Source organism: Delphinapterus leucas, chromosome 13 (genome assembly GCF_059928025.1).
Source record: "Delphinapterus leucas isolate spDelLeu-1000000601 "Yukka" chromosome 13, BTC_Dleu_Yukka2, whole genome shotgun sequence".
Lineage (NCBI taxonomy): Eukaryota > Metazoa > Chordata > Mammalia > Artiodactyla > Monodontidae > Delphinapterus > Delphinapterus leucas.
In genome coordinates, this window is record NC_143141.1 from 40,608,160 (window position 1) to 41,660,512 (window position 1,052,353).

Here is a 1,052,353-nt window from a genome sequence, read left to right on the forward strand (position 1 = left end):
ATTCTACATGGAAGTTGATTCAGAGAATTAACTCTGTGCATTTATTTTGAGAGTAAGTACATAAGAAAGCTTGCTTTGGGCACAAGTGTCCAGCCTGTCTGTCCTTCAAATTCCTGCGTTCAAACAATTGATTCACAATAAATAACGATAGCACAGTGATTGTAAAGACAAACAGAACTTGAGTTACTTCAATTCTGTCATTCTCTTTGACCACTTGGAGTTTTTATTGTGTTTAAAGTTTCTGGGATTTACTGTGAAATGGGATTTTTATGCATTTCTCCCAAATGTAGCCTTATGTTGAAGACTTCCTATTTATTTAAACTGTTGTTTCATGTGAAAGAAACCGTCCAAAATAAAAATTTCTAATGAAAAGTATTCTTTGATCAAAGGTGGATCGACACATCATGAATATGTGAAGAAAAACAAGTTTGGCAAAGTCACCGACAAATTTGCAGAAGTTAATTGCAAAAACAGACACTGTAACATTATTATTCATTACTGTAAAAGACCAATAGGTAGGTCTAAGTTTTCATCTCTTTCTTCAAAAATACATTAATGAAATTGAAAATATTACTTCATAACTCTTCCTTTTTTAGATTGTGATGTTTATTTTATTTTTTTAATTGATATGGCACAAAGTTTCATAAAGTAAAATTTCTTTAATGACTATTATTATTGGTTTCATTGTGTGATTATTACTAAAAATAATTTTGTCATGTAGGAAGGAGGTGTTAGAAATTATCAGCTCTGGGTGTCACATATTAGCCCTAGCACCCTAATCTGTTATGTATTCTGTTTGAGGGCTCCCTGACTCTCTCCCTCCCACACAGCCTCATTCCCATCTCCACCCCCACTCCCCCACCCATCACTCCAAACAGGACCTGTTAGTCAAGTGTTGGAAAAAGGTAGATCAGATGTACTTAAAATAATTCATCCTTCCTCCCAGGTTCTTCCAGCTTTCTCCCACTTTTTCTTGTAGAGAGGAAGTTAGGTTACAAAATCAGAAAGGTTAAAACTCATTCCTCTACCCTCTTTTCCCATTTGTTGAGGGCAAAGACAAGCAGAAGACTGAACCTTCAGGACCTGCCTACCCACCTGAGTGAAGCTGGGGAGGGAATGGGAGTGAGGAGGATTCAGCTATAGCACAAGCCCTGCTTGGATTCTCAGACCCCTGTGTCAAGCCATGTCCAGCCAGGAGCACTCAGTGGCTTTCCTCTCTGGAGGTGAGTCTGATGACCCAAGCCTTAGCACCCTCCTGAGACCACGAGGATACTTGGTCCTGAGATGCAGCATTAATCAGCACTGCCTGAAGCCCACATCCCTCCTGCCCTCCACACTCAGGCCCCCAGCATCACCTTTATTCCCACAGAAAGAAGGGAGTTTACATTTCAGTCCACGCACATCTCCCCAACCCCACCCCAACTCTGGTCAGCCTGATGTCCCTAACTCTGAATAATCAACTCAAAGCAGGAAGGAAAATATTTCCCACCAAAATTTAGCATGGGATTATCATCACTCTTCGGTTCTCAAAAGATTCCTAAGTCATCCAACAGCGATTCGTTATGTCATTAAGTGTCACATTTCCTTCATGTTGGAGACGGGGAAAAGTTATGATACTTATTTTTCATTTTTACTTACAAAATGTAATGAATTCCACTGACGACCTATTTCTAAAATCCACCAATCAAAGGAAATTGTAAAGTTCACCATAGTAACAGCTCAGTGTCAGTCACCCAAGCGAGAACCACACCGCTTAGGAGGCCCCCGCCAATCGCGGGGCAGAGTATTGTTACCATCTCATAGCAACCAAGGGATCTGCATGGCAACATCGGTTGCTATATAAAAGAAAAATTAGAAACAATATTCTGCTAGGGAGAAATAAAGGTATCTACTGCTAAGTCATACTTGAGTCACGTTTGTGAAGACCCATCCTAAAATATCCACCTAAATATAGCTCAGATAATACTTGTCAGGTCCAAGAGTCCATGTGCTAGGAGCCCAACCACCACCTGCAACCACCTGAGAGTGGAAGAGAGGCAACTCTCCATAGAACAGACGGCCTCTGAATAGGAAGGGAGAGAGTCTTTGAATACTAGGAACTGTAAGGCATATTGGGAGGGTAGATTACCCATGAATCATCACATTTAATCCCATGAGGGAGGCTGGGCAGATATTATCATTATCACTCAATTCTCCATCTCCCCCCGACCCCAAATCTGTTCCTCCCCCAGCTTTCCCATCTCCAATAATGGCAACACAATTCTTCCAATTGTTCATACCAAAACCCTCAGAGGTCTCCTTAACTATTTTCTTTCTCTCATGCTCAATCCAATCCATCAGCAAACTCTGTTTGTTCTGCTTTCAAGATATGTCCAGAATCCAGCCACCTCCACAGCTATGCCTTGGTCCAAACCACCATCCTCTCTCGCCTGAGGCAATAGCCTCCTAACGTGTGTCCCTGCTTCACACCGCTGCCCACCTACAGTCTATCCTCAACACAGCAGCCAGAGTGACCCTTCCAAAACATAAGTCCTTGGCTCATGACCCTCCAAGGACTTCCCATCCTCTCTCACAGTGAAAATCCAAGTCCTCACCGTGACCCACAGAACTGCACACAGTTTAACTCCCTCTTGTTTCCCTCTGCACTATTGTCTGCTTTCCTCACCAGCTTCAGTCACACTGGTCTCCCCACTGTTCTTCCAGCACAACAGGCTCCCTCCTACCTCAGGGCCTTTGCACTAGCTACTTCTCTGCATGCAACATTCTCCCCCCAGATGCCCTCAAGGCTCACTCCCTCACTTCCTTCAAATGTTCACTCATAAGTCACCTTCTCAGTGAGCCTCTGTCTGACCTATTTTTAAAACTGGACTCTGTACCCACACCCTTTACCCACATCCTCTAACCCCCTTCTGTGGCACACTGGGTACCTAGAACAATGCCTGGCACTTACAAAGTACTCAATAAATATCTGATTATGAAAAATGGAAGCAGTGTTTTACAGATAAAGTAACTGGGCTCAAGAAGCTAAATGATTTACTCAAAGGCTCACAGCCAAAGCATATTAGAACTCAGACTTGAAGCTAGATTTGCCAATGACTCCCCAAACTGTGTTCTGCCCACTCTACCACATTTTGGTTTCCTTTTCCAGATCTACCATCTCTTCTAATAGGTGTCATGAATGCGTTAATTCCCCGGGAAGGGAGGAAGGATTGCTGGGCTGAAGGCATGGCCAAGGCAGGAGTGTAGGGTGGAGGCGAGCTTCCCCAGAGCCTGAGTGATGCCCAAGGGACACTTGCAGGTGAGTCAGGAAGTGTGGCTGAGGCCATGTCAACTGCCAGTGACACGCCACTGGTGGTGACCTCCCCCGCTTCAGGCCCCCTTCTTGGGGGTAGACCATTCAGCATTCTTATCCCTTTATTCACTCAGGTCAAAACCAAGGACTTAAATGGAATTTTTAGTCTGTAAAATGTTTCATCAATTCCTGCTAGTTTGTTCTCAAAGAGTCTCAGAGTTCTATTAAGTGTACATTGCATGACTGGTTGAAAAAACTTTTTAAATCCAGTTACCAAATATGGTTTTTGGTCTATACAAATAATTTTGGGTCTTGTTTTGTTTTTTAAACAGAAACCACCTAGTGTTAAGGGAATATATGGAATGTCTTTTGATTAAAACTATGCTAAAATGCACCCAATATAGGAGCACCTCAATACAAAAGGCAAAATGTTTTTTGATTAAAACTATGCTAAAAAGCACGCAACATAGGAGCACCTCAATACAAAAGGCAAATACTAACAGCCATAAAAGGGGAAATAGAGAGTAACACAATCATAGTAGGGGACTTTAACACCCCATTTTCACCAATGGACAGATCATCCAAAAGCAAAATAAATGAGGAAAAACACAAGCTTTAAATGACACATTAAACAAGATGGACTTAATTGATATTTATAGGGCATTCCATCCAAAAACAACAGAATACACTTTCTTCTCAAGTGCTCATGGAACATTCTCCAGGATAGATCATATCTTGGGTCACAAATCAAGCCTTGATTTTAAGAAAATTTAAATCATATCAAGTATCTTTTCCGACCACAACCCTATGAGACTAGATATCAAGGAAAAAAACTAAAAAATACAAACACATAGAGGCTAAACAATACACTACAAAATAAATAACCAAGGGATCACTGAGGAAATCAAAAAATACCTAGAAACAAATGACAATGAAAACATGATGAAGCAAAACCTATGGGATGCAGCAAAAGCAGTTCTAAGAGGGAATTTTATAGCACTACAATCCTACCTCAAGAAACAAGAAACATCTCAAATAAACAACCTAACCTTACACCTAAAGCAATTAGAGAAAGAAGAACAACAACAAAAAAAACCCCCAAAGTTAGCAGAAGGAAAGAAGATCAGATCAGAAATAAATGAAAAAGAAATGAAGGAAACAGTAGCAAAGATCAATAAAGCTAAAAGCTGGTTCTTTGAGAAGATAAACAAAATTGATAAACCATTAGCCAGACTCATCAAGAACAAAAGGTAAAGACTCAAATCAACAGAATTAGAAGTGAAAAAGGAGATATAACAACTGACACTGCAGAAATACAAAGGATCATGAGAGATTACTACAAGTAACTATATGCCAATAAAATGGACAACCTGGAAGAAATGGACAAATTCTTAGAAAAGCACAATCTTCTGAGACTGAACCAGGAAGAAATAGAAAATATGAACAGACCGATCACAAGCACTGAAATTGAAACTGTGATTAAAAATCTTCCAACAAACAAAAGCCCAGGACCAGATGGCTTCACAGGCAAATTCTATAAAACACTTAGAGAAGAGGTAACACCTATCCTTCTCAAACTCTTCGAAAATATAGCAGAGGGAGGAACACTCCCAAACTCATTCTATGAGGCCACCATCACCCTGATACCAAAACCAAACATGTCAAAAAAAAAGAAAACTACAGGCCCATATCACTGATGAACATAGATGCAAAAATCCTCAACAAAATACTAGCAAACAGAATCCAACAGCACATTAAAAGGATTGTACACCATGATGAACAGGGGTTTATCCCAGGAATACAAGGATCCTTCAATATACACAAATCAATCAATGTGATACACCATATTAACAAATTGAAGGATAAAAACCATATGATCATCTCAATAGATGCAGAAAAAGCTTTTGACAAAATTCAATACCGATTTATGATAAAAACCCTCCAGAAAGTAGGCATGCAGGGAACTTACCTCAACCTAATAAAGGCCATATATGACAAACCCACAGCAAACATCATTCTCAAGCGTGAAAAACTGAAAATATTTCAACTAAGATCAGGAACAAGACAAGGTTGTCCACTCTCACCACTATTTTTCAACATAGTTTTGGAAGTTTTACCCATGGCAATCAGAGAAGAAAAAGAAATAAAAGGGATCCACATGGGAAAAGAAGAAGTAAAGCTGTCACTGTTTACAGATGACATGATACTATACATAGAGAATCCTAAAGATGCTACCAGAAAACTACTAGAGCTAATCAATAAATTTGGTAAAGTAAATGCACAGAAATCTCTTGCATTCCTATACACTAATGATGAAAAATCTGAAAGAGAAATTAAGGAAACACTCCCATTTACCATTGCAACAAAAGGAATAAAATACCTAGGAATAAACCTACCTAAGGAGACAAAAGATGCATATGCAGAAAATTATAAGACACTGATGAAAGAAATTAAAGATGATACAAATAGATGGAGAGATATACCATGTTCTTGGATGGGAAGAATCAACATTGTGAAAATGACTCTACTACCCAAAGCAATCTACAGATTCAATGTAATCCCCATCAAACTATCAGTGGCATTTTTCACAGAACTAGAACAAAAAACTTCACACAATTTGTATGGAAGCACAAAAGACCCTGAACAGCCAAAGCAATCTTGAGAAAGAAAAACAGAGCTGGAGGAATCAGGCTTCCTGACTTCAGACTATACTACAAAACTACAGTAATCAAGACAGTATGGTACTGGCACAAAAACAGAAATATAGATCAATGGAACAGGAACAGGATAGAAAGCCCAGAGGTAAACCCACGCACATATGGTCACCTTATCTTTGATAAAGGAGGCAAGAATATACAATGGAGAAAAGACAGCTTCTTCAATACGTGGTGCTGGGAAAAACTGGACAGCTACATGTAAAAGAATGAAATTAGAACACTCCCTAACACCATACACAAAAATAAACTCAAAGTGGATTAAAGACCTAAATGTAAGGCCAGACACCATAAAACTCTTAGAGGAAAACCTAGGCAGAACACTCTTTGACATAAATCACAAAGCAAGATCCTTTTTGACCCACCTCCTAGAGAAGTAGAAATAAAAACAAAAATAAACAAATGGGACCTAATGAAACTTCAAAGTCTTGCACAGCAAAGGAAAGCATAAACAAGATGAAAAGACAACCCTCAGAATGGGAGAAAATATTTGCAAACAAAGCAACTGACAGAGAATTAATCTCTGAAATATACAAGCAGCTCATGCAGCTCAATATCCAAAAAATACAGTCCAATCCAAAAATGGGCAGAAGACCTAAATAGACATTTCTCCAAAGAAGATATACAGATCTCCAACAAACACATGAAAGGATGCTCAACATCATTAACCATTAGAGAAATGCGAATCAAAACTACAATGAGGTATCAGCTCACACCAGTCAGAATGGCCACCATCAAAAAATCTACAAACAATAAATGCTGGAGAGAGTGTGGAGAAAAGGCAACCCTCTTGCACTGTTGGTGGGAATGTAAACTGATACAGCCACTATGGAGAACAGTATGGAGGTTCCTTAAAAAACTAAAAATGGAATTACCATATGACCCAGCAATCCCACTACTGGACATATACCCTGAGAAAACCATAATTCAAAAAGAGTCACGTACCACAATGTCCATTGAAGCACTGTTTACAATAGCCATGAGATGGAAGCAACCTAAGTGTCCATCGACAGATGAGTGGATAAAGAAGATGTGGCACATATATACAATGGAATAATACTCAGCCATGAAAAGGAACAGAATTGAGTTATTTGTAGTGAGGTGGATGAACCTAGAGTCTGTCATCCAGAGTGAAGTAAGTCAGAAAGAGAAAAACAAATACCATATGCTAACACATATATATGGAATGTAAAAAAAATTTTTTTAATGGTTCTGAAGAACATAGGGGCAGGACAGGAATAAAGACACAGACGTAGAGAATGGACTTGAGTACACAGGGAGGGGGAAGGATAAGCTGGGACAAAGTGTGAGAGTGCCATTGACATATATACACTACCAAATGTAAAATAGCTAGTGGGAAGCAGCCACAAAGCACAGGGAGATCAGCTCTGTGCCTTGTGACCACCTAGAGGGGTGGGATAGGGAGGGTGGGAGGGAGACACAAGAGGGAGGGGGTATGGGGATATATAGCTGATTCACTTTGTTATACAGCAGAAACTAACACAACATTGTAAAGCAATTATACTCCAATAAAGATGTTTTTTAAAAAAACTGTGCTAAAAACCAGTAGTGGTATGCCCACATTTTCTACCCTGATTCTGAAAGTGGATGATAAAGGGGTGGAGGATGAGATAAGTGGGGAGAGGGGAGAGATCACCCCACCCACAAACAGGGCATGGAGAGGAATAAACCTGAAGCAAGAACATCTGCTTCCATGACTTACGTTGGTGATTAGATAATGCTGGTATAGACACAAACACCGTCAACAATCTTGTTGGGTACGAATGGAAGAAAAAAAATAGTCATGATTCTTCCACCAAGAAATTTGAAACATGAGACAAAATCAAGAATAATAGTAGCTACCCCTTTTTGAGCATTGACATTGTGGCAGGCATTTTGTGAAGTACCTTCATACAGTTTTACCTTTAAATCTCTCAGCAGCCCTGGATGGAAGGAGTTATCTCCCTGTTTTGCAAAGTCAGCTCAGAGAAAGGAAATGACTTGTCCCAGGTCATGCAACTAGAACACGACAGAGTTGACCCACTTGCCTCCAGAGTCCTTGTTCTTAACTGTTACATCGCATCTCCTCTCTTCAATAAGATGAATTCACGTGGTATTTATAAACATGGAAGAAATATAAAATTTGGAGGTGGCATAAGGTAACATTTTTTTTTTTTTTTTGCGGTACGCGGGCCTCTCACTGTTGTGGCCTCTCCCGTTGCGGAGCACAGGCTCCAGACGCACAGGCGCAGTGGCCATGGCTCACGGCCCCAGCCGCTCCGCGGCACGTGGGATCCTCCCGAACCGGGGCACGAACCCGTGTCCCCTGCCTCGGCAGGCAGACTCTCAACCACTGCACCACCAGGGAAGCCCAAGGTAACATTTTTTAAAAGCCTCAGCAAAATTACTGATTCATTTAAACCATCCAAGTAGGCAGAGTTCGGTAGGTCTGTGGAGGCCCTGAAAGAGCCATGCCCACAGTCCTGCTTGTCATCTCAGTGACAACGCCATCATCGCCTCCATTTAATGCCACAAAGTTAGCTCAATACCGATAGACAAGGAAATGCCAGTGCCTTGCTCACAAAGGTTCAGGTTGCCAAAAGTTGTAGAACACAGGTTGTTCTGTAATCGATTCCCTGTTGATATAAAACTCACAAGTAAGATGTTTCATTACACTGAGAACTCAGGATGGTTAGGTTTCTCCACATAGTGGGGGAACCAAGGGTGGGTACCAAAAGCAAATGGAATTTTGGGGGATGGAATGTTCCACTGAAACTGGTGGGGAGGAAGAAGTGGACTTGTGTTAAAGTGACCACTACTTCTGCATCACATTCTTTCCAGTATTTTGCCTCAAAAGCAAATCTAAACCTCAACAGACAAAAATAAAAGACCTGTTATGGATTCCTGATTTTTAAAAAAATCTAGCCTAACTTTACACTTGAATGTGAAGTCAACATGCTGTAGAATCTGGCTTTTTGACATAATCCGGGACAGTTTCTACCCGGACTAAACTTTCTGGCTATTTAGCCTGAGAAGCAGACGTTCCTCTGTTCAAACGTAGTTGTAGCTGCATTACCTAATATCAGGATCACCTTTTAGCTCATTTCTATATTTTTCAAGTAGCAACAGCTCTTACCTTTATGGTAAAGGTACCCTTGACCACCTGGACCTGAATGTCCTTAGCATTTGTTGTTTGGACCAAGCATTAGGCACTCACGTATTTGCAAATGTTGTAGAAGGCAGTGTGACCTAGTGGAAGGGGACTCCCAGCAGCGGGAAGGAACTGGCCCTTGCCATGTGGAGACAGTGCCTCCAGTCTCATGAGGCCAGATTTGGGATTCATGGGCTCTAAGCACAACCTAACATAGCAGCAATCATTGGGATGTTCACCAGGTTAAAAAGAGACAACAGGTCCAAAATGGAGTCACTTGTGCTAAGACCCACATCAGCAAACCAAGACTTAATACCCAACCTAATTGCAGCCTCACCTCCTCCCAGGAACGTAATCTTAAACCGGTCCATCTGGAATTTCCAGGTCAGTACTAGTGAGGTAATCCACATGATAGACTCCTTCTGTTCCCCAAAGAAAGATGAGGTAATCTGCTCTTTCCTTGTCCCTGCCCACTTCTATAAAACTCTCTTATTTTGTACGGCTCCTCAGAATACCTTTCTATTTGCTTGATGGGATGCTGCCCGATTCATGAATTGTTGAATAAAGCCAGTTAGATCTTCAAATTTACTCCACTGAATTTTGTTTTTAACACTCTGTACTAAACTTTCAATCAAGTCCTACCCCAAATTGCAGCCTGGTTTCAGCTGTGCCATGGGGAATTAAGGAAAGGGTCTGTGTCAGGCTTGGGATGGAGTAGCAAAGAGGAAAACAGTAACCTCTCTCCCAGTGCTACAGATGGAGTCTGGTTGGGGCAGGATGGCTCAGCCATGTGGCTAGAGAAGAAACTATCGGTTCTGTTTCTAAACACACAGGATCCCTCACATTCAGGACCTCTAAGAAATACCTGGGGCTATTTGTTGAGGGTTAGCTTCCCATAGAGCCAGGCAGAGGCTCAAAGCCATCATAAAGTGGGCATCAAATGTGACTCAATTTTGTGGTCCCAGACTGCTAAGGTCTATACGTATAGGTCACATGAGTGTTTCTGTTCTGGTTTACTTTAATTGCTTCAATACATTAATTCATTCATTCATGTTTGTGGAGCACCTACTCTGGGCCAGGCACTGTTCTAGGCACTGGGGATAAAAGAGTAAGAACAACAAAAAAAGACAAATCTGACTTCATGAAAAAGTCCCTGCCCACACGGGGGAAAAATGCATTGCAAGGTACATTGTGTGCCTTCTAAATCCTAATCAGGAATAGAGAGGATTATCGATATTTTAATTTTTAAAGCTATGATTTAATTTAAATATGGTTTTGCTATACTGTAAGGAAACCTGATTCAGTCCTTTAAAATTAGGAGGATTTAGTAGATGTGGCACATCAGGAAGCTTTGGGAGCACATCTTCACCCTAGAATAACTTTCTGAAAAGAGAAAGGGCCCTCTTAAGATTCTTAGCTCTTCTGTATCCCTACCTCAGTGGTAACCATTGAGATTTCCTCTTGGCTCATAGCCAAAATCTAAATACTATCTTGGCCACTCACATCTGAAAAAAACAGAACAATAAAGTCCTCAGAAACAGACAGTCTTTAGATATTTCTTTTGAAAAGAGCACTAGAATAGAGCTTCTAAATCTTCTAATTGCCATTGCTGACGCAGTCTGTTGTAAAAATACAATAGTGAATAGGCAAGGACTGGAAAGTTCCAAATTGTCAAACATCGTTGAGATACTACAAATCATCTGTTTTAAAAAAATATGGCTGTCAGAGCCCGTGATCCTGATTACCGAGACATCTGTGACTAAATAATGCTGGTTATGGAAATTGTTGAAAAGTTATAAATAAATGTTAAGTAATACAGTACAGCTAATTCCCCAGGTGTTGTTTCTCTTCTCAAGTAAGGATCTACATGAACCAAGTGACAGCATACAGCTTTTCTGTGGGTGTAAATCTCTAGAGATATTGTTCACTCACATTTGCTTATGTACTTTTACTTTATCAGTCTCAATAACATTATTATTTCTTGCTTTGTTATTTCTTCTCTCTAATCCACATCAGTAGCCTGTTCTTATAAATAATTCAGCATCCGTCTGGGCATTTGTTTGCAATATTATCTTATACTATGTTATGTAGGAGGAGGGAGGCTGGTAATGCTTAAATATGGGGAAGTAACGTTTCTTTCAATCTTTCGTATTTGCAAAGTGGTTCTGTCACATCCTTTGCCTGTGAACTTGCACTGAACTTTCTCTTCCACAAAGTCTGGTTTCATGGACTCAAGCCTGCTGCAAAATTTGATATAATTGACACTTGATAAGAGGGTCCAGTCTAGTCAAATATGCCTGCAAAATGATCTACCATATTTTTAATTCCTGGTGAACTTGCATCTATTTATATATTCAAAGAGGCTTCGAAGGAAGAAAGTCGGATCATCTGTACCCACTATGGGGCAAGCAGAACCTTTTTTTCCCCAGAAAAATAATGGTGATCAAATGCTGTCTTTGCTCGATCTTTGTCTTTGAACAATCTTGCTGGCTTACTTCCCACAATACATCCTGCATATACTTGGAGGTATTGGGAAGTTCACCATAATTGCAATGGACATCCAATCTAAATAGAGTTAAGGAAGACAAACTTTGAAAACAGAAAGAAGTCCATTTTGAAGAAGCGATGCTTATACTTCTCTTGACTGCCAATGACTAAGAGTATACCTTTTCTAAATTATGAAAATCTACTGGAATCCAGGTCAAGTGTTGACTCAGAGCCCTTTGCACATGCTATTCCCTCTGCTTGGAATGCTGCTTCCTTCCCATCCACTCTACCCCAACTTCCAATCTAATGTCAGTTCACCCTTAGGATCTTAGCTTCCCTGACATCTCAGCAGAGGCTGGGTGCCCCCACCTATGCTAGCATGATACTCTCTATCTCCACTTTGTAGCACTGTCTCCCTTTTTCTTTAGTGGTCGGTTGATGTCTGCTTCCCCCAATAGGCATAAAAAAGCTGTAGGAGAGCAGAACTGTATCAGTCTTATTTATCACCGGCTAGCCATTTCAAGGTAGTTGTTCAATAAGGATTTGAATGGATAAATCAATGCATGTGAGTGAAAATAACAGTATCATTTGTATGTTTGTTTACTACTTGTCAGGCTTTCTGCTGAGTATTTCACATGTGAGAATGAATGAGTGAAAGACCTTCAAAAACGAGCACTAAGAACATTAACATCATCTGAATGAATAGTAGATCTCCTCTTAAACAAGTTATGCGTGAAGTTTTTTTGTTTATATAAAATTTAGGGGAAAGTTTCAAAGTCAGTATTACATGATTTACCTAACTTACAAACCAAGGAGAAACTCAAGTTTTATGGGTAAACTGCTAAGAGCAAAGCTTGGGAAATACCATCCAGGATAATGTACTTTTTTTTTTTTTGAGGTACGTGGGCCTCTCATTGTTGTGGCCTCTCCCATTGCGGGGCACAGGCTCCGGACGCGCAGGCTCAGCGGCCATGGCTCACAGGCCCAGCCGCTCCTCGGCATGTGGGATCCTCCCGAACCGGGGCACGAACCCGTGTCCCCTGCATCGGCAGGCGGACTCCCAACCACTGCACCACCAGGGAAGCCCAGGATAATGTACATTTTACTCAGATATTCAAAGAGGTATGTGGACCCCAAAAGGGTTAAAAATGAATGCTGTGTATACTATTTTGTGAACTGCATTTTTCACTCAGTACATCTTGATCATCTTATTACATCATCAAACTTTCCTCTGCAACATCTTTTCAAGTGGCTATAAGAATTCCATTGCATGCATGTGCCATTGTTTATTTAACTCTTCCTCTAAGATAGGGCAACCTAAATGTTAGGTTACCTCCAATTTTTTGCTATCATCAACTCGTAGCTAAATTTTTGCATATGTCCTTAATTATTTGCTTGGAGTAAATTTAATATTTTGAAGGGATCAAATTATAGGGGCCAATATTTCCAATAGTATTTGAGAAGAACATGGATTCACACATATTTTACCCAGGCCTGAGATCATACCCTTCCTTTAATTCACAGAGCACAGACCTAACAACTTCCAAACATTTAACAGCATTAACAACACTTAGCATTTTAATTTACATTCATTGAGTTGCTTTATTATTTCTTCATCTAGCCTCAATCAAAGCAGCAAAATGTTAGCAATGTTTAATTAAAAGAAATTCTAAAGGACCCATCCGGGAATGGCAGGACCTTGGCCTATGGTACATTCCTGACAGTGAATATTTAAAATACTTGTCATGATATTTCTTCTAATTCTGGAGAGTTTTTAAATGTATGCAACTGATAATCTTACAAAGCAATCATGAACCCCTCCACTATGTTTCCAAGAAAAATCTCTAGTTTTCTAGACTACTAAGAATTTTAAAAGGTCAAAACTGAATACTTTTGATTTCTTACCTCCTAAAAGGCAAACCAGGCTATTTGATGGCATGTGTGGTCCAAAGAGAAAAGAGCTTCTAAAATTAGTATGAAGCCCATCCTACTGTGACATAATAATGAATAGAATCACTGATTTCATAACTAATAGGACTCGGGGTCTATGGGAAAGTCAGCTTGGCTGACATTCCTAGAGGAGTGAAAGTTCCTCCAAAGTTAATGGTAGAAACAAAAGATTAGGAGCCACGATGTTCCCACCTAGAGGAAACCTTATTGTACAGGATGCATTTCAGCAGTGGCCGTTCTTGAAGGGCAATGCATCTCAGATATTGAAATGCTATGGGATGCAGTAAAAAACAGAACAGCTAATGAACTTCACTGAACAACTTCATCTGTGATAGCTATTTGTGACGTCGCACATTCTGGCACGTCAGTCATTACCTTGAAAAGCTTTTTAAAAAAAGTGATCCCAATCTCAGAAAACACAAATAGATCCCCAATCTGTAAAACCCTCCCTGCTATCTTTAATCTTTCAAACCTACATGTTGTCAGATAAATTTAATGGGTAAGACAAAGCTCTTAAGATGTATTTGGATCCCTTACAATTGAGATCTGATAATCAAGGGACCGGGAAGAAAAGGCCCAACAGACAAGAAATTGTTTCAAAAGTTTTATCCCGTTTTCGTATTTCTAATAAAATTTGGTTTCCAGAGATGATACCAGAAGAAGTAGAGGAGTGGCTTTAACAGTATTCCTGTGGGTTTGGGGTTTTTTGTTTGCTCATTTTTGTTGTTGTTGCTTTGAGTTTGGGGTGTTTTGTTTTGTTTTGCTTTGCTTTGCAAGTTCAGGTATTTAACTGTTGTTATTCTTCCAAAGTGGTAGTTCTTCTCCCTTTAATCCACTGCTTCAAGTCACTGTACATCATGTTTTGAACAACACCTACCACAAGCCAAAAGCTTTATGAAATGGACACTGCTCAAACTTGAGGAAATGGAGCATTAAGACCCACTAGGGAGCTAATGATCCTCCACCAATGCTTTTCAGCAGTTTTGCTCTTGGTCCACAGGGCCGCTCATTCTTCTTAGGATATACTCTTTACATATCTTTGATTATGGTACAGATTCTTTGAAGACCTTCCCCTGGTATCCCTAAGACAACTAAGTTTCTGAGACATTTGCTACATTAATTAATGCCACTCAAACAGTAGAGATTAAATCCTCCCAGGCTCCCAGCCAAATGGAGACTCTTCCCTCTGCTAGGTCACCAAAAAAAGGAACAGAAGCAAATGTACACACATGTAAAAATACCCATCAATTCCAGAACTGCTCACAACACAGTTCCAGAAGGCTATCTTGTTACTAAAAGATCCCAAATGAAAATATAAGAAAGCAGGTTCCCCCCAAAATAGGGTAAAGTTTCAACCTTTGGAGAGCCGGCTCCAGACAGGGTAAACACGATATTGTATGTGTTCACAGCATGCTGTTATCTCATGGGCTGGCACAGAGACCAAGGAAGATCTGGCTTGGGAATCTCAGGAATGCTGTGTCTCAGGCTCATGGATGCACTTGACAGAGAGCCCAAACACATGAAAGTTCTATTGTCACGATCGTGATCTCACTGTGGGAAGACTCAGTGTTAGGTCAGGTGCCACATTTGAAATAAAAAAAAGTATGCGTCTCTGAGCTAACAGTGTAGACCTGTATGGACCATGCCACGCTCCAACCCAGGGTATCAAGACCAGTTTAGGAGAGCAGGAAGAGGTCATTTTCCAAACTGGTTGAATTCTAACGGAATTTCCTAAAGGACAGGAAGGAACTATGCTCTGTTTCCCTGCAAACAAAGTAGAGTGAGCAAGGATGAAGAAGCACTCAAGAGTGAGTCTTAGCACACAGACAAGTTAAAGAAACTTGTAGGTGGAGATAAAGGCATTCTTAGAGGTGGCATGGAGTCTCAAAGAGGTGCAGATGAAGGAAATGTTTAGAATACTGCATCCACAGGCCAGGCACATCGTGCCTCCACCTACTCTGCAACTCAGTAAATGTTTATTGAATTGAATTAATATGATGCTTAGCGCTACAATGTAATCCAGGGCCTAATTAGCTAGTCCATGCAAGCCTTCAGGGAAGATCATTCTTAATATGCCTCCATTTTATATTTGGAGAACCAGAGACATGGAATGGTCAAGTGACATCCTCAGGTCACCCTGTGAGTTAGAGGCAGAGCCAAGACGGGAACCAGATGCACAAACACCCACTGGCCACCACTGAGCTGGTCAGCCACCGATGAGGCCACTTGCTGAGGAGGGAGGAATCCAAGATAAATGGAATCTGAGGTCTACACTCAGAGATTTTTCAGTTCCCTCAACAGATGAAGAAACTTGAATTAACTCATCAAACTCTCCCAGGGGCTGGCTCAGGAAATTGGAACTTCCAAGGTCAAGTGATAAGCTATGGAGGAAAAGCTCTAAGATGGCACAAGGAAGACTAACTGAGGAGTGGCAAGGTCCCACAGAAAGGGCATGCGCTCTGGAGGCTCTGAATCCAACTCTACCACTCACCAGCTGTGACCCGAAGCAATTTACTAACCTCTCCAAGACTCAGTTTCCTCATCTATACAAGGAAAATTGTAATGGTCATCTTGTAGAGCTGATGTGGATACTGAAGATGTTATATAAACCCCTAACATAAGGACTAGTCCATAATAGGCACTCAGAGACAAACAAAATGCTAGTTACAGGCATGATTCCACAAAGAACAACAGAGCTACATACATTTAGAGGACATGTGAATGTTTCCACCGACTTGATGAAAGGAAATGTAAAACCATTAATAAACACATGGACAAGACATTCAATCTGCAGATCACAAGGATAATTTTTTCAATGTGGGAGAAATGCTGTCCAGCAGCTTATGAGCAGATGTCACCCTGGAGTGGTGCCCTTGACACAGGGCAGGATGCCTTTCACTGTCTGTTCTCCTCCCCCTCACTCTCTGTTATGGCTTTTAATGTATGATGTTCATCAAATACACCACATACTGCATGGTGGTGTATCCATATACCATACAGACTGCATTTTTACTACAGACTCCCAAGATGGAAGGCAGATGTAATAGGCACTTAAATTTGCCCAAAGACTTAAGAAAGGGTTAAATTACTTAATGCTACATCTAATGGTAGGATTTGTGACAAAATTGGCTACTGAAAATGCATTTGGGGGTTCTCACCTTCCAAACCCAAACTGCATTAAACCAGCATGTTGAGCTGCATTTGGAACTTTATTTGACAATATAATGGTTGATATTATCTATACCTCTGTATCAAACAGAAACCACCCCCTTTTCACATGGAACTGATTTCAAAGGGAGTTACACTTCTGAGGGAGAGATACTCCAGAAATCTGGGCCCGGAAGCCTCTGAAACAGCAGATGTTAAATAGTATCTGTGTTGAAAGAACCTCAGTGGTCTGCTGATAGCCTTGATATATGCACCGGTTACACCTCTCTTGACCCATGAAGTCCAGGTGCCATTTAAAGATTGTCTACACTTGGATTTGGATTTAAAGAAGTCCAGATTGGATTTAAAGAAGTCCAGGTGCCAGTCCAGGTGCCATTTAAAGATCTGCAGTAGGGGCTTCCCTGGTGGCGCAGTGGTTGAGAGTCCGCCTGCCGATGCGGGGGACATGGGTTTGTGCCCCGGTCCGGGAAGATCCCACATGCCGCGGAGCGGCTAGGCCCATGAGCCATGGCCGCTGAGCCTGCGTGTCCGGAGCCTGTGCTCCGCAACGGGAGAGGCCACAACAGTGAGAGGCCCGCGTACCGCAAAAAAAAAAAAAAGATCTGCAGTAATAGGGTGACCACTTAGAATAATTTAAGAATTATCTACAATGAGCAATCACATGAAGAAAAACAAAACAAAACAGAGGATCGTGAAAACAATCGACTCCTATAAGCAAGTTTAAAATCTTCACAACCTTCTCACTCCTTTAGGTTGATCTAAGCCAGAAGACTTCAGGTTGAGGAAAGCCAGGAATATAAAAGCCAGGGTAGGCTTTTAAATTAAATTTACCAATTTATGGTTTCCTTTAACATGATCAAAGCTAAACTTTCCAAGGGAAGTTTTCTCAGTAATAAAGGCAAAGCCATTCCACCTTCAAAGACTTTTTCATGTCTATCCAACAGCTTTGATTGCACAGTACCCTGTTTTCTTCAGAAATTAAATTTCACATTTGTAAATTTTGATCGACAAACTCGTGCTAGTTGCCCAGATTCATGCTCAACCCTGAATGGCCTAGGGGGACACTGTGAAGTTAGGGAAGTTTGTAAGGGCTCTGCCTTCTCTGCCTTCCCCTAAATGTTGGGGTTTCACTCAGCTCCATCTTCCCATCTTCCACCCTCTTCTTATCTTACTTTTCATATATCCAAATACCTACTGGACATCTCTGCCTGGATATCCTATTCTCAAATTCATCATGCACATTAGGGAGCTCTTCGTCTCTACCAAATGTATTCCTCTTCCTCCTTTTCATTTTCTTTTACTGGTGCCAAGATTCATCCAATCACTCAGGCCAGAAACCTAAGCACAACATAAGAGCACAGAGGAGACTCCAAAGATAATAGCACTTTACTGCAGGGTAGGAAATCAGGGAGGTATTTCAAGGGGCATAATGTTATTAGAGACACACCAAAATGAGAAAGAGCATAGCATGGGTATGATTTGTCAGGATAGGATGGGATCTGCTGAGGTCATAGACTCCATAATCTCAATGGCTTTTCTTCTCATTAAAAAAAATAATCCAATTCCAGTTGGTCCGCGTTCCTGCAACAGAAACTCGGGATCCAGTCTGCTTCCATCTTGCAAATCACTGTCTTAGATTCCTGCACTTCCTGAATTATAGACAAGAGAGGGTGACCACAAAGAACTCAGATCCCCTTTTACCTTCCTTGAACCAGAAGTGTCATATCCCTCTGCCCACTTTTCTGTTGTTAAGAATTTGCTCATTGTCCTAACCTAACTGGGAAATATCTTCTTAGCTGCCCAGGAAAATGAAATGAAGTAGTGAACACAGCACTGTTTCCAAAACCACATGTTTAGGAAACCATAGGAAGGCTGGAATACCTGGAAATCAATGGGGGGTGGTGGGGGTAATACGTCTTGTGGGGAAATAAAAGGGTGGGTGGACAATGTCAGAAGAGATAGGAAGGTAGGTAAAGTCAAAGCCAGCATAACTAGAAGGACTGGGTGGAGTTCAGAGCCTGAGTGCTGTGCTGTGGATAATGGGATTTTAAAGATGGGAATAGTGCAAAGACAGGAAGATGGGGTGGATGGAGAATCCTAGAGCTAAAGCTTCTCAAACTGAGACACCCCAAGGAAAGCATCAGCTCCTGCTCCTAGGGCTGCCTGAGGTTCCTGTTGCTTTAAGAGTCAGTGGAGTGCAGACTAGGGTCTGGGACTCAGCCTAAAATCAAACAAACGAAAGAGCGAGTTGCGGTGGTACTGTGACCATTATTGCTGCGCATGTGCTTCCTCAAGGGGATTGGTTCCCACACTTCCCCACTGGCACCCCCCCTTCTCAGCTGCATCCCAGCTCCCACTGCAGGCTGACCTCTCTGTTCCTCCCTGTTCCCTCTGGGTTCAGCCTGACTTTCTTCTTGCCTTGGGTGGATGTGGTTTCTTGCCTCCTTTGCTTCTCATGGAACTCCGCCTCCAGCAACATGTACTCTAGCTGACTTCCACTGTTTTACACTCAGCTGTCTTCTGCCAGTCCTGTCCAGTCAAAAGACAAAAGAACAACAACAATAATTAACACTTACTGAGTGTTTAATACATGCCTGGAATTGTACAAGCATTTTATATTTATGATCATATATAGTAGATAATGTATGCAACCACTGTACATTAATATATAAGTATATATTATACCCGATTAATATTAGATTATTTTATATTACAGTATCATATTTTATGTGTATACATAAATAAATCCAAAAATGAAATTTCATCCTCAGACCACCATGATGTAGGTGGTATTATTACCTCCTGTTATGATACAGTTGAAGAAACTGAAGCAAAAGCAGTTAACTTGCCACATTCATACAGATTGTAAGTGGTCAAACTGGAATTTTAATTCAGGATGTCTGTTTTTTAACCACTACTGCTATACTACTACTAAATAAAGATGATGGAGAGGAGGGGAGACAGACAAGATGGCTTGATAATCTTAAAAACAAACACAAAACCAAAACAAAACTGCTGTGAGGAAGAGTTGTGATTAGTCCTGAGAAGGCAGAAGAGTCTCCATCAGAGAGAATTGCAAAGGAGGAGGTGCCACCAAAGGATAAAAGCCTCCAGTTATTCACACAAGGGATATTTGTTTTCTTAAAAAGTGACAAACTCCTGGAGAGGATAATGCCTGAATTTTTGTCAATGGAATTTCACAGGCCCTGGCAGGTGGGTGGCAGGGAGATTTGAGCCCTTCCAATGACAGCTCCTAGGCCCTGCCTCAGAGAAGTCCATTCGTCTTGGCAAAGCCCCTCCCACGCACGCACAATGTGCGGTCTCGAGCCGGCGTGAGGCTGGACATCTTGTCAGCCCCCCAAACAAAATGAGAACTGTTGCCCCGTCACGCAGCTGGCGCGCCCATTCGGCAGATCCCAGCTGCCTGGAGTTGAGCACGCTGCGGGGCCACGCCCCTAGATGAATATTCATGACCGCCTGTGCTCAGAGACCCGGATTTCAAAGCCTCTAAAGGGATTAGAAGGACGGTGGGGGCTTCCAGATAAGGAGTCAGAAGGAAGGAGGGAGCTGGGCTTAGTCTAGGGCTTGCCTTTGAGGACTACAAAGAGGAGAGAGCACATGGAAACTGAAGTCCACGGTTGCTAATCTAGGCGAGGTAAGATTTATAAAGGGAGCTCGCTGCTCCTTGTAGTTTATCGTTTTTCAATGTCCCTCCACACCAACAATGTGCAATTACTAGTGTTTCACAGACAAGCTCTCTTTGTAGCACTGGGAAGCATGAAAACAACCGAGAGTAAGCTTTGTATTAAGTGCTTGCTTCCTAACTCTTATCCAGGAAACAGCTCTGTGTTAACACCGGACCCCTCTCACACAGGGTCCTGGCAGGTGTGTTAATTTGCACGGTCTACTGATCTTTTGACGGTTATCTGGGTGTCAGGCTATGTCATAGGCTAGAAACTTTAAACTTTCAACATACATATACTCTTAGATCTAGTTGGGACGTAATCAGGGAATTAACCACACCTGTTAATGGAACCAGGTTCGGCTGCCCACTGCTCTTAATATAAGCCGCTAATTCAAGAGGCAAGTGTCAATAGAAAGGAAACGTGCTTTAATCAGATAAGTTGGCAATCTGGGGAGATGGTGGCATGGTGTCCAGAGACCAACTCCGAAGATTCTGCTCAACCATGACAGTTTTTTGTGGTTGTTGTTGTTTTGCGGTACGTGGGCCTCTCACTGTTGTGGCCTCTCCCGTTGCGGAGCACAGGCTCTGGACTCGCAGGCTCAGCGGCCATGGCTCACGGGCCCAGCCGCTCCACGGCATGTGGGATCTTCCCGGACCGGGGCACAAACCGGCGTCCCCTGCGTTGGCAGGCGGACTCTCAACCACTGCGCCACCAGGGAAGCCCCATGACAGTTTTTAAAGGGAAAAATGGGGGTGGTGGTGAAGAATCTCAGTGAATCGTCGAGGCAGGAGGTTCCGTTCATTAAACGCAGCATCTTGCTCCCTTTAATGCAGACTGGCTGACTCTCTCTCCAGATGTTATCTTGCCTGAGTGATCTGCCCGCAGGATTGTTTTAGGGGCACTGTTGGGGTAGAAAGCTAGTCATTTTTTTTTTTAAACTGCTTAATTCTTCATTCGTACTTCTTTTTAATCTGGGAAAAGAATCAACAGGTTAGGCAAGGCATGGTGTGCATTCAGGAGAGCATGGTCAGGAGTTAGGTTAAATTGCCTAGTGATCTCATTCCTATAATTAGGTTCTTTTAAGGTTAGAGGGGTACAGAAATGGGCAAGCAGGAAAGGGGCAAAAGAGCTGCTTTCCATTCCCTACTGTCAAACATCATTTCATTTCTGTGGGATTAGGGCCAAAGATCCATCTTCTGCAACTTCTTCGTGCCGACATAGGGCGCCATATTCTCAGAGTGGAAGATGTCAACATGGGTCTGTAGCGTCTCTTTGCTGACTATTTCAGTTGCCTGCTTACATAGATGGGCAGAGCAAGCTGCAATTATTTTGATGCCCATAAAGATATAGATTACTATGAGCAATACTGTTAATCCTATTCTCTGAAGGCCAGCTCTTGGAATTGTGCTAGCCATAGGTTCAGTACTGCTTAAGTTGGAGCAGCTTATGTCATGGCTTCAGTCTGGTCATCATGCAGTTATCAGTAGTTTTTTTTTTCTTTTTTTGTCCTCTCATGGCAGTTACAGTATCTGTAAAACGACTCAGGAATGTGCGTCAGACACCAAGTCTGTGACTCTGTTGTCTTTATCATCAACTGCTTGGTTTTGTACTTGGGGAGGGCCCTGCAGGGTTCTGCTGGGTTCCTTATCTATTAATACTCATATTTGGCTCTATTATTTTTACTGACGGAGAAGTTTCCCAGCACAGATCATCTGAAAGAGTAGATAGTACCCAAATGCGTTTCACTGACTTGTAATACAAGTTGGGCTTTCAGGAAAGTGCACTCACTGTCTTTTGTTATTGTTGGGGCCATAAGAGTTCACTTTAGAATTCACTTAACAGAAATTGCTGGAAACTTTGTTGAGTGCATCTATTCCATTAATCCCTCCATTAAGAGAGAGGCTCTGCTTTTTACCTACAAAGTGGAAATGGAAAAAATAACAGTATGGAGAAGAAATTTTAAAAAGACAAGGGACTATGGTGTGAAAGTACTTAGCTACTTTAAAGGAGGGCAACCCCCCAACCCCCAACCCCACTTCCATCCCAGAGAACTGGACACATATGCAGATGGAAGGGTAGAATCACTGTGAGCAGCTGTGAGATCTTATGGGAAGTAGGACAGGGACCAGACCAAGGACACAGACAAATGTCCCAGTAATCATGGATTCTGGAAATTATAGACTGATAAACTTGCCATTAATCCCCAGCAAAGTTCCAGACTGGATAGTTAAGCAGGCATCTCATGAACACTTTAAAACAGATGACCACTAGGAACCAACAAGAGTTCACCAGGAACTGGTCAGGAAAAGTTTATTTCCTTTTTATTTATGTATTTAAATGAAGTGCTTGACTGGTACATCAGAATGCCAAAAATAAAGAACATCTTGACAAAAGGACAGCCTATTTATCTCCTCCCACCTTTTTTTTTTTTTTTTCTGTGATGGATTCAGGTTTCAAAATTATCAAATTGAGCATTTGGCAGCCAAAAGAGAATAGACTCTAGAGCTAGAAAGAACTGAATTTGAGTGCAGGCTCTGCAACTCACTAGATCTGTAACACTGGGCGTCTCTGAGTCTCAGTTTTCACAACTGCTAAATTGGAATGAATATCTACTTCTAGATATGAAAGAAAACACAAATAGAGCATGCAGCACAGGTACTCAAGAAAGGGCAGTTATTATTAAGATACAATTTAAAAGGTAAAAATTCAAATATGAACTCAGGAAAGAGAAGAACTGAGTGAAGTAATTTATATAAAAATATTTTTTTTTATATTTACTGTAAGCTCAGTGTGAAATAGCCAAGTAACATGTTTCAGGTGCAAACTAAAGCTTATTAATATAAGTAAGTGTAAGTCAATAAGAGAGTCCCAATTAATTCCAGTTGGTCAGATCCTACCTGGAAGGTAGGACAAAATTCTTTGTCCCTTTCTGATTAGCAAACTTGAAAGGTAGCAAGGAAAAATTAAACACCATCCAGGATGGTGAAGACCCAGAAACCACAATATCTGAAAAATAACTGAAAGAAATGGTGTTTATCTAGGAGAAGAGATCATATAATAGCTATCTTCTCATATTTGAAGAGCTATGATGGGGAATAGGGTATTAATTTGGTCTGTACAGGTCCAAATAGTAGAATTGGGACAAATGATTGGAAGTTGCAATGATAGAGTTTGGACTCAACATGTAAACTGTTCAACAATGCAGTAAGCGTTCTTGAAAAATAGCAAGCTCACAGTTACTGAAAATATTCCTGTAATAGACAGAAGCCAGCACTCAAAGATAGTGTAGAAGAGATTATTACACTGGAAAACAGAGTGGCCTAGTCTTAGATCAGAGTTAGTAATATACCACATATATGCCACCACCCCGAACCGTGGCAGGCATGACTAATCAGTGAAAGTTGTTTTTTCCCACTGAGCTAAACTCAGCCTGGCAATCCTTTTCAATGCAGTGCTCCAAAACCATCACCACCATTTCATCAGAGTTGACAGCCCACCTAACCCAGATGAATCCTTATAGTCTCTAAAACCCGATAACTTAGAAATTTCCCCTATAGTATAACTACAAAATATGTCTGTAAATTAACTGGAAGGGGAGCCACAGTTAAGTGCAAAAATATTTCCGGATATCTGTGTATGTGTGTGCGTTGATGTCTGTATGTGTACCTTTGTGTGTGGGATATATGTGGGATAGAACATAGATGCTTTGGTCCTACCCTAAAACAGAAATCACATGAGGGAAATAACTCATTATGCACAAGAGCCCTTTAATAGTGAATCCCAGTTGGGACATGCCAATAGTTAATGACACTGCTTTATGAATACCCACCCGTTTCTTCTGTACAAAATTCAAAACTTTTCTTACCCTTTCCTACCCCTTAAAAAATTTCAAATTCACTTTGTATGATGTAACTTTTGGGACATCAAGGGCAAGTTGATATTAAAAAAAAAAAAAGAGAGAATTTGGAGGGTTGGCAGAGTTAGGGCTGGAGTACCTAGTAAACCCTTAAGAAAAGGGAGAGTTATATTATTAAGCAGAAGTAACCAAAGAGAGGTCAATAAGAGACTAAATTACAATGTCCAAAGATATAGCAAACATGGAGTCCAGGCTAATGAATGGGCAGCAGGAACCTCCTAGAAGGGGCAACAGTTGAAGCCAGGTGGGTGGTAGCTCAAATTTTGGCTCCCAAGCTGGAAATCAAGAGGAACAAAGAACCCAGCCTAACTCCCAAGGAGAGGAACAAAGATGCAAAGACAATCATTTGGTGAAAAGATAATCTTTTCAATAAATCGTGCTGCAATAATTGGTTGTCTGTATGCAAAAACTAAAATCCCTCAATCCATACTTCTGACCATATTTCAAAAATTAACTCAAAATAAATCATAGACCTAAATATAAAACTTAAAACTATAAACCTCCTTGACAAAGTTTTCTCTCTCAAAAAGGTTAAGCTATTTAAATTTTAAAAGTGAGTCTGTTTAAAAAATATATATAAGTAAATAAGAGTATATATAAGTAAATAAGAATATATACAAGAGGGATGCAAATATGCAAAAATGATGAAGGTGGCATCCACCTCTGCCCTTTGTCACACCTCCTCCAAGGGGTGGGGAGGGTAGCCTAGCCCCATCCAGGCAGGGTGGTGTTTAGTGCAGAATTCTAGTCTCAGGAGGAAAGTCGATGTGCAAACTAGGAAACTCTACTGGAACCCTGTCATGTGGGTGTGGGAAATTTTGTTGGAAGAGAGTGAGAGGAAGCTGCTGTCTGCAGCCTAGAACTTCCCAGCTCCCAGGATCTCGAGTCTAGGAGATAGGAACACGGATCCTAAGATGCCACTAGTCAGTGCTCCCGTGGCTACTTTTCAGCAGCCTGGCCTGACAAAGTGGGCTCAGCTGGGCAGGCCAGAACCTGAGAAGTAAAGCTATCAATACCTGCAGCTAAGTGAGCTGAGGAAGGCAGGAACTGAGGAAGGTGTGCGCTGCTCATCTCACATCTTAAATTCCTGGACATTAGATTATGACACCAGTTACAACCTCTTCCTTTATCAGGATCAAACTCCAATATGTCAAGAATTATAAAACAGGTATGTAACAAATATTGTAAGGGACCTCCCTACCTCACCAACTGATTTTCTAAGAAAGTGACAAAATATTCCTTCTTTACCCATAAAATTCTTATAAAGGCAACATGTTGTAAAGCTTAAAAGCATTAGCTGTGGTGTCAAGTTGCCTGGGTTTGAATCCCAGCTCTGTCTCCAATTAGATGTGTAAGCTTGGCCTGGTTCCTTAAACTCTCCAAACCTTAGTTTCTTTTGCAAAATGTGGATTAAAAAAAAAAAAAAAAAAAAACAACCCTCCCAGAGATAGATGATGGTGCTTCTGAAGGTGTTTGTTTTATGGTGCATTTAACACAGAGTAAGCACTCAGAGTTACAGAGCTGGGAGGGGACTTAAAGATCATCGAAAACCTCTTATCTGCTGCACTCATAGAGCGAGGCCCAGAGACACTGGTGACCTACCCAAAATCCCATAGCTAAATTAGGGTGCAGACCTGCTTTTCAAAAATTGAAGTACTGTCATTTTTCATTTCAGTTTCCTTTCCTCCCTTGGTGGTTAGGATCATTTTCCTGGTATCTCCTCTTCTTATGCCAGGCTGAGAACAACTTGCACCATATTTTACTCTGATTTTCCATGCCTTCACTGTGACCCTACATTCTTTTAGCACTCCTACATTGTGAAAACTGAACACCATCTGTCATTTGATCAGTGCACAACAGTCCCTTAAGAACTTAGTAAATGCTTTTTCTATGAAGCATCCTTTCCTTTTAAGCATAATGCAATGTTATAATTTAACTTTCAAGACCCACTCAGGAGAGAAGGGATGATAAAACAGGTCCATACATAAACATTCTCCCCTTGGGCAGCATGACTATAAATATACCAGGATGTGCCCTTCTTGAGCTAACAACAAATTACCTAATGATCTTCCACTTCCAGGCTTTTAAGAGCCCTTCTCTCAGAAAGAAAAGGTGGTGTGTTGGTTTCTACATCATCTCTTCGTATAATGGGCATAAGCTGTTATTCCATAAAGATCATCTAGTCACACAAACGAATCCAGTTGGAAACCTCCTTTTCCTTCGATTTTCTCAGTGTCTATAGGGTAGAGTCATAAACTACAGCAGGTTTTACTAATAACAGCTCACCAGAAGGACACGCTATTTGGAAATTAGGTCACATCTTAGGGCTTTCTGCCAGACTCACACACAGGAATAGTAACATCATTGCCAGAAGTATCTTTGAACACAAAGCACAACGACAGATAATGTTGTTCTCCTGGGCGATGCTGAACAGCTAGATTCCTTACAGGGTCTTGGAGCAGAAGTTTCCTGACAAAAATAAAGGGGTTGAGGGGAATGCTTTCAATGTCTGCCTTTCCAAAATAGTCTACTGCTCTGTCCATTTTCTTATTATATTTATATTCCCTGTGCCGAAAATGCCTGGCACGGAGTAGGGGATTAAAACATGTGGAATAGAGGAATGAACCATCTATTTTCTTTCTCTTCCTCTGTTATCCCATCGCCGTATTGCTTCAGAGAAACAAATAAGGTCAGGCTTTCCCAGTGAAGAGCTCAGACTCTCCCTCTGGGTTCTGTTCCTGATGTTTGTGGGACATTTGGTCAGGGTGACATGTTATCACGTGGCCTTTGAGTGCTCAGCACACTGTCCTTGTCACACACCACATGTCCTTCCTACCTTGGAGAGGGATGAGTTTAAAATCCCACTCCAGGTAACCCTGGGAGCATGCTAGAACTGTAGAATCTCAGGTCTCACCCCAGAATCAGAATCTGAGCTTTAATGGGGTCCCCAGGAGACTCATGCACACATTCAACTTTGAAAAGCATGAGTATAAAGCCTGCTTGAATGATGGATCCTCCAAATACTAACTGCCTGCTGGTCTCTTGAGATGTATAGCCTCAGAGTACATTTTGAGTAGACAGTTGTTTTCAGAAAGGAAAGAAAGACAAGGAGCCCACCAGACTGCTGGTGCTTGCAAATTGACAGCAGTCGTTAGATACATGGCAATGGCAAGGGACGGAGCATCTGCTTCAGGGGACCAAGGCTCACAGTGGGCCCAGGCAAGCAAGCGCTATTCACTTCTGTACATCTCAGCCAGACTTTGAAACTATCCAGGGCCCCTTGCCATTTTTCGTCTGTGTGTTTCATAAAAACTGTTGCCAAAGCATTTCAAAACTTAAAATTACAACTGAGTGCCTAGTTGTCTATTAAAAGAATAAAGCTCCTTGGGGGACACAAATTTCCATTCCAGAAGAAATCAATGGAAAATTTTAATCTGTCAGTGATAAATCATTGTATGTATTGATTTCCATGGCTTTTAGGGCTCTTAGCAGCAACAGGGGAAAGGCTAATCTTTCTGGAATGTGTGTGCACTTGGAGCATAGCCCCAGGGAGCAGGGAGCTTGCCCGTTAGTCAGGAGTGTGTTATAAACAAATTATAGGCAAAAATTCCTTTAACATGATAGAATTCTCCATTTCACCTACTCTTTAGCATTTATAAGGCAGACAATACCAGGGATGGAACAAATGTTTAACAACCATCTGCTTTGCATGCACAGTTGGACGGAGCAATTCACATGCAGCGTGGTGCTTTAGTCTTTCTTTTAAAATACTGCCAGCAGCATTCTTCATGAAACCCTCTCCTTCAGTGCAAACTTGAAAAAAAACAACCAAAAAACGTGCCGTACCACTGTTCTACTGGTTCTGTTTTAAGAGACTGATACACAACTGCTAAAGAATGGGAGAGAATACTGGAAACATCTACGATATACATTCCTTTGTAGATTGAATTTCACCTCCATATATTCATGGAGTTCCCGCTACCCATATGCTTCCCCCCACCCACCTCCACTGGTTAAAAGCCTACTTATTCCTCATAGAGTTCCTCTGTGTACCCTTCTCAGAGCTTACAAATTAGAGATCTCTTTGCTTCCTTTGTATTCCCATAGCAAGTTATGTGATCTTCTAGTACACCATGGAACTCTTTCTACCTTACATTAGAGTTATTTGACCTGCTTTATCTCTACTGCTACATTGTATGCTTCTTTAGAGCATCTTATTAGATATCTTTGGGGCTTTTCATCTAGCACAAGCCTTGACCCATTGTATGTAGTCCTTAAGTAGATTTTGATTTGAACAAATGAGCGTTCATTGAGTTCTCATTATCCAGTGTCTCATAGACCGGTGTGACCACAGAGCAATCAATATGGAAAAGCAAATATTAGGGGAAAAGCAATGAGACTCCACTAAGGTCTTAATTCTCTTTGTCAACCAGTCAACAAATATTTAACTAGCACCTATTGCATACTTGGAAAGAGGAAATTATAAAACAAGGAGGAGGACGTTAACAATCAGGTTATGAAGACAAAATTTTCAGGGCAAGTAAAAGGCAAAACTATGAAGCAGGCAGTTTTATCCATCATCTTTTCTACACCATCTGTCCCCCTCCCTATGATTTCCTACTGTCTTCAATTTCTCATCTCGTTTACTATGTCCCTGTATGTGCATCTAGTGTAATACTTATCACTCCATATTATCTTTAAGTTAGGAAAGTAAGTTTGAGCCTGGGCCATAGTTGGGGTTCAAGTATGTCTTTCCCACCAATGACCCAAGGACCAGGCCAGAGTTCTTAGAGAAAGGAGCTGAGCGAGAATTTGAAAAAGGCTGTGATCACCAAGGACTTAGAAAGAGAAAGGGCATTAAGACCCAGAATACAAAACGTAGCACCCAGTGAAGGGCAGGGCATTCTTCCCATTTCTGTGTGGAAGACAGCTGGGTAGCAGTGAAATGTGGAATGAAGGACTAACTCTATTTCGGCTTCATTCATTCATCTTATGTTCATGTATGTCTTGAGCTGCTAGTAAGTGTCTGGCACTGTTGTGGGCCCAAAGAATACAATACTGAAGAAAATGGACAAAGCCCCTGCCTTCCTGGAGCTCAGTGCTGCTGTGATGACCAGGAAGCACCATCTGCAGAAATTTATGTTCTTTTAAAATCTGCCCCCAGAAAGGAGGGCAACTGTCTGCGATTGAGAAGAAAATATGTCTCAGCCATTCTCCTGGCCCATTTTCCTCCCGTCTTTTAGCTCTGCATTTGCTTACTGGCTTAAACTTGCCTCCCTTTTTGAAGCAGGTCAGTCTGGAAAACAATAAGAATTCTCTACTCTGAACTGTTTTACAGATGCTGGCTGCCAGTTAGGCTACCTACTACAGAGATTTACCCCCTGTTAAATAGTTTTCTAGAATTTTTTTGAAAACAATGTTAAAAGCTTTAAACTAGTGTAACATAGTATCATTTTCCTTCACCGTTAAAGAAAAGTTTTGAAAGTCAAAAAGAAAAACAAGAAAACCCAGGCACCTGGCATCTTTGAGGCTTGAAAGCAGCAGAGATCAGCAGGGGAGACCTGAAATGGAAACACATAAGTGGTTAGTGTGGGAACCCATGTCAAAAGCCTGGCAGGAGGCTATGTTCCCACATATGTAAGTGGGGCAAAGCTTGTGAAATTCGGGTTATTTGACTTAGGAGGACCATATTTGTACTCATGGACTGGTGAAGCCTGGACAAATTTGGGTGACATAGTAACTTATTTATTTATTTTCTCTCCTTTTAAACTATGAACACACTGATAATAGGGACTTTATCTCACGAGCACCTAGAAGAGTTAAAGGTGCATATTCGGCATAGCTTGGTGCCTAATAATTATGTGAGAGAGGAAAGGGAAAAAGAAAATACTCTATGATTGCAAATATTTAAGATGGATCTACTTTTTTGCACATGGCAGGAATTCATTCAAAGCCAGACCTGATGACAGTGTGATAGATCTCCATCAACATCAGATATTAAAATAAAGTGGGGAGATTGGAGGAATTCCAAAGATGCTTTGAGAAACGGCGGCATTGCTAGAATATAACTTATAGTTGCAACTGTATTTAACAAACTACATTGGGTGTCTGAGCAGTGGTTATGTGTGCTAAAATCTTTTTGATACTTTATAGTCACACCCCCTGTGTCAAGTGCTAGACTGTGTGTTATTGATCATAAGGCCTGCAGAAATTCAAAAAAGAGCTCATTATCAGGGAACGTTTTCATCTGCCAGTTTTTAAAAGAATCAGTATTACAATCTTGTCACTGGAATACTGAACTTAAGAAAGGAAGATTCAAAAAGAAGAAATAATATAAAACTGATCAGCATCTTAACCAAAAAAAAAAAAAAAAAGTAAAATCATTAAAGGAGTACCCAAAATGAAAATCTAAAAAGAACGGTGAAGATGCTTTTGTTTATAAATAACAGAAATAAACCCTGGCTGGTTTCAGTAACAAAGAGGACTTCATAGAGAGATAATAGCAAAGTAATATTTAGCCAGTTCACCCCAAGATGACCGTTGTACATGTTCGTGGTTGGTTGGTGTTTATGCTGTACCCTTTGTTAAATATTTTGGCCATCTGCTCTGGACACTGGAGATTCTCATAGACTCCAAGGGCAAGATGCAGCTGGCCCTCAGAAATGAACTAGGACCTCTGTATCATATATGGTAGTTTGGGCAACAAGTAACAGAAAACTGACTCAAACTGGCTTATAACAGGGGTTGGCAAATGATGGCCTGCAGGTTGGTCACCAGGTGTTTTACTGGAACACATTCAGAGCCATTCATATACGTATTTCCTAAGGCTCATTTAGAGCTACAATGGCAGAGTAGATTCGTCAGGACAAAGACTTTATAGCCTGCAAATCTTAAACTTTTTACTGTCTGGCCCTTTAAGAAAAACTTTGATGACCCCTGACTTCTATAATAGGTCATTTATTATCTAAATATATTTGATTCAGTCCAGGGTGGGCTCAAAAATGCCATCAGGGACTTCCCTGGTGGTCCAGTGGTAAAGAATCCGCCTTCCAATGCAGGGGAGGTGGGTTTGATCCCTGGTTGGGGAACTAAGATCCCACATGCCACAGGGCAACTAAGCCCATGTGCCACAACTACGGAGCTCCGGCGCCTCAACTAGAATCCGAGTGCCGCAAACTGCAGAGCCCATGCACCCTGGAGCCCGCGTGCCACAGCTAGAGAGAGAAAACCTGCACACCACAACTAGAGAGAAGCCCACGTGCCGCAACAAAGAGCCCACGCCGCAACGAAAGATCCCGCGTGCCAGCAACTAAGACCAGACGCAGCCCCAAATAATAAATAAATAATTTTAAAAATGCTATCAAAGGCTCACACTTCTTAGAATTCTTCTTGCTGCCATCTTCGTGTTGCCCTCATCCCAGGATGGTCGCCTTCATAGAGGCAAGAGAGCTGACAGTGGCAATCAGGACTATGTGCTTCCTTGTTCATCTCCAGCAGGAAAAAGAGTAAATTGCCCCCCCTAGAAATGGAATATAAATTTTCAATCAGATTGGGCCAATATAAGAGTCATGCCCATCACTGGATCAATAGAGTTGCCAGGGGATTGTCAGGCACATATTTTTTTCAGCCAATCTATAACCCCCTCTAAGGATGGGGGGAGAGGGGGTTTCAGAACATCAGCATTGCTTAGAAAGGAGAAAGTGGACAGTGGATGTTAAGTAAGCAAGTAGCAGTGCTGAGACAACCAGGCCTGAGAGGACTTTGGGGAACCTAGGAATCTTCTCTGCCTCCATCCCTAAATCTCTGCTTCTCTCTCTTTTAATTAATTTTTTGGCTGCATTGGGTGTGCGTTGCTGCACATGGGGCTTTCTCTACTTGTGGCGAACAGGGGCTACTCTTTGTTGTGGTGCACAGGCTTCTCATTGCAGTGGCTTCTCTTGTTGCAGAGCACAGGCTCTAGGCGCGCAGGCTCAGTAGTTGAGGCACGTGGACTCAGTAGTTGTGGCTCGGAGGCTCTAAAGCACAGGCTCAGTAGTTGTGGTTCTCGGGCTTGGTTGCTCCGAGGCATGTGGGATCTTCCTGGACCAGGGCTCGAACCCATGTCCCCTGCACTGGAAGGTGGATTCTTAACCATTGAGCCACCAGGGAAGTCCCTCTGCTTCTCTCTTTGACTGTGATTCATTGTTCTTTCCCACTGTAGCCTGCTTTCTTCTACTTCTCCCAACACCTGCTGGAAAACAAAGCTGCCAGTAGCTCATGTGTTTACTATTGTAGTCTTATACTCTAAAGAGACTAATCTCTTTTTCTCCTTTTTATTTTCAAGTTCCTGGGGAAAGCTTTTGATTGGCCCAGGCTGGGTCAGGGGCTCATCCTTCAGTCAAAGGTGAGGTCGTGGGGCTTCCCTGGTGGCGCAGTGGTTGAGAGTCCGCCTGCCAATGCAGGGGACGTGGGTTTGTGCCCCGGTCCGGGAAGATCCCACATGCCGCGGAGCGGCTGGGCCCATGAGCCACGGCCGCTGAGCCTGCGCGTCCGGAGCCTGTGCTCTGCAACGGGAGAGACCACAACAGTGAGAGGCCCGAGTACCGCAAAAAAAAAAAAAAAAAAGAAAGAAAAAGGTGAGGTCATGTTCTAGAGCTCGGAAACTCTCACTATAACTAAGTAGATGGTGGCAGAGAGAGGGTCAGTTCTGGAAAATGGTGTCAGGCAGATGAGCCAATAGGTGTCTGCTACAGTATGTTTATTTCTTCACGTGAGATTAAACAGTCCATTATTTTCCATTATAGGTGATTGTGTACATGAGGATTAGTTTTCATTTTGAAAAACATAGACCCAAAAGAGCAGTCATCTAAACAGGATAGTTTATCTTTCTTTCATGTAAAGCTGCAAAGGTAGGCAAGCTGGTATGACATTTCTGCCCACTCATCTGCTGTGTTGCCCTTGTCTTCATGAGCCAAGATGTCAGTGAGAGTTCCTGCAAGTGTGTCCACAATTGTAGCAGCAGGATGGAGGACGGGACAAAGAAGGGGCAAGAGGTACATACCAACTATCACTTAAGGAAAGTTCCAGAAGTTGCCATATAAAACTTCCACCCAGTCCTTTGCAAAGGAAACTGGGAAATAGCCTATTTTCCCCTCTGAACAGCTACATGCCCAGCTAAAGAATCAGGGGTTCTATTACTGTGGAAGAAAGGAGAGCACATATTAAGGGACAAATAGCATAGTGATCATGGTCTCTGTATAGTGATTATTCATTTTTAGAATACACAGGCTTTTAAGCTAAAAAGGTTTGCTTTTAATTCAAAGAAAAAAAATAGTCCTCATTAAGAAGCGTAAAGGAGAGCTTAATAATACAACTCATGTCTTGTACACCCATAATTGAAATTTAAATGCATTAAAGTAACAGAAAAATATACAAAACACAGCCATTGTTTGCTTGTGCATGTAAGAGCTTTGACTAAAGGCAAAGCTGTGTCCTAGTGAAGAACTATCTCTCAGACTATGACAACCAGTTCGTGTCATTTTAGACAAAATTCTGTGGAATTCTGTAACTGTTGTTACAGATTAGCATTCCTTAGATTCAGACTCAAACTTAGAAACATGAAATGCTGAAAGGCTATTATTTAAGCCCAGGAAGCTTCTCCCACTGGCTAAGCTATCAAGACGGAAATATCCAAAATGACCAGGTGTATTTCCTCAACTGAAAAACGGGTTCCCAGTTCTACTTGCTGTGATGATAGCTTGAGACGGCTTCATCAGAAGATTTGTAACTTGCCTTTCAAATTATGATTGATGGACCTACCCTTTTCATAGCCAGTTTCCATGGAAAGGAGATTCAAATCATATCTTCCATGCTGCCATGGTCTGTCCTTAGTGGTGACTATACAAGCCTGACTCAGTCCATTTAGACTTAGGAAAAAAGTGAACAAAGCCTATGTCTCTTGCCTGTGAATGAATGGGGAATAGAAAAAGGGATTCTTTTAGTACCTGAAAAGTTCCATCAAAACCAAGCTTCACTGCAGAGGGTGTACCAGCATTCAGGGCAACACCCTTCCTGCAGTCAGGGAGTACAAGAGCATGTACTCAAGTATTATTTGGTGACAAGAATAGAACATTATTCTGAGCAATAAAGTGTTATTCAAATTGTACCAAAGTACACAGATGCTGTAACATGGTAATTATTCTAAGAAAGAGTGTTTAATTTAGAAATTACCTAACCTTTTTGGTTTCTATTTTTGATGACATTTGTAATCTAAATTAGCAACAAACCTGTGTCTCTCAGGCTTTTACATCAAACACCAAACCTGATTCGCAATTTTATTTTAGGATCAGCAACCCATTTATTAGGGTTCAGTCTGTCTCAGAGATTTAAGGGCAGTCTAGACCCAGGTAATTTGCAGATGAAGGGTGGAGAAGCAAAGGAATTAGTGCCCTTATCTTCAAGCAAAGCAGAAGAGTGACCATGTCACCATTGGATTGGCATCCCCCCTGTGCTGCTTCTAGACCTCTGGGCAAAAGAGGAAGTCACAGAATGGCTGATGTTTGCCAAGTGTTGAGACTTTGGCCTCTCCCTGTGAACCAACAAAATACCCATAGTGTAGCACACGGCCTGGTACAGACAGATGCTTGAAAAGTTATTGCCAAAAGAATGAATTAATAAGTGGGTTTGCAGAGGATTTAAAACTTAAGTACAATCAACATCAGACTGATTAGTTTATTGGCTCACAAATGATCATAATGGTTAGATGGAATTACAGGTAGTTTTTTTAATTGTCCAAACTTCCTATAATGTTATCATATTCCTATAACTATCGTATATTCTTCTAATGCTTTTGATTTTAAAAAACCCAGTAATTTCAAGCCCTAGTGTTAAAAATTGAGTGACGAATTTTGATCTATCCAAACAAAGTTACTTTAAGTAATAGGACTGCCATTATAAATAACAGACAATTGCTTTTTTAAAATATAAATCAATTATTTAATCATAGTAACAAATTCTGTCTATCATATGCATAACACAGTTATAGCAAATCCACTTAAAGCTTCCCTGGAGTGGGGAAAAGAGCATGGGTGAAAACTAGAGAATAAAATAGCACATAATATTTTGGGCCTTCCATTGAGAAAGACTGTGAGATGAATGACCCTATTTTAACCTCTGTACCCACCATGTTGTCATTTACGAAGTACCCACCATGTCGTGGTTAGGTTTACCAGGAAACACTCAAGAGCAACCTCAGAAATTTTGTCATTAGTACATGTAGTCTGCCTCATACTACTGAGAACAGTACTTCTTGAAATGTCTCAAAAAGGGAAGTATTAATATAAACATGTAACAGCTATGGTGGCCATCAGACCTCGGCCAACGGTGTCATTGCTTTTACCCACAAACCAACTTGCTGTCAGAATCCTTCCCACTTTCATCTGAGAAAACAGATCACATGAATTTTAAGGCCCTTCACAGTACCATGAACACTATGAGGCCTGTCCAGATTGGAACTATGAATATTATCATTCAAAGACAATATAGAATAAATATTGAGGAGCTGTTTTGACCATGAGCCCTGATAAATTCTATCCTTCAGCTAAATGCCTTTCTGATGTCTTCCCAGCAGTAACACCCAGGTTATTTGAGTATTTAAAAGGAGGCTTACCAAAAAAGAAGGGATAGAAGGACAAGATATTTTATCAAGTTCTTCAAAAGCAACAGTTGAAGTGAACAGACTGTTGTGGGTGCTTTTAATTTGTGAGTTTGTGAAGTTATATGCTCATTTCTGTCATTAAGAAGTAAGAGATAAAAATCCCTTTTAAAATCACTGAACCAACATGGATAGGGTCTTTATAGACTTTTCTCATACCTGTCATTTCTGTCTCTGAAGATTTGAATTTTCATTCATTTAAAAATATTTACTGATTTCCTACCAGGTGGCTAACACTGATCTGGTGCTTAGAATACATCAGTGAACAAAATAAACAGATCCCTGTCCTAATGGAGACTACATTATAGGTGGGAAGCAGAAAATAAACCATCAATACAGTAAGTGATTTCAATAGACATTAGAAGGCATAAATGTTATGGAAAATGGAAATAGTAAACCAGGGTAAGAGATCAAGAGTGCTAGATGTGAAGAGGGAAGGAAAGTTCAGTTGAAATAGGTGGCAGGGTGGCCCCATTGAGAAGGTGAAAACCTAGGGAACATGTGAAGAAGGTGAGGGGGCGGGCCATGTGGCCATCTGGGTAAAGCTTTCCAGGCCAAAGGTCTGAGGTGTTTGAGGAACAACAAGAAGACCAGCATGGCTGGAGGGGAATGAGTGAAGGTGAAGTTAGCAGCAGTTGAGGCCAGAAAGGTGATGAGGAAGCAGGTCATCTGGGTTGCATAAGCCTTTGAGGGGACTTGTTTTACTCTGAGTGAAATAGGACACCATTGCGAGGTTTCTGAGCAGAAGAGTAGCATGATCTGACTTTATTTTTGAAGTATCTCTCTGACTGAATTCTTGAGACTAGCCTGTAGTAGAAGCAAGGGGCAAGGGTTAGAAGCAGGGCGACTTGTTAAGAAGTGATGGCAATTATCCAAGAGAGAGATGACAGTGGCTCAGACCAGGCTAGGAGAGGTGGAGGTGGTGAAAAGTGGTTGGATTCCATATATATTTTGAAGGAGGAGCCAGCAAGACTTGGATGTGAGAAAAAAGACAAAAGAAGAGTCAGGGATGACTGTAAGTTTTTTGTTCGGAACTAATTAAGGATAGAGTCGCCATCCACTGGGGAGGTGTAGACTGTGGATGGGGCAGGCTTTAAAAGGAAGAATGGGAGTTTGAGTCTGGACTTGTTAAGTCTGAGATGTTAGGTCGGCAGTTGCATAAAGGTCTGGAGTTCAGAAGAGGAGTCTGGGCTGGAGATACACTTTTGGCAGCATGTAGATGATATTTCAGGCCATGAAACTGGGTGAGATCACCAAGGGAGGGAATAAGGAACAGAAGAGGCCTAAGAAGAAGACCCTGCAGCTCTCCAGGGTTATAAGGTCAGGGAGGAGAGGAGGGACCAGCAAAGGAGACTGAGAAGGAATGCCCAGTGAGGAGGAGGAAACCCAAGAGAGGGTATGTCCTGGAAGCAAAGTGAAGAAACTGTTCCAGAGTAGAGGGAGAAACCAGCTATGTCAAATGCTACTGACACACACCTACGCTGAGGCCTGAGAACTGACAGATGGACCTATAAAAGTACAGTCATTGGCATCTCTGAAAAGAGCAGTTTTAATGAAGCATTCATGGGAAACACGTTTGGAGCAAGTTTTAAGAGGTGATAAGAAGAGAGACATTAGAGGCAGCAAATATAGTTAACTGGTTAAAAAACTTTTGCTTAAAAGAGTACAAAGAAATGGAACTATGGCCCTCATTTTTCTTAAATGTTTATTCATGTATTAATATGAAAAATTAATAATTTCCAAATTAATGCCCTGTTTTCTTTCAAGCAGGCAAACATGTCCTAAACATGGTTATTTACTATGGAGTTATTTAACAAACTATTAATATTACTCTTGGTATAAAGTCATTTCAGAGATTATAAAATAATTTCTGCTATAAAAGACCCTTGATGCGTAAGATCCAGCAATCCCACTCCTAGGCATATGTCTGGAAAAGATGAAAACTCTAATTCGAAAAGATACATGCACTCCAATGTTCAGAGTGACACTATTTACAATAGCCAAGATATGGAAGCAACTTAAATGTCCATCGACAGATGAATGGATAAAGAAAATGTGGTGTATATATACACACACACACACACACACACACACACACACACACACTAGAATACTACTCAGCCATGAAAAAGAAAGGAATGAAATAATTCTATTTGCAGCAACATGGATGGACCTAGAGATTATCAAATTAGGTGAAGTCAGACAGAGAAAGACAAATATATGATATCACTTATATGTGGAATCTAAAAATAATGATACAAATGAACTAATTTACAAAACAGACTAACAGACATAGAAATAAACTTACATTTACCAAAGGGAAAAGTGGGGGAGGGATAAATTAGGAGTTTGGGATTAACAGATACACACTACTATATGTAAAATAAACAACAAGGACCTACTGTATGGTATGGAGAACTATATTCAATATCTTGTAATAATCTATAATGGAAAAGAATCTGGAAAAGAATGTAAGTAGGTAGGTAGATGGATAGATATAGATATATACATAAAACAAAATGAGGAGACAGAGGAATATGTTCCAAACGAAAGAACAAAATAAAACCCTAGAAGAAAAACCCTAATGAAATGAAGATAAGTAATTTACCTGATAAAGCCTTCAAAGAAACAATCATAAAGATGCTCACTGAGTTCAGGAGAAGAATGGAGGAACTTAGGGAGAACTTCAACAAAGAATTAGAAAATATAAGAAACAACAAATCAGAGCTGAAGAGTACAATAACTGAAATAAAAAATATGCTAGAGGGAATCTACAGCAGATTAGATAATACAGAAGAACGAATAAGTGATCTGGAAGATAGAATAATGGAAATCACCCAACCAGAACAGCAAAAAGAAAAAAGAATTTTTTAAATTGAGGAGCATTTAAGGAACCTCTGGGACAACATTAAGCATAATAACATTTTCATTATAGGGATCCCAGAAGGAGAAGAAAGAGAGAATGGGATAGAAGACTTACTTGAAGAAATCATGGCTGAAAACTTCCCTAAACTGGGGAAGGAAACAGACATCCAAGTACAGGAAGTACAGAGAGCTCCAAACAAGATGAACTGAAAGAGATGCACACCAAGACATTAAAATGAAAATGGAAAAGTAAAGATAAAAAGAGAGTCTTAAAGGCAGCAAGAAAAAAAGCAACTAATCACATACAAGGGAAACCCCATAAGACTGTCAGCTGACTTTTCAGCAGAAACTTTACAGGCCAGAAGGGAGAGGCCGGATATATCTAAAGTGCTAAAAGGAAAAAACTTACAACCTAGAATACTCTATTTGGCAAGGTTATGATTCAGAATTGAAGGAGAGATAGAGTTTCCCAGATAAGTAAAAACTAAAGGGGTTCATCACACCTAGACAGCCTTACAAGAAATGTTAAAGGGTCTTCTTTAAGCAGAAAAGACCACAACTAGAAATAAGAAAATATATGAAGGAAAATCTCACTCATAAAGGCAAATAAATAGTAAAGGCAGTGGATCAGCCACTAAAAAGCTAGTGTGACAGTTAAAGGACAAAAGTAGTACAATCAACTATAGCTACATAGGTAGTTAAGGGACACACAAAATAAAAAGATGTAAAATATGACATCAAAAACATAAAACATGGAAATGGGAATAAAAACGTAGTGCTTTTAGAATGCCTTCAAATTTGAGTGACTATCAGCTTAAAATAGACAGCTATAGATACGGGTTGATATGTATGAACCTCATGGTAATCACAAACAAAAAACCTACAGTGGATACACACACACAAAAAGAAGGGAATCCAAACATAACAATAAAGGAATCCATCAAACCATGAGTGAAGAAATTAATATCAAAAAACCAACAACATGACTAAAAATTAGGCAGAAGATCTGAATAGACATTTTTCCAAATAAGACAGATGGCCAACAAGAACATGAAAAAGTGCTCAACATCACTGATCATCAGGGAAATGCAAATCAAAACCACAGTGAGATACCACCTCACACCTGTCAGGATGGCTGTTATCAAAAAGACAGGAAGCAGTAAGTGTTGGTGAGGTTGTGGTAAATCGGGAGCCCTCGTGCGTTTTTGGTGAAAATGTAAACTGGTGCAGCCACTATGCAAAACAGTATGGAGGTTCCTTAAAAACCTAAAAATAGAAATACATAACATCTAGCAATTTCACTTCTGGGTATTAATCTGAAGAAAATTAATTCAAAAAGAACTCATGCCCTTATGTTCACTTAAGCACTGTTTACAGTAGCCAAGATATGGAAGCAATGTACGTGTCCATCAATAGATGGATAGATAAAAAAAGATGTGAGATATGTATACACATATGAAATCTAAAAAACAAAACAAACAAGCAAATTAAAACAGAAACAGACTTATAGATACAGAGAACAAACTGGTGGTTGCCAGAGGGGAGGAGAGTGGGGGAATGGACAAAATAGGTGAAGGGGATTAAGAGGTACAAACTTATCTATATAATAAATAAGTCACAAGGATGTAATGTACACATAGGGAGTATAGTCAATAATATTGTAACAACTTTGCATGGTGACAGATGGTAACTGGACTTATTTTGGTGATCATTTCATAATATATAAAAATATTGAATTATGTTGTACACCTGAACCAAATATAATATCTCAATATAAATAAATAAACACATAAATAAGGTTTACTCCCCTCTCCCACAACAAAGCCATAACTAGGAATCAGACAGACCAGTATCTGAGTCCCAGTCTTTCAGATTACTTACTAGGCGGCTTTGGGTCAATCATTAGCCTGCCGGGGACTTGGTTTCCTCACCAGTAAAATAAATGAGAATCATTTTGTCTACCTTCATGGGTGAAGATCAAGTCAGTTAAGGCAGGTAAATCACTTGGCAACTAGTAAACTCTCAACAGTTGGCAGCTAGCAGAGTTCACTATTTGGATGAAGAGGATATGGTCAGGAGCCCTCCTAGGCAGACCCTGGAGAGGAGATGCTGCAGCAACGTGTGCATTGGGAAAGGGGTGTCCACGCCGACCCTTGGGAACTCCCAGGATCTGCCATATCAGTCCTGGTACTGCCCCCAGAACCCTCACCCTCACTCATAACTCCTCTGGTGGAACTGAAAGTATATGGAGAACTTCGCAAATGTCAACTGTGGCTAATAATCTATCCCACTGAGAAACTCATAAAAGAAAACACACACATACCCGTGCACACAGAGACAGTAATCTAGCTTCAGAGCAATCAAGAATGTTATTTTCCCTGGGCCAGAGCAGGGTCAGAGATATTCTGGGACCTGTCCTCAGGGGAATTATTTCTAAGGACCTTGATAAAATGTACAAAGCTAGGGCAGAAAATAGCAAGGTGAAAAGCAGTGGTTAGGTAGAGGGTTCTCTAAGAGAAACAACTAATGAATTGGTTCAATTGGAGCTTCTTTTATATATTGATTCCTACTCCCAGGTCAGCAGCATCACTTTCCAGGTGATGTGAATATGGTGAATATACAGCAAAAGGGCCTGGCAGGCATACAGAGCTAAGCTAACAACTGTCGATACTGCCCGTAAAATATTTTCACTCCTGGTTTTGGGGGGCTGCTTCTATACAGGATCCTTTCTACTACTCTGCTGGTAATAGCACCTCAAAGATCTATGAAACGAATCTCAAGTTGACAAATTTATAGCTGAATGAATATAGGCTTTGGGGTTCCACAAAATTGGAGCTCTCCTAATACCAGCCAGGAAAATGTGGCTAAATTACCTAACGTCTCAGAGCCTTGGTTTGCTCATCTGTTAAATGGGCCTTAATAAAGCCTACTTCTCTGGGTTGTTGCCAGGATCAAATGAGAAATGTATGCAAAACTCCCAGCACCATGCATGATACACAGAAAGCACTCAAGAAGTGGTAGAGTATTACCATTAAGTAAAAGGACTGATGATTCTTTAATGCTTTCTTTTAACAAGAATTTCCATCCATGCCCAACAAAGGAAAGCTACTCTAATAAACCAGTCATTCATGTGATTTGTGATTTCACTGTCCAACCCAAGTTCCTGTGGAATGTTTAGTGTAATCCAGTTGAACCCTCAGCAAGGTCCCTGGGCCTGATCTTCAAATCCAGTATCACTATGGCAAAGAACCGGAAGAGGGGAGAAGAGTAACATTGTATCAAACATGCCCTCTTTCCTTTTTCCTAAAGCCTGTTTGTCCCCTTCTCCCGATGGCTCTTCAGTTCCCAGAGAGCAGAAACTCCTGGGAAACAGGAAGTAGCAAAGGCCTGTGAGAAAATCCCCAGACGGAGATCAGCAATAAATCTCTCCCAGCAACAGTTTGGTCAGAAGAGGGAAATTCCCAACCAGCCCTCAAAAACAGCCCCTCAAGAAAGCTTAGAGGAGGTTAATTTGGGAAATCCCCTCAGAGGCAACAGAACAGAAACGGAAATCTGCTTCTTAAGAGACGTCTGAAAGGAGTAAGCCAATTAGTGGCTGTCTGGGGAGTGCTCTGTGTTAAGCCAAACTGCTGCTGCTACCCCGCTTCCACCTTTTCATCCTGATCCTGAGGGCAACCCTAAAGGGACCCAGTTGTCAGAGCCACTTGACACCCACTCTTCCCAGATTCCCATCCCGTTAGCCCCCCCACCACCACCATAAACTCTCTCCATACCTACGGTAGAATATCCAGCCACCGTTGTCATTCTGAGTTTCCTTTAGAGCCAGAAAGCAACAAACCCTGGGGTTTTACTGAGTTCTAATTTGAATGTGACCTTGGGGTCACGTTTCTTAGCTGCTGCTAAGCTCCTGTCGGGGAGGAATCCTTCCCACAAAGAAGAAAAACAGAATCATAGAAACCTTGTCCCTTTGAAGGGCTTAGAATGGAATGTCCGCTGATGAGTGGGAGCAGAGAAAGTATATAAACACTGTTGGAAAGGGGCCTGGGAGGGAGGGGGATGGGGACTGTCGGCTTATGGCTCACTGATCTCTACGTGCACTTGAGGCCCACGTCCCAGCTCACCACAAAGCATGCCCCTTCCCGCACGACTTCCACTGGCTGTTTGTTTTTTGTTTTAATTTTTATTTTATACTGGAGTATAGCTGTTAATCAACTATACTCCATTGGGTGTTTTTTTTTTAATTACTTAATTTATTATTTATTTTTGGCTGCATTGGGTCTTTGTTGCTGCGCGCGGGCTTTCCCTAGTTGCAGCAAGCGGGGGCTACTCATCGTTGTGGTGCGTAGGCTTCTCATTGCAGTGGCTTCTCTTGTTGCAGAGCACGGGCTCTAGGTGCGCGGACTTCAGTAGTTGTGGCTTGCGGTCTCTAGAGCACAGGCTTAGTAGTTGTGGCACACGGGCTTAGTTGCTCCGCGGCACGTGGGATCTTCCCGGACCAGGGTTCAAACCCGTGTCCCCTGCATTGGCAGGCGGATTCTTAACCGCTGCACCACCAGGGTAGCCCCTTGATCTGTGATTTTAAATGACGGTTTCAGGAAGATGACAAAAATGAGATTTTAGTAGAAGAGAGAGGAAAGTAGACTTCATGACAGCTAAAACTTTCTTTACTGTATACTTACCCCAAATAGATATAAAATTTTGGAAAAGAGAAGTTTTTAAAGGAGTAAGTACTCTGTGTTTAAAATTCTATAAAATATGCTCTGCTAGAGTATGTGCCCTTTTATGTAGTCAGGACACACTATTGTATGATTCATAATTACAGGTTCCACTTTAAAATACTTTTTGACTCCTGGAAAACTACCCTGCCAAACATCACTTTCCTGGTACTTTCAAACAAACATGGTTCTTATTCACTTCAGTTCATGTGGCTTTGTTAAGATTCTTTTTCCAGAGATTGTAAAGATTCTTAGCCACCTACTTTACTCCATGCTTGGAATAAGCCAGAAAACTCCTTTTTGGGTTTACATGTTTTGAAGCAATTAGCCTAGTCTTTAAATTCATTCTGTACACACAAATAATAATTACAGTAGTTACATTGAAATGATTATCCTACACTTGCAAATTCTAGATAGTCAACATACCCTCAAGAGGTATTATTCCATTTTTGTCATTTGGGAGCCTAGGAGGTATTTAATTCTCACTTTCTAGCAAGGCCAAAGAATATTTCTGATTTCAGGGTAAACTTTTCATCTGTTCTCAGTGCTACTGTAGTTACGAATGTGAAATCAATTAAATGATGCACGTCAGCAAAAACCAGCTCTTTAATGCAGTCACAGATGAAACAGATTCCAACATGGGTCTAAGAGTAATAAATAAACTAATAAAAAAGGAAACCAGGGAGCAACTTTGATGGAAGTAAGCTGTTTGCCTTTGCCCTAGAAAGTTTATAGTGTTTTAAACGATTGTAAACATGTCAGTATACATGGATACTGTTTCCATAGCAGCATAGCCACAGTTAAGAGTTTCTCCAAACATACCCAAAAGGAAACTAAAAATAGCTTGTCTTCAATATCAAAATACGTACATATACATATTCAGACAACAGTACACAAAGTAATGTGTAATTAGAAGTTCTGCAGACACCAACCTTTCACAAAAGTACATCACAGGTGACTTTAAAAACTAATGAGTTCAGTACGTATAGGAATGGGAGAGAGACCAAAGAGTCCAAGAGAGGGAAAGACGCCACCTTGAACTCTGAGATCAGAGGCTCGTGACCCCAAATGCCTCCAACCGTTGCTTTTTCTGCTCCACCTGACACTTCCCTGGCCCCCGAGGGCCCCTGTGTCCTTGGCTCCTATAAAACTGGCTCCTATAAAACTGGGGTTGAGTGCATGATACGTATTATTATCTCCATTTATGGCAGTATTCTCTCATCTTCTTAAGTTTTCTAGCCAATATATTTCATACTCTCAATAGAGATTGAACAGTAGTTGCATTTTAAAAAATAATGTAAGACCAAATGCCACACTTTCCCAATGAACTTACTTCAACTGACATATAGAGACAGGAATAGTGATTCCAAAATGAAGACAGTGTGTCAGTATACTTTTTGCAGCTTTGCGGTTTGTACTTTTTATTTATAGTATATCCAAGAATTACAAGTATTTTAAAAACATCATCTAGTGGGAAATATTCTTGCTAGGGTATATGCAATTTGTCATCTAAGCTGGGACACTTTTGAGAGTGAAAGAGAGTATTGTTTATAATTACATTGGGGAAACAGGTGTAAACCAAGACTGCCTCAGGCAGGCCCAGACAAATGGTCACACAATATTACACCCAAGAGTATAAGCATCTTGAGGGCAGGGATGAGGTTTATTTATTTTTGTACTTCAGCACCTATTGCAGTGCTTTATATCTAGAAAGAACTCAATAAATTCTTGTTAAGTGAATGACTTTTGTCATTGGATTATATTCTGTAAAACTTTAAAAAGTATTTTTATACATAACACTAAGCTGGGCATATTTCTTTTTTTTAGTCCACAGTCTATGTGTTTGGGTTAAATAAAATCCAACATAGCTCTGCGGGTGAATCTTTCTTCTCCATCATCCAATCTTCTCCTTGAAAGTAAAGAGGATAAAACTGGAAAAGTAAAATATACCTATGAGTCATAAAAAATAATTCTATCAGTGTGGGATGATTTATGAAAGCACTGAAGGAGGTTTAGAGTATGGATTCAGATAAGAAGCAATTTCATACTCTACAATGGTTATTATCCTGGTTTCCTTTTCTCTTGCCAGGAATGTTGGCCACTAGGGAGAAATACAGAACAAGTATCAAATGAGTACACTCCAACTAGGACGGATGCTGTTTGTCTTTCACAATGAGGAGTTGGGAGGAGTACTAGCCATTGGTGAATTCCCAGGAGTAATGGTAAGAGCCTCTTCGCCTTCTGCCAGGATCTCCCAGGAACACAGGGAATGTCTTACACAAGTCACTTTCCATTTGATGGACCCCCAGTTCTTGGCTTATAAGCTGCATGAAAGGATTGCTGTGGAAAATAATCATAATATTCAAGAGAAGCACTTAGCAGTCTTCCTGTGAAAAGCACTGTAAGTCTCCCTACCCCTCCATGGAGAGGCAGCAGAGTTTGGGAGGCGATAGGGCCTATCTTCGGGACCTCAGGATCTCAGACTCTGCAGTCTTACTCTTTGTTTGTGTTTGCAAGCCAGATTATCCTATGGGATGTTGCCTAAACTTTTTGGGCTCCGGTTTCTTCATCTTTCAAAGAAGGAAAATAATAATTGTACCTTCTTAAAGGGTTGTTTGTGAGGGTTAAACAATATTCATGTAAAACACCTAGAACATAAATGTCAGCTATTGTTTCTATCCAGCTCTATGTTTCTTTGGTCATTTGGCAAGAGTTCTACTGGAAAAAAAATTTAATTAAAGGCACAAATTATGCTTTTATGTTTCTAATCCAAAGAAACGCAAATGTGTGTACCTAGTGCCAGAAGGAATCTTCAAGGCCTAGGCTACTTATAGACTAGATCCACATCCTATTCTCATCTGTCTCCCCAGAATTTGCTTGTTAACTTAACACCAAGGGGACTTTGTATTTTATTATTATTATTATTAACTAAATTCCATCAAACCCAAGCCAGTTTGTGTGCTGGACCATAACCAGCCACTCCATTTCAGGGAAAGATGAAAGCCTGCACCTAAAGAATGATATTTCTTCTTTAATATCTAATTTAAAGCTAGAGAAACTGCAGAGAAGTGAGCTTCTTTACAGAATTATGTAAGGCTTTATATTTAATGAATTTCTGATGCCTGAGTGGAGGGGTGTGGGAAATGGGCTCTTTATATTAATCAAGCCATGTTGTTGTCTATGGAGAGTATGCCAGTTGGTTAAATAGAGCCAAATTCTGTTCTGTCAGATAATTATGGAATTTGACATTCATAGAGGTTCTTTTTTAATTCTGGGAATAAGAAATCTACAAACTCATTAAATTATGAAATGTTTCAACCCTATTATCCTAATACAATTACCCCATGGACTATACTACCACAGGAAGTCTTTGGGACAGCTTCTGATGTTTAGAAAGACTCAACAATAGGAATTCGATTCATATAAAAACCACCACAGTGTGGTTTAAGAAATGAAATGAACATAAATCCATCTGATTTATAGTTACAGTTAATGATTCTAAAGAAAGATACTGGTACTCACACTCAGCACAGTCTTTTATCCAACAAATCTATACTGGTATTCAGAGTGCAGAAGGGCAGGGAATTCCCTGGCAGTGCAGTGGTTAGGTCTCTGTGCTTTCACTGCCGGGGCCGGGTTTGATCCCTGATCAGGGATCTAAGATCCCTCAAGCTGAGCAGCACAGCCAAAAAACAAAAATTCTAAGTGAAGAAGGGCAGAGGAAACAGGATCCAAACCTGCTTAAGAATATTTGGGGGCAGGAGAATTGGCCACAATATCTGTCTGTCCCTTTTGAATAGTAATAGCAACAATTCATCTATCTAGCAGTGTTACCATTTATTGCTTCCTTAGCCACATTAAGGGAAATCTAATTATTTCCCACAAAATAGGAGTTTCTAATGAAACTTTTATTTTTCAATGCATTTAATAAACTATGAAGGTCTAAATAGCACCTAGATTATCTTAGAGTCTTTAGAAACCCTGACTTCTTCATATCCTACCTGAAATGTTCACATGCTAATGTATGGAACCAGCACAGTGGAGTGGAAGTTGTCAGGGCTGGGAGTTGGAGACATAGAACTCCTGTCACAGTTCTGTGACTCATTAGCTATGAACTTGGGCAAGTCATTTGGCAGTGAAATATTGTTGGAGAACAGAAAATTAACATAATCTCAAAATGTTACCCCACAGAGTATTTCTTAATACTCTTTAGGAAGAAGGGTGCCTGTACAATGGAGAAATCTGTCAGACACCAGCTTAACCTAGTGATCAAACTTAACATCTCCAATAATGGGCAAACTGACATTATGTGACCCCATTCCAAGCCCTTAGCAGACATCATTAATGGTTCTCAGCATGGTTTCCCATGAAGCCAGGGCACAGACTCAGAATCTCTCTCAAGACCATTGGCATCATCCTGGAGAAGGTGTTTGAGAACCTAAACAGGGTGCTGATGCTGTCCTGCAAGTACTGGACATAGCATGAAGTGCTACTACCTCTGTAGTATTGGGGACCTCCAGGACATCTCCCAGGTGGCTCTGAGAGCCTCAGTAGATGAAGGATTAAAGGTCCTGGGGCCTTGCAAATGGGACAGTCGAGATGTCAGACAGCTCTACCGTCTGGGGAGAAAATTGTGTGTATGTTTGTTTAATCCAAAAGAAAAAAAAGAAAGGGCTGCTATCAGTTGGTCAGGGCTGCCAAGTGAGATACAACTTATTTGCTATCAGATTATTTATGGTAACTGAGGTATCACATTTGAAGCCACTTTGTTGATTAGGGTCACACTTTCATATCCTACAGAAAGAAAATTTGCTGTGGGGAAAGTAGGCTGTGCCCCCACTCGGGCTTCAAAATTGTTCTCCAAAATTAAAATGTATTCATCTGAATACTCCCAATGGTGGCAAGTAGACATCTTTAGAGGCTGAATTTGTGCTTAAATGTCACCTTCCCCATCTAACAAACTGTTTTCTTCTTGTTATTTCTCTGGCTCAGCCCCTTATCTGTTTCCTTTATACCACTTATCCCAACTGGCAAGTATTTTTAAAATTTGTTTGTTAGCATGTTGCTGTGGGGATGGATGTGGTCTGTCTTCCCTATTATAACGTCAGCTTCAACAGAGCAGGGACTATTTCTGTCTTGTGCATCGCTGAATCCTCAACTTTTAACATGTAGCCTGGCACACAGGACACTGAATGGATATTTACTGATTAAATGAATCAATGGGTAAATGAATAGATTTGTTTTTTAAAAAAATATCCCAAGTTATTTAGAGTTAAGTCTATGGAGAAGCAAAACAAATAATCAACCTTCCATGTCATGGCTAAAAATTGAGGTGACATGCTAAGTATTTAGTCCTAAGTGGTTCACAAACCCTAACCCTGGCTCTAAAGGCAACACTAAAACAAAAAATTCCAAAATGCTTTGAGCAGTGCTTTGCTAGGATAAGTATGTGTCTTCCAATATGACTCTTTGAAGGATAAAAAGTAATTTGAATGTATAAGTTGTGTCATTTTTTTTAACATCTTAATTGGAGTATAATTGCTTTACAATGGTGTGTTTCTGCTGTATAACAAAGTGAATCAGCTATACATATACATATATCCCCATATCCCCTCCCTCTTCAGCCTCCCTCCCACCCGCCCTTTCCCACCCCTCTAGGTGGTCACAAAGCACCGAGCTGATCTCCCTCTGCTATGCGGCTGCTTCCCACTAGCTAGTTGTGTCATTTTTTAAAACAAGTTTTATTCATTGCCTCGGAGTCCTACATACCTTGAATATCTTACATAACACATGGAAAGGAATGTTCTCTCTATAACCCTTGCTTTAGAGAACTCTCTGGTTGTCAGCTGAAGCTCATGAACAAAGTGTTCTTTCAGTGCTGAGCAAGACCACAGCTGAATAGCAGATCAGATTAACCAACGCCACCATAGCTGTAATGACATCCTTAGAAACTTGAGAGTCCTCACTGAAAGAACAAAGATCAATATTTAGTTTCTTATATGCCTTCTGGGCATTCCATCACTTTTATGGCCTCCTGTTCTGCCAGTTCTCTCATCTCGAACTTGACTTTGCTCTTCTGGGAAAATAGACTAGAAATAATAGTAATACCAATGTGAAAGCACTTTCAACAAATTATAAAGTTTGAATCACAATGCTTGTGCTTTGTTAACACCAAGATTTGGCTTCTTTAAAAAAATAAATCTTTTCCTGCTGTATTTTCAAACCGATGTATTTTTTGGTATGAACCACATAGACTTTACTCTTTACTAACTACGTTTCAGGTGAAAGGAAGAAGCAAAAGTTACCTACTTATTTTATATTCCTTTAATACACTGAAGCCTGTAATACTAAGCAATGCACAGTCTAACTCTTGGTTTCAACTATTCCCAGATATAGATTTTACACACTGTTGCCAAGGCTTCAACTCACACAATACACTAATCTCCCAATTTTCACACATTTATTTTAATTTTTTAATAAAACAAAGAAGAAATTAAGACTAGTTTTGGAATAATAAGACTAGTTTTGCCCACCAAAATATTTTGGAATTGGAGCTGATGGTGTCATTTGGGAGTGTTGCTGGTGGGGGTAATGTGATATAATACCCTGTGCAGTGAGGATCTAAGCCCAGGCCTAGTCACCATCCACCTTTTCTTTTTTTTTTTGGCGGTATGCGGGCCCCTCACTGCTGTGGCCTCTCCCGCTGCGGAGCACAGGCTCCGGACGCTCAGGCTCAGCGGCCATGGCTCACGGGCCCAGCCGCTCCGCGACATGTGGGATCCTCCCGGACCGGGGCACAAACCCGTGTCCCCTGCATCGGCAGGCGGACTCTCAACCACTGCGCCACCAGGGAAGCCCGACAGATTTTTTTTCAACCTACTGGAGCATGATTTCATTTTTTTCTTATGACAAAATTCACTTTTATTTTTTTTAATTACTTCTTCTCAGGAGCCTAACCATCATGCTGAGCAAGAGAGGTAAGAGTGCCCTGCTGGAGGTGCCTGGGGATTAGCTAGTTGGAGCCTCTGGGCATTTGTATCACTTTGGCTCCATCACAAGCTTTCCTTTCTACCCGTAGTTCCCACATCCCATCCCACATACCCACCGAACATGCCTATCTCCAAGGGCCCTGGAGCTCCTAAATGACCCTACCCCTTTCTTCCAGTACTCCCAAAAGAGTCCAGCCATGTAAAGGGTACAGCCTCATACAAAAACGAGAAGTGGAAATGTTTCTTTGTTTCTACTCTGTCTGCATCCTCCTGGTATCCCTCTCCCGTGGCATTCCATCAGGGAAGAGGGGGCAGGCAGAGGCAAGTGGTTCTAGGGTTGCAGGAACATAGGAATCTTTGTGGGATCACAAAGATTCATCTTTCTTTGGGCCTCAATCCACCTCCCAGCAACAGTTCCATTATGGAAGGAGGATGATGAATTTTGGGTGATCTCGTAACAATTTCAGCCACACAAAATTTCAAACTCCCTAGACCCACTGAAACCCACTGAAATTGGAATGGCCTCAAAATACTCAGGATCTCATGGTTTGGTTTTATTTTTGTTGTTGTTGTTGATACCGATTCTACTGATTCAAATAACAAGGCATCAGCTACTCAGAAGATTGCTATGTTCCTTGTCTGATGGTCTACCCCATCTATCATGTTCCAAAGACCAAGTATGTAATTTTATTTCTTGATAGTTCAGAAGAAAAACATTAGTAATGATTTTCACAGGTTGCCTATTAATTTTCCCTTTCCACCTTGGGGTTATGCAACCACTAACACAGTTGTGTTTGTCTCCAAACCCCTGAATTTGCACATGCAGTCATTTAGTTGCTTAACTACTCAAGTGGATAGAACAATGATTAGTCATTTACAAGCACAGATTTGTGAGTGGGAAGAGTGGCCTCACCAAAATTAGGGATGCAAATATATAGATTAAAATTGAAAATTGGCCTCAATTATCACAAATAGCTAGGTAGAAGTATGTAGTTGCTTCTGCAGTCAACTAATAACCTCTTTAGCACCGAATCCCCTAACTGACTGCCACCAACTCCCTAGCACAAGCCTCTACTTCAGCCATCTCTAACCTTCTGATAGTGGCCCAGATGCACAGGATATGGCCAGGAGCCCATTTGCAGCCGTAGCCCAGGGCTCCCAGAGAGTCACAGTCTGTCTTGCACCTTAGTGGTTTGTATACTGTTCTTCTCTCCCCTTCTAGATAATAGATTCCTTGAAAGCAGGATCCATGTCATGCTTTTCTTTCTATTTCCCATAACACTTCTATGACACATAATCATTGCTTAATATTTACTTGTTGATTTGAATTGGGTCAAGTCACAGATGAATCTGGGCCCAAACCTGCAACTGAGGCCACATTCAGATGGTGCTTTCACTAATTAAGGTGCTGGACACCCACGCTGGATTTGCTAGGTCGGGTGCCTCCAGACTACTAATCCCCTCCCTGTACACCCTCCACTTCTGTCTTCCTTTTCACCAAAGATGCTGATGTCATTGGATCTTGCTTCTACTAGAAGAGGAACTCGAGAAGGAAAGGGAAATCTTTGTCCAGACCTCACCCTTAGCTTCCTTGTTTCCTTTCTTGGTTTCCATGTTGGTCGTGTGGCAACCATAGGAAAATGTTTTGGAGCTCACTGTGAGGTTCCTGAAAATGTGGGGAAGTTCTCATAAACCTATAGGCCTCCTCTGTAGTCTCTCCTTAACCTCATATTTGGAAGCCAAAAAGGTCACTTTGTTTCCTTCAGTTCTTCAGAAAACTGGAGCCTAAACCCAGACAGACCTATAAGATTTCTCTACTGTGAGACTTTACAGATCCCAGTAGTATCTGGGAGAAAAACAGAATCTTGAACTTACAGCAAAGGAAGAGGAAGGAACAGTCAGGGCACCCATCTGGATCTCACTCCTCAGTACAGAATAAGCAGGCTCAAGTCGGGTACCTCTAATGTCTTTTCCAGGACAGGAAGTAGGAGTCACTAATATGGCACACAGTGGCCATCATAATGGAGCCACCATCACCAGTTGGCAGAGGTGGGGTTTTCAACCCAAGCTTCTGTGAACTAGAACAATCACATTTAGCTTTAGTTTCACATTATCCACTAATGTCTGTAATTCCCTCTAGTTATTTCTGTCTTTTCATTAAAAAAATCAAGAGTCATGCATTAGAGGGGTTGTGAGGAAGTAAGACCCCTTCACGTCAGCTCCCAGCAGGGGCCACCCAGAGGGAGCAGCTAGAGGCCAGGGATCCCACTGGTTACTTACAGCGGTGAAAGCAAGGGCCCAAGGAGGAGATAAAGGCTTAGGGGTAAGGTGGGAGGAGGGGAGGGTGTTATGGGGACAATTAAGTAGCTGGCAGGAGGCCAGTTCCCTTTGTGGTTGTCAAAGTGTGGTCCCAAGAACAGCAGCACCAGCGTCACTGGGAACTTGTTAGAAAGGCAAATTCTCAGGTCCTACTCCAGACCCAGTGAATCAGAAACTCTGGGGGTGGGGCCCAGCCATCTGTTTTAACAAGCCCTTGAGGTGAGTCTGAAGCTAGTCAAGTTTGAGAGCCCCTAGATGTAGAAAAACTTATGGTTACCAAGGGGGAAAGACAGGGGGAGGGATAGATTGGGAGATTGGGACTGACTCATACACACTACTATATAGAAAATAGATAACTAACAAGAACCTACTGTATAACACAGGAAACTCGACTCAATACTCTGTAATGACCTATATGGGAAAAGAATCTAAAGAAGAGTGGATATATGTATAACTGATTTACTTTTGCTGTACAGCAGAAACTAACACAACATTGTAAATCAGCTATACTTCAATAAAAATTATTTTTTAAAAAAGTTTGAGGGGCTTCCCTGGTGGCACAGTGGCTGAGAGTCCGCCTGCCGATGCAGGGGACGCGGGTTCGTGCCCCGGTCCGGGAAGATCCCACATGCCGCGGAGCGGCTGGGCCCGTGAGCCATGGCCGCTGAGCCTGCGCGTCCGGAGCCTGTGCTCCTCAACGGGGGAGGCCGCGGCAGTGAGAGGCCCGCGTACCGCAAAAAAAAAAAAAAAGTTTGAGAGGGCTTCCCTGGTGGCGCAGTGGTTAAGAACCTGCCTGCTAATGCAGGGGACACGGGTTCGAGCCCTGGTCTGGGAAGATCCCGCATGCCGCGGAGCAACTAGGCCCGTGAGCCACAACTACTGAGCCTGCGCGTCTGGAGCCTGTGCTCCGCAACAAGAGAGGCCACGATAGTGAGAGGCCCGCGCACCGCGATGAAGAGTGGCCCCCGCTTGCCACAACTAGAGAAAGCCCTTGCACAGAAACGAAGACCCAACACAGCAATAATTAATTAATTAATTAATAAACTCCTACCGCCAACATCTTAAAAAAAAAAAAAAAGTTTGAGAGCCACTGAACTAGAGGCAGGTGACCCAACAGAGTGAGGAGCCATCCTTTGGGTGATACAAGAAAGTACAAAGTGTAGGCTCAATAAATGAAAATTTTCCACGCTCTAGTTTTTAGTCATCTTTAAAATTTTTCTTTTAGATCTTAGTAATATAAACATTGCTCATTTTCGCAGGGGAGGAAAACAACTCTGCAGTCAAATTTGCTGAGTACAAAGTGAAAGGAAGTCTGCACCAAGCTGGCTAATTAAGGCCATGTAAGTAATCAAGGCAGGCAAGTCAAGGGCAGTAAGTCTCAGACTTGTCTTGGCTGGTCCTGCTGTCTTCACTGAGCACCTAAACCGAGCAATCAGCAATAACTTTTTTATTTTTCGCTGTGTAGACATTGATGAAATGTTCATAAAGTAGTCCTAATTTATACCAGAAAGATTAAGTTATTTACTCAAGGCCATATGTAGGGAAACTAAGTTACCTACCTATTCAGGATTACACTGTCACAAATGGGCAAGATCCAGACTTCAAGGTTCTAACATTAAACTTGAAAGTATCAAGTTCAACTTTTCTTTCTCTTTTAATTCTTTCCCTCCTAATGAATTATGGCAATTTAACTTATAACTTTAATTTTTTCTGCTTATGGAGCATTCACAATATTTGTCCTGAAAACACATTACCTTTTTATTAATAAGAAGAAAACTAAGGTTGAATGCAAACAATTTGGTAACAGCCCACTTCAGTTAACCAGTTAACCCATTTTGCTCCTTAGGCCACTGCCAATTGTATGAACTTGCAAAACCCTAGATTAAACCTGAGTTTCCCTATGATGCTTTCCTCAGAGTTAATTTCCGTCAGGGACCTATTAATCATAGACTAATTATAGAAGCCACTATACAATAATGACTTTCCAATAACTCCACTACTAGGTTACACTAGTGTAACTCCCCTAGGTTACACTATGAGGGTAACTCCAGTGAAAATACACCAAAAATTTTCTCCTGACCAGAACTAGCCAAGTCTCTATGAAAATTTGTTTGCTGTAATTTTTTTAAAAATTTAATTGAATTATAGTTGATTTACAATATTATATTAGTTTCAGGTGTACAACATAGTGGTTTGACATTTTTATAAATTATACTCCATATAAAGTTATTGTAAAATATTTGCTGTATTCCCTGTGCTGTACATTATATCCTTAATCTTATTTATTTTATACCTAGTAGCTTATACCTCTTAATCCCCATCACCTATCTTGCCCATCCCTCTCCCCACTGTTTGCTGTGATTTATGTTTTGTATATAATAATTATGCCTCCATGTTATTCTTGTTTTACATCTAAAATTACCTTGTATCAAGTGTTTTGACTCCCTTGGTAAGGTAGGTAGTAAAGATTAACCTAAAAGTTTGTTGATTCCCCGTCACCTCAGGATTTAAATAATAAAATTAAAAAAAATTTTTTTTACAATTTTTGTCCCACTTCTCCTACTGGGCCACCTAGCATAGCACATTTACAATAATTTCTCCCCTGTGTTTGTCAAAAGCACATTCTGGTCTAGATCAGAATTTCAAGTCCTATGAATTCTTGACCATGTAGTTATCTGGAAGCTCATAGCTTCTTTCTTCTTCTCGTGGGCTTTTTTTTATCAGATCCCACTGTAAATTGGTACAGAGGTCTGCCTTAAGCCAGCACACTCTCCCAAAGCCTAGATACAGGCTGACCCAAGACCTAATGAAAATGTATTCCTGCAGAAGAAAGGAACTGCTCTCGAGATGTGCACCCTTTTCAGGCTTTGCAACCAAATGTTTTGTGAAGTTCTTTAATTGCCTTTTTTTTTTGAACAAGTGAGAGAGTGAGCCACTAAGTCTCCTATTATATTACCAAGTGAGGACAGATGTAAGGAAAGCCTTTTTTTTTTTCATTCTTTTTGTTAGTTGTAACACTAAATTAGCCAAATAATTCACACCTAGTGGCAGGTGTAATCCTTCTTAAGAACATTTCTTAAAGATCTCCAACCTTTCCCAGCACAGGCGTGCGTGAGTTTACTCAAACTATGAAGTGATACCGAGTGGAAACTCTGTGTTTCAAAATAACCCTGTCTTGGTACAAACTGTAGATAAACTAATCAAACCAAATCATAAAAGCAAGCCTGAGCTACAGATAATAAGAGCTAATGTTCATTGAGCATTCTGAGGCGGGGGCGGGGTGCAGGTGCATTCATCTGCTCTTCTTAACAACCTGATGACATTTTACAAATGAGGACAGTGAGACCCAGGAAAGTTAACTTGCCCAAGGTCACACTGCAGGTGAGTGGCCAGGCCAGTTAACAAGACCTCTAATATATGGCTTGCAAAGATCTCCCCTCCCTCTTTTATTCCACTGCCTCCCACTCGCCCTCCATCCCACTCCTGACTCCTTGCATTTTATTCTGTGGGATTAGCCTGACACTCTGGTTGCCTTCAAGTTCCTTTGTTTCCCCAAACCCTATTTTCTTCGTAACCACATCCCTGCCCCTGGCTGGAGTCACGCAGAAAGCCTGAACATCTGACACGCATTGGTCACGCCTCCTCCCTTTGGGGACTAATTTCACGCTGAGCTTAGTAATGTGTGCAAGAGCATTATCTCCTTCTACAAGCAGCAGCCCCTAGGGTAGAAGTGTATTCTCTGCCCATGGCTAAACTGGGGGAGAGCAAAACTTAGGGAAACTGAGGCACCCTAACATACAGGAGCAACTTAATTCCTCAAGTGGTTACATTAAAGATGAGACAAGGACAAGATGAATATATTTGGACTTGTGTTTCAATCTGGTGATTCTTCTATCTTGCTGCCCACCCCCTTAAGCCTTTCTCCCCGTGAGGACCTCTTAGCGGCGAGTTGCCCAACCCACGTGCAAGCCAAAGCAGACTGGCAGAGCCCTACCAGGGCACCAAGCACCATTTCTAATAAAGACAGGTGGCTACTGCTCCTTTGTCTTTCCCCTTATCTGAGTGGATCGGAAGTCCAGGTGCCCCGTAGGATACAGGGTGTCTGACCTTGACGACCCTGCAGTATTAATTTATTATCATTAACTTCCAAAGGCTGCAGGATAAAATAGAAAGAGCCTGTCCACGAATATCAAGCATACTATCCTCCTCTGCTCCCCACCCCACCAAATACTTTTGTCAAAAGCAACTGGAGGCAGCAATTGTTCTGTTCAACATTTGTCCAGCTGAGACCATCTTGGGATCTGCTTTATCTCTGCCAGCTTCCAAATCCATGGGGAGTTTTAGGGTGCAACAATACTAGGGCACGTTTAACTTTGCCACATATGACTTGAACCATATCAAGATTGTTATCCCAAACTTATTTGAGGAGTGTTTACTATAACATCTGGGAATTTTAGAGCTCACTTAGGGAAAGCTTTAACTGTAAGAATAAGCACAAAGCCAGGCTCCTGGTATAGCTGAACTGTGGCATAAATAATTTCCCTTTATTCCCAAGTCCACACAGATCTATGGCACCTGCCAAGTGCCAGGCCCTGAGCATGCAGAGGTGAGTGCCACAGACAAAAGCTCCCGTCCTCATGAGACTTTACAATGGCTTTTCCTGGGAGATTCTCGGACATCAACTATTTAGTTTCAAAAGATTCAGTGAGAATTATTTTAATTTAAGAAGTACTCATGACAGCCGGTTTGGGGGCAACTTTTCCAAACATGCTGTAACAAAATTGGCAGTTTTAGCTCAATCACACCCTGTTCCTCAGACATTTGACTCAGATTTTTCTTTACTACAGTAAATCTGTGTTCAGAACGTGGAGAGTTGTAGGGAACAGCCACTCCAGCTCAATCTTAAAGATGAATTTTCAAGCTGGACTACATTTCCTAGAAGAACAAACCCTTTAAATATTTTTATTCAAAGAGGACAGTGTTGACAACCTCTAATAGTCAACCTGAATATTTCAATGGAAGCCTTTCTAGGCTTTTGTACTGGGATAACCAATGGAACTAATAGACTTAGGAAATGCCAGAACTTCTAATAACGAGAAAGAGAAAAAGAAAATATATACTCTTAGAGGTTTTCATAAGACTTAATTAGGCACTGGACACTGTCTCAGATTCTGAGTGACTTAATATATTAGGTGTTTTATGACTCATGCTTCATGTTATCCAACAAATATCTATTCCGTGTTCATTATATATCATGCACTAAATACTTAATTAGCTTTTTCACTTAAAATCTTCCAAATTTTGTGAATTTTATACATTTTTGATGCTGCTGTTTCTGTTGGTGTCTTATGGAAGTTGTGCCTTCAGGTATATTTTTCTGCAACATCGCTAGAATTAGTGTTACAAAAAGTCTTTGCATATTATACATCCCTTAAGTAAATATATTAATTTTCTATACAATCACTATTCTTATAAGTGTTTAAAATAAAAGTGAATGTGGTCTTCAAATGTTCATCCTTCCATTATTAACCCTCCCACTTTCAAAAATTCCTAATTATTCAAAGCTGCTTATTTCTCAGGTTCTATTACAGCAGCAATAAGTGGTTGAAAGAAAAGGTATTTTCCTTAAAGTTTTAAGAAAGGCCCTTTTCTATACAAAGTTTCAAAGAAATTTTAATGAAAGAAAGTCAGGCAGCACAATAATTACAAAGAATTCCTCTTTAGCGTCGGATAGACCCAGGTTTAAATCTCCAAACCCCAGCTCTACCTCTGATTAGTTATGTGACCTTGAGCAAGTTACTTAAGTTTCCAGACTTTGGTTTTCTCATCAACAAAATGGAAATATTAACTGTCCTCAAAGTTACTGTGAAGATTAGTTAGAATAATACATGTATCCTGCTTAATCCAGGACCAGCGTATAGTAAACTCTTAAGTGGTTGCTAATATTATTACCAGTGCATAAGGGCACCAACTATATGACAGGCAGTGCTGGAGATTTCATATATGCTATCCCAGTTAATCCTTCACGATCACGTGAAGCAAGAAAAAAATCCTTCCACTTTTATAGATTAGGAAGGTAAGGGTCGGAGAGGTTAAGTCACTTGCAGAAGGCAGGGCTCTGCGGCCAAGTCTGCCCAACTCCAAAGTCCATTTTCTTTCCCTGTGGAAGAAAATTGCCCTTCCCAAATTTCTTTTGTTATTTCATGCAAGATATGGATCGCTGTTTTCAAGTTTGTATTATATTAATGCATAGCTACAAGAAACCACTTCTATCTACATTATCGTAAATAACAAATACATCTTTCACCATATTTAAGTGCTTTATCATCCAATTCAAGGTAAACATATTTTCCCTAAAGATTGTATTGGCGTTTGGAAGAAACTCAGGGTCTCTACTTATGAGTTATAAACAGAAGGAGCAAATCTAAGGTGAAGAAATGTCTGTTTCTTTGATTCCCAGTGCTGGATGTATATCTATTTTGATCCGAATTTGGATTTTAGTCATTGTAGCCCATCTTTGTACATTTCTTCTTTCATTCAATAAGCATTTATTGAATGCTGGATGAATTAGTCCTAAGTCCTGCCTTCAAGGAACTGACGGTTCAATAGGAAAGATAGGATGTACAAAAAGACCTATAATACCAGACAAGACGTGATTGGTGCTAGAAGAAATGTAGAAATAAAATGCTAGGGAGTCTCAAGGATCACGGTTTCTTCCTGCTGGGAAGAGAAGAATCAAAGCCGGCTTTAGGGAAAAAGTGGCCTCCTCTATTAACTGCTCCATCGAAGTGCAAACTATTCATGAATTTGCTTCAAAATAATACCAGTGGTAGGGGTGTAGGGGTGTAGATGGAATAAGATTGGCCATGAGTTGGTCACGTGGAAGCTGAGTGATGGGAATACATGGGGTTTCATCACACTAGTGTGCCTTACATTTGGATGTTTGAAATTTTACGTTATAAAAAGTTAAAGTATTCCACAAGATTATTTGCTTAGGTTATAACCTACATGCAAAAGGCTACAACATGTATTATATAATGGTTTGGGCCTGGAGGAGTGATTGGACAGAAAGGCATTAGTGACCACTAGTGAAATGAGCTGAATTCTCCTCCCCAAACCACTACTCCTCCCATCCTCCCCTCTGCACACAGAAGCCCTCTTAACAAGAATTCTTTCCTGTGAAAAACTGCAGGTTAGAAAGACTGGGTGTAGGGTAATAACAACCTAGGGATCCCCTAGTAGCAATGCCTACCTCTGGGGAGGGAGTGAGCATGTATCCTGATGAAAAGACAGTCGTCGTGGGTTTTATAGAAACTTGAACTCAGCACAATCTAGTTCAGAGGCTTCAGGGTATCTGCGGACTTGAATTACTGAGCAGTGTCCCGTTACTTGTGGAGATCTTACCTGTTGGTTCAGGGAAGAATACATGTTAATATTTGTAGGTGAGAGAAAAGCATTCAACACTGCATTGACCCAAGAGTTCCTAGTGGCTCTATCCAACACACCCCCAGGAATGGTCCATAGGTGTGTTATGTAGTGATTTCTGTTAATTAAGCACGGGGTAATTTTGCTGTAGGCATGGCTGTAGCCTAAGTCATATGGTCTCAGGCATACCAAGAAAAGGGGTGGGGATGTGTGGAAATAGAGCTCAGCCATCTGGCAGCATTCCACAAAACTAGACAGATTCATGAAATACTGCACCGTGGGAAGTGCGAGATGCACTTTTTACACTCTTTTGAGGATGACAGAGTGTATTTCTCTTAGATATTCTATCTGGATATTTTTTTATCAAGATCAGAATGTCTTGAAGAGGCATTGCCACCCTGACTCCGAACCCCAAATTAAAATTACAGCAGGTAAAATTAGAGACTGTCACATGCTACTTTAATTCTGTGCTGCTGTGCTTTAGTGACTTCTCATTTAAGAGTACATAATTATTTTCAAATTATCATATATCATTTCATGCTTAAATTAGATTACCGGCTAGAAGTTCCAGGGAGATTGGAATTCCACATGCAAACTACATTCTGATGACTATTTTACTCCTTTGGATAGTTTTGTTTCCTGAACCTTCAGATCATCTATTTCACAGATGACCGTCCTAGGGTACTGGGAAATATTTAGATGGAAGAGATCAGTGCTGTTTCATATGGCATGTTTACAGGAGACGCAGTTTGTCAATATCAGAAACTTAGCTAGTATTCAGTAAGAGTATAGGTTTCCAAGAACATCAAAATATTTCTTTAAGGAAACGTAATTTACCTAACGTCTTACTTCTTAATTATACCCAGGTGTGCGTGTGTGTGTGTGTGTGTGTGTGTGTGTGTTTTCTACACCTTATTTCAATAAAAGAGAAAGAAGCACTTAATAGGGTCTGTACCTTTACATACTGTGAGACAGAATGACTTGGAAACTCCCTGGATATCCTATGATCAACTGCTCTACTTTCAGTTTCGACAGCTTTAATGCTTCTAAGCCACCAAGCTCCTGATATCCTTCTTCTTCTTTCTAAAGAGAAACAGTGATTTTGTTTACATGTGTAGTCAGTCTGATAATTATCTAAATTTGTTTCTACCAACCCTGCTTGATCTCTGTAGTGTCAACTGATAAAATCTATCCCTTTCAAAGGGCCAAACATCTTTCAGATCCCAGGTCAGAGGTCACTCCCTTGTGGGAAATCAGAAGACTTTAAAGAGGTTGAAAAGCCTGGATTTCCTCACAGAAATCAGCCACATGGAATAATCTTACAACCATCACATTCTCCTAATTCCCACCAGCTGTGTGATTATTTGATTGGTTTTCATCTATTCCATGAGACAATATAAGCTCTGTGAGGGTAGGGCCCCGGTCAGTTTTGCTCATCACATTCTCAGTGCCTGAAACAAAGAAGGTGCTCAAAAAATACTTGTTGAATTAATGAATGTAAAAATATATAAAATGCATGAATAGATGAGTGAACTAAAGAAATTACTCAAAGAGGCTTTATTAGTGACACTTTGGGGGCTTCCCTGGTGGTGCAGTGGTTAAGAATCCACCTGCCAATGCAGGGGACACGGGTTTGAGCCCTGGTCCGGGAAGATCCCACATGCCACAGAGCAGCTAAGCCCGTGTGCCACAACTAGTGAGCCTGTGCTCTAGAGCCCGCGAGCCACAACTACTGAAGCCCAGACACCACAACTACTGAAGCCCGTGCGCCTAGAGCCCGTGCTCCGCAACAAGAGAAGCCACTGCAATGAGAAGCCCGCGCACCCCAAAGAAGAGTAGCCCCTGCTCGCCGCAACTAGAGAAAAGCCTGAGCACGACAACAAAGACCCAAAGCAGCCAAAAATAAATAAATAATAAAAATAAATAAATAATAAAAATAAATAAATTAAAAAGAAAACACTTTGGAACTGCACTATCCAACACAATAGCCACTAGACACATGTGGCTAGTTAATGTTAATTAATTAATTAAAATTAATTAAATTTAAAATCCAGTTCCTTAGTTGCCTTAGCCACATTTCCAGTGCTTAATAGTTACATATGGCTAATGGCTACCATATTTGACAGTGCCGATTGTAGAGCATTTCCATCCTTGTAGAAAGTTGTATTGGACAGCACAGTTCAAGTAATCCTAAAATTCTAGCCAAGGAGAATATTATTTTTCCAGGCTCAATCAACTCATTATTATTGCTGCTATTGTTGATATTAACTGTGTGACTTAAACCCCTTTCCTATAAAACTATTCTCCACTCAAGCATTAAACGTAAACTGAATATTTCACCTCTTTTTCTTCCAAAACATCAACAAATCATTTGGCTGCTTTGATCAGTAAGGGTCCAAGGACCTATTGTTCTGTATACTTTGCTAAGCACCAAAAAGAGTCCTTGAAATTGAGAAAATCCACTGTTCTAAAAGTACATTTATTACACAGGCCAGGCTTCTATGCACTATGCTGAGAATAAAAATGGGAAAGATATAATGTGTTCTAGGAGTCATCATTAGTGTATGAGGAATTTGGATTTGTATTAATTAATTATGTTAATTATGTTAAATGCATAATGGCACACATTCTGAAATTATGTGTTAAACTGGTATAGTGTTCCAAATAAATAATACTTGATATGTTTACTGAGATCCTTTCATTTCGACAATCAAGCATTTTTTAAAAACCTAAGACTCTAGTTACCACCATCTTATTCTATATGGTATAAGCAAATATTTTGCTTTTGAGAGCAGAGATTAGAAAGTTGCCAGCGGTTAGGAGAGCAAAACTATAACATTTATACTTAATTAAAAGTAATCATTTGACTCAAATACCCATTTAAGCAAAAGCATCTTTAGTTATGTAAGTGTTAGAGAGAGGATAAGAGAATGGTAAAGATGATATGGTGCTCAGATTCAGGCACACAAACCTGAAGGACGCCAGGAGAAATTTGCAAATGCAAACCCCTAGAGGCTTTGTCTCTTGTAATAAAAAGCAAGGTTCTGTGTCTCTTTTTAGCAAGCTAGACTCTATCTAATCCGATTTTTTCCGTATCTCTAAAAAGAACAAAAGATTCTATCCAATAAATACTATGGTTACTTTAACTGCACCCACATGTTTTAAGTTACATATCACACACTTTTGTCAATCTGTATCATAAAATACCAAAACCAGCTTTTGAACTAAATACATGTTACAGAACCATCACTTTCATGTCCCACGTTTCAGTGACCATTAATAAAAGTAATGAATACCAGCACTGTTTCTGACAGGTAACCACCTCAATGCCAAACATGCTTGTCAGCATAGCTGAAACATTATCATTTATCATATTTTAGTATCTTCAAGTTTTCATACCACAGGTGTTCCAAACCATAAGAAATCATATATTTCCCTAATAGCACACTTTAAAACTTCAAGCCCTACAAACTAAAAAGTACACTATTAACCCTTTTTCAAGTGCATTTGCAGGGATTGCACCTGTGTCTACTTATGAACATTCTTAGATTTTCTGCTTTACTCTTTCAGTACTTAGCCCTTATATCTCAGGGTTTTTCTTTTACAAAATGCATGTCACATTTGGCAAAGGTGAAATTGTATGATTTCTCCACTTGGCTTTTGAGCAATTCAGATCTTACTTCTTAAAAGGTAAACCTAGGGGTTGTCAGAATGTCACACAGCAAGTTTATCCATAAAGAACTTTAAGGAGTTTGTTGGGTGGTGAGGGACCAAATGAGTAGAAAATAGAATTAGGAAGGTCCATGCGCCTTATCTCTGCTGACTTCTGTGTGGAAATCCAAGACCAGACAATCCCTTTGAAATTTGTGCTCATAGAGACCATTATCTTGGACGTTTTGGAAGTTCAAATGCCTTGTAGGTCAAGGCATGTAACATCGATGAGTGAAGTAAGGCTGGATGACAGAAAATACAGAGAGATGAGTGGGAACTGTGATAAGCCCCAACCGAAAACTTTTAAATTTTTGAAAAAAATGAGTACAGTCAATGGAGTTGCAAATTGAGTTTCTGCTTTAGGGGACAGCTTGAGCTTGGGGCAGGTCGGGGAGAGAGTTACTGGCTGGAGTAACAACAAACTTTGCATTCCAGTAAAAGTCACAAGGCCATGCTTTAAAAAGGGCCAGGGAGTCCATTTGGAGCAAGTTTTTCAAGTTTTAGGTTGCAAAATTATATCTAATTATGAACTAACTTTAACCTTTCTTCAACTTTTCTCCAACTCCCTCCCCAAATACCTCAACACATTTTGGCTTGATCAAGGCTGTTTTGCACAACACTGCCACGTACCGAGTTCTTTCTGACCACTGGCTTTGTAGTCCAAACCATGGAGAGCAGATTTATAATTCGTCCAAATTTTGTGTGAAACAATAACAACAGAAAAGAAGTTCTAAGATCCTTTGTTAGTTTTGAAGGTGCTGTATTTCTAAAGATGATCTTCCGGGAGGTGGTACTCCCACCCTTAATGAAAACAGTGTTTAAAATGGGCTTACTCCACTCTCAACCGGTACTGTGTCTAAATTGTGTGTAATTTGGGGCAAGTAAATAATCTCTCTACTTAAGTGGCCTGATCGTTTACTGTGAATGATGATGGTAGCTAGCTCATAGGGTTGTTATTTGCATCATATGTATTGATGCATACAAAGGTCACCTAGTAAGTACTCAATAAATATCTGTTTTGTTGTTACATTTCCCACATCATTTACTAATTATCCTGAACATTGATGATGCAATGTCAATGACATTGAGAAATTTGGTCATAATGCTTAGGTATAAGTGTGCAACATAAGAGGAAGTGGATTGAAAACAAAGAAGAAATGACAGTTAACATTTAGTGGGAGCTTACAATGTGTCAGACACTGTGATAAGTGCTTTCTTTACATGTTTTAAGTCTCATTTACTTTTCACACCTCCATGAGTTATGAACTCCTAGTAACTGCATTTTGAAAATTACTCACATGGTGGTTTGTACTAAAAACCCTGGTTAAACTAGACCTAAGTTCCCCAGAATCCTCTTCCCTGTATGGTTCTGAGTTTGATTTGGCCAAAAGTGGAATTTGCATGAGATTTGGAAGGCAGAATAAAGCAGCAGCCATTACTCTCTGAAGGTCATCATGGTTAGATGCAGCAATGGACAGACATGAAGGTACCAGTAGGTTCCAGCTGTCTGCTCTCCTCCAGTCCACATCCTGCTGATTGAGGGGACCACTGGTCCTCCTGATCAGACTCAACACCACCAGATGCTTGAATGCAAACCTTTCGAGGCAACAGCTCCCATAGATTTCTCCACCAGCTCCCTACTCAGAGACCCATTCAGACAGTTGGACACACCTGCCTTCTCAGATGAACTGATGGGTGACCCCTCTGATCTTTCAACTCCCCCTTCAGACCTCTGCTTCCCCAGTGCCTCCCACACTAGTGGTTCTGCTTCCCTAATTGAACCTTGACTGATACAAGGTAGTGGCGACATGGCAAGATGAAGCAGCTTACCCAGGGTCACTCAGTGCACGGCGGAGCCAGAATTGGAAGCCTTGATCTGCTTCCAGAGCCCATGGTCTTAAGAACCACTGGGCAGCATTGCCTTGAAGAGGGAGACAAGGAAGGAGATTGGGAAAAAAGAAAAGAGGCAAGGCTTGAAGGTTATAAATAAGGAGAGAGGAAACGGTGAGAACTAGATGGGGAGAAGGGGAGAAAAGTGAGTAATCAAAGAAAAAGGGGGCGGGATAGCGGGTTTTTTGGTTTGTGTTTGTTTGTTTTGGCCACGCTGCACCAGGCTGTTTGTGAATCTTAGCTCCCCAACCAGGGATCAAACCCAGGCCCCCCGCAGTGAAAGTGCGGAGTCCTAACCACTGGACCGCCAGGGAATTCCCAATACTTCCTTTTTAGCTTAAAGGGGGAATTTTAAGCATTGCTAGTATATGCCAGAGGACTGCTGAGTTCCAGTGTTCAATTGTTGAGGAAGCGAATGCCCTTTCGGTTTTACCCTTCTATTAGAGACTGAATCTAAAGTTTCATAAGAGGTTTGTGGTTTTTTTTCAACAGAGGACCTAATAATTTCTTAAATTCTTCACTCTCTTGTTTTAGCCTTTGTTAATCAATTTTTTAGAACCTTGCATAAATCAGTGGTAAATATCGACTTGTAAGCCAGCAACATTTATAACAGATTTTGTCCATGAGTTGAGAAATCAAATATTTTTATGCAACAGAATGATGACTAATCATTTAATTTCAGATCATCATTTTCAACTGGGGTAATTAACAATTTAACTGTGATATTCACCATGAGGGATGAGGCAAACTTTGCACATAATTCCAAAATAGAGGTATGAAATATCATTTTCCCATGTGACTACTTGGTTTACCCTAGATATTTACTATGAATAATATTACAGTTGCCAGGGAGGCGTAAAAATTAGTTAAAAATCTTATTGGATTTTCTTTTCCACTTTGAAGCAGCTGAGACTCTGAGTACAGAAAGTGCTCTTCAAATGTTCTGATGTTCATGCAGGCGAGAGGACATTGTGCCTGACTCTAAGGACAAATCATCTCATCTCCACCATCATCCCACGTGACTGCCCATGCACTGCTCTTGACTTGCATTTTAAGCATTGGTCAGAATGTTTTTGGCAAGACTGTGCCAGGATTACGGGTTTTATGAGAGGACAGGGACAAAAGAAGTCCTCTGGCCCTAAACCATCCCTTCTCTCCTTTAGGCCTGGTCCTCCCTCTAAGCTCCATGATGCCTCAGTCCCTAGTCAAGAGGCCAGGCTGCAAAGGGATAAGGGGACACCAAACTTGCTGTGACAACCCATTGCTCTCTTCCTGTCCCAAGATGAGGTTGAGATGGGCAGGCTCAACTCAATGTACGGTTTAAAATGCAGTTATTTTAAAAGACTACCTCTCTTCTGGATTTCTTTCACTAGATTTTGGTGAGTTTTGCCTCGTAAGAGGTTGCCATAGGCCTCAGAATGGCATCAGAAGGCAAATTTTTGAGTTATTGTTATTTATGTATATATATGATTATAAATAATATGGTTGCTAATTATCTTATAATTAATTATCATTATAATAAATAATTGTTCATTATTTACTATCACTGTGGGAAGAAGGGGAAATATCAGTCCCTGGGAGTTTCTGGAGTGAGGCCTGGAAAAGCTCCTTTAGCCCATCAAGCCCAACCCCTTAAGCCCAACCCCTCAGCAGCCAGCAGCACAGGTAACTGGCCACATGGAGCCCTAACCTTCAGCCTTTGTCCTATACCTCTCTGTATGCCCCCTCTCGTACTTCTTTTCCCTACCAGTTCTCAGCCCTCGCAGAGTCTGGCCTCCTGGGTTTTTTTCTTATCTGTAGCCCCAGGCAGGACTCTGCTTACCACCTCCCTGGTGCTGACCTCTGCCTCTCCCTCTGTTCACAATTCCTGGTGAGACCCTGGGCTGCCACTCCTCAGCACAGACCCTCCCAGGTAGCAACTTCCCAGTTCATCCAACACAAAAGAGGACCTAAGCATAAAGGCAGAGAGCCGAGAGACATGGTGTTCCCTAAGTAAGCCTCAATTCTGGGCGCAGCTGTTAACAGCTTACTCTCCAGTCCCTGCGTTATGATTCTGGGTGACAATATGGCCATCGTGGTGTCAACATTATGCTTGCACTAAGAGTTCCTCCAGATGACTCTGGGCTTTTATCTGGACTCTGAAATGCATGGCAGGACAGCTGGAAACAATGGACAGGAAATGTGACAGAAGATGCAAAACAGAGAGACAGACATTCAAAGATCAAGTGTATTCGCCTTGCCTGGGTTTATCAGCAGGTAAGGCGCTCCTATACCATGGAGGCAGCACCCAATAAAGACCCAGATCCACTACTTCATTCATGGTCTTCACTTGGAGCCTTTTCTACTTGATTCAACTTGTACTCTGCTTCCACACTTGGTCTCGATCAACTGAAATTCTGAGCTTTTGACTCATCTCCTCAATGGTCTGAGTTGTATCCCTTGGGTTAGGGTTAGATACTGATACTCTATTACAGGGTTTGATTTGCCTTCTCAGGAACACTTCAAACATGCTTTGTGGAGCACAGGTGCCATGCAGCCCAGCACCAGCAATAATCCCTACACCCACTCCTATATGGGACTCCAGCCCTCAGCATAGCCCAGTTTGCTCCAGTCCCCAAGAAAGGGATTAGAACAATTGTCGAGTGAGTATAGTGAGGGAGAGGAGGAAGGATTTACTAACATTTTTGAGCACTTTTTATAAGCCAAGTGTTTTTCTGGATGTTTTGTTCATAGTATCACCTTTAATTTTCATGATCCATTAGAATGTAAATTCCTTGAGGTCAGAGACCTTGCCTATTGTTATCTCCAGTGCCCAGAACAGTACCAGATGCATAGAAAATGCTAGAAAATATTGGTTGAGCACATCTATCACCGAGATCTTGATTTCTAAATGCCATTCCCCAATCAAAGGAGCCAGGGCTCTTTGGAGAGACGGCTGATTCTAGGGCTGGGGCAGAGAAAATAGAAGACGAGCCCAAAGCATGTTGTAGTTCCAGAAAGAAAGTAGTGCTCAGAAAAACAAAAGGATGTAGGTGTGTCAGAGGGGCATAGGAACCACCCTGAAAAGGCTCCCCATGGCCAAAGCTAAAACAATTTGAATCGCAAGATAAATAACATAGCATTAGATATTACCTAAAATATAAAATATACACAAGTCCATATGAATGAATAAATGAATAAGAAACAACTCTTTCTTACCCAAGAACTCCAAATATTACATGTACCGCCCTCCAAGAGGTAGAGCTTAATTCCCTGCTCCACATTCACACCTTGTGGACTGGCTCCAACCTGTACCCAGCCCTGTTTTCAGGGTTGATCACTCTAGCTAGACATTTACAGCTTGTAATGATCTTTTCCCAGTAGGTGACCCAAGTTAAGACAATTTTAATAACTATTTGCTTGTTTAATATAACCAGGTCAAATCCTGCCCTTAATATACACAATTTATATTAAATTGTTTGAGTATTTTATACAGTTATCCAAGGGCTGAGAAAATATTTTCTTTTGTGTCATATGATTTCAATAGTAACTTATATTTATTAAAGGCCTATGAGTAAGCATATGTGTTCGTTACTGTAATCTCGTAAGTATTATTATCACTCATTTTTACAAATGAGGAAACTGCGTCAGTGAGGTTAAATGACTTGCCCACACAACTAGCAAGTGATAAAGCTAAAATTTAAACTTACTCTGATTTCTACACCTATATTTTTCTCACTGTGCCGTACTGCCTCACCAAAAATCTAAAAGTCCTATAGATACAGTATTTCATATGCAAAGCACTATGAAATCAGGTAGAGCTAAAATTATGCCTACCAATTTGTTTCAGTTTCTAGATGTGTGCTGTGCTTATTGTTTCTTGCCTGATGACTTACTTTCTCTACTTGCCTGACAGAGAAGGTAACAGACGCAGAGTGTGAGAGCAGAAGGAAAACAAAACGTGTCCTGATGCCAAAGTCAAAATTAACTGTAATAAGAGAGAAAAGTTGAAGAAGGCAATATTCTTTGTGATAGAGTTTAGTTTAGATCCCCCATGCTTCTACAACATTTTGCAAATCATAGAAGATATTGGGATTCTACCTTGGTTTTGGGTTTTTTTTTTTAATTGTTTCTTAAACGGAAATGGTTGCAGATTTTTAAAGAATAGTTGGTTTAATGTTTCTCGCTTATTTGCTCACATGCCTTTATTTCCCTGTTGGGTTCAGTGATCCATGGAGATCACCATGTCTTATTTATCACTTTATCCCAGTGCTTGCCAAAACGTAGGTACCCCAAAAGTAATGATTGAGTGAAGGAACACATGAAGGAAGGAACAACAAGTAAATTATTATCTAATCAACAATGGTACAAAGGAGATGGGGTGAAGTCTCTTCTCTCCCAACCAAAGAGTTCATTCCAGTCCTCTATCAATCCTCTTGACTTCAATCCTCTTGACTTCAGTTTACAGGGTGCTTAAAAGGCAGATTCAAATTCAGCTCACACCCACTGAGAACCTGCTATGTGTCAGGATCTTTCATGTACAATAATATTCCGTAAAGCATCTAATATCTGTAGCTATTTTTATCCCCATTGTTCAGATGAGCATTCTTAGGCTCAAAGAAGTGAAACGCTTTGCCCAGGGTCACACAGCTAATAAGGGGAAGGGTTGGAAGCTGAACCTAGTCTCAATGAAAGATCAGCACACACTCCACTCCCTCACTGCAGCTTCCCCGCAGTGTACCAACATGATGTCTACCATTTACCATATTTCTGTAGAATTTATGGCACACCTTTTTTACAACTTAACATTCCTGAAATAGGGATGCATTTTATAAATGAGATAGCCTCTTCAATTACTTGAGATGTGGTCATGGTTTCTCAAAAAATAAATCCACCATCCCTCTCCTGTGTCATTACCTCTGACCAAGAGCTGGTGTTGGAGCCTCTATTCTGTTTGTAGTGTCAAAAGGAAGCTAAAAGAACCTAACTGCAGTAATTTAAAGAACAGTAGGAAGCCATCTCTGATCAAAAACCTTTTCTGCATTGTTTTTATTTTGTCACTTAACTACCAGACATTCTTAATTTATAGTAGTTTAATTGGCTTATTTCCTTTTAATTCCAACTGAGATCACCTCAGAGGCAATGAGGATTTTGATTGGGAATGGACTGAGGGCAGTTAGGGAGTTGAAGCCATTTGAGGGGATAGTAGAGTATTTTGGGAAAGATAAGAAGGTGCCTCAGGGGAAAGTTAAACAATAGGGGCTGGCTTAAGGAGTGGAGTTTAAAATGGAATAAACATTTTAAGAAGATAAAATACAGTCCAAACAAAGACGACCATACATTAAAAAGAATATTTGTAAGAGACTGTGGCAGGAGGGTGATGTTAAGAGCAGAGGGAAGCTCTTATTTCACGTTTACGAATAAGTTAACCAAATGCTCATGGTGAAGTGAAATGGTCCTTAACTTATATTTTGACACTAAAACCATTTTAAAATCACTGATTATTACACTACCCTAAAACAACTATCACCTTTTGTGTCTATTATCCACCAAAAAAAATTCTCAAAATTAAATATCTAGTTCTTGATCAATGAGTATCTAGGAGGCCAGAAATCTTGTGCATTTGACCCAGGGTCATTGGATCCACTTTTCCTCTCTCATCTAGGAAGTCTCATCAGCTTAACAAAAATTCTGTCCTGACCCAGAAGTCACAGGTCAATTTCCAGGTCAAGGCCAAGGCACTTGTGCAACTAGTTCTATGCCCAGTGGGCACAGCAGTGGAGTAACAGTCTCTCTCTCACTGACCTGAAAGGTCTGTATCCCAGTTTACTGGGCAAGCCAACATGATGCCTACCATATCTGCAGCACCATCTAACAGCCCTCTAACCTACAGTTCCTGATGAGGGGATGGTAGGGAGTGTGAAGGTCAGGGGAGATCCCAAGCCTTTCCTTAAACATGGGTGGCCATGTTTTGTATCTCATGACCTAATCCCATGGCTTTTGCTCACTGGACCAGGGAAGGGCATCTGACTCAAGGAAAGCCAATTTGTAGACTACCCAGCAGCCTACAAAGTAATCTGGTACAAGAGTTCTTTCTGATGGTTGTCCAAATTGGACCGAGTTCTATCTCTTTGAAAGACGAATGATACAGAGACGCAGAGACACAATGATGCAAAGAAAGGCAACTGGCAATTGGAAGTGGGAGAAGGAGACAGACACAGAAAGGAGCAGATTCAAAGAGAGAAGCTAAGTTACTTTAGTGGTGGAACAGTAAAGATTGACAAAGACCCTGAATACCCTTCCAGTTCTATTTTCTGAGACAGCTGGCCACGGTTCCTATTTTTCCTGAGATGTTTTGTTTATTCAGATTTATCCTGAGTTTTCTTGAGCTCCAGTGCATTGGTCAGAACTGGCTAAGTTTTGTGGTGGTAACAGGAACACGAACATCTCAGTAGTTTAACACAACAGATTAATTCACTCTTCACAGAATCTGCTCCAGATCTAGGAGAATGTCTAGGGCCTATATCCTTCAACATTCCAGACTTCTAGCTGAAAACTCATCACTGGCTTTTAAATTCTTCTCCTACATGTGATCTATTACTTCTACTAACAGCCATTGGCCAGAGCTTATCACATTGTCCACTCAACTGCAAGGAAGCTGAGAAATGGGATTTTCCAAGTACTGAGAAGAAAACTGGAAATACGGGTGAATCAGGTACTTAACATACGGGATACCTTGCTACCGTATGTTTAACCTTTTCTTCGTGCCTTATTTTAATCATTTTAGCCCTTCACACACTTCACGGAAACCCATCAGGTAGTGTTACATTCATGTCATTTATTCACTTTGATTCACTCTCAGACACACCCAGCCACACCTCATGCCACTAGCAAATTTGATGCCTCATGATAAATAGCAAAACTTACAGCAAGCAGGGACTTGCACTGTTGAGTAGATGCTTTCAGCAGCCCTTCTTTTTTCCTTCTAAAATAAAAATAGTAGCAGAGGATGATGGATTTTTGCCGTGTGGTAAGGGGGAGGGAGAAGGTAATGAGAGCTAATGAGATCATCTCAGTAGGACCAAACTACTGTAATTCATTTCTTTGCAGATTATTAGAAAAAGAGTAAGTTAAATCTAAAAAGAAAAAAAGAGAGTTAAAATTTACTGAGTATCTACTATGTACCATTGCTTCACACAGACATTATCTCATTTATCACCAAGCAATATCTATGGGCTAGATTTACTATTTTCCAACTGATAAAACCAAGACATGAAGAGGTTATATGATTTTCCCAAAGTCACACAGTTATGATGACTGAGTATTCATTCCAGGTTAATAAATCCAGATCTCCAAATTCATGCTTTAACAATTTCACGAAGCAGAAGCAGCAGCAAGCCTAAAATACATTCTGGGAGAGACATTCCAGATTTTCTGGGGCTATTCCTAGAAGAAATAAGATTCAGGCAGGATTGAACTGATTTTAGGAAAGCCCCCAAGGGTTTTAAAGACGGTGATCTCATGCATTCATTTATGCATTCACTTATTCAAAAAGATTTAATGAGTGAGGATAAAAAGGAAGTGGAGATGAAAAGACAAGATTGAAAATCCCTGTTCTCAAGCTGCTCACTATATTTAGGCATAGCCCCACGAGTAAACAGACAATGATGATATCGTGGCATAAGAGCTATGATAGGAATAAGCAAGTGGTGTTGAGAGTCCTAACCTAATGTTACCATTCAGTTCCCTGTGAAACAGACTCTGAGATGGAGATTTATGTGCAGAAGGCTTGTTCTCATGATCAACACCTGTAGGAAGAAGTGAAAGAAGGTGAACCGGCCAGAAGAATAAGTTGGGCTGTGATGCAGTTGCAACAAAGTCCTCTGCCTTTGCAAGAGAGAACTATGGGGCTAGGATGGCCTGCAGCATTGTCCCAGTTGGGGCCACGGGACCAGCCTTTATACTTCTGTATACCTCTGTGACTAATCATTGAGTATGCGCTGCCCTTAGGAAGGAAGGCATGACCTTAAGTAAGTGGCTCTTCAACCCAGGGTAATCTCCAAAATGAAATTTAGCAGAGATCTAAACTGCTACCAACACTCTGAGCAGTTAGAAGGATAAGTGTTTTAGTCCTGAGGAGGTAGAGGAATCCAAGCATCATGCCATTGCATCCACTTCACCCACCTTCAGGGAGGGTTTCCTGGACAAGGTGACCCTGGAGCTGAGTCCTAAAGGACAAGCAGGAGTTATCCAGGGGAAGGGCACGTACAAAGACATGACAGCCTGAGGAGAGTGCATTCAGGGTGGTTTGTCACGCCTGTAGGAAGGAGTAACGCCTAAGGGAAAGCAGTAAGCGCTGAGGTTTAGATGCAGAGCATGACGCTCTATGCTAAGGAGTTTGGACTTCTTCCTAATGGCAATGGGAAGACATTCAAAATTTTTATTCAGAGAGTGATATAATCAGATTTGCTTTGTAGAAAGATCGTTCTGGCAACAGGTGGAGAATATATTAGAAGAGGATGAAACTGAGGAAGGGAAGCAGACTCGTTAGGACGCTGTGGCAGTGATCCATAGAGAAGAATAATACTTGAATTGACAAGTAGCAGGAGCAGCGAGAATGGATATTCCAGGGATTTTCAGTGGACAAAACTGAGAAACTTTGACATCAATTAAATGTTATGGGTAGGGAAAATTAAAAAGTCAAGAATGACTCAGAGGGGACTTCCCTGGTGGCACAGTGGTTAAGAATCCACCTGCCAATGCAGGGGACACGGGTTCGAGCCCTGGTCCGGGAAGATCCCACATGCCGCAGAGCAACTAAGCCCCTGCGCCACAACTACTGAGCCTGTGCTCTAGAGCCCACAAGCCACAACTACTGAAGCCCACGCGCCTATAGCCCATGCTCCTCAACAAGAGGAGCCACCGCAATGAGAAGCCTATGCACCGCAACAAAGAGTAGCCCCAGCTTGCCGCAACTAGAGAAAGCCTGCACGCAGCAACGAAGACCCAACGCAGCCTAATTAATTTTTAAAAAATGACTCAGAGGATGGTTCCATCCATTTGTTTATATAAATCTGGAGGGAAATATGCTAAGTTCAGTTTTGAACATGTTGTCCATAGTGCGTTCACGTGGAGGTCTCCAGCTACAGGTGTTTGCCCTCCTTGGGAGCTCAGGAGAGAAATCTAGGTTGGAGATAGGGTCGGAATCCACAGGTGGATGGTAGTAGAAGCCATGGGAATGGGCAAGATCACCCAAGGAGAATGCTCTAGAATGTACATAGACACAAAAGAAAAACAGTATTTAAAGTGGAGGGGAACCCACAAAGAAATGCTAGAAATGTATCAGGAGAGAGGGATGTCTTGGAAGTGAAAAGAGAGGAGAGTATTAAGAAGTGCCAAGTACAGCTGATGCCACTGAAAGATAAAGATGATTTTCCAGAGGAGTAGATAGGGGATCACTGGTGACCTTGGCAAGGAATATTTCAGCGACGTGGGGAAGACAGGGTGGGAGAATAGAGAATAAAGGAAACAGGGCTGAACCTTGAAGACATTATGCCAAGTGACTATCAGCCACCAAAGGACAAATACTGTATAATTCCCCTTAAATGAGGTACCCAGAGCTCTCAACCTCAGAGACAGCAAGTGCAATGGTGGTTGCCAGGGGCTCTTGGGGTGCGGGGGAGGAGGAATAGAAAGTTATTGTTTAGTGGGTCTAGAGTTTTCGTTTGAGAAGATGGAAAAGTTCTGGAAACAGGTGGCAGTGGTGGTGGCATAATAATGTGAATGTACTTAATGCCACGGAGCTGTACACTTGGAAATGGTTAAAATGGCAAGTTTTATGTTATGCATATTTTACTAAAAGGGAAAAAGAGAGATAATAAAGGAGTGAATGAGAGATGAGAAAATGGAGGGACTGAATATAGCCCTCTCTCAGGAAGCTTGAATGGGAAGAGAAAGAGAGAGAGACGGTGAGAGCTAAAAGGACCAGTGCTGTGAGCTGAGCGAGACAGAATGATGGTGAAATAGGGGCCTTGCGAGCTGCTGCTGACTCTCATTCTGGTGAACACTAAGGAAGGTTGAACGACATAACTAGAGAATGAATTTTGACCATACAGGATGGCGGAAGGTCTTGCTCTGCCCAGAAAATTTAGTAAACCACTGATGCTCTCTTTAAGTTTAAAAAATCAACATCTAGTCTATTGTGACTGTCTATTTTTTGTAATTTATTTTTTATTGAAGTATAGTTGAATTACAGTGCTGAATTAATTACTGGTGTACAGCAAGGTTACTCAGTTATATATATGTATATATATATATATATATATTCTTTTTCACATTCTTTTCCATTATGGTTTATCACAGGATATTGAATATAGTTCCCTGTGCTATACAGTAGGACCTTGTTGTGTATCCATTCTATGTACACCAGTTTGCATCTGCTAATCCCAAACTCTCAACCCAACCCTCTCCCACTCCCCTCCCCCTTGGCAACCACCAGTCTATTTTCTATGTCCCTGATTCTGTTTCTGGTTCATAGATAGGTTCATTTGTGTCATATTTTAGATTCTGCATATAAGTGATATCATATGGTATTTGTCTTTCTCTTTCTGACTTACTTCACTTAGAATGACAATCTCTAGTTGCATCCATGTTGCTGCTCATTGTGACTCTCTTAAGCAGCTAATAGAGGCCACATGTCACTTCCAGATTAAATTGGTCAATCACATAAAGTAGTAAGTCATATATGATGAATAGACACGATGGTAATATTGTGATATGTTAAGTTTTAATTTTTCAATTACATGTTGGATGTAATGTTTTATTCAAGAAAGAGCAAAACATTTATAAATTTTGAAGCTCACTAAAATTTCAGGAAAGAGTGTTGTCTAAATTTCACGAGTGTAGTCTAAAAGTTGCACTCTTAAACATTTCCCTATTTAATTAAATTTGAATTTACTATATGTTATTTTTATAGTATATTATTTAAAATACCTACAAGAAAAATATATTGAAGTCATGGGTTCCCTTGAGTCATAGGGGGAAAAATAGTTAAGTAAAAGAGCAAATTATTTTCTCCAGAGTGAAAAAGAGAGGGCTTCTGTTTAGAAGCACCACATTTAATTCACATACTTTTAGTTGGTCTAAGTGGTCTCTGCAAATTATTATCACACACATCAGAAATAATGCTCAGACACTGCACTGTATTTGTTTCTGTCTAGACATAAGAAGTTTATGATTACGAAGATAGGAATCTTTAATATATCTATTCATGATTATATACATATGCTCACAAGTGCTTGTGGAAGATTTGGCTGTTGGCCATAATTATGTGAATTCACATCATTTCTTGGTTATGTAAAGACACAGCACCAGGAAATCAAATATAAAAAGAAATGCTCTCATTTCCAGTCCCTTGACTTGAATTGAGTCTTGAGCTTTCTGTGGCAGTTTTTAGATTCAATCTATATGAATATGTAGATGGTTTAAGAGCTTCCTTCATTTGTACGTGTGTATGGTCTTGTCATTAAAAAATACCTTCAGGGTCATACTATGAGTCAGTAATAATGACACTAATATATAAATTTCTGTGTCTATTACATATATATGTATAATTTTTAGGGGACATCTATATGCATTATCTCAAAAAAGAATTAAATTTAAATCTTTATTTGAGATGTAAGAAGTATGTCATAACTGTCACACAAGATATATAATACAAGTATGACACAAAGACAAGTATGTCTTATGAGCCATCAAAATCACACCACCTGTGTGTGCATGGGCATTAGGAAATTGAGGACATGCCACATTAAAAATGAAAGATGACATTGACCCCTGAGGTCTAGAACATGTGAACCAATTAAAAGTTGTAAGGAGAAAAAGGAAAGGAAATTAAAAGATTAGTCTTTTCTGAGAAGATGTCAAGCAGCTGGAGATAAGTTTCCCTTTCAACATTTTCCTTAATAAGCAAGAAATAGGTATGTCCTATCTTTATACTTCTGCTAAAATGCTTCCTTTCCTTTAAACGGGAAGAAAACAGGACATAACGTTCTTTTAATGAGTCTACTATCTGAGCCTCTTCTAGGTGTGCAAAGTACCATTCTAGGCCAATTACTCAATTGTTGCTTTGATAAGGTCTGTCATACTAATTCAATATTTAAATGATTCCTTAGAAAATATAATGATAGTAAATGTTTTTAAAAGGAGGAATATATTCTCTTACATGTTTGAAATGCTGTCCTAATAATAGATGATGGACTCTTTTTAACTTACAGATTAATCAGTGTATATGCACCATATGAAGACCAAGGCTGGAAGAAAGAACTATCAGAGTATCTTTGGCATAAGAAATTTCATAAGTAAGTCTCTCTGTGTTGTTATAAACTTGGATCATATTTCATAAAATTTCTGAAGTCCATCAGAAGAAAGACCTACTCAGAATCAGTTACTTTTTATTAATTAAATGTTCTAAGTTTCTAAATGAGTGTGGGACCTACCTTTACAAACTCTCTGATGTTCCTAAATATCATTAGGAATCAAAGTAAAAGTAAGATTTTCCTAAAAATATCAATATTAGACTATTACCCTCTCTGGTGTCCAAACATTTTGAAACAAAAATCAATGCGAATGGCTTAACATGGTTTCAAAACGTAATATTAACATTGGAACTGTCTTGGAAATTTTAGAAAAAGTAATTGTAGCTACACATCTTCCACTGTGTGAAAGCTCAGGAAGAAAATGTTTTGCTTTCTCTTGTACTTTAAACTACATCCATTTCTTTGATTTCTTTTGAAAACCCCCCACAATTAGCAAAAGGGCTTGAACAGAACTTAACCTTTATTTATGATTATGTTTTTGTCATTGACATAAAGCGCCACTTTTGAGTGCACAAATGTATAGGTCTAAATTAAGTAATTATCTCCCACACATAGTTTTCTTGCAACACAGTAAAATGTTAAAGCTATTCAGTAACAAATAGTATTTTTGTCTGTTTGAATTGTCTATGATCATTAACCAACTGAAAAATTCTTAGGAGCTGTTTTTAAATTATTAAACTTTTTCATTAAAAATACACCAAACACCTAAGCAGGACATGCGACTTTAAAAGAGCATTCAGGTCGATACAACTAATGTGCAATAGATGAAAACATGATTTTCTTGAATTTCTAGGACTACTTTCCATAATTTTTTTTTTTTTCAAATGCTCCCTTGAATAGGCTGGAGAATAACATCTTCTAACTAATGATTTGAGTTATCTGAAAGCTGTTAGTTAAGCCAGGGGTCCCCAATCCTGGGGCCGCGGACTGGTACCACTCCACGGCCTGTTACAAACCGGGCAGCACAGCAGGAGGAGAGTGATGGGCGAGCGAGCAAAGCTTCATCTGCTGCTCCCCATCGCTCCCCATCGCTCGCATTACCACCTGAAACCCCCCATATCCATGAACAAATTGTCTTCCATGAAACCGGTCCCCGGTTCCAAAAAGGTTGGGGACCGCTGAGTTAAGCAATAGTTGGCTAATTTTTTTAAAAGACAGAGACAAATATATTACTCCCAAATTACGCTGACTGTAGTTTTTAGCTTTTTTGCCTTTTTATAGCTCAGAGGGTACATTGTGGATCATGATTATCATTATGAGATACAGCACTCTACATGGGAAAGTGTAGGAAACATAGATAAACATTGAATTTAAGATATGCCATGTATATTGCTCTTTAATGTAAACCCTTTGTTTACTTTGCCCTGAATACCTGAATTTTAAGTTCAGAAGTCTTTGAAAAATACCTGGTGTCCTTTTTTGCTCACGAAAGTATGGTATGGGGGGAAATTCAATTATTTTACCTTCCTAATACCTTGAATTCCTGATAAATTATAATCTCTCTTAACTTGTAGAAACACTTTTTAGATGCTGCCTGATTCAGTATTAACACATAATCGAACCTGGTATTAAAGTATTGGGACTATTTTTGTTGGGTCCTGTGACACAAAATTGTGTTAGCCTTTATTTAATATGCCTATTTGTACTATTTCCCAATATAGAAAACTTTATCTGGTTTCATTAGAAAAGAAATATTCCAAAAAATTTCCAGATACTCGAAGCTCATTTGTTTAAATCCACAAATGTTTTATTTTCACCATGTCTATTTTTAGACTTTTAAAAATATGCCATACGTTTTCTTAGACAGAGAGTAATCAACATAATGTAACTGGTTGTCGATTATTCAGGTCTCGATTTTACACATTCATTATTGTACCATTTTTACATTTAACCATTTTATGCATTACCCAAGGCCCTCACAGGCTGATGTAGTGTGTTCAGGGCTGTTTCCTTTCATATAGAGTGGTCTAGGCTGAAACGCTGTCTATGAGCCTGTGTTTGAGTAGTGACGTGTAGGAGAAAGAAATTAAGCTTCCAACCACAGGTCCACTGTTGACTAGTTATGCAATTTGGGGAAATTTATTTAACTTTACAGCTTCAGTTTCTTTATCAGCAAAGTGCTTATGCTAACTTGCAGAATGGTTGCAAAGAGAGAGTTAAATAATAACTGTAAAGGGTCTGGTACTCGCCAACCCTCAACCTCCTTCCTTGTTCTGCTGTGTGTCAGTTCTTGCTCCTGCCATCTCTCTTCTCTTACATTTCCTTGTCGCTTGTAGACTGTGACAGCAGGAAGCTCCTCAGATCTGTTCATCACTGTATCTCTGCCACGAATACCTGACGGTGTGGTCTCTGGTAAAATACCTGTGTTTGAATCCTGACCCTATCCATGTCTACTGTGTGCTCTTGGGCGAATTTATCAACCTCTCTCCACCTCAGTTTCCTTGTCTGTGAAATGAGGGGACTCATAGTACATACCTCATAGGATCGAATTAGCTATTTCTGTAAATATCCCTCCCACATAGTAAACATACAATAAATATAAGGGTCTGTAATGACTGGAGAAAAAAAACAATTTATTGTTTCTAATCTTCTGTGGCCCCAGAAATGAAATAATCAAGTTTATTTAAGTGAGTTTAAGTATTAGACCAATTTCTACTAATAAAGTTTGTGAGCTTTAGTATAGCTTTTTTTAAAAAAAATAAATTTATTTATTTTTTGGTTGCATTGGGTCTTCGTTGCTGCACGCAGGCTATCTCTAGTTGCGGGGAGCGGAGGCTACTCTTCATTGAGGTGGGTGGGCTTCTCATTGCGGTGGCTTCTCTTGTTGCAGAGCACAGGCTCTAGGCACGCGGGCTTCGGTAGTTGTGACGCACAGGCTTAGTTTCTCCATGGCATGTGGGATCTTCCCAGACCAGGTCTTAAACCCATGTCCCCTGCATTGGCAGGTGGATTCTTAACCACTGTGCTACCAGGGAAGCCCTAGTATAGCTTTTTAAACCTTTTTTTTTTCTTTTCTTTTCCTTTCTTTCTTTTTCTAGCAGCTCAGAAGTTTTATTCTTACCTCTGGGTTAGTGGGCCCTATTTTGATTGCTGAATAAATGATCTCAAGATAATTAGCATTTTTACCATATAGGACTGTGAGATAACCGATGTTTTTTTCTTACTATGTTATTTTAATCCATTTTCTCTGTTTTATTTATAGAGATAGATTTTAAGTTTCTTATAAGCTAACCAGTTTGCCTGTGTTGTCACATATAAATGTTTGCCTTTTATTCACATGGCCAACCGTGTCAATAGCCAAGGCCACAATTCAGCATGTCATCAGTAAAAATTCACAGCAGTTGTAAATCTAAATCTTAACACCAAACACATCTCATAATTGAATAGAACTGTCAGATATTTACATTATGTATTCCATTTCTTTGTGTTTAAGTATCACCTATGTGTCTTCAGTTCTTAGCTCCATCGAATCCTCTAGTTGAATAATCCGTTGGAATTTGGAAATGGAGAGTAAAAAATGAGGGTAGATGGCTATTGTTGAGGAGTGAATAGTAACATTGTTTAGGAGAGCAAAATAATCGCTTAAGTGGTATACACTCATGGTTCAATTAAATCTAGAAATTGAATAAACAAAAGTTTCAAGTGAACCTCAAGTTATGAAAGGGATTATTTCTTATTTTGTATCAATCTCACTATACCTATAAAACAAGGTTTTTACTGTGTTCCTTCCTATGCTTATCAATCAAGACATAATTCGACTCTTGATCATAATATCAGTATCAATATCAGCAGAATTCTAATGGCAATTTCTTCCCTCTGTGTTAAGAGTTACACATAAGCTCTAAACAGGCACAAGTTATCATCGATGTGATAATTCTCTTCTGTTCCCTGGACATGTTTGGTTACCCATGAGATCGAAGGGACCACTTGAACCACACACTTGTTAGGTTTGGTTGCCCAGGATCTAGGTGCAGCAGGCTAGAGACTGGAAATTCCAAAACTTTCCCACGGAACAGACGAAAGCTTGAGGGACAGGGTATTCCTGGCAGGATCAGAACATTCCAGAAGGCATTTGGCATTTGCTCAGTGATTGCAACATAGCAGATATTTTTCCAAGGGGGAAGGTGAGAGGCAACAGTGACTGCCAGTGAAGACCATTCCCAAATCTCAGATCTGACTCCAAATTAGTGACAGGGTCACTAATCAGGCCCTTTGTGACTCTCGCAGCTTTACATGAGGATCTGTCTCCAGAGTGATTTGACCTATTCTGATTTTCTTATTACATATCACCTAGTTGTCAGCAACCCCTAGCCCAGTCTAACCCTCCAGTGTATTATCTGTTGGAATTTGGAATTGATGAGGGTCATAGCTATGGTTGAGGAATGGATAGCAAATTGCTTTGGATAGCAAAATAATCTCATAAGTGTTATCACAGGGTTCTAACTGAACAATGAAATTTAGAAATGGAGTAAACAAAAGTTCAAACTGAACCTGCAATTACAAAAGGGCTTATTTTCTTATTTTATATCAGTCCTACTACTTCATGTGTACAGACAAGGTTTTCACTGCTTTTTTTTTTACTGAATTTATTCTTCTCAATCAGTAAAACTACTTCTGAGTGACAGAGCTTTCTTGAATTCTAGTCTTCTGGGAGGTAAGAATTACTTTTCACAATTCTCCTAAATATTGTGAAATCTGGCCAGTCAGAAACTAAAATGTAGATGTCTATCATAGTAATGATAATCTTATTAGCCAAGTTGCTTTCTTTAAAAGTATATACTACTGGTGGACTTTTTCAGCACCATTTTCCCCTCTATATCTTATTTTTTTCACTTCCCAGATATAGTCTCTGAAATTCTTAAATCCAGGGAGAAACCAGTGAGTGCAAGCAAGATGTCCAATAAACAAAGGGAGACCCAGGCTAACACACCATGGCTTAGGACAGGCTATCGTGAGAGTGTGTAAGAGAGGGAATTATAGGAGAGTTTTACGGGAATCCCGGTTGAGGTTGGGAAGGAAACTGGAGTCTCTGATGTAGGGATACAAGTGTTGTGGTCAAGGGTAGTAAGATAGCACTAGAAGTGTCTCTGGGACTTGACTCAAAGAAATGCCTTAGTCTGGATATCTGACCTGGAGGGAAATTTTAAGGATGAGACCAAAGGAAAAGTCTAGTGGTGTATTTTCTTGGGAGTGTTGTCACCTCCCCCCAAAATGGTACTAGTGCGTAGAGGTGGGAAAGGGTAATTGTTATGGTAATGTTTGGAGAATATGCTGTATCCCCTGTAGTATCCCGGGTAATGTTTTCACTCCAGCATTGGCTTAGTATGTGAAGTAGAAAACAAAACATATGACTACAATTTATAGAGGTCTTGGGAGTAATAAAATCCATCTCAACATGTAAATCACAGGCATACAGTTTTATTTATTGTACTAATCTAATGCCACTAAGTTAATCAATCAGATTTATAACAAATTGTTCTCTAAGGTTCATGCCCACGTTGAGACAATTTCCTTTACCCATACGCATTCTGCAATCACTTGATCTATTCTTACTAAAGTTTCCCATACATATACCCTCAAGTCCAAGTCAGAATTGTTTTCCTTTTCATCGGCAAGGCAAAGTCTTTTCTGTTTGTGCCCCACCTCTACTTCTAGTAGTAGATCTAGTAGTGATTCTTCTAGTCAGCAGACATCCTCATTAGGTAGTACGTCTCTCATTTCCGCTTCGTTGAACTATCTTAGAACTGGATTTTTTGCCTTAATTAAGTACTCAATTCTCAGTCTTTCTTTCAAGTCATATATTTGGCTAGTTTTTTAGACACTTTTATATTTATCTTTCTAGACCTCATGCCATTTCTACCTCTACATATGATATTTTTTTGTCGCCTAGATAGGATTCTTTTTTAGTAAAAATGTCAGCATATCTAAAACCCAATATATTTACATCTTCTATCACAGTGAGTCATGACAACCCTTAAATCTACACATATTTGAGGGTGGGACACCAAATCAAGCCCAAGACTCATGGGAATATAGTCCCATCAAGTTTGCTGAAAATAGGAAATTTATTATTCTTTTTATCTGCCCAAATTCTGGGGATTCGGAAGAGATGACAATCCTGTTTTATATATACAGTTGATCCTTATTATTCGTGGAGTACATATTTGTGAATTTGCTTACTCACTAAAATTTACTTGTAACCCCCAATTCAATACTCATGGTGATTTGCAGATCATTCATGAACGTATGAAGAACAGACAAAATTTGAGTCACCTGGTGCTCACATTAGTACCTAAGACTGAGAAAGGCAATGCTCTGCCTTCTTGTTTCAACTCTCACACTGTCAACAGGTGTCCTTTTTGTGGTCCATTTAGTGACAAATTTTTCACATTTTTGTGCTTTTCGTTGGTGATTTCAATGTCTAAAACAACCCACAAATGTAGTGCTGAGGTGCTGTCTAGTGTTCCTAAGTGCAAGAAACTGTGATGTTGCCTTTGGAGAAGATATGTGTTAGTACAAGCTTCATTCGGCATGAGTTGTAGTGCTGTTGACTGTGAGTTCAATGTTAATGAATCAACAATACATATTAAATAATGTGTTTTTAAACAGAAGTACACATAAAACATGGTTATGTACTGATCAGTTGACTAAAATGTTGGGACCGGACACTCGCAGGAACTTAACCTTGTATTTCCTCTAAGAGCAATCATTCAGTATTTGCTAGTTCAGTGTTCACAGTGACTTTATCAAACATAACTATTACCAGTAATGAGATTCAATGGTGCATGTGTGTGTGTGTGTGTGTGTATTTTTCCATGTAGTAAAATTACTGCAACTGGCTAATACCTCACTAAACAACATATTATAGTGTATAAGCCCCTGAAAAGTCCTGTAAGTTAAATCTAGCGACGTTATATATATATTTATCTTTTGATCCAACAATTGTATTTCTAGAAATCTATCCCAGAGTTACAGTGGCAAATAAAAGAACATCAATCACTACGAATCTTCTAATGGAAGTGCACAGCACCCCCTTTGATAGTCCTGACAAAATTGAACCTGAATCTGATTATGCCTCTAGATCTAACTACTAATTTGCAGAAAATGCAAAGGACAGAGGAATATGTGAAATATATGTGGATGCAATCAGCAGAATCCAGACGAGAGATTCTACTGGACAAATTACCTGGATTCTTTAACAACTAACAACTGCCATACACACACGCGCGCATGCATGCACACACACACACACAACTTGGAGCTTAAAAGAGACTTAATAATCACTGGTAGTTTTATACAATAATGTTCTTAGCAGCTTTATTCTCATTAGCCAAAACTTTGCATTAAGCAAATGTCATCAACAGGAGAAAAGATAAACATATGTAATAGTGATAGCAATTAAAAGAAACAGATTGATCCAACAACAAGGATGAATTTCACAGGCATTATACTGAGAAGAAGCTGAACATAAAATAGTATAAAGTTCTAGAACAGGCACTAATCTAAGGCTTAAAACAATCAAAGTTGTGATTGCCAGGGAGGAGGTAAGAGGTGCAGGGGAACCATCTAGGGAGAGGGAAATGTCCTGTGTGATGACAGAGGTTTACATACATATATCCGTTTGTCAAAACTGTACAACTAGGATTTGTATATTTAAATACATGCACATTTTACCTCAAAAGACTGTAAAAAATAATTGAATGGAAATTGGAGAGTAGGTGGAGGTATAGATGATACAAGAATGACAGACTGTTGATCATTGTTGAAGCTGGGTGTTGAGTACATATATTATACTGCTTACTTTGTATATGTTTGGAAATTTCCATAACACAAAGGTTTTATGTTTTTTTTTTTTTAATAGAGAGAAACTTAAGAAATATAACAACCAATGGCATTTATATTCTTTTTTGGATCTCAGTTCATAAAAACTGTCTGGATATTTGAGAATATTAAGGAAATATTCAAGAGAGGGTATTTTTAGGTGTGATAATTGCATTATAGTTATGTTCTTAAAATAAAGAATCCCACTTTTTAAGAGACACATATGGAAATACAGATGAAATTATATGGCATCTGGGATTTGTTTTGAAATAAACCAGTGGGTGTGGTAGAGGTAGAGATAAAATGAGATTGACCAGGAGTTGAAAATTGTTGAAGCTGGATGATGGGTACATGGGGTTCGTTAGACTACTCTCTGTCATTCTGTATATTTGAAATTTTCTGTAATAAAAAGATTTCCAAGTACTACATTTTAAAAAAAGTACTCCCATAAATTGAAAAACTCCAGGCTGGCTAAGCCTAGTCAAATGGATGGAACTGTATCTCTACTAATGTGCAATGCTGATTCTATCTGAGAAGAGACGGGGTAGATTGGGGACAGGAGCCTGGGCTGGTAACACTAGAAGGGGGCGTATGGTGACTCAGGTTGGGAGGCTGGGAGCTTTGCATGGTGACACAGTGGGGTGGGGTTGTGAAGAAACTGAGCTCTGAGAGGTAACTGTGGAGGCAGGACAAGCAGGAGACACAGATGATTAAGGCAGGATGTGAAACTGCATGGGGGAATTATGTGAGAAAATATTAAAGCAGTACCAGTTCAAGAGAGGTAGTTGCGAAGAATCAATCCTCAGAGAGGCAGAACTCAAATAGGAAATTTCTATTGGCAAAGTCCAGGATTCCTGTACTTAAGTTTACAAAGAGATTAAAACAAACAAACACACAAACAGAAACCAAAAAAACTGAGGAGTTTAAGGAGTAACTTTCTACTTTACTTATTAAAGTAACTCAGAGGACTAGAGGAAACAAACATGGAAGATTGGGTTATGGGGCACCTACCTAGCTGGGAGGATGAAATAGGGAGAATTAAAGTGAGTATCATGAGATTATAGTCCTATAACTTACCAAATTTAAATATGATTCTTTACCCAAAACCCTCTCCCAACCCTACCCTGGCTTCCCAGTATTCCCTAACCATGTAACAAGAGTTTCTATAGTACCACCTGAGACTGTAATGTTTAACAGTCAACGTGTTTTTTATTTTTACTTAAATAGTAATGAAGTAGTATTTTAGAAAGTTGGATGTGTTCTTAAAAGTAATGGTATAGGGCTTCCCTAGTGGCGCAGTGGTTGAGAGTCCGCCTGCCGATGCAGGGGACACGGGTTCGTGCCCCGGTCCAGGAGGATCCCACATGCCGCGGAGCGGCTGGGCCCGTGAGCCATGGCCACTGAGCCTGCGTGTCCGGAGCCTGTGCTCCGCAACGGGAGAGGCCACAACAGTGAGAGGCCTGCGTACCGCAGGGGGAAAAAAAAAAAAAAAAAAGTAATGGTATATGGCTAAGTATTTGAAATCGTTTTCAAAAATAATGAAAAATAGGTTCCTCTATCATGGCAGACTGAGCTAATTGGAGCCACCTTTTCTGATACAAATATATAGACATGCTGGATAAATGTAACAACAGAAACAAAAATGAAGCTTGAGAGAAAGAGAAATTCCTGCTGCCAGAAAAAAAAATGTTGTGTCGGGGGAAGGGACTCAAAGTCAGAGACCTGAATCTAGGCCTGAGGGGCTGGGGGCCAGGGTTTCAATGCCCACATGGGGACAGGAGATGTGCCCTCCCACCTGCAGTGCAAGGGTTAGAACTGGGACTCCTGCTAATGCCAGGACTTCTAAATAGCTGCACAATCAGTGAAAAGGAGCTAGAAAAGTTTTGTCTACCAGACTAGACAAGTAGCAAGCAGTTTGTTTTCTATTCTGAGCTCTGAGTAGAGAAAAAAATTCTCCTTGGAGAAATCTAAACCCAAAGCTCCATAATTGGTGACTATAGGGTCTGGATTTATACTACCTTTGTGATAAGAGACTCTCAAGTTGAGAAACTTTCATAAAAACTAGTCCAGGTAGTAAAAATATTATATACATATATATGTATACAATATACACATATATACATATATATATGATAAAGGACTTATAACTAGAATATATAAAGAATTTCTATTAATAATAAAAAGAAATTGTAATCGGAAAATGGGCAAGATTTTAACTTAAACTCTTCAAAGAAAGGATTCCCAAATGGCCAATATTCTTACAAAAAGTTGCTCTAACCATCAGGGAAATGGAAATAAAAAACACAGTGGGATTCTACATACTCACTAGAATAGCTAAAATGAAAATGACAGAAAATAGAGGTTAGTGAGAATGTAGATACATAAATATAAATAAGCATTTATTGTAAAAAAAATAATAATGACAGCTGACTTTTAGGGAGTTAAGAACAAGGTAGTACTAAAAACAATAATATGGAAGGTGGGGCAGGCAGGGTATGATCAGAATCTTTCTGAATTCCTTGTATTGTTTGGGAACTGCTTTAAAATGTTGATTAAATAAGTATACCTTATTAAAAATCTAAGAGTAACCATTGGAATGATGGATATGGAATGTATAACCACCTAACCAGTCAATGCGGTTGGCATTTTGAGTAAGACATTTCTCCTTTGTGCAGTAATCCTGGCCTGCCTGTGAAATGCCAATAGCAGTGCTCAGTCATTGTGAAAAACAAAAAATGACCACACACATTTCTAAATGCCCCCTAAGAGATCGGTGACACCACTAACTGGGAACCATGTTATGAGAAGGATAAAATGGGGGGAAATAAGGAAAACGTGAGTAGATCAATGGAAGCTAGGAAAGGGGTGGTGGAGGAAAAACAGGGAAGAATCAATTAAGGACATTGTCACATCCATTGGTTTTGTTTTGTAAACTCTTAGATTTAGAAAATATCTTAATTTGTTTTAAAGAACACTCATTTACCATCTGTATTTTTGCAAGAGTATTTTGTTTTGCAAAAAGATTCCCATTTCCTCTATCACAGTCAGAGGTACTGTCCTTTTCTATGAAACCTTATCTGAAAAAGATATCTACAATCTTATAGACAAATTTTCCACAGTAATGTATCTATTAAAGTCAATAAATTAATAATGGAATATCTCAAAGATTTAGAATCATATATTAATGATAATCCTTAACTGGTCTGAATATATAAAGCATTGGTTTTTCAACTGTAAGTAATTTGTTGGTTAGACCCAGATCTAATCTTTTATTATTTTTTTCTTTTATCAGGTTTTAATCTTGCATAAGAAAATTAAAATTTTTGATAAAATATTTTTAAATTTCTTATATCCTTTCACTGTAAATATTGAAATACTCCAAAAGATACTGCTTTGGAAAAAGACACTAGAGACGTCTTAGCTGCCAAATGTAATGGGTTTTTTCAAACTTCATTTTACCCAACCTCCCCCATTCTAAAACACTTTCCTCCTTTGGAGTCCATGATAATGCATAATGGGTTTCTTCCTACTTCTCTGCTATTCCTTCTGTTTCCTTCATGAATCTCTTTCTTCCTCTTGCCAGCCCTTAATGTTGGTATTCCTCAAGATTTTTTCCCTGGTTCTCAAGGATCAGGCTCTGAGCTCAGACAATCTGGATATGAATTCTAGATTCACAATTTTGTATAGTTCAGTAACCTCAGGCCTATAAGCCCCGGTTTATTCAAAGTTAAAGTATTGTATTAGTTAGGGTTCTCCAGAGAAACAGAACCAATAATATACACACACACACACACACACACAAAGATATTTGGCTTACACAGTTATGGAAGTTGACAAGTCCTAAGATGTGCTGTCAGCAAGCTGGAGACCCAGGAGAGCTTATGGTGTAGTTCCAGTCTGAAAGCTGACAGTTTCAAGACCCAGGAAGAGCCAATGTTTCAGTTTGAGTTCAAAGTCAGGGAAAGTTCAATGTCCATGCTCAAGGCAGACAGGCAGGAGGAAAAGCCTCCTTATTTGCAGAAGGGTCAGCCTGTTTGTTCTATACAAATTGGCCTTCAACTTATTGGATGGGGCCCACACGTTAGGGAGGACCCTAATGTAAAGAAGATTAGGGCCTTTACTCAGTCTACCAATTAAAATGTTAATCTGATGCAAAAACACCCTCAAAGACACACCCAGAATAATGTGTGGTTTTTTTGGTGTTTTAAAAAATTAATTTTAATTATAATGGGAAAATAGGAAATAACGATAGAACAACCTAAATGCATATGTAGCTAAACAGTATTAAAAAAACACTACAAATATATATATATATATATATATTTTTTAACATCTTTATTGGAGCATAATTGCTTTACAATGGTGTGTTAGTTTCTGCTTTATAACAAAGTGAATCAGTTATACATATACATACGTTCCCATATCTCTTCCCTCTTGCATCTCCCTCCCTCCCACCCTCCCTATCCCACCGCTCTAGGTGGTCACAAACCACCGAGCTGATCTCCCTGTGCTATGCGGCTGCTTCCCACTAGCTATCTACTTTATGTTTGGTAGTGTATATATGTCCATGACACTCTCTCACTTTGTCACAGCTTACCCTTCCCCCTCCCCATATCCTCAAGTCCATGCTCTAGTAGGTCTGTGTCTTTATTCCCGTCTTACCCCTAGATTCTTCAGGACACTTTTTTTTCCTTAGATTCCATATATATGTGTTAGCATACGGTATTTGTTTTTCTCCTTCTGACTTACTTCACTCTGTATGACAGACTCTAGGTCTATCCATCTCACTACAAAAAACTCAATTTCGTTTCGTTTTATGGCTGAGTAATATTCCATTGTATATATGTGCCACATCTTCTTTATCCATTCATCTGTTGATGGACACTTAGGTTGCTTCCGTGTCCTGGCTATTGTAAATAGAGCTTCAATGAACATTTTGGTACATGACTCTTTTTGAATTATGGTTTTCTCAGAGTATATGCCCAGTAGTGGGATTGCTGGGTCGTATGGTAGTTCTATGTGTAGTTTTTTAAGGAACCTCCATACTGTCCTCCATAGTGGCTGTATTAATTTACATTCCCACCAACAGTGCAAGAGTGTTCCATTTTCTGCACACCCTCTCCAGCATTTATTGTTTCTAGATTTTTTGATGATGGCCATTCTGACTGGTGTGAGATGATATCTCATTGTAGTTTTGATTTGCATTTCTCTAATGATTAATGATGTTGAGCATTCTTTCATGTGTTTGTTGGCAATCTGTATATCTTCTTTGGAGAAATGTCTATTTAGGTCTTCTGCCCATTTTTGGATTGGGTTGTTTGTTTTCTTGATATTGAGTTGCATGAGCTGCTTGTTAGTTTTGGAGATTAATCCTTTGTCAGTTGCTTCATTTGCAAATATTTTCTCCCATTCTGAGGGTTGTTTTTTGGTATTGTTTATGGTTTCCTTTGCTGTGCAAAAGCTTTGAAGTTTCATTAGGTCCCATTTGTTTATTTTTGTTTTTATTTCCATTTCTCTAGGAGGTGGGTCAAAAAGGATCTTGCTGTGATTTATGTCATAGAGTGTTCTGCCTATGTTTTCCTCTAAGAGCTTGATAGTGTCTGGCCTTACGTTTAGGTCTTTAATCCATTTTGAGTTTATTTTTGTGTATGGTGTTACGGAGTGTCCTAATTTCATTCTTTTACATGTATCTGTCCCATTTTCCCAGCACCACTTATTGAAGAGGCTATCTTTTCTCCACTGTATATTCTTGCCACCTTTATCAAAGATAAGGTGACCATATGTGCGTGGGTTTATCTCTGGGCTTTCTATCCTGTTCCATTGATCTATATTTCTGTTTTTGTGCCAGTACCATACTGTCTTGATTACTGTAGCTTTGTAGTATAGTCTGAAGTCAGGGAGCCTGATTCCTCCAGCTCCATTTTTCGTTCTCAAGATTGCTTTGGCTATTCGGGGTCTTTTGTGTTTCCATACAAATTGTGAAATTTTTTGTTCTAGTTCTGTGAAAAATCCCAGTGGTAGTTTGATAGGGATTGCGTTGAATCTGTAGATTGCTTTGGGTAGTAGAGTCATTTTCACAATGTTGATTCTTCCAATCCAAGGACATGGTATATCTCTCCAGCTATTTGTATCATCTTTAATTTGTTTCATCAGTGTCTTATAATTTTCTGCATACAGGTCTTTTGTCTCCTTAGGTAGGTTTATTCCTAGATATTTTATTCTTTTTGTTGCAATGGTAGATAGGAGTGTTTTCTTAATTTCACTTTCAGATTTTTCATCATTAGTGTATAAGAATACCAGAGATTTCTGTGCATTAATTTTGTATCGTGCTACTTTACCAAATTCATTGATCAGCTCTAGTAGTTTCCTGGTAGCATCTTTAGGATTCTCTATGTATAGTATCATGTCATCTGCAAACAGTGACAGCTTTACTTCTTTTCCAATTTGGATTCCTTTTATTTCTTTTTCTTCTCTGATTGCTATGGCTAGAACTTCCAAAACTATGTTGAATAAGAGTGGTGAGAGTGGGCAACCTTGGCTTGTTCCTGATCTTAGAGGAAATGGTTTCAGTTTTTCACCATTGAGGATGATGTTGGCTGTGGGTTTGTCATAAATGGCCTTTATTATGTTGAGGAAAGTTCCCTCTATGCCTACTTTCTGGAGGGTTTTTATCATAAATGGGTGTTGAATTTTGTCAAAAGCTTTTTCTGCATCTATTGAGATGATCATATGGTTTTTCTCCTTCAATTTGTTAATATGGTGTATCACGTTGATTGATTTGTGTATATTGAAGAATCCTTGCATTCCTGGAATAAATCCCACTTGATCATGGTGTATGATCCTTGTAATGTGCTGTTGGATTCTGTTTGCTAGTATTTTGTTGAGGATTTTTGCATCTATGTTCCTCAGTGATATTGGCCTATAGTTTTCTTTCTTTGTGACATCTTTGTCTGGTTTTGGTATCAGGGTGATGTTGGCCTCATAGAATGAGTTTGGGAGTGTTCCTCCCTCTGCTATATTTTGGAAGAGTTTGAGAAGGATAGGTGTTAGCTCTTCTCTAAATGTTTGATAGAATTCGCCTGTGAAGCCATCTGGTCCTGGGCTTTTGTTTGTTGGAAGATTTTTAATCACAGTTTCAATTTCAGTGCTTGTGATTGGTCTGTTTATATTTTCTATTTCTTCCTGGTTCAGTCTTGGCAGGTTGTGCATTTCTAAGAATTTGTCCATTTCTTCCAGGTTGTCCATTTTATTGGCGTAGAGTTGCTTGTAATAATCTCTCATGATCTTTGTATTTCTGCAGTGTCAGTTGTTACTTCTCCTTTTTCATTTCTAATTCTATTGATTTGAGTCTTCTCCCTTTTTTTCTTGTTGAGTCTGGCTAATGGTTTATCAATTTTGTTTATCTTCTCAAAGAACCAGATTTTAGTTTTATTGATCTTTGCTATCGTTTCCTTCATTTCTTTTTCATTTATTTCTGATCTGATCTTTATGATTTCTTTCCTTCTGCTAAATTTGGGGGTTTTTTGTTCTTCATTGTCTAATTGCTTTAAGTGCAAGGTTAGGTTGTTTTTTTGAGATGTTTCCTGTTCCTTAAGGTAGGATTGTATTGCTATAAACTTCCGTCTTAGAACTGCTTTTGCTGCATCCCATAGGTTTTGGGTCGTCGTGTCTCCATTGTCATTTGTTTCTAGGTATGTTTTTATTTCCTCTTTGATTTCTTCAGTGATCTCTTGGTTATTAAGTAGTGTATTGTTTAGCCTCCGTGTGTTTGTATTTTTTACAGATCTTTTCCTGTAATTGATATCTAGTCTCATAGTGTTGTGGTTGGACAAGATCCTTGATACGATTTCAATTTTCTTAAATTTACCAAGGCTTGATTTGTGACCCAAGATATGATCTATCCTGGAGAATGTTCCATGAGCACTTGAGAAAAATGTGTATTCTGTTGTTTTTGGATGGAATGTCCTATAAATATCAATTAAGTCCATCTTGTTTAATGTATCATTTAAAGCTTGTGTTTCCTTATTTATTTTCATTTTGGATGATCTGTCCATTGGTGAAAGTGGGGTGTTAAAGTCCCGTACTATGATTGTGTTACTGTCGATTTCCCCTTTTATGGCTGTTAGCATTTGCCTTATGTATTGAGGTGCTCCTATGTTGGGTGCATAAATATTTACAACTGTTATATCTTCTTCTTGGATCGATCCCTTGATCATTATGTAGTGTCCTTCTTTGTCTCTTGTAATATTGTTTATTTTAAAGTCTATTTTGTCTGATATGAGAATTGCCACTCCAGCTTTCTTTTGATTTCCATTTGCACGGAGTATCTTTTTCCTTCCCCTCACTTTCAGTCTGTATGTGTCGCTAAGTCTGAAGTGGGTCTCTTGTAGACAGCATATATACGGGTCTTGTTTTTGTATCCATTCAGCCAGTCTGTGTCTTTTGGTGGGAGCATTTAATCCATTTACATTTAAGGTAATTATCGATATGTGTGTTCCTATTCCCATTTACTTAATTGTTTTGGGTTTGTTATTGTAGGTCTTTTCCTTCTCTTGTGTTTCTTGCCTAGAGAAGTTCCTTTGGCATTTGTTGTAAAGCTGGTTTGGTGGTGCTGAACTCTCTCAGGTTTTGCTTGTCTGTAAAGGTTTTAATTTCTCCATCAAATCTGAATGAGATCCTTGCTGGGTAGAGTCATCTTGGTTGTAGATTTTTCTCCGTCATCACTTTAAATATGTCCTGCCACTCCCTTCTGGCTTGCAGAGCTTCTGCTGAAAGCGAGAATAATGTTTAACCAAATATCTGGACATTCCATTAGCCCAGTGAAGTTGACACATAAAATTAACCATTGCAAGTACTTATCTTATAGGGTGGTAGCAAAGATTAAATGAAATATTATACAGCAGTTGCTTGGCACAAATAAGATCTTAATAATGCAGTAAATATTAAATACTGTCATCATCATTACTCTACACACTCTTCCTGGGTCATCTTACCCACATTCTTGGATTCAGTGATGGGATGAGTCCTAAATATTTATCTTATGTTTACTGGTTATCATAGAATTCATTTCAAGCTTACCTGTCCAAAATGAAATTCATCATTATCCTTCTCTACAAAGTTGCTTCTCCTCTAGTGTTCACTATACTAATGAATAACTCCAATATGTAATGCCCAGTTACACAGTCAGAAACCTCCACATTATTCTTCCCTCCTTTTCCTTTTACCTCCCACATCCAATCAGCCATCAAGTCCTGTTCAGTCTGCCTCTTAAATGTCTTTGGTATCTGTTCTCTTCTTTTCATGCTCCACAGCTATTTAGTTTGTCCATCATTTCTAACCTGAATTATTGCATATTCTCTTAACTGATCACCATGCTCAAAGATAAATATGATTTATGTCACTCCTCTGTTTAAAATCTTTCAACAGTTCCTCATTGCCGAACTTCTTGGCATGGCACGGCATGGCATACAATGACTTTTGTGATCTGATGCCAGAAAATTCCCCCAACCTCAACATTCAGGGTGCCCATGTTACACCCTATGATCTGGCCATACTGAACGGCTTGTAGTTCTCTAAATAGGCCCTGCTATTTCATTTTTCCATGTCTATTCTTAAAGTGCTACTTATACTGAAATGTCCTTACTTACCTGATGAACACCTTCTCATTTTTCAGGACTCAGCTCAACCACCAACTCCTCTTAGAAGTGTTTTCTGACTGCATTCTCATGAAAAATTGATTATTCCCCCGTCTACACTCTCACTATTCCCTGAACATCATTCTAGAAAAGTGCCTATAAAATTTTATTGCACTTATCTATTCACTTGATTATAAACTTTTTCTGGGTTGGGAACATGGCTAATTAATCTTTGTGTCCGTAGCCTAGCACCATAGTAGATGCCCAATAAGTATTTGGTGAAAGAATGAATGCATGAAATTTGAGGTACAAAAATACAAGTAATTATTCCATGAGTAAATAAATCGATAGGGATGGAAACACAATCTAAATTTTCTCTTCATGAGTTTTCCACTTCTCTCATTATTCAGTATTTTTTAAAGTTCCAAAATAACTGCTGGCACTCATGTTGGTTGGACTAATACTGAGAATATATAGGCTGCATTCTGTGGTGTACAAGCATACTCCTTTAAAACATTAAAATCTTAACTAGCTTGTCTTTGACATTTTCCAAATATATCTAAAATGTCAGAGCCAGCATTTGGGGCCTACAAATCTTTTGAGTGAAAGCCCAGGCCTTCAAATTGTGTGCCATTCACAGGTTTAAAATAGGAACATGTTCCATGTTGGCTGTGAGCTATTTGGAGACTTTGAGGACATTAGGAGAGAATAATTTTATTTGGGGGAGGAATGTTGGAAGGTAGGAGTTTTGAGAGAGAACCTATTTATTATCTGAATATTGAAATGAACACACACACATGCACGAGCACACACACACACATACTTTATTACTCTCAAATCCAAGAATCTCAGCAAGAGTCCGATATGCAGTCCAAAATGCAGTCTGGGGTTTTTCTGATCCCAAAGGGAAGCCTGCCTGAATTTTTAGCGACAAAAAATAACTTTTAGCATACATGAATTAACAGTATATAATCATTTGTCCATATAAAGTAAGAGAAATTTGGACTAAACATAAAAAGATATGTTCACTTGCAGGAAATTAAAATTTTCCAATAAAAGGAGAAAAACAAGTTTGCAACAGTTTTTTCAAGTCATAAGAAAAGTTTGGTGTGTCCAATTTCCTCTGCATCATTTAGATAATGCATTTAGATAAATCTAGTAAATTAGATTTATCACATGATGTTTTAGAGAAAGGTACCAATATTGTGATTTTTCCTTATGTTCATATCCTAAATACCATTTTTATTTGCTTGGGGGAGAGTAGAAACATAGTTTTAGTTGATTTTTACATAGTCATACAGTAGAGGAAATGCTGAAATTTACTGAGCAGCTTCCCAAGATGAAAAACTTTTTAGAATTTAAGGGATAGAAATAATCCAACTTGTTAGTCCCTTAGGATTCACTTTCTTACTGAAATGGCTAGATATCTGAATATACCAAATTTGAAATTGCAGATAACAGAAGATTAGCTACTTCAGTCAAGGAAATGAAGGTATTAAACTAGATATGTGGACTGAGTAGATGGTAATGAGAGGTGCACTCACTTTCCATGACTGAACTGTCCTCTGTTCAAAGGACTGCAGATTTTGAAGAACTATACAGAACTGTGTGGTGGATACAATTTCAAAAAGAGATTCGCAGATTTTAATATATAAGTGAATGCCACCTTGATTTTCTACACCTAACTTTGGAGCACAAACCCCACCATATGTCTAAAAGGTGGTACATCTATCTTATTTTTGTGGATCTGTTTTAAAGTAGCATATATTGACTGAGCATTTACTATATTCCAAGGACTATGCTAAGCAATTTACATGTATCTTCTCCTTCAAGAAAAACTGAAGAATTAATAGTAAGTGATGTTCATACAAAAGATGAACTATCCTTGGAATTATAGTGACAATTATGAACTCCAGAACATGTGTTGGAGTTATTGGCCATGTGGCCAAATTCTGGGCAATGTGCGGGTCTGCCTGATTCTGGGAAATACACTTGATGAAACTACTTTTAGGCCTGTGGCTATTCTGATTAGGTTCAGCTGTACATAGCACAGACTACAAAATAAATATGCCTTTAAACAAGACAGAAGTTTATTTCTCTTTCACTTAAAAGAAGTCAGGATGTGAAAAGTCCAGAGCTGTATGTCAGTTCCATGGTCATTAGGGACACAGATTTAATCTATATTTCTGTTTTTATTAGCTATACCTATTATTATCTATACCTGTTTATTATTAGCTATACCTGATTGTTTTATTTTTGAGGGCTGTTCTAAGGTTTAGAATATGCATTTTTAATTTATCAAAATTTACCTTCAAATAATAGTATAATGTAAATTCTAACGATATAATTCCATTTCCTGCTTCCATCCTTTGAGTTCAAATAGTTATTGTGGTCAAGCATTTTACTTCTACTTATATGTTATAATTTTTGCTTTAAATAGTCAATTATCTTTTAAAATTTTTTTAAATGAGGGGAAAGTCTTTTATATATTAACTCATGTAGTTATCATTTCTGGCACTTTTCATTCTTTAGCATAAATCCAAGTTTCCATGTGGTTTTGGTTTTTTATGCCAAAGAAGTTGCTTTAACATTTCTTGTAATGCAGTTCTGCTGGCAACATTCTCTCAGCTTTTGTTTTCTTTAGCCTTCAGTTTTGAAAGATATCTTCTCTAAATATAGGATTCTATGTGACAGACTGTTTTTTCTTTCAGCACTTTAAAAATGCTCTTTCATTGTCTTCTGACTTGCATAGTTTCTAATTAGAAGTTTACTGAATTTTTGTCTTTGTTTCCTTATACATAACCTACCTTTTTTTCCACCAGCTGCTTTTAATCTTTTCTTCTTATCACTAGTTTTCAACAATTTAATGATGTCTTTTGCAGTGGTTTTTGTGAGCATGTGGGAATGTGTGTGTTTATCCTGCTGAGGGCTTACTGAGCTTCTTGAGTCTCTGGGTTTATAATTTTCATCAAATTTGAAAATACTTTCAGCCATATTACTAATAATTTTTCTATCACCCCTCTCACCCTCCTCTCATCTGGAACTCCAGTTACACATATATTAGAATATTTGGTATTATCCGACAGATCACCAAGGCTCTCTGGTTTTTTCTTTTTTTCTTTTTGGTTTTTGTTCTTCGTGTGCTTTATTTTGGCTAGATTCCACTGTTATGTCTTCAAGTTTACTCATCTTTTCTTATGAGTGCCTAATCTACTTATGAGAGTTAATCTGATCCAGTGAAAATTTTATTTCGGAAGTTGCAATTTTAATCTCTAGAAATTCCATTTTTATGTCTTTAGTTTCTCTTTCAGCATATAGAACATATTTATAATAATTGTTTTAATATTTTGACTGCTAATGCTACCATCTCTGGCATTTTGTTTATTGACTTTTTTTCCTGAAAATGTAATAGATTACATTTTCCTACTCTGTAATATGTCCTAGTTCTCTTGCTAGTTCCAACGCATCTTCATGCTCTTCCTGCCTACTCTTTAAGTGCTGATGTTCCCAGCACTTAAGACGTAGGCAGGAAGAGCATGAAGATACCTTGATGCTATTATTGGCTCCTCCTTTTCTGCTGTGCATTCTCTCCCTGGCTGATCTCATCTGCTCCCAGAATTTCAGTTACCATCTATATGATGGTATACTCCGATTATATCTTCTGCTGTCCAGATTTCTCTTCAGAGCACTAGATTCATATGTATAACTGCCCACTCCACTTCTCCACCTAGATTCAGAGCCATCTCAAACTCAGCATATCCAAAATGAACTCGTCAAATTCCCCCTCAAAATCTGCTCAATGTCTTGTATTCCCTAACTCAGTGAATGGCATCACTGGCTCATAATCATACAAGCCAAACATCTGTGAGTCATCATCTTTCTCCTTCCTTGTAGTAGGTATTGTGGTTCTCCCCTTCTCAGCCTCCATTCTTCTTTTTCTAGGTAATTACCTCAATTTTCATTGGGATATCCACACCTTGTCATCACAGCTTTGGACCTAGAGGCAGGGCATATGTCTTTATCCTAAGATAACTAACCTCATGCCATCCCCTGGCCACCATGAATCAATTCTTGAGGCTTCTGGGAAAGTTTTCTCTCCTTTCTAAAAGAGTTTTCATAAATACTCGCTCTTCTTCTCTTCTTGGACCTAGATGGTGAAACTCACAGCCATAAGAATTGTTGGCAACTGTAAAGCCAATACTAAGGAAAGAAAAGCAGTGAAACAAGAAAGAAAAGTGTCCTTAATGACATCACTGAGCTGTTGAATCATTCAGCCCTGTAGCGCATCTTTTCACTGGACTTTCTATCTAGACAGGTCAATATTGGTTTATTGGTTAAGCCAGTTAGAGTTGAGTTTTTTGCTGCTTGCAACCCAAAGCATCATAATTGATAACTTTCCTTCACCCTTCACCCCCAAACACAGGAAATTTACTCACTAGGTTCTAGTAATTCTATTCCTTAAATAGTGTCTGATTTCCCTCAGTTCTGTCTCTTGCTAGTGCCAGTGCCAGTTCAGGCTCTCTTTTTTTAAATGCATAAAATGCATTTCTAAAGTGTATACCTTACCAAAATTTCATCTGCTTCCAATCCTGGCATGGCTTTCCCTTGCTTCTAGAAAAGACTCTACATTCTTTGCGTATTGTACAAGATTCTTCATGATCTGTCTCCTTTACCTTCTTGTGTCTCCTTTTGCCACTCCCTTCAATCCCGTCCTACCACAGGCAATGCTGAACTCTTTGCTGACCAAAATACTCTTTGATCTCACACCTCTAGCACTTTACTCTCGCTGCCCTAACCGTGACCCTAACCTATGCTTCCAATGCTCTCACTCACTTCTCCCTTCTCCTTCCTCCATCAGAGCACACAAACACACTAACTCCTAGTCATCCTCAAGTTTAAATGTTCTTTGAAGCATTTCCTGACCCTGCCTGAGTCTGGGGTAACTGTGTGTCAAGGCACCTAGTGTACTTTCCTACTAAAGTATTTATCACACTGAGTCTGTTTATTTACCTGGCTCCTCCTCTGCACAGTAAGCACTTTGAAAATAATAAATCCTTCTTTTACATTCCTGTATCTCTATTTCTGGGAACTAATAAAGTGCCTGAGACATAGTATACTCAATAAATGTTTTTTGAATGAATAATTATGTGGTCTGCAAACATAAGGATACTTGATCTCGAAACTCTCTATCCGAAAACCTTAACTTTTCCTGTATTCCTGATTTCTAAGCATTAATCTTTTTCTTCCAGAATATGGGGTTCTAGGTAGGCAGAGAAGGAAAACAAAAGAGCTTGGGACAGGCTGCCTGTAGTCCTCTGGAGATCCAGTAACATGTCCTGCCTTTCACCACTCTCCTCCACCACCTATTCACACCTGGGTGCCCTTTGTGGGTGTCGACTTAGCTGATGAGCCCAACAGCATACTCAGACCTTGCTTCAGATTTCTCTTATTGCCAAATGAAAGCTGGCCAATGTATATACCGTAAACAATGTTCAAATTTCCACTTATCTTTTAAACTTCTACTTTATGAAATTTGTATTTCTTAAAAATTGTAGGCCTTAAAATTTTAGAAATCTGGATTATTTTGCACTGATCAAGTAAGATACAGCGATCTTAATCCCAAGCTTTACCTTTACTGGCCTTAAAGTTAGATGTGACTAATTGAGCGAAGAAATGAACTACCGGAATCTGAGAGTGGCAATGTTCCAAGCCGTTTTGTAACCTAATTAACTGTTATGTTATTGGAAGCAACTACCTTTCTACAAGTCTTAGGTTGAAAAAAACGAAAACAAGCAAAGAAAACCTTGAATTTAAGGCAGAGAGGATTCGCCTGAGGGAAGGGTGGGGAATGGGTATTCGTGATTCCGAATTTATGGGATAAAATTAAGCAGCAGGGAAGACCGAGATGTGGTGAGGAAGTCAGATTTCACTGGGCACTTATGAGTGGTGAGGGTAGGAGTTGGAGGTGGAGCGAAGTAAGAAGGACTAGCGAAGAGCGGGATCCCTAACAGCACCATAATACAAGGAGGGCCTTGTTCAGCCAGGAGCAGCACTGAACGCGTACCCTTCCTTAGTGTTGTCGGTGAGCATAGTAACAGTGGGGCCGAGCCCCCCTCGAGCATGCGTGGTGCAGAGCGAGCCCGGAAACGATCTCAACAAGGTACACCTTTTTTCTTCAGTCAGCGAACTACAACTCCCAAGAGACCACTCGGCGCTGCAGCGCCTCCTCCCGCTGTGGCCCTGCCCCGTCCCCTCCCTCCGGCCCCGCCCTCCAGCTAGTCCCCTCCCCTCCCTCCGAGAGTGTGTCAGTGACCCAGAGGCGGTGTGAGGCGGAGGAACCGTCGGGGGGCGCCGCCGCCGCCTCCAGCAGCTGCACAAGCCGCGCCGCGCGTTCGGATTTGCCTCGAGCCCTCCGGGAGCGCATCACAAAGCGGACCCCACGGCTTTCCCTCCGCTCGCGGCTTCTCCAGCGCTTGGCTCTGCGGCCAACTTCCTCTCGCCGGGCTCGGCCGGCAGGCGAGGAAGGCTGCGGTGGAACGCTGGGCTGTCTGCTCGTGCTCCTCGCGCACGCACCCTTCACCCCCCTCGGTCCGGGTCTCGGGGCCGTGCTGGGATTCCGGCCACCAGCAATTGTCCGGTGAGTGTGGCCGCGGCGTGCCGTGGGAGGGGTCGCGGCGGGGCCACCGAGGGATGCGGGCCAGTCGGGCGCGCAACTTCCTCGGCGGCTTCCCTCGGCGGCCGGCCGTCTCTCCCCGCCCGCCTGCGCGCCCCCGCGCCGGAGGCGGCCGAGAGAGGAGTTTGCGGCGCCTGCATCCCGCGCTCTCGCAGTAGGAAGCGCCTTTGTCAGGAGCCGGCGGGCGCCCCCTCCCCCTCCGCCTGAGTGCGGGCGCGCGGCAGCCAAGTCCGAGCCCCGAGCCCTACGCCCCGCGCCGGGCCGCCAGCTGCTGGAGGGGAGCTCCGCGGGGGCGGGGAGCAAGACAGAAAAAAGAGAAACAAAGGGGGTGGTGGGCTTTTGTTTGTGCGAATCTGATAACTTCTTCCTTCCTTACATAACACAGACTCCCGAGTTAGTCATTCTTTTTTTTGTTACGATTATTGCCATCATCTTTGCGTGTCCTTCGCGTTTTCTTTCATCTCTGGATCTCAGAGCACTTAAAAACACTAATTAATTAAACCTCCGGGGCCCCTACGGAACACGTTAATAAGCCCGTTTCTGTAAGTGGGTAAACTGAGGTCCAGAAGAGCTCTCTAATTGATGGATACGGTTGCTCTTCCACCGCACCTGGTGTCTGAGGACCTGAAAGCATCTATGAGTAAGAACTCGTTCTTCAGTGCCCCGTGGAAAAGTTAAAGGTGCTCATTTTACTTACAGGCTAACTAAAGTCTAAAAGAAGTAGGGGTGATTGTTAGGTAGTTCAAACAATAACTCTTCTTACATAGTGTTTGAATCTTAAAACCTCAAGAGTCTTGAAAAATACTCCGAGTGGGGAAAATACTGTACATCACAAACTCACGTCACCCATCTACTTTTATTTTTGTACATGCAGGTCTCTTACAAGGCGGGAGAGCAGGGATGGGGGATGGGGGTTGGGGGAGGGAGGGCAGAGATTTTTTTAATGGAGGCTTAACAGACTTTAATCACTACACACAAGGAAATGTGTCTTGGTTTTAATAGCACCAACAGCCTTCCCATCGTTTAGTCATCAGATAATTGAGTGAGCACTTTATCCATAAGACGCCGGTTGTGCTAAGAACTGACGCTTTAAGTGTACGAAACGGTCATCTATTTGTTTTGGTTCAAAGACTGTGTACTTCTCTTACTCTGCAAAATGTTATTTTGTTTTCTTAGCAGCTGATCTTTTGTTTTAGAACTGGCTTTGTCTTTTTCTACATTGAATATGTGTTACTTTTATAGCTGAGCAGAATCGTAACAGTGTTGTTGTTGTTGTTTAGTTTGCATAGTAGCGTGAATTTAAATTTTTGAATTGTGGAGAAGGTTTGGTTTCTCCAGTTCTTCGGTTTCAGTTTATGACGTTTTCTTTATAGCTAACAGAGAAAATGTTTTCTCGGTGTGATCAGATTTTTATCTTTCAAAACATTGTCCTTCTTGTACAAATACAGCATATGAATTCCTTATGTTTTTTATTCACATCAAAAACCTCTTCTGGAGGAAAATACATAATTCTGAGGACAAGTTTGTTTATTTTGGTAGTTGAACCAAACTGGAAGGTACTAAAAATTTAAATCAAGCATCATTTCTACTAGTTATTTCCTGAGATGAATAATGATCAGAACTGTAGTAACAGTACTTTCTTTTATCTTAAATTCTCTTGAATTTAATTTTGTATTTTATAGTTGCCCCCCAGACTTTAGATTCTGGTGGTCCCATCAGAAAAGGAAAAGACATTTGTTATTTTAATATTTTTCCCCCAATCCTCTAACCTGTCCCCTTTCTGTAGTATGTTGAAAGAGATCTTGAGTTTAAAAAATTGAAAAATAAGTTGTTTGGAACATACAGTTAAGTGTATGGAAAATTGTATGTAGTGAAGTGGTTATAGCACTTCATCTAATAAATTTAAGACTTTTAAAGAGAAAACTGTCACCTAGGTTTTTATTAATATTATAGAAGTGCTGTAATGTAATAATAGTAATATTTATTGACTTGAAAAAAAAGTGATCTGGGAATTGTGCCTTAGTGGCCGATTGGGGGGAGGGGGCGGAAATCTGTGCTCTCCTTAAAATTTTCATTTAGGTGACCTTACAGTTGGTTATGTTGAACTTTTTCTGTAGTGTTTACAAACCAAATTTGCCAGAGGCATTTGTACTTTAAGGTAGCTACTAACACAATGTCTGCCCAGTCACTGGAGTCCAAAGGCAGAAGTTAGTGTTGACTGTCAAAGGCTGGCATTGCAGGTTTCCTAGTTTCTTTGGGACCCCTTAAAGGAAATGAGTGAAAAGTACAGGGCAGGGAACTGAGTCTAGTACTGCTGAGCTACAGAGCCAAGTTTCAAGGGAAAGCCTGAGTGTGTTTGCCTTTGTCTTTGTTTCAGCTTCCTTTCTGGTTGTCAAAATGTCACTTGTATATGAAGAGTTCTGTCAATTCAGAATATGCCTTATTGTGGTTGTCCAGTAGGTCAGATGATGAGGACTATAGTAGTCCTGCTCTGCGAACAATTGTTTTCAGACAGAAGCTTCTGTAACTAATAGAGATTTTAAGCTGGAGGAGGTAGAATTGAAAACTATCTAACATTCTCGCATATATACATCTTACCATGGCATGTCAATATAGACCTATTCTCATATTTATTAAATCAGAAAGGCTTATATTGATTATTTTATTTCATCTGTTTTAACTGTATATGAAAACATAATGACAAACACATGATGGCACTGAGAGATGGTTCTAGGAGTTTCTTTGGAAAAATCATCTTATTTCATAAAGTTACATTTGTGTCTTTTAATTGAGGAGAATAAAACAAATTTAAAAGCCAGTAGAAAGAAGGAAGAAAATCAGTAGAATGAAGGAAACCTGGTGAAGATGTTTTTATCGAGAACAATATTACAGATTCCTGACAACATTGTATAAGGGACAAAATTCTAGCTAAAGTCTGTAAACAGTGAATTCCACTTAGCATTTTCTGTTTGTAGATCTCTAGCCATCTTTTCATGATTCTCTCTAAATATATCACACAGGAAAAGTAAATAGAAAGCATTCTTTCAAGGCATTTGGGTTGTTGGAGTATTTTTTTACACATGTGGTAGTGGAGGTTTATTGTTTTTCTTTAAGTTTGACCTCTGCCAGAGAACATTTTCCCCAGACTAATGTGTGGGAACCTCAAAACAAGAAATATTGGACACTGAAAGAACTAGATATAATTTCAGGTTGTACCACTAGCTTGTCTTATGTTATCTTGAAAGATCCCTTCTAATAGTTGTGCCTTCCAAAGGCTGAAAATAATTGCACTTAGTAGGTCCTACATAGTTTTTGTTTTTGCTGAATGAATTTACAAGTAATAAAGAGAAAGCACAAGATTTCCTGAGTCAGAGAATTTCTGATTTTTTTCTTTTTAAATAGAAGTAACTGATGAACATGTGATTGGAGCCCTTCAATTAGCATAGCTTCCTTCAGAAATAAACTTAAGAGGAAAAGAGCTTCATCAGGTGATTTAAGAGAACTGAATTGCAAATGAGTCTAAGAACACCTGATTATTTTTTCAGAATGTTGTATATGATGTTTTAGATTTTTTGCCACAATAAACTCCGTTTCAGAGAAGCAGAGTTCTACATGTTACTCCTTGTATCACGCCTGTAATGCTTTTTTACACCTCAAAATACCATTTACAGAAAAATAGAATATGTTGCTGGTGCCTATGGGAAAATCCTGATGTTTGTCATCCCTCAGTTAATCGTGACCATTCATGTAGTTAAAAGTTTTTAATTGAGCACACATGTAATTTACTTTTCAAAGAATTTATTGCTGATTTTTATTTTATAATGAACCTCTTGGGATGTTGCTAGTTCTAAAAATATGTAGTACCTCCCAGTTTCCCACCATGTTCTGCAGTTTCTTTTTCTATTAATTTTTTGGCTGCAATTTGCTTTTTCCCCTAAATTGTCTAAAATGAGCTAAGAAATCTTTAAACATACTTGACAAGAAATACAGTCAGTAATTTATTATGCTAAGCTTCAGCTAAATTTCCAAATACTAGGTATGTGAATCTGTTTTAGAGATAGAAGTATACTTACTTTGAAGGGGGCTACAGCAGGGATATAGCCAATAGATTGCATCTTGGGTATCAAATCTGATTGCCTGGTAGTGACTGCCTGGAGTGTTATGTTTAGAAAATTGGGAGTCCTGGTTCAGACTCAGCAGGAGCGAGTGCTGTGATTAGCAATTTCTGCAGTTGGGTGGGTGGTGGGCTTTTGGCATGAATGCCAAATATTCATTTTGTACTTTTTGGATGCCTTTTATGTGTCAGACACTGGTCTAGATACTGATATCACACAGACTAAAATCTCTGCCTTATGGTGTTTACATTCTAATAACAAGACACAGACAATAAAAAGGTAAAATATTTTGTGTTTTAATGACAAATGACCTGGTTTCTTTAAAAAATAAATAACAAGAAATGGGGGGGATATAAGATTAAAAGCAACTAAAGGGGCATATCCACCAAATGTATTGTGTGGACCTTAGATCCTGCTTTGAGCAAACTAACTGTAAAAGGACATTGGTGAAAAATTTGGACATTGATGGGTATTTAATAAAAAGGAATTGTCAATTTTTTTTAGGGTATAGTAATGTTTTATGGTTTTAAAACAAGAGTCCTTACCTTTTGGGGGTATATTTATGAATTAAAATATGATATCTGGGGCTTCCCTGGTGGCGCAGTGGTTGAGAGTCCGCCTGCCGATGCAGGGGACACGGATTCGTGCCCCGGTCCGGGAAGATCCCACATGCCGCGGAGCGGCTGGGCCTGTGAGCCATGGCCGCTGGGCCTGTGCATCCGGAGCCTGTGCTCCGCAGCAGGAGAGGCCACAGCGGTGAGGGGCCCGCGTACTGCAAAAAAAATAAATAAATAAAATCTGATATCTGGATTTTTTTACTTTAAAATAATTTGCAGGGGAGAGGAGCATAGATGAAACAATATTGGCCCTATATCGAAAAAATTTTGAAACTAGATAATGGATACATGAGATTTCTTATATGCTCTCTGCTTTTGTGTATGTTTGAAAAATTCCATAATTAACAGTTTTACACACACAAATAAAGCAGAAAGGGGGGAGAGGGAATATGTGGGATGTGAGTATGGGATGGGAGTGAGAAGGTGATAGTTATTTGAGTAAAGACCTGAAGGAGGTGAGGGAGTAAGCCTTGCAGGTAATCTTAGGGCAGGACGTTCCAGGTGGAGGGAACAGTGAGTACAGTGACCCTGAGAATGGAGCTTGATTGGAATGCAAAAAATTACAAGAAAACCAGTGTGTCTGGGTTAGAGTGAGAGAGAATAGCAGGGGATAGTCAGAAATATAAAGGAAGGGTTGAGACCAGATGGTATAGGACTTGGTTGTCCATCCTTCCTTTAAAGTAAAGATATTTATTTTATACACTTAACTAAAATAAGTCTAGTTTAGTCCCCCTGGAAGCTCTACACTTATTTCAACAATACTAGCATTACTCAAATTTTTTTGGTTCTTTTTTTTTTTTTTAATTGCCTTCTAAGCCAGTTTAAGAGCCACTCATGAACAGAGCTCATTACTTTCTATTTCCGCCTTGTTTTTAAGGAAGAGGGGGGTATTAGCCACATGATACCTTATTTATCAGATATGACTCAGAAAGGATTTTGACAGAAAGAAAATAGGAAATAACTTCAGGCTGTTTGTAAATGTCAGATCTACTCTGAGAAGGCCATTACTGTTTCTGAAAATCAGATCCACCCATAGACTAAAGAGGAATTTTAATAATGTTCTGGACAATTGTAGCATCATTTAAAGTAAGGATATAACGAGAGTGACTAATATGGAAAGACTATATTCATTTGGATATTTAAGTTCTGTCTCATACATTAAAACACATAACATATACATACAAGACCATGCATATTTCTTAAGTATTCAAAACAGTCATTGCTGATAAGTTTCATTTGTGTCATGCATCCAAGACTGAAGAGGTGGCATTTATCGTTGTAATGAAATTGTATAACTTTCTTGTTGCAATAGCATACACTTGGGAATTGAAAGACTAGCACACGTTTAGTGTTAGGAATCTGGCTTTCAAGTCTTCTTGTATTCATGCTTCAAATCTCAGATTAGTGATTTTTTCAAGAACATGCTGATTTCTCATAAAGAACTCTTTTTAAATCTTTTTGTTTTTAATAAACTTATTTTATTTTTGGCTGCGTTAGGTCTCCGTTGCTGCGTGCGGGCTTCCTCTGGTTGTGGTGAGTGGGGGGCTATGCTTCGTTGCGGTGCGTGGGCTTCTCACTGCAGTGGCTTCTCGTTGCAGAGCACGGGCTCTAGGCTCGTGGGCTTCAGTAGTTGCAGCATGCAGTCTCAGTAGTTGTGGCCCGCAGGCTCACTAGTTGTGGCGCACAGGCTTAGTTGCTCCGCGGCATGTGGGATCTTCCCGGACCAGGGCTCGAACCTGTGTCCCCTGCATTGGCAGGTGGGTTCTTAACCACTGCGCCACCAGGGAAGTCCCTCTTTTTAAATCTTTATTAAAATTATAGAAAAATCAGTCCTCATCCTCCAAATGTTTGAAAGCCCCACCCCCAGAAAAAACCTTCCATAAATATGGGTTTTTTAAATCTACTTAAAGGGCAGTATACATGTAGAGATTACTAGTTTTGAATAGTTTGATACTAGTTCATTTTTTTTTTTATAAGAATAAGTTTTCGGGCTTCCCTGGTGGCACAGTGGTTGAGAGTCCGCCTGCCGATTCAGGGGACACGGGTTCGTGCCCCGGTCCAGGAAGATCCCACATGCCGCGGAGCGGCTAGGCCCGTGAGCCATGGCCGTTGAGCCTGCGCGTCCGGAGCCTGTGCTCCGCAACGGGAGAGGCCACAACAGTGAGAGGCCCGCGTACTGCAAAAAAAAAAAAGAATAAGTTTTCCAACCTAAGAAACTAAACGTACTTCAGTGGTTTTTACTCTACTGATAACACTGAATAAAGAAAACATCCTTTTTCTAGTTAATTATGCATAACGGGAAGGCACAATATTTTCTTTAACCAATAATGTGTAGAATATAATGGGATTAAGTAGAATTTGTGAAATGTTATTATATAATAGATTGCAAAAAGTGACCACTAAGCATATAAGTATATAACTGTATAAGGAATACTTTAACAAAGCTTCCTATTTTTCAGAAAATTGTTAGGAATCTAGTTGTTTAATTCACTCAAGAGTTTTTGTCCCTTTGGTGGATAGATAGATAGGTATATAGCCAGACCCTTTCTTCATATACTGCACATACCATTAAGATTGAGCTGCTAGGCTGGATTATTTAATGTGTTTTAAACACTAACCTATGAGCATGGAACACAGAGTCCATGTTTAATTTCTGGGCTTTCCACTAACTCTGAAAGTCTTTAAAAAGCTATCTTTGGTTCATCTGTAAAATAAAAGTGGTGGTAATTTTTCAGAAAGGACTTTGAAATTCTAAGGTGGTGACTGTACTTATGTGTGGCTCGTTTTAGAAATAGCTTTCAGTCTTTTGATTTGGTGGTAGGATTATGAATCTGTTTTTCATTTCCATTTTTGTGGAATAAATAACTTCTGAGGGGGGAGGAAGAGAAAGAGAGAGGGGAGGAAGCAAGAGAAGGAAGGAAAGAAAAAAATTGGTTCTCACAAAATAGTAAACATGACCATGGATAGATAATTCTTGTAACTTGAATCTGTTTAAGTGTCCATGATAAATGAGCTAAGACTCAAACTTATAAATGAAGTAGAGAATAGTAATGATAATACACCTTGCATTTTAAGAAAAAAAGTTGCTTTGCAAAAGGGACATGTTATATTTCATGTTGACTTAAACATTATGACCATGATAAAGCCTATACTTCATCTTGGAATTGACGATGATGATGATTAACAGTAGTTAAGAATTATATGGAAATTCAGTCTATTACTTAAGCTCTGTAGATGGTTGCAGCATCAGGTTCTAGGTTATTTCTTTCACGTTGTGCATTGCAAATACTCATATTCCACATCCCTGCCTCTCTCACTTCATCTCTCTCTCATGCTCATCTCTCCATCACTCTCACTGGCTCTATTTATCTTCCTTCGCCAGCTTTAGTAGTGCCCATTGCTCTTATACAGTGTTTTCCACATTTGTCTGCCATTTTTTATATTTATAAAGAGGGCTTGGAATGAATTAAGGGCCTAAAAGAAGTGACATGTAGATGGCAAGTATAACACTTTTCCTATTTGTGTCTTATGTACTTAGCTTCTTTTTATCTTGTGCTATTTTTGGTGTGTATTCTGGTGGAGGGATGGTATATTGTATTAGCTGGCACTAACTGACCTATAGGATGGCATACTTTTTGAACTCAGTAATGTAGAAAATAGTAATAAACTCATTGATTTGAAAGCCTCATAAGTTAATCCTGCATCTATCCAGAATCTATACTTAAACTAGCCTAGTGGAATTTCAGAAGCTGTTTTCAGCTCTTGGTGTATGTTGTTGTCTTTTCTGAAAATGTCAAACAATCAGGGACTTCATCATCACTGTAATAATAGTTAATCATAAATGGCCTTGGGGAAAAACTGTGTCTAGACTCATGTTGAGCTGCCTTTTTTTTTCTTTTTGCGGTACGTGGGCCTCTCACTGTTGTGGCCTCTCCCATTGCGGAGCACAGGCTCCGGACGCGCAGGCTCAGCGGCCATGGCTCACAGGCCCAGCCGCTCCGCGGCATATGGGATCTTCCCAGACCGGGGCATGAACCCGTGTCCCCTGCATCGGTAGGCGGACTCTCAACTGCTGCCCCACCAGGGAAGCCCCCAAAATGATTTATTATTACTATTTTTTAATAAGTATATCAGAAAGGAGAAGCAGTATGATTCAGGATAAGAAAGTCTCTTGATTCAGAAGATCACTATCTCCATATTGCTAAATCCAATGACACTTTTCCAGTATTTATCTTACCTGACCTCTCAGCAACATTTGACATTGTTGCTACTTCCTACTTTTTGAAACATTTTTCTTTGCTTCCAGGACACCATATACCTTACACCAACCCCTTAATGCTGTTGCTTTTTTAATCTCTTTCAGAAGCTGCTGCTGTTCTTGCAGCACCCTAAATTTTTGAATTCCACAAGGCTTGGTCTTTTTTTTTTTTTAATTTATTTTTTGGCTGCGTTGGGTCTTCGTTGCTGCGTGCGGGCTTTCTCTAGTTGTGGTGAGCGGGGACTACTCTTCATTGTGGTGTGCGGGCTTCTCATTGTGGTGGCTTCTTTTGTTGCGGAGCACGGGCTCTAGGCGCGCGGGCTTCAGTAGTTGCAGCATGTGGGCTCAGTAGTTGTGGCTCGTGGGCTCTAGAGTGCAAGCTCAGAAGTTGTGACGCACGGGTTTAGTTGCTTCACGGCATGTGGGATCTTTCCAGACCAGGGCTCGAACCCGTGTCCCCTGCATTGGCAGGTGGATTCTTAACCACTGCGCCACCAGGGAAGTCCAAGGGTTAGTCTTAGGTTCTTTTCTCTTAGTCTGTACTCTTCCTAGGTAATTTCTTTTGTAGAAGATTTCCAGGTTTATATTTCCATCCCAAGCTCCAGACTTGTATGTATAATTGTTTCCCATGGATGTCTCACAGGTAACTCAGATTCTCAAGTTCAAAATCAAACTAATGGGAATCCCAAGAGTTATTATTATTTATCTCCTAAGAACATTAATATCTCCTAAGAAGGAGTTAAAGAATTAATATGTAAAAGTCTTTGAAAAATGCCTGGCACTTATGATAAGCACTGCGTACATGTTAAGATTATTACTTACTATTACCTCAGGTTTACAGGAGAGGAAACTGACCAACTGTACAGTTGGTCCAAGTCTCACACCTATTAAATGACAGTGCCAAGAGTCAACATAGACAGTCTGACTCCAGAACTCCCTTAACCACTCTATTTTACTTCATCTCAACTAATAAGAATTTATCTCATCCTTTTGCACACGGACTCCAAATTAATGGTCTCGTCATGATCCTAAGAGTATTGTAATTCATTCCAGCAAACACACCTGGTGTTTAAAATGTAGAAGATCTAAAATATGCAGGTAAAATTTCACTTCAGTAAGATATGAGAAGCACAAGGATATACATCTTAATTCCACTTTATTCCATGTGTATTTTTTGTTTTTTTCCCTTTCTTGTTAGCAGTTAAGTCACGAAAATCCCTAGAAAATGGAAGTACTAATTCTGTATTACTCTTAAGTGACTTCAGTTGTTGTCATTTACTTACTCTGTTAAATCCTCTTTAGCTAAAATTTTCAGAATGACTTGGGGGCTCAATAGCATGTTGTATCCACATGATATGCTTAAAATCAATAATTTTTATGATTTTGATTAACTGTTACCTCTTTTGAAATTATGTAGTGATTTGTCTGTTTTCAGAAGTCTAAGACATTTCAATTTCCCAAGAAATTTGTCTTTGAATTTTAATTTTATTGGCTGATTTTCAGATAAGAACTTTGATTTTAGCATTATATCTTTGTATTAGATTCTAGATGTAGTTGAATCTGCTTAATTTTATAAGCTTTAGTCTCTGACTCTCATTTAACTGTTTAGTAAAAAGCACATCTGGATATTATTTACAGTTTCTATAGAGGATTTACTTCCCCCCTCCCCCGAATTACTTATTTCTTCTTTCCATTGTTGATTTTTTATTCTTATTCCTTTGCGGCAAAAAAAAATTTTTTTTTTTTGTATTAAGACAGTATAAAGGCAGAAGATATAAAGTCTTTCATAGTTTTTGAACTTAGCAGAGGGTGGGGGGTTCTTAAGAAGGAGAGTGGATTTTGAAAAGCCAGTATCATCTATGGGGAAGTCTGTTCTTACCTTGTTTTTGGAACTGAATTTTATGACCTAGGGTATTTATTATTGGAAAACAGTTAAAATAGTTGTTATATCAGCTAAGACTCTATTTTTACAGAAAACTCCATTCAAACTGGCTTAAGTAGGGGTGAGCCCAGGGGGCGGGGGAAGGAGATTTATAACGGTTTGTGTAAACTGGTCCAGGATAGGTGTGGCGTCAAGAATGGCTCCACCCAAGGCTCAAATGATGTCATCAAGACGCAATTTCTGTATGTTTCTTGGCACTGCTTCCTCAGTGTTAGCTTTGTTCTCCAGCCCTACATAAGCAAAAGATAACTTCAGTCCCTTCAGCCCCTAAATCCTTAGTCATGTATATCTGGAAAGATTAACCATCTTTTTCCTAGAAGTCCCAGCAAAAGTCTCACTGCATCTCATGGACTCATAGTAGCCCACTTCCCTTGTAGCCAAGGGAATGTGAAGTTTGGATTGTCTGGGACAGAGCCATGTACCCAGCTATCGAGTTTGAGGGTGTAGTCAACTACAGACACACATAAACTATATGTATTTACAATAAGGGAATGAAGATATCATTATACCACCAGAAGAGTGAATGTTTTTTGGGCAGTGGAAAATAGATGTATTTTATAGTATTTTTTCCATTTTAAGAGTTAGCACTCAAAGACCAGTTTGATTTTTTTTAATTTAGTATTTAGCGCTAATTTGGAATTTGTATAATTTCACTTCCAAATTACTGTTTAAAGCAGTACGTAAATGGGAATTGCTAGACTTTTCACCTCTGAAGAGCTTTGAGAATGTATCAAAATTTGAAATTTGGTGCTATGTTAACAAATACCAAATAACAAATACTAATTTTCCTATTATCTATGGTAATCCAGTTTGTTGATAGCTAGTTCTTGTGATATAGGGCAGTGTCTTTATGGATTAACATCTTTTTCTAGGTTAACACTTCTTTAATGCCTTAAGCAGACTGGGCTCTTGGACCAAGAACTTCATAAAGAACCATAAAATCGAATATTCTCTCCTGGACACTCAGGGCCTTGGTGAGAGGAGGTGGAGTAAGGGGCGATAAGGGACACTAGTAAAGACATTACATATTGATTTCTATGATTGATTTTAGTCTGAAAATGAAAACTTGGTTCTTACTGAAAAACTAAGATACCCATTGTAGGGTTTTTCTTGCTTTTTAACATCAAAAATATGAAATGAAGTGGCAAGTGATATTTACATTTCAGTCTCTAATATAAGCATTTAGCTATCTCCTTCTAGTTCTTATGTTACATTAATATGTATATGAATGAGTACATCCATCCCCATAAGGCTTTAATATTCTATAGTCTCTAGGAAATTTTAGATTTTTTCTTTTAAATTTCTTGACACCCCAGAAATATTTATGCTTTATCCACCAAAATTAAAATGAAGACTCCAAAGGAATCTAATGTAAATGTATATTTAACATCATCTTTTCCTTTATTATTAAGTGCTGCAAAATGAGCAAAACACTCTTTCTCTTGGGGGAGTTTTCAGCTTTAATAGGAGAGATAGCACAAGGTCATACATAACTGTAATGCAAAGCTGGATATAAGGATAAGAGTTTAGGGGATGAGGAAAAATTTCCTGATTGGAGAAGGAATATCAAATGGGTCTTGAAACATTAACAGAATTTTTTTTACAGGTAAATAGGGATAACATTAAAAATTACTGTTTACTGAGCATTTATTATATATTCAGTTTCATTTTTGTCAAAAACGTGTGTTATATATGACATAGAGAGGGACAGCCGTGGCACTTTATACTTGGGAAGAAGTTGGAAAGAATTTGAATTACAATGGATTTAAAAGACACATGGTTTAAAAATTAAAAAAGTAATGGAGCTTATTGGGGCACATCAACTGGGGAGCTTTCTATTTCAGCCACCACAGTAACTCTTCCTAGTATAAATACTAGTTGAGAATCATTGCTAACAAAAATTACATTGTTTCTCTGTAGGTGATCAATGATTTGAATAAAAACTTAATAGTACATACATTGCCTTAGGGGGTGCTAAATTAATGTTCTAACATTAGAGTCATTATTAAAGAAATCCCTGTAATGGTATATGGATAGCAATATTACCAATTGTAGACTGTATTCTACATCTTCTAGAATCAGCAATGTATTTATTTACGTGGTTTTTATATAGATGTTAGTGCATTTTACAAATATAGGATGGTTCATTTAAAGTGGATTTTCCACAATACAGTGTAACATTAATGGAGTGGTCTTAGAGAATTTATAAATAGTCTGAATATTTACTGAAGAACATTTTTATAATAAAAAAGGGAATAATATATTTCATGAGTTATTAAGAACTTAAGTCTTTTTAAGTCTTAAAAAGAGCAATTAGACAAAGCCTATTCGAATGATTATAATTGCAGTTTATTGAATTATATGAAAAAGAGCCCAAATTAGTTTAAACAAATAAGATCTGAATCTGTGGTATTGTGTGCCTAGTATTTTTTTCATTGAATGTCAGGGGTATATTAAAGTGCCTACATTTATGTTTCTCTACAAAGGATTGTTCTGACAATAAGTTGAAGTCATTTTCACCATTTATTGCTGTCTAAAAATTTCCCTTGACTTCACATTTTGTTCTGAATGTCTTGGTTTCTTTCCTCCACCTACACAATATTGAAGGCAAGTGAAGCAAGAGTTGCAATATGAATTTGAGAACCCTGGCTTTTTTTTTTCCAAAACAAAATACACCTTTATTATAAGGTTGCTTTTTATTGCTACCAAAAAAAGGGGCTTTTTGGCAAGTGTTCAGTAAATGTGTGAATAACCTAATTGATTTAGTGGAATGAATAGAAAGCTTTGCTATTTGTCTTTGTAGATACTTGGCTCAGTAAACACAGTGATAGACCAAATGCTATATAGTCAAAGGTAAAAACAAAACCAAAAGCTCCAAAGGCCCTCCAAACTTACATATCCAAATAGCAATTTCTTGTCTATGTCAGAGCCTTCAAAGAGAAAGAGCAATATGTTAATTAAATCTTATTTCTATTATGAAAAATAATCATGTTAATGCACATAAAACTCAGTGCTTTGACAGATGTTAATATGTGAAAATATTGATAGAGGAGATCCTCTTTAAGAATTGTAAGCTGTATGAAATTCAAAGATATGTGTGGAAATTTAAACATACTATCATATACTCTGCAATAAAACTCCAGTAAAGGCAGGAAGCATAATTAGGACAAACAATTAAAGATAACAATAGAAGCAAATTAAGAATTTTTTAAAAACTCATTATAGATGTCATATTAGTTCAACTCAGTCTATAACTCTGGTTAAAAATGAAAAATTTTAGGAAAATTTTGAGGTCCTTTAAAAAAAAATTCTGTAGTGGGAGAGGAAAAAAGAAAGAAATGGTGGTGGCAATTAAAATGTATACGGTACTTTTAAAAAGTACATTTACAAATCTGATCGCTTAGTTTTAAAAGCATAGACGTGTATAGTGTATAACTTTATTTCCTTATAAGACCATTATATGGTTAAAATAGGAAACCTCAGAAGAATTCTAGTGGGAAAAGGTGTTTTCCCTAATTTTAATGACTCCTTTAAGATAAAAATGTTTTTCATTTAATCTTTGTATGTATAACTTCTGGCACAGTACCTGACCCATAGTAGGCACTTCATAAATGTTTACAGAACTAACCTTAACTTTAGAAATTTCAGGATAGACAGTGTTATTTTTCTGGCCTTTAAAACTGTTCTCTCCCCCAGCCCCCCACCACACACACACACCTTTGTATGTCAGTTTTGATACAAATAGGTTTTCAGTTTTGAATGTGAAGAAAACTGATGTTTTTCATCTACCCAATCTTAGCTTGAACTGAAATTACTTAAAAGGGAACTCGAGGGCTTCCCTGGTGGCACGGTGGTTGGGAGTCCGCCTGCCGATGCGGGGGACGCGGGTTTGTGCCCCGGTCCCAGAGGGATCCCACGTGCCGTGGAGCGGCTGGGCCCGTGAGCCACGGCCGCTGAGCCTGCGCGTCCGGACCCTGTGCTCCGCAGCAGGAGAGGCCACAGCAGTGGGAGGCCCATGTACCACAAAAAAAAAAAAAAAAAAAAAGGAACTCGATTTAACAGCATTCCTTCTTTTCAGGTATCTGGTGTATGAAATATAGATTCTAAACCATAGGGATGGGAAGAATCTGGTTTTAACTGAGATGACTGATGGGAAAAAAGTCAATAAACTAAGGTGGAGAACCAGTTGGAAAAAAGGATCTCTTCCTGTTTAGTGGTCATTCCTAACAAATGTAATTAGAGGGAAGCTAAATTCTGACTTTCAAATGTTAACTGAGGCAACAACTTAGATTTTCCAGGTTAGTTACAATTTCAGGTACAAAATTACTTTGACAACAAGGAAAAGAACTGTGGTTAGCAAAATTGCAGTTGTTGCAGTCAAGGTCTGGTTGGAAATAGAGTTCGAGAAAAACAGTTAAAGCAGCATTGAATGAATATACTTTTAACACGATGAAGTTCCAAAAGGCATCCACTTCCAATTCATCAGTGTTAAAAACCTGAAAGAAACATTGCTGTGATGCTCATAATCTACTAAAGCATAGTCTCCAAACAAACTTATACAGAATCATACTCTGAAAAGTTTTCAAACCAACTTTTAATGGCTTGAAATTGGATGAGTTTTGTGCTTTTGTTCTCCCATGTTTTATTGTTATTGTTTAATAAATATCAGCAAAAGGGTTATGTAACAACCTGGGCTTTTGCAAGTTAATATGCTTTAAGAGAATGTTTTTTCTGGTCTTGGTAGTCTGTCCACTATTGAAAAAATACAGTGTAAAGAGATTTTATCTATTGTCAAGATATAAAGAGGAATCAATAATTGTTGTCATACTTTTTCTTTATGCTGAACTGAATTTTTTAAACTGAGGTTTTATTGTACAAATATTAAAAATCATAACGGATGAGTGATTTCTTTAGTTTCCTTCCAATCTACCCCACCCAGCTTCTCATTCTTACAGGTAAACTGATCCTTGGTCAGGTTTGTCCTGGTTCTCAGTACCTAAAAATATGAAAACCATATCCAACATCAAACAGATTCCTTTTGATCAGTTTGGCCTGGCTAGTTTTAAAAAGTTTAATAAGCATCTTTCAGCTTTATATACAGCTTCGTACTTTATTTACATACTTGCCTTCCAGAAACATGTATGCAACTGATCTCACTTAGGGAGAGAGCCACATTACTAATCTGTTCTTGATCCATCAACCTGAGAAAAAGGAAAGGTACAAATCCATCCCTGTGTGGTGACCCCAAGGGTCTCCTGCCTTCCTTGGGGAAAGAGCTTTACCTCTGGGAGAAATTGAATATTAACATACACAAATGCTGAGGGAGTGCACACCAGCCTTCTGTATTCATCAATATAGATTTTCATAAATAAACAGTAAAAAATTGGGAGGAGAAGCAGTAATTAGAAAAGGAGCCATGCTGCTTGTGTCCTTGTGGGCTTTCTATGGCTTACATCATCCATTTCATCTTAATGAATTGGCATATATTTCCCTCTTCAGATTAACTTCTCTTATATCAGTTTAATCTGTTTGGAAAGATAACTGTTTCTTCGAGATGACTTCCCAAGAATGCCCAAAATGAATTTTATGTGTCTACTACAGCCTATATTTTGGGTCAGACTATCCCAACATTCTACCCAAATTTGGCAAAAACCCATTTTACCATAATGTAGTAATAAGCAGACTAAAAAATTTAATTTGAAATATATATTATTTTTATCCTAGACATTGTGGCCAGACATCTTTTGGCCCTGGCTTGATTGATTGGTTGACTTTTGCTGTGTAGAATGGTAGACAGGATGTGTGTTTAAACTCAAATGTCAGCTTTTGCCACTTAGTTTCTAAATGACCTTGAGCAAATTATTTTGCCTGATTTCCTCATCTGTCATAAGACAGTTGTAAAGATTGAGTTTAACAAATGTAAAGTTCTTACTAGCTACATAGTAGGTAATACAAGTTTGTTTTCTTCCTTTTCTGAAAGCTTTATTTAAAGACTTTGGACTAACTCCAGAGTAAGTTCAATCTCTACCCAGACTCTTAAGGCCCACTATATCAGGCACTTCTTTACCTTTCAGCTCCATCTCATTCAGTACATTTATCAATGCTTGCTGATACAGTCACTGAGCTTACAGAAGGTTACATGGTCCCTGATTTCCAGGCTTAGTGTTTATTGGTCTCCTAACCAAACCCTTCACTCCTGGGAACCTACCCTTTCCTGAGTACACAATACATTTTTTCCGCTTGCCTTTTTTAATCTTGATGCAAGTTGTTTCTCCCACCTGAAATGCCTTTTCTCCACTTACCAGAATCTAGACTGTCTCCCAAGGCCCAGCTCAAATACCCCTCTTTCTATGAAGCTTTCCCTGGGTCCTCTTACACCAAAGTGGTAGCACTTTTCTTTGAAGTCTTACCTTATCTATTGTCTTTTGTTTCAATTGGGTACCTGTCCTTTACTGATTTGGGTTAGTCTGACTGATTTACACCTTTGTTTTCATAACTATAAGTAAATGAGAGGTAGTATAGGGAATCATACCTTTTGCATTAGTTTGAATACTATTGCTTCTGGCATTGTAGTGAATGCTCAATAATATGTTGGATTAGTAATTGCATTATTAGACTCCAGATGTGACTCTAGATGTGAAAGTAAGGAGACCACAGGCCTCAGTTTGAAAATTACTAAAACATCTAAGTTAATTAAAGTGCAAGGAAGCCCATAATTGCTGTTGTTAGTAGAAGAAATCATCAATAAGCATTTAATGGAATCTAGAATATTGAGAGAAGGGTGACTCTTCATAATCCTGTTGTGGAGAGATACCATCATCTGGTAACCTAGATATTAATTTTCTAACTGTTTTCAGCTATTTAGCCAAATAAGACTATAAGCTGTTTAATACTTTAAATATTTAAATAATACTTCCCTGTATAGTAAACTGGTAAACGTTAAGTGTTTGCCTGAGTTGTGTGAGCCATTCTAGTAAATTATGGAGCATGAAGAGGTAGTCATGGGAACCCACAATTTATAGCAGAATTAAGGGTTGCCTGGGATTTGCAGCTGGCATCTGAAATGGGGCCCTTCTGTAGGACTGAGTCCTTTAAACTTGTGGGATCTAAGCTTACTCCAGGTAGTGTCAGAATTAAATTGAATTCTTGGACACCCAGTTGGTGTCAGAGAATTGATGAGTTGGTTGGTGTTAGAGGAAACACCCGTCACTCGAACTCGCTGAAGGTGATGTAAGATGTCAGCAAAACCAAACCAAAAAAAAAAAGCCAAAAAACCTGTGTCTACAATTAAAGGTAGATTGAAACAGAATGTGAAATTAGAAATTCCAAGCCTAATTGTGAATTTTGAGATTCCTGGTACAAAAAGCAGGTGGTTTGGGAAAGTCTTCAGCTCTGTTTGTGAAAACTTGTATATCTTGTAGAACGTTCAAATGATTGTTTCCCTCAGTTTCTGTGGTTCAGGAAATAGCAAGTTCAAGAGCAGTATTTGAATTCCAGGTGCATGCCAGCATCCAGTGATCTTGAGTTTATGGCAGGTTTTTTTGTTTTTTTTTAATGTGGTAATGCTTTCTTTCTCTCTTTGTTATTATAATAGCTTCATTAAGATGTAATTTATATACCATACAGTTTAACCAAAGTAAAATATATACTTCAGTGGTTTTTAGTGTAGTCATGGAGTTGTGCAACCATCATCACAGTCAATTTTGGAACATTTTCATCACCTGAAAAAGAAACCCCATAGCATTTAGCCATCACCCCTTCCCAGCCACACCCCCATCCCAGCCCTAGGCAACCACTACTCATACTTTTTGTCTCTGGATTTGACTACTCTGGACATTTCAAATAAATGGAATTGTAATATGTAATCCTTTGTGGTTGCCTTCTTTCTCTTAGCATAATGTTTTCAAAGTTCATCCATGTTGTAGCATGTATTAGTATATTATTCCTTTTTATTGCCAAATAACATTCAGTTGTATGGATGTGCCACGTTTTATTTATCCATTCATCAGTTGATGGACATTTGGGTTGTTTCCACTTTTTGGCTATTAAGAATAATCCTACTATGAACATTCATGCACAAGTCTTTGGACATATTTTTCATTTCTCTTGAATATATACCTAGGAGTGGAATTCCTGGGTCATATGATAACCTTGTGTTTAATCTCTTGAGGAATTGCCAGACTGTTTTCCAAAATGACTGCACTTTTTACTTTCCTACCAGCAGTGATTTTGATTTTGAATTTTCCACATCCTTGACAATATTTCTTTTATGGATGATAGCCATCCTAGTGGGTGCGAAATGGTATCTCATTATGGTTTTGATTTACCTTTCCCTAATGGCTATTGATGTTGAGCATTTTTTTTTCCCTATAGTCATTGGTCATTTGTATGTCTTTGGAGAAGTCTTTTTTCAGATTCCCTTACCAAATTTTAGTTGGATTATTTACATTTTTATTATTTAATTACAAGAGTTCTTTATATATCTGTACCTGGATATAGATATATACCATTTTGTGGGTTATCTAATGCAGTGCTTTTGATATCTAGATTTCTTTGGTTTGTTTAGGGAGACTTCCAGGTTAGCAAAGCCAACAAAGCGGGAGTGTGACCAGTTCGGGGAGGCATGACCCATCTGGTGAGCAAAAAGAAAGAAATCTCCATGGTATGCACATCATCAAACTTTTATTTGTCTAATTTTCAGCTTTTTCTTTATGGTATAAAGTAACAACACACAGCAAATAATAGAGCTAAAGGTAAATACTTGGCCATCTCATGTGATAATACTATGGTACAAGGTATGAGTTACTTGTTAGCTGCCTGCTCTGTTCTTTAGTGTTTGTAGTATTGCCTCCAAAACTAATGAAACAACCTAACAGAAGTCAAAAGATCTATTAGCTGGCTCCACTACTTAGTCCTATGACTTAATCAAATACCTTACCCTCTCTGGTTGTAGATTTTCCTCATCTATAAAATGAGGGAATTGAAAACTGAGTAAGCTGAGAGGATATTCGTTAGGGTTCTTTCCAGCTTTAATAAGTGGTTATATGATACAGTAATACCAGTGATGTTTTTCTTCTTCTTCTTCCTGCCCCTAAACAAGGAAGACATGCCTTGTTGAAAAATCTTAGGCCCCAAATACCTTTTCCTCAAAAGGATGAGAGTTAGATGCGTTTGGCAAGTAAAAAACTGGGCACATGTAGATATTCAGTAAACGCTTATTGGGGAATAGCCAAGGCCATCTATGTGAATTTGCCTTATGGGTTAGAGGAACATGACATAGCTGTCACCGGTGAGGTGGAACTAAAGGATGAAATAATTTATAAGCCTGCTGTGGGTGTGGCTAGAGGTAAAGGGACTATAGGAGGAATGAGTCCTTGATTGCATCCTCAGAAGTATTCAGAGATCATTAGGGGAGAAGCAAGCTCTCAGAGGTCAGTTGTGTCCAAAGGTAAAATCAAAACCTAAACTACAACACATAAGAAAAATAGGACATGAGAAAAGAAACATCTGAAAAAGGCATAGAAATTGTGAGGTAAGTATACTTTGTTTTGTTTAGTTTTCTTCTGGATTGATTTTTTAAAGTTTTCAGGGTACTGAAAGTTTTTTGTTGGTCTCTGAGCCCAACTGAGATAAGTGCCAGAAGTTCAGATATTGTAGGTGAGGACAAGGAAGTTTGACACCTGTAAGCCAAGGCAGATATGGAAGAAGAGTGGGGGAAAGGTCATTGAGATTAAGGTCCATCTGCCAGAGTTTGGTAACTTTGATTCATACCAGCCAACAAAGCTACTTAATGTTTTATTTTTGTATTTGACTGGCTTCCATGATGTTATTTAATCAGACATCATTGTAAATAAATCGCATGTGAAAAGAAAAAAAATAAAAACAGGTAACTAGTCAATTCAAATTGGGAAAGAAAAACTTAAAAATTTAATTCTAGCCCTTTTCCCTTATGAATATGGGTCTTTGTCCCATTTAAAAATTGCTCATCATACTCACTTAGTAAATAGGGAGGTTTTGTCCTTAATGTCTTCTTAGAGCTCTTTAAGAAAAATATATTCCTTCAGGAGATTATTTGGTATAAATACAGAGCTTGAAATATGTAAGGAATTTTTATACTCTTAATGCTCTATTTTTAATCATTAAGTCATGATAGTATATGAACTATTGATATATTGACTGCCTTAGGAGTTGAGCAAGAAATACACTCCCAAATTGAGGTCAATATGTTGGTCTAAAGAATGGCAGGTCCTCAGGTTTTGTTGTGGAATCAAGTTTAAGGCATAGTCAATAACAACTACATTCTGTTTAGTATAAGTATTGGACCTGTCATGTCCGGCTTCTTGAGCAGTTTCATCAGCCTAGAAGCACATGACATGGCAGGATCACCAAATAGCAAAATGTTAGAATATGCCCAGATCATTTTTACAAATAGGTTTCCTGAACCGAACATGTATCTACATTGGACAAAAGCAGACTACCTGAGCAGATTTACTTTACAGTAACTTAAGTGGGCCTGCTGCCAGCAGAATGAGCAAAAGAAACAGTATGCAGATTTACACAAGAATAGCTTCAGGGGATGTGACACAGTTATGGAATGCTGGGTAGCAACAGAAGTAGACTTGTAGCTATAAGCTAGAAGAGGGTTCATTTTGTGACAAGATATTATTAGACCTAGGGCTACCAAAAGTATTTTTGTGTAAGAGCATACGCCCCCTAGACTCAAGCTGAACAACAGTTTAGTGGGTGAGGAGTATAGATGGTTTGCATATGCAGCTTATTGAACAGGTATGGAGCAGAATTTGCTTTTGGGACTTAATTTAGCATGCTTAAAAAAACTTAAATGTAATTAAGCACAAAACAGGTTCACCTTTGTGTAGAGGAATATACAAGTTACATGTATAACCCTTCGCCATAAGGAAACATTTCTTAAGAAAAGGTACAGGGGAATTGGGAGAAGCAGGCAGTAACTCCTCAAATGAAGCTTATGAGTAGGATGATCTAAAAGCAGCTTAAGTCAGTAAGTCAGGTGCCTTCAGTAGCTATTTGGTGAAACTTGTACAATCCCAACTCCCTCTGGATACTGCTATCATTTCTCCATGTTTATGAACACCCAGTGAATCTATTTTAAAGTATAAAGCTGGAAATAGACAAGCATGATCAATTAAAAATATGATTGAATGTTCACCTGTTCTTATGCCTGGGATAATGTAGTTTTTTATAACGAGACCAAAAAAATCTGCTTCATTTGATAGTTCTAAAAGGGTACTCTTTCTTTACATATGAGTGGTATTGATTCTTCAGTTTTTTTAAATGGAGTGTTTCTTTCTTAACAGATGGAGTATTATACTAAACCTGTTAAAATAGACTATTACTCTTATCATGAAAACATAGTTCAGTATCTTAGTTATATTTCCGACATTTTTAGAGAGCATTTATGTAGTTAATTCAGTCAGCCTTTTAAGAAATAGAATACTCCCTTTTGAGGTACCTTATTCCATAACTTGAAATTCAGCCAGTGTTAAAAATTGTTCCGTGCTTTCCTCTTACTTCCGTTTCTTCCCTTTTGGGACACAGACTTCCTTAGGGAGGAGGGAGGAGAAGTGAATTCTCAATTCAGCCAATAGAATCTAAAATTATATAGTGTTTACCTATTTTGCATAACACAGGCCCACCCACATATATTATGAAGGTGCTTAAGTGAAAACATTGAGCAGACTGCTATTCTGTGTGTGATTCCACGTGTAATTGGAAGATGCTTTAGTACTATCTGGATTTTATCCTCTGGTGAGAAGGTTGTTTATCTAACTTGTGATAATAGCGATGGAATAAAGAGGTAGGTGTTCTGTGGCTTAATTTTTTTTTTTTTTTTTTCCTGTGGCTTAATTTTAAGTGTCACATTGTCAGTGCTTGGGTTAAAGGTAGGGTTGTAAAAGGAATGATTTGAATTATCAGATGGTTTATATTTAATTTTTTCACATTTTTTTCACATTCAGTTTTAGAAGTATGTTATGTATAAATTATATTTCCTTCCCTCTTAGAAAAAGGGTTGAATAAATCTCAGGCTCCAAGGATTTTGTGTTTTTAGGGAGGTTTAGACTATTAATCTTAACCTCTTATTAGTCTTTAAGAAAGCGTAAGGCAGATAACTACAGGGGTTTATTGCCTTTTGACTGTTGGTCAGCAGAAAACTGAAAACTCTTCATTTGCAGTATTTTTCCAATCCAAGCTACAGTATTTAGTTTTTAACATGCTTTGGAACTCAGTGTTGTCCATTGTTTTCTTTTCAATTATTAAATTTGAGAATTACATCGCTCTCTGAAGGAAATCGTTTGGTAGCCAGAATGATGGTGCTGTCATTGTACTTTGGTTAGCTGTTGACCGTTTATTCAGAATCTAGTTTTTTGACCATAAATCTCCTGAGGTCCTCTCAAAGAGATCTAGGCCTTGAAATAACTACAGTTTACTATTTAAACATTTTTATAAGGTAGGGAAAATTTATAAAGAATTTATGGAAATATTGAGAGTCTTGCTTTATAAGAATTTTAGGTAATGTCTCTACCTGAATGTTTTGTTGTTCCTCTCTGATGTGGTAGGAAGAGATTTAATAATTTTAGATCTGATGATTGATTGGGGGGGGCACGGCGAGTAAGGCTCTTTCTGCTAGAAGATGAACAGTTATAAGTTCCCAGCAGTGTTCTTTTCTGAAGCATTTTATTTCCATTAAAAGAAAAGGTATAACTAAGATTTTTTAAATTGAAAATTCATGAAAAAACTGAATGTTTGCTAGAATACTGACATGCTGCCCAGTAATATGTGTTCATTTTTTATCAAATATTCTAATCTATTTGTGAGGGGGAAGTATTCATTCTCTTGTGTATGTATACAACAAGTCAGCAACAATAGAAAAGTTGCAAATTAGGAGGAAAGTTTGATCGTAAGTTACCTAATCGGGGTATTTGTAATGTGATACTGTAACAATAATCAGAGTGGAAAGAGGAAATTTATAGAAATATCCAAGCTATATGTATGTATTATTTTCCTGATGAAGAGTTAAATAGGAATACCATACTGAGTGATTTAAAATATTCACTCCGCTAAAAAATAGATGTTCTTAGTCTCCCACACACAATGTCTCTGAATTACTGCTATAAAAATTTATGGGGAAAACATTATGATTTGGTCAAAGAAAGATCAGCTGCTGTTACTTTTGAGAACTTTTCATGAACCAAAGAAAAATTAAAACTCATAACATGAAACTTTTGTTCATTAGTGAGATTATAATAGTTGTCATCTTTTAACAATGACTTCTCTCTATGGGTAGCTGATTTTACTGTTAGAAAAAATACTGGAGATTCATTTGTAATTTGAATTTTCAACTACATTTTTCTTTTCCTACTCCTTTTTAATAGAGCTTATAATGGAATTGTGAAACTATAAAAGAGTTGAAGTTAACTTCCCTGTAAGAGCAAGAAATACATATACTAAATCTTATTTGATTTAGATGTAGTTTTTTCCACTATTGAGAATCAGTCACTTGTATAGCATTCAACCTTGAAACTAATTGCAATGATCTTTGAGGCTTCTGATTATATTTCAGGGTCTGTTATATATTATGAGCAGTAGAAAATTGGAACTTTCTACATGGTATCAAAGTTACCTACAAAGATCAGATTATAAACATTTTTTTAGATATTCAGAAATGAAGATGCACCTCTGAGGAAATAGTTAAATATTAAGTGATGAGGCAGCATCACCATAAGTTAAGTTATTATCAACACCAACTTTGTATGCCTAACTAAATACATTTAACAAATACTTGATTTTTTTTTTTTTTTTTTTTTGCGATACGCGGGTCTCTCACTGTTGTGGCCCCTCCGCGGCATGCGGGATCCTCCCAGACCGGGCACGAACCCGTGTCCCCTGCATCGGCAAGCGGACTCTCAACCACTGCGCCACCAGGGAAGCCCCTGATTTTTTTAATTTTAACATGGCATTAGAACCTTGAAAATCACTGGTTTAACTCTCACAGTTTTAATAATTTTAAGAGACTCAAAATTCTGTGACTTGGATATTTTGTGAATGAATCAAGCAGATGACCCAACATACAAATCTCCGTGCAGCTTTGTTGTTCGCATTCAGTTCTTGTGACAAATCGTATGAGGTGTGGAAAATATTGCCCCCAGTTTTTAGATGGAAGATTATGTGTTACAGGACTGGTTTGTAGGTTTGAGAATTCGTGAAGGACCATTGATAGAGCCCTCATGACTGTCAAGGGCCAGAGTTCTCAGGGTTGGCCCTAGGCAATCATAGCTTAGTCCTTCACAAGTCTCTCTTTAGTTTGAAGAATGCAGTATCATAATGAAATAATTAGTGAATAATTCAGGAAAGTATTTGACTTTTCATTTCTTGAAAATAAAATTTTCAATATTTTATTTTAAATGAAATCTGTCAAAATTACCCAGGGCTGATGCTTCCTAACTCTTCTTTCTTCCAGCTCCCCCTTCTGTTCCCTTTTATATACTCTTTAAGACCAAAATTAATGTGTGTAGGTGGCTAGAACTCAAATTCAAATACTGTTAGAGGTTTCAGTGTAGAGCATTAATTCAGAAGCTATGATATAATTCATATACAAAGTGTTTTCTAATGATGCCACCTAGAGCATTCAATAGTAAATTGCCCTTATGTCGTACCTTTTTAAAAAAGAAAAACCTGTGAAGCATGATTCTGCCAAATTCAGATCAGTATGCATCACTTTTGTTCAGGTATCACTCAGTCCAATGAGTGGCCACACTTGTGTAGTAACAACTTTCTTCACCAAAGAGGCTGTGGATGGGGCAGTTTCATATCAGAAAAAGAACATGAGACCAGACACTGACTTGACAGGGCCAGCATAAATGGAAATCTTGAACCTTTAGGTTGTGAGAGGGCTGAAAGGAAGCAAACTTTGAATCATGAATGCATTTTTTAAATTAAATTTTTTGTTTTTAAATTTTTATTAAATTTGGAGGGCTATTTTGTTTTCTATTTTTATTATCTTTTTGTTTTTAATTTTTATTTTGAAATAATTTTAGCCTTACAGAAAAATTGGAAAAATAATGCAGTGAGTTTACATATACCCTTTACTCAGCTTCCTCTAATGTTGACAATCTATATAACCAGAGTATATTTATCAAAACCAGGAAATTAATATTGGTACAATATTGTTCACTAAACTATAGGACATATTCAAATGCCAGTTTTCCACTAATGTCCTTTTTCTGTTCCAGGATCCAATTCCTGATCCCATATCCCATGTTGTTGCATTTCCTTAATCTCCAATCTGGGAGTTTCTTAGTCTTCCCTTGTTTTTCATGACCTTGGCACTTTGAGTACTGATAGTTATTTTGTAGAATGTCTGTTAATTTGGGTTCGTCTCATGTGTTCTCCTGATTAGATCCAGGTTATACAATTTTTGGCAGCATAACCACCGAAGTGATGTGGCTTTAGTGCATCATAATCAGGGAATACATGCTATCAAAATATTTTATTACAGATAATGTCAACCTTGATCAGTTAGTTAAGATGGTGTCTCCCAGGTTGCTCCCACTGTGAAGTTACTATTTTCTCCTTTATAATTAATAAGTACCTTGGGGTAGGTACTTTGAGGCTATTGTTGTTGCCTTTTTAAAATGCATGTAATTTGGTCAGTGTTTTAATAAAAATAAGGACTAGAGAAAACCCAGATTATTCTAGAGTAACCTAACTGTCCAAAAATAATCATTGCACAGTACTTTTTGTGGAACATGGACTCCATATTCCATTTTTAATTTCATAGGTTGGTATAGATTTAAAGTGGTTGAGAAAAATCCATTTTATTCATTTTTTTCAAATTTAAATTTTATCCAAGGGACTTTTAAACTCAGCTTTAAAATTGAATTACTAAGAAAATTTAAATAGTCAATATTATAGAAGTTTATCCCATATTAGGACTGTAGCATTTATGTAAACTCTCACTCTTTAATACATTATAGTAGGAAAAGAGTTGGGGGATTTTCTTGTTTGTTGTTTAGTTTCCCAATGTAGTTCTTTCCTCCCCACCCCCCATGAACTTTTCATTTAATTTTATTTATTTGGTTGCACTGGGTCTTAGCTGCAACAAGCAGGGTCCTTAGTTGTGGCATGCGAACTCTTAGTTGTGGCATGCCTGTAGGATCTAGTTCCCTGACCAGGGATCGAACCCAGGCCCCCTGCATTTGGAGCGTGGAGTCTTAACCACTGCCCTTTTTTTTTTTTTTTTAACTTTTCATTTGAAACTCAGTTGTTTCAGCAGTTCCAGAGTACTAGCTAGAGTTTGAGTTGTAACCTTGGTTTTCTTATCTATTAAACAAGGAATATAATAGTTCCTACCTCATAAGGTTGTTCTGGGATTAAATCAGTTGATACATGTAAAGTATTTAGAACAGTGCTTGGCACAGAGACAAAACCCAGGAAGTGTTGGACACTATGAGAAAAGGGTAGCACAAGCATGAGTTGCCTGCCAGTGTTGGATGCTGACTTTAGAAAACTATAGAATTTCCAATGAGTATACTTTTATCAGATGTTTTATGTTCCAAGTAGCTAGCTAATCCCACTGAATTGGCTGCATTCTGCAGAATTTTCTTTGAGACTTTAGTGGTTAAATCTAGGGGAATTTCTAGTCTTGCTTTCTGAGAAGTATATTATCATTTTAGGAACTTTGGTAGTCTAAAAGAGTTAAATACAGACCAAGCATGGGCAGAGACAGTAAAAATGTTTGAGTCCTTAGTTGTGTCTTTTAAAACACATTTTCTAGACGTGGGGAATTAAGTGATCATTTTGGAGTGGGGTGGCAAGGTTGTATTTAAACCCCCTTCCCCAGTCAGGAATACTGCTCTGCAGTTTTCTCTTGGCTGTCACTTTTCTGGGAGTGCATGAAGGCTTCTGTCCATAGGCTATCTGGACTCTCTTCTAATACATGTTTTTTTCTTCCTGGTGGTGCCAGGAATTTGTCTTAGTGTAATACCCTGCTTTTCCCCTTGGGTTCCTTTCTCCCCTCCTCATTTTTAAAATAAGCGTGCAAAGTCCACTATTTACTGATGTTTTTATTGTTGGTCACTACCAGGAAACAGGGTTGACAAATACAATGAGCATTGAGGAAGTGACAAAGTTTCAAATCTCAAAAAGCCCTAGTCATAATTGCATAGTTGTGACTAGTGTATGCTGGAGTGTAACTTGTCTAGAGTTTATTATACTTTTTAGTCTCTCTCCTAAATGGCCCCATAGTAGGGTCTCTTGCTCTTATTTAGGAGTCAGCCCCACCCAACCTTGTTTGGGGTGTGATTAGTGGTATCAAAAAACCTGGACTACTTAACTTCTAGGAGTGTCAGTCTTCCCATTTATCAAATGGGGATAAATGATTATACTTGATATAGTTGTGATAGAAATTAAATGAGTTAAATAATGTATGTTTAATTAATATATGGGTTTCAGCTAGCTCTGCCAAATATTACCTGTGTGGCCTTGAACCCTTGGCCCTTCTGACTGACACCTTCTGTTCCCTGTCTGGAAAATGGAGTTAGTAAGACTTTCCTACCTAATTCACATGGCTATTGTGAAGGTCAAATAAAATAATCTTATAAGGAAGCACTTTGCTAATTAACATTCTGTGCAAGTACAAAATAGACCTTAATCTAAGTTTGATTCAAATTGATACGCCTTTTGATTTAAAAGCATTCCCCTATGCTTTCCAAAGCCTACTTCTAGTTTCTCTAGGTATGGGTCCCCTAGGTCAAGAAGATATTTCCTTATCTGGCCTCCACAGATTAGCCTTTCTCTAAATGTCAGGCTACCCAGCACTGGCATTATAGCTACTTCTTTGGCCACCCCAACTCCAGTCCCTTCAACCACTTGAGAGAGGTTGCTACAATACTAAAATATTTTAAATGCACAGAAATATTAATAATTAATCACCATCAAGGTAAGATGATAGTTCTCCCATTCTCACTCCCAGCCACTCTTTTCAAGTCTAATAAAATACTGAAACTGCAGCTTCAAAGCCATTGCCTTCACTATCACAAGGCTTAGTAATAACCTTTTAAGACATCAGTATGATTACGGTAGTAAGCAGATGTTTATTAAATACCTTGATATGTACCAAGCATTATACCAAAAGTATGGGAAATTCCCCTCTGAAAAAAAAATTGTTATCCCGTTTGTTCTCAGTGGCTCTGAGGGTGAAGAAGAATGGAGAGGAAGTTAGGGGATGGAGTGTGGGAAGGTGAGACATTTTTGATCATTACAACCAGGGGTGCTGCTGAACTTCTTAAAATGCACAGGCCAGCCCCCTGCCCCCATGTCAAAATGTCAGTAGTGCCAAGGCTGAGAAACCCTAGCTTAGAGGAACAAATACTATCTGTGGGAAGGATGTTCATTGCTTTCCCATCAGGATGAAAATACGTTATCCCTGTAGCTGATAGAATATCAGCATGTCATTTGGCCACCTTAAAAGGGGAGGCTGGGAGTTTGTCCAGGGGATGCCCTGTATCCTGAGAAGGGGAACATGGCCTTCACTTCCTTCAGTGCTATACTCAGAAGCCAGAAGACACCGACAGAAAGTAAAGTAGTAACCTCATACTCCTACAGCTGACACTATTATTTCTCCTATCCCTCCTCTCCTTTTATGGAAAAATGCTGCTTATTAATCCTCCTGGTTGTGAAAGAAGGAAGAAGGTGATTAATTTTTCACTCTTATCAAGCAGCTGCTATAAGTTTACCTCCCTCCAATCATTAGCTAAATTGGTTTCATAAAATGGCTCTACCACAAATATAAGAAAACAGTTCCTTCTGTTTGAGTCATCCTTTTGAAATCAACCACAGGAGAACTCTAGTGTAGATGGAAATCTGTTTCATCAGAGATAATATATGCAATCCACGTTGTATTTTTCACCATAAAGAAGCTTTATAACATTTTCATGTTTTAAAACATTTTCTTTTTTTCCCCAGCACCCCTTATGCCTACTCACTTGCCCGCCAAAATAGGAGTGTTCAAAAGATTATGTAAACATCTTCCTAAGATCTGTTTTGTCCCTTGCTTAGTGTTTGTTTTGCTTCTTTTTATTTTTCAGGACAGGAATCTTGTACTTGTGTTTAGTATTTAGTAAGCAAGCAAAAAGGCTGTGTGCAATGTAAAAAAAAAAAAAAAAAAAGGAAAGAAAAGTGTTATGTTGAGGGAGCAATTTGGACAAAGATTGGTTTCCCAGATTTCCTTCTTAAGGTAAAACTGACAATTACGTATTATGGAGAGTCTTTCCTTTGCAAAGACTTGATAAGAAAACAATTGTATTTCACTGGCCTTTAAAGAACAAATGATTAGAATGTTGTATCAGTCAAATTAATGAGACTATTTCTAAGAAATATTTTTTTATGGCTAATTATTCGTATTTTCCTTGCCCACACAAAAAACACTATTCCAGAATATATTTCTTTTAAAAATTTGTTTAACTTGGGAAGGTCCCTGCTGATGAGAACAGCATGCTTAGTTTTCAAGCATCAAGCAGAGCTTCAAAGTAATAGATATTATAGAAAACAGCCTTATTAATATCTTAGCAAGGTTTTCTTTATCATTTTTTTCAAGTCTCATGTAGAATTAATGGTGCTATTTCATATTCTTTGTGCTAGATCACCTTGGGGTAGGACTGAATATATGGGGTCAGACCAACTAACTTAATACCAACAGGTGGGGCCTGTGATTGAGGCATTAGAATATAAATACTTTATGTACATACCCATTTCATGTTCTCAGGAGCATGACTTAAGGAATTGATTTTGAAGAATTCTGTATATTATTCAGATTTCAAAACACAGAGATTATATAAAGAGAGTGAATGCAAGAGCACTATCTAGCTGCTGGGCTTTAGGATTATACATAACCAGTACTACTAAAGTGTTTTATTACAGATTTTAGATTATTAGATACAGAAATAGAAGCCAAGTTTGTGTTCCTGTGATTGAAATTTTGATATCACTGATAAAATATACCAAATCAGACCTTCTAAGGGACCTAACCAGAGTAAGAATAATTGGGAATATGTTATTTTTCTTGGCTCATTTGGCCAGCGGTTCTACAAAGTATAGAATGGTGAGTATACGCCAGCCCTACTCTACTAATTCCTTGTCAAAGCTAAAATTTGTTCCTTTTTCTATAGAGGCAATAGGACTAAATCTATAGTGCCATGTGCACATTACTTGTAAATTCTTATGTTAGGACCAGATGGTCTCTTATATATTTCCACCTCCAAAATTATCTTCATTTTACTTTAGTCCCTTCATCTTTAGAGTTGAGGAAACAGATTACTTTGTTCAAAGAGAGAGCTAGAACTGGAACATAGGCTAATACTTGCTAGCCATGCTTTAAACTAATATCAGCCAAATATGGACATTCATGTATCATTTTCAGATTTTTGCCATATATGTGTACTTACTAATCCTATTAATACTATTGAAATTGACTTCTTTAAATAAGTTCTTTTTAAGGAAATGTTTTGCTACTATAAATGAAAACCCCCCACTTCCTAAAAATAGAAAGTAACTCTAAAAAAGAATCTGAATCAAGACAAAGCAGTGTTATTAAAACTTAATTTAAATTTTCAATTTAATTCTTGTTATTAAAATTTTAATTCTTGCTGTTCTTGGTCAGAAGTGTGTCAAAGCAATGTTTTCATGTTTGACGGCAGTACTTTAATTGTCTAAGAAGACCACATTTAAAACCTCTAGTTAAGCTTCTGCTTAGCTTTTTAAAATGGAATGCTTCTTTAGGGGAGAAAAGATATGGATACATGTTCATATATTAAAATATGATGCAGTGTAGATTAGATGGTCTTGTTATATGGAACTAAATTGTTCTTTAGTTAATTTTTCTTAAAACTTTTACACTTTTACATTGAAGGATTTAGTTAGCTTCACATCAGTTTCTTTTTCTAAATGGGGTATTTGATCAGTATAGTTTATTTTACTTAAGTGAACATTTCTGCACAAACCTAATGTCTCATAATTATGGTGCTATACCTATATATTGATTTCTGTAAACTTTGAACAATTTAATATATTAAAATCTGGTCATCAAAAGCAAATTCATCTGGGGAGATGAGAAGATTTTATAGCATATTTGAAGGAAATGTTTTTCTTAAAGTAATTCTTTACAAATGTGTCATTTCTTTAATTTAGTAAGCAATTTTAAAATTTACCAACAAAAAAGTGTGTTTGTCTGGATTGCTGGTCTAAATGTGTATGTTAGTTACAAGGGAATAAAAGGGCATCAAAAAAGCTAAGCCTTGTTTTTTTACTTGTTCTTACTCATTGGGCTACAAATATTCTTCCTTTTTTTTTTTTTCGCGGTACGTGGGCCTCTCACTGTTGTGGCCTTTCCCATTGTGGAGCACAGGCTCCGGACGCGCAGGCTCAGCGGCCATGGCTCACAGGCCCAGCCACTCCGCGGCATGTGGGATCTTCCCGGACCGGGGCACGAACCTGTATCCCCTGCATTGGCAGGCGGACTCTCAACCACTGCGCCACTGGGGAAGCCCAAGGGCTACAAATATTCTGTGTTGCCTTCTTTCCAGAAGTGTTGCTGTACAAGCATATTTTACTGTAATGTAGAAAAAGGCAAGTAGGCATTTTTCATTCATGAGTTGCTTATGAAACCAATTAGTGGAAGGATAAAACCAAGAGACTTTCATGGGTTAGCTAGAAAAGTTTTCTTGTGAAACCTTCATAACAGGGCTATCAGGATGACCAGGGAGAGAATAGACATAGGAAGTACCTGGTCCCATTAAACTTCTGATAAAATAGACATCATAGTATTGTGGGGATTATTTATTGTAGTGAGTTTTCTAGCTTATCAGAAGTGCTAGTCTTTTGTTTTTCATACATGTGTCAAATTTATATTTTTAATTAAACTTTTTATTTTGAGGTAATTGTAGATTCACATGCAGTTGTAAGAAATAATACAGAGAGAGAGAGAGAGAGATCCTTTGTACCCTTTACACAGTTCCCCCCCAATGGTAATAGTTGCAAAACTATATAGTACAATATCACAGCCAGAATATTGACATTGATAAGGATACAGATACATTTCCATCACCACTGTGGTTCTTTCCTGTTGCCTTTTTGTAGCCACGCCCACTTCCCTCCTACTTCCCCCCTCCTTAACCTGTGGCAACCACTTACCTGTTTTCTGTTTCCATAATTTTGTCATTTCAAGAATGTTATATAAATGGAATCATATGTAACCTTTTGAGCTTAGATTTTTATACTCAGCATAATTCTCTAGAGAGTTGTCCATGTTGTTTCATGTACCAATAGTTTGTTCCTTTTTCTTGTTGAGTACTATTCCATAGTATGGGTGTACCACAGTTTAATCATCCACTCAGTAAAGAACATCTGGGTTGATTCCAGTTTTTGGCTATTACAAACAAAGCTGCTATAAACATTTATGTACAAGTTTTGTGTGAACATAAGTCTTGATTTCTTTGCGAGAAACGCCCAGGAGTACAATATATGTATTACCTTAAATAATTGCCTTAAATATTTCCTTTACATACATTTGGAACTACATAGGACAGTTAAAATTTTTGCTTTGACCGTCAGACCTAATACAGAAAATTCAAGAAAAGGAAAGCTTATTTAACCATATTTTTACTACCATGTTCTTTCTCTTTTCTGATGTTCCAAGTTTTTTTTCTTATTTATCTTCTGTCTAGAGAATTCCCTCTAGCCATTCTATTAGAGTAGATCTGCTGGTGACAGATTCTCTTAATTTTCCCTCATCTGAGAATGTCTTGATTTCCCCTCCATTTTTGTTGGGTGTAGGAATCTGGTTGATAGTTATTTCCCTTCAGCACTTGAAAAGGGCCACTTCTGGCTTCTATAGTTTCTGGTGAAAAATTAATTGTCATTCTAATTGTTTTTCCCCCATAGGTAGGGTGTAGTTTTTCTCTGACTGCTTTTAAGAAAATTTCTTTGCCTTTAGTTTTCAAAACTTTGATTATGATGTGTCTTGGCATAGATTTCTTTAGTTCTATCCTGTGTGGGGTTTGTTCAGCTTCCTGAATCTGTGGTTTTGTTTCTCTTTTCAGATTTGATGAGTTTCAGTCATTATTTTTTTGTACTTTTTCAGCTCCACTCTTTCTCCTTTCATTCTGGACTCTGGTGATAAAAATATTAGATCTTTTGCTGTAGCCCCACAGGTCCATGAGGCTCTGTTTTTTGTTTTTTGTTTTCCAGTCTATTTTTCTCTCTGTTGTTCACACTGGGTACTTTCTGTCTTCCAGTTCACTGATCCTTTACTACATTCCTTCCATTCTGGGTTGAGCCCATCCAGTGAGCTTTATATATCTTCTGTTTCTTTGCAGAGACTTTCTGTTTTTTTTGTTTGTTTGTTTGTCTATCCCAAGCTTGTTTGTAATTGATTACTGAAGCATTTTTATCATGACTGATTTGAAATCTTTGTTAGATAATTCTCACATCTGTGTCATCTAAGTTTTAGCATCTGTTGATTATCTTTTTGCATTGTTTTAATTCTATCTAGTCCTTGATAAAATAAGTGGGTTTTCTCTGAAACCTGGACATTTTTGTATTAAGTTCTGACACTGGATATTATCCAGACCTTCTCTTTTCACTGGCTTTTCCTCACATTGCTCTGTCAGGGGAAGAGGGGGAGCCTCTTTGTTTTACTGCCAGGTGGACATGGAAGTCCAGGTTCCCTCATCAGCCTCCATTGACACCTGAGGGAAGGAGATCCTGCCAAGTCCAGGATGGAAGTCCAGGCTCCCTGTGGTCTCCACTGACACCACTAGGGCATAGGAGGGGGCATGTTACTAGCCAACAGGCTGGAAGTACTGGCTTTCTACTTGGCCTGCTCTGACACTACCTGTGGCGGGGCCAGGGCCAGGGCCAGGGGAGGTCAGGCTGCCTCATTATGGCCTCATGAGGTAGAAGTCTGGGCTCCCCACTCAGGCCTTGCCGGTGAAGGTGGTGGTAGAGTCACAGTGTTTTCTGTGGTGTTGGCTGCAGTAGAGCAGTCATTGTCAAAAGTTTTCTGTCTTACTAAGGCTGCCGTTTTCTTGTTCCTTCGATTAGGGAGGCCAGGCATTTGTCAGGTGTTTGTTTGTTTGTTTTTTCTGTCTGCCAGTTGGTATTTCCAGGTTGCTAGATTCTTCAGCTCCAAGTCTGGGATTATATTAGGCAAAAAGAAAACCCAGAGAACTCACCACTGAGTCGTTCCTTGGACCCGGAGGCCCCTAACTATTCTGCCTTCTCTCTACTTCTCAGAGTCTTCTTATGTATTATATATAATGTCCAGGGTTTTTAGTTATAATTAACAGAAATAGTAGGGAAAATAATGTCTACTTCATCTTCCTGGAACCAGAAGTTGCTAAATTTACATTTTTAATGTATTTAAAGGGTTATATCAAATATATAACCATTATTGGGGAAATATCACATACTTTATATATTATGTACATAATATTGTGCTCACAAAGACTGCTAGAAAAGAACATCTTTATTTAAACTGAAATTCATTGTTCAAATTATTAATGAAAACTTTTCCCCTCTAGGAAATAATGCAAAAGGTGTCCCAAGGCTCCTGACCAGTGAACAGAGATTTGAGAAAAACAGCCAAGCTCATGTTTTCTCCTGATCAAGAAAATCATCCATCCAAAGCACCAGTAAAATACGGTGAACTCATTGTCTTAGGGTAAGGTTTCTCCATCTGATGAGCATATAATTGAATGATATATGGTAACTTGAACATCTAGGTTAAAAGTACCTTTTTTAGAATTTATATCCTACCTATTTCCAAAGAGTATTTAAAGCTACAGAATAATATTACCAAATCAAGAAACTCTTTTAATTCTCATTTTAATATCATCTTTTATAAGTACTCAAATGCTACATAAACTCTGCCTCACCCTCACCCCTAGAAAAGACAAAGATGAAGTAAAAGAGGTATTTGTCTAAAGTCACATAGCCAGTCCATTTGTCTTTCCTGTCCCTTTTAGAAAACTTGCCTCAGCTGACTTTACCAGAAATCCCCTCTCTACTTAGGTGATTTCATGTAGGTTAGTATTTATTTATTCCTTTCCCCTCTGAGGTAGTTGCTGCTTTGTGCTTATAGTCCTGTACTTGAAGAAAAGAGTTGTATAGACAGGACGATATGATGATTCTGCAGCCAGGACCTTGCTACTTGTTTACTTCAAAAGTAATCTCATCCATTCAACTCACACAGATAAAATCTGTGATTGAGGAATAGATGATTCCGTTATTTCAGTTTATTCAATCTAAACTTGCCACAGCTGTCAAAATGGAGACACAGTGTTACTCTGTTTACTAGAGATCTCAGAAACTAGAAATTGTGAAATTTATTTTCCCCCTACTGTTTCTCTCCTGCCTAAAAAGCGGCTCTAGACATTACAACATGTTTTAGAATCAGGTTGGTGCAAATTCTTCTTTAAATGAGAATGTGTCCATTGTTTCAGATAAGAAAGTAAGAAAAACTGGGGAGATAATATGGCATTACTGAGCTTGACTAGAAGCCAGGAATCCTGGATTCCAGTGCTTATTCCAACACTGCTAGCTGTAGGGCCTTAGGCAAGTCAGTTAACCATTCTGGGCCTTAGTTTACTCTTCTGTAAAATGACAGTTAGACAAGATCATCTACGGCCCTTTGAGATAAAAAAAAAAAAAAAAAAGGTTTTTTCCCAAAATCAATTTAAAAGATTATAAACAATATAGTAACTACAATATTACAATTTCAAATCACATAGGTTTTGATGTATTAATGACAAACAGCTTTTAACCACCAAAATCTTTTCAAAGTTAAATTCTTCAGGAAATTTGAGTCATTTGAAGACTTAGAATTTAAAATTTAGTATACGGTTTAAACTGGCTTTTAGCCCAGCAGTTTCTCAGTTAATCTTATCAGTAGTAGTTGTCTCTGTACCTGGCACTTGGTATCTTAAAATGCAAATAATGCTTCTTCTCGACCCTCTAGAAGGAGAAGTCAAGCTGCATAAGGTTGTCAGTTTCATGCTGTTGCTCTTTAAAAAATGAGCTCTGAGCTGCAGGAACACAGTGTGGGAATAGAGAGCATATGTCCAGGAGAGGAACAAGGCAGGCTCTGGGTGGACAGTAGTGAGGGGCAGTGAAGAGCCCACAGTGGGTGGGCTGGGGCCAGCACAGCCTAGAATAGCAGACTTCATGCATTAGCTGCCGGCGCCACTCTGAACTTCCAGCAGGGGTTTTCTCCAGTAGAGTCAGAGTGTGTGACATTTTTATAAAGCTTCAGTGTAATTGCTGTATCTGACAGTCTTTGAGTAAACTCCCTTCCCTTCCTTGTCAGACACTAATATAGGCCATTTTACAAGTACATTCTCCTCCACCCTCAAAAGTGTCCCCATTTTTTGCCTCATTTTCCCCCAGATTAACCAACTGTAAATAAGAAACCGTCAAACCAAAGATTTTTGTCGGGCGGTGAGGGGATAGTACATGAGGAGAGATGATTATTAAGCTACCGTTCATGCTGCAACGGTGCAGTAAAGAATGAAAAAAGAGTGACAAACACCTGGATTCCAATTCTAGCTTTGCCAGTGTCACTTGTGTGACCTTCAGGAAATAACTTAATTCCTCTGAGGGATAACTTAATTCCTAACCTGTAACAGTGGCTAGTGGTGCCAGTCTCGCAGTTTTTATGAGAATGGATTAAGGGAGGTGATGTGTGGAATAGAACCCACTAGTGCCTAGTACATAGTACCACCAAAATGTTTTGAACTTTTTTCCTATTAGTTCAGTCCTTGCTTACTTGCTTAGCTTTAGGGCATATATATGCTATCATGGAGAAATGGTCATAAGGTCTGAACAACAAAAGTATGTTTAACTGCCACCTAGTTACACTCAGGCAGGTTTTGCTGACATAATGTGAATGTGAGTGTGTACATGGCAAGTAGCTGAGACTTAAACAAACCTAAAAATTCCTTAGTTCAGCTATTTATAAAGTGTTTGGTTCATAGTTAAAGGAGATTATAGTGTACTTTTAAAGGTTGTATTAGCACATGCAAACATTCACCTTTTTAAAAAAATAGAATGAGTCGTAAGAAATCAGATATGCCATTAATCAGCTCTTGATTATCTTGAATAAAAGAGGGAAGGAAAATATAGATAATTCAAAGCTGTGTGTAATCCAAAAGGTACTTCTCTGTGACTTAGAATGTCACCAGAAAGAATCTCATTTTGTTTCACACTCAGGCAGCTGGTCTGAGGATCAGCAATTGCTAGAAGTTAATTCCAGACACTTACAATCTGCTAATACATAATTAATTGGGGACTGATATCCTCTAAGACAGTGTAAAACATTTGTTTTAGAATTGGTATGGTTCTTACATGAGATCCCCTAAACTTTTTTCTCCTCCATCAGGTATAATGGGTCTCTCCCAAACGGCGATAGAGGAAGGAGGAAAAGTAGGTTTGCTTTGTTTAAAAGACCTAAGGCAAATGGGGTGAAGCCCAGCACTGTGCATATTGCTTGTACTCCTCAGGCTGCAAAGGTAAAAAAAAAAAAAAAAACCCAAAAAATAAAAACTAAATGAAGTAACTTGGAGAAATTGAAAGACTTGTACTTGCTGTTCATATTCTTTAGCATTCCCTTCACATTCTGTACCAGAAGCTTCCTTTTGTTTGGGTGGGAGAAGACACTTTGGAGATACAATATCTGAAGAACTGCCATATGGAAGAGCATAGGACTTTTTTTTTTTTTTTTTTATAACTGGGATCAGTGGGTGGAAATTAGAAGGAAATAATTCCTTTTTCTTATTAAAAAGGTGTGGGTGGGGTGGGGCCAGGGCTTTATGTAGTATTTGGAATTGTGAAACTCCCCTGAGAAGTAGGGCGTCCTGCTGTTACCAGAGAGACCCTGCCTGGGCTGGGCAGGGAATGTGGTTCATAATATTTGTATTCAGGTATTAGAAGCATGTTTGGATGGGGTGATTTTTTTAAACTAAAGATCCTATGGATGCTCTTGTTTTTATTTATTTTTTGTTTTATGATCCTCATGGCTTTTAGCATACTGTCTTGAACACAGTAGACCTGAATAATTATTAAATTGAATCAAAGCTATGAAAGCAAATACCCAATTGTGTCTATAATATAACTTCTCAATCTCCTGGCCTATTTAATGCTTTTCACCCCCTTTTTATTTCCCAACCAAGATCTCAAGAAGCTGGGCCACCATTTCAGGACCCTTGGGCTTTTCCTAGACAATAAGGGGGAATTTTCAGATCTTTACATTTCCTGTGAATTCCTCTACTTCCAATTTTATAACAGACTGAATTTGATACTGTGGTGAGTGAATAAAAATTACAAAGAGCTCTTAGACTTCTGGAAGTATCTATATCTTTAGCTAAGCAGCCCCAGAATGTACATTAATATTACAACATCTGAGGTATATTTTTGTAGGTTTAATAAATGAGAGAGAAATTGGCATACGGTGCCTTGCTCTAGGTCACAGCTCTGGTCCCTGAAGTCAGTTGGATTTTTGGCTTTGTTTTATATCCAGTGTGGTGTCTAAACAAGAGATCTTATGCCTTGAGTAGTCTCCTCTTTTACTGTTCAAGAACCAGTGAATGTAGAAAAGGGAGAGTTTCTTCTAGGTGTTTCTTTCTGCTCCTTTGCAGAGAAGGGATGTGCTGATAAATAATAAGCAGGTGGTGGAGTGAAAGGCTTATTGATCCAATCTGAGGAGTTTCTTTCCAGTGTTTCCCCACAGAAGTGCTCTTGACATTTTGGGTGTGCCAATTCTTCTTTATGCAGGACTGTCCTACATGTTGTAGGATATTTAATATTCTTGGTCCCCAGCCACTAAATGCCATTTAAGCCTTCAAATCATTGTGACAGCCAAAAAATGCACCTACGTATTTCCAAATTCCCCTTACACAGCTAATATTACCTCTGGTTGAGACCCACTATCAGAAATCTTTCTGATCCTTACTTCTGTAATTTCCTATTCTGTACTTTTCTACATATTTTTACTGTCATGCTCCTAATGTTTCATTGTTGGCTCCTTTTCATCTTTACTAGGCAACAAGAATCTTAGGGGTCAAAAATTGACATTTTCCTCTTTCAATTTTGGAGGGATGTGGTAATGAGGTCATGAAGAAAGCTAATTGTTTAGTCTGGCAGTCATCTGGGATGAGTGGTTAAACCCTGCCTTCCAGTCCAGTGAGAACTTGATGTAGTTCTTATTCTCAATCTAAGAGTAGGTCTGATAGTTTAAAAAACAAGCAAACAGCAACAGAAAAAAACCAGGACTTACAATCTCAAAGTACACAAAACCTTTGTTTTTAAATCCCTTTAGCCATTAAGAATTAACTTCCAGGGCTTCCCTGGTGGCACAGTGGTTGAGAGTCGGCCTGCCGATGCAGGGGACGCGGGTTCGTGCCCCAGTCCCGGAAGATCCCACATGCTGCGGAGCGGCTGGGCCCGTGAGCCATGGCCACTGAGCCTGCGCGTCCTGAGCCTGTGCTCGGCAACGGGAGAGGCCACAACAGTGAGAGGCCCGCGTACCGCAAAAAAAAAAAAAAAAGGAAAGAATTAACTTCCAAAATACTGAGCAATTCTTTCATTGAAAAATCAGCTGCTTAATGCTGAGTTAAAATAATTATAGGTTTTTAAACCTTTAAAACCATTTTGTAATGTTTATGAACACATAAATGTGTAGTAAAACATGTTAAGCACATGCATGGGAGTGACCTACACTGCACTCATGAGGTTCAGTACCTCCACAGAGAGAGGGGAGTAAGGAAGGACATGTAAGCAGCCTTCATTATATCTGCAGCTTAATTTCTTTTAAAAAATCAGAAGCAAAAATGGCATTAGTAAGAATGATAAAGCTGGGTAGTTAGTACCCAGGTGTTTGTTTATTCTCTTTGTATATTTGAAAATTTCACGATCTTAATTATCTTAAAACTATGGGTTTAAGGCTTTATCTATGACAGATTAGCTACAAATTAAAACCAAGTAAAATTTTATAATGTCAAAGTTCTAATTAAGAAAGGTTTTTCATTTAGCCTCTTTACTGCCTATAGTCATTCTTCTGTGTCTTTCTGTTTTTTCTTTTATGCAACCTGTTTCCACTTCCTTTGTGCAGGTTTTTCCCCCTCTGCTATTATCGTCAACTCATATACATAGAAAACGCCTGAAAACAAAACTGAAAAGTTCTTTTTAGCAATGTTTTTAGTTTGGCATAAGTCAGAAGTACAGTCATAAGCATTGTATCCATTTCCTTTGGTATGTTTAATCATTCTGTGAATTTTTCTGTATCTAGCCCAGCATATGGCAAATATTTGTCATCTATAAAGTCATAGAATGGCTAGGAAAACCAGTTATCTCTGCTTATTTGTTAACTTTAAACCTCTTTGAGTTACTTTAAAAATAAGATTCCTCTTATCTTGCAAGATTTTGTATTTTCTCCTTATCAGAGCACTACTGAGTACTGCTTTCAGTTTCTACCTGGGATTTGGTTTCGATTACCTTATAATTTAAAATACTTATAATGGAGACTCAGATTGTATAATGTTTTTATACAGTGAACTTATGTTCTTACTCTATAATTGCTTCAGTGTACAGGCATACCTCAGATATATTTGGGGTTCAGTTCTAGACCACCACAATAAAGCAAATCACAACAAATTTTTTTGGTTTCCCAGTGCATATAAAAGTTATGTTTATACTATGCTGTATTCTACTAAGTGTGCAATAATAGCATTGTGTCTAAAAAAATAGTGTATATACCTTAATTTAAAACTACTTTATTGCTAAAAAATGCTAACCATCATCTGACAATGCAGAGTTGCCACAAACCTTCAGTTTGTTAAAAAAAAAAAACACGCAAAATCTGTGAAGCATAATGAAATGAGGTCTGCCTGAATTCTTCCGCATCCCACTTAACCTAAACCACTGTCACAGCCGAGGTTACGCAAGAGTTATTAATCTCTACCCTAAATTTCAGGGGGAAAATATGTTACACACATAATAAATAGATGACCTTTCTTTTTTTATGAAAAGATTATCTATTTTGATTGACCTACCTGCTAATTTTTGCTATTGATCTTTCCTTCCTTAGGCAATAAGCAACAAGGACCAGCATAGCATATCATACACCTTGTCTCGGGCCCAGACGGTGGTGGTAGAATATACTCATGACAGCAACACTGATATGTTTCAGGTATTGTAACATCTACATTTTTTTTTTTAAGTTAAAAACCTGTTGTAAGTGACTTGTGCTGTGGTCTGATTAAGGATTGTCATATTTGAATGCATTTCATTAAAACACATATTGATTTCTAAACCCCATATGTACAAGTCCATGTAGCATGGTTAAAAGATGGGCTCTGAAATCAGAATTCCTGGTAAACATTACTTAGTTACTCTCTGCCACAGTTTCCTCCTATAAAGTGCAGATAATAGAACTTCCCTCAGGTGACTATTAGGAGGCTTAAATGTGTTAATACCTATGAAGTCCTCAGAACTGTGCCGGGTACCTGGTAAACACTTAACTGGTACTATTAGTAGCTATAACAATTATTAGCTATTATTATCTAAAAAAAGGAGCCAAGAGATATTTTGTACACATTTATGATTTCTTTTTTGCTATTACTTGTCTCCTTCCTCTCTAGGCAACTGAAACTACAGGCAATTTCTAACTGTTCACATCATATATGTGGAGTCAAACTTGCTTCTCAACACATATTTGGTCAAAGCTATTGGCAATAACAGTTTTTATTTCTGTCATTCTTTGTACCAATCCAGTGCTGATGGTTTTATAAATTGATAGATGATAGAAAAGCTAAACCCAAAGACATAAGCAAAATTCATGATATCTTCTCCCTTAATATTGGGTTTTGTAAGGCCTTGGGCTTTTTTGAAACAAATGGGACATAAAGTACCTAATAATGTTGTTCTTATAATTGTAGTTCCAATGACATTTCAGTTTTTCTTTATTTTAAAGAATTAAATGAATATGAAAAGGCCTGGAGATGTCTTTGCTGTAGCCAGTAACAAAGTATTTCTTTAAAGTCACTATCCCCCACATCCTTTTAATGGAATGCTGAATTTTTTAGAACAGTAGAAATATTTTTAGTTCCAAAGGTCTGAGACCATTTTCTTTGGATATCATATTCTTAAAAATAAAGGGACATCCAATGTTACATTTTTTAACCAAAAAATTTCCCCCTAACACTATCCAAACTAAATAAAGACTTTGTACTTCGTGGCAGGATAAAAACACTGAAGAATTTTATCTAAAAGTGTGCTGATATAAGGAATTCTTAAAGCTCAACTATGCAAAGAATGACTTAAGAGTCGTCATCTTTGTAAAGGGTCAATATTTTTTCTTAGTAACGGTATTCTTTAATTTTTATGATACTACTTTATAACAAATACATTAATGAACTGATTTCTAAATGTTTACTTTAAAACTCTGTGACATTTGTCACTTCTGTCATTTCTTCCACTGATTTCCTTTTTTCTTTTCAACATTCATCTTCCAAAATGAAATTAATTTATACTTGCTAGACCTTTGAAGATGTTTAGTTCACTGACACCTCACCCAGCAGAACTTTGTTCTAAGAACCTTGTCTCTCTGAAACATGACCAAGAATGAGGAAGAAAACAAAAAGGACATCTAGGCATATAAGATAAATGCCACAAAGTCCATGCACTTTTCCCTGCTCCCTGGAGAATCCCTTAGGCCATCACTAAGAACCTTTTGAAATACTATTCTTTGAAGTTTGGTTATTTGATTTCTCAACGCATGGCAGAATTAGAGTAACTAGTTAGAGGAGGGGTATGCTGCTAGAGACAAATATGCCCAACAGCAAGAAATGATAGCTGACAACCTGACAGAAAAGACACAAGAATCCTGTAAAGTATACATAAGACCTCAAAGCACGGCTTTGTAAGCCTTTAACATAAGGATCAGCGTTCCTCTACACCTTTATAGCACCTGAAGACATCAGGGCAGCTCAGCTTAATATAAAGGTATTCATAGTATAATGTCCTGGAGTCATCATAAAAGATTTACTTTTATGTTCATTATATTCTGTTAAGGAAACTAGAGTAATACATGGTAGACATATTTCTGTCCAAAGAGGTTAAAATTAAAATCTGCAGCCACCCAGAAATCTCAGCCATCCTAAACTTTTCATTCCCTGAGGTTTCATATATTCTGGATTGTAAGTTCCTACTTAATTTTATGCTCTAAGTGATTACTACATCAGAGGGAATGTGACAGATTGGTTTTCAAGGGTATAGATGCCCCAGAGTTAAGTATGATAAGTTTGAGCATTAGAAATTTCAGAGGCTTAACGATTTCACCTTACTGTTTGTGCCTTTCTTGAGTGGATTTTCCATTGTGTTCCTTTGAATAGGTTTATAGATATTTGTTTTTCCCTTAGATTGGTCGGTCGACTGAAAGTCCCATTGACTTTGTAGTAACTGACACAGTTCCTGGAAGTCAAAGTAATTCTGATACACAGTCAGTGCAAAGCACCATATCAAGATTTGCCTGTAGAATTATATGTGAACGGAATCCCCCATTTACAGCACGGATTTATGCTGCAGGATTTGACTCATCAAAAAACATCTTTCTTGGGGTAAAAAGCTTTTTTTCTAAATGTTGCATTTTATAACCACTTCTATTTCCCAGTTATAAATAAACAGAAGATCACTATTTTTCCTACTAGGAGAAGGCTGCCAAATGGAAGACATCAGATGGACAGATGGATGGCTTGACCACCAATGGTGTTCTTGTTATGCATCCACGCAATGGGTTCACAGAAGACTCCAAGCCTGGAATATGGAGAGAAATATCAGTGTGTGGAAATGTATTCAGCCTGCGTGAAACCAGATCAGCTCAGCAGAGAGGGAAAATGGTAAGTACTGAGATGTAGCTTCTTTTTTAACAACAATAAACTCATAGGGTGAGTTGGACTGAGTGCATTACATATTCCCAAAAACTATTTAATCTTTTACTGACACAGAGTACCAAGTATGGCTATCAAGTGCTGACAACCAAATACTATACCAGGAGGATAATATCTTAATGTTTCAATTAGAACACTCTAAAAATTTATTCTTCTTTTATATTAACATATTTTAAAACCTAAGCTTTCCCAATTTAAACAGCACTCTGTGTATTTTCTACTTGTATCTATATATCTTTGACCAACATATTTACCAAATTGGAAATATTAAACTTACTGATTAGCCAGATGTTTTAATCATAAATTGTCTTTACTATAAAGCTGAAAAGAGATAAGTTACTGCTCAATATTTTATCCTTGATTTTCAAACCCATATTTTTCATGACTACCATTTGAGTTTCTTAAATAAACAACCAGAGGAAATCTTGATTCTTGAGTAAGGAGCACGTAAGACCAAAACTCTTAGGTAAAAATCCAAAACTCAGTGGTCAATGTGTTTTTTTTGATTCTTTTTTCCTCTAGGTGGAAATTGAAACCAATCAGTTACAAGATGGCTCATTAATTGACCTCTGTGGTGCAACATTGCTGTGGCGTACTGCAGAAGGCCTTTCCCACACTCCTACCGTGAAGCATTTAGAAGCTTTAAGACAGGAAATCAATGCAGCACGACCTCAGTGCCCTGTAGGGTTCAACACACTAGCATTTCCTAGTATGAAGAGGAAAGATGTTGTTGATGAAAAGCAACCATGGGTGTATCTGAACTGCGGCCATGTGCATGGCTATCATAACTGGGGAAACAAAGAAGAACGTGATGGAAAAGATCGTGAATGTCCTATGTGTAGGTCTGTTGGTCCCTATGTCCCTCTGTGGCTTGGATGTGAAGCTGGATTTTATGTGGACGCCGGCCCTCCAACCCATGCGTTTAGCCCGTGTGGGCATGTGTGTTCAGAAAAGACAACTGCCTACTGGTCCCAGATCCCGCTTCCTCATGGTACTCATACTTTTCATGCAGCCTGTCCCTTTTGTGCACATCAGTTGGCTGGTGAACAAGGCTACATCAGACTTATTTTCCAAGGACCTCTAGACTAACAGACCATTGTCCTCCAGGACTACATTATACATTTATAAGCTAAGTGATTTGGGTTTTCCAACCTGTTGTCCACATCACAGTTTTTCTGCTCTGGTCATTTGCATTAAGATGAAGAATTTTTTTAAACATTTATAATAAATAGTAGCAATTTCTGAGCAAAAATCTGGGAAACTCAAGCAAAGGAATTTCCAAAAGTACCAGACTTCTGAATTCTGAGTTTTGAAAATATATTTTGAGGAGAAAAAGACATAGTCTAATTTGATGCCTTCATTTTAGTGTTTTGAATCACCCATCCTCAGTGTTGAAAAATTGTTTTGTATAACTGAGGGTACTGTTGGTTCAAACTATGTTAGTTTACAGTTTGTTGCAAACATTGTAAAATACAGCAACATGTATATTAACTTTTTTTCTATTTATCTTTATTATAGAAAATATCTTAGAATGTTCTTGGTAGAGTAGCATGGTAACGATGGTCTCACACTCTTGGTGTGAATGGTAGTTTAGCAAGCATAGCTCAAGGATTTGCAAAGTTAGGAAGAAGGACAAGAGAGCCTCTCTCCCCACCCCCATCTAAATATGAAATTTGGTAAATTAGAATACTTTGTAAAACAAAATTCATATTAATTACCATTAGGTAAGAGGTGTTTGTTTTTAACCACATTGAAGATAATCGGGAAACATTTTTTTTCCTTAATGTTTCTCCCAAGTGTAGTACTATAACAAAAACTTAATGCTAAGAAACATTTCACATGCTCCTTTGAATATGCAATTTAATCTAGATTATCTGTTTTTCTCCCATGATAACTAATCTGTTTTTAGTATCAGCAACATTTGGCAAGTTTATTTTTTAGACATAAACTGTGGTTCATCTGTTCACTGTTTCTAGAAAAAAAATCATTCCCATGAGAAAAAGCATAAATAACAAGAAAGGAGAGTGACTTGATTTGCTTTTAGAAAAAGAAATGCTTAATTAACTATCTTGTATTTGGACTTATTCAGGTAAGAAATTTAGAGAGATATAAAGGGTTGAATGACAACAGTGCTCTTTTTTTTTAATCTAACAGACCAGCCTTAACTGTGGGCTTGAATCCTAAAAGGACAGTTGCCACAGTGTGACTCAAGGAGATGCTTGGTTGGCAAATGAGCACCAGTGACAGCCAAATGGAGGGACATACTTGCATGGTCAGTTTATTCTCTAATTCCAGTAAGTTCTTTGCTTTCAGAAGCAAGAAAACATTTCTTCTCCCCTCCCCTACCCCCCCTTTTTTTTAACACACCACAAGGAAAGTATAGACAGTTGCACTACATCAAACTCTTTGTGACACTTGTAGAAATCAGTACACTTTTAGATTAGACAGAATCATTTTTTTAATCTTTTGTTTTCCTTTAGTTCGAAAAGTTGTATTATACTTAATTGACTAGCAAAATTTTGTATGTGGTAGCACAGCTTTAATTTATCCTATTACAGTGCTGTTCTGAATTTTCTTTTGGTTTTTAAAAAACAAAACCTGTTGCTTAGAAGCCATGAACTATTTTACTTTACTTCAACTTGTCAAAATTTCCTTGTTTTAAAAAATCATTTGGGTTCACTCAGGAAGTGCATGTCAGGAAACTTTGTATTATAAGTTGACTAGTTGTGATGTATCAGTAACTGCTGTTACTCCTTTTTCAAAGAAATATAATTGATTTTGAAGTTTTCTAGATTGTCACATGCTTTGTGACTAATGCAAGGAAATCAAGTCCTGTGTTGTATTTGTTCTAGTTATTTCTATTCAGGCTATATATTGTAGCTGATTTTTATTTGCAATTAATTTATTCAAACTGAGTAAATACTTTTCAAAATAGATATTTGAATTTGCCTTTGTGAGTTCATTTTTGCATAACTGAGAATGGGAAACCAGAAGTGAAAACTTGTGGACAAATCTAGTCCACACTCCAAAAATATTCACTTGAAATAGATGAGGAGTTTGCATTTAATGTAACACTTTAAATCTCTGGTTCTCTTGGGAAAGCATCTCTTACTTATCAATAGAGGAACTTCTTTAGTGGTTGAATAATTGAGGCCTTTCTCTAAGTCAAGCCCTGCTGGAGAGATGGCTTGTAGCAAGTTGCGTACTAGACCGTTTAATAGTGCCTCAGTGATCATAAAAGGTTCATGTTCTTCCCAAGGTGCCTGAATTTCCTCCTACCAAGTAAGAAAAATCTGGTTCACTTTCTATCAAATTTAAGTTTTGAAAACTAAGGTAATTTAAATCTTTAGTCATACTTTTTCTGTTCAAGCATTTTAATTATTAGTTCTGTCATTTTGCCAATGCCTAACAGAATAATTTTACTTATTCAGTTGTATTAAGGGAATGTCAGTATTCTGACCAAAGAGAAAAAGTTGTATTTAGGTCTCCTAAATGCACTCTCAAGAAAGACAATCTTTATGGCTCAATTCTTTTATCAAAGTGATCTTAATATCTAAATGTTCCTTACTTTGTACAGTGAATTAAATTTCCCTTCAACTAAAATGTTAGGGTCATGAAGCAAGACAGGGTAGATATATAGAAAGAGGAGTCTTTCATCACGTTATCTTCTCGAAGCTGTGTTTGCTTACTTTCATGATATAAAAATCTTCTAGTACGTGTGAAACAGGATAGGAATAAATAATCATGTAAATATATAATTACATCTAACATGAGTACTCCCACTCCAGTCTTCCTTCAGAAGAGTGCCCCAAGAACCATGTGTGATGTGTGACCTTCTGACACATAGACTGAGTGAGGGCACCAGTGAAAGTCCATCCATTATTTCTTTAACTTTATAAAAAAAAATATAATTCCAACATGTTGACCCCTCATCCTAAGCGATCATCTTATGCTACCCCACTTTATAGACCACTGGCTGAAAGATCTGTGATCCATTCTTTGGTTTTTGTGTTCTAAGCATTAACCATGTAGCAAATCAGATCACCAAAATACTACATAACTGAACTGTATTACTCTATCTCCCACTCCCACTTTCAGAATTACTCCTATATAAGTATACTCTAAGGCCATGCCCTCAGAATTTTACCCACACATTCTTACAACGGATATTTGAATATCCACTGTGCAGACAAGCCCTGTTCTAACACTGGGTGATGTAGCAGGAAACAAAACAAAACAAAACAAAACCCTGCCTTCATGGGGTTACATTCTAGTGGGGAAGATGGAAATGAACATGAAAATGAAAAGACATATAGTATGATAGATAGTGAGCAGTTCTGAGGGACCGATAAAGCAGAAAAAGGAGATACAGAACATCACGTGTGATGTGTGTGGGTGTGTGGAGTGTTTGCAGTATTAAATAGAGCAACAGAAAGCCCCGCTGGAAAGGTGGTATTTGAGTAAAGATCTGAAGGGAGTGGCTACATAGGAGAAGAGCATTTAGGCAGAGGGAACACCAATTGCAAGGGTCCTGACGCTTGGAACATTTCTGTAACAGCCAAGAGGCCAGTGTGGCCATGTGGTGTGAAGCCAGAGGAGGAGCAGGTTAGGTCAAAGAGGTAAAGAGACAGAAGAAGTGGGGCATGGGGGTGGAACTAGATCTCAGAGAGCCTCCTGAGACTTTTGGCTTTTATTCTGAATGAGTGGGGGGCCATAGGAGGATTTTGAACAGGGGAATGATGTGCTCAGACTTCGATTTTAATAGGATCCAAATAGGCTGAAGTGGAGCAGGGAGACCAGTTAGGAGACTTGCAGTAATCCTGGAGGAAAATGATGGCGACTTAGGTCAAAGCGTGGGGGCAGTGGAGCTGGTTTGAAAAGTAACCAGAATCTGGGTATGCTTTAAAGGCAGAGTTGATATTTGCGGCAGATCAGATATGGGGTGTGAAAGAACGAAGAGGAGTCAAGGATGACTTGGTTATTAGCCTGAATAACTAACTAGAAGGATCGAATTGTCATTTAGTGAAGTAGAGAACAGTTTGTGGAGGAGGGTGTACTGACTCTGGAACTTAGATTGAGACTCCTCTTAGATGAGGTATTTACTGAAAACTGTCTCTGCTTTTTTCTTTTCTTTGACTACTGTCAAAGTTCTTAATTATTATCATCAGTGTTCCCCATGTATCCTATGCTAGCTTAGAAACAAAGTATTCCTCCTGATTAAGGGCCAGCTTCCTTTCATTGAAATAGAGAGTCAGGATACTTCTCATGTTTCTCCCTTTGCTTTGGCTGCCCTCTGAGGAAATGAAGTTCTGTTTTCAACTACAGTAACTTCCTTCAGCCAACTTGTTCTGATACAGTTTTTCTCCCATCTCGCTCATATACACCTTTTTCCTTAGCTCTTGCTTTTAAAAAAATTCTCAGTTTTATTGAAGCTTAATATTTTGTTGCTTCAAATCCTTTCTGGCAGTGGCAGAGCACAGTTGTGTTTGTTTTAATTTTAATATTTAAATGTTAACGGAAAACAAAGAACTCTTGAACCTATTTATAAGTCCAGATTTTAATATCCAGCTTCCCTTAAGGAAATATGCCTGTCTTTGATAATATTGTCAGCAGAAAATGCAGTAAAGAAGATCAAAAGAGTTCTTCTAGTATTCATTGTAAAATATCATGTCCAAACATTCTGTTGCATGATATGATGGGAATACTGGTTTGTTTAGACTGACATTAGATTGTAAACCCAGCTATGTATGCTAAACTACAGCATAAAAATTCCTCACAGCTAACATTTGAGCGTTTGCTATGTGCCAAGCACTGTTTTAAATGCATCATTCTAAGTGTATTACTGATTTCATTTAAAACTCAAAACAACCCTTTGAGAGAGGAACTATTATCTCCATTTTATTTATTTTTTAATTTTTATTGGACTATAGTTGATTTACGATGCTGTGTTAGTTTCTGCTGTACAGCAAAGTGAATCAGTTAAATATATATATGTATATATATATGTGTGTGTGTATATATATATATATATATGTATGTATCTCCACTCTTTTTAGCTTCTTTCCCCATATAGGTCATTACAAAGTATTGAGTAGAGTTCCCTGTGCTCTACAGTAGGTACTTATTATCTGTTTTGTATGTAGTAGTGTGTATATGTCAATCCCAATATCCCAGTTTGTCCCTCCCCCACCTTACCCCCTGGTAACCATAAGTTTGTTTTCTATATCTGTATGTCTCCATTTACAATAGAAACCAGACACAGCAGTGTCTAGTAACTTGCCCAAGGTCCACATGGCTCGTCACTAGAGGAGTCAAAATTTGAACCTCGGAAGTCTTGCTCCATACCTGTGTACACAGGTGCTACATTTTACTGTCTGCCCCCCACCCTTAATGGAATTTGAAGTCTTTTTTTAAATCAATTTTAAACAATTTTTCGAAAATGATTTAAGGTGGCTTATAAAAATTATAATTAAGAACGTTAAACATCAATAGTAAAAATTTTGGGAAGAACAAAAGTAAAAGAATTTGGTATTATAACAAAGTAAGATAGAATCAGCATTGGCATGAGTACACAAGTAGATTTAATGAAGGCCTGTAAACTTGCTAAAGGTGAGTCACAAATCGATTTAGTGCCAAGGTGTTTAGTAGGTTATTCAATAGGGGAACATGATCAGTTACAAGATCCAGGCAGCTGCCTGGAAGGTAGCAACACATCCACTGCTACAGAAACTTGTAATCATTTCTGGTCCTGCAAGCAGAGAAATTCACATTCAGGAAGCAGTGCCATTCCTTCATATAAGTAGATTCATGCAGTATTTGTCTTCCTGTGACTCGCTTATTTCATTTAGCATAATGTCCTGAAGGTTCATCCATGTTGTTGTGTATTGCAGAATTTCCTTCTTTTTTAAGGCTGAATAGTATTCCAGACTATATGTGTATGTGTGTGTGTGTTTATTTACTTTATCCATTTATCTGTCAGACATACAGTTTGTTCCACTTCCTGACTCTTGTGAATAGTGCTGCAGTGAACAGGGAGTGCTAATATCTCTTCAAGATTCTGATTTCAATTCTTTTGGTTAAATACCCAGAAATGGGATTGCTGGATCATATGGTAGTTTTGCTGCACCATTTTACGTTCCCACCAACAGTGGGCAGAGGTTCCAGTTTCTCCAACTCCTCGCCAATACTTTGTCATCTTTTGTTTTTTGATAATAGCAACCTGACAGGTGTGAAGTGATATCTGTTTGTGGTTTTGATTTGCATTTCCCTGATGATTAGTGGCATTGAGCATTTTTTCTATACTTGTTGGCCATCTGTATGTCGTCTTTAGAGAAATGGCTATTCAAGTGCTTAGTCCATTTTTTAATCAGGTTATTAGTTTACTTTACTATTGAGTTATAAGAGTTTCTTATATACATGGTTTGCAAATATTTTCTCCTATTCCATAGGTTGCTTTTTCATTCTGTTGTTTCCTTTGCTGTGTAGAAGCTTCTTAGTGTGTCCTACTTGTGTATTTTTGTTTTTGTTGCCTGTGCTTTTGGTGTCATATCTGCTGCTTCCCCACTTTAATGATGGAACACATTGAAAGAATTCTTTCCCAGGTTGATAAAGGGCTGTCATGGTACCTGGCACATGTAGATGCTCAAAAACTATTTCTTATATAATTATAGAAAACTGTTAGAACTCTGAACTGTTAAGCTATCCAAACAGTCTTGAGTAGAAGCATTAACAAAAACAGTCAAAAGAATGAAGGTTACAGAAGCTGTTTATTTAATCAGAAAATGTGTTTTCATTGGTCAAAAAGACAAAAATGGAAAAGGTGGAGGTATGGCAAAAAGTAACAATTACTAGAAGGTTGACAGGGCAACAAGGAGAAAACCCATGGGTGGTGTCAGAAGACAACAAAAAGGATTATCCTGGAGAAGAGAGAAGAAATATCAATTATAGCCCAAAAGTATGTCATCCAGAAATTCAAGGTTTTGAGCCTTTTATTGGTTGGGGAGGACACAGAAAACAGCCAAGATTGAAAGGGAAAGTTAAGATCTACCCACCTTAGAATTTCCTAAAGTTTTACTATATCATATTCCTGTATAACTATTAATAAAAATATAGAATATAAACTAGAAGGGATCTTGGCAAGTAAGTTACAGGTGAGAAACTAAGGCCTTGTTAGGTAGTAGCTACCAATTGATAAATCCGGCACTAGAACCTCGGTCCCCTGTGTCCCCTAACAGTCTAAATTATCATGAACTTGAGTCACCAAGATTCAGTTAAATTCCCATGTTTTGTTTGTTGAAGCAGAGATTAAGTACATGCACTTTAATCGTTTTTCTTTTTAAATTCAAAGTGTCAGCAGAGTTAAAACATCAACTCTCATTGTCATATAAACAATGGCTCCCAAACATAGGGGATGGTCTGTTTCAGAATTCTTTTCATTAAATGGTTATCTAGTTTGGAAATGAAAGATAAGAGTAGGGAAAGAAAATCAAGAGTTGTTCAGTAGTGTCGCTTATAGCCATTTGGCCTGTACGTGAAACATTCAGCCAACAAGAGCGCTCACTCAGTGACAGGGCACTTATTTTACTTTTCTATTTATTGTGAAGTTAGCACAGTTGTTTTGCATACCGCACCTGTGCAGGAATGCAACACATTCAGATACCCTTCACTTTCAGTAGGCTTCTTTTTCAGTTGACCTTTGGAAAAATAAGTTATTTGAAGTGGTGATTGTAATGTCTCATTAAAATGTTAAAATTACTGTATTGTCAAGCAACTCAGAATTTTTCTTGGTCCACAATGTAATTGAATAATAGTAGCAACCGAAACCCTAAGTGCTCATAAAGTTGTCTTAATCTTGAATCATGAGGGGCAGATCTTTAGGTGGAGAGAGAGGAGTTAAATTGGGCTAGGTGTACAGACACAAGAAAAGGAACTTCCACAAGAAAGGCTGTCAGAGACCTGTAGGTGGTAGGAGCTCCCAAAGAAGGGATGGGCTCTGGTGACAGCTGAGAGGGGTAATGGGAGGAATTCCCCACTGTGGGTCTTGGTAACATGTTAGGATCCCTAAGGCAGTTACTTCCAAAGTTGAGTTTGCACAGGGATTGGGGGTGGGAAGTTAGAGAACTTGTGGCCCCCAACAGAGAAAGCATAGTAATTATCCTAATGTCCAGGTGTGGAAATTATGGGCAGGAATCATTACATCCAGAGACAGGCAATTTCTTGGATTCCCCCTTCACCACCACTGCCTCTCTCTCAATCAGTTTCTCTCTCTCCCTCTCTCCTTACCCCCCTCCCCACACCCCGAACACCTGCTCCCAATTTTGGAATAAGTATAGCTCCTCATGATGACTTTTTGAAAGAAACAGTGTTCACTTGAGTGTGTAAATTCTGACAAGTTTGTTAGTGTAATTTCTATATTAGTCACATTGAATGAATGCAAATGTTAGTTGTATTTTTGATTGATTTTATTCAGAGCGCTCAACCGTGGCAAGAAGCCCTGAGTCAGGTGTACTATGCACAGTTGGTATTTAGTTGTAGAGGTAACGTAATATAACTATGACGTGATACTTGTGAGGTGATGAAAGTCAAAGATACTACTCTTGGGATGTGGCCTTTCGCAGAGAAGCCCTAAAAGAACGTTTACTGCTTTGATACGTGTTATAGGATTTTTAAAGTTTGAAAGTTAACAATCAAGAGTTTGTTTGAAGATGCTTTTATGGTTTCATTATTGCTACTGACTTCAAATATGGCCATATTTATTTACCAAAGTGTTTTAATTCCTTTTTAAATACAAAAGAGCCATTGAAAATGTCTGGGTGGAATTTCACAAAAACAAGGAATTCTTCAGACAAGGCACGAGTCCAAGCCTTAATCCAGTCTGGCCTCGGATACCAGTCCTCAGATGTTCCTTTATCAGAGTCAGTAACAATGGGCAGTTATTCACTGTAAATAAACTAGAGCCTAAGTGAGTGAGGGGAGTGAGAAAAATATCAAGCTATACAGTCGCTTTGGAGAGGCTCTAATTATACTAAAGCCAGTATTTCCTGTAATTTTGTAACATACTTTTATGTTTAACTCCTTGGCTCTATCTGTAGTCATGAATCTTATTACCTGATATCTATCTGTGGTCATGAATCTTGTTACCTGATATCCTATGGGAAAAGAAAATCCAACCCTTTGACATCAGTTAATTCTCGTTCTACCTCATCTTAGTTCCTAAGAACTTTGGTTCTGGTCCTATGTGTGGAACTAGACTTGTAAGAGCAGATGGTCCCAGGCTAAGAAATTTATGGTCTCTTCAGTTGGGGAGCTCAGTAGCTTCTTTGATATACAACAAAGTCAAAGAATTTTAAATGAATTATAAAGCTATCTTCAGTGACCTTTTTAATCATTCAGTGGCTAGAGGAAAGGATATTCCAAATTATTCATAGCCAAAACATCCCTGAAAGGGTATAGTTTGGGGGACAGTTCAGAGCAGTGACCCAACATGTCAAATTCCCTAACAACAAATTCCAAGGAACTTGTCTCTATGAGCCTTTGTTGGAATTTAATTATATGTTGACCTGTGACACCAGTTTGAACATCTTTTTGATCTGCAAATGTGCTTGGTTGTAATGGGAATTCAAATAGAAAGTCGATCTTAACCTTTTGATGCATTCCTTCATTATGAATTACATCTGCTTACCAGTGAAATATTCTACAGAATGGGAGAGACGTGAGTGAAAGAATTGATATAACATGTAGTAGTTTAAATTTTTAGCCTGAGAATATTACATTAACTTTTGTCATGTTCATTGCTCATTATGGCTGACACTTGGAGCTACCAACTAACCTTCTGGGTTCCCAAATACCCCTGGTCTGATTTGTAAGTACACTTGTAACCATAAGATTGTAAGCACTCACTAGAGAAGATTTACACACAACGGGAAGCTCACATCTCATTGAGTGAGAACATTTCCAGAAAATCTGTTTTGTGGCTTTTTTTTTTTTAAGTTTCTCTTTTATGTGGAAAGGTGATAGAAGTCTTTATTTATTTGGAGAACTTGGTATAAGTAAACAAAATGGAATCTTATGCAGTGACAACTTCATCTTCCTGATTGGCAAGAACACACTGACTTTAAGACACTCTTTCATTTGCTTCCGTTTGCTTCCGTTTTCATGGTTCATTTCCAGCCAACACAGCATTTCTGAAATGCCAGCATTTGTTTTGTGTTTTCTGGCCTTGTATCTAAGCAAACTAAACTTAGATGGGTGCCAACAAGGTAATGCCATGCTTTTCTGAAATTCCAGAGATCAGTTCTTTAAATGAAATTGGAGATAGTGGAGTTGGTTTGCTGTTTGATCCAAAATTTGGTCTCCTTTCTGGACCAATTGCTTTCTCATGGAAAAAAACTATTCTATGACCAGCAAACAGGTACCAGGGTCTAATATATTACTGGAATTAATGGATAAGAAAGAGTAAGTAGTGCAGTGCATCATGATCAATGTGATTAGAAAAGTAGCTCAGAGCAAAATTCTTTTTGGTGTCTTAAATGAGTGATGTGATTTGGACCTGTATGGCTGGGACAGAAACTATTTATCTGATTTCATTCTGCTTCTTAAAAGCTAGAGGGCCTTTGGCAATAGAGTACAGGCTGCCCTCTTGAAGGGAAGTGTGTGCAAGAGAATAAAATACTTGCAGGAGACAAAGTTTAATCCTTCATAAAACTTGAAGAGAGTGTGACAAATAAGAGGATGTCTTGTATAGAGTCAGCCTTCAGTTAAATATTCATTGAATATTTGAGCAGAACTGGACCCTTCATCCTTCATGAAGGATGAAGAGTTATTTTTAATTTTCTAGCAACCTTGAGATCACAAGATAGGAGAGAGGAACTTCATTCTTGAGTGGAGAGGGAAGTAATGAGAATCTTTGCTGACAGTTGTGATATGCCTTTCTCTCCTTGTTCTGTGGGAGTCATGGGGAAACCTCAAAGAAGAAAGCCTGTTGACAACTTAAACTGGAAAGCAAGAGCTGATTTTTTTTTTTTTTTTTTAGCGGTTCGCGGGCCTCTCACTGTTGTGGCCTCTCCCGTTGCGGAGCACAGGCTCTGGACGCACAGGCTCAGTGGCCATGCCTCACGGGCCCAGCCGCTCCGCGGCATGTGGGATCTTCCCGGACTGGGGCACGAACCCATGTCCCCTGCGTCGGCAGGCGGACTCTCAACCGCTGCGCCACCAGGGAAGCTCCAAGGGCTGATTTTAATTTGGTCTTTTTCTCCACATAAACATCACAATTTACAGTGCTCTATTAAACTCAGTGGGTTTTTTTTTTTTTTCAACATTAAATAAGATATCTGGAGAGGGATTCTTCTGTTTCCCTCACCCTGAGAGCAGTTGTTTCATTGAATACCTTCTAATTACCTGACTAGTCAGACGTGTTTGTCCACTGGGAAGGGAAGCATGTATTGAATACCTACTTTGGGTTCATTTAGTCAACAAAAATATATTGAGCATCTAGTAAGTGAGAGGCACTGAAACTACAAAGAATAAAACAGACATAGTCCCTACCCTCACAATGCTGAAAATCTAGTCAAAGGGAACGAGTAAGTAAGCAATTACAATATGTGTAAGTGCCATGACAGAAATAAAGATCGTTTAAGAGCACATAGGAGGGGCACTGAACCAGACTTGGGAGGTCAGAGAAGCCTGACTTGAAGGAAGAGGACAGGGGAAGGTGGCAGTGGCGGCAGTGGGAAGAGGATTCCTAGCGAGGGATGAGCTTGTGCAGAGGCTCAGCACCAGTAGAGAGCAGTGCATATTTGAAGAACTGAAACTGAATGTAGCTAAGTGGAAAGTATAAAAAAGGGGAGGAAAAGATACAGGCGGGAGACACATCAGACAGGGCTTTCGTAAGAAAAGCCAAGGTGTCCTTGAGCTCAATCCTGATAGCCATAGGGAGACGGGGAATGACGAGATCAGATCTGCACTTTTGAAAGATCACTCTCTCTGACTGCTGTGGAGAACAGGTATGCAAGACTGGATGCAGAGAGACAAAAAGTTGCAGAATAGCCCAAGTGAGAGATGATGGGGAACTGCATACGGGAAGTAGCGGTGGGAATGGAGAGAGGCAGATGCATCTTAAACATTTAATGTATTTAAAAGTAGACTTGGCAGGACTTTATGACTGACCAGATGAAAGAGGAGCCATGACTCTGGCTTGGGCAACTAGATAGATGGTAGTTCATTCCCTGTATAGTATAACAGAAGAGCAGGTTTATAGGGAAGGGGAGGAGGATGAATGTAGTTTGAGATCACTATAAACTATCCATGATGCTGTTCTGTTGGCAGTTGAATGTATGATTCTGAAACCCAAAATAAGATCCACCTTGGAGATATGGATTTGGAGAGTATCAGCCTGAGGTCCTATGAGTAAGACCTCCCAGGAAGCTGTGACCCAACCAGATGGAACATTAACATGAAGGGGTAGGGTGGAAGAAGAGAAACCCATAGGAAAGACTGAGAGATGTCAGAGGAAAAAAAGAAAACCAGAAGAGATCGCTGACGTGGAAGTCAAGAGAAGAGAACCCATTAAGGAGGGCTGGTCTCAGTGTCAAATTACTGAGGAGCAAAGTAAGTCAAGGGTTGAGCAATATTCATTGGATTTAGCTACAAGGAAGGTGTCTGTGACCTTGACAACTGCATTTTCAAGGAGTGAGAGAAGTAGAAGCCAAGCTTCAGAGGTTTGAGGATGAAGAAGTGGAGACCTGGAAAAGTCATATAGTTTGGTTATGGAGGGGAGGAGATGGAGAGGGAGAAGCCAAGGAGAGAAGGGAGGGAAGGGAGTAAATAGGGAATAGAGGAGAGCCAAGAAGGGGAGAGGAGGAGAAGGGAGAAAACTGGACAGAGATGCAAGGTTGAAGGAAAGATTTTTGTGTGTTTGCTTTGCAGATTAGAGCTACTTAAGGATGTTTGAAGGCTGAAAGGAAGGAGCCTTTGGAGGAGGGGAGGAGGATAACGGATAGAGCATAGGATGGAGGAGATTGGATCCGTAGCACATGGGAAGAATTAGCCTGAGACAAGCTAATTTCATTGTAACTGGAGAAAAGGGAAAAAAACCAACGGTGTGGATATAAGCAATGTTGGAGGTGGGCAACTGAGGGGGGAAGTTCTTATCTAATGGTTTCTTGTATCTTCCCTCTGAAATAAGCAGAGAGGGAAATAGGTGAAGAAAGAATGAAAATTTGAGGAGCATGAAGGAGGTTTGAAGTGGCTACTGGAGAGAATTGGAGACACTGCTGGGCAGCACTGAGGACCCAGGTGAGGGTGGAGAATATACCAGATATTGGCAACGATCTGCCTAGTCATGTGATTTGACTGACCATCAGCATTTGAACCCCCAGTATTGATGTGGGGAGGCAGTTATTGGTCCAATATTGTTACATAGTTATGTTTGGTTGCAAGTGACAGAAAAAAAAAACATGAAAGAAGTCAATTGCCCTCTTACATAAAAATCCAGGTAGACTAATAAGGCTAGAATAGAGCACCAGTGTGTCAGGAATCAAAATTCCTTCGAGTGCCTTACTTTGTCATCAGGGTTTGGCTTCCATGTCATGTTCTAACATGGTTACTCCAGCTCCATCCATTTTGTTTGCATTTTGGTCAGCAGGAAGAAGGCAGGACCAGCAGAAGGGCATATGCCACTTCTACCTAAATCCATTGACCATAGCTTGGTCCTTTGACACATCTAGCTGGAAGGAGGCCGAACATTTTAGTCTTTATTATGGATGGTCATGTGACCAGTTACATTTTAAATTTAAAAATTTGAGCCCAGACCTTGGGAGATACTAAGAATCACTGCCACAATAGGGTTTACCTGGGTAGGTACAACAGAATGGGGCTAGGAAGTAAATGATATTGTCAAGAGGGATTTAAGTAGACAGAAGGGAGCCAATAAAGATGAGGAAGGAGCTGAGTGATCTGGTCATTTTTGTTCAGGCATCTCTTCACCCTAGTGTGGTTTATGTATTTTCACACTTCAGAGGAAAGTAAACCCCCAACTTCAGGGTGATGTGCCCTGATTGTCTCAGCCAGTATGTCTTGGCGGGGCACTATTGGCATTTGAGGCAGGCCAATTCTTCATTGTACAGGACTGTCCTGTACATTGCAAGACATTCGAAGCTCCTAGCTCCCACCCACTAAATGCCAGTGATACCCCAGTCATAACAACATGTTTCAATAATCTTAAGGAGGTGTTACTGCTCACAGTTGAGGACCATTGGTCTAAATTAATCATGGTAATCCCCTCTCCCTTGATTGGCTCAAGGGTGGACAATTTAAACCTTAGTGAAGTAGCACATGGCTATCTCCTAGTCACCATGATTGGTTCATGCTATTCCAATTAATGGAAGGTTAAGATTTTTGTTTGATGCTTATAGACTCACTCCCTCTCAGTCCCTCTGGACATAATGAGGAAGTATGTGGGCCCAATTGCTGCTGACATCCAGCCTATAAACACTAGGAGAGTCAGTCCCAGAATAAAGCAACGCTGAGGGTTGGTTGAGTGGAGAGATGGAAAGAAACAGAGACCATAGTAATTCTGAACTGCAGCCAACCGAAGGCCCTTGCCACTGCTGAATTTTCAGCCCCTTGAGTCAATAAATGCCCTTAATGTTCAAACCAGTTAGACTTGAGCTGCCTGTTACTTGCAAATGAAAACACATTTAATAAAAGAAGGAAGTAGAGGAAGATTGGGTCACAGGAGTAAAAGTATAGGGAAGGATGTAAATGAGAGTAAAGGATGTGATAGATGAATGGAGGGGCTTAAGCCTTGGGTAGAAACCAAGGAAAACAGGGAGAAGAGGCATGCTGAGTTTGGCTGGATGTAAGATTTTATCAAAATTAATCTCTCTTCTCTTGGACTGGGGATTGAGGGTAATCAGAACAGTTCTAGCATTGTGCTAGGTTGACCCAATGAGGCTTATATTAACTCTAATGTGTAGAAGAAGAAACTCAAGACTCACCCAAGGACCTAAAGCTAGTAGCTGGCAGAGGGAAGTCCTAGTGAGATTGACTCCAGTACTCAAGTTCTTTCCGCTAATTCCCCACTGCTACTTGATGCCGAAGAGGTGGAAACAACCAGATCTACCCCTCGTTAATCCTTTCCACACCTCAATCCAGGACGGCAGGTAAGACTGACTGGGTCAGTAGGACTGTTTTCCCCTGGATAATGAACGGTCTACCCACAGGATGTACTGTGTTTGGGGTACAAAGCACAGATGGGTCATGGGCAAGCTGGAGTGGCAAGAGAGCTTACAAAACCAACACCAGCACAAATGAAAGGAATAAACCCAGGGTGCACCAAGAAGGAGAAATGGCTCAGAGGTTCCTGGTGAGATGAAAAGTATTGAATGTTAATTGTCGAGCATCGAATATTAGATTCTGTGCATCTGCATTTTTTTCATTTCAGAAACTTATTTTTTTCCCATTTCACTTTATTTTTTGAATAGTTAATGCTTACACATGGTACAAACACAAAAGTTACAAAAGGTATACAGTGAAAAATAAGTCTTTCTCCTCTGTCCTGGAGCTACTGTCCCTGGAGGCAACCAGTGTTGACAGAATCAAGCCCTGCCCTCTCCCTCACCCCTCCTCTCCTCCGTCATAGGCTGAGGTACATAAGCTGAGTTCTCTTCATTCAGTAAAGATACAGACCTTCCTAATGTAGGAGCCTTGAAATGGACACACTAAATAAATCAGATTTACAAAAATATATATGGTAACTTTATTGTCTATAACGACTTCTTGCTAAAAAGCCCCCATTGCTGATATAGGTGGAAAACACTTGATCTTGCAAATAAAAGATATCTCCTTTAGGTTTAAACCAGTCTCCCTTGGGAAATCACTCAGTCTTTCGGGGTTTCTCCCTCATCGCAGGGTTCTCCTCTCCCTGTTCCCTCTCCAAAAATATTGCCCAGGTGAAAGGCACGCTACAGGGGAGGTGCAGGGGAAGTCTGCCAACCGCCAGGCCTTCCTGACCACGAGGCCATGGTGAGGAAATTGTTTTTTTCTGGCCTTTGGGCTACACTGATTCCAGCTACTGACAGCCACGGTCCCCACCACGGCCCTCAGTGGTGATGGCCGCACACCTTGTACCTTCTTGGCCCAAGGCCAGGCCTCCTCCAGCCCATTCATCCTGTCAGCCTTCGTCATTCTCCCACGGGCTCTGCTGCAGACCATGCACAGGCCCGGGAACTGGGAGCACTTCTCAAGGCCCCTCGTTGCCCAACCCTAGCATTTCCGCTTCTCTGTAGTTGGCCTAGTTCCAAAGGGAAAAGCAGGGTACACATCCCTCCTGCCGTAGGGCCCCTCCACCCCTCATCTGGGGCAGCCCTGTGCGCACACCCTCTGACTCTCACAACTTCCTGCCTGCTGCTTTAACGTTTATCTTCCTTTCCAGTCATGGGAAAACGGCTCTGACATCACATCCTGTGTTCTTCCTGGCACTGTCTGTGACCTCCTCAGGGGCAGCCCTCCAAGCTCTGCCTCATCTGTGTATGCAAATACATTCTTTTTTTTTTCAACAAAGTCTGGCTTTTACGAATCAAAGGCAGTTAATTTCAAACTATTGTCTTGCTATGAATTTTTTTTTCAATCCTATTTTGAAACTCAAAGTAAATGATGACTTACCCATTCTTGGCTGGGTTTTTTCCTCCCCGGGACTCAAAGCATGTCATTGACTCATTGGGTGGAGGATCCATGGGGACTGGGTTTACCGGGAAACACGCTGGTTGAATATCTCACAATGTTATCTCCATGACATCAGCATAAGGCTTCCAGTGCTGCGGGGAAGCCAGTGTCAGTGTGGTAAATGTTACTAAGTTTTCAGCTGTGACTTGGGTAAACCCACTTGATGCAAAAACTTCATGGTCCTCAAAGTGAACAGAAACCTGATTCTACCGTTACCCACCCAATTAGGCAGTGCAATCCTGAGTCATTCTGGATTCCTCTCTTTTCTTCACACTCCATATATCACCCATCTGCTATTCAGAACCACCAAAGGGAATGGGAGACTTTTTCTAATTGTCACAAAAGCACTGTGTGGGCCAGCTGTGGCCTTGCTGCTGAAACCCTCAGCCTGGCTGCCAGCATCTGTCATTGGACTTCTGCCATTGTCTCCTCCGTGGTCTCCCGCTTCTATGTCCGACCTCCTACAATCTATTCTCCACAAAGCAGCCAGACTTTTCTTTTTAAAATATTAATTAGATCCTATCACTTCCCAGCTTCCCTGCTTTAAATCCTCCAATAGCTTCCTATCACTCTGACCTGACTCTGCCTCCCTCTTCAGCCTCATCTTCCAAGCCTTCCCTCTTACTCCACTAGAGCCACACTGCCCACCTTTCTGCTCTCAAATACACCAGGCTCATTTTGACCCCAGGTCCTTTGCACTTACTGTTTCTTTGCTAGCAGGGCTCTTCCCTAGATTGTCGCACTACTGCCTCCTTCTCAGCCTTCAGATCTCAACTCAGATGTCACCACGCGGCCACATCCCACCCCAGGTACCATCGACCATATTACCCTATTTTATCTTCTTCATAGCCCTTAGTTCCTGAAATTGTATTATTTGTTTAAATGTTTGTTACCTCTCTCCCCCTTACTTGGAGGGTAACCACCTTGGACAGGGACTTGGTTTGCCTTCTTCAGCACTGTATTTTTGCATTAAACAGTGCCTGGCACATAATAAGCAGTAAATATGTGTGGACCAAAGCCAACTAAGTTCATGCAGAGGGGAAAAGGAGAAAGACAATATTTTTAAACTTGACAAGCACTCATGGATACCTTTTTATTAGTTTACAATTTAGAAGAAATCATTTCTACTAGTTTCTTTGTAAGGGAATCATAAGATTAATGTGCCTTTCTAGTGAAAAACTTGGCTGCAAGACAGAACTAGCATCTATATTTATGCCACAGAAAAGCAGCTTTTTCAAATAATCAAGTCAGATCAAGGTATAAATTGTTAGCCTCATTTGCCAGGTACAAAATTTGAATGATTGCATGTGTGTTGCTGTGTGCTTAACCTGCTACAGATCACCTGCAATTTTAAGGTTCCCTGATTGCTAAAAGTTGTTTACTTGATTTCTTTCATTTAAGTGTAGCTGAAGCTGCAGGGCTGATCAGAGGCAAGATGTAAAAAGAGAGGTAACATTAGTGATTTTTCAGGCACACTATAAGACAATTACCCACAATCTTTAGGTATTTCTTGTACTTTCAAAACTAAACGCTAAGCTCTCCTTGACTTGGGCTAAATTTTTTTTGAATAACTGATACCCTGGAAAGTCCTGAACAGTTGCACAAACACTGAAGCAGGGACTTTAAAACTCAGCCCTGTGTGACATGTTTTAGAACAAAGATGTAGGAAAATTAGGCCTCATCTTGCTCAGAATAGATGAGGTCAAACATACTTCCCCATTCCTGGTGTCGCAGAGTCTGAAATTTCTGTCATGAGAGCTTCATTTTTTTATCCTGGAGTTCTCTTTTAAAATGCATATTTTCCTGGAAATATATTAGACTAATTCATGAAGATATTGAAACTAATTAGGTCCATTTTTCCTTTCGGTGGGAGAGATTACCAGCAAGAGTGCCCTGAACAAGAAGGAAAGAGATGAATTGGGAGAGACTAGAAGCCCCAGCTCTGGCTTTTCTGAACCTAGACTTGGCCCAGTACAGTACACTAGTTGTTGAAGTTCTTTGGATAATAATATTGTGGGGCAAATGATTTTAAGAGTGAGTATTGTGATGTGTTACTTAATCTAAGAAAATGGATTTTTTAAACTTCAAGTGTTGCTATGCAATACGAATTTTGATGAATTTTTTCCAGTTAGGGTCCCAACAGGAAACAGATGGTACACTTAAATTAGGATAAGTTGAGAAGAGCTTCTTTTCAAAGAGACTATTTGTAAGGTTGTTGGGGGTGTAATGTAAACCCAAGGGACAGTCTGGGAACTAGGGGTTAAAAGAAACAGAGTGGTTGACACCCTGGGACCCTAAGGGAGTGATTATCAGCATCTGGAAAGGGAGTGTTATTAGGAGCAGACCACAGTAAGAGGAGCAGTGACCTTGACCCAAGCCAACCAAAGGCAGTCTCACTAGGAAAAAGCTAAGGGATGAATACCTTGACCTTCTCTGGTCTTCTGCAAGGGCTCCCCATTGGCCAAAGCCAACTGGAAGCCAAAGAGAAAGAGAACACATTCATGCAGGGCCAGCCTCCTGGGCAGAGAGGAAGGTAGAAAACGGTGGAGAGTGGATCTCAGGAACAGTATAATGATATTTCCATTTGCTTGACAAGAAGGCTTGAGCAAGAGCCATCCAATATCCCTCCCCCTTCCCACTGCAAGCTTTAAGAGTGAAGATGTCTTGGGCTTGCGGAGAGGAAAAGGTGTGTTCTTAACATCAGCTTTGGAGTTTTGATTAATATCTTACACTTATCTAATTTCTGTATCAAGACTGTTTATAACTGAAGTTGAAAGTCTATGATGCCAGAGTGGCCAGAAAATTTAAGGGCCTGCCGCAATTTTCAGCCTAGGGCAGAGAAAGATGACCTCTCTTCCCCCTCACAATCTGACCTTATATATGTGTAAAGGAACAGTGGGGGCAAAAATAAATATATAAGGTTGCTTTTCGATTAGGTCAGAGAATTGTGCTTATTCAACATACCACTTATGTAATCTTTACCAACTTTCTCACATTACAAGTAATGAAACTAAATTCCAGAGAGCTTGATTCACATGCCCTGTTTTAGGAAGCCATTCCACGCCCAAATCTAAACTAGTAGTATGAATCGAGACATCTATATGATATGCAGCTATAGGCTTACATAAGCAATTAGCACTGGGGCAAATTTCAAACAAGGCCAAAGACATTGACTAGCTATCTTTGCTCTGTCCCTTGGCTGCACAGATTACCTTTAGGTAGCTCAGTATATGGTGAGTGGGGAAGTCTCACTGGACAACCTAGGCTTCCGTGGTACAATGATTTGTACATCTGCTCTGCTCTACATCACAGGTTTAGACCTTTGATTTGTGATTCAGAAACTCAGTTTCATCTGTTCACCCAAGAATAATCAGGTCCTGATGAACTGATATATTTATCAGCCTCACAACAGATTTACTGGTAAATCAAAATGTTCATTGAATTACCCTGAGAAATGTTACTATCAAAAAGACAAGATTGGTGTCAGCTGGTCAACAGTCTATGGCTGAATTGTTTAGAGAAAGAATACAGACAAATCAGACACTCACATTCATTCTCAAGAAAATAACTCACAGTAAAAATCTCACTGACAGCGGGCCAAAGACATAAACATCACATGTAAATGGCAACACATAACATTAATAAATTGCTTTACTGATGATATGCCCTGCATTTTTGCAAATTCCTAGATGTTTTTGATGTGTATATACCACAGTGTGGTGAGTTGGCATTGTAAAGCTTTGATTAGCCAGAACTTAATTAGAACCTTAAATTTAAAAGAATTTCTTTTGATGCATGTTCCAGTTACCAGTTTATTTCTTCTCAGCTCAAATCCACCCTTTACTACCCTGCTTTGTGATGCTGGAGTTGGACCCTGTGAATATTTCTCCTTTGCAGCTGGCATGATGCCTTGTCAGTAAAGAGCACGGGAGGGCCACTGCAGGAGGAAAGTACTTCTCTTCTTTGTTCTGATGTGGTTTTCCTTCTCCTGTAGTGCATGGCAGCCACTGGGTACCAGAATCCTGACCACACTCAACCACCCAGCACGTCTCACAGGCACTCCGCGAGGTGATTTCTTCCCCATCCTGACTTGCAGCACCTCAGTGAATTTCTCTACCACCCAATGGATGACAGCTACACCCTCTTCAGTGAGATCAGAATCTCAGCCTTGAGGGGAGAAAGGGCTCTTCCAAATATGTCCCTTCCTTGGGTGTTTGGCCTTAGTCCTAGGGCAAGCGTTCTCAGTGGGGGTAAAAACTGGTTCTTGGCGGGGGGAGGTGTGAAATAATCTTAGGTATTACAATGGTTTATGGCCCTGAAAAAGGCCACAGCACATAAACAGATACACAGTATATCTGCAGTGTTAAAATTTCATGGAGGGGAGCCTTAAGGGGGGAAAATGTCTAAAAAAATCTCCTTAGGGGAGCAATAATGAAAAAAGAAGTTCAGTAACACTGCCTTAGAAAGTACTGCTCCCCATATAGACTATTCCTGTATTCTTTAGAGTTCTGTTTACTCCTTAGTAATTAATCCCACTTTCAGTTAATATACTTTATATTAAACTTCCCCTGTTCAGATTACTTTGTGGTATAGGGACCACTGCAATGGAATTATACAGTAAGGGAGATAGACTGGGCTCAACTCCAAATAGAGCATGGGTAAGTGAGCAGGGGTGGAGAGGTCAGTGAATGGAAAATTATTAAGAGGAAAATCAGCAGTAAGCGGCATTCTGGCTAAATCAAACTAACAAGATTTTTGCTGAAGATAGACCTGGGTGATCAGACATCACCTGAGGGATGGTAGAGGATGAGGAACCTGATCAGATATCAAGGGTGATCAGATATCGAGGGTGGAGGGTTCTGGTTAAACTGACTTAGCGGGGTTCTTGCTAAAGCTGGATTTCACAAGGAAGTGCAGAGAAGAGATGGGCCTAGGAGAAGGTTCAGGAGCCTGACTAAAGTTTGGTGAAGTAAAGAATCTTTGTCAAAACATTGACAAATGAACTATCTATGAAACAGAAACAGACTCACAGACAGAACAGACTTGTGGTTGCCAAGGGGGAAGGGAGATGGGGGAAGGAAGGGTTGGGAGTTTGGGATTAGTAGATGCGAACTATTATATATAGACTAGATAAACAACAAGGTCCTAATGTATAGCACAGGGAACTATGTTCAATATCCTGTGATAAACCATAATGGAAAAGAATATGAAAAAGAATATGTATATGAATAACTGAGTCACTTTGCTATACAGCAGAAATTAATACAACATTGTAAATCAACTATACTTCAATAAAATAAAATAAAAAAGATCTGGACTGAGAAAAAAAAAAAAACATTGACAAAGAGTAAAAATAGCCATTTCTCACAAGTAGAAACCCAAATGGCTAAGAAGGGTTGAAGAGAAGTTCAGTGTCACCAGTAAACACAGAAATGCATATTAAGACTTTTTAAGATACCACCTACACACAGATTTGTAAAAATTAGAAAGCTGGAAAATGATTTGGCATTCTCGGCAAAGAGAAAACAAGGACCCTCGTGTGCTGCTGGTGGGATGGTAAATAGATACAGGTATTCTAGAGAGCACTCTGGCAGTATTTAATTGTGTGTGTGTGTGCTTGCACACATTCACATGCACACATGCAACCTATGACTCGGGAATTACTCTCTGCACAGGTTCATAAGGAGATGTGTATAAAGATGTTTAACACAGGGTTGTTTGCGATACAGGGGAGTTAGAGGCAGTCCAGGTGTCCTGTCACTAGGGGGATGGACATGTTAAAGGTATCTGACACATGCTATGGAACCTTATGTAGCAGTTCAAAGAAATTAGCTACATGTGCATAAAGGAACATGGAAAGAACTTAAAAACAGCACTGCATTAAAAAAAATCAGTAAACAGAAATGATCCATTGAACAATACAGAATTAAAACACATTCATAAAACAATATTATATTAAAAACTTGGGGCTCTGTGCATATCCAAGCACATATTAAATATATCAGAGTGGCTGCTGATGCTGGAGATGAAAGGGCAAAATAATAAAGTAGAAGAAGAAAATGATAAAATGAAACAAGAAAAGACCTTGCATGGATGAATGATCATGTACCATCTTGAACTGAGGAGGGTGATTAACTCAAGTCTTTGCACTTAAAGTCCAAAAGAAGAAAAAAAAGGAAAGATGTAAACCCTATCTTTCCTGAAGTTTTTTCATTCCACAAATGAGATGTGATGCCTGCCTTTTGAGATAATCCATGTGAAGCGCTGTGTGAGTAGCTCATCCATTTAACCACACTTGAGCAAAGCACACAACAGTGGAAAGCCAGAGGATGGGAATAAAATAGAGTGGAGGATACACCTGTAAACTGAACTCTGTAAACCAAAGCCTAAATGCAGCCTTCTTTATGAAACCAGAAGTGCAGTGTGGAACCAAGAATGAACATATCGTTCTGTGGTATCAGATCAGTGACCCTAGCCTTGTTACTTCATAAGCAAAAAGAAAAATTATTTGAAATAATATCTTACTATGAAAATCAGAGGAGACAAACAGGTAGCTCCAAGACATCTGCAAAGACAATTTAGTTGGCAGAGGTGGATTGTTTGGCATCCATCAGGGAGTATAAAATGCATGGTATTCATATGTTTATGTACATAATTTTTTTAAGTGAATTGATCTCAGGATTCTGTTTTTTTTCAGAATACCTTCAATCAAACAGGAAACACAAAAGAGCCTGGTCCGATTCCAGGACTCTTCCTTTTTAAGGCTGCCAGGTCTATCCTCTTGCAGGGAATGAGAGCGGACAAGGCTGAATATTTCTCTGTGTTTCTGAAAATCGCTTGGCTCACCGAGTCCTTGCAGCTGCGTACACCACCTGTGGAATGAATCTGTTGCCCTTTTTCAGTTCATTCTTTCTTATCTCCAACTGCCTGCTTAGACGGATGATTGCTGGGAATTCACATGTCTTTTGTTTTTCCTTAGCTTTAAACCTATAGCCACCTAACTTAAATTACACTCTAAAGTTAGCAGTAATGCTTTTAAATGGAAGCCTCAGAGGTGGGGGAGTGAGGGAATAAGGAGTAAATTCTTGATTCTCTGCTGCTACATTATCACTTGATCCTCTAAATTATCTTTTATATTTAAAAGTTTTTTATTAGGCCATTAAAGTGAATGATCTATAAACTGTATTCAATCAGAATTCTTAGATATTTGAAAACGTTTTTGGCTACCATTTCATTTGGCTATTATTTCACAGTAGACTCACACTACAGGTTTAACTAAAAGTGTAAAGATATCCTTTAGCAGCATACCAAATTTCGTTAAAGAAAATTAAAATGCATACACACTTAAAAGAACACCACTTTTTTTTTAAACATGTTTATTGGAGTATAATTGCTTTACAATGGTGTGTTAAAAGTGGGTAAAGACATGCTTTCAAAGTAAAACTATCACAAAGTCTGAATTTTATTGGAGAAAAGAACTATAGCAAGTACGGGCCAGTTCTCAACCTCTTTTTTCCCCTTTGCCTTCCCTGCAGTTTCAGCACTCCTACATAATGAGCCTCACCTGGGAAGGACAGACATCTATGCCACAGTTTGAAAAGATCCCTTTTCTCTTTCCTCACACCACGTTTATTAGTTTTCAAAGACCATATGGTGCTAATTGATGATAAAAGTAACAGCGTGAATCACAGGCTGTTTTATGGACCAGTCCCTACTTCATCTTCAACGGGATGACATAAAGCAGGCATCCATGGGGCCACTGACATAAAACAACCCCGAGTCCCCACCTGCAGAGAGGCAGTGAGTACCCAAACACTGTTTATTGATGTTTTTAACCTTATAATTAAATTCCATGCTTCCTCGGCTATTGGTTAAAGTATTATTTATCATTCAATTTAAAGTTTTTTATTGGCTAGTATTAAAGTATTTGCTATATTATCAAAAGCTTAAAATATTGTTAACCAATTAACCAGTTTCATGATGTAGTATCTGGATTTGATTTTGTTAAATGTTATTACACATATTCATGTAGAAAAGTTACAAAATAGAGCAAACATTTTGAAGAAAAAGGAGGAAAGGGCAAAAAGAGGAAATATTTTTCATAATTGTACCAACCTAGAGAAAACAGCATTTTCCCATATATACTTCCAGTCTTAAATAAGAATATTTTTGTCTTAAACAAGAATATCTTACTTCAAAATTTTCACCCAAATAGGCTTGATTTCTACAAAGGTGAGCTTCTGAGAAACCAACTTACTTTGTGCAGACAGCCGATTCTGCTTTGCGGCGGCGGGGGGAGAAGGAAATGGCTCACATCCTGACAAACAGGGCATCATTGTTACTCTATCAGAATTGGCATAAAAGCCTTCTTCAGCCAGAAAGACAAGTATGTGACAGAGAATCCAAAGAGTTGGCCCGGTTTAAGGGGAAAGTGGCTTAAAAGCAGATTTTATTCACATACAGAGTGTGCTAGGCATTCCCCACGTCTTCTCTCTAATTATTACAACCCAGAAAAACATGGGTTTGAGTTCCAGCTGTTCCTTACAAGCCAGGTAACTACAGATAAGTTAGAAGTCAAGGTTTTTTTTGCAAAGACCAATGAGTTACTACAACAGAGCTCTTAGTGCCTGGCCAGCATTAAGGTTTCCACAAATGTAGGCTGCAGTGTTGTTATGGTCGTGGATTGCCTTCAGAATTATATGAAATACTCCATTTGAAACTCCTGCTGCACTGAGGTATTATGATTACAATACTTAGTATTACAAGGAGGGCTTGTTCTTAACCGCATGCCTTTTCACTTGGCGGCACTCCCCAGTTTTTTTCTCTAGTCCAGCGCTGACTAGTAGGACTTTCTGTGACCATGGAAATGGTCAATAATCTGTGCTATCCAATATGGTAGCCATTAGCCAGAGATGGGTATTGAGCTCTTGAAATGTGGCTAGTGCAGCTGAGGAATTGAATTTTTGCTTTAATTTTAATTAATTTAAATAATCACAGCTAGTTTCTTGATATCTGAATGTTCCTACCCCATCTCATCACAGTAATTACCTTTAGTCACAAAGCAAATCCATTTGTAAGTACTTTAGTAAATGTCTCCTTATTCACACTGTTTTGAATTACATCATTTTTTACATAAAACCTTTTTAAATTGAAATATAGTTGACATAGTTCCTTCTTGATAAATGATAAAATACAATCATACCATTAAGAAAGTAGAAACGAACTGGATATATATCCAGCGTCAAGCTTCTCAGCCAAGTCTGGCTCTCCATTAAGCACTTTGCAAACTTGAAGGAGAATAACTTAATAACCGTTTCAAAAAAACATTTGGCAGTTTAGATGTTTCTTTACAGATCTGGAATGAAAAAGGGATACTTCTGCTATCAAACGCCCTTCCTCACTGTATAGAGCAGAGTCTTCTTGATCTGCTCTGATTCTATACCTTTAGGTCAGTTCTTTACCTCCCTGTGGCCTCTTGCTCAGAGCCCCTTTCTGAGCCTCAGGCTGATGCCTTCACCCACACCTGTTGGTGTGGAGTCTGAACTTGACCAGGCTCCCCAAGGGCAGCCACTGAGTAACTCAGAGTCAGTGACTAAGCGGCTGGGTCCTGGAAGTGAGCCCACATCCCCTTTTCTGGGTTCCAGGGTTCCTGCACCTCTTCCCTCTGTTATAAAGCCAGTCTTAACTTCAGGCCCTAGATGAATCACCTTACACTTATATCAAAGAAAAGCTATAAAACCAAAAACAATTTTGCCTTAGGTAAGACTAGCTCTTCCTTCTCTCCCAGGGAAAGGCTGCCACCTGCTGTAATACATTAGCATTGGGCTTTTCCAAGGTCACTGAACAACCACTTGCACGTACAAAATAATGCAAAACCCCACCTGCCTTCACCTCTGTGTGTCAGGAGTGTAAATAGGAGGGCAAACCAGGAAGCATTCCTCTTAATTCCTTGACATAGGGCAAAGAAGCAAACCTATCCGTATGAATGGTGCCCAGAAGGAATTGGCATCACTCTAACTCTGAATATGAGAGCATTCTTTCTTCACCATTCAGCAACACTGTTTTTCAAATTAGCTCATAGTAAGCTTCATAAAATCTCTGCTGTTAAAAGGCTTATCACTTACTCAGTTCTTCTAGTTCTGTGTATATTTATCTATTCTTCACAGCCCTGGCAAGTCTTTGGTAGGTGAAAGGATGAGAGAAGAATAAAAATTGTTAGTTTGCAGGACAGCATCCCTGAGCCTTGCACTCTCTCTGCAAAAAAAATCCCCAAGCTCCCTTTCCCCCACTCCCACCCCAACGCCATTCATCACCCACTAGCTGTGGTAGTCTACCTAAACACACACACACACACACACACACTCCCACTCCCCTCCCTAAATTATGCCTTTGTACCTGAGAAGTTACCAAACTTAAAGAATTACATAGGGATTCCAACACTGAGTAAACTCAAATATAAATAAGATGATATTTACAACTAAAAACCCAATATCCATAAAGTTTGCAATATGAGAAAAATAGAACCCCAAACGAATAACTTTTAAGCAAAAATAGCTGAAAGAAAAATACCTTGGTGCCTGGGTTTAGCTTTGTAGAATCCATGTCATTGACAACACTGATACGGATGTAAAATGTCTGCATAACATTTGCCAGCCTCTTCAGGAAACTGTTATTTTCCTCACTGTAAATCAGGAGAGCTCTAGATTACCTCCTCGACATCTCCTGCCTGCATTTACAGACAGGAAGAAGCAGGCTATGGAGGCAGGAAAGGACAGAAATGTTTTTGTTGGTGTAAGAGAAGGCTTTTTAAAAGTTGCATCAGTAGTCAAAGAAATGAACCTTTATAGTATTTGATGCTGCTACAAGTGTGTGTGAGTGTGTGTGTAGTTTTTTAATAAGCTTTTTACGGCAACATTTTATTTACGGTAATATTATAACAATACACCTCCCTAGCTTTTATTTCAGTTTTTTGCTTCTACAGTTTTTTAATCCTCTTTTAAATTCCTTTTGCACACAATTTTGTAATCTACACAGCATTTTTAATGTCTTGAACTATTACTTTGAGTTGTTATATCAAAATGTACACAATTATTCCCCAGTTGTTGAAGATTTAGTTTCCAAGTTTTTCGTTTTAGTTAATACTGAAATAAATATCTTTGCAGAAAGTGCTTTTTTCCTTCTTTTAAGTTAATTCACCTCTGTTACAGAGAGGGGCATGTAGTAAATGCTCGGCAAATATTTGTTGTATAAGTAAATTATTTGTAATATGTTATCAGGAATGAGAATATGAGATCAAATATCAAAACAGTGCTGGTGTAAACAAACTTAATTTCTCTTGGTATACATTAAGTAAGTTTCCAAAAGAATTTTTACTTAGTTTCAATGTCATCAGATAAGTTGACCAGCACATCATTTTCATCAATCCATCTTTTAAAATCTTGTTAATTAACAAGAGGTCAAGGCATGACAATAATACTGTTGAAATCAAAGGATATGGAGAGTCTGAATCAATATGGAGCGTGAGTCACGTTTTTAATTGTTTTTAAAGTCTATGCTTAATATAGTTTAATTCTTTAAGTCCTCATTCTAACTTGCAAAGCAGAACATGTAATGGGATCAGTTAACCTCCCAGATTTTAACATCTTAGGCAGTTTGGGTTTATTGACTTTAACCCAAAGGACCAAAGTGAAACAGAATTTGTTATAAGGTGAAGTATGAGCTACAGGGGAAGGACAAGAGGCCATGGATCTTGGCTACTCAGACTGTGGTTCCCAGACCAGCTGCATCAGCATCACCTGGGATGTTAGAAATACAGAAGATGTTAGTAATGCATCACTTGTTAGAAATGCAGAAGCCCAGACCTACTGAATCCAAATCAGCATTTTAACAAGAGCTCCAGGTGATTCTTATGCACATGAAGTGGAGAAGCAGTACTCTTTTTTTTTTTTAACATTTTTATTGGGGTATAATTGCTTTACAATGGTGTGTTAGTTTCTGCTTTATAACAAACTGAATCAGCTATACATATACATATATCCTCATATCTCCTCCCTCTTGCATCTCCCTCCCATCCTGCCTATCCCACCCCTCTAGGTGGTCACAAAGCACCGAGCTGATCTCCCTGTGCTATGTGGCTGCTTCCCACTAGCTATCTATTTTACATTTGGTAGTATATATATGTCCATGCCACTCTCTCACTTTGTCCCAGCTTACCCTTCCCATTCCCCGCATCCTCAAGTCCATTCTCTATGTCTGTGTCTTTATTCCTGTCCTGCCCCTAGGTTCTTCAGAACCTTTTTTTTTTTTTAGATTCCATATATATGTGTTAGCATATGGTATTTGTTTTTCTGTTTCTGACTTACTTCACTCTGTATGACAGACTCTAGGTCCACCTACCTCACTACAAATAACTAAATTTTGTTTCTTTTATGGCTGAGTAATATTCCATTGTATATATGTGCCACATCTTCTTTATCCATTCATCTGTCGATGGACACCTAGGTTGCTTCCATGTCCCGGCTATTGTAAATAGAGCTGCAATGAACATTGTGGTACATGTCTCTTTTTGAATTATGGTTTTCTCAGGGCATATGGCCAGTAGTGGGATTGCTGGGTCGTATGGTAGTTCTATTTTTAGTTTTTTAAGGAACCTCCATACTGTTCTTCATAGTGGCTGTATCAATTTACATTCCTACCAACAGTGGAAGAGGGTTCCCTTTTCTCCACACCCTCTCCAGCATTTGTTGTTTGTAGGATTTTTGATGATGGCCTTTCTGACCGGTGTGAGGTGATACCTCATTGTAGTTTTGATTTGCATTTCTCTAATGATTAGTGATGTTGAGCATCTTTTCATGTGTTTGTTGGCAATCTGTATATCTTCTTTGGAGAAATGTCTATTTAGGTCTTCTGCCCATTTTTGGATTGGGTTGTTTGTTTTCTTGATATTGAGCTGCTTGTAAATTTTGGAAATTAATCCTTTGTCAGTTGCAAATATTTTCTACCATTCGAGGGTTGTCTTTTGGTCTTGTTTATGGTTTCCTTTGCTGTGCAAAAGCTTTGAAGTTTCATTAGGTGCCATTTGTTTATTTTTGTTTTTATTTCCATTTCTCTAGGAGGTGGGTCAAAAAGGATCTTGCTGTGATTTATGTCATAGAGTGTTCTGCCTATGTTTTCCTCTAAGAATTTTATAGTGTCTGGTCTTACATTTAGGTCTTTAATCCATTTTGAATTTATTTTTATGTATGGTATTACGGAGTGTTCTAATTTCATTCTTCTACATGTAGCTGTCCAGTTTTCCCAGCACCACTTATTGAAGATGCTGTCTTGGAGAAGCAGTACTCTTGACAGTGAAAATTGCTGCTGCTAGTTGTCTCTGGGCTTTAGCAGAAAGGAGAACCCATCATGAATATTAAGAACATGAACCTAAAGACGGCAAAGAGCTGCTGTAATTTTAGGTTGGGTGCTTCTTTTGAAAACATTCTCAATAGTATAGCCTGGCTTTTAAAAAAGTCAAATGTATTATGGAGAGCTTGAAATATAAGCTTATTTAGTGTCTCACAGTAATTCAGACCCATTTATTTTTCAAGTACAGATTTATTTGTCATACTAGCAGATAATGAATTATTTGATTTCTAAAATCCTGTAGAGATGATTTTCAACACTGTTTGCTAAAATTCCTCCTGCCACCAATTAAAATAAATTGCTCTCTATGAGATTTGAGTTCCTTGTAAGCAAGAAACTTGGTTTACTTATATCAGAGATTGTCAGAGTTACCTCTTTGGTTGACTTGTATCTACCTATCTCTTGGGTGACTTAAGAAATCCAAAGATTTGGGCCTTAACTCAGTTCTCTGAATCAGACTCTGTGGGTTTGGAGCTTAAGAATCTGCATCTACAAGTTGATTCTAATGCACAACAAAGTTGGAGCAACACTGTCTTTCAAGTTTTAGCAGAAAGCTGAACACCTGAGCAGTGGTTCTTAACTTTAGATGAACAATGGCACCACCTGGAAAACCTTAAAGAAACACTGATGTCTGAGTCCCACTCCCAGAGATTTTTATTTAATTGGCCTGAGGTATATAGCCTGGGCATGGAGAACCACTGACAAGGTGCTTTTATAAACAGTTATCTCACTGTACTCATCATGGAAAGAGAAGCAGCCGGAGGTTAGAATATGCATAGAGTCATGATCAGTGACAAAGCATTGGCCAACTGGTCAGGGCCTGGAAGAAGAAAGATTGGGAGATCAGGGAGGAAGAAGTCTGGGGTGGGATGGCCATATAGGAGCGGGGATAAAGTGGATATGAAGATTGCATGTGAACACCCACCGAGAGCATCTACCACAGAAGAGGCACTAAACACCAGGAGACAAAATGACTCAGCTGGCTGATTCACTCAGCCTCCATCATCAGCTCCTATGCTGATCTAATAGACATATAAACAGAGCAGCCATGGTGGCAGGGCGGGGACTATTGTAATGGCCCCAAAACTTGGCTCTCTGTGGGGTCAGTTGAGTCCCTGGTTGAAACTACATCACAGTCCAACTCCTCCCTCTGTCCAGTCCTGACTCCCTTTCCCTTCTGCAGGTGTTGATCCCAGTAAACTCCTTGCTTGATGATCTCCTTCTCAGAGTCTACTTCCCAGGGAACTCAGCTTGTAACGACTGACAATGCCAAGTGTTGATGACCATGTGCAACAGTTGAAATTCTCATACACTGCTTGTGGGACTGTAACTTGGTACAAACATTTTAGAAAACTGAAAGTATCTACTGAAACTGAACATAAGCATACCCTATCATCCAATGATGGTACTCCGAGGTATATACACAAGAGAAATGCAGACATATGTGCAGCAAGACTTGTACAAGAATGATCATAGCAGCACTTTTTGCAATAGCCCAAAATTGGAAATACCCCAAATATCCATTAATATAATGAATGGTTAAAAACCTATGAAATTTTCATACAATAAAATACTATTTTAAACTGAAGGAGTTGAAAAAACAGCAGAGCAAGAAGGTCTCTCCCACCTTCCCCTACTCACCCCCCTTCCTACCCTTCTCCTCTGAAACAGGTCATAAAACTCTCATGTGAGAGGTGCCCTCACTATAGCTGGAGTAAAGGTGCATCCTAATTTTGGAAGACAAAGGGACACCAAGAAGCATCCTAACAAACAGGCCTTGTGAATTTCCCCTAGTTTACTACATTATCTCATACTCCTTAACCTAGCCTCTTCCTCCATCACTGTCCACTCTTCATCAAACCTAGTGTAAAATACACAGCTCTGTTTCTTTGTGTCTTCGCTTTCATATGAAGGCTCCCGTGTCAAGTAAAATTTATATTAAATTTGTATGCTCTTCTCCTGTTAACCTGTCTCTGTCAGTTTAATTGTCAGACCCATCCAGGGACCCTAAGAGGGTCAAAGAAAACTTTTTTCTTCCCTACAGTAATAACCTGGAGAAGACAGAAAGGGGGCTTCTGGAGTATTGGTAATGTTCTCTTTCTTGATATGAGATGTAGTTACATGAGTGTTTTCATTTTATGAAAGTTAATTGAGCCATACATTTTAATGTCTATAAGTTATACATCAGTTAAAACTCCTTACCTGTTAGGGAAACCTACTAAATTATTCATGAGTGAAATAATACAGTATCCGAGATTTTATTTTAGAAGACTTCAGAAAAATAATTAGGCATAGGATAAGTGAAACAAAATATAGAATGTTAATAATTTTTAAGCTGTGTGATAGATACCAGAAAGTTTGTTATTCTGTTCTCTCTACTTTTGTGTATTTCAATGGTTTTATAGCAAAAAGTTATAAAAAAATGAGCAAAATTTTAATCTTAGGGTAGAGAAGGACATAAAACCCAACAGTCATATATGAGAAAAATGACGATGGCTTCAACATCCATTCCAGCCCCCTTCCTCCCTGCCTTGCACTGTAAAGGCTGTATAGTGAAATGCTGGCATTGTGAGCCCCCTGCCTCTGAGCCTGTCTATGTGACCTAATGTTGGTTACTGAGATGTAGGCAGAAATTATACATTTTAGCTACATACATAAGAAGTACAAATCAAAATAACAATGAGGTGTCATCTATTTTTCACCTATTAGATTGATAAAGATCAAAAAGTTTAGTACCAAGTGTTGACAGTTCAAGGACAAAGTTGTTCTCCTACACTATTGGTGGAAATATAAGTTCATATAAAATCTTTTGGAAGGGAGATTTGGAAATATCTATCAAAATTCTTCTGAAAGCAAAAGCAACATTTGAGTGGTAAGAGGGGATAAAAAGGAAACAAGTATAAGAGTCTACGTAGAGTCAAAGTTGATTCATTAGATGACTGACTAAATATGAAGGAAAGGGTCCAAAATTACTAGTGTCTTAAATAGAAGTAGGAAAGTCAGGAAGAGGTATTTGCTTGGGAAAGAAGATCAGTAATTCTGTTTGAGATATGTTTTCTGTTACTTCACAGTTAAGGCAATTTTTGCAGTCTGTCTAGCTCTAGGTCTAGATGTTAAGACATATACTCGTATAGAAGATTAGCAATTTCATCAAGTAGCAATCCAGGAATTTAACAGGAAGCAAACTGACAGAATGCCACTTAGCCTCAACTGTAAGTAGGACCCATTAAAGAAAATGTATTTCAAATAATGGTTAGAAACTTTTTACCCCCTATCCAACTAGCAAAGATTTGAAAAAAAATAATATAGATTGGCAAAGAGGTAGGGAAATGGATACTAGTTATACATGCTGGTGGCAATAAAACTGATAACTTCTAGAAGACAATTTTACAGTATGTAGCAAATACCTAAAAAGTGTAAGGCCTTTTGAAACATTAACTCCAATTCTATCTGAAGTGTTTGCAAATATTTTTACTTAATTTTTGTGTTTTTTTCATCAAAGTAATATGTGCACATGGTTCTAAAAAAATAAATTATTCTAGAAGACTTATGTGGGGATACAGTTGGACCTCTGCTCCATCTCTTATCCACACTGCTCTTGAGAGGCTGCCACTTTCAATTTCTGTTTTATCTATTATTTACCTCTTTGTGTTTAAGTACTTTGCTCATTCAGCTATTTCTCGATTTCTCAATTTAAGACATTGTCTATTGACATCCTGTTACGGTGGTTGAGGATTTAGCCCTTTTACTCCACCTCCACCTCCACTTCCCTTCCCCACCTCCTCCCACTATAGATTTATCATAATCTTTAAATGTCACATGGCAAGACTTTTTGGCAAAAATGTCACAAGGCAAAAATGTTTTAAGCCAGTAGTCAGAACTTACATAATTACGACTATATATAAAGATTTTCAAGTCTCAAAAGGCTAGACATATTTTTTTTCCAAGTCTCCAAACACAGAACCATCAATCTATCAGTCCACTTTTATTCTCAAAAAAAAAAAAAAATCTCTTTCTTCTTGATCTAATCAGGACTGAATGAACCCTAGGCTTTGAGGCATGGTTGTCATTCTAGCATTCTAGGACTTCTCTCACCATCCTCTGGGTTAGCTCTCCCATTTCCTGGGCTCCTTGTCATCTTTCTTGGTTGACTGTCTTATATTTCTGAAATAGTAATTTCCCTAGAAAGGGTACATAAGACATACATTTTTGAGATCTTGAATCTCTGAAAATGCCTTTATTCTACCCTCACACTGTATTGGTTGGATATAAAATTCTTAGCTAAACATAATTTCACTTCAGAATGTTGAAGATAATATTCCATTGTCTTCTAGAATTGAGTGATATTATTGAGAAGGCTGAAGTTACTGTTTCTTCTTCCTTTTTTTTTTTTGCGGTACGTGGGCCTCTCACTGTTGTGGCTTCTCCCATTGCGGAGCACAGGCTCCGGACGCACAGGCTCAGCGGCCATGGCTCACGGGCCCAGCCGCTCCGCGGCATGTGGGATCTTCCCGGACTGGGGCACAAACCCGCATCCCCTGCATCGGCAGGCGGACTTTCAACCACTGCACCACCAGGGAAACCCTTTTCTTCCTTTTGATACAATCGTCTTTCCCCTCTTTAGAAGGTCTTATGATCTATATGCTCAGTGTACTAATATTTTATCATCATGTCCTTGTTACAGGACTTTTTTCAATCATTGGGCTGGGTATTTCACCTGGTGATTATGTTCTTTACATCAGATAAAGTTTCTAGGATTTCGTTTATAATTTTTTCTCCTTCATTTTTGTCCTGTGCTCTCTGGAACTCTAACTAGCTAAACAATGGAATTTCTGTTTGATTTTTAAAGTCTCTTACATTTTTCCCCGACTTTCTATCTCCTTGTCTTCTTCGTCTTCAATATTCTCCTCTTGATCTTCTTTGGGACTTTTTATTTCAGTGATTGTATTTTTACTTTTCAAATACTTTTTTTTTTTTTTTTGGCTGTGCTGCATGGCTCGTGGGATCTTAGTTCCCTGATTGAACCCAGGTCCTTGGCAGTGAAAGCACAGAGTCCTAACCAGTGGACCACCAGGGAATTCCCTCAAGTACTTTTTTTTAAAAAAGGTGTTTTTTGTTTTTGCGTTTTTTTTCTGCATCCTGCATCATCTTTGTTTCCTCCAAGTTCCTTTTTTCTTTGTTACCTCTGATGTTGTAGACTTGTTTTTAAATTTTTATTTTATATTGGAGTATAGTTGATTTACAATGTGTTAGCTTCAGGTGTACAGCAAAGTGATTTAGTTATACATATACATATTTTTATTCTTTTTCAGATTCTTTTCCTGTATAGGTTATTACAGAATATTGAGTAGAGTTCCCTGTGCTATACAATAGGTCCTTGTTGATTATCTGTTTTATGTATAGTAGTGTGTATATGTTAATCCCAACCTCCCCCCACCTTTCCCCTTTGGTAACCATAAGTTTGTTTTCTAAGTCTGGGTCAGTTTCTGTTTTGTAAATAAGTTCATTTGTATCATTTTTTAGATTCCACATATAAGTGATATCATATAATATTTGTCTTTCTCTGTCTGACTTACTTAGTATGATAATCTGTAGGTCCATCCATGTTGCTGCAAATGGCATTATTTCATTCTTTTTTATGGCTGAGTAATATTCCGAGGCTTTTCTTAATTGTCGGGTGACTCTTGGGTCTCTGTTCTTTTTCTAAGTGACAGAAATCAACTAAAAAAGTAAATTGAAAGCACTTGCTGGGGTGAAGGGAACAGATCAAATGATGGGCTTCTCTTAGGGTGATCAATTGGTATAACAGCCTTCTTATTGGCCAATTACCTAAAGCCAGTATGTGAAAATATCTTTTTCTAAGGCTATTTAGTTTCTCCATTGAAGAATCCTCCATTCTTCTATCTTAAGCATTTTGTGAGCAAGGCATAGAAAGGACCTGAGTTACATTTGACTTATTACTACTTGCTGACCTCATTTATATATTTAGGCTGGTGCAACCAAGGAAACTTAGGGTAAACCCACATTAAGAAAATAGATGGGAAGTACATATACAATATTTAAAAATAGTTATCACCTATTGTGGATTCATGGGTGATTTTAATTCTCTTCTTTTTCTACAAAGTTATGTGATTTTAAAAAATTATTTAAGTAAAGGCAAGCCATATGAAATAAACAACCCAATTTTTTAATGGAAAAAAAGATTTCAACAGATATTTTAACCAAAGAGGATGGATAGCAAGTAAGTACATGTAAAGATGCACAACATCTTTGGTTATTAGGGAAATACAAATTAAAACTACAATGAGATACCACTACACACTCATTAGAATGGTTTCTAAAAACAAAACTTATAATACCAAGTGCTGGTTAGGGTGCAGAGCAATTCTCATATATTGTTGATGGGGATGCAAATTTCTGCAGAAACTTTGGAAAACAATTTGGCAGTTTTCATGAAGTTACACACTTACCATGTGACCAAATAATCCCACTCCTAGGTATTTACCCAAGAGAAAAGAGTATAGTTCACACAAAGACTTGTATATGAGTATTTATAATAGATATATTCATAATAGCCAAAACCTGGAAATAACTCAAATATCCTTCAACTGTAATACCTCTGTACCATGGAATACAACTTAGCAATTAAAAGAATTAAATTATTGATATGCCAACAATATGGATGAATCTCAAATGCATTATGCTAAGTGAGAGAAGCCAGACTCAAGAGGCTATATATTATCTGATTCAATTTATATGACATTCTGGAAAAGGCAAAACTATAGGGACAGAGAACAGGTCAGTGGTTGTCAAGGGTTTGTGGTGAGGGGATGGACTAACAGAGGGACAGCATCAGGAAGCTTTTTGAGTGATGGCACTGTCCTGTGTCTTAATTATGTGACTCTATGCGTTTGTCAAAACTTATAATGCTAGGCATCAAAAAAGTGACTTTTATTGTACATAAATATTTTTTTAAATAAAAAACTATCTCCATGCATTAAAATTACAGCAAAATACTTAGGAGGAGCTAAGTATTTCAAAAGGATCCTATACATGGTTCCTCTAAATAGCAAAACCCCTCTGGCATTAAAATATAATTAAATTTATAAAGTTAATTCACATAAAGATTCTAAAACATGTGTATCATATGTTGTCTTAATACTGATAATCCTTAGCCCATGAAGTCATAAGAACTGCACCTTTAGCCTTTGAAAAGATGAGACATTGGTCAAAGAGAATCTGGATAAGACAAAGTTACATCAGTGCAACTCCATCTCTACTATTCCATTCACTAAACACAAATTTATAATTATTTACAAATATTTGCTGGTTGCTTTCTATACATAAGAAAGAAGTGATGAGGTAGAGAATACAGAGATAAATCATGAATCTTATGCTTAAGGTCTAGTATGGGAAACAAGCCCCATTATACGTATCCATATTATAAGGCAGAAAATGACTAGTGCCTCACAAGAGGTGTGGAGGAGGGATAAAGAGAAGAGGCTTGCTTTTTCCTAGTAGTGAGCTCAGAAATCACTTTCTGGAATAAACTGCATTTTTAAAAGTTTATTCGAAGAAGAGGTAGAATTTGGATATGCAGGGTTGGGGGTGGGGCAGGTAGGAAGAGGTGCAGGGAAGGTAATCCAAGAAATGGAGAAAAACAAAACAAAAAGAAACTCAGGGAAATTTTTTTTCAAATAATGGGGAAGTAGCTGTGAACACGCCAGTTCTCTTCATCATCACCATCATCTGAAGATCTGATGTACTGGCCACTTTGCTCACCATGCTAATTTGCCTCCAACCTTACAATGGCTATTGTTGTGTTCTTCCAGCAGCGTCTTCAGGGTTAGCCCACCAAGTTCTTGGGTTCTAATCACCTGAAATTTGACATTGTTGACTTTGTCATCAAATGCTAATATGTGTGATTACTCAGTTAAAAATATATCTTATTTTAGCCTTTTTCTCCATGTCCCCCTTTGCCATTATAAATACTATGCCTTTAAAAATGTCTCCAGAAATCTTAGTTGCTTCTCTAGTATTTCCATTAATATTAAACTTTATTTTAAATGTTCTTGTCCATGTATTGTTCAACCAGATTTAAAGGAGGAACAGATCAAGTTTCATGTGCCCTCTTTAATTGCAATTTTCAGTACCTCAGTCATGTTCCTTTACACTCTTCTCTTTTGCAAGCTAAGTAATTACTTTGAGTCAGTTGCTGCAGTAAAACTTGAAACCTGATCATTGAAGGAGCCTGCAATTTAGCAGAAAACAAGGCACTCCAGAATCTTCTGCTCCAGCTGTACCTTGAGGATTCTGGTTTCATTTTGAAAATGGCTTACATTTCTAGTTAGTTGAGTTGCTATAATTCTTGAACAAGTTTGCAAAGTTGTTTTTTTTTTTAAGGAATTACACTTGCCCACAACTCCTAGGCAGCTCACTATAGTCTTAAGATATAACACTGCTTAACCACAATTTGTGGGAAATAACATGTGCTGGTTAAATGAATTTTCTGGTAAACCCTTCTATCTTTCTATCACGTTGCATGATTCAGAAGTTTGAGTTGCTTCACTTCTGGAAACGATGTTTTGAGAGAGGAGGGCACATGCTGCTAGTGGTTGTTTTGAGTGCACCTGATAATATTGTGTTGTTCTTGTCATTTGTTTCTTCTAAGGGCAAATCCTCTCTCTTTCTCTCTCCCTCTTCTGCGCACGTGTGTGTGTGTGTGTGTGTGTGTGTGTGTCATTGGAGGTGCCAATTACTGCTAATTAATTGGGTTCTGGTTAACTTCAGGTTTTCCTGTTAACAGACCAAATTACCTCAGCTCTAGAAACACCTAGAATAAACTCCCTTATTTTTTTCCTCTCACAGTCACTAGGCCTTCTAAACTAAAAAAAAAAAAAAAAAAAAAAAAGATATTATTCACAAAGCCATGTCACCAAACTATTTGTGAAACCACGTTGTTGACAGCTAAAAAAACCCCTTCTATACTTCAATTTTCCAACTTAAGAGCTGGTGGTTCTGAATGCAGAAGATCCCTTTGAGTCCCAAGAGAGCACAGACTATGGAATATGAGGAGGATATAAGATATGAGGCAGATTTAACAATGATTTGCACAGTCATAATCCCTAGACAGGGAGGGAGATGGGTGGCATACCAAAAAGTCACCATTGCCACCATTAATTCATCCAGCATTTTTAAAGTCTACCATGTGCAAGTCACTGTATGAGGGGCCATAGACGGACCGGCCATGGAGCAATAGTCTAATATGGAAACTAAGAGGTCTGCTAATAGCTTGAACAGGACACTAGTGTGTCATAAATGCCATGTCCATGGCTCAGGAAATAAAGGATATGAAAATTGAGAAGAGGAGGATGTCACTTCTGGCTAAATGATAAGGGAACATTTCATCAAAGAGATGACATCTGAGCTGATCCTTGAAGAAGGAATAAGATTAGTAGGCAGAGTTGGCAGAGCCTAGCAAAAACAGAGGCAGGAAAACCCAAGTCTGTTCAGGGGCTGTGAGGAAAGATACGTGAAGGTGAATGACAGAAAGGCTTAGAAAGGCAGATAGGATCCAATTATGGACAACTTTTGCAAGCTAGAGTTTGAACCTTATTCCAAATAAATGAACATTTTTGACCAAGACAGTAGCCAAGAGCCCAGACTTTGGCATCAGATAGATCCAAGCTCAAATCCTGACTCCACTTACCTGTGTGTGATTTTGGGCAAGTCACCTACCTTACCCCTCCAAGCCTCAGGCTAATAATCTCTATCTCACAGGCTGTTACCAGAATTAAATGCAAGTGGGATATGAAGCACTCATTCATTCAGAAAATATTTATTGACCCTCCGTCGTGTATGTCCCAGACAGTGAGCTTTGTACTGGTGATACAGCCATATAGGCCAAAGCCTGTCCTCAAGGAACACATGAGGCAATGGGTAAGACAGATAAGAAAACAGGAAATTACAGTACAGTGTAAGCAAGCAGTCAGAGGAGCTGAATAACTCAGATCAGGGAAGGAGATGGTAAAGAAAGCTTACCAGAGAAGGTATCCCCTGAGGCACCTGAAAGGAGCCTCTGAAGGTGAGCGGAAATAGAACTTATTTTCCAAGGTCTGATTATTTTTATTAACCATTGTAGTCTCTAGCAGACACAGATATTTAAAACTCTAAACGGATTTTTGTTGTTAATTTTTGTTTGGTTGATTGTTTTCAGCTTGTCTCAAAGCCATAGAAACAGGGAGTACCCTACTTCTCAGCTAATGAAAGGGAAGAAAAGAGTCTGTTTGCAATCATGTTAGTAGTGGAAGAAGTAAGCAAAACAAATCCCTGAAACATGTGTGGTAAATGAAAGATATTAAAGGGAAGTTGACCTAATATGAATTGGCAAATCTGGTTTTTCACTTGCAGGAGACCCGTGGTACACGCTTCCTGGGCTTTCAGCCCACATTTATTTCCTTTTCTGAAATGGGGCCCCAGTTTTGTTTTTTGTTTTGTTTCATTTTTCTTTTTTTGGAGAACCACATCTTTCCTCATTCTTATTTTATGTGTTCTGGTGAAGTTGACCCTATTTCATTCTGGTTTCAGGGTTGGCTGTGATTCAGTCTTCCCAGTTAAGAACCTCACACTGGCCTCAGTGACTGGGATCAGAGCATCCCTCAATCAGGGCCAGAGAGGGGCAACCTGGAACTTTTGCTGAGCCTGTAAGACTCAGCAGAGAAGCCTACCTTGGCTTCTGGTTTGAACGTGGGAAGTTGTAGATGAGGAGCTGCTGGGAGCTATCTTCCTACCTCTTCCCACCACTTGAAGCCTGACATCGAAGCCACCAACACAGAGGAGCGTAGAGATCCTCACAGAAGAATATAAAGTCCATGAGGGGAGGAAGCTTGGCACTCTTTTAAAATCTTTTTATTGATACATCATTCACATACAGAAGAAAACACAAAACTAATTTGAGTAAAAAATTATTACAAAGTGAATACACATATTTAACTACCACCCAGATCAAGAAATAGAACATTACCCACCTCATACTCCTCCCAGTCACTACCCGCTCACTCCTCTTGACTATTAACACCATAGTTTTGAGTTTCCCAACTTTGTGTAAATAGAAGTATAGTATTCATTCTTGTGTGTCTGGCTTCTGTTACTCAACATTATTATAAATGCCTTTGATGAACATATACACGCATTTTTAGATATATTCCTAAGAATAGAATTGCTGGGTCATAGAGTGTAGATGAGTGTACATATGTTCAACTTTAGAAGATGTTGCCAAATTACATTCCAAAATGATCGTACCATAAAAAAATTTTTTTAATTAAAAGAACAAAGTGATCACACGAATTCACCCTGTTATGTACCTGTTCCTCCACATCCTCGGCAACATTTGGTATTTTCAGTCTTTTAAGTGTGGATGTGTAGTATAGTATATCATATTACATTTTCCTCATGACTGATGAGTTTAAATACCTTTTCATGTGGCCATTTGGATATCCTTTTCCATGAAGTGCCTGTTCAACTGCCTGGCCCATTTTTCTATTGAGTTACTTGTCTTTTATTTTTTGATTTGTAAGAGGTTTAAGAATTTTTAATCTTTAGTTGCTACCTTAATACTATGCCATATTACATTGTGGTTTTATAGTAAACCTTGGTAACTGGTAGAGTATGTCCTCCTATCTTACTCTTCTTCTTAAGAGTGTTTTGGCTATTCTTGGCTCTTTGCATTTCCATATACATTTTAGTGTCAGGTTGCTATTTTCCACAAATAAATCTGTTAGGATTTTCATTGGGATTGCATTGAATCTATAAATTAATTTAGAGAGATTGACATATTTACAACATTGAAATTCGAATCCATGAACAATGCACATATTTCCATTTATTTAGGTTATCTTCAGTTTCCCTCCATAAGTTCTACAGTTTTCTGTGTAGATAAGTCTTGCATTCTTTAATTAGATTTATTCCTAGGTATTTGATACTTCTGTGCAATTATAAATGGTAACAATTTAATTTTTTTTTCTGCTTGTTGCTGTTATATAGAAAAATAATTGAATTTTGCATGTTGACCTTCTATATTGGTTTTCCATAGTTGCATAACAAATTATCACAAACCTAGCATCTTAAAAAATAAAGTTATTCTGTCACTGTTTTCATGAGTCAGTAGTCTGGATATGAGTTAGCTAGGTCATCTGCTCAAAGTCTCACTAGGCTGAAATCAAGGTGTCAGCCATGCCTATGATCTCACCTCAGGCTGAGAGTCCTCTTCCAAGCTCACTGATTATTGCTGCAATTCAGTTCCTTGCAGTTGTAGGACTGAGGTTCCTCTTTTATGCTGGCTGTCATTTAGCAGCCACTCTTAGTTCCTAGAGGACACTGCAGTTTCCTGTCATGTAGTCCTCTCTGGAGTATGGCATTCTGTTTCTTCAAGGCCTGCAGGATACCATTTCTCTTGTTTCAAATATATCTGATTTCTGACATCTTTGACCTCTAAACTCTTTTAAAAGGGCTCACCTGATTAGGTAGGGCCACTATGATGATCTCCCTTTTGATTACCTCAAGTTCAACTGGTCTTAATTACATCGTCAAAATTTCTTCACCTTTGCCATACACGATAAACTAATCATGTGAGTGAAATCTCATTCACGGGTCCACCCACACTTTAGGGGAGGGAATGTCATAGGGTATGTACACCAGGGGACCAGAATCTTGAGGGACAACTTAGAATTCTACCTCCCACACCTTGTATCCAGCAACCTTACTGGCTAATTAATTCAAGTAATATATCTGTAGATTCACTGAGATTTCCTAAATACAGTTATATTACATAAATATAATAACAATTTTATTTATTCCCAATTGTTATACTGTTAAAACTTCTTTCTCTTAACTTATTGCACTGGCTAGAACCTCCAGTTAAATGCTGAAAAGAAGTAGTGAAAGTGGGTTTGTTTTTTGTATCATTGTATCTCAAGTGTTTAAAATAGACATAGTAGCTTTTCAATGAATATTTTCAAATGAATAAATGAATGACAGTAAAGCTGAGAGATGGGGAAAATTGGTTCCTGCTTGATCATTTGAGCATCTAAATATCACCATGTCCTAAGTCATCCCCAACCATGGACTTTTTAATTACATAAGGTGATAAATTTTCCCCTCCCCACCCGCCCACCCCAATTTTTAGCTTAAGCCAGATTTTTTTTGTCAAGTTCAATCAAAAGTTTTAAGTGATATTAGATCTCCTGACCCACAGAATAACATGAGTGAAAAATATTTGGGAGAAAATTAATTATTATGCCCAATGGAGTTACTTTTTGTTTTTTTTTTTGAAGAGAACTTCTGGGAATTCAAACATGTTCAAATATGTACCATATTAAGAAAATCCTCCCTTACATTCACCTACCACTCCATTGGTCCCTCCCCCTACTCCCCTTTTTTTTTTTTTTTATAACTAAGCTTTTAGAAACAGTTTACTCATTCTTTGTTCTTTTCATATAACGGTCCTCAGCTCATGATAATCTGCTTCTAATTCTACCAACTACCAAACTTTTCTTGGTAGGATCAGTTGTGACCTTCAGGCTGCTAAATCTAATGGACAACACATCTTATTTGCCGTAGTGGACCACTCCCATCTTCTTCCAAAAAAATTGCTTCCTTGTCTTCTGTAAGCCCATGGTCTCCTGGCTTTTCTATTATTTCTCTGGTTCCTCTTTCTAGTCTCCCCTGGTTGCTTTTCCTCCTCCTAGGACCTAGTCCATTAACCAGAGGGATATGCTAAACCACCTGGAATCAAAGCAGTACTCACTAACACACATAAGCGAGCCAGTTTAATCATAAAGACAAGGCCATTTATATAAATGTTTTGTTTGTTCATTGATTTGATATATGTTGATGTATGCTTGTTGTATGGATCTGTGGTCAGTCGTAGGCCCTCTTCTCTTCTTTTCTCTTCCCTTCCTTTCCCTCCTCTTCTCTTCTTATCTCTTTATACTCTCTCAGGAATCTCATACACATCCATCCTTTCAATTATTAAATGCATGTTGACAACTTCTGAATTTATATCTTCATTCAGGTCTCTCTTAGTTCCAGACCCATATATCTGACTGCCTCCTTAGTATTTCCAGATAGCTAGTACATAGACATCCAAAATTGGACATGTCTATTACTGAACTTATGGTGCCAAATCTTTTCCTCCTCCAATGTTTCCTACCTCATTAAATAGTCCCACCATCCTCCTAGTTGCTCTTGTCAGGAACCTAGGAATCATCAACCTAGGAATCATCCTTTACATCTACCTATTTCTTAGCCCCTTTGTCCAACCAGTCACCAAGTACTGTCAATTCTGTCTCCAAGGATACTTCTCAATCTGTCTACTGCTCTTTGTCTTTACCACTACCACCTTAGCCCAGCACCTGGACCACTCAGACACTGTGTTAGTTAGCTCCGGCTGCTATAACAAAATACCGTAGACTGTGTCACTTAAACAACAGACAAATATTTCTAGCAGTTATGAGATCTGGGAAGTCCAAGATCAAGGTGCTGGCAGATTCAGTTCCTGGTGAGAGCCCTCTTCCTGGCTTGCAGAGAGCCACCTTCTCACCGTGTCTCACTGTGACAGCGATATCTCTCACTCTTCCTCTTCTAATAAGGACACTAATCCCATCATAGGGGCTTCACCCTCATGACCTCATTCAAACCTAATTACCACCCAAAGTTCCCACCTCCAAATGCCATCACCTTGGGGATGAAGGCTTCAACGTATGAATTTGGGTATGGGGGGCACAAACATTCAGTCCATAACAGATACCTTTCTAGCTGCTAGTGCCATACATTTTCTTGGTTATCTCCACTAACTCATTCTCCACAGAGTGGTCAAACTGATCCTTTAAAAACATGCTTGTGTCATCTCTTTCCCCAGAGCCCTGTAAAAACTTATAATAAAGTCCAAACTCTACCATGACCTGTAACTCCCTGAATGGTCTGGCTTAGGCCTTCTTCAGCCTTTTCTCTCTTCCCTCTGCTTACCTAGCTCCTTCATGTCTCAGAGTTTCTTTCTGCTGGCTCTTTCCACTGCCTGGGACTCTTCACCACCACTATTCCCCTTCCCTGGCCAATTCCTATTCATTTCTCAGTTTAAATGCTGCTTCCATGGGCAAGGATTCCCTGTTCACCTACATTAAGTTACACTCACCTTTACAAGCTCTCATAGCTTCTTTTACTTTTCCATGACATGTATCCCAACTGTTGAACATTTTCTATAATATTTGTTGAATGTCTCTTTTCTGTACTCCCTCTCCAAACCACCCCCAGATTGTGAGTGCTATGAGAGCATGAACTGAATCAATCTTGCTTACTGCTAGCATCTAGGACCCAGAAACATCTTTGATAAATATCCACTGAGTGTGAATGGATGTTTGGATGTTTACTGGAGAATGAGGATGACGGTAGGGGGTTAAGGAGTGTTGGTGTAGGAACATTTTCCCTACCTCTTTATTCTAATAAGAGATTTAGAATCAGAATATTTCTTCCACCATTAAGAGGAGTCATGATTTTGACAAAAAATTAACCTAATTCTGGGGACAAGTAGTGAGTAACTGAGGTAGCCTCTAACATACTGGGGCAAAAGGCAGGCAGCTCAGGCAGGCAGTAAAGAATCAGACAGCCAGAGAGGAGAGCCATTTCCCTCTGGATGCCATTAACTAGAGGGATATGCTGACCACCTGGAATCAAAGCAGCACTTCCTGGCACGCATCAGTGAGCCAGTTTAATCATAAAGACAAAGCCATTTATACAGGCTTTTTGTTTGCTCACTGGTTTGATATACGCTTGTTGTAGGGATCTGTGGAAAAAAAACTGTCACTAGTCTAACCTTCAATTTTTGTGTATTAGACACAAAAATACTTACATTTTGTAAATGTGTCCTGTATGCTTTCTTTACCATTTCTTTTGCTGGGCATATTGAGCTGTAAAATAAAGTTAGGGTAAACTTAGAAGAATGGAAATAGGCTTTTGCATATTTATAAAGGAGGAACACACAAAAATAAGCTATACATTTTCTAAAATACTGCATTCTTGCAACCAAATATAGGAACTGTCTCTTGGATTTGTGAACTGGTAAAGAATACCTGAAATAATAAATTAATCTAATTGATTATTTACTAAGTTATTAAAGACTTATTTCCAAGCAAAATCTTGGAAATGTCTTTTTCTTATAAGTATTGAGAACCTTCAAATTCCATACTTTTCGAGAAAGCCTTAACTTTTCTTTGGAGAAGAAGGGGAATCTGATATTTTTTGGATTCAAATAATAAGTAATTCCACTTAACATAATTCTTCTCTTTTTCAGTAATTTCTTGGTGTGGCATTTCCACAATTAGTGTGGGACAAACAGCATGGGACCGGAAGCCCTTAAACCTGGCTTCTGATTAGAAATCGGCTGCCACTGCTAAAATGTTATCTGCCTCAGCCCTTTGGACCTCCATTTCCTCATGTGCAAGTGAAAAACCTCTTCCGTTCCAAAAGTCTTTGATTTCAAAGATGTTTTCTTTCGAGTTTTTCATTATTTTATATAGGTCCTTAAAAGTTAATAAATAATAGTATGGAAGGAGAAAATACTGTTTTAAATCTAAGGCTAGATTTTCAGAAATAAGACTTCTAGATTGAAATCAAATTCTGACTGAGAACTTGTTTTTATTAATGCTCAGGAATTCACAGAAGTAAAGAGAATAGGGCAAGAAAACACAGATATTTTACTTCCTGGTAGAATCGGAATCAAAATGACCAGACAGTGGCATGAGAATTAAATGGCCTTTCTGATGCATTTTGGTATCCAACGAAAGTCCATTATATAATTGCAATCCATTGTTATACTAATCTTTTACTCTGGATTATGTTGTGAAATTGTCCTGTTTCCATGATACCACTGTTTGTTGTTGTTGTTGTTTTTGTCTCTGTTTATTTTGCTTCTAAAATATTTCCTGTTTTATTTTTTTCTCTATTTAAAAATATTACATAGCGGTATAAGAATTTGTATTCCTGCTGCTTAGGGGGTTCTTTCTGTGTGATGTTGGTGTTGAGTCACGTACCCAGTTGATGTAGAGGGTGGTTCTTGAGGAAAATCCCTGAGAGGCCAACCATGGCTTCTGTTTCTCTGAAAATATATGGTTTCTAAATTGCCCATAATTTTCCTAGAAAAGTTTAAATGAAATTTCTCCTTAACCTAGAGAAGTTTTAAATGAAAAAAGTTTTTTTTCTAATAGATGTTTAACCATTGTCTTTTCATTATAGAATAGCATACTTAAAAAATAATTCCATATAGTTATTACTTAAAATACTCCAATTGTAAAATAAGCCAAGACTATCATTATCTAATAAATTAATAGTGACTTAACAAAAATCTTGAGCCCTATAACATATCAGTGGCAAGTCTTGAAAAAACATTAGACTAATTGGTTACTCATTCTGCTTAATGTGTGGAAGAAAGTGGTTTATGTTTATACGCACTAGTTTGTCTTTATCTTTCATTCATTATTCAGCAAGTATTTACTGAGCTCTCAGCTCACACCAGGCATTGTTCCAGGTACTGGCTGGGTAAAGTGGTAAACAAAACAGACAAAACTCTCTGTCCTCATGAAGCTTACATTCCTGTGGGGGAAAGACAGATAACAAGTAAAACATATGGGGGCTTAGGTGATAATAAAGTCTAAGGAGAAAAATAAAGTGGAAAAACACATAGGACATGGTGTTACAATGAGAAATATGGGTGTCATGGAATGTCTCACTGAGAAGGTAATATCTGAATAAAGACCTGAAGAAGGTGAAGGAGTTAGCCATTAGGATATGTGGGGGAAAAGCATTCCAGGCAGAGGGAAGAGCAAGTGCAAATACTCTGAGGCAGGAGCATGCCTGGATTTAGGAACAGTGAGGAGCCCAATATGACTACAGCAGTGAGAAATGGGGGGACTAGGAGGAGATAAAGATAGAGAGGTAAGAGTGGGATGAGATCAACTAGGGCCTTGCCAGGACTTTATCTTCTACTGTGAATGAGATAGAGCCACTGGAGTGTTCTAAGCAGAGGAATGATATGACATGACCTGACTTAAGTTTCATCAAGATCAAGCTGATTATTGGGTTGAGAATAAGCTGGTGGGGGACAAAGGCTAGGAGACTTTTGCAGTAATCCAGGCAAGTAGGATCATTGCACTATACAACTCCAAGAAGCATCATTCACCCTGCAGTGTCTGAGAATGGTGCTTCCCATAATGAGCAGTGTATAGCCCAGCAGCTGTAGTTAGCAGCTCTGTAGGCAAGATGGCTTGGACCAGGGTGGATGCAATGTGAGTGGTGAGAAGTGTTTAGTCAAGATATACTTTGAAGGTATATCTAGAACTAATAGGTAGAACTAATAGGATTTTCTGACATGGTAGATGTGGAATATGAAAGAGTCAAGTATGATTTCAAGGTCATCCATTAATTTCATGAATTATTACTATTCATTATACCAAATACCATTTACTAAGTGGGAGTAATTCATATTTATTTTTTAATTCAACAAGCATTTATTGAAAGTCTACTATGTAGTACATTGTTCCAGATTCTGTAGGATATTTTAAAAAGTACAATAGCAGCAACAACAGAAAATCCTGTCCTGGAAATACTTATAACTTAGTTTGTTAGACAAAGCCTCCATAGATAAAAGAACCAATACTGTAAAAAGTGACATAAGAAAAAATATGATAATGGGACCGATTAAATGGTATAACTACTTCTCTAGGGAAATGGTCCAATTTGAAAATAATTTTACATTTGTCAGGATATGCCCATATTTCTGATTGCTGTACTCTCCTAATCTATTCAACAATTTATTCACTATTTTCCAATAGTGACAGGACTCAGTGTTTCCTGTTCCAAATGCAACTAGATATGCTATATGGTTGACTCCTGCTCCAGGAGGAACTATATAAAAGACTTCATGTCTGAGGTAGGAATCACCTGTTTTATGTGACCTTCTCTTGCTGATGTCTTAGGTTGCATTACTCACAGTTTGGTTGAGAATTCACAATTTTACCTTGGCCCCTAATTCCTACTTGTCCAACTTCTGACTTGCAAATTTTCATACTTCTGACCATTTATCTTACTTGCAGCCCTTTGGTTTACGAGAACTTTTGAGATTTTGTGACTTCTCATGCCTCACTTCACCCACCTCATTCATAGCCATGTCTTGCTGCTTCCTGTTCTGTACTTTTCATTAACACAGCTTTCCTAATAATAACGAGATAGTAAAGATTATAATAATGAGTATGATATCTAACATTTTAAAGTACTGACTATGAGCTAGGCAGTAAGTGATGCTATTTAAGTATACTTTAAATGTAATCCTTATAGAAGGTCTGTGAAGTGGGTGCTATCATTATTCCTACAAGGAACTGAGCTTTAGAGAGCTGAACATGCCTGAGGTTACTCAGCTAGAAAGTGGCAGGTCTAGGATGCAAACCCAGAGTCCATGAAGACTACTATGCAATAACATGTCTTTTGTACCATATGCATATTAAACATGATTCTGAGGGAGTAAAAAATGTCAATCCCAACAAACTTCTCTAAACTTTCAAAGCCTCTATGTTTAATAATTATCCTTCTAATGTTATGGGTTTATCAGTTTTTAATTTTCCTAGTTGAAGTTAGAGATAACATTTGCAATACAGTCCTATTTTTAAAGGTATTGATAGTAGAGTTGGGTTTGCATGGCCCTAGACACAGGTACACACATATGTGTACTCTGCACGCAGGCTACCAAAGTAGCCATTGAAAGTAGAAATGTCAGTGGGGACTTCTAGGAGACCAAGATCAAAATAAAAAAGAGAGGAGGGGGCTTCCCTGGTGGCGCAGTGGTTGAGAGTCCGCCTGCCGAGGCAGGGGACACGGGTTCGTGCCCCGGTCCCGGAAGATCCCACATGCCTTGGAGCAGCTGGGCCCGTGAGCCACGGCCGCTGAGCCTGTGCGTCCAGAGCCTGTGCTCCGCAACGGGAGAGGCCACAACAGTGAGAGGCCTGCGTACTGCAAACAAAACAAAACAAAACAAAACAAAAAAAAAGAGGAGGGAAAAGGAAGAAAACTAACAAGTGTTTATTGAGCCTCTTATATTATCAGTTACTGTGCTAAAATGCTCATTTAATCCTTACAACAACTTTATCATTACCCTCACTTTACATTGGAGAAAAATAAACTGTGAAGGGGATATTACTCCTATTTGACAGATGAAGAAACAAAGGATTAGAAATTGGGATCAAAATCACAGAGTTAAAGTGTCAAAGCAGGTTGAAAAACCCAAAATTAGCTGAATTCCAAAGCCTGTGGAATTAATCATTGCAGGTGGTAGACAGACTCTAGGGTAGCCCCCATGATTCCCACTTCCTGGTGTTCAAAACTTTGTGTAATTCCTTCTTCTTAAGTGTGAGCAAAATTTGTGACTTGCTTCTAAACCATAGAACATGAAGATGGAATATCATTCTGTATTGCTAGATGACTCACTTTAGAGAGTTTAGAGACACGCCTTGCTGGTTTGATGAAATATGCAGCCATAGTGAGAAAACCTATATGGCAAGGAACTGCAGGAGGCCTCTAGGAGCTGAGGGCAGCCCCCAGACAGCAAGAAGCTAGGGTTCTCAGTCCTACAATCACAAGAAAGGGAATTCTGCTAACAACATGAATGACTTTGGAAGCAAATTCTTCCCCAGTCAAGCCTCCAAATGAGAAGACAGCATAACTGATGTTTTGATTGCAGCCTTATGAGATCCTGAGCAGAAGACCAAGCTAAACTGTGCCAAGACTCCTGACTCACAAAATTATAACATCATAAATATGTGTTATTTTAAACTACTAAGTTTTGATAATTTGTACATAGCAATAGAAAACTAATACACCATGCTACCTTGGTTTTCCCTATCTTGGAGCACAGTAAATTATTAGTAAATGGTAGTTGCTATTATGGTAATCAAATGAAAATGTGGAATATCAGTGTCAAAGAGAAATGTAACAGGGCAATCTAACAGAGTTAAATAATTGTTTCCAAAGTAATCAAGCAGCTGATTTAGAAGATGCAAACATCTTCTAACACTAGAAATGTTATAATATTTCACGTGATAATAATACACTCAGTGATTGTTGGGAGTAATATACAAGTTTTCAGTATTCCATCATTTTTTTTAACTTTATTTTTTATACAGCAGGTTCTTATTAGTCATCAGTTTTATACACATCAGTGTATACATGTCAATCCCAATCGCCCAATTCATCACACCACCATTGGCTTTTCTTTTTAATACTGAAATGATTCAAGGGATAACAAGTGAACATATTAATTAATTTGAAATTTATCTACTTCTAAATTAAATTACTTGTCCAGTTAACAGTTTTTTGTTTTGTTTTATTTTTGGCAAACCTGATCATTACCATTTACTTTTACATTTAGATTCATGATTATGAACTGTTCTGTGGAAAAGTAAAAATAAAATCATGCTGGATCCCTGAAAGAACCAAGTGCAATACTCAGTGTGTATTTTCTTCCTATGGTATGTTATCTACAGATGGATGAGGAAAGCAAACCAGTCTGTCTTCTTCTAGTGTCTGGGAGATACTTCGTGGCTATTGTCTAACCCAAGTGCCAACTACAGCAACTTGGAATCTTTTTGAAACAAGGTGGGGTATAATATAAATGCAAATATTTTTTAAAAGGCCAAACTGCCAGTTTTAAGGCAGCTTTTGAACTATTGTTGATTTCCTGATGTTCCAAAATATAGGAACCTGCTATATTTCTTAGTATAATCTGTGAACTGATTCCAGATTTAAAGTGAATTATTCTCCTTTCTGGCCTTTGATGAAATTTGGTGAGTCTTTCCTTGATATGTTCATAATGTAAACTCATCTGGTTTTATATGAGATTGGGGATTTAGGAGGATTTCTTATTTTAAAGTTAAATTTAGTTCATATTGGAGATTGATATTCTCATTCTCCTTATTACAAAACTGTAGAGAATTGAATTTGAAAAACATACTGTAAGAATTTCCTCTCAGCTATTTTTGTTGCTTCCTTCTCTTTTGTCCTTCCCTTCCCCCAACTTTAGCTCCTTAGTGTGTAAATTATTATTTCACAAAGAGTTATGTTTGCAGTTTTCAAAGTGACTTCTTAGAAGTGAAATTTGAATCATTTTTTTCAATCCCCAAAGGTAAGACTTATGTTTTCACTTTTGATTTGTTAAGTGTCTTATAAATGCCTGAAACTTTGATATTTTTAGGCAAAGAAATAATTTCAAAATTGAAAGAAATCTTCCTAAAATTAAGACGTAAGCACTCAAATGGCCCTTTCCTCTCTTTTAAAAAATATCCTAAGACATTCCCTTTCTTGTGGATTGTATTTTATTGGATTAAGATCACCAGCCCTCTGAAACCCGGCTAAATTGGATTACCGTTGAGAATCACAGGGAGGAGGTATTAATAATATACACACACTTCAAGCATCTCAGTCAAATAGCAGGAATAACTGATTTCAGTGCCAGAGAAGTTTGATAGGTGCCTGGAAGGAAGGCCTGGAACTAGGGGAAAACTTAGAAGAACTTGGTGAGGGAAGGCCTCGAGAGAGAGACAATGCAGTTTCCAGAGTCCAGTGGATTGTTGGGGAGAGGTCACCTTAAACCTTTAAAAGGACGCTTAACTGGGAAATTCTGAGCAGCCTTCACTTTGAAGGGGGTGAAAGGAGAGGTGGAATGTTGTGGAAGTATCTTCTTTAATAGGCGCTGGGTGGTTGAGAGATGCTTGGAGTCAGTTGGTCTGGGGGGTGGGCGAAGGCCACCCTGAGGGTTCGCGGACCGTCCCTCGGAAGGCGGCAGACGGCACCTGGCTGCCGCCGAGAGCACCTCGGGGTGGGGGAAGGGTCGTGGGGAAAAGTCGAGTTCAGCGTGGGTTTCTCTCTTTGCCTGGAGGACTATTAGAATAGATTAGAGGAGGCGCCGAGCAGCCGCGCGGGGTATTCCCCGCTCCGGGGGAACGCCGGCGGCGCCAGCGCCGGCCCCGGCCTTCTCCTGAGGCGGCGAGAGCTACCCCCGGTCCGGGCCGCGGCCTCCCGCCCCGGCGGAGCCGCGCGGTGGATTGTGGGCTGGGGGCTGCGGCGGCCTCACTGCGGCCTCGGACACTGTCTCCCCGGACCTAGCCGGGCCGAGGCAGGCGGGCGGAGTGAGGGGAACCAGTGGAGCAAGGAGCAGAAGCGCTAGGGTAGTGGTCGCGGCGCGGCGGCGGCGGCGGCGGCGGCGGCGGCGGCTCCTCTGGAGGCCGGGGATGTGGGAGAGGCGGTGGCAGGAGCGGTGGAGGCGGCGCTGCGGACCCGGGGGAAACTGCTGGCTGACAGGACACCCGGGAGAGACGTGAGGGAGCTGCCGCTGCCGCCTCTCACCCCCGAGCGGAGCTGGGCTCGAGAGGGCGGCCCTGTGCTCCCCCAGCCGACTAGCCAGCCGGCGCGGGGCGGGGGCGGGAAGCCGGGCTCGGGCCCAGCCGGGCTCCGGGCGGCGGCGGCCGCGGAGCAGCAGCCTCGGCGCGACGTGGAGGGTTGGAGGCGGCGGCGATGCACTAGGCCTCGCTCTGGGGCTGCTGCCCGGGACCCGCAGGTAGGTGTCGGGCCGGCCGCACGCGGCCCCCAGCGCTTCGCGGCCCACCCTCACCCCGACCTCCTGTAGAGGGAGGACCGAGACCCCACCCCCTATGTCTCCTCCCCTGCCGGAGCCGGCAGAGTTTCGGTCACAACTGACCAGCGCCGAAGCTTCCATTCCTCCCGGCCACCACCACCTCCTCTTCCTTCTTACTCTCCCTCCGGGATCGGGGCCGGCAACTGTGCTTCTCGCTTCCAGCCCGCGGCCGCTACGCCGTTCTCGCCCCTCTCTCCCCTCTCGGGGATCCGGGCTGTGGAACCGCCACCACCCGCCTTAGACGCTGCCCCCAAACTTTACCTTTCTTTTTCTAGCCGGGCCCTTACCCCTTTTTGATACTACTGGAATAATTTAAATTTAAAAAGTCATTTTTTCCCCCTGGCGAAAGCCAGCCCAGAAAATAACTCGGTGTTTTGCAGTTTGGCAATTTAGCTCGCAAGCATTTGTTCAATAATTAATTTTTCTTCAATTATGTGTCTTTCCATCTCTGCATTGGTACAAAGGCAGGCCTTCCCTGCCCTCCTGTCGTTGACAAGGGAACTTTTGCCTGCCCATTATAATTAACACTTGGTCTGTCCGTGTACTGAGTTCGGGATGGTATTTTTAGAATTTTGGTTGACCCGGGTTGCAATTTTTTTTTAAAGTTCCCCTTTCACCAGCTTTATTTTGGTCTTTATTGGGGCTCTCCTTACTTTCGAAGAATTGAATTGGAATGTTTTTGTGTTTTGCTTTTAATTGGTTCTATATCTGATTTGTCAAACCCCAGGGCAATCTTAAGAGTAAATGCTTACAAGGCAAGTGATGTCATGATAGTATACTGAGATATGTGTTACTGTGGTAACTTAAACTGCAGATTTTGATGGACAGTCAGGTTGACTTTTATATCTGATGAAGTGTTCTAGTTGGAAAAGTACCTTCAGAGCCTTAATGACTTCTAAGCAGTTGTGATAGAACAGATGGAATGATGGGATTTGTTTGTTTGACTGTATTTGTATTGCAGTCAGAGTCTGATTTCCTAGAAATAGGTATTACTTGATTGTTCATAGTGGTCATCATTGCTAATGATAGGTTTTGGTAAAAATGATCAATGCGTACAAATTTTGGGCGACTGATAGTTGTGGTTTGAGGGATTAGATGTTTGAGATTTTATTGTGATTTGGCTGTTTTAAAATTATGCTTGTTAATTTCAGAATTATTGCACTATCAGGACAGACATTACAATCTGAGGGTCACTTTTAAAAGAAATAAATGTTTTATGGTTTTCTTTATAAAGAATGCATTCCAAACTATAAAGACTGTTCACATTTTCTTGTTGTTGATGATATTAATATATTTTGGTCTTGGAGAGGTATTGTTACTCTAACACTGGGCTTTCTGAAGTGTTTTCCGTTGCTTTTAAATGATCCAAAGTTACTAAGAAAAGATGATTAAATTTGCATATGTTTGTTTTCTGGAAAAGTTAAGGTTTATTTCTGAATAGGTATTAAGTTTTTATGTCAGAATTAAAATCAAATCTTACATAACACTTGAAATGGCAAACTGCAGAATTTGCTCTTAATCACATTCCTTTCCTATCAGTAAAAGTTGATTAAAATTCTTTTCCTGCTTTTAGCTTTTTACATACTTTATTGAGTAAAAGTACACTTATTTAAAGTGTTAAATTCATCCATTTTTAGTATATTTACATAATTGTGTAACCATCACCATAATCTAATTTTAGAATATTTTCATCACCCCAAAAAGAAACTCCCCATACTCCCCACCCCAGCCCCAGACCTAGGCAACCACTAATATACTTTCCATCTCAATGAGTGAATTGTGGTTCACTCATAAATAGTATCAGCTCCCTGAAAAGTTTTTCTTTTAAGATTAATTTCCATGTTTAAAATAGTTCTGGACAGGAAATAATCAGCTGATCACTGGTATTAATAAGTGATGTTTTAAACAGTTGATATACTGTTTGGTTGTATTCCTCATGGATTGCTATAAAGAGTGGAGAAAGAAAAAAGTTAGGATTAATGACTTAAGTGATCTCAGGAGGTGGTTTAGTCAGCTGGGAGTCAGTAAGTAAAAGTTGAAGGAGTATTTTTGCCATTGGATATTAGGGCTGGAAAAGATCTTAAAGGTCATCAGCTTACTTCCTGCTTGCTTCGCAAATAGATGGCAGGAACCAGATGAGGAAATCTGAAGAGTGGAAGGTTGAATCTCTAGAATGCATGGCTCAAGAACCACAATGAGACAATGTAAGGCAAGAAATGGGGATTTGCAAGTTAGAACTGTTTAGATCCTATGTATATATAAGTATGTATGTATATATGTATGTAAGTATTTGACATTTTACTAGCAGAGTAGGGAGAGAACTGGACATTCCCCAACTTTGGGATGGAGGGGAAGAGGTGACAGTAGATGCGATTCATGTTACAAAATCCTCTAAAATGCTTTAACCTAAAGGAGGATGGCATATATATTATTTAGCTATCTTCTTGTACTATTACCACCTTATTTTTAAAAATCCAAATTTTAAAAACAAAATTAATTTTTAAAAATTATACAGGGCTGGTTGGAGACCTCCTTTTTCAAAGACCCAGGGCCCTAACATCTAAACCAATGGTACTAAAATAGGGGCAGTTTTGCCCTCTAAGGAACATTTGGCAGTGTCCGAAGACATTTTTCATTGTCACAACTGAGGGTGCGGTGCTATTGCTAAATATCCTAGGATGCACAGGACATGTCCTACTCCATCCTACCCCCCACACACAACAAAGAATTATCTGACCCTACATATCAGTAATGTTCTAATCCTGTAGTTTGTGTTATTCTGGTAAGGGCCTGAGCAAATGTTCTTGACTCCCACCAGATTGGAAAATATTTTCAGTGGGCATTGTTTGGTGGGTTACATTAAACTTTAAGTCCTCTAGCAATTCTCTCTCTTTGCAGGGGGAGGCGGTTGAGGGAAAATTAAAAGGAAATCTGTGACATAATGCAGATATTCTTTAGTCTGTTTAGTTGTCTTCAAATCTGAAGTCAAAAAATTTTTTCCTGAAAATGGCAGCCTTACTTTACTGCAGATTTGAACTATTATGTTTTGAATTGTTTGTAACTGGTGCATAGGTTTTTGAAATTGGAAATAGATAAATAGTATTTTCTCTATCTAGATTTCTTTTCCTGGTAGCTTCAACTGCGAAGAAAGGAGAGAAAGTAAGCTAAAGTGTTTTAATTAATTGTGTATGTTGTGATGAAGAAAAATTCAAAGCTTGTACATGAATCTCATCTTTTTTTTTCTTATGGGCCCCTTTTGACTCTAATTTCTTTATAACAAGCTTAATTTGGTGAAAGAAGAAGAAAAGATTGAAAAGTTGGAATCACTTTTGCTATTTACCAGCCTTATGACTTTAGATAAATTACTCAATCTTTCTGAGCCTCAGTTTTCTCATCTTTGAAGCAGGAATAGTGATAATTCCTGCATTATAAACTTATTGTGAGAATTAAATGAGGTAATGTGTGTTAAGATGCTATGTCAACTGTAAAATACTATATGAGTTAGTTAATGTACCGGAAACTAATATAATGTTATATGTCAATTATACCTCAGTTAATAAAAAAAGAGTTACTTGTTTCAGAAGAATCAAATTAGATGGTGCCAAAGCAGGAATATAGAAAGCTAGGCAGAGAATAGTAACTGCTGTCAACCTCTCTAGGGAGAAGAGAGAAGTTCTAAGAATATATTGCTAACAAACTAGTAAAAGAACTAGTATTATCACCATAATCTGGAGCTCTTCCAACTAGGGGCAGACTGACTAACTTCAGTAGCACCTGAGGGTATCACTATTACAACACAGTATAAAACTGATTATTGGGCTTCCCTGGTGGCACGGTGGTTGAGAGTCCGCCTGCCGATGCAGGGGACACGGGTTCGTGCCCCGGTCTGGGAAGATCCCGCATGCCTTGGAGCGGCTGGGCCCGTGAGCCATGGCCGCTGAGCCTGCGCGTCCGGAGCCTGTGCTCCGCAACGGGAGAAGCCACAACAGTGAGAGGCCCGCGTACCGCAAAAAAACAAAACAAAACAAAAAACTGATTATTAAAATGGTGAAATTAAGTTATAAAGAATAGGTTACCTTGTTTTCAAAATATGCTGTTTGAAAAGTCATAAAAATGTATAATTTAAGAATTAAAAATTTCAAAAGTGCCTTATACAAAAAGTTTTAGCCTTATCAAGAGTAAGCTATAGTTATCTGCATCAGTTACCTTGCTGGGAATAATTCCTTCTGTCTTCATTTACTATTCATGCCTTTCTTCATATTTTAAGGGTTGTATATGAATATTGTGGTAATTCATCATATTTTATGATGTTTTTCTCATGAGGAGTGAATAAAGTAAAATTTTGAAATCATAATTCTTATGTCAAGAAAGTTTGTGCCCTTGTTTTGTTTTTATTTTGTTTTGTTTTTCAATTTGGCTAAGTAAAATCCTAAACTATAGCAGTGTCAGTTGGAATGGAGAGCAAGGGATGGATTTGTGATGAATTTTAAAGGTAGAATCCATAGGACAGTTCAAGTTGGTATAGACTTTGAAGAATGTGGAGAGGTCAGGGAGTTAAGTTGGCTCTAGTGTTTCTAGCTTGGTAAACTACATAGATGGTGTTGTTAACTGAGCTAGAGAAGGAATAACGTTTTTGGCAGGTAGGGGAGGGTGGATAAAGATGGTAGATAATGAATTTAAGTTTTGGATATATTGAATTTTAGGTATCTCTGAGACTTGTAGGTGAAGATGCCCAGTAGGCAGTTACAAACTTGGGTATGGAATACTGAAAAGAGTATATCTTGAATCTATCCAGTTTTCTCCGTCTCCTCTACCATTATCTGAGTTCAGGCTACTGTCATCTCTCACCTACAAGTTTCCTGTTTGGTCTCTTCTAGTATTAGTCTTCTCCAATCCATTTTCAGTACTATAATCAGTGATTTTTCTTAAGGACAAGTTTGATTATATCATTCTCAGCTTAAATTATTTCTGTGACTTTCCTCATGATGAAACCCACATTCCTTATTCCTTTAACAGATTTATAAATTCATTTAAGTTCTTTTCCCAACTTATCTCTCTAGCCTAGTGACTCTCCACAACTCCCTGTTCCCCTAAAACAGACAGATTGAATTACTTGTGGTTTCTGGCAATAAGCTCTCTCTTCCCTCCAAGCCTTTGCACTACTGTTCACTATTCCTGAAGGGTTCTCCTTATCACACCCTTTCTCCCCTTCATCTATCTGACTCATTTCTACTTATGTTCAGTTCTTAGTAAGCCTTCATTTGTGCATTATTATTATTATTGAAAAATTTTAAACCCACAGAAAAGTCAAAAGAATAGTAGAACGAACACACACACACACACACACCATACACACACACACACCCCCCACACACACCCCTTTGCCAAACCTGAAAACAGGATGTAGGTATTATGATGCTTCATTCCTAATACTTAAGCATGCATCTCCCAGTTACAGGGACATTCTCTCACGTAACCACAATACCATTATGATACCTAAGAATGTCAACAATTACTCAATAACATTATTCAACATATAGTCCATACTTAAATTTTCCCATTTGTCCCAAAATTAGAGCTTTTTTTCTCCCTTTAATGCAAGATTCAGTCAAGATTCATACATTGCATTTGGCTTGTATGTCTCTTTAGTCTCTCCCAATCTGGACTAGTCCCACTGTCTCCCTTTCTTCTTGGGTTTATCTTTTGAAAAGTAGAGGCATTTGTCCTCAGGTATCTTCCATATTCTGAATTAGTCTGTTTCTTTATGATTCGATTCTGGTAGAATATTTCTGGCAAGAATACCACACAGATGATATATATACCCACCACTTTATCACATCAGGAGACACATAATGTCAGGCTGTCCCCTGTTGGTGATTCCAGCTTGATCACTTGGTAAAGGTGAGAACTGACAGATCTCTACTATTTAATACATAATTGATAGTGTGATACTTCATTGCCATGTAAATATCCTGTTCCTAACAATCTTTTAACCTAACGGTTTTAGCATCCATTAATGATCCTTGTTTGAATCAGTCATTGCATTGGAGGGTTACAAAGGGTGATTTTTCTAATTCTTTCATTCCATCTACATTTATTACCTTCATTGATTTTTGAGAGCAGTGAGGTCAGGTTAGATGAAGACTGAATATAAGCAATTGAATTTAGAAATCAGGTCATTCCTCACCTTTTTCAGAGCCAAGTGAGTGGTGAAGATGGAAGATGGATAACTAAGGAGGTAGACCAGAGAGAAAAAAGAGGTTTGCCAGTGAAGGGGAGGCAAGAAGAAGTAGCTTGAATAGATAGAGTTGAAGGAAAGAACTTTAATTTAGTACTTGAACATTTTTTTTGATGGATTGATGAGATTGACAATAGGAGAGTCAGGAGAGTCAGGGAATAATTAATAGGACAAGGTCTCAGATGAAGTGCAGAAAGATGAGGTCAAGAACAGCAGGTTGGGGGATTTACTCTGGAAAAGAGTAGACACCTATACTGTACCTCAGAAAGTTAGGAGTTGTGTATAGGTGAGAATTAGGTACATTTGGATATGGATGGAAGAAGTCATATCTGAGGACTTTTTTTTATTGCTATGTGGTAGACATTTACTTTTTGAGTGTGAGATTGATGGAGGTAAGCTAGGGGACATGAGAGTAATGAAAATTTGTTATGAATACTGTGGGGATTGGGAAAGAGAAGTGCTTGAGGATAAATAAGTGAAAGGACTGCTAAGCAGAGCCTCATCTGAGATTGGAACTCATAAATGTATAATCTGCATGTTTTACATAAATTTTCTCTGGCAGTGTTCTGCAGCCAGGAACAAAGCAGACAGATTGTATTGAAGATGGATGAGGGAAGGGAGAATTGAACATCCAAGGGAGACTGTTGAAGTAATTGACCATGAGATCCAAGCTAAGTGGAGAAGCTTGTGAGGCAGAACTGGGCTAAGAGACCCAAACAGTGGGGAGAGGAGGTATAGAGGTAATATCAAGCAGTAATTAATTAAAATGCTAATTTATTGTTGGTTTGGGGTTATAGTACTAATAAACTTTATAGTTATTTACTTTATACCTCAAACTAACATTTAATATTTTCATTCTTGAACCACTTACTGACTCACTGCAGGTGAGTTTCTAGCTATTTTGCTTTATTTTCTCTAAAAAAAATTTCTTGAATGCATCATCTTTATTATTACTTAACATTTATAGAGTACATACTTGTTTAGATTATTTGAAGACCATTCTCTTCAAGGATCTAGATACAAAATGTATTTTATTTACAAAGATAGACTTAACACTAGATTGTTTTTACTCTAGAAAGAAGCAAGGCAGGGATAACCCAAAACAGTGGATAAATCCTAGTGTCATTTTTGTCTTTCTTAGGAAAACATTAATATATAATTTTCTCTTAGCAACTATTTTCAAGGTAGGGTCGATTATACAGATTTTCTTTTAAATTTACTCTTTTTGTAGAAATGTTAATAAGTATCTACTGGTTTGCATATTTAAGACATTTGTACTCTCCAATAACTTTGAATGAGCGATTTTAGGTTTTATTTGTTAATCTTTGATCAAGACACCAAGAACAGAATACCAGTGTTCTTATCTGATTTACCTTGACAAAAATTTCACTAGTAATACAGTAATATCAATGCCCTAAAGGAGTATAATAAAGCATCCAAGTTATATTTTGATTTCATTCAAGTTTTTACATGCTAGAGACAGATTTTTTTCACGGTACAGTTTTATCATTCAGTTCCAGGCCTGTGAACCCTTCATTAATTTCAACGGCTGCTATAGTATGTTATTTTAGTGTATTAAGTCTCTGATGAGTGCTGGGGAAAAAAGATATTGTTTTTATTTTTAATAACATCTAGATTTTAAAAATATATTTATGTTGTTTTTTGAGGATATTTGTGATTTTATTCCTGATAAGAATGTCACACGTGAAATAGTACTTATAGCCATTTAAAAATACATAAATTTAATATTACAAATATTTATACTTTTATCCTTCTGGCCAAATTTCTCTCTTACTGTTCCTTCTTGTCACTAAATCAAAGTAAATAAGGAACTTCAGGAAACACCTGTATTCAGAGTTTCCTACAAGGCCCAGAGTCTCATACATGTCAAATGGGAATGTAAGGAAAAAGCAAATTAGATTAGCACAACTTTGTTCTTATTTTCTGTTCCTTTAGCTTCAACTTGATTTCCCCCAATTTAGAAATACTGATATGTGCAAGAAAAAAAAAAAACCACACTGTAATGTCCAACCGAAGATTGATGTGATGGAAGTTAGTAGAGATTATTTTTTAATCATAGTAATTTAAAATATCTCAAATATGTCATATTTTAAGAAGCACTTGCTTGACATAAATCACAGCAAGATCTTTTTTGATCCACCTCCTAGAGTAATGGAAATAAAAACAAAAATAAACAAATGGGACCTAATGAAACTTCAAAGCTTTTGCACAGCAAAGGAAACCATAAACAAGATGAAAAGACAACCCTCAGAATGGAAGAAAATATTTGCAAATGAAGCAACTGACAAAGGATTAATCTCCAAAATATATAAACAGCTCATGCAGCTCAATATTAAAAAAACAAACAACCCAATCCAAAAATGGGCATAAGACCTAAATAGACATTTCTCCAAAGAAGACATACAGATGGCCAAGAAGCACATGAAAAGCTGCTCAACATCACTAATTATTAGAGAAATGCAAATCAAAACTACAATGAGGTATCACCTCACACCAGTTAGAATGGGCATCATCAGAAAATCTACAAACAACAAATGCTGGAGAGGGTGTGGAGAAAAGGGAACCCTCTTGCACTGTTGGTGGGAATGTAAATTGATACAGCCACTATGGAGAACAGTGTGGCGGTTCCTTAAAAAACTAAAAATAGAATTACCGTATGACTCAGCAATCCCACTACTGGCCATATACCCAGAGAAAACCATAATTCAAAAAGACACATGAACCCCAATGTTCATTGCAGCACTGTTTATAATAGCCAGGTCATGGAAGCAACCTAAATGCCCATTGACAGATGAATGGATAAAGAAGATGTGGTCCATATATACAATGGAATATTACTCAGCCATAAAAAGGAACGAAATTGGGTCATCTGTTGAGACTGGATGGATCTAGAGACTGTCATACAAAGTGAAGTAAGTCAGAAAGCGAAAAACAAATATCTTATATTAACGCATATATGTGGAACCTAGAAAAATGGTACAGATGAACTGGTTTGCAGGACAGAAATTGAGACACAGATGTAGAGAACAAACGTATGGACACCAAGCGGGGAAAGTGGCAGGGGGTGGTGGTGGTGGTGTGATAAATTGGGAGGTTGGGATTGACATGTATACACTGATGTGTATAAAATTGATGACTAATAAGAACCTGCTGTATATATATAAAAAAAAAATCAAGTCATCCAATGATGGAATGACCCAGTTGATTGTATGACTGACTTGACCAATAACAGAGTGATGTGAGTAACAAAGAGATCTGTAAGTCATTTTATTTATAGGAAATTTTTAAATTCTAAGAACTATTCTGAAGACTCATCATGAAGTTATCTTGCTTACTTGGTGAATTTAGATCTATTTTTCACAAATCACAAACCTGTATAGTGTTAGTACACACCCTGAGGGCTTTAAAAAGATCTTTCTTATGTGATTATTTAGGTGATTTTTCCCTTTACTTATTGAATGTTTGTATGTGCATCTGTATGTGAGCATGCACATGTGTTGGGAAATATAAGTAAAAAAGAAAAAAAGCACTTGCCACAACATTTTTGGAATTTTAAGAGCCAATTTCTGGTAAATGGTATAGTTAAGCTTCTTTCATACAGCTAAGACACAAATAATAAACTTCTCTACTATATAAGATTTATCATCTGACAGAATCTAGTTTAATCGTAATTTTTAAAGTACTTAAAATGTTAAAAAATTGTATATCATATACATTATTGCTCACAGTTATCTTAATACTGAAGCTAAAATTTAAACCTAAAGATTTGGGCTTTCAAGAAATACTAACAAATTAATGCTATCATATAAATAAGTACTTGTCTTCTCATCTTGATAGCCCATAGTAGCGTATTTGTCCCTCATTGCAGCTCAGGAATTATCCTTTTGTTAACAAAAATAGTAAATTATACTGATGAAAAGTGTCTTTTTCCTTGAGTAATAATTTTCTAGCAGTCCCAGTCTTATAAAATTATTTGAACCTAAAACTGCCCTAAAAAATAGTCTTTAAAAAATGATCACAATCAGATGTTAATTATTGCTATCATTTATTTTTAATACAAGATGGACATAGAGGACTTCCCTGGCAGTTCAGTGGTTAAGACTTCATCTTTCAACACAGGGGGTGCAGGTTCGATCCCTGGTTGGGGAGCTAAGATCCCACATGCCTCACGGCCAAAAAACCAAAACATAAAACAGAAGCAATATTGTAACAAATTCAATAAAGACTTTAAAAGAAATGGTCCACATCAAAAAAAATCTTAAAAAAACCCCCAACAAGATGGACTTGTTCTTCTAAATAATTGTTATTGGATCAGTAATTGATCTGATAAGGAGAAAAAGAAGACAGAAAAGTAGAGCACTGGGTGCTGAAATGGATGGGAGGCAGTAGTGAAAAACATAGGTTTTGGGGGTTTTTTTCTCTCTCCGGAGAGGCAGTGTGGTTTGGTGACAGAGACATGGAATTTTGAATCAGAAGATCTGAATGCAAGTCGCAACTTCACAACTAAGTAGCTAAATGGTTTGAAGCCAAGTTACCCTTGAACCTGTTTCTCTATCCACATAATAGGGATCAATGATTCATTCATTCACAGATTCACTCAGAAATGTTTTTCTTGCTAGGTTGTTAGGAAGACCAACAAAATAATCTGAATGAAAGCAAGCAATTATGAACCATGTAGTGTTTAGTCAAATATTAGTAATGATGTAATTCATCTTATTATTGTCTTTCTGTTGCTTCCCTCTCCTCTGTCATCCTTCCTTATTTCATAGATAACGTATTTTCATTGCACTCTTGATCTTAGGACTTAAGAGAATTTTCAGAACTAGTGGTAGGAGTGAGGCAATCCAGGTTCACCCAAGTCCCAGCTGATCTGCCTGCCCATCATGGATAAGGGCATTAGGCAGAAGAGTAGGATGGAAGGCAACTTTTCTGGATCAGCTTGTTCATTTTCTTACTGCTGCCTGACAAAGTCCTGTTTTTCTCAAGGTGGGGCATAGCCCAATGTGCCTCATAGTCTCTGGGTATGATTATTCTTTATCTTTTTTTCTGCTTCCTCCTCTCCACCCCATCTCATTCCCATGAGTATCTAACTCTTCTTTCTCTCTCATCTCCTTTCTCCACCACTTTTTCCTGTTTCTTTTAATCTCACCCTTCGGTTGATTTCTTGCTGTTTGCCTATAAATGTGCTCCAGTCTCCCATGGCCTAAATAATTCTTGCTCAACTCTAATCGCTTTTCTTTCATCACCAAAAATATGTTGATATTGTTGCTTTTGTTACTTCATCACTTACTTAACCTCCTGTGGTATGGCGTCTGCCCCAAACACTGTCCTAAGACTGTTCTAATCCAGTATCCTTTCTGAAGTTAATAACCTTCTTGACCTCTCTGTCTGCAGCATGTTGACACTACTTTTCACACTTTCTTCCTGGACACTTCTCCCTTGGCTTCTGTAGGATGGTTTTTCTGATTGCTTTGTTCCTTACCTCTTACATGTATTGGCCCCACCCCTTGCTCTGAGCTCTCATTGGCCCTCTTTTTCTGCACTTTCTTCCTTTGTAATATTACTTTCCTGCGACTAGAATTATTTACACTATTATTTCTGTAATGTAATTGAACTAGAAACGGTGATGCAAAGTTCAGGGAGGCAGAATTCTGTTTACTACAAGAGATAATTTTTTTCCTAAAACAATTATAGTTGTTTTGTAGTAATAATCTGCTTTTGAAGTAGTCATTTCTCTATTACTGAATGTTTTCAAGTGGAGGCAGAAAGACCCCTTGTAGAAAGGATTCATATATTTGGTAGAAAGTTGAGCCAGATGATCTCTGAAAGTCCCATCCAACTCAGAGATTGTAATATTTACATCATCCACTCTACTCCCATGGATTGAATTTTGACCTTTATTCAAATGTCTTCCAAAGCATTATTTCTAGCTTCTCTGCCTCATCATCCCTCTTCTCTCTCACAAACAGTTTTTATCAAAAATTGCTTCTGTTTTAGGCTACTATTTATTCTAGCTTCATCATCATTTTCCACTACTCTTTTTTCTTTCCTTTTACTGGCATGGCTTTGAGGACCACTGTTCTATGCTTTGACTACTTTTCTGACAGTAAATTATATCTGCCCATATTGGTTTGCTTCCCCCCGCCCAACCCAAACTGGGGGCACTCAAGCAAGGGACCCCAATAGAGGAGGCTTAGAAGCCTAAAGTTTAAATTTATTTTAAAACTTTGTATGGCACAGTCCAAATGTTAAGGCTTAAGATGTTTATAATGGTAAATAGTAGTAGTTGCAATTATTTATTGAATGTCTACTATGTGCCAAGTACATAGATTATGTAAATTATATTTCATTTAAATGTTACAACATTCCTATGAGGAAGACACTGTTGCCATCCCATTTTATAAACGAGGAAACTGAGAGGAATGTAAGAAAGTTGTCAGAGGTCACACAACTAATAAATGACAGAGATCTAACTCACTTTATGGCTAGTTTTCTTAACCAATATATTATACTGTGTTACGGGAAAGGTAGAAATCTAGAATCAAATATTAGAAAGTTAGGTAATGTTATACAAACAAGGTAGCGTATTCTCGACTTAGGTTTTTAGATTGTTTTGAATACACGTGAACTTATATGAGATATTGTTAGTGGCTTGTGTGTGCTTACCTCCTTTTCCATGAGAGTCATTCATTTATTCATTCATTCATCCAACATTCATCTGTGCTGGGTGTGGTATAGGAAGATGAATGAAACAAATATAATTTTATGATGTAGAGAGAGAGACAGGAAATAAGCAGGTAAATAAATAGTTATAATTTGAGAAAGTACTATAAAGTACACAAACCATAATGCTACTAGTAGAGAATAACAGGGATATGTGTGTTGGATGGGGAATAGAGTAAGGGGAGGATGTGCTTAGATACTGTGGTCAGGAAAAGCCTATTATATAACCACCGTTAACATTTTGTCATATACTTTTTCATACATTATATATAGCTATATAAAGTTTTTATACCCAAATGAGATTGTACTATATATTTTGTTTTGTAATCTCATAATTGAGTCTCTTGAAACAATAGCCATTGTGTGTTAATTTCCTTACCTATTTCACTCTAACCTCTGCATTCTGCTTCCACCCCCTGTATTGGACTTGATATTGCTTCCCAATGTGATGTGGTCACTTCCTAATTTCCAAATCTAAAGGAGGTTTTTGCCTTAGTGTTTTATTTGCCAATTCTGAGCTGATTTTTCTTCCCTGGTTTTTCTCCCACCTTCTTGGATGTTCCTTCTCGTCTTTATCACAAGCTTTTCTTTATATCTTTCTTTCACTTCTTTCTTCAGAAATGTTGGAGTCCTCCTAGGTTCTATACTTGGCCCTCCTCACTAATACTCTCCTAGAGTGATCTATTCAACACTCGTGTCTTAAGTCTATAATGACTCACTACAGTCTTGTGGATTAAGTCTAAACTCCTTTGTAAGATTCCACCCAGCTTAAGGAATATTCATTTTTTATCTAAAGAAAAAAGAAATGAACCTTTACTAATATTTATTATGAGGATTGATACCAGCATCTTCAATCAGTCTGTATGTTTATCAGATAGTCAAATTACAGATAAGTGAGTAAGCTCAAGGGATTAAGAGTGGTATCCTTCACTTAGTTCATCCTTGTCATGTAATAGCCTTACATGAATAGTTAATTGGGTTTACAAATTATGCTATCTAGTTTTAACTAAACCAACTCTTATAAAATGTTTAATTAACCTAAAATGATTCCTGAAGAGAAATCACATCTTGGATGAAAACTAACAATGGAACCACAAATAAATAAAGCACAGAGTTGGATTCTCCTATTCTTAGTACAAGCTCTTCCATACATAAAGTACTCAAAATAGCCGTCAAACTTAAGACTATGTTATGTATGTTTTGTGTTTTTTTTAATAAGAAAAAGCATTCCAAATTTGCTGATCTTTTCAGAAATGGCATGTGACTGTCAGTAATATTTAACCAAACAGATAGTGAAACACACAGACACAAAACACAGACAGACAGACGCACACATTAAATCTGTTTCCACAGGGTGTTTTTGTTTGTTTTTATTTTTAAATAATGAATAAGAAAATATATAATAGTAGTTGATCTTCTAGAAACACTCAAGCTATGGTAAATCTGTTTTGAAAACAGATGTTTGGAAATATTCCATCATTATGTTATTTTGTTAAATGATGAACTCGTTAAAAACCCGGACTGGAGTTTTCTACCCTGTTTTAAAAATCTCAAAATAGAGAGTTTAGGAAGTGTGATCAGTGATTTCTTTCATTTAGTTCTACATATATTTGTGAGTATCTTTTTAAATTTTCTATAATAGGCATTAAAAGCCAGGTATAAAAATAAATTGAACTTAGAGCCAGACTTTTGAATCACCATTTCATAAAGTTTAAATCAAGATTTTTAATAATAATGAGGTATAGTGCAATCACATTGCTATTGATTAAAAATAGAGTAAAAAGTACTTTTTGCCATTAATTAATAAACTAGATTATTTTTAAAAGTCTTTTCTCTCTATCTTTAAAATGTTCCATTTAGCACAATTTTATATTACCTGCATTAATACAGTTGTACCCTATATAATTTGTAAACGGTGATTGCTTAAAATTTTTTTAACTGTTGGGATACAGGATCAAAAAAGTTTGTAAAGTGCTGATATAGATCGTTAAGTATTCCAACTTCAAAGGAAAGCTAGTTTTCTGAGGGTTATAGTCATTAGAAAGATTCATAGTGGAGGTAGGTATAAGGCTGAAACTGAACTTTTGTAATAGCATCGTTCCTGATTAATAGAGTGTCATAGTTAATCTTATGTATCAACTTGGCTAGACTAAGGGATCCCCACTATTGATGGTAAAACATTATTTCTAAGTGTGTCTTTGAGGGTGTTTCTGGATGAAATTAGCATTTAATTCAGTAGACTGAGTAAAGAGATCTGCCCTTGCCAGTGTGAGCAGGCATCATCATCATCTAATCCTTTGAAGACCTGAATAAAACAGAAAAGGCAAAGGAAGGGTGAATTTGTTCTCTCCTCTTGAGCTGGGACATTCGAATTATCTGGCCCTCATACATCAGAGCTCTTGGTTCTAGGCCTTTGGACTCCGGGTCTTAATACCAGCAGCCGCCTGTATTTCAGGCCTTTGGCCTCAGACTGAATTATACCATTGGCTTTCCTGGTTCTCCAGCTTGCAGAAGGCAGATTGTAGAACTTCTTGGCCTCCACAACTGGGTGGTGAGCCAATTCCTTGAATAACTCTCTTAAAAATATCCTATTGGGTCTGTTTCTCTGGAGAACCCTGACTAATAAATATAAAGTAATAAGTTTTCATAGGAAAACATTTGGAAAATTCAAAAAAAGCACAAACAAATAAAAATTCCTTATAATTTTGTCATTTGGCGGTAACCATTGTTAATATTGTGGTATATGTCCGTGCAATTTTTTTTTGGAAATATGTATGCTTATTTTAAATTAGAAAATTGGGATCATACTGGCATACTACTTTGAAAACTGTTTCCACTTAACAATATATGTTAAACATTTTTGTGTTATTAAATATTTTGCAGTCGTATTTCAAAAAATTTTTAATTGTGGTAAAAAATATGTATAACATAATATTTATCATCTTAACCATTTTTAAGTATGCAGTTCAGTAGTGTTAAGTGTATTCACATTGTTGTGCAGCCAATCTCCAGAACTTTTTCATCTTGCAAAACTGAAACACTATAATCCATTAAACAACTCCCTGTTTTCCCTTCCCTGGCCCCTGACAACCACATTCTACTTTCTGTCTCAGTGAATTTCACTGCTTATGTACCTCATGTAAGTGGAATCATACAGTACTTGTCTTTTTGTGATTGGCTTATTCCACTTAGCATAACATCGTCAAGGTTCATCCATGCTATAGCAAATGTCAGAATTTCCTTCGTTTTTTAAGGCTGAATATAATACTCCATTGTGCATATATACCACATTTGTTTATCCATTACTTGGGTTGCTTCTACGTCTTGGCTATTATGAATAATGTTGCTATTACTTGGATGTACAAATGACTCCTCAAGACCCTGCTTTCGGTTCTTTTGGGTATATACACAGAAGTGGAATTGCTGCATCATATGGTAGTTCTAGTTTTACTTTTTTGAGGAATTGCCATGCTGTTTTCTGAAATGGCTGCACCATTTTACTTCCCACCAACAGTGCATAAGGCTTCTAGTACCTCCACATCCTTGTCAGCACTTTTTGTTGTTGATGATGTTTGGTTGGTTGGTTTTGTTTTTTTGGATAGTAACCATCCTAGTGGATGTGAAGTCTGCAATCCTATTTTTAATGACAGTGTAATCCATTGGCTATACTATAGTTTATTAAATAACCAATTCCTTCTTATTTAGAAGTTTGTTTCAGCTTTTTCACTCTTAAAAATAATGCTGAAGTTATTTTTGTTCATATTTTAGAGTGTTTGTATATTTGTTTTCTTAATATATGTTATCTAGAAATGAAATTTGAAATGACCTTTGAAGGAAGAAGAGGCATTGGATAGGTAGAAGGATGAGATGAATATTCTAGGAAGGACACAGCCTTAACAAAGACAAGGAAGCCTTGATAGTGTGATGAATTAGAGGGACAATTAGACCACCGTATCCAGAATAGAGATTATCAATGGGTAATAGGAAATCAGGCTAGAAAGGAAGGTAAACATCAGATTGTAGAAGTCCTTGAGTACCAGCTTGTAAAGCTTGGCACTTGTTTGGAAAGTAATGAATAACTTTCCAAATGAAAGCAAAGGTTTTTGAGCTGAAGTATGACAGAATGAAAACATTCTAGAAGATTAATCCTAAAGCAATGTGCAGAATGGTCTAGACTGAAAGCAGAGACCAGTTAGAGGACCACAGTATGATAGAAGGCCGATAGAGGGCAGGCAAGTTTAGGTTTTATAAAGTAGGGTATCACTTCTGAAGAATAGAAAGGAAATAAAATGATTAGTTAGTATATCTGTGTTAACCACTTTGGTAGAGGGGGGAAAAAAAGACTTTTGCTATTACTTTACCTGTAATAGGCAATTTCATAGTTCAGAGTTGGCTGTAAATGATTTTGTAATATCATTGTTCTCTGTAAGCAGCTAATATTATAGTGTAGAAGCAAGGGAAGAGATTTTTACACAGTATCTGGGTAATGCCTGTGGTAAATGGTTGTCCATCTCAGCTGCCTTCTCATTCAGCTTCTAAGGAATTCGTTTCTATATATGGTATTATTCTTCTGCAGCATTAAAACTTGATTGAAATTTATCGATTTTCTTTCCTTCATATTTGAAGTTGTACAAGAATGCCATCTTCAGGCAGATTAACAGTTACAAATTTAATGTTTTTCCTTCTCTCTGATATTTTGCATTATTTATCTATTTAATGTTTGAAAAATATAGTTTCTTTCCCCCAACTTTTTATTGTGAAGACTACAAAACATACAGAAAAGTGAAAGAATAGAACATGTTAGTCATATGTACTTGACTTAGATAAACCATTTTTAACATTTTGCCATATTTGTTTATCTGTGTGTATTTTTTGCTGAATCATTTGAAAGTAAGTTGTAGGTGGCATCATGTTTCATTCCTGAATACTTTATTGTTCATGTCCTGAGTATAAGGACATTTTCCCATAATCTCAATACCATCAAGCCACTTAAGAAAATTAATAATAATTCCAAAATCTCATATAACATCCAATCCATATTCAGAATTTCCCAATTGTTCCAAGAGTGTATTAGAGGCATTTTTTTTCTTTTTTAACCAGCATCCCGTCAAGGCTTGCATATTGCCTTTAGTTGTTGTCTCTTTATTTATTTTAATATAGAATAGTTCCCTAGCTTTTAAAAATGACATTCATCTAAGTGTCCAGGCCAGTTTTCTTGTAGAGTGTCTCATATTCTCAGTTTATTTGTTTCCCCATGTTGTGGTTTAAATCTCACTATCCTACTCCCCTCTGTCTTCTTAGACTGGAAGGTAGGTCTAGAGCAAAGGTACTTAACTCAGTTCACATACTCTGTAGGGTCTGTGAATAGAATACAGGGAGTCGGAACTTTGGATGGGGAAAAAATTACATCTTTATTTTAACTCAGTGGTTCTCAACTGAGGTGATTTTTGTCCTCTCTCCTCTCTTCCCCCACATAGGGACGTTTGGCTTTGCCTGAAGACATTTTTGGTTATCACAACTGGGTGCAAGGCTGCTATTGGCATCAAGTGGATAGAGGCTAAGGATGCATCTAAGGATCCTACAATGTACAAGGAGAGAATTATCTAGATCAGAATGTCAATGTCAGTGGTGCCATGGTTGAGCAGCCATACCCTAACTGAATTTTAGCATTTCCTTTAATTGTGAATGCAAGAAACCTTTCACAGGGGTATTAGCACTACCTGTAACTTTGTCACCAAGAGAAATTTCAGATGTTTTCATATCATATTAAATTTATCTCAAAATATTTATGCTCATTTATTGCTTAGAAATTAGGATAAATTTGAATAATCAAGCAAAAATATTACTGTATTAAAATTTAAGCAGATAGCTTGACAGCTATATTTCAGTATAATTGTCCATTGTAATCTTATGTATTTTATGCATTATAAACATTATTCTGGCAAAGGTTCTGTAGACTTTACCAGACTGCCAAAGGAATCCACAGGACAAAAGGCTTAACCCTTGGTCTAGATGCTTGATTAGATTGGGTTAAACATTTTTGGTGAGAATGCTTCATAGGCGATGATGTTTATTTCATATTGTTATTTCATGAATCACATAATATCAAGTTGTCTTATTATTCTGAATGATGCCAAATTTGATGACTTAGTTAATTAAGGTGGTGACAGCCAGATCTTTCCATTTTAGAGATACATTTTCCCCTTTGCCTTGCAAAGTAGTCTGTGAGGTAATACTTTGGCACTAGGTGAATTTTCTGTTTCTGAACAGCCTTTCACCTAATAGCTTTAGCATATATTGATGATTTTTGCCTAAATTGATTTTTACATTGGGGGTTACAAAATGGTGATTTTCTATTTCAGTCATTCACATTTACTGGCATTCTTCTATAAATAAGAGATTTCCTTTCCCTTCTCCCACTCCACACCCTTTTCCTCATCCCCCTGCACTCAACTTGTCCTAAATGTGGTCAGTGGGAGCCCTTTAACTTGGTCCTTGGTCCTTTTGATAGATCCTACTGGTCTTAGAGCATTTCCTTGCTTTCTGACACAAGTGTTCTCATGATCAAATTGTTCTTTCTGTGCTTCAGGTTTGGAGTCAACTATTTCTTTAAAGAGCCATTGTTTCTTTGTGGGGAATGGTATTTAGAAACCAGGGTCTGAGCACTTGGTGTGCTCATTGCTTCTGGAGTGACAGTGCTTCTAGGCCTTTTAAATAGAAGCTCTTAACTAAACTTTTAGCATAAAAAGATATTTTGAGCTACAAGAAAGAAGAATCAAATGTTTCTGATTTACACATCCTTGCAGTTTTTATCTTTTGGAACGAATGAGTCTGTTTATTCCTTTCTTCATCAGCCCAGACCCATGCTTCTATCTACTCACTCAAGGATTATTGGCAGTTGTCTAACTAATGTTTCTCTCTTCTGATCTGTTCTACGTACTACCCATTTCATTCATCTGTAGAATATTTATAATATATTTTCTGTGTGCCAGGAACTGTTAGGCATATAGAATACACAGGAAAATGGAAACATCAAGAAGTTCACAGTCTAATAGGAAAGACCTGTATGAAAACCAAAATTTCAGTATGATTGGTACAAAAATAGAAATAAACAGCGACTAAGTGTAAGAGACCAAAGACGACTTCAAGAGAAAATATTTGAGTATGGTAATGATATAATTATGAGAAGGTTACCATGTGAAGAAGGGTGGATCTATTTATAGATTCTCATTATTGGTGACCACTGGTCAAATGCCCAATTTGTATCTAGATGGTAGTTACAAGTGGAAGTGTTAAAAATCGGGGTTTGCCTACATTTAGTGCTGAGAGCTTTCCTTTTTCCTGTATTCTGTTTTTTTGTTTGTTTTCTTTTTTTTCTGGATAGACAAACTATTCTTCACTTACACTAAAACTTTCTTATGAAAGATTATTTCTTTGTTGAAATTGTTTGGTTTAGAGGCCATGTAGATTTGCTTATTTGTTTGTACATCCATGCTTTGTGAATAAATCTGCCATGTTTTATTACCAATGATTGCACTTACCAAGTATCTGCATCATATGTGTTATGTGGTTATTAATACAAAGTTTGGTTCTTACTGTGGGGAGATCATCTTAAACACAGGATGGTGAGAGGATCTGAGAGTCAGATGGATAGAAATTGGGGCTCACCCATGTAGGCAGTACCCTAATTGTACATAATCCCTTTATAACTAGAGATTGTCCCTCTTTTCATAAGAATTAGGGGTGTGGGAAAAAAACAGAAAACTTGTGCATGTTTCCCAATTCAGAATCTTTAAGGAGTAAATAAGCCATTTTTATTTCCCCACCCAGATATAGAAGTAACTTATAGGAGTCTAGAAATGTTTTTCCGCAAGTCCTCATCTCCTCAAGTATTTCTATATTCCTAAGATGTCAATTAGGCTTTCTTTTTGCTGTTAAAACAACATGATGGTAAATAGAATACATTGAAATTGTAGTGTGCTATTGTCGGAATCAATGTTTAATTTATCTGACATCAAGCAATGGGTGTTCGACATAAACACATTTTCTATATATTTGTAGCCTACTTCTTTAAGTGTCAAAATGTGTTTATTTTAGCCATTTTATTTGATGAAATTAACAAAAAAGTTGAACAGACTTAATGTCACATGTAGAATTGTCTTTACCAAGCACTGAATATACAGGCTTCTGTGTTATCAATGTTTCCTATCCTTAGGAAACATTCTTAAATGTTTCTTCTTCTTAAATATGCAAATGCTTTTATACAGAAACAACTGTACACTTAATATATATGGATATAAATGCAATGGGCCGGTGATGGCTTTCAAACCAATACCCTGATTAATTTTCCCGGATATTTTCATCATAGTACTCTTTTCCCCCAAACCTCTACTGGCTCCTGTAGTTTGACCATACTGTCTTTGTGTGTGTGTGTGTGTGTGTGTGTGTGTGTGTGTGTGTGTGTGTGTAAATATGATTTATTTGTCAGTACTTTTGTCAGCATTTTTGTCAGCAAACATTTCACTCCAGCCAAGTCAGTTTCCGCATAGTCTTAAGATTATTCCATGTCCCTTAACCTCTGTTCATGCTGTTTTTTGCTTTTTCCGGAACTTTGAGGAAGTTATTTATCTTTGTTCTTTTCTTAGCAGCTTGTTTCTTATGGTCTCAGTGAATGGTGTAATTGGATGTGTTTCCTTTGTGTTAGAAGGACTGAGACAGGTATACAAGAAGTCTGGGAAATGTAATTTTTAGCTTTCCATCAAACTATAGAGGAGCTAGAGGGGATGACTTTTTTGTCACGAGTCCTAGCCTTATATCTCTCCTTTTATTTCTTACTCTTACTTTTCTATTCACCAGGTTTCCTAAATTGGCTTTTTAAAATACTTGTTAAAGCACATGTATCTTTGTAAACCACCTAATCCTTTTGGGCCTTGTCATACTTATCTCTAGTATCAGGGAACTTAGACTAGGTGATCTCTAAGTTCCTTTTCAACTATAAGCTTCTGTTTATGTTCATTTATTTATTCCTTCATTAAAAAGTATTTGTTGAATGTCTGCTGTTTGGTTGATGTGATCAGCAATATGAGTTTCTACCCTCCGATAGTAAAATAATACATGTTCTTCATTATCCAGGTTATGTACTGCTTCATTTGTAAAGTGTTAGCTGACATTGTAGCCTTTATTATGTTGTCTTGGCCCCACAAATTCTTTTCTTACTTGTTAAAAAGTGTAGACATAGATTAACTTGTGTTTTGTTTAGGGTTTTGATTTTTTTGATTACCTAATGTAATTGCAAGTGCCTTGAAGAATGATACTTCTTTTATAAACATTTAATATAGTGACAGTCACATAGTAATTGTAAACATAATGATAACTAGTGTTCATTTATGAACACTAACTTTGAGGCAGGCATTGTTTTAAATGCTTTACGTATATCCATTCCTTTAATTCTTACAAAATGTTTATGAGATGGGATCTTTTTTCATCTCCATTTTTACACATGAAGTAAAACACACAAAGATTAAGTAAATTTCCTCAAGGTTATATTGCTAGTAAGTGAAGCTGGGGTATGAGCCCAGACAGTCAGATTTCAAAAACCCATGCACTTAACCCACTTTGCTATAATGTGTAATTATTATATACTTGCTGAATGAATGGAATGTTTTCATTTTTAATATATATTGGTTACAGTTTTGGTATCTATTTTCACTTTGGATAAAAGACTAAGGATATTTCACTTTGAGGAGAATACTTTTTAAACAAGGACAAATAACTTTCTTAGCAAACTAAATATAGTGAATGACTCCCACAATTAATAGTGAGTATTCAAATTATGTACTTACACCTTGAGGGATTTTAAATAATGTGTCTGTTTTTGAAAGAAAATTTTTGTGACATGTATAGTACTTACAGATGAGTTTTGATTTGTATTAAGTATCTTGATGATTATTTGTTGCTCATTTTCAGTTGAGTGGTGATTTTATGCAATGGCTTCAAGCCACAGTTCTTCACCAGTGCCTCAAGGAAGCAGCAGTGATGTTTTCTTTAAAAAAGAGGTAGACCCGACAAAACACATTCGACCTGTGCAGTCACTGCCAGATGTGTGTCCCAAGGAACCCACAGGTAATACCTTTTTTTCCGTTTTTTGAGGAATTTTATTGAGGATTTGTTTTATCTTTAAATGAAGTCAGATATCATATACTTAACTCAAAAGAGTAAATTTTACGATATGAAAACTAAAGACATAATTTGGAAATAAGTTGATTAAGAAATTGGAATATAGTTCTTTTCATACATTTCCATAAACGAAGTCACTTATATAAACTGAAAGAAAAGTTTTGAAAATGAGGGTACAGATTGAAAGCTCTTCAGTTAAACATAGTACAGTCAGTCCTCATTATTTGCCGATTCTATATTTGCAAATTTGCTTAATTCCTAAAATTTAGTTGTAACCCCTAAATCAATACTTGTGGCACATTTGTGGTCATTTGTAGACAAGCACAGAGGAGTGAAAAATTTGAATCGCCTGATATGCACGTTCCCACCTGCGGTTGAACTAAGCAACACTTTGCCTTCTTTCAGCTTTCATGCTGTAAACACATGTCCCTTTTGTGGTCTATTTAGTGCCACATTTTTTTGTATTTTTGTTGATGATTTTGCTGTTCAAAATGGTTTCCAAATGTTGTACTGAAGTGCTTTCTAGTGTTTCTAAGCACAGGAAGGCTATATTGTGTCTTATGAGGAAAATACATATGTTGCATAAGCTTCATTCAGGTTTGAGTTATAGTGGTGTTAGCCGTGAGTTCAATGTTAATGAATGAACAATATATATTAAATAAGATATCTTTAAACAGAAACACACACAAAACAAGATTATATATTGATTGGATGATGAAAGTTGCAAAGATTTGCAGGAACGTAACCCTGTATTTCCCATAGGAGCAAAGGTTCAGTATTTGCTTATTAAATGTTCCAGTGACTTTATAGAACAAAACTGTGAATAACGAGAACCGACTGTATATTTTTCTCTCCTCTATGGTTAATGTCACAGCAGCATTTTGGTTATCTAATTATAAGCTGAAAAAAAGGATATTGGAACCAGGTGTGTCTGCCATAAAACAATAGAAAAAAGGCCTACCTGTGGAAAAAACCTGGAGTATTAAAGGATAGAAGACATACAGTAGAAGGTAGAAGAGTTTTGATGTTGAAAAAAAGATAAATTGTACATTAAGGAAAGAAATTAATGAAAGACTTTCTTCCCCCCACACTTCAACTACGACCCTCAAATTCTGCATATCCTTTATCTTGTACATGTTTTTCCTCCTCTTGGCAGTTGATGCTGACAGCTGAAGCTTAAAGCATTTGCTATAGAAGGGAGAGTTTAGTTGCTTTGTATAATCTAAGCATTTTTATTTTTCTAGAATGTGCTTTCAAACATAAAACTTACTTTACAGAGTTCTCTTGTTTACTTTTTGCAGGTGATTCAAATAGTTTATGTGTTGCCCCATCTCTAGTTACAGATCAACATAGATGGACTATATATCATTCCAAAGTAAATCTCCCAGCAGCATTAAATGATCCTAGATTAGCAAAAAGAGAATCTGACTTCTTCACAAAAACATGGGGATTGGACTTTGTGGACACTGAAGTCATACCTTCATTCTACCTCCCACAGATCAGCAAGGAACATTTTACAGTATATCAACAGGAAATCTCTCAGGTAATATCTGATCTTGAAATTAGTTATAGTCAGGTTAAAAGTAAAAGAAATATTTCTAGTTTGATTTATTATAGATTTCTGACCAATAATCTTTGATGAGCCTATGGTATTCTTTTCTTTTCATATACATTCTATTGTCCTGGGTTGTATTTAATTCTTTGCTTAGATATATGTAAATATATTTCTCTTACAGTAGTGATTTTTCAGAATTATACATTCCTAATAGTTCTAAGAATCAATGTGAAACACACCAATAAGAAACAAACAACCCAATTAAAAATTGGGCACAGGACTTGCATAGACATTTCTCTGAAGGAGATATACAAATGACCAATAAGCACATGAAAAGATGGTCAACGTTACTAATGTTTCATTTTTTATTTTGTAATTACAAAAAAAGTTAATGTACAACAGTATGTTAGTTTCAGGTGTACTATATAATGATTTGACATTTGCATATGTTATGAAATGATCACCACAGTAAGTCAAGTAACTGTCTGTCCCCGTACAAAATTATTACAATATTATTGACAATATTCCTTATGCTGTGTATTACATCCCCATGACTTATTTATATTATAACTGGAGGCTTGTGCCTCTTAATCCCTTTCACCTATTTTGTCAACCCCCCAACTCCCCTCCTCTCTGACAACCATTTGTTTATTCTCTGTATCTGTGAGTCTGTTTTCCTTTTGCTTCGTTTGTTTGTTTGTTTTGTTTTATAGATTCCACATGTTAAGTTGGAGCATACAGTATCTTTGTCTGACTTATTTCACTTAGCATAATACCTTCGAGATCCATCGATGTTGCAGATAGCAAGATTTCATTTTTTTTTAATGGCTGAGTCATATTCCATTGTGTATATATACCACATCTTATTTAGCCATTCATCTATTGATAGACACTTAGGTTGTTTCCTTATCTTGGCTGTTGTAAATAATGCTGCAGTGAATATTGGTGTGCATATATCTTTTAGAATTAGTGTTTTTGTTTTCTTCAGGTAAATACCTAGAAGTGGAATTGCTGGATTCTATGGCAGTTCTATTTTTACTTTTTTGAGGAACCTCCATACTGTTTCCATAGTGGCTGTACCAATTTATCTCAGCAACAGTTCACCAGGGTTCCCTTTTCTCCACCTTCTGACCAAGACTTTTAATTTGCTATTTGTTGTCTTTTTAGTAGCAGCCATTCTGACAGGTGTGAGGTGGTATCTCAACTGTGATTTTAATTTGCATTTCCCTGATAATTAGTGATCATCTTTTCATGTGTCTGTTGACCATCTGTATGTCTTCTTTGGAAAAATGTCTATTCAGGTCCTCTGCCCATTTTTGAATTGAGTTGTTTGTTTTTTTGATGTTGAGTTGTATGAGTTCTTTGTGTATTTTGGATATTAACCATTTATTGGTTATATTATTTGCAAATATCTTCTCCTATTTAGAAGGCTGCCTTTTGGTTTTATTGATAGTTTCTTTGCTGTGCAAAAGCTTTCTAGTTTGATGTAATCCCATTTGTTTATTTTTGCTTTTGTTCCCTTGCCTGAGGAGACAGATCCAAAAAAAAAAAAAATTTGCTAAGATCGATGTCAAAGAGGTTACTGCCTATATTTCTTCTAGGAGTTTTGTGGCCTCAGGTCTTACATTTAAGTCTCTAATCCATTTTGAGTTTATTTTTGTATATGGTATGAGAAAATAGTCCAGTTAGATTCTTTTGCATGTAGTTGTCCATTTTTCCCAGCACCACTTATTGAAGGGGCTCTTTTCCCTATTGTATATTTTTGCCTCCTTTGTCATAGATTATTTACCCATGTAAGCATGGGTTTATTTCTGGGCTCTCTATTCTGTTTCATTGATCTATGTGTCTGTTTTTGTGCCAGTACCATTTCTGTTTTGATTACTATAGCTTTATAGTATAGTTTGAAATCAGGGAGCATGACACTTCCAGCTTTGGTTTTCTTTCTCAAGATTGTTTTGGCTATTTGGGGTCTTTTGTGTTTCCATACAAATTTTAGAATTATTTGCTCTAGTTCTGTGAAAAATGCCATTGGTATTTTGCTAGGGATGGCACTGAATCTGTAGATCACCTTGGGTAGTATGGTCACTTTAACTATTAATTCTCCCAACCCATGAGTACAGTATACCTTTCCATTTGTTTGTGTCATCTTCAGTTTCTTTCATCAGTGCCTTATAGTTTCCCAAGTACAAGGCTTTTACCTCCTTGGTTAGATTTATTTCTAGGTATTTTATTCTTTTTGATGCAGTTGTAAATGGGATTGTTTTCTTCATTTCTCTTTCTGATGGTTCATTGTTAGTGTACAGAAACACAATAGACTCTGTTTATTAATTTTGTATCCTGTAATTTTACTGAATCATTTACTAGTTCTGATAGTTTCTTGGTAGCTTCTTTAGGGTTTTCTATATATAGTATCATGTATTCTGCCAATAGTGACAGTTTTACTTTTTCTTTTCCAGTTTGGATTTCTTTTATTTCTATTTCTTGTCTGATTGCTGTGGCTAGGACTTCCAGTATTATGTGGAATAGAAGTGGCGAGAATGGACATCCTTGTCTTGTTCCTGATCTTAAGGAAATGCTTTCAGCTTTTCACTGTTGAGTATGATGTTGGCTGTAGATTTGTCATATATGGCTTTATTATGTTGAGGTATTTTCCCATTATATCAACTTTGTTGATAGTTTTTCTCATAAATGTATGTTGAATTTTGTCAAAGCTTTTTCTGCATCTATTGAGATGATCATATGATTTTTATTCTTCAATTTGTTATTGTGGTCTATCATATTGATTGATTTGCGGATATTGATCCATCCTTGCACCCTTGGGTTAAATCCCACTTGATCATATTTTATGATCCTTTTAATGTATTATTGAATTCGGTTTGTTAATATTTTGTTGAGGATTCATGCATCTATGTTCATCAGGAGTACTGGCCTGTAATTTTCTTTTTTGTCGTGTCTTTGATTTTGATATCAAGGTAATGCTGGCTTTGTAGAATGAGTTTGGAAGCATCCCTTTTGGAGTAGTTTGAGAAGGATAGGTGTTAACTCTTCTTTAGATGTTTGACACAATTCACCTGTGAATCCATCTGGTCCTGGACTTTTGTATGTTGGGAGTTTTTTTTTTTTTAATTACTGATTTGATTTCATTACTGGTAATCAGTCTTTTCATATTTTCTGTTTCCTCCTGTTTCCGTTTTGAGAGATTGTATGTTTCTAGGAATTTATCCATTTCTTCTGGGTTGTCCACTTTGTTGGTGTATAATCGTTTGTAGTAATCTTTTATCCTTTGTATCTGTGGTGTCAGTTGTAACTTCTCTTTCATTTCTGATTTTATTTATTTGGGTCCTCTTTTTCTTGATGAGTCTGGCTACAGCTTTATCAATTTTATTTATCTTTTGAAATAACCAGCTCTTAGTTTCATTGATCTTTTCAGTTGTTTTTTAAGTCTCTGTTTTATTTATTTCCGCTCTGATCTTTATTATTTCTTGCCTTCTACTAAGTTTGGGTTTTGCTTTTTCTTCTTTTTCTAGTTACTTTTAGGTGGAAGTTTAGCTTATTTATTTGAGATTTTTCTGTTTACTGAGGTAGGCTTGTATTGCTATAAACTTCCCTCTTAGAATTGTTTTTACTGCATCTCATAGATCTTGGATTGTTATGTTTATGTTTTTATTTGTTTCTAGGTATTTCTTAAATTTCCTCTTTCATTTCTTCAGTGACCCATTGGTTGTCTAGTAGCATGTTGTTTGGACTCCACCTGTTTGCGTTTTTGAATTTTTTCTTCTTGGAGTTGATTTCTAGTCACATAGCCTTGTGGTTGGAAAAGATACTTGATATGATTTCAATCTTCTTAAATTTATTGAGACTTTTTAATAAATTTATTTAATTATTTTTGGCTGCATTGGGTCTTTGTTGCTGCATGTGGGCTTTGTCTAGTTGTGACGAGTGGAGGCTCCTCTTTGTTGCGGTGCAGTGGCTTCTCCTGCTGCCGAGCATGGGTTCTAGGCACACGGGCTTCAGTAGTTGTGGCACGTGAGCTCAGTACTTGTGGCTTGTGGGCTCTAGAGCGCAGGCTCAGTAGTTGTGGAACATGGGCTTAGTTGCTCCATGGCATGTGGGAATCTTCCTGAGCCAGGGCTTAAACCCATGTCCCCTGCATTGGCAGGCAGATGCTTAACCACTGCGCCACCAGGGTAGTCCCTTTTGAGACTTATTTTGTGGCCTAGCGTATGATCTGTCCTGGAGAATATTCCATGTGCATTTAAAATAATGCATATTTTGCTGCTTTTGGATGAAATGTTCTTTACATACCTGTTAGTTCCATCTGGTCTAATGTGACATTTAAGACCATTGATTTTCTATCTGAATGACCTATCCAACCATGTAAGTGGGGTGTTAAAGTCCCCTACTTTTATTGTATAACCTTCAGTTTTTCTCATTAATATTTACTTTATGTATTTAGGTGCTCCTATGTTGGGTGCATATGTATTTACAACTGTTATATCTTCTTCTTGGACTGATCCCTTGATCATTATGTAATGTCCTTCGTTGTCTCTTGTTACAGTCTTTGTGTTAAAGTCACTTTGTCTGATATAAGCATTGCTACCCAGCTTTTTTTTTCTTTTCTTTTCTTTTCTCTTCTTTTCTTTTTGGTTTCCATTTGCATGGAAAACCTTTTTCCATCCCTCACTTTCAGTCTGTGTGTGGCTAGGTCTGAAGTGAGTCTCTTGTAGGCAACATATATATGGGTTTTGTTTTTATATTCATTCAGCCACTCTATGTCTTTGGATTGGAGGATTTAGTCCATTTACTTTTAAAGTAATTATTGATAGGTATGTCCTTATTACCATATTGTTAATCGTTTTCTGGTGTTTTTTTTTGTTTTGTTTTGTTTTTTTGCGGTACGTGGGCCTCTCACCACTGTGGCCTCTCCTGTTGCGGAGCACAGGCTCCGGACGCGCAGGCTCAGGGGCCATGGCTCACAGGCCCAGCCACTCCGCGGTGTGTGGGATCCTCCCATACCGGGGCATGAACCCGTGTCCCCAGCATCGGCAGGTGGACTCTCAACCACTGTGCCACCAGGGAAGCCCCTTGTTTTTTTTGTAGGTTTTTTTTTCCCCCTCTTCTTTTGCTCTCTTCCCTTTTGATTTGATGACTATCTTTAGTGTTATGTTTGTTTGAGTTTTAGTTTTTTTTTCTGACATGGACCATTTTTTTTTAAAGTCTCTATTGAATTTGCCACAACACCGCCTCCGTTCTGTGCCTTGGCCCCTTGGCCACAGGCATGTGGGATCCCAGCCCCCCGACCAGGGATTGAACCTGAAGTCCCAACCACTGGACCACCAGGGAAGTCCCTAGTGTTATGTTTGGATTCCTTTCTCTTTTTTGTATGTGTATGTATTGCAGGTTTTTGGTTATCTTTGATTAGTTAGTGTGTATATATTTGTAGTTTTTGGTTACCATGAGTTTTAAATATCACACACACACATACACACACACACACACACACACACTGATTATTTTAAGTTGATGCTCTTAAGTTTGAACGTATTATAACCACCCTACATTTTTACACCCCACCCCCACGTTTAATGCTTTTGACGTCATATTTTACATATTATTGTTTTGTGTAACTCTTAACTACTTATTGTGGATATAGATGATTTTACTACTATTGTCTTTCAACCTTCCTACTAGCTTTATAAGAGGTTGATCTGCTACCTTTACTGTATATTTGCCTTTACCAGTGAGTTTTTTTAATACTTTTCTTTTTTTAATTTAAATTTTTAATTGAAGTATAGTTGATTTACAATATTATGTCAATTTCTGCTGTTCAGCAAAGCAATTCAGTTATACATATGTGTGTGTGTATATATGTGTGTGTATATATACATCCTTTTAAAAATGTTCTTTTCCATTATGGTTTATCATAGGATATGCTTTTCATATTTCTAGTTGTGGCCTTTTCTTTTCAACTTAGAGAAGTCCCTTTAATATTTCTTGTAAAGCTGGTTTAGTGGTGCAGGACTCTTAGCTTTTAGCTTTTGCTTGTCTGTTAAACTCTTTATCTCTCCTTCAGGTTTGTGATAACCTTGCTGGGTTGAGTGTTCTTGGCTGTAGGTTATTTCCTTTCATTATTTTGAGTGTATCCTGCCAATCCCTTCTGGCATGTAAAATTTCTGCTGAAAAGTCAGCTGATAGTCTTATGGGAGTTCCCTCATACATACTTAGTTGCTTTTCTCTTGCTGCTTTTATGATTCTGTATTTATAATCTTTTTTTTTTTTTTTTTTTTTTTTTACCATTTTCATTTTAATGTGTCTTGGTGTGGACCTCTTTGGGTCATCTTGCTTGGGACTCTCTGTGCTTCCTGGACCTGGATATACGTTTCTTTCCCCAGGTTAGGGAAGTTTCCAGCTATTATTTTTCCAAACAAGTTGTCTGCCATTTTTTTCTCTCTCTTCCCCTTCTGGGACCCCTATAATGTGAATGTTAGTATGCTTAATGTTGTCCCAGAGGTCTCAAACTACTTTTTTTTATTCTTTTTTCTGTTCAGCTTCTGTGATTCCCACTACTTCCTCTTCGAGACTGCTGAAGAGATCTGTATCATCTAATCTACTGTTGATTCCTTCTAGTTTCAGTTATTGTATTCTTCAGCTCTGTTTGGTTCTTTATATTTTCTAACTCTTTGTTGAAATTTTCACAGTTTTCATTCATTCTCCTCCTGAGTTTGGTGAGTATCTTTATTATTACCTTGACTTTTTAGTGGAGGTGATTGCTTATCTCCACTTGGTTTAGTTCTTTTTTTGAGGTTATGTCTTGTTCCTTTGTTTGGAACATATACCTCCATCTCCTTATTTTGCCCAATTCTCTGTGTTTATTTCTGTGTGTTAGGTCAGTTATATTTCCTGATCATGGAGAAGTGGTCTTAAGTAGGATATGTCCTGTGGGGCACAGCAACATGCTCCCCTCTGGTTACCAGAGCTATATCCTATAGGGGTAGCCCCTATGTGGGGCTGCATGTGCCCTACTTTGTGGGGGGGCCAACTACTGTGGGTACACTGGTAGGCATGGCTGGCCTCCAGCCTGATTGGCTTTGAGGCTGTGTCTCATGCAGCGGCCATGGGCCTTCTGGAGGGTGGGGCTGGGGCTCCATGTGGCTATCTGTTCAGCCTCGGGTGGGTTCAGGGCTGGTGCTGGCCTGCTGGTGGGCAGGGCTGGGTTCCTAGTGCTAATAGACTAGAGGGAGGATTCCAAAATGGTGCTCACCAGCACTGGTGTTATTGCAGTGCAACAAGCTCCCAAAATGGCTGCTCCCATCATCTCTATTCCCTGGAGAGGTCCCAGTTGCCTCCTGCCTCTTTCAGAGGCTCTCCAACATTGTCCAGTGGGTCTGCCCCAAGCTCCTTTCAAACAACTGCCTCTTGCTCGGACTCAGAGCATGTGAGATTTTGCATGCACCCTTTAAGAGCAGAGACTCTGTTTCCTATAGCTCTCCAGCTCTCCTGAACATAAGATCCACTAGTTTGCAAAGTCACACATGCTGGAGTCTCATCTTCCCAGCACAGGACCCTAGACTGGGGAGCCTGATGTGGGGCTCAGACCCCTTGCTCCTTGGGGAGGACCTCTATAATTGTGATATTTCTCCCATTTGTGGGCCCCTGACCCAGGCAAGTGGGTCATACCTCTACCCCTCCTACCTGTCTTGCTGTAGTTTCTTCTCTATGTCTTTAGCTGTGAAAAATCTTTTCTGCTATTCTTCAGGTTCTCATTGATAGTTGCTCTGTAAATAGTTATAATTTTGGTGTGTCTGTGGGAGGAGGTGAGTTCAAGGTCTTCCTACTCCACTATCTTGGCCACCTCCACTAATGGTTTTAACTGGTAAATTTTATGTTGTGTATATTTCACCACAAAAAATGGACAAGGGATCTGAACAGGCATTTCACCAAAGAAAAGATACAGATGGCTAGTAAGCATATGAAAAATTGCCTGACATCATATGTCTATAGGGAATTGCAAATTAAAACAAGGTGCCACTACACGTCCTTTAGAATGACGAAAATCCAAAATGCTGTCAAGACCAAATGCTGGCAAGGATGTGGCTAATAGGAACTCTTATTCATTGTGCACAGGAATGCAGAATAGTACAGCCACTTTGGAGACAGTCCTGTAGTTTCTGATAGAACTGCTCTCAGAATGCTGCAGGGCTAATACTATTAGCCCAGGGTTTTTTCCTTACCGCACTCCACTTTCCCGTATGTCCTGTGTATGGTATCTCAAAAGATAACAGTGTTGTTAGTGGTCATCTAATCTGAACTCAGAGTGGGGTTTCTTTCTGTCTTTCCTTTTTTCTTTTTGGACTCAGGAAGTATTAACTACTAATCTGTCTTTCGATCTTGGGTATATAGGTTTAAAATTTTCTTGCTTATTTTAAAAAATTATTTTCTTAATTGATTTCTGTTATAAAAATAAGGATTTTTTATTTGCTTTCCCACTTCATTCTAAGTTTATGGAGATTTTACTATAATTGTATAAGATGGGATGAGTATAAGTATATAGACATTCACACATCTCAGTGGTATTTGGTTTATTAAGCATACTTGTTACTTGTATTTAAGTTCAAGAGGCTAGTGATTTCATATTAGAAAAATTTAGAACTTATTTGGTATATTCTGATATTCTGTTTTGTTAAATATTTTAATGCTTTGAATACTCATATTGCCACACAGCATTGATCACATTATTTATTTGTCTTTTTATTAGAGAGAGAAGATTCATGAGAGATGCAAGAAAATTTGTCCTCCTAAAGATACCTTTGACAGGACTCTCTTACATACTCGTGGTATGAATATGTGCTCTTTGTAGCATAGCATAAATATTAATGAACAAAATCTTAATTTGGGGACCTTGTTGACTATCATATCTAATTTTTATTTCTAGTGAAATTTCTATAGCCTGCAATCATAATCTTTTCTAAAAGCTTTAAAGAGAAAAATCATGGATCTGATGGTAGTGTTATCCTTTAGTTCAACAAATAGTTATTTAATATTCAGGTGCTTTGTATTTTGCTTGTTGCCTAAAAATAAATGAATAAGAAATAGTCCCTGTCCTCAAGAAGCTGATGGTCTCCTGAGCAAGGTTAAACAAACCAACACTGTATATCAGGCAGTAAGTTCAGCATGGTAATATTGTAAAGAGTTCCTAACTTAGCTTTATAAAAACTAGAGTTGATGAGGATTGTCTGTGTTTTAAACTAACTATCAAGAAATATTTATGTGCAAAAAGGCATTTCAGGAAAGGGGACAGTCTATGCAAAGCTGTAGAGTCAAGAGGGAAATTAGCATGTTCTAGGACCTGCAAGAGTTCAGTATGCTGGCTCCACTGGGAGCAAGAAATGAGGCTGAAGAAGTAGGTAGGAGTCAGATCATGAAGAGCCTTGTATATCATGCTAAGACATTTTTCTTTTCTAAAAGCAGTATAGAGTTACAAAATATTTTAAACCAGACATCAGAGTTATGATTATATATTTCACTGTGAAAGAAGTTGTGGGTAGTAAATTTATAGATGATGATAAAACTGGAGGCAAGAATACAGTAGAAGCCTATTGCAGTAATACAAGTGAGAAATCATGTGTTCCTTATAGCAGTTATAATGAGGATAGAGAGGAAATTAGGTCTTTAAGAGATGCCTCAGAAATGGAGGCACAGGTTTTGATGGTCAGTCGTTTGTTAGTAATGGAGCAAGATGATTCAAGGATGATTCCCACATTTCTTGCTTGGGCAGCTGGCTAGGTGAGAGAGGTAGTATTGGAGAAGGAAGTTTGGAGGAGATAGAGGCTGGTTTAATTGAAGTTTTGCATAGAAGGAGGAGTCTGATATGCAACCCAGAGCTCAGGAAAGAGATCTAGGCTGGAGATACAAGTATGATAGACATTATCATAGACAGTATGCTAGACGATAGCATGGTAGTTGAATCCAAGGGCACAGGTGGGATCACCCGGGAGGTTGTGAGTAGTAAGGAGAAGAGAACTGATGATAGAACACTAGGAGGCTGTCACATTTAAGAAGGAGTAGAAAATGTACCTGTGAAGGAGACTAAAAAGAAGTAGTCAGAGAGATAGGAGAGTCAACCAAGAGAGAGTTCCACCTTAGAGATGGAAGGTAGTTAGAATTTCAAAGAAGTGCGAATAATTAGCCTACAGTGTCAGAATACTTCAGGGATAGATCAGGTTTGCACTCTGAGAAATCTCTGTGGATTTGGCAATTTGGGAGATCTTAGGGAGAACATTTAGACTGGAGTAGTAGTTACAGAAATTTCAATACTATGTATGAAGGAGTGAGTACAAGAGTAGGAAGTGGAGACTGCCAATATGGATGTGACTTGAAGATTTGAAATGTTAAGGTATTGACTAGAGGGAACAGAATCCCTCTAGTTTGTTTCTACTAGCAGTTGTGCTAGAAGAATGTTTTTGCATGGCCAGGATTAGATGAGGCAAGAGAGGTATCTGCATAATACTGAGAGTGAGTGCTTCCTTAAATTTTGCACCTGAGGTTCTCCCTTGCCTCAACCTACTCTAGGCCCTGAGTTTTATCTTTCTTCTTCTTTTTCTTCTTTTTTAATCGAAGAGAACTGAGCATGTTTATATGCAGAGAGAAAAGAGCTATTAAAATGTTAAAGATATGGAGAGGCAGGGTAATTGATGCGAGCTCAGAGAAGAGGCAGGAGAGGATGGAGTCTGAGTACAGAAAGCTTAGTTTTGGAAAGGAGGGTACCTTGTCTGAAATCTGATTGGTGAGACGAAGATAAAGGAGGTTCATTTGCAAGAAGTTTGTAGAGGATACAAACTAAGATGTCTAAGAAGAAAACTACTACGGCATTAAAAATTTTTTTGATCATAGGAAGTACTGGATGGGATGGTGGATCTTTTGAACAATAAAAATAGCATTTCTATAAGATAGCACCAAGCTTTCTGTGTCCATTTAAAAAAGACTTGAATACATTTAGTTGTTTTATTGCTACTAAACAATTGATTAAAATTATTTGAAACATACTCACTGCTTTGCCTACTCCTAGGTATACAGAAGGTGTTTGATATTTGTTGAAGAAAGAAACTTAAATCGTTATTTAATTGTGACCTAGTATAGTATTGAATCTGTCAAAATATATTTTATGGAAATAAAATGAAAACAAGTTTTAAAAAATCATATTTTCCCTTTTCCTTTTTTAAAATAGATAAATCCAGGACAGATCTGGAGCAAGTACCTAAGGTAACAAAACCTAAAAAATGAGAATACAGCTTTTTAATATTTGATCTTTAATTTTGCCTTGTAAGAAGCTTTCACTGGGCTGTTTTCTGATGCTTTGACCACTTTGCCTCTTCTGGGACTTTCTTACTTTTCTTCTCTCTCTTTTGCATGATCAATCTCTTCTTTATCACCAAAACCTACAAATATGTTTACATCTTTTCATTTTAAAATATAATTTTATTGGTCTTATTACCCCTCCAAATTATTAGGGATATTTTCTTTGTATGAAGAATTTTGTAGAGATGTGTGATAGATGAGTGTTTTTTGTTTTTCTTTTTTTTTCTGGGGAAGGAGTCCATTGCATTCATCATATTCTCAAAGAGGTCTGTGATAATTGCTCTTTAGGGTGCGAAGAGACAGAAGGATGAAAGACAGAAACAAAAAGGAAAAGGCAGTCATTTTTAAAGTTCTTTGATTCCTACAAAATAAAATTCAAACTCTGTAATTTAAGGCCCTTAATTATTCACTTCCATCATAGGCACACTCTTAACTTTTGCCTACTAATCTTTACACATTCTTTACTTCAGCCAGACTTTTTTGCTGGCTCCATGCTTTACTTGCAGTGTTCCTTTAGCCTGGAAGACTTTTCTCTTATCTCCCCATATCTAATCCTTTACAGTTTTTGCTTAAATGACAACTTTACATGAATACATTTCCTCCAAATGAAGATCATTGGCCCCTTTGCCAAACTGCCATAGCATTTTATCTAGACCCCTGCCTTCCCTTTTAAGGCATTTGTCACTCTTTCCCTTATAAAATATTTATGTATATATTTTATCACATCCCTTGGGCTAAAGATCCTTGAGATTAGGACCTCTGGAATAATTTAGCTTTGTTTCCACCTTGGTGCCTAGCATAAGAGAAAATCATAGATAGTCAACATTTATTGAATTAATCAATACTTTCAGTTATACTAGAGGGGCTAGAAAATATACTCATGTCCTTAGTTAGATTTCCCTATCACATTCATACTAATTTTTGGATATGGGTCATATGAATCAGTGAATATAATAAAATATAACATAGAAATTAATTGATTAAACCATGTTTCAGGCCTTATGCTATGTGCTGGAATAGAAAGATTAATAATCTATAAATCCAGTCTTATAGGAACATATGGTCTGGGGGAGATATACATATTAAGTAAAAATATTTATGAAATATGAGATAAATAAGTATACATGGTATACTTGTGTTTAGAGATGGGGTTAAATAAATTTTGTGAAGTATGAGATAAATAAAACTCTTAATGCCATTCTAAGAGAGTTTCGTCTGTCAGTCATGAGAATCCATTGAGAGATTTAAAAAGAGAAGTTAATTCAGTTATAATTGCATTTTAAAGATATATAGAGGATAGATTAGGGAAGGACATCAGTAAATAGACATTTACTATAATCCAGAGATAATGAGGAGCTGCAGAAATACTGTGGAGATAGAGTAGAGAGAAGATTCAAGTGATAATGAGGAAATACTAAGGGTAGTACTTGGTGCGCAGATGGATGTGGTATACAAGGGAAAGGAGCAGTCTCTTCATAAAATTGAATTTGTTTTGGTTTTAAAATTTAGTGTATGTCTAATATAAAAAAGAAAGTTTGAAAGAATTTTGAGCAAGAGAAAATAGAATTATAAGTATAGAGATATTGATATTTGACATTTTTAAAAAACCACTATCAGTGGGAAATAATACAGAAATTTTAGGATAAGTATGATATCTCCCTTTTGTATGTGCCCAGTGGGACTGCATTCGTGAGTTTGACCAGGTAGTAATGGAATGACCATATCTGTTGGTAAAGGCAAAAAAACATTTTTCTATCTTTCATGAGCATTTTTAGCTTGATGAAACATTATTTATATATTTTTCTTCTACAGATTTTTGTATAAATAACTCAACTTATCACTTGCTTTTTCTGTATATGCCTGAGATTCAAGTTAATTATTGTTTAATGGTCTTATGATGTTAGAAGGGATAATGGATGCAAAGAAAATGTTTATCTAATTGAGGGAAATGCATTTTTTTAATAGATTTTTATGAAACCAGATTTTGCCTTGGACGATTCCTTAACTTTTAATTCAGTTTTACCATGGTCTCATTTTAATACTGCTGGTGGAAAAGGAAATCGTGATGCAGCTTCCTCAAAGTTGCTACAAGAAAAGGTAGTTTCTTTTTTACTTTTCCCATGTAGAAAACTATTTTAATTAAGTGGTACTGTTTGTGTGAGTTCAGAGTTAGTTATTTAGTAGGCACTAATTCCTTTAATTTCATCTTTATTGTTACTGATAATTAGAACCCTTCACATCTTAACTGATAAAGTAATAGCACTTTGTTTCAATGCAATATAAGTTGTGCTGTTGAAAAAGGAAAAGGTTATTGTTTGAGTGCTTCTTATCTGAAACAGCAGTTGATAGCAGTCTCAATTGAAAGGATGTATTAGATAACACAATTAATTGTTTTACATTTATTCCAAACTGTATATTGGCTAATTTTATATTCTTTATGACTTAAAGCACAGAAAATTAACTTTTCCTGAGGTACTATTTTTCCTCGTTTACACATAGTAATGATGATTATTTTGAAGCAAAAATAGCATAGTTAAAAAATGCAGTGTTCCTTTAGCTTTGCAAAGCTTTGCAAAGTGTAGCCTTTTGCGTGTTACTAGTCAGCAGTTTTTCAAAATTTTACAGTATTCTGTATTTCAGAAGTCAACATCTTGAAAGTCATTTAAAATGTAAAACTTTAAACATAACTCATAGATCAAGAATCTTTTAAAACTGGAATAGGAAGTAAAGACCTTTGATCTCTGTTCTTTCTTAGCATTCAGTTTAGAGCTTTCCTAAAACTGACTGTGGTTCCTAAACTGAGATGAAAGCATTTCGTTTTAGTCAGGCGACAGCTCTTGGCAGTCTGAAAGCTTGCCTCAGGTAGACTATTCAATAAGTTGGGTCCAGTCCTCAGCAACTGAAGAAAGGACTACTTAGGGAGGAGAGGAGAAGAAATGTGGGGAAAGAATCGTGAGTATTCCGTTTCTCACAGTTGAAAATGAAAATGAATTCACTTTTTTTTTTTTGGCAACATTTTCATCTATAAAGGTTTTCCTTGAGTAAGAATAAATTCACAAATCTTATGAAGACAATGGATATATAGACACAGACTCACTCCCAGACTACGTTTTCATATTCCCTGGTAGAATAATACCTTAAAAGAGAAAAACAACAAGAGCCAATAAAAATTTCACCAATCTATACAGATACTTTTAGGAATACTTTAAAAACTGTTCCCTTTATAGAATTTTACTAGGAAATGAATTATGAAAATATTATGCCTTTGAAAAGAATAGATCAATGGAGTATTGATAAACTGCGGAAATCTTTGAAATTCAAATGAAACAATTTTCTCATGCTAAATGTTTAAAGTGACTAAAGTAATGGAAATTTTTTTTTTGGTAAGTTGCAGAATCAGCTTTATTACATTTACATTTTGTCTCCTCATTCTGCTCTGTTCTTAGAAAAGGAATGGAAGACAGGATTCCAAGACAGGATTCAAACTCACTGTATGATGGACAGCACCCATTTTATCTTGCTAGTTTTAAAGAGGGGATGCTACAACCAGGATTAGGGAAATTTTTGTCCTATTGTAGTACTGCTACCCAAAGTGCTGGTCTGCGATGAGACAATGAGTTTGCTCTAGAACGTAAATCATTTCACTGCTTCCTTCATTAAGAAAGTCTTTCTATGAAAAAGCAATACCGTGGGCTTAGTGATGTAGTTGATTTAATATCCAGCAGAGTTCCTCATTTCATCATGGACCTGTTAAACAGTTCACAAACTGGCAGCAGCATATAAACTGCATTCTGAGTACCCCTGTCCTACAGGAGTTACTTTTTCTCCATTTTCTGAAGATTGAGTCTACTTTAGCTTGTGATGTACCTAAGTACCTTCATCCCCATATTGATTTTTAGGTAAATAAATGAACAGCTGTTGAAGGTAAAAAGAAAAACAGCAAAAGAGTATAAATGCAACAGATTTAAACTATAGAAGAATGTCTTGTTTGTAACCTATTATATATTATAATAGATTATTGAAGGAGCTGTATTGAAGATATGCATGATCCTGCATGGTTTTAATGAGACAGGCTTGGTGACCAAATAATCCTCTAATTTTATGAGTCCTGAATGTTGAAAGCCCATTAACCCTTTAACACTACAAATTCTTCTGAGATGTTCAGAGATAATTCTTAAAGTTTGAGCTATAGGTTGAAGAATCTAGAAGTAAAAAAGTGGGAGAGAAATGGAAAAATAATATAGCCAAAGAAGGCATATGCAGTTTTAAAGGAAGAAAAGACAACTCAAGTTTTAGAAGTCCATATTTGAAATTAGAAAGCATTCTTAATACATGTTACTCCAGGAATTAATTTTGGTAGTATTACAAATAAGATATATATGAACTAATTGTTTCAGTCAACTGTTTAAGAGGAAAACGCATTGGAAATAAACTGAGTTTTATAAATTGATAAAAGAATAATTGTTGAAATGTGAAATTAACAGCTTAAAAAAGAAAGATCCAGGCGAATTCTAGTACTCTCTGTAATTTGTGGCTGGATCACCAATCTGTCTTTCATGAATTCTCTAACGTTTTGAGGCAGCATGGTACAGTAGAAAGAACTTCAGTTTTTGAGTTAGACAAACCTGGGTTCAAATTTCAGTTTTTTTACTTATTAATCATATGACTTTATTCAAGTTATTTAATGTTTCTGAGCCTCATTGTCCTCAACTGTAAAATAAAATAATAATAATACCTGTATTCCAAGATTGTTAAAATTAGAAGATGATATATATAAAATACCACTGCCTGGTACATAGAAAGCCAGTAAATGGTAACTATAATCATCTTTCAGTCAGATAAATGATACATTATATTGGTGATGGCAGTGATGTGTGGAGGTTAAGGAACTCAATCATTCTCTCTCAGATCTTGGAACTTGTAAAACTAGATTATAATCTGAGATGACTGTGGGCTACTTTTACTCTCTAGAAAGTAGTTGGTGTTTGGAGGACAGTAATGGCAGTAGCAGAGGAAGAAGGTAAATCACCTTCTATGCTTTTGTCTTACATTTATTAATTTTGGGCTCTACCTTTCATCTCCCTTCTATTTTGTATGCCTAGTATCAAGCATCACATAATCAAACAGTTCACACAATGGGATTTAAAATGCATGTAGAAATATTGTATCGTTTTCAGAAAGTATTTGGGCAGTTAAGGTATACTTATAATATGCTGTGATTTTTTTTTCTTTTCCTTTCCTCTTAAGCTGAGCCATTATCTGGATATTGTGGAAGTAAACATTGCTCACCAGATCTCTCTACGTTCAGAAGCATTTTTTCATGCAATGACCTCTCAACACGAATTGCAGGACTACCTCAAGAAAACTTCCCAGGCTGTAAAAATGCTTCGAGATAAAATTGCACAGATTGATAAAGTAATGTGTGAAGGATCACTACACATTTTAAGACTGGCACTTACCAGAAATAATTGTGTTAAAGTATACAATAAACTGAAATTAATGGCCACTGTACACCAGACTCAGCCTACAGTACAGGTGTTGTTATCTACTTCTGAATTTGTCGGAGCATTGGACTTAATAGCAACAACGCAAGAGGTTCTACAGCAGGAACTTCAGGGCATTCACAGCTTCCGGTATGTCCATTAAGTAAGCCATTAGAAATAATGTTAGAACTTTCTAAAGGATAAATTTTAGTGTGTAATGTTAGCTGAAAATCTATGAATGTGTTAGAGTTACAAGGGTATTTTTTTCTTCCAGATTGATCTGTTTAATAATGTTATCATTCTGATATTTTAGTCTTACTAAAACAAACAAAAATCATAAGGACCAATATTTACAGAGACATTTGGATAAAGAAGTAAAATTAAATTTTCTAGTAGATGAAATCAACGAAGGGCCAGTCACAGCTTTGAAAATTATATTTTGAAAATGTTGAAGTAGTTTTGTGTCAAGATAATAGATAAAGGTGGAAAAAGGAATACTAGTATGGCTGAAATTAAGTTTATTTTAAAAGCCATTGAATAAGTTTTAAATTAGATAATTATTAAAATTCATTTCTCATTTACAGTCTATCACATTGCAAAAAATCCCACACGATGATGGAAAAGACCCAATTTCTTCTAAGTTTTTATTTTGAAAATACCTTTAAGATTAGGGTTTTAGTTATTTTATGTGAGATCATGTCATATGTTTAATTTACAGATTACACCAATTGTAAGCCATCAAAATTTCATTCAGTTAAGCAGGCTTGCAGTTTCCTTGTTGAAGTTCCTATCTGCTGGGAAACCTTATACTACTGAGTGACTACAAAGAAGTTTTATGGAAGACGTGCTCTGTAACTTAATATATTCTGGAAAGGTTATCTTTAATATAAGTTTATTTTAATTGAATTATAAGTTCTTATTGACTAAGGATATGTAATTGGAATATTTATTTTGAAAGCACTTTTAAAAAGTTGGCCCAATTTTAATTATGCAAGTGAATGATTGATTCATTTATTCAAGAAATGGTTATTGATTACATGACAGACACCAGGCAGAATACTGGGTATATAGCCATGAACAAAGCAGAGATGCTTTCTGCTCTGTTTCTACAATTTATTTGATAGGAGGGAGACAGAAATTACTGGGTAGTTATTATACAGTACAGTACAGTATGATGATGAAGTACAGATTGCTATGGAGCCTAACCTTAGGGGAAGAACCTTATCCAGACTTGGATGTTTACAGAAAAAGTTTGGATCACAAACCTCTTTGAGAATCTGTTGAAAGCTGTGGATGGACCTTCTTTCCATAAAAATATACCTGTACATAAAATTTTGCAGTTAATTTTGGGTGGTTCGTAGTCCTTTGAAGCCTACTTTGGATTTCTCAGCATGGAACCCAGGGTGACTAAATGATTTTTAGTTTCCCCTTTACCTCTGAAAATTTAAATATTTCTCTTTTTTGAATGTGTATATGGCATATATTTTTAAAATAAATAATATTAATTTTGTCAGTATTTTAGCACAATGGACTTCTGTAATGACAGAAGCTGTGTTTTTTCTTGTCACCACTATATTATACGAATTTGATGAATATTGGGAGCTGCTTCTAGAAAGTAGAGTGCTTTATCCTCTGAATAGAGCAATAGAAGCAAAGATTAAATGCTTGCCTGCTAAACACAAATTCTGAAACTGTTCTCATTTTTACTCCAAAGGTCATGCAGTTTATTTTATTTCATTTTCCTGACTCATAAGTTTATGCCTAATAATACTGATGAAAAGTTTAGTTCTCCAAAGCTATCTGGAAAATATTTAAGAACAGGGTTGGATATTTATTCCCAGTAGATTATGATTTATCAGAAGGCAGAATGAAAATTTTATAATCTTTTAATTATCTTGAGCTCAAGAAAGAGTTTACCTTTATTTTCATCCTTACTTTTTTGGTTTGTACCTTAACTCAAAGGACAAAATATTCTTCATAAAAAAGTGTATATGATTTTTTAAAAGACTTTCAAATATTCTGATTATCTATGTTTTGTTTTTTTGTTTTTCTTTGTTGTTTTTTTTTGGCGGTATGTGGGCCTCTCACTGTTGTGGCCTCTCCCGTCGCGGAGCACAGGCTCCAGACGCGCAGGCTCAGCGGCCATGGCTCACGGGCCCAGCCGCTCCGCGGCATGTGGGATCTTCCCGGACCGGGGCACGAACCTGCGTCCCCTGCATCGGCAGGCGGACTCTCAACCTCTGCGCCACCAGGGAAGCCCCTGATTATCTATGTTTTACTCAAATATCTACTATTATTTTTTTTAGAACCTGCACATTTGTAAAGAGTGTTTATTCTTCATGTAAAATATATATGAAAATATATTTGATATCTTGCAGGTTTCGTATAGAAAAGATTCAGTTACCTTGAAATTCAGGGATATAATGTTGTTATTTTCTGTTTCTTACTGTAAAGGTTTATGTAGAAACTTCAGTTTTCACCACTGTTAATTTTTTTTTCTTTATTACTTACTACCACCATTACTCTACTACTGCCACCACTACAAAACCTAAGAACGTTTTTTGAATACTTTGGTATTCTGTACCAGTGCTAAGAATATTGCATATATTATTTGATCCCCCTCCCCACTCCAAAAAAACCCTTCTATGAGATAGTTTTATCCCCATTTTAATAGATAAGGAAACTGGAGCGTTGAAAATCTTAGATAACTTGCTCCAAGTCATACAGCAAGTTATAAAACAGTAGAGTCAAGATTCAACCCAGATCTCATCGGACCCAAGAGTTATGTGTACTTTTTAATATATTTGATTGAGGTTTTGTAGGACCTCAAATAGATCACTCTGAACATCAGTGCTAATTTTCTAGTGCAATAGATGTTAAACTGTGGGCAACTGAGTTAGAGGTTTGCTGAGCTAGGAATCTACCATAGTAATAGATTTTAGGATAAAAATTAATGAAACTAGTTTTTCTACTCGTACGTCGTCATCTCCTCCTCCCCTCCTCCCCTCCCCCTCCTCCCCTCCCCCCTCCTCCCCTCCCCCTCCTCCCCTCCCCCCTCCTCCCCTCCTCCCCTCCCCCTCCTCCCCTCCTCCCCTCCTCCCCTCCCCCCCCCCTCCTCCCCTCCCCCTCCTCCCCTCCCCCTCCTCCCCTCCCCCCTCCTCCCCTCCCCTCCTCCCCTCCTCCTCTCCTCCTTCCTCCTCCTCCTCCTCCTCCTCCTCCTCCTCCTCCTCCTCCTCCTCTCCCCCCCCTCCTCTCCCCCCCTCCTCTCCTCCCTCTTCTTCTTCTTCTTCTTGAAAGAGAAGGTGGAAAACATTCAGAGTTAATTATAGGTTCCAGCTTATTATGATTTCATTGATCAGAGGACTCCTTGGGATTCCACTTAAGGGATTTTTATTATTGGAAGTAGTAAAAGGTATTTAACATCTTCTTTACTCCTATATAATCTCCCATAATTTAGATCTTGAAAACATTATGATATGAAAACATCCACATTGTGTGCTCTGAGGTGAAGCCAAAACAACAGATTTTCTGCTATTTGATGAAACTAGTATTACTGTAGGGTTTATTGATATGTAAGTTTCTGTGATAAAAGCAATACAAAGGTCATTGTAGTGAGCCCACAGCTTAGTAGAAGTTCTGAATTCATGTACAAATTGAGGCATATTAAAGTAGAAAGTATTAGAATTGCTCCAATTTGTTTAGCTGGATATATGAGCCTATGTACTTTTTCAGAAAGTGATTTTTAGTTACTTGTCTGTCATTTCAGCAGATTTCTTTCACCACTGTAAAGTATTATATGTGATTATTAGGATACATACTTTTAAAATGAACTGTTAGCAGATTTATCTATTAAATATTTTTGGTGAGGTTAATAATAATATACAGGCCAGTATAATTGCATCTATTGTTAAAGTAGTCTAAAATATTTTAAAAACAGAGCAAGGATGAATAGGTGAATCCTATAAAACACTATAATTCTAGAAATTTTATTTAGGGATTTGCTTAGACAAATCTTTTTATATATGTTATCATATACCTGTGAGTACATAATAAATACTATTTGATGTTAGTATTGAGATTCATATCTGCTCTTCTTTATTATATTTGTCAGACTTTAAAATTACTTAAGACGCGTAAAAATGAAGCTACTCAGTTATTTTTGACAATATCTGAAGTTAAATAGAACCTCACATTTAAGCTATTAGGCTGAAATGATAGAGTTTTATTACTTTGATGCCCAAACATCAGTAGATGCAGTCCTATGGACTTCCTACCATAATTCTTTGTTGGGATTTGCTGAAGACTATTTGTACCTGAAGGCAACACATACTTGGGTGTTAACCTCTAGTCTGCATTTAAAAGGAATTTTTGATCTTTATAAAAATCAATTAACTGAGAACAAAGCAATGTTAAATTTATGTGTGGATTCATATCCTACCCTATTACTGCTTTTTAAAACTTACTGAAAACTGAAACATACACAAAAATAGAGGAAATTATATGAAGAGAGTTATATGAAGCTGGATAAATTGCATATCACCTGTGAGTTATCAACTCATAGCCAACTTGGTTTTCTCTATATGCCTCCCCCTACTCCTGGATTATTTTGAAACAAATCCAAAACATGATTTCATTTCATCCATAAGTATTTCATTATGTATCTCTGAAAGATAAGGATCTTTAAAAACATAACTCAAATATCATTCATAGCTTCAAATAGCTAGTCAGTGTTCAGATTTTCCTATTTCTCTCAAAATTCTTTTCACAGTGTATTTGTTGAAACAGGATCCAAATAATAACAACTGTATATTACAATTGGTTGATATATTTCAAATGTCTTTTGATATATAGTTCTCCATTCTTCTCATTTTCTCCCTTTCAAAATATTTATTGAAGAAATTGAGTTGTCTTTGTAGTGCTTCTCACAGTCTGGATTTTGCCAACTGCATCCCCATGTTTAGTGTGTTTTCCTTTTACTTGTATTTTCTATAAACTGGTAGTTAGATTTAAAGCCTTGATCAGATTTAAGTTTTTCTTTTTGGTAAGAGTACCTAATAGGTGTATTTCAGCTAAGAGGCATATACCTGGTTGTCTCTTTTTTCATGAAATTAGCAGCCATTTGGTGATCATTGCCTAGATTTATCATCTCATTATGGGTTGCAAATCATGATATTCTAATTCTAAACTTCCTTATTCATTTGTTAATGGAATATTTCTATAAAGCCATATTTCTCCATAACAATTACTTGGTAATTCTGAAGGACAGTTCTTACAAGGATAGGCAAGATAAAGTCTAGGTTCTTTTCCTTTATTTAGCAGTTTTTAAAATAATGAATTGAAAAATGTAGCATCTTCCAAATGTTTTATAAGCACATGGATTTATATATATTTGAAGTATTAAGTTTTTTTTTAATCGATGTTCATATTGTCCTATCTTTTGTAGGAACTTCCTCAAGTTCTTTTGATTCTGTGAGTAGTCATTAATGGTTTTTTTCATGTTATGACAGGATATTCATATTATACATTTTCTGCTCCATATTTGTAAACTGCAATTTCTCTAAGGAGCCCTAGTTTCTTTTAGTAGGAAATGGTATTTAGAAATTACAATCTAGGTATCAGAGGTGTTCCTTGCTACTGGATTGGTCATGATCTCTAGGCCTTTTTAGTGGGCAGAGCTAGAAAATAATTTTCCCTCTTTTTCTTAAGGTATATCCCTTGTGGTATGAATGGATAAATTACTGTGTTTTAAAGTCACTTGAAATAATTCCTCTTTGTGTAGATTTGCCTGTACTTTGATACATAGTTAAGTTCATTTGCTTTTGATATTCAAGGATTGCTGTTTTTAAATGTAATATTGTTTTACAACTATGTTAAGTAGTTACATAGTTCCAAAGTCAAATCTATAAAACAAAAAATATTCAGAGAAATTTAACTTCTATCTTGGTTCTCTTCCTCTGTACCTACTCCTACAAGTCATTTTAAAAAGTTTTAGTTTATGTTTATTTATCCGTCTCTCTGTCCCTCATCTTAGATAAGCATTAGCATACTGTACATACTTTTCTCCACCGTGGGGTTTTTATCTTACAGTATATACCCTGTAGATCATGCTACAGTATGCATTCTCAATGGGGGATATCACCCAAAGGGGGGAAATGTTTGTTCTTGAAGGGTGAAAAAAACTCTTGGATTTTACAATGGTTTGTGGCCCTCCAAAGACCACAGTACATAAACGGATTTACAGTATATCTGTGATATTAAAACTTCATGGAGAGTGATTAGGAATAAAAATGTCTGAAAAGACTTTTTAGGGGGGCAGTAGTTGAGAAACTGCTCTGTAGCAGTATACAGTATATTAATTGGTATTCCTCGATTCTTTTAAAAGTGTATAGGGTCTATTATGATATATTTAACTAGCCTTCTGTTGGTTAGCATTTGGGTTGTTTCCATTCCTTTGCAATTACCAACAGTGCTGCAGTGAATGTATGTTCTTTTGTCATTTACCAGTGTATCTTTGAGATGGATTCTGAGAAGTCAGATTCCTAGGTCAAAGGCTAATTGCCTATGTAATTTTGCAAGACACTGCCAAATTCCTTTTATGGCAGTGTTTTAGTTTGTAAGAGTGGATATGTTATAAATTAGTTTATTGTGAGATGTTGTCACCATTTATGAGAACCTTATCAGACTTCTAATTAGCTGTGAGAAATATAATTTTCATATTGCAAAAAGCAAATTTATGTTATTTCACTTATCAGATTTTTTCTAAAAGTATCACTGCACTACTTACCATATTGTTGTTGTTCATAAAAGAAGAACAACGGATCTGCCTAAAAGGTCACATGCTTTAATTTTTTTTAATGTGCTATATCTGGTCATAGTAAAGACAGTTGCTAACATTAAGGGCTTGTTTTTCAAGTAAATGTAGCATAAACTTTTAAAATGTTTTTATAATTAATTATAAATGTTTACATTTAAGATAAATTTCACTTAATTTTTGAAATGCCTTGGACCAACTAGATTACCTAGGTTTCTTCAACCCATTGTTTTTATGAAACTATTAGATTGTTTGGCAAAAATCCCTTTGGATATGACGGTATTCATCCTTAGTGCCCTTCAGAGCAGGGATTAACTACCTGGAACCACTCTTGTCACTTGGACAGTACTTACTTTTTCTAGGGAAAAGGTTCCAAATCTCTTTAGTAATACATGCCCTCACCACCCCCACAACTCTGCCAAAATTAGAGTCCTGCTCACTTTAACCCTAGCCAGGATCTGCAGGTACTGAAGAGGTGGACTAAAAAGGAACATCATACTTCATGAGAAGAAGCTCCATGGATAGATTATAGCTCAGTGACTTTAGATCTTCACTCATGTGTTCTAATGACTTTAATGGCCTGAGGGATATTGCACAGTAACTCAAACTGATTCTGACAGAGGTTGAGCTGAGTCAGTCTCGCCTATAGTCCTTCAAATATTTATAGGTACCCAGAACAGGGCCTGGTGCATAGTAAGCGCTTGTATTTATTGCATACGTGAATGGCTGGGGAGCTACTGACAGTTATATTCAGTAAGTGGTTAATGAGGAAAGGACTTAGAATATCTGAATATTTTGTCTGTGAAAAGCAGACTAAAAAGCAGTCATGAAGTTTTCTAGAACCAAGTTTCCTATAGTATATTTAACTGTTTGGAGGTTAAGATATACAGAGAAAAATAGAATTTGGGAGATGATGTGAAACTGTCGCAGTTATTTTTGTTAAGTTAAAAGACTGTATTTTACTAAAACATCACCTTGTTGCACAAGTACTGTCAGCTAGAAAAGTTTTGCTGGCGGGTTCCCTTGATCGTGGAGTAAATCTGGGTTTTTTATAAATGAGGTAACATTTCCCTCTTCCTTTGTAGGCATTTGGGATCACAGCTTTGTGAATTAGAAAAACTGATAGATAAAATGATGATTGCAGAATTTTCTACTTATTCTCACAGTGACTTAAATAGACCATTGGAAGATGACTGTCAAATTTTAGAAGAGGTATGTCTTTTGAACTGTAGAATGAAATTGATGTCATTGCTTAGTGTTATTTCCTAACAGCCTTAGTTTAGAACACATTCTCCTCAGGTTATAGTGAGCAAAATTATCTTCAATATCAAGCCTGTGAGACCTATGAAATCTTTCACTAAGTATGTGACTTTAGGAAGCACACAATTGTTTATTATCCTGTGAAATTAGAGAATAAATAATTTTATAGCTTAATTAGAAATGGGAGTTAAAATGAAGTCTTTATATGGCTTACTACCCAAGTTCCAAATATAGATATAGGATGTAGATATAGGATGAATTAACTTATATCCATGTATATGCATGTATTGGAGTGTGTCTTTTATAAAAAGTGATCATTATTATATGGTAACTTATCAGTCATTCACATTCACTGAGCACCTATTATGAACATGTTTTATGCATATGCATGTACAAATATATCATATTTGGTAACTTATCTAGTAACTTCTCAATGCTGATTATTGCCAAGAACTTGTAAAGAATCCAAAAAGCCCTGATAGCAGCCTAAGTAGTTAAAGAGATTTTTGTAAATGTTAGCAGTTAATGCTCCACAAATAATCCAGGTCATCATTCCAGTCTTCTAGACCACTAATTAGAAAGCACCGGGCTCATAGAGTATTTATTGGTCATCAGGGTTTCAGAAGAATACTTTCTAGCTACTTACTGAAACTAGACCAAAATATACTCATATTGTTTTGTCCCCAAACCAGCTTCATTTGATCCACTATAGTAGGATAGGATTTACCTGTTTTAGAATAATGACTCCAAAAATCTGATGACAAGATGCTATGGAAAGGGGTTTTTAAGGCTTTTAGAAAATACCAAAAGGAGGATAGAGATTTGAGGGTCAAACAATAAAACCCTTGACGTTGATTATTCCTACCTCTAAGTGAGATTATTTTGTATTTGAATTTTGACATTGTATACCCTTCTTTTATTTTAACAGGAAAGACTAGTATCTCTTGTATTTGGACTTTTAAAACAAAGAAAACTTAATTTTTTAGAAATATATAGTGAAGAAATGATTATTACAGCAAAGAATATCATTAAACAGGTAATTATACTTTTTTCTTTGATATATTTTCATCTAGAATCTTTTGTGAAGTTTATTTTTACATGATCCTGTAATAATACATGCAGTATCATAGTAATATTTTCTTTTATTAAAACATTTTTAATATAGAAAAAGAAGAAAGAAAAACATAGCCCTACCAGTCAAAAAGATTATCACTTTAAGAATATTTCTAGGGCTTCCCTGGTGGTGCAGTGGTTGGGAGTCCACCTGCCGATGCAGGGGACGCAGGTTCGTGCCCCTGTCCGGGAGGATCCCACATGCCATGGAGCAGCTGGGCCCGTGAGCCATGGCTGCTGGACCTGTGCGTCCGGAGCCTGTGCTCTGCAGCGGGACAGGCCACAGCAGTGAGAGGGCCCTGTACCGAAAAAAAAAAAAAAGAATATTTCTAAGCATAAGTTGTTACTGGTGTTTATCATTGGTGCTCTCATACTGTATATATAATTTTGAATTGTATTATATATTTCCGTTTGAACCATAACATAAGCATTTGCTCATAAGCCTTCAGAAATATCACTTTTAGTGGTTGTATAAAATTCCATCAACATTATGTTAGTTAAACCTGTTTAAGCTTTCCTCTGTGTTAAATATTTAGGTCATTTTCATTTCGGTACTATAAAGAGCACTGTGACAAACATCTTTGGTATGCTTTGGTATAAAGTCTTGTTTGTTCGGTTTCTCATATTTAAGACTATTTTTCTTATAACTGATTCCTGAAGTGGAATTATTGGTCAGAGAGTGAAATGTATTTTTAAATTGTTTGATACATAGAGCTGAATTGCTTTTATTCTAAAAACATTTTACCAATAGTATATACTTTCACCAGCGTTTCTTCTTACTCTGATCTCTAAGAAATTATAATTGTAAACTAAAATCTATTTGTTTTTTTTTAGTCTTCCCTGATTTTTTTCCCAAGCTAATTGGTATTTATTACAACACAATTGGCATAAAGTGATAAAGTGGAATTGTCAGACATTTTACATCTGCATTACTTTTAGAAATTAAAAGAAAAAGCTTACTATCTACAATGCTATCAAAGTTTCAGTGTTTGTCATCTACTCATTAGAAAGTAGATATATATTTTAAGGTTATTTCAGTTTTAAAGATGTGAAATTCAAGTTGCCGCTATATTTCATGAGATACAATTTTTTTCCATAAGCATTTTTTTTTTTTTACATCTTTATTGGAGTACAATTGCTTTACAATCTTGTGTTAGTTTCCTCTGTACAACAAAGTGAATCAGCTATGTGTATACACTTCCCTGATTTTTGTTTTGACTTTTTCTATTCAGATAAATCTCATTCTCTGAACTTTAGTTTTTCTGTATGTGAAAAAGAACAATTTTGAATGAATTTCTTAGGCTTAATTGATCATCGTCATTAGGTTGAATGTACATTTCTTAGTTTTTAATGTTTAAATAAAACAAGCAAGAAAAATGTTACAATCGCCCCATCTTTTACCTCTTTCAAACATTGACTAAAACACCATATTTTAAAATTATCACTGCTACTTCCAAAACTTGTTGATAACTAGCACTAAATATACATGTATATTATAGCTTAGCAATTCTACTTCTAGGTAATTTACCCAACAGAAATTCATACCTAGGCTCACCAAAGACAGCACATGCATTCCATGGCAGCATATTTGTAATAAAAAACCAGAAAAACTCAGTTATCATCAGTAAAAAAGATAAATAGAATTGTAACATATTTACATCATTGAATACTATACAGCAATGAGAATGAATAAGCTACATGGAACAACATGGATATTCACATACATAAGGTGGAGCCAAAGAAGCCAGACACGGAAGAGTACACACTGTATGATTCCACTTACGTAAAATTCAAACACGGACAAAATTAATCGGTGGTGTTAGAAATCAGGATAGTAATGTCTTTTGGGAGGAAGTAGTGACCAGGAGGGGAGCAGGAGGGGCTTACTGGTAATATTCAATTTCATAATCTGAGTTCTGGTTAAATAGGTGCACTCCATTTGTAAAAAAAATATTGAGCTATAAACATAATTTGTACAGTTTTCTGTATGTATATTATACTTTTAAACAGTTTTTAAAAACTGCTCTGTTTTAATTCCTAGACTTCTAAAGTCTGAGCATTTATTTTTTAAAACCTTAAACTGTTGCACGTGTTGCAAGGAAGTGTGACCTCCAAAATGAATTTCTTTTGGAATTTTAGTATGGGGCTTATACCATGTCCTAAGTATTATAGTTCTATGGGGGTTTTGTGTGTGTGCGTGTGTGTTTGTGTGTGTTGTGTGTGTATTTGTGTGTGAACAGTTTTAAATAGTAGGAAATTGTGATTAATACAGTTCAAGCATACCCTGGAATAATTATTTAATAGGGTAAAGGTAATGCTGCAGTTTTTTAAACACCTTGAGGTGTAAGAGACAGGAGAAGTTTGGTCAAATAATTATAGTCATTGAGGCCCTTATTAATATACAAATGAACATGTAGTACTTAAAGTTCTAAAGACATTAATCAAATTTTTTTTCTTAAATTTTGCAGTGTGTGATTAATAAAGTTTCACAAATAGAAGACATAGACACAGATGTTGTTTTGAAGTAAGTATAAATATTAAGTTGGGGTTACCAGTCAGGGAAAAGATAACGCATTAGAATAATCTAAGGAGGATTTAGTTCAGGAATTATTTGCTAAGGTGTGGGTAGAGTGTAGGAAAATCACAAGTGATAGTGCAGTACCTTTAAGGGACAAAGAAAGAGAGCAGTTAATGGAATTCAGGAGAAGAAGATGGAAGTAGCTGAAAAAAAAAAAGTCTTTTAGTAGTTGAAGTGATCTTCAGTGGAGGGAGGCAGTCATCCTGAGGTAACCCCGCAGGGATGGAGACGGACTATTAGCACCTTTCCTCCTTTCAGTCTTTTGTAAGGGCTCCTCACTGGCCAAGCCCAGCAGGTCAGCCTCCCAGGGCAGAGAGAGGGTGGAGAGGATACAACGTCATATGGAGGGTGGAAATTGAAGAGGAATAGCGGTGTTAAATTTAAATTATTTAGCTATATAATTAAAACCCAGTTAGCATTGAGAAGTTTGAGTACATGATTTTGAATTGCCCATGTCTATAATTTTTTGTTTTCCCCTTGAAATAACTATTCTTATTTTAAGGAGAACAGTGATAAATATTTTATGACTATGAATTTCTTATTCATATAGGTATCTAAACTTTATTAACTGGTCTAAGATATGAATAGTAATATGGACAACCGTAAAACTTCTCTGGGTCAGACTCATAGAATGAGGATTGTGGAGTTTTAATTTCCACACTATTACCTAGTGAAAGCTCAGTTTCAGAATTAGTTGAAGCAATCCTAATAATGCAGGGGTCACTAGTAGTTGGAAAAATTAAGTTACTGGACCTTTGCTAAAAGCCCTATATACATGGAGAGTCAGTTATTTTTAATATTTTTCTTCCCTAGGGAATTTTCTCAACTTAGAGAACATCCTATATCTCAAGTGTATAGGAGTATCTTTTGAGAATAAAGTCCTAGATGTAGCAGTGTTAATTAAAAATTTGGAGTAATAAGTCTAAAATATCTTTATGGAATTCTATTTTTTTATTAATTTTTAATCTTAAAGTTGATTGATGTCAGTTATAAAAATATTGGCTGTACTATTATGTATTGTAATATTTAGTATATATATAATATATATGTAACTAATACAATATTGGCTAATACTTACTTACATAGCACTGTGCATTGTTCTGAGTACTTCATATTAACTCAGTTTATATTCACAGCTACCATATAAGGTAGGTTCTACCCATTTAAAATGAGAAAATTAGATCGTGGAGGAGTTAAGTCATTTGTCCAGAGTCACACAACTAGTAAGTGGCAGGGCTGGAACTTGAACCAAGGCATTGTGGCTTAAGAGCCCATGCTCTTAGCCACCATGCCACATGATCCTTCATATATGGAAGAGTACTTTTTAGTTTGTAGTTAGAAAAGTAGGTTATTAAGTTTATTAGGGGAGATGTTATGTTTCTATTTTTATTTTTTTTTAACATTTTTATTGGAGTATAATTGCCTTATAATGGTGTGTTAGTTTCTGCTTTATAACAAAGTAAATCAGTTATACATATACATATATCCCCATATCTCCTCCCTCTTGCATCTCCCTCCCTCCCACCCTCCCTCTCCCACCCTTCTAGCTGGTCACAAAGCACCGAGCTGATCTCCCTGTGCTATGCGACTGCTTCCCACTATCTGTTTTACATTTGGTAGTGTATATATGTCCATATATACACTACCACTCTCTCACTTTGTCTCAGCTTACCCTTCCCCCTCCCTGTGTCCTCAAGTCCATTCTCTAGTAGGTCTGTGTCTTTATTCCCGTCTTGCCCCTCGGTTCTTCATGACTATTTTTTTTATTTTTAGATTCCATATATATGTGTTAGCATACGGTATTTGTTTTTCTCTTTCTGACTTACTTCACTCTGCATGACAGACTCTAGGTCCATCCACCTCACTACAAATAACTCAATTTCGTTTCTTTTTATGGCTGAGTAATATTCCATTGTATACATGTGCTACATCTTCTTTATCCGTTCATCTGTCGATCGACACTTAGGTTGCTTCCGTGTCCTGGCTATTGTAAATAGAGCTGCAATGAACATTGTGGTACGTGACTGTTTTTGAATTATGGTTTTCTCAGGGTATATGCCCAATAGTGGGATTGCTGGGTCGTATGGTAGTTCTATGTGTAGTTTTTTAAGGAACCTCCATACTGGCTGCTTTTAAGGAATCTCCATAGTGGCTGTATCAATTTACATTCCCACCAACAGTGTATGAGGGGTTCCCTTTTCTCCACACCCTCTCCAGCATTTATTGTTTGTAGATTTTTTGATGATGGCCATTCTGACCGGTGTGAAATGATATCGCATTGTAGTTTTGGTTTGCATTTCTCTAATGATTAATGATGTTGAGCATTCTTTCATGTGTTTGTTGGCAATCTGTATATCTTCTTTGGAGAAATGTCTGTTTAGGTCTTCTGCCCATTTTTGGATTGGGTTGTTTGGTTTTTTTGATATTGAGCTGCATGAGCTGCTTGTAAATTTTGGAGATTAACACTTCGTCAGTTGCTTCATTTGCAACTATTTTCTCCCATTCTGAGGGCTGTCTTTTCATCTTGTTTATGGTTTCCTTTGCTGTGCAAAAGCTTTTAAGCTTCATTAGGTCCCATTTATTTATTTTTATTTCCGTTTCTCTAGGAGGTGGGTCATAAAGGATCTTGCTGTTATTTATGTCATAGAGTGTTCTTCCTAAGTTTTCCTCTAAGAGTTTGATAGTGTCTGGCCTTACATTTAGGTCTTTAATCCATTTTGAGTTTATTTTTGTGTATGGTATTAGGGAGTGTTCTAATTTCATTCTTTTACATGTAGCTGTCCAATTTTCCCAGCACCACTTATTGAAGAGGCTCGTTTATTAAGGCAGATGTTATGTTTCTATTTTTATTCCAGAATATATCTTTTCCATATTTAACCAAAATTTGTCTATTTCTCTATGCTTTTTCATCGAATGGTCACGAAGCATGTTCACATGGAATTACTACATGATAAGATTCATAAGTCAGTGTACTTGACTAGTCTTAGAGATGTTTAAACAAGGAGAAGTTGCTTAGTAATTGACATGTTCATCTCAATTTTACAATTTTAGCTAGGTATCTAGATTAAATTGCGTTTTATTATTCTTTTGTTGCTAGTATTTAGTGTAGTTTCCTCCAATTTGTAGATAACACCATGTGTTGGCCTGAAGACAGTCATTATTTTTGTTTGAATTTTTTTTTCTAGGCTTGCAGATCAGATGAGAATGTTGAATTTTCTTCAGTGGTTTGATCTGCTAAAGGATATTTTCTCTAAGTTTACAATTTTCCTACAGAGAGTTAAGGTAAGCTTATGTGTTTATCAGTTTGTCCAGAATATCCCTAAAGTTAAGTCATCTTTCTAGATATGAAAATTAGAATAAAACAAAATTTCTTTGTTTCTGTAATTTTTCTAAAGGGTTTTAAATTAGATTTGAAGTGCTTCAGAGTATTTTGGTACCTTTTTATAATTTTGGATGATATGTTTTATTTTAAAAGAAATATGCTAACTTGGCATTAAATATTATACAGTAATATTTCCTTTTGTGATTTTGTGATGCTTGAATCTCTGTAGATTACCTAGAATTACAATATTGTGAAACACTCAAAAATCTATCCCAAACCACTTAATTTTTCTAGGAATTTAATGTTGATGTAATGGTATTTTTAAACATATGGTTCATATTTAAATTGCTCTACTAATGTTCTTTATTGCAGGGTTTTTTTTTCATTTTTCAATCTGGAATCCATTCATGTATCATGCATTGCATTTAATTACTTTGTCCCTTTGGTCAAACAACTTAATTTTAATCCAGTCATTATAAGGAAAAGAACACATGCCACACAGCATTTTTCAGAAGAAAAAATGTCACAGACTCTAATACATGTTGGTTGGGATTACCAACATGTCATAACTGTGTTTTAATAAGACAGTCATTAGGAATTACTGAGTATAACAGACTGTTTGTGAAATGTGATATTCTTTGAATTATCAGGTGTCAATATTGTATTTATGTCCTAGTTAACATCCCTGGCATCTCCTGAGTTTCATGTTAAAAATGATCTGAGGGACTTTGGTACTTATCTGTGATATGACTTCCTTATTGACATTGACATGCTCTAAGTCACATACATAAGCTTTCCAGTCAGAGTGGAAAAAGTTTTATAAAATGTGATTCACTATACTTAATTCAGACTCCTACCAAAATGTTGATCCTATCCATTGATAGTGATAGATAGCAAACCTTTATCTGTGGATTGCACAGTAACGAGGCCTTGTTTTCACTTTTTCTTATATTCCTACCATGATCTTATCACACACAGGTCTGGATATATAGAACTCCTACATTGCATAGTTAGAACTGGCCAACTTTTTGCCAGTTATTTTTAAGTTTAACCTATCTTTTAGGTTCTATATCAGTTAAACTAAGCCACATTATTATTTGATGTATGTACAATATGGGAACAGTGATTTGTCCTAATTGTAGCTTCTTATTTTCACATTTAGGCCACTTAAACTAATACTGTTGTAAAACGTCTTTGAAAATGATGTTTAATCTTTAAATATAGTACTTTTCTCTTTGAAAAAGTTTGTGGTACCTTGAGGGCGTGATTTTGCTGAAAAATAATGTTAATTACAGCTGTTCATTTTTAATGAAGAATTTTTAAATAACTACAAATTGGAAAGAACCATGATGTCTAACAATAGAGGAATGGTAAAATAAGTTATGCCTGGTATATACACTATCATGGAATATCATGCAGGCAAGGATTTTGTATGATTGAAGAAAATGCATGCATTATAACGTTAAGCTAAAAAGCAAGACAGAGACCTACTTAAATATATAGTCTGCTCTTAGCTGTGTTAGAAAGATTTTTTTACCTCTTCATCTCCATAGACCAAAGAGACAGCTTGTCTTTTTAGTGGTTATCTTTAGGTGGTAGTGTTATGTATAATTTAAATTTGTGATTCATTCTTTTCTGGTTTTCCTAAGTTTTCTAGAAAAAGAGGTATTACTTTTTTTTAATTGAACTATAGTTGATTTACAATGTTGTGTTAGTTTCTGGTATACAGCAAAGTGATTCAGTTATACATATATATATTCTTTTTCCTATTCTTTTCCATTATAGTTTATTACAGGATATTGAATATAGTTCCCTGTACTATACAGTAGGACCGCTGTTTATCTATTTTATATATAGTAGTTTGTATTTGCTAACCCCCAAATCCTAATTTATCCCCCCGCCTGCCGCACCACCACCACCCCCTCAGCTCTTTCCCCTTTGGTAACCATAAGTTTGTTTTCTATGTCTGTGAGTCTATTTCTGTTTTGTAAATAAGTTCATTTGTATCAGTTTTTTTAGATTCTACATATAAGTGATATCATGTGGTATGTGGTATTTGTCTTTCTCTTTCTGGCTTACTTCACTTAGTATGATAATCTCTAGGTCCATCCATGTTGCTACAAATGACATTATTTCATTCTTTCTTACGGCTGAGTAATATTCCATTGTATATATGTACCACATTTTCTTTATCCATTCATCTGTCGATGCACGTTTAGGTTGCTTCCATGTCTTGGCTATTGTAAATAGTACTGCTATGAACATTGGGTTGCATGTATCTCTTTGAATTAGAGTTTTCTCTGGATATATGCCCAGGAGTGAGACTGCTGGATTATATGGTAACTCTATTTTTAGTTTTTTAAGGAACTTCCATACTGTTCTCCATAGTGGCTGTACCAATTTACATTCCCACCAACAGTGTAGGAGGGTACCTTTTTCTCCACACTCTCTCCAGCATTTACTATTTGTAGACTTTTTGATGATGGCCACCCTGACTGGTGTAAAGTGATACCTCATTGTGGTTTTGGTTTGCATTTCTCTAATAATTAGTGATATTGAACATCTTTTCTGGTGCCTGTTGGCCATCTGTATGTCTTCTTTGGAGAAAATGTCTATTTAGATCTTCTGCCCATTTTTTAATTGGGTTGTTTGGTTTTTTTTTTTTTTTTTTGATATTGACCTGTGTGAGCTGTCTGTATATTATGGAAATTAATCCCTTGTCAGTTGCATCATTTGCAAATATTTTCTCCCAGTCCATAGGTTGTCATTTCATTTTGTTTATGGTTTCCTTTGCTGTGCAAAAACTTTTAAGTTTGATTAGGTCCCATTTGTTTATTTTTATTTTTATTTCCATTACTCTAGGAGACAGGTCCCCCAAAATATTGCTGTGATTTACAACATGTCAAAGACTGTTCTGCCTATGTTTTCTTCTAGGAGTTTTACAGTATCTGGTCCTACATTTAGTTCTTTAATCCATTTTGAAGTTTTTTTTTTTATATGGTGTTAGAGAGTGTTCTCGTTTCATTCTTTTACATGTAGCTATCCAGTTTTCCCACCACCACTTGTTGAAGAGACTGTCTTTACTCCATTGTATATTCTTGCTGTATTTTGCCCTTTGTTGTAGATTAATTGACCATGAGTGCATGGGTTTATTTCTGGGCATTAATTGTATTTTGTATTTTTATTAGAATTCTTGTTTATTGTTTATATCCCATAGTGTAAGATGATTTGTATAGCTAAAAAAGAAAATAATCCTTAAATGCAAGCTTACATTCTCTTTTAAGAAATTTTTAACTCTTAAGTTTTCAATTTATTACGTGGACAAATAATTCTGGACTATCATTTTAAAGACTTATGAATATGGTTACCAGATTATTTCATTCATTATTCTCAAGACTGGAAAAATTTATTTTAGCGGTTCTGGTCTTTGAACATGAACTTGACTGTAAACTGCTGCAATATGAAAGTTCAGAGAATAAATCGCGTACCTACTGTTGAATCTACTATATATTGTAAAATCTTCTGGCATCCTTAAGCAAGAATGGCTCTGGTGTTGGAAAAAAATAATCAGCAAATCTTTAAAACTGTAGGTATGGTGAAAACAGTGAAGAAGAACCCTTAAGAGAACACCTGATACACTGTATATGGAAAGTTTATTGTATTAGCTAAGATGTTGTCAGTTAAAAGGGACAAAGTATTCAAATGAAACTAATTTAAACAATAAAAGAAATGCATTGGCTTGGGGAACTTAAAATAGTCCAAAACGAGGATAGGTGGTCCAAACGTGGTCATGGTTTTCTCGCTTAGTTTCTCTGTTTTAATTCACTTCTACCTCCTCTTTGTTGGCTTCACCTTCAAAGTAACCAACCTAATTATAGCAAAATGGCTATGTATAACAGTTTTAGGTCTTCCACATTTGTATACTCTACTTCCTAAAACAAGATTTTTTCTTGTTCAATCATCAAAGTCCTTGGTTTTAATCCACTGGGCTGATTTAGGTTACTGTGGTCAGGACAATGCTGTGCACTGCTTGCTTTGGGTCTGGATTTTCTTCTCACTTATGAACTAATCCTGTGGCAAGGAGGTTGGGAGTATACTGTGTGGGATACGTAGGAATAACACCTGAAGCCGGAAGGTGGACTCAGTTTTGCATAGCTGTATTCCTATGGGGGAGGTATAGAATAGTTGTTGGGGAGAAAAAGACTATGTCCAAAGACCGTGACCATTTTTTATTAAAAATTTTTTTAAGAAAGAAAATCGTCAAGAGAGAAGAGATAAGGAAGAACAAAGGCAAAATGAAGATGGGGGAGAAAGCACATCAAGATTAAGACGAGACAGTAGTGAGGATTAAAAGCAGCAATGGAGGAGTGTAGCAAGGAGCAAGTTTGTGACAATAGAGAAGTTACTGATTAATGGAGAAAGAAAATATGCAGTGTCCACAGACACTCGAAGGCTCAGAATCTCTCATATACTGTATGGAATATTGTATCACTTAGAGTGCATTTAGTTCCAAATAACAGGAAACACAGAGTGTTTTAAACAATTAAGGGGGTTTATTAGTTCATATAACTGAAAAATAACCATAGGTAGGTCAGCCTTTAGGTGCTTGATAGAGAGGTTGATGATGTTATCAAGCCTTGGTTTTGTTTCTCTGTGTTTCTCTCAGTCTGTCTTCTGTGTATCTTCTTTAGCTTTAAGCTCAGGTGGTGGTTCCATTAGTTGATTGGACTAGCTTAGACCCTTATCCTATCTTTGGAGACTTAAAGTTGGAGTCTGCTTGCCTAGAACCATGTAGATCCTAAAAAAGAAATCAAGAGTTTTAAGAAAGGAGCAACAAATTACAAGAACACAACCATGAATGTTAAAGTAGGAATGCAGCCCCTGTTTCTTAGTAGTCCATGAAGACATTGACTTACATAAATTTACTCTTAATTCATCTAGCTTTCAGTATTTATTAAGTACCTCCTATGTGCCCTGTACTTACTATTCTAGGCAGTAGGATATAATATCTCATGGAGCTAACATTGTAGTGGAAAGAGACCTAGAATTAAAAAAATAAAAAAATAGTGGTAACTGTTATTTTAAAAAAACTGGTTAATGAGATAGGGTTGCTGGAAGGAGTCATAGGAGGCTTCTTTTTTTGTTGTTTTTGATTCAGTTTTATTTATTTATTTATTTTATTTTTTTGCCGTGCGGCATGAGGGACCTTAGTTCCCCTACCAGGGATCGAACCCGTGCCCCCTGCATCGGGAGCACGGAGTCTTAACCACTGGACCACCAGGGACGTCCCGGAGGCTTCTTGAGGAAGTGACAGTTGTGCAGGAACCTGAGTGATGAGAAGGAAACATGTATGCAAACATCAAGGTGAAGAACATTCCAGGCAGAGGAAACAACAAAGGCACTGAGATGGGAACAGTGGAATTTAGAAGAATAGGAAGAGAACCAGAATGTCTGGAGAGCAGTGAATGAGTGAGAAAATGGTGTAAGATGAGGAGAGAGAGATGGATTTAATGGTAGGTACGGTAAGGAATACGGATTGTTTTTTCCTTTTAAGAAAGCACAGCAGGACTTCCCTGGTGGTGCAGTGGTTAAGAATCCGCCTGCCAACGTAGGGGACATGGGTTTGATCCCTGGTCTGGGAAGATCCCACACATCGCGGAGCAACTAACCCCGTGCTCCACAACTACTGAGCCTGTGCTCTAGAGCCCGCGAGCCACAGCTACTGAAGCCCATGCGCCTAGAGCCCGTGCTCCTCAACAAGAGAAGCCACTGCAACGAGAAGCCCGTGCACCACAACAAAGAGTAGCCCCCGCTCGCCGCAACTAGAGAAAGCCCGTGCACAGCAGTGAAGACCCAATGCAGCCAAATCAATTAATTAATTAAAAAAAAAACCCAGTGAATATTTGTTGCATAGATGATTGGATACTGGTTGCTCTGTTCCAAACACCCCCCTTTAAAAAAAATAGAAAAGAAAGCACATCAGTCAACGAATATGATCCTCTGACAGGCAAGTTATGTTTAGTGTAACCTATTTAAGAAGTTAGAGAAATATGCAGTATATTTTAGGGAGATTTCCATTTACAAAATTAATTTGTAAATGGAGCCCTATGTCTAAGCTTTAGGGAACCCATCTCTCTTGAGCAATTCTTTTTCACAATTCACCTTTACTGTGTATTAAAAGAAATTCTGATATGCATGACCTTGACTCATTTGTAAGATGTTGAAAAGTACATACACAGAGTTCACTTTTGGAACCTTTAGGTACAAAATATTTTAAATTCTTTAAAAATGTACCCTGTTTTCTTGTAGGCAACGTTAAATATCATTCACAGTGTTGTTCTCTCAGTTCTTGACAAAAACCAAAGGACTAGAGAATTGGAGGAGATTTCGCAGCAGAAGAATGCTGCAAAAGACAATTCATTGGACACAGAGGTGGCTTATTTAATCCATGAAGGCATGTTTATAAGCGATGCATTCAGTGAGAGTGAATTAACACCTATAGCAATTGACACTACCTCTCAAAGAAATGCATCTCCAAATAGTGAGCCCTGCAGCAGTGATTCGGTATCCGAACCAGAATGTACTACTGATTCTTCATCCAGCAAAGAGCAGACATCATCATCTGTTACTCCAGGAGCTGTGGATATTATGTGAGTATGGTGACTGCTGCCAAGTTAACAAGATTTTGAGTCATCTTATTAATGGTTCCAATAAGATTGGTTATTCAGTTTATTGAGAAACTGTGTACGCTTTGGTCTTTTGGAATTTAATTTAACAAAAATAAATTAATTTTCTGAAACATGTATCTTTTTGAAAATGTATGCAAGGTAAGGAGGTGAGCATTGGAAGTAATTGAGAATTGTAGAATTTTAAGGCTGGGAAGGAACCATTTAATTAAATGCCCTCAATTTGGAGAGTTTAGATGACTTATTTAAAGTCATTAGTGGCAGAACCTGTCCTGGAACTCAGGTCAGTATTTCCTTGGTTATGTTTCTTTCTTTTACTATGTCACCTTTGTATTTTGTATATAGTGAAAATCTGTTTGATTTACAATTTTCAGTTTTTCAGACGTGAATTTCCAAGTGGGTCGCACTATCTTTTTTAATATTACTTTTTTAAACTTATTTTGAAATAATTTCAAATTTACAGAAAAGTTGTCAGCATTGTACAAAAAACTCTCATATATCTTTCACCTTGCTTCCCCAGTTAATGGTTTACCACATTGCCCTCTTTCTCCCTTCCTCTCTTTTTCTCACTCTCTTTTTGTGTCTCCTTTCTTTGTCTCTCATGTTAAAATTTTTTCTCAATCATTTGACAGTAGGTTGCAGACTTGATGTTCCAAATACTTCAGTGTATATTTCCTAAATACAATAACACTCTCTTAAATAACTACAGTATACCAATTAAAATCAAGAAAACATTGCTGCATTATTACCATCTAATGCACAGACCCCATTCAAAGTTCACCAGTTGTCCCAATAATGTTCTGAATAGGAAGAACAAAAATAAAACAGCCAATAAAATCTTTCTGGTCCAAGAACATTGTTTGTATTTTGTTATTATTAAGAATAATAAGAATTCAGTACTTTTGTTCATTTTGATGTAAGTCGGCTTATAGCCCAGGAGCTTATAAAGGTTGCAGTTATAGTGTAAAGTCAGCTATAATACCTCCCCCTCCCCACCATAAATCAATCAATCAAACCCTGAACTATATATTAATAAAATTTTTTCTTCTCTGTTCTGGCTTATATTTTCACATTTATTAGTTAGGGTTCAGTCTAAAACTGCTGTTAAAAGAGATGTAAAAACATCTGTAGCTTAAACAATATAGAATTTTGTTTCTCTCCTGTAACAATTCAGAGGTAGGAGGTCCAGAGCTGAGAAGGTAGCTCTACCATCTCATTGTGTAGCTTCCCTCTGTGTCTTAGGAGGTTTTATCATCTCATTTCAATCTGTAGCAGCAGGAAGGAGAGGACAAAGGCTGGTACTCTCCTTACTTTTTTGTTTTGTTTTAACCTTTCAATTGGAATGTGATGCACATATAGGGAAATGGACCAGTTATAAGTGTTCAGCTCAATTTATTATAACAAAATGAACGCCCTGGTGTAATCACCAAGGTTAAGAGATAGAACATTACCAGCTCTCTAGAAGCCCCCCCTGCCACTATGCTTTCACTTTTCCCCCCCAAAAAACATTAAAACTATTGGTGTTTCCAGGTTTTAAACTTTATATAAATGGAACCATAAATGGAATCATGTTCTTTAGTCTTTAATTTCTTTCATTCCACATTATATTTGTGATATTTTTCTAAGTAGTTCCATGCAGCAGTAGTTTATTTGTGCATAAATATTCCACTTCTGACTACACCACAATGTATTTATCATGCTGTTGTTGATGAAATTTGGATTATTTTCAGTTTGATTGTTGTGAACATTCTTGTAGATGTCTTCAGTGTACATGACATAAGTATTTCTGTTGAATATATACCTAGGAATGAATAAGTATTGTGAATAGCCAATTTAACTAATGCCAAACAATTTCCCAAAGGATTGTACTCCTTTACAATCCTGTCAGCTGTGTGGAAGCATTCCTATCACTCCATATCTTCATTCACTCTTGGTATTGTCAGTCTTTTACATTTTAGACGTTTTGGTGGATATGTCACAGGTATAGTAGTTTAAATTTTTACTTCCCTGATGATTGGTAAGAGGGCACTTTTCATATATTTATTGGCTGTTTGGATGTCCTCTTCTGTGAAGGCCCTATTCAAATCCTTTGCCCACTTCTCTATTGGTTTGCCTTTTATTTCTTATTGATTTATGGGAGTTCTTTATGTAGTCCCAACACAGCCCTTTGTCAGTTGTCCATACTGCAGATATCTTCTCCCACTCTGTGGGTTGACTTTTCACTCTCTTATTGGGGTCTTTGGTGAACAAAATTTCTTAATTTTAATATCTTATGATTCAATCTTTCCTTTTATGGTTTGTGCTTTTTTGTGTGTCCTATTTAAGAAATCTTTCCCTAACCTAAGACTTTGATGATATTCTCTTATGTTTTTTTCTGGAAGCTTTGTTGCTGTCCCTTTCACATTTAGATCCACAATCCATCTGGAATTGATTTTTGTGTATAGTGTGGGGTTGTTGTCTTTTTCCTCATGTGGATATCTTTTTAACTTCACACCATTTATTGAAAAGACTGTCTTACCCATGGCTCTATAGTGCCACTCTTGTCTTAAATTAAATATTCATATATGAATGAGTCTGTTTCTAGATTCTGTTTTCTTGTCTGCTTTGCACCGGTACCATTAAGTAAAATTGTATTAGTTATGATCGCTTTTTTTTTTTTTTTTTTTTTTTGCGGTACGTGGGCCTCTCACTGTTGCGGCCTCTCCCGTTGCAGAGCACAGGCTCCGGATGCGCAGGCTCAGTGGCCATGGCTTACAGGCCCAGCTGCTCCGTGGCATGTGGGATCCTCCCTGACCGGGGCACGAACCCATGTCCCCTGCATCGGCAGGTGGACTCTCAACCACTGCGCCACCACGGAAACCCTATGATCGCTTTTTAATTAGTCTTAATATCTGGTCATTTCTCCTACCTTTTATTCTTCTTCCAGTATGCCCTATTTATGTTGCAAATCCATATACATTTTAGATTTGTTAGTTCCCTGTTGCTTTCACATAAATTTGTTCATGTTTTATCCTTTCTTTCTTTTTAAGAGCATAGTTCAGAATTTGCAGTCCCACATCCTAGTGGCTAGAATATTATCACATGTCTATATCTAGCTGTAAGAGAGGCTTGAGAAATAGTCTATAGCTTGTTGGCTATTTGATAGCTAAAACTATTATGGCAGAAGTGAGAAACGATATTAAAAGATAGCTAGAAATCAGCTGTACTATTTGAGATTCCTTTAAATCAAATGCAGCCTCATAGTTTTTATCCCTCCCCTCCCACCTCCATTGTGGCTTACTATACACTCTGGAGCTTCTCTGGCTTTCCACAATGGCATGCTCCCATAGCATGATACCAGAGGTTCTGTAGGTGGTTTCTTCTGTTTCATAGGCACATAAATGTCCGGGAACTACCCACCCCCAAGGGGCAATGGATTGATTGAGTATATTTATACATGTGACCCTAACTAGTTCTTTCTTGTATCAAGTGTTTTTGCAGTATGTAATTGTGTCATAGATGTAGTACATGCAGAAATGATGTCTGATTTTTTATCTATGTTAGTGGTAGATTTTCCATATTTTCTTACATTATCAAAATAGTCTACAACTTTGTAAGTTTATTCCAATGCAGACATGGGCACAAAAGAGTAAATAATTTCCCATGCAGGAAATGGGAAAGGAAAAATAATGGAAAGGATTAGAAAGTTTTGTAGGTTTTTAAAATTTTTTATTTTAAATTAAATTGTGGTTAAAATAAAAACATATAAAGTTTACCATCTTAGCCATTTCTAAGTGCACAGTCCAGTAGTGGTAAATATATTCACACTGTTGTACAACCAATCTCCAGATCTTTTTCTTCTTGCAAATGTGAAATCCTATGCACATTAAGCAACAACTCCCCATTTCCTTCCCTACCAATCCCCTGGCAACCACTCTTCTACTTTCTGTCTCCATGAGTTCAACTACTCTAGGTACTTCATATAAGTGGAATCATACAGTATTTGTCCTTTTGTTTAGCATATTGTGTTTAAGGTTCATCTATGTTGTAGTATGTGTCAGAATTTCCTTCTTTTTATAGGCTTAGTAATATTCCATTGTATGTATATACCACATTTTATCTATCTGTCAGTGGACTCTTGGATTGCTTCCATCTCTTGGCTGTTATGAATAGTGCTACTGTGAACATGGGTGTGCAAATATATCTCTTTGAGATCCTGCTTTCAGTTCTTTTGTGTACATAGCCAGAAGTAGAATTACTGGATCATGTCTGTGAGGTTTTGTTTTTTGCTTTTCCCTATTAACGTGAAAGAGATCCATTAGACTTAAATTTTTAAAAATCTTTTTAAAAAGCAAAATTACAAACAAATAAATGATTTTTTTAGAAAACCAAACATCCCAGGTTTTTGGATTGTCACCCTACTTTCTTAAAGACTTAAGTTGTTTTTTTTTTTTTGCTATTTCCCGTTTATATCTTTGTGAATTGGTGGCGTATTGGTAAGAGTTCCAAATTCTTAATCATTCCCTTACTTAGGGGCAAATTTTAGAAATCCTTCAGAAAATCGAATTTACAATTGAAATAAAATTTTAACTTTGAAATTTAAGCAAACAGTTTTATGGGAGCTGGAATTGAAATAGCACTTGGACTGTTTATATAGAAGGAAATGTTGCAGTAGAAGAAGCTTATCAGATTAGAAATAGAATTAGACTAATTCTGGGTTCTAGTCCCACCCTCTTAACCTTGTGACCTTGAGTAGATCACTTAAACTTTCAAGATTCAGTATCCTCATCTGTAAAGTAGAAATTTATCTATCTTCTTCAGAGTGTGAGAACCAAGCAAGATACTGTATCTGAGAGTATATTAAAAAATATTTATCCATCCATTATTTTAAAGCACTGGTAAGTAAATTTAATGATATAACTTTAAAGGATAGCAGGTAATAACTTTCTTTAATACCTTAACCCAGTGAGAGTGGTGGTTTGCCTCAAATTAATATACATCAGGTCCTCTTTGAAATATCTTTGAAAGTTATTTTAGTTCAACTGAAACGGAGAAAAATTATGCTAAGGTACTTCACTTGGTTCATGATAACACTAAACTGACTTGTTGGCACAGAATCAGTGGTCTTTATACATGCCCTGGGGAAAAATGTATAAAAAACAGGAAGTCTTACATTTCTTCCTCAAAACTGGAATAGATGCATTACATATTATAAATACTCCTATTTAATTGTAAGTTTCTTGAGAACAGTATTCCCTCCAGTGCATAGTAGTTAAGCACAGTAAATACTCAGGAAATATTAGCTTAGTTGATCTGACTATTAATAGTCATTCATAATTATAAGTAAAAAGAGGGCCTGTTTGTTCCTTCTTTCCATTCCTTTCCTCTTGCTTCCACCATGTCATCCTAAGCACCTGTGCACAACCTGCCACAGCTACGCCCTTGTACCTAATGAGAATTTCTTTTGCTGTAGTTTTTGCAGAATTTCCAGTCAGAGTCTGAACTAAGTATTAAAAATACTACAGCAGAGAGAGAAAATTATTCTTATATAATATTAGGGTAAAATATATTTGTGTTATCTGAGCTTGTTTATGTGATGCTCTACCACAAAAATAAAAGTATATGATACATCACAGAATTTTCCCTCAAATGTAAATTTTACAGCTTTTTGTTTTTTATTGGTACGTCATCTATGGTGAACAGTGTGTTCACAACTTTCCTTGACTTAATCTCTTTCTGTCATTTTCAGGGTCAATGAAGACATGAAATTAACTGACTTAGAGCTGGGAAAGCTGGCAAATAATGTCCAGGAGTTATTATATAGTGCCTCAGATATATGCCATGATCGAGCTGTCAAATTTCTCATGTCAAGAGCAAAGGTTAGTTGTTTTAATAAACTTTAGATATTTTATACATAGTAACATTATTTTAAAGATCTGGAATATATCCTTGCTTGTGTCCCTATTCCACATAATGCATATTTTGAACACTTAATAAGGTACTGGTGTGGTCTATTAAGGAGATGTTGAAATGCAAAATAATCCAAATAAAAGAAATAGAAAAAATTAAGCATGCTTTTCAAATAAATGATTAAAAGACTTATTTTGAAATATAATACCTTAATAATTAATTTGAAATTAATATGCTGTTTTTATACATATATATGTGTATACCTAGCCAAATAATTTATTAAGAAAATTAGTTGTACTCCAATAGTATGACAATTGTATAGTATGATCTGAATTTATTTGAGCTACTGTATTACAAAGGGATCAGAATAAAATTTAGACATCTTAAACTTTTTATGCTTGATTTCTGGGACTAAAGTATTGGGAAATTTTATTTAAAATTGTTTTAAAATAATTTTTAAGAATTAATACAATTATTATAAAAACAATATTTGTTTAAGTTGGTTTTATAGCTCATCCATATTTGGTGTTATACTAACTCTCATGATTTTTGTGTTATCTTTAAAATTTAGGATGGTTTTCTTGAGAAGCTGAATTCCACAGAATTCATAACACTTTCCAGATTAATGGAAACATTCATTTTAGAAACTGAACAGATCTGTGGAAGAAAAAGCATGTCATTACTTGGAGCACTTCAGAGCCAAGCTAATAAATTTGTAAACAGGTTTCATGAAGAGAGAAAAACCAAGCTCAGGTATTATCACCATGTCCATTCTGTTCTTCATTTTTTTCCCCTTTTCTTTACAAAACACAATTATATTTAAAAGAGGAAACTTCATTAATTGGCCAGTTAAAACCCCTGACAGATTTTTTTCTTTTTAATTAAAGACAGATTGTGGAATTAAAATCACATTTCTTAGCTTTTGAAAGTGTAGTTAGAATGTTTAGTTCCATTAAAGTACTTACCAGGAAGATCCTAATAGATTGACTTTTCCTTTCCCACTCAAAGTGAAGTTAATTATGTTTTACCACTCTTCCTGACTAGGCTAAGAGACATAAAAAGAGAAACATTTTCTGAAACTATTCATACTGTTTATGAATGATTTCAGTTTATTAAGGTGTTCAGCACTTTTTAAAGTCTTACGTACTAACAGGTAATGGCCATTATTATTTAAAAACTCAATGCCTTGTATTGCATGGGCTCTACTTGAATTTAACTAAGATACATGTAGTCTTAAATATATAACAAAAGTCTTATGTACTCGCTCAGCTCTTCCTTTTCTTTTCACCCAAGGAGATGGTGTTGAAATATTATTAAAGTTTATCTTCCTTTCTTTTTACTTTTGAATAGCCTCCTCTTAGACAATGAACGCTGGAAGCAAGCTGATGTTCCTGCAGAATTTCAGGATCTTGTTGATTCTATAGCAGATGGAAAGATTGCTTTACCTGAAAAAAAATCAGGGGGTATGTGTACTCTTTCACACACTCTCTTTCAATTTTATATTGTTTGTTCATTTTGTAGGAGTGCTTAGTATTTCTTTAATTGATAGTGCCTCTTGGGAAGCTTAGAACTAACACTCCCAGCTTAGTAAGTAGTTGATTGGAAAAGTATGTGGTAATTTTTAATAATAATTTCAGATATTTATTGAGTATTAACCATAGCCAGACACTGGACCAAGTGCTTTACATGCGTTACTCCAGTTTACCCTCACAACAACCTATAATAAAGATACTATTGTTACCTTGTTTAATAGTGAGGAGGCATGAGGCTTCCAGGGGTTAAGGAATTTGGTACAAATAAAGATCTGGGATTTGAAACCAACTTTATATAATTTCATAGCTATGTTCTTAACCACTGTACTGTATTGTTTAGAGACATGTATTCTTTTATTGGACACTAGTATGCTTCTACTATGTGTCAAATGTTGAGACATAGGTAAGAGGTATAATTTTACTTTAAAAGGTCTAAGTCTGATGAAAGATATATTTCTTATCAATCACAAGTAATGTAGTAGTGATATGATAGAGAAAACCAAAATATAAAGAACTGTAGAATAAGAAAACTATGAAGGAGACTACAAAGGAAGGGCAGACAGATAGGACAATCCAGAAAAACACAGAAGTTAAAAAATTAGAGTTTCAAGAAGAAAATTTTCATTTGTATCAAATGTCAATTGGGTCTCTTATGAAAGACATGCAGTGGCTAGAGATATTTTTGTATATCGGTTAAAGTGGAGTTGTCATGGGTTAATAATATAAACTTGGGCTTCCCTGGTGGCGCAGTGGTTGAGAGTCCGCCTGCTGATGCAGAGGACATGTGTTCGTGCCCCGGTCCGGGAAGATCCCACATGCCGCGGAGCGGCTGGGCCCATGAGCCATGGCCGCTGAGCCTGTGTGTCTAGAGCCTGTGCTCTGCAACAGGAGAGGCCACAACAGTGAGAGGCCCGCGTACTGCCAAAAATAAATAAATAAAATAATAATATAAACTTATGTACAACTCATCCTGTAATACCAGATTTGAAATTTTGAAGTTTTGAATAATTTTTAAAGTGTTTTTTGTTGTTCTTTTAAATAAATTTTTATTTATTTATTTATTTATTTTTGGCTGTGTTGGGTCTTCGTTGCTGAGCACGGGCTTTCTCTAGTTGCAGCAAGCGGGGGCTACTCTTCATTGTGGTGTGCAGGCATCTCATTGTGGTGGCTTCTCTTGTTGAAGAGCACTAGCTCTAGGCACGTGGGCTTCAGTAGTTGTGGCTCGCGGGCTCTAGAGAGCAGGCTTAGTAGCTGTGGCGCACGGGCTTAGTTGCTCCGCAGCATGTGGGATCTTCCTGGACTAGTGCTCCAACCCGTGTCCCCTGCAATGGCAAGTGGATTCTTAACCAATGTACCATCAGGGTAGTCCATATACCCTGCTTTTTTCTTTTTTTTTTTAACATCTTTATTGGGGTATAATTGCTTTACAATGGTGTGTTAGTTTCTGCTTTATAACAAAGTGAATCAGTTATACATATACATATGTTCCCATATGTCTTCCCTCTTGCGTCTCCCTCCCTCCCACTCTCCCTATCCCACCCCTCCAGGCTGTCACAAAGCACCGAGCTAATATCCCTGTGCCATGCGGCTGCTTCCCACTAGCTACCTACCTTACTATGTTAGTGTGTGCATGTCCATGACTCTCTCTCGCCCTGTCAAAGCTCACCCTTCCCCCTCCCCATATCCTCAAGTCCGTTCTCCAGTAGGTCTGCGTCTTTATTCCTGTCTTACTCCTAGGTTCTTCATGACATTTTTTTTTTTTCTTAAATTCCATATATATGTGTTAGCATACGGTATTTGTCTTTTTCCTTCAGACTTACTTCACTCTGTATGACAGACTCTAGGTCTATCCATCTCATTACAAATAGCTCAGTTTCGTTTCGTTTTAAGGCTGAGTAATATTCCATTGTATATATGTGCCACATCTTCTTTATCCATTCATCTGATGATGGACACTTAGGTTGTTTCCATCTCCGGGCTATTGTAAATAGAGCTGCAATGAACATTTTGGTACATGACTCTTTTTGAATTTTGGCTTTCTCAGGGTATATGCCCAGTAGTGGGATTGCTGGGTCATATGGTAATTCTATTTGTAGTTTTTTAAGGAACCTCCATACTGTTCTCCATAGTGGCTGAACCAATTCACATTCCCACCAGCAGTGCAAGAGTGTTCCCTTTTCTCCACACCCTCTCCAACATTTATTGTTTCTAGATTTTTTGATGATGGCCATTCTGACCGGTGTGAGATGATATCTCATTGTAGTTTTGATTTGCATTTCTGTAATGATGAATGATGTTGAGCATTCTTTCATGTGTTTGTTGGCATTCTGTATATCTTCTTTGGAGAAATGTCTATTTAGGTCTTCTGCCCATTTTTGGATTGGGTTGTTTGTTTTTTTGTTATTGAGCTGCATGAGCTGCTTGTAAATTTTGGAGATTAATCCTTTGTCAGTTGCTTCATTTGCAGATATTTTCTCCCATTCTGAGAGTTGTCTTTTGGTCTTCTTTATGCTTTCCTTTGCTGTGCAAAAGCTTTGAAGTTTCATTAGGTCCCATTTGTTTATTTTTGTTTTTATTTCCATTACTCTAGGAGGTGGGTCAGAAAGGATCTTGCTGTGATTTCTGTCATAGAGTGTTCTGCCTATGTTTTCCTCTAAGAGTTTGATAGTTTCTGGCCTTACATTTAGGTCTTTAATCCATTTTCAGCTTATTTTTGTGTATGGTGTTAAGCAGTGATCTAATCTCATACTTTTACATGTACCTGTCCAGTTTTCCCAGCACCATTTATTGAAGAGGCTGTCCTTTCTCCACTGTATATTCCTGCCACCTTTATCAAAGATAAGGTGTCCATATGTGCCTGGGTTTATCTCTGGGCTTTCTATCCTGTTCCATTGATCTATCTTTCTGTTTTTGTGCCAGTACCATACTGTCTTGATTACTGTAGCTTTGTAGTATAGTCTGAAGTCAGGGAGCCTGATTCCTCCAGCTCCTTTTTTCGTTCTCAAGATTGCTTTGGCTATTCGGGGTCTTTTGTGTTTCCATACAAATTGTGAAATTTTTTGACCTAGTTCTGTGAAAAATGCCAGTGGTAGTTTGATAGGGATTGCATTGAATCTGTAGATTGCTTTGGGTAGTAGAGTCATTTTCACAATGTTGATTCTTCCCATCCAAGAACATGGTATATCTCTCCATCTATTTGTATCATCTTTAATTTCTTTCATCAGTGTCTTATAATTTTCTGCATACAGGTCTTTTGTCTCCTTAGGTAGGTTTATTCCTAGATATTTTATTCTTTTTGTTGCAGTGGTAAATGGGAGTGTTTTCTTGATTTCACTTTCAGATTTTTCATCATTAGTATATAGGAATGCCAGAGATTTCTGTGCATTAATTTTGTATCCTGCAACTTTACCAAATTCATTGATTAGCTCTAGTAGTTTTCTGGTAGCATCTTTAGGATTCTCTATGTATAGTATCATGTCATCTGCAAACAGTGACAGCTTTACTTCTTCTTTTCCGATTTGGATTCCTTTCATTTCCTTTTCTTCTCTGATTGCTGTGGCTAAAACTTCCAAAACTATGTTGAATAAGAGTGGTGAGAGTGGGCAACCTTGTCTTGTTCCTGATCTTAGTGGAAATGCTTTCAGTTTTTCACCATTGAAGATGATGTTTGCTGTGGGCTTGTCATATATGGCCTTTATTATGTTGAGGAAAGTTCCCTCTATGCCTACTTTCTGGAGGGTTTTTATCATAAATGGGTGTTGAATTTTGTCGAAAGCTTTCTCTGCATCTATTGAGATAATCATATGGTTTTTCTCCTTCAGTTTGTTAATATGGTTTATCACATTGATAGATTTGCGTATATTGAAGAATCCTTGCATTCCTGGAATAAACCCCACTTGATCATGGTGTATGATCCTTTTAATGTGCTGTTGGATTCTGTTTGCTAGTATTTTGTTGAGGATTTTTGCATCTATGTTCATCAGTGATATTGGCCTGTAGTTTTCTTTCTTTGTGACATCCTTGTCTGGTTTTGGTATCAAGGTGATGGTGGCCTCGTAGAAGGAATTTGGGAGTGTTCCTCCCTCTGCTATATTTTGGAAGAGTTTGAGAAGGACAGGTTTTAGCTCTTCTCTAAACGTTTGATAGAATTCACCTGTGAAGCCACCTGGTCCTGGGCTTTTGTTTGTTGGAAGATTTTTAATCACAGTTTCAATTTCATTGCTTGTGATTGGTCTGTTCATATTTTCTATTTCTTCCTGATTCAGTCTTGGCAGGTTGTGCATTTCTAAGAATTTGTCCATTTCTTCGAGATTGTCCATTTTATTGGCATAGAGTTGCTTGTAGTAATTTCTCATGATCTTTTGTATTTCTGCAGTGTCAGTTGTTACTTCTCCTTTTTCATTTCTAATTCTATTGATTTGAGTCTTCTCCCTTTTTTTCTTGATGAGTCTGGCTAGTGGTTTATCTATTTTGTTTATCTTCTCAAAGAACCAGCTTTTAGTTTTATTGATCTTTGCTATCGTTTCCTTCATTTCTTTTTCATTTATTTTTGATCTGATTTTTATGATTTCTTTCCTTCTGCTAGCTTTGGGGTTTTTTTGTTCTTCTTTCTCTAATTGCTTGAGGTGCAAGGTTAGGTTGTTTATTCGAGATGTTTCCTGCTTCTTAAGGTGGGCTTGTATTGCTATAAACTTCCGCCTTAGAACTGCTTTTGCTGCATCCCATAGCAAATGGGATCGTTTGTGTCTCCACTGTCATTTGTTTCTAGGTATTTTTTTATTTCCTCTTTGATTTCTTCATTGATCACTTCATTATTAAGTAGTGTATTGTTTAGCCTCCATGTGTTTGTATTTTTTACAGATGTTTTCCTGTAATTGATACCTAGTCTCATGGCGTTGTGGTCAGAAAAGATACTTGATACAATTTCAGTTTTCTTAAATTTACCAAGGCTTGATTTGTGACCCAAGATATGATCTATCCTGGAGAATGTTCCATGAGCACTTGAGAAAAATGTGTATTCTGTTGTTTTTGGATGGAGTGTCCTATAAATATCAATTAAGTCCATCTTGTTTAATGTATCATTTAAAGCTTTGTTTCCTTATTTATTTTCATTTGGATGATCTGTCCATGGGTGAAAGTGGGGTGTTAAAGTCCCCTACTATGAATGTGTTACTGTCGATCTCCCCTTTTATGGCTGTTAGTATTTGCCTTATGCATTGAAGTGCTCCTATGTTGGGTGCATAAATATTTACAATTGTTATATCTTCTTCTTGGATCGATCCCTTGATCATTATGTAGTGTCCTTCTTTGTCTCTTTTAATAGTCCTTATTTTAAAGTCTATTTTGTCTGATATGAGAATTGCTACTCCAGCTTTCTTTTGGTTTCCATTTGCATGGAATATCTTTTTCCATCCCCTTACTTTCAGTCTGTATGTGTCTCTAGGTCTGAAGTGGGTCTCTTGTAGACAGCATATATAAGGGTCTTGTTTTTGTATCCATTCAGCCAATCTGTGTCTTTTGGTGGGAGCATTTAGTCCATTTACATTTAAGGTAATTATCGATATGTATGTTCCCGTTCCCATTTTCTAAATTGTTTTGGGTTCGTTATTATAGGTCTTTTCCTTCTCTTGTGTTTCTTGTCTAGAGAAGTTCCTTTAGCATTTGTTGTAAAGCTGGTTTGGTGGTGCTGAACTCTCTCAGCTTTTGCTTGTCTGTAAAGGTTTTAATTTCTCCATCAAATCTGAATGAGATCCTTGCTGGGTAGAGGAGTCTTGGTTGCAGGTTTTTCTCCTTCATCACTTTCAGTATGTCCTGCCACTCCCTTCTGGCTTGTAGGGTTTCTGCTGAGAGATCAGCTGTTAACCTTATGGGGATTCCCTTGTGTGTTATTTGTTGTTTTTCCCTTGCTGCTTGTAATATGCTTTCTTTGTATTTAATTTTTGACAGTTTGATTAATATGTGTCTTGGCGTATTTCTCCTTGTATTTATCCTGTATGGGACTCTCTATGCTTCCTGGACTTGATTAACTATTTCCTTTCCCATATTAGGGAAGTTTTCAACTATAATCTCTTCAAATATTTTCTCAGTCCCTTTCTTTTTCTCTTCTTCTTCTGGAACCCCTATAATTCGAATGTTGGTGCGTTTAATGTTGTCCCAGAGGTCTCTGAGACTGTCCTCAGTTCTTTTCATTCTTTTTTCTTTATTCTGCTCTGCAGTAGTTATTTCCACTACTTTATCTTCCAGGCCACTTATCCGTTCTTCTGCCTCAGTTATTCTGCTATTGATCCCTTCTAGAGTATTTTTAATTTCATTTATTGCGTTGTTCATCGTTGCTTGTTTCATCTTTATTTCTTCTAGGTCCTTGTTAACTGTTTCTTGCATTTTGTCCATTCTATTTCCAAGATTTCGGATCATCCTTACTATCATTACTCTGAATTCTTTTTCAGGTACACTGCCTATTTCCTCTTCATTTGTTAGGTCTGGTGCATTTTTATCTTGCTCCTTCATCTGCTGTGTGTTTTTCTGTCTTCTCATTTTGCTTATCTTACTGTGTTTGGGGTCTCCTTTTTGCAGGCTGCAGGTTCGTAGTGCCCGTTGTTTTTGATGTCTGTCTCCAGTGGCTAAGGTTGTTTCAGTGGGTTGTGTAGGCTTCCTGGTGGAGGGGACTAGTGCCTGTGTTCTGGTGGATGAGGCTGGATCTTGTCTCTCTAGTGGGCAGGTTCACGTCTGGTGGTGTGTTTTGGGGTGTCTGTGGCCTTATTATGATTTTAGGCCGCCTCTCTGCTAATGGGTGGGGTTGTGTTCCTGTTTTGCTAGTTGTTTGGCATAGGTTGTCCAGCACTGTGGCTTGCTGGTCTTTGAGTGAAGCTGGGTGCTGGTGTTAAGATGGAGGTCTCTGGGAGATTTCCGCCGTTTAATATTATGTGGAGCTGGGAGGTCTCTTGTTGACCAGTGACCTGAAGTTGGCTCTCCTACCTCAGAGGCAGAGCCCTGACTCCTGGCTGGAGCACCAAGAGCCTTTCATCCACACGGCTCAGAATAAAAGGGAGAAAAAGTAGAATTAGTAGAAGTATGAGGAAAGAAAGAAGGAAAGGAGGAAAGGAAGGAAAGAAGAAAGAAGCAAAGAAGGAAAGAAAGGAGGGAGGGAGGGAGGAAGGAAGGAAGGAAGGAGGGAAAGAAGGAAAAAAGAGAGAAAGAAAGAAGATACAGTAAAAATAAAATAAAGTATAATATAGTTATTGAATTAAAAAATATTTTTAAAAAAAAAGGGACGGATAGAACCTTAGGACAAATGTTGGAAGCAAAGCTATACAGAGAAAATCTTACACAGAAGCATACACATACACCCTCACAAAAAGAGGTAAAGGGGGAAAAATCATAAATCTTGTTCTCAGAGACCACCTCCTCAATTTGGGGTGATTCGTTGTCTAAAGGAGGGAAGGAAGGAAGGAAAGAAAGAAAGAACGAAGGTAAAGTATAATAAAGTTATTACAATTAATTATTAAGAAAAATAGTTTTTTAAAAAAACCATGGACGGATAGAGCCCTAGGACAAATGGTGGAAGCAAGACTATACAGACAAGATCTCACACAGAAGCATACACGTACACATTCACAAAAAGAGGAAAGGGGAAAAAAATCATAGATCTCGCTCCTAAAGTCCACCTCTTCAATTTGGGATCATTCCTTGTCTATTCAGGTATTCCACAGATGCAGGGTATATCAAGTTGATTGTGGAGCTTTAATCCGCTGCTTCTGAGGCTGCTGGGAGAGATTTCCCTTTCTCTTCTTTGTTCTCAGAGCTCCCGGGGCCTCAGCTTTGGATTTGGCCCTGCCTCTGCGTGTAGGTCGCTGGAGGGCGTCTGTTTTTTGCTCAGACAGGACGGGGTTAAAGGAGCCGCTGATTCGGGGGCTCCGGCTCACTCAGGCCGGGGGTGGGGTGGGGGAGGGAGGGGCACGGAGTGCGGGGCGGGCCTGCGGCGGCAGAGGCCAGCGTGACGTTGCTCCAGCCTGAGGCCCGCCGTGCGTTCTCCCGGGGAAGTTGTCCCTGGATCCCGGGAACCTGGCAGTGGCGGGCTGCACAGGCTCCGCGGAAGAGGGGTGTGGAGAGTGACCTGTGCTCGCACACAGGCCCCTTGGTGGCGGTAGCAGCAGCCTTAGCGTCTCCCGCCCGTCTCTGGGGTCCACGCTTTTAGCCGCGGCTCGCGCCCGTCTCTGGGGTTCGCGCTTTTAGCCGCGGCTCGCGCCCGTCTCTGGAGTTCTTTTAAGCAGCGCTCTTAAACCCCTCTCCTCGCGCACCAGGAAACAAAGAGGGAAGAAAAAGTCTCTTGCCTCTTCGGCAGGTGCAGACTTTTCTCCGGACTCCCTGCCGGCTAGCCGTGGTGCACTAATCCCTTCAGGCTATGTTCAAGCCGCCAACCCCAGTCCTCTCCCTGCGCTCCGTCGGAAACCGAAACCCGAGCCTCAGCTCGCAGCCCCGCCCGCCCCGGCGGGTGAGCAGACAAGCCTCTCGGGCTGGTGAGTGCCGGTCGGCACCGATCCTCTGTGCGGGAATCTCCCCGCTTTGCCCTCCGCACCCGTCGCTGTGCACTCCTCCGCGGTCCCGAAGCTCCCCCCTCCGCCTCCCGCAGTCTCCGCCCGCGAAGGGGCTTCCTAGTGTGTGGAAACTTTTCCTCCTTCACAGCTCCCTCCCACTGGTGCAGGTGCCGTCCTTATTCTTTTGTCTCTGTTTTTTCGTTTTTTCTTTTGCCCTACCCAGGTACATGGGGAGTTTCTTGCCTTTTGGGAGGTCTGAGATCTTCTGCCAGCCTTCAGTAGGTGTTCTGTAGGAGTTGTTCCACGTGTAGATGTATTTCTGGTGTATCCGTGGGGAGGGAGGCGATCTCCGCGTCTTACTCTTCCGCCATCTTCAAGCCGCCCCCCATATACCCTGCTTTTGTCTTTTGTTTTCCTCTGAGAAAGAAGAAAGGATATGCTATTAGAAATCCATTAACATTTTACTAGTTCATACAGAGTTAAGGATCCTTGGTTATTATTCATGCATCCATCATCTATTTATTGAGTTACTAGCTACTTAGCTTCGCATTGGGGAGATGGAGTTTAATGGATAGCAGTTAATATTAATTTGCTGCTTACCTGATGCTAGACAGTTTTTTCTAAGCACTTTACATTGTTATCTCATTTACAGATCCATGAGCTAGACACTGTTAGTATTCCCATTTTAAAAAATATGGAAACTGAGGCACAAAGAGGTTAAGCAACATGCCTAAGGTTACCTGGCTAGGAAGTGGTAGAGCTGGGATCCAACTGCAGGCAGACTGACTTTAGGGCCCTTCCTCTTAACTACTGTGCTAAGCCATTTCTCTGCAGTATTGAGAATTGGTTTAGACACAACCCCTGTCCTCAAAAAACTTAATCTGACATACAGAGTGAATTGTGATTAGAAATTATATCACACTGAATTTCTTTCCTTGAAAGAGATGAGGAAGTAGATATTTAATGTCTTAGAACAAAAGGATTTGAAGCTTAGGGAAGCATGATGACTTACTTGCGCATGGTAATCTGTTTAATTTGGCTGATTCAGGGCAGTAATCCAGTCCACTGTTCTTTTCACCTCAATATGCTGAATTTTGTTTTTTAATAATAAGAAATACCACATGCTGAAAATAAAGTAACCTTTGGATTAAAATCTTGAAAAGTAATACATAATCTCTCCATTGAATTTAGGAATTAAGTTGTACTCTAAGGGTTATAATAAAGAAAAGATAACCAGTTGAAATGCTAGTTCTGCCTTTCCCAACTAATAACATTCTTTTTCCTTTACTTCTTATCGATCATCTGCCATGTGCCAGACCTAGAGGATAGCCAGTTCATAAGCATTATCTCTTTCAGTAACAACACTGAAAGGTAGATATTGTTGTCCATGTCTAATGGATACAGATATTGAGATTCAAAAGAAGTAATTGGCCTAGTCTTGCATCCAGTAATTGGCAGTACTGGAATTCAAATCCAGATTTCTCTGATTCCAAATGCAGTATACTTTATTTACTTTGTGCTGAATTGTTTCCCAACAAGTAGATTTATTTGCAGAAATGAGATAGTTTCAGGCCCTGAATAGGAACTTTTTCAGTTTTTTCCAGTTTAAATTTTTTATCCAATATTTTGTTTCATCTTTTACCCATGTCTCTTTATTCGCTTTACTCTCTAGCTACAGAAGAAAGGAAACCAGCTGAAGTTCTCATTGTCGAGGGACAACAGTATGCTGTTGTTGGGTGAGTGACACGTTTTTCTTCATTAGTTGAATCAAGTATTTAAAACATATGTCTTTTAGTTACCCCTTGATGTGAATTGGAAATTTTGGATTAACAATTGTAAATCTTACAAAGAATTTTAAAGAAATTTTATGGATTCCTTTTTATTTTTCTATATTTTGTAGTATTCTGTACCCATTAGGACTACACTGGCTTAACAAAAAAAGGGGTTGGTTGATTTTTCTCATGTAACAAGAACCTAGAGGTACATAATCCAAGGGTGCTATAGTGGCTCCATGATGTTATAAGTGTCTCAAGCTCTTTCTTTTTTTCCTGCAACTTTTTTAGTGTGTAGTATACAGCATAGTAGTTAAAGTTGTGAATCAGACTGCTTAGGTTTGAGTCCCAGCAGCTCTGTTACTTTGTGGCCTTGGGCAAGTTACTCTGTGCGCCTCAGTTTCCTTATTTATAAAACAAAATGTGGACAATAGTACTATACTTAGAATTATTGTGAAATTAAACAGGTAATTCATGTAAAGAATCTAGCACAGTTCTAGTACCTAACAAGAAGTTGATAGTTGTTGGTAGTTATTTCCATTATCATCATTTGTCATTAGGTCTTTTACCAAAAACAGTATTTCAAATTCAAGTTAACTAAGAAAAATATAAATTCCAGTGTTGTTTGTCTAGTACTATATGCCTTTTATTAAATAGGTAGTTAAGATAATATCTTCACATACTTTAATTTTAATAACACTTCATAGTTTAAATATTTTCATATATATGATCTCATTTGATCTCTACAACCATGTTGTACAATAGACATTTCAGGGATTATTGTTCCCTTTCTACAGTTAAGAGAATTGGAGCTTAGAAGTTTAAGTAGTTAATATAAAATTACCAAAATGGAGCCAGAATAATTAGAATAAAAATCTAGCTCCCAATATCTATACCAGAATTCTTTTTCACTTCTTTGTTTCTTGTCACTAAGTAAGTCTTTTCTGAAACAGCCATCCCTTCCAGGAAGAATGAATGATCCTCTCTTTGTAACTCTCTGTGCCTCTCTCATGGCACTTTCTGGTTAGTCTCTGAATTCCTCAAAGATGGGGATCATATCTTACCACTTTAATTTTTCTTAGCAGCTAATAAGCACTCAAATAGTGTGTATAGAATTTATGCTTTTTCTCAACCTGTATATTATCCAGAACTCTGAAGTGCACCCATTGTAAGGTAAAGCTTCCATTCCTTTCTTCTCTGGAGTTCTTTTCCATTTCTGGTGGGACAGAGCTTTTTTCAACCTCCCTATAATCTTAGTCCTTCAATATAATCATGATTTCTTTCCTTAATTACCCATTGCAGTTGACCCTCTATATCCATGGGTTCCACATCCAACCAACCAGGGTGCAGAACCCGTGGATATAGAGGGAAGACTTTACTACGCCATTTTATATAAAGGACTTGAGCATGCATGGTTTTTGGTATCCACGTGATGTCCTGGAACCAATCCCCTGTGGATACTGAGGAAGGACTGTGTCTTATTACTCTTCCCTTGCTTGATGGAAATGGTACCCTCTAGCTATCTGGCTTTCTTGCTCTTTAGGCAAAGAGGCTTCTGCCAAAAAACGGAACTCCCTGGCCAAAGGTGGAGTATTATATCTTCAGAGAGAAAATTACAAAAGATAAGCAATGGACTCCTGCCCAGTAAAGCAGACTCTAGAACGATGCATGGAGAGTAATATATGGTCTGACAATTAAGCTGTTATAAAGGCTAGATACTCGTCTTCTTGAATCACTGCTCTCTTCAGACTTTCATAGAACATTAGTTTACATGGATCACTCATTTCTGAGGATCTCGTTGAATTTAGATGTGCTGTAATGAATGGCTCTTTCTCCCTTAGTTTCAACCTTATTTAACCTCCCAGTAGTGCCTCTTTTCAGCTTATGACATGTCCTGATAATGAGCTGATAACTTTCTCATCTTTGGAGAAGCTTTTGTGATTTACCAATAAACTTCTTAGAAGGTATATTGTTCTTAGAAGCCACAGTTTATCTTTCAGCTCACTAAGAAAATCTAGACTAGGTTCCCTTCATTAATTCAACATTTATGAGGACCTACTACGTAATCAGAAACACTGGTTAAGCTTTTTTCAGTGTTTCTAAATTGGCCAAGGAATGGGATACCTGCCTTATGGAAGAGACTTATCTTAGTGTGACTGTCACACAGAGAGTAATGTGCTCACAACACAAAATTTAAGGAGGTACCCTTTCTCAGTGTCATGCAAGTGATTACCTTGCAATTGCACAACCCTGAAATTGAGTGCCTCCTTAATTTTACACTCTAGGGATTTTCTGTTGCCTTACCCTAAGTCCCTACTCTGTTGCACTTATAGGTAAAACACATAATTTAACAGTTACCAAGATCAATATTGATTTTTATATGCCAAATCAGTTTGATTTTTCTTGTTTTGAGTGTCTACTGGGTCATCTTTCTTTTTTTGTAGAACCGTATTGCTGTTGATAAGAATTATCCTTGAATATTGCCAGTGTGTGGATAATATCCCATCTGTTACTACTGACATGCTTACTCGTCTATCAGATTTATTGAAGGTGTGTATGATTTCACTCCTATGGAAAAAATAGTTGGAAGAAGTAATTCATTAGGGCATGAGTAATCTTCCAACTCTAAGACATTTCGAGGTTAAGCTATCTTTAAGACATTAATTTTGTGACATTTGATTGTGGTTGAACACAACATGTTATTTGAAGGAGGCCACCTGCTTCCTTCTCACTCCACATTTAGTGATTCCTCATTACACCCATAGAGTTGTTAATGATATCGGAGACAGGAGATGATTTGTTCGTTAGGTGCTGAACATGACTGAGGCCACTTAGGTCAAAAAACCTGGACTGGTTTCAAATGTGCATGGAAGGAATTCACTGAACTTTACAAAATTCATCTCACTAAGGTTAGAGATTTTTCTTAAATCATTATTTCAGAACCATTGATGTAAAATGAAACTGTGGTGATAGTATTATTCAGCCATTTCATATTAACAGATATTTTAAACTGCTAGCCTAGAGAAAAGGCTTTATTTTTTTCAAATACCTAATCTATCAATTAATTCTGTCCCAAAATTAAGTTGTCATATTTTAGTCCAGAAAGATTTTGTTACCCTTTCGAAAGTAGGACTATCCAATTAGAATGACTGAAACAACTAGTTTTGTGAATGCCAATTAAAGATTAATTTCTGAACAACTGATTTTTAGAATTTTTCAACTTTTTCCCCTACCAGACTGTAAATATTATCATTTGGGAACACCCCTTGCCTTTTTTTTTTTTTTTTTTTTTGTCATTACATAAACAGATCCTAATTGCTCCTAGTAGAAAAACTCATTTGGTCCTTCAATGAGAGGAAAGAGGAATGTATTTTTAGAATTAACACATTGCCAGCATATAAAGAATAATTTTTAATAAATTGTTGGGTTTTTTTTTTTCTTCCTTTGTTAGTACTTCAATTCAAGAAGTTGCCAGTTAGTTCTTGGAGCTGGTGCACTGCAAGTTGTTGGACTAAAAACAATAACTACAAAAAATTTGGGTATGGATTTTTGCATTTAATTCACATGCTGAGGCATTACAGTGATGTCACTATACTTATGTTTCATTATACCTGATGTTTTTATGCCTCTAACTAAAGCCTCTAAAAGTAGCAATGTCACTTTCTTACGTATTGCCATAACTGAAAAATAACTTCTGGAGAAATGTTATGAGGAATTTTCACTCCAATAAATATAAGTTACTAGAAAGTTGCACTATTGTAAAAAAATGTTAAAATGTAATATGTATGAAGTACGTATGTATATATGGGGTGAAAGGTATCTGAATGTCAGAAGAGACTCAGTTGTCCCGTTAGCTTCCTCATGCCAGTACTGCTCACAACTTGAGTCCATTGGAAAAGCAGCATCATTCATTACATCATTCAGTACCAACTGATTTTCTTAAACAAAAAATATGAAATATGTTGCTTTCTGTTACTGTGTTCTTCATTTATGTAATAAACTGGGGTCTGTATAAAATTAATTGATATCTTTTACATAATTTGATAGGTAATTAAATACCTTAAATACCAGCTAATACCTTTTTTTTTCTCCATGGTATGTCTACCTCCCGGATCTTCAGCTCTTTCTTCACGCTGTTTGCAGTTAATCGTGCACTACATTCCTGTGATCAGGGCTCATTTTGAAGCTCGACTGCAGCCTAAGCAGTATAGTATGCTTAGGCATTTTGATCATATCACTAAGGTACCTTTCCATGTATTTTCTACTGGAGTTTCATAAATTTAACTCTGTAATTGATAAGTATTTTAGATGTGTCCCAGGGACTTTAAAATATAACGTTTCTCATTACAGGACTACCATGACCACATAGCTGAAATATCATCTAAGCTTGTGGCGATAATGGATAGCTTATTTGACAAGCTGTTATCTAAGGTAATAATTTACGGAAATTATTAGGCTTTGCTTGAAAGCGTTGTGACTTTTCACAGTTGTCTAACAAATCAAAATTGTTCTGGGTTTAGGGAAAAACTCAAATGTTCAGATCACCCAAATAGGTGATATTCATTTCCTAAGGGACTTGGGGGTAGGGGTGGGGGAAGATGATTTCAAGGATGATAGAAACCCTATATAGAAGTAATTTTATATTAGCTGCATTGAAAATTATGTATCTTCAAAGCATATTTTAGTCTGAAAGCCTTCCAGAGACAGAATTGAGAAAATAAACATTAAATTATTTGTAGTAAAGTGTGTTATTTTATTTTCCAGGCCAAGAAGGCAGAGCCTGAGGTGCTCTCTTATTTCCATCATAGATATTCAATTTTAGTACTTGTTTCTTACTTGCTTCCCACTCCACATAGGTCATTAAAAGGAGAACTGTTTTCCAAAAAATTCTTAATTGCACTGGGAGGGTATCTTCAGAAGAATGTCACTTAATCAGCCCTAGTCACTTTTGCCCTATCCCTCACTCTTTCCTTTCCCTAAATTATTCAGTACATGTCTTAGAGAGAAAGCAGAAATCTCATACCTTGAAAGTTTGAAGGTTTATTTAGTTTATACTTTTGCCCCAGAGTATTTTTAGAGTAATCTTATAAAGCAAGACCCTTTGATATGCCTTTCCTTCTACTTGGATCCTTCAGATTCTGAGATGGCAAGAGCAGCAGGCACATAAAAATTATAAAAAGGCAAGATAAAGTGGTGCCCATTCACACCCAAATCTTTGAAGTTGACAGTGAGAAGGAGTGATTGGGAAACAAGATGGCATTTGTTTAATGTTAAGTTCTCAAACGTTTTGATCATAGGACCCCCTTTACATTCTTAAGAATAATTGAGGACCCCAAAGAGCTTTTTTAATGCAAATATACTTATCAGTAAGTACCATATTAGAAATTAAAACTAAAAAAAAATTTTAAACACAAGAATACATAAACACACATTTGATTAGCCTTCAGAATGACATCACAGGTCATCTAAAAATCCCCACCATTCAATCATGAGAGACTGCAAGTGAATAATACTAATATTATTATTATTATGAAAATGGTTTTTACCTCACATATTCCCTGAAAGAGCCTCTGACTCCCAGGTGTTCCCACACCACACTTTGAGAACCTCTGACGTAGTTAGTATATAGTATAGATGTTTTATGCTTTTAAGAAGCTTAAGGAATTTATAGTTATGTGCAAACATACCTATGTTATGTTATGCCTTCTAAGTTTCTAGTTTTGTATGGAGAAAAATTATTGGTTAGAAATTCTCTATTTTCTTCATGGTTGCCAAGTACAAACTAAATGCAAAAGCAGTTCTATTCCACCAGTTTCCTTTTTGATACATGACATTCTTCTGTGTACCAAAAGTCAATGAATAATGCACTGTGACCCTCAAGAAGTTTATCATCTAACAAGGCAGAGGACTTAACACCTAATAATGTAGAGTAAGGTAAATGTTAAATAGTGAAACTAGTAATAAGCTGGGGAATAGAATGAAGCAAAACCAAAAAAGTGTTGGTACTCTTAAAACCTTGACTTTTTTCTATCATGTTGGTCATCCAAAGTCTATGAACAAGAATTGGGACTGTGGCTAGACTTTTTCCTGTGACAATTCATTGCATTCTTTTTTCTCTCTTTCTTTCTTTTTGGTAAAGAAAAATAAAATTATTTAATGAGCTTCCCATATATTTATCACCTATATTTATCAGTCATTAACATTTTTCTTTTTTTGCTAAAATATTTTATAGTTAATTTGAGGCACTGTAATATTTCATCCCTAAATACTTGGGTGTATATTTCTAAAAACTAGGGAGGGATACTTTTTTTTTTTTTTTTTTTTTTTGGGAGGGATACTTTTTTATATAATCACACTACTATATCACACCTAACAAAATTACATATTGCATTTGGTTGTTATGTCTCTTAACTTTTTTATAAATTTCAAACACCTCCCTCCCCATTTTTTATGTCATTTTTTTTAATGTCAAGAGTATGCCTAGACGTTTGCAACTTAGCGTTTTCTCTGCTACCTTCCTCACTGATGACTTTTCCTGTTACCCTGACATGTTACATTTTCCCTGAATTATCAAGTCTCTCTTTTCACTCCCTGCCCTACTTGCTTCCATGGGTTGCCCAGGAGTTTGGCCCTGTTTTTAATTCACACCAAAATAGCAGACAGTGTTTGATTTGGGTTAGTCTCTCAATTTTTAGCTTTTCATTTTCTTATCAGGAATTTAATTTGGGGAAAGAAGAATAACACAGTAATAAAATATACGCTGATTATAAGAAGCTAATAAACAAGGGTACCTTTCCTTGGGTAGAGTGAAACATTAACATCTAATTGTACTACTGGCTAGACTAATGTCTAGCCACCATTCATTCATTCATTGAGTTAAATCGTGTTAGGTTAACAGTGATACACAAGGGTGAAGAAGTCTTTGATCTTGTCCTCATATAGTAAAATATCTAGTAGGATAATTATATCAATAACTATAACAGGAGGTAGATTAAAGTATCGTAAGTAAGGAATCGGTTCAGTGCTATTGGAGCTTTTAATGTTTTGAAAGAGATGGTTGTTAGCTGGGGAGGGAGATCTGGGAAAGCTTTATGGATGAGGCATGCATATAAGTTTTGCTTTTAAAGATAGATACAATTAGAGCAAATGAAGTTGAGGCAAAGAGATACTCTGAGGTAACAGCATGAACAGACATGTTGGTAGGAATCCTAAGAAGGAAGTTTAGTGTTGGGTTTTGGAGTCAGGTAGACCTAAATTCAAATTCCATTGTTTGTCACACATTAGTCACTGAAGAACCTTGGGCAAATTATTAATCTCCTTAAGCCTCGGTTCCTATCTCTAAATGAGGATAATAATAAAGCCTCATAAACTTGTAGTGAAGATTTATGAGATAATATATGTGGAGCACTTTTCTTCTATCATGTATCTGACTATAGCCAGTTCCAATAAATGTTGACTGCTAATGCTTTTGCTGTTGTTATTAATAACAAAGGTAAGTAATTCCATTTAGCTAATGTATTAGGGTGGGTAAACCCAGGAGTGGGAGATATGTTGGAAAGATAGTGGAAAGCTTTGCTATCAGTGGAAAGCTAAGCAATTTAAGGCAAGTTTATGGAGGTATAATTTACATTCAGTAAAATTCATCCTTTCTAAGTATATAATTTGATGGATGTTAACATGTATATGTAGTAGAACTACCACAATCAAGATATAGAACAATTCCATCACTGTTGGCATTTTTGCAGTTAATCCTTTTCCCGACATCCCCAAACCATGACAACCACTGATCTGATTTTCTTCCATATAGTTTTGCCTTTTCCAGAATATCCTATAAGTGGAATTATACAGAATGTAACCTTTTGTCCCAGGTTCCTTTCATTTAGCCCAGCGCGTTTGAAATTCATGGATGTTATAGCAGGTGTTAATGGCTTGTTCATTGTTATTATAGAGTGATATCGATTGTATGGATGTACTACTATTTGTTTATCCATTCATCAATTGATAGATATTTGGGTTTTCTCCAGTTTCTGGCTGTTATAAATAATGCCACTATATACATTCATGGGCACATCTTTGTGTGGACATGTGTTTACATTTCTTTTGTGTAAATACCTTGGAATATATTGATGGTGGCATGGAAATGTAAAACTGCCAAATTATTTTCCAAAGTGACTATACAATTTTATATTCTACTTGTGATGTACAAGAGCTCTAGGTACTCTTTATCTTCACCAGCACCTTCTGTTGTCTCTCTGTTTTTTAATGTTAGTTTTCTAGTAGGTCTGTATTGAGTGATATCTCATTGTGGTTTTAATTTATATAATGACGAATATGTTGAGTATCTTTTCATGTGTTAGTTTGCCATCCATACTTTTTCTCTGGAAAAATGTTCAAATTTTTTTTGCTCATTTTAAAAATTGGGTTATCTTCTTATTGAGTTTTAAGAGTTCTTTAAGAAAAGAGTTCTTTATATATCCTAGATACAAGTTCTTTATCAAGTAATTATTTTCTCCCAGTCTATGGCTTACCTTTTCATTTTCTTAAGTGTCTTAAAAAGAGCAGTTTTTAACTTTGGTGAACTCCGGTTTATCAGTTTTTTCTTTTATTATTCATGCTTCTTGTGTCTTATCCCAATAACTTTTTGTCACCCAAGTTACAAAGATAATTTCCAGTGTTTTCTTCTAGAAGCACTATTGTTTTAGGTTTTATATATAAGTCCATGGTCCATTTTTAGTTGATTTTTTTATATAGTGTGGAATAAAGAAGTACAGTATCAAGTTTAAGTGATTGAAGAAACGTGTGGTGAAGGTCAGATGGAAAGGATAGTATCTTGAGGGAAAGCAGTGATGAAGGAAGGTTTTGGGGGTGTGCTAGTTTCCTGGGGCTGCCATAACAGATTCCCACAGACTGAGTGGCTTATAACACAAAAATTTATTCTCTTGTAGTTCTGGAGGATAGAGTGTCCCTAGACCATGCTCCCTCTGAAGGCTCTAAGAATCCTTCCCTGCCCCTTTCTAGCTTCAGGTGCTTGCTATCAGTTGTTGGCATTACTTGGCTTGTAGATGCATCACTTCAATCTCTGCCTCTGTCTTCACGTGGTCATCTTCCCTCTGTGTGTCTCTGTGTCTAAATTTCCCTCTCCTTTCTTTTATAAAAACACCAGTCAGTAGATTTAGGACCCACTCTAATCCACTATGACCTTATGAAGCTCTAAGTGAACATGAATTTGGAGAAGATATTATTCAACCCAGGACAGGGGGATAGTTAAGGGGATATTACCACAGTAGGATACTAAAATAAAAAAGACAATAACAAGTGTTGGTGAGGATATGGAGAAATTGGAACCCTTATATGCTGCTGGGTGGGATTGTAAAGTGGTACAGCCACTGTGGAAAACATTTTGACATTTCCTCAAAAGGTTGAACATGGAGTTACCATATGATCCAGTAATTCCACTTCTGGGTATATACCCAAGAGAATTGATTACATTTGTCTACACAGAAATCTGTACATGAATGTTCATGGCATTATTATTCATAATAGCCAAAAAGTAGAAATAACCCAAATGTCCATTAATTGCTGATTGGATAAACTATGGTATATTCATGCAATGGAATATCATGCAGCCATAAAAAAGATGAGGTACTGACACATGCTGCAACATGGATGAACCTTGAAAGCATGCTAAGTGAAAGAAGCCAGTCACAAAAAGCCACAGATTGTATGATTCCATTTCTAGAGAGTAGTAGTTGCCAGGGGCTGAGGGGAGGGGGGAACGGGGTGTGCCTGCTAATGGGTATGGGGTTTCTTCTTGGGGTGATGAAAATGTTTGGGAATTAGTTGTGATGGTTGTATAAGAGTTTACTAAAAAAAGTTAATTGTACACTTTAAAGGGGTGAATTTTATGGTATGTGAATTATATCTTAAAGCTGTTATTAATAAAAAAGATAAGGGGATGTTTGATATAACTCTAAGCTGAAGAGAGACAAACCCTTGAGTGGTCACGACTTTGCTTGGTCCAGTCACACGGTGACTTCCACATGGTTCTGCTGCAGCAGTATATTGGAACTCATCATTTTAATAAACTATATAAGATTAGTGCGTCTAAAATATAATTATTTAGCCCAAATTTGTCTTATAAATGAAAATGATATATAATTTAAGCTGTGAATTCTAAAATGTGGGCTAAAAGACGATTATCTAAATCATATCAGTGTACTGTTCCAGATGTAAGAATAGTAAGTGAATTTACCTAATTTAAAATTTTCCGTATAGATCATTGAAAAAGTCTTCTCTTTATTATTATTATTACTATTTTAAATTTATTTATTTTATTTATTATTTTTGGCTACATTGGGTCTTCATTGCTATGCTCAGGCTTTCTCTAGTTGTGGCGAGCAGGGGCTACTCTTCGTTGCGGTGCACGGGCTTCTCATTGTGGTGGCTCCTCTTATTGCCGGGCATGGGCTCTAGGCGTGCGGGCTTCAGTAGTTGTGGCACATGGACTCTAGAGCGCAGGCTCAGTAGTTGTGGTGCACGGGCTGCTCCATGGCATGTGGGATCTTCCCGGACCAGGGCTCGAACCTGTGTCCCCTGCATTGGCAGGCAGAGTCTTAACCACTGTGCCCCCAGGGAAGCCTGAAAAAGTCTTCTCTTAACCTTAGGGTAAATATGATTACTATATTGGCCCACCTACCAAGAAAAAGAACATTTTAATTCTACCAGTTATATTGATTTCAGATATGATCATGTTGAACACATTCTTAAAATCATGTTTAAAAAATAATCTGTTAATTTGGAGGGCCTACTTTAATGATTCATTATTGTATATTAAGCCACAATAGTAGCTAACATTTTTTGAGTACCTACTTGGTATCAAGCACTGGTTTGGGTTCTTATGAGCCACCTTTTAAAATCCTCACAGCATGCCCTTTGAGATATAGAGAAATATCTCACCCAATATAGAGAAGTAACTCACCCCATCTCACATAGCTAAGAATTTTAAGAGTTGGGATTTGAACCCAAGCAGTCCATCTTAAGAAGGGAAGCCACCTATGTTCTTAGCCACTATATTATGCTGGTTCTCTCAAAATAGATTAAGGTTTTTAATGAAAAGTTTTTGAGATTTGCATGAGTAGCACAGATCACAGTTGAAGAGTTAGATGTGTAGGGGCAGAAAATATATGTTTTAGGGAACAGTGGGGACAATATGCAATCCAGAGGACATGAATATAATTTTCATTATTTTTCCCTGCCAGTATGAAGTGAAAGCTCCCGTTCCTTCTGCCTGTTTCAGGAATATTTGTAAGCAAATGGCAAAAATGCATGAAGCGATATTTGATCTCCTTCCAGAAGAACAAACACAAGTGAGTAGTAATTCCTAAAACTATTATATATAACATAATATGCATGCAGAATTGGAGTGTTTTTATTATGTACTTTTGGCACAGTTAAGCTTAGTTCATATTCCAGTATGATTATTGTTATTTTTTCCAGTTGTTATATTGACTTGATTTCAAAGTGCTCCTTGCCCTGACAGGCCAGAGCAATAGTAGCTTTGCTGTGTAGTCAGCCATTCTAAAAAGCAGATTTTCATTTGTTCATTGGGTCATCAGAGGTCCCAGATTCTACTGACATCATTTATTACATTATTAGTTTGAAAATCAGGATTAGCATTTATCAGTGAATAGTAGAATATGTTACTCACTGTGATTATAATCCAAATTGGATAGGGGAGGAATTAGTGATGGACTTAATAATGAGATGACATATAAAGTAACTCAATCAATATGCCTTAACATTAATATTTGTTAGATCAGCATAAGTGATGTGTAGTAGGCACGGATCAGGAAAAATAGCAAAATGGGTAGTCTTTGGCACCTCTTACTTTTGAAGTATCCACCCCCTGTCTCTACTGTCTTCCCTACACTATTATCAGAGTTCTCTTCACTTTTCGGTGACATTCCTACCCGTGACTTCCCTCGATTCCCTCGTCTAGTACTTTAAAGTTTCCAGTACTTCTTTTCTTCTGGTCTTCTTTTACCCACCTTAGTTTGTTCCCTTTATACCAGGTGATCTCATTCAAGCCTAATTGTAGAATGATATAAGTAGTACAAAACTAGTTGTTACATGACTAATGATCTTAGTTTTCACTGGGATTTTTGCTATTTAGACAAGTTTCTTATAAATATTTCAGCTTGACTCGAATTGGTTGAGTGCTTGGAAATGGTATTTGGGAGCAGAGAGTAGCTTTTTCAGTGTCTCTTCCCTGCTCTTGCGCCTGCTGGTCTCCTTTCCCATGCCACCTCAGACTTCCATCCTATACTAGCTATTACCACTTTTTCATGCTTCCCTAAGTTTTCATTAATCATACCATCTTTATGATTAAATATCATCCAGCGCCTTTGGGGCTCTCTGAGGACTGAGGAGGAGCCTTGAGATGTGGAGCACCCACTAGGGTCTCTTCTTCCTTTCTCAGTCTTCCTAGCCAAGCCATCCTTTTCATTCCACATGTAAGATCCCCCACCTCTGACATTCTGACCTTCTGGATTTGCCATTTGAGTTCTAATTCTAGAACAAGGCTTAGCCAGGTCCAGGAGCTGGGTATATAGGTATTTCATGTATTTTTATCTGACAAGGGAACTCTTGTCAAGCTGGGCACAAATTATAGATTTAGGTCATTATTGTCACTTGAGTACGAGTAATTCCAGAAAACTTTTCCATAGATGACTTTATTTTTTTTTTTCCCATGGGAAATATATTTCACAAAATTGTTTCCATAGATTAATTGTATGTAATTTCAGGTCAGGCATTTCCCAAAGAAGTATTGCATTAAAAATCTGCATGTGAAGCAATAAAATACTTCCAAGTAATTGGGAAGGATAACGGTAGCCTTGCCTTTACCATTGTGACTTTTTTCTCTATCAAGTTCCTAGTTAATATCGATACATTGCAGAATTCTCCGTCTCTTTTTATTCTTTTCACCTGTATGGTTGATCCCATTTACACATGCCAGAGGATTTCTACTAAGGGGCAAAAGGCAGTGATAAGTCATATCACTAAAATAACTACTACTGAAAAGAGCAAAAAGAGCTTTTATCCAACTAAGGAGACAAACTATACTGAAATAGCAATTAAATACTTTCAGAGGAGCATTTTAAAAGTATATGCCAAAGCAAAAGGTTTTAAAAATTTTTCTGCAAATAATAGTGATTACTTACTTATGTCTTCTATGTCAATAGAGCTTTAAGAAACTGAGTTTTATTTCTTTTCCAGATGTTATTTTTAAGAATTAATGCAAGTTACAAACTCCACTTGAAAAAGCAATTGTCTCACTTAAATGTGATAAATGATGGAGGACCTCAAAATGGGTATGTTTTCAATATGTTTTTACCCCATACTCCCATATTGAACTGTTTGATTGGTTTTTATTCATTATGCTGTCCTTTTCCACTATAATCTTGCCAGGGCCCCAGACTGTAAAATCAGCAGACTTTTGCCTTTTTTTTCCCTCTGTGGAGGTGATGTATATCTATATCTATATCTATCTATCTGTGTTAAAGCGTTTTATAGATGGTGAATTAGTTAACTGACCTTATATGTCCATTTTGAGGCAGCGTACATTAGTAGCACCTCCTTAAGTCACCCAGTAGTCTTCACCTATCCAGACAGAACTCAAAGTCCTACTTTGTATGACCGTGAGAAAGTCACTTAATTAACTCTGTGCCTTATTTATCAAATGACAAACATAAAATCTGCCTTAATTCCTTCACAGGGTTACAAAAAATAAGTGTATACATATTTTATTGTAAGCCGTTGAACAAATTATATGTATTATTGGCGAAATAGATTTAGAATCAGAAAATGGGTTAAGTTCTGCCACTTACTAGCTCTATAACTGGGCAAATCACTTACCCTGAGTCTTAATATTCTTAGATTTTAAAATAGGGACGATAAAAAGTCCTGTCACAGAATTTTTGTTAAGAGCAATGTAGATAAAGATATGGGTTTAAAGATTATACAAAGTGCAAAGCGCTGATCATGTAGGTACACCTTTATATGATTTCTGTAGTGTGTTACCTGTTCCATGGATTTTTAAGAATAGAATATTTTGTTCCCTTTTAAAGGAATTTTAGGCTTAAGTTTCAAACTTATAGGAACAAACGTAAAAAACATCTTTTGGAGTCAGAAGTTGGCCCTACCCTTAAAAGAAGTACAGCTGACCCTTGAGCAAGAGGGGGATGGGGTGGGGGTTGGAGGTGCCAACCCTCCAGCAGTTGACAATCTGAGTATAACTTAGGGAGCTGGCCCTCCATATACAGGGCTCCTCTGTATCAACAATTCCACATCCACAGATTCAACCAGCTGCAGATCATGTAATGCTCTAGTATTTACTGTTTTTAAAAATCTGCGTATAAGTGGACCCACGCAGTTCAAACCTGTGTTGTTGGAGAGTACAATGAATTGATTTTGCACAAAACAATTTGGAAGCTTCAAACTGCTGAATTTGTCAGCCAGGCTGAATTTAAGAGTTTTATGCAAAAATCTGATTCTCTTTTATTACCTGGTTCTTCTTTTTTTTTTTAAAAAGATTTATTTTCAGAAATTTCAAAGCCACAGAAAAGTTCAAAGACAGTATAACAACTTTCAAATACCTCTCAGAAACTATTCATAAAAAGCTAATTAAAGGCCTATTACACTCATACTTTTCTACTTTTATTCATGTAACTAAATCTCGCAGGTTGGTTTTTCTCAGACCAGTAGTTCTGAAGCATCCAAGTTAATTCATCACCTATTATTTTCTTTGTTAATAAAGCTATTTGGGGGTTGGTACCACCTTAGAGATCTTTGTTGTCACATACTTTTAAAGACACTAATACTGTGTAAGTCAAACTATGTCTTTGAGTGATCACTTGAAAGATAGAATTCCCTGAAAATTTCTCTCTAGACTCTAGCCAAAGAGATAATAAACTACCTGCTTAAAAGGAACTTTTGTTCCTGAAATGGCTCTAAAATTTTACCTTTTTTTTTTTCGAGGTGAAATTCACATAACATAAAATTAACCATTTTATAGTTAACCATTCAGTGGTCCTTAGTGCCTTCGCAGCCACCACCTGGGTGCAACTGCCAGCTCTGTCTAGTTCCAAACATTTTACTACCCCAAGAGGAAATCCCAGACCCATTAAGCAGTTGCTCCCTATTCCTTCTTCTCCCCAGCCCTGCACTTTTTCTTTTTAATGTGATTTTTTTCTCTATTTTAAGATATTTTAAAAATAGACATATGGAGAATATTTATGTTCCTGTTACTTAGAATTGATCATTATTAACATTTGTCATTTTCACTTGGAAAAAAAATGTTCATCATTTTTTTAAAAAATGGCATTCCAAATGGAGCTTAAGTACCCCTTGACCCCATCTCCAGTCCTTTTCTCTTTCCTCCAACCCTTAGGCAATGTTTCTAGTAAATCTGGTCTATATCCTTTAAGTCCTTCTCATTTATTGTCTCTTTATCTAAAAAAAAAAAAATGTGGAGCTGTTTTATGAATTTAATTTACTTACATGGTATATTGTACATATGCTGCTTGCTTTTTTCCACTCAACATTGTTTATGTTGATATATAGAAATTGTCCATTTTTGATTGCTTTATTGCATTCTCCCACATGAATCAACCATATTTAATGTTTCCATTTCACCTGGTGATCGATTTTAGGTCATTACTTTCTTCCATTACAATCACGCCACAGTGAAGATCTTTCCTTATACATGTGTAATGGTGTGATCATCTCTTTAGGGTAGGTACATAGAAGTGGATCACATGTACATTTTCACTCTACTAGGTTTTGCCAGAATTTTCTCCAAAGTGGCTATACCAAGTTTATATTCCCACCTTTATTCCACATCTTGCCAACATTTGCTGTTAGATTTTTTAAATTGTTGCCAGTCTAATGGGATACAGTGGTATTTTGTTTTGATTTGCATTTCCTAATGTTTGTCATCTTTTCACGTATTTGTCATTCAGGTGTTCTCATCTGTGACTTTTCCTCTTCATATTCTTCACCCATTTTTTATCTTGGGTATTATCTTTTTCTTGCTGATTTTAGATTTTTGCATATGCCCTCAAACTGATCCTTCATTGGTTATATATATTGCAAATATCTGCTTTTCTTTTACGTTCTTTTATCAAATATTTTCAACTTTGATGTAAAACATATATTTTCTATGTACTGTCTTGTATAGACTGCAAATAGTTGTTTATTAAACATAACTTGATATTTTAAAATGGAGATTTCTGTTAATTTTGTGTAATTTTTCATGTGGGAGTCTTGCCTTAAGACTTTGTTCTTTTTTGAGCCATTGCTGTCAGTTTCAGCATACTTACTAATTTAGACTTTTTATGGATTTTAAAGCACCTTGACCCAGATGAGTTTCAAACAAAAATATGGTCCTTACTGAATTCTGCCATGTGACAAAAGCTGAAACATTAAGTACATAAGTATGAATGTATTTATAAATTAGACTCATACATATATTAAGGGTGCTTAAAATACCTTTGCCCCCTTGTGGTCCAGCAATCCAGAACTTACATGCTCTTTAAAGTATCAAAGCTGCATTTCCTCTTCTTTTACAAACTACTAAATCAAGCTCTCCTATTTGTTTCTCCATGGGCCAAATCTGTCAACGTACACGTCTAATCAGACCAGTCCCTATTTTTTGTGTGTGGAGCTTTGGTATTTGTTTATCATCTGAGCATTCTTTCCAGGAGTGTTTTTTCAAGGATAGGGATTAATGTGACAGCTAAATACTTAAAAGTATAATTCTGTTTGTCAAGTATTGTTACATCGTCAATAGCAAGTTTTGTATCCAGTAGTACTTAACACGAGTCCCAGCCTTCATTTAACTTCTTAGGATGGCATTCAGGAAACCTTGTCTGTCTTTTCCTTGAGTTCAATAGTCATATACATGTATACTCTATTCTAGTGACAACTGATCAAAAAAAAAAAAGTTTAACTTGTTATTTTTCTCTATTTCATACTGTTCTAAGATAAATTTATTTTACTGGGCAGAATTAATTATGAAACAGTCCAACCTGCATTTGTTTATTCCTTTTCAAAACAACACTGTTGAAAGAGAGAGAACGTTAAATGATCTAACTATATGATAGTAGGAATCATGCTGAGAGAAATATATTGACATTTGGTCCAAATTTTAAATCATAGTCTAGCAGCTAGGATAGGACTCAGATTACTCTGTGAGCATTGCTACTTTATTTGAAAAGAAAACATGAGATTAAAAATAATTTTCTTTCCAATGTTTAGGTTGGTCACAGCAGATGTAGCTTTTTACACTGGAAATCTTCAAGCCTTAAAAGGCCTTAAAGATTTGGACCTAAATATGGCCGAGATCTGGGAACAGAAAAGGTGATGACATACTGGAAAACTGGGTAGTTCATTTTACCATGGGATGTGTATGTTTGTGATGAAAATATGGATGCCTGTGATTCAAGAACTGAACCTGGAACCCAAAGTGAACTGGGGTTGGGGAAGGGGAAAGGGAAAGTGTCAGTGTTGGGAAACTGGGATTCACTGGGATCTACAAGGAATGCCATTTGTGTGCTTCCTTCAGTGAGGAGTAACTGATCAGGTGTCTATAATATTTTTCATTCTCTCTGGCAACAGACTCAGGTTTCTTTGGACCAAATCCAAAAGAACACATAGCTGTAACACAGCTGTAGTTGACTAGAATGCTCTGTATACTTTATATTAAAAAATGCTTTGCATTTCTTCCAGTGCAATGAAATTCATATGGTGTCCCACCTTATTTAATGATGGTACAATTTAAAATATTAAAATCTTACTCAACCTCTGTAGAAAGTTTTCTCTATGAAAGTAAAGCTGTTTGAAAAATTATTTTTTTACAGATCTTTCTATAAAAATAAACATCTTTTGATTGCTTGGATTTAGGAATTCAGTTTTTGTTTTAGTGACCAATGTCAAGTTTCAGGCTTTGTGTGTCTGTCACATATTTAATCTATCATCATCACCACCGTATGTCAACTGCGTAAAGCCTTCCAGAATAGTCTAAATACTTGAAAGACTGATCATAAGTAATAATTAAAGAGTAAGATTTTGGTGTTCATTTATGCAACTACTAATTTAAATACTTTTCAGATGTGGTGTATGAAAGCCTGCAGTTTAACAGCTGTATTTTTATAAAAGTAAAGTATCTATGCAGGGTTGGGGTGTTTTTCCTTTTTATTTCTAGCAGAGGTAAGAATACATTTTCTTATATTCTGCTTACTTATCTAAATGTTAAAATGAGATCTCCTCATAACATTGAAGTATATCCCCTGCCTTGGGTTCTTATTTGTAAGTAACTTTCAATGTGTATATGAACAAAGACCAGGGAGAAATAGAACTGTTAAAATATAGGCTGCTGTGTTGGGGCCAGAAATATAAGGTGATGAGTAAGTTATTTAAAAAGACTTTTATAACACCTACCTTCAAAATTAGAATCAGCAGCACTCTATAAATGAAAGTGCCTGTGCCTCACTTCACACCAGGAATCTTGCCTAACCCTGTCAGAGTGCCTAACCTTGTGGTGATTATGTACAATGAAATATTCTTATTTTGTGCTCTTTGTTTTCCTAAGAGGAATTCTTTCCTTTATTATTATTACAGAGGTATGTCATTGGTTCTTAAACTGTCTAAAATAAAGCTGTAAAGAATTACCAGACTTTAAAAGACAACTTTTTTTTTTTTTATAGTAACAGTAAACTTATTAAACAGGCAGCTTACTCAAAAACAAGTATGGAAGAATTGGAAAATGTAATTGATTCTTAGAGAAAAGCTGAAATTCAGACTACCAGCAGACCTGATTTGGGTTATTCAAGAACATTTTTCAGTAACAACAAGCAAGCTTCAACAAGTGAAGCTTCAAGGAAAGGTAACTTTTTATAACGTTGTACCCCACCCCGCTATACTAGAGAACAAGGATGTGAAAGAAATGCCCTACCTCTACCCACCCCACCCCCTTCAGCTGGGAAAAGAAACACCACTTTGTTTCAGTAAATGGAGACTCTATGGAGAGCATGGCAGGCATCCCAGTTTTAGAACTGGATGAAAGATATTAAATACCTTCAAGTTTAATTCCTGTGGAAATAATGATGTGGTTAAGATTCTTAGAAATGCAAAAACTGGATTTGTTAGGTAACTGGCTAGTGAGTACCTCAGTGTTCCAAGAGCGAGTCTTCCAACTGACAGAGTAGCTGTTTAGCAAGAGTAAACCATTTTTCTTCACCATTTCATAAAGTTAGCATTGAAAAGTATAAGTGTATACATGGATTGCTTCACAGCTTTATTTTTAAAACCACAAACAGTTCAAAGTGACCATCACTGAGGCCTCTGTTAAAAGATTTTCCAGCAGAGCTACCCCAGTTTTAAGATTAAACAATATTGCACTTTAAGATGAATTTAACTTTCAGGATCTTCTTCAAAAAGAAAAGTATTGCTTCCACCTGTGCTTTTCACAGACTAAAAGCATACCGCAGAAAACTCAACTTAAAAATTAACACTGCAGGATACAGTAACATAGTAAAGTACCTGCCTATTTTATAATCCTAGAGAACATTTCATTGTAAGAAACTGTTTAACCCATAATTAGTATAAAGTGCACAATATTCTTCATTCAGTGGTCCAAGATACGAAGGTTCCCAGATACAATCTTGTTCTCTAATACTGCTCCAGGTGGGATGTCAATTCGGTCACCATGATTTGCGATGATGATAACCGTTCCCTAAGTGACAGGAAAAACAAGAATATACTTGCAAGTGCAGCTGAAAATGCAATTGATTTTCTTACAATTATTTATGTAGAACTTCACTTACAATAGAGTAAGTGTATTTATAAACAGTATTACACATGAAAAACAAATAACACATTAAGGAAAACTGTAATGTGTCCTGTCACAATACTGGCGGTAGCTGTGGTACCATCTCTGATAAGGAGGCAAGGAATCTAGCAGTGGGAAGCAGGCCAGCGCCACAGAATAGCGGGCCCTTTCCAAGAACTACTTGCAAGGCCACCAGCATTATCTACCTTCGTAAACTGAAAGGTGCTTGGTTTATATTTACATACAGGTGTGGGTTTTTTTGTTTTTTGGTTTTTTTTTGAGAACAGTTCAATGATTTATATTTCATGTCTTAGGTAAAACTGTTTAGATGAAGCAGTATCAGCAATAATTATACATATGTTGTTTTGTTTTTTTCCAAGATCTGTAAGTAGCTTTAATAGGAAGAACACCTGAAATCTAGGTATGGAATTTTTTAAAAATATTTGATTAGGAAAAAACTGTTGAATCTTTGGTTCTGAGCTTTAATACTCATACCCATAGTCCTTCCTATTTCTTAGGCTGGAATGATACTCATCAAAGTACCCAAGCACTACAGTAATGTGAATGAACATCATACTGATAACAACAGATTAACAAGACTAGATTATAATCAGTATAAATGAAGCTGTCATTATTTTCTACTTTCATTCAGATTCAAATAGTCATCTTTTAGTTAACTAATGCTAATTTATCAGTGATTCTATTTTAAATATTGTCATATTTCAATAAAATAGTACCAATTTAATTATTTAATAGTGTTTGCTTTCCATTTGAATGCTATACTCCACAAAATGCCTATACACAACAATTATATTTTAACTATGTTGTATATTTATGGAAAACAGTATTAATACTAAATATTGTAGTAAGCTATTTCATTTTTAAAATGCATATCTTATAAACAATCTGGTACAACCTAGGAAGTATTCCTTAAAGGTAAATTTAGGACTAGAAAATGAAACCTGTCTTGTAAAGCTATAAGAACTGTAATTTTCATCATAACCACACACCTTTAATGAAACATTCTTGCCAAATGTTACATCTCCTGAAACTGTGAGGTGATCCAATTCAAGCATATCTGGTATACTTTCAAATCTCCTTAGATAATCCTGAACCTGAAGGAAAAATGTAAACGTAAAAATTGTTTCAAAAATGGGTTAACAGAAAAACAGGGATTAAATTAACAAGATAGTTTGCTTGAACTGTAAAACATTCTATTTATGTCCAAGCTCAGGCCTTCTACGGGAGGAACCCTGTTTATTAAGCACTCACTGTGCGTGCAGTGAGAATTTATATATCCTGTGCAGGAGAGACCAGGAGATATGAACATTGTCCCTACAATCAAGCAATTTACACTACAGCTGAGTAGATCAGACATTTAAAAAAACAGTAATTAAATAAAAAGATAAACAACCAACACGCTAAGAGCCAGATGAGTGGTTCACATAATCTGGAGTTAGTTGGAAAAAAGAGAGAGATCATCATGGTTCGAAGCAAGCTAGACTGGAGCTGGGTTTTATGGGATGGGTAGGATTGAGAAGAAGGAATATAGTTCAGGAAGAGCAACAGCACAAATTATCATTATAAATGATCACTATCTTTGCCTCTTATTATTTCCTTAGATTTACCGGCACTAGAAATAGTCCTATATGGCCTTGTTTCCTATTTTGCTGAGAAAAACAGAAGCAACAGGAAAACTTCCACTGGCTTCTACCACTACCACCCACTTGCCCTCTAGCCCACTACTGTGTCCCTCCTAGTACTGGGGTTGGACCATTTCTATTCCAACTTAAGGCTAACTCTTCTTATGGCTACTGCCCGAGGATACTGTCCAGCAATTCCTTCTCCCTCTTCAGTGTTCCTTCCCTCTTGATTGTATCAACTCCCATCAATGTATAAGACATGCTATAAATTCTCTCAACTTAAAAAAAGACCCTGTAAAATCTTACATCCCTTTCTACCTATAGCTCCATTTTTGTTTTTCTTTAAAGCAAAACTCTTGAATAAGTTTTCTACACTCATACCTCCAATTTCTCTTCTATTCTCTTTTAAATCCATTCCAGTCAGGCTCCAAAACCTCTCAACTATTATATCTAATGGTAAGTTCTCATTCATCTTACTTGAATCGGCAGCAGCACTTGACTGCAAATGATTAGCCCCTCTTTTCTTGAAACATTTTCTTCATTTGGCTTTCAGGCCACACACATTCATGATTTTCTGCCCAGTTCTTCATCTGCAACTCCTCAGTCATCTTTGCTGTTTCCTCCACCTCATCCCCACCCTCTAAGCCTTCCAGTCCCGCAAGGCTCAGTTCTTAGACTCCCCACCCCCCTTTCACTCCCTAGGTGATCCTTATCTCATGGCTTTAATTACCAGCTATAAAGTGACAACCCTCAAATTTACCTCTTTTCTAGATCTCTCCTCCACACTCATACATTCAGCTTCTCCATTTGAAGGTCCAAGTACAGTATCTCCAAAATTTAACTCCCCATTCTGCTCCCCCTAAACCTACTCTACCCAAGCCTTCCTGTGTCTCAGTAAATGGCAATTCCATGTTGCCAGTTGCACAGGCCAAAAACCTCAGAGCCATCCTTACCGTTCTCTCTCTCTCACCCTCCTACCTAGTCCAACAGCAAGTTGTAGGTACAACTTTCAAAATATAATGTCAACATTTTTTCACTATTTCCCCTGCAAAAACCCCTGGTCCAAGCCACGATTCCAGCAACAGCCTATCCCTGGTTTCCCTGATTCTACCCTTGCCCACCAGATTGGTCAACTTGACCCCTCAGCTCACAATCTCCAATGGCTTCTCATCCCCCAGAAAAAAAAAAAAAAAAAAAGCCACAATCCCAATATTCAATTACAAGGTTCTACACAATCTGGCCTGTCATCTCTCTGACCAACTATCTCCCACCCCCATCCCTCACTTGCTCACTGTGCTCTAGTGTCCGTAAGACATGTTCTTCCTCAGAGCAAGTAGCCATTGCCCACTCAGTCCCTGTTCTCAAATTGAGGCAGCTAAAGTTCTTATCTCCTGCAGGGTATGGAAGAGGCTAGAAAGAGTAGGAAGGGAAGATGAGATTAGGTGGAAAATGATTAGGAATCTTACCTCAGGATGTGGGCAGATGGTGGGTCCTTGTAGCACCAGGATTTTCCCAGCCCAACCCGGCAGATGAGGGAGGCACGAAAGACCAGGGAGACTTCTAAAATGCCTGATGCTATCTTGGAAATTATAGCCCAGCCACAAGACCCAGAATGATAGCCCCAAACATATAAGGGCAAGTACACACATCCACACCAGGTGACACTAAACCACAACCAGGACTAGAATAGACTTGCATACCAGGACTCTATAGGGCAGCCACAAAAGCTCACCCTGTCACTTCATTAACCTCACAGCATTTTATGTGATTAAATTTTTTGGATTCCACTTATCATGTTAGGGTCGGTTTTACTATACTTGCTATTCCTCCTGCCTAGAATGCTTTTTGCCCCAGATACCTGCATGGTGTACTCCATTTCTCAGTGAGGCCCTCTGGCCACCCAATGTAAAATGACACCACCACTGCCACACCCACACATTCCCTACTCCTGCTTTACTTAGCATTTTCCATCATTCAACGTACTATACATTTGTCTTACGTGCTTATTATTATCATCCTTCCCCACTAGAATATCCAGGAAGGCAAAGATTTTAGCCTGTTTCATTTACTGCTAAATACCTGGCACCTAGAACACTGCCTTACACATGGTAGAGGCTCAATACATTTTGTGAAACTAGAATTAACATTCTCTCACTGATGAAAACAGTAATGGTCTTAAACGAGACATAAGATAAAATGTCTTAAAATGTAAACATTCTTTTCTACTCTATAGCAGTTGGTTAAAAAATGAGTTACATTTTCACCTTCTATGATTGATTCCCTTTAAAAGACAATAGAGATGGAGGAATATAATAGATCAGCAGCAAAGACTGTAATTAGATTCCAATTCACACGTGTATCATATCTTTATAATTACACATTTAAGAAATACAAATCTACATGTATATCATCTTTATAATTACGTACCTTTGTAAAAGAACTGCCTAATTTAACCAAGGGCACTGTAGGAAATTCCCGCTTTTCACTCATTGTCAGAGATCCTGCATTAAGGCTATAGAGGTTTGACATCACAAGCAAGAGATCTGATGTGGTTTTGACAGGCAGAAAACGGCTCCTAGGAACATTAATACCTAGAGAGTTCTCAAAACTTTTAATGGCAGCCCCTACTGCAGTTTCCAACTGAATGACATTCAGGCCTCCATCCAAAGTCTGTAAGAAAGGGAGCAGGAGAGAGAAACAGAGATTTCAGCAACTTAGTTCCACATGGGCTAGTTAATACTTGGGGAGTGGTTTCAGAGATCCATTGAAGAAAACAGAATTTTGAGAACTGACATTTCTCAAGCCCCTACCGTACGCCAGGTGCTTATATATATGTGATCTTTTTCAGCTTCATAACTCTTCTCAGTAACATTTCTATTTTATGAGAAAGAACCAAAGGTTCAGAAAACCCACACAGATGCCTGTGACCGAAAGGCCTATCAGTACCAGAGCAACAGGACTGAGGTGGGCCCTTTACTTTTGGGCCCAGTGCTCTTGCCACTGCCACAGCCCAGGGTCAAGTAAGGGCACCATGGCTCGTCTGGCACACTAAAGGGATGGGTGTCGACTCTGAAAGACAGGGCCAGGAACTGAAGAAACTAACTAGGTGAAAAGCAGTGACCCATGGAATAGATGGGCCAGAGGGAGTGGGCAGTGGGTCTGTGTGTAGCATGCTGTGATCGGAACCAGGGAGTCTGATGGCCTGCAACTTTGGCTTACCTTTGGATTTACAATGATTTCCATGTCAATAGCATTCTGCTCCTGCAGTCTTTTAACTGCTGCAAGAGAGATCCATAGGTTGTTTGTATTAAATATTTTGAATTTTGATACAGATTTGAACTCATCAACATGTGCTTTTGGCACTTGAGCAATTTCCACCAGTCTTAATTTGCCTTCATACTGAGTGAGTGTCCCACCCTAGAAAGGCAGAGAAGAGTGAGTGCCTCCACATCTCTCCCAATTACAGCCATACTACATTGTTTACAGTCTACGAACAATACAGAAAAGACACTCGTGACAAAATCCCCCAGAAATAAAAAGCATTGGCAGTGATTTGATCTGTGGTACAAAGCAACACATGTATTAAAGTAGAACCAAAGAAAATAATTCAGGTTGTCTGTCATCTTATACTGTATACACGCCCTCTTGTCCACAATAAAAGCCCTGGGAGTACATCAGAGTCTTCCTCACTTTCCAAGATCTCCTACAAGAACAGACATTCCTCATATTCTCAAACCACCAACCATTACCAAACAACCGATCCTACCACCTCACAACCCTGCTCTGACTACCTCTAAGGTAAGGGGAGTAAAGTCAAGACAGGCACAAGTGGAGGGGAAGGTACCTCTGAGTGGCCTTAGCCTAGAGGCCATGGCAGTGTGGGAAGAGGGAAGGGACGTCTACTCGTGTGAAGGGGTCATTTGCAAGAGGCATAGAACCCAGCCCTGGGACCAACCATATTAGTATTCACACATTGCCCACTTTTCTTACTCCCTGAGGGTGAGGAGAAAACCTTGTGTACCATTCCATCAAAGGCCAAGTGTCATCACCACTAAACATGCAAAGTGAAAAAAACAGATTTTTGCTTTGTATCAAACTGCTTTTTTTTTTTTTTACAACAACAGATATTACAGTGATAAAAAAATATACAGAGAGAAATACATATTATAGAAATAGTAAATTTTCATTAAAGGAATAATTAAATAAAAAACACTTAAGCACCAAACTAGAAGAATATTAATGGTTTGAACAAAGTTACTGAAAGTGTTTTCACATGTTTCAGATTATCCTATAAATATATGTGGAATTGTTTTCAGTTAAAATTGCCCATACAGATTATTCAAAAAGTAAAGATGATTTTACTACTATTAAACCTGGATTTATATACACACTTATATCAGATGGAACTTAGGGTACTCTAGAGTACTATCCCACTTTGGCTTACAATGATGTTATCAAGTTTCTAAACAGAAACTTTCCAATAAAAAGTTTGAACTATGAAATGTGAAGATGTGAATCCCCAAACTGCTTCCTCTCAGTATTTACCTTTACATCTGCACGTGTTTTATTTGTGACTTCCATGACAAATTCACAAGGTTTTCCATTGGGTGGGTTCATTAGATGATTAAGAATATAAAGATCCACGGTGGCACCCAAATTATCTATGTTGGACACAAAAATATACTCTTTGCCTTCTCCTATAAAGGTATCGAGCAAACCAGAGTTGTAGAAACTGGCGTAAATATCTCCATGACCCGGAGGGTACCAGGCTTCTGTATTTTCCCCTGAGAACGATACATTCTTTGCTACAGGTAGTAAAGATTCTTTATTAATCCTCGGGTACCTTAAAAAGGAAAAGTTCTTTTTCAGTATCAACTCTTTAGAGCATTCCAGACCTTCAAGTAAAATAATGCATTTAAAGTTAAATAAAACTTCCCTCCCTTTCAGTCTATCAGTAGTAATTTAATCATAAGTGAATCCATTTAAGAAAATCTCCCATTATCTGTGTTGACCCAAAAAATCAGCTTCCTAGATAGTAATATTTGGTGCAAAAAAAAAAAGTATTCCATGGTCATGCAGATGGGAGGACACCCCATATTTTTAAGACATTAATATGTTTTATGACTTCTTAAGAGAGGAGAGACATATTAAGTAAATTTTCTCAAACTTATTTGGTGGTGGGATTGTTCTTTTCCCTGAAAACCTATTTGGGAAATGGTGTCCATTCTTACCAACAGATATATTCAGAAAATCAATAGCAGGATAGTATTTTCCCAGAAAATCAACAGCAGGTTAGTACTCAGGGATGTCTGCTTCCTACCACTGGCGAGAACCAGAATCTCAGGCAGATTCTCTTTTAAGAAGTCCAAGTTACATAACCAGAGTGATTGCAACTATCACATATCTATTAACAAATGTTCAGCCTTTAAAGGCATTAAACACTTGCAGACAGTCTTTGGCACTTGTACATCTTGAGGCTGCTCTGTTTAAACAAAACAAAGAAGTCCTTCTTTCCCAGGAATAACATCCCCCAGAGTTAATTTTTTTACTCCTTGTACCTGCTTTGATTAAAAGTGTAGATTTTCACACGACAGTGATTATACTTCTGTAGTATTTTTTTTGTATCTTCATCCGTGTTAAAAGAGTTCATTAGAACAAGAGGAACATCTGTATTGTAGGTTTTGTTCAAATGCTAGGGAAGAAAACAACAATCAGACTACCCAGACTTACTTTTCTTTTGCTTCAAAGTGTAAAATTAACTCTCCGTGGTTAATCACAAGATGTCCAAAACATCATCTATAAGTAGTAAAATATATAGATTTGCAATAAAATATAACTATTTAGCATAAGACATTTTGCTATCAATTCACCATGTACTTGCTCATTAAGTCACAACCCTATGAGATGGAAACTACTGTCTGCATTTTATGGATGGCTAAACTGAGGCCCAGAGAGGTGGCAGGTCAGTGGCAGAACAAGGACACCACCCCCCTCACCCCCGCAGTCTGCCTCTGCAGCTGTGTGCCCAGCCACAATGCCCTATGGCCTTGCTGGATGGGCAAACACAGGCTAAGCATTTACTCTGTGTCCAAAGCACAGTGGAGATGAAAGTACAAATGTTACAAAGACATGTCTCCCTATTCTCAGGATTCATGTTAAGAATTGTAATTTTACCCCAACTGAAATCTTTTCCATCTCTAGAAAGAGCTAAGAGGCAACAGAGTGAGAAGAAAATAGGATATTAGAAGTCAGACTGTCCTATGTTCAGAGTTTGATTCTGCACTTACTAACTAGCTAGGGAACCTTGGGCAAGTAAATCAACCTCTCTGTGTCTTGGTTTCCTCATCTGTAAAATGGGAATGATAATAGTGCTTATCTCACAGAGTTGTGGAGAGGAACAAATGAGTCAATTCACGTAAAGAGCTCAGAATAACACTTGGTGTACAGTAAGTGCTGGATAAATGTTAGCCACTGCTACTGCTATTATTATTGTGGTTGATGGCACCGTATGAGACACTAGGGATAAAGAGATGAAAAAGATAGGGCCACTGCCCCTGAAGAGCTTATGGTCTATGATTAATGACTTTATGGACTATGATCAAGAGAGACGCCAACAACAGTTCTTAGCATCCACGGTGCCCAACCAGATACATGAAATTTTCCCCAGCCTCCCAAAAGGGGTTAATAAAGCCAGATCATCCCAGCTGTGATGAAGGCTACCACTAGACAGACAGCGGGGAGAGAGGTGGGGAGATGAAAGGAGAATCCAAAGAGATCCAGAGATTTCAGCGCCACAAATGCTATTTAAAGATCAAAAGCTTTTACATCACCCTAAGGCTTTGCTCTTAGAACACCAAACCTTTTCTATACACTAATAAAGAGACTAAAGGTAGCAAGCTCCTTGACTAGTTCAAATGCACATCTGTTATTTTATAAGGTAACACTTACAATACCCTAAAAACTAAAAATGATTTTGTTAGCTCGTGAGAAAGGCTAACAGCTACTACTCACTTCGATTTGCTGAACGGTCAGATCCAGAAAGGTATTCTCATTCCTCACACCAATCAGACTCTTCGGGCCTTTGCAGCCCATGCTGGTTCCCAAACCACCATTGAGTTTCACCACCACCAGCTTGTTCAGCACAGAAGATATGTTATCAGGTAAGCCCCTGGCCTTTATCTTCTCATAGGGTTGAATCTGAAATTTTAAAAAAAAAATTATAGAATAATTCAAACAGCTTTATAAAAGGTTAAACCAAATCAATACCAAGGTTATTTCCATGCTTCCTTAAAGAGGTCTGCTTTCTCTGTAGAAAGTTTCAACTACATTTCCTTTAATGTCCAGGGCCCATCTGGTTCAAAATCAAGTTCTCATCGGCAACTTCCCTTGCACAGAGAAGTAGTTCAGCAGTTCATTTACAGTACAATGGAGTACAAGAGGGGGAAAAGTTACAGTCTACAAATATTTGTCTGGCTGGTGAGAAGACCCAAGTCTCGTGGACTACCTTCAAAAACTCAGAATTCTCAATTTGCATCAACATAGCAAATAGGGTGCACAAAACTCATCAAATCTGTGACTATTTCTGGTACACTGTGAATCTACTTCAGTTCTGGAGAAGTATATATACGATCACACAGTTCTTGGTAATATATTCATGCTATTCCTGGAGACAGTGCCAAATACTCAAAACAAGCTAACAGTACCTGCTCTATTATGGTTCACAAGGGTGTGATTATTGCAATCTGAAAGTCTTTTTTTTTTTTTTTAACGAAAGCAAGTTTGCCTGAAAGAAAATGAGTTGTGTAAAACAAGCTCGAAATGAGCATAGAACCTTCACCTTCGATTCATCCCTCACAGGGAAGGAACAATGACACAGTGGAAGCTCAAATTCTTCTGTTTAAAGAAGAGGCACAAGCAAGTCTAAACATCTTATAACAAGAATGAAAGTTTTAAAAAAGATCACAGTATATTTTCTATCCATTTACAGAAGAACATTTGTTGTTATTTTTCTTTAATGAAATAAGTCATCAAATGTACTCTTTGGTTACATGATGGTGGAGGACAGATAACACTTGAGGGGACTGAAAAAATAAAACCCTATCATACACTTTGCTGTTTTCATGTTCTACTACATGTAGGTGTGTGTGATGGTGTGTGTGTGTATGTGTGTGTGTATGATGAATAAAGTCTATGATTGGAAAAGGAGTTGATGGGCTCACATTTCAGTGATTAGGCTGTGAAGGCAAAAATCCCTTTATACTTGGTCAAAAATACATACACGTCAAATGTGGATTCCTGGCCATACACTTCAAGTATCTATTATTGAGAATTTCTTAGGCACATTATATCTACTCAAAAGAGTCATTAGCGGGCTTCCCTGGTGGCGCAGTGGTTGGGAGTCCGCCTGCCGATGCAAGGGACACGGGTTCGTGCCCCAGTCCGGGACGATACCACATACCGCGGAGCGGCTGGGCCCGTGAGCCATGGCCGCTGAGCTTGCGCGTCCGGAGCCTGTGCTCCGCAACGGGAGAGGCCACAACAGTGAGAGGCCCGCGTACCGCAAAAAAAAAAAAAAAGAGTTATTAGCAAATGGGACCAAGCCAATTAGTTTCCAATTATCTTTTAAAAGCCAAGAATTTACATTTCCATTTAGCAGTTTTTTTGTTTTTTTAATTGGCTGTGTTGGGTCTTCATTGCTGCGCGTGGGCTTTCTCTAGTTGCGGCAAGTGGGGGCTACTTTTCGTTGCAGTGCACGGGCTTCTCATCGCAGTGGCTTCTCTTGTTGTGAAGCATGGGCTCTAGGCACACAGGCTTCAGCAGTTGCAGCACGTGGGCTCAGTAGTTGCAGTGCACGGGGCTCAGTAGCTGTGGCTCAAGGACTCTAGAGCATAGGCTCAGTAGTTGTGGCGCACAGGCTTAGTTGCTCCGCGGCATGTGCGATCCTCCCGGACCAGGGCTCGAACCCATGTCCCCTGCATTGGCAGGCGGATTCTTAACCACTGCGCCACCAGGCAAGTCCCTAGCGGTTACTTCTGACTTCCCAGAAAAGAGTCTGATATTTACAGAAGCCTCACAAGGGTGTGAAAATCAATTTAACTGAAAACCCCTAGTTCATGTATTCATTTTAGGTAAAACTGTTTTAGTATGGAAATATTTTTACCTATTTAATGTTTCTTTGAATACACTTTAAAAAGAAAATAGAATACATAGAAGCAAATTTTTTTTCTACATATGGTGAGACAGGCCTATGTTTTCCAATTTCACCTAAAAAGACTTTGATTGTGAAATATCACACATACAAAAGTTTATAAAATACACATACAGGGTAGAAAGAATAACCTAAATTTAAAAAGAATACTGCCATAGCGTAGAAGCCTGCATGCATCTGTCCCTGATCATATTCCTCTTCCACCCCTAGTGGTAACAACCACCTTGACTTTGACTCCCTGTAGTTTTACCACCTATGTATGCATTCATAATGATAACAATATTTTACTTAATTTTATTTGTCTCTAAACTTTTAAATAAGTTGAATCATACTATAAAGTATCCTCTTGTGACTTGCTTCTTTAATTCAATGTTTTGTTTTAAGAATTATTCACATTAATGCATGCAGCTATAATACATTCATTTTTCACTGCCATGTAGTATTCAGTTTATGTATCCACTGAGAGACAAAATTGTCATTATTCACAGATGATATGATTTTACATGTGGAAAAATCCAAAACCTCACAAATAAACTGTTAGGATAATGTAAGCATAGCAACATTGAAGATACATGGTCAGTATTAAAAAAAACAACAAAAAACACTGCTTTTAGGGACTTCCCTGATCAAGCATTTGTTAAGAATCTGCCTGCCAATGCAGGGGATATGGGTTCGAGCCCTGGTCCAGGAAGATCCCACATGCCGCCAAGCAACTAAGCCCGTGCCCCACAACTACTGAGCCTGAGCTCTAGAGCTGGTGAGCCACAACTGGTGAGCCCACGTGCCACAACTACTGAAGCCTGTGCGCCTAGAGCCTGTGCTCCGCAACAAGAGAAGCCACCGCAATGAGAAGCCCGCGCACTGCAACAAAGAGTAGCCCCGACTCGCCGCAACTAGAGAAAGCCCGCGCACAGCAACAAAGATCCAACGCAGCCAAAAATTAAAAAAAAAAAAAGCCACTGCTTTTGGAGCCCTTGTGCACTGTTGGTGGGAATGTAAAATGGTGCACCTGTTAAGGAAAAAAATATGGTGGTTCCTAAGAAATTAAAAATAGAATTATCATATGATCCAGCAATTCCACTTCTGGGTATATCCCCAAAGAATTGAAGGCAGACTCTCAAGAAATGTTTGTATACTCACCTTCTTAGCAGCAGTATTCACAATAGCCAAAAATGGAAGCAACTCAAATGTCCATCAACAGATGAATGGATTAAAAAAAATGTGGTATATACACACATGGAATATTTTTCAGCCTTAAAAAGTTAGGAAGTTCTGATACATACTACAACATGGATGAACCTTGAAGACATTATATTAAGTGAAATAAGCCAGTCACAAAAAGACAAATACTTATATGATTCTACTTACATGAGGCACCTAAAACAGTCAGATTCAGAGACAGAAAGTAGCAGGATGGTTAACAGGAACAGGGAGTTGCTGTTTAATGGGTTGAGAGTTTTAGTTTTGCAAGACCAAAGAGTTACGGAGGTTGGTTGCACAACAATATGAATGTACTTAACAATACTGAATTGTATGCTTTAAAATGTTTAAAGGTGGTAAAAAATTAACTGCTTCTATATGTAAAAAAAGTACAAAATAAAATTGATTTAAAAAGTGTCTTTTATAATAAAACCATCAAAAATAGCAAATAGCAAATATCTAGCAGTAAATCTAACAAAAGATACGTAAGATTATACACAGAACACATTTTTGAGAAAAATTAAGACTTAACTAAATTCAGGGATTTATTTATCATGTTTGTAAATTAGAAGACTTGCTAATGTAAAGATGTTAATTCTCCCCAAACTGATCAATGCAATCCTAATAAAAGTCTCAAGAGTTTTTTGTGTGGTAACTGACAAGCCAATTTAATGTATGTATGAAAACACAAAGGGCCAGGAAGAGCCAAGACACTCTCAAAGAAAACCTTAAGTCGGAGAACCAGCTTTATAACTTATAACATTCTTTTTTTTAAAACTGTAGTAAATATGTATAGCATAAAATTTGCCATCTTAACCATTTTTAAGTGTACAGCTGAGTACTATGGAGTACATTCACATTATGGTGCAGCCAATCTCCAGAACTCTTTCATCTTGCAAATGGAGCTATACTCATTAGAAAACAACTCCCCACTCCCTCCTTTCCCCAGCCCCTGGCGATCACCCTTCTACTTTCTGTCTCCATGAGTTTGACTACTCTGGGTGCCTTAGACAAGTAGAATCATACCATATTTGTATTTTTGTGACTAACTTATTTCACTTAGCACAATGTCCTCAAGGTTTATTTAGCATTCTTTTTTTAAAGTGGCTTATATGTTTGAGGAGATTCCAAATTAATGCAGGAAAACCAGAAACATGTTTTTATTTAATAAAGTTGATGTGTGTGTATGCAACAGATCTGAGAGAAGACAGGATTGATATAAAGAACTGGAATACAGGTACAGCTTGGCAAATTCTATGGCAAATTGAGCCTTATATAAGTTATTTATTCCATTTGCAGGTATTAAAACTGGAATAGAATACATGTTCTGAAGTCTTAGTTTAGTAAATCAGAAAATGGATTCTCTTTATTTGAATTTAATGAACATAACAATACTCTCTTAACTTTGAATTAAAAGAATGAAAAGAAAACTACAGGTGTACCACAGTTCTAAAAGTATAAATCTTAAGAAAATGCTGATCTTTCGGATACATATGAAAACAGGACAGAATGGCAGGGCTTGGGGTTTCAGACACTGCTCAACACCTGAGTTGTGAATTTACTAGTATCTCTGAGGGATAGGCAGCTTGTCATTTCAAGGCAAAAACTTTACAAAAATGTAAACAATGTAAAAAGAAATTTAAGTATGTAGTCAAAAGATCAATAGTATGGCATTTTTTTCACTGTCACTCTCCAGACAGTGCTAAATGCAGCTGAGGAACTGAAGTTTTAATTTTATTTAGTATTAAATGTAAATCAATACACATGGCTAGTGGCATGTGCAGTTCTAGATGGTCTGTTAAAAAAAAAAAAATCAACTGAGGGATGAGAATTATGTTTCAATTCGTTTTAATAAAACTCTGCCAAAATCCTTCTTTGTTCAATACAATCTTTTTTCTTTCAATTTAATGACACTGACATCACATCACAAGACATTCAACCAAACACATAAACACAACATTTGAGTATATTAGACATCTTTAGGAAGAATATAATTTCCTTTTTGAGCCAACAAATGTTTACACAAATTTAAATAATAATATCAGGCAGAATAATGTAAACTGGATTATATCTTAATTCTACTCTTTGAAGAACTGTTTGGTATACTAACACAGGATTAAACAAAGTGAGGTTTAGGAACCATTTTTAGAAAAAGCACTAATAGGGATTTTTCACCTCCTGTGCAGATGAATTAAAAACCAAATGTCAACCTTGTTGCCTTAAAGTTTCACCAAGAGAAAAAAACCCTCCAAAGTCATGTATGTTCATGATAAAACATCTTTGATCCACATACCATAAAGAATATAAAGTATTTAGAGAAAAAATACGTTTTGTTCCCACTAAACAATCTTCAAAACATGCATTTTACTAGAATGCTTTAAGAAGACAATTCCTTATGACTGAGTCTATGGAGGCTAAACAAATTTTTTCTCGTATCCCCCAAATTTATTCTATAATGGTGATAAATAAAAGGTCTCAGCCTCATAATGATTTTAACACTAGGCCACTTGGCCTTCAGCCAAAAGGTATATTAAGTATACTTTTAGTTTTAATTCAAATCTTCCCAAGGCTGGTATCTTAACTTGAGTTTAAATTTAAAATGTACTTCTGAATTACTTTTCAAATATTTGGAGTGAAATAAAACAAGCTGATCCAAGCATAACACTAAATTCCAAAACCGAGCTAATGAAGACTTTTGGGTACAGGCCCAGGCAACTCACAAGTAGAAAGACTTGTTTACCATTCAGGTTAGGGCCCAGAATTCTCTGTGAAGTGCCATATTTAGAACCTTGTACCCCAAGTTAAGTGGGCAGGGAGTCACCCTACAAATGTCAAGGAACCATGGTTCTTTAGATGGTGCTTTCAGCAACACCTACTTGTCTTGCTATATCTAATTCTTAAAAGCAGCTAGCTAATTAAATACCAGTACCACTGAGGAACTGACTGTTAACAAGAAAAGGACTATGGAGAGAAAAGGAAGAAGTCACAAGGTGTGAAGTAACAAGGTACAGCCAGGGGAAAGATGTCCAGAGTCATCAAGTTAGTGTTGCTGTTCGAAGGCTCCACTTTTACTTAGGTTTCGACTTATACCCACAACACTCCCACACGCAGACACAGACACACAGAAAGGCACCAATTGTGTGAGTCCAGGAAGCCAGGACACTTTTGGTCTACAGCTTATTACAGGTTAAATTAGGTGGTAAGCTCAGCTTCCCATCACACAAATCACCCTACATGCCAACACAAGTTCTCTCTGTTGGTGATGCTATCCACACCCTCCACCAGGGACCTCACCAAGCAATCCCACAGAGCTCCGTTTATTTCCACAAGCCAAGGGGACCTGTGTTAGAAGGTTGCTTGGTAACAGCTGAAGTTTTGCTGGACACACCTAGTCACAGAAACATTATTAGACCTGTGCTCCACTTTCTCCTCCTCAGCTCCCCCAGGAGAATGCACAATGACATCCACTCAGGCAAAGATGGAAGGTGTTGGGAGACAACAGGGAGTACCATGCACTGCCGGATGTGGCCTTGATGTTACTCTGATTGAATCACTTTAGTCAGTGACTAGTGCTATCTTTGTGCTTTCAATCCTGATCACCCTGTTTCTCTTTCATGTCTCTATTCAGACATGAATAGAATTCAGTATTCTAAGAAGACCTCTGCTGAACGTAAATATACAGCAGGGCAACCCCTACAGGTGAGGTGGGGCAAACCGCATAAGACTCCCTCAAAATACGCAGCGGAGACGAGGCCACTCATGTTCTCTTCTCACTGGGAGAAAAGAATGGGTCAAACACCCAACTTCCTCTGGGGAATGAACAAAAGAAAGTAGTTGGCAATCTATGAAAGAACATACTTTAAACAACATTCTTCCCTCTAGGATGTCAATCTAGTTTTTCTGCAGAAACAAAGATTTTTAAAAAGATCATTTAAAAACTGTCTAACATGATCTGTATCTTGCCAAGTCTGCTCACAACTTACTTTCCAGTTATCAGAAAAGCTGAATTCCTCACACCGTCATGGAGACATGTTCCCATTAGCAACAGTATAACCTGGTTCTTGGTAGCATATTCGTGCTATTCCTGGAGACGGTGCCAGACAAGCTAACAGTGCTGCCCTGTTACGGTTCACAAGGGTGTGATTATTGCAATTCGAAATTTTTTTTTTCAACAGAAGCAAGTTTGCCTGAAAGAAAAGAGCTGTGTAACAGTAAAAAAGAGTTTGAAATGACGCTCCATATGTACAGGAAGTGTTCCAAGAACATCAGCTTATTCACCAAACCCTCACTGCACAGCCTTTGTGTACCAAGGCTCACATTGTCTCTTTACTTCACATTTCTAAAGGTAATGACCAAAATCTGGGTCATTTGAAAGCTCCTACCAATTAATTTAATGACAGAAAAATCATACCTAATCCAGAGATTTGTTTTCTCATTCAGGAAAAGCCGGCAAATCATGTACATTATCACATACTCCACCAACACACTTGCCAACACCCCCTCGGCCACCAAGATACGCTCAACTGCTATTCATAGAGCAAATAAAGCCATCCTCTATGGGGAATGCCCTCGACCTTCTGCCACCAGATCAGATCCTCAGGACCTCCCTGCATCTCCACCTCTGCTGCTTCCCCTTCCTTCTTGTCACAGGAAGAGCTGTCCCCCACCCTAAGGCAATCTCTCTGCCAGTGCCCATCTCAAGATCCCCGTTTCATCAATCTCCCAGTCTCAGCATCAACCTCTCCTTCTCTATTCCTTTCCATCAGCATGAACAAATTCAAATATTTGACATCTAAAAAGCAAAGAAAACAGCAATGCATACACTCACTCATCCCTTTCCATACTCACATCCCTCTTTTCTCCATCTTCTTAAAGGCAAAGTTTCTTGAAAAAGTTGCTGCACTCACCTCTACTTCCTCACCTCCCTTTCACTCGCTCACCTGCTGCAATCTGGTTTTCTCCATAGTTCAATGAACTGCTCTTACCAAGGTCATCAACATCCTTCTAATTGCTAAATCCTATCCATAACATCAGTACTTCTCTAACTGTGCTCTCAGCTGCATTTGACACAATTGACCACTCCCTAGATCTTGAAATCCTCTATCCTCCTTGACTTCTGAAACACCGCATTCTATTTTCCTCCTCTTTCTTCCTGTTCCTTTTCAAGCCCCGTCTCAGTAGACCTCCTCTTTCCAGCAATCTGCTCCTGTCTCTACGGCACCAAGACACACCCAACTGCCAAGCCAAGAGCTTGCTTACATCTGATCAATGACCAAGTCCTGTCAGCCTCAGGAAACTGTCTCTGTTGTCACAGCCGGCATCCCACCCACCTCTCATCTATGTTACTGCAGTGGTCTCTACGGTCTCCTTACCTCCCTCCAACCCACCCTCTACCTTGCAGGTGGTGATCTTCTGGAAAATAAAATTTGAAGATGTTTCTCTCCTGATTACGTCATTCACAAAGCAAAGCAATGACATGGCATGGCAGAGATCATTAGCTGCCTACCCCAACATCATTTTTCCCCTTCTGTTTCAGAACCCTGATTGTCAGCTGGGCACATCATCACCCCCCAAAAAAGACCACATTTCCAGCTTCCCTTGCAGCAGGTATTTGTGCCAAAGTGCTGGTCACTGTGATTAACTGGAAGTGAGTTGAAAGATTTCCAGAAAGTCTCTGTGAAAGGGCAGGGGTTGTGCCCTTCTTCCCCCTTCCTGCTGTTTGGGATGAAGACACGATGACTAGAGTTCTTTCAGGTGGCCACCGGAGACCATAAGGAGATATGGTGAAAATAGCAGAGTGGCAAGACAGAGAAGCGCAGGTTCCTGATAACCACCAGGTTGCCATACCAGCTCTGGATTGTGTCTCTCTACATTTACTCTATTATTTTGAGTTTCACTACTAAATGTAGCTGAATTGAATCCCAAACGGAAGACGTGGTATACAAGGTCCATAATCATTTGGCCCTTTTTCCTCTGCTCTCCTCCTCTCCCTACACACTGTTCTCCACGGACATGCAGCGTTGGGCTCTCTAATGTGCCACATCTCTTGCTTGCAAGTCTCTGCACTTTCCCCCTCATGCAAACTCACTTCACCAAATGCCTTTTCTTCATCTTCCACATCTCAGTTCAGAGCAGTGATTCTCAGGCTTTATGAGCTATCAGTCACTTGTGAAAATCAAACGTTAATGGACTCTCGGGAAAGTGCAATGCCATCCCCCCAAAAAACAAAACTTCACTACTGTGGAAATTTCACAGCATATAAAAATAATCTTTATAAGAGATGCTGTTTATTTCCCAGTGAAAGTTAACATGCAAATAAAGCAAAAAATAAACTAACTCTCCAAACTGAATTTCAATGAAAAGGCTTCTGTTTGGCTTGAATTAGAAGTTGACACTGTAGATGGACTTTGAGATGCCTGCCATCTTTAACGGCCATTCAATTTTGACTTTCTTTTTTGATGATCTTGAGTACTAAAAACCTCAACTCTCTCCAAGGCAAGCTCTCACAGCTTGCTCTGTCAGTTGAATGCAGGCTTATGCTACGAACACCAGAATTCCCCAAGACTTCGAGAACTCAATGGCTCGTACATTTTCTGTATCTTCAAAAGTCAGTAAGGTCATCTGCGGTGAAGTCTGCCTTACTCATGCAGGATTGCACCATCTTTGATGCAACGCTCACAGATGCAGAAGAGGATGAATGCCAGTGTATGTGGTGCTTACTCTCCTCTGCAGTAGCAGGACCAGAAGTGCTGGCTGGCATCACAGATACTACTGTGTACACAGCACCAAGACTTTTCTTCCAGCACAAGTTTTGTTTGGCTTGGAAACTTTATCATTTTAAAAACATTTCCAGGAGAGGTTCATAAATAACAATTCCTCTTTGAGGGCACCAGCAGGCACATAATGGATGAAAAACATTACTCTGGCTGCCCTGAGAAATGTCTGAAATTGCAAGGACATGCTAAAGGGAAATGATGTAGCTGCTGTTTCCTCCATGACCTGATTCAAATCATTTTAATAAACTATGTCAATTCCAGCATGAATTTTATCATTTGACAAAAAGATTGCTCCAGAACTGAATGAGGCAGGATAGTAAAGTAGCTGAGAGCACAGGCTTTTAGCCAGGCTGCCTGGGTTTGGATCCTAGGTTCCACTGCTTATTATGGCAAATTATTTTTCTGTTCAAAGTCTTTTTCATCTACTTCATTGATCTGTTATGAGGATAAATGAGACAATATGTGCGAAGTGCTAAGCAAAATGTGTGGCCCACAGTAAGAACACAGGTGCTGGCTGTGCTATCACTACATCACTGATCCAGACACACTCTCCACCCCACCCCACACTTGAACATTTCTGAAACCAGGATGCATCATACAACCAACGGGATCTGAAAATTAATGGGTTGCACTTTTTTTCTTTCTTAGTTGTACATAAAAGGTACAACTTATAATCGATGGCACAAATTTGATAAAATACGGCAAAAAAATTTGATAAAACTGAATTTCTCTCTTTGCTCTGGGTCACAAACCAGCTCAGTGATCTCCCAGGTATGGGTTCCACCCCGTCTCTCTCCAGTTATGTGTAGCTTGAGGATAGTTTAAGACAGAGGCCAACAAACTATAGGCTGTGGGATAGTCAGACCTGCCACCTGTTTTCACAGGGTGTTGCTGGAACACAGCCGCTCTCGTTAATTTACATGTCGTCTATGGCTGCTTTTATGCTACCATGGCTGAGGTGAGCGATCATGACAGAGACTACACAGCCTACAAAGCCTAAAATATTCATCATCTGACCCTTTACAGAAAAGGTCTGCCAAACCCTGGTTTAAGACGGTCTTCTGTGGTTTTGATAATATCTCTCTGCCTTTCCAAACTTTGCTCCTCCTAACCTGGCTCCATGCTGCCTGATGACTTCTCAGGATGGCCAGAGAGTAGGCGCTCCCTCAGGCCGTGTGAGCTTGCAGTTCTGCTGGCAACAATGCTGCCACAGAACAATCCCCCAGGCTTTTGTATCCCCGCATATTCATCCAAGAAAGCAAAACCAAGGATGTGTAGCTGGTGGCAGAACTCAGCAATTTTCAAAACAACAGAAGGAAAACCTGTTTATAAAAGATAAAAGTCTTTTATCTACTCATATGAGGTACCTAGAGTAGTCAAATTCATAGCGACAGAAAGCAGAATGGTGGTTGCCACGAGCTCGGGGGAGAGGGAAATGGGAGTTGTTGTTTAATGGGTATAGAGTTTTGGTTTTGCAAGATGAAAAAGTTCTGGAGATTGGTTGCACAACAATGGGAATATATTTAACCCTACTGAAGTGTACGCTTAAAAATGGTCAAGATGGTAGATTTTATGTTATGTGTATTTTACCACAATTAAAAGAATTTTTTAAAAAGTTAGTCTTTTGCGTGGGTGTATATGTGCAGGTACACATATACACCCTGTCAAGGTGTCAGAGAACCACATAGCAAAATCGCTTTCTGTGACACTCATATGACCAGGAGGGAGTCTGACAAAGCCCCCACTTCCTGCTTCAGGTACTACCAGCTTCTATCAGTAATTATTACACTGTCTCCAAATTGTCTGTTCAGTGCTCCCTATCTCCAGGAAGGCAGTAACTGCCATATGGTACTCCCCCTACCATATCTATCACCTTTAATTATGTGTCATGCTCATTAGCGGCACTCACATATTTGTTGAGTAAATAAGTGAATAAATGAATGGAACAAACAGCTATTAATAAATGAAATCCATTCTCTGGAACTTATTTCTTGTCTTATTAAATACTAAGTTTCAAACAAAAGTGGTGTCATCACTAATTAGAAACCTGATTACAAACATCATTATTTTAATTTAAAAAAAAAGTACTGAATTAGCCAACACTATATACAATTCTGATAAAGAAAACCTAAATCTAAGACTTTGCGCTGCATAAAAAATCATTTTTACAGGCCATAATATTAGTGTAGTAATTATAAAATGATCCCTCTGTGATAGGAAACAAACAGAACGATCACATACTAAACATTATAAGCTAAGCCTGGAAAAGTACATTTCCTAAGAAAGTTCTTTCGTCTTCTTTCACTTAAGAAATTATAAGAACACAAGACAAACTATCAAATCAAGTACATATTTTAATTGTGCCAGCTATTGATATTAACTCCCACATCTTTGTTTCTTTTTAAATTAATTTTAGTTATTCTAAATTACATGTCAACTAGACCTTACAGACAGGAAAACTGGGTCATTTTTCCAGCAGTGGAGGAAATCAACTGTCCTTTTCATACACTGAGTCCACACATGTCCAAAAGCAAAACTTTGTAAGACGGAGTAAGTAAACAGGTCCTTTCAAAGAAAAAGCCAGAAATCTTGGCAACAACACTGCTTTCTGAACAATTACGCTCATCAGCACCAACCCAATAACTCACGCACAATATCCTTCACCACAATCTGCTACCTCAGTTACTAAAGTCAACCTTAATAAAAATCTCAGAAAGAACTACTCCCAGGAGCTAGAATCATAAAAATCACTTATGTTCATCTTAAGTCTCATATTGCCCTCTCAGGGGAGCCAAACCTGAATACTGTGCCTTTTTGTTACATAAAGGTAAGGATCATAGCCATTCAAAGTCCAACAACCAATTATTACAAATAAAAGGATGGCTCCATATTAAATTAATACAAACAACTAACATAACGCAAATAAGCCAAAGGAAAAATTCAACCTAATAATCAAATAAAAATTTTAAAATGTTTCATCTCAACTGGCAAATATTTTTTAAAACAATAATACTCAATGCTTTAATAAATGTAGCAAGACTGACAATAGACTGTAGGTCTCTACTCAATGCTAATTCAGAGAGGCCTTTCCTTTCTCTGCCTACCCCCTCTAAAATATTACCTCTACTCCCTCATTCCCTATATCCTTACCTTTGTTTTTTTCATGTCACTTATCACTACTTGAAATTACATTACATATCTTTTACTGTCCACACCTCCACTAGATTATAAACTAAAAACTAGATGAGGGTAGGGCTTTATCAGTATGGTTCTCTACTAATATACAGTTGGCACTCAAAATGTAGCTGTTGATCCAATAAATTAATGTGACTAGGAGTGCAAACTGGTATACTTTCTGGAAAGGAATTTGAAATGTCTAATAAGAAACTTTAAAAACTTTATATCCTCCGAACACAACACCATTTCTGAATATTTATTCTTAGAAATAATTCTGAGATGCAAGGATTTATATATAAGTATATTCATTACAGGGTTTTTATAATAGGAAAAAAATAAGAGTCAACCTACATGCCCAACTACAGGAGACTTTCCAGAAGTAACACACACTGATACACTTGTACAAACTCCCAACTCTCACACTTCTGTCAACTGTTTTTACTACTATATTTCCTTCAAGTGATGAGTTAGATTCATTATCTTATTTCCTACCACCAAAAAATTAAGAAAAAACATTTGAATTCCCAACTTTTGCCACGCCCAATGATAGATGATCAAAGAATCTTATAATGGTCATCCATCAACCTTCCTACAATTTCACCTAAGCTTTAACGATCCAATGCCAAGAACGCTCTGCAAAACTTCCCCTGCTCACTAAACCTGACACCCCACAACGAACACACAAATCCTTTAAATATCTAAATGTCCACACAAAATGAGAGTGGGTGCCCAATTCTTTTAATAGCTATGATAGTCCTCTGAAACAAGGCTTCACATCTATCTTGAGTTTAGTAGATAAAAAAATCTATAAACATGGATGGAGTTGCTGGTTAAAGACAATCTATATACACCACCCTGGAGCTTTCACTACGTGGATCTTCAATAAAACTCATAAAACAGAATAGTACAGCTAATCATTTTCATAACAGAGAACATTATGTTGCTTATCCTCACTGGCCTTACAGCTACTAAGGAGCACAGGCTTCCTGTAATCCAGAAAGTTAAAGAATTTCCTAGAATTTATCTCTGCAATCAGGAAAAGTCACTAGAGATAGATGAGCTTTATCTATTACAACAAAAATTGCAAACTACCAACACATTTGATACAAGAGAATTACAGGGATGTAAAGTATGGCTCACCTACTTGGTGGAATATTTTACAAAAAATAAGATACATAGAAAGAATTAAAGTATTCATGACCATAAATGAAATAGATATCAAATTAAATAACTGATAACAAATAAACATATATTCATAACCAAAGACAAAGAATATTTAAATAAGAAAAGTTACAGAACTTAAAAAAGAAATACCATCTTAATACAATTCTGTTGTTTTCACTGTGTCCAGGATAGCACCTGACATCTAAGAGGTACTTAGTAAATATTTGTTGAATGTATAACAACAATAGTAAACATTTACTGAGTCTTTATCAGAGTGCCTGGCACATAGTAAATGCTTTACATGCATTCTCAATAATACTCATTAAAATCTTACTTTTATTATGTCTACTTTTTATGAGTGAGGAGACTGGGATTAAAGCAGTTAAATAACCTGCTGAATGTTATGTGGCTAAGAAGTAATGAAGCTAGTTTTTAAAACTCTGGAGTCTGTATTCTTGACCTCACTTCCATTACAGGTAAACTGGAAAAAAAAAACCTGCTAAGTACACTGAAGGCAGAATGAATTCAGTATACATAGGGAGGTGGTTTTGTAATGGTGGAATATATTGATTGACACTGAGCATGAGGTAATTTCTCACATACCTGTTGAATAAGTATATGATTAAGAGTATTATAGCTCAATATCATGAGATCAGAGATTTTAAACTATAAAAAATTGCTCAATACACATCATTAACGTATAGAAACTAAACTGCAAGGAAGTCAGCTAGCCCTGATAAAGGGAGTTGAAAAAAGAAAAACAAAACAGGAAAAATTAAAAGTAGCCATTTCTTCAGTGGGAACCAAGAACTATAAGAAATCGGAATTTCCGGGCTACCCTGGTGGCGCAGTGGTTGAGAGTCCGCCTGCAGATGCAGGTGACACGGGTTCATGCCCCGGTCCGGGAAGATCCCACACGCCGCGGAGCGGCTGGGCCCGTGAGCCATGGCCGCTGGGCCTGCGCGTCCAGAGCCTGTGCTCCGCAGCGGGAGAGGCCACAGCAGTGGGAGGCCGGCGTACCGCAAAAAAAAAAAAAAACAAAAAAAAAACCAAACAAAACAAATCGTAATTTCCTACGTAACTCAGAGTGAGAGAGCCACTCCTCCACTTACCTCCTAAAAACACATTGCAACTAGCCTGCTATATAAAGCCTGCTATATAACCTCTCATCTCCTATATTTTCCAGCACCTTCTTAGTTCAGCCAAATGGATCCCTCCAAATCGACAATGAACTGCAGACATGGTCCCTACTTACCTTGTGTAGACTCAGTTCTAATGTCACCTCTTCATCCCTAACTTGCTTAGGACTTTCCAACTCCCCAACTGCTCTTTCCTGCTACACTTGCTACATGTACCAGAAACCCACTTATCTAAAACGTTCTAGATAGGTAGACAGTAGATTTAAAAAACAAGTTCAAACACAGAGCAATGAAAAAGTTTTAGATACATAAAATATTTCAACTTTTGTACAGTCGTTCACAGAGATCTTTTCCTTTGGTATGGTATGGATCTGCTGACCAGAGCTCTGTCAACTTATGTAAACCAATGAGATACCATCTGTGATTTACCAGTTTCGTTTCTTCAAAGTGGACCAAGATCTTAGTCAACTGTGAAACAATCTGTGTGCTGAAGATTCATACTTATCTCGCCCTCACCTAATTTAACAATACTTTTTTTCTCTTTGGCTACTCATCTTTATCCAACTTTCTCAAAGGATTCAACTCAATTTTCATGGAAATAAATTTTTTAAGCCCATTTCATTCATAAAATTTAATTTCATTATGTCATTCCAAAACTATAACTAGTATGAACAGGTTTGGGAACAAACACTATTAAGTTTTGGTGAACAAACCACTCCACTTAGTAAGAGAAGAACTTAGGATGATTAAGAGTAGACCCAAGCATTCAAAGAAAATGGAGAACACCAGTTAATCGCTCTAGGATGGAAGTGCGTTAGTGAACTGTCTCTGAAACTACCTTCACAGCTATTATCCCATTGTACTATAAATGTAACTTTGTGTAAACATCTCCCCACTAAACCAAAAATTCAAAATTGGTTTGCTATTGCATGCTTGTGTTGTTTTATTTCTTTAGCCCTCTAGGCAGCTACACAGACCCTGAGGCGGCCAAAGCCCTCCTCCCAGCTTTAAACAGCCTCTTGTATTTACCCCATTCATTTTCTGTGTATGTTATTACATGGGAAAGCTTGGGAAGCATTGCACAAAGTTGTAAGGTGTTTAAGAGCAGTGATTGTCTTTATTTTTGCATTCCCAATAATTAAAATAGTGGATATTTGATAAATTTGTAGAGTAAAAGTAATGAGGAAAGGAGACCCTTGTCTTCAGCCAGGGATGAGATGTGACTGCTGAGGTAAACCTGGGCCAGCACAGCAGCGATGGGAAATGAGTCTTTTAAAATAATCTTATTTCTTTACACATTTATGTTTTCTCTCTTCTACCAGAATGAAGCTCCACTGAGTGTCAGGCCCTTGTCTATCTTGTTCACTTGTATTCTGATGCCTAGATAAATGCTTACCCCACAGTACCCATTTAATAAATATTTGTTAAATGTGTTGCTGTTATATACACACTAACAAACGTAGTAAGGTAGATAGCTAGGGGGAAGCAGCCACAAGGCACAGGGATATTAGCTCGGTGCTTTGTGACAGCCTGGAGGGGTGGGATAGGGAGACTGGGAGGGAGGGAGACGCAAGAGGGAAGACATATGGGAACATATGTATATGTATAACTGATCCATTTTGTTATAAAGCAGAAACTAACACACCATTGTAAAGCAATTATACCCCAATAAAGATGTTTAAAAAAAAAAATGTGTTGCTGTTAGAACTTCAAAGTCAAGTAAGAATTTCTGAAGCTCTATGGGAAGGAGTGGAGCCTACTCAACAGTTCTCAAGGAAAGGTGGAGAAATGACGGAAAAGCCAAGCTTTAAAGACTTTCAAGTTCCTTTCAAACATGGATGGCAACTGGTGATTGCTCTATAACATACCAGAGTGGTTAAGAGCCTGGTCTCAGGCAGATCTGGGCCTAAATTCTGGTTCTGCCACTTACTTAATAGTTAAGTAAACCACTCAGTCTCAGAGCTTTCAATTGTGAAACAGAGAAAACAGCGAGCTCCTAGACTCATCTAAGGATCATGTAAGGAAATGCATGGGAAAGCTGAGAACATGCTTGGCACATCAGCACAGAATAAATGTCTGCTCTTATTGCTCTTACTACTGTTGCTGATAAGCACATAAAGTAGGCCCCATTCTGTGCACTAGAGATGAAAATAGGGCTGTACTCCTTGAAGAGCTCCATTATTGTTACTAAAGGATATGAAAGAAACAGGTCTTTGGAGCCTTACACCTGGTTCATACCAGGGCTCTTCCTTTTAGATGACTTACTAACTGAACTTCAGCTTCCTCTTTTTAAAATGAGCATAATAATAGCACCTATCTTCCAGGTCTGTTGTGAATATTAAATGAGATAACAAACACAAAGGATTCAGTACATCTGACATAAGCACCCCAACATTGAAAATAAGCATTCATTACAGAATACAGAGCTGCACATACACAGGTTTTTTTGTGTTTTGTTTTTTTTTTTTTTGCGGTACGCAGGCCTCTCACCACTGCGGCCTCTCCCGTTGCGGAGCACAGGCTCCGGACGCGCAGGCTCAGGGGCCATGGCTCACGGGCCCAGCCGCTCCGCGGCATGTGGGATCCTCCCAGACCGGGGCACGAACCCGCGTCCCCTGCATCAGCAGGCGGACTCTCAACCACTGCGCCACCAGGGAAGCCCCATACACAGGTTTTTATGAAATTTTTAAATGAAAAATCCTTAATGCTTTGCTTCATTAAAAAACAAAAAATTTTGGAATAGTGTTTGTTTCATGCTCTTTTGAAATAATAGAAAACTTTCCAATCTCCCAAGGGCTTTAGGACTATATACAATGAAAACACTTGTCTTTCACAAGCCTTTCTATAAAAAGAAATCTTTGTTTAATGGCTTACTTCTGCCTTTTTCCATATTAATCTAGTTATAGGTACCCCTCTGGCATTTCTATGTTTCTTCTCAGCTATCTTTTTTTTTTCTGAGCATGGAAGAAACATTCCATAAGCATTTTTAGCAATTATTTTGTGCTTCCTTTGACTCAGCAGGAAGTTTAAAAATGAATACATGTAACAAAAATCAGTTTAGATAGCTTGATAATGTTTCTAGTTAAAAACACAGTGAATCTCTGCAACTTTTCTAAAAATCGAACTATTCTAAAATTAAAAGCTTATTTAAACACATATTGTAAATTGTTAACTTATTCAATTCTCATGTGTTTACCTACCTATAGCATTTTGTTTCTTACCCTTAATATTTTTGCCTCTCAAGGTCCCATACTTAATGCCCTCCCATTAAAACTTGTAGCAACTTCCAGGACTTCCTTGGTGGTCCAGTGGTAAAGAATCTGCCTTCCAATGCAGGGTACGTGGGTTCGATCCCTGGTCAGGGAACTAAGATCCCACATGCCATGGGGCAACTAAGCCCTTGAGCCACAACTACTGAGCTTGTGCACCTCAAGGAGAGAGCCCGTGTGCCACAAACTACAGAGCCCACAAGCCCTGGAGCCCACGCGCTCTGGAGCCTGCGCATCACAACTAGAGACAGAAAACCGGCACGCCACAACTAGAGAGAAGCTCACGCACCGCAACGAAGAGCCGGCATGCCTCAACAAAGATCCTGCAACTAAGACCAAATGCAGCCAAAAAATAATAATAAAATAAATAAATTAAGAAAAAAATTGTAGCAACTTCCAAAATGCTGAAGAGATTTAAAATCATAATAGTCTTATTACAACTGTATACTTTAAACCTGATAAACTAGAGAAGAGATGACAGTAAAAGAACTGACAGAAAACCTAAATGACAAAAACAAGAAACAGAGTGATTACAGATGGCAAATGATCCTACAAAGTAGGTGGCAACTGAAGAGACGTGCCAACTGCTCCCTAACCCTTACAATAATTGAGAATTTTTTTATAGACACTCCAGGAAGTTCAAAGACTTTTCGATATTTTTTTTAACTGTTAAAGTCAAAAGTAATATATACAAATGGTAAAAAAAAAAAAAAAAATTCAAATACTACAAACAGGTACATGCTCATCACCCCTTTATAGAAGTGAGCTAAAATCATAAAATTAGTCAACCTTGTGAGACATTTGGCCCATATCCTTATCAGCTAGGGTGGTAGTTTTCAAAGAACATTCCACTTCAGTATGGATTAGAAAGGACAAAGGGTGATGACCAGAGTTGGAAAGGAATTCTAACAGAAGAGATAGGAAGTCCAAAAGCCAATCTGCTTATGTGACTAGGACTAGCTCTTCACTAAAATCACCGTAAATTTCCCCTATAAATCAACCCTCCTGTTAGTCTAACTGTGGACAAAAGATGCTTCAAAATAACTGTGACAATCCTAAATTTCCTAAAAAATAACACTGAAGCCTCTAACATCAAATCCTATTTATGCTGCATACTAGCTTTAAACTCTAAGGTACTAAATAGCAGTGTGATTAAAGTGATTAAAGCAGTGTACATTGTTAGTTTAATTATATAATTCACACTGTTGGAGCAGCCCTGGAGAAATGAAGGTGCGGCAGGGGGGAAAGGTCAGAGGCTATTAAAAAAAAGTTTTATGGAAGATTAAAGAGCAGGTGGAGGGAGCTTCCCTGGTGGCGCAGTGGTTGAGAGTCCACCTGCCGATGCAGGAGACATGGGTTCATGCCCCGGTCCGGGAAGATCCCACATGCCGCGGAGCGGCTGGGCCCGTGAGCCATGGCCGCTGAGCCTGCGCGTCCGGAGCCTGTGCTCCGCAACGGGAGAGGCCACAACAGTGAGAGACCCGCGTACCATAAAAAAAAAAAAAAAAGGAGCACGTGGAGGAAAACAAAGGCTAAAAGAAAGGCCAGATATAAAACTGAGGAGGAGATATGGGGATATATGTATACATATAGCTGATTCACTTTAATATACAGCAGAAACTAACACAACATTGTAAAGCAATTATACTCCAATAAAGATGTTTAAAAAAAAACTGAGGGTAGAGGCTAGACTGACCTCTTCTTTGAAGAACTCTGAATGCAGGAAAAGGCAATACTTTAGAAAGATACGTATTCGCTTAGCTTGTGTGTTTAAGGAAAGAAGTAAAGTGGGAATCAAGCCCTACAGCTGCACAAGGAAACTGTTGGGGATAATGGAAAAGTTCTATATCTTGATTATGATGGTAGTTACACGGCTGTATGTGTTTCTGAACTCAGAAAACTTACACTAAAAAGAATAAATTTTACTGTATGTAAATTATAACTTAATCAACCTAACATTAAAAAAAAGCTATTAACAGCTAAAATGCTGATTAACCTTATAAAGTTTATCACAAGAAACAAAAACAAGAATAAGCATCTTTTTTTTACCTTGAACTTATTTTTTTAATTGTAGTTGATTTACAATGTTGTGTTGGTTTCAGGTGTACAGCAAAGTGATTCAATCACATGTACACACACACACACACATACACGCATGCCCTTTTTCAGTTTCTTTTCCATTAAAGGTTATTATAAGGTACTGAATATAGTTCCCTGCGATATTACAGCAGGACTTTGTTTTTACCTATTTTACATATAGTAGTGTGTATCTGTTAATCCCAAACTCCTAATTCATCCCTCTCTCCCATCTTTCCCCTTTGGTAACCATGTTTGTTTTCTATGTCTGTGAATCTATTTGTTTTGTAAATAAGTGCCTTTGTATTTTTTTAGATCCCATATATAAGTGATATCATATGATATGTGCCTTTCTCTGTCTGACTTACTTCACTTAGTATGATAATCTCTAGGTCCATTCATGTTGCTGCAAATGGCATTATTTCATTCGTTTTTATGGCTAATATTCCTGTGTGTGTGTGTGTGTGTTTGTGTGTGTGCGTGTGTGTGTGTGTACACCACATCTTCTTTATCCATTCCTCTGTCGATGGACACTTAGGTTGTTCCCATGTCTTGGCTATTATGAATAGTGCTGCTATGAACGTTGGGGTGCATGTTGTCTTTTCAAATTATAGTTTTCTCTGGATATATGTCCAGGAGTTGGACTGCTGGATCATATGGTAACTCTATTTTTAGTTTTTTAAGGAAACTCCATGCTGTTTTCCATAGCAGCTGCACCAAATTACATTCCCACCAACAGTGTAGAAGGGTTCCCTTTCTTTACACCCTCTCCAGCATTTATTATTTGTAGATTTTTTGATGATGGTCATTCTGACCAGAGTGAGGTTATATCTCAATGTAGTTTTGATTTACATTTCTCTAATAATTAGCAATGTTGAGCATCTTTTCATGTGCCTGTTGGTTATCTGTATGTCTTCTTTGGAGAAACGTCTCTTTAGGTCTTCTGCTCATTTTTTGACTGGGTCGTTTTTGTTTTTTTTTTTATAGAGAGCCATATGAGCTGTTTGTATATTTTGGAGATTAATCCCTTGTCGGTCACACTGTTTGCAACTATTTTCTCCCATTCTGTAGGTTGTCTTTTTGTTTTGTTGATGGTTTCCTTTGCTGTGCAAAAGCTCTTAAGTTTAACTAGGTCCCATTTGTTCGTTTTTGCTTTTAAGAATAGCATCTTTTAACTATTTGGGTTGATGTTTTACAATGTTGAAAAATCTAAGCAAACTGTTTGAGGTATATAATGAAGCATGGTTTTTAAATTCTGTTCCCATCTTCCACCGTTAGTGTCTCTTTTAAATAGAAACTGTAGTTTCTGACATTTTTCCCGTGTAACCCAGCGGCTGAGGTTTTCAGCCAGCAACAGGAGCTGAAATGTCAGGCAAAGAGACTCAGCACCCGGCTCTCTCAGGGCCTTTCTTCTGGCTCTAGACATGGAGAAGCAGACACATCTACCATACGCTCCACAACCAGAGAACAAGCTAAATGCTATAAACCTGTTTATTTCTAGACTCCTATTATGTTCAAAGCTTTTTTCTCTTTGATTTTCCTCCCATCCTCAGAGAAGTCTTGCCTCAAGGTTACCCCAAGAGACTACCTTAATGCCAAGAAGTCTTTCTGGAGCCCCCATGCCAGTTAGATGCTTCCATAGCACCCTATGGATTGCTTCTCACACTATTCCATAGGTAGCTGTTTCTGGATCCATTTCCTCTAAAACTCAAGGCCAAAATGCTGAAGAAGGGCCAAGACTTATTTTTTTGCAGTCCCAGCATGCAGCTAGTTCCTGACAGAGAGGAAGCACCCAATAAAAGTTTCTCGAATGATATTCTAAAAAAGTACTTCTGTCCACTCTGAGAAAATGTACATTTATACAGTTTTACCTATAAGTTCAAAAAATCTATCTAGGGCCTACAATCCCTGCAGAGACTTCCTGGGTTCAGATGCCTAGTGTAAACTTATTCCAGTTTCATCTTGGCTATACAATGGGATGAGCAGAGGGTCAGTTGTCCACATCTGATCTAGAATAAGGAAAAGGAATTAGTAAAATGTCCCCAAGGAATTACAGGGCAGAAAGGATTACAGGTAGGTATGGGCCACCCACTCTTTTTTTTTTTTTTAATTCTTCCAGTGCCAATCTTGCAGGTTCAGGGTTGTCCTGTATTAAATAAAAATAATGGGAATTCCCTCACAGTTGTACCACAGATGAAGATGTGGGATAGGAGAACTTCACAGATGTATTGTTCTTATCTGATTATAAGACACAAAATGCCTACATAAAATATACACTTGGAGAGTATAATAATAAATTGATCTATATTAGGCCTTGCAACACATGGGCCAAGGTCCAAAAAGGTTCTTTATATGGTGGGGGTTGCGGAGGGGGGAATGGTAATGTTCAGAGGAGTGGTACTACTACCTATATCCATGCTATAATTTTCCCAAGGAACTCGATTCTGTGGGATTGGACCATCCCCAACTCTAGACACAGGGGGTGTGGTTAGAGACCCTGGTCTAACACTATTACCTAGAGTCTCTCAGAGTCAACCATGGGATTGATGTTAAAGTGGCCATATATTTACTATTACTATTTCTAAAGTGAAATAATAAATAAGTAACCAGAACAGAAGTAAGACTCATAGGCCTGTGGTCAGCCCCCTTAGTCACATCCCCTTCCTGAAATAAGTTTCCTGTATATAAAGGCATGTGAAGGAAGGTAGTCCTGGAGAAAATTAAAGACTGTTCAATTCATCATGGAATCAAAAGGCAGGGAATGAGTTTCAGCAATATTTGCCAAATTAGTATTAGTATTTTTGATTAGATTAGTAATTCTACCTATTACCATTTTAAAATTTTACTTCAAGGAAAAGATGAGGCTCTCTGGTATCCACCCATGTCCCCAGGACCATTTCCTTAAATGCTACGACCTATTTCCTTTTTGTGGAATACTTTTACATTCAGGATCTAATGTTATCTTTTTTTTTTTTAATTTAAAAAAAAAATTTTTTTTTATACAGCAGGTTCTTATTAGTTATCCATTTTATACATATTAGTGTATATATGTCAATCCCAATCTCCCAATTCATCCCACCACCACCATCACCCCCCACCCTGCTTTCCCCCCTTGGTGTCCACATGTTTGTTCTCTACATCTGTGTCTCTATTTCTGCCTTGCAAACCAGTTCATCTGTACCATTTTTCTAGATTCCACATATATGTTAATATACGATATTTGTTTTTCTCTTTCTTACTTCACTCTGTATGACAGTCTCTAGGTCCATCCATACCTCTACAAATGACCCAATTTCATTCCTTTTATGGCTGAGTAATATTCCATTGTATATATGTACCACATCTTCTTTACAGGATCTAATGTTATCTCTACACACACGCGAAACAAGTCTCTAATGGCTTTGCCATTAGCTGCTGACTACAGTTGGGAAATCTTCATCATGCTCAAAGCAAACCATCCTGTGTCACATCACGGCAGATCCTTGGCCAAATTGCCTCCAGTAAGTCTTTCAAAAAAGATGTGCAAACATTAGCTGCACAATATATTATAATTCACCTTCCAAAAGACAAAGTAAAAAAATCTGTATTTTTACTCTGTACACGTACACTGTAACTTTCTCAGAATGCTTTATTATTATATTTAAACACGTTTTAATGTTTTTGTACTGATAAGACTAAGAGTAAGAAAAGCTCTCAGTTATTTTGTGGAACAAAACAAAAAAAATCTGTTGAAGCTAAATACATTGATACGATATTTTTCATGCCAATTCTCTATCTCAATCAAACAAAAAGAGTTGACCCTATATAACTCCTCCCCATTCACAAATACACCCTCACCCTTTTGAGGACTATAAAACAAGAATGACAATCATAAATCAACCAGGGACTTTGTGTTCCTATCTAAATGAAAAATTTAGAGAATATTTTTCATATAATTTTCATATAAATGATAATGTACTTTATTGTCACCAGAGGTCATGGCCAGCCAGGTGATAACAGGTTTTAAGTTAGGTCTCAAAAGAACCCATCAGTCCCAATACCTTCTTGAGTAGGCTCTGTATCTTCCCATATCTTTTATCTATTTCCCATCCCTCTCCATCCTCAACACTTAAGCTCAAACATTAAGCTTGGCGAGGAACAAGACACTCTCACGGCCTCTCTAGAAAGCAATTAAATGGTCCAATGAAGCTGTACATGCTGACTGGTCCCTCCTTGCTAGTCAAAAACATTAACCTTAATACATTTTTTTAAAAACTTTCCTTAAGTAGCTAAATATCAAGATAACTAAATGAATGTAATAATCAAGATTAACACTCACAAAATGGGGGCAAAGCATTATCCATGGCATAACTCCATAAATTGCATTCTTCTTCTAAGCATAATTCAATAAAATATGGGCTCAATAGGCTTTTCAAAAAAAAAAAAAAACACATATGTCAGAGAACAGACTGGTGGTTGCCAAAGGGGAGGAGGAAGTGAAATGTGTGATGGGGATCCAGAAGCACAAACTTTCAGTTATAAAATAAATAAGTCATGGGGATGTAAAGTAAAACATGGAGAGTACAGTCAATAACGTTGTATTAACTCTGTATGGTGACAGATGGTAACTAGACTTACAGTGGTGATCATTTAGCAATGCATACAAATGTTAAATTAAATCACTATGTTGTACATCTGAAAGTAATAAAATGTTGTATGTTAGTTATACCTCAATAAAAAATATATATATATGTGCTCACTGACAGAGCTAAAATGAAGTATGCAACACAGTAGGCAAGAATAAGTAAAACTTGACAACATAAAATTTCAATGTCTCTCTATAAGTATATCCTCCAATCTAGTATTTACAAAAAAATAGTTTTACCTAAAATGTAATCATCTGAATTGAAAAAGGCATTTGAGGTCAGTTTTCTGGGAACCAAAGAAGTAAACTACTGAAGATCTTCTAAAAATAAATACACTAAAATGGGGTCAACAAACTTTTTCCATAAAGGTCCAGAAAGGAAGTATTTCGGGTTTTGTAAGCCGTATGGTCTTCATCACAACTATTCAACTCTGCCATTGTAGTATCACAGCATTGTAACAGCTATAGACAATATGTAAATGAGTAAGTGTGGTTGTGTTCTGAAAACTTTATTTACAAAACAAGGTGGCCAACTCCTACACAAAAATATAGATCCTCTGTCATAACAATGTTTATATGCAAGGATGACATGAGAAATGTCACTCTAAATGGCTATTCTCTGACAATAATTTCTTTTTAGTTAAGAGGGTACAGTATCACCTGCATTTAAAAAATAAAAACCTATGTTCAGGCTTCCCTGGTGGCACAGTGGTTAAGAATCTGCCTGCCAACACAGGGGACACGGGTTCGAGCCCTCGTCTGGGAAGATTGCACATGCTGCAGAGCAACTAAGCCCATGTGCCACAACTACTGAGCCTGTGCTCTAGAGCCCTCGAGCCACAACTACTGAGCCGCGTGCCACAACTACTGAAGCCCGCGCGCCTAGAGCCCGTGCTCCGCAACAAGAAAAGCCACCGCAATGACAAGCCCGCGCACTGCAACGAACAGTAGCCCCCGGTTGCTACAACTAGAGAAAGCCCGCACGCAGCAACGAAGACCCAACGCAACCAAAAACAAATAAATTTTTTTAAATGCTTAAAAAAAAAAAAGAACCTATGTTCACTAAATAATGTGTTTTGAAAGGAAAACTGACCTCTATATAACCTCTATGACCAGAGAGTAAAAAGCCTGGGGGCGGGGAGGAGAGGGAGGGAGCCGGAGGAGTGTAGGGGAAGCAAGGTGAATGAATATTAACCTATAATTTGTATTCTCAGAACTACTTGCCAAAGCTAATAGTTAACAGAGTATGTAAGACACATTTGTGCCCTCAAGAAGCTCATAACATAGTTAAAAGAGCAAACTTATTTTTTCCCTCTGCATTTCAAAACCCTCAACATTAAGGGCACATGGGATTATAAGAACATTTTTTAAAAGATGCTCACAACCTAGACTTTAAAATAAAGACATATATATATATATATATATATATATATTTTTTTTTTTTTTTGCGGTACGCGGGCCTCTCACTGTTGTGGCCTCTCGTGTTGCCGTTGCGGAGCACAGGCTCCGGACGCGCAGGCTCAGCGGCCATGGCTCACGGGCCCAGCCGCTCCGTGGCATGTAGGATCTTCCCGGACTGGGGCACGAACCCGTGTCCCCTGCATCGGCAGGTGGACTCTCAACCACTGCGCCACCAGGGAAGCCCCCAAAGACATATTTTTAATGGAGATTTACATTTTTATAAACAGAAAGAGAAAAGACTTCATAAAATCATATTACATCCAGAATTCTATATTTCTTTCTTTTTATTTTTCTATATCAATTCAGCATTCCTATCAGTAACTACAGCTCACTGCAGGGTCATAGCCTCCTGAAAGGATTTGTCAAGACCTTGTTTGGAATGGTGGCGCTGAACTGGAAAAATCCCTAGGTGGTTCTGATCCCTCTACTTGCTTCCTCCCCCCGACTCCAATCCCCATGCCAAGAAACCCTCCTATGTATCATAATCTTCTCTCAAAATACACAAAGGCAGATTTCTCCATTGTGAAAGCAGAATCCTGAATCATAAAATATACTGAAAGTAATCAATTTTTGTGCCTTCCTTCAAGGTAGGCTCTATCATCAAAAGGTTAAGTTTGTGTAACGAGAAAAAAAATTCCCAAGTCTGCAAGAATTAAGAAGAAAACCTTTATCCCCAGGTCTGTCATTAATCAGGAAAGTAAAGCCATTTCAACTAGGAATAAATTCCTAGCAAAAATATTAATTATTTAAAATGGGAAAATACATAATGCATAAATTTTTTATTATAATTTTAGGCCTAATCCCAAACATTCTTTTTTTAATCTGACTGAATTTACAACTAGTTCCTTTTTAAAATTATATACCTATCCAGAAGATTGCTCTAAATAATTTTTCAGGAGAAAATATGATTAATTCTACCACTTAAAAGCAGAAAAATAAATCACAGTACATCACTAGAGCGAAGGAAATCAAAGACTAAAATAGAAGACCCTAAAGAAAAAATATATATATATGTATGCACACTGTAATTAGCAAGCACTACAGACAAGAGGAATTTTAACTTCAACATCAAAAATGAGAGACGCCTCAAGGTGAACGCTTAGGTGGGATTTTTTTTTTTTTGCTTTGTTTTCTTTTTTTACCATGAGCATGTAATTTATAATTTTTAAAAGTTGTATAACTGAAAGACAATTTTGACATATAGGAAAAAAAGTACTCTTCACCAGTAACTACATTTAAGATTTTCTCATTAGAAGAAATATGAAGGACTCCATTAGCTTAAGCCACCAGATATGGTATACAAATGAATGCATGCAGTTATGTCCCAATAAAACTTTACAAAACACAAGCAGTGGTGCAGCCCTCAGACAGTAGTTTGCCAAACTCCTGCTTAAAACAGCCCTGTTTTTAAACCAATATTAGATTATTTAAGATTACAGATACATAAGAGATAAACTATCTACATACAATTATTCCACTCCATCAAGCCTTTTCTACCTTCAGTGAAAAATGCCACAAGCAGCAGTGGTCAAAACTGCTGACAGGAAAGGAAAGAAAGGTCACTGTGTTAACCAAACCTGTCCCTGAAACAATCACTTAATTTAGATCAATCATTCAACTCAGGATACATGGTCTCCTAGCCTCAAAGACTAGTAAGAAGACAACACATGTATACAAACAACTGCTACTAATTAGTGTGGCTTACTACCTCAGCATGATAGAAATAACCACGAACATCTGCAAAATGTTTCATGGTTTAACATGTTTCCATATGTTTCTTAAGAGAGTCTCATAACAACCCTGTGAAGTACAGAAAGCACTTGGTATCATTCTCATTTTACACAAAGCTCAAAAGCAGTAGAGCGAGGATTTGAACCTCCGATACTACAGCATTACACCTCTTCAGTGCAGCTTTCTGCTAGGAGCTGACAACAGAGGTGGAGGCATTTAGACTGAGCCTTAAAGAATGAGCAGGATTTTGATAGGTGAAGAGCCCGTAGCATTCCAAGGAAACAACATACACAGAAGTCTAGAAGCAGGGAAATACTATGCGTGTGAAGGGAATGCTGGGTTGGTTCAAGAAAGGCAGGCAAGGGAAATACAGCTAGAAAGATGGGTTGAAAGCATAGGGAGAGCTTTAAGTACCTGACAGTGACTGTACATGACCCTATAGGCAATGAGAAATCAGATGGTTTGGAGATGGAAGAAAACATAATGAAGCTCTTACCATGTGTTTAAACAAAAGAACTGCCTCATATTCAAGGATGTTAAGTTATGAGGTAGTGTTATAGGGAGATTAGACTTTCATAAGTGCTCTGCAGGACTGGATAGATGGGTCTAAAAGAAAGGAAAGTAGTAGCAGGCTATCTCTGTAGTTTCAATGTCTGAATTGATGGTTCCTACAGGTACCCTATAGTATCCCACCCCCAAAAGTTAAACCAGTGTCTGAAATTACCTTAAATTTTCCTACATTTTATCCAAAACTTACCGAATCTTCTGGAGGTTTCTGGATTTTTCCCCAATCCACAGAAGGTCCCTTTTCTTGCAAAAATCTATGAAATAGCTTCCGAAATCCATCAAGGTCTTTTTTAGTGTGCTATGAGAATAGAAGTCGTTGTTATAACTAGCAGAATGCTTAATATTTAATAAAAACAGACATATATTGTACATTTAAAATACCTTTCAGTGAAATTCTTATACGTTTAAAACATGGAGTACAGCAGAGACTTTTTTACACCCCAATTTAAAACTAAAGAGGAACAAAAGCTAATAGGAACCACACTTAAAGGAATACAAGTAAACTCGCCATCTCCCACCTGTATCAATGTAATCTGAACACCATTTGGCCTGTGGGAATTCCAACTGGTTCTCTACATTTACTCACCAATGTATTTCTCTACTTCAAGTGACAATTAATCTTCACCAAAAGAACAAGAAGGAACAAAAATCAGCTAACCTCAAAACATTAAGTATAAATTGAAATTTGAAAATGAAAAGGATAATCTATTGATTTATAAGTAGAAAAGTAAACACCTGCCTATTCTGGGAAACCTCTATCATAGCTGTCAGAGTAGCACAGTTCTGTTAGAACTGGCTCTTTGGAAAAGGCATGCAGGATATAAGGTTGATCAATTAACTTCTCACAATTTTAACTCAACACTGGTATCCATTTTTCCATCCAATGATACCAAAACACAGATCACATAAATTGTAATTTTGTTCTGATTCTTTCAAACTTTAGAAACTTACCAGAATTTAAAAAATAAAAAAGACAATGGTTTTATAATGGGCAAATATTGAAAATCCTTAATTATTGAGCAATCCTAATTTTTTAAATATATCACTACATCTTGTGCTTATTTCAGGCTAGATGATCAGTAGCAGCAATAGCAACTCAGTATGTAGATGGATGAAAGCAAAAACAGTGTAGGGTCCTTACTTCAAACTCATGTGATGGTGCTGTGGTGAGTATCTTTTCTAGTTCCTTCTTCACAGATAATTCTAGTTCTTGTCGAATGACTTCTTGGAACTGAGAAGCGCCATCTTGAGACATTGCTTTGCTGAGATCTTAAAACAAAAATATAAAAACCACAGACTGAGAACTCAGACAGCCATTCAAACAGCTGGTAAACCACAACCAATTTATTTCTGGTGTGCCAGCAAATGAAAAGGGCTCAATCTTCTGGTCCCATCAATCTCCAGGAGGATTTTAGCATTGTCAACTAGTTATGACTCAATAATCATATGCACTCAAATTTGACCGTTTGGTACATCTATATGCTTTACAGGTGTATCTAAAATGCTAAACACTTTGGGGGAGATGAAGCAGGTGGAAGTAAAATGATTAATCTTCATTTGAGCATACAGTTCCATCTCCGCTGATGTTTCTGTCCTAGCTGTCAAAGCTGGAAAAAAATGAGAACGCCTGGAATAACATTAATAAGGGCATATCTTATAGAACCTGTCCTTATGGAACTGCTGCCTCATAAGAGAACTGAAGGGTTTGGCAACTGAAGCCAAATTGACTCCTTCCTCCTCCAGGACAGATGAAAAATTTAAGGAATCCTTTCCATTTTAGAAGGGGAGCCACTCTAGCTCATATTCCTCCCTAAAGAAGAACCTCTTGAGAGATACTGGCTATTCCAAAGTGCCTCTACTTTCCTGGCATCAAAATTTTCATTTTAAAAGGAGAAGGGCACAGGGCTGCCTCCCTGTTTCTGGTTCCTAATTTCAGCCAAACTTTTCAATGCTCATGTGTGTTGGACAAGACTATCAGGACTTCTGGCATAGCGGGGCACCTCTATGACAGATGGATCTCACTAAAGGTGACAGAAATGCCCCTTAGATGAAAACAAACAAAGAAAAACGCAGAAAAAGGCCCAAGTACCTTAGGAGAAAAATGCCAACAAGGTTGTTTTACATACTTCATTATCTAGACAGAAATTATCCTGTCTACTTCTTGTAAAATAAGGAACAATCGGATTATTGTTCACCCCCTCTTTAGCCTCAACACCTAACTCAATCTTATTTTATAAATGTATTTTTGAAGCTTATGTTCAAACATTTCTTTTGATAGCTAGTTAGTTCTACAAATGTTGGTTAATTTAGCAAAACCATATTTCAATATACCTAAAAACACTCCCACATACCATAAATTCCTTCATTTGTTATCTGGGCAGAAGGAAGCATATAGACAGAATTAAAGGCAACATAATCAATATTTTAAAGATAGTTTTGAGAGCAGAAATTAGTAAATTACTATTAAAAGTTAGTAAATATGTAATTCCTGACGTAATTTAATGTAGACAGCCTTTCCCAAACACCGAAAAATGTTAACAAATGAGTTATTTATCATAGCTCTTCAAAATAAAAAGTATATACACAATTTCCAACACATTAAAATTTAAAAAAATACAAGGAAATTTGGTGAAAGCACACAACCTAATCCTAAAATAGTGTTTTCTAACTGTGCTTTTCTTAAAGGCTTAAGTTTATGGACTCCAGTAAAACTACCAAAATGACCCACACTGTAGTTCATAAATAACTTCTCTGTGAGCCAAGAAACACCATAAGAAACACACGCCTTTATGTATGCTCCATAAACAACATAAAGATATGTTTCAACTAGTAAGTAGCAATTTGATTATAATATGTAAAAAATGATAATGGATGAACACGTTAGCATAACTTTTTTTTTTGCACATAAAGGGTTTACTTTAAATGTTTTAAGGATAGGATAGAGTTACATAATTATAAAATTACAGAATTAACAGATTTATATTGTTTATACTTATAAATGCAGAGAACAGGTAACTGTCTACACATTGTATGAAATAAAATTAAAATTAAAAATGAATTCAAGCTTGAAAGTTGAGGTCATTTACCTAATTTTAAAATGCAAATACGAAGACCTCTGAACTATATACATTCATTCAAACTGCACTAATGATGGAAAACACAAAAAGCACAGCATTCCCAAGGAACCACAGACATTTCGACCATAATTATTTTCTGTTATAATAATTGTTCCTATTTTGTCTTTGGAGAACTTTTTTTTTTTTTTAAGACAATCACCTTAAGCATGTTTTTAGACAGTACAATTTGTGACAATCAAAACACAGTCTTCTAGGGCTTCCCTGCTGGCGCAGTGGTTGAGAGTCCGCCTGCCGATGCAGGGGACACGGGTCCATGCCCTGGTCCGGGAGGATCCCAGATGCCGCGGAGCGGCTAGGCCCGTGAGCCACAACTACTGAGCCCTCGCAGCTAGAGCCCGTGCTATGCAACAAGAGAAGCCACCGCAATGAGAAGCCTGCGCACCTCAACAGAGTAGCCCCCTCTCGCAGCAACTAGAGAAAGCCCGCGCGCAGCAACGAAGACCCAACGCAGCCAAAAATAATTAAAAAAAAAAAAAAAAACTCGAGTTGTGACAAATATCCCTAACTTTGATTGGTTTCATATAGCACCAAATGCAAATGAAGAACAATTTGTATTCCTTCTACCCCTCTACAAATCTTAACAGCTTTTACAACAAAGAACGTTATAAGCCTATTACCTCTTCCACCTCATTCCACTGCTGTTTCCTTCCCCTTCCCCTGGGCAAAGTGCTACTATGAAGTTCTGATTTTAAGTGATTAAAGAATAAGGGCTTCTAAGGAATAAAGAATTTTCAATCTTAAGCACCTGGCACAGACTAGGAAGCATGGAGCTAGAAACCATTTCCCTTTGCAGTGCCCTCTTTTATCCATCCTGAATTTTTTAAGAAAGGTCTGGAATTTCTGGTAGGAAAAGAAGTATAGAACTCAGAAGCTTTCTTGGACTTAACATTCTCAGGTTACACTTCTGGCAATGGCAGCTGTGTTTCTAACGGAAGGTCAATTAAAGAATCCACTGAATAATGCAAGCTTTCTAACCTCCTAAGATGTTTTGTACCACCTCACTTCCTAGCAATAGAGAATTGATCCCCCTCCACCTTAGACAGAGAGAGCGTTTTAGGAATCAAACATTTCATTACCTCAATCATAAATCAAAACATTTTTAGACACGAGACAGAGCATTTAATCTACCCTCAACGTCTTACAGATGAGGAAACTGAGGGTGAAAAGTTAAATGACCTACCCAAAGTCACAGAGCAGGCTAATGCTGGAAGCAAAGCCAATTTATTCTGAGCCCAATTCCACCACAGTGAGGTAGAAATATCCTGCTCATTTTTTCCCTCCTAGTCTGGCTCTCTTTAATCTTTGGCACAAAATCCCCAAATAACACTCTCCTCTGAAAGCATGTCTATCAGAATGTCTTCTTATGCCCAGTTGGAACAGACAGGAAACTCCCTACCACATGAAACTGGGTTTACTAGAATTGTCTTAGTTGACTTAATGACAATTTAGTAAATTGGGGATAGAACAAGCAGTAGGCCTTTCGAAACTTTTCCCGTACCTCAATTTCCTAATTCTTTCCTGTTTACGAGAACTAAGATTTCAACACCATCGACTTTCCCCTATCCAACTGGGGCCAAAAAAGGAGGGAGGGGAAGAGAAGAGGAGGAGGAAATGAATAGAATTGAGAAGTAGGAGACTAGCAAGTGATTGTTTTCATTTCTTAATTCAGGTATTTCATTTTATCCATTTCAGCAACTAAGAAGTGTACATAATATCCTTCCCTGACATCCTAATACTGGCAAACGAAACAACTTCACATTCCAAAGCAGAAAGCTAGCTTCACAAGGAGCAGGCCAGAGATAACACCTAGAGCAACGAAGAAGGTGAGGAGCCCTCCCTCCCAGGCCACCTCCCACCACTCGTTAGATCTGATTAGTCCCAGCCTTCCTTGAAAACCCACAATGAAAGGTACCCAAAGTCACAGAATTGGCAAGCTCACTTAATCTTAAACCAGGAAATGACCTGTGAGCCAAATAAGTACGAAACTCTAAGAACGTAGTGGCAACTGGAAATAACCATGAATAAAGCCGAGGACATATGCTGAGTAGACTTATGACTTATTAAACCTAACCAGCCTCTCCCGGGCTCTTACTGCAGTCCTTTAAACCAGTTGTTTGCGAATATTCCTCTAGAAAAGCTCTTATTCTTTGGATTCAGCTACCCAGTATTATCTTACATCTTTTCTCCTACCTCTCTAACCATGCCTCAGTTTCCATAACTGGCTCCTTCTTTCTTCTCCTACTTCCTGGGTTTCTTAAGATTCTGTCCTCAGACCATTTTCCCCCTCAATTATTTCCTTATCGATCTCCTTACTGATAACTCCCATATACATCCTGATCTTTTTTTCCTGAGCTCCAGGCCCACATTCCCTACTGCCTTCTAGACCTTTTGCACCTGGATACCCAGCTGGGTACCTCAAGCTCAACATGTCCAAAACAAAACTCATCATCTAAACTAAATTCATCTCCCTGCCTCCACCCCTCCCGCCTCGGCACCCCATGGCATTAACATTCTCCTAGTCACTCCGAGGTGACCTAGAAATCTCAGTCACAGTTGGCTCTTCCCTCCTTTCCCCTCACATTACATCCAATCCAATACCAAACTTCCTAATTGAACTGCTACCATTCCATTCATTGCTTTCCATTCCCACTACTGCTACTTTAATTTCACTCTCCTGGTCATGATGACAACAGCTTTCTAACTAGTCCACCCATCTGTCACTCTAATCTGGTGGTACCAGGCAGAATGGATTCGTTCCCTTAAACTGCAACTCTAATCATGTCACTTCTCCATTTGATGGGATTTTCATTTGATGGGAAAGAAATACAAATTCCTTAGCCAGGCATACCTTAAAAGCCAAGCTGAAGTACTTTTCTGAGTAGCCAAAGCTAAAGAAAGTGCTCAAGCAGAATGCCTAAAGGCTCCAAGTTCCTGTCTCAATAGTAGTTCTAAAACTTTAATATGCATGCAGATCACCTGGAGGGCTTGTTAAAACACATGATTCCTGGGCAAGCTCCCAGAGATCCTGCCTCTGGGTCTGGAGTGAGGAGAATATGCATTTCAAATAACTGAATGCAGCCAGTATTGCCTTGAGTAGCTCTGATATAGACTCTACTCCATTTATTTGAACACGTTTGTATCAGCCATGCATATCAATCATCTTCCTACCCCATTGCTATTCTGGTCACCTATTCTCTGCCCCAAGGCCTTCAGAAATGGCACTAGGCCCAGACTGGTCTAAAGCCTTCCCAGGGACTGGTTTAAATGTGAAACATAAAATGATTCTGGCCAGTGAGCAACAAAGATATAGTTTGCAAAGGACTTTGGATAAAGGCGTTCCTCATTGAAAAAAGAGACACCTGAGAAAAAATAGTACCTTTTCCATCCCTGGCCACAATGAGTATGTGTCCACCCCTCACCTTCAGTTTCTTCTGCCATTTAATGACTTTGAAGAAAGCTGACCCAATAACGAGACAAATATACTTAAGAGAAGGAAGAAAAGACTGATGCAGTCTTTGCACGGAATCAACCAACCCTGGAACATCCTACTTTAAGATTCATGTGATGTAAGTAAGTCCCTCATTTTTTAAGCCAACTGAGTTGGCATTTTTCTGCTCTATGAAATTAAAACCATCCTAACTATTATAAGACTGTTCCAAAACACAGGAGAGAAAAATAGAAATTAAAGGCCCAGTTGTGAATTCCAAAGTCATGAGAATCATCCCAACACCCGGGGAAACTCCCTGATCCCTCAGCCCCCAAAAGCTCAAACTCTGTGAGTTGAATAGCATCTGCTATTGTGGAGGTGGCATTCCTTGTGTTCTAGGTGGTGGCTTCTGAACGTTCAAAGAGGCCTTCCTTTCTACCACAACTCGGCTATGTGGAGGTTTTAATCTGCGCTGTATCAGACACATATCAAATACCCCCAAAACTTTAATTCTTTGCTGAGATGTCTGTCTGTATCACCTCACGGGCACAAGCCATATAGTGTTATTCAACTTTTTTTCCTATACCTACCTCAACACCTGGCACAGTACAGGCACCTGATTTGGAGATCAAGACTTAACTTCTCATGTTAGTGGTTTGAACAGCCAGTAATATATTATTTGTGTGTCCAATTTAAATGTAATCTCTTCCTAGAAATCTTTCTAAACTAAGCACAGTTGCCCATTACATGCTCATATGGTAGATCCTTGAACCTCCCCTTTATGACATCATACTTTCTGAAATTTATTCAATGTATATCTTACCCAACAATATCCAAGAATATATTGTATCTATTTTGTTCACCACTGTATACCCAATGTATTCATAAAACAGAGCTTGAAACATAGTAGATACTCAAGTAATGTTTATTAATTAATGAGTTAAGCCTATTAATTAATGAGTAAGAGCCTATTATGATACTGCAATGTGCTGGGTATAAAGAAGGTAGAGTCCTGTCCAGTGGAGGTTGTACCCGGTAAGGCCAAAGAGAAAGTGTTCAAGAGCTATGATTTCCAGTCATGGAGAAATGGGGCTAAGAAAAGTATGGTCTGTGTCTTGAGTACCTGAAGTACCTAAGGCTTCTCAAGCAGAGGCTGATTTAACAGTCAAGTATCATGGATGTGGTCAAAGAAATTCCAAACTTGTAGGCAGTTTAGACAAAATGACCTCTAAATTTCCTTTCAATTTTTATTACTATGCATAAATGTCACCATAATGTTTTCACTAACTTTAGAGATTAAACAAAATTGGGCAATTTATATATTCAAATTTAGCTTCATTTAGGAAAAACACAGAAAAATAAAGTTCGTGTCATTCAATCATAAAGAAAAATCAATTAGTTGGTCTTATACAATTTTATATGATCTTTCAGTATTAAAGTCAATATTATTTTAGCTTATAAACTATAGTATGACTGTTTACATTTACGTAGATTTTTAAATGACTCAGCCATGTACATCCTAACACTTGCATGGGTCACAGCCATATGAATGCTTAATAAATGATTTTTGATTAACAAAAATTAAAAGGTACCAGGCTTTTGAGAACTGTTCCAGCACTGAACATGCAGAGCTACTTAATAATCAAGATTTTTGCTAATCATGCATTGCTTGCTTAAAAAATATTTTTAACTGTTAGAATTTATACATAAACCAGACTTCTCATTAATAATTAAGATTAACCTTGCTCTCATACAACAGACTAGCTCTTAAAACAAAAACAACAACAACAAAAACCAAAAAAACAGAAAATATCACTTCTGGAAAACAGAACATTCAGGAGAGATGTGCCAACTAGTTAAATAATATCACTCTGCAACAAGTTTAATGGATGGTAAGGGGCCTATCACACCCATTTCCCATTTGTTGAGAGGAGAGAAAAGGGATACAACATAAAATCACCATCAAGGACCAAAAAATGATTTGACAGGCCTGCCATGTAATTTGATACATGTGCATTTAGATAAAATTTTTAAACTTGGAAAGGCTTTAAGGTTAGTGAGTCTAATTCCCTTATCTTGGAGATGAAACAGAGCCTAGAGATGCTGACTTGCCTAAGGTCACAGTGGCAGCCAAGCAAGAATCCCAACCCTGCTGCGTGGCGCCCTGCCTCTCCTTCCTGGAGGAAGTTCTCCCTTTCTCTGTTACAGTGGTGCATTATGTAGTTTACCACCTCCAGGCTGTATGCCACCAAGTCTGAATGAAAACTGCAAAAACCCAAATATGTCTATCAAGTGAAGTTACTGCGTGAAGTGAAAACTACATATCAGAATAAGCATTCTCTTGTGCGCTTCAACTTTTCCTTCTATATTGTTTATTTTCTGGGCAATGAAAAATTGAAGAAAGCTTTTATGTACTCTATAAATATTTTATTACCAGGCCTAAGCATTTTACCATCGGCGTAAATGAACCCACAACAGTGCAAAACTGTGTTATTTGGTTTTCCTACACTCTTTGGAAGCTTTAAAATTCTAGGCAGGGTTATAACATAAAGGAAAAATCACATCAGTCTTTGCCAGGGCAGAAACCAGAGAAAAACACAAACTTCAATTACCTTTGCAGACAAAGAGCAAGTGGAACTATTGTTAAAAGGAGTGTCCCCTAGAATAGTCTAACAATTAAAAAGTAGACTAAGCATAACATGACTATTTCATGTACATGAATATAAGGAATAGTGGGGTTGTTTTTTTAAAGATACAAGTAAAAATCAGAGAAACAGGGAACTTTCTTGATTTACATAATAAAACTAACAAATATCTAGCAATGGTTTGGAAAACAAAACATTTTGTTGTTTATATAAGTTAACTAAGACAACACAGCCAATTTCTCCATGGCTCTCAAAAACAATTCTTAATTGTCAAAATGGTTTGGGGGCACAACGGATTTCATTTGGCAATGATGGAGAAAAGTAAACAATGGGACTGTTGGCAGAGGCAGAATTTGAATCCTAGACAATTACTTTGCAAGGAACTGAAGGAGATGCTTGCTTACCAGTTAAGAGAACTGGAAAACAGCTTTCAAATGGAGTACTATCCCCTTTCTCACACATAAACCCAACCAAAAAACACATAAAGTTTAATTTTCTTTCAATAACTTAGCAAGCCAACTTGCAAAGAATTTAGTAAGTTATTAATAGAAAGATGCATGCCTCGTAGTACAATTTTAGAGACCTAAGACATATGGTTTCAATTAATAGTCACTGTGCCTGGGACAATCCATCAAATTACCCAAGACCAAAATGTCCACAATTCAAACACTATTACACCAAATTCAAAACATGACAGTTTAGAAAAGAAACTGTAGGCTGTGTAAAAAGGACACCAGTCTAGAAAACCAAGCTTCTGAAGAGATCCCAAGCAATCAAAAGGGTGGTAAGTGAATCATATTTCCACATTCACTAAATCCCAAACCTTCAGAGGATCTCCCCCACAATTTTATTCTAATATTGCTGGGATTTTCTCCAACGGCATAAATTCTGGATATCAGGATGAATCATATTACATAAAGTTAATACAGTCAACTCTTAATTATTCATTTTTACAGATAATCCAGAGTTAGTTTAACTTTTAAATATTTGTTTATATTAACTTTTCAGTAATGGATATATCTGACTTTTTGGGAACTCCTAATACCTGCACTTCCACAAAAAGTACCAAATTCAACATGGTGGAAACTGGAAAATTACAATATATTATTCTTTGACCCAGAATATTTTCATTATTAGGCCAACTAATTTTCCTCACACAAATTAAGCATCCCATTCTTTTGATTAAAGTCACTACAATTCATAAAGTTACTACAATTTTCTATGAAGAAAAATAAATACACAGAGAATGTGAAGTGAATGTTAACTGATATTACAACACCTACTGTCCAAAATTAACATCAATTTCCTTTTTTCAATTTATCTTCAGAATATTAAAATGGCACTTCCAAGAAGTGTACCAATTAATATTTATTTCTCTATTGTCTAATTTCTTTTTTCCCTGAGTGGGCTTTCACAAATGAAAATCATCCACTTTACTAGAAGACCCAGTTATGAAGAACAAAGACAAACAATTTCTTTTAATTTTCCATTTATAACTGTGACTCTGAATTTAACTAAATCCCTGTCTCTCTAGCAACATAGTGAATCCTACGCTACATATTTAAAAGATGAGAAGTGTGCCTTAGTCATTGCTTTGCCACCTCTAGTCCTGCCTCAAATCCATGCCACAACCTTCCTGGGCTGAAAACATCCTAGTCATCTAAATAATCAGCAACAGGCTAAATTTAGTCTTAGGATTTGAGAACAACCAGGCCTAGGCCTGACCTCTACAACCAGGCCCCAGAATGCTTCTCACCCCTGTATTCATATGAGACCCCTCCCGTTACAATTAGTTCAGCTAATCTTCCCTGGCTACGTTCCACTGACCAAACAAGAATCACCAAAAAAAAGTCACTAAAAGAGAATTCCAACAAATGGAAAATCTGAAATACTTTTTAAGTGACACAGAGGTACTCAAACGGCTTCCCTTGTAATATAAGAAAGTACCTCAATTTAAGAATATTAAGGGACATTTTTATATAATTTAAGTAGACAAAGTTTTTTAAAAAGTTCCTCCAGAGACATTCCTGGCGGTCCAGTGGTTAAGGCTCCATGCTTCCACTGCATGGGGGCGTGGGTTCGATCACTGGTGGGGAACTAAGATCCTGCATACCATGTAGCCAAAAATAATTTTTTTAATAAATAAATAAATAAATTCTAAAAGTTCTTCTAAATTACAGTATAAGTACATAACACGGCCTTAGCTGGCTAGATGACAGCAGGCCCAGTGCCATTTATAAATTTCAAATCATGTAGGGAGATTGTCCCATAGCTCTCACAACTTTTGAAAAGCCAAATTCCAAATGGCACTGACTAACATACCTGGCAAAAGTCACAGCTGTTGATGACCCAGCAGGGTCACAGGAGGAGGTGTCACCTCCAACTGTGACAAGGGGCCCTTTCTCATTTAAGTAGTAGTCACATTTATTTAGAAAAATTGTGGGCCCTGCAACAACTCCTGGGACGTAGAAAACTAGCAAATGTAGATGTAATTTCACAGGCAGACAGAAGGTGACCTGAGGGCAGAATACACCAGCTAGGGGATTAAGCCAGAGATCCAGTAAAGAGTCCTCCTATGAGAAGGAATTCTAAGTGCCTGAGAAACACAGACTTGGGAGATGCCCAAAGCAAGTTGAACCTTCTTTTGGCCAAGGAATACATACTGGGAATTCTCCTGCCTATTGACATTAACTATTTTTATTAATTGAACATTTCTACCTAATAACTTACAAAGTGCTTGAGAATGGACATGCCTAGCTTTCCTGTAAAGCAGGGGTCCCCAACCCTCTTAGGAACCGGGCGCACAGCAGGAGGTGAGCGGCAGGCTAGGGAGCAAATGCTGCTCCCCATTGCTCACATTACCCCCTGAACCATCCCCCCGCCCCCATCCGTGGAAAAACTGTTTTCCACAAAACCTGTCCCTGGTGCCAAAAAGGTTGGGGACCGCTGCTATAAAGCACATTGCCTAGATTTGAGGGAAGAGATTCAAGCCGAGAATAGCAACCCCAGGTTCCAGGACATTCAAACACGTGTACACAACACACAGGTATAATACACAGATCTGAATTTCAAATGCCAACCATAAGGGATACAGGAGAAATCCCAATACAGTACATTGCGTATTGTAAGAGCTCATAATTTTAGTTGTTGATTGGACTGAAACAAAAACTGTCACCAATTATGTATTCACATCACTGTTCAAGCTTTCCCCTCCAACCCCATACTTTAAAAATATATATATATCAACTCCCAAGTTGCTGGAGGCCTGAACACCAAACCTAGAATAGGAAAATAAAGAACTGTCATAGGTGCATTGTTTCTGTTTGTGACATGGGGTTATACTCATAGTGGCAATGCTATCCAAAAAGCTACCATCATTTTAAGAAAGGAAAGTAAAATTTACTGGCCATCTAAATGCATTCACGTAATTAATCTCATTTCAGCTTCTCAAAAACCCTTTGGCATAAGTACTAATACCCAATGTTTATATAAATAGAAACGGAGGTTCAGAAAAGTTGTTTATGATCACCTGTTAGTAACAGGATTCAAGCCTAGGTCCATCCCTTTTATCTTTCTCAACATTTATGTTAGAGGTGTTAATAAACTACAACCAAAAATGTAGGCTAGGAGCTTCCCTGGTGGCGCAGTGGTTGAGAGTCCACCTGCCTATGCAGGGGACACGGGTTCGTGCCCTGGGTCCGGGAAGATCCCACATGCCGCGGAGTGGCTGGGCCCATGAGCCTGCGCATCCGGAGCCTGTGCTCCACAGCGGGAGAGGCCACAACAGTGAGAGGCCCGCGTACCGCAAAAAAAAAAAAAAGTAGGCTAAACTACTAAAAAGTACATGGAAAGTCTGCATTTCTCATTTGTCATCCATGACAGATTCTTTCAGAGCATCCACCACTTCAAGACACTCTATTTCCCCCAGGAATATATTATCTTTGCCCACAGGGAACTGATAGTCTAGTTGGAGAAAGAAGACATTGTTCCTGATAAGTTTTTTTAACATAAGAGGCAATAAAAGGTACTGGAAAGGACAAGGGTTTAAGACACATTTATATATGAATTTCAGTGCTTACTAGCTGTGAACTTTGGATAAGATACTTAAATTTTCTCACCTGTAAGGTCATGATTGAAATCTACTACCTCTCAGGGTTCTTGTGAAGCTTAAATGAGACAACATATGAAAACAGTTTAGAGGCCTAATATTTGTTCAATCTTTTCCTTATGAAGCAGCACAAGCTAAGTGTCAATGAGTGGAAATATCAATAAATGCTACAGCAAAGATCAAACAATTTGATCTTTGCTACCAAAAAAAATTCAAAAACAAAAATCCCAACACTTACACTTAAAAACTGATCTGTGGAGACAGCAGAATCATTACCCAATAGTTTATCACTGATCAATGCAGCGGAGTTAAACATACAGAGAGTTTACACTTGAAGTACAAATTTAAACAATGATAAACAGGAGCAAAATCGTGTTAAAAAAAATTTTGGAGGGGAGAGGTGTCATCTTTTTGTGCAAAATTGCCAATTTAAAAAGAAAACTACCACTCAGAGCAAATTGGATGGCAATTAAATGCAATGTTGGATTGAATCATGGAAAAGTAGTCTAGGTCTGTAGTTTAGTTAATAGTAAGGTACTTGTAATAATTTCTTAGTTTTGACATATGTGCAACTTTTCTAAAAATCTCAAGATAAAAAGCTGATTTTTTTAAAAAAGTGGATGACAAGGGAAAGGAATAACAACATACACAGGTATTGCCACTTTATTTAGAATCTCCTGAAAACAATTAGCCATTAACAAACAGCAAAGGATGTGACATTAGTCAACATGCACCATCTCTGTAGGCTGCGCTAAAGCATAACAACGAGGAACACCTGGAGTTTAATGTTATTTTTAACTTTTAAAGAGAAGTGACTTGTCCACTTTTCTCTAGCATATTATTGCAATACTGGTTTGCTGGTAATTAAATATTGTTGTTACAAAGTCCAGCAAACTTCTTACAGTTACCTCTACTTTCTGTTCTTGACTAAGACATTTATTCAACCTGAACAGAAGCATCTCTTACCACATACAAGGCATAACATGAATTTAAAAGTCTAATGACAAGTGACATTTCTGAGCTTAGTCCTAAAGGCAGACATAAGTGTCCCATCTGTTTTCATAATAAGGCAGGCAAATTCTCTTACTTTATTATACAAAACTCAAAGAAGAGTTAATAAAGTGATATAAAACCTACTAGGGCATTTTTATGCACAGGGCCAAATGATGGCCATCACTGACACAATTTTTTTGAGTACATTACATTTATTGAGAGCCACATTAAGTGGTTGTGAACTTTATACTAGCTGTGTGTTCAGCAAGATGGCCGAAGCTTTCACACTCCGGGGTCTGCAAGAAAAGGGTTTACTTTTACCAGAAGGCAAATCCTATGCTACAAATTGATGACAGAGGTTTAAAGTAGCACCAATTTCAATGTGTACACGTTACACACACACATACACGCAATGTTACTGCTTAACTCAGTTGAGAGGCATTCCCTAAACCTTTTTTAACACATATAGAACTTAGAGAACAATTTTCTAATTTGAAAGAAACCTTAATAATATTTACAGATATCAAAGAAGGGGAAAAAATAAACACAGCAATGCAGCAAAGTCATTTCTCCTGCTGAAATGACCTCCGGCTTCTACGAGCTATTGCCGGTTTCGCAATAAATGAATCTGAGACTCAGACCACGTACACACAAACGGAGAAGCTGAGAACGCTAAAGCTTCCCCAATAGTCCTGGCTAAACCCACCCGTCTTTCCTCAGCCCTCTCAGTTCCCCTTCCCGTCCGCACCCAGAGTTACCTTGACTTCGACCTGGAAAAGAGAACAGGGATTAATCAGCAGCCAAAGTCCTGTTTTATCATCATTTACAGCCCCTATCCCAGGAAGCCAGAGTGCTACTAACCTGATTTCAGGGAGGCAGAACTAAATGCAGCAGAGTACAGGGGTATAAATTACGTGTATCTGAAACGCCAACCCAGCAGCTCAAGACAGCTCAAATGTCAATTTAACGAAAAGGGTTTCGCGAATTGTATCTCAAATGAACATTTCCACTTCCAAACCACCCACCAACCTCTAGACTGCCAGTACCCAAATTCGGTACTGCTAAAGCAACCCGGGAGAAAAAAGAAGCGTGTCTTACCTTGTACAAATCTCGACATTTTAGGGATTTATTAAAATACTCTGGCCTATATATATATGTGTGTATATATATATATTCAAATGCCTAGAGGAGTCACGCTATGGGCAGGTCTCTCTTCCACCCCTGCTTTAACAACCGACGAGTTCCTTCTCCTCTTCCTATGTTTTGCCACTTAAGGGAGTATTCAAAGCGGCTAAAACTGCCTCAAAAAAAAAAAAGAAAAAAAAAACACCCAGGAAAACCTTCCGTACTTCCAAAAGACAGAAACTTGGTGCGACCGAGTCGGCTCGGAACTCCAGGCTACACTAAACCCTTGACGCAAATGAGGGCCAGCTGGAGGCTCCCGGAAAAGATAATATCACACGAACTTAAATTTCATCAATGAAAGAGGCGTATCTAGAGCGGCTACTTCACTGCCCTCCGGAGCTGCACGGCCGCAGGCACAGGCGGGCCGCACCCCCTATTCCCCCTCCCCTCTCTGCCGTCCGGCCTCTGGACAGTTCCCCGGGAAACTCTGGCCAACGGCGGTCCCCGCCCTGCAGGGATCGCGAGGCGGGGAAGGCAGGCAGAGGGGAGCGATTCAACCCTTTCTACCGGCCCATCAACGTCCCGGGACTAAGAGGCGCTCGGCGCGCGGGCGGGCGGGGCCCTCCAGACCAACGCCTCGCTGCTGGGAGCGGCGGCAACCTTGCCGCGGCTTTTTCCCGGGAGGGGCCGAAGGCTACACGCCCTCCCCCGCAGCGGACGCTGGGGGGCCACCCATGAGGGGAGAGGCGACTCCGAGGGACAGGAGCCCGGGAGGGCCCGCCCCGACCCTCACACATTCTAGTTCCTCCTGGTCGAACCCCAAATTGGGCCTCCGGGGCCAAACCGGGTCAGGCAGAGGATGCTCTACACGCCTCAGAGGGGGAAACACACTCGCCCAAGGGGTGGTGGGAAGCCCGCCCCGGCCCCTCCCCAAACCGCCACAGAGACCCACCTTCCTCCTCTTCCTTTAGTAGCTGGGAAATTGGGGGCGTTTATGGCGCGCCTGGAAGACGGCTCGCAGGCTGAGAGAATGTCACCTCTGAGGCAACCTTCTCTCTCCCCCTCTCCCCTCACACATGCACACCTTGAACCCCTCACCAGTGGTCGCAGCCCAGCTTCTGACCTCCTTCGTCCAGCGGGCTGCAGGATCCCGCAACCCAAAGCCCCCACTTTCTCCTAAACACCTCCCCTCCCCCTCCATTTGGAGCAGCCCCCCTCACGGCGGAAATGTCCCCACTGCGCAGACAGACAGGAGCAGCCGCCAGTCAGGAGCCGAGGCGGATTCAGGGCCTGGCCAATGAGGCGCGCAGGAGTGGCAGGGGGCGGGGCGTATGCGGCCAGAGGGAGCCTGGCGGAGGTGGGCTCTGAGCCGGAGCCGCGGCCCGAGCCCGAGCCCGAGCCCGAGCCCGAACCCGGATGCCGCGCGTTGGGGCTGCGCCTCCAGCGGCTGGGCCAGGGATGTTTCACCAGTAGAACTCCCAGCCTTCCACAGATACTTCAGCAAGGGAGACAGCCTGAAGCACGAGTGGTTATTTTTGTCGTGCTTAAAAATGTTTCCGCTTACCAGAGACTGAAGCTAGATATCTATCGGGCGAATGGAGCCAGAGCACCCCGCGCAACTACCCCGAGAGAGCCCAGGCCCTATCTCGGTAGACACAAACTCTATCCACACATCTGGTCTCGGAAGGGTGAAAATGCGTTAAAGAGTAAGAGTAAGCAGTTGGATGTGTGGGACTTAACTAACAGGAGGAGGAATTTAGGGCATTGAAGAAAACGCCAAGCGAAGGCTCTCACACCAGAACCACCACCCCGGTTCCTATTCCTGTAGAGATTTCCGCAGTGTTAGGCGTTTACTTTTCTGATAAAAGCGGAAATGACTTAAGTTATCCCTCAAGAGGTGCTTTGCTTTTAATAGATTTTTGAAGCCCTCAAGGAAAGAGGATGCTAAAAGAACGTTTGCAGTGAGTCGGAGACTACAAGAGGGCCAGCGCAGCGCCCGCTAAATCACACCTGATGTTGCCAACCCCACCTACCTGTATGACCCATTGCACCTGTCACTGGGTGTATCTCAGACTTTACAATTCATGACTAAGGCGCCTGCGTCAGGACAAATGAATTGTCAGCGCTCTGTTTGGGTGCTGGAGGTAAACCATGTCATTCTAGAAGAGTTTGAGGCCTTGGACAACACTAATCAACCAAGGTAAAGTGAGAATTTTTAAATGGCTCATTCTGTAAACAAATTATTTTTTTAGTGCTGTGTATTCGTATGGAAATGTTATTGAAGTAACACAGAAAAGGCCAGTGATTCGTTTGTCATGCTGGAGAATGATAACCCTTGGTACTATATTTCTTATATGAAATCCAAAAGGATCACACCCAAAAACCGCTCAGCGATAAAACTGATTTCCCCAAAGAAGTGTGTAAAATCCAAATGTCTACATTTTAATAGCAGCATTTGGAGACTGAAGATCTTGATCAGAATCTCTACATTCTTTGTGTACAGTAGAGAAACTGTTCCAGCACTGAATAAGCAGTATTTATCCATCCATCAGCGTTAACACCAAAATAAAATACTACCAAAAGATTTGAGCCCCATAGGGTTGCTTAGCCTACAAATGATAAAGCTGAAGAGCAGTGAAGAGTCTTTAATTATACAAGGTTTAAGAAGGATGATCAGTTATTTCCTACCTACACAAAAGATTAAGAGAGAGGAAGTAAGTTTTAATTGCAGCAAGAGTATTTGGTAAAACCTAAGAATGACATCTTGATTTATGAGCGATTATATATTGAGATAGAGTACCAAAGGATGTTGTACATTTGCTGCCTCAAGAAATCTCCAAAAAGTAACTACCTGTCTTCAGTGGTTAGGTCTATATCAGTTCAGAGGCTGGCTCTTAGAGAAGTAGCACTCTAGAAGCTATATTCTCAAATATTATTTCAAATGGTGCCCTGTAAAATGGAATTTCTTTACATAGTGATTTACATTTAAATTCTGAACCCCCAAACATTTTGTAAAAGAACCTCCCACTACCTCAGAGCCACTAGAAACAATCTCACTTGGCAGATCACGTGGGATTAAGGAGGAAAGATCATGGCCGTGGAGAAGTTTCAAGTGTGCTTAAAAGGCTGTTGTCTATTTCTGAAATATATTTACACATTTTAATATCTGAAAAATCACTTTGTGTGTGTGTGTGTGTGTGTGTGTGACCCCTTTTTTTCATAATACACTACAGTGGAATTTTCCTTCAAGGTGCATGAAGTTGATATCTGTATCATTAGAAATTTGTAATGTGGATAGATAGATTTACAGATGAAACTTTTGCAGAAACTTGTGGGGGGACAGAATCTAAAGGAAGATGAAATGGGGGCCTGTGAAGGAATGTGTGTACAGTCATGAGTTGGAATGAGATGGACTGTAAACTAAAAAGAAGCCTGAAAGCCAGTTTTTCGCTGGTACTATATATTACCATCCAAGGATGATATACATTCTGCCTCTAATTTTCTCATTCCTTCTTTATACTTCCCAATAGAAACATGAGAAAATTCAGTTTAAGTTAACCAGTTCCATGTCCTGGGATGTATAACAACCTTGCCATATCTTTTTCTTTAGATAGGAACATTCTATCAACACAAGGAAACGATGGCTACTGCCCTATTTCTAAGCATCCTTTTTGGTGCCTTTTTAGATTTAATGCTTGGCACAGTGTCTGGTACATAGCAAGCACTCAATAAGTGTATTCTGAATGACCAGTTTAGTGCCACTAAATCTTTTTAACTTGCAGTGTTGTATCCTGTTCGCTACTCTTTGAGAGCTGTAAATAGGATTAAATTTATAATTTATATTTAGAGGTAAATAATTTTTAAGTTTCAGTTATTTCCACCTAGAATGTGAACTTGGGCCAAGTATAAGAGTAATAGCAGTAAATGCAACGCCGTGATGACTTTACAGTAAGCTTTGCTGACTACCCACCATGAGCATTATCCAATACAGGGTGGTTTAGAAATTACTAAAGTGTGAAATAAGTGTACAGATCAGCAATGTGTGTGGTCTTTTAATTTTTTCCTTGTCTATCGTACCCCCTTTTCCCCACACACAAGAAAATAAAGCAGTGCAGTTTTGGAGAGCATGTCAGAGACATAAAAATTTCTATGTCATGCACAAAGTGTTTAGCCGAGAGACCAGGCAACAACTATACACTAAACTGTTGCCCACGCTCAATATTGGCTTCCATCTGTATCCATCTAAATCCTAGACCACCCACTGAAAGAAGAAAAAGGGGACTACTATTAGTCGGAAGTTGCCAGTTACTGACTAGACCTAACAATAGGGCATTTTATTTGAGTCAGAAGGTAACCAAACAGGGTTAACTGGAAAAAGATATCTAGTAATATCTGTGAGACAGACTGCTAATGAATGAGTAGTCTAAAAAATGAATGATGTTTCCAAATACTTGAGAACGAGAAAGACTTCATTCTTTCGTGTTGCCAACACTCTGTTGTTAATGAATCAGGAAGTTTTCCGAAACAAGTTGTGAATTTCAATTATTTCAATTATATCCTTCCATTTATTCACAGTATGATTTTTAAAACTACATTTGAAGGTTATTTAAGTTTATATCAAAACAGTAGCAATTATTTCAAATAAGGTGTTTTAAAAAACAGGATTGTCTCACATTACAGATAATTGTCTAATGAGTTGATAAACCAATCTTCTGAGTAGTCTTAAAAGTCATTAGGCTCACAAAAATGCAGTTTAACCACATGTGTTATCTTGTTCATGCATATCAATAATTTCCCTGTGGGTTCTCCTCTGAAAGTTGCATAGAAGGTAGGTCTTTACTATGTTGTCTCCTGTTACTCTTGTTCTGCACTTGCCCAGAGGAGAATGTTGGTCACAAATGGTGATGCCCATAAATTGTATGTCAGTCACATGCCAAACTACATCTACAGACCGCCCCCCCGATTATAGAGGCAGAGTGAGTAGGCCTAGGAATAAGCATAAAGAAACAGTCTGTATTCCCTCAGAGTTTCTAATAAACATAGATCATTAAGTAATCATAATTTGGAAAAACAAAAAAAACTCACTATGAAATAATACATCTCTTGCTAAACTCATAAGATAGAATAAATATTATACTGCTTTTCTAAGGTGACATATGCATAGATGATGAAGTTACTTATTCTTAGTGACTTTGAAATCCTCATAGAGAAGAGCTGTTAAATAGAAAAGTATTCAGTTTAATCCTTTTTTTTCTTCCTCTTTCAACCATATTAAAGATTCCCTGTTGTGCATTCCATCAAACATCTTTTGATGGTTTTCCAAACAGCTCTGCTTGGGTCTAGCTTATTAAATTTCCTGCCAGTGCCACCACTGGGAAGGAAGGAATAAAGAACTTCTGTTCCCTAACTTAGTCTCAGGAAATTTATTTTAAGCACTTCATACCCACCACCCTAACTAAATATTAAAGAGAAGATCCTCAAGATTATTCTTTGGATGAAGCCTAAATAACTGGGTAATTATAGGTCATTAAAATGGGTAATATGATTAGCAAATAAAAAATAACAGTGTGTTTTTCCTCCTTAGAATGAAAAGGAGGAGGAATGTCATATTAGAGAAAAGACCAAAGGAAAAAATGTGGTATATTGCTGTTAAGTTCTGATACCCTTTTTAATTGAACTTTAAAACAAAAATTTCAATAATTATGCACATCTTTAAAAAAAATCTAGCAAATACCAAAATGCCCATAATGAATAATAGTTCTCTCCTGTTCTGCCCCTCTTTATTCCAGCCCTGTACCCCAGAGGCAACCATTTTTCTTCTGACAGTTACCTCAGTTATACCTGATTGTTATTTCTAAATGCTTATTTTGCTATTTCTTTGGTTTCTGGATCTTAGGCATTGTATGTTTTGACTTCCTGTTACAATAGATATGGACTTAGCTCACTTACACCACCGGCATTCTTTCCTCCATTGTATTAGTTTCCTAAACTTTGTAGAGCTATATTTCCCAACCTTTTCCTCATCATGACACAGAGAAAAGAAGGTAATATTTGTATGGCATCCTGGGGTAACCTGGAGGGAATTTGTAGACCTCTATATTGGACTTGTGAAAAATTAGCTGCTTTTTAAATATATATAAAGTAATGAAAATAAAAACAAAGTAATAGGGGAAATATTAAACACTGAATTTGTATAAAACTCTGAGATGATGGGGCTTCCCTGGTGGCGCAGTGGTTGAGAGTCCGCCTGCCGATGCAGGGGACACGGGTTCGTGCCCCGGTCTGGGAAAATCCCACATGCCTCAGAGCGGCTGGGCCCATGAGCCATGGCCGCTGAGGCTGCGCGTCCAGAGCCTGTGCTCCACAACGGGAGAGACCACAACAGTGAGAGACCTGCGTACCGCAAAAAAAAAAAAAACTCTGAGATGAAATCTTTTCAAATTTTTGAGTCAGAAATTTGAACTTGCCTGCATGAACATATTTTTTTTAATCAGGTTTTATGCTTGAAATAGCTATACATAGTTTCTGATCAAGACTGTCAACTGATAATCTCTTCAGATTCTTGATAGTCACTGTGGTAGGCTGGGTAATGCCCCCCAACAATATCCAGTTCTTAATCCCCAGGACCAGTGAGTGTTATCCTGTATGGTATAACAGGATAACTTCAAAAATATGACTAAATAAGGATTTTCAAGTAGAGAGATTATCCTAGTTTATATGGGTAGTCCTAAATGTAATCACAGGTGTCCTTAATTAAATGTAGACAGAGAGATTTGAAAACAGAGAAGAAAAAAGCATGTGATGATGGAAGCAGAGGGAGAAAAGGTGATGATTCAAATCCATGAGCCAAGGAATGAAGAGCCACCAGAAGCTGGAAAAGGTAAGGAAATGGTTGTCCCTTAGAGCCTCCAAAGGCTGCGTGGCCCCACTAACATCTTGATTTCAGCCCAGAGAAATCCATTTGGACTTCCAGAACTGTAAGAGAATAAATATATGTTGTTATAGACCACCCAGTTTGTGGTAATTTGTTTCAGCAGCCATAGGAAACTAATAGAGTCACCATTCATCAGGAACATTGCACAAATAGGTGATAAAAATTATTTTAAACTATTTCTTTTGCAACCATTCAAAAATGTATAATGGTTGATATTCTATTCAAAGAATCTAACAGCTCTTTTTATTGACAAACACAATGATGAAACATGACATGATAAGGCAAATGGATTTTGAATCCAGCTGAACTTTTTTCTACCAAGTATTTTAAAATAATGATGAAGCTTTAATTTGTAAAACACATGTGCATTGTTGGATCAATCAGACCAAAACTACTTTGGATGCCATTAAAAGAGCACATCAGCTGCAAACAATCAGAAGTATCTGATGTCTGTGAAGTCAGAGTTTCAGAGCCATCAAAGCTGCACCATCCAGGAGCTCCATGCTGGCTGCAGTGTGCTGAGCACAGCCAAGGACGTATTCTACCATCTGGACATCTACTTCAGCATCCAACTGCCGAGCATACTACTATGCTTGGATAAGAGGCCTGTGGAACTACTGGACATTATTCATCATCCATTCCACCTGTAGAGACTGTTCATCTTGGGCCATCCTCTGATAAAGCCTGCAAGAAGCTGGAGGCAGCCAGCGGAGGGAGTCCCAACTGCCTGCCCCAGGCCTGAAAGGCTTAATATCATGCTTCACAGCTGTAAGCCATTCGAAGCATAGAATTAGAAAATTCTGGTCTACATTACCACCCCACCACTGCTGGGCAGCACACCAAGAAAATGAGACTTTGGAGCAGAGAGCAGTGCTGGGAGGAAGAGAGAGGCTATTCTCAATTATCAATGACTTTTGAAAAGAATTTTACAGAGAAAACGTTAGAGGTTGACAAACCTACTGAAGTTCTGGCTTTGCATGGATCTGTTCAGTAACAAATTAAAAACTAAGATTATTCAAATAATAGAAATAAATTTATTGAAGACTACTGTCTGAATTTTGAGCATCACAGACAGATTCAGAGACTTTAAGTTGTTTGATATGTAAGCCTTTCTAACACAGACCAGCATGGGATGGAGACTGGATAAAGGCACAAATGGAGTAACAGGATAAGCAAAGAAAGAAGGATCCAGATAGACCAAAACTTTCCTTAAACCATGTTAACTTGAGGGTTTTACCATTTTCCTAGTGAGAAGGAATAAAACAATACTAATTATTTGAAATTTTTGTGTGTATGTGTGTGTGCATATATATGTATATGTACACGTATATACATATATATGTGGGTATACATTACATATGTCCATGTTTATTTATAATTTATATCCTTTCTTATTCCAAAAAGAATTTGAGGCCAAGACATGTATATTCTTGATTAAGTTAATTGCTTAGTAAATTGCATAATGTATAATTCATTCTTTAGTGGAAATTCAGTTTTGTCATTTTCATCTAATCCTTTTTGTTGTCTGTAGATAGTCATGTTAAAGAACTGCTTTAGGCATTATTTATTTATTTAATTTTAATTTTTTAATTTTTAGTCTTTTATTTTTTTTAACGTCTTTATTGGAGTATAATTGCCTTACAATGTTGTGTTAGTTTCTGCTTTATAACAAAGTGAATCAGCTATACATATACATATGTCCACATATCTCCTCCCTCTTGTGTCTCCCTCCCACCCTCCCTATCCCACCCCTCTAGGTGGTCACAGAGCACCGAGCTGATCTCCCTGCGCTATGTGGCTGCTTCCCACTAGCTATCTATTTTACATTTGGTAGTGTATATATGTCCATAGGCATTATTTTTTAAATGGCTTTTTCTCAATATAGTGAACCCAAATGATAACAGTCTAGATTCTAGGGTCCAGAGAGATTTAGGAAGTAAGCAGAATTCCTTCTTGTATAGGTAGGTATACTAGATTAGGTATGTTATACATTACAGTTGAGCCTTGAACAACATGGTGGTGGCGGGGGAAGGGGCGCTCACCCCACCTGCGCAGTGGAAAATCTGACTACTGCTATTTCTACCCCAAAAACAAAGGAGTAGGAAGCTGAAACAATTTAGATAGAATCAGGACTGAAACCCTAGTTCTTAAGATTCTACCTATTATGATCTCTAATTGAACACAAACTCTTCCCCCACACTTAAAGATCTGTAGAATGAAAATAAAGGTACTATATTTATTGAAAAAAATCTATACAAATGGGCCCCTCCAATTCAAACCCCTGTTCAAGAATCAACTGTACAACATCAGTCTCTGAAGCTGTAAATACTGAAGTCCCTTCAGAAGAATCCCTACAAAATATGTACCATCATCCAAGGGTTCTTCTGTTTGTTTTAATTTATTGGTGTTTTTTTTTCTGTTTCAGGTTCTCATAACAGTATTGGTTTCTAGGGAGGCAGAAGAGTATATTGGAAAAAGCAGACTTTAGAAAACAGCCTGTTTTTTTATTTTGAGTTCTGCCACTTAGAACCTGAAAACCCTGGATAAGTTACTTGGTTAGCTTTATGAGCCTTAGTTTCCTCACTTAAAGATGAGAATAACAACTAATGTCCTGTCTTGCCTCCTACAGAGTTATCATAAAGATCATCTCACTCAGCGTTGGCAGGGTATGAGTGATGATGATGATTTCAACTGGTGGTTTCCTGTATTGCCTTGCCATAACATTAATCTCGTTAGTGTTATTACTTATTTTGTAATTACTTATTAAACATCTATTGTTGCCCCACAGACTGTAAGCTCTTTGAGGGCGAGGACTGTGTCTATCTTGCATCCCCAGAGCATATCACAGTGTTTGGCACATAATAGGCAATCAAAAGAAACTAGTTGAATGAATTATCAGGTGAGATATTTATGAATGAACTTTAAAAGCTGTAGAGTGCTATATTGGTCTATATTAGAGTTTTCCCATTATTTCTTCAGGAAACATGTTTGGGATGGCAAATAGTTGACTTATAAATTTACTTTTAGAACACTAAAGGAGGCATTTCAAAACAAGTTTGTTGTGATAGAGTGTTTGCAAAGATGGCCACAATTCTTCCCACCCCTGTGCCCTGATCCTTTGCAACGTCACTTTGTCACTCCTCCCATTAAGAGGTGAGTCTTTTCCCCCCACACCTTAAATCTGGGTTGGTCTGGTGACTTTCTTTGATTGATAGAATGTGGCAGAAATGATGTTGTGTGATGTCTAAGCCTTAGCCTTAGGAAGCTTTTCAGCCTTTAGTCTCCCCTGTTGGAATGCTGCCCTGAGACCACCATATGAAGAAGCCCTTCTAACTTACTAGAAAATGACAGCCTGAAGTAGAAACAAATTTTTCCAGTTGAGATCCCCTAGACCACCAGCATTAACTGCCAGACATGCATTGGAGCCCAATGAGTCAAACTGGCCATATGAGTGACCCAGATAAGACCAGTAGAATAATTGCCCAGCTAAGCTATATCCAATACATGTATTGTTACACAGTACAATATAACTGATAGACCCATAAATGTAGTGTCAAGGAAAAATTAAACCATGATCATTTACTCTTTGTTTAGCCCCAGAACTGCCCTTAATCTTTTCACACTGGGACTGTGTTTTTCAGTCCACTCATTTGTCAACTCTAAACTCTATTCTACAAATCCTGAGAAGAGATTTCCTTTGATCACTTTTCTTTTTTTTTTTTAAACACCTTTATTGGAGTATAATTGCTTTACAATGGTGTGTTAGTTTCTGCTTTAAAACAAAGTGAATCAGTTATACATATACATATGTTCCCATCTCTTCCCTCTTGCGTCTCCCTCCCTCCCACCCTCCCTATCCCACCCCTCTAGGTGGTCACAAAGCACTGAGCTGATCTCCCTGTGCCATGCAGCTGCTTCCCACTAGCTATCTATTTTACGTTCGGTATTGTATATATGTCCATGCCACTCTCTCACTTTGTCACAGCTTACCCTTCCCCCTCCCCATATCCTCAAGTCCATTTTCTAGTAGGTCTGTGTCTTTATTCCTGTCTTACCCCTAGGTTCTTCATGACCTTTTTTATTTTTCCTTAGGTTCCATATATATGTGTTAGCATACGGTATTTGATTTTCTCTTTCTGACTTACTTCACTCTGTATGACAGACTCTAGGTCCATCCACCTCACTACAAATAACTCAATTTCATTTCTTTTTATGGCTGAGTAATATTCCATTGTATATATGTGCCACATCTTCTTTATCCATTCATCCAATGATGGACACTTAGGTGGCTTCCATCTCCTGGCTATTGTAAATAGAGCTGCAATGAACATTTTGGTACATGACTCTTTTTGAATTATGGTTTTCTCAGGGTATATACCCAGTAGTGGGATTGCTGGGTCGTATGGTAGTGCTATGTGTAGTTTTTTAAGGAACCTCCATACTGTTTTCCATAGTGGTTGTATCAATTTACATTCCCACCAGCAGTGCAAGTGTGTTCCCTTTTCTCCACACCCTCTCCAGCATTTATTGTTTCTAGATTTTTTGATGATGGCCATTCTGACCAGTATGAGATGATATCTCATTGTAGTTTTGATTTGCATTTCTCTAATGATTAATGATGTTGAGCATTCCTTCATGTGTTTGTTGCCAATCTGTATACCTTCTTTGGAGAAATGTCTGTTTAGGTCTTCTGCCCATTTTTGGATTGGGTTGTTTGTTTTTTTGATACTGAGCTTCATGAGCTGCTTGTAAATTTTGGAGATTACTCCTTTGTCAGTTGCTTCATTTGCAAATATTTTCTCCCATTCTGAGGGTTGTCTTTTGGTCTTGTTTATGGTTTCCTTTGCTGTGCAAAAGCTTTTAAGTTTCATTAGGTCCCATTTGTTTATTTTCATTTTTATTTCCATTTCTCTAGGAGGTGGGTCAAAAAGGATCTTGCTGTGATTTATGTCATAGAGTGTTCTGCCTATGTTTTCCTCTAAGAGTTTGATAGTTTCTGGCCTTACATTTAGGTCTTTAATCCATTTTGAGTTTATTTTTGTGTATGGTGTTAGGGAGTGTTCTAATTTTATTCTTTTACATGTAGTTGTCCAGTTTTCCCAGCACCACTTATTGAAGAGGCTGTCTTTTCTCCATTGTATATTCTTGCCTCCTTTATCAAAAATAAGGTGACCATAGGTGCATGGGGTTATCTCTGGGCTTTCTATCCTGTTCCATTGATCTATATTTCTCTTTTTGTGCCAGTACCATACTGTCTTGATTACTGTAGCTTTGTAGTATAGTCTGAAGTCAGGGAGCCTGATTCCTCCAGCTCCATTTTTTGTTCTCAAGACTGCTTTGGCTATTTGGATTCTTTTGTGTTTCCATACAAATTGTGAAATTTTTTGTTCTAGTCACTTTTCTTGTTAAACCAGTGTCCCTATGCTTAGAGATCTGCCTTACAGCTAGAGCTTTTGAGATTCTTTAAGTGGAAAAAGATAGGTTTGGGTCTTAAAATATATTTTTAAACATAATTTTAAATATATTGCTTTGAAAATTCATGGTGTGTACAAGGGTATTTCTTGCAGTGTCTTAATAGTAAAAATGAAGATACAACTCAAATGGACTAATAGAAGAGTAGTTAAATTATAATAGATATGTTTAAAATCAATATAAAAGGATACTGTCAGTCATTAAAAGATGTGGTCGTTGTACTGATATATATGTTGACGTGAAAAAAAATTCCTTTTATCTTAAGTGAGGGAAAAAAATCCAATTTCATATCCCAATTAAATTTCTTTTTCCCTGCACCCATTATTTTTTCTCAGTCTTTACTTGAGATTCCAGGAACCTGCAGTGGAGGGGGAGGTATGGTCTGCATTTTCATTCATCTTTCCTCTCCTTCTGGTGGTAGTTCCCCAGGAATTGGGAGACTGGAGGAAAAATGGGGAAGAGTGATAAATATCTCTTTAGTTCACTGGGTTTGCAGTTATAGTTCTTTGTTGGTTTTTACTGCTTTACTTCCATATGGCAGAGATGCAAATGCCAGCTTTCTATTGTGGCATTTATATGATTTGTGGGGACAGGAGGGTGCTTGCAAAGCCTTCCAGCCATGCAGTTCCCCGACCCGGGAGATCTGGTGCAAACTTGACTTCTTTCACCCTACCTCAGCTCTTACAACTGGTAATACAACCCACAGACTCTTGCTACAAGCATCCCCTTATCCAAAGATTGCTCACTTAGATGCAACTTTAGCAAAATGACTTAAACCCTGCTACCTTCCAAGGAGTCTATTGGCTAATGAGAATATCCTACTTCCTTGCCACACCGCATAGTCTGATAACATACTTCTCCTCTGCTTCCTACTTTCCACCTTGCCATCTCTTTCGTTTCTCCTTTCTCCACTTAAAGTAGTACTGGGCAGATCAACAAGAAGGCTACCTAAAAAATATCCAACAGTTGAGGTTGATGTTGGTCTTCCCTTCTTATGAGAAGTGATTTTCGGTCTTCATACCTCACCTAGTTTGGGAGGTAGGAAACCCACTTCCCTGCTCCCCATGGAAAAGGTGCTGTACTCTGGCCTACAGTGATGCTGACAATTTCTGTTTTCAGCGTCCTTCCTCAATCTTCTAGTCATAGACACTGGGGATAGGTGGGGAAGGGCTGGGGTTGGAAGTGGCAAAGCTCCAATTATTAAAGCTTTCTCTTTGAAATGAAAGATACTTAACACCTCTTTGTGCTCAGCTTGACATATCACCAACTCCCGAGCAATGCCATAAATCCCACTCAAATCCTATGATGTTTGAAAAAAAGGTTTCAGGAAACAGAAAAATTCAAGGGGTGGAAATAATTAAATAGTAAAATAAAATGTAAAGGAAAATGAGTTTTCAGATGAAATGTGTTTATGAAAAACAGAACTGGATGACTTAAGCCATTTTATTTTTCACATTCATATGAAATTTCAGAGCCCAGTTTCATTCATTTATTCATTCAACAAATATTCATTGAACACCTACATGAACCAGGCACTAGTAGGCCGTGGGTTTATGATAGTGAAGTTGATGGAGAAGTTCCTGACCTAAGTGGGGGTGACAGTAAGTAAGTAAATAAAATAATAATTAGTTAAATATTGCGGGTTGAATGAAAAGCTATGAAGAAAATAAACAGAGTGCTGTGATCCAGAATACGAGGGAGCATTAATATAGTAAGGTGGTCAAGAAAAGCCCTCTGAGAGGTAGCATTTACACTGCTGCCTGTGGGGGCTAATCCAACCCACATGGTGCTCTCCAGAAGGGTACCTTTTCCTAATTCACTTAGAAGCCATGTGTGGGTTAACATGGAGGCTCTGAACATTTAAGCCAAAACCTGAAGGATAAAAAGGAGTCAGCCATATAAAGACCTGAGGAGAAATACGCCAGATAGAATAGCAATTATAGAGGCTCTGAGATAGAAAGAGCACTGTGTGTTCTAGGAGATGACAGGAAGCTGGAGGGAGGAAATAAGTGAGTGAAGAGTGGCAAGAGGCAAGAGATGAGTCCGTAGAATTAGGAAGGAATCAGACCTGCAGGGCTGGCTGTATAGGTTTTGGATTTTATCCTATCCTTCATTTAAAGCAGGGAACTGACAGGATATGATTTACATTTTTTATAGAGTATAGCTCTATATTTTGAAGGCAGAAATAACAGGAATTGGTGATGAACTGGATGAAGGGAGAATCAGATGAGGAGGGAGGAGTCATGAGGAGTGAATTAAAAGGGAAGAGTCAAGGGCAGCAGTTCATCATATCACCAGTCACTGAGATGGTCAAGGCTGAGGGAATCCAGATTTACAGAGAAAAAATTCATTTTGGTCATGTTCAGCTTGAAATGCCTAGGAAACATACAAGAGGATGTCAAGCAGATGTTTAAAGATGTGAATCTGGAGCTCAAAAAGAAGTCTAGCCTACCAATATAAATTTAGGAATTGTCAGCAGATAGTTTTTAAAGCACGAGGACTGATATAGGGAGAAGGCATAGAGAATAGAAAAGAGGGTATAGGAACTCCAACATTTAGAGGTCACGTAGAAAAAGGAAAAACATGTGAAGGAGAATGAGCAAGAGTAGCCAATTATTTAAGAAAACCAGCATAGTTTGCGGTATAGAGCCCAGGGAAGAGAGTATCAGAAATGGCCAGTTATGAGAGTTTAATTAAACAGCACAGAAGAAACAGAGTCAGCCAAATAGAAGTTGTCAATTACCTTTACAGGAGTGATAGGGAGGTTGAAATAGATTGAAGTTTGCTATTTATCTTAGCAACACTGATTATAAGAAGGCAGTAGAACTTCAGAGTTCTGGGAGAAAATTAATTCTGAACCTAGAATTCTATAGACAGACAAAGCATTCAAGGATGAGAGCAAATTAGGGAATTTTTCACTTTTTTTGACTTCTTATGTACCTTTTCAGGAAAAAAAAAGCTTAAGTAAATGTTCTAGCAAAATGAAAAGAGAACTCAAGAAGGAAACATGGGAAGCCAGTAATAGAATCTGCTCTAGGAATGCAATAAAAAGATATTTCAGCACAAATATTTAGACATTCAAGGTGATCAGTAGTAATAATGACGGAAAGTTAGAAGGGTATCAGAAGAACATCTTTAAGAAAAAAGTAGATTCATTTTTATGAAATAGCATGATTAAAAACCTTAATAATCTTAATTGTAGGGTGACATATGCTTCTCCTGTCATCAACCAAAAAAAGACAATTAGAATCTTTAGTAAAGGCAAAAAAATTGTATAACCCATGGTCCAAAGGTGAAACAAATATGTGTCATTATTATGAGTAATCAATGGACATATGAAAAAAGAGAATCCATTTGACATTGACACCTAGAACATGTTCCTTCAAAAAGCATAGATTTAGTAACATGGTTTATATTTCTCTTTTACAAGTTCACTTATACTATTCAGCAGTGAATAAGATTTATTAAATTGTAATACTGAAAATATCACTTTTCAAAATAAATTTAAAGACAAAATGCAAAAGTCAGTTATTCTAACAGTGTAAATATTATAAGTATTGACTGTGTAAAAGTACTGGTACAGCTAATAAAGTTGGGAAATGGAGGGAAGTGAAAGGATGCAAATGTATTAAACTTACATAATGGAGGAGTCAAGAGACATTTTCTAAAGTGTGGATGGACACTTTCTAATGGTAGATCAAGAAATAGAGGTTTAAGTATATTTAAAGCAATTAAGTAACAAATAGAACTTAATGTATTATAATAAAAATTGCATAGAAGAGACTAGGGGAAGAAAAATGGAGGCTAATATAATTAAGCCAAATTCTTGTTGTTCTTTTTCAAAGTGTGGAGGCAATTTTAAAACTGTCAGGAGTTGAACCAAAATGTGGCAGTATGTGTGTATTATTTTCAAGTATGGAGGTAACTATCAGAAGTACTAAAAACAATTTGATGTAGCTACCTTTAGGGCAGTGTTTTTCAAACTGTGAGACTGAAATCAAGTTAGTGGGTTACAATCTACATTAGAAGGGAGAAGATGAGGAAAAAGTATGATTAAGTAAAACTGGTGAAACTTTTATTGTGTGTGTGTGTGTGTGTGTGTGTGTGTGTGTGTGTGTAAAATGTATTTCCTACTTGGGTCCTGGTCAAAAAAGTGCTCTAGGAAGTAGAACTAGGTTGTGGACAATAGTTGGGCTGTATTTTTCTCTTTTATTTTTCTGCTCATCTGTTTGAATTTTTAACTTATGCATGTATTATTTTTATCATAATAATTTAAAATATGTATCTGTTTTTAATACCTTAAAAATACAAATTTATAAGCTTCCATACCATAATGTGGCATATTTCCTAACAAAAGCAAATATTAGGCAATTTTTCTAAAGAAACAAAATGACAAGCAATCTTACCATCACTTAGCAAGAAAGGAAAAATTAACAGTAAGTTTTAAAGATTACTCAAGACTCAAGAGAGGGAAGGCTGGGGCAGGGCCGAGAATTGAAGACTTTAGGAGTCCAGGCAATGGATTAAGTAAGAAGAAGATAAAGCAAGAGAAATCAAACAGTTTAAATATCACTGTCACAATGTAACCCAATGCTAAGAATGATCTTGAATCAACAAATCATTTTACCTTATTGTCTCTGTGTGATGTTTCACCTATCAGTGAACACTATAATTGCTTGCATTTCTATGGTGACTTTCAACTTAACTCAGTTTGCCCTTACAGCAAACATGAGACAATTCTTGAGTACCTTCTTGCCCAGATCCTCCCTTTTCTAAAAGCTTCTACTCCAGTGGGGTGAGACCTCTGTGACCACATGCACTTTGTGACCCACCACCTCGCCATACCTACTTTGACCAAGGAGAGACTACTGACCCAATTTGTACTGGTCAGACTTTCTCTCCTAGGAATTTAGAATTAGAACTCAGAAATTCTGGTCATTTTGTATTGGTCACTTGGGGAAAAAGGGTATCATTCTGGGGCAGCCATATTTGGCCCATAGATACACAGAAAAGAATTCATCTTCCTAAAAAGGAAAGAATAAAGCACAGAGGAAAGGCTATTAATTCATTAAGTCAACAAATACTTATGAAGAACCTAGTGTTCTAGGTACTATTCTAGGTACTAGGGACACAGTAGTGAATAAAACCGAGTCTGTGCCCTTGTAGGTATATATTCTTGGGAGAGGGAGGCAGATGATGAACAAATAAATATTTAAGAAAATGTCAAGTAGTATATAAAAGGTTCTATGAAGAAAAATAAAGGGTAAGGGAAGAAAGTTTGACATTGGGGTCAGGGAAGACCTCTCTCAGGAAGTAATTGAGCAGAGACTTGAACCAGTTGGGGAAGCAAGCCAAAAATATATCTGGAGGAATTGCTTTCCAAGCTGCAGTTCTAGGACATGCAAAAACTTTGAGTTGGGAACATTCTTGGGACGTTCAGGAGACATAGTGGCAAGAAGACAGAAAAAAAAATCTACACCTAGATAAAGATAAAGAGGAGATCTTAAAAACATCCAGAGAGAAAAGATAGATTGCCCAATTATTAAATAAATAGGTTAAAGATGACCTCTGTATATTGGTTCCTATGTTGTTTACTTATTCACAGCAGGCTAGGACCATTAGATCAAAACCCACCAGCACCAAAGTCAAATTTTTATACATCCAATTGTTTTAAGTGTAGACCAAATAAGCAGATTTCTAGCCACTTAGATACTACCTATTTGACATATCCCACAAAACTGTACCCAAACTCTTCTAGCTATAGATAAGACTAACCTTGTAGCTATAAAAGACCCCAAACTGGGCTGCCCTTCAGAGATCTCTGACCCAGAGATTCACCACCTTACCACTGAGTGACATATCCTAGACATGTAGCCCCCTCTCTGATTCCTGTCTCCTTGGGAGTTCCATTGCCCTTTTCCTCTTCTGAGTGGTGGCCCCATGCTGCTGTCTCTGGAAAAATCTCTTGCTGTGAGTGACTTTTCCTTTCATGCAGTTCTGTCCAAGTGCCACCTAATAAGCATTATTATGCAATACTGCCATCTCATTGTTCTGTCTTTTCCTTGATCTCTAGAAATCCTTGAACTCACCATGCCAATAGAATAAAATTAGATTGAAATTGACTTTTCAGTTGTAACAATATAAGTCAGAAGACAATGGCATAATATATTCCAAGTAACAAGAGCAAATAAATGTCAGCCTAAAATTTTATACCCAGCTAAACTATAACTTGAGAGACCAAAAATTGAGACTCCCTACTAAAGGATATACTTCATAATTAAATAAATCATACCACAAGAAAGGAATGAGAGACCCTTCTCAAAAGAAAAGAATAGCAGAGGGCAATGGGAGCAGGTAAATATATGGGGAAGATCTAAATGGGTATTATTCATATAAAACAATGATTATAATAATGACTCATCAGGGAGTACAAAAATAAGATGAAGCCAAAATACTAATGGTAATAACATGAACAATGGGGTAGAGTGAACACAGGAAAACTATTCCAGGCCCTTGTTTTATTCATGATCAAGGTAGATATATTTAGCAATTCCAGACTCTAAATGTTTATATTAAGGATATAGCTAAAGAATATATGTAGAATGTACTATTCCAAAATACAATAGAGAGTGAGGTAACTAAATTTTATTTAATGCAGTAGATAGCAGCAAGAAAAAATAACATTTTTTAAAGTAAAAAGATGTTTTTTAATTTTTAAAGAGAAAAGTATGAGATAAAATGGTAAGAAATAAATCCAAATATATCAGTAAATGGACCCAACTCACCAATTGAAAAATAGACATTATCAGGTAAGAAAAAAAAACATACAAAAATATACCTGAATTGAATTTACAGGAACTATAATATGAGGACATAGAAATACTTAAGTAAAAGAAGAAGTTCTGCAATAAGAGAAAAAAAAGTTAAAGGATTGGAAGGAAATGAATAAAACCATCATTATTTTCAGGTGATATGATTTTCTACATAGAAAAATCCAAGGGTCTGCTGACAAATCATTAGACTTAAAGAATTTGTCAAAATGTCTGATACAAGATTTATATACAAAATTTAAATGCATTTTATATGCAATTAGGAAAATAATATTTTAAGAAATAATTTTTATGATAGCAAGAAAAAATTATAACATCCTTTGGATATTAGGCAAGGCCTTATAGAGAAAATTATAAAACTTTAATGAAAACAGACATACAGGGACTTCCCTGGCTGTCCAGTGGTTAAAACTTTGCCCTCCAATGTAGGGGGTGCAGGTTTGATCCCTGGTCGGGGAGCTGGGATCCCACATGCCTCGTGGCCAAAAAACCAAAATATAAAAATAGAAGTAACAGGGCTTCCCTGGTGGTGCAGTGATTGAGAGTCTGCCTGCTGATGCAGGGGACATGGGTTCGTGCCCTGGTCTGGGAAGATCCCACATGCTGCGGAGCGGCTAGGCCTGTGAGCCATGGCCGCTGAGCCTGGGCGTCCGGAGCCTGTGCTCCACAACGGGAGAGGCCACAACAGTGAGAGGCCCGCGTACCCCCCCACAAAGAAAAAAGAAATAGAAGTAACAAATTCAATAAAGACTTTAAAAATGGTCCACATCAAAAGAAAAAATATCTTAAAAAAATATATATTGAGAAATATAATCACACTGTTGGCTAGAAAGACAATATTATAAAGAAGACACGTCTTTCAAAATTGATCTATCCAAATTAATTTCGATTGAAATCTTAGATGGATTTCTTTAACTTGCCAAGCTTGACAGAATTTATATGGAAAATCCAAGACTCAAAAATAGCCAAGATACTACTCAAGAAGAACTGGGGAAGATTTGCTGTATCACATATCAAGACTTCTTATAAATATATATTAAGTAAAACATATTGACAATGGCCCAGCAATAAAAAATTGACCAGTGGAAGCAGAATAGAGTCAAAAAACTGATCCATACATATACAGTAACTTGATTTATGCCAGATGGGTATTATAGATGACCGAAAAAGGATGAACTTCAATAAATGGCACTAGCCTTTGAACTGCTTACCTTCAATTTTCTTGTTAAATGAGATCATAAATGTCTACATTGTTTAAACTACTGTTAGATTTTTCTGTTACTTGCAGCCCAAAGAATTCCTGATACAGACCCTAGTATCCCTTGGCCAAGGACATGTGAATAAAATGGTCCAATCAAAGTGGATCCTGGGACTTGTTAAGGAACAACAGGGAAGAGACAATGCCTCTTCTATAAATTTGAATCTGAGTGAATATGTGCCTGAAGTTTCTGGGGACTACCACATGGAACCTGAGAGTGAAGACAACGCAGGGGAAGACAGAGTGAAGGATGCAGAGTAACTAAATCTTGGTGACAGAGTTTAAACCTTTAAAATGAGACCCTCCTTCTCCTGTCTACACATGGACTTTTCAATTATGTAAGCCAATAAATTCCTTTTTATTTATTTAAGTCATTTTAAGTTGAATTGCCTGTTTTATGCAACTGAAATGATCTGACTAGAAATGGTAAACTCAGCTCACTTTCTCAAAGAGTTTATCATAGAAACCACGAACATTCTACTGAATTTTTTAAATGTTGCTGGCTGAAGATGGATGTGACTAATAAAGCCAGTGTACAACCAATATATAGATGAGACCACAAGAGCAGTAACTGGTTTGATTGAAACATTTGGGTCATGCTAATATTTATATCTTTTGAAAATTCTGAGAAGAACACTCTTTCACCATGTTTTATTCAATAAAACCGAAGCTGAGGGGTTGAGAAGGAGCAATGATATAAGGTCAGGAGGGCTTAATTTTGTTAGCCAAGTAATAAGCATGCATGGGATTGTAGAAAATAAATTCTTGCCTCATTCTCTAGGTTTATGGAAAAAATTTTTTACAAATATGCAGTGTAAACTGCTTTTAAAATTCTGGTATTTTGTTAACTAGGGAGTCTTGCTAGGATGGCTAACAAAGCAGAGACTGAAGAAAGTCTGAAAGTCATGAGACACAAGAGACCACATTTGCATTTTTAGAAGATTTTTCAAAATAAAAGAGATCTAAAAGTCAGATAAATACGAAATGGATTCATGACAAAGAAAGTGATCTACAGAAGTAGTTCTCAAAATTAATTTTAGCATTGGAACTTTTTTCCAAATGAAATTTTAGGGAGAATTTCAATATGTAAATTAGACAAATGTATTTGTTAGGATAGATTTGTTTTTTAATTTAACTATATAACATTTGCTTATTAAGGAGTAGAGGAAGGATGCTACTTTGTTGAACACACTAAAATTTTAAAATCAAGTGTTATGGCATGCGGGATCTTCTTTTAGTTGCAGCATGTGGGATCTTTCTGCAACTAAAAGGTCCCAACTAAGACCCAGTGCAGCTAAATAAATAAATTTAAAGAAGAGTTATGGATGACAGTTCCTGTCTTTTATTATCATTAGCATTTAATTAATTTATTTATTTTATATATGCAGGAGTAAGATAAATATTTGCAAATAGTAATTTCAGGGTACTTTTAAATTAAGCTGACTCAGAAGCCTGAGAAAGGAGTAGTAGATTTTCAAAAATTTTATTTCAAGGTTAAACCATTAGCATATCTATTAGTAGAACTAATTATCTTAAATATAAAGGTTAGAGAAGAAGGAACTAAAAGTTACAAGGATTGCTTAAAATACTTATAAGAGGATACAGTATTATGACACCACACTTACTTGTTAGTCTGTTGTTTTTGTTGCATAATCGGCTACAATATAATTTTGCCTCAACAGAGAATTTGCCAAATTGATGCATCTGAACATTTAACTGGTTTTTAACTGAGCATGATGCATGTGTGTTGTGGATTTGTGCTCATTTGTACAATTTTATGTCGGTAAATGTGCTGACATGTCTTAATTTTTAAAAATTAAAAAAAGAAAAAATGCAGGACCATAATTTTCAATTTAATCTTCATTTATGAGAAGTTTAAGTGAGCATGCAAACATTATGATGAAGAAATCACAAGGACTGTTCACAGATATTTTGGTTCTCTTCCTGGATATTGGTAGGATTGCTCTTCCTGGCCCACTTTGGAGTTGGTTGTGGCCATGTGCCTTGCTTTGGCAGGTGAAATGTGAGCACCAGTAATACATATCAGTTCTGGGCAGATGTTTTAAGTGCCCCTACACAGTTCTCCATGTTTCCTTACCTCTGCCACAGTTATCAAAGAAGCACACTAATGAGGAGTCTCCATCAGCCTGGATTCCTGAGTGATGATGAACAGAATCCCCTGCTAACCTGCACTGAACATGTGTAAAGTCACAAACTATGGATAAACCGAAGCAGCCAGTTAGCAGAAAGGGGAGAGGGGACAGACTTGCAGAGAGTATCTGAGATACCATGAGAGAATGATGAGAGAGAGCGGCCAATACCTAGAATTTCTTTGGTTCCAGGTGCTTTCCAGGTCCCATGGGTTCTAACACTAAAAACCCCACATTGCCCTATGGAGCTTGAACAGGACTCCTGATACTTGAACAACAACAAGCTAAATAAAACATGTATTTCCACTTAACAAGGTGTCCCCAAAATGCATATGCTAAATCAAAAGTTACAGGCATTTTAATATATAATGCCAAATGTCACGCACTAGCAAGGAAGAGCGTGCCCCTTTCACAATACAGTAGTCTTCACAATACTGGGTGTGCACTTTATAAAACAAAACAAAGTGGGGGAAAAAGCTTTGCTAATAGGCAAAAAAAAAGTTAAATCTATTAATCAGCATTTCTTAATTAGTGAGGCTGACTGTTTTTCAAATGTTTTTAAGTCATTCCTTTTGTAATTAAAAAAATTAATTTATCTTGCCAATTCATTTATTAGAATCTTAAAGGTTTCTTATGGGTATATACGTGCTTTCCATACTGCAGTACTTATCACAAATATTTGCCCAGTTTGGTTTAGCTTTCAGATTTTTATTATGTTGGTGGTTTATGTCAATTTTTAACCTTTGTGTAGTCAAACATATATTTTCCTTTATCGAGTGACATATTGCCCAGTACTTTGTTAGCATCTCCTATGACTGTTTATTGTATAAAATTATTATTCTAACCATTTTTTTGTGCTTTGTAGATTGACATCTTTTATACATAACTATTAATATCATTTCCCATATTTTTCCTTTTAAAGATCAAACTGATTGATTCGCAAACCCCAACTCTTTTTTCGACTTTCTTTAATAAAATATGTAACTGTTCCACTGCATATACTAGCAATCATACCTCCTCTGCCCTCACACAAAGATGGTTCAAATTTTAATCTTATGTCATTTATTAAGCTGTTGAAAATGATTTTACTGACCACGAAAGAAATACACCTATCTTTACCCCTGAACTTCATATCTAACGTGTGTGTGTGTGTGTGTGTGTGTGTTTCTGAAATCCTTTGATATCTTCGATTTTACACTTTTATTTTGAACTTTAGGCTAATGGGCCTTCAGTTTTAATTCATTCTCAGCAATTGTTCCATTTTGTATAATATAACAGTTAAAAATAGTTTAAGGTTACTGTCAAATCAAACATTTGGAAACAACAGTAGACAGCATTCTGCTTCCTGAGGGCTGTTGTGACCTAATCCTAACATGACTTTTTGTCCAGATAGTTCACTATGGTTCACTCTCTTTCCTGTTGACCCTACAGTTGTTGCCAGGACACAAACCTGATCTAACTCTGCTGCTTAAGAAGCTTCCATGGCTCCCAGTCACCTACAGGTAAAATCAAAACTCCTTAAAACAGAAATCTTTTTTTTCACCATCTGGCCCCCCTAAATTTTTACCTTCATTTGCACACCTCTTAAAATTAGCACAGGAGCTGCAGCCACACAGAGGTGCTTGTCAGTATCAACAAATTATTTCCCACATCAGTGCTTTTGCACTTGTTGTCCAATTTAGAATATCCTGCACTTCTCTCCCCGCTTCCCAACCCCAATTCTTAGTATCCTTCAAATGCCAACTCAAACTTCACTTCTGCAGTGACAGCTCCAAGTTCAGACTGTCTGGCAGTCAGTCACCTCCTCCTCTAGGGACTAGACAGTCATATTCAAGTGGGGGAAAGAGACATAGAAAGAAATAATCAAACACATGGTCAAAAAGACCATGAACTCTTTAAGAACAAAGACCTCATCATTTACTCACCTCTGTGTCCCCTGCACCTACCAGTCAAATAAGTGTTGAATTGAATTTAACTGAATCATGCGGAATGAGTTTAATAATTGTATTTCACTTTTAAGAATATCAACTATGTGGATTTTCTAGTTATAGTTTCATAATTTGACCTTAAAAAATAAACTACAAAATGGTTGCTAAAATTTTACAAATGTTTGTATTATCAGTTAAATTTATTTATTGCATTTAAAAAAATTATGTAGTGTTGTTTTTTACTTTAATGGGGTCTGTATAATTCATAGAATCTATGTTAATGTCTCAGGGTAATTTGAAAGCATGTAAAGCATAGAAATAATATTGGAATGGATAGCTGAGATACAAATATTAAAGTATAGGAATGTGCCAAAAAGAAACTCCTGCCTGAAAAGAACACTTGTTTCTTGCAGAGGGCAAAACCCTGACACCTTTAATAAGGTATTGCAAAATCTGCTCACTCACCCACCCTACCCATGGAAGGCAAAGTCAATGTTCAGACTGATCTTAGTTTAGAAACTTTGGAACCATGTGTTTAAAGAATGAGAGAGGTTTGTCAAGACTTTCTGCCAAAGCACATCACAAGTTTAACATGTGCTTACTGCCTGCTCTTAAAACCTAGTTTCCATGAGCCAACCAGCTGCTGGCATTTGGGATACCTTCTAACTAGTTAAGTCTCAAACCCAGCCACATCTTCATTTCCCAAAGGAAGCTCCAGAAACTTTCTGCTGTCTCCTCTGTCTCTCATATGACTTGTTAACTCTGTTTTATAAAATTCCTCAATTTTAACCTTAGAGCCATGATATTAAATTTATAAACATGAAAATACAGATATTAAAATGTTGGTAATGAAGTTAATCACCTTCCTGATAAACCTGCTCATCCTGTATACTCTTATGATGCAACCATCTTTGCAAACATCCACCTGAAAAAAGTTAAAGTCATAACAATAACAGCTAACACTTATTGAGTGCTCTTAATGTCCTAGGTGCTATGCTTTTTTATCTCCTTTAATTCTCACAGGAGTGAGATGACTTGAACATATGTTCCTGACCCCCTGCCCCTTTCTTCCTTTCCTCCCCCTAATTCCTTACTGGAGCAGCAAACCCTTGTTGATAATGTGTGTTTCTGAGGATGTCCATAGGAGAGGGTATATACTGGACATATGAGGTCTGTAACTGTGGAAAGCCAACTCCCTTTGGGAAAAATAGTGCTGCACAAGTGGACGGAATCATTCTCCTTCCTAGTGTCTGAGTAAAGTGTTTCTCTCCCTTGTATTTGGACAGCCTGCGAATAAAGTATAGAATACTAGAGTAGTGGTTCTCAAAAGGTTGTCCCTGGACTTGTAGTAATGACATCATCTGGGAACTTATTAGCACTTGTTAGAAATGCAAATTCTCGGGCCTCACTACAGGCCTATGAGACCCAAGAACCTGTGTTTTGTTTGTTTGTTTGTTTGTTTTGCGGTACACGGGCCTCCCACTGCTGTGGCCTCTCCCGTTGCGGAGCACAGGCTCCGGATGCGCAGGCTCAGTGGCCATGGCTCACGGGCCCAGCCGCTCCGCGGCATGTGGGATCTTCCCGGACCGGGGCACGAACCCGTGTCCCCTGCATCGACAGGCAGACTCTCAACCACTGCGCCACCAGGGAAGCCCAGAGCTGTGTTTTAATAAGACCTCCAGGAGATTGTGATACATGTCTAAGTTTGAGAACAGGGCTATAAGAGCAAACGGCTTAATATCCCAGCTGACCTGTAAAGGTGCTGAGGAACTCCTATCCATTATAGGGCATAGGAAATCACAATGCATTTAATAAACTCAGTAATTTGAGGGAGATTTACCCAGACCAACCAGAGGGGGTGACTCCTCGAAGACAGAAGATAACTTTAATGTTAGTAGCAGTCCTGTTAGCTCCCTTAGTAGGAATCAAGGCTTAGAGAGGTTAAATAACTGTTCAAGGTCACACCACTAGTGAGAAACAGAACCAAGATTTGAACCCAGGTCCCCTCCTTACCTTCCATATATAAATTCCAATTCTGTCTATCTCAACTGTTTCTGTAGGATTCATACTTTTTTAAACTTTGTTTTAAATCGTGATATAACATGCATACAATATGGCTCTCTTCCCTCTGGTGGTAACTACTATCTTGGCTTGTTATAATTTTTTCTTTATTAAACGTCTTTCTTTATTAAACGTCCATAAGCATTCTTAAACAACATAGTTTGGTTTTTTCCTGTCTTGAACTTCTTATAAAAAGAATCATACTGTTTATATCCTTATGTGTCCTGCTTATTTTGCTCAACAGCATGTTTGGGACATTCAGCCATGTTGTCTTATGTAGCCATAGTTTATTTTCATTGCTATATAGTGTTTCATTGGGTGAATAATATTTTATTCATCCTGGAATCCATCATTTCTTCATTCCCACTGTCACTCTACTTCAGACATTCATTAAATGATTCCTTATTATTTAAGTTATCCCAGTGGACCTTAACTATTCTTATTTCCAGGCTTTCCCCAACTGCTGCCAGAGGATTCTTCTAAAAGTCAGCATTGATCATGTACCTCCTGTTACAAGAAGCTGTAGGAGGGGAGGAAGAAGAAAGGCTGGGAGGCAGGCAGCAACACATTTTTGGTTTTTATTCTAAGGTCAATGCAAAGCCCTATCTGGCTAATAGTTTTGACTTTTTTTTTTTTTTTTTTTGGCCACACGGTGTGGCATGTGGGATCTTAGTTCCCTGACAGGGTATTGAACCTGTGCCCCCTGCAGTGGAAGCACAGAGTCCTAATCACTGGACTGCCAGGGAATTCCCTAAATTTCTGTTGTTATATATATATAAAAGCAATGGAAATTTATTCCTCACATCTCTGAAGGCCACAAGCCCCAAATCAAGGTGTTTTCAGGGCCATGCTCCTTCTCTCTAAAGACTCTAGGGGATAATCCTTCCTTGTTTCTTCCAGCTTCTGGTGGCCCAGGTGTTCTTTGGCTTGTGGCAGCCTAACTCCAACCTCTGCCCCTGTCTTCACATGGCCTTTTCCTCTGTGTCTTTCTTCTCTTCTGTCTCTTATACGGACAGTGTCATTGGATTTAGTGCCTACCCTAATTGAGGATGATCTCATCTCAAGATCCTTAATTATATCTGCAAATATCCTTTTTTCCAAATAAGGTCACATTCACAGGTTCCAGGTGGACATATCTTTTTGGGAGACACTATTCAACCCACACAATGTCACATTTTTCTTTATCTAGTTACCTAATAATAGACACTTGAATTCTTTATTTGTTTCTTTCTTTCTTTTGGCTATTATGAATAAAACTGCTATGAATATTCCTATACAAGGCTTTTTGTGGATATGTTTTCAGCTTCACAGTTTTGAATTCCAATTCTAATTATCTTAATATAAGATGTGATTAATTTTAAGTGGTAATTACCCATAGTGACATTTTTAATTCTGGCAGGAACTTTTGTAAGAATTGATCAGCATCTATATACCTGATCTAAATATGTTGTATAAGTGAAAACATAATACTGCCAAGAGACAAGATATGGAATTCTAATAAGTATATTTATTTTTGTTTCTCAAGATACTATCAAGAAACAAACAAGTTTCAAATCAGGAAACATTGACTTTAACTCCTTAAAATAACAGAAATACCTGATTAAAGTTAACCCCTTAAAATAACAGCAATACTTGGTTAAAGTAAAAAACAAAAACACAGCTTGACTCCATTCTGTCAGTTCTTTGTTTTGTTATGATACTTTGCATTCCCTTGCTTAAAGCCATCACCATGGCTAAATTTGATACATTTATCTCATTATGGGCCTGACTAACATGGACCATTCCACTGGAATGGATTTAAATGCAGTTCCTTAACAAACAAAGCCATCCATCTGGGATATTCTACCCTTAGATTCTGGTAGGTCCATCGTTAATAGAACTACTGGGATGTGGTTTGGAGGCTTTCTCCCGTGTGTCTGGCTTCTACTCTACAATGAAAGCGTCTTAGAGGAGAGGAACTCTGTCTTCTTCACTTGTGTATCCTCCAACTCCAGGCCCATCTCAGTGCTTTCTTAGCCTTATAAGTGTTTCCTGACTAAATAGTGCTTGTGAATAAAAAATAAGAAGGAAGATGCTGATAACTCTACTCTTCATAGTAGAGTAATTCCAATAATACAGAGCAGTTCTTGTTGATGAAATTTCTTAGAAATTGTTTTAATAAATGATTCCTTTTTAATCTATTGGAAAGCCTCCCAGATTATTACTTACACTGGTAGTTTCTTATTGACTATTTGCTTCATTTATTCAACAATACTAGGAACTGGTGACTGGCTACAGTATTCATTTATAAGAGCAATTTAAAACACTGCTCAGAAACAAACAAACAAACAAAAAACACTACTCAGGCCCTGATGAAACTTGACAAGTGTAACAGAGAAAAGTATAGAGTTCTCGTTATACTTTTTAGACAATTTAAAAACGGTCCTGTAAAATGGTTTGCAGTTTTAAAGATAGGAACGAACTTATGTAATGTGCTCTGTCATTACCACCCCAGTCTTTTGCAATGTTTGTAAATCAAAAAGCTTACTTAAGTTTTTTGAAAAGTGTAGATACAGTGCCACTATTTTGGAGTATAATTACTTTGAAACTTTTGGGTGGATAAACTTGGAATTTTCACTAATCATAATTTTTCATTTTTACTTTATTCTGTCCCTTTAATTTTAATTTTAATAGGCCTTTCTCTGAAATCAGAGAAACAAATATACTCTGTTGAAATCATGATTTCTTCATTTTGACACAGTTATCCACAGGATGAGGTTTAACAGAAGAGACAGTGAAGACTATGACAACATAGTCAAACGTGAGATGGTGTAACTTATGATACATATTTTTAAAAGATATGTAGATACTACTTTCAAAACCACAATTTCAAAATCAAATTAGGCATTTTGAGGGCATTTCATATGTAGCGTTATTTACCAGATTGTATTATTATCCAGACTTTTAAACCTTCTCTACTTGTTTGGGAATATTTTCAACTACAAATAACAGACTAATAGATCTTAAGCAAGAGGGGCTTATTTGTCTAACATAATAAGAAATCCAGAATAGGTGCTTGCTGACATTTTTAGCAGCTTAATGTAGGGGGTTCAGGTTGGTAGCTCTGTGATTCCTTTTGCCTTCTCTTCATAGTCACAAGATGGATGCAAAAGCTCCAAGCGTCAGAACCATTTTCAAAGGCAGGAAGCAGGGGACACTACTAGAACTTTCTATGTGCCTCTTTTTTTTACTAGAAAAGACATATCTTTCTCAAATCATCTATCCAATAGTTTTCTCCTTGCATTTCATTGACCATAATGGTGCCACAAGACTATCTCTAGCTGTAAAGGGGGCTCAGGAAATGACTGTCTGCCTCACCTCTGTAATGAGAGGGAGGCAAGGGAGAAGGGGTTAGGAATGACTTTTCGGTAGCAGTCACATCTTGCATATAGTATGTTCGGTAATGAATTAACAAGTGATCCACAATGTTCAACAGAACTAAAGTTCAGCTACACACCCATTATCTCTCCTACTAAATTTACATTTTCTTTTCCTCATTTGTTCAGAAACATTAGGAGAGGTTATACTGTTCATCAGCAAACATTTGTTAAGCATGAGGAATACACTAGTACTTGCTCTGTGACTGGGTAGAGAATTAGGAATGGCTAATTCCAAGACTTTCATCCATTTACTCAGGAAGTATTTATTGAGTGCCTACTACCTGCTAGACATTATTTTGGAGTTTTGAGATATATCTGTGAACAAAACAAAAAGTTCTGTCCTTGAGGAAGCTTACATACTAACAAAGCATATTGATATTTTAATTGGATTTTAAGAAGTGAATTGGATTTTCATAAATATGCACAACTGGGAAATGCATTTCATTCAGAGGGAAAAACATGAGCAAAGACATGGAAATGTGAATATGTGTGTTCTATTTGGGGAGCATCAGATAGCTCCATGAAGCATAGAATACATGGTGAGGGCTGAAAAGGCAGGTTACTGTCAGGTTGTGATGGTATGTCCAGGACAAGGTGACCTTTGCCAGATCAAAACTAGCATTTCTCACAGTTAGTACCAAAGCTTACTGTCTTCACTTAGAGGTTCTACAGACACCTTGAACTATTGTGTCCCAAATGGTCTCATTATATTCCTCCTGAAACCTGCTCTTATTCCTATATTTTCTGACTTGATTCAGACTCTCACCATTTCTCACCTGGGCTATTGCCATTATCTCCTACCTTAATCTTCCTTTCCACCCTTCTAATTCATCTTTTCAACTACTTTAGAAATGATTTTTCCAAACTTTATATAACCCAGAGTTCATATTAAAGCCACAGATTAGGAAATAGCTGTCATTTTGGTGAAGGGGGAGACTGAGGAGGGGGTTTGTTACATTTGTATTAGTTTTCTATTGTATAACAAATTACCACAAATTTTAGAGGCTTAAGACAATACACATTTGTTGTTTCACTGTATCAGAAGTTTGGCACAGTTTAGCTGGGTCTTCTACTTAGGGTCTTACAAGACTACAGAGTGTTGGCAGGGCTGTGTTCTCAACTGAAGGCTTGACTGGGGAAGTATCTACTTTCAAACGTGCTCAAGTTGTGGGCAGAATGCATTTGTTTGTAGTTAAACAACTCAAAGTCCCACTTTGTTCTGGCTGTTGGCTGAAGCCTGTCCTCAGCTCCTAGAGACCACCCACAGTTCCTTGCCATGTGGACTTTCCCCATCATGGCTACTTACTTCATCAAACCAGCAAGGAGAGTCTCTAGAGTGAGGCATTGCTACCAAGACAGAACAGTGTGATCATGGGAGTGACAGTCTTTGCTATATTATATTTATTATAAGCAAGTTACAGGTCCTGCTCACACTCACAGGGCCATGAACACCAGAGATGTGAACACCAAGAGGTAAAGATCATGGGGAGCCACCTTAAGTCTGTCTGTCACAACATTTTCAGTCTTCTCTATCCTTGCTATCTGCTTACTGGGCACTGTCTCTGGGAATGACCTTGAAGCTTATTTTCTACCAAAACAAACAAAAAACCAACCACTGAAAGTGTTTGTGAGTTAGTATTTTATGGAAATTATAGGGACACTGCCTTTGGCTATTTTGCTAGCTTATCTCACCTCTGCCCATTTCCCTATGGTCGGGAATTCCTTCTCCCTCAGGAAGGCACAGCAGTTCAGCTTTTCTAGCTTTCTACTCACAGATGTGTACAGCCAAATCTCTTCAGGGACTCAGCAGAACAAATTCAACTCAGGCTATTTAGAAGGCAGTAGGAATTAAAATAGAAAATTTTTTTTTTTCCTGTTATATCTAATTATGATTCTATTTCTCCTTTGCTTAAAAAGCCCTTTAATGGTTCTCTATTTCTGCACAATAGGCGTAAGAAATATGGGATACATTTAAATTTCCAAGTATGACAAGTCAGGCCTTCCCTTATTTGGCTCTTGTATGGTTTCTGGCCATTTCCCACTTGTACTCCAGTGCCCATGTTTTAGGGAACTAGCTTATAGGCTGATTCATTACTCAGGAGCTTGACTCACATTGTTGTTTCTCCCTATGATGACACTTCCTCCTCTTCTCTTGCCCCTTCCCCTAAATATCTACTCCAATGTTATTTCCTCTATGAAGCTTTTCCTGTCTTTCTTTTGTACTCACAGTACCTTGTACAAACTGATATTATTATTTCTTTTTTTTTTTTTTTTGCGGTACGCGGGCCTCTCACTGTTGTGACCTCTCCCGCTGCGGAGCGCAGGCTCCGGACACGCAGGCTCAGCAGCCATGGCCCACGGGCCCAGCCACTCTGCGGCATGTGGGATCCTCCCGGAGCGGGGCACAAACCCGTGTCCCCCGCATCGACAGGCGGACTCTCAACCACTGCGCCACCAGGGAAGCCCCAAAGTGATATTATTAATGTTTATGACACTTCCATAATTTTTTTTTACATGCCCTTTTTTTTTTTTTATGAAACTGTAAACGTCTTGAGGAGGTTGTCCTATGGCAAGAGAAATACAGGTCAACACAGCAGGAGAGAAGTGATAGCTGGAGTACATGCGTGAAGGTAATTAACATATAAGATGGTATTTGAAATCATGAGAGTAGATGAGGTCATCCAGAAGAGAATAGAAAAGGACAGATCAAAGAAGTATAGAACCTCTAATTAAAATGCTCAATGAAGTGTAAACCAACCTTGTATCTGCAGTTTTCCATGGTATTTTGGTTCTATTTTATATATTGCTTTTTTTAAAAATTACTTTTTCTTTTTATTAGATTGATTAGCCCATTGTTGTAGAGTGGTTTGGAGTCTGGCTACAGTGTAAATAAGGTATACTATACATGAAATTTTTTCATTTAAAGAAAAAAATATTTCTTATGAAGGAATTAAAATTTTAAAACCTTAAGTAAAATATTCTATTTTTCATGATTTGGGCAACTTGGATGATTTTTCAGTATCGTGCCAGTTTCATTTCTGTAAATTCCTGTTCTAAATAACATTTCTATTAAAGATTATAACATGTAAGCTTGCAGCCTTGTGACCTGAGGTATTTTATTGAAATGATGAACCCTGAATGAATAAAGGTCTTAACGTTCAGAACTAAAAGCCTAATTTCCTCAGATTTTATATAGACACACTTTGTAATAATTCAACAAGGACACTGAACACCTGTCATATAGATCTGTTACTGCCTTAGTTGATTTGGTTGCTTTCTAACTGATGGCTTCCACAATGCTAATTGTGAACTTCATCAGTCCAGAGTAATATCATTTCCTGAGATTTTATTTTGAAAGTCCTATCATTTAGAATTGAATTGCAAGCAAAACTCATCTTCTTAGTTGTAAAGTTCTTTAATATAGAGCAGTTCTGGGACTTCCCTGCTGGCACAGTGGTTAAGAATCCACCTGCCAATGCAGGGGACACGGGTTCAAGCCCTGGTCCGGGAAGATCCCACATGCTGCGGATCATCTAAGCCCGTGTGCCACAATTACTGAACCTGTGCTCTGGAGCCCATGAGCCACAACTACTGAGCCCACGCCTGGAGCCCATGCTCCACAACAAGAGAAGCCACCGCAATGAGAAGCCCGCTCACCGCAACGAAGAGTAGCCCCCGCTTGCGGCAACTAGAGAAAGCCCACATGCAGCAATGAAGACCCAACGCAGCCAAAAAATTTAAAAATATATATATAGAGAGAGCAGTTCTATTTCCAGTATTACTTTCTTCAAAATAAGTTTGTTGTTGAATTATTCACAATTTGACATGTAAGGCAAATTGTTATGATAAAACTTTGAGAAGAGGAAAAATATGGTGGTTTAAACTTTATTAATTTTTTTTGCTAATATGTTTAACAGAGGTTAGTAAAAGTCTTTTATAGATTATTAAGAGTAAACTAGAGTTTGTATTAATAATTTACAGTATATTCTTATTAGACTGTTCTCAAATTATTTTGAAATGAAATGGAAGATTTTTATTTAACAGTCTTCCTGTCTGCCCCTCACAAATGCTGGAAAGTGGTAGGTTTTCCCCCACTCCTTCTGTTTCCATGTGGAGGGACTTCCCCAGAGTAACACTCTGGCCTCTTACCCCACCTTGTTAGTGGCTGACATCCATGAATCCACAGATTATAATTGAGTGGAGTTAATCTATTAAAAAGAACATAAGCACATAAACTTTCAGCCCTGGACCAGAATGAGGCAGTCTCAGGTTCTGTTCAAGGTTTGGTTTGGGGGCAGGAATGAGGGTGGGGTAAGGCAGGATATGTCTGGGGATATTAGCGAGGTCATTTGGCCCCTCAGTCCTAACCCTCATTCTCCAAACAACCTTATCAATAATAAAGGTGACATTTTGACCTCTAACTGCCTAACTCCAACTGTAGTCACTAATACCCTTCCAGTTCTGAAATTCAGTGATCCTAAATGGGATTAGGGGGGTGTACTCATTGAACGTATGGGTTCCCAACAGAAAACGAAATTGTCAAAGGTATATCTACTTCTTGATCTAAGTTGTTGGCCTTGACACTTTCCTTTCTATAAAGGAGAATGAAGCCACATAAATTTGATATGACTTGGCTAGCTTTCCTTTTGCTCCTATTTCCAGCCAGAGATAGCCTGGCATGGACTCTACATGTGCTCTTGTCACATATGACAAGGAGATAGGCCTGAAGAAGAAGGGGTTAGAAGAGAACTATTCCACCATGACCCTCAAGAATTCTGCCAACATTATTTTGCAAAGGTGGGGTCTGGCTACCTTGCAGTTAGAAGGATAAGGGCACATCCATGAAGTCGTGATATGAGTACCTGGCTTGTTCTCCAGGACATTTCTATGCCTTCAAAACCCTGGAATAAGAATTGAGAAAGATGCTTCTCCTTAGTGTGCTTGGAAAGACATGGTATCAACCCTCTGGGTATGAAAGGGAGGATTGAGCCATATAAAATTTTATAGTCAGTCACAATTGCATTTCTAAGTGCAGTATCATCTGGGATAAATCTGTTTCTGAAGGCAGTTATTTCATTTCAGTGGCAATTTTTCTCATTCTGTCACATGTAGTTTTCTGGTGATAGAAGAGATATGAAAATAAGAGATTAAAAGAACAATGTGAAATTAAATATAAAAGCATGGCGCTTAATTGTCCATAATGATAAGTACATATCTAAAGCTAAATACTGAAATTGTGTGGTTTTGTGTTCAATAATTTAAATTCCCAAAGCCTGTCTGAAAATTCCTTACCTGTACATACTGAATTTAGTATGTGGTGAGTGAAACTGAGGGAGAACTCAAGCCTGAGCTGTAAACCTCCTCAGTCATATTAAATAGGTGAGCTACTAGGAAATAACTCACTTTTTCCCTCATTGTCTTCTGTAGACTGACTGTTTGTGTCCCATCAAAATTCATATGTTGAAACCTAATCCACAATATGATGGTATTTGGAGATTGGGACCTTTGACACAGGTGATTATGTCATGAAGGTGGAGACTTTGTGAATGGGATTAGTGCCCTTGTAAAAAAAAACCCAGAGAGCTTCCTCCCCACTTCTGCCTTGTAAGGAAGGACACAGGGAAAACATGGCCATCTATGAACCAGGAAGCAGAATCTCATTAGACACTGAATCTGCCAGTGCCTTGATCTTGGACTTCTCAGCCTCCAGAACAATGAGAAATAAATTTCTGTTGTTTATAACCTCAGCCTGTGGTATTTTGTTGTAGCAGCCTGAATGAACTAAGGTATTATCTGTTTTGTAAAAATAATGAAACATAATAAAACAAGTGTAATGTTTGAAAAACAATTTCTATATTAAGAGCTATTAAAAAGTACCCAGGGGACTTCCCTGGTGGCACAGTGGTTGGGAGTCTGCCTGCCAATGCAGGGGACACAGGTTCAATCCCTGGTCCAGGAAGATCCCACATGCCATAGAGCAACTGAGCCCATGCGCCACAACTACTGAGCCCACATGCCACAACTACTGAAGCCCGCACGTTTAGAGCCTGTGCTCCACAACAAGAGAAGCCGCCGCAATGAGAAGCCCACGCACTGCAACGAGGAGTGACCCCACTTGCCACAACTAGAGAAAGCCCTCGCACAGCAACAAAGACCCAACACAGCCAAAAATAAATGAATAAATAAATTTATTTAAAATAAAAAGTACCCAGAAAAATAATTTTAAACATACAGGAAAATAAAGAGATGGGGTTACAGCAGATGATAAATGCTGGCAAATTATTTAACTCACTACCCAAAGTTACTTAAGCAAAGAACCAAATTTTTCAACCTTTAGTTTATTCTAGTTTTATATTACTCAACAACATATTATGAAAAGATGATACTTTTCTGGTTTACACTATACCAATTCTGCCAGAAAGATATACCATGCTATTTTTAAAAGCAAAAATTTGTAAATTTATTGCAGGCAATAAATCTGATGACCAACTTGATTATTTTTTTCAGAATTAAATCAGAAACTCTTTTTCCTTATATGCTTGAAATTCATAGGTCACACACAGCTTTGTCTGCTCTCAGGGCTGGTGTCTCTGCTAAGGAATGAATGTCAGAGTGAAAATGTTAGAATCTCATGAGACATAATTCCATAGAGAAGCTTAGTGATAAGTTTCTAATGACAATAATAAACATCAATAAGTTTTAAAATTTATTTTATTGAAGTATAGTTGATTTACAATGTTGTGTTAATTTCTGCTGTACAGCAGTTATTCAGTTATATATATGTGTGTGTGTATATATATATATATATATACACACACACACACACACACACATATATATACATATATATCTTCTTTTTCATATTCTTTTCCATTATGGCTTATCACAGGATATTGAATATAGTTTCCCCATGCTATACAGTGGGGCCTTGTTTATCCATTCTCTATATAATAGTTTGCATCTCTAATCCCAAACTCCCAGTCCATCCCTCCCCCATCCCCCATCCCCCATCCCCCTTGGCAACCACAAGTCTGTTCTCTATGTCTGTGTGTCTGTTTCTGTTTTTTAGATAGTTTCATTTGTGTCATATTTTAGATTCCACATATAAGTGATATCATATGGTATTTGTCTTTCTCTTTCTGACTTACTTCCCTTAGTATGATAATCTCTAGGTCCATCCATGTTGTTGCAAATGGCATTATTCCATTCTTTTTTATGGCTGAGTAGTATTCCATTGTAAATATGTACCATATCTCCTTTATCCATTCATCTGTTAATGGACATTTAGGTTGCTTCCACGTTTTGGCTATTGTAAATAGTGCTGCAGTGAACATTGGGGTGCATGTGTCTTTTCAAATTATATTTTTCTCTGGATATATGTGCAGGAGTGGCATTGCTGGATTATATGCCAACTCTATTTTTATTTTTTTGAGGAAACTCCATACTGTTTTCCATAGTGGCTGCACCAATTTACGTTCCTACCAACAGCAAACATCAATAATTTTAAAAGTAAATGCTGGTGGGCAGGCACCATCTCTTCTGACCATTCTTCTCAAGTGTCTGTGTTACTCCCTGTATAGATAGCTTTCAAGGTATGGGCCTTTGAAATGTCAGAGTCTCTAGAAATGCTATAAAGAATCTAACTACAAAGAGAAAACCTTGAGCTTTTTGTGTTATGACTATGTGAAAGGTTTCACCTTCCTGAACAGATATAAGTATGAAATCTGGTGTTTCATTTGGTTAGAATTTGGGTAAAATGCTCTATGCTCAGAACAATGTCCTAAGCTACTTCCAATAATTGGTTAAGAATGTCCTAAAGAAATCTAAGAATTAGAATTTTTCAGAACTCTTGTTCCTTCTCTTTTAGGTGCAAGAAACAATACATTTCCTTGTTTTTTTAAGCTGTATAGGCTAACGATAATATAGAGAATTTTCTGATATACATTGCAGGACTAGGTATAATGCAGCAAAATTCTTAAGTGAGAAGTTGTGAATACTGTACATTTCAAAAAAAATCATCCTTTGTAGGAAATGTTCCTCTAAGAAACTCAGTCCAATATTTTCCACAGTTCTTTACCTTCAGGCAGAGCTAAAGTTCAGCAAGGAAGTTCTTTGGGACATTAACTTAGGACATCTGTAAACCTCATTGTGAGACTAAAATATCACTGAAAATATTATTATATGGAGAAAAATGTGTAAATGGTGTTTGATATTCATGGGTTAAAAGAAATATTTGGGTAAACTACTTGGGGCTAATGGGTGGATCCTCCTTCCCATAGGGCATGCTGAGAACACTAAACCATCTTTAACGGTGATGATAGGGTATGCAAGTTTGAGATTAAAATTGAATTGTTCAGAACAATAGAGGAGAGGCAGTGTACTTGTCCATTGTTATTTTTGGTGATTTGAAGATATATATACAAATTCTTTGATGCTCCTCCTTTGAAGAGGTGGTACTTACCATCTTCCCTCTTCTGTCTCCTTGAGTGTTGGCTGGACTTTGTGACTTGCTTCTTATGAATAGGCTATGGCATAAGTGACAATGTGTGACTTCTGAGACTAGGTAACAAAAGACATTGTGACTTCCTTCTTGCACTTTCTCTTGGATCACTTGCTCTGGAGGAAGCTAGCTGCCATGTCAAGAGGACATTCAAATAACGTTATGGAGCGGCCCACATGGCGAGGAACCGAGTCCTCTTTTGAGTGAGCCATCTTGGAAATAGATCCTCCAACCCAGTCAAACCTTTATCTGATGACTGCCCCAACTGACAGCTTAACTACAAAGTCATGAGAGACCCTGAGCCAGAACCACCTAGTTAAGCCTCTCCTCAATTCCTGACCCAAAGAAAATTTCAGACAATAAACATTGTTGTTTTAATCTGCTGAGTAATGTGTTATGTAGCAATCAATAACTAATACACTCTTCTGCCATTAAACACTTAGCCTTACCTCTAGATAAGTGTTGAACATATACTTTTTTGGATATTGCTTTGGAAAGATGCCAAATTGTTAGTCCACCTGGAATACACACGTATTTCAGCCCGAACTATTCCCCAAATTTCTCTAAATTCGTATCTGCTAAGGGCCATAATCCTGCCAGCATCCTTCTGAACTTCTGATCATTTTATTTTGCTTATTTATTCAATCAGAAAAAATATAGTTCTCATGACTGTGCTTGATGCTGTGGGAAGATAAAAATATGGGCAAAATATGGTCTCTCTTCATATGTGACACTATACCAGTAGAGATAGGTCTTGAGAAAGGCTATTTCCATTATGTAAGAACCAGAAATGCAACTGTACTGAACTCATAACTCACTGGGCAAAGTAACATTCTGTCATCCAAATAAAGGGAACATAAAATCTTTTCAGATATCTTTGAAGTAATTGCCAGACTTCAATTGGGGTTTCTTATGATTAAGTTATGTGTATTCAGTTGTATATGCCACTTAGATATACTCTAAGAGCCTAAAATGCTTTATTTAGGAGCAGGGAATATCCACAAGTACTCTTTTAGACTTTGGGGTTTCAGGTATCAATAATATATATAATTATTAATTATGGGGACTTAGGTAACTAATTTTTTTCTTTTTAACTGAGATCATAAAAAACAAACAAAAACTATATCATCATTATTCCATTATTCCATAAACATTTTAATGCTTTTCTCTCTCCCAAAATTGAGGAAGGACATGAATTCAGAACAGAGGGCATTTCTTTAAACTGAATGAATTTAGCTCACTATATTACCTTATTTTTTTATTTTGCTCTGGGTCAATGAAAGGTGTGCTGACCAACACTCTCTGACCTGTAACAAAGATTGGCAAACTACTGGCCCAGGGGCCAAATTTAGCCTTAAGCCTTTAACTGGGGCTTGAGCTAATAATGATTTTTACTTCTGTAAATGGTTACAATAAAAAAATAAAAATGAGACAAAGACTGGTTGTTGTCCATAAGGCCTAAAATATTTACTATCTGGCCCTTACAGAAAAAGATGGCAAACCTCTTATCTATATCAGCACGTAATTAGATCGCTTTAGAAAAGACTCTGATGCTGCTACAAACCATTGAGATTACTATGGAGTGGTTATCAGCACTGGGCTAGTGTCAAGGAAAGATTAGACTTGAGGCTACTTTGGTGTATTCCTTAAACTTCCACTGTCTCTGAAACCTTGGGCAAGTCACTGAATCTCAGTGAGCCCATTACCTCATTTATAACTTGATAATGGTTGAGGTCACTTCCAAATCTAAAATTCTACTTCTAAGATACCACCAACCTTCTATGGTTTACCTTCCTTTAAATTCTGTTTCTCCTCTTCTTTTTTTTTAACCTATTTTATTGCAGGGTTTTTTTCCCCAATTTTATTGAGATGTAGTTGACATATAGCACTCTTTAAGTTTAAGGTGTAGAGCATAATGATTTGACTTATATGCATCATGAAATGATTACACTAGTAAGTTTAGTGAACATCCAACATCTCATATTGATACAAAATTAAAGAAATAGAAAAAAATATTTTCTTCTTGTGATGAGAACTCGTAGGATATATTCTCTTAACTTTCATATATAACATATAGCAGAGTTAATTATATTTATTATGTTGTACATTATATCCCTAATACTTGTTTATCTTATAACTGGAAGTTTGTACCTTTCGACTGCCTTCACCCAATCCCTGCTGTCTCTACCCCCCACCTCTGGTAACCACAAATCTGATCTCTTTTTCTATGAGTTGGTTGGTTGGTTGGTTGGTTGGTTTTTGAAGTATAATTGACCTACAACATTATGTTATTTCCTGTCTTACAACATACTGATCCACTATTTCTACATGTTACAAAATGATCACTATGGTAAGTCTAGATGCCATCTGTCACTACACAAAGATATTACATAATTATTGACTATATTCCCCTCTCTGTACATTTCATATGCATGATATTTATTTTGCAACTGGAAGTTTGTACCTCTTAATCTCTCTTACCTCTTTCTGTCCTCCCCCCAACTCCCTCCCGTCTGATAACCACCTGTTTGTTCGCTGAATCTGTGACTCTGTTTCTGTTTTATGTTTATTCACTTGTTTTGTTTTTAGAGTCCACGTCTAAGTAAAATCATACAGTATTTGTCTTTCTCTGCCTGACATATTTCACTTAGCATAATACCCTCTAGGTTCATCCATGTTGTTGTAGATGGCAAGATTCCATTCTTTTTTAATGCCTGAGTAATATTCCATTGTATATATATACCACATCTTCTTTATCCATTCATCTATTGTTGGGTATTTAGGTTGCTTCCATATCTTGGCTATTGTAAATAGTGCTTCAATGAACATAGGGGTGCATATATCTTTACAAATTGATGTTTTTGTCTTCTTGGGATAAATTACCCAGGAGTAGAGTTGCTGGATCATATGGTGGTTCTATTTTTAATTTTTTGAGAAACCACCATACTGTTTTCCATAGTGGCTGCACTAATTTCCATTCCCACCAACAGTGCATGAGAGTTCTCTTTTCTCCAGATCTTTACCAATGCTTGTTATTTGTTGTATTTTGATAATAGCCATTTTGACAAGTGTGAGGAATATCTCATTGTGGTTTTGATTTGCATTTCCCTGATGATTAGTGATGTTGAGCATCTTTTCATATGCCTGTTGGCCATCTGTGTGTCTTCTTTAGAAAAATGTCTATATAGGTCCTCTGCCCATTTTTTAATTGGGTTGTTTGTTTTTTTGATGTTGAATTGTATGAGTTCTTTGTGTATTTTTGGATATTAACCACTTATAGGATATAACACTTGCAAATATTGTCTCTTATTCAGTAAGTGGCCTTCACTCTACTGAAGCTTTTTAGTTGGATGTAGTTTTATTTGTTTATTTTTGCTTTCAATTCACTTCTGAGGAGACACATCCAAAAAACAATTACTAATACAGATGGCAAAGAGATTATTGCCTGTGTTTTCTACCAGAACTTTCATCACTTCAGGTCTTACATTTAAGTTTTCAATCCATTTTTAATTTATTTTTGTGCATGCTGTGAGAGAGTAGGCCAGCTGATTCTTCTGCCTGTAGCTATCCAGTTTTCCCGACACCATTTATTGAATAGACTGTCTTTTTCTCCATTGTATACTCTTTTTTTTTTTACTTTTTGGCCACACCACGCAGCATGTGGGATCTTAGTTCCCTGACCAGGGATCGAACCCACACCTCCTGCAGTGGAAGCATGGAGTCTTAATTGCCAGACTACCAGGGAAGTCCCTCCATTGTATATTTTTGCCTCTTTCATTGTATTAATTGACCATAAAAGGATAGGTTCAGTTCTGGGCTCTCTGTTCTGTTCCATTGATCTAAGTGTCTGTTTTTGCGCCATTACCGTACTGCTTTGATTACTGTAGCTTTGTAGTGTAATTTGAAATCAGGGCACATGATACCTCCAGCTTAATTAAGATTATTTTGACTATTTGAGGTCTTTAGTGTTTCCATACAAATTTTAGAATTATTTGTTTTAGTTCTATGAAAACTGCCACTGTTATTTTCATAAGGATTGCACTGAATCTGTAGGTTGCTTTGGGTAGTATGGTCATTTTAACAATATTAATTCTTTCAATCCATGAGCATGATATATTTTCCATCTATGTTGTCTTCAGTTTCTTTCATCAGTATCTTACAGTTTTCTGAGTGCAGGTCTTTTACCTCCTTAGATAGATTTATTCTTATGTATTTTATTCTTTTTAATGCAGTTGTAAATGGGATTGCTTTCTTCATTTCTCTTTGTGATAGTTCATTGTTACTGTATAGAAATGCAACAGTTTTGTATCCTGCAACTTTACCAAATTCATTAGTGTGTTCTAGTAGTTTTTTTGGTGGTCTCTTTAGGATTTTTCTGTATATACTATCATGTCATCTGCAAATAGTGTCAGTTTTATTTTTCCTTTTCAGTTTGTATTCCTTTTATTTCATTTTCTTGTCTGATTGCTGTGGCTAGACCTCCAATATCAAGTCTAATAATAGTGGAGAGGGCTTCCCTGGTGGTGCAGTGGTTGAGGGTCTGCCTGATGATGCAGGGGTTGTGGGTTTGTGCCCCGGTCTGGGAGGATCCCACATGCCGTGGAGTGGCTGGGCCCATGAGCCATGGCTGCTGAGCCTGTGCGTCCGGAGCCTGTGCTCCACAATGGGAGAGGCCACAACAGTGAGAGGCCTGTGTACCGCAAAAAAAAAAAAAAAAGTGGAGAGAGTGAGCATCTTTGTCTTGTTCCTGATCATAGAGGAAATACTTTTCATGTTAGCTGTAGGCTTGTCATATACGGATTTTATTACATTGAGTTATGTTCCCTCTATACCCACTTTGTTGAGAAATTTTATCATAAATGAATGTTGAATTTTGTCAGAAGCCTTTTCTGCATCTATTGAGATGGTTATATGATTTTTATGCTTCAATTTGTTAAGGTGGTATATTACATTAGTTGATTTGTAGATATGAAACATCCTTGCATACCTAGGGTAAACCCAGCTTGATTATGGTGTATGATAATCAATCCAACTTGATTATGGTGTATGATCCTTTTACTGTATGGTTGAGGATTTTTGCATCTATGTTCATCAGTGATATTGGCCTGTAATTGGCCTGTAATTTTCATTTTTTGTGTTATCTTTGTCTGATTTTGGTATCAGGGTGATGCTGGCTTTGTAGAATGAGTTTGGAAGCATTCCTTCCTCTGCAGTTTTTGGGAATATTTTGAAAGGGATGGGTGTTAACTCTTTTCTAAATATTTGGAAGAATTCACCTGTGAGGCCATCTGGTCCTGGACTTTTGTTTGTTGGGAGTTTTTTAAATTACTGACTAAATTGCATTACTGATAATTAGTCTGGTCATATTTCCTATTTCTTCCTGAGTCTGTTTTGGGAGATTGTATATTTCTATGAATTTGTCCATTTCTTCTAGGGTTGTCCTTTTTATAGGCATATAATTGTTCATAGTAATCCCTTATGATTGTTTATAATTCTGTGGTGTTGGTTGTAACTTCTTCATTTCTGATTTTTTTGATTTCAGTGTTCTCTCTTTTTTTCTTAATGAATCTGGCTAAAGGTTTATTGACTTTATCATTTCAAAAAAACAGCTTAGTTTCATTGATCTTTTCCATTTTTTTTAGCCTCTATTTCATTTATTTTTGCTCTGATCTTTATGATTTCTTTTTCCTTCTACTAAGTTTGGGTTTTGTTTGTTCTTCTCTTTCTAATTCCTTTAGGTGAAAGGTTAGGTTGTTTGAGTTTTTTTCCCTGTTTCCTGAGGTAGGCTTGTATCACTGTAAACTTCCCTTTGAGAACTGATTTTGCTGTGTCCCGTAGATTTTGGATCATTGTGTTTTTGTTTTCATTTGTTTTCATGTTTTGTTTTGTTTTGTTTTGTTTTTTTTGCAGTATGCGGGCCTCTCACTGTCGTGGCCTCTCCCATTGCGGAGCACAGGCTCCGGATGCGCAGGCTCAGTGGCCATGGCTCACGGGCCCAGACTCTCTGAGGCATGTGGGATCTTCCCGGACCGGGGCACGAACCCACGTCCCCTGCATCGGCAGGCGGACTCCCAACCACTGCGCCACCAGGGAAGCCCCTTCAGGTTAGTTTTAAAATTTTCTTTTTTGGTTTCTTCAGTGATTCATTGGTTGTTTAGTAGTGTATTGTTTAGCTTCCATGTGTTTATGGTTTTTGTGTTTTTTTTTCTTGTAGTTGATTTCTAGTCTCAGAGCCTTGTGGTTGGAAAAGATGCTTGATATAATTTCAGTTTTCTTAAATTTATTGGTATTTGTTTTGTGGCCTAGCATGTGATCTATCCTGGAGAATGTTCCATGTGCACTTGAAAGGATGTGTATTCTGCTGCTTTTGGATGGAATGCTCTCTACATATACATAAGTACATCTGATCTAATGTGTCACTTAAGGCTAGTGTTTACTTATTATTTTCTCCCTGGATGATCTATCTATTGATGTAAGTGGGGTGTTAAAGTCCCTTACTATTATTGTGTTACTGTCAATTTCTCCCTTTGTGTCTGTTAATATCTGCTTTATATATTTAGGTGCTCCTATGTTGGGTGCATATATATTTACCATCGTTATATCTTCTTCTTGGATTGATCCCTTGATCATTATGCAATGTCTTTCTTTGTCTCTTGCTAGAGTCTTTGTTTTAAAGTCTATTTTGTCTGATATACTTATTACTACTCTGGCTTTCCTTTTTTGCCCATTTGCACGGAATACCTTTTTTCATCTCCCTACTTTTAGTCTGTGTGCATCTGTAGATCTGAAGTGAGTCTCTTGTAGGCAATGTATATATGGTTCTTGTTTTTGTATCCATTCAGCCACTCTCTGTCTTTTGATTGGAGCATTTAGTTCATTTACATTTAAAGTAATTATTGATATGTAGGTACTTATTGCTATTTTGTTAATTGAGAATTATTTTCGTAGTTCTTTTCTGTTCCTTTCTTCTCTTCCCTTGTGATTTAATGACTAACTTTAGTGTTATGTTTGGATTTCTTTCTCTTTTGTATGTGTGTATCTCTTATAGATTTTTGGTTTGTAATTACCGTGAGGTTTATAGATAGTAATATATATGATAATTTTATATGCATATATAAAAAATATATATATGATTATTTTAGGTTGCTGATCTCTTAAGTTCAAACATATTTTAACAACCCTGCATTTTTACTCACCACCCCCCACCCACATTTACTGTTTTTGACACCATATTTTACATCTTTTTGTTTTACATACCCTTAACTGCTTATTGTAGATATAGATGATTTTAGTACTTTTATCTTTTAAACTTTCTACTGGCTTTATAAGTGGTCATGTTACTACCTTTACCAATGAGATTTTTCCTTTCATAATTTTCATAATTCTAGTTGTGACCTTTTTTTTGTCTTAAAGAAGTCCCTTTAACATTCTTGTACAGCTGGTTTGGTGTTGCTGAACTCTTTTAGCTTTTGCTTGTCTATAAAACTTTTGACCTTTCCTTCAAATCTGAATGAAAGCCTTGCTGGGTAGAGTAGTTTGGTTGTAGATTTTTCCCTTTCATCACTTTAAACATATTATGCCATTCCCTTCCGGCCTGCTGCAGGGTTTCTGCTAAAAAGTCAGCTGATGGCCTTATGGGAGTTTCTTATACGTAACTTGTTGCTTTTCCCTTACTGCTTTTAAGATTCTCTCTTTATCTTTAATTTTTGCCATTTTAATTACAGTGTGCCCTGGCATCTTCCTCTTTGGTTGATCCTGCTTGGGCCACTGTGATTCCTGGACCTGGATGTCTGTTTCCTTTCCCAGGTTAGGGAAGTTTTCAGCTATTATGTTTTCAAATATGTTCTCTGCCACTTTCTCTCTCTCTTCTTCTTCTGGGTCCTTTATAATGCAAATGTTAGTACACTTGATGTTGTCCTACAGGTATCTTAAACTATGCTCATTTTAAAAAACTGTTTTCTTTTTTCTGTTCAGCTTGAGTGATTTCCATCATTCTGTCTTCCAGCTTGCTGATTTGTTCTTCTGTATTATCTAATGTTGATTCCTTCTATTGTATTTTTTATTTCAGTTATTTTATTCTTCAGCTCTGTTTCATTCTTTTTTATATTTTCTAACTCTTGTTAAAGTTCTTACTGTGTTCATGCATTCTTCTACCAAGATCTTAGAGCATCTTTATGATCATTACCTTGAACTCTTTATCAGGTAGATTGCCTATCTCCACTTCACTTAGTTCTTCTGGGGTTTTATCTTATTCCTTTGTTTGGAACATATTTCTCTGTAGCCTCATTTTGCCTAACTCACTGTTTTTATTTCTGTGTTTATGGTAGGTTGGTTATGTTTCCCAATCTTGGAGAAGTGGTCTTTTGTAGGAGAATGCCCTCTGGTCACTAGAGCTATATGCCCTAGGGGTGCCCCCAGTGTGGGTTGAGTGAGCCCTTCTGTTGTAGCAGGCTGACTATTGTGGGCAGTCTGGTAGGCCTGGATGGCCCCCAGTTCAGTTGATTTCCAGGCCCTGCCTTATGTGGAGGCTGCCAGCTGCTGGTGGACAGGGCAGGGTCCTAAGGCTGCTGAGTGTAGAGCTCCTGGGGATCCCAGGGCTAGTGCTGGCCCTCTAGTGGGCAGAGCCAGGTCCCAGGGTGGCTGACTGTGGGGCTTGCAGTGCCTGATCTAGTGTCAGCTTGCTGGGGGCAGGGCCAGTTCCTGACTTTACTGGCTGCAGGTTCTGGGGTGTCCCAAAGGTGGTGCTGGCCTGCTGGTGAGTGGGGCTAGATCCTAGAGCAGCTGGCTGAGGGGCCTAAGCTGTCTAGTTGTCAGCCTGCTGGTGGGCAGGGCTGGGGCCCAGGGAATCCCAGGGCTAGTACTGGCTCACTGGTGGGTGCAGCTAGTCCTGGGGTCTCTGGATGCAGGACTCTAGGGGTCCAGGTGTTGGTGTTGGCCCTCTAATGGGTGGTCCTGGGGCCCATGGGTCTCAAGGCTGGCGCCAGCCTGCAGGTGGATGGGCTGGGTCCTGACACTATAGGTTGCAGGGCTGCATTGGTCCTGGAGCTGGTGTTGACCTCTGGTGGGCAGGGCTGGGTTCTGACATCTCTAGCTGCAGGGCTGCAAGGGTCCTGGAGCTGCTGTTGGCCCACTGGTAGGTGGAACCAGGACCTGAGGTCACTGGCTGCAGTTCCCAGGGGTCCCTGAGATGGTGGGTGAGGTTGATCCTGGATCTAGTACTGGCAATACAGGGCATCCGGGGGTTTAAGGGGTCCTAAGGAAGCCAGCCTGCTGGTGGGTGGGGGCAGGGCAGAGTCCTGAGGCTAATAGGCTAGAGGGAGGATTCCAAAATGGCACTTGCCAGCACCAGTTTCCACGTGGTAGAACCAGCTCCCCAAAATGGCTTCCACCAGTGTCTGTATCCCCAGGGTGAGCTCCAGTTGCCTTCTGCCTCTCTGGGAGCCTCTCCAAGATCAGCAAGTGGGTCTGACCCAGGATCCTTTCCAATGACTGCTTCTGCCCTGGGTCTTGGAGCATGTGAGATTTTGTGTGCACCCTTTAAGAATGGAATTTCTTTTCTGTAGCCCTCTGGCTCTCCTGAAATAAGCCCTGATGGCCTTTCAAAGCCAAATGTTCTAGGGGTTCATCTTCCCAGTGCAGGACCCCTGGGCTGGGGAGCCCAATGTGAGGCTCAGTCCCCTCGTTCTTTGGGGACAACCTCTGCAGTTGTAATTATCCTCCCATTTGTGGGTTGCCTACCCCAGGGCTGTGGGTCTTTATACCACATCTCTACCCTTCCTACTTATCTCAATGTGGTTTCTTCTTTATATCTTTAATTATAGAAGGTCTTTTCTGCTCATCTTCAGGTCTTTCTCATCAATAGTTGCTCTGCAATTTTTATAATTTTGGTGTGCCTTTGGAAGGAGGTGAGATCAGGTGCCATCTTAGACACCAGAATCTTAGTCACAAGAAGGCTATCAGAAGCAATGTGATTACAGGCTTCCTTCGCATATCCAAAAGGAGAGAGATTTTCAGTTCCTCCTCTTAAAATCAACAACTAATAAGATATTGACAAGCTTTCTTAATTAATTTCCTCACAGGCTAAATTTCTTGGACATCTCTGTTCACTTGGACCAACATTGCTCTTCAGAATGCAATTGATTTACATAATAGGAAAATTCCAGAAACAGAAAACTATTATTTGCATTGGTAGACTCTAAGTGTAAAATATTCTTGGTAGGTGTGGTAATTAAGCAAAAGTAAGAAGTACCCATTTGTTCACTTCTAAGACATTTCAGATCATGGATAGATCTTAGATCTAGAACACTGATGACCTTCCAAAATTCAAAATAAGTAATTCTAAGGTTGGTATCATTTCAACTGAAAAATATAACCTTTTAGAGATATTAAGTATAGAATTATTACCCTGTTTGGTCAGAAGAAAGATACCTTAGACTTCAGTTCAACATCTAATTATGATAGATGCAGTCTAATTTCAAGCTAAAATAAAGATATTTATTCTTGCTTAATTCTCCTTACCATAAATTTCTTCTGGAATAAAAGAAACATTTGAACATTAAAATGGTACTTTTAATATTTATCTTTTTTTTTTTTTTACAAAGAACCTTAACTTTACATGAAAGCATCAAAAACAGCATACTCATCTAAGGTCAAATATGTTATTTACTTATCAGTTTGGTTTCTTTAAAAAATTCAGTTGTTAAAGAATTATGGCTTCCTGCAAGTAGTTAATAGGTTATAATATGTAGACAAACTTAGAACAGTTAAGGATAGAATGATTTTAAATAAAATTTAATACCTTATTGTCCTACGACCACTTATTTCTTTGGTAACACTTGCACTTTTTTTTCTGAAAAGGTGTCTGGAATTGACTGGACTAAAAGAATTTTATAGCTCGCCACATTTTGCCCCAAGGCGAGTTGGCAGGGAGCAGAGACTGGCTGTTAAGTCTCAGTAACCAGAGGAGCCTGGTGTTTCCTTGACAAAGTAAATGTGGACCTAATTTCTGGTTCTAAGCAGGGAAGAGAAATAGAACAATGACCAATGATGGCTGTATAAATTTTCCTCTCCTTTAAAACTCCTTTTATAAAAAGTTACGAAAGTTTTCTACATAGAAAGACTAGTGCTAGCTAGTCCCTTCCTTGTGCTAGCTTTCTTCACTTAGATTTTCTTTTCCCTATATCTTACTTTGTAAGTATAATTATATCTTTTTTCATTGCCTTGGTATTCTATTAGATTATATAAGTGAGGACAGGACCATATTTTTAATATTTTTTTACTACCCCTCTTCCTTTATAATCTCCACATCCTAGGAATTTTTTTTTTTTTTTTTTTTTTTTGTGGTACGCGGGCCTCTCACTGTTGTGGCCTCTCCCGTTGTGGAGCACAGGCTCTGGACGCGCAGGCTCAGCGGCCATGGCTCACAGGCCCAGCCGCTCAGCGGCATGTGGGATCTTCCCGGACCGGAGCACAAACCCGTGTCCCCTGCATTGGCAGGCGGACTCTCAACCACTGCGCCACCAGGGAAGCCCCCTAGGAACTTTATTGATAGTCTTGAGCAACTTTTAAAAAATTATTCATTGCAAATCATTTGGGTAAATCTTCACCAATTAAGACTGATTATATAATTCAATCCGAATTAATTATGAAATAATTAATACAATTTTATTCCTCTCATGAATATAACATTTATTTATCATGAACATTAATGAGATAACTCTGCTTTAATGTACACATAAGAGTGATCTGCATTGGCTTATGACTTGTTGAATTATAAATACTTTCTTCTAAAGTGTTTGAGCATAACTCTTCTCTTAATTTGTTTAAATGTGAACACACAGCTACTTTACTGAGCTCTTTGAGAACAGGAAGTGAGTACTTATCTCTGTGAACCTATCACTTAACAAGTCCTGGGACATAGTAGTTACTCAATAAATGCTTGTCAAATTAAATTTTATATGTAACTGAGTGACTAGCATTTGTTAAGAAAGAAAAACTTCTTCCTCGTTCCTAGGAGAAATGGCACAGAGACTGTATTTGTTTGCTAGGGCTGCTGTAACAAAGTACCACAAACTGAGTGGCTTAAACAACAGAAATGTATTGTCTCACAGTTCCATAGGCTAGAAGTCTGAGATCGAGGTATTGGCAGAGTTGGTTCCTTCTGCAGTCTGTGAGGGAAGGACATATTCCTCTCCTTGGCTTGTAGATTGACTCTGTTCTCTATGTCTCTTCACCTTATTTTCTATGTGTCTGTGTCCAAATATCCTCTTCTTCTAAGTGCTCCGGTCACAATGGATTAGGACCCACCCTAATTCATTTCATTTTAACTTGATTAGCTCTGTAACGACCCTATCTCCAAATAAGGCATTCTGAGGGACTAGGAGTTAGAACTTCAACATATAAATTTTAGGAGGTCACAATTCAATTCATAAGAAACACTGAAAGACTAGGGTCTGAATTAGTATTTGTATGGCATAACTGAATAAATGTGTTCATGCTCCAAAAAATACACTGGAGTATAGTATCTAGGTCAGTGTCCAGTCTCTACCTTCAATAAGGTGCCTCTAGGGAAGTTTGCGTTACAAAATATTAATCAGGTGAAAACAGCACTCAAAGGGTGAAACAGAGATGTATCAGTGAGGATGCTTTGAACTGTGAGTAAAAGACATCCTCAATTTAAATAGACTTAAGCCATAAGGATATTTACTATTATACATGACAAGAAATCCTGAGGTAGACAGTCTATAAGACTATTTAACTCAGTGTCTGAAGGACCCTGTTTCTTTCCATTGTTTTCCTTGCCTAAGCATGTCAGCTTTGTACATAGCAAAAAGCTCTGCTAATGGTTACCAGATGGCTGCAGCAGGCCCGTACATTGTAACCTGACATGATAAAATAAAGGGCACAGAGGGAAGCTGTGATTTCCTTTTGTATTTTTTTAAAAAGTAGGAAAATATTTACCAGAAGTCTTCTAGCAAACTTTTCCTCATATGTCATTGCTCAGTACACCCATGTCTAAAACAGTTACCAGCAAGGAGAACAGAAAAATCATGACTGGCCTAGACTAGTCAGGATTTACCTCATGGGAATGGGTATGGGCATGAGATCAATGTCTCCTGATGCACATGGACATGTAGAAAGGGGTGGGTACCTGAACAAAAGTAGGGCTCTTTCAATAAGAAGGGAAAACGGATATGGAGTAGACAACCAACACTATCACATAAGTCAAACTTTGTACCTCCTTTTTCCCACATACAATCTAAAATAATGTCCATACCTACGTGAGACACATTCATTATCTCTCCAGTGGGAGACATCCCAAAGTCTCAGCCAGCAACCACATCCAGCACCGAGGCCAAGAGCTCTCTGTCGGGTCTGGACATGGTTCCTTGTGAACCCATGGCTTAAAGTTTTCCACCTCAAACATTTTCAATATGGAATAATAGAGAAGGAACAAGATAAATATAATTGAAACTCTTATTTGGAAAGGGGAGAATGGAAATGACATTCAGTAGATATTGGCCCATAGCCCATATCATATCCTATTAGAGAGAAGAGAGGACTGCCCACCCTAGCAGTGATGAGTCCCTTGGTCAGCCAATATGGTAGTCTGTGATTCTGTTTTTTGGGATAACCCATTGCCTTCCATTGCCCTTAGTTCTGTTCTTTTGGGAACATCTTCCTTGTTCATTGTCTTCTATGGCTACATTTGAAACAGGTATTAGATAGTTTAGCACTTTTTGTTAGTGTGAGTTTGGGGTGCTGGGAAGGTGCCTAAGGAATTGAACTATCACAGAATTGCTCATTGCTGTGGATTGGCCAGGCTTAGAATTTCTTTGATAGTCAATTCCCTAAGAGACTTAGTGGATCCTGATTTCTTTTGGCTAGTTCTACAAATCAGTAAATACGGTCAGAGAGCCCAACTAGACATAGTCTTTGGGTCTGAGCACTTCAGTCTTCTAGCCATAGACATCTCTCTGAGATCTTCCCATTCCCCTAGTTCACATTTTGATGACCTATGTTGCCAGTGTAATTGAAAACAATGAATGTAGATAGAGAAGCCCCTTCTGTAAACCTATATTTGACATAAAACTAGGTGCCTTTGTCCAATGTAAGTTACTTAGCAGGACATCTATAGGAGAAACTTTGGCAACTAAGTTTATCTCCTACTACTGCTTCCCACGTCCTTCTCTGTTTTCAACTTAAGCTTCCATCTTTTTTATAGGTTTTTAGTGAAAACCATAAGAAGTAGTCAACATTTACTGACATTCTCATTCTTACTACCATTTTCCCTAATATTAGACACTACTACAATACTTCAGTTGTTTTCAAATTCAAACAACAGAATACCCCAACTCAGATTATCTTAAACAGTGAGAATATTTGTTATTCAGATAATAAGAAGGCTGAAAATAGTGTTCCATCAGTTAAATGACATTATCAAGGCCTCGGGTTTTTTTCCATTTTTCTGTTTTTTCATTTTAAGCATATCAACTTTGTTCTCAGGCTAGCTTCTCCCGTGGCTGCACCAGGTTCATGCAACCTATCCTACATAATGTCCAGTGGAAGAAGCTAGGCCCAGGTATTGGGTAGACAACTAAAATGTTCACTATAAATGTCTAGATAGAAGAGTGATGATGGTTAACGCTAAGAAAGATAGCCAATGGGTACATCAGGTTAGAAGCAAAGGTGGTAGGCAAAAGTGGTAGAGAATTGCATCTTGTAGAATACATTCAGCTGCAAATAACAGAAACCCAACTGAAAGTGGTGGCTTAAACAGTAGGAAAATTTACTGGTTCGGACAACTGGAAGTCCAGAGGTAGACTGGGCTTCAGGTATGGTTAAAACTCAGTTCAACAACATCATCAAGGACCCAGGATAACATCAGTTCTATCCTAAAGTGGTTTTCTCATATTCATAGGGTGGTAGTAACAATTGAAGCTACATGCTAATTTGTTTAAAAAAAAAAAAAAGCCATCTCTTCTACTGACTCACTTATAAGCGAGGAAACTTTTCCTAGAAGCCTCCAAACAATCTTCTTATCATGTCTTATTGGCCTAGGAACAGTCATGTGCCTATTCCTAAACCAGTCTGTTTCTAAAGGAATGCCATGTGCTGATTGGTTTAAGCATTAGGTCCTAGACCAATTACAGGCAAAAAAGGATCAGATTGTATTGATTGAGGCAGACTTATCAGGGCCTGCCTCACATGTCTAGGTCAGTTCCTTAAACCAAATGGCTGATGCACGGTGTCAGGAGGTGGGATAGATGTTGAAGAGATTACCTCAGTGTCTACTGCACAAGTGGAAGCCAACATTAAGGGATACCCCGGGTCGCGTGGGGAAGGGACGCCGGCCACAGGGGCGAGCACACTCCGGGAACATGGCAGCGGCGAACCTCGCCCAGATCCTTGACGTGGACATCGACTGCGACAGCGTCTTCAAGTATGTGCTGATTCGAGTCCATGTGGTGCTGCCCTCCGGGGCCCTGGCCAGGGAGAGCAAAGAGATCGTGAGCGGCTACAAGTGGGCGGAGTACCACTCCGACATCTACAGACGAGGTATCAGTCGAGATGCAGAAGGGCTATGACTGAGAGTGCCTGGGGCGTGGGTGCATCTCCCACCAGAGCCAGGGCAAGAAGATCCACGTGTATGGCTACTCCATGGGTTACACGGTCGCGCCCAGCACTCCGTCTCCACTGAGAAGATCAAAGCCAGGTACCCTGGCTACGAGGTTACCTGGGCCGACGACGGCTACTGAGGCCCACCCAAGGCTGGCCGCCTCCAGCAGCCCACTGGAACTCTGCCCTCAAGGCCACCTCCCAAGGGGTTGGGCTGCACCCCCTGGCACTTTGCCGCCCTGGCCAAGCCTCAGTGCCCGGGGTTACCTCTCTAGGGAGAATTAAAAGCATCATCACCTCCACTGGTCCCTGAAAAAAAAAGAAAAAAAAAATTAAGGGACAAAAGATAAATGGCAAAGTACAAGAATGAAACAGGGCAATTCAGAGCAGGGCGCTGGCTGGAGCATGTCTTTTCTATATGATCTGTCTGGACAGTTTGAGCACATAAGAAATAGAGGCTTCAATAACCAATATCTGACATTTTTATCTAATATTTCATTGTATGTATGATACAGCAGATACCTTTAATTATAATTCAGTTCATTAAATTCTTTTATAATTTCTCAAAAATTAAATTTCCTGTCAGCATCCTAAAAATGGCAATGTGACATATATGTGAGGAAGTACTAAAGTATTTTACAAAATTGAGAATTTTAAGATTTTAAAATTTAAATTGTCAGTAACATTTATAGAGTTCAGTGCAAACATAGCTCTACACTAATCCCTGGAAGACTAAGCATTTTACATTAAATAAAATTTTTATTTATTGAGTCATTTTCAGTCAGACCTGTGATTACTAGGGGTGCATGTAGTGTTAAGACCATAGATGCAGAGCATGTGTAGGGATTCTAGAATTTCATTTTAATCATCTTTGAAGATGTATAATTTTGTTTTTTAAGAAGTCAAGAAGCCCACAATAAAAGACATTTTATGTTTAAAATGTTTTTTTCATTATCTCAGCACCGTTGGGATTATTTTAGCATGACATTTACATTACAGAATTAAGAAGAGGGGAGCATACTTCTTGAGTAAAACATGGGCTTCTACTATGGTGGTTCTGCCTTTGTTTTCAGTGTTATTTAAATCCAGGACGATGGAAGTGCTTTGGAGTGATTTTTCTAAAACTTAAATCTGATCGTGTTGCTCCTCTGCTTCAAACTCATCAGCAGCCACTCACAGCCCTCACGTTGGATCCCAGACTCCTTAGTTCAGCCACAAAGGCCATCAGGAGAGACCCCTACTTACCTTTCTATTTCCTTCTCTGACTCATCTCCCTAGTCCCAGTCCATATTCCAACTATACTGATGAACTATTTGCAGTTTCCCAAATCACCAAACTCTTCCATGCTTCTGCCAGGAGCACCTTTCATCCTCCTTTCCTCCTAATCAGCTCTCTTCTTTAGGATGGTCATCCAGGATCATCACTTCCAGTTTAGATGACCCTCCTAGGAATACACATGTCTCCCTGGGCTGATGTCTGCCGTTGCTACCTACAACATATTCTGTTGAGGATGTTTATTCTTTTTCCCCATTAGAAGACCATGTCACCTTCGCCTTTTTACCTCCCTCCAGAGCTTAATAAAATATTTGGCAGTTAATAGGCACTTAATAAGCATTTTTGGGCTGAATGAATTTACTTTTTCTTGCATTTGCTCGTAATTAAAATAGCTATCATTTGTTAAAAAGCTTTTACATGCAAGCACTGTAGTAGATGCTTTACATTTTTTATCTCGTTTAATTTTCACAGTTGTCATGTGAGTGGGAATCACTATCCTCGTTTTAATGGATGAGGAAATAGGCTTAGAGAAGTTCAGTAATTTATCTAAAATTAAGTAAGAGAGCTGGGATCAACCTCAAGTCTGTCAGGTTCCAGAACTCTGCTTTTTTTCTCCATGCAACACATTATGGAGATCCTCCCTAATACCTAAGGATGAGAGGGTGCCAATCTCACAGTTATTCCAAGCAGATATACAGACCGTAAGCAGTGTTCCAAGATAAGCAGGCATCATTCCCATGGCTTAGAGTTATCATCACCTTAAGAAAAGAATACTAATCAGAAGCTGGAAGTATAGGAAATAGGATTCCGATTTTCGGGAATCCAGATCCAGAGATAAATCACTCTCCAGACAAGTGAACTGGGTCTCAGTGTAAGGCTCCATCCCAGCAAGGAATTGGAATACTAAGGGGGGGTGGGGGGGATTGAAGCCCAGAGATTGAAATGTAACCAAGTTGACAGGGTTAGGGACTAACATATGGCCACCCAGGGATCACCAGATACCAAGTCTATGACAACAAGGCTAATTCTTAAGTCCCACTTAAAATATGGTGAATCTTTTAATATATTTTCCACCCTAGACCCATGAATTGAGCAATGATATGAGAGATATCGGCACAACCTATCTCCCTGGAGAGTCAGGCAATGAGTCAAAGGAAAAAAATGTGCTGAGCAGCTTCCTAGATGAGAATTTCTGTCAAACAGTTGCTAAATCAGTGTTTAGGAAGAGAAAAATAATGTCTAACTTGATCCTTCCTGAACTTAAAAAAATAGTCCTTAATTATAGTCTGTATTGACTTTTCTTTAAAGTTTGTTTGTTTGTTTGTTTGTTTTTTTAGCTGCGTTGGGTCTTTGTTGCCGTGCGCGGTCTTCTCATTGCAGTGGCTTCTCTTGTTGTGGAGCACAGGCTCTAGGTGCATGGGCTTCAGTAGTTGTGGCATGCAGGCTCAGTAGTTGTGGCTTGTGGGCTCTAGAGTGCAGGCTCAGTAGTTGTGGCACATGGGCTTAGTTGCTCCGCGGCATGTGGGATCTTCCCGGACCAGGGCTCGAACCTGTGACCCCTGCATTGGCAAGCAGATTCTTAACCACTGCGCCACCAGGGAAATCCCGCTTTTCTTTTTTTTTTCTTTGCGATACGCGGGCCTCTCACTGTTGTGGCCTCTCCCGTTGCGGAGCACAGGCTCCGGACGCGCAGGCTCAGCAGCCATGACTCATGGACCTAGCCGCTCATGGGCCTAGCCGCTCCGCGGCATGTGGGATCTTCCCGGACCGGGGCACGAACCCATGTCCCCTGCATTGGCAGGCGGACTCTCAACCACTGCGCCACCAGGGAAGCCCCCGCTTTTCTTGATGGACTACTTTTCCTTTGTTTCTGCATCCCCTCACTTCTCTAATTGTTAACTTCTTGGGCCTGCTCTTTGGAACTTGGGGAAGGCTTAGGAGACTAAGGCTTTTTTTCTACAAATAATAAATGGGGGACACAGAGGGACATTTGTACCCAGGAAGGCCCCACAGAGTTTTTCTTGGTTTCAATACCCACCTTTCTTTGATACTCCTCAATCCTGAGGGGAATGGGGTGGGACATGAAAGGGAATAAAGTTTTGGACAGAGAGGTTAATTATAAACTCAGTAGAGGAACTCAGTTTTAGGTGGATTCAGTTTCAACCTTTGTTGCTAGTCTAGCTCTGACTATTTGCTCAAGTTCTGATTACAAGTCTCTGATTTTCTAAGACCTGTTTGTGCTTCAGCTTGGTTAACTGAGTTTCTGCCTTGCTTCCTTGTGGCTGGTATCTGACTTAGTATCCTCAACAACCAGAGTCCTGTTTTATTATCCATCTCTACTATCAACCCTTTTCAGGGACTGGAGTCTGTCCCTGAACACCAGCCAGGTGGCTAAAGTTACTTGCTGATGAGCATCGGTGATGCAAACTCTCTGCCTACTAGAACTTCCAAACTGCTTTCCTCTGGGTGCCCTATTTTCTCCCTTTTAGGGTACCCTACTCTGAGTATCAGAACCCAAATGATACCAACTATTTGAATTTATCTATTGCTATAGCCTGTAGATATCATGCTGCTCTATACTTTACCCCAGCACCTTGAGAGAGGACTATCTACTCCCAACCTCTCCTGTCAGGCTGTACCTCATCTGGTGGATAGTTCTAATTCTAGGAGCTGGTGACTCAGAGGCGGCTCCATTAAGAAGCAGTTAAACTCTGTATCTAGAATTTACTTTGTCTTTAGTTAATGGAGCTTCCTAGACTTCTAGCACTTGATGGAAATGAAGCAGTCTAGAAATTTTGAGGTTAAACATTATTTTAGATTGGAAATATTATCGAGTGGGAACATGAATAGAACAGCAATATCAGGTCACGTTATGCATTTTTTGAAGTAATTTTTAAAAAATTTTAAAATTGGGACTCTATGTGGAAGACTTCAGTTGCTTCCAAACGTTAATATCTTGGGACTTGATGTAATCCTATTCACATATGATTCACATTATTCAGTTTAAAGGGAAGGAATAGTAACCATTTTCTTCAAATGAGAAACATAACTCAAAGGAAAAAATTTCCAAACACATGAAAATTAATTTGCATATTCTTTGGAGATAGGAAGAATTTATTTTAATTAATTTCAGCATCCTTCAACAATGAACACACAAGGAAAAATATTCTTTCTTGACTGTGAAACAATATGACAGGCTCCAGCCTCATTTTCTCTGCCTCTGCCACCTTGGCTTCCCACCTGCTGGGTTCAGGTTTTCTACTGGCAGGTGTGGTCCCATCATATCCTAGAGTGCTCAAGCCTGCAGGCTGGATATTCTAAAGAACCTCAGCATACAATGGCCTCTCCTTCACTAAGCTCAGTGTCATATCACCACCCTTGGGCCAATAGCCCTTCCTGCATATTCTTCCAACAAACATCTAATATGCCAGGTTCTGAGCCAGGCACTGGGCAGAGGCAGATCCATGTTTTGTGTGATCTGAAGCTTATATAATTTGGAGACCCTCTTTAAGAAAAAGAGAATTAAATTACAAACCAAAAGCAGGTATGAAAATGAATAGAGACAGGAAATCATGACAAATTAAAGTTTTTAAAAGCTGATAAATTCCACAAAAATCACAAAATCTATAAAAACAGTATTTTTTAACTTATTGTCTGACAAAACTCTCTAATACTTTCCCCCTATTTTTGTCTGTACAATCCTTGAAAATTTCTTCATATAACAATAATTTTTGTGAAAATTATTTCTATAGAAATACACTTTTCTATAGAAATAATGGAGAGACCTCTTGCATGGTTGATCAAAAATAATTTTTTAAATTAAAAGTTTAGAAAAATTTCTTTCAGTCTCACTACTTATTATTAGTAATGTCATGTAAGTTTTTAAGATTTAGGAAAACTTCTATCAAGTTTTCTTCATATCTAAGCAGTAAGACTTGAGGAATTTCAACTCTTCTAGTACAGGGGCTAATCTTAATACTCTGAAGTGTCATTGATGTCCTCATTGTAGTGGTGTCTTATGAGTTTTTTTTTATTAAAGTATATTTGATGTACAATATTATGTAAGTTACAGGTGTACAATATAGTGATTCACAGTTTTTAAAGGTTATATACTACATTTATAGTTATAAAATATTGTCTATATTCCCCATGTTGTATAATATATCCTTATAGCTTATTTTTTTGACATCTTTATTGGGGTATAATTGCTTTACAATGGTGTGTTAGCTTGATAGCTTATTTTATACCTAATATTTTGTACCTGTTAAACCCCTAACCTTATGGTACCCCTCCCCCCTCCCTCTCCCCACTGGTAACCACTAGTTTGTTCTCTATATCTGTGACGCTGCTTCTTTTTTGTTATATTCACTAGCTTGTTGTATTTTTAAATTCCACATATAAGTGATATCATACAGTATTTGTCTTTCTCTGCCTGACTTATTTCACTTAGCATAATGCCCTCCAAGTTCATCCATGCTGCTGCAAATGGAAAAACTTCATATATATCATATATATATGTATATATATATTCATCTGTTGATGGACACTTAGGTTGCTTCCATATCTCGGCAGTTGTAAATAATGCTGCTATGAACACTGGAATGCATATATCTTTTCTTTTCTTTTTTTTTTTTTTTTTTTTTTTGCGGTACGTGGGCCTCTCACTGTTGTGGCCTCTCCCGTTGCAGAGCACAGGCTCCCGACGCGCAGGCTCAGCGGCCATGGCTCACGGGCCTAGCCGCTCCGAGGCATGTGGGATCTTCCCGGACTGGGGCACGAACCCGTGTCCCCTGCATCGGCAGGCGGACTCTCAACCACTGCGCCACCAGGGAAACCCTACATATATCTTTTCGAATTCGTGTTTTGGGAGTTTTTTTTGGATATATACCCAGGGATGGAATTTCTGGGTCATATGGTAGTTCTATTTTTAGTTTTTAAGAAACCGCCATACTGCTTTCCACAGTGTCTGCACCAAATTACATTCCTACCAACAGTGTACAAGGGTCCCCTTTTCTCCACATCCTCACCAACATTTGTTATTTGTGTTCTTTTTGATGATAGTCACTCTGACAGGTGTGAGGTGATATCTCATTGTGGTTTTGATTTACATTTCCCTGATGATAGCGTTGTTGAGCATCTTTTCATGTGCCTGTTGGCGATATGCATTTCCTCTTTGGAAAAATGTCTATCCAGTTATTCTGTCCATTTTTTAATTGGGTTGTTTGTTTTTTTGATGTTGAGTTATATGAGCTGTTTGTATGTGTTGGATATTAACCCCTTATCAGCCATATCACTTGCAAATATTTCCTCCCATCTTATGAGTTTTATAGTATCTTTATTGATTCAGTATTTTATATCAAATCAGCAAACAATTTAAATCTTTTGTCAGTGTATTTATGTGCTAATACTTTGAGATACATAAAATACTGCATAGCAATTTGTGGGACTTCCCTGGCAGTCCAGTGGTTAAGACTTCACCTTCCAATGCAGGGGGTACGGGTTCGATCCCTGGTCAGGGAGCTAAGATCCCACATGCCTTGCAGCCAAAAAACCAAAACAACAAACAGAAGCAATGCTGTAACAAATTCAGTAAAAACTTTAAAAAGAGTCCACATCAAAAAAAAAAATACTGCATAGCAATTTGTAATACTGCTACAGGTTTCTTCCCCATGAACACAGGGATAATGATAAATTCTATTTCGCCTGATTCTCATTAAAATGGGAGAAAGTGTATAGTGTAGACACAGACCTACTGGAGAATGGACTTGAGGACACGGGGAGGGGAAAGGGTAAGCTGGGACAAAGTGAGAGAGTGGCATGGACATATATACACTACCAAATGTAAAACCAATAGCTAGTGGGAAGCAACCGCATAGCACAGGGAGATCAGCTAGGTGCTTTGTCACCACCTAGAGGGGTGGGATAGGGAGGTTGAGAGGGAGGGAGATGCAAGAGGGAAGAGATATGGGGATATATGTATATGTATAGCTGATTCACTTTATAAAGCAGAAACTAACACACCATTGTAAAGCAATTATACTCCATTAAAGATGTTAAAAAATAATAATAAGTGTACAAGTGACATTGTCAAGTTCATTTGTACAGAAGAGAACTTCTATTTTGTTTAACATTGATTAGAATTAAAACCTCCACTTGTAATTATACACATTTAATGACTATAAGAATTCCCCCAGACTAGCTTCTGTTTTCATATATTTCAAATCACCTCCACTATCTGTATACCTCTGTGCTGACCACTTTGGGACCTGTTCACATCATGATACAACCTCTGGCCCCTTCACCTTAGGGCCATGACACACCTTAGGGCCATGATGTCATGGATGAGTTAGGGATATTCCTGGGAGCCACTCCTACATTGAGATGGCTAGCAAAATCTTAACTGTACTCAGAAGTGACTATAAATAAACCACGTGAACATTCCCATTAAACCCAGCCAGATGTATTTCCAATTCACCTTTCCCTTAGTTGAATCTACTTGCAGCTACTCCAGCACTATACCATAAGAGAAAGTATGAGAAGCTCTGGTGGGGGTACTTTTACTTTGGTTGTAATTGCAGGTAGGATACCTTACTTTTGCAAAGTTTGCAAAAGTATTTGACCATGTGAACATGTTGCTAGCGCCCTCCTAGGCCTGTATAAGTAAAGGGTCCCAAAGCTTAAACTTCATTAGCTTCACAGAGAATTTACTGCTGTCAGTAGAGAAAAAACTGTTAAACAGTCCTGTCCCATTTTTTTTCTGGGGGTAGAGGGATGCATGAGATAATACAGACAAGGATATAAGCTTCCATATTCTGTGATTTGTCCTTGCATCAACCCTAATGGGACACAGTGTCCCAATGCCAACTGCTGGGCTCCTGTATCATACCCAGATTGGCACTTCTTTCCCACCACATCCTCTCTCCCCCACCTCCACCCTGTGCTCTTTGTTTTTATTTTGTTTTTTTTTTTTGTCTTTGCTTTGTCTATTTTTTGTGGTAGTTCTTGTCTGAAGATCTGTGTTTAGGATCTGAGTGGCCAGAATTACAGGCACACTCTACAGACAGATGTGTGTGATACTGAAATCTGGCAATGTCAGGAGCAGAAGGCATACGGCTGGATAGGCGAAGAAAGAAACGAGATTTGAAAATGTGAGGGTAGCCAAGGCAGGTAAAATTTGTATATACCGTAATTATCATTTTTGAAAACCATTTGCAGAATTAGTATAACAAAAAGTAATAACAAAAAGAAAGCAGGGCATTTCTTTTCTTTTTTAAAAAAATTAGTTGCACAACTGAACTGTGCGGTTTGTTTCTCTTGGTAAAAATAGAAATGTCCTTCTGATAATATTCATGCTGATCATAATGAATAATGACACAAGTGAATAAAATAGGACTATATCTGTATTTAGCATTAGAAAAAAGGGAGTCCTTAAGAAAGCTCCGGGAGAAACCCTGAAGATGTAGTCCAAGTTGTGGCTGCAAGCAGTTTTCACAGGCCTCCCACTACTGCTAAGTCTGTTAAGTACAGAACCATATGTTTCTCTAAAGTGTAAAAGTATAAGTTGGAAATTTTACTGAGAAAATTCTCCTGTTTCCCATGACATGTGTTGATCAGACTTCTTATTGGAAAGTGAATTGGCTAATGTCCTGCGAGTCATACCCATTAATGACGTATTGCTCATTTCTGCTTTTTGTAATACTTGCCTGTACTGGAACATCATGGTCCAACTTGTTTGTACATGTGTCTGGAAGGGCTGTGTAATTATTCTGGTTATAAAGTGTTGCAACAAACATCTGCAGATATGCTAGATATTATGAGTTCTATCTAAGGTTAAAAGAGAAAGAGCTAATGATATTGGCCCCCAAGTGTACTAATCATATTGACTTAGTATTTTGGTTCCATAGTCTGGAGTTACTTATATTTACCATCATTTTAATTGACAGAAGTTGGATCATGGTTGGTCCTCAAGTTTACCTCCAATTTTAGGTAATGCTGCTCTGATGTATTCTTGTTATAAATATATCTTTTAAAGAAGTCTGTTGTGTAACAGCCAATGAAAATAAGTCACACATTTGATTTTCACAATTTCAGTGCCCTTTATTAAGGTGATCTTTTAAAATAAGTCAAAATTACTTTGGTCTAAGATAAAAACAAATCCTCTCCAATCAACACGTTTTTCATCTTTATTTTTGTCCAGTTGTTTTACCAATAGGAATAGGTAGAAGAACTTCTCATTCTGTTTTTCTACTCTACTTGCTTAAACACACTTTGCTAGTGGTGTGAGAATCCAGGTGGCCCTGAGCAATATTACAAAGTAGGTAATGTTTGTCTTGGATGCCTGCCTCTGTTCCTGAAGTCACCCTTGCCCTTAGGGCCCCATCTCAGGCACTCTATTCTAAAATTTCCCTTTCAGTTCCTAGCATCTCTTTCTGTAAGATCATGGGTATCATATTTTCTTTCCCTCATTTAAATTTACCTGTTCTGTGTTGATTTTCCTTAAGATCCCAGGGTACACTAGTTCGTGTAATATCTTAAAAAGTCACTGCAGATGTACTCATAGGAGAGAGCTAGAGTAATCGTGAATCAAGAAACATAAGAATCTACTAGAAATGATCCCCTTTCTTCATTTATATTGTATTGATCGTTCACTCATTTGACACACATATTGAGCACTTATTATGTGCCAGAAATTGTTCTAGGCACTTGAAATACATCAAGTACCAAAAGATAAAATTCCCTGTGCTTATGTGCTCACATTTGTACAGTTTTATATCTCTTGAGAGTATGAATCATGCTTTTTCATATTGTAAGTCATAACATCAGTGCATGCAATTTGGATTTTTTTTCGTACTGTTTCCTCTGATCATGCTTTATGTCATGTCTGTATTACTTGATGAAACACAATTCAGTGTCTTAGATGTGGTCATTGAAGTGGCTGATCAGCGACAGACTTGTTTCTCACCTTATTGAAAACAAAGTGAGGGGCTGACAGGTTAAAGTTCACCATTTTCATAGAAGAAAGGATGCAGATCAGGGTCTAATGAGGCTGTACTCAACACATATATTTGGCACCAGCCATATCATGAGCAAATCCTAGCCATTAAAATTCCTGGCTTAAATTTTCCTGAAGGTTTGGATTAAAATGCTTACATAGGTGCCTTCTTCAAAACTGTATAGAGCCATCAACCTAAATACAGTCCATAATGGGACTGAATTTTTTAATTCAAATATTCATTTTCTGCTTAACTGATTATCACATAGAGAAAAACATGAAATGGGAACATAAAAATTTAGAATAAGGGATTTGTCTGTGGAAAACATATACCTTTTAAAAAAGCATTTAGCTAAAGCCAGGTCAGTGTGATTAATCTTGCTTTCAGAACATGAAGCTGTGCTACCAAATGTGTGCTCTGTTTTTCCTAATCAAAATGTATATATTGTTACCATGATAATTCTGTCTTGATGTATTTTTTAAATGACTTTGGCTTGCTACACAATCATATAAAACTCAACTCCCTCCGCCTAAAAAAAATCCCAGTGTTAAACAGTTCAAGTTTCTCCCTATGACCTAAATTAAAACCTGTAAGGTTCAAATTAGGAGACAGGAAATGAATCAAAGAAGATACCATGGTTTTTTTGTGTCAGTTAAGTCGAAGTGTGCTTGCATCTGGAAGATGCCTAACTTTAAGCTTAAAGAAAAAGGAGAACAGAGGAATATGATAAACCTTTCCTAAAATATAGCACTCTAAGAAAAAAATTCTCTGCAGGAGTGTTGCATTAAGAACGTTATAAATATTAAAATAGAAGAGTAAATGTATATAATGTAATATTTATGGATTCTTAATTTAAATGCCAGTTTAGTATCCTTTCAAAATACTGACTAAAAAATGGCCCTCTACCCTTCTTCAATAATGAATGAGTTTAGCTCTCCACATAAGTGAGATGGAGGCAATGAACATGGACTCAAGCCAAGTAGTCAGCCTAGGTGTGTACAAAAAGCAGAGGGGGAGAAAAGGAGGAAGGAGAAAATAATTCCTCTGGTACAAGAAAGAACCTGTGAGGGAAAAGAGAGAAATTCTCTCCTCTGTGGCTAAGAAACACATTTTTGCTAACTTTGAATAGGAAAAATAAGAATATATTTAAATATTCTTCTTATGAATGAGAAAAAACCCAACTCAGTAAAATTGAAGAGCAAATCTGATGGAGAAATAGATTTTTAAGAACAATTTTTAAATGTTTAAAGGGGATAGTTTCATTTACTTCACAATAATTAGCACTTATTGAACCTCATATGCTAAGCACAGCCAAAATCTTTTTATACACTGTCTCCTTTCAACTTTACAACTTTGTGAGGTAGCATAATTATGTTCGTGGTCTATATTAAGAAACTGAGGCTTTCAGGGGTGAAGAAACCCATCCAAAGCATCAGGATTCACACATAGGTTTGCTTATTTTAAAGCCTATATCCTAAACACATCAGTTCCTTGTACAATTTCAGTACTGAGATTTAATTCAGGTACTGAAATACCGTTGTATTCATGACTCGTGATTTTCAGTTTATAAGAATACAAGAATCTTAAAATATCTGTTTGCTAATAACATTTATGTTGAGTGAAATGGGTCTAACTTTTGAGTTACTTGTTATTTCACTGTCTTTCCTTATTGCAGCAAGATCTTTCTCTGGGCTTCCCTCTAGAAGCTGCATATTTTTTAAAAAGATAGTTTTTTTCATAAGTTCAGAGTTTTAAAAAATCATCTTTCAAGAGTCATCTTTCACATGTTCATCACTTACATTTTCAATCTATACAATTAGTACTATAGAAAGAATCAGAACTTTTTTGAACCCACATTTTCTTATGCCCAAATTCTGCTATCAAATGCAGGTACATTTCATAATTGTCAAAAGGGATTTCATATACCAGCTGACCTAAGACATTATTTAATCTTGAACCAAAGTTTGTCTTTGGAAAACCTCCATCTTTCTTTGAGTGCCTTTCTACTTGCTTCGGAGATCCTTTCCTGGGACCTTGCTGCTGACCCCTGGCTGCTCAGAGCACCTTGGTGACAACCCACTCTGCCTTGACGCTTCCTCACTTCAGCCTTGAAGGATGAATTAATATCCAGAAGAGGGCAAGAAAGCTTTGTGGGCTAACTACCCAATTCTCTCTGCATTCCCCCGTCATCTTTTTCTCAGGCGCGTGTGCGCGTGCACACACACACATACACACACATCATGCCGTAGGTTGCGTGTGGATTATTGACTGCTTTGGGTTCATTGCTAAAGTGGATCAGGGTATGCCATCTTAAAAATATGCTACTTTGGTATAAAGATTATTTTGAGCTGAAGATATTTGAGATTCGACAAATGCGGGGGTGGGGGGAATCTTCTTGGAGCTTCCCTTATCTTAATACAAGCAGCAATTTCTGGGAAATAGGCTGCCATAAATTCCTCTTCAGGGTGGATCTACTCCCATGAGGGAGAATATGAATTAAACCATCTCCAAGGGAGTTTTGTGGCTCTCTAGGAGCAGGAAAGACCATTCATACTCCTATAGATAAACATCACAAACTCTCTTATCTCCTGTTTTTTATCCTAAAAACCCATTTACCTTTCAAAAAAATAATTTGTTTTTTCCCCTCTCCCCTTCGCCTATTAAGGAAGTATATAAGCCCCAAATTCTAACTACCCTACTGAGTTCCTCATCACGGAGAATTCCCATGTGTGTGAGTGTTACACACATAAATAAACTCTGGGTTTTTCCTCCTGTTAATTTGTCTATTGTCAGTTTAATTTGCAGGGCCCAGAGACTAAACAAGAGGGTAGAGGAAGAGTTTTTTCCTCCCCTACAGTGCCCACCTTTAGTCCCAAGAGCTGTGCCTGGAGGAGGGAGGGCAGGATCCCGAGGCCGACTTGCAGTGTCTCCTCAACAGGATATGGATAATGGCAGTTTCACTTACCAGAACCATAATTCATGTCAGGGGCCTGCCACTGGTCCCAAGAAGGTTCCCTAGTTCCCCCAAGTGGAGCAGTTGCTCCCTCCTCCATTCCCCTGTTTTATCTTATACCTACGTCCACTGTTATACTTTCCCCACAGATTGTTTTGTTCCTGTTGTTTACATGTCTGTCTGCCTCCCAAGAAGGCTGTGTTTGTTTCTTGAGGACAGAGACTGTCTTACTTACTGCTGTTTTCCTAGAACCTACCATAGTAATTGTGCAGTGCCTAGAGTGAGCACTCAGTAATAATGCTGAATGAATGAGCGAATGAAATGACAGACTACCATCAGAGTACCTTTCAAACATGAATGAAGTAGGGACTTCCCTGGCAGTCCAGCAAATAAGACCCCGTGCTTCCATTGCAGGGGGTGTGGGTTCAATCCCTGGTCGCGGAACTAAGATCCCGCATGCCCCAGGGTGCGGTCAAAAATTTTTTTAAAAAAATGAATGAAATAAGCTCAAAATAGATTAAAGACCTAAATGTAAGACCAGAAACTATCAAGCTCTTAGAGGAAAACATAGGCAGAACACTCTATGACATAAATCACAGCAAGATCCTTTTTGACCCACCTCCTAGAGAAATGGAAATAAAAACAAAAATAAACAAATGGGACCTAATGAAACTTCAAAGCTTTTGCACAGCAAGGGAAACCATAAACAAGACCCTAAAACATAAGACCCTAAACCATAAACAAAACCATAAAAGACAACCCTCAGAATGGGAGAAAATATTTGCAAATGAAGCAACTGACAAAGGATTAATCTCCAAAATTTACAAGCAGCTCATGCAGCTCAATAACAAAAAAAACAAACAACCCAATCCAAAAATGGGCAGAAGACCTAAATAGACATTTCTCCAAAGAAGACATACAGACTGCCAACAAACACATGAAAGAATGCTCAACATCATTAATCATTAGAGAAATGCAAATCAAAACTACAATGAGATATCATCTCACACCAGTCAGAATGGCCATGATCAAAAAATCTACAAACAATAAATGCTGGAGAGGGTGTGGAGAAAAGGGAACACTCTTGCACTGCTGGTGGGAATGTGAATTGGTACAGCCACTATAGAGAACAGTATGGAGGTTCCTTAAAAAACTACAAATAGAACTACCATATGACCCAGCAATCCCACTACTGGGCATATACCCTGAGAAAACCATAATTCAAAAAGAGTCATGTACCAAAATGTTCATTGCAGCTCTATTTACAGTAGCCAGGAGATGGAAACAACCTAAGTGTCCATCATTGGATGAATGGATAAAGAAGATATGGCACATATATACAATGGAATATTACTCAGCCATAAAAAGAAACGAAATTGAGCTATTTGTAATGAGGTGGATGGACCTAGAGTCTGTCATACAGAGTGAAGTAAGTCAGAAAGAGAAAGACAAATACCGTATGCTAACACATATATATGGAATTTAAGAAAAAAAAATGTCATGAAGAACCTAGGGGTAAGACAGGAATAAAGACACAGACCTACTAGAGAATGGACTTGAGGATATGGGGAGGGGGAAGGGTAAGCTGTGACAAAGTGAGAGAGTGGCATGGACATATATACACTACCAAATGTAAAATAGATAGCTAGTGGGAAGCAGCTGCATGGCACAGGGAGATCAGCTTGGTGCTTTGTGACCACCTAGAGGGGTGGGATAGGGAGGGTGGGAGGGAGGGAGACACAAGAGGGAAGAGATATGGGAACATATGTACACGTATAACTGATTCACTTTGTTATAAAGCAGAAACTAACACACCATTGTAAAGCAATTATACTAATAAAGATGTAAAAAAAAATGAATGAAATCAACAAGAGGGTTTCTACTATTACAGGGGAAAGTTAAAGGTACCATCCCCTTGGACATTGCGTTATCTTCTCTCCACCACTTGGGCATGCCTGGGATTAATTGGCATGGTGATACTTGCAGTATGATGCCATTAGTAGTAACACTACCCCTATTAAATGAAAAACCTTGGGTGGGAAGGAAGAGGAGATTGGCCAGCTTTTGGCTAATGAGTAAAGTATCTTGCAGAGTACTTGGCATATAGTAGGCCGTTAAATGTACCTTTCTATCCCTTCCTTCTCTTTGTCTTCCCAAGTCACCCCACATCTGTCCCATTCCAACATTTCTGGGTTCACATCTTTGGCCTATGTGACATATGCAGCATGGACAGGCATGTGTGATGGTAAATATGCCCAGCAAATACCAACTTGGCACTTTAAGCATGGAAATGATGTAGGAAAGAAACAGTGGGCTCTTACCGTGCTCCTCAGGGGTGTAGCTTTGAAGTAATAATACAGGGGGCAAATAGCACTAAGTAAGCTGAACAGCTTAAAGAGCAATAAACTTTTTTCAAACTAATTCTACAACAGACCTGATTCTTCAGTTTTTCATTGTTGGCTCAATTCCAGCTGTGAGTAGAGAGCCCATCTTTTTCTGAAGTGGTTTTCTTTGTGGAGGAAAAAATGTAAGATGACTACTTGGCCTAGTTTTCAGGTACCACATGTTGTTTGGTTTTTGTTTTGTTTTATTTTGTTCTTTTTTTAGAGCCTAAAAAGCTCCATTATACTGGAGTCTAACTATATATTTATTTTCTTTATCACTTCTATTCTGCCTGAAGTTAGTTACCATAAAAAATGTTGTTCTCCCTGTGCATATATTAGCCATAAGTGCTAGGAAACAAAGAAAGATGTGTTGTCCTGAGAAGATTGCTATTGTTACACAAAGCAGCAGGTGTCATGAATTAGACCTTGTGGGCTGATTAAAACACTGTGATTCTCCTTCTGAAGTTGCCTTTCATTTGTTACACTTCAGTCCCTACTTCTGATTAGGCCAAGTATGTCCTTGGGTGTTCTATGCTTAGAAGGAAAAACGTGTAACAGGAAAAATATCTACTTCTCTATAATTGAGGATAATAATGTTCAGCAGGGTATCCTGGCGAAGAGCCGAATATCCTTCTGTCTGTTCTTTCCAGATTGTATTCTGGCCAATATAGTCTCCCATGACCCACAAAAGAACACTTTCCACTAGCTTTTTTTTTTAATGGTGATTGGAAGTTTCTCACAGGGTAGAGAGACACAATATTCATATATTAAACATAAATGTGTTGAGCCAGGCCTCCTATGAGCCAGGTACTGTACCCAGGATTGGAAAGATCATTGACTGCCAGTCACTCTGACAGAACACATTTTCAATTTATGGAAGACAGAAGCAAACAGCTGTGCATAACTGAAAACCTGAACACAGGGCATGGGGCTGGAAATAAGAATAAAAGACAAAGTTCCCTTTATTATTTGGCACCTAGAAAACAGCTATGGCAGTATTATAGGTAGTTGTGGGAAAGATTGTGAACAACATGAAGGCAGGAACTGTGTTTTTCATCTTTGTATACCTAGAACCCTAACTAAGGAAACAAGTCATTAAGAAAATATGTCAAAGATTAGGACAGGGCTTCCCTGGTGGCGCGGTGGTTGAGAGTCTGCCTGCCAATTCAGGGGACACGGGTTCAATCCCTGGTCTGGGAGGATCCCACATGCCGTGGAGCAACTAGGCCCGTGAGCCACAACTACTGAGCCTGCGCATCTGGAGCTTGTGCTCCGCAACAGGAGAGGCCGCGACAGTGAGAGGCCCACGCACCGCAATGAAGAGTGGCCCCCGCTCTCGCCGCAACTAGAGAAAGCCCACGCACAGAAACGAACACCCAACACAGTCAAAAATAAATAAATAAATTAATTAATTAATTAATTTAAAAAAAGATTAGGACAGTGTCTTGTTTCTAAGAACTTGTTCTTGGAATCATTTTGGAAAAAGAAATGAAAGGATAATTCATACATACTGATCTTATTTATCATGAAACCATACTAAGCTTTAAAGTCCCATGCTCACACAGTGGATTAGAAGTTGAAGCTGAATAAAGTTTTTTCAACAGTGTTTTTTGTCCATCTGAGAAAGTGATTTGAAAGACTCTCTTGTACAACTGCCTCCCGTTTTTGCACTGAAGAATGGAAAGCATTTACTATTTATTCCTCACAAGGCACTCCATCAACATCAAGGCCCATTCTCTGCCCCAAGGAAATACACACTTGCAGAGAGATCGTGGTTTATCCTCAGGCAGGAGGTATGGATGCCCCTCCCTGACAGACAGGGGCTGAACAGGCCCGCTTAAGCACAGCTGCAGTGTGTTGCCTCTGAGGCTCCTGCAAAATCAGAAGATGCCAGGACAAGCATATGCCTTATTTCTCAGAAACTTTATTTTGGCTCCTTCTCAACTTAAAAAAATATTATTACCTAAGCACTCTAAGAGCCTACCTTTTACTACAGGAATGGAAGTGAGATTCTAACATCTATTATTCCCTGAGTCTCCTCCAAAACATGTTTTTTGTTTGTTTGTTTGTTTTCAAAAATATGTTTTATGATTGGAGGCCAGAACAATTCATCCTACCATAATGTAGTGTTCATTTATACAACAGGTTACACATTTTGGAAAACAGTTCTAGTATTTTCATAGTTTCTAATGGTCTTCCAAATTCTTGGGAGGATGCCTGCTTGATCCTAGTGATTTACCTATATGTATTTTGAACCTTCTTATGAATTTTACTATTATGTATCCTAATAGTCTCTCTCTACCCCTTATAAGATAGGTTCAATTCAATTAGATTTTACAGACCTTCACTGAGATATACTGTGTGTCCAACACTGGGATTCAAAGAAGGAAAAGATATATTCCTCTTCCTTAGTGTGATGTTTGTTGAGTGGAAGAGAGAGGAATGTATGTCAGAACCTCCAGGGTAGCGGGAGGGAAGGGAAAACATGTATAACTTGAAAAAAGTATATTCACTATGACAATATCATTTTTTATTTGGAAAACAAAAATATATTATTTCATAAGATGAACAACAGAAAGTAAAGCTTGAACAATAATTTGGGACTGGTAGTAATATGCAGGAGGTGCTAAGAGTCTCAGAATTAAGGATGGCTTTGAGGGTTAAAGTCCTGATGTTTATCAGAAGAGAACACAGATTTTTAAAAAGCTGAGAAATGCTGCTCAGGCTGGTTACAGATCCTAAAGTGTACAGAAAATGTAGAATTATTGCACTGTAAGTTTGAAAATAGTGGTACTTAAATACAAAGAGTAACTGGAGCATCATAGGACACAGGGACTAAGGACAGGTAGGGGGAGTTTGGAGGATATCCCAGAAGTAGGGACATTTTAGCTGACTTTTGAAGAATAGGCAGAAATTCAACGAGTGGAGAAGGGAAGATGACCTACAGGCAGAGGAAACAGCATGTCCAAAGGCTCAGAGACATGAAGGAGAAGGCATACTCAAAAGGTGTAAGTAGCACAGGATGGACTGGGTAGAGTTGAAGGAAGTAGGGTAGAAAGATTGTGAAGGCATTAAACGGCATACTAGGAGTTCACTTTTTATCCTGAAGACCAATGGCTCTCAATCTTAGCTCCTCATCAGAACTATTTGTACAGTTTAAAAAAAGAATCTTGAGGTATAATTGCATACAATAAATTGCACTTAGAGTATATAATTTGATAGGTTTTGACATATGTATACATCCATGAAATCATCACCATAGTCAAGATAATGAATGTCTCTATCACCCCCCAAGTTTCCTTATGCCCCTTTGTAATTCCTCCCCTTCAAGCCTACTTACTCCCTCCATCTCTAGGCAACCACTCATCTGCCTCTGTCACTATAGACTAGTTTGTGTTGATTAGAATTTTATATAAATGGAATCATAAAAGAGTACAAAGCAGGTACCCATTTTTTGTCTGGCTTCTTTTACTCAACATTAATTATTTTGAGATTCATTTATAATGTAGTGTGTATCAGTAGATTAGTTCTTTTATTATGAAGTGATACTCTATTTTATGGAAGTATCATAATTTGTCTATTCATTTACCTGTTGATGGACATTTGGGTTATTTCTGGTTTTGGCTTTTACTAATAAAACTGCTGTGAACATTCAACTACAAGTCTTTGTATGGCTATACGCCTTTGATATGGTAAATGTACGTTTAACACTTTAACAAATTTCCAAACTGTCTTCCAAAATGGCTGTAATATTTTACATTCCAAAAGCAGTGTATAACAGTTCCAGTTACTCCACATCCTCACCAATACCTGGTATTGTCAGTTTTTAAATTTTAGACATTCTAATATGGTTTTAATTTGCACTGTTTTTTTTTTAACATCTTAATTGGAGTATAATTGCTTTACAGTCGTGTGTTAGTTTCTGCTTTATAACAAAGTGAATCAGCTATACATATACATATATCCCCATATCTCTTCCCTCTTGAGTCTCCCTCCCTCCCACCCCCTATCCCACCCCTCTAGGTGGTCACAGAGTACTGAGCTGATCTCCCTGTGCTATGTGGCTGCTTCCCACTAGCTATCAGTTTTACAGTTGGTAGTGTATATATGTCCATGCCACTCTCTCACTTTGTCCCAGCTTACCCTTCCCCCTCCCCGTGTCTTCAAGTCCATTCTCTAGTAGGACTGCGACTTTATTCCCGTCCTGCCCCGAGGTTCTTCAGAACCAGTTTTTTTTTTTTTTTTAGATCCCATATATGGGTGTTAGCATATGGTATTTGTTTTTTTCTTTCTGAATTTCTTCACTCTGTATGACAGACTCTAGGTCCATCCACCTCACTACAAATAACTCAATTTCCTTTCTTTTTATGGCTGAGTAATATTCCATTGTATCTATGTGCCACATCTTCTTTACCCATTCATCTGTCGATGGACACTTAGGTTGCTTCCATATCCTGGCTATTGTAAATAGAGCTGCAAGGAACACTGTGGTACATGACTCTTTTTGAATTATGTTTTTCTCAGGGTATATGCCCAGTATTGGGATCGCTGGGTCATATGGTAGTTCTATTTGTAGTTTTTTAAAGAACCTCCATACTATTCTCCATAGTGGCTCTATCAATTTACATTCCCACCAACAGTGCAAGAGGGTTCCTTTTTCTCCACACCCACTCCAGCATTTATTGTTTGTAGATTTTTTGATCATGGCCATTCTGACTGGTGTGGGCTCATTGTAGTTTTTTCTTTTTATTTTTTTGCGGTACGCGGGCCTCTCACTGCTGTGGCCTCTCCCGTTGCGGAGCACAGGCTCCGGATGCGCAGGCTCAGCGGCCATGGCTCACGGGCCCATGTGGTATCCGCGCCATGTGGTATCCCCCCGGACCGGGGCACGAACCCGCGTCCCCTGCATCGGCAGGCGGACTCTCAACCACTGTGCCACCAGGGAATGCCCTCATTATAGTTTTGATTTGCATTTCTCTAATGATTAATGATGTTGAGCATTCTTTCACGTGTTTGTTGGCAATCTGTATGTCTTCTCTGGAGAAATGTCTATTTAGGTCTTCTGCCCATTTTTGGATTGAGTTGTTTGGTTTTTTTGATATCGAGCTGCATGAGCTGCTTGTATATTTTGGAGATTAATCCTTTGTCAGTCGATTCATTTGCAAATATTTTCTCCCATTCCGAGGGTTGTTTTTTCATCTTGTTTATGGTTTCCTTTGCTGTGCAAAAGCTTTGAAGTTTCATTAGGTCCCATTTGTTTATTTTTGTTTTTATTTCCATTTCTCTAGGAGGTGGGTCAAAAAGGATCTTGCTGTGATTTATGTCATAGAGTGTTCTGCCTATGTTTTCCTCTAAGAGTTTGATAGTGTCTGGCCTTACATTTAGGTCTTTAATCCATTTTGAGTTTATTTTTGTGTATGATGTTAGGGAGTGTTCTAATTTCATTCTTTTACGTGTAGTTGTCCAGTTTTCCCAGCACCACTTATTGAGGAGGCTGTCTTTTCCCCAGTGTATATTCTTGCCTCCTTTATCAAAAATAAGGTGACCATAGGTGCATGGGGTTATCTCTGGGCTTTCTATCCTGTTCCATTGATCTATATTTCTCTTTTTGTGCCAGTACCATACTGTCTTGATTACTGTAGCTTTGTAATATAGTCTTAAGCCCAGGAGCCTGATTCCTCCAGCTCTGTTTTTCTTTCTCAAGATTGCTTTGGCTTTTCGGGGTCTTTTGTGCTTCCATACAAATTGTGAAATTTTTTGTTCTAGTTCTGTGAAGAATGCCAGTGGTAGTTTGATAGGGATTGCACTGAAGCTGTAGATTGCTTTGGGTAGTATAGTCATTTTTACAATGTTGATTCTTCCAATCCAAGAACATGGTATATCTTTCCATCTGTTGGTATCATCTTTAATTTCTTTCAACAGTGTCTTACAGTTTTCTGCATACAGGTCTTTTGTCTCCTTAGGTAGGTTTATTCCTAGGTGTTTTATTCTTTTTGTTGCAGTGGTAACTGGGAGTTTTTCCTTAATTTCTCTTTCATATTTTTCATCATTAGTGTATAGGAATGCAAGAGATTTCTGTGCATTAATTTTGTATCCTGCTACTTTACCAAATTCATTGATTAGCTCTAGTAGTTTTCTGGTAGACTCTTTAGAATTCTGTATGTATAGTATCATGTTATCTGCAAACAGTGACAGCTTTACTTGTTTTTTTCTGATTTGGATTCCTTTTATTTCTTTTTCTTCTCTGATTGCTGTGGCTAAAACTTCCAAAACTATGTTGAATAATAGTGGTGAGAGTGGGCAACCTTGTCTTCTTCCTGATATTGTGGAAAGGGTTTCAGTTTTTCACCATTGAGAATGATGTTGGCTGTGGGTTTGTCATATATGGCCTTTATTATGTTGAGGTAAGTTCCCTCTGTGCCTACTTTCTGGAGGGTTTTTATCATAAATGGGTGTTGAATTTTGTCAAAAGCTTTTTCTATATCTATTGAGATGATCATATGGTTTTTCTCCTTCAATTTGTTAATATGGTGTATCACATTGATTGATTTGTGTATATTGAAGAATCCTTGCATTCCTGGGATAAACCCCACTTGATCATGGTGTATGATCCTTGTAATGTGCTGTTGGATTCTGTTTACTAGTATTTTGTTGAGGATTTTTGCATCTACGTTAATAAGTGATATTGGCCTGTAGTTTTCTTTCTTTGTGACATCTTTGTCTGGTTTTGGTATCAGGGTGATGGTGGCCTCGTAGAATGAGTTTGGGAGTGTTCCTCCCTCTGCTATATTTTGGAAGAGTTTGAGGACGATAGGTGTTAGCTCCTCTCTAAGTGTTTGATAGAATTCGCCTGTGAAGCCATCTGGTCTTTGGCTTTTGTTTGTTGGAAGATTTTAGTCACAGTCTCAATTTAAGCGCTTGTGCTTGGTCTGTTTATATTTTCTATTTCTTCCTGGTTCAGTCTTAGCAGATTGTGCTTTTCTAAGAATTTGTCCATTTCTTCCACGTTTCCATTTTATTGGCATATAGTTGCTTGTATGATCCTTTGTATTTCTGCAGTGTCAGTTGTTACTTCTCCTTTTTCATTTCTAATTCTATTGATTTGGGTCTTCTCCCTTTTTTTCTTGATGAGTCTGGCTAATGGCTTATCAATTTTGTTTATCTTCTCAAAGAACCAGCTTTTAGTTTTATTGAGTTTGCTATTGTTTCCTACATTTCTTTTTCATTTATTTCTGATCTGATCTTTATGATTTCTTTCCTTCTGCTAACCTTGGCGGTTTTTTGTTCTTCTTTCTCTAATTGCTTTAGGTGAAAGATTAGGTTGTTTATTTGAGATGTTTCTTGTTTCTTGAGGTAGGACTGTATTGCTATAAACTTCCCTCTTAGAACTGCTTTTGCTGCATCCCATAGGTTTTGGGTCATCGTGTTTTCATTGTCATTTGTTTCTAGGTATGTTTTTATTTCCTCTTTCAGTGATTTCTTCAGTGATCTCTTGGTTATTAAGTAGTGTATTGTTTAGCCTCCATGTGTTTGTATTTTTTACAGATTTTTTCCTGTAATTGATATCTAGTCTCATAGTGTTGTGGTTGAAAAAGATACTTGATACGATTTCAATTTTCTTAAATTTACCAAGGCTTGATTTGTGACCCAAGATATGGTCTATCCTGGAGAATGTTCCATGAGCACTTGAGAAGAAAGTGTATTCTTTTGTTTTGGGATGGAATGTCCTCTAAATATCAATTAAGTCCATCTTGTTTAATGTATCATTTAAAGCTTGTGTTTCCTTATTTATTTTCATTTTGGGTGATCTGTCCATTTGTGAAAGTGGGATGTTAAAGTCCCCTGCTATGATTGTGTTACTGTCGATATCCCCTTTTATGGCCGTTAGCATTTGCCTTATGTATTGAGGTGCTCCTATGTTGGGTGCATAAATATTTATGATCGTTATATCTTCTTCTTGGATTGATCCCTTGATCATTATGTAGTGTCCTTCTTTGTCTCTTGTAATAGTCTTTATTTTAAAATCTATTTTGTCTGATATGAGAATTGCTACTCCAGCTTTCTTTTGATTTCCATTTGCATGGAGTATCTTTTTCCTTCCCCTCACTTTCAGTCTGTATGTGTCCCTAAGTCTGAAGTGGGTCTCTTGTAGGCAGCGTATATACAGGTCTTGTTTTTGTATCCATTCAGCCAGTCTATGTCTTTTGGTTGGAGCATTTAATCCATTTACATTTAAGGTAATTAACAATATGTATGTTCCTACTACCATTTTCTTAATTGCTTTGGGTTTGTTGTTGTAGGTCTTTTCCTTCTCTTGTGTTTCCTGCCTAGAGAAGTTCCTTTGGCATTTGTTGTAAAGCTCGTTTTGGTGGTGCTGAATTCTCTTAGGTTTTTCTTGTCTGTAAAGTTTTTAATTTCTCCATCGAATCTGAATGAGATCCTTGCTGGGTAATCTTTGTTGTAGCTTTTTCCCTTTCATCACTTTAAATATTTCCTGCCCTTGCTTCTGGCTTGCAGAGTTTCTGCTGAAAGAATCGCTGTTAACCTTATGGGGATTGCCTTGTATGTTATTTTTCCCTTGCTGCTTTTAATATTTTTTCTTTGTATTTAATTTTTGATAGTTTGATTAATATGTGTCTTGCATGTTTCTCCTTGGATTTATCCTGTATGGGACTCTGCACTTCCTGGACTTGATTAACTATTTCCTTTCCCATATTAGGGAAGTTTTCAACTATAATTTCTTCAAATATTTTCTCAGTCCCTTTCTTTTTCTCTTCTCCTTCTGGGACCCCTATAATTCGAATGTTGGTGTGTTTAATGTTGTCCCAGAGGTCTCTGAGACTGTCCTCAATTCTTTTCATTCTTTTTTCTTTATTCTGCTCTTCAGTAGTTATTTCCACTATTTTATCTTCCAGGTCACTTATCCATTCTTCTGCCTCAGTTATTCTGCTGTTGATTCCTTCTAGAGAATTTTTAATTTCATTTATTGTGCTGTTCATCATTGTTTGCTCTTTAGTTCTTCTAGGTCCTTGTTAAACGTTTCTTGTATTTTCTCCATTCTATTTCCAAGATTTTGGATCATCTTTACTATCATTACTCTGAATTCTTTTTCAGGTAGACTGCCTATTTCCTCTTCCTTTGTTTGGTCTGGTGGGTTTTTACCTTGCTCCTTCATCTGCTGTGTGTTTCTCTGTCTTCTCATTTTGCTTAACTTACTGTGTTTGGGGTCTCCTTTTCACAGGCTGCAGGTTCGTAGTTCCCGTTGTTTTTGGTGTCTGTCCCCAGTGGCTAAGGTTGTGTCAGTGGGTTGTGTAGGTTTCCTGGTGGAGGGGACTAGTGCCTGTGTTCTGGTGGATGAGGCTGGATCTTGTCTTTCTTGTGGGCAGGACCGCATCCGGTGGTGTGTTTTCGGGTGTCTGTGGCCTTATTATGATTTTAGGCAGCCTCTCTGCTAATGGGTGGGGTTGTGTTCCTGTCTTGCTAGTTGTTTGGCATAGGGTGTCCAGCAGTGTAGCTTGCTGGTCATTGAGTGGAGCTGGGTCTTAGTGTTGAGATGGAGATCTCAGGGAGAGCTTTCACCATTTGATATTACGTGGAGCCGGGAGATCTCTGGTGGACCAATGTCCTGAATTTGGCTCTCTCACCTCAGAGGCGCAGGCCTGACACCTGGCCAGAGCACCAAGACCCTGTCAGCCACACGGCTCAGAAGAAAAGGGAGAAAAGAAGAAAGAAAGAATAAATGAATGAATGAATAAATAAATAAATAAAATAAAGTTATTAAAATAAAAAATAATTATTAAAAATTTAAAAAATTAAACAGTCATTAAAAAAAGAAAGAAGAGAGCAACGAAACCGAAAAACAAATCCACCAATAATAACAAGCACTAAAAACTTTACAGAAAAAAAAAAAAGGACAGACCCCTAGGACAAATGGTAAAAGCAAAGCTATACAGACAAAATCACATAAAGAAGCATACACATACACACTCACAAAAAGTGAAAAAGGAAAAAAATGTATATATCATTGTTCCCAAAGTCCACCACCTCAATTTTGGGATATTTCGTTGTCTATTCAGGTATTCCACAGATGCAGGGTACATCAAGATGATTGTGGGGATTTAATCCGCTGCTCCTGAGGCTACTGGGAGAAATTTCCCTTTCTCTTCTTTGTTCTCACAGCTCCAGGGGTTCGGCTTTGGATTTGGCCCCTCCTCTGCGTGTAGGTCGCCTGAGGGCGTCTGTTCTCCACCCAGACAAGATGGGGTTAAAAGTAGCAGCTGATTAGGGGGCTCTGGCTCATTCAGGCTGGGGGAAGGGAGGGGTACGGATGCCGGGCGAGCCTGCGGAGGCAGAGGCCAGCGTGATGTTGCAACAGCCTGAGGCACGCCGTGCGTTCTCCTGGGGAAGTTGTCCCTGGATCACGGGACCCTGGCAGTGGCGGGCTGCACAGTCTCCCGGGAGGAGAGGTGTGGATAGTGACCTGTGCTTGCACACAGGCTTCTTGGTGGCAGCAGCAGCAGCCTTAGCATTTCATTCCCATCTCTGGTGTCCGAGCTCATAGCCGCTGCTCGCACCCGTCTCTGGAGCTCCTTTATGCAGCGCTCTTAATCCCCTCTCCTCCTGCACCAGGAAACAATGCTCTCTTGCCTCTTAGGCAGGTCCAGACTTTTTCCGGACTCCCTCCTGGCTAGCTGTGGTGCACCAGCCCCCTTCAGGCTGCATTCACGCAGCCATCCCCATTCCTCCCCCTGGGATCCGACCTCCTTAGCCCTAGCCTCAGCTCCCAGCCCCCACCCGTCCTGGCAGGTGAGCAGACAAGCCTCTTGGGCTGGTGAGTGCTGGTCAGCACCGTTCCTCTGTGCGGGAATCTCTCCACTTTGCCCTCCGCACCCCTGTTGCTGCACTCTCCTACGTGGCTCTGAAGCTTCTCCCTCCGCCACCGGCCGTCTCTGCCTGCGAAGGGGCTTCCTAGTGTCTGAAAGCCTTTCCTCCTTCACAGCTCCCTCCCACTGGTGCAGGTCCCGTCCCTATTCTTTTGTCTCTGTTTTTTCTTTTTTCTTTTGCCCTATCCAGGTACGTGGGGAGTTTCTTGCCTTTTGGGAGGTCTGAGGTCTTCTGCCAGTGTTCAGTAGGTGTTCTGTAGGAGTTGTTCCACGTGTAGATGTATTTCTGATGTATTTCTGGGGAGGAAGGTGATTTCCACGTTTTACTCTTCCGCCATCTTGAAGGTCTCCTAAACTATGTTCACATTTTTAAAAGTTTTTATTGGAGTATAGTTGATTTACAATGTTGTGTTAGTTTCTGCTGTACAGCAAAGTGAATCAGTTATACACATACATATATCCACTCTTTTTTAGATTCTTTTCCCATATAAGTCATTAAGGGGTTTTGAGTAGAATTCCCTGTGCTATACAATAGGTCCTTATTATTTATTTGTTTTATATATAGTAGTGTGTATATGTCAACCCCAATCTCCCAACTTATCCTTCAACAATGCTCACATTTTAATCAAAGTTTCTAACACTAAAAATGATATGATTTTTAAAGTTTTTTCTCTTTCATAATAATGTTGATTTGAATTGTATAATTGTATTATGATCACTCTTTTGGCACAGTTTGATTTATCTCAAAAATATTTTTGCATCAGTCCTGGAATTTCTCTAAGCCTTCTTAGTCATCATTCATTTGCCTGTACATGTGAAAAGATCTCTCTTCTTCAGTATCTTGTACAAATACCTTTATGAATTATTTTATTGAAGTATAATATATATACAGAAAAGTACAAAATTCTTTTTTTTTAAATAAATTTATTTATTTATTTTTGGCTGCCTTGGGTCTTCACTGCTGAGCGTGGGCTTTCTCTAATTGCAGTGAGCGGGGGCTACTCTTTGTTGCTGCACACAAGTTTGTCATTGCAGTGGCTTGTCTTGTTGCAGAGCACCAGCTCTAGGTGCGTGGACTTCAGTAGGTGTTGCACACGGGCTCAGTGGTTGTGGCTCACGGGCTGTAGAGCGCAGGCTCAGTAGTTGTGGCACACAGGCTTAGTTGCTCCACAGCATGTGGGATCATCCTGGACCAGGGCTCAAACCCGTGTCCCCTGCATTGGCAGGTGGATTCTTAACCACTATGCCACCAGGAAAGTCCAAAAAGTACAGAATTCTTAAGTGCTCAAAACTCTTGATGAATATTTTACTCAATGAATGTATCCATGTCATCTCCACTTAGATCAAGAAATAAAGCACTACTAGCACCTAAGAAATCCCCACCTTGTACCCTTCCTAGTTTCTCTTCCTGCTTTTTAAATGGAGTTACTCCTCTGGCTTTTAACCCAATAAATTAGTTTTGCCTTTTCTGAGTGTCATATAAATGTTACCCTACAACATATACTTCTTGCTTCTGGCTTCTTTCATTTAACATAATGCATGTTGTTGCATCTGTCATTGGTTTGTGTCTTTTTGTTGCCACATAGTATTCCATTGTATGAATATATCTCAATTTATTTTTCCATTTTACTGTTGATGGACATTTGGATTGTTTCTAGTTTCTGAATATTGCAAATAATGCTGCTGTAAACATTGTAAGTGTCTTTTGGTGCACACATGTACACATTTTATTGGCTACATGTGCAGGGGTGAAATTATATAAAGAAATGCGATGCTAATGGTTTCTCTGAAGATTCTTTTGGATTTTATAAATATGCATCATATTATCTTTGAATAATATGATAGTCTTATCATTTTTTCTTCATTCTAATATTTATGCCTATTTTATGTTTTTTCTTGGCTTGCTGCTCTGGCTTCAGAAAAATAATGAATAACAGAGGTGACAGTGGGCATACTTGCCACATTCTCAATCTCAGGGAAAAGCTTTCCGTATCTCAAATTAAGTATGATGTTTGCAGTAGGTATTTTGTAACTATCATTTATCAAGTTAATGAAGTTCCCTTCTATACCTAATTTGTTAAGAGGTGGTTGTTTTATCTTTATATCATGAGTAATTGTTGAATTTTTTAAATTGTTGATGCTTTTTCTGTATAAATTGAATTGACCATATAATGGATATCCTTTATTCCATTAATGTCATGAATTACATTGATTGATTTTTAAATATCAATATTAAACCAACATTGCATTCTTTTTTTTCGCTGCATTGGGTCTTCTTTGCTGTGCATGGGCTTTCTCTAGTTGCATCGAGTGGGGGCTACTCTTCATCACGGTGTGTGGCCTTCTCATTGTGGTGGCTTCTCTTGTTGCTGAGCACGGGCTCTAGTTGCACGGGCTTCAGTAGTTGTGACATGCAGGCTTCAGTAGTTGTGGCATGCAGGCTCAGTAGTTGTGACACGTGGGCTTAGTTGCTCTGTGATATGTGGGATCCTCCCAGACCAGGGATCAAACTCGTGTCCTCTGCATTGGCAGGCGGATTCTTAACGACTGTGCCACCAGGGAAGTCCAACATTGCATTCTTGGAATAAACTCAACTTGGTTGTGTTGTATTATCCTATTGGTTGTGATGTATTATCCTATTATGAATCACTGGATTAAATTTGCTAATACTTTGTTTAGGAATTTTGCATCTGTCATGAAAGAGAGCCTGTGATGCTCCTTTCTTGTATCGTCCCCATGAAGTTTTAGCACCAAATTATGTTTGTCTCATTAAATAAGTTGGCCATGCGCTCCACAGCCCGCGAGCCACAGCTACTGAGCCCACATGCCACAACTATTAAAGTCCGCACACCCTAGGGCCCACATGCCACAACTACTGAGCCTGTGTGTTGCAACTGCTGAAGCCCACGCGCGTAGAGCCTGTGCTTCACAACAAGGGAAGCCACCGCAATAAGAAGCCTGTACGCAACAAAGAGTAGCCCCCACTCGCCACAACTAGAGAAAGCCCACATGCAGCAATGAAGACCCAACTCAGCCAAAAAAATAAAATAAAAATAAAAAAAAATAAGTTGGCAAGTGTCCCTTTTTAGTCCATTCTCTTGAAGATTTAATTAAGATTGGTGTTCTTTCTTCTTTAATTGTTTGGTAGAATTCACCAGCAAAGTCATCAGGTCTAGATGGGGTTTTGTATATGGCAGAGGGAGGTTTTAAATTAGAGCTTAAATATTTAAATAAATATGGAACTATTCATACTTTCTACTTCTTTTTGCATCGATTTTAGTAAGCTATGTTTTCTAGGAATTTGCCAATTCATTAAAATTTCAAACGAGTTAATGTAACAGTGTTTGTAATATCTTATTATCTTTTTCATGTCTGTAGGGCATATAGTCATATCTGTTTTTTATTTCTTATCATAGAGATTCATGCCTTCTTTTTACTTTTTTCTTGACCAGCCTCATCAGTGGCAAATCAATTTTATTAGTCCAGTGATACTCAGGATCCTTTACACTCTTAAAAATTATTGAGGACCTTAAGGAACTTTTGCATTATCTATATGTATCAATATTTATCATATTAGAAATTTAAATTGTGACAATTTAAAGATATTTATTTATTAATTCATTAAAAACCCATTACATTTTAACAAGTAACATCATTTTATAAAAAGATCTGTTTAAATGAAAATAGCAATATTTTTTAAAACAAAAATTTATTGACAAGAATGACATTGTTTCAGATTTCAAATTTCTTTTAATATCAGATTTAATAGAAGACAGCTGGATTCTTTTATCTACTTTTAGTTTCAATCTGTTGCAATACTATGTGTCATGTAACCACTGGAAAACTTTACTATATACTTGTGAGATAATGAGGATGAAAAAGGAAAATAATATATGATGATGATGAGGAAGAGGAGTGGGAGAGCAAGGAGGTAAATAATTTTGACCTTTTTGACCTGTGGACCCCTTGGACTCAGGGACATCCAATAGTCCTGAGACTACATTTCTAGAACCTCTGTATTAGTCTTCATAAAGAACCAACTTTAGTTTTGATTCTCACTGTTATAACTTTGTTTCCTGTTCCATTATAACTTAAGTTCTGCTTTCTATTGTTTCCTTCTTTCTATGAGGTTGAACAAAGTGAAATTGCTGTTTGTAAAGGTAAAAAATTGTTGAATACAGATAATTTCATATGACTCACTCTAACACTTCCTTTAGGTTTAAGTTGGTATTATTTTCCTAACTTCTTAAAATGATTTTCAGACTTTCTTCTTTTCTAATATATACACTTATGGCTACAAATATGACTCTGAGCACAACTTAAGTTGCACCTTAGTTTTAATATGTTGTGTTTTCATAATATGAAACAAAATATTCCTTTTAGTTCAAAATAGTTTCCAATATTAAATGTGGTTTCTTCTTAGAACCATAGGTTATTTCGAAGTGTATTACTTAATTTCCAAATACTTAGCAATTTTCTAATTATTTTTTTTATTGATTTCCTAGCTTAATTCCACTGTAATCAGAGAACATGCTCTATATAGTGTCAATCATTTGCATGTTTTTAGACTCTATGGCCCAAAATATCAGTTATTGTCACCGTTCCATGTGCACTAAAAAAAACTAATTATATTTTTGAATCTGTCAAATATTTTAGCAGCTACTTTATCTCCATATAAATTTTACAGCACAATATCATTGCCCCACTCTTGCAGTCAACAGGGTAGATTCATTCCTCAGAAGTTTCATCATTCTGAGCTTTCTTTTCTCAGTAAGATTGCTTTATTATTACCATTTCTGTCTCTCCCATATAATGCTATATGCCCCTGTGTATTCTAATCCCTTACACAGAACTAGTTACCCGTAAGTAACATATTTTACTTTTTCCCCAACAACTTTGAGATATAACTTATAACAAAGACTACACTAATAGCCATTTCATGAAAAATTCATGAAAATTATAAAAGAAATATTTCATAGAATCAGAAACTCACAGTGGTTAGCGAAACCATTCTTGCAAGAACTCTTCTGATGCTGAAAAACCTCTGCAGCTTTTCTGTTAGTAAGTAGTAGGGGCATGGCAAATGTTGTCCCACCAAACAGTTATCCAGCCTATAGGACTGCAGCAGTCTCCTTTCCCAGAAAGACCATTGTTTCTGAGGACATCACTGACTGTTAGAAAGCACCTTCTTGGGCTGCAATGATATCTGACTCTCTAAACTTTCTGTCTCTTGGATTAGAAACAATCTAATTCCTCACCTACATGGTAGCCCTTCAAGTCCATGTATCCTTGAAAGTTTTTCTGTAAAGCTCAGCATCACTAGTTCCTTCAATCATTCCTTGTGTTATTCAACGTGGCTTATTCCCCTTTGGGAGCATTAAACGGGGAGAACCCCACTAAGAGAGATGTCAGGGCTCACTGTTTACCAACCTGGCTGCACATTAAAATCACCTGAGAAATTTCTCAGAAAATAATGATACCCATATCGCATGCCCAGAGATTTTGATTCAGTTGGTCTGGAGTAGCCAGGCATCAGTATTTTTTAAACACCCAAGCGATTGAAGACTTGATATTTTAAAGATGTCATTTCTCTCTAAATTGATCTATACATTCAAATGCAACTTCAATCAAAATCTTAGCAGACATTTTTTTTTAGAAATTGACAAGTTGATTCCAAAATTCGTATGGAAGCGCAGAGAATCTAGAATAGCCAAAACAATTTTGAAAAAAAAAAGAACAAAGTTGGAGGACTTACACTACATGACTTAAAGACTTAAAGATATTGGTGTCAAAATAGCCAAGTAGTTCAATGGAATAGAATAGAGAATTCAGAAATAGATCTACACATATATGGTTCATAGATTTTCAACAAAGCAATTCAGTGAAGAAAGTATAGTGTTTTGTTTTTTTAAACAAATTGTGTTGGAACAGTGGGATATTTATATGCAAAAACAAATGAACTTCACATCTCTTATCATATAAAAACATTAACTCAAAATGGATCATGGACCAAAATACAAAACCTAAAACTGTGAAACTTTTATAAGTAAATACAGAAAAAAATCTTGGTGACTTTGGGTTAGGCAAAGATTCCTTAGATGTCACAACCAAAAGTGTTATCCATTTTAAAGTTTTGATAAATTATACTTCATCAAATTAAGAACTACTCTTCGAAAGACACTGTGAAGAGAATGAAAAGACAAGCCACAGACCGGGAGAAAATACTTGCAAATCACATATCAGATAAAGGCCTTGTATACAGAATACATAAAGAACTCTTAATGCTCTATAAGAACACACTTACAAAAATATGGACAAAAGATATGAACAGACATTTCACCAAAGAAGATATTCAGATGGAAAATAAGCACATGAAAAGATTCTCAAAATCATTAATCATTAGGGAAATGCAAATTAAAACCACAGCGATATGCCTATATGTCCACTGGAATGTTTAAAATACAAAAGACTAACCATACCAAAAGCCAGAGAGGAAACTGGGACTCTCATACAGTGCTGGTGGGAATGCAAAATGGTACAGCCATTTTGGAAAACAGTTTGGCAGCTTCTTAAAAAGTTAAGCCATATGCCTACCTAGGAATTTACACTCAAATCCTGGGAATTAACCCAAGATAAATGAAAACATACATCCACACAAAGGCTTGAACATAAATGTTTATAGCAGCTTCATTTGTAGTAACTAAAAATTAGAAACAACCCAAATGTCCATCAACAGGCAAATGGATAAATATATTACATGTATGTACAATGCAATAATACTCAGCAATAAAAAGAATGAACTACTGATACAAACAGCATGAATGAATTTCAAAATAATTATGTTGAGTGAAAAAATCCAGGCAGAAAGAATATATACTTTATCATCCCATTTATATAAAATTCTGGAGAACCCAAACTAATCTATGGTGATAGGAAACAGATTACTTGTTGCCTGGGGATGGGGTAAAGATGGGACAGAGGATAGTATTACAAAGACATGCAAGGAAACTTTGGGGGGTGATCCATATGCTCATTATCTTGATTGTGGTGATGGTTTCACAGGTGTATTCATATGTTAAAACTTATATAGACACTTTAAACATATGCAGTTTATTGTATGCCAATTATACCTCACTAACGCTCTTGTTTTTCTTTAACATTCCTACCTTGGAATGCAGAAGTACCACAGAGTAAGAAACAACTCTATATGATCTCACTATCAAAAAGTTAATATTTGGGCATATGTACTTCCAGCCTAATTTCTTTATAAGTATACTTTAAAAAACATACCCAAAATAAAATTGTATATGCATTTAAAAAAAAATTTCCAAGATGTGCAGGCAGGGATGAGAATCACTGCTTTAGCTGCTGGTTTCTCACATCTCTAAGAGCAGAGAATGCTAATCTTTTGGGTTAGCTGGGAACTGCTTTGGCAGAACTGTCTGCCCTGTGCTGAACTTCCACTCATTCATTACAAAGGTATTTACTGACTCCCTGCCACACAGTATGCACTGTGCCAGGTGCTGGGATACTGCTTCAAACAAGAAGGACAACTTTCCTGGCCTCTTAGAGCAAAGGGTGGCTGCAGGTTCTGTCCCCATTCATAGTAGTTCTACCCAAATATCTGATGGGAAGCCTGGCCCTGATATAACTGAAAGATTTATGACTCTTCAGGCTGCTCATTCCTGGTGAAGGAGTGATGCTAGGAGAAACACAAACATAGCCATACCCTTCCTATCAGAGAGGAGTTAATGTTGTGAGGGGTTTCTCATGCAGATTTATGCATGAGAAATGTGCCCCCAGTTTGAGCCAGAAATGTTAACCAGGAAGGACACTGCCAGCACCACATGCCTTAGTTTTGGCTCCTGGTATGAGACTTGATCCAGATTCTGGAATAATCCTGGACTTTCTTGGAAGAGATTGAATCCACATCTTTGAAACAATGTCACATAGACACCTGAGGCATGTGACAGGCCAAATTAATGACCTAATGCATTTTGCTGGAGGAGAAACGGGACACCTGACAAACCTTTTACCAAGCCCTTCAAGGCCCTAGTTCAGCTCACACCCCGCAGCCTTACAACAGGGAAGGACTCTCTGCCCTGCCTGGGTCCGGGTGTGTTTGCTAGCAGAACATTCTCCTTCATAAGCTGCGTCCTGCGGCTTCTCCCTCCAGCCCCTGTACTTGGCCCCGCTGGCCTCAAACTCAAGCTCCTCCCACCTCAAAAAACATTTACACACCCTTCCCAACTCCTTATCCTTCAGGTTTCAGCTGAAGCCGCTGTTTCCTCAGAAAAGCCTTCCCTATCCTTCCCAACCATGGTAGTTTCCCTGTTCAATAATTGGGATTTATGTAGTCCTATTTTAAATATCTACCTCCTATAAAATTCTTGTGGAAAGGGACTATATCTGTCTTATTTACCATTATATCATCCTTGTCTAACAAACGCCCAACACTTAGTTCTTCCCAAACGTATTTGTTGAATGGATGAGATGCCTTAGTCTAGTTCAGTACTCCTCCTTTTTAGCTATGCAGCTCTTTCGATTTTCCATTTTTTACTTACCATGTCCCACACCCTACCCCACCCCAACTTGAGCCCCAAGAGAAATCTGGGCTAGGAGAGGAATCTTGACAAATGTAGCGCTGGAATCAGAGAAACCATGCCCTTCTGGTGACTCAACCTTTGTTTCTGGCCCAAACTTTTCCTCCAGGCTCTTCTATTAGGACAGAGTTTCTCTCTGAGAGGCCTCTTGGTCCTTCCCCTAAATACATGAGTCCCTTCCCCAGCACACATTCTCCATCAATGGAGTCAAAGTTGTAAAGAGGCCATTTCTGGAGGCTGTTAGTGTAGTGTTTGTGGCTTTCTTCACTTTCCAGCCCATTTATAAACTTTGAATCCACACTCTTCTTTTTAACCACTTACTAAATCTCCTGATTGCCTGGTTGTTGATAATTCAAAATCACTTAAGTCTGAAAACCTTAAATATTCTTCAAAACTCAGTTGACACTTTGGTCTTCTAGGATCACCCAGGTAGCTTTGTCAGAGGCTGTAAAGTCTGTGCAGAGATATTACTGCTGCCCCTCTGGAAGGCAGACCATACCCACGTGTTCAGAGTCAGAGGTCAGGAAGGCATCACCCTTGGAATCACAGACTGGCCCCTGGCTGGGCCTGCAAATCCTATTATTAAATAACTATTTTTATACTTTTGGCAGGAAAATAATTTTCGTGTTATTCCTCTATAACAGAGCTGATAGGATTAATGCTTATTACCTGGAGCCAAATATTAAATAATTCCCAGGGTTACTGCTTAATATGTATGGGGTTTCCTTTTAGGATGATGAAAATGGTTTGGAACTCAGTACAGGTTTATGTTATATGAATTTTACCTCAATAAAAAAATAACAAGAATTCTCAGGAACATAGAATTTCTTGCACAAGAAAAGTCTAGGAATTTCAGTCGGTCATCACTGAGGTCACAGAATTCCCTGGAGATGTGGCCATCTGGGTCCCCTTCCCCCCACCACATCTTCCCCTGTAGTATTTGAAGCCAGCTGGATTTAATCTACTACAAAGATTCCATTAAAAAAAACAACTTCGAGCAGCAAATTGTTGGCACAGAGGAATAGCCATAATGGAAGCAAACAAAAATAACTCCTGACTGATCTCTGAATATATCCTTTATAAGAATATTTTCTATATAACTTCATTAATCCAAATACTTTTTTGGTGTGACACTTCAGAATATATGAGATGGATTTTGGTTTCATGAAGTTTTAGTCACACTAAATTAACAATATGTGCATTTTGGATGGATTTCAAGAGCTATACTATTCTCACTACAAATGAATCCACTTAGTCAACAAATAATTTTTGAGAACCTTCTAGGTGTTAGTCAGGGTATTAGGTACTAGGAATACAGAGATGAATAAGGCATACACCTACTCAAAAATTTATGGTCAAATAATCACATTATTTATATAGATGATCATGTTTCAAATATAGAAAGCTATTACAGAGGACAAAGATGAGCTTCAGGGCATCAAGAGTCATTGTCATGGTCACTGCTGTATCCCCAGAACACATAATGGGTCTGGCACATCAAAGAAACTCATCAAATATTTTTTGATAAGTGGACAAAGCTTTCCACAATTATACACTATTTTCACTGTTTTATGTGGTTCTTACATAGTCCAGGATGACTCAAACCAGAAATGACTAATTTATTGGCTATAATCTGAAAAGTGTAATTAATGCATTCTTTCTCACCATTCTCAGTGTGCAAATATCATTTTCATGTCAAATCTTCAGATTGTCTGCTTTTAATTCATTTATCCTGCTCACATAAGTGGGCTGAGGGCCACAAGAAAACGCCTACAGTAAAAAAGCATCCATCCTCCTCTGCAACCTCTTTACTCCCCTCAGTCTGTCTCTGAAGATTCTGAGGTCCACACCAGTCTCTATTCTCTACCCGCGCACTTGGACTTAGTGGTTTAGTTTTGGGCTGATTGCCCCGATTTGGTTCATAATGCTCCCATTTCAGGCAACTTGCATCTCAAGCCTGCCCTGAACCTTGGCCAGAAAGAGGTGGCGACCTTGCAATGGTCCTGAAGAACCAAGTTAAGACTTTTACTAATATCCCTATTTATTGATGCATGTGTTTTTTAAAAAAGGTTATTATTGCCCAGGACTTAGCAACTAGGGCCCAGTCCAAAACAAAATGAGTCTATACCATACATTGTAAGACAGCTATCAACAATGGGGACAACACCCGTTTTCCAAGATTCCTAAAACAGACCAAAACCAACTGATTTATCCTGGATCGTTGCCTTACCCACCCATCCCACACTTGGACTATGTATTAAAAAGAGACTAGAAGGAGGAAGAATATCAGGCTTGTGGGTCATCTTCCCTTGGGGGAGAGCTGGGGTGGCACCTCCCACTTCAAGGATTCCTACATTGGGAAGGCCTTGCCTCTGAAGAACTCACACATGCACCCTACAAGGTGGGCAGAATTGGACTGTCACACAGAAGGCATCTTCAGAACCACAGTGTTAACCAGAGAGAAGCAACAACCCACTGAGAGAGGAAGAGATCCTTGTCCCAGTTACTTGCCTGTCCTGCCCAACACTGCGAAGTTCAACTTTGGAAGAGGGAAGGAGGAGACATCTCAGAACTAGGCTCTTTAATAATCAGGGCCCCAGCTCAGTTCTGCCCTGGGAGAAGGGGAAATGAGATTTCAATTGACAATGAGACTAAAGTCTTTAAATAGACAGAGTTTTAATGATCAAAATGGGTAGCTGTGGAATCTGACAGCTAGGAATCTTAACTTCCTTAGAACTTCTATAAGCTGTTAGGAGTAGGAAGGGGAGATTCCATAGAGCTCTGTTGAAAGTAAGGACTGGAAAAAAATAAATCCTTTTCCTGTCTAAATCTTCTAAGTTGAGACATAATCAAGCCCTCCTGGAACAGAGTTGTAGTAGTTGATATGTAATAATGGATATTAGCTTCAACTCTGGCTGGCACATCAAACTCTCAAGCAGGACCACCTTCATGGGTACAGCCTCCCAGGGGCTCCATGCTCAGTGTTTAATGTTCTGTGGTCACCATCTTGAAGTTCTTCGCACTTTTATCTTCAAATTTGTGTTTTGTAAATGCAGTCTGATGGGGCAGTGAAACATGTGTCTGGGGATTGGAGCCTCAGCTCGTGCACAGTCCCACCTCCCACCACCTCTCTGGATGGGTTCTCCACTGCTCACTACCCTGTTCTCTGATTCCCAGAGACCCAGCCAGCCTCCCCCCTCACTGCTTCAACCCAGTAGTGGCTGTTGCCCTTTCCCCCCTGTGGGAACCTGGGGGTGGGCATAGGGAGGTTGGGGTCAGGCAGGCATGGGAAGTGCCATCCCTACCCTGGGCTGATAGCACCACAGCATGTTGATCAGGGACTTGGCAGAATGAGCCTCTAGCCCACCCATGATCCAAGAATGTAGTGAATCCAGGGGTCTCTTGTCCACTGTGGGTTGGGGCAGTAGCCTGGGGGGAAGGGGAGACTTCCTCAACCCTGACCAGGAAGCAGTACATTGGTCTAGTGGCTAGTGGCGGGGATTGGACCCAGCAGTTGGTGGGTCACATGGGGCCACCTCTCCACTGCTTGAGAGGTTCTACATTCACGACAAGAGGATCCCCATGCCTGAGGGAGCACTACATTCAATAGCAAATTTAGGGACTTCCCTGGTGGTCCAGTGGTTAAGACTCTGCGCCTCCAATGCAGAGAGCCCAGGTTTGATCCCTGATTGGGGAACTAAGATCCCACATGCCGCGGAGTGCGGCCAAAAAGTAAAAACAAAAAAGAAAGAAAGAACCTCATTAAATAGCAAATTTAAAACTCTGTGACATGTTGAGAGAGAGAAAGTAGAAGAAAGGAAAAAGATTTATATTTTGGTCCCTTTAACAAAACACGTTTCCTGCTTTTTGAACAAAGAGCCCTATATTTTCATTTTGTCCCAGGCCCTGCAATTTTGTAGCTGGTCCTGCTCTCATGTCTCCTTTCCCCAGGGAAGGATTAATTTCCTATTTCTGTGTATCCTGCACCTGACCCGCAACACCTGAAGATGTGACAATGCTTTCTAGCCAGCTTGCTACCTCCATACAGAAGCAGATATAAGTTCAGAGGCCTGAAGCTTGTATGATATAGGGGGCAATCCTTTAAAAAATTATAAATACAGAATTACTACATCCCTTCCTAGGACCTTGGAGGAGGCCTGTGCAAGGGAGGAGTCCTGAAACACACGCTTCATTAGCTTTACGATCGCTCCACCCTGCATTCATAGCATGCCCTCTACCCACTCATGGCTCTGCTTTAAGAATCTAGAGGTTTCTTGAAAATTACAGAAACTCTTTTGCTTACCCTGAAACCCACAAATCACAAGCTAAGCAGTCATATTTTTTTTGACAGGGGAAAGAGTGAACTTCTGTTGAGGCCCCATGACTGCAGTATTTTTCTTCCACTCTGCTTTTCTGACACACAGGGGTCACTGTGGCCTCCTTGGGAGGCCTTTTGTGCTGAACTATTCCTAGACTCCTTTCTTTATGGAAACTCTTGTCAATTAAATGATGCTGGGATGCTGAGTTCTGCTTATATTTGTATTCTACAAGGAAGAAAAAAACTCCTCTTCCTTCAAGTATTGCAGTCTCTCCTTAATCGATTTTATCCCTATTTGAGAAGCTACATGGTTGTACAAAAACTGAAAGCACAAATAAATGTAATAATCCCTTTAAAAAATAATAGAGAATAAAAAGATTATATGGAAATATAATACAATATACTTTACACACACACATATATCTAAAATAACTGAAATAAGAACATCCTAGGTCTTCCCTGGCGGCTCAGTGGTTAAAAATCCGCCTGCCAATGCAGGGGACACAGACAGATTCAAGCCCTGGTCCGGGAAGATCCCACATACCACGGAACAACTAAGCCCGTGCGCCACAACTACTGAGCCTGTGCTCTAGAGCCCGCGAGCCACAACTACTGAGCCCGTGTGCCACAACTACTGAAGCCTGCACACATAGAGCCCGTGCTCTGCAAGAAGAGAAGCCACTGCAACGAGAAGTCAGAGCACCGCAACAGAGAGTAGCCCCTGCTCACCGCAACTAGAGAAAGCCCGCGTGCAGTAATGAAGACTCAACACAGCCAAAAATGAATGAATTAATTAATTAAAAAAAGAAAATAAAAAGAACATCCTTTATCTTTATAAAATTCCGTTGGAGACTCACTCCCTCCCCGACAACCAGTTGTTTGTTCCTGTTGACTTTTCCTAGAAAGGTAAAACACAATAAAAACTGCAGCTGCTATCTTGGGATAAGTCAAGGGAGAACAAAATTTTGCTGCATCGTGGGAAAATGTTATCCATGCTAGTCATCTAACCTGACAAAATTCACCAGATAATTGCCTTTCATTTCACATTATATAGCACAAATTGTTGCCTAACTCTATAACGAAATGGCCGAGCATAGATGGTTGGAGATTAGTTTGTTGGTTCTATCAATGACAGAATTTTCTGGCAAACAGTTTCACCTACTATTGGGAAATGCAATTTATTAGGTTAGTTTAAAAAAGAAAACTTTATCTCAGGTTGGTTGAAATTGCTCTTACTTGCGAAGTTCCTTTGTGAAGGAAGTGGTCTCAATGAATTAAGGAATTTTGTGCTACCTTTTATTATAGTAACAAACAACCCCCTTATCACAGAGCCTTGATCACAACAAATATTTATTTCTTGCTCACTCTACCTGCAGAATCCAGGTCAACAAGAGGGTCTGTTCATCATGGTGACTTAGGGACCAAATCTCAACATGTGCTTCTGTGATCACTACAGTAAGAGAGAAGAGAAACATGTGAATAATGCACTGGCTCTCAAAGGGTTTTCCTGTGACACATATCCTTTATACTCACATTGCACTAGCCAGTGTAAATTACCTGTCTATATCTAGTGTCAAAAGGCAGGGAAATACAATCCTATCATGTCTCTGGAAGAACAACTGGAATATATAGAACAGCCCTAATGGCTAATCCCCTTTTGGTCACCAAATATTTAACTCACTCCATTTCTGACATGCAAAATATACTCATCCACTCCCTAAGGAAGAAAGCCTCAAAATCCCATGCAATCTGAGACCTCTGGGTAAGATATGTCAGTTTCAAATCATGATGCTGCTTCTACCTGTACCTGTGAAATTAAAAACAAAAACAAAAAAACCCCCAAATACCTATGTCCTCCCATCCAGTATATAATGGTAGTACAGGAACAAGATAATTGTAATAAATACTCTCCTTGGGGAAAATGGCAAATACACAGCAAATAGGGGTCTGTAGGAATTCTGAAATCCTGCTGCGGAGAACTTTCGAGGGCCCCCTACCTGTGGTTACTTGATTAAGGAATGTTATCTGATTAAGCCTTGATTTTGAGAAGCTCCTTTTGCTCACTGTTCTTTGTGGTACCTGGCTATGCCTTCTGGAAGATTCTTCGTTTTTCATTTTCCTCTTTGGCTGAATCTGAGACAGACATTGAGGAATATGCCTCTTTCAGGACTGAGCAGCGTTCTCAGCCCGGTTTCTGATGGTGGACAATGAGAAGCCCAACGTTTGTTTTAAATCTCAAAAAGTTACAGTCTCTTTTGGTCTAGGTGGGTGGCTCAAATACAGCTCTCTTAAAAATTTAGTAGAGTTTTTAATCTGTTTGATTCTTGTCTGCTCCACTTGCCAGTGACCATGCTATAGTTCTTTTTTTTTTTTATAGTTCTTTTTGAGATATGGTTCTACGATGCTTTTTATGCTTCCTTGCTGCCATCTCTCTCTCTCTCTTAATTGTAAATGTGTGTACTTTGAGCTTACTAGACTTTGCTGAGAGAATCACACTTCATCTCTTTTCCCTGAGCCATTTTGACCAATTGAAAAGATTTGCTGGGTGCCTGTCATTTAATCGGGCCTTTTACTCTGAGACACCTTATCAAATTCAGAGGTTTGGTTATCTTCTGAGAGTATGAAAACACAGGCCAGAAATTCCTGAACAGGAGCAAGGAGTTAATTCTTTAGGCCAATGATTCTCAAAATGTGGTTTCTAACCAGCAAAATCAACTCCCTGGGAACCTGTTAGAAATGCAAATTATCAGACCCCACCCTTGACCTGCTGACAAAAACAGAACCTCTGGGTGTTAAACCCAGCAAATGGTGGAGACTTCATCAGCCTGGATACCCTGAGTTAGGACATGGAGCTGATTCCCCCAGGCAACCTACAATGTAGCAAGAGTGAAAAATAAACTCTGTTGTTTTAAGGCACTGAAATGTGTATGTTTGTTGCCATAGCATAATCTACACTGATACAGTATAGGTATTGATGCAGAAATTGGTACCTGGAGTGAGGTGCTGTCATAATAAAAAAAAAAAAACTAAAGTTAGTATATATAACAAAAATAAATCTAAAATTGGTAATATACAATTTTTATATAATATATATAATTTCTTTCTATATATATAAAATTTGGAACTTATCTTTTCCTCTATGTGCTGAACTAGGCACAAAACAGTCCACACGATACTACCCCCAACACTTAGCACACGTATGTATCCAGTTAGGTCTCATACCCATCCTGCTGTAACTAACTGATGTATAGACCCCCTGCAAGAGACTTTGGGGTGAGCATAGTAGTGGTAAGTACACTAGAGAATGTTCTTGACTGTATGGTCTTAGGCACATCACTTGACTTCTCTGTCTGAATTTTCTTTTCTGAAATTCTATTACAGACCAAACCTTTATGTACTGCATAAGTGTTTGCTAAGTGTCCTCACATTGTTTTCCTTCCTTTAATCCACAGAAACCTTAGAGAGGACACTGTTAGTATTCCTGTTTTAGATGAGGAAACCAGAACTCAAAGAGATTAAATGACTTGCCTAATATTTCCCAGCTAATGACCGAAGTCAGGGTTCCCAATTTTATTTCCCTGTGTGTTCTATTCCCACCGTGGCTGCTTCTTGTTTCAGGGTAAACATTTTTAAGTTCTACAGAAAATGTATAATGTATATTTGTATCGTTTTTTATCGTAAACCAAATTGTCACAGAGTGATGGTAATCCATGACAAGAATTTTGTCATCTGATTTACATAATTCTCCATTATTAAAGGACTAACAGACCCTGAAATGAGGCTGTGTTCTCCTTAAATTGTTGCAGTAACAAGGCAGCATGCAACAATTCAGAGAATATATAATTTGTACAAGTGCTTCTTCTATCATTCCAACCAAATAGAGTCAAATAAACTTACTTTAAAAAGAATTTCTCCTATCCTCAGGAGAAATATGAGCAAAACTAGTTTTGAGCTGTTAAATGTTTAGGACAAATCAATAACATTCTGAATTCCAATTCTTTGATGCAGAATATGACTCACAGCCAAATTAGGAAGAAAAATTTCCCCCACTTGAGGTTCCTGTTACAACTAAGAGACTATCTCTTCCTCATTAAGTTAACATAATTGAAAATATCTTTCAGTTAAATACTTATGTCTTTTATCTGAGGTTTTACTGTTTTCAGAGGAAATGGAATGAGAATTACCTGGTCTATGACCTAAGTCAGTGCATAGGAAACATTTTTCCAAGGGAGATTCTCAAAGGAGGGGTGGGCTGTTTTGCTCTTAAATTCCTAGTTTTCTAGATAGTGAGTGTGTAGACAAATTACATTTTCTCTGTTGTGTATGTCTTGGGTTTCACTAATAGACATTAGTATTTTTTGCACTGTTTTTTAAATGTCAGTTACTTAAAATAAATTGAAAACATTTGTTAAAGCCAAGACTAGGATGTTGGCTTTTCAAACAACCTATTGGAATTTCAAAGCTTTTGCCTGTGAGATGCTGTTGGCAAGAACAATTTCATGAAGTCAGAAAGAAAATTTTAAACATTATGTTGGCATGGATACACATATTTGGAAATTTGCTCACTAAGATCAACTTTTGTTGTTTTTATTTTAGTTACTCATCTCTTGAATATTTTCTCTTCCTGATTCATTTTCCCAATTGTAGCAGAGTCTTCCAGATGTGCATCTAAATACTGCCCCACCCCCTTCTCCCACTATAATAAAATACACATGGCTGGACAGCTATTTTGCATGTCCTTGCTTTTCTTGCCATTAGATGTGGTCATGTGATAAATTTACTTAAATGTAATTTGAGTAGTCTTGGCTTGTAAATACCTTCCACAGTGCTTCTCCAGGATGGTAGCCCACCTCTGAGATGGCTCTCAATGATTCTTGACTCCTGGTATTTATGTCCCTATGTAATCCTCTCCTCCACTGAATATGGCTTACCTATATATTGCAGAAATGACAGAATGTGATTTCCAAGTCTAGGTCATAAAAGATATTGTGACTTTCATCTGGACCTTTTAGATCACTTTCTCTGAGGGAAGCCAGCTGCCACAGGCTGGCAGGACAGCTGAGGACATTTCAAATAGCCCTATAGAGAGAGGCCTGTGTGACAAGGAACTGAGGCCACCTGCCCACAACCAGCATTAACTGAGCCACATTGAAAGCCCTAGTTGACTGTAGCTGATATCTGACTGTTAACTTATGAAAGACCTTGAGTCAGAACCATTACAACAGATATCTGACTGTAAACTTACGAAAAACCTTAAGTGAGAACCATTCACCTAAGCCACTTCCAAATTTCTGACCTGCAGAAACTATGAGATAGGAAATATTAAAGTGTTGATTTAAGCTTCTGAGTTTGTTATGCAGCAGTAGATGACTGATACATCAAGTCAGCTGGATGGCAATGCTCGTGACAATCTTAGAAGCCACAAGAAGGGTTCAGAGCTGTAATCAGCTCAGGTTCCTGGATGACCTTGTAGGGGAGAGCCTTCTCCTCTAGTTTCTCAACTCCCTACATCAACCTGGACTGAGAGAGAAAGAAACTTCTTTAGAGCCATTACATTTTGTGGTCTAAATTTTACAATAGTTCAGCCTGTCCTAACTAATAGACCAACTTTGTATTCTATTTCTTTCTTACTTTAACCCTTATGTATATATGAGGATATTATTCCTCCTCTGAGCAAGGATTACTATTGGAATAGCTCTTTAAACACTATCAAAAACATTGTTTAAAAGGCATGTGATTAAATATTCAAAGCACATTTTCCACCTGCAAATTCTATTTTATTTGACTAGCACAGTTGCAGGTGATACTGTAGTACCCGCCGGCTCCTGTGAGAGGTGGCTTGTAATAGTTTACAGCTAGCCCTCTTCTCCAGACAATTTCCATCAACCATTGGGAACCAACTCATTCAGGAAATTATGCCCTCTCCATAGATGATCCATACCAATGATCAAATAAGATGATGGTGTAAAAGTCCAGCCCTGTTGCCACAAAGGATGACAGGTCTGTGGTGCTGTTTATATCCAGAGCCCTCTCCTATGTAAATTTGGCCAAGGCTATACTTTACCTAATACCAGATCCTTGCCTGGCAGCTCTTTTGCTTCCCTATCATGATCCTTTCCCCACTTTACACGTTTTTCCCAAAGAGTGTTCCCTCAATAAACCATATGCACCCAAATCCCTGTCTTAGATTCTGCTTCTGGGGAATTTGATCTAAGACTACCTACTTCCATGAAACTGAACAGGAGAGGTGAGATCGTCTCAGTTATTTACATTACTGATATATTGGATTTAGTGAAGAAAATGTATTCTCAGTGTGTAAAAAGTTAGTAAACAGAAACCTCAATTAAATAGAGTCAGAAGACCAGAAGAGGGAGCTCTCATGCCCTGCGACAGTAGCAGAACCCAACAGGAAGAAGAAAGACTCCTCTTCTTTCCTGGCAAAGACTCAGCCAATGAAAAGCCCTCTGTTTACTATAGCCCTTCCAACTTCTTTTCCCAGCTATAAAAGAGTTCTCCTCTTGCCATGCAGAACTTGCACATAGCTCGCCATGGTTGCAGACCCTGAATTACAATTCTCTGCTCATCCCAAATAAACCTATCTTTGCTGGAGAAATGTCTTGGCAGTCTGTTTGTCTTAGGTCACAAGACAACAAGTTCAAAACCTTGGGAAAGACTTAAAAACAGAAAAACAAGAGAGAAAAATTAAGAAAGCCAAAAGCTGATAATGGTGATAATCTGGAGGTATCAACAAAATTCATAAATTCTAAAATTGATCAAGAAAAAGATGCAACATAAGTCTCCGATATAAGAAATAAAAGAGAAGTTATCACTGTAAATCCTACAGACATTAAAAGGATAATAAGATAATATTACAAAAATCTGTACCAAAAAATCTGACAACTTAAAGTGGGTAAATTTCTTGGAAAATGCAATTTACCAAAGTCAACACAGATTAAGTGGAAAATACTAATAGACCTATATCTATTAAAGAAATTAAATATATTGTCAAAAACTTGTCATAACAGAGAACTCTAGATCCAGATGGTTTCACTGGTGGATTCTATCAAACAATCATTGAATAAGTAACACTAACAAAATTCTTATAGGAAATAGAGAAGAAGGGAATAACTTCCTACTTGCTTGTGAGACCATCATAACCCTGATCTTAAAACCTGACAAGACATTACAAGAAAAGGAAGTTATCTACCAACACCTTTCATGAACACAGAGTCAGAATACTTGAAAAATTGGTTATTGACTCCGACAATATATAACAGGAGTAAAACACCATGACCATCCAAGAAGGGTCTAGCCCAAGAATGCAAGGTTGGTTTAAGACTCAAAAGTCAATCACTATAACCACATTAACAGAATAAAGGAGACAAAAAAAAGTCATTTCCATATATGAATAAAAAACATTTGTCAAAGTGCATCACCCATTTCTTAAAACACCCTTAGCAAACTAGGAATAGGAAGGAATTTCCTCAATTTCATAAAAGGCAGCTACGAAAACATACAACTGATACCACACTTAATGATCATGTTACCAAGTCCAAGCTCATACTGCTCACTGCATGACAGGCCAATAAATTGAGAGAAGAAGTATTGGGGCAAGGAATAGTGACTTTATTTGGAAAGCCAGCAGACCAAGAAGATGGCAGACTAGTGTCCCAGAGAACCATCTTATCCGAGTTAGAATTCAGGCTTTTTTCGTACTAAAAGGGTAGAGGGTATGGCTGGTTGTTTAAAACTTCTTGGTGCTGGTCAGACCCCAGAGGGGTTGTGATAAACCTTTGTTCTTGCAGCTGTCCATGTAAGTCTGGTCACAATAGTCCTGTAAACCTCCAGCAAGACATGTTATTCTCTGTTATGCAACTTCTTAATCTCTATATGAATGGCTTTGAGAATGGGATATCATATATATTTCAGGCCATAGGCAACATTCTTTTACAAAGGTGCAGAGCCAGCATGACTAAGCACAGGCAACAGAGCACAAAGATTAGTCAGGTTTGTTCTTCTCCGTTACAGTCACACATTGAATGCTTTCCTCCTAAAATTGGGAATAAGAAGTTCCCACCTTTCCAACTTCTATTCAAATTGTAATGGAGGTCCTAGCTATTGCAGTAAGGCAAGGAAAAAAAAAAAAGATTGGGAAGAAAGAAGTAAAACTGTCTCTGCATATATTTTTTAAAATTATGCTTTCCAATTTATTTTACCAGGGTTGTGAGTAAAATAAATGGAATTGTTTAAAAGTTCTTGAGTTCGAATGAACTTTCCCTTTGAGTTAGAGTTTTTAGTTTCTTAGGAGTTATGTGATAGGTTATTCTAATTACAGTTGTATAACTAAACCTAGGCAAAATTGTGAGATAATAGACATTTATTTTAGTGCCTTTCTATCTTTTAGAGCTTTAAGCATATCTTTCATCCATTCTAATACCTCCTTGTGTGTCCTAACCACCTAGCGTCCAGAGGGAGTACACCCTCCTAGTCTCTCTTCAATAATATCGAACTCTTCAAAATCAATTTCTGGGAGAAATAAAGAACAAAGAGAGACAAAATTAAAGCCTTTGAAAGATAATACAGGAAAACATCTTCAAGGCAACAGAGTATAGAAGGACTTCTTAAAGCATAAAATGTCAAACACAGAGAAAAAAGTTGAAATGTAAACTACATTAAAATTAAGGATTTTTGGTCATCAAAAGATATCATAGAGTACAAAGACAAGCGACAAACTAGAAGGTATTTGTAGCATGTTACTAAGATCTAATGTGTAGAATATATAAGAGCAGCTACAAATCAGTAAGAAAATGGCAAAATATTCAATAGATAAAAGGGCAAGAGACTTGACCAAATCTTTCACAAAAGAAGAAACTTAAATGGCCCATAAACACATGAAAACATGTTCAACCTAATCAGTTATCAAGAAAACGCAACAGTAATGAGATACCATTTCATACCCATCAGACTGACAAAAATTTAAAAATTGACAATACAATATGTTGAGCATTTGTATTACTAGGAACTCAGCTGTGCTGGTGAGAGTATAAATGAGCACAAAAACTTTGAAAAACAGTTTGCCATTACCTGATAAAGATGGAACACTTTACAGCCCAGGAATTACACTCCTAGTTATTTACCCCAGTAACTCTTCCTCATGTTCATCAGGAGATATACAGAGAGCATTCATGGAAGTATTGTTAGTAATAGCCCTTGTATTAGTCAAGAGCAACAGAACTAATAGGAGATACATATATACATATATATGTGTGTGTGTGTGTGTGTGTATCTATATGTATATATATACACACACACACACACAGATGTACTTTAAGTAATTGGCTTATGCCATTGTGGAGGCTTGGCAAGTCCAAAATCTGATGGGGGAGCCAGCATGCTGGAGACTCAGGAAATAGCTGCAATTTGAGTCCAAAGACAGTCTGCGGGCGAACCAGGAAGAGCCAATGTTGCAGATCAAGTGCAATCTGCTGGCAGATTTCCCTCTTGCTCAGAGGAGGTCAGTCTTTTGTTCTATTCAGGCTTTCAACTGATTGAATGAGATCTACTCATATTATGAAGGGCACTCTGCTTTACTCAAAGTCCAGCAATTTAAATTTAAATCTCATCCAAAAACACCCACACAGAAACATCTAAATATCTGGGCACAGTGGCCCAGCCAAGTTAACACAGAAAATTAACCATCACAGCCCCAAACTAGAAACAATCTAGATGTCCATCAGTGGTAGATTAGATGAATAAATTATGGCTTACACATACAATAAATACTAAATTACTATTATGGTAAGCAGAATTCTAAGTTGGCCCCCCCATAATCTCTACCCCTGATGTTACACTCTATAATCTCTACTTGAATGCAGACAGAATATATGACTTGCTTCTAAGAAATAGAACATGACAAAGGTCATGGGATGTTCCTCTCTTGATTAGATTATGTTGTATGGCAAGGTAATGGAATATCACCCCCATGATTGCTGGCCTTGGAGAAGCAAGCTGCCATGAGTTCTAAGGCAAGAAAATGAATTCTGTCAACAACCTGAATGAGGTTGAAAGTAGATCCTTCCCCAGTTAAGCCTCCAGATGAGAATGAAGCCTGGCTGACACTTTGACTGCAACCTGTAAGACCCTGAGGAAAGGACCGAGTTAAGTCACACCTAGACTCTTGACCCTGTGGAAACTGAGATAATAAATGATGTTTTAAGCCACTAAATTTATGGCAATTTGTTACACAGCATATAAAACTATTGCAACTGTACAGAAATAAAAGTCAACAAATTACAGCTATATGTATCAAGATAGATTAATCTTATAAACATAATGTTGAGTCATGAAGAATACAGACAGTATAATTCCATTTGCATGATGTTTGAAAACAGATAAAACCCAACCGATGTGTAATTTAGGAAGGCATATATAAAGGGTAAAATTATAAAGAAAAGCATAGGAAAAAACTCACAGAAGTGGGAGAGTAGGTTATGTAGGTTACTTCTGGAAGAGAGTACAGGACCCACACAGAGCTTCTAAAATATTATCAATGTTCTATTTCATAACAGGAGCTCACTTTATAATTACATATACACTTTTCTGTATGTATACTATATGTTTAAAAATGAAGCTAGTATAATATTAAAAACAATTTAGTCTATAAAATATACAAAGAACATTCCTATATTTATGGCCAGCTCCCCTCCAGCCCTCCAGGCCAGTCCCCTCTCCTTATGGTGGAGTGATTTGAGGTCAGAAAAACCTAAATTCAAATCTTAATTTTGTCACTTCCTTGCTGTATGATCTTAATGCAGAGCCGTAAGATCAATATCCAGACTCCAGACTTTCCAGATGAAAGGGCTATAAGAGAACAATACTTGAAAAATCATTACCTTGTTTAAGGAAAAAATAAATATAAAATCAGCAATTATGAGTTCTAGCTATATACATAAACACTATGTGTATATTTTTAATTAAAAAAAATTAGTGATCAACCAACAGTGTAGAGAGACTGGTACTCATATGTTGCCAACAGCATTATAAATTGATACAGTCTTTCAGTGGATTAGGTTTAACCATGTTAGAAAAATGAAATGAGATACTAAAATATTGCCATTCTTTGACTCTGGATTTCTACTTTGGGAAATTTAAGGTTATTTAAGAAAATAATCTCAAAAAGTCAGAATCAAGCCAATGTGTACAGTAATGTTTAAGGTAGAAATATTTATGAAAACAAAACTTAAAGCAATTCAAATTCCTTATTCATTGTACATTATCAAAGTAGAACGCACTGACAATAAGAATAATGTGATAAATATATGCCTTGTATTGGTATATGGATATTTTATTTTATTTTTCTAATACATCTTTATTGGAGTATAATTGCTTCACAATGCTGTGTTAGCTTCTGTTGTACAACAAAGCGAATCAACCATATGCATACACATGTCCCCATATCCCCTCCCTCTTTTTTTTTTTTTAACATCTTTATTGGGGTATAATTGCTTTACAATGGTGTGTTAGTTTCTGCTTTATAACAAAGTGAATCAGTTATACATATACATATGTTCCCATCTCTTCCCTCTTGCGTCTCCCTCCCTCCCACCCTCCCTATCCCACCCCTCCAGGCGGTCACAAAGCACCGAGCTGATCTCCCTGTGCTATGCGGCTGCTTCCCACTAGCTATCTACCTTACGTTTAGTAGTGTATATATGTCCATGCCTCTCTCTTGCTTTGTCACAGCTCACCCTTCCCCCTCCCCATATCCTCAAGTCCGTTCTCCAGTAGGTCTGTGTCCTCCCACCCTCCCTATCCCAGCCCCTCTAGGTGGTCACAAAGCACCGAGCTGATCTCCCTGTGCTGTGCTGCTGCTTCCCACTAGCTATCTATTTTACATTTGGTAGTGTATATATGTCAGTGCTACTCTCTCACTTCGTACCAGCTTCCCCCTCCGCCACTGTGTCCTCAAGTCCATTCTCTATGTCTACATCTTTATTCCTGCCCTGCCACTAGGTTCATCAGCACCATTTTATTTATTTTTTTTAGATTCCAAGTATATGGATATTTTAAGCAACATCAAATGAACAACCAGAACTAAACATACATTTACATACTGTCTATATATTTAAAATATCCGCAGAAGCACTGAAAGTATCAGAGATAGTTAAAACAATATAAATAGTTGTGTTAGGTTGATGGGAATGTTGAAGTGATTATGATTTTTACAATAAGTGGGTAATGTAATCCGAGGAATACATTTAATGATGGAATTTCAGGCAGTGTTATAGACAGATGGTGAAGCTATTTGTGCAGGAGGTGGGGGTGGTAGGGGAAAGGGGGACCTAAAATTTCACCACATGGAAAGTTTCTATAATCAGAGGGTTTTCTCTGGGTTGTGCAGGCGGTGGCCCCAAAAGGGGAGAATCATACAGAAGATTTCTCAAAGGGAAAAAACTGGAAGAACCATACTTAGAAAAATGTTATTATAATTTATATATATAAATTATATATATATAATTTCTATATATAATATATAATTTATATTATTATATATAATTATATATATTTATAATTATATATAATTATATATATAATTATATATATAATTATATATATATATATTATATATATAATTATATATAATTTCTCTTTAGGGTGTAAACTGTTTTCTTTTCCTTTGGTTCTTTTACTTATTTTTTTCTAAAGCAATTGCAACTTAATAATTTACTTCAGTGTATGAGAGACTCACAGCTTTCCAAGGTGAGTCTGAATCCTGTGTGCCGTGGTCTGGCTAATTTGTTTCATTTCAACATTGAGAGATGTCTGAAAAGTGTATCAGTGGAAGAACATAATCAATCATTCATAGACTGGTACTTTATGACAGCCACATAAAGGTGATTCTGTTGTGAGTCTTATCTCAATAAGTAATTTTAGTAAATTAAGTAGTTTAGTAGATTAAAGCCAAAAAACAGATGAAGTGCCATTCCCAACCACAGGCATAAAAGAAGGCCAGGGAGCCAGAGGAGAGGGTTTCATGGCTATTGCAGCTTTCAAATTAGAGCAGATTAGAAATAAGGAAGAAGGCACCGCCTCCTTGATCTGAATCAATAAAGTATAGGTGTTCTGCTTAGAGAAAAAGTGACTGCAGATAAAAGTGTTACAAATCCAAGAGCTTTATGACTTCAACACTTCTCTCAGTTTCTCCAGTTTTAAAATAAAATGAGAAATAACTCCCTCTCTCTGCCATCCCTCTGTACCTGCACCATTCATACATCTGGAACATATTGTGACTGTAGGTTAGAGAAATCAATGATTTTTCTTTTTTCTTCAGAGCACTATGTACAGAAGTTGTCCCTGCCGTCAAGTGGCTTAGTACACTTTAATCAAGAATACCCTCTGTTCCTTAGGAGTCATGTGATTTCTACCCAAGTATTTTTAGAGAGATTTTTAAATCACAAAGAGTGATAAAACAGTGAATGCATTTTTAAACTTAATTTTCCATGGTATTAAAATTGTAAGACGTATAAATATATCCCAGAGACAATCAGTTTTTACCTTTAAGCAGCTCATGACTTTAAAAAAAAATGCTTTTAATATCACAAGGTCTATGATGTAATCTCCCTAATAAGATCACTTAATATCAAGTTGCTCAAATGTGCACATGACCTTTTAAATAGAATTCCATCTCTTAATACCATGAACTGTTAGGATTAAATTTCATATACATTATCTGAGAAGTCTACATACTACTAACAGAATAATTTTCAAAAAAAACTTATCCTTTTGTTTCCAGATATATCTTGATATATATTTTTTCTTAAATTGCAGCATCTACAAAGCCCTTTAGAATCTAAAGTTTAGATAATGTCACAAACTATACAAAGGAATTAGTAAGTCTTTCCAGCAGCTGTTCTTCCATTTCCCTTGGCAGCATCAGGTGGCAGGCACAGTCAGTAGCCAAATCCATTTAATGTTAGGTGTGACTCTGAGAGAACACTGACGACCTTACTGGAGCAGTGGGTCTGATGTTCTGAGGAATGATCAGGTAGCAGAGCCATATAGAGGCTGCATATACCATCCTTGCACCAAGCTTTATTTGATGTATGGTTTGAAATTTCTTTGGATAACAACTTGCAGGAAGGGAGAGCAGCTCAGGAAAAAAGTCCTAACATTGGACAGATCTAGATTCAAATTCTCGCTCATCACAACATCAACCCCTCCAAGCCCTGTTTACTCATCTGTAACATGAAAATACAAACAATACCAATTCCACAGCGTTGTTTGAGGATGAAAAGGATATAAATAACCTATCTGGCTTAAAATAGAAGCTCAAGAAATGTTAGTTCCTTTCTTCCCATTTGTCTGGGTCATGCTGGTCTTAATAAATTTTCAGTTCATTTTCTTTTTTATAAATTTATTTATTTGTTTTTGGCTGTGTTGGGTCTTCGTTGCTGTGTGCGGGCTTTCTCTAGTTGCGGCGAGTGGGGGCTACTCTTCACTGTGGTGCGTGGGCTTCTCGTGCAGTGGCTTCTTTTGTTGCAGAGCATGGTCTATAGGCACGCAAGCTTCAGTAGTTGTGGCACACGGGCTCAGTAGCTGTGGCTCGTGAGCTCTAGAGCAGAGGCTCAGTAGTTGTGGCGCACGGGCTTAGTTGCTCCGCAGCATGTGGGATCTTCCCGGACCAGCTGGAACCTGTGTCCCCTGCATTGGCAGGCAGATTCTTAACCATTGTGCCACCAGGGAAGTCCCTCAGTTCATTTTCAATTATAGCCTTCTTAGATTCTTTACAGTCTAGTTTATGTGATGCAATTGATAGCATTGTGCTCTGTGCCCTTAATGCAAGGACTGAGTATAGAGTTTCCCTGGTGCTGCTTGGTACATTACCCAGACATTCTACAAGTTCATGGTTGTGTCATTGTGGAGAGCATATGATACACAATCCATCAACATTTTTATGTCTTCTTGTACTTTTTTTTTTTTTTTGTTAGTTACCACTGCTCTGGGGTTTTGTGCTGATGAACTAAAGCTAATCTCATTAGAATTTTGTAGGTTAAAATAGAAGCCTCATAGCAATAACAGGCTGCATAAAATAGATTGAACAAGACTAGACTTTTAGTGCAGCCTCCTTCCACAGTGAGAGGATATAGATCAGGCAGGGTATCATAAACTCTGATGTGACCATACCATAATGGTCCTTTGGACCTGTTCCATAATGAAGCCCAGACCTATTTAACAAAAAACTGGTTCTCCCTATAATGCTCAGCAAGCATCATCTACAATTTACATGGCACTTTAATTAAGAAGACCACTACAACGATAAACTGGAATATAGACATTGAAATATAAACTTTCATTCCTCTCCTCCTTCCTTCCTTCCTTCCTTTTCTTCTTCCCCTTCTTCATTTCTTTCTTTACATTTTATCTTTTAACAGAAAGAATAACAGGCTACTGACAAAAACACACATTACAATAAGACGAACTATTAGAGATTGAGGAAGCTAATATCACTGGATATGCAGTCAAGAAATTCCTCTAGGTTTAGCCAAGTGTTAGAGACCAGGACCGAGGCAAGCCCAATCTATAAAATATGCCTGAAATATGATGAAAAATTTATGTGAAGTTCAGCTATTTCATATCATTCAGTTTGCTTTTCTTTTGTTAAATTTAACTCTAATATTTTTTATTAACCAATAACTGTTGTGTGATCCAATTTTAATAACATCTTTATCTTCTTTTATATGTATATAGGCATAGAGAGATGTCTAGAATAACATTCACTGAAGGTTAGCAATGGTTAATTTCTGAGTGATAAGAGGGAGTAATTTTTTTGCTTTACTTGTTATACTTTTCTTAATTGCTTGAATTTTTTAAATGAGCATGTATCTTTTTTAAAAAGATCAAAATCATTACACTTTAAAAAAAGAAAATCATCGAAAACAAAGATTTTCCGCTTATCCAGCTTTCGGTTAAAAGTGACAAATATGGAATGAGGATTTACATTGTTAAGCTGTTAAATATTAAGAGAAGAAAAGTGTAAATATTGTACTTAACCAGGTGAAACAACAAAATTTAAGATGCCATGTATCAAAGTCAGAAATCACTCAAATTAGACAAGAAAAGGAAAGAAATAAATATTAAGCGTGTGAAATACAAAATACCTTGGTTTTGCTAAGGCCATTTCCTGCTCAATTAAATAAAACATTTACTGTATTATAACACTTGATTACCAGAGATTCTTGGGAGAAAACCAGCCTAGAAAAAAAAAGAAGGTCCCAGGGGCCTAAGACTGGTTCCCCAGCTAGTCCTTGATAGCAACACAAATGATGTCTTTATTTGTGCTTTATCTCAGTGTTTTTGAAGGAGCCACTTACAGCAGAGTGAGAGAAGTTGTATGACATTAGAAATTTTGTTACTGATCATTAGAGTCAACCTTTGGCCAGAAACTGTCAATGTTATTCCCTGTGGGCAGACATCTAGAAATCTCTGACTTCCTAGAGTGAGGTCTTAAACCTGAACTTCTTACTGCATTATTGAAATTGTGGTTCTAAAAGAGCATCACTTGCAGGAAGAGTTTCTACAAACAACAGCAGCCAGTCACCAAATGCAAAGTACTCTTGGTTACACCTTTAGATTAGAGCTGTAAACACAGAGAACGATCATATCTTCCCATATAGAATATTCTTTGTGGCTTAAAAACAAACAGTAGATAATACATGGCAGGAGGAAAATTCACTTAGGTAGCAAATTCACTAATTTAAGGTATCTATTTACAAATTTGTTGTGAAACCCAATCATTTATTAATGACAGATTCAGGCCTCTATTTCTTGAAAGTGATAGAAGTTTTACAGTGAACTTAAAATGTATGAAAATCAAATGAAGACACTGATGACTTAAATCTAGGCAAGCCTATCTGTCTTTAAAGTGTAAGTGAAATCCAAAGTGTTGGTGAGAATGTAGAGAAACTGGAACTTTCATACTCTTCTAGTGGGTGTATGAATTGGTAAGACCACTTTGGAAAAACTGACAGTATCTCCTAAAGCTGACTGTACACATGCCCTATGACCCAGCCATTCTACTCCTAGGTATGCACTCAACAGAAATGCAGCAAATGACATATGAGCATATTTGTAGAAACACTTTTTCTAATGACCTCAAAGTGTAAATGACCCAAATGCTCATCAACAGTAGAATGAATAAACAGTAGCATGGTCACACAGTGGAATACTGTACAGCAGAGAATGAACAAACTCTATACACAATTGTGAGTGAATCTCATAATGTTGATCAAAAGAAGCCAGACACAACGTAGTACATACTGTGATTCCATTTGTATAAATTGCGAAAACAGGCAAGACAAATCTATGACGTTAGAAGTCAGGATGGTGGTTATCCTTGGGTTTAAAATTGTGAAAGGGGTGAGGGAGATTTCTGGGAGCTGGTGATGTTCTATTTCTTGCTCTGGGTGCTGGTTAGATACGTATATTCAATTTGTGAAAATTCAATGACCTGTACACTTAAGATATATGTACTATTCTGTTTATCTGTTGTATTTTAATAGAAAGTTAAAAAACAAAAATGTAAAAATATTTATTCTTTATGACAGATTTAAATTGCCCTCACTTATTACTATGTCTATAGCTATGAATATAATCAGTATTTGTTGTTCAGGCAATATTTGGTCTTTGACCAAGGTACAGATTAAAAAATTCAAATATACATATGCTTGAAAAATCACCATTTATTTTTAAAAGTGATAGGATTGAACATAAGTAGACAAAAATTGAATTGCTTTCTTATTTTGTCACAAACAGCCCAGCCTTTTTCATTTCCCACTTCTAGATTTAGCTGATATCAGGCAAATCTATGTGCATGGCGGAAAAGATGGTGGTAATCTCATGAATAATCAATTGTCAATAGTAACCATAATGAAAAATAAGGACCTGAGTATTAGAAACACCATTTACTGAACACTTTGTTGTAATATTATAGATAAACCAAGTATTATAAGTGAAACAAAGTGAGTAATACAGTCATCTCCCTGAATCAGGCTGAAGAAGGATTTTCACCTGCAATACTGAGACTCAGCTTTCAAATTCAAAAGCCAGACAGGTAACTAGAATAAGTAAAATAGGCCAGATGAAATACAATCTGAGTTTTAATAAGCTTGATTCTGACACATGTTCATGTATGAGAACTATTGATTTAGATGTATTCTGATTCAAATATTTAAAAAAAATCATGTGGGTTTAAAAAAAAATCATCTGGCCAGATTTGGCCACAGGCTACCAATTCATAACTTCTGATGAGAATCATATAAAAAACATAAACTTGAATTTTGTATGTCAATTCTGTGATTCCCTTTTATAAGATAAAGAAAGATACTATGTGGTAATGCTTGAACCTAAGTTTTCTCCTCCCTAGTGTTCAGGCATATCTGGGCATTCCTGGGGTCTGGTGGAGGTGGGCCCTCTGGAATTCTATTTATAAGACAACTCAAGTTGCTTCCAAAGAAGAACTAACCCAGTAGAAGAAAGAACCAAATTACAGAGGTTGCATTAAGGGCAGCAGATGGAGTTGAATATATCTGAGTACATCATGGTGTCTGCCACTCAGATTGTTTGCAGCCCAGCCTGGTGGACTCATTCATTCTTTCAACAAATAGCTATTGAACAGTCTGTCCCTGAGTCCTGTGACCCCAGCACAGCTGTAATATAAGATCTAGTAAGAGCTAATGGAGCTGTTTGTTTTGTTTTGTTTTGCTAATCTTAGGACACAGGGAGTGCAGCTTATCAGTGGTATGACTGTTGGTGCCAGGACTGTCAACACTTCCAATGCCTTGAAGTTGGACTTCAGCCTTGCAGACCTCCTAGCATACAGTGGCAGTGCCTTTGGTGAGCAGCGATGACATAGCTTGGAAGTTGGCAGCAGCTGTTTTTAACAGGCAAGGAGAACTCTGAATACCATTTGGCAGCCTATTCTTGGAGTGCACATGCGACATCCCTGGGTACCCTGGTTTACGGGCAGTAGAGGATGAACCCTCTAGCAGAGGTAAAGAAATGCTATTTTGTAGCTATGGTTCTTACTATGTGTAACATAAGTTACACATGGAAAAACACTGAGTCCTCAATGGAATCTATGACTTTTTTTTTTCTTTTTTGACTTGGCAGCGTTTAAAGAAACTACATGTTGCTTTTTGTGATAAGGTTAAAGTATGTGCTTGCAGTGAACAAGGTAGACTTAAAGATCAAATCTCAAACATTTGGTTTCCTTTTTTAAAATAAAACGTGGTGAGATTATTGTAGGCTTTGGGACATGAGGTTTGAAAAATCACAGCACACATTACTAATTTTTTTTCTCTCTCTCAAAACATCCCTAAAAAAATGAAACAATATTGCTGATGAGCTGTTTTTTGGCACCAACAAGCAGCTTACTGCAAAGGAAAAAGAACTTTGGAAACAGCCACTCCTTTCCTGCCAGAATTTTGAGAGATTGATGACCTTTTCCTTCATTTCTGCAATGCCTATAGGCTGCAGATTTTCAGTAACTTCCTGAAATCCCAAATTGAATTCTATTAAAAACACATTTGTTATTCTACACAAAAAAAACGTTTGGAGTTTGGAGACCACAAATCTCTGTAAGACCTACGGAATTCCTCAAAGTAACCAGAATTTTCCAGAAAGAGTCAAGTAGTTGCTACATTACATTTAACTCAGTGTTTTATGACACCTAATGAGCAAGGTGTGTGGTATGTCAATATTCCAACTAGATAGCAATACCTTGCTATTGATTTATGTAAAATATATATATATATATACATATATATATATATCTTGCAGATTTCCAATTTTCTGGTAGAGCCATATTTTTTTTCATGATTGCTATTTGTTTGAAACCCATTTTTTTAAGCCCAAGCAAATTGAGTTATTTTATTTTGATACTTCACTTCTAGCCAACCCAGAGTATCCACAGTGGAATGTGAGTTAGGGGGTGGGGGCAGGGATCAGGAGATTTGAGTTCTAACCAGCCAAGTTTCCCTGGACAGGTCAGTTCCCGCTTTGGTGCTCAGTTTCACTCTTGGTAAAGTTTGAGGTGGGACAAATTGACCCAGAGTTCTGTGATTAGTCCAAAGTTCTGTGACTAGGGTTCCACATTCCTTAACCTCTGGATTATGAGAGCTCTCCCTGAAGAATCCTAATGACGGATTCAGTATTTGAAGGAGAAAAATTCACCTTGAGAGGACTTTAAGAAGCTATTGATATTACATACTTTTTTTTTTTTAGAGAGAGAGCTGGGGTAATTTTCTGTGTACATTTGGGCACAAGTGACGTGTTGTTAGCAATCAATCAAAGGCTTATTTCTATATTAACTTAATAGAATTTAGTTTCCTGGAATGCAAATTAGTAACAGGAATATGAAACATTTATTTGATTCTGTTTTTATAATGTTTATTTCCTCCATGCCCTCTCCTTCCAACTCTCACCTGGCCTCTTCTCCCTAACCCTTTTTACACATGATTTTATACTTGGGTTATCAGCTTAATCTCAAATTCAGCTCTTCTCGCGTTACTTTCCTGCTCAAAACCTTAATACCTTTCTGTTTACTGCATTGTAAAATACAAACTCCTCATGGCACACAGAGTCCTGTACCATCTGACACAGTGCAGCATCCCACCATTGTGGCCCATTACTCCTTTTACCTTAGCCTTTCAAGTTCCCTGCTCTTTCTTTCCATGCCCAGAATTTTTCTGGCTCTCTGCCTTTGTCCCATTGATTCTTGCTTCCTGTTTTCACTTGTTCAGATTCTACCTATTCTTAAAATTTAAGGCCAAGGTTCTGCTACCAGCTTTTCTTGATCTCTCCTAAATGTAGGCAACCTCTTTTTTCCGAGCTCCCATGGCAACTTACCTGCATTTCTCTCATAGCAGTTATCACTTTCTACTCTATATTTCTACTCTACTCTATAAATATATGACAGATATTTATGTTCATATCAATCTTCCTCACTAGATAATCAGCTTTATGAAGTCAGAAGCAATGTCTGTTCCATATTTGTAGCCCTCGAAGTACCTGGCATGTAGCAGTTCCTCCACAAATGTTTGTTCGATGAATAAAAAATATCAGAGCAGGGCTTCCCTGGTGGCGCAGTGGTTAAGAATCTGCCTGCCAATGTAGGGGACACAGGTTTAAGCCCTGGTCTGGGAAGATCCCACATGCCACAGAGCAACTAAGCCCGTGTGCCACAACTACTGAGCCTGTGCTCTAGAGCCCGCGAGCCACAACTACTGAAACCCGAGGGCCTAGAGCCCGTGCTCCGCAACAAGAGAAGCCACTGCAATGAGAAGCCCGCGCACTGCAACGAAGAGTAGCCCCCACTCGCCGCAACTAGAGAAAGCTGCTCGCAGCAACAAAGACCCAAAGCAGCCAAAAATTAATTAATTAATTTAAAAAAAATCAGAGTTACCATGGGAAATTTCTCTATCTATTATCTATATGGCTATCTATCTATCCTATAATTTTTCAGCCTATTTCTGGTTTCAGTGAGGAAAGTCAGGAAAAAAAGAAAAATGAGAAAGGTACAATAACTTAAACCGCTGGTTTAGCATGTAATTAATATCTAGTTCCCTTCCTTCAAGCATTGTGCTGTAGTCAGCTTTCAAAAGTGATTTAGGATCACATGAGTTTGTGTACTGTGATGTTCAAATGTTTGTGAAAACTGATGCAGCTCTATGAAAAAGATCAACACTAACTCTGCAGATGCGTCACACAAATTTTAATCTGGTGAGGTGAAGAATTCACTTGAGACGTTGCTACATGTGGGGCACTGAAAAAAGTTGTGGCCTCTTTTTCTTTCTTTGCGGGGGTGGGGCAAAGAACAGCCATTCAATGGAAAACAGAGAGATGACTCACCATAGGGCTCATGATAGATATAGATATATATACACACATATATATTAAAGTGGTTATATATTTATATATATATAATGCTATATATTAATTACATAATATTTATATAGTATATACAATATATAAATGTATATTTGTATATATAAAAAAGACTTTATTCCTTTCTATACCTTCTGTGATATTTGCCAAGTTTTGGACAAATTCTTTATCTTAAAATTAATCTTGGGACTTCCCTGGCGGTCAAGTAGTAAAAAATCCACCTTAAAATGCAGGGGATATGGGTTCGATCCCTGGTCAGGGAACTAAGATCCCACATGCCATGGGGCAACTAAGCCTGTGCGCCACAACTACTGAGCTATCGCTCCTCAGTTAGAGAGCCCACATGCCACAAACTACAGAGCCCATGCGCCCTGGAGCCTGTGCTCCACAACTAGAGACAGAGAAGAAAAAAAAACCCGCACGCCACAACTAGAGAGATACCCGTAAATATCCCACTGCCTCAGTGAAGATCCCGCATGCCACAACTAAGACCCGATGCAGCCAAAAAAAAAATTAAGTAAATAATAAATCTTAAAATAATAAAATTAATCTTAAGAGCCTCACATCATATACTTGAAATAAAAGCTTTTATTTGTATATTGGCTTATAATTTTTCAAGCACTTCCATCCTTATTAACTCATTTGATTCTCATGTTTTATTTCCAAACATATATTTTACACCTATTTATAATTGTTCATCCATCATGAAAATGGAAAAATTCCATTTCTTATAAATGCAGTGGATTTGTCTGCTGGCCCTTTATTTGCTTCACTCTTCTCTTTCTAATATATTTTATCCATATAGCAACAGTTTTCCTCACTTTCTACATCTGTAGTTCTTCCTGTTTCTGATTTCCCACTCTTTATTTTTAAGATGCTGATTTGTTCTTCATCTTTCTCCTTCCTCTGAGAAAGACCCATAAGTTTTTTCTTTGGAACTGTAATTCATCTCTTCCTTCCCCTTAATCTTTTTTTTTAAGGCAATGCCAATTTTTTTTTTTTTAATTTATTTTTGGCTGTGTTGGGTCTTCGTTTCTGTGGGAGGGCTTTCTCCAGTTGTGGCAAGTGGGGCCACTCTTCATCGCGGTGAGCGGGCCTCTCACTATCGCGGCCGCTCTTGTTGTGGAGCACAAGCTCCAGACGCGCAGGCTCAGTAATTGTGGCTCACAGGCCCAGTTGCTCCGCGGCATGTGGGGTCCTCCCAGACCAGGGCTCGAACCCACGTACGCTGCATTGACAGGCAGATTCTCAACCACTGCGCCACCAGGGAAGCCCCCTTCCCCTTAATCTTGACTGACTCCAAAGGTATTTAGTTGTAACCCATGCAATGGTAGTTGCTGCCCCTTAACTTGAACATTTTTATTGGAGAATCATTGTTTGCTAAGACATTTAGTAAGATATTTTTGTTTTATATTATATTTAATATAAACCATATTTATTAATTTGTTCTCTTATTTTCTATAGCTTCAAAGATTGTTTTAATACTCAGATTTATTGTTTATTCTTTTATAAATATACATCTCCTTTAAGAGTTCTTTGATAATTTCCTATCACACTTTTTAGGTCCTCAGTCTTTACATTCCATTGATAATCCTTCATCATACTTCTGGAAAGACATCTGTCTTCTATATTTACAAACCTTTCTTTAGCAGGATTTGCTGTTTCATCTTGGGCAGGGTGGAATTTGAAGCTTGATCTCTAATTGTTGCATTTTCTTCCCTTTCAGAGTGAATGCCCATTCTTTTTTTTTTCAGCCACACCATGCAGTGTGTGGGATTTTAGTTCCCCAAGCAGGGATTGACCCTGCACTCCCTTCATTGGAAGCACAGAGTCTTAACCACTGGGCCGCCAGGGAAGTCCCGATGCCCATTCTATACTTTACAGATTTAGTGCTATCATATTCCTCTTTATGTCCCATTGTTTTATTATTATTGGCATCCATACCTGTTTTTTTTTTTTGCGGTACGCAGGCCTCTCACTGTTGTGGCCTCTCCCGTTGCGGAGCACAAGCTCCGGACACGCAGGCTCAGCGGCCATGGCTCACGGGCCCAGCTGCTCCGCAGCATGTGGGATCTTCCCGGACCGGGTCATGAGCTCGTGTCCCCTGCATCGGCAGGCGGACTCTCAACCACTGCGCCACCAGGGAAGGCTGTTTATATTGCTTATTCTTTATATGTTTTAAATGCTCACATTCCTTTTTTTTTTTTGGCCAAATGATGCCATTTAGCTATAACTGCATAACAACACCTCCTTTTCATATCTTCCCCTGAAGTTTCTTGGACTCGGCTGGCACTTTCTTGTGAGAGGGTCTACACACCATAACACCAGAAAGACCTATGGTCACATGAAGCTTTAACTAGCTCCCTTCTTTCCTCATTTTTTCCTGGAGAGTGGGGATTGGGTTCATGTGCCAGTGTAACATCCTTACCTATTTTAGCAGTTTAACTGGCACTTTCCGGCTCTTCGTAGTCTCAAAGAGAAAATCATCATTGGTCCATGCCCAAAACTTTTCTTTATCTAAACAAAACAAGTAGTCTTCCTCTGACCTTCCTTTGGTGTCTTAACCCTTCTCTCTCTAGTCCCTTTTCTTTTGCTTACCTTGTACCATTTGATTATACATCTGAATCCTTCAATGGACTGCAAACTCTTTTGAAGACAAAAGCTAGATTGTATTTTTGCTACCTTCCACATCCTAATGCTGCAGCACAGCTGAAAAGGCAATAACAGTCATGCTCTGGAGCTGTGAGCTAAACCAGTAGAAGCAGACTTGTACCTTTGTACCCCAGAAGCAGGGGAAGCAGGACTGTAAGCTGTTGTCTAGTATGATTTGCCTGGGGAAAAAAAGCCAAAGAGAAGATGAACCTTGTGAAGATTCTGTCCCCAGCAAGCCAGGAGGACAAGAAGACAAAACCCATCACATCACCACCATCCTACCCATGTCACCATGATGGGATTGGAGCTTTCTCCTCCAGTCACTTTTCAGCTCCAGGCTGGCTCTGAACCTGTGTTTCTCAAGCCAGGAATGTTATGATGCTTCAGACTGTCCTTCAGACAGGAGCCCTGAGAGGAGGAGTAAGTGGAGGAGTAGGAAAAGGAGGAAGAGGAGGAACATAATGATGATGTAGATGTATCCCTAGAGGAGGAGACCCCTGTCAAACAAGTCAAGAGGCTAGTACCCCAGAAACAGATGAACATTACTGAGGAAGAAAAGGTGGAAAAAGAAGAGAAGCAGTGAGAACCAGTCTTAAAGACAAGAGCCCTGTGAGAAGGGCCAAACCTGAAAAGCTGGGATCCAAGAAATGAGGAACCAGGAATGGCTTAGCTGCAGTGACTGAGAGAGGGTCTGCAAGTGGGCCTTCCTTGGAGTGTGCTGCAAACTTAGGGTGCCCCCCAGTCCCCCTCCATTTGAGTCTGAAGGTGATGGAAGTGTTGTGAAAGGTGCAGTACAAGAGCCGTCACCCCCAGCTATCTAGTTTCAGCAGCACCTGGAGAGAAGAGCCCTGACCTCAGCGCTACAGTAAAGTTTGCTTTGCTAGGAATTTTTTTTTAAGTATCCAACACTTAGCACAGTACATTATACATTATAATGGTTTTTTTTAACATCTTTATTGGAGTATAATTGCTTTACAATGGTGTGTTAGTTTCTGCTTTACAACAAAATGAATCAGTTATATATATACATATGTTCCCATATCTCTTCCCTCTTGCATCTCCCTCCCTCCCACCCTCCCTATCCCAGCCCTCTAGGTGGTCACAAAGCACCGAGCTGATCTCCCTGTGCTATGCAGCTGCTTCCCACTAGCTATCTACCTTACGTTTGGCAGTGTATATACGTCCATGCTTCTCTCTTGCTTTGTCACAGCTTACCCTTCCCACAGTACATTATACATTATAATGTTTCAGCGAAATATTTGTTAAATAAGTTTTTTTTTGGTTTATCTTAAGTTCATCAGGTAGCTACTTCTCACTTTTTGCCATACCACTGGAACTTTTGTCTTACTTTCTTCTCTTTTGCCAGTTTTCTAACAGTATTTCTGCAAAACTGCATTACTGTGGGTACAGGGTTGCCTTTTGGATGATGAAAATGTCTTGGATCTAGTTAGAAGTGATGATTGCTCAATACAGTGAAATGTGCTAAATGCAGCTGAATAGTACACCTTTTAAAATGTTAATGGTTAATTTATGTTATATGAATTTCACCTCAATTAAAAAAAAACTGCATTACTTGAGTTAGTAACACAAAGAACCACCACTTTGTAAACAGTCTCATTCTTGTCTTTTTTTTTTAATTTTTTTTTATTATTCTTATCTTTTAAAATGCTACTAATATTTCTCTTGCAGGGACCTGGCTCTTTCACCTTTCTCCCACATGCCACTGAAAACAACAGCGAAAGGTGGGTCTGGGCGACCGTCTAAAGGCTTTGTGGGACTCAGCAGTGAGGTCATCAGCATTTGGTCACAATTTATTCGTTAGCTATCATTAATACAGTAAGTCATTTTTGCTCATTTAATGACACTCCCTATTCGTGCCCATTCTTTCTCTTCCTTTTTCTCAGCATCTTTTCTGGCTCTTGAATCAGTTCCCTAAAGAATGCTGTCACCTATCTCTTGGAGACTTTTTAAGAAGATACTACTCCTAGAGGACTTCAGTCCTTATGGGATTACTTGTTCCTGATACAGATCTGACCATTTCTACTCCTTTTTATTTTTGTTGGGGAGGGGTAGAAAATCAATCTCTGGAAATAGAAGGGAGAAAAATTTTCCTTCCTGTGGGTTTTTGGAGTCAGACAGCCTCAGGTCAGATCCTTGTGCTGTCACATACTAGCTGTGTGATCTTGAGTCTGTCATTTGGGCAAGTCAATTTCCTCATGTGAAAACTGGGTAAAAGCTTCCTACTAAGGTCCTTGTGGAGATTGAATCTGATAATGCATATAAGTGTCCCTTGAGGGCGCACACGTGCATGTGTATGGGTGTCTGTGTGCAAACTTAATTTACTTTCTAATTCTCTCCTAGTATCAGAAGCTACTCCACCTTCCTTATTACAAACACTGAGTGACAATTGCTTTTATCTGCTCCCTGCCTGGGGCATTGTCTCTTTCTTCCGTCCCCACTATGCATAAACAAATGCCAGTCAAGGAAGCACCCAGGTGGAAAACTGAGCATGGACTGTATTTGATTAGCATTGTAAGAAAAACCCACAGGAGTAGGTATCAGACACAGGAAGAAAAGGAAAAGCAACCTCTGTGTGATAAAACTTATAATTCCTCTTTGTAATCTTTATTTTTTGGTAGGAAGTGTTTTTCATTGCACAAAAATAGCATATAGAACTTAAATATTGTGCAGAAATTTGGTTATAATGGCTGTATCCCTTTAATCTAGGGAGGAGGAGGAGGGAAAGCCTTGAACTGTAGATGAAAGTTATTCCACGTGTTAAATAAGGAAATAGAAATTTGAGTTGTGCAATATTTCCGATTTGTTTTTAGCATGAAGGGGAAATTGCCTGATGTGTTATCAGGAGGCAGAAAGGTTCAGGGAAAGAGCTCTGGATTGAGGATCAGGAGATGCAGGTCCTGGCCCTGCCACTAACTGAGTGACCTTGACAGACCACTTCTAGCTGGACCTATTTATTCATCTGGAAAATGCAAGCACTGAGTCAAACCTCTCCCCCTGCCTCCACCTGTTTTAACTCAAGAACTGCTTTTTACAGAACAACTCCACTCTCCAGGAATTTTTTAAATCTTTTATTGTTTTGTGTGGTATATTATGAAATGCTTACAGGTTAAAAAAGCATTGTAGAATAGTGTTTTAATAGAAATATATTAATATAATTTTAATAAAACCACTAATATATAACCAGAATATATTTCCTTTTTTTTTTTAACTTGTTTATTTATTTATTTGGCTGCGTTGGGTCTTCGTTGCTGCACGCAGGCCTTCTCTAGTTGCAGCGAGCAGGGGCTACTCTTCATTGTGGTGGCTTCTCTTGTTGAGGAGCACGGGCTCTAGGCGCGCAGGCTTCAGTAGTTGTGGCTCGTGGGCTCTAGAGCACAGGCTCAGTAGTTGTGGCGCATGGGCTTAGTTGTTCTGTGGCATGTGGGATCTTCCCGGACCAGGGATCGAACCCGTGTCCCCTGCATTGGTAGGTGGATTTTTAACCACTGTGCCACCAGGGAAGTCCCTATTTCCTTTTATGACAACATTGAATTAGAAAACACTGAGTCATATTATCTCCGTGTCAGTGTTTTATTTAGAATACATTTTTTCAAAGAAAAATTTTATTTAGTAAAATATGGCACTATAATTGATTTTTACTTTGACCCTGATATTGTAGGGAATATCATGATTTTGGATAATATGGAGTGGACTCTTTGGGAGTATAACTGTCTTTTGTTCAAAAGCTGTACAGAATATGTCAATGTATATTCTTACAAAATATAGATTAAGGATTTTTTTGGGTGAAATATGTAATTCTTGGTGCTGGTTATAAATAGAGATTGGATGAATAGTTAGGTGGAGTGTAAGTTTATTGTAACTTCCAAATTATTTTCAGTCTGTGTTCCTGAGACCATATATTGAAAATTGCCTTGATACCTGCTGGAAGGCATCCCCTTGGAATTCAGAGATAAGCTGTTCTGAGTGGCATATGAGAGGGGTGTTGAGTGGAAGAATGCCAGTGCCACATTCAAGTCTAGATACCCTGCTTGCTGGTGGAGTAACTGGGTAAATCACTTAACCTTGAGCCTCAGTTTCCTCATCTGTAAAATGAGGGTAATTGTATATCTGTTGATACTTCCTGGGGTTGTCATAAGTCTTAAATAAAATAAAGTATACAGCATTACTTTGAAAAAGCATCACATGAATGTTGTTATCATATAGCATTTGGCAGGGCCCAGACCAGGGGGAGGTGAGTAAGGTGCCGGGGCTCAACTTTTAAGGAGGCCCTCGCTCTCAGATCTGACCCTGCGCTTGACCCATCCTGAGAGTGCGTACCTCCTTAAATGTAGGGCCAGCAGGCTTCTCACTCATCTTGCCCTAGTCCAGGCCCTGGTGTTTGGCCAAGCACAGCTCCTGTGAATAGGAGCTATACAGCTTTAGATGTGGGTCTGGTTTCTGAAAGACTTTTTTTTTTTTTTTGCGGTACGCGGGCCTCTCACTGTTGTGGCCTCTCCTGTTGCGGAGCACAGGCTCCGGATGCGCAGGCTCAGTGGCCATGGCTCACGGGCCCAGCCGCTCTGCGGCATGTGGGATCTTACCGGACCGGGGCACGAACCCGTGTTCCCTGCATCGGCAGGCGGACTCTCAACCACTGCGCCACCAGGGAAGCCCTGAAAGACTACTTTTGTTGTTGTTTCTTACGTTGAGGTAGGTTAGGAGCAGCTGTTCCTTCTCCCTCAAAGCTATAAAGCTGCTGCTTGGATAAAACAATCCTCTAACTTCCTTTTTTTTTCTTTTTCTTTCTTTCTGTTCCCTTATTATGTTACTCATATACCTGTGCATGGTTAGATGTTACAAGATATATTCATTTTATCTTCAGATATTCTTCTGGAGATAGTGTTACATTATGATGGACTGCTAAAAAATACCATGTCTGCATTATTGTCTTCTGGAATTTGCAGTACTGGGGGATCTTTTAACCTCATCTTCTTTAAATCGCTTGCTTTCAAGGTAGAAGCAATTTACTTGTCAAGTAAAAAGATGTTGCAAGGTTATCATAAAAAATTCCAGAGGTGAATGGGTATGAAAGCAGTTCTTCTAGGCTCAGAGCCAGTCCTAGAAACAAAAATGAATTGCCCCTCTGCACAAACAGATTTTTCAAGATCTGTTCACATGCCCACATGTGTCTGACTGAGGTGGGCTTTTCTGGGTAACCATTCAGTGACAAACCTCTCATTGAGTTCTTTAAACAAGGGAGGCTAGTGTTAATGGTTAGTTTTAGAACTTTTAAAAGTTGCTCACTAGGAGAGTTTTACAGTTTGTTGCCATATTTCCTTTGAGTTTCCTCATGCTGCTGTTAAAAGGTTTGACCCACTCTTAAATTTTGCCCCACTATGCCCTATACTTACCTTCTAAATCTTTGCAGATACCCAGATATGATTAATGATATTTTGAAGCTAAATCTGTCACAGAGGAATTATGATTTTTTTTAATATGAAAATATAGTCAGGCTCAATGATTAGTAAAATCTGAAGAGGCAAGAGAAAAGAGAGAGATTCCCCAGGAATATGACCTACAGTAAAAGTATTGATGAGGTTCTTTCAAAGAGTGCATTTTTTGCCCTTTAGTAGTTAAGAAGGAGAAGAAAAAAAGGCATAAGATCATTTTTTAAATCTATTGATTTAATGGAAAATTAGAACATAGATTAAATGTGGCCCTTTTAGACCATTTTTTTTCCCTATTGTGAAAGGTAAATACATGTATGGGCAAGAATTTCAGAATAGCAATAAACAACTACATCAAACTATTGGATTGGCCAAAAAGTTTGTTCGGGTTTTTCCATAACATCTTATGGATGGAAGATGCATCATTCAGGGTTTTTTCCTTTATTACTCAGCAGTCTGTATTTGGGGGGGTTATAATTTATCTCTCATAGGACTTTCTCAAACTGGGCAGGACATAATAAGCCATGTGCTAGTTGTGTGAGTTGTTAATTAAGGATAAAGGAATTTCAAATTAAAGCACAGGTAGCAAATCTGGTAAAATGCCACACAAATTTACTAGAGGTTTAAAATGGACACTATGCTAGACATTGAAGTTATGGGGGATTTTTTTCTCCTTTTTTTATGTTTTTGAACTTTGCCAAGTTTTCTTAGTGAGCATATTACTTTTATAATAAAAAAAAGTAGAGGAAAAATAAAAATATTTTCATATAACAGTACAGCTCACCAGTAGTTCAGGTAAGGGGGCGGTGGAAGGTATACTTGGGTAGAGTCCAAACTGGTATTAATATGCCTTCACTCATCCATAATTCAGCAACTATTTATAGAATGTCAACTACCGTGCAAAGCACTGTGTGAGGGCTGGGCAGCTAATGATGAACTCCAGTGTGGAGCTTCTGCTCTAGGAGAGTTCTTCAGTTAGCATTATGATAAGGACTACAAAGAAATAAGTTTCTTTTTTTTTAAAAATAAATTTATTTATTTATTTAATTTTGGCTGTGTTGGGCCTTCGTTGCCCTCACGGGCTTTCTCTAGTTGCGGCGAGTGGGGGCTACTCTTCGTTGCGGTGCACGGGTTCCTCATTGCAGTGGCTTCTCTTGTTGCAGAGCACGGGCTCTGGGCATGCGGGCTTCAATAGATGTGGCATGTGGGCTCAGTAGTTGTGGCTCGCGGGCTCTAGAGCACAGGCTCAGTAGTTGTGATGCACAGGATTAGCTGCTCCGTGGCATGTGGGATCTTCCTGGACCAGGGCTCGAACCCGTGTCCCCTGCATTGGCAGGCGGATTCTTAACCACTGTGCCACCAGGGAAACCCACGAAATAAGATTCTAAGAGAGTTTATAATAGCAGAACCTGACCAGGCCAGAGGGTAGGGAGGTCGAGGAAGGTGGCTGTGAGGAAGTTTCCATTCTGAAGGGTGAGCAGGAATTAGCCAAGTAGGAGGGGTGGGGAAAAGGAAGCATTCTAAGTGGAGGGAATGGTTTCTGGGAAGGCCCAGAAATTGGAAAAGCATGTCAAGAAACTGCAAATCCGTCATGGCTGGAGCCAGGAGAGTGAGGAAGTTACTAATTGTGAAATTTATTTTTTTAGGACTTACATTTTTAAAAGAACATTCTGGCTGTTCTGTAGATTGCGGACTAGAAGGTGCAAAAGGGGAGACAGGGAACCCTGGAGAAGGCTATTACAGTGATCCAGCTGAGAGATCATGGTGGCCTGGCATCCGGCTTGGGGCATAATAGACAAATTCCAGAGACAATACAGGAGGCAGAATTGTAAAGAGTTGCTGCTTGGTTGGTTATGGGAGACAGGAAGTTGTCAAGAATGACTCTCAGAATTTCTGACTTTAATAACTAGGTAGATGGTGGTGTTACTGAACTAGAGGACATGGGAAGTTTAGAAGGGAAGGACATGAGTTCTGTTTGGACCATAGTGGATTTTAAGGTAGCTCTGAGACATTCCAGTGGAGGTGTCAAGTAGTGAGATATAAAGATCTGGAAATCACAAGAATATAGTAGCAGCAGCCTCAGACAATACTCATTGTCAGGAAGGTGAAATCATCTTAATTCCCAGGAGGTCAAGCCAGTTAGTTGCTATGTGAGGCTACTGGTAAGTAGCCCCTTAGAAATGTGGGTAGAAGCACATTTACAAAGTGTCCCATACATCCCTGTGTACTCTCTAAGGAAGGGATATCTTCATAGTTTGTGAATGAGGAAACTGAGGCTAAGAGGAGTTACTTGATCTGTCTGAGGCCATTCATCTCATCAGTAGTGAAGAGGGGCATATCAGTCTGGGTCTCAACCACAAACGGGTGGCAAACTTGAAGGAAGATAATTCAAGGAGGGGATGTTTGTTTTACAAAGGATTACCAAATAAGGATGCAAAGTGGGGGACCATGAGAAATAGTTCAGTAAACTGGGGCTAGTAGCAGCTGAGCTGTTGTGAACACCCCTAGAATCAAAGTATCAAGAGGAGAGAGTTGCTCCCAGACCCTGCGAGGAGAAAGTTATGTGAAGCTACTTTGAAAGGAACAGTGATCCTCAGTTCAAGGACAGTCAGTTGACGCCACCTCATTCAACTCTCTATTTCTCCCACGTGTCTCCTATCAGGGCCCCCATTGGCCAAACCCAACTGGAAGCCAGAGGGCAGAGAGCTAGGAGGAAAGGGGCAGAGGGTGTGATCAAAAGGGAGCAAATAGAGAATAGCAGGACATTGAGGCTTCCATCCGGGTCCGTCCGCACTCCAAAACCCAGAGCGTGATCAAGAAGGGGTTGCTCAGCGTAAGGCCCTGACCTGATGGAGTACACACGGAGACCTGAGCAGAAGCTCAGTGAGCTCTCAAATCCTGGACCCCAGGTGAGAGTTAGAGCAAAGCTGAAGTTAGCTCACTGAGGAGCTCTGCCCAGGCCCATCAGATACCTGCGAGCACACCACCTCTGGTCCCATCTGGTAGTGTGGAGCCGACTTTAACGGCCAGGATGCCTCCTCTCATGAAACCCCTTTGAAGGGAGCAGATAGGGAACATTCATTGTCATTTTATAAATTTGAAAATGAATAAATCATGGAATTGAGTGGCAGCTCCATTTACGCAGTCATGCCAGTTCTCCTCAACTCATGTACCTGAACCCCGTGTTTGAATTATAAAAGCAGGGATCGTCAGTGTAGACTCTCAGATAAAGAAGCCTGTTAAAGAGCTGTTTGCTTCGGGGCTTTCTGTTCAGATGTCCCTATTATCACTTGAAATGTCAGATGAGAAATTATTTTGCTTTTGACATTTCAGGTTCTGGGTTAGTGACTGTCAGGTATGGCAGCATGCTCAGAGAAGTGTTAACTGTTTCTGACTAGGGGGAATGCAGCTTAAAAATGTATAAGGTAATTTAGATGTCCCATTCTTGACATCCATTTCAATGGGCTGTGTTAATATTTACTTTCTTGTCGTGATTATTTTATATGTCCTCCATATTGTTTCTGTTTGACTGCTCTATAAATTACTACCTTCTCAAGCAGGAATTCTCAAAGAACAATACAGCATATACATTCAGAGGTCTCAGGAATGTTGTTTATGTTCAGGAGCTCAGCTTTTATTTTTTCAGAAATCACCTCAACTTAAGGTCAATGGAAAGAGACACACTGAATTATAATATTGTTTGCTATGTAGGAAAAAACAAATGAGGGAGGGTAAGTGGAAATTTGGCATAACCTAGGATAAGCCATGGTAGCTATTCATCTTGCTTAAAATCCTACATGCTACAAAACTACCTTGGGAAACTGCCTTGAAAATGGAGTTAAAAAAAAAAAAACCGAGGTTAACATATCTCAATTCCATTCAGCATTTTTTAACTAGTATTTTTTTAAGTAATGATAAAAATAGAATAATATTCAGAATCAAAAAAAAAAAAGGTAAATTACTCTCCCACCGCACAGGCAACCACTATTAATGGTTTCTTGGGTGTCCAGATGTATTCTGTGCATATGTAAGTAGAGGTAGATTATTTTATGCAGATATTAGTATAAAATAGATAATGCTTCACATCTTATTCTTTTCAGTTAGAAATATATCTTGAAATTCATATTAGCACATACAAGTCTATCTTTTAAGGCTGATTTCCAACTGAATTACATTATGTTCTATGTAATATCAATTCTTTAGCATTTGATCCTCTGTGACCTAGTATGGTAAACTTTTATAAATATTCCATATGCTCAGAAAGAATGTATACTCTCTGTTGGCAGCAGGCTCTCTCTCTCTCTACACACACATGCACATCTGTCAAATCAAGCTTGCTAATTGTATTGTGAGGTCTCCTACATCTAACTCTTGGTCACCCGGTCTATCAGTTTCTGATAAAGTGATGTTAAAATTTCTCACTATGATTATTGTGCTGATTATTCTCCATTTGCCCTATGATTTATAGATGCTCATAAAGAAAGACCTGCTAGTATCAAATGATAAATTCCTTTTAAAAATCTATTCTTAGCCCTCTGCCCTACTCTCTTGCCCTTTGGTTTCCAGTTAGGTTTGGTCAGTGGGTTTGGCCCACCTCCTTGCCCCACAGAGGTCTGCCTTCCTCCAGGGCAGGAACTCATTCTGGACAGCCCCTGCTTCACAGCTCTATCTCTCCGTGGGCTCTAGTAAGTCTGTTCCCTCCCTTTGTTCCTTCAGGCCTAGAGGAGTAATGGCTTCCCACTGTTGTTAGTTCTTTGGTGCCTCACCATCCCCTCTTGTCCTTTCAACCCTGTATGCACCTGTGTAAACAATCCATGCATTCAGTTCTCTTCAGGTAAACTCTCCTGAACACAATATCTGCTTCTGTCGAGACTCTGAATTTTCCATTCTTCTTATAATTCAGTTTTTGCTTTATTAATTTCAAGGCTATCTTGTCAAGTGTACATAAACTTGTGGGTGATGTATCTCTTTGGTAGATTGTTCCTTTTATATATTAATGGGTTTTGTTTAAGTATTATTTTGTCTGATAGTAACTGATAAACCAGTCTGCTTTTAGTTTGTATTGATACGGTACAATTTTTTTTCTTGCCATCTCCTGTTTTTCAGCCTTTCTGTGTTGTTTTGTTTTGAAGTGTATATCTTTAAGAAAGTTTATACTTTGATTTTTAACTCAGTCTGATAAATTAACAGGTAAATTTTATCCATTCACATTTATTGTGATTACTGATATATTTGAACTTATTTTTGCCATATTACTTTCAGTTTTCTGTTTACTCCCTCTTCTAGTTTTGACACAGATTGTATTCTTACTCTTTAAGTTATAATATCCTTAACTATTATTTTCCCTAAAGTATGAAATTGTTGATATCTCTGTCCTCTTCCCTGAGAAAAAATGGACCTTAGCACATTTTAACTCCCCAATGAACACCTATCCCTGTCTTCCTTATCATTATAGAGAATTTTAATTCCACCTTTTTTAGCATAAAAATAGATTTCTTCTTATAGTCAGTGGTTAAAATGCATTTGCCAACATGTTTTATCAGTTCTGTGGTGGCAGCTCAGTGTCCTGTGCTGTGGTGATGTGAAGGTACCACAAATCTAGTCCCTGAATAAGCTGGTGATTGGGCAGGTCCTTGCTGCAAAACTCTGTCTGTTTCCTATTGCCTTCTTAGATAAGCAGCTTCTTATAAGCTGTGACCCCAGACAGCAACCATGGCGGCAACTTCATGGCTGGGAGAGCCTCATTCCTGCCCTGTCCCTGCCCTCAATCCTGAGCGGCTCTGCCCACTTTGGACATGGAGTGACCACTTTGTATTTCTAGTCTATTTCTGAAATGTGGAAACATTTACCATATTTTGATGATAACTGTATATTCAAATTGTTCTCTTTTTATATTGTAACTGTTATTGCCATGTATTGTTTTGGTGTGCCTCAAAGTGTAAATTTACGATGCTATCTGGTTTGGAAGTTGAATCCCAAAGTTTGTATTGAGCGCCTACAGTATGCCTTGCCCTATGCGGCAGAAAACACCCACAAAAGTGTCTCTCTCTTTAAGAAGCTTATAATTTCCTAAGTGAAAGAAGATATATACATACATGAAACAATTTTAAAAATATAAGGCGGAATGATATTCAGGTGTCAAAATCTGTGATATTTTCCCCAGGTATAGAAAGCAAGGTGAATGCCACAATAGTTGCAGTGGCTGGGGATGACTGTTTTGTTGCTCCTAGTTTATTTGGAGGGAAAGGGGCACAAGAAGATGACTATACATGTGTTAAATATCACCTAGGCTGGTGCATACATCCACACATATGAAAGGACATTTTATTAAGTATTATATGTTATAACCAGTCCTCTTCATGGAGCTCTTCATGCTCTAAATATGCACCTTGAAAAAACACGTTTAACTTTCTCTAATAGATACAATTAACTTTGAATTAGGTAGACCCTTCTTACCTGCTGGGACTATTATGAGTAGGAATTGCCGCCCTGTTCACATAATTTAATTATTTATTTAGAAAACTGAAAAACAAGATGATGACTTCAGTTATGAACAATTGATTCAGACTGATCGTTTTCTCTTTTTTCATGTGTTTAGCATATGGTCCTAATGAGATTAGAGCAAAATCAATTGTATTTGTTTCCATCAAACTATATAACAGGCTCTTTGGAAAGGTTTTCAGATGTCCTTCTAATCCTTGAGATGGCAGTGAAATCCCTACCCCCGGCCCCTTCCCTGGCCTAATCTGCATTCTCTCAATTGTTGACTCTGTAGAGTGAGTGACCTTCCCTTCAGTTTGGGGGCAGTGGACAATGATCTGAGTGAATTGTCGTGATTCACGCGATTATAGATTCAGATATGTGGAAGGGGGTCCCATTGAATCTGGACCTCAACCAGCTGTAAGTAATCCCACTTTTCCCTGAACTCATAATTTATCTCAATCTCTCTGGTGTCATTTTCTTTCATTTCTTAAAATTTATTTTATTCAAATATAGTTGATTTACAATGTTGTGTTAATTTATGCAGAACAGCAAAGTGTTTCAGTTATACATATATATATATTCTTTTTCCTATTCTTTTCCATTATGGTTTATCCTGAATGTAATTCCCTGTGATATACAATAGGACCTTGTTGTTTACCCATTCTATATGTAATAATTTGAATCTGCTAATCCCAAACTCCCAATCTATTCCTCCCCCACCTCCCCCTTGGCAACCACAAGTCTGTTCTCTGTGTCTGTGAGTCTGTTTCGTAGGTACATTCATTTGTGTCATATTTTAGATTCCACATATAAGTGATATCATATGGTATTTGTCTTTCTCTTTCTGACTTACTTCACTTAGTATGGTAATCTCTAGGTCCATCCATGTTGCTCAAATGACATTATTTCATTCTTTTTTATGGCCGCGTAGTATTCCTTTGTATATTTATGCCACATCTTCTTTATCCATTCATCTGTTGATGGACATTTAGGTTGTTTCCATGGCTTGGCTATTGTGAATAGTGCTGCTATGAACATAGGGGTATATGTATCTTTTTGAGTTATAGTTTTGTCTGGATATATGCCCAGGAGCCGGGATTGCTGGATCATATGGCAACTCTGTTTTTGTTTTTTTGAGGAACCTCCGTACTATTTTCCGTAGTAGCTGCACCAATTTACATTCCCATCTGGTGGCATTTTCTGAAGATGAGTAATACCCTGAATTATAACTCTTGCCCTCTCTAGCCTGTAAATTCCTTGAGAGAAGAAGCCATGCCTGATTAATTTTTGAATCCCTAAAAAACTACAGTAGAATATTAAAGTTGTATAGTGAGGACATTTAATAAATATGTGACTATATAAAGACCAGGTAAGTAGGTGTATTTCTGGAGCTTGGTATATCTCGCAGTTTTGTAGAGTCTTACAGCATCTTTGATAAACTTCTCAGTGAAAATGTTGACTAGGCAAGTTCAGTTAAAATATAGTAGAAATGTTCTGATATCTCTAAGTATACATTTAATTCTACAGAAAACTTACAGTGTGACATTGTGTCAACATTTGCAAATTGACTGTAAATGACCTTAATCTTAGCGCAGCCTGAAGGATCAGTATAGTAATGCCAGGTAAGTGCTTTTTTACCTGAGACTTCTTTCTCATCTTCTCCCGTAAAGAGACCCTAATATGTATTTTGATTTGAAATTGGAAATGTAACTTTCACTGAAAATGTCATGTGATGTTTGCATTACTTTTAACTGCTATGTATAAAGGAAACTCTGTCCTTTGACTCTGTCAGTTATTTCTCTTGTGCACAGGGAAAATGCAGTAAAATGACTAAAAAAATTTAAAAATTATAAATGAAAGCAACCCTGTCAAACCCTTACAAACACTATGCCTTTCTCTCCAGCCTAGTCTCTTTCTATCCATGTCACATATTTCTTTTCTGCTTCTCATTGTAATAATAATAGTATTATTATAAGTGGCACAGAGAGGTTAACTAACCCACCTGAGGATACACAGCTACTAAGACATTGAACCAGGGTTTGAACCTAGGCAATCTGACCCTAGAGTTCATGCTCTTAACCACCATATCATTTTTGGTATAGTATCAGACACATGGAGAACTCAATAAACACCTATCTTCTTGCTGTTAGTCTTCAGCCCCATTCTTTTGTGAGAGGAACTCCAACACCAGATCCACTGCTAAATTACTCTAGAATAAGGCTTATCCCTATTCTGCTTTCTGGTGGCCAAACTCCTTTAGAGAGTGTGGGCATAGAGCATCACCATGATAGAGAAATAGTCATAGGTGCAGTCACAAAACCAGTTAGCTAAAACTGGAATGAGCATCTAAAGGAATCCCCATAAGAAAGTGTGAAGAACAATTGCTTTACTTCTATTACTGTCAGTTGCTTTTTTTTTTTAATATTTATTTATTTGGTTGCCCTGGGTCTTAGTTGTGACAGGCGGGCTTTTTAGTTGTGGCTCGCAGCCTCCTTAATTGTGGCTCACTGGCTTCTTAGTTGCAGCACTTGGCCTCCTTAGTTGAGGCATGTGAACTCTTAGTTGCAGCATGCATGTGAGATCTAGTTCCCTGACCAGGGATTGAACTCCGGCCCCCTGCATTAGGATAGTGAAGTCCCGTCCAGTGCGCCACCAGGGAAGTCCCTGCTGTCAGTTGCTTTTGAGGAAAAAGGGGAAGTGACTTCTTATTTTCCTGGATAAGGCTTTACTTGGATATATCTTTTTTAATCTTATGAAAATACCAGACCATGTTCCTAACTTCATCTCTAACCCCAATACTTTCTGCCGAGAGTTATCAGTGCTAACACAAAGGAGAAAAGGAGGCAATAATCTAAAATGACAAATGACCCAGATAACATTTTTTTTTTCACTTTGGAATGCAATCAGAGACTCCACCCACTTGTTACCAGCAGTCTCAGCCTGACTGATGATAGTTTGTGGCTTCACTGAGTAGCAGAATGGAACAGGCCAAAGATAATCCACTTGATAACTGAGAATTAAAATTGTATTTATATTGTAGAAACATATATGCTTAATTCTAATAACACTAATACTTTTAACCCATGATTCTTACATAAAGTATGTTTGGTTATATACTAGATATTTTTATTTTCTATTTATTTATTTGGCTGTGTCAGGTCTTAGTTGCGGCACGCAGGATCTTCGTTGCGGCATATGGGATCTTTCGTTGCAGCGAGCAGTCTCTTCTTTGCAGCACACGGGCTTCTGTCTAGTTGTGGTGCACGGGCTCAGTAGTTGTGGCATGTGGGCCTAGTTGCCCCACAGCACGTGGGAACTTTGTTCCCTGACTAGGGATCGAACCTGAGTCCCCTGCATTGGAAGGCAGATTCTTAACCACTGGACCACCAGGGAAGTCCTGTTTTTATTTTCTTTAAATGGGGCTTCGAGTTTGAGTGCCTCCTATGTGCCAGGCACTGTTCTTGGTGCTTAAGATACAAAGCAAAGCAAAAGAACAAAGCAAAGATCCCAACCTGCAGGGACTTTATATTCTAGCTTTAGAGTAACTAAGCAGTTATTTTTTTATTGGAACTCACATTGTAAATTTATCAGTTGAAGGCTGGGTGATTGATACACAAGAGTAAGTCATAAATTTTTAGTACGGTTCCAAATTACCAAGCACTTTTGATCCTCAAGGGTTCACTTAAGTAATATATGCAACAATAAAAAAAAATAGAATGGTATAGAAAAAAATAGTATAGAGTGGCCCTGTCTTGGGACAATTTAAACCCAGTCTTAGGAGATCCTGTCATCATCCCAGAGATAGTTAAAAAAAAAAAAAAAAAAAAAAGTTAGAACTATGGCTGTAAATCTTTTTACTACTAAGAACACTTTTTACTTTTGTGCCCCATGTTTTGAAAAATTTAATGCTTTAAACAAATCCCATTTATTAAGTAATAATTTATTTCTCCCTGTATATACCATTTCTGCTACTCCTGTAGGTACCAGAAAAACCCAGAAACAGGTTGAGCTCAGGCGTATTCCTACTCAGTACCCAGATAGTTATGCCCCATCTGCCACCCTAGGAGCCCTTGTTTTGGGCTGTTGAGTGTGAGTGTGTGTGTATACCTGCAGAGATAGATGGTGGTATTAGAAGTCATGTGGGCTTTTAAGATACCCCTTCATGAGAGCACAGTATAATTGGTATATTAGTTTCTTAGGGCTGTTGTAATAAGTGACCACAAACTTGGTTGCTCAAAACAAGAAAAATTTATTCTTTCACAGTTCTAGAGGCTGGAAATCTGAAATCAAGGTGTAGGCAGGACTGTGCTCCCTCTAATGGCTCTGGGGGAGAATTCTCCTTGCCTCTTGCAGTTTCTGGTGGCTCCAGGCATTCCATGGCTTGTGGCTCCATAACTCTAGTCTCTGCCTCTGTCTTCACACGGCCTTCTCCTCCTTTCTGTCTGTGTATTCTCCTCTGCCATCTCTAATAAAGACAGTTGTCATTGAATTTAGGGCCCACCCAGCTAATCCAGGATGATCTCATCTCAATATTCTTAATTATATCTGTGAAGACCCTTTTTCCAAATAAGGTCACATTCACTGCTCCAGAGGTTATTACATGAGCATGAATTAGGGGGCTATACCATTCAACCCACTACAATTAGGTAGGCCTAAAAAAAATCTATCAATGCTAGAAATCAAAGAATTAAGTGAAGGGTTTTGAATTCTCGCTCCTTATCCAACACCCCATACTTTGCTCTTGTCTGAAATACCTGGTCATTGCCTCAGCTCCCAGTTGAATGTTACCACTGGACTCAAGCTCTGCTCTTGGCTCTGACATCTGGCTCCTCATCTTGGGTCTCATCTTGGCTTAACCCCAGGAGTAGCTCTTGGTATCCCCTTGCATGTATGACTTCTACTGGCTCTGCAGCCCATCCAGGTTGCCACCCTCTGTGCTCAGCATGGCTTGTTCCCCCATTGCCCAGTGTTGTTACCAACAGGACACACCCATAGTGTTTCAGTAAGTCAAGTCCTTGTTGCCTAAGGACATGACCCAGTGACCTCCCAAGTGTCCTCCAAATGGCCTGTATGGAGCTAGAAACCACTGCCTACCCAGAGTTATGCTTATAAAAATTTATAACCCCAGGATTAACATGGAGCTGTACTCCTCCATGGTGACAGAAAGCAGGTGTGTGCCAGAGCCTCTGTATTCCATGGCTACCTTTTGTCCTGAAGTTCTTATTCACCCAAGAGGACTGGTCCTGAGTGCTTGGAATTTATATTATTCTATTTTTAAAATTGGATTTCAGATATGCTTTGAGATAAACCCATCTTGTTTCTTTCTTTTCCAAATGCTGCATTTCATTTTTCATATTTATCTTTTGCTCCTTTAATGATTATGTTCTTTTTCTTCTTCCTTCAGAATGAACCAGTTACAATTTTCCATTTGAAAATAAATTTCATCATATTTTATTTCCTGTTTTCCAGGCCATTTGTTTTTCTCAATGACTCAGATCTAGCTGAGAATTTTGTTAGCAGCTCCAAAGTACAATGCACTATAATTCTCCTGGAAGGTGAAAAGTGAAAATAGGAGCAAGTCTAGCCTTTGATCTGAGACTCTTACACTAGAATCCTAAAATTGAGTGTATCATGTGACTTTGATCTACAGGTTGACATTTTCCCCCACCAAAGAGGTATCCAGAGACTTCACACCTAGTAAATCACCACCATAACCTCTGTGCCATAAAGACCATTAAAAGCAATAAATGCAAGTATCATGAGAATTACTTGTTATTCAAATATTTAAGTTTACAGTCTTGCTTTGCATTATTGCTTTATAAAGAAATAAGTCCTTACAACACATCTCATGCCTAAGAAAGTGTGGCGATGTCAATTTGATCAAAACATCAAATTACTACCAGAATGAGATTACAAAATATTTTTTGCAGAGTGCTTATGTGAACAATATCACAATATATTTATTATGTTAACTGGCTTCAAATTTGGGCAGTCTACCTAGTTCAGTAGACTGAGCACTAGATTGGCAATAAAGTTCTCCTAAATTCTAACTTCAGTTCTACTGCTGATTGGCTCTGTGTAGTAAGTAACTGTTCGTTGTTTCTTTGCCTTTGGCCTTGTGAAACATAAAAGTAGAAAAAGAGTAAGGCACGGCCAGTTGAGTCCTTAATATTTAGTTTGAGGAATTCTTGGCTGCAGGGCCAGTTTTTATTTTCTAAAAATGGAAATTTTATTTTCATGGGACAGTGCATCAATAGCTACTCCTCCTTGCTCCTTGGTCTCCGCTTGGCCCTGCACCACATGCACCAACCTTTCCCAAACAAGGGCATTTTTGTGGCCAATAGAACAATAGCCACTATCCTTGGAACCAAGTGAGTGAACAACTCAGATATATTCTGGGTTTGTTAGCATATTTATTTAGATAGCACTTATGCTTCTTTTCTAAAGTTAGGCTGCCCAATCATAGGTGATAGGTGATTTCAGACTACAATAAAGAGCTTTCAAATAATGATAAGAATGCCACAGATGATCAAGTTAAGAACTAATATTCTTTTACCCAGAGAATAAAAAAACTTATCAGTATCTGGCGTGGGGCTGAGCTTATTGCAATCAGCTTCAACTGTTTGAAAGATTATATTTTGGATAATATCTTTGCTCCTTATCCCCACTAAGGTTAGGACAAGAAAATAATCATGAAGGAATTATGTTAGATACAGGTAGAGAGGTCTATTAATACATCAGACAGGTAGTTGCCTTCTCTAAAGAAAAAAAAAGATTCTGATGTGTTACAGCTTCCCCAGAGTTGGAGAAGGGAACTGTAACTTCACAGCTCATCCCATTCCTCAGCTTCCCCGAATTTAAATACCTCCTGAAGAAACATGGTAGCCCTCCTTAGTGTCTTATTTCAGTCTCTTTTAATCCTTACAGCAAGAACATATTAAAGCTGAATAGAAACCCATCTGTACATTTAGGCTTATTTCCTCTTTCCTCTGGGAAAAGAGGACAGATAATCACCACTTCATGTGACATCCCTCAACTGCTAAACCCCTATAACACTGTCTTCTTTTTTCCCCCTAGCCCTCAGCGGGTCTGTTTCCCAAAGACTTACTTATTGTTGTTGCCCCTCTGATTTTATGATGAATGGCAATTCTGACACCTCTGACCCTGAGAAGCAGAGAATTCTTGGCTTTATCTTTGCACTAAGAATTTAAATGCAGCCGAATGTATGAACAGAAATAGGTCATTTTTCTTCTGCAGGTCACCAATTGCAAGATTTCTTTTCATACAAAAACAGTATATCAATTTTCTATTGAAAATACATTTTTGTAAAGCATGAAAAAATGGAATCTCAAGCTCTGTCGCCATCAGAGAGGTGAATGGCTCTTCTTTTTTGAAGCAGCTGCCAACAAGTATGAGGACTGGGTATCATTTCTGTCCTTGGTGAACTGTAAGCCTTCTCTTTATGAGTCTAGCACATTTTAGGTGGCTGAAGTAGCTTCTCATTGTCAGGAACTGGTGCAAACAGTTGTTTCTCTACCTATGGCTTACAGTCCTGTTGCCTAGGGCTGAAGGATATTCTGAGTTGAATAGTACTTAATGCAGATAATTGAATAAAGTGCTGTTTTACATTTATTGAAGGTGAAATTCACATAACATAAAATTAGCCATTTTAAAGTGAACAATCCAGTGGCATTTGGTACATTCACAATACTGTATAACTACCATCTATATCAAGTTCCAAAATATTTTCATTGCCCCATTAAGAAATCCCATACCTAACTACCTCCAAATGCTGGTAACCATCAGTCTGCTTTTTGTCCTATGAATTTACCTATTTTGTATATTTCATATAAATGAATTCATATAGTATGTTACTTTTTGTATCCATCTTCTTTCACTTGACACAGTGTGTTCAAGGTTCATCCACATTGTACCATTATCAGTACTTCATTCCTTTTTTATGACTGAATGATATTCTATTGCATGTGAATTCCATAATTTGTTTATCCATTCATCTATTGGTGGGTTGTTTCCACCTGTTGGTTATTGTGAATTATGCTGCTATGAACATTCACGTACAAGTATTTGTTTGAGTATCTGTTTTCAGTTCTTTTGGTTATATACCTGGGAATGGAACTGCTGAGTCATATAATAATTCTATGTTTAACCTTTTAAGAAATTGCCAAACAGTTTTCCTACCCTTACTTCTGAAAGGGAAAACCCATGACATTAATGCAATAAACGTTATCTTAGCAGGAGGAGCACAGCCCTCTGAACCTCCAAAGAGAATTTTCCAAAGAGAATTTTCTGATGAATCAAAGGGCACAGAGTCATTGGTAGCAAAGGTGTTTTAGCTGACTGACCTCTGCTCCTGTACAGACAGAACCAAAACAATCAGCACAGTCTCCATAAAATACCAGGGAAAGAAAACGCAAACCAGCCGAACTCCAGCTAAGTTTTTGCCACATGAATTCCTTGAGATGCTTCAATCAGTGCATATCTATTGCGCTTTGGCCACATTTGTACTATAATTAAACTCAAACTCAATTAAGAGAACTGCTTTAAAGGAAGAAGGCAATTCTGATGAGGTCTGTTTTGAGAAAAATCTGAAAAACAATCTAAAGTTGCCAGAAGTCAGGTTTGCGCCCTTTCTTCCTGTCAGCATAAGGATCCATACTTCGAATGTTTGACTAATTTTAGCAAATTAATTACCATTTAATTATCACATAAGAAGACATCTACTTATTTTCCCAAAAACTGTTACTCTTCTGTAGGCAAATTGGTATAAAGACTAATCTAATTTGCCTATTGTAGAAACACACTGGGCTTTTGAAAGTCCACACCTATGTTCAGTTTTCTGAATGTCCCCATAGACATTTCCTTTTGTGACATTGATATTGAAGATATAGTGGGTACTGAATGGTAGACAGCCCACACCTATACTGCAGTGCCAGTAAAAGGCAATGTTAGGATGTCTGACCTCTTGATGTAGGAAACACTTCACCATCCCTGGAACCACATGCTTGATCAAGCTGTGCTAGTCATGATGTGCAATGGAATTACGATCATAACAGAGTTAAGATGGAAGAAATTAGAAACAAAAACCCTCCTCTTTCTTGGAGGTCTTAATTCAAGTTAGTATAGTTGAGATAATGTGCCCAAATAGCGCACCCAGAAAATGAGCTCATCCACTGGGGATTTTGCCATGTTGTAATTCAGAATTACTCCTCAGAATTACAAAACTATTAGTCGGAGTGGCATGGTTGCCAGAAAATGAAACCTCAGAACACTGGGTAGCCTGAGTTAGAGGAACTGCTCCTTGGCTGCTAAACCACCGTGTCTATAATAGTTCAGCCCTGATCCCTGATACTATGCTGCTTGAGTCACACGCTCTTGGAGATTACTTCAAGTTTAAGCAGAAAGGTCAGAAAAGGTCAGGGAGGCAAGGCAGCTCTGCAGATGCACTCTTTGGTTAGATTTCACAGGAACAGATTAGGGAGATCAGACTACGTGGAGTCTCCCTCGCTCACATGGAAAAAGACTTCTGCTTGAGGAGGAGTCACAAGTTCCTGGGCAGAGAGTAATGTTTGTGCCTGTGGAGAAATAAAATGTCCCTGAGGTGGAATTTTGGAACCCAGTCATACATAATTGGTGGTACCAGACAGGAGAGAGCCTGACATTTCAGACTGTAACCATATTCAGGAGGATTTGGTTCATAGAAAAGTTTATGTTAAAACCGTAAGTCTCAATCTCTCTGTATCCCAGGTTATCATCTTGAGATGCTAAGCTAGCTGGACCCCTAAAGGTCGATTAACGTTTTCCAAGGACAGGAGAAATTATTCTTCATATGAGAGTTGATATTCATTTCTCAGTAATTATCTTCTTGAGCTGTTACAAAACTCTTAATATATGGAGGTACTCTTGATTTGTTTTAAAAATCTTGAGAAATGTTGGGGCTTCCCTGGTGCTGCAGTGGTTAAGAGTCTGCTTGCCAGTGCAGGGGACACGGGTTCGAACCCTGGCCTGGGAAGATCCCACATGCTGCAGAGCAGCTGGGCCCATGTGCCACAACTACTGAGCCTGTGCTCCAGAGTCTGCAAGCTACAACTACTGAGCCCAAGTGCCACAGCTACTGAAGCCCATGCACCTAGAGCCCGTGCTCCACAGCAAGAGAAACCACCGCAATGAGAAGCCTGCACACAGCAACGAAGAGTAGCCCCCACTCACCGCAACTAGAGAAAGTCTGCGTATAGCAACAAAGACCCAACACAACCAAAAATAAATGAATAAATAAATAGATAAATATTTTAAAAATAAAAAGCTTGAGAAATGCATCTGATCCAAGTTAATAACTCACAGCAATATTTTTAGATGATGCCTGGGTACAATGCTTACATAAACTGAGTCCAGGCTTCACATTATATTAGAGATTGTCAGGTGATGTCCTTTCAGCTGACACACAGGGCCCTTGCTTCTTGCCAGAGCGAAGGGCAAGTTCTTAGTAAACGTGCAAGGCTCATATGACTAATGAGAGTTGGTTCAGCCCCTAAGGAGATTCTAAGTTCCATTAAACCAAAATAGGAATCAGGCATCACAACAACCTTGTGAAAACTCCAAGAACTATTTCTGTCTCCAGTACAGGGAAAATGAATTGCAGAACCTCAATGAAAACAAAATCCATGAATGTTGCCATACCCACCTAATCCTGCATTCTGACTCCAGCAGAAGTTTAACGGGAGTTTTGTGGAAGGGAAGCTTGGTTTCTTCAGTATCAATCCTCAGGGACGTATTTCACTGTCCATCAATAAACTACTATGAGTCCACTAGAGATAGGGTTTACCTGACCCTTCGGAAGCTATTTCTATAATCCATGTATTCCCAGCTTCGCAGTCTATGACTTACAATGGAAAGTATCCTTTCATTTTATACCAAAATTATGACAGCATTCTCTCCTACCAGGCTGTTTGCTGAAAATTCACCTCTCTCAAAGGGCTCTCAACATTATCTGAAACTTTATTTGTACTACTTTATATATAAAGCTCTGAGAGAGAGCTTTCCATGTGTCCCCTCTGGCCTTCTCCTTGCTGCTTTGACCTTCAGGAATGTTCTTCTGTCATGGGCTTAGTTCTCCCCACCAGTGCCCACTGTTGCCTTCACTTCAGCTTCAGAAAAAAAAAACCATTTTCCTTTTGTCCAAAGAGAACATCCCGATAATGCTTCCTGCTTTTTCGTGTGGCAAAGAAACAGATACAAGGCCTTTCCAGGCTAGGGGTTCCTTACCCCAGGGCCCCAAGTGCTTGTTATTTTCTTCTCTGAGCCGCTGTTGTTTCTACTGCCGTTCCTGACAAAAACAAAAGCTTGATGATGGTGCTGCCCTGAAGATAGCTCACCGCCAGCACAAGCCTGCTCAAAGCTTCTTCATACTTCGAAGTCCAGGGCCAAATGGATCCCTAATCCAGAGAGATGTGCCCCTCCTTCCACAGTCCATAGTTTCACTTTATTTCCTACATGGAGATTATCCATTTCTCAAGATTATTGATGGTGGAAATATCCATTCTCTAAAAGAAAAAGCCTACATCCATTCAAACTCTAAGCCCAACTGTTGTCCCCTGGCTCCAATAATACAGTCTCAAAATGGTATAATAGTGGCCTGTTTCCCAAAGTCAGGGTCATCTCTTTTATCCATGGTCACTTTTTCACATTTGTGTTTTCTACTCTTATTATTTCTTAGGTGCAGGGATCTCTAGGTGCAATAATGTGTCCGTCAGGGTCCAGCATGGGTCTGGACATGGATGGTATACTCCATGTAGGTAATTGAAGGAAGTTAGTAAAGGCACTATTTACAAGGTATGGGCAAGGTTTACAGGAATCAGCAAGGGACAATGCAGTATCTGGGGTTAGCACAATGGGGAGCTGTTACTGCCCATAAGTCTACAATGGGCAAGGGAGGATGCATTTGCCAGAACTCAGAAAGAGTATGGAGAGAGCTGACAAGAGTGATAGCCTTCAGTGGATAGACTCAGCCAACCCTGCACACCTTGGTAGAGAGGGAACTGGGGAACAAATACCCCAACGTCACTCCCCTCCATCTTCCAGTCTCCTGCCCCAGTGCCTCTCATCACCACCCCACTCGCCAAACCCAACCCTGGCCAGAAGGCAAGGGAGTTTGTTGATGCTGTCCATGTTAGTCAGTCTCCCAGGGCCAGAGCAGGGCAGAGAAGGATAAAAATTAGATCTGAAGAGGCGAAAGAAGGTGCTTAGCAAAACTACCTCTTGTGAAACTCAACAGCTTTAAGTTTTTCCTCTAAATCTATTTTTTAAAAGTTTCATAAAATGTTCTAATATTAGTGTAAGGATTCTATCAGTAGATTCACCTAATCTTTGCCTCTTGATTTCAAAAGCCTTAACCATATGCTCTCGAAGTCATTTCTTTCCCAAACTTAATATCCCTAATGATTGTTGTTGGTCCCTACTCAGCAGCAGCCCTTTCTCTTCACACATTTTATTGTATTTCTCTGTTCCTTCTGAATTCTCCCATGATTTCCTTAAGGTGCAGCAATTAAAACTGCACACTTTATTCTAGAAGCATGCATCCTAAAGTAAGAATAGGAAACATGCTAATTCAATCATGAGAGCTTTAAGAGCAATAAAGCTAAAATAAAATTTAGGGAAATAGAAATTACAGCAGTATTGAAAATTAAAACAATTTAGAGGTAGTTAGGAATTATTAGGAATCAGCACAACGTGGACCATAAACTGAAATTCACTGCAGGGCATGGGTAGAATTTTCCATAAGGTTTAATATATTTTTGATGGCTTGAAATTGATCCTGTCTTGGGGGAGTATTTTGCATAGCATAATTAAATAACCCTCATAACTAGGTACGAAATGTGCCTGAATCTAGCACCCAAATAAAATTCCAAATGTGATAATATGAACAAAGCCTGAAAGGGGTGGGGATGAGGATGGAAGAGAGAAAAACCAGTTAAATCTTCCATTCTGGGCTTCCCTGGTGGCACAGTGGTTGAGAGTCCGCCTGCCGATGCAGGGGACGTGGGTTTGTGCCCTGGTCCGGGAGGATCCCACATGCCCTGGAGCGGCTGGGCCTGTGAGCCATGGCCACTGAGCCTGCGCGTCCGGAGCCTATGCTCCGCAACGGGAGAGGCCACAATAGTGAGAGGCCCGCGTACTGCAAAAGAAAAAAAAAAAAAAAAATCTTCCATTGTATTTCAGAATGAGTAGCTCTTAATTTTTTATGTTAACATAAAAATGTAGGCTTAAATATGCAAGGGCAAATATTATTAATATAAAGATGGGAATAAAAACTTTTAAAACACTAGATAGGGGAGAAAAAGAATTACAAAAGCTACCATCTAGCCAAAATCAGGAAAGGAAAAAATATGCAAGAAGAAAACATAATGAGTTGGAAACATAAAATATGATAGGCATAGCACATTCTTCCTCATTACCCACCTGGAATTCGTCTTTGACTCCTCTCTCACTCACAGTGTCTGTGTGGTTGACTCACTTGGGTTTTCCTTGGAAATATCTCATGTCTGACCCTTTGTGTTCCCACTACCGCCCCTCTAGCTTCCTTGGTCCTGAACTAATGCAGTAGCTCTAGCACAACATAGCCTACCTTGGCCTCCCTGCAGAAACTAGAGTAATCTTCATAAAGCATAATATCACACCCCCACTCAGAAGCTTTCCAGGGCTCCCCCTTCCTTACCATTTACCCTTCTTATCTGATTTGCAAGACCTTTTATAATATGACCCCAGCTAACTGTGTTTCATCTATTCTAAGACACATTTTTTTTAAAACAATGAAAACATCTCTGAAATCAGAGTGCATCTTACAATTCATGGCAATCATGTCATCTTAGATTTGATGAAATATGGTTCTCTTCTAAGTTCTTGGCTTGGCTATGGGACACCTCTATCCTAGAAAACATGACTTCTCATTTTGCTGTGCTATGACTCATTCTTTCACAGCTCCAAAATTTTGTTCAGACATTTCCCACTGTCTGGGTATCCCTGTCCTGCTGCCCCTCTTCTTGTATGGGTCCACTTATAAGGCCCAGCTCAAAGGCCATCCCTCAAAGAATGCCTTGTTCACTACCTCAGCTGGAAACAACCTTCCCTTTGAAACCTCTCAGTTCTTTCTTTGTAAGTCTAGCAACTCTTATCACATAGTTCTGTTTAGTTTAAATACTGGTGCACATATTTGGTCTGTACACAAGACTCCTAGAGTTGTGCAAATGGCTTGGGAAGGCAGTGAAAATTGTGACATTCTGTGAAAGAGCGTAGGCTTGTTTCACTAATGTACTCCAGGACATTTGGAACAGTTTCTTTAAAATCTGCGAAGTGCTATCATTCCAGAACTCAGTGAGAGCCCTGCTTTGAGCTGCCTTCTAGAGGTAATACATCATCAGAGCCAGAGCCAGAGAGAGACCCAAAATCTGGAATCAGCAAGAGATACTGGAAGACACCCAGCTGGGAGGGGAGCTGCTAGGAGGGGCTGCTCTACCAGCAGGACCCACTGATTGGCCCTGTTCCTGGGAGTAGCCATTGGAAAGGTCAAGCTTTGAAAAACCATGTTGCTTAGAGATTGTCAGCCCTCTCCACTATCCTCACATGAGTCACCATGATGTCTTGGGAGGGTGGGGCTGGGTGGGAGACTCTTGGTTTTCCAATTTACCCTTCCCTCAGGAAATCCAGACTAGACAGGAAGTCTAAGAACTCTGGGTTACCGCCATTGGCACCTACAGGGAGACAATGAAAGTCTGTAACCCAGCCCTGGGAGAAGAAGGCTACGTGTCCTTGTCATCATCTGTAACAGATTCTTCTCAGTTACAGCTAATTTTGAACTCTCCCAAGTTATATGCACGGATCTTTGCTGCAATACATTCACAGGGCTCTCTCCCGGCAAATTTCTCTGGCCACATGAAGATAAAAATCTCAAATGCCCTCTTGCTATTATCATGAAATTTTTGTGGCTAAATTTGTGAAATTTCCTGCTGAGTTCTGCTTCTTAAGGCTAATGCCATTTTCTATAAGGGCCTCCCCGTTAACCATCTTTCTACGGGTAGCCTCTCAAGCCTCAGTCTTTACCAAATGAGGGGGTAGATTCAAGAAGCTTGAGGTCACTGCCAGCTTCAACATTCTAACATCTGCTCGGTGCTCTACAGAGATCACCTCCCATGCACTGGATTTATACATTTATAAGTTTGAAGCTCACTTTTCTCTGAGGCAGAATGGTTGGCATGATGTGATCTGGGCATGTCGGTTAAACATTTTCCATATGATATGACTGCTCTCCACGGCTTCACACCAGGAGGCCTTGCATAAAGGTCACAATTGTTGAGCTGATTTCACCAAGAGACGGTTTTGTTTTAAGAATCTTTTCCTCATTAAAGAAGTCAATAACTGTTTATTACAGGAAATGTAGACAATACAGAAAATTGTAAAGAAGGAATTAAGAATCACTTAAACTCTGACATCTCATTGTTAAAACTATGGCACATATCATTACAATAATTTTTCTTTGCGTGTATAGTCATGTGATTTTTTAAATGTTTGGTATAGAATTGGAATCACAGTTTTCAAACCATTTTTGTTTTTGTTTTTGTTTTTAACCTGGCTTTTCTCCCTTACTGATAAATGATTAACATTTTCCTTTGTCATTATGTAGTTAAGAGTGTGGGCTCTGGACCTACCTGAATTTGAATCCTGGCTCTGTCACTTACTAACTGTGTGACCCTTGGGCATGCATGTCCTTTAATTGATAAAGGTACTTAAGTTTCCTCATCTGAAAAATGGTTCCTACTTCACATAGTTGCTGTGAATATTTAAGTGAGTCAACATTTGCCAAGTAGTTAGAACAGTACCCGGCAGGTAGTTTAGGCTTTATAGGACTAGCTTTGGGTACTATGACTGCTACTACATTTTCTTCTACAATGTCATTTTAAAGACTGGGTAAGATTATATTGTTTGGGATGTAGCATAATGTATTTAATCAAGGTCCCATTGTTAGATAGTTAGTGTTCTACTTTCTTGCTATTATGAACAATACTGCAAACAGACATCCTTCTTTTTTTTTATTTTATTGAAGTATAGTGTCATGTTTAATTTCTGCTGTATAGCAAAGTGACTCAGTTATACATATGTATATATTCTTTTTCATATTCTTTATCATTATGGTTTATCACAGGATACTGAATACAGTTCTCTGTGTTATACAGTAGGTCCTTGTTGGTTATCCATCCTATATATAATGGCCTGCATCTGCTAATCCCAAACTCCCAATCCTTCCCTCCTCCACCCCCACCTTGGCAACCACAAGTCTTTTCTCTATATCTGTGAGATTGTTTTTGTTTCATAGATATGTTCATTTGTGTCGTATGTTTTTATTTCATAGATATGTTCATTTGTGTCGTATTTTAGATCCCACATATAAATGATATCATATCAGACATCCTTCTTTCATTGTATTTGTAACAGGACAGACTGTGCACTAGGTAGGGAAAGAATACAGTGATAGGAAATGGAAGTACCATGTTTTACCTTCTTGGTTTTGAACTTCATTGGAGAGGCAGAGAGAATGTCAGTGCCTCCCTTTTGCCTGGAATGTTGCTGCTCAGAAACTATTCAGACTTTATGGCACCACCCAGTCAAATATCTGAAGGTCTTTCCTAGATTGAATCACTAGTAATCCTATCCTCAGATTCCAACTGGAGAAGAATCCTTGGCCAGCCGTGTCATATACTTCCAGTTCTTCATGCCATGGCTCTCATGACATAAAATGACTCAGCCCTATGGGCTCAGCTCCAAAGAAGACTTGGGGGATATTTAGTGAACTCAGTGAGTCCCTGGACCCTCCATCTTTTCCAGGCTGGTGCATATAAAGGTCCTGTTGGAGGTGATCCTGCTCTCTCTTAAGGCTCAGTTCCTGTGGCCATCTTTCCCACCACTACTGGAGAGAAGGGGAAGGGATCTTCTTCTAGGTTCTGATCCCCTGTCTTTAGTTATGGGAATGATTATGATGCATTCTGGTAGAATGGGACCAGTATCCTCTCTACAGGTTGAGGGAGTTACAGACTCAGAGGTATTTGGAGGCTTCATGGAAAAACTTTATGAAAAAAAGCTATGCCAGTGCAGATGAACACTGCTAATGGGCAGTCCTTGTTGGGGGGGACAGTGACTTATAAGATCACCTTCAAGAAGCTCTGCATGGGGGAGTGTACTGAATGCTTAGTTCTTACTATCTCTCTGTTAAATATACCACCAACCAAATCACCTGTTTGGTCCTCAGTCTCTCCTAGCCAAAAGTGCGTCACCTACCATATCCTGGAAGACTCATGACTTCTGGATTTCTGCCTTTGTTATCTCCTGGCTCCTCTGGAAGTATTATCTCCTAGGTTCCCTGGAAGGTTCTGCCCACCTTCTATCCTGTAGGGTTTTGGGTAAATACACTTCCTAGATAATTCACTTTAAATACATGGCGGCAAGTGTGTTCTTCCTTAACCTCAACTATATTCAGTCAGCTGGACATTTAACCTAGTACCATGGGTCTGTGTTTCCGCCAAGTAGATGGAAACCTTCTTAGAATATAAGGATGAGGCCAACAACCCTAAGTAGAAAGAGTGGTGAAATGGGCAAATCTAGTCTTTACTGTTAGAAGTCAGGATAGTAATTATTCTTAGTGGAGGGAAAGGAGCACAAGGGAGGCCTCTAGGGGGCTGGTAACAGTCTGGGTTTTGCCCTGGGTGCTGGCTACATGGGTATGTTCATTTTGTGAATGTTCAGTGACCTGCACACTGAAGATAAGTGTTCTTTTTGTACATGTGCTGTACTTCAATTTAAAAAAAATATTTTAAGTAGAGGATATTGATAAATTGGATTAAACAAAGGACGATCTACCTCTATTAAGACTAGTGGCTCTGGGCTTCCCTGGTGACACAGTGGTTGAGGGTCCGCCTGCCAATGCAGGGGACGCGGGTTTGTGCCCCGGTCCGGGAAGATCCCACATGCCGCGGAGCGGCTAGGCCTGTGAGCCATGGCCACTGAGCCTGCGCGTCTGGAGCCTGTGCTCCGCCACGGGAGAGGCCGTGGCAGTGAGAGGCCCGCGTACCGCAGGAAAAAAAAAGGCTAGTGGCTCTTTCCTAAGGCTACCAGATTTAGCAAATAAAAATACAGGATGCCCAGTTCAGGTAAACAACAAATAATTTTTTAGTATAAGTATGTCCCATGCAATATTTGGGACATGTTTATACTAATAAAGTATTCATTGCTTATCTGAAATTCAAATATAACTGGTCATCCTGTATTTTATCTAGCAACCCTTACCTTAAATCTTCTAAATATGTCTCATCTTTAATTTAATGAAAAATTTAAAAAAGGATGTATATTGAATGATATGTATTTAAGATACATATAGTCTTAGAAGGAAATATTCAAATAAATTGTAGGAGATAGAAATGAGAAAGTAAGTGCTCTAGTATTTCACTGTCTCCATTCCTCCTTCATTCATACCTCTCTTCTGTTGTTTTGGGTTTCTCACTCCCACATTCATATCAATAAAAAGAGGAGAAATAAGATAAGCAAAATAAATAAAGTAGAACCCCAATCATTTACACTTTTATTTATTTTTTGAATCTGCAACTCTGTAGGTTGATGTTTCTGAAAATTTCACTCCTGGTTTGTCTGTGTCCTTGTTTCTTATTTTTTTTCCTCTCTATTTCACCCTTTCTCAGAACTTTGTAACCTTTGCTCAGACGGAAGTTGAACCTTTCTCAGTATAACCAGTGTTTTTCCTGCCTTTTCTTATCTAGGTTTCATAGGCTAAACTTGAAAAATCTATTTGTTATTGGTCTCAGAAAGGTCACTTTTCCTTTTTCTCTCCAACAATGATAACTAATATGTACCTGGTACATTTCAACTATGCTTCTTACACAGTTGGTAGATTTGAACCAAGTTTTCAGAATTCCATCTTACTTCCTTTTCTATACTTTCCACTCCTAAAGGTGAAGAAATTCGAGTACGAATTATTTAGGACAACTAGGCTCTGTCAGCAAATGGAATCAGATCCCAAAGGTTTTGTGCTTTGACACATTTTCAGTTTATAGAGATGGGTGATAATAAAATGAAATTATTTCCTGTTTCCCTGAAGGCTTCCAAGTTGTGATTTTGTAATGCCAAGGGTATTACCCACTTTATTTAGAGTAAAATTCTCAAGTCAAAAATGATTTTGATATCCTTTCATTTAAACAATAAGTACATCTCCTAAAATGCTTGAGGGGAATATGAAACAGGAGGGATAAAGGAAGTTGCATCCACATCAGAGAAAGATCATAAGGTATCTCAATAACCCATATTTGGAACCTTTGCTCTAAAGGCTGGCCACCTAATCCTTTCAAAAGTTTGTGGGTTTTCTGCAATGTTGTCAACTTATATATATTTCTGATTGAATCACTTAACTAATCATTGATCCAGTCATTTCTAAACAATTCTGGGCAACACGTTTCGCTAATTATTTTTCACACAGTTGATTGAACTGACTGGTTATCTTGTCATGGAAACTCAAAACTTTTAAAATCATATATATATATACATTACTCCTGTGTTAATAAGTTTTACTGTGACCAATTTCTTTTGCTGAGAGAGAGAGAGAGAGAGAGAGAGAGGAAGGGGATGGGGGCAGAATGATAAAGGCTCAGGCTGTGCAGAGGAGAATTTAAAAATACACAAATTAGTATAAAAGCATCATAAATAAGGCAAATAAGTATTAATTTTTATGAAACAGTATTACCATAGATACATAAATCAAGTAGCTCTGGTTTTTTCAGGATACTTCATAAACATTACTGAAATGTTTATTAATCAGTAAATGACATAGACAATTGCAGAACCTTTAACAACTGGAATAGTATTTTCAACTCTGAGAGTTCCACTGCAAATGCAGTAGTGACCTTCAGCAGCTAAATCAGCTCCCAGGAACATGCTGGGTTGTTACTAGTTACTTACCAACTACTTGCCCTTGTAGTCCCTGACATTCCTATAACAAAGGTCTCCAAAGTCTGTCCCCAACCTACTTTTCCACCTTTATTTCCCTCAACCCCCAACTGCCTTGGGTTATTTCTAATCAGGTCTCATTATTGGCTCTGCACCCCTAGGGCTGCCAGAATACCACCTCCTCACCTCCACCCTACCTACCAAATCCTCCCCCACTGTCCAGGCCCAGCTCAAAACCCACCACTTTCATTAAATTATATCTGCCTACTCTAGTCCACAGACATCCTCTCTCTTACCTGCCTATATTATTAAATCACTGTACCATTAATGTGGTGTTTTATTACATACTAGCTTGCACCATCTTCTGCAGTGCTTTCTTAAAGAGTTAGTTACTATTCATGGATGTTTGAACATACTTTTGTAAACTATAAAGCTTCATACTAATGCAAATATGATTGTTTTCATTAACTAGTTTATGGCCCCCACCCCACCCCTGAGATGGGGATTGTGCATACATTTTTGTATGACATCTAGAGAGTAGTGCATACTCCATGGCGCCTCCAAAAATATTTTCTGATGTATGAATGCATGGAGGACCAGCAGCATTGGAACTAAACCACCAGAGTTTGCATTTGCCACTTGTTACCTGTCTGAATTGGAAAGAGTTATTTAATCTCTGCTTCAGTTTCCTTATCTATAAAATGGGATTATAATGACACCTGCTTCATGGAATTGCTTTGAGAATTAAATGAATTCATACAAGTAAAGTGACTGAAAAAGCATACTTAGGGAATTCCCTGGTGGTCCAGTGGTTACGACTTGGCACTTCCACTGCAGGAGGCACAGGTTCCATCCCTGGTTGGGGAACTAAGATCCCACTAAGCTCCCTAGTGGAATCCCACTAACTAAGCTGCGCACTGTGGCCAAAAACAAAACAAAACAAACGAAAAGCATGCTTAGGGCTTCCCTGGCGGCGCAGTGGTTGAGAGTCCACCTGCCGATGCAGGGGACACGGGTTCATGCCCCTGTCCGGGAAGATCCCACATGCCGCGGAGCAGCTGGGCCTGTGAGCCATGGCCGCTGAGCCTGTGCATCCAGAGCCTGTGCTCCGCAACGGAAGAGGCCACAACAGTGAGAGGCTCGCGTACCGCAAAAAAAAAAAAAAAAAAAAAAAAAAAAAAAGCATGCTTAGCACATAGCAAGTGTTCCATAAATATTAGCTATTTGAATGAATGAATAAAACAGTATGGACTGCAATTGAAATCTAGAGAAAATAATGGCTACTTTTTATTATCCCTGGAACTAGGATTATAAAATAATCATAGTGCATAAGAATGTTAATGGAAATTATTATCTCTCTTTAAGATATGTCATGATGTGTATATTTATTACTAGAAAGATTTTTCAGAATGAAGTTTATATTCCATATTACTTACTTTGTATTTTTTAAATAAAAAGTCATGTAAGATATATAAAAGAGATTTTGGTACACTTATTTTTCTAGACATCACATTACATGGGCCCAGCCGCTCTGCGGCATGTGGGATCTTCCCGGACCGGGGCACAGACCCACATCCCCTGCATCGGCAGGCAGACTCTCAACCACTGCGCCACCAGGGAAGCCCAAAGTATGGGTTAATTTTGAAGTAGAAACTGACAATAACAATTTCATGAGGAACTTCTTGAAAGATATTTGTTTCTAAAATTTTCTCAAAACATTTAACTTGCCTAGGTTAATTTAGCAAATTAAATATTTTCTTTTATACTAGTCAAAGTTGTTATGATTTTATAAATAGCTTAACAGAATAGTTTATTCCTCTCTTCTTTTAATTTTGATTGGAGTATAGCTGATTTACAATGTTGTGTTAGTTTCAGGTGTACAGCAAGTGAATCAGTTATACATATACATATATCCACTCTTTTTTAGATTCTTTTCCCGTATAGGCCATTACACAGTATTGAGTAGAGTTCTCTGTGCTATACAGTAGGTCCTTATTAGTTACCTATTTTATATATAGTAGTGTGTATATGTCAATCCCAATTTATCCCCCCTCTACCCCCCTTACACCCTGGTAACCATAAGTTTGTTTTCTACATCTGTAACTCTATTTCTGTATTGTAGATAAGTTCATTTTGTGGATAAGTTCGTAAAACCGAAGATTTCCAGCACTAATTATTTGCAGATACAGCCACCTTAAACCATTTCAAGTGATATTTATTGCTCTGTGGAGCCATCTGCTGGTCAATGGTGTTATATGTCTATAAAATTTTTTCTCTGGGTAAAGTGAGGCTCTAACAAGAACAAGTACTCTCCATGAGATACAGCTAGGAATTTGCGACCCAAACAAAACCTGCAGAAAATATCCTTCCAGATATAAATAATGAGAGTAATTTGGCTATAGGATACTGGCAAAAATCACATTTAGAAAACAAGTAAATTCTATTGTATATTTGGGGGAATTGTTTCATTCATTCAACAAGTTTTCGTAAACTTCTCCCTGCTAGTAGGATAGAAAAATACATATACATATATATACACACAACATATATATACTTTATAGTATGTAACTTTTAAAAAGCTTTATAGATCAATACCTCTCTACTTATTAAATTAATAAAGTAAATTGAAACTTTATTCTTCTGTATGGCAACTATATTATTTTTATCACTTTTAATAAGCATTTATTTTTCAGCTTCACTATGAACTCATAGTCTTTTACAGTCTTAATTGTTCTAATAACCATTATTTATGATTAATTACCACTTCTTATTGGATGCTTAAATGTCCACAACCTGTTCAGGGGAAGCTCCTTTATATGGTTTCTTTTGTCCTCTAAACACTACTATCATTGCATCCTTGATTTCTGGCAACAACCTGATGTTTCAGACCCAACATAATTTTTCCTGCCCCCAAATTATGGAGTCAACTATCCTTCAAGAATCCTGGTTCGTTTTAAGGGAGAATAGTATTAGAGACGAAAATCTTGGTACTAAGGGTGCTCACGTGAGATTTGGTTGTGAACAAAAATGCTATTGTTGATGTTACTGTTGCTTATGACAGAGCTAAGTTAATAAATATATATTTAAGAGTATGCATGTGCATTGATTTTAACGCCAATTTGATATACAGTATTATGTTTATACACTTTACTTTTTTTACAACATGTGCGTGTTTTCTTTTCCTACCACCATGACATTTCCCCATGTAATTTAATTTGCCATCTTTGGTAGATATATATATTAGCTCTGATCTTTTGACTTCAACAGCTCTTCAGTGGGATCATTAGATAAATTTTACATATATCCATGATTACTACCTTAGAACAATCTGCTCGGGGTTTTTTGATGTGTATTGCCAAGATATAGAGGGCCAAGTTTGTTCCTAGTAGGGAGTTATTGGGATGGTGTGAAAAGAGCACAGAGCCAGGAGTTAAAACAGGGTTTGTCTCAGTTTCTTCATTTGTAGAATTATGATAATTAACCTTTGCAGCTGAATTTAACAGTTTTAAATATACTTTTACAATAATTTCCTCTCCAACCTAGTCCACAGGAAACTGTTTTGCAGGTTAATTAAAATAACTGATTGTAAGTACTTTGAACAGTGTAGAACAGGCTGTTCAGAGGGATAAATTATCTAACACTTGACCACCCTTTGTTAATGGTTTCACTCAGCCAGTCTGCCTAATTCCTATTCATGCCCTACTCTTGACCTCTTTAAACACTCATCCTGGGGTTTCTACCGCCATCTGAATGCAAGGGTGGTAGGTATATAGTAATAAGATATTGCTCACATCTCTCTGAGGTCTTTAAAAATCTTGCTAGTTGCCTTGTAATGATGTTTTACGACTTTGACTCTTGTTTCTGTGTAATACAGTGTGCTAATAAGATCAAGTTGACCCCTTGGCAGGGAAGGTTGAATTGAACCTGGCAATTTCTGGAGGTCTTCATTTTGTATGACACTGAATAGCTGAGTTAGTAACTTTGAATAAGACAAGAAGTAACAGAGAATAATGGGAAAATATTAGGTCAGGCCTTACTTTGTTTTAAATGTGCATCTATTTTCTTACAAACATAATAAAGTTGTATTTTTCTTAGATAGAACATTGAAAGAAGCCAAGGACCAAAATTAGTGTCTTTGATTTGAAAGTCATTGTGAAGTGGACTCACTAGCAGGATCTCTGTAATTTTTGTTACTTCGTGCATGGACAGCTCTTGTGGGTATTCTCACACCAGGGTTAGGTAAAACCTTTCCATCATTATGGCGTCTAGTGAGTATCTGCAACGAGTTTAACTCCTATTCTTAATGTTTCACGTTGTGCTCTCACATTTAGAATTCATATTCCCTAAGTCAGGGCTTTTCCTGACTAATTATTGCTTATTGGTTATTCTCACCTGGAACTTGTCTGTGATAAATTTCACATCATGTTGCTCTTCTTACCCCATGTCTGACTTTTCCTTTCATTCTTTGGTGTTCTCTAATGGTTTGGGTCTCTATCTTATTGCTTCTCTACTATTTCACAAGCATTTCCTCTACAGTTAAGATCGTTTAACCATGCTCACATATTTTTTTTAAAAACTTTTAAACCTTTAAGCAACTACTCAAAACAATGTGTAGAAGTCACCAATTAAGTAGTACTCAGAAACAAGCGCAATTCTTATAAACATTGTTATGAGCTGTATTAAGTTGAAAATAGATGTTGTAGAATTTTCTAAACTTAATTTAATAATGTGAAGTAAACCAATGCTTTGAGATTATGTAATTCCTCTAAAACATCACTACGCATTTGTCATAGGTTTGTAAATTAACAGCCATGGCCATCCCTACATGCTTATGCATTTGTCAGTGGGAGTGAACCCATGAAATGTTATCTGAGCCTCAGTATTTTTTCCATTTACAAAATGAGAATATTAATTGTACCTGCCTCATAAGTTTCTTGTAAGCATTGTATAAGATAATACATATAAAACCAACTATTGTGTTCAATCACTTAGTTGTTGTGGTGTAAGATATTTTTACTCCTGTTGGGAATGAAAATTGGAGAGAGAAAAAAATCAGCTTCTGCAAACCCTCTTTTATAACTGCTTCTGGAAAGGGCTGACCTTGTGACAGACATGCTGGTGATGCTAAAGGAAACAGGAGAACTCACAGCCTTTCCAGAGCCACAGACATCAATACAGCTTTCATGTGCTAATGTCCTACAAGCCAATCTTGCTGTTGAGCTGATTCTCTTCTCCTGTCGCCTTCCACGACCAAACACATGGTTGAGAAAATAGAAAACAGCAAACATTGACATTCTTGTCTTTTTTTTTATAATAGCCATTCTAATAGGTGTGAGGTGATATCTCATTGTGGATTTGATTTGCATTTCCCTGATGATTAGTGACACTGAGTGCCTTTTCATGTACCTTTTTTGGCTATTTGTATGTCTTCTTTGGAAAAATGTCTGTTCAGGTCCTTCGCTCATTTTAAAATTTGGATTATTTGTTTTTTTGCTATTGAGTTGTATGAGTTCCTTATGTGTTTTGGATATTAACTGTTTATTAGATATATGGTTGCAAATATTTTATCCCATTCTGTAGGTTGCGTTTTCATCATGTTGTTTCTTTTTGCCTTGCAGAAGCTATTTAGTTTGATGTAGTTCCACTTGTTGACTTTTGCTTTTGTTGCTTATACTTGTGATGTCGTATCCAAAAAATTATTGCCAAGACCAATGTCAAGGAGCTTTTCCCATACGTTTACTTCTAGGAGTTTTATGGTTTAAGGTCTTACATTTACGTCCTTAATCCATTTTGAGTTAATTTTTGTGAGTGGTGTAAAATAGAGACCCATTTTCATTCATTTGCATGTGGATATCCAGTGTTCCCAACATCATCTATTAAAGAGATAATCTTTTCCCCATTAAGCATTCTTGAATCCCTTGTCAAATGTTAGTTGACCATATATACATGGGTTTATTTCTAGGCTCTCAATTCTGTTCCATTGATCTATGTGTCTGTTTTTATGCTGGTACCATACTGATTTAATTACTATGTCTTTGTAATATAGTTTGAAATCAGGATGTGTGATGCCACCAGATTTATTCTTTCTCAAGATTGTTTTGGCTGTTTAGGGTCTTTTGGATTGTTGTTTCTATTTCTGTGGAAAATGCCATTGAAATTTTGATAGGAATTGCATTGAATTTATAGATGGCTTTGGGTAGTATAGACAATTTAAAAATATTAACTCTTTCAATCCATGACCACAAGATATCTTTCCATTTATTTCTGTCTCCTTCAGTTTCTTTCATCAGCATCTTATAGTTTTCAGTGTATAGATCCTTCATCTCTTTGGTTAGATTTATTCCTAAGTATTTTTATTGTTTTTGATGTTATCATAAATGGGATTGTTTTTGTTATTTCTTTTTTGTATAGTTCATTGTTACTATATAGAAATAAATTGGTTTTTGTATGTTGATTTTTTTGTCCTGAAACTTTACTGAGTTCATTTAATTGCTTCTAACAGCTTTTTGGTTCAGTCTTTAGGATTTTCCTATTACCATCAAACAGAGACAATTTTACATCTTCTTTTCCAGTTTGGATGCCTTTTATTTCTTTTTCTTGCCTAACTGCTCTGGCTAGGACTTCTGGTACTATGTTGACAAGAAGTAGTGAGAGTGGGCACCCTTGTCTTGTTCTTGATCTTAGGGGAAAGCTTTCAGTCTTTCACCATTGACAATGATATTAGCTATGGGTGTGTCACATGTGGCCTTTATTATATTGGATATGTTCCCAGTTTGTTGAGAGTTTTTATTATGAAAGAATATTGCATTTTGTCAAGTGCTTTTTCTGCATCTATTGAGATGATCATTTGATTTTTGTGTTTCATTTAATTAATGTGGCTTGGGACAGTGGTTAAGAATCTGCCTGCCAATGCAGGGGACACAGGTTCAAGCCCTGGTCCAGGAAGATCCCACATGCCGCAGGGAAGCTAAGCCCATGCGCCACAACTACTGAGCCTGCACTCTAGAGCCCGCGTGCCACAACTACTGAAGCCCGTGTGCCTAGAGCCTATGCTCTTCAACAAGAGAAGCCACCGCAGTGAGAAGCCTGCGCACCACAATGAAGAGTAACCCCCACTTGTCACAACTAGAGAAAGTCCGCATGCAGCAATGAAGACCCAACGCATCCAAACAAACAAAACAATTAATTAATTTAAAAGACTTTAATGTGGTTTATCACATCTGTTTATTTGCATATGTTGAATCACTCTTGCATCCCAGGAATAAATTCCATTTAATCATGTTGTATAATCCTTTTAATGTGTATTGAATTTGGTTTTCTAGTATTTTGTTGAATATTTTTGTATCTACATTCATCAGGGATATTGGCCTGTACTTTCTTTTCTTATAGTATCCTTATCTGGCTTTGGTATCAGGGTAATGCTAGCCTCAAAAAAGTGAGTTTGGGAGTATTCCCTCTTTAAGTTTTTTTGGGGAAAAGTTTGATGAGAATTGGTACCTGTGAAGCCATCTGGTGCTGGACTTTTCTGTATTGGGAGATATCTGATTACTCCTTTGATCCCCTTATTTGTATTGGTCTGTTCAGGATTTTTACTCTTAATCCCGTCTTGGTAAGTTGTATGTTTCTACAAATTTATTCAGTTCTTCTAGGTTGTTCTATTTTTTTTTTTTGGTATGTAATTGGTCATATTAGTCTCTTATGATCCTTTATATTTCTGTGGTATCAGTTGTAATGTCTCTTATTTCATTTCTAATTTTATTTATTTGAGTCCTTTCTCTTTTTAATTGATAGTGTAGCTAAAAGTTTATCAATTTTGATTATCTTTTCAAAAAACCAACTCTTAGTTTTGTTGATCTTTTCTATTGTTTTCTATTCTCCATTTTGTTTATTTCTACTCTGGTCTTTGTTATCCCCTTCCTTCTGCTAACTTTGAACTTTGTTCTTTTTTCCCTAGTTCCTTGAGGTGTGAAGTTAGATTCTTTATTTTAGCTTTTCCTTGTTTCTTAATATAGGTGTTTATCACTATGACTTTCCCTCTTAGAACTACTTTTGCTGCATCCCTTAAGTTTTGTATCTTGCATTTCCATTTTCATTTGTCTCAAGATATTTTTGATTTCTCTTTAGATTTATTCTTTGACTCATTGGTTGTTCAGTAACATGTTGCTTTATCTCCACATATTTGTGAATTTTCCAGTTTTCTTCTTGTAATTGATTTCTAGTTTCATACCCATATGGTCAGAAAAGATGCCTGATATGATTTCAGTCTTCTTAAGTTTATTAAGGCTTGTTTTGTGGCCTAACATATGATCTATCATAGGGAATGTTTCATTTGCACTTGCGAAGAATGAATATTCTGCTGATTTTGGATGGAATGTTCTATATGTTTCTGTGTAGACCATCTAACATGTCATTTAAGTCCCATGTATTCAAGCTCAATAATTCTTTCTTCTGATTGATCAAGTCTGCTGTTAAGGCTCTCAATAAATTCTTCAGTTCAGTTTAGTCATTGTATTCTTCAGCTCCAAAATTTCTACTTGGTTCTTTTTTTTCTACCTCTTTGTTCAACTTCTTGTTTTGTTATGTTGTTTTCCTGATGTTGTTAAGTTGTATATCTGTGTCCTTTTGTAGCTCTCTGAGCATTTTTAGAACAATTATTTTGAATTCTTTGTCGGGTAATTCATGTATCTCCATTTCTTTTGGGTCAGTTACTGAATGTTTACTACATTCCTTTGGTGGTGCTTTGATTCCTTGATTCTTCGTGATTCCTATAACCTTGTGTAGGTATGTGCATATTTGAAGAAGCAGTCACATCTTCCACACTTTATGGACTGACTTCAGTTAGGAAAGACCTTCACTTGTGTGTGGGGGCACACTGGAGCATGCCGTGATCTGGGGTCTAGTGGTGCAGGGCAACAGGTGCGGGTGTTTGTGGTGACTCCAGGTCCAAAGAGGCATCGTGGCTCTTTGGCTCAGTCTGCTGGGGTCCACAGCATCATCAACTGTGTGGTCCTTGGCTAGTGCTGTAGTGGGTGGGAGTCTCTAGTGGCTTCACAGGCTGTTGGGGTCCTCAGTAGCACCTCCAGGTCCAGTTGCTAGGGATCAAGGCAGGCAGCAGTGGTGGCTGGAGCTGGTGGCGAGCACACATTCAGCTGCAGGAGCCACCTGTAGGTGCCTATACAGTGGCAGGGGCCTATTGCAGACACACACATAGTAGTGGGGGCCACAGCAAGCAGAAAGGGCCAGGGCCAACTGTGGGTACACTGGCAGCTATGAGGGCCCAGCTATTAGCACGCACTGTTGTGGCTGCTGGGTCTTACCACAGGAGAAGTGGAGGCTAGTGCTGGGAGTCAGATTAAGGTTTTCGGGTACACAGCTGGAGGGCCAAGCTGCAGATGAGTCCCATGGTGCAGGCCAGTGCCAGGAAACAGGGTCAGTGTGCACTTCTGTGGCTGTAGGATCTTGCCACAGGTACACAAACATCAATGGAGGCTGATGACAGATGACAGGCTGGCAGCATGCAGGTACACAGCTAGAGTGGCTAGCCCTGAGTGTGCACACATTGATAGGGCACAGCTACAGAGGTCTAGGCTGGTGTCTTGTACTCACATAGCTACAGAGTCCTGGACTGGCTGCCAGTGCCGGTCCCAGCCTCCAGTAAAGGTCGGGGGGCGGGCGGGAGGAAGATGGAAAAGACTCAGATTGGCTGGTGTCTGTGCACATGAATACCTGTGGGGTGAAGGTGGTGAAATCTGGAGGGATTCTGTGGCAGCTGTGCTGGCAATTGGGAACTGCAGTTGCTCCTGCTGTGTGGCTGATATTGGTAGCCCCTGGTTTTTCTCCTTGTTTGTAGCTACCTCTATACATCTCAGATCTGCAGTTCTCTGGGTGAGGTGAAACTAAAGAGGGTCCTTCATGTGGTGCCCCAAAAGGCTGGGGACCTCATTGCTCACTCTGCTCTCTGAACAAGGGGAACTCTTTCCATTTGGGAAGTTTACTCCCGGTGCTGAGCAGTGCCAGCCTGAGGGATGGGATGCTGCAGGCAAAATGAAGCTATTTTCCTTCCTCTTTTGTGCACTTATGTCCTGTTTTTGTTTGGCTGTGTTGCTGAAATTTCTTAAGTGAACTCCAGATCTCTCCCCATAGCTGATTTTGTTCATGAATTGCTGTCTAATTGTTGATCTTTGTGGAAGGATGGAGGCTGGGGTCTCATAAACCATCATTTTGGTGACATCATCCAGGCCTTACTTTTAAAAATGCTTTTCAGTGGAGAAAATTTATTCAGTTGAAGAAAATTATTTAGAGGAAAGTAAACCAGTTGCTCAGAATACCCTGGAGAGTTTAAAAACAACAATTTGATCCATTCAGTTATGCTCCTCACACTCCTGCCCCCAATACACACCCTATTCAGAATGACTGCCACTTTCTACAAAGTCTTAAAATAGAGATGAACTTGACCTAGGAATAGCCAATCTAAAAGGCAGTGGCCATGAAGCTAAGGGCTGAGGGGAAGAATAGCACACAGGCCTGGAGGTAAAAAAAAATCTTTGGACTTAAGATTATATCAAAACAAGCCTTTGACTATGGTTACTTACACATGGGATTGACAAGAAACCTCCTAAGGAGGTTCATGGAAGCTTCAAAGGAATGCAAGGCTGGCTGACCAATAACTAGTTACAGACAATTTAGCCCTGAAAGCCATCCTTGGAACTCTGAATCCATGTCAGTAGGAAGTAGGCTACAAAATCTGCACAGGAGTGGAATACTCTCCAGTGACCAAATAAAATGTGGCCATGGAGGATAAAGGGAAGATTCTCACAGAGGGCAGAGCTGGGACTAAGAGACAGATGGTTCAACCATGGAGCTGACTCCACTATCAGTGTGGAGAGTCCTCACCATTCCTGTCCAATAGGATTCCATGTGTGCCATGGACCACTGATAATTCCAGGTTTTACGTTCATATTGTAGTCATCCTGCTTCTTTTCCTCACACTGTAGGCTGGGAATGTTGAAGGCAGATTAACACCATGGTTCCATGGGGAGCCACATATGAAACTGACAGAGAGGGATAAAAATCACTCAAACTGAATGTAGCAACTGGGTGAAATCATGGGGAAGGAATGACCCCTCCAAATGAAGTATATATTTGATGAAAAGTATGGGTATTGGGAACCTAAAGATGTGGACCGTAGAAGATTATATGAGTCAGGATCAACTATGGAAAACAAACTATTTTAAGCAAAGGTGTTTAATACATTTAATTAGAAACTTAAAAGATTCTGGGTAGAGATGAAGGGTTAAGTACCAGGCTAGGGCTTCAAAATTAACTCCCAGAACAGTTTTGCTGAACTATGTATTGATGGAGATGTGACTTCTGCCACCAGCAGGAGATCACCATAGTAACTGTTGGCTTCAGGAGCACATACCTGGGGTCAGGTAGCTGCTGCCATCACCACCACACTGCTAATTTCAGATCTATGCCGAATCTCTGAGGTGTGTATTGTAGAGGTACAACAGGTCCATTGCTATCCATGAAGCTAACAACTTTCCACTAAAATGCTGTCATAGAAAAAGCCAGTGCTTTACTCCTGCTAGCAGAGAGGGTCAAAGGAACAGCAGAACGGCTTTCACCTCACTCACTTCCACCTTCCAAGTCTTCATTAAGTGCATCTGATTAGCAAAGCCTGAATTATACAGAATCCTAGTTGGGAAAAGTTGTTTTTAGCTTTCCAGCCTCTGCAATACAAAAAGGTACACTAAAAGGAGGGTGGAGTGAATATTTAGAGAGCTTATTGACCTTATCCATCACGCAGGTACTTTAGGTCGACTTACTTCCCACTAATTCCCAGCCCCCTTCCCTTTTGCCTTCCTCTGCAGTAGAGACTGAAAAGAGAAAGGCTCCATCAATTCCCAGTCTCTCTTGCAACTGGAGGTGCCCTTGTGAAACAGTTCTGGCCAATAAGGTGTAAGCAGAACTTTGCTAAGCGGATTTGGGAAAGCATTGCTTTCCCCCAAAAGAGGAACAAAAAAGCTAATGAATCCTTTTGATCTTTCCTTTTCTTCCTTCCCAAACTGGGAATGTGCTGCCTGGAGGGACAGCCGTCTGTTGACCATTAAGGCTGAGAGCTAACAAATTAAGAATAATGAAGCTGAGAGAGAAAATGCCTGAGTCCTTGATTACATTGAGCAGCTGCAAGCGCCATGGATTGCCTACATTATATTTCTTGTTATATGAGAAAAATAAACCTTTATTTGTTTAAGTTATTATTTGCTTTTCAAATACTTGGAGCCAAACATTCCTAAATGATATACAGACTTTCCTGTTGTAGAATGGTTATGAAAATGAAATGATATACTTCATTTGAGAATACTTTTTAAAGTGTTATGTAAACAAATATTTTGAAGCATCTACCAAGGTGTATAGTCAACAAAACATATACAGTCAGTATTCATGTATGTAGGCTTACCCACGTATTACCCTATTGTTTTTCAACCCTTGCAGACCCATATTTCCATCTGGGATTATTTTCCTTCTATTGAAGAGCACTCTTTCTTATTTCCTTTAGTGACAGATTCTCTCAATTTCTAGTAGTCTGAAAATGACCTTATTTTATTTCATTTTTGAAGGATGTCTTCACTGGGTATAGAATTCTAGGTTCGTAGTAATTTTCTTTTAGCATTTTGAAGCATACCTTTACTCTGACTCTCATTATTCTGTTGAGGATCACACTGTTTAATCTTATTTCTGTCCCTTTATGTCTTTTATTCTCTGGCTGCTTAATTTTAAGACATTTTTGTCTTTGATCTTAGTACTTTTGCTCTGATGGGCATAGGTGTGGGTTTTTTTGTCTTTTTGTTTTGTTTTGTTTTTTTGCAGTACGTGGGCCTCTCACTGTTGTGGCCTCTCCCGTTGCGGAGCACAGGCTCCGGATGCGCAGTCCCAGCGGCCATGGCTCACGGGCCCAGCCGCTCCGCGACATGTGGGATCTTCCCAGACCAGGGCACGAACCCGTGTCCCCTGCATCGGCAGGCAGACTCTCAACCACTGCGCCACCAGGGAAGCCCTTTTTTGTCTTTTTAATGCTTAAGAATTTTTTTCTGTTTGCAGAGCTATTTTAAGAATGGTTTAAAAAAAAAAAAGAATGGTTTTATTTTCAGCTTTATTGAGATATAATTGACAAGTAAAATTATAATATATTTAAAGTGATGATTTGATATATATATATGCATTGTGAAAGGATTCCCATAACCAAGTTAAATAACACATCCATCACCTCACCTTTTTTTTGGTGAGAATGCTTAGCAAATTTCTGTTATACAATATTATCAACTATAATCATCATGCTATACATTAGACCCTCAGATCTTATTCATCTTATAACTGAAAGTCTGTACTCTTTCATCAGCTTTCTCTCATTTTCCCCACTCCCCCAGTCCATGGCAACCACCATTCTACTTTTGGTTTCTATGAGTTTGACTTTTTTTTTTTTTAGATTCCACATGTTAGTAATACCATACAGTACTTGTCTTTCTCTGTCTGGCTTATTTCACTTATCATAATGCTTTCCAGGTTTACCCATGTTGTCACAAATGGTAAGATTTCCTTTTTTTATAAAGCTGAATAATATTGCATTGTGTTTATGTGTATATATGTGTGTGTGTGTGTGTGTCTCACATTTTCTTTATCCATTCATCCATTGATGAACATTAAGTATAGTTATTTTTAAATCTTTTGCTGATAACTTCAATATCTAGATCTTCTGTGGATGTTTCTATTATCTGTTTTTATTCTTAGTTTTAGATCAAGTCTTGTCTTCTTGATGGACATTGAGTTTGAAAAATTATAGAGACAATTTTTAACCCTGATGATGTTATCTTCTTCCATAGAGGATTTACTCTTGCTCTGGAATAAACTAGACTAGTGGCAGATAACCTTAATCCAAGTACTGAAATTATTAAAAGTGGCCTTACAATGCTGGTAAGGCAGTGGTTCTCAACCCTAGATGTACATTAGAATCACGGTGGAAGCTTTAAAAATATGCAGGTGCCTAGACTCCACTCCAGAGGTCTGATTCAATTGCTCTGGAGTGAGGCATTGATTTTTTTGGTAGTTTTTTTAAACTTTTATTTTGAAGTAACTATAGATTCATAGGTTGTAACAAAGAAATGTACTGGGAAGTCTCATGTACCCCTTTCCCAAATCTCTCCCACCAAACACCAACATCGTACGCAACTATAATATGAAAACCAAGAAATGGACATTGGCACAGTTCATACAGCTTATTCAGATTTCAGTAGTTATCTGTGTGTGTGGGGAGGGGCTCTATGTCATTTTTTCAGATCTGTAGCCTTCCATAACCACCACCACAATCAAGGTGCTCAACTGTACAATCCCTCCCTGTGACACCCTTTATAGCCACACCCATCTCCTCCCCTCCATCCCTAACCCCTGGCAACCACTAATCTGTTCTCCATGAGTGTTATTCCATGATTGTTATATAAATAGAAATCATGCAGATCCTCATGAGATTGGCTCTTTTCATTCAGCATAATTGCATAGATAGTTTTTAAATTATAGGGCATCAATATCTTTTTCAGTCTCCCTAGGTAATTCTAATGTGCATTCATGATTGAGAACCACTGTTGTAAGGGCTGGACTGTTTCCTGTTCGCTGTTACTCCTCTGCATAGCCTTTCAGGGTCCCAAACAAAAGGCTGGTGTGTTTCCCGGGACCACCCCTCCTTGGTAGGTTTTTTCCAGCTGGAGGAGATTGCTCAGCCTCTCATGCCCTCAGCCACAGCTTTCACTTTCAGAATCAGCAACTACCTTGAGGGAAAAGAGGACCAAATGCTGAGCTCCCCTCTCTAGGCTTTTTCTTTTTGGGGATTCTATATAAACTGTCTCGGCAGCTTTTTGGTGCCTTAAACAGATATTTACTTTCTATTCTGGCCATCTTTTGCTATTGTTATCAATGCCAAGATTAGTCCCTAATAACCCACTCAGCCATTGTCAGAGATAGAACTCTGTTCAATAATATTTAAATAAAACTAAAACATTGGGCCTAGAGAAAATATGTAGACTAAGGGGAAAGAATTAGAAACTATGGGGAAAAAATTGGTAATAGAATATCTTACCGTAAGGTTTTCATATTTGCTATAATTGAACCATAAATTTGTGTTACATCAGGCAGTATTTTGATATTAAATTATATTTTACATTGGGCAGTATTTTGATGTTTTACATTGATTTTATCACCACACTTAAACAAGTGATATCATTGTATATATCTGGACTTCAAGGGGAAAATGGCTAGCTGCTTTAGACAAAAAATGTCAACTGAATTTCTAAATGAATTTTTAAATATTGTTGCTCAGAAACAATAGGCTGAAACCTTTTGATTTTTAAGACTCAGTTTTTGTTAAAAGAAAAAAAAGGTTTTCTTGTAATTCCACACTAGATTTAAATAGGAAGTGCCAAACTTTGAGGGCTAAGCATACTTTATTCTAAAAAACAGAGTAGAAAAGAGTACATGACAATGTATAATAGCCATTTTTCTGTATCCTCTCCCTACAAAAAGAAAAGGAAGCAAGAAATTTGAACAGCAGTCAGGGCGAAGAGATTTTAGAGGGAACTAAATAAAATAAAGACTCTTTACTTTAGAACCATCCCCCCAACTTGCTTCAGTGTTATACATGCCACCTACCTGGAGTCAAAGCCCAAATGGAAATAGTGTAATGGAAACACCCAGAAAGCTTTGAGGGAATCCCAGACAAAGAGACTGTAGAACTCTTAGAGAAGCCTCGAGTTTAGTGAGTTCAGCAGGATTCTGAGAAACTTGCTGCCTGGGTGGCAGATGAGCCAGGCTGAGGGAGGTGTGTAGGCAGATGGGCCTAAGAGGCTGTTGGCAGGATCTCATACTCCAGGGTGGTCCCGGAAGACACTGAAAGTTCCTGAGCTCCCAATGACTATGAAAAAGTGTTGAGAGAGCCAAAGGACTAAAAGAAGCTTGGGATGGGGTTCAAAAGGACCCTAAGATCAGGGTGCTAGTGCTTAGAGATTATGTTAGCCTGGGAAGCAGGCACCAAATTGGGAATAAATATACAAGGATTTTATTAGGAGGGACCACCTGTGAAAGACAATGAGGAGGGAGCTCAAGGAGGCTAGGAGAGCCATCAGTTCATGAAGCAAGTCTGACCCCAGGAGAAGAAGAGAGAGAGGGAAGGATGGGTGGAAGATCTTAGACTGCCATGGTCTAAGAAAGGTTCAGCAAGGCTGTTAGAGAGCCAAGGTCATCACCAGAAGATTCCTGTGTCTCCCAGAAGTGGGCCTGCCCTAGAATTCCTGCTGTACTCTGTCACTGACTTGGAGCAGCCTGTGGGAAGCCTGGCCTTGGGACAAAAGTGATGATGGATTTCAGAGCACAGGAGCTGGGCCTTCCATCTACTTACACTCCCAGTAGTTGGAGGTCTGGTAGGCACATTCTCAGTCACAGTCAGAGAGACAGGGGAGTACTGTGTCAGCAAAGGGAAGAGGATCCTAACCGCCTTCCTGGGCACTCTGAGCACTACTTTAGCCTCTTTCAAAATCTCAAAGCTGGGCCTGAGGGGGACAGAATTAAGGGTCCTGGCTGTGCAGTGGGCTTTACTTCTTTCACTCCCTTGTCTGCAAAATGTGTTATGTGTAGCAGTGGCAACCATGCCTGTTAATTGGTTCCTCAAGAGCAATAACTTTATTTTAGCCTTCCTTTTCCTCTCTCCTTTTCTCCAGTTTTCTTCTTTTTCCCTTTTCTACTTCTCTCTCTGTCTCTCATTTCACACTTGTGCCTTAGGTTTGCCCCCATTGCTTCAGGTAATAAGAGGTTGCTGACCCTTGTTATTTACAGTGCTAACTCAGTACAAAGGTGAGTGTGATTAATAAACTCAGAAGCCGTTTCTGAACAGATCCTAGACCTTGACATAGATTGATAAAGGGCAGATGTCATCATGGTCTCCAACAACTCTAGACTCTCATCACTTCTTTCCTCCATCTCATTTGCTATTATTCCCTGTTTTTACACTACTTTCCCTCTACCCTTTCCCTTGCACACATTCCCCCTTGGATACTCACATTCCTATGATCTTCCTGCTGCATTGCAATTTTCCATAGGATCTGACTGAAAAGATACCTCTGTAGCTTCTCCCCATGGAACCAGACCTGGATTTCAAGGACAGGAGGGAAGAACCCCAGAAGCCACCTTTCCCAGTATACTTGGTTATAGTACTTACAACTCCCTACGTTAGATCCCAGGATCCCACCTTCCTGGGTCCTAACTCTATTTAAGGTTCATGTAAAGTCTCCATGGTGGGCAGTCATTGGGGTGGGAGAACTGAAGTAAAGGGGCTATGTGGCCAGAGGCAAGGCAAGTCAGGCAGCACTGGGTACATAGCGATGTCAGGTCTGCAGCAGATCTAAGGGGGAAGACTGGTAACATAAAAGCCTGGTACCTTGAAAGAGCTTTCTAGGAGCCAAGATTCATAAAACTACATCAAATTAGAGCCTTGAAAAACTATGTTGCTGTTGAGTGGTGGCAATGTGCTCCTGCCCTATGCTCATTTACTACTATTACAGAAGCGTTCTCTGCAGCTGAATACCAGAGAAATAGGGAACTTAGAGTATCAGGGCTTTAGTACCCATTTGTTATTTTTATCAATATACCTTACAGTTATTACCATGTCCTTAATTAGTTGACCTCATTTAATCCTCATAGCAATCCTAAGAGGGAGGTACCATTAGCATCCCCTTTCAACAGTTGAGGAACATGAGGCTTAAAGAAGAAGAAAGCTTCCCTGAGTTCACACAGCTGGTAAGTGGCAAGCCAGGATTCCAACCAGGGGTTCCATATACCGTCATGCAGTCTGCACACTGGACACCTCTTGGGAGAGCTATTCACGTAGACCGAGATATGTTCACTGGAGTTGGGCACTGCAGGAGTCCTGACAAAGCCAGAGTGCTTGAGCACACCACTGGGCTTTTGAGTAAATGTAGGTAGAGAAGAGCTTTTTAAATGTATGTAACAAAAACATGTATTCTTTAAATTAAAAAGTAAACCTTGTAGAAGAATCGAATTGCTTAGATTGCATTTAAGCATGTATCCATGTTGTATTTAGACTTTTTACTACTCTGCACTGTGCAGGCTTTAGCTGCTGTGTTTATTCTGCTAGACTTCATGGTTTTATCTTCTGGAGTTCCAGAGGGAAGGGGTAGAATTCAGAGAAGCCAGTTCGAAGCTCTCCCCCTAATTGTTTGCTGGGGTGTGGCTGTTGGGACACTGTTATGTACTTCATACCAGAAAAGAACAAACACACTGCTGACCTATGCATCCTGGAATGGTTTACATAATAACTGCTAAGTTTTGAGCTTTTGAGATGACTAGGATCTGGCTGAAAGGATGCTAGCAGCAGTTTCCAATGCCCATACTTTCGCTCCTGGGAAAGGAGAGTTATTATAGAGAGCAATTAGTGTCCTCAAAATTACACCAGCAGTAATTTATGGGTGATAGGCCAAGATCAGGTTTAGATCTAATTCCTGTCTATTAGAATCTCCCACAAAATAAGTAAACACATATATCTAGGAGAGAGACAGGAGTATATGGAAAGGAGGAGGAAGGAAAGGAAGAATAAAAGAGCCAAACTCCTCAGTTTGCCTGGAAAGGTTGGGGCGTGGTGGGACGGGGTAGAGTGTGTGATAAATCTATCATCTCATCCCCACGCTATCTGTGGCATTGTCAGCAGGGGAGGGAAGCGCAGAAACCTTGATCTTGAGTACTGCTGATGAATGTATGTTTACATTTTAAATAAAAAGTATAATTTCACAGTTTTTAATCAATACCCTGATTTTCTAAAAGTACAGATCTAGATTTTCTTCTGGGTTAGACAGCTCTTCTCTTGGGGTCGGGGTGGGGTACTATGAATGATTCTTTAGCTGTGCTAAAGCCAAATCCAGAAAAACCAGAACTTGGTGAGCTAAAACTTTTCTGGTGGTTGTTGTAAAAGGGTTGGTTTCTTTTGGTGGAAAAATCATTTCTGTGTTAAGTCTTTAAACTTTTTAGTTTTCCTGGGAACATGGAACCTGGAATTTTGAGGCCAGGGAATGGTGGGAGAGGAGGAGCAGGAGAGAGTGAGAGACCGCTCCAGATTGCTAAGGAGAGCTGTCCAGGGCCAGCCAGTGCCTCCCTGCAAAGGAACAAGGATGCTCAACATCTCATTCTGTGTCCTGTTCTTGCCCAGTAATGGCCATCTATTTGTTGCCTCCTCCTCCACTAAACCCTTAAAAAGCTTTTGTTAAAAAAACAAAACAAAACAAACCTCAGGGCTTCTCTGGTGGTGCAGTGGTTGAGAGTTCGCTTGCCGATGCAGGGGACACGGGTTCGTGCCCCGGTCAGGGAAGATCCCACATGCCGCGGAGCGGCTGGGCCCGTGAGCCATGGCCGCTGAGCCTGCGCGTCCGGAGCCTGTGTTCTGCAACGGGAGAGGCCACAACAGTGAGATGCCCGCATACCGCAGAAAAAAAAAAAAGCTTTTGTTAATCATCACAATTTAGTATCAGATTTGAGTGAGCACTCATTGCCTTAGAAAATCCAGGTTTCAGAGCAAAGAGAGCCAGAGAGAAGGTCCAGCATCCTGGAGAAGCACAAATCGGGTAGAGAAAAGTGGTGGCTGGGGAGGATCCAGAGTGTGTGAACACCCACTAGCCTTAAGAAACATGCAAGAAGGAACTGGGTTTCTAGCTGTGCAGCGTGGGACTCAAGGTACTTTACTTGAATATGAAAGGAAGGAAGCCTGGAGAACTCAAGGCAGTTGGTTTCACTAGCTGGAATCCAGAGGGTATATGGAAGAATTAGCTGAAGCACTTCTCCCCTGGGTTATCACATGACCCTACCTCTATACGTTTTCCCTGCACCTCCCCATTCTCCACCCTATCCTGCAAAAGACAACCATAGAAGAAAAATAAGTTTAATGCGGCACTGGAAAAAGAAGAAAATAAGAGAAGAAGGGAGCAAGAAAACAGGGGGAAAATGCCAGAAAGTTTCTGAACTGCTTTTGGATGTGCATAGTCTAATCACTCCTTGAAAAGCAGAGGGGGTGGGGAAACGAACCAAACCTACAAGCAGTTAGCTGTTATTATTAAAATGTTAGCAAAATATCATTTCAGTGTTCCATCTACTGAGCCGGAAGTCACTGGATTATTTGTTCAGGCTTTTCCAGTCACTTTGTTTGCAGCGTGAAGTGCTCACCTATCCCGGTACCTCTGCCAACCCTGCCGTGCCTTAGGGGACAAGTCCATTACCAGCCTTACCGTATGGTGAATAAATGGGCGTGTGAATGTCACTGGCCAAATTCTGAGATATTACAATGTCAATGAGACACCAAAAGATAAATTTGCTCAGGAGTCCTCACATTTTCTTAACAGCCTTGAGACATAATTGACATACAGTAAGCTGCACTTATTTAAGGTGTACAATCCGTTAAGTTTTCACAGATGTATGCACCCCTGAAATCATCACTACAATCAAGATAGGGTCCCACCATTTAAAAAAAATCTTTCTTTCTTTCTTTCTTTCTTTCTTTGGCTGTGCCAGGTCTTAGTTGCAGCATGTGGGCTCTTTTAGTAGCACGGGATCTAGTTCCCTGACCAGGGATCGAAGCTGGGCACCCTGCATTGGGAGCGTGGAGTCTTAACCGCTGGACCACCAAGGAAGTCCCCCACCATTTTAATAAACATTTTTGGATGCTTCCAGGAGATTGTTTCTTTCTGAGTCAAGTATCTCATGAAATGAAATAAACTTCCTAAAATCTTTTACAAAAGCATCTGCATTGTGAGTGTCTATGCCCCCTTTTTTTGGTAGATTTTTTGGTCTCTATCAGTGGGAAATTTGACAAGATTCCAAGCTTGATTTCCTTGATTCTACAGCAGAGAACCCCTGTGGAACGTGGAGAGTGTGGGCTATTTGTGTGGGGTAGGATTCATGGTGAGGTTCCAACACACTCCACATGGGCTCTCACAATGTTAATGGATGAAAGTGGTGGAGTGGAAACAGAAGGAAGTGGAAAATACCCAGAGATGAGCAACTTGGCTGTAGTAGGAACTTCAAAAGGCCCCAGCAGCCAGGTGACCGCACTCTGGGAGAATCAGTCATTAGCACATAGGACTAAACTATTTCCAGCCTGAAGGCGGGAGCATAAAATTCAGTCCTGCGGGATCATGTAAGAACTGAATTCACTGAAACAGTAGGGAAGTTTGAAAAGGAATAAAGCATTTCTTTCAAACTGGAGTTTTAAACATACGTGGGACACCAATTCCATGTTCTCAAGTCGTACATCTTTGCTTTCAGAGCTTCTCCGTTTCTGAAACACAGCAACTGACCCTAGCAAAGAGAAATGAAAACACAGCAGGCACTGAAATTGGCCTTCTAAATCCTACTCCTTCCTGCTGTACAGCTCAAAAACCCTATCTGAATTTGCAGTTATTTGAGCTCTTGCACTGTAGAAGAGTGTCTCCAGACAGGGGAAGAAAGGCATTTCATTTTCAAGGAACGAAAGTGTCTGAAGTGTTCTATTACTCATTTGAATAACATTAACATTCAAGAGGGATATATGGAAAGGTCCTTAGTATCTAAAATTATGACTTCATTTTGAACACAGAAAATACCCTACCCTGAATTTCTTACAGTGACAATCACTATGGCAGCACTTCCACACGTTATACAGATGTCTGCCCAAAACCAGTTATTAACTTTATTTTTTGTTTTTTTTTTTTCAGTTATTAGCTTTAAATCAAATTTCTAAAGATTTGGCTTGGCACATAGGAAATAACACCACCAAACCATAAAATTTCTATTTATACCATTGGGTACTTGGTAAAGGCTACTCAAGGGTCTTCCTCCAAATATAGAGATGGCCGTACATTCCCTATCACATCAAACATATAGAGAATTGTCTACGCATGTTCCTTCCGTGTCCTCTCCTAAGCACCTTTCCTATGTCAACTTCTTTATAATCTATGTCTACCAGTATCATGCTACTGAAATTGTTCTCGCCAAATCTCCGTAACCTCCTAGTTGCCAAATCCAATAGTTTATGTGCAGCCTTCATCGTTCTTGACTTTTCTGCAGCATTGGTATAGTTGACCACTATTGTGAGTTGAGTTGTGTACCCTCCCAAATTCATATGTCAAGGTTTTAACCCCCAGTATCTCAGCATGTAGTCTTATTTGGAAGTAGGGTCATGGCAGATGTAAATTAGTTAAGACGATGTCATACTGGAGTATTGTAGGCCCTAATCCAATACGACTGGTGTCATTATAAAAAGGGAAAATTTGGAGACAGACATATAAAGGGGGAGAACTATGAAGAGAATGCCATGTAAAGGCAGAGCTCAGTATGATGCACCTACAAGCCAAGGAATGCCAAAGATTGCCAGCAAAGCACTAGAAGATAGGAGAGAAGCATGAAACAGATCCTTCCCTCATAGCCCTCAGAAGGAACCAACTCTGCTGACACCCTCATCTCAGGCATCCAACCTCTAGAAGTGTGAGACAATAAATTTCTGTTATTTAAGCTACCCAGTGTGTGGTACTTTGTTATAGCAGCCCTAGGAAACTTATACAACTACCATTTTTTATCCCAGGACTTCTGATATAGAGAGTACTCTTCTTGAGGTTCCTCTAGCTCTATGATCATTTATTGCTTCTCAATCCATTTCACTTTCTCTATCTACTCCCTAAATGTCTGTGTTTCCTAGAATTCCATCTTCATCCTCTCCATGGAGAGGTAGTATAGTGTATTCTGGAGTCACCCCTCCTTGCTGGGTCACCTTGGGCAATGTGTTTGTTCTGTAGAGTCAGTTTCCCTACCTGCAAACCAATAGTTTCTACTTGAGGCAACTAAGAATGACTATCCATTTCCCAAACATGTGTGCTCCTTATTAAAAAAGAAAAGTTCCTAATTGAGAGAGTTGATCTAAAGGGTAAATTATTTTATATATATGAGATACTGAATATGTAAGCACTCAATAAATATTTGCTGTTAATTATCTTCTCTCTTCCACATCTCTCTTTCACCATCTCAGCTTCTATTCTTTTTTATTTTTTTATAAATGTATTTATTTTAATTAATTTATTATTTTTGGCTGTGTTGGTTCTTCATTGCTGCGCACGGGCTTTCTCTAGTTGCGGCGAGGGGGGCTACTCTTCGTTGTGGTGCGCAGGCTTCTCATTGCAGTGGCTTCTCTTGTTGCGGAGCACGGGCTTTAGAGCACACAGGCTTCAGTAGATGTGGCGCGTGGGCTCAGTAGTTGTGGCTCACGGGCTCTAGAGTGCAGGCTCAGTAGTTGTGGCTCACAGGCTTAGTTACTCCGCGGCTTGTGGGATCTTCCTGGACCAGGGTTCGAACCCGTGTCCCCTGCATTGGCAGGTGGATTCTTAACCACCATGCCACCAGGGAAGCCCCGGGAATTGTTTCTTATCATAAAGTCTCTAAGCTTGGTCCTCTTGTCTTCCTGGAGATTCTATAAGCTACCTATTATCTCTAATAAATTATTTCCTGCTTAAAATAACCAGGGTTGGCTTCTGTTGTTTGTAACCAGGAACCTTGATGGATGCAACTTTGGTTTCAATGACCACTTATATACTGATGATTTTCAAACCTGGAGCTTCAGCCTCTACTTCTCACTTAGAATTCTATCTGGACCTCTCCATCTATATGTTCTAAAAATGACCTTGAAATAGATAAGCCACAAGGATTTACTGTATAGCACAGGGAACTATATAAAATACCTTGTATATATAATGGAAAATAATCTGAAAAATATATATAGAAAAATGTGTATATATAAAACTGAATCACTTGCTGCAACACCTGAAACTAACACAATATTGTAAATCAACTATACTTCAGTAAAAAGAATATGACCTTGAGACAAACATGTGCATAACCAAATGTAATGATTTAATGATCTCAAATCTCACTACAGTTTCTCAGTTGAATGGAATTACCAGATGCTCAAATGCCTCTCAGTACAGATTGGGTTAGGTGTGTGTGGGGGGGTGTTGATATAGGGGGCAAATGCCCAACTCCCCAAACTAGGAAAAACATTGTTTCTATTGAAAACATGAAAAAAATCAACAAATGCATGGAATCAACACCAATTATCAAATTGAAACATTCCAGTACTAGTTGTTTCATAATAGCATAAGAGTCACGAATATTTTTTATCAACCTATAAGGTAAAAGCCCATCATTACAAAATCCAATTAATCTATAACATCCCTCCAAATATTTTAGTCACAAATTACCTAACTTAGAAATCTGAGTCACTCTGGACTCCAGCCAAATCTTATAAATCCCACCTACAAAATCTTAAAACCTCCAAAGTTCATCCTTTTGTCCTTTCTCCATTTCTGTGCTCTTCACTTGCCACTTTATGGGGGATTCTATTCCTGCTTCCTCCCTACCCCCTCAGTCTGGGTGAAGTTGGGAGCCAATCTACATCAGAGTTCACTATTGCTCTCTTATTACTTTCCCTTCCAGGGATCTATATCTAATCCTAGGGTAGAGAAGGAGTACATTGTATAATTATAAGTACCTTGTGTGTTTTATAAGATCATGTAGTTTCCAAATATTTGTTTCAGGTCTGAACCAGAGCTCTTGAAGTACTAGGCATCTTTGTTCTCTGATTCCCTGGTGATAAAATTTCCCAAAATAATAGTGATCCCATGTGTAGCTGCCAAGTTTGGGGAAGGGCAGGGGGCAGGGCACAGGAAAACCATCAGTTAATAGTTAAAAATATTATCTCACTACAGACAAGATACTTTCCAGAATCTTGACTCTACAGAAATTACATGTGTGAAAGAAGCTCAAGAAAGCGACCAGAAGATTGCTGGGTTATAGGCCAGAAAATGAACAAGTAGAAGCAGATATGACATGGAGTAGTGAGGCTGTTCATCTCTCTCTTACTGGCTCTGTCTCTCTTGTCCTCTTGCTTGCTACCATATTGGGAGATTCTCTATGGAAAGGCCCATGTGGCAAGGAGCCAAATGCTCATAAGGAATTGAGGCCTCAATTCAGCAGTGCAAGGAAGTGAATCCTGCCAATAACCACTTGAGCGAGCTTGAAAGTAAATCCCCCCCCAGTCGTCTTCAAATGAGATGACATCCCCAACTGACAACTTGATTACAGCCTTGTAAGAGACACTGAAGCAAAAGACCCAGCTAAGCTGTGCTCATAGAACCCAGAAAAGCTGACTCATAGAAACTGTGAGATAATAAACATGTGTAATTTTAAATCACTAAGTTTTGAGGAGATTTGTTACATACACTCACACAAATGAAGATATAACTACAAAAGATGGTAAGTGCTATGAAATACAAGGATGGAATGAGAGATTATAACAGGGTTTCCTAATTTAAATTTAGATTCAGGGACTTCCTTGGTGGCGCAGTGGTTAGGAATCTGCCTGCCAATACAGGGAACACGGGTTCGAGCCCTGACCCAGGAAGATCCCACATGCCGTGGAGCAACTAAGCCCGTGCGCCACAGCTACTGAGCCTGCACTCTAGAGCCTGTGAGCCACAACTACTGAGCCCGCGTGCCACAACTACTGAAGCCCGTGTGCCTAGAGCCTGTGCTCCGCAACAAGAGAAGCTACCGCAATGAGGAGCCCATGCACCGCAACGAAGAGTAGCCCCCACTCGCCACAACTAGAGAAAGCCCACGCGCAGCAATGAAGATGCAACACAGCCAAAAATAAATTAATTTAAAAAAATTAGATTCGTATTTCCTCTACTAAATGGAATTGAATTTTATCAAATACATGTAGTTAAAAGATCCTTTTTAGTGATGTTGAAGAAAACATCTGCCATAATAATTTGTACTTAAATATATTCTTATGTGAAGAGTTCTCACTAAGCTCAACTACTAAACTTTAAAGAATAATAATACTGTGTTACTAAGACATTATTCAGACCTTAACATAGGTTGATAAAGGGCGGGTGATGATCTCCAGCAACTGTAGGTTCTCATCATTTCTTTTCTCCATCTCATTTTCTCTGTTCTTTTCTTTCTTTTTTTTTTTTTCACCACCCCCCCTCTACCCTTGCCCCTGCACACACTCGCTCTTGGGCACTCATATTCTATAATCCTCCTGCTGTTTTTATTTTGGCTAGAGTTGCATCTTCGCAGAGATTCTTAAAATGGTTGGATCATTAAAATGGAGGAGTTTTCACCATTCTTCAGAATAAAAGAGAAGCTGGTCTAGACTCCAACTAGACCATGAGGAAGTGAGCTGGTCCTACAGTGTGGCCACAGACCAGAGACTGAGGATGGAGGTGGCCATTATGGGACACTGTGGAAGCTTATGGATCCATAGTCAGTAGCATCTAGTATTAGATTCTTGTGATTGCTCTCACAAATTACCACAAACTAGGTGACTTAAAATGACAGAAATTTATCCTCTCACCATTCTATAGTCCAGAAATCCAAAATCAAAGTGTGCCCTTTCCCAAGGTTCTAGGGGAGAATCCATACCTTGCCTCTTCCAGCTTCTGGTGGCTACAGGCATTCCTTGGCTTGTGGTGACAACACTCCAACTTCTGTCTCCATGGTCACATTGCCTCCTCCTCTTTTCTGTGTGTTTATCTCCCCTGTGTTTTTCAGTCTAATCTCCCTTTCTCTTATAAGAATACATGTGATAAGTTTAGGGCTCATCTAGATAATCCAGGATAAGCTTTTCCTCTCAAGATCTTCAACTTAAAATTACATCTGTAAAGACCCTTTTCCAAATAAAGTAATATTTACAGGTTCCAGGGATTAGGACTTGTGTTTTGGGGGGCCACCATGTAGTCCACTATATCTAGTTTTATTTTTTTTCTCATGAGCATTGTAATTTCTTTCTGTTGTCCTGAATTTTTCAGTCAAGTGAGGTCAGGCTTAGTTTTGTTTTGGCACAGACTCATCCATTTGAGATGACGTTGTCCTCAGCAGCCCAGCTGAATGTGAAAGTTAGTGAGAGGAGGTCTGAAGAGAGAGAAGCAGTGGGTCATAGTGAGCCAGTTGCCTGAGATGATCAACAAAAAGCACTTCAGCCTTGTGGAACATATCAGCATTTCCCAGGGATTCCTGGAAACACTCAGATCAGAGAACCCAGTAAACCATTGGACTTTCTGCCATTACACAGGATTGGGGGGTGCAAATTACTGTTATTTGAGCATTTGAAGGAAGTGTAGCTAACCCCTGCCTTTGGACATTACTGAGTTGTATTTCCAGTGTCCTGATTTTATAATAAACAGGATAATCAATATTTTAAAAGTTTCCTTTTGGTTGAAGTACTCAATTCAGGGCCTTCCCTAGTGGTACAGTGGTTAAGAATCCACCTGCCAATGCAGGGGACACAGGTTCGAGCCCTGGTCGGGGAAGATCCCACATGCCGCGGAGCAACTAAGCCTGTGCTCCACAACAAGAGAAGCCACTGCAATGAGAAGCCCGCGCACCATAAGGAAGAGTAACCCCCACTCGCCACAACTAGAGAAAGCCCACGTGCAGCAACAAAGACCCAACGCAGTCAAAAATAAGTAAATAAATAAAACATTTTAAAAATATTAAAATAAAATAAAAAGAAATACTAAATTCAATCAAAATACTCAATTCTGTTTTGGTTTCCTCTTTTATATTCTCTGCTATCTGTCCTATGAAGCCACTTTCTCTCACTATTGGATCCAAGTGACCTTTCTGCATAGTCAGTACATAGGGCAGATTACCTCATCACAGAGATGGAGCAGAAAAGTATGTGGCTGCAAAACAGCTGGCACATCCCAGGAAGGACTTTCTTAAACCACCCACTCTGTCTTTTTCCAGTAATACATTTTGACATTGCACAGAGATTATCCAGGGCAGAGATCATCTGGACCTTGGACACTGTCCTTCCACTATTGCAGGGTATATATGAAGCAACTCTATCCAAGCCATTTAAAACACACTTGGTTGGGTTATTTTTGTTTTTAACAAAGAGTCAAAATAAGAGTTATAATGTGAAGCGATTGCTATGTTCAGCGCAATGGAGATGTAGACCACTACTCAGACCAATAGAGAACAATGAGCACGTTTATATTACTTCTGATAGTTCTTTTAAAGTTCTTGTCTACTAACTTCATCATCTGTCATTTCTGGGTCTGTTCCTATCAACCATTTTTTTTTTTCTGGGTTATGGGTCACATTTTCCTGTGTAATTTGAATGTCTAGTGATTTTTTACTGGATGTTGGACTTAAATTTCACATTACTGAGTGTGAGATATTGTTTTGTACCTGTAAACAGTGTTTGACTTTGTTCTGGTAGGAAGTTATTTGCAGATTAGCTTGATCTTTTCCAGCCTTGCTTTGAAGGTTTTCTTAGGACATGTCTAAGGTTACCGTGTATGTTGACTTTAGCCCCACTACTGAGGTTTGACCAATCTGGGGTCTCTATTAAACTTCCCACATATTCAGCAAGGTCTTTCCACTCTGGCTGGTAGGAAACTGATGCAATCTCATTGTGAGCTTTAGGAACTATTTGTCAATTTACTAATCTGTTCTCCATGTCTATGATTTTATCATTTCAAGAATATTATATAAATGGAATCATACAGCATGTAATCTTTTGAGATTGGTTTTTTTCACTCAACATAATTCTCTGGAAATTTATCCAGGTTGTTTCATGTATCAGTAGTTTATTACTTATTATTGTAGAGTAGTATTACACGGTACAGATGTACCACAATATGTTTAACTGTTCACCTGGTAAAGAACATCTAGATTTTTTCCAGTTTGGGTCTATTATGAATAAAGCTGCTATAATCAGCCATAAAAAAAAAAAATGAGATAATACCGTTTGCAGCAACGTGGATTGACCTAGAGATTATCATACCAAGTGAAGTAAGTCAGACAAAGACAAATATCATATGATATCACAGAGTGGAATCTAAAAAAATGATACAAATGAACTTATTTACAAAACAGAAACAGACTCACAGACATAGAAAACAAACTTATGGTTACCAAAGGGGAAAGGTGGGGAGGGATACATTTGGAATTTGGGATTAACAGGTGCAGACTACCATATATAAAATGGATAAACAACAAGGTCCTACTGTATAGCACAGGAAAGTATATTCAATATCTTGTAATAACCTATAATGGAAAAGAATCTGAAAAAGAATATATATATATATATATATATATACATATAACTGAATCACTTTGCTATATACCTGGAACATTGTAAACCAACTATATTTCAATAAAAAAATAAAAATTTTAAAAAAACTAAAAAAATCGAGTTGGACATATTTGTATGGATTTATTTCTGGGTTTTCTATTCTGTTCCATTTATATATGTGTTTACCCTGCACCAGTCCCTGTTAGTCTGATTACTCTAGCTGTACGTATTAAAATCAAATAGAATGTTTTCTCCTTCTGTACTCTTCTTAGTTATTCTAGTTCTTTTGAATAATAAATCTTAGAATAATCTTGCCTATATCCACAAAAAAATCTTAATGGGATTTTTTTTTTTTTTTTTTTTTGTGGTACACGGGCCTCTCACTGTTGTGGCCTCTTCTGTTGTGGAGCACAGACTCTGGACGTGCAGGCTCAGCGGCCATGGCTCACGGGCCTAGCCACGTCGTGGCATGTGGCATCTTCCCGGACCGGGCCATGAACCTGTGTCCCCTGCATTGGCAGGTGGACTCTCAACCACTGTGCCACCAGGGAAACCCCCTTTAATGGGATTTTGATAGGAATTGTGTTTACCAATTTGGAGAGAATTGAGATCTTTACTATTTCATATCTTCCAATCCATGACACAGTATGGATGTGTCTGTCCATTTATTTAGATCTTCTTTGATTTCTTTCATCAGCACTGTGTAGTTTTCAGTGCAAAAGTCCTATAAATGTTCTGTTAGATTCACACTTAAGTATCTCTTTTTTTTTGACAGATTATAAATGGTATGGCATTTAAAATTTTGATGTCAATGTATTCATTGCTAGTATATGAAAATACAACGAATTTTTATATGTTAACCTTGTATATTATGACCTTACTGAAATCACTTATTAATTCTAGGATACTTTTTGTAGATTCCTTGGGATTTTCTACATCGGCATTCATATCATGGGCAAGAACAGAGGTTTTATTTCTTCCTTCCCAATCTGTATACATTTTATTTCCTTTTCTTGCCTTATTGCACTGGCTAGAACTTCCAGCACTATGTTAAGAGTGGAGAGAACAGATATCCTTGCCCTTTTCTGATCTTAAAGGGAAAGTGTACTGGTTTTTTAGGGCTGCCATAACCAAATACCACAGAATGGTGGCTAAAACAAAAGAAATTGATTTTCTCACAGTTCTGGAAGTTAGAAATGTGAGATCAAAGTGTCAGCAGGTTTGGTTTCCTTTGAGTCTGCTCTCTTTGACTTGCACACGGCTGGCCTGGTCTCCTGCTGTCTCTTCACACTGTCATTCCTCTGTGTATGCACACCCATGGTGTCTCTCTGTGTGTCCTAATCTCCTTCTGCTTATGAGAACACCAATCAGACACCCTAAGAGCCTCATTTTAATTTAATTATCTCTTTAAAGGCCCAGTGTCCAAATAGAGTCAAATTCTGAGGTACTGGGGGGTTACATCTTCAACATATGCATTTGGGGGACACAGTTCAGTTCATAACAGAAAGTGCTCATTATTTCACCATTGAGTATGTTAGCTGTAGATTTTTTTTTATTTGCCCTTAATGTTCCTATTTTCCTAAGAGTTTTAAATCATGAATGAGTGTTGAATCTAGTCCAAATTTTTTTCTGTATCAGTTAATATGATTATGTGGTTTTCTTCTTTAGCCTGTTACTGTGATAGAGTACACTGATTGATTTTCAAATATTGAAACACCTTTACGTTCCTGGAATAAACTGCACTTAGTCATAATGTATAGTTCTTTTCAAATATTGATGAATTCTATTTGTTACAATTTTATAAACTATTTTTTCATCTGTAATCATGAGAGATGTTGGCCTATAGTTTTCTTTCTTTCTTTTTTTTTCTTTGTCTGTTTTGGCTATCAGAGTAGTGCTAACTTCATAAAATTAATTGAGAAGTGTTTCCTCCTCTTCTATTTTCTGGAAGAGATTGTGTAGAATGAGTGTTAATTCTTTTAAACATTCAAAAAAATTCTCTGGAAAAACTATCTGGGATTGGAGATTTCTATTTTAGAAGCTTTGAAATTATGAATTCAATTTCTTTAATAGTTATAGGGTGATTCAGATTATCTATTTCATATTATGTGAGTTGTGTTAGTTCACCTAAGTTGTCAAGATTCTGAATGTAGAGTTGTTTTTAGTATTCACTTAGTATTATTTGTGTCTGTAGAGTCTACAGTGATATCCTTGTTTTATTAGAAATATTAGTAATTTGTGTCTTCCCTCTGTTTTTTCTGTGTCAGTCATGCTAGAGGTTTGTCAATTTTATTGATATTTTCACAGAACAGTTCTTTATTTCATTGGTTTTCTCTATTTTTCTATTTTTGATTTTATTGATTTATGCTCTGATCTTTACTATTTTCTTCCTTCTGCTTTTTTCCTCCCTTCTTCTTTTTTTAGGTTTTTGAGGTGAGAGTTTAAATATTTGATTTGAGATTCTTCCTTTTCTCTAATGTATGCACTTAGTGCTATAAAATTTTCCCTCAGCTCTGCTTCAGCTGTGTCCAACAATTTTTGATATGCTGTATTTTCATGTTGTTTTCAAGTGTTTGGAGAATTTCTGTTACCTTTCCATTTTTGATTTCTAATTTTATTGCATCACGGTCAGAGAATATACTCTACATGATTTCAATTTTTCAAAATTTGTTTAGGTTTGCTTTATTGCCCAGAATATGGTCTATCTTGGGAATATTCAAGGACACTTGAAAAGACTGTGTTTTCTGCTTTTGCTGGGTGGAGTGTTCACTAAATGTCAATTAGATCCTGTTGTTTGATGTTGTTGAGTTCTTCTATATCCTGCTAATTTTCTGTCTACTTGTTGAGAGAGGGATGTTGAAGTTTCCAACTGTAATTGTATACTTGCCTCTCTGTCCTTTCAAGTCTACCAGTTTTTGCTTCTCATATTTTGCAGCTCTGTTGTTTGGTGTATACACATTTAAGATTGCTATGTCTTCTTGGTGAAATGATCCTTTTATCATTATGTAAGGCCCTTCTCTGATCTGGTAATTTTCTTTGTTCTGAAGTCTATACTTTATCTGATATTAACATAGACACTCCTGCTTTCCTTTGATTAATATATGTGTGATATTTCTTTTTTCCATTGTTTTGGTTTGTTTTCAACCTGTCTCTTTGATTATATTTGAAGTGAATTTCTTGTAGACAGTGTATAGTTGGGTCATTTTTTTTAATTCTTTCTGTCAATCTCTGTCTTTTAATTGGTATATCTAGACCATTCTCATTTACTGAAATTATTAATATATTAGAGCTCAAGTCTGCCATTTTATTTTTATTTTCTGTTTGTTCTCTCTGGATTTTGTTTTCTTTTTCTTGCCCTCCTGTGGGTTATTTGAACATTTTGTAGAAACTCATTTTAATTTACAGTTTTTGAGTGTATCTCTTTGTTATAGCTTTTTAGTGGTTGTTATAGGTATTACATTATATAGACATTACTTATGCTGAGACTTTCTATTTTTTCCTTTGTTTCAAGTATGCTTATAGTTGCTCATTGAAGCATTTTTATAATGGCTGTCTAAAATCCTTGTCAGATAATCCTAATATTTCTGTCATCTCAGTGTTGGCATCTATCGTCTTTTTTATATAATTTGAGATCTTTCTGGTTCATGGTATGACAAGAGATTTTCGATTGAAACCTGGACATTTTGATTATTATATTATGAGATCTTAAATCTTACTCTGAGTCTTACTTAAATCTTTTGTTTTAGCTGGCTTTCTCTGATAGCACTCTGGCAGAGGAAGAAGGGAGTACCACCTCATTATTGTCAGCTGGGGGTAGACATCTAGGTCTCTTCCTCAGCCTATGTTGACACCCAACTGGAGTGTGGAGGAAACTACTTGTACTGCGGGGTGAGGGTGGAATTCCAGCTCCCCACTAAGCTTCCACTAATAGCTCCCTGGCTGGAAGGGGTAGGAGTGCCTCATTATTGCCTCTACTGGCACCAAGAGGGGACTGGCCTTCTTATTGCTGATACAAGTCCTAATCTTCCACTAACCCTCCTCTGACACCACCATAACATGGAAGTGGAGGAGGGTTGCCTGACTGCTGCTTTGTGGGGTGGAGGTCCAGACTCCCCACGTAGTCTCCACTGATACCATGGAGATAGCCCCAAACTGCCTATCCCTATGGGGATGAAAGTCCTGGAATCGTACTTAGCCTTTTCTGATAGCACCCCAGTGGTGGGGTTAGGATGTATCTTTAGAGCATGGCCTGAGTGGAACTCTAGGCTCCCCACTTGGCATTTGCGGGTGTGGGTGGTAGTAGGGCCACAGTTCTTTTCCGTGGTGTTTGGCTGGAGTAGAGCAGCTTATTGCCTGGAGGTTTTTTCTCTTGCCAGTCTGCTTCTTTGGCTAGAGAGAGCAGCTTATGTAGAAGATTTTTTGTCTGCACTTATTGACATTTCCAGGTCATTGCCTTCTGCAATGCATAAGGCAAAAACAAACAAACAAACCAAACCAAAAAACCAAACCAAACCCAGGGAACTCAGCAGCATGTTTTTCCTTGGGGGGCCTGAACTCCCTATCCAGTCTGCCTTCTTCTCTCAACTTTTCAGAGCCTTTTAATGTTTATTTTATATATGATGTCCAGGGTTTTAAGTTATACCTAGAGGGAGGAATAGAGAAAACAACGTCTACTTCACTTTTCTGGAAATAGAAGTCCTGAGGGTTGTTTTTTTTTTTGAAGCTTCTAGTTGAGTCCAAGTTTGGGACCACTGGACTAAGCATCAGTGAGGCCTGTTCCAGCTCTGAGATGCAGTGTTCTGTATTCTGGTCCTGGGTCTGGGCTTTTTAGGAGAGACCTTGCAGGCCATTAGTGTTTTCCAACTTAATCCAAGTGATCGCTAAACCATTGTCAAAGGATGCGCCCTCCTCCCAGACTCCTATGATTTTCTACTAAAAATGTGGGCAGGGCTTCCCTGGTGGCTCAGTGGTTAAGAATCCGTCTGCCAGTGCAGGGGACACGGGTTCCATCCCCGGTCCGGGAAGATCCCGCATGCCGCGGAGCAACTGAGGCCATGCTCCACAACAGGAGAAGCCACCACAGCGAGAAGCCCGCGCACCACAACGAAGAGTAGCCCCCACTCCCCGCAACTAAAGAAAGCCCGCGCACAGCAACAAAGACCCAACACAGCCAAAAATAAATAAATAAATAATGGATTAAAAGGTAGGCAGCTATTGCAAAGGGCTTTGTTATCAACTTCCTTAGGCCACGTACCAAGGTGTTAAATTGAGAGCTGCTCCTTTGTGTGGAAAAACTGAATTCCCCTAAACCAAATGAAGCTTAAATTTATAGCTCTGAATTCCCTAACAGAACAGAAGCTTAGCAAAAATTTTTTTGAATCTTAGACTGAAATCTCTCTCCTTATTTTAACATCTTCCTGTCTTACTTTTTCCTCAGTTGACATTTATGCCTTCCCCCCCCCCCCGGTAGATTTTATTTTTCCAAGGACTTTATTTTTTAGACATTTATGCCTTCTAAATAAATTTTTAAAAATGAGCTCTGTTGTTGTTTCTGTTCCTAAATTCATAAATAGAACGGTCAGAAGCTGTTTCTGATCTGGAGGAGACAGCAGTGAGCCGTGGCTCAAAGCAGGATCTTAGTTCCCTGCCCAGGAATTGAACCTGGGTAGCCTGGATAAAAACCAGGAATCCTAGTCACTAGACCAGAAAGGACTAGAGGCTAGAAGCAAAGTTTCCCCTGACCCTTGCCCCATTTGAAAGCAAGAATGTTTCAAGGAGGCAAAAATGATAAAAACAGGTACAAAGTTTATTATTAGAGATACAGCACAACAAGTGGGAGAGCACACAGAGAAACAGTTTGTTTAATTAAGACAGAAGCAAAGCAGAGATACACACGCTGAGAGAAAAGGGTGTGGGCATCCTCCGTAATGAGGAGGAGTGCAGTAAAGAGGCGGTTAAATCAGCGGTCTCCAACCTGTTTGGCACCAGGGACCGGTTTTGTAGAAGAGTTCACGGACTGGGGGCTGGTGGCGAAGAGGTTGGTGGTTCAGGCGGTAATGCGAGCGATGGGGAGCGATGGAGAGCAGATGAAGCTTCACTCACTGGCCCGCCGCTCACCTCCTGCTGTGTGGCCCGGTTCCAAACAGGCTACAGACCAGTACCGGTCCACGGCCCAGGGGTTGGGGACCCCTTGGTTAAATCATTTAGGTAGGGCAGTTCTTCTGGCTCTTTGTTGACCTTTGGCTAATTTTCTTTTCTTTTAATTAATTTCTTTATTTATTTATTTTTGGCTGTGTTGGGTCTTCGTTTCTGTGCGAGTGCTTTCTTTAGTTGCGGCGAGCGGGGGCCACTCTTCATCGCGATGCGCAGGCCTCTCACTTTCGCGGCCTCTCTTGTTGCGGAGCACAGGCTCCAGACGCGCAGGCTCAGTAGTTGTAGCTCACGGGCCTAGTTGCTCCGCGGCATGTGGGATCCTCCCAGACCAGGACTCGAACCCGTGTTCCCTGCATTGGCAGGCAGATTCTCAACCACTGCGCCACCAGGGAAGCCCTACCTTTGGCTAATTTTCTTGTTTCTTTTTCCACACCTGACCTGCCCTAGGACCCTCTGCAACATGCGTGCATAACTTTTTGCCAAGATGGATTCCAGCGCAGAGACCTGTGGGAGGCTTGGCATCACCTATTATGGGGTAGTGCCCCCTCCTTTTTGACCCCCAAGGAGCTTTTCTGTGCAAGTGTAGTCGGAGAGGTCTCCTTGACCTCAAGAATGAGAAATATGTGGTCTCTTTATCTTTTATCTGGGCAGGACTCAGCTCCTCTCTGTCCCTGCCATTACTCTTATCTTAAAGTGTCCACCAGAGACAAAGTCCAGCTATTTACCCTGTTCCTGTTGTTATTTTTATCCGGAAGTGTAAACAGGAGGCTGGCTGTAAATATCTAACCTGGAGCCCATCTATTTCTTGCCTCAAGAAATATAAACAGGAGGCTAGTTGTAAATGTCTAGCCTGGAGCCCATGCTTTATGTTCACTATCAAAATATGTATATACGGGGGAGGAAAATTTTCCTCTACCCTCTTAGGATCTCTGGCTGGTTCTGTGAAATAAACTGACAACAGGCAGGTTCAGAGGAGAAAAGGCATAGGGATTTATTTGATGTTACAAGTTTTACCTGGCCCTGGGGACTTCATAGAGAGAAGAGAAAACCCTTAAGGAAACAGCTAGGCTTGCAGGCTTTTATACTGTTTGGACAAAGGAGAGTAAATTTAAAGAGAAGTGACAAGATAATGGAAAGGAACCTTGGGGCTCTAGGGGCAGTAAATTGTAGGAAGGCACATATGCAGGGAACTAATAGTAGATAAGGGCTAGTTAGTAAGATTTGTTTGTGTAGACTTTTTCTTGGTGTCATATTGTCTTTGGTGATAAGGTTGTTGTTCCCCTCCTGGTCTGGGGAGTGGGGTGGGGGAGGGACACCTTCACAAGGGGAATTTATGATCTGTTTTCAGGTAGCTGGAGGATGGCAGAGAGCTCATCCTGCGTCTGCTTTTTCTCAGTTGCCTTCAGCTCTTATGCCAGAGTGGCATATTTGGGGGTGGCATATTCTGATTTCTTACATTTATTATTACTATCTTTTACTGAGTAGATATAATTAACTACATGATGTCATTTTGTTTTGAGAGTTAAAAGAGTAGAAAATAGTAGCAATTTTTTCTAGTGAGAGGGAAAAAAACTCTACCTTTTGTTGGTCTAAAATAGAAAGATCCTCCTATTTTATAGTGCAAGAAGCTTGTATACAGAATATAACATTATAGTTATGATTTTCAGTATTTTTAACGTACAAAAGTCATTGACTAGGATATAAAAATTGTCAGCTAAATGCTCCTTGAATATCATGACTATTGTGACTTTAGATCATGAAAATCCTGAGGAAAGTTGAGAATGAATGAGCTTTGTGTTTGAATTAAAGACTGTCTATTAGGATCCTGTTCTGGGGAAACTGAGAAAATTCAGTATTTGAGACTGATGTTTTAGAAAACAAAATGGGCTAATCAAGATCAAAGCAGGAAAATTATCCTTTTATGGAAATACTCACCAAATGTGTCATTTACCTAAGTCCTGGACTTTTTATGTGAACCAGTTGCCTCATGCTTATTTTTAAATCAACAATAATTATTAAAAGTCCACTAGGTACAAAGCATGATGTTAGGCTGTTAGAGAATATAAGATGTAGATCCCACCCTTCGGGGGTTTACAATCTAGTGAAATAAGATATAGATCCATGGAATAGCAAATAATAATAGCAGTCTGAGCTCAAAGGGAGGTGATGCTGCAAAGCCAAATGAGTTAATTATACTGAATAACTCTATGGGAATTTGAGGAGGAAGAATCACTTCAGATTGCAGCTTTATAGAGACAGTGGCAATTAAGCCAAGTCTTGAAGGATAGGAGAGTTGTGGATAGATGGAGGTGAAGGAGGATGGGCATTTCAAGCCTTGAAATTCCTTCTGTTAGTCTTTTTAAAGGAAGCTGTTTGGATAATTTTTGTGGATGATCTGAGTTACCCATGACCCAGCAGACTGATACCAGCTTAGAACTCTTTTCTGCCCTTCATTCTTTTTTCTTTTCCCCCAAATGGTCAGCAGACTAACATGGGTTGGGGAAGGAGGCAGTGGTCAAGAAATGAAATGGAAGGATCAGAGAATAAAGAAAATCCTCCTGGGAAACCTGATAGTGGTTGTGTTTAATTTTACATCTTAATATGGATAATAGACCCACCTCACAACTTACAACTTACAACCAATTTAAAACCAAACGATTATCCCTCTTCTTTCAAGAGTAACACATTTTAAAAAGGGCTGTGGTGCCTGTGCTTGGAAAAGTGAACCCAGAGCATGCAGAACTGTGTCAACTGGAGCCTAGGGGTATTAAAAGAGAAATTGCTCCAGCATGCCTGGCAGTCAGCATCTAAGGGATGAACCTAGGAGATAATCACTTACCATTAGACAATTGTAGTAAATAGATTCAGGAAAAAAAAAAAAAAGACCTGACGCCTGGGCAATTAAATTCTTGATCATAAATTAGAATTGTGTTGAAGGAATACAACGAAGTCCATTTCTACCTAAGTTACAGATTTTACTTCCCCTTAAGCTATTAACTTAAAAGTTGCAGTATCACTCCCAGAAAATAAAGCATCCTCCCCGGCTTCCCACTTCTCCACTCCACGCTGGCTGTTTTCATTCTAAGCACTTGCTTGAGCATTTTGGAGAATCTTCTTCTCAACAGGGCGTTGGTATCTGAGCAGAAAAGAAAATTGTTCCCATTTCCAATTCACAGGTGATTGTATTTACATAAGCTCCTCTTTCATTTAAATCTGTCTTAATCCTTAAGGATTTAGTAGTTGAAATGCAAAATGCATAAAATGCATTTTTTTCTTTTTTTACTAAATGAGAAAAAAGAGAAAACAAACAGTACAGAGGAAGAATTTTTAACAAATCACCTTTTTTTTAAAAATTTTTCATGTTTTGTCTAAAAGTGGTGTGGTTTCTAAGATATTTGTTTTTACTTTCCCACTAGAAGATTGAAATAAAAATTTATATGTAAATATACATATGAAATGAAGGAATGAGGTCATAATTTCATTTGAAAGTACAATGTAATCATTCTAATCTTACTTTCAACCCGTCTCTAAGTTCAAGAAAATTCTGAAAAATTTTGAGTTTGATAGCTGAGTTAAAGGACAATTGGTCTACATTATTACCCCAACTAACACATTAAACCATGGTTAATTATTAGCTCTTGGGGTTGCAAAAGCATGGCCAATGTAGATATTTCCCCCCTAGAGTAATGTGCAAGAATTTATTCTGTGTTGTGAATGGCTTAGTCGAGAGTTCTTAAAAATTTCTCCCCTGGTGAGGTGCTAATTGCTGGAGCTCAGTTCTGCCCCAGAGGACCTGCCAGCAGAGCAGAGACAAGGCAAAAGCTCCTGGTTTGCATCCATTTCTAAACTTATCTGTTTTTTCATTTAATCCACTCCTATTTTTCCTTGGGTGTGTTATAGAAAGGCATTTTGTTTTTTATAAACAAACCAAAAATACTTAAACTTTAAAGATCCTTGTCATTAGATCAATTCTTTAAAAAGAAATGCAAAGGAATTTTACTAAATAATCTCACAGGTTTCTTCCAGCTGTAAAATCCCTCTACGGATTGTAATTTTGTTTAGTTCTTTTTCACATTACCATTAATATCCTTATTTGCATATACTTTTTCATTATAGTAATTTTTTTCTTCTATGCATGAACTGCTGTGTTTAAGTAATTCTACCATATTTGAACTGTAATACTAGAGGAAGGTAGTAGAGTGATATGGCCTCTTTCCCTTCAGGATAAAAAAAACTGTCCACTAATCGACATTATTGGCAATACCAAAGCCACTAGAATCTTAAAATTATCTTTTATCTTTATTTTTCTTTGATATTTCTTATTATAAGCTATAAAGGGTATACAAAAGACTCAAATTTGCACATTAGACTTCCTTTTTTCATGTTAAAAAAATTTTAGCCTGTTTAATTTTCCACTAGACTAGGCTGGTACCTTAGCAATGTATCAAATGGTTTTCTTCTTTCACTAAGCACAGTTTAAGTAGTGAAGAAAAATAACATTTATCTTTTATCTACTGAGTGTCAAGCACCTATGTGAGTATTATGTAATTTAATTTTACCACAGTCCTGTGTGGTAGGTATCATAAACCTTATGAAACTTTAGTATGGCTAATAGTGTCAATACAGCCCACAAAGTACCAGGTGACACTAATGGGAAAATACCGCAAAGCTTACGTACTCCTGCTGAGTCACTAACCATTTTAGGCTGTATGAGAACCGATTGATACTCAGAAACCCACACATGGATATGTTTCTTGTTTTGTTAAAGTTGTTTAAAGCCATAAAAATCATAAAGATCATGGATTCTTATTCCAATTTCAAAGGAACGACTAAGAACCTATTTCTGTTGTCTTTTGTTTTTGATAGCCAAGCTCTTAAGTTTGTATATCAGAAAGGTACCTTCTAATAGACTTTGTCCCTGGCCGACATTCCTTGAGAAATATTATGGCTGGTTTAATCAAGGTCTTGTTTAAAAAAAAAAAAAAAAAAAGGGAGTTTAGAAGAAAACCAATTAAGATAGTATTAAATATACATATTACTAAAGGATCCAGAAGGCTGCTGCTTTTAAAGTGAATCAGATTCAACAGTGTCAAAAAAATCCATTGTGCTTTCTTTTAAGAATTTATTCCACGTATGCACTTGCACATGCGTGAAATAACATACTTACATAAATAGTACAGCATTTTTACAGTATAGTAAAAAATTGAGGGACTTCGCTGGTGGCGCTGTGGTTAAGAATCCACCTGCCAATGCAGGGGACATGCATTCGAGCCCTGGTCCAGGAAGATCCCATATACCGCGGAGCAACTAAGCCTGTGCGCCACAACTACTGAGCCTGTGCTCTAGAGCCCGCGAGCCACAACTACTGAAGCCCATGGACCTAGAGCCCGTGCTCTGCAACAAGAGAAGCCACTGCAATGAGAAGCCTGCGCACCGCAATGAAGAGTAGCCCCGCTTGCTGCAACTAGAGAAAGCCCGCACGCAGCAACAAAGATCCAACGCAGCCAAAAATAAATAAATTAATAATAAAAATAAATTAATTACAAAAATAAATTAAAAAAAAAAGATTGAAGAGAACGTAAAAGTCCATTGACTGGTGACTAAGCGTGTAAATTGTGGTATATCCATTCAATGGAATACTACATAGCTGATCAAATGAATGAGGTGGCTCTATTGCTATCAACATAGCTATAAGAGATATTATTGAGAGAAAAAAGCAAAGTGTGGAACAGTGTATTTAGTGTGCTATGATTTATGTACATAAGGGGAAGATTACAAACACACACCCACATATTCACATACATACTTGGGTTATGCATCACATATTTCTGTACTCTCAACAAGGAGAAAAAAATGGGGTTTAAGTGGGTGGGAGTTAGGTGAGTAAACGAAATTTCTTTTCACTGTATAGCCCTTCACTTTGTTTTTAACTTTCAAAATAAATGTTTGTATTCTTTTTTCTTCCTGTAAGGATAAAAACAACAACAACAACACATTTTCAAGAGAGTTTATTCTTGGGGGAAGGAAGGGGCTTTTGGTTTTCATTTAACACCATTTCACTGACTTCCTAACATGTATGTATTACTTTTATGTAAAATATGATTTAATTGGCAGGAGGATCGTAGGGGTTTTTTTTCCTCCTTCTTTATGGTTTCTTTTTTTTTTTCAAGATTGTTTTTATTTATTTATTTATTTATGATGTGGACCATTTTTAAAGTCTTTATTGAATTTGTTACAATATTGCTTCTGTTTTATGTTTTGTTTTTTTGGCTGTGAGGCATGTAGGATCTTAGCTCCCTGACCAGGAGCACCCCCTGCATTGGAAGGTGAAGTCTTAACCACTGGACTGCCAGGGAAGTCCCCATGGTTTCTTATAATTAAAAACAATCCATTGTTTTTTTATTTTTTTAAAAAAGTTTTTGCTGACCATCTTTCTTTGTTGTTTAGGAAACATTACCAGTATAAGGATGTTTAGAGGCCAATTCTCTCCTAAGGTTTATTTTATTCAGATTGTAACTTTTCTAGAAAGTTTTTAAATCCAACATTATCTGTTTAACATGTACTGTCTTCTGCTCTATACTTCACCCATGTGAATTTCATCAAGTTCTAGTAAAATGATTATGAAAGGCATGGGCTCTTCACAAATTATCATGCTTCTTAAGGGCACAATTTCCTGGGCCTGGACTCTGTCCATGAAGAGAGGAGGCAATAAAATGCTTTATTTTCTTAGTTAAGGTGACAGAAGTGAATAGCATAAAGAATACTCAATTTCACAAGGTGAATCTATTAAACACAAAGCTATGCTTTAAAAGCACAGTTGGTGAGAAATTGTGTCTACAGAAAAATCTCTCAATCTGAATCTACCAGCTCTCTCTCAAATGTACTGTCATTTCATTTATGTTTATGTCATCCCTGATTTTAAGGAGTTGGGTGAGGTTAATTTACAGAATCAAATAATAGGCCAGTATAGGGCTTCCCTGGTGGCACAGTGGTTGAGAGTCCGCCTGCTGATGCAGGGGACATGGGTTTGAGCCCTGGTCTGGGAAGATCCCACATGCTGCGGAACAACTAAGCCCGTGCGCCACAACTACTGGCCTGTGTGCTAGAGCCCGTGAGCCACAGCTACTGAGCCCACGCGCCTAGAGCCTGCACTCTGCAACAAAAGAAGCCACCGCAATGAGAAGCCCGCGCACAATCAAGAGTAGCCCCCACTCGCCGCAACTAGAGAAAGCCCACGCACAACGAAGACCCAATGCAGCCAAAAATAAATAAATAAATGAATTTTAAAAATATGGACGATAAAAGAGGTGAACACATTATTGAATAAATTTAATTTTCTTTATACCGTATCTTCCAGTTGTGTCTCCTAGCTCTTATAACTTTTATACTCACACACTTCATGTAACATTTTCTTTTTAATTCCACATGAAATAATTTTGTCTTTGTGCTTCCACTTAACTGCTGTTTTAAAGATACGTTTGACTCATTTGTGTTGTTCTTTTCTGGCTTCTCTATAAAGTCAAGAGAAGGTAATGCTAGAGAAAGACAACATGGAGGAGCAGGAGCATGTCTTTCCTTCTTCCTCAGCCTTCTAGTCTCCCTCTAGTACCCTTTATGGTCAGATTTTAACAAGGAGCAGCTGGTAAAGAAATGTTTGCAGAGACCCAATCCCAGTGTCACATGCAGAGTACGGAAGGGTGTGTTTGCCACATTCGTACTTTCCTTGTATAAATTTATAAAAATTCTATGTGAAAACTTTTATATATCTAATAACAATTCTAAAAGCATTTTTCTCTCGCTTTTTTCTTTTCTACATATGAAATATTGAGATCATGATATAGGTAACTTTTTTTAAATAAATACATTTATTTATTTATTTATTTTTGGCTGCATTGGGTCTTCGTTCCTGCACACAGGCTTTCTCTAGTTGTGGCGAGCAGGGGCTACTCTTCGTTGTGGTGTGCGGGCTTCTCATCGCGGTGGCTTCTCTTGTTGCGGAGCATGAGCTCTAGGTGTGCGGGCTTCAGTAGTTGTGGCACGTGGGCTCAGTAGCTGTGGCTTGCAGGCGCTAGAGCACAGGCTCAGTAGTTGTGGTGCATAGGCTTACTTGCTCTGCAGCATGTGGGATCTTCCCGAACCAGGAATGAAGCTGTGTCCCCTGCATTGGCAGGTGGATTCTTAACCACTGCACCACCAGGGAAGCCCCAATATAGGTGATTTTAAATAACAAACCTAGCCACATATTTGGGCACCCATGAACACTGTATTAGGCCCTGAGAGATTTATGATATTGAGTATCTTTTATGTACAGAGTTAACGACAAGGATGAAAAGATAGATGTCTCCCATCCTCATGGATTTTTGGAAATAAAAGGCTAGTTTTCTCGAACAACAGCATGTTTCCAGTAATACACTTAGATTAAGAATATTCCTACTAGCATAAATTTCAGTGGCATTTACCAGTTATGGAGTGTAAATGAATCCTTGTCTGCTATAGAGGAATACCTCAAGGGAAGACTAACTACCTTTCTCTTCTGTCATGAAAATGATGGTTCTAATATCATCAATGGCATTAAACTGTTAACAGAGTATTATCTGCAGCCTATTTAACAGCTAATGTTAAAAGCAAATTATCCACAAAGCATAAATTAAGATTTAAAGTATATGATGTGTTTAATTGCCTAATGTAGGTAATGTTTAAAATTATATTCTGGAGTAGATTGATTCACGAGGTGGATTTTCCTCTCCTATTTAAATATGAGAGAATTATATTTTACCTTGTAACATTTTCTATCTTTTCTATCTTTACTTTCTCTGTGTTTTTTTTTTAAAATCATAACCCCTTAGGCAAGCTGGGAAATATGCAAGGTTGTTTTCTGAATAGAAACAAAATATTATCTAGAAATTAGAGTCTGAATCATCTTCATTTGAATATATGTTTATTTTAGAATGCAGCACTAACAGCATGATGATGAACTGTCACAAATCTGTACCAGGAAGCACACAATCTTTAAAGTGTTGTTTTTCCACAAGTAATTTAAGTATAGCATTATTTTATTTGGTGCTAGAGTCAAAGACGACATTTAGATTCTTCAGCTTTGGGACACTTAGTAACACGGAAACGATTGTCTAGTCAGGCAGAGGCAAGAAATTCAAACGCAGTTTCTTTTTCTTCTGCCAGTTCCTTTGCAGTAAGATCCATCTTCTCACGCGAGAAATCATTAATAGGGAGACCTTCAACAACCTTCCAGGTCTTATCCTGTTTGAAAATAATTTCAAATAAGAGATTTATAATTTTTTTTTAAGATTTTTTTGATGTGGACCACTTTTAAAGTCTTTATTGAATTTGTTACAATATTGCTTCTATTTTATGCTTTGGTTTTATGGTCGTGAGGCATGTGGGATCTTAGCTCCCCGAGCAGGGATCCAACCCACACCCCCTGCACTGGAAGGTGATGTCTTAACCCATTAATGAAGCACCAGGGAAATCCCAAGAGATTTATCATTAAACTAGAATTGATGTTCCAGCAAGCAACAACTTAGTTTGAACTTAATCTAGAGAAGTATGTTTTAAAGTGTGATTCTAAAGAAGCAAATCAAAATCCAGATCTTAACAGATAATTCTGATGAAAACAACACTTGAATCTGAAACTCATTGAATCTAGAAAAAAATCTTTAAACGAGGCTTTAATCAGCAAACATAAAAAAGACTGACTTCAGTATAGTTATAATACAGAGCAACAATACTTAGAACCATTGCTTCATTTAGAAGTAATAGAATATTTGTAGATATCCAATATTAGAAGCATAATAACAAAATGTGTCTAGTGGGGAGAGTTGCAACTTGCCTTCCAGATTAATTTCAACATTTCAGTGACCTGAAGTTGTGCTTCACATGATTTTAAAGCTGAATAAAATGTCTAATTAAGGAACAACTTTCTAGACTAAATTATACCATTATTAATAAAAACACACAACTGCTTTCCCAGTAGAGGACAGAGGAAAATAAGCCAAAATACCTTACCTTGATTGTAACAGGGAATGAGTAAAGCAGATCATCAGGAATACCGTAGGAGTTACCATCAGAGATGATGCCCATGGAAACAAACTCTCCCTGAAAATAACAAATAACAATGTTTTACATTCTCATGGTGCTAAGGGATTCTGCTTCCCACTAGCTATCTATTTTACATTTGGTAGTGTATATATGTCAGTGTTACTCTCTCAGTTCATCCCAACTTATGCTTCCCCCTCCCCGTGTCCTCAAGTCCATTCTCTATGTCTGCATCTTTATTCCTGTCCTGCCCCTAGGTTCTTCAGAACCATTTTTTTTTTTAGATTCCATACATATGTGTTAGCATATGGTATTTGTTTTTCTCTTTCTGACTTACTTCACTCTGTATGACAGACTCTAGGTCCATCCACCTCACTACAATTAATTCAATTTTGTTTCTTTTTATGGCTGAGTAATATTCCATTGTATATATGTGCTACATCTTCTTTATCCATTCATCCGTTGATGGACACTTAGGTTGCTTCCATGTCCTAGCTATTGTAAATAGAGCTGCGATGAACATTGTGATACATGCCTCTTTTTAAATTATGGTTTTCTCAGGGTATATGCCCAATAGTGGGATTGCTGGATCGTATGGTAGTTCTATTTTTAGTTTTTTAAGGAACCTCCATACTGTTCTCCATAGTGGCTGTATCAATTTACTTTCCCACCAACAGTGCAAGAGGGTTCCCTTTTCTCCACACCCTTTCCAGCATTTATTGTTTGTAGTTTTTTGATGATGGCCATTCTGACTGGTGTGAGGTGATATTTCATTGTAGTTTTGATTTGCATTTCTCTAATGATTAGTGAGGTTGAGCATTCTTTCATATGTTTGTTGGCAATCTGTATATCTTCTCTGGAGAAATGTCTAGTTAGGTCATCTGCCCATTTTTGGGTTGGGTTGTTTGTTTTTTTTGATATTGAGCTGCATGAGCTGCTTGTATATTTTGGAGGTTAATCCTTTGTTAGTTGCTTCTTTTGCAAATATTTTCTCCCATTCTGAGGGTTGTCTTTCCGTCTTGTTTATGGTTTCCTTTGCTGTGCAAAAAATTTTTTAATTTGTTTATTTTTGTTTTTATTTCCATTTCTCTAGGAGGTAGGTCAAAAAGGATCTTGCTGTGATTTATGTCACAGAGTGTTCTGCCTATGTTTTCCTCTAAAAGTTTTAGGCCCAATATAGGTTTTAAGAAGGAAAAAAGTCACCTCTAACATGTGTGCTAGGTGCTTTCCATATTTCATCTCATTACCCTTACAATGCTGTGAGTTAGATGCCATGTAAAAGATGATAAAACAGCTCAGAAAGGTTATGCAACTTTCCCAAGGTTACTCAGCTAGTCAGCAGCTGAGGTGGAATATGAACCTAACTGGCCTGACTGCAAGGCTATGTTTTTTTTTTTACATTATAGCATTAAAGGACGAAAATAAAAGAGTGGCCTGTGCAGTTCATTGAGTTCTCACCTCTGGGGTTCCAAACCAGATGTCTCTGACGTGGTCACAGATGGCTTTCGCAGCAGACATTGCACTGGACAGTTTTCGAGCCTTGATGACAGCAGCACCGCGCTGCTGCACAGTCTGGGTAGGGCAGGCAGAGACAGCAGTGTTATTCCTGGGGTGAAAGGCTGAAACCATAGCTTAATGTGTCCCCTCCAAAATCACTCAACTACTCCATGTTGACCTTACTAACCTACTTCACTTAGAAGCACCAGTCTTCCTGAAAAGTGAAAACTATATACCTGCACAGAAAGTTTTACCACAATTCATACAAAGAAACAGATCTCTATAAGATAGCTGGATGACTAGAGGGTATCTAGTTTTTCCCACTTTAACAATCAATCTTGACTGCTACACAATAGATCAGATTGGATTATGACTGCCTTAGTATGACCCCCAAAGAAAATATGCACTCATCAAACGCCTGCTGTCCTTGAGTTTCCTCCCACCACCCCTTGGAGACACACTCAGGTCAGTAATGTGGTGTGTCTCTCAAGAGTTCTTGAAGCTTGGCTGTGAAGAGAGCCCCCGGATTTTTCTCACCGTGATGAATTCTCCCTTGAGCCAGCTGTCATCTTTCAGAGCTTCATAAACACCAACTTCCTTTCCTTGCAGTTTCACCTTGGCATGGTTGACATCTGGATACTGAGTTGAGGAATGGTTTCCCCAGATGATGACATTCTTTACATCATCAGAAATCACACCAAGTTTAAGAGCAATCTAGTTCAACAGAAAACAAATATATTACTCTGACAAATTTTTTTTTAAATTTCAAATTGTGACCCGTTTGACAAACGTCCTTAAGATAAAAAGCCTTTGGGGCTTCCCTGGTGGCGCAGTGGTTGAGTCCGCCTGCTGATGCAGGGGACACGGGTTCGTGCCCTGGTCCGGGAAGATCCCACATGCCACAGAGCGGCTGGGCCCGTGAGCCATGGCCGCTGAGCCTGCGCGTCCGGAGCCTGTGCTCCGCAACGGGAGAGGCCATAACAGTGAGAGGCCCGCGTACCGCAAAAAAAAAAAAAAAAAGGTTTAAATACAAAATATATATAATACTAAAATTGTAACAGAAGTAACAATCTCTAGCTGTAGGTTCAGAAAGCACTTCAGGATCCTGCATGCCTTGTAGTCACATGAACATCAATTATGTTGTATAGTACAGTGGTACCAGAAAGGGTTAAAGTTATGTTTTGAAAGATCTAAATAAAATCAGCTTGCTTACTTTGTTAATCACTTGATAAGGTAATGTGAGGAAAAGAAATTATGGTTAGTTGGATGTATACAGGCATACCTCCTCTTATTGTGCTTCACTTTATTGCACTTCACAGATACTGTGTTTTTGCAAATTGAAGGTTTGTGGCAACCTTGTGTTGAGCAAGTCTACCAGCACCACTTTTCCAACAGCATTTGCTCACTTCATGTCTCTGTGTCACATTTTGGTAATTTTCACAGTATTTCAAACTTTTTCATTATTATTATATTTGTTATGGTGATCTGTGATCAATGACCCTTGATGTTACTATTGTAATTGTTTTGGGGTGCCATGAACCCTGCTCACATATAACAGTGAACTTATCAATAAACGTTGTGTGTGTTCTGACTGCTCCACCGTCTAGCTATTCCCCTTTCTTTCTCCCTCTCCTTTGGGTCTCCCTACTCCCTGAGACACAAACAATACTAAATTTATGCCAATTAATAACCCTACAGTGGCCTCTAAGTCTTCAAATGAATGGAAGAGTTGCACATCCCTCACTTTAAATCAAAAGCTAGAAATAATTAAGTTTTGTGAGGAAGGCTGAAAGCAAGATAAGCTGAAAGCTAGGCCAAACAGCCAAGTTGTGAATGCAAAGGAAAAGTTCTTAAAAGAAATAAAAAGTGTTACTCCAGTGAACACACGAATGATAAGAAAGGAACAGCCTTATTGCTGATATGGAGAAAGTTTTAATGGTCCGGATAGACGATCAAACCAGCCACAATGATCAAACCAGCCACAACATTCCCTTAAGCCAAAGCCTAATCCAGAGCAAGACTCTAACTCCCTTCAATTCTGTGAAGGTTGAGAGAGGTGAGGAAGCTACAGAAGAAAAGTTTGAAGCCAGCAGAGGTTGGTTCATGAGGTTTAAGGAGAGATACTGTCTTCACAACATCAAAGTGCAAGGTGAAGCAGCAAGTGCTGATACAGAGGCTGCAGCAAGTTATGCAGAAGATCTAGCTAAGCTAATGAATGAAGGTGGCTACACCAAGTAACAGATTTTCAATGTAGATGAACAGCCTTCTGTTGGAAGAAGATGTCATCTAGGATCTTCAGAGCTATGGGGGAGAAGTCAATGCCTGGCTTCAAGGCTTCAAGACTTCAAAGGACAGGCTGACTCTTGTTAGGAGCTAATGCAGCTGGTGACTTTTAGCTGAAGCCAAGGCTCACTTACCATTGTGAGAATTCTAGCGTCATTAAGAATTCTGCTAAATCTACTCTGCCTGAGTTCCATCAATGGCACAACAAACCCTGGAGGACACCGTATCTGTTGACAACGTGGTTTGCTGAATATTTTAAACCTGTTGAAATATTCACTGTTGAAACCCAGTGCTGAGAAACAAAGATTCCCTTCAAAATATTACTGCTTATTGACCATGCACCTGGTCACCAAGAGCTCTGGTGGATAATGTGCCTGCTAACACATCCATTCTTCAGCCCATGGACCAAGGACTCATTTTGACTTTCAAGTCTTATGATTTAAGAAGTACATTGCATAAAGCTATAGCTTCCGGAGATAGTGATTCCTCTTATGGATCTGGGCAAAGTCAATTGAAAACCTTCTGGAAAGGATTCATCATTTGAGATGCCATTAAGAACATCTGTGATTCCTGGGAAGAGGGCAAACTGCCAACATTCATTGGAAGAAGTAACTGCAGATATGGTGGAAATAGCAAGAGAGCTAGAACTAGAAGCGGAGCTTGAATATGGGACTGAATTGCTGCAATCTCATGATAAAACTTTAATGCGTGAGGAGTTGCTTCTTACGATGAGTGAAGAAAGTAGTTTCTTGAGATGGAAACTGCTCCCAGTGAAGATGCCGTGAAGATTGTTGAAATGACAAGAAAGGATTTAGAATAGTATATAAACTTAGTTGATAAAGCAGTGGCAGGGTTTGAGAGGTTTAACTCCCAATTTTGAAATTAGTTCTACTCTGGGTAAGATGCTATCACACAGCATTGTATGCTACAGAGAAATCATTTGTGAAAGGAAGAGTCAATCAATATGGTGAACTTCACTGTGGTCTTATTTTAAGAAATTGCCACAGGCACCCCAGCCTTCAGCAACCACCATCCTGATCAGTCAACAGCATCACCATGGAGGCAAGTCCGCCCCCCCGCCCCGTCAGCAAAAAGATTAGGACTTGCTGAAGGCTCAGATGATGGTTAGCATTTGTTTTTCTTTCAGCAATAAAGCCTTTTAAAATTAAGGTATGTATATATTTTTTAGACATAATGCTATTGCATACTTAATAGACTACAGTACAAATACAACTTTTGTATGCACTGGGAAACCAAAAAATTCATTGACTTGCTTTATTCTGATATTTGCTTTATTGCAGTAGTCTGGAACCAAGCCCACAATATCTCTAATGTATGCCTGTAATTTGTTCCTAATTAGATAGCAGAATTTATAATTATCTAGAAGAGAAGGTTTTGGAAAAAAATTTTAAAAAGCTGATGTATTAGGGTGACATCGTGAGTGACTTTTCTTTCCTTTATGTTAAAGTAAGAATGAGAGAAAAAAATAGTTGTACCAGAATCCACAGCTTTTGCACACATAAATAACAGCAGCACTGCATCAAAGCTCTGGTTGTGTATTCACCATACAGCAAAGGGAATACACTCTGATATTTTAAAGAAATTTAAAAACAAGGATACCAACAGCCCCAAACTGGAAACAGCTCAAAAGTCCTTCAAGAATGGTTAAACAAAGTATGACTATTAGCATAACTGACGCCATCTCGGGCCCTTACAGTTTCTTCTATCCTTTAAAACTGACCTGTGAAGTGAATCACATCAAGGGCTTTGTAGTTAATAGATACTGTTCAATAAACATTAGGACCAGGTAGCCTCTATGCTCTGCTGGTCCCCAAACAATGATGAAAACCTTTCTTGACATATTCCTGGCGCCCACGAGGCTAGTTATCCATTCATAAATCTTAACTTAGAAATGCATGTCCTGTTTCAAAGCACCTACCCCCATACCCTATAGAATTGTCCCCGTGGTCCCTCTGCAGTATGAAGTGCAGCTGCAAATGCTTCTGGATCACTGTCCACCTGATCCTGATCCCACCCTATGAGTAAGTCACCCTATAATAAACTGATCCATTGGTTATATGGAGCTGCCTGCCTCATTTTAAGGTCTCAAAAATACCTTCTCAGTTTGGTGGGCACTTTTTGTTCCCTCTGTCCTCCAACACCAACTGTGGTACATTCATACAATTAAATAAATAAATGGAATAACAATAAAAAGGAATGAACTACTGATACATGTAACAACTTGGATGGATATTAAAGGCATTAAACTCAGTGGAAAAAAAAAAAACCCACAGTGTCAAAAGGTTACTTACTGCACAATTCTATTTTTAAAACATTCTCGAAATGACCAAAGTACAGCGTTGGAGAACAGACAAATGGTTGTCAGAGTTTAGGAAAGGAGAGGGAGTGTGTAACTATAAAGAGGCAACATGAATAGGACTTCTTTTGTGGGTGATGGTACAGTTCTGTTTCTTGAAACTATGGTGGTTATAGTAATCTATATATATGATTAAATGTCATAGGATCACCCATAAAGACACAAAAACTGCAGAAATCTGAGTAAAGCTAGTTAACAGTGTTGTGTGTAGTTTAGTCAATTTCCTAGTTTTCATAATTCTCTATAGTTATGTAAGATGTCACCACTGGGGGAAGTGGGTGATGGGTACATGGGATTCTCTGTACTATTTCTGCAACTTCTTCTGAGTCTATAATTATTCCAAATTAAAGAGTAAAAAATAAAATGACAACCAACCAACCAAAAGGAATGAAGATTAAAAAAGCCATTACCTAAAATGTTTGCAATGCCTTGACTCATCTTCACGGTAATTTATTCAGTCAAGTAAGAAGCAAGTTGTGCTTACTTTCACTGACCCTTAAAATAAGTCGAGACTCATTTCTTAAGTCCTCAAATAGATTTAAAAAATAACTTAAAATTCTTTGTTCCTGACATTTAAAATCACTTCTGATCTAAACCCTGCTTCATTTAGAGCTCTGCAAGTATTAGGACTATTAACTACCATATCAGTCTTCACAAATTATTTGGATGGTTGGTTTCTGGGGTACCCAGCTACTGATCTGCTTAGTGGTTGTGGCAGAGTGGTGTGCTGTGCAATGAGTACCATTTTCTGTGTGTGCCATGACCTGAAAGGACTTGCAAAGAACTGTCCTCACTTATATTTAGCTGGCATCATTGAGAAAAAGGAATATTTATACTGGGGTAAGTGAGCCAAGATGTATATTATCAAAAACTTAGAAACCATAACTCTGCTGAATGTCAGTTTCAGCTGCTCCAAAGTAGGGTGAGGACAAACTGCCTGCAGGCCTATCCTCCCTACAGGAGGCTCCCCTTACTTCTTGTGTCCTATTGGCCACGTCCTCTTATTCTTTAGATCTCCTGAGCTAGTCCACTTCTGTCTGGATAGCAAAGGCCAGTACTTTGCACCCAGAGTTTCTGAGAATACCATGCATGTCAGAGCTAGTCTAAACTACCATGTACCCAGGCTAGCAGTTCTTTGCTCCTTCAGACACTTTCACGTCTGTCACAAAGATTTGTTAAACAGTTTTTGATTCATTCTCCAGCTCTAGTAATTTTCTTATCTCTGATACCACCAAACTGGTTTCATTGCCAAATTACCTGGTCAGCAGACAACATACGTAGCTCTGGTCTGCAAATACACAGGGGATTTCTGCAGGTGATAAAACAGTCACTAGGTAGCTAGGAGCTCTGATTTCCAAAATAAATTATGTAAGACTAGTATCCATTCATGTAAGAAAAATTAATCTTTGGGTTTGTTACTTTTCTCATTGGATTAATAGCCTCTATAGGAGGAGGAAACTTCTAACAGCATTCACTGTACCAGACTGGCATGCTGGAACACGTGCCAAAGTCAAAGTATGATGAGATGGCTCCTTCTTTCCTCACTCAGACTTTCACCCCGCAAGGAAAACTGCTGCAGGCACTGGGACAAAGTATTATTTAGCTGTACTTCTGGAAGCAGAATTTTCCAATGCCTGCCTCCACCAAGGCCTCAGGTCAAACAGCAAAAATGGAAATTTGTCGGTGTCATCATTTTACCTCTTTTTTCCTGTTGTAACTAAGTGAATTGCCATCTGGTAATCCAGAGTCCACAGATGCAGCAACTATGATGATCATCTTTTCCTTCATAACTGTTCTACAGTATCCCAATCTCCTGCCTCCAGGCATTCAAACAAACTCCCATTTCTTCCCAGCCCCTGGACACTGGCTAAATAACAAGGAAAAAGACACAGCTCACAGCCCAAAGCCTCTCAGGAAATATTTGCAATTTAAGCTTGTTATCCAAAGACCTTCTAAATTAACTGAGAGATTTCTGAGGTGTGACTCTTCTCAAACCTTGGTTATATCTCTCTTAAGCATCATCATCATTATCAATAATAACTAGAGCAGCCAACCTTTACTGAGTTTTTACTATGTGACAGGCACCAGGATAAGGTCTTAACATAGGTCTTATCTCAGTTAGTTCACATAACTACCATCTGAGGTAGATTCAATTATTATCCCATTTTATAGCTTGAATATACTTTCTCAGGGTCACAGAGCTAGTGAATGGATTAGGTCACTTGATCCCATTTTGTAAGAACACACATGAGGGTCTGGAGTCAGGCAGACCCTTTTACTGACTCCATCATTTACTAGCTGTGTGACTTTGAGCAGGTTCCCTGACCTTTCTGGGCTTCACATTTCTTATCTGTAAAACAGTAATAATAACAGATATCTCATATGGCTACTATGAGAAGTAAATGACAAGTCAGATATAAAGCATTCAGCTTAGTGTAGAAACTTAAATGTAAATACTTTTCTCCTTCACTGGGCCCTCCAGAGCTGAAAGCTCTTAGTTTAAAGCAGTGGTTTTGTTAGCCAGACAGTAATAAGGAAGGTATGGGGTTAAACTAGAGGATGTCATGTCTTGCAGGAGGAGAATACTGGGCAATAAGAGAAACTGTAACATGCACTAGACAAGCTTAGGTTAAGAAATAGAGTGTGAATTTCAGAACCCTTCTGTTCTAAGGAGATTGGGAGAAAGGTGAACTATGACCTCCTAGGTCTTCAATGTGGAAACAAAGAATAGGTCTCAGTAATTAATGATTTTAGAAAGAACAAAGAATGAAAGAACAAACAACTGTTATTAGGCATGAGAAGTAACCACAGCAAAGATAACAAATCAGTTATAAAGACTCCCTGTTCTGTCCTATTTGGAAGGTAAAGATCAGCCTGATACACATTCTTGAGCTGTTTTGCAGTGTCCAAAACCCCTTAAGCACTCAGGCACCAGATTAACTGGAGCCTAAGGAATGAGCCTTTGCTGACCCCTGTGATTTCACTCAACTAGGCACCTGGATTTTGTCAACTAGGGTGACCTTTGCCTCATTTTAATGCTAAAATCTCCACCCCAAGGGCTGGAATTTCTGCCATTTTTGAACATGCAAGGCATGTATGTTTGAGCATGTTGTTGTACTGCACAAGTGCATCTAGAACTCCACCTTTACATTGAAGATTACACTCACCCTTTCATGAATATACATGTACCCTTAGCTTAAAATGTCCCTGATCTGGCTATTTGGAAAGACAGTGCTTTGAGAGCTATCTACCTGTTTCCTTACTTGTCACAAGGAATAAACACTTCTGCTTTGACTGAAAGTACTTGGTATGTTCATTGGCGATGCACCCCAAGTGATGGACCCACTGAATCTGGTAACAGTTTTTCAACTTAGACCTCACACCATCATTTGGTAAAAATAGTTTTCTTGAAACTCAATAATGTTGTCTTCTCTAGAAGAAAAAGAACTAAATTCATAGATCTATCTAGCAGATGAGCTATGGATAAGGAGGATGGCCAGAAAGGCGCTAGGGAAAAGGAAAGAGGTTATGTCCAAGAACTAGAACTTTGTCATGACATCTAAGGGCACTGGGATTGTCTAGATCTGAGAAAGCCTAGGAAACTAGCACAGATGAGTGGCATGGCCTCTAATTAAAAAAAAGCTATTGTTAATACCCTGGTCACTGACTGCTTAGCATATTTATCTAAGGCTCCAAGGGATAAGGAAACTGGATAACAATTGAAATTTAGCTACTAAGTAGTGAAAACTAAGAAATTTTATGGAAACATGTAGAGTATGAGGATATAAAAATGAAAATGAAATTAAATATAAAATCAAGCTCGAATGCTTAGCAGTAGGGAAAAAAGCAGAACCACATATAATACACAAAGCTCAAGTTTTTCTATTATAATCTCCTATACATCTGACAAAAATAATTTGTGTGCCGTCATATGAATTATCTATGCTTATGACTAATTTTTAACCACTGTACTAAGAGGACATTAGCAATGATATGTAATTAAAGTTAGGAAATGAAATATAGTTGAGAAAATTAAGTACAAAGTTCAGCTGCTTTAAGAGATAGATTTAAAGATGTCCTAAAAAATTGGAATAGCTTCCTACTAAAACAAAACAAGAGAAAAGCACAAACTATGATTCAGCTACTTTAAAAGTGAGAGAAAAAGGGTTTAAAGTTGAACATTCATAAGATTTGAAAAGGCATCTTTCTTACCTGAGCTTTAGCTCGGTTGTGATCCAAACGAGTCAAGCAACTGAAGTTCTCCTTGGGGATGGACGGTGCCGACTTGGAGGCAGTCAGGCAGTTGGTATTGGCCGGGTTTCCCACCACGATAACCTAGGATGTAGGCGAGGCACAGCAGAGCTACAGACCATAACTGATTAACTAAACCAACTTAGAATATTACTGACATGTAACATATAGCCTTCGTACCAAGTTTGTGTAAGCTAAATATGTATAGTTATTATTGCAGTTTCTAGTCTCTAGTAGCTTTCTATCCTCTGTTCTAATAACTTTTCCCCCTTGTTAGTATTTGGTGCGACTACTAAAAACATTTACTAAAACCACCGTTATGTACACAAGTCATTTTGTTTTCTGCCAAAACAGAGACAGCATTTATCTAGTTGCCATAAAAAACTAGTAATCTAGGGCTCTATCTCAGAGTTCTATTCAATCATAAAAGTTTTCCTTATAAAAGTAGTCCAAGAAAGAAATTCTACTTGAGAAGTTTACTTTAGGACAATGATTTGCCCTTATGAATGAAAAGTGTTTCTCAGTTTTGCCTAATCCTAAGAATTAACTGGGTTAGTTGCTAAAATACCAGGTCCCACCATTTCACACCCATTGAATCAATCTGTAGGAGAAAGCACTTCAGACTTTTCTCTTTTTTTTTGGAGGGGGTAGGTATAGGATGCAGTGAATTACAATACAGCATAGGAAAATGTATACATGAACATGTTTTACAAGGCTTAAAAATCTTTAATAAAATGATAAAAAAACTTACTGTGAAATTATATCAAACTTACAGAAAAGCTGTAAGCATATTACAAAGACTAACTCCCACATTACTTGTACCCAGATTCTCCAATTTGCCCTATCTCTTTCACTTTCTGTGTACGTGCAAACGCGTGCGCACACACACACACACACACATACACACACACACACTGCCCTTAGTCTTTTTTTTTGGCCTATTTGAGAGCAAGCTGTAGATATGATACTCCGCTATCCCTAACTACTCCACTGTCGGTGTATATTTCCCCCAAGAAAGACACTTTTGGCTAAGAGGCAATTACTATGCAAGCAGTACTACAACTCCAAGCAACCCTGTAATTTTTTTACTAAGAGACATGGGGATTTCTACCCCACTCATTTCTATTATTTTCTGTTAATGACTACAGAAAATAAAAGTTAACTATTTGAAATAAAGTCTGCAGAAAGCGAAAATTCAGGTGTCTATGAAGTATTATAAAAGATAGAACATTATAAATGGCAACATTAAAAAACCTTATAAAATTTTCTTTTACCTTTCTTTGAATTCAGAATTGGGTGGAAGAAGTGTATCAAAACAGAAAAATCTCTAACTAGCAAGCCGTTTTGCTATGACAATTAAGTTCTAGGTAACTGATACTTAATTGGTAAAAAGAGGCTTTACTGTAATAATAACACAAATTTAGAAACCAAAATAAATAGGTTGAACACAAAGAGACAGAATAGGAAGTCATACTGACTCAGCTCCTCAAGAGACGAACATATCGAAATTCCTCTGGACTTGAGAAAAAGTGAGCATTCAGAAGCCCCTACCTCCTGTGACTAAGAACAGACACAGCTTATAGCCATCTCCCTTCACAATCACAAACACAAATCCAAATGTCTGAATAAATAGTCCCACACAGCTAAAAGGCACCAGAAAGTTCTGTGCCTTCTCTATAGGTTTACAAACTAATATTAAATCTCCATGTCATGGTAATAGGCAGAATATTTTTGAGCCCCTCAGAATACAGATTTCGACTATATGAACAAAACCTAGAAAGGGAGGGCTAATGGAGCAAAACTCTGTATCTGTATTTACTGACCATCGCACAGAACTGGAAAAAAAAAAAGGCAAATACTTTCATTTTCACTTAAATGTTGAAAGCAGAAGTTTCAAATGCTGATAATAAAAAACCCAATAAAATACTGCATTGGTCACCTTAACTGACTTCTTGGCATATTTGTCCAAGGCTGCACCCTGGCATTTGAAGATTTTCACATTTGCTTTGAGTAAATCTTTCCTCTCCATGCCATCCCTTCTTGGCATGGAGCCCACAAGAATGGCCACATCCAGGTCTTTGAAGGCAATCTCTTCTTTATCTGTTGCGATGACATCTGTGAACATGGCAATAAATATGCAGAGCTACTTAAACGCCAAAGTCTGAGGTTTTCTTTTTCATACTGAATCTACCCAGTAACTCTTTCACTTTGTAGCAAATGTTTACTTTTACAAATCACATTGATCAAAGTTTTAGGGGCCTAAAAAAAGAAAGGCAATATATTAATTCAACAACCATAACATCAGCAGAAATGTCAATACATATGTTTTGCTTTTCCTATTTCAATAATTATCTTAATTTCAAAACTCTATAGCTTTTATCTTTTATAATGATGCAAGGTAACTTTCAAGGCAACATTAATTATTCACATTAATTACCACAGATAACACAAAAGAGAAACTAATTCACCTAACTTTTAAGTTATAATTACTTTAATTCTAAGATATCAATCAATTAAAACAATGCTTATTGAGAAGTTTTTGCAAGGAATAACACTAAGAGATTTCTTTTGTCAAATTTTAACACTTTACACATGAAGACAATGAGGCTTAAAGAGATTAATTAGCTGCCTATCAAAAAGGAGTGGGGCTATAAGTCAAGATTGGTCCAGATTTCAACCACTATGCTGCAGTGTCAGTCCAATACACCACCTGCTTTTTGATTGAAGAACATACAGTTGACCCTTGAATAACACAGGTTTGAACTGTGCAGGACCAGTTATATGTGGATTTTTTTCCCACAGTAAATACCATAGTATTGTACAATCTGAGGTTGGTTGAACCTGTGGATACAGAGGATCCGTGAACAGAGGGCCAACTATAAATTGTACTTGGGTTTTCCACTGCAGGGAAGATTGGCACCACTAAGCCCTGAGTTGTTGAAGCGTCAGCTATATATCATGGCTTTCTTTTGGTGACTGTATTAAAAAGGCCATGTGCTATAGACTGAATGTTTGTGTCCATATAAAATTCATATGTTGAAACCTAATTCCCAGTGTGATAGTATTAGGAAGTAGGCCCTTTGGGAAGTGATTAGGTCATGAGGGGGAGCCCTCATGAATTGGGATTAGTGCCCTTATAGAAGAGGCCTCAGAGAGCTCCCTCACCCCTTTTGCCATGTGAGGACACAGTGAGAAGATGGCTGTCTGTGAACCAGGAATTGGGCTCTCACCAGACACCCAATCTATTGGCTCTTTGATTTCTGACTTCCCAGCCTCCAGAACTGTAAGAAGTAATTTCTTTTGTTTATAAACCACTCAGTCTATGGTATTTTTGTTATAGCAGCCCAAAGGTACTAAGACAATCAGGATACAGTGTTGTCACTGATAAATTTTTAGACCAGGAACTTGTGTCAGTCAGGCTTCTGTAAGTCCCCAAATAGGTATACATAAGAGCACCAGCTGGGGAAAAAATATCCATCTTCTTCCCAGCCATGCACCCTTATCTGCTGAACCTTCCCTTCCCATCATATTCATAGCTGACCAAGGACAAGCCAACTGTAACCTGGGCCCACTAGAGAGAGCAGAGAACTCTGTAGAGAAGGGAATAAAAATGGAAAAAGCAACAGAGGAGGTTGATTTGGAAACAGTGCGTGAGGAAAGGGAGCCAGCAGAATAGCTTGGACAGGGTAATGCATTCTCTTACATAACTAAGCAACCAAATGATTGAGATGGCAGAGTACCCCTTCTACTAAATGTTTATTGAACAGATATATGAATTCTGAGCATTGTTTCTCTTGGGCGTGTTTACATTTTTGATTTGTGCAATCCTCTTTGAGAGTATTATTAATTAATCCTTACCCTCCCTCCCCCCAAAAAAGATGATGAAGGTATAGCTAAAGAAAAATATTCAAATTAGTTTACAACCTGACCTAATATTTTAATGGACCTTTCAACCAAATTTAGGATTTCTGTCTTACATTTGTTACTTGTTCATTGAGTCTCAAAGGCTCTTAGCAGAAGTCTTTCTCAAACCATGGCTTTAGGCTTTCTCAAACCATGTAGTATAGGATTAGAACGATTTATATTATATCTTAACCTGACAACTGGCAGATGGAGTGGGACTATATATGGGGACCAACCAATTTCTAGTCCCCAAGCAGCATATGGTTCTGGAAAACATCATTTAGAGTTGAAAAAGTTCTCCATTACAGGACACTACTATTACTATTTAAATAGAATTTAAATAATAACACAGTGTGGACAATCTCAGGTGGATAACCCTTGTGCAATATTATACTTAATTGGTAAAATAAATTACATATAGGCATGTTGGGAAAAAAGTATAATCTTTTATCTTATACAGGTTATTTCACACTTTTACCCTTATTTATTCTTGGTATATATCTTAACAAGTAGTTGTAGTTCAAACAACAAAAACTTTTTATGAAATAATTTCTGAGAGGCCCGTTAACAAAACTCTAAAATCTGTTTTTTTAAAGATGTAAAATACTATAAAATCCCTTGCTCCTCCACTCCCCAACTCACCTTTCAGGAGGGGAAGGGCACAGTCTTGCAGCTCCATCAGGACACCATCCAGGACACCCATCATGGGAGTAATATCCAACAGCACGAGAATGATAGGCTGCCAAATAAATAGCAAGGACAGCATCTGTCAGTGTAGGTTATGTCACTTAGTCACAGAAAAAGTCCTTTCACAGAGTTTTTGCTAATTGGTGTGTATATGTGTATAATTCCCATTAATTAGTCATAATTATTTTAGGAAGTCAGGTGTCTAACATCAGGTGTCCTTTAAAAAGGAATGCTATAAAACCAGCAATGGTTTGCTAAGCACAGTAAGAGGAATCACCATTACTGAATTTTAAAGGAGTACATGGAAGAAATATCAAGTTGAAGTGACATGCCACACCTTGCTCTTGTTGTTGATGGCTGTATACCTAATTTCAGTTCACAGAGAGCTAAGCACAGTATCTGGCATGAAGGAAGAACTTGATATCCATGGGTGAAGAGAATGGATAAATGAATACTGTATGAAAGAATTTTAGTGTACATTAATCAGACCTGCTGGAATAGAGGGTGCCTGCTTCAAACTGGGAAGCCTATGTGCCTGTCCGGCTCTTTTGGGTCTTAAGACCATTTATGAACAAGAAAGTGCTGATTCAGCAACTTTCTCTCCCACGTGACTCTCCCTAACAGTTACTGTCATTATGATACCTGCTGGCTGCACCAAGTCAACTTAACAGTAGGAGGAATAGTTCTAATTTGCAAAGCATTTTCAATGCCCAGAGAGGTGCATATAAATAAGTTACCAGATTCCACTTATAGCCATGTGCCTAATACATTCGTTGGGATTATCCATTCCTTTACCATTTAAACATTTCTTTGCAACTAAATACAGGGTTTCATTGAAAATGTTCTTACTTTTACTTAAGATTTACAGACACTTGCCCCTACCTGGTCTTTACCGAAGACAGATCCATTTCCAATACTGTATAGCAGTGAATAAGCAATTTGACCAGCTGCTCCAGTCACAAGGACTCGGATTGGTTCAGACTGTAATGAAAGAGACCCATTAACACCTTATTAAAAAATGCTATTTTACCCTAAAGATATTCAGAATTTTCTCTATAATAAGACAACCACATACTTTAAAAGCTAATGTAAAATTTTAAAGACTCTTCGCATCTGGCTTAGTAGAAGACGTTTATCCCAGACTTGTCCCAGTAAACACAGCATGCACAAAGCAACTAAGCAATTTCTGGAACATGTGTCCTTTGGCTGCATATTTATGTGGTGTTATTTAACTCTCCCTGCTGTCTTGGATTTACTTACAAAATCTTATCCATCTTTTTTAGGATATTTTACCACTAAAATAGGCCTAACGATGTTGATGTGCATTATGTGAGGATACAAACCCTGGCGGCCACTAGAACCTTACAAATCCTCTTATGCAAATCCCCCACTCCTTTCTGCTGAAAAGAATCCTTCACACCAGGAAGAGGAATAATAGCGGTTAAAAATTTCCATTTAGAAGGAGCCAGAAAGTTTTTATAAAACTATTAATCGTGATTCAACTTTACTTGGAGGAAGAAAAAATAAGCTTATATTTATTTAAGGAGAAAGAAAAATGAAAAAATGTTAATATCTGGATTGTAAAAAATTTTAGCATTAATAAATAACAGTAACAACGTGTGGTAACAGTTAACAACCTGATTTTAAGGGAAAATTAATATTAAAGGAGAGGAAGGGGAAAAAGTACAAAGAACATATTAGTTATAATAGATGGAAGTCATCTTATAGACCCTGAATAAAATATGAACATATGGACAAAAAATATATATAACTAATTCAAAGTGATGACCCTGAGTCATTAAAAATAAGTTAAATTAAGCTCAGAGAATTAAAAAGATAGAAATATTTCTATTAAAAAGAGCTGAACAAAAATGCCTGGAAACTTAATGGGTAAGTTTAATTAGATGGAAAAATTCAATCAAGGGAATTGTTCCTTTCTCTGACAATACTGGGTAAATGTACTTCCACTCTGTGTCACCTCTATAGTTACCCACACTAGAGAAGTGGCTGAAGTGACTGGGGATAGAGGATTAGATTTCTTTATATTTAGAATTCCCTCTTAGAGAGGGGTCATGCTTCTAGGATAGGAGACTATGACCTGAAGGTTCCTTCTAACCTTCAAACCCTAACCTCTGGAGGTCAGCAGCACTTAGCAATCTGGTACCCATAGAATTCAGAGGAAGAACAGTCTCAGGAAAGTGTCAACTGTTGTAGAGAAATGCATCTGAACACAGCAGACTATGTATGTGTTTCTTCTTCAGAGAGGTGACCAGGGTGAGAGTGGAGAAAAAGGGAAAAAACTATGGAGTTTCTTCCTGACCTTCTGGGTCTCTTGTCCATACTCTTCACCAACTTCCCCTTATGCTTTAATATCTCTAAATATACAAAATACGATAATTCCCCCAATAATCCAATTTTAATACAATACATATTTATGTTCCCAAATAGACTTTAGGTTTATAAAGAGCACTGTTATTGTATATATTTATTTTCTATCACATGGTCTTTACATGTTTTAAATTCTGTCATTTTCCCCTCTTTCCTTGAAGTATAGCAGGTGAGGAAAAAGAAATAGAGGAAGAAATGATTCCCCCTCCCTCTTTAGAATGCAAGCTCTTTAAGGACAGGGGCTTTGTCTACTTTATTTACTGTTGTATCCCAGCTGCCTAGAACAATGCCTGGCATGTAGTTAGAGCTCAGACATTTGCTAAATCTCAAATATTTGCTGGAGCTTGTAAAATTACTATCAAAACCTTGGAAATGTAGAAGAATTGTTTGGAAGCAAACCCAACATGCTTTAAAAAATTGTTTTATTCATATATACTTGCATTGAGAAGGCTGGAAATAATGACAATAGTTCCAGCTATGGTTACCAAATTATTTATGTCAGTAGTTCTAATGAAAGTCTTCTTTTATTACATAACTTGTACTATTTTAGGCCAGAGACTCCATTAGTGAACCGTATGCAAGAAACAAGAGGATAAGCCAATTTTTTTAAAACAGGGGGCTAGAGAGGCAGTAGAGTGTGACAGTTAAAGAGATGGCCTCTAGAGCCACACTTTCTGGTTCAAATCCTGATTCCTCAACTCAGCTGTATGTTCTTAGGCAAGTTACTGTATTGTTTCTCCATAGTAAAATGGAGATAATAATAGCAGCTACCTGACAAATAAGGTAGTCATAAGGATTGAGAGAGTTAACATACAAAGCAGTAAGAACATACAAAGCAGTAAGAACATACAAAGCAGTAAGAACAGTACGTAGCAAGCACTATAATTATAGGTCTCAGGTTTTTCCTCTAAGGACTCTTGTAGCCTGAGGCTGTTACTCTCCACTAGACTGTGAAACTTCCGGGAGAACAGTCTGCCTCTGACTCAAATTTGCACTCCCATATAGCATTCAGCAAGGATTTGTTGAATGAAGGAAAGTTAGAGTTAAGAAAAGCATAAACACATGCTACTTCAATGAAAGCAAGCTAGGATAAGCAATGAGGGGAAAAGTAAACATTACTATCTGTAAAGCTTAACCTCCCAGAAAGTCAGGTAGATGGTTAGAAAAGAATAGTCAATTTTAGGCATTTATTTTAGCTACTAAAAAAATGGGTTCAAAGTACCACAGTCCCTAGTGAAGGGGTTGTGGGCAACTAATGAAAAGGCACAAATTCCACCTGAGCAGTTTCCTTCTTCTCTATCACTGAGCAAATTATTTTCACAGGTAGGTGATTCCATCTTGTTAAGAGTAGTATGAAGCCCAGTGTCTGAAATGTCTGGTGATGAAACAGGAAAGAAGTGCCTATTTGGTTCTGTCTGCTCTTTGCAACGTTGCAGTAGAAAAGCAGGAGGGTGGGAGATTCCCACTGACATTTTCACAATGTTACAGTGTGAAGATAGGTTACTATTCTTTGCTTAGATATCTGGGCAGTCTGCCAAGATCCAAGGAAGGAATGTCTTTGCTCTTGGCAGGGCACTAATGACCTTCGTGCAGATGCAGGCTCTGTCGTGGGCATGTGTTCAAGTCTCAGTTGTAAAGCTTGAATTTAAGTGTTCCTTCTGTTATTCTACAGAAAGACCCATGTGTTCCTTTTTTACTTTCTCATTTATATATATTTCTGTAATATAAAAGACAAACAGTATTCAGATTCCTTCATACAGTTTATTCTTGCTTGTCATTCCCTATGGACACAAGGAAAGAATTGACTCCTTGAAAAAAACCTGATTTTAATAGCTTACAAAAGATGGTTCTTTTCTAACTCAGTGATTGTTCACACACTCTCCTGAGGAGGCAAGGAGACTGAGTCATGTGAGAATTTGCCATCAGTTTCAGCAAAATGGCAGGAGGGTTCTTCCTCATGGACATTATTTGGTGCTGGAGTGACCTTCCTGGGGTGAGGCCTGGCTTGATATACGGTGTAGAAAAACAAAGCAAGAATGGGGGCCCAGGAGCTTTCTGTGACCTTGGGAAAATCATTTGACCTCACCAGGTTATGTTTTAAGATTAGAAGAAATAATTTCCAAATTCCCTTCCAATTCTAGAATTACAATATTCTCATTGTAAAACCATCAAGTAATATAAATGCTGATACATAGTTTAGTTTGTATTTGCAGTATGAGCTTGTATCTTCATCCAGAACCTCAGCAACTAAAAATAAATTTTCAGAACGACTTGATATGTGTCTGAATGATACAATATGGTAAAATGGAAAGTATGCGAGATCCTTGGGGGCAAACTGTTGTATGACCTTGAGCAAATCACATTCTTTTTCGGTTTCAATAAACTCAATTTTAAGATGGTCAAGATTTTTTTTTAAAAGGTTACATCCAGTTTTAAAATTATTAAGTCTGAGGTTCTCTGATAATAAGTACCTCTGCTTTCTTGCTAAGATTACTAGGTCAGAAACCACTGAAACCATCATTTAAATGACTAATTATGTTATCTGACAAAATAAGTAGGAAACCTAGGTTTAACACTTACTGAGAATTAGAAGCTGTCCCCACTGGCTCCCTTATGAAGGTGGAAGAAGTAATCCCCTTGCCCTGAAAACACGTCTTTTCAGGTTCTGGAAATGTTCCAATTCCTTCAAATATTTTCCCACATTCCCCACTCATTTTAGTATTTTGAAATAACAGAGGAAAAACAGTTTCAACTACAAATACAGTACTGAAGCAATTTCTCTCAGTTTGATGTCAAATGTCACCTTCAAACAGCATGCTGATTATTCCTACGTCAGTACCCTCACCAACCTCCCTTCTCCCTTTCAGCAGAGACAAGATATCCATATCTTGGTATCCAAAGCTTCATGACACGATGGTTTTATTGTGTAACATTTAAAAGTAGTGGTTCTAGAATTCCTAACACACAGATCAGTAAAAAAAAATGCACTAATTATTTGCATAGGGGCACCGTAACTGCAACATGTCCAGGTACGACGAAAGGAGATCAATGAACAGGTTTTAAATAACATTTCGTGAAATTAGATATGGCGGAAACACTTCTCCCGAAAACGTAGATCGCAATCCCGAGCATCTGGTAAGCACTACCTTTGCAGTGAGGGCCTTCTGCTTTCAAGGGCTTTGTGACAAAAGCCCTTAAAAACACTGTGGGCTTAAGAGGAGAAAAAGAGCTTAGGGTCCAACACCCCCTCTCATTTCAAACCTTATCGTCCTTCTCAAACCCCTATACCGTGCTTTGGAGAAAATCCGCAGCTTCGTATTCTGTACCCCCAACATGCAGAAGGACTGAGATCGCGCCTCTCCAAGGACAGAGATGTCTCTAAAGTCCTTCTAAAAACCCCCAGCTGTAAATCAACCCCTTCCCAATTACCGGGTCCCTGCGACAGCCCCCAGAAGATGAGTCGGGGCTTTCCAAAGGGCGCGAAGGACAATCCCTTGCACAGCCTTCCCCCAACAGTCCTTAAAACGCAAGAAACTCCACACACGGGCGCGAAGGTCGGAGGTGGGCAGCATGCACAGGCCCACACTCACCATGACTGGGAACTGCGCGGACACTTTTCTGCACCTGCAAAATGAGCTTCAGGGAGTCCGGTCACCTCTATCGTGGAACCGACTCGGAAAAGGCGAGTGATGTTAGAAAGAAAAGGCTCGGCTCCCGGCTGCGGAGCCCTCTGGGAACTGTAGTTTAAGCAGCCCTGATTCTGGCGCAATCTCCAATGCATTTCCTTCGAGTGTTGAACTACACTTCCCGAGGTCAGATGGTCTTCTCACGCCCTGCTCCTTGCGCTCTTCGTCGATTGCAAAGTAGTTCCCGAGGGCGGGCCGCTGTGATTGGAGGACGGCGACGAGCGGAGGATTTGGGCTTAGGAAAAAAGGACCTGCCGGATGGCGCCTAACAATTGGCGAAAGGGGAGGCGTGTGTAACTCGAGGGGGGAGAGACAGAGCCCTTAGCTCCAGCGCTCTCCCGTAAGCTGCTAAGACTTTATCCTCCCCTCAAGGGTAAACGTGGGAGGTAAAGAGACCTTCCGCTGCGTAAAGCCGATTCGACCCGGAAACAAAATCTTTTTTAAAACTATTCACAGTCTGCGGGGGCGGGAGGAATTGAAGTGTAGAGAAGACTGGACGGCTTCGCAGGTTGCTAAGCGACGAGGTGGGAGAGCGCGCGCACGCACGGGCCGCTGAGGAGTACCTGAGGGATCCGTGGCGCTGCAGCTCAGAAACCTAGGCGACCGAGCGAACGCGCAGCGTCTTCACGTGTCCTTCTTCACCGGGGCCCGGTAGTGTCCAGTGACGCGGTGAGGGGTTTGCAGGGACGCACCCTCAGAGACGGCCGGGGGCCGCACATCTTCACTCCGGAGGCAGGTGAGTCCCCGCCCGAGGCTAGGGTCTTTCAACCTTAGGGTCCGGTGTGCGGTTGTGCGCCGTCTCGCGTTGCGTTTATCGACCCAGGTGCTGATCTTCGCGGATGCCCGCGAGCTCGCCGGTCCCTCTCTGCGTGCATAGTGTTCGGGCAACAGTGTTCTGGATGGCGTAGTGCCCTGAAGTTCACGCCACCTCCCCGCAGTAAGATACAGCTTTTTTCAAGTTAAGTGAAAAATATTGAGCTCCAGCTTTGTGGGAAATGAGCCCCTCCCTTCCTGGAGTTCACAGTCTAACTTTTTCTCGAAGTCTTCCGTGAATGTTGACACTTTTGTCCGTTCTTTTTTGGAAACTGAATGCTCTTTAAACCATCTTGACCTTTAAATTATGCCAAACCTGCATTTCTAAGGAAAGCGTGGCAGCTGAATGGGAGACACTGGTTATTTCAGTCAGTCTCAGCTGGTAAAATAACGAGGTTTTCGTTTAAAATTAGTGCTGCCCAGGAAAATTGTGCTCACTGAAACCTTGTTTCATGTGGATGTTAAGATATGAGGAAGATGCGATGATCTGGAATAGCATATGTGTAATGAAATGAAAGAAATATCTATATTAGAAAACATTGGTGTAACTTCTGGTTACACTGGTGATTGAATGCCAAGTGATATCTTTCAGTTTTTCTCTTCAGTTTTGGAGGGTTTGCTATTGTGTGAAAGAAATAGAACCTTACTTTCCAACTTGATCTATCAATAGCATTTATCATAGCTTAATGACTCTCTCCTCCTTGAATAACTATTCACGTGGCTCTCAGCATATTTCCTGGTTTTCCTGTATGTCACTGGTTGCCCCTTCTCAGTGTTCTTTGCAAGTTCTTTTTCACTTCTGACCTCTTAACCTTGGAGTGCCTGTATTCTTCTGTCTACACTTAATCCCTTAGTGATCTAATTCATGAGTTGCATAGTTTCAAAATGCCACTTCTATGTCAAAAACTCCCAAATTTGTGTCTCGTCCTGAATTCCAAATTCCTGTGTCTAACTACTTTCTCATTATTTCTCTTTAGAAAACTTGAGTTTCTAATATGCATCGTTTCCACTATTTTACAGTGTTTTCTACTGAGCAATTGTATGTAGAAGTAAAACACCACACCCGTTGGTACAGATAATATGACCTGTAATTTCTCCAGTTCTAAGATGTTCATTATGGATGGTGGGATTATGAGATTTCAGATGGTAGAGCAGTGAAGAGTATGGATTGGTTAAATGAAGACTGGTGTGATAAATTGGTTAAATGAAGACTGGTGTGATAAATTGAAGAGTATGGATTGGCTAAATGAAGACTGGTGTGATAATAGAGCAAGGATTTTAGGATGTGGCATTCTGCTAGGCTCTGGGGATTCAGAAGTTAATAATACACAACTGCTGCCTTTTTAGAGCCCCAGTTTAGCAGGGAACACAGATATGTAAACCCATAATGACAACATGGTGTGACCTGGTTAGTAATAGTTAGGTAACAAGTTAGTAACTCTGGGCTGCCACAGTTTCACAAAGGAGGTGCTGTCTGAATGAGGACAAATGGATGTTTCTGCCAGGCAGCTAGGGTAGGAGGAGGTAGAACCACTTTGCAGTGTTGCAGGTAGTGTTTTGGGTTGACATTCAACAATTTGCAAACATACATGTGTTAAGTCCCTGCTTTTTTTTTTTTAAAACTAAGGCTTTGGAATTGCATTGTCACGTGGCTGTTACATTTAAATTAATAAAAATTAAATAAAAGTAGCATACAAGGGTTCCCTTTTCTCTATATCCTCACCAACACTTGTTATTTGTTGTCTTCTTGGTAACAGCCATTTGTACAGGTGTGAGGGTGGTGTCTCCTTGGGATTTTGATTTGCGTTTCCTTGATGATTAGTGATATTGAGCATCTTTTCGTGTGTCTTTTGGCCATCTGTACATCTTCTTTGAAAAAATTTCAATTCAGGTCCTCTGTCCATTTTGTAATTGAGTTGTTTGGGTTTGTTTTTTTGATGTTGAGTTATATGAGTTCTTTATATACTTTGGATATTAACCCCTTATTGGATATATTGTTTACAAATATCTTCTCCATTTAGTAAGCTTCCTTTTTGTGTTGTTGATGGTTTCCTTTGCTGTGCAAAAGCTTTTTAGTTGATGTAGTCTCATTTGTTTGTTTTCGTTTCCCTTGCATGAGGAGGCTTAACCAAAAAATACTGCTAAGCACTGTTGGTGAGATTGTAAATTGGTGCAGCCACTATGGAAAACAGTATGGAGTTTCTTTAAAAAATTAAAAATACAACTGCCATATGATCTGGCAATTTCACTTATGGGCATTTACCCAAAGAAAACAGAAAAACCAATTCAAAAACACCTCCAGTGTTCATTGCAGCATTATTTACAATAGCCAAGATATAAAAGCAACCTAAATATACACTGATAGACTAATGGGTAAGGAAGATGTGGTATATGGATATTACTCAGACATAAAAAAAAGAAATCTTGCCATTTTTGTCAACATGGATAGATCTAGAGAGTATTATGCTAAGTGCAGTAAGTCAGAGAAAGACAAATACCACATGCTCTCAATTATGTATAGAATGTAAAAAGCAAAACAAATGAAACAAAACAGACTTATAGATAACAGAGAACAAACAGGTGTTTGCCAGAAGGGAAGGGATAGAGGAGTGGATGAAATAGGTGTAAGGGATTAAGATGTACAGACCTACAGTTATGTAATAAATAAGCCATGGGGATGTAATATACAGCATTAGGAATATGGTCAATAATATTGTAATACCTTTGTATGGAGACAGATTGTTACTAGACTCATTATGATGATCACTTCATAGTGTATGCAAATATCAAATCACTTTGTAGTATACCTGAAACTAACATATGTCAACTCTATGTCAATAAAAATTAATTTAAAAATACAGTTTCTCAGTCACACTGGCTACATTTCAAGTGCTCAATAGCCACATGTGATAGACTAGCAAACATTTTCATTATCGCAGAAAGTTCTGTTGCATGGCTGCCAGAACTTAGTGGAAGCAAGACGTCATCTAGAGCAGGAGCAGCTGCAGCATATCTTTGTGGAGGCATTTCTTTTGCCCCTGGTACCTTATTGAGTGCGTTGCATCATCTAGAGCAGGAGCAGCTGCTGCATATCTTTGTGGAGGCATTTCTTTTGCCCATGGGTACCCTATGGAGTGCATTGCTGTCTGTGATACTGACTACACAGGAAGAGTCCTGTGCCAGGCAGGAAAGAAACCCAATTCTTGTCTTAACCATTGCTGATTTATTCTGGAAGAACTCACATTGACAGTTTTGGTGTGCAAAGTTTACAAACAATGCATTGTCCTAGATCTTGAATGAAACTTAGCATCCGCAGCACTGCATCCTCAGGAGGGCATAGGAAAGCATAGTCATCGCCTGAATGACATCGAACAACATTTCTCTTCTGCTCTCTACTGTTCTGGAATACCTATGTCCCGCCACATTCTAAATAGGTGGAAGAGCATGTGCCACTTGTTGAAGCCTGAAATAGAATGGTAGGTTCAGACCCTACCAATAATGGGGGTTAGGAGAGAAAGGAGCTCCGTTGGGGTGTCTATATATTTTAATGTGTGCAACAGGTCCATATTCATATGCGCTTTTTATGAATCATCATAATATATGTTTTATTTGGATATATGTGCTCTCTCTGATGTTATCTCTATTATGAGTTCTTAAATTTCTAGCTGCTTTTATACTTTATAATATTTTCAGTTTGGATTAAGCAAAAATGTTTTTTGTAAGTCACATTTTATGATTTTTGTCATTCCTAAGGAAGGACAGAGAGAGTTGTCACTGGAGAATAGCCTAAGGGTGCTTTAAATGTATTGGTGGGTGGAGAAAATAATGGGTATTAATTTTATTATTTGGTCAGTTCACTACTCAGCTTAACAAAGAATATTACCAACCCCTTCCCGGAGATAATGTGTTGACACACGCATACTCATTCTTGTATGTAGAGGTGTATTTTGCGATTATAAAAAGTCACGAGTTATTAAATAATAGTAAATCAATTAATGTTTTCTCTTATCCTCTACTAACTAGAGATTATGAAAACTTGTCTCATTTCACTGCTAATGGCTTTACATGTAAAAAATACTGCTATATAAGCACAAACATACCTATATTTTCTCCTAAATGTGTCCCAAGACAGATATAATTACGCCCACTGTTTAAAAAAATAAAGATATATGAAAAGACTCTGAAATGGATCAATTTATGATTAATAAGAGGTGGGGAAGAATGGGTAAGAGCTAGACTTTGGATAGTAAGTAGAAGCATGGGGTAGGGACAGGAGAGTAGGGGAAAAAAAAGCAATTGAGTATGAAGAACTAACACCTTGACATGAAGGTTAAAGGGGAGGAAAAAAAAATCTCAGCAAACATTCAATTGCATTATACACCTTTACTTTAGCCAGCTTACTTGCTATTGCTCAAATATGTCCTTCAGTATTCTGCTGCCATTTTCACTGTGTGCTTTTTCTCACCTGGAATCTAGGCCTCCATTTATGCCTGTCAAAATCCATTCCACCAGGCTCTCTCCAAATGCTTTGGCCTATATGAAGCCTTTCTTCCCCGCCCTCCACTTTTAAAAACTATTACAAAAAATAACAAACATAAACAAAATGAGACAGTATAATTTTCTCAGTCCATCATCCAGCTTCAACAATTATCAACATTCTGCCAATCTTTTAAAATATATCTCCCTGTTTCCTCCCTCCCCCAACATTGTCAAACATACAGACAAGCTGTACAGTAAATATCCTTGAGAGTAGTCTGAGTTCAGTCAGGAGAGACAACTATACAGGTTATTTGAAAATTTAATATGATAAATTGTTAACTAGAATAAGGAGGGGTGGTTAACTGTTAGAAGAGGTAAAAGAGCTCTGTGTCTAAGGGTCCCAGAAGTAGCAGTTGTGAAAGAGCAGCACCTACTATTGATACTAGGATGAGGAAGAAAGACTGGGAGAGAGCCCTTCTTCCCAAAGCTTGGATGCAGGTCTCTTCAAAAAGGGCATACCTACCATGGCCACAGGGCCTGAGGCCACAGCTGGACCTTTCTCATCAGTGCTCTTGGGCCTTCACGCTAATTAATAATAATAGAGAACTGGAATCCAGAAGGGAAGTGTTTCTCTGCTGCTGTAGTGACCTGATAGGGCCCTCTCTAAAGCTGGCGAAGAAGTGTTTAGAGGGTCTAGTTCCATTGTCATAAAGCAGGGCAAATAAAGGTAGATTTAATGCTGAGAGATAGTAAATTGATAACTGGCACACCTATATAGTACCTAGCGCCTAATTTCTGTAATTGTTAAACATTTTGCTTTATTTATCGTGTATCTGCACACCTATCGATCCACATGAATTCTTTTTTGATTCTTCAGCCTGATCGCTCTTTGTTTTTTTTTTAAAGATGGATTTAAAAAAATTGTTACATTTATTTATTTATGTCTGTGTTGGGTCTTTGTTGCTGTGCGCGGGTTTTCTCTAGTTGCGGTGAGCGGGGGCTACTCTTCGTCGCGGTTCGTGGGCTTCTCATTAAGATGGCTTCTATTTGTTGCAGAGCATGGGCTCTAGGCGCGCAGGCTCAGTAGTTGTGGCTCACGGGCTCTAAAGCGCAGGATCAGTAGTTATGGCGCACGGGCTTAGTTGCCCCGTGGCATGTGGGATCTTCCTGGACCAGGGCTTGAACCAGTGTCCCCTCATCTGGCAGGCGGATTCTTAACCACTGCACCACCAGGGAATTCCCAGCTCTTTGTTTTAAATTTTGAATTTAAAAGTTACCTACAAAACTAATCTGTGGTGGGAAAAAAAAAAATCACTAACAGTGGTTCCTTCTAGAGCAGCGGTCCCCAATCTTTTTGGCACCAGGGACCGGTTTGGTGGAAGACAAATTTTCCACGGACGGGGGTGGGCATAGTATGGTTCACGTGGTAATGCAAGTGATGGGGAGAGGCAGATGGAGCTTCACTTGCTTGCCTGCCGCTCACCTCCTGCTGTGTGGCCCAGTTCCTAACAGGCCGCGGACCAGTACCGGTCCTCGGCCCGGGGGTTGTGGAGCCAGTGCTCCAGAGGTGGGAGTTGGGGTGGGGATTGACTGGGAACGAGCATGAAAGAACTTTTTGGCTGACAGTAATGGTGTATTTCTTGATAGGAGTTTGCATTACAGAGGTACAAGCTTTTGTAAAAATCTGCAAATGATACAAGATTTGTGCATTTCATATTTGTGAATTTTTTCTAAAAACATCTCTAAAAGTTATTAAACTCTAGTTAATGATAGTATTTAGGGGTGAAACATACTTATGCCGGCAACTTTCTTTGAAATGCATTAAAAATATAAGATGAATTAATGATGTATAGAAAGATGAATAGTTAGCCCATAAAAAATCAAAATATAGATAAAGCAAATATAGTAATGTGAGAAAATACCATATAGTAAAATGTTAATTGTAGAATTTTTGTGGTGTTCACTGTACATTACTTTCAACTTTTCTGTATCAGTTATTAGACTGAAATTTCCTTGAGTTCAGAGACTGTGTCTTATACATCTGTAAATGCCTCATGGAACACAACATATCTTCCTCACAATGGGAAGGAGCAGAATGCCTTTAAAATTGCCATTGTGGAGTTGGAAGACTAATCTTGGCCTAATGAATCTAAGCAGTTTCAAACTTTTCTAGCTAAACAGAAATTTTGTAAACGCAAATTATATTGGAAAATGATTGGAATAACTTGTGAAATACTGAACATATCAGAAATTTCCCAGATGTAATTTGACACTTTAATAAAAATTTATATATTATCAATTTTTTGGTAAATAGCTTATTATTAACTTGTTTATCAAATCATTTAGCAAAATTATCAAGCTTAGGCTATAGAGAGAATTAAGAACAGTTTAGATTATAAAATGTATATTTAAAATTATCTTTTGTTCTAATATGATATATTTATAGTCTAGTATGATTGGTTTGCCTGGGGAATATGGTTGGCTCCACCTAAATGGAACAAATGAGAACTGTAGATTGAGGCCCAGAGAATGGGCATATATTACTCTTATTGGTTTCATAACCTTTTTGCAGGCCTTAGAATTTATGTTGCAAAGTGTTCATTGTAAAGATAGGAAGTTGCAGACGGTCCCCAAAAGTTGGGATTGACTGGGTAAGGATGGCCCTCTACAGCATTGCTTCTAAATCTAAGGCCTTTGCTCCTTTTTAGTTGAACATTTCAGTGCCTTAGTTCCCAAGTCTAGTTTTGTAATACCTACCCACCATATTTGATCAAGTTTAATTTGAAAGAATTGTGGCACATAAAGAATTTAGTTACTTATATGTTCAATTTAATATATAGCCCCTGGAAATGAATCAAGTTTTCATGACTTACAGCTGGGATTTGTCATGTGATGTCTTCCTTGATCTGTCTAGTTCATATAAGAAGTACTCAAAATTAAGGGAGGTGTTATTTTTCTAGGCCCTCATAAATTTAATCATATTGTTTTACATTTAACTAAAAGCATATATATGTATGCATATACATATATGTAGTGAACATTCATAATATTACATACATAATTTAATCCTGAGGTAGAATGAGTAGATATTATCCTCATTTTACAGTTTAGGAAACTCAGTTTCAAAGGTTGTGACTTGTCTGAGGTCTTCTTGCCATGTTTAGAAAACTAAGATCTTACTAATATTAAAAAAAAAAACCCCTACATATTCCGTCACCTATTTAAAAATTAACATCTAAAATATATCATGTTTACACAGTTGTAAAGGTTGTAATTTCCAATGTATTATAAATATTGAATTTTTAACCAGAACTGTTATATCATTCTTCAAAAAATATACAGTGTAATCTAAATATTCATTGCCATCATCTATTTAAAAAATAGGTAGCTGTCTCTTCGACAGTCAAAAGTTGAGGTTTCTATACATCCTTAATGTCAAACTGCCAGTACAGTCTCCTGACATGATTTTATCTTACTTTATTATATTTTAATGCTAAAATGTCTTTTCATGATCCCAGTGTCATCATACTTCTTTATCAAAAATATAAATTGAAACTAATTTTTTGTTTTCTTCAATCTGCCACTTATGGCTTTAAGTGTAATAAACTTTATCATTACAATTCTTTTTTTTTTTTTGCGGTACGCGGGCCTCTCACTGCCGTGGCCTCTCCCGTTGCCGAGCACAGGCTCCGGACGCGCAGGCTCAGCGGCCATGGTTCACGGGCCCAGCCGCTCCGCGGCATGTGGGATCTTCCCGGACCAGGGCACGAACCCGTGTCCCCTGCATTGGCAGGCGGACTCTCAACCACTGCACCACCAGGGAAGCCCATTACAATTCTTAGTAGCATACAGTTTATCAAAACAAATGTTATAAATTTTAGATAATTATTAAATATTAAAAGTAAAATTTTAATGGAAATGTATCTGTTAATGGATGGGACTTTCTCTGCTCTGATTAGTTTATATATATGTGGATGAGTATTAGAATGAGACTAAATTTATTTGTATTTTCCAGAGTTACAGATGTATGTGCTTAGAAACCATATTCACATAAATAAGAAGGTGGGAGTTCTTTGGACTCCTTCCATGTCATTTGCAAAACAAAATCACATGGTAGCCTATTATCAGAACTTGTTTTCAATGATGTGTTAACCGCTAACTCACTCAGGCTGTTATTCAATGGCTGAAAGCAAACAATTGGAAACCACCTGACTTGCAAAAGGATTTACTACCTGTTAGTCATTCTAAGCTTTATTAAGATTTTGCTTCTCTCATTTAGAGTTACCTTAATTAATTCAATATGTTCTGAAAATGTTAGGAAAAATTGAAATATTATTTCAGTATCCTCTTCCTAAAACAGTATTTTAAATCAAATGCTTTTATCTTTTCACCTGCTTTAAATATGTTTTTGTCAACATCTTGAGCTGGCTTATTTGCTGATTGAATTTTCAGTTTTGGATAAAATACTGCCATATAACCTAATTGTGAAACCAGTCAGTCAAATAAGGTTGACTTAGTTTTCAGAAAAAGTATGACTTCATTTTTAAATTAAATTAATGCAGTAACATTCGATTTTGAAGAATATTATTAAAAAAACTTAGAAATAAATTATGGAATGCATTTGAAAGAGAGGTTACTAAAACAAAGTCAAGATTAAAATGATGCAGTGATAATAAAATATAAATGTTTAAAATATGAAAATCATGATAATGCTATTTCTCATTGCTTCATTTATAATAAAGTGATATAAAGTGGGCTTAAAACGATAAGTGATTTATGAAGTAAGGAGTATGATAAAAGGAATGGTATTCCTTCAGTAAACTTCTTACAATTCACAAACTTTTCCTATGTATTTAATGAAGGAAGAAAGTGATTTGCTAAAAGTGAGTTGGCACAGATGTAGAGAACAAACGTATGGACATCAAGGGGGGAAAGTGTGGGGGAGATGGGTGGTGGTGGTGGCGGGATGAATTGGGAGATTGGGATTGACATATATACATCAATATGTATAAAATTGACAACAATAACCTGCTGTATAAAAAAATAAAATAAAATTCAAAAAAAGTGAGTTGGTATGGCAAATAGCAGATAATTTTACATTTGTTAATAGAAAGTAGAAAATAACATTTTCTGAGATCAAGCTTGACCATAATTATTTCATTATGCAGTTTACTGAAAAAAAAAAATGTGGCTTGCATTAAATTCCTTACTAAACATTGGGCATAGAATGCCTGGATGGATCTAATGGGATAGCACACAGGATGCTCCCTCTGGCTCTCCCCATTTCCTCCCTCTCTTTCTGAGGAGCAAAACATCATCTCCTTTTCTTATATAGAGTAGGTGTGCATTATTCCCAAAATCTGATTTCTTGGAGTCTTACCTTTCACCCTGAACACTTATTTAAAATTTCTGTGATTCTGCTAAATGAATTCTTCTCACTGCTAAGAGAAAAAGGTTTTTCCCTGTTGTTGTTCTTAAAAATCTCATGATTTCTGTTCTTGATTTACAGAGAATTTTAGAAGGAAGAGATTTCAAAACCAGAATTCTCACTGCAGTCTTATAGCAGGATAGGACATTCCCATACTCCAGGAAGGCTACAAACATGCCCCCATCCCCACTCCCAGATGCACACAATCAAAGTTGCCTGTTTGGTATTTCACAGGCCTTGTTCTCTTTAGAGTGAATTCCCCTTGTTAATCAGATGATGGAATGCATCGGTACTGATTAGTTTATAAGCTACATTTCACAGGTAATATAATATGTTGGAAGAGAGGATTTTTGGTCAGGTGGGAGTATCAGCACGTTTCCAGTTATACTAATAATAAGGTTGTCTGTCTTCTCTGCCTTCTCAGAGAAGCATCTCTGGTTAAAACTAATGTCTAGTGGCATGATTTGTCATTGCAATTTCATTGTCAGTTTGAATCTCCAGGTGGTTTGTGAATTCGTTGTAGACATTCATTTTGTTAAGGCAACAAACAATAGAGCATTGAACTGTTATGCTAGATTTGGAGATGTTCTTAACATTTTTTCCCCAGCTCAGCATTTTTAAGGTAATGTTTAATTCAAATTACAGAAAATACTTGAAATACCATTCTAACAACTTCCAACAGAGCTATTAAAGGAGCGTTCAGTTTCAAATCCCTAAAATTGAATGTTGGCTCTTTACACTGCTGGTGTTTTGGAGCTTACAAGATTTTATACTTTTACAGTATGAAATCATTTAATCTCCTGTTAATTTTATCTATAGCGTATATAAAGTTGGTATGCATCTAGTTAAAAATCATTCATTTTGATGTTTTCTTTAATGAAATACAATTAAGCTTTAAGGCTTTTTTATGTAACAGTTTTGTAATCTGATTCCCTTTCATTGAAACTAGCAAAGTAATATTTGGAGAGTAATCTGATGTGCCCTTACTGTTGGTTTAGGTATCTGCTCATTTAGAAATATGTGCTTTACATAGCATCCATGTAATTAATAAACAGCATGTTAGATAATAGTGTGATTAAAAACAGCATCATTTAAGAAGCAAGATTAAGACATGAAATAAGTCAGAGACCAAATTATTACAAATATATATATATATTTCTTTACTGTGGTAAGGTACACATAACATAAAATTTACTATCTTAACCATTTTCAAGTGCACAGTTCAGTGGTATTAAATATCATCATATTGTTGTGCAGTCATCACCATCATCCCCATAACAGTTTTCATCTTGTAAAACTGAAACTCTATACCTATTAAATAACTCAACATTCTCCCTTCCCCCCAGTCCCTGGCAACCACCATTACAATTTCTTCTTTATGGTTTTGACTAAATACTCATGTAAGTGGAATCATACAGTATTTGTCTTTTTGAGACTGGTTTATTTCATTCAGCATAATATCCTCAAGTTTCAACCATGTTGTAACATATTGCAGAATTAACGTTTTTAAGGCAGAATAATATTCCATTGTATGTATATGCCATGTGCCACATTTTGCTTATCCATTCATCAGTATATGGACACTTGGGTTACTTCCCAGTTTCAGCTGTTGCAAATAATGCTGCTATGAACATGGGTGTACAAATATCCCTTTGAGACCCAGCTTTCAAGTCTTTTAGGTATATACCCAGAAGTGGAGTTCCTGGATCATATGGTAACTCTATTTTTAATTTTTTGAGGAACTGCCATATTGCTTTCCGTTAACAGCTGCACCATTTTTACATTCCCACCAACATTGCACATGGTTCCGATTTTTTAATATCCTTGCCAACACTTGTTATTTTCTGTTATTATTTATTTATTTTGTAGTAGCCATTCTAATGGGTATGGAGTGGTATCTCCTTGAAGTTTTGATTAGCATTTCCTGAATGATTAGTGATTTGAACATCTTTTCATGTGCTTGTTGGCCACATACATCTTCTTTAGAGAAATATCTACTAAAGTCCTTTGCCCATTTTTGAATCCGGTGGTTTGGTTTTTTGATGTTGAGTTCTAGAAGTTCTCTATATATTCTGTATCTTAATCCCTTACCGGATATATGATTTGAGAATATTTTCTCCAATGGTGTGAGTTGCGTTTTTATTCAGTGGATCTGTGGATAGTGAGCTTTTTTGTTTTTTTAAGGAGTAGTATTTTAAATAACTGTTTCAGATAATTGTGTTTCAGATAATATTAATGTTTGATACTAAATCAAAGCTACACTAGTGGTAGTTTCTCAAAGGTTATTTGCAAAATGTAACCTGAAACAATATCATTGAATATTTCCTATTCTGTTACATTAAAATCTATAGGCCTATCCTGCACATTGAGTGGATCTTGTATTAATGCATGACTTTTTAAGTAATGCATTGTTTTACTAAGGATAGTGTCCTTTGATGCACAAGATTTTAAAACTTCATGAATTTCAATTTGTCTATTTTTTCTTTTGTTACCTGTGCCATTAGTGTCATATCCAAGAAATCATTGCCAAATCCAATGTCATGAAGCTTTTGTCCTACGTTTTTTCTAAGAGTTTTATTGTTTTGGGTCTTAGATTTAGGTCCTTGATCCATTTGGAGTTTTTAATATATGGTTTTATGTAAGGGTCCAATTTCATTCTTCTGCACGTGGATATCACGTTTTCCCAGCACCGCATGTTGAAAAGACTGTTCTTTTTCCCACTGAATGGTCTTGGCACACTTGTCAAAAATTTGACCATATATGTAAGGGTTTATTTCTGGGATTTGGGTTCTATTCCATTGGTCTATTTAGCTGTTTTTATGCCAGTATTGCACTGTTGGAATTACTCGACTTTTGTAATAAGTTTTGATATTAAGAACTTTGAGCCCTCCAGTTTTGTTCTTTTCTTTTTTTTTCAATTATTTTGGCTATTTGGGGTCCCTAGAGGTGCCATTTAAATTTTTTTCAAACTTTTTATTTTATTATTTTTTTATTAATTTTATTTATTTATCTATCCATTTATTGGCTGCATTGGGCCTTCATTGCTGTGTGCGGGCTTTCTCTAGTTGGGACGAGCGGGGGCTACTCTTTGTTGCGGTGCGCGGGCTTCTCATTGCGGTAGCTTCTCTTGTTGCAAGCATGGGCTCTAGAGTGCAGGCTCAGTAGTTGTGGCGCCTGGGCTTAATTGCTCCGCGGCCTGTGGGATCTTCCTGGACCAGGGATCAAACCCATGCCCCCTGCACTGGCAGATGGATTTTTAACCATTGCGCCACCAGGAAGTCTCTCCATTTAAATTTTAAGATGAGTTTTTCTATTTCTGCAATATATGTTGTTGGGATTTTGATAGGGATTGTGTTCAATCTGTTGATTGCTTTGGGTAGTATTGACATTTTAACTATATTAAATCTTCCAATCCATGACCATGAGATGTGTTTCCATTTATCTATCTTCTTTCATTTCTTTCAGCATTGTTTTTTCATTGAACATGTCTTTCACTTTCTTGGTTAATTCCTAAGTATTTTATTCTTTTTAATGCTATTGTAAATGGAATTGATTTTGTAATTTCCTTTTCAGATTCTTCAATTTTGATGGATAGAAGTGCAACTAATTTTTGTCTGTTGACTTCGTATCCTGCTACTTTGCTGAATTCATTTATTAGTTCTGACAGTTTTCTTTTGTGGAGTCTTTAGGGTTTTCTCCATATACGATCATATTTGCAAACAGATCATCTTATTTCTTCCTTTCTAATTTGGATGCCTTTTATTTCTTTTTCATACTTAATTGCTCTGGCTAGAACAACTTCTGCCTGCCTGCTCAGGTCTGCCTTTGAATCCACCTAGTGAATTTTTCCTTGCTGTTATTGTACTTTTCAGCATCATAACTTCTTTTTGGTTTATTTCAGGTTGTCTGTCTATTGATATTTCCATTTTGTTCACACATTGTTTTCTTGTCTTTGTCTACATTTTTGTTCTTTGAACATGTTTAAGACAGTTGTTTTAAAGTCATCTAGTATATCTACCATTACATCTTTCAAGGATGGTTTCTCTTGATTTATCTTTTTGTGCTTTGAATGGGCCATACTTTTTCTTTGTATGCCTTGTGACTTTTTGTTGAACACTGGACATTTGAATCTAATAATGTAACTCTGGAAATCAGATTGTCTGCATTCCGCAGGGTTTGCTATTTTTTGCTGTAGTTTTTGTATTTTGATTGTTGTAGGCTGTCTGTGCTGAAGATGAGACTGAGGTATAAACTTAATGTCTGTTCAGATCTTTTCTGTGCCTTTCTCTTAGCATGTGTGGTCACTTTCTAATTTTTCTTGTATATCAGCAGTTTGTGAATGTCCTAGTCTTTAATGTCTGGCTCCCAAAAGAGGAAACAGGAAAAAATGAAGAGGGGTGAAAAAGGGTGCTGCCCCATTAAATCTTTGGGAAGTCAGTTTAGCCAGACTGGGGGCTTGCATCAGTGAGGGGAGGTGCAACAACAATGGCTGCCCACCTCTTTGTGATCAGAAGCAGAGGACAGAGTTCTTATATTCCACCTAGCCCCCACAAGCTATGTGTAAGCGGCTCCAGGAACATGTAAATAGCTGCCTGCTATGTGGCTGGGGGGTGGGTAGCTGCTACTGTGCTAAGAGTTGAAATTGACCAAAATTAACTGATATTTGCATGTTCAAGTTTTTCCGTGGAAGTTGCAAGCCTTCAGCTGACTTCAGAGTTCCTTATATTAGACAGATGCTGCCAGTATAATTGTTGTCCAGGTAGGGAGACAGATTCCTGGTGTTTCCTACTCTACCATTTTCACAGAATCCTTTTCATGTGAATATTTTAAATTGGAGGATTGTCCAGGGCTAAAGGGTTGTCAGTTGACTTGGCTAGTAAAAAGAAAAGTTTGGGTTTGTACTCTTTTTTAAATGTAAGCATAATGTTATGTATCTTGGAAATTATTTGGTTGTTTTGGATGACATGGAAAACAGGTTTTGAAAGAATTCTCAAATAACTTCTACAATGAATACAGAGTAATTTGAAGATGATTATTACATTTACTTCAGTGAGCCTTAAACATAGAATTTCTAAAGTCAGATTTAGTCCTGGAAGAAATTAAAGTGCTTGTAATTTACTTAAAGTTAGTCATTTTGGTCACAGTGAGTACTGCTTTATTACTATTTTCTTCTTCTTCTTCTTATTTATTTTATTTGGCTGAGCCGCGTGGCATGCGGGATCTTAGCTCCTCGACCGGGGATCGAACCTGTGTCCCCTGCATTGAAAGTGCGGCGTCTTAACCACTGGACTGCCAGGGAAGTCCCACTATTTTATTATTTTATACATACACAATTTACACATATCCAGACATATTTAACTATAAAATATTTGGCTGGAATTTTCAGGAATGGTGAAGTACAGAATATTTTTACAGGATGAAAGTTGTAGTCATGTGAACTTCATGTAATCAAGTTGCCGAGAGTAGTCAAGAGGTAATAGAATGGACTGGGGTCAGTCACCTCCTCTTTCAACTTCATGTATAAAAGATAAAATAATACCTATCAGGATTCTTTCTTCCTCCCTCCCTCCCTCCCTCCCTTCCTTTCTACGCTATCTATCTATCTGTTTTTTATTGAAGTATAGTCAACTCATAGTGTTGTGTTAGTTTCTGGTGTACAGCAAAGTGATTCTTTTTCAGATTCTTTTCCATTATAGTTTCTTACAAGATATTGAACATAGTTCCTTGTGTTATACAGTAGGACCTTATTGTTTATCTTTTATATATAGTTGTTTGCATTTGCTCATCCCAAACTCCTAATTTATCCCTTCTGCCCCCCACCTTTGTTAACCATAAGTTTGTTTTCTACATCTGTGACTCTGTTTCTGTTTTGTAAATAAGTTCATTTGTATCATTTTTTAGATCCCACGTATGAGAGATATCATATGATATTTGTCTTTCTCTGACTTACTTCACCTTGTATGATAAGGTCCATTCATGTTGCATGTACTGCAAATGGCATTATTTCATTCTTTTTTATGGCTGAGTAATATTCCATTGTTTATATATATACCCCAGCTTCTTTATTCATTCATCTGATAATGGACATTTAGCCTCTTTCCATGTCTTGCCTATTGTAAATAGTGCTTCTGTGAACACTGAGGTGAAAGTATCTTTTTGAATTAGAGTTTTCTCTGTATATATGCTTAGGGGTGGGATTGCAGGATCATATGGTAACTCTATTTTTAGTTTTTTAAGGAACCTCCATACTGTTCTCCATAGTGGTTGCACCAATTTACATTCCCACCAACAGTGTAGGAGGGTTCCCTTTTCTCCACACCCTCTTCAGCATTTATCATTTGTAGACTTTTTGATGATAGCCATTTTGACTGGTGTGAAGTGGTACCTCTTTGTAGTTTTGATTTGGATTGCTCTAGTAATTAGCGATGGTGAGCATCTTTTCATGTGCCTGTTGGCCGTGAGCATCTTTTCATGTGCCTATTGGCCATCTGTATGTCTTCTTTGGGGAAATGTCTATTTAGATCTTCTACCCAGTTTTGGATTGGGTTGTTTCTTTTTTGTTATTGAGCTGTATGAGTTGTTTGAATAGTTTGGAAATTAAGCCCTTGTTGGTTGCATCATTTGCAAATATTTTCTCCCATTCTGTAGGTTTTCATTTTGTTTATGGTTTTCTTTGCTGTGCAACAGCTTGTAAGTTTGATTAGGCACCATTTGTTAATTTTTGCTTTTATTTCTATTGCCTTGAGAGAATGACCTTAAGAAATCATTGCTACAATTTATGTTAAAGAATGTTTTGCCTTTGTTCTCTTCTAGGAGTTTTATGGTGTCATGTATTATATTTAAGTCTTTAAGCCATTTTGAATTTATTTTTGTGTATGATGTGAGAGTGTTCTAACTTCATTGTTTTACACACCGCTGTCCAGCTTTCCCAGCACCACTTGCTGAAGAGACTGTTTTTTCTTCATTATATATTCTTGCCTCTTTTGTTGAAGATTAATTGTACATGTGTGGGTTTATCTCTGGGCTCTCTATTCTGTTCCACTTACTCTCAGGATTCTTTTTGATAATTACTTGTTTCCAGGAGTATGAACTACCTAACCTTGAGTTTTCTCTTTTAAGTAGAAGGAGTAGAATTTATTGGTTTTGACTCTACTACCTAGCTATATGACCCTGAACAAGTGTCTTGGTCTCTTTTGATTGATACAGTGGGGTAATAACACAGCATGACTGTAAAGTCTGGAAACATAATATAACATAATATAACAATTCCCCTCCTATAGGTATCCATTTAAATTAGGAGATGTACAAGAATGTTCATAAGCAGTGCTTCTAAGAACAAAACTCTAAACTCTAAACTCTTATTGTCTATCAATAAGAGAATGAATGAATATGCTGAAAATGAATGGACCATAACAACACACACCAACATAACTGAATAATAAAAATACAATGTTGAGTGAAAAAAGTAAATCATAACACATACAGTATGATCCTAGTTTTATAAAATTTAAAAATGTGTAAAGACCCTATTATTTAGAGTTTCATACACATCTGGTAAAACCATAAAGAAGAGTAGGGGGATGATTAATTCCAAATTCAAGATAGCAGTTGCCTGGGGTTGAGAGTAGGAGAGGATGCACTGGTGTCTTCAAAGTATTGGTAATTGTCTGCTACTTCTTAAGATGTGTGGATGCATGAGTATTTGTTTCATTTATTCATTTTTATGTTTTATTATATATTTGTTACATATTTAAAATATACATATACCTTTGATCACTATTGTTTGTATGATATTTAATAAAAAATATACATAGTGGCTTAGAGTTTTTATATGATTATGGAATAGCAATTTTGAAAAAGAAGTCTCTCACAAATCTTTTACCCATTTAGAGGAATTTTCATTTTTGCAAATCCCATTCAAGCTTTCTAGGTTAGGTTTAAATCTATCATCTGGCCATTTGGTTTTGTTTGTCACATCTGTTCTTTGTTCCCTCTTTCCTCCTTTTCTTTTCTTTTTGATTATTTGAAGTTTTTTACAATTCCATTTTATCTCCTTTGTTGTCCTTATTAGTGATAACAGTTATTTGTTGTTTTTGTGACTGCTTTAAGACTTATAGCATACACCCTTTTCTCACATCTACCTTCAAGTGATAGTATACCACTTCACCTATAGTATAAGAACTTTCAATAATTTACTTCCATTTCTCCCTTCCTATTGTGTTATGGCTCTCATACATTTTACTCCTACATAAGTTATAAGCTCCATACTACATTGTTATTATTTTTGTTTAAACAGCTAATTATTTTCTAAAGATATAATAGAAAAAATATCTAATATTTACTCATGTAGTTATCATTTCCAGTACTTTCATTTTATTGTGTAGATCTCCATTTCTAATATAGTGTGATTTTCCTCCTGCCTAAAGGATTTCCTTTTTAAAATATTTTTATAGTATCGACTGTATTGTAACAAATTCTCTTAGCTTTGAATGTCTGAAAAAGTCTTTGATTTTGAAAGACATTTTCACTGGGTACAAAATTCTAGGTTGTCATTTTTTTCTTTCAGTACTTTAAAGATGGTGGTCCCCTGTCTTTTCACTTACCTTGTTTCTGATGTCATCTGCCATCCTTGTCTTTCTTCCTTTGCTCTTAAGTGTCTGTTTTCCTCTTTATCACTCAGTTTGAGTAATTTGATTATGATATGCATTTGTGTAACTTTTTTCATGTTTCTTGTGCTTGGGTTCTTTGAGATTCTTGGGTCCATGGGTTTGTAATTTCAACGAATTTGGGAAAATTTTGGTCATTATTTCTTCAAATATTTTTTTCTGTCTACCTCTCATCCTGCCACTGTTTTGAAGACTTAAATTATCCATATAGTAAGCTGGTTGTTGTCCCACTACTCACTGATGCTCTGTTCATTTTTTAAATTCCCTTTTCTTTCTAGGTTTTATCTTATAAAGTTTTTATTGCTGTGTCATCAAGACCACTAATCTTTTCTTTTGCAATGTCTAATCTGTTGTTAATTTCATCCATTGTATTTTCCATATCACTTATTGTGGTTTTTATCTCTAGACGTTTGATATGAGTTTTTTTTTTTTGTGTGGTACGCGGGCCTCTCACTGTTGTGGCCTCTCCCGTTGTGGAGCACAGGCTCCGGACGCGCAGGCTCAGCGGCCATGGCTCACGGGCCCAGCTGCTCTGCGGCATGTGGGATCTTCCTGGACCTGGGCACGAACCCATGTCCCCTGCATCGGCAGGCGGACTCTCAACCACTGCGCCACCACGGAAGCCCTTGATATGAGTTTTTAAAGTATATTTCATGTCCACTAATTTTTGAACATATGGAATACATTATAATAATTGTTTTAATGTTCTAGTCTCTTAATTATCTTTGTCAGAGCTGGGTTGGTTTTGATTGATTTTTTTTTTTTTTCTCCCTACTATGGATCATATTTTTTGGTTTCTTTGTATGCCTGGTAATTTTTTATTGAATGCCAACTGCTGTGAATATTACCTTTTTGGATGTTGGGTATTTTTATTTTTCTATAAATAATTTTGAACTTTATTCTGGGGTGCAGTTAAGTTACTTGAAAATAGTTTGATCCTTTCAGGACTTGTTTTTAAGCATGTATACATTTTCCCCCATCCTGCACCATACTTACTCTCTCCTAACACAGCTTCATATGACTAAAAACAGTCTGGTGTTTAGTTTCTACTTTTTATTTATTGATTGATTGATTGACTGATTGATTGATTGCCATGCTGTGCAGCATATGGGATCTTAGTTCCCTGACCAGGGATTGAACCCGTGGCCCCTGCAGTGGAAGCAAAGAGTCTTAACCACTGGACCTCCAGGGAAGTCCTAGTTCCTACTTTTTTATTTTTTAGCAAAGGAATTGCAAGTGGTAGGTCCCCAGATTACCTACAACTTCTGTCCAGCTTGGCTACAAATTGTAGGTTCCTGGACCTCCTCTCCCTTGGATTCAGTTTTTTCTAGAACAGTTCACAGAACTTGGGGAAACACCTATTTATGTGTACCAGTTTTATTATATAATAAAAAATACAATAAAGGACACAGATAGATAGCCAGGTAAAGAGATACATAGGGCAAGGTCTGGGAGGGTCCTGAGCGCATGAACTTGTCTCTGTGGAATTGGGGAGCATCACCCTCCTGGTACCTGGATGTGTTCACTAGCACAATCTGGAAGCTCCTCCAAACTCCATAATATTGGGATTTTTATGGAGGCTTCATCTTGTAGGTATGATCAGTTATTAATTCCATTTCCAGCTCCTTTCCCCTCTCTATTCAATAGGGGGTGGGGATGGAAATTCCAAACTTACAATCATAGCTTGTTCTCTCTAGTAACAGGCCCTGATCCAGCAGCCAACCAGCAGTCTACTCGGGGTTGCCTCATTAGAGCAAAAGATGCCCCTATCACCCAGAAAATTCCAAGGGATTTCAGAGCCCTCTATCAGGAACTGGGGTCAGAGACCAAATATTCAAATAAAAAGTGCTCTTAGTGCTCTTATCACTTAGGAAATTATAAGAGTTTTAGGAGCTTTGTGCTAGGAACTGGGGTCAAAGACTAAAATATGAGAATAGAATATTCTCCTAGCACCCCTATTTATGAGGGATTTAGGAGCCCTGTGTCAGGAACCGGGGCAGAGACCAGTATATAACCTGACTTCTTTATAAGTCTTTCAGCTTTTCTTCCTGCTCTTAACGGTCTGGTGTATCCATAGTTCCTGAGAGACAGAGACAGAGAGACACAGAGAGTTAGATTGGCCTGGGAGGTTATAACTGCCCCCCCGCCCCCCATAGTATGCTTACCAATCTCTATAGACTATGTCAGGTGCCCATTCCCAGCCCAGCATGTGGGGTGGGGGGCAGTTGGAGAGGAATCATGATTTTAAAAACACATATTATTCCTTTTCGTGGAGTATCCTTTGACTAGCTCCCCTTACAGTAGGGTTGGTGGAGATGGCAGTTTCCCTCAGTGGCTACTGTGGATAGTTGGTAATATGTATCTGCATCCTGATTTCTTCATCCTGCCAGAATAGAGCCCTACTCTGTCTGTAGGCAGTGTAAGCTAAGTGATTCACTTTCTCAGCTCTTTTAGAATATTAATATTGTGATATTTATTTTAAATCATGATGATGAAAATTGATATAAAGCTGGGACAAGGATTTTCAGTAATTTAATACCTTGTATTATTCACTAAAAATATTGTGAAACCATGACAGTTAAGTCTGCCTTATTAATTTGGCCTGAATAAGAGATATAAATATGTCAGTGTATTTTCTTATATTTTTCTGTTCTTACGGCATCATCATTTAGTGTTTTCCTTAAAAGAGCTATTCAGCACTTCTGTGAATATCTGTGTAGACTGGACTGCAGTTAAAATTTCCCAGAAGCTAAAACTAGAATTCCCACTATGTACAGTTTGCCTTTGAAAATTTTCTGCATTGAGTATCACTTGTTCCTGTGTTCTTTTTATTTAATATGACTGAAATATTAATAACTGTTTAAAGTATAGTATTTCAGTTAATTCCATGTGTAATTAAAAAATTTAAATACATCAACATTTCACAACATAGTCTGTGATTGGGATTAGGACTGTTTGTGTTTGCTGTTCAAATACTCAGTATAATATTTGATATTTAGATAAAATGCTATTTTTCATACCAAGTATATTTGTTGAAAATTGTAGAGGGCATATACTAGAGAGCTTGAAAAATTTGTATTTAACATAAAATTATTTGTTTCTTTTCAGATTTTAAAAAGAACAGTGTTTGGGAATCTCACAGGCTTATATGACTATTAGATTTTGCAGGTTTGCATCCTTTAATGATATGTTTCTTTTTCTGTCATAAAACATTTGATCTCCTGGTCATGATTGAAAATGGGATAAAAGGAGGGAAAAGTGAGATGAGGTACCCTCTCAGTTCTTTTCTGGAGAATGTAAAACTATCCCATTTCCCTTAATCAGACTTTCCCAAATGATTAACTTTATTTCACAAGAGGAAATGCATCTTTATTTTAAAATACAATACTTTCCTTGTATATTATGTGAATTAAGTGTGTTGACATTTAAAAAGCTGTCTGACTGAACCAACTATTTGCAACAAGCCCAGGCCAGTCAGAACTACTTTGGGAAGGGCATATATAGACTTACTGAAGTTGAAACTACTAAAAGGCAAGATTATTCTAGAGACGTGAAGTCTGGGTTTTGGCTTCAGGAAATATCACTTTGGAAATTACTCTCTAGGCAGGATTAAATATAAAAGTGAAATACGTATCTAAAATGAATTAAGTTTCATACTAAATAGAACTCATTGCCAGGGGATTTTTAAAGCATTTTGGTTACTGTTACTTGAAATTACTTTAAGACTGTTTGAAACTGAGTTGTGGAACTACCTTAGAGTGAAGGCTTTAAAAGAACATGGCCTTTTCTGGCTGTGAAAATCTGATTTTATTACTACTGTGAGTTGATTATGAGAAAGCTATTAACTAGTGGATATTTAAGCTATATCTAATTGAAAAGGTAAAATTACTTAATTGTGTGCCTGTTAAAAAAGAAAGAAACTCTTGGTGCCAAATTATGCTCCTCATTGTAATAAACAGCTAGGTGAAGGGTTAAAATATGGGAGTCTAGGATTCATAGTTTTTCTAGGTTCTTATTCTAAGTGATGGAGATGATCATTCATTTACTATTAGGAAAGTTCTAATTTTTATACAGCCTATAGCATATAATATATACATCTGTATACATGCTATATGCTGTGTGCTATATATGTATAGTAGTATGAGTATATATATATATATATACTGTATATTGTACAAGATATTTATACTGACCAGCATATATACTGTGTAGTATGTAGTGCATTTATATATATATGTATATATATATAGTGTGTGTATATATATACATAGAGACAGATATACTGTCTATAGTAGAGAACAATACATTTCTAGACTATATTATGTAATATAGAGAAATAAACATATCACTGATCTTCAATCTTTTTAGTTACAGCAATTACCTTCTAAACAGTCCTCTGCCATATTTTTTAAGGTTATATTATAGAGTTATTGATAGCAGTTGTGTATGTTTATCTTTTCATTGTAGCTCTCTACTAAGCAGACTAAAGGATAGATTTTAAAAGAGAATATGACCATGACTTTTATACACATGTAAATGAACATGTGTCAGAGATTTTATTTCACTCACTAGTTAATGATATTATGATATTGTTGCCAGTTCAAAGTATCACATATATATAGGTAAATAAGGAATGTTGAAATGAATTTACAAGTGAATGCAGAACAGGCAAAGCTGATCACTATCAACTGGATAATAATAATCATGGCCAATTTGCATTTCTGTGGACAGGAATCATTTCTATAATATTATTTTATATATATCAGTTTTCTAAAGTTAGCTTCTCCCTCTACAGAGTTATAAAAAAAGCCTATCCAAGGGGAATTCCCTGGCAATCCAGTGGTTAGGACTCGGCGCTTTCACTGCTGTTCAGTCCCTGGTTGGGGAAGTACGATCCCTCAAGCCCTGCAGTGTGGCCCCAAAAAAAAAAAAAAAAGTCTAGTCAGTGACAGACAGATGGCCTCCCCAGCCAAGGCACCCATTAAGTTTCAGTCTTTAACAATTTTTCTCTACTGTTCAGTACTGGTTCCGTCTCTAGTACTTTATATTAACTTGATTTTAGTCGTCATAAGAGAGAAATTGTTTCATGTCCATCCAATTAGTTTAGTTTAGTTTAGTTAGGTAAGTTCTGTGAGGGCAGGCACACCAAAATGCATTAATCTATAAATCAGTAAAATGATGTCCTGGGTGTAAATGCAAAAGTTGAATGGTTAAAACCTGTGTCCTGCAAAGTGAGAGAGTGGCATGGACATATATACACTACCAAATGTAAAATAGATAGCTAGTGGGAAGCAGCTGCATAGCACAGGGAGATCAGCTCGGTGCTTTGTGACCACCTAGAGGGGTGGGATAGGGAGGGTGGGAGGAAGGGAGACGCAAGAAGGAGGAGATATGGGGATATATGTATAGCTGATTCACTTTGTCATAAAGCAGAAACTAACACACCATTGTAAAGCAATTATGCCCCAATAAAGATGTTAAATAAAAATAAGCTTTTACATGAAAAAAACAAAAAACCAAAAATACCTGTGTCCTGGTTCAGAAAGTAAAAGAAAAGAGAGTTTTTATAAATCTAATCTTGTTTTAATTGTAATGGAGAAGCCAGTTATTTGAAGGACTCCAGCAGTGAATACTTTTGAAAAGCAAGAATCCTCTTCTGGGCTTCCCTGGTGGCGCAGTGGTTGAGAGTCCGCCTGCCGATGCAGGGGACACGGGTTCGTGCCCCAGTCTGGGAAGATCCCACATGCCGCGGAGCGGCTGGGTCCGTGAGCCATGGCCGCTGAGCCTGCGCGTCCGGAGCCTGTGCTCCACAACGGGAGAGGCCACAACAGTGAGAGGCCCGCGTACGCAAAAAAAAAAAGAATCCTCTTCTAATGGAATTAATTCCTCCTTGCCTTATTTGTTTTATAAATGAGAGCTTTGTGTATCTGATTTTAAGTTGGATATAACTTTAACTCCATAATACTTAGAAGTACTGAACCACAAAAGAAGCAAGCATGACATATGACTTTTACGAAATCCTCATAGTGTATGATTTTTCTCTGTTGTTTTCTCCCTTGCCAATCATTTATACTTTCTATTTTATAATTAATAATAATATATTAGAACTAAATTACAGTTGCATATCCTTCTCATTCTGGGGGGAATACCAAGTATGGTGAGGTAGGCTCTACCTATCTACCCCTGGCAGTTAGGTAGGCTCTACCTATCTACCCCTGGCAGTTAGCCAATCAGATAGTTCCGTCCAGGACACCAACTCTAGGGGAGTGGTGGATGTTAAATTAGATTAGATGACTCAGGAGTAGTTGAGAGTTTGGTAGTATGAGAGTGAAGAGTGGGGATGAGTATTCCATAGGTTTCAAGGGCTGTGGGACTGGAGTCTCATAGGATTTTCATCATATGTTGTCTCCTTTAATTTTCTCTGGAGGCTGATTCTCTAGGCTTCCATTGATTCTGTGACCTGATTTTCTTGTAATAAGTTTCTTTTCTGCTGAAGTTAACTGAAGTTGTTTTCTCTTGTTTAGTAAACAAACAAACAACCAAAACAAAACTCTAGTAGAAGAAACAGCCAAGTACATGATTATGTTTCTAGGTATATGGTCGTTATCAAGTTTACAAAGTACAAAGTGAAGTGTATATATTCTATGTGGGAAAAATAGAAACAATGCTAAAGTAATTTAGGTTACTGAATTATAACCTAACAGACCACATGAATCAATTTATGTAATAATGATAACTATGAAGTTACGAAGTTTGAAGTGTTGTAATCCATCTTTTAGCTATGGTCACATGTCCAAGAATATGCTTTGAATGTTTACAACTTTTCTGGCATCTTAAAATATGAGCTGCTTCTAGTAATAGTGGAGTAGCTCGTATTGAACTAATCCTCCTGCAGAAAAACATTATAAATTCTGGACAAAATACAAAACCCTCACAGCTCTCTGAAGGCACTGGAGAGTGACCATAGCAGGCAGAAATTGAAGAGTCAACACTTGGAAAGAGAGAATAACACTGCATAAACGAAAATGAGATTTTGTTGCCAGCTGACCTGCACTATAAGAAATGCTAAACAGAGTTCTTCAGGCTGAAGGAAGGTGATACCAGGTGGAAATTTGAATCTTCGGAGGAATGAAGAGCACCAGAAATGGGAAATATGTTGGTAAATGTATTTATTTTCCTCAATTTCCTTAAAACACTTATGACTGTTTAAGGTGAAAATTGTAACATTGTGTTGTGAGGTTTATAGCATGGGTAAATGTAATACATACAATGATTGTAGCATAATACTGAGGAAAGGCAATTGCAAGGTTCTTGCATTTTATATGAAGTGGTACAATATTAACTCTCAGTAGACTGTGAAAAATTAAGGATGTGTTTTGTTATCCCCAGAACAACCACTGAGGTATTTCTAAAATATGAGGTCAGCAGTTTTCAGTATGCTGGCATGCAGCCAAATCCAAATCAAAGAGTTACACATTTATTTAAGTGATTATAGATATTCAGACATCAGATAATTTTTAAATGGTAGAGTAGAAAATACCAGTAGCCTGTAAAAAATAGTGAAATAATGCAGAAACTCTCTGGTAAATAATAATTATAATAGCTAACATTTATTGAGTGCTATATGTCAGGCATTGTGTTATGCTCTTTACATGTATTATCCATTTATTCATTTCAACAACTTAATCGGGTAGTTGCTGTTATGAATTACTTTTTACCATGAGGAAAGCGAGGCATGGTGGTGTTAGATAATTTGCCTAAGGTTTCATAGCTAGTAAGCAGCAGAGCCAAGATTTGAACCCAGGATGCCTGACTTTAGGGCTTGTGCTCCTAACTACTATATTATAGTTCCTCAGAAAACGAAACCTTAATTAAGCCTAATGACCAGCATATTGCAAATAAAGTATGGTATATGAATAAAACTAAATCAAAGGTAAAGTATTTGTTAAAGATATTAAATATGAGAAACCTTCCATTTCCGTTTCTAATGTTCTTGGCATTCTGTTTTCTTTATATATAATGTATACACTTCACTTTCTCCTATATAAACTTGTTAATGATCATCGGCCCAGATGTACCTCCCTGGTCAATCCCTGGGGCAAGTAATTCCTTTCTCAAATCCTTCATCCTTTGACTTAATTGTGTCCCTTAGCCCTCCCTTTACTCTCATGGCTCCTCTTTCAGTATATGTGACTGAAAAACAAGAGCTATGGAGGAAGAGAGAAAAATCAGGCTACTCTTTGGTGGGGAAGAACATAAACGTTTATTGAATGCCTTCTGTGTATCAGGTTCATAATGTCCTCTGCCATTTCTGTTGGGTGATACGTGACACAGTTTTCAAACTTTTTTTTTTTAAATAGCAAAGAACCTTTAAGTTAAAATTTTCATATTATTTCAATATAGAAAACAAACGTGATGTTTTACTTACACAGATGTTTTTGTAGGTTCACATTTGTAATGTTTGCATCAAGTCAATGAGATAATCATGTTTTGCTAAACTATGGAGAGAGGCAGGATCTATTTTACATTTTAAAGGATCTGCCTGCGGCATAGAGACGGTATTGAATATAAATTAGTTGAGGCTGTAAAAAGTTGTAGAGGTGTCAGGTGCTGGTGGCAGTGAGATGGAGAGAACTAGATATTCAGAAATATTGAGGATATAGAATAGACATGGCTAGATGGTGGTGTATATGTACCTGTGGGTGATGAAAGAGAGGAGGGGTGTCAAAATAACTCAGAGTTTTGGTTTATCAACCTCCTTTGCTAACTTTTAAATTGTGTTTGTAGTTTTTCATTCAACATGACTTGTTTTACAAGTTTTCTGTTTAGTCGTATAACCTATAATAGAATTTAGTGCTTTTTAAAATAAATGCTCCTCACTACAGGAGCATCTATTTTTAAAAAACACTAAATGTAGTGAGGTGGATGGGCCTAGAGTCTGTCATACAGAGTGAAGTAAGTCAGAAAGAGGAAAACAAATACCGTATGCTAACACATATATATGGAATCTAAGAAAAAAAAAAGGTCATGAAGAATCTAGGGGTAAGACGGGAGTAAAGACACAGAGCTACTAGAGCATGGACTTGAGGATATGGGGAGGGGGAAGGGTAAGCTGTGACAAAGTGAGAGAGTGGCATGGACATATATACACTACCAAACGTAAAACAGATAGCTAGTGGGAAGCAGCCGCATAGCACAGGGAGATCAGCTTGGTGCTTTGTGACCACCTAGAGGGGTGGGATAGGGAGGGTGGGAGGGAGGGAGACGCAAGAGGGAAGAGATATGGGAACATATGTATACGTATAACTGATTCACTTTGTTATAAAGCAGAAAATAACACACCATTGTAAAGCAATTATACTCCAATAAAGATGTTAAAAAAAATATAGCTGCTTAATTAATGTGGGATTCTGGTTAGATATACTCATTTCCTGCTTGCTTTTTAGATTACCTAACAATATCATTATTAATTTATTAAATCTTTGAGATTTTTACAATGAGCAAGGCACTAGTTAGGCACTGGGAATGATTCAGAAGTGAATCAAATGTTGGCACAGTGTTGAACCAACACTGTGACACCTTATTTTCCTCAGTGGCTCATGGATGTCTTACTATAATTCATATCCTGTGGGGTTTGAACATTCTTAAAATTTTGAGGTTATTTAAAATATTTGCTATGTATTTTCAAGGTTTATGTCTTCTAGACTATTTTTGATTGGTTCTACGACCAGTGGCCATCTGTACATTTATTCAAATCCTTATTGAACCTAACTGTATTTTCAGTCATGTATTTATAATGACAAGTTCATAGGTTTCTGCTCATTTTAAAAATACATAATACCAACTTTTTCGGGGGGATCTTAAACCAATTTATAAGCTTTGAGGGTTGCAATTTTCAATTCCAGTATTCTGGGATTTGACAGTCATTCCATACTCAGCCTGTTCATGGATTTCAAGCCTTAGGATAAATGGTGTCCCATTTTGCTTTTGTCATTATAGATAGAAGTACTCTTGTCTTTTTGGTCTGTATTTACACAAGTATACTATACTCTTTGATTGTTTTGGCTACTCTTAAGGGGGCCCTTGACCAGGGTGGTATTTCCTTTTTGCTGTAGTAGATATTTGACGGTCATGGTGGCTTCAGCCAATCATATATGTCTTGGCTGAAAATACTTAGCTAACTTAGAAACAGTTCTTAAAAACAATATTTATTATTCCCCTTTGGGTAGCTCTTCTCCATTGATAAGGCTTAGAAGTGAAATTATAAACCAGTTTGTAACCACCTAATAGGTATGTTTTATATGAAATCTGAAAGACTTTGTGAAATTTCTCTTTTGTTCCTTGATCAGGCTATTAAAAAAAAAGTGTGTTTCCTAGTATCCTCTTTTTAAAATATATTTTATTTTTTCCCTTTACTTTTCTAGAGGTAAAAGTAAGATTTGTGGGTATATAATTAGACTGAATCTAATGTCCTGCCACTTCAGCATTCTATGTCTCAATGGAAAAGTGACTAAAGATTCGAAAACTTGCAAGTTTTTTTTTTTTAATGGATTCTTCTGAATGATAACTATTAACTCAATTCTTTTAGCATCACAGGATGCCTTTCATTGAACCTTTAGATTTAAAAATGATCAGTTAGGTCATCCTTAATTTGGTCCTTGCTTGTTTGTGCTTGATTTTCTACCCAAACAATTATTATTTGTTTGTTTTTTGGAAAAGAAAATCATCTCTGTCTTTAGGGGGTGCAAGTTACTGTGTTGGTAATGGTCTTCTGAATATCCTAGATGACTAAATATTCCTATGTGACTGCTAAATTTAATATTTTATGTAAGATAAGAGTGTCCCCAAAGTCTTAAAAGTGCAGTTTTAAGCTTAAATGACTTCAGAAGTATAAATGCTACAGACTTGGGAAAAAATGTTTGGAAGTTTAATTATTTAAATTTCTTTTATACTCATATATTTTTGTGAATTTTGAATAATTAAAAAAATTTTTTTTGTTTTGGTCTTTTTGGTTGAAGATGGCAAGCATTGAAGAAAAAGTTAACTGCCCTCTGTTAGCTGAAATCAAGTTCATAATGACAGTAAAAGGAAAATTCACTTCCTGTTATAAGAAGGAGGCTCCCCACAGACATTTGATTTACAACTGGATGAAAAAGTTAAGGACACTGGGCTTGGTTTATGACAAGCCTAGATCTGAGAGATTCCAGCAAGGAAGAGATTGTGGGTAAAATGGAGACAGTGTTGTCACAGAGTCCCCAAAATATGCACTGCACATCTGCTGAATAAAATATTCCCAAAACCACAGGCTACAGAATTCTAATAGTGAAACTCTAAAGCATGCCTACCTGTTCAAATGCTATGAAAAGATTACTGTGCTAAGTTAGACTTCTGTCAACTAATGAAGTGAGAAATTGAAAATTCCAATTATATTCTTGACAGGTTGACCTTTTCTGATGAAGCAACTTTTCATTTAAGTGACAGTATTATTTATCATGTGTTAGCTGCTGTGTTTAGTGTACAGAACAGCCTTAGGAAGTTTGGCAACACAAGAATCCTCAAAAGCTAACATTTGGTGGGCCATTAGGAAGTCTTGAATTATTGGCCCTCCCTTTTTATTGAGATATAATCCACATACCATGAAATTCACCCTGTTAGGGTATACAATCCAGTGGGTTTTAATATACTTATAAAGTTTGCAACCATCACCACTATCTAATTTAGAACATTTTTATCATCCGCAAAAGAAATCCCATATGCATTAGTAGTCACTCCTCATTTCTCCCTCCCTCCAGCGCCTGGCAACTAATCTCCTTTTTGTCTCCATGGATTTGTCCAGTTTGTACATTTCATATAAATGAAATTATACAGTATGTAGCTTTTTGTGTCTTTTGACCCTTTCTTTTTGAAGACTCTGTACTCAGTAAGATAAATCTCACTTAGTAGTGCTTTAAAATTTTTTCATTTCCACATTGCAGTGATTATTAAATTATACCATTTTTCAAAAGGACAAAGTACCCGTTATTATGCATTGTGTGCATGCCATTTATTTATTTTAATTTTATGGAAGTATAGTTTATTTACAATGTGTTAATCTCTACTGTACAACAAAGGACTTGCATGACAATTTTTGCATGACACTTTCTCAGATTAGTGGATCAGTAGAGGAGGTCATCTTGCTTGCCCTCTTCCATCACCTGTTCTATCTCCAGTGGAGACTTTTTTGTGAGGTCATGTCAAAACTATTATATATGCATCAAAACCTTTTTCTTTGGATGATTTTAAGACTAGAATTACAAATGCAGTTCTTTTAATCACTGAACCAGCTGTGGACTATATGTATGGATGTATATGTGTGTATTTGTGTGTATACCAACAAGTGTTTCCTGGCTCTGACCCTTGAGAGGGCCTAGAAACAGTGACGATCTAGCAGCAGTGAGCATACTTGTGTCCACATCTTGGTTTCGAAATGTTATTCATCACTAAAAGCAATCAGGTCTCCTTAGGTAAATGGCTTGTGCTGGAAAGCAATGAAGTGTTGAGAGAATGATAAAACCATGTCAAAAGTAAACACAAGCCAACTTGAAGAAGCTCTACCCATCAAATCAGTAACATTTTGAATATCAAAATAATGATAGATTGAACTCATTGAATAAATTGAAATACATGCGTATATACTGATATAAATAAGTGAATAAGTAAATAAATGGGGTTGAAGGGAAGACTCCAACTTACAGTAAAATGCCAGCTAATAAATCTAAATAAATGTTGGAATTAGAAAATCACCTTTGGCAGCCCTCATAGTAATAAACTAATTTAGGCAAAATCATCAATGGATACTGTAACTAGCAAGTGAAATTTTGATGAGAAGTATGATTTTTGCAGAGTTTCAAATATCTCCCTATAAATACTTACTAATTACTTTTTAATAATTACAAAATACTAACTTTACTGATGGAAAGCATGGCAAGTATCATTTTAACCAGATGATGGAATTTACCAGCCTTAGTAAGAGGACAAGTCAATATGCCTCTGACATAATGAACCTAGAACAACACAGCATCAAATTTATGGTATTCTTGCCAAAAAAAATGCATAGGCCACATCTCATCACAGAGGAACATCAGAAAAATTCCATTTGAGGGACATTCTATAAAGTAACCAACATGTATGCTTTAGAAATGTCAAGGTCGTGAAAGACAAGGAAAGACTGAGGAGGTCTTTCAGATTGAAGGGGACCAAAGAGACGTGACAGTGAAATGCAAAACATAATCCTGTATTGGATCCTGGACATTGTTGGAACACTTGGTGAAATTTGAATTGGGTCTCTGGTTTAAATGGTAAAATAGTGTTGATATTAATTTGATTTTGATGATTGTACTGTGGTTATGTAGGACAGTATCCTTGGTTTTAGGGAATATATACTGAAATATTAAGGGGTAATGGAACATCACGTCTGCAAATTAACTTCAAATGTTCAGAAAAAATTTGTGTGTGTATGAGAGAACGTTAGTTGTAGGAGGTAAAGCGTTAACCATTGGGAAATCTGGATTGAGGGTGTATAAGAGTTCTTTGTACTATTCTTCAGCTTTTCTATTAGTTTTGTTTCACAATACAGTTTTCAAAAAAGTCCTGAAGTTGATTACCAATAACCCAGTTCACATTGGATGCTCTGTTTACTGAGAAAACAGTTTTTTTTAAATGATCAGATTGATGTACAAATGAATTTGAATACTTATACAAAATAGATGAATGGAAAATTATGCCTTGAATATATGAAGGTTGACATGGGACTTTTGATTTTTTTTAAATCTTAAAATACCCTATATTCCACAGTGCATAAATCATTTCTAAACAGGGATGCATTAAGGAAAAATAGCATCCTCAAGGACAAAACACCCCAGGCATTCATCCCCTGACCTAAAGAAATGACAGACCTTGAAGCAACTTCAAAGCTGCAAAAATAACTGGCCCTGACATGTACCAGATGGGGGAAATACTTCCCGCAACCTTGAAATAAATGCTTAGTCTTTAAAGAGAACAAAAGAAAAAGTAGTGTCATATTTCATAAATAGAATTTAACCATTGAAGAGTTCACATTATTCATTTGTGATTTTGTTTTTAGTTCGGAAAAGCTGGTAAAGTTAAATCAAGCTTATTTTTATATCCATTCTTCCCCTCTTCAGTGTTTAGGGGAACCAGAAGCTTTTAAAATATTTATTGCTTCCCCCAAGTGTCAGTGAAAGTCTGTTGGATGCTTTCATTTCAGTGCCATTAGGTCCAAACAGGTTAAATTTCATTTTATATCCCTTAGTTTGGTATTCATGGTCTTCTATAGTTTAGTGATAACCTGTCTAACTTTCCTTAACTTTACTACCCTGTAGAAGTCATCTCAAGAACATACTCTTATTTATTTTATCATGCAAAAAAATCTTCGGCTCTAATTATATGTGGTTTTCGCACCTCTTTTCTTTTCTGAATGTTTGGTGCCCATCTGACAAAATACGTTGTGGGTTCCACTTCTTCCTGGAAGCTATTTCTAATCACTGTTGTTCTATGGTGATTTCTATGCTTAAGAAATCTTGTAGCTTGTTTGTTAAAGCCTTTTCTTTGACTTTTAATCATATATTTCCTATAAAATCTTCTGCATTTTTGTTTTACTGTGTCTGTACCTTTTGTCTTCTCAATTAATTTGATAAACACCCAAAGAGGACATATTATATTTATACCTCACAATCGTCTTAAGAGCATCTAACTGTATTTTTTTGTTGGTGTTGGTGTTGGATTATTATTTTTTTAAGTTTATTGTATTTTTGGCTGCATTGGGTCTTCATTGCTGTGCACGGGCTTTCTCTAGTTGCGACGAGCAGGGGGCTACTCTTAGTTGAGGTGTGCGGGCTTCTCATTGTGGTGGCTTCTCTTGTTGCGGAGCATGGGCTCTAGGCGCATGGGCTTCAGTAGTTGTGGCACGTAAGCTCAGTAGTTGTGGTACACAGGCTTAGTTGCTCGTGGCATGTGGGATCTTCCCGGACCAGGGATTGAACCCGTGTCCCCTGCATTGGTAGGCGGATTCTTAACCACTGCGCCACGAGGGAAGTCCTGTTGAATTACTTTTTAATGTACACGGTTATCCTTTTAGCCCTTAGTACCTAATATGGATATAAATCTTTTTAAATTAGCATTTATTATTGTTTCCTGGAATCTGTTGATAATTAAAATGATTTAAAAAAGTGAATTGCAGTAGGTGTATTTTTTCCTCTGGGAATAATTGGAAATAATAGCATAAAAGAGAATGGAGAAAATTATCTTTTACAAAGGAAGTTATCATTTCTTAACATTATGTTCACTTTAGAGAATGCCCAAATACAGATTAAACATATCAGTGGAAGAAATTGTTACAGTTTTCTTTAGGTAATATAATATAGCACTTGTCTTTATAATAGAGTACAGAATATAAAATGTTTTAAAGAAAGCAAACTACTCATGCTTAGGTGTATACTAGGATAACAAGAGTTAAGAAAGAAAGAATACGTTGGGGATAGGTTAAAAAAGGGCAACTAGAAATCTAGACGATTATAAAAAATATTCATTACTTTTTCAAATGGGTGCTGTTTATTTGAACAGATAATTCACACGTGTGTATTTGGTTTTAGGGAACCAAAACATTATGCCCGCGTTTTGCTTTTAAAATATTTTGGGCCTTAATTGCTTTAATGTTACCTAAGATCAGTGTGGCCAATATTCATTGCCATTATAGTAGTTATATTTTTGACCAGATTTTTAAAATATCTAAAACTTTTAGCCTGAGAAACTTCTTATTCCTCTTTCTACTGTTAGTTATTTTTGAAAAGTAATAATAGGCATCTGTAAACTCACTGTTGGGGGGCAAAAAAACCCCAATAACTTTGGCAACAACAAACATCTTAATGTTATATTGCTGGGGTTCATTCATATTGTTGCATGTCACTGTGGTTCATTTGTTTCAACTGCTGTGTAGTATTCTCTTTGAATATTCCATAATTTATTCCTTTATTCTCCTGTTGACAGACATTTGGGTTGTTTGTTTCCAGGTTTTTGGTATTCTGAAAGCAGTCAAGTGAGTACAATCAAGTACACATTCTTTTTTTTTTTTTTTTTTTGCGGTACGCAGGCCTCTCACTGCTGTGGCCTCTCCCATTGTGGAGCACGGGCTCCGGACGCGCAGGCTCAGCGGCCATGGCTCACGGGCCTAGCCGCTCCGCGGCATGTGGGATCTTCCCAGACCGGGGCACGAACCTGCGTCCGTTGCATCGGCAGGCGGAGTCTCAACCACTGCGCCCCCAGGGAAGCCCTCAGACATGCTTCTAAGGCCACCGTCATTTGAGATCTCAAGTAGTTGATGGTCTTCTAGCACGGACAAAGTCGCTTTCACCTGGCTTACTCACAAATGGGTCAAGGATCCATTCCTTCCCCGTTTGGGGGTCTTGTGTGGTTGGGAAGTAATGCTCAAACTCTTTGGAAAGCTGAGATAGGTGATCATGCACCATCTGGGAGAAAAGGCCCTGGCTCAGTCTCTTTCTAAATCTCTGCTAATTCTTGAAACATGTCAAAAATCTCAATGTTCACTCGTCCCCCCCATAAATCCAGTTTGGCTTTAAATGCAGCCACTTTATCTGCCGACTTGAACACAGTTGTTGTTCTCCCCTGAAGTGACAGATTGAGTTTGTTGAGCAGGTTGAATATGTCACACAAGTAAGCAAGTTTTGCGACCCATTCTGTGTCACTAAAATGTGCTGCCAGTGGTGACTCTTTTTCTAAAATCTCTGGAGCTGCTCTCATAACTCAAAAACTCTGGCCAGTGATCTACCTTTAGAAAGCCATCTCACTTCTGTGTATGAGAGAAGACGTGTGTGCTCTGGGTCCATCTCCTCACAGAGCTGCACGAACAGATGTGAGTTAAGGGCATGTACTTTAATGTGGTTGATAATTTTAATCACATCCTGCAAAACGTAGTTAAGTTCAGGTGACATTGTTCGGCTAGCCAGCATTTCTCTATGGATGACACAGTGCATAGACTCACATTCAGAAGCGACCTCTTTGACCTGAGTAGTGAAACCAGAAAGCTGTCCAGTCATGGCAGCTGCTCCGTCCGTGCATATACCGACACAAAATGACCAATTCAGTTTTCTTGATATGTAATCATTCAAAGACTTGAATAGTTCTGCAGCTGTGGTGTTGGTTGGCAACAAAGGTACACATAACATATCCTCATACACATCCTCCTGAGAAATGCATCGCACACACACACACACACACAAAGTATTGTTGCCTTGTTGTCAACATCGGTAGACTTGTCAACCTGGATTGCATACCACAGTGACTCATTACTCCTCTCTAACGATTGCGCCTCAGTATCCTCTGCTGTTTCATCAATTCGTCTGTTACGGTGCTAGCTGAAAGAGGAACGTGTGCCACCTTTTGAACTGCAGTCTCTCCTAAAAGTTCACTACAGATGTCCTTAGCAGCAGGCAGGATCAACTCTTCACCAATAGTAAAGGGCTTCTTAGCTTTAGCAGTGTGATTAGCCGCTAAGAATGATGCTCTCAGTGATGATGTGCAGACACATTTGATGAAGTGGTGGCTTTCAGTAATTGCATGTGTTCTTCATGTTCACAGTTTTTCCTTGTGTAAAACTCCAAAGGCTTGTCTTTTAATTCAGGGTGCTTGGTCTCCATGTGGCGAAGCAGTTTTGAAGGTTTCATGGCTTCATTGGATAGCCTGTTGCCATGTATTATACAAAGCAGGCTTGGAGAGTGTGAATCACCTGGTGCAATGAATCCGTAATTTAAGTAGGATGCTTGCTCTTTTCTTTTTAATTATTTATTTATTTTTGGTTGCGTTGGATCTTTGTTGCTGTGTGTGGGCTTTCTCTAGTTGCATCGAGCGGGGGCTACTCTTCGTTGTGGTGCGTGGGCTTCTCATTGCGGTGGCTTCTCTTGTTGTGAAGTATGGGCTCTAGGCGTGCGAGCTTCAGTAGTTGTGGCACGCAGGCTCAGTAGTTGTGGCACGCAGGCTCAGTAGTTGTGGCTCACAGGCTCTAGAGCGCAGGCTCAGTAGTTGTGGCACATGGGCTTAGTTGCTCCACAGCGTGTGGGATCTTCCCAGACCAGAGATCAAGCTTGTGTTCCCTGCGTTGGTAGGCGGATTCTTAACCACCGCGCCACCAGGAAATCCTGGTGTTTTCTTTTAAATGCAGCTTTCATTTTGTTGGCAGTCTTAGAGAGTCTTCTGCTGTCTCATCATTGGGTCTTTCTCCCTTTTCAAAGAAGTTCTCCAGCGACGTTTGTTTTTTACTCATTTTGGCTAGGGTTAATTTGTAGGCTTACCAGAACTGTGTGACAAGACAAGTGTGCAGTGTGGGAAAAAGGCACGGACAGAAGTAGTAAATAAAATAATGGGCGGGCCATGTGTGGACTAAAATAAGTGTCGGATTCTGACTTAAAGCCTGCCACCAGATGCAGCTGTACAATTGAAGTACATCAACTCACTTGCCACTATAAAGCCTTCTGCCAGATGCAGCTTAATTGTCACTTGCCACTCACTGATAGGGTTTTGATATGAGTCTGCAAGCAATTGATTCTTATGGTCTCTCTGCAGTCAAACCTCACTGCTAATGATAATCTGTATTTTCAGCCTCTCTGCAGTGCTAGCATCACCGCCTCAGCTCCACCTCAGATCATCAGGCATTAGATTCTCCAAAGGAGTGTGCTACCTAGATCCTTCGCATGCACAGTTTGCAGTAGGGTTCACGCTCCTATGAGAATCTAATGCCACTGCTGATCTGACAGGAGGCACAGCTCAGGTGGTAATGCGAGCGATGGGGAGCGGCTATAAATACAGATGAAGCTTCGCTCGCTCACCTGCTGCTCACCTCCTGCTTTGTGGCCAGGTTCCTAACAGGCCACGGACTGGTTGGGGACCCTGACCATAGAGGGTGGAGATAGAAGCCAGAGTGCAGGAGCTGAGAGTGAGTATGAAATGGAGGATGTGGAGAGAACTCTTTCAAGAGTTGTTTTTGAAAATGGAGAGTGGTGGTAATTAGGAGTAGAGAAAGGTTTTTTGTTTTGCTTCTTAAAATGGGAGACACTTAAACATAGTTCTGTTCGGAAGGCGTAAGGTACAGAGAGAAAGGACCCACACGTGAGAATGTAAGAGAAACCAGTTTAATTATGACAGAACCAAGTTTTATAGAAGACAAAGAGGGAGAGAAAGCATTTGTAAATGCATTGAAGATGTTTAGGACAGAACACAGATTCAGAAGGTGCTGCAGGAAAGGTCTGGCATGGAGAGGAGCAGTGGGAGATAGTGCAGGAAACAAGAACTGAGAGAGTGCATCTTCACTGCATAATTAACAGCCGGATTTCAGATCTCCCAGCATTTGGAACAACAAATTGGAAGCTTGGGTATAAGCAGCCTTTAGTGTGGGGTTGTTCTTATGTCTGCTTTCTAATTCCTAACGATTTATGAGAATATCTAGTTTTTTGGGTTTTTTTTTTAACATCTTAATTGGAGTATAATTGCTTTACAATGGTGTGTTAGTTTCTGCTTTATAGGAAAGTGAATCAGCTATACATATACATATATCCCCATATCTCCTCCTTGCGTCTCCCTCCCACCCTCCCAATCCACCCCTCTAGGTGGTCACAAAGCACCAAGCTGAGCTGATCTCCCTGTGCTATGCGGCTGCTTCCCACTAGCTATCTATTTTACATTTGGTAGTATACATAAGCCCATAACACTCTTTCACTTCGTCCCAGCTTACCCTTCCCCCTCCCCGTGTCCTCAAGTCCATTCTCTACATCGGCGTCTTTATTCCTGTCCTGCCCCTAGGTTCTTCAGAGCCTTTTTTTTTAGATTCTATATATATGTGTTAGCATAAGGTATTTATTTTTCTCTTTCTGACTTTCTTCACTGTATGACAGTTTCTAGGTCCATCCACTTCACTACAAATAACTCAATTTCGTTTCCTTTTATGGTTAAGTAATATTCCATTGTATATATGTGCCACATCTACTTTATCCATTCATCTGTTTATGGACACTTAGGTTGCTTCCATGTCCTGGCTATTATAAATAGAGCTGCAAGGAACATTGTGGTACATGACTCTTTTTGAATTATGGTTTTCTCAGGGTATATGCCCAGTAGTGAGATTGCTGGGTCGTGTGGTAGTTCTGTTTTTAGTTTTTTAAGGAGCCTCCATACTGTTCTCCTTAGTGGCTGTATCAATTTACATTCCCACCAACAGTGCAAGAGGGTTCCCTTTTCTCCACACCCTCTTCAGCATTTATTATTTGTAGATTTTTTGGTGATGGCCATTCTGACTGGTGTGAGGTGATACCTCATTGTAGTTTTGATTTGCATTTCTCTAATGATTAGTGAGGTTGAGCATTCTTTCACATGTTTGTTGGCAATCTGTATATCTTTGGAGAAATGTCTATTTATGTCTTCTGCCCATTTTTGTATTGGGTTGTTTGTTTTTTGATATTGAGCTGCATGAGCTGCTTGTAAATTTTGGAGATTAATCCTTTGTCAGTTGCTTCATTTGCAAATATTTTCTCCTATTCTGAGGGTTGTCTTTTCATCTTTTTTTTTTTTTAACATCTTTATTGGAGTATAATTGCTTTACAATGGTGTGTTATTTTTTGCTTTATAACAAAGTGAATCAGTTATACATATACATATGTTCCCATATCTCTTCCCTCTTGCGTCTCCCTCCCTCCCACCCTCCCTATCCCACCCCTCTAGGTGGTCACAAAGCACCGAGCTTATCTCCCTGTGCTATGCGGCTGCTTCCCACTAGCTATCTGTCTTACGTTTGGTAGTGTATATATGTCCATGCCACTCTCTCACTTTGTCACAGCTTACCCTTCCCCCTCCCCATATCCTCAAGTCCATGCTCTAGTAGCTCTGTGTCTTTATTCCCGTCTTACCCCTAGATTCTTCATGACCTTTTTTTTTGTCTTAGATTCCATATATATGTGTTAGCATACAGTATTTGTTTTTCTCTTTCTGACTTACTTCACTCTGTATGACAGACTCTGGGTCCATCCACCTCACTACGAATAACTCAATTTCATTTCTTTTTATGGCTGAGTAATATTCCATTGTATATATGTGCCACATCTTCTTTATCCATTCATCTGTTGATGGATACTTAGGTTGCTTCCATGTCCTGGCTATTGTAAATAGAGCTGCAATGAACATTGTGGTACATGACTCTTTTTGAATTATGGTTTTCTCAGGGTATATGCACAGTAGTGGGATCGCTGGGTCGTATGGTAGTTCTATTTTTAGTTTTTTAAGGAACCTCCATACTGTTCTCCATAGTGGCTGTATCAATTTACATTCCCACCAGCAGTGCAAGAGTGTTCCCTTTTCTCCACACCCTCTCCAGCATTTGTTGTTTCTAGATTTTTTTTTTTTTTAAACATCTTTATTGGGGTATAATTGCTTTACAATGGTGTGTTAGTTTCTGCTTTATAACAAAGTGAATCAGTTATACATATACATATGTTCCCATATGTCTTCCCTCTTGCGTCTCCCTCCCTCCCACTCTCCCTATCCCACCCCTCCAGGCTGTCACAAAGCACCGAGCTAATATCCCTGTGCCTTGCGGCTGCTTCCCCTAGCTATCTACCTTACTACGTTTGTTAGTGTGTATATGTCCATGACTCTCTCTCGCCCTGTCAAAGCTCACCCTTCCCCCTCCCCATATCCTCAAGTCCGTTCTCCAGTAGGTCTGCGTCTTTATTCCTGTCTTACCCCTAGGTTCTTCATGACATTTTTTTTCCCCTTAAATTCCATATATATGTGTTAGCATACGGTATTTGTCTTTTTCTTTCTGACTTACTTCACTCTGTATGACAGACTCTAGGTCTATCCATCTCATTACAAATAGCTCAATTTCATTTCTTTTTAAGGCTGAGTAATATTCCATTGTATATATGTGCCACATCTTCTTTATCCATTCATCCAATGATGGGCGTTTAGGTTGTTTCCATCTCCGGGCTATTGTAAATAGAGCTGCAGTGAACATTTTGGTACATGACTCTTTTTGAATTTTGGTTTTCTCAGGGTATATGCCCAGTAGTGGGATTGCTGGGTCATATGGTAATTCTATTTGTAGTTTTTTAAGGAACCTCCATACTGTTCTCCATAGTGGCTGAACCAATTCACATTCCCACCAGCAGTGCAAGAGTGTTCCCTTTTCTCCACACCCTCTCCAGCATTTATTGTTTCTAGATTTTTTGATGATGACCATTCTGACCGGTGTGAGAAGATATCTCATTGCAGTTTTGATTTGCATTTCTGTAATGATAAATGGTGTTGAGCATTCTTTCATGTGTTTGTTGGCAATCTGTGTATCTTCTTTGGAGAAATGTCTGTTTAGGTCTTCTGCCCATATTTGGATTGGGTTGTTTGTTTTTTTGATATTGAGCTGCATGAGCTGCTTGTATATTTTGGAGATTAATCCTGTGTCATTTGCTTCATTTGCAAATATTTTCTCCCATTCTGAGGGTTATCTTTTGGTCTTGTTTATGGTTTCCTTTGCTGTGCAAAAGCTTTTAAGTTTCATTAGGTCCCATTTGTTTATTTTTGTTTTTATTTCCATTTCTCTAGGAGGTGGATCAAAAAAGGATCTTGCTGTGATTTATGTAACAGAGTGTTCTGCCTATGTTTTTCTCTAAGAGTTTGATAGCTTCTGGCCTTACATTTAGGTCTTTAATCCATTTTGAGTTTATTTTTGTGTATGGTGTTAGGGAGTGTTCTAATTTCATTCTTTTACATGTAGCTGTCCAGTTTTCCCAGAAGCACTTATTGAACAGGCTGTCTTACCTCCATTGTATATTCTTGCCTCATTTATCAAAAACAAGGTGACCATATGTGCATGGGTTTATCTCTGGGCTTTCTATCCTATTCCGTTGATCTATCTTCCTGTTTTTGTGCCAGTACCATACTGTCTTGATTACTGTAGCTTTGTAGTATAGTCTTAAGTCCAGGAGTCTGATTTCTCCAGCTCCGTTTTTCTTTCTCAAGATTGCTTTGGTTATTCAGGGTCTTTTGTGTTGCCATACAAATTGTGAAATTTTTTGTTCTAGTTCTGTGAAAAATGCCATTGGTAGTTTGATAGGGATTGCATTGAATCTGTGGATTGCTGTGGGTAGTATAGTCATTTACAAAATGTTGATTCTTCCAATCCAGGAACATGGTGTATCTCTTCATCTGTTTGTATCATCTTTAATTTCTTTCATCAGTGTCTTATAGTTTTCTGTGTATAAGGTCTTTTGTCTCCTTAGGTAGGTTTATTCCTAGGTGTTTTATTCTTTTTGTTGCAGTGGTAAATGGGAGTTTTTCCTTAATTTCTCTTTCAGATTTTTCATCATTAGTATATAGGAATGCAGAAGATTTCTGTGCATTAATTTTGTATCCTGCTACTTTACCAAATTCAGTGATTAGCACTAGCAGTTTTCTGGTAGCATCTTTAGGATTCTCTATGTATAGTATCATGTCATCTGCAAACAGTGATGGCTTTACTTCTTCTTTTCCAATTTGGATTCCTTTTATTTCTTTTTCTTTTCTGATTGCTGTGGCTAAAACTTCCAAAACTATGTTGAATAATAGTGGTGAGAGTGGGCAACCTTGTCTTGTTCCTCATCTGAGAGGAAATGTTTTCAGTTTTTCAGCATTGAGAACGATGTTGGCTGTGGGTTTGTCATACATGGCCTTTATTATGTTGAGAGAAGTTCCCTCTATGCCTACTTTCTGCAAGGTTTTTATCATAAATGTGTGTTGAATTTTGTCAGAAGCTTTCTCTGCATCTATTGAGATGATCATATGGTTTTTCTCCTTCAGCTTGTTAGTATGGTATATCACATTGATTGATTTGCGTATATTGAGGAATCCTTGCATTCCTGGAATAAACCCCACTTGAGCAGGGTGTATGGTCCTCTTAATGTGCTGTTGGATTCTGTTTGCTAGTATTTTGTTGAGGATTTTTGCATCTATGTTCATCAGTGATATTGGCCTGTAGTTTTCTTTCTTTGTGACATCTTTGTGTGGTTTTGGTATCAGGATGATGGTGGCTTTATAGAATGAGTTTGGGAGTGTTCCTCCCTCTCCTATATTTTGGAAGAGTTTGAGAAGGATAGGTGTTAGCTCTTCTCTAAATGTTCGATATAATTTGCCTGTGAAGCCATCTGGTCCTGGGCTTTTGTTTGTTGGAAGATTTTTAATCACAGTTTCAATTTCAGTGCTTGTGATTGGTCTGTTCATATTTTCTGTTTCTTCCTGTTCAGTCTTGGCAGGTTGTGCATTTCTAAGAATTTGTCCATTTCTTCCAGGTTGTCCATTTTATTGGCATAGAGCTGCTTGTAGTAATCTCTCATGATCATTTGTATTTCTGTCGTGTCAGTTCTTACTTCTCCTTTTTCATTTCTAATTCTGTTGATTTGAGTCTGCTCCCTTTTTTTCTTGATGAGTCTGGCTAATGGTTTATCAATTTTGTTTATCTTCTCAGAGAACCAGATTTTAGTTTTATTGAGCTTTGCTGTCGTTTCCTTCATTTCTTTTTCGTTTATTTCTGATCTGATCTTTATGATTTCTTTCCTTCTGCTAACTTTGGGTTTTTTTTGTTCTTCTTCCTCTAATTGCTTTAGATGCAAGGTTAGGCTGTTTATTTGAGATGTTTCCTGTTTCTTAAGGTAGGATTGTATTGCTATAAACTTCCCTCTTAGAACTGCTTTTGCTGCATCCTGTAGGTTTTGGGTCGTCGTGTCTCCATTATCATTTGTTTCTAGGTATTTTTTGATTTCCTCTTTGATTTCTTCAGTGATCACTTGGTTATTAAGTAGTGTATTGTTTAGCCTCCACGTGTTTGTATTTTTTACAGATCTTTTCCTGTAATTGATGTCTAGTCTCATAGCATTGTGGTCGGAAAAGATACTTGATACGATTTCAATTTTCTTAAATTTACCAAGGCTTGATTTGTGACCCAAGATATGATCTATCCTGGAGAATGTTCCATGAGCACTTGAGGAGTATGTTTATACTGTTGTTTTGGGGTATAATGTCCTATAAATATCAAGTAAGTCCATCTTGTTTAATGTATCATTTAAAGCTTGTGTTTCCTTATTTATTTTCATTTTGGATGATCTGTCCATTGGTGAAAGTGGGGTGTTAAAGTCCCCTACTATGACTGTGTTACTGTCGATTTCCCCTTCTATTGCTGTTAGAATTTGCCTTATGTATTGAGGTGCTCCTATGTTGGGCCCATAAATACTTACAATTGTTGTATCTTCTTGCATCAATCCCTTTTATCCCATTATGTAGTGTCCTTCTTTGTCTCTTGTAATAGTCTTTATTTTAAAGTTTATTTTGTCTGATAAGAGAATTGCTACTCCAGGTTTCTTTTGATTTCCATTTGCATGGAATATCTTTTTCTATCCCCTCACTCTCAGTCTGTGTGTCCCTAGGTCTGAAGTGGGTCTCTTGTAGACATCAGGTCTTGTTTTTGTATCCATTCAGTGAGTCTGTGTCTTTTGGTGAGAGCATTTAATCCATTTACATTTAAGGTAATTATCGATATATATGTTCCTATTCCCATTTTCTTAATTGTTTTGGGTTTGTTATTGTAGGTCTTTTCCATCTCTGTGTTAACTGCTTAGAGAAGTGTCTTTAGCATTTGTTGTAAAACTGGTTTGGTGGTGCTGAACTCTCTCGGCTTTTGCTTGTCTGTAAAGATTTTAATTTCTCTATCAAATCTGAATGAGAATCCTTGCTGTGTAGAGTAATCTTGGTTGTAGGTTTTTCTCCTTCATCACTTTAAATATATGTCCTCCCAGTCCCTTCTGGCTTGCAGAGTTTCTGCTGAAAGATCAGCTGTTCACCTTATGGGGATTCCCTTGTGTGTTATTTGTTGCTTTCCCCTTGCTGCTTTTAATATGTTTTCTTTGTATTTAATTTTTGATAGTTTGATTAATATGTGTCTTGGCGTGTTTATCCTGAATGGGACTCTCTGTGCTTCCTGGACTTGATTAACTATTTCCTTTCCCATATTAGGGAAGTTTTCAACTATAATCTCTTCAAGTATTTTCTCAGTCCCTTTCTTTTTCTCTTCTTCTTCTGGGAGCCCTCTGATTCGAATGTTGGTGCATTTAATATTGTCCCAGAGGTCTCTGAGACTGTCCTCAGTTCTTTTCACTCTTTTTTCTTTATTCTGCTCTGCAGTAGTTATTTCCACTATTTTATCTTCCAGGTCACTTATCTGTTCTTCTGCCTCAGTTATTCTGCTATTGATTTCTTCTAGAGAATTTTTAATTTTATTTACTGTGTTGTTCATCATTTTTTGTTTGCTCTTTAGTTCTTCTAGGTCCTTGTTAAATGTTTCTTGTATTTTGTCTATTTCCAAGATTTTGGATTATCTTTACTATCATTATTCTGAATTCTTTTTCAGGTAGACTGCCTATTTCCTCTTCATTTATTAGGTCTGGTGGGTGTTTACCTTGCTCCTTCATCTGCTGTGTGTTTTGCTGTCTTCTCATTTTGCTTAACTTACTGTGTCTGGGGTCTGCTTTTTGCAGGCTGCAGGTTCGTAGTTACTGTTGTTTTTGGTGTCTGTCCGCAGTGGCTAAACTAAGGTTGGTTCAGTGGGTTGTGTAGGCTTGCTGGTGGAGGGGACTAGTGCCTGTGTTCTGGTGGTGAGGCTGGATCTTGTCTTTCTGGTGGGCAGGTCCACATCTGGTGGTGTGTTTTGGGGTGTCTGTGGCCTTATTTTGATTTTAGGCAGCCTCTCTGCTAATGGATGGTGCTGTGTTCCTGTTTTGCTAGTTGTTTTGCATAGGGTGTCCAGCAGTGTAGCTAGCTGGTCGTTGAGTGAAGCTGGGTCTTGGTATTGAGATGCAGATCTCTGGGAGATTTTCACCCTTTCATATCACATGGAGCTGGGAGGTGTCTTGTGGACCAGTGTCCTGAAGTTGGCTCTCCCACCTCAGAGGCAGAGCACTGACTCCTGGCTGGAGCACCAAGAGCCTTTCATCCACACGGCTCAGAAGAAAAGGGAGAAGAAATAGAAAGAAAGAGCGAAAGAAGATAAAATGAAATAAAGTAAAATAAAATAATTAAAGTTAAAAAAATTATTAAGAAAAAAATTTTTTAAAGTAAAAAACAAACAAACAAAAAACGGATGGACAGACCCCTAGGATAAATGGTGAAAGCAAAGCTATACAGACAAAATCACACACAGAAGCATACACATACACACTCACAAAAAGAGAAAAAGGTGAAAAGATAATGTATCTTTGTTCTCAGAGTCCACCTCCTCAATTTGGGATGATTCGTTGCCTATTCAGGTATTCCACAGATGCAGGGTACATCAAGTTGACTGTGGAGATTTCATCCACTGCTCCTGAGGCTGCTGGGAGAGATTTCCCTTTCTCTTCTTTGTTCGCACAGTTCCCGGGGTTCAGCTTTGGGTTTGGACCCGGCTCTGCGTGTAGGTCGCCTGAGGGTGTCTGTTCTTCGCTGAGACAGTACGGGGTTAAAGGAGCAGCTGATTCAGGCGCTCTGGCTCACTCAGGCCGAGGGGAGGGAAGGGCTCGGATGTGTGGCGAGCCTGCAGTGACAGAGGCCGGCGTGACGTTGCACCAGCCTGAGGCGTGCCGTGCGTTCTCCCAGGGAAGTTGTCCCTGGATCACGGGACCCTGGCAGTGGCGGGCTGCACAGGCTCCCGGGAGGAGAGGTGTGGATAGTGACCTGTGCTTGCAGACAGGCTTCTTGGCGGCGGCAGCAGCAGCATCCTCAGCATTTCATGCCCTTGTCTGGGTTCTGCGCCGATAGCCGTGGCTCGCGCCTGTCTCTGGAGCTCCTTGAAGCGGCGCTCTTACAGCCCTCTCCTCGCGCACCAGGAAACAAAGAGGGAAGAAAAAGTCTCTTGCCTCTTCGGCAGGTCCAGACTTTTTCCTGGATTCCCTTCCAGCTAGCCATGGTGCACTAGCCCCCTTCAGGCTGTGTTTACGCCGTCAACCCCAGTCCTCTCCCTGGGATCCAAGCGAAGACCGAGACTCAGCTCCCAGCCCCTGCCCATCCCGTCGGTGAGCAGACAAGCTACTTGGGCTGGTGAGTGCTGGTCGGCACCGATCCTCCATGCGAGCATCTCTCCGCTTTGCCCTCCACACCCCTGTTGCTGCGCTCTCCTCCGTGGCTCTGAAGCTCCCCCCCGTCCGCCACCTCAGTCTCTGCCCGCGAAGGGGCTTCCTAATGTGTGTAAACCTTTCCTCCTTCACAGCGCCCTCCCACTGGTGCAGGTCCCGTCCCTATTCTTTGTCTCTGTTTTTTTTTTCTTTTGCCCTACCCAGGTACGTGGGGAGTTTCTTGCCTTTTGGGAGGTCAGAGATCTTCTGCCAGCATTCAGTAGGTGTTCTATAGGAGCAGTTCCACCTGTAGATGTAGTTCTGATGTATCTGTGGGGAGGAAGGTGATCTCCGAGTCTTACTCTTGCCCCATCTTGAAGCTGTCTCTCTACTCTTTTTTTTTTTTTTTTTTTTTGCGGTACGCAGGCCTCTCACTGTTGTGGCCTCTCCCATTGCGGAGCACAGGCTCCGGACGCGCAGGCTCAACGGCCATGGCTCATGGGCCTAGCTGCTCCGCGGCATGTGGAATCTTCCTGGACCGGGGCATGAACCCGTGTCCTCTGCATCGGCAGGCGGACTCTCAACCACTGCGCCACCAGGGAGGCCCCTCTCTGTCTACTCTTAAGTTTTTTTTTTTAAGAAGATGTTGGTGGTAGGAGTTTATTAATTATTTTTGCTGTGTTGGGTATTTTTTCCTGTGCGAGGGCTTTCTCTAGTTGTGGGAAGCGGGGGCCACTCTTCATCACTGTTACTGGCCTGTCACTATCGCGGCCTCTCTTGTTGTGGAACACAGGCTCCAGATGCACAGGCTCAGTAGTTGTGGTTCATGGGCCTAGTTGCTCTGCGGCATGTGGGATCCTCCCAGACCAGGGCTCGAACCCATGTCCCCTGCATTAGCAGGCAGATTCTCAACCACTGCGCCACCAGGGAAGCCCCCTCCATTGAGTTTTAATTTCAATTATTGTGTTTTCTTCCTAGGAGTTTTATTTACTTCTGTCTAAAATCTAAGTCTTTTTCTTTTTTAATAGGTTTACTGTTCTCCACAGTATTTTCAACCTTGATTTTTTATTTCTTTAAATGTAATTAACCTAGTTACTTTATAATGTGTGCTTACTAATTCTAACATGTTAATTCTTTGAGTTTGTTTCTGCTTTCTACCACTTTTACTGGTTCTTGCTCATGATGCTGTTTCATTATGTCATTTTTTATTGAAAAATTAATTTTGGGAAGTCTTTGGGTCTGAAGTGAAAGTGAGTATCCATTCCCCCAAGAGGAATTGTATTTGCTTTTGCTACTGAAGTCACTTAACAGTCTGGAACCACTTTGGGCTAAATTCAAAATGTAAAGTGCTTTGGACACCCAGGTCAAGAGAATTTGGATTGCAATTCTGTGTGATGGGTGACTTTGAACTACAATTTCTCAGCAACAGGATCCTTTCCCTGCCCTTCCTCACTTTCACCTTCAGTACCAAGGCAGCTTTCTTGGGAGTACTCTAGGGTATAAGAGAAGTTGGGTCAGCTTACTTCTTTGCTTTTATGTTGAGAATGTAGTGCTTAAGCGTTAAAGGTTTACAGTGGGGATGGTTGTCTGTTAGATTCCCTACCTTTGGCAGGCCTAGACTTTTCTACTTTCATCTTGATTTTAAAAGCTGTATAACTCTTTTGCTCTGAGTTCATGTTCAAGGCTCTCAGTTATCTATCACCATATAGCTTATACATAACAATTTTCTTTTTAACATTCTCCACTTTTATTTGATTCTGCAGGAGGAAAAGGAACAAATGTCACCCTCATCTCTTCTGTTTGCTGAGCTAATTATAGGCCACAAGCATCCTCTCTAATTTTTCTGCTTCACTGGATATAGTATCCCCCAACATTTTAGTAGTTATTGTGCCCTGGAGTTCTAGGATAGGCTTAGGATCCTGAGAGCCATGGCTCTCAGAATCTTAGGAGACTTTATTATCAGAGTTGGCCTCTAGGATCTCAGGAATTCTGGACCAATATAGCAAAGGGAAAAATTTTAGTAAGTTTTGTTTAAGTTCGAAAAAGTTTTCAAACCATAGCCACATTTCACAGTACTTTTGCACTTGAGCCCCTCATATTACCATAGAGTCCAGTTTTCATGACGAATAATAGTAATCTATGTTAGACGCAACTAGAGGATGTGGAAGAGCAAATCTTTGCAGACCATCATTTCATTTTTTGCCATGGAGTTGTCATATGCTTGTGTACTTTCAGCCTCTAGGGACTACAAGGTGTTCCATAAACATTTGAATGTTTCTAGGTAGATCTGAGCTCTACTTGAAATTGTGGGATTGTTTCTATGTTCAGTTTTAGACAAATTATATAAATCATGTCTGTCAACTAGGGGGAAGGTAAAAAATGTAATGTCCAAAGATAAAAGAAAGGGTAGATTATCATAGGGTGGACTTGAGATAAGAAAATGCATGGTTGATAGAGGCCTAGTGCTGGAAAACAAATGGAAATCGACACTATCCAAAGATTTGATTGCATACCTCTGCTGTTAAAGTGGAGAACCTGGACTAGTTTTCAGTTTGGGTTGAAGCCCTCTGTTTTCATATGTCTTTTTCCCTCCTTTCTTCCCTCCACCCCTTGCCTTCCCTCCTCCTGCCCCCCTCCCCCCCACCCCCGAACCCCATACACACTCTCAATACACAGACACTAACTACGATTCTAAGCCAAAGTGTATTTGGCTCTGTCCTGGCTTTTGACATTGGAGGTTCACAAGTTGAAGAACTGGTATACTTACCAGCCAAGGAATTCTGTCGTCTGCAACCATGGCACCTTGCTGCTAGGAAGGGAGTAGGATTGGCTCTCCCAAGTATAGAATATAGATCTAATGTCTTTGGTAGGGACTTAGAGTACCTTTCTGTTCCACCTGGATTTCCCTTTCTCTCCCTCCAGCTCACCTTAGTAATGCTTGATTTTAACTACCTGAAGGCCATGTGGACTGTAGTAATTCATGTGAACAGTTTATCACTTATGCTTGATTACCATGTAAGAACAGTAATGATGACTTCTTATCATTATGACATTATTAAATAAATGTCAGGTTAGTATTGTAAATTTAATATAATTATGGTATTTTATCACTAATGGATACACATTTAAAGAAGTTATTGCTCAACACTATAGGAAGAACATCAAAAATTTTAAATCTAATTTTAAAAATTAGATTTTTAAAAATCTAATAATTATTTACCGTGGGAGCTATAGTAGTATGTCTTCCTTATACATAGCTAAATAGTATTTAAAATGTGATTCTGGGTGGAGAAAAGGGAACAAGAGCCCCCTGCTGCCGCCAGGAAGCCAAAGGAGTAGAGAAAAGAGAAGGTACTTGTTGCCTTTGCCCATGAAGGGGCCACTCACCATTCTCATTTTTCTCTATTAATTTTGGCATTGAAACACATTCTAGATTTTAAAATAAATTTTTTCTTCAAATAATATGTATCAGTTTGAGCACTCTTGAAATACTTATTTTCAGAGTTGAGGGCTAAACTCAGGGCACGTTTAGAATACTTAAATAGATCACAATTAAAATGTAATATGTTAATGCATCTCAAACTATTAAACTTTTTTTTGTAAGTTAAACAAAGATAAGTTAAAGTTTGGATGGTTAGTGTAGTGTGGTCTGTCATGATGGTGATGGCAGCGGGTTTTGTTTTGTTTTAAATACTGAGAAAACTTTACTAAATTTGTATGATTATTGCCTAGTAAACACTAGGTGGTGCAATTGTGTAAGGACCGTATAATGAATTATGTGGAGGGTTTTTTGTTGTTTTGGGGGGAGGCAGGAGGATGAAATTAAAATTCTGGCCTGAGGAAACTCTGGAAAGGAGAATTCTCAAAATATTAAAATGAATGGATGACTCTTGCTCTTTTATTAATTGTTCCGGGCTTCAAATGAGGGCCTGTCTTGTAATTTAGACGACAAAGGTTTCGAAGTATTTGTACTTTCTATATTGCATTTTAAGCTCAACTAACTACAGAAGGAAAAATACCCCACAAAAAAACAGAAAAGAAAACTAATCTAATTTGTTTTTCTACAAACATTTAAATATTGAATTGCTCTGTGACTGCAACTAGACAGGCTTACCCTCTACTATTTCAAGTCATTCTAAAATGCCATAGGAACAATTGAACAATAATCTGTAATATTATATTTCATCATATCAAGTGATTGTTGATCAGTTAAAACTAGAAAAGTAGCTTTTCTCTTGGCATGTTTTTTGTCTTCTTTTATCCATTTTATAAAAAACCCTTGCATTCCTATGTAAGTTCAGGTCATTAAATTATTAAACTGAAGATTTAGTTTCTGAAATGAAATAATTATTGTTGATTTACTTGTATATTAATGAGAAGAAAATATTTCTATACAGATAATTATTTAAAGCCTTAAGTCTTAACTCTGAAAGGGTTTTTTCCCCCCTTTCAACTTCTTTTCCAATTTGAGATAGGTTTTTTTTTCCTGAAATTAAAAAAAAAGTAATTTATGTTTTCTAGCAATTTAGTGAATAATGTTTTTTCAGTTACATTCGTATTTAAATGTCTTTCGATATTTTGGAAGCACAAAGTGAAGCTGTCCTACCGTCTTAAAACATTCACTGATAATCACAGAAAAATCAGAAATAATTTAAGTACTTAAGTAGCCTATCATAACTGATAGAATTACACAAACTGTATGTACATTTTTACATTTTTCTAACTGTGAATCATATATCCTCTGTCAGACAAAGTTATACAAAACTGATTTTACTTTTCACTAATGTAATGAAACAGCATAGGACTTTAAATTTCTTTAAAACTTATTTTCCATATACAACTATACAAAATTACATTTTTAGAAATTTAGATTTATATCTTATGAAATTCTTTCCCTCTAACGTTTATAATAATACTTCAAGTCTACCACTTTTAGTATTTTTCTTTTGAATTTTTGATATTTCTGTTTTGAGGTAATATTACTTCATTACTTATGAATAAATTATATATTACACGTTTATTTCAAAAGATGTTCAAACTTCCTTATAATGTATAATACCAGGTAGGTTATTATCAGTAATTAGCAGAGGAGGTTTGAAAGACAGAGTCATTTTTCTTTCTGTTTGTGAAATAGGGATGTATGTGTGCACAGACTCACAGACACACACACATCAGAGATAGTTTGGGAGTACTCTAAGTCCAAGCACTTGGGCCGTGGCTTATTGGATGATACATATTTTTATTTAAAATTTATTTTCTGTCCCCTTTGTAACTTTTGGAATGTAACGTGATTAATATTTTATTTAAACAATATAGATTTTGTTTTTGAGTAAAGTAAACCAGTTTTAGATAAAATGTTATAGAAACAATTCTGTGGAATTGAAAAATCAGTATTTTTGTAGTAGTTGGCAGCTTTTATAAAATGACTTGCTGCTCTTGCAGATATATCCATTATCTCAATTGTCACTATTTAATGGCACCCATGTTAGCTACATTAGCCAGGGGGCTGAATAGCCATGAAAATGGGAGTAACCTCTGACCTCAGAAATGGTTCTTTTAAAAGAGGATTGAAACATTGGTGATAGGAAATTTGAATTGCTCCTGCAGCTGCAGTGTTTGTTCTGTGACTACTTAATTTAGTTTGGAGCTATACTTTTTCTTCTCAATCTGTCAGTCTTTCAGAAGCATCAAATTCACTTCAGGAAGGAAAAAAAATACTTCCTTCCCAGGCCTGTATTACTGAATGCAGTATTCAGGCTTCAAACAGTTTCATTTAGGTAATACATATAGTCTTAAGAATGGGAATCCTCACATTTGACATGCTCTGTTAAATATATAGCTCATTCAGCTATCCAAGATATTGCTATTCAGCCAGTTATTTTGGATAATCCTTTTAATGACTGTAACTCAACTTCTTAGCTATGTAGAAGACTGGTAGAGTGTGGAGATATAATGTGTGTTGTGTGTGTGTAGTACATTTACATATAAATGTGTGAATATGTATATGTATATATACATTATATAAATTTAAGGTTTTATAAATAATTTGGATTTTGTATTATATATGTACATATTTATTTAGATATTTGAAGGATAAACTATGCAAGCCTTGTGTTTGATGCATGGGGAATTACATATGGAATACTCAGAATAATGGGATCGCTATGGCTGATTCTCACATGCTGACGAAAATTTAGCCCAAAGAGATTTGAAAGTGATGATGTAAAAAAAAGAAAAAAACAAGTTGGTCTTCGGTTTCATTAGTTTGAAGTTATTAAGTAGTATGACTTTTACTCAACTCTTCTCCCCTTACTTTTAAACATTTAATAAAGCATTTGTCAATTAGAGAATGAGGGGGAAGAAAAGGGCAGAAACCCAGCAAATGCTGCTTTAATACCAACTGAGGCAAAAATGAAACATTTGCTACATATTTTAATATTTGTTCCTCTATTTTTATAATGTTAAATGATTTTGAAAAACAATATTATGGTAAAAAATTATTTATGAAAGTAATCTTTCATATGAAAGAAGTTAAGTTTTCAACATTATACAGTTAAGAATAATGTGAAATTAAAAAACCATGTATAATTGTAACTTTATTACACACTGTATTGAATTATAAATTCTGACAGTGAGCACTGTTTGCATATAGTTTAAAAAATCAAAGAGTACATATATTACCAAATGTAAAATAGGTAGCTAAGCAGACGCATAGCATAGGGAGATCAGCTTGGCGCTTTGTGACCATCTAGAGAGGTGGGATAGGGAAGGTGGGAGGGAGACGCAAGAGGGAGGAGATACGGGAATATATTATATATCCTGATATATATGTATAGCTGATTTACTTTGTTATGCAGCAGAAACTAACACACCATTGTAAAGCAGTTATACTCCAATAAAGATGTTAAAAAAAATCAGAGAGTTACTGAAGTCCATTTGAGTTAAAAACTTATTAAATCAAAATGGGATCAATTAAAAACTGAAATACAGAATTTAATCGTGTTTTAATTAGGAAAATATGTAATAGATGTAGTTCTAGCATACTGCTTTTCTGTATTTCATATTTAACATAAGCAATCACGTATAGAGATATGATTATTAGAATATATAATATAAAACACACTCATGCATTTTCTGGTTCACTGTTAGCATTCCTTTGTGTGTGATTGGCTAGGGGTGCCTCTAGAAAGCACCAAGTTCATTCCTTAGCCAACCGTAAGAGGGGGCTTCTATACCAACAAGCTGCTGTCTCTACCCTCTTTACTTGAATAGTGTGTATAATGATCTGCTCTGAAAGTGAACATTTTATGTAATGAATTTTCTGAATTCCATACCTTCTTTTAATTCATCAGATTAATTTGTTTGCACTAGTTGTTAATATTGACTTTGTAAGAGTTTAAGTAAACTAATTATAAAAGAAAAAATACTTTGATATTTTGGAAGAATGTTAACAGAGGCCAAATATTTATGTCTCGTTTATAGAAATAGTAAATTAAATACTATTTCTTAATATAGAAAATTTGTTTCTGTCTTGAATAGAATTGTGCAGACCATCTTTAAGCCACCGTTAAATCAAGATACAGAAAACGATTTCTGTATAGTTTTTAAAGGTCTAGTTGTTTTTTAAAATTTAACTGCTTTTCAAAGTGATACTTGTTACAAAGCTCCTAGAACATAACCTTTTAATAGAATAACTTGTTCTATTTAGAATACCAATAAAAATGATGAAATTGTTAAACTCTTTAAGAAATTAAGAATACAAAACATGTCCTGAATCACTCAAGAAATAATTTATTAACTATTATCTACCTATCTATCCATTTAGCTCTAAATTATGATACTTAATAGAATCATTGTTTCAAATTCTCCATTTGCCTATAGATAATATTTCAACTACTAGAAAGAAATATATTACTAAAAAATTAATATGATTATACTTGGAGTAATCAGAGTTTTTCTAGAATTTTTTTTTTAACCATTGTTTATGGAGCAGACCTTATTCAGCATACTCAGTTTATTCTATATGTTACAAAGGCTTTGGCAATGTGAAAGAATTCTATCTGCTTTCACCTTGCAATATCTGTACAGTTTCTACTGCAAATGAAAAGAGTGGCTTTCTGTGTCAAAAAATTGGCCAGATTGCAGTGAGATAATACAATTTTCTACATAGGTGTAAATTGTGGGTTTACTGTCTTAGAAGAAAATACAAATTGATTTTTAAAAATTAATAATTTAATTGTGTATATATTTGGGAAGAGTTTCACTTTTCATCAAATGCATTTTTGCTAAAATAGGTTTCTTTGAAATACTTTAGCAACAGATGTTGAAACAATATTCTTAATAGTTTATTAAAAGCTCTAGGAGGCATGGGTTTGAGAATTACAAAGGGAAAAATTGAGAAAAGTCTGTGAAAAGACAGCAGCCCATGAATTCTAATGACTGGCACTATATTGCTTTGAAAATATCTACACTAATCATAGATAGTGGTTGCATCTCACCTCGTGATTTTTCAGATCAAAATAAAGTAACCGATTTTTGTAAATAATTTTCCTTGAGTGTTTCTTCATTAGAAGCGATAGGATTCTGACTCTGAGAACCATTAGACAGTGAAATTCTGTCAGGCTAGTTTCATCTTTTCTGCTAGCTTTATTACATTAAAAAATGTAAACCCTTATAATTGTTGAGTTCTTGTCAATTTGAAAATACATGTCAAAGTAATATATTAAAAATATTTTCCTTGAATGATACATGAATGAATGTTTTTAAAGGAGGTGTTGACACTAGTGATTCTTACTCATATTAAGCTGTAAAGAAAATATACAGCATGATGTACATTTAAAGCAGACTTGTGTTAGTAATATATGCTAAAATTTTGGGTATATGGAAATCATCTTCATAGCTGGACAACCTTGCTTGTATGAATTTCTTTCCATTTGAATACCTGAAGCAATTTGTCAAAAGCAAATTTTTTCTTTTGAAGTGATGGTTTAAAATATTTTATAATGATAACAGCTCTAAACTCATATAGATTACAGCATCCTAATTCTGTAAGGTAGTCACATTTGTCTTATTTTTCTACAGTAGCATATTAATGAATCATTTCATAATGTAGTGAGTCAGTTTTTATTTTAACGTCTTAGTTGGAATTCTGTAGATTCCATTATTTTAAATAATATTGCTAATAATAATTTATAAATACTTGGTCATATATAACTGAGGGATTGATAATATTTTACTTGTTTAAAAGCAGGGCCCTAGACTGTATGACTCTTGAGGTTCCTTTCTAGCATTTTGAGCTGTACTTCTATAATTCAGATTATGTTCTTTGAAATTTAAGCCTTATTTTGTCCTATCTGATATACAAAAAAAAATCTTGTTTTTCTGAGCCTAGCATATGGTGGCTGAAAATTTATTAGACTCAGATTTTGCCATTGGGAGACTTCTGCTTTTTTTTTTTTTTTTAGCAAAGATAAGACATTCCTTCATTTGACAACACATATTTATAAAACATCTGGTATGTTCTATACGAGTAAGTAAGTTATCCTCATTGCTCAAGTTGCTTACATTCTGCGGGGGGGGGAACAGATAAATAAATAGGTAATTAAAATTTAAATATATAAGTTGATGAGTGCTATGATTGGGAAAAGTACAAAGTACTCTGAAAGTACCTGTGATGGAATTAGGTTTGGCCAACTAACCAAACCTTAGTGAGGCCTGGTGTTGGGGAAAGCTTTCTGGAGAAAGTTTTGGCTAACCTTGAGGCCTAGCATGTGTAAGAGTTAGCCAGACGAAGTGTTGGAAGGGAGAGAGAAGTGGGGATAGTTAAGTGAGCTTCACTTGAAATCACCGTGTGTGCAAAGGCAAAGAGGAGCTGGAGAACGTGGCACGACTTAATGGGACCCCAAGACTTCAGTGTTCAGAGATGAAGCTCGAGCTGTGAGCAAGGACCATTTCATGCATGGTCTGTGTATCACTGGAATTTCATCCTTGGTGCAATGGGAAGTCATTAAGGCATTTCAGAGAAGTGACATGGTTATTGTTGCTGTTTGGCAATATTGCACTGGCAGCAGTGTGGAGAATGGATTGGAAGGAGTGAGATTAGAGGCAGGGACATAATGTGAGGACTTTCTGAGTAACTGAGATGTACTGGAGTCATAAACTTTTTTGATAGCAATAGAGTTGGAGAGAATTAGATGATTTATGAAATATTTAACTAGTAAGAGCAAAAGAGTTGGTGATTGATGGAATGTGAAGGCTTGTGGAAGAAATAGCAATAAAGGTGACATCTAAATTTCTGGCAGGTAACTAGGTAGATGGTGCTTTCATTCCATGTGATTGGAACCATGGAAGAATTCTGAAAGGGAAGAATATGAATTTAGTTAGAGAAATGGTGAACTTAAAGTTAATTTGGAATATTGCATGGAGATGGCCAGTAAAAGTTGAATTTTATATAACCAGATGCTCAGGAGAAAAATGGGAACTAGTGATTAAGAGTCATCAGCATGTAGGTAGTAATTGGAGTAGATGTGATGTCTTAAAGGGAGGATATAAAGAGAAGAGAGGAGGATCCTGGATAAGACACTGAAGGATCCAACATTTAAGAGATGGTCAGAGGAAGAAGAACCAGTGAAGAAGTAGCTGGAGAGAGATAGGAGGAAAATGAGGAGAGTGCAGTGTCACTGATTTAAAAAGGTATTAAGGCAGAGTAGAAAATACACACTATATGGGAAATACAGATAAAGTGCTGAGTAATTTCAGATGAAGAAAAGATTTCGTCTGACTAGGGAGCAGGAATGCTTCATGGAGGAGGTAGCATCTGAAAAGCACATTTTTCCTTTTACATCTTTATTGGAGTAGAGTTGCTTTACAGTGTTTTGTTAGTTTCTGCTGTACAACAAAGTGAATCAGCTATATGTATACCCATATCCCCTCCCTCTTGAGCCTCCCTTCCACCCTCCCCATCCCACCCCTCTAGGTGGTCACAAAGCACCAAGCTGATATCCCTGTGCTATGCAGCTGCTTCCCACTAGCTAACTGTTTTACACATGGTAGTGTATATATGTCAATGCTACTCTCTCAATTCCTCCCACCCTCCCCTTCCCCCACTGTGTCCATAAGTCTGTTCTCTACGTCTGCATCTCTATTCCTGCCCTGCCAAGCATGTTAAAGAAGCTACTGAATGATAGGAAATATATTCCAGGTAAAGGAGACAGCATAGTAAAAGATAGGAAAGTATCAATATAAGGCTATAGAGGTAGCAAGTTGTATGTAAGCTAGCAACAGTTTTAGGGTTTGTGTTAGAGATAGGACTAGAAACGTAGTAGGGGGAAATGAATATGAAGACCTTGATTGCCATGCTAAAGCTCTGTGCTCTTTTTTTTAATAGCCTTTTTTTTCTTTTTTTTTTTTTAGTTTGTGTGTATTTTTATTCATCTGACAATTTTTATGTATTGCAAGTAATTTTGAGAAGCTGGCACCATCACATTTTATCATGATTACTACTACTGCCAGCACCACCAGCACTAAGCTGCCGTGCCTTCGTGGGAGAAGCCCTGCTGTCACCAGCTTTGTTTTCTTTTAAAAATTCCCACTGTGGGTCTCTTCTCTGGTCTTTCGCCCCCATAAGGGTCTGGGGCTAGCAGAGGAACGGCCTCACACTCCCCTCCTGGCTGCAGCCTACCTAAAGTTCTGTGCTCTTAGCAATAGGAAGCTATAGGAAGATTTTAAATACAGGGATGATTTCATTCCTTTTAAGGCTGAATAATATTCCATTGTATAGCTATATCACATCTTGTTTATCTGTTCATCAGCAGTATTCTTTAGGGATGCATATATAGAAAGTAATCTATTTTGAAAAAGAGAAGGGAAGGAATAACCCAAAATTCAAGTTCTAGTCACCTCTGAAGGAGGGAATGGGAGGAATACAATTTGGGAGGAGACATGAGAATCTTAAGGTACTTATATTGTTGTTTCTTAAGCTGGATGGTAGGTAGATATTCATTTTATTATTCATTAAATAGTACTTACATGTTTCATACTTTAGTATGTATATTTCACAATCAATTCAAATGATAATGCATTAGTTTAATTTTCAGTATCTTACGAATAGAGGAATGATATTGTGAGATTTGATTTTTCATAAGATTAATCTATCAGTAGGTTGGGTTGGGGCAAAGAGAAGTTCTTTGGAGAGATTATTGAAATAGCCCAGGAAAGGAGTGGGGGGTCTGAATCAAATCAAACCATAGTATGGGAGAGGACATAAAATTAATACAAATCAGGCAAAAAAAAACCCAAACAAAAAAAAAAAGTGTTCGCCAACTGGTGGAAGGGACAGGGTAAAGAGATGTTCATTTCTAGTTTGCTTTTTTCCCTCTTCCTTGGAACGACTATATCCAAAACCACTCGTGTTAAATCCCCCACTATTTTCCCTGCCTCACTTAGCAGAAGACTTCGCTTCAGTTTTTGTTAGAAAAAAAATAGGACATTAAGCTTTAATGTCTCACTTTTTGTCCTTCCTACTTCACATCAAGAACTATGAAGAGTCTGAGATATTACCCTACTTGCAAATCAAAACAGCCTGCCAGTTTCATGGGTGCTGGTAGAAAATATAAGACTCCTGGGTCAGAGATGAAGGACAGTTTATTCATAGCAATAGAGTAGTTGAAGTATCAGCATTTTTGGACTAGTTCCCTGAGCCCCAGTTCCCTTCAGTGACATGAAGTGGGTCAGATGACACCTGTATGTTCAGTGGGTTGAATTATAGGAAAGGAGCCCTGAGCTTAAGGAACACAAATCTTTTATAATGGGCAGTAAGCATGCCTCCGCTTTGCCCCATGAGGGACATTACCTCTATTTTCCAGGGCTGTTTGCTATGCTTGAAAAGATAGTCTAGCACAAAGGGCATTCAGTGCCTCTTTTTTTTTTTTTTTTTTTTTTTTTGCGGTACGCGGGCCTCTCACTGTTGTGGCCTCTCCTGTTGCGGAGCACAGGCTCTGGACGCGCAGGCTCAGCGGCCATGGCTCACGGGCCCAGCTGCTCCGCGGCATGTGAGATCTTCCCGGACTGGGGCACGAACCTGTGTCCCCTGCATTGGCAGGCGGACTCTCAACTTCTGCGCCACCAGGGAAGCCCTTCAGTGCCTCTTTTAAGGGAACATGAGAGACCTATGGAGAATTGTCTGCTAGCATCTCAAAACATATCTTAATTTTTATCCTTCTTTCATTCCCATGTATCTCAAAAATAAGTTATTTCTTTTCATGGCTAACACTCCAACTTTGATGTTGATGCCATTTCTCTTGCCTTCCTTGAGACCTTGTGTCATTGGCTGTGTTTTCTTTCGCAAATTTTCATTCATCAAATATTTATTGAATACTCATGATACAGTGAGGAATACTACAGAACAGCTTTATGTAGTGTTTATGCTAGCTGAGGAGCTCAGACAAGTAAGCAAAGAAGTAATCAAGATAATATTAGAGCAGGATAAGTTCAATACTGTTAAAACCAAAGTAGAATGATGTGACAGAAACTGAGATGGAGCTATTTTATTAGGTGGTCACTGGAGAAGACATTCAGGAAGAAGTGACATTTGCACAGAGATCTGAATCGTGAAAAGCCTCAGATTTCCACATTAAAAGAACAGCAGGTACAAAGGCTCTGAAGGAATAAGCTTGATATTTTTTGAGGAACAGAAAGAAAGTCTATGTTTCTGGAGTGTATCAAGCTAAGGAGGAAAGTGGTAAATGATGAACTTTGAGAGGTAGATCATGGCAGGCGTTTGAATTTTATTGATATCTTTAACTTTTGTTATTCCACTACATCTTTTTTTTTTTTTTACATCTTCTTAATTTATAGATATTCTAGGGCCTTTTTCCTTTCTAAATCATTTTCGTATAGATGCCACTACTTCCTTTTCTTTTCCAAATTCTTTGAAACAGGGAAATAAAAGATAAATTCTTAATGTCTGTTGGACAAAAATAGTATCATTAGAAATTGTGAGAATTCGTGAGAGACAAGAAAGCAGAAGACTGGAAAATGAGTACCCAGAGTGGCACTGAAAAGAAAACAACTCTTTATGAAGGGAGAGCCTCAAAAATTTCAAGTTCCTGGTGATAGGAGTAATAATTTAAAGTAATTATTTAAAGGAGTAATTATTTAAAGATCTATTTAAAAGTAATTATTTAAAGCGTAAACACACACATGCTTTTTCTCCCTCCCTCTCCCTCTCCTGAGTGGCACACACACACAGTAGCAACAGCAGGCAGCAGTGGCATTTGTCAGTTGTTGAAATTCAAAAGCTATGTGTGAAGTAAACTACCTATCTCAGAAAGGCTTCCAATGTGGCCGTAGGGGCATGAGAAAAGAGAAGAACAGAGTAACCGAGATGGAAAGAAGTAGAAAAGTTGGGATATGTTTGGGATGAAGCAGAGCCAAAAAGGGAAAGGAAGACATGTCAGTGGTGACTGATAGTGAGAAGGACTTGCAAGAGTGGTTTTTTTGTTTTCCTTTTTTTTTCTTTCTCTCTCCCTTCCTCTTTCCTCCCCGCAACCCCCCACCCCGTCCCTGTTTCCCTTTCTCCTTCAGTAAAACCAGGCATTTCTATGTAGCCAGAGTATATTTCATGTTGTTGGAAAAGGGAAAAGAGTTGGTGATAATAAGATTGGAAAGGATGCCGTCATTCAAATTTAGTTACTCATATATTTAATAAAAGACTAGAAGAACTTAAGTAAACATTTGTTATCCTTATAGTTTGTGCATGTCAGATATTCGAAGGTCACAAAGCTGGGCAGTTCTGGCTTAGGATCTTTCATGAGGTTGCAGTCATCCGAAGGCTGGCCTGGACCTGTTAGATCTAAGTCTCAGGTGGCTCATATACGTGGTTGGCAAGGGGGTGCTGGTTGTTGGCCGAGAGGCTAGCTCTTCCTCTTCCATTGTTGAAAGACGATGTCCTCACAGGCTTGCTCTGAGTGGTTTCACAACATGGTGGCCAGTCACACCCTCTCCCTCTGGCCTGGGGCTGACAAGTGTCTGTGAAGGAAAACTCGAGCTCATGGAGGGCTGTAGCAGCTGGAACACTGGGTAGAGCAGCAACTTAAAAAAAATTGTTTTATATACCCCACAGTGAAAGAAGCACGTAGTGACAAAATGATGGATTTTGGAATTAGACAAATTTGTGTTAAAAGTATACCTCCATCATTTTTGTATTTTGTAAAATAGAGAAATACTTCTTCATATGGTGTTGTAAAGTGTAAATGAGAAAATGAATATAAAGCATTCAGCATATGGTAGGTGCTCTCTAATTAGCTGAAAAAAGAACTTTCTTTTTTGATCAGACATAAAATGAACAACACTAAAACCCTGGAGACTTCCCAAACTTGGTGAGGTTTAGAAATAAGTAAATGTAATTTCTAAAGGTAAATTGCACATATTTCCTTATTGACATAATCAGTGATTTAGATGTGGGAGGTTAACAACACCCAACACAAATGTAGTTTTCAGGAATGGACCATTGCACTGTAACAGTATTAAACCTTTTACTGAGTATCTTTAATGGAAAGTACTTTTGAGTGAGCCGCATATTGAATAATTTGTAACAAAGTCACACCATAAAACTTACGTTTGAAATAAGTAAATCATGTCCAAACATCAATTTCATAAATTAGGTAACTTACATAAGTGTAAATTGGAATGTTTATGAAAAGAGGATGCATAGTTACCAGTGTTCATATCAAATCCACCATTTACTCATATTATCTGTATTGTTATAAATAAAAAAATTCTTTGCAATTAAAGTATGTATATCATCCACATTTCCTTTATTAGAAAATAACTGACATATAATATTTACTAACTACTGAAAAAATAGCAAACCCTACTTTGAATACTTAGATACCTTGTCTTTGGCTGGCACCGTCTGTGACAAATCCTGCACTGTATTGTTTACAGACACACAGCTGCAGCCTGAGATGGCACCAAAACCAATTATTGATGCTGTGCTCTTTGCAGCCCTGGCCCTATTTCCTCTAGAAAGGAGGACGTGGGAAGAGAGGTTGCAAATACAGGAGTGATAAGAATAATTGATAGTTTATGTCTCTTCTATCTCAAAAAAAAAACAAAAAAAAACACCTCGCCCTCCATGTTGAGACTCCTCTAGCTACCCACTCTCTCTCTCCATCCACATCTGTGGCTTCAGTTACATCTTTGGCTTCTAAACCTATATTTTCATTCTAGATCTCACTCCTGAGCTCGATATCTCTATTTGGGTGTTTAGTGTCTACCTAAAGCTTTAAGTTAGCCTGACACTCCACAGAATATGCATCTCCTAAACAGTAATTGCTAACTATTACTATTAGCAGCCTAGCCATTTTGCATGTATTTTTAAATGTCTGGTGACATAATGGAATGTCACAAAGTCAAAATGGTAAGTTATCTCAGAAAAATCCTAGTTGTCTTTCTAATAGAAAATATTCTTTCATGGAAGGTGCCTCTCAAAGGAGTATGATTAACTCTATCAATGGTATAACTGGTTCTCCATCAATTTGAAGGAGAATAAAGGATGCTTACATTAAAGGCATTAGCACAAGAGTGGGTGAAGCACCTGGAATGAGGCATTTACTCAGTGTTCACTGCTATTTCCATCTGCAAATGTATTCTGAATAAAATTGGTAGGAGGTGGGAAGCTTTTTCTATAAATCAAAACAACACATACACAGTATAAAAAGTTAGAGCTCTACAGACTCATAACTAACAATGACATTTATCTTCCCAGCACTCTCCAGAGGCAACCACTTTCAATTCTTCAGTTATTTCTTCTGGTATTTACCTCCATATTTGTAAACAGCATGCATGTATTTCTTTATTTTGAAAATTTTAGTTTTTAACCTATTAACATTTTACTTTGGAAGAGGAGAACTTCACCACCACCTCAGCAGTTATCACCTCCAATGCATGCTTCCTCTCCTTTCTAACATAGTTTACCACAATTTTTGGTTAATCAATATTGTGTGCTTACATTATTCTAACTATGTAAATAATCAAAGTTTAGCCATGTAGCATACTATGATTACATTTTTGTTCTTCTATAACTTTTTGTTTTTTCTGCAGTTAATAATTGCCTTGCTTTTTTATTGGGTTATTTCTTACTGACCTATTATTTTTCATTGCCAACTTCACCAGCAGAAGTGTAAATTTTCTTTCAGTAAGTTTAAATGATCAGGTAATCTATTACTTTCAATTTTATTTTTTCTTGCCAGTATCCTTCCTAGAGTTCTCTGCTCTCCTGCTTCAATCTGCATGATATACTGTTGATACACTGTTACTTTGGGACTCTTTTTTTCCTTATTCTTATGTGGGATCCTTTATTTCCTGGATCTCATCCTCTTTTCTTAGTTTATTCCATCCTTTGGTGGGACACATCCTCCAGTAACTTTCTGAAAAACAATGCGTGCTTATTAAATTTTAAGCCATTGCCTCTTATATGTCTTTATTCTAACCTCACACTGAAGTGACAGTTTGGTTACATATATAGTTAGAGGTAGAAAATAATTTTCCTTCAAAAATTGAAAGCATTGGAGATTGGTTCAAGATGGCGGAGTAGAAGGCCGTGCTCTCACTCCCTCTTGTGAGAACACTGGAATCACAACTAACTGCTTAACAGTCATCAACAGGAAGACACTGGAACTCACCAAAAAAGATACCCCCCAACCAAAGACAAAGGAGAAGCCACAATGAGACGGTAGGAGGGGTGCAATCAAAATAAAATCAAATCCCATAACTGCTGGGTGCGACACTCACAAACCAGAGAACACTTATACCACAGAAGTCCACCCACTGGAGTGAAGGTTCTGAGCCCCACATCAGGCTTCCGAACCTGGGGGTCCGGCAACAGGAGGAGGAATTCCTAGAGAATCAGACTTTGAAGGCTAGCGGGATTTGATTTCAGGACTTCAACAGGACTGGGGGAAACAGAGACTCCACTCTTGGAGGGCACACACAAAGTAGTGTGCACATCGGGACCCAGGGAAAGGAGCAGTTACCCTATAGGAGACTGAACCAGACCTACCTGCTAGTGTTGGAGGGTCTCCTGCAGAGGCAGGGGGTGGCTGTGTCTCACTGTGATGACAAGGACACTGGCAGCAGAAGTTCTGGGAAGTACTCCTTGGCATGAGCCCTCCCAGGGTCCACCATTAGCCCCAGCAAAGAGCTCAGGTAGGCTCCAGTGTTGGATTGCCTCAGACCAAACAAACAACAGGGAGGGAACCCAGCCCCACTCGTCAGCAGACAAGTGGATTAAAGTTTTACTGAGCTCTGCCCGCCAGAGCAATAGCCAGCCCTACCCACCACCAGCCTGTGCCATCAGGAAACTTGCACAAGCCTCTTAGATAGCCTCATCCACCAGAGGGCAGACAGTGGAAGCAAGAAGAACTACAATCCTGCAGCTTGTGGAACAAAAACCACATTCACAGAAAGACAGACAAGATGAAAAGGCAGAGGGCTATATACCAGATGAAGGAACAAGATAAAACCCCAGAAAAACAACTAAATGAAGTGGAGATAGGCAACCTTACAGAAAAAGAATTCAGAATAATGATAGTGAAGATGATCCAGGACCTTGGAAAAAGAATGGAGGTAAAGATTGAGAAGATGCAAGAAATGTTTAGCAAAGATCTAGAAGAAATAAAGAACAAACAAACAGATGGACAATACAAAAACTGAAATGAAAAATACACTAGAAGAAATCAATAGCAGAATAACTGAGGCAGGAGAAAGGAAAAGTGACCTGGAAGACAGAATGGTGGAATTCACTGCTGTGGAACAGAATAAAGAAAAAAGAATGAAAATAAATGAAGACAGCCTAAGAGACCTCTGGGATAACATTAAATGCAACAACATTCCCATTATAGGGGTCCCAGGAGGAGAAGAGAGAGAGAAAGGACCTGAGAAAATATTTGAAGAGATTATGGTCGAAAACTTCCCTAACATGGGAAAGGAAATAGCCACCCAAGTCCAGGGAGCACAGAGAGTCCCATACAGGATAAACCGAGGGGAAAACACGCCGAGGCACATAGTAATCAAATTGGCAAAAATTAAAGACAAAGAAAAATTACTGAAAGCAGCAAGGGATAAATGACAAATAACATATAAGAGAACTCCCATAATGTTAACAGCTGATTTGTCAGCAGAAACTCTACAAGCCAGAAGGGAGGGCATAATATACCTAAAGCGATGAAAGAAAAGAACCTACAACCAAGATTACTCTACCTGACAAGGATCTCTTTCAGATTAGATGAAGAAATCAAAAGCTTTACAGAGAAGCAAAAGCTAAGAGAATTCAGCACCACCAAACCAGCTCTACAACAAATGCTAGAGGAACTTCTCTAAGTGGGAAACACAAGAGAAGAAAAGGACCTACAAAAACAAACCCAAAACAATTAAGAAAGTGGTAATAGGAACATACATATCGATAATTACCTTAAACGTGAATGGATTAAATGCTCCAGCCAAAAGACACAGACTGGCTGAATGGATACAAAAACAAGACCCATATATATGCTGTCTACAAGAGACCCGCTTCAGACCTAGGGCCACATACAGACTGAAAGTGAGGGGATGGAAAGAGATACTCCATGCAAATGGAAATCAAAAGAAAGCTGGAGGAGCAATTCTCATATCAGCCAAAATAGACTTTAAAATAAAGACTATTACAAGAGACAAAGAAGGACACTACATAATGATCAAAGGGTCAATCCAAGAAGAAGATATAACAATTATAAATATATATGCACCCAACATAGGAGCACCTCAATACATAAGGCAACTGCTAACAGCTATAAAAGAGGAAATTGACAGTAACACAATAATAGTGGGGGACTTTAACACCTCACTTACACCAACGGACAGATCATCCAAACAGAAAATTAATAAGGAAACACAAGCTTTAAATGACACAATAGACCAGATAGATTTAATTGATATTTATAGGATATTCCATCAAAAACAGCAGATTACACTTTCTTCTCAAGTGTGCACGGAACATTCTCCAGGATAGATCACATCTTGGGTCACAAATCAAGCCTCAGTAAATTTAAGAAAATTGAAATCATGTCATGCACTTTTCTGACCACAGTGCTGTGAGATTACAAATCAATTACAGGGAAGAAAATGTCAGAAACACAAACACATGGAAGCTAAACAATACGTTACTAAATAACCAAGAGATCACTGAAGAAATCAAAGAGGAAATCAGAAAATACCTAGAGACAAATGACAATGAAAACACGATGATCCGAAACCTATGGGATGCAGCAAAAGCAGTTCTAACAGGGAAGTTTATAGCTATACAAGCCTACCTCAAGAAACAAGAAAAATCTCAAATAATCTAACCTTACACCTAAAGGAACTAGAGAAAGAACAAACAAAACCCAAAGTTAGCAGAAGGAAAGAAATCATAAGGATCAGAGCAGAAATAAATGAAATAGAAACAAAGAAAACAGTAGCAAAGATCAATGAAACTAAAAGCTGGTTCTTTGAGAAGATAAACAAAATTGATAAACCATTAGCCAGACTCATCAAGAAAAAGAGGGAGAGGACTCAAATCAATAAAATTAGAAATGAAAAAGGAGAAGTTACAACAGACACAGCAGAAATACAAAGCATCCTAAGAGACTACTACAAGCAACTCTATGCCAATAAAATGGACAACATGGAAGAAATGGACAAATTCTTAGAAAGGTATAACTTTCCAAGACTGAACCAGGAAGAAATAGAAAATATGAACAGACCAGTCACAAGTAATGAAATTGAAACTGTGATTAAAAATCTTCCAACAAACAAAAGTCCAGGACCAGATGGCTTCACAGGTGAATTCTTTCAAACATTTAGAGAACATCTAAGACCCATCCTTCTCAAACTCTTCCAAAAAATTTTAGAGGAAGAAACACTCCCAAACTCATTCTATGAGCCCACCATCACCCTGGTACCCAAACCAGACAAAGATACTACAAAAAACGAAAATTACAGACCAATATCACTGATGAATATAGATGCAAAAATCCTCAACAAAATACTAGCAAACAGAATCCAGCAACACATTAAAAGGATCATACACCATGATCAAGTGGGATTTATCCCAGGGATGCAAGGATTCTTCAATACAGGCAAATCAATCAATGTGATACACCATATTAACAGATTGAAGAATAAAAACCATATGATCATCTCAATAGATGTAGGAAAAGCTTTTGACAAAATTCAACACCAGTCTATGATAAAAACTCTCCAGAAAGTGGGCATAGAGGGAACCTACCTCAACATAATACGACAAACCATATACGACAAACCCACAGCAAACATTATTCAGTGAAAAAGTGAAAGCATTTCCTCTAAGATCAGGAAAAAGACAACGATGTCCACTCTCCCCACTATTATTCAACATAGTTTTGGAAGCCCTAGCCATGGCAATCAGAGAAGAAAAAGAAATAAAATGAATACAAATTGGAAAAGAAGTAAAACTCACTGTTTACAGTTCACATGATACTATACATAGAGAATCCTAAAGATGCCACCAGAAAACTACTAGAGCTAATCAATGAATTTGGTAAAATTGGAGGATACAAAATAAATGCACAGAAATTTCTTTCATTCCTATACAATAATGAAAAATCTGAAAGAGAAATTAAGGAAATACTCGCATTTACCATTGCAACAAAAACAATAAAATACCTAGGATAAAACCTACCTAGGGAGACAGAAGACCTGTATGAAGAAAAGTAAGACACTGCTGAAAGAAATTAAAGATGATACCAACAGATGGAGAGATACACCATGTTCTTGGATTGGAGGAATCAATATTGTGAAAATAACTATACTACCCAAAGCAATATACAGATTCAATGCAATCCCTATCAAATTACCAATGGCATTTTTTACAGAACTAGAACAAAAAATTGTAAAATGTGTATGGAGACACAAAAGACCCCGAATAGCCAAAGCAGTCTTGAGGGAAGAAAGCGGAGCTGGAGGAATCAGACTCCCTGACTTCAGACTATACTACAAATCTACAGTAATCAAGACAGTATGGTACTGGCACAAAAACAGAAATATAGATCAATGGAACAAGATAGAAAGCCCAGAGATAAACCCACGCACCTATGGTCAACTAATCTATGACAATGGAGGCAAAGATAGCTAATGGTGAAAAGACAGTCTCTTCAGTAAGTGGTGATGGGAAAACTGGACAGCTACATGTAAAAGATGAAATTAGAACACTCCCTAACACCATACACAAAAATAAACTCAAAATGTATTCGAGACCTGAACGTAAGACCAGACTATAAAACTCTTAGAGGAAAACATAGGAAGAACACTCTTTGACATAAATAACAGCAAGATCTTTTTTGATCCACCTCCTAGAGTAATGGAAATAAAAAGAAAAATAAACAAATGGGACCTAATGAAACTTCAAAGCTTTTGCAGAGCAAAGGAAACCATAAATAAGATGAAAAGACAACCCTCAGAATGGGAGAAAATATTTGCAAACGAATCAGTGGACAAAGGATTAGTCTCCAAAATAATTAAACAGCTCATGCAGCTCAATATTAAAAAAAAAAAACAACCCAATCCAAAAATGTGCAGAAGACCTAAATAGACATTTCTCCAAAGGAGACATACAGATGGCCAAGAAGCACATGAAAAGCTGCTTAGCATCACTAATTATTAGAGAAATGCACATCAAAACTGCAGTGAGGTATTACCTCACACCAGTTAGAATTGGCATCATCAGAAAATCTACAAACAACAAATGTTGGAGAGGGTGTGGAGAAAAGGGAACCCTCTTGCACTGTTGGTGGGAATGTAAATTGATACAGCCACTATGGAGAACAGTATGGCGGTTCCTTAAAAAACTAAAAATAGAATTACCATATGACCCAGCAATCCCACTACTGGGCATATACCCAGAGAAAACCATAATTCCTAAAGACATGCACCCCAATATTCATTGCAGCGCTATTTACAATAGCCAGGTCATGGAAGCAACTTAAATGCCCATCGACAGACGAATGGGTAAAGAAGATGTGGGTAGATATATACAATGGAATATTACTCAGTCATCAAAAGGAACAAAATTGGTTTATTGTAGAGACGTGGTTGGGTCTAGAGACTGTCATATAGAGTGAAGTAAGTCAGAAAGAGAAAAGCAGATATGGTATATTAACACATATACGTGGAACCTAGAAAAATGGTACAGATGAACCGGTTTGCAGGGCAGAAATTGAGACACAGGTGCAGAGAACAAACGTATGGACACCAAGGGGGGAAAGCGGTGGGAAGTGGGGGTGGTGATGTGATGAATTGGGAGATTGGGATTGACATGTATACACTGATGTGTATTAAATACATGACTATTAAGAACCTGCTGTATAAAAAAATAAAATTAAGAAAAAATTGAATACATTACCCTGTTGTCTTTTAAAGCGTAATGTTGGTGTTGAGAATTTTGATTCCTTTCATCATTTTCGAGAGACCTGGTTTTGTTGTTTTTTTTCTTCTCTGGAAACTTTTAGGATTTTTATTTATCCCCTATGTTTTGAGATTTCATAATGATATGCCTGGAGGTTGAGTCTTTTATAAATTCATTGTGTTGGGTACTTGGTGATTTCTTTCAACCTGGAAACTCATGTACTTTAGTTATGGGAAATTTTCTTCTATTATATCTTCCTTTCCATTGTCTCTTTTCTCTCTCTTAGGTAATGTGACTGAGGACCAGCCTGACTGATCCTCCAAACTCTGTGTGTGTGTTTGTGTGCGCGCACGTGTGTGTGTAAGTATGCAATTGTTTTTTGCTTCTGGGAGATTTCCTGAACAGTTTCTTTCAAGTCTTCTTTTGAATTATTTACATGACTCTCATATTTTTATTTATAAGAGTTCCTTTTCTCCCTCTATTCAGAATAGCTCTCCTACTCTCAGTTACCTTTTTTCTTAACAAGTTGCTCTAATACAACCTTTCAATAGAGTCAGTTTCCATTTTTCTTCAGTGGTGGAGAGGGAAAATTCCCCAGCTATGCTTAAAGAGAAAAGCACCTAGAAGTCTAAGTATTATTTACATAGAATTCCAAACAATTCTCTTGTTATCAGTCCTCACCACAGGCACTCCATCAAAAGTACTTGGTGCCTTCAGTTTCTGAGCCTCTCTAAGCTTCTAATGCATGTGATCTTTGGCTCTCAGTCATCCATCCTCTGTAGGTTCTTGGTTTTGTACTTTTTTGAATCTTTTGTCAGTACTTGTGACCGTCTGGTTTTTTCTCTCTAAAATTTTGTTAATATCTATTTTTTGTTATCTTGCCTCTAATTCCTTTTGCCTTGGGAGTTTGTCTTTTTTATTGCCTTATTGTCATTTTAGTGTGGGTTTGGAAGGAAGTGAAGGTAACTACATGTGCTCAGTCCCCCATCTTTATTGGGATGGTCCTCTATGCTGGATTTTGTGCATGTTGCCAACTCACTTGGAGCTGGTCATGCTACCAAAAGAAACCATTCAAGCATTGGCATATACCATGTTTCCTTGATTCTAATTTACCACTGATTATAAAGTACTATTGATTTAATACCAAATTCTGATGAAAAACCAATACTATATATTTATTGAAGTATAGTTGATTAATAATATTGTATTAGTGATTCAATATTGTTATAGGTTATACTCCATTTAAAGGTATTACAAAATGATAATAATGACTATTTCCCTGTACTGCACAACATATCCTTTTTGCTTTATTAATTTATACACAGTAGTTTGAATCTCTTAATTTCCTACCCTGTCTTGCCCCTACCCCACACCTCTCCCCACTAGTAGCCATTAGTTTGTTCTCTGTATCTGTGAGTCAGCTTCTGTTTTGTTATATTAATTTGTTTTATTTATTAGATTTCACCTATAAGTGTTTATACAGAGTATTTGTCTTTCTCTGACTTACTTCACTAAGTATATTATTCTCTAGGTCCATCTAAGGTCCATCCACATTGTTATAAATGGTTTCATTCTTTTTTATGGCTGAATAATATTCCATTGTACACACACACACACACACACACACACACACACACACCAGAATCTTCTTTATCCATTCATCTGTTGATGGATGCTTAGATGGCTTTCATATCTTGGCAGTTGTAAATAATGCTACCATGAACATTGGGGTGCATGTATCTTTCTGTATTAGTGTTTTCAGTTTTTAGATGCATAGCCAGGGATGGAATAACTGGATCATATAGTAGTTCTATTTTTAGTTCTTTGAGGGACCTCCATACTGTTTTCCTTAGTGGCTGCACCAATTTACATTCCCAGAAAGAGTGTACAGTTGTTCCCTTTTCTTCATATCCTTGCCAGCATTTGTTATTTGTAGACTTTTTGATGATAGCCGTTCCGACAGGTTTGAGATAGTAATCTCGTTGTGGTTTTAATTTGCATTTCTCTGATGATTAGTGATTTTGAGCATCCTTTCATGTGCTTGTTGTCCATCTGTATGTTTATGTGGAAAAATGTCTATTCAGGTCTTCTGCCCATTGTTAACTGTGTTGTTTGTTTATATTGAATTGTATGACCTGTTTATATATTTTGGATATTAATCCCTTAGTGGTCATATCATTTGTGAATATTTTCTCCCATTCCGTGGTTTGTCTTTTTGTTTTGTTGAGTTTCCTTTGCTGTGCAAGAGCTTTTAAGTTTAATTAGGTCTCATTTGTTTATTTTTGCTATTGTTTCCTTTGCCTTAGGAGGCAGATCCAAAAAAAAATTTCTAAGATTTATGTCAGAGTGTTCTGTGTATGTTTTCTTCTAGGCGTTTTATGGTTTCTTATCTTACATTTAGGTCTTTAATCCATTTTAAGTTTATTTTTGTATGTGATAGGAGAAAATGTTCTAATTTCATTCTTTTACATTTAGCTGTCGAGTTTCCCCAGCACCACTTATTGAAGAGCCTGTCTTATCCCCTTTGTATATTCTTGAGTCTTTTGTTATAGATTAACTGACCATAGGTGTGTGGGTTATTTTTCTGCTCTCTATTCTGTTCCATTGATCTGTGTGTCTGGTTTTTTTTTTGACAGTACCATACTGTTTTGATTACTGTAGCTTTGTAGTATAGTCTGAAGTCAGAGCGTGTGATACCCTCAGCTTTTTTCTTTTTTTTCAAGATTGCTTTGGTCATTTGGGTTCTTTTGTGATTCTATATACATTTTAAAATTATTTGTCCTAGTTTTGTTAAAAATGCCCATGGTATTTTGATAAATATTGCACTAAATCTGTAGATTGTTTTGGACAGTATGGTCATTTTAGCAATATAAATTCTTTCAATCCGTGAACAAGGGATATCTTTCCATTTTTTTGGTATCATCTTCAGTTTTCTTTTTCAATGTTTTCAGTGTATAGGTCTTTTACCTTCTTGGGTAAGTTTATTCCAGAGTATTTTATTCTTTTTGATGTGATTTTAAACATTATTGTTTTCTTGCTTTCTCTTTCTGATGATTCATTATTAGTGTATAGAAATGCATAGATTTCAGTGTATTAATCTTGTGTCCTGAGACTGTATTGAATTCATTTATTAGTTGTAATAGATTTTTCGTGGAGACTGTATATATAGTATTATATCATCTGCAAATAGTGACAGTTTTACTTCTTCCCTTCCAGTTTGGATGCTTTTTATTTCTTTTCCTTATTTCATTTGTGGAGCCAGGACTTCCAATACTATGTGAAATAGAAGTGGCGAGAGTGGGCATTCTTGTCTTGTTCATGATTTTAGAGGAAAAGCTTTCAGCTTTTCACCACTGAGTATGATGTTAGCTGTGGGTTTGTCATAAATGGATTGTATTATGTTGAGATATGTTTCCTCTATACCAACTTTAATGAGAGTTCTTACCATGAATGGATGTTGAATTTTGTCAAATGCTTTTTCTTCACTTATTCAGATGATCATGTGATTTTCATCCTGCATTTTTATTAATGTGTTGTCATATGGGTTGATTTTGCAAATCTTAAACCATCCTTATATCCCTGGAATAAATCTCACTTGATCATGGTGTATGATCTTTTTTATATATTGTCGAATTTGGTTTGCTCATTTTTTGTTGAGGATTTTTGCATCTATATTTATCAGAGATGTCAGTCTGTCATTTCTTCTGGAGTGTTCATCTGGTTTTGGTATCAGGGTAATGGTGAATCTCGTAGAATGACTTTGGGAATGTTCTCTCCTCTTCAGTTTTTAGAATAGTTTGAGAATGACAGGTATTAGCTCACCTTTATATGTTTGGTAGAACCCCCTGTGAAGCTGTCCAGTCCTGGATTTTTGTTTGCTGGGCGTTTTTTTTAAATTACAAGTTCGATTTCATTACACATGGTCCATCTGTTCAGATTGTCTGTTTCTTCCTGATTCAGTAGGCTGCGTGTTTCTAGAAATTTGTCCATTTCTTCTAGGTTGTCCAATTTATTGGCATATAACTGTTCATCGTATTCTCTTATGGTTTTTTGTATCTCTGTGGTATCAGTTTTTATTTCCCTTCTTTCATTTCTTATTTTGTTTATTTGCATTCTCTTTCATTTTTTTCTTAATCAACCTGGCTAAAGGTTTATCAATTTTGGGTATCTTTTCAAAAAGATGTCTCTTGGTTTAATTGATTGTTTCTTTTTTGGGGCTCCATTTTATTTACTTCCTCTCTGACTTTATTATTTCCTTCTTTCTGCTGACTTTGGGCTTTGTTTGTTCTTCTTTTTTCTAATTCCTTTAGATGGTAGGTTATGTTGTTAATTTGAGATTTTTCTTGTTTCTTGAGGTAGGCCTATATCTCTATAAACTTCCCTCTTAGAACTGCTTTTGCTGCATCCTATAGATTTTGGAAAGTTGTTTCCCTTTTCATTGTCTTGAGGTATTTACTGAGTTATTACTCTTTGATTTTTTCATTGACACATTGTTTTTTTAGTAGCATGTTGTTTAGTCACCATGTTTGTGTTTTTCCCATTTTTCTTACTGTAATTGATTTCTAGTTTCACACTGTTGTGGTCAGAAAAAAATGCTTGATATAATTTCTATCCTCTTGAATTTGCTGAGACTTGTTTTGTGGCCTAGCAGCTGATCTGTTGTGGAGAATGTTCCATGTGCACTTGAAAAAATGTGTATTTTGCTGCTTTTGGATGGAATGTCCCGTAGATATCTATTAAGTCCAACTGATCTATTGTGCCATTTAAGACCACTGTTTCCTTATTGGTTTTCTGTCTGGGTGACCATCCATTGATGTCAGTAGAGTGTTAAAGACCCCTGCTATTATTATATTATTGTCAATTTCTCCTTTTATGTCTGTTAATATTTGCTTTATATATTTAGGTGCTCCTGTATTAGGTGCTTATGTTGTCTGATAACGAGCATTGTTGCCCCTGGTTTCTTGTCCTTTCCATTTACATGAAATATCTTTTTACAACTCTTAACTTTCAGTCTGTGTGTGTCTTTAGGTCTAATGTGAGTCTCTTGTATACAGCATACAAATGGGTCTTGTTTTTTTTTTTTTTAATCCAGTCAGCTACCCTGTCTTTTGATTCGAGCATTTAGTCCATTGACATTTTTTTATTTTCAGTACGCGGGCCTCTCACTGTCGTGGCCTCTCCCGTTGCGGAGCACAGGCTCCGGACATACAGGCTCAGCCTCCATGGCTCACGGGCCCAGCCGCTCCGCGGCATGTGGGATCTTCCTGGACTGGGGCATGAACCCGTGTCCCCTGCATCAGCAGGCGGACTCTCAACCACTGCGCCACCAGGAAAGCCCCTCCATTGACATTTAAACTGATTATTAATAGCTATGTACTTATTACCATTTTGTTACTTTTTTTGATTTTTGTAGCTCTTTCTCTGTTCTTTTCTTCTTTTAGTTTCTTCCTTTGTGGTTTGATGATTTTCTTTAGTGGTATGTTTGTGTTCCTTTCTCTCTTGTTTTTGTGTGTCTATTGTAGGTTTTTGATTTGTGGTTACCATGAGTTTCCTGTATGTTGCACTATAACTATATCTACTTGTTTTAGACTAGTAGTCATTTAAGTTCAAACATGTTCTTAAAATCTATCGTTTTTTACTTTTCTCCCCCACATCTTGTGTTTTTGATATCCTAGTTTACATTTTCATATATATCTCTTTACTATTTGTTGTAGTTATAGTTGATTTTAAAATTTTTGGTGTTTTACTTTTTTTTTTTTTTTTTTTTTGCGGTACACGGGCCTCTCACTGTTGTGGCCTCTCCTGTTGCGGAGCACAGGCTCCTGACGCACAGGCTCAGCCGCCATGGCTCACGGGCCCAGCTGTTCCGTGGCATGTGGGATCTTCCCGGACTGGGGCATGAACCCGTGTCCCCTGCATCGGCAGGCGGACTCTCAACCACTACGCCACCAGGGAAGCCCTGATGTTTTACTTTTTATACTAGCTTACTTAAGGTTGATCCTCAGCCTGTACTATATATTTTCTTTTACTAATGTTTTTCCTTTCCTATAGATATTTCTTGTTGTAGCCTTTTCTTTTCTACATAGAGAAGACACTTTAAAATTTCTTTTAGGGTAGGATTAGTATTGATGAAATCTTTTAATTTTTGCTTGTCTGAGAACTTCTTTATCTTTCCTTCAATTATAAATGATAATATATCTGAGTAGAGTGTCATAGGTTGCAGGTTTTTCCCTTTAAACTCTCTGAATATATTGTGTCACTCCCTTCTGGCCTACAAATTTTTTTTTTTTTTTTGAGAAAAATCAACTGATAGCCTATGGAGGTTCCCATGTATATGACTCTTTGTTTTTCTCTTCCCAGCTTCTCTCTTTAAAGATAAAGAGAATTCTCTTGTTATCTTTAACTTTTGCCATCTTAATTATGGTATGTCTTGGTAGGGTCTGTTTGCGTTCATCTTGTTTGGGACCTTTTGTGCTTCCTGTGTCTGGATATCTGTTTCCTTCTTCGGATTTGGGAATTCTTAATAATTTCATTAAATACATTTTCAATCTCTTTCTTTCTCCCTTTGCCTTCTGAGACCCCTAAATGTGGATATTTGTACACGTGATGTTGTTCCAGAGGTTTCTTAAACTGTTCCATTTTTTTGTTTTTCTTTTTGCTGTTCTGACTGCGTGATTTCCATTATTCTACTTTCCAGATCACTTATGCATTCTTCTGTATCACCTAGTCTGTTGTTCATTCTGTCTAATGTGGTTTTCATTTCAGCTACTGTGTTTCAGTTCTATTAAAAAAATATATTTTCTATATCCTTCTTTAAATTATCACTGTGTTCATCTATTCTTTTCCCGATTCAGTTAGTCATTATTACTAATGACTTGGATTCTTTTTTTCTTCTTTTCTTAAAAAAATTATTCATTTTATTTATTCATTTATTCAATTTATTCATTTTTGGCTACGTTGTGTCTTCATTGCTGTGTGCGGGATTTCTCTAGTTGCAGTGAGCAGGGGCCACACCTTATTGTGGTGCACGTGCTTCTTGTTGCAGTGTTTTCTCTTGTTGCAGAGCAGAGGCTCTAGGCATGTGGGCTCCATAGTTGTGGTTCACGGGCTCTGTAGTTGTGGCTCATGGGCTCTAGAGTGCAGGCTCAGTATTTGTGGGGCATGGGCTTAGTTACTCTGCAGCATGTGGGATCTTCCTGGACCAGGGCTTGAACCTGTGTCCCCTGCATTGGCAGGCAGATTCTTAACCACTGCGCCACCAGGGAAGCTCGATTTGGATTCTTTATCTGGTAAATTTTTTTTTTCATTTTTTTTCATGTGTTTTCTCTTGCTCTGTCAAGTAAACCAGTTCCTCTCTTCTCATTTTGCTTAATTTTCTTTGTCTCTATGAATTTAGGTGAAACAGTTACTTATTGAGTATGTGGGAACATCGTTATATAATCTGTGTGTGCCCAGTGGCTTTGGTAGGAGAGCTAGATTTGATGTTTGCACAAGTCATGTCTTTCCTCAGGGTGTAGTGGCAGCTATAACCTTGGTCGGAGGTGGGGCTGAAGCCAGGTGTGACCTGGGACTTCTCCTCTGTTCAGTGGCCAACACCACCCTATTGGGGACAGGGACAGGTCCCAAGTTGCTGGAGTAGAAGCCCTGAGGGTCAGGGAGTGTGTTCTCTCCCCGCTTCCAGCTCCAGTACCCTTGTCCAAGTGTGGAGCTGCATCTCAGAGCCAACAGAGCAGTTATGGGTGCTCAGTATAGGTCTGGGCCTGGGCTGTGGTGGCCCTGGCTGCAGTCAAAGTCTGGGACCACCTCTGATGTGCTCACTGCCTCTGAAAGCCAGTAATGGCTGCCCCCACCCGGTTCAGATGCTAGAGGGGTCTGAGCTGGCACTGTCCCTCAGAACTGAACACTCTCCTTGGTTGTGGCAGCCCTCACTCCTGTGTGGAGCCAAGCAAGCTAGGCGGAGCGGGCACTGGGCTCAGGCTGGGTTGTGCACTGGAGTGGTTGTGGGAAACTGGCCGGAATCTTGTGCAGTTTTAATCTGTTTTTTTCCCCCCCACATTGTTTTGGGAGTAAGCAAAACATACTTTTGTATGCATACTTTTTACAAGCAGATTCTAGGTTTCTTACAGACTTTCTGTTAGTCCCACCAGCCCTCCAACCTCCAGCCAAAGGGATTCACCTTCCTGGTGTCAGATCCCAGAGCTGGGGTACCCAATATGTGGCTCAAACCACTCACTCCTGAGGGAGGATCTGTGCTGTTACATTCCACCCTCTTCTGTGTTCCCTCCCAGGGGCACAGGTCCCAAGCTGATCACTCCTCTTCCCTTCCTACCTGATTCTGTGTGGCTCCTTCTTATAGCCTTGGTTGTACAAAAGTCTTTTCTGCATATCTCTAGTTTCAGTGAGAATTACTCCACACATAGATGTATTTTCGATGTGTGTGTGGTAGGAGGTGAGTTCCATGTCCTCCTACTCTGCCATCTTGATCTCCCTTCCCAGCAAGAATGTTTTGATAGAGAAATATCAAAGCAACACTGTATTAAATAGAAACATTGATTACAAGAGACATACCATTTCAGAAACCGTCAAATGTGAATTATGGTGATGCTGGAATTGAGGAAGTACACTATGTTCATGTGACTGCGTTATATGCTAGTCATTCATTTTCTTTGAAGAGGTCTTAGGTTCTGAAATTGGATATATAATTTCTATTTTTGTGATTGAGTTTGTATTAGATGCCTCAATTAACAATTTGCTTTCCTGTACTTTCTTCCTTTGACAAGGTTCTATTTTATTTGCCATTCTCTGATGTAATCGTATTCATTGTTTTTATCCTCCCACTACCCCCATCCCTCACTAAGTTGTGCCCTCCTCAAGTGCAGGTACTTGTATTATTTCCTTCATATTCTGAATGCCTAGCATGGTGCCTGGTCCCCTGGTTGGCACTTAGTAGATGCTTCACAAATGTGGGTTGAACCAAACTAAAAATCAGAAGATGAAATGATAAATGCTAAAATAATTAAAATATTTTCCCCTAGGTATTATTGAAAACAGAATCTAGGGATACTGAATATTCAGGAAAAGGAAACTGACATTTATTGAATAATTATTTTTTGCCACATATTTTCAAATAATTATCCCATTTACTCTCTTATAACTTAAAATATATAGTATAGTTTTAAAAGCATAGGAAACATTTTTTATTAATCCATGATTTGTTCGGGTTTTAGGGCAAAACATGATCGTGATCTAGAATCTTCTGTTTTTTATTTTTATTCTACTGATTTTTAAATATCAGGTAAAAATTTCCTACTGCATTAAAGGATTATTAACATTTAAGTCCTGATGATATATGCCTATGTTAAATATGTTAAGGTGAAATTGATCCCCTCTCAGGGGACCTTGGCGGTTATTCACAGGCCTTCATTTCAATAAGAAAAGGCTGTTCTTTCGTGAATGAACTACTTTGGTTCTCCATTCAACCAGTGAAACAAAATACTAAAAATATTATATAAGTAATAATGCTGTGATACAGTATTACTAAAGGTGAAAAATAACCAATCAGAGAAGAAAGAGTATGAAGGAAGATCCAATCACAATATAAAAAGATTCACCACAAAACTCTTATAAACTGTGAGCATTTAGGGCTTGTTTACGTTTTATTAAGAACTTGTCATAGAGAGTGAGGGCCTGACAACTTAGTGAGAGCCGCTACCAAATAAGGGAAGTCAAAGTAGAAATAAAGCTTCTCTGATATAGTATAGTAACTTATAAAGAAGATGTCAGTTTATTTAGCACTCATCCATAAAGCATTACTATTTCATGTTGGAGCTTATTTTTATATTATCTATGAAGTTTGCTAAGCAAATAGTGTGAATATTCTTTAGTGCCTAAGAAATACCAATTATAATCATGTTTTAGGTACATCAGTTTACTTATGAGCTACTGATATACTAATTAAAAATAATCCTTAAATAGTCATTCAAGTAACTTCCCTCAAAGGCTTTCTTAAGAAAAATAAAGTAAATTTGGCCAGAAAATAGTTTCCATCTATGTATATCTTTCACCATGGCTTAATTATACAAGCCTAAATTGACACCTGTCTCAGGTGCTTAAGCAGAAGCTTAACTAAAAGGCTCTATTTAGCACAGCATTAGCCAAAGGGAGGTAAAGTAGAATGAGCACCACACAGATATCATGGACAGGAATTCTAGTTCTCTTCTAGCAAGCGGACTGAGCTTGTGCAAATTACTTTACCACCCTACACCTCAGTTTCCATATCTGTAAATTAAGAGGTTTAGAGTTCATCAGAGTTGATGGGAGACAGGGGTGTGTAAATGGACTGCTTGGAAAAACTGCTATTCCCTGCTCATAAAAATACTTCTGTGTACACAAACACACATACAATTTAGTATGCAATTTCAGGGAGTTACTGTGAGAATTAAATGAAATAGTGAATATAAAGTGCATTTAGTAGGTATTTTAAATCACCGTTTAATTCCCCACATGGGGAGGGTTCTCTAGCTTCTCAGTTTTCATAAAAGCCACAGAAAATGTTTTTCAAGTCTCTTTGGGGGAAAAAAAAAGATTTTAAAGTATATAGCTATCAAGTTGCATGAGATAATATTCCACTTTTTATAAGAAGCCATCTCTTTCATCAGTTACTAGGATTTGTTTTTTAGAGGAGCGGGTGGCAATCTGTCATCAAAGTGTTGACAAGTGAAATCTGACAAGGTTAAGGTGATATAGCTGCGGGCCACTTCAGGATTTTTCACTGTCTTTCCTGTTTGAAGAGAAAGGATCTCTTTTTTCATTCTTGCTCACTTTGCAATAGTGTTTGATTTATACGCTTTTAAAAACAGTAACTCTAAACTGACAAATTATTTCGGCAGTTAACATTGGTTTAGATAAGAGCATTTCAGTGTTCTCTTGTCTTTAACTCATCTTTGTAGGAATTATTCTTGAAATTCAGTGTATTTTCTCTTCAAAGTTGCATTTCTTTCTATATATTCAAATGTAGCATAAAACTATATTTATGGAACTACAATCTAGAATTACTTATCATGATCACATTTCTCACATTTCTGTTTTCCCTGTCTTTGTAGTGTTGTAGTTGAGATATATCCTTAAAATAAGGATAAGTCCATATTTTTGAAGATCAGAAAGTGGGTACATATGTTGGAGGTCGTGGTGAGCAAAGATTATTTTATGGTTGTTGTTATTATTTGCTTATGCAAGCATACTTTTTTTCCTAAAATGCCTGATATAAGCCATTGTGATTATTTTGCAAATCGTGGAAGAAATGCACTTCAAATAGATACAGGTCTCTTTGGAATAATGGAAAATTGTGTGCAGCAAAATATTTGAAATGAGCATCAGCAAACAAGATGTTTGTATTAACAGGAACCTAGAAAATGGCTATGCAAAGGTCAACACTGATCTCTAAATATTAGTGAAATTTAATTTGTTGCATGTAATGAGTAGAAAGAAGAGGAGGAAGCAGGCCACAATGAGGAAGCCATTGATGAACTGTCCAAATGTCAAAACTGCTTACAGTACAGAAAATGTTAAATTGACATGATCTATTTACCTAAGTGAATTAAACAGTTTGAACAATGCTCTAGAGAAATATTTTCCAAATTTAAGTATAACAGGAGATTTATAAAGATTTTTGCCATAATTTATTTTGGGAAAATGAGGAGAATCCTACTATTCTTTCTAGGCATAGAATTTCTTCTGACCTCTTTAAGAAAGTATGATGCACAGTTTCTCTTGAAACGGGAATCTATTGCCATTTGCATCATCTAGAAATAACATCACCTGACCAATTGTTAGCAGCTATGAAGAGTCACCCTGGCCATGACACTCTGCACAGCACTAGCTGAATTGAGTTCAGAGAGTTTTCTGGGGTGTTATGCCCAATTTTAAAAAAATGTGAATTCTATGTTCTCTTATTTTCTTCATGTACAAAGTTGATGAAAAATTTTTAAGAGAATTAAATATATCTAATGTATATAACCAAGGTTTAATATTAATGCACAGAGAATGGGACAGAGAACTCAGTAGAAAGATGGGCAAAAACTAGGAACAGGTAATTTATAGAAGAAACAAGATTGTTAAAAAAAAAATACATGAAATGATGTTTGATTCCTTTAATGAATGGAAAAATGAAACTTAAAACTACGAGAATCCATTTTTCACCTACCAGATTGGCAAAAATTTAAAACTTTGTTAATAATCCATGTTGTTGAGGAAACAGGGAAAAGGGTAGTCATGTTATTGGTGGAAATGTAAATTGGTACTGTCATCTTGGCGGCCTGTTTGGCAGTACCTATTAAAATGTAAGGTGTGCATGTATATTTTCATAGTATTATTATTTGTAAGATGAAAAGAAGAAACAATTGTGTTCGTTAAGGGAATGGTTAAGTAAATTATGATCGGTATACAATGGAACATCTGGTAGCTATTAAAAACAATGAGGTAAATCTTTATATGCTAACAAGGATATCCATGCTGTGGTATTCAGTGAAAAAAAAGCAAATTGTTGAGTAAAATCCTGTCTTTACTAAAATACAAAACAAGTCAATGTGGGTGTGGACATACTGTAAGTATCTCAAGAAGTTCTGGAAGGCCACCTGCCATGTTGTGTAGTGGCTCCCTTCAGAGTGGGGAGGGCCTCTGGGAAGGGAACACATTTGTTTTAACATCAGATACTTCAGTATTGTTTGCATTTTTTAAAACAATAAGCATGTATTACTATTATAATTTTAAAACCCAAGAGGACACAAAAGACCAGACAGATTGTCTAATAGATTTTGAAGTTTCTCTCTTCATTTTTTGTATGCTTTTAGGTTCTATAGCTGTTTTAAAAATAAGGACACGATAGATGGTATTTTTAACACACTGCTTTGTGCTTTTGCATTTCGCTCCTACCATTTCATTGCTTAGCGTTATTTGTTAAATCTAAAGTTTTGTAAGTTGAAGTATTTATTACCTTTTAGCATTTATTGACTAATTACAGTGGGTGCTCATTATCAGATAAATATGTTCTGAATATTTACATTTAATATTTAGGTGTTAGGTGAAAAGGTGTTCTAGACTTCTGAAGTGATCTAGATCTTTATGTGCTATGAGATAACATGATATAGCATAGAAAAGATCTAGATATATTTAAAATAATAATTTAATAACATTTGAAGATAAATGTCACTAAGGAAGCTAGAACATTTATTTGATAACTATTGTTTGAGTAAAATTTAAGAATAACATTTTCAGTGTTATAGGCAATTAGTTATGTAATGCCCACTAATAATATTCAGCGCTTTTCATCTTCAGAACATTATACAGAATTAATTAATCCTTACAGCAGTCTTAGAAATGTAGGTCAATGTCATTATCCCTGTTTTTGTCGGTGGGGAAATTGAGGCAGAGAGGTTGAATGATTCGGGGTAAGTCTGTTACAGCATAGTTAGAATTAAGGCATTTGGGCTCAGAGCCCAGCATTTAGAGCAATAGATTCACACCTTCTTTAGAAGACTTAATCTTTGTGTCCTTGATAAAACTCTATTTCTCATTAAACCATTGATGAGGTCATCTCTATATTAAAATTCAGAAACAACAAGTTTGATCACTATATAACCACTTAAAAACACACACCATTTTCTCCTCCATGCCTTTTCTGGCACTATATTGGCTTAATCTGCCTTTTCCATTGTCTCCTTGTTGGAGAATTACCGAAATATCTATCCTTGACTTTATTTTTCTTCTGGGATCTTTTTCAGTAGCTTTAGCTTTACTTTCTATTTAGAAAATTCCAAAATAGTTTTTATATAGTCCAGATCCCCTTTCTATATTTCTAGCTATAAACTAGACATTTCTACTTATATCAACCCTTATAACTTAAACTCCCACTGTGTCTGAAATTCAGTTTATTGACAACAAAACTTGCTCCTCTTCTACTGACCTATTTCTATGTATGTTTCAATCCAAGTCCTGCCCTTGAAACTAGGATAAACCAGGTGGGAACAGGTCTGGGTAAGGGGTTTCTGGGAACCAGGTGTGGCCAGAACAGTGGTATTTGAGTCCTTTGCCAGGGTGAAGAAGCTGAATCACAGTCTAAGGAAGAGGAAGAGCCAGATTACAAACTGAAAGGCAAGACTAAAGTATAGCAGGAGACTGAGTGGCCAGGTCAGTGGCTAGGAAAATTGAGGTTGTTGGTTGAGTAGTTGAGTTAGTCGTTGTGAACAGAATGCGCTGGTACTCTTGTACTGGCACATGATGATGGAGGCATGTCAGCTCACCAGAGCCATGTTCAAGGCAAGGGTCATGTCTGTACAGTAACCAGATCCCTATCTCATGGTGGTCACTCTGGATTCTTCCTCCTTCCTCACTTCCACAATTCATCAGTTCCCATATGCCTTTGATACTTTATTCAAATGAATCTGATTCTTTTTTTACATTCCAACTTCCACCATCCCAATTCAAATCCTTGTTGCTAAATATTGGTGTTGCCTGTTACTTTATTACCTTTCTAACAGGTCACTTGTATAAAAAAATCCCTCCAATATTCCCATCCACAAAGTTAATCTTCCAACAACAATTCTGATCTGTTGATTACCGTTTCTAAAATAACTTACCAGATCAGAAACTATTCATAATTTCTCAGTAGCCACCTAACAAGATATAAAGTCCTAAGTTTGGCATTTAAAGACTTACTTAGTATGGCCCTGATTTATCTCTTCTATTTGTGCACCAAACCAATTGCTTACTACCTCTTAAATATGCCTTGCGTCTTTCTGTCTAATTTATGTTTTTGTATAGTTTCCTCCTTTTTCTCTCTCTCCCTTTATCAAAGTCTAAGAATTCTTCAATGTCCTGTACTTTATAAGATAATTTCTTTATTATCAAACTAGAACATCTACTGAACACCCACAGCCCTTTGTTTATGTTGCTAAATTTGCACTTATCACAAACTTCATATTGGTTTTGTGATTATTTTATCTGCTATACTAGATTTTAGCTGTTTGATAGTAGAGACCCTGATTTATATATCCTGTATCTGTGACTCAGTAAAATGTCAAACACCTAAAGTGCTCAAAGTATTTGTGATATTTAATTAATAATTAGGTATCATAGGACTCTCTGAGGTACAAATGACCCAGTGTACCTACTAATCTAGTCTTTTGTTAGAGTATTTTCAATCTAAGCTTGAGGTCTCTTTGAGAGTCCTCTGCCCTTTTACACAAACTTTATCATTGCACGATTGCTTGATTTAGTGTTGAATATTTCAAAAATCTTTATTTCTGATAATGTGACATTGATTAAATATGTTCGTGCATATCTTAACAGATAATTAATGTAATTTTATGTAGATAGCATTAGACGAGGGATTGTGGGGGAATACACTGCATTTTAGGTAATTTTGAAATTACCTAATGATGACTAGAACACCTAATACAACTAGTGGTTTCTTTTAAATTTGTGCTATTTAGTTGTCTTTAATTTTGTACATTTTAAATTGGTAAATAGATAATCCTCAGAAAGTCTATTGATAATAAATAGCAAGTATATGTTCTAACTTTATGCCCAAGAAATATTTCCTTAGGCTCTTTGAGGTATTTTGCTAATACACATTTCATTTTAAATGTCTCATTGGCACCATGGTATCATTCATCTTTATTAAACTACAGCAAGTCTTCTTCTCTTAGTTAATTTTTCTATCCCATCATGTTTTACATTAGGGTTTTATTTGCCCTCAGGCTTCCTCTCCTTTCTAAAGCAGTCAAAATAGCTGACTTCAGAAACCAGGGAAGACAAATATTCTGAAGATTTATTTAGTGGCACGTAATCTTTACCTCTAAAAGTTTTTATTTTCCAAAATAATGTTATCAAAAGTATAAAAAAGTCACAGCATCTTAGTGCAATGGTTTCTATTTTCCGTGATACTTTCTTAAAATTTACCTATATGGTAACAATTAATCTTAAGGCAAATAAATATTTATTATAATGTAATCTGTTTTGGAAGGAAGACTTCAGAGCTTTCGAGGGTGTAACTAGAAAGTGAGAAAGGCTAAGATCCTCCCATTTCTCTGTGCTCAAAATTTGGGCTATCATAGATTCTCCCCCCTACACGAGAACAATCAAGATTTACATCAAGCTCAGTTTAAATCATGCTCCTTATTTTTTCACAGAGACTGGACATTTGGACTTAGAATGGCCTTCTGACACATCTGAGACTGTCATCAACTGCCTTATAAAATTAAACAGAAAATTGAAAAAGTTAAAAAGATATTTTAAATGAAAATTAAATTAAGGGTAATTTTTTGTTTAGGTTTTCCCTTCTGCTGTTCTTTTCATTTGGCTAATTATTTTTCCTATTCAATATTAAAATTTGCTGTATTTTTTAGTCATTCATTCTTTTATTCATTTTTGCCCTGTGTAACTAGTTTTGGTCTAGTTCTAAGTCATGTGTATTGGGTTTTATCCCCAGAGAAATGCACAAGGGCACTGAGTGGGGCAATATTTTTCTCCACTTTGGTAGGTACTCTCTATTTTACTACCTTTTTAATCCCTGCCCACGCCCCCTCCCAAAATGCAGAATCCAGAATTCTACTGAAATTCTTTTCTTTCCTCCTTCAAAACAACTATTTATGCATTAATACAATATTTAAATAATACGAGCTCAGTCTTGACTGCTTCCTTCGGGCAGATTTTTCAAACAAGGAAATTACAGCATTGTTTTTAACTGGTGGCATTCTTGAGTAAGATGCAAGGCCTTCAGAGGGCTGCGTCTTTCAAAAACCTGCAGAGTGTAAAAGATGGCAAGACATTTTGAGGACTAAAAAGGTTATTGATTTGGTCCCCTCCCACCATGTCCATCTAGTAATTATAGATTTTTACAAATGTTAAAAAATTTACTCCATTAATTCTTTTTAACTTTATATGGTCTTATTAGCAGATATTTGAAGTTCAGAGGAAAAGAAGGATGAATTAACCCACATTTGACTATCTTTTGCCTGCCTGCTAATGCATGACCCTGCAAAGCCTCCTCCTTAATCACACATATTTTGGGGAGCCTGCAGGAGTTGTCACGTGTTCATAAATAAGTCGAATCATTTACTAATGGACACTGGCCATTTCCTTCTCACTTGCCTCACTTGCTAGACCTGCTCCATCAACTCGTTATTGCTGCCGCCATGTCTACTTTTGCTGGGTGTGGATCCCACTTTGTCTGGATACCACCACTCTGAGTACATTAATGTGAAGGGCTACCAGTCCTGCTTACGTTCTGTGTTCATCATTTAATTCCTATGCTTCTCTGAGGTCCTACTGACATTTTACAACTTGTCTGTAGCTTTCTCAGAGCCCTGCTATTCCAAGCAGGGTTGAGCCCTTCTTTTATGCTGTGAAATTGTTCACTCTGCCATTTCAATAATTAGTACACTGTGTCTCATTAGTTGAACATGCATCTGATTCTTGTAAGTGCATTGAGGTCAAATGTAAAGGTGAAGGAAGGACCAACAAAGTTTGTGTTATGTCTAAAATTATTTTGGATTATCACCCATATGAATAGTATGGGAAAATATTTTTAGTCACTCCAAATGTTAAAGAAGCTGAGGGCTTTTTCCTCCATATGAAAGATGTCTTAAAATATTTTTCAAGCGTTTTTTGTTATTCAGAAGTTTGTTGGAAATAATAAAGTGTTAATAATATCCATCACTAGCCCCTGCTGTTAAAACTAGGAGAAAATATAAGATGTACATTATTGCTATCTCTTTTTTTTAATGCAGGTAGAGTAGACTATCTGGATCTATCACAACTTGCAGATTAACAAACTAATCTGAATGCTAATGTGGTTTCACACAGTTTACTTCTAAGTAAATATGTTTCCGATAATAATAACTATATATCATTTACCTTGAAAATTCCACTTTAATTAGCCTTTTAGTATGTGGGAGGTTGTAAATATTTGCTTTGTATATTAAAGATAGACCACAAAATGTGTTTGTACTTACTAACTACATAACAGATGTTTCTTTTCCTTAAAAATATTTTTAAAAAATGCTTGAATGCTAAATAATTATAAATTATAATGCTAAATAATTCCAAATTCTAATTTCTAATTAGAAATCAAACGTATATTATTGGAAACCCAAATATATATATTCTTCTTACTACATTTCTCAATGTGATGACATACTAAATCTAGGAAAAGAAGTGCTTTTTTCCTTTTTCTAGAGTTCATTTCTGGTTGGTTAACTAAGGATACATTAAAGTGTGTTTATTCTAATGAACCGTATCTCAAATATCAGTAGCGGCAAGTGATTCTTTTTATTATTTCTAAGGGATCTTGGTTTTATTGGCAATAGAAGATAATTAATTGGCACCTCTTCTTAATTATTTTTTTAAACAGGACAGAGATTCCTTCTGCCATCAGATGTCTTTCTGCTTGACTGAACTGCACCTGTGGTCTTTGAAGAATACCTTACACATTGGGGGTAAATAAGCTCTGGATTAATTTCAATATTTTTTAAATATAAGTTACAACAATATAAATAAGTACTAGCAAAGGTTAGAGCCTAGATTCTCCAGCTGGAATTGGATTATTTTCTTTATACGTAATGAAAAATTGGCTAGTGTATAGTAATTTCTTTTAGTTAACTCTGCTTATTTTTTTTCAACTTGAGTTACATTTTCTTCTTTGAACATTAATTTTATTGGCCTAATATCTGTTTCCTCTTAAGATACACAAATGTTCCATTTTTTCCTGGGATTATTCATCATAGCTGATTTATATTCATAAATATTTGCAGGCTTGGTAGTGGTAAATGCATTTCTATTTGATATTAAAGTAATATTTCAAACAAAGTAATATTTCAAACATACAACTAAGAGGTACAATTATATTCATTTTTTTAAAATAAATAAATTTATTTGTTTATTTATTTATTTACTTTTAGCTGTGTTGGGTCTTCGTTTCTGTGCGAGGGCTTTCTCTAGTTGCGGCGAGCAGGGGCCACTCTTCATCGCGGTGCACTGGCCTCTCACTATTGCAGCCTCTCTTGTTGTGGAGCACAGGCTCCAGACGCGCAGGCTCAGTAGTTGTGGCTCACGGGCCCAGTTGCTCTGCGGCATGTGGGATCTTCCCAGACCAGGGCTCAAACCCGTGTCCCCTACATTGGCAGGCAGGTTCTCAACCACTGCGCCACCAGGGAAGCCCTATTCATGTTTTTTGAATCTCACATTTTTGGGGGAAGAGAGTAATATAAATGTGTTTTAACAGTGTTTATTAGTATTTCAGGATAAAGTATATATCATTAGGAAACATCTTTTAAAAAAATCTTTTCCTTTCTGAGTATCTAAAGCAACTCTTGTATTTAGGAGGTCAGATTTATTTACATCTTTAGCATCATTCCTAAGAAAATGGTTTACCTTGCAAAGCATTATTTCTTTATATCATATATATAATTACAGATGATGTCATTATAATTTCATTAAGTTTAGCTTGCTTAAAATGGATAAGGATAGAATTTCCAGTGAAACAAAGTGGACTTAACACCCATTTGCTTCCTTCCCCGATTCTTCTAAAATGAGAGTAAACGAATTACTATTAAAAAGGTGTAGAGCACTGGAGCCTGCAGGCATTTTGGTGGGGATAATGGCCGACTTCAGGAGGGCTCATGCCAAGGAGTATTCCCAGAACTTCTGCTGCCAGTGTCCTTGCCCCCGCAGTGAGCCACAGCTGCCTCCCGCCTCTGCAGGAGACCCTCCAAAACTAGCAGCCATGTGGCTGACAGGATCTTGGTGCTCTGGCCTGGTGTCAGGCCTGAGCCTCTTGAGGTAGGAGAGCTGAGTTCAGGACATTGGACCACCAGAGAACTCCTGGCCCCATGTAATATCAATCGGCAAGAGCTCCCCAGAGATCTCTGTTGCAAAACTAAGACCCATCTCCACCCAACAGCCAGCAAGCTCCAGTGCTGGACGCCCCATGCCAAACAACTAGCAAGACAGGAACACAACCCCACCCATTAGCAGAGAGGCAGCCTAAAATCATAGTAAGTTCACAGACACTCCAAAACACACCACCGGATGTGGCCCTGCCCACCAGAAAGACATGATCCAGCCTCATCCACCAGAACACAGACACCAGTCCCCTCCACCAGGAAGCCTACACAACCCACTGAACCAATCTCACCCACTGGGGGCACACACCTAAAACGACAGGAACTGTGAACCTGCAATCTGAGAAAAGGAGACCCTAAACAAAGTAAGTTAAACAAAACGAGAAGACAAAGAAATATGCAGCAGATGAAGGACAAAGGCAGAAACGCACCAGACGAAACAAATGAAGGGGAAATAGGCAGTCTACATGAAAAACAATTCACTGTAATGAAAGTAAAGATGATCCAAAATATTGGAAATAAAACGGAGAAAATGTAAGAAACATTTAACAAGGACCAAGAAGAACTAAAGAGCAAACAAACAAGGATGAACAATGCAAAAAATGAGATTAAAAATTCTCTTGAAGGAATCAGTAGCAGAATAACTGAGGCAGAAGAACGGATAAGTGACCTGGAAGATAAAATAGTGGAAATAACTGCCACAGAGTAGAGTAAAGAAAAAAGAATGAAAAGAATTGAGGACAATCTCAGAGACCTCCGGGACAACAGTAAACCCACCAACATTCGAATTATAGGGGTCCCAGAAGAAGAAGAGAAAAAGAAAGTGTTTGAGAAAATATTTGAGGAGATTATAGTTGAACACTTCCCCAACATGTGAAAGGAAATAGTCAAGTCCAGGAAGCTCAGAGAGTCCCATACAGGATAAATCCAAGGAGAAACACGTCAAGACATATTAATCAAACTATCAAAAATTAAATACAAAGAAAAAATATTAAAAGCATCAAGGGAAAAACAACAAATAACATACAAGGGAATCCCCATAAGGTTAACAGGTGATCTTTCAGCAGAAACTCTGCAAGCCAGAAGGCAGTGGCAGGACATATTTAAAGAGATGACAGGGAAGAATCTACAACCAAGATTACCCAGCAAGGATCTCATTCAGATTTGACAGAGAAATCAAAAGCTTTATAGACAAACAAAAGTTAAGAGAATTCAGCACCACTAAACCAGCTTTACAACAAATGCTAAAGCAACTTCTCTAGGCAGGAAACACAGGAGAAGGAAAAGACCTACAAAAACAAACGCAAAACAATTAAGAAAATGGTAATAGAAACATACATATCGATAACTACCTTAAATGTAAATGGATTAAATGCTCCAACCGAAAGACACAGACTGGCTGAATGGGTATAAAAACAAGTCATGTATATATGCTGTCTACAAGAGACCCACTTCAGATCTAGGGCCACATACAGACTGAAAGTGAGGGGATGGAAAAAGGTACTCCATGCAAATGGAAATCAAAAGAAAGCTGGAGGAGCAATTCTCGTATCAGACAAGATAGACTTTGAAATAAAGACTATTAGAAGAGACAAAGAAGGACACTACATAATGATCAAAGGATCAATCCAAGAAGATATAACAGTTGTAAATATTTATGCACCCAATATAGGAGCACCTCAGTACATAAGGCAAATGCTAACAGCCATAAAAGGGGAAAACAACAGTAACACAATGATAGTAGGGGACTTTAACACCCCATTTTCACCAATGGACAGATCATGCAGAATGAAAATAAATAAGGAAACACAAGCTTTAAATGACACTCTAGACAAGATAGACTTAATTGATATTTATAGGACATTACCCCCCAAAACAACAGAATACAGTTTATTCTCAAGTGTTCATGGAACGTTCTCCAGGATAGATCGTATCTTGGCTCACAAATCAAGCCTTAGTAAATTTAAGAAAAGTGAAATCGTATCAAGTATCTTTTCTGACCAGAATGCTATGAGACTAGATATTGATTACAGGGAAGAAACTGTAAGAAATACAAACACATGGAGGATAAACAGTACGCTACTAAATAACCAAGAGATCACTGAAGGAATCAAAGAGGAAATCATAAAATACCTAGAAACAAATGACAATGAAATCACAACGACCCAAAACCTATGGGACTCAGCAAAGGCAGTTCTAAGAGGGAAGTTTGTAGCAATACAATCCTACCACAAGAAACAAGAAAAATCTCAAACAACCTAACCTTACACCTAAAGCAATTACAGAAAGAAGAAAAAAAGACCCAAAGATAGCAGAAGGAAGGAAATCATAAAGATCAGGTCAGAAATAAAAAGAAATGAAGGAAATGATAGCAAAGATCAAGAAAACTAAAAGCTGTTTCTTTGAGAAGATAAACAAAATTGATAAACCGTTAGCCAGACTCATCAAGAAAAAAAGGGAGAAGACTCAAATCAACAGAATTAGAAATGAAAAAGGAGAAGTAACAGCTGACACTGCAGAAATACAAAGGATCATGAGAGATTACTACAAGCAACTCTATGCCAATCAAATGGACAACCTGGAAGAAATGGACAAATTCTTAGAAAAGCACAACCTTCCAAGAGTGAACCAGGAACAAACAGAAAATATAAACAGACCAATCACAAGCACTGGAATTGAAACTGTGATCAGAAATCTTCGAACAAACAGAATCCCAGGACCAGATGGCTTCACAGGCAAATTCTGTCAAACATTTAGAGAAGAGCTAACACCTATCCTGCTCAAACTCTTGCAAAATATAGCAGAGGGAGAAACATGCCCAAACTCATTCTACGAGGCCACCATCATCCTGATACCAAAACCAGACAAAGATGTCACAAAGAAAGAAAACTATGGCCAATATCACTGATGAACATAGATGCAAAAATCCTCAACAAAATACTAGCAAACAGAATCCAACAGCACACTAAAAGGATCATACACCATGATCAAGTGGGGTTTATCCCAGGAATGCAAGGATTCTTCAACATATGCAAATCAATCAATGTGATACACCATATTAACAAATTGAAGGATAAAAACCACATGATAATCTCAATAGATGCAGAAAAAGTTTTCAACAGAATTCAACACCCATTTATGATAAAAACTCTCCAGAAAGTAGCCATAGAGGGAACCTACCTCAACATAATAAAGGCCATATACGACAAACAGGGAACAGAAAACCCACTCCTAAAGGATGTGCGTGCGAACTCACTTGACCTGAAAACCAGCACAAAAACACCATACTGAGAAGCACATGGACCATAGGTGAAGGGGACCCACTTACTAATCTTGAAGCATCTGCCAGAGAGTCAGGAACCAACTGAGACACTCCCTGGGAACAGAGACACTGGCCAAAGCATTTTTGTAATTTCAGGCTGCCTTCATAGTTCTGGCGCAGGTGAGCACCATTTTGAAATTTTCCCTCTAACCTTTTAGAAAGGAGAGGGAGAAATAGAAAGGACTGGGAGAAATAACTGATTTACTTAATACATAGAAATAAACACAGAGACTTAGGCAAAATGAGACAGAAACATATTCCAATCAGAAAAATATGACAGAACCTCAGAAGAAGAGCTAAGGAAAATGGAGATAAGCAATCTAGTGTATAAAGAACTCACAGTAATGATTATAAAAATGCTCACTGAGCTCTGGAGAAGAATGGATGAATACTGTGAAAACTTCAACAAAGATATAGGAAATATAAGAAAGTGATAAACAGAAGTTATAACTGAACTAAAGAATATGCTAGAGGGGTTCAACAGCAGACTGCATGAGGTAGAAGAATGAATCAGTGGGCTAGAAAACAGAACAATGGAACTCACCCACACAGAGCAACAAAATGAAAAACGAATTTAAAAAAGTGAAGATAACTTAAGAGACCTTTGGTACAACATCAAGCAGAATAACATTTGGACTGTAGGGGTCCCAGAAGGAGGAGAGAGAGAGCAAGGGCTAGAAAAATTATTTGAAGAAATAGTGGCTGAAAACTTCCCTATTTGGGGAAAGGAAACAGACAGGTCCAGGAAGCCCAGAGAATTCCGAATAAGATGAACCCAAAGAGATGCGCACCAAGACACATTATAATTAAAATGGGAGAGGTTAAGGGTAAAGAGAGAATCCAGAAAGCAGCAAGAAAAAAACAACTAATTTTGTACAAGGGAAACCCCATAAAGGCTATGAGCAGAAAGTTTCAGCAGAAACTTGACGGGCCAGAAGGGAGTGGCATGTCATGTTCAAAGTGCTGCAAGAAAAAACTTCCAACCAAGGCTTCTCTACCTAATGAGGTCATCATTCATAATTGAAGGAGAGATGAAGGGTTTCAGATAAGCAAAAACTAAAGGAATCTGTTACTGGCCCTACAGGAAATGTTGAAAGGACTTCTTTAATTTTAAGGAAAAGAAATGGTACTAATTAGTAATAAGAAAATATACAAAAGTAAAAATCTCACTAGAAAAGGTAACTATATAATAAAGGTAGTGGATCAATCACTTTTATAAGGCAAGCATGCAGGTTAAAAGACAAATGAAGTAAAATTAACTAAAATTACAATAATTAGTTAAGAGATGCATAAAATAAAAAGATGTAAAGTGTGTCAATGAAAGTATAAAATGTTGGGGGGATAAAAAGATAAAACTTTGGAATGTGTTCAAATTTAAGTTGTTACCAACTTAAAACAGGCCACTATTTAAATAGGATGTTATATGTGAACGTCACTAACTACAAGGAAAAAAGTATAGTAACTACACTAAAGAAAATGAGAAAGGAATCTAAATATAATGTTAGAGTAAACTACTAAAGCACAAGGGAAGAGAGAAAGAGAAGAAAAAAGGAACAGAGAACTTCAAAAATAGCCAGAAAACATTTAACAAAATGGAATAATTATGTACTTATCAATTATTACTTTAAATGCAGATGGACTAAATTTGCCAATCAAAAGTGGCTTAATGGATAAAAAAAGAAGACCCATCTATTGGTTACCTACAAGAGAATTACTTCTCTTGTAATTCTTGAAAGGAAACACACAGACTTAAAGTGAAGAGATGGAAAAAGATATTCCATGCAAATGGATGTGAAAAGAAAGCTGGATTAGCTATACTCATATCAGACAAAATAGACTTTAAAACAGAGATAGTAATAAAAGACAAAGAAGGGCATTACATAATGATAAAGGGGTCTGTCCAGCAAGAAAATATTAACATTTATAAATGTATTTGCACCCAACAGCAGAGAACCAATATATATTAAGCAAATAATAACAGACTTACGGAGAAAAATTGAAAGCAATACAGTAATACTAGGGGACTTTAACACCCCATTTACATCAACAAATAAATCATCCAGACAGAAAATCGATACAGAAACATTGGACTTAAATGACACATTAGTCCAGATTGACTTAATAGATAAACATAGAACATTCCATTCAAAATCAGCAGAATACACATTTTTCTTAAGTACACATAGAAACATTCTCCAGGATAGAGCACTATTAGGTCATAAAACAAGTCTCAGTAAATTGGAGAAGATTGAAATCACATTAAACATCTTCTTTGGCCACAGTGGTATGAAACTAGATATCAATCACAAGGAAAAGGCCAGGAAAAAACCACAAAAAGGTGTATATTAAATAGCATGCTACTGAGCAACCAGTGGGTCATCAAAGAAATCAAACAATACCTAGATACAAACGAAAACAGAAATATGTCATATCAAAATCTATGTCATGCAGCAAAAGGAGTTCTAAGAGGGAAGGTCATAGCACTATAGGCCTACTTCAAAAAGCAAGAGAAATCCCAAATAAACAATCTAACTTTACACCTAAAGGAGCTAGAAAGAGAAGAACAAATGAAGCCCCAATTAGTAGAAGGAAGGAATAATGAAGATCAGAGCAGGAATAAATGAAATAGAGACTAAAAAAAAAAAAAAAATGAAAAGATAAGTGAAACAAAGAGCCGGTTCTTTGAAAAGATAAACAAAACCAACAAACCCTTTAGCTAGAATAACCAAGGAGAAAAGAGAGAGGACTCAAATAAAATCAGAAATGAAAGAAAAGTTACAGCTGATACCACAGAAATGCAAAGGATCATAAGAGACTATTGTGAACAGTTACACACCAACAGCTTGGACAACATAGAAGATAAATTCCTAGAAAGATACAATCTTTACAGACTGAATCATGAAGAAATAGAAAATCTGTATAGACTGATTACTAGTAAGGACATTGAAACAGTAATCAAAAGCTTCCCAACAAACAAAAATAGAGGACGAGATAGCTTTTCTGGTGAATTTTTACAAAACAGAGATTTAATACCTGTTCTTCTCAAACTATTCCAAAAGGTTGAAGAGGAGGGAAACATTCCAAACATTTTATACTACCAAAACCAGGCAAGGACACCACACAAAAAAAGAAAATTACAGGCCAATTCTTGATGAACATACATGTAAAAATCCTCAGCAGAATATTGGTAAACCAAATCCAACGATACATTAAAAGGACTGTGCACCATGATCAAGTAGGATTCAGGGATACAAAAATGTTTTATCACCCACAAAGCAATCAACATGATATATCATATTAACAAAATGAAGGATAAAAATCATACAATTATCTCAATAGATGCAGAAAAAAATATTTGACAAAATTCAACATCCATCTATGCTAAAAACTTACAGCAAAGTTGGTAAAGCAGAATTTACCTCAACATAATAAAGGCCATATATGACAAACCCAAGCTAACATCAGTGGTGAAAAGCTGAAATCTTTTCCCTTAAAATCAGGAATAAGACAAAGATGTCTATTCTCACCACTTTTATTCAACATAATATTGGAAATCCTAGCCATAGCAGTTAGGTGAGGAGAAAATAGGTATTCAGATCAGAAAGGAAGAAATAAAACTCACTATTTGCAGATGACATGATACTATATAGAGATAACCCCAAAGACTCTGCCAAAAAAATGGTATAACTAATAAATGAATTTAGTTAAGTTGCTGTATACAAAATCAATGTACAGAAGTCTGTGGCATATCTATGCACTAATAACAAGCTATCAGAAATAAAACAATCCCATTTACAATTGCATCAAGAAGAATATAATACCTAGGAATAAATGTAACCAAGGAGTCGAAAGACCTATACACTGAAAAGTACAAGACGCTGATGTGAGAAATTGAAAAATATATAAATAAATGGAAATAATGTTCCATGTTCATGGACTGGAAGCATTAATATTGTTAAAATGTCCATTCTACCCAAAGCTGTCTACAGGCATACCTTAGAGACATTGTGGGTTCAGTTCTAGACCACTCCAAAAAGCAGATATCTCAAAGTGAGTCACAAATGTTTTGGTTTCCCAGTGCATCTAAAAGTTATGTTTACACTGTACTGTCATCTATTAAGTGTACAGTAGCATTATGTCTTTAAAACATTGTACATACCTTAATTAAAAAATATTTTATTGCTAAAAAATGCTAAATATCGTATGAGCAAGTTGTAATCTATTTGCTGGTGGAGGGTTTTGCCTCAGTGTTGATGGGTGGTGGTTGCTGAAGTTTGGGGTGCCTGTGGCAATTTCTTAAAATAAGACACCAGTGAAGTTTGCCACATTGATGGACTCTTCCTTTCACACGTGATTTCTCTGTAGCATGTAGTGCTGTTTGATAGCATTTTACCCAGAGTAAAACTTCTTTCAAAATTGTAGTCAATCCTCTAGAATCCTGCTGCTGCCTTATCAACTAAGTTTACGTAATATTCTAAATCCCTTGTTGTCATTTCAGTAATCTTCATAGCATTTATACCAGGAGTAGACTTATTTCATCTCAAGAAACAACTTTCTTTGATCATTCATAAGAAGCAACTCCTTAAGTGTTAAAGTTTTCTCATGAGATTGCAACAAAATTCAGTCCTATATTCAGGCTCCACTTCTAATTCTAGTTCTTTTGCTGTTTTCCCCACATCTGCAGTTACTACCTCCACTGAAGTCTTCAACCCCTCAAAGTTATCCATGAGGGTTGGAAACAACTTCTTCCAAACTCCTGTTAATGTTGCTATTTTGACTTTTTCCCATGAATCATGAATGTTCTTATTGGCACCTAGAATGGAGAATCCTTTCCAGGTTTTCTTTTCTTATCCTTTTTTTTTTGGCCATGCCACATGGCTTGCAGGATCTTAGTTCTCTGACCAGGGATTGAACCCGGGCCCCAGCTGTGAAAGCACTGAGTCCTAACCACTGGACCACCAGGGAATTCCTAGAAGGTTTTCAATTGAATTTGCCCAGATCCATCGGAGGAATCACTGTCTGTGGCAGCTATAGCCTTAAGAATTGTTTTTCTTAAACCATAAGACTCGAATGTCAAAATTACTCCTTGATCTATGGGCTGCAGAATGGATGTTGTGCTTGTGCTAGCAGGCATAAAAACAACATTAATCTCATTGTACATCTCCATCAGAGTTCTTGGGTGACCAGGTGCATTGTCAATGAGTAGTAATATTTTGAAAGAAATCTTTGTTTCTGAGCTGTAGGTCTCAAGGGTGGGCTTAAATTATTCATTAAATCATGTTGTAAACAGATGTGCTGTCATCCAGGCTTCGTGGTTCCATTTATAGGGCACAGATAGAGTAGATTTAGCAGAATCTTAAGGTCCCTAGGATTGCTGAGCATTGGCTTTTACTTCAAGTTGGCAGCTGTATTAGCCCCTAACAAGAAAGTCATCCTGTCTGTTGAAGCTTTGAAAACAGTCATTGACTTTTCCTCTCCAGCTATGTAATTCCTAGATGGCACCTTCTTTCAATAGAAGGTTGTTTGTCTACATTGAAGAGTTATTGTTTAGTGTAGCCAGCTTCATTAATTTTATCTTAGCTAGGTCTTCCAGATAACTTGCTGTAGGTTCTACATCTGCACTTGCTGCTTCACCTTGTACCTTTATGTTCTGGACACGGTTTCTTGCCTTAAACCTCATGAACCAACCTCTGCTAGCTTTAAACATTTCTTCTGCAGCTTCCTCACCTCTCTCAGTCTTCATAAAATTGAAAAGAGTTAGGTCCTTGTTTTGCATTAGGGTTTAGCTTAGGGAATGTTGTGGCTGATCTATCCAGGCCACCAAAACTTTCTCTATATCAGCAATAAAATTGTTTCATTTTCTTATTATTTGTGTGTTCAGTGGAGTAGCACTTTTAATTTCCTTTAAGAACTTTTCCTTTGCAGTCACAACTTAGCTAACTGTTTGGCTCAGGAGGCCTAGCTCTCAGCCTATCTTGACTTTCAACATGCCTTCCTCAATAAGCTTAATCATTTCTTTTTTTAAAGTTAAATTAAATTAAATTTTTTTGTTTATTTATTTTTGGCTGCATTGGGTCTTTGTTGCTGAGCATGGGCTTTCTCTAGTTGTGGTGAGCAGTGGCTTCTCATTGCGGTGGCTTCTCTTGTTGTGGAGCATGGGCTCTAGGTGTGTGGGCTTCAGTAGTTGTGGCTCATGGGCTCTAGAGCACAGGCTTAGTAGTTGTGGTGCATGGGCTTAGTAGCTCCGCGGCATGTGGGATCTTCCCAGACCAGGGCTCGAACCCATGTCCCCTGCATTGGCAGGCAGATTCTTAACCACTGTGCCACCAGGAAAGCCAATTATTTCTAACTTTTGATTTAAAGTGAGGGACATGCAACTCTTCCTTTTACTTGAACACTTAGAGGCCACTGTAGGATTATCAACTAGCCTAATTTCAATATTGTTGTGTCTTAGGGAATAGGAAGGCATGAAGAGAGGGAGAGAGATGGGAGAACAGCCTGTCAGTGGAGCAGTCAAAACACACACGACATTTATCACTTAAGTTAGCCTTCTTATATAGGTGCGGTTCATGGTGCCCCAAAACAATTACAGTAGTAACATCAAAGATCACTTATCACAGATCACCATAAAAAAATAATAGTAATGAAAATGTTTGAAATATTGCAAGAATTACCAAAATGTGACAGAGACATGAATTAAGCAAATGCTATTGGAAAATGGTGCCTGTCGACTTGCTCAGTGCAGGGCTGCCACAAACCTTCAGTTTGCAAAAAAGCAGTGTCTGCGAAGCACAATAAAGTGAAGTGCAGTAAAAGAGTTATGCCTATATAGATTCAATGTAATCCTTACCAAAATTCCAATGGCACATTTTGCAAAACTAGAACAAATAATTCTGAATTTTGTGTGGAACCACAAAAGATCCCTAGTAATCAAAACAATTTTAAGAAACAGTAACAAAGCTGGAGGTACTACACTTCCTGATTTCAAACTATACTACAAAGCTGTGGTAAGCAAAACGGTATGGTACTGGCGCAAAAACAGGCACACATATCAATGGAACAAAATTGAGAGACCAGAAATAAACCCACACATAAATGGACATTTAACTTATGACAAAGGAGCAAAGAACATAGAGTGGAGAAAGGATAGTCTCTTCAATAAATTGTGTTGGGAAAACTGGATAGCCACATGGAAAAGAATGAAACTAGACCTCTATCTTATACCATACAGAAAAGTTAACTGAAGATGGATTAAAGACCTGAATGTAAGACCCGATATCTTAAAATTCCTAGGAAAAAACATAGGTGGTAGGCTCCTTGACGTCAATTTGGAGATGATTTTTGACATCAAAAGCAAAGGCAACAAAAGTAAAAATAAACAACTGGGACTACATCAAACTAGAAAGCTCCTGCACAGCAAGGGAATCCACCAACAAAATGGAGGAGACATTTGCCAATCATATATCTGATAAGTCCAACATATAAACTCAATAACAACAACAACAACAAAAACTGATTAAAAATGGGCAGAGGATCAGAATAGACATTTTTCCAAAGAAGACATACAGATGGCCAACAGGCACATGAAAAGATGTTCAACATCACTAATAATAGGGAAATGCAAATCAAAACCACAATGAGATACCACCTCACACCTGTTAAAATGGCTATTATCAAAAAAACAAGAAGTAACATTTATTGGAGAGGCTGCAGAGAAAAGGGAACCTTACATACTGTTGTTGGAACTATAAATTTGTATAGCCACTATGGAAAACAATATGGAGATTCCTCAAAAAATTAAGAGTAGAGCTACCATATGACCCAACTATTCCACTTCTGGGTATTTATCCAAAGAACATGAGAACAGTAATTTGAAAAGATATATGCACCCCCATGTTCATTGCAGCATTATTTACCATAGCCAAGACATGGAAACAACCTGAGTGTCCATTGATGGATGAATGCATATAGATGATGTGTTATATTTATACAATGGAATAATACCCTAAAAAAGAATGAAATCTTGCCCTGTGCAGCAACATGGATGAACCTTGAAGGTATTTTGTTCAATGAAATAAATCAGATGGAAAAAGACAAATACCCTGTAATTTTTACTCCTATGTGGAATCTAAAAAACATTAACAAAGGAATAAACAAAATAAAACCATAGCAAACTCATAGATACAGAGATCAGATTAGTGGTTACCAGAGAGGAAGGGGATTAGGGGTTGGGTGAAATGGCTGAAAGGGGCAACTGTATGGTGATGTATGGTAACTAGACTTGTGGTGGTGATCACTTTGTAGTGTGTAAGATATCGAATTTTAATGCTGTACACCTGGAACTTATATAATAAAAGTTCTTTTTTTTAGATTTGTGTATGTTTTTAATTTTACATATATTCTTGTGTTTTGTTTTTAAACATTACATATAATCTTTTATATTTATCCAGTAATTAAAACAATTTAAAACCAAAAATGTTAAACATCATTTTCAGCATAAGACTTTTATTTAGTAATATACATTCAGAGAAAAACTCTGAGAGACAACAAAATGTTATTAATAGCTGTCTCCGAAGAGTGGAAATACCGGAAATTAAACTTTTTTGTTCTTTCCTTATTTTCTCAATTTTATACAGTGAACACATTACTTTTATAATCAAGAAACCAAATTATATTGAAATATGTATAAATATGATAGAAAAAAGGAAATGAATGCTCTGACCAAAGACAGTAGTGCACAAAGGCCCCAAGGGGCAGTAAGATCTTCTGCCCCAACTGGATCTTCAGCAGAGCTATCTATTCTCCCTGCTGGGGGCATTCTTCTCTTTGAACCCGTGTGCAGTCATACTTCTTCTTCAGGGCACAGCTTTAGTAAGTCACCTAGAGAAGCCTTCCCTGCCATTTAGACTAAGTTAGTAACCCTCTTACATGCTCTCATTATGCTTGACATTTAAAGTTGTTTTTTTTTTTTTGCGGTACGCGTGCCTCTCACTGCTGTGGCCTCTCCCGTTGCGGAGCACAGGCTCCGGACGCGCAGGCTCAGCGGCCATGGCTCACGGGCCCAGCCGCTCCGCGGCATGTGGGATCCTCCCGGACCGGGGCACGAGCCTGCGTCCTCTGCATCGGCAGGCTGACTCTCAACCACTGCGCCACCAGGGAAGCCCCTAAAGTATTTTTTGAATTGAGGTATAATTGACTTATTATAGTAGTTTCTGGTGTACAGCATGACGATTTGATAAGTCTAGTTAACATCCATCACCATACATGGTTACAAAAGTTTTTTCTTGCGATAGGAACTTTTAATATTTACTGTCTTAGCAACTTTCAAATATGCAATACATTATTATTAACTATAGTCTCCATGCTGTACATGATATCCCCATGACTTGTTTATTTTATAACTGGAAGTTTGTACCTTTTGACCCCCTTCACCCATTTCACCCACCTTCCCCTTCACCCTCCTGACGCTGACAACCAATCTGTTCCCTGTATCTGTGAGCTTGTGTTTTGTTTGTTTGTTTTTAAGATTCTGCATATAAGTGAAGTCATATGGCATTTGTCTTTCTCTGACTTATTTCACTTAGCATAATGCCCTCAAGGTCCATTCAAGACGTCACAAATGGTAGGATTTCATTCTTCTGATGGCTTAGTAGTATTACATTGTATATATATACCACGTCTTCTTTATCCATTCATCCATCGATGGACACTTAGATCTTGGCTATTGTAGATAATTCTGCAATGAACATGATATAATGGTACCTATATCGTTTTGAATTAGTGTTTTCATGTTCTTTGGATAAATACCCAGAGGTGAAGTTGCTGCATCACATGATAGTTCTATTTTTGAGAAACCTCCATACTGTTTTCCATAGTGAGTGCACCAATTTGCGTTCCCACCAGCAGTGCTGAAGAGTTCCCTATTCCCCACATCCTCACCAACACTTGTTATTTCTTGTCTTTTTGATAAATGCTATTCTAATTTGAAGTAATCACAAACTTTTACAGAAAACTTGTTAGTACAGACAATTTTTTTTCTTGAACCATTTTAGAGTAAGTTTCAGATCTGATGCCTCACCACCCCCAAATACTTTAGTGTGTATTTCCTATGGAAAATGTGTTGTCCCACATCATCTATATAACCATCAGAATCAAGAAATTAGCAATGATAATAGTACTACCATCTAATACTCAGAGTTTCACCAATTGTTCCTCCAGTGTCATTTTTTATAGCAAATGGTTCTCGTTCAGAATTACTTGGGTTTTTTTTAGTAAAAGAAGGTGTGAAGAATGAAAAATACTGAAGAGAGTTATGTGTGATCAGGATTTTCTAAGACTGGATTGAATTTAGATGGGTAAATGGATTTTGTTAGGAATGGGCTAGAACAAGACTGGGTTTGGTTTCTCCCTCCAAAGTATTCTTGAAATTCTGCTTTTGACAACAGATTGTGAGTTTCTTTGCCTTTAAGTGACTTGTATTTGCTTTTGAGATCTTTTGTAACTTTGGTTAAGGAATAAGTATTGTCTCACAGTGACCTGTGATCTTATTTGACCAAGTGTTTTAAAACTTTTTGACAAACTTCCCAAATACTTTTAATTGTTTCTTTTGATTTCCAGCTAACTTTGGGGTACTTTAGAGGTCCCCTGAGGTATCTTAAAGAGAAATATTTAACTAGGATTATTTGGTATGTTTAGTTAAATGTAATCATTTGGAATTCTGGTTATTATAACCAAGTTTCTTTATTGATTACACTATAATCAGATGTTTAACCATGGCTTTTAAGTCTTTTGTCATTTATAGATATTTTTGTACTCTGATGCTGTTACAAAAAGTGCTTCATCATCAGATTCATAGAAAGGCTATGGAAGCAGTTACAACAGTTCCACACCAATATGATGGCTATGCGAGGATTTTAGCCCATACTGACTTAAAACAAGGAGCTGTCCTGCCTCTGGGGCCCCTAGACCAGGCATCCAGAGATTTTTACTCCCTGACAGGCAGGGTCGACACCCCCCACTCAGCTCTGAAGCAGTTACAGAAGACGGACGATTGCCCTTCTGCTCTCATAAGAATATGGGAGTAAAATATCTGAGGGGGGAATGAAACAGGAGGGAAGGAGGCAGGGCACAACCTTTGAAAGAATGACATAGCCCGAGGACATGACATAAACTGATTAGAACCAAATGGGTCCAAGATGGTGGACAAGTCAACTTCCACTAGACCTTAAGCCTCGGTATACCTCACTGTAACACATCAGCATGCTAGATGACACGCCCACAGGTGTCATGACAGTTCCAAGATCAACCATAAGGATCAAAAAAGTGGGTGGTGGCCCAATTCCTGGAAATCCCCACCCCTTCCTGAAATAGCTGCAATAAGCCTCCCACTCATTAGCCTATGAGATTACCCACCCCTATAAAAACTGACAACCCCATACCCTGGTGCCTTTCTCACCTTCTGAGATGGCCCACACTGTCTGTGGAGTGTGTTTCTCTCTAAATAAATCCACTTCTTACCTAAAAAAAAAAAAGAAAAGAAAAAAAGACATGTTACATTTAGTTATCATGTCTCTTTATGCTCTTTAATTCTGGAACAAATCTTTCATCCTTTTAATTTTTTTAAATTTATTTTTTAACTTTTGTGACTTTAACACTTTTGAAGATTTTTTTACCACTCATTTTGTAGTATGTCCCTAAATTTAGATCATTGAAGTTTCCTCATAAGTAGGTTCAAATTATGCGTATCTGGTGGGAATATTCCAGAAGTGATGCTGTATTCTCAATGCATCCTAACAGGCAGTGCACAATTTCAATTCGTGTCTTTATTGATGACGTTCATGATCACTTGGTTAAGGTGATGTCTGCTAGGCTTCTCCACTGCAAAGTTACTTTCTTCTTTGGAATTAATTAGTATTTTGTAAGGGAGATACCTTGAAAATATGTGAATATCTTATTCCTCATTAAACTTTAAATATATTTTAAATTTATTTTATCCCTGTGGGCTCAGGTACTGTTTTAGTCAATGATTTTAGTCCATTAGTACCATTATTCATTTTGATGTTTAATGATGAGGCCAGTGGGACCCCTTGCAAGCTGGCTTCTCTGTCTTTGTGCCATGTCCCTGTCAATATTTGAGCATTTCCATTCTTTCTGGCACAACAGATCTTTCAGGCTCTTATTATACTTTCCCTTCCTCAGTGCTGGAATCAGCCAATTCTCTAAGGAGCTTGGTTCCTTTTAGAGGAGAATAGTATCTAGAAGCCAAGGTGTGCTTTAGGTGCACTCATTGCTTTTGGAGTATCACTGCTCCCAGGTACTCTCAGTGGCCAGAGCTTAGGGAATGTATGTATGTATGCATACACACATACTTGCATCCACATTCACTTCTGTATCTCAATATATCGAAAACCATGAGTTCATACCAGTACCTCAAATTCTAATCTATCACCACAGGGTTCATTCTAATGTTCTCTCTTTTTATATTTGTACTTCTCTCTCACTGGGAAAGCTGACGCTTCCATATCTTTATTTTATTTACTTAAAATCACCCTGTATGCAGACAGTCTTCTGTCTCTGTGACAGTTCCCTTCCCTGCATGGATGTCCTTCTCACCCCGTGTACGTTCTGACACACTATGTTGGGCTGCCCCTGTATGTGGATGTCCTCCTCACTTTATTCGGCCTCTAACACCCAAGACGAGGCCATTGCTCCTGTGAATGTGCTTCTCACCCTGCTAGGGTTCTGGCATACTATGTCAGGCTGACTTTCCCTATGGACACCTTCCTCATCCAGCTTAGGCTCTGGCATTCCATGGGAGGTGGGTCTTATGTGGATGCCTTTCTATTCCTGCTTCGGTTTTAAGAGCCCCACTCTGGGCCAGATGCAGTAGGTCAGACTTGTGCATAGAATTCAGGACCCCTTATTATCCTCATAGTTCTATTCTAGAGTTGTAATACTTGGATGCATGGAATATTCATTATGTACACATATTCATTACACAGGATATGGCCTGTGTACATAATGCATATGGTTCTTGGATTTTTTTTAAGAATCTTTTTATTAAAAGTATTACATATATATTGAAAAGTGTAAAGATTATAAAGATATGTTTTGAACTATCAAAAAGTGAACACACCCATAAAATCTTCACTCAGGTCAAGAAATAAAATATTATCAGTACCCTAGGAGCCATACTCATGACCTTTCCCTGGTACTACTTATTAGGTATCTTCAATATAACCAACAGAAATAAACTGCATTCTTTAAATTATATGTCCCAATTAGTGGCATGATGAATAAAATAGAGCTTCAGTAAGTACGCATGATTGACTATTTTGAAAAACTGTATTTGAAAAGTTAATTATAGCTTTTTTGAGGAAGCTTTATCATTCAGTTTGAGAAAGTTTGGAGCAGTCAGTCACTAGGGGGCAGCCTGCACTGCTTCCATTTCTTTAGAAATAGTTGTATCCTTTTGTTAGTAACTAGAATTATTTTGCATGGAAGGAAACAAATGTTATTTCAAAGAAAGAAATATTTCACTATTCACAGATAGGAAGAAAGTGGACACAATTATTTTGTTCTCCTGTAATTCAACTGCAGGAACGGATTCCATGGTCAAATCACTCTCAGCATCTTGGAAGCCTAGCTTTGCTTTTGTAACCCCAGCAGAGCATCCGAATTGGAATGGTTTGGAAGGTTTTTTGAATCTAAACAAGCTTCAGATAATTTATCCACACCTTCTTCTAAACCTTTCTTTTCTGCAGATTTCTCCCAAATACCGTACTAGACTCGAGTTAAATTAGAGAAGAGAAAGCCACAGCTCAGAATTCTATCCACTGATTTCATTTCGCCTTGCTTAGTGGTAGTTTCTTTTGGTAGCACCCTGTGAAAAATATCAGAGGAAGCGTGAGAGAAAAAAGTTGGTCTTCCTTGGCGTCAATTCTTTACCACTTCTTTCCTCTTGCCATTCTAGTTTTGTGTATTTCTTTTCTAACTGGACTGATAAACTATCCAGTTCCTGAATATCCCTAGAATAGATAAACCCATGTCCACATACTTTTGAAGTATTTTATTTCCAGTAACATAAAGAGATTGTTTCTGCCTTCCTCCCTGCCCTACTGACCCTGCTGTACCGTATGGGTTGGCTTCTTATTCTCCATAACTTTTTACCATAATCTAATGTCATTTCTTCCTTTCTACAGATAGAGACATCGGGATCTACCAGTATTATGACAAGAAAGAGCCACCAGGTAAAGTATCTGTTCTACTAAAGTGATTTTTATAAACTTTGTATTCTAAACTATAAAATACTGACTTGAAAACTCTGTTTTTATGAGTCTTAGATGAATTCTAGAATTTCAAGAAAGGTTACTCCAGTTCTTCAGAAAAATGCTGAGGTTGATATCTATTCTATATAAAATAAAGCAATATTGAGAAAATGCTATAGCAGAACCTGAAAATTTTCATTTTACTGCTGATTAGACTGATAACTGGACAGTCTATTCTCGTTTATTTATCAGTGTCCCAGTAGAGGGCATTGTTAATGCATGGGTCCCACTGATGCTGGCCTCCCGGATCCTCACCTGATATCTGAAATAGGCATTTCTGAGTGAGTGATCAATTTTCTTTATCTGATTAATCCTGTTAATCCCAGAAGTTTCATGATGGGCCAAAAGGTCTTTCTAGCTAGAGTTACTTCCTGTTTTGGTCTCTGTTGAAGTGAGGCTTGTGTGGGCATCCTGTGTGCTTAGCTTGGTGGCTAATAGGCTGACTTCATGGTTCTGATGACAGACTGAAGCAGCTTCTGTTCTGGGCTCAGTTGCAGTTCTGTTCCCTATCTGATGAGATTGCAAACTCAGGATATTGGCCCACCTGTTGTGCTTTGTAAGCCTTTTCACTACAAATTTAGGAAATCTTCTATGAAATGAAAACATCCAAATTATGGCATTTTTCAACTGCCTTTTTTAAAGTTTAGCATATTTTATTAATCTCAATAGCATGTATAAATAATTATTTATGCACATATAAAAATACAAAGTATTATAATAAAAATAATTTCCACTATTTTTTTTTTTACATCTCTCCGCTGCCACAATATCAGCAACAGAGCATGGTAACTTAGAAGAAAAGCAGAAGCTGGCAGAATGTAAGTTCTACTTTATATTTTTTTGGAATTATTATAAAACTGGAATTTTAATATCCCTGAAAATTCAGTCTTAAAACATATTTTAAGCTTTCTGCACAAATAGAAAATGTTATTCCTTACAAATTTCTTATAAATTCCCATTGTTTAGGTACATAAACATGAATAAGAATTATATTGTTAGGAATTTTTCGTTCAGACCATTGAAATCTCTGTCCATTGTTTGGTGAGATATATGCTTCTGTAAACACAAACTTTCTTAATGAACCATATTTATATTATTTAATATATTTAAAAAGTGTGCCATGCTTAAATTCTGATAGCATTTTATTATCCATATTATGCCTAAATTATTAATATGTTTTACCCATTGTAGGAGAATAAGATTTGTAATTATCAGTATTAGCATTTTATTCTCTTTAGTCTTTCCTGTTTTCAAATATATAAACGTGTTATATATGTAATATGGGGACAGTATAATGTGGTTAAAATATGACTTTTATTTGGAATATAGGTGGAGCTGAATATCCTACTTATTCTCATTTTAAATGATCAAGCTAACATTTAATTTTTAAAAATACTGTATTAGTACCTGCAACAGAGATTTAAAACTTTTTACATACGCTCTGCACATCATAAATTATGTTTATATAATGTCATTAATTTGCTTTAATAAGATAATAGCAATTCTATAAAAATTTAAATGCCTATATATAGTGTATATTATATGTACATACACACAAAACACATGTACACACGCATTTAGAATTATTATTTAGGAGAATTCAGAGATGAATTCGTTTTTGTGATGAAATAGATATTATAATGAATTTAATATTCTGTTAATTCTTTTAAACAGAACTATTTTTAGTTTCTCTTAGGCTAACATTGAGACTCTACTAAATAATTTTATCTTTTAATTTAAAACAAAACAAAGGCTTATCATTATTGAATTGTAGTGTAGATTTTAAAGAGAATTATTTTAAATAGGAAAGAGCACTGTTAGTGTCTAATCTGTTAAAACTTGGATTTCCCTCAAATTTGTCCTTAGTTTAAATGTGTGATGCTTAATTTTAAATTCATTTTCTCTGTGTTATTTTTTAAATTTTATTTCTTTCCTCAGTATATTCATTTACTCATAGGAATTTTCAGATCTGATAAGGCTACTTGCACAGTTTGGAATTTCTTTCGGATTGACTCTTTATTTATATGAAAATGTTACTTCTGTGGTAAAGAGTGGGTCATTTACTGTTAAGTGCTAGATTCACAGGCCTAGGAAACTTTCCCAGGGATTCTCCGAGCCTTGTTAGTTGTCATCATAAAATTTTGATCAGGGAGATTGTTTTGTGGTAAAAATCCTGTTTTTATGACAGAGCCTTTCAAAAACTGTCATTTGATGATGGAAGTGAAGCCTACTTCCTTTCAGTTAAGGAGGTGTTTTATTTTAATCTCCTAAGGCACATTGCTAAGCAGAGTTTCCTTTTTAAACCATGTTTAACTGACTATAGTACACGTTTTGTTTGCCAGCACGAGATTTTCCATGGACGCTCAAAAACAGACGCCCAGAAAAACTTCGAGACTCACTCAAGGAGTTGGAGGTATCTTTCCAGAAGTTTCAAAAATGGCAACAAACAAATCTGTTTTAAAACATCTTTCAACAGCTTTAATTTTCATAAAGGATCAACTCTCCTGGTGATGATAGCTTTGCTTTTGTCCAGTGAGGAGTTCCAAAACAGTTGCATCTTTGTGAGGCATGCTGATCTTTTTTTTTGCTTGCAAATCAGAAGCACTTTAACTGGTAACGACAATGTGTATAGCCAACTGCACTCTCTTTTTCTGTTTCCTTCAGGAGCTGATGCAAAATAGTCAGTGTGTGCTGAGCAAATGGAAGAACAAATATGTCTGTCAGGTAAAAAGGTTTGACATGCTTTTGCAGTGTTTAACCAGTGGAGCTGAAAACTATGCAGTAATTGGTATTCTAGTGTTATGATAGGTAATGGACAAAAACTTTTTAGGAACAGGTATTTCATAGTTTGAATTCTAGTCATTCTAGAACTAACATTAGACAGATTGACTCAGGCTACCTCATTAATCAGTATAGTTGTACTGACACTATAAGCACTAGTAACAGTCTTTTCAGATGGTATTTTTTGTTTGTCATAGATTTAATCATATTTATGAATGAAGGTAAAACCATAGGACAAAAGGTATTTTGACCACTCTTGTAAGCACTTGTGAACACCATGCTTATGGAAATCAACAAGCAGACTAGAGTTAGACCTAACAAAACAAGACATTTGCTCTTACTTTTTGAACCTTCTAAACTGTACTGTTTAATATGGTAGCTGGTAGTCACCTGTGGCTATTTAAATATAAATTTAAACTAATTAAAATTAAAAATTCAGTTCCTCAGTTGCACTACCCACATTTTAAGTGCTCAGTAACCACGTTATCATATGGACAATATATATACAGAGCATTTCCATCACAGAAAGTTCTTCTGTACAGCACTATTAGAGCCTGGACAAGGTGAGCTACATGTTGAATGGGTCTAGATTCAGGACATAATAATCACTTGTCCGTTGATCATAAAATAATCGACAAATATCTCAGCTGTGTCAGTAGGCTTAAAAAATGCTATTTGCCTAGAAAAATTTTACTCGCTTATGATAAAACGAATCATTAGTAATATTCTACTCCTACATGTAGTTGAAGTTACATCAGTACTAATAATTATAACTGTTTTATGGAATTAAATATCCTGTATCAATTTAAATTCTTACTTGCTTACAATGTGATTCACGAATTTTAGGTCTAACTACTCTTGTTTGAAGTTTAGACCCATGGCTCTATCCATAAATCTACCACATTGAATTTGTAGTAATTATAAACTTGTGTTAATATACTATTTGAATATAGATCTCATTTTAGTGGACTCCGGTTTGTGCTCATTTTTTGTTTAAGCTAGTCTACCTTTATTCATGAAAGTGACTTTAGTTACCTCCTCAACTGTCATAATTATTATTTTCCAGAGACTGTTTACAAGGTTGAATTAATATTTTTAGAACCATAATACTTCTTTTTTTTTAACATTTTTATTGGAGTATAATTGCTTTACAATGGTGTGTTAGTTTCTGCTTTATAACAAAGTGCATCAGTTATACATATACGTATATCCCCATATCTCCTTCCCCTTTCATCTCCCTCCCACCCTCCCTATCCCACCCTTCTAGCTGGTCACAAAGCACCGAGCTGATCTCCCTGTGCTATGCTACTGCTTCCCACTAGCTATCTATTTTACGTTTGGTAGTGTATATATGTCCATATATACACTACCACTCTCTCACTTTGTCCCAGCTTACCCTTCCCCCTCCACGTGTCCTCAAGTCCATTCTCTAGTAGGTCTGTGTCTTTATTCCGTCTTGCCCCTAGGTTCTTCATGAGCTTTTTTTTTTTTTGATTCCATATATATGTGTTAGCATACGGTATTTGGTTTTCTCTTTCTGACTTACTTCAGTCTGTATGACAGACTCTAGGTCCATCCATCTCACTACAAATAACTCAATTTCGTTTCTTTTTTAGAACCAAAATACTTCTTAAATTAGACTTAGGATACTATTGAAAAGGATGGAATTATTTAAAAATTCATAATTTGTTTTCATAAAAATTTTAATCAGACTTTAAAACTTGAATACAAAATATACTCCAGAAAGTTTTAAACTTAGTACAACTCAAATTGTACTTCTCAATGCCATTACTCACTTTAAAAGCTGGTTCAAAATTATTTGACTGCAGGGGAAGCCTACCACCTGTAGTAAGAGGTGTGTCTCATGGCCTCACCCTTACTGTTGCACAGGTAAGTTGGAACATGTCAGGCATCTGAAAATATGCAGTGGAGCATCTCAGTACGCAACCCGTTTTAAATAGACTTTATTGCATTTTAATTTAATAAGCAGGTTTGTGTGCATGTGTGTATGGGAGAGTATGAAGATGGATATTCCTCACTATTGAATTAATTCAACTCAGAAAAGGAATTTGTGTGATAGAATATATACAAAATTACTTCCGTAATTTATAGGAAACTGAAAATACTGATTTCATAGGCTGTTGTACCAGTGAGTCTGTGTTTAACATTTCCAGTGGAGCTTATCATTATGTTCTGTCATATTTTGTGCTTTATTTCTATGATTGATAAGATACGCCTTAAATAGACCTTTTAATACCAGCACATTCTTGATGTGATATATTTCAACAAGATAACTTGACCTCCACCGTGTCCACAGGTCCAGGTTATTCCCCATATCTTTAGGGCCTTTGAAAGACCTCCTAACAATATCCATCCACTACCACAGTTTCTAGACAGGACTTTTAGCTAGGTCTTCTAAAAATATGAATATGTGTGTTATTCTTAAAGATCTCTAATATGACAGAAAATTAAAAATTTGGTGCTCAAGCTAAATTTTCATAAGGATCCCCTTAACCTTTTGTTAGCTGCAAAATCAGTACATCATCTCTACAGGCTCCCATAGGGTCCCCCTTTTGTACATCATCCAGTGTGGTAACTCTAAAGGTAACATATGCTTTCATTTCTATTAGTAATTTTCCCCATTATTTAACCCTAAAATGGCAGCCATTGATCACAACGTAAAGTTCTCTAATTCTTAGAAAAGAAGTGAAAAAAGTTCCTCAGTATCTTGGTGCTAACATAGTTAGACTCTGCAGTTTTTGACTGTGCCACTCCTTAACTAATGTAAATCTTTTATCCCCCCCCTCAAAAAGGGGCAGCTCTAGGCTATGTGGAATTTATCTTGGTTGTCTTCTTTTTAAAGGATCCTTATTTCTTCAAAAGGTTCAGTTGTTCAGGAATTAGCGATGCAACTACAACAACATAAAGAATTTCAGAGGATGCAATCTGAGCCTGGATTTTTCCCTCTGTTGAATAACAAGGTTTTTTTTTTTGATAGGTTATCATCAGTATCAAAGCTTAATTCATGTTGTTGATTCAGTGATTCAATGACCTGTAAATTGTACCATTTAAAAAAAATTCCATTTGTAAATTCAGAACGGTTTATAAATCAAGACTTACCTATACATATGTTCTATATGAAAACTTTCTTTTGAAGTTGGTTTTTCAGACTGTACCTGTTACTAGTTTGAAATGAATTAAAAGTGTATCACATATATTTCTCACTGTTTTTTTGATCTCCTAAAATTATTTTATTAGAAAGTATTTAATAATTTTCTGCTTTGAATTTCTTAAACCATTTTCCAAACTGTTCTTAGGGAATAATAGTTTCAGCATTAAGATACTATTAAATTGTACACTGCTGTGGTGGAATATTTTAATTCCTTAAATTGTGCTTCAAGTCACATTCATATTTGCAGATTACTGCATAATTAGCTAAAAGCAATATTATCATTAAGATGGATGTAACTTCATATATATTGATTTTAGATTAAATTATTTAAATCATATATGTACATTTGAGCATAAAAGTATGATATAGTCATCTTTACCCTGATTTCTTTCTATACTTATTTGACATTTCCAGATACAATTTTAAAATGCCAAGAAAAAATAGTTTTCTTTTTAAATTCTTGTAATGAATTACTTGACAGTCTATGTAAAAGTAGAGATTATTTTCCAAGCATGTCACAGATAAACTGTGACCTTAAGGAACTTATTTTATTATAACTTCCTCAGTTGTATAATGAATAGCATCGTTACCTGATCTTTCACCAAACTGTGTGAAAATCAGTTTCGATTTCCTCATAAAATAATAATTGACAAACCATGGTTTTAAGTTACAACTATTAGTAATAGCATATTATTTATACAAAACCCATCACACAGTATTTACTGACTGCCACCATTGCAGGAGGCACTAAAGATGTGTAAAGTGTGGGCTGAGTTGCCAGTATAACCTAGTCAAGGAAAACAGACATGTAAAATCACTAGGACACTAGTGAGTGCTAAGTTGTATGACACCAAGTTAAAAAGGTAATAAGAATTTAGAGAAAGCACAGAGATTAGCCTGGCAGTGGGATGTAGGCTAAAACATGAAAACCAGAGGTGGTTTCTACAAAGAACAAATGAAATGGGATAATTATTTTCTGGAAACACCAAACTAGGGGGTTTCTGGACTTGAAGATTCTAAGCACAGAGCAGAAGTAAGGTGGCTAGACTGAAAATAAGGGGATTAAGTAGGAGTCTGTATCTGGAATGGTGAGATCTTCCCCAACTCCTTACCCGCTCCAGCACCGAGGCTATATCTCAATGTAACTTATTTAGAAGACCCTTCTCTGACAAAATAGATTATTACTCCCAGAGCAAAGCCTATGGATACTGATATTTGGTAGTTCCGTTTGAAAATATAGATGTGCCAACAAATCTCCTTACAGTGAAGCCCAAGTTAACAAGCCTCCTTGTACACACCAAGCTTCCAATCAATTTTTTGGAGACTCACTTTTAAATATAACCAGGGATGGGAATGTAAATTGGTACAACCACTATGGAGAGCAGCATGGGGGTTCCTTAGAAAACTAAAAATAGAACTACCATATGACCCAGCACTCCCACTACTGGGCATATACCCTGAGAAAACCATAATTCAAAAAGAGACATGTACCACAGTGTTCATTGCAGCACTGTTTACAATAGCCAGGACATGGAAGCAACCTAAATGTCCAACAGATGAATGGATAAAGAAGATATGGCACATATATACAGTGGAATATTACTCAGCCATAAAAAAGAAACGAAATTGAGTTATTTGTAGTGAGGTGGATGGACTTAGAGTCTGTCATACAGAGTGAAGTAAGTCAGAAAGAGAAAAACAAATACCGTTTGCTAACGCATATATGTGGAATCTAAAAAAATAATAGTACTGATGGACCTAGTGGCCAGGCAGGAATAAAGACGTAGACATAGAGAATGAACTTGAGGACACTGAGGGGGGGAGGGGGAAGCTGGGGTGAAGTGAGAGTAGCATCGACATATATACACTACCGAATGTAAAATAGATAGCTAGTGGGAAGCAGCTGCATAGCACAGGGAGATCAGCTCGATGCTTTGCGACAACCTAGAGGGGTGGGATAGGGAGGGTGGGAGGGGGCTCAAGAGGGAGGGGATATGGGGATATATGTATGCATATGGCTGATTGATTTTGTTGTACAAAAGAAACTAACACAGTGTTGTGAAGCAATTATACTCCAATAAAGATCTTTTAAAAGAGATCCACAGTACTTTCAAGGAAATCTCCATCTGTAAATCTAAGATCTATGAGTCTGAGGCTAAAACAAACAGAAAAGAAAAAGAATCAGGGACAGTACAATAAACAGAACTAAATTCAGGGAATTAAAATTAATCCCCACAGAGAAATAAGAGAAGTTCTTGCATCTTTGAAACAAGAATAGGATGCTATTTTTGAAAAAGGAATACTCAGGAAAAAGGAAAGGAGCTCTTGAGAATTAAAAATATGACAGCATAGGGGCTTTCCTGGTGGCACAGTGGTTAAGAATCCACCTGCCAATGCAGGGGACACGGGTTTGAGCCCTAGTCCAGGAAGATCTCACATGCTGCGGAGCAGCTAAGCCCATGTGCCACAACTACTGAGTCTGTGCTCTAGAGCCCGTGAGCCACAACTACTGAGCCTGTGTGCCACAACTACTGAAGCCCACGTGCCTAGAGCCCGTGCTCCGTAACAAGAGAAGCCACTGCAGTGGGAAGCCTGTGCACTGCAACGAAGAGTAGCCCCTGCTTGCCGCAACTAGAGAAGGCCCACGCACAGCAACAAAGACCCAACGCAGCCAAAAATAAATAAAAATAAAAATGAATTTTAAAAATATGACAGCATTGGTAGAAGAATTAATAGAAGAATTGAACGATAAAGTTAAAATATCCCTATAATGCAGAACAGAGTGTACTAAGGGACATAGTGAACAATAGGCAATAGAAGGTGAGAAGATTAGAGCATCAGGCCAGAAGGTCCAATATCTTACTAATGATAGAAAACAGGAGGGAAGAAACAAACAAACAAAATATAATAGAAGAAAATTTCCCATAACTGGAGGATGTTTGTTTCCAGTTTGAAAGGACCCAGTGGTTGAAAAAAAGACTAATACCAAGACATATTTTGTGAATTTTAGAAAACCAAAGTTAAAGAGAAGATCCAGAAAGCTTTTGCAGTAAAAAAAAAAAGAAAAATAAGATACAGAGAAAGGAATGGGAATCAGACTTCTCAACAGCAATACAAGGAGTTAGAAGACTGTGTAATCATGCCTTCAAAATTCTAAAGGGAAGAGCTTTTAGCCTAGAATTCTGTGTCTAGAATTCTAAATTGTCTTTCAAGCAAGGACATTTTCAAGCTAGTTAGCTCTCAGAAAATCTTACCTACCTGCCATGGACTTTTTCTCAGGAGGTTATTGGAAGATGTGCTCCCCTAAAGCAGTAGAGTGAACCAAGAAGCAAGATTTCTTAGGATCCAGGAAACAGAGGATCTTACACAGGAAAGAAATGAAGAGAAATCTTAGGATGACTGTGCCTTAGGCCTAGGTAGCAGCTGGTCCAAATTGGGGCAGGGGACAGAAGGTTCTCCTAGGGATATTGGAGGGAGGGAAGAAAAGGAACTGATAGATCTGATATCTAGTCTGATCTAGGAGAATTAATAATAATATTTAATAAGATAATAAAAGATATAGGATAATTAAATTTTACTGAAAAAAAATCAATAGGTAATGACTAAATCAAGAAATAACATATGGAAGACATTGCTAGTTGCTTGTCCAGTATCCATTTTTCTTCATGAACAGACCCTATTGTTCAGAGTGGCAAAATGTAGCAATTCTGGCCAAAGTAAGCAGAGGTTCCTCGTAGGACTTACAAGAAAGCTTACTTTTTTTAAGTCATATTTTTGTACAGCATTTAAAAATCAGAATTAATGCCCCTCAGAAGACCTGTAATGAGCAAAATATCAGAATTTTAAATAAGTATTGCACTGTTTTACTGACTCTTCCTGTTGCCTCGGGCTTCCAGCGGCTCCACAAAGCCCTGCTGTTCACTGCCTGCTATGAGGGCAGAGTAGGTTGTTCAAACTAGTGGTATTATTCTCCATAGACCACTGCCCCTATCCAAAAATATGTCTTCCCCAGGCTGAGGCATTTGAAATTCCTCTAAAGAAGCAAAATATTGTAGGAATATTGCATACTTTAAATGTATTTTTACATATAAAATACATGTACTTATTTTATATATATATATAATGTCACACCATAATCAATTGGGATGTGGCTTTTCAGCTTCTGCGCTTCCAGTCTGGATCTGAAATATTCCTGAAGGGACAGGGCCCTGCTTTTGAACATTCTTTCACTCAAGGCATATATATATATAGTGCCTAGTATATGCCAAATAGAATTCTCATTGCTAGGGATGCCAGTGAAAAAAACAGACAAAAATGACCATTATTCCTGTTCCCCTGTAGCTTAAGTTTTATTAGGGTAGACAGTCAAGAAGGGATCGATAAGTAAAATTTAGAGTATGTAAGAAAGTAATAACTGTTAAGAGAAAAATAAAGCAAGAAAAATAGGAAGTATATGTGGGGGATGGTAGGGCAGGATGGGCCTGATATCTGGTGACCAGGAAAGACCTCGTGTGATTAAGACATAAAGGAGCAAGCCGTGGAAGGTATCTGGAGAAGAGGGTTCCAGGCAGGTACAGAGGCCCTGAGATGGAAGTATACGTGGCATGTTTGAAAAACATCAAAGAGTTGATCTGATTGGAGTGGGATGAGCAAGGAGAAGAGTAGTAGGAATTAAGATCAGAGAGAAAATGAGGCACTAGTTATATAAGGGCCTTCCAGGCCTTTGAAGGACTTGGCTTTTACTCTAAGTGAGATGGGAAACCCTTCGGGGCTTTTGAGCAGAGGAGGAGCTTGATCTGATTTACTTTTTAATTGGATAACTCTAGGTATTGTGATGCGAACACATTGAAGGAAATGAAGATCAAATCAGGGCAATCAGTTAGAAGGCTGCTACCATAGTCCAGGTGAACAGCCATAACGGTGGTTTTGACCGCATGGAGCGGTTAAGTGGTGAGAAGTGGCCAGATTCTGCTGATGAATCAGATGTGGAATATAGGAGAAATTTCTGAGCAACTGGAAGAATGGCCATTTACTGAGATGGCGAAGACTGAGAAGAGACATTTTTGAGGGAAATATCAGGAGCTCAGTTTTTGACGTCAGTGTTTGAAATGCCTATTAGATATTCAAGTAGAGAAGTCAGTAGACAATTGGTTATAGGAATGTGTAGTTTAGAGAAGGGCCTGGGCTGGAGAGAGAAATTTGGGAGGCAGCAACAGAGATGGTATTGAAGCCAAGAAATCAGTGAAGATCACCAAGGGAGTGAGTGTAGATAGAGAATTAGAGGAGGCAGAAGGGCGGAGCTCTGGGGTGCTCCAGCATTGGGGATTGGAGAGAGAGAAAGGGAGAGATGGAGAAAGGAGATGAATAAGGAGTAGCCAGAGAGGTAGAGCACACTGAAGGGAATGTGGTGCCCTGGAAACTAGGTTTCAGGAAGAAAGTTGAGTGTTGCTGGTACGTAGCATACCAGTAACAGTTGCCTGAGATTGACTATCGGATGGAGTAGCATGGAGGTCATTCGTGACCTAGATTAGAGCAGGGTCAATAGATGGTATGGGCAGAAGCCTGACTGGAATGTATTTAAGGGAAAATAGGAGGAGAGAAATTAGGGCTTTACAACATCAGAAGGGATTACATCATAAAGGAAAATGGAGAAATAGGTCAGGAGCTTGAGAGAGAGGTGAGGTTAAAAGAGGTTTTTGGGACTTCCCTGGTGGCGCAGTGGTTGAGAGTCCACCTGCCGATGCAGGGGACACGGGTCCGTGTCCCGGTCCGGGAAGATCCCACATGCTGCATAGCAGCTGGGCCCGTGAGCCATGGCCGCTGAGCCTGCGTGTCCGGAGCCTGTGCTCCGCAACGGGAGAGGCCCGCGTACCACAAAAAAATAAAAAAAAGAGGTTTTTGTTTCTTTTTTTAGATGCAAGGAATAACATCTATTCCTGTTGGTAAGCTAATGGGAGTAGTACAGTCGATGCAGAAAAGGGAAGAATTAATTGCTGGAGTAATGTTAACCAAAAGCCACTTAATAAAGGGAAAGGGGATGAAAAGTAGGTTCCTGGTACCTGTTGATGTCATGGAGCTGTCTTTTCAGCCATGGACTGCTTAAGGCCACATTTCTTGTTCTGTGAGGAAGAACAAACTTCCATTCAGTTAAGTAATGACTTTTTTTTTTAAGGTTTCTATTACATGCACCTGAATGCAGTTCTAAGTGACACAATGTATTTAGAAATTTAGAAATATGGTAGAACCAGGAGAAATTACCAAGAGTTGAAATGGTTACATTTGAGAGTGGGATGAGAGGCTGTGGTGGGATAAGACAGTAAACAGCTGCTTTAATTCCAAGTATTCTTTGACATTTTAACAATTTATATGTGTATTTCTTTAATTGAAATACTTTTTTTTTTTTTTTTTGTGGTATGCGGGCCTCTCACTGTTTTGGCCTCTCCCATTGCGGAGCACAGGCTCCGGACGCGCAGGCTCAGCGGCCATGGCTCACGGGCCCAGCCGCTCTGCGGCATGTGGGATCTTGCCGGACCGGGGCACGAACCCGTGTCCCCTGCATCGGCAGGCGGACTCTCAACCACTGCGCCACCAGGGAAGCCCTGAAATACTTTTTAAACATGCCCAGAGTGCTTCTGAGAAGCAGATGTCAAGATAGTGCTAGAACAGCAAGTGATTTATGGGGAGATGTGAAAGATAAAGGGGAAGGAAGCAGGCAGGAGAGCCTTTTGACTGTGATGCTGGTCTGAGCCCTGAGCGATGAGGAGAAAGGACTGGGTATAAGGAGCCTCAGGCTGCAGCATGGTGCTCAGAAAATTTCAGCCACAGGAGAGTCCCTGAGTCAAAGTTGCTCATTAGAGGAGTCCCCTGTTGGACTAGTACCACATCATGCTCAGCCATTGGCTAGTAGCCACCTAGGGAATATTTGGTCTTGGTCAGTCAACTGTGTTCCCAGCATTCGTTCCTCCTGAAGGAGCTCTGAGTGATGCATGCCCATGGCCGTCACCCCCACAAAGGTTTATATTAAGAATAAGAATGCGTATTTGTATGTTTGCATACACACAGTACTATACCTGAGTAATCTTAATGTTCAGCTAGCCAGTTTAATATCATGCCCTAATAATTACTCTTTTAGGGAAAAAAAATCATTCCTTTCCAGGAAAAACAGAAAATTTACATTATATCTTGATTAATTCAATCCAAAGTTTGATGACCTATGATAATTCATCAATACATTAACTATTTACTCTTAAATATACAGTAATATATGGACCCAGTTTTAGAACACGGTTATGACACAAAGAAAATTTTTATCTTCTTCATAATAATGTGTCTTTGTGTCATCAATCAGCATTTCCTTCCTGTTCTTTTCATAAATGATCCTTTCTTCTCTTTTATTAATTGTTTTCATTTAAAAACATTTCTTTGAAGAAACTCATAATTCCCTGCCTCTGCCCTTGGCATTTGGGTCTAATAATGTTTTGGAAGCTTCAAGGTATTTTGCCACAAAGGAAGCCAGTTCAGGACTATGAATTTCCTCCATATATCCAGTTATAGTTAATAGTAAATATGTTTAAAGCTAAATGAGTTCAAAATCTGAATAATCTAATGACTCTCATTGATTTTCGTGTGTATTTTACAAAATGGAAACAAACACATGCCAGACATGTATGTACTTTATAAAGGGAGAGTAAAGTTTTACATCGATAGCTAGCTAATGAGAAGACTTTTAGTGCATTATATTTTAGTCCTTGTACTTAATTTTTATATAAAAACTTAAAATATGACTTCAAACTTAGAACTTTGTATTAGATGCACAGTTTGGAATGTGCCAATTAGAAATGTACATATAAACTTAGTATATATGGTTGGGTGTGAGAACCCAGCAACTTTACATTCATGATATTTGAGAATATTGCGTTATAGATATGCCAAAATAGCTGGTAGAGAAAACACATCAAGTGCTTTTGCCAAATTGTGATTTATACCCCTTATTTTAAAAAATAAAGTTAAAAAATAAAACTATTAGGTTAGCATTTATACTGCTTAAGTGACTGAAATTAAAGGTAGCTGCAACTATGCTTCTTATAAAATAGTGTTGAATGTAAAATATTCACAGTGGCTTTCCACAGTGAAGTACCTATCATTTGGTAGTCCCCTTGGTCTAGGTAGAATCCTAGGTTGAATTGTGAGATCTCAGTTAACACTATGTGCCAAACATATAAATCTCTATCTGTATCCATCCTTCTGCCATAATAGAGGAATAATCTTTACTCCTGTTTAAAGCCAAGCATCCCACCTAGACCCACAGTTCTCAAACTGTGCACTGATGCACCCTGGCAATTGCAGTGAATTCACAGGAGTCCTGCAGGATATTTTAAAATTTCAAGAAAAACACAAGACTTCTGCTGGATTCTACACAAACAAGTAGCTCCAGGTAGAGCAGATTTTCAACATTAGAACACACTAACTTCCTTTGGGGGAGGTCATATCTATATGAAGCTGGTTTTTTAGAGCTTGCTGTGATAAAAAAGCAAGTACCACACAAGAATTAACATAGAACACAATGAGGGTAAGGGTTTCCAGTCTGATTCCAAGGTTTGAGAAGTTGTGTAGTGCCCAACTTCTAATAGTGCACACATCCCATTAGTAAGTAATGTGATTATTTAGGAATTAAATATATTTTTCTTTCAATCTCCGTGTATTATGTTTTCAAATGGCTACCAAGTTGTTGGGATATAAATACTTAAATTGTTTGAATTCTGTTATTTCTTTTGGACTAGGGGAGCCATAAAAATTTCTGAGACACAGAGGGTGCCATGAACTGAGAAAGTTTGGGAGCCTCTGGCATAGACTTGGATCCCATTCCCTCAGAACCCCACATGATTGTCCCTTCTCTTACTGGTGGAAAGTGTAAACTGCTCCATTCTTCTTGGTATCAAATCTTGGCTTATTAGCCGTGTGACTTTGGGGAAGTTACTTTACCTGTTTGTGCCAGAGTTCACTTAACTATAAAATGAATATAAAAATACCTAACTCATAGGTTTATTATAAGAATTAAGTAAGTTAACATACTTAAAATGCTTAGAAAGAGTTTTTGCCACAGATACCTGCTTTTTAAAAATAATCCTTTCTGTCAACTGGACCTTTCCAATAAACTTAAAAAAATTTTTTTAATGTTTATTTATTTATTTGGCTGTGTTGGGTCTTAGTTGCGGCACGCGGCGTCTAGTTCCCTGACAAGGGATCAAACCTGGGCCCCCTACATTGGGAGTGCCGTCTTAACCGCCAGACCACCAGGGAAGTCCCAAACTTGAAATTTTTTAATTAAACAAATTTTTTATTGTAAAAAATACATAAAATTTACCATCTTGACACATCTTTAACTGTACGGTTTGGTAGTGTTAAGTATATTCACATTGTTGTGAAACATGTCCAGAACTTTATCAGTTTGCAAAACTGAAACTCTACCCTTTAAATGACAACTCCGTTTACCCCTACCCCCAGCCCCTGGCAACCATCATTCTACTCTCTGCTTCTATGAGTTTGACTATTTTAGCTACCTCATGTAAGTGGAACCATGCAGTATTTGTCCTTCTGTGACTAGCTTGTTTCACTTAGCATAATGTCCTCATGGTTCATCCATGTTGTAGCATGTGACAGAATTGTCTTCCTTTTTAACGCTGAATAATATTCCACCGGATGTATTTACCACATTATGTTTATCCATTCATCTGTTGATGAGCATGTGGATTGTTTCCTTCTCTTGGCTATTGTGAATAATGCTGCTGTGAACATGGGTGTACAAATAGCTCTTGAAGACCCTGCTTTCATTTCTTTTGCTTATATACCCACAAATGGGATTGCTGAATCAGATGATAGTTTTATTTTTAATTTTTTGAGGAACCTCCTGTTTTTCATAGCTGAACCATTTTACAGCCCCTCCAACAGTACAGAAGGGTTCCAGTTTCTCCACATCTTCACCAACACTTGTTATTTTTTATTTTATTTTATTTTTTTTTGTGGTATGCGGGCCTCTCACTGTTGTGGCCTCTCCTGTTGCGGAGCGCAGGCTCCGGACACACCGGCTCAGCGGCCATGGCTCACAGGCCCAGCCGCTCCATGGCACGTGGGATCTTCCTGGCACGAAGCTGTGTCCCCTGCATCAGCAGGCAGACTCTCAACCACTGCGCCACCAGGGAAGCCCTGTGTTCTTTTTTTTTTTTTGATAGTTGCTATTTTGTGGGTGTGAGGTGATATCTCATTGTGGTTTTGGTATGCATTTTTGTAAAGATTAGTGATGTTGAGCATCTTTTCATATGCTTGTTGGCCATTTGTATATCATCTTTGGAGAAATGTCCATTCAAGTCCTTTGCCCATTTGTTAATTGGGTTTTTTGATTTTTTTGTTGTTGTTGAGTTATAGGAGTTTTAAAAAGTATATTTTGGATATTAATCTCTTGTCAGATACATGATTTGCAAATACTTTCTACCACTCTGTAGGCTGCCTTTTCACTCTGTTAATTGTGTCCTCTGATGCACAAAAGTTTTAAAGTTTTATGTAGTCACATTTGTCTATTTTTGCTTTTAGTGTCACATCTAAGAAATCATTTTCAAATCCAACGTTATGAAGCCTTTCCCCTATGGTTTCTTCAAGGAGTTTTATGGTTTTGGGTCTGAGTCCAGGTCTTTAATCCATTTTGAGTTAATTTTTGTGTATGGTGTAAGGTAAGGGTCCATCTTCACTGTTTGCATGTGGATATCCAGTTTTCCCAGCACCATTTGTTGAAGAGACTGTTCTTTCCCTATTGAGTGGTCTTGGCTCTTGTTGAAGATCATTTGAAGATCATATTTGTGAGGGTATATTTCTGGGCTCTCTATTCTGTTCCATTGGCTTGTAGATCTGTCTTTTGATAGTACCGCACTATTTTGATTATTGTGGCTTTATAATATGTCTTGAAATCAGGAAGTGTGAGAACTTTCTTCTTTTTCAAAATTGTTTTGGCTATTTGGAATTCCTTGAGATTTCTGGTCAACTTAAATAGGCTCTACTCTTTTCTACTCAACCAAATAAACACAATTAGTATTCATCTCAGGTACCACCATGTCTTATCCGTTTCCTTCAGAATCAAATTTCTCAAAAGAATTTCTGTTTGGGGTCTCCATTTCTCTGTTGCTCACTCAGCATTTAACCAACTTCAGCTATACTTTTCTCCTGATTACACTGAAAACCTTTTACACTGAGATTACAAAAAACCCTCTGTATTACTAAATCCAATAGACTTTTTTTTTAAAGCATCATCTTAAATACACAGGAGGATTCAACAGTACCGACCACTCCAGTGTTCTTAAAATACTTTTTTCTGTTAGTTCTCGATGACACTTTGCTCTTCTAATATTTTTCCTACCTCTCCAGCATTCTTCTCTGTGTCCTTTTCAGGCCTATGCTTCTTTCCCCTGTCCTTGAATGTTAGGGTTCCTCAAGGCCTAATTCTAAGCCCTCTCCTCTTTACTCTGAACTCCTGGGTTATCAAATATATATTCATAGCTTCAGTGCCCCCCACCTGATGGATGAATTACTCAAGGGACTAAATTATAGATAAGAAGGCTGATTGGTGAGCCGAGAATTAGAACAAAAGCAAGGAGATGTTCTTACAGGATATTTCTATCAGGCTATGGTTAGGGCTCTGACTTGCCCTTGGGCTTTTTCTTTCTTGACAACTGGCATTAGTTATCAGAGTCATATCCCTGAACAGAGTTACAGACATTTGGTACAGGCTTCCTCCAGGCTCTGATCTGAACTGTGCACTGCTCACCACTCTATTTAAAATATCTGACCTGGTCCTCATTTGTTACCTTTTCTTTATGAGAAAAGTGTTGATTCGATTTTGAGAAGCTTCCAAATCATCTGCTTGTTGGAACATGGAAAACACCTTTGCCTCCACAGCAACTCATTTACAGGTGATTTGTTCAGGTGAGCCTCAATGGAACTGGCTGACATATATAGGTGCAACAATCACAGTGTCTCCAGACATTGCCAGATGTCCCCTGCTGGCCAAAATCATCCCCACACTTGAGAACCACTGGTTTAGAGGGAAGCTGGTTTAGGTTGAAGCAGGAGCTGGAGAGAAGAAAACCAGATGGGCTACTACATGGAAATCAACTGAGTGAGAGTTAAAGGATATTAGTTTCTAAGCGGGCCGGTTGTGGGGGGACATAGGATTTGTCCTATGTCTTGGTCTCTACTTCTCCACTAATTATGAGACCTTTGGTTAGTTGCTTTACCCTTCTGATTGTGAATTAGTATGAGGATTAACCTTGTTACTATTATTTTTTAACTTACGTACTTCCTATGTACCAGTGTTGTACTGGCATTTCATATGAATTATAGAGATGGTGTGTATTAAAGTCCTCTGTAAATTATAAGATTTTGTACAAAAGTAATGTGCTGTCCTGTTCACTTCTTACCACTGTTTTTATCCTTTAGATCCTTAAAACTACTGGCAAATACAAGATTTACCTTTGTACCATGTTCTTTCGTGCATTTCATAAAATATTGTATTTTCTAAGAACAATCACTTATTTTATGTAATTATTTTATATATATACATATATATAAAAGAGCTGGATTTAAAATTACATTAGGGATTAAAATGTAGCATCACTCATTTTATAATGAGAATAAGTGAGAAAATGAGATTTTGTAATTTGAAATAGATTTAGCAGGCAAATTTCCAGGAATGTATCTGTTCCATATGTTGAATAACATCACAGAAATCTTTGGGAAACCCCATTGTTAGCACTTCTCTCTCTAGAAAAAAATACCTGTTTGTTTCTTGTTCTTTTGTTTCTTTTCCTTAGTCAATTCCCTATAGTGAGTCAATTAAATGTGTTTTTCTTATTCTTGTCTTAACTACATTCACTTTTGTCTCTCTACTTTAATGGGTTAGTCAGGCATGATTTCCCTCTATACTCAGTAATGTTTGCTGAGGGCTTCCCTGGTGGCACAGTGGTTGAGAGTCCGCCTGCCGATGCAGGGGACACGGGTTCGTGCCCCGGTCCGGGAAGATCCCATATGCAGCGGAGCAGCTGGGCCCATAAGCCATGGCCGCTGGGCCTGCGTGTTCAGAGCCTATGCTCCGCAACGGGAGAGGCCACAACAGTGAGAGGCCCGCGTACCGCGAAAAAAAAAAAAAAGTTTGCTGAATGAAGGAATAAATTACAGAAAACATGTTATCTCTCTTCCAGCAGGTTATCTGTTAAAATGATCAGTGACCCTACCTTTCATTATAGATTTCCTCAATGTAAAATTGTTTGTCTGTCTATAGTTATGAGTTTCTCCAGAATTTATCCCATGGATTGGATTGTGGGGCAGGGTTGAGGGAGGTATTGGGTCTCATCCTGATGCAAATTCACTGGGCCTCCAGAGGAATGGTTTATAATATTGATACTTTAAATATTTTCTTCAACCCTAGAATTCACTCCAGGGGTCATAATACTTTGTTGCCTCTCTGGATTGTAGTGTTTAGCACCTGCTGTCTCCCACGTCTCCTGATGATTTCATGGGATCAGTCTTGGCTGCCTGATGGATTGAACGTATCACCCAATGTTGATTTCTAGTACTGATCCTGCATGCCTTTACTTTTCACTTCTCCCCAGATATCATAATAATCACATGATTTGGGGGGGAGTTTCCTTAGCCAGTGAGAATACTGAATTCAATTAAATTGTTGCGATCACCATTATAAAATAGCTCATTCACAGTTATTTACTGCACCAGTTCTTCAATACATGAGACCATGATGTATCGGTCAACACATGATGTATGATGTAATATTTCTCTTCTTTATGGCTACTAAACTGCCTCTTCTAGGAAGTAGTCATCTGTCTTAACCAATATCTCCACTTCTCTGAGATGAGATTTTCGGCCGTATTCTACACATATTCTACCAATACATGCCTGCATCATTCATCGTTGTATCCCCGTCTGTGTACTTGGCATATATAGGAGGCACTCGCATATTTTTTATCTACTGAGTGAATGAAACTCGGATTCTTGTGTTTGCTTAAGTTTTGTTTTGCTTAATGATGTCATCTGGTAAAATTTTCTCTTTCTTTTCCCAGTTCCATTTCACTTCTAATTAAGTACTCAACATAAGGTTAAGAGAAACCAATTTGAAGAACCATCTGAATATCATGGGAATCATTTCTTAGTTTCTTAAAGAGAAAGCACACCTCTCTGGTATGAGCTTATTGAAGAAAATGAGAAGGAAAAAATTATAAAAGCAATAGGAAGAAACATGGTCAGAGCAGAACTAGCAAGGAAGATACTTCCTGTCTGACAGGGTACCGGAGAAAAGGAAAAGTTTCAGTTCCTATTTTGTCTTAGTCATCTTCTGCACAAGGAACGACATTAAAATTGGAACAATGTTGGGAAATCCCATGGGCCCTCTCATTTATTCATCCTGTGGATCTCTTCTCAAACTCAAATGTGCTCTGGAGGTGTCTCCCTTTGCTTCTTTGTCTGCTCTTTTTCATTTTCTGAGCTGTTGAATTCTCCAGTTCCTTGTAGTGGAGTAGGACAGTATCTTGGTGCCCTTTTTCCTTCTTGTCCTGCCAAATCTTACATAGGCTTTTTCCATTTTGGAGAGCTTAAGAACTAACTTTTTGGGAAAACAGGTGGAGATACTTTCCTGTCTGGGCTAGAATATTCTTTTCCTGAGATTCAGACTATTTTTTTCCCCCTAATTCTGGTTATCTCCATTACTATATCCAGGAATATCTTTGGCACCAGTGTACTTGGAAACCTTATGCTTCCCCACAGGTTGTTGTATAAAAATGCATTAATTAATTTGTTTATACCTTCTTATTCCAAAATCTGGTGTTAGGGATACTGCTAGGACACAAGACATGTGGAAATCTGCAGTGATGGACATACCTTGATCCTAATGAGTACCCAAACTAGGTGTCAGTAGAGGACTAACCTGATCTTTTAACACCTCTAAAGATTGGAATGTCCCAGAACTCAGACCTTGGACCTCTTTCTCTCTTTCCCCTTTTTTCTTCTTAAGCAACAGAAATTTATTTTCTTACAGTTCTAGAAGCTAGAAGTCTAAGACCAAGGTGCTGTGAGGGTTGGTTTCTGATGAGGCCTCTCTGCCTTACTTGTAAACAGCCATCTTCTTACTTCGTTGTCATATGGCCTTTTCTCTGTGTGTGCACATGCAAAGAGAGCCCTCTTGTGTCTCTTCCTCTTATAAGGACACCAGTCAAATTAGATTAGGGCCCCACCCTTATGATCTCTCCACTCATTTTTTAAGGAGAGCTTATTCAGTTCCATGACTTTCAACACTACATTGTTGATGAATCCCAAATATAATCTCCAGCCACCACTTCACCCAGAACTTCAGACTACTTGATGTCTCTACTTATATGTCCATAGACACCTTAAATTTAACATGTCTATACCAAACCCTCGATTCCCCCAAGCTAAATTTACTTCTCCTCAAGTGTTTCCTATCTCGGTAAACGTAGTTGCTCAGCCCAAAAACCTTTGAGTTTTTCTCTTGTATGCCACACCCAATTCTTCAGCAAGTCCCCTTTAAAATATATCTCAAATCTGTCGACATACTGTTTCCTCTAGCATTGCCATTCTAGTTCAAGCCATCATCTTCTCTCACCTGGACCACTGCAATAGCTTCCTAATGGTCTCCTTGCTTTTACTCTTGCCCTGATCCCTCTTTATTTATTTATATATATGTATATATATTATTAATTAATTTATTTTTGGCTGTGTTGGGTCTTCATTTCTGTGCAAGGGCTTTCTCCAGTTGGCGGCGAGCGGGGGCCACTCACTATCGCGGCCTCTTGTTGCGGAGCACAGGCTCCAGACGCACAGGCTCAGTAGTTGTGGCTCACGGACCCAGCCGCTCCACAGCATGTGGGATCCTCCCAGACCAGGGCTCGAACCCATGTCCCCTGCATCAGCAGGCAGACTCTCAACCACTGCGCCACCAGGGAAGCCCTGCCCTGATCCCTCTTTAAAACATAAATTATAATTCTCTGCTGCTTAAAACCCTATGGCTTCTCATCAGAAACGTCCAGTGTAACCTGGCCCCTGACTACCTTGCTAATTTCATCCTCTGAATATCCCTCTCACTCACTCCCCACAAGCCACACTGGCCTACCTTTCCTCAGTTGTCCCAGGCACATTCTAACCTCAGAGTTTTTGCATTTGCTGTTCTCTGCCTCAAACTCGCTTTCTCCAGATAATCATATCACCTGTTCTTTCACTTCATTTGGATCTGTACTCAAATGTCATCTCCTCAGGGAGGTGTTTTTACTTCTCTTTATTGGTCATTTACTTAAAACAGCATCCTCCTAAAGCCTCCATCCGTATTGTGCTTTATTTTTCTCTGCAGTTCTTATTGCTTTCTGACATTATTTTAAAACTGTTTTTTGTTCTCTGTGTCCACACTCAAATGCAAGCTTCCTGAAGGGAGGTAGGGCAAGGACATTGTCTGTTTTGTTCAGTGCTGTATCTTCAGCACCTAGAACAGGGCCTGGGGTCATACAAAATACTAAATATTCATTTGTGGAATGAATAAGTGAATGCATTAGTGGCTGCACCCATCCTTTGAGAAAGATTCTGAAGGAATGCCCAAGCTCAGTGGGCAGGATCCACAGTCCCCAAATCATTGCCCCTATCTCCATGTGTATATCAGTTATCTACTGATGTATGTATGCTTCCCTGCTATGCCTTGACACTTCCCCTTCAAATCCTTTCCAGCTTAAGTTCCCTCTTTTACGTACTATCACAGTTGCACTTTCCATCTCCATCCGACAAAAGTGGTCTTTTAGAATTAATTTTATAACATAACAAGTGCTCGTACATAGAAAAAGCAATTTCTATTAGGAGATGAGGGTTAGTTCGTGATAATTGTGGTGAGAGCACAAAAAAAGGAACAACAAATTTGGGACTTGGACAAATTAAATTCCAAAGTTCTGAAGGAACTTGCACATATCTTGGAGACAGTATCCTTGTTAAATCAGAGCAAATAGGAAAAGTGATAAAAAATTGTAGTGGTTATAACTCACCTGGAGTCTAGTGTTCCATATCTAACATCGAGCCCAGTCTGGGCACAAGATTTTAAAAAAGACAGAGGAATGTGTTCAGAGATGGTAAATGGTATAGTGAAAACATGTGAGTAATGTTTGAATAACAATAATTATAATTACAGACATTTACTATGTGCCAGACATTACTCTAAATACTGTTTGTAAATAGTAATTTAATCCTTATCCTATGAAGTAGATATTATTATATCTCGTCTCATAGGAGGAAATGAAGTTACAGAAGTTCAGTAACTCCCTCAAGGTCACACAGCTAGTAAGAGGTAGAGCCAGTGCTGGTTTCATTTTGATTTGAGTCCATGTTCTTAACCACTATGTTATTATCTTTTAATATTTAAAAAGAGCACTATTGAAGACAAACTGGGGCTACTGTAGAAGTTCTTAGAAGGCGGTGTTAGCCTTCACCTCAAGCTCAAGCATCGCCACCTCTTCTTAGTCCCCCCAGTCTACCCAGTATGTATTCTTATGATAGGACCAGTAACGCTTTATTACACTTACTTGCTTATATCCCTACCTCTCTGTACTAACCTATATTTAACCTATTTTAAGGGTTATATTTGATTCACTTTTGAGCCACTAAATTTAGTTTAGTGTTTGGCATATAATCAACATTCAGTTTCTGTTGAATGAAAAAAATGAAGGAATGATCTTTAAATTGATTAGAACTTTCCAGTGGTAGAACAGCTTTCCTGTAAGGTAATAAGCTTCTGGTCACTGGCAGTTTTCAAGAATGGGCTGGATGCTTGAAGCATGCTTGTAGGGATGCTGCAGAGGAACTTCCATGTCATGTGGGAGTGGAAGATTAGACCAGGTTTCCTTCTAACTATGAATTATTTGATCCTATGATCCTATTATGATTCTTTCTCTAAACATTTAGTTAGCACCTCCTATGTGCCTGGCATTGTTTTAGGCACTGAAGATACAAAGATAAAAGTGGCCTAGCTAGTATCCATAAGGAGCTAGTAATCAGTGGATAATGAAGAAAAGAGGTGCTTAAGAGTATAGGTATAAAGTTTTAGTAGATAAAAATAAATAGAAAAGGGCAGGTATTTGAGGTGCTTTGAATAAATGAGGAAGGGAGAAAAAAGCTATTACAAAGGGGAGAACTAGATATGAAAGATGACCCTAAAATTCCCTGTCTGAGAAGGGAGAATGTAGGGAGTAAAGACCACATTATATTATTATATATCGTTATATAATATAATATGTTATACTGTTATGGGGGAATTCCCTAAAAGGGAACTATCAGTGTTTGTCATCAAGGTATATGGCAGGGCTGGATGTAATTCATAATTCAGTAGAGATTAATTAATTTGTGAAGTATTTTGAAATTCTTGGAACAAATGTGCCTTCTCTTATTAGTCTTGCAGACCAATAAAGTTGATTAAATTCTCCTTTCCCCTGCCCTCCACCCCACTTTGGGGGCATTAACATGGAATGGGCAATTCATTAAGTCATGTGGGACCCTTCAGTTTCTTTTCTGATTCATGTGCCTGGAATCTGTTAGACCGTAGGGGAGTAATGGTCTTTTTTTTTTATTAACCTGGTCCCTGGTGCTGCTCATCTCTCACACATGTCACAGTATGTCTTGTCACAGAATCATCCTCTAGCTGGGACATGATGCTTAGGTAGGTGGGGAAGTCCCCTGTTTTGTTTAAAATCATAGTTGTCTTTGGGTTTGGCTGGCATGTTCATGATTAGTTTACTGACAATTGGTTTTTTTCTTTCCATACCATATGCTATTCCATGATTCATCTGCTTTGAGTCTGCTGCCCTGAAGGTGAAACAATTTCTTCCAATGTTGATATTTCATAATCTCATAGATAACAAGCATACACATATGCATAGTCCTTTCAGAAGTTTTAAACATTTGGAGATGAATGAATTATGCTGCCACAAATGGAAAGGAGCAGTATAAAACCATAATGGTGATATCCAGACATCTTTTGTTGGGTGGTTGGGTGAACGCTAATATTAATAAAGCCTGCCTACTTTACTGTATCTCTCCTTGAGAAGCTATTTCTGGTATGTGGTATTTATTTATGAATTTTTTAACATTTTACTTTAATTGCCTTGATTTACATGTATTTTAATATTTTAGACAAGATCTTTATTTGTAGAAGTGCGGTTTAAATTCCAAATAAATTGTAGGGCTTCCCTGGTGGCGCAGTGGTTGGGAGTCCACCTGCCGGTGCAGGGGGCGTGGGTTCATGCCCCGGACCGGGAGGATCCCACGTGCCGCGGAGCGGCTGGGCCCGTGAGCCATGGCCGCTGGGCCTGTGCATCCGGAGCCTGTGCTCCGCAACGGGAGAGGCCACAGCAGTGAGGGGCCCGCGTACCGCAAAAAAAAAAAAAAAATTGTAATACTTGCTGTTAATATTGTAATGATGGCATCTTTTCTCTATTTAATGTGTAGCATTGATTATTCAAAGCTTAAGAAATCTTTTAATTTCTGATATAAATAGTAATCTTTGAAAACATTTCAGTTTAAGACACATCACATTTCTGAATGCAGTGCAAAGTAGTTTTTTCCACACGGTTGTTTTATAAGTATTTAGAAGATTACACTTCTAATAAACATGGACTAAATTCAGTTTCTGCATATAGCACTAATCAGTGCCCTTATTGTGTTGCATCATTTAACCACCTGTATCTTTTTACTCAGAATGTCAGTGATTGTTTTTCGAAGAAGAAAAGCTCTTTATAATTCCATGGTGTAGATGCACATGTAAATATCTGTATAAGTTGTGCATTTGGAGAGAGATTTTTAAAAGATTCTAATTCTCAGTATATCTCCCTCCCCCTCTCCCCCTTTCCCTGGTTTTAGCTTCTCTTTGGTTCAGGTGTGCTGGTGTCCTTAAGCCTTTCCGGGCCGCAGCTGGAGAAAGTGGTGATTGACAGAAGCCTGGTGGGGAAGCTCATCTCAGACACCATCAGTGATGGTAATTATCCCCGTGTGCAAATCAATTGCCTGCATTAACAGTGGGGCAGGAGAAATAGTGTGTCAACAGGTAGACTAATTATTACCACTGGGGACTTGAAAACACAAGTAATTGCTTGTAATAGCATAGTTACAACCCTTGGGACCCATACAAGTTTTGACTAATATTTAATATCAAAGTTTTTGTCAAGTGTTAGGCTCATATCCTTGAGTATTTTTCACTCTTTGCTTAAAAGAATGTGAACGTATTTTCAAAAGAGGTGTTTATTTTTTTTTTGGTGTGTTGACATTTCAAATATTTTTCATTTTGAATAATAAATAACCCAAATTTGTCAACACGGCCACCAGTAAAAAACAAAAGCAAAAACAAAACCTGTGTTTTGGCTTTTAGGAAGATTCTCTGTTACCAAAGTCTGTGAATACTAACTTTTGAGAGAGTTGGGCAGTATTTATAAATATCAAAAATCAATGCCAAATATACTAGATATATCTGAATCCCATTAAGTGATATCACAGTCAGTACATAATTGCTACGAAGCACATAAAAAAAGACTTTAAGCCAGTAATTGAAAAAGTAGGGTACTGACATTTATTAATCCCTAAAAGGCTCTATGCTGTGCTAGCCTACGTATATCATTTAATTAAAAAAACTATTCCTTATAAGGTATAGTTATTTCCATTTTATGGATAAGGAAATTGAAGCTGAAATACTAAGGAACATGACCACTAATGAGATACTAAGGACTAGCCCAGAAATGACTAGGTTGAGATTTGAACCCAGGTTCTGGCTGCAAAGCCCATTTTCTTTGCACTACGGTGTGCTGACTCCTGAAGTTTTAAGATTATGTTCCTTAATTCAAGGTAAAAAAAATGGGCTAAGAAACAGATTGCATTATCATTAGAGATTGAAAATTGTCAGTATCTTTAATTGAATAATCAAAGGAAAGTGTGATCTAATGGAAAGAACAGAGGTTAGATTACAGAAACCTTCCTTCTGTTGTCTATGCTCACTAGCTATCTCTGAATAAATATCTCTGAATAAATCCTGCAGAGAAAAGCACTCTGCAGGGTGGCTATCATTAGCCATATTCCTGATAATGAAAGCTTGGGTTAAGGTTATAAGTGTGCCATTTCCTTTTCCTTATAGGATCATGGTGCTAAGGAAGCTTCCCTATGGAAGAGGTTCCATTTTCATATGTCTAATAATTGACCCCTTCATTGACACTGCAAAGAAAATAGTGGCTGTGATGATTTTGTCATATTGATTCTCCTCCATAAGAATTAAAAGGAGACTTCCAACACTATTCATGTCACTGACATATCTTTTTTCACTTGTTTCTTTTATTTATACCACAAATGATACACTCTCATGAGACCATGATAACAATGTGATTTCTTGGCAGTTCTCCAGATTCTCCTGTAATTGTGTAGATATACTGTTGGTTACTGCTTGCACAGTCAGGGTATGGAAGTAAAGAAAAATATATAAAACATTCAATAATTTCTTTATGCTGAGAACAATGTAAAACATTTCTCAAATTCCTACTATATGTTTTTATCAACAATTTTTATAACATTAACGGCCCTTTATGTAACCTGTGAATATTAATTATCTACCTGTGTGCTCTAAAAATAAAGCTGTAGAAATATTTTTGCTACTCTTCATTATCAAATATTATTTTATATAATGTGTGTATTGGATATAATATGCTTTATTTCATTCAACTAGTATACCCTCAGAAAGAAGATTCATTGATGAAAAATTTTTTTAAAAATTGGTGGAGAACATGGATCTGTATCCCCTAATAAATCCAATTTATTCTCAGATGGTTTATATCATATAAACACAGGATTAAAGGCTAAGCACAAATAAAAGTGAACGTTTTTATCTTTACATTCAGATGTGAAACGGTCTATTTTATGCTTTTCTTAGCCCTATTCCAAATACATCTTATTTGGAGGTTGTCCCCAAACATCAGTGTATATTGAAATGGTCTTAGGAAAAAAGAAAAAGTATCAAATCCATGCATGATTAGATTGATGATTGTTGTTTATTCCCAGTATCTTTATTATCTTTGTAAAATGTCATAATGGTATCTAGGAGACTTTAGTTATTTCAATTAATATTCATTTATCTTCTGAAAATAGTTTTTTGTAACATTTCAGTGGAAGAAACTGTTAATTCTTTATTATTTTATTCCAACTTAGTATTTGCTAGTATTATCAAATCTTTTATTTTTTTAAGCTCTTCTCACAGACAGCTTTATCATCTTATCATTTTTGGCACAAAACAAACTATGTTTTATTCAGTTTACCAAGAAGATGGGTTCTCCTGATATAAACAAAAGACTGGAAAAACTCTCAGCCTTGGATTATAAGGTAGAGATTTCATTTTATATAGTCATATTGTTAATTATTAAGGTATGCTAGAGTATCACATGAGTTGATGTTATGCTTGTTTTTATTGAATGATTCTGGATTTCAGAAAAACCCGAGTTATTGTAAGATTAAGCTTGATCAACTAGAAACAGTGGCCATCCAGAGTTTTCTTTTTCACTCTCATTATGGGGGTCTAACAGTGGCATGCTTGGAGTAATTTATATAGTACTTACGGAAGTCAGAGACAGATAATAGAGGCAAGTTATACATTCGAAAATGGTTTTCTTGCTAGTGGTAGTATATACACCATTCTCATTTTCCCCTAAGACCCGGTATCATCCTTCTAGGCAAGGATAGCTGCTCTGGCTTCCATTTCACAAGAAAAGAAAGAAAGAAGAAGGCACTTTCAAAGGTTAATAGAAATGTGTAATAAACGAAGAGTGGGAAGACTCCCCCGCCCCCCACACCCAACTCTAACTGTGGAGAAAAATGCAAAAAGAAATCTCCTTCCTGTGTTAGTATCTCTCCCTTCAGTAACTCCAGGTAATTTGTTTCCTTGTATCAGGGACCTTACATCTGTTAAGGCAGGATTTTTATTTTAAATGATGTATTTAATTTAAGTTTTGCCACATTACATTTTAACTGCTTGGAAGGCATACTCTCTGGTAGGATGAGTATCTAATACATTTTCCAGGCTGTTTCAGTTCAAGGCCTCTTTTCAGCAAGGACTTGTGTTTGCAAGATTGATCCAGCCTCTGTGACGTGGATTTGAGACAGTTCACTGGGAACGGGGCTGATATACAGCTTCCTTAAACAAGATGCACACTTACACCATACCTAGAGTGTCTGTAACAAGGGCAAAGATTCTTAAAAGTCAACTTTGTGTGTGTGTTTGAAAAGTAGTATTTAACCTAACATTTTGCCCTTTTGCATTATTTCTTATTGTGACTGAGGTGGTGGTGGTATGGGAGGATTTAATTTTATTTAGTGGAAAGATCTACTCTTATAAAAAAGATTTTTAACATGGGATAAAATACATTAAATAAGTGTTTCACTGTGGTAATAAACTAAAATTTGGTTTTGTCTGCCAACTTTGTGGAGCTTCTATAACACTTTGTATAATATTGATTCTTTTAAACTGAAAATCAGTGGTATTCATATATTTAGTAAAAAAAATTGGTTTAGCATTCTTAATGGGATATTATTTTCCAGAATGGCTAACTGTAGATTTACTTAAAATGTTGTTTATTTACTAATACTGGTCTTTAAAATGCACCAGTATGCATTAGCTCAAGCTATTAAAATAACTGTTTTTAATGCATTTATATAAAATTTTGTATGACTAGTTTCTCCATCTTAGGTGTGGTGGATAATTTGGCAAAATCTTCTCAGCTGAATGATATTAGCTCCCCGTTAATGAGAGCAGAGAGAAACTGTCAGGATGTCATCTTTTCTGATGAAAAGATGTGAAAAATAGACCGAGTATATGGGCCCTATACCTTGAATAAGGGAGTTACTTATTTGTTTATTCATTCTGCCTTTAGCTTTGAGAAATTAAGCACTCCATGAGCACTCCATGTCATTTCTTTACATTAGAGAAGTAGCCTGCTTCCCTTTGGAAAACCCATGGATTTCATTTTCTGGTTCAGTATTTTAAATATAGGTATTTAAATACTTAGTAAAAACTGCCATTTGTCCATTGGAAGGATGTTTTAAGAAACTTACTCATTTCACTTGCCTTCCTGACCATTGTGATACAACACTGATGCCATTAATACTCATAGCAAACATGAAATTTCAGATAACATATATGATTTGCATTATGTGAGGACTGAAAGTGCCAGTTCTCATCTAGAAATTCTTAAGTAACATGTTTACATGGCAGGTAGGACATCAAAATAATGTAGCTATATTTTTAAGGACTTAGCAATTCCATTGTGGTATTTCTCTTAAGAAGATAGCTAGTTAAAATAGTGATATTGAGAGCTTAAATATAAGAATTTGCACTTCAAAGCATAAAGTACATCTGTGTTGTCTGTCATTGCCCATTTGGATTTTAAAACAAGGAAATAGTGTAGAGTACTATAATTCTGCTTTTCTTTACAGCTGTACCATAATTTAATCCTTTTAGATTGAAACAATTTTGGCAAAGAAAAATGTAGGGGAAATATCCTGAAAGTGTTGACCTTTAACGGGTTTTCCTGTCTACATTTTAAAAATCCAATTCAATTTATTTAACAGTGAAGGGACAGGGACAGTGCAAGGAGTTAAATGTTTACCATGAGAGAACAACATTGGTAATTACTTTGATTTCAGTTCCTTTTGATGTGCATTCAGAGGATGAAGAGGTCAATAATATTATGGGCATGCAAATAGAAAAGAGTTCCTTTTGACCATATTAAAAAAAATAGCAGAGGATTATTAAAGCATTAACCTTGATTTTAATGGCCTTGGTTGAGTGGTGAGATCACAATTTGGATGAGCCTGATTATTTACTAAATACAATACATAAATGCAACGGGTTCTTAACACCCATTGCACTCTGGCATTATCGCATTACTGCCATCCTTTGTTGCCTTGCAGACAGGAATATGAAAGCAATCTGTCATGTAGTGAGACTGGCTCCAGAAGCATTTCTCTGATAAGAAGACCCCCTGCCCTTTGCTAGTGTCTGGTCCAGTAGGCTTAGCCATGCGCTTAATCCCCAGAAAGTGGTTCGATTATTGCTGACCAGCAATGGCAAGATAGTTTTTTTTTTTTTTTTTGGCTTCCAAGCTATCAACCTTCCATTAATTCCTTAAGCAGAAATACGGTGCAATCTATATTTCCTTGGCATGTGTCACCCAGATGGTGCCGTGCTTATGTTTTCAAATAACCATGTTCCAAAATAACATAGTTTGAATAATAAATTCTACAAATCCGTCCTAAGAAAGAAAAGCATAATTCTCAGAAGCTGCATAAACTTTTATGCAGCATGATGCTGTGACTTATCCCTTTATGCAGAATTTTTGTGTATGTGTCTCATATATTCTTTAAAGTGATATTTGCCTCAAGTTGTTTTTCCTTTTATTGTTGTCAGTCATTCAGTCATTGTTAACATGTTATGTCTTAAACAGTAGTCAGACACTCTTGGTCAGCAGTACTGAACTTGTCATTTAATATAGCCGGTCTTAAATCCTATGTGTAGGTCGATACTGTCAAGCAACCATGACTGTACATTTTGGTACTGATTGGGATTGCTATGGCCAATTCCTCCCTAACTCACATTTCTCCTTTTCCTTTCCTCTGCTAAAAATGGGGAGAATTTTGAACATATGTCTTTTTTATATATGTGTCAAAAGAATTTGGTAAATTCTGACACCTCCTTAAGCACATGTTTAACATGCATATTTACTTGCATTTATCTACATTTACAGATGCTTTAATTTTTGCAATACTTTGAGGATTTTGCATTTTAAAAATGATCCTTGTCTGCTTTTTTTTTTTTTTAACCATTAGATTTCCTATTATGAAATCCCTGGCCCAGTAAACAGGACAACACAGCGTCGTCTAGCTATCAATTGTGTTCAAGATATAGTTGTTTGCTGGTGGCCACTGGTCAGTGATGATGCTTGGCCTTGGGCCCCCATTTCTTCTGAGAAAGACAGAGCCAATCTGCTGTTCCTGGGTTATGCTCAAGGAAGACTGGAGGTAAATCTAAAGCAAATCTATACATTTTATTGAAGAGAAAATAAAATAGGATTATTAGTTTTCTATTCTGAAATAAGTGTGAATACTTTTAAAAACATATAATTTATTTTCCGAATGTTCAACAAAGGCAATTACATATGAAATGGGATCCCTTAAAGTATCACATCTGGAGGATACACAGTTTCAGGACTTGCCTGAATAGCATAGTGATTAATAGCACAAGCTTCTGGGTTCAAATCCTAGCTTTGCCACTACCTAGCTCTCTGTCCTTGAGCAGATTACTAACCTCTATGGTTTCATTATTTGAAAAATAAAGTTAACGAAGATGAATGAGATAATACATGCATTTAGAGCAATAACTACATATATTAAACTCTCAATTACTGTTGTGATTCTTGTCATTATCATTATTAGTACTGTCATTACTGTTTGCTCATGATTTCATGCCTATCGAAGCTATGTTATCAATCACCTTCTTTAAACTTCAGTTAGGTAGCAAACATTAGTCAGATGCCTATTTTCTGCAAGACTGTGGTGCCAAACCATGGCTGGGGCAAGGATTTGTAAGGAGGGCTTTAGAAGAGCAGCCTTCTCAGTCTAGTTTCCTGCCTGGGACAGGAGCACAAAAAGGGTTAATCTAAGAGGTGCAGACAAGATCTTGCCCTATCTATTCCTGACAGTGGTTCTCCATCATCATTCATTATCACGAACCTATGGCTATTTTCACCTTGCATCAGTACTTTGAGTATGAAATTCTGTTTCTTTTTTTATGTAATTAAAAAAAAAGCAACCTCCTCCAACCTGTTTTTTTTAATGTTTTGGCTTGGGTAAAATAGTATGTTCCTGTATTTTCTCTAAATCCATTATCTTTTAGGCTTTAAGTTTTTTAATTTTTCAGAATTAGTATTCTGAGATACAATGAACAAGTTTTATCTATCCCTACCTACCTCTTCTGGTTTTATAAATTTACAGGCTATCTTTTAAGACTGAAGAGTCCTTTTTAACTAATTATTTTACCTTTTTCTGGAACTTTTCCAATTTGTTGTAGTAACTAATACCAGTTGTAATGCTTCAGGTATGGATTTTGTGAGGATAAAGAAGTGCTTTATTCCTGTTCAATTCCTGTTCATGCCCACCATTTTATTGATCTTGGGTCCAGAAGCTAACTGAATAAAAGACTTAATCAAAATGACTTAATATAATAAAGCCAACTAGAATTCTTTTAAATGTTCTGTTTTATAATAAAAGTAAAAATAATATAAATCAGCCTTTAGTTTTACATTACACAAATTACCTTTATTTGAAATGAGTTTATTACCTGAAATTAGGACTGTTCAAAAAGGGTATACGTATGGTCTATGTACTTCATCTCCTGGTGTCATCTAGTTTATGGACTTCGGAGTTGTATAAACCTCGGTTTGCCTGTTGGTTGACCATATACTGTGTGACTTTAATCAAATTTACTTCCTGTCAGCTTCTGCCTGCTTTTAACTAATACTATGTTCTTTGGCCTTGGGTAGATCACCTACCCTCTCTGACTGTAGTTTTCTAATTTTTAAAATGATGGATTTAAACCACATAGGTCCTGGGCACCTCGAAAACGTGCACATCTGGATTCTGAAGCACAGGTCTGATTTAGCCATTGCATGTTCAAACGCCATCAGTAGATTTTGAAACTAAACTTAGCCTCGGCACTGAAAAGGTCCCGCTGACTGGCCCTGACTTACCTTTCCAATGTTATTTCTTTATACAAATCTATGTTCTAGCCAAATGGTTTACTGCTTCTTTTTTTCCCACCTCCTGTCTGTACAAATTACTGGTATTTCTACCTGAAAGGCCCTTCCCTCTCTCTTTTCACATCATTCATCAACTACTGAGCATGACCATGAAGTAAGCACTGTATTCATGCCAGGGGATATAAATACAAAACTATCCCTGCCCGCAAGGATCTTAGTGTCTACCAATGAGAGACAAATATGAAAACATGTGAGTACACTAAAGTGTTAAATAATGCTGTGGATAGAGTATGTGTAAGCTGTAGAGGAGCCAGTGGGGAATGATTGTTTCTACCTAGAGAGATAATAAGGGAGGAACTTTAAAGAGGATATACAATTTGCTCAAGGTTGGTACACAATTTTACTTTTTTTTTTTTTTTTTGCGGTACGCGGGCCTCTCACTGCCGTGGCCTCTCCCCTCGCGGAGCACAGGCTCCGGATGCGCAGGCCCAGCGGCAATGGCTCACGGGCCCAACCGCTCCGCAGCATGCGGGATCCTCCTGGACCAGGGCACGAACCTGCGCCGCCTGCACCGGCAGGCAGACTCCCAACCACTGCGCCACCAGGGAAGCCCACAATTTTACTTTTTTTACTATCCTTTATAAGTTTCATATCAAAGTTGTACTACCCCTATAGAGTGATTTGACTAGCTTTTCTCTTTTCTCCTCTCTGAACTAGTCCCAAAAGGAATTATATGATGCTTGAATGTTTGGTAAAACTCATATAGAACTGCCTGGGTGTGCTGTCTTTCAAGGAAGGTAGAGTTTTTATAATTGATTCCATTTTTCGAGGGTTGTTTGTTTTTCGGAAATTCTATCTTTTCCTTGAGTCATTTTCCTTAATTTGTATTTTTGGAAAATTATCCATCTTATTTAAGTATTTGAATAGATTTTCATGAAGTTGTATATAATACTTGCACCTGATTTTTAATTGTTCACCACTGACTGCATAGCTAATTTTTTGATCATAATATATTAAGATATATAATTCATTTTTTTTGTCAAGTAGCTTTTGTCTTGAATTTGGCTCTTTCAATCAGTCTATCAAAATTAAACTGTTAGGGCTTCCCTGGTGGCGCAGTGGTTGAGAGTCTGCCTGCCGATGCAGGGGACATGGGTTCATGCCCCAGTCCGGGAGGATCACACATGCCGCGGAGCGGCTGGGCCCGTGAGCCATGGCTGCTGGGACTGTGCGTCCAGAGCCTATGCTCTGCAACGGGAGAGGCCACAACAGTGAGAGCCCGCGTACCGCAAAAAAAAAAAAAAAAAAAAAAAATTAAACTGTTAGGAAAATTTGTAAAGATTTCTTTTTCAGAACCTCACGTGAACTTCTATATGCAAAAGGTGAATGGCTTTTGGAAGAAATGTCTGGGGAAATAATTGTTTGTGTGTGTGTGAAGACATAATCTTTAACTGTGAATTGTAGCACATTATTTAGGGTAACATGAACTAAAACCACTAGTCTATAAAAGTAATATTCAGGCATATGTCTTTAAATATTTTTTCACTAGCAACCAATAGACTCCTTGAGCTAATCCTCAGAATAAGAGATATGATATACTCTTAAACCCTAAAACTCAGACTAAAAAAGTAGCAGCCTCATAGAGAAGAAATTTAATCTTTGCATCTATTAAATGATAGAACATAAAAAAAAATAATTTCCCACCCAATTTCAATCAGAAAAGATAGTAAGCTTTTATTTGGACAATGGCAGGATCCTAGAGTAGTGGTTCTTAGCCTTGGCAACACATTACAGTCACCTGCAGAGCTTTTACAAAGGAGCCCACCCAGACCAGTTATATCAGAATCTCCAGAGGGGTAGGAGGCATCAGTATTCTTTTACAGGTTCCCTAGGTGATTCTCATGTGCATCCAAGTTGAGATCCACTGCTTTACAGCAGACTGGAAAAAAATTTTTAAGCCATCTCTTTTGCATAACAGACCATGGAAAGGATAAAGCCCACATACTGAACCAAATGAGAGTGTTAACAGTAAATTCCAAGTAGAAAATTGGCTTACCAAGCAGCAAAAAAAAAAGAAAACAAAGGAAACATAGAAGTAAGCTCTCTGTGACTGAATTATCTGTCTTTCAGAGGAGGAACATTTCTTAATTTATTTTATGGATATTAGAAAACTGCTGGTCTAATTTCACACTGCAGAGCTCTAAACAACAGTACATATCTTAATTAGAAGCACAGAACAGAGAGATTTATGTAGTCTAGGGGGAAAAATTTTGTTTTGAAAAATATACAATAGTATGAAGAAAAAGAAATTTTTTATCAGTACGATTCACTTAAAAATAGTTTTTAATGATGTTTGTATGGATTATTGTACATAACATGGTAGTCATTTTTACTTAAATTCCTCACACTCTTTATACTTAAATTTGGAAAAGGTGATTACCATCATCATAGAACTATTTAATTCATTAACTTTGTCAAAAATGTGGTGACAACACAACTTACTCTTTCCTTACCTTTGTATTCAAGCAGATGTTTTAGCTTTTCAGCTGTATGGATTTGATAATGCTTTCTGAGTATGGCAGTAATTTCAAGATATCTTACTCAGAAAAGGTCACTTGAATTTTTTTAACCAAATTAATCAAAAACACATAAGCAGAGCTATTAAACCTTAAAACCTGTTGTCAGGGCTAGGGAAATAAAACCTCACAAAGGTAACTTTTTTCCCATAAAAATTAAAAACTAATTTTGCAGTGATTTAGAGGAGCAGCCAACTGATGGGAAAGTCAAAATGTGACCAACTTTTAATACAGTATAATTTGATAAAAGAAGTATTCAGAAAGCATTATAAATGCATTCAACTGAAAAGCCAAAATATTTAAAAGATATCTCTTCCAAAGAAATGTATGAACTGTGTTAGCTTTCCACCAGATAACCAAGATTTTCTATTTTAGGGATGATTTTTTTTTAAATCTCTTTATTTTAAAGCACACTAAGGAAAACCACAGAGACTAAATATATAGTTTAATGAGCTTTTACTAAGGAAACACCCCTGAACCACACTCAGGTCAAGAAATAGAACTTTGCCAGGCACCAGCAATAGCGCCACGTACTCTGTTTTGATCTCAACCCTTTCCTGGTGCCCCAAAGTAACCTCTATTGTGACTTTTACACATTTTCTCATATAGTTTTTATCACCTAAATGTGCATCCTGCAAAACTGTAGTTTAATATTATCTATTTAAAACATGTTAATGTGTCTTTTAACTCTCTTTTAATCTGCAAGTTCCCGCTCCATCCCTTTTTTTTAAATTAAAATTTATCTGTTGAAACTGCAGTGTCCCACAGTCTGGATTTTGTTGTTCCATCATCATGGTATGGTTCAACAAGTTTCTTTTTCTTTTGAAAATTCTGCAAGTTAGTAGTCAGTTTTGTCAAGACTGTGTGAAAAGGAGTGCTTTTTAATCAGAAGGCACATAATATCAGGTTCTCTTTCTCTCTTTTGGTTGTCTCTCTTTTTTGATTTTAGCAGCTGTTGATGCTTAATGCCTAGATCCAGTAATTCATGACGGTTGCAAAATGGTGATATGTAATGATATTTTTTTTTTATTAATTGTGATATTTTTATAATGAGACACGTCTACTCATCTCCTACTTGTTTTCCCAGTGACTGGATTCATATAGTATAATCAGGATAAGCATCTGTTTCTTTTATTTACTAGTTTTCAAGATTGAATTGGTTCCCTATCACTCCCTGAAGGTAACCAATTAGTTTTTGTTTTTTTAATAGCATTATTAATTCATGGATTTAAACATACTTGACTTAATGGGTTTCATAAATTGTAATTGTTATCCTTTAGAAAGCTCAGATTCTTAACTTTGGGCAGTGGGAACCTCCTCAAGTTGGCTCCTCTTCTTGTCATGACCTCAGTAGTCTTGGGTAGCTTCCCTCTGGTGTAACAATACGGTCCATGCTTTCTTGTACATTTCCTGCTGCAAACCTGGAATTATCGGTTTCTTCAATAAGGTCTGGTTTCTGAATCACTGAAGAAATCAAAAAGCAAATCAAAAAATGAAATGAGACATTTTTTGAGGCAAATGAAAAAGAAAACACGATGATCTAAAACCTATGGGATGCAGCAAAAGCAGTTCTGAGAGGGAAATTTATAGTGATACAAGCTTGCCGCAGGAAACCAGAAAGATCTCAAGTAAACAACCAAACTTTACTCCTAAAGCAAGTAGAGAAAGAACAAACAAAACCCAAAGTTAGTAGAAGGAAATAAATCATAAAGGTCAGGGCAAAAATAAATGAAATAGAGACTAAAAAAAAAAGAAAAGATCAATGACACTAAAAGCTAGTTCTTTTAAATGATATGCAAAATTGATAAACCTTTAGACAGACTCATCAAGAAAAAAAGGGAGGGGCTTCCCTGGTGGCGCAGCGGTTGAGAATCTGCCTGCCGATGCAGGGGACACGGGTTCGAGCCCTGGTCTGGGAAGTTCCCACATGCCGCGGAGCAACTAGCCCCGTGAGCCACAATTACTGAGCCTGCGCGTCTGGAGCGTGTGCTCCGCAGCAAGAGAGGCCGCGATAGTGAGAGGCCCGCGCACTGCAATGAAGAGTGGCCCCCGCTTGCCACAACTAGAGAAAGCCCTCACACAGAAACGACGAGCCAACACAGCCATAAATAAATAAACAAATAAATAAATAAAATTTGGGGAAAAAAAAGGCAAAATTCCTTAAAAAAAAAAAAGCTCATAAAAAAAGAAAAAAAGGGAGACAGTCCAAATCAATAAAATCAGAAACGAAAAAGGAGAAGTTATAATAGACACCACAGAAACACAAAGGATTATAAGAGACTACTATGAAGAACTACATGCCACTAAACTGGTACATTCTAGAAGAAATGGACAAATTCTTAGAAAGGTACAATCTCTCAAGACTAAACCAGGAAGAAATAGAAAATATGAACAGACCAATTACCAGTACTGAAATTGAATCAGTAATTTAAAAACTCCCAACAAACAAAAGTCCAGGACCAGATGGCTTCATAGGTGAATTCTACCAAACATTTAGAGAAGAGTTAACACCTATCGTCCTGAAACTATTCTAAAATATTGCAGAGGACAGAACACTTCAGAACCTTTTCTATGAGGACACCATCACCCTGTTACCGAAACCAAAGATATCATGAAAAGAATTACAGGCCAGTATCACTGATGAACATAGATGCAAAAATCCTCAACAAAATACTAGCAAACTGACTCCAACAATACATTAAAAGGATCATACACCTTGATCAAGTGGAATTTATCCCAGGGATGCAAGGATTTTTCAATATTCACAAATCAATCAGTGTGATACACCACATTACCAAATTGAAGAATAAAAACAATATGATCATCTCAATAGATGCAGAAAAAGCTTTTGATAAAATTCAACATCTATGATAACTCTTCAGAAAGTGGGTATGGAGGGAACATACCTTAGCGTAATAAGAGCCATATATGACAAACGCACATCTAACATCCTACTCAATGGCGAAATTCTGAAAGCATTCCTTCTAAGATCAGGAACAAGACAAGGATGCCCACTTGGTCCACTTTTATTCAACATAGTTTGGGAAGTCCTAGCCACAGCAATCAGAGAAGAAAAAGAAAAGGGATCCAAATTGGAAAAGAAGAAGTAAAACTGTCACTGTTTGCAGATGATATGATACTATACATAGAAAAATACTAAAGATGCTACCAGAAAACTAGTAGAGCACACCAATGAATTCGGTAAACTTGCAGGATAAAAAATTAATACACAGAAATCTCTTGCATTCCTATATACTAACAACAAAAGATCAGAAGGAGAAATTAAGGAAGCAGTACCATTTATCATCACATAAAAAAAAAAAATACCTAGGAATAAACCTATCTAAGGAGGCAAAAAACCTGTACTCAGAAAACTTTAAGATACTGATGAAAGAAATCAAAGATGACACAAACAGGTGGAGAGATATACCATGTTCTTGGGTTGGAAGAATCAACAGTGTCAAAATGACTGTAGTACCCCAAGTAACCTACAGTTTCAACACAATCCCTGTCAAATTACCAATAGCATTTTTCACAGAATCAGATCAAAAAATTTTTACAATTTGTATGGAAACACAAAAAAATACGAATAGCCAAAGCAATCTTGAGAAAGAAAAGCAGAGCTGGAGGAATCAGGCTCCCTGACTTCAGACTACAAAGCTACAGTAATCAAAACAGTATGGTGCTGGCACAAAAACAGACATATAGATCAATGGAACAGAATAGAACACCCAGAGATAAGCCCACCCACCTATGGTCACCTAATCTATGACAAAGCAGGCAAGGATATACAATAGAGGAAAGAAAGTCTCTTCAGTAAGTGGTGCTAGGAAAACTAGACAGCTACATTGAAAAGAATGAAATTAGAACACTTTCTAACACCATACACACACACACCTCAAAATGGACTAAAGTCCTAAATGTAAGACTGGACACTATAAAACTCTTAGAGAAAAACATAGGCAGAGCACTCTTTGACATAAATTGCAGCAATATCCTTTTGGATCCACCTCCTAGAGCAATGAATGTAAAAATAAACAAGTGGCACCTAATTAAACTTAAAAGATTTTGCATAGCAAAGGAAACCATTAAAAAAATGAAAAGACAACCAGCGTACTGGGATAAAATATTTGCACACAATGCTACCGGCAAGGGATTAATTTCCAAATTATACAAACAGCTCATTCATACAGTTTAATATCAAGAAAACAACCCAATCAAAAAATGGGCAGAAGACCTAAATAGATATTTCTCCAAAGAAGACATACAGATGGCCAATAGACACATGAAAAGATACTCAACATCACTAATTATTAGAGAAATGCAAATGAAAACTACAATGAGGTGTGACGTTACACCAGTCAGAATGGCCATCATCAAAAAATCTATAAACAATAAATGCTGGAGAGGGTGTGGAGAAAAGGGAACTCTCCTGCACTGTTGGTGGGAATATAAATTGATACAGCCACTATGGAGAACAGTATGGAGGTTCCTTAAAAAACTAGAGTTAGCATATGATCTTGCAATCCTACTACTGGTTACATCCAGAGAAACTAATTTGAAAAGATACGTGTACCCCAATGTTCACAAGAGCGCTGTTTACAATTGCTAAGACATGGAAGCTACCTAAGTGTCCATCGACAGATGAATGGATAAACAAGTTGTGGTATATATATATTTGTGTTTATATATATATAATGGAATATTATTCAGCCATAAAAAGGAATGAAACCATTTGCAACAATGTGGAGAGACTCGGATAGACCTAGAGAATAGTGTGCTTAGTGGAATAAGTCAGACAAAGAAAGACAATACTCTATATTAACACTTATATGTGGAATCTAATAAATAAAACAGATTAATATTACAAAACAGAAGCAGACTTACAGATACAGAAAACAAACTAGTGGTTACCAGTGAGGAGAGGGATGGGGGAAGGGCAAAATAGGAGTAGGGTATTAAATAGGGAAATGCAGCCATTATTTTGTAATAACTTTAAATGGAGTCTAATCTATAAAAATATTGAATCACAAATATAATATTGTTAATCAACTATACTTCAATAAATATATAGTGTTACCTTTCTTTTTTTAATCAGAATTTGGTATTAAATCTGACCTTTGCTAGCCTTTTAGAGATATCAGGGATTGGCAGTAGAGGAGAAGGCGTATAAGGGGTCCATGGTCTTACTTCCCTTTTAACCCCTTTCTCTTGGTGAAACTACAGAACCTATTGGGAAGAGTCTTACATACTTTTGGAACTGAGGAAGCCTGGGACCCTTCTTCCTGCACCTTGGGGCTAACCTGTTCTATGCCAAGACTGCTGTCTTGCTTGGCCCCTCCTTTTAGGCTGTCCCTGTGTGAGTTCAGGTCCTATTCAGTGTCACCTGGCCTCCCAGTTTTCTGCCCTAGGGCTTCCTTTACAAATCTCTAAGCTTTCTGAAAGTATGATAATTCAACCACCATTATAGTGTGAGGTTTTTTAAAAATTTTATATATTTTTTAAAAAGCTCTTACCAGCATAGTTTTTGGCTAGCTGCCTACACAGCATACACAAAAAAGTGTAAAATAGATGAGACAGTTTATTTTTTTTAAGCTTATAGTCAAAATGATGACATATGATCAAAAATTAGAAGTAAATAAAAGGCCAAACGAATGTCACACATTGGCCAAGTTGGAGTGGGGAAGAGGGTATGGAAGTGAGATCTAAGGAAGGAAGGATGCTGCCCAGCTGGAAGAAGTTCAGAAACTGAAATAGCATTTGGTCTAATTCTTCAAGAGTGAGTATTGTTGGTAGGAAATACTGAGTCTGTGTGGGTGAAGAGTGTGGATTTCAAGTAAATCAGCGGTCCCCAACCTTTCTGGCACCAGGGACGGGTTTCATGGAAAACAGTATTTCCATGGACCAGATGGGGGGGTGGTGTGGGGATAGTTTTGGGATGATTCAAGAGCATTACATTTATTGTGCACTTATTTCTATTATTATTACATTGTAGTATATAATGAAATAATTATACAACTCACCATAATGCAGAATCAGTGGGAGCCCTGAGCTTGTTTTCCTGCAACTAGATGGTCCCATCTGGGGGTGATGGGAGACAGTGACACACGAAGTGTGTTGCTATGTCCAGGCTACTCTGTAATCTCGTTTTGGTTGCTGTCACTGCAGAAAACCCTGCTTCACAAAGATAGGATATTAGAAATGGAAGCAGGCTTTTCAGTGCTTTTGTGGTAATCTCAGGCTATTCCACCTTGACTTTAATCCACAACGTATGGAGATTTGAAGTTGTCTCAAACATACTTTTAAGGCCGCCATCATTTGCGATCTCAAGTAGTTTGATCCTCTTCTAGCACGGACAAGGTCAGTTCACCTGGCTTATTCACAAATGGGTCAAGGATCCATTCCTGCCCAGTTCGGGGGTCTTGTGTGGTTGGGAAGTAATGCTCAAACTCTTTTGAAAGCTGAGATAGGTGATCATGCACCCGCTGGGAGAAAGAAGTCCCTGGGCTCCGTCTCTTTCCAAATCTCTGCTAATGCTTGAAACATGTGAAAAATCCCAGTGTTCACTCGTTGCCCCTATAAATCCAGTTTGGCTTTGAATGCGGCCACATTATCTGCAGACTTGAATACAGTTGTCGTTCTCCCCTGAAGTGACAGATTGAGTTCATTGAGCAGGCTGAATATGTCACACAAGTAAGCAAGTTTTGCGACCCATTCTGTGTCACTAAAATGTGCTGCCAGTGGTGACTGTTTTTCTAAAAGAAATCTCTGGAGCGGCTCTCATAACTCAGAAACTCTGGCCAGTGATCTACCTTTAGAAGCCGTCTCACTTCTGTGTATGAGAGAAGACGTGTGCTCTGCATCCATCTCCTTACAGAGCTGCATGAACAGACGTGGGTTAAGGGCATGTACTTTAATGTGGTTGATAATTTTAATCACATCCTGCAAAATGTTAAGTTCAGGTGACATTGTTCGGCTAGCCAGCATTTCTCTATGGATGACACAGTGCGTAGACTCACATTCAGAAGTGACCTCTTTGACCCGAGTAGTGAAACCAGAAAGCCGTCCAGTCATGGCAGCTGCTCCAACCGTGCATATACCGACACAAAATGACCAATTCAGTTTTCCTGATATGTAATCATTCAAAGACTTGAATAGTTCTGCCGCTGTGGTATTGGTTGGCAACAAAAGTGCACATAGCATATTCTCATGCACATCCTCCTGAAAAATATATTGCACAAAAACAAGCATTGTTGCCTTGTTGTCAGCATTGGTAGACTCATCAACCTGGATTGCGTACCACGGTGACTCATTACTCCTCTCTAACAATTGCGCCTTAATATGCTCTGCTATTTCATCAATTCGTCTGTTACGGTGCTAGCCAAAAGAGGAACACGTGCCACCTTTTGAACTGCAGCCTCTCTTAAAAGTTCACGATAGATGTCCTTAGCAGCAGGCAGGATCAACTTCTTCACCAATAGTAAAGGGCTTCTTAGCTTTAGCAATGTGGTTAGCCACTAAGAATGATGCTCTCAGTGCAGACACATTTGATGAAATGGTGGCCTTCAATAATTGCTTCTGTTCTTTGTGTTCACGTTTTTTTCTTTTGAAAAGCTCCAAAGGCTTGTCTTTTAATGCAGGGTGCTTGGTCTCCATGTGGCGAAGCAGTTTTGAAGGTTTCATGGCTTTGTTGGGTAGCCGGTTGCCACATATTTATACAAAGCAGGCTTGGAGAGTGTGAATCACCTGTTGCAATGAACCCATTAATTTAAGTAGGACTCTTGGTATTTTCTTTTAAATGCAGCTTTCTTTTTGTTGGCAGTCTTAGAGTCTTCTGCTGTCTTATCATTTGGTCTTTCCTCCTTTTCAAAGAAGCTCTCCAGCGACATTTGTTTTTTTACTCATTTTGGCTAAGGTTAGCTTGTGGGCTTACCAAAACTGTGACTGAGACAAGTGCTCAGTACGGGAAAGAGGCGCAGACAGAAGTGGTAAATAAAATAATGGGCAGGCCATGTGCAGACTAAAATAAATGTCGGATTCTGACTTAAAGCCTGCCACCAGATGCAGCTGTACAATTGAAGTACATCAACTCACTTGCCACTATAAAGCCTGCCACCAGATGCAGCTTAATTATCACTTGCCACTCACTGATAGGGTTTTGATATGTGTCTGCAAGCAATTGATTTATTATGGTCTCTGCTAATGATAATCTGTATTTGCAGCCTCTCCCCAGCGCTAGCATCACTGCCTCATCTCCACCTCAGACCATCAGGCATTAGATTCTCATAAGGAGCGTGCTACCTAGATCCCTCACATGTGCAGTTCACAGTAGGGTTCACGCTCCTATGAGCATCTAATGCCGCCGCTGATCTGACAGGAGGCGGAGCTCAGGTGGTAATGTGAGCGTTGGGGAGCTGCTGTAAATACAGGTGAAGCTGCGATCGCTTGCCTGCTGCTCACCTCCTGCTGTGCGGCCCGGATCCCTCACAGGCCACGGACTGGTACCGGCCTGTGGCCTGGGGGTTGGGGACCCCTGAGGTAAAGGACATGAGTGAAGCTGTTGAAAGATAAGCTGAGGCATAGTAAAAGTTTTCAGAGTTTGAGTAAATCGATTCTGGTGGGGCAGTGCCAAACTGGAAGTGGTTAGGAACATCCTACTGATATGAGGCAGGGAAAAGACTGACAGTGAAAGTGCAGAAGCAAAGAAAGGAAATTATTTGATTGGCTATAGTTTAAAGCCTAATTGGCTGTTGTAATGGTTATCCTTAGTGTTTTGATTTTGTAACTTTGAGGCATTTACAGGTTTAGGTTTTGGTTTGCTTACAGAGGTTGCAATGGAATTCGGGCCTCATCAGTTGAACAGCCTCCTTGTTTAATTTAACAAGTTACAGAGCTGGGAAAATGCGGCTTTAGTTTGACCTCAGAGTAGAGTAATGAAGGGAGACTGTCGGAGATAACACTAGAATTTGCGAGTCAGATCTTGTCCCTCCTTATGGCTTCTCATCTTGTTTAGAGGAAAAGCCAAAGTCCCTATAATGGCCTACAAGCCACTTCACAATCTTCTCCCTCCCCCAATTCCCAGTGTTTTCTTCCTTGCTCCCTTTTATCTAGCCATGTTGGTCTCCCATTGTTCCTTCATCAGGCCAAGAGTGCTACCTTAGGATGTTTACTTCCTCTGCCTGGAGCCTTCTTCTCCCAGGTGGCTGCATGGCTTACCCTTCACTTATTTTAGGTCAACTTTATCAGAGAGGCCTGTCCTGACTTCTGTTACCTCCCCTTCCCATTCCTGTTACTTTGCTTTATTTTTCTTCATAGTACTTAGGAAATACATATATAGGATCACTAACATCCTATGTATGTTTGTTTGTGAATTGTTACTTTGTATTCAGCCATTAGCGTGTATGTTCTCTGAGGGTGAGGACTTACTGCTGTATCCCCAGCAGTGCCAGGACCAGTGCCTGGCATGTAGCTCATACTCAAGCATATATTAGACAAAAAAGAAAAACAAGAGCAGGAAAGTGAGTGTGAGGGAGGGAAGGGCTTGGATATGGATCCTATATTGTTTTGCATACCAGGCAGGGGAATAAAAATTTAATTTATTCGTTAGTGGTAGCTATTAAAGGGTTTGAACAGGGGAATGATAGCAAAAACATTTAGTTTTGGAAGGTTAGTTTGGTAATGATGTGTAGGATGGATTTTTAAAAAGAGTCACATCAACCCCCTTTCCCTCCCCAAGTCAGTACCATGTAACATAGCTGTATGTGCTTTAAAAAAAGAAAAAAATTTTTTTGAAATAGTTTGACTCTCAAGAAACTGCTAATGTAATTGCCAAAATAGGCTAAAAGCAAATTCCCTTCCTGTACCTCTTCCCCTTGTTTGCCCCAATGATGGTATCTTACATTACTGCAGTACATTGTCAAATCCTGGAACAAGACCTTGGTATAATACTATTAACTCAGGTACTGGCCTTAGTTGGATTTCATCGGATTTTACATGCACTTGTGTATGTGTGTGTGTGTGCGTGCGCACATGCATAGTTCTGTGAAATTTTATCTCGTGTAGAAATGTGCTTTTTAATGTTTCTAAATCTAATTTTGAAGTCTTCGACAAAGTGTTAGAAACTATCTTTGATACCACTCTCCAGGTTCTTGTCCTCCCACATTTACATATGAATAAAGTGAATGGCCTGTTTTATTTCTTTGTTCTTCTGCTGTGGTGTTTCTTTGTAGCCTTTCCTTTCTGCACCAGAAATGCTTTTTAAATTTTGCCTCTCCAGTATTGCAAATCGTATTACCTACCAGGTCTTTTTCTTTTTTTTTTAATTTTAAAACTAGTGCATTACCTTCTTATTTCTTTCTATTGGTCATTTATCTACTTAACAACCCTTCATATCTTTTCTGACAGTAAAATATTTCTACAGGACTGTTAACAGGGTTCTAAAGTTTTTCCTTTGCCTACCCTGTCCAACTAATTAGAAATATATTTCTGGTAAGTAATTTACCAATAATTTCAGAATTGGGAGGGGTAGTGGGTTGGAAGGAGATTGACTAAATTGTTTAAGCCCTTTATTCATCCTTTTAAAAATCAAACTTTTAATGTCTTTAGATATTCTGCTAGCCATATTATTTTACTAAAAGCCCACTTCATTAGTTTTTATATATCATGGGAAATATTTGTCTTTATGTTATTTACAGACTTCCTAAAACAAAGTGTTTAAGTTAAAATTTTATAGTTTAATTTCTGCAGCTGTCCTACATATGTGCTATATATATTTATATGTGTTCTATATGAGATATACACATAGCTGCTTATATGTTGCTGATACTTAAGGTGATAGTTGATGGTATTCAGTAGGATTCTAGATTAATATGCAGGGCTATGTGTGACAGCTGAAGAAAAACCAAGGTCTGTATGAACATACTTGATACATTTCTTACAGGTTCTGAGTTCTGTACGCACGGAATGGGATCCACTGGATGTTCGCTTTGGCACCAAACAGCCTTATCAGGTGTTGACAGTGGAGTGCTCCATCAGTGTAGACAAAGAGCCCATGGCTGACAGTTGCATCTATGAATGTGTTCGGCACAAAATCCAGTGTGTATCAGTCACCAGAATACCACTAAGATCGAAGGCCATTAGCTGTTGCAGGAATGTTACTGAAGACAAACTGATTCTGGGCTGTGAAGATTCTTCAGTAATTCTTTATGAAACTCACCGTAGAGTGACTGTCTTAGCTCAGGCTGAAGTTCTGCCTTCATTAATAAGCTGCCACCCAAGTGGTGCCATTCTGCTAGTTGGCAGTAACCAGGGGGAGCTGCAAATTTTTGATATGGCTCTTTCTCCTATTAACATCCAGCTTTTGGCTGAAGACCGCTCACCTAGGGAGACTCTACAATTCAAAAAATTCTTTGATGTTTCTAGCAGTCTTGTTCAAATGCAGTGGATAGCTCCGCAGGTTGTTTCTAAGAAGCCTGAAAGTGGGGACATCTATGATCTCCTCTTCCTCAAGTTTGACAGAGGACCTTTGGGTGTGCTTCTGTTTAAACTTGGTAAGTCAAGGAAGTTGGTGAGTAAATAAATTTTTTATGATGGTGACAATATAACTAAGACAATAAAACTATTCTTGGAATGTAGATTTTCTGTTTGTCATTCCATCAATGTGCTTGCCTTTCAAACATTTCATATAGTTTCCTTAAGAAAGCTTTGTGGATGATTTTCTAAATGTCAAGGTACATTATATATTGAAGAATTTTGAAATTGCATTAATTTTCCATTGTGATGAATAAAAAGACTGAATTAGCCACATTTGCTGCTTTCCAAAATAAACTGTCTATTAAAAAATTCCTTAAGAAATAGTACACATGAGAATATATTAAAAGTATGTCCATTACAAAATTCTGTAATACTTTTCTATTAAAATTATTTTAGATTATAGGTGTCCATTTCTTCCCAGATTGGAAATGTGTAAAGCAAGTGTTTTAAAAAAGAGAAAGGAAATATTTAGTTAGCATTTACTAAAGATTTTAGATTAAAATATTCAAAAGTATTAATCAATATTTGGAAAAATGTGTATTGATGTATCCCATTTCAACCAGGAAGCTTTAAAGCGGAATTTTATTATTGTGATTTTTTTGCCTTTTGTAGTTTTGCATTACTGGCTATGTCCTGAAATACATGATATCCTTTAGGCAGTTTGTTGGGTTTTTTTTTTAGAGTTGGGTATTTATTTTTAATTTTTTTGGCTGTACGTGGGCTTTCTCTAGTTGTGGAGAGCGGGGGGCTGCTCTTTGTTGCAGTGTGCAGGCTTCTCACTGCAGTGGCTTCTCTTATTGTGGAGCACGGGCTCGGTAGTTGTGGTTCTTGGGCTCTAGAGCGCAGACTCAGTAGTTGTGGCGCACAAGCTTAGTTGCTCCACGGCATGTGGATCTTCCTGGACCAGGGGTCGAACCCGTGTCCCCTGCATTGGCAGGTGGATTCTTACCACTGCACCACCAGGGAAGTCCCTTTAGGCAGTTTTGTATAATTTAACATTCTTGAAAGAACCTCACTTAGGTTTTAAAAAACCGATTTTAATTAATGCATATCACCGCAACTTGACAACATAGAAAAGTAAATACACTTAAAAACCCCTTATAAGATTTGGCTCTGTTCTAAAAGTTAAGTTTTTAAGACATTGTAGTGTTTGTTAAATAGCTGTCAGTTTACTTTGTTTTTCTATGGATCTACTTCCCCCTGAAATTGAACACATGAAATAAATCTAATGAAAATGACTTGACTAACTTGAAAGATATCAGGGATATAATGTGAGGGCTATGTTCTTTCCACACATTAAAAATGCAGCTAAATCCATTCATAATGTCAGTATTGTCCAAGAAAAATATGTTTGGAATCTCATTTATTATGAGATAATCCAGTTCTACTTTGCCCAACTACACATTTAACAGTGGTATGTCTCTATACTCAACACTTATTAAAGTGGATGTTAGATGTTTTGCATATCTGTTAAAACTCCCTCCCCCCTCCCTTTTCTCTCTCTCTCAATAACCCAAGTTACCTGTCAAACAGAAGGCTGTCTTCTGACGTATACCTAGCCTTTCTTCAGCCCTGCCTTGTGGGCCTACTCACAACAGCTTTGCAAAAAGCACAGCTTTCTCTTCCTATCTCTAGCACATTTGCCTTCTTACTAAAGTAAACAGGCTCTCAGTGTAGGGATTTAGAGGGCTTCCTGCTAATTGCCAGCTTGTAAACTTAATTGGACTATCTCCCTGGGCACTGTTCCTAAATCAATTAGGCAATGAGTTGGCTGTCACCTCTTTTTCCCAAGTAGGTCTCTTGGAAGAGAATTATCCAATAGAAGTCAAGCATTCAAATGAAAAGGTGATAACTTCTGCAACTGACATTTATCATTTAAATTTTATTTTCAATATGACTGAAGTTTTATAGAATAGGGAAATTTTACAGGCTCTTTAAAGGATCTAAAGATGGAGTTCCCCAGGATTTTTGAAAATATATTATAAGATTAATGTTTATTACAGATTATTTTTCCTAGGAAGAGTAGATTCCTTGAAACAGTAGATTCCAGCTAACAGATCTTTTTTTTTTTTTTTTTAAAGAAAACCCTGTTTAAAGAACAGATTTTTCTTAGGATCTGCTACTAAATACATCCAGAAATTTTAATATACTTCTTGAATTAACACAGTGCTGATTCTGGGCATCCATGTGGAATTTTCATGTATAATTCAAGTTACTGCATATATAAACAGGTAGTTGCCTGTGCAGTTTCCCCACTAGGGAGCATTTATGAGATATTTTTCATATGCTTGTTATGCAAGCCTTTGGAAATTTTGACATGAAAGGTGTAGCTTACAATGTAAGAAGCTGAGATAGATCATGGTTTAAAATAGAATGCTGTCATATGTAAACGTGTCAGTGGCTACTGCCAAGATGCTAAGATTTTTGGAATTTGACTCTTAGAATAGGTCAGTTAGTGTCATGTTGAAAGAAAACTCTGTTGCAAGGCTAGGGCTTCCATTCTAAATCCTTATAATTATCGCACAAATGCACTGTGGTTAAAAGGCCATCACCACTGTTGTAAGAATGCGAAAAACATGTCTTCCTCAGGAGGGAGCTAGAAGTGTCATCCTCCTATGTGGAAGCAATGTGTAAAAAGAATTTCTTTACCTGACAATCATCATTCATATTTCCATATACATATACTGCGATTAAGAGGAGTCCCTAATTACTGAGATATTAAAGCTCTTCCATTCTCATCAGTACATTTTCCAGCCTTCACTGCTGTCTTTGAACTCACATGATCAGCTAGCTCCTTGCCCTCTCAACAGAGAATCTCACCTTTTACTTGTCACTTCATTAATTTTATCTGCTCCCTACCACCCACCCAACGACTTACCTACATGTACATAAATCTTTTCAGTTTCAATTCAGTGGAAAAGGAGCCTTCCTCTTGTCTAAGACTAGTTCCAGCACTGGTTCCACTCTGGATCCCATAACATTCCCTTTGATACCTTTATTCTGTCACCTTCCCCACTCTCCCCATGAATTTTGCTACATCATCAGGTACAGGCCCAAGCCACACCATGAAACAAAGAAACATACATACATCTCTTCTTTAAAATTATTTCCCCTGTTATTAATCAAATGTTCACCTTCCTTTCATAGTCAAACTCATTGAAATAGTAGTGAACACTGAATTTCTCTGCTTCTTCACCTCCCATTCACCCCTCACAGCACCGCCTTCTGGCTCTTTTCTTCAGTGTTCTCCTGGAACTGCTCTTGGAAAGGTCACTAGTGACGTCCTACTTGATACACATATTTCTCTTATGTTACTTGATGACTTTTCAGCATTTGATGGTTGCTGACCACTTTCACCATCATAGAACTCTCATCATACTTGCTTCTATGACTCCAGATGCAACTTTTCGTCACTTTTTAATGCTCTTCTTCTGCCTCCTCATGAAAATATTGAGGCTCTCTAAGGTTCCATTTTTAGCTCTCGTCCCATTTTATACAGATTGAGAGTTTATTTTTGATTTTGGTATCCTATCTCTGACTTCAGCCCAGACCACTCCTCACTCCACATCCACATATTAACGTGGCTTGCTGGATACCTCCCCCTGAATGTACACAGGTATACAGATTTATTATGTGCAGATATGAAGTCATAATCTTTTTCCCTGCTTCTTCCTCCTATATTCTCCAATTTGAGGGATGGTACAGTTATTTATACAGACAGAATCCCAAGTCAGAAGTTATCCTAGAATCCTCCCTCACCCCTGATGCCATATCCAATCAGCTACCGAATCCCATCAGTTCTGCCTTTCTAAATACGTACTGTCAAAAACATCTCAGTCTATTCATCCTTGCTGTCATTACCTTAATCTAGATCTTTGCTGTTTTACCATGATCAAGCAGTGGCCCTCTATCTGTAATCCTCTGTCTTCCAATCTTCCCAACCCACCGCTCAATTAATCCCCTGAACTGCCACCAGAGTGCAGATTTGGTCATGGATTCTACAGCCTGAAATCCTTCAGTGGTTAATAAGCCTGTCTGCGTCTCTGGCTTCATCTCCCCAACTGTGCTTCCCTAGTAGCTCCCCAATCACAGCATGTGCTCTCACACTCCTTCTTTCCATAGTGGTGTTGAGTATTCCATCTACCTAGAGTGCTCCCACAGTGCTTCATAACACCTACAAAGTTAGGAAAAGGTTAAAAGTTCAAATGATGATATTAAACAAATAATTAAAGCTAACTTCTTCCCTCTCATAGGATTTTGAAAATCACAGGCAATGTGTGTGCATGTGTGTGTCACTCTATCTAAGAAACAAGTAGTCTGATTTTTCTCATAGAACTTTTGTAAGAAGTATGTGTTCTTTAAAAGAGTTATTTTTAATGAGTTATTTAAATTTTACTTTACCCAAGTGGTAATTGGTGGTAATTTATTGCTGGAAGGATATGTCAAATACTTTATTAGATGCCTAGTCATCTTAAAACTAGATCTTATATCATTTTAGATGGATTGCTGTTCCAGACAGCATTCTGCTTTCTAGAGTGATGTGATGGATTTTTAAATCAAGTTTATTGAGGTATAATTTACATAAAATTAATTGTACCTGTTTTAAAAATGCATAGGTCAATGAGTTTTGGCAAATATGTATATCCTCATGATTACCACCACAATCAAGATGTAAAACAATTCCCTCACCCTCAAAATTCTCTCAGCCCCTTTGCAGTCGATCCGTGCCTCCCTCAAAGCTAAAGTGCATTGATCTGCTCTCTGTTATTACAGATTAGATCTGCTTTTTCTAGAATTTTATAGAAATATACTCAAAAAATAGGTCCTCTTTTGTGTCTTGCTACTTTCACTCAGTAAGTATGGAAGAGTTTGTGAGACTCTTCCATGGATATCTGTAAATTTTCACTTATATTACTGAGTAGTATTCTATTATATAGATAAATCACAATTTGTGTATCTTTTCACATGTGGATGGACATTTGGGTTGTTTCCACATTTAAGCCAATATTGAAAATGCTATGTACTTTCTTTTACTAGTCTTTGTGTCCACAAAGTATGTACAAACTATGTACAAATGTATGTAAAATAGATGTATGACATCTATTTTAATTTCTCTTAGGAAAAACCTAGGAGTAGAATGGCTGGGCCATATGCTAAGTTTACGATTAACTTAAGAAGAAGCTATTTTGGAGTTCCAGTTACTCCACATCCTCACCAAAACTTGGCATTAATGGTCTTTTTAATTTTAGCCATTGTAGTAGGTGTATAGTGGTGTTAGTTGGCATATCCCTGATGAGCCTTTGGAGCTGGTCATCTTTTATGTGCTTATTTGCCATGTATCTTCTCTGATAAAGTATATCTTCAAATCTTTTGCCCAAGTTTAATTGGATTGTTTATTTATTATTGAGTTGTAAGAGTTTTTATATATTCTGAACAAAAGTCCTTTGTAGTATGCTAGTATTGTGAATATTTTCTTCCATCCTGTAATTTATCTTTTCATTTTATTAACAGTTTTTTAGGTAGCAGAAGTTTTAGTTTTGATGAAAGCCAGTTCTTGGATTTTTTAATTTTATGGCTTATGCTTTTTATGTGCTATCAAAGAAGTTTTTGTCGAACCCTTTTTTCTTCTAGAAATTTTATGGTTTTAGCTTTTACAATTAGGTTTATTGTCTGATACAAGTAATTTTTTGTGTATGGTGTGAGGTATGAGTTGAAATTAATTTTTTAATATGAATATTCAGTTGTTCCAGCAGCAACTGTTGGAAAGACTATCCTTCCTCCATTGAATTCCCTTGATCATATGTGTGTGTTTATCTATGAAAAGACTCTGGGGCTTCCCTGGTGGCGCAGTTGTTCAGAGTCCGCCTGCCGATGCAGGGGACGCGGGTTCGTGCCCCGGTCCGGGAAGATCCCACATGCCGCGGAGCGGCTGGGCCCGTAAGCCACGGCCGCTGAGCCTGCGCGTCCGGAGCCTGTGCTCCGCGGCTGGAGAGGCCACAGCGGTGAGAGGCTCGCGTACCGCAAAAAAAAAAAAAAAAAAAAAAAAGACTCTTCTCGTCCACTGATCTCTATGTATATACTTCAGCGAGTACTACACTGTCTTAATTACTGTGGCTTTACAGTAAGTCTTGAAGCCAGGACTATTAGTCCTCCAACTTTGTTCTTTATTTTTTGATGTGGACCATTTTTAAAGTCTTTATTGCATTTGTTACAATATTGGTTCTGTTTTATGTTTTGGTTTTTTGGCCGCGAGGCATGTGGGATCTTAGCTCCCCTACCAGGGATTGAACCCATACCCCCTGCACTGGAAGGCGAAGTCTCAACCACTGGACCACCAGGGAAGTCTCTGTTCTTCTCAGAATTGTTTTGGCTACTCTAGATGTTTTGAATTTCTGTGTAAGTTTTAAAACTGACTTGTCAATTTCTACAAAAACACCTGGTGAGATTTTGATTGAGATTACATTGAATCTATAGATCAATATGGGATGGAATGGCAATTTAACAATATTGAGTCTCCCAATTTATGAACACAACATCTCTGTTTATTCAGGTCTTCTTTAATTTCTCTCAGCAGTGTTTTACAGTTTAAAGTGTAAAGATCTTGTATATAATTTCTTCATGTTTTTGGATGCTATCGTAATTAGTATTTTTAATTACAACTTTTAGTTGTTCATTGGGGTTATATAAAAATAAAATTTTAAAATATTGACCATGTATCCTGCAACCCTGGTAAACTCATTTCTTAGTTGTAGTAACTTTTTATTGTAGATTACTTAGGATTTTCTACGTAGATGACTATGACAACTTCAGTTAAACACAAATGTTATATATTCTTATCCAACGTGTATGCCTTTTATTTTGTTTTCTTCCCTATTTTACTAGCTAGGACAGAACAATATTAAACAGAAGTGGCAAGGGAAGATATCCTTGCTTTGTTTCCAATCTTAGGTGGATAGCATTTAATCTTTCACTGTATGTATGATGTTACCGAGGTTGAGGAAGTCCCCTTCCACTCCTAGTCTGCTGATATATATTAGCATAAGTGGATGTTCAATTTTATCAAGTGCTTTTCTGCATGTATTGAAATGATTATATGTTTTTTCTGGTCATATAGTGAATTATGTTGATCAGTTTTCAGATGTTTCAGCAACCTTGCATTTGTGGGATAAATCTCTCTTGTTCATGATGTATTACCTTTTCAATATGTTGCTGGATTTGCTAATATTTTTTAAGGATTTTTGTATCTGTTTATGGGAGATACTGGTTTGCAATTTTCTTTTTCTTTTCCTGTAAAGTTTTGTCATTTTTGGTATCAGTGTAATGCTGATATCATTAAATGAATTAGGAAATATTCCCTCCTCTTATATTTTGAGTTGTGTAGAGGTGATACTATTTCTTCTCTTATTGTTTGAGAGAATGCACCAGTGAAGGCATCTGGTTTTGTGTGTGTTTGTATGTGTAAATGTTTTTAAACTGCAAATTCAAATTTAAATAATATAGGATCATTCACGTTGTCTGTTCATTTCTTCTTGAATGAGCTTTGATAATTTGTATCTTTCAAGGAATCTATTTCATTTAAGCTACATTTATTTCTGTAAAGTTAGCATATTATTCACTTATTTTTTAATGTCTGTAGTGCTATAATGATTATTCTTGATATTGATAAATGTATCTTCTCTTTTTTTCCTCAATCTGGCAGAAGTTGGTCAATTTTTTTTTTTTTTTTTTTGCGGTACGCGGGCCTCTCACTGTTGTGCCCTCTCCCGTTGTGGAGCACAGGCTCCGGACGTGCAGGCTCAGCGGCCATGGCTCACGGGCCCAGCCGCTCCGCGGCATGTGGGATCTTCCCGGACCGGGGCACGAACCCGTGACCCCTACATCGGCAGGCGGACTCTCAACCACTGCGCCACCAGGGAAGCCCCAGAAGTTGGTCAATTTTACAAATTGTTTCAAAGAACCAGCTTTTGTGTTCATTGACTTTCTCTATTATTTATTTCCATACTTTCATTATCTCCTATTTTATTTTACGTCTAATTTGCTCTTCTTTCTCTAGGTTCTTAATGTAGAAGCTTGGATTGTTGATTTCAGACCCTTTTTCTTTTGTAATTGAATATTTAATGCTGGTAATTTCCCTCTAAGTAATACTATAACCACAGCTACATCTCACAAATTTTGATGTTATATTTTTGTTTTTATTCATTTCAAAATATTTTCTAATTTGTGTTTTCTTCTTTGACCCATAGGTTATTTAGAACAGTGTTGATTAATTTCTAAATATTTAAAGATTTTCCAGATATATTTCTTTTTTTCCCACTTCCTAGTTATTTTACTACATTTTGCTATTATCTATACCCTTGAGGTTATTTACACTTATTTTATCTGTATGGTAGAAATATTACATAACAGTGTGCAGTGGTGCATCACTTGTTCCATGACATCACATTAGTGCTTGAAATCAGCCATGGTGGGAGTATTTACATCACTTAGATTTACCAGCACACTGAGGATATAAGGGGAATATTTTCTCCCTTGAAAATCTTGGTGTATAAATCCTTAGACACTGAAAGTCATCCAGATATCTTTCTGTTTTGATATCTAATTTAGTTCTATTGTGGTCTGGGAACCTATTCTGTATACTTTCAAAGCATTTAAATTTATTGAGGCTTGTTTTATCTCCCAGAATATGCTCCATCTTGGTTGGTGTTATATGTGCACTTAAAAAGAATGTGTATTCTGCTGTTGTTGGGTGAAGCATTGTATAGATGTCAATTAGGTCAAATTTACTGATGTTTTTCAAGTGTTTTCTATACTTACAGATTTTGTTTATAGGTTTTTTTCAACTAATCAGAGAGAAATGCTGAAATCTCCAATGATAATTGTAGATTTGACTTTCCTTTTAGTTTGATAGTTTTTGCTTTATTGTTTTAGAGCTCTATTATTAAGAATGTTTTTTCTTTATGAATTTTCAATGCTTTGTTATAAAATTATAGAATTCTAGGCTAATTCATTTTTATCTCTCAGCATTTTTTAAAGCCCTACTGTTGTCTCTAGCTTGCATAACTTCAGAAGCAAAGTTTGCAATTTATTATCTTTGTTTCCCTGTTTTTATTTTATATACTTCACAGATTCCAAATAATTTCACATATGTTTTCTCATTTAGCTTTATGATTATTTGTACTGAGAAGTTTTTGTAGTTTCACTCAAATCAGTAAACATTTGTGGAAGGAAAAAGATTTTACAGATAGCTACTTTTTAAAGATTAAAAAAAAACCCAAACTCCTTAAAAGCACTAATACTTATTGTCACTTAATTACACAGAAATTGTTAGTTTCAAATGAGATCAGCCATATTTGAAAGATAAGATAAAACTAGAACAGAGTCCACCCCCCTTTGTTTTGTGCTCTTGCTTCTCTAAGCTTAGAAGTGGATTTTCTTTCATTTTAAAAGGGTAGGCAAATGTGTTTATGTTGTTCTAAGATATTTTATAGTAGATCTTAGTTGTGAAAGTGGATCAATAACAAGATTAATCCTGATAATTTCTTACTAATAATTACTAATAATAGAAGAGAATAATCTCAGTTCCAATTTAAAATAAATTGGTATGTGGTATCTGTGAAGAAGCTATCAATTTAGAGCACCCATTAATAAAAACAGTCCTAAAAATGTTTATATAGTCACATTATATTTGTCATGGATATTTGTACTTTTTGACCCCCAAGTACATGGGGCTGAAGACCAGGTGCAACTTAGAACTAATTAAGCTGGTCAATAAGAATTGTGTTACATCAAAATTATCTCTAAATATATACAACCTAGGCCTAAATGACAGATGGGAAAAATTAAATTAGCTATTGTGATTTACCTAAAAGTTCTCAGGTTTTTTCATTTTTAGTCTGAACAGTTTGATTACAAATTAGTTAATATGTGCTGAATGGTAAGCCTAAGCTAGATGGAGTTGGTAGGTGGTATTTAAAGATTTAACCACAGTGCCATATTACTCTTGGCCCCCCCAAATCCCATATTTCTAGCACTTTATGCAAGAAGTGATCACTGGTTTTTTCCTTTGTAGAAAATTTAAATCTGTTTTTGTTATTCTACTTTTTTTAAATTTTATTTTATTTATTTATTTTTTTGTGGTACACGGGCCTCTCACTGTTGTGGCCTCTCCTGTTGTGGAGCACAGGCTCCCGACGCGCAGGCTCAGCGGCCATAGCCCACAGGCCCAGCCGCTCCGCGGCATGTGGGATCTTCCCGGACCGGGGCATGAACCCGTGTCCCCTGCATCGGCAGGTAGACTCTCAACCACTGCGCCACCAGGGAAGCCGTCTACTTTTTATTTATTTATCTATTTGGCTGCACCAGGTCTTAGCTGCCGCTTGTGGGATCTTCATTGCGGCATGCAGGATCTTTAGTTGTGGCATCTGGGATCTTTAGTTGTGGCATGTGGGGTCTTTAGTTGTGGCACACGGGGTCCCTAGTTGTGGCATGCGGGATCTTTAGTTGCGGCATGTGGGATCTAGTTCCCTGACCAGGGATTGAACCTGGCCCCCCTGCATTGGGAGCATGGAGTCATAGCCACTGGACCACCAGGGAAGTCCTACTTCTTATTTTTAAAAGATTCACTTGATTTTATATTTTTCTGTGACAGGTATCTTCACACAAGGACAGCTGGGCCTGGTAGACATCATCTTCCAGTACATTCACTGTGATGAGATCTATGAGGCAATAAACATCCTGAATAGTATGAACTGGGACACTCTGGGCTACCAGTGCTTTATCAGCATGACTGCCATCGTAAACCATCTTCTTAGACAAAAGCTCACTCCAGAGAGAGAAGGTCAGACTTAAAACATATTTCATAAATGGGTTTTGTATATACATGAAGTACATTTTATTGTCAGTAGTTTTTTGAGGATGTTTTGAAGTCATGTTACTGGAGATTAGAAGACAAAAATGTTAATGCCCTATTAAACTGACAAAATGAGGTATCAAATAATTACTTCCATATGGTACTTACTGTATAGTACTGGTCAACGTAATAACTTTTCTGTATATACCTATGTCGGAACTCACAATGAAGTCACTGTATATTTCAGACTAAGTTCATGTGTAGAATATGCTCAGATTTCAAACTTTGATGAGAAATTTCATGTACTCTGTAGGGTTTGGAAGACAAAGGGCCCTAAACAAAGTCCTTATTTCTCCTTTACTTTAGATATCAGTATTTTTCTTTCACATCCCAAGTTCTTTGTCCAGACAGTAGACCTTACCACTGATTGTGTGTGTGTGTGTGTGTGTGTGTGTGAGAATTGCAGCCCAGGCTGTTCCTTCTTGTTTTCATTCTAACTTAGAGTTCTGATACCCCTCTCCCTTCTGCATGCTTGGATTTCCCAACCTTCTCCTAATAAGTTATTTTGCCCATAGGATCTCAGATTTTTATTGTCAAAGAGAGACAAGGCACTGTTAACAAAAAAGAAAAAACATATGTGCCACATACAATAATGAAATCAATTTTTATATTTGCCAGTTATCCAGTGTATGTTATTTTTATTATGAGTAATTTATTTACTTAATGTAAAATGCATCTAAACATTCTTGCATTCATATCTTTATTTCAAATATTTGTAATAAGCATTGATATTAACAGTGGGAAATAATGGCCAATGAGAAACTTTCTGTATGTGATTTACAAGGTAAGGAAAACAGGGAATATGTCAAAACGCCTTTACTGGAGAGCTTTGCTTCCGCACTATTTTCTTTCCATGTTCATAGATTTTCTTATTCCATTTTATTACGTTTCCAAAGTAAACAAATTGTTTAGATAGTATTCTGTACATAACCTTCATTTTACTAATTTTAGAGAAGAATAATCAGCAAGAACATGTTCTTTCAAGAAGTCTGCATCATGAGACTTGGCCCCAACTCATAGGAGGCCCACAATAAATATTTATTTAATGTTAATTGAATGTGCTTTTTGGAGGTAGTCCAACACATCTACGGAGATTCCAGTACTTCTGCAATGAGAAAATGCATAGCACAGTGCTTGGCCCACAGTAGGTACTCAATGAATATTAGTTAAGAATAAAAAGAAGATTATAACTTCAAAATTTTAGGGTTCTAGGATTACTGTAGTATTTCTACCTGCAGAGTTATCTCAAGTAATTATTTATTAGTGTTGGTACACTCTTCAGGTTGGGTAGATAGCAGAGGAAAAAAAAAGTAGCAGGGTCCCTAAAGAAAGCCTGGTACACACAATCCATGCAAGATACTCTAAATTTACAGTTGAAGAAATACGAAGAAGAAAAAATATTGACTCTTAGGAGACTGGGAAATTGCTAGCACCTTAGTGAATTTGTGTTGTAAGATCCCTGTGTAGTAAGAAAGATTATTAGGGAATTCACAAATGGGTATTATCAGATTCCCGCCTTAATGAAGGATATTATCAAGGAACCATATTGGGTGGATAGGGAAATAAAAAACTTGTATGATATACTAGGCTATTAAAATAAAATGCTTGCATGATGCTGGGTTATCAGAATATGTACATTTTAAGTAGGTATATGCATTTTCCCCCAAGTAACTGCAAAACACATTTCTAAAACATTTACAATTCTTCTCTATTGAGATTTATTCTATCTGAATCTAACAAATTTGACATGGTAATTTGTTTTCCTCTTATTAGTGGAACCCAGTGAGCTCTTTTATTTGTAGCTGTGCTGTGGTTGTCTTTGAGATCTTCATTTCTGCCTTAAACATCAAGCTGGGCTATCTAATGAATCTATAACTGTGCTGAGACCTACGAGTATTCCATGTAGGCTCAAACATTTCAGATGTACGGAACATGCTGTCAAGAAAACAAGCAATGGCAAGAGAATCTGGCTTGCTTTCACAATGGCATTGCTGTATTCAATTTTAATCTAAATTGACTGCTGCTTTGAAAGAAAATACCACTAAAGTTCATCTTACTTTACTGTCTAGATTTGAGATTAAAAAAAGAAATAGCTAACAGCTTAGCCAAGTCCATAGCAATTACTCTGATGAGGTATGCAATACTTTCAAACCCAGATATGCTTAAAATTAAAGAGTTTTGCTAAATAAGGAATTGTTCATTCAACCTAGTGCTAGTAGCATAAAAATCAGTGGAGTCTTACTGTGAACTGTATTCTCATACAACTCTCACCATTATGGTAATTATATATTTTGCAGGTATTTCTTGGAGGAAACACAACCCCATTGGCATGTCTTGGTAAAAGTGTAAATTAGGCAAAATGTGCTTTTTTCTCCCAGTCACTAGCCCTTTGGCTTATCAAAACCTGCTCTCCAGTCCTTCCTTCCTAGGAGGGTGTCAGTTGACCAAAGCAGATTAACATACCTCCCAGGGGTGTTAACTTTCACACTTGGACAAAACCAACAATCTTGTTGTTTAGGACAGGATTTAAGGAAGGTATAGGGAATTTCAGTCTTTCTCTAAAGTTGTAACAGAGAGATATTATTACTCCAATCAGGATATTTTTATTTGTATTATTTTTTTAAACATTTCTAATACTGATTTCAATGCCTAATGCAGAAAGGCTAGTTTGTTTCTTCCAGCTAAAGAGTAAATGTTGAGCACACTGTGAGTTGATTTTACTGGAAATACTAGTTCAAACTGTGTTACTCTGATGAGTCACTGTTTTAATTACCCATTTGTGGTGAGAGGTTGATTCATTATGGATTTCTTCAGTTTTGACAGCTTTTTGTTGCTCAGAGTCATTGTCAGCTTTGCTTCAAGTGAAAGTTTATACACAGGTTTGTTTTTGTATCAGCTGTCATATTTTAATTTCATCTTTCCTGCAACAAGCTCACATTTCATCCAAGTTTGCAAAACCTGACTGACTGCAAACATGAGTATTCTGTTGTAATTGAAGGAGTTTCACTTGTTTTAGTGCTGCTATGTTTGAATTCCACAGCACAGCTTGAGGCAAGCCTTGGAACCTTCTATGCTCCAACAAGACCACTCCTGGATACAACTATATTGGAATACAGAGACCAAATCAGCAAATATGCAAGGAGATTCTTCCACCACTTACTCAGGTGAATGATATCTTTGGATTAATTAGTGTCAGACTAATTACCTATTCAAGGAGCCATCTTCTTTAATTAGAATATTCCATAATATGGCTATATCTTTTTTAATAGTCTGTCCCCTAAGAGAAAAACAAATTGGCTCTTGATATTCTTTATTTAATTCATTCTTGTTTTCCTATTAAGGACTATATTGGAATATTGTTGAGGGCTTTTACATCATTACTACACTTTAATATAATTGCCCCTTTAATACAAAAGCAAAAAATACCAGCTATGTAAAGTGAATTTAAAAATATTAATTGTACTCTTAACAATAGAGAAATGTTTATTTTAATTGCAGCTAAAATGAATGTGCTATAAAGTTCTAAGACAGTCACAGGTCTGCTTTACTTTCAGAATTACTGTAGAGAGATTTGCTCATTGTCTTCCTATACAAGGTGGCAAGTTGCTAGCTTCACTGTGCCTCATTTTCTCTGCTTTAATTTCCTTTAATTCTTTTAATCTTATGGATTATATGAAAAATTAGATAATGTCAAGAAGTTACTCTGAGACAGATACTGCAGAAGTTGAAGGACAAGTACATATAGCATTTCTCTATATATAAAGTTCAAAAAATGGATGGAAGATGAATGGATGGATAGAGATGGATGGATGGATGGATAGATAGATAGATAACTAGCTAGTTAGTTACTTTAGGGATACATCTGACTATGTCAATGCTAGAAGTAAAAGCAAAGAAGTGAATATAACAAAATTTAGGGTATTGTGGAATGGGTTAAGAGAAATATGAGAGGAACAAGCCCATGGAGCCACCAAGGTATTAGTAATGTTCCATTTCTTAAGTGGAGTATATATCAGGGTCCAATAAAAATTATTATTCTTTTAGCTGAAAGTATACTTTTTGTGTACTTTTTTATATATTTTATAATAGAAAGTAATAGAATTTTCAGTTTCATGTACCATAAATTACATTGAGTTGAATTTAGAGTTTTAATTTTACTTACAGTATAACCTAGCTGTTGCAGTTCTTTTTAACTCAAGCAATTTCATGTATAGTCTCCCCTTTTTTTCCTCAGAACAACCCTGCTAAGGAGGTATTATCAATTGACAAATGAGTAAACTATTTATAAAGTGGCACTTTGATCTCTACCCAACAGTGAAACCTTTGGAAAACAGTCTTTATAGAAGCTGAGAGATGTTAATATATTGCATGAGTTATGACCTATAATTGAATATTGCCTTTTTATCTGAACGATTTTAGTATATTCTAAGAGATTCTTCACCCTAAATGAGGCAGTGTTCTATGTATAATCATATACATAGACATGACAGAAATACTGGGACTGACATAGTACTGATGTAACCACACAGACTCTAACTTTTCTGTGTGGTTACATCTGGAATTGAATGTTGTCTCTTAGGGTATACAAGGTTTTTCATATTTCCTTTTTTGCATGCTTTCTACTATTTCAATTATAATGAATGTTTAGTAGTTCTTTTGAGAGTAGGCTATACACGGCATTATGAAAAAAGGAACGTTAAGTGTAGAAGAAATTGAATGAGATAGCTTAAGTTGGAACCATCCTTTTGTTTAATCTGCTGCCAAGAAGTTCTGCTTAAGGGAAGAGAAAAAGGGCAAATACTTTTCTGTATTTGTGAAGTACTAGAATTGCATTACCCTCTGTACTTGGCTAGCCAGTATTTTAATACTCTAAAAAAAAGTTATTAGATAATGGAATAAGTCCTAAACAGTAAAGATCATCATAAAGAATTTTAAATTAAAGATGAAGGAAAGAGGCACCATGCAGAGTAGGGATATACCTAAGATCACCCACTGGTTAAGCTGAGGACTCAGATTGCTTGAGTCCAGATTAGAAAAAGAATAAAATATTGATTTTAATATCAAAAAGTATATGGCGGGGCTTCCCTGGTGGGGCTACTCTTCATTGCGGTGCACGGGCTTCTCATTGTGGTATCTTGTTGCGGAGCAGGGGCTCTAGGCGCACAGGCTTCAGTAGTTGTGGCTCACGGGCTCTAGAGCACAGGCTCAGTGGTTGTGGCATGTGGGCTCGTAGCTGTGGCTTGCGGGCTCTAGAACGCAGGCTCAGTAGTTGTGGCACACTGGCTTTGTTGCTCCGCGGCATGTGGGATCTTCCCAGACCAGGGCTTGAACCCCTGTCCCGTGCATTGGCAGGCGGATTCTTAACCACTGTGCCACCAGGGAAGCCCCTATTGCTGATATTTTAAAGGATGCAAATAAAACAGCCAGATGAAGAGATGCATAAGGCAAGTTATATGGGAAAGGACTCGAAGCCTCTGTGCCCTCTCCAAGTGCAGCACCTTCCCAGCCCCTCCATATATTCACCAATCCAGAAGCTCTCTGAATCTTCTCCTTTTGGGTATTTATGGAGGCTCCATTACATAGGCATGATTGATTAAATTACTGGCCATTGGTAATTAATTCAACCTCCGGGTCCCCTTTCCTCCCTCCTCCCAAGAAGTCCAGGAGTGAGACTGAAGTTCTAACCCTCTAATCATGTGGTTGGTTTCCCTGACAACCAGCCCCCATCTGTAGAGGCTTTCAGAAAGTCACCTCATTAACCTAAACTCAGGTATGGTTGAAATGGGATTGTTATGAATTACAAAAGACTTTCCTTTCACCTTTTTGGCTCCTTGTCACTTAGGAAGTTCCAGGGAGCTCCTTTGTCACAAACAGTACAAAGATCTAATATATATATTTCTTATTATAAATCACAATATCATAGAAGGAAGATGCAGATTTGCCTAAACTAAGTTCAGAAGGTGATTGTTCACCTCTCTGCTTCCATAAAATTGAACAGTCCTCCAGAACTACTGAATAGGGAAGTATTAATGGAATATTACTCAGCCATAAAAAGAAATGGAGTTATTTGTAGAGAGGTGGATGGATCTAGAGTCTGTCATACAGAGTGAAGTAAGTCAGAAAGAGAAAAACAAATACCATATGCTAACACATATATATGGAATCTAAAAAAAAATGGCTCTGAAGAACCTAGGGGCAGGACAGGAATAAAGACGCAGACGTAGAGAATGGACTTGAGGACACAGGGAGGGGGAAGGGTAAGCTGGGACAAAGTGAGAGAGTGGCATTGACATATGTACACTGCCAAATGTAAAATAGCTAGTGGGAAGCAGCTGCATAGCACAGAGAGATCAGCTCGGTGCTTTGTGTCCACCTAGAGGGGTGGGATAGGGAGGGTGGGAGGGAGATGCAAGAGGGAGGGGATATGGGGATATATGTATAGCTGATTCACTTTGTTATACAGCAGAAACTAACACAACATTGTAAAGCAATTATACTCCAATAAAGATGTTAAAGAAAATAGGGAAGTATTAACAAGTAAGAGCTTTTCATTATAAGTAAATAGAAACTATAAGAGGAACTCCTAAATATTGATGAAATAAAAGGGCAAACATTTCAGTGAATGTGCCACATATGAAGCTTATTTTACTAACATGGAAATATGTTATAAAGGATTAATAGTTAATTTTACTTATTTCCCCTCTTAACTATAAGACTGTTGTTTTCTGACTCAAATATTATTATGTGATTATGGCACAGAAAATCATATTTTTAAAGTGCTTATAAAATAGTATGCAAAATCTTGGGACAGGGAGCTTTATTGCCTAGAAATAAAAATATCATGTTTATAAAATATTTGTGGGGAAATGTACTGATGTCTGCATTTTCCTTGGCACTGCAACAAAAAAATAAGATGAACTGATGGATAGAAAGGGAGATGAATAGATATGTGATAAAACAATGTTGTAAAATGATGATAGAATCTAGGTGGTAAAAAAATATATATATTATTTTAACTTTCCTGGATGTTTGAAAATTTGTATAATATATTGGAGGATAATATGTATTATGTTGGAGTCAATATTTATACTTAGAATTCAGAAAAAAAGGTAGTCTTTTAGAAATGGCTCTTGGCTTATGAAAAATATATATGTTAGGCAAAAAGAAATTGTTAACCACTTTGACTTTTAAATGGCTTTTTAAATTTTACTTTTTACTAATGGAGCATACACAGTAAATAAAACAATTATATGAAATGAATTCAAAAAACAAAAATACTAAAACTGCTACCTACGAATATTTAGAGAATAAGACAGAATGATATACAGAGAAAAACTTCCTGGTCAGATCATCTATTTAATGGATAATATATTTAAAATATTTGTTTAAAGCACGGTAGAGCTGGCAGGAAACTAAGGGAAACACTCAGAAGTTGAAATGACAAGGATGCTTGATTCCACAAGAATAAGCAAAGTCAAAGTTTGCCTTGAGGGCATCTGCTGGCACCTGGCAGTGAGGTGCTTGATTTATAAAGGCTGTGTACTCAGAGGGTTGGAGACAAAGCCTAGGGCTCAAGCAGAGTGGGAGACTGGATCAGAGATCCCCACATCAATCTAGGACCCTTGAAGGGCAACATCTTCCTTGAGAGAACTAAAAGGAAGGAAGGTATGAGATGCAAGAAGGAATGGTGGACAAAAATAATGTTGAACTTGTGGGAACTTAAACAAAAATGGATCATGTAAAACATAACCACTAATGTCTAATGCAGGTGGTTAAATTAAGATAGAATCCTGGACAGTGACAACATATAAATCAGAAGAGAAGTGAAGAAGTTAAAGCATTCTAAGGTCCTTGACTTTTCAAGAGGAAGGTAGAGATACTTATTAATACCAGATTTTATTCAGTAAAAGATACATGGTAGAATTTCTAGGGTAATCACTGAAAGAATAGAAATAGAGTGTATACTTGTCAAACAAATAGAGTGAAAATGTTGGATAAGGAAAAAAAAAATTCAACCCCAAAGAAGGCAAGAATTGGGGGAGGGTGCAGCATGCAGGGGGAAGAAACATAAAAAAAGATGAAAAACAGAAAACACAATGAGGTAGTAGAAATGAATTTTAAAAATCAATAATCATTGTCAGTTTAAGTAGGTTAAAATTTTCATTCGCAGAGATTGTTGAAACAGTTTTTTCTACGTTTTTACAAGAGACACCTAACACATAGAAAGTTTAAAAGCTAGAGAATGGAAAAAAATTATACTAAGTCAATACCAAAAGAGACCTAATAATGTTATATAAATAGTCTTTAAAGCAAAATCAGTAGTACAGATTACTAGAGATCAATATCAACAGAAGAATCAATTTACCAGTAAGATATAACAATTCTAAATGTGTATAATATAGCTTGAGTACACATAAAATAAAAATTGACAAATCCACTTTCATAGTTAGAAATTTTAATTCCCTTTGTGTGGTAATTGATAGATTAAGTGAACAAAGTATAATTAAGGAAATAGAGAATATAAACAGGCACTATTGTTAGAGCTAGAATATAGCAATGAACAAAACAGACACACACAAAAAAATCCATGGCATCTATATACAATGGAATATTACTCAGCCATAAAAAGAGACGAAATTGAGCTATTTGTAATGAGGTGGATAGACCTAGAGTCTGTCATACAGAGTGAAGTAAGTCAGAAAGAGAGAGACAAATACCGTATGCTAACACATATATATGGAATTTAAGAAAAAAAAATGTCATGAAGAACCTAGGGGTAAGACAGGAATAAAGACGCAGACCTACTGGAGAACGGACTTGAGGATATGGGGAGGGGGAAGGGTGAGCTTTGACAGGGCGAGAGAGAGTCATGGACATGCACACACTAACAAACGTAGTAAGGTAGATAGCTAGTGGGAAGCAGCCGCATGGCACATGGAGATCAGCTCCGTGCTTTGTGACCGCCTGGAGGGGTGGGATAGGGAGGGTGGGAGGGAGGGAGACGCAAGCGGGAAGAGATATGGGAACATATGTATACATATAACTGATACATTTTGTTGTGAAGCTGAAACTAACATACCATTGTAAAGCAATTATACTCCAATAAAGATGTTAAAATGAAAAAAAAAATCCATGGCATCATAAAGTTTACAGTTAGTGAAGGAAACATTATGTAAATAAGTAGGTAGAATATATAGAATGTTAAGTAATGATGCATACCTTGAAGAAGAGCAAAGCAAGGACAGGAACTAGGGAGCATTGGGTGGTGAGGCCTCCCTAAGAAGGTGAAATATGAGTTAAATCCCAGCACTTTGGCTGGAGCAGTGAATGAGAGGCAGAATAATAAGAGTTTGGGTCAGAGGTCTAGCAGGTGGCTCGGTTATATAGGACTTTTGTTGGCTGTTGTAAGGAACTGGGATTTTTCTCTTGAATAATAGGGCAAGTCAGTAGATGATTTGGACCAACTAGTGAATGAATCACTCAGATGCTATGTTGAGAATAGACCTTTGAAGGCCAAGAGCAAGGAGACCATTTGGGAGGCTGTTGCAATAATTGAGTGAGAAATGGTGACCATTTAGAGCAGATTGGTAGTAAGAGGGCTGAGGATAGAGTGCTTGGATTTTGGACATATTGAAGGTTTGGCTAATAGCATTTGCTCACAGACTGGATGAAGCATATGATAGAAAGAGAAGATAAGGATGACTTGAAGTGTTTGGATCTCAGCAACTGGAAAAATGGAGTTGCATTGACAAGACCAGTAAGACTGCAGAAAGAATAGGTAGTGGGAAAAGGTCAAGAGATTGGTTTTGAACATGTTGAGTTTCAATGAGAAATTCAGAGGTAAGTTCTGAGGCAGAGTTATAAGGGAAATATATAGCTTTAAATGTTTGTATTAGAAAAGAAGAAAGGCTCAAAATTAAAGAACCATGCAATTTAAAACATTATTTATAATAGCCAAGATATGGAAGCAAACTAAGTGTCCACTGACAGATGAATGGGTAAAAAAGATGTGGTCTATATTAATACAATGGACTATTACTCATTCATAAAAACGAATGAAATCTTGCCATTTGAAACAACATGGATGGACCTAGAGGGTATTATGGTAAGTGAAATAAGTCAGACAGAGAAAGACAAATACTGTATGATTTCACTTATATGTGGAACATAAAAACAAAACAAATGAACAAACAACAAAACAGAAACAGACTCATCGATTCAGAGAACAAACATGTGGTGGCCAGAGGGGAGATGAGTGGGGGGGATGAGTAAAATAGGTGAGGGAAAGTAAGAGGTACAGACTTCCAGTTACAAAATAAATGAGTCACAGGGATGAAATACACAGCATGAGGAATATAGTCAATAATATTATAATAACTTCATATGGTGACAGATTGTAACTAAACTTATTACAGTGATCATTTTGTAATGTATAGAGATATCAAATCACTATAGCAATTATACTTCAATTTTTTTAAAAAAGCACCATGCAATTTAAGAAATTCAAAAAATATTAGCAAAATAAACCTACAAAAAGTAGAAAGAAGGAAATAATATATGCTCAGAAATTAATGTAACAAAAACTTATAAAAGAGGATTAATAAAGCTAAGCATTTGTTCTTTGACAAGATTGGTAAAACAGAAAATAATGAACAATATTAGGGATATACTAAAAGGGACCTAATGATAGGCATGTCAGAGATTTTAAAAAATTAAAATAAAGGGAACACTATGAACAACAAACTTGAAAAATCAGGTGAAATGGAGAATTTCTTAGAAAAATAAAAATAACCAAAACTGAATGAAAAAAAATAGAAGATCTGAATAGCTCTATAACCATTAATGAAATTAAATTAGTAATTAACATTTTTCCCACAAAGTAAGCCACAGTCCCAAGATGTTTTTAACAAATGAGGATCCATGACTATACTCACACAACTTTTTCTTCATTGTTTTTCTTTTAGCCGTTTTTTCTTTTTTTTTTTTTGCGGTAAACGGGCCTCTCACTGTTGTGGCCTCTCCCGTTGCGGAGCACATGCTCCGGACGCGCAGGCTCAGCGGCCATGGCTCACGGGCCCAGCCGCTCCATGGCATGTGGGATCTTCCCAGACCGGGGCACGAACCCGTGTCCCCTGCATCGGCAGGCGGACTCTCAACCACTGAGCCACCAGGGAAGCCCAAGCCGTTTTCTCAAATGCATATTTATTTACATAGTTGTAATCATTGAGTACATGAAATTTTAAAGAAAAAAATCCTGAGAGTTGATTCACTATGATGGCCTTCTAAGAGACTTTTACTTTCTTTGATATGGTCCTTAGATTTAAAGATTGTTTAACTCTAGAAAGTGACTCACACGTATATGAACAGACCTTTGTTTAGGAAAAGGATCAAAGATCAAAAAGGGAAAATAAGCAGAAGGGAACAAGGACAAAATCTTAAGGCCTTTAACTGAAAGCAACTAGATAAATGTGCTTTTATAGACGAAGGAGCTTGTTTTCATGTGGGCCCAGTTAGGGCTGGTTGGGTATAGGGGCAGTTGAGATTCCCACCAGAGGGTGAGGGGCCTTCTACCATAATGATGATTTGAAAAAAACGTTGTGATACTAATCAGTAAATTGGTAAACCAAACAAAATTTGTTGAGGATAGATGCAAATAACTTGAAGGCTGTTTCATGAACAAATTTGACACACTTGGCTCTTCTTCCTCAAGGTTCCCCTTTTGTAGTTAATCAGGGGTATGAGCCAGGGATGTGGCGCAAAGCATCCAAACTGTGTTGCATTTGGCAGTATGGCTTTCCTTTTCAGCATCACTTCCCTATATATGACTATACCAGTGAAATAAGTCCTTAGATTTTACTTGTATTGCTCACATTCTCTCTCAGATTTTTATGTCTAAAAATCAAAATGGGTAAAAACTGCATTGTTAAAAGGAAAATCATGATTATTTGACAAGCCACCATAATAACCATTCTGTTTTATTGGAATTACTGTAATGGCCTTAAGAACTCCCTTTTGTCCAGTGTGAGAGAAATAGACTAGATTCGTTATAGAGGTGGAGTTAAGAATAGGGATAGGCTGCTTATTAGGCATCATATTGAATGGATGAATCTTAAGACTTTTTTCACTCTAGTCATTACTGTTTTCATTTGTGATGTACAAAATTTGTTTTCTGCCTAAATTCTAGTTGAGTTTTCTATTCAGAACTGCTTGTCGTTCTCATTTTCTCTTGCATGTAACTTCCCACTGTCTTCTCTGTTACTCTTATTCAATGAGTAATTTACTGGGCCGGGGTAAAAGGCCACATTTATAAGTGAGTGAACTGTGTCTGCAGGCCTGGCACTTCTGATCAAGACAGTTGTTGACCTCAAACCCCAGACTGGCCCCAAATGACGGCCTCCTCATGCTTCTCGTCAGGAAGTCTTACTCTTTTTAGTTTGGCAGATGAAAGGGATTAAAAGACACTAGGATTTATTCACATTCACTGCATTAAATAAATGACACCTAGCTGCAATTGGTATGTACTAGAGACGAATATGGACATGTAACATGGACCATGTAACAAAGTTACAGCTACTTTTAAAAAAGCTGTGGCGTGAAGAGAGCCTTTACCAACGTGGCAAAAATCAAAGATGTCTGCTCAGATAGTGAAGGACATACATGGTATGCAACTTGTGGCTATTAAGAGAGTGATGATGATTCTTGGCTGTTGACACTCATGAAGACTTAAGTCTAGGAGAAATTCGGCTTTGTTAGAGACTCTAACCTGCTGAGGTCTGAAAAGAGAGATGCAGAGAAGATACAGTCAACAATTTATTAGGCAGATTGTTTACATCTGCAGGTCTCACAGCTCAAGGAAAGACCTTGATAGAGTATAAAAAATGAACCTCAATAAATAAGTTTCAGAATATGTCTACTTTTATGTGAAATGTTTCCTTTGTGTTTGATAAAGTATAGACATAATGTTAATAATTCTTTTTTATTGTATATTTAAACTTAAAAAACTATGAACAGATGTTATAACCTTATTTCTAATTATAGTAAGTATTCGCCCCATCTGTCATCTTCTAGAGTAGACAGGATAAGTACCATTCACTTCCTATTTTTTTAATTCCCCCCACTTCCCTTTCCTTCCCCACTGATAACCATGTTCAAATAATAAAATATTCAGCTTGCTGTAGATTCTGATTCTTATTAACTATCTCATAACATTTTATAGAAAGAGGTGCTTGGGTTTTGTCAGTACCTGGAGAAGGAGCATCTATCTAAATTTTAGGGAGGTAACAAATACTAGCTTTCCTTAGAAAGCTAGCATGTGGGCCTCAGCAGTGTTGAAATGGCTGGAAAAAAGACATTACTTTGGTGAAATGTTTAGTGAACACACTGATCACATGTGGTTGTTGCTCTGAGAGGATACGTATTTGTCTTTTAGTTCATAGGTTTTATAAATAAATGTTGTTTAAACCTAAAGTCCCCCATGAATTCAACTCTTCCTTATCCACAGGACTGTACATTGTCATTATAGTTTAGAACAGTAAGCTACATTTTTTCCAAAATAAACTTCCTGATTGTATAAGTAATACATGATTTCCTTTCACAATATAATATCATTGCCTTCTTTTCATGTCAGTAAACATAGATCCACATCATGCATTATAGAGATGTACCACTATAATTTATTCAGCCATCCTCCTATCTATGGACATGGAATATTTCCAAATTTTTGCTACTATGAGCAATGCTGTAATAAATGTCATATTCACATATATTCTCACACACACATACACACACACTTTTGTGCATTTATCTGATTATTTCCTGAGAATGAATTCCTGTAAGTAAAATTTCCAAGTCAGAGCTTGGAAATTTATAAGATTCTTGATATATTTTTGTCAGATGTTCCTGTCACCATTTTTTCAAATTAGTCATCATATCCACAGTTGAAATAATCAATATCTTAAAGCGTTGAAAATTAAATAGGTGAAATTTGGCACCTTGCTGCTTTAATTTTTGTTGTAGTAAATTCTTTCTTCTTATTTAAAAATTTTAAATAATAAACTTTATTGTTTAGAGCAATTAAGTTCATGGCAAAATCGAGAGGAAAGTGTAGAGATTTCCCATATACCCTCTCTCTTCAACCTGCTTTAATATTAATATCTTTTTTTACTAATGGTTATTGCATACATTTCCTTATACACACACACACACACACACACACACTATTTGTATTTTGTGAAAGGTTACTGTTTAATGTGTGACGGTTAAAGCTAGGGGCTTTATAAATATGATCACATTTAATCCTCACATCATAGTATGTAAGCATATATTATTCTTATTTTATAGCTGAGGATATTCAGAGTGATTAAGTAACTTGTATAACAATTATATATAATATATGGTAGACCAGAATCCTAACTTGAGTCCATCTGACCTCAAAGTCCATGCCCTTCACCATTATACTAGAAACTGAATCACCTCAAGAGGTAAGGAGTTCCTGTTTTCTAGAGGTATTTGATAAAAGAGGAGATGTATACTGCTATGGAGGGACAGTGCAGTATAGAGGGAAGCAACTGAGAATTTTGAATATGGGCATTCTTACCATTCCTTAATTTCAGTTTCTTGATTTGTATCAATAAATAAGGATAATCATGGTACCTACCACACTGGGATGTTATTAGAATTAATATAATAATCCCTATAATAGAAGCATGTGGTACAATCTGGCACATAATAAGGACCCATAAATGCTATTATTGATTATGGTGTTGTAGAGGTTTAATAAGATGAAGGTGGACTAAATGAACTTTTACAACAGTATTTCCCAACTTTTCCTCATTACTGCCACCTCGAGGAGAAAAAATACATTTTAACTAAATAAATTTAATTTCTTCCTAAAAAGATAAGTTAAAGTCTAAGTAATAAGATTTCTTAGGTAGAGTTAAACTTTGGAGGCCCACAAACTGTTGTAATACCCAAGATTTTAAAAATCTTTTTAAAGTAAATTTTTGCCCTTGAAGGTGATATTGGTCTCATTGCGAATGCATGTTTTAGAAGGAAATGCCTCCATTTAAAATCAAACAAAATTCAAAATTGTCAAACTCATAGGAGAGTTATCCTAGGTTTGAGGGAGGAAATGGGACTAAATGAGGTTTCCTTGTAGTTTTATTTTTTGTAGTTGTTTAAAATTAATTTATTGCTGTATAGTTGATTTGCAGTTTATGTTAATTTCATGTGTACAGTGTTATGATTCAATATTTTTATAGATTATACTCCATTTTAAAGATATTATAAAATAATGGCTATATTTCCTCATACTGTATAATATATTCTTGTTGCTTATCTATTTTGTATATAGCAGTTTGTATCTCTTAATCCCATACACCTATTTTGCCCCTCCCACCTCCCCTTTCCCCACTGGTAACTACTAGTTTATTTTCTATATCTGTGAGTCTGTTTCTGTTTTGTTATATATATTCATTTCTTTTATTTTTTAGATTCTATATATAAGTGATAACATACAGTATTTGCCTTTCTCTGTCTGACTTCTTTCACTAAGCATACACTCTCTAGGTCCATCACATTGTTGCAAATTACAGAATTTCATTCTTTTTTATGGCTGAGTAATATTCCAGTGTGTGTGTGTGTGTGTGTGTGTGTGTGTGTGTGTGTGTGTACCACATCTTTATCCATTCATCTGTTGACAGACAGTTGGGTTGCTTCCATATCTTGGCTATTGTAAATAATGCCGCTTTGAACATTGGGGTACATGTATCTCTTCAAATTAGTATTTAGGGTTGTTTTCCAGATATATACCCGGGAGTGGAATCACTGGATCATGTGGTAGTTCTCTTTTTAGTTTTTTGAGGAACCTCCATACTGTTTTCCGTAGTGGCAGCAACAATTTACATTCCCACCAAAAGTGTACACAAAAGTGTACCTTTCCTCCACATCCTTGCCAACTTGTTACTTTTGATGATAGCCATTCTGACAGGTGTGAGGTTATATATCATTGTGGTTTTGATTTTCATTTCTCTAATGATTAGTGACATTGAGCATCTTTTCATGTGCTTGTTAGCCATCTGTATGTATTCAGTTCAGTTTCTTTCATCAATGTCTTACAGTAAAAGTACAGGTCTTTAACCTCCTTAAGTAGATTTATTCCTAGATATTTTATTCTTTTTCATGCAATGGTAAATGGGATTGTTTTCTTAATTTCTCTTTCTAATAGTTCATTGTTAGTGTATAGGAATGCAAAACATTTCTGTATATATATATATATTTTTTTGTGGTACGCGGGCCTCTCACTGCTGTGGCCTCTCCCGTTGCAGAGCACAGGCTCCGGACACACAGGCTCAGCGGCCATGGCTCACGGGCCCAGCCGCTCCGTGGCATGTAGGATCTTCCTGGACCGGGGCATGAACCCATGTCCCCTGCATCGGCAGGCGGACTCTCAACCACTGCGTCACCAGGGAAGCCCTGTATATTAATTTTGTATCCAGCAACTTTACCAAATTCATTGTTTGGCTCTACTAGTTGTCAGGTGGAGACTTTAGGGTTTTCTATATATAGTTTCATGTCAACTGCAAATAGTGAGTTTTACTTCTTCCCTTCCAAATCTGAATGCCTTTTCTTTGTTTTTTCTTCTCTGATTGCTGTGGCTAGGACTTCCAATCCTATGTTAAATAGAAGTGGTGAGAGCGAGCATCCCCTGTCCTGATTTTAGAGGAAAGGCTCTCACCTTTTCATCACAGAGTATGATGTTAGCTGTGGGTATATCATATACTGCCTTTGTTGAGATTTGTTCTCTCAGTGTTGATGAGAGTTTTTATCGTATATGAATGTTGAATTTTATCAAATGCTTTTTCCACATCCATTGAGATGATCATTTGATTTTTATTCTTCTTTTTGTTAATGTAGTATCAATCACATTGATTTGTGAAAATTGAACCATCCTTGCATATCTGGAATAAATCCTACTTGATCATGGTGTGTGATCCTTTTTATATATTGTTGGATTCAGTTTGCTGATATTTTGTTGAGAATTTTTGCATCTATCTTCATCAGCGATATTGGCCTGTAATTTTCTTTTTTTGCTGTGTCTTTGTCTGGTTTAGGGATCAGGGTAATGCTGGCCTTGTAGAATGGATTTGGGACTGTTTGCTCCTCTTCAGTTTTTTCGAATAGTTTGAGAAGGATAGGTATTAGCTCTTCTTTACATGTTCAGTAGAATTCCCCTGTGAAGTTGCCTTGTCTTGGCTTTTTGTTTGATGGAAGTTTTTATTTTAATTACAAATTCACTTTCTCTACTAGTTATCGTTTTGTTCCTTCAGATTGTTTGTTTCTTCCTGATTCAGGCTTGGCAGGTTGTATGTTTCCAGAAATTTGTCTATTTTTTCTAAGTTGTCCAATTTGTTGGCATGTAGCTGTTCATCGTATTCTCTTATTTTTTTTTTTGTATCCCTGTTGTGTTGGTTATTATTTCTCCTCCTTGATTTCTTATTTTGTTTATTTGGGTTTTATCTCTTTTCTTCTTGATGAGCCTGGCTAAATGGCTTATCAATTTTGTTCATCTTTTCAAAAAAACAGCTCTTCGTTTCATTGATCTTTTCCATTGTTTCACCCCCCCCATTTTATTTATTTCCTTTCTGATCTTTATTATTTCCTTCCTTCTGCTGACTTTTGGCTTCATTTGTGCTTCTTTTTCTAATTCTTTTAGATGGTGGGTTAGGTTGTTGGTTTGAGATTTTTCTTGTTTCTTGAGGTGGGCCGGTATCACTTTAAACTTCCCTCTTAGAACTCCTTTTGCTGCATCCCATAGATTTTGGAAAGTTGTATTTCCATTTTCATTTGTCTTGTATTTTCTGATTTCCTGTTTCATTTCTTCATTGACCTATTGGCTTTTTAGTAGCATGATGTTTAGTCTCCATGTGTTTGTGTTTTTCCCTTTTTCTTTCTGTAACTGAGTTCTAGTTTAATACCTTTGTTGTCAGAAAAAATGCATGATAAAATTTATGTCTTAAATTTATTGAGACTTATTTTTTGGCCTAGCATGTGATCTATTGTGGAGAACGTTCCATGTGCACTTGAAAAGAATGTATATTCCACTGATTTTGGATGGAATGTCTTGTAAGTATTAAGTTCAACTGGTTTAAAATGTCATTTAAGACCACTTTTGCCTTATTAATTATCTCTCTGGATGATCTGTCCATTGATGTATGTGGGGTGATAAAATCCCCTACTATTATTGTATTATTGTCAATTTCTCCCTTTATGTGTACTAATATTTGCTGTATATATTTATGTGCTCCTGTATTGGGTACATATATGTTGAGTGTCATATACTGTTCTTATATTGATCCCTTTATCATTATATAATGCCTTATTTTGTCTTTTGTTACAGACTTTGTTTTAATGTCTATTTTGTCTGATATGAGTATTTCTACCCCGCTTTCTTCTTTTTTTCATGTGCATGAAATATCTTTTCCCATCCTCTCACTTTGTCTATGTGTGTCATTAGCTCTAACGTGAGTCTCTTGTAAGCAGCGTATAGATGGGTCTTGGGTTTTTTTTTTTAATCTGATCAGTCACCCTTGTCTTTTGATTGGAGCATTTAGTCCATTGACATTTAAAGTAATTATTGATAGGTATGTATTTATTGCCACTTTATTATTGTGTTGGCCAAAAAGTTCGTTTGGGTTTTTCTGTAATACCTTACGTAAAAACCCGAACGCACTTTTTGGCCAGCCCAATGCTTGTGTTCTGGTTGTTTTTGTAGTTCTCCTCTGTTCATTTCTTCTTATTTTTGTTTCTTCCCTTGTGGTTTGATGCTTTTATTTCTTGGTATAGTTCTTTTCCTTGCAAGTATTTTGTGTATCTTTTGTAGGTTTTTGACTTGTTACATGAGTTTCATATATGTTCACCCAAAATTATATCTACTTGTTTTAAACTGGTAGCCGTTTAAGTTCAAACACATTCTAGAAGATTTACATTTTTTTCTCCACTCCCCTACATTTTACATCTTTATGCTTATGCCATAACTGTATACTATAGTTATAGTTGCTTTCATAATTTTTTGTCTTTTAATCTACTTACTGGCTTATTTAAGTGATCTTCAGTCCTTACTATATATCTGCCTTTCGTAGTGGGATTCCTTTTCCTATATATTCATACTTCCTTTGCATTTAGAAAAGACCCTTCAACATTTCTTTTAGGGTAGGTTTAGTATTGATGGATTCTTTTAGTTTTTGCTTGTCTGAATATTTCTTTCTCTCTCCTAAGATTCTAAATGATAATCTTGCTGGGTAGTGTATCCTAGGTTGCAGGTTTTTCTCTTTCAGCACTTTAAATATATCATGCCATGCCCTTCTGTCCTCCGAAGTTTCTGCAGAAAAATCAGCTGATAACCTTATGGGGCTTCCCTTGTGTATGACTCTTTGTTTTACTCTTGCTACCTTTTGAGTCATCTCTTTAACTTTTGCCATTTTAATTATGATATGTCTTAGTGTGGGTCAGTTTGAGTTCATCTTGTTTGCAACTCTGTTCTTCTTGTACCTGGATGTCTGTTTTCTTCTTCAGGCTTGGGAAGTTTTCACTCATTATTTAATTAAATACATTTTCAACCCCCTTTCTGTCTCTTCTCTTCTGGGACCCCTATAATGCAAAAGTTGGTGCGCCTGATGTTATCCCAGAGGTCCTTTAAGCTGTTTTTATTTTAAAAAATACGTTTTTCTTTTTGCTGTTATGATGGGATGGTTTCCATTATTCTTTCTTCCAGATCACTTCTGTGTTCTTCTGTATCACTTAGGCTGCTTTTCATTTCTTCCAGTGTTTTTTGTTTTGTTTTTGTTTTTTTGTTTCAGCTGTTGAAATCTTCATTTTTGATTGGGTCTTTTTATATTTTCTTGTTCCTTTGTAAAATTCTGTGTTCATCTATTCTTTTCCCTAATTCAGTTAGAATTCTTATTACAAATTTTTTGAATTCTTTATCTGGTCAGTTGTTTACTTCTGTTTCATTATTTAATTTTTTCAGGGGTTTTCTTTTGCTCTTTCAATTGAGACCATTTCTTCTGTCTTCTCATTTTGCTTAACTTTCTCTGTCTTTATGAATTTAGGTGAAACAGGTACCTACTGTGGTCTCGAAGGGCTGTCCTTATGTGGAAGTGTACCTATACAGTCTGTGTGTGCCCAGTGGCTTTGGTGGGAGAACTGGATTTTATGTGAACACAAGTTACGTCTTTCCTTAGGGTGTGCTAGCACATGTCACCCACCTTGGTAGGAGGTGGGGATGGAGATGGAGGGGCTAGAGCCTGAGCCAGATGTCAGGTGGGACTTCCCCTCTGCTCAGTGGCTGTCACTGCTCTATCGAGGGTGGGGTCAGATCCCAAGTTGCTGGAGTATAATCCCTGAGGGTCGAGTCCAAACTGGCTCTGTTCCCTTTAAATGTGTGCTCTAACTTCTCCCAGCACTGGCACCGTTGCCCCAGAGGGCAGCAGTGCTGGAACAAGAGGGGCCTGTGCAGGCTCTCAGCCTGTGATGAGACGTGGGCTGCTTCTGATGCACTGCCTTTGCAAGGGCCAGTAGTGGCCTCCCCCTCCCTGCTTAGATGCTTCTTTGGGTCTAAGGCTTCTTCGTCCCTCAGAGCCGTTCACTCCCCTCAGCTTCTGCCACCCCTGCCATTGTGTGGAGCTGCACCATAGGGAAGGTGGGGCCCTGGAGGCACTTGGTGTGTGTTGGTGCGCAGGCTGTGGTAGTCGGTCCTCGGTAAGAGATGGGTACTACTACTACTGATGTGCTGCCTCTGTAAGGGCCAGTGATTGCTGCCCTGCCCTACTCAGATGCTGCTTAGGGTCTGAGTTGCCTCTGCATCTCACAATCATGCTCTCTCCTTAGTCGTGGCAGCCTCACTTCAGTGTAGAGCTGTGATGTGAAGTTAGCAGAGCTGGAGCATTCACTTGGCTCAGGCTAAGGTGTGCACTAGGATGGTTGTGTAAAACTGGGCAGCCACTTGAGCACTTTTTAGTCTGCCCTCTCTGTCCTGCTTCAGGACACAGGCAACACACATGCTTCTCACAAGTGGAGTCCAGGCTTCCCACAGCCCTCCTTATTAGTACCACTGGCACTCCAACCAGCCAAGGGGGCTTTCTTCCCTGTGTTGGACATCAGGGCTGGGGTGCCCAATATGTGGCTCAAACTGCTCACTCCCTAGGGTATGTGTCCACCTGTGTAATCTCTCTTTTCCTTTGAGTCCCCTGCCAGGGTCAGGTCCCAACCTGATTGCTTCTTTTCCCTTCTTACCCAATTCCATGTGTATCTTTTTTACAGATTTCATTGTACAGGAGACTCTTTGCCAGTTTTTAGTTAGTTTTCAATGAAAATTGTTCCACATGTGGATGTATTTTTGATGCATTCATGGGGGTAGGTGGGTTCCACATCCTCCTATTCTGCCATCTTGATCCTAACCTGATTTCCTCATACTTTTAAGGTTCTTTTCAACCCTGAGATTTTATGATCCTATGTTTCTCAGGCTCCTTTGAGTAGAAAAATAAAATCTCTTCCTAAGGTGTAACCTTTTCCTAGTTAAGGTTTTAAGTTTTCCAAGTTCTAAGTGAACAGTTATGGTATATCAGTGTAAGTCCTGAATAGTGGCACACATAAATAGTTCAATGTAGATTCAAATAACATTTACAACAATGTTTACCTGACATATTTAATATTCATAATCATAATCTTGTTATGTAATAGCCAGATTCTTGCATGTATCCATTTCTTTTTATTACTGCATAGTATTCCATGGTATGGTTCTACCACAGTTTGTTTTACCATTCATCCTTTGAAGATTGAAGGAGATCTGTGTTGTGTCTAGTTTTGGGCTATTATGAATAATGCTGCTATAAACATTCATGTACAGGTTTTTATATGCACATGTCTTCATTTCTCTGAGATAAATGCCCAGGAGTGCAGTTGCTGGGTTACATGGTAGTTATAGGTTTAGTTTTTTTAGAAAAGCCAAACTGTTTTTCAGAGTGGCTATATTTTATGTTTCAACATGCACTAAATGAATGATTCACTTTCTCCACACTCCTGTCAGCATTTGGTGTTGCCACTGTTTTGTATTTTAGCCATTCTGAGAGATGTGTAGTGATATCTCATTGTGGCTTTAATTTCCATTACCCTAATGGATTATGAAAATATTTTTCATACAATTATTTGACATTAGTAGATCCTCTTTGATGAAATGTCTCTTAATACCTTTCACCATTTTCTAACCTTTTTTTTTTTCATTGTTAAGTTTTGAGAGTTCTTTGTTTTAATACCTAGCCTTTGTCAGATAGGTAGTTTGCAAATATTTTCTTCATCTGTAACTTGTCTTTCTATCCTCTTAACAGGGTGTTTGGCAGAGTGAAAATGATTAATTGTGATGACATCCAGTAGCTCAATTTTCCTTTTATTAATTCTGCTTTAGGTGTCAAGTCTAAGTCTTTGAGTAGCTTTATATACCAAAGACTTTCTCTTATTTTTTTCTTCTAAAAATTTTATAGTTTCATATTTTACATTCATAAAACCATAATCCATTTTGAATAAATTTTCACATAAGTGAGAGATTGGGGTTTAGGTTCTCTTTTTCCTCCGATATCCAGCTGTTCCTGCACCATTTGTTGAAAAGGTTACCCTTCCTCCATTGCATTGCTTTTGTACCTTTGTCAAAAATCACTTAGGCATATTCATGTGGGTTTATATCTGGTTTCTCTATTTTATTCCATTGATCTTTGTATCTGTCCTTTTGTCAATACCACACAGTTTGATTACTGCAGCTATATGAGTCTTGAAATCAGGTAGACTGAGTCTTCTCATTTTTTTTCTGCTATTCTCATTCCTTTATCTTTCCATATAAATTTTAGAATGATCTTGTCTAAATCTAAGATATCTTGCTTTGATTTTGATAAGAATTGTGCTCAACTTGTTTATGTCAAGTTGGGCATAATTGACACCTTTACTATATTGAATTTCCAATCCATACATGGTATGTCTCTCCATTTATTTAGATAATTGACTTTTTCACCAGCATTTTATAGTTTCCAGCATACAAATCCCATACAAGTTTTCCTTAGATTTATGTCTAAGTATTTTTTTTGACTAATTGTAAATGGTATTGAAGTTTTAATTTCAGTGTCTACATGTTCATTGTTATTGTATAGAAATACAATTGATATTTGTATGCTAATTGATCCTGTGGCCTTGATGAATTCAGTTACTGATTTTAGGAGCTTTTTTGCAAATTTCCTTTCATTTCCATTTCTTCTTTTATTGTGCTGGCTAGAACTTCTGGCACTTTGTTGAAAAAGAGTGGTTAGATTGGACATCCTTTTCTTCTTCCAGTGTTAGGGGAGAACATTCATCTTTCACCTTTAAGAACAATGTAGGCAGAATCTGCTCCAAATATTTCTTTAGCTTTTGAAAAAACTATTCATTCAATCAACAAATGTTTATTTACTTTGTGCCACCCGCTATGCTAGGAGTGCAGAAGAGAGCTCAAAGCTCTCTCACGTTGTGTCTGCTGAGGCCGTAACCCCATGCTTACTATAATTTAGGGTCAATGGTCATGATCAGTTTCAGCATATGCCAGTTTATACATGTATTATCTCATTTAGCTATTTTAGCAATGTATTATATTTTTTAGTCTTTATTACTTTATATGAGCCACTATGTAAATATGACATATTCTCCTTACCCATCTTATCACTTTAATATAGTTTATTTCTTTTTCAGTGATTTGCCTGTAGTTACTTCTCAAGAATTTTAACCTTTTCTGACTACATGTAATTAAGGTCACTATGAATTCTGATCTGGTCTTTCTCAGTGCTACATATATCCTCTTCCTTTCTTCTGTCTTGTCCTACCATGAAAACACTCTCCTGAGATCTGCAATGAAGGGGGACATACTTTTAATTGATTTACCAAGTTCCTGTTCCCAGAGTTAAAATTGTTAATATCACATCTATACAATTGACATTTATCATTAGAATATAGTTCACTCTTAATCCGAGCTGTGACAGTAGTTTCTCTGAGCTGACTGTGTAGTCATCCTGATAGGTTGGCTGAGTAAAACATGGCTTTCCTGTTAAGTTTAAATGATCACTATGGTGAAAGACCTACAGCTGGAATGGAAGAAAGGCTGAAGAGAATTACAAAACTAAAGAATGGGATTTGGCAGACTTGGGCTTGAGCAAAAGAAGTGTGAAACAACAGGTGCCATGGGTCGTTATCAGCATTTTTAATTAACATCTGTTTTCAGCCTGAAGCACTTTGCTGAGAATGCTTCACTGTGTCTGTATACAGAGATAAACACAGACAGTTGAGAAGCAGCTAAATAGTAAGATGTTAGTAAAACATAAAGGTTTTCCTTGAGAGGAAAAAACATTGGAGGTTACTAACTGGATATAGATGTCTAAGGGTACCCCTATAAAAACTGTGTTTTAAACCATTTATTTTGAGATATAATATGTATAGACAGGAACACTAAAAGGTATGAAAAGATAATCCATAATAATAAAAGTGTTTACCTCTGCTTATACCTTGGCTTGGGACTTGGAGGTGATTCTGAGGGGGTTTGTGCTCTTTCTGCATTGCTTGAGTTTTGAAAATGAGAAGATATTTGTGTATTAAGTTCATAATTAAAAGAATAAAAGACAGAATCCTAAATCTGTATGTTTGGCAGTAGGTATTATGGAATTTAAGAAGTTTTCATGTTGAAAATATGGAAAGAATTCAGAAAATTTAAAACATCAATAACGGTTTAGGCAAGGGAGTAAAATTACTGTTCTTGATTCGCTTTTGTTGGATAGAAAAATGTTCACTAATGTCATCTAACCATATGATATCAAGTGCTTAAATTTCTTCAACAACTAGTCACTAAGACACAGACTTCTATTGGCCTTTAGTCTAATTAAAAGCTGAAGTTTGGTTTGTTTTGCATGATTTGGGGAAAAATTTTTTTGGAAATGTTTAAATAGATACTACTTTTTAACCGATATATATAAAGCTACCAATCTGACTCTCCTAAGAAATGTTATCCTGTAAGGTCCAATTTTAAAAATCATGGAATTTACCTATCGGGGGCATTTTCATTATTTCAAGTTGGGGCTATTACAAATAAAGCTTCTATGAACATTCATATATAGTTTTTGTGTAGATGTGAATTTTCACTTCTTTGTGATAAATGCCTAGGAGTGCTTGCTAAGTCATATGCTAGGTTATGTGTGTTTAGTTCTATAGGAAGCTGCCATTCTGTTTCTATTTTTTATTTTTTTAATTCTTTATTTTATTCATTTCTGGCTGTGTTGGTTTTTTTTGTTGCTGTGTGCAGGCCCCCTCCAGCTGCTATGAGAGGGGGCCACTCCTCACCGAGGCACACAGGTCCCCCACCGCGGTGGCCTCTCCTGCCACGGAGCATGGACTCCAGGCACACGGGCCTCAGCAGTCATGGCACACGGGCCCAGCAGCCGTGGCTCATGGGCTCCAGAGCACAGGCTGAGCAGCTGTGACGCATGGACCCACTTGCCCCGCAGCACACGGGACCCTCCCAGACCAGGGCTCAAACCCATACCCTCGGCACCGGCAGGCAGACCCCCAACAACCGTGCCACCAGGGAAGCCCCATACTGTTTTTAGAGTGGCTATATCATTTTGCATTCCTACTAGAAATGTGTCAAAAATCCAGTTTCTTGTCACCCTTGCCAACATTGTCAAAATTTTTAATTTTATATGTGTAATCATGTTTCACTGTGGTTTTTATTTGTATTTTCCTGATGGCTAATGATGCTGAGGATCTTTTCATATGTTTATTTCCCATCTATATATCCTCTGGCGAAATATCTCTTGGTGTCCTTTGTCTATTTTCTAATTAGATTGTTTGAAAGTATACTTTTCATAAGTTTATAGATATGCTTTGGGAATGAAACTTTCCTTTATAAAGGAAACTTGCATAAGCCTCTTAGATAGCCTTATCCACCAGAGGGCAGACGGCGGAAGCAAGAAGAACTACAATCCTGCAGCCTGTGGAATGAAAACCACATTCACAGAAAGATAGACAAAATTAAAAGGCAGAGGGCTATGTATCAGATGAAGGAACAAGATAAAACCCCAGAAAAACAACTAAATGGAGTGGACATAGGCAACCTTCCAGAAAAAGAACTCAGAATAATGATACTGAAGATGATCCAGGACCTCAGAAAAAGAATGGAGGCAAAGATGTAGAAGATGCAAGAAATGTTTAACAAAAACCTAGAAGAATTAAAGAACAAACCCCTAGAGGAATTAAAGAACAAACAGAGATGAAGAAACAATAACTGAAATGAAAAATATACTAGAAGGAACCAATAGCAGAAATAACTGAGGCAGAAGAACAGATAAATGACCTGGAAAACAATATGGTGGAATTCACTGCTGCAGAACAGAATAAAGAAAAATGAATGAAACTAAATGAAGACAGCCTAAGAGATCTCTGGGACAGCATTAAACTCAACAGCATTCGCATTATAGGGGTCCCAGAAGAAGAGAGAGAAAAGACCCGAGAAAATATTTGAAGAGATTATAGTCGAAAGCTTCCCTAACATGGGAAAGGAAATAGCCACCCAAGTTCAGGAAGCGCAGAGAGTCCCAGGCAGTATAAACCTAAGGAGAAACATGCTGAGACACATAGTAATCAAATTGACAAAAATTAAAGGCAAAGAAAAATTAATAAAAGCAACAAAGGAAAAACAACAAATAACAACAAAGGAATCCCCATAAGGTTAACAGCTGATTTCTCAGCAGAAACTCTACAAACCAGAAGGGAGTGGCATGATATATTTAAAGTGATGAAAGGGAAGAACCTACAACCAAGATTACTCTACACGGCAAGGATCTCTTTCAGGTTCGATGGAGAAATCAACAGCTTTACAGACAAGCAAAAGCTAAGAGAATTCAGCACCACCAAACCAGCTCTACAACAAATGCTAAAGGAAGTTCTCTAAGTGGGAAACACAAGAGAAGAAAAGGACCTACAAAAACAAACCCAAAACACTTAAGAAAATGGTAATAGGAACATGCATTTTGACAATTACCTTAAATGTGAATGGATTAAATGCTCCAACCAAAAGACACAGGCTCGCTGAATGGATACAAAACAAGACCCATATATATGCTGTCTACAAGAGACCCACTTCAGACCTAGGGACACATACAGATTTAAAGTGAGGGTATGGAAAAAGATATTCCATGCAAATAGAAATTGAAAGAAAGCTAGAGTAGCAATGCTCATATCAGACAAAATAGACTTTAAAATAATGTTACAAGGGACAAGGAAGGACACTACATAATGATCAAGGGATCAATCCAAGAAGAAGATATAACAATTACAAATATATATGCAGCCAAAATAAGAGCATATGTTAACAGCTATAAAAGAGAAAACTGAGAGTAACACAGTAATAGTGGGGGACGTTTAACACCTCACACCAATGGACAGATCATCCAAACAGAAAATTACTAAGGAAACACAAGCTTTAAATGACATAATAGACCAGATAGATTTCATTGATATTTATAGGACATTCCATCCAAAAACAGCAGATTACACTTTCTTCTCAAGTGCGCACAGAACATTCTCCAGGATAGATCACATCTTGGGTCACAAATCAAGCCTCAGTAAATTTAAGAAAATTGAAGTCATGTCAAGCATCTTTTTGACCACAATGCTATGAGATTAGAAATAAATTGCAGGGAAAAAAACCGATAAAAAACACAAACACATGGAAGCTAAACAATACGTTTATAGCCTCTTGGCTATACAATACCAAGAGATCACTGAAGAAATCAAAGAAGAAATGAAAAAATACCTACAGACAATGACAAAGAAAACATGATGATCCAAAACCTACGGGATGCAGCAAAAGCAGTTCTAAGAGGGAAGTTTATAGCAATACAGTCCTACCTCAAGAAACAAGAAAAATCTCAAACAATCTAACCTTACACCTAAAGGAACTAGAGAAAGAACAACAAACAAAACCCAAATTTAGCAGAAGGAAAGAAATCAAAAAGATCAGAGCAGAAATAAATGAAATAGAAACAAAGAACACAATAGCAAAGATCAATAAAACTAAAAGCTGGTTCTTTGAGAAGATAAACAAAATTGATAAACCTTTACCAGACTCATCAAGAAAAAGAGGGAGAAGACTTAAATCCATAAAATTAGAAATGAAGGCTTCCCTGGTAGCACAGTGGTTGAGAGTCCACCTGCTGATGCAGGGGACACGGGTTCGTGCCCCGGTCCAGGAAGACCCCACATGCCGCAGAGCGGCTAGGCCCGTGAGCCATGGCCACTGAGCCTGCACGCTCGGAGCCTGTGCTCTGCAACTGGAGAGGCCACAACAGTGAGAGGCCCGTGTACAGCAAAAAAAAAAAAAAAAAAAAAATTAGAAATGAAAAAGGAGAAGTTACACTGGACACCACAGAAGTACAAAGGATCATAAGAGACTACTACAGCAGCTCTGGTAATAATACGGACAACCTAGAATAAAAGGACAAATTCATAGAAAGGCATAACCTTCCAAGACTGAACCAGGAAGAAATAGAAAATATGAACAGACGAGTCGCAAGTCGAAATTAAAACTGTGATTAAAGATCTTCCAACAAAACAAAATCCAGGACCAGATGGCTTCACAGGTGAATTTTATCAAACATTTAGAGAAGAGCTAACACCCATCCTTCTCAAAGCCTTCCAAAAAATTGCAGAGGAAGGAACACTCCAAAACTCCTTCTGTTAGGCCACCATCACCCTCATACCAAAACCAGACAAAGAAACTCCAAAAAAAAATTTCAGACCAATATCACTGATGAATATAGATGCAAAAATCCTCAACAAAATACTAGCAAACAGAATCCAACGGCACATTAAAAGGATCATACACCATGATCAAGTGGGATTTATCCCAGGGATGCAAGGATTCTTCAATATATGCAAATTAATCAATATGGTACATCATATTAACAAACTAAAGAATAAATACCATATGACCATCTCAATAGATGCAGAAAAAGCTTTTGAAAATATTCAACACCCATTTATGACAAAAATTCTCCAGAAAGTGGGCATAGAGGGAAACTACTTCAACATAATAAAGGCCATATATGACAACCCCACAGCCAACATCATTCTCAATGGTGAAAAACTGAAAGCATTTCCTCTAAGATCCAGAACAAGACGAGGATGTCTGCTCTCGCCACTATTATTCAACATAGTTTTGGAAGTTCTAGCCATGGCAGTCAGAGAGAAAAGAAATAAAAGGAATACAAAATGGAAAAGAAGTAAAACTGTCACTGTTTGCAGGTGACATGATACTGTACATAGATAATCCTAAAGATGCCACCAGAAAACTACTATAGCTAATCAATGAATTTGATAATGCTGTAGGACACAAAATTAATGCACAGAAATTTCTTGCATTCCTATACACTAACAATGAAAGGTCAGAAAGAGAAATTAGAGAAACAATCCCATTCACCATTGCAACAAAAAGAATAAAATACATAGGAATAAACCTACCTAAGGAGGTAAAAGACCTGTACTCAGAAAACTATAAGACACTGATGAAACAAATCAAAGATGACACAAACAGATGGAGAGATAAACCATGTTCTTGGACTGGAAGAATGAACATTATGAAAGTGACTATACTGCCCAAAGCAATCTACAGTTCATTGCAATCACTATTAAATTACCAACAGCATTTTTTACAGAACTAGAACAAAGAAGTCTTAAGATTTGTATGTAGACACAAAAGACCCTGAATAGCCACAGCAATTTTGAGGGAAAAATACGGAGCTGGAGGAATCCCTGACTTCAGACTATACTACAAAGCTACAGTAATCAAGACAATATGGTACTGGCACAAAAACAGAAATATAGATCAATGGAATAGGATAGAAAGCCCAGAGATAAACCCACACACCTGTGGTCAACTAATTTATGATAAAGGTGGCAAGGATATTCAGTGGAGAAAAGACAGTCTCTTCAATAAGTGGTGCTGGGAAAACTGGACAGCTACATGTAAAAGAATGAAATTAGAGCACTTCCTAACACCATACACAGAAAAAACTCAAAATGGATTAAAGATGTAAGTGTAAGACTGGACACTGTAAAACTCTTAGAGGAAAACATAGGAAGAACACTTTTTAACATAAATCACAGCAAGATCTTTTTTGACCCACCTCCTAGATTAATGGAAATAAAAACAAAAATAAACAAATGGGACCTAATGAACCTTAAAGGCTTTTGCACAGTAAAGGAAACTGTAAATAAGACAAAAAGACAACCCTCAGAATGGGCGACAATATTTGCAAACGAATTATCAGAGAAAGGTTTAATTAACAAAAGGTATAAGCAGCTCATGCAGCTTAATATTAAAAAAACAAACAACCCAATTAAAAAATGGGCTGAAGGGCTTCCCCGATGGCGCAGTGGTTGAGAGTCCGCCTGCTGATGCAGGGGACACGGGTTCGTGCCCCGGTTTGGGAAGATCCCACATGCCGCGGAGCGGCTGGGCCCGTGAGCCATGGCCGCTGAGCCTGCGTGTCCGGAGCCTGTGCTCTGCAACGGGTGAGGCCACAACAGTGAGAGGCCCGTGTACCGCAAAAAAAAAAAAAAAAAAAAAAAAAAAAAAGTGGGCTTAAGACCTAAACAGACATTTCTCCAAAGAAGAGATACAGATGGCCAAGAGGCACATGCAAAGCTGCTCAACATCACTAATTGTTAGAGAAATGCAAATCAAAACTATAGTGAGGGGGGAGCCCTGGGGGATTTTTTAATGCATTGTAACCTGCAAAATAGAGAAGAGTTTGACTTCCTGTGAAATGTATCTAAGCATCTAATTGGTGGAGTTGAAAGAGAATTGGAGTCATCCCAGCTCTGTCAAAGAGTTAATAAAATAGGTGACCAGTTCTTTATCTGTAAAATGGAAAATCAAATCACCTGCTTCTCCTATCTCTTGGGAGTATAGTATCCAATAAAGCAATTATTAGAAAACACTTTTACATCTGTAAGGTATTCTACAAATAAAAACTGTGATTGCTAATTTTCAAAACCATGGAAAATAGAAGCAGGACTGAAATAGTAAATGAATGCAAATACAACCATGACTTTTAAAAAGTATTCTGGGGCTTCCCTGGTGGCGCAGTGGTTGAGGGTCCCCCTGCCAATGCAGGGGACGCGGGTTCGTGCCCCGGTCCGGGAGGATCCCGCATGCTGCGGAGCGGCTGGGCCCGTGAGCCGTGGCCGCTGGGCCTGCGCGTCCGGAGCCTGTGCTCCGCGGCAGGAGAGGCCACAGCAGTGAGAGGCCCGCGTACCACAAAAAAAAAAACAAAAACAAACAACAAAAAAAGTATTCTGCAAATTTTTATTAAAAAGAGCTAGTGCAGTTTTTCATTAGTATAACTATCATTATATACCAACTAGGATATAGCAGGAGTCAGTAAATTCATGTCAGATTCACCTTATTTGTAAGAAATGAACACAAGCTTCCAAGGTACAGAGCTAGTGCCCTCAAGCTGGAGAATGTCATCCCTGTATGTGTGTCCCTGGTCTTACTAGAGGCAAGGAAAAGGGTCTGGCACACAGATTGTCTTAGTCCATTTGGGCTTCTGTAACAAAGTACCACAGACTGGGTGGCTATTAGGGCATTAATTCCATTCATGAGGACTCTGCTCTCATGACCTAATCACCATCCAAAGGGCCCACCTAATGGTCCTGATAGCATAATTAGGTTTTCAACATAGAAATTTGCAGGGGACACAGGCATTCAGAACACAGCAGACATCATGTGCTTTCTGCTGTAGGAGACACTGCTTCCAGGCTCCTCTCCTCCTTGCTAGTAACTCAGATTAAATCAGAACACTGAATGGTGTTCAAGCTTTTAGCTGCTGTATTTTCGAGTATAACTTTATATGATCCCCACATTTATTCATCTCATGATAAGTTAAACATCTCAGTTTGTATGCTGTCTACTCTCAGGTTATCATATTGTTAAAAGGTATCAGCACTAAACATTGAAAATGGCTTATTAATTTCTTATTTATTTTTTTTGCTGCGTTGGGTCTTAGTTGCAGCATGTGGGATCTTTCCTCGCGGCATGCAGTCTCTTCATTGTGGTACTCGGGCTTCTCTCTAGGTGTGGCATGCAGGCTCCAGAGCGCGTGGGCTCTGTAGTTTGCAGCTCGTGGGTTCTCTCTTTGAGGCGCGTGAGCTCAGTAGTTGTGGCGCACGGGCTTAGTTGCCCTGCAGCATGGGGGATCTTAGTTTCCCTGACCAGGGATTGAACCCATGTCCCCGGCATTGGAAGGTGGATTCTTTACCACTGGACGACCAGAGAAGTCCCTTCTTATTAATTTTTTTTTTTTTTTTTTTGCGGTACGCGGCCCTCTCACTATTGTGGCCTCTCCCGTTGCGGAGCACAGGCTCCGGACGCGAAGGCTCAGTGGCCATGACTCACCAGCCTAGCCGCTCCATGGCATGTGGGATCTTCCCGGACTGGGGCACGAACCCGTGTCCCCTGCATCGGCAGGCAGACTCTCAACCACTGCGCCACCAGGGAAGCCCCCTTCTTATTAATTTCTGAAGCACATTTATTGCCGCATATTAACTTATCCCATAGTTTCATAACATTGGTTGGGAGAGGAGATTATATTTAAGATAAGAAATGGGAAGGAAAGGAAAGTGTTAAATATTTAACACTGTTCCAACATCTCTTTAAACTAAGTAGATAAAGATATTTAGCATTTTTCATTGTTTCAAAACAGTATTGTGTAACCGACCTTTGGGCTATATTTAACACTGTTCCAACATCTCTTTAACTAAATAAACATATTTATTATTTTTCATTGTTTCAAAACAGTATTTTATTGTGTAACCAAATTTTGGGCTAGAAAGCAGGGGAGGAAGGAAAGGTCTAGAGTATACAAAATGACTATCTGCATTTTTGTAGATAAAGAGAGTATGATAGAAGCTTATAACTTGCCTTACTGTGCCTCAGAAATGCCTGTGAATTGCCAGGAGGCTTCCAAAGCCTTACATAAATCCAAAAAGCAAGAATCCAGTTCAGAGCCCAAATGGAGCAGGCAGGCAGAGCTTTACCTATTCCACTACAACCCCTCCTCTTCAAAATACTTTATACTATGCCCTGCAGAAAAAGAGGCTTAGACCCCCAGAGGAGATGCAGAGTAGCACTCATCTACTCACAATGTAAGCCTTAAACCCACACCTACCAGAAACTGATGACGGGGTGGCTCAGCTACAGCTGTTAGAGAAGGAGCATGTGCAAAATGAAGTACACAGTGTTACGGGGAGGAAATTCTTTACCCCATACACTCCCCAGTTTGGGCCTTTTGGAAAATAATGGCTGTGATCTAGTTTGTTTTCTCAGTGTGATCTGGGAGAGCCTACAACTTTAACCTACTGACTCTGGTATTGTTATTTTTTTTTTAATTGACATATAAGTTGATTTACAATGTTGTATTAGTTTCTGGTGTACAGCAAAGTGATTCAGTTTTATATATATATATACATATGTGTGTGTGTCTATACACTTTTTCATATTCTTTTCCATTATAGTTCATTACAATATATTGAATATAATTCCCTGTGCTATACAATAGGACCTTGCTGTTTATCTATTTTATATATAGTAGTTTGTATGTGCTAATCCCAAACTCCTAATTTATTCCTCCCCCACCCCCTTTCCCCTTTGATAACCATAAGTTTGTTTTCTATGTCTGTGAGTCTGTTTCTGTTGTGTAAACAAGTTCATTTGAATCATATTTTAGATTCCACATATAAATGATATCATATGATATTTTTCTTTTCCTGTCTGACTTCACTTAATATGATAATCCCTAGGTTCATCCATGTTGCCGCAAATGGCGTTATTTCATTCTTTCTCATGGTTGAGTAATATTCCACTGTATATATGTACCACATCTTCTTTATCCACTCATCTGTCGATGGACATTTAGTTTGCTTCCATTTCTTGGCTATTATAAAAAGTGCCACTATGGGGGCTTCCCTGGTGGCGCAGTGGTTGAGAGTCCGCCTGCCGATGCAGGGGACATGGGTTCGTGCCCTGGTCCGGGAAGATCCCACATGCTGCGGAGCGGTTGGGCCCGTGAGCCATGGCCGCTGAGCCTGCGCGTCCGGAGCCTGTGCTCCGCAATGGGAGAGGCCACAACAGTGAGAGGCTCGCGTACTGCAAAAAAAAAAAAAAAAAAAAGTGCCACTATGAACACTGGGGTGTATGTAGCTTTTTGAATTAAAGTTTTGTCTGGGTAGTTGCCCAGGAGTGGGATTACAAGATCATCTGGTAGCTCTATTTTTAGTTTTTTTGAGGAACCTCCACACTGTTCTCCATAGTGGCTGCACCAATTTACATCTCCACCAACAGTGTAGGAGGGTTCCCCATTCACACCCTGTCTGGCATTTATTATTTGTAGACTTTTTAAATTTAATTTTTATTTCATATTGGAGTGTAGTTGATTTACCATGTTGTGTTATTTTCAGGTGTACAGCAAAAAGATTCAGTTATACATATACATATATCCATTCTTTTTCAGATTGTTTTCCAATATAGGTTATTACAGAATATTGAGTAGAATTCTCTGTGCTGTCCAGTAGGTCCTTGTTGATTACCTGTTTTATATCTAGTAGTGTATATACATTAATCCCAAACTCCTATTTTATCCCTCCCCCCATTTCACCTTTGGTAACCATAAGTTTATTTACTAAGTCTGTGAGTCTGTTTCTGTTTAGTAAATAAGTTCATTTGTATCATTTTTTTTAGTTTCCACATGTAAGTGATATCATATGATATTTGTCTTTCTCTGTCTGACTTTCCTCACTTAGTATGATAATCTCTAGGTCCATCCATGTTGCTGCAAATGGCATTTCATTCTTCTTTATGGCTGAGTAATATTCCATTGTATATATGTACCACATCTTCTTTATCCATTCCTCTTTTGATGGACATTTAGGTTCCTTCCATGTCTTGGCTATTGTAAATAGTGCTGCAGTGAACATTGGGGTTCATGTATCTTTTCAAATTATGGTTTTCTCCGGATATATGCCCAGGAGTGGAATTGCTGTATCATATGGTAGTTTAGTTCTATATTTAGTTTTTTAAGGAACCTCCATACTGTTCTCCATCCTGGTTGTACCAATTTACATTCCCATCAACAGTGTAGGAGGGATCCCTTTTCTCCGCATCCTCTCCAGCATTACCTGTTTATAGACTTTTTGATGATGGCCATTCTGATTGGTGTGTGGTGACACCTCATTGTAGTTTTGAATTGCATTTCTCTAATAATTAGCACGTTGAGCATCTTTTCATGTGCTTTTTAAAGGCCATCTGTGTGTCTTCTTTGGAGAAATGTCTATTTAGATCTTCTCATTTTATGATTGAGTTGTTTGTTTTTTTGATATTGAGCTACATGAGCTGTTTGTATATTTTGGAGATTAATCCCTTGTTGGTCGCTTCATTTGCAAATATTTTCTCTCATTCTTTGGGTTGTCTTTTTGTTTTGTTTACGGTTCCCTTTGCTATGCAAAAGCTTATAAGATTAATTAGGCCCCATTTGTTTATTTTTGTTTTCATTACTCTAGGAAGTGCACTGAAAAAGATACTGCTGCAATTTATGTCAGAGAGTGTTCTGCCTATGTTTTCCTCTAAGAGTTTTATAGTGTCTGTTCTTACATTTAGGTGTTTAGTCCATTTTGAGTTTATTTTTGTGTATGGTGTTAAAGAATGTTCTAATTTCATTCTTTTACATGTAGCTGTCCAGTTTTCCCAGCACCACTTATTGAAGAGACTGTCTTTTCTCCATTCTAGAATCTTGCCTCCTTTGTTGTAGATTAATTGGCCATAGGTGCATGGGTTTATTTCTGGGCTTCCTATCCTGTTCCGTTGATCTATATTTTTGTTTTTGTGCCAGGACCAAACTGTTTTGATTACTGTAGCTTTGTAGTATAGGCTGATGTCAGGGAGCCTGTTTCCTCCAGCTCTGTTTCTCTTTCTCAAGATTGCATTGGCTATTTGGGTCTTTTCTGTAGCCATACAAATTTTAAGGTTTTTTGTTCTAGTTCTGTGAAAAATGCTATCAGTAATTTGATAGGGATTGCATTGAATCTGTAGATTGTCTTGGGTAGTATAGTCATTTTGACAATATTGATTCTTTCAATCCAAGAACATGGTGTATCTGTCCATCTGTGTCATCAATTTCTTTGAGCAGCATCTTGTAGTTTTCAGAGTACAGGTCTTCTGTCTCCTCAGGTACGTTTATTCCTAGGTATTTTATTGTTGTTGATGCAATGGTAAGTGGAATTGCTTCCTTAATTTCTCTTTCTGATCTTTCGTTGAAGGCATGAGATTTCTGTGTATTTGTATCCTGCAACTTTATGAAATTCATGGATGAGCTCTAGTAGTTTTCTGGTAGTGCCTTTAGAATTTTCTATGTATAGTATCATGTCATCTGCAAACAGTGATAGTTTTACTTCTTTTTTCCCAATTTGTATTCCTTTTATTTCTTTTTCTTCTTTGATAGCCATGGCTAGGACTTCCCACACTATATTGAATAAAAGTGGAAAGAATGGACATCCTTGTCTTGCTCCTGATTTTAAAGGAAATGCTTTCAGCTTTTTACCATTGAGAATGATGTTAGCTGTGGGTTTGTCATACATGGCCTTTATTATGTTGAGGATGTTTCCCTCGATGCCCACTTTCTGGAGAGTTTTTTTTTTAATCATAAATGGGTGTTGAATTTTGTCAAAAGCTTTTTCTGCATCTATTGAGATGATCATATTGTTTTTATTCGTCAATTTGCTAATGTGGTTTTATCATACTGATTGATTTGTGTATATTGAAGAATCCTTGCATTCCTGGGATACATCCCACTTGATCATGGTGTATGATCTTTTTAATGTGTTCCTGGATTAAGTTTGCTAGTATTTTGTTGAGGATTTTTGCATCTATGTTCATCAATGATAGTGGCCTGTAGTTTTCTCTTTTTGTGGTATCTTTTTATGGTTTTGGTATCAGGGTGATGGTGGCCTCAAAGAATGAGTTTGATGGTGGTCTCATAGAGTGAGTTTGGGAGCACTGCTTCCTGTGCAATTTTTTGGATGAGTTTCAGAAGGATAGGGGTTTACTGTTCTTTAAATGTTTGATAGAATTCACCTGTGAAGCCATCTGGTCCTGGGCTTTTGTTTGTTGAAAGTTCTTAAATCACAGTTTCAATTTCATTACTTGTGACTGGTCTGTTTATATCTCCTTTTTCTTCCTGGTTCAGACTTGGGAGATTGTACTTTTCTAACAATTTGTCCATTTCTTCTAGGTTGTCCATTTTATTGGCATATAGCTGCTTATAGTAGTCTCTCATGATCCTTTGTATTTCTGTGGTGTCAGTTGTAATTTGTAATTTTATTGATTTGAGCCCTCTCCCTTTTTTTTCCCTGATGAGTCTGGCTAAAGCTTTATCAATTTTGTTTATCTTTTCAAACAACCACCTTTTAGTTTCATTGATCTTTTCTACTGTCTTCTTCAACTCTATTTCACTTATTTCTGCTCTGATCTTTATGAATTCTTTCCTTCTACAACCTTTGGGTTTTGTTTGTTTTTCTTACTTTAGTTGTTTTAGGTGTAAGGTTATTTTCTTACTCTCGTTGTTTTAGGTGTAAGGTTATGTTGTTTGTTTTAGATATTTCTTGTTTCCTGAGGTAAGATTGTGTTGCTAAACACTTTCCAAGAGTGGAGCCTCTGTTTCCCTCAGTCTTGTGGATCTCCTGCATTCAAGCCCCACTGGCCTTCAAAGACATATGCTCTGGGGGCTCCTCCTCTCGATACCAGACACCCAGGCTGGGGAGCTTGATGTGGGGCTCAGAGCTCTCACTCCTGTGGGAGAACCTTTATGATATGATTACTTTCCAGTTTGTGGGTCACCCACCCAGCGAGTCTAGCATTTGATTATATCATGAATGTGCCCCTCCTACCTTCTCACTGTGGCTTCTTCTTTGTCTTTGGGTGTAGAATATCTTTCTTGGTAGGTTCCAATCTTTTTTATTGATGGTTGTTTAGCATTTAGTTGTGATTATGTGCGAGGAGGTCAACTCAAGTCCTTCTACTCCACCATCTGGTGTCAGACTCAGGGCTTTGGCTTTGACTGGGAGAAATTTCTATCCATGGTGGCACCTGATTGAGGCTGCACACCAGTGAGAAAGACCCAGTCCACTCCCTTTATAGACTTTTTAACAATGGCCATTCTGACTGGTGTGAGGTGATACCTCATTGTATCTTATATTTGCATTTCTCTAATAACTAGTGATGTTGAGGATCTTTTCATGTGCCTATTGGCCATCTGTATGTCTTCTTTGGAGGAATGTCGATTTAGCACTTCTGGCAATTTTTTGAGTGGGTTGTGTGTTTTTCTGCTGTTATTGAGTTGTATGCGCTGTTTGTATATTTTGGAAATTAAGGCCTTGTCTGTTGCATCATTTGCAAATATTTTCTACCAGTCCATAGGTTGTCTTTTCATTTTGTTTATGGTTTTCTTTTCTGTGCCAAAAGCTTATAAGTTTGATTAGGTCCCATTTGTTTATTTCTGCTTTTATTTCTATTGCCTTGGGAGACTGACCTCAGTAAACATTGATATGATTTATATCAGAGAACATTTGCCTATGTTCTCTTCTAGGAGTTTTATGGTGTCATGTCTTGTTTAAATCTTTAAACCATTTTGAGTTTATTTTGGTGTATGGTGTGAGGGAATGTTCTAACTTCATTAATTTACATGTGGCTGTCCAACTTTCCTAACACGACTTGCTGAAGAGACTTTTTTTCTCCATTGTATATTCTTGCCTCCTTTGGCAAAGATTAATTGACCATAGGTGTGTGGATGTATTTCTGGGATCCCTAGTCTGTTCCCTTGATCCAGGTGTCTGTTTCTGTGCTGATATCACACTGCTTTGATTACGGTAGCTTTGTAGTATTATCTGAAGTCTGGGAGGGTTATGCCTCCTGTTTTGTTCTTTTATCTCAGGATTGCTTTGGCAATTCTGGGTCTTTTGTTGTTCCATATAAATTTTGCGATTATTTGTTCTAGTTCTGTGAAAAATGTCATGGGTATTTTGATAGTATTGCATTAAATCTCTAGATTTCTTTCGGTAGTGTGGCCATTTTAACATTCTTCCAATCAAGGCGCATGGGGTATCTTTTCATTTCTTTAAATCAGCTTCAATTTTCTTTATCAATGTTTTATAGTTCTCTATAGTGTACAAGTCTTTTACCCCCTCGGTTAGGTTTGTTCCTAAGTATTTTTTGTTTGTTTGTTTGTTTTGTTTTTGCGGTACGTGGGCCTCTCACTGTTGTGGCCTCTCCTGTTGCGGAGCACAGGCTCCGGACGCGCAGGCTCAGCGACCATGGCTCACGGGCCCAGCCGCTCCGCGGCATGTGGGATCTTCCTGGACCGGGGCACGAACCCGTGTCCCCTGCATCGGCAGGCGGACTCTCAACCACTGCGCCACCAGGGAAGCCCCCTAAGTATTTTTTGATGCAATTTTGAAAGGGATTTTTTATTGTTTTTACTTTTCTGCTATTTTATTGTTAGGGTAAAGAAATGCTACATATTTCTGTATGTTATTCTTGTATCCTGCTACCAAGGTGAATTCGTTTATCAGTTCTAGTAGTTTTTGTGTGGAGTCATTTGGGTTTTCTATATGTAGTATCATGTTAACTGCATATAATGATAATTTTACCTCTTCCCTTCCAATGTGGACACCTTTTGTTCCTTTTCCTTGTCTGATTGCTGTTGCTAGGACTTCCAGTACTATCTTGAATAAAGTGGTGAGAGTGGGCATCCTTGTCTTGTTCCAGATTTTAGGAGACAGGCTTTCAGCTTTTCGCCATTGAGTATTATGTTGGCTGTAAGTTTATCATAAATAGCTTTTATTATGTGAAGTTATGTTCCCTCTATGCCCACTTTGGTAAGAGATTTTATCATGAATGGATGTTGGATTTTATCAAATGCTTTTTCTGCATCTATTGAGATGATCATGTAGACCATTCTCTAGGACACACTACATCCTAGGACACAAAACAAGCCTCAGAAAGTTTAAGAGAATAGAAATTTTTTTAAGTATCTTTTCTGACTACAATGTAATGAAACTAGAAATCAACCACAGGAAGAAGAATGAGAAAAAAAATGATTACATGGGGACTAAACAACATGCTACTAAAAAAAAACAATGGGTCGATGAAATCAAAGAGAAAATTAAAAAATATCTTGAGACAAATGACAGTGAAAACACAAGCATCCAAAATCTATGGGATTCAGCAAAAGCAGTCCTAGGAGGGAAGTCATCGTGATACAGGCCTTCTATGAAGCCACCATCACCCAGATACCAAAACCAGATGAAGACACTGCAAAAAAAGAAAATTATAGGCCAATATCTTTGATGAATATAGATGCAAAAATTCTCAACAAAATACTAGCAAACCAAATCCAATAATACATAAAAAAGATCATACGCCACAATCAAGTCAGATTCATCCCAGGGTCACAAGGATGGTTCAACATATGCAGATCAATGTGAAATACCACACCAACAAAAGAAAAGTCAAAACTCCTGCTATTGTTAAGTAAAGAGGAGTATCATTCTGAGTGAGCAACCACAGAGTACACAGGTGGTCTAGTCAGTCAGTTTTTATGAGCCCCCTTCATTCCAAATGTACTTTTTTCCTTCAAATGGTGAAAATCAGACTGTTTATTCCTAAGACAAATGACTTCAACTGTTTCACTTTAATATAGATTTGTATACTTTTTTATGGGGGATAAAAGGAAAGAAACCACCTTACAGTTTTCTTTCCAGGGGCTTCCAACTACCATTCAGTATTTATTGATTAATAAAAATGCTAAGAAACTTTAATTTTTTGCATATCTTATTTTGTACCAGAAATAGTTTATATTTGAAAATAATCTGTATATATATAGAGAGAGATAGGGGTAGTAGAAAATACTCAAATCCAGTAGTTACTTTGACACAATACAGAATAGATGGAAATTTTAGCTGGGTTTCAAATATACTAAAATAAAAAAATTATTATAGGAAAATAAAATTTTAGTGCTTTATGACTTAAAAGTAGTATATATATATTTAAACTGAGATCTAAATTATTTTACTTTTTAAATTGACATCCTATAAAAAACAGTAAGTTATAGTTTTAGTAAAGTACCAGGGACTTCTGACAAACTCATGGTTCTAGAATAAGTCAGAAACTTTGAGCTATATCATTACTTCTATCCATACTTCGCAGACAAAATTTAACATGCGTAAATTTATTAATCACAAGTTTTCATTCCTATTCTCAACATACAGGTATTGAAGACAGGAGAAACTGGAGGCAAACTCAGTTTAAGTTTCCATGAAGTGACTCTGAAAAACATTTCTCAATACTTTTTATAAACATCTCGTTCTCCCAGCATGTTTTATGGGGCCACTATTGGTACTGGTATTTCATCAACTCAGATATTATGGGAAGTCTTGATGTCCTTAGAACCAGAATATGTTGACACACTTGTTCTCAGAAATCCTGACCAAAAAGTTCTCTTGAGGGGAATATCCTTGGTTAAGAAGGAGTGCTGAAACTCTCCTTTGTCAGCCCTTATCTTTTCACTTATGTCCTTACTTTTAACATATACTTGCTGCCATTAATTTAGAGGTTTGTATTTTAATTTTGTACTGATTTACTGTCACAGAATTATTCTTCAACTTAGCATTTTTTTAAAAATTTATTTATTTTTGGCTGCATTGGGTCTTTGTTGCCACGCGCAGGCTTTTCTCTAGTTGCGGTGAGCAGGGGCTACTCTTCATTGCAGTGCACAGGCTTCTCATAGTGGTGGCTTCTCTTGTTGTGGGGCATGGGCTCTAGGCGCGTGGGCTTCAGTAGTTGTGGCACGAGGGCTCAGTAGTTGTGGCTCGTGGGCTCTAGAACTCGGGCTCAGTCGTTGTGGCGCACGGGCTTAATTGCTCCACGGCATGTGGAATCTTCCCAGACCAGGGCTCAAACCCATGTCGCCTGCATTGGCAGGCGGATTCTTAACCACTGCGCTATCAGGGAAGTCCAAGCATTTTTTATATATTATAATGTCAGTAGTCATATCACAACATACTATTATCCTCAATGTCCCTGTGAGGGCAGTGAATAACTTCTACCATTATGTTAATGACAATAAAGTCAGTCTCTTACACTTTACTTATCATAGCTGGCAGAAGAAGGTCTCCGAAATAATATCTTTAATAAATATTATAATACCATAAGTCTACTTACTATATGCCATCTCAGTAATCATCAAAAGCAATTATGAATAGCCTCTCCAAAGTATTGAGGAGGATGTACTAGTTACAAATGCTCACTGAAGTCCTAATTTACAGCTCTAGTATAGCACTTACAGACTAAGGTTTAGTCAGTTGTGTAGATAGCATGCAATAATTTTTGAAAAGCCCAAGCTTTGGAGTCAAACAGGAAAGTCAGGAGAGAAAGAGCCCCAGAAATCTGCACAAGGATCACCTTTAGTCTTTGGCTGAACACTAACCTGTGCATGCATAGAGTGAGACTTCACACTATGGGCAAAGGACAGTGACAGGACAGGTCCATGTCTCCCAGGAATCCCTGCTGTATCATTTATTGGCTGGGAGCAGCCTGTGGGGAATGTAGCCTCAGTGTAGATGCAGTGATGAATCTCACATCATGGCAGCTGGAGCTATTGGCTTATTTTCTTTCCTGAAGTTAGAAATCTGAGAAATGCACTCTTGTGATACCACTGTCCACCATTTGTCTGTATAGATCTATTTTTCCACAGCAACTACTCCATGGAAACTCACTGGAGACAAAATAGGAGTTTAGTGAGTTAAACTGCATCCACTGTTGCTGCAGTTCATCTCAGAGTTGCATAGTATTCATCCTCTCCCTCATCTGCTATCCATTTTATTTCTCCTTGCACAGTTTGCCATAGCACTCAGGCATTTCCACTTCATTGAGTGTTGGCCTTTTTTTTTTTTTTTCAGGCTACTAAGAGCCATTCTAGCAGCAATTTATACCATCCTTTGGGGTCCTTGATAGGATATTAAATTCAGTATCCTGAAAAACTGCCACCCACGTTAATGAATTATTTATCCAGTCTTCCATTCCAACTCCCCTGTTTCTGCTGGCACATGCTAGCTAATTCTTTCAACTCTTTAAGTGTGCGGTCTCCTAGCTTATCAAGTCCAGCATATTCTCAGCTAAATTGTGCTGAGATTTAACCCTTGTTATCAGCCTGGCAACCAGGAGAGTAGTAGAGGCATTTCCTGAGGGGAGGGAGTATCTTTTGCATTGTGGGGAGAGGTCTGTATAGAATGTTTTAGCACAGTGGAAGTGCTATCTCAGATTCAGTGAGTCTGCACTGTGAACATCCTCAAGGGCATCCATGCAGCTGTACCTAACCTAGATATCAGTACCTAACCTAGATATCAGTACCTTCAGTGTTCTTAAATAGGGCCTTGACTTTAGCAAAGCAGACCTTCCTTGATGATTCATCCAAATGTCCCTAGCGCTCTGTGACTGTTAACAGTTAGATCTTCCACCTGTCAATTGTACCTTCCATTCAAATACAGTAGATAAGGACCTCTATAAGCTACCAGAGTCGCTTTCTGGCTGTCACACTTAGCCATTAACTGTAAAGAGCACTCAGTCTCTTATTATTCTTCCCTGGGGCATAAATACAACTTAGTAGTCATCGGCCTATGCCACTGTCTACTTACTAAACACTGCCCATCCACAGCTTCCACCCCCACTCCAGTACACCACAGAATAGTTCAAAGGAAGGTTTGGTTTGGCTCTCTGGAGCCCTCAAGCCAATATTGCCACTCGAAGAATCCGATGTCAGTCAGGAACAGGACTGCCTCAGTATCCCTTACTGCCCTCATTTATTTTCTAGGAGCAGCTTGTGGAAAGTGTAGCCTTAACACAAAAATACAATGACACATTTCAAAATGGAACAGCTGGGGCTGTCAGTTACACTCCCTTTAGTAGGAGATCTCAGAGCGATATTCTTATGAATGCCACATTGGGGTCTATAAATAGAAGTGGGAGAGACATCATGAAAACAGCAGAGTAGGGAGCTCCAAGAATCAGTCCCTCAGTGAAGCAAACATTAAGCAAACAAAGACTGACAAAATTAACTTTTTTAAAACTCTAGAATCTAATTTTTAAAACTTGTAATAATCAGGGGAGTGCTTACTAAAGACAGAGACTGCTAACTTTTTGGTAAGAAAGCATTGCTGCATTTTTGTTTACCTGTCTGCCATCCCCCATTCCCCAGTGTGACAGTGGCCAGCATTTCTGGTGTCAGCTAGCTGGTGCCAGAGGGCAACAATGGATCTTTTTCTCCAAAACTGGTCACAAATTTTGACCAGACTTGTGGTTTCCAGAGGGACCAGTGCAGAAGCTTGGCTTTGTTTCACCTCCCTCAGGCTGGAACAGCATCTTTGCAAAAGCATTTGTGTATGTCAAAAGCACTTCAAGACATAATATGCATAGCTGTCTCTCAGGCAAGGTATGGAGAGTGGGGAAAGCAGCAGACAGATGGAAAGACCTGAGAAAGAGAAGGCTAAGGTGAAGATTTTGGGGGGAATAAAGTTCTTGAAGGACTACCTCATATACTAGGGAATCGGGGTATAACACACATGCCCACAATAGGATGCATGCTCATAAAAGACCTGAGAGAACCCCAGACTTAAAACTCTGGAGGACCTTTGGGCTATGCACAGCAAGAGTTGAATTCTGAGGCTGAATTGTACATAGGTAGCCTGGCTAAGTAGTGAAAACCATGCCTTAGCTCAGAGGCAATCTACAAAGACTGAGAGAATTGTTTGTTTGTTGCTTTAGAATTTTTTAAAAAATCTGTCACATCAGTCTGTCAGGATGTTAAAAATATCTGGCTGATTGCTGAGATAATGAAACAGAGATTTCAGTGATCACACATGACAAGGAATATAGGCTTTGCAAAAATAGTTTGAGAATGTCACTAAACAAATAGATGACTACCCTCAAAAGCAACAACAGTAAAACCTGGAAGAATCTGATTTCCAGAGTTATCACATTATTATATTCAAAATATCTTATTTCCAGCAAAAATTAAAAGGCATACAAAGAAACAGGAAAGTATGGCCCATTCACAAGGAAAAAGAAAATAGCATCCCTGGGGAAGCACAGACATTGGGATTTACTAGATTAAAACTTTATTTTTTTTAATTGGAGTATAATTGCTTTACAATGTTGTATTAGTTTCTCCTGTACAGTGAAGTGAATCAGCTACATGTATATATATATCCCCTCCCTCATGTACCTCTCTCCCCCACCATACCACTTCTAGGTCTTCACAGAGCACTGAGCTGAGCTCCCTGTGCTATACAGCAGGTTCCCACTAGCTATCTGTTTTACACATGATAGTGTATTTATGTCAAATCTAATCTCCCAATTCATCCCACCCTCCCCTTCCCCCCACTGTGCCCACACGTCTGTTCTCTATGTCTGCCTTTCTATTTAGATTAAGACTTTAAATCAGCTGTCTTACATAAGCTTAGAGATGTAAAGGAAATGATAGACAATGATGTAAAGAAGATCAGAATGATTTCTTACCAGATAGAGAATGTCAGTAAAGAGATTGAAATAATTAAAAGGAACCAAATAGAAAATTTGGAGCTGAAAAGGAAAATTCACCAGATGGGCTCAACAGCAGATTTGAGGAGGCAGAAGAAAGAATCAGTGAATGTTAAAATAGGACAATTAAAATTATCACATGAGGGGTTTCCCTGGTGGCACAGTGGTTGAGAGTCTGCCTGCCGATGCAGGGGACACGGGTTCGTGCCCCCATCCGGGAGGATCCCACATGCCACGGAGCAGCTGGGCCCATGAGCCATGGCCGCTGAGCCTGTGCGTCCGGAGCCTGCACGTCTGGAGCCTGTGCTCCACAACGGGAGAGACCACAACAGTGAGAGACTCATGTACCGCAAAAAAAAAAAAAAAAAAAAAATTATCACATGAGAGGAAAAAGAAGAAAAAAAATGAACAGAACCTGAGGGACATGTGGGATGCCATCAAGCGTATGCATTATGGGAGTCTTAGAAGGAGAAGAAAATTTAGACTAACTGCAGGAATCTACATATCCAAGAAACACGATGAAATTCAAGTAGAATCAACCCAAAGAAATCCACGTCATTCAAAATGTCAAAAACCAAAGACAGAATCTTGAAAGCAGCAAGCAAAAAGCAACTGGTTTTGTAGAAGAGATCCTCAATAAGATTAACAGCTAATTTTTTCATTAGAAACCATGGAAGGCAGAAGGTAGCAGGATCACATTTGAAGTATATAAAGAAAAAAAATCAAGAATTCTACACACCTGTCGAAACTATCCTTTAAAAATGAAGGAAAATTAAGATGTTCCCAGATAAGAGCTGAGGAAGTTTACTGCTAGTTGATCTGCCTTATAAGAAATACTAAAAAGGGTCCTTCAGTCTGAAATGAAAGGACTGTATTTCAAAGCAGTACAAAGAAATAAACAATACAAGGAAAGAAAACTATGTAAGTAAATATAACAGCCAGTATTATTATATTTTTGGTTTGTAACTCTTCTTTTTTCCCCATCTGATTTTAAAAACAGTGAGTGCAACAAAAATTGTAATTCTGTTAATGGGCACACAGTATTTAAACAGATAACTTTGTGACAATAATAACATAAAGGAGAGGATAGAGCTATATAGAAGTAAAGTTTTGTATCCTATTAAAGTTAAGCTGGTATAATTTAAACCTAGATTGTTATAAATTTAAGATATTGTAATCCTTAGGGTAATCACTAATGAAATAACTAAAATAAAAGAGGAAGAGAGAAGGATCAAAATGGTACATTAGAAAAAAATAAATCATATGGAAAAGAAGGCAGTATTGCAAGAATTACAGGACAAAATGATAGATGTAGAAAATGGCAGAACTGAGAGCTTCTTTATCAGTAATCACACTAAATGAAAATGGATTAATACCATCAATTAAAGTACAGAGATTGAAAGTGGAAAAAAATGTGATCCAACTGTATGTTGTCTAGAAGGGGCTCACTGTAGACTCAAAGACACAAATAGGTTGAAAATGAAAGGTATATTCCAAGCAAAAGCAAGATAGGGTGGCTTTACTAACATCAGACAAAACAGACATCAGTAAAAAAGTTTTAGAAGAGGTAAAGAACAACATTATCCTTAAAGGGACAATGCATCAAGAAGATATAATAAATTAAAACATCTGCGCCCCAAAATAACAGAGATCCGAAACATATGAAGCAAACAGTGATGGAATGGAAGGGAGTAGAAAGCTGTACAATGATAGTTGGAAACTTCATCACCCGTTTCAATAGTGGATAACACATCTACATAGAAGATCAATAGGGAAATACAGGGCTTGAACAACAGTATACACTGACTAGATCTAACAGACGCATATAGAGGACTCTACACGCAGCAGCAGAATAACATTCTTCTAAAGTGAGCATGGAAGATTCACCAGCATAGACCAGCATAGACCACTATTAGAACATAAAACAAGTCTTAATGAATTTAAAAAGATAGAAATCACACAAAGCATACTTTTTTTTACCATAGTAAAATTATGCTAGAAATCAGTAATGGAAGGAAAACTGAAAATTCTCAAACATATGGAAATTAAACAGTACGGTCCATGGGAGATCAGCTAAGATGGCAGAGTAGAAAAACCCTGGGCTTGGGACTTCCCTGGTGGTGCAGTGGTTAAGAATCTGCCTGCCAACGCAGGGGACACAGGTTCGGAGCCCTGGTCTGGGAAGATGCCACGGAGCAACTAAGCCCATGCGCCACAACTACTGAGCCACTGCAATGAGAAGCCCGAGCACCGCAGAGTAGCCCCCACTTGCCGCAACTAGAGAAAGCCTGTGGGCAGCAACAAAGACCCAACACCCATAAATAGATAGACAGATAGATAAATAGATAGATGAATGTTCCTTTAAAAAAAAAAAAAAACCTGGGCTCATCTCCTCTTACAAGCAAACCAAGTCACACCTGTTTGCAGAACAACCATTGATGAAAAAGACCAGAACCTATCAGAAAAGATCTAATACGACTAAAGATATAAAGAAGGAGCCACAATAAGAAAGGTAGTAGGGGTGGAGTCATGCTATAGTCAAGTCCCACACCCGTGGGTGGATAACCCACAAAAAGGAGAATAATTACAACTGCAGAGGTTCTCCAAAGGAGTGAGAAGTCCAAGCCCTGTATCAGCCTTCCCAGCCCAAGGGTCCCGTACTGGGAAGATGAGACCCCAGAGCATTTGGCTTTGAAGGCGAGAAGGGCTTACTTTTGGGTGTCCTAGAGGGCTGGAGGAAATAGAGACTTCACTCTTAAAGGGCACACACAAAATCTCACATGCTCCAGGACCCAAGACAGAAGCAGTAATCTGCTAGGAGCCTGGGTCAGACCTACCTGCTGATCTTGGAGATTCTCCTGGAGAGGCAGGAGGCAACTGCAGCTCACCCTGGAGACATTATGATTATTGTGTGTTCCGTTATGCCTCCTTGTCTTTGACACTACTGTTTGTTTTGAAGTCTATTTTATCTGATAATTTTAGCCATTCTAGCATTCTTATACTGTTTTCCATCCATTTACTTTCACACTGTGTCTGTATATTTACAGTGTATTTCTTATAAACAGCATATAGTTGAGTTTTGCTTTTTTTAATTCGTTCTAACAATCTTTGTCTTTTTATTGGAGTGTTCAGCCCGTTAATATTTATGTAATTATTGATATGGTTGAAAGTCAATCTACCATTTTTTTTGTTTTCTGTTTATCTCTTCTAATATTTGTTCCTCTGTTCCTTCTTTCCTTCTTTTTGATTATTTGAATATTTTTCAGAATTTTGTTTTATCTGTTTGCTTTTTTAGCTATAGCTCTTTACATTATACTTTTTAGCTGCTCTAAGGGTTACATTAAATATCCATAATGTTCCACAGTCTACTTAGAGTTAATATAGTACTATTTCATGTAAAATGTAGAAATCTTACATGTCAATTGGTTCATTTACCCACCTCACTTCATCCTTTATGCCAGGGGTCCCCAGTCCCTGGACCATGGACCACTACCAGTCTGTGGCCTGTTAGGAACCAGGCCACACAGCAGGAAGTGAACAGCGGGTGAGCGAGCGAAGCTTCATTTGTATTTACAGCCGCTCCCCATCACTCGCATTACCACCTGAGCTCCGCAGATCAGTGGTGGCATTAGATTATCATAGGAGTGCGAAACCTACTGTGAACTGCGCATGTGAGGGATCTATGTTGTACGCTCCTTATGAGAATCTAATGCCTGATGATCTGAGGTAGAGCTGAGGCCGTGATGCTAGTGCTGGGGAGTGGCTGCAAATATAGATTATCATTAGCAGAGAGGTTTGACTGCACAGAGACCATAATAAATCAACTGCTTGCAGACTCTTGTCAAAACCCTATCAGTGAGTGGCAAGTGACAATTAAGCTGCATCTTACGGAGTAGACTGGACATAAGCAACACACTTCAGGTGTCACTGTCTCCCATCACCCCTAGATGGGACCATCTAATTGCAGGAAAATAAACTCAGGGCTCCCACTGATTCTGCATTATGGTAAGTTATATAATTATTTCATTATATATTACAATGTAATAATAATAGAAATAAAATGCACAATAAATGTAATGTGCTTGCATCCTCCCAAAACCATCCCCCCACCAACCCGGTCCATGGAAAAATTGTCTTCCATGAAACTGGTCCCTGGTGACAGAAAGGTTGGGAACTCCTGCTTTATGCTATAGTTGCCACATATATTACCTACATATGTTATAATCCCCACAAAACAATTTTATAATTTTTGCTTAAAACAGACATATGTATGTTAAATAAAGGAAATGATCTTCTTTACATTGATCACTTGTAGTACTTTGCATTATTTATTGAAGAACTGAAGTTTCCGTCTGATATCATTTATGTTAGCCTAAAGAACTTCCTTTCGCCCTTCTTATACTGCAATTCTACTGGAGATACATATCTTAGAGGTGTTTTTTCCTTGAAAATGTCTTTATGTCACCTTCATTCTTGAAAGATACTTTTTGCTGAATATAGAATCTGTGTGAGTCTTATTTCCTTTGCGTACCTCAGACATTTATTCCACTGTCTTTTTGAGATTATTCTATTTTTGTCTAAATTATTAAATGGGATATTTAGCTCATCAGTTTTTAACCTTTCTTCTTTTCTTAATACAAACACTTAAGGCTACGAATTTTCCTTCAAGTGTCTCATTTGCTCAAGTTTTTCAATTACTTCTAAGTATTTTTAAATTTCTATTATAATTTTTCTTTGACTAATGACATTTTAGTTTCTAAATGCATATGGATTTATTGCTTTCTATCAAAATCTGCGTTGTTGACAGATTCATTATATATATTATTCCTTAAAATTTATTGAGACATGCTTTTTTATTTACTAACATAATTTTGTAAGGATTCCATGTGTGTTTGAGGAGGATGTGTATCCACTAATTTATGAGTGACAAGTTCTATGTATCCAGTAAATCCAGCTGTGTAATTATGTTGTTTAAGACTTCTGTTTCTTTACGAATTTTTTTACTGCTTGGCCTAGCAAAAATTCAGATATAACTTTGAACTTTCCCCTTTGTTGGTGGGCTCATTATTTATTTTAATTCTATCAGAGATTTGATCTACATATTTTTAGCCTATTTTATTAAATGCATCCAGTCTAGAATTTTTGTATCTTCCTGGAGACATGAAACCTTTATTATTTTGTTCTTACTCTTTCTATCTCTAATAATTTTTTTTCTAAAAACCATTTATCTGATTATATAGCTACCTTAGCTTTTTAACAAGAAAATTTTATTGAGGTTTAATTTAACTACCATAGAATTTATTCACTTAATTCTACAATTCAATGATTTTTAGTAAATTTTCAGATTTGTAAACCATTATCTTGATCTAATTTTAAACATTTCCTTTATCCCAAGAAGATCCCTCATGCCCATTTGTAGTCACTCCCTTTTCCCAACCCTAGCCAACCACAAATCTACTTTCTGTCTCTATAGATTTATCCTTTTTGGACATTTCACATAGATAGACTCATACAATATTGCTTCTTTAACTGTTAACGTAATATCTTTTAGTTCATCTATTTTGTAGTATGTATCAGTGCTTCATTCCTTTTTACTGCTGAAACCTGCTTCATTGTTTGGATATACCGTATTTTAATTCGTTCATTCATCAGTTGATTGACATTTAGGATTGTTTCTACTTTTAAGCTATTATGAATAATGTCACTATGTATACATGAGTGTAAGTCTCTCTGGGGTATGTTTCATTTCTCTTGGGTAGATACCTAGGAATTGCCATGAAATTGAGTGTAATTGTATGTCAAATTTATGTGTAATATTTTCAGAAACTGCCAAACTTTTTCCCAAAGTGGCTGCATTACTTTACATTCTTATCAATAATTGTCTTCTATTTTCTTCTATCCTTTTACTTTTAACCTTGTTTGTATGATTTAGATGTGGCTTTTATAAATAATATAAAACCAGATTTTACTTTTCCAGTTTGACACTCTGTCTTTAAACTGGTGAGTTTAAGTCCATGTATATGATTATTTTTATATTGAACTGTTTCTGTCTTCCTTTGTGCTATTTTCCTGTGCTTCCTTTTATTCCTTTCCTGTTTTTTATTTTTATTTGTTTAAATTTTTATTGGAAAAAAATTTTATTGGGGTATAGTTGATTTACAATGTTGTGTTAGTTTCAGGTGTACACTAAAGTGAATCAGTTATACATATAAATATTTCCACTCTTTTTTATATTCTTTTCCCATATAGGACACTAGAGAGTATTGAGTAGGGTTCCCTGTGCTCTATAGTAGGGTCCTTATTGGTAATCTATTTTATATATAGTATTATGTATATGTCATTCTCAATCTCCCAATTTATCCCTGCCCCCCTTTCACCCCTGGTAATCATAAGTTTGTTTTCTATATCTGTGAATCTATTTCTGTTTTCTAAATAAGTTCATTTGTACAATTTTCTTTTAGATTCCACATATAAGTCATATTGTATGATATTTGTCTTTGTCTGACTTACTTCACTCAGTATGATAATCTGTAGGTCCATCCATGTTGCTGCAAATGGCATTATTTTGTTCTATTTATTTATTTGGCTGCATTGGGTCTTCGTTGCTGCGCGCAGGCTTTCTCTAGTTGCGGTGAGTGGGGGGCTACTCTTCGTTGCGGTGCACAGGCTTATCATTATGGTGGCTTCTCTTGTTGCAGAGCACGGGCTCTAGGCACACGGGCTTCAGTAGTTGCAGCATGTGGGCTCAGTAGTTGTGGCTCGTGGGCTCTAGAGTGTAGGCTCAGTAGTTGTGGTGCACAGGCTTAGTTGCCCCATGGCATGTGGGATCTTTCCAGACCAGGGATTGAACCCACGTCCCCTGCATTGGCAGGTAGATTCTCAACCACTGCACCACCAGGGAAGTCTTATTTTGTTCCTTTTTATGGTTGAGTAATATTCTATTGTATATATGTACCACACCTTCTTTATCCATTCCTCTGCCAATAGGCTTAAAAGTTGCTTCCATGTCTTGGTTATTGTAAACAGTGCTGCAGTGAACATTGGGGTGCATGTATCTTTTCGAATTATGGTTTTCTCTGGATATATGCCCAGGAGTGGGATTGCTGGGTCATATGGTAGTTCCATTTTTAGTTTTTTAAGGAACCTCCATACTTTTCTCCATAATGGTTGTACCAATTTACATTCCCACCAGCAGGGTAGGAAGGTTCCCTTTTCTCCACACCCTCTGCTGCATTTACTGTTTTTAGATTTTTTGATGATGGCCATTCTGACTAGTATGAGGTGATACCTCATTATAGTTTTGATTTACAATTTTCTAATAATTTGTGACATTGAGCATCTTTTCATCCACATTTTGCCATCTGTATGTCGTCTTTGGAGAAATGTCTGTTTAGATCTTCTTCCCAGTTTTTGATTGGGTTGTTTTTATTATATTGAGCTGCATGAGCTATTTGTATATTTTGTAGATTAATCCCTTGTTGGTCGCTTTGTTTGCAAATATTTTCTCTCATTCTCTGGGTTGTCTTTTTGTTTTGTTGATGGTTTCCTTCACTGTGCAAAAGCTTTTAAGTTTAGTTAGGTCCCATTTGTTCAGTTTTGTTTTTATTTTTGTTGCTCTAGGAGGTGGATTCAAAAACATTGAATGTTGCCGCGATTTATGTCAAAGCATGTTCTGTCTACATTTTCCTCTAAGAGTGTTAGAGTGACCGGCCTTACATTTAGGTCTTTGATCCATTTCGAGTTTATTTTTGTGTATGGTGATAGAGAATGTTCTAATTTCATTCTTTTGCATGTAGCTGTCCAGTTTTCCCAGCACCATTTATTGAAAAGACTGTCTTTCTTCACTTGTGTAGTCTTGCCTCCTTTGTCATAGGTTAATTGACCGTAGGTTTGTGGATTTATCTCTGGGCTTTCTATCCTGTTCCATTTATCTATATTTCTGTTTTTGTGCCAGTATCATACTGTTCTGACGACTGTAGCTTTGTAGGATATCCTGATGTCAAGGAGCCAAGATTACTTTGGCTATTCAGGTCTTTTGTGTAGCCATACAAATTTTAAGATTTTTTGTTCTAGTTCTGTGAAAAATGCCATTGGTAATTTGATAGGGATTGCATTGAATCTGCAGATTGCCTTGGGTAGTATTGTCACTTTGACAATATTGATTCTTCTAGTCCAAGAACATGGTATATCTCTCCATCTGTTTGTGTCATCTTTCATTTCTTTCATCAGCACCTTGTAGTTTTCTGAATACAGGTCTTTTGCCTCCATAGGTAGGTTTATTACTAAGTATTTTATTCTTTTTAATGTGATGGTAAATGGGATTGTCTCCTTAATTTATCTTTCTGATCTTTCATTGTTAGCATATAGGAATGCAAGAGATTTCTGTGTATTAATCTTGTATCCTGCAACTGTACTAAATTCATTGATGAGTTCTAGTAGTTTTCTGATAGCATCTTTAGGATTTTCCTTTTTGTTTTAACTTTGTATTTTATATTGGAGTATCGCTGACTAACAATATTATGATCAGGTGTACAGCAAAGTGATTCAGTTATACATATACTTGTATCTTTTCATTTTCAAATTCTATACAAGAGTAATGCTTATCCTCTCTTTATAATTTGAAGATATGTCCCTACTATCTTCTACATCCCATTCTTTGACTCCTGTCCAGAGTAGTTCTGCCTCCCCCACCCCCATTTTTGCTCTTTGCTCAGGGATCCTTACCGTAGTTTCAATCAAGGGACTTCGGTTAGTTGGTTATTTTTTTTACTGAGAGTGTGGTACCCTTGGAAATTTCCCTTTTTTTAGAGTCCTGTGTTGTACTTTAACATATATTTTATAAGCAATCTAGTTGGGGCGCTCTTTGATATTTTTGGTTGAACATACTGCCAGACGCCAATGCCAACTCTTTCATTTTATCATAATGTTAATCGTTACCTCTCACCTAGAATGAAGAGTACCTCCTGATCTGTCCACCTTAATTTCATATTTCCCAATTTCAATTAATCATATATATGGTTGCCAAATTTATGTATCAGTGGATATATTAGACATGTTAAATTTGAGTTTCCTGGAAATAAAGAGTTTGCAGCTCAGGAAATAAATGGATTCTAGAGATTTATGGGTCATTGATATAATTATCAATGCCATAGGAGTGGGTAAGGTTACTGGGGAAAACTTCATGGAGTAGGCAAAGAAAAATTAACTTAAAAAGGAGACTAAGAAGATGAATTCTAAGATGAATTCTAAGAATTGAGAAAACAAAGAATGAATCTCCAAATGCAAGGAAAGAGAGGGTTTCAAGGAGGGGAAGTTAATAGGGTCAGATATGGCCAAAAGGGCACACAAGATAAGAACTTATCTTTAAAGTCTGGATAATTTATTACTGCTAGAAAAGTTTCATTGGAGTGGCAGCAAATGCAAGATGGCAGTGAATGTATGGAAGAGTAGTACAACTTGCTGATCCTCTGTCTTCTTCCTCATTACATCCCATTTCCACTGTATATATAATGAATCATTCAGCTTCCTGGAACAAAAATAAACACAATTTTCTTCTGATCTTCCATAGTTGAAAGGGATTCAAGCAAATACTGGAGATACTAGTAAGTAGAGCCAGGGAGGAGATGGGATAACTGTAATCAAACACAGCATGGAAATTGTGAAGTGTTTCAGGTTCTGGACCTACCAGCTCATATGGAATAATAATAAGCCTTGTGTGTTTGAATTTTAATTATATTAGCTATTTCACTAATAAATGTGTGTACTCTGTCAATAATAATTTATATTCTACATTTCTGACACGTTTTATTTGAAATCTATATTTTTTTAAAATAAATTGATTATTTGTTTATTTTTGGCTGCGTTGGGTCTTCATTGTTGCATGAGGGCTTTTGTCTAGTTGTGGCACGCAGGGGCTACTCTTTGTTGTAGTGTGCAGGCTTCTCATTGTGGTGGCTTCTCTTGTTGTGGTGCATCATTATATTTTATACCATTTTATTTCACAACATAAAACAGAGAACAGAGAACAACTTGGTTATTTATGTTCTTGTTTCTTGAGTCAGAAAGACTGACAGTTATATGTAAGTCTCAACATTTAGACAAAATAAAGATGAACTTTCATTCCAAAATCCTGTGCAAATTGTATGTTCATGACATGCTTTTCTCTCAGGATTTTAAAATGTCTTCAGAGGTAATTAATTTAAACTGAAGTTTGTTCTCATGTATTTTAGCCTAAAATTAAACTTTCACAAAGAAAATTCTCAGTTTTACCTCAAGGAAAGATAGGATAAAACAGTAGAAAAGTAGTATCTTAAAAAAATACTTATCCGAAAAAGAGGGGATATTTGTATACATATGGCTGATTCACTTTGCTGTACATACAGCAGAAACTGACACGGCAGTTTCAGTTTCTGAAAGAAACTGAAAATAAAACTAGAAAACAAAACAAACAAACAAAAAAATCTTAGAAACTATTTATTATTTTCATTTACAACAGAGGAGAACGTATTTTTTCCAAACTCACAAATATGAAAGTTTTGTAATAATGCAACATTTGACTTCTTAACTTTTACCTAAGAAACATGAAAGTATAATTATATGATTTATTAATTGCTCTTATCCTGCTATATTCTCCATATCCCCATACTTTTCTCTTACATAACAAAACACAACAAAGTAAAATATAATGAGAAACATTATTTCCTAAGCTATCATTTCTCTACATTCAGCAGCACCTAATCTGGTTATGTTTATCTTTGAAAGTTGCACTGAACACCTCCACAGGGCTGTGTGCCTCAGCTCCTCCTAAGTACAATAAGAGTTCACATAGGGAAGATCCCAGCAGGCAAAGTCCCTCCTCTTTGAGAATATTTTTCGTATCAGAACAAAAACAGTAACACATAAGTAAATTAAACAAACTGATCTCTCCTCTTCTGTAGTTTTGTTCACAACATATAACATTTCTTTTCTACCTTATAGGTACCAGAGATTTGAAAAGGCATTTCTGTTAGCTGTTGACATTGGTGCTCGTGACCTGTTTATGGTGAGTCATTCCCAGAGATGATTTTGTGCCTTCAGTTCTAAGGCTGAGTAAGTTGTCAGCTTTTGTGACCATTAAAAAGGATTAGTGTCATTTGTGCCTTCGACACATGGTGGGAAAGTATTATTCCATCCTGGCTTGCAGCTCTGCCTTCATGAAACTGGGCAATAGCCATCTAGTCTCTTTTGACATTTTCCTTGCCAGACCCAAAGGGTTTTTTAAGTTTTCTAAGAATTTATAATTCTTGAACATTTCTCCTCATGTACGTTGATGTGAGGGGATGACACCTTTGTATCTAACAAGCTTAAATGTCTTTCTAATCCATTCTCTAAAGAAGTACAGCTTCAGAAACCAGGACATAGGGCAAAACATGTCCCCTAGATCTTGAATGTGCTCAGTTTGTCCCTTCATTTTTAGTGAGAAGTAACATATTATGAATGTTCTCACTTGTATTTTTAAAGTACCCACAGTGCAAAGTGGATCCAAGAGGATATAAATTCAAATATGCTTTAGTCCTCCATTTATTAGCTACGGAACAGTAAAATCAACCAGTTTCTTACAGATCTTTGTGCTCTGTATCAGGTTCTTATTTTATAAGATCTTTCACCACAGCGTCCAGTGAGATCAGATAAACAAAGGTGGGGTTCCTGGTTTTCCAGCATATTGTGCTCCACAGAGATTTCACTGTTGTCAATGAAACAATGAAGCAAAAGCTTCTTGAAAACAACAAAAACTTCTGGAAGGCTCTTTTACCTGAATCTTCTGCACAAATGAAGACATTTTGTAGTTTAAATTAAGCTTTGATGCTTTAGATGTTAATATGGGTTCATGACTTTGTAATGAATTTGTTATTTAAATTCTAATTTTGCATCATTCAGTTAAATTGTGCTTTCATTGATCATACTTCACATGTATGAGCCTTTTGTTGCTCATCTGTATTTTGTTAGGTCAAATTGATCAGGCATATTAGTATATGAAGGGAACATTTTATTATTTTCACCAGAGTCTATGCATGCAGACATCACAGTGTCAGAAATTTAATTACAACACCTTTTAGATTTTCTGACCCCAATGACTTTCACTCTTTACCTCCACCTTCTCACCTCTGACACTACTCACAAGTAAAGGTAGATTTTCTTCATATTTCTTTATTTTTTTTATGTCTATAGTCCCAGTCTTTTTTCTAGCAAAGAAAAGAACTGAAGAGATGAGTATTTAAATATTTAGTGTCTGGTAAACTTTCTTTCTCAATGTATTATTATATTGCTCTGTAATTTTTGCTTCTTTGGCTATTAATTAATAAATAATCATCAAAGCCATCTTAGAAATTTTTTTCAAATCATATCTGTTTCAGCATTTAGTCTCAGTTAGGCAGTAACAATATAAAGAAAGTCTCCATGTTAGTTTAAAGCCAAATAGGCTTTCTGCTGATAGGCTAACCCTAACCCATAAGGATATTTACTAGTAAAAGGTAAAAACCTAAAATAAGGGAATGAGAGAAATAGTTTTACTTTCCTTTTTATTTGTAAAGGTGAACAATCAAAATGCTACATCCTTATTCTTCCTATGTAACATTGCTTATTTATAGCCCAAGATTTGCCTTCAGGAAGCATTAAGAGCCTTAAGAGAGCATTAAGGCCTTAAACAAAGCTCCTTTTAAGCTCATGATTCTACTGTATACATTTGAAGCTCCATATTGAAATTGTCTAAAGAATTTATCATGTTTTCTAATAGATCACATATTAGTATTTAAATTATCATCTAGCCTATATGAGAAATATTACCTCTTTGAATTTAAAAGTTTTTAAAATAAACAGGATTATTCCTACATGTAAATTATCTTCTCCCACCAAGATATCTCTTCCTTAAAGAATAAAAATATGACCACATTGAATGCAAAGGGGTCACCAAAAAAGCATAATGGTTAACCTGAGAATATTCTTTTTGCATTAGCATCTATCAGAGATAGAAGGATAAAAGACATATAGCATGATATCAATAGGCCTTGAATATTAAAAAGTCAGTATGTGGGTATTGGACCTGAGGAAATGGGCCAGAAAGGACCTCTTTGTCTGCTTTACACTGTAGCCTAAGTGAACATCTTCTAAAATTAGGGTCAGCAACCTATGGCCTGCCAGCCAAATCTAGCCCCAAAATGGCTTTTTACAGTTTTAAATCGCTGAAAAAAATCAAAAGAAAAATAGTATCAAAACACTTTAAAATATATGATATTAAAAATACATGATAGTGAAATTCAAATTTCAGTGTCCATAAGTGAAATGTTACTGGAACACAGCCAAACTGATTTATGTAATGTGTATGACTGCTTTACTCTATGATGGCAGAGTTGAGTGGTTGCAAGAGACTATATAGCTTGTAAAGCCTAAAATATTTCTATCTGGTGTTTTACAAAAAAAGTTTGCAGACCCCTTGTCAAAAAAATCATAATTTATAATTTCACTCCTCTATTTAAAACCCTTTAGCAGCTTCTCGTCACCTTTGGGATAAATTCTAACTCCTTAATATGGCATCTAAGGTCCCTCCACTCTCACCTCTCTGCTTTCCAGCTACATCAGCTTTCTTTCAGTTCTGGGAAATGTACTCTACTCCTTATTATATCCAGACCATGTTAAGGAGTTTGGGTTTTTCCTTACCCCAAATCAGCAAGGTGTAATGGGAAGGTGTAATGGTAGACACATGGAATTTGGGTCATAAGTTGTCGTCAAGATCAGTAACTTTTGAGTTTTTTAAAATGTATATAAATGACGATAATAATATAGTACCTACCCATAGGTTGGGTTTTTTAATTGAATAAAAGCATCTTTGAATTCTGTGGTGCTTTATAATTTTTAAGTTTCACACAGATGATTTCATGTAATCCTATAATAACCCTTTGTTTCCCTTCACTCCTATATCGCCCCTCCCTATTTCCCTCTCCCCACTGGTAACCACTAGTTTGTTCTCTATAATCTGCTTCTTTTTTATTATATTCACTAGTTGTATTTTTTAGATTCCACATATAAATGATATCATACAGTATTTGTCTTTCTCTGACTTATTTCACTTAGCATAATGTCCTCCAAGTCCATCCATATTGCTGCAAATGGCAAAGTTTCATTCTTATTTATGGCTGAGTAGTATTCCAAGGTATATATATAAGACACCGTCTTTATCCATTCAACTGTTGATGGAAACTTAGGTTGCTTCCATACCTTGGCAATTATAAATAATGCTGCTATGAACATTAAGGTGCATGTATCTTCTTTGACTTAGTGGTTTTGGGTTTTTTTTCGGATATATATCCAGGAGTGGAATTGCTGGTAGTTCTATTTTAAGTTTTTTGAGGAAACCCCATACTGTTTTTCACAGTGGCTGTACCAATTTATGTTCTCAACAACAGTGTATGATGGTTCCCTTTTCTCCACATCCTCACCAACATATGTTGTGGTCTTTTTGGTGATAGCCATTCTGACGGGTGTGAGGTGGTATCTCATTGTGGTTTTGATTTGCATTTCCCTGATGATTAGTGATGTTGAGCATCTTTTCATGTGCCTGTTGGCCAACTGCATGTCCTCTTTGAAAAAACTGGCTATTCAGTTCTGCCCATTTTGTAATTAGGTTGTTTGTTTTTTTTATGTTGAGTTGTATGAGCTCTTTATATATTATGAATATTAACCCCTTATTGGTCACATCATTTGCAAATATTTTCTCCCATTTAGTAGGTTGTCTTTTCACTTTTGTGGATGGTTTCGTTTGCTGTGCAAAAGCTTTTAAGTTTAATTAGGTCTCACTTGTTTATTTTTGCTTTTGTTTCCTTTCCTTTTAGGAGATGGATCCAAAAATATATTGCCATGATTTAAGTATTCTGCCTGTTTTCCTCTAGGCGTTTTATAGTATCTGGTCTCACATTTATGTCTTTAATCCATTTTGAGATTGTTTTTGAATCTTAGTGGAGATACTGTATTGGAAGTACTTTGTAAACTAGGAAGTACTAAACAGATATTATGTGTCATTACTATTAAGAGAGAGCAACAGTTGTTTTTACATGCCAATTGCAAGAAATAATGAAGACCTGAAATGGCCTGAATTACATGAATATAAAAGAGAAGATATTTTGTAAGCAAAATCAATATGATTCAGTAAGCCCTTAGATGAAAATGAACTATTTAGATTATGAGTAAATAATAATATAATAAAAAACAATACCATAAAATATAAAGAACAAAGTAAAAAAAAATCACTTGAAATTTTCTTATCCAGAAATGAACATCCTTTAAAATACCTCTATAAGTGTACACACGTACTAAACTTCTTATTTATAACTAGTTTTTTTTCATTCATCAATGTTATAGTGACAGTTTTCCATAAAAATAAATATAGACCTATATCACTACTTTAATGGTTACATTGTATTCCATTTTATGGGTGGTACTGACATAAAAGCAGGCATATAGACCAGTGGAAAAGAATAGAGAGCCTAGAAGTAAACCCATGAATATACTGTCGACTGCTTTTTGACAGGGGCACCAAGAACACACAATGGGGAGAGGATAGTCTCTTCAGTAAATGGTGGTGGGAAAACTGGATATCTACATGCAAAAGAATGGAACTGGGCCCACTCACAAAAATTACCTTATACCACTCACAAAAATTAACTCAAAATGGGTTAAAGACTTACATGTAATACCTGAAAGCACAAAACTCCTAGAAGAAAACATTGAGAAAAAGCCACTTGACATTGGTCTTGGCAGTAATTTCTTGGATAAGACACCAAAAGCAAAGGCAAAAAAAGCTAAAATAAATACGTAGGACTACATCAAACCAAAAAGCTTCTGCCCAGCAAAGGAAACAAACAAGAAAAAGAAAAGGCAGTCTATGGAATGGGAGAAAATATTTGCAAATCATATATCTGATCTGGAGTAAATATCCAAAATACGTAATGAACTCATACAACTCAATACCAAAATTCAAATAATGCAATTTAAAAATGTGCAAAGGACCTGAAGAGATATTTTTCCAAAGAAGACATACAAATGGCCAACAGATACAGCAGTCATCAGGGAAACGCAAATCAAAACCACAGTGAGCTATCACCTCACACCTGTTAGGATGGCTTTTTTCAAAAAAGACATAAGATTAAAAAATGCTGGCAAAGATGTGAAGAAAAGGGAACCCTTGTACTGTTGGTGGGACTGTAAATTGATACAGCCATTATGGAAAACAATATGGAAGTTCCTCAAAAAATTAAAAATAGAACTACCATATGATCCGGTATTCCCACTTCTGAGTACATATCCAGAGGTAACAAAATCAGTATCTTAAAGAGATATATGTACTCCCATGTCCACTGCAGCATTACTCACAAGAGCCAAAATCTGGAAGCAAGTTATATGTCCACTGACATGAGTGGATGAAGAAAATATAATACATAGAAAGATATATATATACATACATATATATACACATACACACACACACATACACTATGGAATATTGTTCAGCCAAAATATGAAGGAAATCTTGCCATTTTCTATAACATGGATGAACCTGGAGGGCATTATGCTAAGTGAAATAAGCCAGATAGAGAAAGACAAATACTGTGTGGTATCAGTTATATCTGGAATCTTAAAAAGAAAAAAGCTGATTTCATAGAAATAAAGAGCAGAAGGGTAATTGCTAGAGGCTGGTTAGTGCTCTTTGTGTACTGTTTTTAAAATCTTTTATTATCCCAAGGTCTTGAAAATATTCTTTTTTAATCTTCTAAAAGTTTTATTATTTTAATGTTAACAATCAAACCTATGATCCACCTAGGTATGGCTCAAAGTTAATTTCTGTCACATATATATACACATACACACACACACACACAGACACACACACATATCCAGTTGACCTATGACTGTTTATTAACAAGACTGTCCTTTGCTTAGTGCTTTACATGGCCACCTTTGTCATAAATCAGGTTCCCATATATACATTTAGGTCTGTATCCCTGTACCAAGACCAGTCTTAATTAGTGTTCTTTCTAAGTATTTATATCCAGTAGCATAAGTCTTCCAACTTTGTTTAAATGTGTTGTTCTTATTCTAACTTCTTGTGATAGATGCTTAAATCATGGATTTTTTTAGGCTTTATTTTCCAATGTATGCATTCAAGGGGATAATTTCCATTCAAGCATAGCTTTGTGTTCTGACACTTTATGTCATATTTTTCATTATCATTCAGCTCAAAATATTTCTAACATTTCTGTTGTGAATTCTTCTTTGCCCATGGTTTCTTTAAATTTCAACTAATCTCAGACAACACACACACACACACACCCCTTAACCTACTGTATTATGTCAACCCTTTGAAATTTGTTGAAACTTTCTTTATGGCCCATTATATGGTCAATAGTGAAGTTTCCATGTTCATTGAGAAGAATATGTACTCTACAGTTTACAGTTGTTGGGTACAGTATTCTAAATAAAATCAAGTTTGTTAGTCATGTTGTTCAGTTCTTCTATGTCTTCACTCAGACTGATGTATTAAAAATTTCCACTGTGATTGTGGTTCTGTTTGCCTTTTTTGTTATTTTATTTGTTTTAAGGCTGTGTAGTTAGGTGCATGCCAGTTTAGAACTGTTATATTTTCTTGGTATATTGCACCTTTATCATTATAAAACATTCTTTTATTTTCTAGAAATGTTTGCCTTAAAACCGACTTCATATCTCAAAGTATACCTACACCAGCTTTATTTTGGTTTGTGTTTGCTTATATCCTTCATATATCATAATCCATGTTTCCTTATATTTAAGTTGTATCTCTTGTAAGCAATATAGAGTTGGATATTTATAATCAACTCTCACAAGCTTTGTCTTTTAATTGGAATATTTAATTGAAGTATAAATAATAGTACAACTGTTTCTTTTCTGTATGTCCGACTTATTCTATGTCCTTTAACCATCCTTGGCCTTCTTAGTATTAACTATATTCCATTCTTCTCTTTCATTAGCGTATTTTTTTCCTCTTGACTAATGTCTTTTTGGTAGGCCTTTTTGTTGTTGCTGTTGTTTGGGGGTCATTTACTCTTATCTCTTTCCTTTTTTAAATTGCATTTTGGACTTAAGATATTTAAAATTTAGTGATAATTTGAGGTTGTATATGATGTTATTTTCCTCCAGAAAGAATTTATTTTTGTTTCTGGCAAATAATTAGGGTAAAGGTTAAACAACATTTTAATCTATTCTGGAGTTGAGTTTATTTGAAGCTGAATTTCAGTCTGAGAGGTGGTTTGTTTCCACTTTATACTTACCAAGAATGTAGCCCTTCAGGAGTCCCAGCTGAAAGCTCTGCCTCAGCAATCTCTGAAGTATATAACTTTGTACTTTTAGCCCAGTACCTGAAACTCTACCTAAAGCTCTGTGCAGTTTCTCAACTTTTCAAACACTACTTTCTGCGCAGTTTCTCAGGCTCTTGGCCACCAATTACAAATTGGCAAATGCTTTGAAAGCAAAAGCAGCACCAAACATCAGGCTTATACCTCTCTGGGCTTTGCTTCTGTCTAGGAACTTGGGTCTTTCAGATACTCACTGTCTTGGTAGGTCTCCAGTGTCTTCAAACAGAATTTTAGAAATTATTTTATCCAGCTGTTCTAGTCATTCTCAGTAAGAGTATTCTCTTTTATATCCTTATCTGGATAACTGGAATCAGAAGTTCTGCAGTATATTTTTGGAAGGTGAGTGAAGTGTTAAACTTGGCACTAGCTGCTTTCCAATTCTGTATAACTCCCTGCAGTGTGCTATTATGTTTGAACTATTAATCACTAAGAGCCTTAAATGTGACAAATTCTACTTTTAAGCATAACATGTCATCAATTTTATGCCCCAAATGGATGAAATGAAATTTTATAAAATACTGCATACTAGGGTTTATCACTCAATTAAAGTAAAAGAACTAAAGAGAAGAACCTAATTTTTTCCTATTTTAACTCATTTTCAAGAAAGTAAAAAAAAAAAATTTACAGCTCTTCAAGTTCAAGAATTGTTTTAATCTTGTAGGATTAATAATGCAAGTCTCTCCTTTGATAACAGTAGGAGATATTTGTGATTATGCCTGCTTAAATTTATAGTCTGTCTTGCTTGAGGGCATGTGAGTGCTTTATGATTATCAGGAACAAAATCATTACAGCTCAAAAAATGAAAGAAGTTAACTTTTCTTAATCATCTGCAAAGTGCCAGGCATTATGCCAGAGGCTTTGCATGTTATCTTATTTAATTTTCATAATAATCCTAACCAACAGAATTATTATACCTATTTTATAGTTGACAAAACTGATAAGGAAAACTGAAGATCGTGATTCAAACTCAGATGTGTTTGACTCTAAACTCCATGTCATTTCCAATTATACCAAACTGCTTATATAAACAAAAGATTTGGAAGTTCTCCAAAAGTTAGCAATTTGTGACTTGATAACTACCCATAACTAAGTCTAAGAAAGCTATTGTTTCCCTTTTATTTTTTATGAAAATGCACAAAGATTTCAGTAAGACTGCTTATTGTAGAATGACAATCTACATGACAATCTGATCTTGCTTGAACGATTTACAGAACCCCAGCTTATTGGGGAGATGATTCATCCAAACTAAGTGCTCTTAAAGTTTGTCTGTAGTAAAAGGGAAGCATCTGTTGTGTGCAGTGAATATGAAAAGGATCACAGAAAAGTAGCACCAATTGCCTATTTCCCTATTTCCTCATTCATGTCTCCAGGAAAGAACATTTTCACATGTTTAGGCATGATTTTCTTTCAGGTAGATGTGGTTTATGCTAGTCATCATATTGATAGATCTTCCAGAACCATGAATCTACTCTTTGAGAACCCATCTGCATCTTGGGAGACACAAAGAAGAGTTGTATCTTAGAGTGTCACGTGAACTGGACAGGTGTAACACTTTTTGTGTCCATCCCCAATCTCTTGTCCTTTAGAAAAGTATCAGCTTCTCATTGGTCCCTATAGTTCAAGGCTATTTCTTACTAAAACCCAAACAAAGGGAAATCATGATATAATTAATATTGGCTCAACTGTTTTAAAATATTACTGGTGAGGTAAGGGAAGGGGGAATCTTCCACTTCCAGCCAATGGAGACATTGGTTTTCGGACTTGTCCTCCTACTGTGAAACTGGACAAAATATATGAGACAACTGTATTTAGGCAGTGGACAATAAGGACAGCAGGACCATGATTCCTCAAAAAATGGAGAATACACAGATGAGCCCTGTATACAACTTCCAGAGCAGAGACCAGTGATATCACTCAGCTGAAGAGCCAGAGATAAGAGTTCAGAATTCAGGGATGATGAGGGGTCTAAAGTTTGTGGGGCAAGATACCAGAAAGGGAGAATCTGTGTGAAGAGTGGGGACCCAGAAGTCTTCACGGTGGTTCCCTTTGGGTCCTTGATGGGAGAGTAGGCTGCAAGTAGACAAGGCCTATCAAAGAGCCCCTGCTGTGACAATGAGAGTGAATGGAGAGGCTGCAGAGTGCTGAGACATGCTTTAATTCTGGTTCAGCCAAAGTGAAGCAACCTCACTGAGCATTTATATGAAACCTCAGAAATGCCATGCTTTAAGAATAAGGACCACATACTAAGACTATTTACAAAACTGAAATAGATCTGCCTTTAAATATCATAAAACCAATTTGACAGGATCAAAAGAATCTACCGCATATTTAGTGCCTTGCTAGTACAAAACTCAGTATCCTTTAAAGAAGGACAATATAATCCAAACTCCCTGAAATGTGACATCCACAATGTCAAGCATAAACAATGTCGCACATTACTAGGTGTGTGAAGAATCAGGGAAATGTGATGTATTATGAAGAAAAAGAGAAGCTAATAGTAACAGACCCTGAGATGACCCAGATGTTGAAATGAGCAGACAAGCACTTTGGAGCAGCTATTATAAATATGTTCAAGGATTTTAAAAGAAAAGAAGAACATAATGACTGAATATATAGGGATTCTTAGCAGAGACATAGAAACTATTAAAAACCATGGGGGGAAGAATTCTAGAGATGAAAAATATGAAATCTGAAATCAAAAATTCTACTTAGAAAAATAATAGACACTGTATAATAAAGGATTAGTGACTTTGAGGATAGTTCAATAGAGATCATCTAATTTGAATAAAAGAAAGAAAAATATTGCAAAAAATGAACAAGAACTAACATGTGAGACAAAGTCAAGTGCTCTAAAATACATGTAATTGGTGGAAAACATCAGTCTACAGATCCAAGAAGCTCAGTGAACTCTAGATAGAAGAAAGCTTTACCCAGGCACACAACATCTTGGCACAGCATATCCAGACTATTGAAACCAATGATGAAGAGAAAAGTCTTTAAAATACCCAGGGAAAAAAAAAAATTACATAAAATGATCAGCAACTAATAGGAATTATCGCTGACTTCTCATCAGAAGCAATGATACCAAAAGATAATGGAACAACATCTTTAATGTACTGAAAAAATCAAAACTCTCAACACAAAATTTTATATCTCGTGAAAATTACCATAAAATGAGAATGAAATAACGACACTTTTGAATAAATGAAAGCTGAGACAACTCAGCACAAACAGACCTGCACCATAAGAAGAATTAAAGGATATTCTTCAGGCAGAACAAATATGATGCCAAATGTGGATATACATAAAAGAATAAAGAGTTCTGGAAATGGTAAACGTGGATTAATAATAAAAGTATTTTTTCCTCATGCCAAAATTTCTTTAAAAGATAACTGTTTAGAGGAAAAATACCAACAATACATTGTGGTGTTTATAACCTATGTAGATATGAAATGAATGACACTAACATCACGGGGATTTGGGATAAATGAAATTATACTGCTGTAACGTTCGAACCTTTTACCTGAAGTGGTATAATATTAATTCTAAGTAGACTGTGATAGATTAAGATTGCGTATTGTAGTGCCGAAAGGATTTTCTTAAAAATTTAAATAGATATGCAACTTTAAAAAGTCAATAGAGGAAATTTAAAAATACATAAAAAATACTCAACCCAAAAGAGGGGAGTACAGGAGAACAAACAGAAAACAAATAAGCAAGATGGTATACTTAAACCCAAACATTTATAATTACATTAAATTCAAATTAACTGCACACTACAATTAAAAAGCAGAGATTGAATTTTTTTTTTAGTCCAAGATTGTGTAACTGGATAAAAAGCAAGACCTAATTATATTCTGTGTGTAAGAGAAACACTTCAGTTATTATGACACAATAAATTGAAATTAAAAAGATGTACCATGCAAACAGTAAGGTATCAGAGAAATTAGACTTCAGGACAAAGGAAGTATTACTAGAGACAAAGAAGGACACTTGTGATAATGAAAGTTCAGCAGAAAGACATAATTCTAAATGTTTATGTACAAAATAACTGAGTTTCAAATATGTGAAGCAAAAGCTGACAGCAAAAAAGAGAAATAGACAAATGTAGTAATTCACAGAACAAGTAGTAAAAAAAAAAAAAAAAATCCATAAAGATTAGTGAACCTTTTAACCAACTTAAACCTGACAGTTTTTGAATCCACATCCAACAACTTTAGAATGCACGTTCTTTTCAAATGTATGTGGAACATTCACTAAACAGACTATCTGCTGGTCCATAAAATAAGGCACAAGACACTTTAGTAGACTGAAATATGACACCAAAGGAATTAAATTACAAGTCAATAACATTCATATATTTACAGTTCCCAACTTTTGCATATTAAACAGCGCTTCTCTGAAAGTCTCATGGATCAAAGAAATCACAAGAGAAACTTGGAAATATTTTTAATTGAATTTTAATGAACATATCAAAATGTATGGGATGGTTATACAGGTGCACCTCATTATATTGCGCCTCCACTTCATTGTGCTTTACAGATACTGCATTTTTTACAAATTAAAAGTTTGTTGCAACCCTACCTCAGGCAAGTCTATCACACACCATTTTTCCAACAGCATTTGCTCATTTCATGGCTTTGTGTCACATTTTGGTAATTCTTGCAATGTTTCAAACTTTTTCATTATTATTATATTTGTTATGGTGATATGTGAACAGTAATTTTTGATGTTACTACCACAACTCACTGAAGACTCAGATGATGGTTAGCATTTTCTTTTTTAGCAGTAAAGCATTTTAAAATTAAGGTATGTACAATGTTTTTTAAGACCTAATGCTACTGCACACTCAATAGACTACAGTATGGTGTAAACATAAATTTTATATGCAGTAGGAAACCAAAACGTTCTTGTGACTTGCTTTATTGTAATATTCACTTTATTGCAGTGGTCTGGAGCTGAACCCACAATATCTCCAGAGTATACCTGTAATCCATTATATAAAATGAGGCACCCTGACTCCATACTGATACAAGTAAGTACACAAATAAAGAAAGCCATTTAATAAATATAAAAGGAATGATAAAATGAAAAGAAAATCACAATTTGGCAAACATCATAGTAATAGTTGAATAAGGCAACAGTCATTAATGAATGCTGTAACTGTGAGAGAAAGTTTCATGAGATACAGGATATTATTTACATAGTCTCAAAATATTTCCCCACAAAATATGTATTATTTACAAAAGGAAAAAGTTACTTTACAGTGGAGAAGGCTGGTAGACACCATGTTATTCAAATGATCAAAATGGAGCAAATAAAAATAATTTGCTGCCTTATATATTGTTATAAGAACACAACAGCCCTTCTGTGGCTTTCCTGCAAAAAAAAGTGCAAAATCTGGATCTAATCATGAGGAAATACCAATTGAACCCAAATTAAGGGACATTCTAATAACTAGCCTATACTCTTCAAAAATTCCAAGTTCACATCAGTGAAAAGACTGAAGAACTATTTTGTACTAAATAAGGAGACTAAAGATACATACCAACTAAATCTATCAAGAAACGGATCTGTGTGCTGTGTGCTGTGAATTGTTACTGGAACAATTGGTGAAATTTCAGTGATTAAGTGGGAGTAATGTTATCTATGTTAATTTCATGATTTGATTGTGGTTATGTAGGAGAATATCCAAATTTATAGGAAATAAACACTAATGTATTCAAGAGTGTGTTGGCAACTTACTCTTCAATAATTCAGAAAAAAAAGATCTTTGTACTGTACTTGAAACTTTTCTAAACTGAGAATATTTTAAATTTTCACTATTGTCACAGCTCTAGACATTGTTTCTCTGAGTAGAAGCTGTGTGGTTTTGAAGTCTATTTTTGTTGGTCACAGAAATACTTTTAATTCTGTGTCTTTGGGACCTTATTCTGCTTTTCAAAATTCAAGTGACCTCTCCAACTTAATTATTACTGTGGCATAAAAGACAGTCATTTACTACCCAAGATTGCTTCTCTGGCCCCATATGGATGGCATGAGGATGACTGTGCCTTCTGAACTTTCTCATGTTGACATCCCTAATTACCTTGGCCATTGGCACAGGACCAGTTGGAATGTCAAGTGTGTGCTATTTGATAATGCTATAAAAAGACCTATAGCTGCTGCTCTCCAGCCATCTGTGCCTTCCCTTGGCATGATACTATTGCGTAGTTTGTCTTCCGTTGGCATTATTTCTATAGCGTAGCTTACATCTGCCGCTCCTAGGCACTTAATTGGTGATCACGTTGACATAAAATAGCTTCTTTGGCACTGTTTTTATTTAGAAGAGTTTTATACCTGTAAACTTCTGAAGCAAGAATTGATATTTACTATATACATTATAATTATATACAATATTATGAATATAGCATTTTCTGACCTCTATTGACTCAAACCTGTCTTGGATTTCCAAGTTTAAATTTTCCCAGTCAGAAGTCTGTACTCTGAAGAATTACTCTATAAATGAAATGTACCTCTTCTGTTTTAAGACACTGGATTGAGTGTATACATCAACTTCTCCCTCCTGTGCCACATCTCTATAAATGATGGAACATATGTGTGTGTGGTTAAAATTTATAACTGGAATTCAAATCAAGAATACATAAGAGACCGGAAGCTGTGAGGAATCCACTGAAAACTGTAAAACACACAAAATAAGATTGAAAAAAGAAAGCAGAAACCTAAATGTCCAGATAAGATGGCTCCCAAAGTTGAAAGAAGCACCAAAAGTTCTCCATGCCCTGGGAAAGGGGATACTAGGAATCAGAAAAATGTTCCTGGGATAGCAAGGGTGAATAATCAGGTTGTAGCAAGGTGGGTGAGTGGAGAAGTCAAAGTAAGTAAATACTGATAAACCCCAGGTATTGTTAGAAAAATAAGGTGATGTGAGTATGTTAAGAATTTAAGAATATTCACCAGAAAAATACGAAGGGTGATTTTATGAACTGAATTGTGTCCCCCTGTCTTTCCAAATTGATATGTTGAAGCTGTAACCCCTAATGTGACTGTATTTGGAAGTGAGGCCTTTAAAGATACAGTTAAGGTTAAGTGAGGTCGTGGAGGTGGAGCCCTAATCCAATATGACTGGGGTATTTGTAAGAAGAGGAAGAGACAACAGGGATGCATGTGCACAGAGGCAAATCCAGCAAGAAGGTGGTCACCTGCAAGCCAATGAGAGAGGCCTCAGGAGAAACCAAACCTGTCAGCAGCTTCGTCTTGAACTTCCAGCCTCCTGAACTGTGAGAAAATAGTATTTCTCTTGTTTAATGTGCCCAGCCTTTGGTATTTTCTTATGGCAGCCCTAACAGACCAATACAAATGGCGTAACTTTAGAATCAGTAAATAAAAACACAAAAAAGAAGACTTGATAAATTATTACAGAACAAATAGGAAATAATCAAAAGGAAATAAATAAGGGTATGGCAAATAGAAAGTAAAAAATAAGCTGGCAAGAATGTCTAAGCATCAGTAATTATAATGTCAATGAATTAAATTCACCTACTGAAAATCAGAGACCACAACATTGGATTTTTAAATATCCAGGTATGTGCTGCATATATAAAACATTCCAAACCCAAAATAACATGGTTCAAATGGAAAAATATATATAATAAATGCTTCCAAAACCAACTGTCAGAAGAAAATATCTGAAGACAAAATTATTAAAAGGGAAAAAGAAGGTGAGGTACTTTTAAAGCATGTGCTCAAATTCTTTGATACTCTTTTTTTTTTTAATTTATTTATTTTTGGCTGTGTTGGGTCTTCGTTTCTGTGTGAGGGCTTTCTCTAGTTGTGGCAAGTGGGGGCCACTCACTATTGCGGCTTCTCGTTGCGGAGCACAGGCTCCAGACGCGCAGGCTCAGTAGTTGTGGCTCACGGGCCCAGCCACTCTGCGGCATGTGGGATCCTCCCAGACCATGACTCGAACCGGTGTCCCCTTTATTGGCAGGCAGATTCTCAACCACTGCGCCACCAGGGAAGCCCCAGATACTCCTCTTTTCGAAAGGTGGTGCCTTATCCTCTCATCCCCTTGAATGTGATCTGGACGTAGTAACTAACTTCAGCTATGAAGTGTGACTTCTGAAACTAGGTAATAAAATGTGTTGTGGCTTCCTTTTTGCCCCTTTCTCTCTGATCACTTGCTCTGGTGGAAGCCAGCTGCCATGTCATGAGGACATTCAAGCAGCCCTATGGAGAGGCCCTATGGAGAGGCCTGCATCTGTATGCAGTGAGATACAGATGCGTCTGATGAATGGCCGGTAAGGAACTGCATTTGCCAGCCATGTGAATGAGCCATCTAGAAGCAGGGCCTTCATACACAAACGTTCAGATGACTGCCCCTCTGGCCAACATCTTGACTGCAACCTCATGAGAGACCCTGAGTCCAAATTGCCCAGTTAAGTCTTCTTGGATTCCTGACCCTCAGAAATTATGGTATAATTGATGTTTATTGTTTTAAGCTACTAACTTTGGGGGTAATTTGTTGTGCAGCAATTGATAACTAATACAGAGAGATCCTTTATAATAACATAGTTGATAATCATAGAAATAATCCATCAAATAGAGATAGCACTATTCATTTAACTACAGAGCTGCAAAATATATTCTTAAAAAAAAAAACCTTCAAGGAAAAGTTGAAAAATCCACAAAGTGCAGGATGTTAGCACACCCTTCTCTGAAAACCATACACTGAGAAGGAAAAAGACAGTTAAGGATATTAAGGATTTTAATAACATAATTAGAAAACTTGACCTAATGAAGATATGTTTAATAAACATATTATTAAACATATTAAAGAATGCATATTATTAATAAAGTCATTTTAAATAATCATATCTAAGCCACCAAGGAAATATCAACATATTCCAAATATTTCTACCACAGAAATCATATTCAGTGACTTCTGTGCAGTAAAAGTAAAAATTAACTACAAAAAGATCACCCCAGGACTTCCCTGGTGGCGCAGTGGTTAAGAATCCACCTGCCAGGGCTTCCCTGGTGGCGCAGTGGTTGACAGTCCACCTGCCGATGCAGGGGACACAGGTTCGTGCCCCAGTCCGGGAAGATCCCACATGCCACAGAGCAACTAAGCCTGTGCGCCACAACTACCGGGCCTGCACTCTAGAGCCCACAAGTCACAGCTACTGAGCCCACGTGCCTAGAGCCCATGCTCCACAACAAGAGAAGCCACTGCAATGAGAAGCCTGTGCACCACAACAAAGAGTAGCCCCCGTTCACCACAACTAGAGAAGGCCCGTGCACAGCAGTGAAGACCCAACGCAGCCAAAAATAAATTTTTTTAAAAAAAGATCACCCTGCTAAAAAATAACATGTGCCCCCAAATTTAACAACATACTTATTAATAACTCTGGCTAAAGGTGGTCTCAAAGTGGAAATTATAAACTTATAACTTAATGACAATGAAAATATTACATTTCAGGGTCTGTGGCTTGCAGCCAAAGCAATAATACTCAGAAGAAATTTCATAGCCTTAAATTTATTATTTTTTTAAAAAGATTGAAAATAAATGACCTGTGCTTTCATCTCAAGAGAACAAAGACAAATAAATCCAAAGAATGTAGAGAAATGAAATTAATGAAGATAAAAGAATTAAATTTTTTAAAGTAGAATTTCTCAATAAAATCAAAGGCATTTTCTAGAAAAGACCTGTAAGATAATAGTTTAGAAAAATATCATCAAGGCATAGAAAAAGAAGACAAACACACACACACAAAAACTAGGATTGAAAAGTACATAATTATGGCAAAGGAAATTTGTTTTTAAAGAGGAGGATACTATTAATTTTGTTTTCAATTTATTTTTATCATGGATAAAAAACAGAGGGAATAAAATAATGAACTGCCATATACCAATCACCTAACTTCAACAAGTACCTATACATGACCAAACAGTTTTCATTTATATTTCCAACCACCCTACATCCCATTTTGGATTATTTTGAAGCAACGTATTATTTTACTTTAAATGCTTCATTATATATCTCTGAAAGAGAAGTTTTGTTGGTTTTTTTAAAGAAACATCATCACAGTACTATTATTAAATCTAAAGAAATTCCTCTTAGTTTCTTATTTATTGGCTGCATCAGGTCTTAGGTGCAGCACGCGGGATCTTTTGTTGCGGTACACAGGCTTCTCTCTAGTTGTGGCACGCAGGCTTAGTAGTTGTGGCTCATGGGCTCCAGAGTGAGTGAGCTCTGTAGTTGTGGTGTGCGAGCTCCAGGGTGCGTCGGCTCTCTCGTTGCAGCATGCAGGCTCTCTAGTTGTGGCGCGCAGGCTTAGCTGCCCTGTGGCATGTGGGATCCTAGTTCCCCAACCAGGGATGGAACTGGCATCCACTGCATTGCAGGGCAGATTCTTAACCACTGGACCACCAGGGAAGTCTCTCCCCTTAGTTTCTTAATATCATCAAATCCAATTGATGTTCAGATTTCTCTGTTATCTCCAGAAGTATTTATTTTAAAAAATCTAAAAGGTAGTTGTATCTCAGGATCAACCAGGTCCAACGTTACATTTGGTTGATGTGTCTCAGTGGTTTAAAGTCTATTTTTTTCTTTTTTGTATTTATTTTAAATTTTATTTATTTATTTATTTATTTTTTGGCCGTGTTGGGTCTTTGTTACTGCACGTGGGCTTTCTCCGGTTGCAGTGAGCTGGGGCTACTCTTCGTTGTGGTGCATGGGTTTCTCGTTGCAGTGGCTTCTCTTGTTGCGGAGCACGGGCTCTAGGCCCGCAGGCTTCAGTAGTTGTGGCACATGGGCTTAGTTGCTCCACCGCATGTGGGATCTTCCCGGACCAGGGATTGAACCCATGTACCCTGCACTAGAAGGCGGATTCTTAACCACTGCACCACCAGTGAAGTCCCTCAGTGGTTTATTCTAATCTGAGTTCCGGCTTTCTCTCTTTTCCCCACTTGTTTTGCAGTTTTGCTGTTGAATAAACTGAACCATTTGCCCTATAGAGTTTCTCATATTTTGACATGTGCCAACCTCATATCTTTGGAGTGCTTATTAATATGTTCCTCTGTCTCCTGTGTTTCCTGTAAACCATTAGTTCATTTGGGTCTATTTCAAGTGACCATTTTTTCTCCTGGTTAGGGTCACATCTTCTTAGTCCTTCTCACCAAAAGTGACGTCATCACTTTTGGTTTTATCTTTCATTTATAGTATATATATACACACTATATATATATATATATATATATATATATACTATAGTATATATAGTATATATATATATAAAAAACTAAAGATGCATACATATTCATCTATATCCCTGTTTTTAAATAAAACTTCTGTTTTAGTGTTTTAGTAGCATATTAAAACATTGTTTGGAAACTTGATGGTTTTTTGTTTTTTTTAAATTTTATTGAAGCATAGTTGGTTTACAATGTTGTGTTAATTTCTGCTGTACAGCAAAGTGATTCAGTTACACATATATTCTTATTCATATTCTTTTCCATTATGGTTTATCACAAGATATTGAATGTAGTTCCCTGTGCTATACAGTAGGACCTTGTTCTTTATCCATCCTATATATAATAGTTTGAATCTGCTAATCTCACACTCTCAATCCTTTCCTCCCCCCCACCCCTTGGCAACCACAGTTCTGTTCTCTATGTCTGTAAGTCTGTTTCTGTTTCATAGATTTGTTCTTTTGTGTCATATTTTAGATTCCACATAAAGTGGTATCATATGGTATTTGTCTTTCTCTTCTGACTTACTTCATTTAGTTTGATAATCTCCAGATCCATGCATGTTGCTGCAAATGGCATTATTTCATTGTTTTTCATGGCTGAGTAATATTCCATTGTGTGTGTGTGTGTGTGTATATAAATATATATATACACATACACGTACGTATACACATATCACATCTTCTTTACCCATTCATCTATCGATGGACATTTAGATTATGTCCATATCTTGACTATTGTAAATAGTGCTGCTATGAACATAGGGGGTGCATGTATATTTCCTAATTATAGTTTTGCCTGGGTATATGCCCAGGAGTGGGATTGCTGGATCATATGGTAGCTCAATTTTTAGTTTTTTAAGGAACCTCCATACTGTTCTCCATAGTGGCTGTACCAATTTACATTCCTACCAACAGTGTAAGGGGGTTCCCTTTTCTCCCCATCCTCTCCATCATTTATGATTTGTAGACTTTTTAATTATGGCCATTCTGACTGGTGTGAGGTGGTACCTCATTGCAGTTTCGATTTGCATTTCTCTGATAATCAGCGATGATGAGCACCTTTTCATGTGCCTGTTGGCCATCTGTATGTCTTCCTTAGAGAAGTGTTTATTTATGTTTTCTGCCAATTTTTTGATTGGGTTGTTTGCTTTTTCGTTATTGCGTTGTATGCGCTGTTTATATATTTTGGAAATTAAGCCCTTGTTGGTTGCATCATTTGCAAATATCTTCTCCCAGTCTGTAGGTTGTCTTTTTGTTTTGTTTATGGTTTCCTTTGCTGTACAAAAGCTTAGAAGTTTGATTAGGTCCCATTTGTTTATTTTTGCTTTTATTTCTATTGCCTTGGGAGACTGACCTAAGTAAACATTGGTGTGATTTATGTAAGAGAATGTTGTGCCTATGTTCTCTTCTAGGAGTTTTATGGTGTCATGTCTTATATTTAAGTCTTTAAGCCACTTTGAGCTTACTTTTGTGTATAGTGTGAGGGTGTGTTCTAACTTCATTGATTTACATGCAGCTGTCCAACTTTCCCAGAACCACTTGCTGAAGAGACTGTGTCTTCCCATTTGTATATTCTTGCCTCCTTTCTTGAAGATTAATTGAACATAGGTGTGTGGGTCTATTTCTGGGCTCTCTATGCTGTTCCATTGATCCATATGTCTGTTTTTGTGCCAGTATCACACTGTTTTGAATACTGTAGCTTTGTAGTATTGTCTGAAGTCTGGGAGGGTTATTTTTCCTCAGGATTGCTTTGGCAATTCTGGGTCTTTTATGTTTCCATATAAATTTGAGGATTATTTGTCCTAGTTCTGTGATAAATGTCATGGTTAATTTGATAGGGATTACATTAAATTTGTAGATTGCTTTGGGTAGAATAGTCATTTTAACAATTTTAATTCTTCCAATCTTAGAGCATGGCATATCTTTCCATTTCTTTAAATCATCTTCAATTTCCTTTACTAATGTTTTGTAGTTCTCAGCATATAAGTAACTCTTCCACCTCCTTGGTGAGGTTTATTCCTAAGTTGTTTTTTTTTAGATGTGATTTTAAAAGGGATTGTTTATTTACATTCTGTTCTGATATTTCATTGTTAGTGTAAAGAAACTCTACTGATTTCTGTATGTTAATCTTGTATCCTGCTACCTTGCTGAATTCATTTATCAGTAGTTTTATGAGTCTTTAGGGTTTTCTATATATAGTAACTTAATTTTGTTATAATATCCTGGGAATAACTCTGATCATTCTATATAGCAGTATATAAAATGATCAGAAGACTTTTAAAAAGTATGATAATATATACAACAGTGCAATAAACATGAAAACTTAGTGAACGTGAATAAAATGAAAAAATTGAATTGACTAAAATAGATGAATTTAAATAAACCAGTAGCTCCAAGGACAAAATTCAAACAAGCCAAAAATATAACTCCTAAAAAAAAAGCAGTAGGTTTTATTTATGAATTAAAAACTTAAAAACTTATTCTAACATGAAAATAAGTGTCATTCCAAGTAAATTCTCCATTTGGTAACAAAATCTAAATTCTTTACATATATTTTCACATTTAAAATAATTATTCATTGTTCTTATATAAAAAAGATTATGTAGATACTTATGTAGACATTAAGAACTGATTACTAAAATTTATATTAATATAAATGTAACTATGAGATAAATTATTTCATAGACTTCCTTATCTTGAAAGTTACTTTTCCCTCAAATCTACAAATATGATATTTCTAAAATATTAACACATTATCAGAAATATTTTATTCCTAATTCTTAAAATTTCTTATTAACCAGATTTGTCCTATGAAAAGAAATGTTATTTTAAATAAGTACAAAGAGAAGTGTATCAACATTTTACTTTACTTGAAATAAAGCAGCATGAAATTAAATGTTCTGAAAGCAGTTTTGGACAAGGCTTAAAGCTGCAAAGCTTGTAGTTAATGAATTTAAAATTTATATTATCAACTGATTTGAACTAAGTAAAATATTATAGCAGGGAGGGCCAGAACATGGTAGTCTTAAATGTGTAGAAGCTGTTGCATGTCTTTGTAAGTGCTTCTGTTATCTCATACAAACCTATCAATCCCCAGAAGCATAACAAAAATTAGAAAAGGTTATAACAACATCAATACGTTATAATAGTTAAACTTATCTGTCAGTGACTAGTCCAAAGTATGATTTCAAGATGAAAATCTACTCAGGATTTTTTTTTAGCTTTGAATAGTTTTTTTTTTTTTTTTGGGTTTTGCTGCACGGCTTGCACAATCTTAGTTCCCCAACCAGGGACTGATTCCGGGCCCTCAGCAGTGAAAGCATCGAGTCCTAACACTGGACCACCAGGGACTCCTTAGCTTTAAATGCTTTTTGTTGTAAATCTGCATATTCATTATAGTAGTACATTAAATACCACCTGTGAAAGGTAATGAGCTCCCAGGAATAACAAGTCTTTTATTCCAGATCTTAGATGATACAGAGAGAATATGTGTAAATTTTTAAACATGGATCATAGCCAAAGACTCTCAGTGTTTGTCATCTTTTGTTCAGTGGAAGCCAATTTCACTTAATAGTGCTAAAAGATGTTACTAATATAAGTCAGTATGGCAAACAGTAAATTAAAAATTGTCACTGAGAATGACAGAAACTAAATAGTTCATTCTTCTGAATATTTTTCTGAAAACTTGCTTCCACATTAGTAACACTTTTATAATAAGACCATTCATAACTAGGTAATCCTGATTGGGTGGCAGTAAAGGTTGGGATTTATCAATATGACACTTTCAGATCTACTGTCATCTATGTTATCCCTTTAGACCCATTACATGCCATTTTAATCTTATACAATAAGTCTCCAAAAAGAGACCAAGGAAACAAAAAAGGACTGTACAACTTACAATGTCTCCTTGTGCCACGTGCCTCCGAGACACATGATTCTAAGCATCTAAGTATGGTACGGTAACACAGTTCACTAGTATGTGAAAACCTTGATGGATGGGCATCAGGGGGTAGATACATGTTTTATGGGGCTTGAAACCTATACTTCTGAAGAAAAATAATTTAATTGACCTAGAGAATATTATGCTTAGTAAGATAAGTCATAGAAAGACAAATACTGTATATTATCACTTAGATATGGAATCTAAAAAATAAAACAAATATATATAACAAAACAGGATAAGACTCACAGATATAGAAAACAAACCAATGGTACCAGTGGGGAGACAGAAGGGTGGGAGGGTCAAGATAGGGGTATAGGATTAAGATATACAAACCTCTATGTATAAAAAAGATAAGCAACAAGGATATATTGTACAGCACAGGGAAATATAGCCATTATTTTATAATAACTTTAAATGGAGTATAATCTACAAAAATACTGAATCACTATGCTGTACACCTGAAAATATTATAATATTGTAAATCCACTATACTTCAATTTAAAAAAGAAAGTTAAAAAAAATAATTTAACATTTCAAGTACAAAATTAGGTACTGGGAAGGATATGTACAAATAAGAGGCAGAGAAGCTTATGCTTTATAAACTTTGTAGTAAATTTACCTCTGCATCTGGCACGTAGTAAACACTCCATAATTATTTGTGGAATAATTTTTGATTAATAAGTATTAATTAAATTTAAAGTCAAGATGAGAAGGGCATGACTTTCCCAGTAGTGGTCTCTTGCAGTGTATTTAATATAATATCATTTAACAGTACCTTAGCCTTAGTCTCAACCAGCTTTACTGCATGTCCTCTATTCTTGTATGTGCTGTCCTAATCAAGTGAAAGACATGAAAATGAAATACAAAGCCAAGTGGCTTTTACTTTCTTGACTTATTTAGAATATGACCATTTCCCAGGGGTATATGAACATATTTAACTGTATATACCCAACATTTAAACTAAATTGAAACACTAAAACTATCTAAAAGTTAAAAAATAAATGTATCCAGAGGATAGCCAATTGTGGGGGGTGATATAGATACTAGATACTAGATGTCTTTTATCACACTGTAAAGATTCATGCATGAACTGTCTCAAACTGAGAGGTATGGAGTTATAGAAATATACTCTCTACTGCATTTTACTAAAAACTACATTCATATATATGAATAGTGAGAAGGTCCACAGAAAGATTAAGAAATGAAAACCTTCATGGTACAGATATAATATCAACTCAAGAACTGTTAAGCCTTATTACCTTCTTGAAATTAATGACCCCAAATTCCCTATAACAGTTAAAAAATTAAGAGTAGAAATCACAGAATTAAGAATGAGAGAGAGAGAGTATGTTCCAGAAATGATTTGTGGACCACAGATCTTATAGCCAACACTTACATCACTGTTAAACATAAAATACTAACATTAGTAACTCACAAAAAAATTGATATTTTTTATGGGTAACTTTCTTTTTCACTGATTTATATGCCTATATACTAGTGCTATTATATAGTCTTAATGTTAACTAGAATAAGTCTTAGATACTCTTGACCATTTACTTGCACATATGAATTTTAAGATCAACTTGTCAAGTTCCATGAAAAATATTGAAGGGATTTTGATTGAATTCCACTGAATTTTACAGATAATTTGGGGTCAGAATTGATATCTTTATGATGTATAATCTTTTCAGCCATAAGCAGGTGTATATCTGTATTTTAATCAGGTGTTCATTTACGTCACTCAGTAATGGGTGGTAATTTCTTCTTAAATGCATTGTATATCTTTTGCTTATTTTCAGTGAAGAATCACATATAAATTTTGCCAGAGACAAGAAGATAGGAAAAAAAGCTGCCTTAGTTTATTTGTAAGACTAGTATAACTTTAATACCAGTTGAGGGCTTGTTAGCAGTCAAGTGCAAGTAAAGTGATAGAATTTCTTAAGAACACAGATGCACTTATATAATACTGTACAGCAACTATACCTCAGTGAAAAAAAACATAAATGCAAAAGTATTAAATAAAACACTAGCAAACTGAATACCGGAGTATATATATTTTTAAATTACTGCTAATTTCTTCATTGAATATAAGGATCTATTATGAAAGTATCATGCCACTCTTGGATTAAAAAAGAAAATCAACATGATTTTTTCGATTGATATCCATTTAAGTTGCTTCTGATTTTTTATCGTTGTAAGTACTGCTGTCAGGAATTCCCTGGTGTTCCAGTGGTTACGACTGCATGCTTTCACTGCCGAGGGCCTGGGTTCAATCCCTGGTTGGGGAACTAGGATGCCACATGCTGCATGGTGCAGCCAAAAAAAAAAAAAAAAAAGTACTGCTGTCATCACCAATCTTGGACATAGGATTGGTCACATCATTTCCTTAAGAAGATTTTCCAAAAGTATATGTATGCAAATTTGAATTCTGATGTATTACTAAAATATGGAATCATCAAACTTTTTCCATAAAGGACCAAACAGCAAATATTATAGGCTTGTGGGCCAAAAGGAAAAATTGAGGTTATTATTTAGGTACTTGAGAAAACAAATTTCCATAGATTTTTATTGATAAAATTTTAAATGTAATAATTGAGTATGATAGAAAACAAATTTCCACAAATCTTTATTGATAAAATTAAAAATCTATTAATTGAGTACAGTTTTCATAATAAAGTTCTACAGATGTGAATAATGGAATTCTTTTGTGGGGGGATAACATTTCTCTTAATAAGGGTTGAAAGGTGGTTTTCCTTAACAAAATCTGTTGCAAATGTTCATCTGTGAATACTGATCTATGATGAGATTTTATGTATTTCAACTTTGCAAATTTCTTTCCTCGTAGATAAGTACTTCCAAATACTGATATCAATCCATGAGCGTATGGTTTAATTGCACATATTCACCGATCAGAAGGCATTTTTACAATTCTATTAGCTAAAGGCTAGACTGCCTTTTAACATGTTACTACATTGCAAATTAATTACTTCCTATTAAAGTTCCTTAATTGCAACATTAAATAGACTTTGGAATATGGACATTACCTTTGCACTTGTATCAAGGTTGAAAAATGCTGCTGTGGACTGAAATATATTGCTGGGAATATGTATAGGAATGGAGATCTCACTTCTTTTTTTAACTTTTGACAGTGCAGGAAGTGTATAACACAGCCTATTACTTGCAAGTCAAACAATGTTAGTTCTCACTGAAATGACTTTATCACAATATAAGTTTCACATGTAAGTACTGTTTTGCTTGTAATAGTTTCAGATTGAAACACTTTCAAGTCTTCAGCATAAGGTAATTCCAAAGCCATTCAGAGTTGAGTGGTTGAGCACAGTTCTTCCAACCATTTAAAAATGTAAACACCATTTTCTTTTAAAATTGAAGTATAGATGATGTACAGTATTATATATACAGGTGTACAATATAGCAATTCACAATTTTTAAAGGTTATACTCCATTTATAGTTACAAAATATTTGCTGTATTCCCTGTGTTATACAATATACCCTTGTAGCTTAACTTATACCTAATAATTTGTACCTCTTAATCCCTTATGCCTATAATGCCCTTTCTTCCCTCTCCACTGGTTTGCTCTTTATATCTGTGAGTCTGCTTCTTTTCTGTTATATTCACTAGTTTGTTGTATTTTTTAGATTCCACATGTAAGTGATATCATACAGTACTTGTCTTTCTCTGTCTGACTTATTTCACTTAGCATAATGACAAAACCAAAAAACCTACTGAATGGGAGAAAATACTTGCAAACAATATGACTGATAAGGGGTCAATATCCAAAATATATAAATAGTTCATACAACTAATCATCAAAAAACAAACAACCTGGTTAACAAAATGGGCAGAACTGAATAGACATTTTTCCAAAGAGGAAATGCAGATGGCTAACAGGCACATGAAAAGATGCTCATCATCACTAATCATCAGGGAAATGCAAATCAAAACCACAATGAGATATCACCTCACACCTGTCAGAATGGCTGTCATCAAAGAGAACATAAATGACAAATGTTGGCGAGGATGTAGAAAAAAGGGAACCTTCATACACTGTTGGTGAGAATGTAGACTGGCGCAGCCACTGTGGAAAACAGTATGGAGATTTCTCAGAAAACTAAAAGTAGAACTACCATATGACCCAGCAATTCCACGCCTGAGTGTATATGTGAAAAACACAAAAGCACTAATTCGAAGAGATACATGCACCCCAGTGTTCATAGCAACATTATTTACATTTGCCAAGATATGGAAGCAACCTAAGTGTCCATCAACAGATGAGTGGATAAGGAAGACTGTGGTACATATCAGGCTTCCCTGGTGGTCCAGTGGTTAAGAATCTCCCTGCCAATGCAGGAGACATGGGTTCGAGCCCTGGTCCGGGGAGATCCCACATGCCGCAGAGCAACTAAGCCCGTGTGCCACAACTACTGAGACTGTGCTCTAGAGCCCTTGAGCCACAACTACTGAAGCCCGTGCACCTAGAGCCCATGCTCTGCAATAAGAGAAGCCACCACAATGAGAAGCCCATGCACTGCAATGCAGAGTAGCCCCTGCTCGCTGCAACTAGAGAAAGCCCACGCGCAGCAGCGAAGACCCAACGCAGCCGAAAAAAAAAAAAAAAGGTCATAAAAAAAACACACACACACACACACAATGGAATACTACTCAGCCATAAGTAAGAGTGAAATTTTGCCATTTGCAGCAACATGAATGGACCTGGAGGGCATTATGCTAGGTAAACACCATTCTTTACTCAAGGGCTGTACAAAAGGCAGGCTATATTTGGCTTATAGGCCATAGTTTACTGACCCCTGCTCTGTAAAGTCTATATTCCCAGTAAATGTAATAAGTGCCTGTTTCCCCCCAAATTTTGCAACCAGTAAGTACTAACTTTAAAGAATTTGTCCAGTTTGAAATTACATTTTTTCAACTTTGAACATTCGGATAGTGAAATACCTTTTCATGATTATAGGCCATTTATATTTCATCATTGAAAACTTGTTCATGTTCTTTTTCCATTTTTATTGCAATAAAATTCTCATTCCAACAGTCACCCTGTGTACCAAAAAGAGTTCAAAGTCCTTTTTAGTGGCTCTGTCTACTTTAGAATTATTTTCCACTGCATTCTCCCACACAACCAACATTCCTTCCGTATTGAAAGACCTGCCATTGCCTGATAGAACTGTGTTTTCTCAAGCTTCTCTATGTATGTGCACCAGATATCATTCATTTTCTGTTGCCTTTTCTCCATTTTCCCTTCTACTATAACTCTTATTTATCCTTCAAGATGCAGATCAAGGATCAGTTCCTCCTCTTTGGTTCTACACCATTCTTAACTCTGCCATAAAACCTATTACACTATGTTACTAACTGTTGTTTACAGTTGTCTTTCTCCCTACTGGGCTGAAAGCTTGTTGAGAAATGGTATTGTAATTGATCTCTCTTTTCACAACTTAATAGGCACTGATTATTTGTTGACTGAATGAGTTCAAGATAATAGTAGTATTAATAATATTAATAAAGTAACATGTGCCAGACACATAAATATCAGAGACAAATTTGTACAATAGTATTCCTTATAAAATGCTTATCATAATGAACAACTGAATTTTGAAGAAGCTATCTCAGATAGTAAAATTTCATTAAAGAAAATAGCCACTAAGGTTTTTATTCCCTGACAAAACTAAGTACATCAAACATTGGATTTAAAAGCTTGTCTTTTTCCCTAAAGACTTAATTTATTGAAATAACTGCCACTAGTTATAGCTATGATTTCCAATTCAAGAAAATTTGCTTGTATTAGAAAACTGAGAAAATTAAAATACAAAATTTTTGTATTTTATCATCAGCCATGTCTGTTTTGTAATCTATTTTTGTTACTGTTTTGAAAGAACAGTAAGTTCTTTCTTTCAAAATCTCCTTTGTAACTTGACTAAGATACATTTTGGATTAATCTTTTATCTTGCTTTATTTCCAAAGGACATCCATTACCTTGCACTAGATAAGGGCGAATTGGCACTAGCTGAAGTGGCAAGAAAGAGAGCTAGTGACATTGATGCAGAATCAATAACCTCTGGAGTTGGTAAGATTTAATGCTGTTTTTTTAAAGTGCTTTTTATTTTAATCAATACTTATTCAGTATCACTTGTATTTACATTTGTAGGGCATGGCTGGTTAATTTGAATTATTTTCTTTGTGAAGACAGTGTCTTTTTTTAGAAAAAACAAGAATTAAGCCTGGGTAAATAGTACAATATGGATATTTAATTTGGAATTGTGTTAATATGCAAATTAATAATCAGTAATTGATAACTACTTAGCAAAAAGTTAAAAAGTCATTGTTCTTTTCATAAGATTTTAAGGAAAACAGTTTATTATTATTAGTGCTATTATTAAAATTAACCAACACAGGAACTTATATAATCCTTTATTTTTATACATAGACATGTCACATCTCAGAAGAATTCCCTCCTATATCAGACAAAGTACTTCACGTGAAATTTAGGTTTGATGGGTGATTTTTTTTTTTTTAATTTAGAAGCCACTAGATTCATTTTACTGTGAGTCTTCCAAAGAAGATAAATCAAAAGCCTAAGTTGAATCTAAAAGTCCATTCAAAACTTTATAATATAGAAAAATGATGTCTTTAAAAACTATAATAATATCAGCATGAGTTTCCTTTTTCTAAACTCAATTTATCCTAATGTGACCAACTCTGAAAGTACTGATCTCTGGACATCCCAATTTCTATTGTTCCTGGTATTTCCTATTCCTAAATTAGGCAGAGGACCCTCAGAAATTGTAATAGAATTTATTTCTTCATGGAACTCCTATAAAACAAAGAAGTTTCAGTAAGGTTTCCACTTGGTAAGTTGCTTGAAAATATTATAACATTGATTATCCACTGATGGATCATCTTGTGCTTTGTTTTTGTAATGTTGGCAGCCAAAAGGAGCAATTGTCGGCTTCTCTCTAACATCACCACCAGAGATCCCAGTCTTCCAGTTGCTACTGAAGGACTCAAAACCATACTACCAGGGTAGCTCTAAAGCTGAATACCAAAGCTGACAGTTGTTTACCAGAAAGATGATTTTGTTCTCCCTCCCCCACCCTGAAAAAGCTCCAAACTGATCAAACCCAAAAGATGCATAGACCACTTTCAAATCTTCATTCCTAATGGATAAAGGATATTCAATATTAATATAATATTAGATAAGAGTAACTTCAGTTGACCTATCAATGTATATTGTTACTTGCTAAGGATAGTGATGTGCATCCCAATAAAAACAATAATAGCTAATATTTACTGAATGCTTACTGTGGGCCATGTACTATTCTGTTAACAACATTTACTAATTTAAGCCTCACCATAATTCTTTGAGGCAGGTACAATTTATATTTGTGATAAGTCACTTATAACTAAATAATGAAATCATACCATATTAATAGGAATTGCTGTGTTACATCATGGGGATACAAACATCCTCCATCCCCATCCCTCTTGCCATTTAGGAAACACAGTAGGAGGTTAATTCATAGCAAATTTTATCAGAATTTTCCTTATTTGTCATGTACACTGCCTTTTCCACCAGGGTTTCACATATAATGGAGGCAATTTTTGCATTTTAAAGCTATTTAAATTTACTAAGAGTGAAAAGGAATATGAAGAGATTACCACGAAATTTCAGAAAAATGAAGAAACTCCACTATTCACCAAAATGCATCCTGTGCCCTGTGTATATTTTGATCAGGTTACCTAGGCCAGCTGATAATTCCTAGCCAAAGCGTTTGGTGTTCCCCCTTTGAGCCCTGCCTCATTTCTAGTAAATACCTTTTTTTCACTGAAACCCTGTTACTCCCCATTTCTCAGCTTTTTTTCAGGCCTTATCCTATGGCTTTGATTACTATCTCTTGTCAAAGATCCATTTAATAACAACAGTAACTATCAAGAGGTGAACAGCTTAGATAAATGTTCTACTCCACTTTTGTTCCAGAAAACTGGGGTGGCTATCACTTATATTTAGCAGACAGAAAAAACGAATCAGCAAACGTTAAGATACAATTTAGAATCATTGAGTCTGAGGAGCAAAAGGAAAAAAAGATTAAGTGAAATGGGCCTAAAGGACTTATGGGACACTCTCAAGCGTACCAACAACTATGGGAGTCTCAGAAAGACAAGTGAGAAAGAGACAGAGAGATTATTTGAAGAAATAATGACCGGAAACTTCCCAAATTTGAGGAAAGAGATGGATCTACAAATCCAACCTCAGTGAACTCCAAATACAAGCAGCCAGTAGAGAGACCCATGCTAGGACAAATTATAATCAAACTATCAAAAGCTTTTCAGCTTGAAAAAAGCATCTTGAAAGCAGCAAGAGAAAAGCAACTTACCATATACAAGGTATCCTCAATAATATTATCAGCAAGTTTCTAGTAGCAGCATGCATGTGGGATCTAATTCCCTGACCAGGGATTGAACCCAGGCCCCCTACATTGGGAGCATGGAGTCTTACATACTGGACTGCCAGGGAAGTTCTTTGTAGTGTTTTAACTTGCCCTTTTCCCATCTGCCCCACCACCCAGCTCCACAGTAGCCTTGAAAACCACAGCCCATAATCCTGGTGAAAATCAGCAGCTCCAGGAGCCGGCAGAGAGTAAAGAACAGGATTGGAGGTCCTTCAAAGTCCCAATCCCAGATAACTATCATTATTTGACTGATGGTTCCTTGGAAGGCCTCTTGTGTAAGCCTTTCTTTATTTGACCTGATTGGAAGCTCACTCTTTGTGAAAAAGCCTTTTCCCCAGGGTGCTTTGTGGAAAACTATTAGAGGAAGTTGTTTAAGATTTTGGCTGCCTGAGAAGGTAAATAAGTGCTGGGGCAAACAATAAGCCAACCAAAAAGCTAAAAAGGAAATTCTAGAGAATAAGATATCCATAGGAGATTTGAAAAGCTCAAAAATCTTTCTGGGACTCTGTATACTACTGTGTGCATGCCCGAGACTGTGTGCATTCTTAGGAAATATATGAGATGGTCACCTAAATTCTCACCTCTGGCTGATCTGGAGGCTCTATGCATGCAAGCAGTGGAGGCTAAAGCTGAGTTGTAAAATGCCTAGCTGAGCATTCAAGGGGTTCCCTAAAACACAGAACCCCCACCCAAAAAGATTCCAAGATAGGATTCTAGGATTAAAAATCTTTATCCAATCTGTAGATGACTATTTAGGTAACTGAAAAGAGATTTCAGTGGCTGCACACAACAAAGGATATATAGACTTTACAGAATTAGTTCAAAAGTTACCAAACAACAAATAGCAACAACAAACCTTGGAGAAGAGTGATTTACAGAGTTGCCACATTATATTTAAATATATTAAATAATATATTTAACATTTACACATTTATTAAATATTTATAATACTTAAACATATTACTTAAATGCAGTTTTTCAACAAAATTTTGTTTTAATTAAATTTAATTTTTATTTTATATTGCAGTATAGTTGATTTATAATGTTGTGTTAGTTTCAGGTGTACAGGAAAGTGATTCAGTTATACACCTACATATATCCATTCTTTTTCAAATTCTTTTCCCATATAGGTTATTACAGAATATTGAATAGAGTTCCCTGTGCTATACAGTACGTCCTTGTTGATTACATATTTTATATATAGTGGTGTATATATTAACCCCAAATGCACAAGATTTCTGTGTATTAATTTTGTATCCTGAAACTTTACCAAATTTATTGATGAGCTCTAGTAGTTTTCTGGTAACATATTAGGACTTTCTATGTGTAGTATCATGTTATCTGCAAAGAGTGGCAGTCTTATTCTTCTTTTCCAATTTGGTTTCCTTTTGTTTCTTTGTTTTTGTTTTTGTTTTTGTTTTTTTTGTGGTATGCGGGCCTCTCACTGTTGTGGCCTCTCCCATTGTGGAGCACAGACTCCGGACGCGCAGGCTCAGCGGCCATGGCTCACGGGCCCAGCCGCTCCGTGGCATGTGGGATCTTCCCAGACCGGGGCACGAACCCATGTCCCCTGCATTGGCAGGCGGACTCTCAACCACTGCACCACCAGGGAAGCCCCTCTTTTTCTTCTTTGATTGCTGTGTCTAGGACTTCCAAAACTATGTTGAATAGAAGTGGTGAGAGTGGATATCTTTGTCTTGTTCCTGTTTCAGTTTTTCACCATGGAGAATGATGTTGGCTGTGGGTTTTTCATATATGGCCTTTTTTATGTTAAGGTAAGTTCCCTCTATGCCCACTTCCTGGAGAGTTTTTTCATAAATCATTGCTGAATTTTATCAAAAGCTTTCTCTGCATCTATTGAGATGATTATATGGTTTTTATTCTTCGATTTGTTAATGTGGTGTATCATATTTATTGATTTGTGGATATTGAAGAATCGTTGCATCCCTGCGATAAATCCCACTTGATCATGGTGTATGATGCTTTTAATGTATTTGGTTAGGATTTGGTTTGTTAGTATTTTGTTGAGGATTTTTGCATCTATGTTCATCAGTGATGTTGGCCTGTAATTTTCTTTTTTTGTGGTATCTTTTTTTTCCTTTGCGGTATGCGGGCCTCTCACTGTTGTGGCCTCTCCCGTTGCAGAGCACAGGCTCCGGACACGCAGGCTCAGCGGCCATGGCTCACGGGCCCAGCCGCTCCGCGGCATGTGGGATCTTCCCAGACCAGGGCATGAACCCGTGTCCCCTGCATCAGCAGGCGGACTGTCAACCACTGCGCCACCAGGGAAGCCCTTTTTTGTGGTATCTTTGGTTTCAGTATCAGGGTGGCAGTGGCCTCATAGAATGAGTTTGGGAGTGTTCCTTCCTCTGCAATGTTACCTCTTCTCTAAATGTTTGATAGAATTTGCCTGTGAAGCCATCTGATCCTGGACTTTTGTTTGTTGGAAGTTTTTAAATCAACAGTTTGAATTTCAGTACTTGTAATTGGTTTGTTCATATTTTCTGTTTCCTCCTGGTTCAGTCTTGGAAGGTTGTACCTTTCTAAGAATTTGTTCATTTCTTCTAGGTTGTTGATATATAGTTGCTTGTAGTCTCTTATGGTCCTTCGTATTTCTGTGGTGTCTGTTGTAACTTCTTTTTCACTTCTGATTTTATTGATTTGAGCCCTCTCTTTTTTTCTTCATGAGTCAATTTTGTTTATCTCTTCAGAGAACCAGTTTTTAGTTTCATTAATCTTTTCTATTGTTTTATTCTTCTCTATTTCATTTATTTCCGCTGTGATCTTTAATGATTTCTTCCCTTCTACTAACTTTGTGTTTTGTTTGTTCTTCCTTCTCTAGTTACTTTAGGTGTAAGGTTAGGTTATTTATTTGAGATTTTTCTTCTTTCCTGATATAAGATTGTATTGCTATAAACTTCCCTCTTAGAACTGTTTTTGCTGCATCCCATAGTTTTGGATTGTCGTGTTTTCATTGTCATTTGTCTCTAGGTATTTTTTAGTTTCCTCTTTGATTTATTCAGTGATCCATTGGTTGTTTAGTAACATATTGTTTAACCTCCACGTGCTTGTGTTTTTTACTTTTTTGCTTGTAACTGATTTCTAATCACATAGCACCGTGGTTGGAAAAGATGCTTGATGTGATTTCAATTTCCTTAAATTTACCGAGGCTCACTTTGTGGCTCAGCATGTGATCTATCCTGGAGAATGTCCCATTTGCACTTGAGAAGAATGTGTATTCTGTTGCTTTTGGATAGAATGTTTTATAAATACCAATTAAGTCCATCTGATCTAATATGTTCCCTGTTGATTTTCTGTCTGGAAGAGCTGTCCATTGATGTAAGTGGGTGTTAAAGTACTCTACTATTATTGTGTTACTGTTGATTTCTCCTTTCATGGCTGCTAGCATTTGCCTTATATATTGAGATGCTCCTATTTTGGGTGCATATATATTGACAATTGTTATATTTGCTTCTTGTATTGATCTCTTGATCATTTTATAGTGTCCTTGTCCCTTGTAACAGTCTTTATTTTAAAGTCTATTTTGTCTGATATGAGTATTGTTACTCCTGATTTCTTTTGATTTCCATTTGCATGGAATATCTTTTTCCATCCCCTCACTTTCAATCTGTATGTGCCCCTAGATCTGAAGCGGGTCTCTTTTAGACAGCATCTATACGGGTATTGTTTTTGTATCCATTCAGCAAGACTGTGTCTCTTGGTTGGAGCATTTAATCCATTTACATTTTAGGTAATTATCCATATGTATGTTCTTATTGCCATTTTGTTAATTTTGGATTTGTTTTTGTAGGTCTTTTTTCTTTGCTTCCTCTTTTGTTCTCTTCTCTTGGGATTTGATGACTATTTCTAGTATTGTGTTTGGATTGCTTTTTCTTTTTTGTGTATCTGTTGTAGATTTTTGGTGTGCAGTTCCCATGAAGTTTTGATATAGCAGTCTACATATATATATACAAGATTATTTCAAGTTGCTGCTCTCTTAATTTCAAAGGCATTTCCAATATCCTGCATTCGTACTGTCCTCACGATTGCTGGTTTTGATATCATATTTGTGTATGGAGTCTTTCCTACCTTTAGCTTTCCCATTCGTAATTTTCTTGTTTCTGATTGTGGCCTTTTCTTTTCCACCTAGAGAAGTTCCTTTAGCATTTGTTGTAAGGCTGGTTTGGTGATGCTGAATTCTCTTAGCTTTTGCTTGTCTATGAAGCTTTTAATTTCTGTCAAATCTGAATGAGAGCCTCGCTGGGTAAAGTATTCTTGGTTGTAGGAGTTTCCCTTTCATCACTTTAAATATATGGTGCCACTCCCTTCTGGCCTGCTGAGTTCCTACTGAAAAATCAGCTGATATCCTAATGGGGATTCCGTTGTATGTTGTTTATTGCTTCTGCCTTGTTGCTTTTAATATTTTCTTTGTCTTTAATATGTTTTAGTTTGATTAATATGTCTTGAAATGTTCCTCCTTGAGTTTATCTTGCCTGGGACTCTGCACTTCCTGGACTTGAGTGAGTCTTTCCTTTCCCATGTTAGGGGAGTTTTCAGCTGTAATCTCTTCAGATATTTTCTCAGGCCGTTTCTCTCTGTATTCTCCTTCTGGGACGCCTATAATGTGAATGTTGGTGTGTTTAATGTTATCCCAGAGGTCTCTGAGACTGTCCTCATTTTTTTTTCATTCCTTTTTCTTTATTCTGTTCTGCAGCAGTGATTTCCACCACTGTCTTCCAACTCACTTATTTTTCTGCCTCATTTATTCTGCTGTTCATTCCCTGGTAGTATATTTTTCATTTCAGTTATATTGTTCATCTGTTTGTTTGTTAAGTCTTCTAGCTCTTTTTTTTTTTTTTTTACTGTGTTGTGTCTTCGTTTCTGTGCGAGGGTTTTCTCTAGTTGTGGCAAGCGGGGGCCACTCTTCATCGCGGTGCGCGGGCCTCTCACTTTGGCAGCCTCTCTTGTTGCAGAGCACAGGCTCCAGACACGCAGGCTCAGTAGTTGTGGCTCATGGGCCTAGTTGCTCCACGGCATGTGGGATCCTCCCAGACCAGGGCTCAAACCCATGTCCCCTGCACTAGCAGGCAGATTCTCAACCACTGCACCACCAGGGAAGCCCCTAGCTCTTTGTTAAACATATCTTGTATCTTCTTGGTTTGTACCTCCATTCTTTTTCTGAGATCTTGGATCATGTTTACTATCATTACTCGGAATTCTTTTTCAGATAGATTGCCTATCTCCACTTCACTTACTTGTTGTTCTGGGGTTTTATCTTGTTCCTTTGTCTGGACCATAGTTCTCTGTCGTTTCATTTTGTCTAACTTTCTGTGTTTGTGGTTTCCTTTCCACAGACTGCAGAGTTGTAGTTCTTATTGTTTCTGGTGTTTGCCTCCTGTTGGGTGAGGTTGGTTCAGGGGCTTGTGCAGGCTTCCTAGTGGGAGGGACCAATGCCTGCCCACCGGTGGGTGGAGCTGGGTCTTGTCCCTCTGGTGGTCATGGTCATGTCAAGGGGTGTGTTTAGAGGTGGCTGTGAACTCAGTACAACTTAGGCAGCCTGTCTGCTGATGGGTGGGGCTGTGTTCCCACCCTGCTGGTTGTTTGGCCTGAGGTGTCTCAGCACTGGAGCTGCAGGCTGTTGGGTGGGGCCAGCTCTTGGTGCCAAAATGGCAACCTGCAGGAGAGCTCACACCCATCAGTATTCCCTGGGACCTCCGCCACCAGTGTTCTTGCTCCCACAGTGAGCCACAGCTGACCCCTGCTTCCCCAGGACACTCTCCAAGACCTGCAGGTGAGTTTAGCCCTGGCCCCTGCTTTGTGTGGGTCCCTGTACATGTGAAACCTTGTGTGCGCCTTCAAGAGTGGAGTCTCTTTCCCTCAGCCCTGTGGAACTCCTGCATTCAAGGCCCACTGGCCTTCAAAGCCAAATGCTCTAGCTTAAATCCTCAGGCTGGGGAGCCTGACATGTGGCTCGGAACTCACTCCTGTGGGACAACCTCTGTGATATATTTTCCAGTTTGTGGGTTGCCCACCCGGTGGGTATGGGATTTCATCATATCATGAAAGCACCCCTCCTACCATCTCGTTGTGGTTTCTTCTTTGTCTTTGGACGTAAATATCTTTTTTGGTAGGTTCCAGTCTTTTTTGTCGGTGGTTGTTTAGCAGTTAGCTGTGATTTTGGTGTTTTCATGAGAGGGTGAACTCAAGTTCTTCTACTTTGCCATCTTGTCCACAATCAAGGGGCTGCTTTTAGTTTGGATTCTTTATGCCTCTTTCCTCAGCATGTGCTGGCTGTTATCCCCTTGAAATGGGGGTGTACAGGTGTGGTGGCCTGTGCATGCTCCCAGGATGGCACGTACAGCAACCTGCACCTGTGCCCACATCTCTTAGTGGAGGCGGCTGCCTGCGTACTCCCACAACAGCAGGGGCAGTGATTGGCACCTGTTCTCATGTCTCTTAGTGGTGGTGGCAGCTCACACACTCCCAGGACAGTGAGGGCAGTGACTAGCGTCTTCTTGTGGGTCTCAAAGCAGCAGCGGTGGTCTGGTCCGTGCACTCATGGGACAGTGGGGGTAGTGATTGGCACCTACTTGCAGGACTCTTAGCGGAGGCAGCAGCATATGCCCATCTCTGGAACCCAGGATGGCATTGGTGGCTTACACCCGCCCCTGGAGCTCATGTAGATGGTGTCCTGTTGCCTGAGAGTGAACTCAAAGAAAGAGGCTCCTATGGAGGTCCCACTCCCACCCCTTTCCCTTGCACCCCCAATGGAGCCTTGCCTCTTTGGTGGGCCCCAGCTTCTTCCGAGTGTACCCTCAGTTGCCACACTCCAGCCTCTTCAGGCTGTGTCCGCACAGCCAACTGTGGTCCTCCCCCAGGTCTGAGCTCCAAAGCCTGAGCTTCAGCACCCAGCCCCTGCCTGCACCAACGGTTGAGCGTCTGAGGCTGAGGAGCACAGGGTGGCAGTACCAACCACTTCTGCATGTCATTCTTCATTTTGCCTACAGCAAACTGGTACACTCTCCTCTGAGGCTCCAAAGCTACTCTTCCATCCAGGCTGATCTCCCCACCAGTGAGGACACTTCCCAGGGTGCAGGAACCTGTCCTCCTTCACAGCTCCATCCCTGGGGCACAGGTGCTATCCCGATTCCTTTCGCTCTTCTTCTTTTGTCCTACCCAGTTACGTGGAGGTTTTCTTGCCCTTTCGGAAGTTTGAGGTCTTCTGCCAGCGTTCAGTAGATGTTCTGTACAAATCATTCCACTTGTAGATGTATTTTTTATGTATTTGTCGGAGGCAGTAAGCTCCACTTCCTGCTCCTCTGCCATCTTGATCCCCCCTTAACACAATTTTGAACAAAAAATTATAAGACATTTAATGAAATAAAGTATGACCCATAAACAGTAAAAAAAAAAAAAGCAATCAGTAGAAACAGCCTCTGAGGAAGCCCAGATGTTGGACTTAATAAACAGAGGCTAAATTGAATCCATAGCACTTGGTATAGACCTTTGCACAATAAGTAACTCAATAAGTATTTGCTGAATGAATGAATACAGGAGTGCATGAGGAAAGAGTTATAATACAAAATTAAAATGGAAAAAAAAGGAAAAGTAGAAAATTTTAAAAGTCAGTGAGCAGATGGGTTTTCAGGGGAAGAAAGCCTTTTAAGCATAGATTATTTGTATATCCCTGTACCAATCCACACTGTCTTTCGTCACAAAATTGTGTAAGAAATACCTAATAGATATCTTCCCCCACCTTGTTTTTCTTCAAAATTTCCTTAGCTGTTCATGTGCTATGCCCTGCCATATGAGCTTCACTGAGAATTACTGTCAAGTTTCATGAAAACTTCATGGGTATTTTAAGTGAAATTGCATAAAGCTAATATTGTCATCCTTACAGTATTGAATATTCCTGTCATGAATGTGGCATACTCTCCTTTTATCAGGTCTTTGACCGTCTTTAATGATGTTCATTAATTTCTCATAATTGTCCTGCACATCTTTTATTAATAATTATTCCTATGAACTTATTTTCTGTTGATATTGTTTTTTTATTGATTTTCAACTTTAATGAGATATAATTGACATATAACATTGTGTACATTAAGATGCACAGTGTGTTTTTGATACACTTATATATTGCAATATGATTACCACCATAGTGTTGGCTAACACCTCCATCACATCAGATAATTACCATTTCTTTTTTGTTGTGAGAATAAACTCTACTCTCTTAGTGTTTTTTTTGTTTTGTTTTGTTTTGTTTTGCAATATGCAGGCCTTTCACTGTTGTGGTCTCTCCCGTTGCGGAGCACAGGCTCCAGATGTGCAGGCTCAGCAGCCATGGCTCACGGGCCCAGCCGCTCCGCAGCATGTGGGATATTCCTGGACCGGGGCACGAACCCATGTCCCCTGCATTGGCAGACAGACTCTCAACCACTGTGCCACCAGGGAAGCCCCACTCTTAGTGATTTTTAATAAAGCAATATGGTACTGTTAACCATAATCACAGTGCTATGCGTTAGGTACCCAGAACTTATTCATCTTATAACTGGAATTGTGTACCTTTTGACCAACATCTCCCCAATTCCCCTACCCCTCAGCCCCTGGTAACCACCACTGTATTCTACTTCTACAAGATCAGCTTTTTATGATCCACATATAAGCGGTATTAAGTACTATCTGTCTTCCTCTGTCTCACTTATTTCATTTAACATAATGCATTCAAGGTCCATCCAAATGTCACAAATGGCAGGATTTCCTTCTCCTCATGGTTGAAGAATATTCCATTGTATGTAGTTATATACACACACAGCCTCTTCTTTATCCACTCATCCATTGAGGGACATTTAGGTTGTTTCCGTGTCTTGGTTATTGTGAACAATGCTGCAGTAAACAAGGGAGTGCAGATATCTTTTCAATATCCATTTAACTGCCTTTGTAAATATACCCAGATGTGGAATTTCTGGATTGTATGGTAGTCCTATTTGTAATTTTTTGGGGAACTTCCATACTGTTTTCCATATTGCCTGTACCAGTGCACAAGGGTTCTCGTTTCTCCATGTCATCACCAACACTTATTATCTCTTCTCTTTTTGATGATAGCCATTCTAAAATGTGCAAGATGATAACTCATTGTGGGTTTGATTTGCATTTTCCCTGGTTAAAAGTAGTGTTGAGGGCTTCCCTGGTGGCACAGTGGTTGAGGGTCCGCCTGCCGATGCAGGGGACGCGGGTTCGTGCCCTGGTCCGGGAGGATCCCACGTGCCGCGGAGCGGCTGGGCCCGTGAGCCATGGCCGCTGGGCCTGCGCGTCCGGAGCCTGTGCTCCGCAGCGGGAGAGGCCGCAGCGGTGAGAGGCCTGCGTACCGCAAAAAAACAAAACAAAAAAAAAAAAAAGTAGTGTTGAGCGCCTTTTCGTGAACATGTTGGCGATCTGTATGTCTCGCTAAGAAAAATGCCTATTCAGGTCTTCTGCTGATATTTTCGATTGTTTTTACTGTTTCTTTTGCTGCACAGAAGCTTTTAAGTTTGATGTAGTTCCACTTATTTATCTCTGTCACTCGTGCTTTTGCTGTCATTTCAAAAATAATCATTGCCAAGACCAGTGTCACAGAGCTTTTTCCCTGTGTTTTCTTTTAGGAGCTTTATGTTTGCAGGTCTTATGTTTATGTCTTTAATCCATTTTGAGTCAATTTTTGTGAGTGGTGTAAGATAAGGGTGCAGTTTCACTTCTCTGCATGCAGTTATCCAGTTTTCCCACTAACATTTGTTGAAGAGACTATCCTTTCCCTGTTGAGTAGTCTTGATTCCCTTGTCAAATATTAGCTGATGTATCTATCTATTCTATTCCATTGATCTACATGTCTATTTTTATGCCAGTACCATACTGTTTTGATTACTGTAGCTTTATAGTATAGTTTGAAATCAGGAAGTGTGCTGCCTCCAGCTTCGTTCTTTGTCAGGATTTGTCTATTCAAGGATTTTTGTGGTTCCACACGAATTTAAGGATTGTTTTTCCTATTTCTGTTAAAAAATGCCATTGGAACTTTTTATAGGGGTTGCATTGAATCTGTTGATAGCTTGGGGTAGTATGGTCATTTTAACAGTATTATTCTAATCCATGAAGATGGGCTATCTTTCCATTTGTGTCATTTTCAATTTCTTTCATCAAAGTCTTATAGTTTTCAGTGTATAGATCTTTAATTTCTGTGGTTAAATTTATTCTCATTTTTTATGCAGTTGTAAATGGGACTGCTTTCTTAATTTCTCTTTCTCATAATTCATTACTAGTATATAGAAACTCAGCTGATTTTTGTTTATTGATTTTGTATTCTCTAACTTTACTGAATTCTTTTATTAGTTCCAACATTTTTTTGGTGGCCTTTTTAGTTTCTCCATATAACATCATGTCATCTGCAAAATGAGACAGTTTTACTTCTTCCTTTCTGAATTGAATGCCTTTTATTTCTTTTTCTTCCCTGATTGCTCTAGCTAGGACCTCCAATACAATGTTGAATAAAACTTGCCAGGGTAAAATGAGCTTCATTGGTAGTGTGCTAGTGGTGGTATAATGCCACCACAATGTTAAGTATGTAACAGTCAGGCTCCTGTAGCAAGAGACCACAATGATTTAAGAAAGAATTTTATTGGGAGGTGGTAAGGACTGGTAAGGCATCCTGGTATCAGATTACTAGGCTCCTTCTATCGTGTTGCTTTGTTATATCTAGGGTATTTTTTCTGTATCTTTGAAGATTTACAGTCCTGCCTTCAAGAAAGAGGAAAAAGAAGGAAGGCACACTCTTCTTATTTAGGTACAACCCAGGAGTTGTTACACATCACTTCTGCTCGTATCCCATTGGACAGATCCTGGTCACAAAGCTACACCTAACTGTAAGAAAGTCTGGGAACTATCTTAATTGAGGTGAGCATACACCCAGCAAAACACCTATAACTAAAAGCAATCACCACTTAGGGGGAAAGCTACAAGTTCATCTGTTACAATGAATTTTGAAGAATAGTATTTAGAAGAAGCAATAAGCAAAATGGGGGGACAACTTCCTCTATATAATCCTCATATGCACAGAAATGGAAATAATTTAAAAACCCTATTCAAAAATAATTCCCAGCTGCATGTAATGTGGCTGTCTGAATATTAAGAAATTCTTCCAAGTGCATTATATTTCCAAATACACTTATCATATATGATCTTTCAGATACTATGCTAGAAAAGGCTGTAGCTTTATAAGTTGCCATCTCCTTTTAAAATATATTTTGAAATTGATATGAAAGATTATTTGTGCATAGTGATAAACTTTAGAGAATACAATATTAAAAATATAGTATAAAGATTACTCATTATATTGGGGACTTCCCTGGCTGTCCAGTGGTTAAGACTCCACACTTCCACTGCAGGGGGCACAGGTTTGATCCCTGGTCAGGGAACTAAGACCCTGCATGCTACACTGTGTGGCAGAAAAAAAAAAAAATTATTATCACCCAGAGATAACTGATAATATTAGTCAACTTATTTCTTTTTCTTATGCATATATTTAACAAAACTCAAGTCATTTATTTATCTTCCTTTTTGTTACCCAGTGGTATATTGTGCCTACATTCCCATGTCATTAAACACCATTCAAAAGCCTGAATTTTTTTATGTTATCTTCTTCCTAAATGCCTTATTGGTTTTACTATAAAATCATGGTACCATTGTACAAGTGTATAAAATTATACCTATAGATGATAAAAGCATGAAAGTTAAGACTCTCTTATACTTAAAATCTCATTATTAATATTTGAAGTTGTGGTTAACTGTTTACCTACATTGTGGTTTAGAAGCTATATTACTTGTTTGACTTAGATGTATTCATGCCAACCTAATTTTGGCTCTACTTTACCTGTCTTATGTTAATTGTGTCATGATGTCAGTTTTGACCTATACCTTCCCACCTCTAAGCATCTTTGTCGAAAGACATAACCCTAAACCCTTCATAATTATTAAACCCTTCATAATTATAAGTGCATTAAAGACTAACTGCTTAGCTGCAGAGATCTATACAAGACTGTATCACTTGTATAACTTAAAAGAGACTTAAAGTTTTCAGTAAAATTCCTAAGAATGCATGATTATCCAACCTTTGTTACTTTCTGTAGTGACATAATGTTGTCAATCACACAATGTGACGTATTAAGTAATATCAATTCTTAATTGCCTTACATATAGATTTTCTCTAAATTAGGTATTGATTTTGAGGTCAAACCTTTCTATCATTGAAATATTTAACATGTTTTTGAATTCTGAAATACACAATATTATGAAACAAGGTGTCATCTTTTCAGGACTCACCTAGTCATAAATTTACAGTAACTTAGCAAAAGATAACAATAATCTTTTCCTATGGAGAAAGGTGCAAACATTAAACTATTTGGGCTTTCCCCTACTTTTTCTCCTTTTCAGAAAGGAGTCAATGTCTCAAACCTTCTTCTCTGACTTACTTATTAGTTAGACTAGTAAACTGTGCTGATACGGGACAGAATTGTTCCCAGTTACATTTTCTGCAAGTAAATAATGAAGAATTTTGCCTGAGGATTGGTATGTTATATTAAGAGTAGCTAATGAAACCATGAAGATAAGACTAAATGGATATGTGCTAACTTGGCTAGTATGGAGTACAGCAAAAAAATTTTGTATCAATAATCCTGAAATGTGGATAGACAAATAGATTCATGCAGTACGATGCTACAAACTTTAAGATTACTAAGGTGGCAGTCAGGAAAGCTGAGTTCTAGTTTTAGTTAAACTAGTCAAGACTAACCATCTGACATCTTAAGTCACTTTTTGGGGGTCTCAGTTTGCTCAACTATAAAATAAGATATAACTAGAAGAGTCTAAGTATTTTCAGCACTAAAATTCTATGTATATGATGACATATGATTAGAACCCAAATTAAAACACTACAAAATTCTAGACAACATACAATGAAAAAGAAATCATTTATGCATATCCACCTAATAGTACAAACCCATACTGAAAAAATAAGTTTGAATATTCTCTTAGAAGGTGAACTGCTTTATTCAGAAACACTTTTGGGGACTTCCCTGGCAGTGCAGTGGTTGAGACTTCGCCTTCCAGTGCAAGGGGTGTGAGTTTGATCCCTGGTCAGGGAGCTAAGATCCCACATGCCTCATGGCCAAAAAAACAAAACATAAAACAGAAGCAGTATTGTAACAAATTCAATAAAGACTTTAAAAGTGGTCCACATCAAAAAAAAATCTTTAAAAAATACTTTTGAATTAAATCCTCTTAAATACTGCCTTTAAAAGACTTTATGCAGAAATTTACTCTAGCATGAGACGTAACATCAGGGTGTCCAGGCAAAGGAGCTAATACAGAAACTGAGTAACTTCTAAATAAACAGAATGATTTCACATATATTCGCTAACAAAAGTCATAAAATTATTGAACTTTAGAGCTGAATTTGGAAGTCTTACAGATATTTTACATGTATTAAATTCTCTTCATAATGTGTCAGAATTTATATCAATTCTTCCTATATTCTTACCATGTCCCCAAGATGTCTCTTTTCACAAAAGAATTTGTTATACAGTTGGTATTTAAAGTTTATGAGTTAAAATCATGCATCTGTCTTATCAAAATTTAGTATGTTTACCCGTTTTTAACCATTTTTATAGTTCACAAAATGGCTTCACGTAACCATAAATCTGTATTCTCAATGGGAGTAAAGGAAGAGTCAGGGTTTTTCTAGTGACTTACATCCCTTAGGCTTAAAGAAAATAAAATGCCCTTCATTCCCAGGTCTAATCATCCTACAATTTGCTACGGGGTAGAACTCAGTTTAAAGCCGATCTACTTCAGCCCCCACAACAGACATACATACCTACAAAACTTTAAAGAAATACAGATGTCAGGAACTCATAAAGTATTCCAGTGATGCACTAGGGCTGGCTCCTGTGGCATTCCAAGTGCCAATTAAGGGTATCTCTTCCCAATTCTAAATTCAAGGACATCATGTTGGTAGCTCAAAACTGGCCATGGTAGGAATAATTTACACCACAGAAATCAAGAAACTGGTTGATTTTGGGACTTTTGTTTGGATTTGGTTTTTGAAGAGCTGGTTGTTAGTCATTTAACAGCACGTAACTGAGGTAATCCCAGGTTATGGTTCCTGAAGCCAAGTGTCCACTATCAAAGAAAAGACCTATAACTGGTTCCTTATTCAGTTCCTGGAACTGAATTTTTAACATTCATATATCCTTCTCCAGATGGATATAAGAGGGAGTAGGGTCCATATCATACATAATTTGTTTGTCTTTGAACCTATATAGCAATGTTGTCCAATAGAAATACAATGCAAGCCACATACCCTTAAATTTTCTACTGTATGTTAAAAGTACATCTCAAATTAGATGTTAAATTTTCATCAGAAATACTTTATCTGTATTTAGATTTCATAAAGTTTTCAGTTGAAGAAGTAATTTCATGTACCCAAGTTGGTCCATACATTCTTAAAAGTTTTACAATTACTAAACTGAGTATCAGTTTTTTAATTTAAAATTTTTTAAATAAATGAAATTAAAAAATTTTTTCCTCAGTCTTACTAGCCATGTTTGAAGAGTTCAATAGCCACACTTAGTAGTAGTTACCATATTGGACAGCAGCTGTACAGCATCAGCACCTCGGGGGTTTTCCAGAAGCTTGAGCCTTATGCTGTGCTAGCTTGATGAGTGGAATCAAACAGATTATTTCACTTTTCGGTGCCTCAGTTTTCTGAGACAATAATAATCTTAAAGGAATAACCAATCAATAATTATAACTAATAATAGACATTCTAATGATTGCAATAATCATGAAATCACTCACATGATATAGCAGCTGCCACTTGTGGCATGTCAGCTTATTTAAAAACCAGCTCATCAAGCAGTAGCTCATTTTGAAGAAGAGCTTAACCTTATTAGATGTTAGTAGCTATAAATGCTAAGCATTTATAGAGTGTTTTTCACCTTTAAAGGGCTTTACCAGTTGTAGTTAATCTTATAACATAATAATGTATCATTCCTGTTAGTGAATTCCTGAGGTCAAAGAAGGCCTTTCTGCATAACAAAAACCTTCAATCTACTTGTCATATACTCTATACTACAATGTATAATTAAATCAAAGTGTTACGTTGAACAAGACAAAATATTCACTTTAAGTAACTTTTCTGATCCTGAGTACAATAAATTAATCTCAACAGAGAAAAATGGTGCTTCTATTATAATGTTCATCACTTGTGTATTGTCTGTGAAACAAGAGTCAAGCACAGCTTTCTTGATTATATAAAAAAGATTTTTAAATCCCATTTTTATGGTACTTAACCTCTAAACTGCCATCAGAAGTATAGTAACACCATCCATTTTTATGGGCTTTCCCGTTTTCTACGTGCTTACCTGCATCATTTTATTATCTCAGCAACCCTAAAAGATAAACAGGACAGATGTTATGCCCATTTTTTGCATGAAATTCAGAAAGGCTGAGTGCCTTGTTTACATAATTACATACTCATCAGTGCAACAGCTAAAGCCAGAATTCAGGTCTTATGATTTTAGCCACCATTTATCAAATACATACTATAAACTGGAGAATATGTTGAAGACCATGCATTATCTCATTAATGGTCACAGTAATCTTAGATGAAGTATGATGCAGAAAGATTGTTACACATAAGTCCTTTTTTCTCAAAGCATGTGTTTGTAACTTCTCTACTGTGCTGAATCTAGAAATGGACTATTATCAGGGGAGGAGAATAAAGGAACCAATCTTCATCGAAAATAAAAATTACTATATACTAACACATGTTATTTACCCAGCATAGTGCTAAGCTCTGCAATTACCGTCATGTTTCACATTTATAACAACCAACCGTAAGAGTTAAGTATTAGTTTTCCCGTTTATAAGTAAGGACAGAGACTCAAAGTGACAGAAGCAGAATTTAAAACCATTCCTATTTGACTCCTAATCTCATACTCTGAACCACTTTGCCATTCTTTTTTATTTCAAATCCACTGTAATTTCCCATATTCCTTACTGCCTAATGTTACTTTTTACTTATTTTTGAGTTGTTTTGCTTTTTGTGGGATTTCTTTTTTGGGGTTTTTTTGGGCATTAAAAAAAAGATAGAAGGTTTTCTTTGTCATCTTTGTTTACCATATTATCCTAACAGTGCCAAACACGAGCAGGTACACCATTTTCATAGCATAATGCAGGAAAATAGCTTTGAGCAGTGTGTCATACAATCTCTATAATAACTTTGAGCAGTGAGCTGGAAGATTATAGTACTACTGTGGAACTGAATTTCTTTACCTTAGCCTTTGAGCTGAACAGTTCATTCACCTATTCAGTGGTAAACTTCAGCAATTTCTCCAAAGTTAAAGGAAATTGATTTGTTCATTCAGTGAGTATGTTGATTTAAAGATGTATTTATAATAACAAAATGAGATAGAGGCATTATTACAGTAAATTTGCTTATAATGTAGCTAATATTAGTGGAGACCATTAAGTGTGGGTGAAGAGTGATTGCTTCAGTCAGAAAAATTCTTTTTTCCTACATTACCTGAAATTCTTATGAACTTCTCATTTCATGTTGCCTTAGTAATCAGAAGTAAAAGTGTTTAGATCTTCATAAAACTTTTTCATAACAAATGGCATGTTAACCTAAGCACTGTAAATACTTCGGGGCAAATGTGTTAAAATTCAGTTAGTTATTTTTTCTTTATTTTCTAAATTCCATAATTAGATAGTTACCGTGTTCCTGGTCAGACTGCCTCTAAGAAGGAAGTAAAACAAGTTTGTGCACATACATTCATATGCAGGGTCAAAGGTGAAGACAAAATGTGAAAGAGAAACATGTTGTTTCTAGTAAAACTCTTTCCTTATCTACAATTAGGTGTACTCATAAATGTATGCACTATAATAACGTGTAGAGGTGACTGTTTCATTATTTTTAAATAAAATTTATAGTTTTTATAGGTAATAGTCTAGATATTTGGAATGCATTCATTTAAGCAGAAGAAATAGCTGGCAAATGTTTTATGTCAGGTGGTATGCATGCTAAGTTTATAACCTTTCTTCTCTTTATCCAATGTAAGTTAACTTGATGTGACAGGGTGTGATATATCACAGAGATGACTCAGGTCAGGAATTTCAAGAAATCTTAAAAATAATATCTTTTAAAAGGACTTAAGTAAATAGTACATAAAGATCTGTAGAGTATATAGTCTTTTTTTTTTTTTTTTTTTTTTTTTTACCCTGTTATCTATCAAAGAATTGAGTTCAACTGCTTAAACGTTTAGGAAAGTCTTTTACTCAGAAAAAAGTAAATATTTGCCAATTAGGGTAGGGGAGAAATCTCTAGGTTCCTTTACTGTTAGAGTGCCTACCAGCAGATACATCTGTTTATTTAGAATTTATACATCTATTTGTTGACCAAAAAATTCAGTGATAAATTTATGTTTCCATCACCTGCTTTTCCTTTTGTTCTGAAGCCTTTGCAATTATATAGCTGTCATTACAAACTCCTGTCCCAAAGCATGGGGTTTCAACAAAGAATATGGTTAGATCACAAGATTTGCTTCTAAAGGGCTGAATTTTGGTTTTATCATAGGAAAATAAGTGTGTACTTCAGTAAGTGGTAAAGTATGACATACATTTGGAGGAATGTACATACTGTAAGTTTTCAGCTCAGTAAACATACCCATATAACCATCCAGATAATGGAAATGAACTTCATCAGCACTCTAAGACGACTCCCTTGTCCCAACTTCTCATGCCTGCAAAGGATAAACATTTCTGACTTCTAGTACTACAAGTCAGTTTTATTTGACCTTGTAAGAGAATCATCTGTCCTTCTCTGGAAATAGGTTCACTCATAAATATATGTACTTTAGTAATGTATGGAGATGACTAGTAGGGTCTTTTGGGCAGGGTTGAGGTCTGACTTATTTCACGTAACATTACTTTTGTGAAATGCACCCATATTATTATGTATATTATTCCATTGTATATAGCAATATATAACAAAATGTAATCATTTTGTCACTGATGGATATTTCAGTTGTTTCCAGTTTGGGGCTTTTATAAATGTTCTCCTAAATATCCTTTGTGACTATACCTATCCATTTCCGCATACATTCAACTTCAGTAGATACCTCCAAAGATTTATTCAGTAGCTGAAACAATTTACATTTTTGTTATCAGTACATGAGAACTACAGTTTAGCCTCATCTTTGCCAGCAGTTGTTATCCCCTGCCACCATTTTACTCATTCTGAAGGGTGGATAGTGGTATTACATTATAGATTTAATTTGTATTTCCCTGATGACTCATGAAACTGAGCATCCAGTTATATGTTTACCAGAAATTTGAGTATGTTTTGAAGTGCCTGTCAAGACTTCTGATCTTTATTCCACTGCATTATCATTCTTTTTTCTTATGATTTTTCAGGAGTCTTTTATATAATCCTGACCTATTACTGCAAATATTTTCTACCACTCTTGGGTTCCCTTTTTTGCTTTTTTAATATTGTAATTTGTTGAGCAGAAGTTTTTAGTAGTAATATGCTACCTTTCCCATTTTTTTTCCATTATGTTGATTACATTTTGTGCCCTGTTTAAAACAGTTTGTAGAGATATCTTATGTTATACAGAGATATCTTCTGTTTAAGATCTTTGTCTTAACTTTTAAGTCTTTATTGAATTTGTTACAATATTGTTTCTGTTTTATGTTTTGGTTTTTTGGCTGCAAGACACGTAGGATCTTAGCTGTCTGACCAGGGATCAAACCCACACCTCCTGCATTGAAAGGCAAGTCTTAACCACTGGACCACCAGAGAAGTCCCTGTCTTACCTTTTATATTTAGATCTATAATCCATATGGAATTGGTTTTTGTATACACTGGGTATTGGTTTTGTATACACTGGACAGGGTTTTAAAAATGTGTGTTTTAACCAAATGGATATCCGCAAGAACCAGCAGAACTTATTTAAAAGATCATCCTTTCTCTATTGCACTGCAGTGGCACCTTTGCTGTAAATCAGGTAACTACACTATATTATCATTGTTTCAATAACTGTAGATTTGTAAAAGGTCTGGGTTTCTGGTTATGTAAGTCTTCTAGCTTTGTTTTTGTTCAGAATTGCCTTGACTATTCTTAGTCCTTTGCACTTTCATTTCCATTTTATAAACAACTGTCAATTTACACAAAAAATATTGTTAGGACTTTAATTGGGTTTGCATTGAATCTATAAAATCACCTTATGAAGAACTGACATCTTGAGAACATTGAGTCTTCCACATGCTATATGTCTTTCCATTTATTTAATTCTTTACTTTTTCCTAATATTTCATAATTTTCAATGCAGAGGTTCTTAAATTTATTTCTAAATATTTAGGATATTTAAGCTATTGTAAATGGCATATTTTGTTTCATTTTTTGTATGCTTTTAAAAAATATAAACATAAAATAAATCTTAGTATATTTGTCTTATATGAACTGATTTAAAAAAAAAAGAGACTGAGCAATATACATAGAGCATCGAGAGGGAAATAAAGGGCGGCTCATGAGGTTACTTGAGAGAGACTATGTTTATGTTCCTTGAAATCAACAAACAAAACTAATAACCAAATTATAGTGGTCCTTGTCTAGTAGTGGCCCATACCTGAACCACCTGTGAATTGGTTTCTGCCGTCTATCTGATCTCTGGTTTTTCATTGGTATGATCTTCTCTCTTGGCTTTGCCAGTTATTTTTACTGAATTCTAATTCTTGATTTCAAAAAATTATAGAGTCATCTATAATGTTATATTCCTCTTTCCTTTTCCTCTGCTAGGTAGAAAGAATGACGGATGACAACCTTAATCAAATCAGAGACTGTGCTAAATTGATGCTGGGTTGTAATTTTGATAAAATTCAGTCTACCTCCAGCCTTCCTCTGTATCTATAATGTGTGTGTGTACATACATATACAAAGATATATATAATAATGTTATATGTATTCTGTATTATATAATTCATGTGTCACTAAAATGGAAGAGATAAATATTTTAAAATTTTGTACAGATTTCTATTTCTCCTTAGATGGGATACTGGTGTGCTGCACACTATTCCACCCTACCTGAAAGCAAAATTTACTTTTTTTCTTTACATATTTTTTAATTGAATTATAGCTGATTTACATTGTTGTGTTAATTAGTGCTGTAGAGCAAAGTGATTCAGTTATACCTATATATACATTCTTTTTTTAAATATTCTTTTCCATTATGGTTTATCATATGATATTATTTTTTTACATCTTTATTGGAGTATAATTGCTTTACAATGTTGTGCTAGTTTCTGCCGTATAAGTGAACCAGCTACTTGTATACATATGTCCCCATACCCCCTCCCTCTTAAGCATCCCACCCACCATCCCTATCCCACCCCTCTAGGTGGTCACAAAGCACCTAGCTGATTTCCCTGTGCTACGCAGCTGATTCCCACTAGCTATCTATTTTACATTTGGTAGTGTATATATGTTAATGCTACTCTCTCTTTGTCCCAGCTTACCCTTCCCCCTCCCTGTGTCCTCAAGTCCATTCTCTATCTCTGTGTCTTTATTCCTGTCCTGCCCCTAGGTTCACGAGAACCATTTCTTTTTACATTCCATATATATGCGTTAGCATACAGTATTTGTTTTTCTCTTTCTGACTTACTTCACTCTGTATGACAGAATCTAGGTCCATGCACCTCACTATAAATAACTCAGTTTCGTTTCATTTTATGTTAATATTCCATTGTATATATGTGCCACATCTTCTTTATCCATTCATCTGTCGATGTACATTTAGGTTGCTACCATGTCCTGCCTATTGTAAATAGTGCTGCAATAAACATTGGGGTACATGCGTCCTTCTAAACTATGGTTTTCTCAGGGTATATGCCCAGTAGTGGGATTGATGGGTCATATGGTAGTTCTTAGTTTTTTAAGGAACCTCCATACTGTTCTCCATAGTGGCTGTATCGATTTATATTCCCACTAACAGTGCAAGAGGATTCCCTTTTTTCGACCCTCTCCAGCATTTACTGTTTGTAGATTTTTTTATGATGGCCATTCTGACTGGTGTGAGGTGATACCTCATTGTAGTTTTGATTTGCATTTCTCTAATGATTAGTGAGGTTGAGCATTCTTTCATGTGTTTGTTGGCAATCTGTATATCTTCTTTGGAGAAATGTCTATTTAGGTCTTCTGCCCACTTTTGGATTGGTTGGTTTTTTTTTAATATTGAGCTGCATGAGATGCTTGTAACTTTTGGAAATTAATCCTTTGTCAGTTGCTTCATTTGCAAATATTTTCTCCCATTCTGAGTATTGTCTTTTCATCTTGTTTATGGTTTCCTTTGCTGTGCAAAAGCTTTTAAGTTTCATTAGGTCCCATTTGTTTCTTCCTGTTTTTATTTCCATTACTCTAAGAGGTAGGTAAAAAAGGATCTTGCTGTGATTTATGTCATAGAGTGTTCTGCCTATGTTTTCCTTGAACAGTATTATAGTGTCTGGCCTTACGTTTAGGTCTTTAATCCATTTTGAGTTTATTTTTCTGTATGGTGTTAGGAAGTGTTCTAATTTCATTCTTTTCTGTGTAGCTGTCCAGTATTCCCAGCACCATTTATTAAAGAGACTGTCTTCCCTTGTGTAGTCTTACCTCCTCTGTCGTAGAATAATTGACCGTAGATTTGTGGGTTTATCTCTGAGCTTTCTATCCTGTTCCATTGATCTATATTTCTGTTTCTGTTCCAGTACCATACTGTCTTGATCACTGTAGCTTTGTAGTGTAGTCTGAAGTCAAGGAGCCTTATTCCTTCAGCTCTGTTTCTCTTTCTCAAGATTGCTTTTGCTACTCGGGATCTTTTGTGTTTCCATACAAATTGTAAAATTTTTTGTTCTAGTTCCTTGAAAAATGCCATTGGTAGTTTGATAGGGATTGCACTGAATCTGTAGATTGCTTTGGGTAGTATAATCATTTTTCTCCCAATCCAAGGACATGGTATATCTCTCCATCTGTTTGTATAGTCTTTGATTTCTTTCATCAGTGTCTTATAGTTTTCTGCATACAGGTCTTTTGTCTCAAGTAGGTTTATTCCTAGGTATTTCATTCTTTTTGTTGCAATGGTAAATGGGAGTGATTTCTTAATTTCTCTTTTGATTTTTCATTGTTAGTGTATAGGAATGCAGGAGATTTCTGTGCATTAATTTTGTATCCTGCTACTTTACCAAATTCATTGATGAGCTCTAGTAGTTTGTGGTAACATATTTAGGATTCTCTATGTATAGTATCATGTCATCTGCAAACAGTGACAGCTTTACTTCTTCTTTTCTGATTTGGATTCCTTCTATTTCTTTTTCTTCTCTGATTGCCACAGCTAAAACTTCCAAAACTATATTGAATAATAGTGGTGAGAGTGGGAACCCTTGTCTTGTTCCTGATCTTAGAGGAAATGGTTTCAGTTTTTCACCATTGAGAATAATGTTGGCTGTGGGTTTGTCGTATATGGCCTTTATTATGTTGAGGTAGGTTCCCTCTTTGCCCACTTTCTGGAGAGTTTTTATCATAAATCGGTGTTGAATTTTGTCAAAAGCTTTTTCTGCATCTACTGAGATTATCATATAGCTTTTATTCTTCAATTTGTTAATATGGTGTATCACATTGATCTGGTTATATTGAAGAATCCCTGCATTCCTGGGATAAACCCCACTTGATCATGGTGTATGATCCTTTTAATGTGTTGTTGGATTCTGTTTGCTAGTATTCTGTTGAGGATTTTTTCATCTATGTTCATCAGTGATACTGGCCTGTAGTTTCCTTTTTTTTGTGACATCTGGCTTTGGTATCAGGGTGATGGTGGCCTCGTAGAATTAATTTGGGAGTATTCCTCCCTCTGCCATATTTTGGAAGAGTTTGAGAAGGATAGGTGTTAGCTCTTCTCTAAATGTTTGATAGATAGAATCCCCATGTGAAGTCATCTGGTCCTGGACTTCTGTTTGTTGGAAGACTTTTAATCACAGTTTCAGTTTCAGTGTTTGTGATTGATCTGTTCATATTTTCTATTTCTTCCTGGTTCAGTCTTGAAAGGTTGTACTTTTCTAAGAATTTGTGCATTTCTTTCAGCTTGTCCATTTTACAGAGTTGCTTGTAGTAGTCTCTTATGATCCTTTGTATTTCTGTGGTGTTGGTAGTAACTTCTCCTTTTTCATTTCGAATTTTACTGATTTGAGCCCTCTTCCTTTTTTTCTTGATGCATCTGGCCAGAGGTTTATCAATTTTGTCTATCTCTTCAAAGAACTGGCTTTTAGTGTCATTGATCTTCACTATTGTTTTATTCTTCTCTTTCATTTATTTCTGCTCTGATCATTATGATTTATTTTCTTCTACTAACTTTGGGTTTTGTTTGTTCTTACTCCAGTTGTTTTAGGTGTAAGGTTAGGTGGTTTATTTGAGACTTTTCTTGTTTCCTTAAGTAAGATTATACTGCTATAAACTTCCATCTTAAATCTGCTTTTGCTGCATCCTACAGGTTTTGAATTGTTGTATTTTCATTGTCATTTGTCACTAGGTATTTTTAAATTTCCTCTTTGATTTCTTCAATTATCCACTGGTTGTTTAGTAACATATTGTTTAGCCTCCCCGAGTTTGTGTTTTTTAGAGGTTTTTTTTCCTGTAATTGATTTCTAACCTCATAGAGTTGTGGCCAGAAAAGGTTGCTATGATTTCAGTTTTCTTAAACTTACCAAGGCTTGATTTGTGGCCCAAGATATGATCTATCCTGGAGAATGTTCCATGTGCACTTGAGAAGAATGTATTCTGCTGCTTTTGGATAGAATGTTCTATAAGTATCAGTTAAGTCCATCTGGTCTAATGTGTCATTAAAAAAAATTTTTTTTTATATTGGGGCACATCTGATTAACAATGTGTTAGTTTCAGGTGTACAGCAAAGTGATTCAGTTATACATATAAATGTATCTATTCTTTTTCAAATTCTTTTCCCATTTAGATTATTAAAGAATATTGAGCAGAGTTCCCTTTAGGTAGCTCTACAGTAGGTCCTTGTTGGTTATCTACTTCATACATAGTAGTGTGTACACGTCAATCCCAGACTCCCAATCTATCCCTCCCGGTAACCGTAAGTTTGTTCTCTAAGTCTGTGAGCCTGTTTCTCTTTTGTTGATAAGTTCATTTGTATCTTTTTTTAAGATTCTGCATATAAGCAATATCATATGATATTTGCCTTTCTCTTTCTGACTTACTTCACTCAGTATGATCATGTCTAGGTCCATCCATGTTGCTGCAAATGGCATTATTTTGTTCTTTTTTATGGCTGCGTAATATTCCATTTTATATATATACCACATCTTCTTTTTCCATTCATCTATCAATGGACATTTAGGTTGCTTCCATGTCCTGGCTATAAATATTGCTATAATAAACATTGGGGTGCATGTATCTTTTAGAATTATTGTTTTCTCTGGATATATGCCCAGGAGTAGGATTGCAGGGTCATATGGCAGCTCTATTTTTACTTTTTAAGGAACCTCCATACTGTTCTCCATTGTGGCTGTACCAGTTTACATTCCCACCAAGACGTAGCAGAGTTTGCTTTTCTCCACACCCTCTCCAGCATTTATTGTTTGTTGATTTTTTGATTATGTCCATTCTGACTTGTGTGAGGTAGTATTGCAGCTTTTATTTTTCTGGCCACGCCACACGAATTGCAGGATCTTAGCTCCCTAACCAGGGTTGAACCTGGGCCCTCAGCACTAAAAACGTGGAGTCCTAGTCACTGGACCACTAGGGAATTCCCTCATTATAATTTTGATGTGCACTTCTCTAATAATTAGCAACGTTGAGTATCTTTTCATGTGCCTCTTGGCCATCTTTCTTCCTTGGATAAATGTTTTTTTTAGGTCATTGGCCCATTTTTGATTGGGTTCTTTGTTTTTTTTATATTGAGCCACATGAGCTATTTGTAAATTTTGGAGACTAATGCCTTTTTGGTCACATCATTTGCAAATATTTTCTCCCATTCTGTGGGTTGTCTTTCCATTTTGTTGATGGATTCCTTTGCTGTGCAAAAGCTTTTAAGCTTAATTAGATACCATTTGTTTATTTTTGTTTTTATTTTCATTGCTCTAGGAGGTGGATTCAAAAACATGTTGCTGCAATTTATGTCAAAGAGTGTTCTGCCTACGTTTTCCTCTAAGAGTTTTAGAGTGTCCGGCCTTACATTTAGGTCGTTGACCATTTTGAGTTTATTTTTGTGTATGGTTACAGAGAATGTTCTAATTTCATTCTTTTACATGTAGCTGTCCAATTTTCCTAGCACCATTTATTGAAGAGCCTGTCTTTCCTCCTTTGTGTAGTCTTGCCTCCTTTGTCATAAATTAATTGACCATAGGTTCATGGGTTTATCTCTGGGCCTTCTATCCTGTTCAATCAATCTATATTTTTGGTTTAGTGCCAGTACCATACTGTTTTGACGCTTATAGCTTTGTAGTAGTCTGACGTCAAGGAGCCTGATTCCTGCAGCTCTTTCTTTCTCAGGATTGCTTTGGCTCTTTGGTCTTTTGTGGATCCATACAAATTTTAAGATTTTTTTCTAGTCCTGTGAAAAGCGCCATTCGTAATTGATAGGGATTGCATTGAATCTATAGATTGTCTTTGGTAGTATAGTCATATTGACAATATTGAGTCTTCCAATCGAAGAACATGGTATATCTCTCCATCTGTTTGTGTCAACTTTGAATTTTTTTATCAGCATCTTATAGTTTTCAGAGTACAGGTCTTTTGTCTCTTTAGGTAGGTTTATTCCTAGGTATTTTATTCTTTTTATGTGATGGTAAATGGGATTGTTTCTTTAATTTCTATTTCTGATCTTTAGTCGTTCGTGTCTAGAAGTGCAACAGATTTCTGTGTATTAAGTTTGTATCCTGCAACTTTACCAGATTCATTGATGAGTGCTAGTAGTTTTCTCGTATCATCTTGAGGATTTTCTTTATATAGTATCATGTTATCTGCAAAGAGTGACAGTTTTACTTCTTCTTTTCCGATTTGGGTCCTTTTATTTCTTTTTCTTCTCTGATTGCCGTGGCTAGGGCTTTCTAAACTCTGTTGAATAAGTGGCAAGGGTGGACATCCTTGTCTTGTTCCTGATCTTAGAGGAAATCCTTTCACTTTTTCACTGTTGAGAATGATGTTACTGTGGGCTGTGGTATATGGCCTTTATTGTGTTGAGGTTGGTTCCCTCTATACCCACTTTCTGTAGAGTTTTATCATACATGCATATTGAGTCTTGTCAAAAGTTTTTTCTGCATCTATTGTGATGATCATATAGTTTTTATTCCTCAGTTTGTTAATGTGGTGTATCACACTGATTGATTTGCTGATACTGAAAACTCCTTGCACCCCTGGGATAAATCCCACTTTACCATGGGGTATTAAATATCAAGTCCATCTGGTCTAATGTGTCATTTAAGACCTGTGTTTCCTTATTGATTTTCTGTCTGGATGATCTGTCCACTGAAGAAAGTGGGGTGTTAAAGTTCCCCCACTGTTATTGTGTTACTGTCGATTTCTCCTTTCACGGCTGTTAGCATTTGCCTTATATACTTAGGTGCTCCTGTGTTTGCTGCATATTATTTACAATTGTTATATTTTCTTCTTGGATTGATCTCTTGATCGTTATGTAGTGTCCTTCTTTGTCTCTTGTAACAGTCTTTAAAGTCTAGTTTGTCTGATAAGAGTATTGCTACTCCTGATTTCTTCTGATTTCCATTTGCATGAAATAGCTTCTTCCATTCCCTTTACTTTCTGTCTGTATGTGTCTCTAGATCTGAAGTGGGTCTCTTGTAGACAGCATATATACGGGTCTTGTTTTTGTATCCATTCAGCCAGTCTGTATCTTTTGGTTGGAGCATTTAATCCATTTACATTTAAGGTATTTATCCATATGTATGCTCTTATTACCATTTTGTTAATTGTTTTGGATTTGTTTTTATAGGTCTTTTATCTTCCCTTCCTCTTTCATTCACTTCACTTGTGACTTGAAGATTATTTTTAGTTTTGTGTTTGGATTACTTTTTCTTTTTTGTGTCTGTATCTGTTGTAGATGTTTGGTGTGCTGTTCTCTTGAAGTTTTGATATAGCAGTCTGTATATATACAAGATTGTTTTGCTGATCTCTTAATTTCAAATGCATTTCCAATATCCTGCATTTATATTCTCCTCTTCCCACGACTCCTGGGTTTGATGTCATATTTTTGTGTGTATGATTTCCTGCCTTTATGTTTGCCTTTACCTGTGTGCTTTTCCATTCATAATTTTCTTGTTTCTAATTGTGATCTTTTCTTTTCAACCTAGAGAATTTCCTTTAGCATCTGTTGTAAAGCTGGTTTGGTGGTGCTGAATTCTTTAGCTTTTGCTTGTCTGTAAAGCTTTTGATTTCTCCATCAAGTCTGAACAATGGCCTTGCTAGGTATTCTTGGTTGTAGGTGTTCTCCTTTCATCAGTTTAAATTATATCCTGCCACTGTCTTCTGGCCTGCAGAGTTTCTGCTAAAAAATATCAGCTGATATCTTTATGGGGATTCCCTTGTATGTCATTTGTTGCTTTTGTCTTGTTGCTTTTAGTATTTTCTCTTTGTCTTTTTAACTTTTCTCGGTTTGATTAATATGTATCTTGGCATGTTCCTCCTTGGGTTTACCTTGGATGAGACCTGTGTGCTTCCTTTCTCATGTTAGGGAAATTTTCGACTATAATCTCTTCAAATATTTTCTCAGGCCCTTTCTCACTCTCTTCTCCTTCTGCCACCCCATAATGAAAATATTGGTGTGTTTAGTGTTGTCCCAGAGGTCATTGAGGCTGTCCTCATTTCTTTTCATTCTTTTTTCTTTATTCTGTTCTGTGGTACTGATTTCCCCCACTCTGTCTTCCAGCTCACTTATTCATTTTTCTTTCTCCCTCATTTATTCTGCTATTGATTCCATATATGACAAGCCCACAGCTTATATAATACTCCACAGTGGAAAGCTGAAAGCTTTTCCTCTAAAATGAGGCAGAAGACAAGGATGCCCACCCTTGCCACTTGATTCAAAATAGTATTAGCACTAATAACGAGAGCAATTAAGGAAGAAAAAGAAAGATATTCAAATTGAAAAGGAAGAAGGGAAAACTGTCCCTACTTGCAGATGACATATTCTATAGGAAACCCTAAGGACTCCCCGCCAACAAAACCATTAGAATTAATAAATTCAGTAGACTTCCAGGATACAAAATCAGTTTTCAAAAATCTGTTGCATTTTTATAAACTAATATTGATCTATCAATCAGAAAGAAAAATTAAGAAAAAAATCCTATTTTCAATTGCATCATAGCAAATAAAATACCTAGGAATAAATTTAACCAAAGAGGTAAATAACCTGAACACTACATAAGATTGAAAAGAAATTGAAGACACACAATAAGTGAAAAGATAAATCATGTTCATGGATTGGAAGAATTAATATTGTTAAAATTTCCATACTACCAAAAGCAATCTACATATTCAATGCAATCCCTATCAAAATTCCAGTGGCATTTTTCACAGAAATCAAACAATCCTAAAATTTGTATGGAAATACAAAAGACCCCCCAATATAGAAGCAGTCTTGGGGAAGAAGAGCAAAGCTAGAACACCACACTTCCTTGTTACTGTGGTAATCAAAACAGAGTGGTACAGACATTAAAACAAACACAGAGACCAATGAAACAGAATAGCGAGCCCAGAAATTAATCCATGCAAATGTGGTCAACTAATTTACAACAACGGAGCCAAGAATACTCAACGAGGAAAGGACAGTCTCTTTAATATGTGGTATTAGGACTGTACAGCCACATGCAAAAGAATTACAGAACCACTATCTTATAGCATACAAAAAAATTAGCTCAAAATGGGTTAAATACTTGAATAAAGCCATAAAGCTCCTAGAAGAAAACATAGGTAAGCTCCTTGACATCATTTTTGGCAATGGTATTTTGGATTTGACACGAAAAGCAAACACAAATAAGTGGGACTACATCAAACGAACTGTAACCACCAACAAAATAAAAATGCAGCCTACAGAATGAGAGAAAATATTTGCAAATCATATTTCTGATAAGGGGTGAATATCCAAAATATATAAAGAACTCATACAACTAAATAGAAAAAAATTAATCCAATTAAAAATGAGCACAGGATCTGAATAGACATTTTTCCAAAGAATACATACGAATGGCCAAAAGGTGCATGAAAAGATGCTCAACATCACTAATAATCAGGGAAAAATGCAAATGAAAACAACGAGACAGCACTTCACACCTGTGAGAATGACTATTCTCAAAAAGACCAGAAATAACATGTGTTGGTGAGGATATCAGGAAAGGGACCTTATGAACCTTTGGTGTGAGTATAAATTGGTGCAGCCACTATGGAAAACAAACAGTATGGAGATTCCTCAAAAAATAAAAAATGGAACTATCATATGATCAAGTAATTCCACTTCCAGGTCATTTATCTGAAGGAAACAAACAAAGACACTCAAAACGGTATCTGCGTGCTCATGTTCACTGTAGCATTATTTACAATAGCCAAGACATAGTATGTATACATGTGTGCACACAGACATGTAATACTATTAAGCCATAAAAACGATGGAAATCTTGCCATTTGTGACAATGGATTTTGAGAGCATTATGCTAAGTGAAATAAATCAGAGACATACAAATACTGTATGATCTCACATATGTGTGGAGGCTAAGAAAAACCTATAGATACAGAGAACAGATTGGTAGTTACCAGAGGCAGGGCTAGATGAAACGAGTGTTGTTGCAAGGTACAAAGCTCCAGTTGTAAGAGAAATAAGTCCTGGAGATGTAATGTACATCATGGTGACTACACTTAACAGTACTGTATTGTATATTGAGAAGTTGACACAAGAGTAAATACGAAAGTTCTCATCACAAGAAAAATAATTTTAACTGTGTATGGTAATGGATGTTAACTAAGCTTATAATTTTTATATATTTATGATACATATCATAATAAAATCATGTGTACACCTAAACTAGTACAATGTCATGTCAATTATGTATCATTTTAAAAAGGGAACAAAGAGAAAACAAAAAATGAAATTACATACGTAAGCAAGCCCTAACATGGCAATAATTAAATGTCAGTGGTCTAAATACATCAATTTAAAAACAGATTTGGGTGGGGGATAAATTGGGAGACTGGGATTGAGAAATACACACTACTATATATAAAATAGATAACTAATAAGAACCTACTGGTGTAGCACAGGGAACTCTTCTCAGTACTCTGTAATGACCTGTATGGGAAAAGAATCTAAAAAAGAGTGGATATATTTATATGCATAACTGATACACTCTGCTGTACAGCAGAAACTGACACAACATTGTAAATCAACTATACACTAATAAAAAATTTTTAATAGCTGAGATTTGCAGAATATTAAAATGACCCAGTATATATACTGTTTACTGGAAACTCACTTCAGATATAATGGTACAGGTAGGCTGTGTGTAAAAGGATAGAAAAAATATATACTATCTAAACATTAATCAGAAGAAATCAGGACTGGTTCTACTAATGTCAGATAAAGTAGACTTCAAAGAAAACAAAATTACCATGGACACAGAGGGATATATAATCATAAAAGAGCAACCCAACAAGATGACATACTAAGCCTAACTGTGTATGCACTAAACAAAAGAGCTACCAAATATATGAAGCTAAATAAATAAAGACAGAACTGAAAGAATTAGACAAGCCCATGGTTGTTAGAGACATCAACACCTCTCTCTCAACAACAGCAGAACAACTAGACAGAAATTCTGCAAGGACAGAGAAGAACTCAACATCACCATCAACTACCCAACAACATCAGAATGTATTTACTTCTCCATTGCTTGTGAAATATACACCAAGAGAGACCATATCCTGAGCAAAAAACAAATCTCAACAAATTTAAAAGAACTGAAACCACAGAGTGTGTGTTCTCTGGATTTTATGAAGTCAAAGTGGATATCAATAATATAGAAAAATAATTATAACAGGAAAATCTCCAAATACTTGGAAGCTAAAAAGTACCCTTCTAAATAATCCATGAGTCAAAAAAGAGGAAGGCTCAAAGGAAATTTAAAAATAAATTGAACTGAATAAAAATGAAATATGAAATATTGAAACTTTGTGGGACACAAATGCCAAAAGGCATATGCTTCTATTAGATTAAAAGTTTAAATCATTACTCTAAGCTGTCACCTCAAGAAACTAGAAAAGGAAGAGAAAAAAAAAAAAACCAACGTAAGCTGAAAGAAAGATGTAATAAGAGCATAACTCAATACAATTGAAAACAGAAAAACAAGAGGAACACAAGGCTGGTTCTTTGAAGAGATCAATAAAAAAAAACTTCTAGCAAGGCTGACCAAAAAAAGAGAGAGGGAGAGAGAAAAAGACTTTCTGTACTATCACTATTGGGAAGAAAATGGTCTCTTCCTACTCTGCAGACATCAAAAGGATAATAAAGGAATACCACAAATAATTCTCTATATCTAACTACGAACTACCAGTATGAAATGGATAATCTGAATGGTCTTATATGATATTAAAGAAATCAAATTCATAATTTGAAAACTTCAGAAAAAAAAAAACTCCAGGCCTAGATGGTTATGCTGGAGAAGTCTACCAAACTTAAAAGAAGAATGAACACCAATTCTACACAATCTCTAAGAAAAATGTAGAGAAAGGAACACTTTCCAACTCACTTTATGAAGCCAGAATTACCCTGATACCAAAGCCAGGCAAACAGAATACAAAAAAGAAAAGAACAGGGATTTCCCTGGCAGTCCAGTGGTTAAGACTGTGCTTCCACTGCAGGGGGTGTGGATTTGATCCCTAGTTGGGGAACTAAGATCCCATATGCTGTGCTGAGTGGCCAAAAAAAAAAACAAATTAAATCAATACTCTTCATGGAGACAAACAAAAAAATTCTTAACAAAAGATTAACTAACAAAATTCAGCAATATATAAAAATATATTATCAAGTGGGGTACCCCAGGCATGAATGACTGGTTCAGTATTTGAATGTAATCTACTCTATGAACAGACTAAAGAAGCCAAATCACATGATCATATCAATCAGTGCAGAGAAAGCACCTGAGAAAATTCAACACCCAAATCATGATTAAAAAAAAAAAAATCTCTCAGAAAAAGAGAGGGACTTCTCCTACTTGATAAGGAGCATCTATGTAAGACCTACAGTAAGCATCATAATTAATGATAAAGACTGAATGTTTTTTCCCTAAGTTGGGAACATGGCAAAGATATCCACTCATACCGTTGTTATTCAGCAAAGTTCTTGAAGTTCTAGCCAGTGCAGTAAGGCAAGAAGTGGAAATAAAAAGCATACAGACTGAAAAGGAAGAAATAAAACTGTCTCTATCTGCTGATGACATGATGGTCTATACAGAAAATGTCAAGGAATCTAAAAACAGTAAAACCTTTTAGAACTATAGAAATGAGTTCAGCAAGGTTGCAGGATAAGAGATAAAAAATAAATCAGCTGTTTTTCCATAGACTGACAATGAACACATAGACACCAAGATTTAAAATACAGTACTATATACAATTGCTCAGAACGATAAAATACTTAGGTGTATATCTGACAAACAAACGCAAGACTTTTCTGCTGAAAACTACAAAACACTGATGAAAAAAATCAAAAATTTAAATCAATGTAGAAACATACCATCTTCACGAATTGGAAAACTCAGCCAAAAAAAGATGTCAGTTCTCCCCAAATTGTTATATAGATTTCAAACCAATTTCTATCAAAATCTCAGGAAGATTAATGGTAGATACAGATAAGATCATTCAAAAATTTGTATGGAGCAGTGGAATCAAGATGGTGGAGTAGGAGTATGTGGTGCTCACTTACCCCCACACACACCTTAAAACATTGAAAATACATCTACATGTGGAACAATACTCATGGAATACTAACTAGAAACTTGCAGAACTCCTATGCAACCAAAGCAGCATGAAAGATGTCCATGTAACTGGTAGGATGGGGATAAAAAAATCACTGGGTTGGGATCTGTGCCCCTGGGAGGGATCTAAGGAAGAGGTCTGCACGGGTAGACCCACACCCTGGGGAGTGAGCAGGTCGAGCCATAATCTGGGCATCCCAGTCCTGGGGTCCTGCGCAGAGAAGACAAAGCCCCTTGCCTGCTGGGAAAAACCACTGGGCCAGACAGAAGGGATAGAAAAGCCTAGCCTTTACTTGCAAGAAGTGAGCACATGCTCACTTGCCAACAATCAGGGTGGAGAAAGCCATGCACTGGCAGCTGCAGCCTCACCGCACTTCCCGATCCAAAGGGGCATACACCCTAGCCCCACTCACTCCACACCACAGCCTGCTGTGAGATTTGGGCCAATGAAGCCTTGGGAAAAGATTCACTCTAGATATGGAGAGACAGGGGTCCTGGGGTATGACCTCGGTGGGGCAGGGCAGCAGTGGACATTGTCAGTGTGCTCACAGGATAGCGACCCAAGAGCACACCGCGGCAAAGTGCTGAATCTCCAGCAGACAGGCCCTGGGAGAGAACTCAATCTAGCTATGCAAAGACAGCCTGGAGGGTCATGGGTGTGGTCCAAGTGGGGTGGTGGCAGCTAATGTCAACACACTTAAGACTACCCAGTGGTTTGTCTCCCAGCAAGAGTGCCCCCTTCCTCCGACTCCACAACACAGCTTAGTGCTAGATTTGGGGCAGACAGGTCCTGGGAAAAGACTGACACAGAGGCAGCCCAGATCTCAGGCAGTAAACAGCACAGCCACTATTTATTCCTGCAGCCACATTGCTCCAAATCCCAGCCCCAACCTACTCCACATCACAGCCTTGCTCTATATCTGGGACAAAACAACAGAGAAAGGGACACAACCTTGGGCTGCTTCTGAGTGGAACCCCAGATACCTACACAGGCGGCACTTAGGCCCTCTGTGACCACACAGGCCTCAGTTCCTTCAGCATTCACCTCCTTTGGAGCAGGGCATGCACTGAAGGGTAACGGAGCCTGATCAAACCCTACCCTCAGGGCTCCTACTCCAACAAATGGGGAGAAGACCCCCACCCCTGACAGGGCAGCAATAGCCACAGAACAGAGACGAAGCCTTGCCTCACACCCTGCATAACCATAACTCCTGTGAAGGGGATAACTGTCAGCATACCCTGAGGAAAGATGTGGCTGGCATCCATACCAGAAGTAGCACTCACACCAAAAACATTGGACACACACAGTCTACACAGAGATTCTCCCAGATAAAAACACCCTTCAAAATCACAATAGGTAACTGTTTCTCCTAAATCATGGAGACAGAGAAAGTTAATTAAATGAAAAGGCAAAGGAACTACTCCCTATTAAAAACACAAAAGTAATCCCCTGAAAGAATAATGAAACAGAGCTCACCAGTCCAGACCCTTAGTTCAAAAAGGTGGTAATAAAAATGTTAAAAGAATTAAGAAAGTTTATTGATAGAAACACAGATCACTGTAGCAAGGAACTAGAAACTATAAAGGTGACCAATCAAAAATACACAATTCAATTGCCATGATAAAAACCAATACAGAAACAATGAAGAGCCAACTAAATGAAACAGAACAATTAGGTGATATGGAAGATAGAATAATGGAACCGATCAGAAGACAGAAAAACAAAAGAAAAAAATTGAAAACAACATACAAGATGTATGAGATTATATAGAATGTTCCAAGTTACCCATAGGGGCTCCAGAAGAAGAGAGAGAGAAGGGGATTGAAAATGTATTTGAAGAAATTATGGCTGAAAACTTCCCAAACCTAAAGAAGGAAACAGATATCAAGGTACAGGAAGCATGGAGGGACCCAAACAAGATTAACCCAAACAGACCCACAGCAAGACATATAATTAAAATGGCTAAAGACAGGATTCTAAAGGCAGCAAGAGGAAAACAGTTACAAGGGAACCCTCATAAGTCTATCAGCAGATTTCTCTGCAAAAACATTACAGGCTAAAAGGGAGTAGTATGATATATTCAAAGTCCTGAAAGGGAAAAACCTGCAAAGTAAGATGCTCTCTACCCAGCAAGATTATCATTTAGAATAAAAGGAGAGATAAGAATTTCTCAGACAAGCAAAAACTAAAGGAATATAGCAATACTAAACCTATCCTAAAAGAAATATTGGAAGATGTTCTCTAAATAGAAAAGAAGCAAGAATCTATAGGAAAGGGAAAATCACAATAGGAAAGACAAATATAGAAAAGGATTGAAGATCACTTAAGTAAGCCAGTATGTAGATTAAAAAACAATCCAAAAAATTGTAAAAGTGATTATAACTACAATAAAGTAAAAGGATAAGCACAAAGATGTAAAACAGGACATCAAAATCACAAAATGTGGGGGAGGGGAGTATAAAAATGTAGCCCTTTTAAAAATGTGTTTGAACTTGAATGACTTGTCAGTTTAAAGAAGTACATAGTGTTGTGGGTCAGTATACTTGAACTCCATGGTAACCACAAATGAAAAACAAAGGCCATGGGACTTCCCTGGTGGCGCAGTGATTAAGAATCTGCCTGCCAATGCAGGGGACACGGGTTCGAGCCCTGGTCCGGGAAGATCCACATGCCGCAGAGCAACTAAGCCCATGCGCCACAACTACTGAGCCTATGCTCTAGAGCCCACGAGCCACAACTACTGAGCCTGTGTGCCACAACTACTGAAGCCCGCATGCCTAGAGCCCGTGCTCCACAAGATAAGCCACCACAGCGAGAAGCCCATGCATCACAATGAAGAGTAACCCCTGCTCGCCGCAACTAGAGAAAGCTTTGCACAGCAACAAAGACCCAGTGCAGCCAAAAATAAATCAAAGGAAATACACACCAAAAAAAAGGCCATAGAGAAAGATAAAGGATACTATAGAATGATAAAAGAACCAATACAAAGTGAGGATATTACACTCATTAACATAGATGCACCCAATATAGGAGCACCTAAATACATAAAGCTAATAGTAACATACATAAAGGGAGAAATTGACAAGGCTCCAGTATTAGTAGGAGACTTTAACATCCCACTGACATCAATGGACTGACCATCCAGGCAGATAATCAGTAAGGCAGAAAGTCAGAGGTCCTAAATGAAACAATAGAGCAGTTGGACTTTATATCTACAGGACGCTACATCCAAATACACATTCTTGAATTGCAAGAATTAATATTGTTTAAAAGTCCATACTATTCAAAGCAATCTACAGATTTAATCAATCCCTGTCAAAATACCTATGACATTATTCACAGAACTAGAACAAGTAATCCTAAAATTTATATGAAAGCACCCAAGACCCAGAATTGCCAAAGCAATCCTGCGGGGAAAAAAGCTGGAGGCATAATCCTCTTAGACTTTAGACTATACTACAAAGCTACAGTAATCAGAACAGTGTGGTACTGGGACAAAAATGGATATTTGGATCAATGGAACAGAATAGAAAGCCCCAAAATAAACCCACACACCTATGGTCAAATAATCTACAACAAAGGAGGCAAGAATATACAAGGGAGAAAAAACATTCTCTTCAACAAGTGTTAGGAAAGCTGGACAGCTACATATAAGTCAATGAAATTAAAACATTCCCTCACACCATATACAAAACTAAACTCAAAATGGCTAAATATAAGACCTAAATGTAAGACATGACACCATAAAGCTCCTCGATGAGAACAAAGGCAAAATATTCTTTGACATAAATCATACAATTTTTTTAGATCAGTCTCCCAAGAAAAAGAAAAGCAAAAATAAACAAATGGGATCTAATCAAACTTAAAAGCTTTTGCACAGCAAAGGCAACCATCAACAAAACGAAAAGACAACCTACCAACTGGGAGAAAATATTTGCAAACAATGTCACCGACAGACGGTTAATATCCAAAGTATACAATCAGCTCATACAACTCAATATCAAAAAAGCAACCAAATCAAAAAATGGCCAAAAGACCTAAACAGATGTTTTTCCAAAGACATACAGATGGTTAAAAGGCTCATGAAAAAAGTGCTCAACATCACTAATTAATAGAGAAATGCAAGTGAAAACCACAATGAGGTTATCACCTCACACCAGTTAGAATGTATATCATCAAAAAGTCTACAAATAAATGCTAGAGAGGATGTGGAGAAAAGGGAACCTTCATACACTGTTAGTGGGAATGTAATTTGGTGCAACCACTAAGAAGAACAATATGGAAGTTCCTTTAAAAACTAAAAATAGATCCGGCAATTCCACTCCTCAGTATATAGCTAGAAAAAAACAAAAATTCTAATTTGAAAAGATACATGCACCCCAGTGTTCACAGCAGCACTATTTATAACAGCCAAGACATGGAAACAACCCAAGTGTCCATCAACAGATGACTAGCTAAGAAGATGTGATATATATATATATACACACACACACACACACACACACACACACACACACACACACACGGGAATATTACTCAGCCATAAAAAAGATTTGCAAATCTCGCCATTACAGCAACATGGATGGACCTAGAAAATATTGTACTTAGTGAAGTAAGTCAGACAGAGAAATACAAATATTATATGATATCACTTATATATGGAATCTAAAAAATAACAGAAATGAATCTGTGTACAAAACTAAAACAGACTCACAGACATAGAAAACAAATTTATGATTACCAAAGGGGAAATTTTGGGGGAAGAGATAAATTAGGAGTATGGGATTAACAGATACAAACTCCTACATATAAAATATATAAACAACAAGAACTTATGGTATATTACAGGGAACTATATTCAATATCTTATAATAACCTATAATGGAATATGATCTGAAAAAAATAACTGAATCACTATGCTGTATACATGAAACTAACACAATATTGTAAATCAACTATAGCTTAATAAAAAAAATTTATATAGAAATGCTAAAATAATTTTGAAAAAATCATGGATAGGGAAGTATCAGTCTACTCATTTTCAAGACTTATTACATAGCTACAGTAATCCAGACTGTTATATTGGTGAAGGGATAGACACAGATCAATGGAACAGAAGAGAAAGCCCAGAAGTAGACCCACACAAATATGACCAAATGACCTTTTCCAAGAGTGGAACAGCAATTCATTGGAGTAAGGACACCTTTTCAACAAATGTTGATGGAACAACTCGATAGCCATAGATAAAAAAAAAAAAAAAAGTTCCTTGACCTAAACTTCACACCAGAAGATAAGACAAAAGAAAAGTTGGGGGACCTAGGGCTTAGTGAAGGGTTCTTAGATATGACACCAAAAGCATAATGTATAAAAGAAAATACTGATAAATTGGATTTATTCAAATATAAAAGCTTTTGCTCTGTGAAGAACCATCTCAAGAAATTGAAAAGACAAGCTATAGATTGGGAAAAAATATCTGCAAACCACATATCTGACAAAGGATTTATATCTAGAATATATAAAGAAATCTCAAAACTCAACAGTAAAAATACAAACAATCCAATTACAAAATTGGCAAAAGACACAAAGAGATATTTCACTGAGGAGGACACAGGGTGGCAAATAAGCGGGTGAAAAGATGTTCAACATCACTAGGTGTTAGGGAAATGCAAACTAAGACCATAAGGAGTTATTACTGAACATCTATTAGAACAACTAAAATTTAAAAAAAAAGACAACCTGCGATAATACCAAATGCTAGCCAAGGTACAGATAAACTTGATCTCTCATACATTGCTCATGGAAATGTAAAATGGTACTAGCACTCTGGAAAATAATTTCGCAGTTTCTTAAAAAGCTAATCATACACGTAACCATATGATCCAGCAATTTCCCACACAAAAAACGTATACACAGTTGTTAAGGTCCAAACATGATAATAATAAAAAAAATAAGTAATCCCCCTCGTTTTTTAACTGTGCTACCAAGACAGGCCAATATATAGCATTTTAATAGTATTTAAAAAATTTTTTCACCTTTATAGGTTAATTTTGGAATATGTAATTTCTTTTCTTGACCTAATTTGTGGAGCCTAGAGTATGGAAAATAATTATTTTAACAAGCATCTTATTTATGTGTATTTATTTGCAAAGTGATTTTGATTTTAGTCTTTTTGTTACTGTTATTTGTTCCATTTCTTATGTTAATTTAACATCTTAATTGTTTTATTTTTTGAATCAATGGTATTAAAATCTATTTTGATAGGAATTCTAATTTTGCATTTGTTTGGGGATTAACAAAAGATGAAACAGCCAAATGATTATCTTTTCTCTAATACACACTAAAAGAAGAATATACCAGAGGTGTCATAGGCAACACTCTGAAGAAGTACTGTGACAATGCACAGTAAACAGGTAATCTTGGGCATGTGTAGCAGATACGTCTGTTTCAGCCACATGCATTACAGCTCACAGAGGCACAGTGTAAGTAAACACCCACTCCATTAGTATATCTAATGATTTCTCTATGAAATATGAAAATATTAATCTCTCATGCTGTATTCCCCATGTTACTTCTCTTTCTCAGGCAGAGGTATTGCTTGAAGGCAGTGGGAGAGAGGTCAGGAAAAAGGGATTTTTTTTTTTTAACCTTGCCTTTAATAATACAATAATAATACATTAAACATTATTAAACTCATTACATGAGCATATCTCTTAAAAATTAATATTGTTATGTCTTAGTTTCCTACCTAGCAAAGTGGGGGGGTGACAATATATTGGTACCCTTCCTGATAATATTAATGGAGAAAAATATCATAGCATAATTATCATAGAGTAGAATTTTTTTTTAACATCGTTATTGGAGTATAATTGCTTTACAATGGTGCGTTAGTTTCTGCTTTATAATAAAGTGAATCAGCTATACATATACATATATCCCCAACTCTCCTCCCTCTTGCGTCTCCCTCCCACCCTCCCTATCCCACCCCTCTAGGTGGTCACAAAGCACCGAGCTGATCTCCCTGTGCTATGCGGCTGCTTCCCACTAACTATCTATTTTACGTTTGGTAGTGTATATGTGTCCATGCCACTCTCTCACTTCGTCCCAGCTTACCCTTCCCCCTCCCCCTGTCCTCAAGTCCATAATCTACGTCTGCGTCTTTATTCCTGTCCTGCCCCTAGGTTCTTCAGAACCATTTTTTTTTTTTTTTTTTAGATTCCGTATATATGTGTTAGCATATGGTACTTTTCTCTTTCTGACTTACTTCACTCTGTATGACAGATTCTAGGTCCATCCACCTCACTATAAATAACTCAATTTCGTTTCTTTTTATGGCTGAGTAATAGTCCATTGTATATATGTGCCACATCTTCTTTATCCATTCATCTGTCAGTGGACACTTAGGTTACTTCCATGTCCTGGCTATTGTAAATAGAGCTGCAATGAACATTGTTGTACATGACTCTTTTTGAATTATGGTTTTCTCAGGATATATGCCCAGTAGTGGGATTGCTGGGTCGAATTGTAGCTCTATTTTTAGTTTTTTAAGGAACCTCCATACTGTTCTCCATAGTGGCTGTATCAATTTACATTCCCACCAACAGTGCAAGAGGGTTCCCTTTTCTCCACACCTAGAATTTTTTTTAATTGGATGTATATCCAATTAAAATACATTTTTAATTAAATGTATAGTTGCATTAAAAATACATTTTTAAATTAAATGTGTAGTTGCATTACAATGCTGTGTTAGTTTCTGCTGAACAATGAAGTGAATCAGTCATATGTATACATATGTCCCCTCCCTCTTGGACCTCCCTCCCCTCCCATCCCACCCATCTAGGTCATCACAGAGCACCAAGCTGAGCTCCCTGTGCTATACAGCAGGTTCCCACTAGCTATCTATTTTACACATTGTAGTGTATTTAAATCAAACCTAATCTCCCAATTCATCCCACCCTCCCCTTCCCCCCCCACGTCCACATGTCCATTCTCTACGTCTGCATTTCCATTCCTGCCATAGACTAGAATTTTTTAATAAAAAAATGATCATTTCAGCTTAACTTCTCAAACGAAAATTATATTTAAAACCTGTAACTTATTTCTTTCAAAGCATACAATATAACCATTAGAAACGTTTCTTATTTGTAGGTTTTGGTGAAATTCTGGTCATCATTTGACAGACCCCCACTGTGGTCCCATTAGTAGGAGTTCCCTGGACAAGTACAGGCCATTCAGGTTTGGCTCCTAATAAAAGTCTAGAAGGTAGAATAAAGGAATTTCCACTGTACTTTTTTTTTTTTTTTTACTATTTATATATTTTGAAATGAATGTGTTTTCCAAAAGAAAAAATCAGTTTCAATATTATTAAAACAACACAAAATATTACAAAAGAGATACAAAAGGACTCAATTCAAAACTGAAATATTTGAGGATATAAAAGTGTTCTGAGTTGTGGCATCTTTAAAATTTTGTATCTTCTAGTTTTAGACTTAATCTTTCTACTTAAAAATATTTGTTAATAATATCATATTGAAAAATGTTGCAACTCTGACTTTCAAAGACTCTGGACTACTATTTCCACAATCCAGTGCCACCCCTTCCAACATCCAGGTAGGCAAGTACTTTAAGTGGTTTTAAATGATTAATCTGTAATAATGCAATTCTGAAAATCCTTTCTTCAGTAAGAAGGTAGGAAAGACAGTGTTATAAATGAACTCACTTAAGAATTTTTTTTAAAGCTCCTGGAAAATGGCAGTCTATACTCATCTAATTTTTCTGTCTCCTAAAACTTCAATTAGGAGGAATAGAAGGGAAGGGTGAGTAACTGACAAATCTAAGAAAGAAAGTAGCATGGGGAAGGCTGAGAACCACGCCAAATTATACAAAACCCAAGGACTGGACTGACTTTGAACTTTTCAACAACAGCATTGGAAGTAAGACAACAGTGGAGCAGTGCCTTCAAACTTCAGAAGAAAAATGATTTACTCACCAGAATTTTTGAATTATAAGGGATACTCTTCAAAATACAAAGAAATGGTAGTAACAGGGCACTAAGAAATCAGGGTGTGGGGGAGATAAAAAGGACAGTGGGGGAAAGCTCTTCAAGAAGCAGTCTGAGCCCCATTCTACCGCTTGACTGACCTTGTCCACAGAGGAGTGGAGGTTAAATTCTCTGGAGAGGGTAAAAGAGAAAGACCCCAGTGTGAGTACCATGTCACAAAGAGGGGGATTAAAGGATGGTGTGCAACTAAATGGGAAAATGTTGAGATCCCTTGTCTACTTTCCCCAGTTGGCTCCCAGAACACTGGCAGTAAGGGCATAACTTCCAGGAAAGAAATTTCAAAGTCAGACTAGTGGTAAAGACCTGTTACATCTACAAAGATACATCTTGGGCTTCCCAGCACATACTCCATCCCTCCCCGAAATTATCCTATGTGAAGCTAGTAAGTCTTGAGTTTTGCAGAATTTACTCAAACGTTGCCCACTGACTTCCCTAGAATGGGGCTCTTATAAACTCCATAGGGAAGCAGAAATTCAACTATTACTATTCAGCTTCCCTCTTCCAGGGAGCCTTCATGTAACTGTAGCATTACTGTCTTTTCTTTAGAAAGCTAGGTTTGTGAGTGCTACTCAGATCTTCAAAACTAGACCATATACTGTCTAGAGATACATAGGAGGGTGGTAAAATGTTCCCTGAGGGGCTTCCCTGGTGGTGCAGTGGTTAAGAATCTGCCTGCCAGTGCAGGGAACATGGGTTCGAGCCCTGGTCTGGGAAGATCCCACATGCAAGGAGCAACTAAGCCCATGTGCCACAACTACTGAGCCTGCACTCTAGAGCTCATGAGCCACAGCTACTGAGCCCACGTGCCACAACTCCTGAAGCCCGCATGCCTACAGCCTGTACTCTGCAACAAGAGAAGCCACCACAATGAGAAGCCTGCGCACCACAACGAAGAGTAGCCTCCGCTCGCCGCAACTAGAGAAAGCCAGCGCGCAGCAACGAAGACCCAACGCAGCCAAAAATAAATAAATTTATTAACAACAAAGTATTAAAAATAAAAGTTCCCTGATAAAACTATTAGGTTAATGGAGAGTCTAGATCTTTGCTGATTTTAATTTATCAGAAATTATCTGAATAGTTGCAAATGCATTGCACAATTTAGTCAAGATGACTTAACATTCAGCTATGAATAGAATTCATGAGCATTATCAATGGGAGCTGGGTTGTTTTCCTAAAATAGGAATTCCTAATTTTCTCATTTAAAATTTAAGGTTACTGCATTTAGACATATTTATATTTATTCAGTACTGATACAGTCACTTTCTCATTTTTGTTTAATGAGGGACTAAAAGAATTAAAGAATATATCCATTTTATATTGTCTACATAGATAATTGGTTTGCTGGAGCCACTTCCCCATTTTTTCTTATGCTTTATAGGTTAGATCAGCTGTTCTTAACATTTTTAGATCTTTTCCTCTTTTAAAACAAATATATGACATCAATTTTATTTTGCTGAAATCAGTCATAGATAATGAATATGTATATATCACACATATATAATTTTAATTAGATAATGCAATGTCATAACTTTAATGTAGATAAGAAATAAATGTAGTCTATAATTTAAAAAATATAAGTCCTTGTGACATTTCTACACTGAAAGGCATAATGAAGTATTATTAAGTAGCTTATACATGTATATAAAATCACTGTAAATGTAACAGCTATAAATGCAGGATGATACATCAGTGTTGTATTGCAGACTCAAATGCTGCAAGCTTTGCCTCTAAGCAAGGCCTTAAGCATAGTCTAAAAACCACCTAATTATGTGTGCCATCTGCCCTATCCACTCCTAGAATTCTGACCAAGTATCCTGCCTCCTCTGAGGCCTCCTCAGACCAGGAGACAAAAGGAGTTACCTGATCACTAGAGCTGCAAGTAAAAGACTTGGTGCTTAGCATGGCAAAGAATGTATAGTTATTATCCAAGCCAGCAGCTCTTCCCGTATTCCTGATCTCCAGCCGTGGTACATGAGATCTTCAATTTTATCCAATGTCTTGCTTAAAAAAAAAGGGCAGGGGGAAACTCCTGCTGTGCCAATACCCTACAGCTCTGATGGTCTGAGTCTTAAAGAATCTGGACTTACAGGGTAGAATTGTAAGTGAAAAAGTCTTCCAGATACTCTTAAGCTAAAAGTAACTTGTGATGTCCTTAAGCCTATGCAATGCTTAAGCCAGATTCCAAAGATTGATCTTTTATATTAGCAGTGATCATATATATGGATGAAATTTTGATTTTTATTCTTAGCTTTCAACTTTATATGAGTCTCTGTCCAGGTAAGGCTGAACTGCCTGCAAGAGTACTGCCACTTGACCAACCCCTAAGAACGCATCTTTGAGAGCCTGGAGGTGACTCTCCTAAGCAATGCTCTATCCAACTATGGGAAAGGATCCAACCCAGAATAGGACAACAACTCCCCCCATCAAAAATATTTAAACTCTTCTGGGTTTCACAGGTTATTTCATCTTCCATTTTTCTAACCTCATTACCCTGCTTAATGAACCTTCTAAAAAAAAGTATAAGGCTTCACCTGAATTCTAATAAATTTTCCACAGTTTTAATTAACTGAGACAATAGGAGCAAACAACAGTTGGACACCTACACACAGCAATGCCTAACCCAATCAAGAATCCTTTAGAGCAGGGTCCCCTAGGCCACGGACAAGTACTGGTCCGTGGCCTGTTAGGAATCGGGCCGCACAGCAGGGTGTGAGTGGCGGGTGAGTGAGCAAAGCTTCATCTGTATTTATAGCCACTCCCCATTGCTCGCATTACTGCCTGAGCTCTGCCTCTGTCAGATCAGCAGTGGCATTAGATTCTCATAGGAATGTGAACCCTACTGTGAACTGTGCATGCAAGGGATCTAGGTTGCACGCTCCTTATGAGAACCTAATGCCTGATGATCTGAGGTGGAACTGAGGCAGTGATGCTAGCGCTGGGGAGCAGCTGCAAATACAGATTATCATTAGCAGAGAGGTTTGACTGCAGGGAGACCATAATAAATCGATTGCTTGCAGACCCATATCAAAACCCTATTAGTGAGTGGCCAGTGAAAACAAGCTCACGGCTCCCACTGATTCTGCATTAAGGTGAGTTGTATAACCATTTCATTATATATTACAATGTAATAATAATAGAAATAAAGTGCACAATAAATGTGATGGACTTGTATCATCCCAAAACCATCCCGCAAAAACTGTCTTCCACGAAACCAGTCCCTGGTGCCAAAAAGGTTGGGGACTGCTATTTAGAGACAAGTCCCTAAAGATAAGGGATATAGGCCAGGAGATGGAGAAATCATCTGCAAATACACCTGGCTCAGTATCTAAAAGAAAAATTCAAACGTAGGTGCAGCACTGGCCAGTAAATAATAACTTACTACATTCATTTGCTGAATATCACTGCATAATAATTTTGACTTCCACACCTGCTTTTTTTTCTCTGCACTACTGGATAACTGTACAAACTCTCATCAATCACTAGTTAGGAAGGACTTCAGACTTAGAAACCTAATAAGGCAGGGAAACTTTCTAAAATGGCAAGCAATATACAACAGTTATCAGGAGACATCCTTGAAGCTGGAGAAAACATTTTCCTTCAGGACACATTCATTCTATCAATTTTAGCTAAAAGTTTCCTAGAACCTTTCAGAGTCATAGTTATAACCAACTACCTCACATTTAGCTTAGAGTTATACATGTTCAGTCAGATTCACCCACTCTGCTGCTGCTCCCTACAACTCTCAAGTTACTTTCTCACCCAATGCTCTAATCATAAAAGGAATGCAAGAAGTAACAAACTCCCAACAGCCTCATGTCCAGCTTTGAAATCTGCTATAATAGGAACCAATTTTCTAAAACTAGAAAGCACTAAGACACATGAAGAACTTTTATTGGCTTAAACCCTGCTTCTACCATCAAAATCTATTCCCTTGAGTTAAAACTATGTACCAGATTGCCACACAAAAGATAGAATATAGGGCTTCCCTGGTGGCACAGTGGTTGAGAGTCTGCCTGCCGATGCAGGGGATACGGGTTCGTGCCCCGGTCCGGGAAGATCCCACATGCTGCAGAGCGGCTAGGCCCGTGATCCATGGACGCTGAGCCTGCACGTCCAGAACCTGTGCTCCGCAACGGGAGAGGCCACAACAGTGAGAGGCCCGCGTACCGCAAAAAAAAAAAAAAAAAAAAAAAAAAAAGATAGAATATAGGTAATAAATAAAAAAGAAAAAATTACTAAGGATGCCATGTTTGGGGCAGCAGGTGAAGGAGATATAGTCAGCATAGTCATAGAATTTTTTTTTTTTTTTTTGCTATTTGTTCTGTTTTTACTATACCTTAATATGCATAGAATAGTCATTACACCACTGAAGATAATATACATATATATTTAAGTCATTCATATTAACATTTTCTAGATGTGTAAAAGTTACTTTATAGAAAATTTGGAAGCAAGGCAGAACAAGTACTTTAGTACCAAGTTTTAACAATTTTGTTAAAATATATTTATAATTCTTACAATACGTTATTTTAATTGCAAGGAAATTTTACTCGTTTAGATGGAATAGAAGTCTTTCCTTGAGGACTTACACTTTAATCTCGGGTTTTCAAACACTGATGTGGTTGCGTCGCCTTTTAAAAGCCTTTGGGTACAAGAATGACAAAAAGTGGTTTTAGTTATTGGCATGCCTGTGCAACAAAGCATTTAGGAGTTGTGATTGACAGGCCAGAACTGTGTATAAGGGAAAACCTATGCTTATGTCTGCTTCAGTGACTTTATTAGCCACACCCTACTTGTAAATTGTAAACTGTCATTCAAAGTAGCAAAGTGATGTTTTAAACAAGTCAGGTTATAATACTTCTTTTGTCTTAATGCCTAAAGGTAAATTCAGGAAGTACTCCTATGTTTTGGCTCATAAAAGCATCCATCTGGGAAAAAACTAAATAAAAAGCCCAAATAGTGAAGAGCAATGCAAAGAATATTTAAAACACTATGCATATATGTAAGTTGAATATTTAAAATCACAGATAATTCAGACTTTGTTATAGTTCAGCAACTATTTCAGATTGAGGATGAAGAAAATAATTTTATTAATTGTTGGCAGTTTTTACCCAGTATTTTAAAACACTGTTAACAATATGTACTGAATTAAAATTGCTAATAATATGAAAAGTTTCACTGGAGACCTTTACTGTCTTTGCAAAAATCTTTGGGAAAATCTGTGTTTTAAAGCATGATGTATTTTATGAGAAATGCCTAGTTTTACATTAAAATATTAAAGTATTAAAATAAATGCAGAAACAAATATATATTCACATCATAGTTTTCTAAGAATTGCACAGTTTTGGACTGAAATAAGGGATGAAAACAAGTATTATAGTTTGCTGACTTCTTACTAATAATATTCTAAATATTCTTTCCTGAATTTTAGATAATTTAATCTTAACTAACCTATGAACTCATCAAAAAAATACAAATTGTACAGAAAAGCACAATATAGTCAATGAAAATCTCTCATGATCCACTCCGTCTAATCTGACCAAAAACATTACTTGCAACAAAATATCTTTTGTGGTCTAAATTTCAATAAGGTAATAATTCAAATGTCTAGATAAGTATTAAAGGTTTTAATACTTGTACCATGAATTACCAAATTGAATTCCAGTCAGTGCTCAGATTTGAGGTAAAAACCTTTGTGTAATTACTCAGTAACTTAGTATTCCATAGTGACACTTCTAATTTTCATATCTCAACGGATATGAAGGCTATGTCAATGGATGGAGGCACCCTTAAGGGGCATGAGGTAGTCTAGTCTTTATCTGTGATTCAGTTGAAGGAATCTTGGGTTTTTCTTTTTGAGGTGGACCAAACCACAGAATGATGTCTCAGGAAGCCTAGTTATCTGACAAGAAAAGATAAACACCTGTAAGTTGATGTTTAAAGCCCAAACTAGTTTTGAAGTAACAAGAAAGGGAAAGCTAACAGTTCAAATTTCAGTCACTTTTCATCTAAACCCATCAATGTGTGCACTGGTCCATTAATTATGTGGCCCAACACAAAATGATATGTTAGTCATCCCTTTTCTCCTAGATGACAGATGTGAGGTAAGATTTTAGTTCAGGAGAAAGAAAGCTATTTCAAATACTTCACCTTTTGGTCTCAAGAATTTACCTAAGTCATGTATGAAAATGAAAAACTACTAATTGAGGATCAAACGAACTGTTTTGTTGATCACTCTATTTAAACCAAAATAAAATTGGAGAGGAGTGATTTAAAACCTATGATTCTAATGGACCCAGCTTTTCTAGGTTAATAAAGTATTCTAAGCAAAGGTTACCAAATTATTTTCTGTAAAGCTCCAGATGGTAAATATTTTAGAATTTGTGGGCCATACAGTTTCTGTCACAACCATTCAACTCTTCCTCTGCAATTGTGCAAAAGCAGCCATAGACAATATGTAAATGAAAGATCAAGGCTGCGTTCCAATAAAACTTTATTTATGGACACTTAAATATAAATTTCATATAATGTTCACATGTCACAAAGTATTCTTCCATTGACTTTCTTCCAATCACTGAAAATGGAAAAATTATTCTTAGTTTACAGGTTGCAGAAAAATAGGCAGTGGGCTGGATTTGGCCTGGCCATAGTTTGGCAACCCTTGTTCTAACAGATTATTTTGGTTCTTGTTTTGTGAATTTATTTCTATGCTTCAAAAGACAAATATGTCAGAGATTTTATTAAAATCTTGCTCAAAGTATCTGATAATTTTTTTAAAACCCTATCAATGAGTTGCTAGAATAAATAAGTGGAAACACTGCCGTTTAAAATATTTCTTCTAGATGAACCTAATTCAATGCTTTTAGATGACATTATTGTTGTAGTAGTCCCTAGTAGAAAACATCAGTTTTCAGTGTAAAATCTGGTTCCATTTATTCTGTTTTAAAATTTCCTATGCTAATAAATTTTCAGAAAAAAAGCTATTAAGTTTGGCCATTTCCTAAATTACCTATTTTAGATGAGTATTAAGTATGTGTGAGTTATTAAGTATTCTGATGACAAAAGTTAATTATACATGTGCATTACATAAAATTCAAACATTGATGAAATGTTTAATTTGGGAAAATAAAAGCTCTGTATAATACCCACCTACCATAAAAGGAATCTTAACATATTACATATTTTTCTAGCTTTTCCCCTTGCACATATTTTAAGAAAATATGGTAATACATGGTCATATATTACTTCCTGTTTTACAAATTTCCTTTTTAAAATTTTTAACAAAATATTTTGGAAAGCTACATGTCTATATGTAGATTGACCCCTTTTTTTTTTAACAGCTATATTATTCATTTGTATGGATATACTATAATTTGTTTAACCAGTATCCTATTGCTGGATATTGGGGTTATTCCCTGTTTTCATGAGAATCACTGCTGCCAGAGGTTTCTGAAAAGACAGCATCACTGTAGTATTTGAATCTCCTTGAAACTCCTCATAAAACAGAAATAGCAAATAGGACAGTAAACTCCAAAATCTATCTACAACAAAATCTAGTGGCAACATATTAATGAACCCCAAAATATAAGTGGGTTGGAACAAATCAGCAGTAGCTACAAAATGTACTAAAATCTTTATGGATTCACGAAGACCCATATTGGGTGTTGATGCAATGTGATTTCTACCTAGTGTTGTGAATGTCAAAGTGAAGGAATTCAATGAAGCTCTGGTAAATGGTGGAATTAACTAAGACTCTCTTGAAGTAGCCAAATGCTTTGTCATCTAATTAGGGACATGCATGAATGGATGAATGAGATTCCCACTGTCCCTACCTACTATCCAGCAAAACCACAGTCAAGGAAAGAGGTTTGGCAGAATCAGTGGGGAAATGAGTCCCCACTGAGCTTCACTCTAGTCTGGCACAGTGAAAAGACTCAAGAGGTGTATAAGTGGGAGGCACCCCCCCACCCCCCACCACATCCCTATGAAGGGGTGGTATGGGGCAGCCTTGTAGGCCACCTCTGAAATACCACTACTTTTACTTTTTTTTTCACTGACCCAGTAAGGGGATTGGAGGGGGTAACCCCCAAGGGGCTCTTGCTTCTAGCTCCAAGCACCCAGTCATACCAGCCAGGCACAACTCTAGGGACAGGGACAGGTAGGGAGCTGAACTGATATTGTACACCTGTGATATGTAATGCAGGTGTGCTGAGGGAGGACAGAAGGCTCCCATGGAGCAGAAGAGCAAAAGCTCACCTGATCTTGATCTTCAGCATGAATACAGACTTTGAAAGCAGGAACACACACACACACACACACACACACACACACACACACACACACACACTAATAATAATAATAAAGATTTCATGGGAGAAGCAGAGGGAAGGTAATGGACTTATTATGGCTCCGAGAAAGAACTCAAGTACTACCTGGAAAATTTCCCATAGCCACTCTTAGAACAGCAACAGAAACTGGAGGGGACACTGGGGGCTCTAATTTTTGGATACAAAGGAACTGTGGGAAGATATGGAAGTACTGGAATGGTCTAGATTCTAGGTCCTATAAATGTTTAAAACTAACAAATCAAAATACTTTTCCTAGATAAATCCCTAAACTGAAGAGAAACACTTGAGAGTAGAGACCAAATTGAGCATAACAGACACAACAGGGCCACACAAAAAAAAGGTTGAAATTAAAGGGAAGAATATAGGTGCTATGGTCTGAATGTTTGTGTCCCTCCAAAATTCATATATTGAAATCCTAACCCCTAAGGTGATAATATTAGGAGGTGGGCCTTTTTGAAGGAGATAAGGTCATGAAGGTAGAGTCCTCATGAATGGGATTACATAGTACCCTTATAAAACAGGCTCCAGAGAAATCCCTCACCTTCTGCCATGTGAGGACTCAGTGAGAAGCTGGCAGTCTACAACCCGGAAGAGGCCTTCACCAGAATGTGACTATGCTGGCACCCTGATCTTGGACTTCCAGCCTCCAAAACTATAAAAAATAAATTCCCTGTTTATAAGCTACCCCATCTGTGGTATTTTGTTACAGCAGCCCTAATGGACTAAGACAACAGGAGACCATATTTTTGACTAGTTGAACACAACAGACTCATGAGCTAGTTCCAGAACTATGAAGATAAAACTTACCTTGGCCCACACTGCCTCTTCAAAGTATAGAAAAACAAATTTCTCATAAAAATGAATAATAAGAGAAGACTGGGTGGGATAGGGAGGGTTGGAGGGAGGGAGATGCAAGAGGGAAGAGATATGGGGACATATGTATATGTATAACTGATCACTTTGTTATAAAGCAGAAACTAACACACCATTGTAAAGCAATTATACTCTAATAAAGATGTTAAAAAAAAAAAGACTGCAATCAAATCTCATACAAAGTTACTTCTACAAAACAGAACAAGATGCAGAATACTTTCCCTATGAACAGTGAAAGCACTCCAGAAAGATCTGGAGTGCCCACGAAGTGCCCACAAACAGATGAAAACTGACGATAATATTCTAAAATAGGCTTAAATAAACTAATACAAAGATGGAAGTTGTGAAAGAACAACATAAATCAGTATAAGAGAAACTCAGAAATGAGATGATTATAGAAGCAAGATTTTTTAGAGGTGAAAGAACTATGAAAATAATTAGAAATAAAAGGAAAAAATCATTTCAGAAATGAAGTTTAGACTGGAAGAATCACAAGACCAAATAAACACAATGCCTTATGATAAATAGAGAATTTAAAGGAGGAAACACTTGAAAATTTTAAAAATCAGTGAAGGAAACCATCAACAAGAGCAACCTTCTGTGTGGGAGAAAACATTTGCAAATCATGTATCTGATTATGGCTTAATATCCAAAATATATAAAGAATTCAATCACTTAAGAGCAACTCAATGACTTAATAGCAAAAAGACAAATGATTTGATTAAAAAATGAGCAGAGGAACTGAATAGAGATTTTTCCAGAGAAGACATACAGATGGCCAATGGGTCCATGAAAATGTGCTCAACATCACTAATCATCTGGGAAATACAAATCAAAACCACAATGAGATACCACCTCACACCTGTGAGAATGGTGGTCATCAAAAAGACAAGAAATAACAAGTGTTGGTGAGGACCTGGAGAAAAAAGAAGCCTGTGCACTGCTGGTAGGAATGTAAATTGGTGCAGCCACTACAGAAAATGATATGGAGGTTCCTCAAAAAATTAAAATAGAATTACCATATGATCCAGCAATTCTACTTCTGGGTATAAATCCAAAGGAATTGAAATCAGAAACGCAAAGAAATATCTTTACTTCCATGTTCATTGCAGCATTATTCACAATAGCCAAGACACTGAAGCAACCTAAGTGTTGCTTCATCCAACTGATGAATGGATGAAGAAAATGGGTCATACACACACACACACACATACACACACACACACACATACACAGTGGAATATTATTCAGCCATTTAAAAAAAGAATTAAATCTTGCCATTTTTGACAACATGGATGGACCTTGAGGGCATTATGCTAAGTGAAAAAAGTCAGAAAAAGATAAAGAGCATATGATTTCACTTATATGTGGAATCTAAAAACAAAAATGAGCTCATGGATATAGATAACAGATTGGTGGTTGCCTGAAATGGGGGTGGGGGGTTAGGGGTGGGCAAAATGGTTGAAGGGAGTCAAAAAGTACAAATTTCCGTTACAAAATGAATGAGTCATAGGGATGTAATGTACAACATAGTGACTATAGTTTGGTATTGCATATTTGAAATTAGCTAGGAGAACAGATCTTGAAAGTTCTCATCACAAGAAAAAAAAATTGTAACTATGTAAGGTGATGAATGGATTTATTATGGTGATCATTTTGTAATATATACAAATATCAAATCATTATTTTGTACACCTGAAACTAATGTAATGTTATGTCAATTATACCTCAGTAAAGTGTATATCTTGAATAAAACTTACTGAATCTGAGAAAAAAGTGAAGGATGAGATAAAAAGGACTCAAGGAAAAGTATTAGATATAGATGATAGACAAAAAAGATCCAACACATGTATAATAAGAGTTCCTAAAGAAGAAAACCCAAAGCAATACAACAGAATAAATAATTAAAAACTCTAAAGAAAACTTTCCTGAAATAAAAAATACTTTATGACAATCTCTAGGTCCATCCACGTTGCTGCAAATGGCATTACTTTGTTCTTTCTTATGGCTAAGTAATGTTCCATTGTATATGTATATACCACATCTTCTTTATCCATTCCTCTGCCGATGGACATTTAGGTTGTTTCCATGTCCTGGCTATTGTGAATAGGGCTGCAATGAACAGGACAAATATCATGATATCGCTTCTCTGTGGAATCTAAAACAATGGTACAAATGAACTTACAAAACAGAAATAGAATCAGATGTAGAAAACAAACTTATGCTTAGCAGGGGGCAAAGGGAGGGGGTGTGGGGGAGGGAATAATTGGGAGACTGGGACTGACATATACACACTACTATATATAAAATAGGTAACTAATAAGGACCTACTGTAAAGCACAGGGAACTCTTCTCAATACTCTGTAATGACCTATATAGGAAAAGAATCTAAAAAAGAGTGGATATATGTATATGTGTAACTGATACACTTTGCTGCACAGCAGAAATTAATGCAACATTGTAAATCAACTATACTCTAATGAAAAATTTTTTTAAATACTTTGTACTACAAAATTAAAAGGCATATCACACAGCTGGGAAAATCAGCCACATTGGCTAATATCAAGACATATTCTAATGAAATGCTTGGACTTTAAAGAAAACAAACAGACAAAATCCTTTGGTCATTCACGCAAAAACATTAAGTCCTTATAAAGCAAATAAAATCAGATTGTACTTTTTTATAGCAGCAATTTATTCCAGAACACAATATAGTAATACATTTAAGATACTCAAGAAAAGAAAATGTCAACCAAAGATCTTATATTCAGCCAAAACAACCCATTATTCCCATGAGCCATTCGTAGGAAATCTAAAAGAGAAAGAGATTCAGACAACCAAAATAACTGAAAGACATCTACATGGAGACCAGTGGTGAGCATTATAAATATATCGACCCATAAAACTAAGTAATGAAACCAGTCACAAAAGGACAAATCCTGTAGGATTCTACTCATATGAAGTATCAAAAATAGCCCAAGAGAAAGCAGAAAGGTGGCTGCTGGGACGGGGGTGGGGGATTAGTGTTTAATGGGCACAGAGTTTCAGTTTTGCTAGATAAAAAAGTTCTAGAGACCTGCTGCAAAACAATGTGACTATACTTAACACTAGTGAACTTTATACTTAAAAATATCAATAATTAAGATGGCAAATTTTAAGTTGCTTATTTTTACTACAATAAAAAACTAATAGTTGTAGGGGAGAGAATGACGTAACACAGTACAACTATCAAAAAATGTGGAGAAGTGATAAGGGTAGAATAATTACCATGATTGTCTTATAGAAACTGGCTGGAAGTAAAAGGGATATCACTTCAAATCTGACATAGGATACAAAGCACCGAGCTGATCTCCCTGTGCTATGCAGCTGCTTCCCACTAGCTCGGTGCTTTGTGACCACCTAGAGGGGTGGGATAGGGAGGGTGAGAGGGAGGCACAAGAGGGAGGGAATATGGGGATATATATATACATATACTGATTCACTTTGTTATACAGCAGAAACACAACATTGTAAAGCAATTATACTCCAATAAAGATGTTAAAAAAAAATCTGACACTGGAGAAGAAGGATAAAGAGGAAAATGGGCTAATAGCTAATTCCAGCATGTCTCACAGCAGGGGACCAACAGACTGTGCTCCCCTTTTTCAGGTGCCAAGGGTATTATATAAAGGTACAGATGTAATGTAGACATAAATGTAACTATCAGAATACAAAACTTCCTAAGTATTAAAAGTTTAGATATACACATTAAATAAGGCAGATAACATAGACTCTGTGTGTGCACAATGAAAAATATGATATCTCATTTATAAAAAGAAGAAGGTTTGGATTATCTAGCGAAGCAAAATCCAACACTATACTGCATGCAAAATAGACACATATGCTCTCACTCTCTCAGGGAGGGGGGAAAGGAGGGATGGAGGGAAAGGGAGAAGGGGAGATTTTCAGAAAGGTTAAAAATAAAGGGATAAAAATGTGGACAAATACAAATTAAAAGAAATGAGAGGTCACACTCTTGATATCTGATAAGGCAAAATTCAGACCAAAAGAGAGACAAAGGAGGATACTTTCATACTGCTAGAGGATGCAATTCACAATGAAGACGTAACAGTTATGGAAATTCCAAACAACACAGCATCTGCTTTCATCAGAGAAATTACAAGACATGCTAGGAGAGATAAAGAGAAGTGCTCTATCAAAGGAGACTTTAACATACCTATCTTAATGTAAGAAAGATCAAGTGGACAAAAATTTAGGAAAGAGAAGACCAAAATGACCTGATCAGTGAGTTAGATCTTTTAGATCTATAATAAACTCTGAACTCTGATAATGGAGGATATACCTTTTTGTAAGTGCTCACAGAAACATTCAGGAAAACTAGCCATATCTTAGGCTACAAAGAAAACTTCCATAAACCTGTAAATTGGAGAGAGTAGAAATAACATGGAAAATATGACCTTTCTGGAAGCAATGAGACTTGAATAATAAAATAAAAATTAAAAGGCCTGTCATTTGGAAGCTTAAGAATATAGTATTGAATAATTCTTAGATCAAGTTAAATTGCAAAATTTCATAAAAATAATGAAAATCCAATATATCGATGTCTTTGAGTTAGAGAAAAATGTATAGCATTTAATACATTAAAATATGAAATTCAAAAAATCAGACATAACTTTAAAAGCTTAGGAAACAACAAAAGAAATCCTCCCACTCAAAAAAAAATGAATGAAAGAATAAAATAAGAGGAGAAATTAATTTCTAGAAATTAAAGCTAGAAAACAAAATCAGTAGAACTTTTAAGTCTAAAATTTGGTCATTTGAAAAAAATCATCATAAACAAATCAGTAGCTAACCTATTAATCTATGGGGAAAGGAAGAAAGCACAAATACACAAAATCAGACATGACAAATAGGGAATAATTATTGAGACAGAGGAAATTTTAAGTATCATAAGAGACTATTTTACATACCTATGCAAATAAATTTGAAGTCTTATTTAGAATGGGTAATTTCTAAGAAAACCACAATTTACCAGACTAACATCAAGTGTTAAATGGCAAGTTACCTTAGAAGAAAACAGAAAAACTAAAGCACTCCCCCCACAACAAAACTTCTGGCTCAGGTAATTTAATAGAGAAATTCTACCAAACTTGTAAAACTCAGATTATTCCAATGGCTCTTAAACTTTTTCAGACCATTTAAAAAGGAGGAAAATTTCAAAATTCTTGTCATGAGGAAAGTAAACCATTGCTCTTAACCTATCAAAGACTATACCGCAGACCATTCTCACTTACAAATGTCACTGTAACAACTCTTAGATGAAATGTTAGGAAATGGAATCCAATAGCATATTTTAAAAGTTATGCAGGGCTTCCCTGGTGGTGCAGTGGTTGAGAGTCTGCCTGCCGATGCAGGGGACACGGGTTCCTGCCCTGGTCCGGGAAGATCCCACATGCCGCGGAGTGGCTGGGTCCGTGAGCCATGGCCGCTGAGCCTGCGCGTCCGGAGCCTGTGCTCCGCAACGGGAAAGACCAAAACAGTGAGAGGCCCACGTACCGCAAAAAAAATAATAATAATAATAATAAAAGTTATGACCAAGTGTGTTTTATTCCAATTTGCAAAACTGGTTTTATGCTAGGAAATTTATTCATATTCATAGAGCTAAGGAATAAAATCATGATCCCCTCCACAGACACAAAAAAAGTATTTGACAAAATCAGTTCTCCCTAAGTTAACTTACAAATTTAACACTATGCATATAAAAATACCATCAGAATTTTTTCCCCTGAGGTCAACAAGTTAATTGTAAAATTCTTTTGTAAAGATAATAAGCAAGAAAAGCCAGGAAAATCCTGCAAGAGAACAATGAGAAGGAGCTGGCCCCACAGACATTGAAACATACTATAAAGACTCTATAGTTAAAAGTATTATATTGATATCCTAACGGAAGAGTAGACAATCCATATGGAGATCTAGTAATATGATAAAAGCAATTCAAATCAGTGAGGAAAAGATGAACTTCAACTTTTTAATAAGTGGAATCTCTATAACTGATGACTATATTAGATATTTTAATGATAAAATTGGATTCACTCCTCACACCACAGTAAATTCCAGAAGGATGAGGGATTTAAATGTAAACTATTTAAGTACTAGAAGAACACATGGGTGAAGTCCAGTATAAGCTGGGAATGGGGGAGACTTTCCTAAAACTGAATGGTAGGCAAAATGGGTCCCCCAAAGATGTCTATATCTGCATCCCTAGAACCTGAATATGCTATGTTATGCTAAAAAGGGACTTTGCAAATATAATTACAGTTGCAGGGAGATTATCCAGGTGGGCCCAACCTATTAGATGAGCTAGACAACCTTCTCTGGCTGGAGTCAGAAAGATGTGGCAGTAGGGGAGGTCAGAAAAATGTGAAGTGTGAGGGCTTCCCTGGTGGTGCAGTGGTTAAGAATCTGCCTGCCAATGCAGGGGACACGGGTTCAAGCCCTGGTCTGGGAAGATCCCACATGCCACAGAGCAACTAAGCCCGTGTGCCACAACTACTGAGCCTGCGTGTCTGGAGCCTGTGCTCTGCAACAAGAGAGCCGCGATAGTGAGAGGCTCGCGCACCGCGATGAAGAGTGGCCCCCACTTGCCGCAACTACAGAAAGCCCTCGCACAGAAACGAAGACCCAACACAGCCATAAATAAATAAATAAAACTTAAAAAAAGAAAGAAAAATTTGAAGTGTGAGAGAGAACTGATTTTCTTTTGCTGGAGGAGTCTGCATGGAAAGCATGAGAAGGAATACAGGTAACCTCTAGGAGCAAAAATGGCCCTAGATGATAGCCAGTAGGGAAAGGGAGGCCTCAGTGCTATAACCTCAAGGAACTGCATTCAGCCAACAACCTGAATGACCTTGGGAGTAGAATCTTCCCTACGGAACCACCAGACAACAGTCTATCCCAGCCAACAACTTGATTTCAATCTTGTAGGGCCCTGAGCAAGGGGCCCAGCTGGGCTGCACTGTACCTGGACTTCTGACCCGTGGAACAGTGAGATAATAGATGGGTGTTGACTTAAGCCACTCAATTTGGTTATGGCAGCAACAGAAAAATCGGTACATTATGTTTCAAAATCCAGAAGTAAAATGGGCAAAGAATTATAAATGTGATAACCTAAAATTAAAATATCTTAAAGGCAAAAAAACCACAGTAAGCAAAATTTTAAGATATAACTACTAAGGAAAAAAATTGTAATTTACATGAATAAAACTTTGATTATCTAATATATAAAAACTTCTAAAAAATAGAGAAGAAAAAGATCCACAATCCTTTAAAAATGGGCCACAGATATGAACAGAGTTCACAGCAAATTAAAACTACCCTGGGCTTCCGTTGTGGTGCAGTGGTTAAGAATCCACCTGCGAATGCAGTGGACACGGGTTCGAGCCCTGGTCTGGGAAGATCCCACATGCCGCGGAGTAACTAAGCCCATGTGCCACAACTACTAAGCCTGCACTCTAGAGCCCACAAGCCATAACTATTGAGCCCACGTGTAAATATGAGATGTAAATATAGTAACATTGATGAAAAAAATCACTATAGATCTGAATTTAAATTGACAATATCAGTATACACTAATGATGTACTTTATATTTTGAAAAAATTTAAAAACCAGTGCCACAACTACTGAAGCCCATGCACCTGGAGCTCATGCTCCGCAACAAGAGAAGCCACCACAATGAGAAGCCCGCGCACCGCAACGAAGACTAGTCCCAAAGAGCAGTCCCCGCTCGCCGCAACTAGAGAAAGCCCGCGCGCAGCAACAAAGACCCAACTCAGCCAATAATTAATTAATTACAACAAATAAGCAAACCTTTAACTTAGCTGTATCACTGAAATGTTCTAGAGACAATAACCATTCCTAAATCAAAAGGCACTGCTAGTGCCCAGACTGTTGTCCCTAAATACCATTTTTCCCATTAAAAGGATTGAGAACTTCTTGGCAAAAAAGCCAATTCCTGCTCTGGAGCGGGAAATGTTTAAGATGATCCTGGAACATTTTTTCAGAGCAGAAAGCAGGGAACATATCAATGACTAATGGTAGGGTCATGTCTAAAAGACATTAAAAACTAACTTGAACAGAGTCCACTGGCTAAAAATGGGATATTTTGAACATCAATAAGGATAATCTCTGCAATGGATCAAAACATATCATATGTTAGAATTCAAATGACAAAATTAGAATATTACCATTTTTCAAACTCAGATGAACAGAGTACACAATCATCATCCCTGACTACTAACCTTACAAAAAGAGAACCAGAAGTTATGTACTTTTTGATGGAGGCCATAACATTATAGATGAAGAATTCTTAATCTCCCTCCCCTCCAAATAAATAAATAACCGAAGTCTAATCAAGTCCCAATATCTAACTACTAATTTACAGGGAAATACAGGGGTCAGAAGGACATGTTAAATCACCCCAAAAAGATTCAATCAACAAAATCCAGATTGTGGGAAACTCTGTGGGACAAATGACCCAATTTTTTTAAATGTGCCAGAGGAGGGAATAATTAATCTAAAGATTAAAAGAGTCCTTCAGAAATTTATAAACCAAACTCAATTTGTGGACCTCGTTTGGCTCTTAATTCAAATACACAAATTTAAATATATATATGACAACTTAGCCAGGCGAAATACTGACTGGATATCTGATGATTTTATTTCTGTAGGGGTGTGATGATGGTATTGTGTTATGTTTAAAAAGGGGAAGCCCTTATCTTTTAAGAAATACATTATAAAATATTTCAAATAAAATGATCTGTCTGGGATTTGCTTCAAAATAATACAGGGGATAGGGTGTGGAAGTGGATGGGGATGTAGAACGTTGGCCATAAACTGCTAAGTGCTACATGATGGACAGCCAGCTTAGGGGGTCATTATACTGTTCTCTCCGGTTTCAGATGTGTTGAAATTCCATAATAAAATGTGTATTTTTAACAACAAGCTGGCATAAATATTTCTGTAAGTACCTATGATGCTAGTAGTGTTTATACAGGATAAATTTCAAGATATAGAATTTCTAGGCCAGAAAGAGTATGAATATTTTTATAGATACTGCCAAACTTCCCTTTAAAAGGGTTTATTTACCAACAATACACAATCAACAATGTGCAAGATGCCCATTTCTACACACCCTCACCAACAGTCTGAAAAGTTAAGTGACCTGCCCAAGATCAGATGGCATGGCCTAAAAAAAAACCTCATATAATGATCAATAATTATCATATTGCCTGAGCCAATGGTTTACTAATTGCAACAGTTTTAAAATTTGTATATATAAAACTTTGAATAAAAGTCCATCCTCTACCAGTTATAAAAAAATCTGGGCTTCCCTGGTGGCGCAGTGGTTGAGAGTCCACCGGCCAATGCAGGGGACACGGGTTCGTGTCCCGGTCCGGGAAGATCCCACATGCCGCGGAGCGGCTGGGTCCGTGAGCCATGGCCGCTGAGCCTGCGCGTCCGGAGCCTGTGCTCCACAACGGGAGAGGCCACAACAGTGAGAGGCCTGCGTATCGCAAAAAAAAAAAAAAAAAATATCTTACCAGTTATAAGTTAATAAAAGTTTAGAGAATACATGAAAATTCCATAAATGAAAATAGGTTTCCATTAGTATTAACAATAAGAGTAAAGAATCCTTGAAATTTAAAGACTATTAGTAAGTCATTTAGTAAATCATAGTTAAATGAGACTTCAACTTTACATATTTTGTAGCCCTCATATTTCACTGTAAGATTACTATACATTTTGAGGAAATGTATAGAAATAGAATAATGATAACTAGTATCTCACCACTAAATTTCAGTTGTAGAAAACCAACTGCTTACCAAGTGAAATACAATAAACAAATTTAGTGATTCTTGATATTCACTAAATTTTCTAACTTGGGACAAACAATGAAAAATGAAATTTGATCTGGTTTAATAAGATTTCTTTACCCACCAAATCACTCTGGAATAGACTGTTTCAAGTACCTCTTTCCCCTGTGATATACTTTGATAACATATATACACTGAAACTCAACACATCCATCAAAACACAATAATGATTAACTGAAAATTCTTATGAAGTACTTTAATCTCAATATATTTACATCTCCCCAAAGAATGAGTTATTATTTATTTCAGTTGAGGTGCATCAACTTATATCAAAGGTTTTAAAGGATGACACGAGAAAACCCAATGTTAAAATGACAAATTTTTACTCAAAGTTATTATGATAACAATAATATGGTTACTTTTCCTATTTGTGCTTACACATTTTTCTAATGAAAACAGGACTGTTCAACAAAACATATGCTGTATTTCTTACACTGGAGGGCATGACTTTCATTGAGATCATATCAATGCTTTGAAATAGCTGAGAACAGTGTAGGACTTCATAACATTAACCCTAAAGGATAAGTTGCCTATGCTCACCTCTTTTAAACTTTTTGGCTCTTCCTTCCTGCTATTTCTTACTTTTGATACACTGATGATAATTGACCATCCTAACACTTCCCACATTATCATCTTAGGTTCTTGCCTTTTTCCAGTTCTAAAAAATAGAAACATATTATTTCCCTTAAGAACATGGTAAATATTGTATTTGGAGGGACAAGAAAAAAGTGAACTTGAAGGTAGGGGAAAATGTTATCAGAATGTTTTTAAAGGTTTGGAATAATTCCTTAACTTATATATGAATCTTTAATAATGAAATTATGATATGTGGTTTTCTCAAACTACTAATATATCACACATTTAGAAATCACTAACAGAATTTCTGTTCAGTTAATGCTCTTACCAATAAGTAGAAGTCATTAAATAAAATTACCAAGCTCATATCACAGAAGCATGACCAGTGTCATTCTTCCATTTAACTATCAAGATTTTGCCAAAAGCCACCTTCTATTTTTCCCTCCCTTCATAAATAATTTTGGATGGCAAAAAATGGCAGATCACTGCTAATAAAAATTACCAACAGGGCTTCCCTGGTGGCGCAGTGGTTGAGAGTCCGCCTGCCGATGCAGGGGACGCAGGTTCATGCCCCGGTCTGGGAGGATCCCACATGCCGCAGAGTGGCTGGGCCCATGAGCCACGTTTAAAAAACAAACAAAAACAAAAAAAATTACCAACAATGCAGCTATGTAATAATGTTTGCTTTTTAAAAGGGTTCATTTTAAAAAGACAAAATCAGTCATTCAGTTTATATATAAAATGTCAAATTAATAGAGTAAGGTATAAAAATGCAAATGTTCAGTTTTACGCATTTTTGCTTTCTTGGTCTATTTCCTATGACTTGCAATTATTTTTATGAGATTGCTGCCTGAAAGTCTAGTTCAATAGAGATTTCCCAAAAGAGATAGATAAGATAGATAAATAGATAGATAAGATAAATTATCTTCTAAGAACAAAGCTAATTTAAAAAAGAAACCAAAAACCTAACATTTTTTAAAGGATTATGATGTTTGGGGGCTTCCTAAAAAGTTGCTTAAAAAATTCATATGAAGAATTCTTGTAAACAGCTCTTACTGGGTCTGTGTCCTTTTAACTTAAAAGGCTTCATAGTATAATTGTTCTGTAAATATCAGCATTTTCAATATATTGTGCAGTGTACACAAAGAAACCATCAAATGGCTTATCTTGTACTTATCAACTTGTTTATTTTCATAGCTCCAAAAAGCTGTATTTTTTTTTACAAGAACAGCTGCTACTTTGTAAATATTTTAATGGCTTCTGTTAAGTACAGCTGTCAGTTTAACAAACAATATTATAAAAGATTTTCATTCTTCCATGTGATTGCACATCTTGAAATGTGTTTTACCTTGAAAATCCTTTGGAGATTTTAGACTGGAAAGGATATCTTTTTTTAAGGCACAGGGCCAACAGAAGAATAGATAGATTTAAAGAATAATGTGTAAGATCACCATGGAAATAGTGCCATTTATTTCAGAAGACAAACATATAATAGCAATAAGTTCTCTTAGCTCACTTCTTTTGACTCAGGCGGTTTGCTGAAATGGAACAGCACTGGCTTTGGAGCTAGATATTCCAGGTATGAACCTCCATTCTTTTGCTACTTAAGGGATACTGGTTTAGAGCAAACCAATTAACCTCTCTGACCCTCAGTTTTTGTATCTGCAAATGGGATAATGATACCTACCTTACAGGGTCATTATGAGAATTAGGGGTAATATATGTAAAGGGCCTAACTGAATTAAGGTAGCAATTATTATTCTGTCTTACCTACTTAGCAACCAGGTTGCTTACCTACTTAGCAACCAGCAATTTTAGTCTCTGTCTTCTACTTTTTTTTTTTTTTTTTGCGGTACGCGGGCCTCTCACTGTTGTGGCCTCTCCCGTTGCAGAGCACAGGCTCCGGACGTGCAGGCTCAGCCTCCATGGCTCACGGGCCTAGCCATTCTGCGGCATGTGGGATCTTCCCGGACTGGGGCACAAACCCGTGTCCCCTGCATTGGCAGGCGGACTCTCAATCACTGCGCCACCAGGGAAGCCCTGTCTTTTACATTTTTATTCACCCACCTTTTCACTTCCCTTATTTCCTTTTTTTTCTATTTCAGGGACTTCAAAGTGAAAAAATAGAGATTATCTTATTTAGCATTTTTGTTGAATAAATGAGGAAATATATGCTGAGAGAGATTAAAAGACTTGTCCAAGATCACAGAGAGTTAAAGACAGAGATGAGAACCGTCGTCTCCTGGGTTTTTCACTGTTTTCCTTCTTGATGTGAAATGGAATTTGATAAGGCAATTTTATCCTGTGTCTGAAGGCACATGTATAAGAGTAAGAAACCAGTACAAGAGACAAGAAAAGGAAAAAAGATTAAAGAAAAAGGAATGAGGACAGATTTTCCCTTTTGTTCTAGAGCAGAGCTAAGCAAACTTCTGTTATAAAGGTTCAGATAGTAAATATTTTAGGCTTTACAGGTCATATGAACTATCCCAACTACTCAACTATGACATCGTAACACAAAAGCAGTCATAGACAATATGTAAACAAATGAGTGTGGCTGTGTTCCAATAAAATTTTTGAATTTCGTATAATATGAATTCCATATAATTTTCACATGCCTCAAAATAATTATTTTTTCAGCCACTTAAAAATATAAAAACCATTCCTACATCATGAGCCATACAAATCCGGATGGAAAGCTTGCTGTACTTGGCCCAAGGGCAGTAGTTTGATGACCCTGTTCTAAAGGAAACTTGAATGCCTATGAGAGTATAAGCCTGATGATAACCAGAATAGATACCCAGCTTCAGTGTTGAGGAAATAATATGGTATGATGGAGACTGGTATGAACTGGAGTGCGTCTATCCGACTAAAATGGGCAATAGCCATTCTGGTTCAGCAGATTTCTGCTCTTAAGAAATGGAGGGGGCTTCCCTGGTGGCGCAGTGGTTGAAAATCTGCCTGTTAATGCAGGGGACACGGGTTTGAGCCCTGGTCTGGGAGGATCCCACATGCTGCAGAGCAACTAGCCCCGTGAGCCACAACTACTGAGCCTGCGCGTCCGTCTGGAGCCTGTGCTCCGCAACAAGAGAGGCTGCGATAGTGAGAGGCCCGTGCACCATGATGAAGAGTGGCCCCCGCTTGCCACAACTAGAGAAAGCCCTCGCACGAAGAAACGAAGACCCAACACAGCAAAAATAAATAACTTAATAAACTCCTACCCCCAACATCTTCTTAAAAAAAAAAAAAAGGAATGGAGGTCAAATTTTGCCACATATTCTAATTTTTCAAAAAGAAGCCAGAACTCTGGATTTTTAAAAAAAATTTTATTGAGGTACCATTGATTTATAACATTATATGTCTCGTGTACTTTATATTTCTATTCCAGTATACCCTACAACCTGCTCACCACCAAAAATTTAGTTTCCATCTGTCACCATACACTTAAAACCCCTTTAGCCATTTCACCTTCTCCCCCACTGCCCTCCCCCTCTGGTAACCATAACTCTATTCTCTGTATCTACATGTTTGTTTTTGTTTGGCTTATTCATTTGGGGTTTTTGTATTAGTTTTTTTATATTCCATATGTGAGTGAAATCTTATGGTATTTGTCTTTCTCCATCTGACTTACTTCACTTAGCATAATACCCTCAAGGTCCATCCATCTGTTGCAAATGTCAAGATTTCATCATTTTTATGACTAAATAGTATTCCATTGTATCTATATACCACATATTCTTTATCCATTCATCCACTGATAGGCACTTCCATTGTTTCCATATATTGGCTGTTATAAAAAATGCTGCAGTGAACATAGGGGTGCATATATCTTTTTGGATTATTGTTTTTGTATTCTTTGAATAAATACTCAGAAGTGGGATGGCTGGATTTTATGGCAGCTGTATTCTTTTTTTTTTTTCCATTCATTTTCTTTTTTTAACATCTCCTTTGAAGTATAATTGCTTTACAATGGTGTGTTAGTTTCTCCTTTATAACAACGTGAATCAGCTATACATATACATATATCCCCATATCTCCTCCCTCTTGTGTCTCCCTCCCACCCTCCCTATCCCACCCCTCTAGGTGGTCACAAAGCACTATGCTGATCTCCCTGTGCTATGTGGCTGCTTCCCACTAGCTATCTATTTTACATTTGGTAGTGTATATATGTCCATGCCACTCTCTCACTTCATCCCAGCTTACCCTCCCCTCTCCCCGTGTCAAGTCCATTCTCTACGTCTGCATCTTTATTCCTGTTGGCAGCTGTATTCTTAATTTTCTGAGGACTCTCCAATCTGTCCTCATAGTGGCTGCACAAATCTACATTCCCACAAGAGTGAATGAGGGTTCCGTTTTCTCCACATCCTTGACAACACTTGTTATTTCTTGTCTTATTTCTTTAATAAACATTTTCACAAATGTAAGGTGATATCTCATTGTGGTTTTGATTTACATATCCCTAATAATTAGTGACATTGAACATCTTTTCATATGCCTGTTGGCCATCCTCTATTCAGGTCCTCTGCCTATTTTTCAATAGGGTTTGTTGTTGTTGTTGAGTTGTGTGAGTTCCTTATATATTTTGGGTATCACCCCTTACCAGGGACTTCCCTGGTGGCTCAATGGTTAAGAATCCGCCTGCCAATGCAGGGGACATGGGTTAAATCCCTGGTCTGGGAAGATCCCATATGCCATGGTGCAACTAAGCCCGTGTGCCACAACTACTGAGCCTGCACTCTAGAGCCCACGAGCCACAACTACTGACCCACGCAACAAAAGTACTGAAGCCCACGTGCCTAAAGCTCTGCAACAAGAGAAGCCCCTGCAACGAGAAGCCCACGCACTGCAACAGAGTAGCCCCCGCTCTCCACAACTAGAGAAAGCCCACACGCAGCAATGAAGACCCAATGCAGCCAGAAATAAATAAAATAAATTTTAAAAAACCCTTATCAGATACTTCATCTGCAAATATCTTCTCCCATTCAGTAAGTTGTCTTTTCATTTTATTGATGGTTTCTTTCACAGAAAAAAAAAGCTTCACTTCAGAGAAGCTTTTTAGTTTGATGGACTCCCACTTGTTTATTTTTGTTTTTTCCTTTGCCCAAGGAGATAGATCTAGAAATATAATGCTAATACCAACATCAAAGAGCATACTGCCTGTTTTCTTCAAGGAGTTTTATGACTCCAGATCTTACATTCAAGTCTTTAACACATTTTAAGTTAGTTTATGTGCATAGTGTGAGATAGTGGCCTCGTTTCATTTTTCTGCATGTTGCCCATTTTCCGCACCATTTATTGAAGAGACTATTCTTTCACCATTATGTAGTCTTTGTTCCTTTGTCATAAATTAATTGTCTTTATATACATGGGTTTATTTCTAGGCTCTCAATTCTGTCCCATTGAGCTATCTGTTTTCATGCCAATACTATGTTGTTTTGATTATATGACTTTGTAATATAGTTTGAAATCAAGGAGTGTGATACCTCCAGATTTGTTCTCAGAATTGCTTTGGCAACTTGGGGTCTTTTTGATTCCATAAAAAATTTTTTAATTTTTGTTCTATTTCTGTGAAAAATGCCACTGAAATTTTGGTAGGGGTTGCATTGAATCTGTAGATTGCCTTGGGTAGTATGGGCATTTTGACAACATTAATTCTTCCAGGCCAAAAACACAGAATATCTTTCCAGTTATTTGTCAATTTTTTTCTTCTTTAATTTCTTTCAACAATGTGTTATAGTTTTCAAATGTATAGTTCTTTCACCTCCTCAATTAAATTTATTCCTAGGTATTTTATTCTTTTTGTTGTGATTTTTAAATGGGATTGTTTTCTTAATTTCTCTTTCTGCTAGTATATTGTCAGTGTATAGAAATTCAACAGATTTTTGTGTATTGATTTTGTATCCTACAACTTTACTGTATTCATTTATTATTTCTAATAGTTTTTGGTGGAGTCTTTAGGGTTTTCTATATATAAAATCATGTCATCTGGAAGCAGTGACAGTTTGACTTCTTCCCTTCCAATCTGCTTGCCTTTTATTTCTTTTTCTTGCCTAACTTCTGTGGCTAGGACTTCTAATACCATGTTGAATAAGAGTGGCAAGAGTGGGCATCCTTGTCTTGTTCCTAATCTTTAAAGGGATAGCTTTAATTTTTCACCATCAAGTATGATGTTAACTGTGAACTTATCATATATGGCCTTTATTATGTTGTGGTTCCCTTCTATACCCACGTTATTGAGAATTTTTATCATAAATGGGTGTTGAATCTTGTCAGTGCTTTTTCTGTATCTATTGAGATGACCATATGGTTTTTATTCTTCAGTTTGTTAATATGGTGTATCACATTGATTGATTTGTGGAGGTTGAACCATCCTTGTATCCCTGGAATAAATCCCTCTAGATTATGGTATATGATTCTTTTGATGTACTGTTAAATTTGGATTGCTAATATTTTGTTGAAGTTTTTTGCATCTGTGTTCATCAGAGATCTTGGCCTTCAATTTTCTTTTTGTGTGTTGTCTTTATCTGGTTTTGGTAACAGGATGATGTTGGCCTCATAAAATGAGTTTGGGGGCTTCCCTGGTGGCAGTGGTTGAGAGTCCGCCTGCCGATGCAGGGGACACGGGTTCATGCCCCAGTCCGGGAAGATCCCACATGCCGCAAAGCAGCTGGGCCCGTGAGCTGTGGCCGCTAAGCCTGCGCATCCGGAGCCTGTGCTCCACAACGGGAGGGGCCCCAACAGTGAGAGGCCCGCGTACCGCAAGAAAAAAAGTAAAAAAATAAAATAAAATGAGTTTGGAAGTGTTTACTCCTCTTTAAATTTTGGAATAGTTTGAGAAAGATAGGTATTAAGTCTTCTTGAATGTTTAGTAGAACTCACCTGTGAAGCTGTCTGGTCCTGGACTTTTATTTTGGGGGAGTTTTTTGATTACTGTGTGAATCTCTGTACTTTGATGGATCTATTCAGATTTTCAATTTCTTCATGAATCAGTCTAGGAAGCTTGTGTTATTCTAAGAATTAGTCCATTTCTTCTAGGTTGTCCAATTTGCTGGCATAAATCTGTTCATAATATTCTCTTATAACGCTTTCTATTTCTGTAATATCCTTTGTTACTTCTCCTCTTTCATTTCTGATTTTATTTATCAGGGCCTTCTCTGTTTTCTTAGTGAGTCTAGCTATCAAATTGTCAATTTTGTTTATCCTTTCAAAGAAGCTCTTGGGACTTCCCTGGTGGTCCAGTGGTAAAGAATCTGCCTTAAAAAAAACAACAAAAAAAGAAGAATCTGCCTTAAAATGCAGGGGACACGGGTTCAATCCCTAGTCAGGGGAAAAAGATCCCACATGCTGTGGGGCAACTAAGCCCATGCACCACAACTACTAAGCTCATGCACCTCAACTAGAGAGCCTGTGTGCCACAAACTACAGAGCCCACACACCCTGGAGCCTACGCGCCACAACTAGAGAGAGAAAACACACACACCACAATTAGAGAGAAAAACCGCACGCCGCAACTAAAGAGAAGCCTATGCACTGCAAAAAAGAGCCCGCATGCCGCAATGAAAGATCTCGCATGCCTCAATGAAGATCCTGCATGCCGCAACTAAGACCCAACACAGCCAAAAATAAATAAAATAAATAATTTTTTAAATCTTTAAAAAAGAATGTTCAAAGAAGCAGCTCTTTTCATTGATCTTTTCTATTGTCTTTTTGTCTCCATTTCATTTATTTCTGCTCAGATCTTGACTATTTCCTTCCTTCTATTAACTCTGAGCTTCATTTGTTCTTCTTTTTCTAGTTCATTTAAATGTAAGGTTAAATTGTTTATTTGAGATTTTTCTTGTTTCTTCAGATAGGCCTGTATTGCTATAAAAGTCCAGCTTTTGTTGTATCCCAGATTTTGATATGTATTATTTTCATTTTCATTTCTCTTCAGGTAATTTTTTTATCTCTCATTTGATTTCTCTGCTGACCCAACAGTTGTTCAGTAGCATGTTGTTCAGCCTCCTCGTATTTGTAATTTTCCTCATTTTCCTCTTGTAGTTGATTTCTATTTTCCATTGTGATTGGAAAAGATCCTTCATATGATTTTATCTTCTTAACTTTACTGAAACTTGTTTTGTATCCCAACATATCCTCTTTTTGGTCCATGTGCACTTGAGAAGAATGATTATTCTGCTGCATTTGAATGGAATGTTCTGTACACATCTATCAAACCCATCTGGTCTAATGTTTCATTTAAGGCCACTATGTCATTGTTGACATTCTGTCTGGATGATCTATCCATTGATGTAAGTGGGATGTTAAAGTCCACTACTAATTGTTGTATTATTTTCAATTTCTCCCTGTAGGTCTGTTAATAACTGTTTTATGTATTTTGGTGCTCCCATGTCAGGTGCATATATATTAATCCCTGTTTTATCTTCTTGATGGACTGTCCACTTATTATTATACACTGCCCATTTTTGTCTCCTGTTATCTTTTTTGGCTTGAAGTTTATTTTTTCTCAAATAAGTGTAGCTACACCAGCTTTCTTTTGGCTGCTATTTGCTTTGAGTATCATCTTCCATCCTTCACTCTTAGCCTATGTTTGTCTTTAAAGCTGAGGTGTCTCCTGGAGGCAATAGTTGGGTCTCGTTTTTTAATCCATCTAGCCACTCTGTATCTTTTGATTGGTGAATTCAATCCATTTACATTTAGGGTGATTATTGATAGATGAGGACTTAGTACTTCCATTTTACCTTTTGCTTTCTAGTTGCTCTGTATCTTCACTGTTTCTTTTTCCTTGTGTTTCTGTCTGCCATTTTGGGTTCCTGGTTTTCTATGAAATTTTTCTTTGTTTCCTTTCTTTATATATTTTGTGTCTCTGATCTGTGTTTGTTTTGTGGTTACCCTGATGTTTGTATTAAACGTCTCACCAACAAAATGTTCCTTTTTCTGATGATACTATCTAATCTCCATTTACTTATATGAGTTTTCTCCTCTTACACTTTCTCTTTTATGTTTTTCTTGTCTCAATCTATCCCTTTTTATGTTGTGATTTTGTTACTAAACTGAAATTGCTATAATCTGCTTAATCTGATTTCTTTCCCCCTTTAAGCTTTATGTTATAATGAAGTGTTTAGAGACCTATTCTGATAAACGTTGCAATTTTCTGATTCTGTTTCTCACCTTGTTCTAAGTTTTGTGTAGTTTTGCCTTTTTGTGTTTGGTATAAGAGCTCCTTTCAATATCTCTTGTAAGGCAAATCTAGTGTTGATGAATTCTCTCAGCTTTTCTTTGTCTAGGAAAGTCTTTACTTATTCTTAATATCTGAATGATAATTTTGATGGATAGAGTATTCTTGGGTGACAAAAGTTTTTATCTTTCAGTATTTTGAGACTATCATTCCACTGCCCCCTGGCCCATAGGATTTCTGCTGAGAAATCTGCTGATAGCCTAATAAGGGTTCCTTTGTAGGTTACCATTCTTTTTTCCCTGGCTGCATTTAAAATTCTTTCCTTGTCATTGACTTTTGACACTTTTAATATTATGTGTCTTGGAGAAGACATTTTTACATTGAGGTAATTAGCTGTTTTCTTAGCTCCATGGCCCTGTATATCCAATTGCTTGCCCAGGTTTGGGAAGTTCTCAACTACTGTTTCTTTAAATAAACTTTGCTCCCTTCTCCCTCCCTTCTCCTTCTGGGATACACATTACTGAATGTTGCCCTTCCTAAAAGAGTCAAAGAGCTCTCACAGAATGTCCTCATTTTTAAAACATCTTATCTCTTTTCTTTTCTATTCATATTATTTCTGGATTTCTATCTTCAAACTCACTAATTCCCTCTTCCACGTGCTCTATTTCCAGGGTTTTCTAATGCATTCTTCATCTCATTTATTCAGTTCTTCAGCTCCGTAATTTGTTTGGCTCTCTTTTAAAATTTCAATCTCTTGGTAATGTATTCCTTCTGTTCATTAATTTTATTCCTGAGCTCATTAAACTACCTTTCTGAGTTTTCTTGTAGCTTACTTTCTTCATGACAGCTATTTTTAATTCTCTATCAGTTAGATCACAATATTCTATGATTTTAAGGTTGGTTTCTGAAGAACTGTCATTTCCTGTTTGTGCTGTGGTGTTACTGTGGTTCTTGATGGTGCCTGATGAATTGTTTCTTTGCCAGTGCATTTAAAGTTAAATGACATGTTAGAAGTTTGAGTCCTTTCTTTTGTTTTCTGGTAGATCATGCTATAAGAAGAGGTTTTGGTTTTCTTACCTGAGCTTCCCTTTGTTATATTTGAGAGTTAGCACTTTCTAGCCTCCATTGTCTCTGTAAGAAGTATGGCTCTTTGCCCTCATTGCTGCTGCTTCTGCCACCAGGGTCATTGTTGTCTTCTTTCAGAGTCACTGTCATCAAATGGATCATGGGCTCTTCCCTCATGTCTAGAATCCCCTGAGTTGTGGGCTCCTCTGCTGTGGCAGAAGGGGGTTAGTGTGGCCGAAGCTGGGGTTTCACAGACACCTCTACCATATCCATTGCTGTAAGGTTCATGGGCTGTACCTCTGAGGACTGGGGAGGGGGGCACAGGGGCTGGGATTGTGGGCGCCTCAGCAGCTGGAGGAATGGGTTCCAGGCCTCGCTGCTCTGCTGCCCAGTTACCTGTTGACACAGGCACCACTGTGGTCAGGAGGCCAGAGTCATGTGTGCCAACTTCCCTGTTGCTACTGGGTTTTCTGAAACTGTGGCTCAGCTGCCATGGTCAGAGGGCCAGGATTGCAGGCACGTACTATGCTGTTCCCTCAGTTACACCTCCTCTATGTATTCATATCTATGAACTTCCTGATGAAGAATTTAAGATAACTGTCATAAAGACACTCAATAACCTAAAAGAGAACACATACAACTACGCCAAATCAAGAAAACAATGCATGAATAAAATAATATCTGCAGAGATAGAAACTATTAAAAATAACAGCAACTCTGAAGTTGAAAAATACCACAATGGAACTGAAAAATTCAGTAGAAAGATTCAAAAACGGACTTGATTAGGTAGAAGAAAGAATCAAAAAACTTGAACACAGGTCATTACAAATTATCAAGTCAAAGGAGCAAAAAGTTAGAAAAGTGCAAAAATGTGAAGAGTGCCTAAAAGACTTATGGGACACCATCAAAGAGGCCAATATATGCATTGAGGGAGTCTCAGAAGGAAAAGACAGGTATAAAGAGAACTTATTTGAAGAAATAATGGTTGAAAACTTCCCAAATCTGAAGAAACAAGTGGATATTCAAAGTCAAGAAGTTCAATGAACTCCAACTAGTTTAAATACAGACACCAACATTATCAAACTGTTGACAGTCAAAGACAAAGAAAGAATCTTGAAAACAGCAAGAGAAAATGACTCATCACATACAAGGGTGCCTCAATAAGATTATGAGCAGATTTCTCTGCAGAAATCTTGTAGGTCAGAAGGGAATGGGATGGTATGTTCAAAGTGCTAAAAGACAAAACTGTCAACCAAAGAGTACTGTATCCTGCAGGACCATGCTTCAAAAATGAAAGAGTGGGCCAGATCAAGATGGCAGAATAGGAGGACATGGAGCTCACCTCCCCCAACAAACACATCAAAAATACGTCTTCATGTGGAACAACTGTTGTGGGAAACTAACTGGAAACTGGCAGAAGAACTCCTATACAACCAAAGCTACAAGAAAGATTTCCATTTAACTAGGTAGGATGGAAAAAAAGACATAATGTTATGACCTCTGCTCCTGGGAGGGCTCTGAAAAGAAGGTCTGCACCGGTGGACCCTCGCCATGGCAAACAAGCAGGTCGAGCCACAGTCTTGGGGTCCTGTGGAGAGAAGAAGAGTCCCCTTGGCTGCTTGGAGAATCTCTGGGACAGATAGAAGGGGGTGAGAAGCCTAGACACCACTCATGAAAAGTGCATGTATCCTGGCTTGCCAACAACCAGGGTGGAGAGAATTTTGCACTGGTGGCTGCCACCTCACCACTCTCCCAACTCTGAGTGGGGCTAAATCCTGGCCCCACTAACTCCACACCACAGCTTGGCACAGGATCTGGGGCAGCCGGGCTCTGGGGAAAGACTCAGTCTAGCTATGCAGAGACAACCTGGAGAGGCTGGAGAATGCTTGGGGTAGAGCAGTGGCAGCCATTGTCAATATTTATTCAGGTGGTGCTGGGAACCAGCATGACTTAGTCTCCACTCCTAGCCAAGCTCCCAGCTGAGTGAATGCTCTGGCCCTGCCCACGCCATGCCACAACTTTGCACTAGATCTGGGATGAACACAGCAGGGGAAGGGACACAAGCTTGGGCTGCCTCTGAGCAGTGCTATGGATATCTACATAGGTGCTTCAGCACTCCCCTCCTTTGGAGCAGAACATTCCCTCTAAAGGGGAATAGAGCTGAATCAAGCCCAACCCTCAAGGCTTCTACTCCAAAATTGTGAAAGCCATGGAGCAGAAAGGAAGTCCCACTAGCAACCTACACAGGCTTTAGATATTCCAACACTAACCACATCCCCTATCAAGGTGATATTGGCCAGCACACCCTGAGGAAAGACATGGCTGGCATCCATACCAAAACCAGCCTTTGTGCCAAAAAACACTGTACATGCAGTTTACACAGGGATGCTCCCACATAAAACCACCCCTTCAAGAGCACAATAGAAAACTGTTTCTCCTAAATTCATAGATACAGAGAAAGTTAATTAAATGAAAAGGCAAAGGAACTACCCCCAATTAAAAGAACAAGAAAAATCCCCTAGAAGGATAAGTAATAGAAAAAAAAGCTTAAGTATACCAGACCCCAAGTTCAAAAAGGTGGTAATAAAAATGTAACTGAATTATAAAAGATTATCAATATAAATGCAGATCACTGTAACAAGGAACTAGTAACTATAAACATGAACCTACCAAAAATAGGAAATTGAATTTCTGAGATAAAAAGCAAACTAGAGGGGCTTCCCTGGTGGCACAGTGGTTATGAATCTGCCTGCCAATGCAGGGGACACAGGTTCGAGCCCTGATCTGGGAAGATCCCACAGGCCACAGAGCAACTAAGCCTGTGTGCCACAACTACTGAGCCTGCGCTCTAGAGCCTGTGAGCCACAACTGCTGAGCCCGTGTGCCTAGAGCCCATGATCCACAAGAGAAGCCACTGCAATGAGAAGCCTGTGCACCGCAATGAAGAGTGGCCCCCACTCGCCACAACTAAAGAAAGCCAGTGTTCAGCAACATAGACCCAACTCAGCCAAAAATAAATTAAATTTAAAAAAGAAGCAAACTAGAAGCAATAGTCAACTAAATTACACAGAAAAATGAATAATCTGGAAGACAGAATAATGGAAATCACCCAAGCAGAACAGTAAACAGAAAAAAACAAAACAAAAAAGAAAACAATATACAAGCTCTATGAGACGATATAAAACATGCCAACCTATGCATAATAAGAGTTCCAGAAGAAGAGAGGGAGAAGAGGATTGAAAAGGTATTTGAAGAAATTATGGCTGAAAACTTTTCAAACCTAAAGAAGGAAACAAATATGCAGGTACAGGTAGCACAGAGAGTCCCAAACAAGATAAACCCAAACAGGCCCACACCAAGATATATCATAATTAAAATGGCAAAAGTTAAACAGAGGATTCTAAAGGCAGCAAGAGAAAAGCAAAGAGTTACTTACAAGTGAACCTCCATAGGGCGATCAGTGGATTTCTCTGCAGAAACATTACAGGCTAAAAGGGAGGGGCATGATATATTCAAAGTCCTGAAAGGGAAAAAACCTGCAACCTAAGGTACTCTACCAAGCAAGATTATGATTTACAATAGAAGGAGAGACAAAGATTTTCTTGGACAAGCAAAAACTAAAAGAATTCAGCAATACTAAACCTACCCTAAAAGAAATATTGAAAGGTCTTCTCTAAATAGAAAAGAAGCAAGAATCTATAGGAAATGAAAAATCACAATAGGAAAGGCTAATTTATAAAAGGATTAAAGATCATCTAATAAGCCAGTACATAGATTAAAAAACAAACCAAAATTTTAAAAATGTAAAGAGATTTATAAGTAAAACAAACAGTAAAAGGATGAAGATGTAAAATAGGACATCAAAATCACAAAATGTGGGGGGAGGGGAGTAACAAACGTAAATCTTGTAAAATCTCTTAGAACTTGAGTGACTCTCAGTTTAAAGCAGGTAGAAATAGTTATGGATAAACAAACATGAACCCCATGGTAATCACAAATCAGAATCACAACAGATTCACAAAAACCTCGAATCAAGGTACTCAAGCATACTACAAAAGAAAATCCTCGAACCACCAAGCAAAAACAAAAAACAAAAGGAAATGAACAAAGAAGAACTACAAAAACAACTGCAAAACAGGAATAAAATGACACTAAGTACATACCTATCAATAATTACTTTAAATGTCAATGGACTAAAAGCTCTGATCATAGACACAGAGTGGCTGATTGGATTGAAAACAAGACCCTGCAATATGCTGCCTACAAGAGACTCACTTCAGGATAAAAGACACACACAGACTGAAAGTGAGGGGATGGAAAAAGATATTTCATGCAAACAGAAAAGACAAGAAAGTGAAATAGCAATACTCATGTCAGACAAAACAGACTTTAAAACAAAGGCCATAAAGAAAGAAAAGGACATCACATAATGATAAGAAGCAGATATTGCACTTGCTAACATATAGGCACCCAATACAGGAGTACCTGAATATATTTTTAAAAGCTAGCAGATTTAAAGGGAGAAATGGACAAAAATACAATAACAGTAGGAGACTTTAATACCCCATGGACATCAGTGGACAGATTTCAGAAAATCAATAAGGCAACAGAAATCCTAAATGACACAACAGACCAGTTGGACTTAATTGATATCTACAGGACACCAGATCCAAAAAATTCAGAATACACATCCTTTTCAAGCACACAAGGAATGTTCTCTATGATAGACCAAATACTAGACCACAAACAAGCTTCAACAAATTTAAAAGGATAGAAATTGTAAAAAGCATCTTTTCTGACCATGATGGTATGAATCTAGCAATCAACTACAGAAAGAAAAACAGAAAAAGCACAAAGATGTGAAAACTAAACAATATGCAAATAAAAAATCCAACAGGTCAACGATGAAATTTAAAAGAAATCAGAAAATACCTCAAGACAAATGAAAACAGAAACATAGCTACAAAATTTCTGGGATGCAGCAAAAGCAGTTCTAAGAGGGAAGTTCACAGCAATACAGTCCTTCCTCAAGAAACAAGAAAAATCTCAAATAAACAACCTAACCTATCACCTAAAAGAATTAGAAAAAGAAAAAACAAAGCTGAAAGTCAGCAAAAGGAAGGTAATAAGAAAGATAAGAGAGAAAATGAACAAAAGAGAGGTTTAAAAAATAGAAAAGATCAATAAAACCAAGAGTTGGTTTTTTTAAAAGATAAATAAAATTGATAAACCTCTAGCCAAGCTCACCAAGAAGGAAAGGGAGAGGACCCAAATGAATGAAATAAGAAATGAAAGAGGAGAAACAACAACTGACACCACAGAAATACAAAAAAAAAAAAACAGAAGAATTAGACTATGTACAATTATATACCAACGAATCGGACAACCTAGAAGAAATGGAAAAATCTCTAGAACATGTACCCTGTGAAGACTGAGTCAAGAATAAACAGATAATATGAACAGACCAATCACTAGATGTGAAATAGAATCTGTAGTAACAGAAACTCCCTGAAGAATTCCCTGGCGGTCCAATGGTTAGGACTCTGCACTTTCACTGCCGTGGCCCAGGTTCAATCCCTGGTCGGGGAACTAAGATCCCACAAGCCACATGGGACGGCCAAAAAAAAAAAAAAAAACAACAAAAGCAAACAAAAAAACTCCATACAAACAAAAGTCCAAGACTGGACAGCTTCACTGTGGAATTCCACCAAACATATGAAGAAGAACATATACTTATCCTTCTCAAACTATTCCAAAAAACTAAAGAGGAGGGAAGACTCCCAAATTCATTCTCCAAGGCCATCATTACCCTGATACCAAACCAGACAAAAAACAGTAAAAAAAAAAAAGAAAATTATAGGCCAGTATCTTTGATGAATATAGACGCAAAAATCCACAAGTAAATATTAGCAATCCAACAATACATAAAAAGGATGATACACCATGATCAAGTTGGATTCAATCCAACAATACATAAAAAGGATGATACACCATGATCAAGTTGGATTCATTCTAGGGTCACAAGGATGGTTCAACATACACAAATCAATGAATGTGATACACCACATTAAGAAAAGGAAAGGCAAAACCCATATGATCATCTCAATAGATACAGAAAAAGCATTTGACAAAATTTGACATCCATTCATGATAAAAACTATTACCAAAGTGGGTCTAGAGCAAGGGTCCCCAACCCCTGGACCATGGACCAGTACCAGTCCACGGCCTGTTAGGAAATGGGCTGCACAGCAGGAAGTGAGCGGCGGGTGAGTGAACAAAGCTTCATCTGCCGCTCCCCATCGCTCGCATTACCGCCTGAACCATCCCCCCAACCCCTGTCCATGGAAAAACTGTCTTCCACGAAACCGGTCCCTGGTGCCAAAAAGGTTGGGGACCACTGGTCTTGAGGGAACATATCTCAAGCCATTTACAACAAACCCACAGCCAACATAACAATGGTGAAAAGCTGAAAGCCTTCTCGCAAAATTCAGGAGCAAGAGAAGGATACCCACTCTCACCACTTCTACTGAACACAGTATTGGAAGTCCTAGCCACAACAATCAGGCAAGAAAAATAAAAGTATCCAAATTGAAAGGAAAGAGGTAAAATGTCACTATTTGCATATGGCATGATACTTTATGTACAGAACCCTGAAGTCTCCACACAAAAACTAGCAGAATAAATGATTTCAGCAAGGTAGCAAGTTACAAGATTAATATACAGAAGTCTGTTGCATTTTATACACTAATAATGAAATACCAGAAAGAGAAAGTTTAAAAATCCTGTATAAAATTGCAACAAAAATAATAAAGTACTTAACCAAGGAGGTGAATGACCTATACACTGAAAACTATAAAACACTAATAAAGGAAATGGAAGATGATACAAAGAAATGGAAAGATATTCCGTGCTCTTGGATTGCAAGTATTAATATTGCTAAAATGTCCATACTACCCAAGGCAATCTACAGATTTAATGCAATCCCTATCAAAATACCCATGACATTATTCACAAAACTAGACCAAATAATTCTAAAATGTATATGGAATCACTAAAGACCCAGAATTGCCAAAGCAATCCTGAGGGGGAAAAAGCTGGAGGCATAACCCTCCTAGACTTTAAACTGTACTACAAAGCTACAGTAATCAGAACAGCATGATATTGGGACAAAAACAGACAGGTAGATCCATGGAACAGAATAGAGAGCCCAGGAATAAAGCCACACAAGTATGGTCAATTAATCTACAAAAAAGGAGGCAAGAATATACAATGCAGAAAAAGACATTTTCTTCAACAAGTGGTATTAGGAAAAATGGACAGCTACGTATAAATCAATGATATTAGAACACTCCTTCACACCATACACAAAAACAAACTTAAAATACTTTAAAGACCTAAATGTAAGACTGACTCCTAGAAGAAAATATAGGCGAAACGTTCTTTGGCATAAATCATACAATTTTTTTAGATCAGACTCGCAAGGCAAAAGAAATAAAGGCAAAAATAAACAAATGGGACCTAATCAAACTTAAACGCTTTTGCACAGCAAAGGAAACCATCAACAAAATGAAAAGACAACTTATGAACTGGGAGTAAGTATTTGCAAACAATGTCACCAACACAGGGTTAATATCCAAAGTATACAATCAGCTCATAAAACTCAATATCAAAAAAACACACAACCAAGTCCAAAAAATGGGCAAGAGGCCTGAACATTTTTCCCAGGAAGACATACAGATGGTTAAAAGGCCCATGAAAAAATGCTCAACATTGCTAGTTATTAGGTAAATGCAAGTCAAAACCACAATTAAGTTTCACCTCACACCAGTCAGAATAGCTATCATCAACAAGTCTACAAGTAATAAATGCTGGAGAGAGTGTGGAGAAAAAGGAACCCTCCTACACTGTGGTGGAATTATAAATTTGTACAGCCCCTATGGAGAACAGTACAGAGGTTCCTTAAAAAAACCAAAAATAGAGTTACCATGTGATCCTGCAATCCCAGCAAATATCCGGAGAAAACCATAAGTCAAAAAGATACATGCACCTCAATATTCATAGCAGCACTATTTACAATAACCAAGATACGGAAGCAACCCAAATGTCCATCAACAAATGATACACTTAAGAACATGTGGTATATACAGCCACAAAAAAAGAACAAATTTGCAGCAACATGGATGGACCTAGAGAATATCAAACTTAGTGAAGTCAGACAGTGAAAGACAAGTACTATATGATATCACATATATGTGGAATCTAAACTATAGTATTGATGAATTTAAATATAAAACACTCACAGACATAGAAAACAAATGCGTGGCTACCAAAGGGGGGGGCAAATTAAGAGTATAGGATTAAGAGATACAAAATAGTATACATAAAATAGATAAGCAATAATGATTTACTCTACAGCACAGGGAATTACACCCAATATCTTATAATAACCTATAATAGAATATAACCTGCAAAAAACAAAAACAAATAACTATGTTGCACATATAAAACTAACACAATATTGCAAATCAACTAAACTTCAATTTTTAAAAAATGAAAATGTAATTAAGATCTTCTTAGATAAACAAAAGCTAAAGGAATTCATTACTAATTCTAAGTAATGCCTAGAATTAAGCCTGCCCAACAATAATGCTAAAGAGTCCTACAAATTGAAATGAAAGGATGTTACACAGCAACATGAAGTGATATGAAAGTAAAAGCTACCCAGTAAAGGTAAACATATAGACGAATATAGAATCCTTTATTCCTGTAATTTTGTTGCATAAATCCACTTTTAATTCTTAAATAGAGTGTAAAAGACAAAAGGCCCCCCAAATATTTGCCCCATATATCTATGTTAATGGGTACAAAATATATAAAGATATAATTTTTAACAACAGTAACAAATTGGGTGCAGAAATGTAAAGGAGTAAAGTTTTTACATGGGATTGAAAATATTGGTTTAAAATTGATTTTTATTGCTTTATAAGGTATTTTGTTTAATTGAAATAACCAAAATGAAAATATCTACATAATGCACCCAAAAGTAAAAAAGAAGGAAATCAAAGCATATCACTACAAAAAAGTCAAAGAAACTCACAGGAAGGAGTAAGTGGAGAAATGAGGGACAAAAACCACAAGACATACAGAAGACATACACAAGACGGCAATGGTAAATACTTCTGCATCAGTAATAACTTTAAATGTAAACAGATGAAACTTCTCAGTCAGAAGACATAGATTGGCTAACCTATGTCTAATTTTTGGATTTAAAACAGCAGGATCCAACAACATGTTGCACACAAGAGACTCATTTTATATCTAACAATGCACATAGGTTGAAAGTAAAAGGATGGAAAAATATATTTTGTGCAAATGGTAACCACAAGACAGCAGAGCTGTCTGTACTAATATCAGACAAACAGACTTTAAGTCAAAAACTGTCCCAAGAGACAAAGTACCTTATATAATGATAAAAAGGACAACTCACCAGGAAGATATTTCAATATAAGTGTTTGTTCACTAAACATGAGAGCTCTGATATGAACCAAACAATGACAGAATTTAAGGAAGAAATAATAACAAACTAATAGCAGGAGATTTCAATACCCTACTTTCAGTTATGGAAGAACAATCAGACAGAATATCAGGAAGGATACAGAGTACTTGAACAACACTACACACCAATTGGACCTAAAACACATATATAGACTACTCCATCCAATAATAGCAGAAAACAGATTCTTCTGAAATGCACATGGAACATTCTCCAGGACAGACCTTATGTTAAGCCAAAAACAAGACTCAACAAAATTTAAAAGACTGAAATCATTAGGAAGATCTTTTCTTAACATAATGGAATGGAACGAGAAACCAACAGAAGAAAAACTAATATATCTGCAAATACATGTGTACTAGGGTTCTCCAGAGAAACAGAACAAACAGAACATAGATAGATATATGAGGGAATTTATTATGGGAACTGGCTGACATGTTTATGGAGATTGTGAAGTCCCACAATATGCCATCTGCAAGCTGGAGAACCAGGAAATCTGGTGGTGTAATTCAGTCTGAGGCCAAAGGCCTGCTGAGAACTTGTCACTGATGTTAAGTCCCAGAATCCAAAGGCTCAAGAACCAGAAGCTCCAATGTCAAGAGTGCGAGAGAAGATGGGGTCCCAGCTCAAGAAGAGAAAAAGACAATTTGCCTTTTCTCTGCCTTTTTGTTCTATTTGGGCCCTCAACAGATTGGATGATACATGCCCACATTGATGAGGGTGGATCTTCTTTACTGATTCAAATATTAACTCCTTCCTAAACCCCTTCACAGACATACCCAGAAATAATGTTTTACCAACCATCTTGGCATCCCTTAGCCCAATCAGTTTGATATACAGAATTAACCATCACAACATGGAAATTAAACAACACACTCTTAAACAATCAATGAGTCAAAGAAGAAATCAAAAGGGAAAATATCTTGAGACAAGTGAAAATGAAAACACAACATACCAAAACTTAGGAGATGCAGTGAAAGCAGTGCTAAGAGGGACGTTTATAGCAATAAATGTTTACATTAAAAAAGAAGAAAGATCTCAAATCAACAACCTAACTTTACAACTCAAGGAGCTAGAGAAAAATGAACTAAGCCCAAAGTTAGCAGAAGAAAGGAAATAACAAAGATCAGAGGTGAAATAAATGAAATAGAGATGAGAAAAACAATAGAAAAAAAATCAATAACACTAAGAGCTGGTTGTTTGAAAATTTCAACAAAATTGACAAACCATTAGCTAGATTAACAAAGATAGTTGATTCACTTTGTTATAAAGCAGAAACTAATACACCGAAGCAATTATACTCCAATAAAGATGTTAAAAAGAAAAAAAAGATGACTCAGAAACGGAAATCAGAAATGAAAGGGGGGCCATTACAACCAATACCACAGAAACAAAAAAAGATTATAAGAGAGTACTATGAACAATTACATGCCAACAAATTGTAAAACCTAGAAGAAATGGATAAATTCCTAAAAACACACAATCTACCAAGAATGAATTATGAAGAAATAGAAAATCTGACCACACCTATAGCTAATAAAGAAGTTGAATCAGGGCTTACCTGGTGGCGCAGTGGTTGAGAGTCTGCCTGCCGATGCAGGGGACATGGGTTCGTGCCCCGGTCTGGGAGGATCCCACGTGCCGTGGAGTGGCTGGGCCCGTGAGCCATGGCCGCTGAGCCTGCGCGTCCGGAGCCTGTGCTCCGCAACGGGAGAGGCCACAGCAGTGAGAGGCCCGTGTACTGCAAAAAAAAAAAAAAAAAAAGTTGAATCAGAAAGAGAAGTGTAGGGCCATGGCTTCACTAGAAATTCTACTAAACATCTGAAGAAAAATTAATGCCAAACCTCCTTAAACTTTTCCAAAAAACTGAAGAGGAAGTAACATCCCAAACTCATTCTATGAGGCTATCATTACCCTAATACCAAAGCTAGACAAAGACACTAAAGAAAAGAATAGGGCTTCCCTGGTGGCACAGTGCTTAAGAATCTGCCTACCAATGCAGGGGACATGGGCTTGAGCCCTGGTCTGGGAAGATCCTACATGCCGCAGAGCAACTAAGCCCGTGTGCCACCACTACTGAGACTGTGCTCTAGAGTCCATGCTCCACAACAAGAGAAGCCACTGCAATGAGGAGCCTGCACACCGCAACAAAGAGTAGCCCCCGCTTGCCGCAACTAGAGAAAGCCCACGTGCAGCAACGAAGACCCAACGCAGCCAAAAATAAATAGCTAAATAAATTTATTTTTTTAAAAAAAGAAAAGAATAGACTGGTGGAGATCAAGATGGCAGAGTAGAAGGACAGGGAGGTCACCTTCTCCACAAACATATCAAAAACACATCTACATGTGGAACATTTCTCCTAGAAAACCAACTGAAAACTGGCAAAAGGTTTTATTTTGTGTGTTTTTTTTGCGGTATGCGGGCTTCTCACTGTTGTGGCCTCTCCCGTTGCCGAGCACAGGCTCCGGACACGCAGGCTCAGTGGCCACGGCTCACGGGCCTAGACGCTCTGCGGTATGTGGGATCTTCCCCGGACCGGGGCAGAAACCTGTGTGCCCTGCATCGGCAGGTGGACTCTCAACCACTGCGCCACCAGGGAAGCCCCAGAAGGTCTCTTATACCACCAAAACTACAAGAAAGATGCCCACATAACCAGTTGGACAAAGAAAAAAAAGAAAATAGACCAATATCTCTGATGATTGTTGAAGCTAAAATTGCTAACAAAATACTACCAAACCAAGTTCAGCAGAATATTAAAAAATTATACACCATGACCAAGCGATTTATTCCTAGAATGCAAGGATAGTACAACCTGAATAAAATGAATGTAATATACCACATTAACAAAATGAAGGAAAAAAACTATATGTATTTATCAATTAATGCACAAAAAACACTTGATAGAATTCAACACCCTTTCATAATAAAAACTCAACAAAGTAGGTACAGGAGAAAACTATTGATATAATAAAGAAGAACTCACAGTTAACATGGTACTCAATGGTAAAACGCTGAAAGCTTTTCCTCTACAATCACGAACAAGACAAGGATACCCACTCTCTCCACTTCTATTCAACATAGTACTGGAAGTCCCAGACAGAGCAATTAGGCAATAAAATAAATCAAAGGCATCCATATTGGAAAGGAAGAAGTAAAATGATCTCTATTTGCAGATGATATAATCTTATTTGTAGAAAACCCTAAATATTCCACTGAAAAGCTGTTAAAATGAATGAATTCATCAAAGTTGCAGGATACATAATTAACACACAAAAACCAGCTATGTTTCTATACACTAGAAATGAAACATCTCTAAAGGAAATTTTAAAAACAATTCCATGTACAAGAGCATCAAAAAGAATGAAATTCTTAAATCTAAGGAGGTGAAAGTCTTCTACACTAAAAAGTAGAAAACGCTGCTAAGAGAAAATAAAGAATACACAGTAATGAGTGGAAAAGCATACCATGTTCATGGGTTAGAAGACTTATCATTGTTAAAATATCTGTACATCCCAAATCACTCTACGTATCTTCAGTGTAATCCCTATCAAAATCTCAGTGATGTATTCTACAGAAACAGAAAAACTCATCCAAAAATTCATATGGAATCTCAAGGGACTTTGAATTGCCAAAACAATCTTGAAAAAGAAGAACAAAGCTGAAAACTCACACTTCCTCATTTCAAAACTTACCACAAAGCTAAAAAACAGTATGGCACTGGTATAAAGGCAGATATATGGACCAATGGAATAAAATAAGCTGCCCAGAAATAAACCCTCACAGGGCTTCCCTGGTGGCGCAGTGGTTGAGAGTCCGCCTGCCGATGCAGGGGACACGGGTTCGTGCCCCGGTCCGGGAAGATCCCACATGCCACGGAGCGGCTGGGCCAGTGAGCCATGGCCACTGAGCCTGCGCATCCGGAGCCTGTGCTCCGCAACGGGAGAGGCCACAGCAATGAGAGGCCCGCATACCGCAAAATAAATAAATAAATAAACCCTCACATATACGGTCAAATGATTTTCAACAAAGGTGCCAAGTCCATTTGATGAGGAAAGGACAGTCTGTTCAACAAATTGTTTTGGGAAAACGGGATATACATATGCAAAAGATGAAACTAGACCCTTACTTTGCACCATACATGAAAATTAATTCAAAATGGATCAATACCTAAACATAAGACCTAAAACTAAAAAACTCTTAGGGAATTAATTCAAAATGGATCAATACCTAAACATAAGACCTAAAACTAAAAAACTCTTAGGGAAAAAAAAAAACAGGGAAAAATCTTCATGGCATTGGATTTGGAATAATTTCTTGAATATGACACCAAAAGTACAGGCAACAAAAGTAAAAATAAATAAACTGGACTATACCAAAATTTTAATCTTTTGTTCATGAAAAGACACTAACAACAGAATGAAATGACAACCCATGGAATGGGAAAAAATATTTGCAAATCATAATCTGATAAGGGATTAATATCCAGAATATATAAGGTACTCTTGAAACTCGACAACAAAAATCAAACAACCTGATTCAAAAATGGGCAAAGGACTTGAACAGACTTATCACCAAAGAAGATATACAAATGGCCAATAAGCACATGAAAAGATGCTCAACATCACTGATTATTATGGAAAAGCAAATCAAAACTATAATGGATATCACCTTACATTCATTAGGATGGCTACTACCAAAAAAATAACCAGAAGATAACAAGTGTTGGTTAGGATGTGGAGAAATTGGAACCCTTGTACATTGTTGGTAGGATTGTAAAATGGTGCAACCACAATGAAAACAATATGGTGGTTCCCCAAAAAATTAAAAATAGAACTTACATATTATCCAGCAAACCTACTTATATATGTATATATCCAAAGAAATTGTATTCAGGATATCAAAAAGATATCTGCACATCCATGTTCATAGCAGCATTATTCACAATAGCCAGGAGGTGGAAGCAACCCAAATATCCATGGAAAAATGAAGGGATAAACAAAACGTGGTATATAGAGTGGAATATTATTCAGCCTTAAAAAGGAAGAAAATACTGTCACATGCTACAGTTTGGATGATCCATGAGGACATTATGCTAAGTGAAATATGCCAGTTACATAAATACAAATACTGTATGACAGCACTTACATGAGGCATCTAAAGTAGTCAGATTTATAGAAACCAAAGTAAAATGGTTCTGGAGGAAAGGAAAAATGGGGAGTCTTTAATGGGTGTTCAGCCTCAGTTTTGCAACATCTGGAGATCTGTTGCACAATAATGTGAATATACTTAATACTACTGAACTGTTCACTTAAAAATGCTCAACATGGTAAAAATTAAGTTATGTGTTTTTACTGTTTTTGTAGTCTAAAATTTTTTAACTAAAAAAAAATACACACAGATACACTGTGGTTCTAAGGGCTGCTGGTTTTTAATAAGGTTTACGTTTTTTCAAGTATATATTTTTCACACTTCATTATGTTTCAAACTATTTTTTAAAACAATGCTGTGTCAAAGTTGCCAATATTAAAGTTCTCCCTATTCATCTGTATGATGTGGGAATAGCAAACTCTCTATAGACACTTTAAAATTATTGGAAAAATATTGGAAAAAATATTTTCCTTTTAGTTTTCAAGTTGTATGCTACATTTGAGAGACTAAAATAAAAAAAACTTACAATTTTCCAATATAATAAAATATTCTAGTTAATTGGTTAACAAAAAAGAATACTTGATTAATAAAATGCTGTTTAAAAACACTTTGAATGGCAAGTTATAAATGAATTTTTAAAATATGAACTCAAAAAAATTCATTATTCAGCTATCAAACTCTGAATAATTGAATTGACTGAGACTTTATATCTTATATGCCATTAATGCATTATTCAACTAGTTTGTTTTCATATTTTTGATGTGGCGAAGACAACCATTATTCAAGTCGTTCATTTTCATATTTTTGACCAGCAATTTTTAAAGTTACACAACTCAAAGAAAAAACAATTTAGAAGGAAAAAAAATCCATAAGGGTGAGAAGAGCAATGATAAGTAAAATAAATGATCCTAGGACTAAACTAAACATACTTTAGATTTGGTACTTCCCTAAACTAGTTATTATGTTTCAAGTAGTCAACTTCTCTGGTTGCCTCAATTTTTCATTTGTATTAGATAGTCCCCTTCGATGTCTAAAATTCTTTACTGTAGAGCAAATAAACTTTATATTTGTAGCAAATTTATCTACTTTGATATTTACTGTCATAAATTAATTACAATATTGGTTAGTTTCTTGCTATTTGTTATATCTGAATTCATACCTAAGAAACTCCAAATGAAATACTATCCTGTTAAAAGCTATTAAATTTTGCCTTGGTTTTATTTGATTCATATCTAAGCAGTTTCCTTTACATTGGAACAAAAAAAATGCCCATCTCTATTCAGAATCCTTATGTGTGCCTATAAACAATATAACTGTTAAAAATCTTCAGTGTTTACAAAACAAAGAAATTGTCAACAGAATCCCTGGTGGTAGACTTACCAGTAAAAAAAAATTTACAGCCTATAATTCATGAAGATTGGCTCAAAACAAACTGTCCCTGCCAACAGAAAATCTGACAATTATTCTGTTGTCTAATTTGGCTCAGTCTAAGTTGACCTTGTTTATTCATCTCAGTCTTTTAATTCTTGTTATCTTGGCATAAGAGGAGAACATATGGCATATGTCTAGGAAGTCCATTTATGCATCTTAAACTGAAATAAATGTAGAATATACTGAGCATTTCCAATGTGTTCAGCTATTACGGTAGTTTAATGTATATTAGATAGAGCTGGTTAAGTTCATATTATCCCTGCTATGTGTTTGCTGCCTATAAAACTAGAAACTAAGTAGAGAAGTCTTTTTCTAAGCCTCAGTATATGGCTAAAACTGGCCAATTTTAAACATATTTCCAAAGATAGACCATCTTAAGCTCTTTCAAAACATAAAAATTAAAGGGTATCAGCAATTTGACAACCTAAAAGATCATTACAGGTTTTCACTGAATCTCTAGCTATGTTTAAGAAAGCAGATGAAGATAATATGAGGAAGATAATATGAGAAAGATAATGGGAGCTGAAGAACAAAAAGAATATTTCCACTTTATCTCCAGCCTAATCTGATCTCCAATGAACTTTCTTATTTCACTAAGACATATCATATCCTGTGTCATAAAACAAATCTTGACTTTAAATGGTATTATACTAGCAATTAATAACAGAAAGACAAACAGAAAAATCTATAAAAACTTAGAAATTATAAACATACTTCTAATAATCCATAGGTCAAAGAAGCAGTCTCAAGGAAATCAGAACATACTATAAACTGAAAAATATCAAAATACAACATATCAAAATTTGTGGGATATAGCTTAAACAGTGCTTAGTGGAGATTTTATTCTACTAAATGCTTATTTTAAAAAATGTCTCAATGAACAGTCTAAGCTACCACCTTAAGAAACTAGAAAAAAACAGATCAAAAACTCAAAACAAGCTGAAGAAATAATAAACATAAGAGCAGACATCATTGAAATTGAAAACAGAAAAAGAAAATCAATGAAATCAAAAGTTGAAAAGTTGTTGTTTGAAAAGATCAATAAAATTGATAAAACTCTAGTCAAACTGACAAAAAAAGAGAAAAGACATAGGTTTTCATTGTCAGGAATGGAAAAGAGGATATTATAATAGACCTCATAGATATTAAACAGATAATAATGTTGTGAGCTACTCTATGCATATAAATTTGATAACATAGTTGGAATAGACTATTTAAAAACCACAAGCTACCAAGCTTTCTGAAAATGAAACAGATAATTTGAATACTCCTAGAACTATTTTAAAAACTGAATTTATAGTTTAAAAAAAAACTCCGAAAAAGATATATCCATGTCCAGATAGCCTCACTGGTGAACTCTACCGAACATTTAGAGGGAAAAAATACCATCAATTGTGCACAATCTCTATCAGAAAATAAAGATTAAAAAACATGTCCCAGGGCTTCCCTGGTGGCACAGTGGTTGGGAGTCCGCCTGCCAATGCAGGGGACATGGGTTCGTGCCCCGGTCTGGGAAGATCCCACACGCCGCGGAGCGGCTGGGCCCGTGAGCCATGGCCGCTGAGCCTGCACGTCCGGAGCCTGTGCTCCGCAATGGGAGAGGCCACAACAGTGAAAGGCCTGCGTACCACAAAAAAAACCAAAAAAAACACATGTCCCAAATCATTTTCTGAAGCTACCATTACCCAGAGTACCAAAACGAAACAAGACAAACCACAAAAACCAAACAAACCAAAAACCCACTTTAGACCAGTATCCCTCATAACTATAGAAGCAAAAATCCTCAACAAAAGATTAAGAAATATAATTCAATAATATATATTTTAAAAATACAACACAATCAAGTGGTTTACCTCAGGAAGGCAAGGCTCATTCAATTTTGAAAAAAATCAATGAAATCTACTATATTGACAGTTCAAGTAAGAAAACCTAGTTAATCAGATCAACTGATGCCAAAAGAGCATTTGACCAGATTTAATACCCATTTAGCACTTTTTAAACTCAGAAAACAAGGAATAACAAGGAACTTCCTCAATCTATACAGAGAAGCTACAAAAACAGAAACAAAACTACACAGGTGGGCACACAGCAAAGATGTCCACTCTCACCACTCTTATACAACACTGAAAGTCTTAGCCACAGCAATAAGACAAGAAAAAGAAAGAAAAAAAATACAGCTTGGGAAAGAAGTAAAACCATCCCTATTTGCAGACAACATGATTTATCTACATAGAAAATCCCAAGGTTATCTACAGAGAACTCCTACAACTATTAAGTGAGTTTAACAAGGTCACAGAATATACAGCCAATACATAAAAGTCAATTATATGCCTATATGCTAGTAATGAAGAATTGGAAGTCAAAAATTTAAAAGTTTACAGTAGCTCCAAAATAAATGAAATTACTCTGGAATATATCTAACAAAACTTGAACAGAATCTGTATGCCAAGAACTATAAAACACTGTTTAAAGTAATCATAAAAGATCAAAATAAATGGATACACACACCAGGTTTATGGATTGGAAAACTCAATATAGTAAAGATGCCAGTTGTCTTCTGACTGATCTAAAGACTTAACACAATTCTAATTAAAAGCCCAGAAAGGATTTTTGTAGACATAGGCAAGCTGATTATACATTTTATACAGAAAGACAAAGATACCAGAATAGCAAAAACAATTTTTAAAATGGGAAATAATGTTGGAAGAATCATGCATGATCTTAAGACTTTCTAAAGCAGGAGTCAGCAAATATTTTCTGTGAAGGGCCACTTAATAAATATTTTGGGTTTTGCAGGTCATACAGTCTCTGTCACAGCTACTTAAGTTTACAGTTGTAGTGAGAAAGCAGCCGCTGACAATATGTAAATGAATGGCTGTGTGCCAATAAAGCTATATTTATAAAACTAGGCATGGACTGGATTTGGCCATGGACTGTGGTTTGCCATTCCCTGCTCTAAAGCTAAACTAATCAAGAAAGTATGGTATTAGCAAAAGGACAGACACGTAGGTTAATGAAATAGAATAAAGAACTCAGAAGTTGACCCATACAAATATGCCTGATTTTTAACAAAAATAAAAAGGCAATTCAATGAACAAAGGATACTCTTCAACAAATGGTATTCAAACAACTGGAATCTATGTGTAAGAACCATGAGCCCTAAACTAAACCTCACACCTTATTCAAAACTTAACTCAAAATGGATCATAGATCTAAATATAAAATGTAAAACTATGAAATTTCTAGAAGAAAACATAGGAGGAAATCTTCATGATCTGGAAATAGTCAAAGAATTCTCAGATCTGACTCTGAAAGCACAATTCGTAATTTAAAAAAACGGATAAGCTGGACTTCATCAAGTTTTGCTCTTCAGAGGACACTATTAAGAGCATGAAAAGACAAGCTATTTGCTAGGAGAAAATATTTGCAAATCACATGATAGACATTAAATTTATATCCAGAATATATTAAAAACTCTAAAAACTCAACAATAAGAAAACAACCCAATTAAAATGGGCAAAAGATTTGACTTGAACATATACTTTAATAAGGACATATACAGATGGCAAATAAGCAAATGAAAAAATATTCAACATGATTAGTCATGAAGAAAGTGCAAAATTAAAACCATGATGAGATACCCCTGCACACCTATTAGAATATCTGTAATAAAAACATACTGACAATAATACTAAGCACTGGTTAAGATGCAGAGCAACTCAAGAACTCATTCACTGCTGATGAGAATACAAAAATGATACAGCCATCCTGGGAAACAGTTTCGCAGTTTCCTATGAAGTAAAAATATATTGAGGGAATTCCCTTGTGGTCCAGTGGTTAGGACTTTGCGCTTCCACTGCAGGGGGCCTGATTCAATCCCTGGTCGGGGAAGTAAGATCCCACAAGCCGCATGGCACCACCAAAAAAAAAAAAAAACTACGAAAGTATATTTAGCATCAGCCAGCAATGCTATTCTTGAGTATTTACCCTAGAGAAATGAAAACTTATGTCACACAAAAACCCACAGATGAATGCTGATAGCCATTTTACTTATAATTGCCAAAACCTGGGAAAACAAATATCCTTCAACAGGTGAATAAACTAGTACATCTATAAAATGGAATACTGCTAAGCAATAAAAAGTAACAAACTATTGATATATTTAGTATCTTGAATGAATATCGGGAGCAATATACTGAGTGACAGAAGCCAGACACAGATGTTTATATGTATGATTCCAATTATATGACATTCTTGAAGTCAAAACTATAGTCATGGTGAGAAGCAATTGCCAGGAGTACTGGTAGGGGAGGGTGTGACTATAAAGTATGAGGGAATTTTTTGGCATGATGAAACTATTTTGTATTCTGTTTGTGGTGTAGTGGTAATAACATGAATCTATACATCTCTTAAAATTCATAGATTCTATGTCTTTAAAAGTTCATTTTAATGTATAATAACTTAAATAATAAAAATTTTAAAACCAAAAAACTTATTAAATAAGAGAATTACCTAAAACTTTGTAAGACAACATAATCTCAGCTTTATTTGTTAAAAAAGACGCATAATAATAAGTATAGGAGCTAACTATCCAAATAAGAACTCTAGATATTTGGATTATATTAATGTTCTGTGTGTGTGTGTGTGTGTGTGTGTGTGTGTTTAGTTTTTCTACAATAATAATGGATTACTTCTAAAATTAGAAAAATAAAATTTATTTAATAGAAAACTTTTACCATTCATTCTAATTTTGTAATACCCAGGAGGAGTTCAGACTGTCACATTTTGTTTCCATTACTGCTTTTTTTTGAAAATTGTACATGTGAAATATTTCATTTGTATATTAAAGTTGAATTTAATTGCTCTTCAAAATGTCCTGTAAAGTATTTAATGGTGAGAAAGTTAAAAACAGTTTTCAACATTTTTAACATTACAGTATTTAAATGATTATATTGTTGAAAGGTTCCAAGGAAATTTTTTCATTATATTTTTTAAAACCTTGTAAGTTTGAAAATATTCAATATTTAAAATCTGTAACATATTTAACCCTATAATTTCCTTTTTCATTCTTTTTACAATTAAAAAAACCTATACACAATAGACAAGTATTTGACAGAAGGAATGAACTTGAAAAAGACATCTGTGCTGGATCTTTGATGGCTAAGACCTGTAACGAAGAAGGTAATGGTATCCAGGTTACACAGAGTATTCAAAGTGTAACAGAAAAACAGTGTCATAGCTGGCAAGAGCTTTAAGTGAATGCATAAAAATAAGAAAACCCTAAGCATTTTTAGTTGATGTGCTATAAGACTGCTCTAGGCTAGTATAATGTAAAATACCAAGTCACGTGATTATAACAAAGGCTGACTTTTAATAAGCACACAAATAAATTTGGGGATTTCATTAAAATGTTGATTCTCAATTCAGTAGATCTGGGCTAGAGCCCATGATTCTGAATTTCCAACAAGCTCTCAAGTAATGTATATGGTGCTGGCCTGAAGACTACACTTTGAGAAGCCAGACTTTGAAGGTCATTGAGAAAAATGGCATGATTCTTGCCCAGTGTAGTAACAAGAAGATAAAAACAGTAAGTACTGTAACATAAGGCAGCCATGTAATATACTCCCTAAAAGTGGTACCAAAATAAAAGCATGATGAGGTAACAGCATTCACCTCCAGCCAAGATGCTGAGCTGAGCAGGTGGCCTTCGAAGATAAGTAGAATTTTACCATGCAGAAGAAACTGCATATGAAATTATAGAAACAGAAAACATAGTAACACATAGATGACTGCTTGTGAAGGGGCAAAAATAATTAATATTTGAATGTTCTCACTATGTCCCCTTCACTGTCCCCTAAAGATGAACCTAAGTTTGGCCTACTCATTTTCTTCCCTTTACCTCTGCGAATGGGCCAATTGAAATGCAAAATTTGGAAGAAAGGAAAAGAACAGAGGACAAGAGAGGCATGTGGATTTAAGAGACTTTAAGTGGAGTTTTTCTTCTGAAGAGCCCAGGGAAGGAAATACATGAGAGCAACTTCAGCACCTGAGAGATGTGGTGAAGACAGAAAAAGAATTTTTAAGTATTGCATTGTGCCAGGGATATAGCAGTTACTAACATTTTTTTTCATAAACTGAGGCCTACCAACTCCATGTCACAAAGCAGATATACTATACATGGTCCCAATTCTGACCCAAAATACTGTCACTTCAACTCTTCAGTTGTTCTCACCTATGAAATCAAACTTTCAATGGAATGATTCATGTAAAGGGTGGGCAGTTGAATAAACAGTTAAAAGTGATTCTTTTGGCATTAATGGCTTAAAGATACATGATTTTGTCTTCAGAAAAATATGCTATTTTTGTCTCTGTTTTCCCTTGAATTTGAAAAAAAGTGTAGAGTTAACAATATTTAAAAAGGCCAGCAATAAAGTTGAAGTTAAAAGTTGACGGTTACGGGCTTCCCTGGTGTCGCAGTGGTTGAGAGTCCGCCTACTGATGCAGGGGACACGGGTTCGTGCCCCGATCCGGGAGGATCCTACATGCCGCGGAGCGGCTGGGCCCGTGAGCCATGGCCGCTGGGCCTGCGCGTCCGGAGCCTGTGCTCCGCAACGGGAGAGGCCCGCGTACCACAAAAAAAAAAAAAAAAACAGTTGACGGTTACTAGTAAGATGGCAGAATAGGAGGTCCCTCCAGCCCTCATTCCCCCACAGAAACACTGATCTGGCAATCATCCGTGAATTAAAAGTGCCACTGTAGGAACTTCAAAATCCAGGTAGAAGTTGCAGCATCCCCACTGGAGCCCAAAACCAAGAAAAGACACTTTGAGAAGGCATTCCCACAACGTGGTAGCAGGTCTGCTGAATATAGACCTGAATGCAGCCCTATCCCCCTGTGGACATGGCTCCAGCCACACTCAACTAAGACCCAGCAGGAACCACACCCACCTGTGACTCCAATTTTAGACCCGCTGAATACACACCCAACTAAAGACTAGAAGCAACCCCATGACGAGCTCCCACTGCTCAACTGTGATCCTGGAAACAGTCTCATCCACCCAGAGACCTGGGAGGAGACAAGACAATCTGCACCCCAAGAAAGAGACCTGCCAACATCTGCACCCCAAGAGAGAGACCTGCCAACTGTGGATTCAGAAGTAGTCCCATCCACCTGGGGACCCAGCATGTGGTACTTCTGCTGGTGCCCGCAGTAATAGTCTAGCCAACCATGGACCTGACTGTGGACCTGGAAGCAGCCTCATAATCTGGCCTTGGCCCTGCCTAACTGCAGTCTGGAGGCAGGCTTGTCCATCCAGGGACCTAGCAGGAGTAGGCCTTTACCTGCCAAAAACAGTCTATAAAGAATAGAAGAGGTTCCTGCTCCTTCAAATGCATGCACAGACACGAATACAAGGCTATAAAGACCACAAAGAATCAGGCAAAGATGACGGCACCAGAGAAAACTAATAAAGTTCCAGTAACCAACCCTAAAGAAATGTATATCCATGAATGGCTTGACAAAGAATTGTATAAAAACTGTCATAAAGCTCAATGTTCTAAAAGAGGACACAGATAGACAACTAAAGACAATCAGGAAAACAATACCTAAACAAGATGAAATGTTCAATAAAGATATAGAAACCATTCAAAAAAGAAAAAAAAAGGGAGTTCCCTGGTGGTCCAGTGGTTAAGACTCCACACTCCCAATGCAGGGGGCATGGGTTTGATCCTTGGGGAACTAAGATCCTGCATGCCACACAGTGCGGCCAAAAATATAAAAATAAAAATACTTTAAAAAAGAACATAAAAAAAAAGAAGACTGAGGCTAAAGAGTACAATAACTAAAGTAAAAAATTCAATAACTTCAACAGCAGAATCAATCAAGCAGAAGAAAGAATCAGCAAACTCAAACACAGGTCATTTGAAATTTCCCATTGAGAGAAACAACAACAACCACCACAAGAATGAAAAATGTGAAGAAAGTCTATGGGATTTATGGTATACCAATAAGACACAAATATACACATTTTGGGAGTCCCAGAAGGAATAGAGACAGAGAAAAAGAGAGAGAGAGAGAAAAGCTAAAAACTTATTGAAAGAAATAACGGTTGGGGCTTCCCTGGTGATGAAGTGGTTAGGAATCCGCCTGTCAATGCAGGGGACATGGGTTCGAGCCCTGGTCTGGGTAGCTCCCACATGCTGTGGAGCAACTAAGCCCGTGCATCACAACTACTGAGCCTGTGTTCTAGAGCCTGCGAGCCACAACTACCAAAGCCCGTGTGCCTAGAGCCCATGCTCTGCAACAAGAGAAGCCACCACAATGAGAAGCCGGTGCACTTTAACAAAGAGTAGCCCCTGCTCGCCACAACTAGAGAAAGCCCACGCACAGCAACGAAGACCCAACACAGCCAAAATAAATAAATAAATAATGGTTGAAACATCTGAAATCTAGAGAGGGAAATGGACATCCAGATTTGTGAGGCCCCAAATTCCCCAAATAGGTTGAACCCAAATAGATTTTCATGAGACACACTATAATTATCAAAAATCAAATGCAAAGAGAATTTTTACAGCAGTGAGAGAACAGTAACTTGTCACATACGAGGGAGTATACAAGGAATCGCACATAAACTATTGGTGGATTTCTCGCAGAAACCTTGCAGGTCAGAAGCGAGTGGGATGATATATTCCTTTTCTAAAGGAAAAGCTTCCAAACGAGAATACTTTACCTGGAAAAACTTCTTTCCTTTAAGAAAGAAGGAGAGATAAAGACTTTCCCAGACAAACAAATGCTTGGGGAGTTCATCATGCTTTATTTGCCTTATAAGAAGTGCTAAAGGGAGTTCAAGTTGAAACAAACAAAAAAATGCTAGACAATAACATGAAACTGTAACTCACTGCTAAAGGAAATATAAAGAGAAACACAATACTGTAATACTGTAATTGTGGCACATAAATCACTTGTAACACTAGTCTTTAAAGACAAAAGTAGTAAGAATAACTATAACCACTGTAATGTATTCATGGAAACACAATATAGAAAGAAGTAAAATCTAGCATGAGTTTGTAAATTGTGTGTGTGAGGAAAGAAGTAAAGGGTGCACTTTCTGGATATAATTGAAGTTAAGTTGTCATTAGCTTAAAACGGACTGATATAACTATAAAATCTTTGATGTGAGCCCAGTAGTAACTTTTTAAAAAAGTATAATAGATATACCAAAGATAAAGAAGAAAGAATCAAAGCATGCTATTACCAAAAAAATATATCATCAAACAATAAAGAAATGTGAGCAAAGAGGACAAGAACAAGAGAAAAAAGACAGAAAACAATTAACAAAATGGCAATAGGAAACCCTTTCCTATCAATAATCACTTTAAGGGTGAGTGGACTAAACTCAATCAAAAGACAGAGTGGCTGAATGGATAAAAATTAACACTCAACTACATGCTATCTACAAGAGGCTCACTTTAGATTTAAGGGCACGCGTAGGCTAAAAGTGAAAGTGTAGAGAAAGATATTCCATGAAAATAGTAACCAAAAGAAAGCAGGAGTCACTGTATCAGACAAAATAGACTTTAAGTCAAAAATTGTCATGAGACAAAGATAATGATAAAGGGTCAATTCAACAGGAAAATATAACAATTTTAAATATATATGTGCCCAACATCAAATATAAAATGTTTATTAATAGGTAAAGCAAACACTGACAGATCTGAAGAGCAAAATAGACAGCAATAATAGCAGGATACTTCAATACCTAACTCTTTATAATGTATAAATCATTCAGACAGGAAAAATCTAGAAGGAAACAGCAGAACTGAACAACACTATACACCAAATTAAAACTGAAGACATATACAGAACAATAGCAGCAGAATACTCATTCCTCTCAGGTGTACATGGACCATCATCCAGATAAATCACATGCTAGGTCACAAAACAAGTCTTAACAAGTTTAAGAAGACTGGAGTCATTCCAAGTATCTTTTCTGATAACAATGTAATGAAACTAGAAATGAATACAAGAAAGAAAATGGGATAACTAATGGAATTTTTAAAAATATGCTCTTAAACAACTATTGGGTCAAAGAAGAAATCAAAAGTAAAGTAGAAAATATCTTGAGACAAAGAAAATGAAAACATACCAAAACTTATAGGAAGCAGCATAAACAGTACCAAGAGGAAACTTTATAAACAATAAGCTTTTTATTAAAAAAAAATTACAAATGAAGAACATAACTTTACACTTCAAGGAACTAGAAAAGAACAAACTAACCCCAAAGCTGGCAGAAGGTAGGAAATAATCAAGATTAGAGTAGAAATAAGTTAAATAGAAAATAGAAAAACTATTTTTAAAACTAATTGATACTAAGAACTGGTTTTTGGAAGAGATAAAGTCAACAAACCCTTAGTTAGACTAAGAAATAAAGAAGGAAGACTTAAGTAAATAAAATCAGAAATAAAGGTGGAGATATTGCAACTGATCCCACAGAAACAAAAATGATCATAATGGACTATTATGAACTATTATATACCAATAAGTTGAAAAACCTAGCAAAATGGCAAAATTCCTAGAAACCCATAATTTACCAAGAATGAATCAAGAAGAAATAACCTAAGCAGATCAATAACAAATAAGGAAATTGAAGGGGTAATCCAAAAAATTCCAACAAAGAAAAGCCCAGGACCAGATGGATTCACAGGTGAATTCTAGCAAACATTTAAAGAAGAATTAGTAACAGTCCTCCTCAAACTTTTCCCAAAAATTGAAGAAGAGGGAAAACTTCCAAACTTATTCTATGAGGCCAACATCACCCTGATACCAAAGCCAGACAAAAACAGCAGAAGGAAAGAAAACCACAGGCCAACATCCCTGATGAACACTGATGCAAAAATTCCCAACAAAGTACTAGCAAACTGAATTCAACAGCACATTAAAAGAATCACACACTTGACCAAGTAGGATTTATCCCTAAAATGCAAGGATGGTTCAACATACAAAAATCATAGAATGTGATACACATTAACAGAACAAAGGAAAATATTCACATGATCATCTCAATAGATGCAGGAAAACATCTGACAAAATTCAACACCCTTTCATGATATAAAAACAAACATAAAAAACCTCTCAGCAAATCAGGTGCAGAAAGAACCTACCTGTTAAAGACCTTAATTTACCTTACAATAAAGACCATTTATGAAAAGGCCACACTTAACATCATACTCAGTAACGAAAGGCTGAAACCTTTCCCTTTAATTTCTGGAACAGGCAAGAATGCTCATTCTCACCTCCCTATTCAACACAGTACTGGAAGTCCTAGCCAGAACAATTAGAAACAAAAAGTAAAGAAAGGCATCCAAATTTGAAAGAAAGAAGTAAAATTATTTTTGTTTTCAGATGATATGTTCTTATATGTAGAAAACCCTAAAGACTCCATAAAAAAACTTTTAGAACTAAACAAAACCCCAACGGCATTTTTTACAGGAATAGAAAAGGCAATCCTAAAATTCATTTAGAAACACAAAAGACGCCAAATAGCCAAAGCAATTTTAAGCAAGAAGAATAACATTGGAGATAACACATTCCCTGATTTCAAAACATACTACAAATCTATAATACTCAAAACAGCATAGTACTGGTATAAAAACAGACATATAGATCAGTGAAACAGAATAGAGAGCACAGAAATAAACCCATACATATAGGATCAACTGATCTTCAAAAAGGGTGCCAAGAATACACAATGGGAAAAAGATAGTTTCTTCCACACTTGTAGGAAAACTAGATGTCCACATGGAAACCAATGAAACTGAACCCTTGTCTCACTCCATATTAAAAAATATCCATTCAAAATGTATTACACGCCTAAACTTAAAAACAGAAACAATAAAGTCTTAGAATAAAACAGGGGGAAAGCTAAACACTGAACTAGGCAATTTCTTGGATATGACACTAAAAGCACAGACAACCAAAGCAAAAATAGATAAGTGGGATTAGATCAAACTAAAAATCTTCTACACAGCAAAAGAAACCATCAACAAAATGAAAAAGCAATATTGGGAGAAAGTATTTGCAGAGCATATATCTGATATAGGATAAATACCTAAAATATATAAAGAAATCATATAACCCAGTAAAAAAGAAAATCCAATTTAAAAATGGGCAGAGGACCTGAATAGACCTTTTTACAAAGAAGACATACAAATGGCCAACACGTACATGAAAAAGTGCTCAAAATCACCAATCAGGAAAGTGCAAATCAAAACCACAAGATATCACTTCATATCTCTTAGGATGGCTATTATCAAAAATACAAACAACAACAGGTGTTGGCAAGGATGTGGACAAAAGGGAAGCCTTATATACTGTTGGTGGGAATGTAAATTGGTGCAGCCACTATGGAAAACAATATGGGGGTTTCTCAAAAAATTAAAAATAGAATTACCATTTTATCCAGCAATTCCACTTCTGGTTTTATATATCTAAAGGAACTGAAATCTGGTTCTTAAAGAAATATCTACAATCCCACATTTATCACAGTGTTATTCACAACATTTGGGTTGGAAACAACCCAAATGTTCATCAGTGAACAAATGGATAAAGAAAATATTCTATATACATATAATGGAATATTATCCAGCCCTTAAAAAGAAGGAAATTTTGCCATTTGTTACAATATAGATGGACCTGAAGGACAGTTATGCTAAATAAAATAAGTCAAAACATAGAAGCAGAAAGTGAAATGATGATGGCCAGGGACTCGGGAGAGGGGGAAGTGGGAAAGTGTTGGCCAAAGGATACAAAATTTCACTTATGCAAAATAAGTTCTGGAGATCTGCTGTACAACACAGGGGCTATGATGAACAATACTGTATTATGTACTTAAAATGTTGCTAAGAGGGTAGATCTTAGGTTAAGTGCTCTTACACAAAGGAAAAAAGAAAAAAATACAAGGGAGGGTGGATGGGAGGAAACTCTTGGTGGTGATGGATAAGTTTATGGCAATAATAGTGATAATGGTTTCACAGGTGTACATGTATCTCCAAATACATCAAGTTGAATACATTAAATATCTATAGCTTTTTGTATCACTGTGGTTAATACAGTTTCCTTCATGGTATTTAAGAAAAGTAATTGAAGAACTTGAGTTATTTTGAAATGACCAAGAATTGGTTGCGAATTTTGTCATTTTGACAGTGAACTCGGCTAGTAGATCACGGCTTTACATGCTTTATAAGTGCAATGATACTAAAGTGTAAAGCAGTAGTGAAAGATAAGGACTAAAAGGTAGGTAATGGGTCAGATTGTGGATGGGCTGTGGTGCAAGGCTAAAGAGTTTATTTCAGTAGGTAGTTACATGGCTTTTAAGGTTATAGGCAGGAGAGTAATATTATCAAAAGCATGGCATAAGAATATTAATCTACTGGTCTCATAGCAAGTTGATTGAAATGAGAAATAACAGAAGGAAATACTAAATAGCAAGCTTATTATGATACTTTGGGAGTACAGTAAGCCTGAGGGAAAATACTGATAGGAACAGAAAAGGATAATTTTTGAGATTAATAAAAGATTTAATACGACTTGTAAGCATCTTTCATCCAGCATTCAACAAATATTTACTGAGTGCCTCCTATGTACCAGAAACTATGTTATAGAGTGAAAACAGAGGTAAAAGACATAATCTCTGCATATAATGTGCTCACAGTTGATAACTATGGTGGAATGCTTTTGATACATTCTCCAAACTGACATTAAAGTGACTTTAAACTATTTAGACCTTTTATAATCTACACATATCATGCCTATCCAACCTTATTTTCTACTGCTGCATATTTTTTAACTACCTCTACTTCCTTGTCACCCAAAACATATTAATACCTAAATGATCCTTTCTACCCAATTCTTCTAAAAATATTCATTTTGAAAACGATTAATCTTTTCCTACTGACAAATTCTAATGATTTTTTCCAGAACTCTTCCGCACAACTGCTGATAACATTCTATATTATTGACTACTCCTTCCTTGAAATAACCTTATTTTGCCTTCATTGTACTCTAGCAACTGAATCCTCTTTTGCCCAATATAGATCTTAGCTCTAATAACTGTTTTAGAATAATATTCAGATAAGTTTAAAATATTTTTTTAAGCAACCAATTCTAATATAAGTGGCTAAATAACACATCAGGGTCTCCCTTTGTGTTTTACTATGTGTGAACTTCCACACTTAAGTACCAAAGGATTAATACAGTAAGAACAAATTAATGAATATGGGTTGTATTAGTTAGGGTTCTCCAGAGAAATAAAACCAATAGGGTGTGTGTGCGTGTGTGTGTGTGTGTGTGTGTGTGTGTCTATTATAAGGAATTGGCTCACGTGATTATGGAGGCTGACAAGTTCCAAGACCTACGATCTGCAAGCTGGAAACCCAGCAGATCTGATAGTTTAGTTCCAATCTGAAGGCCAACAGGCTCAAATCCAGGAAGAGCTGATGCTTCAGTTCAAGTCCAAAGGCAGGAGAAAACCAATGTCCCAGGTCAAAGGCAGACAAAAGAGAAGTTCCCCCCTATTCAGGGAAGGGACAGCCTTTTCTTCTATTCAAGCCTTCAACTGCTTGGACGAACCCCATCCACATTAGGAAGGACAATCTACTTTACTCAGTCTATCAATTTAAATGTTAAATTCATCCAAAAGTATTTTCATAGAAACACCCAGAATGATGTTTGACCAAATACACAGGTACCCTATGGATCAGTCACATTGACACAGAAACAATTATCCACATGAATCCTGCTTAGCCAAGTTTAATTACCTAGTAGAACACCCATTATAAAGGTGGTATTTTCTAACACAAAATAAGAGTAGGCAGGAATTACAGAGATGAGGCTGATGAGGAAGCTATACAAACTAACTTAATAGACAGAAAAGCAAAAATAAACAACAAAAACCTAACAAATGACCAAGTTGGCTAAGTTGAGAACTTTACTGAAATTTGCAATTTGAAAGAAAAAGTGGAAATAGCCAAAAGAGGAGAAAAAAGTACAATTAAGGAGAAAAAAGAAACTTTTAATGGTTCTTCCCTTGTCTTTATAGAAATCATAAATGAATCATATAATCTGAGGAGAAGTTTTATTTTTTAATTTTCTATCTAAAACAAAACAAAAATTAAAATGAAATTAAAAATTAATATCCAAGGAGGTTCTGGTTCAAGATGGCAGTTAGGGGACTTGCCTGGTGGTGGAGTGGTTTAGAATCCACCTACCAATGCAGGGGACATGGGTTTGATCCCTGTTCTGGGAAGATCTCACATGCCATGGAGAAACTAAGCCCCTGCGCCACAACTACTGAGCCTGCGCTCTACAGCCTGCGAGCCACAACTACTGAGCCTGCATGCCACAACTACTGAAGCCCGCGCACCCTAGAGCCCACGCATTGCAACTACTGAGCCCATGCACCACAACTACTGAAGCCCACATGCTCTGTGACCCGCGTGCCACAACTACTGAGCCCACGTACTGCAACTACTGAAGCCCATGTGCCTAGAGCCTGTGCTCCGGAACAAAAGAAGCCACTGCAATGAGAAGCCCGTGCATCACAATGAAGAGTAGCCCCTGCTTGGCGCAACTAGAGAAAGTCCACACACAGCAACAAAGACCCAGTGCAGCCAAAAAAAAAAAAGCTGGCAATTAGGAGGGTCTTGAGCTCACCTCATCCCACGAACACACTGAATCTATAGCTATATAGGGAACAATTTTCTCTGAAAAAATAAACCCCAGAAACTAGCTAGGTGACTCCTATACATCAGGCAAATGAGGAAAAAAACCAACATCGAAATGGGTAGGAGAGACTGAGACATAATCTTGCCACAAACTCACCCCACATGGCAACCCACCATTGGAACTCTCAAATTGGAACTTCCCTCTGAGGAGCAAAGGGTTTGACCATGTCTAGTTTCCCAACTTTTCAGATCTGTAACTTCGAGCTGAGCCCCCAAACATCTAGCTTTGAAAGCCAACGGGGCTTGCATCCACAAGACCAACAAGGCTCTAACAAACTGAGAAACAGTTTTTAAAGTGCTCATAGACTTACCTAAGTATGTCCCAGGGCCCAGGGCAGAGGCTCCAACTGAAAAAACACCCAGTCTTTTTGTGAAAGAGGCCCATTTACTTGTCTTAAATCTTCAGCCTAAGGAACAGACATCTAATTTAATACCCATACAAGTGCCTACTGAACTACTTGCCAAAGATACAAGCTAGCGCTCTCCCTCTGCTTTGCTCCAGGTCACTGGTATCTCCTGGAAAGGAACTGAGCACTCAATGGCTGTTTTCACAGAAATAAAACAAACAATTCTAAAATTGTATGGAACTACAAAAGACCCCAAATAAGCAAAACAATCCTGAGAAAGAAGAAAAAACCTGGAGGCATCATGCTTCCTGATTTCAAACTATATTACAAGTTATAGTAATCAAAACAGTATGGTATTGGCATAAAAACAGACACGTAGATCAATGGACAATAGAGAGCTCAGAAATAAACCCACAAATATATGGTCAATTAATTTACAACAAAAGAGCCAAGAATATATGTGGGGAAAGAACAGTGTCTTCAATGAATGGTGTTGGGAAAACTGGACAGTCACATGTAGAAGAATGAAAATGGACCACTATCCTACACCATACACAAAAGTTAACTCAAAATTCATTAAAGACTTGAATATAAGACCTGAAACCATAAAACCCCTAGAAGAAAACATAGACGGTAACTGCCTTGACATCAATCTTGGTGATGATTTTTGTATTTGACAACAAAAGCAAAGGAAACAAAAACAAAAATAAACAAGTGAGTCTACATAAAACTTTTACAAAGCCTCTGCACAGCAAAGGAAGCCATCAACAAAATGAAAAGGCAACCTACAGACTGGGAGAAAATATTTGCATATCACATATTTGATAAGTGGTTAATATCCAAAATATATAAAAAAATCACATAACAAAAAAAAAATCTGATTTTAAAATGGGCAGAGGATCTGAATAGACATTTTTCTGAAGAAGACATACAGATGGCCAATAGGTACATGATAAGGTGCTCAACGTCACTAATCATCTGGGAAATGCAAATTAAAACCACAATGAGATATCACTTCACACCTGTCAGAATGTCTATCATCAAAAAGATAAGAAATAACAAGTGCTGGTCAGGATGTGGAGAAAAAGGAACCCTCATGCACTGTTGGTGTGATGTAAATTGGTACAGCCACTATGGAAAACAGTACGGAGGTTCCTCAAAAAATTAAAAATAGAACTACCAGATGATCCAGCAATTCCACTTCTGGGTACTTATCAGAAGAAAACAAAAGCACTACCTCAAAAAGATATCTGTACCCCCATGTTTGTTGCAAAATTATTTACAGTAGCCAACATATGGAACCAACCTAAGCATCCATTAGTGGATAAATGGATTAAAAAAATGTGATACACACACACACACACACACACAATGGAATATTATCAGCCATAATAATGAAGGAAATTCTGCCATTTGTGCCAACATGAATGGACCTTGAGGGCATTATGCTAAGTGAAAGCTAGACTGAGAAAGACAACTGTATGATCTCACTTATATGCAGAATATTAAAAAAACCCCAAAACACCCAAACTCATAGATACAGAGAACAGACTGGTGGTTTGCTAGAGGTGGGGATTGAGAGGTAGGCTAAGTAGGTAAAAGGGGGCAAAAGATACAAACTTCCACTTACAAAATAAATCATGGGGATGTAATGTACAGCAAAGTGACTATAGTCAATAATACCATACTGTATATTTGAAAGTTGTTAAGAGAGCAGATATTAAAAGTTCTCATCCCAAGAAAAAAAGTGTAACTATGTGTGGTAATAGATGTTAACTAGACATATTTTGGTGATAATTTTGCAATATATAAACATCTAATCATTATGTTGTACATCTGAATCTAATAGGTCAATTATATAATTTTAATATATTATTTAAATTTTAAAAATAAAAGTTTAAACTTTTATTAAACACACATAAAATTATCCTGTCAAACTATCATAAAAATTTCTAACTGCTTTTTCTCATATTTTTCTATTTTTCATCACAAATAATAAACAGTTCACAGACCAGTAGCAAACAGTTTGCAGATCAATTATTGGTCTTCATCCCACACTCTGAGTAACACTGGTCTAAGAGTAACTCCTTATTAAATTTAGTGAGAAAGCTCATGTAACAAATTTGTGATGAAACAGCAACAACACTGGATGTGTTCAAGTCAAAAAGACCTAATGGATATGTACTTAAGACATTTAAGACACTGGATCACAAATAATTCTTTTTTTTTTTTAAGCATTACAGTGGTCAGCCTAACACTGACCATTTTCTTGGTCAAATACTGAAAGAAATTATCCAATAATTCACCATCCTTCCTATAAAACTAATGAGACTATGACACAACCAGTAAGGATTTTCTGGAAAGCAATTCTCATTGTATTGATTTAATGTATTTCTATCACAGTCCACATAATGTTATAGATATAATCTACATACCTCAATTTTTAAAGGCTTTGTGTCCTGTATTCCAAAACAAGCTAGAAAATGTTTTAATCTTAAACACCTCTCTACCACTATTAGGGGCCATTATGAATAAGAATGTCCATGGGTAAAGCAAACAATCACTGATCATTTACAATGTGCCAGTCATCCTGATAAGTACTTTAGGTACTATGCTAAAGCTAGCTATCCTCCATGTAAAGAATAACTATCACTTAGTTTATTTACTTAGGTAGAAATAAATTTTAAAATGATATGAAAAGGGGAAAATCGATAGAAATGAATGTAAGGGTTAAAAAATAGGAGTAACATTACCATAGTTTGGAAAAAGGCTATCTAGACTAGAGATCTGCAACGTACAGCCCATGGACCAAGTCTGATTGCCACCTGTTTTTTTAGAGCCCACAAGCTAGAATGGTTTCACATTTTTAAATGCTTTGGAAAAAATCAAAAGAAGAACAATATTTTGTGACACACAGAAGTTCAGTTTCAATGTCTATAAATAAAGTTTTATTGGAACACAGCCATGCTTATTCTTTTACATCGGTTATAGCTGTTTTCATGCTACAACAGAATTGAGTAGCACTTCGTATGGCTGCTTAGCACACTGCAAACTGCAGTGACACAGTTATAAATCCACAGCCTTTCAAGTGCCACATCAAAATTTTTAACTTTATTTTTATTACCAGTGCCTGCTCATCATATCAAAACCAGAAAAGAGGATTAGACTGCAAATGTCACACTTTTAAGGCACAGTGGACAGTGAATTGTTCTGTTATCAAATTAGATGGCAAAGCACCGTGTTTATTATGCAATGACACTATAGCTGTGCTCAATTGAATCCAATATACGTGAATATTACCAATCAAAGAACTCATCACAATATCCCCTGCCACAGGCAAACAATGGTCAGAAAAAAATAGAAAATTTAAAATGGTGTGTCTCGTCATAGGAAAGTTTCTTCACAAAAATAAAAAATGAACATGAGGTTCCGACCAAGTAAGTTTTCTGAATGGCTCATTTGTTGGCTAATCAAGGAACGCCATTTACTGATGGTTAGTTAATTAAATCATATTTGATTGTAGAAACTGAAGAAGTGTGTCGAGAGAAAATAATCTCTGTCTGAGATTATCAGCCATTCAGTGAGTACAGTTACTCAAAAAATTGAGGACATTGGGAACAATATGAATAGCTGATGAAAAAACAAAGCAAAAAAAAAAACCACATATACACGCAAGGAAAATGATTTCAAGTGGTTTTCTTTGGTCGAAAGATGTGGATACCACTCAATTGCTGTTTTTTATTTGAGGAGTCAATGCCAAGTTTGGAGTAACTGAAGAATTAACCTCTATGAAGAATCTGTGTGAAACAATTCCAGGCAAGAATATATTCAAAGTTGAGAAAACACTAGTTCAGTACAACCTATAGTGGAATCTGCTAAGATGTGTTACAACCGATGATGCCAATATATGTGGAGGAGAAAAAGACAAATTTACAAAGTGTGTTTTAAATGTTATGGTTATTCATGGTATTTATTATTCAATCAGCAGGTATCCTGCAGAAAATATCTGAATTAATCATGAACCAACAGTGTCAAAGGTGAATTTCACTCACTCCTATGGGTTTAACTATCCTCAGCTTTGTGAATTTTTGTCAAAAATGGAAGCTGCATATCCTGACTTGCCCTACCATGCAGTTCAAAAACTTTGCAGTGACAAAATTTTATTGTGAGTTTTTTAGGTACTGAGACTAAAATTTTTCTAAATGAGAAGAATCACTACTGACCACTATTATCAAACTGAATGGCTTAGGAAATGAGCTTTTGCTGCAAACTTGATGTTTCTTAATGAATTTAACCTAAAATTATAAGGCAAACAGTTGTTAATATGTGAATTTTTTTACTGAAGCAAAGCCAATACAATGCTAATTAATGCTGTTTGAATCACAAATAATATGTTGTGTTATCAAGAGTTAAAACAAAAAATAATATCTATATTCCCACAGAAATCTGAAATAGATATACTTTCTAATATCAAATTAAACTCCAGAGAGGGTAAACAACTGTCCCAGGTTTAGCACTTGAAGTCCCAAATCCTGGGTAACCGCTCAGTCCCAGGAAACTAGAACAACTGGTCTCCCTAATTCCAGCAGTGATTTTTGGACCTGAATGCAAATACAAAGGAAATTTCCATATTTCAAAATCCATCAACTGCAACTGAGGAGCTTCTACCTAACTTGCAACTGGAAGTGATTAATCTGCAATATAATAACATGCTAAAAGTCAAACATCAAAAGAAGAATCTAATAAAATAAGATGAATCTAATAAAAAAAAGAAGAATTCTATAAAATAAGATGCTGCTCATGGATTGATATCAGTGTGTGGTACTAATCTGTTTGAAAGGGCATATTCAGAGGTGAAATACATGAAATCTCATCAGAGATCAGCATTAACAGATGAATATTTGCAGTTGAGTTTGATGAGAGAGAACACTAACTTTGAACCCCAATCAAATGAAATGCTATCCCCCATTCCAATTAGATGTGTGCCACAAAAACACCTGTAATCAGTTATTATTATAGTTTGAATTTCATCAAGACAAACATTTCAGAATCTCTCTCTCTTGCTATATAAGTACTTACATAATACCTTCAATTTTGCCTATTGGCCTGCAAAGCCTAAAATATTTACCTGGCCCTTTACGTTATGTAGGCCCCTCATCTAGACTAAGATAAATATAGTTAAGGGATGGGGACTGTCATAGTTGACAAGAAACTGAATGAAGCAGTAACTGTCTTTTATGAGAAAAATAAACAGAAAGTGGTATGTGTTTAAAAGACTATAACATACCAGAGTCAGAAGCAATCACTTCATTACACCAATCTCTTTAGATGTCCATCTAGAATCTAGATCATAGATCTTAACACTTCTGCTATGGAAGTTAATTTTCCTTTATATGAAAAACTGGCATGGATTCAAGGATGACTGACAGTGACTAACATGGTGAAACAGTGTTTACTTTTAAACATTTTGAAAAGTATAGTTGTTTAGCGCAAAGTGTCAAGATTACAGGGATAGCAATTACTATTTAATTACACAAAGTACACTGGGCTGTTTTATGGTCTATGGAAAACTTTTAAAAACATAAATTAAAGCAGGTTATTTTGTTTTGTTTTAGTTTTGTTTAGTCATAAGAATGATGTATGACTATTAGGAAGACAAAATGTTACACCAGTTTCTGAGAGAGATGGTTAATTTTATACTCCTAGAGAGCTTCCAAAAGATAATAACCATCTTACTGTAGGCTTTAAACTTTTATCTACCTAAAGGCAAGAGCCAGTCCATTATTTTAAAACAAATCAAATGTCCTATGAAAGCATTACAATCCAGATTTCATAAGATGGCTCCATACCATATTAGAAATGTTATGAAAATTTTAAACTATATAGCTAATATCCCAGTCAATAGAAAAATGCCACAAAATAGCAAATAATTTAGAGTTAATGACAGACAAATAACATGTACTTTTATAAAAATATCATCATCATCATGGCATTTCATGGTGCTAGGACTACAAGGATGAATAAGATTCTGCTGATAAGCTTAAGAAAATTTATAATCTACTTGGTAAGCTAGACTAAGTAAATAAAGAAAATAAATAATAATATAAGTGAACATAGCCTAGTGCCAAATGAGTATATGCATATGTGCACTAAGTGCTGTAAGAAAAGAGAAACAAAATTGGGACTTATTAATACAACCAATTATATACACAATTACTTGTTTCAAGGATGAAAATATGTAAATTAATGTCTACCTACTATTCATCAATAATGAGAAACTAGACTGTGGCAGTAATGTCACTTTTTTCCTCAGCCTAATATTTAAATTTAAGTAAAGATGATTCTTTTAAAAGCATCATTTTGATGTACTAAGCCAGAGTCAGCAGGTCTCATATCACTGCTATTGAGAGCAAATAACCCACTAATCAAATATAGTATTCTTTCCCATTGAGAAAAAAAAAAGCCCTCATAAAACTTAACACAGCTCCCCAGGTAACCACCACTAATCAACAGAATTGGCACTTAAATGAAACTTACTTACCATGCAAGTTTTAAGGCATCTCTTTAAGAACAGAAGGAACAATAAAGGCATAGTCTACTCATGTGATTTCAGTACATTAGCCATAACATGTATGTATGAGAATAACTGGTATTTTCATACTATTTTGAAGTTTGATTATTGCTTTCTCTAGAGTTTTAAGTATTTTATTTATGATTATTTTAAGTATTTCTCTGTTTAGTGAGGATATTAACAGGTTCTATTAACAATTTTTATTAAAGCCCTTTATTAGATTTTAAGATAATGAATGTTGTGATCTTTTATTTTAGGAGAAATGAGAGAAGATGCCATAGGACAGGTAAAACTCTTTCTCTTACTGTTTATTAGACATCTAAATTCCAAAAGAAAAGCATACTGTGATTATTCTGAACTCAGGAAAAGCTGCCTACTGGAATATATTAGCTGGAAACAGCTTTCTAGAAAACTATTCAGCTTTTCAGTATTTCAAGGTTATAATTATTATTAAAATAGTTATTTTTGAAAAACAAAATTATGCATAATGAACTATGCACAAAAGAAATTATATATCTGGAATTTGCCTCAGAATAATCCAGTGGGGAGAAAGCAGGAGGGATAAGATGAATTAAAGTTGCCATAAGTTGATGATTGATGAAGGTGGGTGATGGGTAATATAGTAGTTTATATATACCATTCTCTCTACTTTGGTGTATATTTGAAATTATCTAAAGTTAAACATAAAAATAAAAGGTTTATAACAATAATGAAGTTAACCAATTCATTTTTATCACATTTATGTGTAATTTTTGTAAGTAATGCATGTGGGGTCCCTCTCCATCTTCTGTTGCTGACATCACATCTAAGTTCATTTTGAGAGAAGAAATCAATGTCCTGCTATACCAATTCCAAAAAGGTTTTGTTTAAGTCAGAGGAAGCCTCATAATTTTATTAAAAGCCAACAATGGGGACTTCCCTGGTGGCACAGTGGTCAAGAATCCGCCTGCCAATGCAGGGGACAGGGGTTCGATCCCTGGTCCGGGAAGATCCCACATGCCATGGAGCAACTAAGCTGGGGTGTCACAACTAACTGAGCCTGCAATCTAGAGCCTGCGAGCCACTACTGAGCCCATGTGCCACAACTACTGAAGCCCATGTATCTAGAGCCCGTGCTCCACAACAAGGGAAGCCACTGCAACGAGAAGCCCATGTGCCGCAACTAAGAGTAGCCCCTACTCGCCACAACTAGAGAAACCCTGCAAGCAGAAATGAAGACCCAACACAGCCAAAAATAAATAAAAATAAATCTATTTAAAAAGTTACATTTAAAAAAAGGCCACAGTGGATTATCACAGTAACTGATTCATTATGAGACTGCAGTTTGAATGATATTTCCACAGTTATGAGAATCATAACTTTGGAAAAATAATTTCATCTCCGTAAGTCTCAACTACTTCATCTGTAAAATAGAGATAACTCCACATACCCCACAAGATTTTTGTGAAGCTCTATAGTGACTATGTATGTGGTAGGACTTTGTTAATTATATGGAACTATACTAATGATAGTAATTATTAACATCATTGCTTGAATCTACTTCTTTATGGACATATCTATATTGAAAATATAATAATTGCTTAGAGGGAACTGCCATATTACAGTTGAATGTGCACGCATAATAATCCGCATTTAATTTGCTAAAGCTTCAAGAAATTTAACCATAAATTTTATATATTTTTAAATAGCTTATTTTTTAGAACACTAACTGTTAAGGAAAAAAAGAAACTGCATCCTATCAAAACTTTACAGACACATCCACTTGGATGTACATGAGATTCAATCAAGAAATTGACTTCCCAAGAATCTTTCTGGAAAGGTCGCTAAACAGAATAAGAGAAACATCACTTTGAGCTCTACCCACCACGAGTCCCTCCCATCAGGAAACTTACACAAGCCTCTTAGATAGCCTCATCCACCAGAGGGCAGACAGCAGAAGCAAGAAGAACTACAATCCTGCAGCCTGTGGAACAAAACCCACATTCACAGAATAATAGACAAGATGAAAAGGCAGGGGGCTATGTACCAGATGAAGGAACAAGATAAAACCCCAGAAAAACAACTAAATGAAGTGGACATAGGCAACCTTCCAGAAAAATAATTCAGAATAGTGATAGTGAAGATGATTCAGGACCTTTGAAAAAGAATGGAGGCAAAGATCAAGAAGATGCAAGAAATGTTTAACAAAGACCTAGAAGAATTAAAGAACAAACAAATAGAGATGAACAATACAATAACTGAAATGAAAACTACACTAGAAGAAATCAATGGCAGAATAACTGAGGCAGAAGAACGGATAAGTGACCTGGAAGACAGAATGGTGGAATTCACTGCTGCGGAACAGAATAAAGAAAAAAGAATGAAAATAAATGAAGACAGCCTAAGAGACCTCTGGGACAACATTAAATGCAACAACATTTGCATTATAGGGGTCCCAGAAGGAGAAGAGAGAGAGAAAGGACCAGAGAAAATATTTGAAGAGGTTATAGTCAAAAACTTCCCTAGCATTGGAAAGGAAATAGCCACCCAAGTCCAGGAAGCGCAGCGAGTCCCATACAGGATAAACCGAAGGACAAACATGCCAACACACAGTGTAATCAAATTGGCAAAAATTAAAGACAAAGAAAAATTACTGAAAGCAGCAAGGGAAAACGACAAATAACATACAAGGGAACTCCCATAAAATTAACAGCTGATTTCTCAGCAGAAACTGTACAAGCCAGAAGGGAGTGTCATGATAGAGTGATGAAAGGGAAGAACCTACAACCAAGATTACTCTACCATCCAGGATCTCATTCAGATTCGACAGAGAAATCAAAAGCTTTACAGACAAGCAAAAGCTAGGAGAATTCAGCACCACAAAACCAGCTCTACAACAAATCCTAAAGGAACTTCTCTAAGTGGGAAACACAAGAGAAGAAAAGGACCTATAAAAACAAACCCAGAACAATAAAGAAAATGGTCACAGGACATATCGTTAATTACCTTAAACGTGAATGGATTAAATGCTCCAACCAAAAGACACAGGCTTGCTGAATGGATACAAAAACAAGACCCATATATATGCTGTCTACAAGAGACCCACTTCAGACCTAGGGATACATACAGACTGAAAGTGAGGGGATGGAAAAAGATATTGCATGCAAATGGAAATCAAAAGAAAGCTGGAGTAGCAATACTCATATCAGATAAAATAGACTTTAAAATAATGTTACAGGAGACAAGGAAGGACACTACATAATGATCAAGGGATCGATCCAAGAAGATATAACTATTATAAATATATATTCACCCAACAAAGGAGCACCACAATACATAAGGCAACCACTAACAGCTATAAAAGAGGAAATTGACAGTAACACAATAATAGTGGGGGACTTTAATACCTCACTTACACCAATGGACAGATCATCCAAATTGAAAATAAATAAGGAATCAGAAGCTTTAAATGACACAATAGACCAGATAGATTTAATTGATATTTATAGGGCATTCCATCCAAAAACAGCCGATTACACTTTCTTCTCAAGTGTGCATGGAACATTCTCCAGGATAGATCACATCTTGGGTCACAAATCAAGCCTTAGTAAATTTAAGAAAACTGAAATCATATCAAGCATCTTTTCTGACCACAACGCTAGGAGATTAGAAATGAATTACAGGAAAAACAACGTAAAAAACACAAACACATGGAGGCTAAACAATACGTTACTAAATAACCAAGAGATCACTGAAGAAATCAAAGAGGAAATCAAAAAATACCTAGAGACAAATGACAATGAAAACACAATGATCCAAAACCTATGGGATGCAGCAAAAGCAGTTCTAACAGGGAAGTTTATAGCTATACAAGCCTACCTCAAGAAACAAGAAAAATCTCAAATAAACAATCTAACCTTACACCTAAAAGAACTAGAGAGAGAACAAACAAAACCCAAAGTTAGCAGAAGGAAAAAAATCATAAAGATCAGAGCAGAAATAAATGAAATAGAAACAAAGAAAACAATAGCAAAGATCAATAAAACTAAAAGCTGGTTCTTTGAGAAGATAAACAAAATTGATAAACCATCTGCCAGACTCATCAAGAAAAAGAGGGAGAACACTCAAATCAATAAAATTAGAAATGAAAAAGGAGAAGCTACAATAGACACTGCAGAAATACAAAGCATCCTAAAAGACTACTAAAAGCAACTCTATGCCAATAAAATGGACAACCTGGAAGAAATAGACAAATTCTTAGAAAGGTATAACCTTCCAAGACTGAACCAGGAAGACACAGAAAATATGAACAGACCAATCACAAGTAATGAAATTGAAACTGTGATTTAAAATCTTCCAACAAACAAAAGTCCAGGACCAGACGGCTTCACAGGTGAATTCTATCAAACGTTTAGAGAAGAGCTAACACCCATCCTTCTCAAACTCTTCCAAAAAATTGCAGAGGAAGGAACACTCCCAAATTCATTCTATGAGGCCACCATCACCCTGATACCAAAACCAGACAAATATGCTACAAAAAAAGAATATTACAGACCAATATCACTCATGAATATAGATGCAAAAATCCTCAACAAAATACTAGCAAACAGAATCCAACAACACATTAATAGGATCATACACCATAATCAAGTGGGATTTATCCCAGGGATGCAAGAATTCTTCAATATATGCAAATCAATGTGATACACCATATTAACAAATTGAAGAATAAAAACCATATGATCATCTCAATAGATTCAGAAAAAGCTTTTGACAAAATTCAATACCAATTTATGATAAAAACTCTCCAGAAAGTGGGCATAGAGGGAACCTACCTCAACATAATAAAGGCCATATACGACGAAACCACAGCAAACATCATTCTCAATGGTGAAAAACTGAAAGCATTTCCTCTAAGATCAGGAACAAGACAAGGATGTCCACTCTCACCACTATTATTCAATATATTTTGGAAGTCCTAGCCATGACAACCAGAGAAGAAAAAGAAAGAAAAGGGATACAAATTCGAAAAGAAAAAGTAAAACTGTCACTGTTTGCAGATGACATAATACTATACATAGACAATCCTAGAAATGCCACCAGAAAACTACTAGAGCTAATCAATGAATTTGATAATGCTGTAGGATACAAAATTAATGCACAGAAATCTCCTGCATTCCTATACACTAATGATGAAAAATCTGCAAGAGAAATTAAGGAAACACTCCCATTTACCATTGCAACAAAAAGAATAAAATACCTAGGAATAAACCTACCTAGGGAGACAAAAGACCTGTATGCAGAAAATTGTAAGACACTGATGAAAGAAATTAAAGATGATACCAACAGATGGAGAGATATACCATGTTCTTGGATTGGAAAAATCAATATTGTGAATATGACTATACTACCCAAGGCAATCTACAGATTCAATGAAATCCCTATCAAATTACCAATGGCATTTTTTACGGAACTAGAACAAAAAATCTCAAAATTTGTATGGAGACACAAAAGACCCCGAATAGCCAAAGCAGTCTTGAGGGAAAAAAACAGAGCGGGAGGAATCAGACTCCCTGACTTCAGACTATACTACAAAGCTACAGTAATCAAGACAATATGGTACTGGCACAAAAACAGAAACATAGATCAATGAAACAAGATAGAAAGCCCAGAGATAAACCCACGCACCTATGGTCAACTAATCTATGACAAAGGAGGCAAGGATATACAATGGAGAAAAGACAGTCTCTTCAATAAGTGGTGCTGGGAAAACTGGACAGCTACATGTAAAAGAGTGAAATTAGAACACTCCCTAATACCATACACAAAAATAAACTCAAAATTGATTAGACACCTAAATGTAAGACCAGACACTATAAAACTCTTAGAGGAAAACATAGGAAGAACACTCTTTGACATAAATAACAGCAAGATCTTTTTTGATCCACCTCCTAGAGTAATGGAAATAAAAACAAAAATAAACAAATGAGACCTAATGAAACTTAAAAGCTTTTGTACAGCAAAGGAAACCATAAACAACACGAAAAGACAACCCTCAGAATGGGAGAAAATATTTGCAAACGAATGAACAAAGAATTAATATCCAAAATATATAAACAGCTCATGCAGCTCAATATTAGAGAAACAAACAACACAATCCAAACATGGGCGGAAGACCTAAATAGACATTTCTCCAAAGAAGACATACATATGGCCAAGAAACACATGAAAAGCTGCTCAACATCACTAATTGTTAGAGAAATGCAAATCAAAACTACAATGAAGTATCACCTCACACCAGTTAGAACGGGCATCATCAGAAAATCTACAAACAACAAATGCTGGAGAGGGTGTGGAGAAAAGGGAACCCTCTTGCACTGTTGGTGGGAAAATAAATTGATACAGCCAGTATGGAGAACAGTATGGAGGTTCCTTAAAAAATCTAAAAAATGAATTACCATATGACCCACTACTGGGCATATACCCACAGAAAACCATAATTCAAAAAGATGCATGCACCCCAATGTTCACTGCAGCACTATTTACAATAGCCAGGCCACGGAAGCAACCTAAATGCCCACTGACAGACGAATGGATAAAGAAGTTGTGGTACATATATACAGTGGAATATTACTCAGCCACAAAAAGGAACGAAATTGGGTCATTTGTTGAGAAGTGGATGGATCTAGAGACTGTCATACGGAGTGAAGTAAGTCAGAAAGAGAAAAACAAATATCGTATATTAACGCATGTATGTGGAACCTAGAAAAATGGTACAGATGAACCGGTTTGCAGGGCAGAAGTTGAGACACAGGTGTAGAGAACAAACGTATGGATACCAAGGGGGGAAAGCCTCAGGGGGGTAGGGATGGTGGTGATGAATTGGGCAATTGGGATTGACATGTATACACTGATGTGTATAAAATTTATGACTAATAAGAACCTGCTGCATAAAAAAATAAAATTTTAAATTTTTTTTAAAAAAGAGAAACATCACTTTGTGTACTAAAGTATAGGATAATTATCGAAAATAGTTAGGCCACACATCTTTGAGTTCAGATATTAATATAGCTTATGGTCAGATTAGCACTAACTTATACACACTTTATGTTCAGCCCCCTGGTTTCTTGTTTAGGAATTATTATTAAGCACAGATAAAACACAGATTGTAACATCCTGTCATTATTGCTTGCAAAGTTCTTTCTCATGTAAAACTTTCATATGCTACATTTTAAAGTAGGGTTTTGTGTGTCTTTGTACAATTTTCTTTTACTATAATAACTTTATCGACATATTTCTCTAATCAATTGAATGTATTCAATAAGAAATAAAAATTGTAAATAATAAAATAATTAATGCTAATATTTATCAAGTGCCTAGTATACTAGGCATATACTCAGTACTTTAAATGTTTTAATTAAGTTAATTCTCACAATCCTATGAGGTGGATTCTACTATTAGTTCCATTTTATAGACAAGAAAACAGACACAGAGATTAAGTAACTTCCCCACAGTCACACAGCTTGTGAGGTGTACAGCTGGAATTCAATCCCTAACAGTCTGGCTCTGGACCAGGGTTCTCAACCTCAGAGCTACTGACATGTTGGGCCAGGTAATTCTTTGTTTTGGAGGTGCCATCCGGTGCATTGTAGGATTAAACATTAGCAGCATACTTGGCCACTACCTACTAGATGCTAGTAGTTCCCCCACCTCAGTCGTGACAATCAAGTAACATCTCCAGACATTGCCAAGTGTCTCCTTCGTGGAGGAGAATGGTAAAATCATTTCCAGTTGAGAAGCACTGCTCCAGAGAAACCCCTACAGAACACTGCCTCTCTAAAAACCACAATATAGAAATATGGAAAGCAGGAAAATAAGAAAATTAAAATCACCTATAATTACACTATCTAGAGATGATAATTAATATTACTCATACATTTTAAGTTTTCCGGGTGCTCCTCCCCAATTACATTCCTATCCGTCTACCTACTCTCACAGTCTTAAATTTTATGTTAATTGTTCCCTTGTTTGTCTTTATAGTTTCCCTGTATGTGGCTACATTCCTAAATAACATATTTAGTTTTACTTATTTCTAAACTTCATATAAACAAAAACATAGTGCATTCTTTGTGTTACATGCTTTTTTCATTCAGTACTATGTTTTGGAAATAGATCCATGCTGATGTGTATAGGTGTAAGTTTATTCATTTCCATTGCCTATTGTATTCCACTGGATGAATATCATAAGTTATTCATGTACTCTACTGCTGATGGACATTTAGGTGGTTTCTAGCTTTTTCTATTACAAACAGTGCTGCTATGAATATTTTTCTACATATCCCTAGGGTATATCCCCAAGAACAATTTCTGGTGATAGGCAATGCACATCTTAAATTTTAATAAATAATTCCAAATTTTTCCCGAAGTAGTTTTACCAATTTATATTTCCACCAGCGAAGTGTAAGAGATTCCACTGCTCTACAATCTAACACTTAGATTTAACATTCGTATTTCAACTTTTTTGCCATTCCTAGTATCTGTGAAATAGTTTCTTGTTGAGATTCTAATTTGCACTTGCCTAATTAATAATAAGGCTAAACATATGTTCATATGTTTCTGGTCATTTGTTTCTTCTTTCTAGAAACGCCTATTCCTATCTTTCACTCATTTTTATTGGGTTCTTTGCCTTTTTCTCACTGATTTGGAGGAGTTCTTTACATATTCTGGAACTAATCCTTTGTTAAGTAACTTCTCCCTATTTGTTGCTTGTATTGTCCCTGTCTTTATGGTTGTTAAAGAGAAATTCAACCACATTAAAGATAAGAATGTACCACCTTTTCCTTTATGGTATGTTTTTTATGTCTTAAGATGTCCTTCCCTCCTCCCAGTGTTATACAGATATTATTCTGTTATTAAAGCTTTTGCCTTTCACATTTATGTCTAATCCATTTACATAGCTCATTCCTTAGAGAAACCAGGTCATTTATTCTATATAATTCTTCATATTCTGGGTTTGGTTGATAGATTGCTCATTTAAATTGTTCTTCTGTCCCCTGTTATTTCCTATACACTTGTATTTTAATCCATTTTCTTGCTTAAAGTGCAGCTTTCTAGGCAGTTTTTTACATCATATCATGAGGTACATAAATATTTGGCTGCCCCAAGTTTTAGTGATGTTATAATTGACCAACAGATTCAGACGGTATCTGATTCCTCCACTTAAAATTCCCCATCAAACTTTTACTTGGTGGTTTTAAAATACATTGGTGAACACTGCCTAACAATTTTTTCATGGGGGATTCAAAAATAGGGATTTTCTAAGTCTATCATTTCACCTGTATTTATTACTTGCAATTCTTCTGTAAAAAAATTTGTCCTTCATCAACTATTTGGTTTTCATGAAAGGAAGTTTTAAAAAGGTAGGATAAATGCTTGATTCTTTCCTTTTATTTATCAATGTTCAGAGCAGAGATCAGCAAACTTTTTCCATAAAGAGCCAAATAGTAAATATTTTAGTCTTTGCAGACAATGCGGTCTCTGTCACAATGATTCAACTCTGTCATTATAGCAAATAAGCAACCATAGACAATGCTTAAATGAATAAGGATGTCTATGTTCCAATAACACTTTATTTATGAATACTGAAAATTTGAATTTCATGTAATCTTCACATTATGAAATATTCTTATTTTGATTTTTTTCCAGCTACTTAAAATTTAAAAACTCTTCTTGGCTCTCAGGCCTTACAACAATAGGAGGTGGACTGGATTGGGGTCATAAGCCATAGCCTGCCAACTCCTTGTTTAGAGTTATGAATTGGTGCCCTAGCCACCTCCACACATCCAATGAGAGAGTGTGTGTGTATGTGTGTGTGTGTTAAAAATCTTTAAGAACCTGTGGATTTTTAGATGCTTGATGCACTCCAATCCCCTGTAGTCATTATCAGTTTTGACTCTCCAATTGCTTCCCTTCATGTCGGCTCCTTTCTCCTTTTGATATGACCCAATTAGCCTTTGGCAGCTGCCTTACTTTTATGGTGCAGCATGTACCTGACTCATATATTCCCTGCCTTAGACTTGGAATCTACTATTTCTCTAGAGTTATAGCTTTTAGGCTTTTTCAGTGAACACAAATACATGTTTTTAAAAGGAAAATAAAGAGTTTTAACTGATATTTCCAATTTAAAATTAGGATGAAGAGGGGTTTATTTCATTTATTTGTGTGTTTTTTTCCTTGTAGTTTTTTTTTCTTATGTTAAAAATCTTGGCCCCTAAAGATTAACTTTTTTTTGTTTTAACTAAACATCAGTTCACTGAAACTGCTTTCACTTAGTCACCAATGACCTCTGAACTGCCAAACCCAATGGACAAATTATGCCTAACTCATCACAGATCTCTATACTATTTAACACCCTTGACTTTGCTTTTTATCTTGAAACATTTAACTTCCATCATACTACACTCAACTAGTTCTTCTACCTTGTTATATCATCTCCTTCTATAACTTTTTACTTGCCTCTAGCCTTTTCTTCTTTAAATTCTATATATTATCCCTTGACATTTTTATCAATTCTCAGGAATCAGCAGCAGAAACACATTAATTGGTATCTTCAGCCCAGGCTTCATCCAAAGCTTCACACTGATACATCCTGCTCCTGCAAGGAGCAGACAGACTAAGATAGCTGTCTTATCCTGACTTATCCTGACTTATCCTGTCTTATCCAGACAGACAGACTTATCCTGACATACTAAGATAGCTGTCCCTTCTATGAAGTTCCACAGCATCCTTTGCTTCTCCTATCACCAGAAAGATCACTCTTTATTATCCCTTCTGATTTAATTGTCTCTCCCATAGACTGTTTCTTTTTTTTTTAACATCTTCATTGGAGTATAACTGCTTTACAATCGTGTGTTAGTTTCTGCTTTATAACAAAGTGAACCAGTTATACATATACATATATCCCCATATCTCTTCCCTCTAGACTATGTTTCTTAAAAGCATTATTTATGTCCATTTTGCTCACCATCTTATCATTAACAGCAGGCATGGAATTCTGTGGTCAATATTTGTCAAATAACATAGGTACAAATGAATGAATAAATATCTCTTTGACTAGAAAATATCTGTTAAAAGAAAAATTTCCAGAGAAAATATATTGACATAACAAGCTTTTATTCAATGATTCATGAAGTTGGCAACATCCAATCTAGTAGACAGAAAGGAGCTCTGTACAAGTAAGAGATTTTATAGACCAAAGTGAGCAGGAACAAGGAAGTTATACTGGGCATTTCCTGATTGGTTAAAGCAGGTTACTTTCCTTACATGTTGCAAAGGGAAGTCTTAGGTAACTTGTGCTGAGCAGGCAGGCACTGATTCATTGACCTAGACCTTCCTTTTCTAGAAGAGCCAAGCGCAGAAGCTTAGTTAAGTTTAGGTTGGCTGACATGGGGCTTAGCATGAATGACTCCATCTTGGACCTAACCTGGTTACTTTCACATATCTGAAACATAACATATCTAAAACCAAACTCATCGTTTTATCCTCCGGCCCCAAACTTGATCCTTCTCTTATATGGTTATTTATATGATTCTTGATTTCCTACAACCCACCTACAGCTAATCAAACCAATCATCAAGTTCTGTTGATTGCTCCTAAATATTTCTAGAACCTAGCCCCATTGTAATTCAGATCTTAATTTTCTGTACCTGGAATACTGCTTCCTAACTGATATCATTATCTTTAGTCTATCCCCACCACTACCACCACTACCTCAAATATAGCCTCCACAAAGCTACAAGAGTGATCTACCTACAATTCCCCTGCCTAAAACCCCATAGGATAAAGGCCAAGCTCCTTATTATGGTATATAAGACTCTCCATTACCCAACCTATGTCCTCCTCTCCAATTTCATCTCCTACTACTCTCCACCTGAGAGTCTTGAGTCATTATATATCTCTAATACCTGTTATATCACTTGGCATACTAGAGGTGTCAATATGTCAATAAATATTAATTGAACCAAAGTAGATCTACTAGAACTATTTAGGTATCTTATCACTAACACTATTTTTTCCAATATTTTATTATGAAAAATTTCAAATATACAGAAAAGTTGTTAAGACTTTGACAATAAACATACACAAACCTACTACCTAGATTCTACAGTTAATGTTTCATAGTAATTGCTTTATCATATATCTATCCATCAACCCGTCCTTCTATCAACCATCTTATATTTTGATATATTTTGAAGTAAGTTTCAGACATCTGTACACTTCACCTCTTTAAGCCAATTTAGCATGCATATCATTAACTGGAGTTTAATGTTTATTTTCAACCCTTCCCCTCCCCTTATAAAATGTACAATTAAATGCACAAATCTTAAGTGTTCCATTATATAAGTGTGTATATATATATATATTATACATAACATATATTATATTATTACAGATTACCTATCTACCTATCTAGTTCCATCAATCCCCAGAGGAATTTTAGCCAAACAATTTTCTTAAAGTTCATATTCTGCTCAGGCCTAAAAATAGTTTACAGTTAAAGTAAGGAGTGACACTATTTTTAATTATTGCTTATTTTAACCATGACCTAGCCTTAGGCTCATCAGAATATGGACTTTAATTCTAAGAAAAATTCTTTGGGTAAAATCCTCTGCGGAATATACAGAGAAATCCAGATGTAAAGTTCTCTGATGCTTTGAATTAGCTTGCTGTCAAACCTTAATTACTACAGTAAATATTTTTCTCTAATAGTATACATTACTGCCTCTTTACAACTTTTTAAGAAAAAGTTTGTCCTTCATATTTCCCTGTTCACATTCTCTTTTGTCGAAAAACATGAAAAGAGAATTATGTTACCATGTCTTAATTTGAAATAACTACCATCTGAAGAAAAATTAATATTAGTCTTCATGAAAACAAAAAATGCTCTGGCATTTTCCCCCTGCAATAAGAAAATATTAATTCGTCCTCACTTTTACAACTTATAAACCATCTTCACAGTGATCTTATTAACCTCAGGTGCCCTGCAATTTCGTAGACTGTTCTCTGATGGATGTGGTACACTTTAAGAAGATTCTTGCCCACTTTCTCCAGAAGTATTTTGAAAAACATATTTAAACAGATCTTAACTGAGTTACAGTTAAGAGTCAGCCACAATGAAGAAAAAACAAATTAGAAAAAGTCATGAATAGTTAAAATGGTAAATTTTATGTATATTTCACCAAAATTTAAAAAACAAAAGGAAAAAAAAATGAAACCACTAGGGGTCTAGCTAGCTCCAGGGAATATTCTGGCAGGGAGTTCTGCTAATGACAAAAACTGAGGGAAAGAATGTGAGTTCTCTGTTAAACTTTAATCAATACATTTTAAAGATGCTACCTTGGGTTGCATGTTGGAATGAGTTTCTAGGTATGGAGCATACCTCTTGTTCCCTACCACTGACTCTGGTCATGGACAAGTAGGTAACAAATCATGAAGTTTTACATCTAATTTGTCTTGCTGTACTACTCACTGGCATACTGTCTGGAAATTTTGGAAATGGTAGAAACCCATTCTTTTTAATGTGGAATTATGACAGATACAGCAATTTGCTACTACAGCAATTTGCTACTTATATTGCTCTTTCTGTCCTTAGAATCACTCAGGAGGGTTGAGCCTAGCCAGAAGAGAGTAGTACAGATAGAATAGAGTGTATATATGTATACAAATAGAAATATCCCCAATATTTACAAATTGATAATTATCCACATTAATAAAGAGCACCTTATATAACTGGAGTAAAAGTATGTAATTTCTAAAAATGTGATAAAAAATATCAATTTTTGTGTTCACTGATCCTTCTATCACGAAGTGTATTAATCTACTTGATGGATGACAACAGCCTGAAATATTTGTTGAGATGGAATAAGTGATAAACTATTCTCATACTTGTTTCCTCCAAAGAATGATATCTTTTTTTTTTTTTTTTTGCAGTGCGTGGGCCTCTCACTGTTGTGGCCTCTCCCGTTGCACAGCACAGGCTCCGGACGCACAGGCTCAGCAGCCATGGCTCACGGGCCCAGCCACTCCGCGGCATGTGGGATCTTCCCGGACCAGGGCACGAACCCACGTCCCCTGCATCGGCAGACAGACTCTCAACCACTGTGCCACCAGGGAAGCCCGATTTTTTAAGTATTTTAAAATGTATCAACATATCACCTAAAGAGATGAGTTACATAAAACATTAGTTAAAAAAACAAAAGTCTGAACACAGCCATAACACAGTGATAAGTTTTCATAGATATAAACCAATTTATCTCATCTACTTTTTGAAAGATTTGAGGAAATTCCCAAAATTATTTCATAAACAATATCTAAAGTAAAATTATACAAAGCAAAAATCAATTAAAAGTTGCAAAGTAAGAGAGGTTGTTGAATATCTGGGCTGTATTACTCAAATTAAAATTGAGTTTAATTTGGGGAGTCTGAGGCAAAAAAGGGAAATAGGCATACTTTGGGAGGCAAATGGTATAATAGAAATATTACGGGATTTATAAACAAAATATCTCAGTTCCAGTTTTATTCCACTGCTTTCTCACTGCCACACAACTTCCTTTTAATTGAGGTAGAGTTGATATACAATATTATATAAGTTTCAGGCGCACAACATAGTGATTCACAATTTTTAAAGATTATACTCTTGGGACTTCCCTGGTGGTTCAGTGGTCAAGAATCTACCTGCCAATGCAGGGGACATGGGTTCGAGCCCTGTCCAGGAAGATCCCACATGCTGTGGAGTAACTAAGCCCATGTGCCCCAACTGCTGAGCCCGTGCTCTAGAGCCTGTGAGCCACAACTACTGAGCCCGTGTGCCACAACTACTGAAGCCTGTGCACCTAGAGCCCATGCTCCGCAACAAGAGAAGCCACCGCAATGAGAAGCCCATGTACCACAACAAAGAGTAGCCCCGCTCTCCGCAACTAGAGAAAGCCTGTGCGCAGCAACAAAGACCCTACACAGTCAAAAATAAATAAATAAGTAAATTTATTTTTAAAAGATTATACTCTATTTATAGTTACTATAAAATACTGGTTATGTTCCCTGTGTTGTACAATATATCCTTGCAGCTTATTTTATACATAATAGTTTGTACCGTTATATTGCCCCTCCCTCCATTCCCTTTCCCCACTGGTAACCACTGGTTGTTCTCTATATCCATGAGTCTACTTCTTTTTTGTTTTATTCACTAGTTTGTTGCATTTTCTAGATTCCATACATAAGTGATATCATACAGTATTTGTCTTTCTCTCTGACTCATTTCACTTAGCATAATACCCTCCAAGTCCATCCATGTTGCTGCAAATGGCAAAATTTCACTCTCTGTTATGGCTGAGTAGTATTCCATTGTATATACCACACCTTATTTACCAATTCATCTGCTGATGGACACTTAAGGTTGCTTCCATATCTTCACTATTGTAAATAATGCTGCTATGAACATTGGAGTACAGGTATCCTTTTGAATTTGTTTTCATTTTCTTCATATATATATACCCAAGAATGGAATTGCTGGATCATATGGTAGTTCTATTTTTAGTTTTTTCAGCAACCTCCATAATGTTTTCCAGTGTCTGCACCAATTTGAATTTCCACCAACAGTGTACAGGGTCCCCTTTTCTCTACATCCTCACCAACATTTCTTATTTGTGGTCCTTTAATGATAGCCATTCTAAAAGATGAGAAGTAATATCTCATTATGGCTTTTTCATTTCTGTGATGCTTAGTGATGTTGAGCATCTTTTTGGGTGCCTTTTGGCCATCTGTATGCCTTCTTTGGAAAAATGTCTATTCAGGTCTTCTGCACATTTTTTACAGGTTGTTTGTTTGTTTTGATAATGAGTCGTATGAGCTGTACATATATTTTGGATATTAACCCTTTATCGGTCATATCATTTGCAAATATTTTCTCCCATTCCATAGGCTATCTTCTCTTTTTGTCAATGGTTTCCTTTGCTGTGCAAAAGCTTTTAAGTTTAATTGAGTCCTATTTGTTTATTTTTCCTTTTGTTTCTTTGCCTTAGGAGACAGGTCCAAAAAAAATATTGCTACAATTTATGTCAAAGAGTGTTCTGCCTATGTTTTCTTCTAGGAGTTTTATGGATTCCGGTCTTAAATTTAGGTCTTTATTCCATTTTGAGTTTATTTTTGTATATGGTGTGAGAAAAATGTTCTAATTTCATTCTTTTACATGTAGCTTTCCCAGCACCACTTATTGAAGCAACTCTCTTTTCTCCATTGCATATTCTTGCCTCTTTTGTTGTAGATTAATTGAGTGTAGTGTGTGGGTTTATTTCTGATATCTTTATTCTGTTCCACTGATCTGTTTCTGTGCCAGTACCATACTTTTTTTTTTCATTTTTTAATTGAAGTATAGTTGAAGTACAATACTATATAAGTTACAGGTGTACAATATAGTGATTCTCAATTTTTAAAGGTTATATGTATTCCAGGATTCCATGATCATCAGCAACCTCACTGAGTGTTACTGGCAGCACATTCAATCTCTTAGTAAATAAATAGCAATGGTGATGAATTTTGATTGCTGTGAGTACATCATACTGTTTTGGTTACTGTACCTTTGTAGTAGAGCCTGAAGTCAGGGAGAGTGATACCTCCAACTCTGTTCTTTCTCAAGATTGTTTTGGATATTTAGGGTCTTTTGTGTTTCCATATAAGTTTTTAAATTATTTGTTTTAGTTCTGTGAAAAATGCCACTGGCAATTTGATAGGGATTGCACTGAACTGCAGACTGCCTTGGGTAGTAAGTATGGTCATTTTAACAATATTAATTCTTCCAATCCATGAAAAAGGCATACCTTTTTCTTATTAAGGTATAGTTGATGTATAATGTTTCAGGTGTACAACATAGTGATTCACAATTTTTAACAGTTATATTCCATTTATAGTTATTATAAAATATTGGCTATATTTCCTATGTTGTACAATGTATTCTTGTAGCTTATTTATTTTATATATATAGTAGTTTTTAACTCTTAATCCCTTACCCTTATCTTGTCCCACCCCCTTCCCTCTCCCCACTGATAACCACTAGTTTGTTCTCTATGTCTATGAGTCTGGAAAATGGTGTATCTTTACATCTGTTTGTGTTTTATTCAATTTCTTTCATCAGTGTCTTACAGTTTTCCAAGTACCGGACTTTTACCTCCTTAGGTAAGTTTATTCCTAGGTTTTTTCTTTTTTTTTTTTTTTTTTTTTACTATAAATGGGATGTTTCCGTAATTTCTCTTTCTGATATTTTGTTGTTAGTGTATAGAAATGCAACAGATTTTTGTGTATTAATTTTGTATCCTGGAACTTTACGAAATTTATTGATGAGCTCTAGTAATTTTTTGGTAGCATCTAAGGGTTTTCTAGGTATAGTATCATGTCATCTGCAAACAGTGACAATTTTACTTCTTCCTTTCCAATTTGGATTCTTTTTATTTCTTTTGCTTGTCTAATTCTAGGACTTCTAATACTATGTTGAATGAAACTGGCAAGAGTGGGCATCCTTGTCTTGTTCCTAATCTTAGAGAAAATGCTTTCAGCTTTTCACCGTTGAGTAAGATGTCAGCTTTGGGCTTATCATATATGACCTTTATTATGTTGAGGTATATTCCCTCTATACCCACTTCTATCATAAATGGATGTTGAATTTTGTCAAAAGCTTTTTCTGCATCTATTGAGATGATCATATGGTTTTTACTCTTCAGTTTGTTAATGTGATGTATCACATTGATTGATTTGTGGATATTGAACCATCTTTGCATTCCTGGGATAAATACCACTTGATCATAGTGTATGATCCTTTTAATGTATTGTTGAATTCAGTTTGCTAGTATTTTGTTGAGGATTTTTGCATCTATGTTCATCAGTGATATTGGCCTATAGTTTCCTGTTTTTGTGTAGTATCTTTGTCTGGTTTTGGTATCAGGATGATGCTGGCCTCATAGAATGAGTTCAGAAGCATTCTTTCCTCAGCAATTTTTCAAAATAGTTTAGAACGATAGGTGTTAACTCTTCTCTCCATGTTTGGTAGAATTCACCTGTGAAGACATCTGGTCCTGGATGTTTGTTTATTGGGAGTTTTTTTTTCCTTATTGTTATCAATATTACTGATTCAATTTCATTACTGATAACTGTCCATTCATATTTTCTATTTGTTCCTGGTTCAGTCTTGGGAGATTGTACCTTTCTAGGAATTTGTCCATTTCTTCTAGGTTGTCCATTTTATAAGCAAATGGTTGTTCATATTAATCTCTATGATCCTTTGTATTTCTGTGGTGTTGGTTGCAATCTTTCCTTTTTCATTTCTGATTTTATTGATTTGGGCTCTCTCCCTTTTTCTCTCAATGAGCCTAGCTAAAGGTTTATCAATTCTATTTATCTTTTTACAGAACGATCTCTTAGGTTCATTGATTTTTCTATTGTTTTTTAGTCTCTATTTCATGTATTTCTGCTTTGATCTTTATAATTTCTTTTCTTCTACTAACTGGGTTTTGTTTGGTTTTTTTCTAGTTACTTTAGGTGTAAGGCTAGGTTTATTTCAAATTTTTCTTATTTTCTGCAGTAAGCTTGCATCACTATAAATTTTCCTCTTAGAGCTGTTTTTGTTGCATCCCATAGATTTTGGATTGTTGTATTTTCATTTGTCTCCAGGTATTTTTTTATTTACTCTTTGATTTCTTCAGTGATCCACTGGTTGTTTAGTAGCATTATTGCTAGCCTCCACATGTCTGTGTATTTGTATTTTTTCCTTGTAGTTGATTCCTAGTCTCATAGTGTTTTGGTCAGAAAATTTGCTTAATGTGATTTCAAGTTTCCTAAATTTACCAAGGCTTGTTTTGTGGCCTAGCCTGTGATCCATCCTGGAGCATGTCCCATGTGCATTTGAAAAGAATGTATATTCTGCTGCTTTTGGGTGGAATGTTATATATATATATCAATTAAGTCCATCTGGTCTAAATGTGTCATTTAAGGTCACTGGTTCCTTATTGATTTTCTGTTTGCACAATCTATTGATGTAGATGGGGGGTTAAAGTCCCCTACTAGTATTGTGTTACTGTTCATTTCTCCCTTTATGTCTGTTAATATTTGCTTTATGTATTTAGGTGCTCCTATATTGGGAGCATATTTATTTACAATTGTTATATCTTCTTGTGTAACAGTCTTTGTTTTAAAGTCTATTTTGTCTGATATATTTATTTCTACCCTGGCTTTCTTTTGATCGCCATTTGCACAGGATTACCTTTTTCCATCCTCTCACTTTCAGTCTGTGTGTGTCTTTAGATCTGAAGTGAGTCTCTGGTAAGTGGCACATATATAGGTCTTGTTTGTATCCATTCAGCCACTCTGTATTTTGATTGGGGTATTTAGTCTATTTATAATTAAAGTAATTATCTATATATACATTCTTACTGCCACTTTGTTAATTGGTTTTGGGTTGTTTTTGTCTTTTCTCTTTGTTCCTTTCTTCTTCTTTGTTCTATTTTCTTGTGATTTGATGACTATCTTTAGTGTTACGCTTGGATTCCTTTCTCTTTTTTTGTGTATTTATTATAGATTTTTGGTTTGTGGTTATCAGGAGGTTTATATATAGCAATCTCTTTATATATACATTTGTTTAAGTTGCTGATCTCTTAATTTCAAACACATTTTAACAACCCTGCATTTGTACTCTCCTCCTCTCACAATTACTTTTCGTGATGCTACATTTTACATCGAATTGTTTTGTGTATCCATTAACTGCTTATTGTGGATATAGATGATTTCACTATTTCTGTTTTTTAACTTTCCTACCACCTTGTACATGGTTGATTTTCTACTTTTACTGTATGTTTGCCTTTACCAATGAGCTTTTTCCTTTTTGTAATTTTCACGTTTCTTTGGCCTTTTCTTTTTCACTTTAACATATCTTGTAAAGCTGGTTTGGTGGTGCTGAACTCTTTTAGCTTTTGTGTGTCTGTAAAACTTTTGATCTCACCATCAAATATGAATGAGAGCCTTGCCAGATAGAGTATTCTTGGTTGTAAGCTCTTCCTTTTCATCACTTTAAATATATCATGCCACTCCCTTCTGGCCTGAAGAATTTTTGCTGAAAAGTCAGCTGACAGCTTTATGGGAGTTCCTTTGCATGTAACTTGTTGCTTTTCCCTTGCTGCTTTTAATATTCTGTCTTTATCTTTAATTTTTGACATATTAATTACAATGTATCTTGGTGTGTGTTGATCCTGTTTAGGACTCTGTGTTTCCAGGACTTGGATATCTATCTCCTTTCCCAGATTAGGGAAATTTTCAGCAATTATGTCTTCAAACATGTTCTCGGACTCTTTCACTCTTCTCCTTCTCAGACCCCTATAATTCAAACGTTAGTATGCTTAATGTTGCCCAGAGGTCTCTTAAACTGTCGTTTCTTTTCATTCTTTTTTTCTTTTTTTCTGTTCTGCGTCATTGGTTTCCACTATCCTGTCCTCCAGCTCACTGACCTGTTCCTCTGTATCATTTAGTCTACCACTTATTCCTTCTAGTGTATTTTTCATTTCACTATTGTATTCTTCATCTCTGGTTGGTTGTTCTTTATATTTTCCAACTCTAATCAACTTCTCACTCTGTGTGTCCATTTTTCTCCCAAGTTATTTGATCACCTTTACAATCATTATACTGAACTCCTTCTCAGGGAGACTGCCTATCTCCACTTAGTTCTTCTTTTGGGGTTCCATCTTGTTTTGTTATTTGGAACACGTTCCTCTACTGCCCCATTTTGCCTAATTTGCTGTTTTATTTCTATGTATCTGGTAGGTTGGTTACATTTCCTGTCCTTGAAGAAGTGCCTTTTTGTAGGAGATGTCCCATGAATCCCAGCAGTGCACTTCCCTCTCATCACCAGAGCTATATGCTCTAGGGGTGTCCCCTACATGAGCTGTGTGGCCCCTTCTATTGTAGTAGACTGACTAATGTGAGTGGTCTGGTAGGCTTGGTTGGTCCCTGGTCCAGTTGGTTGCCAAGCCCTGCCTTGTGTGAAAGCTGCCAACTGCTGGTTGGCAGGGCTCTGTCACAAGGCAGCTGGCTATGCGCCCAGGGTGAGTACTAGCTCACTGGAGGCTGGAGTCTGGGTCCAGAAAATCCTGGGGCTGGTGCCCACCAACTAGTGGATGAAACTAGGTCCTGGAGCTAATGCCAGCCCATGCTGAGCCAAATCCTGGGGTCTGGCTGCAGGGCCCAGGGGTCCCAGAGCTGGTGTCAGACTGCTGGTGGGTGCGGCCTGTTCCTGACAAAGCTGGCTGCAGTGTCTGGGGTGTCTGGAAACTTGTGTTGACCTGCTGGTGGGCGGAGCTGGGGGCTGGTGCTGCCCTGCTGGTGGGCAGGCTGGTTCCACAGGCTGCCTAGCTGTTGTTGCCCTGGAGCTGGTGTTCGCATGCTGATGGATGAGGCTGGTTCCCAGGATCTCTGGCTGCAAGGCTCTGGGGGGTTCCCGGGTTTAGTGCCTACAAGATGGTGTGTGGGACTGAGTCCTGGGCCTTGGTGGGCAGGGCCATGTCCAGGAGCAGCTGTGGGCTCAGGGGGTCTTATGATAGCCTGTCTGCTGGTGGGTGGGGCTGTGTCCCCGCCCAGTTAATTGCCTGGCCTGAAGCGTCACAGTACTTACTGGTGCCTACATGCTGTTGGGCAGAGGCCAGGCTGGGTCCTGAGGTTAATAAGCTAGAGGGAGAATTCCAAAATGGTGCTTGCCAGCACCAGTGTCCATGTGGTAGAATAAGTTCCCCAAAATGGCTGCCACCAGTTTCTGTGTCCCCAGGATGACCTCTAGTTGCCTCTTGCCTCTCTGGAAGACTCTCTAAGATCACCAGGTTGGTCTGATCCAGGCTCCTTTCAAATAACTGCTTCTGCCCTTGTTGGGGCTTGTCTTCCCGGCACAGGCTCCTCGGGCTAGGGAGCCCGATATGGGGCTCAGAGCTCTCAGTCCTTTAGGAAGAACGTCTGCAATTGTAATTATCCTCCTGTTTGTGGGGTGCCCACCTCGGGGTATGGAACTTGACTATACCGCAACTCCATTCCTCCTGCCCATCTCATGGTAGTTCCTCCTTTATATCCTTAGTTGTAGAAGATCTTTCCTGGCAGGTTCTGGTCTTTTTCATCAATAGTTTTTCTGTAAATAGTTGTAATTTTGGTGTGCCCATGAGAGGAGGTGAGCTCAGGGTCTTTCCCTTCTGCCATCTTGGCTGATCTCCCCCTGCCACACACTTCTTTATACCTATTCCCTAATTTGCAAAATGAAAATAGTCATACTTACTAACATCATGGGATTGATATGTTAAATTAGATAATGTGAAAGGATTTTATTAACTCCAAAACACTGCTCATTATTATTGCTTTTATTGACTTACTTTTTTAAAGTATGCAAATGGTAAATTCTTCTGGATAGAAACATTTTTCTAGCACTGGATCTCACACTCAAAAACTGTGTTAGAGGGCTTCCCTGGTGGCGCAGTGGTTGAGAGTCCGCCTGCCAATGCAGGCGACACGGGTTTGTGCCCCGGTCCAGGAAGATCCCACATGCCGCAGAGCGGCTGGCCCCGTGAGCCATGGCCGCTGAGCCTGCGCGTCCGGAGCCTGTGCTCCGCAACGGGAGAGGCCACAACAGTGAGAGGCCTGCGTACCGCAAAAAAAAAAGAAAAAAAAAAAAAACTGTGTTAGAGAACTGAAAAACAAACTAAACATGTCTTCATGTAGGGTTTTGAAAAAGACAAAAATCCTATTCACATGATGTTTTTATTATAAATCTTCTATAAATGCTGAGGGAATTACATTGAATAATAATTCAGTGAAGACAATTCTGTGGAAAGGTGAGATGACATGTTCTAAGTACATTCCTTTCTGATTGTTTACTTAACACAGAAGTAGTTGGAAAGTTAGTTAGCTTATCTACAAAGCTGTCTCTCATAAGTACCAGAAACCTCAAGCTAGCCTTTGGCAAGTGCTAGACTGTAGTCAGTGAGATTTCATTTTCTAGAAAGAACATCAAGCACCACAACTCTGGAATGCTGATTAAGAAGAAATTGCTATATGATACCAAATATGTGAAAAGGAGAGTTAATATTCAACAGTGAAACTTGAATAACTTGCCAACTTTATCAGGAAAGCTTCTCCTGTTGTGTAGAGGTGAACTATGGCATCCGTTAAATGACAAGAATAGGCAATCATCAGAGTTAATCATAAAACAGCCTGTGGAACACATGTTGTTAGGCATAAAAAAGTGAGGAAAGTACTAGAGAGGGAAATAACTTAATTCTAATCCCAACTCTGCCACTAAGTGAGTGACTTTGGACAAGACACTTATCCCACATGAGCCTCAGTTTCCTCAACTGTAAAATGAAAGAATTTCAGATTAGAAAACTTCAAGGTTTCTTCTGTCTCTAAAATAGTATACTTCTGGGATTTAATTACTGTTGAGCTAAATCAGAAGCTTTATGAGAGACCATCAGTAACGCAGGGGAAACCTAACATTAATTAATGAGATGATCATTTAGTATATTAAAAACGGGTATTTATATTAATTAAATGAGCAACATGTCAAAATCTACTTTGTAGCAAAGCAAACCTTAACTTGTCTGTAGAATCTGCTTACAAAGTCTGTGTACGGGGCTTTCCTGGTGGCACAGTGGTTGAGTGTCCACCTGCCGATGCAGGGGACACGGGTTTGTGCCCCAGTCCAGGAAGATCCCACATGCCGTGGAGCGGCTGGGCCCGTGAGCCATGGCCGCTGAGCCTGCGCGTCCGGAGCCTGTGCTCTGCAACGGGAGAGGCCACAACAGTGAGAGGCCCCCGTAAGGCAAAAAAAAAAAAAAAGTCTGTGTACATTTCAAAGAAAGTTACCTGGTATCACCCAACATTAGGTAACAGCAATAGGGTATGACTCAGAATATGTACTTAACTGTATGCAGAAATCAAATGAGGGCCTGGGGAAAACCCTTTTGTTGAAGTAAATTATCACAAGAATTAACATGTAGCATTCAGTCAAGGGTAAGCACAATTTCAGCACGTAATAAAATGAAGATCGACCTCTGTTGAAACCACCACTTCCGGTTACCAAACAAAATCACTTCCTCCCAAACTAGGAAAGAAACAAAGCAAAACTACCAATTCTAGAGTGTTTATCCAGAAGCCTAAAATTTCATAAACTTTGGTGCAATAATTCTATTTCTACAGCTCTATACCAAGGAAATAATCCTAAACACAGAAAAAACTTCATGCCTAAGAATGTCTATCATAGGGTTATTTATAAAAAGAAGAAATTGGGAACAATATAAATTTAACCAAAAAAAGGGATGGTTAAGTAAAGCTATAGTAATTAATATAACAAAATTTAGCCACTGAAAACAAAGACTTTGTGGGAGTATTGAGAAGTGTTTAAAGTAAGGCCAAAAAACTCAAAAGCCAAATACAGTAAGTCTCCTACACATGAACCTTCAAGTTGCAAACTTTCAAAGATGCGAATGTGCGTTTGCACGTCCAATCACGTAAGTTAGTTCACATGTCTGGAGTACATTGTCATGTGCGTGTATCCTCTACAAGTGGTTGTGCTTTTGTGTACTTTATTGTACAGTATTATATAGAGTACAGTAGTACAGTATCTTTATCTCAAGCCCAGGATGTCCAGAAGCAAGCCTTAAAGGAGTGGTGACATAGCTGGTACTGCTAAGAAGCGCCAGGCAATAACAATGGAATCTACTGTGCAACAGGAGGAGCTTACTAATGAGGACCTGATGGAATTGGAGGCCCAGATAAAGGACAAAGAGAGACAAGAGGAAGAAGAAGTAACTGAAGACCCGAAGAGATTCACGACACTGGAAAGGGCAAGGGGAGTTTCTTTGAGGAGGCACTGTTAGTTTTTGAGGCACAGGATGGAAACATAGAACAGTACACAAAGGTTGCAGCAGCCGTTCAAAATGCAATCCAGTGCTACCGTGTCATCTATGACAAGAAAAAAAGAGCTACTACCCAGACATCACTGGATCGTTTATTCAAGAGGGTAGATAGAATTGAATTCAGCAAGGAACCAGAACCTGTGCCATCAACGTCAGGCATGAGTGAAATTGCATCTTGCCCTCCATCTCCTATTGCTGACGATCCCTCAGCTCTACCTCTCCCACCTCCTCTCCCTCCTCCAGTCAATAACTCTTCTTGCCTGTTCACTTGATGCCAGCCCCTGTATGCCAGCTGTTGTACTGTACTACTGTACTTTTCAGGGTACTGTACTGTAAGATGAAAAATGTTTTATTTTTTGTGTTTATTCTTTATGTATTATTTGTGTGAAAAGTATTATAAACCTATTACGGTACAGTACTGTATAGCCAAGTGTGTTAGTTGGGTACCTAGGCTAACTTTATTGGACTTACAAACAAATTGGGCTTAAGAACTCACTCTCAGAACGGAACTCGTTTGTATGCAGGGGACTTACTGTATGTACAGAACTGCACATACAATATACTTTCAGCTGTGTTTAAAAAAATAAGTAAAACATATATGTGGAAAAAAGTGACGGGAAGCAAATACACATTAAACCATAGTTTTATATGACTGGTGGGACTGTGGGTAAATTTTAGTACATTTCTGTGTTTCAAATTTTATTTAATGAATATAGTTTATCTTTAATAATGATTATATAATTGAGTATACAAAATACATTATTGCATTACTCATTAAAATATTCCTCTAAGGTAAATAGGGTACAAGTTAAGGTTATTTAGCATGGAATACACAGTCATGGAAACCCTGGAAATGTCTAGAAGTAAGTCTTTTAAAAATAAAATGGATTTTAAAGGAAATCCTTCAAAGGAAAAAAAAATTTAAGTCCTGGGAGATCACTGAGCAGTTAATTCTATGATTTTTACTTTTTTAAATGTAAGTCCTAACGTAAGACAGGCTTTAAGGCCTGGATAGAAGGCACCAAAGAACATCAAGAATATGGCTGAACCAGATGACACTTCTTGGGTATGCAAAGTCTGGCCTTCCAGCAACGATTATAACCAGATATTAGGAAAATAAAATAATTTACCTAGGATCTCTGCCAGTCAGTGTACAAGACCAAAAGCTAAATTCAGGTTTCTTGACCATTCTAGTGGTATAGGAAATAGACTTTGTATGGCAGCTTATAAACCAAGAGATGGAGCTTAATATTTTTAAAATATCAGTGCTTATGTTTTTTGTTTTTAAATTAAAAGCTACCTAAAACCCCTGAACTTGCCAGCACACACACAAGCCTCAGGCAATATTAAATTACTCATTCTTCATGTTACTTGTTTCTCCAGGTTGGTGTGTGTGTGTGTGTGTGTGTGTGTGTGTAAATCAGGATCCACAGGCACATGCATACATACAAGTTTCCCTTACCTGCCAGCCCCACACCTGTTTTCTTTGAGATATGACTACTTAAAATAGAATAAGGTAATGACTTACTGAAAGGCTTCTCTTAGTAAAAAGAACTTTCAAGATATAGCTTAAGGAATAAAATTTTAAATAATTTTTAATAAGAGAAATGTCTCCAGTTATGACATGTTAGTTTAAATATTAACCATCATGCCTACTCTCTTTACCTTTCCCCTTTACCATTTCAACTCTAATTAGGTTATCTCCAAACTTTCAAATATGTCCCCACTGTATTGTTTTTTCAAATAAAATTACTCACATTTAGTCTTACATTTAAACACTCTCCAACTTCAGAATCCTATCATAAAATCCTTTGTTTTTCTATACTTGATAGGGTTGGTGGGGAGATGTGAAAGACAGAAAGAATAAGAAATGGGAAATGGATGAGATTCTTGTTAGTATCTCTTTGTAGCTTCATACAGTTTCATAAAGGGCTTATAAACACACAATCTTTTCTATGAACCATTATCTCAAGAGCCACTATTAAATACTCAGTAAAACATCAAAATTAAGAAATATATACTTGGGACTTTCCTGGTGGCACAGTAGTTAAGAATCCACCTGCCAATGCAGGGGACACAGGTTCAATCCCTGGTCTGGGAAGATCCCACATGCTGTGGAGCAACAACTACTGAGCCCACGTGCCACAACTACTGAAGCCCACGTGCCTAGAGCCCATGCTCCACAACAAGTCACCGCAATGAGAAGCCTGTGTACCACATCGAAGAGTAGCCCCCACTCACTGCAACTAGAGAAAGCCCGCACACAGCAATGAAGACCCAACAGAGCAAAAAATAAATAAATTAATTTAAAAAATATATATATATATGCTACATGGGACCTTTTAGAACAGACAGTATTGTAAAATCAAATAGGTGGGGACTTTCCCAGTCGTCCAGTGGTAGAGAATCCGCCTTCCAATGCAGGGGATGTGGGTTCGATCCCTGGTCAGGGAACTAAGATCCCACATGCCATGGGGCAACTAAGCCCGTGTGCCACAACTACTGAGCTCGTGCAACTCGACTAGAGCCCGCGGGCCACAAACTAGAGAATCCATGTGCTCTGGACCCCGTGCGCCACAACTACATAGCCCATGCACCCTGGAGCCTGCATGCCTCAACGAAGATCCCATGTGCCACAACTAAGACCCGACACAGCAAAAGTAAATAAAATAAAAATAAATAAATAATAAATCTTAAAAATAAATTCAAATAGGTGGAATCACAAACGAAGACCCGCAGTTTGCAACATTTCAGATGCTTCCAAATTTCAACTAACATCTTATCCTTCCTTCTTTAATGTCTTATGCTTCATATGTTACTTCTCTTCACTGATTTTTATAAACACTCTAGCAAAATTTTAAGAGTAAGATAAATACACAGTTCTCTTGTTTACACATATACAATTCATTTTAAACTTTTTGTTTTATTTCACTGTTTTTAAATATTTAAATTAAGAATATTAAAGATATAAATATTGTCAATTATTTTTTACTCTCTGCTTAAACATGATTTTAATTTGTTTCTATTTGTTTACTTTCAGGAAATCGGAGATGGTGGTTCTCTCAGAATGGTTCACTTCGGTTTGGTATAAATATGAAACTTGTTTTTTTATTTTTAAAAAACCCGCATTTTTCACATCTAAACTTTTTCATGGCCTGATATAGATTAAAATCTCCCTATATGAATTAAAAAGAGGAGAGATAACATGAATTAGTTAAAACATTTAAATTCAGAGTATTTTCAAAGTAAAGTTTTATTAGTTTCAGAAACATGCAGCATAACAGCAAAGTCATCTTAAGTAAAAGTCTTTAACTTACTTATTTTCAATAATGTAAAATTTTTGAAGTTCCTTAAATTGTACCTTATTAGGTGCTTCAAAAGTAGGATATTTAAACTTGGTTCTCCCAAGTATTTTAAATATCTCCTCTTGTGATATTGTTTATATTATTAATTTGCATGATGAATAAAGTATTTATTAAGTGAAAAGTTCAGCCCAGGCCCATTGTTGGAAGACAATTTTCCATGGGTCTCTTGAATTACTGATAATGAGGCACTGACTGCCCCTTGGAACACAGATACTATCTCCTTCTGGAGCAATATGCTTACAACCTGTTATAAAAGGTTTGAATTCCCTAAGCTCAGAGTTCCTACCCTTTACACAGCCCAATGAGTGTGCAACTGTCACCTGGCCCTCTTCACATCACCCTGTGGGAATGGGACTTAGGAAACCATTGCCCACCCTGCAAAAAAATGTTACTCTAGCAACTATTGCTGTAAGTAATAAACTCTCTTTTGTCTCTGACCCAGAGTCTCATGTCTTCTACCAGCATGAAACTGAAGTTTGATAACTTGTTGTCTTGCAAGTAGGGTAAAAATCTCAGACCCTTCACAGTTCTTGATCCCCATTCATTAGCAGGTAGCACATATTTTACAACTGTAAATGTCTATAATAATCAACATCTTTTTCAAATATTGTATATGAGGTACATTATATATTTAAATCTTAAGAGTTAATTAGATTGAACTTTTACACTTCGGATTTTTCTCCCTACTTCCTATTCCTCTGTACCACTGCCAGAGGGTACAATACAGAAAGGAGGTGAAACCCAAATTAGATTTTTCAATATGCTCTGGAAAAGTTTTAGTAATACATAGTACCTGAACCATACTAAAAAGAGATGAAAAGTTACCGGCAAATTTTCTTTTTACTAGTCCTATCTTTCTTTAGCATAATAATCAAAAGTTAACTGATTTTTTAAAGAAAACATTATATTGAGAAAAATATGGCTTTGTCAAGATTGCAACAATTTCTCCAGATTTTTTAGTAAATAGTCATGAACCAGAAATACAAAACACATTTTCTGATCTACCATATCCTTTTGTTTATTTGGCCACTGTCTAGAGACTGGTAGAAAAGTTCAGTACTGTTTCTAGGTCCTTTGTGAGTAGACCATAGTTCATACTAAAAAGTAAAAATTTAAATGAAATATTAAGATAAAATATGGATATAAATAAAATTATTTTGTTCTATACAATGATGATGATGGTAGGTTTGCCAGTTATCTAGGTGAAAATTAAACAAAATTTAGTTCTTAGATAAATTTCCCATTTTTCCCACTTCACATGCCTCTGGAAAAATTAACTCAAATATGTAGAAAACCAAGTTTAGACAGTAGTAAGAATATGTTATACATGACATCTTCAAGAGTGTCCATGATTTACAAATGTTGTGCTTTCAAAATGTTGCGAACCTGGGGGTATTTATTAAATATTCCAATAAATTGATATTTCTGCTCTGCTACAGACGGGAAGGATGATGAATGAGCTTCCACTGCTCTAAAGTGAGAATAGAGGCACAAACAAGAACAGCTACGTAGCATCTGCACTAGCACTGACAGGTTCACATTTTCTCCTTCAGGAACAGATGCATGAGCTTTTTCAACTATTCTGTGACATTCTCAGATCCCCAAAAAGTTCCACAGTAACTCATATTAGTGATGACATTGTGCCTGATTACCAAAATAAACTGTGTTTGGAATACCTGTTTCTAAATGGTTTGCTTTCACTAAAAAGCCAAATAACCAAAACTGATATAATATTTGCTTCTTACCAACTATCAACATGTTAGTAAAGACAAGAACTATCAAATTTACAAGTGATGTTATATTCTAACACTTTATTAACTATATTATTTTAAAGTATGTAAAGACATACAGACCAATGGAATAGAATGGACAACCCAGATATAAACCCTCAGAGATATAATCAAGTGATTTTAGTATTGGGAAAATTGTATATCCACATGCCAAAGAATGAAGTTGGACCCTTACCTTGCACCATATATAAAAATTAACTAAAAATAGATCAAAGACCAAAACATAACACCTAATTTATGTAAAACTCTTAGAATAAAACATAGGGAAAATCCTCATTACATTAGATTTGGCAATGACTTCTTGGATGTGACACCAAAAGTACAGGCAACAAAGGTAAAAATAAATAAATTGGACTACATCAAAATTTAAAACGTTTTGTTCATCAAAGGACATTATCAACAGAGTGAAAAAGCAACTTATGGAATGAGAGAAAAAATTCGCAAATCATGTATCTTACAAGAACTTCTACAGCAACAAAAATACAGCCCAGTTGAAAAATGGGCAAAGAACCTGAATAAACATTTCTCCAAAGAAGATATACAAATGGCCAGTAATCACATGAAAAGATACTCAACATCACTAATCATTAGGGAAATGCAAGCCAAAACCACAATGAGATACCACTTCACCACATAAGGATGGCTATTAAGGACGAAAAAGAAAGTAAATGTCAGCAAGGATGTGGAAGAACTGGAACCCTTGTGTACTACAGGTAGGAATGTAAAATGGTGCAGCCACTATGGAAGACAGCATAGCAGTTCCTAAAAAAAATTAAAAACAGTACTATATCGTCCAGCAATTCCTTTTCTGGTATACGTATCTGTACAACCATGTTCATAGCAGCATTATTTATAATAGCCAAAAGGTGAAAGTAGCCCAAGTGTCCCACCAAAGGATGGATAAACAAAATGTGGTATATATATATACAATGGAATACTCAGTCTTAAAACGGAAGGAAAATTCTGACACACGCTACAGCATAGATGAACCTTGAGGACATTATGCTAAGTGAAAGAAGCCAGTCACAAAAAGACAAATACTGTGTGATTTCAGTTATATGAGGTATCTAGAGTAGTCAAAATCATAGAAACAGAAAGTAGAATGGTGGTTGCCAGGGACTAGGACGCAGCGGAAATCAGGAGGAGCTGTTTAATAGTATAGAGTTTCAGTTTTGCAAGACAAAAAATTTCTGAAGATTGGCAGTACAATAATGTGAATATACTTAATACTACTGAACTGTACACTTAAAAACGGTTAAGATGATACATTTTATGTTATGTGTATTTTACCATGATTTTATAAGTATGTATGTAACACACAGTTTTACTTTACAATATGACCTTGAAGTCTCTGAAAGAATTACATTAAGATCTGCTACCTCATTAAAATAACTCCAAAAAAGAGCTAATTTTCAGAAGTAACAATATTTCCCATATTTTAATAATCTAGAAACTATAATCCTAGTTAAATAATCACCAATTTTTTTTTTTTTCAAATCATGGAGGTTTGTTTGTTTGTTCGTTTGGAGAATTATACAACAACCAGTCAAGAAGCATAGGATTCACCCTACATAAAAAAACTTATCCACTGCACTTTTTTGCTGAATTGCAGCCATATTTCTGTCAGTACAAGTGATGACCTATATATGAGGGATTAATCTGACACAAGACAGTGAAGCTTAGCCCTTCAGTATATCATAATCTATTTATTCTGCATGCTAAGAGGAATTCAGATTTTAAAATTATACAGGAAGTGACTCTATAAATGTACAAAGGACAAGAATTAAATCCTAAAATATTAGGTTTTAAAATCTATATGACATGAATGTACTTATTTATTTTAAAATGTCAAAACCTGTCTATGTTATGGGCTTCCCTGGTGGCGCAGTGGTTGAGAGTCCGCCTGCCGATGCAGGGGACATGGGTTCGTGCCCCGGTCTGGGAAGATCCCACATGCCGCGGAGCATGGGCCCATGAGCCATGGCCGCTGAGCCTGCGTGTCCGGAGCCTGTGCTCCACAATGGGAGAGGCCACAACAGTGAGAGCCAAAAAAATAAGTCTATGTTAACATGAATGGACTTAATTATTTTAAAATGTGAAATAAATGTCATATTTAATTTTAAGAGGTAGAATTAAAGTATTCATTTGATAACATTTAATATAAAATTAATAAGTAAACCTTAAATATAGAGATTTATTTAAGGGGGTTCTATCTAGAAGTCAACATGATCTCATTCTGTGATCACTCACTGAAGTTACCACTATCAAGAGAGGAGAGATGTGCTCACATAATTCACAGGTAGAATGAAAGACATGGTCAGACTAAAAAGAAGAACCCTTTCTTTACTCTGTAATTACTCATATTACATATAAAAAATAAAATTATTAATGATGTATACAAGAGATGCCCGCCAATAGGGACTGCCCTGGTGGCACAGCGGTTAAGAATCTGCCTGCCAATGCAGGGAACATGGGTTCAAGCCCTGGTCCGGGAAGATCCCACATGCCACGGAGCACCTAAGCCCGTGCACCCCAACTACTGAGCCTGCACTCTAGAGGCCACGAGCCACAACTACTGAGCCCTCGTGCCACAACTACTGAAGCCTGTGTGCTTGGAGTCCATGCTCTGCAACGAGAAGCCACCGCAATGAGAAGCCTGTGCACCTCAACAAAGAGCAGCCCCCGCTCACTGCAACTAGAGAAAGCCCGCCCGCGCACAGCAATGAAGACCCAACGTAGCAAAAATAAATATTTTTTTAAATGGTTAACTTAAAAAAAAAAAGAGAGAGAGAGATGCCAATAATTTCTTCTTTGAAAACCTGCCCTGCTCGTAACCCAGGAAGGCAAACGTCCTTTGTGCCATTTGACCCTGTCCCCTCACTCCCAACTGTACCTCCAGAACACAACTGATTGAAGCAATTTATTACTCTTTCCTGGGGATCTGGAATTAGAACATGTACATTTAATTGTGGGAAGAACAACCAGAAGTCATGTAGACTAAGACCTAGGTCTTAGGCTATCATTTTGAGATGGTCATGATATGGCCATGTGCAAGTGAATGCATGAGCAGGAAAGTCAATTTATAACAAATGAGAAGAGAAAAGCAAACATGCAGAGAAATGTCAACAAGACAGCTGGTTCCAGAGAACTGTTTCCTGGAGGCTGCCAGTTGAATGAAATGAAATGCCCTTTTAAGGTATCAACTCTCCCTACCTTTTTACTTGAATCTTTTTGTTGTTACAACCAAACATTCCTTGATTGTAACAGTGATTCAGAAACATTCATACACAAAGTTTTACAAACTAATTAAGGACTTGAAAACATGACACAATGAAGAAAGAAGCATACTCTTTCAAATTTCTTTTAAAATATCTGAGAACTGATCCTTTTTCAAATGTGAGAAGCATGATAGAAATGGCACTATTAAGTAGGTACTGTCCTCTATACCATAGCAATCTGTAGTAAGGCACTCAAGCTGTGAAGCTTCCTCAGCTCAGAAGACACCTTTTATTCTTCTCTTACAGGATGTTAACGTCAGGATTTAATTTCAGGGAATACCCTGGCAGTCCAGTCGTTAGGACTCCACCCTTTCACTGACAAGGGCTCAGGTTCAATCCCTGGTTAGGGAACTAAGACACGTGGCATGGCCAAAATTTTAAATAAAAAAATAATAGATCTAGGCTAAGGAGTGTCGCCTGGAGGGCACTACTAGAGCTGGAGGATCCTGTCAGAGGTCAAGAGGTTGGAATCCTAGACAAGTCCTGAGGGAATGCCATGGACCAAGGTGGGATAACCTAAAATGAAATTGATAATTGTTTTTTTTTAAAGATTTAATTAAAAAAATATATATTTATTTACTTATTTGGTTGTGCCAGGTCTTAGTTGCAGCACGCAGGACCTTTAGCTGTGGCATGCGAGATCTAGTTCCCTGACCAAGGATCAAATCTGGGCCCCCTGTATTGGGAGTGTGGAGTCTTAACCACTGGGCCACCAGGGAAGTTCCAAAAAAGATTTGAGTATCTACTTATCTTCTTTTTTTTTTTTTTTTTTTTGCGGTACGCGGGCCTCTCAGTGTCATGGCCTCTCCCACTGCGGAGCACAGGCTCCGGACGCGCAGGCTCAGCAGCCACGGCTCACAGGCCTAGCCGCTCCGCGGCATGTGGGATCTTCCCGGACCAGGGCACAAACTCAAGTCCCCTGCATCGGCAGGCAGACTCTCAACCACTGTGCCACCAGGGAAGCCCTCTCCTCAATTTTTGTTTGATTTTATTTTTTTAAATCTCCTTAATCTTAGATTATTTTACTTTTTATCATTTGAGAATGCTTTATTATTTTATTTAATCTTTTACTTTCTGGTTTTAATTGGTTAACTCTATATTGATTATTCTTATCTTACACTATTGTTTTAATTTTTTTGTATCTTTTCACATTTTTATTAAAGTATTGTTGATTTACAATATTATATTAGGTTCAGATGTACAACATACTGACTCAATATTTTTACAGATATTCTATTTAAAGTTATTATAAAATATTGGCTATGTCCCCTGTGGGGTACAATATATCCTTGAATCTTATACATAGAAGTCTGTACTTCTTAATCCCTTACTCGTGTCTTGTCCCTCCCCCATCCCTCTCCCCATTGGTAAACAGTAGTTTGTTCTCTATCTGTGAGTCTGTTTCTGTTTTGTTATATTCACTAGTTTGTTATATTTTTTAGATTCTACATATAAGTGATATACAGCATTTGTCTTTGTCTGATTTATTTCACTAAGCATAATACTCTCCAGGTCCATCCATACTGTTTTAAGTGGAAATTTGTCATTCTTTTCTATGGCTGAGTAATATTCCTTTGTTCATACATACCACTTCTTTATCCATTCATCTACTGAATGTACACCTGGATTGCTTCCGTATCTTGACTATTGTAAACGATGCTGCTATGAACACTGTGGTGCATGTATCTTTTCGAATTAGTATTTGTGTTTTCTTTGGGTATATACCCAGTAGTGAAACTGCTGGATCATATTGTAGATCTATTTTTAGATATTTTTCTCCAGGTCTTTTTTTTTTTTAATTTACTTATTTCTTTATTTAAAGCAGTTCAGTATTGTTAATTTTTTAAAAAATATTATCGAAGTATAGTTGATTTACAATGTCATGTTAGCTTCAGGTGTACAGCATAGTGGTTCAGTTGTATATATATACATGTATGTGTATATATATATATGTATGTATGTATAAATATATATATATATCTTTTTCAGATTCTTTTCCCTTACAGGTTATTACAAAATATTGAGTATAGTTCCCTGTGCTATACAGTAGGTCCTTGTTGGTTATCTAATTTATATATAGTAGTGTATATATGTTAATCCCAACCTCCTAATTTATCCCTCCCCATCCCCTTTCCCCTTCAGTAACCATAAGTTTGTTTTCTATGTCTGTGGGTCTGTTTCTGTTTTGTATGTAAGTTCATTTGTATCATTTTTTTTAGATTCCACATATAAGTGATATTACATGATATTTATCTTTTTCTGTCTGGCTTACCTCACCTTAGTTTGATAATCTCTAAGTCCATCCATGTTGCTGCAAATAGCATTATTTCATTCTTTTTTATGGCCAAGCAGTATTCCATTGTATATATATATACCACAACTTCTTTGTCCATTCATCTGTTGATGGACATTTAGGTTGTTTCAATGTCTTGGCTATCGTAAATAGTGCTGCAATGAACACTGAGGAGCATGTATCTTTTCAAATTATAGTTTTCTCTGGATATATGCCCAGGAGTGGGACTGCAGGATCATATGGTAGCTCTATTTTTAGTGTTTTAAGAGAACTCCATACTGTTCTCTATAATGGTTGTACCAATTTACATTCCCACCAACAATGTAGGCGGGTTCCTTTTTCCTCCATACCCTCTCTAGCATTTATTATTTGTAAACTTTTTGATGATGGCCATTCTTTTTTTTTTAATAAATTTATTTATTTTATTTATTTATTTTTGGCTACGATGGGTCTTCGTTGCTGCACGCAGTCTTTCTCTAGTTGCGGGCTTTCTCTTCCTTGTGGTGTGTGGGCTTCTCATTGCAGTGGCTTCTCTTGTTGCAGCACGGGCTCTAGGTGCGCGGGCTTCAGCAGTTGTGGCACACGGGCTGAGCAGTTGTGGCTCACGGGCTCTAGAGCACAGGCTCAGTAGTTGTGGCACACGGGCTTAGTTACTCTGCGGCGTGTAGGATCTTCCCAGACCAGGTCTCGAACCCATGTCCCCTGCATTGGCAGGCAGACTCCTAACCACTGTGCCACCAGGGAAGCCTGATGATAGCCATTCTAACCCATGTGAGGCAATATCTCATTGTAGTTTTTGTTGTTGTTGTTGTTTTCTGTGGTACGCAGGCCTCTCACTGTTCTGGCCTCTCCTGTTGCAGAGCACAGGCTCAGGATGTGCAGGCTCAGTGGCCATGGCTCACGGGCCCAGCCGCTCTGCGGCATGTGGGATCTTCCCGGACCAGGGCACGAACCCGTGTCCCCTGCATCGGCAGGCGGACTCTCAACCACTGCGCCACCAGGGAAGCCTTCATTGTAGTTTTGATTTGCATTTCTCTAATAATTAGTGATGCTGAGCATCTTTTCATGGCCGTCTGTACATCTTCTTTGGAGGAATGTCTATTTAGATCTTCTGCCCATTTTTTGATTGGGTTGTTTTTGTTTCTGTTTTGTTTCTGATGTTGACTTGTATGAGCTGTTTGTATATTTTGGAGATTAATCCCTTGTCAGTTGCATCATTTGCAAATATTTTCTCCCATTCTATAGGCTGTCTTTTCATTTTGTTGGTAGTGTCCTTTGCCGTGCAAAAGCTTTTAAGTTTAATTAGGTCCCCTTTGTTTATATTTGTTTTTATTTCCAGTACTGTAGGAGATGAATCCAAAAAGATATTGCTGCAATTTATGTCAAAGAGTGTTCTGGGACTTCCCTGGTGGCTCAGTGGTTGAGAGTCTGCCTGCCGATGCAGGGGACACGGGTTCGTGCCCTGGTCCGGGAAGATCCCACATGCCGCAGAGTGGCTGGGCCCATGAGCCATGGCTGCTGAGCCTGCACGTCCGGAGCCTGTGGTCCACAATGGGAGAGGCCACAACAGTGAGAGGCCCGCATACCGCAAAAAAAAACAAAACAAAAAAAAAAACAGAACAAAAGAGTGTTCTGCCTATGTTTTCCTCTAGGAGTATTATAGTATCTGGTCTTGCATTTACGTCTTTAACCCATTTTGAGTTTTTTGTGTGTGTGGTGTTAAGAGTTTCATTCTTTTACATGTAGCTGTCAAGTTTTTCCAGCACCACTTATTGAAGAGACTGTCTTTTCTCCATTGTATATCCTTGCCTCTTTTGTTGTAGATTAATTGACCATAAGTGCGTGGGTTTACTTCTGGGCTTTCTATCCTGTTCCATTGATCTATATGCCTGTTTTTGTGCCAGTACCAAGCAGTTTTGATTACTGCAGCTTTATAGTGTAGTCTGAAGTCAGAAAGCCCATTCCTACAGGTCAATTTTTCTTTCTCAAGACTGCTTTGGCTATTTGGGGTCCTTTGTGTTTCCATACAAATTAAAAATTTTTTTGTTCTAGTTCTGTGGAAAAATGCCATTGGTAATTTGATAGGGATTGCATTAAATCTGTAAATTGCCTTGGGTAGTATAGTCATTTTAACAATATTGACTCTTCCAATCCAAGAACACTATATCTTTCCAACTGTTTGTGTTGTCTTCAGTTTCTTTCATCAGTGTCTTACAGTTTTCCAAGTACAGGTCTTCTGCTTTCTTAGGTAGGTTTATTCCTAGGTATTTTATTCTTTTTGAAGCGATGGTAAATGGGATTGTCTCCTTAATTTCTCTTTCTGATCTTTCATTGTTAGTGTATAGAAATGCAACAGGTTTCTGTGTACTAATTTTGTATCCTGCAACTTTACCAAATTCATTGATGAGCTCTAGTAGTTTTCTGGTAACATATTTAGGATTTTTTATGTATAGTATCATGTCATCTGCAAACAGTGACAGTTTTACTTCTTGTTTTCCAATTTGGGTTCCTTCTATTTCTTTTTCTTCTCTGATTGTTGTGCCTAGGACTTCCAAAACTATGTTGAATAAAAGTGGTGAGAGTGGACATCCTTGTCTTGTTCCTGATTTTAGAGGAAATGCTTTCAGCTTTTAACCACTGAGTATGATGTTATTTGTGGGTTTGTCATATACAGCCTTTATTATGTTGAGGCAGGTTCCCTCTATGCCCATTTTCTGGAGAGTTTTTATCTTAAATGATGTTGAATTTTATCAAAATCATTTTCTGCATCTACTGAGATGATCGTATGGTTTTTATTCTTCAATTTGTTAATGTGGTGTATCATACTGACTGATTTGTGGATACTGAAAAATCCCTGCATCCCTGGTATAAATCCCACTTGATCATAGTATATGATCCTTTTAATGTACTGTTGGATTCAGTTTGCTAGTATTTTGTTGAGGATTTTTGCATCTACGTTCATCAGTGATATCAGCCTGTAATTTTCTCTTCTTGTGGTATCTTTGTCTGGTTGTGGTATCACAACACTATGAGACTAAAAATCAACTATAAGGAAAAATAAATGCAAAAAACACAAACATGTGGATGCTAAACAATATGCTACTAAACAACAAATGAATCACTGAAGAATTCAAAGAAGAAAAAAAATACCTAGAGACAAATGAAAATGAAAACACCATGATGCAAAACCTATGGGATGCAGCAAAAGCAGTTCTAAGAGGGAACTTTATAGCAATACAAGCTTACCTCAGGAAACAAGAAAAATCTCAAATAAACAACCTAACCTTACACCAAAAGCAACTAGAGAAAGAAGAACAAATAAAACCCAAAGTTAGCAGAAGGAAAGAAATCATAAAGGTCAGAGCAGAAATAAAAGAAATAGAGACTAAGAAAACAATAGAAAAGATCAAGGAAACTAAAAGCTGGTTCTTTGGAAAGATAAACAAAATTGATAAACCTTTAGCCAGACCTATCAAGGAAAAAAGGGAGAAGGCCCAAATCAACAAAATTAGAAATTATAAAGGAGAAGTTACAACTGACACCACAGAAATACAAAGGACCATAAGAGACTACTACAAGCAACTATATTCTTAATATTATTATTATTATTGAATCTGACAACTGCTAACTGTTTAATTCTTATATTTAGGCCTTTTATATTTAATATAAATATTAATACGTTTGGATTTAAAACTACCATTTTATTGTTTTCTGTTTGTCCCTCTGTTTTCATTCCTGTTTTCCCCTTTCTTGACTTCTTCTAAATTATTTAAATAATTTTTAGTATTTCATTTTAATTTATTATATTTAGTTACTATATATTTGTTTATTATATCTCTGTATATTTATTTTTTATACCTATAGGATTTTTTTAGTGGTTTCTCTAGGGATTAAAATAAACTGACAACTTTTCAATCTTCTTAGAATCAGTGTTTTAACAATTCAAGTGGAAAGGAGAAACATTACCACCATATAGATCCCTTTACCCTCCCCCTTTATGTTTTAGTTATCTCATATATTACATCAACTTATATTGAAAATCCCATTTGATAGTCTTTTTTATTTCAACTGTCCAATATATACTACAGAACTCATAAAAATAAGACTTGTCTGTTACACTACTCAACAATTTACCATTCCAGTTGTTCACACAAATGAGCAGATAGGTAAATGATACATTTCAGCGGCACCAATCTCAATTTTGCCCTCAACTCTACCTAATAACCCTTCTTGACTTCCCTGGTCAATTCTCTCCCACTCCTCACCACTTTCCTGAAACCTCCCATCTTGCTATTTCTACCCTTAATCTGAGCAAATGACCTTGCCTCCTAATTCACCGATAAGGACCATCAGCCAAGAACTCCTCAAATTCTTGGTATCACTCATACTGACCTGTACTCATACCTATCTATATCCCGGAGCTGGATTAAGGGACTGACTGACCAAATAGCTGCCTGAATGCCAGTCTACAAGAAGCACTATAAAATCACTGGAAGAAACTGACAGTAAGAGACCATTTAGAGCAACTGCTTTATAACCAGGCAAATGTGCACTGGTCTCTAAACTACCAAAGTGGACAGCATTTGAGAGAAAAATTTTAAATACTTCTTGCCAGCACCAACCTATCTCCATCAAATATTTTTGCAAATTGTATCTATTTATTAGATTGTACAGTGCTACTAAAGGTTACACTACCAACCCTGATCCAGGTGGCTAACAGGCACTTGAAACTGACAGAATCTCCAGAAAAATTGAAAGTAAACCATGCATTGCATGGTGCTATTTGCCAGGAACAACTAATTTATTTTTTAACCTAAATCTGAAACCTTTAATATACCTAATTTGAAACTTTTAATATGCCTAAATTTGAAAACTTTAATACACCTTTCTGTCTGGCTCAGAAAATAGCATAAGAAAACTGATTAAAGAACCAAAATATAGAAAAGTAAGAAGCATGCTGCCAACATGAAAACCAGAAAAATAACTTTAAAATATATTTTGAACAAGACTTTCCCACTTTAATCATTTATTCAACAATATTATTGAGCACCAATTATGTGCCAGGTACTGATCTGGGAAACAAGACAAACAAGGTCCCTGCTCTTGGGGATTTAAATTCTAGCAGAAGCAGATAATAAACAAATAAATGAAGATTAATATTAATATATAGTAGTAAATAATGTTTTTTAAAAGATAACATATAGTAATAAATGCTATTTTTTTTAAAAAACACATATGATAGAGAAGACTGGGCTGGAGAGGCTGCTAATGTAGACTGAAAGTAAGGGAAGGCCACAATGAGGTACAAAAGACCCAAAGGATAAAAAGAAACCAACCATGCAAACATAGGGCATAGGGGAGAACAGAGCATTCTAAGCAGAGGGAATAGCAAGCTCCAAAACAGAAATAAGCTTGGTCTTTGGAGAAAAAAATATTTCTCTGTGGCTGGAATATAATGAGCAAGGAAAGAAATTATAGGAGATGATGGCAGAAAGGCAGGGAGAAGTTAGATCAAGTAGGGCTTTATGAGCCAATCTTTAATGAGTGTGAATAAATAAGGCTATCTAGTTGTGACAGGAAAACAACAAACTTTTTAAAAAATATTAAGCTATGTACTGTGCAAGTGGTAAATATTTTCTTATGAACATAATTGTATATATATATATATTTTTTTTTACGAGAAAGTCAGCATCTTCCTACCCCTCGATAAAATAAATATTGAACAAATATTTGAAGGGACGTCTGTTTAGATTTTTGCTTTCTACTTTCCTACAGTCATTACGGAATAGGAATCTCTTCTCCTGAGTTCTGGAGCTCATCTCTACCCACCAGAGTCTCTGATAGCTCATGTGCACACTGTAAGAGAAAAGTGTCTCCTCTAGGTACACAATCCCTGCACCAGGGAATAAATTTAGCAGGCAAAGCACAATATTTCACCCTCCTCACCTCTTGGCCCAGAATCCTTATGCATAAGCTCCTCAGACATCAGACTCCATCCGTTAACCCCTCTCTTCTGTAATTTCAACTGCTCCCTCAAGCAAAGGACACATGTCAGAAACCGTTTAAAGTTCTGCCTTTCCTCTCAAGAAATGCTGAGCATCATTGTGTATTTGCCGTTATGTACTGCCAAAGTCTAACAGAGCGCTAAGGCTTTGAATATTTTATTAAATTAAAATACATAATCAAAGTTATAATAGTTCAAAAGTTCTCATCCACTTATTAGAAACCACTTATCTTCATTTGGATAGTTTTAAAACCATGTATATACCTAATTATTTGTAATCCACACCCAACTTCCTATGAGTGTGAGATATATCACAGTTTGAGAATGAATTTTTGGATCATCTATAGTTCCAACTACCATATATCTGAATCCTGGCATTACAGCTTATTATCCTGCCAAAAATAATGATGCAGAAACTGGCAGAGATGCTGATTTGTCTGTCAAGAAAATCTTTTTAAAATAATATAACATTTTAAAATTTCCTAGTCAGCACTTAAAACTTTCAAATGTTTCTAGGCAGAATATGTTCCTTACCATGGACTATAATTTAGTAACAGCAAGTGGCTAAATTTTTTTATTATGCCTTCACAACTGGCAAGCTATAAAAATTATTACAACTACATTTAATAGTCTAATATTAAAATTTCACATATGAGATGTATTCTCTTATTTAGGAAATTCTGACTAATTTTAAAATAAAAAAACCCCACACATTGTAGGGGCCTATAATAATTTTCAGCAAATAAAACTTTGACTTTAGTCATGCTCTGAGACTGTATGAAGTAACCCCATAGCACATAGAGAATTTGTGCTTCAAAAAATAAGCTTTCAGATAAAAATTACAGCTCATTTGCTTTGAACAAAGTGTTTTATCCAGCTCTTCTTCAGCCATTTGTACAACAAAATTGGCCCTTCTGTTGCATCACTGACTTGGTCATCTCATATTCCACAGATTAAGTAGGAAATCCTCAATTACAAAATACTTCTCTTAACAAACAGTAATAGTAAAGACACTCCAATTTTGGAAAAAACTAAACATTACCCATAATCCCACTACCTTAAAAACAAACAGTTTTTCCTTTTTAAGTATCCAATCACTTTATATAAAAGGCCATTTATATGAAAAGCAGGTACCTTAACAGGATGACTTTTTAAAAAAAATACAATTGAGTTATATAACCAAAAGGGAAAAAGTCACATTCAAACCAAAAATAAGTCGGAAAATCAGTTCAGCACATCTTAGATGAAAAGATACAAATATAGTAAGACTCCATAATATGAGTGATGGCCTTAGCAGTGATTTAATTATATTTTGAAACAAATTATGAGCTGCGATATTAAGAGTTTTAACAATATTCAACTCTACCAAAAAACTTTTCAGATAATTTACAAATGAAAATTCTATCTCTCCATTTTGCTTCAAAATAATCTTGGGAAAAGGGCAGTGAGCGAGGAAGAATATCTCCATAATATGGCTGTCCATGTGTTAACTGTTAAAGCTGTATGGTAAGTACATAAGGGTTTGCTGTATTTCTCCATTTTAGTTCATACCCAAAATTTTCCAAAAGGTAAAGGAAAGAAAAAATTTACTAAAAAAACTAAGAACAAGCTGAAACCAAAAAAATCAAATCTTGTCTTACATATATGTTAATTCAGAAATCACCACAGTGAAGTCACTGAATCAAAAATGGACTGACTGTACTATCACTCAGATAAACCTGGATCTAGCCACTATTTACCAGGGCCACTGTCTGACGGCAATACACTAAGGGATTCTTCAAATCGCTTGCTACAGATGTCAGAAAACCTCTGAAGAAATAAGAAGAGCCCATTCATTCAATCATTCACTCAAGAAGTATTTACTAAGTACTTATTTTATACAAGGCCCTGTTCTAGGCACTGGGGTTGCATCAGTAAATAAAACAGATAAAAAGACCTATGGAGGTTACATTCTAATTGGGAGAGAATGGGCAGATAATACATGGTACAAGTAAATTATATAGTAGGTTGGATGATAAACGCTATGGAAAAAATAGAGCAAGATAAGACAGTATCGAGGTAGGGGAGGTGGCAATTTTAAGTAGGGTGATCAGGGTGGGCCTTAATGAGATGACATTTGAGCAAAGACTTGCAGGAGAAAAGAAAGTGAGGTCTGTGAACATCTACACAATGTTTTATAATACAGAACAGCCAATGCAATGAGCCTGAGGCAAATGTATGTCTGATGTATTTAAAAAAACAGCATGAATGCCAGAGTGGCCAGAGCATAATGATCAAAACAAACAACAACAACAAAAAAATAGTAGAAGGGGAAGTTAGAGAGACAGTAGGAGATAAGTGTAGGGTAGGGATCAAGTAGAGCTTTGTAGACCATTATAAAAACTGGCTTTACAAGGAGTGAAACAGAATGCCAAAATGAAGGATTTTCAACGAAGAATTTTACACAATTAGTCTTTTTCTGATTCACTTTGACTCTGGGGTTCTAGTCCAGCTGTGACCCAAATGGTTGCTTTCTTGTTATCACCTCTGATCTGACAGTCAACTTCCTATCAAATGGTGACTGTTGTAGAGGGTCTCCAACCCGTGTTTATTATTCCTAGAAAAGCTCTTTGTCCCTTAGTCATTGATAATCCCCTACTTAGGAATGGGATACAGGGTCAGCTCCAAAAGATGACCTACTCAGTTATAAAAATTTGTTTCTTCTAACAGGTAGAAATTACGTTAACATTATTTTTTAGATTATGCAAAATGGCAAAATAACTGGTTCGGTATCAGATTAACCATGATTAAAATCTAAGTTCAAGTACTTAATACCTGAATGATCTTGGACAAGTTATTTAATTTCTCTTGGTCTCAATTCTTATAATTTGTAAAAGGAAAATAAAATATCTAAACTTATGTGAGGATTAAGTAAATTAAAAGAATCTATCCCAGTGCCTAGATCATAATAGGTATTTAATAAATGTTACATCCATTATCTTGCAGCCCTAAGAATACTTCCCATGTTGCTCTACATCCTTGAGAACTCAATCCTAGCTCAAGAGTCTAGGGACACCCAAGAGGAAAAAAAAAAGAGTCACACTAGCTTAAGTGAGAATAATTTATTGTCCATACTTTAATAGTTGAGGCTGCTGTATAGCAGCATTTTGTTAAGATATCTATGCTTCAGGCTTCTCAGCCTTTTGCCAAGAACCATTTCTGGGAATAGAGCTGCTGTTCCCACAGAAGAGTGTTGTCTTCCCCGCTGTTCTGTGGGCCCCCCAGTGTGATGCTGTGTCTGTATATTCTATACATAGCTACTTGTCCCCTCCCTTTGTAAACTACATTTGACATGTATTAAACCAATATACAGGGGAAAAGATATCTACTTTAGCATCACATTAAAGGGACTACACATACATTTTTTAAAATTTGATGCTTGCATTTTGAAGAGGAAGCTCTGAGATTAAGTTTCCCAAGATAGGGGGCTTTCTAGACATGGTATGAACATGGCTGACACAAACATATGTAACTTTCATTAAAATTCTTAAAAAATAAACAAACAAAGACCCCAAACCTCAAGTTTATCACCTTATTGGAATTTTCCTATAGGAGCAAGAAAAAAAAACCCTAAAAATTTTCCCTTCTTATTTAGAAGTGAATACTTATACTTATGTATCAATATTGAAAGAAATACCCTAAAATCATTTGACTTTGTTTCAGCATCTTCCTGTTGATCATCTTGTTTCCCTTTGGATTCCTCTGCTGTTATGCCTTAAGAAAGCAAAGATGCCCCCAACTCTTTTATGGTGAGAGAAGCAATGAGCCATTTAATGAAATGTGCTTGCTTTTTCTTTCCTGGTTGGAGCATCTCCCTTCAAAACAGGTGGTACTCCCTGACAACTGCATTTAGGATAACTCAAACCTTGTGCTCCCCTTTGCAGGACCTAGAGTAGCAAAACAGGGTCTTGTGTCATTAATATTTTGTAGAGTTTCCTACTTTGCTATCCTAAAAGAGACAAGCTATGACTGTCCTGAACCCATCAGGAAGGAGCCTGAGACCAGCAGCCTGAAGTTCTCACGCACTGGTTTACCTGCATGTGATCCTGGTAAACTTCCAAGGATTTTTTCATCATGTTATTGGTGTTGTGATCATTTGTCACTAATGGTCAGAGTTTCACAGTAGCACAGAGTTTCCTATACTTAGAAAAGACAGTTTTTGCTACACTTATATCATTAGGAAATATGATTTCTAGTTTGGACACTGATGCCTTAAAAGTAAAAGCACTTTTGGAAGTATCTACTGTCTTATCTGCAGTTGCTCTTAATTGAAAAACATTCCAAATAATTCAGTGAGGGGAATAACACTACTTTTTTCAAATTCCCCAGGTGATGCTTCTTCTGGATGCAGGGCATGGAGTTGACACAGTCACTGTTTCCTTTTCATTTCTTCCAGCAAATTTGTCTATGACCATGGTAACCAACCACTTCCTTTGGTGTCAAAGTTCTCCATAAAGTCAGCCACCTTATTCCTCAGAGATTAGCATCTCCCTGTAACAAGCTAAGTAAGGTCTTATCAACAGTATGTGGAAAAATAGTTTTTAATTTATGTTTTTTCAGCATGTTCAGTTCAGTTACAAAAGATTACCAGTTAATTGGATCATGTGAAGTATTTGCTGATTATTTATCCTTTCTCAACTCTCTGGAAGTACTGACGTGCTGTTAACATAACAGTCTACGGGCTGGTGTACATTCTGGCCCAAGAGCTGGAGGTATTTGAAATGGAGAGGTAGAGTGGACCCAACTGTGCAGTCTACTTTTTGATCCAATCATGCTTCTTCTATTAATGATGAAAGTTGAGGTGTTCCAGATATTGGGATAAAGACTGGAGTCTATTTCTTCTATCATATTCATTTCTTTTCTCTACTACTTTGGTACCATCACCACAGATTTCTTGCCAGCTAGGCAGTCTGAAACAGTAATTCTGCATACTATGTGTGATAATAATGGATGTGATTTACAAAACTACAGTATTTGTCAATCAAAAAAACAGAATCACCTCCTCTCTTCAAGTGGAGCTCCTTTGCAGCCATCTGAAATAAATTTCTGGACTCTACTCTGGCAAGAAGTAGCAATTTCTACAGATTCTATTTATTTGTGTTCTCTCCTTGACATACGTCGCAGCAACATCTTTTTTGACCCACCTCCTAGAGTAATGAAAATAAAAACAAAAATAAACAAATGGGACCTAATTAAACGTAAAAGCTTTTGCACAGCAAAGGAAACCATAAATAAGAGGAAAAGGCAACCCTCAGAATGTGAGAAAATATTTGCAAATGAAGCAACTGACAAGAGATTAATCTCCAAAATATACAAACAGCTTATGCAGCTCAATATCAAAAAAAACAAACAACCTAATCAAAAAATGAGTGGAAGATCTAAATAGACATTTCTCCAAAGAAGACATGCAGATGGCCAACAAACACATGAAAAGATGCTCAGTATCACTAATTATTAGACAAATGCAAATCAAAACTATGAGTTATAACCTCAAACCTGTCAGAATGGCCATCATCAAAAAATCTACAAACAATAAATGCTGGAGAGGGTGTGGAGAAATGGGAACCCTCTTACACTATTGGTGGGAATGTAAATTGATAGTCACTATGGAGAATAGTATGGAGGTTCCTTAAAAAACTAAAAATAGAAATACCATATGACCCAACAATCCCACTGATGGGCACATACCCAGAGAAAACCATAATTAGAAAAGACACGTGAACACAATGAACACACGCCAGTGTTCATTGCAGCACTATTTACAAGAGCCAGGACATGGAAACAACCTCAATGTCCATCAACAGAGGAATGGATAAAGAAGATGTGGTGCATATATACAATGGAACATTACTCAGCCATAAAAAGGAATGAAATTGTGCAATTTGCAGAGATGTGGATGGACCTAGACACTGTCATACAGAGTGAAGTCAGAAAGAGAAAAACAAATATCATATAATATCACTTATATGTGGAATCTAGAAAACTGATACATATGAACTTATCTGCAAAGCAGAAATAGAGACACAGACATAGAGAATATGGATACCAGGGGGGAAGGAAAGGTGGGATGGATTGGGAGATTGGGATTGACTATATATACACTACTATTTATAAAATAGATAACTAATGAGAGCCTACTGTATAGCACAGGGAACTCTACTCAATGCTCTGTGGTGATCTAAATGGGAAGGAAATCCAAAAAAGAGGGGATACATGTATATGTATAGCTGATTCACTTTGCTGTACAGCAGAAACTAACACAACATTGTAAAGCAACTATACTCCAATAAAAATTAATAAAAAATATTTACTTGTGTTCTTTCCGTTCTTTAGTGCATTTCATTCCCTTTGACTCTTCCATCTGATCTTCTTCAACACTGCTTGAGATTTCTCCAAAGAACCTAACTTATTTCTATGTTCACTTTGGTATCTTTTTAGAGATGCATTCATATATTTTACATTGTCTTCTCTAAACTGCATATAATGCCTTTATGAATTTTAAAAACTACCAACAAGGGACTTCCCTGGTGGTGCAGTGGTTAAGAATCCTCCTGCCGGGGGCTTCCCTGGTGGCGCAGTGGTTAAGAATCCACCTGACAATGCACGGGACACGGGTTCGAGCCCTGGTCCGGGAAGATACCACATGCCACGGAGCAACTAAGCCTGTGTGCCACACTACTGAGCCTGTGCTCTAGAGCTTTCAAGCCACAACTACTGAGCCCACGTGCCAGAACTACTGAAGCCCGTGTGCCTGGAGCCCATGCTCTGCAACAAGAGAAGCCACTGCAATGAGAAGCCCGTGCACCACAACGAAGAGTAGCCCCCATTTGCCACAACTAGAAAAGCCCATGCACAGCAACGAAGACCCAACACAGCCAAAAATGAAAACAAAAAAATATATATATATACGAGGGGTTCCTGCCTGAATGAATGAATAAATGAATGAATGACCCTTCTAAATAAAAAAAAAAGAACCCTCCTGCCAATGCAGGGGACACGGGTTCAAGCCCTAGTCCAGGAAGATCCTACACGCTGCAGAGCAACTAAGCCCATGCACCACAACTACTGAGCTTGTGCTCTAGAGCCCACGAGCCACAACTTCTGAAGCCCGCGCACCTAGAGCCCATGTTCTGCAACAAGAGAAGCTACCGCAATGAGACGCCCGCACACCACAACGAAGAATAGCCCCCGCTCGCCAGAACTAGAGAGAAAGCCTGCACAGCAACGAAGACCCAATGCAGCCAAAAATAAATAAATTAAAAAAAAAAAAAACTACCAACAAAAGGAAAATTTTAACAATCCATGCCAGATGTGAGACCAGTTCAGCCAACAAAGGACACCTGGTATTGAACTATTTCACTAATTTTGGCCACTTCATCTTCCTGCCACTTTTAGATTGATATCAAATTCAATTGTGCAGTAATAGTTTTTCAGAATTTTTTCATAACTTTTCCTAGGTTTATTAAATTTCACAGTCCAGGATTGAACTGTTCCATAATACTGTGGTAGAACGGAAGTGCTCACATGTGGCAAGATATATGCAATTCTAAAAGTTCTCCAGGTGACCAAGGGCTGCCTACATCCCACTATAAATAGAGTACATTGCAGACATTCATGTCTTTATCTTCAAAGTGCAACCCACAGGATTTAATATGCCTGACGGGACTATATTTTTAAGTAATCTAATTCTGCAATTTCAAAAGGACTCCACAATGGAGCAGTTTTGGGAACACTGCACCTTCCTCTGGTAGATTGACAATACCTATTAGCACATTAAAGGCTATGAAAAGTAATCAGACTTCCCTCGTGGCGCAGTGGTTAAGAATCCCCCTGCCAATGCAGGGGACGCAGGTTCGATCCCTGGTCCGGGAAGATCCCACATGCCGCAGAGCAACTAAGCCCGTGCACCACAACTACTGAGCCTGTGCTCTAGAGCCTGCAAGCTGCGACTACTGAGCCTGCGTGCTACAACTCCTGAAGCCTGTGCGCCTAGAGCCCATGCTCCGCAACAAGAAAAGCCACTGCAATGAGAAGCCCATGCACCGCAACAAAGAGTAGCCCCCGCTCGCCACAACTAGAGAAAGCCTGTGTGCAGCAACAAAGACCCAACACAGCCAAAAATAAATAAATAAATAAATAAATTGGAAAAAAAAAAAAAGAAGGCTATGAAAAGTTACGCAGTTCAGAGAAAAAGTAAACTATTTTGCTTTGCCCATAGAATATTTTCTCCCTCAAGGGCATTAACATGTCCAAAACTAGTTTATCACAAAACACCATTAGAGGAATGCTGATTCTATTTGAAAATCAAAATCATTTTCAACATTATTCTCAATGGGACGGAATCCTCTAAGAAAGAGGAATTTTTTTTAATTTGTGGAAATTAAAAGATTCTTTAAATATTTTTGGAAATTTTGGGGGGCATTTTTGGTTACTGTATTATAATTATTGGGATGGGTGAGGTGTTAGTGATATAAATGGGCAAGAAGCTAGTGGGCGGGAAGTAGGACAGTTCCAAGAACAAAGAACTGACCCATGACTTCCAAACTCCTGACAGCCATATAAGGGAAAAACTTATTTATAATTACTTGAGCCTATAATCTAACTTCATATTACATATAAATACAATATATTCTTGCATGGTATTGACATGTGCTGAATTTTTCAGTAATACAAAGTTTGGAATTTTTTTCAAGAATAGTTCACCACTGCAGAAAATCACTACTAAAAGAAACACCACTCATGATATTTTAAACATCAATACAACACACCTCTATCAGTTTGCATATGTAGCCGTCTATTTCACGGTGATTTTGGTACAAGTACAAAGATCTGATTACTTCCTCAGGACTTCCAGTGTAATAATGCCTGAGCATTTATATATTGAAATCTAATATTTTCTTATGAATCCATTTCCTTTATTGCTCCTTAATACGATTTCAAACATTATACTGTCTTTCAAAATTAGATGTATAAATAGGTTGTATTGCCTATAAATTTTATTTCAGGATAATACAGTGGATGTTATAAAGCATTAATTTTTAAAAGAAGGATGTTCAGTCTGATGAAATTGAGAACCATTGATGTATAAGCTTTAGTTCCATAAAGACGAGAATTTGAATTAAGACAACCTATGATTGAACAAAATCATGAATAAATTAAACAAAACCACAAATATGGTATGGTTAACGTAGTGGAAAATATGGTATGTTTAAGACATAACCATTTATCAGTATGCCTTTACTATGTGCCTAGCACTTGATTACACTGAAGCTCAAAGAGGTGTAGCACAGGTCTGTATGCCTTCATGGAACTTACAGGGTAGGGAAGTAAACAAAGCAATAGTCAAAATAATTAAAGAACTAAATGCCAGTTACCTTCTGAACATTTGTGAAAATATAAACTAAAAAAACTATATATAATATATATCAAAAATGTAATGTAACCAAAAATATAAACTAATTACTTTTTAAAATTTAAGAAAAGTTATAGACCACACTGTCATAGTCATGACAGTTTACTAATATGGTATGACATAAATTCCTAAAGTTTTAGGTTGATAGCAAAGATTGTAGCCCTGTACCTAAGTAACATATACATCCTTTCATGGAGGAGGTTTTTCCAAAAGAAAGACATACTACTTACAGAAAATGGATTCTGTCATATATAGGTGAATCACTTGACTCATAGATGCTATTATAAACTTTCAGAAAATAACAGTAAGCATAAATGAGCTACAGGGGACTTCCAGGGCAGTCCTGGAAGTGGTTAAGTGGTTAAGACTTTGCCTTCCAATGCAGGGGGTGTGGGTTCGATCCCTGGTCGGGAAGCTAAGATCCCACATGCCTCCTGGCCAAAAAACCAAAACATAAAACAGAAGCAATATTGTAACAAATTTAATAAAGACTTTAGAAATGGTCCACATCAAAAGCTTCTTTAAAAAAATAAAATAAATGAGCTATAAACTTATCATCAATCATCACAGAAAGTTACATCACTATAAGAATTACTCTGACTCAGTGTAACAGACAAAAAAAGTTGCCTAAAGGGCAGTCCAGCTTAGAGCCTAGATTTAGTTATATGCAATAATAGAGGTAACAGCAACAAAGATCTCTACATTCTTTGTAAATTATCCTTTATTATCCATGTTCATTTGTAATCTGAAGTGATTTACACTAAATTTCTCAACCTCATGAACCCATATCTAGGTTGTTTTAGCAGTCAGTTTTTTACAGAAATTAATCAATATGCCATCATGACTAAACATTCCTAAGATTAACTGCAGTTGTAATCTATTGCTATGAATGAGAACAACTCTACAAATAGGATATCCTATGTCCCAGTCTGCTTGGGACAATCAGTTCACATCTGCTTTTCAGGGAAGATCATTAGTAGCACCCTCTTTCACTCTTAAAGTGTAGATAATAACTACATGGACTCTATACCAATGAGGCCAAGTTTACAGAGAGCTTTTATGAACTACACTTATTTTTCACTTCTTGTTCATTCCTAATTTATAAAAATACCTGTCATATGCTATGAATATCCATTACAGTTGCTAATAACTTGTAGAGTCCTGTCCATTTGTTCAGGATCTAGCCCTAAGGCAGCTAGGGACTGCCTCCTAGTGGTAGGATGATTCTTGTATGTTCCTGACCCCACCTCTGTTTGAACATCTTGTCATGCCTTGTAATGCTCTCCCATACCTGTCTATCATCCCAACTTCAGCCTAGCTTTGTCCCAACTCTTTCCATCCCCCACTTTTTTCCTCTTGTTCTTAATAAGCGATTGTATTTCCTCATTCAAAGGAAGCTAATGAGAATTATATCCCAAATGTGAAAGACCACTCTCCATTTGTGGAAGATTTTACTTTATGGAAAAAACAGGCTTGGTTTCCTTTAAAATCAGGAATAAGACAAGGATGTCCATTTTTGCCACTTCTATTCAACATAGTGCTAGAAACTCGAGCCAGAGCAATTAGGCAAGAAAAATAAAAGGCATCCATATTGAAAAGGAAGAAATAAAACTATGTCTATTTGTAGTTTATATGATCTTCTAGGTAGAAGACTCTAAAGAATCCACAAAACAAAACTGTTAGAGCTAAGAAATAAATTCAACAAAGCTTCAAGATACAAAATCAACAGGTAAAAATCAGTTGTATTTCTATACACTAGCAATGAACAATCTGAAAAAAAAGCAATTTCATTCATAACAGTATCAAAAAGAATAAAATCCTCCTAACACCGATTAGAAGGGCTACTATCTAAAAAACAAAAAACAAAAAAAAAAAAACAGAAAATAACAACTGTTGGTGAATATGTAGAAAAACTGAAAGCTTTGTGTACAGTTGGCGAGAATGTAAAATGGCGCAGCCACTATACAAAGCAGTATACTGGTCCCTCAAAATTTTTTAAATAGAATTACCACACAACCCAGCAATTCCACTTCTGTGGAATATACCTGAAAGTATTGAAAGCAGGGTCTCAAACAGACATTTGTCGTTATGAACCGAACTGTGTACCCCCAAAAGTCATACATTGAAGTCCTAAACCCCAGTACACCACAGAATGTGACTGTATTTGGAGATAAGGCATTTAAATAGGTAATTAAGGTTAAATAAGTTCAAATGGTGAGCCATAATCCAATACAACTTGTTACCTTTTAAGAAGAGGAAGACACCAGGGATGTGAACACACAGAGAAAAGGCCACATGAGGACACAACAAGAAGGCAGCCAACTGCAAGCCAAGGAGAGAGGCCTCAGGAGAAATCAACTCTGATGACACCTTGATCTCGGATTTCTAGCCTCTAGAAATTAATAAATTACTGTTGGTTAAGCCACCCAGTCAGTGGTATTTTGTTATCGAAACCCTAGTAAACTAATAAATCTGTACACTTATGTTCAGAGCAGTGTTATCTACAATAGCCAGTAGCAAGCCAAGTGTTCACCGACAGATGAATGGACAAACAAAATGTGGTATATACATACAATGTAATATTCATCCTTAAAAAGGAAGAAAATTCTGGCACTTGCTACAATATGGATGAACCTTGAAGACATTATGCTAAGTGAAACAAGCCTGTCACAGAAGGACACATATTGTGTCTTCACTTATATGAGATATCTAGAATAAGCAAATTCATAGAGAGAGAAAGTAGACTAGAGGTTACCAGAATTTGGGAGGAGGAATTAATGGGAAGTTCGTGCTTAATAGGACAGAGTTTCTAAATGGAGTAATGAAAAAATTTTGGAAATAAGACACTTGGCTAGACACTTGTGCCAGGCACTTGGCTAGATTGTAGGGATGAAGTGATGAAAAGGCACTTATGATAATGTGTTAATAACATCAATAAAAGCTAATATTTTTTGAGTACTCTTACATGCACCTAACAAACTAAGTAATTGCATTGTCATCCTCATTTTACTGATGAATAAACTAAGGTTAGGAAGCCTAAGTAACTTGCAAAATATTACACTACTTGACACTATATTTTCAACCATTATACTGCCAGTAAGAGTACTTGCTACTATGAGAGGACACAGCAAGGCAATTAACTTATTCACCCAGGGTTTTAGGGATATCTGAGTAAAAACTTGAAAGTTGAGTAGGAATTTGGTGGGGGGAGGGTGTAAGTTGAAAAAGAAAATGGGAACTTCCCTGGTGGTCCAGTGGGTAAGACTCTGTGCTCCCAATGCAGGGAGCCCAGGTTCGATCCCTGTTCAGGGAGCTAGATCCCGCATGCATGCCGCAACGAAGATCCCGCATGCTGCAAATAAGACCTGGCGCAGCCTAAATAAATAAGTATATTTTTTAAAAAAGAAGAAAATGTTGCTGACACTGGAAGCAAAAAGTCTAGAAGAAAAAGTAGAATTCATTCAGGAAACTTCAAGCAGCTTACTGGAGGTGGATCTTAAAGTGTCAAAGGTGAATTATCAGAGATGAGACTGAAGTAGTAAACAGAACAGAGAGAGAGTTTGTTTTGGTTTTATCCATTGTGAAATAAACCATCACAAGTTTAGGGTTTAAAACAACAACCATTTTGTTATCTCTCATTATTCTGTGGATTAACTGGGCTCAGTTAGGCAGTTCTACAGCTTCATGTGATGTCACCTGTGGCTGAAATTATCTGGGAACTTTCTGGGTATGGAGCATATAAGGTGGCTCTCTCATAGGTCTGGCATCTTGGCAGGAACATCTAAAAGTCTGGGTTCACCTGGGACGCTGGAATGTCCAGGCCTTTCTTTCTCTCCACGTACCTTCAGGCATATTCTCTCCATACAGAAAAGAGGGAATCACAAAGGAGACTATGAAGAAGGGACATTAGAATAAAACCCAGAAGAGTAGAGTATCACAAAAAACAAGGGGAAAAAGTATTTCATAGAAGAGAAAATGACTATTAGTGTCAAATGCTGTAGAGAGATTAACTATGATTAAGACTGAAAATTGTTCCCTCAGATCACAAACATATGTTACTAGTGACTCTGGCAAAAGCAGTCTCCAGAGCAGAAGCTTTATTGCAGTGAATTAAAAAGTGAATAGAAGGTGGGAATGTGGAAACAACAAATAGACAATTTTTTCAAGAAGCTCAACAGTTAAACAGAAGAAGACCTAGTGGTAGGTATAGGAGGACAAGATGTCAAGAGAAGAGTTTTTTAAGATGGCAGAGGTTACAGCATGTTTAAGTACTGTTGGGATGAAGCCAATAGAGAAGGAGAAAAAACTGAAGATGCCAAAAGAGAGGGTATGCGATACATAACACAGAACAGAGATGATCCTGAGACAGGAGACAAGAACTGGACAGTGCTATGAGTGCACTTAGACTGTAGGTATGGCATATATATAAATATATATACAAAAATTGAAAGTCAAAGGCATTCTTCTTTGATGCCTACTAAAGCATTTTCTCAATGAAGTAGGAAGTAAGGTCATCTAAGAACAAGGATAAGAGGTCTGGGAAGAATGAAAGACGTTTTAAATGGCCACTATCAGGACTAAGTTAAAGAGATGATTAGGAAAACATGAGGGACTTCCCTGGTGGCATAGTGGTTAAGAATCTGTCTGCCAATGCAGGAGACATGCGTTCAAGCCATGGTCCGGGAAAAGCCCACATGCTGCGGAGCAGCTGGGCCCATGTGCCACAACTACTGAGCCTGCACTCTAGAGCCTGCGAGCCAAAACTACTGAAGCCTGCGCGCCTAGAGCCCGTGCTCCACAACAAAGAGAAGCCACCGCAATGAGAAGCCTGCACACCGCAAGGAAGAGTAGCCCCCACTCGCTGCAACTAGAGAAAGTTGCAGCAATGAAGACCCAACACAGCCAAAAAATAAATTAATTAATTTTTTTTAAAAAAAGGAAAACATGAAAATATAGCTAGAAAGAATGAGAACCCAAGGCCGGGTTGGTAACCAAAACTACGGCATTTTCAGTTGGATCAACTGTGTAGTTTTCTCTTATAACGTTCAGTAATCAGCTACAGGGAGTTATAGGGATTCAGTTGTGCTGAAGAGACATGGTAAATGGATAACAAGAAAATTACAAATTTTAGCAAGATGTCTATTGATAAGTTTAGACTATTCCCCTTTATTCAATAAACAGACTCATACGCCATTAATTTTGTAGTCTGGCAAAGGTACATACTGCAGTACTTTAGGTGCTGAGAGATGCTGCACAGTATGGCACAAGTCCCCATTTAGAATACCTTCTTTTTAAACACCCGTGTAAACAGACGAGGGAACAATACTAGCCAGCCCTGAGGATCAATACCTCTCTTCAGAGCTGTATAAAAGGAAAATAATAAGAGCACATACGTAACTTAAAATTGTTTAGTATTCACGTTAGAAAAGTAAAAAAGAAACAGGTGAAATATTTTCAATAATTTATTTGATTTAAGACAATATATACATATTTCTACAAGCAGCTACATAATATAAAATTATTAATGAGATATTTTACATTTTAAAATACTGACTTTTTGAAATTCAGGGTGAATTTTATCCTTAAATTACATCTCGGGGAGACTTCCCTGGTGGCACAGTGGATAAGACTCCATGCTCCCAATGCAGGGGGCCCAGGTTCGATCCCTGGTCAGGGATCCCACATGCATGCCGCAACTAAGAGTTCTGCATGCCACAACTAAGGAGCCCACGTGCCACAACTAAGTAGCCCATGAGCTGCAACTAAGACCCAGTGCAACCAAATAAATAAATAGAACAAAAAAATTACATCTCTGTCCAAATCAGTCATATTTCAATAGCTCAAAAGCCGCATGTGGCTACTGGCTACCATACTGGACTGTGTAGCTCTAGATATTATAATTGCATAATATCTAGACTTATGATACCCTTGTCGAATTAATAGAGCCACTGAGGGTCTTCCTTAGATGCCATCATCTTACTGTTGCAATTATTCATAATATATGCTTACATAGCATATTTCAGCCATGAATGTTCAGTTATTCCCAGGCTCAAAGAGTCTAGGCACATGTATTGCAATCATATCATCCAAGACAGAGCCTTGGTTCCCTACCAAGTTCATGCTGGCCACTTGCCTGGAAACCATCGGCATCTGTACAGCCATTGGCTAATAACTGCTATCTTGGCTAGCCAGGTGTGGCAGGTGGAAGGCAGCTGTTCAGACTAAGGGTTAAGCTTTCTTTACTAAGTTAGCTACCACTCACCTACTGATGTCCCAGCTTCCAAAATTCTGTTGACATCTCCTCTCAACTTCTCTTTATCCTTATGGAGTTCATGCCTTTCTTTATTCCTTGACTTTCATTTTAGTATGTTTTCAAGAGGGAGTGAAAATAAACACATGTATTCAATTGACCATGTTTATCTGGAAGTTGCTTTTTTGATTAGGAGCTGATTTATAAATTCATCATCAAAAGATACTTTACCTGCAGTTACAGATGAACTTTTTAAAGCTTCCTTAAAGATTTACTCCAATCAGAATTCCGGATATACACAATATAAAATATTTAAATGAAAAATCAATTTGCTCTTTAAATTTATCTACTAAGAACATTTTGTATTTAGACTAATCTTGTTCATACAATTAATCAGTTAACATGAAAAGAAAGATAATAATGTTACTGAACACTAACTCTACTTCCTCCAGATGAACTGTAATAAACTATCTAGGCCCAATTTAATTGTGTTGTGCCTGTGCTCTGTGAACCTTAGATGAGTATTTGTATTCTAGTCACCAGAAGTTCTAATTTTTATGAGAGTCTACAGAAATCGTACATGCAAGAACTGTTAACCTGTCACTGTTCTGATTTACCAGCACCTTACAGAGTAAAAGTTAGCAAGCACTGTCAAAACAGATGTATTTGGTATTATAAAAACTTGTAGAAATAGATTATGCTCATTAATGTGTTCTCTAAAAAATTTCTCCAGCAGTACTGTGAACTTCTTACATTTTAAAAATGAATTTAACTTGGTTATTTCCAGTCCATTTGAAACATAAGTCAGCCTTTAAAAAATGAGAACTCAGTCAATTTTATTTATTCTTTTAAGATTATTTTTGTCCCTTCAGTTAGTATTGAGCCAGAGCAACACGTTCTAATCTTTTCAGCTGGAACCCACTCACATAAAACAGTCCATTGTACTCTTCCACGAACATTTTTCCTTGCTCACAACTCTTAAGTCAATGCATACACTTCTATTTTCTTTCTTAAGGTTAGCACAATTATTTAACTCAAGTATTTATTGAGTATTATTTTGTACCAGGCGCTGCTAGATTCTGAGAATAAAAAAATTAATAAAACATATTCTCTGTCTTCAAAAACCTCATAGTCTGGCATAGGAGACAGTTACATAAAGTAATAAATATAAAGCAATATGATGAGTACTGCAATAAAGGTATAAACAAAGTGCTATGGGAAGCCCAGAGATAGGAAGGATTAATTCTTTCTGGGAATGGTGGTAGAAGGAATAGGATTTTCCCAGTGGGAAGAGGTAGAAGGAAGACTATTCCAAGCAGAGGGAACAACATGAAAAAAGGCACAAGGAAAGTACACAGCTTCTTTGGGAAACAATAAGTAGCCTGGTGTGGCTAAAACATGAGATTTCTGCAGAGTAGTGGTAGAAGCCATGTAAAGGAATTTGAACTTTTTGTTACAATGAAGGCAACGAAAAGCCATAAAAGCAGCAAAGAGGTGTGATTTGTGTCTTAGAAAGAAAACTCTGTGGCAGTGTGAATGACTGGCTAGAGAAGGGGGATAGAAGGAAGGCAGGAAAACCAATTAGAAGGCTATTATACCAGACTAGGTAGAACTCTGAGCAGTAACTGTAGAACTGGAGAGAAGGGAATGAATGGATTTGACATGCATTTCAGAAGCAGAATCACTTGGACATGATGGGTACTTGGATGAAGAAGGTAAGAAAAGAAGAGTCAGAGATTCCACCATGCATTTTGGCTTGTATGATGATTAATCTAAACAGAAAACAATAAAGATTTTTTTAAAATGAGCTCTGAAATGATACATTTGCAGATATTTGCAAGACATTCAAGTGGAAAGATCCAGGAGGCAGTTGGAAATAAGGATCTCAGCTAATGAGTATAGTCAATACCAAAAATACAGATTTTTGGAATTAGCAACATAAAGATGACATTTGCAGTCATGTGAGCAGATGAAGTTTCAAGACGGAAGAAGAGGAACCATTGCCAAATATTGCATACTACAAAAAAGTCAGATGATAAATATCTATGGCAAAAGTTTTAAAAGAAATCTTTGATAAGAAAATATGGGGAAATATTTTCATGATCATGAGGTAAGAAAGGATTTCCTAAAAAAGACATACAAAAGACACCAATCATAAGGGAAAAGATTAATATATTTGGCTATGTAAAAACACTTTAAGAAAGAATGAATGGACAATCCACAAAATGGGAAAAATATATGCAACACATATAAGTGACAAAGGACTTGAATTCAAAATATGTAAAGAGTTCTTACAAATCAAAGAGAAAAGGCAGACAATCTAAAAGAAAAAGAGGGAAATATAAGAATAGGCACTCCACAAAAGAAGATGCCCATATAAACAACACATATAAGAATAGGGGCTCAATCTCACCAGTAATCAAGAAAATACAAATTAAAAACCATGAGATATTACTACACACCCAACAAATTGACAAAATTTTAAAACGTTAATAATACTAAGCTTTGGCAAAGATATGGAGCAACAGAAATTCTCATACACTATTTGGGAATATAAATTAACACAACTAATTTGGAAAACTGTGCCAGTATCTAGTCAAGTTGAAAATATGCATCCCTTATGGCTCAGAAATTTCACTCCTAGGATATACTCTAGAGATTTGCATCTTTATGTGCACCAGGATACACATAAAAGAATGTGCAGAGCAGCATCCTTATAATTTCCCCAAACTAGAAACACCCCAAATACCTATCAACAGTAGTACAAATGATGTATATGTATAACTGAATCACTTTGCTGTACACTTGAAACTAACACAACATTGTTAATCAACTATGCTCCAATATAAAATAAAAATTTTAAATAAATAAATTGTAGTATATTCATACAATGGAATACTATACAGCATATAGCAATGAAAGTGAAGAAGCTACAGAAATGCACAATGACATGAATGAATCTTATAAACATAATGTTAAGTGAAAAAAGCAAGTTATAAAAATAACTTCATATAAAATTCAAAATAAATACATATTGTTTATGAATGCAGGTACAGGTGGTTAAGTTAAAAGAGAAATGCAGGAACTTCCCTGGTGGCACAACCGTTGAGAGTCTGCCTGCCAATGAAGAGGACATGGGTTCGTGCCCTGGGCCGGGAAGATCCCACATGCCGCAAAGCAACTAGGCCTGTGCACCACAACTGAGCCTGCACTCTAGAGTCCGTGAGCCACAACTACTGAGCCCGCGTGCTGCAACTATTGAAGCCCGTATGCCTAGAGCCCATGCTCCACAAGAGAAGCCACCACAATGAGAAGCCCGCGCACCACAATGAAGAGTTGCCCCTGCTCACCTCAACTAGAGAAAGCCCACACACAGCAACGAAGACCCAACTCAGCCAAAAATAAATAAATAATAAATAATAAATATATATATATATAAGAGAAATGCAAGAAAACCACTACGATAAATGAAAGGATGGTGATTACCTCTGGGGAGACAGAAGTGCTTGTAATGGGCAAGAGATACTCAGGGATTTCTGTGGTCCCAATAATGCTCCACTCCTTGACCTCAATGTGGTGATTTCATAATTAGTTGATAACCAATTGATAAAACATACATATATTTTGTGGACTTTAAAATATATTTTATAGCTTAAAATTTTAATGAACTAAATTTTGAAATGGTCTTAAATCTAACAAAAGATGTAAAAGTAAGAAGTAACCAAAAGATCTTGATTCTAAGGATGATTAAAAGAGATTAAGAAAACATGCTGTCAAAAAAAAAAGAAAACATGCTATCTAATCCATTTAAACTAACTGAATACCACAAAGAAAAAGGACAACTCTATTTCTGAGATAAACTGCATTTAAATCTGTTTCAAGTCTGATGACTGGAATTCATTCTTTCATTCACTTAACAAATCTTTGAGACCTACCATGTGCCTGCCATTGTGCCAAGCACTTCAAGTAAAGGAAAACTTAGTCCTATCTCTTAGACTTCTCTTACTCTAGGACCCCCACTGACCTCTAATCCCTCTTGGAATAACAGATTTAGTGGAATACAACCTCGGGGAGGGGGGTGGATCTCAATTCCAAAATGTACAAATGAAAAGGCATGCAGGGGGACTTCCCTCGCTGTCCAGTGGTTAAGACTTCACCTTCCAATGCAGGGGATGCAGGTTCGATCCCTGGTCGTGGAGCTAAGATCCCACGTGCCTCACGGCCAAAACACCAAAACATAAAACAGAAGGAATATTGTAACAAAGTCAATAAAGACTTTAAAAATGGTCTACATCAAAAAAAAAAAATCCTGGGCTTCCCTGGTGGTGCAGTGGTTGAGAGTCCGCCTGCCGATGCAGGGGACACGGGTTCGTGTCCCGGTCCGGGAAGATCCCACATGCCGCGGAGCGGCTGGGCCCGTGAGCCATGGGCGCTGAGCCTGCGCGTCCGGAGCCTGTGCTCCGCAACGGGAGAGGCCACAACAGTGAGAGGCCCGCGTATCGCAAAAAAAAAAAAAAAAAAAAAAAAAAAATCTTAAAAAAAAAAAAAGACATGCAGGAATTATCAGGTGCTGATCTGAAAACACGATTAGTTCATGTCTCACCCAAAGAAATACAGGGAGAAAAGAGATGTTAGTTTTTTCCTTCTCCAAACATTAATAAAAATGAACAGACAACCTTTGTTTTTTTACATCAGGTAAGAGGAAAATTGAAGAGGTCAGTAGCAGGAATAGACTCATGAGATGAACGGTTTTTAAAACCTGAGGAAATAAAGATACAATTTAAACAAGACTTCTGCTTTTGCTTTTCAATAAAGGAAATCAGTATCTATAAAGTTATGTGATCCATATTACCCAACTTGTTAACCCATTTTTTAATTTTCAGAGTTAGCTCTGAAAAATAAAATTTACCCTAGAAAGACAAGGATTTGCTCAGTGAGATTTTAAAAATTAAGCTACAAACTTCAAAACTTGAAGAGAAGTTCTGAAGTTAGCATAGTTAGAAAAAAGATTCCAAACATCTGTTAAATAAATTAAGCCTAATTTACAAGTCATTAACCGAATCTCAACTCCATATCTGGTTTACACAACTTTCCCTGTATTAGATCTCCTATAACATAGCAAAGCAATATTCTGAGAAGCAAAAAAGGCTCATCCAAGAATAGAAAACACTACTCATAAACATGAAAAAGACAGGAATTTTAAGATTACTTAGAAATTAAAAATTAGTAAGGAATTAAAATAAGAAATTAAAAGGTGAGATAGACCTGGTATGACTAGTCTTCTCATTTAACACTCTGTTAATCTTTCTGAACACTCATTAAATGATATTGAAGTGATGCCCAGGAACATAAATGGAATAATGTCCTAGGAAACAATTTTCAGTTACCAAAACTCGAATTTATGCCCAGAAACATAAATGTAATAATGTCCTAGGAAATAATTTTCAGTTTACCAAAACTCAAATTTTGAACTCAGATAAAGCATGTTTGTTGATGTCAATCTGGTAATCTGATTCATAATATGGTGTCTTTTTTTAAAATTAATGTTTGTTAACATATTTTAGGTAGCTCTTATAGCCAAATGAACATGGAATCTGAAGACTGAGTTCTGCCAAACTCTGCCACTTACCAGCTATGTGATTTTGAGTAAATAACCAAACCACCCTGAGCGTCACACCAACCAACCTCACAAGACTTGAGAACAGATAAAGTGATTTATATGAACAATATTGTATGAGCCCCAAAGATGGGAAGCTCAATTTCCTCAATACAGTGCAAAAACTACTTTCCACAAATTAATATTTTTACTCACCTTTTATTATGAGAAAATTTAAATACACAAAAGTAGAGTGTAATGAAGTTGTATGTATTCTCACTCAGCTTCAACAATTAAAAACTCATAATAATTTTGTTTCATCTATACTCCACCCATTCCCTCTCTTCCTCTAGTATTTGAAGCAAGACCCAGACATCATATCATTAACTTCCTAAAAGCTAAAAGTCAATGGCCTCTTTTCAGTGTATGTACAGGTATATGAAGCCCAACAGAGAGGTCTGAGCTAGAAATATGAATTTGTGGATCACCAGTGATGAAATCAAGAGTTGAAGCCACAGCTTTGGATGAGGTCAAATATCCATGCTTGGGAAACAAGAAGATAGATTCTTGTGGTGCTCCTTTGTCAAAAAATATAAGTAGATAGAAGCACAGTTTTTCTACCAAAAAAGAAACCCTATGGATTTTTAAAAGGCCAATAGAACTTTCATATCCTATGGTTTTAACTGTTTTTCTGCCTTAAAAAGTGTCCCTATAGATATTAATAGCCACTACTCTAAAGGATTTACCAAAATCCCTGGGACAATAATAGACATAATTGATGTAACACCAAATTTAAACACTGATATTATGACCTATCTCAAATCTACTTTTCAAAGTATTTGTTGAGAACTTGTTGCTCCGGTTATATTTTCCTTTCTCTTTAAATTGTAGAAACCTGTTTTATACTTTCTTTTGTATGTATATTTCACAATAAAGTTTTTAAACTAAACTTTAAAAAGAAAATATGATTCCTGCATTTAAATAGCTATGACAGATGATGGTATATCTTATAAGCATTTAGAGCTTTGAACAGACATAATATTTGTGTACTAAAAATATTTTATAAGCTCTTTAGACACCAAGTTGTTGAATCAAAGACCATTTATTCCTACATTTTAATTAACTTTACCCCAAATGTGAAAAATTAGTTATGATTTATTTATATTCTACTTCAATCCTGAAAAAATTGTGACTCAAGTTCCTTAAATCCTAATTTTACAATCCACTTTACAAGAATTTCTAAATTTCCTAAAATAGTTTTTATAAGATGTTCAATAAAGATTAACCTTTGAAAAACAAAGTACTTATGACACTTGGAATGGAATGGAACTTTGTGTCTTTTATTTCATTAGCCACCAAGTAAATTATTCAAAGCGGGTAGGAGAGGTACAATTTTTAGAAACACAATAGATTTTCAATGTTTAAATTTTGATAGGTCGGCATTTAATTGAGACTAAGTACTATTTGATTAGAAAGTACTCCAAAATATTTTAAAACATATCCCTATCTTTGAAGTAATAGTCCTAGAAATAAGAATGTATAGTTTCAAAATTAGGAGATGGATTTTAGTTGTGAGCACACCATACATTTCTTTGCTTTATTTTTTTCCCTAAGAAAAAACTGGATATATTTAAAAGCAGTTTCAACTTTGACTATTTTATGTAACTGCCATTTCACCTAAATAACTGAAGGTTTTTTGGAAATATTTTTGATTTTTAAAAACTTCTGGAAGACTTCACCTGAAGTGTTCTAAGTGAAATCCAACTCATTTTAAAAGCATGATTAAAGAATCACTAGGTCAAAATGGCATGTTCCCCTCTCCCACCAAAAAAATCCAATTCTTTTTTCAGATATCAATAAATATCAACAAGATGATTAAGAAGCATAACTGCTTTATCAGGCTGCATCAACTAAACACAGCCCCTCCCCCCCAAAAAAACCCTCTTCTTCAAATAAGTATATTCCAGACACTCACACATTTAATTAAACAGATTCTTTCTTAAAGATAATGGAGATGTTTTCTCCTTGTCAAATAAGCAATGCATTGTTATTACTTAGTATTCTTTTTTAGTTGGTGGTTTTTCCTATAAGTATTGTTGAATATAAATATTCCTTAGTTAAAATTAATGAGCTAATGAGCTTTTTTCATTCTCATTTGAGACAATGGGGGAAGGGAGAGACAGTATGGAAAATATAGAATAACTCTTTGAGAACTTGTTAGGTTTTCAATTAAGGAATTTTATAAAGATATCTTGATGCTGTTCTTAAATTAATTCTGCAACACAAGCCAAGTGGTGTTTTTTTTTTTTTTTGGTCTTGAATAGTAATGATACAGATTTTCTTTACCAATAATGTATATATTAACTACATTTAATATATCAGATACATTTTATTTCTGTATCTCTAAAGAAAACTTTAGTGCCTGTCATTGCCTAATGACATCAATAACATTCATTTATTCTGCCAAAGTCATGAATTTATCATTTTCACAACTGAAAGAAAATTCACAATTTATCTGTGAAATTATTTTGAACAAAATATATGAAAAAAACTGGTAATTTTCTTTTGACACAAAAATTGAAACCTCTTGGTTTTCTGGTCTCTGAATCCGGCATGAATTTGCTGACATTCGGTGCCTTTTTACCTGTTTTTCCTCTCACGTTTAATACCCCATAGAATTTTTAAATTTAAGAATATTTTTCCAAAGAAAAAACAAAAACATTTACAACGTTGAGAAATGTTGTTTCCATATGCCCTCAGTAGCTACTAACCATAAAATACTGAAAAGCTCTACAACAAACGACGTTACTTCACTGAATCTTTTCAGAGCTTCAGCAAATTAATGCGGTGCTCCTGAGATGGTTTTAAGAATTTTTAAAAATTATTTAAAAAACACAAACACGACCTATCCTTTAGCCCTAAAGAACCTCACATAAGTTCACTGTAACGTAGGCTTTTTTGCCCCCAGAGTCTGAGCAGAGAACACAAGCCATGAGTAGAAAACATGAAGATTTCGTTGAGCACTAAAAGGAACAAAACTGTTGACGTCTTAACGTTGCTAAGTGTTCTGAAGTTGCTTAATCTCCTTAAATTGCTTCAATTCTAGTTGCTTCCATTGTGTCTCTAACACCAAAACCCAAACAAACCTCTTCCCTCAGAAGAATGGCGAGCTGAGGGCGGTTCTCAGAGAACCTGCCTGTAACAGGTGGCCCGGAAGGACCTGCCGCGCTCCCGCCGCCGCCGCCTGCACTCGGCGCCGCTTGGGCGCCCCCACCCAGTCCGGCCACTTCCGGCCGCCCCCGCCGCGGCCACGCACCTTCCCCGCTCCCCCGAGCTCCCGCGTCCCGGCAGCCTGAGTTGTCCCAGGGCCTTCCCGCTCCCGGTTTCCACTCAGCGCCGCGGGGCCTCAGCACAGACTGGGAGGCCCTGGAAGAAGCACGTGCCTCTTCTCGAGGCCTAGTCCCCCGGGCGGGAACTCCCGCCGGGCCTCCGTGCGCCCGGCCGCTGGTCCCCGCCTGTCTGAGTACGTGGGCACCGAAGCTTCTGGAAGCCGCCGAGGGGCCAGGCCACGGGGATGCGTCTCACCTAAGTGCCCGCAGCCTCGGCCCAAAGTGTGAGGTTCTGGAACAACCCCGACAGAGTTGGGCCAAATAACAAATGCGACGTAATTGAGCCCCAGGGGGTTGAGTACCTTGCTCCGGAGGCCACACGGTTGTCCGAGCGGGTGCAGAGCCGAATCTCGTGGTTTCATTCCACCGCGTAGCCAAGAGGACCGCTGGGCCGCACAGAACCCGCCTCAGGGAGCTGCGGCGGGAGGCAGCCCAGAACCTCGAGCGGCCCTGGCGGCGGCTGCGTGAACCAGGGCGGCCCTGGGGAAGGCCAGGCAGGGTCGGCTGAGGAGAGCGCCCGGTAGGCCCTGAAGCCCCGGTGCCCAGGCTTGTGCCGCGCGAGCTGGAAGCCTCTTTGCGCCGGCCGGGACTCCCTGGCACGTGTGGGCCCCGCATTCCAGGGGCCCCGGCGCACACCGAACCGGCGCGCGGGGTCACCCTCCACCGGTAGCGCCGCGGGGCTAGGCTGGGAGGGGCCGTGGCTGCGCCCTCCTGCGGGCCTTTAAGTAGTCGGGGATATTGGGCTTGTTGGGTGGGAAGGCGTGGGCCTACGGAGTCTGAGACGGGCCTACGGAGTCCGAGACGGGCCTACTGAGTCCGGAGGGAATACGCGGCCGAGAGGGCTTCCCTTCAGTCGGGGCTTGCAGCACTGAGACCTAGCTCGGCGCGGGACCCTGGAGGAGGGGGTCGTTCTCCAAACCCTGCCTCACGTTGTGTTCTCAAGTCTTACACGGAATGAAAAGAATAGGGTGTGTCGGTCACTTCGCAGGAAACTTTTCGTTGTTTCCTTATTTCCTTCCCGCCCATGGACAAGTTGAGCAGCTTCTGGGCCTTACACCCAGGAGGTTTCAGACCAGAGTATGGACTCTGGGTCTTCTGGAGGATCATCTCACCCCATCCCCACCCCTACCCCTGTCTTCCTCAGGGGAAGGTGGAACCGTCCTTCCGAACCCCCTTGTGTGAGCCAGGAGTCTTCTTCCCCTGCCAAAGTGAAACGCGTCCCTATCGACTTTTCTAGATTTTGTGTTTGCGTTTTAAAGAAACTTAGCAATACGAGCAAAGATATTTTGGCTACTTCTGGCAGGGTCTGAGGGTTTAAAGGGACATCTTAGCACGTGGAAGGGATGACTCGGATTCCCCCGGCCTCCGTGAAGCCACCGGGGACAGCTCAGCAGAAAGGAAGGTCGTCTGCTGCCAACATGCAAGACACGGATCGGTTTTTTGTCGTTTTGTTTTCTTTTCCTTTTTGGCTCAGCTCTGAGAGCATTACAGACCTATCCTTTCCCGCCTCCCGACCCTCTTCCCCTCCCCCTCTTCTTTCTGGTGCAGGCAATTAGGGTGAAGAAATCAGTGCCAGGCTCCTGCCTCTGAAGAGAAAGGAATTGCTTCGGGAATTGAGTCCTGACACCTGTCTCTGTCCTGGATGGCGAGAGGGGATACGGGGTCAAAACGCCCGGGGGAAGAGGCCGGGCTGACCGGGAGGGGGGACCCTCCCTAGGAGAGCATTTTTTTGGCCTCCAGCTTCACACAGGTTATTAACACGCGGGTTATTAACACGGGGGGTTCCTCTTTTTAGTCCCCTCCACCCACCCAAGACCAGGACCTGGGCTGGAAGCAGAAGAGCAACACTGACAAGCCGTTCATTAATTTGCATTTATTTTCGGGAAATAATGTAGATAAAGGGGGCGGAAGGGAACTGCCTTACATTTCAACAAGTAATTTGCGATCTTCACATCGGACAAATCAAATTTACAAATTACTTTCCCACCTACTGGACGAAAAGGCCAAAGCCAAAACTGATATACAGGCGTGGGTCCTCCGCAGATTTCAGAGAATGAAGGTGCACTAAAAACTCACTAGACAAAACAGGGTTGTTTAAAGAGAGAGAAGCCGACAGAGGAATTGGAACCGGGGTTTGGGGCCTGGGTTTGTTTGTTTTTCCATAATGCTGTATTTTAATTTTTTGTTTTCTTTTGGTTTTGATCTCTTAACTGGAACTGCGACCCTGTGCTTAGACCTGGTGAAGGGCTCAGTCCTGCGCCCCGGCCCAGACTAGCCCCCTCCCCTGTACCCTGACTTGGCTCTTGCCTTCACACTCCCAGACCCTCCCGATCCTCCGCGCGCAGCTTCCTGAAACCAAACGATTCTCTTTAATAAATACACAGAGGGAGAAGGTGTGAGAGGGCAGGGAAGCTTTGCAACAACTGAAAAAGTAAAAGCGCCATCGTTTGAGGAAGAGAGGAAAGGGGACAGAGGGAAAATATTTTTTGCTTTTGTTATATATATATGTGTATATATATGCTGTATATATCTTAAAGTTCTATTTCTTGGACTCTAAGACGAGATATGCTCAGTTCAACCAACAGCAACTAAAAAGTTTAAGTGGTCCCTGGAACGGACCTGACTATATACAGCATTCCCGCCGAAGCGGAAGACTGAGCCAGTTCTACGCAGGGCGGGGCTGTGCGCGAGAGGCTATGGGTGCGCTCCTCCCTCCGGGCCTCGTCCCAGCGCATCCGGCTGGGGAGGAGGAAACGCCAGGAAGCTCTGGTCTGCAGGCGGGGAGCGGGGCTTAGGGCAGCTGAAGGGGCGGCAGTCTGCACGCGAGAAACGCTTAGTGGTTGTTTTGATTTGGAGTAGAGTATGGGTGCACTCCAACAGGCAGACACATGCCAGTTAGTGACTCCAGTGTCCAGAAAGAATAAATTAAAGTGTAGGGCTCAAACAGCAAGTCAGAGCGAAGAGCCTCCGAAGGCTGCAAGCGCATAATAACTGTCCAGAAAGACTAGAAGATGGTGACTTAGGAGTTCGTTAGGGGTTGAGGAGGGGAGCACACAGCTCTCCCGTATAGAACTTGTGGGCCAAGCCGAAGCACCGGTCCCCTCTTCCAAGGGGTGGGCAGGGTTTGCACATCCCCCAAGCAAGTGGCACAAAGATGAGGGCGGCAGTGCAGCAATGGGCATCTTTTGGGAGCATGAAATTTCAGGTCTGGAAAAGCCGAGGCAAAGGCGGGCAGTGCAGCAGCAGCAGCAGCAACAACTGGACGGGGACCACGGAGGGCGCAGGTAGTTGCGTTTCTTCTTCTCTTCCTCCCACTCCTGGGCTCACAAGACCTGAAACCTCCATGAGGCTTGGTCCTTATAGTCCAGACAGTCAGGCGAGTTGAAGTTGAGTTTCCAAGCGGAGGAAGCGGCGGCGGCGCCAGGCTCCTTGTAATCCAAGCAGTCGGCAGAGTTGAAGGCGAGCCCCGAGCCGCCGTAGCCCTGGTGATGGTGGTGGTGATGGTGGTGGTGGTGGCCTGAGGACTGGCTCAACGGGTGGTGCGCGTGGGGATGGTGGTGATGGTGGCTAGCCATGGAGGAGGGTGCCATAGGGCTGAGCTGGTGCGGGTGGTGGTGCGAGTGCATGGGCGCTAGATATGAGCTGCAGTCCACGCCGCCAAAGTAGGAAGAGGAGGGCGCGGGGTAGCCCTGGCCATAGCTGCCGCCCTGACTGTAGGACATGGGATAGGAAGCTGCGGCAGAGGCGGCGCCTGCGGCTACCGAGCGCTGCATACACGATGCGTTGCTAGGCGCGGCCAAAGGCTCGGGCACCGACACGGAAGCGGGCGCTGAGCCGGGCGAGATGGAAGCCGGACTCCAGATGGACGAGGCAGCCGGCGTACTCAACGACGACGGGACTGCCACCGCCGGGTTCCCGCCCAGGCCTGCAGCCGCTGCAGCCGCCGGGTTGGCCGAAGCGCTCGATGCGGAGCTGGAGGACGAGGCGGAACTGGACACAGCGGGCGGCGTGAACTGGCCGCTGCTTTCGGAGCCCGAGCTCTCCCGCACCGGCGAGGACTTCTTCTTGGCTGGGCGGCTCTTGGTCCCGCTCCCGCTCTGCTGCTGCTGGCGGCATTTGGCGCGACGATTCTTGAACCAGACCTGCAGCGGGCCGGGTGGGGGAGAGTGTGTCAGGGGGAGAGTAGAACTTGCCACTCCCCCGCCCCTTGGACCAACACCCGGCCTAGGATCCGCATCCCTCTCCTATCTACGCCTCCTCCCCTCCCTATCTCCGACCCGGCCAGACCCTGCATTCCCTGCTCCTCCACCCTCCCCCATCCTTCTGCTCAAAGACCCTCCTCTGGCAAAGTAGGGATGTGCACTCCCCCCCACCCCCAGCGCAACTCTGCCGGAGGGCGGAACATTTGTGTCTGTCCAGCCAGAAGTTCAGCCATCTCTAAACTGATGCTGTTGGCTGCTTCCCAACAGACCTATGTATGTTTGGAGGCCCTGTCTTCTATGCATAGAGCTCGGTAAACTGCGGAGAGGCACAGAGCAAGCCGCGGAGTGGGGGACAGTCCCCGAGTTTGAGGCCGGAGCCCCTCCGCCCCTGAAGGTCAGGTGCTGGGCAGGGCGAGAATTTGGATGGGAGCAGGAGCAAGGCCAGGAGGCTGAACAGAGGCAGTACTCGGGGGACTAGGGAAGGAAGCCTGGGCAGAATTTCGTTGGACTTCTTGGCTCCAAGTGGGGAACCAAATAGGACAGTCATAAAGTTCTCAGTCCTCCTGGAAGGCCCCGGTACAAGACATGGCATTCCTGTTCTCTCGAGCCTCTGGGGGTAAAAAGGCAAGATAAAAGGCCTTTGAGGAGAGTTCTGAGTTATAATCCGAACAGTATTTTCGGGTCCCTTTCATCGCAAAAACAGAAACAGCAAAGCTGGTAGCCAGGTTTTGCGTTCGGCATCCTCTCTGGGCAAAGGAAATGTCTAATCAAACTGGCGCCACCCGTGGGGCGCACTCCCAGACAGGGCACCAGGCTCTGGCCAAGCCCCACTCTTCTATTTCCAGGATCCCCGGGATACAAGGCAAGGGCGGAGGAAGAATTCAGGACCCGGAAGGAAACGGCCAAGTCCTGGGGCGGCCAAAGAGGCAGGGGCAAGTGTCGGGCTCTCAGGGCACGTTGCCTTCGGGAGCCTCGCTTGTCCTCCGGCAATCCTAAAAAGCACTTCGGATAGCAAAGGCGCCCCGGGGCCAAGGGCGGAATCCAGGGCTCTAAGCTAGCTCCTCTAACTTTGGCCCCTCTGCCAGGCCCGGCCCAGCGCTAGGGGGAGTCTGAGAGGGGCTGTAAGCCCGCCCCGACACCAGAACCCCATTCCCAGGCCCTCTCCAACCAGCCCCAGCACCCCACCCCCGACCCTGAAGTCCCGCGAGCGCGCGCACCTGGACTCTGGACTCTGGCAGGTTGATCTTGAGCGCCACCTCCTCGCGCATGAAGATGTCAGGGTAGCGAGTCTTGGCGAAGAGTGCCTCGAGCACGTCCAGCTGAGAGCGCGTAAAGGTGGTGCGCTCCCGTCGCTGCTTCCGCGGGGTGGCTGAGGGGAAACGCGGGGGCGCGTCGGGTCAGTGGTGGCCACGCGGACTCGCGCTAGAGGACGCGGACCGGCCCCTGGCAGGCTCTGAACCAGGCCGTTGCAAAAGAAAGCCGAGTTCCGAGCAAAAACAACTCCCCAGGGAGGCCGAGCCTGACAGCCACAGGTGGGAGAAACTGCATGTGTGAGCGACTGGGAGCCAGTGTCTCCGGTACTCCAGGGCTGCCCCCTTCCCTGCCTCTCAGAGGTTAAGAAAGGAAGAGAAGTTATACAATCTTTCTTCCTTCACTGCCCCCTCCCAACACTCTCCCTGGCTGGAAGGTGGGGAAGGGGTGTGCAGAAACACGTCCTGGAAAACACTTTCCGAGGGAAAAAATGGGGGTGAAGGAGTGGAACCTAGAAAAGACAGCCAGGATTCTGCTCAAGTCGTCCACATCAACAGTGCAAAAGTTGGTGCAGGCCACCCGTCCAGAGGACAGTTTAATTAGGGAGGGAGAATCCCCCCTCCTCAGCTCAGCCAGTTGCTTTGCATAAGGCAAGCTCGGCCCTTCCTCTCAGAGCCTAGCAAGTGTCCATATTCCTCATTCAATGTTGGGGGGAAAGGCATAGATCCTTTCTCTCTCTCTCTCTCTCTCTCTCACACACACACACACACACGCACGCACGCACACACCACCCATGAGAAATCGCATCCGTGGGTAAATGCACCCTGTGCTGGCAGTGGGAGCACAACGGGTGACAAGGTGCCCGTGTAGCCAGGCAAGGAGGGCTCACGTCTCACGTTTTCGCCGCCCCGGCCATCCTCACCGACCCGCGATTCTGCCCTGCGAGCCTGCAGCCTGTCCTGCACCGTAAGCAGACTAGGCAACCGGTTCCCTGGGCCGATCCACGACAAAGTTTGTGCTTAAACCCGGGAGGCTGGGGATCCCCAAGATTTGCAGGGGCCGGGGGCGGGGGCCGGTGCTCACCCGGATAGCCCACGGAGGGGTGTAGGAGGTCCATAGCTGGCCCGGCTAGGCCCAGCCCGTTCATGCCGTATGGGGGTTGTTTGAGGTAAGACATCATGCTAACAGCTGGGTGGAGGCGCCCCGAAGGATCCAGGGGGCCGGGGCCGGGCGCAGTGCGGGGCTCCCACTGCGCAGTCCTTCAAGCTCTGTTGCGTCTGGGGGCCCGGCCTATGGAGACACGAGACACACGGAAACCGTCATTCCCAGCCATCACGGCTTCCTGGTCTTGTCCGAGGCAAGGAGTCACAGGATGGGGAGGGGACGCCGGTTATGGAACTATACAGGGCAGTCAACTCGGCTCTATAAGGCCTTAGCCCAAAGACCACAGCTTCTTTGAAAAGTAAAATAGTTGGATCATGATCTCCTCTTTTCGGGCTTGGAATGGGCCAGACACTCATAGGGCGACACTAGGAGTGAGGAGAGGTTAAAATCAGGGCCAAGCTTGGGAGGTCAGAGCCTGAACCGCAGAGTCGGCTAAGACTAGGCAAAATTCTGGTCGGGTGGGAACGGGCCTCACATCGCACAAGAAAACATTTGCTCGGCCCCCAGGCGGCAGGAGATCCAGAGCATGAGGCGTTGTTTCAAACGTCTTTGAAAGTGGGACGCACAGGTAGACTCCGGAGAGCCCAGGTGAGGCACTGCGGAGGGCTAGCAGCACCTGAGCCTCTCCAGGACGCATTGCCCACTTGGGAGAGTGCGACCTGCCAAAGTCTCCTCGGCTGGGTCCCGGCCCTAGAGCCTACAGCCGCCCTTCCAGTTGACTTCTCTGTGCCCAGCCGCTGAAAGACTGCTTACCCGGAATCCCACCCACACCTCGACCACAGTTTCAAGGCCAGGTCCCGCAGAGGCGACCAGAAAGGGTCACTGTACAGGTGGCGGTTCTAAGACGCCGCCCGAGGTCACCGGCGCCTCGCCACAGCCGCAGGCCGTTTATCATCAACGCAAGCCGGTCCTGGCTGCGGACAATGGGGTCCCGGCCGGGGTTAAAAGGTGACCTGCCCAGCGCCCCAAGTGTCTGGCGGATTTGGGAGGCCTGAGTGCAGCAGGTCCGGTGCGCTCCCCGCCTATCCTACTAGCTGAACCCGCGGCCGCAGGATCCGATCGAGACTAGAGAACTAGGCCTCTGGGGCGTAGCTCGCTCTGACCCGGGCTGGAAGGTCGACGCCTGGCTTCCCCAGCTGCCCCCAAACTGAGGCGCTACAATCAGGGGTCAGGAAGTGGCGCTGGGGGTGTGGGACTGAGACCCCAGAGGACCTGTCGCTTTACCCCGCTTCAAGGAACTCAAAGCAGACCTGGGACCCGGACTAGAGAGTTTAGGGAAAGAAAGAAGTTAGAGCTAAAGAAGCCTCCCGCTCCCGTCCCCATGGGACCTGGGCCGGGAGAACCTAGTTTGCAGGGAAGGCGACAGAAGGGAAAGAGCCTGGGCTCTGGGGCCGAAGGAGAATGGGAATCAGCCGCGGCGACTCATCTAGGCTGCTGCGTGAGTTTTCAGACTTTCTTCAAACTTAGCACTTCAGCTCGGTTACTTCGGAGGAGGCGGGGGAGGGGCGCGGGGCCGCAGCAGAGCTCCGGGGTCCTCAGCGCAGCAAGAGGGGAGCCAGGTCGCCTCCCAGCCCCGCCCACGTGCCAGGGACCTGGGAAGCGGGGGCCCGTTTGAGGACGGGGAGGCAAGAACAACCGACGCATTCCCAGAGTCCCGGGCGGCTCCCGGCTTTCTCCTTACCTGCCCTCAGCTGCCGGGGCCGCTCACCATCTACCTCGCACCCTCACACGGACCTTCCGGGCAGCCAACCTGCAAAACAGAGCAGCACAGGAATTACCCGCCGGGTTGGGCGGTTGGTCTAGGACCCCCGGATTTCTTTCTTTCCCCAACTTCCCTCCTCCCTTTCTCTTTCTTTCCAGTGGCTTTGTGCGTGTCCCTCCAGGTTTCACTTTATTTCATACACACACTTTGTTTGCAAAGCCCTACACTCTCCCGAGACACTGCCTCGCCCAGGACCGCGCCGAGGGGCCGCAAGGAGGAGGGTGGGGGTGAGAGGGGCAGAGCTGGGAGGTGGCTCGAGGTTGCCGTGGCACTCCGTGCAGCGTGGAGGCGGTGGGGGCTGGGGAAGCCCCGCAGAGGCACTTCGGAAACTAAATAAATCAAGCGATTTACCTTGTCGGAGTGGCTTGTCTGGCCGGGTTGTTTAGGTGATTGGAAATGTAGCCTGATGAAGATTGATCACCTTTCTAATGCCCTCCCCGGGTATGTGAACGCGAGGTGAGTGCGTAACCGGGCTAGGCTGCCAATCCCTGGCCCCGCGCGGGCTGAGTGACAGGGAGCCGGGCAATGGCAGCACGAGCCGGGGGTTACCTCCGCGCGCCCCCGCCCTCCCCCGCCCCCTGCACCCCGCCCTCACCGCCCGCCCGCCCGCCCCGCCCCGGTCGCGCGCTAACTCCGGGGCTCGACTGGCGGCAAACGCGGCGCAGAGCGACGCGAGGAAGACGAGCGCAGCGCGGGAGCCCAGGCCGTGGAGGGGGACGCCGGTCCCAAGGCCGCCCCGGGGCTCCCCGCCCTTCTCTCGCCCTTTTGGCGCCCTGGAGGGAGTGGCAGAAGGAGGCGAGGTGCAGGAGAACCGGTTCTCGCTCTCCCGCGCGCCACCCAACTCGGCGGCCCGGTGGGCGCGAGGACCCGGGAGCCGCGGGCTGGAGGGGAGCGGGCCCCCGGCCCCTCTCCCGGCGCCGCGGGCCCCAGTGTCTTCATCCACCGCGCCACCACCCGCAGAGGGACGCCGCGGGCGGCTCGTGCTGGCACAGGCTACTTTGCCGAGCGCGGGAGCAGCTCCCAGTGCGCAGATCCCGCCTCGGCGCCTCAGGACTCCCACGCCTGCGAGCAGCACCCGCAGGGGAGGCACGGCCACTTACCTGCTCTTCGGCGTCTCCTGGTGTTCCCAGTCCCCACGAAAGGTGTTTGCAAATCCTAAACGCTTCTTTTGAAATGTTGGAGCGCAGAGTCCCCTCTCCCTTACACACACACTCTACTTCTGAATCGAAAGGTTTGGATAGGAAACTTTCTCTTTCACACTGTCTCCTTCCCGTTCTCCTTTTACAAGGGACAATTGGGTGGAAAACGTGGCCACAGACCCCTGCCCTCAATTTCTTTCCCACATGCCGCAGGAGCCTCCTTGAAGCGATCTCCCCGGATCTTTCGTACTGGCGAAGCCCATTTCCCAATCGAACAAACTTCTCAAACACGTCTACCTGGATGGACTTGTCAAAGCGCAAAAAAAAAAGTGTTTTCGCCCCAACACTGAGTAAGGCAATTCTTTTAAATGGCACCTCCTCCTGAATATTAGACACTTTACTCCCTTTCGAGGAATTCCTACCGCTTCTTCCTAATCCCCCCTCCCCTCCACCTCAACAGGCGGAGTGAAAAGTTTGAACAGGAGTAAGTGTGAGGGCGAGTCAAGGAGCCACCGGGCGCTTCGCGATGGGGAGCGCGGGCGCTGCGGGGCCGCAGGGTCGGGCACCGAGAGCGGACCAGGCGCAGGGCGAGGAGGTGGAGGAGAAGGAAGGGGGAGCCCGCTGAGTGAAAAGGGGCCGTGGCCGCCGCTCTTCAAAGTGCTTCCCCCTCCCCCAAGCGACACTTTCCTTTGGAGTCCGAATAAAATACGGTAACAGAATATGATGGAGGGCACACTGTTTCCTTAACTGCTTCTCAAAGAACCCGGGAGATCTTCTTAGGACCTTTAATAAGGCTTTGGTCGGTCCTTTTGTTGATCTCTCAAAATCAACTCCTTCTAATTGAAGTTGGAGCTGAAAGCGAGCTAATGTTCAAAGAAAGTGGCCGCCAGGCTAACGAAATTACATTTTTTTTTTGACGATGAGGGAACATCTAATCAAAGGGGCAAAAGAGGAGGGGTGGGAGTGGGGAAGTATGAAGGAGAAAAGGTTTTACAAGATCCTTCTCTGGTTCACAAAAGTCGGCGACACGGGCGCTTCTCTCCAGAACAAAGACACCGCGGCCCATTCACAAAAGGGAGAGAAAGAGAGAGAGAAAACAATAAAAGAACGGGAGAAAAGTAAAAACATGAACAAGAAAAAGACTTAACAGGAAAAGAAACTGCGCAGAGCGCAGCGCTGACCCGAGCGGGGACACACCTTTGGCTCCCGCAGGCCCCCGCGGGGAATAGTCCGCGAGGCCCAGGACTCCGAGTCCCCGAAATGTGCAGAGATTTAAGGAAAAAAACGAAATACACCCCCGCTTTCGGTTCTGGGGAAAGGCGCGGGCTGGAGCGCACTAGTGTGAGCGGGAAGAGTATGCCGGCGCCCTGGGGTGAGCTTCGGCGGCACTGCGTCCGTAGCCCGGCGCTACCCCGGCCGGGGCCTGCGCGCTGTGTGCCTGGGTTAGCCCTCCCAGGCCTGGGTGCGTGCCCTGTCCCAGTCCCGCAAACTCTCGCACTCCCGCCTCCTCCCGGCCCCGTTTGGCCTGCAGCTGCGGCGCTGGGCCGAGGTCCGGCGCGGCGAGGTGGGGCGGCAGTGCGCGCTGGAATGTGCTCAGGCGGTCCCCAGGGCCCGCCAAGCGGGAGCCGGGCGCTCTCGGTTCCAGATGCTGCCGCGGTCTCGGGGAAGTTGGGAGGTATCAAGTAGCACGATTTTTTTCCCCCCTAATGAGAGTATTTATCTAATCCCAAATTGCAGGCGAATTTTTTTAATGCTCAACCCATAAAACCCCGGGATTAAGAGAAGAAAAAAGAGAGAAGAGGGGAGCGGGAGGAGAGTGGAGACGGGGGAGACTGAGATGAAAGTTTCTTGTATGTGGCGTAAAGGACTGAGGCGGCCGTCGCTAGGCAAATATCCAGGTGGGAGACGCTGGGCCAGAAGCCTCGACCGTTCCAGCAACGGCCGCAGCTCGGGGAGGGAATAGGGGGCCTCGCCCGGGGAGGGCCTGTGGACTCAGCTCGAGGGCCCCGGGCCGGGGAGGGGCGTGGGAGCTGGGCCCTGGCTTTAGCATCCAGGTGACCTCGAGGCCGGGCCAGACTCTGGAGGACACTTGGGACAGGGGGAGGGGTTTGGCTCCGGGGCCCTGGGATCCTGGCCAGGGGCGGAAGTTCTGCACCGGCCCGCGGGCTGTGCCCAAGCAAGCCCGCTGCCAACACTCCTCCTCCTCCTCCTCCTCCTCGGCGACCCCCGGGCCCACAGCTTCTTTTGCCGCCGCGCGGGCTTTCGGATTGCCGGCCTCTAGGCGTGCTGGGCTCGCGCCTGCGCCCGGGTAGCCTCTGGGCACCACGCGACGAAATCCGGATGCGGCGCCCTCGCCGCGGGCCTGACCCCGATGGTCCCCGGGGGCCGCGCTCCGCCGCCGCTGCGGGGCGTGCGGGCGCCACAGAGCAGCCCAACGGAAACCCCGCGAGGCTCGGGACTGAGGCAGGAGGGGCAGGGAGACGGGCAACAAATCTGGGGCTAGCGAAGGATTGTCACTTGGCAGGTCGCGAGCGGCTTGGGGGAGCCGCCTCTCTGCGAGGCTCCGCGAGAGGGAAGGTTCCCCGAATCCGAATCCTGCGTAAATGGAGTGGGTGACGCCGGTCACCCAAGCCCCAGGCTGCTCCGGGCTGATGGTTTTCGTCTGCCGGTTTCCCTGGGGTTAGGGCCGGGTTCTGAGAGCTTCCCCCCAGGAAGCGGTAGCTCCCTCTGCTCTCCTGCTCTAATAAAGACGGCAAATACCCGATTTCATTTAGTTCTGATAACTTTTCAATAACTTCTTAAAATCCTTGTCGTGAAGAAATTCTACCGTAGGAAGGTTTTATCATTTTGAAAGACTGGCGGCTGCATAGTTTTCGAAAGGAATTTGTGTGTGTATTGGTATAAATATTTGTCTGTATATGTACATATATGTATATGTGTATATATGTATGTATGATCTAGGCTAACGTATAAATGCTAGTGGACTGTTTTCTCTGTCTCCAGACTTGTTGAACGAGCTTTCTTTGTTTCAAGACACCTCTGTAGAGGAGTGATGGAAACTACCATAAAATCGCCAGTTTTTTCTGTAGCTTAGAACTTCTGGTTGAAAGTTCCCTTTCCCTCATCTCATACACACACACCTGCACACACTTACCCTCCTCCTCCCCTCCAACAATAACCCTCTTCCTTTCACTTCAGCATCTACAGTCTTGCCGGTTATCAGAAGTCATAGTTCTTCCTCATATGAGTGCAAAATTATAACAATGGAAAATTACATTTTTTTCAGTGCTGTCGAATCACAAATCTCCTCAAATCGTTAAGAGATGACCCTCTAAAAGATGATAGTTTACACTGCTTAAGAAAATATGACTAATTGCTTTTCAATTCGCATTCGTGTGTCAGCAGGGCCCCTCTGGGGTGGTGTAAACTTATTCAGCTCCAAATACAGACCAGTATACTGCCCTGCATTCAAGAGGACCATTTTTCCACATGAAAAGTCTTATGAATACAAAAACTTCTCAAGTTTTCATTGCAAAGAAGTAGCAGCAGTGTTTAAGGTAAGAAAGTTTCTGCTTTTATTGAAAATTTATATATGACTCAGTATTGTAATAAATAAACAGATAACCATTTTCACAAAAAAATGACAGTGCTATGCTAGAGAAGAAAATATTAATTGGAGGATTTACTCATAATGGCAAGACAGACTTTTATCAATACAGAATAAATATTAACACCATTCTTGAGACAATTTTGAGACCCAACAAAATGTAGGAACCAAGCTAGATGTAATAAATAATTATCCAGAGAAAAAGATGGCGCATTCTCAAATGATAAGACTGTCTTTGTAAAGTGATGCATGTCAATTAGTCCCATCCTTACAGCTCACTTCAAATCACAGGACTTGTTTCAGGCTACGTTAAAGGGCCATCCTCCGAAGAAAGCAGAGGAGAAGTACCCTATTATCTTTCATAGTGAAACGCAAAACAACTGCAGAAAATCCCACTGGTAAATAGAACACAGTTTAATAAGTAAATTGAAGATGATCTAACTATAAAATTTAGACTCAGTGTTACATATGGCAGGACTGGAAAAAAATCATTCATGACATTTTCCTTATCCCTCCCTCTTAAGCCCCCTCCCACCCCTCATTATGCTATTAACAATAACAACAACAACAAAAATGTTTTAAAATTTTTCTCCATCAAAAAATGAGGGAAAATAATGAGGGAAGAGTTTTCTTTTCTTTCTTCTTTGAACAGTTTCTTGAACACTGCTAATACCAATCACTCACAAGATGTCTGTGCAATCTATTTTACATGATTTCAAGGAAATGATTAACACACACACAATCCTTAAACAAAGCTATTTCAGAGTTCTGTACACTGTCTGGAAAAAAGGGAGGAAAAGAGGTGGTGGTAGTGGTAAAGAAGTACAATCCAGCCAAACAAAATGTTAAAAGTTTTAAATCAACAACGAGAATGACTTTTTCTGGTCTGGGGACCCAAGGCTAATAAAATGTTGGTCAAGATTCTGGTCTGGCTTCTATTGCAGAACACATTTCTCTTCTTTCTTGGCCATCTTGCCTTTGTTTTGCTCCAGAGTTCGCTCCAAATGCTCATCTTCTTCTTCGGCCCTGGAAGTCAAACAGGAAACCAAATTATTTTTCTTCTTGGAGCGCAGAGCGGCACTCTCCTCTCGCCCCGCATTCCGAGCCCCAGAGGGAACGGGGTTCGCGGGGCCAGCGGGAGGCTGCCCCGGCCCACCCGGGACCTCTGGACTGAACTTTCCGAAAACTTCTCGGCCCCTCAGCAGGCGGCAGAGCCTCGACCCCGACCCCACCGCCCACTTACTGCTTCTCCTGCGCGTCCAGGTCCCTGACGAGCGCGTCGCGCTTGTCCACTAGGGCCACCAGCTCATCCAGCAGGAGCTGCTCGCGTCGCTTCTGGGCCTCGGTCTTCTGCCAGTCTGCAGGGGACGGGAGGCTCCTTACCCACCCGGTCTCCCACCCCACCCGGCCCTCCCCTTCCCGCCTTTTCCAGTTCCCTTTTATTTCTCTGCAAACCATATTACAGAGCCACTAGCTAGTGTTTCACGGAGAGTTTGGCCGTCGTGATGAGGATTTCGCCCCTAAAACCCTACTTTCTAAGTATTTTCCGTAGATGGAGACGGCTACGGGCTGGGCTGGAACCTGCAAGAGACCAGGTGTGCGCCGGTGGCCAGCGGAGGTGCGCACCTGATGTCAGCCAAAGTGGGGGAGGGAGAGCTGGAGGCCCAGAAGAGGTCGGCCCGAGCGGTGAGGGGGGAATGTGGGTGAATGAGGAGGCGGGAAGCAGAGATGGGCGATAAAATCACCCTGAAAAGGCTAGAGAATCTGCCTGAGAACCTATCCTCCTCCCCCACCCCCATGCTCACCCCATACAGCCCATTCTTCGCTAATTTCCTCTTCGCTCTATTTTAGCAGTTGGATGTATCTCACACTGGGCGCCATATGCTTCACAATAACTTTAAAAGTAGTGAATCGGCTAATTAGCATTTTTCTTTGAAGTAAAAAATAAATTTGCTCTGCAACATTACACTGCAGCTCTCGATCGCATCACAGCCAGTTTTCTTTTGGAGAGGTTTGCTGCGTGGTTTCAAATCAAAGCACTTTTGCAAAGGAAAAATTACATACTTCTTTTTGAAACCCCGGTTGGAAAATCCGATGGGCAGTGCTCCTTCCATGGGAAGGGGCAGTTTTTTGACGGTTTTAGGCCCCAATAATATATTTCCTAATCATTGCTGGTCTGATAATTTCCTTAAGATGAGCAGCAGTTTCGTTTAATAAAAACAGGACCAAATCGAACATTTAAAGCACTTTTGAAACCAAAGCCAACTGCTCTCTGGCCAGACTGTAAGGGCTTGTAGCTGTCAATCAACCCCCAGTCTACCCCGCCTCCCTCATTAGGAAGGTAAACAATGAAAAGAAGAAGTAGATGATGAGGCAGATAGCCGAACAAATGAGGACCTAGAGGGAAACAGGACACCAGCTTAAAAAAAAAAAATACCCTGGCCACTGACTCATGTAGCCCCCTCCCCCAGCAAGTGCACTTTCCAAAAAACAGAGAGGAGTGCAATCCTTTCTGGTTTCTCTCTTCTCTCTCCATTGCCCTGGGCAATCATGTTAAAACTCACATGGCTGGTGCTTATTCAGATAAACCCAACAATGCACACCGCTGGTTACCATGTGAATCTTCACAAACCACACAAGAATGTGCTGGTTCAAATCCCCCCGACCCCCTCCAAAGCAAAATTTATTCAAGACAGCAAACTGCTCAGCAGCTTTATGAAACCAAATGGAGCTAGAGGGAATTCTATCTTGTATTTACAAATTAAAAATTAGATGCATCATCATGCAATAAAGGTTAGAATAGCAGCAAAAAGCTAGAATAATTTATTCTATTTTATCACTATTCCTTTCATTACAAGCTCAAATACATACACACATATATATTAAACATGCCATATATTAATTACCCACATTCGATACAAAACATCACAAATAAGTACATTAAATAATTGGTCACATTACATTCTTATTTAAAAAGAAGTGAAGTATTGTATTGCATAGAGAGGAATAAAGAAACTATTGCTATGGAAAGTTTTTTTCTTAATGTAAGAATTTTAAAAATATATGAAACAGCAAAACTGGAGAAAAGCCATATCTATCACAATTTTATTCCTTGGATTTAAATGCAACTGAGGTCAGGAATGCTGGACAATTTTCTAATCTGGTTCTTGTTCTTAATCAGTTTCATTCTACACAGCAGATAAATTAATAGACTCTCCAGGTTGGAAAGATCTTAAAGGTCATCTAGTCTAATTTCAGGTAACTGTAGTTCTAGAAATATTAACTCAGAGAAAAACCTGCTAAATTTGTAAAAGATTTGTAACTAAATTTTATAATTATTAAGATTACCAATTTTGATGAATATGGATTTTTCCATTTCCAACCTCAATAAATCATTCTGATTATAAGCTTAATTTATAATTCTTTACTTCCAAAACATTTTGATAAGAGCTTTACTACTGGGAAATAAAATTTCTCCACTGTAAACTTAAAAAATATAATTAAGTTGAAAATTACAAAATTTTTTTAAAGAAAAAATAAATTTTAATGACACAATCTTCTTGAGTAAATTATTCTTTCCCTATATTTGACCAGTCACTTTTAAGGTTTTAATTAGTAATTAGAAATATCAATATTTCTTTAATTTTTTTAAAAATAAGGTTTTAACAATATGGATAGGAGAGGAAACAATTTTATATTTTTAATCCATTAAGTATTGAATAATTTAAAAAATCTTAACCTTTTCCTAGCTCAGTGCTGACATTTCACATAACTGTAACAAAAACATTTTTAAATTATGAATATTTAGGTAATTTTCATCATCTCACAAATTTAACTGACATTAGAATTTTAACTGTTTCAGCATAAATTTATAGGATTTTTTATATTAAATTTGTCATCACTACATTAATATCTATCTACAAATAATTAGTCAAATTGTGGAGAAAATAGCTATGTGCAGTGAGTAGATTTTACACTAGCAAAACTACTTTTACTTTGGATTTGCTTTCTCACAGGAGTAAATTTATACACATTCACACACATATTTGAATGCTAATTTGGGAAATTAAGTAAACTATTTTGATGATTTAAAAAAATTTGATAACACCTTTAAAATTGATCAAGATTCACATTTGTATGTTCAAGGTCTACATTTAAAAATTTTTAAATCCCTCTTTAAATAGCTTCACCTAGATATAATGTCATGTTTTAAAAGCCTGAATGTAAGTTTATATGTTACTTGTTATACATTTTAAGAAAGGATTACTCACCTATAACAGCTAGCTAGATGCACTGACTTTGCCTTGGACAGACTACAATGTGGGTTTTGATTAATTTAAAGATTCCAGTGTACTTTTGCTACAAAAGCCATATCCTCTCACAACAAATAGGATTAAGTTTTGATGCTGCATTTGAGCCAAAGTGTTAAAATAAAGAGATTCTGTTTATGTCTATCTGCACTGAGCTGTTTTGTTAATCTAAAAAACTCTTTTTTTATATATAGGGCCAATTATTCATTCCCTGATTCAGTTTATTTGCTGAAGTTGATAATTACCTTGGAAAAAAGGCAAAAGAAATACCTATAAACACTTTAATAGAAAGGACCTAAAGTTCTTGTAGTAAACCTTCAACCTTGCCACTATAAATAAGCCTGGCACTTTGATGAAAATTAACACTAGTTTTGTAAAGAGCACATTGGGGGATTGCAGTCAAGTCTTATCTTTAGTTCCAGTCAACTAGCAATCCTGAAAGAGTTTGCATCATCATCAGAGCAGGCCATTTGATAGGATTCTACCGCTGTACCTAATCAATCTATGGAAGACTGTGGCTGTGCTGTGTAACAAAGCTAAAATAGATTTACAAATGGGGTTTTAGGGGATAAGCTCCTCCACAGGATTACATATTGATTTTAAATATAAAAAGCTTATCATATAAGCCATAACTACAAAAATAGTGAACCTATGCATAAATCCCTTTAGAAGAGCACCCACTTCAAACTCTAAGCCAAGAATAAATCAAGATGTACAAAATCCTAGAGAAGATCCATTTCTTGTGCAGAAAATGAACACACCACTTTCCAAAAGCCCACCCCAATGTGTGCAGAAATGAATTTATCTTTCCTGAGGGGGCATTAAATAATCTGGAACAGAAAAACTATAGGAAAAGTATCTGAAAGATGCTTGTTAGCTTAAGGGATCCTACAACTTAGCTCAGTAGAGTGAAACTCCTGCAATGAAAACACCTCAGGGAAAAAAAAAAAGGGCAAAGTGATTATGGATTCTCAGAAGAATGGATATATTGAATGTTATTATTATTATTTTGCTCTCAAACCAAGTTGTTAATACTTCTTTCACTGGACTATGACTATTAATATTCTGTGCTTTTCTCCTAGTTAATGGTTTCAGTAGCAGATTATTCAAAAATATTTTAGTTTATTTATTATGAAAACCATCTTATGGCTACTAAGTAGAAGAGATGGGAAAGAAAAGAGGAAGGGACTTTAAAACAAAGGAAAGCAAAACAAAACCAATTAGTGTTGCCTGTTCATGTGTTTTTCTGTGGTGTTTTAACACTCTGAAAGACTACTGAATGTGTGTCCATTCTAAGGGCTGGCTGAGAGGATACTGTCTTCAAAGAACTGATGATCACGATGCTCAGTATCTCTCTAGGACAGCCCAGGCCACATATTGCCCAGGCTAATGGGACAGGCCTCTCTCTGAGAAAGTGTCTTTATTTGTATTCAACAGGCTGCTTCTTTCCTCAAGTCTCTTTTCCCCCTCAACCAGCAACAGAAACTGGCTGAGAGATTTAAGGCACAATCACACATGGGACAATAGTATTAATTAAAAAATAAAACAGAACAAAACCACAAAAAATTAACAATTGTATTAAAGGTGTATGAAAAGAAAAACATTAATTTTTTTTCTCTTCTTCAAAAATATTACTTTCTACTGCTCTTCCATGTGTACAAGGGGAGCAGGCAGAAAAATGTTAGATTATTTAAGACTGTAGGTCTATTATATAGGGATAGGATGGCCAATGAAACTGGGATGTTTTATATATCTTATGGCCCTCCTTTAAAGATGGTACTATTTGGTAATAATACTGGTTTTGGGATAGAAGCAATATCTGCCTTAAAAGTCAACTGTATTGTATCAAGCTGTATCTTAGGGATGATTTAACTTACTATACATGAGAAAGTAAATTTTTAAACACTGTAATACTCTGTATTGAGCATAATATATAATTAATCTATAAAGAATAAATTGTATAATGAGTTATACATACTATATACAAACACATTTTATATTATACATATATATATACCATATAAATAGTATTTGCTATACCTACTTTTCAAATGACTATTTAGCTTTCCAATCTCTTTTAAGACTATACCATGACTACAAAAATTATAGCAAGAGGAAAAATACCATTTAGTATATTTGTGCATTTTATTCAGTGGCAAGTTTCACAGAACTTCTTAAATAATTTTGACAAATTTTATAGTCATTATTAGTGATATAATTTGATAGCCACTTGAAGGAAATTAGCTATCTGAAAGCCTTTTAAATAAAGTAAATCTAATTTATAAATTAGGATATACAAATGTTGTTAGTCATATTTATCAAATGAGATTAGGAATATAAAAGTAAGAATAAAACTTCTATAAATGTATAAGATACTATTTAGATAAACAGCATGTATTTTATTTACTAACAATTTTAATTAAAATATTTTAAAACATATGGTTTCATTTGGCTTTCTCTTACAAACTTAAATTCCCAGTTTCTGAACTAATTAGAATTGACTTCTTATGGATCAGGTACCTTATCAGGTGAAGAAAGAAATTACAATGGACAGTCAATGCATGTGTTAAGAGGTCCATACAGAATAGGAAAATCAATTTGCATTGCTTAGACAAAAGGTCCATTTTACAGAGCCCAAAGGATTAGCTTTTAAGTGGACATCTTTGAACGATAAGACATTTTCAACTAAGAGGTATAAGGAGAACAGCATTCTAAAATAGTAAGAATTTTTAAAAAATAAGCATATATAGTAAATGCCATAGTTAAGCTAGCTGATGTTTATTGATATTATGAACCATGCTTAGGATTACTATATATGTAATTCATTTAAAAGCTTTATATAAAGTGTGAAAGTGTTGCATTTATCTCATATGCCGGAATCTTTGCCTGATTACTCACTTAATAGGAGCTGGAATCTTAAGAACTATAGCAGACTGGACAGTTACATATTTGTGTTGACATCAATTAAATATTAAGGTAAAATTTAGAGTATGAATGTGAAAAATCAAAATGATAGATCTTTCTCAAACCTCTTTAACTTGCACATAGTAAAATGTAATGAAATCATTTAACTAGTTATATTTTCCATTTAATGGACATTTAAGCTTACAGACAGAAGTTAAGACAATTTTATGTTTAACAGCAAGCATAACGATGATCTGAATTAGGGTCCTTAGGTTTTACATGACTATTGGTTTCTAACTCTAAGGCATTTATTTGCAATTCCTGTAGGTCCTTAGTCAGACCACACCTAGTGAGACCAGAAGTGTATTACACTCTTTAAATCTCTTTGACAACTGACACCTCAAACACCTCATTCGGCCATGGCATCTCTTACCTTCAATGGCTAGCATTGCCCGCAATTCCCGATTCAGCAGCTCATATCGTCGTTCTAAATCATGTTCTTTTTCCCTAGGCAAGTTGCAAAAGTTCATCAATATGCTAATTACTAAATCATTAAACACTTAAAAGAACCTTTAGGTTACATTGATTTTAGGACTCATAACTGACTGTTCTCTTTAACTTTAAGCCACTCAAAACAAATGATACACAAACCTAAAACCTTCCTCAGGTTGAATATTTAATAGTGCTATTATTTTTCTCCTTCAATTTTGAATTGCACAGAAGTATATTTTAATCTGTGGATAAGTAGCCTCAATCTTCAATGCTTCTTGTATTAAGTGCCAGGTATAAGGTTATTTTGTAGAATATTTTTCATAATTCGCAAGAAACACTTTTTTGTCTAGAACTCCGTGTGAAAAGAGTACAAGAAACATGAAAGTACCACCAGTGAAAATTTAATATAGAGACAATTAAAAAGGCAAGATTAGTTAAGTTCTGCACTTCTTCATAACTCCTTTATCAAGTTCAGGCATGGCAGAAATGACAAAAATAGAGGTTTTCACTAAAATAAAACATGTAAGCCTGCTTCTTCCCACACTAGGTGGCATAATATAAGAACGTTGTTAGTGAGAAAAAGGAACAAGCATTAAGTCCTATGTGAACTAAATGCTAAAGACTGAAAATGCTGACATTTGGTCTAGTCTCCATTTTACTGTAATTCTTGCAATCATAAAAAGGTCACTTCTGTGTAAATTATTAATCTTTTTTCCCAAAATTTAGGGTAACATCATTTGTAGAATATAAAGTTAGTTTTGTCCTTATTAAGACATTTTAATTTTTAACTGAAAATTTGATGTTAAATAAACTTCAATTTTATTTCTTTTCCCACTAAATATAAACCAAACATCCTTTTTGTGCACAAGTGACTTCTTAAACACAAAAATTGTTTATATTACTTGGCTTTCTATATAATAAATACATTTTTTCAGTATCTAACACTCTAAAATTCTTACTCTTAAGGTAAAAATTGGTTATATACTATTTTTAATTTTATTTTTATATAAAACATAATCTCTAAGGAAAGAAAAAACATTAAGCCTAATAAGTATGAAACCCCCAAAAAAGACAAGGATGGAAAGCCTAAGATTCATCAATGTTGTAGGAAAAACAAGCAAAGTCATAAGTACTTACAGGAGAGAGAGCTGGTTCATTCTCCTTATTAAGGCGTTTTTCTTATTAACTAACATAAACCACTCCTGCATCATAGCTTCTTCTTCTTCTGTGTTCCTTCCTATAATTTAGGAAGAGATATTTCTTATTCTGTTGACATTTGCAAGCCAAATAGTAGTTCAGCACAAGTGTTTTGTTTTTTTTCTTTTTAACACGAAACATATTTTAGCTATCCCAACAGTACAAGTTAAACTGTTTATAACAACATCAGATTAAAGTCCGAGGCCTGAAAAAAGGAATCAATATTTAAAAATTCATAAGCCAATCTCCAAAGCTGCTATTATTCACCTTGTATATTTCAGTCCCCCGAACATATTTACAGATCATACTAAGTACAATACTAATACTAAGTACAGTTAAAAAAAAAAAAAGTGTTCCAACTTTTAAATCCTCCCCAGAGGCTGACTTGTTATTATGTTTCAGTGAGGAACTCATGGTGCTGACAGACATACAGTCATGATAAAAATAAATAAATTAATTAAAACCACATTAAAAATCATTATGAGAATTATAAGACTACCAGTAATGTCAGAGAAGTCAATAGATTTTGTGAGAGCTTCCACCTGTAACAACTTGCTTTTTTTCTTATTTTCCTCCCCCAAAGCAAACTAAAGGTATACATACATATACCATTCCAGAACTCATCATCCCTAACAGGGTAAACACTTGCAAATTATTTAAAATACATTGTAAATGACCAGGCTACAAAAATACTTAGAACTATCTGTGAAAAAACATGATGAACATAATAATGTTCAGTAAATGAGAAAACATTTGCACAGGGAGATGATTTAAAATTTTAGATTATAAATTTACTGATTGTACATTTAAAATTCATTTTCCCTAATATCCATTCCATCATCTGTACCACCCCTCCCCTCAAAAGGCCAGTATGTCAAGGATTATAACATATAGCATATATTTGGTATTGTTCATGCAGAAGTAGGCCACAATCATACTCAAGAAAAATATTAATTCCCCAACCCTCTTCCTTCCTCTCCCTTCAAATTGTATCTAGTCAAATTTACAATTCTTTGACTTTTTTTTTCTGAATTTCGCCCATGATTGGTTTATTGTTTTGCTAGACCATTATTTAATACTTCAGTCCAACTTCTAGATAGATTCATAGGGTTAACTTAAATATCTACTAAAAAATTAAATATCCCAGGCGAAGACTAAATAGCCTAGTCAATTTCCTAAGTTTCATTTTCTTCTTAAGTGAGATATTTTCTTTTAACTTTCAAACACACTACCAGTCCATTAAAAAATATTCAAACAATACAGAGGTATAATTGAGTAAAAAGTCAAGGCCTCTTTCACCACCCCCACCCTCTCCAATTCCCCCATCCACCTCCCTTCTCCAGAAGTACTATTGCAGTTTAGCGTATCTTCTTCCAGACCACATACGTAGCTATGTCTATCACATACAGGTATATACCTTATCTGGACACATACAGGTTTCTTTAACATAAGGACCCTGTGACTTGTTGTTGTCATGCTGTTTGAAGATCTACTTCATTCTTTTTTAATACTTGCATAAATTATGGATGAACCATAATTTATTTACCTGTTTCCACATTAACAGAAATTTGAAAAAATCTTTAGAATGAAAATCTAAAATAAAGAGCTGATCTGTGTGCAAAAGATTAAACATGTATTTCTGAGCATCCCTGTAAAATAGATATCTGTTGTTCATTATTAGGGAAAATAGTGAGAGGATATGTGCTTTCATTAAAGTCTGTTAAACTTTATGGTATGAAGCAGATCTAGGAATAGATTCTTTGAGTATGAACAAAGGTCTTTATTGTTTTACAGCATTTTTAATCTCTCTTTTAGGGTAGCTGGTTTTGTATTCACTTTGGACCATGTGATGTCTTGACACTGGTCATGTGATATAGGCTGCGATAGGCACAAATCCCTGGGTAGCAACAAAAGAAGAAAGAGTAAAAAGAAAAAGCTGAGAAAAAGCTTGCAATTTGGAAAAAGGCCAATTGTACCCTGGTGAAGGCCTTTTTGATCACTGAAATGACACATGTGTGCAATATTAATAGGTGCAGTTTTTATGATATTTTGTTTTCTGATTAAAGACTTAATTCTTGCATTCATAACCTAAGTGGTTTCTAAAAATATACACATATTAAAACTTTGTTTTGAGTTTAACCTAACCTGTAATTGAGGCTTTCAGGCAATAAGACTAGAAGCAACTAGCCTATTTTTAAATTAGCATCATTTTCTTCAATGGAAGACTGCTTCCTTGAGAATAACAATATTGATGTGGTACTGTGTTATTTTCAGTTTAACTCATGCCTATGATTTCTACATAAGAGTAAAAGATCCACCTCCCCTAACTGTTAGGAAATGAGAAGAGTCTCATGTTTAAAAAGGGAATAAGCCAAACAATAAGAAATATTTAAAGACATATTATTCAGTGCTACATAGATTATATAAATTAACTGAAAAAAACATATTTGAGGTTAAATCAATTCTGTATCACTAACTCCTTATCTGAGATAGTACACAGTGATGGAAATCTATACTTAGCCTAGTAAAAAAAAAATTAAATTTTCTTCTAATACATCATTACACCATTGTTTTTAGGGATTTAAAATTTTTTTAATTTAAAAAGCTTTTAAAAGCCAGTAAGTTGAACCATTACAAATTAATCCTGACTTTAATAACTGGTTAAAGACCCCTTTAGCTTTATAAGTAACAAAAAATATTAAAGCCTGTGATCACAGTGAGCTTTTCTCATTTCTCCTCTAACCATTTGTTATTTAATCCAATACTAGTAATCCAATTTGTCCATCAGACTTTTAAAGGGCAGAATGCAACTTCCTCAGCTTAGACACTTTTCAAAGTACAATATATTTTTCAAATGAATGCTGGATGTTTCATTTTTCCCAACTATTCCTAGCTCTAATGCATGAGGAAAAAAAGAACAAGATGAACATTGTTCATACTGATTAAGTAAGAGCTCATTAAAGAGCTGTCAGTGCGGTACTTTGAATATGCATGAAGCATATAATCAGATCTAGTACCGTCACTAGAGGAGAATACGGTAAGTACAAAGGATTGATTTAATTACTTAGAGTGGGCTGTGGTGGTAAAGCAGTCTTGTTAGTGCAAAAAGAAAAAGAGGTTGTATTCTGGCACTGTTAGAAAAAAGGCAGTTTTAGCTTCTGACACAATACATAATCTCAGAATAAAGCACTTTACATTGTAGCTTAAAATGAAGATTGTCATTATTTTATAAAATGGCCATAAATCATTTTATCTTGTTTAAACTCACCTAGTTAACTACCTCTCTTTCAAAATTATCTTTAATTTGTAATCACAACTACAATTTTATCACCTTAGAGTCAATACTGATACTTTAAATTTTTTTCAGTTTCATGAACTGAAAAGTTCAAAACCTATATTATTGAAGACCATTTTGAAATTTAAAAAATGACAAAACACTACAGTTCAGTACACAGTGACTAAAATGTGAAAGCATGGCAGGGTTGTTAAACTATATTTTAAAACAGAGTGCCTCATGTTTATTATAAATATACTACCAATAAAAACATCACCTTAACATTTTAAAGTATTGACTAATACAGTCTCTGGTAATGTTTTTTTCTACTTTGTTTCCTTAAAGAATTCTGTTTTGTTATTTTGCCTTGTGGAATGTAACGTCTTTCTGACATCACAATCTCTTATTGCCAGTTTTATCTTTTAATCAATTATTATAGCCGAGTATGATTTATAAAAACTATTAAATAATGAAGAGTAATGAAAACAGCAGGAAAAGTAATATGTAAATATGACTTCAAATCATTCTTCCTATCACATAGTTAACAAAAACCACTTAACACAAAGCAGCATAATATAGCACTACATGTAGTATAAATACTTAATAAATGTTGGTTGACAACTGCCTTTATATTCCATCTCCTCCCTTCCAAAATGATTTAAAGTTAAAATTTAACTTAAGAATTCATTTCTTCACCCAGGAACATGTATGTAGTTTTCATTTGTTTTTTCCAAAGCAGCATTTTCAATGTAAATTTTAAAATGAACAAGAGGAAAGTGATGTTAAAAACCTGAAATTATGAGTTATATTTTCAAAAACTGTCTACTAGTTAACCTTTCCTCATTAATCTTTCACCATAAGCTTATTGTCCGTTTAGAAAGATATATTTTCAGACAGTGCATTCTTTTTTTTTTTTTGCGGTACGCGGGCCTCTCACTGCTGTGGCCTCTCCCGTTGTGGAGCACAGGCTCCGGACGCGCAGGCCCAGCGGCCATGGCTCATGGGCCCAGCCGCTCCATGGCATGTGGGATCTTCCCGGACTGGGGCACGAACCCGTGTCCCCTGCATCGGCAGGTGGACTCTCAACCACTGCGCCACCAGGGAAGCCCAGTGCATTATATAAATGCAAAATAAGGAACAATACAATTTTAGCTGAAAAGAAGAGGAATTCAATGGGAAACAAAGAAAACACAGAGATGAAGGCACTGTTGAAACATATACACAAATTCAAGATTTTCTACTATGAAAACATTATATAATGCTGAAATCTTGCCATAGCTCCATAGTGGAGATGGCTGACTAGTGATCACATATGGCCCTTAAAGGACACAACGTAGCAAACACAAACCAAACATAAAAACAACAAAGCTGCCATTACAAATTGTCCCTATGGTATGATTACACGTATATGATAACCTCTGAAAGATTTAGTATATTAAAATAGAGATACACATGAAGGTATCCAACTAACTGATACTGGACAAACATATTTTAATAACACAGGAGGTGAATTCTGGTAGATTTACTTAATGGATGAGAAAGATTAATTTACTGCAGTTATATAGGGTCATGGACACATGAACTCCAAAGCCAACATCGTTACAGGACTCCAGTGCTCCAGTTTTAGAAAATATTTTAAGCTTAGGAAATAGAGCTTTATTATGAAAACAAATTTTACTATATGAGCAAACAGTTGATAAATGTTTCTACACTAAGAAAATCCTCTAATAGCAATCAATGTAAATGAAGAATCTCATAATCCTTATTGATGTCTTCAGCAATTGTCTTAAAACTATTTGGTCAGGGCTTCCCTGGTGGCGCAGGGGTTGAGAGTCCGCCTGCTGATGCAGGGGACACGGGTTCGTGCCCCGGTCTGGGAAGATCCCACATGCCGTGGAGCGCCTGGGCCCGTGAGCCATGGCCGTTGAGCCTGCGCGTCCAGAGCCTGTGCTCCGCAACGGGAGAGGCCACAGCAGTGAGAGGCCCACATACCGCAAAAAAAAAAAAAATACTGTTTGGTCAGCATGATATATTTGTTATAGTATTAAGTATATGAACTTTGGGGGAAAATCCTGTCTCCTTTTGTTGAAGTAAAATAAAAACTAACCCATTCTCTCAAAATAAACACATCTTTTATTTACCCATTTAGTAAAACAGAATGTGGGGAGAGATTCAGGGCAACATCTCTCTACAGATAAATTCTGACAGACTTCTATGGACATACCTATGCAGGAGGAGGTATAGACAACTTCACCAAAGCTCTTCCTCCTTAGACTTATACAAAAGAAAATGCTATTTCTAAAGGCCAGAAATTAACAGCAATCTTCTTGTGCCAACTTCTTAATAGAGTCTGAACAGACTTTTTATGCCAAAGGTCAGTGCTTAATTTCTCAAAAGGTAAATTAAGCACAAACTTAATATAGTACAAAAATAAACTAAAAAGTATGAAAGTAATCATCATCAGAAAATTCACAACGAATAAAATTCTTTGTATTTACTTACAGTCTAGTATATTTAAAAAATTACATGTGGGATGGAGTTGCTTCCATAACTTTTCAGTGCTCTTAGCCTTTAAAAGTATTAATATGACCCACATTTCAGGTAATGTATGACTATTTTGACTGTTGACAGATAGATATTTGGCTGGAGTCAAAACACTCAGAACTCTGAAACTGTATTTATTTTTCAAGTTGCATTTAACATACTTTGTAAAATGGGATAAAATACAGTGAGTCACTTTTATATGCATTATTCAACCAAACACACTAATGTCTACTTGGAGGATCAACTGGGCATCCTCCAATAAGGGGAAAACTTGAATTGTGAGCCACACTTACAGATGGATAGCTTCCCCTGCCAGTTCTCCCCTTTCTTGAAGCCCCCTTTGTTTGGCCTGCACCTGGCAGACTCTTCTCTACCCCCTCCCTCTCCTAGAGCCTTCTTGCAGTCATGTCATGGAAATGACTTTAAAGAGTGGCCCTAGAAGTGACAGAGATATTAATGTTAAAGATGAGCATTAACAGTTGAATAAAATTATTTCTGGAAAAGTGGGAGTGGAGAGAAACAATATTTCTAGATGTGATTTTTTTTTTTTTTTTTTTTTTTGGCGGTACGTGGGCCTCTCACTGTTGTGGCCTCTCCCGCTGCGGAGCAACATGCTCCAGATGCACAGGCCCAGCAGCCATGGCTCACGGGCCTAGCCGCTCCGCGGCATGTGGGATCTTCCTGGACCGGGGCACGAACCCGTGTCCCCTGCATCGGCAGGCAAACTCTCAACCACTGCGCCACCAGGGAAGCCCAAGATGTGATTTTAAGTACATATATATAGATAAATTAAATGTTACAAGAGATATTACTAAAGTTTTATATATTCAAGAAGGTCAAAATTTCTGGGGGAGATCTTCTCATTGGGAGAACAGGGGTTTATCTTTTTTAAAGTCATTTGGGCACACAGTTTTTTATGTGGTGGTCTGGGAACTCAATCCGTAATTTAAGTACTTTATGGAAAAACAACTGACTCAGAAATGAACTTTAGAATAAAGACCTCATATAAATTAAGGACTACCTTTATGAATGTTTACTTACATTAATTCTGAGAAACTCCTGCAGATAAGACTATAAATTCTGGTAGGGCCAAGCATAATTTATAACTGTATACCATCTATAGTTTCTATGGCTGGTTAGGTCTGTCGTTTGGAATACGATGCAAATAAGATGAACATTGAATCTGCATCTCAAATGGCTTTCTTCCAGTTCAGTTAAAAAAAACTGACTGAACCCTTTGATCTTAGACCAATTAACCTCTCTAAACATCAGTTTCTCCTTCTCTGTAAGTATAATCATATTACTTACCTCATATGGTTGATGGAGGAATTAAATGAGAAAATCTGTGTAAAGTCCTTAGCACAGTGCCCACAACTAAAAATGCTAGCTATGATGACGATCATGAAGAGGGTGATAATGGCACATGCGGCACTGAGCCAAGAACTGGAGATAGAAAGATGACCAAGATGTGGTCGGTGCCCTCAAAAGGGCTTATCCGTCTAGTGTGGAGACAGACACATAATCAGGGACAGCTGAGTGAGGATAAATTTCTAAACAATTCCTTGGACACAAATTATATTTTAAATCTTCATTAGTGATAACAAAGTCTACAGTTAGTATAATTAGTATGTCATTGGTCATAAGCAAGATAGGTGAAAAATGTGGGTGAATAAGCACAAACTCATCTTTGAAGCTGGAAAAACAAAGTGAATGCCCTTTTGGGTCAGCAGTGTCACAGCTGCATACAAAAGACAGCCATAGCTATGGTGACACAATAATGTGGCTGTGCTCCAGGTAATGACAGTCTAGTTATTTGCAATGGGTTTTAGAGATTGAAGAACAAAGTAGATCATGAAATACTACTTAATATCCAAAAATGAAAGAGGTAAATTTTAAGATTGAAAATTATAGACTAATAGAACACATCTAAAAGTTTACCAGTTATCAAAATAAAGAAAAAAAAGACAATTTGAAGTACAAATTGATATAATTTTAAGAAGAGAAGGCCCTCAACAAGAAAAACCAAATATTTATAAAGCAAAAAAGCTTCACCGAGATAGTAAGTTTTCATCATTTTTATAGAGAGATTTTGATGTTAAAAGCAGAGCATCATTAAATCGGCTTATGAAGTTGGCAATATAGATAAAAAAGATGATTTACTAAATGCCAGGTGAGAATGAGATTTGATTTTGTTGAAAGTGTGGAAAATATATGTAATTTTTAAAATACAGAAGGACAAACCAGGCAGATATGCTCCAAATAGGCTTCTAATAAAGAGTTTCAATCAGCTACTCTTTTAGGTAACCCTGTGCTGCTTAAAGTCTTTAAATGTCCTAAAAAAATCATAGCAGGGTGTCCCCAGAGCCTCCAGTTTCCAGTAAGGGATGAGTTCAACCCCCAACCCCCAGTGCGCTACACACACAGTAACTTCCTCTTCCTCCCTACACCTTGTTTGATCATGCTTGGGGGTTCAGATAACCAGGCAACACTGCGATATATCCTTCCTTATGTACCTTTTTAAAAATCTTTACTCAGTGAGGGAGAGCTGAAGGGAATTAGGCCTATCCCCTCATAGCCTGCGGCCACATTCATTCTCTAAACAGAGAAGCCTAATGAAAGCAGGACACTGCAGAGCCATCTCCAGCAGTCTTTTAACTTGCACACAGCTTCAACAATTACACAACATTTTAAATCAAATATAACGAATGTTGCTTTTCAAGACCAGGCCAGGTGACTAGCGTGAGTTTCAGCATTATACTACCTCATCCAATGCCCCTTAACCTTCCCAGTAGAGCCATTCTCTTCACCAGGACACAGAGACATTCATGATGGACTTGCGTCCACAGTGCTGCTTCCTGAAGTCTTGGAAAGAGTGTCTCAAAGATGCTCTATGTCATATATCTCCCTCACCAGATGACTGATAACCAATAACTTTCTCATAGACTGGGAATAACAATAATGATGATTATGATAATAACATCAAATATTTAATGAGGTTATATAACTTACCTAAAATAATAGTTAGTGGAAGAACTAGGCCTCAAATCCAGGCAGTCTGTCTTGTGAACCACCATTCTTAGCCATCCTACTTGACACTCATAGGTAACCAGTCTTACCAGAATGGGCCCTTTATTTAGAATTCAGGCCAACCTGACAAAGCCTTCATAATGGCTCTGATGAGCAAAGCAGAAAAAACAAAGCAAAACAAAACCCCAAAACAGAAAGCAAACCTTCCGACCTCTGATAAACAAACAAGTTCATCCATTAGCAGAGGTGATTTTGTTTACTCTTCCCGTGTAGGTCACTGAGACTTAACAATGATCTCAGAGCAGTACATCAAGGAGTGTCAAGAGGAGTCAGCCTTTCTTCCTATGCAGATATGTCTATGTGATCCTTGAATTATAGGTTGGTGTATGATGTCTTCAAGAAACGGGGGATTCCAGGGATACTTGTCTAATTCTTGGGCAACTACAAGCTACGCTGATTCCATTTGAGCATTTGAGGCATCCTTCAATGAAAATGGCCAAACAAGAATACTCTGCCTGAATGGACTTGAGGACACGGGGAGGGGGGAGGGTAAATTGGGATGAAGTGAGAGTGTGGCATTGACATATATACACTACCAAATGTAAAATACATAGCTACTGGGAAGCAGCCGCATAGCACAGGGAGATCAGCTCAGTGCTTTGTGACCACCTAGAGGGGTGGGATAGGGAGGGTGGGAGGGAGATGCAAGAGGGAGGGGATATGGGGATATATGTATACATATAGCTGATTCACTTTGCTATACAGCAGAAACTAACACAACATTGTAAAACAATTATACTCCAATAAAGATGTTTAAAAATAAAAATACTCTGCCTACCATGATATTATCAGGGTGCATTCAAGTTCCACCTCTGCTCTTTAAAAGCTGTGGCAATTTGGGTAAATTACTTAATCTCCCTACGCCTCAGTTTCCTTATTTGTAAAGTGAAGATAATAAAACTATTTCATAGGGTCTTGTGAAGATTAAGTGAGTTAATGTATGTAAAGTACTTAGAATAGTGCCTGGCGTATAATAAATGCTTTAAGTAGTATAATGGTGGTTGCTATATTCTCTCTGTTTCTACACACACACACACTTATATATACAATACACACACACACACACACGCACATACACATGCACACACACACACAACAGTACAGATCCACATTCTTCAAGCTTCAGGATCCTCCCTGCTGTCTGATTCCTAGGATTACTGATGGGAGTAAGGCATGGTGACTCCTCATGGCAGGGTCTCACAGTTTTTCTGACTGCCTGTGCAAGCACCAGATAGGCCTACTCACAGAAGTAAACATACTGGGCAACTTGGTGCAAGTTTTAAGATGTTAGTGCCATTGAGCATGACATTTCTAATATCTTTACATATCTACTTTACTGGACCAATCAACCAAAATACATCCTACCATCATTTCATATTTTTCATTCCTCTTAAGTATGGAAGCCCAGCAACTACCCATTACCCATTTTTCTTCTCTTACAAGAGCTACTAGAATGCAAACCCTCCAGGAGACAGTCTCCTTTCCAAGGTTACACATGTACTGTGAAGTCTATTCCAAAGGTTCTCTTGCTAATAGCAGTTCCTTCAGTCAGAAATTCAGAGAAAATAAAAATCTAATGTGACTCTCAGAATCTCTAGAATTACCAAAAATAATTTTCAGATTTCTCCTCAACTTAATTCCCAGGACATGTTCAATTTGCCCTTTATCATGATATAAATTTTTAGATAACCTTTTGACTGAAGAACATCATGCTCCCCAATACCTACTCTCAGATTCTGGCATAAGTCGTATGAGCCAAGCTCCAGCAGTTAGTTACATGTCCTTCTGTTGTGTTGTATATCCTCTCCCTTTTCTTCAAAGCTACAGCTCACTTAAAAAAGGTCAGAGCAGGGGACTTCGCTGGTGGTCCAGTGGTAAAGAATCCGCCTGCCAATGCAGGGAACGCAGGTTCGATCCCTGGTCAGGGAACTAAGATCCCAAATGCCGCGGGGCAACTAAGCCCATGTGCCACAACTGCTGAGCTTGAGTGCCTCAACTAGAGACCGAGTGCCGCAAACTACAGAGCCCAGCACTCTGGAACCTGCGCACCACAACTACAGAGCCCAAGTGCCCTGGAGCCTGTGCACCACAACTAGAGAAGAGAAAACCCACATGCCACAACTAGAGAGAAGCCCACACACCACAACAAAAGATCCTGCAAGCCTCAACAAAGATCCCGTATGCTGCAACTAAGACCCATTGCAACAAAAAAATAAATTAAATAAATAAATAATAAATCTTAAAAAAAATAAAATAAAACACAATCTACATTCCTACCCAAAGTCATGGTCAACTCCAAATCTATTTAGTCCTCATGATGTTCCTGTTAATATTATATATTTCAGAATTCAGCAAAATTGCTACCTAGTCTATGGTGACAGTTTTGCAATGTTCAGTATAACTTTCTTTAACCTTTTACTTAGATTCAAAATAGGCACATGAGTCAAAACAAATAGTATTAAAAGTTAAAAATTTTTGGCTCCCTTTCATTTTATCCTCATGAGAAATTAAAATATTTTTGACTATTTTAATAATTTATTTCTGTGGTAGGTTATTCATACCCTCCATACAAAAAACTATTTCTATTTTTTAAATCAATGAAATTTATAAAAACTCATTTTTAATTAAAAAAATAATACCAGCCTAAGTATCATCTTTGACTTACATTTTTATTTTTATTTTTCTACATCTTTATTGGAGTATAATTGCTTTACAATGTTGTGTTAGTTTCTACTGTACAACAAAGTGAACCAGCTGTATGTATACATATATCCCCATATACCCTCCCTCTTGAGCCTCCCTCCCATCCTCCCTAAACTCACCCCTTTAGGTCATCACAAAGTATCAAGCTGATCTCCCTGTGCTACGCTGCAGCTTCCCACTAGCCATCCACTTTACATTTGGTAGTGTATATATGGCAGTGTTATTCTCACTTCGTCCCAGCTTCCCCCTCCTCCCTGTGTCCTCAAATCCGTTCTCTACATCTGCATCTTTTTTTTAAACATCTTTATTGGAGTATAACTGCTTTACAATGTTGTGTTAGTTTCTGCTGTATAACAAAGTGAATCAGCTATATGTATACATATATCTTCATATCCCCTCCCTCCCACCCTCCCTATCCCACCCCTCTAGGTGGTCACAAAGCACCAAGTTGATCTCCCTGCACTATGCAGCTGCTTCCCACTAGCTATCTATTTTACATTTGGTAGTGTGTATATGTCAATGCTACTGTCTCACTTCGTCCCAGCTTACCCTTCCCCCTCCCCATGTCCTCAAGTCCATTCTCTACATCTGCATCTTTATTCCTGTCCTGCCCCTAGGTTCATCAGAACCTTTTATTTTATTTTTTTTAAGATTCCATATACATGTGTTAGCATACACATGTTTTTCTCTTTCTGACTTACTTCACTGTGTATGACAGACTCTAGGTCCATCCACCTCACTACAAATAGCTCAATTTCATTCCTTTTTATGGCTGAGTAGTATTCCATTGTATGTATGTGCCACATCTTCTTTATCCATTCATCTGTCAATGGACACTTAGGTTGCTTCCATGTCCTGGCTATTGTAAATAGTGCTGAGGTGAATGTTGTGGTACATGACTCTTTGAATTATGGTTTTCTCAGGGTATATGCCCAGGAGTGGGACTGCTGGGTCATAAGGTAGTTCTATTTTTAGTTTTCTAAGGAACCTCCATACTGTTCTCCATAGTGGCTGTATCAATTTACATTCCCACCAACAGCGCAAGATGGTTCCCTTTTCTCCACACCCTCTCCAGCATTTATTGTTTGTAGATTTTTTGATGATGGTCATTCTGACCGGTGTGAGATGATACCTCATTGTGGTTTTGATTTGCACTTCTCTAATGATTAGTGATGTTGAGCAACTTTTCATGTGTTTGTTGGCAAACTGTATGTCTTCTTTGGAGAAATGTCTATTTAGGTCTTCTGCCCATTTTTGGATTGGGTTGTTTGTTTTTTTGATATTGAGCTGCATGAGCAGCTTGTATATTTTGGAGATTAATCCTTTGTCAGTTGCTTCATTTGCAAATATTTTCTCCCATTCTGAGGGTTGCCTTTTCGTTTTGTTTATGGTTTCCTTTGCTGTGCAAAAGCTTTAAAGTTTCATTAGGTCCCATTTTTTTGTTTATGTTTTTATTTCCATTACTCTAGGAGGTGGGTCAAAAAGGATCTTACTGTGATTTATGTCATAGAGTGTTCTGCCTATGTTTTCCTCCAAGAGTTTTATAGTGTCTGGCCTTACATTTAGGTCTTTAATCCATTTTGAGTTTATTTTTGTGTATGGTGTTAGGAAGTGTTCTAATTTCATTCTTTCACATGTAGCTGTCCAGTTTTCCCAACACCACTTATTGAAAAGGCTGTCTTTTCTCCATTGTATACTCTTGCCTCCTTTGTCAAAGATAAGGTGACCATATGTGCATGGGTTTATCACTGGGCTTTCTATCCTGTTCCATTGATCTATATTTCTGTTTTTGTGCCAGTGCCATACTGTCTTGATTACTGTAGCTTTGTAGTATAGCCTGAAGTCAGGGAACCTGATTCCTCCAGTTCCGTTTTTCTTTCTCAAGATTGCTTTGGCTATTCGGGGTCTTTTTTGTTTCCATACAAATTGTAAAATTTCTTGTTCTAGTTCTGTGAAAAATGCCATTGGTAATTTGATAGGGATTGCATTGAATCTGTAGATTGCTTTGGGTAGTATACTGACTTACATTTTGAACTTTCCTTAAAGAGCTAGATCCCTTGAGAGAATAACAGATATAGCTATGACCAAGGCCAGCTCAGAAATGTCTAATGGAGGATAATATGCTGGTGGGGAAGAAATGTTGGCACTTTACTCAACTCCTAGCTTTGGCCACCAAGTGGTGCTATCAATTCAGAGTGAACTGGCACTGGGGGACTAGGGTTGGGTGGCTTTGGGTTGGTAAAGTGTAAAACCAGTCAGTAAATGCAGAGGACACTCACAAGTCGGATGTTCATAATTCTGTGTACTGTGAATTCACGTATCATCTCCCACTCAATGTCATCAGTATAAAAACAAGGGAGAAAATGAATTCATATAATCTTATTTTGGTGGTAAAGTCCATTGTACTCTGTCAGGAAAATAACTGTTTATATAAAAATATTTGTCCCAAACTTTATCCTTTCAGGCTATGTAGCTATAAAAATAATCACACAATTTTGATTAATCTTCCTCCCTCTACAATATTCATCCAAATCCTCCCATTAAAACAAAAACAAAAAACCTTTACAGAAAAAACTATTCAGCGATAAGCATTACAAATTAATCAGTAATGTTAAGCATTTAAAAATATCTAATTTAATTTTAAAAACAGATATCAGCTCAATGGTTTTTCCTTAATTTCTACTGTAAACTTTTCCTGAGGAAATAGTTCCTCTGAGTGGATGAATGCCTTTCACATTCCAGCTTAGAAGTGACATGTGGGAACAGGGAACAGATGCAATGACTATATGTTTAGTTTTCTTATGTGATGCACCTAGAGGCCTATGAAGAATGTTAAAAGCATAACTGAAAGCTAAAAAAAAAAAAAAAAAGACATAATAATTTACAATCCACTAGAAGAAGAACTGGAAATGTCTCTACAATGGAATGAACGATGATTTGAAAGCAGAACTTTGGGAAATCTGTACAACAATAAAAGTTAGGTTCACTGCTGTTCAATTAGACAGTTCTGTCCCAAAGATGAGGAGACTTAGTAAGAACCAGTGTGTACCCAGTTGTCTCTGTACATGAACATCTGTGTTTTCTGAGAAAAATGTTTCCATCTGGAAAGACTGGGAGAAAAGTGTTGGAGCAGAGCTTACATCCTTCCATAAACTACCTTTATTTTCACTCTGGACAGGGGAGGCAATTCACATATGCTTATCCATCTCTATTGTCATACTTAGTTAAATCAAATTATGAAATCTTGGTTAAGCTTCTTAGGATAGCATCAAGATGAAGCAGAAGAGCAGAACATACATTTGCAAAGTTGGTTCTTACATGGATGCCCTAAAATAAATTTCTCAGATACAGTGCTTAAGTTGTTTATATCTGTACGTACCTCACAAAACTATATAACTAGTATATCAATTCAATGAAACTTATATGGGTTGGGGGGCTAGCAAAATTCCTAAGGCTCTCTCCTAGTTATTTATTTAGCTGTGAAAATGTTCACAGAAACATTTATCTGTTAGTTTTTATAAATAAGACAAGGATTAATGCCCCCCTCCCCCAAAATTAAAAGCCCAACAACTTTCCAGTCTTATGACAAATTGCCAAACCAGTTCTTCAGGCATTTCTTGGGAGAGACAGCATGCACATGCACGCATGAGTGTATGTTTTGAGGGAAGAGAAGAGTTATAAGAGAAAGAGGGATAATCATATTACTTAGAAGCAAAGGAAAATTTTAAAGTAAAGGTAGAAACAATAATAAATAACAAAACCACTACTATGACTGATGGCAGCTACTTTCATATTGAGCACTAAGCCTCTGCCAGGCTCTGTGCTAAGTACTCGTATACAAATTTTATCTGTATCTGTAGCAATATATTTTAGACTCCCAATAACCTTCTGAAATAGGTTTCATCAGCCTTTAAAAAAATTAACAGAGGAAATAGGGGCTCAGAAAGGATAAGTAACTTGTCCAAGACCACCCAGACTCTAGCTGGCATCTTGCTGATTTTCAGTCTATGCTCTTGAATCTCTATGTTATGTTACTTCCTTTAGCACTTGTAACACTGAGTTTAGCATATCTTAGCCCCTCGTTTCTCAAAATGTGATCTGTGGATCACCTGTATTAGAATTGCCTAGAATATGGGCTCCACCACAGATCCACTGAATCAGAATCAGTTAGGTGGGGCCTGGGAATCTGTATTTTAAACAAACTCCTCAGGTGTTTTTTTAAGGCAGATAAAAGTTTGAGAACCAATGTCTTAGCCCTTTCACAAATAAGTCACCGAGTTTTGTTTTTTTTTAAAGAAATGATGATATTCCATGTATAAGATGTTATTTTAGCATTGGCATGACATTACACAAATTTAATTTCACATTCAGAAGAAAAACATGTTGCTGCCAAATCAGTTCAAATGCCTAAATTTTGTTTCATAGATAGTTGCTGAGAAAAACACATTTTCCTGGAATTTCTACTTTTTTAAGTGTTAAAAAATTTTATTGCAGTCTAGAATAAGGATGTACCTCACTTTAGGCAATAGACATGTTCCAAATTGAAAATTATGGTGATGTGATAATTCTTTAGGTTCAAAAAATATATTTTATATTTCTAATTCAAAATTTCTAGAAGTAGAAAATACTATCTAAATATCACCAGTAGATATTATATACATTTGTTCCTCTCGATAAATGAACAAACATGAGTCAGCAGATGAAAAAGTCACCTTCAGACTATGTAGTAAAAAGCTGGGACATACAGTGCGTGCCAAGGAGAGAAGACACAAATGTTAGAAATGAGAACTGCAGCGGGTTCTTTACATTCTGAATCAGAGATTCCTTTCTAGAAATCCTATGATCCATGGACTTCCCTGGCAGTCCAGTGGTTAAGACTCCACCCTTCCAATGCAGGGGGTGCAGTTAGATTCCTGGCCAGGGAACTAAGATCCCACATGCCAAGCGGTGTGGCAAAAAAAAAAAAAATCAGAAAATCTATGATCCAATATCTATTGCGTGAACTAGAATGATCCAACAACAGTTGTGTGCTACTACTTCTAAATATAATTTATATTTTTTCCATCTTTAAATAATAGGAATAATGAAATGCAGATAGAAACAGTTATGAAGGATGTTTGAATTAGCTGAACAAATTGTGAGAGTAAAGAAATTCTGAAAGTAGGACAACAGTTTTAATTTTTCTTGTAACTACAGAAGGAAAAAACTATAGAAAGAAAAGAATTTAGGAATGTTACCAATTGTTAAAACAGAGGGTATTAAAAAAGAAAAGAGCAAAAATAGTGTAAGCACCTTAAAATTTAAAGTCTCCTTTTAAAACAAACTTTACTATTTTCTTCACACTGTATTTTATTCATTATTGATCATTTTCAATAATCAAAGGACTATCCCAGTATATGTAATACATAGTAATAAATAAAATGCATAAATGTGCAAAAAGAACAATATTAACTTATTATAAATATTTCATTTAGTGTTTGATGGTGATATTCCTAATATATTAGTGTTTTTCATCTTTTGGTATTTTTTATTTCAAAGGAGACCTCGGCAAATTTAAGTATTAAAGGGATCATATAAATAATAATAGCTGACATTTACTGAACTCTGTATATGTACCAGGCACTGTAAAAATGATTGATATAAGGTACCTAATTCTCACAATTCTCTTAGCTGCCACACCACATCAACTCTGACTCAGTGTGAGAACATTTGAACTAATTATATTCACTAACCAGGGTTAAGTTTTAACACTCAGTGTATAGTGCCTTAGGCATAACAAGGCTCAAAAAATATTTGTTGAATGAATGAAAATCACAAGACGTAAAAGGATAAATGAATTTCACCCTTTATGGGAATTAAAGTAGGCTCTTTCCCTCAGTTTTTATGTTTCAAGCTGTAGCATCTTCATTCTATGAAAGTGGGAACTGAGGCTCATAGCTCTGAAGCTGGGCTAGTAAGCAGGAATGCATATAGCACAGTAGAATGGGATTCTGGCTATCATTCTCCCAGCCAGAGTTCCAACTCACCACTGGGAGGGCTAAGCCTAATGTTTTCAGGTGAAGGTATGCTGAGGATTAAGCTTGGAAGAAAAGCCTCTCCTGTAGTTATGCTACAGCAATGGAGGACAGATGGGCTTCAGTACTTAATGGACAGAAGTACCAGAGAGAAGGTTCACATGGAGACCTTGGAGAACTGGGCCTTGGCTCACTGTTCTTCCACCTGGCTATGACTCTGCTAATCAAGGATGTGACAGAATCAATCCTTAGACATATTTTTTTAATGCTTTTTATTTTTCTGAGTATTGGATTAGAATATAATTTCATGAAACTGTACTATTTCTTGCAATTAGAAAGTGATTTTATATTATTTCATATTCTTGGAGTTAGGTGAGATAAAGTAACTAAAATCTTGACACAGCTAAAAACACACAGACACACAAAACAGACACCACATTTACCAAAAGTATGTTAGCATTTTACTTCCAAAAAGGAATGGATTCTATCAACTCTTAGAGTCTATCAAAGGATGTGGCTCATTGCCTTTGGAAATTGTGTTAAACAGTCACTTTGTACAAAATTTTCAGACATAAAATGTTAATTTTTTTTTTTTTTTACTGGCTTCTTGATAATGACACAAATTTAATTCCTTATGAATTTTCATTTATAATTATCTTAGCAGGGAACAATAGCTAAGTCTATACTATCTTGGAACCTTAGAGATCATTTTATTTACTTTACAGCACCAAATTCACTTAATTTGTTTTTACTTATGAAAGTTCCTTTGCAGAGACAGTATTATAATCTTGTCTATTTCATATTTTATGTCTGTAGAAGTCAAATGGAAACACTCTACTTTAATAAACTAAAAACTTCATTTTCTATTTCACCATGGTATGTCATATGGTGACAGAAAAAAATTTCTTTAATGAGAAATCTACAGTTAATTTTTTTTTAGTTTTGTAAGTAAAGTGCCAAAATAGATATCTCACTTAGTTTAACGTATATTTTTAATGACATGGCCTCTTTTCTCATTGTAACTTATATGAAAATAGATATACTATAGCTATTAAAAAAGAATCTCTACATAATGAAGACATTTTATTACATGGATACTATTTCCTATCCATACTTGTAAGAAGCACAGACATATCATACTAAATGATAGAGGATATAGAATAACCAGATATAAAAAAACTTCTAAAACTTCCATTTTATTTAGAAGATAGTTTCTATTTTTTGCCGACTTTATCAACTATGATTGTCCAAGTTATTCCTATTACTGTAGGGTTCCCTCCTTTCATTTTGTTATAAGTGTGAATAAATTACAATGTCTTAAGCCATATGAACAAAATTCAATGTACAAAAATATGATTTTTCAGGATAAGAGAAAATTTAAAGAATAGTATATGGAAATATCAGAAATACATGTGTTAAATGTGAGAAAAGTTGCCAAAAATTTTCTCTACACAAAACCTGAAAAGTGTTACTGTATTAAACTTATTTTCCTTCCTTCCCTGGTTATTTATTAGCTGTATAGAATCAGTTTAACTCTAAGTTCAGATGTCTTTACATATAAAAATATACCCAGTTTTGGTTTTCATTTTCCCTTTCTAGATATGGGTATGGTGAGGGATAGAGTTGACTACTCCCAATCTCCTAGTAAGTGTACAGTGACTGCTAGAAAAAAGAGATAGAGCTGGTGAAAAATATGTTCCTTACAAATACATAATTTAACTATCATAAAATGTTTTTTAATCAAAGAAGACATTTTCACAGTATTCACTGAGGCAATCTTAACTTTATGTTGTTATCCATACTCTAAACCATAAAAACTACACTATCTGTCACTTTCTAAATCATAGAATCAAATGGTCTATATAGACCCTGTTTTAATGTTAATGAATTTATAGACACAAATAGTTAGCATCAAGGCTAGAGTGAAAAGCAGAACACTTCAAGCATTTAATACAGCTAAAGGGGCAGATTAGAGATCAATAACAAAATCACCTGGTAAAAAAGGAAAAAGGTGTAGCATTAAAAGGCTTTTTGCTTTATATGTGAAACAATACTGAGAAACATGTATTTTAGCACTTGTACTCAACAGGCACTCCAAACTATGCACTGATGAGAACAGAAACCCATCCTTTCTAATAATCTTGTGACAAAAGCTAAAAGACACATCCTATTAACTACTGATCTCAACTGCTAATGCAGAGTACTTCCTGGTGCCTTTTATGTAGAATGCTGCTATTAAAAAACCACTAAACATTCACTGTGAACAACACAGAATCATTCATCTTTTATCAGCATCTCTTGTTAGAAGAGTATGAGTGGGGCTGAAGGTGTCATTGATATTATGGAGTGGAAATTAATCAGAAATTTTTCTCATATTTTCCTCATCTCACTAATTTACTTTTGTACAAATTTCCTCCTGTTAAAAAGTTCATACCCAACCCCCTGTTGTACTCTTTTAAGTTGAGAATATTCAACGAGTGCGTCCACTGAAAAGCACCAAGTCCTAACACAAAAAGCATTCGAAATTCTCATTTAGTTGTCTTTATTTTGCTAGCGCCATGTGGTCCTTGAAGATGTAGAAAACACGGGAAGCTGAGTAAAGATCAGAGCAAGCTCATTAGCATTCTGACAAAATTGGAGTGGTGGAGATGTATAGTTTGCCTAGTTTGTCGTTTTGAAAGCTACCGGTGGTAAGCTTTCTATTTCATTGTGCTTTTGTCTTTTGGGGGGGTTTCAAAGCAGCAGGGTATTTGTTAGCCCTAGGTTTGCACAATGCATTGTGGGAACCTTTCCTGCACATTCAGCCCTATATAGTATCATTCCAGTCTGAGTCAAAAAGTTTTTTTTTTTTTCACCATTTATAAGAAAGGACATGTGTGTGAATCTTAGTGCACAGCCTCAATACATTTATCACAGCTTTGTCTTTCTCTTTTGCCTGAATCATAAAGTCCACAAAAAGTCAGAATAAGAATCTGAAGGACATAATTTTCAATCTTTTCAAAATGTCATTCATTTCAGACCACAACATTAAAACATTAATTTATTTTCTGCTCTTTGTCGTAAACAACTAACAACAACCCGCAGGACTGATAAAGTTAGTTAAAATTCAAAACCTTACTGCTTACTATAATAGACTTTAATTCTACTTTTGAAAATAGTATAGAGGAAAAAAAAGTGGTTTATGTTTTAGAATTTATGTAAATAAAGAATACCCCTTAGAAGAATTAAATAAGTTATTACCCTAGTCATTTGATTTTCTTCATCGTCTTCTTTTTCTTTTCTTTTCCTTTTTTTTTTTTTTAAACATAAGGCTCACTTTGAAGAGCTAAATGGGCTACATTAATGCTACTATTCAGCATGAATGTTTCCAAGTTGCAATGAAATGGATAAAGGTCTTTGGGGATGAATTTATCTGCTAAATCCTTGTGGTTGCCCTCCTATCTTGGATGATGACCCAAAAGAATGTCAACAGCTCATTTTCCCAGAGAGCTGGAAGGAGTCCCTATGCAAGCATAATCTGCACATTCTCAAAGAACCATTTCAAACATTATATTTCACAAGCGGTTTTAAGTGATTTTCCTCTCATCTCTAGTATCCTAACAGTACTTTGGATATCAATGCCTCTGAAATGAGGGTTAAACAAAGTTTACACATGAATTCTACATATGGCATAGAAATTTTTAGATTTTCAATATATATTTTAGAAACACGGTTATCTTGTTACAGTAATATATTTATGACACTGAGTTAAATGTCTAAACTAAAGATTAGTAACCACATTTTCTATTATAAAAAATGTGCTTTTTATTATTAGTTGTCATTTTGCTTAGAATCAAACCTTATTTATGAGAAGTGTTCATAGTTTTTCTTAATTTCTAATTATTAAAAACCCAGGGGAAGCTAAAGAGCAGTGATGAGTGCAATATAGTATATGAGTAATCTGGTAAAAATAGTTAATAGTAAGAGAATGGATCATTTCTATATGAAGTCTCTGACAGAATAGCATTTGGTTATATTCCATTTTATTTCCTTTGTACAGTAAGAAACTACTAGACTAAGTGATATGTTGTCATGGGGGGTAGATTTTATATATTAACTATTCATATTATATTAGAGCATGTAATTAAAATGATACATTTCTTTATTTCTAATTTAAGCTCTAATTTTCCCCCCTTTAGGCTTTTCTTAGGCCTTCTTCTACAATTTAAAAATCATTCTTAAAACAAACAAAAACAGAAAAAAAACTATGTATAATTTTGTGGTTATAGTGTAAGCCTATTTATATATTGTTAGAACATGAAACTTGAGTAACTTATAGCTTAATATTTAAGTATATCCCAACATTGAGCTGTTCTACTGCTAGCTTTAAAACTATTTAAAAAATGGATGTTACCACAGTAATAATGACAGAATTAGTTCTATACTTTGCAATATGAGTATAGCCACAAAAATTATTTATCTACTTCACTGAATTCTCCTACCAAAGTTTCTTGAATAAAATTGTTTGGAGTAAGCTATATCAAATTAGAGAGCAGTCAGGAGTGTCTAAGTCCAGCTTTAAAACAAATATCTTTACAATTACTTAGCCATATGGAAAATAGGGTATGTCTCTCCCAAAACCATTTAAAAAATATATTGTCTATCTTGAATTTAGACTTCATTAGAAACCATTTCTGACTTGTAATACCAAGATTGCTGAAATACCACCTTTTAAACAACCATGAAAAGACATGTAAAAAAGCTGAACTCTTTAAAGCTGCCAATGAATGATTTTGATTTTTAAAGCATAAAAAAAAATGGAGTTAGAGCATTATGAGTAAACAAACACAGTTGTATAGTTAGATACAGATACACACATGCTAATGTAGCTTTTTTTACATTATGCCAAATTTGAAGCCTCTTCACAAGTGTTCACATTGTACTTGTGTTTGGGTTCCTACGACTTAAAGGCCAGATGCTTTTCACAAATGACCAACAGTTGTAGTTAGAATAAATTAATGATTGATTTTTTTAAAGCTTTGATGGAATTAAGCATACTTCTTTTCTCAATGTGCCTATGTGAATGTTTGCCCGTTAAACTTTTTTTTTTTTTTTTTTTTGACAAGTGAGGCCACCCGGCAGAAAACAACTGATGCAAAACCCAGGAGTAATCCCTCTGTTTAGTTCAACACTATGGTTAGCCTTAACACCGCCTCTATTATTCAATGGATTTAGAGAAACTTTCATTTATTTGTTGGCCTCAGTTTTCAATTCCGTTGCCCTCTTTAAGAAACCTAGACTTATTCCTATGTAAATACATTTGCATACTGGTACAATGAAATGTTCTCGAATTTTTATTACTCTACTAAGCTAAATAGGGGCTGTGTACATATGTAGTTTGAAAGATAAAGAGTCAAGATAGAATCATTACTAAGGATTTTAAACATACTGCAATAAACCTATGATGTCCATGGCCCAAGACTAATGTAGTTATTTCCAACAATATTTTAACAATATACAGTCATCTATTTTACAAAACCTAAAGCCATTGGAACCTAAGAAATGTATTTTATTATCACAGAATCAGTGTCAATTTACTACATTAAACTGTGTTACTTTTTTCCTATAGGAATCTTTAAAAATATATATTTTTACTATAGAGAATATTTTACATTCTCTAGCGTTCAGAGTCTAAACTACAAAAGGTTTACTCTACATGAGATAAGTAAGTAGAATATGAATTTTTAGTTTATTTAGGAGATTCAAATTAGGGATTCACTTAGCTGTGTGTATACTATAGCAATCTATATTTTTTTTCTCTAAACATTTACTTAAATAAATGAACTGTATAACAAACAGCATGGCTTAGGAGAAGGAAAACATGTTGGACTGAGAGTCAGAAAATAATAGCTCTGTACCAATCTTTTACTCTGGTTTTAGACTAGATGATCTCTAAGATTCTTCACATTTTCAAGCAGTTATAACTATGTGGCACTAATTTATACAAAACAAATTGTTATAATATTATAAGGTAATATTAGGAATTTGTTCAAAAGTTGATTCTTATAGTCTTCCTTACTCCACAAATGCTTTTGAAAGTGAATAGTACAAATTGCACTATGTATGTATAGACTGCACAAGGCTAAGATTCAGTAATAGAACTTCATAATAAAATCTCCACTTAACAAAAAATGGATCATATAAATCTTAGTAAGGAAATCTTAATACTCTTTCTTAGCTGTCTTCCCTAGTTAATGCAATCAGCACTGATACCCAGCAAAACATGTCATCCAGAATGATGGAATTAGCAATACCACCCACACCCCACTTCTTCCTGTTTTCTTCCTTATTTAGTTTTTCCTTATAACAATGACATTAGTTTCTGGAAATATCCAGTTAAGAAGAGGTGCACATAGACTCAGACATCCAGATGCTCAAATAGGACTTTTTAACTTTATCAAGGAAAGAAAATGGAAAAATGATGATGACATTCTACTATCCAGAAGACAAGCAGAGGTCTCCAACTCAAAATGCACTTAGTTTTACTGTATATAGTATTCTCTTGGGAATAAAAAATAAACATGCATTTCAGGGTTCTAGCTAGTCATGTAAATTTCTCCTATAAAATTGATTTTCCTATTGGACTAAGCATATCAATATGAAAACAAATGAACTAACAAAGTGCCCTAATTAACAATTTTGCACGTGAATACAGACATTAGAGCAACACTGCTGCCATTAAAGTCTTTTCCATGGCATATCTGTTTCTGTTAACATTTCAATAGACCAATTAAATGACCTTTCCCCCTTCAGACTCAATTAAGCTATTTGAACTTCAAATGCCACCTTGC

The 1,052,353-nt window shown here is 37.8% G+C and overlaps 7 protein-coding genes and 2 pseudogenes across 33 annotated transcripts in view; 5 read left to right on the forward strand and 4 right to left on the reverse strand.

Moving 5' to 3' along the window:
* The first annotated feature begins 102,083 nt into the window (after positions 1–102,083).
* Positions 102,084–185,467, forward strand: PELI1 (pellino E3 ubiquitin protein ligase 1). 2 transcript variants are annotated; one of them, XM_022597224.3, is made up of 10 exons: positions 102,084–102,419; positions 137,999–138,138; positions 140,854–140,983; positions 144,556–144,657; positions 146,888–147,085; positions 147,176–147,364; positions 147,938–163,575; positions 169,131–169,204; positions 172,672–172,936; positions 173,352–185,467. In XM_022597224.3, the coding sequence occupies exons 2-7, from the start codon at positions 138,068–138,070 to the stop codon at positions 148,502–148,504; spliced, it is 1,257 nt and encodes a 418-aa protein (XP_022452932.1). In that variant the 5' UTR covers positions 102,084–102,419; positions 137,999–138,067; the 3' UTR covers positions 148,505–163,575; positions 169,131–169,204; positions 172,672–172,936; positions 173,352–185,467. The 2 variants fall into 2 exon arrangements, with proteins under 2 accessions (XP_022452932.1, XP_089778463.1); XM_089922337.1 differs by lacking the exon at positions 102,084–102,419 and adding an exon at positions 103,371–122,049.
* A 10,469-nt stretch (positions 185,468–195,936) lies between these two features.
* Positions 195,937–317,122, forward strand: VPS54 (VPS54 subunit of GARP complex). 17 transcript variants are annotated; one of them, XR_016395291.1, is made up of 25 exons: positions 195,940–200,230; positions 225,214–225,369; positions 226,725–226,966; positions 235,734–235,812; positions 238,203–238,237; positions 240,299–240,430; positions 243,581–243,966; positions 251,713–251,839; positions 252,816–252,923; positions 255,469–255,524; positions 258,764–258,860; positions 265,210–265,550; positions 271,315–271,444; positions 272,047–272,228; positions 272,826–272,938; positions 283,214–283,277; positions 285,758–285,863; positions 286,765–286,852; positions 287,434–287,555; positions 287,664–287,744; positions 294,572–294,679; positions 296,589–296,683; positions 300,630–300,731; positions 302,078–302,256; positions 312,189–317,122. XR_016395291.1 is itself a non-coding variant. In XM_089922325.1 (24 exons), the coding sequence occupies exons 2-24, from the start codon at positions 225,234–225,236 to the stop codon at positions 302,151–302,153; spliced, it is 2,970 nt and encodes a 989-aa protein (XP_089778451.1). In that variant the 5' UTR covers positions 195,939–200,230; positions 225,214–225,233; the 3' UTR covers positions 302,154–304,195. The 17 variants fall into 17 exon arrangements, 13 of the variants coding, with proteins under 13 accessions (XP_089778454.1, XP_089778451.1, XP_089778456.1 ...); XR_016395292.1 differs by lacking the exon at positions 312,189–317,122 and adding an exon at positions 303,582–304,195; XM_089922325.1 differs by lacking the exon at positions 312,189–317,122 and having other exon boundaries at positions 195,939–200,230; positions 226,761–226,966; positions 302,078–304,195.
* On the reverse strand, positions 302,655–357,863 carry UGP2 (UDP-glucose pyrophosphorylase 2). 4 transcript variants are annotated; one of them, XM_022597219.2, is made up of 10 exons: positions 357,770–357,863; positions 342,378–342,505; positions 341,427–341,534; positions 311,856–312,041; positions 310,403–310,536; positions 309,390–309,687; positions 308,064–308,261; positions 307,272–307,514; positions 304,212–304,316; positions 302,655–303,105 (listed from the first exon to the last, which is right to left on the reverse strand). In XM_022597219.2, exons 2-10 carry the CDS (start codon positions 342,489–342,491, stop codon positions 302,998–303,000), a joined length of 1,494 nt encoding a protein of 497 aa, XP_022452927.2. In that variant the 5' UTR covers positions 342,492–342,505; positions 357,770–357,863; the 3' UTR covers positions 302,655–302,997. The 4 variants fall into 4 exon arrangements, with proteins under 4 accessions (XP_022452927.2, XP_022452930.1, XP_022452928.1 ...); XM_022597222.2 differs by lacking the exon at positions 357,770–357,863 and adding an exon at positions 357,624–357,749; XM_022597220.3 differs by lacking the exon at positions 357,770–357,863 and adding an exon at positions 356,645–357,380.
* Positions 357,864–358,014: 151 nt separating this feature from the next.
* On the forward strand, positions 358,015–969,701 carry WDPCP (WD repeat containing planar cell polarity effector). Of its 4 annotated transcripts, XM_089922334.1 has the most exons (23): positions 358,015–358,871; positions 363,435–363,551; positions 380,747–380,817; positions 401,134–401,327; positions 468,298–468,359; positions 469,020–469,298; positions 476,534–476,680; positions 662,697–662,781; positions 681,709–681,756; positions 682,608–682,652; positions 684,177–684,247; positions 684,499–684,558; positions 707,744–707,858; positions 710,103–710,236; positions 713,735–713,926; positions 729,178–729,787; positions 740,419–740,607; positions 743,720–743,843; positions 797,417–797,480; positions 809,804–809,890; positions 826,050–826,152; positions 939,756–939,784; positions 967,498–969,701. In XM_089922334.1, exons 8-23 carry the CDS (start codon positions 662,721–662,723, stop codon positions 967,546–967,548), a joined length of 1,983 nt encoding a protein of 660 aa, XP_089778460.1. In that variant the 5' UTR covers positions 358,015–358,871; positions 363,435–363,551; positions 380,747–380,817; positions 401,134–401,327; positions 468,298–468,359; positions 469,020–469,298; positions 476,534–476,680; positions 662,697–662,720; the 3' UTR covers positions 967,549–969,701. The 4 variants fall into 4 exon arrangements, with proteins under 4 accessions (XP_089778460.1, XP_089778459.1, XP_089778462.1 ...); XM_089922333.1 differs by lacking the exons at positions 358,015–358,871; positions 363,435–363,551; positions 380,747–380,817; ... (3 more) ...; positions 476,534–476,680; positions 967,498–969,701 and adding an exon at positions 572,767–574,016 and having other exon boundaries at positions 939,756–960,791; XM_089922336.1 differs by lacking the exons at positions 358,015–358,871; positions 363,435–363,551; positions 380,747–380,817; ... (4 more) ...; positions 809,804–809,890; positions 967,498–969,701 and adding an exon at positions 573,995–574,016 and having other exon boundaries at positions 939,756–960,791.
* Positions 401,338–410,981, forward strand: LOC149747738 (14 kDa phosphohistidine phosphatase pseudogene; annotated as a pseudogene).
* LOC111186537 (nucleoplasmin-2 pseudogene) lies at positions 469,048–476,524 on the forward strand (annotated as a pseudogene).
* Positions 551,077–573,314, reverse strand: MDH1 (malate dehydrogenase 1). Its single transcript, XM_022597327.2, has 9 exons — positions 573,185–573,314; positions 568,089–568,187; positions 567,162–567,258; positions 564,556–564,731; positions 562,578–562,700; positions 554,243–554,419; positions 553,667–553,780; positions 552,179–552,268; positions 551,077–551,413 (listed from the first exon to the last, which is right to left on the reverse strand). Exons 1-9 carry the CDS (start codon positions 573,185–573,187, stop codon positions 551,288–551,290), a joined length of 1,005 nt encoding a protein of 334 aa, XP_022453035.1. The 5' UTR covers positions 573,188–573,314; the 3' UTR covers positions 551,077–551,287.
* Positions 969,702–1,007,731: 38,030 nt separating the features above from the next.
* OTX1 (orthodenticle homeobox 1) lies at positions 1,007,732–1,016,354 on the reverse strand. Of its 2 annotated transcripts, XM_022597237.3 has the most exons (6): positions 1,015,353–1,016,354; positions 1,014,604–1,014,755; positions 1,014,172–1,014,240; positions 1,012,410–1,012,616; positions 1,011,293–1,011,444; positions 1,007,732–1,010,015 (listed from the first exon to the last, which is right to left on the reverse strand). In XM_022597237.3, exons 4-6 carry the CDS (start codon positions 1,012,504–1,012,506, stop codon positions 1,009,197–1,009,199), a joined length of 1,068 nt encoding a protein of 355 aa, XP_022452945.1. In that variant the 5' UTR covers positions 1,012,507–1,012,616; positions 1,014,172–1,014,240; positions 1,014,604–1,014,755; positions 1,015,353–1,016,354; the 3' UTR covers positions 1,007,732–1,009,196. The 2 variants fall into 2 exon arrangements, with proteins under 2 accessions (XP_022452945.1, XP_030619062.1); XM_030763202.2 differs by lacking the exon at positions 1,014,604–1,014,755.
* A 1,515-nt stretch (positions 1,016,355–1,017,869) lies between these two features.
* The window catches only part of EHBP1 (EH domain binding protein 1), a 460,296-nt gene continuing 425,812 nt past the window's right edge, over positions 1,017,870–1,052,353 (reverse strand). Inside the window, exons 22-25 of one of the 3 annotated variants that reach the window (XM_089922339.1) lie at positions 1,027,842–1,027,941; positions 1,026,646–1,026,719; positions 1,020,242–1,020,356; positions 1,017,870–1,020,024 (exon numbers count right to left, since the gene is read on the reverse strand). In XM_089922339.1, the coding sequence (XP_089778465.1) occupies positions 1,019,934–1,020,024; positions 1,020,242–1,020,356; positions 1,026,646–1,026,719; positions 1,027,842–1,027,941 (380 nt within the window). In that variant the 3' untranslated portion in view covers positions 1,017,870–1,019,933. The remainder of the gene's footprint in view (positions 1,020,025–1,020,241; positions 1,020,357–1,026,645; positions 1,026,720–1,027,841; positions 1,027,942–1,052,353) is intronic. The other 2 variants (XM_089922338.1, XM_022597318.3) reach the window with 2 other exon arrangements.

Bases quoted from the DNA above. Each gene is read 5' to 3' on its own strand.
- PELI1 (XM_022597224.3), top strand. From the start codon at position 138,068: ATGTTTTCTCCTGATCAAGAAAATCATCCATCCAAAGCACCAGTAAAA. The intron at 140,984-144,555 runs GTAAAAAAAAAA...TTCCTTCCTTAG, and splicing joins GTACTCCTCAGGCTGCAAAG to GCAATAAGCAACAAGGACCA. The intron at 147,086-147,175 runs GTAAAAAGCTTT...TTTTCCTACTAG, and splicing joins CAAAAAACATCTTTCTTGGG to GAGAAGGCTGCCAAATGGAA.
- VPS54 (XM_089922318.1), top strand. From the start codon at position 225,234: ATGGCTTCAAGCCACAGTTCTTCACCAGTGCCTCAAGGAAGCAGCAGT. The intron at 252,924-255,468 runs GTAATTATACTT...TAAATTTTGCAG, and splicing joins CAAAGAATATCATTAAACAG to TGTGTGATTAATAAAGTTTC. The intron at 272,939-283,213 runs GTATGTGTACTC...TTTACTCTCTAG, and splicing joins ACCTGAAAAAAAATCAGGGG to CTACAGAAGAAAGGAAACCA.
- UGP2 (XM_022597220.3), bottom strand. The intron at 310,537-311,855 runs GTGAGTAGTAGC...TTTCTTCCCTAG, and splicing joins TGACCGTTCAGCAAATCGAA to CATTTGAACAAAACCTACAA. The intron at 304,317-307,271 runs GTACGTAATTAT...TTTTTCCTTCAG, and splicing joins TAGGCAGTTCTTTTACAAAG to GTTCAGGATTATCTAAGGAG.
- MDH1 (XM_022597327.2), bottom strand. The intron at 564,732-567,161 runs GTGAGTTGGGGA...CCATGTTCACAG, and splicing joins TGCCCTTCCCCTCCTGAAAG to ATGTCATCGCAACAGATAAA. The intron at 562,701-564,555 runs GTGACCAATGCA...CCTACATCCTAG, and splicing joins ATGCCAAGAAGTCAGTTAAG to GTTATCGTGGTGGGAAACCC.
- WDPCP (XM_089922333.1), top strand. From the start codon at position 662,721: ATGTCTTTCTGCTTGACTGAACTGCACCTGTGGTCTTTGAAGAATACC. The intron at 662,782-681,708 runs GTAAATAAGCTC...TCCTTTCTACAG, and splicing joins GAATACCTTACACATTGGGG to ATAGAGACATCGGGATCTAC. The intron at 682,653-684,176 runs GTAAGTTCTACT...TTTGTTTGCCAG, and splicing joins AAAGCAGAAGCTGGCAGAAT to CACGAGATTTTCCATGGACG.
- OTX1 (XM_030763202.2), bottom strand. From the start codon at position 1,012,506: ATGATGTCTTACCTCAAACAACCCCCATACGGCATGAACGGGCTGGGC. The intron at 1,011,445-1,012,409 runs GTGAGCACCGGC...GTTTCCCCTCAG, and splicing joins CCCCTCCGTGGGCTATCCGG to CCACCCCGCGGAAGCAGCGA. The intron at 1,010,016-1,011,292 runs GTGCGCGCGCTC...GGCCCGCTGCAG, and splicing joins TGCCAGAGTCCAGAGTCCAG to GTCTGGTTCAAGAATCGTCG.